At 35.1% G+C, this 1,153,433-nt stretch overlaps 1 protein-coding gene and 1 non-coding gene across 2 annotated transcripts; both read right to left on the bottom strand.

Moving 5' to 3' along the window:
• Positions 1-335,289: 335,289 nt before the first annotated feature.
• Positions 335,290-871,187, bottom strand: KHDRBS2 (KH RNA binding domain containing, signal transduction associated 2). Its single transcript, XM_028509700.2, has 9 exons — positions 870,851-871,187; positions 782,029-782,156; positions 695,538-695,654; positions 620,410-620,556; positions 542,821-542,948; positions 536,547-536,745; positions 378,162-378,244; positions 356,149-356,207; positions 335,290-336,384 (listed from the first exon to the last, which is right to left on the bottom strand). Exons 1-9 carry the CDS (start codon positions 870,939-870,941, stop codon positions 336,287-336,289), a joined length of 1,050 nt encoding a protein of 349 aa, XP_028365501.1. The 5' UTR covers positions 870,942-871,187; the 3' UTR covers positions 335,290-336,286.
• On the bottom strand, positions 703,700-703,890 carry LOC114495923. Its single transcript, XR_003684578.1, has one exon. It is a non-coding gene; the product is annotated as a U2 spliceosomal RNA (small nuclear RNA).
• Positions 871,188-1,153,433: the final 282,246 nt, after the last annotated feature.

Here is a 1,153,433-nt window from a genome sequence, read left to right on the forward strand (position 1 = left end):
ACCACACATTGATGTTTCTCTCTCTTTCTCCCTCCCTTCCCTCTCTAAAAATAAATAAATAAAATCTTTAAAAAATTTTATTTATTGATATTTAGTCTAGACAATGTGGACATCCTACCTATACAGGAGTTTTCCAGGTTTAAGATTTTTTTTTTTTTTACAACAACTAGCTTAAAATAATTTCTTCATTTTCCTCTCCGAGTGAATCTACCAATATTTCTCTTGTCATGTTTACAATTTTGTCTCCACTCTTCCCTGAGTTTGTTCTTCCTGCCCACTCTGCTGTTTGTGATTGTGGACTTGCTTTCTCCTTTCTCATCCTGCATGTGTTTACCCACATAATCAATGTCTGTGAACTCTAGTAGTCTGTGACAAGGAATTGATTTTTGCCATGTCCATTAATACCAGTTACAATTTCTCAAGTTGAATCAGTGCTGGAAACATTTAAAAAGGTGAGATTAGCAGGCACATGACTGTTAACCAGATTTTTAAAAAATGTTTAATACTAATATTATGGCTCTACTTACACAGAAAAGCATTCACCCTTGTCTATTGTGATAGTAGTTAAGATGATTAGTGCACAGAGCTAATGAAACCAACAGCATTGTCTCATTTCTAGGACTGTTCATTGTCTTGGCCTTATCTCTAGCCAAGGCCTGCATCTGTGGTTCCCCCTCTCATCAACCAGTGAGGATAGTACTGTTGGTTACAGGGGCTTGGGTGAGAAAGAGAGGATCAGTTTCCTCCCTACTACTAGCAAAACAATTTGTGGCAAGCACTGGGGGAGGCAGGTGGGGATCAGCAGGACAATCTTTTTATGTTGAGGTCAGCAAGTTATTAAATATTCTCAATAGGGAGGTGATTGGATTAAATAATTAGTAAATGTAAAGTACTTTAAGCTGCTAATTATTATTCTGTGTGGGTCTACTTTGCAGATGATCTGCAGTTGGTGAATCTATCACAAGGCATGTGGCTCAGAATGATGTTGTCTCTCACTGATCTCCATTCCCCATGAGTGTTTATAATGATATCATAGATGGGTTTTGGTATTTTACAGCATTTACAAATGTAATCTACCACTGTGACTTTTCAGACTTTGGTACCTAAGAAAGACAGGGCAAGATAGCTAAGGAAAATTTTTCAGGAGAAAAGGAATATTGGAAACAATAGATTAACTAATAGCTTACACTATTAATCATGTATCACCATACCAACATAAGAACTATTATGAGCTTGTGTTGTATAGGAAAATACCTGGAAATAGGGCTCAACTGCTGATAAGTTTGTTATGGCCCGCTTGTTCCAAAAGTTCAATTTAATCTCCTGTTATAGCATGGAGATTTGAAAGGTAGAGAAGCAATTACTCTGGGTCCCAAGAAGATGAGACTCTTCCCCATTAAAGAATTATAGCCAGCTTTGGAGAAGATTTAAGAAGCTATCTGACATATACAGTATGTAAAATTGAGTAACACACAGTCAATCATGTCAGCATGGTTTTCAATACATTTTAAATAATACATCTTTGTTAATGAGCTTGCTGTGTTTAGTAGCTCTAACTTTACTATGCAAACCATGAAAGAACATAAAATTTAAATATATAGCACTCACTCAAAAGTCGGTATGGAAATAATTAAATGCACTTGACACTATTACTTTTAAGCAAAATATTCGTAGGAGAGAGGAGGATGAAATTAAAAGTATGATGAAAATATAGAAAACCCAAGGATATTAATGCCTTGCATATATAGAGATAGGATGAAGTTAATCATTAGAAATCAACAATGCTAAGATAAAGGAGAATGAAATATTTAAAAATATTTGTTTAAGGTAGATAATTAATCACCTGAAGAGAAGAAGATTTCTGGAAACAACCTACACTTATATTCCCTCAACTGGTTACTACTCTACCTCTTTCTCACGTATGATTTGAAGAAGGAAAAAAAAAAAGGATGCATAACAGAGTGATGGGTAATGAGTTTGTATGCATGTTTTGGCTCAAGTCGGAAGACAACTCTGGTTCTGTTTGCAGCATTGGAAGAGATGGACTCTCTGGAGGAAGAGGTGGAGGGTGGCGGGAAGAGAGAGAGATATTGGGGCATGTGGCTCAAATTCCAATTTAACTGTCAGCATGTTAGCTAGAGAAAAGAGAACAACATCACAACCTCCTTAGGCCATTAGAGAAGATGGGCTGGAACAGAGCTGAAAGTAATATCAGTGGTGGTGTGAGTGGCAACACATGCAATGGTTGAAAGCTTTAGTCTGAATCCAGGCTGCCTCAGGTCATAACCCAGCTGTCTCAGTTACTGGCTGTATGTCCTCAGGTAGATTATTTAATCTCCCCTAGTCTCAATGTATTGGTTTATAAAATGGGAATATTAGATTGCTATGAAAATTAAAGTAGCTAGAACAATACATGAGACATTGTAATCACTATATAAATGTTTATTGTTATATAAAGTAATACTAAATTGCTGTTGTTAATAAAATGAAACTTATTAAATAAAAATATAAAAATTACTGTTATTATAGACCATTAATGATATGCAAAATCGAGTTTCTAATCCATGGCTGAGAACAAATTAGTTGTGATTAGCTATTAGGAAATTACTTCTTTCCTAATTAGCTTTTTAGGAAAACCATGTGATACAGGGGAAATAGAACTGGGCTGTAGAGACCAAACACTGGAATTTGAAAGGGGACTCTGCCATCCATGCATTCCAGATGGAAGTCCTCTTTTCCCACATAACAACTTTTTCTCCCATGGACCCCCTTGCAATCAGTAGGACCAATAATGACTTTCCCCTCTCTCTTCCTGAATTCAGCCCTTAGCAGGTGAAGCTAAAGTGCCATACAAGGACCCATGTGCGTATTACTTCACTTGGGCTTTTGCAAAAAACTTGTATTCCAGATCTTGACTATCCAAACCATCTGATATTCTGCTTCTGAGTTAATTTTCTTAAACCAGCTTTACTTATGATTCTATTTCTCCTCTGCCTGGCAACCTTCCATGATTTCCCATTTTTAACAAAATAAAGTCAATCTTTGTTTGCAGAGTGCTCTAGACTTTTCCAATATGATCTTAGCCTAACACCACGACTTTATTATTTACCTTGTTGATCCAACCAAACTAAACCAAATTAATCTCCTACTCTACTCATTGTCCATGGTCCTTTTTCTCTCTCCTAGTCTTCCCAGTCTTTACCACCCTATTAGAAACTTGTCTTTTGTTGAAGTTTTTGCTCCAGTTTCTGATTTTCCATAGCACTAATCTTGAAGATATTATATACATTCTAGTTGCTCTTACATTATGACAATTGTTATAGTTATATGGACAACATGCCATATTTGCTCCTTGTACCTACATTTTATAAGGCTAAACTGGGTCTTTATCATTTTGATATTCTTTGCCCTTCTTAAGGTATTGCCTTAAATTTAGTAGGCACTTAAATACGCAATGAAGGAATCAGTTAATAAATAAATTAACTGTGTGACCCAGGAAAACTCACTTTTGACTAGTCCTTATTTACAAAATAATAAGATCGAAGGGGATTTTCTCTTGCTTATTTTTGTTTCCTTTCAGATGATAAAGTTTACAATTCTAAATCATTCCTTGTCATCATATAAAGAAAATCTGCAGTATATTTGAAATAAATACAATAAATGCTTTGTATATGATTACCATTTCAGTTTCCCCAGCTTCACACTTCTATTAACATATTAAACATGCTATTATTATTTTAAAATTAATTAGTGAAAAAACTTTTCTCAAACAAAGGAATGCATAGTGGGATTTTCTGTGTCTAATATAATTTATTTATATTGAGGTTTTAGTGCATGACAGATTTTTTTCAAAGTTTTGGGCTGTTGCTATTTTGGAAGACACATGGAGCTTCTGTATTTATTTTAATTCCAATTTTAGCTAAGTTAATTATTGTTAGTGGTTCTTCCCTTTTTAAAAATATTTTTACTTTTTTTAATTCCATATTTTCACTGTTTTATCATCGGCTACATCCAGGCTCCTGCAGAGATGCACTGGTTCACCACTGCTGCTGTGGTCTAGGGCTAATGACCATGTCTGTGCTGAGTGTGACGCACAGTGTATCTTTGCATACAGAGGGATGTGATGAGTTCTGGAGAGTAACAGAATCTATAGAATAGCAAAGCACTTCCTCGTGGCATTTCCTGTATTTTCCAAGAATATTATGACAGCAGATGTCACTGAGTCATCATTCAGTTAAACCAATAGGTGCATGCATTCATATTTTTGACTCATTATGAATGCTTGAATTTAGAAGTTTTATTATCTAATAAATAAGCAAAATCATTTTAGTGCTTATCTTGCATTCTGGTTGAGAGAGAACATGAGAATTTCTGTAATGTCTTTGCAGCAAGACTGGCATTTTGAGGTCATTTTATTGCATGGCTTGATGCTTATACATCTGTGACTCTCCTTGTATAGGATATTTTGTCTTATTGTGAAAGAATTGTCATTGACAATTTCATCTCCTCTGGAGGTTGAACTAATTCAACATTCAGCTTATAACTGCTTTTTCTCTCTCTCTTTCTTTTTTTATCCTTACCCAAGGACATTGCTTTTAGAGAGAGAGGAAGGGAGAGAAACATAGACATAAGAAAGAAGCTCTTATTGTTTGCCTCCTGTCAGGGCCTGGATGATGGATCGAATGGTAACTCAGGTATGTGCCCTGACCATGAGTTGAACCCACAACCCTTGCATTATGAGATGATGCTCTAGCCAACTGAGACACACTGGCCAGGTCTATAATTGCTTTTTCACTTTGTTTTGTATTTTAGAGAAGTGTGCAGCCCAGCAAGCTATGACAGTTACACAATCCATACAGATCATACAGCTGGTTATTGAGATAAGGTTTGAAACCTGACCACCTAACTCAATGCATTGCTCTTCTACAAATCCTCTACTCCACTTAAAGTTTAACATTCTTGGGAGAACTGGCTTTGATTTCTGGGTTGATCAGCAATTTGAAGAATCTCTCTGTCTATCTATCTATCTATCTATCTATCTATCTATCTATCTATCTATCTATCATCTATCTATCTCCAGATGAATGACACAGAATACCTAAAAACTATTAATAACTGAAAACCATTAGTTGTTTTTAAAACTCTGTTCATTATAGTAATGCAAATTCCTTTACAAAATTATGAAGTGGGTTGGGGCTTTTTGCTGAGAGCTTAAAGGTCTCAAAACACCTCATTCTGCTCAGCTTAGGAGAATCAAAGGAATACTTCAAAGATCTCACGTTTGAAAAATATCAGAAACTCCTTACTTGAAGAATAGTTCAAAGCAATCACAGGTGAATCTTCAGGGATTTGTGTAGAAAGTTAGTATCCAAATATATTTTTCCTCTGAAACTCACATAGGTTTCTAAATTCAGTTGTATTAGCATTTTTATAAATTCTCTCATAACTCCACAGTATGCAGTATCACCTGAAATCATAGCCTCTATCTCAATTTTAATGCTGAGATGGCTGTCATGTCTCACAGACTTGAGATACCTGCTTTCCCTCCATTTGCCCTCTGCTTCCCTTACGTGTGGAAATAGAGCTTGTCTAAAATATTTGATTTTTCTCCACCTCTCTTTTTATTAGGCAACTTTAGATTTGCATTTTTATCACTCCTCTCTCAAAACCCATTGGCATTGCTGTTGAGTTTTAATGGCTCTTTATTGCTAGTTCTCAAAATTAGTGCATCATTATTTATTGCTCCCAGTAGGTTTTTTTATGCAAGCTCCACTCTATTCCCTATTATTTTTACCCCTGACTCAGTAGATTTCCCCTATCTACTAGTGAGATGTGTGTGTGTGTGTGTGTGTACTACTAGTGCAAGAGGCCCAGTAGTGAGCATCCCTACCCACAAAAAGTAATTACTGAGACATAAATGCACACAAAGTCAAACGGTCCACAGCCTCAGGGAATTCCACACCAGTGAGTCCTTGCCAGGGAGGTACTGCACCACATAGAGGGGTCAGTCTTTATTTGCTGCGACTCCGCGTATACTAGGAATGTTTGGGATATTGCAACACCACTTATCCCCCTTCAGCCCCTTGCTGTTTCACAATGCCTCAGCAGCATTATATTTCTAAGACTTAATTTGTCTTCATTCCTCCACTCAACAAATATGCTTGAACATTTGCTTAAGAGCAAGGTTCTACTGCTGGCATGTCTGTGACCATTGGATTTGTATTCAAATAATTCAGTCCTACTTTTTTCCTCCCACTTTTGGAAGTCTGTGCAAATATGATTTTAATTCTGTTTCTTTGCCTGAGTTCTTTTATGTGCTTGCACCATTGGAGTGAACTAGGTATAGTTCTTAGCAACTGTGAAGGTAGATTTTAAGAGTATCATAAAGGTCACTCTCTCACCAGCCCCCAAATGCATCTCTCACCAGCTCATGAGTGATTATTCTGTTACTTTGGAATCATTCATTTGACTCAAGGTTGTTTTGTTTGTTTTTAATCAAAACTTAAGCCTATTTTTTTTATTGCATGTTAATATGAATTGTCTGTACTCCCAGGGGAGTGAGTTTTGATTATGAGAAGGTGAAAGAACCTTGAGGAAAAATATCTCAGGTAGAGAAGAAAGCACTGCTGTGGGAAGAAGCCAGGGATACCCAAGGCATTGGATAAACAATCCTGATCACAGCAGAGCCTATTGTTGGTTTAGAGAGATGTTACTAGAACTGTGGTTCTCATCTTGTGTTGCAAGTTATTTTAAGGAGGGAAGAAATGTGTAGTCTGACTTCCTCAATGGGTTGGCTGCCCAGTCTTCTGGTGTATGCTATTTCAGGCCAACAGAAATCACTTAGAATGTTAGGTTAAACACAATTTAATTATTTTCATAATCAAGATTGAAGGGTAGGCACAGTATGAGGAAAGAAAAGAGTGATTTTTTTGCTCACTTTACTATAGCCTTATGTTTTTCATCAACTCTCTCTCTCTATAGGAGGGTGTTGAAAGTATGCACACTAAATCAGACACTAAAGTCAGACACTAGAGCAAGTGTTAAATCCTGGCTCTGCCACTTAATCACAGTGTGACATTGAACACACTAGCCCCACTGTACTTAAATTTCTTCTAAAATGGGGAATAATAACAGGATTGACCTCCCAGGGTGATTGTGGGGATTAACTAAGAAAATATACAGAGAGTGTTTAGCACAGTTTGTGGAATAATGATAGGTATTAATTATATTCGAGTTTAATTTAATCAGTTCCTTTACGATTTCATTTAACTTCAAAATGTTTGCTTAACATCCCCTTAACTATTATTCCAAACATTTTCAATGGCTGTTTACTACAGTATTTTCTTTATCTTTTCATACTCCAATGAATGACAGCTGCTTTCTGAATCTGTGGGTTTCAGCGAATTATTTGCTTTTTCAGAGAATTTACTACCAGTGGTATTTTAATTGGTCAACATTGTACAGAGATGTTTAGGGTTTCAGATGTTTTGCTTTATCAACTGTTAATCCTATGCTCTTTGATTTAAAAGGGATGAAAACTGTGACAAAAGCACAGGTTGAGTTTGTAATTTTCCAGCCAACATTTTCTTTTACGTTTCATACACAAAGTGTCCCAGACGTTTTCATGAGTGTAATCATCTTTTATTTTCACCCAAATAGCTTTACAAAAGACATCCTCCAACGACTCTTTCTTGGTGACTTACAGTTATTACTTTTATTTTTATCAACACTTGTACTGTTCTTCCAAATAGGTTCAAATTTATTTACTTAGACCTGGTTTGTGAACCTTCATCAACATGTCTGGTATGTATTTCTGAATAAGGCTATTATTAAATGTATTTGTAGTGGACACAACTTGGTGTGGTTGCCTTGCCCATAACTTCTCAGTTGGTTGAGAATATGCTCCTCTCCTTGTTCCGGTCATAGACTCTGCTTCAGGCTACAAATGAATAGGTTCTGTCAATCACAGTGCCATCTCCCAGCCAACCAGTGATCATAGTCTCCAACCAGCTCAGTCTTGCTTGGAAATTTTGTAAACATGAGAAAGGACTCTTATTTTTATTTTTAAATTTTTTTCTTGTCAATAGCAGTGTGATATTAGCTTGGAGTTGTCTCCAGTCATACTGGCAGACCCTGAGTGTCAGCTGGCTCCAGGGAGCAGAGATGAAATTTATAGGGGAAGAAAGAGCATCTGAATAGCATTGGAGTCCTTGGATCCATTATGTGAAGGCAGTTCCACTCCTTGTCTTTTCACCCTGCAAATGTTCTGTTTAGGCTTAAGCTTGATTTGAGCACCATCTTTTGCAGTGGGGTAAAGCTGATCTTGGCAGTAGGCCACAAGAGCTTTTATACACTTGGTCTCTTGGTTACTGGGACCTCTTTACTGTTATTTAAACCTTAAGCAACTGAGCCAAAATAGTCATGATCCTTTCATCCTAGCGTTTTCTCCAAGACTTGCTTTACACAGCATTGTAGAGCCACTTCTTAGACAAGTTATCTTTGACACAGACACAGAACTGCTGAAAATAGATTTTCTCTTAGCTGAACTTCCTCCCAGGCACTTTAACTCTTAATTGTTACCTTAGTTCTTTCCCTAACTTTCTTCTGTTTTCATTTCTTCCTAATACCAGCATTAATGAAGAAGTGAATTTCAGTTTCCTTGACCTTTCCACATCTAGAACCCCTCAGTCAGTGGGAAGCTCGTCCTTCTTCATTCTCTGGTTATTAACTATCCCAGACTTCCATTATTAGTAAGTTATATTCAAGGATGTGCTTCTCTTTGATGCTTTGGATCCACTATGTCCGAACACATTTTAAATGCTGAATAAATGGTAACTATATACATTACCACTGTAATTGTGATACTCACCATGTTTACAACTGCTAAGACACTAGATGAACTGACATCTATCACACCATTGGTCACCAGGTTTCATTCTTTCTACTAACCTGATTGGTGGGATGGATATTTCTTTTCTTCCTATCCATGTCATATGTGTCTCATTTGAAATAGTTTACTCATTCAAGAAGGGATAGCTCTCTTCACACAAGAGGACCTTCTTTGTACAAAAGTATAAGAGTTAAAGACTTTATCCTACTGAAACATACAAACAAGGTCCCACACCTTGACAGCTGTTATATCTATAATAATTAGGCAAAATCATTTTCTTGGTCACTAAACACAAACATAGGCTGTAAAACATAGATGCTAATAATAAGCTTGCGAATACATTCTCATGTGTTTTATGCTCTTGACAGGAAAGATTAACTGTCAGCTATGATGTTTCTCCTTGGAAACATTTCTCATGTTCATGAATGGCTTTATTATTATTGCTTTTTGAAACAAATGGAATATTTGGATGAACAGGCAATTGGTAAAAATATCCTTGGTGTTAAGAAACTTTGGGGAAGAGTGTTCAGCTGCTTTGAAGAATTTTTTTTTCCTGCTGATAGCTTGTAAGTAACACAAGCTATAATTTCTACTGGTGCTATTGCTTAGCTATTGCTTTACCATGAAGGAGAAAAAAATAAAACTGTTTATAAGAGTCATCTATCAAAATAACTAGATCTAACTATCCAAAGGGGAAGAAGAGACCAAGAAGAAGTGATTTTGCCATCGATTATATTGTGTTTTATCTGAAGTAATTATATATTAGGAAGAATCGTGTTGGATATTAGGTTCTCTGCTCTCCCAGACATACATTATCCTTGCCTTTCTAAACCTTTCCTTCAACATACCCCTGATGGTGAAAAGCAGGTATTGGATATGTGAATTACCTTAACAGTCATTGCTTCCATCTATTGAGTTGAAGAGTATGTTAGCCGTAGTGTGAATTTAGAAAGAAAAAAAGTGCTGCATAGTAAGCATTACTTTGAGCAGTACTATGTCAAAGAAAAATAATGAAGAGAAGAATGTGTTACTGGAGTCAGTCCTGGAGACAACCAAGATATCAAGTGGTAAGATATTTTAGTATTACCGATTGGTTTCTGAGCCAACTTATCACAGTCATTCTTAGCATATCATTACATTTAAATCAAATTGAGCAAGCTTTATATCAGACACTTTAACCCATACTTAGGTCCATTTGTCTTCTAAAGAATCAGCAAATAAGGAGATAATACGAATGTGCAGATTCTCCCTCTTCCAACCCCAGGTCTAGGGAAGATATCCTTGCAGTGCAGGTTTTATTTTCTCTGCTGGATCTTGCTTCCACTAAATGTGATGTTCAAGACTCTGTGGATCATTTATTTCATCCTGAGGACAGAGATAGGGTTGAATCTTAAATCATCATGGGTACAAGATACATATAATACAACATCAGCATGTTAAGAGGGCTCAGGCCTATCATTATGCCTTCCCTTTGCTGCTGTTTACTTAGGTAGTGCTAGTGCTCACTGGCCTATTGCTCTGAATTTTGTTACATTGAAGTGAGGACAGGGGGTCTTATTTTTAATTGGATATTTCATCTTAATGTCTATTCATAAATGTTTATGATAAGACTTCCAATCATTTTGTGGTCTTTGCAGTTATGTTTCAAAAGCACTCTGATAAACATGCTGTACAATAAATGACTAGACAATTTGAATAACAATTTCCTTTGCTTTAAATTATAGTGTATAGTTGTGCCACAGGTTACTTACACTATCTTCATTTTATTTTACTCTCTTTTCTTTTTCTTGTTTTGATTGGTTGTTTTTTGCTTTCTTATGTTCCAAATCATTGATTTGATTTTGGGCTTCATCTATTGAACTATTGTTTCCTTGTAAATTGTTCCTTATTTCAATTAGTGAATCCTTCATTAATGACTGGATCTTTTTTATGCTGCTGAGGTCCTCATGCAATTCCTTGAGCATCCTTAATATCAATGTTTTGACAGATTTCTTATCTCCATTTTGCTTAGTTCTTTTTCTAGAGTTTCAGTTTGTTCTTTCATTTGGGTCATGTTTCTTTGTCTCCTTGTTTTGGCAGCCTCCCTGTGTTTGTTTCTACATACAAACTGCTGAGGTAGAGCTGCTTTGACTCCATGTCTTGGTAGTGTGATCTAATGTAGTAGGTATCCTGTAGGGTCCAGTGGCACAGCCTCCCCTATCATCCAAGCTGGGTACTTGAGGTGTACCTTCATGTGGGGTGAGCATACTCACCTCTTATTGATCCTTGGTTGCTGTTGGCAGATCAATGGGAGGAATTTACCCAGGCTAGTCAGCTGCATGGATTGGCTGTGAGCACAGACCACCACCAACCTCTGCCTTCTGTGGAGGATCAGCTGTGCAGAGGTAGGGTGGTGGTCCTCTTATGTGGTCTGTAGCTATTTATTGAGTGTGCAGGCTCTGGGGTTTCCCTGGAGGTGCAGGCCAAGGTCAGCCCCTATCTGTGTTTTGCCAGAGGCCACCCTGCCTGAGCTATAAAGTAATCTGAGATGGCTGCTACTACTGCTGGGCTTAGAGAACCCAGGCAAAGCCAAGCTGTGAATCTAGGCTGCTAATTCTGGGCATGGGGCTCACAGAGGCCAGCTGCTGCTTGCATGAGAGGATTTAGGAAGTTATAAAGCATGAGCCAAGACCATTCATATGGGAAAGGATCTTGGGTGGGCCTGTGAGTTGGGAGAGGCAGAGTCTCTGGGGTCTCCAAGGCTGGTCACTGTTAGCCAGGTTGATGGAATCTTAGATACCCGTCTGCTGGCTCAGTGGGAGAGGGCCCAGAAAAGAGATAATGGCCTCTGCTTGCCTTGATACCAGACACCTCAGCCTCCCCCTGCATGCCACTGGTGCCCCTCAAACTCCCACCCTATCACCAGAGGCAAGAGGGAGTGCGTCTAAACAGATAAGTCCATGTGTGGTTCTTTGAGAGGAACTGCTTAGGGCTCCAAAAGTTTCTTCCACTGATTCAATGCCTGCTGGTTTTTCCAGCCAGAAGTTGTAGGGACTTATCTTCCAGCACTGGAAACCTTGGCTGGGGAGCCTGGTATAGAGCTGGGACTCCTTGCTCCCAAGTTATCCTTCTTGAATTTTTATCCACCGCACATGGATGTGGGACCAGCCCACTCTTCACCTCCACCCTGCCTATCAATCTGGATTGGTGTTGTTTCTTTAATTCCGTAGTTGTTAGACTTCCATTCAACTTGATTTCTGTCAGTTCTGAGTGATGTTTTTTCTATTTTTTAGTTGTAATTTTGTTGTGGTCATGCAAAGAGGTAATCCATGTCTGCCTATGCCACCATCTTGACAGGAAGTGACATCATAGGGGTGCTGGAAGGAAAAGAGGAAGAGCAAGAAATTGGAAATCTATTTGAAAAAAATCATGAAAGAACACTTCTCTAATTTGGTGAAGGAAATAGACACGCAAGTAGGAAGCACAGAGATTCCCAAACAAGAGGGATGCAAAGAGGCCCACCCCAAGACACATCATAATTAAAATGCCAAATGTTAAAGAAATGGGAGGGTGGGTGTGGGAGAATGGGTGAGAAGTACAAATAAGTAGTTACAAAAGAACCACAGGGATGTCAAGTACAGTATAGGAAAGGGAGTAGTCAAAGGACTTACTCACATGATCGGTGGACATCCACAATGGTGGGGGGGATTGTCTGAGGGAGTGGGGTTTGCTGGGTGGGGTGAAGCAAAGAGGGAAAACCAGGACAACTGTAATAGCATAATCAATAAAATATAATTTAAAAAGGTAAAAATATAATATAAATTATAGTGTATATATACTTACTTGAAGGGATACTCCTATAGTTTGAGCTCCCTCAAATAGTTGTTATTATTATCTAGTGAATATTGTCTAATGAATATCATCTAACATATTGTCAGCCTACAGATACTCATGGTCAGTGACTGCTTCCCAGCCCTCTTTCTTCCTCGTGATCTGATTATGCTTCTTGTCTCCAGAGTAGCATTATGGCATAGTAAAAATAATGCTATGAATAAACATAAACATGGTAGTTAGCAGTTTGAAACTTAAAAGTATGTACAAATATTTCTTAGGTTTTTTGACTTACTAGCTTCTGAGGATACTGACTTACTAGGTAGAAGGAAAGACATTTTTCTTTATAGTTGAAAAAATGGTGGCCTTAATGCAACTGGTGGCTCCTACTTCATGGGAAATTATAAGAACTTTAACAAGTTGTTATAACTTCCTGTGGCTGCTATAACAAAATACCACAAATATGCTTTAAAACAACAGAAATTTGTTCCCTCCTAGTTCTGGAAGCAAGCAGTCTGAAATTGGTTTCACAGAGAGGGCCAAATCATGGCTGTACTCCTTTTGAAGTTTCCAGGGCAGAGCCTGCTCTTTGCCTTTTCCAGTGTTTGGTGGCTACAGCCATGTCTTTGCTTATGGTTGCATCATTCCAGTCAGCCTCCATGGTCACATCGCCTTCTCCTCTTCCAGGTGTAGTATAATCTCCTTCTGCGTCTCTCTTACAAGGATACATGTGATTGCATTTATTGCCCACCCTGATAATCCAATACAATTTCCCTGTCTGAAAGTCTTTTACTTGTTCTCATCTGCAAGGCCCTTTTTGTCCTGTAAGATAATTCTCACAGCTTTTAAGGATTAGAATGCAGATATCTGTAACTAATTAACATTATTCAAATGTTACTAGGATGTTTAATAGATAAATACCATGATGTAAATTACTAACATGATTTTCAGGAATTAGCAACATTGTCCATTAAGAATCTAAAGTGATAAATTTGGTGCAATTTGTCCTATGAACCAGAACATTATGAAATACAAAGGTAAAACTTGCAGACTTTGCATAGATTTGGGTTGTTAGGAATTGTGCATTAAAATTTGTGTGGCCCTGACCAGTGTGGCTCAGTTGGTTGGGTGTCATGCTACAAGTGAAAGGTTGCTGGTTCTATTACCAGTCAGGGCACATCCTCCTGGGTTGCAGGTTTGATCCCTGGTCTAGGTGCGAACGAGGGGCAGCCAATCATTGTTTTCCTCTCACATCAATGTTTCTCTCCTCTTTCTCCTTCCCTTTCCCTCTCTCAAAAAATAAATAAAATCTTTGAAAAATTTGTGCAAATTTTAGATTAGGTGATTGTTACCATTGCTCTCCACAATTTTGGATGTTTTCTAAAATATTGAGCTTGTCTACTATGTCAGTATTTTCTGGTCTGCAGATATTATTGAGATGAGAAGTTTAGAACCATCTTTCTCATTAGTCCATGGATTAGATATACATTTGCATGGTGGAAGCTATGAAAGAAACTATACAAAAAATTGTGTGTTTTTTCCTTGAATATTAAGGGATTTACCTTTCATCATTATATAATATTTTTATAACATGGAATTGATCCCTTTGCTTTTATATGATCCCAGGTCTCTTTTTCAGATAACTAGATCCAGAATCTGATACCCAGTGATAAACACTGAGTTTCCATGCAAAATCAAAACTCCCTCCCAGACCTCAGCTGTTTTTTATTTTATTTCTTCTCCATTATATGTTTCTCAGTTCTGAGGCTTTGTTATGTTTTGACTCTTCTGGTCCTCAGTTGCTCTCATCATTGCTTTGATGCTGACCACAGCCTAGTGTCTGGCTTCATATTGTCAGCCTACAGATACTCATGGTCAGTGACTGCTTCCCAGCCTTCTTTCTTCCTTGCTTGCCCCAGGTGTCTTGTGATCTGATTATGCTTCTTGTCTCCAGAGTAGTATTATAGTATAGTAAAAATAATACTGTGAATAAACATAAACATAGTGGTTAGCAGTTTGAAAAGTCTTACTGTCCCTTAGCTGAATTGTGAGAATGAAAATTTCAGGCTGCAGTATTCTGGTTTCTTGGCACTCAAATATAGAATACAAGAAATATAATGGTTTTGTTAAAGTGTGTTTTAGAAAAGATTGACCCGCAAACATTGATTCATTTATTTAACCAACAACAGTATTTCTGTTTGCCTGGACCTTTGCTAGGTGATAGGGATAAAATGATAAACAAAAACAGACTTGCTTGGGTCCTCTTAGGGCTTGCATGTTACTCGGGAAGTCAGGTATTAAATCATATAGTCATAAAAAATTACAAGTTGCATTTATAGCAATTAAAGACTTATTCCTGAAAAAAATAGAGAATGTAAATTGTACTCAGTTTAGTTGAGGGGAGGCATTCAAAGAAGGTTTTCCCTTAGGAGCAGTATCTTTACGGGAATTTGAAGAATGAATACACATTAGAAGATTGGATGGTGGGGATGAGGGGAGAGGATTCCATGCAATGGGCATTTGTGCAAATGTCCTGTGGTGAGAAGGAGGATGGTATGTTGAAGAGGCTGAAATAAGGCCAATGAGGTTGAAATAAGTCAGTTGAGTGCAGTAACATTGGTACAGCAGGTAAAAATCAGATTATCTCTTGTTAGGTTTTTAAAATATTTAGTCTTTCGAGAAAGTTATAGGAAACTATTGGATGCTTTAGGCAGAGTATGGTGTGATCAGGTTTAGGCTTTACAAAGGGTACTTGGTGTAGAGATGAGTTAGTAGAAAACCACGAATGGATATGGGAAGTCTAGTTAAAAGACTACTGTAAAGATAGAGATGAAAATGGGCTAATTCTATTTTTCCATATCCTTTGATTTTTTTTTCTGGTTTTCAGCATTGTGCTTGGATCAGTATGTGTTTATTTAAAGAATATATAAATGTAGCTGTGGTTTGGTATGGGAGAAAAACCTGAACCATCTATGCTGTATCTCCAGTGTCTTTATTTTTGTCACTGATGCTATTCCTCAATTTGAAAAACTCAAAAGTTCTATAGCATTGTGAAAATACAGAGAATAAAATGTTCTGAATTTATCACATTGCTAATGTGCACATTAGGGAAAGAAGTTAAAGAAGTTCTATGAATGTAGGGCAGACATTTCATATCTTAATCCTTGTAGACCAGAAAGTGATTAAGCAAAATTTAAGGTCTGATTAAGACTGCAAAGAGTATAGAGATTCCTGAGGTTCTTGGTAATTATGCAATCAAAATTTAATCCAAATTGGCAGGAAATTAGTCTTTGAAGGATAAGAAGATGATAACTAGGTCAGTTGACAATATGGTGTGAATATTTTGTCTGAGCTTAAGAAGAGGTCATTCTAACTGCTTCATTAAGACTCAAATATTCTATTAAAATGAAGACATTCTAAATATGTCAGGCTTTAGAAAACGAAAACCAAGAATTATAAAGAGATATTCTAAATTGCAAGTGCTTGATATCTATCTAGGAATTGAATTAATAACTGCAAAAATATGAAGTAAATATTTCTGCTGAGAATTCTCTCAAATTTGCCTTAAAAGCATATTAAATATTCTGAGTTAAAATAAAGTTGATGATTTGAAGCTGTAGAAATGTTCTCAGTTGGCCTTGTGAGATGGATGCAGTAAGTCTAGGTGCCTCAGTAGAAAGCCCTGGTAACATGTCCTGCTCCATGCAGGACAGAGTTGAGGCAATAAGGACCAGCCTTGATTGGTGACAGGGAGGACTAATATTTCCATCCTCCTACTTTTTCTTTATTTCTTTTTTTCTTGTTTTCATTTTCAGAGACCAGATCCAGAGCATGACAAGTTTATTTACCTGAAGAAGTAGAATCTAGGTTCTAGAAGAAAAGATTGAAAACATAATCTTAAGGAAGACTTTCAGATTGTTTTTGATCCTCATCCAGTCCTATCGCAGACAGAAAAAGAATGAACAATTTCCATAGAGTTTTATGCCAATATGCAAATATAACATAGATTCTCACAAGATAGCTATACAATTTTAAGTGAAAACCTTATTTTGAAATTTATCACTAATTGTTATAAACTTTAGTAAAAATTGTCTGATCTATTAAAACATTTACAGTATTCTCCCCACTTTTTAGAGCCACAGATGGAGAAGTGTTAATAACATATTTTATGAGTTTTTCTTATATTCAGATAGGGTTTATTCCTAGGAAAATATTAACTTTTTAAGTAAATTCTGCAAAAGTTATTGACTGGAGGGAATAAACCTAATGCATACATTGAATAGAATATCCTAGTGTTTTCTTGATTTACTTAAACAGGATGAATCATGTGATTTTTTTAAAAAATGCAATTTATATGAAAATGTAATTTCTAGATATTCAGCAGCCCATTCACAAAGTAAAAAAAAAAAAAACTGTCATAAATCCAAAAAAAAAAGTCAATCTTACATTCAAGTGACTAATTTATCAAAATGATATATTATTCTGCATGGTGTGACAGACAACTTTTTATTATACATTTGGGTTTTTTAAAGATTCTTATTTTGTTTTAGAAACATGCTGTTATTTCTGATTGACTGTTTTTGGGTTTTAGTACCAATGTTGTCATTAATGAAGAAGCATACTGAGTTATGTAAACTAGGCTATGTTTGAACAGCACCTCTGAAGAAGATTCCCAAGAAATCATTTAGGTAATTTAAAATGTACTTTTTTCTCTGACGTTCTGATATTGCCCTTCAATGATTATTTTTTTTCTTTGAGAAAATACATTTACTTAAACATGTTGCAAAGAGTTTATAACATTAATCTATGTATTCCTTTCAGTAGAAGTTGAAATATGTGTTTTTATTTTATTTTATTTTATTTTATTTTAATCATTGTTCAAGTACAGTTTTCTCCCTTTTACTCCCAATCCATCCCACCCACCCAACCCTCCACACTTCCCCCCCCATTACCACCCTCCCCTTAGTTTTTGTCCATGTGTCCTTTAACTTTGTTCCTGTAAACCCTACCCATTGTCCCCTGAAATTCCCTCTTCTCTCCCCTGTGGTCACTGTCAGCCTGTCCTCTATTTCAGTGTCTTTGGTTATATTTTGCTTGTTTCTTTGTTTTGTTGTTTAGGTTCCTGTTAAAGGTGAGATCATATGGTATTTGTCTTTCACTGCCTGGCTTGTTTCGCTTAGCATAATGCTTTCCAGCTCCATCCAAGCTGTTGCAAAGGGTAGGAGCTCCTTCTTTCTTTCTGTTGCATAGAATTCCATTGCGTAAATGTACCATAGTTTTTTGATCCATCCATTTACTGATGGGCATCTAGGTTGCTTCCAGCATCTAGCTATTGTAAATAGTGCTGCTATGAACAATGGGATGCATAGGTTCTTTTGGATTGGTGTTTTAGTGTTCTTAGGATATAAACCCAGCAGTGGAATTGCTGGGTCAAAAGGCAGATCCATTTTTAATTTTCTGAGGAAGTTCCATAGTGCTTTCCATAGTGGTTGTACCAGTCTGCAATCCCACCAACAGTGCACTAGGGTCCCCTTTTCTCCACAACCTCTTCAACACTTGTTGTTTGTTGCTTTGTTTATGATGGCCATTCTGACTGGTGTGAAGTGGTATCTCATTGTAGTTTTAATTTGCATCTCTCCGATAGCTAGCGATATTTGTTTCATGTGTCTTTGGATTTTCTGTATGTCCTCCTTAGAGAAGTGTCTGTTCAAGGCCTTTGCCCATTTTTTAATTGGATTCCTTGTCTTCTTAGAGTGGAGTTCTTTATATATTTTGGAGATTAAACCCTTGTCTGAGGTATCATTGGCAAATATGTTTTCCCATACAGTTGGTTCTCTTTTAATTTTGATACTGTTTTCTTTAGCTGTGCAGAAGCTTTTAATTTTGATGAGGTCCCATTTGTTTATTCTTTCCTTTTGTCCCTTGCTCTAGGGGACATGTCAGTAAAAAAGTTTCTGCTTGAAATATCTGAGACTTTCCTACCTACATTCTCCTCTAGGACTTTAATGGTGTCACGGTTTATATTTAAGTCTTTTATCCACCTTGAATTTATTTTTGTATAAGGTGTAATTTGGTGCTCAAGTTTCATTTTTTTTGCACGTGGCTGTCCAGTTCTCCCAACACCATTTGTTGAAGAGGCTATTTTTACCCCATTTTATGTTGCTGCCTCCTTTGTCAAATATTAATTGATCATAGAGACTTGGGTTTATTTCTGGGCTCTCTGTTCTGTTCCATTGGTCCATGTGCCTGTTTTTATGCCAGTACCAGGCTGTTTTGATTACAGTGGTCTTGTAGTATAGTTTAGTGCCAGGTATTGTGATTCCTCCTACTTTACTCTTCTTTCTCAAAATTGCAGCAGCTATTTGGGGTCGTTTATGATTCCATATAAATTTTTGAAGTGTTTGTTCTATGTCTGTGAAATATGCCATTGGTACTTTAACAGGAATTGCATTGAATGTGTAAATTGCTTTAGGTAGTATGGACATTTTGATGATATTAATTATTCCAATCCATGAACCCGGTATATGTTTCCATTTGTTTGTGTCTTCCTTGATTTCTTTCCTGAGTGTTATATAGTTTTCTAAATACAGGTCTTTTATCTCTTTGGTTAAGTTTATTCCTAGATATTTTATTTTTCTTGTTGCTATTTCAAATGGAATTTTTTCCTTGATTTCTGCTTCTGCTGTTTCATTGTTGGTATACAGAAATGCCTTTGATTTCTGGATATTGACTTTGTATCCCACTGTTTTGCCAAATTCATTTATTAGGTCAAGCAGTTTTTTGGTGGAGTCTATAGGATTTTCTATGTACACTATTGTGTCACCTGCAAACAGTGACAGTTTTGTTTCCTCCTTTCGGATTTGGATGCCTTTTATTTCTTTTTCTTGTCTAATCATTGTGGCTAAAACTTCCAGTGCTATATTGAATAGAAGTGGTGAAAGTGGACAGCCTTGTCTTGTTCCTGATCTTAGTGGAAAAGATTTTAATTTTTGCCCATTGAGTATGATGTCGGCTGTAGGTCTCTCATATATGGCCTTTATTATGTTGAGGAATGCTCCCTCTATTCCCAATTTGCTGAGTGTTTTTATCATCAGTGGGTGCTGTACCTTATCAAATGCTTTTTTCTGCATCAATTGATATAATCATGTGGTTTTTGTCTTTGCCTTTGTTTATGTGATGTATTACATTTACTGATTTGTGAATATTACACTATCCTTGCATCCCTGGAATGAATCCCACTTGGTCATGGTGTATGATCTTTTTAATGTATTGTTGGATGCGGTTTGCCAGTATTTTGTTGAGGATTTTAGCGTCAATGTTCATCAGTGATATTGGCCTGAAGTTTTCTTTCTTTGTTGTGTCTTTATCTGGTTTTGGAATTAGGATGATGTTGGACTCATAAAAAGAGTTTGGGAGACTCCCATCTTTTTGGATTTTTTGGAATAGTCTGTGAAGGATAGGGGTTAGCTCTTCCTTAACTGCTTTGTAGAATTCTCCTGTGAAACCATCTGGTCCCGGGCTTTTGTGTGTTGGGAGTTTTTTTGATTACTGCTTCAATTTCTTTTGCTGTTATTGGTCTATTGAAGCTTTCTGGTTCTTTTTCATTGAGTTTTGGAAGATTATATTTTTCTAGAAATTTGTCCATTTCACTTAGATTTTCAAATTTCTTGGCATACAGCTCTTCGTAGTAATTTCTTACAATCCTTTGTATTTCTGTGGTATCTGTTGTAATCTCTCCTCTTTCATTTCTGATTGTGTTTATTTGGGTCTTCTCTCGTTTTTTCTTGATGAGTCTGCTTAAAGGCTTGTCGATTTTGTTTATCTTTTGAAAGAACCAGCTCTTGGATTCATTGATCCTTAAGAATTGTGCTTTTAGTCTCCATGTCATTTAATTCTGCTCTGATCTTGGTTATTTCCTTCCTTCTGCTTACTCTGGGCTGTTAATGATTACTTTTAAAGGAATCATAAAGCTAAATCTTAATCCCTTAATTTCTAAGTACCTCAATATATTTCTTTTGTGATCATCTGGTTTACAACTCTTTGCTAATTCTAAGAAATTCTTTTAAGAGTTCTTACCTACTCTACATGCAAGTATCTGCTGCTGATGGAATTTTGAAATAACCATTTTACAGTATTTGGGAACATCTGCTGCACCCACAATCCTTTTCTTTGAAAAAATTTTCTCCTCTATGTGATTGAACACTTGCAGTTATTTTTACTTCCCATGATCCCCACCCTCTGAACCAAGGTTCAAGTTAATAAAATTCTCTTTTCTATTACTTGAATTTCTGAGCCAGTAGTGAGTTGCAATATTCACTGGATGAGTTTTTAATTTTGGAGAAACACTGATCCATAATCTTCTTAGAAGGAGAGAAATCTAGTTTCCAGAAAGAGAGAGAATGAACAGATTATATAGAGAGAAGTAAACTCAAATCCATGAATTTCCCCAAAGTCAAAGATAGTAATTTTTTCCTGACATTTTCTAGTTGCTGAGACCCAACTATCCATGAGACTCTCACAAGACCCAACTATCCATGAGTTCCATAAACTATTCCTATGTCCTTGTAATAAAATTCCCTGTGTTTAAGAAGCTTGTGTGAGTTTCTGCTATGTGCAACAGAATTTCTACTAAGGAAGAAAGTGAAGTCCATGGCTTTTTGTATAGAGGGAAAATATTGGTGGCCATGGTGGTGGAATTTTCCCCTATGAAATTGACCAAGTCCAAGTTTATAGGCATTTCTTGTTTTATTGAATTTCCCTTTATTGCACTTCACAGATGTTGCAGTTTTTACAAATTGAAGGTAAAGCCCTCTACCAACATAGATTATGACTCACTTTGTTGCTGGACTTGCTTTATTGCGGTGGCCTGGAACTGAACCTTCAATTCCAGGTGATATCCCAGAGGTATGCCTGTATACACCCCTTAGAAGCATCTGAAATAATTGGTGGCAAAAGGGATGAAAAGCATGTGTGAATAATTTTAGGAACTCCTGAACACTAACAACAAAGTGAAACATGCATTTCATAGTCCAGGGAAGTTTTGTCAACATCCTTGATGAAGAATTTATAGAAATAAATTATAAAGCACAAATGAGCAACCTATCAGGGATATCCAAGAGTAATTTTTATAATCAAGGATTTTTGCCTTTCATTTAAAAGCTTACTTGTTTATGTAAACTGTGACTCCATTGTACATATTATGATAGAAAATTCAAGTAATTTTCCTCAAGATCCATTAGATATGTGCCAAAACCAAGATCGATTCCAGGACACATGTTCTCAATTACTTTGTTGTTCTGCCTCCTGATGTGATCTTCAAATGTGGAGTGTTGCCAAGCTTAACCATTCCAGGAAGAACATTTTTCACTTAGTGATAGGTGCAAAGGAAGGATATGAGTAAAGGAGGCTTCTGCTGGTGTTTGTCTATATCCCTTGCTCTTTCTAGGGATTCATGCCCTACCTGAGTCTGCCCCCTCCCAAGCCCCAAGCCCATTATAGAGTAAAATACTTGGATTTTTCCATGATTTGGTAGCATGTAACTACCAACCACACATCTTTACTGCTCCTGCTTAGACTTTTCTTTTGATTCTGCAGAACTAGGAGTTGTTTGAAATGTGAGAAAGCAGGATAACACTGAGAATCTTCAAAAGAGAAGATGCTCCTTATATAAGGTATTTGTCTCTTTATAAACGGTATAAACTAATGGCTTTGAGTATTGCTCTGGGTGAATGACCACCTTTGTCTGCCATCACAATTTAAAACTGGGCCCTAAAGACCTAATAGTTCTTATTATTTTAAATAAAGTCAATAGCACCAGGTGATTTCAGTATATTTTTATTTTAAATGTACTTAGGTGGTTATCTGTAGTTGACAGTGACAAATGAGCACAGCTTAAGGCTCTTTTCATATGCATTGATCCCTGCTAAAAAGACCAATACAGCTCTTATTGCAACATGTTGTGAGTCTGAGAAACAACGGGCATGTTTATGATGAGTCAGCTATCCGAATGTAGCAAAATGCATTAGCCCCCACCTTTTTTTGATGTGAGAATAAAAGCTATAGCTAATATAATGACTAAAAACACCTCTGATGGAATTACTATAATTTCTTCACCTGTGGAATTCCATGCCACATGATTTGGGGGTCATACTTGCAGTGCCAGAGGTTGGTTTAGATGGGGAGATAACAAGCAAGTTTTGTAAGTTATTATTCTTCCATGAGTCTAGCAGGAAAAGGGAACATTAGGAATAATTGATAGTGAAAGGATGAGGGAGATAAAAAGAGATGGACTGGGAAGAATTTAATGACTCTGTGGCTTTACATCTGTTACAGTTTTTGTGCTACATTAAAGTTTCATTATTTTCACATTTCGTGTTTTCATATTTTTCCATCCCCATCTTTCTGCTAAATTTACCAAGTAATACAATGTAGATAATGGAGAGCTATTTCTGCAAATGTCATTGAATCTGTTACTGGAAATGAATAAAATGTTTCACTGATGCATTTCCTTTAAAAATATATTTTCAATTAGTAGTAAAGGATCTGTATATAAAACATGTTCTTTAAAAAATTATATTAAAAATAGATGGTTGTATGAAAAAAGAGCCTAAAATCATGAATATTTGTATCTTTATTTAATTTCAGTGGATCAAATGCTCGCTTCCACCTGTTTTACAAACTTTATTTTCTTATAATATTTGGTATTTATCTACAAATATATTCTATTTCAGCTCCTTGTCCTTTTGATTGCCAGAGGACACATTTTTAAAGTTAATTACTGTTAATTTCACCAATGAGTTAAGGGTATTTTATGTGTGAATATCTGAGGGCATTCATGGAAATAATTTTCAGAACCCGGTATTAACACAATGATTATTTTGGAAGAAAGTAAGAAACCATTCAAAGTTAAGGAAGAAACCATGATTCTATTCTGTCTCCATGACTGAATCATCATGAAACCTCTTGTAAGAACTTGTATTTTTGGTGTTTTAGTTGGCTGGAGTGGAAGTGAAAAGGTTTTAATAGCTTGCCTTAGGCGTGTGTGTTCCGTGGATGTGTGGAGGAGGGCTATAACTCAAGGTACTGCTGCTTTAGCTAAACAGTGCACTGCAGAGACACAGAGAGGGCAAGCGTTTGTGTCTTCATTCACCATATTTTTTTTCATTCCTTATATTGCTGTATACACAATAATGCTTAGCCTCAGAAATAATGTTGCATTGAGTGTCTTCAGCTGAATATAGTCTGTCTTAAGCATCTTCATTCTCTCCTCTTGTCTGAAATAGGAAATGTTCAAGGCTTGTTAAATGTGTTTATGAACACCACATGTTTTAAATTGAACTCTGCTTGTCTTTATGCGAGAAAAATCTAAAATAGCACCAAGCACACAGTGTGCATGTTGTTGTTATTGCTCGTAAAAATGTAAAAATTCCTCTTATTCCACTGCCTTTTGTTTTACTGAAGCAGACATGTCTCTTTCTTACTTACCTTTTCATTGTGGCGTGAGAGTTGGAGATACAGTCTCATGGAGCTAAATGTCAGAAAATGTCAGAATAATTTATTTAATGTTACCACTTTTTAGTATACTGCAATTTGGGGAAGTGGCTTTTCATTTAGAGATCATTCTCCCATTGTTCAAATTGCAATGATATTTTGTAATAGCAATATGAATTGTTTGCACCCAGTCTGCCTCCACTGAGAAAAATTCGATTATGCTGCATTTATGATTATGAGCAAGCAAGTTAAAGAACAATTAAGAGTAGGAATATTTTCATTGACATCTCTGGAGTTTCATGCTACATGAAGTGAGAAAGAATATTATATAATATCATGACAGTTTTCTGTATCCATGTACTAAAGCTCACTCAGTAAACATTTTGACATTTCTTCATGGTACTTAAGTTCTGTGCAGGGTACTAAGACTGTGGTGAGAGCTGCCAGGATTACAGTGTGTGTCCTGTGGCTCCAGTCTACATGGGCTTGAACTTTCTAGGCAGCTCTTGTAAAATCTAAAGATATGTAGTCTTGGAGATAGAAAACCTGGGTTCAAATCCAGGCTCTGACTCTTTTCAACTTTATGATTTTGATTAAATCAATTTTATTTCTTGATTTTTTTCTTATGTCACAAATAGACAGACATGCTTACCTTAGGGTTGTGTGAGATAATGCATGAAAAGCATTTGTAAACTCTAGAGAGTTTTCCAAATTTAAAATATTGGAGTTATTATAAAATGTGTAGGAAGTTATTATTATGGAGCAAATGAAAAGCACTTTCAATAAAAATGTCATGCCAGCAGAGACCTTGCCAGAATGTCTTACCCAGGGCTCCTTTGAAAGCTGGACTCAGATCCTTGATTGGCAGGAGCGTGCTTGGAGCATTACATGGCCCTGCTTCAGTGCTCCCACTGTGTTTTCACACAGCTTGCTCATTGTTAATTAAACTGAGCCAAGAGTGTCAGCATTTATTAGGCTGGACGCTGGAAAAGTATGGAACTGTGAAAGCAAAAGAGAGTTTAAAATTTATTAAAAGATATTGAAAACACATAGGCTTTGAAGTTTATATACCTTGCCTTCTTACATATTATCATTAAAATAGAATCTGTACCCAAACAAGGTAAATGCAAAAGAAATGTCCAGCTTTGCTCACGCTGATGGGCATGTGGGTCTTTCGGTGTCATTAAAGCATTTAGATTTTTATTCCCAAGAGGCCCACAGTCTTCACTCAGCTGGAACAAGTGGAAAAAGATCTCAGATAATAACAATGTTATAGCCAGAATGTCTTGAGTCATTTTCATCTAGATGATATGTTTTACTTTATATACCTTTAAAATGGAAAGAACAAAAAGATCCTTGTTCCTTTTTTTCCCCCATAATTGAGTGGCACAGCTCACATCTTGAAAAGCTATTGACAGGCTCCCATTTCTTTGATATACTTAACCAGAAGGGGCTCTTGATGAGGTATCATTTACAGATACTTTTAAAGGCAGGAGTTAATGGAAGTGAGAATAAAAGGAGAAATTATTTTTATTCTTTACTGTGCCTTCCAGTTAAAAGATTTTTAGCCTTGTCTGAAGGAAACCTGCCTCATTCACTTGCCTGGTGATTATCGATGAATATTGACTTACATCTTTACCACACCCGCATTAAAATGCCCTATTTTTTCTTTACCTTCACAAGCACTTCCTTTTTTGAGTTGTTAAAGTCAGATCTAAAAGGATTTTCTCCTACTCTTCTTTAAATGAGAGCACAGTCAATTTTAAGGGGTCTGGGTAGAAATAAATTGTACTTGGGTGCTTCTCTAACACTATTCCCCCCAAAAAAAGGAAAAAAATGAAGAATTTCCTTGGAATTAGAATGTCCTCACATTTATGAAACATTTAAATGGAACCAATTTTTTAAAAGATTTTATTTATTTACTTTTAGAGAGGGGAAGGGACAGAGAAAGAAAGGGAGAGAAACATCAATGTGTGGTTGCCTCTCGGACACCTGCTACTGGGGACTTCATCTGCACCCCAGGCATGTACCCTGACTGGGAATCGAACCAGTGACCCTTTGGTTTGCAGGTCAGCCCTCAATCCGCTGAGCCACACCAACCAGGGTGGAGCCAATGTTTTTAAAAGACAGATTAAGATTGTTTAGTGACAGAAAAGCATATTCCAGGGTATCTGAAATTATGGCCAGAGAATCCTGTGTGTGTTACTATATGAAGGTTTTACCATCAGCTAGACATTTTTTGCCTATTGGCAGCCCCAATTTATACAAATTTTCATGCTCATTTTTTCAGAAGTTTTACTGAGTATATAAATGGTATTTTAAAAAAATAATAGATTACAGTTTATTTTAAGTAAAAATTATAATAAATGAATTGTTACACACTGAATGACATTACAAATAATCTCCTTAAACTATCAACATAACACTACATGATTTTAAAATAATTTTTGCTTAATTTTATCATAAATTAATTTGAAGCAATGCTCTCACATTTAGCTTTCTGCCTTACAGAGGCTAGACATAAGGTATCAATGCATCTTTTCAATGTATCTAATTTTCAAAGTGGTTAAACTTTTATTTTTCATTATGATAATTTTTAGCTACTCAGTCTATTTAAAACAGAGAGAGAAAAACTGAATTGTACAGAGAGACATTCATTAATGGGCACGTATATGGGGATTAGAACAGTCTGTTGGAATCACGAGATAGGGATGGCATTTAGTATCCAAGTCCACTTCCAGTCTAAATTAACAAAGGCTGCAGTGAAGTTAAAGCCTACTGGTTGCAAAATTGGAAATTGGTTTCCTGGGGCTCTCTGCAAACTCATTACTTTACTCAATCATGGTTCATTAGTAAGTTAACAGACAGAAGACTAGTGCACGTTGGGATATATGTGGAGCCAATCCCTCCATCTTCTTGAACATCACTTAAAACTTGAATGTCAGAGCAGATCAGATATTACTTCAAGCTGTATTTTCATACGCTACTGTACACAGTTAGCCACAGATCATATCTACTTAACCTCTAAATATTGTTAGCTGTTTTTGTTTCATCATGTGTTTCACAAGGCAGCAAAGGTTTTCATTCAAAGTGACTCTGATGGAACAAATAAAAAATCTCAAAAGGCATCTGAAAAAGAAACAACTTGAAGAAACTCAGTTAAGAGATTGGACTAAAGTAGATTTAATGGTTCCCATTAACTTAGATCCAATTCGCTGGAGGGGAAAAAGATCCATAGGGATACTGGGGCACTTAAATGTACTTCTGAAAATGGTTGGACAAACTATAGCCTTGGCTCATGAAGTAGTTTTGCTCAAGTTAAGCAAATGGCTTTGATCCTCAGACCAAAACAATTCATTTTGTGCAGTTCATGCTATAAAAAAGTAGTTTGTTTATCTTGTCACTCATGGAAAACACTAACTAGGGAATGTGCATAGTTTCTTAGGACCCGTTAGAAGTTACAGTCTATTTCTATTTTAGTCTGATAAGTGTTTGTATTTTTCAAATGACCTATTAGTTGCTGTCTAAAGTGCTCTTTACTCAAATCTTATGTGTATTTCATATTCTAAGACTGGTTCATACTCAGGGAATAAGCTTAACATTCAAATGAAAAAGAGCAGAATAAATGTTCAGTTTAAGAAGGATTGGGTTAGAGAATCCTAAAGATTCCATAAAAAAGTACTAGAACTGCTAAATAAATTCAATAAAGTAACAGGCTACAAAATAAATATTCAGAAATTGATTGCATTTTATACACTAATAATGAATTATCAAAAATATAAATTAAGAAAACAATATATGTATAAACTTATATATATATTTAATAAATTTAACCAAGGAGGTAAAAGACTTTACTTGAAAAATTAAGACACTGAAGAAATTGAAGAAGTTACAAATAAATGAAGCATTTACTACGCTCATGGACAGAAAGAGTTAACATCATTAAAATGTCTGTACCACACAAAGCAATCTATATATTAAATGCATCCCTATCAAAATAGCAGTGGTGTTTTTCATAGAACTAGAACAAATAATTTTAAAATTTATATGGAACCACAAAAGACTCTGGGTACCCTCAGCAAACTTGAGGAAGAATAACAAAGTTCAAAGTATCATGCTACATGATATCAAACTATACTACACTACAAGGCTTTTGTAATCAAACAGCGTGGTACTGGTAAAAAACAGACACATAGGTGAATAGAATAGCATAGAATAGAATAGAATAGAATAGAATAGAAAGCCGAGCCCAGGAAAAAAATCCATGCCTGTATGGTTAATTAATATATGACAAAAGCGGCAAGAACATACAATGGGGTAAAGACAATCTGTTCAATAAATGGTAATGGGAAAATTGGACAGATACATGCAAAAAAAGTAAAAGTAGAGCACCTTCTTATACCATCCCAAGAATAAGCTCAAAATGGATTAAAGCCATAAATCTTGACTCAATATAAATCCTAGAAGAAAACATGGGCAGTAAAATCTGGGACATTTCTCATAGCAATATGTCTTTTTCTGATATATCACCTCAGACAAGGGAAACAAAAGAAAAAGTAAAATAATTGGACTATATCAAACTAAAAAGTTTTCACAGAGCAAAGGAAACCATCAATAAAACAATGTTGGTCTACTGAATGGGAGAATGTATTTGTCAATTATACATGTGTTAAAGGGTTAATATCCAAAATTCATTAATATCTCATGTACTCAACATCAAAAAGACAATCTGATTGAAAATGGGAAGAATACCTGAATAGTCATTTTTATAAAGGGGACTATGGATGGCCAATAGCTATATGACACGATGCTCAGTGTCAGTAATCATTAAAAAAATTGACATCAAAACCACAATGAGATGTCACCTCGCACCCATCAGAATGGGTATCATCAATAAATCAACAAACAAGTGTTGGTGAGAATGTGGAGAAAGGAGGACCCTAGTGCACTATTGGTGGGAATGCATATTGGTGCAGCCATTGTGGATAACAGTATGGAGGTTACTCAAAAAATTTAAATAGAATTACTTTGTGACCCAGCAGTTCCACCTCTGAATACACACACACACACACACACACACACACACATATGAAATTTAAAACACTAATTTGAAAGCTGTATGAAGCCCTATGTTAATTGTAGCACTATTTGTAATAGCTAAGATGTGGAAGCAATCCCAGTGCTAATCAATAAATGAGTAGATAAAGAAGTGGTACATATATACAATGAATCTTACCACTTGTGACAATGTGGATGGATATAGAGGATATTTTGCTAAGTGAAATAAGTCAGAGAAACACAAATATCATGTAATTTCACTTATACATAGCATCTAAAGAACAAAATAAACAAAACAGAAACAGACTTGCTTACAGAGGCAGAAGAGTGTTGGGGTGATGCGTGGAAAAGGTGAGGGGATCATGGGGATGTAGAATACAACATAGGGAGTATAGTCAATAACATTGTAATATCTATGTATGGTGCCAGGTGGGTACTTGAATTATGGAGGGGATCGCTTCACAATTTATGTAATTGTCATGCTGTATACCTGAAACTAATATAAAATAATATTGAATGTCAACTGTAATAAAAAAAACTAAAATTAAAAAAAGCAACAACAACAACAACAAAAGAAAGTTTGGGTTTACAAGACAAGGATGCTCACTCTCACTACTTTTATTCAACATAGAATTGGAAGTTCTTGCCAGAGCCATTAGGCAAGAAAAAGAAAAAAAAACATATCCACATCAGAAAGGAGAATTAAAACTATCTCTATTTACAGATGGCATGATATTATTATGCATAAAAAACCCCAGAGGACTCCATCAAACAACTTAGAACTAAAAAACAAATTTAGAAGAGATTCAAGATACAAAATCAATATAAAAATCAGTTATATTTTTATACACTAATAAACTATCAGAAAAGAAAATTAAGAATACAGTCCAATTTATACTTGCATCAGAAAGAATTAATACCTAGCAATAACTTTAACCAGGGAGATGAAAGACCCGTACACTGAAAATGATAAGACATTGATGAAAGAAATTGAAGAAGAAACAAATGGAAAAATATTCTGTACTCATGGATTGGAAGTACTGATATTGTTAAATTGTCCATACTACCCAAAGTGATCTACAGATTCAATGAGGTCCTTTCCAAATTCAAATGGTAGTCTTCACAGAAATAGAACAAACAATCCTAAAATTTGTATGAACCACATAAGATTCTGCATTGCAAAGCAATTTTGAGAAACAACAAAGCTAAAGGCATCATGCTTCCTGATTTCAAAATATATTAACAAAACTGTATCAGTCAAAACAGTATGTTATTGGCATAAAAATGACACATGGACCAGTGGAACATAGCAGAGAGCCCAGAAATAAACCCATGCATATATGGTCATTGAATTTATGATCTAGGAGCCAAGAATATACAAAGAGGAAAGGGTTATCTCATCAATAAAAGAAACTGGATAAACTGGATCCCTATCTTATACCATAAACAAAAATCAACTATGAATAGATTAAAGACTTGAATGTAAGTATTAAAACCATAAAAATCATAGAAGAAAATGTAGGCATTAAAGTCCTTGCCATTTGTCTATGAAATGACTTTTTGGATTTGACATCAAAGGAAAGGCAACAAAAGCAAAAAAAAATAAATAAATAAGTGGGACTATATCATACCAAAAAGCTTCTGCACAGTGCAGCAGCAAAGGCAACCAGCAACAAAATGAAAAAGTAGCCTACAGAATGGGAGAAAATATATGTAATAAGGGGTTAATATTCAAAATATATAAAGAGCTCATACAACTCAATGGCAAACATACAATTTGATTAAAAATGGGTAGAATGATCTGAATGGACATTTTTCCAAACAATTCATACAAATGGCCAACAAGTACATGAATAGGTACTCAATATCACTAATCATCAGGGTGATGCAAATTAAAACTACAATGCAATAAAACCGTACACCTGTTAGAATGACTATGATCAAAAAGACAAATCACAGTGTTGGTAAGGATGCGGAGAAAACTAGAACACTTGTACAGTATTGGTGGAAATGTAAACTGGTATAGTGCTTTGGAAGACACTATGGAGGTTCCTTAAACAATTAAAAATAGATCTACCATATGGTCCAGCAACCCCACTTCTGTATGTATATCCAGTGGAAATGCCAGGAGATATTGAAGAAATTCTGTATTCCCACATTCATTGCAGCATTATTCACAATAGCCAAAATATGGAAACAACTTAAGTGTCCATCAATTAATGAACAAATAAAATGTTACATATATATGTGAACATTTTTTCATCTGTAAGAAAAAAGGAAATTCTGCCATTTCTGACAATGTGGATGGATCTTGAGGGCACTATGCTAAGTAAAATAAGTTAGAGAAAGACAACTGTATATATATCACTTATAAGTGGGCTATTCTAAAAAAAGTAAAACTCATATAAATAAAGTAGGAAAGTGGTTGCCAGGTCTTGGGAGAGGGAAGAATAAGGAGAAATTGGTTAAAGGGTACAAATTTCAGCTGTAAGACAAATAAGGTCTGAGGATTTAATGCAAAACATCATGATGTTAGGTGATAACACTGTATTGTGTAACTGAAACTTGATAAGAAAATAGAACGTAAATGTGTTCACTGAAAAAAAGATAAATATATGAGGTAGTGTCTGTGTTAATTAACTAGATAGTGGGAATCTTTTCACAATGTATATTAAATCACCACAATGTATACTTTATGCATTTTACAATTTTATTTGCAGGAAAAAAATAAAGTAGGTGTGGGTTTACTAGAAGAAAAGAGAAACAAAACCATAGAGTAGTTTGTACATTTTTTAAAAAGGTCTGCCTCCAAAAATAATTAAATTAAAAGTGTTATTTTATTTAACACTGACTTTACATAGGAGGAAAAAACATGACAGTGATTTATTTTGGCATACATTTTATTCTTTGATAGATGGTTTTCTATTTTTTTCCCACTTTATTTTTTTAAAATTATGATTTACTGATTATGCTATTACAGTCGTCCCAATTTTATCTCCATTGTCCTCCTCTACCCAGCACCCCCACTCCCTCAGGCAATCCCACCACCATTGTTCATGTCCATGGGTCATGTGTACAAGTTCATTGGCTGCTCCATTTCCTTACTCTACTTTGCAATTCCATGGCTATTGTGTAACTACTTATCTGTACTACTTAATCCCCTCATGTCTTTACCCATTCCCCCATACTGTCCTTGTATCAGCAACCATTAAAATCCTCTCTGTATCCATGCTTCTGTCTCTATTTTTCTTGTTTGCTTAGTTTGTTTTTTAAAGTCAATTGTTGATAGATAAGTGTTTGTTGCCATTTTATTGTTCATAGTTTTGATCTTTTTCTTTTTCTTAAATAAGTCCCTTTAACATTTTATGTAATAATGGTTTGGGGATGATGAGCTCCTTTAGTTTTTTTCTTGTCTGGGGAGCTCTTTATCTGCCCTTCGATTATAAATGATATCTTTGCTAGGGAGAGCAACCTTGGCTATTGGTCCTTGCGCTTCATGACTTGAATATTTCTTGGCAATCCCTTCTAGCCTTCAAAGTTTCTTTTGAAGCCCTGGCTGGCATAGCTCAGTGGATTGAGTGCAGGCTGCAAACCAAAGCGTCACAGGTTTGATTCCCAGTCAGGGTACATGCCTGGGTTGCAGGCCATGACCCCCAGCAACTGCACACTGATGTCTCTCTCTCTCTATCTCCCTCTCTTCCCTCTCTAAAAATAAATAAATTTAAAAAATCTTTAAAAAAAAGTTTCTTTTGAAAGATCAGCTGACAGTCTTATGGGAACTCCCCTGTAGGTAACTAACTTATTTTCTCTTGCTGCTTCTAAGATTTATCTTTATCTTTAACCTTTGGCATTTTAATTATAATGCATCTTAGAGTGGGCCTCTGTGCATCCATCTTGTTTGAGACTCTGTGCCTTCTGAACTTGCATATCTATTTCATTCACCAAGTTAAGGAAATTTTCTTTCATTATTTTTCAAGTAGATTTCCAGTTTCTTGCTCTTTCTCTTCTCCCTCTGGCACCCTTATTATGTGAATGTTGGTACACTTGAAATTGTCCTAGAGGCTGCTTACACTATCCTCATTTTTTTAGATTCTTTTTTCTTTTTATTGTTATGATTGGTTGTTTTTTGCGTCTTTATGTTCCAAATCATTGACTTGATCTCAGCTTCATCTACTTATTGTTTCCCTATAAATTGTTTTTTATTTCAGTTAGTAACCTTCATTTCTGGCTGGAACTTTTTTTATGATCCTGAGGTCCTCACTAAGTTTCTTGAGCATTCTTATAACCAGTGTTTTGAACTCTGCCTCTGATAGATTGCTTATTTCCATTTTATTTAATTCTTTTCTGGAGTTTTGATCTGTTCTTTCATTTGGGCCATATTTTTTGTCTCCTCCATTTGGCAACCTCCCTGTGTTTGTTTTTATGTATTAGGTAGAGCTGTTATGAATCCCTTTTTTGGTAGCGTGGCCTAATGTAGTAGGTGTTCTGCAGATTCAAGTAGCATAGCCTCCCCTATCATACAAGCTAGGTATTCAAGGTTCACCCTTTGTGTGTGCTCTGTAATACCCTACTCTTGTAACTGAGACTTGGTTGCCATTGGCTGGTCAATGGGAGATATTTGTCTGGGCCAGTCAGCTGCAAGGACTGACTGTGACCACTGACAAGCAACCTCTGCCCTCCATGGAGGATCAGCTGTGCAGAGACAGGGCGGTGGTACTCTGATGTGGTCTGTAGCTGTCCACTGGGTATGCAGGCTCTGGGGTTTCCCAGGTAGTGTAGGCCAAGGTCAGCCCCCACCTGTGTTTTAGCTGGGGCCACCCTACCTGAGCAATGAAACAATCTGCAGATGACTGCTACTTGTTCTGAGTTTGGAAATTCCTGGGTAAGCCAAGCTGTGAATCCAGGCTGATTGCTGCTAGTCTGGTCCTGTGGCCACTTAGAAAGAGTTGTGGGGGTTGGGGGTTCATTGAGACTGGCTGTTGCTTGTTTGAGAGGATTTAGGAAGTTGTGAAACATGAGTCAAGACCAGCAAATCATACGGAAAAGTACCTTGGGTGGGCCCATAATTTGGGTGGGAGGGAGTCTCTAGGGATCTCTAGGAGGAAGCAAATAGTGTTAGCCAGGTTGATGGAGTCACAGATAGGGCACCGGTTTGCCAGATATGTGGCTCTGTGGTGGGAACGTTCAGAAAAGAGACAATGGCTTTTGCACACCTTTTTGTCCTCTACTCTTGCCTTTTTGCCAGACACTTCAGTTCCTCCCTCTATGTCATTGGTGCCTTTCAAGCTGCTACCTAAGTGCTGGAGCTCAGAGGGAGTCTGAGCAAGTCTGTCTGTGGTGTCTTTAAGAGGGACTGCTTGGGACTCCAGAAGTTTCTTCTACTGACTCAAGCCCTGCTGATTTTTGCAGCTAGAAGTTATGGGGACTTATCTTCTTGGCACCGGAACCCTGGCCTCTGGGGGACCTGGTGTAGGGCTGCAACTCCTCACTCTTGAGATATCCCTCCTGAATTTTTATCCACCACACATGGATGTGTGACCAGCCCATTCCACATCTCTAACCCTCCTACCAATCTGGACTGATGTAGTTTTTTTAATTTCGTAGTTGTTAGACTTCCATTCAACTCTATTTCTAATGCTTTTGAGTGTTGGTTGTTCTATATTTTAGTTGTAATTTTGATGTGGTTGTGTGAGGAGTTCAGCCTTGTTTACCTACTTGGAGGAAAGCCTCTACTTTCCTCCTTTCTTTCTTTTCATTTTTAGGATTCTTGAATTTATTTAACAATTTCTAGGTCAGCCCTCTTTGTGTCCTTTTCTCATTAGTTTTTATATAAAAGCAGACTTTTATGGAATACAGCCTATGTGATGACAGGTGAGGACCCACCTGTCTGATATCACACAGTAGCGCTGTCTGTTAGATACAAATGTAGTGATTGATATGAGAGGTTCACCACAGTTTTTGAAATCACCAGTAAAGTTTTATTCAGTAATAGGCAGTGGAACTATATGTTTGTTTATATGTAGGCTAAAGAATTTTATTGTCATTTATCCCTTTTTGACACTAATAAATGGATGAAACAGGGCCCTCCATAGAAACTTACTTTGTAGAGAAACCCTGTTGTAAGGTAAAAGACATTCCTTTCTCAGGCTCCAGAAAATTAGACTGCTTCTGTTTTAAATTATAGAGAACAGATCTGGTGTTGAAGGAGTCCATGTTTTGAAGATATTTGGGAGTCAGAGAGTCTGTGGGCTAATTTGGGCTGTCAGGCCTCTTCTGATTAATGCCTAGAGGGAGGTATGGATACTCGACTGTAATGGTCTCAGTGCAGCCCCAGGTCTAAGATAACGATATATGTTCAGGAGAGACAGAAGTGTTAACTGGCTTCAGTTCCTGCGTCATTGGTTGTATTTGCTTTATTTGATCGGGCCTTTAAGAAAGATGACCTTTTCTTATTTTACATTCTTATCAGTACACGACTTATTTTCAGTGGTCCTCTATTTTCCTTCACACTTTCTGTCCCTGGGGTAATTCAACAGCCCTGAAGTATGACTTAAAAATATTCCCAAATAGCAAAAGAAACAAAACTATTATTAAAAAAACTTTCTTGCATAAATCAGATGGACTTTTGAAGGTATATGCCATTGGCATTATTGTTTTAGTCATAAAATCTTAGCAAGCAAGGGTGACGTAAGCTTGAATAACTTATATCCAATGTCATGTGATTAAATCTTAATATATATTGACTATTTTTATCCATTAGTATATCTTGTTTACTCAAATGCATTATTTTCCTTCTTATCACCTTAATATATTGTTAGAAAAACAGACAAGAAGTAGCAGTCAGTAAAAAAATGTTTTTTTCTTTAAAAAAATGATTTTTTTAAAAGAATTCTGACTATTTGAGTATTTTTCCTACGATTTCTCATTCTTAGGCAGACAAATATTTTCTCTATTAGCAAAGATATTACTGTGTCATTTTCAGCAGGATTATCTTTCAGGTTATCTTTTGGTTATTAAGTGCTCTGTTTATACTCATCTCAAGAAATGTCATTCGTCTCTTCTTCAGAAGTGCACCGTCCTTACCTGACGATGCAGTGCCTGAAGGAGTCAGCGAGTGTGGATGTCATCACTCTTAAGTTTCTTGACATAATAAATCGAGCGATGTGAACACTCCCTGTTTGTGGGGCTGTGCCACTCTTTGATAAATTCTGACCTAATTTCTCTAATGACACCTTACCTGCAGAGAAATATTTTTGTCTTGTTCCCTGAGAACAGCTAACTAATGAAACAATTAATCACTTTCCAAAATCAAATGCAAAACCTTCATTTAGCAAAGTTGAAGAAATGGAAATTATAGGTGTTATATAGTCTGAGTAAGAAAGTGAGTGAAGTATAGAACTAATCAAACTCATTGCATAGGCATTGGGTAATAATAATCTATTTCAAAGAGAAGAATCAAATCACCATTCAGAGTAAAGGCTGGACTTAAATCATCAGGATATTATGCAGAATAAGGTGAGAAGTTCTTCATACAGAGCCTTCCCAGGGTAGGGCAGAATGGGATGGGAAATTCTACATATACAGCACTTTTTTTTTGTCAGTTTGTTTTAAGAGGGCTCTTATTTCAAGGCTCATGTGATCTAAAACACTGAGTTTTGTCATAATTCTTGAACCTTCTGAGTTGCATAAGTGCTTTATTTTTCATCATTAGGAGATGGGCCTCATATTGTTTCAGCTCACTGATAACAAGAAACTACCCTCCATGGAAGGTTTGAGATGGCCTATTGTGTTTATAGAGTTCTTTTAGAATCATGTTGGAGACACTGAAGGCTAAGAGGCAGAAGCAGAACAGAGGAAAAGCAAGCCCTGGTGAGGACAGTGTCTTGAGAAGGTAGTGGATAGGAGGTGGATACGAGTCACAGGTAAAAGGTCAGTTTTAGACAAAAGAATGGAACTAAGAATCACACATTGTGAACCTGGATTAGGGGAAGCAGTGAAGGATTGTGGAACGTGCACTGGACTTAATGGAGGAATTCTTGGCTTGTGCTGTCACTCATTATTTGTGTGACTTTAGGTGTGTTATTTAACATTATTCGCTGTCAGTTTCAACATCTGTAAAATAAATGGAAACACCAAATAATTTCTAAGTTTCATCATAGTTATAAAAACTACGATTCTGTGGTATGTCTTTTTCTGAGCCAATATACTGTCAAAAGGAATGAGGCTGCTTAGGGAACATTAGAATTAAGTTGAAAATGAACACACTAGATCAATCCTTTTGACACTGATGGTTAGTTAGCAATTTAAAGTACCATAGTTAGCAAATGAATTCATGAGAAAGATAAAGAGAACACTCACAAAATATCCTCTATTAAGTAACACTTCCTATTTTATGTGTTGACTGTAACAACAGATTAGAAAAGTTACTTAAACAAGTATCTTGTATATTAAAAAAAATATTTATCAGAGAAATACACTTGTAGATTTCATTTGCTTACTATTTTTTTAAGATTTTATTTATTTACTTTTAGAGAGAGGGGAAGGGAGGGAGAAGGAAAGGGAGAGAAACATCAGTTGCTTGCCTCTTCTATGCACCCTAAGTGGGGATCAGATGTGCAAACTAGGCATGTGCCTTGACTGGGAAGTGAACCTGTGGCTTTTCGCTTTGTGGAACATTGCCCAACCAAGTGAACCATATGGGTCAGGGCTGCTTACTATTTTTAAAAAGCTACACTTGCATATAAACAAAAATGCATAGAACAAAAGCATTAAAACTTTTCATTTTATTTGCAAAGGAAATTATATTGAAATATTGAAATTCTATTGAAAGTGAATATGGTACATGATCCTCCACTTCTGAAGGCATGTGTTGGACTTTATCTAGAAAAAAATTTCCTAGGTATTTTAACAAAATGTTAATCGAGAGAAAAACAGGAATTATTTAAAGGAAAAACTGAAAGCCAACTTGTACCTCTATAGCACTGAGGTGGCAGAAACAGCTGCACAACAGCTCAGTCTTGTGACAAGCCCAGAACTCTACAATAATGGCTGGTACTGCCTGATGAAAGTGCCAAGGAGCCAGATGCCACAGACAGGAACATTATCCTTGTGTTTCAGATGAAATTGATACAGCAAATGGCACTCAATTATTCACTCCTTGGTATTGGTATGAGCTTTCGATACAAAGAATTGAAATCTTCTGTTATAAAGTTGCAAAGGGTAATGAAGAGGGATGAATGACAAGAATAACAATTTTATTACAAAAAGATAGTGAAAAGAGAATGTAAAAATTGTTCAAAGAAGGAAAAATAGAAAATAAAGAATGATTTTTAAATAACAAACTATAGAAGGATAGAGGAATTGTGACATTATCAGGTTGCAAAATCCTCTAAAAATTACAGGACTATTCACATTTTCTCTACTGTAGGCAATAGTATTTTTAATAAGACAATGAGGAAAACAAGGAGAGTATTTGAACTAAAACAATGATGAAGAATTTTTCCTGATAACATTCTAAATAATCCATAAATGTTAATTAAACATGTACAATGTGTAGTATCCTGGGTTAGCAACTACATGGATCTCAGAGAATCTACAGTAGAGTAGTATAGTCTATACTATAGTCCATATACAATATATAATAAATATTGTATAGTTTACATACAATATGTAAGACCCTGTGTCAAGTATTGGATGGTTTCAGTCTATAGTATAGTCTATAATTATGGTATAGTCTATGAGGTAGGCAGAATAGCACCACCCAAGCCCCCATAATATATAAACTATAATTCCTGGACCTGTGACTATATTACCTTACATGCAAAAGAGACTTTGCAGATGTGATTAAGGGTGTGGAATTTGAGATAGGGAGTTATCCAGGATTATTTGGGTATGTCCAGCCTAACTATATCAGTATTGAATGCAGACAATTTTTGGCTGAGTCAGAGAAATGAGATAAAAGGAGGAAAGTTTTAAGCGTGAGAGGAATTTAGCTCATCAGGCTGGCTTTGAAGTTGGGGGAAGGAGGCCATGAGTCAAGGGATGTGAATAGACTCTCAAATCTGGGAAAGGCCCTCAGCTAACAGACAGCAAGAATCTCAGTTCCACAGCCAGAAGGAGCTGAATTCTGTCAACCAACCAAACAAATAAACAAGTAACTGGATTCTTCTGTAGAGCCTCCAGAAAAGAATGATAACCCCTTGATTTTTGTCTGATGAGACCTGTGTAATACATCGGACCGATGGGATCATAAGATAATAAATTTATGTTTTAGGCTGCCAAGCTTGTGATAATTTGTCATTGGGGCAATAGAAAATAAATACAATCTATAAGTTCTATGCAGAATAAGTTCAAAATAAAAAAGGAAAAAGAGCAATATAGTGAGGCGCTGCTTAATGACAGGGATACACTCTGAGAAATGCATTGTTAATCAATTTAGTTGTTGCGTGAACATCGTAGAATGAGTTACACAGACTTAGATGGTATAGTCTACTACAGTGGTCCCTGACTGTTTTGGCACCAGCAATTGGTTTAGTGTTAAGATAATTTTTTTCACATGCTGGGGTGTGGGGGATGATTTTGGGATGATTCTAGCACATTACATTCAAGCTCACTTCCTGCTGTGTGGCCTGGTTCCCAACAGGCCCAGACTGGTACCAGTCTGCAGCCCGGAGGTTGAGGACCCTTGCTCTACTTCATGTCTGGTCTGTATGGTACAGTTTATTGCTCCTGGGCTACAAGCCTGAACAGCATGTTACTGCACAAAACAGCACAAGATTAAATCAAGCACAAGAGAAAATGGTGCAGTCAAGAACCAGGGTAAACATGAGATGTATGGAGTCCGCTGCCAGCATAAAGTGGCATACTGTGTTACAGCCAACTCTTTTTTTTATAGATATAGAAAGAATACACTCTAAGATAATGATTAAAAGTATAGTACAGGCCACATATATATTTTAAAAAGTATAGTACAGACATACTTTGTTTCATTGTGCTTTGCTTTACCTCATTCCACAGATGTTGCCTTTTTTACAAATTGAAGGCAACACCCTCCACTAGCAAAAAGATCATAACTTACTTTATTGAGATAGTCACTTTATTGTAGTCATCAGGAACTAAATATGCAATATCTTTAAGGTATACTAAATATATAAATCAGTAACATAGTCATTTGTTGTCATTATCAAGTATATATTGTACATAATTATGTGTGCTATACTTTTATAGGATCATCAGCACCATAGGTTTGTTTATACCGGCATCATAACAAACATCCCAGTAATGTGTTATGCTATGACCTTAGGATGGCTACATAATTCCTAGATGGTGGGAATTTTTTAGCTCCATTTTAATCTTATGGGAATACTGTTGAGTGAAATGCTGCTATGAGGTGCATGATTGTGTAAATAGTGATGTTGAAATGGTCAAGTCTCTGGTTATCTACTGAATTAGTAGTTAAAAAGGAGGCAACTTGTTTAAGATCATGTAGAACTCAGTGGACTAAGATTTTATAGAAAATAGATTAAAGACAGACTTGGCAAGATATATAGAGTTTGTTGAGGAAAAGATGACATCTATGAAAATTATGTGTAGGAGAATGACAAGAGAAAACTTTTATTTGCAGGAAAATAATGAGATGTTTTGTGGAGGAAGTAGCGGGAGCTTAAGTTTTTTAATATATAGAAATCATAGACAATAAAGAAAAGTAGATTTGTAACAGCTTGTAGAAAGTGTTTAGGTTTTCATTTAATGCCAGAAAAAAATCTTTTACTTTTCAGGATTGCATGTAAATGTATCCAAGTCTCAGAAAATACAGAATCATGCATTTTAGCTGTGCCATGGTGATTCACCATTAGTATGAAATAGATTTTTAACAGCTTCTGGGTGTCATCCAGAATTTCCACCACTGCTTCCAGGGTTGAGTCCATTTTTTCCTGGATTCCATATCTTACTCTTCCTTGATTTACTTCTTCCTTTGGCCGAATGACTTCAAGTAACCTCCTAAGAAAGGACAAAGTGTAGGGGATTGGAGTGAAAGGTCTTTGTCACTAAATTTATGTATACACCTGCATATTGAATTCTAGCCCCCATTTATTTTCTCTCAGAATTTGAAAACTATGGCTTCATTGTTATCTGAGATACAGTTTATCAATAAGGTATATTATGTTGAAATAATACTTGTTTCTTTGTTGTCTGTTTTTTCTCCTTGAAATCATTGAAGGTTTCTCTCTCTCTCTGTGAGATTCTAAAATGTTATAGGGACTTATTTAAGTGTGGGCTTTCTCTTAGTCATTGATTTGGAGATTTTTCAATCTAAACACTTGTATATAGTGTTTCTTTAACTCTTTTATTATCTCTTCCTTTCCTTTCCTTTATTCTCTTTATTTTTTTTCATTTATGCTTATAGATACCTATTGGTTAAAAGTTAATTAACATTCTTAGGTACTGGGTGGAAGATATGACAGGACTTGACATCTATACTATCTATCACTGATGTATTTAATTTTCCAAATTACAAATGACAAATGACTCAGGTCATTCAGTATGCATTTTAAAGATGCAATAAATCATGATTTGTTACCAAACAAGGAAGTATTAAAATAAATGAACTGAGCATTCAGGTAAAGAGATTAGAAACAAAAATAAACAAGCCAATGGAAAGATGAAAGAAGGGTATGATAAAAACAAACACACACATTGCTAGATTGTAAAATAAAAAAAAATAGTAGAAATGATAAGTAATTTCAAGAGTTTTTGTTACTTGGACTAAATCTTCGATATATAGCTTTAGCATGTTTGATCTAGAAAAAGGACACAATTCCTCAAGTATATAACATCAGAATGAAAAAGAAGATGCAAGCCATGTAAATGATTGCAGAATATTGAAAAAGCTATAATTTTTAAAAATATATTTTATAAAGCCAAAAGAATACTAATATCTGACATAGACCTTCCCACAGCTGTAGAATAATCTCATTTATTTTGGGGAAAAGAACTTTAAAAATTTTCTAGCAAATTAACAACAATGGGCTACTAAAAGAAATAGACACACCTTAATATGTTTTGTCCTGATAATGCAAGTATGGTATTAAAATAATACATCATTTCAACATGTTAAAGGGAAAAATAATTTGAAAAGATTCTTTGAAGGTATTAATTAATAGTTATTATTAACTTTATTGTTATAATAATTTCTAACTAACATACCCTTCAAAAAATGTACTGTTGTAATCATTTTACAGGAACCAGGGAAACTAAGGCACAGATAGTTTAAGTAACTTACTTAAGGTCATACAACTAAGAAATAGTAAAGCCAGGACATGAACCCAGGAAATACAACTTAAGAACTCACTCTTATCTACTGGCATACAGATTCACAGACTATTTCTGATTAAAAACAACAATGGTGAAAACCACATTAACAACTACCAATGAATTCACCAACCACTCACTACTAGTACCATAACATAAAATTAGAAGTAGAAACACAATGTAATAAAAGAGGATCTATTTCAACCTAAAAATGAACATCATAGTAAACAGTGAAAGGCCAAAAGCAAGAGCAGGGCAAGTACACCCTCTACTCATATTATTTCACATATTTTCAAGAAATTCTTGCCAATTCAATGAGAAAGAAAAGAAAAGTAGTATATTTTTTGGAGAAGAAAACAATTATCATAATTTGCACATAAGTTAATAGTCTATCTAGGAAACCCAAGAGAAATCTTGGAAAACTGATTAGAAATAATAAGAAAGATAATTACATTATCCAGATGGAAATAAAATTTTAAATGTCTTTTTTTTTGTTATTTGACAAATTTTTCTGGAAGGAAAAAGCTAAGAAATTATAAACTGGCTAAAAATAATATATGGACAAAAAATAAATCCAGTTATAAAACTTCACTGAAAAATAAGATATGAAATACATAATGATGGATGGAATGACTAAATGTCATAAATGATTACAGTTGTGTACAGGTAAATGGGCTTTTTGTGAGGTCAGTGTAGGAGAGCCATGATTTGTAGCAGTTGCTGATTTTCATGGTGTAGAAACTTCCACCCTGGCTGACTTCAGGATACCAAGAGTTTAATACCATCTGGCAAAACTCCTGAATTATTTAACAATTGGCTTTCCCAAGCTGGCAAGAACTGCCTTTACAACACAGCTGACTTATTCCCAATTTAATTGGTATGTTTAATGTAATTACATTCTAAGCCCATTATTATGTTTTTTTGAAGCTAGACAAAGTAATTTTAAAATTCATGTGAAGTTCATCTTGGAAAATAAAAATATACTAGCCAATACAATTTAGCGAAAGTAGTGAACAGGACACACACTACTGTATAGGAAAATGTGTTATAAAACCATAATTAAAGACAATGTGCTGTAGACATAAAAATCAACAGAACCATGGCTCACAACAGACAAAGAATAGATTCTATTGTATGTAAAAAATTATTGTTGAATAATATCTAGCTTTACTTTCAGTTGTAGAAATGCAAACTCATTTAACAATTGAGAAAAGTTTTAGGTATTGATACTCAGTGTTAGAGGTGATGTGGTAAAATGAACACTTGAATATTCTATGGCATTGTAAATTATTTTTCAAACTTCCTGGAAATCAGTATATTAACATATATCAAGAATTTTAAAGAGTCTATATGCCATAATACACAGTCTATCCTTTTTTAAAATACATATTTTAAGTATATTTACAGTTTAGTGAAAAATTGGAAAGAACCTACACATTGCTCCTCATTTGGAGTCATTTTGCTTCATGCATCTGAAACCCACTGTATCTAGAGTAAGGAATGTGCTAGGTGATTTTTACAGGCATCCATAGAGTTTTCATGGAACCTAAGAGAAGGAAGTACAAGTGATTCCATGAAAATCCAAACATAAAACTAAATAAAGTCATTTGCATCCAGGGCAGCCATGTTTTTCATATCTGTCTTTGATGCTCCATAATCTCTTGTCTTTGCTTGGCTTCTAGGGGGCTATAAAGAAAATAATTTTTGTGTTTCGGCATTTAGGGATATCCCTGAGCCAATTTCACTGAAACTCAAGGCTGACTAAAAGAGCAAGGCAGTAAACTACAATTTACAACCATGAGAGCTCCAGAGAGATTTACCTAACTCCAGGGGTATGTATTTGTGTACCTAGAAGTAGGTGAGATATGGAATATACAGACATTCCTAGGTTGTAATGCTGAAGATGGTGGTTTTTCTCTTTCCTCTGGATAAATCTATTTACCTTCCAAAGGGTTAAAGGAGGAACCGAGGATCCTTCCCAGGGAGCACAGTCTTATTTATCTCTATCTGGAAATACATAAGGTATATCTCAACAATTGGATTTATTGTTTTGCCTTTCTTGTCCATAAGAAAGACCCCCATATTTGTGAAGGTTAACATCATGCTTTCATTTCATTGCCCTTAGAAATTGAGGTTATTTGTTGTAAATGAAATAATAATTAAACTGTTCTGTCCCAGAACCCTGTGTGTGCATTCAGGATATTCTTGATACATATGGATGTTAAAACACAGCTTTTTTTATCAATTCTCTGCAGCTTTGTCATAAGTACTTATGGCCCTATAATGGCTGCTCCCGAGATGCCTGAAAGATACAGCACCAGAGGCTACATAATTCGGTTTTCCTTATCTCTAAATTATAAATTCCCCCAAAGGAGAAACAAACCAGCAACTGCCTTACTATATAGGAAATAAGTTCACTGACTTTTGCATACAAAAGAAGAGGAAACAATTGGCTCTTTTAGGGAAACCTCCAAATAAGAAAAATGATTAAGGTATGCCTAATACTACAGATTATTTACTATATAGTTACCAAAACTGTATTTTTGAAGAGTGTTTAATAATTCTGGAATATGTTTGATACATGTTTATGCTCTTGAGAGAAATTAGTCTATATTTTTCTTTTCTTGCATCTGGTTTTGGTAACAGGATAATACTGGCTTTAGAAAAACATAAGTGCCCTCTTCACTTCCATATTTTGAAAAAAGAATGTGTAGAATTGAAACTAGTTTTCTACCCCCACACCCTTCAAAATTTGCTACAATTCATTCATGAAACCATCTGAGCCTGGAGTTTAACTCGATGGAAGATTTTTGATGACATGCTATTTAGTTTTTCAATAGATACAGGACTATTCATGTTATTTATTTCTTCTTGAGTGAGTTTTGGTCATTTTTAAAATATATTTTATTGATTATGCTATTACAGTTGTCCTATTTTTTCTTCCTTTTTTTTCTTTTGGTAATAGGGTAATAATGGCTTTAGAAAACATAACTGCTCTCTCCACTTCCATATTTTGGAAAAGAATGTGTAGAATTGAAGCTGGTTTTCCTTTATTCCTCTCTACCCTGTACATCCCTTCACCATCATTCCCTCACCTTAGTTCATGTCCATGTGTCATACATATAAGTTGTTTGGCTTCTCCATTTCCCATACTATTCTTAACCTCCCCCTGTCTATTTTGTACCTACCATTTATGCTTTTTATACCATGTACCTTTTCCTCCATTTTCCCTGCTCTGAATCCCCACTGATAACCCATCATGTGATCTCCATTTCTGTGAATCTGTTCCTGTTCTAGTTGTTTGCTTACAGTTTGCTTATAGTTCATTTTGTTTTTGGTTTTGTTCTTTTAGGTTTGGTTGTCGGTAGTTGTGAGTTTGTGGTCATTTTACTGTTAGTATTTTTGATCTCCTTCTTTTTCTTCAATAAGTCCCTTTAACATTTCACAGAGTAAGGACTTGGTGATGATGAACTTTAATTTGACCTTATTTGGGGAGCACTTTATCTGCCCTTCCTTTCTAAATGATAGTGTTGCTGGATATAGTAATCTTGGATGTAGGTCCTTGCCTTTTATGACTTTAAATATTTCTTTCCATATCCTTCTTACCTGATTTTGAGAGATCAGCTGATAGTCTTGTGGGAACTCCTTTGTAGTTAACTGTCTCCTTTACTCTTTTTCTTTTAAGATTATCTCATTATTATAGTCTTGGGTAATGTAATTATGATGTGCCTTGGTGTATGCTTCCTTAGGTCCAACTTTTTTGGGACTCTTTGAGCTTTCTGGACTTCCTGGAAGTTTATTTCCTTCACCAAATTGGGGAAGTTCTCCATCATTATTTTTTCAAATAAATTTTCAATTTCTTGCTCTTCCTCTCCTCCTTCTGATTCAGATATTGGAACATTTAAAGTTGTCCCAGAGGTTCCTGAGCCTCTCCTCATTTTTTTAATTCTTCTTTCTTTATTCTCTTCTGGTTGAATGTTTATTTCTTCCTTCTGCTCTAAACTGTTGATTTGAGTCCCAGTTTCCTTCCCTAACTGTTGGTTCCTGGTATATTTTCCTTTATTTTACTTTTAATAGCCTTCACTTTTTCCTTTATTTTGCAACCATACTCATCCATATCTGTGAGCATCCTGATTACCAGTGTTTTGAATTCTGCATCTGACAGGTTGACTATCTCTTCATCACTTAGTTGTATTTTTTTCTGGAGCTTTGATTAGTTCTGCCATATTTTTTTGTCTCAGCACACCACTTACACTAGTAAGGGGTGGAGCCTTAGGTATTTGTCAGAGTAGGGCTACCCACATTGCAGTGTTGTGATGCTATATGTGGGGGAGGGGTCTGAGAGGGGACAATGCTGCTTACTTAGCTGTCTGCTGGTTTTCAGTCACTTCCTCTGCTGCCCACAATCAAACTTGGCCCTTCTGGTGCTGATTTCAGGGTGAGTGGGTTTGTGTACATTCTAGGATCCTGCGGGTCTCTCCAACAAACTCTCCTGTGAGGCTGGAAGTTTTTCCTGCCACCTCAACCCCCACAGAATTTTTCAGTCAGAGGTTTTGAGGCTTTTTTTCCCTGGCACTAGAACCCTGGGTTGTGTGGTCTGTCTCAGTCCCCATTTGTTCCCCCTGGTTTATCCACATGCAAATGTGGGACTGCCTGCTCCACCAGCTGCCACCTTGCCACAGGTCCTTTAGACCTCATCTGCCTGTCTCTGTCCTTCCTACTAGTCTGGATGAATGTTTCTTCTTTAACTCCTTGATTGTTAGACTTCCACATAGTTGATTTTCTGGCAGTTCTGGTTATTTTTCGTTTTTAAATTTGTTGCTGTCCTTCTGTTGGTTGTTCAAGGAGGCAAATTGTATCTGCCTATGCCTCCATCTTGGCTGGAAGTTCAGTTTTGGTAATTTTTGTCTTTCAAGAAATGATACTCTTGATGTTTTTATAGAGAAACAACTTTAGGATACAATTAGGTATCATTCTTACAAATCCTTAGCCTTTCCTTTAAAGATTAATTTTAATCCTAAATTCAATGAAACATTTTGGTAGTTTTTTGGGGTTTTTTTGTAAATGCATGCCTAGACTTTCAAGATTACAAGAGTATCAAAGAAGTGAACTTTTCTTATCTCTCAACTGTGGCAGTAGGATTTTCAGCTGAGGAATCATTCTTTCAGTTACCTCATCCTGAGTTTGTAAAGCTATTGACTATTTATTTAAGATCCATTCAACCAGATAGGCTGTAACATCTTCCCCATGAAGGAAAAAAAAAGTGAATGGGGGATGCATGTGGCATCTGTGAGAGTGAAAAATCAACAATAAGAAACTAATGTTTAATATTTCTGTTAGCTGTGATACTTTTTTTCAGTATGTCCATGCTTTACTCTTGGACCCAAAATCTCTCCTAATCTTCCCTTTCAGTCTAGGAGTTTGTTTAAATTAATTATAAGAAATGCTTAATTTATTAGCCAATAGGCCCTATGGACCAGGTTGCCTTAGTAACATTTAGCAACTGACATTTGTAATCTAGGTAATCTTTAGTTTGACAAGGACAGTACCCCACAATCCAAAAAGAAAAATTTTCATTGGAAAATTTGGTTAGGAAAATGAAGGTTTAAAATTATTTCATCACACTAACTATGAATTTAATCTTAAATTAAATTCATATTCACAGTTAAATGAATAATTATAATTTTCAGGAATTTGATGAATTCTTAACCTAATTTCTCCCAGATGATTGACTTTTTAAAAAATTTTATAAGCCAGGTTACTTGAAGTATAATTTATGTACTATAAAAGTCACCCTTTTTTTTAGTATATAAATTCATGGGTTTTTACAAACATAATTGATTTCTTGGATTGTTTTATTTCTATTCCCTCTCCTATTACTAGTCTCCTACTTATTATCTTACCCTGCCTAACACTCTTGAGAATATTTGAAATAAATGGACAGGTGCTTTTCCAAGTTTCCTAGCATTACACATAGTATGGAAAGATAATGTTCCCATGTAGATATACATACAAAGTGGGGCAAAAGTAGGCTTACAGTCATAAGTATCTGAAACACAAGAGTCTAGTCTTACTGTTATTTATTAATTTTTGTATTATTTTCCATACAAATGATTGTAAACCCACTTTTACTCCACCCTGTATTAAATGCTAACTGCTTCTTTTAAACTTGATTATTAGTCTAGAATATGTAGGAGATTCCTTTCTTTTGCATTTGTTGGAAACTACAGCACTTCTTAAAGTTTATACTGTAATACCTGGAGCTGTTGTATTTTATGTGATTTAGTAATATGTGAGCTGCAATGCAGGCATAGTACCTCAGATGTATTTGATTCTTATACACTGTGACTCTTACAGAGCATCTGCCAGAGGGGAATAGGGAGGGAGGATTTTTTTCCCTAATGATAGTGATATTTTCTCTTTTCTTCTATGATCTTTTCCTTTCCTTTACAGAGTCTCAGAATCTCTCTCCAGTAGTTCTCTGAGTATTTTTTTAAAATTGTCCTCTATATTACTTTATTCCTCAGTAAATTTCCATTTTATATCCATTTACATGTATGACCCCATAGTGAAAAGAGTAGTGAAGTTAAAAAATACATTGAAAATTGCATTTAAAGGGGGAATTATACATGTGCTATATAGTGAATTTTTGGTACATGCATTGCCTCTCCTGTTATCTTAAGCTAAAGTTGTAGATTCCTGGATCAAAGAATATTAAGGTTTTTAACACCTATTCTCAAAATTGTTCCCCTAAAAAACTTCTGTGTTAAATTCCCATTACTATGTGTGAGGAGAATATTTCTCAACTTTCTTGCATTTCTTTGCTTCATGTTTGAAACTTTCATGCTTAATACACCTCCGATTTATAGTAGCTCCAGGATAAATGTCCACTAAACTGAATTGAAATTATCATTGCAAGGGTATATAATTTAAGGTAGGGATCTTATATTAATAAACCAAAATAATAGGCAACTTCAAAATGAAAAGGATATTTTTTCCAACTGAACTATATTGTACTATAATAAAAAATTGATTAAGATTCAAATTTAGAATCTTATATTGTGCTGATATGGGGAATATCATTTTGACTAAAATTGCATCTATAAAATATTAACAATGATTTACATAAGAATAAAAGCCTGCCCCCATTTTACTAAAATAATTGCTTACACTCTGCCAGTTCTCACTTTTCTGTTTATCATCACAGGTGTCAATTCTCATTCGTTTCTCTGAGATGTACTTTGGGGGATTTTTCTAAGAATTAATACTATTACATTATTCAGTACATTAGTATTTCTCATAAAAATATAGTCAACAAAAAATCCCTCCTTAGAAAAATATCTAACAGAACACTTAAAGGCTACTGTACATTCCATGGGCGTGCAGATTTTATGAGCAGTAACTCGGGAGAAATATATTTGGTTGCACTTTGACAAGCTACTCATCTTCATTTTGTGTAGAAGGTAGAAGCCTCTCCAGCCTTCTTAACCTTACCTGCTAATTATTCCAACTGAATGGCTAGAATTCTTATTTATGAGATTTCTATTGATAAAGACTTGAGTGGGGGGAGGTGGGCAGGACAAGGGAGAGTGACAGGTGAAAAATGGGGACAACTGTAATTGAACAATAAAATAATTTAAAAAATTTGAAAGCAAATCCAAATTAATAGAGATGGCTAAATTAATAAATGCAACAATTTTTTCAAATGAGGAAAATAATTATAGATGTTAAAATTTAACTCTGATTCTAACTTTAGTTACATAATTGCATACCCCATGTAAAATGAGAAATACATCCAAATATCCTGAAAATAGGGACTCCAAATGCTTTTGTTTAGGTTTCTGAGGTAAATGTATGTGAATGTAGGTGGTTAGTGCCAGTTTGCCAGATACATGCCTCAGAGATTAAGTTGTGTATGTACATACAGAAAACTAGCATTTTAAAAGTATAATGGTCTTATCTAAAGAATCATTTAATATAGAAAGAAATGGAACGGGGCTTTGGGAAGAAGTTCAATCTTTCAAAGAAAGTCTATGGGAAGTAACTAAGGTAAAACAGATTTTTAGTTTTTAAATTCTCTTTGCTTCAGGAGCTTTAACCAAAAAAGCAGAATAAAAACCTGAAGTAAAAATCAATGACTTATTTTTAATGTTCAAACAATTTTAGGTATGGTCCTGTATTCAGCTTGATAACAGAAATCATCTTGGTTCTTGCCCATGCCAGATATCTAACAAGAATTTCCCGTTGGAGTCCCCTAATCTCACTTTTGTGCATTCTTTTCTGTACATTGCTTGTTTGGGAGTTATCTTTCTTTTTTGTAACCAGGTAACTTCCCTTAGGTGCTTTTATAAGCATAGCTATTCTGTGAGTCTATTGTAGTGACAACCCATCAGAAAAAAGACTGATGTTAAGCCAAGAAACAAGGAAGCATGAACCCCCTGAGACATAACCTCCTTATCTGAACTATGACTATTAAATCCATTTTAAATTTTATTCAAATTCACATTCCCAGGGCAGAAATATCATGCTTGAAGAATGCTTTCCAGAATAAATGAGAAATACACACAAAAACTGGCATGTTGGTATTTTTCAGCAATATAAACAATTATATAAATCATTTCAATTTTGTTAGTAAGAAACATTGGCTCCATATAGCAAATTTCATTGCCTTTACTATTTATATTAATTTTTAAATATAAATTTAATATCTAAATTATACAAGCACATGGATGGAGAAGAAAATATCACAGAAGGGCTGGATATGAAAAGCAACAGTTCTTGAATGTACCCATTCCCACCCATGCCCATCCAGGCCTGCTACCAACGACAGACTTGAAATCATTTCCTCCATTCCTGATACAATTTAATTATTATGTCACTTTTCTTATCAACTGTAAATGTTATTGTCAACTACCTTTAATAATACATCAGATTTAGTTCACTTTCCATTCTCCTCCAACTTTATTTACCTTGCTTAATATTGCTTAATAGTTCCTAATTTGTTTATCTATGAAATCAGTAATATACATACTATACCATACTTAATCACAACCTCTTATTCCATTCACTAGAGTTAATATCTCTAGTTGATTCTTCAGTTTGTCAAATGAGAAAATTAGTGTCTTTACCTGTCCTTTCCCCTCTTTCTCTCCTTCCACTTCCCACTCCTGTCAATCCAGTTTTACTTCTAAAATGGCAAGTTTGAAGGCATTTGCTGTTTCATAACAACAGCTAATATTTCTATGTTTTGTTATTGATAGATCCTTAAAGTTGAAAGCTGGGCATTGACATTCATGTTATTATGACAATGTGACTATCCTTCATTGAAGAGCAAAGTGGCATGCTGCTAGGATTTTTCTTTCTCTTTGATTCTAGTACCTGTTTCACTCAAAGATGGTTCCTTTCCACACATCATCAATCATTCCACATTCAAGTTTGCCCCCTATTTGGGCTGTGCCTACTTTTTCAGTATAGCCCTGGCCCCCATACTGGTTTATCCTGTTGTTTTCTTATTGGGAAAATAACCATAAACCCTTTTTATCAAAACCTAATGCCTTCAGTTTCTTGCTCATTGTGCGTCTTAAAACTCACTGCATTTTTCTTCTTGAATCTCATTGATTTCCTCTTAGAAACTGAATAAACTGTTGTTTCATATTTCAAATATAATTTTATTTTAGTGACTAGTTTTATAATAAATGAGTTTTTCCCTAGCATCTTTTGCTTTTTAAATATCTTTTGGTTTCCAGGCTATCATTCATATAATCTATGTCGATCCTTTTCTGTGCCTCTGCTTCCAGGGTCTGTTGCTTCTATGCTCTTTTCTGGACCCGCTGATGCCAGCTGTCCTCATGGTTCTTTCCTTTACTGCTCTTCCGGTTTGCCTCCTCTCTTTTGTGAATATCATATTTTCCTTTCATGTTTCACCTTGTTTTCTGGGAGGGCATTCTCAAGTAACTTCCTAAAAAGGAATTCTGGAGTCATGTGTATCTAAAAATATCTTTAGCCTAAGTTTGTACTAAATTGATGATTTTGTAGCTAAAGGAATTTGAAGACCAGCAGCATCCGCCTTCAGGAAGTGGAAGGCATTTTACCATTTTTCACCTCCCATTTGCCCTCTATTATCTTTTGCCTCTGAATCTTGATCCTCTCGAGAGGCCCTTGAGTTAAGATGGCTCCCCCTTTGACCTTAGCCTCTTCCGCACCTGTTTTAAATTTTACATCTCATGGTTTTCTCTCCTCAGCTTGTTCTGTCAATCCTCTTCAATTCACTTTCTATATTTTGAAATCCCAAATCTGCTGATGACTTTACTGTTTTACTATTTGGTCTCTGACTTACTATTATTGCTGGAAGGGAGTAAATAAACATATGTTGTCAGTCATGTATCTTGAACCAGAAATCTGTATCAAATTTTTTAAACATTTAACTTTTAAGATTTTAATATTGAATGACTTATGCATGGGTTTATATATTTGACTTTAACACAACAACTCTCTGAGGAATTTTCCTCAGATGCTTTATGTAGAAACTGGGGAATGGATAGGTTACATAATTTGTCAAACTTATCTCTCTGGTAGTTGTGGGTGATGTTTACAAGTCTAGATGTATCTAATTTTAAATACCATACTCATTCACTCTCTCTAGCTGGTTACTATGCTATTTTTATATGGATAACTAAATTTGCCTCTGGGAAGCCTTGAGAAATAATGTGTTATATCATCATAGATTTCTCAAAGTGGAAAAGAGAAAGAAAAGCAAAAATTCTTTTTTTTTAACGATTTTATTTATTTATTTTTAGAGAGGGAAGGGAGGGAGATAGAGAGAGAGAGAAACATCAATGTGCGGTTGCTGGGGGCTATCGCCTGCAACCCAGGAATGTAACCTGGCTGGGAATCGAACCTGGGACACTTTGGTTCCCAGCCCGCGCTCAATCCACTGAGCTACGCCAGCCAGGGCTGAAAAGCAAAAATTCTTAATTATGTTTACATAAATCTCCATTCTTCAGGTAGAGTAAAGGATATTTAGAACTAGTTGGATACCTTGTTGCATTGTGGTGGTTTAGGATTATTTGAGATTTGAAGATGACTGCCCAGATTCCCTCAAAATGTGAATACTGGTAGAACTATTCCAATAATTAATATGTATTTAGTACCTAGTATGAGTGGAACATTATCTCGGGTGCTGCACTAAATATAAGAGTGAGTAAGATATAATCTTTTTAATTTATCTAAAGAACAATAAATAGAAAAATAGTTCAAGTGGAAAGCAAGATATGAGCACAATAAGAGAAGTATAATATGCTATGGAAATTAAGGAAGATAGAGGCCAACAAGGGCTATCAAGGGATAAAAAAAAAAGAATGAATGAAGAGTATTCATGAAAGCCTTCATGGGGAAGATATTATTTGAAATAAATTTTATTAGATGCATAGGATTTTAACAAAAGGGAGGGCATTTCAGTCTAAGGGAAGTGTAAAAGCAGTAATAAACCATGAACATAGAAAGGAGAGGAATATTCATGTTTCTTGATCATTTGGGAAATTCACAAAATAAAAATCAGGGCTTTGCATGGGGAAGGCAATCATTCAATAAGAATGATTGAATTCCCACTATGTACAAATGGGAGATGCAACAGTGAATCAAGATGTCATCAAGATGACATTGTCACTGCTCTTATTGAACTCAGCATCACCAAATGAAGTAGACCAAATAAAGGAGTAAACACACCACATGAATGCACATTGTACCAGGTGCCACGAAGGAATAATGCTGATCTCATGGAGTTGTATAGATTACATATGCTAATACATGTAAAGCACCAGGAACTCTACCACTACTACTGTCATGATTATTTTTTATATTACTAAGAAGTAAATAGTATTCTACAAAGAATAATAGGAACCACCAACTTTATATGCAGGAGTTAAGAAGTCTTTCCTGTAAGGAGGTATTTATGAAATTGAAATATGAGAAGCAGCCAAGCCATGCAAATGATAGGGGAGAAAGAGTAATTCAGTAGAAAAAAAAGGAAGACAAATTCCACAAGGGACAGCATCTGAGGGGAGGTTATAAGAAGTGAAGATTCGCCTATCTGGGTAGAAAAATTAGATAGGGGAAAGACTTATACAAGGCAGGCAGAGCACATGATGCATGTATGTAGGCCATGATAATATTTTGTAAAGAGTTATTGAATAGATGAAGAAATGAAAGAGTAAAGATCTATCGAACTGTGCCATGGGTGAAAAATCTGGAGAAGCACATGGAAGCCTTGTTGTGAAAGACCCTAGGTGCTCATTTGAGTGAATATCATTGGTTTAATAAAAAATGAAAATGGGCTTTCATTTTCCAAACAAGGGAGCAGATGGCCAGACCTGTCTGCATAAGTTGTGAACAGTGAAAAATAAAAATATGGGACTCCTTGTTCATAAATTAAGAATTTTAAGAGGGTAACAGCACAACATTAAGCACACCATAGCCTTCCTTAGCTTAGGGCCTTGTGCAGTTGTGCAGGTCACATGCCCATCAAGCTTACAGTGGACATAGCTAGTAATGTTTTCAACAGCAATTTTCAACCAGTGTGCTGCAAGAATTTTTAAAACATGCAATACTTGACTAGTCAGGGACACTGACTTCTTCTCCCTTAGACTGTTAAATAAAACATGGTAACAGCCAACACAACAGTAGCTGCCTGATATGAATCTCCTGTCTTGAACCATAAATATGTAGATCATATATATATGTATAAATAAGGTTGTGTCTGATTGGTTAATTCTTTGTACCAGAAGTTCTTATATACAAGTATAGGCAACTAAATTTTTTTTAAATTTTTGTATTTTTTTTCCAAATCCCACACTGAAAGGCCTCTCTTTGACTTCAGACAGTAGTCACCTAATTTCTTAAAAAGTCACTTTGGAGCAAAAAGGGTAGGTAATTACTATTATTATTTGTTTTGAAAATCAATAAAAATTATACCCATATGTTTTTTTGTCAGATTGGCAAAAATATATTTGTGCCACAGAATTTTAGTAATTAGTTTATGTGTGCCATGAGATGAAAAAGGTTGAACATTGCTGTTTTAGAAGATTAGTTTTTCAGGACACAGAGTCAATACAGAGAAAATCTAATGAACAATTAAAATACTCTGTATAAAGTAGCAGGGAGTAGGTGAGTGGTGGCGGTGAAAATGATAAGGAGGAGAACAATAGAAAAATTGTGGTAGACATAGACTATATAAATGGTGATTTTTTTGATATAGCAGATATAGTTAAAAAAGGAAAATTGTAAAGCAATCAAGTTATTGAGCCAGAGTGTCCATGGGGAATGAGAACTACTACTTGTTAAGCTATTTACTGTATACCAGAATCACAGATACTTTGCTGAAATTTAATGCTCAAAATAATTCATTTCTGTTCATTATAATTATCATGGATTTTAAGGAACTGTGCTTTAACAGTCTAAGTAAGTTTCTTCAGGTCATAAATCTAACAAGTGGTATTCATATCTGGATTTCAAATGTAACCCTGATGCTACAGCCTATGCTCTTTCCACTGTGTTACATGGCCTCCTTCCACGAAAGAGATAAACTAGTGGTGTTTCTAGTTTGAGAGACAGCAATTTAAGGGCTTGTTTTCTGGATTTGATTTCTTTATTACTCATTTATTTAACATACACTTACGGAGTGTCAACTATATGCCCAGGCTCTATACCTGATGCTGGTGATAAAAGGTGAAAGAGATTATTTTAGCAATTCCATTGTAGTGAAGACCTCAATAGTGGTGGCACACAAAAATATAATTCTTTCCAAAACTTCCTATATTTAGTATGATTTCATTCCTGAACCATATTGCTGACAGATGTATACCACTGATTAGAGTTGTTAATGCCAGTACATTTTATTAGTTTGCACTCAGTACATACATATGGCAACAGCATGGTATAGAAGTTACAATTATACAGCCAAACTCTTTATCACTTTTATCTATACTACCATGGCAAATTGACTAACTTTTCCATACTTCAGTTACCTGAAAATTAGGGTATGTTGAAGGACTGTGAAGAGGACTAGTTAGTAAAAACATAAACTACTGTAAACAGTGCCTAGCACAGTCAGTACTTAGTAAATGGTAATCTTACCATTGGTTCTGGCCCACAGCCTTACTTTAGATAAGTCATATGGATAAGGAGATAGAAAAACACAAGTGTAACACAAGTTTGGGGGTTTTATTCATATTGGAGCTAACATAATACAAGATATTTTCAATGGAGCTGTGCTAAGGAAAAAATAATAATTTGTTTTAGACCCGTAAGTCCTAAGCAACAAGTATCTAGTTTGTTATTAATGATTTCACTAGACATTAACATGCTTTATCAGTTAGTCAAATAATATTGTATTAGACATGTATAATTTATGTGCTGTGCAGACACAAACATTTATAAATACAGGCATAGATTGGATGCTAAGTTAGTGTAGTAAGTGGTGACAGTGATTATCCCTGGAGTATTCTCAAGAGATGTCCATATAAGTTAAAATTTGAGAAATATTACTAATTAAGCCATGAACCTATACTTGCTAACTTTATTGGAATCATATAACACTTACTTGGTAGTTTTTTCTGCATTTTTTCTGCATTGTCTTTTATCTTACCTGTCTAGACAAAATCAGACTATTTTAGTAAGAGCAAATTAGTGGTGGCATTACTCTCTTTTTTAGGTTCCTTTAGTTGAAAAAGTATAGCTCACTTGCCTTATGAATTTGTTTCATTGATTTCACCACAATGAATAGAAATAATTGATTACATCATTTAACAACATTGCCAGGGAATCATTTTTAAAAAGAATGTTCAGTATCCATAGATGATTTTTGACTGATTTTGTTTTAGCTCATACTTTATTTTCTGATCTTTAATGTTAGTTCATGAATAAAGCAGTCACACTGAGCTTTCTGCCCCCATTTTTCTCTCATAGAGTTCCCATTTCCAGGAGTTTCTCGCCCTTTCTTCTCTATAACTTTGAACATTTCCTTAAATACTTCATTCTGAAACAATTTATTTTTTTTTTCTGTATTTTCAAAATATCTTATCTGTATCTCCCTTGTGGCATTTATCACTTTATATCATGCAAGTGGTTTTTACAGTAAAGGCCAAATGCTACATGTATATTCTATTCCACAGGCTGGCACTCAATCCACTGAGCCACACCAGCCAGGGCCTGCACACATATTCTAGATACTATCAGATTGGCCTAATTGAGGGCCTACTCTGAAGCTCATAGTAGTTCTTTGCAGCCTAAAAACCAAATCTAAGGCATGAATTGTTAATATATGAGTCAAGGTCTTCTTTATAACTCTTGTGCTTTTGGGGATGAATAAAGGACAAAAAAATGTTAAATTTGTCTCACATGACAAATAGGAAAATTAAGGGTGAAGTGGTTTTTAGCAGAAAGCAAGAAAAAATTTTCTGTCAGACAAAGCTGTCTCTGACATTGAGAAGTGCTAGTGGAGAATTGGACGTGTCAGGGTATTCAGGCATTGGGTTCATTTGTCAGGGTATTCAGGCATTGGGTGGTGTGAGGAGAAGACCAGGGGGGTATCAGGCTATAGGGAAAAGAAGAGAGGGTTTTGGTGTTACACAGATTGGGTTGGAGTCCCATTTTGTTCACTTGGCTGTGTGACCTTGGGAAGTGACTTAGTGTCTGTGAAGCTCAGTTTCCTCATCTACAAAAGAGGATAGTGATATGAAGCTTCTGGGCTTGATTTATGTGATGCCATTATCCCCCACACCTGAGCCCAAGGCTCAGTTTGGGTGGGTGACCTCAAAATATAAAAAAATAAAAATAAATCTTGTAATTCAAGGGGAAAGTTGAACAAGTAGAAGTAGGTGCAGAGGGTTATCAGGTAGAGAGTCTCTTGAAACCAATCCAGGAAAGAAATACTGAAGACACTCACTGTTTAATCTGGAAAAGTGGATTTAGAGCGTGCCCTGATAACTTTTCAAAATAATTATAGACCCTTCATATATGACAGCTGTGTTGTTTTTGTGTGTCAACAGAGCAGGCCAACTCAAGGTTAATGAAAATCCTATATTGGGAGATTTTAGCCTAGTGGAAGGAAAAAAAAAACAATCAATCACCAACCAACCAACAAGCACAAACTTTCACCACAAAAGGAAAAAACATGCTTTTTTTTTCATGAAGTAATGAGTTCTGGGGCATTGGAGGTGTTGAGGTAGAGATTGAATGACCACTTTTAGGGAATAGTGCAGAAAAGAGTCCAGCATTTGATAATGGTTGGATTAAATGAGCTGTAAGTTTCCTCTGAAACTGAACATTTTATGTTTCTAAGAAGGTACCTACCAAATTTTATGACTTAGTTATAGGTTCAGGAAGCTATATTATTTCTAAGAAATTTATCATGTCTCATTTAGTAAAAAATAAAGAAACATACTAGTTCCTGAATGAGAAAGGAACAGAACTGGGGCTTTATACTTTTCTGGTCAAAAGAGCCCCTCTATATCTTTTGTCCTATAGAATCTAAGAAAATAGTGCAATAAATTCTAACATTTTCTGTTTTTAACATTTTCTTTTGTGAAAATTAGTTTAATTTCTCCCCTTGTAGGGAAGGAGTCAGCTCTCAGGTTTATCATCTCTTATCATTCTCTTTACCTCAGAGAGTAAGACACCATTTACTTCAGAGTAACCTTGGGTGCTTGTTTAAAATTTACATTCCTGGCCCCAACTCTGGCATAGTGAATCAGAGAATCTTTGGGAGATTAACTTTTGAATCCTAAACTTTAACCAATACCTTTAGATGGTTTAATATCCATATTAAAGTTTAAGAATGTATGCAGTATATATTCATGATTGGGTTTCAGTGTGTAACCATGGTTTGTCTTTATGTTTGGATCAAATATCCCAAAACCTGCTCCCTCTTGTGCAATATCTGGGGTAAAAACTTTGAATAAATAGTTATCTACTCAAAATGCTTTTCTCAGTGTAGTTTTTTCACTTCCTTGCTTCCATTTGTCAACTCAATGAGAAAAACAAAAATATAGTTGTTTTTGCATATCAGCATATACTTTTGATCTAATAGAAGAACTGTCATAGGATTTTAAACAGAAAAAGGAATGGTTTTTTACCTTTCATTTGTGCTTGTAAAGATAGTTGGTGGTGGGTTATCTTCTTATTTACAATAGCATGCTACTGAATTCAAAGATATAAGGTGTGTACAGGACTTTTTGTTTTTTTATTGCCAGCAACAGAAATGATCCTCAGACTAGCTTAAGAAAATAGAACAAAGCAAAAAAACCTCATGTGACTCGAAAGGATAGGAATGAAGTCTAGGCATGCTTGGGTCTAAGGCTAAAATAATGCCATCACTTAGCTCTGAGTTTTTTTGGATTAGTTTTATTCTGTTAAGTCCTCCCTATGTGGTAGCAAAGATGGCCATCATCAACTCTATACTTAGCTCACTCACACATCTAGTGGTCCACGAGAAAAGAAAGAAAGTGCATCTCTCCAAATTCTCATGCAAAATTTCCAGGGATCATCCTTCTTGGCCTGGACTGAATCATACACCAATGCTTAACTTAATTATGGTGGTAGTAAAATGAAGTACTTTGAGTTCTCTGTCCGTTTCTGGGTCACACATCCATCTTTGGTACCAAGGTTTGTATTGCCCATGGGTATCTGAGGATATGTGTGAGTCTGAGCTTGGTTCTCCCAAAGAAGATGCTGAGTAAACGAAAGTAGTTGATGCCCTCCAATAGAGCTACTAATTAAGTTCTATTATTAACAGATATTATTAATCATAAAATATTGGAGATATAGAGAGGAACCCCATACTAACTTCTACTCCTCGGGCTCAGTCCAACAGTAAGACTGGTTTTTAACAGTTACTATGTGTAGTCGTTAAGAGGTATGAGGAGGTAGACATGGAGTTCTGAGGGAGCCAAGGGGAATGTGTAACTAAGTGGGACTCAGTAATTTAAAAAGATGATATGCCAGAGGTGACAGTGAGCCTCTGATCTGAAGAATGAGTGGGAGCTATAAGGTAGACCCTGTGGGAAGGGACTCCCAAGAAGGGGGAACTGCAGGTACAGGGACACTTTGAAAGGAAAGTAAGAGTGTCTTCCTCTTACATATTAGCTAGCATTTATATTATAATCAGAATAGACTTTCCAAGCAAGCAAGTTGAAAAAAATCCTGACTCAGGGTAAAATTTGAGTTGTTTGTCCATTTTGGCTGGGAGCCAGTGCAACTTATCCTAGATAACTCAATTTCTACTAAACTGACTTGTGGTTTCCACTTGTAAGAAAATCCTATAGTGAAATAAAGATTCTTTTTAGATCAAGTTAAGATAAAATGTTAGAAACCTTTTAAAGGCCATTGCAGTGAAGTTTAACACTTACTTATTGTAGGAAAAAATAATATGACAACAATTCAGGAAAGGCATGCTTAAAATTCACTGAAATGCAGAAGCATTAGAAGTGAAGATTGAAACAGTTTTTTTGTAGATTTTGGTTTTTTAAAAAAATATGTTTATTGTTTTGAGAGAGAGAGAGAGAGATCGATTGGTTGCCTCCCATACATGCCCCTGTGTATGGGATAGTACTCCATCAACTGGGCCATATCAGCCAGGGAAGATTTCAGTTGTTTATAAAGATGACAAGGGTAACTGTTGATTCTGTATGTCACTGGTGATGATTCAAGGGTAGAATACCCTAAATATAATATTGGTTCAAAATATAAAAATAAAAGTGTTTTAAAATATTTTGAGGTGGAAGGGAGGAAAGAGGAACCAGAGAATAGACTATGATAAGGTGGCACAAGAACAAAATTATCTTTAGATTCATCTTTTTACAGTGACTCTGTAGGTGTTATGTTTAATATTATATTCTGCTTTAGACAGGCCAAACAATTATATAATAATAATTCAGGTGATGATAATGAGAGCATTGTTTTAAATTCTATATCTATCTTGTTGCATTTAATCCTTAAAATGACCCTTTAATGTAGTCTTAATATCCTCTCCACTTTGGAGATGGGGAACAAGCCCTGAGAGACTGAGTAGCATGGTCAAAGTTAGGGAACTGGTATTAGGCTCAGGATTTTGACTCGCACAAGTGATACTGGAGACCAACTTTGGGTAATAACAGCTAATATTTATTCAGCATCTATTTTGAGCCCAGCATTACACTTGTTTCCTCAATTCTTCACAGATGTCCTATGAATAGGTATTATTTTAAACCCATTTTATAGATGGAGAATGACTTAAGATGCTGAGAAAATTGCCCAAGTAAAGCTAATATATGCCCAAACCTGGGCTTAAAAACAGGCATTTTGGATTTTTAAGTATATTTTATTGATTATACTGTTATAGTTGTCACAATTTTTCTCCCCTTTATCCTATTCTGCCCTGCACTCCCAACCCTTTAGCAATCTTCCCTGCACTTAGTTCATGTCCATGGGCTGTACATATAAGTTCTTTGGCTTCTCCATTTCCTATACTATTCTTAACCTCCCCCTGTCTATTTTGTGCCTACCATTTATGCTTCTTATTCCCTGCACCTTTTACCCCCATTCTCTCTTTCCCCTCCACACTGATAGCCCTCCATGTGATCATCATTTATGTGATTCTGTTCCTGTGCTAGTGTGATTCTAGATTTGGACATTGGAAGATTTAAAGTTGTCCCAGAGGTTCCTCAGCCTTTCCTCATTTTTTGTTTGATTTCTTATTTCTTCATTCTGTTCTGGTTAGATGCTTATTTCTTCCTTTTGTTCCAAATTGTTGATTTGAGTCCTGCTTTCCTTCCCTTCAACTGTTGGTTCCTTGTATATTTTCCTTTATTTCACTTTGTATAGCCTTCATTTATTCCTTCATTTTGTGACTAACTCATCATTTCTGTGAGCACCCTGATTACAATGTTTAGAACTCTGCATTTGATAGGTTGTCTATCTCCTCATCCCTTAGTTCTTTTTCAGAGTTTTGATCTGCTTTTTCATTTGGCCTTACTTCTTTGTCTCAGGGCACCTGCTATGTTGAAAGGGGCAGAGCCTCAGGTATTCACGAGGGCAGGGCAACCCCCTTTGCTGTGTTATGTCGCTGTATGTGGGGGAGGGGTCAGAGAGGGAACAGTGCTGCTTGCTCTTTTTTTGCTCCACCACTTTTAGTCACATCCCTCATTTCACACAAGCAGATTGTGCCCTTTCAGGTGCTGATTCCAAAGTGGGTGGGTTTGTGTACATTCTAGGATCCCGTGAGCCTCTCCAATGCACTCTCCTGTGAGACTAGGAGTTTCTCCTGACGCCACGACTCCCACAGGTTTTTACAGCTAGAGTTTTTGAGGCTTTATTTCCCCTCACTGGAATCCTGGGTTGCATGGTTTGTCTCATTTCCCAGTTGTTCCTCTTGGCTTATCTGCAGGCAAATATGGACTGTCCAGTGCATGAACCTCTGTCTAGCTCACCCCAGTCTGCCAGCCACCACCTTGCTGCGCATACTCTCTGCCCTTCTTCCCATCTCTGCCCATCCTACCGGTCTAGATGAATGTTTCTTCTTTAACTCCTTGGTTGTAGGACTTCCATGCAGTTTGATTTTCTGGAAGTTCTGGTTCTTTTTTGTTTTTAAATTGGTTGTTATCCTTCTTTTGGTTGTGTGAGGAAGTGAATCTTGGCCAGCTCAGGACAGCGTTTTGGATTTTATACTCTGGATCCCTACTTTATACGAATCCTTTCTTATGCTAGATACAATGGTCATCATGAATAAGGGGAATCCAGTTTTTTATAATGTTTTATAAATCCATAGCACATATCAATTTAATGACATATGCTATTCTGCGCAAGCTTTAATCATAAAGAATTGCTATAGACCTTAAATATGTTAGTCACGAAATAGTTGATTTTAAAGTCATCAATATCTGTGCTATAAACAGCTATGTACAGTAGTTTAGGATTTAGATTTATTAAAAATACATTAAAATATGCCCCATATACTGATTCTTAATGCCTCTCTCAATTTTTTATTACTTTAAAAAATGCCTCTTTGAATTTTGATACTGATTTTAGATATAACACTGCTAGATTTCTAGTTAAGTATAGCAGATACTACTTAAGAGATTAAAATGATAGTACAGGCTTATGTTTTAATGTGGTAGGGTGGGCATATGCTGATATCTACTACTGTATTCCAAAACCCATTGTAATAGGAATAAAAATGTAGAAATAGGAAGTGGAGGGAGGGTCAATAGTGTGTGAAAGCTTTGATAAAATCTAATGGGAGGTATAGAGTGGATGAAGCAGTAGAAACTGATTCAAAAGGATGGAGCAAAACACAACTTATAAAATGTCCAAAAAGAGGCACAGATCAGGAGATTAGTGGGTCATCTGTGACTTGGTATATCTTCAGATTACAATAATCAAAAGCAAAGGGGTATAGGTAATGGACAGTATCAACTCCCATATATCTTCCTTTCCTGCAAGCAGAAGACTCAAAGCCAAAAAATACTTTCAAAGAAAAAGTAAAAATTAAAAAAAAATGGCCACAGAAAACATAACAGTTGTTAATAGGGGCTGGGGAGATGGAACAGTAGGAAGTTATTGTTTAATGGGTAGAAAGTTACAGTAAGGGATGATGAAAAAGTTCTGGAATAGATAGTGGTGATAGTTGCACAATGTGAATTTACTTAATGACACTGAACTATATACTTACACATGGTTAAAATTGCAAATTTTATGTATACTTACCACAATGAAAACAATGAAAGGAGACTGTTGGGAACCGCCCTGCCTGGCAACAGAAGCTGTAACCCCTGCTAAGGCTAAAGCTGAGGGAATGACCTTGGACCATAAGCCACCAAGGAAACTAAAGCTTAACTCCCTGGCAGGAGCACTGCTTCTGCTCCTTTTACTCCACCCTGCCTGGCGCCCAATGCTTGGTCAATTAGCCAATGATGGGTAAGATTCCCCAAGGGGGGAATGATCTAAGACAGGCACAGTCACATGGGAGGCCCCCAAGGAAGGACTTTGGGGGGCTACAGCAAAAGGGGGTGATGGACACTCGCCCCTCAGCTTTGACATAGCCTGAGTCCTCATTGTCTGTGAGAAAATCTCCTGATCTCTTGGCTGCCTTACTTCCCTTCCTCCACCTAAGCCTGAAACAATGACGGAGGGTGGGGCCGCCCTGTGCTTGAAAGGGCAGGTTTCCCAGGTGATCAGGCCCAAGAAAGAATATGTAAAATCCTGTGAAACCTGCTTTGTTTAGAATGCTCTCAATTAAATGATAAGGGTCCAAGGAAGAAGTAAGTTTGTTCCTTAAAGATTTTTACAGCTCTTTAGCTATCTGACCCTGACTCAAAATAGGCCCTCAGAGTTCCTTGTTATTTGATCCTTACTTCCCGGCAATGAGTAATGAATTTTACCTGAATTCCTGTGTAAATGAACCCAATAAAAGCCATTTAGGAAAAGGCTCTTGGTCCTTCTCCTTCGAGAGATGGGCCACCTTTCCTCCCCAAGCAGATCATGTCTTGGTAGACTTATTCTCATCTGTGGTGGACGGATGGGGGGGGCCCTGTGGGTGGAGCCCTACCACAGGAGGCTCCTTATCTATAGAAATGAAAAGAACTGTTTGGTAAAAGTAGGACACTTAACGTGAGAATTGGCATCCTAGAGTGAAGCCTTCAGTATTTCAGCCAATCATAATGGTTGATTTGCTCTTGACTGAACATAAGATGAAATCAGCAATCATTAAACTCTTGCCCATCAATAAAAATACCTCAGCTACATTTTCTGTTGTCTGACCTAAAATTCAAATAGGCAATTAAGAATGATCAGACAAATAAGGAATGTTAAAGAGAAAGATTGAGATTAATAATTAGCCACCTTGGCCAGAGAGAGTATAGTTAATCCAGGAAACAGAAGAGAACTTTAAAATTGTCATCATACCTAGTATCTTTGAAGATATATCAGAAAGATATTGTATTTATTAAATAAGAATGATATACTATAAAAAAGGGAATGCATTAAAATGTAACTGATGGCAAAAATCAGTAGAAGAGTAATGAAAATAACTAAGTAAACATCCTTGAAATAAAAAGAACAAAAAAAAAATAGGAAGGGAAAATATGAGAATAAAAGTTAAGGACATAAGAATCAATCCAAGTTTGCTACGAAAGGAAGTTCATGGAGGAGAAAACAGAGGGCAGTAAATCATCAAAGAAATAATGAAAGAGGCAACCTTGAGCTAAAGTATGAGTCTTCATGTTAGAAAGATGTACCATGTGCTTAGCAAAGTGAAGCAAAAGACATTCACTTAGACACATTATTGTGAATATTTGGAATACCAAAGATAAAGAAAGAGAAGATGCTAAAGTTTTTAGAAATAAAACAGTAAAGACAGATCACCTTAAAAACAAAAGTGAATAAAACAAGACAAACGAAAAACAGGTTACTTTACAATACAATACAATAATAAAAAGACAAATAACCCAATTTAAAAGAATTTGAGCACTCAATTCTCCCAAAAAATACAAAAAATGACATGGAAAGATGCCATTAGAGAAGTACAAATCAAAACCATAATGGGATACCACTTAACACCCACTAGGATGTCTGGGATAAAAAAAGACAGATAATAACAAGTGTTGATGAAAATATGGATAAATTGAAACCCTCATATATTGCTGTTGGAAGTGTGGATTGGTTCACCACTTTGGAAAACAGTCTGATAGTTTTGCAAATGGTTAAAGTTACTATACATATGGCCCAATGGTTTCACTCCTAGGTATATAGTCAAGAGGAATTAAAAGCAGATATTTGCACAAAAAGTTGTACATAAATGTTGATAGTGCTGTTATCCATAATATCCCCCCAAAGTGGAAACAACCTAACTGATGGATGGATAAACAAAATGTAGTATATCTGTACAATGGAATATTATCTGGCCATGAAAATAGTTGAAGTATTGTTCATGGTGCAACATGGATGAACCTTGAGAACATTATGTTAACTGAAAGAGGTCAGTCACAAAGGATCATATATTTAAGATTGCCTTTATATATTATGTGTCCAGAATAGGCAAATCCATATAGACAGAAAGTAGGTTAGTGGTGGCCAGGGATATAGGGGCTTGGGGAAGATGGGAGAGTGACTGTTTAATGGGTACAGGTTTCTTTTTGGGACATGATAATATTCTAATATTTTGTGGATATGGTTACATAGCTCTGGGACTAGACTATAAACCATTGTATTGTAAATGAGTGAATTGTATGTATGTGAAAATTTTATCCCAACAAATCTATTATTTTTTTAAAGCCACACTGTTATCAAGCCTTTTAATAGCCTTATATTCTAGAAGTCTATATAATTTAGAAATAAACAAAGACCACTGAGATGAGAATAAACAAAAGCTACTTACTCAGTGTTTTTCTATAGCAAGGGAGTCAGCCACCATCACTTGGTGTTGGCAAGAAACATCACTTGGTTTGGCAAAAAACTCAGAAACTCAAAGACAGGCAGATTAGTGGGAAAACTTTGTAGCAGAAAAAGGGGAAGGCTTCAGGTTTGCTCCAACTAGATGCTGCTGGCATGGGGAAGATATAGATAGACAAACCAGAAGCCTGGCATCCTATGATGGATTAGGGATGCATGTTTGGCTCTCTCTACTAGGTACTAAATTGAAAGTGGTGACAAAAATTAGAGAAGTTTTCAGTTATTGATCAATTTCTGGCCATTCTGGGCCAATTTTGTCAGAGTTCATTGATCTTCTTGGACGTTTGCTGGAGATACTGATCTGACTTCTTCAGTGCAGGCTGGTTCCCTGGGCTGGTTACTATAGAAAATGGGTTGGTTTCCTAGGCTGGTTGCTGCAGTGTTGCTCAGAGCTCTATTTTTATATGTGGTCTGGACACAGCCCATTTTATATTGTCTTTCAACAGAAATACTTTCAAAATTATGAAGGAATAAAAATATATTAAAAATATCCAAAGAATAAATAAAATCTGAGAGCGGAGTAAAAACATACCTTCAAGGATTCCTAAACTTTACTTCCTAAGCACTTTCCTAAGGAAGTTAACTGAAGACATATTCCAAAAAATAAGCAAATAGTAAAGACATGGCACCTGGAAAGAGGTAATGCAATTGAGAAGAGCACAGACCTGAAGCTTCAGAAGCATAGCCTGGCGCGTCCAGACCACAGCCGTCCAGGACGGAGTGTGAGGGCTGAAGGTGCCAGCAGGGAATTCTGTGTGGGAAAAGGAGGGAGTTCCTAAGACTTGGTGTGAAAGAATGTTTCCAAAGAAACTAGGTGTATGGTAAGGGTGCAAGAAGAAAAGGAGTCAAAAAAACAAACAAACAAAACTGTTTGACATTCCAGGAAAAACAATAATATATATTATAGTGTTTGTAGTTTTATGATTTTGAATTATTGTTCACAGCAGAGCCTGTAATTACAAAGGCATAATGATACAAGCACTATTGTTTTTCAATAAGACAAAGTGTGGAATGATTGGTTGTAGTTACAAAGCAAAACATAAATATTGTCATACCTGATAAAGTAAAATTAAAATTATAATTGACAGAAGTAGGGAGGTGGTAAGTGGGGAAAAGTTAAAAGAAAGTGAGAGGTGCAGCTATCATAATTATAAGATAGGAAGCCAAGAGGTACTGTGTATAGTTGGTAGAACAATTAATAAATGTGTCAGTTTATTACTGAAGTAACAGTATTTACATGCATTCACATACCAGCATATTATACAAATTTAACCTGAAATTTTCCTTAACAATGTGTTTCAGACATCTCTCTATGGTAATAAATAAATGATTCATATTATCATTTGTAACTGCTTTGTGGTACATAATTCATTATGCCATAACTTTATTGCTAGATTTTTGGGATAGTTCTGCTTATTCACTATTGTAAACAGTACTAAACAATTTCCTAGTTTCTGTATGCCTGTACAATTTACCTATTATTTTATTTATAATAATTTTCTAAAATATGCAGTTCTACATCTCGGGTTATCTATATTTGAAAATTTGAATCTGTGTTCAGATTCATCTCACTCTCAAAATAATGTATGATGTTTCCAAAATTTTTACCAACTCCCACTGTTGTCAAACTTTTTGACATTTGTTATCCAGTTTCATTGTTATTTAAATTAGCATTGTTTACTTACTAGTAAAGTTGTATAGTTTTATATTTATTGCTTTCTGTGTGTCAGCTTTTCCTTACTCTGTGCAGACATTGGGACATTTGTCTTTTAATTCATAATTATGATTTATATATAAGAAGTTTTAAAAATTTATCTAAAACATTTGTTACAAATGTTTCTTTTTTCTTATATATTTATATTTATGTATAATAAATATATTTATATAGAAATATATCCATATATAATTTATATACTTAATATATAAATATATTTATATTATATATATCTTATTTTTTAGCCCTCACCCAAGGATATATTTATTGATATTAGAGAGTGAAGAAGGGAGAGAGAGAGAGAGAATCACTCATGTGAGAGAGAATCATCAATTGATTGCCTCCTGCATGCACCCTACCAAGGACTGACCTGATGACTTAGGTACGTACCCTGACTGGGAATGAATCCACCACCTTTTAGGTGTTTGAGAGGATGCTCTGACCAACTGAGCCACTTGGCAAGGGCACAAATGTTTCTTTTTTTTTACATTTTAAATTTGTTCATGCTGCTTAAAAGTTTTTTAAATTAAAGTTGTTGGGGTGACATTGTTTAATGACATTATATAAATTTCAGGTGTACAGTTTTATAAAATGACATCTGAATACTCCATGTGCTCACCATTGGAAGTCTAGTCTCCTTCTGTCACCATGTCATTAACCCCTTCTACCTTCTTCATCTTCCCACCCTTCCCCTCTGGTAACCACCATTCAAATGTCTATTAGTTTGTTTTATTGTTTGTTTGTATGTTTGTTCTGTTTGTTCCTTTGTTGCTTTTTCTTTTGTAGCTTTATGTAAGTGACATCACATGTATCATTCTTGTCATTTTTCACTTGACCTATTTCACTTAGCATAATGTTCTCAAGATCCATCCATGTTATCACAAATGGCAGTACTTCATCATTTTTTATGGCTGACTAGTATTCCACTGTATATATGTGTCACATCTTCTTTATCCAGTCATTTGTTAAAGGTCACTTAAGTTGTTTACTTGTCTTCACTATTGTGAATAAGGCTGCAATGAATATATGGGTGTGTATATGTGTTGTAAAATATGTGTTTTCTAATTTCTCTGGTGATATTCAGAAGAGGGATTGCTTGGTCATATGGTAGTTCTATTCTTTATTTTTATTTTCTTTTACTAAATTCACATACTGTTTTCTATAGTAGGTGCACCAATTTATATTTCCATTGGCAGTGTGTGAGGGTTTCCTTTTTTCCATATCCTCTCCAATAGTTGTTATTCCCTGTGTTATTATTAATAGCCATTCTAACAGTGTAAGGTGATATTTCATTGTGGTTTTAACTCACATTTCAATTATGACAGTGATGTTGAGCATCATTTTATATATGTGTTGGCTATTTGTATGTCTTCCTTGGAAAAATGTCTATTCAGGTTCTCTATCCATTCTTTAACTGTCCATTGTTTTTTTGTTGTTCAGTTGTATGAGTTCTTTATATATTTTGAATATTAACCCCTTATTGGGGATCTCATTTACAAGTACTTTCTCCCCTTTGGTTGGATGCCTTTTTGCTTTGTTGATAGTTTCTTTTGCTATGCAGAAGCTATTTGATGGAAGCCCATTTATTTATTCATTTTTTAAAACTAAAACTTTAAAAATGATAACTGATGTACAATATAATGTTAGTTTTGGGTGTGCAACCCAGTGATTAAACATTTATAAAACTTACAAAGTGGTCATTTATTTTTGCATTTACTCCCCTTGTCTTTGTGGTAAAGTTTACAAAAACCCTTCTGGAACCAAGGTTATTCAATTTAATGCTTATATTTTCTTCTATGTATTTCATTGTTACAGGTCTTATACTAATTTTTAACCCACTTTGAGTTAATTTTTGTGGATAGTGTTAAATAAAAGTCTAGTTACATTCATTTGCCTGTGGTTCTTTAGTTTTCCCAACATCATATATTGGAAAGAGACATCCCTTTCTGCATTGTTTGTTTTTGGTTGTTTCGTCAAAAATTAGTTGTCTAAATATGTGTGTGTTTATTTCTGGGCTCTCAATTCTGTCTCATTGGTCTGTGTGTCTGTTTCTCATCCAATAACATACTGTTTTGATTATTGTAACTTTGTAGTACAGTTTGAAGTCAGGGAGTGTGATAACTCTGACTGTTCATTTTTCTCAGAATTGCTTTGGCTATTCAGAATCTTTTTGGTTTCATAGAAATTTGATGGCTTTTTTCATTCTATTTCAGTAAAAATGCCATTGGGATTTTGATGGGGATTGCATGAAATCTGTATATTACTTCAGGTAATATGCCATTTCAACATTGTTAATTCTTCTAATCTAGGAGTACAGAATATCTTTACATGTCCTTGTGTCTTCTATTTTTTTCAACAATGTTTTCAGTATAGAGGTCCTTTACCTCCTTTGTTAAGTTTATTTCTATATATTTTATACTTTTTGTTGCAATAGTAAGTGGGATTATTTTCCTTATTTCTATTTCTGATATTTCATTGTCAATATATAAGAATGCAATGGATTTTTGTATATTGATTTTTATATTCTATAATATTACTACATTTGTTTAATGTTTCTAATAGTCTTTTGGTGGAGTATGGGTTTTTCATTATAGAATCATATCATCTCAAAAAGGGAAAGTTTTAGTTCTTCGTTCCCAATTTGAATGTCTTTTATTCTTTATTCTTTTTTTAATTGCTCTGGTTAGGACTTCCAGTACTATGTTGAATTATAGTTGCATTGTTTACTTGGAATAGTCTTTATTCTGTTGATGACTACTTTAATATTTTTACATTTATAATTTTAAGTGATTTGGTCTATAGTGTTTACCTTTGGGGATAATTTATGCCTGTTTTTGGTATTTGGACAGCATTCTCTTACAAATAATTGGTAGGTTTCTTTCTTTGTCTTTACTCCTGAAACACAGATCTTTATTTCTTGATTACTCAGTTTAAGGTATTGGTTCACTAGGTAAGATGGAGAATTTTCATTTTCTATATGGCTTCATCCCTTCCTTCTCCCCTCCATCTCTCAACTGCTGGGATCTATTTTATTTTGGGAAGGATTATATTTGTATTCTGCTCTATAATTTTTACAGCTTAAATTAAACATTGAAACCCAATAAACAGCTTGTTATGATGTTGCATTAGAGTCAGAGTGAAATTAATGTTAACACCCTGATTTTTGCTTCCAGGATTATTTGCCTTGAGGTGTAGTTACTATTTAAAGAAAACAAAATATTTTCCTTCAAGTTTTCTTTGGCTAAAACCCTTTTTTCTTTTTTAGCTTTTAACTTCTACTCATGTTTAAGTCTCAGCTTAAATGCCTGAGGCTATTCTTCCTACTCTGGGATCAAGTTTCTCTCCTGTACTTTGCTTTGCAGCACCTAGCTTGATTTTAGTGTGTGTGTGTGCGCGTGTGTGTATGTTTTAAATGAGTCTCCCAACTCAAATATAAGCTTCATCAGAATAAGGGCAATCTCTTTCTTGGTGACTACTGTACACCCAGCACCCGGTTCTGTGGCTTGTTCTGGATAGGTGCTTACCAAATATTCGATTTTCCACTAAAGGATTGCTGTTCACACTGCAGAAATAGTTTGTGTTTATTTTTATTTACAGAATTATCCATATCTCCTATTCTGTGGACATTTGGTGGACATATGGATATTCTGTATCCATATCTGCATAGTGGACACTTTCTGAGAAGATCCTGATATGATCACTGCACTGGGGAAAACTGGAAAGAGGCTCTACCAGGTGCCTCTTCCTGTCATATTTTCTCCCATCTCTCCCATCATATTCTTGTTATTACCAGCAGGTGTATGACCTCCCGATTTTGCATTTCTAAGATCCCACTCAGATCATCTATTTTCCTGAAACACTGGCTTTAGTGACCTATCTGCTATATTTCTTAGACCTCATCATACCTCCCATCCAGTGATCCCTCTATTATTTTCGAAGTTCATCAACTACTTTTTTCCATTTTTTATTCCAGTTTGATTGCATGGCCCACTATTATAATCACTCCTTGAAAATTACTTCAACCATTTTGCCCCTCTCTTCCTCCAGTGCACTCATGTGATAAAATCTTGCACTGGGATGGGCCCAAACAGCCTCTGTCTTCTTCATATCTACTCCCTTCAAACAAATACTGCTTTAGAAGGTGGACCTAACTGTTGATTTGTTTCAGTTTGAATTCACAAATGCAAAAGTTAAATGTATACTTTGCAATGCCCAGTAACCATACCAAGTTGTTTTTAACTTTGAATTACTGGTGAGTCATTAATTTTATCTAGATATATAATTTTATTGATAAATTTTTTAGATATTCTTCTCATCATGAATTTAATTCTCTGCATGTAACTTCTACTACTTATTGTTTGTAATACTGTTATGATTGTTTTTATCAAATTGCATACTTTTTTCTTCTCAGTATGTTGTCTTTCCAGTGCAGCTTTTATAATTTATTAATTTACTTGAGAATGTAAAAGAATTGTCTAAAATATTCTTTTACTTGTAGAAGTAAATTTTCAAATGTATTGTGGGCAAAAAAGATTCTATAGAAAGTAACCTTACAGGGTGATCTGATCATAAATTCCTAACTAGGCATTTCATGGTGGATAGTCACACCCCAGGCACATAACCTTTTTAGCAAAAGGTTTACCTTTGCCTTAAGCAGCCCTTCCATTGTTCCTGTGCATTGAGGTAAACACATCTTTGAAATAAGCCCTAATCACTATCAAGAAAACACATAATCTATTAACTATCCTGTAATTCAATATCTGCCTTGCTTTCTCCTACCTTCCTGTCATCTTCCTTACATCACTTCCTTACTTTAAAATGAATAAAAAAACTGAACAACTGTCACTCTCCAGAGTAATTGAGGTCTTATTTCCTGGCAACTGTTGTCAGCTTTGGCTCAAATAAACTCATAAAAATTCTCTGTAGGTTTGGATATTTCTTATGTCAATAGTATATTCTTCATTTTTCTTCTATGTGATTTTTTTCTGCTGTTTTGTTGTGGTTTTAGTATTTTCTTTTGATTTTTTAAAATTTAAGTAGCCTGTATAGAGTTGTTTTCATTTAATTGCCTGGAGGTGGGGGTGTTGCCCCAAAATAAAACAGAAAGATTACCTTTGCATCATTACCTTTTACCTCAGCATGATTCAAAATGTTTCTTGGAACTAGAAAATGGAAGTTTATATTTTCAGTTCGGCAGGACCACTGTGTATGATGGAACAGCTGTGTGTCGCCCAGCTGAGGGCATGAGGTGGGTGGCAATGCAGACTGAACCCTGCTCCACCAGCCCCATACCCCAGTGCAGAGTGGTGTTTTCCTAAAGGAAGAGGCTCCCTTTTCTGCCCACAAAGACATAGTCCACCCACCCAGCTGTGAGCCTGCAGAGCAGTCTGCCTCCTGGGAAATCAGAAGAAACCTTCCCTGTGCTCCCAAACCAACACAAATACCTTCATGTCTGCATAAATCTGCCTTCTCTCTGAGCCACACATGCTGAGCTCCCAAGGCCAGCTCTTCCAATATTGTCCGGCAATTTCCCCCTGTCTCCTATGTAATAAATTATCCCCTCACTACCAAAACAATCCCATTAGCATGCAAACATCTATTAATTTCTTCCATTTAAATAAAAAGCTCTCTTCTCCCTATGTGCTGCTCCGTCTATTGCTCCACATCTCTGCTCCACAGTCAGAGCAAAGCTCCTCAGGAGAACAGAATGTTCTCCTCTCATACATGAGGTTGGAGAGCCCCTCACATTCTTCAGACCTCTGTTCAAATTCGCTTTCTCAATGAGGCCTTCCCTGACCACCATCTTTTAGATCGCTGTCTCCTCCTTGGCACTCTCTCTGTCTTCCTTAAATTAATTTTCTCCATAACACCATAACTATCTGATATATTAGTTTCAACTCTCTAAGGCATGGAACTGGAGTAAAACTTTATATATTGATATTTTCTAGAGCATGCGCCTGAAGCTGTTATTTCAGCCAAATTAAAAGGATTACCTTGGCACAGAGTTTACAACTAAGGTAATGAAGCTTAAACTTCAGGCCCCCTCACTTCTACAGACCAGTGAGTGTATGGAGAATTGCTAAGATTTGTTTAGTGTGCTAGTTGTAGGGGGGAGAAAGGTTACCACTAGGAACGTTTCTAAGGAAGCATTTCTAGTATATTGCCCACATGAAGCTCAGAAGAAAAGAGATACAAATCTTTAAGAAGTTTAAAGTGATTTCTAAAAACATATATACTATGTCCACAACTTATTTATTTATTTTTTTAATTTTTTTTTTTTTTATAAAGAGGAGTCTCACACTGTAAAAGATTCAGGCTCCACAAAACCTGAATTCAGCATTGTATGTTCAAATAACTTTCATAAATACAGAGCTAAACAACATGAAACAGGCTTCTGTTTTGAAGAATTTGGGAGGTACTTATGACACAAGTCTATAATGTAAATTCCTTAGAGAGAGTTGGGACATGTAGGATTTCTTCAATGCACACAACTGTTTTTTAACAATGAATCTTAAAGCGATTAGTATCCTGTGGAAAATACGTTGGGAAGCCCTGTGCTGGAAATTTGGCCACTCTCTCTGTTTTCCATTCTATTTCTTCTGAAAGGGTAAGCATTTCTTTCTGAATAGCTTCAGAAAGCCACTTGGTAATGGGTGTGTTTCTGTATGTTTATTGGGGAGAATCACATCTGCCTTTGAATTTGACTTTCTTCTGATATACCATCCATATTTTTTAAAAAATTTACATCTGAGTTCTATCACATTAACAGCATCTGCATTCCCAAGATTACTCACCTCCCTAACTCAGAGTTAATGGCATTTAACAACTATAATTATACTTTTCAAGTGCTGTACCAATCTTCAGTATTACATTCACTGGCAGGGATATTAGCTTCCAAAAATGCTGAAAAGCTCGTAGAAGTATCATTTGTAACGATGGGTTGTGCTTAATTTTGATGACAGTTATCTTGTTCATACCACACTGAAAAGATCAATCTCATCAAAAGTGTGTTACAATCAGCAAATCTAAATATAATGGACTAAATTCTATTATTAAATTTGTAGAAATAGTCTTAGATATGAGTTATCTGGAATTTTAAGAGGAGAGGTCATAACAATAAAATTTTCTCACTTTTGGGTAAATATTGTTCAGTATTCAAAGGTAGGGTGAAGATTTGTCCTGCTTTGCCCAGCACAGCTCCACTTTGTGCCTACTGTTTTGGCTTAATTGTCACTGTCATCCTCTTCACTCTCAGAATTTCTTGGTATGCATGATGTGTTCTATAATTACTCTATTTATAGATTACCTACTAACTCTGGGATGATTTGATCTAAATCATTCAATTCTTTCTTTCTACCCCTTTCTTCCAATACCTACTATGTTATGAATTGAATGGATTTGTAATAATAGTTAAATGAGAAAAGTATGGTTGTTTACTAAGGACAACTAAAATTTAAATCATGCAAGTATTCAGGTTTTTGTCATTGTTGTTGCAAATTTGACCTAATGACAATATCTCAGCACTAATAGAACCAGTGTGATACAAGCTAGTAAGTAGTTTATAATTTTCCTCTTTGAAAAATAACTTCCTTGATTAATAGTGATAGAATTTCTTTTCTTGAAAATTTTTTTCTATAATTCCTGCTATAGGGGTATGCTGTTAAAGGAGATACAATGCATTCAAGTACGTAAAATGTATTTACTGTTTTTGGAGTATTTCCAATATCATAATTTTGTATAGGATGAGTCCCTGAGAAGATTTATCCCTGAGAAGATTTATTGGGTTTATATGAAGCACTGTTATCAGAATGTTTAGCATCACAGCTTGCCTTCTTGAACAACCACAGCAAAAATTACAACTAGACTACACAACAAATATCCAGAATCATCAGAAAATTGAGCTATATGGAAGTCTGACAACCAAGGAATTAAAGAAGCCACATTCATCCAGATGGGTAGGAGGGGTGAAGATGTACAGAGAGGCACGGAGACCCAGAGATGAAGAACAGATGGTCCCACATCCATATGTGGTAGATAAAAATCAGGAGGGATAACTCAAGTGAGGGATCCAAGCCCCACTCCAGACTACTCAGCCCAGGGTTCCAGTGCCAGGAAAATAAGTTCCTATAACTTCTCACTATAAAAACCAGTAGGGGTTGGGACTGTGGAAGAAACTGTGGGATTCTCAAGAGTCTTCTCTTAAAGGGTCTACAATGGACTTAGGACTTATGCAGACTCACTCTCTCTGAGCATTTGCACCAGGGTAGCAGCTGGAAGGGCAGCAGTGGCATACAGGGAGAAATTGGAGTGTCTGGCATCAGAGTGAGTGCCTGGAAGACAGCTACCTTCCATACAAAATTCCAGAGGCCAGGTAGCAACATTTTCTGCTTTCTGGGCCTTTTCTCACACAGAGCCACAGAGCACAACACCATGTCGGAGATCCATTAACTTGGTTTACACATGTTGCTCCATTGTGGCAATACCCTAAGTCTCCTACCCATCCAATTCACTACTGTGCTTTTCTACAGTAGGCCACATGGCTAAGGCAGGGAGTGAAAGCAGCTCCATCTAATACATAGAAACAAACACAGGAAGGCTGCCAAAATAAGGAGACAAAGAATTATGGCGCATATGAAAGAAAGGAACAAAACTCCAGAAAAAGAACTAAACAAAATGGAGATAAGTAATCTATCAGATGCAGAGTTCAAAACACTGGTTATTAGGATGCTCAAGGAACTCATTGGGAGGTTCAATAGCATAAAAAAGACCCAAGCAGAAATTAAGGTTAGCCAAGTAAAATAAAGAAAAATTTACAGGGAACCAACGGTGGAATAGATTAAGCCAAGAATCAAATCAATGATATGGAACATAAGGAAGAAAAGAAAAAAAATATTAAATCAGAACAACAAGAAGAAAGAATCCAAAATCTAAGGATAGGTCATGGAACCTCTGGGACAACTTCAAACGTACCAACATTTGAATCATAGGCATGCTGGAAGGAGAAAAGAAAGAGCAAGAAATTGAAAATTTATTTGAAAAATTAATGAAAGAAAACATCCCTAATTTGGTGAAGGAAATAGACATACAAATCCAAGAGGCACAGAGAGTCTCACACAAGATGGACAGAAAGAGGACCACACCAAGACACATCATAATTAAAGTGACAAAGGTTAAAGATAATCTTAAAAGCAGCAAGGGAAAAGCAGAGAGTTACCTACAAAGGAGTATGTATGAGACTGTCAGCTGAATTCTCAAAAGAAACTTTGTAGGCAAGAAGGGACAGGCAAGAAGTATTCAAACTGATCAAAAGCAAGGACCTACAATCTAGATTACTCTATGCAGCAAAGCTATCATTTAGAATTGAAAGGCAGATAAAGTGCTTCTAAAACAAGGTAAAGCTAAGGACTTCATCATCATCAAGCCATTATTATATGAAATGTTAAAGGGACTTATTTAATAAAACAAAGAAGATCGAAACTATGAACATTAAAATGTTAATAAATTCACAACTATTAACAATGGAGTCTAAAAAGCAAACTAAGCAAACAAGCAGAACAGAAACAGAAACATAGTCATGGAGAATTTTTGGATGGTTATCAATTGGCAGGGGGAGGGGGAGATTCAGGGAAAAGATGTAAGGGTTAACAAGTACAAATTGATAGGTACAGAATAGATGGGGGATGTTAAAAGGAGAATGGGAAATGGAGTAGTCAAAGAACTTATATGCATGACCCATGGACATGAACTAAGGAGGGAATTGTTGGAGGGAATGGGGGGTACCAAATGGAAGGGGACAAAGGGGAATAAATTGGGATGACTGTAATAGCATAATCACTAAAATATACTTAAAATTAAAAAAAGAATGTTTAGCATCATTGATAGTCAATTACAAGGCCATGATTTGGAAAATGAATGCAGGGTAGCTCAGAATAGCATAATCAAACATTTTGAAACAAATGGTAGACACAATAAATAGTACCATTTCTGTACATGTTCAAATATTTAATTCAAAACACTGGTGTATAATTTCTTGTTCTCACTTAGAGAAGAGTCATCATCTTCTCTGTTAGGATCTGAACTCCTGGAAGGCAGGGAAAACAGCTCTTCAATATTATCTGTGTCATACCTGCACTACCATTCTGTACATTCAAATGATTAATTTTCTCAGGATGGTGATGGCTTAGAGGTAGGAAGAATAATTGTAAGGAAAACTGTAGATTTTCAAAATATAACTGAATACTAAGACTCTGAGATTAGCAATAAAAAGGAATTCTCCAGGCGAGATTGGATAGCTAGCCCAAAAGCCCTGACTTTTACCATGGAGTTTCTTTTTCTTTTTGTCGTTTTTTAAAATTGTTGTTCAACTACAGTTTTCTGTCTTTTAGTCCAATCCCAGCCCATCCCCCCAGCCCTCCCCACTTCCCTCCCATTTCCACCCCCCCTTGTTTTTGTCCATGTTTTCTTTATACTTGCTCCTGTAAACCCTTCCCCTTTTCCCCTGAAATTCCCTCCTCCATCTCCTCTGGTCACTATCAGTCTGTTCTCTATTTCAGTGTCTTTGGTTATATTTTGTTTGTTTGTTTTGTTGTTTAGGTTCCTGTTAATGGTGAGATCATACGGTATTTTTCTTTCACCATCTTATTTCGCTTAGCATAATGCTTTCCAGTTCCATCCATGCTGTTGCAAAGGGTAGAAGCTCCTTCTTTCTGCTGCATAGAATTCCACTGTGTAAATGTACCATAGTTTTTTGATCCATTCATTTACTGATGGGCACCTAGGTTGCTTCCAACACTTAGCTATTGTAAATTGTGCTGCTATGAACATTGGGGTGCATAGTTCTTTTGAATTGGTGTTTCAGGGTTCTTAGGATATAATCCTAGCAGTAGAATTGCTGGGTCAAAAGGCAGATCCATTTTTAGTTTTCTGAGAAAATTCCATACTGTTTTCCATAGTCATTGTACCAGTCTGCAATCTCACCAACAGTGCACTAGGGGTCCCTTTTCTCCATAACCTCCCCAATACTTGTTGTTTGTTGCTTTGTTTATGATGGCCATTCTGACTGGTGTGAAGTGGTCTCTCATTGTGGTTTTAATTTGCATCTCTCTGATAGCTAGTGATATTGAGCATCTTTTTATGTGTCTCTGGATCCTCTGTATGTCCTCCTTGGAGAATTGTCTGTTCAAGTCTTTTGCCCATTTTTTAATGGGGTTGCTTGTCTTCTTAGAGTGGAGTCATGTGAGTTCTTTATGTATTTTGGAGATTAAACCCTTGTCTGAGGTATCATTGGCAAATATGTTTTCCCATATGGTTGGTTCTCTTTTAATTTTAATACTGTTTTCTTTAGCTGTGCAGAAGCTTTCTATTTTGATGAGATCCCATTTGTTTATTCTTTCCTTTATGTCTCTTGCTCTAGAGGATGAATCAGTGAAAATGTTGCTGCATGAAATATCTGAGATTTTCCTGCCTATGTTCATTTTTTTTGCACATAGCTGTCCAGTTATCCCAACACCATTTTTGAGGCTATTTTTACTCCATTTTATGTTGCTGCCTCCTTTGTCAAATATTAATTGACTGTAGAGACTTGGGTTTATTTCTGGGCTCTCTGTTCTGTTCCACTGGTCCATGTGCCTGTTTTTATGCCAGTACCAGGCTGTTTTGATTACAGTGGCCCTGTAATACAATTTGGTGTCAGGTATTGTGATCCCTCCTACTTTACTCTTCTTTCTCAAAATTGCAGCAGCTACTCAGGGTCATTTATGGTTCCATATAAATTTTTGAAGTATTTGTTCTAATTCTGTGAAATACACCATTAGTACTTTAATAGGTATTGCATTGAATGTGTAAATTGCTTTGGGTAGCATGCACATTTTGATGATGTTAATTCTTCCAATCCATGAACCCGGTATATGTTTCCATTTGTTTGTGTCTTCCTTGATTTCTTTCTTCAGTGTTGTGTAGTTTTCTGCATACAGGTCTTTTACTTCCTTGGTTAGGTTTATTCCTAGGTATTTTATTATTTTGGTTGCTATATCAAATGGGATTTTTTTCTTGATTTCTGCTTTTGCTGTTTCATTGTTGGTATACAAAAATGTCTTTGATTTCTGGATATTGACTTTGTATCCCAATGTTTTGCCAAATTCATTTATTAGGTCAAGCAGTTTTTTGGTAGAGTCTATAGGATTTTCTATGTACACTATCATGTCATCTGCAAACAATGAGTTTTGTTTTTTCCTTTCTGATTTGGATGCTTTTCATTTCCTTTTCTTGTCTCATCACTGAGGTTAAAACTTCCAATTCTATATTGAATAGAAGTGGTGAAAATGGACAACCTTGTCTTGTTCCTGATCTTAGTGGAAAAGATTTTACTTTTTGTCCATTGAGTATGATGTTGGCTGTAGGTCTCTCATATATGGCCTTTATTATGTTAAGGAATGCTCCCTCTATTCCCATTTTGTTTAGTGTTTTTATCATGAATGGGTGCTGTACCTTATCAAATGCTTTTTCTGCATCTATTGATATGATCATATGATTTTTGTCTTTGCTTTTGTTTATGTGATATATTACATTTATTGATTTGCAAATATTGTACCATCCTTGCATCCCTGGGATGAATCTCACTTGGTCATGGTGTATGATCTTTTTAATGTATTGTTGGATTCAGTTTGCCAATATTTTGTTGAGGATTTTAGCATCTGTGTTCATCAGTGATATTGGCCTGAAGTTTTTTTCTTTGTTATGTCTTTATCTACTTTTGGGATTAGGATGATGCTGGCTTCATAAAATGAGTTTGGGAGACTTCCATCATTTTGGATTTTTTGGAATAGTCTGTGAAGGATAGGTGTTAGCTCTTCCTTAACTGCTTTGTAGAATTCTCCTGTGAAACTGTCTGGTCCAGGGCTTTTGTGCGTCGGGAGTTTTTTGATTACTTCTTCAATGTCATCTGCTGTTATTGGTCTGTTCAGGCTTTCTGATTCTCTTTCATTGAGATTTGGAAGATTATATTTTTCTAGAAATTTGTCCATTTCACCTAGGTTTTCAAATTTCTTGGCATACAGTTCTTCATAGTAATTTCTTACAATCCTTCATATTTCTGTGGTATCAGTTGTCATCTCTCCTCTTTCAATTCTGGTTGTGTTTATTTGGGTCCTCTCTTTTTTTTTCTTGGTGAGCCTGCTTAAAGGCTTGTCGATTTTTATCTTTTCAAAGAACCAGCCCCTGGATTCATTGATTCTTAGAATTGTGCTTTTAGTCTCCAGTTCATTTAATTCTGCTCTGATCTTGGTTATTTCCTTCCTTCTACTTGCTCTGGGCTGTCTTTGTTGTTGTTCTTTGAGTTCTTGTAGATGTAGGATTAGGTTGTTTGCTTAAAATGTTTCTATCCTTCTTAGATAGGTCTGTGTTGCTATGAACTTCCCTGTCAGGACTGCCTTTGCTGTGTCCCATAAATTTTGGGCTGTTGTGAGTTCATTTTCATTTGTTTCCAGAAACTTTTTGGTTTCTTCCTTGATCTCATTCTTGACCCATTCATTGTTTAATAGCATGGTATTCAATCTCCATGATTTTGAGTGTTTTGGATTTTTTCCCTTGGGGTTGGTTTCTAGTTTCAGTCCCTTGTGGTCAGAGAAAATGCTTGGTATGATTTCAATTTTCTTGAATTTGTTGAGGCTTGTTTTGTGTCCTATCATATGGTCTATCTTTGAAAATGTTCCATGTGCATTTGGAAATAATGTGTATTTAGCTTCTTTGGGATGAAGGGCTATCTATATATCAGTTAAGTCCATTTCCTCGAGGGCATTGTTTAATGCCACAATATCTTTGTTGATATTTTGTTTGGGAGATCTGTCCATTTTTGACAGTGGGCATTAAAATCCCCTACTAAATTTTGTTGCTGTCAATATCTTTCTGGAAGTCCTCTAAGATTTTCTGTATGTATTTGGGTGTTCCTATGTTGGGTGCATATATATTTACAATGTTTGTGTCTTCTTGTGGATTCTTCTCTTGAGTATTATGAAATGACCTTCTGGGTTTCTCTTTATGGCCCTTTTTTTGAAGTCTGTTTTGTCTGATATGAGTATTGCTACCCTGACTTTTTTTCCCTGTCCGTTTGCTTGGAAAATTTGTTTCCAGCCCTTCACTTTTAGTCTGTGTAGGTCTTTTATCCTGAGGTGGGTCTCTTGTAGGCAGCATAGGTGTGGGTCATGCTTTCTTATTCATTCAGCTATTCTATGTCTTTTGATTGGAGCATTTAATCCATTTACATTTAAGGTTATTATTGATAGGTACTTATTCATTACCATTTTCATACCTGTGTTCCTCTCTCTGTCTCTTTCTCTTTTCCTTCCTTTCCTTAAAGCAGTCCCTTTAGCATCTCTTGCAGTGCTGGTTTGGTGGAGGTGTATTCTTTTAGACTTCTTTTGTCTGGGAAGCTCCTTATTTGGCCTTCTATCTTGATTGAGAGCCTCACTGGGTAAAGCAGCCTTGGTTGCAGACCTCTGGGTCTCATTACTTGGAGTATTTCTTGCCATTCTCTTCTGGCTTTGAGCATTTCCATTGAGAAGTCAGCTGCTAACCTTACCAGGGCTCCCTCGTATGTTACTTCCTATTTCTCCCTTGCTGTCTTTAAGATTGTCTCTGTCTTTGAATTTTGCCATTTTAATTATGATGTGTCTTGAAGTGGGCCTCTTTGCATTTCTCTTGTTTGGGACTCTCTGTGTTTTCTGTATTTGTGTGACTTTTTCTCTCATCGAATTAGGGAAGGTTTCCATCATTACTTTTTCAAATAGGTTTTCTATCCCTTTCTCTTCTTCTCCTTCTGATATCCTTATAATATGGATATTATTATGTTTCATATTGTCCTGCATTTCTCTTAATCCCTCTTCATTCTTTCTGAGCTTCTTTTCCTTTTCTTGCTCTTTCTGGGTGTTTTTTTCTGCTTTGTCCTCTAGCTTGGTGATCCAATCTTCTTCATTGTTCCTGCTTTTGATTCCTTCTACTGTGTTCTTCAGTTCAGAAATTGTATTCTTCATTTCTTCTTGGCCCTTGTTGATAGTTTCTATTTCCTTTTTCATGTTGATATAGTTTGCAGTGAGTTCATTGTAGTTTCCCTGTAGTTTCTGGTAGCTCATTGTGGGCTCATTGATCTTCCTAATAACCATTGCTTTGAACTCAATATCTGATAGTTGAGTTGCCTCTATTTCATTTAGCAGTCTTTCTGAAGTTTCCTCCTTTCCTTTCATTTGGGGGTTGTTTCTTTGTCTTCCCATTGTTTGTGAGACTCTTCCTGTTACCCTCATCTTCCCAAATTGATCTGTTCCAGCTCCCTGGGTTTATGGTGTGAACTTCTGTGGTAGAATACCTGTGAGACTCAGTTGTGCAGTCTCTTTGATCTCCCGAGCTCTCTAGTCTTGGGCTGTAATTTAAGTTAGCTCTGTGTTTGTCTTTGGGTTTTGATTGTTGTTGGGTCTTTCTTTGGTAGTTCCTTCTCACTAGCTGGTAAAATGAGGGTCACTCTGTCCAACTCTTATATTTTGTTGTGCTGGTGAGGGCAGGTTGGGTTGAAGCTGGTTCTTCCACATGTACAAGGTTTTGAGGCTTCTCTCTCACTGTTGTTCAGTTGTTTGTTCTGGGTAATTTCTCCACTATTTAGTTGTATTTCCAGATAGGTCCTGGACTGAGGTTTGTGTGGCTTCCACTACCTCCTTCACCTTCTTCTGTTATCTGTTGGTGGTTCCTTTGTTGTTGGGTTTCCTCTTCCAATGGGTATCCTGGTGTTCACAGCTTCCACCTACTCCTATTTGTGATCATTTGGAGGGGAAAGGCAAAATGGTTTAAGACAGCAAGAGAGTATTCTATGATATTTATAGTAGCAGCTGGTAGAGAAGAGATAGGAGATCCTTTGGCTATGTATAGTGTTAACTGTGATCTTCTACCCAGCTAGCTAATTTTTAGAAAGGATGGAAAGAAGATAAGACTCTTGTTGGGGAAGGAAGGATTATGAGTTGGATCTAGAAAGCAGTGAGGTTGTGGGATGTCAGATTCTGAGGTAAAGTGAGAGTAAAGGATAGTAAATAAGTGTAGTGTGTGAGAGAATAGAGTTAACCACTACAGTAATAGAGTTCAGGAAACCGTGAAGTGGGCTAAGATCTTGGGGGGGGGGTGTTGTGTAGTATTTCCAATTGTATGGAATAGCTATTATTTACAATAATATTAGAGCAATAATCATATGATAGAATCTATGTGATCTGGATAGCAAGAATAGGGAGTATAGGACCTTGAGTAGTATGCTAATGGAACACAGGTGAAGGGAAGGACAGTAAATTAGCAATACACTATGAAAGAGAACAGGGGAAACCTGTTAAATGATACAGTTTATCCAGCCAAGCAAAGAAGACTAAACAGAAAGAAGAGGAATACAAAAATACTATTAAAATAAAAGATGTAAGAATAATGAAAAAAGCAATACTACAAATATGCAATAACTTGCAGGTTCTCTGTAATAGCAAAGTGAAATTTGTCTCACTGTCTCAGCTGTTGGGATGCCCCGTCTTTAGGTCCAAATCTGGTCTTTTTACAGTTCAAGGTTTTTTGTCTCACTTGTGAGTATTTAAAAAAGAAGAAGAGGAAGGAAGTAAGAAGAGATAATATTGGAAAGAAAGGAAGAAGGAATAAAACAAGAAAGAAGGAAAGAGAGGAAAAAGGAATTGAGAGTTAAAAATAATAAAAATTAAAAAATAAAGAATTACCTATTTAAAAAAAAAGCCTCTTGCTGGTTTCAAACTGGCTGCACTGGTTTTCCTGGTCTTGCTGGCTGCAGCAGGCTGAGGGGTGATTGGTTTTGCTTTTTTTCCTTCCTGATTGGGGCTCAGTCAGCCTTGCACAATCTCCCCAGGGCTAGCCTGGCACCTCTCTGCAGGGCCTTAGGTGAGGGATCCATACCTTCCTCAGAGCACACTCTGAGTTGCAGGCGCATGCTCAGCCAGGCCAGCTCTGGCCCCACAGGTTTGGGTGCACACCCTTCCCAGGGCTGTGCTGGTGTGCAGGGCCTTCCACGCCACCTTGGGTGTGCTGTCCAGCTGGGTGTGGGGGAGGCCAGAGTGATTGCTGCAGAAGAATTCCCCAAGCAGTGTCTCTTTTCACGTTTTCTTTGTGAGAAATTCCTCCCACTCAAGCCTGCCACTGTATACAATGGCTTGGCCTCTTGCACAGCCCAATTCTCCAGCCAGACCGGGGACTATCGGGGTCAGGGCCCATCATGGCCTGACTCTCAACTCTCCCAAACTGGCGTCTACAGACTCTGTGGGTGCTCACAGCCCCTGGGTGTTTGCCACTCAGTCCTCACTCCCCTCTCTGCGCCTTCAAAGAACCAGGTCTCCCCAGTGTTGCTCAAACCTTGTTTGGCCAGGGAGGGAACAGTTGACCCAGCTCTCTCCCAAGGACCCTGTGGCAGACCTGGCGGGCACCAGGCCTGGGGCTGCAGCCACCCTGGTTCCCACGCTGGTCCCTGGGACCTTATTGCCCTGAAACATTCTCCTTACTGTCTGGTTTTTCAGTGTCCGCTATAATTTTTGGTCTCCTATTTTCATATATGCTGGGGTACTGTTGGCTGTTTGCTCTGTTCCTCCATAGAATGGCTAGGTTTTTCTCCTGTGTGTAGGGGGAAGTGGAAATCACTCCCTCATACCCCAATGCCATCTTCCTCCTCCCACCATGGAATTTCTTATCCCTTGCTAAATCTTCCTCTATCCTGGCCCCAGGGGTCAAGAGTTACGGATTTGTTGGCCAGCCATGTTTTACCAGGAAGACATTCCATCTTTGTTATTATTTGTTGCCAATTTTGGGAGACTAGCATTTAATTTATTGAGGGAGTCACTTGGTTTTCTTTTCAACAGTCTGTTGTTTCATTCCCATCACAGCATTGGGCTCACCCTTGTCTCAGTTTTTCAACCCTGGCCTCTAGAGTCAGTGCCCCCAAATTACGATTTAGTATCTTAACTTAAATTTACAGAGAAGGAAACACTGAAACTCAGAGAGATTAAATGACTTGGCTGAGGTTAAAAATGGGTCATCCTGAATGTGAGATAGAAACTGATTCTTTTGATCATATTTCATGGGTTCTTTCCATGTGACTGTGCCATCTGTTCTCAGCTGATTCAATCCTGTTTTTCTTCTTCATATTCTCCAGCAGGAGTGTGCCATAGATCAGCTATCAGTGACAAGAATTCCATTTGTTTTTACCTGTAATACTGTCTGTTACTTCAATACATCTTTAGATGTTTCACATGTCTGCTGGTTTTTTATTTTTATGTTTGGCTACTGACTCCTTGTTGTTTTTTACACTGCATTCTCAATTTTATGTAAGAATTATACTCTTAATAGTTTCTCTATTTTATTTCTTAAAATTTACTTGGCTCTATAATTGATTAATCTTTTGCCTTTATTAAGCTTTATTATGAAATTTTATTCTTATTTTAAAATTTCTCTTATATTTATCTGTTGTGACTTTTTTGTCCTCATTGGTGCCTAAACCACCACAGACGTCATCAGTTTCAGTACATCCTGCACACTACCAGACTAATTTTTTGAAATACACATTTTATCATTTTATTCTTCTACTAAAAGCCTCTAATTCAGAACTGTAAGTGTTAAAGGATGAACAGAGATGTAAAAAATTTTCAAACATAGTTGTGGCAACATTTGTGAAAGAAACAGTGATGATAGTTAGAAATCTGAGGAGCCTCCCACACAGAAGTTAAAACCTCTGGCATGGAGCATGATCTCGGTGTGTAGCAGGGGAGATGATGGGACCAAGAGGAAACAGCAGATGGAAAATAAAGACAACTCCACATGGCTTAGGCATCCTTCCCCCAGACAAAGATCATAAGTGAGAGTATTGGTTTTAAAATGCTTAGCAGACCCTGGTCAGTCTTCCTCAATGTCCAATAATGTCTCCTGAATGACATACAAAGAAGCCTTGCAGCTCTGCCAATACTCCTAATACATGTATTCAGAAACCAAACTCCTAAAAAAAACCCCTAGTGATGAAGGAAATGACCACATGTGGTTGTGGAACACTGTGGAACACGTTTGTAAAATTCTCCTAAGCATCACACTGCAAGAGAACCAGGAGAGTTGGTAGTGCATTGCGGATCCTGTGGCATATCTTCTTAGTATATTATAGAGCAGGACACTGAAATAGGAGGGAACCCATCATTTTACAGCATTATTACACTGAAAGAAAGCCTACAGGTCACTGAGATATGTGCTAATAGCTGAAAACAGCATACTGTATATTTAGCTTTAGATTTGAGAAAGGGTTTGAATAAATACTCTACGTGAACACAAATTATCCCAGAATCATAGATTTGGAAAATAAAAAGAGAAGATAATTCTTTCCCTTTGCTGGAAGGAATAAGCAAAAAACAATCAACAAGGAGATGCTGGAAAAAGCTCTGTAAGACTTAGAAAAGGGAACATCTTAGGAAAGGGGACAGCCTCTTGAAGATTCTGATGAAGAGTGAATCTCAGCAAAAGATTTATTTCCGAATCCAAAGCAACCTTGATGATCTCTATAGGCTACAAGAAGGTTTTCTATGAAACAGAGAAACATGTTCAAAAAGAAGACAAGATGAAAAGAGGACCAGATGAAAATATAGACTTACGAGATAAGAAATGATCTCAGGCAACCTAAAATGCTATACCAGTGAAATAATAAAAGGCAAAAATGACACTGTGGAAAATGAAATTAAATCAATTATTGATTTAAAGAATAAACTTGAAAGGATCTCCCAAAGGAATAGAATAAAACAAACAGAAAATAAAGAAGATAAGATAAATTGAATGAGATGTTACTAAAGATGATTTTCCTTTTTTCTAAAAAATGTAATAAATATAATACATATAAACCTACACAGATGTTTCCTGCATTAACTGTACATCTGAAAAAAGCAAATAGAAAAAAAAATATGATGTTTCAGGATAAATCAATTAAAGGAGAAACATACCGAGAAAATATTGGCAATTTTTGATATTCCAGAATTGTTCCCACTAATATCCAGCAAATTGCCTGAAAAGGTATAAAAATCAGGTTTCACCTCTGTAATACCATCAAAAGATAATGAAATAACACCTACAAAATTTACCAAAAATATTATTAAAAGTTATAAGTAATAGGTACTGTTCAGCAGTTTGCAAGCATTATTTTATTTCTTCCTTGTGGCTATGAGGATTCTCTGACAGGATTCCTTACCAAGGCAGAAAGCTCAAGGTAACACAGTTGTTCACATGTGAGGGTACACGTAGAATGACCTTGGCATTGTCCTTGAGTCCTGTCCTTCTCTGGAACCCCATGTCTGATCCTTCTGCAAATTATTTGCCTCTACCTTCAAAGTGTATCTAGAATCCATCTCTTTCTCATCATATCCACAGCTACCAGTCTGGCCCAAACTATCATTACTTTCACTTACTTACTGAAAGTCTCTGCCAAGAAGGCTTTAATGTTCTCCTCAGCTTGGCTAAACTTTAGATGGGATTCTTTTTTATAGTGAGAATTTCAACAGCATATAAAGGATGTGGAAACCATAAAAAAGAACCAGTCCAAAAGAAAGGATACACTAACTGAAATAAAGATAATTTACAGAGAATTGTAGAGAAGATGAAGCCAAGAAGCAAATCAGCTATTTAGAATATATGGAAGCAAAAAACACCCAATCAGAACAGAAAAAAAAAAAGAGAGAGAGAGAGAGAATCCAAAAAAATGAGTGTAATGTAAGGAGCCTCTGGAGCAACTTCAAGCATACCAACATTCACATCACAGGGTTGGTGGCAGAAGAGAGAAAGCAAGAAATTGAAAGAAGATAAAAAAAGAATTTCCAGCCTCCCTTTTCTTGAACACTTATTTTACAAAACCTGTAATTGTAAAAATGCCTCTTTCAGATGTAAGCCATTTTAAGTCTCTTGCCAGTTTTACAGCCCAGCAATTTTTTTCAAGGACCTCTAAGCTATCTTTTTTAAGATGTAATCATCCAGGAAGATAACACCTCTAATTTCCAGTATTTGTGGGAAGGTAGGAGCCTAGATTTTGCAGTGGGCACCTTGCTCCAATTGTAAAACCACCTCTTATTTTGAAGATATCTGACAGTTTACTATTCTCTGGGGTCAACTAGCAAATGCAAATGGACTTTAAAAGCTCTTAAAAACTCCACTGACTTTTGTTTCAGTGGAGTTGAGCTCAGACTGTTTCGGGACCACTCTTACATAGTGCAGTTGTCTTGAAAGAATTTTCCCATCTGTTTAACTTTGTTCAGTTCAATTTTTATTTTCTTTCCCTGCTTCTATCCCCTTTGCATTATTGGATTATATTCTCAAATAAGTAGCCAGAATGATAAAATCACATCACTCCTCTAACCAAAATTATGTAATGGCTTCCAATTTCAAACAGAGAAAATCCAAAATCTTAAAAGTTACAAGGCATGACTCAAAGCTGCTTTGCATTACCTTCTGATTTCATGACCTACATCTCTCAAACTCACTCCATTTCATTCGCATGAGTCTCTGCATTTCTGGAATACTGTGGATGTGTTCCTACTGTAGGGCCTTTACTAACCCCATCTCTTCCTTCAAATTTTGGTTCCATTATTATTCCCTCAGTGTGGTTTTCTATGAAAACTATTTAATGGATGTGGTAAGCTGAACAGTGACCTCTCATCCTAGGATGTCCATATTTTCTAATCCCTGGAACTGTGAATATGTTACCTTATGTGGTAATAGGGATTTGCAGATGTGATTAAATTATGGAATCTTGAGATGGAGAGATTATCCAGGGTTATCTGAATGGGACCAATGTAATCACAAGGGTCCTTGTGACAGGGAGATGGGAGGGTCGGAGTGAGAAAAGATGTGACAATGGAGGCAGAGGTAGGAGTGATTCAGCCACGGGCCAAAGAATGCAAGCAGCCTCTACAAGCTGGGGGAGGAAACACATTCTCTTCCTAGAGCCTCCAGAAGGAACATACCCCTGCTTATACCTTGATTTTAGGCCAGTGAAAACCATCTGGACTTCTGACTTCCAAACTATAAGATTACAAATTTGTACTGTGTTAAGCTACTAAATTTGTGGTAATTTATACAGCAAGAGTAAGAAATGAAACAATGTGTAACCTCCAACACCAGCACTCTCTGACTTTATTCTACCATGTTTTGTTCCCTATAGTAAGGGTCACCTTTAACATATTGAGTCACTGCACCATTTGCAACAACATGGATGGACCTTGAGATCATTATGCTAAGTGAAGTCAGTCAGACAGAGAAGACAAATACTATATGATCTCACTGATATGTGGAATCTGAAAAAACAAAACAAAACACCTCACCAAACTCATAGAAAAAGAGAGAAGATTATTTGTGATAACCAGAGACCTGGGATGGGGGTGGGGAATTTTGAGAAAGGTTGTCAAAACGTATAGTCTTCCAGTTATAAGTACTAGGGATGTAATGTAAAACATGATGACTATAGTTAACTCTGCTGTATGGTGTATTTGAAAGTTGCTTAAAGAGTAAATCCTAAAAGTTCTTATCACAAGGAAAAAACATTTTTTCTTTCTTTAAAAAATCTATTATGAGGTGATGGATGTTAACTAAACCTGTGATAATCATTTCATAATATCTATAAACCAAATCATTACACTGTACATGATAAACTTATACAGTGCTGCATGGTGATTATATCTCAGTAAAACTGAAAAAGAAACAAAACCTGTTAAAAATACATGTCATTTACTTATGTTTTTATTCTTGGTTTTCTTCTCCCACAAGATTATAAGTGTCTTGAGTTTAGAAATCTCATTTTATTTTATGCAAGTAGAACAATGCGTGGCCTAACTTAAAAATATTTACTGACTTAGAAAAAAAATTCAAATAGTAAGGACCTATACAATGAATTAATTACCTTTGATCCATACTGCATATTTTGCTACAGGCACATGGAAGCTGACAAAGGGGTGACTCAAACATGAAAAAAGCTATGTAAAGGCCTTGCAGCCTGCCCCTTACTGGTTTGGTTCCTGTGGTAGAGAAGACTACTGTACTGTGGGCATTCTACCAGCTCTGCTGCTTCCTTTCCCTCCCTCCCTTGCAGTTAGTCTCCATTGACTGTGAGTGGCAGTGAGGTGTGTTACTTCTGGGTGGAGAGATTTAAGAGCCATTGCGCTCCTTCCATCTTTATCTTCTTCCATTTTTAACCACGAGGCCACACGTTCCATATGGCAAAACTATAAATAGGGGCAGGGCTGGCTGAACTGCACCAAACTTAACAATAATGAGAAACAAAGCTTAACTGTGTTAAGCATTTAAGATTCTGGGGGCTTAGAAAGTTGCAGCAGTTTCCCTTAACAGAAGCAAATTAAGGCAAATTCTAGAATGTAGTTGGATTATAATTTTTAGCTTCTACAAGCTAGAAGTGAAAAGCTTTGCATAGCATTTTAGCTACCCTGCATTCACTTGTATTTCCTTCTAAAATAATAGAAAAAGTATTTTTATTTTTTTTATATTTTATTGATTATGCTACTACAATTGTCCCAATTTTTCCCCCTTTTCCCTCCTACGCCCAGCACACCCCACCTTCCTCAAGCCATTCCCACACCATTGTTCATATCTATGGGTAATGGGTATAAGTTCTTTGGCTCCTTCATTTCCTATACTGTATTTTACATCCCCATGGCTATTCTGTAGCTATGATTTGTACTTCTTAATCCTCTCACCTCTTCATACATTCCTCCACAATCACCTCCCATCTGGCAACCATGAAAACACTCTCCATATCCATGATTCTGTCTTCTGTTCTTCTTGCTTGCTTGGTGTGTTTTTTAGATTCAGTTGTTGACAAGTATTATATTTTGCTATCTTATTGTTCATAGCTTTGACTTATTTTTCTTAAATAAGTTCCTTTAACATTTTATATAATAATGGTTTGGTGATGATGATGATGTCTTCCAGTTTTTTCTAGTCTGGGAAGGTTTTATCTGCCCTTGGATGCTAAGTGATAGCTTTGCCAGGTAGAGCAGTCCTTGGCTGTAAGTTCCTGCTTTTCTTGACTTTGAATATTTCTCACTAATCCCTTCTAGCCCACAAAGTTTCTCTTCAGAAATCAGCTGACAGTCTTAGGAAAACTGCTTTGTAGGTAATTATCTGCTTTTACCTTGCTGCTTTTGTTTGTCTCTTTATCTTTAATCTTTGGCATTTTAATTATGATGTATCTTGGAATGGGCCTCTTTGCACCTGCTTGTTTGGGACTCTTTTTGATTCCTGGACTTAAATGTCTATTTTCTTCACCATATTAGGAAAGGGTTTTTTTTCCATGGTTTTTAAAAATATATTTCCAATTTCTTGCTCTTTCTCTTCTCCTTCTGGCACCTGGTGATGGAAATGTTGGACCTCTTGAAGTTGTCCCAGAGGCTGCTTATACTATCCTCATTTGTTTGGATTCCTTTTTCTTCTTGTTCTGATTAGTTGTTTTGTTTCTTCCTTATGTTCCATACCACTGATTTGTTTCTCGCCTCCATCCACTCTACTGTTGTTTCTCTGTAAGTTGTTCTTTATTTCAGTTATCCTTCATTTCTGACTGCATCTTTTTTATGCTGCTGAGGTCCTCACTAAGTTTCTTGAGCATCCTTATAACCAGTGTTTTGAACTCTGCCACTGAGAGAGTGCTTATCTCCATTTTATTGAGCTCTTTTTCTGAAGTTTTGATCTGTTCTTTTATTTGGGCCATGTTTCTTTGTCTTTACATTTTGGCTGCTTGCCTATGTTTGTTTCTATATATTAGGTAGAGCTGCTTGACTCTTGTCTTGGTAGCATGGCCTAATGGAGGTGTCCTGTGGGGTCCAGTGGCACAGACTCCCTTATCACCCAAGCTGAGTACTTACTCAGGGTGTGACCTTCATGTGGGGTGAGTACACCTTCCTCTTGTAGTCAAGCCTTGATTGTGTTGACAGGTCAAAGACAGGGATTTACCCAGGCTAGTCAGTTGCAAGGGTTAGCTATGACCACTGACCACCAACCACTGCCTACACGAAGGATCAGCTGTACAGGGGCAGGATGGTGGTGCTTTGACATGGTCTGTAGCTGGCCATTGGGTTTATAGCTCCTGGAGTTCCTGAGTGTGCAGGTCAAAGTCAGAGCCTACCTGTGTTTTGCTTGGGGCCACCCTTCCTGAGATACAAAGCAATCTGAGATAGCTGCTACTTGTCTGGGCTTGGAGATTTCCAGGCAAAGCCAAGCTGTGAATCTAGGCTGGCTGCTGCTAGTGCTGTGCCTGGGAACACTTAGCAAGAGGTATGGTGGCTGGGGGCTCACTGAGGCAGCTGTTTCTTGTTTGAAAGTTTTTATGAAGTTGTAAAGCGTGAGGCAAGACCATCTATTCATATGGAAAAGAACTGTTAACAGCTATGTGTTGAGTGGAACAGAGCCTCGGGCCATCTTCAGGGTGGGGCAAAATGTGTTAGCTACTTTAATGGAGTCTCATATATGGCACCTCCCTACCAGCTCTGTGGCTCTGCCTGCCTTTCTGTCTGAAAGAAAGCTGTCCCTCAGCTCTCACCTTGATGCCAGACACTTCAGTTTCTTCCTGTATGCCAAGGGGCATTTCAACCCGCTTCCCCAAATGCTGGAGCCCAGACATGCTGGAGCCCAGACAAGTGAGTCCAAGTAAGTTCATGTGTTCTTTAAGAGGAACTTCTTGGGACTCCAGGAATTTCTTCCACTGATCAATCCCTGCTGGATTTTGCAGGCAGAAATTGTGGGGAGGTATCTTCCTGGCACTGGAACCCTTGGCTAGGGGCCTGATGTGGGACTGGGACTCCTTGCTCCCATGATATCCCTTCTGAATTTTTATTTACCACATGTGAATATGGGACCAACCTGTTCTGAACCTCTACCCCTCCTACCAATCTGCATGGATGTGGTTTCTTTAATTACGTATTTGTCAGGCTTCCATTCACCTTTATTTCTGCCAGTTTTGAGTGATTGTTGTTCTCTAGTTTAGTTGTAATTTTGATGTGGTTGTGTGAGGAGGTGAGCTGTGTTTACCAATGATGCCATCTTGACCAGAAGACAAAAAAAGTATTTTTTTGAGATGTATTTCTTTTTTTAAAGTATATTTTATTGATTATGCTATTGTCCCATTTTTTCTCCCTTTTGTTCCCCTCTGCCCTGCACCCCACCTCCCACCAGCATTCCCCCACCTTAATTCATGTCCATGGGTTGTACATGTAAGTTCTTTGGCTTCTCCATTTCCCATACTATTCTTAATCTCTCCCTATTTTGTACCTACCATTTATGCTTCTTATTTCATGTACCTTTTCCCCCATTCTCTCCCTTCGCCTCCCCACTGACCTTCCATGTGATCTCCATTTCTGTGATCCTGTTCCTGTTCTTGTTGTTTGTTTATTTTGTTTTTTTTCTTTTTTTTTAGATTCAGTTGTTAATAGTGTGAGTTTCTTGTCATTTTACTGTTCATAGTTTTGATCATCCTCTTTTTCTTAGATAAGTCCTTTTAACATTTCATATAATAAGGACTTGAGGGTGATGAACTCCTTTAACTTGACCTTATCTGGGAAGCACTTTATCCGCCCTCCCAGTCTAAATGATAGCTTTGCTGCACAGAATAATCTTGGATGTAGGTACTTGCCTTTCATGATTCTGAATACTTTCCAGCCCCTTCTTGCCTGTAAGATTTCTTTTGAGAAATCAACTGAGAGTCTTGGGAATGCTTTTGTAGATAACTGTCTCCCTTCCTCTTGCTGCTTTTAAGATTTTTTCCTTATCTTTAATATTGATTAATGTAATTATGATGTGCCTTGGTGTATGCTTCCTTGGGTCCAACTTCTTTGGGACTCTTTGAGCTTCCTGGACTTCCTGGAAGTCTATTTTCTTTGCCAAATTGGGGAAGTTTTCCATTAATTTTTCAAATAAGTTTTCCATTTCTTGCTCTTCCTCTTATCCTTTTGGCACCCCTATGATTTGGATGTTGGAACATTTAAAGCTGTCCCAGAGGTTCCTCAGCCTTTTTCATATTTTTAAATTCTTGTTTCTTTATTCTGTTCTTGTTGAATGTTTATTTTTTCCTTCTACTCCAACTTGTTGATTTGAGTCCTGGTTTCCTTCCCTTCACTGTTGGTTCCCTATACATTTTCCTTTATTTCACTTTGCATAGCCTTCACTTTTTCCTCTATTTTGTGACTATACTCATCCATGTATGTGAGCATCCTGATTACCAGTGTTTTGAACTCTGCAACTGATAGGTTGGCTATCTCTTCATTGCTTAGTTCTTTTTAAGATTTGATTTGTTCTTTCATTTGGGCTATATTTCTTTGTCTCTGCACACCTGTTGTGTTGTAAGTGGTAGAGTTTTAGGTATTCGTGATGATGGGACAACTCACATTAGTGTGTTGTGGTGCTGTTTGTAGGGATGGGTCAGAGAGGGGAAAATGCTGATTGCTTGGCTCTTGGCTGGTTTTCAGTCACTTCCTCTGCTACCCACAAGCAAATTGGGCCCTTTGGTGCTGATTCCCAAGTGGGTGGGTTTGTGTACAGATTTGAGACCCTATGGGTCTCTCCATTCAACTCTCCTGTGGGACTGGGAGTTTCTCCCACTGCTGCAACCCCCCACAGATTTTTACAGCCAGAGGTTTTGAGGCTTTCTTTTTCAGCACTGGAACCCTGGGTTGCACAGTTTCTCTCACTCCCCAGTTGTTCCCCCTGGTTTGCATGTTCCCCCTGGCATGCAAACGTGGGACCACCAGCCTCTGCCTTGCCATGTGTCCTCTCTGCCCCTCCTATCAGTCTGAATGAATATTTCTTCTTTAATTCCTTGGTTGTCCAACTTCCATACAGTTTGACTTCCTGGCAGTTCTGTTGTTTTTTTGTTTTAAATTTGTTGTGTATCTTTTGTTTATGAGAAGAAGCAAAGTGTATCTACCTATACATCCATCTTGGCTGGAAGTTCGAGATATATCTCTCAATGTACAGTTCAGATAAAATCTTGTATCTTTATTGTTGACCACTTAATATAATAGTATCATTTTTTCTGTTTTTGCACTTGTTAACTGTGGCTGAGCAGTTAACCCAGAGATTTCCTTTTTGTATTTCTGCAATATTTGAACTGTTTAGAGCACCATAATGCCCAATTCCATTACCAAAGAACTTTAGTAATGATTTATGTGTATTAAAAATAACACTGAATTAACTGAACCATTTATAGTTGAAAGATTATGAAACTGATAGATAATTTTTATTATTAGGTTCAGTATATACCCACATCTACTAGACTATTTATGTGCTGTAATATTCTAGTGCAGGGACCAACAATACCTTTCTAGAAAGGGCCAAATAGTAAATATTTTAAGCTTTTCAGGCTTCATAGTCAGTCTTACAACTACTCAGCTTTGCCACTGTAGCATGAAAGTAGCCATAGATAAGATAGAAATGAGTGTGTCTATGTTAAGATAAAACTTGACTGATAAAGACAAAATGTGACTGTAGTTTGTCAGCCCCTTTTCTAGAAGAACACAGGATACTCCTCTTTGTACAGTACCTCATTCTTGGTAGTAATTTTCAACCAAGTGTCAAGAATGTCCCAGAAGAAGGATGGTGTGTATTGCTCAGGGTTCTGTAAGAGAAACAGAACCAATAGGATTTTGTATATCCTTCTGCCACACACAAACACAGCTGATTCTTGCTATTCACTGTATTTATGTTGTATAGAGTTTCTACCAACATTGAATCAGTGAGTAATGAACCATTATTCCGTTACTCCTAGGGGAAATTCAGGGTAGTTCCTGTAAGCCTCTGGTCACAACATTTTTGTCAACCAATCAATCCTTGTTTTATACATGTTTCTGTTAATGATGTCTCATTTAATATATGTTGTTGATTCATTAACAGTGAACTCACGGTCAACAGCACTATAAATTAGGCCTGAATGAAGCTTATCTAACACATATATTTTTTCTGTAAGGCATAGCACAGCCTTCTTGTGATTAGGAATGCTAGAGGGCACTTCAGCGCTACATAGAGGCCATTTAAACAGTGAAATCACCAACCACAAACACAAAAAGGCAAAAAAAAAAGTAGTGCTACATAAATTGAAAAGAAGAGTTGTTTATAGTTTGAGAGCTTAAACAAGAAGGCAGAGCATTTTCTTGTTCTATTTCAACTGGGGACCTAGGCATCTGGTAACTTAAATTTTTTACTAGTCCTCATATGTTGGGATTGACCATGAAAGTGCCATGAGTGTGGATTTTAATTTAAAGTTACAACTAAATGTTAACTAGTAAGCGAATTCACAAATATGAAAATTGTAAACAGTGAAGACCTCGTATACACACACATACTCAAATTTATTTCAAGAAACCAGCTTACATGATTGTGGGGTCTGGCAAACCTGAAAAACCTAGCAAACCTAGGCAAACCTAGTTTGCCTGGCAGGCCAGAAACTAGGACAGGAACTGCCTTTGCAATCCTGAGGATGAATTTCTTCTTTCTTGGAGCAACCACAGTGTTGCTGTTCTTAAGACCTTTCAACTGAATGGATGAGGCCAGATTATCAAAGCTAATCTCCTTTATTGAATTTAACTGATTGTAGATGTTAACCATATGTACAAAATACCTTCACAGCAAACACCATTACCTAGATTAGTGTTTGATTATATAACTGGGGACACTAGCTTAGCCAAATTGTTACATAAAATTAACCACTACAGTGGGTATAGGTTGGAAAAGCACAGAGAAAACAGTGAAATAATACTCTTCTGGTTACTATTACTTTTTAAAGATGACATCTCTTATGGATACATAGTATAGCATTTCTAGATGAAAAAAAGACTAATTGACAAAACAAAATGTCAAGTGTGATTATTTGGTCCATTTGCCTTCTTGGTGTCTAATGCACTTTTCTATATTTGTAAATTTTCTACATTTCCCTTGTGCTTATTACATAATTAATTTGTGATAGTTACATATTATATATACAAATTTTCTATTACTACATAACACATTACCGCAAATATATCATCTTAAAACAATACAAATTCACCCTGGCTAGTGTGGCTCACTTGATTGAGTCCCGGCCTGTGAACCAAAATGTTGCTGGTTCTGTTCCCAGTCAGGGCACATGCCTGTGTTGCAGGCCAGATCTCTAGTAGGGGGAATGTGAGAGGCAACCACACACTGATGTTTCCTTCTCTCTCTCTTTCTCCTTCCCTTCTCCTCTTTCCAAAAATTAATAAATAAAATCTTTAAAAAACCCATAAATGTATTATCCCATAGTTTCCATGGGAATCCAGGAACAGATTATCTGAGTCCTCTGCTTATGGTCTCTCCAGACTAAAACCAGGCTGTTGCCTGATTGTTACCTCTGCTCAGGGTCTCTTCCAGCTCACTGGTTGGTAACTGAATTCAGTTCCTTGCAGCTCTAGTTTAAATTCCTGTTTTCTTGCAGGCTCTTGGCCACGAGTTTCTCTCAATTCCTAGGTGGTACTCTCAGGCCAAAGCCTTAGGTCCTCTCAACATGGTGTTCACTTCTTCCAAGTCAGTAGGACAATCCCTCTTTAGTCTGCTAAGATGGAGTCTGACATAGCAAAACCTAATCAAGGCAGCAACTATCCAATCATATTCACAGGTCTTGCCCAAATTGAAGAGAAGGGAGTTCGTAAGAATTCTGGGAAGCATCTTAGGATTCTGCCTCTTGTATTGCATGATCACATCTAACAAAACACGCATGAACAAAAATTGGAAACAAGCAAAAAATGTTAATTGTTATTATCCCTGAGCATTGGCATTATGAAAGAAGGTATATTTTCTCCTACAACTCTAGTTTTTAAATTCTTCTGTAATAAGCACATATTAATTTTATTTATTTGTTCAATTTTAATACATTTTTATAGAAGTAACACTGCCTATTGAAGGGCTTAAAGACAAAAGTATAATTAAGCTCTAAACTTATTCCTACATCATCTCCACAGTATAAATAACTTAAAATTTTGAAGTATCCTTTTATGTGTTTTTCAGATTGTCCTTTTCATGAAACACTATATATTGGTCTTAATTTTTGTTAATTAAATATTTCAGTTCTGAGAATTCCAGGATTTCTTTTTCTCATTATTTCAATTCCTTTGGTAATCATTTCCATCTTATTATACATTTAAAGAAATCATCTTTCATAAGTTATTTTTAACAACAAAGTCCTTGTTTAGCTATGGTTTTGTTTCTCCCTTTTTTTCCTCTCTGTGGCTATTTGACCTTGTCTCCTGGTATGCATGGAAATATTTAACCTAATGCCATATATTTTATATGAAAAAACTGCAGAGGCTCTGGATGATCTTGTAGCCCATCAGGGATTACAGTCGAAGGCTCCATAAACCAGGGCTTCTTCTCCTTGGTGGGGCCTATACTCTAATTTTGAGTCCCCAGTGTGGACGAAAGGGGAAAAGTTAACCTTTATGGAAAGTGAACCTCATGGTGTGATCTGATTGTAACTTCCTAACTGGGCAGGTCATGGTGGCTTGCCAGGTCCCAGGCATATACTCTATTTTGCCATGTATAATACACACTTTTTGCCCAAATTTTTGAGGCAAAAATAAGTACGTACATTATACATGGGTATAATGATTAAATACCACTGGTATAATAATCCCAAGTATAATGCACACAAAGACTGTGGGTGCTCATTATACAGGGCAAAATACTGTAACTTTTTTTAGTAAATGTTTTATCTATGCCTTAAGCAATCCTGTCCATTGTTTCTATGCATCTAGTTAGTCACCTTTGAAATGAGCTCTAACCACCCTCAAGAGAGCACATAATCTTATTTACTATCCTGTAATCCAACACCTGCCGGGTAATCTTTCTTACATTTCATCTTCAATTTCAAGTGCATAAAAGAAACTAGGAAACTGTTATTCTCTGTAGCATTTGAGATCTTGCTTCCCAAAAACTATTAATCAGTTTTGGCTCAAATTCATAAAAATTCTCTATAGATTTGGATGTTTTTTCCATGGACACCAGTACAATGAGAGTGAAAACTTCCTCCTTAATTCTTAGTTATGTGGCTGTCACTTTCTGCTTGGCCTCTTGTCCTCTTGTCCTATGCAGGATAGGAGTTGAAAAATGCCTTCAGAGGAAGAAAGTTGGAAAGTTAGGCTTTTCCCTGGGATCATAGCCCTTCATGTTCTGGATGACTTGGTATCACTGACCTATAGTCTTTATCTCCCCAAAAGATTGCTGACACTTTAAGTCACCCATATTGCTTCACCTCCTAGCCCCAAACCACTTAGGAATTGGAAAATGCTTCCAAGGGAGAAACAGCAGGTATATCAGGCTTACCTCAAGTTGGCTGGCCCCTCAACTTGATGCTACTCTCTAATAGTTGTTTTGTGCTTTTCCCTCGAGATTTTCTCTTTTTTTCCTTCCCTTTCCTTGAACTATAATTAATGAGCCTGCAACAAGCCACTCTTTCATTTTCAGAAGCGGAAGTTCTCTACCTCTATTTTGTATTCCATTCTAAACATTAATGGTTTTAAATGGTCACTGCTTAACTTTACTCATATGCTTTTTTTTGCTCACCTTCTGAGATTGTTTTACTTTTTGCTGGGGTACCTTGCTTAACATTGTCTCAGTTTCTTTAGTGAGGCTATTGGTATTAAATTTCCCATTTTGTCATGTCTGAAAATGTCATTTAAAAAAGATTTTATTTATTTTTAGAGAGAGGGGAAGGGAGTGAGAAAAGGAGGCAAAGAAACATTGATGTGAGAGAGAAACATCGATCAGTTGCCCTTCATATGTGCCCTCACCAGGGACTGAACCCACAATCCAGGCATATGCCCTGAACAGAAATTGAACCGGTGACATTTACATTGCAGGACAATGCACAACCAACTGAGCCACACTGGTCAGGGCTGAAAATATCATTTTTAAAAAGATAGCACATGATTAAGAACTTAGTTTCATAGTTCTTTAGTGACCATTATTTTGTCTCAACAATTTGAAGATACTATTATATCATATGTTTAGCTTTTAATCGTTTTGTGGAAAAATCAGCCCTAATTCTAATCATCACATAAGTTGTCCATTTTTTTTCTTTAGCTTCCTTTAGGAGATTTTTTGTAACTTATTCAAAATGTTTATTTTTTATTTCATTATGAGTATTTTCAAGAATACACAGAATAAAAGAGAAGACGATGTAATAAAACTATCAGTGTCCCCAGTCCGTCCCCTAGCTTAACGATCAGCCTTTCATCATTCTTCTTGTCTCTTTATTTGTGCTTGTATAGTCTGAGATTTTTGGTACTGCCTCAATCTATGAATTTATTTCTTTACCTGGCCTGGACAAATCTCAGCTGTTATCTCTTTGAATAGTCTTTTTCTTTCACTTCCTTTGTACTCTCCCACTGAGATGGCTGCTAGAAAATTCAATCTTATCTTGTCTTTCAGACTCTTAAATTTTGGGTTCTGTTTACTAGTCTTTAACTCAATCTGATTAAAGATTATAGCTCTGTCTTACAGATCTAATTCTCTCTTCAGCTGTGTCTACTCTGCAGTGCAACTGAGTTTTTGCTTTCAATTATTATATTTTCACCTTAGTAGATCTATGTTTTACTTTTAAAATTGGCTGTTAATAATCAATATATTTTTAGTCCTTGCTTACAACATAATTACTAGAAGCACAGAGTGTGAAGCTAAATTCCTAGAATTTGGATTCTAGCACCACAACTTAGGCAGTGTATATTTAGGAAAGTTTCTTAACTTCTCCAAGGTTTAGTTTTATTATCTGAATAATGAATAGTACCTACTTTATAAAGTTGTGGAGGATTAAATGAGTAAATATATGGATAAAACATTTAGAACAGTTCCTGCCATAAAATAAAGATAACACACATGTTAAGTATTTTGTTTCCTTTTTATTTCTTTAAATATTTTTAGAAATAATTTTTGCATTGTGATTTGATAATTTCAATAGATAAAATCTTTGCAGTGATAATTCTATTGATTTTATTTCTGCTGTCTTTATTGATGATATCTTGTACCACTGTATATTTTGGAAACATTTTTTAAAGATTTTATTTATTTACTTTTAGAAAGAGGGGAAGGGAGGGAGAAAGAGAGGGAGAGAAGCTGATGTATTGCTCAGTTGCCTCTCACACTGCCCCCAACTTTGGATCTGGGCTGCAACCCAGCCATGTGCCCTGACTGGGAATTGAACTTGTGACCTTTCATTTCATAGACCAGCACTTGACACTGAGCGACACTGGAAACTTATTTTTTGTACTTGTTTCTGACTAACCTCACTTTCTAAAAATACTGAAAGTCAGGCTTCAGGTCAAGATGGGGGCATAGGCAGACATGGCTCACCCCTTCGCATAACCACATCAAAATTACAACTAAAATATAGAACAGCCATCACTCAGCACCATCAGAAATTGAGTTGAATGGAAGTCTAACAACTATGGAATTAAAGAAACAACACCAATCCAGACTGGTTGGAGGGATGGAGATGCAGAACAGGCTGGTCCCACATGGGTGTGTGGTGGATAAAAGTTTGGAAGGGATATCTTCAGACCAGTGAGTTCCAGCCCCACAACAGCTTCCCCAGCCCAAGATTCCAGTGCTAGGAAGATAAGTCTGGACTCCACAACTGTTGGCTAAAAAAGCCAGCAGGGATAGATTGTTGGAAGAAACTTCTGGAGTCCTAAGTAGTTCCTCTTAAAGAACCCACACACAGACTCACCTACTCAGACTCATTCCCTCTGAGCTCCAGCACTGGGGTAATGGCTTGAAAGGAACCAGTGGTATACAGGGAGAAAGTGAAGTGTCTGGCATCAAGGCAAGCAGAGGCCATTGTCCTTTTCTAAACTCTTTCCCAACAGAGTCACAGAGCCAGCAAGCTGGCACCTATCTGAGACTCGATCAATCTGGCTAACACTATTTGACTGGCCTTGGAGATCTCCAGAGACCCTGTCTGACCCAGCTTACCAGCTGACCCAAACTGCTTTTCCATATGAATGTTCTTGGCTCATGCTTCACAACTTCCTAAATCTTCTAAAAAAAAAGCAATAGCTGTCCTCATTGAGCCCCAGCCCTAGCGCTAGCTGCAACCAGTCTAGATTCACAGCTTGACTTCACCTGGCAATCTCTAAGCCCAGCACAAGTAGCAGCCATCTTAAATTGCTTTATAGCTCCATCAGGGTGGTCCAGGCAAAACAGATAGGGGGTGACCATGGCCTGCACCACTTGGGAAACCCCAAGGCCAGCACATCCAGTGGACAGCTATAGACCAAACTGGAGCACCACCACCCTGCCCCTGCATAGCTGATACTCCAAGAAGAGTGGAGGTTTGTGGTCAGTGGTTATAGCCAGTCCTTGCAGCTGACTGACCTGGGTAAATCCCTCCCATTGATCTACCAAAAGCAACCAAGTCTCAACTATGGAAGGAGGGTGTACTCAGCCTGTGTGAAAGGCACATGTTGAGTACCTAGCCTGAGTGATGGACAGGCAGTGCTACTGGACTTACAGTACACCTACTACATTAGGCCACACTAGCAAGGCACGGAGTCAAAGCAGCTCTACCTAATTCATGGAAACAAACACAGGGGAGATGCCAAAATGCAGAGACAAAGAAACATGACTTAAATTAATGATGTCCCACATGTGGCTCATGGGCCACATGTGGCTCAGGATGGTAATGAATGCTACTCAACATAAAATCATAAACTTACTTAAAACAGTAAGTAAGTTTTTTGTTTTTGTTAGTGTTTATGTATTTAATGTGTGGCCCTAGACAACTCTTTTTCTGCCAGTGTGGCCCAGAGATGCCAAAAGGCTGGCCATCCCTGGGCTCTAAGTGAAAGAATAGATGAAAACTGGAAAAAGCTCAATGAAATGGACTTAAGCAATCTATCAGAGGCAGAGTTCAAAACACTGGTTATAAGGATGCTAAAGGAACATAGTGAGGACTTCAGGATCATAAAAAAAGTTCTAGTCAGAAGTGAAGGATACACTAACTGAAATAAAGAACAACTTATAGGGAAACAACAGTAGAGTGGATGAAGGTGAGAAACAAAGCAATGATTTAGAACATAAGGAAAAAAAATAACCAATCAGAACAACAAGAAGCAAAAAGACTCAAACAAATGAGGATAGTATAAGCAGCCTCTGGGAAAACTTCAAGAGGTCCAACATTTCCATCACCAGGTTCCAGAAGGAGAACAGAAAGAGCAAGAAATTGGAAATCTGTTTAAAAAAATAATGAAAATAATTCTCTAATTTGGTGCAAGAAATAAGCATGTAAGTCCAGGAAGCACAGAGAGTTCCAAACAAGATGGATGCAAAGAGGACCGCACTGAGACACATTGTAATGAAAATGCCAAAGGTTAAGGATAAAAAGAGAATCTTAAAAGCAGTAAGAGAAAAGAAGTTAGTTACCTACAGAGATTCCCATAAGACTGTCAGCTGATTTCTCAAAGGAAACTTTGCAGGCTAGAAGGGACTGGCAAGACGTATTCAAAGTCACAAAAAGCAGGAACCTACAGCCAAGATTGCTCTACCCAGCAAAGCTATTGTTTAGAATGGAAGGACAGATAAAGAGCTTCCCAGAGTAGAAAAAACTTAAGGACTTCATCATCCCCAAAACATTATTATATGAAATGCTAAAGGGACTTATTTAAGAAAAACAAGATCAATACTATGAGTAAAATTCTGAAAATGCATATCTGTGAGGAATTGAATCTAAAAAACACACAAGCAAACAAGAAGAACAGAGACAGAATCATGGATATGGAGAGCGTTTTGATGGCTGCCAAATGGAAGGGAAGAGAGGGAGAATGAGTGAAGAGGTGAGGGGATTAAGAAGTAAAAATCATAGGTACAGAATAGCCATGGGGATATAAAATACAGTCTAGGAAATGGAATAGCCAGAGAGCCTATGCATGAGCCATGGACATGAACAATGGTGGGGGGAAGCCTGAGGATGTGGGGGTGCTCGGTGGAGGGGGAAAAGGAGTAAAAATCAGGACAACTATAATAGCATAATAAATGAAATATAATGTAAAGAAATACTGAAAGTCTGATTTGAAGGTATATTCCTGTAACTGAAAGGAGGTCTGTCTTGTCTGCTTCTATGAAAGCCAACATTTGAGAGGCAGGTGCAGATGTAAAGGAAAGTGGTCTGTTTTTAGGTCACCTGGAAGATGGTGGACTTGTGCCACAAAGCCTGTCTCTTTGAAGAAGTGGGGGGGGGGGGGTTCATGTCACATGGCCCATCTCTTGGGAAGACTGGGGACTCATGTCTCCAAGCCTATCTCCTGGGAAGATGGGGGACCCCTGTCACATAGCCCATCTCCACATCTCAGTGGAGGCAGAGGTTTTTGTATGGAAGAAGAGGGGAACAGAACAAAGAGATCAAGGGGGGGATTGAAAAGTTTTCTCTGTGCAGATAAGCACAGTCCATTCTGATAACACAAGTGATGCCTGCTGTGCATCATCCTGTTTTAGTCATCTTGGCTCCACTGTTGAAGGTCAGCAAAACTCTCTGAGCTGGGATGCCTGAAGCTCAGGGTCTGTATGTTTTGAAATTAGTTCCTAGAGTCAGCACTTATAGAAACTTTATCAAAGACGTTTGGGATGGGTTAGAATTCTCCACTGTTACAGTTTTCCACTGTTACACTCCTACATCTGTTTTGTATTACTGTGATTCTCCAGATGCTCTAGTCCCTGCATCACTTTAAGTTACTGTTCTTGTTTGGAAACCCTAAACCTACTTGAGGGCCGATCTATGGTCATGAATTCTCCATGGACATTATTTTCTAAATGTATGAAACTGAAACAGGCACATTTACTTATAAAGTCCCTTTCCTGGCAGAAAACTTTAATTCTAGCTTACTCTTTTACTAACAGGTGTGGAGAGTCCCAGCTCAGTAAAGGGGTCTAGGAGCCCAATCTCCCAACTTATGTGGGCCCAAGGCCCTGTCTTTTGTCCCTCACTTGGATGTTATAACCCAGGCACTAGGTTTTGTCAAAATAAGAGCATCCAAACCTTTAAGGAATTTTTATGATTTTATTTGAGCCAAACTGATGATATACGTCAGGGAACAAGATCTCAAATGCTCCAGAAAAGACCAGTTTTGCAGCTTCTTTTATGCATTTGAAATTGGAGGAATGTAAGGAAGATGACATGGAGGTGAGAGAAAGCAAGGCAAGTGTTGAATTACAGATTATGTGCCCTCTTCAGGGTGGTTAGGGCTTATTTCAAACGTGTGTTAATCTAGATGCACAGGCACAATGGACAGGGCTTAAGGCAAAGATAAACCTTTTACTAAAAAAGTTATGTGTCTGGGATGTGATGAGCCACCATGAAGCCACCATGAAGTGCCCAATTAGGAACTTCTGATCAGGTCACACTGTGTGGTTATGTTACATACAACCCTTTTTTCTCCATCCAGTTTCTTGTATCCAGAATCATCTAGGGCAGTCATGGCTTCAGAGCTAGTTTAACTCTGGTTTGGGCTCCTTCTATTGGGACCACTGAAGTATTCCTTTAACTTTCATATGAACTCAATTATAATTTAGAGTAAAATTTGTTACAATTATTTTTTGCATTTATCAACATGTTGACATTTTAATAATTTCTGTCACTAAATTGTTGGAAATGGAAGTCTTTTTGAAAAATACATTATGCTACATAATTAGTATGTTTCTTTGGTGTGTGTGCATGTAAATATGCATGTATCTGTATTTTTCCTTATTATATTTGGAATGATATGGGCTATTCTTATTCTTTAATAACTTATCCAAACTTTAGTGTTATCCATTGATTTCTTTCTATGAAATCTAATAAAATGATAAGCTTATATTTCTTTACTTCCTGCCTGTCTTTCTCTACTTCTTAATTTTGTCATGTTAGTTTTTCCATTGTCAGGGATGTAACATTTTATTATATTCAGCTACTGTAATTTTCATAGTTTATCTTTCCCAGTTCTACATTTAAATGTATTCAACATTCAATTATGTTATAAATAACTTTCCAGTGTATAAATTCTTTATCTAATTCTTCATTTTATCTTTTGATTGATTAGATTTGTCATTAAATAGATTTTTTTAAGACTTCATCAGAGCTATAATTTCTAACCCTTTGCTGATTTGAAATTGCTTCCATTGCCTTTGAAAATGAATGACAAATTGGGTCTTAAAAATAGGGAGCACTCTTGCTTTTTCTCAGAACTATGTAAATATTGATTCACTCTTTTCACATGATAAAATAAAATCCTCTGCAGAAGTTTGAAAGCAGTGTAATTTTTGCTCATTATGGGTGACCTGTTTTTATTTCCTAGATAGTTATGATAAATTTTCCTGCAAAAGTTTAGCAGCCTCACCAGGTACATCTTGACATTGTTCATTCTTACATGTTTTTAAGTGGAACATAGAATTTCTTTGTAATCCACATATTCATCCCTTTAGAAAATGTTTTTCTTTTATAACATTTTAAATTTCTATTCCATTTGCTGAGATTTCTTCTTTAGAAACACCAATTATATCTCTTTTTTTTGTTGCCCATATTTATCATGTTCTCTCTACTTTCTTTTATACCTTTGTTCTTTTCTGTCTCATTTTGTGTAATTTTCTCTAGTCTTATGCTTTTGTCCTATTTTGAGCAGCAATCAGTTTATTTATTTCAACTTCTGGCATGCCCTTCCTTTCTGTATGGTTTATTGTTGTCATCTATTTCTTGCCAAGTAAATTTGTATCTCTTTTTATTCTTTATGTGTCCTTTCTGTTTGTTTCATTGTTTAATCTAAGTTTTTTTGCCTCAAGATTTCTTGTTTTCAATTCTACTTTTGAAGAAAATATTTCACTTCTTTTTTATTTGTTTTACTTTTCTCGTGGTCCTGGTGGTTTATATTGCCAGTGTAGGATTGGAGAGCAGATGCAGTGATGGGTCCTGTAAACTCTGAGATGGTCTCTCTGGGGAGCAGAAAGAGGGTTTTACAGATCTGTTGTCTGGTTGTTCCGCAGTGCATCTGCACCTTCGCATTCTGAGATCCTGCTACCAAACTGCCAACAGGGCTTTCCAGGGCAGCCTAACTTACTTTAGGGAAACTTGCACCCTTTTCAATATTTCTGGCAGCTTTCATGATCTTCCCTAAACTTGGTACAAAAGTTTCATTATTGTGTATTCCTAACAGTTTGTGGTTTGGTGTTAATGATGATTCTTGTTTTTAATGAACACAGAAGTTATTTTCCATTTTATTTAACAAACTAGGATTCAGGAAGATGTGCAAAGTTACCTACTTTGCCATCTTGAAGATTATAATAAAAATACCAATTTTTTTTTATTTCTCTCTACTTACCAAACCATATTCATTAGTTTTCGGTGCTACCATAGAAAATCATTATAAACACGGCAGTTTCAAACCATATGAATTTATCTCACAGATCTATAGGCCAGAAGCATGTGTGGGTTTGGTTGCGTTCTATTCTTTGGGTTTTACAAGGTCAACCTCAAGGTGTTAGCTATTCTGGGCTGTTATCTGGGGGTTCTGGGGGGAAAATCCATTTCCATGCTCATTGGCAGAGGTGAGTTCCTTCTGGTTGTAGGGCTGAGGCTCCTGTTTCTTTGCTGGCTGTCAACTGGAAGCCTCTCTCAGCTCCTTAAGGTTCTGTCTGCATTTTTCATCATACTGCCCTTTCATCTTTAAACCAGCAATGGTGTACTGAGTTGTTCTCATGCTTTAAATCTCTCTGACTTCTGCTGCATTCCTTTTGCCTTCAACCCAGAAAATTCTCTGCTTTTAATGACTCATGGGATTACATTGGGGCCAGGTAGATGATCTAGTGTAATCTATGTCTTTAGCTTTAATTCAATCTGCAAAGTCCATTTTACCACTGACAAAACATACTCCCAGGTTCGAGGGATTAGTATACAGGCATTTTTTGAAGGGGGGGGGGGGTCATTATTTTGTCTAACACACATATTAAAGAAGGCAGTCATACTTCCTAATACATTCCAACCTTAAGTTTTCATGATTACCAGAACTAGGTTTTTATTCTTCTGGAAGAAGGTACGTCATATTTAGAGTGGGCTCTTTGCCATCCAGATCCTATTTTAACTAGATTATTTCATTTTCTCACAATATTGTAGTAGCTTGCTGTTGCACTTAGAAAAAAATTTAAACTCTTTCATGGCTATGAACTAGACCCCACTTCCCCTCTCTAATCTCAACCCACTGTGCTCACTGTCTTATCATGTGCATCTAACAACACTGTTCACCCTTTGATTTTTCAGATAGTTTTAACTTGATCCTGCTTCAGGTCCTTTGGACTTGATCTTCCCTTTACATCAGATATTCTTGTCACAATCTTTCTATATTTGACTCTGTCTTGTCATTTCGGCTCAGATCAAAGATCATCTCTTCAAAGATGTCTTCTGTGGCTATGGACATAAGAAACGTCCAAACATGGAGAGAATTTTTATGACAGTTTGAGCCAAACTGATGACGTATGTTAGGGGGCAAGATCTTACCTGTTCCCAAAAATAACAGTTTTGCAGTTTTCTTTATGCACTTGAAATTAAGGATGGAAGGTAAGAAAGATTGCTTAAGAGTGGGAGAAAGCAAGGCAAGAATCAAATTAAAAAACAGTTAAGATTATGTGCTCTTTTGAGGTTGGGGTGGTTGCACTTTAGCAAGATGCATCTGAAAGGGGTCATTTTAATGGTGTGTTAAACTAGCCATGGCTGGTATGCCTCAGTTGGTTGGGCATCACTGCACAAAGCAAAATGTTTCTGGTCTGATTCCCAGTCAGGGCAGGTGCCTGGGTTGTGTGTTTGGTCCCCCACTGGGGTGTGTGTGAGAGTTAACATGCATATGAGAGGCAACTGATTGATATTTCTCTCTCACATCAATGTTTCTCTTCCTCTCTTTATCACTTCCTTCCCTTCTCTAAAAATATAAATACATGTATTACAGGTGTGTTAACCTGGATTCATAGAAGCAATGACAAGGCATGCTTAAGGGAAAGATAAGGCTTTTACTAAAGAATGACCTGTCCACTTAGAACTTTATGGTCAGATCACCTGTGAGGAAAAATTACTTTCCATAGAACCCCCTTTTTTTGTTCTCATGACCATGGTATGAGTTTTTGCCTATCTATAACTCTCCTTGTTAATTACCAATTTATGTGTTTTCATGGTGTCTATCCTTATATCCCTTCATATGTGGATGACAGAAAATGATATAGAGATTATAATTCAGAGTTATAGCTGGCCTCACCAGTAAACGGAAATGCAAAAGTGAATCCGGTAGGTTTATAGTCATGTGCCATGAAATGGCTTCAGAAAAGACTAGGTCCTTGAATAATTTTGTTTGTGATGTTGGAGAGTTGTCCACACTGAGCTACAAAAGTAAAAATATCACTCAATACAGTCAATTATGCTGTGCAAGTTCTAAAAATGGCTGGTAATAAGAAAGGTGTTTTATCTCTTTCTTGACTTTTCATTTTTTCTCATGGAAAAGAAGGGAGCTGGATGATTTCATCTCTGTTTACCTTTTACTTAAAAGATAAATGATTTTGAGTTCTGAAGTCAGTTGGATATTAAGAAGTTCTAAAAGTCCCTGGGTTGTCTAAACCAGTAGTTTTCTAGTGTGGTCAGAAGATCTCTGAAGGTCTCTGAGACCCTTTCAGAGGTTCTGTGATACCAAAAGCACTTTTCAAAAATATTAGTATTTGGCTGTCTTTTTCACTGTCTCAACTTTTACTGATGGTGAAAAAGCAAAACTGCCATCCCTTTAGCTCAAATCAAGGCAATGGCACCAAAGCGTATAAATAGTCATGCACTCTACAGGGCACTAAAAACATATATTCACGTTAAAAAATATTTTTCTTCCAAGAATGCTCTTAGTGAAGCAGTAAAAATTATTAAATGTGCTAAATCTTTACCCTTGAGTATACACCTTCTCAATATTCTGCATGACAAAATGGGAAACAGGTAGATAACACTTCTGCTGCATACAGACTACCACAGTGTTGCGCGTGGGTCACTGGCCAGCAGTGACCACGAAACGCTGCGGATGGCTCGCCGAAAAACATGCGAGAAAAAACATGCACAGAGACAGACCAGTTTCTGTGGGGAAGTAGGGACGAAATGGCCACCCCCCCTAGTGGGGAGCGCCCTGATTTACAGTCCATACCTGCTTTTATTGGGCTCATTTTGCATAATAATTCAGGTAAAGTACAGTACTTATCAGGGGGAAGTAAGGAACTATAGAAAACAAGGAACTCTGCTGGTCTATTGAGTCGGGGTCAAAGAGCTGTAAGACTTTGAGGAACAAACTTCCTCCTTGGACCCCTCTCATTCAACTGAGAGCATTCTAAACAAAGAAGGTTTCACAGTAATTTACATGTTCTTTCTTAGGCCTGATCACCTGGGGAATCTGCCCTTTTCAGCACAGAGCTACACTACCCTGTCATTGTTTCAGGTTTAGCTGGAGCAAGGGAACTAAGGCAATAAGGAGATTTTCTCCCAGATGATGAGAACTCAGGCTATGTCAAAGCCGAGGAGTGAGGAGTGAGGGTCCATCACCCCCTTTTGCTGCCCCCCAAGTCCTTCTTTTGGGGGGCCTCCCAAAGTGATCGTGCCTGTCTTAGGTCATTCCCCCCTTGGGGAATCTTACCCGTCTTTGGCTAACCGACCAAGCTTTTTGGGGTTCAGTTATGAATAAAGCAGCAGAAGCAGCATTCCTGCCAGGGAGATAAGCCTTTGTCTCCTTGGACTTACGGTTCCAAGGGCGTTCCCTTAGCCTTAGCCTAGGCGGGGGTTTCAGCTTCTGATACCAGTCAGGGCAGTGACCAACACCACAGTGTGGTGGAAGAACTTGTGTAACTGAGTTGCAAGCTGAACCAGCCACTTTTTTTACAGAACACCATTTTCTACAGAAAACAATGACAAACTATGGTTATTCTCACTTGAGTATTTGGCAGACATTTTATGAAATTTAAACAAAGTGAGCCTGTCAATTCAGCAAATACCTCTGATGGTATTTGTTCCTAAAGATAAAATGAGCTTTCAAGTGAAAATCAGAAATTTATAAAATTTGTATCAACTTCCCAAACAAAGACTTTTTGAAGAGATCAGTGATGATATTAATGAATGTGGTTTTAAAATATTGAATAATAAAATGTGTCAACATTTGAAAGAGTTCAACTCAGTGAACCAATATTTTATAAACAAAAAATGCATGATATTACTATGTAAGGACAAAATATCTACTCAAAGGACAAAATGGACCAATAGACTTAATACAGCAGCATGGAGAGTTCATTGACATGGCTTTAGATACTGCATTGCAACTCACCTTTAGGGAACTATTTCTGATTTAATTTGAGTGTGCTATCAAAGAAAAATATCCAAGTTTATCTCAAAGGACTTTTAAAAAAATATATATATAACCTTTATTGTATTTTTTCCATTACCCTTTAGTCCCCTTAGACTCCCTCCCCCCAGCCATCAATACCCTCTTGTCCACGTCCATGAGTCATTTTTCTTTTTTGCTCAATCCTTCCACCCCATAACCTCTACCATCCCTCTACACTTAGCTGTCATCCTGCTCTCTATCTATAATCTGTCTCTGTTTTTCTTGTTAGCTCAGTTTGTTTGCTGGATTCCACATATGAGTGAAATCATATGGTAATTCCCTTTCTCTGACTGGCTTATTTCACTGAGCATAATATTCTCCAGGTCCATCCATACTGCTGCAAAGGGTAAAATTTTTTTTCTTTTTTTTTTATGGCCTAGTAGAATTCCATTGTGTAAATGTTCCATAGTTGTTTTATCCACTCATCTATTGATGGACACTTGGGCTGCTTCCATTCTTGGCGATTATAAATAATGCTGCAGTGAACATAGAAGTTCATATATTCTTCTGAATTAGTGTTTTGAGTTCCTTCAGATATATTTCTAGAAGTGGGACTGCTGGGTCAAAAGGCAGATCCATTTTTAATTTTTTGAGGTATCTTCATACTGCTTTCCACAGTGGCTACACCAGTCTGAGTTCCTACAAAAGTGTTCCCCTTTCTCCACCTCCTCGCCAGCACTTGTTTTTTGATTTATTGATGATAACCATTCTGACAGGTGTGAAATAGCATCTCACTGTAGTTTTAATTTGCATTCCTCTGATGATTAGTGATGTTGAGCATCTTTTCATATGTCTATTGGTCATACTTCCACCTATGTAATTGTATGAGCTGCATTTTCTTTATATAAGTCAACCAAACTAACATGTTTTAACAAACTGAATATAGAAGCATATATGAAGATATGACTATCTTGCATATAGGTACATATTAAAGAGATTAAAAACAGAAAAATAGTTCTGCTTTTCTCACTAAATTACTTATATACTGGAAAATATAGTTAATTTTTATAAAATGTGTTTATGTTTGCATGTAGTAGATTTATTATTTAAAATGAGTTAGTAAATATTTTTAATTTTTCAGTTTTAGTCTCTAATATGGTAAGCATTAAAGATATAAACCAGATAAACAAAACCCTTTGGCATCCTTATTAATTTTTAGGAGTATAAAGGGTAAGAACTGTTTGTTTAAGCAGAGCCCAAAAATGCTTTGCTCAGTAGGATTGAATACTTAAAACATTTTTAAATTATGGTAAAATAATCATAAAATTTACTATCTTAATAATTCTTAAGTGTACCATTTAGTGATATTAAAGTAACTACATTCACATTGTTGTAAACCATCACAGCCGTTCATTTCCAGAACTCTTTTCATCTTGCAAATTGAAACTCTATGCACATTCAACAGTAACTCCCCACTACTTTCTTTCCCAGTCTCTATCAAACACCATTTATATTAGTCAGTATTCTCCAGAGAAACAGGACCAATGGAAAAAGAGATTCGTCCTGGCTGGTGTAGCTCAGTGGATTGAGTATGGGTCTACCAATCAAAGCATTGCCGGTTTGATTCCCAGTCATGCTACATGCCTGGGTAGTGGGCCAGGTCCCCAGTAGGGGGCACATGAGAGGCAACCACACATTGATGCTTCTCTCCCTCTCTTTCTCCTTCCCTTCTCCTCTCTCTAAAAATAAATAAATAAAATCTTAGAAAAGAGTTTTAATATTAAGAATTGGTTAATATGATTATGGAGGCTGAGAAGTCCTAAGATCTTCAGGCACAAGCTGGTACATTTCCAGCATGAGTCCAAAGACCTGAGGAGCAGAAGAGCCCATGGTGTAAATTCCAGTTGTAGTCTGAGTCCAGAGGCAGGCAAAATCTGAGGTCCTTATTAGAAGACAGTCAGGTAGAAAAAGAATGAATTCTCCCTTTCCTCAGCTTTTTAATTCTAATCAAGCCTCCCATGGATTGGCTGAGGCCCACCCACATTGAAGAGGGGAATTGGCTCTACTCAGTCTAGAGATTCAAATCCTAATCTCATTCAAAAACACTCTATCAGATAAGTCCACAATAGTGTTTAAAAAAAAATCTGGCTACTGTGTGGCCCAGTCAAGTTGACACATAAAATTAACCACAACAACATTCTACTTTCTGTGTCTGTCAATTAGTCTACTCTAGATTCCTCATCTGAATGGAATCATACAGTATTTATCTTTTTGTGACTGGATTATTTTACTTTGCATATTGTCCTCAAGGTTCATCCATGCCATAGCATGTGTCAGGATTTTCTTCCTTTTGAAGGCCGAATAATGTTCCATTGTATATAGGCCACATTTGTTTACGCGTTCATCCATTGATGGACACTTGGGTTGCTTCTACATTTTAGTTTTTGTGAATAATGCTGCTGTGAACCTGGATGTACAAATATCTGTTTGAGATCCTGCTTTCACTTCTTTTTGTATATAGTCAGATGCGAAATTGCAGGATCATACAGTAATTCAATTTTTCATATTTTGTGGAACCATCATACTGTTTTCTATAATGGCTACAGCATTTTGCATTTTACATTTTACATTCCCACTAAAATTGCACAGGATTCCAATTTCTCTTCATCTTTGCCAATGCATGTTTTTTTTTTTTTGGTAGTAGTCATTCTAACAGATGTGACATATGTCTCATTGTTAATTTGATTTTCATTTCTTTAACGATTAGTGATGTCGACCACCTTTTCATGTGTTTATTGTTCTTTTATATATCTTCCTTGGAAGAATATCTGTCCAAGCCCTTTGCTCATCTTCAAATTGGGTTGTTTGCTATTTGGTTGTTGAGTTGTAGAATTTCCTTATGTATTATGAATATTGTATCCCCTATCAGAAATATGACTTGAAAATATTTTCTCCCATTCTATGGGTTGTATTTTTACTCTGTAGATTTTGTTTTTTGGTGCACAGAAGTTTTAAATTTTGATGTAGTCCAAATTGCCTATTTTTTTCTTTGTGCTTTGGTGTCATATTCAGTAGATCATTGACAAATCCTACATTATGAAATGTTTATGTTTTCTTGTAAGAGTTGTATTATTTTAGCTATTATGTTTAGGTTTTGATCCATTTTGAGTTAATTTTTGTCTGTGGTGCAAGATAAGACTCCAACTTTATTCTTTTGCATGTAGATATCCAATTTTCCCAACACCATTAGCTGAAAATCCTGTTCTTTCCCTATTGAATGGTCCTTGCACCCTTGTCAAATATCTTTGACCACATATACAAGGGTTTATTTCTGGGATCTCTGTTTTATTCCATTTGTCTGTGTGTTAGTTTTATACTAGTACCACACTGTTTTAATTACTGTAAATTTTTAATAAGTTTTGTAATCAGGAAGTGTGAGACCACCAATTTTGTTCCTCTTTTTAAGATTGTTTTGACTATGCAGGTTTCCTCAAGGCTCCATATAAGTTTTATGTTACATTTTTCTATTTATACAAAAAATGCCATTGGTATTTTGATAGGAATTGTATCAGTAAATAGCTTTGGGTACTATTGACATGTTAACAATATTGTCTTGCAATCCATGAGCACAAGATATCTTTCCATTCATTTATGTCTGTTTTAGTTTATTTCAGCAACATTTTGTAGTTTTCAGTGTACAAGTGTTTTTTTGTCTACTTGATTAAATTTATTCCTTAGTATTTTTTTAATGCTTCAGTAAGTCTGTCATTTGTAAGCTACATTTATGAACACAGGCACTTTCTGGGGATTAAAATAGAACTTCATGTGGATTTTATCCTCAATTTATGTTAAAGATGATACACACTGTAATATGTAATAAGGTGATTTTTATAGGATGCTATTTGAGAATATAGGATTGTTATTTTTATCCTACATAAAATTTCAGGTGTTATCATCTTGGTGGTTTTATTTTAATGGAAACTTGAAGGAAAAGTCTGCTTAAGGAGGGGGACTAGGAAGAAAGTTGAAAGTTCAGAGCCTCTGAACAAGAAATCGGCAGGATGAAATAGCGTGACGTGTACAAAGAATTGCAAACAACTTGATATTGTCTGAGTGCAGAGTGAACCGAAAGGAGGCATCAGAGAGGAGGCTGGAAAAGCAGATAGGATCAAATCTTTACAGTTTGGGCCCCAAACTTCTACTCCTCTTAAAATTCAGCTGTTATCAAGTCCAGGAAGCCCTCCCTGATACGTCTTCCTCTTGCAAGATGGGCTAGGTCCCCACTGCTACAGTCCATTAATAGTTTGTACAAACTGATCTTACTTAATACAATTAAAAGTTGTATTATAATTTATTAATATGCTTAACATAGTGACTGGAACATATTATTATTATTATTTTTTTAAGATTTTATTTTTTTTTAGAGAGGGAAGGGAAGGAGATAGAGAGAGAAACAGAGAGAAACATCAATGTGCGGTTGCTGGGGACTGTGGTGTGCAACGCAGGTATGTACCCTGACTGGAATCGAACCTGCGACACTTTGGTTCGCAGCCGGCGCTCAATCCACTGAGCTACGCCAGCCAGGGCTTGGAACATATTATTATTTATTGAACTTCTCTGAATTGGGTACACATTTTTGAATAGGTAAGTTATATAGTAACATTAATGCTTAAAGAAGATAATTTTTGTTGCTTTTAATCTGATAATGACAATCTAATTTAGATTGGGGATAGGGAGAAGAAACAATGTGACTAGGGCCTGGTTAGCATAGCAGCTCTGGAAGTGGATACAAACAGCCTAGAATGGGCTTTATTTTGCATGTTGGGAAAATAAGTGCTCCAGGGCAGCATGGAGGAAGGATGCGATATGTAGACTGAGCTCTGAAGAAGAGCTAGTGTGCACTAAGATTTTGGGTTGAGCATGAAACAGTCAACTTTATTATCTCTTAGATAAACTGCAACCAGAAGTGAGGCAGAGAAGGGGAAATAAAAATAGCAGTGTAAATTTTTAAGAGAGGTTTAAGAAGAATTTGAAGCGCCTAAGAATAAAAGTAGCCTCATATGTAAAGCCCCCAGCACGTTTCTTATACACGAAGTTGAACAAACCATCTGTCTTTTTGACCGCACCTTGGAAGTGCCAATGCTCTGCTGCCAAGGTCAAGTGTTCCTTTCTTATGTCTGTCCATCTGCATCTGCTGTGTAGTGTAAGGATTTTTGTTGTTTTCTTTGTTATAACAAGGCAAAATCATTTTAGAAAATGGTTTTCTCAAGAATTTTGGAGTACAGTATTAATCTTTAGTAGACTAGTGTAAAACAAAGTCACTGCTATTTCACTTTTTTTTAAGAAAGACAAATGTGCAAAATTATTCAAGGTGACAGCAACCACCTTCAGCTTTTTGTATGCCACTAATGCAAATTATTTCTGGAGTGACCTTGAATCACAACAGTGAAAAGAATCAGATGTAATGTATTAGGTCTACTATAAGATTGCTAGGAAAAAGAAAAGGGAAAAAGAACTGTAATAATGTAAAATTCTTGTAATCCACCATTTTTGAAATCATACACTACATGGAGGCATGCTGTTGTTTCTTCTAGGAAGCTTCAACAATGAGGTAGAAAAATGTCCCTATTTCAGCTAATAATTCTAAAGTAATATTAGTTACTATGTAGGATTTAGTAAAGTAATATATAAATCAATATGGGCTTATTTATTTTTGTGCTCTATAATCATCATTTTTTTCCTGCAGTCTTTTGAAAATTATTCGATTTATTATTTAGAGGCCTAAATTGAAGAGAAGCAATATGTTAGGACTAAATTGGTGACTTAGCAAGATTTAAGTGTTTAGTTTAAACTTGAGGTGTATCTTAGTTTTATTTTTATTTTTAAAATAGAATATAATCTTTGGGATTTATAGTAATTGAAATTAATTTAATTTAACTGTAGCATAGCATATCAAAAACTTAAATCTTCTATGGCCTCAGAACCAGAAAGGAAGCAACTGAAAGTTGTCAAAGTTGATAAATATTACTAAAGCTTGGATATTTTACTCCTGGGAGTCTTACAAGTTTTGAAGTGTCATTGCTACAAACAGACACACAGAGTGGAGAGATGTTGTGGCAACAAGACAGGAAATACCTTTTCTTCAAAACATATACATACACCCCCAAAACTAATTGCTTGGGCCCTTTCAAAACACAGGGCAGAAGGACCTAGTGATCTGATATTTCCCAAGAACACACATGCTTAGTGCAGTACAATCACTGATACTTGCTGTCACAGCTTGAGGTATCTAGACAAGATTAAATTGTGTGTAATCATAATTGCATTTTTATAAAATAAAATATAAAAATAGTTTATCTCTTTTATTTTTAAAAGATTTTATTTATTTATTTATTTTAAGATTTTATTTATTTATTTTTAGAGATGGAAGGGAGGGAGAAAGAGAGAGAGAGAGAGAAACATCAATGTGCGGTTGCTGGGGGTCATGACCTGCAACCCCGGCATATATATACCCTGACTAGGAATCGAACCTGCAACACTTTGGTTTGCAGCCTGCGCTCAATCCACTGAGCTATGCCAGCCAGGGCCTAAAAATAGTTTATCTCTTAACTACAGAGGCCAAACTCTTGGCTCTTTTGAATGTTTTGTTCTGAAGACTTGTTTCTCAATGACTTTGAATAATTATGATTTTACAGTAGAGTTATGCCAGAGTGAACTTGGTAAACCAGGATTTGCTATGACAATTAGAATCCTTTCTTTGATACCTGTCCTAGAAATAAAAATATTATACTTTCTCCTAAATCATTACTGTTTAAGTTGGGGGAAATAGCTGAGCAGGACCTCTCAGGATAAAATTCAGTTTGTAAATTGACTTTTATGTCAATATGTAATGCCTGAGAATGTTACATGAGCTAGACTTGACATATGCTACACAGTTCATCAGTAGCAGAAATAAAACACTGACCTTCTCTCATTACCCATTCAACATTATTTCGTTGTGTCTTATTTCTCTCTGTTTAATAAAGACAAAAAATTATTCTACCTACATTTGTTTGTATTTGACTGTTATGGAAACAGCTTGTCTTGAAAAGCTAAGTTGAATAGACAAATTACTGTTCCCTCTATGAATTTAAAATAATGTAAGAAAGTAAGACTGAAATAAAGGAAGGAAGAAAGAAGGAAAGAACTAATTTTCAAGTACCTCTATGTGTTAGGTTTTATGCTCAATATAATTAAAGAATTTGGTTCTCAAGAATTCCTGTGTTACAGATGAATAACAGGAAGTCCAGTCCATACTTAAACAACTGGTAATCGGCAAAACGAGAGTTCTAACTGAGGCCTGTCTGGCTCCAAAATCTGTGCGCTTGCCACTGCGCATCCAGGATCACCCAGAGCCAGACTCACTGCCTGTGCAAAGTGTATGATGCAAAACTGAGACCTTGAGAGTTGCCAAAAGAGGAGGTCAGCTGGGCAAGAAGGGTGGAGAAGTATACTTCAGAAAGATTTTTTCATAAAGAGAATCTTGGTAAAAGAAGGGAGAGCAAAAGTTTATTTAGATTTCAGCCACCAGTTATCATAGAAGCTTATAATCCTTATATGACATATTAGTATCTTCAGTTTTAAGAAGATGGCTGTAATGAGAGAAAACTTTTTATTTTAGCTGAGTGTATATTTAGCAGCCATCTATTCAGGGATTCTTCAAAATTTAATAAGTAAAAAAAGTTCCTAGAGAAAAATGTTAAATTTGCAATTTTCTTAAAATGATGGAAATTGAATAACACAAATGCTACTACATATAAATATACTTATGTGCATATTTTAGTTAAATAAGCAATGTTAATATTAAAAGCAATAGTTGACTTTTACTGACAACTTTATTTTGACACCATTGGCCTGAGCAAATTGCACATACTATCTCATTTAACCCTCAGAATAACAACACGAAGTATTATTGTCATCCCCCTTTATAGACAAGCAAACTGTGATTTAGAGTACTTAAGTAACTTAACTAAGGCAACAATATGTGCTGCATTTCTTCACTTGCTCTTCAGTTTCTGCTATGTCCTTATGCATTCTTCTGTGAATCCTGGGAATGGACTGGCTTTATGAGCATGTGACCAGTGTGGTTCACAGGGTCCCATGCTCAGAAGACCCCCACATTTGGTTTAACAGTCTGTTGTCACTGCCTTGAAATTTTAACAATTTTTCAAAAAAGAGGTCCTGCATTTTCATTTTACGCTGGATGCTGCAAATGATGTAGCCGGTCTTGTCTGGGCAGTTAACCCATTTTTTGGTGTCAGAGGGCTTCTGTCTCTGATTTCAGGTTGTTTTAGCCAAAAGGAGGCACTGGCAAGAGATGAAAGGGTGGGAAGAGAGTGTGAGACTGGGCTATTAGATACTCCGTAAAAGCACAGCTCATGTGGTTTCCAAATAGTTCCTTTATTAAACTCTCCTCAAAGTACCCAGGTTCTTTGGGCCATCTGTTTCCTGCAGGGGCCCTGACTGACATATAGTTATTTAAAATTAAAAAAAAATGTATGCATGGGAATTAGAAAAAAATAAATAGCTTGGAGTTTGAAAAAATTATGTCTTGGGGAGACAAACTGGACTCTACCTATTTCCATTCCAAACTATGTACCTTCTAATCCAGGTAGAAATCAGCTCAGGACAGTGGGAGTCAGCTGAGGAGAAGCAGCTAGGAGCACTAGAGGGATCAGGGGCATCATTCTGGACCTCGTCACCAACTTTCTCTCCACAAAGCTTCAATCGGCTTATATAGCTACCAGCGCTATACTTGCATGTCTGTTTCATCACACCTTTACTTTTACTGTTTATAATTTGTCCTAATTCTATCTCTGATACTGAATGGAAAAAGGGCCTAGAACTGGTTCGTAGTGATGGCTGAGCGTGCAGGTGGGGAGGCAGCTGGGTGATATGTCTATGTAACTACATTCTACAAGTGAATTTAACTTCCTAAAGCTATTAGTTCAGTTTCTGACAAATAACCTGTTTAATTACTTTCCTAGGCAAGCTTTAGAGGTTTAGAATAAAGATCTTGATTCCATGAATCCTCTGACATTAAAAATAAATATGGGAGAAAGTGTTTGTCAAAGGAAAAAAAAGTGAGGTATTGGCATTTACATTTTACTTTCAATTTGCATGTTTAAACATTTTTTTTAAATATTAAGATGTTTAAATCATCATTATTTTTTCCTTTACTGGAAAGTAAAAGGATATTCTTTAAAATTCAATTTGATTATGTTTCCACTTCTTATAGAATTTTTCTTTATAGGCAGAGAAGCTAAAATACTAGTCATACTTCCATTGGATTTTAATAACATGTATGAAATAGAGACCAAACTTTGGAAATGTGCTATTTGTATTTTCACTCTTAGAGTGCTTCATACATTACTAGCTCATTGACGTTGACTTAAAGTTTATAAGAGAGCTGGAGTTTTCAGTCAGGAGGTGATATATCATTGAATAAGAGGAACTGAAGATTTTTACTCCAAAGGAAAATTAGAAATAATCACATATAGAGCTTCCAATCACTAAACTTTCATCTCATTTCATAAAACAAAACAAAACACTGTCTTACTTTAAATCTCTATCAAAAGGAGGCAATACGCTTATTATAAATATAATGACAATTTATTTCTCGTTTTTATCTTCTCTCACTCCCTTCATAAATTCACTGAGCCTCGTGGTTTTAATTAACATCTATAGGCCAATTAATTCACAAATTTTTATCTCCAGCCCAGTTCTGTCTTTAGAACTCCTGACTTTTATGTAATCAACCCAATTTAATCTCTCTTCTTGGAGGTTAAATTTAACCCCCCAAACTGGCCTCTGATTTACACTCCAGAACTGCAGGCATCTATCTCAGTTAATGGCACTCATCTTTCCTATTGATCAGGCCAAACTCTGGAGTCATTTTCTGAGTGTGCTTGGTTTTTTTTCCCCCCACATTCTGTATCCAATCAATCATGAAATTCTGTTGACATTACTTCAAAATCCAAGTACCTTTTAACACCTCTACTGCTACCTTCTGACTTAAGCTACTATCACCTGTTTCCCGAACTACTGCAGTAGCCTCTTGCCCATTCTCATATCTGTTCTCCCTGTGTTGCTTTTCTTTCACCTCCATTGATTCTCAACACATCAAGAGTAATCATTAGAAATGTAAGTCATATTAGGTCATGTTTCTGATCAAAGCCCTGAAATGACTTCCTGCTTCATTAACACTAAAAGCCAAAGTCTATGGGGCCGTGTGCTACCTCTGCCTCTCCCACTTCTTCTGTGACCTTATCTCCTTCTCCTCTCCCCTCCCCACCTCTGAACCAAGCACTGTTTGTGCCCTTTTCCTGTTACCATCCTTCTCTCAGTCCTTTTGACCTTGCTCTAATTTTCCTTATTCTATACCACCTACCATTTTTTAAACACATATGTAATTTACTTATTTATGATGTTTATTATTTTTGTCTTTCACTGTTAGAATGTAAACCTTACGAAGGCAGAGGTCTTTCTCTGTCTTGCTGACTGATTTATCACCTATCCCCTGTGCCTGGCACTGAGGAGACAATCAGTATCTCTTAACTGACTGAAAGGTTAGTTTATGTTGCCCACCCCTCCCCACCACCAGCACCACACTGCCAGTTTCAAGGGCTGTGTAGGGAGGTAATTTTATGCCCAATCTATTTGCATAAATAAATTTCAGGTCTCTTCTAAGTATAGAAAGACCCTGAGAATTATTTTAAACCTACCACAGTTAGAAACCTAGTAGCAACTTAAAAGAGATTATTTTTCATTCTTACTATGAGAAATGTTCATGTACAAGAACAAAAATGAGTTTTAAAGTTAGTCAGACTTGAGTTTTACATACACCTCTAGCACTTACAGGGTGAAGGGCCTCGCACAGGACTTTGACCTCTCAGATCCTTAGTGTTGTCATCTATGATATGATTAGAAAATGTTAGCTACTTCAGTGAGTTAATATGTGTAAAATACCTGAACCACGAATGCCATGGAACCCAACAGAATTCCCTCCAGTGCATTTAATTCAGAATGTAGCTGAGTGGGCTTCTTTCCTATAAGGACAGAGATAAGCTTGAACTTTACCTCTGCTGCTATTTGAGACATTTTCAACCACATTCCCTTCTCATGAGTAGTTAAAAAAGAAATGAAAACTGTTGCAAAATGCAAAGATTAGTCACTCAGACAGTGAAATTACTGTTACAGGGGGTGAATAGAGAAGAGGGAGTATGGAGATTTGCATTGCTGGAAGGATCCAGTCAATGATGTTGTGGTAAACTGAGAATATTAAAATCATTGTGAAGTTCTCAGTAAACGAAATCTGAGGAAGGGTTTGTCTTTAAAGGGAATTTTATCCATGGAATGAGTTTCCAAGGTGCAAAATGATTTAAAAGGACAATGAAAACAACCCTTTTTAGGAGCTCAAAAGAATTTTTTGAGTCATGTGTAACTAATGTCTATTGATAATTTGGAAATGTAGTAGTATTATTATATTACTGATATATTCAAGTAAGTTTACATATACTATATATTCAGTTTATACAATGTTTTTAATTGTTATCATAAGATCATTTTCAGAATCACATTTGTGTTCAACTTCCCTGCATAATACATAGAAATAATCCTTGTTTTTTCCATTTTAGAGATAAAAGAATTTTATAAGAAGAAAGGTTAAATGATTATTCCAGCATCACTCAACCAGTAATTAGACTGGAATTAAAATACAGCTACTTTGATTTTCTTACCAGATCTATGTGGTCATCTCACCAAATGCTATTAGAATTTTATTTCTTTTAGAAAATACTTACAGGAAGTAGATTAAGTGGAGGAAAGATAGCAGCATCTTTCAGCTGTGAGAAACCGAATACGAACGTCCTTAACCTGCTCCTAAACAACCAGGGGCAGCAGAAGCAAGCACCTCTCCTCTCCACTGACTTCACTGGGGGGAGATTTCCCTTATTTCAGAATCTTAGAAGAAATCTTCATGTTGGCTGACTGTGGGAGAAATGTGAATGACAGTGTAACTCATCTGGGAAAATGTACAGTTTTGTAGAACTCTACACTTCTCGGGACTTAACTCACTTGGGTGATTTCATTTGAAGGTCAAGAAAGTGTTCAGAGATGCAGTTGACCGCACGCAGTGATAAGATTGTCCTTTAATCCTATAACTTTGCAAACTGTTACTATGTTTTGAGTTTTGGGGCTGGATGCCAACATCAAGAGAGAATACATGGAATTTTCTTCACAAAGATTTAATTGCAGCAAAAGTATTGTAATCAATATGTACTCACTACTACTTTCTATTAAATAATTGATAACAACACAGTGGATCAAATACCTGTCAACTTTATTACCATAGGAGACTTTTTTTGCCCCCAACTCACCATACAAATTATTGCTTTATATCCTTTCTTAAATGTAGTTTTGTATTTTAGCATTATGGAAAATTCTATGCTTGAATTCCCTGTAAAGTCATATTAGGCTGTCTATTAACTGCAGGGGCTTTGAGTTTGCCGTTTGAGTACTTTAATTGTCACTGTAATTGATTTAACCTTTGACTTTGCACGTTGATTTCTGTATAATTTGTTGATGATTAATGACCATCCTCTGATTATCACTGCTCACATGGCCAGAAATGCATCAACTGGTTTGTCTTGCCTCTTTACTTTTCTTGCAAGATTTTAAAAATCAAGGGTGGCTTTTTAAAAATATTTTAAAGCTTGTGTGGTTTAACTGCTTGTGGGAAAAAGTCAAAGGTCAAAATTAAGTAAATGTGGGTTAATTTTATCTTAATGTCCTTAAGATACATTAATATTCAAAACTTTCTACTTCATAGTGTTTTGTTCAATATATTGGTTTGAGAAAAAAATGGTGATTTTGAAGATTACAAGAGCTTAGGATATTTTAACTACTACAAATAATTTTCAAATGAAAGTTCCCAAAGGAGTGATGCTGTTATTACTAATGATCTTATTATGAGCTGAGGATTATGAAGTGTTCATCAGAGCTTCTGTCTTAACCAGGGATTCTGGCTCTGATTTTCAAATATTTTCAGACCTTAAACACATGTTGAAGTTCCTAATGAGTTGTGTTTCTAATTAATAAATATTGTAAAAGGTGGCTATACTTTTCAACAGATAAAATATTTTACATGATAGTTGCATTTTCAGAATGATACAAAAATCTTTAAACTCAACATTCCATGCCTAATTTTCTTTCCAAATAGCATAAGACCTTAATCACTGTGAAGAATGATATTTCAAAAGGAAAATGTGTTTAGAGATCTCCCTTAAGGCAGTAAGAACACACCTCCTTTCTCCACTTGACACCTGTCAGAATTCAAGCTGCTAGGGGTAACTTGTATGATCTGAGTCTCTAAGAATGTGAGTGCAGGGAAATGAAAGGTGGGGATTAGTCTGTAAGTAGCCTCTAGTCACATAAATCTTTCCTGATTTTTTTCTTTGCCATTATCTGTTTCTACAATGGAGGTTCTTTTTCTTTTTTTTTCTTTTTTTTTTTCTTAATAGAACAAACAGTCCCTTTGCTTTTCCTCTGCCATTGTATCCGCTAGACAAGCACATGGCTCACCTGCAGTTTTAGGGGTCACTCTAGAGGTTGTGTAACAGCAGTTAAGTGAAAAGTAGTCATTGAACTTAAGAGAATCTATCTCTCATTACCAAAATGGCTTTGTGCAGTTTATTTAAAGCATCTGGCTTTTGTTTCCTCATTCAAACTGTGACCATAATATGTACCTTGTGCAGTTTTATAGAAGATAATATCAAAGCAAAACCTCAGAATGAAGTTTTACCCACTTAAAACTTTCAGGAAAAGACAAAATGACGTAGGTGACTTTTTTTCCCCCCTTCTGTAGATGAAGAATTCAAGTAGTATTCACATACATTTAAAGGGACTTTAAACGGTATCAGGAGCTTGAAATGTAACTGGATCAGGAGCTATGTGGTGGATCAGGAGCTATGAGAGTTGAACCTCTTTGGTGATACGAGGTGGTAAAATACTGAGAAGATTTGGAATCTTGATTATGAGAACCAAGCCAAGCTATGATTTGGTCAACATGGTCTTCTTTCCTTTTTTTTGGTCACTTTCAGTCTTTTGTCACTATAGACTATATCCAGACTATGGATAATCCCTGGATAATTTCAGAATCAAAAATTAGGGTTCACTCATTCACTCAACCACCATTTACTGCTTAACCATCCATCAGGTACTAGGCACCACTCACACATACATGAACACTCTCTGTCACATACAAACAAGAGAGATTGACAGAGATAGTCCATTTCCTCATAAAGCTTACAGTCCAACAGGCTTACAGACACAGATTAAATAATCTCTAAACACATGTAAAATGACTATTTTGATCTATTCACTGAAGCAAAGGCCCACCCTGTGCATTGACTCGCTGCGGGAATTTGAACTAGTCATGAAAGTCAGAAGAATCTTCCTTGAGAAAATGATGATTAAGTAAATACCCGAAAGAGTTACTATTTGGGTGAAAATGGAAGAGAAGCACATTATAGCCAGAGGAAAGACTATTTAAAAACAAATAAACCAAAAAAATCCATGCAAAAGTGAATTGTTTGGAAAATGTCTTTATCTAAACAGCAACAGGAAGCTTCCAAAGGGTTGGGAAGCCCTGTGAGAAAGCCACGGTAATGTGATCTGATAATCAGATTTCCAATTGAAAAGACCATGCTGGCTGGAACATAAAATAATGAATTGAAGGGACTTGACTGACTTCAGGAAGACCCAATGGGTCTGTCAGTCTAGGTGAGACATTGTACCTTGAACAAGGCTGAGAGAAACAGACAGACTGAGAATTATTTAGAAGATAAAATGCAAAAGAATTGCTGGAATTTAGAAAAGGGTAGCGGGGACCTATGATCCCTACTGGGAATGGAAAAACCAAAAACCTCTTAGTCCAATATGGCAGAAACAATAAAAGAGTTCTCATGATGAGCAGGGGTTAAGGGTGGTAGGAGATGAGAATGGGGTGATAGAAATCTTCCAGACAGATGTTCATTTGATCTAAGTGTAGAACTGCTGTAATTCATGTTGGCTGAAAACTTATTTCATAAAATGCTGATTCATGTCTTCATTTCTTTTCCTTTTCTACTTCTCACCCCTTCACTTAAAAGAAATATAAGAGAAATAACTTTTTTCCATTTGGAGATAATTAGTAGAGAGAATCAAAAATTTTTAGTATGTCTTTGTTATCAATGTGCATAAGTCTGAATGGTTCATGTTCATACTTATTTGAACATGATTGCTAGAAAGCATGAATGTTGCATTATTTATCAATGCACATGATATGTTCATTCAGTAGATAGCTTTGAACATTATTTCTCGATTGAATTTTCTGTCTTTAGTTGCTCATTGGAGCCTGGATTGTCAAGTAGGGAAAGGCCATAAAAAAAAACAGCTACAAAATTCCTTGTGCATCACAACAAAAGGTATATGTCTTCTTATTGTACCATCTAATGCAAATAACTGGGGGGCTCTGTTTTACTCATTTATGGATCCAGGCTTCTCCCATCTAGTAGCCCCTTCATCTCTCTTTTGAAGCCAGAAAGATCTTCATCTGATTCTCTGCATCCATTAAGCAGAGAATGAAAGTCAGTGAAAAACAGAGAGCTTGGAGAATTGTATGAAAGGTTTTAGGGAGCAGGCCTGGAAGTGATTTGACTTTATTTCCATGCCCCAGAATTCAGTCACAAAGCCATCCTCACTCCAGAGAGGCAGGAACAGGTATACTGTGTTCACTTTCATAGTTATTTCTGTTTTGAAATAAATGAAATTCAGCAATGTGTTTTAAGGATTATTCAGCTCTAAGTAAACTATTATTCCTTTTATTAGTAAAAGAATGATGATAGATCATGAAATTTATCATTAGTTAAATAATTTGAAATGAAAGACAATAGTGATGTAAACTATAAGTGTAGTATGAATAAAAGTAAATAATCCAAATATGTTCAGACTTTTTGCATAAAATGAAAATAAAAGTTTATATTAAATGTTGAAACACTAAAAGTTAGAGTTCTAAATGTTAGAATAATGGAGTGTTAGTATCTGAGTTAGAAATGATACAGAAATCATAACCTCTTATCAGTAGATGCACACACAAAAATATATGTACATATATACATATAAAAACTTTGAGACAGGGAAGGTAAGAGCTAGAGAAAAGGGGAAATATATCATTATCAAAACAGCAAAAATAAGCCCTGGATAGTGTGGCTCAGTGGATTGGGTGCTGGCTTGCAAACCAAAGGGTTCCATGTTTGATTCCCAGATCAGGTTACATGCCTGGGTTTTGGGCCTGGTCCCCAATAGGGGGTGTGTGAGAGGCAACCACACATTGATGTTTCTCTCCCTCTCTTTCTCCCTCCCTTCCTCTTTGCCTAAAAATAAATAAAATCTAAAAAAAACAAACAGTAAAATTAAGAAAAATTAAAAGAAATAAAGAAAAAATAATCACAGAGTAGGGTTAAAAAATAAAAAACAATATGCCACTCATTACAGTAAATATAAATGATCAAAATTTACTTATTATAATACAATTGAAAAAAGTAATAATTGTATAAAGCTAAATGTAGTGGGACCATGCTTAAATCCTATTGATAATACTGTATAAATGTTATGAGCAAATACAAATTTATAAATGAGGGAAAGTTATAATAAGGACGATATAATAGTTATAAACCTACATGTACCAAATAATATAACGAGTGATCACACATACACACATACACACACCCCTATTAGAAATCAGTGAAAACTTGATAAAATCATAGCAGCATAGAAAAAAGTAAACAAAAACTAAATAAGAACATGAGCTTTTAAAGGCATATTAATGGTTATACACAGAATTTTGCATACTAAATCTACAGTCACCAGTAACCAAAATTGACTTAAGAATAGAAAAGTCATTTAAACAATAATGTTTATAAAATCTGAATTGATAATTAATAACTTTTTTCGCCTCAACCACCTCTCCCCTCCAAAAAAGACGCTAGCCCTGATGATCTACAGTAAAGTTATAACATTTTTCAAGGAATAGGTACTAATAATATTGTGTAAATTGTCTGAAAGAGAAGGAAAGAGGTAAAACTACAGAGTGAGTTTTGTGAGACTAGCATAACCTTGGCACCCAACAGAATGAGGCAATAAAGGAAAGTAAGTGTAGAGACTTGTGTGGTCCACTTTGGTATGTCTATTAAGCACTTGAAGTGTGACCAGTACTACTGAGAAATTGAATTTTTAATTTTCTCTAATTTTGATTAACTTGAATTTAAAAATTGATACTGATTCAGTTATTGAAAAACCTTAAATATGTTTGGAATGACTTGATTATGTGAACTACCTTTCAGCCATAAATTTTATGAAATTTAAACCTAGATAAGTATTTCTGATATACTATTAACATCTGAATTCAGATATGCTCTAGTGTAAAATACATGGAGATTTAGACTTAGGGCAATTACAGAATGAAATATCTCATTAGTTTTTTATTGAATAAGTGTTGATATATTATTCTATTTATATAGCATTACGTTTTTTGATTAAATATATTGTTAAAATTAATTTCATTTGTTTAGTTGTCTTATTCTGGTTACTAAAATTTTAAATTATATATGTAGCTCACATTATATTTCAATTGGACAACACTGTTATAAAATGATCTAACTTATGAAAAAAGATGTATGACTAATAAAATATCAGCAAACTGGATTTGGCTCTGTATAATAATAATAGTGTATTATTACTTTTCACAGGAACTAAAGGATGATTTGACAATGGAAAATTTATCAATGCTGTCCAATATATAAATAGATTATTCTAAGTGTAGTCTTTATTTTGTTTATTTGTTTGACTTTCCTCTTTCCCCCATGACTTTTCCTTTTTTTCCAGTAACATGTTAACAATCAGCTGTGTAGTACTCAGTATTTTCTCTGTACTTATATGTTCATAGGAAATGTACATATATAGACACTGATATATTTTTGTCACTTGTGATTTGTCATTTGTCATTAGTTTGCTTTATAAATATAATATTATATTACATTAATTTCTCACTTTTTAAATTCATCATGTTCTCATGGAAATCCCCCTAGGCAACTATGGGAACTATAATTTTAATAATTGTACAATATACTATGGTGGTGATCTGTGTAACTTATATGGAAACTTATTCAACCTTTATTATATTAGAAAACCAATTTATTTCTGTTTTTTGCCACTAGAACATTTTTTAACATGCTTAAATGTGTAAAGTTCATAAGAGGTCACATTTAAACATTGAAGTGATATAATTGCATCAAAATGTAAAATTCTAATAGCTGCTGCCAATTGCTTTCCAAAAGAACAGTCACATTTTCATTCTCACCATTAATTATAGTAAATCCCTTGTACTACCAATAACATATGCTATGATGTCATACATAATCACAGTATGAGGAAGAGATCAGAATTTTGTAGGAGAGGAAAGCTTAAGGTGGGTCTGTAAAAGTAATTTTATATATTTATATATCTCAACATATAAAATGTGGGAGCACATTCAATACACAAGAAAAAGCTGCTTCTATACAGAAGTTGTATAGTATAAAATCCAAAAGGCAAGTAAGAATTATTTTTTAAGAAAAATAAATGACCAACTAATTTTGTAGTGCTTATTTGTTCCTAATAGTTAATTAGTAGGGCAAAATTTCAAATACTGGACTTAGATTTTTATACTAAAGAATTATCTTTATTGATATTTTTTATTTTAATGTGAATTTATGCTCCATAAAAATAAACCATGCAAAATTTATAGAATTTTATAAAGTAGAAACTGGAGTGTATTACTATAGCTTCATGATACTATTGAATTTGCTATCAGTATAGGTTATTCCTTCTCATAATTCTAATTTTTCACAAATTTCCTGGTTCCTCTAGAAAAAGAATACCAGGTTTAATCACTAAGTTCATAATAAAATTTAATGGAATTTAATTTGTTTTATAGATTGACTTACAGAGAATAGAGAGAATTTTTCCTGCAAGGTTTCTTTTGAGAAATCAGCTGGTAGTCTTATTGTAACTCCTTTGTAGGTAACTGTCTCCTTTTCTCTTGCTGCTTTTAAGATTCTCTCCTTATCTTTAATCTTGGGTGATGGAATTATGATGTGCCTTGCTGTGTGCTTCCTTGGGTCCAACTTTTTGGGGACTCTTTGAGCTTCCTGGAAGTCTATTTCTTTTGCCAGATTAGGGAAGTTCTCCTTCATTACATTTTCAAATAAATTTTCAATTTCTTGCTCTTCATCTTCTCTTTCTGGCACTCCTATGATTCAGATTTTGAAATGTTTAAAGTTGCCCTGGAGGTTTCTAGGCCTCTTCTTGTTTTTATTAATTCTTGTTTCTTCATTCTCTTTTGGTTGAATGTTTAAACTCATAAAAGGCAAGGACCTACAACCAAGATTACTGTATCCAGCAAAGCTATAATTTAGAATGGAAGGGCAGATAAAGTGCTTCCCAAACAAGGTAAAGCTAAAGGAGTTCATCATCACCAAGTCCTTATTCTATGAAATGTTAGAGGGACTTATCTAAGAAAAAGAAGATCCAAACTATGTACAGTAAAGTGACAACAAACTCACAACTATCAACAACCAAACCTATAAAAACAAAAACAAACTAAGCAAACAACTAGAACAGGGACAGAATTATGGAAATAGAGATCATATGGAGGGTTATCAACAGGGAGGGCGAAAGGAGAGAATGGGGGAAAAGATACAGGGTATAATAAGAAGCATCAATGATAGGTACAAAATACACAGGGGGAGATTAAGAACAGTATGGGAAATGGATAAGCCAAAGAACTTATATGTACAACCCATGGACATGAACTAAGGTGGAGGAACGATGATGGGAGGGCAGTACAAGGCAGAGGGGAATAAAGGGGAGAAAAAAATGGGACAACTTTAATAGCATAATCAATAAAATATATTTTAAAAAAAGATGACGAAGAAACCTGCTGCTGCACAACACTGTGCGCATAGTTAACAATGCTATATTGTATATTCCAAAAATTGTTAAGAGGATAGATCTCTTGTAAAGGTTCTTACAACAATAAAAAAATTAAGACAAAAGAAAGAAAAGAAAATTCACTTGTAATCACATTACTTAGAAATAATCACACACACAAAAAGAGAGAATAGAGAGATTCATAATACTGAGTGTTTCCAAGAACATGGTATGTCTTTTCTTTTATGAAGTTATTCTAGAGCTTTTAAAACTCATTGAGCTTCTTTGGGAAGATGACATGGAGAATGGTAGAAGGTTCGGCCTAAGCAGAATCAGAGTCTCTTTGAAGCTGTGGAACTTCCATTATAGTTTATGCCACACAGAGATAAGTTCATAAAATAATGTCCCATTTTTCTGTATGATAAGACCAGAGGGAACACTTATCATCCGAAAACATCTTTAAGTCAAGAAACACATTGTTATATTCACTTGCTGACATTTGTATGTTGACTTTACTAGGCTATGAAGTATTTTTCTAACTATCAAAAGTTTCTTGGATAAGTTTGAGAAAATGTTGAAAAATACATAAATTAGTTGATTGCTTATACTTTCAATAAAAGGTATGTATAAGTATTGATTGGACTCCTCAATAACTTTAAAATATCAATTCAACATTTACTATGTTTACTTATTATTTTGTTTATCCAAAAGTATCTGGATGTCTTTTAATGTAAGTTTTGTTTAAGAAGTAATGTTAAAAATTAAGTGTGTGTTAATATTCATCCTTATAAATTTGTTACAAAGATTTTTTCTACTCCAGACAGTTTATTTGTCATTGACTTACTTTATGTTTAATCTGAGAGTTTTTTGTTTTGTTTTGTTTTACTTAGAAATTTGTGGAATTTTGAGGTCTCCAGAGTTATGTGGTTCAAATTTAGATCTGAAGGTCATTCAGTTCTTATAAAACAAATACACAAACAAAACAAAACAAACAAACAAAAAAACCAAAGAAAACCAAAGCTTTGTTTATCATATTTTAAAAGTTCTCTGTGAGTTGAGGTTGTATTACATCTTTTAGGGATATCCAAATGCTGAATCATGTTTTCATTCAAAGAATATATTAATTTCTAAATGAATTTTTTTTGTTGTCCAAAAGGTTTTGTCAAAATCAGTTGGTTAAAAGGCCCAGCTGAAGTCCCCCACTTTAATCCCATAGAGGCCAATTTCTTTTCCTCTACTTACTGCCCTGACACTCTGTTTCTCCTAGTGATGAGTGAATGCCTCACGAAGTGTGTGATCTGCATAAATTCATTGATAGCTGCTAAATAAAGTTAATTTTGGTTTAAGAAAGTATTTTTGACTTACTATTTAATTGTATCTTTGGGGGGATCAAGTTCTATTAACCCCTCTCATTTTAATCATATGCTTGATTTTTTAAAACAAGTTTTAATGCTTTTTCTGCTTTTCATTTTTTTATAGTTTTTAATTTTAACTTTGGCTAAAACTGATTATAGTACCCTATGAATTAATTCTTCTTGAGTATTGAGGAAGATTTGTTTGCAAGTTCTTGTTCTAATGTCCTTTTTCTATCTGATATCCAACATTCCATTAGGAAATTATGACAGCTCTCTGTATAGCAAAGAAGTAACTTTACTCAAACAGAAAGCTGCCTTTGCCATTGGTGCCTCAGAGGTGATCTCTAGGCCCCTGGAGTATCCTGACAGATGAGAGTGTGTTTGTTGGCCTAGAGGCCTTTGCCATAGGACTGTCTAACAATGTGATTTATGATGGGGTCTTTGGGATATGCCTTATCTGTTCCAACTTCCTGAGGACTAATAAAGATATTAGGTTGAGCCCCAGGAGGGGCTGGTGACTAAAGGCCAGCCACAGGCAGTTGTGATCAACAAAAACTCAGGGCTCTGAAGGCTCAGGCGAGCTTCCCAGTTGGCAGTCCTCTGTATTGTCACCCATGTCGCCAGAGGAGCTCACGTCATCCAGGACTTCACAGGAGATGCTGACCAGAAGCTCTTTCTTTGTACTCCTCCCAGATTCCACCTTGCATCACTTCCTTTTGGCTGATCTCTAATTTGTATCTTTTTATTGTAATAAAACTGTAATCATAAGTGCTCTCTTGAATTCTGTGAGTTGTTCTAGTGAATTGTCAAACTTGGGGGTGACCATGAGAATCCTCCAATTTATAGGTAGTTGGTCTGAAGTGAGGGAGGCTCTGGGGCCCTTAGACTTGGGGCTCGTGCCTGAACTGCAGTGGTCTTTGTGAGACTGTTTACTTACCTGTGTAACTCAAATAATACCCTAAAATTAATGAAAGCAATATGTAACTACAGGGTAGTACTTCATATGATATTACCTAGATATATCCACATTAAAAAGATCTCCTTTGTTTAAGAAACCCCACTGAGTAACAACTATGTACTGAGGACAGGGAATGGGAAGTATTTCAGCATTTTTTTCCTGCAAGCTATATTATTTTTGAACTCATCTATTGTTTCATTTTAAAAACATATGCCTACTATAGAGATAACTAGATATGATAATATTTTAGGAAAAATAAAATCTGAAAGTAAACCACTATATTTGTGAGCAGGTCTAATGATTTGACCTGGTGATATCAGTTAAGCATAAAATCTGTTTAGAGTAAACGGCTATAGTCCAAAATTCTCTTCTGTTGTCATCAGATGCTTTTTAGTTGGTTAGTAATAGAAGACTGGTTTCATAGAGATATATTGAGGAAAGATGGGAAAAATCTATGAAAACCCACAGAATTTGGTAGTTTAAAAGTCTATTTTAAATCGAAATACATTGCTCTTCTATTTGAAGTTTTTGTAAGTTTCATGGTAATCAAAAGTTACTAGGGATTAAAAACTCCTATAAAAAAGGGTTGAAAGACCACAAAGATTGCTGCTCAATCGCCCTCCATTGAGTCTAGAAGGAAGTGGTAGTTGTGAGGTCAGATGACTGGCCTCCTGAAATGCCTTCTGTGAGAATCTGGGAGAGCCTGTGAGAGCATTTTAGCAAAATTTCAAACATGCTAAGTGAAGGTCTGTCAAATACCACAAACTGACCAAATTAAGGAGCTGGAAATCAGAAACCTGGAATATAATTATTTCTAAGGATTCAAGCGATAACATTCAGGAAGAAGTAATGAAAATCATGAAACCAATTTTTGATTTCCCATAAGAATGTTTGTCTGCTCTTGTCCTACCAATTCATTTTATAGCTTATATATACTTAGTGAGTATTTGATTATATTCTGATAATTCCCACAATTGCCCATAAGTCATCCATGTCACTTGGAATTTAATGCCATGGTTAATACTTGATTCATACCTAAAAAAGTGATAAGGTAGGAACTGACAATTTTGGTTTGGAGAAAAATATCTTTGAGCAAAATTAATTATCCAACTAGAGCCATTTGGCCTTTCTGCTCATAAACCCGTTCTTATGGTTACTTTTACAATAACAAACATGTATTTTTTGCTGCAAAGCTTACATAGAATCAATATCTGTTCTTATAACTAACATAAATTATGAATGTTATAGTTTTTTCATACCCTTTTCCTTAAAATTTTTTAAGGCTTACCATCATTTTCCAAGAATAGTGTTGAGAATAATTCAAAACCATTTAGTAAATTGCTGCATTTATACTTTCTACTCAGTGGCAGAAATGATGGGTGTCGCTGAAAGAGTTAATGTAGCTTCGATTGGTGTCTATTTACAACCACAGAGTGGCAAGCCCAGGGAGAATACTGCTAAGTGCCTGTTTGTGGAGTCAGCTAGTAGCAGCAGGGTTTTAGAAAATGACTTAATGCTTTGGTCACATGCTCCAGTTCCAGGGGTTGGGGCTATTAGAGTGAAGACAATATTCACAGTGTCTTACACCTTCCAAGTGTTTGACATTATGTTATCCTTCCAACTGTGAAATGAATTCTGGGCTGTCCTTAAATCCCAGTAACTAACTAAAACTGCTCTAATGTAAAGCAGGTAGCAGAGCAGTAATTACTGCATGAACTTAAAAATGTACCAAGCTCATTTACTCTGTGTTTTTAAAGTGATACATGGGGTGGCTAAACTGACACGAATTAGACTCATGGGCATTGCCATCAGACGGCATGGACAAGGACATGGTTACTGCAGTCACAGCTTGCTCCCAGCCAGACTTCATGAAAGCTTAATGACTGGGGGTCGTAAGCGTGGTTACTCAAACCCCAATTTTTAGGCAGAGATGGAAGGAATTTACGGCCAGACAATCTAGAGAGCTTTGGAGCAGCTTTGTCAGTAGACAAAAATGAGCCATCAAAAAATATTTGCTGAGAGGTGAACCAGGGTTCCTCAGACAGATCTCAGCTGGAACAGAGCTCGGGCAATGATTCCAAACACAGTAAAATGATGATGATGATGGTGCTCAATCTAACATGTACTCAGAATTCCAAATATATTAGACATTGTTGTAAGTTTTTAACAGGTACAAATACACTAAGTACAAATCACAACTCATTTAGTCCTTGAAATGAGTTCCATTGTTACTTCTGTTTTATAGATGAGGAGAGCAAGGCATAGAGTAGTGAGTTACCCAAGGTCACAGACTGGGTACGCTAGGGCCCAGACTCATGCCATCTCACAATGGCCTCTCTGTGCTCAACCGCTTCTCCATGGGATTTAGAAATTTTGACATATTATATTTGGCCCCTTATTTCTATCACTTAATTGCACTGAGAAAATTTCTAGGCTTTGCTTTGGCAAGCAAACTTAAGACACGAAAATGGTGTTGTGCTGGCATTTTAAGAGGAATAACACGTTGTGATGCTCATGACTTAAAGTCGTCTTAGAAATGCCATCAGGTTAAAAATATATCTTACAGGACAGTTGCTGTGAGAGATGGAAGGGTCTGTGTAGGAAACCCATGCAGAAATTGGGTTTCCTTCAAGAATGGCTTTAAGAAACTGCTTGAAACTGAAGTAATGCACAGGATGTTTTAATAAGTACATTTTTCTGGGTTGAATATTGTTTTTGTCAGATTCTCAAAGGGTTCTGTGGCCACACTCCAAATGTCTTGAGGCAAGCTTTCTCTCCTTAATTATTCTCAGTGCTGCAGTTTTCTCCTTCTCACGCTCATCCCTTTTCATCATCACCCCCTTCTCCCCCTAGGGGTAGGGCTTCTCCCCTAGCACATCCCCACATAGGACCAGGCTGTCCAGCCTCTCTCTCCTTTGCCAGGAGGGCTGATCTTAAAGGCAACCAAGAGGGCTGATCTTAAAGGCAATTCAGTCAGTCACCTTTAAAATGAGCTTACAAAATGACCAGAGAGTCAACCACAGGAAGGTACTGAAAGGAGCGTGGCTGTCTCAAGCCCACATGCTCCCAAGGACTCTTCACTCTGCTGATTCTCCTTGGAATATCATGGTTGCTGTGTCTTCCAGAGCCTGAAACTCAAAAGGCTTGCCCCTTTTCAGAGATTACACTGCAAAGGCTAGTTATAAAGTCTCATGGCTTTTAATCCATTTGCAATTTACCCTTTCTCTCATGTGTACTGTTCTTTCAGAAGTATTCTCCTCCCCTCCCCTTTCAAGACAAGTGCAAAAGGCAACCATGTACTGGGTAGGGGAAACTCGAACTAGAGAACTTGTTATCCTGGTTTCCTAGATTCTTACTTAACTCTAACCGAATATGCTCGTCAAGTTTCTGTCCATCAGAAATCCATTTGTTATTGATGGATTCATGATTCATTCATTTTTTAATTTTATTCAATGACATGATATTATGCTAGGTGCTGATGGCACAGTAGTAAATAAGGCAGACCATGCTTTTGCCTCACACAGCTTCAGTTCAAAACCAGACTTTCTTTAGGCTCTCAGAACCCTACTTTCAAAATCTTGGGAAGTTAATGAATTCCAAGTTCCTGAAGTGAGCAAAGTATTTTAGTTCACCTCTGAATGGGCCATTCATATCTTTGTACTATCTTGCTGTGTGGCCTATAGCAAATGATTTAATATTTCAGTTTCTTATTAACTGATGAGTATGTATGACAGAGATAAGAGTAATGGGGTATGATTTTAATGACTAGAAAGTATCCTAAAAATACATAGTATTGAGCAAATTCCAGGTAGGAAGGGGATCATTTCCCCTGGCTCATTTCCATCTGGCTGCTTATGAAAATGGGCAACTTGCCATTCTGTCCTCTTTAAGCAGATTTCCTTTGTGGTTGCAGGCACCCCTGATGCCATTATCTGCTGTTTGACTTGAAAATTGAGCCTGTCTCTTTGAAATATGTTACATAGTTTAAGAAGTGTAAGCAAGCTCTGACATTAAAATCACCTTAAGTAGAAACAAACAAATAGCTATAGATAGGGTACTTCTGCTGCTTTTCTCCCGGCTCCCTCGCCTCCCATACCGCCCCCCACCCCCAACTGCCCTTTGGCTGGTATGTGCCCCCCTTTGACAGAGCCATAATTTAGGGTGTGTTCAAATACCACAGACGCAGCAGCAAGCACTTACATGGTACTGTGATATCTTAACTTATGTTAGACTTAAAAATGAATCCTTGCAATCACTAATATGTTGTACAATTTTTTAAAAAGATGGATGACAAAAATGGCCTGACTTTCACAGAGTGCTCTTCCCATAATAGCTAGAATGTGTGACTCACAAGCATACCACATAATAGGTTTTGCACTGGTAGTACTATATACTTCAAGGAAATTTCTTGTCTGTTGGCCTCGATTAATTAGGATGTATGTTTAACATAAAAAAATAGAATTGCAGTAGGAAAATTACATTTTTAGCATTTTTGGAAGAGTTTTAGAATTTGTAGCAGATATGTTTCTGGATACTGCTTCTCTTGTGATTTTTCCAATATGCTGGATACACCTCTAGGTTTTGATTACTGCAACGAAAGACAGGGCCAGGGACAAACATCCGTGATAGTTGGCAAATGACGGCAAGGCTTCCAGGATGGATGACTGGTTTTCCTTAGCCAAGTTAGGAAATGACCATTTGACAGAATACAGTGGTTCTTATCTACTACAATACCCTTAATTGCATTGGGAAACTTGAAATGAGGCCATGAAAATTTTCAAGAACTTGACAACTGTGGGCTTTGAGGATATAATGTGGATCACTTCTCAGAGTTCTCAAGGATAGATTGTGAGATCTGATCATGTAGTCACCTTTCTTTAATAGAAGGTTGGAATCAGCCTTGGCTAAGAATATTTGCATGGGGAGATGCTAATAAAAGACTGCTTTTGTTTGCCTTCATTTTCATCTATCTCTTTAAGTTGTTTTGTGTTTGTCTCCAAGAAACTACTCTCCTAAGGGAAACTGATGCAACAGCTGTATTCTGAAGTTATGTTAGTGTCCTCTTGTAGCCTTTAGTTTTTCAGCAGGCCTCTGCAATTTTTTTAATCTTCACCTGAAAATATATGTATTGATTTTAGAGGGAGAAGAAGGGAGAGAGGGAGGGAGAGAGAGAGCAAGAGAGTGAGAGAAAAAGAGATTTAATCGGTTGCCTCTCACATGCACCCTGACCAGGGATTGAATCTGCAACCTTTTGGTGCATGGTATGATGCTGCAACCAACTGAGAAACCTGGCCAGGACCTATGCAATTTTGTTCTAAGCCTATCAGACCTACATGCTTGGACAAAGGAACAGCCAATTTCGAGACTTCTGTGCATTCCCAAGATGAGCAGAGCAAATGCCTGTATTTGGGAGCAGTGAGGGAGAAGACAGTGACAGCAGGAAGATGCCAGACGCGATGAACAGCACCCAATCTCTCTCTTCCTGTGTGCAGGTGGACACAAGTAAGGAACCACAGCAGTGGGTAGATAAGTAGATGAAGTTAGAATACTCTGAACTCCCTGAATATATGAAAACTAGAAAGACTCAACCAGGATTATAGAAAATCCAGAACACACAATGAAAAAAAATCTCAAAAATATTAAGAACACAATTGATTTCTAGAAGTGATTTTATTCAATGACTTCAAAGTGATGTACTGCCAATCGGGTGCTAATTGGAAACAGTTTAATATCTGGGAACTCTACAATAGGAAAATATATTATGCCTTCGCATTTTTAGACCTTCTTTTATTAGTCTTACAGGAAACAATTTTTTGTTAAACCTGTAAGTCAACAGTATTTATTGAGTATTCATTGTATACAGAAGATATCCGTCACTACATTTTGTCTGGGAAACTGAACATGAAGGTTTCTGAGGAGAGACACAGATGCAAGTTTGGTAACATCAGGGACCTCATTAGGAAGCAACCTCCCTGATTCTGTGGTTCAGCTTCAAGGTTCCAAAGATTGTGTCAGAATGAATGAGGGTTCTTTACTTCTTGCTACTTGGACTTTCTTTTCTTGAAGCTAAGCAATAAATCATACCTGGTCAAAGCAGCTGCATGTTAGCATTGGTTTCTTCTCTCCAAGAAAGACTTAATCTCCACAGGAAATTTTCTTTAATATGGAACAACTGCATGAAATGCAGATCATGCTTATAATCTAATTTTGGAATTCAGAGCAGAACTGTTTCGGTAAACAGTCTTTATCTGTCAGGAAATACGTGTGACCTTTTCTAAAAAGCTTTAGATAGTCAAATCGAAATCAAATTTCCTCTCTCTCTCTCCCTGTTCTGTAGGAGCTCCTTTTACCTCTCCCTTCCCACCTTTGCTTCCCACGTACCCCTGTGCTGTGGATTAGAACACATGTTCTCTGGAAACAGGGTGTTTATCACTTCTCATGGGTATCTAGCAACACCAGGAGAGTACAGGAGAGCAGTCACAGTGAGGATGATAATGAAGGTGTTTCTATTATGAAGGAAAGTAAGATAGACCCAGCACCGTGCAATTTACTTGAGTCATGTACAACTTTGGCAGTTTGATATTTAAAAGCCACAGTAGGCCTCCTTTAATCTTTACACATGTAGGTTTAGCTGTTGTTCTTAGCAGAGCATGAGTTCAAAGGGGAGAAATGCAATACCTAACAACAACAACAAAATCCAATATTTGCTTAGAGGGTCTTAGCAGCCCAGAAGCACTAAACAGATTGTTTTACAGAGAGATACAGATTGGGAGCAGACTATTAGAGGGAGAGAGATCCAAGATAAGAAATAGAGCATAGGCAGAAACATGCTGTTTCTGTACAGATTTGTATGGTTTGAAACATTGAATGAAATATTACAGAAATAGCAGTCACCTTCACTGATTAACATGGCAAACCCTTGCGATGTGGGAAGCACAGACCACGCGCATGTCTTCAGGTCTCAGCCATTCTGAATTCCAAGTGTGTATGTGTTTGGCCATCCTGGAGGTATGGGTGGTCTGTGTTTGTTTATACAGTGGTGTAAGGTGCTTCTTTTTCCCTAATACCCTGGATTTTGGAATCAAGCTCTATCTCTACAGTATTCTCTACATTTCTGCCTACAATATTCTCAGCTTCCCTAGATCTCTCCCTTTTCTGTGTTGCCAAATCAGCAGGTTAGAAGTATTGGTTAATTGCAGCAGCTGGTGCATTAATGGCTTTTGGGTTAATTTGTTTGGAAACACTTTGTGAGGGGATGACTTATTGTTTTGTTCACTATTTTTAAATATTTAAATGATGTGGTCAGACAGCTGCATTAGCCAGTATTCAGGAATTAAGACACAATTTTTTTTCAGGTACCAAGTTTCAGAATGGTTTTGTTCTAGAATAGTTTTAGATGATGAAGTTTACCACTAAAAAATTTGCCTTTGAGGAATGATCTATTCTCTTACAGTATAAATTTAACTATATTGCTGTGTTAGAAGTAACATAAATGCAAAATTTAGGTCGGTAAATTTTGGGCAGATTCAGAAGGTTTTTTTTTTTAATGACTGGAGAGCAGTTTTTGGTAATTTTTTTCTTTTTTAGTATTCGCCTTGAAGGTTTGAGAATAAGTAGTCACCTGTGCCTGCTTACTCATCCCCAGCACAGCCTGTGTGATCGAGGAGTTCTTCTGAGTTAGCAAATAAAGGCACGAGGTACCCATTTCCCAGTCCCATAGATAAACGGAAGAAAAAACTTTGTGTGCAAAACTGCTATTCTTACAATTATAAATTTGATTATTTTACCCAGATAGCTTAAATTGAAAAACAAAAAACTTCTTTGTTTTACCAGTTTACCAGTTTACCAAACCAGTTTACCGGTTTACCAGTTTACCAAAACTGCTTACCAGTTTACCAGTTTTACCAGTTTACCAGTTTACCAAACCAGTTTACCAGAAAGCAGAAAACTGCTTTTCTTTCTTCAGTTATTTATCTTTTCAGCTTAAATAATGTTTATTTTGGTGTTCATTTTCAGAATCTGTTTTAGACCTAGTATACCAAGAAAGTTAGCATCAGTTTATGCAGAAGCCCAGACTTTAGATCAACGTGTTGGACTTGAGGAAAAATTGCATCACTTGCCAGCCCTGGAAACTTGGGCAAATCTTTTTGTTTCTCTCTAGACCTCAGTTTACTCATGGAACAAAGGAAAACAAGAGCTGTTTCCCATAGCACCACTGTGCAAAATTAAAAGCATAGTATATATAAAAGGTATTTTTGTTATATCCTCTGTGGTTTGTCATTTCCCATATGATGATCTAACATAAAAGTTGCTATAGCTATATAAATAATGTTTTATACTGATTGATCTCATTGCAGTTTATATTTTAAGCCATGGAGTATGAATTTCAGATTAGGGCTTTCATAACCTGTCACTATTGAATAAATGCAAGAGGAAGGACACTATATAGAAATCTAAATGACATTCATTCACTTACCAACTCATTCATGGTCACTTATTATGTTTCTCCAATATGGAAGGTCAAATTAAATATGGTGAAGTTATTGTCTTTGTGTAAAGACTGGTATCAAAGTGAGTAATTGTGATGTCATAGGCATAATATAGGCATGTAACACATGCTATAGCATAGTAGAGTCTTAGAAGGAGAAAGACGAAAACTGTCGGGGTAGAGGGGTGAGGTGGTGAGTGTGGGGGTGCAGAACAGGCTCTCATGGGATCTTGTTCTCTAGCAATCAGTCTGATAGACATGCAGTTATACACTTTAATTTTACCAAAACTGTTTCACTAAAGATTTGTACAGAAAGATAAAGATAAGTACAGATGTACTGATATGTGCTTTGGGAGCACAGAGGAGTGAATGAGTGTGTGAGGGAGGCACACAAGGCTTCACTGTGGGGGAATGTAGCTCCACTAACGCTTCATAGAGGTTCTATCCTCTCTCAGGCTTGTGCCAAACACTTTGCACATACTAGCTCATTTCATTGTCATAGGCAGTATTGCCTGCTAGTTAAGAGTTCCCTTTTCAAAAACCCTGCAAACCTAGATATTTATCCTAGTTTCTCAGAATTTACCATTGCATTACTTAAGATATGTATGTAGCCCCTAAACTTTTTCATCTGTAAAGGGGGAATAAACGTGCTGCTTCTTTGAAAAGTTGGCAAGCACATAGTAAACTTCAATATATAGTGCATTATATAATTGTTCTTGTTGGAGCAATAACAGCAGTGAGAGAAGTAATAGTATAGAGGAAGTGGTAGCAGTGCAAACATAAGGTCAATATCACCAGTCTTTTTAAATACAGGATAATCCAGTCTTAGAGAGCTCAGTGAAGGAGTTTACTCAGAGCTACTAGTGACAGAACCATGATTAGAAACCAGTGTTATCGTACTCCAAAGTCCAAGGTTTTAAACACTTACAGAAGTTAATGTTGAGCTGGTTTCTGAAGGAGTAGTAATATGTCAAAAGAAATGGACATGAGTACTTTTTGAAGATGCAAGATGCCATAGCATGACAATTAAAGAAAGAGTATCCATATTTTAAAGATATTTGTTGATTTGTTGATATCTGATTACTGCAAATCAGAGCCAAGACTGAAACTTGAAAATTAACAGTTTGATGTACACAAGGAGCCTTTGTGTAAACTGAGCAACTTCTTTCAGTTTCTTCCCACTCTGGGATATGAAGGATATATGTCAGTTCTGGCTCCTGTAACAAAGTACCGTACACTGGGTGGTTTAAACAACAAAAATTGTTTTTTCATAGTTCTGGAGGCTGAGCAGTCTAGTATCATGGGCTGGCAATGTAAGCTGCATTCTGAAGGTCTCCCTTGGCTTGTCGGTAGGTGGCTGCCATCTTGATGTGTGTTCATGTAATCTCTTCCTTGTGCACACCAACAAAGAGTGTGATCCTATCACCTCATGGCCCCACCTTATGACCTCATTTACATTTAAGTTCAATTGCTTCCTTAGAGGCCCTATCCGCATATACAGCAACACTCAGACTTAGGGCTTCAATGTATGAATTTTGAGGGCACATAAACATTAAGTCTAACACAAAGAATTAGATCACACATTTCTAGTTATATAGCCAGAACTAATCTAAAGCAGATATGAAGTGTGGTTTGTATGTATGTTTGCATGTATGGGTTTTTCGGCTCATGTTTCTTGATGAAGCTGTTTTTTGAGTTCAGTGTCATTGCTGCATCCCTTCTCCTTTCAATTCAGAAGCCATCATTTTGGGCACAGTACATCTCAGTCTGTTGTGGAACAAATATTTCATATTGATGTAGATGTCAAGCCCTACCTCAGGCTATTGTTAGCATAGTTTCTCTTCTCTTGCGGGCTTCCAAACTCCAACACCTTGTAGTTTATCATGCAGAGCAATAACAGTTTTTAGGGTGATAAAGGTACTGCAGGACGAGCCTAGGCTTTGTGTCAATAGACCTATGTTCAAATCCTGGGCAGGTAACTCCTTCAAAACCTCGGTTTCCTTATCTAGGAAAGAAGGTGTTATCTATCTATTGGCTTGACATAAGGATCAAAAATGAGTGTCATCACAAATTGTGATACTCAAAAATAGTAATCTCTTCTTTCATGCCTAAAGGGATGAGGGAGCTAGAGTTTGTTATAAATACTTTGTACTCTAGAGGGTTTTTTAAAGCTAGCTTGCTGAATTTTTGACCTTCTACTCCTTTCCCAGAGAAGACAGCCTGTCAAGTATGCTTTCACCTATAGACCTTGTCATCTATGGAAGATCCAGGGATGTGACCCAGGTGGCCTGCTTTGACCTGTCTTCACTTATTAGGATCCTGCCAGCTTTTTGTCAGGGCTCAGCTTCTGCTTCCCACATCTCCCACCTACTTATAACCAACATGCCCAATTAATGGCACAGACTACCCGACACTGAGCATGTTCCCTGACCACATTCCTCCGGCCATGCCTCTGCTCTTTCCTCTGACTTATTGACAGGCTCTTGGTCAGACTGGAGTATGGCTATCATCCTGGAACTGTATGCTGAATTTTTCCATTTTGCTCATATTTGCCTCATGTTCTACTTGCTTCCTTATTATTGTATAATCTGTAGCTTATTCCATCCACACCACAAGACCAACATCACACTGTGGGGTGCACTAGCCTCTCCTGGGAGCCAGTGTCAGCTGTTGCCATCATTGTTGTGGATGCATATGTAGGGAGAAAAAATGTACCCATTTTAATGTGAAAATCCACAGGAAAGTGCTAATGAATGTGTACAAGAGTGGAAAATGGTCTTTAGGTCCACTTTCCTTAAAATGATTTTACTATGTATCTGCAGAAATGTAAACCCAAAGCAACTGCATTATGATGGCTGATTATTTCTCAATAACCCAAACTATTATGCAGCAGATACTGATACTGTTAGGAATAGTTCAATATCACCTTGGCCTGAGCTGGTTGGTTTAGCAGTCCTCCAAGGTGCTAAAAGAGATATTGATTGCATTTTGTGAGGAGAAAATTATCCCTATTTAACTGCATGAAATAGAGTTCATGTGTGTGATTGGCATATATCAACACATGCTCAGTCACTCGTGTATTAATGTGTTTGTTGAGTCTTATACAAGAAAATATTATCCTGGCTGGGAAATACAAAAATAAATGAGACACAGAAAATTCCTTTCAAGGATGTTATACAGAGTTCAGTCTGAGAGATTTTATTTACCTAGAGAAAGGTATGTGACACACCAAAAAAAGTCAACTAACAAGGAAAATGGGGACAGACTGGGAGATGGAGAGCAGGGTGACAGCTAGTGGGAGGGGGGTGAGGGGTTGGTGAGATTGAGCAAAAAGGAAGAAGGATTCATGGACATAGAAAAAAAAGTGAGAAAATGCTATACGATTTTGCAGAGTGATAGAGTTTGTATCATTTCCATTTAAGAGTATCATTCCTAAAGCTTAGGGACTCAAAAACAGCAAAAATTCATCTGCAGTTTGGGTATGGCTCAACAGGAATGACTTGTTTTTGCTTCAAGTGATGCTGTCCAATGTTGCTTGGCTAGGGCAGGAGGATCCAAGATGTCTCCATCCACACGGCTGCAACCTCAGCTGAGATGTTCGGGTTGGCTGGCCTTTCTCTCTAGCTCTTCACAGTCTCTCATTCCCCAGAGCTTCTCCTCACTGCATGGCCTCTCTTTTACCTCAGACTTCTTTATAAGGTTGCTGGATTCAAAGGACATAAAATGGAAACTGGCAGGGCTAGTTAGGTCTAGGCCCAGACCTGGCAAAGATTCACTTCTGTCGTATTCTATTGGTCAAAGCAAGTTATAGAGTAGGCTGTATTCAAGAGGTTGGAGACTAGCATGTGTGTACAGGTAGAGGAAGAATTGTTGGTGACCACCTTTGAAAACAATCTACCCCACTGGCCTTATAACATTTGTAGAGTTGAGGCATATGGCCGTGAAGAAAGAATATGCTTGGTAGAAAACAATAGGCTAAGCAAAGGCTTAGAAGTGGGAAAGGCTATGAAAGACAATTGCTGACCTTGTTCTGAGGCCAAATTCTGAAGGTAGATTGTGGTTACTCTGGAGACTAGACTGACATATAACTGAGGAATTATTCAGTGCTCCTCAGGGACCTTCATGAACCCTCATGCCCATTCCTGGTTATGCATTTGTTTTAGATATGCCCAAAGTTCCAACTAAAGTAATTTGATACATCTTTTTATTCTTAACAAGATTTCTGTTAATGGAAATATAATGCATATACATTGTCAAAAACTCATCAGAGCAAAGGGCATATGGTGAAAATAAGTTTCATTCCTGAACCTTTAAACCCTACTCATAGACAATCACCATGAACAATTTCTCCTGGATCTTTCTAGATATAAATCTATGTATAGCCCAGAGATAAACATATATAAATATATAATATATAATATAATTATATATGTTTTATAATACATTTACATGGTATATCATATAAATAATATATACAACTTACATCTAAGTTACATATTAATATACCCATGCACATATAAATATATTTATATATTTCATATATAAATAAAATGTATATATTATATAATGTGTGCACACATGTACATATATTTTATATGTAATGCATGTATATAATGTGTGTATATATGTATACACATGTGTGTATACATATATACATATATACACATACACATAATATACACAGATACCCTTTGTTCACATATGGGAGCATATACTCTAGGTTGTTTGGCCTATTGCTTTTTTTCACTTAGTAATACATTGAGGAGGTTGCATGATATAAACACAAATATGTAATCACTTTCTTGAACAGAAAGAAATAACTCTATATGATAGTCTTGTAATGACCATATCAACTCTTTGCTATGAATTCAACAAGGATCAGCACACACTTGTAGAGAGGAAAGAAATATCAGACTAATACCTAGATGCTCATATAGACGACAGAAATATAAAGAGATGACAGTGGCCAAGCAGACATGATAAGTAAATAGTGTTTCAGTGGTCAAGGCCAAATAAACTCAGGAGTCGGAGAGGTCTGCTGTAGATGAAAAGTATTTACTGTACTGTCATTAAAGAGAATGTTTGAAAATTTGTAAAGCCCATTGTAATCATAAAGAGGACAGGAAATGATGCAGAGTGGATTCATTCCAGTGACCTTCATGAACTTTCTCGTGGTGTCCTCACCTCTGTGGGCTAAGTACTCTATTCCTTTTCTCCTTTAAGTGAGAGTCAGTTCCATGGGAACATTGCAGAGAAGAGCTACAAAGCCCTTTACAGGCATACATGGCCTTCCAAGTACTTGATTTTGCTAGAAACACTGGCTTCCAAAAGTGGTTGGATAGAGTGTGTTTTTAATCTCATTTTTTCCATAGGTCCTTTAGTATGTAATATTGTTATGTTGGCCAAATGTTTAAAATATTTTCCAAATCTGAAACATTGCCAAATTTTGAGACCTTCCAGGATTCTTTTAGCTGATTTCTTCTACATAGCTGGTCTTCCCCATTGAGAACTTAAAACTAGTAAGAGAAAGAAAACATGGTCATGAATAACAGTAATGTAATAAAGATACTGTGGGAACTGCAGATAAAATGAGTAACTAAGGGTTTACAGGAAGGGTCCTTTTCTTTCAGAAGCATGCAAGGAACACTTCAGGGAGAGTGGAGACTGAAGATGAGTCTTGAGGTTGTGGTAGGATTTCCACAGGTAGAAGTTAGGGAGAGAAACACTACTTACTACACAGATGTAGAGACCAGAGAAGAAGGGTGAAAATAGGAAGTAAAGCAATAATAATATTAATGATAGTATTTACTGAGCACCTAGGATGTGCCAGAAATTAAGCCAAAGTGTTATAACACTATTTTCAATACTACATCCTACAGGAGAGGTATTATTATCCCTGTTTTAGAAATGTAAAAATTGAGGCTCGGAGGGGTTTAATAATTTGGCTGAAGTCTAATAGCTACAGTGTAGAAAATATAGAATTTGTATTTCTGTCTACCTGATTCTAAAGCCTGTGATATTTTTAGGATGTTCATGGTGCAAAGGAAGTTCCAAGAGCAGACAGTGGTCGGCCATGTTCAATGTTACCTAGAGGTCAAGTAAGAATACTGAGGACTAACCTTCGGAGATACAGCAAGAAGGTCACTGTTGGTTTTAAGAAGAGCAGTTTCAACGTTTTGTTGAAAATGAGAGGGGAGAAAATGAAAACACTGCTTATAGATAAATCTTTAGAGGATTTTGGCTACTCAGGGAAGCAGGGAAATTAAGTAGTGACTGGACACTGATTCGGGTTCAAAGGAAGGTTTTTTTGGTTTTATGTTTTGTTTCTTTGTAGTAGGGCTCCAGTAGACAGGGAGGCAATGATGGTATGGGGAGGGCAATCATTGGAATAGCAAAGTCCTGGCGTAGGTGGCCTGGGCTGAGTCCAGTGTACCAGGGGTGGAGGTGTCTGTGGACAGGAGTGGTGAGAGCTTTTTGTAACAGAAGATGGTGGAGGACTCAGGTATAGGTATAGGCTGCTAGTTTTGGTGTTGGGAAAGCAACAAAGCCCTTCTCTATTACTCTTGATGAAATAAGAGGTAAGATAATCAACTGAGAGATTGACAAAGGGGTATAATCATTAGCACAGGAGTGAGTGGCACTGAATCTTTTGTATTCTCTCTTCAGTTCTGAAAATCCCAGTATGAAGTCTGGGCTGTTTGCTTTACAGGGGAAGCATAGTCTTAGGAACAAGAAAAAAAGGCTGAAGTCAGAGATGCTGAAAGAAGAAAGTCCCCCAAAGCCTGGAGATCATGTCTACAGACACAGATCTGAAGTGCCCAAAGTGAAATGAAAAACAGATCCCAAAGTATGTAAGTCATCTTGGATACTGACAGTTAAGCATCCACAGGGCATCAGGTGGGAGGAATGGAACCTGCTGGTTATGAGAGACTAAGCAGCGTGATTTTCAAGCTTGTGCTTCCATACATGAAATATAGATAACATAGTATTTGTTGAGTTAGGTGACAAGCTCTGTAGAAGCCTTGGAGAAGGGGCTAAAGAGGTGAAGCAAAAAAGCTGGGGACTTCTAATGGTAAGTGAGAGAATGTGCATTTATCCTACATAAAGTTAAAAAACAAGGAAATTCAAAGGAAATGTAGCAATGGAATGAGGATGAGATTTAATAAACTATAAGATTTTCAAATTTGTGATACAAGTATGCTTTTATAGTTTATTTTAGGTGGTATTCCAAAAATATATCACTTGTCAGAAATTTATTTACTCATACATTAAAAAATCATATTATACAGTTGTATTCATATACATGTACATAATTACATGTACAATTACATAAATACATATACAATTAAAATCATATTATACAGATGTGTCTGTACCATATACAATTACACATGTGTCTGTATAATTATACATAAAATTAGCTCACAAGTAACAATCACTTACATAGTGCCTACAATGTGTCTGGTACAAAGAACTTTATATACATTAACTCATTTAACAGGAACAACAAATCAATGAGTTATATACTGTGATCGTGCCCATTTTACAGATGAGGAAACAGAAACAGTGAGACCTGCCAGGATTACATGGTATGCAATGAGCTAGGCTATACACCCAGACTAGTTCTGCCATGCTGCATTGCTTGCTATTTGAGGACATTATGTAATAGGTATATTAAAATAAAAATCTTATATTAAAATGTAAACATAGGAGATAGGGAGTAATAATTGTGCAGGAAACAAGTACAAGGAACACTAACCAGATCTTTGAGTTTCTTAGTAATCCAGAAGGAAGCAGAAACATAATTTGTAAAGCTGAAGATTGAGCATGCCTGCTGAGTATGGACCAATTATAGTAGGAGCCAGTTTGTAATATAATCTGATGTGTGTTTTTGGCTGAACTGTGTTTACTCAAAATTCATATGTTTAAATCCTAATCCTCCGCATTTCAGAACTTGACAATATTCAGACAGAGTATTACAGAACCCTGCCATTGGTGCTCTGGAACATCCATGGGGTTCAAGTGCCCCCGCCAAGACGTGTCACTCCCAGGGCAAGAATTTAGTGAAAAGGGAAAGGGATTGTTTATCTAAAGGTTATACGGATTTAGAATAATGGCAGATTTCTGCTGTTAAGTCCAATTATCTTTAAAACCACCACAAAATGAACAGTGTGGCCTCCTTTTGCCAAACAGGCCAATTTCAGAATATGCCACTCAGAAAAGCAGAAGTCTACAGTTCAGTGTTCATAGTCACAGTTCAGCTCCAAGCATCCCTCAGGAGTCTGGGTGGCCTGGCAGGTCCCCCCAGCACTGCCAGCTCTGAAGCCATTTTCTCCAGGCAGTCCTCCCTACAGACCTCGTGGCTGAGTCTAGGCAGACCTTCAGACCTCCAGGCAGACCTCCTGACCTCCTCTGACCTCATGTCTCCCCCCCTCTGACCTTTGACACACCCTAATTTAAATGCTCAGCTGGGAACTTCCTATGTGATCTCCTATCTGGTCCATCCTATGGTGCATTCGTGTTTGCCATTTTTGTTAGGCTCCAGTACCGTTGACCCTCTTTTGGCTGCCATCTTCAGTCAGGGCAAGAGTTCCCAGCTCCGCACAGGCACCCAGGGAGGGCATCGCCCCCATGGCTGTGTCATGAGTCACTGCACTTTCTCACAGTCATGCACACAATTCTCCCCAGGCAGCAGCCATCTTCCCTTTAGGAAAGCATTAATTCTTAACTGCTGTACTTGCCCCTCTGTGGACACCCTGCCCCAATTCTGCCTGAAGACAAGATTGTAGGGGTTGTTCCTGTACTTTCAGGGGACCCATGCTCTGTACCCCATTACAATAGGGCCTTTACAGTAGTGATTGAGTTAAAATGAAGTCCTTAGGGTAGGTCCTATTCCAAGCAGACTGGTGTCCTTCTTGTAAGAAGAGGAAATTTGGACATCCAGGGAGACACTGGTCAGGTGCATGTACTGGAAGAGCCTATGTGAGGACACAGCAAGAAAAGTGGTATCTGCAAGTCAAGGAGAGTGGCCGAAGGAAAAAAATGAACCTGTGGATATTTTGATCTTGGGCTTCCAGCCTCCATCCAGGACTATAAGAAACTAAATTTCTGTAGCCACCAGCCTGTGACATTTTGTTATGGAGCCTTAGCAAACAAACACAATGGAGGTTGTAATTTTGAAACAAAACCATTTTAGATGGACCCCAGGGCAGGGTAGGCATTTTGACCAGGTTTGTGCACTGGTGGACTGTATGGGAAGAAAGATTTAGCACACATTATCACCTCTGTAGAACCAGACAATCCTAGTAGCTGTCCAGCCACAACAGTTCAGATCCACTGGTGATTACGTTAACCACAGTTTATGCACAAGCAATTTTCTCCTGTGCATTTCAAAGAAAGGTGGGGGGAGGTGGAGCTGAAAACACTTTCACATTAACTGGACGATCTGCAGTATATAATTTTCTTTGGACAAAAATGTTTTGTTTAGTTAATTTCCCTGTCTCTGCTTTTACATAAGCTACACATTTTTGTAAGAGCAACTTGCAGAAACATGTTCTGAAAACTGACATTTTCAGGCAGGGCCGGGCACCACGTGGGGCACTGAAGCAACCCTCTCAGCACGCTGACCTCGGCCTTTCCCCGCACCACGTTCTGATCGCAGCGGGAGATTTGAACACATTAGGAGATAGAATTCGGCTTTCAGAGCTGGGTACCATATGTCTTCCTTGGTGATAAGGCTGACATTTGCATCCATTGAAAATACAAAAGTCAAGTCATTCTTGTGCTAATGCTCCAGGGAAGAACCTGAAGCTGACTTAAATCCAAGCACTGACAGGTAGCAGCCCTGGGATCCTGCAGGTTTTCACATCAGCACATCTTCCAGAAGGTGTGATTGTAAGGCAGTCATGCCTCCGAATTTTAAAACAGACAATAAACAAAGAAGTAAAAGAAAGTTAGGGTTTTTGCTTTTTCTTCTTTTCTATTGCTCACACTGTTCACCAAGAGAGACTTTCCTCACTGTGTCATTTTCATTTGTTTTTGTTTTCCAGGCAGTAAATTTCTCTAGAGCAAATTTAAAAATCCACTTGTGTTGTGTTAGTTGAAAAATTTTAATATTACCTTATATCAGCATATTTTTCAGAAAAATGAATTTGCCGAGGTTTCCCATTGCTCACCACATTCTATCAGTGATCTCTTATGATCTTAAAGTAACATTTTGTGGAGGAGCCAGAGTAAAAAGTAGAAATACCATCTATATTATTTTTCTGACTAATATGACCTTGATAAGATTAAAGTATTCATATGTAGTTATGAGATATAATAATGGCCATTAACTTACACTTCTTTTTAAACTGATATTTTAAACCTCAAATATACACAAGTTCTTGCTTCGTTATTTATTAGACTGATCAAACCATCTTACATCACTGTCACAATTAGTAAATATATCCATTGTCCTGCAAACAGTGGAAATAATAATTATTTAGTGGTCAATTATCCATCTTGAATCTTTGGACAAGAATGTAATTGTACTAGACATTTTCACTAGAAGACAGGATGAGAGGGGAAGATTTAATAAAATTCGAGTTCATTACCTTAATGTTAACTGGGTATGTGAATGTCTAAAACTTCTCCTTTAAAAAGCTCTGAAGTCATAAAGGAAATTTTAGCCTTTATTTTGTCATTTTGTTACATTCTTTTAATGTAACCAGGCTGAGGATTTTGCACAGTAAAAGAATAAAACAGCGTGGGGTAGTGGCAAAAGCAATGGGTAAGTAGTTAAGGGGGCCTGGCTCTTCATCTTGCTTCTGCCACTGATTTTCCGTGTAAGCTTACATGACGTACAAAGCCTGTCTCTTTTTCTCATTTTCTTCTTCTTTCAACAGCAGTGATAAAACCTTACCTGTCTACTGATTTTCTTGTGATTAAATTAGATAATGCAGGAAAAAGCACTTAGAAAGAACGTTACAAAAAAGATTCTTACTATTACTTTGTTATCTTTGCATTGCATAACTCAAATGGATAGTTAAGCTAAGCATGGAAAGGTTCTTTTCATAAGAAGTATTTTTCAGCCCTGGCTGGCATAGCTCAGTGGATTGAGCGCGGGTTGGGAACCAAAGTGTCCCAGGTTCGATTCCCAGTCAGGGTACATGCCTGGGTTGCAGGCCATAACCCCCAGCAACCGCACATTGATGTCTGTCTGTCTGTCTGTCTCTCTCTCCCCCCCTTCCCTCCCTAAAAAAAAAAAAAAAAAGAAGTATTTTTCCCTCAAAACAGACATGGATCTGCCTGTTTACTTTTTATTTTAATAATATTTTATAGATTAAAAACTATATTTACAGTCTTATTTATTTTTGCATACATCTTTTAGACCTCATGATACTGGGCAAGGTGTCTTGGTAGGTTCTTGGTAGATAACTGAATACATTTTAAATGAACGAATCACCCAATGAATGCAAGTATGTTCGAGGTATTTTCTTCCCCAAAAAGGGAAAGAACACTAGACACTGAAGTATTGTAAAATAGATTTAAGCTACATCATTTAAAACATGCACTAATTCCCTGTAAAAATGTAGACTGAGAAGAAATAAAAACTACCCCCAAATTATTTTGCCTTATTAAAATTATTTATTATTATAATTTACTTATCACTTCACAAATTATTCTTTATTGCTGTTCCTTCTGGTCAAAGAGATCTGGAAGAAACAGGTTTAGCCTGCTTTGTGAGACTCCCTGAATCCACAGGTCGGGGATGTGGGTCACAGGAATTGTTGAGAGCTAAAGCTGATTCCACATGTTCTAGCTGCATTCAGGAGACCAGCAAAAGCACTGGGGTGAGTCTGTAAGACAATAAAAAACATCCTGAAATTGAATGCACCTGTCTTGTTCAGGTTTGCAGTCTGAGCTTTTCTTAACATAATGGAAGATGCAGGAGATACTCTTTCTTTCCCTCCTTCCTCTCTTTCTCAATCCCTCCCTCCCCTCGTTCCCTTCCTTTTTTCTTCCCTCCTTGGTTCTTCCTCTTATTCTTTATTTCATTCAGCCCTGTGACTCCCTTTTATTCCCTTTCTAGTTTTATAAAAAATTCTCCTTTTCTGGTATTCCACATTGCCTTTTGCTTTTAGAGAAGTAATTTCTCTGCTTTAGAACAAAAGAAACCATGAAAATTGGTCTTGTCCACCATTTCTCTTAACCTCCTACTTGCCGTTGATATTACTAAGATTTATCATTGTTTCACAGGATATTGATTTTCATTCTTTTTTTCCTTATATTTAGGCTATTAACTAAGTATACCAGTATCATCATCCAGATAATATTGTCACCCCAATAAAATATAAATATAAGTAGCTATCAATGTCATAAAAATTGATTATCTGTTTTTTCTTTCATGATAAGCTGACCTAGAAAGTATAGTTATGCACCTAAGTGTATACTCTGTCTATGATAGATGTTTTATTTCAATGGAAAAGATAACTGGAGTTTTGAAAAATGAAATATTTTATGAGTAAACATTATTACAGATAAAAGTATAAAGTTCCAGCCCTTGCTAGTCTGGCTCAGTGGATTGAGTACCAGCCTGCAAACTAAAGCATTGCAGGTTCAATTCCTAATTAGGGCACATGCCTGGTTTGCAGGCCAGGTCCCCAGTAGGGGGCGTGTGACGGTCATTGATGTTTTTCTCCCTCTCTTTCTCCCTCCATTCCCCTCTTTCTAGAAATAAGTAAATAAAATATTTTAAAAAACTATAAAGCTCCAACATTTTATGAGAAATCATATCAGAATCATATATGCTGGATATTTTTAGCTTCATTTCAAAGATTCTATTCTATTTTCACCATAAATAAAGTATTTATGTCTCAGTTTTTATCTCTGTACCATATTATTTATTGTGTTAGGGTTCTCCACAGAAACAGAACCAATAGATTATATTTATATCTTTATATCTCTATTTATATCTGTATAGAAAGAGATTTGTTATAAGGTTCATGTCATTATGGAGGCTAAAATGTCCCACACTTTGCCATCTGCTTGTTGGAGATCTGGGGCACACAGTTTTGTAACCTGAAGGTCTGAGAGCCAGAGAACCCATGGTGTGAATCCATCCAGACCTGCAGAGCCTGAGAGGCAAGGGCAAGAAACACAGGAGAAGGTGGCTGTCATGACTAAACAGTTGGCAGAGAGATAATTCAAATTTCCTTTACCTTTTAAAACAGTTTACTTATTGATTTTTAGAGAGATAGGAAGAGAGAGTGGTGGGGGAGGGAGAGACTGGTCGGAGGGGGGGAGAGAGAGAGAATTGTTGTTCCACTTATTTATGCATTCATTGTTTAATTCTTGTATGTTCCTTGATCAGAGATCAAACCCACAACCTTGGAGATTTGGAAAGACATGCCAACCAACAGGGATACCCAGGGAAGACAACCTTTTTGTTCTGTTCAGGTCCCCAACAGATCGGATGATGCTCCAGCCCTGCACTGGGGAGGGGGGTGCCATCTGCTTTTCTCAGTCTACCAATTCAGATGCTAATCTCTCCCAGAAACCCTTTCACAGATATACAAAGAAATTATATAAAATAATGTTAAGCAAGACTCTAGGTATCCTTTGGTCCAGTGAAACTGACACATAAAATTACCCATCACACTTATTTCATTTGCATTTGAAATATCAGTGGTATAATATTACCTTTATAAATATTCAATTTACTCACAAAACTATGTGCAATGTCTATATAATGATATCTCACAGTAATTGCATTTAAATTGACAGTTGTCTAAAATTAATTTTTCTTTGCTGAAAAATAAAATGTAATAATAACTTATCCAAGATTGGCCTTAGAATATTTGATGCACATCAGATTTTATTTCAATGATTTAATAGGGTTGCTCCATGCTAGACTTGCTTATCTGAATTTATTACTTATTTCTTTATATATGTATGAAATAGTTTTCTTGTCCCTCAATGTATTATAATCTCAATGTAATGAAATTTTTAATTAGCTTCTCATATCTGAAACCATGGCTCAATTTTCTCACATTGTAAGATGATATATTTTTTCCAAATATAGATATTTCTGGGGACTTAACTCTCTGAAATATGCCTATCTTTTAAACTTATGACTAAAATACAAATTGTTTCCTAACTATTGTGCAATTTTGCCATTGCATATGAATCAAGGACATAGATTTCTCAAAGCATGTGTAAACAGCTTATTAAAATAAAATGTATAACTATATATGCAAATAGATATATTAAAAGTGCTATACTTTGCACAGGCATTAAAATTAAAATATTTGAGTTAATATTTGTGGGCAGAATCAAATGCTATGCACTGCAAACTATTCTTTTCTGAGACAGTAAGATTTACCAGGCTTATTTGTACTTTCCCATTTTGACTCTTTATTAATCAACTGTAAAATACAGCCTAAAGTCCAGCCTTGTTCAGTTGCAGTCAGCCATAGACGGTGAGTTAATGTAAATAAAAATTCACTGAGAGTTAGAAAAATAAGAGTACTAACTCAAACTGTACCTCTTTGTGGCTTTATGCAAATTACTGAAACTCTTTTACCATCTTTGGCTGTCCAACACCATATCTTTCTCACTTGGAAGCCACACCTCATCCTTCTTAACAAGAATTGATCTCTCATTTCTCTGCATTCTTTTCACAGTCCAGTCTTTGGCTGTAGCACATACCACATTTTCCTCCCTGTATTTTAATTTAGGTCTGTTCCCCTCACTAGATTATACATTCTTAGTGACCAGGGACCAAGCCTTTACCTTTAGTGTTCCTCATGGGTTTTTTTTTTAGATTAAATGCTAATGACAAAATAAGTGTGAAACTCGTAGGGTCTGGAATGTTACTCTTCTTGCAAGCTAAGGAGTTAGCATACCACAGAAACATGAGACCTTTGGGTCAGAGGGCAGGGTTTTTACTCACAGAACATTTTGTGCTCATCTCATCCCAGAAAGCTAGTCTCATGTCCCATATCCCTGCAGGTCATGCAGTGAGACCCCGATTTGCTCCGTAGGAAAGAAACCCTAAAATATGAAACTTGGAGTTTATATAGGGTGGTTGGAAAGTCTGATCATCTCCTCTTGGAAAGGGAAAAAATATCTTTGTTCTGGAATGTAAACAAATCCTCTCTGGGAGAGGAGGGAGAGGAGGGAGAGGAGGAAGAGGTGACTACCCTGGAGTGTAAACAAATGGATCTGGGGAGAGGAGTCTTTTTCTCTCTCCAGAGGTCTCTGTCTTTAGGATTGTTGTTGAATCATCTTTTAATCCAAGTGTCAGTGTTCTTTGCTCAGAGAGCTCTCACCTGGAGCCCAGAGCCTAAAGTTCAGCTTGTTCAGTTGCAGTCAGCCATAGATGGTGAGAAATGAGCACTTGGCTACTGAAGGCACTGAGTTTCCAGGTGGTTTGTTACTGAGCCACATAGTGGCAATAGCTGACATATATGAACAATACTTTCATGTATTCCTTAGTGAGCTTGTGTTGTTTTTAGTATTATTTCTATGCAAACAACTTCAAATTCTATATTCAAACTCTTGATTCTCTTACCATTTAACCAATCAACAATATTTGACAATAAAAGTGGTACCTAGAATGGCATTTTATATAGCTTATCCTCAGAGAAAATTGGGGCCTGACTGTGGAGCCAAGTTGAGCTAGGGTGAGTGAGGATCTCCCTATCCCCAGCAGGGAAGTCAGCAGTCCATGGTCAGTAGCAACAAGAGTCAATGAAATGAACTGTACCTGCAAAAGGTGAGGCTGTGGGGACACCGACAGGGCATGGCCACAGAGTGATTCCTACAGGATAAAGAACTCAAGGGAAGTCTGATTGGATGCATAACTCAGAGCATTAGGTGAAGTCTGTTAGAGAAAAGACGATTTAGTTCTCAATTTCTGGGCAGGAAGCAGACCTGTTTCTGCTGAAGGGATATAGGTTCTCCTGTAGCCAGTACTTTGAGGTTGCTGGACATCACCAGCCCAGCAAATGTGTATGTTTGTATGTGTGTTTTTGTGTGTGTTTGTTTGTGTTGAATTGAAACTTCTGCTCATTCCCAGACCATTAATTTTTCACTTCTGTGGTGAAAGTTAATTAATGCCTTCACTGTCAAAAATGAGACAAAGGTGTCTGGGAAAGAGTGGAGGTTTCAAGCATCCAGTCCACCCAGTACCACTTCCCTTTGTGTACCTCCCCAGACATCTGCCCCACAGTGAGATACATTCAGTCTTGAGGAGTAAATGCCTCTGAGCTTAGAGGAGTTGAAAAATCAAGGTAGAAAAAGAAGAATAATAAATGAAAAGCTTTGCTTTTTTTGCTGATAATACAAATAAATAAAATGATATAAAGGCAATAGTAGAAAACTGCATATGCTACTACTGTATGTAGCAATGTTTCTCAAACATGCTTTATCATTTGAATCACATGACGTTCTCATTAAGCACACAAAGTTCTGGCTCCAGCCCAAACTAACTGAGTCAGATGCTCTAAAAGAGGTGAATTAATATATTTCTAAAATGCCCCAGGTGAATTACATGATCAGATCAGTTTGAAAATTAGGTTTTATTTCATAGCAGTGTGATTTGCAACATGTGATTCCTGGACTGGAGCAGATGAAACTTCTGAGGACTTGGTGGAAATGCAAAGTCTTGGGCTTACACCCTACCAATTGCAACAGAAATTCTGGGAGTAGGACTCAGCAATCAGTGTTTGTGAACATGGTTCTAGTGATTTCAGAATGATGAAGAATAACACGTGGGTGTGCCTGCAACATATCTAAGGTAAAAGGGGTTGATACTTGGAGACCTTAGACTGCATGAAAGACAAGCTGTTTTTAAAAATGGACCTTAACTTTGTTACTGTGAGTGATACACAGACACACAAGTTTGGGATTTTTCTCTTACTGGGAAGAGGATGCTATGGCTACTGTGTGCCTTGCACTGATTAAACACTTTTCCTTACATCTTGATAATTACTGAACTCCATACACAAGTGGTGAGCTTTTCTTGGAGGAGTTGGAAATTTAGTAGGACTATGGAAGGTAACTATTTCAACAGGTATAAGATAGGGAAAAAGTTAATTCAGGACAGAGGAAAGACCACTAGCAAAAGCAAAAACAAACAAAAATAAGGTGAATTTGGATAGCAGTGAATGGGGTAGGGAAATGGGTGTCAAACTTTATCTGCACCAGAATCACCTAGAAGTCTATTTAAACACTGGGATCTACCCCCAGAGCTTCTGATTCATAGCATCTGGTGGGGACCCAAAATTTGAATATCTAATTCATTCCAAGGTTGTGCTGATGCTGCTGATCTGAGACTACACTTTGAGAATCACCAGTATCATATATGTGATGAAGGTTGATGATAAATACCTAGAAATGTTGGTATATGAGGCCAGGTTACAAAGGACCTGAATTCATACCAAAGAGTAGTGACTTATTTTATGTATATATTTATATATTCATTTACTTTGATTTATGTTTAAAGGAGGACCAAGGTCATTTTGGGTGACTCCAATGTAATATGCTGGGTTGAATTAAGGAAGGAGAAAGTGAGGTGTGTTCCAAAAGTACTCAACTCCAGCCTCCCTACTTAACTGCTTCTACTCCCACTCTTGTCTCCATTAGCTCTGTGTCTTTATTAGAAAACATGAAGTTCTTTCCATTTTGAACACAAGTCAACAAAAGAGATGACAGTGTGGATGACTGATTATTTATTAATTTAACACTCCTTATTTATTATCATTTTAAAGGTGGTACATATTAATCTCAATGAACCTCTATTCTTCCATGCTGGAATTTCAGGCACTATTACAATGCTAAGAGAAAAATATCAAGCAGTGTGTATGTGAGAGGAAAGGGAATGCACCTTTTTTGGGTGGGAGGGCTTCCTTGTAGGTTGTTCCAAAGGTTAGTTCTCCCTGTCTTTTTCTGCTTTTATGGTATTACCGGCTTCCCTTTCTCAGCTCACAGATTTCTAACAATGCCAAGTTTCTTTGTGGTAGATTAGTTCCTGACTGCAGCTGTATTCTGATCCATTGCTAACCAACTGGCTGTGCCCTCTATGAGTAGTTATCTTACTTTAAGCTATGTGCTTTTAGAATATATTCAGTTGGAGTTGTCAGATGTCTCTGGGTGGTAAAGATTAAGGATATAGCAATGTCTATATGGCTTCTGGTCTGTCTCTCACCATCCTTTTAAATACGCTGTGCACATCTGCTTTTATTGTAAGTTTCATGAACTCCTTTTGAAAGTTGGTAGGGATATAAATAAATAAAATATGGGAATATTATATTATTGTTGTTTTTTGTATGTTCTAGTTTCAGTTATCACTTCAATTCCATATTACAGATACATGTAAAAGGAAAAAAAAGAGAGAATTCACTAGGTAAGATAATGTTATTTTCTCAGCTAATGATTCAATGAATAAAAGCCTCTCAAAAAAAATAACCTGGCAGAGGTATCATTTGGCTGTCTGATGAATGGCTTCTCTTGTCTGCAGCCACACTCATCCAGCTGTTGCCACTTCAAGGAAGCCAGAGAACACTTTAATAGACAAGTGGAGGCCATAAAGAGAGGACCATGGGAACTGTATCCAGCAAAAAAAATAGTGTCTCAGATTTTAATAACCACCAGTGTGAAGGGACAGTAAGAAAACACATGAAGTTACCAAGAGTGGTAAGAAACTAGATACACAACTGATTGCTTGAAGTACAGAGATGACTAGAATAAGACAGTAATGTGAGGCAAAATGAGTGACCCAGGAATTAAAATAATAAATATCAATTTGAAAAATAGACTTAGGGATGCAAGTAGTAGACAATTAAGATATATACAACTTCTGCTCAAGTGTGTTGAGACCAATAAATTTAAGACCACCCTTCTTGACTTTTAATAACACTTACCAGGATCATTTAGGTAATTTTCTCTTCTTAACAAGTCAGTTGAAAACTACTCAGTAACATAAGCATACACACCTATACATCACACCCACTATAGTATTTTACATTATAGAGAAACAACATTGAACCAAATAGGATCTGTTTTGTGAGTGGTCATGTATTTTTAAAATGACTCAGAAATGGTGCTGATGATAGATATTTTTATTTCACTGTCTCAGAAATGATACATGGGCTTTTCAACAGCACCATCGGCTGATTATGGCAGTGATAAATTAGACTTGATTGAGATTTGAGTGTTTCAAAGGATATTTTACAAACACCATTTTTCCTGAAATAAAATGCCATTGGTGATACTTCTTCTATGTCCTTTCATTTCTCAGTAGGGAGCAAATATAGAAAAGCACAAATAATAGTTGGGGCAAGGTCAGTGTTTAAATCAGGGTGTAAATCTCACAGGATTTCATATCCAGTATCTTTTTTTTTGCTGTTGACATCAACAGAAAAGGTTAAGATATCTACTTCCAGCTTGTAGGAATCTGTTGCCTTCTGTTTATGATGGAAACTCTGAAAATGGTGGCACTGACCCAACACACTAGTGAAAATTTAAAAAAAAAAATAATAGGTCATTGAAACTGCTATTAAATATTCAAATATAATAGTGTGTGCTTGTTTTCTGTTTTAAACATCAAGTTTATTCAGAATATAGTGTCACACCAAAAATGATGTTGAAAATATAATGCAAAGAAGAAAAAATAATGCATATGAATATGTATAGATGCTGTAATTATTAGAACTGAAAGAGCTGGGAGACCCCTGGAGTGGTGCGGCACAGCCTGTAACCCTGGGTTTGCCATACAGCTCCATCATCTATTGGCTGTGTGACTTTGGACTGAGTCTCAGTTTCCTTGGATAAAAGAAAATGAAATTCTTCAAATATACTCTCTTTAGAGTGGGTTTCAGTAAATGTAGAGTCTGAGTGAAGAAGTTGGATACAGGTGTCTTATCTTGGATGTGATTCCACCAATGAAAATGAGAGTGAGGAGGCAAAGTTAAAAGCATTAGGGTTTATTATTGAGTTTGCTATTCTAGGTAACAGGGTCTTGGTTCCACCAGGGCTTCTGAGGAGAGTCCAGAATAGCTTTTAAAAGAGTTGCTCTGAAGGACAGGAGGCTGGGGCATTTGTCCCCACTGATTGAGGGTTGTTCCCAGGGACATTAACTCCCCCACTCTTTCATGCTGCTCTTGTAAATGATTGTAGCCAGCTCTTGAAGCTGAGGAGGCAGAATAGAAGACATGACAAAATCTTTTAGTGCATATAAAACTGTCTGCCAAAGCTGCAACAGAAATCAGAGATTGGTCCAAGGGATGTGGGATGAAAAGCAAATAAAATTGTTTGAAATGCCTAATAGGATTATATAATTAACATACTTGATGCTTTGTAAGCTTTTAGGAATTGTTTCTATTTTCTTCATTTTAGAAATGAGAGAAGACATTAGGGAAAATATTATTCAATTTCATAAATTATTTAATGCCAGGACTAGTGATGGATCCCATGTCAACTGACTCCCATTTACTTCATTCCTCTTTTTGGTATATCACTATAAACTTGGCTTTAAGGTATGATCATATACTTATTATCCTATCTTTAATCAAGGTTAGAATAAATGCTGGACATTTTATTTGTAATGTTCTGAAATTTTCACCAATGTCCTTACAAGGAAGGCACAAAAGAAAGGTAGCATTAATATAAGTTAGCTCTTGTAAGAATGTAAATAAGCTTATTGCATGGCCGCCTTTCTGAAGAAAATGGGTTTTAAGATAATCCTTTTTAAAATTATATTTTGTTGATTATTCCTGCTTTGCCCCACTACCCAGCAACCCCCACTCCCTCAGGCAATCCCTACAGCATTGTTCATATCCATGGATCTGCATATAAGTTTTTTGGCTACTCCATACTTAAAGTATAGTATACTCTATACTATACTTTACATCCCCATGGCTATTCTGTAAATACCTATTTGTACTTCTTAATCCCCTCACTTCTCACCCTCACCTCCCCATCTGGCAACCATTAAAACACTCTCTATACCATGATTCTGTCTCTGTTCTTTTTGTTTGCTTAGTTTGTTTTTCAGATTCAATTGTTGATAGATTTATATTTTTTTTGTCATTTTGTTGGTCATAGCTTTGATCTTTTTCCTGTTTTCTTTTTGGTCTGGGAAGCTCTTTACCTGCCTCTCGATTCTAAATGATATTTTTTGCTAGGCAGGGCAATCTTGGCTGTAGGTCCCTGCTTTTAATGACTTTGAATATTTCTTGTCACTCCCTTCTAGCCTGTAAAGTTTCTTTTGAGAAATTAGCTGACAGTCTTATGGGAACTCCCCTGGAGGTAACTAACTTCTTTTCTCTTGCTGCTTTTAAGATTCTTTCTTTATCTTTAACCTTTGGCATTTTAATTATGATGTGTCTTGGAGTGGGCCTCTTTGCATCCATCTTGTTTGGGACTCTCTGTTCTTCCCAAACTTGTATGTCTATTTCCTTCAACAAATTAGGAAAGTTTTCTTTCGTTATTTTTTCAAATAGATTTCCAATTTCTTGCTCTTTTTCTTCTTCTGGAACCCCATATGATATGAATGTTGAAATGCTCGAAGCTGCTTATACTACCCTATTTTTTTTGGATTCTTTTTTCTTCTTGGTGTTCTGATCGGTTGTTTTATGCTTCCTTATGTTCCATATCATTGATTTGATTTTTAGCTTCATTCACTCTACTGTTGTTTCCCTGTAAATTGTTCTTTATTTCAATTAGTGTATTCCTCATTTCTGACGAGATATTTTTATGCTGTTGAAGTCCTCACTAAGTTCCTTGAGTACCCTTATAACCAGTGTTTTGAACTTTGCCTCTGATAGATTGCTTATCTCCATTTTGTTTAGTTCTTTTTCTGGAGTTTTGATCTATTCTTTCATTTGGGTCATGTTTCTTTGTCTCCTCATTTTGGCAGCCTCCCTGTGTTTGTTTCTATGTATTAGGTAGAGCTGCTTTGACTTCATGTATTGGTAGGGTGGCCTAATGTAGTGGGTTTCCTGGGTGACACCTCCCCTATCATCCAAGCTGGGTACACGACATTTGCTCTTCATATGGGCTGAGTACACCTTCCTCTTGTAGTTGAAATTTGGTTGCTATTGGCAGATCAATGGGAGGGACTTACCCAGGCCAGTCAGCTACAAGGACTGACTGTGATCACTGACCACCAACCTTCACCACCTGTGGAGAATCAGCTGTGCAAAGGCAGGGTGGTGATATTCTGATGTGGTCTATGGCTGTCCACTGGGTGTGCTGGCCCTGGAGTTTCCCAGATGGTGCAGGCCAAGGTCAACCCCCACCTGTGTTTTACTTGGGCTACCCTACTGAGCTATAAAGCAATCTGAGAAGACTGCTACTTTCACTGGGCTTGTAGATTCCCAGGGAAGCCAATCTGTGGTCCTAGGCTGGCTGTTGCCAGTGCCAGGTCTGAGGCTCACTGAGGCCAGCTGTTATTTGTTTGGTAAGATTTAGGAAGTTGTGAAGCATGAGCCACGACCAGCCATATATATATAAAAGCAGTTTGGGTGAGGCCATAAGTTGGGAAAGGCAGGGTCTCTGGGTATCTCCAAGGCAGGTCAAACTGTGTTAGCCAGGTTGATGGAATTTCAGATATGGTACCAGCTTGCTAGTTTTTGGGGGGAAGGGTTTAGAAAAGGGACAATGGCTTCTGCTTGCCTTGATGCCAGACACATTCGTTTTTCCCTGGATACCACTGGTGCCTTCAAGCTGCTATGCTGGTGCTAGAGCTCATAGGGAGTAAGTCTGAGTAGGTGAGTCCGTGTGTAGGTTCTTTAAGAAGAACTGATTGGGGATCCAGACATTTCTTCCACCAGCTAATCTCCTCTGATTTTTGCTGGCAGAATTTTGGGGGACTTATCTTCCTAGCACTGGAACCCTGGACTGGGGAACCTGGTGTGGGGCTGGAACTCCTCTCCTGAGATAATCCCTCCTGAATTTTCATCCACCATACATGGGTGAGGGACCAACCTGTACCATGTCTACCCTCTCCTACGAGTCTGGATGGATGTTGTTTCTTTAATTCCACAGTTGTCAGACTTCCATTCAACTTGATTTCTGATGGTTCTAAGTGATGGTTGTTCTACATTTTAGTTGTAATTTTGATGTGGTTTTGCAAAGAGGCAAGTCATATCTGCCTACACCAGCATCTGGACCAGAAGTCTAAGATCATTTTTAATGAAATACTTTTGTTATCTCTTAGACATAAAGTCGTATTCTTCCCATCCCCACCCCCCAACTCCACCACCAAAAGATGGCTTTTCAAGGCTGACTTTTCATGGGAAAACTATGTCTCCTGGCAAGGAAAGCCTTTTTTTTTGTATGATTTGCCCTTTTTTAAAAAAGAGTAGCTTATAACGTTGACTGTTTCTCACATTTTTGTTTGCTTTTTGAAGTCCACAACTTTGCTTTCACTTCTTCACTGGTCCTTTAAATGATTTCTGTATATCTAATTTTCAAAAACATATTGCCTTCTCTGTCCTCTATCCAACAGGCTTATCCACAGGCTTCCTATCCACTCTTTGACTCCTACCCCAGCACCAACCTACTTTCTACAACTTGGCAGATAACATCTTATAACCCTGTTCTCAGGATTACATTTTTACTCCTTCTCAGCCAAGCTGTATATCATATATTTATTCTACTAACTTGACCTCATTCTCTGCATTGACTTGAACGTAAATGACATGATTGTACATCAAAAGGAATATCCAAAGTGATCACCGAAATAGAGAGCTTTAAATGTTGTGTGTTGCCATGCCCTGTCTGGCATAGCTCAGTGGATTTTGAGTGTTGGCCCGTGCACCAAAGGGTCACCATTTCAATGTGCCCTAGTCAGGGCACATGCCTGTGTTATTGGCCAGGTCCCCAGTAGGGGGCAACAAGAGGCACTCTTTCTCCCTCTCTCTAAAAATAAATAAATCTTAAAAATAAATGTTGTGGTGTTACCATGTCATCAGCATAGTTTGTCTTTTTCCTGGGGATGCAAGAAAACTACATTTCCCAGCTTTCCTTTCAGTTAGATACATGACGTGACCAAGTTCTAGCCAATAGAAATCAATAGGAATAATGTATGTCATTTCTAGGCCTAGTTCATAAAACTTCCCAAATGGTCCCTGATGCTCATTCACCATTAGCCAAGAAAATTTACCCAGGAAAACTCAGCAAGCCACTTATGGATGGCTTAAGTGGCCATGGATGGCAGACATGGCAACAAGCCATTGAGTAACTGCAGCAGACTACCTCCCCTTACCAGTTGAACACAGTCCAGTCTGTTATGAAAATTGGAAATAAATTGGTACTGTTTTAAGTCAATGAAATACTAGGGTTTGTTTGTTATAGCAGTCATCCAACCTTAACTAATATGGAAATCTTATTTTATAATGGAAACCATTCCCAATATATATTCATATAATTTCTTGAAGGTTACAATTTGTATGATATATTTTTATACACGTTTCAAAATAAAGGAATTAAGTAAGTAGTATTACCAAGGGCTTGGGGTCAAGATCAGGATAGATTTACAAGGCATAAAAGAACAGCAAATACCAGCTATTGTAATAGGCAAGAGGTTGAGTGAGAACAGTAAGATATGACACAGGAGTCCATGGTATGTAAATATCCAGTCAGGCCAAAGACATAAAATATAGGGCTTGTCCTGGTGTTACTCTTGGTATTTAGCTAGAAAAGGGGAGCAAAGGGACTAGAGATTGAGCTTAATAAAATGGTTAACATCAGCCTGCTTGGAAGCAACAGCATCACACTCTATGGGATTACAGTATTTCCCTGCCAAGAGGATTAACAGTCCTCCCTTCCCTGCTCCAGTACCAGATTTCCAGGTGGGACAAGGGGAAGGCAGGCCCATGTGCAATACAGGTCAAAATGGCACAAGGGGAGGTGATAGACCAGAAAGGCCTGTCAGTCTAGCCTGAGGAAAGAGGAGTTGGTTGGGACCCACCTCAAGTGCATGGAAGTTTGGGAAGTTGTTTAGTCACTTTGAGAAAGCATCTGGTCCATCCCACACTCAAGCTAATATAGTCCCAGAGGAACAAAGAAGCTCTCTCTCTTTCTCTCTCCCACCCAGATGACCTTCACTCACCCCATGTGTTTGCATGTCCTTTCTTCATGACCATGTGGTCTTAGCAGCCATGTGGCCCACAGACATGCTACTCCACATGCAGGCTCCAGGATGGAGCCTAAAATGGACTACAACTGGAAATGCTGCTGAGCTGGCTGATGCTAGACTGTACAGTAATTGGATATAGGGCATAAACTCTGGGCAGTGGCCTTCATCCTGGCCCTACTAATGACAAGACTGGACATTTTCCATGGTGAGACAGACAGAGATGGATATTGGGAAGTCAAGATGGGAAGCTTCTTAATTATATATCGTCAATAAACCATAACTCAGAGCCACATCTTCCCATGCAGATCTCAGGAAATTCTTTGCCTTTAGATACCACAAGAGCCCCTCTTCCACTGGTAACACTGGGCCAAGGCTGGAGTATTTCCTCCTGTGTTTGGAACTGTGAGGATTTTCAACAATGTGTATGTGTATCGCTGAAGGGAATGAAGTGTCCCCAGAGGTGCAGCTCATTCCTGAGTAAATTGGGTTAGACGACTAGGCCTTCAGGGAGATGCTTACACTAAGCAGGAACTATGCTGACACATAACTGCATTCCCAGATACCAGACTTCACTCAGTTCCCCATAATTGTTTCCTTCCTACATGCTTCTGGGTAATCCCTAAAAAAAACTGCCCTAAAGTGATAATGAAGTGGAAAGTTTTAAGAGTATAAAATATGGGATCATGTTATTGTGAGGATAATGAACTCTCTGGGGGGAGCTGTCAGGGAGTTGGCAGTCTTGCTATGTGATGCCTAAGTGTCCTTTCCCAGTTATGGTTTGGTATCCTCAGGTGGCTGTTGTCACCTCCACTTAAATTTTGTGGAAATGGTACTGGTTCCTGTGGCTGGCTGTGGACCCTACATCAGTGGCAGATCTGTTTGTCTCATTTTGTGCCAATGCCACAATGCCTTTATTAATATAGTTTTATAATATTCTCCATGTCTCATAAAATATGACTACTTCCTATGTTCTACTTCAAAAGTGTCATATTTCTTCTTGGACTTTTGCATTTCTATGTAAATTTGAGAATAAATATGTAATTGATTGATATTCTATTGAATCTAAAGACATTTAAGGAGCATTTACTCACATTCAATATAAAGCTTTCCACTCTATGAACAAAATATTTCCCCATTTATGTACACTTCTAATTTCACTCAGTGCATTATAGTTTTTTCACGCAGATAACTTTTTTCCTTTTTATTTAATTTATTGGGTGAAACTGACAAAATTATGTAGGTTTCACATGCACAATTCTATAATACATCATCCGTACACTGTATCGTGTGTTCACCACCCCAAGTCAAGTCTCTGTCCAACACCATTTATGTCCTCCTCCACTTCGCCCACTCCCCTCATGTAGATAAGTTTTTAAAACAGATTTATTGAGATAAATTTATAAACCATAAAGTTCAATCCTTGAAAACACAAAATTTATGGATTTCTAGTATATTCAGTATATTCATCCATTGCCACTATTTAATTCACAATGTTTTCATCTCTCCAGGATGATATCCCATACCTGCTAACTTTTGGTCCTCATTCCAGAATGTCCTTATCCCTAGCAACCTCTAAGCTACTTTCTGTCATTGTGGATTTAAATATTCTGGGCATTTTATATAAGTAGAATCATATAATATATTTTGTGACTAGTTTCTTTTGTAATACTTTCAAGGTTCATTCATGATGTAGCATGTATTATTATTTCTTTTTATAGATGAATAGTATTACATTATACAGATATACATATTTTGTTTATCCATTGATCCATTCATAGACATTTGGGTTGTTTCTGCTTTTTGGCTGTTATAAATAATTCTTCTATGAACACTTGTGTTCAAGTTTTTTTGTTGTTGTTGTAGATGATTCAGTTTTCTTGGCTATATAACTAGGAGTTCAAAAGCTGGGTTATATAACAACTCTATTTTTAACTTTTTGAGAAACTGCTAGACTGTTTCCTAAGATGAACCATTTCACATATTCACCAGCAATATATTTCTAATTTCTTAATATCCTTTCCAGTATTTTATCATTTCTTTTTGACTATGGCCATCCTTGTGAGTATCACATGGTATCATTATGGTTTTGATTTGTAACTTATTTAATGACAAATGACACTGAGAATCTTTTCTTTTGTTTATTGGTAATTTGTGTATCTTCTTTGGAGAAATGTCTATTGAGATTCTTTGCTCATTTTTTTTATTGAGGTATAATTACCATATAACATTATATTAGTTTCAGACACCCATGATGGCTTGATATTTGTATATATTGCAAAATGTCATCATACTGCTCATTTTTAAATTGGGTTGTTTATTTATTTTTGAGTTGTGAAAGTACTTCATATATTCTGGATAAAAACTTTATCAGATTTATGATTTGTAAGTATTTTCTTTAGTTCTGTTTGTTGTTACACTTTCTTGATAGTGTCCCTTGGAGCACAAAAGCTTTTAATTTTGATGAAGTTCGCTTTTTGACACTTTTGCTTTTGGTATCATATCTAAGAAAGCCAAATGCAAGGTCACAAAGCCAAATAGCCAAATTCAAGGTCACCAAGATATAATCTTATGTTTTTTTCTAAAGGTTTTTATAGTTTATCTTTTACATTTAAGTCTACAGTCCATTCTGAGTTCATTTTTATATGAAGTCTATGATTTGTGGCAGTAGTTGAATTTTATTCTTTTGCATGTAGATATCCAATTGTTACAGTACAATTTGTTGAAAGATTGTTCTTTCCTTGTTGAATTGGTTGATGGCCTTGTCAGAAATAAGTTCACCATAAATGTGAGTTTATTTCTTAATTCTTTATTCTATTTCCTGGATCTATATATCTATTTTTATGTCAGTACCACATTGTTTTGATTACTGTAGCTTTAATGTTCAACACTAAATGTAATTGAATTATATGTATTATATATAATATATAATACTATATTATGCATTAAATATATATATATACATATATATATATAGAGAGAGAGATCTATCTATCTACTGATTTTATTTTCTTTCAATAAATAACTAGAAGTGGAATTGTTGGATCATATCGTATTTCTATTTTTAATTTTTTCAAAGAGTGTAACAAACTTTATTTTGTATGGCAAGTGAGGCCTAAAGTACTAAATAGCACAGAGTAGTGACAGAAACAGTGCTTGAGTTAACAATTGGAAATATCTTCAGCATAAGCACAAATAAACTTGCAATATTCCTATCTGATGTTGGAATAACCTGTGTGGCTAATGGTTTCTTTAAAAAACAAGTGGGAGGTGGAGAACCAAGGAAGAGGTGGCCACTTAAAATGAAAATAATTAAAGTATATTTAATGTTATTTGTTTAAGTTTTACAATGCCATGAGAAAGTTGAATAGAGATGACTGGTACATTTAATGTTCATAGGAATAAAAATAGAAACATAAATAATCAGTATAGGCTTTGTATAAGACCATATTGCTATTTATACACAGTGTAAGGAATGGGTTCTTCATATTTTTATTACTGTGATGGATGAGTTTTTGACTCTCTCCAGTGCTAGTCTGTAAAGTTAATCTATCCTTTTTTCAAAAATTTTTTCTTTAGTGCTTGTGGAATAACATTTCACTTTTTAATGTTTCAAGCCATGTATCCAATTTTTATAAGACTTACTGAATTAAAATTTTTTTCTTTGCTTTTTCTTTCAGGAAGTTTACGGCAATCTGAAAAGACTGTGGTAATCAAAAGATTACAGCAATCAAAAAGAAATTTGTTAAAATTTCTTTTTTATATTTTTTCCATACAATTTATCCCTCTTCACTCCCTCCCCACCTCACAAACACCACACTGTTGTCCATGAGTCACTTTTCCTTTTTGCTAGTTCTTTCATACCCTAACCTCCCACCCCTAGACCTGTCAGCTTGCACTCTATCTGTGAGTCTGTCTCTATGTTGCTTGTTTAGTGTGTTCATTAGAGTCCACATATGAGTGAAATTATATGGTATTTGTCTTTCTCTGACTGGCTTATTTCATTTAGCATAATGTTCTTTAGGTCCATCCATGCTGTCACGAAGGGTAAAACTTTCTTCTTTTTTATAGCTGAGTAGCATTCCATTGTGTAAATGTCCCGTAATTGTTTTATCCACTCCTCTACTGATGGGTACTTGGGCTGCTTCTAAATCTTGGTGATTGGAAATAATGCTGCAATGAAAACAGGGGTGTTTTATCTATTTTTAATTTTTGGAGGAATCTTTGTGCTGTTTTACCTAGTTGCTGTACCAGTCTACATTCCCACCAACAGTGCACAGAGGTTCCCTTTTCTCTATTTCTTTCCAGCATATACTATTTCTTCCCTTTTTGTAAGTGCAATCTTAACAGATGTGAAGTAATACCTCACTGTGACACTGATTTGCATTTTCCTAATAAGGAGTGAGGTTGAGCAGCTTTTCTTGTACCTGTTGGCCATTTCTCTGTCTTCTTTGGAAAAATATCTATTCAGGTCCTTTGCCTATTTTAAAATTGGATTATTTGGTCTTTTATTATTTAATTGTATCAGTTTTTTAGATATTTGGATATCAACACCTCACTGCATGCACATGTGGCAAATATCCTCTCTCATTCTATGTTGCCTTTCCATTATGTTGATCATTTCTTTTGCTATGCAAAAGCTTCTTAGTTTGATATAGTCTCACTTGTTTATTCTTGCTTTTGTTGCTTGTGCTTTTCACATCGTAACCATGAAATTATTGCCAAAACCCAAATATAGGGTAACTGAACTTTTACCCTATGTTTTTTTTTTTTAGGAACTTTATGGTGTCAGGTCTTACATAATTCATTTTCAGTTAATTTTTGTGAGTGGTGTAAGGTAGGGATCCAGTTTCATTCTTTGCATGTGTCTTTTTTTTCCTAACACCATTTATTGAGGAGATTATCTCTTCTTCATTAAGAATTCTTGACTTCCTTGTTAAATATTTGTTGACTATATATACATAGTTTTATTTCTGAACTCTCAACTCTATCCTGTTGGTGTATGTGTCTGGTTTTTATTTTTTGCCAGAATCATACTGTTTTGATTACTATAGGTTTGCAGTATAGTTTGAGATCAGGAAGCATGGCTAGTGTGAATGAGGAGTTGAATATTTAATTTTATTTAATTTTAATTCATTTAAATTTGATTGGAAATAGGCATATGTAAATAGTGGCCTTGAGTTAGTGCAGCTCTAGTAGACTCAGTCTGCTTTCTTTCCTTATTCAGTTTCTGTAATACACTTAAGAAAGAATGGCAACATCCACTTTATCCTTGTCTAATTTTGATACAGAAATTTCTTAGTGATGTTTAGTACCAGACAAACATGCACTCATGCTGTTTAGAGGCTCTGTCACTTCCAGAGTCCTGTATGAAGAATGAAATGGTCTCAGGAAACCTAGCCCCCAGGGAGATTTACGTCCACTCATCTAACACTAAATACTCATACTGTCTTCTCATTCATAATACCTTCTCAATCCTGTATTTATAAAAACAAAGTCCTCTGCTCTGGGGCAACAAAAGTCCAGATCTCTAGGACATGAAGCTCTGGCTCCTGATTTTGAGAGAATGAGAATGGGAAAACCTCTCATAATTTTTTTTCATGCTCATTGCGGAATAATGACAACAAAGACACAGTTAATTTCTTAGTCAAGCTATCTTGCTGCATGTAGATCAATGTGACAAAAAATTAGGGAAAACCAAAAAATGCGGAAAATCACATGCATTCTATATTATATGTTCCTATTTGTAAATGCTAGTGATGTTCTTAGTGCATTGCCAAACACATGGTAAATGAGGAAAAAATGCTTAGAAATATTCTTTGCAAGCATGAGTTTTACATATCTGAGAACCAAATGCAAGGTGATAACTATGTAATAATTTCTGAATTATTTTAGAAGTCTAGCAATATTTCTGTATGAGCAAATTTGAAACATAGATTGTAGCATAAATAGTCATAAAGATTCAATGATAACTGCCTTAAAATATCCTTGTTTCTGGGGCAATTCTAGAGTAATTATCTCATCTCCCAGTAAACATATAAATTCAGGTTTAGTTATAGAATATTCTTTGTGTGTGTCTAGTTATAATAAAAACAATTCACCTATATTTTTTATGTTAGTGAAAACAACCTCATGTCATTATTTTAGTTTACCTTGCTTGGATAGTTGGCTAAGTAGCTTTTGCAAATTAGCCAAATAGAATTTATTTTATATTGTGTATGATTTATGAATTGTAATAGGAAGTAAAAAGTAAACATAAGACATAGTATTCATGTTAAAATAATGCATTCACGGTGTAAAAACTTTCTGTGGAATAAGTTATATCATATCAGTCACAATTAACTTATGGAAATGAGGAAATCACAAAATCAACTTGGCTACCACCATGAAAAATAATATAGCTTATCTTTAATAACCATTCAGAATGTAGATTAAGTTGAAGTATGTGACTTCTTTACTGTTATACAAATGATCCCTCATTTAATATGTAATTAAATCTTCACTGATTATTTTAAATTAAATATGACAGTACAAATAAATAAGTAACATGATATATGAAAATATATGATTTAAAGGACTTGGAAATTATCATGTGATAAGAGGCAAGGTTTTTTATATTCTATATTAGTATTTATTATATGTAGATAACTTATTCTGATATATATTAAAATAGTAAACATATAGAACAGAAGCCAGAAACCCTATATTCTAATCTTGATTCTATAACTTGCTAGCCATGACAGCATGAGAATATAATTTTCATATCTTCTAGACATAGTTCATTCACTTACTAAATTGCAATAATTTCCATCCTATTCACCTTAAAGCTTGGTAGAAATTAATGATTAAATTATACTACTAAAATATAGAGAATTGGTGATGCTTTTTGATTAAATAGGGAGCTATTGAATAGTTGAAGCACATTTGATTTAAAGGTAAAGGTAAGTAGTCTGATTCAAAGAAGCCTTGGGATAATGACTATATAAAATCAAGGTAAACTTAGTACCTATCCAATGGGTTTAGAAAGTGTGTAAATTGCATTAATGCGTAAAAAAGTTTTCTTGGCTCCTTAGTATGAATATCCAGAAGCCATATTTCAGAATGTAGTCCCTTCCCAGCCATGTAATGGAACAATCTAGCATGGAAAAGTTGAACATGCAGTAGAAAAATACATTACAGGGTGTTATGGGAATGACTGCTTTGGGAAAAAGATATGGGATAGCTTAGTTATCAGTTAAGACTCAATTATCCTGCATATACATGAAAGCCTAAAATACTGACCGTGCAAGTAGAGGTATATTTCTCTCCTCTAATGAGAAGTTTAGAAGAGTTGGCCACCTCCACACTCATTCAGGATTCAGGTTTCTTTAATTTTCTGCTCTACTATCCTTTGTTAGTGACATAACTCCTCAAGGGTGCCATATTGTCTAAAATAGCCACAAGTCTTTGTTCCAAGAGTTTGGATGCAGAAGGGCATTCAGAAATCTTCATCCTATTTTATAGTGTTTTTTAAACCTTAATTTATGTAAAAAAAGTTAAAAATATATTTAAAATACAAAGGAATGGAGGGTTTCTTAACTGGAGCAGTGAGGACCATTTTAATTTGACATGTTACACAATGGCCAGGAAAATGTATCAGGCTTTAAAAATAATAAAGATTACTTAGAACAGTTCATAATCTTATTATGAGAACAGTATATAATCTTATTATGTTTTTCTGTGCATTTAATAATTTTGAGTAATAAGAGAATTCATTACTTTAAAATTTCAACAGGGTAACTTAGAACCAAGGATTAGTTTTGAATCTCATAATTAAATGATCACATCTTATTCAATAAATTATGTTTTTAAATATTGATCAAAATAAAACCTATGTGTTCATAATACACAAAAAGGAGAAAACAAAAAGCAATATAAATAAAAATACAAAATAGAACTCAAAAACTTAATGGTCACAGAAAGTAACTGGGACACAAGTCCTTATTAATAAATTTGGCAATTTAGCCCTGGCTGGCATAGCTCAGTGGATTGAGCTCCGGCTGGGAACCAAAGTGTCCCAGGTTCGAATCCCAGCCAGGGTACATGCCTGGGTTGCAGGCCATAACCCCCAGCAACCACACATTGATGTTTCTCTCTATCTCTATCTCTCTCCCTTCCCTCTCTAAAAGTAAATAAATAAAATCTTTAAAATAAAAAGAATTGCAATCTTAATTAAAAAGATTTTAAAAAATGAGTTCTTTATATTAAAAAAAATTAAGTTGGCAATTTAAAGAAAAACAATTAAACATTTATTTCATTTGTCCTGTAAAACTCCCATTGTAGGGTAACCAAGTAGCTTATATTGATAACAGAAAGTTTTTCTTTATAGGAATGCATGCTATTAAATGTAGAAGAAATTATAGAACTATCAAATTATTTTAGGATTCTTAATATAATCCTCATCATTGTATGAAGTGATTAAATAAAAAGTTGATGGGTACAACAGAGGGATTTATTTCCTAACATGGGGATATAATTTGAGATTCAAACAGTACCTATAAAGTATTTTTGCCCAAAATGTTGAACCTTAGTCCGATGAAGCCTTCATAGGTAACTTCTGGTTTATAAGGGATAAAAACACAAGTTAAAGAACACCAATGGACAAATTCAGAATGCAGGGTAGTCTATAGGAACCTCTATTAGTTCTTTCAGTAAGTCAGTGGCATAAAAACAGAGAGTGAGAGAAACTGAAGAGATGACACATGTGGCAGGCACAGAGATGCATCTCCCAGAGCCTCCTTCAACAAACCGCTTACGGCCCAGCTCTGAGCCACGAGGCTAGCTGACAGTCTCCAGGTGAAAGTTTCTGTAGGATCTTCTCTTCTTTTCTCTGTGCTCTAGCTAATGGGTAAACAAGAATGTGGCGCAAGGGCCTGGCCATTTTTGCCCGAGGTGGGATGCTTCTAAAGGCAGTATTTCCTCCAGAGCTTCTTAGTGAGCTTGCAGAAATTTTGTTACAATTGTATAATGGTCCCCTATTCAATATTGCTTTCTCTCTTTTTCTCACCCCTAATAAATCTCTTGAATTCCTAATGCCTACCACTTTATATTGTTTCATGAGATGGTAAGTCAGGTGTGACCACAAGAGAGGACAGAGGAGAGGCATGGGAAAATAGTTTGTTATACTCACAGGTCCTAAGGAAAGAGTTGCCACACATCACTAGAAGATCACATGGGCCAAAAGGGAGCACCCCCAGGGAGCGGGATCAACCAAGCCTGAGAGAGAGGACAGGGAGGTGAGGGAAAGGGAGGGGAGAAGAGGAAAGGAGAGGGAGAAAACCCATAGGCAAGTGCCTTTACTGGGGGGCAGAGTGGAGTACACAAGCAAAAGATGGGACGGGATTCCATTGGTAGGTTTGGATTTCATTAGGTCAGTCAAGGGAGGGTAAGAAGGGGGACTGAGGACCGGGTTCAGCCTTATGTTGGACTTGCTGGTCACCTGGCCAGATGCAAACACTTGTTTGTGGGTATTTTGAGACAGTAGGAAAGTATGAAATTTTAAAACTTATAATACACCAACTTAATTCCACTTTTTAAAAAAGACTATTTATTAATAGAGAGAGGGGAAGGGAGGGAGAAAGAGAGGGAGAGAAACATCAGCATGTGGTTGCTTCTCACCAGGCCCCCACTGGGGACCTGGCCTGCAACCCAGACATGTGCCCTGACTGGGAATGGAACTGGTGACCCTTTGGTTCACAGCCTGCTCTCAATCCACTGAACTATACCAGTCAGAGCTTAATTCCGCCTTAATGCCAACTTAATGCTTCTTAGAAGATTTAACTGGTATACCATCCACATGGCAATGTGAGGACTGTATTGGAATTGGGAATCACAAAACCAATGTGAAACACATTCTTTTTTGTCGATAAAGGAAATTTGAATATGACCTGAATACTATGCTAAGGTATTTTGTTAACTTTGTCATGTATGGTAATGGCATTAGAGTTATACGAGAGAGCATTTATATTTTTTGGACATGTACACTAAAATAAGTGGTGAAATAATATGACATGAGATTTGCTTTAGCATATATTGGCTGAGAATAGAGCCAGATGAAACAAGTAGAGAAATGATCTTGATAGCCTTGGTGATGAGATCACTATAATATTTGTAGTATGTTGATTATACAACAGTGGGACTAGATTTCAGGCATTTAGTATGTGACTTTGGGTTAACTGACAATGAAGAGACTACATGTACTTGTTAGGAGATTGCATGAAATGGAAAAAGTATAAGAAGATGGGTAGTTTATAAAGATGGAAGAATGATAGGAGGTGATTGGATATAAGAATAATTACATCCTTATTCATCACATCCATTTCAACTTACAGTTTTAAAGGGTGAGTTACTTTAAGAGAAAGTACATATAGGGTATGGCAAAAGTAGGTTTACAATTGTGAGTACATGAGACAGAGTCTATTCTTGTATTATTTATTAATTATTATATTGTTTTCCATATAAACAACTGTAAATCTACTTTTACCCCACCCTGTATTCTTTTAAATCAAAAGACCTAGATTCTATTATTACCCCCACCACTGGTAAAACATCTCTCTAATTTAAATTATTTAACTATACTGAATTTCAGTTTCTAAAAAAATAAAATGGGAATAATCTCTATTTATTTAATTCATTAAGTTTATAATAAATGCACAGAAATATCATGTAGAACATTATATACTACATGAAACTGCCATTTTTGTGGGTCTAAAATTGGAGTATTGCTGTCTCGTGGGTTTCAACTTATTGTAATCTCAATGGGATAAAAATGCACACAGAAGTGAAAAAAGAAACAAAGGAAATCACACAAAACCATTAATAGTTCCCATACATCATGTTAGGAGACATTTGAGTGGTTGTGCATTCTTCATATTCTATGCCTTCATAGTTCTTCACATTTTGTAATTTATTTTCTATGTAAATAGAATAAGCATTAATTATTTTGATAATTAGAAGAGAAACTTTAGAAAGAGTATCATGTTTTCTTAAATTTAAAGGTATCACACACACAAAAATAGAAAAGTTCTCTTAAAAAATGTAGAGTTCTATACATTACTAATGGCTAACATGTGTTCAATATTCACTGTCTAAATGTTTTACATGAGTTATTTCATTTATTCTCAGTAAGAGGCCTACAATTGTAAAATGATACACATGAAGACTGAAGCACAGAGACAGCAAGCACATTGTTCAAATTTAGCTGGCCAATGGCACTGTTCAAATTTAAAGCCAGGAATTCTGGAGCCCTAAGCTGTCCTTTTAACTATGAAATGTAATATAAAACAGCACCCTATTATTACGACATGGAGATGTGATAATGGCATATCAGTTTGTAGTTCCCATGCATCATGTTAGAAGACATTGTGATAATCTTCACCTTCTCTTGATGTACAACCAGCATTTAAACTATTTTTGAACAGAAAAAGAATAAATGCAAGCAAATGGAATTTCACTGCTTTTCAGGACTACCTGAAACTTCTTACTTCATTTTGTGTGTCAAAGCCTTGTACCTATTCATTTAGCCAATAAGCATGCTAGAGGAGGCATATTCACTATGAACTTGCTAGTAAATTATATATATATTTTATATCTATATAATCAAAATGATGCCCTGCCTCATCATCCTTGTTTTTTCTCTCACTGTGAGAAAATGAGCAAATCCAGTGTCACGATTGATGGACAGGAATTCCATCTTCTCATTTTGATGCCCACTCTCAGGAGCACTGCAAATGAGCACTGGAATGCAGAGGGCCAGGCAGCAAGAGAGCTTTATTTCTTGAATTATATAGATGGCCACTCATCTTATATATTTTAGGCAATGTCATATATCACATTTTCCTCCATCCTCACATTTGAAAAAACAGAAATGGAGAGGATATCTAGATTGCCTAAAGCCATGATATAAAATTGGAATATAATTCAAATATCTCTGGCAATCATTTCCATATTTGGATCATTATTGTGATACATCCATGCTCTTCTCTTTACATACACTTTACCATATTTTTTGAAAATGTTTATAGTAAAACCTAGAGGTCTTGTTGATAAATATGATAAAATTTACTTATAAAACATTATATTTAGTTATATTGTACTATGGGTAAAGCCATATGTTCCAAGAAAAATATGTATGTGTATATATGATAAGAATATATATTTATATGTAAAATTCAGGATATACTAAAATCATTTGACGTGCTTATTCAAAGATGTATTTCAAACCTCCACCCTCAGAGATTCTGTTTTAACACATGTAATGTAGGGCCCAGGAATTGGAGTAGTCAGTTTAATTTTCATTACCATCACTTCCAAAGGAAACTGTATTCCCTTTTAAGGTATCACCCTCCATTTCCTTCCTTTCTCCAGGTCTGGTAACCACTAATTTACATTCTGTATCTATTGGTTTGCAAATTGTGGACATTTCATATAAATGGAATCATACACATCTTTATCAGTGCAGTTAACCATCATGTGAAATTATACCACTTCACTTACAGAATAAGAACCTTAGAAGGTTTTCTGAGATGTTTTCTAGATGTAGTCACATTCTTTGTCTATAAGTAGCTTAATCTACAGTTATAAAAACAAGATACACCACTGAGAAGCAATGTTAAAGATAAATCTACTGATTATAACTATTGTGCAGAAATCTTTTTAGAGCATAAAGTGTACAAGTAATTTTCTGTAGGTTTATTTTTTTCTTGCATGCTGTCCATAGCCCCCAAATATGAGATAATCAACCTGCTGGACAATTGAGTGCTCCTCTTTCAAAGTAAAAATTCAAGTTATAAAATACCTTTTAATAACAACAATATGCAACATTTTCTGTGGACTTGAAAATAGCAGTGCACAGCCCACCTCTCTGTAGGTTTTGGGCACTCTTCAAGGTCATTGATCATCAGTGTCCTTTATCATCATTTATCATCAGTGACCTTTATCAAGGTCATTTATCTGTCACTTTCTATTGAGACCTCTCTTCACTTGGTTTACTACTGCGTTTTATTTGGCCAGTGCTAATAGCATGTTAATAATCACAACAAACACTATCACTGGTTCTTTTTAATGTGTAAGCTGGTATCTTAAGGATTATGTATGTGGCTTTATTTACTCCTCTGAAGCCCCATTTTAAAGTTGAGAAAACAAAATCAGTAAGGGATTTGCCAAGGGTTACACATAGTTGGTAAGAACTCAAACTTACGTTTATTGGTAACAGAGTGCCACCACACTCTGTTTGAGGAGTCCATGATCTTAAATTCTGATCTGTACTGACAAGTTCAAGTGCTACCATCTGACTTGTTGGTTCCCACTTTACTTTTCTTTCATTTGTCTTCTCTGGTTTTGATGTGATTACCCTGTGACTAGTAATTGGCCAAGGAAACATTTTTATGTTTTTCAATCCTTTTCATCTTATTTTCTGTTCTGTTGACTTGTTTGGAAATGGCAGATAACTGTAAGGTCATCTGTGACTCACTTTTGCTTTGTGTTGGAGAAACAAAATGATTCTTTCCCAAGTGTGTTGTTAACTGTTTTATTTGTCCTCAATTCCTGCTAACAGATACTGGGGCATGTGTTTCAAATGACGTACACACACACCACATACATACATACATACATATTTATGTACATACGTACGTACGTATGACAAACCTCAATGGGAGTATATTAATAAAGAGAACAAATTTGTGTGGGTGTATAAAACATCTCCTAGGAAGGATAGGGTGTCAGAGGATGTATTGGAGAAGTTAACTCTTTCAGCAGATGTATTTTTCTCTTTTAATTTAATCTTTCTTTCTGAAATGTATTCATGCCTTAGCACCTGCCTGGAGCCTTTCTCCACCTGTTTCCTCTTGTCAGATGAGTGTAATAGCTGCTCTGTGATGATTATATTTATTCAGTGTTTCCTTGTAACTCTTACTCAGCTCCAAGCCTCTGGAGACACGGAGCTTTTTAAATGGGTGCAATTATATAACTTAAAAGCAACCTCCAATTCACTTATTAAAGTTTGGGCAACTTTTATGTTTGTGTGAACATGACTTTGATCTATTTGCAAATATATTTCTGACAACGCTTTCTCCCCCATAACGCACCCTCCCCCATCTTGCCACAATTCTTTCCTGTAAGTTACAGGCTTGCCCACTGCTTTAGTTTCTCTTATTGACATGTTGGAGCTTGCAGGCTATCTAGTATTGTATTGTAAGTTAGATATTCTGTCTGTGTCATATGATTTTCTACTTAAAAATGCTATTGAAATCTAGAAGTCATTCCAAAAATCAAGTTGAAAAAATAAAGTCAGTTCAGCCTGATCTAAACACTCTCAGTATGGGATCTCAGTCAGTTCTTGGCCTTAAGACATGTGTTTAGGATCATTCATCAATTTCTTTGTAACATGGAGTTTGCACTTACTCAGCTTCTGTTAGCACGAGTGACCACGGGGAAACTGTGAGCTCTGAACTGAAGGTTTGGGAGAGATTTGAGGCCTCTCCTAACTCTTTGCCTCAAGGCAAGAACACCCCTAATCCTTACTAGACAGTTAGGTGTGCATCATATTTTTCAAGAGAAGGAAACTGAACTCTCATAATACACACTAGTGTTTATTAAAAATTCAGCAACAGTCTTCAGGGTGGAGCAAGATGACGAACTACCACAGCCATGTAATTGAGGTCAATATCAACAGTCATGTTGGTTACCTGTACCCCGGATGTGTGGAGAATGGCATTTTACTTGTGTGACCTTCTTCCTATGATCCATAGCCCCATTTTAACAATGAGGTAAACAAACATCAGACAAACCCATATTGAAGGACGTTGTACAAAAGCAGTGCTCCCCCAAACTGCCAAGGTCATCAAAACCAAAGACAGTGTAAGAAACTGTTATAGCTGAGAGATGCTTAAGGAGACATACAACTAAATGTAATGTGATATCCTGAGTGGGATCCTGGAACAGAAAATGGTCAGTAAGGAGAAAGTAAAGAAATTTAAATAAAGTGTGGATTTCAGTTAATAATACAGTATCAATATCGGCTCATTAGTCGTGACATATGTACCATGTTAATATAGAAGGTAATGAGAACAACTGAGTACAGGGTATGTTAGAACTCTCTACTATCCCTGAAATTTTTCTGTAAAAACCTATTCTAAAATTAAAAATTTATTTAAATATTACAATAATCATCCAATTGCAGGAAGTTGCTTTTTCACTCAGACTCAAGAATTCTTTGGTACAAGCAGAAATGTTTGTTTGTCCTGTTTTACCATAATGGCTAAGGCTGTTATAGAATTTTAGATTATGATATATGTTAGTGTTTAGGTTGCTTATTTCTCCAGACCTTTGAAAATCCAGGAGGTTTAATAAGCATGCCAGCTTTTTAAAACTAAATCGATGGTTCTGTATTAGTCAGCAATTTCTATGAAAGTGGGAGTCCAGTTACAGTGAAGAAAACTTTTTATGTACAATTTGTTGCAAAGAGAATTACCATGAATGGGAAGGATAATTATTTCTAAAATGTTTGGTAAATAATATTGATATGGTCATTTAGCATAGGGCAGGAATCCTGACACTTCTGGAAATGATGTCCTAAAAATAGCACACTACTTAATTTTTGTATAACCAGAGCCATGGTTTAATTTCATCTTATATTCTAAAATCCTTGTCTGGACTTGTGCCCATATACTTTTAAAGTCTGTATAGAGAAAACACTTCCTGCCTTAATTATATTTTATTCCTAGAATGCATATTGTTTCTGTTGGCTGATTGAAGAGTCTCTTTAAAAAGCCATCCTGAGACACCTTTCTTTCTTTGCACAAATAACCTAAAGAATAACAATTACATATATTCTAAATTTTATAACTCTATTCTATTTCATTTAATTTTTTGGATTGTCCTTTAAATTTTATAACTCTAACAAATAAATTAATATCACTTTTAATACTTTTTATAATTTTTTTGATACTCAGAAATACACATATCCATTTATTTGACCTTCATAATGAAGTGGAGTTGATATTGTGAGGTTAACGAGGCAATTATTTTTATGGAGAATATCCATCATGAAGGCATAGTTTCTTCCTCCTTTAATATGCACATTAATTAAAATAATTTTTTCTTGTTATTTGCACTGATAAGTAATCATCAATGAAAGGAGGAATAATTAATATGCCAAGTACCTTCACTATAGTTTTAGGTCTTAAGAGCCTTGGTATACATCTTGTTCTGGTAAAATATGTACTTTCATATTTTCCCTCAATAATTTCATATAATTTTCTTTGTTTTCACTTACTAAAGAGGCAGAAACAATGGTTGTTGCGATTGGGTATCTGTCAATTATGTGGGATAGAATGTATACTGAAAAAGTATTTTCAGAATCTGCCCTTGACCTCAAATACAACTCACTTGGTTAGTCAAAATAGTTTAAAATTATTTACTGACTTTTTTTTTCAGGTTGACCTATAGAGTCTATCTCGGGGAATGGTAAATGGGCTTTTGTGTGTGTGTGTATGTGTGTGTGTGTGTGTGTGTGTTTTATTTTATTTTTAAATTTTTTTCTTGCTTCAACATTTTACTTTTATTTATTTCTTTTTAACATTTTTTTTATTGTTGTTCAAGTACGGTTTTCTGCTTCCACCCCCCCCCCCCGCCCCCGTTACTGTTCATGTGTCCTTTATAAATGTCCCTGCAAACCATTCACCCTTTTTCCCTATAGTCCCCTTCCATTTCCCCTCTGGTCACTGTCAGCCTGTTCTCAATTTCAGTGTCTTTGATTATATTTTGCTTGCTTGTTTGTTTTGTTGATTAGGTTCCTGTTCAAGGTGAGGTCATATGGTATTTGTCTTTTATCACCTGGATTATTTCACTTAGCATAATTCTCTCTAGTTCCATCCATGCTGTTGCAGAGGGTTGGAGCTCCTTCTTTCTTTCTGCTGTGTAGAATTTCACTGTGTAAATGTATCACAGTTTTTTGATCCATTCATTTGCTGATGTATATAGAGCCTTTCATCCCAAAGAAACAAAAATACACATTCTTTTCAAATGCACATGGAACATTTTCAAAGATAGACCACACGATAGGGCACAAAACAAGTCTCAACAAACTCAAGATAATTGAAACCATATCAAACATTTTCTCTGACCACAAGGGACTGAAACTAGAAACCAGCCTCAAGGGAAAAAACCCAAAATACTCAAACTCATGGAGATTGAACAACATGCTATTGAACAATGAATGGGTCAAGAGTGTAATTAGGGAAGAAATCAAAAAGTTTCTGAAAACAAAAATGAACTCACAACAACCCAAAATTTATGGGACACAGCAAAGGCAGTCCTGACAGGGAAGTTCACAGTGATACAGGCCTACCTAAAAAAATATAGAAACATTTCAAACAAACAACCTAACCCTACATCTAAAAGAACTCAAGGAACAACAACAAAGACAGTCCAGAGCAAGTAGAAGGAAGGAAATAACCAAGATCAAAGCAGAATTAAATGACATAGAGACTAAAAGCAGAATTCTAAGGATCAATAAATCCAGGAGCTGGTTCTTTGAAAAGATAAACAAATTGACAAGGTTTTAAGCAGGCTCATTAAGAACAAAAAGAGAGAGGACCTAAATAAACACAATCAGAAGTGAAAGAGGAGAGATGACAACTGATACCCCAGAGATACAAAGGATTGTAAGAAATTACTACAAAGAACTATATGCCATGAAATTTGAGAACCTGGGTGAAATGGAAAAATTTCTAGAAAAATATAATCTCCCAAAACTCAGTGAAGAAGAAGCAGAAAGCCTGAACAGACCAATAACAGCAGACAAAATTGAAGCAGTAATAAAAAAACTCCTGACATATAAATGTTTTTTATTAATAGCAAAATATATACATTAATGGGTATACCTATCAGAACACAGATCCTTAATAATCTTTTAATTAACACAGGTTGAATCTATTATAGCAATGAACCAACCAAACTAATGGGCATATATATTTTTGAATGTTTAATTACTTATTATTTGGCTTGTATACAATTACTTCCTATATCAAACCTAAAGCAAAATTAATTATTTTATTGAAATATACATATATGTATGTATGAGCGGGAGCCCAAAAGAAACAGAATTATCTTCTGGAGGGCAGGTTCCTTGTAGTACACAATTCCCTCACTAGGCAAGTGATCTAGGAACCCATCTGTATCAGTCCACCAGCTGGCATTGTTGTGAAAGGCTGCACTGAGCTTCAGTAAATTGTTTTTGAAGACTCTTCAACGTGTTTGCCCATTTCATGATGGGTGATTTATGAGTGTACCTGTCCACACCATGCTGAATGTTCAGCAATTGATCCGAAATGGCATGGCCCATGTGCCCCACCTTTCCTACCCACCAATCATGCCCTGAACGACTTTTTTGTTACTGTTACCCTGGATGAAAAAAGTTCTCAAAGGGAAATGTTTGTCGATGTGGAAGAGGTGAAACATAAAATGGCAGAAGCACTAAAAGGCATCAAACTTGACAAATTAAAAAACTGTTTTGAGCCATGGACTAAATGTCTCAATAGGTGTGTTGCATGAAATCAAGAGTACATTAAAGGTGGCTGAAATTTAAACACGTAAGAATAAATACACAATTTTTTATAAATAAATTTTGTTTTTGGGTATCTCCTCATATATATGATTTAGAGATATATTTATATATACATCGAAAAGAATATAGATAATATAAATAGCCTATGTAATTTGGAAGAACAGAATAATTTTTCTCAAGTTTACTTTTTATGCTTGGCAAAATATTTTGATGAGACACTTGCTTATGGAAAATAGGAGTTAAACATAACTGGGAGAGCTAAGGAGAGAGACAAGCAAGCATTCAATTTTTTTATAATAAAATGAAATTTCAAGGCCCTGGCTGGTGCAGCTCAGTGGACTGAGCACAGGCCTGTGAAGCAAAGGGTCGCTGAGCCGATTTGATTCCCAGTCAGGGCATGTGCCTGGGTTGCAGGTCAGGTCCCTAGTTGGGAGCACGTGAGAAGCAACCACACATTGATGTTTCCCTTCCTCTCTTTCTCCTTCCCTTCCCTGTAAGAATAAATATGTAAAATCTTTTTTTAACGATATTTTGTTATAAAATTTAAAAAATTAAAAAATTTATTTACATGAGGTTGAAAAAGATGAAGGAGGAGAAAGTGGGCCAACAATTTAAGGAAAGTCAGAATGCTACTCAGGGTGATGGCAATTGATCACGGTGCTGAAGGATGATTTATAAACATGAGTGCCCAATTTCCTGTAATAAACTCTTAGTTGTGCAACTCCTGTTCCACCCTCCCCACCCCAACCTCACTCTGTAACTCTTCAAACTTCAGTGACAGTTTGAGCAGGGCACACCCACTTGGGGAATTGATGGATAAGGGTGTTTTTCAGGATCACGCAGACCCCAAGAGCAGCAGCAGTTGGCTGTCTTTAATGGAAAGAGCATCCCACTGGGTAGAACAGAACTCAGAGCTAGCAGGGTTCAGAAACCAGTGAATAGATTCTCCCCTCTCGTTTATACACATTTCAATTGAACGTTAAAGTACATTCAGTACCTCCAGAATATCCAGTTCCTCAGCCATGTCCAGGTTACACATACAGTATAATGGATCTAATACTCAGTGGACATGATCTGTTACAGTTAGTTGCTACTGACATCACCATCTTCCCAAAGACTATTACCTAAGGATTCGCTAGTGCATACTCTGACCTCCAAAAAGAATGTGTTCTGATTTTGAGAAAAAAATTTCCTACATAGTAAAACCTCAAACCGTCTCCTTTATACACAACGATGATGTCAGATTAAAGATCCACATTTCCTGAAGGCCACATAACCTACTCAATAGAAATCCCAGAAAGAGGGTGTTAGTATTCATAGCTTCCCACACTGGAGAGAGAGAAGTTGGGCTAAACTTTGACTGCCCCATTTAATAAGTAGCCTCAAATTTTATTATTTATTTTCTTAAGAGTTGGAATGTAAGAAATGATATGGAAATTAATCTCTGAAAATTAATTGAATTGAAAATTAATCTCTGTTAAACATGATGTTTAATACTTGCTTCAAATCACTGGCACTCAAACAGGAAGGCCGTTAATACTGTTACTCAGGTTGGTTGCCAATTTTTATCATTTAAAATTAATTTATTTTCTTGTTTATTTTGAAGAAAAACAAACTTCGAGAAATACCAGTTACATACACTGATTAACACTGGGTAATTTTTCCACTTACAAGATTAAGAAGAAAACTGCATTTGGAGTAGCATTTCAGTCTCACTCACCCAGATTAAAATTTCACAGTTTAGAAACTCATTTGGTTATCAACTGATATCTTGTAGAGTGCCAATGTATGAGGGACATTAGTCATCTACACTTTAGTATACATTGTTTATTAGATAACTTTCTTTTAACATGTAAAATCAGCCACAGTGAATAGTTGAGACAGTTAATAGAGCCAAAGGGAGGGAGGTTAACACCAATCACAACAGCATCCCTGAGAGTGACCCTGAAGGCAGGCCTCTGGGGCAAAGAAAAAGAAAGTGAAATGAGAACAAGTCACAGGGAAGTCTTGTACAATTTGCCTATAATAGTCCTGATACTAATCACACTCAATTATAAAGATGAATATAGAGATTTAAAATAGCCAGAGAAAATGTGGGGAAAAGAGCATTTTTTAACAAATAAAAGTAATAAAACAAAAATTTTAGAATCTATTTTTGTCCACTGTTCCTACTTTTTAAAAAAAGTGTGCTACTTTGTGTATCTCCCCTCTAGACTCCTGCATCTTCCAACAGTAAATCATTAGCAGCCTTATGAAATGCCACAGAGAATGGGCTTTTGTGGTAGAAAGATGAACATAAAAGGAGAAGCTGAGAGCAATCAAACATCCACTTAGGAAGCAGTTTTACCTATGGGACTCTTCATTGGGTACCTTTATTTCATTTTGATTACTACCTTTACTGGTTCCTGGAGAACAAAGCCCTGATTTCTGGAAGTATGCTTTCTCTCCTGAGCACATAATTTCTGAGCCCATGGGTATCTTATAGACACTAACTACACTGATTCAATGGACTCAGACAATTTCTTATTTCTGATTTTTTTCCTAGGTGGATTCCAGAGATTTAAGATAACTATTTTTTTCACAAATACATGTAACATGGTGTAAAAATAAATTTGCATCATATAACTGTCTTGCAGGATATCTTTCTTCCAAGAATCTCAACAAACTTTTTTGGCATGAGTCAAATTCATTAGGCATCTCAACAATATAGTAGAATGTAAGTTGATTTTTATTCCGGTGCCCCCAGCAGTAATTATAGTCCATAGGACAATAGAAAGAATCATTTGAAAAAAAAAGTCACTTGAGTAAATGAGATAAGAAACATAAAAACATCATAAATTATAAAGTACATATAATTTCAAATATCCATGCAATCTATTCTCATCACCTGGTATAACATACTTCGCCTTATGCTATAATACCAGCATGCACTAACAAATGGTAAATATATTGATACAAAGAGATTATGTACATTTTGAAGTTTATAAGGAGGTCACTATTTCTGTCAGTAAGTTAAATTACACATTTATCCCATTACCAATATTTAGGAACTAGTTTTGAAATCCTGGGATCCAGGGTAGGCTGTCATTTAAGTTTTCCAAATGTCAGTGTCCTTTCCTGCTACACAAGGGCAGGAATGGCAGGAAAAGCAGTTAAACTAGATAACCACCAAGGCCTCTCCCAGCTCTGATATTATATCATTTGAGGACTAGCATGTGTTCTATAATGAATAGTGAGCTTCCAAAGTAGACTTTAGTTAGGTTTGGGAGAAACTGACCTTTTAATTATCCTGGCATTTCTTTTAGGTATTATGCCAAATGATTTGGAGTTTGAGACATGTTTATTTATGGAAACTAAGTGTGTAACTTGCTCATGATTAGTAGGGTGAAATTGCAGATGACACTTCTTGATTCTGAACCTTTTCTTAACATTTTGCATGTTATATCTGGTCAGGGTTGACACAGGAAACAGATACCACTCTAGGAATTTTAAGCAGAAAGATAATTAGGTGCCCATGAAATCACTGGAAGGGCTGGAAGAAGCAGGGATTATGCTGGACCTTTAAGTGTGACTCCCAAAACACCATGGAAGTGACCTGCCAGGGGAGTTACCACCCCTGCCAAAGCAGAAGTCGAGATCTCAGAAGGTAACTGTGAGAATCTCAGCACTGACACTGTGCTCCAGGGAATATGAAGTTAAAACTGGGCCACCTAGCTACTATTTCTGCTGCTCCGGCCACCTCTGTTAGAAGGTAGATGCAGGGATGTTACTGTAGAAAAATCCCAGTTCTCTCTCTCTATATATATATTCCAGCAGGAAACAGCCCGAAGGAGCATGAAATTAGCTTTTTCCTTTTGTTCATTCTCCAAAACACAGGATATGCCATTTAATTGATGAAAACTAATTCATATCCAGATCCTTAGCTGCAAGGGAATCAGGAAAATGTTATTTTGGCTGTCCATTCTCTGCAGCACAATAAGATAGTGGTTCTCAAAGTGTGGTCCTCAGAGCAGTGGCATTAACATCCCCTTGGAACTTGCAAAAAATGCAAATTTTTGATTCACTCTTCACCCACTGAATTGGAAATTGTAGGGCTGTGATACAACAGCCTATAATTCTATTGCACACTGAAGTCTGATAATGACTGTAATAAGGCAAACTAAACATCTGGAAGAGATTGCTGATTGCCATTTGTAATGCAGGAGCCCCAAACTAGGGAGCTGCTTAAGTGTTTGTGATATTCTGAAAAAACTACTCAGTGGACTAGCCAATGTGGACATGTCATTTGTTACTCACATTACAGGTGAATGCACAGATGGCAGTGAGTCAGTGTGAGAGAGACTATACCTCCTTCAGTCTGAGGTTCCTTTTAAAGAGTCCCAGATAAAGAAGGCATGTGTCTTACATGTGACTCTAAACTACATTACCTCAGTGTGTATGGGCAGAAAGAAAAGCTCAAGAAGTAGTCCCAGGACAAGAAGCTCCTCCCTAAAGGAGATAAGAAGGGAGATACAATCCATTGCATAACAATGCACATTCCTTTTGGCCAGGGGTCCCCTGGACAGCCCTTGTCACTGGTGGTGAGTGAGGCATGTATTGATCCCACACCATTCAATCATATTCAAGAAGTATGTCAAGAAACACTTATCATTAACATACAAGAGGTCCAAAGAAGAAGAGAAAGAACATATATTAACTAAAAATTCTGAAAATGTAAATCATAAGCCTGTTTATGTTGGCTAAAGTTATTGGTATTAGAGGTGTAAAACCTTAATTTTTTTCTCATAAAATTGGGTGTGTCTCACTGTTTTCATTGGAGTCTGCCATGTTCAAGAAAAGTGTTCTTTATGTTTTGTTATCTCTTTCCATTACATCAATATCTTTGTTTATACACCACTAGGTGGCACTTTAAGAAGTTAGGTCCCAAGGCCTCTAGCAGAAGAATCTGTAACAAAGTTTATTAACTTTTACATGCTTTCTTATTTTTATATGAAAAAGTAATTTTTAATTACAACAATCTTTGCACTTAATGTTTTTTTCCAAATCAAATCAGTAAACTTGAAAAGTGGACAATTCTGTTTATACCGAGAAGGTATAAGCTTGATGTGCTATATTGTTTTCAAAGTAAGTAAACTCTCATTGGTAGAGATTCACATATTTATTTACTAGTTTCCAGAATGTGAAAATTAGCAAAAAGTGAAAATCTCATAATTTTTTTTATCATTTAAAGACAATATAAAATCAGTTCCCCTCCCTCATCCTCTTTTTCCAATCCTCTTTCAGGAGGAACTACTGCTAAGTGCAGAATTTTTGATACTTATACTAATACACATACACATTATAAGATAATAATCGAATATTTAATGTATTTATTCACTTATTTAGAAAAAAGTACTTTTTTATGTATTATCCTACATTTTTCAATTACCAATTCCATCATGGATTTTTTTAAAGATTTTATTCATTTATTTTTTAGAGAGGGAAGGGAGGGAGATAGAGAGAGAGAGAGAAACATCAATGTGCGGTTGCTGGGAGTTATAGCCTGCAACCCAGGCATGTGCCCTGGCTGGGAATCGAACCAGCAACACTTTGGTTCACAGCCCAAACTCAATCCACTGAGCTACTCCAGCCAGGGCTCCATCATGGATTTTTTTATGAATCAGTATTTTATTGAGATGGCTGTATAGTAGTTTGATGACGTGAATGTAACCAATGACCTATTCTTGCATTACTGTGTATATGTATATATACACACACACACACAAATATATGTATCTAGTTATCCAGGTGTTTTGAGGTTTTTCTTTTTATTGTATTTTTCCATTTATATCCCTTTAACTTCTTTCCAAATTTTTTTTATATTGAGAACAATAATGCATTGACTATCCTTATACAGTCTTGTGTATTGCTCATTCTATTTTTTAGGCTAAATCTTAAAGGAAAACAAATATTTTTCTTTTAAGTGTGATGCTAAAAATGAGATGTAATGCTAAAGATGAGTATCACATTTAAAAATATTAATTTTGTTAACATTTTTATTAACAAAAAGATTGTTCCAATTTAAACTTTCAGTAATAGTACAGGTTTTAAAACTTTATTAATTCAGTAGATTTAAAATGAAATTTATATTGTGTTTTACTTTTAATTTTTAAATTACATGTGCACACAGTTGTTTAAAGTCTACTAGTCATTACTGTGTCTTCCCATGTGAATTATCTGTTCTTATTCATGACTCATTTATTCTACAGCACTGGTTTTCTTTTCCTTTTTATAAGTAGGACTTTTTGGTATATTTGGAATATTAAATAATTGTTAAATATATTGCAAATATTTTCTCTCAGTGCATTGATTAAATTTTTTTTGCTGTATCTTTTATAATGAGTTAGCTTTAAATTTTAGAAAGCCAAATTTGTCAAAATACTTAATGACTTTTGTGGGTTACATGCTTTGCTTAGGAAATTGTCCCTACCTCAGCATTAGTTTTTAACACTAGTTAATATTTAATTTTATATAATTATTTATACTTTGATTGTTTTGTTTCATATACTATATCTTTCATCTTCCATTAATATATTTTATAGTATACATTTTCTTATATAAATGGGTAGACAGCATCATTTGTTGAGTAGTCGATCTCTTTCCCATTATTTTGAAATGCCCTCATTATGATACATTTAATTCTTGAATACCATTGGCTTTATATCTTACTTTTCTAGTATGTTCATACTTGTATTTATTCCTGCCAGTAACTTACTTAATGACAGTAGTTTTAGATTTGTTAAATTTTGCCCCCATGTGATGACTTCTTAACTGGCATACTATTAGAACCACCTCATTTTTCTTACTTTACAACAATCCTTAAGAATTATGCATGTAGGGAACTTTCAAGTGCAGTCGAATTGTCATTTTTTCAATAATTTGAGCATTGCTTTTTCAGGAGTCATATACATACTAATTAACCTTTAATCAGACACAGCACAAAAACCCTGTCTAAATACTTGCTTATAATTTCCTGGGAGAACTTGTAATATTTTCAATTTAACATTGCTTATATATAAAGAATATTTTCAGCAATGTATCTTTTCAAGGAAAACCTAAAAAATCAATAACATTTCAACTACCTAAGAAAATAGAGTTGTCCTTGTTAAATTCCAAGTTGTTATTTAGTAGTGTTCAGTCTTATTAAGCACAAGTCAATAATACTAACTTCTAACAAATGTATATTGAGCACCCAAAGGATATGTGTATACTGCAGGATTTCTCTGGAGGACAAAGTAATTATCTAAAGAATTCTCTGGCTTCCTAATTATTCAATAACATCATCACTTACCTCTGAAAATCTCTGAGTAAAAGTATATTACTATAGATTTTTCAGAAAAAGAAATTTAAGGGGTTGGGAGTGGAGTATTCTAGGATTAGAAATACTTTCTTGAGATAAAGATGTTTCTGCTTTTGAAATATGTTGAAATGTATAAAGAAATTGTAACATAAATTCTCTCATGCAATAACATTTCATAAGTTCCAATTCTATGGATATGCTCAGTGAGTCAATGATAAGGGTTAGCAATTAATCTATTATGTTATGTTGCAATTGCCTTCCCAATTAATTTCTATTAGAAACTTCTAATTTTATAGCATTTATATTTTTAGTGTTGTTGACTGTTGCATGATTATTTGCAGTTAATTATTTTTCCAGTAATTTATGTACATCATCACTTAGATTGATAGTGTCATAGTTAGAAATGACACTAAAGAGATAGTAATATTGCCTGTTTTTGAAAAAGACAGAATATAAGATAAATTATTTCATTCAATGGTTAAATGTAATTATCCCACTTTTAAGGAAGATACTGTAGTTTTTGTGTAACAGTATATAATAAAATAAAATCTTCCATTAATTTTGCATCTGGAAAAAACCCTAAATAGTTAAATTTTAACACATCAGATGAAAAAGCATTTTTGTTATTTGTTAAACAAAATGTCTGATTTTTAAACCCTAATAGATGAACAAGGTAATTTCAACCATAATTTGTTCAATATATGTGAACTTTCTTTTATTTGCACATGTAAAGATGCCGCTATGAATTACAACATTTTTTAAGTTCTAATTTTATTCAGCTGGCATTTTCAGTTATTTATTTTATATAAATACTTTCTTGCTCTTTGTTTATGTATGGTTTCCCTTATAGTTTTCACAAATTACAAAATCTCATTAAAATTCTGTTTATAAAATTAGATATACTGTAGCTCATATCACATTTCCTGAAATATAACTACATCCACTGAAACCTTGATATAGGACAGTTTAGACAAATGAGTATTTTTATAGTCTTCTGACAGCATCATAAAGAATTTCTGTGAATAACCATGTATAATCCAAGGGTGGGGATACAGAGTGGATGAATATTTTGTAAATGACAGAAATGCTTTAAGAATCAGTCCTTTCATTGGTAAGTTGCCTGAATAACCTTGGGTGGGGTCAGGATTTGGGGTAAATGATAATTTAAGGTCTGTTGCATTGAATTGTGTTTATTGGCAACTACTGTCTGCCCATTTAGGCACTGTGTGGTTTGTGTTTGGGGAAATTTTGAACGAAGACTAAGAGAGAATTCTTTCCACTTTTCCCAACCCAAATAAGGGTTTTGTTCACTTTTCTAAGCAATGATTCAGAATTTAAAGAGACAAACTGAAACAGTGTTTCTCAGACTGTAATGTACACAGTAAGCACCTAGGATGTTGTTAAAATGGAAACTTTCATGCAGTAGGTCTGGGGCAGGCCTGAGAGGCTGCATGTCTAATACTTAAGAATAATGAAGATCTAAAGGATTTTTCATCAATGCTCTTTTATTTTCTACTAAAAAACATACTGAGTAATAATCATATACTGTATTGCCTTCACCAGTGTCTCATCCTTCTACTGGTAAGGTAATCTTCTATAAAAAAGAATTTCTAGTGGACCCCACCGCTCTTCACTCTGCTGTTTTAGGAAAAATGATGAAAGAGATCAAAGGCTTAGAAATGGCCCAGTCACTGCTTCCAAAGGGCAAGATGAGTTGGTTCTGTCTTTCTAACTATGAAGCTGAAAGTGTAAACAGGCAAGTCCAATGTTTCTCTTCTCATTAGGAAAACTAATGGGCTAGCTTCCTCTACTATAACATAGAAGCCATGCGTAATTTTCAGGACACAGAGAAATATATAAGAACTTTGTAGAACATGTCATACTTTCACTTACATCTTCCACTGAAACCTGAAGTAAATGGTGTTTGGAATTAAGCCTCTGAAGCCTGGTGCTACCACACTTGAGAAATTTTAGTGAGAGTTCATATGACCCCCTTAGAACCTCACAATGAGGGAAGAGTGGTCACAAACAGCCATAGGCACCAACTTTGGCTCCAAATGCAGACAGAATATTCAAAGGTCTTCAGGATAATAGGAAAATATAAAAACAAACAAAAGAGAAGTAATCATTCTATTGAGGGATTTACAATCTTAGTTTTTTTTTTTTTACATCTCCGCTAAAAGTTACATTATTATTTATATAGGTTATTAGGGTTTGAATTAGAGGACAAAGGATGCTGTACCTTTTATACTTGAAATCAAGAAGAGAATTTGTCTAATCATTTCTAAATGAGACTTTAAATTTATCTTATTTTAGGTTCTGCTTTGGGATTTGCTTGAAAATTGTCATTTTGTCCATTTTTTTTCTCTACCAAAGGGTAAGATGTCCCTGTCATTGGGTGAAAAAAGAAAAGTGATATTCCCGAATAGTGAATTTATTACACACAGTTCTTTCTCTCATCGATCTTAACTGTTCTCTATTAATCACACAAATTCCTTTCCAATGTCTCCTTTTCTGTGTCCTTATAATATTAAGCACAGATTCCCTTTGCATCTGTCTTAGTCATGGTGATTATCCTCCTCCATATGCTATCCATCAACTTTGTCCCCTCCTTCTTCTCATAATTATCTTAATCTTACCTCCCTCCTTTCAATCCCTCCTTTTGCTTCCAATTTTGTTGCTTCACCAACCAAATGACCTCCAGGTCCTTATGTGTTTTTTCAAGTATTCAGAAGTTTTTCCCCAGAAGTAGTGCTGTACAGCAAGCATCCTGTTTCATTTATATTTCTATCCATATCTTTATTGTATCATTTTTGCTATTAGATTTTTTGTAGAGATTTCCTTTTATTTTTCTAATATCTTATTCTAGCATAAAGTTATTATTGTGACTCTTATTTCCTGATTTCTAGTTAACTGACCCCTTGGGAAATATGATAACCAGGTTTTACTAGGTATATATATATCTCAAGTGCCAGAAAGGAGTATCTATTTTTCAGTTAGAGGTTTTCTTCTCCAGTTCTGTATGTAGCATCAAAACCCATCAAAATGAGGTCAGGTAAAGAACAAACAAACAAACAAACAAATGAAAAAAACAAAAAAAAACCCTTCTCTCACCCAGATGAACTGAAGTCTTCTCCTTGCTAAATTCTCAATAGGTCATTCTGAACATTGATGGACAGGTTATGGAACTGGCCTCATTATGTAACATTTCTGGATTTTTTTAGTCTTTCCATATGTGAAACTTCTTTGAATCAACACTTATATGTAATGCACAATTCAAACCTCATTTCCTTCCTAAAATATTTTGAGTCAATTTTTAATAAAGACACACCTAAATAAGATCATTAAAATCTACAGTAAAAAGCCAATGAAACCAACAAATATTGGAGATATAGACAAATTAAATCAAACCTAATATTTCATTCATTTATTCCTCAAACATTGTCTAACACCCATTGTTTGGTAGGTATTCATTAGGCCCTGGATGGGAAAGGAATATACAAATAAGCTAAGGATATAAGACATGTATAAAGATGAAGCCCATCAGATCCTTTAATGACAAATGAAAAGATATTTTACTGCACCTTATGACATCCTTAGTTATTATTTTTGAGACTCTTTCAATGACATACATCCTATATATCAAGTAAACAAAGAGAAGAACAGCCAGGTTCAGGCTTCTGGCGCTCTTAAAGAATGACAACAATTGCTGTGAATTACAGTCAGAAATAGTTCACACTGTTGTACATCCAGAGAAAGTTAGTCTAAAAATTTGTTATATCTGAAGGAAATTTGTAATAACATTTATTCTGCTCTAGGGTTGACTTGTGAATAGGCTGATGCTCTGTAAAGTGAGGTCTGATTAAGAACATAAGAGCAACAATATTAGAAACAAAATTGCAATTGTTCTTATTTGCAAAGAGTAGGGGCTAGAAGACATGATTATGAAATATCAGGAGATATTGAATCCAATGCATAACATTTACTTTTTTATTTTATTTTTTTCACTTTTTTTGTATTGTTGTTCAGATAATGTACTGTTATCTGTGGGTACCACCTACCTTGAATTCTAGGGTTGATTCATAGTACTTGTAGAGCTTTTTTCTACCCAAGGTTGTTTTTTATTTTGCTTTTTGTTTTCCATTCCATTTTATACTTCCAACTGATACCTTTATGGTCTCTAAGCCCAGGTCTAGATACTAGTACCGTATTTGCCTTTTAAAGGCCTAAACTCAATAGCTGGTCCTTGATTATTCTTTTTTTTTCCCTCCAAATTTGACTCCAGCTGCTCTTTATTACCCACTGGATGTTCTTTTCCAAATGTACCCACTCCCCATTTGCCATCGACATCCGGCATGTCCCCAACTTTGACATTTATGTCTTTGCTCACCGATTCCCATCTATATCTGAATCCTACATCTCTTTCAAGCTTTAGCTCCAAATCGTCCCCCATGCAAACTTCCTGGTGTTCTAAGTTGGAAAAAACTTTATGTTCTCTAATCATTAATATGTAAGATAGTGCTGTTTCTGTATCTCCTTACAAAACTCTAAGTAAACATTAAAATTGAGTATAAGTCCTGTTCCCTTTAAAAATCTGAGGGAAAAGTTCTGTGTCTTACTCATCATTGATATAATAATAATGATGGGTAACATTTTTTGATAGTTCATTCTCTGTCATTTTAATAAGTTTAATACAACTGGGCAGTAAAGATTATAGAATAAAAAAAGTGCACTTAAGAAATACAACTAAAGAGTGACTAAATTCACTGCTCCATTAAACATGGGACATGCATTATCAAACTTAGTGCTTATAAAACTATGCTCTGCGAGGCAAATATTATTACCCTATTTTATATGGGAGGAACCCAATGCTCACAGAGTTTAGAAACTTCCACACAGCAAATAAATAGTGGGCTCTCTTTCTAGCCCACAAGTATCTGACTTCAGATTCAAACTCTTCACTGTTATTCTATATCAGTGATTTTCAACTGGTGGACCACAAGAAATTTTAAAACATGTAATATCTGACCATTTAACTAGGGGCACTGCCCTCTCTTCCCTTAGATTGTCAAAAAAAAAAAAAGAGAGAGAGAGAGAGAAAAGCCAATATAACAACAGCCATCTAGTGTGAGTGAATGAAAATTATACCTATTTGTGTCAGATTGGCAAAAATATATATTTGTTTGTTGTGTGGCAGAAATTTAATAATTAGTTTGTGTGTCATGAGCTGAGAAAGGTTGAACATGGCTGCTCTGTATTGCTTCTGGGTATCCCTACTTGCTTTTTTTGTTCGATTTTGCCTCTCAGGTTACATATGTGTTTTTGTTTTTGCATTCCCAGAGGAAGTACTTATAGAGATCTGTTGGATAAACAAATAAGTGACTCAGTCAAGAATGACACATATTTAAGGGTTACTCATATTTATTTATATCTAGGCTACAAAATAGAAAAATATCATTCTACATGTATAGAAGATAATTGATATAAAAATTTCTGCCTGGCACATAAACTCTAAAATTTATGCCAGAGTTCTGATTTGTGCTTTTTATCACATAAAATAGCAGAATTATACTTTTTAAAAAAATTAATTTACTCCTTTAGAATCTTTAAGGGCTTCAGGAAAAAAATATGGGTACTTTATTCATCAGAAGATAGTATTCAAATCCAAATTTTTATAAAAGATCTTTGATTTAATCCAAACCTTGACCTATTTGCTCTTAGATCAGTTTTTTTCCTCTTCCTTCTCTTTTTTCCAAATTGTGGTTTTCATGTAAGTGGCTTCCAGCTGTGTTTGGACAATGGAAGATCCTTGAAGAAGACAAGGGAGCAGGAGGAAGGGGAAACTAGAGTGTTTCTTGCCCTCACTGTCTCAAATGTCATCTCCTGTGCTCCTCTTGTCTCCTCTTTAGCTCTGGTTTCCTTAGACAGGCCCAGTAGGGTTTCAGCTTCCACCGAGGACGAGAACACTGGGCTCTGGTAACAAGACTCATCCTTTGTGTTTCCAATTTAGAGGTGGAGCCGTCTCCCTGCAATTGCTAATATCTGGGTTGCTTTACTATCCCTAGTTGGCTTCTTAGCGATTCTGTCATCTGTGTACCAATTCCTCACACCAAATCCCTTTTGTTTTAAACATTAATAGTGGTTCCTCTTCTGGTTGGATCCTAGTGGATAAAATGTCCTATGAAATTATTGGTGATATGACTAAATTTGAAAGATTTTTAAAGTTAATGTTGGAAGTCTTTAAAATTATTTGTGTGTGTTTGTCTCTCATTGGTGCATGTCATTATTTAGGGATGTGAACATTAATTAACAGAAACCGCATTTAAAATGGAGTTAGAAGTCTAGGAGAGAGAGCTCTCTTACATGTGTCACTTGACTCACACTATCGACCCCCATAGGAAGAGACATACTTTACATCTCCTGCCGGAACTGCTACTACTTGAGGACCTTTAGCAAGAGAAAGATTCCTCTTTGCCCAGTAACAGCTCAGCCAATGGGACATGGCCATAACTCAGCCAATAAAAACTCACTGTACTTCAAACTTTGTTTCCTCCAGTGGATTTTTCCTTTATAACACCCCCTCCCATGTTCATGAAAAAGCATTATCCTCTTTTGTTTCTCTGGACTTGTGGGTGGTTTGCACTCAGACTGCCTGTCCAGAATTGAAACTATCTCTTGTTCCCGAATTTTGCTGGAGAATTATCTGGCTGTCTATTTGTTTAAGGTCAACAGGCACTTGATTTTCAACTTCCTTTCCCTGCTATTGCAGTTATCTCTTAGTTTTCCATCTTCCAAAATTTTCTTGACATCTCATGCTGACTCTTCTCCTGTTCTGTCATTCCTCATCTGTTTTAGTCCTTTACTTTTATTTTTGTGGAACTCTGGGGGCAAAAAAGAGGAATTTTTAATAGGAAGTCTATTTTTACATTTGTAAAACTACAATCTTACATTTTAAAGCACAAAAAGGGAGATAAATAATCACCTCAAATATATGAATATCTTTTAAAATTGCCTTTTTAGCTTTCTCCTAGTTCAGAAATATTTTAAACAATGCATATATGAACATTTTTATTTCAAAATGTGGCCTGCTAGTTTATCTTCAGGTGTTGAAAATGGCTATAAACCAAACATCATGGAAATCTTTAACCAGTTTCTGCAGCCATAGTATACAATAAAAAAATACGGATCAATAAGGCACCAATAAAAAATAATCCAAGTGTTTTCCAGCAAAGATTGTAGATTTCTTCTATACAGGATAAAGTATTTCATGCATTTTAGTCTCCTGATGCCCCACTCATGGCTGAGTTGTGCCAAGTCAGCTCAGTGGCAGCGTTCAGTCTGGGGTGATTTCATCTGGCGCTCGCTGCGGACTGGCCTCGTAAGGCTCTTGACTTTGTTTCTTTCAATCTTATCACTTAGTTTAAAAAGTACCAGGACTTCATTCCAGTGTTGAAGTGTGAAAGAATGAGATAAAGATCAAATTACCTGTCCAAGAAAGAAAAATGGATGACTTATCATGTTTTCACGTTCCTGAGGTTTCTAGGTGAAAATTTCCTACCATAAATGTCAGTTAAATAAATGTCTGGAACAACATAGCTTTCTTTTACTAAGAATGTCATTAGAATTGCTGTGAATTACTTTGCCCATGGGACCAAATTACAGACAGAGCTCCAGAATTTGTTCTGCTATCATCTTTATACTTTTAGGGGTGAGATTTATTTAATTAAAATGATTGGAAAAGGCTCACGGAGGCATTAGCCATATAAATAGTAAGGGAGTTATAAAGAGTCTCTTATAAAAATTTTATTTCCAGAATCAATCATTTAATTTTGTTTCATGACTTTCTCTACCTGCTGTAAAGAAATGGATTCTATAATTTTCTACGATGAGGTTTAGGCAATGTGGAAAAAAATGGAGGTAATAGTCATACACTGTCACTTCTCTGGAAACTCATTATGTAGCACATGAAGGCAGGTATATCTTACCAGATAAGAAGCATACATGTAACAGAAAAAAAATTTAAAAACCAGATAATAAATTTGTACTTTTAAAGATGAGTTCTCAAGGTACATGTTTTATACCTGTAAAAATGTGTATCTCTGCCTGCAAATATGTTTTATTTCTGTCAGAATATTGCTAATTACATAGAAGAAAAGCACTTTCTGTGACTGAGGCTTAAGGAGTTTAGCCCCATGTGTCGTTGCATTCGTGCATGTGTTCCTTACACCAGGAATGGGAGGTGACATCTCTAGGTGGCATCTCTTGCTCCATTGCAGTTGAACTTCTCTGCCCTGGGATGACCTCACAAGTACAGATGTGGCAGGGATGCTCATGTTCTATGGAAGAAATGCTCCTGGACCTCTCACTGATGACTCACAGCCCTTCCTGAGAGGCTTATAACACAATGCAGTGTCCTTGATCGTAAATGGCTTTTGACAGTCTCAGGGTTTGTGAATCAGGGACTTTACCAATTCACACTCTCTGATCGATAAAGGCAGATCTTCGCACAGTGGGCTCTGTTCTAGCCAGGTTATCCGCATATTTAAACCATCATGAAAAGCCAAAGTGTGACCCACATGCCTAAGGCCTAAAATAAAGAAGGATGGGCCCACAAAAGGGTAATACAATGAAACTACTGAGAACCAGGCAGGGATCTTACAAAAATGGGTAAAATACTCTACTTTCCCTTCATACTCTCCCTTGATTAGTTCTTTTCTTTTTAATCAGGCTCTGGAGAGTGAACTGTGGAGTGCATGTGTGATGAGAAGACACTTGTTCTCTTCTGACTAGTGATGTGGGACCAGTAGCTGCTGTGGATGGAAATAATACACACTTTGCGAGCTGTATAAAACTTGGAGTCTATAGTTTTGAAAATGTCATATAGTATTGTTACAGTAGGAATGTATCGGTATGACCTAGAAATCCAAGTTAGATTAAAGAACTTATGAGGAAAAGGTCAACATTTGGAATTTGTGGGTTTTTGCCTGACATCTATCTTAAAGGTAGTTGGTATTTTTGACTACTTTCTACAAATTGTAATTTTCTTATCTAATTGTTTAGCATAAATGAAGATGCAAAGATTTTAGCTTTCTTAAAATTCCCAACAATTTCAATTTTATATCAGATTATTCTAGTTTTGAATGAAAATATGCATCTGCAGATGGTGCTGAATTGCATAAAATTAATTACTACATGTGCAAGTTTTCAGTAATTAATTCCAGTGAGGACTGTAAAAATCCATTGTGAGCAGAATTACATGCTTTTTAGCCTCTTCTTTTCCAACCTGATGGTTGCTTTTTCACTTTTGAGAACAAGTTAAAGTGACAGGGAAACATAAAGGTCATTCAGGGAAAATGCATTAGGTTTCTTAGGGTGTAGCAGAACCAAGCTGTTGGATTATAGTGAGCTCCCAAATGCATGTAGAGTTTCATTTAAAGAGTGGTATCTCTTGGTGGTGGGGCTCTTGCTTTTCACATTGTTCAACCATGCCTGAACATAGATTGATGATGGGATTAGTCCAGTGTCTTAGTCCTCAGCCTTATTACTGTTCTGGAGTGGTCATTTCTCCATCATTGTTTTGCGGTCTTCATGCATGAGTGACTACAATACAAAAACTTAATTCATGAATTGAATATTTTCAGTTAAATGTATCTTGTCAGTAAAGTGAACTGTCTGGGATCACTGAAGAGGCTAATACTGTATGATGAAGAAACAAGAGAATTTCAGACTTTTGATTCAGACTAATATTTAAAAGTTAGAGTTTTTAGTAGGCTTTAAGATGCTATTTTGAATAATGTGCCTTCAAAGTTTTCATGAAGTTCGGGAATTGTAGACACTTCTAAGCCATTCTCATTTCAGTCACGTGGGAGAAGGCTGTCACTATTATGAAATCTGGTATTAAATGATTTAAATGTGTAAACAGAGACATTTTGTATGATCACCATTTATTCATGTGAATGAAATCAGTATTGTCTGAATAGATGAAAATATCTTAAATATAAATTTGGAAGGCCCTTAAAAACTAACTGCTCTCCAGGAGATACTATGTATTACCTATTAAGTGTCAATTATGTATTTCTTTATTCGTACATACAGCTGTGACTCTCCACCTTAGCTATACATCAGAATTAACTAGGCGGGCTTTTCAAAATAAATTTAAAGCTTGGGTTCCAATCCAGACAAAGGGCAATACACACATCTACACACATGCATATTCATTCACTCACACACATTACTAAGCTGTTTCTTGGCTGTCATGCTTAAAGAAAGCTATAAAAATATTTTGGGGGAAAATTGTATGCTTCTCTTCCATTTAAGTACATGATCTTCATTCTAGATTCACAAGGCATCTCCTGATCTTGGGAAGGATTAGAATAAATTACAGAAATAATTCAAAGATTGATATTAAGTAATATTTAGTTTCTGACATCCCAAAATATAATTTCTTCATAAGATAATAGATTGTATATAAAACACTTCTTTTAAGGAAGGATTGTCTAAATTTCTTTAGCTCTGATTCAGTTTTACCAAGGACAGACTTGGTGGGTGATCTTAGAGTTTTACATGAAATAGGTACATACCAGGGAAAGAAGAAATCTTTCTCTTCCTGATGCTGAGAGAATTTTCAGCAGAAGTAGGAGAAAGAGAATTAGAAGTGCAAAGTAAGCTTTCTTCTTCTTCTTCTTCTTCTTCTTCTTCTTCTTCTTCTTCTTCTTCTTCTTCTTCAAATTTTGTCCCTCAGAGAAATAGAATTCTTGTCCTCCTGCTTCCTGTTGGGACTATGGAGAGAGGCCACTTTACAATCAACAGCTTGGATCACAGATACATCACATAAAATGAATATCCCAGGAAGGCTGGACAGCCCTAAAGTGAAGCATTACTGAGCTTCTGTTGTCTTCTAAGTGACATTGAACAGACCCAGAAGTAACTGAGGGTCTGGCTAGTAAACTTGACAGAGGAGGAAACCCTATTGGTGTAGAATTACCCTGGACTGTGGCACAAGGCAGACCTCTTGAGCTGAGAGTGAATGGGAGTCAAAACTAGATGACGAAAACCAAGGTGAGGCCAGGTTCGACAGAAAGCACAACCAGGAGTCTTGCCTGGGTCAAGACAAGAACCATGAGTAATCAGCTGAAGATTTCAGCATTGGACGCCAACAAAGCATCCAGTCACTGGCCGTCAATGGGCATTGGCTCAGTGACTGGTGCATGCTAGCTAGCATACCTTCAAGAATGATGCAAGTCTGCAGACCCCCTTCTACCTCACACGTGAGGACATGCATGCCCCAGACCTCTCCATCAGGTTCCTGAGTAACAACTTAGGAAGAAGAGTACAGGAAGAAAGACTATGCTAAAATTATATGAGACTAGGTAATTAAGCTTTAAACCTTTGTCTATTAAGACTAACTAGGTTTGTTTATTTATTACTTGTTTATTTGCTTCTGTTAACAGATCAGGGCTTGGTAGAAAGAAAGATTTGTCTTATAAAAATATCTTCTCTCCAAATTTGAGTTGTAACATAAGATATGCTTGATACATAGTCTTAGAAAAATTAGATGATGAAAAAGGGACATCTATATATTCCCACTTATACCATGTGTTTGCTTGGCGTGTAATTTGAAAGAATTAGTTGAAACTGAAAATTCTTTTAAATGTTGGTTTTAGCTACCTCAAATATTTAACTACCTATCTCACATAAAAATTGAAAATTTTGAAATTTTTCTAGATGCAATGATTAGTAAAACCTCATTGATATAGAAACTAATTACCCATTGTACTAGTCAACTTGGGCTGCTATAACTGAATACCATAGGCTGGGTGGCTTAAATGGTACAAATTACTTTTGTCACAATTCTGGAGACTAGAAACCCAAGAGGAAGGTGCCAGCAGGGTTGCTGTCTGATGAGAGCTCTCTTTTTGTTAACAGATGGCTACTTTCTCACTGTGTGCCCCACATGGTCGCTTCCTTAGTATTCACAGATCTTTCTTCCTCTTTTATTTTTAAAAAATTTTCCCTCACCTGAGAACATTTTTTCATTGCTTTTAGAGAGATAGGAGAGGACAGAGGAAGGGAGAAAGAAACACTGATGTGAGAGAGAAACAAAAATCAGCTGCTATTCGTATGTGCCTGGACCAGGGACTGTAGGCAAATCAGGGATCGAACCCATAACCTAGGTTTGTGACCAGAAATCAAACTCATGACTTTTTGGTTACAATGCTCCAACCAACTGAGCCACACCTGCCAGGGCATCTCTACTTCTTTTTATAAGGCAAGCAGTTCTATCAGATTAGGAACCCCCCATATAACTTCATTTAATTTTATTTTCCTCCTAAAGGATTTATCTCCAAAAGAGTCTCATTGGGAATTTGAATTTCAATATACGAATTTTGAGGGACCACAGTTTAGTCCATACCAGCCATACAAAGTCAACATAATATTTTTAACATAGTTCTAATTTTAATTTATTTATATAAACATGATTTTAGGCAACATAAGATAATGAAATACCTTCTGAAGCAAAAGCCATGAATTAGATTAGGTCCAGGATACTTCTTGTGTTAAACTTCTTTTTAAATGGATAATTCATGTATAAAGCATATGGTAATATTTGATAACTAGCATAATAAGTTGGCTACTGATTTCCACTCTTTATTAAATCTGAGAAAATAGATTTCATCATATTTTCAGTTGGGAACTAACCTAACCAGGTATTTGAATGTGCTGCAATGTAAACCTTCATTTAAGCTAAAACTTTTCTAGTATGTGGGATAGCTAGTAAATAAGAGCTTCTTTAGACATCTCCACAGTCAATAACAACCAATATGTTAATTAAGCATAAGTAATTAATATAATATTTTGAAACCATTGTAAAGAGATGTTTTTCATTTCTTGTCCTTTTAAATCACATTCCCCAGCCCTCTAGTGCCATTGCAGCCCCAGCAACAGGGGAAAGCAAATGCATTGTTAGTCTATAGCCCAGGGCTGCACCTAACGCTGATACAGGTTGTATACTGCCTGAGGGTATCAGCCCTGGCGAGGCTGTGTTCCCATTGCAGGCAACATAGTTTCCATATTTATTTCAACAAAATTTTCCCAGCAGATGGCAGTAAAATGTCTTATTCTAAGGATATCAACACAAAGCAACAATTTTCAAACAGATAGAAATAAAGGTTTTTTGAGGAAGGACCGCCTTTTTCTAATTTGCAAAAAGGCACTGAACAGGCTAGCTCACGGGACGGGGGGGGGGGGGGGGGGGGGGGGGGGGGGGGGGGGATTCGCCCCTCGGGGGATTTGCCTCTCAGGGGAATTGTAAGGATCGGATCAGTCATAATAGCTCCTGGGTCAGGAAAGCTACAGTTGCCACTACTGTCACCGTTCTCCTCGTTGCAGTGTGGATCAGGAAGGAACCCTCACACGTGTGGGCAGGGTCATTTGGGATGGAAGAGATGGTATAGAATCCTTTCTTAGCGAGAAAGACTGGTGTTCCATAAGAAATTCTTTAAACAAGACTGGTTAGTGACAAATTTTAGATAGAATTAATAAAATAAAAGAATAAAAAGAAGGCTAAAGAATAAAAGAAATAAAGAAAAAGAATAAAAAGAACTAAAAGATTTCTTTTATTTTAAAATAAAAGAAATTTACACATTTAAGTTTCCCCTGACCCGGTGTGGCAGGAAGTGAGGGTCAAGGACTTATAAGGGAGACTATATCAGTCCTAGGAAAGTTACTATTTTTTCTCACTTCAGAGTGATGTGTTGTGTCAGTTCGAGTCCTCTGAGAAGAAAATTCTAAGACAATATTATGGGTCAAAAGAGTTATTAAGTGCAACATCTGTGAAGGATAAAGAGACAGGAACAGAAAGAGGGAGGGAAAGCCTTCAGGTTGTGATGTAGGCCTGGTATCCATGAAAGGAGAACCAGAAAAAATGGAAATTAGGAGGGAACACTTCTAGATCACAGTGCATTTCTGTGAAAGTCTGAGCCAAGCCAATGGGGAGTCCCCAAGCAAAGGTTTCCCACTGAAGGGGCCCCACATGCATAGTGTGGCTCTAGAATTCTTGCCAAGTTCAGTTTTTGGCCAGGGACAGACTAGAGGAAGTATGTTCTCTGACTGAACACAAGGGCGGGTCTAAATGCACAGCACTGAGGCTTTCAGTTCACTGTTTCCTTATGCAAGTTTTCTTGAAGGGACATCTGAGGAGACACCTATATGGTTGCCATACATGTAAAAAAGTTTTCTGACCTTGCTACATGTGTTTTAAGGTATAAATACAACTCCCCTGCCCCCCCCCACACTTTTAAAACATTCATAATAATATTAGCAGCCAAATACAGAATTCAAGGGAGAAATAGGAAGCTCTATAACAATAGTAGGAAACTTCCACATCCCATTTCAATAACAGATAGAACAATCAGACCAGTAAGGAAGTAGAAGATTTGAACAAGGCTATAGACCTGCTTAGATCTATCAGATATATGCAGATCACTCCATCCACACAGAAGAATACACATTTTTCTCAAGTGTACATTGAACATTCTCCAGGATAGATCATGTGTTAAGATGCAAAATAAGTCCTAATAAATTTTAGAAAATTAAAGTTATACAAAATATCTGAGCACAAAAGAATGAAACTAGAAATAAATCACAGGAAAAACTGGGCAATCCACAAACACGTGGAAAGTAAATCGCACACTTTTAAACAACTAATGGGCCAAAGAAAAATTACAAGAGAAATTAGAAAATATTTTGAGACAAATGAAAATGAATACCCAGTATACCGAAATGCATGGGATGCAGTGAAAGCAGTGGTAAGAAGGAATTTTTACCTGTAAATGCCTACATTAGAAAAGAAGAAGGATCTCAAATCTACAACCTAAATTTATACCTCAAAGAACTAGAAAAGAATAAACTAAATCTAAAACAAACAGAAGAAAGAAAATAAGGAAGATTAGAACAGAGATAAAACAGAGAATAGAAAAATAGAGAATAGAGAAGTAACAGAGAAAATTAATGAAAACAAGAGTTGGTTCTTCACAAATTCAACAAAATTGACAAAGCTTCAGCTAGCTTGACAAAGGAAAATGAGAGAACTTAAATAACTAAAATCAGATATGAAAGTGTACATTAATACTAGTATTACAGAAGTAAAAAGGAGAGTAGTTTTCTTTTTATTCCTATTTTGTTAAGAATTGTTATGAAAGGATATTGAATTTTTCCAAATACCGTTTTCCTTCCTCCATCCCTCCCTCTGTCCCTCCCTTCCTCCCTCTTTCTCTCTCTTCCTTCCTTCCTTGCTTGCTTTCTTGCTTTCTTTCTCCTTTCCTCTATCCCTATTTTTATCTCTCCCTCCCTCCCTTCTCTAGTCCTCCTCTGCCTTTCTCTTTCTCACTTTCCTTCTTCCCATCCTTCCTCTCTTCAGCACTCTTCCTTCACACTGGACACTTGATCTCCCCTCTACAACTTCCTTTTCCCTTCACATCATCTATTCCTTCCCAAAGTCCCAAAGGTTAAATACTGTAATTTCACCTATATGACATTCTTGAAATGAAAAATTATAAAAATAGAGAGCAGATTAGTGGTTACCAGGAGTTAGATGAAGGTGAAGGTGGGAGGGAAATAAGGTGTTTAAAGCACAACAAGAGGGATCCTTGTGGTGAGGAAAATGCCCTGTACCTTGAATATCTCAATATTGAAATTCTGGTTGTGATGAGAACTACAGTTATGGAAGATGTACTATCAGGAAAAAATGGGTAAAGGCTACTAGGAGCTCTCTGTGCTATTTCCTACAAATGTATGTGAATCTATAATTATCTTAAAATAAAAAGCATAATTTGAAAAAAAATATGGAACCATCTCCTCTCTTCCTATAAACTCTTAAGCTTATATGCATGTAGAACTATTAGAAAGCTTTCTAGAAAATATATTTTCTATTGATAGCATATGAAAAGAGAGATAATTCATACTACCTTTTACAAATTCATTAAGTACACTCTACTACAGGATATTAACTACTTTACAGCTGAGTACTGAAATTACAGAAAGCCATAAACACCAGTCCTCACTGCACACCCTGGGGTTACTCCCTTTGACCCCTGATTTTCCAAGTGACCAGTCCTTAGGACACACATAAAGTTTTAAAACTGGTAAAAATTTAAAAGGTTATGTAGATAAAATTTCTCATGTGAGAGATAAGAAAACATAAGCCAAAAGAGTTTAAATGAGGTAGCCAAGGTCCCATTACTACCTGAGGCAGAGCTCTGTCTGCAATCCCAAGGTCTTGCTTCCTAGACCATTGCTCTTGTGCTCCTTATATTATAAAATTATTTTCTTACAGATGATCCATATTTGAACCATAAAAACAATGGTTTTGTGAAGCTAACTTGCTTGTTTTGGTATGTAATTGAGGAAATCTGTGAGAACTTATTTAAGGGAAAGGAGACTGTTGAATTCATGCTTAAGATGTGCCTGCTTTTTGCCAAAAAAGCATAACATCATTAAAAGATAGAGTTGGATTAATGGCACAATTCAAGTCTAAGTTGAAATGCATGGAACATGGAAATGAGTATTCAAAATTGTAAGACTGATTTTAAATGGTCTTAAAATACAGGGTGGGGCAAAAGTAGGTTTACAGTTGTGAGTACACAAAACACAGAGTTTATTCTTGAACTCTTATTTCTCAGTATTATCCTCCCTATGAACCACTATAAATCTACTTTTGCCCCACCCTGTGTTGGAAGGAGCCAAGTAAATAAAAATAACGCTAAATGGCACATTATTCAAATACCATTTGTGTTTTCTATATACCATTAAATTAGGGACCAAGAAAACTCCAGAATTTATTTATAAAAATTGTGTATTTATTCTTACATGTTTAAACTTTAGTCACCTTCAAAGTACTCTCCATTTGATGCAATAAGTGTATCAAGACATTTTTTTCTACTGCTCCAGTTTTTGAACTTGTTAATTTTGATGCCTTTTAGTGCTTCCAAAAGTCATTTTTTGTTTCACCTCTTCCAGGTCAACAAAACATTGCCCTTTGAGGAGGTTTTTTTTATCAAGAGAAACAAAAAAAGTCACTGAGGGTGATGTTGGGTGAATGGGGAGGGTGGAGCTGCGAGTCATGCCATTTATGGTCAAACACTGCTGAACACAGCACGGTGTGAGTAGGTGTGCTCATATATCAGCCATCATGAAATGGACAAATGCATTGAGTCTTCAAAAAATTTTCACTAATGCCCAAAGCAGCCTCTCACAACAATGCCAGCCAGTACACTGACACAGGTGGGTTCCTAGCACACTCACCTACTGGGGGAACCTAGTACTACAAGGTGTCCATCCTCCAGAAGATAATTCCAGTTTTTTTTGGGGGGGGGGCCTCCCCTCATAATGTAACTCAGATATAACTTGGCTCTTCTGCCACTTCTGGGGCAAGTTCATACATTGCCACTTTTAAAAAAAATCAACTCCAAAAACATTTCTTTGCACAGATCTTAGAGAAACCAAAACTAGGGGGAAAATCAAAGAAGCAAAAGAAATTACAGAGCATATAACATTTCCCATGTACTACTTTGCTCTTACTCTTTTCCTGAGGCTACGTAACCCCACAGAGCTGCCAAAAAACTCCCTGTTTCTTATGTTCAGTCTCTGCTTTCTGTTTCTTTCTCTCTCTAAGTATCTCTGTATCTGTTTTCCCCACTCTGTCTTTCCATCTCTTTCTTTTTTCTTCCTTTCTTCTTTCCTCCCGTCCTCCTTTCTTCCCCCCTCCCTTCCTTTCTCCACTGGCTTATGTAACTGTTAATTGGTTATGGAAAACAGACATCTGCTAAGTCTATTTTTTAGCTCAATACCCTTATTCTAATCCTTTTCCTGTTATGAACATCTTGTGATTTATGCATCTTTAACATTTCTTCTCTAGATATATAGTCAGCTTTCTGAACTCTTTCTGTAGACTTGACTGTGATGACCTTGCATTTGGAAGTTTGGGGCAAAGTAATTTAATGAGAATCATTACTAATAAAAAACAATTTTAGGATTTGTCATTCCTTTATATAACAATACACGTTTTCCTTCTAATCAAAGGTCAACACTCTAGTGGAGGGGGCTTTTTTTAGATTGCCTCTCAAATGAACAATTATTTTTCTTGTGTAAGCAAGAGGAGATATTTTATAAGAAAACACTGATTTTCTCAGTGACTAAATGGCTGTTCCTATTTGCCCAGTTACAGGACAGGACTCTAAAGGACGTGGCTGGGGAGTCCGCTGTGCAGGTTCTGTCACTAGCACCTCTGGACTCTGACCACCATGAAGTTTGGGAGCTTGAAATATTATTAGATGTTATTTGTGGTAGAAGGCATTACAGAGCCTCTATCAAAATGGGTTAAATTATTTGATTTACTTAATGACAGATTTTTATCTTTATTTATTAATGATCTTTCTTGCATTTGATCTAAATGAGACCATAAATGAATGCTAAAGCTTCTGTAGCTTCAATGACCTTTCCAGGGTTTGCTTGATAGGTCTGTGTGTTTGTTATGTGGATTCTGGCCTGAGGGCTGGCTTTGGGAACAGAGAGCGCACGCTATATTTTATGTTATGATATGTGTCTCAACTGGGAAAAGCTTTTTAATTTATATATTTCTTAATTTTAGACTAAAATCTTTTCATTCTTCCAATTGGGGTTAGCTTGATAATTCTCTATTGCAGGAATAAATTAATGATGGGTCCTCAAGTGTAATAAATTTACTGTCCTGCTGGAGTTTGGAGGGCAGAAGTTTTTGTAAGGTTAGAGAAAATGTCACAGATCTATTATAAAGGCAAGGCCAGAGGTAAACACATAAGAGTGTGTGTGAATGGAAGAAGAACTGTTAAACTAGGACATCAATGGGTGACAAGCAGGAAGTTTCTTCATGTCTAAAATGGAACTAGGAGCTAGTAGCATCTTGCTGTTAGGGTTTTGAGTATCATAGTATATTAATGTTAATGCTCTTAATTGTTCATGGAACCTAGTAAAATGTTCAATCCATAACAGCCATTATTATCATTTTTATATGTATTGAGGAATCTCTCTCTGATAACATGCGAAATATGAAAATTCAGAAATAGTTCCTTGTATGTCTTTTCAAATGTAAATAGGTTTCTGGTGAATGTATCAACCTTAATGCCATTGGAGTTCATGTCACATGTTTCTTCTTTATTTTTATCACAGTGTTCGGGCTCTCCTGTTTACTTATGATGAGTTTAGTGATTTAGAAATCAAGCCCAGTAGCACATCACCTACCTATTCAGTTGCTGAACTGTGACTCCAGGTTTCATTAGTCATACCAAGTTGTTTTGGAAATATGTCCTATCCACCTATAAATTATGGAGCTGCTATTATAAATTCATAACACAACTATTTGGGAAGTCGTAGATTAAATTCCTGTTCTCTTTAGCTGAATTAAAATATGAATGAGCTACTTTGCATCCCAGACTTTGGTTCACTGAAAGTCTAAAATGGGAGGATGATGTTAGATAAAAATAAATGAGAACATGGTATTATTTGAAGTCCATAGCCAACCTGTCATTTTGACAGATGCATGTTCTTGGCTTATTTTAATACTAGAGTTGAAAAATAAATAAGGATTCTTGTTCAGTCTTCTATGGATTTTCAAATCTATAAAGATTTTCACTCCCTCGAGGGAGAGATCATCATGAGAGCATCTAAATAATAGGAGGAAGTTTTATGTCTGGTGATTATTAATAACCCAAGATTTGTTTAGGGCTGTAGTAGTTTACTGTGTTATTTTGCCAAGCCCCTAGTTCAATCAAGCCACAAGGATAGATTAAGTATTAGGTTACATAGGCACTATGTTTGACACCTGCCCTCCAAAGGTACCCAGTATAATGAGACATGACATAGATACATAAAAACCAATGGCAGAGGGTCTATTGTATTGTTAAGCAATGGTACTGATAGAGAGTGCTATTAAACTTCACAGCACTGTTTTTTGCTCTAAAAATGTTGTAGGGAATTCACTCTCAGACTGGAAGTAGCATCTCTTTACAGAAGACTCCAGCTTGGCCTCCGGCATTGACCTCTTTACCACATGCAGGTTACCTACCTCTAATCATTTGTGGAGATGGGCCAGAGCAGGATTAAACCAGGCTAGGAGAGGAATTACATGGTGAAGCCACATATAGGTTCTTTACATTATCCTAGGTAACCCTCAACTTTTGATCCTCCAAAAATGTCAGATAATATCAGATTCAATGTTTGTAGTGATAGTGCTTAACACAAAGAAGCAACTTAACAGATGTTTGTATAATCAATAGTTGCTTTAACCTGCATTCAGATGTCACTGTACATAAATTTAAAAAAATAATTCCTACATTACTGAATTGCATTTTCAGAGAAGCCCAGTGACCACAAGCATATTTACAGAAGTCTACCAGGCATTGCCAGCATCGTCCAGGATTCACATACCTCACACACTGCATGTCCCTCAGAAACAGGCCTTGCATATACTTTTCTGCGTTGATCTATTCAGGTTTTTCTTCCTACCACATTTATTGAGCACCACCTATGATTCTAAGATTCATAGTCTTCTTAGACACTAGGGATATTGTAGTGAACAAGACATATGAAGTCTCTGTCCTTGCATATTCTGTTGGAAAAATTCACAATAAGCAAATACAGACATGATACATCAGTAATCATAAGGGCTAAGAAGAAAAATGAAAGTAAAAGGATGTGGAGGGACTGGTAGTAGGAGAGGGGGAGTTGGTCAGAGTAATTCTCTTTGAAAGTATGTGATTTGAACAGAGACCTAAATGAAGTGAGGGAGTAAGCCAAGAGCATCAGGCAGAGCGATCAGGAAGTGTGTGGGTGCTGAGGCTGAAGCATGCCGAACTTGTCCAAAGAACAGTAAGAAGGCCATGGGGCTGGGTTGGGTTGAGGGGGGCAGACAGTGACATGGTATGAAGTTGGAGAAGTAGTAGGAGTTTTATTGAAGGATTTTTAGATTTTCATAAGGACTTTGAATTCACTCTCTGTGAGATAGGAAAGAGGAATGTCAAGATCTGACTTGTGCTAGAAAAAGAATTCTCTGATGTGTTGGGAGTAGAATTTAGGAAGTCGAGCAAGCAGCCAGGAGAAGATTTAGAAAGCCCTGGCAATAGACTACATGGAAAATACTAGTAGCTTGAGCAGTAGTGGTAGCAGTTAAGAGGGAGAAGTGATTAGGTGTCTTGATAAATTGCAAAAGTAGATCCGATGGGATGTGTTAATGGATTGGATGTGGTTCGTGAACAAGAGGAATCAAGGATATCTACAAGTGTTTTGTAAGCAATGGAGTTTACACTTACTGAGATAAGGAACAGTGCAGGAGAGCAGGTACGTGTGTGGGGGCAAAAAGTTTGGTTTTGGATGTGTTGATTTTGAGATACTATAGATATCAGAGTAGAGAGTTTGAATTGGCAGTTAATATATGAGCTGAGAGTTGGGAAAGCAGTGAGGGCTGAAAATGTAATATTGTGGGTTTTCTGCATGCAGAAGCCATTTAAAGCATGGGGATAGATAAGCTCACCCACAGGGTAAAGCTGATAGTGAAGAGAGTAGATCAGAGGGCTTAGTTAGGGCACTCCATGCCACTGTGGGGGAAAGGAGGGGAAATGAGTTATGGTACTGGAGGAAGCAATGACTCAGGAAGAGAATCCTAAGGCACGGCATCTTAAATGGGAAGAAGGAATTTCAGAAAGAGGAAAATTGTAAGATGTATTAAATGTTGCTGAAAAAAGGAGCAAAAAGAGAACCAAGAATGAACCAAAAGATTTAGAATAAAAACATCATTGGTTAACCCTTTCATTAAGTGCCCTCTTTTCACCTTTTCACGTAGCTGATTACTAACCCACCTTCAAGTCCCTATAATACAAAATAATTATCCTAAAACAAAACAAAAATAAATGGAGAGAATAAGAATATAACTGATTATTATATTAATATATAAAAAGACTAAAATAATAGAATAGGGGAGGGCTCTAGGCAGAGGACTGGGCTAAATGACAGCACTGACAGTATGACTGATACTGTTGTGCTGTGCGATTAAGCCATAGGCTAAATGTGCCTGTTAACAAGCCACATGGGAGAAGACATCAATGATGCTTTGAGAGCTTGTTATGATAGAGCATGAACCAATACATAGAGGAGTGTGAAAACAGAGCTTTGGTCTGTTTGCATCATCACCTAATCTGATGACAGATAAGAGTCAGTTTTCAGAAATCTTGTCATTGTCCCAAGGAAATAAGCTGTTGATTACTCTCTAAGATGGATGTTGTAGAAAACAGTTTCTGAAGGTTATATATATATATATATATATATATATATAAAATTATAATATATAAAAATTATCATATATATAATGGTTATACATATTTTTTAAGTTAGGAGATAAAATGCAGTGCTGCTTTCTTAAATTAATTTTTAGTAAGAAAACTAGTATGAATGAATAAAAAAGAAAATAGTTGAGTATTTTCAATAAAGGGTAAATAATGCATGTGACTCACTAGATAACTCCATGTAGTAAGTAAAATTTAGTTATCAGTAGAATGGCTATATAGTATTCTAGATATTTAAAGAAATTAAGTATTAGGTTAAATTAAACTATTTGATGATGATTTTTTTTGTCTTCTGGTATTAAGAGAAAACATAATTTAGATTTAAAAAAAAATTTCAGCTTCATCATAGAATCAAGGAAGGCAGATGCACAAATAACAATGGGAACATACATCCATAGTAAAAGAGAAAATGGGGCTAACAGAAAAAGGATAATGAATAAAAAATAGCAATCCATTTTTAATTTTATTAATTTTTCATAGAATGTTGTCATATTCTTATCAAGTGAGGAATGTTGACTGTGTGGTTCCAGGAAGATACTTATTTTCTCTTATTGAAGCAATATAATGTTTTCAGATACATTATAAATGTAAGAGTTGATGCTGCAAATTTATGGGTCTAAACAACTGCTTCTCAAACATTAATGTGCATATAAATTACCAGGGGACCCTGCTTCAGATTCTGGCCCCATATATCTGGAATGGGATCTGGGAGTCTGCATTTCTAATCAGCTTCCAAGTGAAGTCAATGATGTTTATTGGTGATGGTGCTTTAGGTAGCAATGTACAAAGGAATTGTACTTTCTTACTGTCCATGCTGACTTAAAGACTATTTATGGTTGATTCTCTTTCTCAGAGTGAATTGCTGTGGAGCTGATGCCACCATATCTGATTAGCATCTTGTCAGTTTGCATAGTTCCTCATACATGAATATTATGTCTTTCATAATAACTGGGCAGGCTTAGTAGAAATGATAGATTTGTAGTTATATGTTCCTGCTCATTACCCAGGCTTTTTTATGGCCGAGAGGAAACATTGGAGTATTGGGGAACATTCTGTGGTCATGAGACAGACTGAAGTCAATGGTCTTCAGTAAAGATTTTGACCATGGCCTCATTAGCTCTGTGTTCTAAAGCTGCATTTTATTCAGCTTTGTTAATCAGTCTTTGTTGTTGTTGTTGTTGTTGTTGTTTTTGTTTTCTTTTTTGGCTAATAAGGCCAAGATTAGAGATAATGATTTTTATCCTGTTTCAGAGTACTCCTAAACCAAACTAACCTCTTCAGAAATATGGGCCATTGTTGTTTGAAAAAAAGGAGCTAAAATACCAATACTGATAAAAGCTACCTCAAATTAATCACATACATAGACTAACCCACTCCCTATTCCTCTTGTTGCTATCCTTTAAGACAGTAGCTCTCAAATGTGGCTTCCCCTCAGTCTCATCTTGGGAAATTTTATAAAATATGCAATCTGGACTGCCACCCCTAAAAGTTCTGGCATAAGTGGTTCAAGTGGTGTAAGCATCAGCATTTTTTGAAAAGGTCTGTAGTTGCTCTGATATATAGCTAAGATTATGAACCACTGTTTTAAGAGCTAGAAAAGGGAAAGTTCATGGATTTTTCTCTTTGAGGAAAAATATCAGCCACATAGCACATAGCTTAAAAATAGTATTCAATAAAAATTTATTTAATTAATAAATGGTTATTTAAATGGAGGATGACTCTGCTTAAGTGATCTGTTTATTCCTCCAAAAGAGATACAGAAAAAGAGTAGTTGATGACAGTTATTGTGACAGATGTGAGGTGATACCTACAGGGCATTGTGCTAAGTGAAATCAGTCAGACAGAAAAGACAAATATCATATGATTTCACTTTTCTGGGGAATCTAAAGAAAAAATAAACAAAGAAAACAGAAACAGACTCACTGATACAGAGAACAGACTGATGGTTGCCATGTGGGAAAGGATTTGGAGACTGAGTGAAAAAGGTAAAAAGATTGAGAAATACAGGTCGGTAGTTGCAAAAGAAGTCATGGGGATATAAAGTACAGAATAAGGAATAGAGTCAATAATATTGTAATAACTATGTATGGTGCCAGGTGGCTACTAGACTTATCAGGGGGAAGGATCACTTCATAAACTACATAAATGTCTAACCACTATGTTTTACACCTGAAACTAAAAATAATATTGAATGTCAACTCTAATTGCAAAAGAAAAAAATCGTGACAGCTCTAAAATTCACAAACATTTTTCTCATCTCTAAGCTGAAAACCAAATGTCCATTACATTTTAATAGTTTTCTCAATACCTAATAATCCATTTAGACTCTTTCTAACTGAGGGCTGTTCAGTCAAATGAGACATAGACAAACCTTTATTCTCCTATAGCATAAATTAACAGGGTACCATTTTTTTGGAAGGTATCTTTATCTGAACTACCTGGAGTAATAATTTTAAAGGGACTCTTTCTTTCTTAGCAAGTTATGTCTATTTATAGCTATTACTCAAGAATTCTAATCATCTTATATTTTTTTCACTTTTGCTCATTTTGGGGTTTCCTACTCTCATATCCTCAAAACCATATATTAGAACATTTCAGTCATTTTCCAAGTTATATTGAAATGCTTCTTAGTTTATGAAGCCTTCTTTCTTTACCTGGTCAGAAAAATTATCTCCTACACATTAATTTATAGTTAATTAAAAGATAAAGAATTATCTTTAATAGCATATCTTGCCTTGTCTAATTGTTATTTATGTTCATTATTATTAACCCCCTTTAAAATATAAGCAAGTTGAAAGGTGAGACTATGGCTTATGGAAATTTTTATTTTTCATTAACTACATTAAATATTTTTATTTATTGATGAGAAAGAGAGAGACATGATTTATTTATACATTCATTGGTTGATTCCTGTATGTGCCCTGATCAAGGATCAAACCTGCAACCTTAGTGTATTGGGATGATGCTGTAACCACCTGAACTACCTGGCTAGGGCCATTAAGTCTTTTCATATATAATATTAAAAACAAATTATACTTGACTGTATTAAACTAATCTTCAAAATTATGAATTTATTTTTATTGATTTTTAATTCAGAGGGTAACTTTTTCTGACTTCATAATCAAATTTTGGACGTTATGCTTTTTTATGGACCAATCACACCATTTAAATTACAAGTGTAAATTATTTAAATTAAAAAAACATAGTCTTCTGAAGAATATGACAGTAGTGACATTTTAAAAATTAATCCTCTTATAAAAACCGGTTAACTAGTTTTGTTTTTGACAAAGCTGGATGACGAGAATTGCCACAAACCTCAGAATCTAGTAAGATGCAGCTAACACTCAACACAGGAAATCAGGCAGAGAGGAACCAGTGAAACACAGAAAATTTTACATAGACTCTAAACTGCAGACAAGGAGGAAAAGCTGTAGGCACCATACACTTTTCTCAGGATCTCATTTGCACAACAACGAAGCTGCCTAAGCTTTGAAGATCTCAAAAGTAAGGAAATTGAGTGTTTGAATTACACTACATACCAACCTGACTTAATTAATATAATATTTATATAATATTCCACCCAACAAAGGTATAATATACATTCTTTTCAAATGTTCATGGAGCATTTGCAAAGATGTAAGTCTCAATTGAAACAAGTCTCAATAAATTTAAAATAATTCAAATCACACATAATAAATTCTCTAAGCAAAATAAAATTAAATGAGAAATAAACAACAGAAAGAACTCTGGAAAATCCTACAAATAGTTGGAAATTAAATAACACTTTTCTAAATAATCTGTAGGTCAAAGAAGAAATTAAAATGTAAACTTAAGAAATATTTTGAACTGAATGAAAATGAAAACGTGATATATCAAAATTTGTGGTATGCTATTAAAAAATAATCAGGAAAAAATTATATTACTAAATATTTGTACTTTAAAAAAGTCTCAAATCAATGACCTTAGCTTCTACCTAAAGAAACTAGAAAATAAAGGCAAATTATATCTAAAATATGTAAAAGCAAATGATAAACATCAGAGTAAAATTTAATGAAATAGAAAGCAAAAAAAAAAAAAGAATAGAGAAAATCAATTGAACCAATATCTGGTTCTTTGATAATATCAATTAAATTAATAAACTTTTAGTCAGATTGTTTAAACCAAAAAATTATAAATTACCAATTGCAGGAATGAAAGAGGTAACATTATTACAGATTCTGCACATGTTAAGGGGTTGGTGAAAGGGTGTCATCAAAAGCTTTATGCCAATAAATTCAACAATTCAGATGAAATGGAACAATATCTTGAGAGATAAAACTACAAAGCTCACTCAAGAAGAAGCTGCAATGTAAATACCCCTATATCTATTTTGAATTTTAAATTTTTAATTGAAACTTCCACACAGAAAAAATAAATGCAAAGCCCAGACACCTTCCTTGGTGACTTCTACCAAACATTAGGGAAGAAATAGTATCAATTCTATACATACTTTCAGGTATTTAAAAGAGGTGAATACTTCAAACTCATTTTATGAAGCCAGAATTACTCTGATTCCAACACCAAAGAAACTACAAGAAAAGTACAGACCAATATCCTTCATAAACGTAGGTGCAAAAATACCGAACAAAATTTTAGCAAATTCAATAATACAGGAAAAGGGAGATACATCATGACCAAATGGGCTTTATCCGAGAAATAAAAGGTTGGTTTAACATTTGAAAATCAGTCAATGCAATCCATCAATACAATGCACATTAACAAATTTAAAGGGAAAAAAAGCAGTTGGAGGACAACACCTTTGATAACTTCAATAAATGTTCCTGATTTAGAAAAGGAAAAACAAAACAAAACAAAAGAACACTCTTAGCAAAGTAGGTGTGAAAGGTGTATTAGTTTACTGTGACTGCTTGTAAACAGATCATCATAAACTGGGTGGCTTAGAGCAACAAAATTTATTCTCTAACAGCTCTGGGGGGTCAGCAGTCTAAAATCAAGGTGTCAGCAAGGCTGCACATACTCTGGGGGCCCTGGGAGAGAATTCTTTCCTGGCTCTTCCACCTTCTGTTGGCTATTGACAATTTCTTGGTTTATCAGTCCAATTTCTTCCTCTCTCTTCACATTGCCTTCTCTCCTGTGTGTCTATGTTCTCTTTATCTGTCTCTTATAAAATATGTGGCATTGCATTTAAAGCTCATCTGTCAATCGAAAATGCTCTTATCTCAAGATCCTTGACTTTGTTACATCTGCAAAGCAAAGCTCTTTTGAAAAAAAATAGAATAATATTCACAAGTCCCAAGAACAAAAGAAAATCTTTTAGGTGGCCACCATTTAACTCCTTAAAGAGGGGATTTTCATATACTGAAAAGGGATGTCTACAGAAAAGCTTGAGCTAACTCATATTTAACAGTGAAAGACTGAATGCTAGTCCCCTAAGAACTTGAACAAGGTAAGGATGTTCACTCCAACATTTTACTCAGTAATGTACTCAAGGTTCTAGTCAGTACAATAAGGCACAAATAAAATAAAATAAAATAAAAAGCATCCAGTTTGGAAAGGATTATGCAAAACTGTTTTTATTTAGAAGTAAAATTTTCATCTATGCAAAAATTATGGAATATACAAAAAACTATTAGAACTAATAAGATAGAATGGTTGCAGGATAAAAAATCAATATACAAAACAACTGCTATTTAATATATTACCAACAGAAAATTAGAAACTGAGATTACCAAAAAAAATCCCACTAGATTGGGTTATTGTCCACAATTATTAGTATTAGTATTTCCTCTAAAGGATACTTTGAAGCAAGTGGCAAAAGGAAAATGAGGTAAGTTGATTGTATAGTAGTGTTATATCAATATTGATTTCTAATTTTGATAATTGAACTGTGGTTGTGAACATTTGTTTGATACTAGAGTGCTCCAGAGAATTTCAGAAGAAGGTTAGTCTTTGTTTTACAGACTACATTGAAGCCTTTGACTGTATAAATTCTTCAAAGGTATGGTTGTCCTGAAGTGGTTGTGCCTCAGCACCTGACTGTCCTGATGCAGAACCTGTAGTGTGGACAGGAAGCCACTGTCAGGACAGAGTATGGAGAGACAGGATGGTTTCTTACAGGCAGAGATGTCAGGCAAAGGAGCATATTATCTCCCTATTTGTTTAAGTTGTATGCCAAACATATCATATGAGAAACTGAACTAGATTCCTAGGGAGAAGGAGTGAAAATTGGTGAAAGAAATACCAATAACTTAAGATATGCAGGTGATACCATCTTACTGGCAGAAAGTAGCAATGATTTGAAACAACCTCATGATGAAAGTGAATAAAGAAAGTGCCAAAACAGGACTGCCTTTGAACATCAAGAAGATAAAAATTGTGACTACAGAAGAAATACACAATTTTAACACAGACAATGAAGACATTGATATTGTTAAATATTTTGCTTACCTTGGTCATCAATTCCAATGGAGACTGCAGCCAAGAAATCAAATGAAGGCTGAGACTTGGAAGAGCAGGAATAGAAGAATTAGGAAGATAATTGAGAGCAAAGATGTGTCATTAGAAGTCAAGGCTAAGATCATCCATAGCTTATTATTCCCAGTTACCATGTATGGATGTGAAAGTTGGATGTAAAAGAAGGCTGATAAGAAAAAAAAATAATTCATATGAAATAGATATGGGAGGAGAGGTCTGTGAATACTCTGGGTGGTCAGAAAGATGAACAAGTGGGCCCAAGAGCAAATTAAACCTGAAACATCACTGGAGGCAAAAATGACAAAATTGAGGCTGTGCTACTTTGAACACATCATGAGAAGGCAGGTTGCTTTGGAAAAGATAATAATTTTGGAAAAATAGAAGGCAGCAGGAAAAGAGGAGAACCAAATTTGAGATGGATTGACTCTATAAAAGAAGCCACAGGCATAAGTCTGCAGGAGCTGAGCAGGGCTGAGAGGACAGGACACTGTGGATATCATTCATTCATAGCTGCCAGGAATCAGAGGTGATTCAATGGCACATAACACTATGTAATAGACTAATATTATTTTTTAGGAAGCCCACACTGAAGTATTTAGGTGTTAAGGGACATTTTCAATAATTTTGGAAAAACCCCAATATGCATATATGAGAGAAAAAAATGGCACAAAGATAATAAGGTAACAATTAGGGAATCTGGATGAAGGATATACAAGACATTTTAACCATTCTTATATCTTTTCCATAAGTAAGACTGAAATTAATTCAAAGTAAAATGTTAGGAAATAGAAGTTGAGGAAAGGCATTGAAAATGGTGTGTATAAGCCACTTTGCTGCAAATGGAACCATAGCTGATTGAACAGGTAGGGTCTAGAGGTATAAAACTTTATTATAACATTTGGCACTAAGACATGTTCTTGCTATGCGAGGCATTATGTCAGTGAGGCAAAACTCAAAGCACATCTAATTCTCCGTATTCTGATCACTGTGGTGAACGGAAAGGTCAATAACACTATTAATTCTCCATCACTTTCTCATGCTGTCTTCTCTCACTCATACAACTGAGGTTTTGTAAGTTAAGTGCCATCATTATACATTTTATTTATCAACTCTCACACTCAAGATAGGAATAGCAATGTATATCTACTTAATTTAAGATATCAAAAAAGCATAAAAAATTTTAATACATTTTTTTTACAAAATCTTCATAGTTCTCCAAACACCAATGAGACAAAGTCAGTCAACATCAAGATGTAATAGTATTGTCATGACCAGTATGGCTCGGTTGGTTGGGTGTAGTCCAAAGTGGAAGGCCTCCAGGTGGATTCCCTATCACGGCACATGCCTGGGTTACAGGTTCAGACCCCAGTTGGGGTACTTATGAGAAGCAATTGATCAATGTCTCTGACACTGATGTTTCTCTCTCTTTCTCCCTCCCTTCATTTCTCTCTAAGAATAAATAATGTCTTAAAAATAAAGATGTAATATTATCTACAGGAACAGAAAAAGGGAGATGATAAAAATGCTTTTTAAAAATTAAATGACTCTCTGTGAGGACACTTCTTCTATTTATTGTCCTCCAAGGTAAGTAGAACAAATGACAGTTCTTCTCTAAGGACCCCAACACTTCATCAGGTTCCAAGATGCTGCTTTCCCCTCTTCAGACCATTCTGGCGGATGTGGCCCACAGGATCTTGACTCTAGTGCTACCCCCCACTGCTCTGCAAGAAAGGTAATCAGGGAGACTAGGGAAGAGCAGTGGGAAGCCTTGTACTATGAATGCTGCAGTCAATATTTCAAATAAAGTTATATATGCACAGAGAAAAATACTTGTCATATGGCAGTTTTCTTACACCTGTGTCAGAGAAGCACCCGTCCGTAACCAACACATTTGTCTTGGACATCTGACAACATTATTTAGTAGATGGCAGATTTTTCAAAAGTGTCTTCTCTCTTCTTAAAATTCTTGTAACCATGGTCCCATTGATGACCTATAGCAAACCTTTCCTTGGGGAGTTCCCCTGCCCCCCATCTAAAGCTGAGTTTTTTTATTAGTTATTTTTCCATATCAATTTTAGAGAACGACTAAAATCAAGGGATATTTTACTATATCCCATTAGTTATAGTACCCCAAATTCAACTTTAGTTTCCCATAAATGCTATTTAATGTATTATTAGAAGTGAGATAGAGTGGAAAGATCACTGTCTTTGTTGCCAGAAGTGTGTGTGTGTGTGTGTGTGTGTGTGTGTGAATGCCAGCATGGCCACTTACTAACTCTTGGGACTCAAAGAAATAATGGAAGCCAACCACAAAGTTAAGAGCCAAGTTAACAAAGGTAATAGATATGAAAGTTATTATAAATATTAAAATGTGTTATATACATTTTTGGTATATTTATTACCAAAACAAGGAAAATAGCATTTAGCAACAAGAAGCTTTGAGATCAGTGATACTTCTTTTAGGGTAAGTTTTTGTTCTTTACAAGCTATGTACATCATTAAATTGAGCTAAGTTGCATATTTATTTGATGTTTATTGATAAACTACAATCTATTAAAAGCATGCAGGAACACAAGACAATATTGTGCAAGACAAAAACTGTAAACAAGAAATCAAAATATAATTTTGGAAAAGATCATTTGAATAATGTCAAATTTTAATTAGCTATATGTAGATGGAAAATGTGTAGATAGTAGGTTATCTGATTAAAAATAAATTAGAAGTATAATATACGGCTAATATAATATGAACTGAATTTTTGCATTCAAAGTAAGAAGATAATTCTGTTTCCTGTGCTTGTGTGGTCACATCAACCTTAGTAAATGGTGGTCTTTTGACTATCTTAGTAATAGCCAGCAGTAAGGAAATTTGCAAAATACCAAGCAAGTAAACTAGAAATAAGAAGTTTGACTTCTAGTAGAAATTAAGAAGAAAACAATTTAATTTATAAAGGCCAAATTGAAATGCTCCTAGACAAGAATCTGGGGGGTATAAAGGAGAAAGATAAATTGTTTAGATTGTAGTAATGGGATGCAATTAAGGAAAAGAAAATGTAGGCTGAATATCAAAAACAATTTCCTAACAGTCTATTAGACTGTACATTAGTTTCCCAGGGGAAGAAATGAAAGCCTCATTGCCTGAGTCATTTTGAGCTACACTGATTCCCAGAGGTGTGGCAACTTAGAAGGAAATGAAAAATGTAGACTCATGACAGTCTAGTTAATTTTGTATCATAGTGAAATGCTATTCTAGGTATTGGACTGGATCTAAGACCACTGCAAAGGACATATTCTCTCACTTTAACACAAATGGTTCACCTGGTCACATGTCATCACCAGCATTGATGAAGTCTGATCTCACACAAAATCCAGTACTGTCCCTCGGCTGTATGCTGAGCCAGAACAGCACAGAAGCCATTACAAATGTGAAAAGAATCACAATGTGCCTGCAACTTGCACCACTCCAAGACGCAGTAGGGCTGACTGACGTAATCCAGCTGTCTGGGTGTGTGCTCACTTCTCCCCTCTTTGCCTGCAAAGCCCCACTGAGAGCACACACTCTAAAATAGGCTGTTTTGGTCATAAACACCTGCAAGACAACTCCAAACTTAGAATTGCTTTGGGAACCAGTTTGTATTGTTTTTTTAACTATATTAATGACAGTGGTTTTGTCTTTAGATCACATGAAACACTTCTTAAAGCCTTTGAGTCTTTTGTAACTCTTCCATTTGTCTTCTTATCACCATGGTTAGATTCTGTATTTCTGACTAACACTTATCTCTTCCACCCCACCCCCAAGATTTTCCAAGTAGTTCATGACCCAGCAAGCATTAAGATAACATTTAATGTAAGTTTATAATTTAAGACACCATTATGACTAAGAAAGAAAAAAACACATGCTTCCCATGAAATTGTGACATGATACTTTATCTCTTAGAATGTTTATCTCTGGTTATTGAAATAGCTTTTTAAAGATTTTTTTGTCATAGATGTTTTACCATTCATCATATTTGTGTTTATTTTTAAATTGGTGAAACAAATTGCTTAACATCTTCCTACAACAATTTCAGATCTAGAATGCAACTTTTCTGCATCCCTTTTACACCCAGAATTATTGATATCTGTCTGTGTTTTGTCACAAAATATGGTCCTCTGAGGCATCAAAAGCATTAGTGATGCAATGCTTCTTTAAAAAGTACTCATCACTATAGCCTCAGGGATTTTCTCACAAGTTTCTGATACCTGTTCTGCAAAATTTGTTGCTGGCACTTTCTTGTTTGGCACATAGTAGTCAATGGAAGTGAAAGACAACACACCTTTATCTTCTTGTAGCATCTTTTGCTCCAATAAATTTGTTTTTGCTGTCCAAGAAAATAAATTTTCATTCCTCTTAGGATGGAAATTTGCCTCTGGACTATTAAATATGTGTTCTGCTTCATGGTCTCTAAGCCTTTCTGAGCACAAAACTTTCAGTGCAGAATCATGATGCAATTCTTATAGTCATTTCAAATGGTAATTAAATGTAACACCTGTAGTACTCACATAACTCAATTAAAATGACAACATGAACAGCCATGGCCATGTGCAGGCAATAGTATCTGCATCATTACTGCCACCTGGTTGAGAATAACAATAAGATGTGAAATCCATATTTCCTGGAGAGTCGTGAATCCTCTGTTCTGTAACACTTTCCCCAGGCCTTGTTCACCCCAGCTGGGAAATTCTACCTAAGTTATTGAAAACGCACCCTCGTGTCTTTCTCAGTGTGTACTGTGGGGCTCCTTTGTTTTCTAGCTCATAGCAAACATCCTATTTGATGAAAACTCACGTTAGAGTGCTTGAAACTGCTTCCCATTAGAATCTTAACTGCTTGTTGTGAAAGGGGCTCTGTTCCCTCAAAAGTCTGTAGAATTGTTTTCCTACACACTCTCTTTGAAGCAGTTTTTCAGGGTTTTTTTTTCTTGCTGTGCTAAGGAGCAACCTTTTATTCCTTCAGATCTTGTTGATTTTGATGAGTATCATTAATTTTAAAGTGATTTCACATTTTAGACATGTTAAATTATGGAACAAATATGTATCTTGGAATTGATACAAAAACGTATCTGTCACTGTGTGCCTTCTCTCTCCTCTTCACCTCACTCCAGTCTGGGCCAGGCACCGTGCTTGTGCTGGGATTCCTTTGTCATTTACTGAATGTTATTTGGATCTCACTTCCTTCCTATGGATAATCCTTAACGACTGAAGGATTCATGCAAACACAGTGTTTGTTTCGTTTTGTTTTGTTTGTGACTAAGTACCATAATCTTTATTCTTCAAAGTATGTTTGAGAGTGATTAATATTACCAGGGAGTATGTGCACCCTAAGCATTTTAAAGCCACATTCCCTTTTCCTTATGAACAAAGGATTATTGGCACCTGTATATTTAGTACCAAGCCCTAGAGAGGACAATGTAGATACTTCCTGACCTTTCAAAGTCTACAGACTTGTTCTGCACAAAGTCTATGAAATGCTGAGAAGCTGTTGGGTGAACTGGGCAGCTCTGGCATAATGTTCCTAAAATTATTGTGAAAATGTATCTGAAACCATCCCAAAACAAATGCATTGGAATGTCACCTTCATCACAGCAACTTTGGAGTTGTGTGTGTGTGTGTGTGTGTGTGTGTTTAAACATATTGGAAGTTATAAAATAAATCCAGAATTCTAGTCAAAGAACAGAGAGCCCAAAACTTTCTGAAAAGAAGCACTGGAAATTCTGTGTTTGCATGTAGGCTCCTCTAAATACTATGCGAAGTCCTTCTTGAAGTGAAAGAGCCAAACTTGGAGATCAATAATTTTGCTGGCCTCTGTACACTTGAAAGAAATTAATGGAGAGGGAAAAAATACCTACTTAAATGAACCAGGAAAGTGCTTTTAAATGACCCAAACAGTCCCCTTCAAACCATTATCCATTTAAAAAGGACAAGCAAGTGGTTAATTGAATGTTTAATTAACACATTGCTGGCATATTAGTTTTATATGACTCATATTGAATAATACAGGGGAGCTGTGTTCTTGCTACCATATGTGCACTTTATAGCATTTTCAGTCCTCATATATAATCAACACATATGGTTCATTTATACCCATTTTGTAACACTTGGAACATAATTTTCCTATTTTAAATGATTACAGGAGTTTATTGTTCTATCACTACATCCACTGAATTCAGCAAGAATTTATTGAGGAAACTAAGAATAAAGTACTTTTCTAACGACACTGTGAGAGCCATAAAGATGAAATAAATATGGTTCTCTGTGCTGCTTAAAGAATTTGGTATCTGAAGGGGAAGACAGGTATTGTTATGAACCTGTATATGCCTTGTACTGAGCTAGGCACCAAAGATACAGAGAGAAGTATGAGATTGATTCTACCCTAATCCATTTTTCTTCAGTGGGGCATTGGGATAACCAGAAAGAAATACAAAGATGTTCAAAGTTTCAGAGACAAGGCATATTTGAAGAAATTTATATGATTATGTATTGAAAATAGAATGCAAAATGTGAGAGACATGGCTGGAAATTAAACCATGTAAGTAGACAGGGGTCTGACAGCCATAGCTTTCATGTTACGAAGTTTGAAAGAGATTTATGGATAATCATTCATGAGTTTTAAACTAGGTATGACACAGGGACTTTTTGTTTTTAGAATAATTATTCTGGAAGTGGCAGAGGAGATAGAGAGACATAGATTTGGGGGAAGTGAGGCCCCATTCCTTAAACTAATGAATATAAGAGGTTGGGGGAATAGGAGGGTAGAGATTGTGAAGTATTCCTAACAGCCCCCCAATTTTATCCTTTTCTTGTACATTCCACTTTATATGCCCAGTCCAAATAATGTCACCTCTGTTTCTATATACTATATAAGTATAATTATTCCATCATTATAACAAAATTATCCTTTCCATATTCCATAATCCATAGTCCAAGTCTTGGAGGAAGCTGGTTTAATGGATTAAATTAACATCTTGGTATGAGCTTTAGAGACACAAAATCAACTGAGTGTCACTGCCTGAATATTCCAAAGGGTGCTCAGAATTCAAAATGGCCAACCACTAATTCATGATTTTTGTGCAGTTTCTAAATTCAATTCCAGGCAATGTGTTAAGTAATTGATATTCATTGTTTCGTTGAAAGAGTATGTGGAATCTGAAGAAGAGGTAGGGGTTTTGGAGTTCTTTATTTCTGTCTGGGTTCCTGCAGCTATACTGTCCAGGAATGGTGCATCCCTATCATAAAACATAAACTTTTTTCTCTTAAGGTGCTGAGATTTTATGTGTCAATCTGGCCAGACTGTAGTACACAGTAATTTAATCAAATGTGAATCTAGGTGTTGCTGTAAAGGTATGTTATAGATGTGGTTAACCTCTACAACCAGCTGACCTTAGGTAAAGCAGATTACCCTAGATACTGTGTGTGAGCTTCATCCAATCACTCACTTGAAGTCCTTAAGAACAAAAACTTTTTTTTTTAAACAACCTTATTTTCTTGGGGAAAAAAAAGAAGAATCATGCCTCCATATCATAATATAGAGCTCCTGCCTAAGTTTCCAGATTGCTGACCTGCCCCACCAATTTCAGACTCAAGATGGCAACATCAGTCCTTACCTGAGCTTCTAGCCCATTGGACTGCCTTAAAGATTTTGAGCTTGCCAGCTCCCGTAATTACATGAGCCAATTCCTTAATATAAACCATATATTCTCCTATTGGTTCTGTTTCTCAGGAGAACCATAATTGATACAGTTGGCTTTCAGTTTTGCGTTAGCTGTGTTGTCCCTAAGCAGGAGGGTGAGGAGTGGAAATGGGAGAGATACTCCATCTATTCCAAGCAAAGGGTGGCCACAGGACCCAAAGAATGAAGAGCTGATTCCTGGATCTTCTCATCACTTTTAATATGTGGCCTAGCTCATGTTATCCTGTTGGATCTAACTCTCCATGGGAAACACAAGTCCATTTTCATGTGCTAAGTTCATTATATATTTTCATCTGCTATTTGTAACAAGTTGTCATTTGTTAAAGAATAAAATGACTATATATGCTTAGATATTAATACAAAGTAGCTTTTTATCTTTTTACCTTCATATACTGCTTACATTCATAGGGTTCTGAATAACAGGTACTCAGTATTCCAATTCCCATAAGTGACCCTTCTTGTTTTCAATTTAGTGTTTTGTTTGTAAGGTAAAAGATTCACAACCATTCCTGATTAAAAACCATGGAGGTATTTTTCTCTACTATACGTTCCATCTCATTGCTGCTTTCAGAAGCAGGGAAGACATTTTATATTCAATGAAACACTGTGGGTAATGATCCTTAAAAATTTTAGCCATTTTCTCTAATTAATGCCTCCCCAGGGAGGAAGTAGTGACAGTGGGGAAAAATTGACTATACGGGTACTCTATTGATTAATGCTGCTGCAATAAGAACAGACAACAGGATGATAATTTTTAAATTAGTAATTAGCTAAATGGAAAAAAATCAATTAGGTGATATTCTATTCAAAGGTAGCATAACTACTACTCTTCATAAATGATTCAGAATGCCTTTATCATTATTGGTATAGTTGTAGATTTCCACAGCACACTGCAGTGTCACAAGGCATAAAGGAAAGTGAAGAGTTTTGAGTTCTAATCTTGGCCCCTCCATGAGTTTTGGATACTGATTCCACATGTATTTCAGAAAATTATTATGGTAAATGACACCTTTAAAGATCTTAAAAATATAGTGATACTTATAATATTGAAAAGTAGAATTGAAGGAATAGAAAGCCTTAAAATTAGAAGATTTGAAGATGTAAGGTGTGACTCTGGCCTTTACTCCCTTCTCTTACTTATCATATTTTGGAAAAAATAATTCTCTCTGAGAACTTAAAATTACTTCACATATAGTAGAGCAGAGCTTTGTAAGATCCATTTAAGAAAAAACACCTTGGGTTCTAGTTAAGACCTTCAGTTAAAAAACTTTGACTGTTAGTTAACATTCAAAAGATATTAAAACTTCTAAAATAAAAAATAATACAATTCAAAGACGATTAAGTTTTTTTGTTTGTTTCTTAAGCTAAGTACTATTAAAAATTTCTTAAGCTAAAATATCATCAAAACTGGCTTCATGGGCTTTCACCCTCTGCCGTGGAATGGGCTTAGTCCCATGCTCAGAAGGGCCATACACTTGATTTGTTTCCTGCTGAGAATGTCTTAAAATGCTTAATAATTTTTTTTCTTTGAATGTGTGTATTGTGAATTACAGTGGGACATAAGTGAAGTCCAATGGGGCAACAGTGCACATGGATCAGTAGAAGATACATTTCTAGCAGTATGTGTGTGTACCATTCCTTGTTGCCCCATTCAGGCAGGGGAATCCAACCTGCAGCTCACAGGCCACATGTGGCTTAGGATGGCTATGAATGCTGCCCAACACAAAAGTATAAATTTACTTAAAACATTATGAGATTTTTGTGTGTGTGTGATTACATGCCTTGATGTATTTAGTGTGTAACCAAAGACAACTCTTCTTCTTCCAGTCTGGCCCAGAGATGCCAAAAGGTTGGACGTCCCTGATTGTAGAGTCTTCATGATGTCTCATGAGCACAGAATTCTTGTGGATTTAGGATGGATGCATAGAGGTTCAGAGAGACTCAAAGAAAGTACAAGGAAGCATGTTATATCACCAACTGTGTAAATCCTGGAGGCTGTGCTTTCTGTTTGAACCAGAACTCACTTCAAATGCAGAAAGAACACAGTGGCATTCTCAGAAACACTAATGATCACAAAATGCTGCCATATCTTTTCTTATGCTCGTTACTCTCCTTTATTAGCTAAACACCTATGATGAAAATGATATAAATGAAAGTGAAAGAAAGAGCTCCTTTCTTGTCAGTCCCTTCTTACCAGTAAGCCTGAGGTAGTGTTGTAGAATATGTATATATAAAGAATTGAAATAAAAAGTTGTTTGTTCTATGCAGCATTTCTACTGTCCGGTAAGAGCAAAATACATGTACACATATACACATAGGAATGATGCAACACCAGCTGCACAATTTTGGTGTTTGTCATACAAGTTAAATAGTCTTATATTTGCATTTTAAACTGGTATTGCACAATTAAAGATGAGTGATAAAATACACACTAATAATGAAAATTTCTAATTTTTCTTTAGTTAGAATTACATGAAGGGGAAAATTAAAACAGGACAAAACAAACCATTATGACAAGCCATGAAAGGGACCATAGAATAAAGAACAACGTTAATTTTTAATGCTTTTTACATCTCTTTTTTCTGTTCTTTTTGAATAAGGGTGTCCCATTTTCATTTGCATTGGGTCTCACATAGTATACACCCTGCCCTGATGTCATCAGCTTCTTTCATGTCACTTCACTCTTTTGGCAGAACTTTCACTATAGACCTTATAGTGAAAATTCTTTTTGACTTTCATAGGAATTCATCTCCACTGGCCTTAGTCCAATCTCTCATTCTTATCTCACATGGTCAAGATTTTGTGGGTTGCTTTGTTTGATTTTTCTTTGTATCTGATATTAATTTAGTTCTTTAAAATTTAATAATGTTGTCACAACTGGCTAAGGAGTTGGTGGCATATTAACCAGACCCCTGACCATGGAGTGGGAGATCAATGGCCACCTGGAAACTTTCAAGTTTCCTTGGCTCCGCTCTGAGTAGAGGAATATGCGGGGGTCCCCAACCTCCAGGCCACTGATGAGTACCAGCCTGGGCCTGGTAGGAACCAGACCGAACAGCAGGAGGAATCAAGTTGTTGCCCGAGTCCCCTTGAAAAACTGCAGGTAGAGAGGAGCCACAAGATAGCAGAGAAGTGAATGGAAGCCACACTCACTTTCTCCTAGGACTAATCTGGAGTTTCAACTAAATTGTGGAGGAATCACATGGAACAAACAACTGAAAAATAGTGAGAGAGAATACTTATAACTTCGAACAGACAGAAGAATCAGCTTCAGCACAAACCTGACTGCACCTGCACAACAGCATATAAGATGTGGTGGGCAGAGTGACCCTCAGTCAACCAGCTGGAGGGATGGACCTACCAAAGAATGACCCAACAAGAATCAAAACCCAATTGTATCCAGAAAGCCAACATAAATGGTGTAAAAGGCATCCTAAGAGCATCAAGTTCAAGAGATCAAGGAGACTGCACCACGAATCTTACAAGTTTCCTACCATAGAAGTTCACACCACAACAGGGAGTGAAAACAGATCAATTTAAGAAGCAGAAGCAAATAAAAATAGTCTCACAAATAACGGGAAAACACAGAAACAACCCCCAATTGAAAGGAAAGGAGGGATCCTCAGAAAGAGCCACTAAATGAAATAGAGGCAAATCAACCATCAGATATTAAGTTCACACCAATGGTTATGAAGATGCTCAATGAGCTCAGTGAGAATTACCAAAAACTACAAGGAAACTATGAGGAACTTAATGCAAACTATATCAGCATGAAAAACGACATAGAAACCATCAATAAGAGCAAGGAGGAAATGAAGAATATAATATCTGAATTTAAGAACACACTAGAAGGAATCAAAAGCAGGCTTGGTGAAACAGAGGATCAAATCAATGAGCTGGAGGACAAGGTAGAAAAGAACTCCCAGAAAGAGCAAGAAAAGGAAAAAAAGACTCAAAAAAGGGAGAGGAGTTAAGGGAAGTGCAGAACACGAAACATAATAAAATCCCTATTAGGGATACCAGAAGAGGAAGAGCAAGGCATAGAAAACCTGTTTGAAAAAGTAATGATGGAAAACTTCCCTAATTTGATAAGAGAAAAAGTCACACAAATCCAGGAAGCATGAAGGGTCCTAATCAAGAGGAACCCAAAGAGGCCCACTTCAAGAGACATCATAATTAAAATGGCAAAATTCCAAGACAAAGAGAAAATCTTAAAGGCAACAAGGGAGACACAAGAAGTAACACACAAGGGAGCCCTGATAACAGAGACACTACAAGTCAGAAGGGAATGGCAAGAAATATTCCAAATAATGAAAACCAGAGGCCTGCAACCAAGACTACTCCATCCAGCAAGGTTCTCAATTAAAATAGAAGGCCAAATAAGAAGCTTCCTGGACAAAAGAAGCCTCGAAGAATATACCTCCACCAAAGCATTTCTGCAAGATATGCTAAAGGGACTGCTTTAAGAAAAGGAAGAAAAAGAGTGAGGGAGAGAGGATCGCAGGTATGAAGGGAGTAAAATGGCAATGAATAAGTACCTGTCAATAATAACCTTAAATGGAAATGCATTAAATGCTTCAATCAAAAGACATATGGTAGCTGAATGGATAAGAAATCATGACCTGCACGTATGCTGCCTACAAGAGACCCACCTCAGAACAAAAGACCTACACAGACTGAAAGTGAAGGGTTGGAAAAAAATATTCCAAGCAAATGGACAAGGAAGAAAGCCAGAGTAGCAATACTCATATCAGACAAAATAGACTTCAAAACAAAGTCCATAAAAACAGACACAGAACGACATCCATCAAGAAGACATAAACATTGTACACATATATGCACCCAACATAGGAACACCCAAATAAATAAGGAAATAAGGAAATAAATAAGGTAATAAGGAAAACCTTGGAGAACTTCAAGAAAGATATAGACAGAAGTACACTTATACTAGGGGACTTTACCACCCCACTGTCAAAGATGGATAGATCTTCCAAACAAAATACCAATAAGGATATTGCAGCATTGAACAATGTCCTAGATCAAATGGACTTAACTGATGTATATATAGAACCTTCATCCAAAAGAAGCAAAAAACATTCTTTCAAATGCACATGGAACATTTTCAAAAATAGACCACACTATAGGACACAAAACAAGTCTCAACAAATTCAAGAAAATTGAAATCATATCAAGCATTTTCTTTGACTGCAATGGACTGAAACTAGAAACCAACTTCAAGAAAAAAACATTCAAATTTGTGGAGCTTGAATAGCATGCTATTAAACAAAGAATGGGTTAAAATGGGATAAAGGAAGAAATCAGAAAGTTTCTGGAAAGAAATGAAAATGAACACACAATAGTCTGAAACTTATGAGACACAGTGAAGGCATTCCTGATAGGGAAGTTCATAGTGATACAAGCCTACATAAAAAAGTTACAAAAGTTTCAAATAAACAACCTAAGCCTACGTCTACAAGAACTGAAGGAACAAAAACAAACAAAGCCCAGAGTGAGTAGAAGGAAGGAAATAATCAAGATCGAGCAGAATTAAATGACAGAGACTAAAAGCACAATTCAAAGGATCAATAAATCCAGGAGCTGGTTCTTTGAAAAGATAAACAAAATTGACAAGCCTTTAAGCAGACTCATCAAGAAAAAAAAGAGAGAGGACCCAAATAAACACTATCAGAAGTGAAAGAGGAGAGATGACAACTGATACCACAGAGATACAAAGGATTGTTAGAAATTACTACGAAGAACTATATGCCAAGAAATTTGAAAACCTAGGTGAAATGGACACATTTCTAGAAAACTATAGTCTTCCAAAACTCAGTGAAGAAGAAGAAACAGAAAGCCTGAAGAGACAGATAACAGCTGGTGAAATCAAAGCAGTAATCAAAACACTCCCAGCACAAAAAAGTCCTGGATTGGATGGTTTCACAGGAGAATTTTACAAATCATTCAAGGAAGAGCTAACCCCTCTCCTTCCCATACTATTCCAAAAAATCCAAAAAGAGGGAAAAATCCCAAACTCTTTTTATGAAGCCAGCATTATCCTAATTGCAAAACCAGATAAAGACACAACAAAGAAGGAAAACTAAAGGTCAGTATTGCTAATGAACACAGACACTAAAATCCTTGAGAAAATATTGGTAAACTGCATTCAGCAATACATTAAAAAGATCACACACCATGGTCAAGTGGGATTCATTCAAGGGATGAAAGTATGGTTCAATATTCGCAAATCAGTAAATGTAATACATCACATAAACAAATGCGGGCAAAAATCACATGATCGTATCAATAGATGTGGAAAAAGCATTTGATAAGGTACAGCACTGATTTATGATAAAAACACTCAGGAAAGTAGGAACAGAGGCAGCATGCCTCAATACAATAAAGGCCATATATGAGAAACCTACAGCCAACATCATACTCAATTGGCAAAACTAGAAGATTTCCCACTAAGATCAGGAACAAGAAAAGAATGTCCACTTTCACCACTTCTGTTAGACATAGTATTGGAAGTCCTAGCCACAGAAATCAGACAAGAAGAAATAAAAGACATCAAAATTGGAAATGAGGAAGCAAAACTGTCATTGTTTGTAGATGACATGATAGAGTACATAGAAAATCCTACAGACCCCACCAAAAAATTACTAGATGTAATAAGTGAATTTGGCAAAGCAGCAGGATACAAAGTCAATATTCAGAAATTGAAGGCATTTTTGTACATCGACAATGAAATATCAGAAACAGAAATCAGGAAAAAAATCTCATTTGCTATATCAACAAGAAAAATAAAATACCTAGGAATAAACCTAACCAAGGAGGTAAAAGAGCTATACTCAGAAAACTATGCAACATTGAAGAAAGAAATTAAGGAAGACACAAACAAATGGAAGAATTTACCGTGTTTATGGATTAGAAGAATTAACATCATCAAAATGTCCATACTACCTGAAGCAATTTGTAGATTCAATGCAATCCCTATTAAAATACTAATGACATATTTCAAAGATACAGAATAAATATTTCAAAAATTTATATGGAACCATAAAAGACCCTGAATAGCCACAGCAATTTTGAGAAAGAAGAACAAAGTAGGAGGGATCATAATACCTGACATGAACTATATTACAAGGCCATGGTAACCAAAACATTCTGGTACTGGCATAAGAACAGACATATAGATCAATGGAACAGAATAGTGAGCCCCCAAATAAACTCAAATCTCTATAGTTAATTAATATTTGACAAAGGGGGCAGAAGCATAAAATGGAGTAAAAATAGCATCTTCAACAAATGGTGTTGGGAGATCTGGACAGCTGCATGCAAAAAATTGAAACTCAACCACCAACTTACATGACACACAAAGATAAACTCAAGATGGGTAAAAGACTTAAATATAAGTCAAAACACCATAAAAGTCTTAAAGAAGAACATAGGCAGGAAAATTTCAGATATTCCACGCTGCAATATTTTCACCAATATGTCCTCTAGAGCAAGAGACATAAAGAAGAGAATAAACAAATGTGACTTCATCAAAATGAAAGCTTCTGCACAACTGAAGAAAACATCAGCAAAATGAAAAAGGAACAAACTATATGGGAAATTGTATTTTCCAATGATGCCTTGGACAATTGTTTGATCTCCAAAATATATGGAGAACTCACATGGCTCCACTCCAGGAACACAAAAAACCCAATTAAAAAATGGGCAAAGCGCATGAATAGATACTTCTCCAAGGAGGACATATAGAGGGCCCAGAGACATATGAAAGGATGCTCAGCATCACTAGCCATCAGAGAGATGCGAGTTAAAACCACGAGATATCATTTCACACAGGTCAGAATGGCCATCATAAACAAATCAACAAACAACAAGTGCTGGTGAGGTTGTAGAGAAAAGGCAATCCTATTACACTGTTGGTGGGAATGCAGGCTGATGCAACCACTGTGGAAAACAGTATGGAATTTTCTCAAAAAACTAAAAAATGGAACTTGTTTGATCTAGCAATTCTATTGATGAGATTATACCCTAAGAATCCTGAAACACCAATCCAAAAGAACCTATGCACCCCAATGTTCATAGCAGCACAATTTATAATAGCAAAGTGTTGAAAGCAACCTAAATGCCCATCAGTAAATGAGTGGATCAAAAAACTGTGGTACATTTACAGAATGGAATACTATGCAGCAGAAAGAAAGAAGGAGCTTCTGCCCTTTGCAACAGTATGGATGGAGCTGGAAAGCATTATGCTAAGGGAAATAAGCCAGGTGGTGAAAGACAAATACCATATGATCTCACCTATAAGTGGAAGCTAATCAAGGAAACAAAGCAAGCAAAATATAACCAGAAACATTGAAATTAAGAATAAACTGATAGAAACCAGAGGGATGGGAGGAAGAGATAATGGGAAAAAGGGGAAGAGTCATCAAGGAACATGTATAAAGGACACATGGACAAAGCCAAAGGGGGTAAGATCAAGGGTGAGAGATGGGGATGGTTGGGGTGGGGGTAGTGGTGGTGGGAAAAGGGAGACAACTGTACTTGAACAACAATAAAAAAACAAAAATAAAAGCAAAATAAATGAAAACAAAAAAATGAATAATGTTAACATTTTCATTTGACACAAGTGGTATTCTATTATTAACTCTATTATCAAAGTAAAAATGAACCCTGAGAACCCTGAGTTAGCCCTTCTCATTTTTGCAAGATATCTTCATTTCAAAAAGACATTTACTTCAATTCAGTGTTTTCTGCTGGAAGAGATATTTACTTATTTTTCCTTTTTAAATGAATTCATTTTTTTTTTACTTTTTGAGGGAGGGGGAGGGAGGACAACAGAGAGGAGAGAAACATTGTTGTGTGAATGAGATCCATTGCCTCACGCACAGCCCCACCTGGGACCTGGCCCACAACCCAGGCATGTGCCCTGGCTGGGACTCAAATAGGTGACCTTTCAGTTCACAGGCCAGTGCTCAATCCATTAAGCCACACTAGCCAGGTCATTTTTATTCATTATTTATGCATTTATCATTTTTTCTCTAAGATTTAGGAGAATTTTTTTATAACATTTTGATTACACCAGTGACACTCATGGTGGCTATTACTTGTCTCATATTAAATTACCAACTAATTATATGCATGAGGTATAAATTCAGCAATTTTCCAGCTGGGTACATCAGCCGAAGATCCTAATCTTTAAGGAGAACTAACATAGTTTTTCCTACTTTACCTCATGATTAAAATAACTCCAAAATTACTTTCAAACAATATAAATAATATATGTATGTGTTTTTACATTGTAACTGGGCATTACCTGTTGTCTGCTTATATATACAGAGTGGGGCAAAAGTAGATTTATAGTTATGAGTACAAGAAGCAGTTTATTCTTGCATGACTACTTATTAATTATTGTATTATTTTCTATATGAACAACTGTGAACCTGCTTTTGCCCCACCCTGTGTTCTTCACATCTCTTTCTGGTTCATACATTTATTTTTATTTATTAACAAATAGCAAATGTCCCCACATATATAAATGTTATTTAGCAGTTTATTGTTTTTAAACAAGTAATAAACCTATTAAAGATGAAGCACCAAAATTAGTTCTTTATAAAAATAAACGTTATTAACAGACATTCAAAGAATTGTAAACAGACCAGTCATATAACCCTGGGCAAGTTGTTCAAGTAAGGGCTCTGTTTTCCTTGTTTGTAAAGTAAAGGTAATAATAGAACCTAATTTAAACTTGTTAGAGAAGTGCCTGTCACACCATAAACATTCAGTAAATGCCTTCTACTACTGCAGCTATTATTCTTGGTGGTTTTGTTATCATTGTTTATTATTATTATGTGTAGTTAGCTGCTATAGGATTTTTCCTTCTTCCTAACGGAAGTTGAATTTGAAATGAAATCAGTAAGTGGTGATGTATTCACCTCAGGTTTTGGCCATGATTAATTTTAGGAAGTAATAATCCAGTTTCTCGCTCTTTCCTAACTTCCCAGTATTTCTTGCAGCTAGTTCAGCCAATGGACCTGTTAATGTGGAAATAAAAGGCCTTTCAAAGTGAGAGGCAACAAGCATTTGTTTGCCATCAAAGAATATCTATCCGGGAAGCACTGATTCAGCTAGGAACCCAAATAATGTTCTGAGTAAGAGACAAGGCAATGAGTATGAGAAAAGAAGGGGAACAACTGCATCAATAGAAGGATGGAATTTTATTGATGTAGATAATATAACATAGTGATGTTTATTTTACAGAAAGTTTTTAATTTTCAGCCTGGTAGCCCTCAGTCTGGTAGTCATGGTATCTGTTTTCTTGTTATCCTTGCAAACGGTTCTTTGGGACACAGTGTTGCTTTAAGCCTAGCCCAAAAGTTATTTTGCCCTGTTTTAACATTCCAGGGAATTGAGGCATAAGGACCTATGAGGCAATTCCTGTGGTAGGGTAGCTCTGGCTCCTCTTTAAAGTGACTCCATTTATTATCACTATTTTTTGACAGACCCAAGTTAGGCCAATAATCTCTGAGCAGATATTTTCTGATGAGGTTTCTGAAAAGACACTTAATATTGTCTTTAATTAAACTATTTCTTAATGCTGGTTATACTTAATGGCTGGCTTATATTTGTGGTAAGTTAGTCAGAGCAGACAGATGTGGCTAGAATAGCACCATGGCCCCTGGACTCATCCATACTGCCTCTTTGAATGTGCGCCTTATGTGACAGCCATCTTTTGAGAAGAAATGAGGATAAAAGCCAACATATTCATCATAGCAAACAGAGAAACAGAAAGGGTTTGTGTGCCTAATGGCATCACTGAGCAGTGAGGCACAGTTTGTGTCCATTCTGTGATAACTAAGCAGTGCAGAATGGCACCATTTTTAATACTTCATGTATGTTTAATAAAATCATCAGTGATCTTTCAGATAAATAATTTTTCTCTCAGTGTACACTTGCAATATCATAGGGGACATAAATAGAAATTTAAAAATTATTTCAATAGGAAATGGAATTGTAGCTCATCTATATTTTGGATAACTTTAAGTGATCTTCCTGAAAAATTGGCTGAATACAATGTTTTAGAAATTCCAAGATGGACTGGATATTGTCTACTTATTGCTGGGTCTATAAAAGTCATTTAATTTAAGTGGCAGCATTATTTTAAAGAATGGTCCTCCAATCTAGAGAGCACTGTTTCTCAACTGACAGCATCTTTGCAATCAGCTGTGTCTGGAGGCATTTTTTGTCGTCACACTGGAGGGCAGGCTATTTGCATCCAGTGTGTAGAGGCCACGAATGCCACTAAATGCAAACCTTGTACAACACACAGGATTCTGCAATGCACAGGATTCCTGACCCCAACACTGACAAAGAACCATCCTGTCAGAATGCCCAGAATGCCAAAGTATTTGCAGAGGACGTGGAATGTGTTCATTGGGAATACTATGGGTCTACTTAAAAAGTATTTGCCTTCATTTAACAATATATTTCTTATTATAGTCATACTTAAGGGCTGAATTCTACTTGTGACAAAGCTAGTACCCAATTTCAGGGATCTTGACAGTTTCTTTAGTTGAAACAATATCCATTGAAATAAGTTTTGATTACATGACTGTAGATGAGAGCAAAATATTGATTACACATGCTAAAAGTCTGAGAGAACACACATGGTGAGACCATCCTGACCCTGGAAATGGCCCCCACTCTACCAGCTAGTGAAGAATTAGTGTCATTATTTTTGCAACTTTATTCCCTCAAGTTCTCCTGCTTTTATGGTTCAACAATAAAAATCCAAAAGTTAAATTTTTTTTCATAGTTTGTATCTACTGCCATAAATATTTTGTATTAATTAGATTGCTAGTAATAGCTTACTTTTCACCCATAAAACTAGAGGAGCTACCATAGTCTCACACAGATCCATAACTACAACCCCAAGGGTGAACAGTCGAGTGTGCTATTGAATTTCTAGTGCTGACTAAGATACATGTGTTTGGACACATTTTTTACAATTAAATTTTTCAATATGTGCTGTTCGTTTCTGTGTTTCTGGAACAAAGCATTCTATTTTAGTCTTCCTAAAATGTCATGGTGCCATATAAAGTGTAACTGCTTTTTAGTAAGGCGCTGGGTGCCATGCACTGTTCATTATCTCATGACCCTGGGGCCAGTCTCTCGGAGTTCTGTGTAACATGGAATGCAAAAAGGACTATGTGAGATTTTTCAGGCAAAAAGTGCTTTGTTGCCTACCTGGCACAGAATTAGGTTCTCCAGAATGCTGAGTTACTTTTCCCTTTCTCTGCTTTGGTATTCTTGCACCAGGAGAAGTGTGTGTGATGATTCACAGCTTATGGTCATGTCTTAAAACTTACCCTGTTTGGACTGAGCAATATGTGTTTCAGAAGACCGAATAGATCCTGGCTGTACTTTTTTTTTAATCTATCAATTTTTATGTTATTGATTTTGAGTATTCTGTCCATTAGACAAAGACTATTTTCACGTATCTGGACATGCTTTGTATTAAACAATGGATTAAAACAAACAGACTTACTTTAAATAATAAATTGGAATCCTACAACTTGAACTGACATTTAAAACAAAGGATAAATAAAATCATCCTTTAAACTCCAAAGGTCTTTTCTTTACCATCAATTTGAAGCATAACTGTTTTTCTGCTTTATATTCATAAGAAAAGATGAACTTTAATATTATCAAGTCCACTGGAATCTCTTCAGAAAAGATTTCTTTGTATTATTGACTTCGGGGGCAATTTGTCCTTCAAACAGAGACAGAGCTAAATAGGTTACTCAGGAAAATGTCAGCCATTTTAGATAGCAACATGCCACCTTGCTTTTCATCAGATGTCGTGCAAAGCCAGGTGTGGTAGGGGGACTCAGGGCAGCCCAGCCAGGGTTGACTTGTCTCGTGACGATCTTGTCATACAGCTGCTTCTTTGCTGAGGGTGCTATTGTTACCAAGAAAAAACACAACTGAGAGGTGTAAGTAATCAACATCTGACTGACATCAGATGCGAATCTTTTCTAACAGGTACATAACAACAAATATTTAAATAGAATCCAACAGCTCTTAAATTAAGACCAGGCATACTTATTTTGTCTCTTCCATAGTCCTATTATTCTGTGATGCAAATATATATCATTTTATCTTATTTTTATGTCTCAGCCAATAGAGAACAAAATTTCCCTACCATGTATAGGGCTTTGAAAGGTTCTAGCCTCATTTCTCAGATGAAGCTTGGGAAGTTTACTTGGATTGCTTTTTAGGACTAGAAACTGGTTTTCCCCCCTCTGAGGGAAATGATTTGAAGTTAATATGTATGTATATCTAGTATAAACAGGCACAATCTCTGCACAGAACTAGGTTGGAAGTAAGCTTGGAGATTTGTCTCGATTAAATTCAGATCTGCTTTCAGATTCAAAATGACCCAATATATTCAATTTCAATTTCAGAACCACCTTCTTTGTTTGCTGTAATGTGGATTAGAGACTGCATGCCCTGAGATTTTCTTTTTCTCCTTTTCGAGTATGCAAGTGACATTTTCCTGTTCATCCGAAGAATGAAGTAAACCCGATTAGATTTGTTCTCCATCTGGGAGCAGGAAATTAACTTTGAAAATGATTTAAATCTCTTGCCTGGGGAGGGACTTTTACTGCCCGGAGTTCAATAGTTCAATTTGACAGAAGCCTCTGCCAGATTTCTAATACATAGTTGTATTTAAAAAGACGATGAAATGAGGCTGTTTTAAATTTTATTAACTGAATTCTTATATCAGGCCAAATTTAGAGACAGAATGTTAGTTTGAAAAAATTGACCTAGTAAACCTTTTAAGAAGACATCTATTACTAGTTACAAAGAAGAAAAAAATATAGGCTTTTGTATACTGAGAGGAAGTATTCAGGTCTGACAGTTATTCCTTATAATTTTTTCTTAGCTATAACCATAAATAAGAACAGGCAGTACAAGCCAGAAACTATGAAAACATGGGCTCAGTGTTTATTGTGGTAATCTAGTAAAACATTGAAGTCACTGTGACATATTTCTACTGATGCAATAATCATTGTGTTGAAAGGTTACTAGTCAAAGACAGTGAAGATGTTCACATAAATAACTTTATTTTGAATTTTTATGTGGAAAGAGATACTAATTTTAGAATTTTTATATTTTCACTTTGTTTGTACATATTCATAATCAACATTGGTGATGACAATTCCCTCGTGACTGTTTGTCACACCCTCACACATCTGTGTTGATATGTACCCTGTTCTCTACAACTCGGATTGCTTTGCCTGGGATCCTTTGTCCCATACATGCCCTGGGTGTACAATTTCTAATTTTTTCTTTCAGCACTCACACACATACAGTTTTCTCATCAAATCAAGGAATTCTTGTTCAGTATCTGTCCAGCAGATAATATTTAGTTTAGGTCAAGTGAGGCTGTGGCAGCCACTGTCAAGTTTGTCTTTTTTTCTTTTAAGTTTTGTTTCTTGCTCCTACTATGTGTTCTTTGGGAGCTGATTGTAGTTTTGCTTTGTGGCATTTCACTCAGATACCCAGGGTGATGGTCAATTTTTATTGAGATATTATCAAATTTATAGCAGAGGGTTTTCAAATTTTCTGCTTGGAAATCACACATAATTTCCCCCCCTATTTAATTGACCATATCAAGTCTTGAAGCCAACCATTGTCTATGGGGCAGGGAATATAATTCTCCCATAAGGAGTGGTTTGTCAGTGAGGGAGCTCAGATATTTGAAATAAATGTAATAAAATACATTTTACATGACCTGGTCTGGTATATACACACATACATAAGCCCATCTGGGCACATAATAGGTGGTCAATAAATATTTTTTGGATGGATAAATGAATGAATATATTCATTGATAAAACATTACTATATGATATACTCTGATATTTCTATTCTATTTTATTCTTTTGAATTGATTTCTATTTCATTTTATACAGTGCTAATCAACACCCATTAAACTGACTTCATGACCTACAGTTTAGAAGCACTGATTAGCAAATGTAAGAGTGTGAAAGCAATATCATTTCCAGTCCTTGATTCTGTAATTTCTTCCATGAAAACATAATAAACATTTAAACATCTTTCTAGTGTTAGGTATGTGTTAGCATTGATAGTATGAAATAATGACAAAGAGTTTAATTAATCTAAGAGGCCCAAAGTTAATACTTATACAACTAATAAATTAAATATATGGACATAGGTCTTATGAGAGAGGTATAAAAACTGAGGGAAGACTGTAATGGCTTTCCCCAAGAAAGGGATGCTTCAATAAGTCATGCTAATGGATAATAGGCTTTTGGAATATACAAAAGAATTGCATAAGAAAATTCTCAACATCATGAAAGTTTATGGTGAGTTTGAAGAAGGCCAAATGGCCTGAGAAGAGTAGACAGAAATATTGATGGGCTCATACATGACCTGTCATACTAGGGCCCATCTATGACCAACAAAGTATTTTTCATTTACTATCTATGTTAGGCGTCTCTGGTCTGTAATTCTACCTTTTTAAAAAAGCAAGGAAAAGGAAAGCAGGAAAGTTGTGGAGATTATAGTTTTATTTCATAAACAGATCAAATTTAAGGTTAATGAATTTTCTATCTCACATATGTATTAAATGAGCATTTTGTGATTTCTAAGTATACTGGGCTGATTTTTCCTCTTTTTAAAAATTTCTCCCATTTGAGATTTGTCTTGCTCCAAAACCATCAGTTTAGGTAGCTATAAAACAAATTGGCCCCAATTTCCTTATCTGTATATGTAAATTAATAACACCTGAATGTGTTAGGAAATGTATTTGGCAGCATGTAACAAAAAAGTAAAAAAAAATATGGTGTAATGATTTAATCACATAAGAATTGAAAGAATAAATTGGAGTCCATAGAATGTTGAGGCCACGACCACTGTGTTCCTGTGGTTTTCTTTCAATTTCAAGGTAATTGCAAGCCCTTCAGTTAAAACATCTGTGTATCGGGTAGGAAGAAGGAGAATGACACAGTGAAAAGGATGCATGACCATATCAGCTGTCCAAATTTTCCAGAAATCCCCATATTCATGTCCTATGGCTACTTCTAGCTGCAAAGAAGGCTAGGGGATACAAATTTTAAACTGTCATATTGCTACCTTGAAGAAAATTAGCGTTCCTGATAACAAAGAAGGGGGAAATGATAACTGCCACATCCTCATAAATCAAATGAGAGTATTGGTATATATGGACTTAAGAAGTTTCAATTAATCATGAGCAAAAAAAAATATTACTTAGAAAAAGGTAAGAAAGATACAAAATTAAGCTTAGCTAATTAGCTATTTGTGACACAAAATGCTTGGAAATTCCAATAGGTAACATAAACAACCTTTCATACACATAGGTGCTACATTAATTGTAAGTAAGCATCTAATTACCCATGGGTATATACCTTCATATATTATTTACAGATAATTTATATTATTTTAATTAAGTTTCAGACATGTGTACATGTACTCATAATTATATATATGCAATTATATATGCACAATAAAATAACTGAAAAATCAAAGATACTATTTTTAGTCTGAATTTTATGCTATTAAGGTCTCAAAATTTTCCACAGTGCAATATAATGAATTTACTTTAGGCCCTCCCACCAAAGTGCTTAATTTTACATGGCAAATTTGACCTGCTCCAAAGAGAATTTCTAACTGGAAACTTGGAATATACAGATTAATGAGGGGAACATATATATGCATTCACTACAAAAATCACAGGGAATTTGCAAAGCTCACCCAGTTCTGAAAATCTGAGTAGTGTTTAGGAGAGTTGGCTCTGATGATGCAGAGAAAACAACATCGAAGGAAGGCATAACTCTTGGGTATATAAAGGTATACAATTAAATAGTAGTTATTCTGTTAGTTGATAAGGACAGAACATGGTATCATGGGTTGAGGATGCAGCCAGGAGTGTTCTGTTAAATCACTGGGGGAAAGGCAGTGGAAGATTCAAAAAGGCGTCTTCCTACAGCTACTGGAGATATGCAAGGAACAACATTAGTGATGTCTTGGAGTCTTTGTTTCTGACAGCAGAGAGCTAGCTACTTCATCTCTATCCTGTCCGTACTTCTGGATATTTTATTTCAATTTTTTGCAGTATCGGCATCATTTACTTTGGCTAGGAGCTTTATGTCATCACACTGTAATTAAAGCAAGGTAACATGCATGAAGACCCTTTGTAAATTACAAAATGCTATAACAAAAGTGTAAACATACACAATGAAATATTATTATGATGATACTATGACACAAAATCCTGGCCTAATGCAATACTGTACAGCGATGGTGGATTCTGGAGGGTCCTGAGACTATCTCAGGTGGCACTGAGGCCCACAGACTTCTGCAATAATATGTAGATGCTATGTGCACTTCTCTACTGTGGTGATGCTTCCACCGAGGGTACAAAACAGCAGTGGAGACACCTGCTGACCTTTAGCATGGACTTAGGCAGCAGCACCAAACTGTACTAGCAGTTCTTGTGCTTTTCACTACTGTGCACTTGCACTAAAAATAAAATATAATAAAGCCAGTTTCACTTAGGAAGAGCCTTGATAAAGCAATAAATACTATTAATTGCATTAAATACCGACCTGTGAGTACATGTCTTTTTAACATTTTTTGTGGTAAATGAGGGCAGGGAGTGGTCTCCTATAGCATTTCTGCTGCACACCAAAGTTCCCAGTTTGTCTTGAGAGAAAACACAGTGCTGTGAACTGAACTAACTTGTTTTGTAATAGAATTTCATCTTTTTCTGAAAGAAAAACTGACAAACTATGACATTGAGAATGAAGGCTGACATTTTCTGAAAAATGAATGAAGTGAGACTATCACTTCAGGAAAAATAACTCACAATATGTTTGCCAGTGAATGTATTTGAGCTTTAAAGTGAAAATTAGAATTTTTCAAAAACATGTATTTGTTACCATGAGTTTGCTTTCCAATTCTTCCCGACTTTTCTAATGTGATCAGGAGTTATATTAATGAATGTGATTTTTAAAAAATATTGCATATTGAGCTTCATATTTGGAAGCTCTGCCTAAGTCAGTGAAACAATATTTTCCAAATGACCAATGCAATGATTAAAAGATCCATTTTCACCTATAAGACAGACCAAAGATTTTAATATAACAGTACAAGAAGGTCATTGATATGGTTTCTTACAGGCTGGTTTCAAGGTGGGATCTGAAAATATTGCTTCCCATATTTTGGTGAATAATAAAAGAAAAATATGTGTAGTCATGGAAAAGGTCACTAAAATACTATTTATTTGTGCATGACCAGATTTCCTTTATATACATCAACCAAAACAATATATAGCAACAGAGTGAATGCAAAGCAAATTGGGGGATCCACCTATTTCTATAAAGGAAGACATTAGATTTGCAAAGAGAATCCAATTATTTTTGTCCACATTTGTTTGTTTTGGAATATATAGTTATTGTTTGTAAATAATATGTTCAAATGTGAACATGTGATTTATTAGTTATTTTTATGCTGTTTAATAAATAAAGATCTAAAAACAATCACTATTTAAATTTCAAATACCATAAACATCAACTGATCTTATTACATACTAAATGCTCTTTGGTGGATTCAGTAATTTTTTTTTTAAGATTTTTTAAAAATTATTTTTAGAGAAGGAGAGAGAGTGAGAGAGCGAGAGTGAGAGAGCGAAAGCAAGAGAGAAAGAGAGAGAAACATCAATGTGCGGTTGCGGCGGGGGGTTATGGCCTGCAACCCAGGCATGTACCCTGGCTGGGAATCCAACCTGTGACACTTTGGTTCGCAGCTCGAGCTCAATCCACTGAGCTACGCCAGCCAGGGCGGATTTAGTAATTTTTAAGACTGTGGAGGAGTCCTGAGATGTTTGTGAACCACTGGTACAAAGAAACCATTAAAACACATTTAACATAAAACAATCATTAAATGCAAGGCACAATTGGATCTATGTGTTACTTTTGTGTTTCCCTTTGTCCCACACTTTCATTTGTTTTCCAATATTTATTTTCACCATTCAGATAAGAAGACAGTCTCCTTTAGCTTCCTGTGCTTTTTAAATTGTGATGATCCCAGGGCCATTGTATTTCCCACTGAGTTTCACATTAGGTTCATATTTTCTTTTCTTCCAGGATTACGTGGTAAACCAGAAGCCCTGTGCCATGACATGCTGGAAACCCACTCTGGGTGGTGATGGGTTGAGAGGCCGGGCAAAGGAAGCTCTGATGCAAAAACATTTGCTGATGCCCTTAAGTTACCAAGCTGACATCACTCTATACAATACTTTTCAGAATTGGGAAGAGATGCAGACAGCTGGTTCTCCTCAGTGGTAAGAACTGGCTCCAGTAGGCCCTTGGCCCATGTTAGTATTAATGGCAAGTGACCTCTGTCTTTCATGTTTAAGAAAAGATAATTCTGTACTTTCCTATTTTCATCCAAAACTTATCTTTGGTGATGGCACTGATATCCCTGTCAAAATTAGATTCAGTTTGGGTCTTTTTTTTAAAGCAGTGAAATATTTATTTATTATTAATTATACTTATTAATTTTTATCCTCAACAGAGGACATATTTTTTTCATTGCTTTTAGAGAGAAAGGAAGGGGTGGAGAGAGAGAGAGTGAGATTGGCTGCCTCCCACATATACCCAGCGGACAGGGATGGAACCCACAGCCTAGGTATGTGCCCTGAACAAGAACAAACCTGCACGGCAACCTTTATGTTTACAGGACAGCGCTCCAGCCGAGCCACACCACCAGCTAGGGCCAGAGTCAGTATTTAGAGCCTCAGTGTGGTGTGGAGACACCTGGCATTACACAAAGCTGTAAAAGGTATCACATGTTCTCTGCTCTGGAAGAGTGAAATCCACGTAATGCACTTTGAATTTCAAATTTGACTATAACCTCCATAAGTCCATCAGTGAGAGGCTGGAAGAGAAATAGTCTGACTTGCTACTCAAAATGTGGTTCTTGGACCGTGGTTTCCACATCCCCTGGGACCTTATTAGAAATGCAGACTCTTAGGCCTCACTCCCAGACTTCATTAAAATCTGCATTTTAACAAGAGTTCCAGATGATTTCTTATGGACAGAAGGTTTGTGAACGCTGCTTTATGGTAATTTGAGCCCTAGTGATCGCAGCTTGCTGCCTCACACCGGCAAATGCTTACTGTATAAATACAACCCTTATAAAATGTGTTATGTTTCAGGATATTAGTCAAAATATTACATCCACCTTGTTTCTTAGCTTTCCTTAATGTTATTTTTCCCCAGTTAATTGAAATTAAGTCTCTTCAAATGCTGGAATGTTTCTATGTATTATTATAATCCATTTTCCTTAAAATAGAATTTCTATTCTCCTTTGAAGCATCAGATTCATCATTTCAGTTCCTATTAGATTTTTGTCTCCTTGAAAATATTGATGTATAAATTCTTTGCTCTGTGGAATTATCAGTCAGAGTTGGTACATATTTTTTCATCTCCGTTGATTTGGAGATTCACTTTTATGTGTTGCTAAATTAGTAAAGTGTTAAAATGCCTCTGAATTCTGTGAATCATCCCCAGCTTCTTGGATGTAAAGGCTAACGTAATTTACTATCATATAGTTCAGGAGCTTGATGGAGAAACTGGACTTTTTTTGGAAGAATACATATAAAGCATATTCACACATTTCTAGGACTTTAAAGAAGTCCCTCAAAGGCACCTGGTCTCACCCTGACTACACTTTAGGATTATCCAGAAGTTAAAAAAAACACAAACAACCCTGGGATTGGGTCCCCTCCTCAGAGATTCTGGTTTAATTGATACAATGTTATTTTCATGTGTCAGTATTTTAAAAAATTCTCCAAGTGGTGCAAACCAGGGACTGAGTCACTGCGCTATGAGCAGTAGAGCCAAGAATAAACATGCCTCAGGCAGGCACCTTACTGACAGCATTCCCTCTCCTTAAGAGGTCTACTTATCTTGTGCACTAGGATGGCGATTGAATTTGTCAGCTGGGCCCATCAAGTTTAATTACGTGTCTTTAAGAATTACCAAAATGTTTGTCTTTAACCTACCTTGATGAAGACTGGACAAAGATCAAGCAAAAAGTGTGGATGAAGATCAGGAGGTTAGACTATGAGATAAGTCACATACAGTTTAATAAATAGCTAATTTAAAGTTTAATCTATATGCATCAAACTGAAAAGACTGTAAGGACAAATATATATGGCAATTTTCTCAAACCTGTTCTCTAACTAAAATAGAATATAAATACATAGTCTCAGCTGAGCCTAGAGGCATAAACACGTATCAGCCTCGTTCAATAACCTGCAGTTACTTGAAGTTCTATTTTTCTTAGAGTTTCATGTCAGCTTTGCAGTCTACTTCATAAATACATTTGATAGTAATGTATTTAATATATAATGAAATTTATATTCTACTTATTAATACATGATTCAAAATATGGTGGGCATTTTTCTATGAGTATTTTTAAAATTTCATCAGAAAAATTCCACCAGGAAACTTTTCATCATCAACATCCTCAGGTTAAGCAGAGAGATAATAGATTAAACTTTTCAGTTTAATGTTCTATCATTATATGTTTGTTAAAAGTGCAAATATTTAGAGAGAGAACATTAGTCAGATCAGCTGTCATAACAAAATACCTCAGACTGGATGACTTCAGAAACAGAAATTTCCATTCTCACAGTTCTGGAGGCCAGGATTCCGAGATCAGGATGCCAGCCTGGTTAGTTTTTGGTGAGAACTGTCCCCTTGGATTGCTGATGGGTGCTGACCTCTCTCCGTGTGCTCACATGGCCTTTCCTTGGTGAGGGGGAGTGGGAGACAGCAGAGAGCTCTCTGGTGTCTCTTTTGTAAGGTCATTAATTCTATCAGATAAGGGCCCTACCCTTATGGCATCATTCACCCGTGATTACTGTCTTAACAGTCCCATCTCCTGCACAGCCACAGTAGGGGCTCGGGCCTCAGTACATGGATGTGGGAGGACATGAACACTCAGTCCATTACAGAGAGGCTCTCAATGTATCACATATCCCTTTTGTCTTACACAACATTTACAATATGATAGAAATGTCATTTCTGAGTATGGATTAACATATGTGTGTGAAAATTAATAAGAAATTTATACTGGGGGGGAGAGATTGGAACATTGAATAAAAATGTGTATATTACCAATGAGCGGACAAAATCCCCTTTATTTCCTTCTTCCCAAAGGCCTAAAATACCAGGTCATAAAAGCCACGGGAAGCTGAGGAGTCACAGTACCAAGAATGAGGTTAGGAGGCTCCTTCGAGAAAATTTAAATGAGTAAAAACCCAAAATATAAATAGGGAAGATAAAGCAGCTGAGGAAGATGGTCCAGCTCCTGACTATCACTTCTTAAGCCTGACCTGTGTTCGCACTGGAGAGCTAACACCAATGAGCCAGCCACTGGGCAGCTTCCTCCGCAGTTTTCCAAGAGAAACTCACTTCTTAGCCTCCTGTAGTACAGAGGAAATCTTCAGGAGTACCAATCTTTCAACCGCACCTACAGCTAAAAGAACATTTTAGGACTGTCACCTTATCACTGCTCCCAAGTAAACAGTTGGGAGAGGAATAAACATTTTAAACCAGAAACTATCTTTGCCTTTTGTTTTTAGTTACTGTTTTAGCCTTGAGGCAAAGTGCTTTCTACTTGAGAAATGATGATTGATAAAAATGATAAATGATTTTTAAAGGATTTTAAAATTCCAAAGGAACCCAACTTTCACTTATAAGATTTTGTAAGCACCACTGAGAGTACTGGTTGAGTTGTGAGATGACGGTGTTGGTTCAGGCTGCTCACCAGAGATTTGGCTCCTGCTGTACACACTTCCACATGTTACCCCCCCGCACGTTCATCCCCTAAAATACCAAGCTACACCAGCAAAAACTCACTTCTCTTGCCAGCACAATACTCCTGATTATTTCATAGCCAAATATTTCACATAATGTCTTCATAAATAGATTTTTTATAAACTGACGAGAGAAAAATTCTGAGATGTCCTAAATTAAATTATATCAAACAAGAGATTGGGAGTAAGAGGTAAGAGGCTAATCAGTTAACAGAGCCATACCCACAGGCAGAAACCAACAAAGGGCTGCTCACATCACTGGATGCATGTTAAAACTAGGGATCAAAGTTCAGGTAGCTCTCTAAAAAAATAGCCGACCCGCAGACACATCCTGCTTTTGCATGAATTTTTTAAACTATTATCTACAACCAGTCCAGAAGCAGGAAATATTTCTTCCATTCAGATTATGCACCTATCCTAGAATTGCCCTCATTTCACTTTCTCGGGCATTCCTTATCTATAGCCAAATTCTTTCAAAACAACTTACACCTTTCTTTCTCAAATCCATTGTATAAAGGAGCCCTCTCAGCTCCAGGATGATGGACATATTCATCTTTTCCCACAAGTCCTGCTGATGATGGTTCACACAGCACGTCCCAAGACCTGGTCCTATTTCTGGCTACCATATGGCTCAATAAACACTTTCTTCCACAAAAGCTTTCAGCCATGAAGGTTTTGTTTAAAATAAACAAACAGAATGGCCAAAGGGACCATATTTTAACCAACTATAAAGGAATCTTAAGGCAAGGGAAATAAAGGAAAAAATAAACACATGAGACTGCATCAAACTAAAAAGCTTCTGCCTGGCAAAAGAAACCATCAACAAAATGAAAAGGGAATGCACTGTATGGGAGAACATATTTGCTAATGATATATCTGTTAAGGGGTTAATTTCTAAAATATATAAAGAACTTATACAACTTAACACCAGGAATGTTACAGGAGGGATCTAGCCAGATCAGTGGGCAGAAGGGGGAAGGACTGCCAAAAAGGGTCAGAAAGTGCCAGAGGTGGCAAAACTGAAACTGCAACCAGTGCTTGATAGATTTCCCTACCCCCAGTGAACGGCAAACCAGCGCTCCTGACACAAGTGGGGAACCGTTGCAGAGAGTCTGTGCAGGCTGAAAGTTCACAGCACACATATAGCACTGTTGGTGGGAGTGCAGACTGGTGCAGCCACTGTGGAAAACAGTACAAAGTGTCCTCCAAAAATTAAAAATAGATCTGCCTTTTGACCCAGCAATCCCACTTCTGGGAATATATCCTAAGAATCCCAAAACACTGATCAAAAACAACATACGCACCTCTATGTTCATAGCCGCGTTATTTACAATAGTCAAGATCTGGAAACAGCCCAAGTGCTTATCAGTAGATGAATGGAATAGGTCATTTGTCAGCTTTAAGACCCAAGGATGTCTTTTTCAAGGACCTAGGAGATACATCTTTGAAATGTAAACATCAAGGGACATAGCATCCTTCTCTCCCAGTTTCTGTGGGAGGGCAGAAGCCACCTACCTTGGTGGGCACATTGCTCCAAATAGCAAAACTACCTCCTTTCATAAGGATATAAGAAGCTTGAATTTCCTCTGAATAAAGCCAATTAGCACAGATGGTCACCCCAATTACCAGGTAAAATCAGGATGAACTCTGACAAATGGTGCTGTCAAGTCCTTTTATTTGGGGACTAGTTATTGTCAATCTTGAAAACATATGTGTGTTTGGTCATATCAGCAAGGCTGTACAAAAGGATACGATTTCTATCCATCTTTGCAGTCTTATAGCATATCTCCTGTGATGTACATCCTATTAATGATTGTTCACTGATAAAGTGTTTTCTTTTTCTACCTTTGTGGAAAGGACTTTTGGACTGAGAGATTATTTTGCTTTTAATTATGTTTCTTCGACACTGGTTCCTCAGGACTCTTTCTCCTATACAAGTTGATGCAAGGCTGGTTACTTTTTTGTCAATAACAACTAGTTAGTGTTCCCAAGTTCAATCTGAAATTGCTCAAATGTGGTCTTAAAAGTTACTACTTCTGCATTTCTCTGTTCTTGCCACATGGACTTCTCTTTGCTTCTAGAAAAGTTGTGCAAATATAAGGACCACGGGACATTCTACTTTCAATAGAAGTGTGTTTCAAGTGCTATTATGAAATTCCATCTTCTCTACATTCCTTAGTTGAAAGGTATTTTTAAACCTCCTTAATTTTAGTTAAAAAAGAATAACTTCTGAAGTTCTCTGACTTCAATTTTAAGAGGTAAATGTTAATTGCTAATCTTGGGTTGAATTTCAATTACAATTGCTGACTTTTACTCTATTAATATTAACACCAATAGGATCAATTTAACGTATACCAAGTGGGAGAAAGGTACAGACATTTCAAATAAGACTCCTGGGCAATAGAATACAGATTTACAGGAACCAAGCGTAATCTAAGCCAGGGCTGTTTTTATCTCCGAAAAGCCTTTCTCTAAACAGACTTCCAGTTGTACTTTTCAGACAAAGTATGTACAGAAAAATGTCTATTAAAATAGATTCTAAAGCTATTATTACTGAAACCCAGTCATAGAAAATCCATTACAGTGTCTATTTGAGCTTAAGAGGGAAGGGGATCTTTAACTTGAGCCAAAGGGGCTCACTGCAACACGTGAGAGTGCATTTTGAAGGTCATTTGCACATAAATGAAGAACTGGCTTTTCAGATACTGCCTGTTAAAACGTTGAAATATGCAGCAGCAGAGCAATGGGTGTCTGATTGTGACCTTGGATCATCTGATAAAGCCAGGTCCATCTTATTTTCCATGTGGTGGTCATTAATGTCTGGTCAAGTAAAAGGATTTTCTCTACCTCTTTGATTACTGCTATGAAATCATCAGCATGGAGAAAACAAGTAGTTCTCTGTGTTCAGTACCCTGGCCAAGCACAAAACTCGTCTGGGCCACAGCCATAAAAAGCACTAATCAGCCCCACATGTATAGCTTTAGTAAACTTGACAATTTATTTAAATTCACTTTAATGGCACTTTATTAAGTACCTACTGTATACCTTTGCCAAAAAGTAGTTCTTGTCCTTAAAAGAGTCAGTATTCAAACAGAATTAAAATTGCTACGCAACTAAAGGGGTTAATTTGCCTGTGCACATCAGAGCACAATAAAATGCAGACAGGAGTTTGCAGCTAAGAAAGTAAGTGTTTATTTAAGGAAATGGCACCAAGCCTGGAGACAGGTGAGCTAGTGTTTAAAACCTGGTTCCCCAGTGTTTAAAACTGGCCCCTATCCTAGGGGATAGTTTATATATGGGAAAATCATTAGTCAAGGTGACTAATGGAGTTGGGGGTTTGGCTCTACTGATTGTCTGGGGCCAGGTAGGGATAGTTGATCACCGTGTCAGGTCCTGCTGTCTGTCAGTCAGCCATGGTATGGTTTTGTCTGGTTTAGTGAGGATGTAGTTGGTAGGGTCATTCTGTTTCAATGGGCCTGGGGCAGAAACACAAGTGAGCTCAACCTGTTATCTTTAGTTTGACTGAAACTCTGTTCCCTTGATCAACAGAACTGAGGCTTTTTCTTAAGGCTTTTTTTTTAACAGAACTTGATTTTCTAAGGGCTTCATGATTAAGGGAATGGACATGCAGTAGTGTAAAGATGGAAGGGACCTGGCTGAAAGGAGGCAAGTGAGTCATGGTGCCATTAGACTGGACAAGGCCAGTTTGAATTAAGGAAAAGGTCATATCGAAGGAATGACATTCCTGCAAAGTTATAGAATAAACTGAAAAAAATCCAAAAATTATTTTCCAACCTTTGTTGGTGTAAAAAGTAGGGATTTACATTATTTCCTTTGGGCGGTATGAGCTTTGAATGGCTTACCTTTGCGTACAGCTTTCCTCTTGTTCCTTCTGCTGTCCCAAATGATTTTCTGTCTCTGATGAGGACCTCCCTCCTTCATGATCGGGTTTCTTCCAAAGCAAAAACTGAAGCTAATTCCTGAAAGGTAAGGATAGTATCACAACTGCAAGATACCTAACAGAAGAAAAGTTCAGGACACAACCAGGAAATGTCTACTCCTATCTGTTTTATTCTGTTTATTAAGGGAAAAGAGTGCTGTGGAGATGGATGAATTCAGCAAGTTTAGGAGACTGTTATTTGAAGTGTTTTAACTTTGAATGGGGCTCCCAATTAGCTATGCCATTTTCCCTTTCAAAGTCAGGCTTACTTCCAATGGATACCATGCATATCCCCATCCGTTGAGCCAATCAAACTACCTTTTCAGTAAGTTACTCAAAGATCTAAGGAACTATAGATGCAGGGTGAATAAATGGGTCCTGACACTCACTTGTTAGAGTCTTCATTAAAGATATGCTAAACAAAGTTAGAGTAATGGCAAATGTAGAAGAAAAATTGTGTCAGATGAGTTAAATAGTCAGGGAAGACTTTATTAAAGACTTGCAATAGAGGACAGAGATTAAACTCAATTCCTCTGAATCAAAAGATGGAAAGGATTTATAAATGCTAGGAGTTTTAAATGTGGGGGAAAGTTGGTGAATGTGAATAAGCGATCTGTATTGGCTAATTGTCACTTATTGAAGTTAGATTGCTACCCTCCCACAGAAACTAGGAAAGGGGTCTTATCTTCTTCCCTGATTATATTTCAGAGGGATGACTCCCAGGTCCTTGAAAAAGACATTTCTAGCTTGTAGAATATTTATGTCTCAAAGGGGCAGAGAAAGAATCTATAAGTGCAAATTTTTTAAAGTAAATGTTCTAAAAAAGGGGGATCGGAGGCCTATAGTAGGAAGAGGCCTGTCTAAAGTTCAGCCAAGCTGAAGGAAATGTTAAGGCACTTTAATCACAAAGATAAATCCAAAATATAGCTAAGAATTTTTTCTTTTTTCTCCTCTTCCTCTCTTTTTCTCTCCTTCCCTCCCTGTTTCCTTCTCTAATCCCTCTCTATTTTCTTTCTTTTTTTCTTTGTTTTTTTCTTTCTTTGTCTCTTTCTTTCTCCCCTCCCTTCCTTTCTCTCCCCCTTCCTTCCTTCTTCCTTCCTTGTCTTTCCAAACCTATGAATACACACTACGGTACATTAGTACATTAACTTTTTAAAAAGACATATATTTTTTTATAGTGGAAATTCAGACCCAGACCAAATTATTATAATAATTATACATTTAGCAATAGTCAGCTGAGTGTGATAAAATGTATTTATCACAACAAAAAATATAATTGATTTGTCACTCATGAAATACTGGAAGTGTTTTGTGGTATAAAAATAAAATCATCATTACCTGCATGATTTTTAAATGCCCTAAACAAATTTTGATTATTTTACAATATTAATGGTTTGTGAATAGAATGCACAAAATAATTTTTTATTTGGTAATGTATAATTTGTAAAAGCTAAAGTTTTGGAAATAGGCCTATTTTCCTAAATGCTATATAGAATATTTCACATTTTCTTTGTTGCCATCTATATTAAATACTACCATATTTGTAACATATAAAAATTATAATTGAAATTTCAAAAAAAATTAATGCCAGAGCAATATTTCAACAAAATATATTCCAAGATATCCATCATATACCCCGTGGAGTTCAGAACAATTCACCTCAAGACATGCTTTTGTGGTATTTGGATTATTTTTGAGCTAAAGGCAAGCAATACCATGCAGGTTCAAGAGAAACTTCTGCCCATCTTAACTACTAGAAGGATTTAAATTAGAGTCCTTGCCCATAATAAGGGATTATCGGAGGTAATCTTTCTGACCTATCCATATGGAAACCTGTTATGTGAGGTTCCCATAAATACATATGTAATTATTTGGTTATCTTCTTTTGCTAATCTATCTCATGCAGATTTAATTATTAGACTAGCCCAAGGAACATTGGTTGATAGAGGAAAGTTTCTTCCTCCTCTATAATGCTGATTCCAATTAATTTTATTGTATGACTTATTTATATTCAAGTATACATTCTTAATGAACATGATTTTTCCATTTTAAAATAGTTCTAGTTTCTACTGATTTCATAATCACAAAATTTAATAATCTAAATCAGCCAAGACCTGGATATTTATTAACCTACTTTAAATTTCTAGTGCTGGTAAAGAAAGATAAGCTGATTACTCATAATTCTCTATTGGTTCTTCTAGGGTCAGTAGTAGGTTATTCATTTAGCCTATTAGTAAAGTTTTAAATAAGGAATCTAAACAGAGAAATGCTAAGTGAAAAGCCAGGTAAAGAATTTTACTTACAAAAAAGCAAAAAAAAAAAAAAAAGAACAATCCAAGAAAGAATAAATGAACAGTTTCAGAGGTTTAAAAACAAAAAAAAACCCCAAAAAAGTCAAGGTGATGGAGTAGGTTGAACTTCTAGTACAAGTAAACCTAAGTTTAGCACACTAGAATTCATTTTAATTTCTGCAGTCTGCTAACTAATGGAAGTATGCAAGGTCCTGTCCTCAAGATGTCAACCAATTCCTTCTTAAAATGTCTAGTTCTTTGGACCAAAACTAAGAGTGATGTAGTACAGTCCCCCCACTCCCCCAAAATGACATCAAGGAAGACTCTGTTACTTTCATGTGTCAATTTTGTTTCATTTGGAACTAGGAGACAAAACACTGTGGTGTATAAGAGCATATGCTTTGGAGACAGACTACTTGAGTCTGAACTGTAGCCCTACTACTTACTAACTTCATGACCTGGTCAAGTTACTTAACCATAGTTTCCTGATCTCTCAAAATGGAGATAAAAGTACCCATAGGACAAAGTTTACATGAAGGCTTAATTAAGCAAGAACAGGACATCATAATGGAAATCTCAGCTTAAGCACTAAGAGAGAAAAGAGATACTAAAATGATTTTATAAGGTAAAGCATTCTGTAGAAATTTCAAAGTAAGTTAGATGATGACATATCATACAGATGAGTCATATTATTGGAGATTGAGATATTTGTGAGCAGAATTTTCCTCAAGAGAGCAACTACAGCTCTTTATATGTCCTTTACCCCCATGCCAAGGTATGAGAGTGTGGCTATTTCAGGTTCGGGGAGAGGGCTTCCGTCATGGCATCGAGAGATTAATGCATGTAATCTCGCTTGGCTTATATGGTGGTCTGACATCTTATTGTTACCCTAGAAATCTGGTGAGCTTGGCTGACAGAGTTAAGTCAAATTGAACTCCTTGGCTTTGCTCCACACCCTGCGCTCCTGTTGCTTGTTCCAGAAATAAATGCATGAATGTTTTCTATGGACCAGATGTACACTAGATGTGTTTTGAGAGATGTGTCCAAAGTAATTGCTTGGAAGACCACCGGTCTTAAGATGGCAGAAAATGAATATGGACCGTGCAATTTCTAGGAGCTAAAGGGAGAGAACGTAATCTCAGAGTTCATTTTCCTGAGACTGGGGGACTGTTGTGGACTCCGGCCAGCAGAGTCCACCTGTTGTGACTGAAGGCGAGAATAAATGCACAGGAGAAAGCAGTCCTGTGGAGAAAAAGGGGATGGCACAGCTACTCTCTCAAGGGGAGAGAGTTTAAGAATGCCTTGGCCACTCCCTCAAGAGGAGAGCGCCTCGGCCCTCGCCTAGACAAGCTTTTATTGTTTTTCTTGGGTCATGCATTGAGGAAAGATTTATTATCTATTACATAGAATATTATTGTCTACATTTTAGATACATTCAAGGAAATGAAAATAACATGCAGAGGGGAATGTTGGTGAGCTGATTAGCTCTGTCCTTGGGAGAATTCATACAGGCTTTGGAAATTACCTTGAAGATAGACAATACACATTTGCTATTTTAGACCACGGTGATGGAGTTTTAGCAAGAACAAGCCATAAAGTCTATATACATTTTCTAGGCCTGACTCCCGTGGGAAAACTCCGTTTAAGGGTCTGGCTCCTGCCCACCACTTCACTTCTGTAGGTTTTCCACACAGAGCTGAGTCACATTTGCCAGAATGAAACAAACCGGTCCCCTACAGGGGACTTTGAAGTAGTAACCAGTAGCCCAATGAGGGAGGGTCAGGTGTGGGAACCTAGTAAGTACAGAGAATAGGACATTATTTTTGGAAGCTTATGTAAGAAATTTCTTCCTTCCTTAACTTTTGGTACCATCCTTTCCCCTTATCAAGTGGGGAAATTTGATTATTACGTGGAAAAGGGGATTTTTAAGTTTACTGAATTGAGGCTGTATTTATAATGGAGAGAGATGGCAGGGCTTTATATTATCAGTGACAGAAACCTCATAGGGCCTACCCAAGTTTTCTTCCTGAAGCAAGGAAGAAATTTCCCAACTGAGTACATTTTGTAGAGAGAGGGAATGAAAAATAGAGTTGCATTCTGATTATGTCCCAGCAGTCAAGCTTGCTCAGTAGACATACTACAAATGTAAAGCAGTTACAACTGTGATTGGCAGATAAAAAGCACTTGGTAACTGTGAGGGTTTCTTTTTGTTTTGTTTTGGTTTGTTTTAATAATTCTACTTGTAGTTTTTACCTAAGTTTCTAACCTTAACCATGTCTGGGAATTCGTTTCAACTTTTGCATGCAGGGCATAAAAGCTTTTTTGACAATTTCAAAGTGTGGCCCCCATTTTAAAGGTCCTTGTGTTTGGTTTCCTGCCTCCTGTGTCCGGTCATTTTGGGTCTTGTAAATATGCGGGCCATTGATTATCTATATGAAGTTTTGAAATATTGCTGCTAGTTCTTTTGCATCGTCGCAGTTACCATGTGCCAGACAGTTTCCCAATTTGCAGTCAACTCCCATATTGAATGTTGGTGCATTTTGGGACGTTTACTGTTTTCCTGTCATCTTTCATCAACTCCTGCGTGTGTTGGCCATCCTGCTTCAGGGCTGGATCCCACTGGCCTTGCCTCTGTGCATCTTAGCTGTGCGTGGCTGCAGCCATCCAAGAAACCACTTTGATCATCCAGTAGTGTGGACCTCCTCCCTTTTTAGGGACCTTTTAGTTTCTTAATAAAATGACATCTTTTCAGGCACTTTTCTTGTTAAAATAACTCAATTCTGGCACAGGTGAATAAAATGCTCTAACTTACATTTTTTTTTCCAGCTTGGGGAATTTAATGTGCAAACAGGGAAGGAAAAGGGCACAAGATGTGGAGGCACAAGGCATCTAAATAGTAGTTTTGACTTTCAGTGGAAACATGAAGCATAATAAAACTCATGTTCCATCAGAAAGAAGAGAAGATGGATGTTCTTTTCACCAGTGTGAATTGCTATACAGTGATTGCACTGGAAACAGATACTGAATATAGAGCACACACACTGATAATCAAAGTGTATGTGTCTCTTTCTCAACGGGAGCTGATTTAATAAAAAGGAATAGAGAAGGCATGGAGTTTAAGATATGCTAGAAGATGATGTAATTATTGCTGACTTGAGTCCTACATATTTATAATGTGATTGGTAATGATCCCTTTGGGTCAGTTATTTTGAGCCTGTTTATTTTATTCCTGCTGACAGGAGCACTGCTGACAGACTTCATGTGGATCATCAAATACTTAGTCATTACTGGATTGATATAACACCTCTTCTCTGAAGAGCTTACTGTGCGCCATATGAAACTTTTAAAATTGTACAGCTAGCTTTTATTTATATATTTTAATTTTTATTGATAGATTTTAGAGAGAAAGAGGAAGGGGGAGAGAGAGAGAGAAACATGGATTTGTTGTTCCAATTAGTTATGCATTCATTGGTTGTTTCTTATATATGCCTTGGCCAGGAATCAAACCCACAACTTTGGCACATCAGAACGACACTCTAACCAACTGAGCTACCTGGCCAGGTATACGACTAACCTTTAGATAAGTACTTATGTATTGAAACAGTAAAGCACAAGATGAAGCCTGGAGGGAAACAGATGGGTAATGGAAAGACAAGACTACTTACTTGATCACCTGCGACTTTTACCCAGCCACTGTGTTCTAAGATAAGAAAAAGGATGTTTAGGCTACATGCACTCTCTAATTCCATAAAGAGAACCATTGTCCAGAATTCTGCTTAAATTACTCAGGAGGTGGGGCTAGACAGAAGGAAACCTTTACCCATGCTCACCTCCTATCCCACTTTACCTCCCTCCTCTTTGCTTTCTGTTAATAGCCCAGAGTTGAAGCCAGAGCCCAAACCTCCAGCCCCCAAATATACTTTCTTCAGTTTTATCATAAAATTAACACACTATATAGGGAGCAGAGAAGGGAGAGGTGGATAAAAATTGTTATAATTCTGCATAAACTCTATAAACAAGATAGCCTGCCTTCCACCCTCTGACAGCATGGGAGGCAGGCTGGGACCATGTTATTTACTTCTGTGTCCCTATGAAATGGATGTTGTTCTCTCCCTTCCAATTCTATTCTTCGGCGGCCCTTGAAGCCTCATGTTGTAGGGAGTGGCAGTCCTCCAGGTCTAGATGGGTTCAACAACTGCCAGGCTAATGGAGAAGGGCAGATTCAAATACAGTGATGACACTGGTAGAAGCAGCTGTATAAAAGAATCATCTCAACATAGGGACTTGACTGAAATCTTCCCAGTTCATGGTATCATGCCTGGCATATAATAGATGCTTAGTGAGTATTTTTCAAGATAGCTACTGCAACAAAATAAAGATGTTTTAACCTTCACCTACAGATGTTAAATGGGATTTCTAGCAATTCCAAATCACCCAGATAGGCAATTTGATCTTCAGAGGATCTGGAGAAAGTCTGGATGTTTTGTATCTGTTTCTACATATCCTTATTTAACTTTAGAGTCCATGCATTATATTTTAGTCCAATTACACATCAGTGGCTCTCCTCACCACTGCTTGCAGGATAATGTCTATGCTCTGACCTAGTACTTAGCCTCTCCCTTCTCATCTCCTAGAAACTCTATCATGATTGTTTTAAAAACTCATTAAACAATGACTGTTGCTATATTTCACTGATGACTATGTGAATATTATAGTAATAAAATAATTTTAGTTACTTGCTACATCTTATTAAGGAGTAAAATTTATTCATATTTATAACTTAAAATCTCAGACCTATGATCTCAGAGTTTGGGGGAAAAACGCTGAAAAAATTAAAAATACATTGTAGCTATTATCACCTTTAACAATGATCTTATGGTTTGAATTGCCAGGTGAGTCAATGCCTCCTTTAAGGTAAAAGGAGAAAGTTAAGTGCTTAAAGGTGACCCTGGAGGAGGATAGGGTTCCAATAGGTGAATGAAAGTGGGTAAGACATTTCAGGAGACACATGCAACAATAGCACGAGAGCCAGCATGTGCCTGACTTCCAGTGGCAGAGTACTTGGAGATTTAGTGGGAAGACCTCATTTAAATTTCTTTTTTAAAAAGGCTTTAGAACTTCAAAGCTAATAGTGGCTTAATGTACTTGGGAAAAAAATGACCCTGGCTCTATAAATTACACAAAATTTCCTCTGGACATTCTTACTAAATTGGATGTAGAATAAAAATATCTCACTATGTTTCTGCCACTGTGTCTAGTAGTTAATTCGCCAAGATAAAAGACTTCAAGCTGGTACTGATGGAATTTTTAGAATTATTTTCTATTTCACTCATAATATCTTTGATAACTAAAGCACAATTTATACTGATTCTTCTCTCTGCTCATTTCTAAAGCATATTCACAAATCGTTCATTTTATTTCCAGTGATATTTATACATACTTTGCTTACATTCATTTTAATACAAGAAAATTACTTTTATTTGTGAAATAAAACAACTTTCTTTTTTCGTTATAAATATGAGTAGAGCCTAATGATTGCTAAAGGCATTTTTACTTGTTCATTGTTTTCTCCTTTATTATGGTAATATTTATTTGTATGTAGAATGTTACATAATTTGATGACATACAGAATAAAGTATCAATTGTTATGTAAACTAAAAATTGCTCTGATGTAGTTTAAATATACATAAAAAATACCCAGATAATTCCAAAACAATTCTTTAACACATTTTTTAAATAAATAATATATGCAAACTGGAAAAGTATTCAAATTTCAATATTGTATAGTCCTCGTCCTTAGCAATACCCAGATTATAATTGGAGAACTATTCTAGGCATCTATAGGGCTTATATGGCACATACATATATGTATGTGTGTATATACATTCCATTGCAGAATTTAAAATTTGTTGACTTTTTTGAAATTGCTAAAGAGTTGCATCAGTTATACTTACACAATAAAACAACAGTAGATGAAGGTTTCTGTTTCCTTATATCCGCATCAGCATAATATACTATCAAATTTTCTGATTTGAATGGCTCTGTAGTCTTAAGCTACATTGTTCTATTGAAAAGTAGGTTAAGCATATTTTCATTTATTTAACATATCTATTTATTCTTTGTGCCATCTGTTCATGTATTTTTACCATTGTCTATTGTTGTCTTTTTCTTATTAACATATAGTAGCTTTTTATATATTAAGGAAATAGACCGTGATTGTGATATGAGTTGCATACACTTTTTGAAACTTAGAGTTTTTCCATTTTGTTTATAGTTTTCTCTAAAAACATTACTTTTACTTTTTTATTTTTATGTCATACAAGTATGGTTTTCTTCATAGCTTTTTTTGAGGTGTAATGGACATACAATAAATCATGCATGTGTAAAGTGTACAGTTTGGTGTTTAACATATGACTATACCCGTGCCACCATCATTTCCATCCAGATAGTGAACACATTCGTCACCCCAGAAGTTTCTTCATGTTCCTTCACAATCAGTCCAAGCACTCCTTTAGCAGCCTCCCACAAACTCTGATGTGGTATTTTAATTTTCATTGAGTTAAAAATTCTAATTTCTCTTGGAAGAAACTAAAGCTTACTTAGTTTTCCTTTCTTTTCTCAGGGGTCATAGTGCTTTGTTGCCTGATTCTGGTGTCCAGAAAACTGTTGTTTCATGCCATGTGTAGTTTTCCAGATGGGAGGATGAATTCAGTCCCTGCTACTGTTTCTTGGGTGGGATCCTATGTAATCAAATTTGACATATTTTTTCCCTTGTGGCATCTGGTATTTGTGTTCTAACACTCAGATAATTTTTAAACCATCAATTTTCTTTAATATTTTTGTTTGTTTGTTTTTCTGGAATTTATTTGGAGTAAAATATGAAGTGTAGAGCCAGCCTCTCTACCACCACCCATCCCGCACTAACATGTTTAACTCTTTAATTGTTGTAACATCATTTATTTCATAATATAGCTTGTTGTCATATCCTAGGTTCCTGTGTGCATTTGGGTATATTTCTTGGCTATTATTCAATTGCTATTTACTTGTGAGCCAGTTCCATACTGTTTTAATTTTTGTGACCCTATAAAATATGGTAGAATCAGTCCTGCATTACTATTTTTATATTGTCAAAATTATTTATTTTATTTTATTTATTTTTCTATGAAGAATTTAGAAATATCTTGTCAATTACCAAAAAAATTATGGCTATAATCATGTTAGATTCATATATTATCTGTGAAAGAATTGTTATCTATAAGATGCTGAGTCATTTTACCCAAATCATAAGTCTTTTCATTTGATCGTGTTCCTTTATGTTCTTTGTAGTGTTTTAAATTTTTAATTTACCTTGTGTATATTTTTCTTAACTTTATTCCTGGATGTTTATGGTTGAATTACTTTTGTAAATAAGGTGTTTTTCTTCCATTATTTTTTTTGACTAGTTATTGTATGAAGTAGTGATTTGGTTTATTACTAAGGTAAACACTGCATCCAAATAACCTTCTTCCTTGCCTGCCTACACTATAAGGGTTGTGTAAAGTAGATAGGTGAGTTCTCAGCCTCAACTGCAGGAATAAACATTGACCCACAGCAGCCACTCGTGGCCATGAAGGTCAGTCCTCAGGAATGTGAGAGGCGTTAGAAACACTCTTACAGAGGCACCGGTTCAGGACCAGACAACCTCTCTTCCCCACCTGACTTTTCAGACTTTTGATTTTTGAAAGTCTTTTTTTTTAAGATTTTATTTATTTATTTTTAGGGAGGGAAGGGAGGGAAGGAGAAAGAGAGAGAGAAACATCAATGTGCAGTTGCTGGGGGTCATGGCCTGCAACCTAGGCATGTACCCTGACTGGGAATCGAATCTGATGACTTTTGATTTTTGGAGGGAAAAATACTTTATATAGGACTTGGAATGATTATATATGATTTCTGTGAATAGATTTTTTTAAGAAATCATGTATTTAAAGATATTTTCCAAAAGTATGACCTTGTAATCAGACTATACCATACAGATTAATAGTATTAAAATCAGAATTATACTAACTGATATGCTCTTTATACAATACGCGCTTTGCATATAATTAAGGTTAGAGTATAGAAAGTAGTATTCTCATAATAAACTATTAACATTTTAGAGTAACTTCTAGGACAGCTAAAATCCTACATTCCTTTTGTTTACATAACATCAACAAGACAAACATGGAAGTTTGTAAAAAATCTTAGTCAAGGAATGAGAATATTTCCCCTAGAATTTTTAGTTCAGTGATTATTTCACCAAGTTAAACTTGAAAGCATTAATATCATCAGTAGGCAGATATTTGAGAACTACTTATGAAGAAAAGTCTGTCTTCATTAATAAAATTTCACACTTACTATTTTACTAAGCAAATATGCATTTTTGACTTTTGAACCATAAAGAAGCCTAGGTCATGAGGGCAGAAGATAGTGGGTTCCTTGGAGACAAAAGGCCGTGCATAAGGAGTCCTCAGCAACAAGGAGACCAGAGGGAGAGGGTGGGGGTGCAGGGGTGGTGGGGGTCCGGTCATTTGGGGAAAAACTGTCACTCTGTACAAGTTCACTATTGGCGCATCGTATTAACATGTTGTCAAGTTCTGTGGTTTTATTTGATTATTTTTACTTAAGTATTCAGAGTTATTGTTCCAAAAAATAGTACAGTAGTCAAAAATATGTGTGTGAGCAATTGTAGTGACAATTCGTGTCATGATTGCTTTCGAAATTGAAAAGGCCCATGTGGCTGTAAAATCCCTGAGTTTCATCGGATGAGTTTTGGAAGTCTCTGGTTTATTAGGTCAGCTGCTTGTGCGTCCAGAGCAGTAAAGCTTTCAGCCAGATAAAGCGTCGCAGATACCATTGCCCTTGCACTCCATAGTTCATCTAAAAGTGCTTTTCTCTGCCAGTAAAAATTTGCCCTATAAAAACCAAATTGGATTCATCAAGTAAGAAGTGAGGCTGCTCCACTGCGTCTGTATCATAGTTGTGGTGATAAGATAGTTTTAATGTGATAAAATTATCTTTTTCACAGATTTGTGGGTAGTAAAGCTATTACAATCAGATGCTTGGACAATGAAAGTATCCTCACCAATTAAATAAAGGAGATTTCAATTTATTGCAGGCAATGAGAAGAGGATTTGCTTTTTATTTCCTCTTCGGCTTCTTTAACATTTAGCCAACACTTTTCATTCGCATCTAACACCTTTTATTTTCCATGGGATTTACATGTTACTGGTAATTTCCTCTCTCAGCCCCAGAGGAAGGTTGGTAATAGTTTTATCCCTATTTAAACAAGCTCGGAGTGTGACAGAATGTCACAACGTATTAGTTTTAGTTGGTCCCTGAAGCAGGGATAGAGGGAGGTGTGCTGAGTTTAAATGTAGAATAAGGATGAAGGTGGGAGTAAGGCTAGAAAATACAAGGGTGAGCTCTGATTGGCAGTAGCAAATAGAACTGTTTCTACCATTGCTAGGAACCTCAGTCCTTGACTTTACCTTCTTTGGAATTTCTTCTTCAGGCTCTTAATTCTGTGCCCAGCTCAGTACTGCTCGTGGAACTCTGACCTCAGCTCAACCCTCCTTGGTAATGAAGGACAGATTTGGTCTCAGGGTTTGGAAATGTTGGTCTTCACACAAACTATGAATAGCAGATCAAGACTGTTGACCAACTTGTGTGGTTAAGACACAAAGATACTAGAGAGGCAAAGCGAGCTTTTTTTTTGGTGAAGCCTACAAGTCAGAAACACAAGCCTCATCCTGAGACTCAAACACTGACCCTCAGGACTCACCCCAATTTTCCAATCATTTGCAACACAAACTGAGCACATACTTCGCAAATCATATGCCATGTTCTTCTTTTTGCCTCTGCTCTTGTTCTGTGCCCTCAAAGTAGAATGCATGTGTTCCCCCTTTTTCTGTGGCTTAGGGGTTCAATTCTTCTATGAAAAACCTCAACATCACCTAATTAACTTTTCTTTTTGACTTATCTTGTTTAATCTGTTTTTCTGACAATGGTAATTTTTAATTTGCATAGCCAAATATGTAAAAGATAGCAAACATGGCAAAGCAAATACCAAATTTGAATTAAAAGCCAATGGAAAAGTAATGAAGACATAAAACCTATGAAACTTAATGGACAAAATAAAACAATATATAAACAATAAAAAATATAAAGTGAATATATAATTCTAAGGAAAAATAACAGACATACAATTGACTTTGGAAATCTGAAAACATCACTTTCTTTTATGACAGCTAAAGTAAAACCAAGTCCTATAGAAATGGAGAATCTGAAAAACGTCAAGAAGGTTGATAAAAGAGATATATGGAAAGATCTACACCCAAAAATAAAAAGAATATCATTATTTTCAAATATCAATGGAACATGTTTAAAAATTATTCTTTAAAAACTCAAAATGTAGCAACTACATTCTCCAATTATAAATTGAAGACACAAATAACAAACTTATAGGGGAAAATTTTCCAACACTCAGACATTTTTATAAAAATAGGAATCTTGATTATTTTTTTAAAAGATAATACTACAACTTATACAAGTAATGATCTTGTCTTATAGAAACATCTATTAGATAAGTAGTAGATCCATTACCTAAAAGATTATATATTAACAGAAAAAGTGAAAACAAACGAGCTAGACATTCAGCTTAAAGAGGCAAAAAAGCAAACGTAAGAGCAGGATGTAGGAGGAAGTAAGCATAAGAGCAGAAAAGTGATAATTTCTCATAGACAGTGTAATAGGATGGGCAAATCTAAGATTTCTTTGTTTCTTTTAATTTTTGGTTTCATTTTTCTAGGAAATAATAGAAATAACATCTAGAAGACATTGAAGAAAGGGTTCCCTTTCCTCCATATCCTCATCAGCATTGTTATTTGTTGCCTTTCTTTCTTCTTTATGAAACAGATCCATTTCCTTTGGGGAAAAATCTAGAAGATTAATGCAAGAAAGGAAGGGTCAAAAACAATATATACAAATAAATACAACAGATATTAAAAATAACTTACTTCTTAGAAAATATAAATGAGCTAAATTTACTCAGAATAAATATAATGCCTGAATAGATCATTAAGCAGACGATTAACTAAAATAGTGCTTAAAGTGACACTAATACAATGATTCACAAATGAAATAGTTTAATAAGAAATTTCTTCAAACATTAAAAAAGAAAATTCCTATACATATGAAATGTTTCAGAATGTATAAAACAGCTTATTTTTATAACTTTATAAAGCTGGCACAAAATTCAAAATGAAAAATTATTCATATTCCTTATGATAGTTATATAACTTAGTATTTTACTGGGCTTTTTAGGAGTACAAAGATAAATTTAAAGTTCAAATGTGCATATGGTTGCATATTTGTAATAATCTATGTTTTGTTTTGTTTCTCTCTAAATGACATTTTATATTGTAGTTTACCTCAGATCTCTTATTTAGACTTTAGAGAAAGATTAATTTCTGTTCTTATCATGAATGAAAAAAACATGACACCTTGAAGGCTATCCACAGCTATGAAGGAGGACCAGAAAAACCAGAATTATCTTCTGGAGGGTGAGCTTCTGGTTGTACAGGCTTGCCCCAGAGGGTGAGTGTTCTAGAGAAACATCTGTATCCGTGTACCAGCTGGCATTGTTGTGAGAGGCTGAGTTAGGCTTCATTAAATTTTTTTGAAGACTATTTCAACCCATTTGCCCATTTCATAATGGGTGATTTACCTGTGCACCTGCCCACATGGTACTGAGTATTCAACAGTCTTTGACCAAAAATGGCGTGATCCCCATGCTCCACCCTCCCTATTCACCCAATCTCACCCTGAGTGACTTATTTTTGTTTGCTTGGATGAAAAAAGTCCCCAAAGGGATACATTTTGCTGATGTGAAAGAGGTGAAACAAAAATACCAGAATCTCTAAAAGGCATCAAAATCAATGACCTCAAAAGCTACTTTGAGTAGTGGAAAAAAAATCTCAATAAGTGCATTGCATCAAATGGAGAGTACTTTGAAGGTGACTGATGTTCAAACATGTAAGAATAAGTACAAAATTTTTTATAAATATATTCTAGGTTTTGGGGGGTTCCCCTTTGTATCTAAGGACCACAAAGGGGAAGATTGCTGATAATACAGCCAACACTGAGAAAAAGCTCTCAAATTAAACCTTTCCAGAAGACACTAAAACCTTCAAATTATTTTAGTCATATAAATTCCTTTATTCTCTAAACTAGTTTGGTTTGGATATCTATTACTTATGATAAAAAACATTCTGTTAATATTGATTGGGGAAATGCTTTGTTTTAAGCATTAGTTGGTCTTCAAGGAGCATGTGTCTCCCCAGATATATATTTGTCCAATATTGGTACATTGTCCCTTTAGTAGTGACTTCTCTTCCTGCTCAATACATTTCCCACCCCCTTCTTTTTTTAATTAAAAAAATATCCCATCCCACTATCCCCTCCCCTTTGGCAACCATTAGCTCTTATCTATTTATGGGTTTGTTTCAGTTTTCTTTTGTTTATTCTTTTGTTTTATTTTTTTTATATTCCACATAGAAATGAAATCATTCAATATTTATCTGTCTGATTTATTTCACTTATTGTAATACCTTTAGGTTCATCTATGTTGTTGCAAATGGCAAGATTTCATTCTTTGTTATTGCTGAGTAGTATTTCATTGTACATATAGACTACATTTTCTTTATCCATCATCTATCAATGAACATTTAGGTTGCTTCTATATCTTGGCTATTGTAAGTAATGCTGCAGTGAACATAAAGGTGCATATATCTTTGGAATTAGTGTTTTTGTTTTCTTCAGATTAATAACTAGCTGTGGAATTGCTGGGACATATGCCAGTTTTATTTGTAATGTTTGGAAGAATCTACATACTGTTTTCCATAGTGCTTGCACCAATTTACAGTCTCACTAAGAGTGTGCAAGAGTTCCCTTTCCTCTGTATTCTCATCATCAACACTTGTTGTTTCCATTCCTTTCTGTTTATGAAAAAGATCCATTTCCTTTGGGAAAATCTTTCATGTTTTCTACTGTACTTCTGCAACCAGATTGAACTTTGCTTATGAACTCTTTAACACTTTCTATGTGTTTTTTAAATTATATTTTACTGATTATGCCAATACATACAATTGTCCCAATTTTTCCCCCTAGTCCCCATCCACCCAGCTACCCAACTCCCTCAGGCAATTCCCACATCTTTGTTCATGTCTATGGGTCATGTGTATAAATTCTTTGGCTTCTCTACTTTCTCTACTGTACTTGACATCCTCATGACTATTCTGTACCTACCAGTTTGTGCTTCTTAATCCCTTCATGTTTTCACCTATTCCCCCAATCTTCCCTTCCATATGTCTGCCATCAAACTGTCCTCTGTATCTATGATTCTGTTTCTATTCTGCTTGTTTAATTTTTTAGATTCAATTGATAGATATATATTTATTGCCATTTAATTGTTCATAGTTTTGATCTTCTTTTTTCTTAAATAGGTTCCTTTAACATTTCACATAATAATGGTTTGGTGATGATGAACTCCTTTAGCTTTTTCTTATCTGGGAAGCACATTACCTTCCCTTCCATTCTAAATGATAGCTTTGTTGGATAGAATAATCTTGGTTATAGGTCCTTCCTTTTCATGACTTTGAATATTTCTTGTCAATCCCTTCTAGCTTGCAAAGTTGCTTTTGAGAAATCAGCTGACAGTCTTAGGGGAATTCCCCTCCAGTAACTAACTGTTTTTCTCTTGATACTTTTAAGATTCTCTATCTTTAACCTTTGATATTTTAATTGGATGTGTTTTAGAGTGGGCATCTTTGTGTCCATCTTGTTTGGGACTGGGTGATTCCTGGACTTGAATGTCTATTTCCTTCACCAAATTAAGGAAGTTTTCTTTCATTATCATTTCAAATAGATTTCCAGTTTCTTGCTCTTTCTCTTCTCCTTCTGCTCCCCTATGATGCAAATGTTAGTACACTTGAAGTTGTCCAAGATGCTGCTTACACTATTCACATTTTTTGCATTCTTTTTTCTTATTGTACTGGTTGGTTATTTTTTACTTCCTTATGTTCCAAATCATTGATTTGATTCTTGGCTTTATTCATTCCTTTATTCCCTGTAAATTATTCTTTATTTCAGTTGTGAATTCTTTGTTTCTGACTGGATCTTTTTTTATGCAGTTGAAGTCCCCACTAAGTTCCTTGAACACCTTTATAACCAGTGTTTTAAACTCTGCATTTGATAGATTGCTTATCTCCATTTTATTTATTTCTTTTTCTGGAGTGTTAACCTGTTCTTTCATTTAGGCCTTGCTTTTTTTGTAGAGCTGCTATGATTCCCTATCTTGGTAGCATGGCCTAATGTAGTAGATCTCCTATGAGGTTCAGTGACACAGCCTCCCCTATCACTCAAGCTGGATATATGAGGTGTGCCCTCCTTATGGGTTGAGTGTACTCTCCTCTTATAGTTGAGCCTTGCTTGCTCTTTGCAGATCAATAGGAGGGATTTACTCAGGCCAGTCAGCTGCAAGGACAGGATGTGACCACTGACCACCAACCTCTGCCCTCCACAGAGGGTCGTTTGTGCAGGGACCCACTCCACAGAGCAGGGATTACTTCATCAGGGTTCTATTGCCTACTTCTGTTCTGTCTTGGGGCACTTAGAATAAGCTATAAAGCTATCAACAGTTGGCTGCTTCTTGTGCTGGGCTTGGAGGTGCTCTAGCAAAGCCAGGCTGTGAAACAAGGCCAGCTGCTGTTAGTGCCTGGCCTGTGGCCACTTAGCAAGGTATGGGGCTTCCTGAGGCCAACTGCTCCTTGATTTAGAAAGATCAGAAGCATGTTCCAAGGCAGTCATATATATGGAAAAGCCACTATTTACCACTTGGGTGGACCATAATTTGGGTGGGGCAGAGTCTCAGGGAATCACTAGGGCAAAGCAAACAATGTGAGCCAAGCTGAAGGAATTTGATATTTTGCACACCATGCTCTGTGGCTCTGTGGGGGGAGGGTTCACTAGAGGAGTAATAGTCTCTGCCAGAAGTCCTGTCTTGGAGAAAGCTTTCCCTCAGCTTTCACCTTGATGCTAAATACTTCAGTTCTTCCTTGTATGACACTGGTGCCATTCAATCTGCTATTTTGGTGCTGGAGCTCAGCAGAAAGGAGTCTGAGTAAGTACCTGCGTGGGCCCTTTAAGAGGAACTGCCTGGGAATCTAGCAGTTTCTTCTACTAACTCCATATCCACTGGTTTTCCCAGCCATAAGCCTCAGGGACTCATCTGCCTGGCATGGAACTGTGGGCTGGAGGGCCTGGTGTGGGTCTGGGACCCCTCATTCCCAAGGTATCCTTCCTGATTTTGATTTGGCACATGTAGGTATAGGACCAGCCTGTTCTGCACCTCTCCATTACTGCAGCTCTTACCAGTGTGGATGGATGTGGTTTATTCTTTAATTTCATGGTTGTAGGAACTCTATTCAGCTTGATTTCTGCTGGCTCTCAGGGATGGTTGTTCCATAGTTTTGTTGTAATTTTGATGTGGTTGGGTGAGGAGGTGAGCTCTGTTTACCTAGGCTGCCACCCTGGTGATCTAGCTCTTATATCATTCTTTATTAACTTCAATTTAACGAAATTTCACACTATGGTGGTGGTATCCAAGCTTCCATAGCTAGTAGATTGTGGTGATAAGATTCAAACTTCTGTCTGCAGTTTTCTTCTAGGGTCCTGGCAGTTAGAAATGAGCAGAGTAAGGATGATGAGCCAGGCACAGATTCTTACTAGGCCAGGAAGCCCCAGATGCCTAGCAACAGGTGAAAAGATAAAACAGAGATGTCACCCCCAGGGTAACCTTCCTCACCTAGCAGACTCACTGGTCTCTTTCTCCGTGTTCTGATGGTGCCTGTAATGGCAGTTGCCAGCTATTTGTGCTAGCTTGGTCCTATCAAAGAATCCAACATTCTTGGAAGAATGACTAGTATAAGGCTGGACATATGTTACAACAGTAAAATCAGTTTTCTTTATGTCAATCTATGACATTTAGAAAAAGCAGCCCTTTTTTCTGCTTAGGATTCTAGGCTAGGAGGATTTGAGTTTGGGGTTCCCAGTGGCCATATCCTAGTTACTCAATGGAAATGCATATAGAGCAAGAAAGAATGGAGCCAGCCCAGAAAAAAAGCAGAAATGGGGGAGAGAGGGTGCCCACCCAGAATTTAGCTTTCAAGACCAATATTCCTGACATGTCCAATTCCTGACATGTCCAATTTAGCTTTCAAGTCCAATATTCCTGACCAATATTCCTGAAAGCTAGCTTCATCTATGACCTTCTCTGTTCTTTTGGTTGAAAAATTGCTGTTTGAGGTTAATATAATACAAGTAAGTTTCTGTACTTCTTGAAACCTAGCTAATAATGCATAAGCAAACCTGTTCAAACTTCTGTGTACATAAAGAAATCTCCTGACTAATTAAGCTGCACACCTGCTAATTTCACTTTCTCCTTGCCATTTGTATTCTTTTCTCAGCATTTGATGTTCTCATGGTGTGGGGGAAATCAGTAGCACTCCCTGCGCACTCCTCACATTCTGTGCTGCCCATGCCTGTCCGGACAGCAGGCCTCCAAACGAGGAAGCAGCCATAGCGGGCTTTCTGAATCACTGAGTGGAGTCTCATGTAAATGAGGCTTAGCAGACATTTCTTTTGGAGCTGCCAAATCAAATATACTGGTCTGCATATGAACTGATTAACTGAAGTCTCACTATCATTTTGCTGACCTTGTGCCCAGTAAGAGTCAGCTGGTGCTAGGGAGAACAGGAAGACACAGAAGTTTTACCTGTCTTTGCAAACAGGTTTCGGTAGCAGAGCCAGCTATCAAATCTCATCTCCCAACCAGTGGAAACACCCTGTCTCAATCATCAGCTTGTATAAGTTTAGCTTGATACTGCATTTTATCTTTATTTTTATTTTTAATGGACACCTTTCATTTTTAAAAAAAACATATATAGGTGTGCAGAAGTGACCTTAAGGTTGCCATGGATGCTCAACTTGGGGTCAGTTTAATACAGTACTAGTACTTAGTGGGCTACAGTTGAGACCAAATGGATAGTATATTTTATTCAACATATTGTGGTTCTTTAACTGTGTCAGAACAGTGGTCTGGTTAACTCTTAAAATGTCATTGGTTACAATACATATCTCTATAGTAAACTGTCCCTGTCCTTTTCTCTGCCTGTATCTCTCTTCCAATTGCCCTTTCACAGCCCCATGCACTTACATCATTTTAAATGACTAATCTTTCCATTCTAGGAATTGGTGTTACCTTCTGGTACATGTGCTTAGAAAACTAATAATCAGCATCTTTTTATTCTTGCATTCAAATCTATACTTAAGAATCTGTATTTCAGACAATGGGCTGCTTCATTCTTTGTCATCAATTTCTAATTTAACCTATAGGTATTTATGAAGAGCACATTCTGAGCCAGACACCATGACAAACAAGAAGAGGCCACACCCTGCTGTCATCAAGCTAGCGGATGCAAGATGAACTGGGGAGATTTTACTTTTGTTCCCATTTGGTCAACTATCCATTTATTAGGATTTTTGATGCATCATTTGATTATAATTCACTTAACTACTGTTTGTGTACACTTTGTACATTATAAATCTGTATGAAAATATAAGTAATTAATTGTGTCAATAATTCTAAAAACAACAAGAAGATAAAGAGAACATTCATTGCAACTGCTGCTGTTTATTTTGTGTTCTTTCCTCTCCACTTTCCCTTCTCTTGAGGTTGCACAAATTTAGGTAAAACTAAAATTTCTTCAACATACTATAGTAAATTGATTATTGTTTCATTGCCTGAGGATGTGAGAATGATCATTTATGAATCTCGGTGATTGGAAATCTCTACAATTATACCCAGATTAGATATTTTAAAAATAGGTACTGAGATGTTAGAGAGATGTGGTTAATCTCACAATTACAGTTAGATGGTTCAGCTAATTTTAGGCCTGAACTTCTAGTGTCTCAAAGAGCATGAGAGTCGCTGGGGGGACCTCTTGGCTTGCCTGCCTTGGGACAACACCTGAATACCCTCCTGTTGCTGAGAATGAATATGCACTTCAGCAGCCAACAAGTTCTAGTAAGTTTTTTTCTTAATTTTGTCATCAATAATAACATTTTCTTTTCTTCATGAACAAGTTTCTTAGGATAGTGCAGCCTGAAATGCTCTTGTAACTAGCTACATAACTGAAGTTTATGAGAAAACGTCCTTTTTTATCATTTGGATATAATTTGACAACAGGCTATCACCTGAGTAGAAAAGAAGAAAGTAAGTCCTCCCCACCCGAGATGTGGGTGCTGTTCTGACTCTGTGTCTTCCTTGCAGTGGGTGTTTTGTAGTAGAAGAGAAGAAATTTGTTTGCTAGTGTGAAAGGTTTGTGAAATAATCATTTTAGTTACATTTTTGCCTGGAGTTAATTTTTCCCCACAGAGGAATAATAAATAATCCCTCTCTTATCCTCTATGAGGATTATAGTCTGTCACAATCAAAAACAGTTGAAAGTGGAAGCTTTAAGGTATTCTTTCAAATTCCTAGATGCCCAACTGCTCAAAAATAGCCCCAACAGAAAAATCTACCATTGGCGTTGCCTCCTGGATATGGGCAAGGTTTGTGTATCTCAGAAGAACTTGCTGAAAAACAGAATACGAAACCCATGTAGAAACATGTTCACTGGGGAAACCTGATAGTTTAACTTACTACTATTTTTTATCATCCACTTTTTTACTTTCCTGGATTAGTTATTTGGTCACAAAGTATGAGGGACTGGGATCTTAAAAAATAAGTTGTGATGGTGCAAAAAATGGGGATGATTAAAAATATGGAGCACAGGTGCTACACAGCATCCAGGAAGATATGACTACTAAAAACTCATTATTACATGATGCATGGAGATTTCTTTGTATTGTCTTTTGACACATCAGGTCTATGGTCTCCCAAGAGACCATCAGGGTGACACTTCCCTTTGGTGAACCTCTTCCTAAAGTATTGTCTGAGGAAATAAATTTTGTGGGCTACTCTGAAATAAAACTATTTTGTAGTCAAATAAGTTTATTTCTGTATCATATCCCACTATTAAAGACTCAAACGTATTGTACATAATAACACATTAAAGAATTTGAGAGTCCACAAATTAAATAGATCTGTTTAACTTTGTTTCACATCATAGAACCTCTACTTTTTGGAACAACTAATATCTTGTGGGTTTGCCTGGGATAATAGGGCCAATGTGAATTTTCTTTCTGATGTTGTTTTGTCAATACTTATAAAGTGCTGTCTATGTGTCAAGCTACTTTCTTAGCTGAGGAAGCTGAGATAACAAGATGTTGTGGTTATTGACTGATAGAACCAGAGTTCAAACTCAGGTAGATTGTTACCAAAAATTGAGGCATTTGATCACTAAGCATCCAAGGGTTGAACTTGAAACTTGGAAAGTGATTCTGCTTACAAGTGGCACATTAAACAAAATCAAGAGACTAATATTTCAAACCAGAACGTCTACTTTATAATTTATAAGAAATCTCCACCATAGAGATGAAAACATTCAAAGTGCATCCTTTATGCCTTCTTTCCTTCTAGGAAGACCTTTGTGAGAAGCCAGACCACATGCAAAATGTTATAAAACTGGGGTTAAAAGAAGAACATAAAGTCTCCATAATGTTTTGTTTGGGGGGGTGGGTGGGGGAGAACGAAGTCTGTTAGAATTAACATGGGGTTTTGCATCATTTTAAAACTCATTTAGCTCAATATCCTGGCTGTATGGAACCAAATTATTCAAACTCTGTAAAGCCTCAGTTTTCTCAACTGTAAAATGGGCGTAATCATGTCTACTTCCAACATGGCTGTGGGAGGGTAATTAAAATAATGCTTTTAAATGCTTACTATGGTGCCTGGCCCAAAAGAGTTACTCAAAAAACAGTAATGATATTACTATTATTTACTGAATGAACACTTACTTAATCCCAAGGATTGTGCTAAGCACTTAATATACATCATTTAAATAATCTTTTTAATTTGTAAACCAGGAAACTGAGGATGAGAAAGGAATAGGACCTCCCCGAGGTCATCATTAGGCAGTAGTAAATCATTGCAGCATTCAGACTCAGGTGTGCCCGAGTGCCCTGTAGTGAGGGCTCTCTCCAGCATTTTAGATGACAGAGCATCATGCCCATAAAAGGTCTTTTTTTGTTGTTACATTGGTAAATTTCCAGATGGGTTTAGAAAACATCCTAAATCTTTCAGAATTGTCTTAGATGTAAGAGGTGGTCAAATGCGTCATATTCTTTTTTCAAAAATCATGTTTAGCTATGATAGTTAGGAAAAATGATTCATGTCCCTATTACTAGTTCCCCAGCCAATCTCCAAGGAGAGTTCCTTTTGCTGTGTTCCCTTAGTACTCTCTTACAGATCCATTCTGGCTTTTATCTCTTAGTAGTCACTTATCTCTGTACTCTTTTGTTTTGACCACTGTTTAATCAATACCGTGAGAACACTGCCAAATAATTTAGAATGTATCACAATATCTATTGGGGTTCAGCTGATTGCATAGTTGACTGGATGGATGAATGGATGGATGGATGAATCAAGAAAAAATGGATGGGAGGCAGGCTAGGGGTAGGCATGAGTTTGAAAGATGATACTGACTCTAGGCATGAGCCATACTTATTCTGGAAATTCATTAATATTCCTCATTTCACTGGTTATGGAACTCTCAGAGTGAGGAGAGAACACTCAATATCACCGTGCATTGCAGAGCAGGACCTGTGTATGGTCCGGCGGACTGTATCTTATCACCTTCCAGTGCTCACGCTTTCTCTTTCTTTACATGTTTTGGGACCTAAATATTATAGTTACCACCACCCTGCTATTTCCTCCCACAGTTAAAACAGTCTAATGCTTTATGTCCTTTTGTTTTCTTTTTAGGTTTTCCTCCTCTAGAACATAAGGGTCCCATGGACAGACACATTGTTTGACTTATTTTCTGCTGTCACCTCTCTTCCTAAAATGGTGTCTGACACTTAATAGCTTCTCAGGAAGTGTTTTCTGGATGTTTAGGTGAGTGAATGTTTATGTTTGATAACATTTGACTTTACAACAGCTCTTTGTCAAAACTTAATAGAATCACGAGGTGCTTCAGATCCTGGCACTCACCCTAGTGGGTCTGTTTCATTCAGTTTCAAGTAAGGCAGCTGTGGCCCAGAGACATTACATTAATTGTGCAAATTCATATGCCAATTTTTACAGCACTTAGATGAAGAATCAGGTCTCATGTCTGCTAGACTAAGGAGGTGCTTCTGAGTGTCTGCATTTCTCTCTGCTTTTCCTACGCTAATGTCTTCCTATTATCTTTGTATAGTCACCATAATTTTGCTTTCTTTAGCTATAAGGAACTCTCACTGTTTAGTTTTAGTGTACATAACTCTAAATAAAGGTGTTCTTTAACTTTGACCAGTAGTCTCCTAGGTAACGCAAATTTGTATCTCAAAGAACTAGAGAAAAGCTATTGCATACCAAACAATTGCCACCAGAAGATGTATACCAGAGAGACCCATCCAGGGGTGCCCAGCCTGTGGCTGCAGACTGCATGTGGCCCAGAATGGCTATGAATGTGGCCCAACACAAAATCATAAACTTACTTAGAAGATTATGAGATTTTTTGTGATTATGTGTTGCAATGATGTATTTAATGTGTGGCCCAAGATAACTCTTCTTCTTCCAGTGTGGCCCAGAGATGCCAAAGTGTTGGATACCTCTTGAACTCATCCCTTGAACTTGCAAACAAACTTTTTCTACTCAAGCAGTTTACCACATGATGTTTTAAGTCATCTCTCCATTTCCTAGATTACCTGGCCTATAGCATGGCTAATTCATCATCTTTACCAACAATAATGAGGACAATTTATAGTCCCATTTATTTTGATGCAAATCAGGAAGACTTTAACCCATGAATGGTGTTTGACACTTTACAATACATTACTTCAACCATTTTTTGCCAGTACCATTAGCCTCATTTTAAACAAGAGAAACTGAGGTCTCCAAATGACAGTTTGCCCACAATCACATCTTAAGAGTAAAATGAAGATTTGCAGCCAGCTTGCTGTCTTTGCTTACTGAACATGCTGTGGCCTCCCTCTGCTGTAATCTCCCATGCTTGTAGAGATGGCGGGGAGCACAGACATCACTATTGATCCTGGTGATAACATAAATAATCAGGCTGACTCAGGTGTTAAATCTCCTGTCATGGTGTTTGTCAGAATAGGTCTGTAATCTGCTACTTTTTTCAATAACCTTGCCAGGGATAACAATGCTTCCAAAGATTTCCTAGTGTGACAATACTAATTCACTATAAGATAAAGGAATTTATTTTTATTTCTTCTTATTAAATATAATGGTTTAAGAGTGAGGATAGTTTCATCTTTTCAGTGCTTCCCTGTTCAGTCTTTGAGGATGGGACTTAAACTATCAGGAACATTAATGACATCCTGGGCTACATCTGGACAAAAGGAACAGGGGGAGATGGGATCTATTTAGTCCACTGATATTTTGACTAGAGAGAGAGACATGATCGTGAGCATCAGATGCCTTTATTTTCTTTGAAGAGTGCAGCGGAGTGTTCCTTTGTTTTGTTTTAAAATCACAAACTTGGGATTTTGCATCAGTGTTAAGAAGTCAGGCTCCCGGGGCAGCATCCTCTGGGTTTGGATCTTAGTTTTGTGACGTGAACTCAGGAACTTGAGCAAGTTCACGTGGAGGAACCTCACTGTTCTCGCCTTCAAAATGGAAATAATAACAACCATAATAATATATTTTACATGCTTAACATCAAGATTAATTGAGTTACTGCAGGTAACAGTACATGGCTGTAAGCATTAAGTATATATTTTACTATCTGGTGAACTTTATCTACCAAAGAGTCTGTTGAACTTCCTTCTTTGCTAGTATTACTTGAGAAATCACAGGAGGATATCATTCAAAATTTAAAAATGAAAAGTCAGAACTAAAACAAATGAAGAAATCAGCAACAGTGCTACTTCACACTTTGTCTACTTTCATTTTTAAGTCAGATACCCTCTTTTTTTTCTTTGGGAATCATTGAGTCCCTGGATATTATTGATTGATAATGGCTTACAAACATACTTACCAAAGAAAAAAATTGGAGAAATGGCCCAAATCTGTTCAGCTTTGTTGTTTTATCTTTACAAGCATTTATAATGCCATTTGGATAAGTTCAAAGTCGACTAATCCATACAAGTCTACGAGAAGGACATTTAGGGCTCTTCCAAGTATATTATAAAGAGTAACAGTCATTTTTTCCTCCAAATGTCACTTTTTGTTCCTGTTGAGAGACAGAATCCTGAGTTGGATAGATTGTGGCTCTAAAAATGGCATTTTCTTCCTGAAAGGAGTTGTCTATAGACAAATGTTTGTGTTCCTGTGCGGCCTAAACTTACCACAGAAACACCGAGTGTCAATGGATAGGATGAAGGTGAGTTTTAGGAGCAAAATATTTATGGCTTAAGAATGTGACCCAAATTATTGTTTGCTTTAAAATACACTGAAGCTTCCCCCATTGGAATGACTTTCTGGGAGATTAGGACGTATGATTGCATTATAATATTATTGTAGTACTTCATCTTGAACTCAGTGGCTCTATGTGGGGGTGGAGAGGGTGAGGGAAGGATTATTGGCAAGTAGTTAGCTAGAAAAATGGAATGTGATGATCTCATAGTAAGAATATTATAACAACATTTTAGTTATTAGATTTAAAATTCTGTTCAAAATGCTATTGCATTCTAAGCCAACCATTGCCTAAACTATTTTTGTAGTATTTGTAGTTGATCAAGTAATTTAATTAATTTGACTGGGAACCCTGGAATGGATCCTTAGCATTTGCTAAGGCCAAGTATGAATGATAAACTTACATATATTAAACATGTAAATTGTCCCTTGTTATTTTATTTCCTTTTGCTTGATCCTAACAATCCTCCTAGAGGGAAATTCATGAGAAGTCTGAGGCTCAAAAGACTTGAGTGTCTTGGAAAGTCCCCTTACCCGTTGGCGCCAGGCACAGAAGAGACCAGCCGCCTGCACTCTCCCGTCGAGCTTTCCTCCTGGACTTCCCAACTTAAGTGGAGAAAATTTTAAAACATTTAAGAAGAGTCTATTTTGTTAGACAAGATCTGAACCTACTAAAACTATCAGTGTTACAATGACTCTTCTAATTCTCAGGGACAAGTAATTTTCTTTAGTAGCTCTTTGTTTTTCTTTTTTATGTATGCAGAAAATAAGAAAGAGATCACAACCAAAACTTAGTGTCTGTTGGGGCTGATTTCAAAACAAGAGAAATGAAAACGTAGATGTGGATGTGAAACAATTAAGTATTTTCTTCAGAAATAATTGGACTATTGGGATTAAAATACATAAAAATATAACTCATCTATTTAGATATATGTAACTGTGGGGGTTTTGTTTTACACTCAGGAGGAGTAAAATTAGTCCCATACCATGCTTTAAACTGCTGTCTCTCCACAGGTCTATAAACCTGGAATTAAACACTCATGCATGAAAAATGGATTCACTGTAGCCTTCTCAATGGCCATTGTGGCTGTCTGCATATGCTCTGGGAATTGATTTGGAAGGATAGCTATACTTTCACCCAGATTATCAATTTCATTGTCTCAACCATCATCTCATTTTGATGATCTTCTTTCTAAAATGCTACTTTTGTTAAAGTAATTACCTCGGAATATTTTGTTGCAGCAATGCTTTGTAACATTCCGATATCTTACAAACCACATTTACTTTGACATGTTAGCAGGCAGAGTATGTGATTAGAATCAAATATTAAAAATACAAATTAAGAAGAATGTTAATTTATTTTGTTCTGAGAGCTTATTAACTGAAGAAGTCTCTTACTTTTTATCTATTTTGAGTATCTGGTGTCAGCAATATCATGTTCACAGCACACCTCATTAAGTAAAGCAATTTAACAAAAAAACTGTACCCAAACGAATGCTAATCGCTTATAAAAGCACAAATAAAATTGAATTTGTATGAAGAAGTGTTTGTCTGTGTCTAGACACTAGGTAATCATTAATGTCCACATATTTCCTAGAAATAACTAGAAAATTTCATTGTTTTGCCAAACCTTTGGAGTTTCAAGAATGCCATATAGGATTAAAACTTTAAAAATAAACAATAAATCCTAATTTTTCTCTAACTCATCATCTTTTGTAAGAAAATTTGGTACTATTTCATATCAATTAATCAATTTACCATTTATTTCCTTTTTCTTTCTAAGATTTTCATAAATTTCATACCAAATTGTTCTCCACATAGATAGAGGTGAGTTTTTGAAATTAGGAAGGAGTTTGAACCCTAGTGGAAAGTCATGATAATAAGTAATGATGTTTCTTTATGCAATTATAACATATTTGAAGGGAAACATTTCCTACAGGTGCTCCTGAACCAATCAGCCAACAAATATTGACTCTAGCATTTGTGAGACACTATTTGAACCCAGTAGCATCAGGGGCTGTTTCTTTGGAAAATTGCTTTCTCTAACTTTGTGGTCACCTAGTAACCCAGGAGTTCTAGAATTCGGTCTACCATTAAACATAGAACATGTTTAATATTATGGTAAATACATAAGGTGGCTAATTTTCAGGGAAGAGGATTGTTTTCTAAGGAATTTTGAAAATCCTTTCATGTTCACATGACTCTCTGTTGAACAACTACCAGTATTAATGTGGATAAGCATTTTGAGGTATGCCTGCCACTCGGGAGCCAGCGCTCTCTGAGTGCGCCTCTGCCGACAGCGGTGTGACTGAGCCGAAGTTTTTTCACATGTATAGTTCTTTCTCTAATACTTTAACTTTTATTTATTTATTTGTTTGGTTGGTTATTGTTGGTTTCTCCAACTGGAGCGTTTGCTTCATGAGGGTAGAGGGGTTTTTTTTTGTCTGTTTTGTTTTATGCTATTTCATTTTCAGAAATATATTGACCAAAACATTATCTCTGTCCTGAAGGAACTCAGTGATTTTGCTTGCAATGCTGAAGAGCAGGTGAGCTAAGTTTTGTCATTTTGTTATTTAAAAACACTGAAATTTTAATCAAAGTGAGTAATTTTGCATTAAGTCTTCTGATCTTTCTAATGTAAGATTACTTGCACAAGGTTTGATTTAAGGATCAAAAATATATTAAGGATCATTTAGAAAATGTTTGCCACAATTATCCCATTGTTGTCAGCTATTTGTCCCCCAATTCCATGGGTCATTTTTTTAATATACCTGATTTATTTACAGATTTTAAAAACTTATATTTTAAAAATATGTGATATATTTATACCATTCAAAAGTCAAAACTATGAAAAACTGTATGAAAATTTATACCTTTGGAGATTTTTCCAATCTCATTTCTTTCACTCATTCCTTCTCACCTACTTTGGTAATTATTTTTTTAATTTTTCATTTATTCTAATAGTGAATGGACTTAAAGGGCCTATTTCATTAATAATACTTAATGACTTTTAACTGACACTTTATATATTTACAGCTTATACATTTAAGGCAATATGTATTCTCTTCAAAGTTCTGGCGCTGGAGTAGGGTTAGTAGTCATCGTCTGTTCTCACGGGAGGGGCAACAGGGCCTCGGGAACCAGACTGATGTGAATTAGTGTTCCCACTCTGCTGCTTACAAGATGTGATTTTGTGAACGTAGTCAGTGTCTCTTGGCTAAATTTTATCATTGCAAAGTAGAAACAATAACATTTACTTCTTAAAGATTAAATGAAATGTGGGTTTGGAGTCATAACATGTAGCTCTCCCTTCAAGAGAAACTGCCCCTTTGTTTTAAGGGATAGCATATCCCCATCAGTAAAGACACTGTAAAGTTCCCTCCCCTTACAAAGTAACAGGCACTCCTTCAGGAGTTGCCTAGCTTCTTTCCTGGTGGTTAGGCCAATAATTAGGGTTAAATCTCAGTGCAACCTGGCTGGAGACAAGCTGAGCCTGATAATGAAGAAAAGAGAATGCATCCCAAGGAGCTGTAAAAATTAGTTAGCATGTGCCAGCTGGATCCAAAGGAACGCTCCTAAGATTGGATTTTGAGGTTGCTTGATCAAGAAGGCCAGAATGTAAATCTGAACATGCAAGAATTTATTGAATTGCATGTCTTTTTTTTTTTAAATAACATACACTTTAACACTATAACAAGGATAAGGGTGGAAAGTAGCCACGAGGACTTGACTTGCAAGGAGTTGTGGGGATGGTTAGTGACATCTTCGGGGTCAAAATAGATGTAAAATCAATAAGGGAGCTGCTTAACATTTACACACAGAAGAAGGCAAAAATGAGAAACCATGAGTATGAAGGAAGCACCCCTATAATAGCCACGATCCCTTGCTCCGGTTCCTGGGCCTGAACGAATTTTCTCATATGAAAAGCAATGACTAAAGAGATAAAGGTTCAGACAGGGAGGATACTGCAACAATGCAGCAAGTATAGGCTGCAAATTTTTCGTCCGGTCTTTGAAGCAGATCTCATGGAGTAGGCGATGTCAGTGGCGGATAAGGAAGCAGTGTGGGGGTTATTAGACCACTAGTGGGGAAAGTTACATCACATATCCCTGGGTTTCTGGAGCAAGGCTGTGGCCATCAGGAGCAGAAGAGTGTCTGTATTCGGAGAAACCACTCCTACTTTGTTACTGAGCCCTGGTATGGACAGAACAGAACCCTTGACCATGGAGTAACAAGGGACCATGCATTCAGAACTACTCCTTGTAAACTAGGTTCTGCTGGAGTTTCCAAATTATAAAATTGAATGGGCTCATCAGCATTCCATCATTAGATGGAAATGGTACATCCCGGATGATCCTAAGCAGGATCAGAAGGCATAAGTATTATGCATAGTGAATAGCCCAAACCACTGTGTCACCCATCACAATTGCACCAGTACTCTCCCTCAGTTTGCAACTGTGGCCTGATTAGGGGAAGAGATGTCCATATGACCAGTTGAAGAAAGAAAAAGTGCTTGATATTTGCTTATGGGTAGGTCAGGATGTAAGCTGAAAATTGATGTTGGCTACATTCAGGAATGACTTGGAAATTCAGTGGAGAGGGAAATCCTTCCCAGTGGTTGGAGCTGCAAGGAAGGCACATGGTTAACTGCTTTTTGGGGAAGGAAGAGTGGCCTGAGGAGAAAATATATGCAAATTCTTGGTCAGAGGCCAATGGGCTGGGACTGGAAAAGAAAAGGATTAGAATAGAGAAGACAAGGTGGTCTGGAGTAGAAGTATGTGGACAGAAATATGGAGAGGACACAGAATTTGAGGATTTTTGTATTGTAAGTCAATGCCAATCAGAAATCATCCCACTGTAGAGCCATTTAATGACTAAGTAGACAAAATTATTTGGCTAATCATTTTAAAGCCAGCCTTTGTCATCAACCACCCCAGACCTGGCACAGTGGGCATGTGAAAAGAGTAGTCAGAGTAGCAGAGAAGGAGGCTGCACATTGGTCTTAACAGAACAGATTCCCATTCACCAAGGCTGATCCAGCTACCTGCGCTTCTGGAGGTTCAACCTTCCACAAATAGCTATGAAGTGAACACTTGTTCACAATTCAATTACACTGGGGTTTCTCCACTACAAGGGCTAGGAGTTCACTGTCACATGGATAGATACTTATGAGCACGACACATTTATTGATTTGATTTTCCCTCCCACAGAACTTTAGTCAGCTCCAGTATTTGAAGGTTTACTAAAAGCTCGATCCATAGGCATTGAATCCCTCATAACATCATCTAACAGGGAAACCACTTCACAACAAATTCAGTGCAGGAATGGACCGATGACATCAGGATCCACTGATTGAATCACATGCTGCACCGTTCAGAAGGCTGGAATGACTTTCTAATGGAGTGTTAGCTTGATGGTAATACTGTGCAAAGATGGGTTGCCACACTCCAGGAAATAATATATAAGTTATAGGTTTAAATAGGAAGAATATATGAGCCCAAGAACCAGGAGGTAGAAAAGAGATGGTGCCACTTACTATCTACTTTTACCCTCATGACCCATGGCAGGACTTTCTAAATAAACGGACCACTAGAAATGCTCACCTCATCACTCTTGCATTTGTTTCACGAGAATGAAGTATGTAAGTCACTGCTACGTTAATTTTGGATTTACATATTTTTTATCACTTTTTTTTCAGGGATTGTTTTATATGCTGGTAAAAGATGTATATTTTAGACATCTGGTTAACAAAGAAGATGCAGAAAGAATTGTCTCTAAGTTAATGTTAGTATCAGGCTAAGCATTGATTTCTTTAGAAAAATATTCTGTGTGTGTTTTTGTTGCTTTCTGATGCATGTTCTCTGGTAAGGTTCTCAGACCCCAACTGTAGCCCTTGGTGAGTGCCTGTGAGCACTCAACTATACCATGTGACCTTTCACTCTGGGGCCAAAGTCACATCTCTAGTCCTCTTTTGTCTCTCTCTTCAGGCTGTTTTGGAATTTCAACTGTCTGCTACAGATTCTTCCTGAAAGAACCTAGAGTCGCTTCAAATTCATTCTGTTGTGTAACAAAGAATTTGGCTGCATCTTTGTCTCTGATTTTCAATAGAGTATCTTTGTTTTTTTATGGAGGCCTCTTGGTCCACACCTGAATTTATACTAAGGAGATGGTTCCCAGTGCCCCTGGGTACCTTTTGCTAACAAGAGGAGTCAGAATGGAGACTGGCAGTGCCAGAGAGACACATGATGTGATTAGAAGTTTGGGACTTTGAGTCCTGTGATTTCAGCCTCATTTTTGAGGAGGAGAGGGCTGTACATCGAGTTTAATTTCCCAGCGAATGATTGAAAAAAATCATACATCTGTAATAAAACTCTAATAAAAATTTTGTATAGTGATACTTAGTTTAGCTTCCTGGCTGGTGATACGCATTGACTGATGTGCTGAAAGGGTGATACACCTTGAACACACAGACGCTTCATGTTTGGGAAGCTTACAGATCTTTCCCTATTATGTTTCTCATTTGGCTGGTCCTGATTTTTATCCTCTATGATAAAACTTAAGTGCTTTCCTAAATTCTGTGAATCATTCTGGCTAATTATAAAACTGAGGAAACTCCTAGGTTGTAGCCAGTTGGTTCCAAGTGTGGGTGGTCTGGGGACCTTAGAGTCTGTGGCTGGAGTCTGAAGTGGAGAGTGCAGTCCTGTGGGGGACTGGCCCTTAAACCATGCAGTTTGACTGAACGTGGGATTCCCCCTAATAGTCAACCAACTTATTTGCTGTACTTTTTATTTCCTTTCCCATATCATCAACTATTTGGTCCAATTTCTTTTTCCTTCATAGTAGCTTTCACACGCATTTCCTTCACTTCAATACAACTTAAACTAGTCTATCTTCATTACGATCTATTCGGTGTTGCTCAGTCAAATGTGTCTCCTTTACCCAACCCTCGTGCTCAAGCACCTTTCTCAGAGATGTCTGTTCAGTGCCCACTGCTGCAGCTCTCAGACAGCATGCACCCATTTATTTGTTGAATAAATGTCTCCCCATTCTCCAAACTTCATTGTTCTGCAGATCCCACAAGGTTGATCCCTATATATTTCCTCAACTCTGTCTTGTCTTACTTCCATAAATGAATCATTTCTTTCAAACGAATTATTTTACTTACTACTTTGCTCCCAAATAATATGGGTCCGTCTCCATCCCACTGAACAAACTGCCTGTCTGAAATGTGTATTCCCCCTCTACTTGTCGGGGCCCCACCTCCATGACCCTGCTTGGACTTCTCCATGCCTCAGGGCTTGTTCTCACCTCTGGATTCTCTTGGCACGTGTTGTATGCATATTGCATGTACTGTGTGCAATTCTTATTTGGCTCTTCATCTAGACCACCTGGGGTTTTACTTATTTTTTCAATTGTTTAAGGTTCTTCTGAAAACTATACAATAGTATTTTCAAAACAGGCAAATGTAATGCATTTGTGTGTGTGAATGCGTATGAGCTCAAGGATTTATATGTAAAGCATGCATAAACTTTTCAGTTTTCACATACATTTTCTTTTATTCTGTCTAATCAACACAAGCAATCAAATCTTATCTGTAAAAACAATGAAGATGAGGGAGATAACTTAGCTACTAATTCTAAAGCAGTTCTAATCAACTCAATAATTTGTCTTTAAAATTTCTCTGTAAAAACAATGAAGATGAGGGAAAAAACTTAGCTATTAATTCTAAAGCAGTTCTAATCAACTCAATAGTTTAATGTCTTTGGAATTACTGTCCTGCTTATAGCTGGAATTGCACAGAAACTAATATTCATATGTTGTCCTTCAACAGAGGGTGTGTGATCTGTTTTCACTTCTACCTTTAATCTCAACTTTTCTCACCTGCATCTCCAAAGACAGCAAGACTCACGTTCCCCACCATAGAACCAAGCAGAAAATGAACCTGTAAACTAATACAGCAGCCCTCACGGTTTCCAAACAGGGAAGAAACTTTGCCCCAAACATTATTTAAGCAACACAGCATTTTTTAAGCAGCTTTGCAGTCCTTAATTTGCACATATTCTTATACTGCCTGCATGTACATATGTAATTGATGAGTAAATACTGGCATTCTTTAAGTTTCATATTTTGTGGCAAAGAGAAGAAAAAAAAACACTCCAGTCTGATTAATCAAGATGGATACAGAATTCAGCATTCATTTAAGAGGCATGCCTTGGGAAGAAATGCACTTATTGTGAGAAAACACAACCTTTAAAAAAAAATCAAATCCTGGAAGTGACTTCAGGGAGTTTCTAAGCCTTTGGGCAAATGGGTTTGGGGCATTAGGTCTACATTTGTTTTAAAGAGGTTTACATGTTCTGAAAGTGACTGATCAATAATAATACTGGGATGTTACAAAGCTGACTTTCAAAGTCCAGCACATATAGTCTGTGAATAAAGATGAATGTGTTTGAAAATAAAGATAAAGGAAATAGTGAAAACTTACTTCTCTGGAAAGTCTTATCTAATAAATTTCAAATTGCCTTGTGAGAGTCCACATTATTTTTACTTACTGTCAGCGGAAATACATTTTTACAGATTTTGCTTTGTCAAATATAATCTCACAGTTGTTCCATATCCCTAAACCTCAGTTAATGGTTTCTCTTACACAGTGCTTTCAACCATTTGTGGTTCAAACATATTTAAAAACAGTAGGAAATTTCAAATTAACTTCTATCAACTCAAAGAGATAACAAAACTAGGTACTTATCCAATAGTCTATAAAATGAAAGGGTGACTGAAAAGTTCAGTTGTTTTTACTGCCGTATTCCTGCCTTTTGAACTGGTTGTTAAGAATTATATGTAGCTAACAATAAATCAGACTAGTAGAAATGTAGACATGTACATATTTTAAACTTTTGTTTATTTTCAAATTTTACAGATGTATGATAGAATCTGGTTGCTGAAGGTCATACTGCGGCCACAGTTGACATCAGGAGTGAAAGGCGGAGCTAAGACACAGATGGATGACTGGTTCCTAGTGAAGATCCCCAGCTCCAGCTACTGGAGGGCCCAATGTCTTCCATGCTGAACAGGATTGTTCTTGGAGGAAAGTACCTGAAAGCCAACCAGAAGTACATAATTGACAAAGGTTTCTTAGGAAATTTCTCACATGATATGAAAGATTATATTATGGCAACAGCGAGGTGTAATCTTATAAAGCAGAGCAAGTTCTGAAATGATGCCTGAAATGAAGGAGTATTAGAATGGGGACAAACAGAATGGGGTTTCTGTCTCAGAGGTCTGTGGACATTGGGACAGAGAAGAGAGTGTCCAGGACACAGGGGCAAGTGAGGTGAGCAAGGGACAGATCTAATCATACCACCAAGAGGGAAGAACTGGGGATCTTATGTAGAGGACATAAACTATCCCAAATACTATCTTGGAGCTTGATGCATATTTCTGAGGGCTGAGTTGAGTCCTGAAGCCTTATGTTGGACTTTCAGAATTCTGTACATAAATGCCCCTTTGTCTCAATTCTGTGGCTTTTTTTAGGTTCCTTAGTAGGAAGCAATATTGCTTTAGAAACAAATTATTATGTTTCATATTGCAAGTCCCAACTCATGTCTTTCCCTTTCTTTGATAAACATCTGACTATTTCCAAAGAAGTTAAATTTGATCTAAGTTTAGAAGGTGGAAGAACGATAAAGCAGGAGAATGGGAATGGCAATATTTTACCTAGAAGAGATACATCAGTAAGTTTTGGGCATCAAAAACAAAACCACAATACCTAATTCAGGAAATGCTGTTCATTAAACAATAGTTTTTGAGCATTTTTTACATGACAATACTTAAGCAGGTGTTGTAGCCACAAAGATGAATAGGACATATTTCTGCCCACAAGAAACTTATATCCTAATGGAGGGATTCAGACAAATAAGCAAAAATGACAAGACAGTTTATACCATGCTCTGATGTATTTGCTGGAGGTACTTGGGAAGTGACGTATACATCCAGCTCATATCAGGGACGAGTGGGAAGGGTCAGAAAATATTTTTAAAAAAGTAGTGGCTAGGACAAGTTTAGATGTTAAATATATGTGCCTGTGACTTTGTGTACAGGACTATCTGTTGAGTTGTGACAAGTAATACACCAGTGGTATTCAAAGATGAGTTAGTATTGTACCCTGAACATCAAACTTGGGAATTTTGACTTGATAGGAATGGGAGATCATTTAAGATTTTAAGATGGGAGCAATAATATGGCAGAAATGTTCCCAAGGCTTTCTGTCAGTAGAGCAATCAGGTAGAAGGAGATTGGAGAGAGGGAGGCAAGCTAGCAATTTGTTTTGCCAATGACTTATGTGTGAAGCAATGGAGACCTGAATCTAGGATGATGGTTGTAGGGGAAAGCATAAATTGTCAGAATGTGAGTCTGAGTTCTAAGTTTTTCTCCAAAGTATTTTGCTCTAGGATGGTCACTTGAGTGAAACTAGAGGAGAGAAGAAAGCCATAAATCAATCAACAGGAGTACTGAAATGATGCCTGAAATGATGCCCAACTGATAACTAGTTCAAGGACTAGGAAATTCTCTTGAGATGTAAATACAGGGTTTGAAAAAGACATGGAAATAGATATAAACAGAAGAAAAGTAAAAAAGTTGGTTCCAGGATGAAGGTATTAATGTCCACTTATATGATCCTTTACTACTTTAGCAGTGCTGCTGTTGTTTTTAAGCATTTTGAAAATGTTCTAGGCCCTGGATGGGTAGTTCAGTTAGTTGGAGCATTGTTCTGATATGCCAAGGTTGTGAGTTCAATCCCCAGTGAAGGCACATAAAAAAAAAGCAACAAATGCATGAATAAGTGAAACAACAAATTAGTATTTCTCTCCCTCTCTCAAGTCAACATTGTTTTAAAAAAGAAGAAAAAGAAAACGTCCTAAAAGAAAATAAGAATGACTATGTTTGTGAAAAGACTGGCACCAAATAATATATGACCAGTGTGAATTTGTGGGTTAAAATAAATCTTAACAAACCTATTAATTGGTAAATATTATTTCAATACCAGTGATCTTTGAAGAAGTGTGGGTTACATGTCACTTATGTTAGTCCTAGTATGAGATGAGAATTAAGCCAGCTTAAAATGATTTACTATGATAAATGGAGAAATGGAGGAAAAACACTTAATGAGGACTGCTGATATTTCAGACATTAAGCTAGGCACTTTACTAGAAGAAAAGCATTTCTTTAATTTGAATGTGTACATGCCATATTTTTTCATTTTGGTTGAGAATAATATTAGTTCATTCTAACAAATAAAGTTATAGCAGGACAGTTTTGAAAAATAGTTTAGAATCAAGAAGTACATGTTCAGATTGAATTAAAAATGTTTAAGCAGTCACAAGTGAACTGCAGATTCTTGAATATATCAGCCTTGTACCTTTATTTGTATGCAGCCGTAATGGTTGGTGCCTCTGCTCTACGTTCAGTCCCTGTGAGGATGGCAAAGTTTGAACTTCCTGTTCGTAGAAGCTACTTTCTGACAGGGCCATTTTTCTCAGGGGTAGATCACCTCAAATTCATCACTGACACAAGACAATTAACAAATCAGATGTCTTACAAATTTCGGGTTGCAATAATCATCTACAAATGTGAAGGGCAGTGGTGCAATTGCCAAAATATAAACGAAAACCAATATTCTCCTTCTTTAAACATTCTAATTTATCTGATTCATCTTTTCTAAAGTGTTTACGATTTCAGGTAAAAAAAATGAACTGAGTAAAAGCCTACCTAGAACAAAATAAATTGCCCTTTGATATCTAATGCAGCAACTGAGTATTTGAGAAAAACAGAAGTTCACAGAAGCTTAATATATTCAGAATTTGACAAAGTGTGACCCATTTACTGAAGCAGAAAATGCACCGCAGCTTTTTCAGTGTTTCTTCTCCTTTTTTTTCTTCTAAAAGCCAATAAATCATATTTACCAGCAGAAGAAAATAAATGCTTCTCGACTTATTTAGGGGAAGCTTCAGAGAGAAACTAGGGGAAAAATCAAGAATTTTGACTCAGAAAGATACTCCCAAAACAAAATGTAGTGGTTTTGTAAAAGGTTTTCTAAGAATGTCAAAATATGGAAAATATTTGATGAATTTATTTAAATGACACTAATATTACAACAGATCCCTTCAAGTCCTTTAGATACTGTGAGAATTTTGAACAGTTTATAGGAGCCATTAGCATTTTTCATAGACAACTTCAAAGGTTTCTGTCAGGATTTTAAATCTACTCAAAAAAGACAAAACAGCATTAGAATTCAAAACCCTTACTCTGACTCATCTCCATGGTAGTGTGGGTTGAATTGTTTCTCCTCTCCTCCACTGTCGACTCCTTGAGCACGGGGAGCTCTGTCGTGTGCACCCCCTGTGCCCAGTCTCTTGCACTGCACTGAGCACTGAATAGAAGCGCCTGCAAACGCTTGCCTAATGTTAGAATGGGGAAACAAAACCCAGAGCCTCTGGACAATTCTTTATAAAACAAGTATGTATTAATGTACAGATTGAGATACTGTTATATTAATCAAGTGTTTCAAATTGACAAATTTGAATATGGACTATGTTTAAGTATCTTATCCTTCAGAAAAGACTGTACATTAAGAGAAAACTCATTTGTAATACTTAATAGTTCTATAAAATAGAACTATTTTAACCATATAATTGTAATTAATATTACTTAAGGAATCCCAAGTGGTGAATATTATGCTGATCAGGTAGGCGAATGACCGAGAGATTTCACTTCTCAACCACATGTTTAGTTATTTGTGATCTTTTAGATTATTTTTAGATTCATGCTTTAAGCCAGTCAGAGGTGGGACTAAAATTTAGTTCTGTAACAAACTAGGTGTTTTGTCTTTTTATTTAATTTAATATAAATTTTAAATTACATAGAAGGATTAAAAAGGCTTTCAAATGCAGCTCCTTTATTCATTAACAATTACTCCCAATGGTCTGATGGAACAGATCAGATGTGGCTAAAATGAGTGTGTCCATAATGCTGCAGATCAAATTAAGAAAAAAAATTGTAAATAGCTTTTAGGGCCCTTGATCACTTCCAGTCTAGAGCCACAAGGGCAGACATGATCAATAATCATGGCCATTTGGTTCATTCCTTTCTTTTAATGAACACGCTCTCACTGCTGAAGGCATTCCTGCAGGACCGGGATGAATTCAGTTCTCTGCTGCCTGACAGACAGAGAGCCTCTGATGAAAACTGGAGGGCGTGGAACAGCTCCCCGCCGTTTTTCCTCCCCCTCATCTTTACCACTCTGTGCTGTTTAACTCAGAAAAGCATGTCAACTTGGTACAGGCTGACAGGCAGTTGATGGGCAACTGTTAGCAAAATTCTCCCCATGATTCTTAATGCAATTATTTTAGGAAGGCATCCCAAAACTGTGGATTTGTTTCAACTATGTAGGAATAAAGGCCATAAGAAAAACTGGGCACTGAGCTGGTTTAATCATTTTATTAATATTCAATAGGACCATTTCCATTTTTGTAGTCGCTGCCCTAGTTCAAGTAAGCATTAATTTGTATCTAATAAAGTGCCATTAATACTATGGATTGTTATAAACTGTTTTTGATAGATGAGCAACATCTGGATTAGTGCAGCAGCCTCTTAACTTGTTTTATTCATTCAAATTTCTTCCAATTATTATCTATTTTCCACCTAACTGCCAGGAATAAAAAACCCTCTCTTGAATGTCCACCAATATTTAATTCCCTGTTTATGAAACTGGAGTTGGCTTATTTAACAAAATCAGAATTCTTGTGCTTAAGATTAAATCCCCCCCCCCCAAATTTTTCTAGGTGTTCATTTCTTCCTATCCAGTTAATCTTTTATTACCTAACTGCTTCTATGTTTTCCAAAGAGTGCATTTTAATTCTTCAGTCTATCAAAAGCTTTAATTTTTGGTGTCAGAATTTGAAAAGTGTAAGTTTAAGACTTTCTAAAATAAATATACTGCCCTGCTGGCAAACAAAGGGTGGAAGGTCTCTGTGATTTCAGAAAGTGTCTCTATCTTGGAGCTAAGTCACAGGTGACTTGGGCAGGAAGGGAAGAAGATGGGGGGTGAAGGGGAAGTGATGACCCTCTCACGCAGGTCTTTGCCCTGTTTTTAATACCATGTCATCTTAACACGAGAGGTTCATGTTCAAAGTGCTTTAAAATCTCTTCAGAGCAAATGAACAGTGTAGTTACTAGGCAAGAATAAATTTACAAAATATACATACATTTGAACCCCATAGAGGGGGTTTTCAGAGGTTGTAGTATTATAGTTGCATATCACGAAACTGAAATATGACCTGTCCTAATATTTCACGATGTAAATGGATCATAAAGGTAAACTTAGACTAAAACTCTCAACAGGCATGAGAATGATGAGGAGATTCCCAGAAGTCTCTTGTGTGGTGAGGACCTTAATGTGCATAGAAGCTAATGTTGGAGATCTTCATTCAGCAGACATGTGTGAATGTTTTTTTTGTGCCAGGCCTTGGGATTTTAATTGAATACTTTTCTTGAAAAAGATTATTTAAACACTTAAACTCCTAGTTTCTATGTCATTGGAGAGTTGTTTTTGAGAATAATATTATCTTTGTTTTCACAACTCTGCAACATCAGTGACAACTATCCCATTCACAGGGCTCCAGACATCATGAAGTGTCAACTCTATTACAAGAAAAAATTTCAGAGCAATACATGGGATCACACATAGACACAAGTTATAGACTCCACTTTTTCATCAGTTTTTTTTTTCTCTCATTCCATGCTGGGAAACACATCTCCCACAAATATATTCTCCAATTTCTGCCACATTATATCCTTAACTGAGTCCCAGTCCTAAAATAGACTTTCTTATTTGTCTAAATCATTCTGCCCAGAACTTCCATATTAGCATTTCTGAAGTGATGCTTTACTCATTTCTTCCATGTGCAGATGGCATCCCTACAAAATAAAAAAAACATCTTTTTTTTATATTCAAGGACCTCCATAATTTGATTGTTTTCTACTTTATCAGTTTTTTTCTACTAGCCACCAGTGCTCTATGACTTATGAACATATTTCATACTTACCCACTTGGCTTCCCATCATCATTTTAACCACTTTCTCATTATCTTCTCTAGTCCTGAATTTCTCTCTTCTTCTCAACCTTCTCATGTTGGCTACCCTTCCCTCTATGGGATTTTGCTTTCCCCAACTAGAAGTTATACTCATTAGCAAATACACATAGGACTTTCCATCTAACACAGTGGTTCAAAATCACTGAGATTTTTCACTCAGCCCTCAGGGGACCATTGGCAATATCTGAAGGTATCTCTGGTTCCTGTTGGTATCTAGTAGGCAGAGGTCAAGGGCATTGCTAAACATCCCGCAATAAACAGGATGACTCTTCACCACTAAGAACGATCTGATTCAAAATGGTAGTTGGAAAACCCCAACTTAATGCAATTTGACACTTCTGTTTCAGTACTGCCTATAATTTAACTTCTATGTATATATGTTTAATCATTTGTAGTAGAACATAAGCCTCTGGAATACCAGGACCACATCTTATGCACAATGTTATTCCCTCAAAAATCTAGCACAAACTCTGGTGTATGTGATATGATATGGAATACTTTTTACTAAAGAACATCATGCAAGAAGATACTTACCAATCAAGCTACCTTAAGTTCAGTGCATACTTTCTTTGAAGGCTTTGATAATTCATCTGTCATCTGAGTATCGTTTAATGATGAAAATCAATTAGCATTGTGCTGGTAAGAGAAAATGTATGGGTCAATATATATTTATTGTTGATAGGCCAAAAAACCCCCAAATGTAGACATATTGCAAAAGTCACTGTATTTCTACAGTAGACGAAAAGTGGGGAGTCTGAGGTGGGCAGGGCTGGTGTATCTGCCTTTAATAGAGTTGTCTTCTATCTCTCCTGCTGCAGAGTTGTTGCTGTTTTCTACCAGGCCACAAACAATCAATCCTTGCTTTACGAAGGCCTCTCGGCTGCTGGGTCGTGGGTGTTGGTGAAATCAGCTCCAATTTGTGTTCTTCTAAGAGGAGCACTGATAGCTGTTGGGCAAAAAACAAAAACAAAAACAACAAAAAACATTAAATTATCTTACCAACTTGCCATAAATATTTGAAAATGATTGCTATTGGGATGCATAAACAGTTTTTAAAGTTTCCTTGTGAAATAAGCTGATGCATTTTGCTTACTAATATAATATCTATGTTTATATCACGTCAAGAATCTCCAGTACTTGGAAAAATGAAAGGAGCTAACGGCTCTCTGATCCAGAGGACATGTTCATGCTATTTAGCCTGATATTTAAGATTCTTCCCTTTCTGCCCCCTGCTTACCTGTATTTCTCTCACAAATGTCCTGCATCAGGTGAATTATTGCACTTATAATCCCTTGAATGTATCTCTTACTTTCTTTACCTCTAAGGTTTATGTACTCCCCCCCACCAAGTTTTTCAGTCATGGAGTGCACTTTCTCTTTTCACCCCTTTTAAAGCCCAACTGCCTCTTGAGTTGTTGGTCGCTCTAGTCCACACCACCTGTGTCACATGCCAACGTCTCTAGAAGAGCTCCCTTTGTTTTCTAAATCATGCCTCTGCCTTTAAAACCATCACATCTTATAATGCTTAACTTCTGTATGTTGTTGTCATTGTGTTTGTGAATTATTACTTTTCCTTTTTCCTTCAGACTGTGAAGTCACATCAGCAGGGACCATGATTTATACACATCTTTGTATCAGACTCAACACCAGTTCACTGTCCTGTACACAACACGGTAATTATTTATTACACAGTAGTTGAATGAATGTTGAGTGAATTATGATTTTGTTTTAGAAGTAGAAAACAGTGTGGCAACTTGGTTACAGAATATGAAATAAAATTTGTTTTTCTAATAAACAAATGTCGAGAAAACATGAAGGGACAACTGTTGCAGACATGTGCATGTGGAGTGAGTGACAGATAATGTGACAAGAGCCTGCTCATTATGTCAAAAAAGTTCTTATCAGTTAGAAATGCACATTAAATTATTTGCATGCTGAATGTTTCATTTAAAATAATCTAATAAAGAAGTACGAGAGATAAAAAAGTTGACAACATTTGATGAAATATTGATAATTATTGAGGCAGAGTGAAGGATTCATAGTGTTCATTGTATTGTATCTCTCTAGTGCAGTAAGTTTAAATATTTCCATGAAAAGTTAAAAAATATATTAAGTGAAGTGCTGTAGACTAACCTTTTAGTCCCTCTCGTAGTAGCAGAACACTATTTCAGTCATCTAAGATGTTAACTATAAGGAACTCCAGTGACTTGAATAAATTTTGATTTACAGGGTTTAACCCAACACTTAAGTAGCAATTTAACATGTGAGAAGAAAACATTACATTAATTTCACAATGTCCCACTTCCTTGTATGTCACAGAAGACTATTGGATGTTTAGTGCGTCTGGATTTTTACCCTTAAGGACCCCATGTTTATTATTCGTGACTGTCTGAGAGTCAAATAGTCAGCCACTGATCCAAAATAACTTCTTCTATCCTGAGAATGACCAACAACCCTGTAAAAAGCAAAGAATAATTTTTCCCCTTGTTTGCTATATTGGATCTACTCCTCCATCATCATCAATGTCACAAAAGAAAAATGATGTGAATAAAACTTTCCTTTAACAGACATACCAAGGGTCAGGTAAGTTAGCATACAAATTATAGACTTGACCAAGTAGAAAATGCTAAAGAAAACAACAAAGACACAAAATAGAACACTAGACTTAGCTATTGTCATGTCTTTCTTACTCATTCCCATCTTTCCATCTTTGCTGCCACTTTCCTAAACCAGTTTTTGTTTAGGATTCCTGTAGGTAATGATTCAAAGCCTCTACCCTTGGTTATCTCCATCAGCACACCCTGAATCACCTCTGTCCCCAAAGCATGCAATCTGTTACATTCTTGTTCTTGACAAAGAAACACAAGCACTGCACGCTCCCAGGAGGCACCCACCAGTCCGCCCTTCCTTCCACTGACAGAGGTGCACCTTCTTTCTGCCTGTGGGCAACTTTACCAGCTTTCCTGCTGGTGTTTTGCTTCTAATCTTTTCCTTTCCAACACACACTATTGGGTGCTTCCAGATTAGGTTTCCTAAAATATGGTACTTAACATACCACTCCCACGTTCAAAACTCTCCATTGCCTGTTTTTCTAACAAGTCCACTTTTTGTTCACCCAGCATTTGGGGCCTCACAAATCTGTCTAGGGTCCGCATTCCAGCTGTGCCTTCTTTTCAGCACTTGAAACAGCAAACCAACAGAACCAACTGTACTTCCCTGAAAATATCCTTTACTTTTGGGCCTCAATTCTTTGCTTTATTGTTCCCATTATGTAAAGCATTTCTTTCCATACATTTCTACCTGAGACACTCTCCAATTCTTCTTTCATTGCTTCTTAGCACAAAGTCTTTCTTGGTCCATCAGCCTCTCACTTGGTAAGGCTGGGCAGAGCTCTATCTTCCTTAGGATGTTTTTCTTCTCATGGTGGTATAACATGGGCGAGCTTCACTTCTTTAGTCAACTGTAAGCTTTCCAGAACATAGCTTCTCTGTTTCGTCTGTGTCCCTAAGCTCTGGCAGAGTGGTCTGTGCCTAAAGGGAAGGTGGAGGAATACTACAGGTTATGCACAAAGACAGAGACCGAGGCAAAGCAGTGCTTTCACAAATCTAAAACATCATGATGTTTAAATTCCAGTTATCAAATATGTTGTCACATTTAAATGGGGCCCGTGCTGAGAATTAGGCTAAGTGTGTTTCTGAGTTGTCATGTTCAGTCCTGTCAATTCAATGACCTCCTAGATGAGAAAACTGAAGCTTGGAGAGATTGGTAACTTGTTTGTAAATGGTCTATCTGATTTAAATCCAGGTCTGCCTGAAGCGAGGGCTAGTCACTTTACTAATATTAAATGTATCAGGGAAGCCCTAGGGTTTAGCAAATAAAACCCAAAGGATCCCTCAAGAGCCAGAAACAGAAAGAAGACTCAAACAGAAGATATCCCCCTTCTCCAGCCCCTGCTTCAGTAACTGGTACTTCTCTCTCTCTCTCTTCTTTTTTTTTCCGGCAGTGAAGTTTATTTTTTATTTTCACCTGCTATGTGGGACACAGTCACTTATTTTCTTTATTTCTTTTATTACCTATTGTCTTATACCCAAGGGTGTCACATATTTAATTTGCTTGAAGGTTTTAAATATATAACCTTTCATGTAATGTAACAAGTTGCATTCACCTCCCCAAAGTAGGCATGTCATCAGCCTTACCCCTATTTGAACAATGCCATCATATATATATGTGATGATCCACTTATATATAGCTTCTCATCCACTTTTGTAATTGTTCTCAGAACCAATTTCTAGGTCTCACAAGAAAATCAATTTCATTACTTGATAGTCTCAATTTCAACTTGTTTCAAAAACTTTTGTTTCTTTCCAGAAATTCTTCATTCCTGAGGGGATAAGAACATCATGAGGACACCTAAAATGTACATCTATAAAGTCGGCTCCAAAAGGAAGTTAAAAAGTTATTTGGGTGATGCATGGCTCCCATGGTGGCCACTTAAAGGAGAGCTCATTTGAATGTGTAAATTCTGGTGTGCGTGTACATATTCTGATGTATATACATATATGTATCTATGTAAATATGTTCTGATATATATGATATTTTTAAAAAATTCTATAGTTACAGGTTATATTGTAAGCGAAATATTCTGTATCAGAAATTTCAAAAAAGATTTGAAAAAATTGCTTTTTAAAATTGCTTCATCCTCAGAAAAAAATTTTGCTTCTGAGGGTGAAGGAGGAAGTTGTCATGAAGGGCATGTAGTACTTGAGTAGTCCACAGAGACTGGGCAATGGGTAACCTCAGGGTGTTCCTGTCAGTATTTTCCAAAGCACTTCCTGGAGCTCTGCCCCCACAAGGTGCTGCTGTATGCAGACTGGGGCAGAGGGAAGATCAGTGGTCAAATTGTGGGGGAAACTGCATCCCCTCTTGGAGACGTATGAAGTATGATAGCACATTAAAGGTTCAGAAGCCTTTGGCAGGAGAAAAAGAAGTTAGTTTCCAAGTCATTTAATAATGGAGCACCTAAATTATCCAGGTAGTCAGAACCGTGCTATTTAGGTTGGTGATTGTCACGGTGGCAGCATCCTCATTCTCCTTCCAATAAACACACATTTTTGTGCTTTGAACAATTTCTTGTGTCTTTATCAAGTTTAACGCTTACAAGTTGTATGATTATGGAAACCTATGTAATCTCCCTGAACCATGGTCTCCTCATTTGTAAAGCAGGTCTACCATAACACCTACCTGGGAGGCTGTTGCGAGGACTGAATGAGTCAGTCCAGGCAGAATGTTGAGAGTGTGCCTGGTCGCTCAGTGATGGCATGATCATGGACAATGCCTGCAGGAAAACATGTATATTTGCACTCAGCAGTGATCTCTCCTTTTGGTAGTTTCCAATTACAGGAATGTAATGTGAATGAGCATACAGTGCCGTAAACAGAGGCATTTTTTTCCCTATAGGAAACAGTAAAAAGCTCTCAGAACACCAAGTGCCTTAAACCAGTTTGTGTTGAGAGTTCTTCCAGGCCCAGAGGGGTAGAAAGGGCCAGGTACGCACAGGGTGTGTCTGTTCCTCAGATGACAGCTACCTTTTTCCTCCGGTGTTGCTTTTTGTGAGCTGAGAAAATACACCAACTCCTTCTTACCCCTAGAGGACCACTTATCACATAAGAAAACAAAAAAATTATATGGGCATTATTTTGGGTATACAAATGTATAGTATAGCACTTGGGAATTATAGAGAGACATTGCAATACATACTGTTCTGTCCATTTTTAAGAGGATAATTATTCTGATTTCTTTAACTTAAAATGTTCTAAAGAATATGATCTTTGTAGTTCAGTTTTTGAATATGGTCATAAAAGTTCCTGAGGCTCCTTGACAACCATAATATCATCTTTACCTTCAAAACATGCACACACACTTCATTCACTACACAACAGAAAGATTTATTGGGTATTTGAATTCTTTTTTTAAAAAAGATTTTATTTATTCATTTTTAGAGAGAGGGGAAGGGAGGGGGAAAGAGAGGGAGAAAGAGAGGGAGAGAATATCAATGTGTAGTTGTCTCTCCTGTGCCCCCTATTGGGGACCTGGCCTGCAACCCAGGCATGTGCCGTGACTGGGAATCAATCCTGTGGCCCTTTGGTTTGCAGGCCAGTGCTCAATACACTGAGCCACACCAGCCAGGGCATTTATTTGAATTATTTGGTTTCTATCTTTTATCAGGAGAAAAAGAAAAAGTAGAAAATGAGTACATTTGCTATGTATTTAAATGTGCAAGCTCTATTGCCTCTGTAACCTCTTCTGTAACAGCTCTAATGATAAAATAAGATCACTGAGAAATGATGGTGAAAGCATTCTGTAAACAATGAATTATTATGAATATGCTTACTGATAGCAACAGTAATAAATTGGTGTGTTTCATTTTCATACTTAGGTCTATAATTTTACTTGCTTATATCTCAGAGGAGGGACCAACCTGAGTCAGTGTTCTCACAAACAGATATAAGTCAATAAAACATATGTTTATGGAAGTTAATATGTAATTATCTACAGTTATATATAATTATAGATAATTACATAATATAAATGCAGAATTCTAAAACATTCATTAACCATTCCTCCCAGCTATAGAAATTAATTCAGTTCAGTTATTAGTTTTAGACATAAGTTTTTAAAAATCAATTGTAAGACACACATTACATTCTCAAATTTTGAAATCAGGATGCTTCTCAATCAATATGCAAAAAATTGCTGATTATTTACCATTTGTACTGAAGAGCTTTCATTAATTATGTCATACAACCAATTTTGTTTTGTCGTTAAGGAAACAGGATATTGTGCCACCACATGTCAGAAACATTTTCTGGATCCAAGTTTGTATTACTTGACTACCCCCACCATCTTTTATGCATTCCAGTTTTCTTTTTTTGCTCTGAAATATTTATGAATGCTTACTCTACCTTAGTTATCAAATGTGGGGATGGAGAGGTCACAGACTTACAATATCAGTTAGTTTTTGTTTTCAAAGGCCAAATTCTGAATGATGAACATGTATTTTAGTAAAAACTATATGGAAAAAATGCCCTAACACTTCCATAACATTCTTGGACCAGTCTTGCACCCTTACATGAAAATCAAACAGTGACTACATTGAAATCACAAAAAGAGGATCTAGTTAAGAATACAGAATTATCTCAGGGGTGATTCAAATTCAGATTTTATACAACTTCACCTAAAATGCTGTTTTATTTTAAATTTAATTTACAGAAAAATCAATTAATATAATAATAAACCCAATTAATATAATAATGCTATTAATAATAAAGTAATATCTAAAGATATACTTTAGAATGACCATCAGTATTATGCCATCTTGAGCTTGTATGGAGCTAGCTACTTTTCCAGTTACTTGAAATACGTTCACATCATTCCATTATCACTACATACGGTTCCTATGGTTCACTACATGTAAGCCCAATGTCCCAATGTCTTTATTTAGGGTGGGAATAGAATCAAACTTCTGATGGAGAAGGAGGAATAGATAGTAGTACCATCATCAGGAAAACAAAAGATGTCCTAATATTTCCCAGCCACCTGAAGACTTCTATCCACAGTGGCAGCTCACTCTAATATAGTCAGATTGTGTGATTCATTCATTTGTTAAGGCAGTCATTCAGAACATTTTTGTATGGCAATCTTTTTCAGGTGCTGTGGTGGGTCCCTGGAATCTAGAGATGAATGCATGTTTTGTATTCAAGGAGAGCCTCATGTGGGGGCAGACAAATAACAACTAGGTACTTCCAGTAATCTGTGGTAGAGCAATAATACAGAAAAACCTGGGAGCAGAGGTGGGCGGTCATTCTAACACAGCTTGGCTCAGTAGGAGACAGGTTTTTGTCTTAAAGGAACCAAGGTCTGACCTGAGTCATAAAATATGAGAAGAAATTAACTTAGTGGTTATATTTGCATGTTTTTCTTTACTAGAGCTCACATTTTTTAGTCTAAAACTTGAGATTTAGACCCAGTCTCTTGCTTTATTTCTGTACTCTTTTGCTGCAATTGTATCATTGGTTCTTATGACCTTAATGCTGTCTCTATGCTAATTATTTACATATAGTCATCCGAAGTCACATCTTTCCTTTGAGCTTCTGTAGGGGGTTCAAGAGATTTTGCGGCTGATTGAGGAAAAAGATTTCACCACAAGGTGGCAGTAGCACGCACAAACTTTATTTGGAATAGCTTTGACGGGTTCACTGGGGAAAGTCCCTCACAGCAAGAATCTGTTCAGAGACAGAGACAGAGACCAAGGTTCAGGGCAGCTACTCAGGTGGAGGATGGCAAGGGAAATCCTGGGAGAGGGGCATTGAAGACAGAGCTTTCGTATGCAGGCAAAGTTGCTGAGCTGCGTGGTGGGCAGTCTGGGTCAGAGAGCTCAGAAGGGCTTCAGTGATTTGAGGTCTTCATGGCCTGACTTTGGCTATTGCTAGCAGATGTGGGGTGAGATTTTGCAGGGGTGTATGAAACAGGGAGGCACTAGATGGCTAAAAAATCTGCTTGCATGTCCTATTTGAGAAACAAATGGATGTGTAAAAATTTAATTTTTTTCCTTTATGAGCTTTTGAGCTAATGGGTCTCAGGACACAGTGGAGAAATAAAAGACCTAGGGGCCAACATAGAGAAGCTATCTTTGGCTCATTTTTATAACAGCTCCACATCAGTATAATCAAATGTTCATTTAACATCTTTATTGGGGTGTCACATAAGTATCATGAAATTAACCTGATCAGGACAGAATTCCTGGTACTTCTTCAGTTTTTCCTTCTCAGTAAATGGAACTATCATCTAATATTTGAGGCAGAAACTTAAGTTACTCATGATTCCTCCCTTTCTAATCTAATCCACCTTCAAATTTTGTCATTTTTACCTCCTAAGTAGAGTATCCAAATCAACCCCCCTCCAGCATGATCTGACATATACCTGCCTCTCCAGACCCTGCTCATGCCATACCCCACGGTGAATGCTCACGGTGTCCAGGCGCAGACCTGCCGACTGCACTGCTGCTCTTTCTGCCTGGAATGCGCTCCTCTCCCAGCACTTTGAACGGCTGCTTCCTGTTCTCCCTTCCTAGAGGAGTTGCCCAAGTGTTACTTTCTCAGAGAGGCCTTCTGTAACCGGCCTAACACCATTGTCAGCGCCCACCCCCCCACTACCCATTCTCTCTTAGTCTGTCTCAAGCTCTCCATTTACTTCTGACATAACATGATCTTAATTTTTAATTGAAATATTATGTGTTTTGTTTATTGCTTCACACCTCCTCTGGACTCTAGACTTCATGAAAACAGAGGCTTTGTGTTGTTCACTTTCTTCTTTGTTCATTGCTTGTTTTAAACTTAGTTTCTAGTGTAACGCCTCACATATAGTGGAGCCTAATAAATATTTCTCAAATGAAATACATGCATATATTCATAAAGAACAAATAAGCAGGGAAGGGTGCAGTTAGTTGAAGTTTTTTTGTTGTTTTGTTTTTAAGGGCTAAAGGTGGTATTGTATTGTGTTACACAGTCAAGCAGTATGGAAAATTGAATGCTTTGCATTATGAGGTAACGGAATTCAAACAACTCAGGGTACTATCAATAGCTTTTGAATAAACAGGCTTGAAAATCATTGAATTGAATTACTTGTGATTTCTTTACAAGAATTGGGGTTATTGAAAAGCAGATTGTAGTTTGCTGTCCTCCAAATTTTTTAGATGAAGATGAGATAAAAGTAATCATCATCACTGGGAATTTCAAAGGTATATGAAGGAATATTTTCTATCAGGAGTAAGAATAAAAGAAAAAACTGTTTATCAAGAGGACATAAAGTCTTTGAAGTCTGACCTTTTACCATGCCTTTTCACATTGATAATGCATCTATGGCTATATTTCTTTTTCATACTTACTGTTACTTATAAATAACAGTGTGCATTGTCTCTCTGTTTTTCCCTTGCTCATTCTTAACTGGAGTTTATATATTCTGTATTCAAAGTAAACCTGCCTTAATTTGGAGATGGTGGCAAAAATAGTGATATGAAGAATAAGAATATGATTACTGAACATTTACTGAGTGTCTACTATGTGCCAGGCCTTATTCTAAGAGTTTCACATGTTCTAACTTATTCCATCCCATAAGAAACCTTGTGAATTAGGTACTATTAATTACAGCTGCTTCACAAATGAGGAAACAGAAAGAAACCAAGGCCCCATGACTAGCCTGAAATCTCACAGGAAGTAGAACCAGGACTTGAAACCCGGCTGTCCTCACAGTCCCTGTTGTCAATCACTGCACTCCACTGCTCACTCTCTAATTAAGTCTCACTCTTGCTTTTTAGTGGTCAGAGTTTTGATTTAGCGGAGAGGAGTGCACTGCTACAGCTATATTCAGTACTGTGCTCACTGAGAAGAAACAGAAAGTTATAACAGTGAAAGTAGGAATGCCTAATTGGTTTTTTGCTACATTATTTGAAAATCATGAACTTTTTTGCTAAAATATTTGTAGTTTTGATTAGTGGGTACCAATAACAGTGGACAGCAGAGACGTTCTTCTCTACCTATTTCCCCTGTTCAGATAAACACACACTGAGAGCGCTGTGAGACTCTTTCTGGGAGGAGGTATTATGAAGTATGAAGTTTTAGAGCAGAGAGAAGCACATGGACTCCTTTCTCTTTCTCTGCTTCTACTTCTCTTTTCCTTCTTTCACAGTGGACATAAGATCAAACCTGACTGAGATTGGAAAGGATTCTTTGCTCTTACAGCTTCATTCATTCACATATTATTTATTTAATAAACAGTATTTCGGAATACCTACGATGTGCCAGGCTCTGTACTAGACTTGGGTATTAAGTGATGAAGCAAATCGTTGTGAAGAAAATCTGTGGACAGAAAGAGAAAATGAAAACAAAACTCACACACATATGTACCCTCAAACATATGGGTGTTTTTTGTATATGTATATTATTTATACATATACGTGAGTATAGCTTATACCTACTGTATATTTTACATACTGTATTTATATGTATATGTATGTATATGGTTATGAATTCTCCTAAGTGCTATGAAGGGAATGAACTGGTCCAGTGACAGTGACCAGTTGTCAATAGCGGGAACTGCTAGGAGTGCCATAGTGAGTCCCTGGGGGAGGTAGCTTTGGCATATTCCTGGCTTTAAAAAAAGATGGTAAGAGATCCTGAAGTCCTGTGCTGTCCAGCCAAGCCCGCACACTCTCCACTCTGGAATAAAGGAGCCACCCAGAGCTGGATCCTGTGTGAGTGGCCAAATGCCCAGGGGGCCAGCTGCAGAGTGAGCACAGTAATATGTTCATTCGATAAGGAACTAAAAATACCAGCACAGATGTTGGTGAAATCTAGAGGATATTTAGTTCACAAGCCTATGTTGTGAACATGCTGTGAGGAGAGAGAAAAAAACTACTTCTGACTGCAAAGCTCTGATCTAATTGAGTAGAATAAACTGATGCATGAGAAATGACACTGGAGGCAATGGACCAACTTGTGCAAAGAGGGCCATTATAAAAGGAATAAAAAGAGCATGGCTGAGCTCATCCTTTTCAAGGGAAATGAGTTAGAGACATGGCATTTACTTAATTGATGGTGGAAGCAGTGGGAATAGATGCAGATGGACACTGAGAATCAGGACTCAAGTTTAGGAAAATACACACAGAAAGAGGATGGGACCACTATTGAAGGGGGAGAGAAGGCAATGAATTGAAAAGCTTTACCCTAAACCTGTTAAGGTGCTATCATTCCTCTTGTGTTCCTATTTCCCTATTTCCCAATGTTGTTCAACAAAACACAAGTACTTCTACATGTGGGGCACACACCTTAGGCATTTTATGAAATAACTGGTGTCTGCTTTATGTTTGTTTAAGTATTCCTAGTGCAAAACAAAAAACAAAAAACAAAAAACCCCCACAAAAACAAAGCAAACCAAACCAACACAAATCTTTCATCCCATGATCCTAAATACTAATTTTCTCCAGTGCAAGAGGCCTGGGAACTATCACAGTATTTTTCAAAAATGGCTCAACAAATATATGTTTGATGATCCCTAAGTGTCTAGGAAGTTACAGAGCACTGGACTGCAAAGAAAAAACACTGTCCTTTGATTTCGGAGCATAAAGGCTGATGCGAGACAGAGAGATATAGTTTACTTCGCACAATGCAAGACGGGGGCGTTGACAGGGGACAAGTGGACTGTCCCAGATGACGAGTAGGGAGTTCAGAGAACACTCCTAGACATGTGATTATTTGGTTGAGAATTCAAAACACAACAAAAATAGAAGGAAAAAGATCATTTCAGGAAGGTGAGTAGTATGGGCCATGCAATGGGATGGGGTGTATGCATAAAGGTAAATATCTTTAGAAAACATTATTTTTAGAAACTTCTTGTTAATGTATGTTTCAGTGTTCAAATTCCAAAATAAATTTAACAACTGCACAAGATACACAACCCTAATTTGACACTTTTGAATTAAGAGTACATTCCTAGAATTAATTTAAATCCCCACAAACCATTTTAAAATATGGAGTGATTTTGATGCCCAAATGCCCTTTCTTGAGAAGAAAGCAGCAGGGATAGAGTTTTAGCATGGTAGCAGCTCACAGATCCATTTCCCCATCCTGTCGGCCATGCCTGTGGAAATAGTCTGGAGACCCTGTCACCCCTGTAACTTTCTAGGAAAGGTACTAACATTTGGTAGAAGAATCACATGTGTATTAGCTCCCTGCTCTGAATTCGAGGGGTGCAGCCTGAAGAAGGGGGGCAGGCTAGCCTAAAAATCAAGTGTAATGGCTGAGTGTCTTGTGAGACCAATGCTAGCAAAAACAGAAAAGTGGTTTTTCCTCTGTCTCCATCTCAGGAACACAGCACAGAGCAGGCTCAAGGTAGAATCTTCGTTTTACTAAAGGAGGGCAGCCAAAAGAACAGTGATTGCAGGAGTTCATGCTCCATCTAGAAGGTCCTCTGAGCTCTTTGGGATGAACATAGAGTAACTTCCCACAGTGCACTTTGTCTAAGAGTTCAGTTGAGCAGTAGCCTTTCTTAGACCTTGGGGTCAGTCAGGGTCCAATCAAGGTAAATAAGATTCACCTGGAATATCTAAATGTTGGCCTCTTAATGCAGGCAACTGATTAAAGCCCGAAACAGGTGATGAAAGAGACAGACGAAGCCAAGTAGAGAAAAGTGAGGGAACCAGATTTAGCAACATTCATCACTGACCCCAGGCTGGAAGGATGCAAGGATGGCGATGGGCTGCTGTTTGTAGCACAGGACCCTGGGATTACTTGGTGGGAACTGGAACCAAGGCAGTCCTTAGTGGTGGCAGAGACAGAGCTGCTGCCTGGCCAGGTGTGGGAGGCAAAAAATGTCCGGAGAAATGCCCTGGCTCCTTCCTTCTTCCCAAGCTCAAGTCTTCTGCTGTTGTCCCCACCTCCCAACCCCTATGGACAGAAGCCATCTGTAAGGCAGCTGAGATGGTGCTCTGGGCAGGGAGGACTTGGAGTCAGATCTCCTTCCTGTGCATGGAGTCAGGGAGCAAGGACGTGCATCCAATGGCAGACTGGCACAGGACCCAACTACAGGAGTTAAATTACAGAACTCACAGGGCAATCTTGTTGAAAAAAGGAAGACTACACTCCAAAGACTGGGTTCTTAGAAAGTTTGACTATAAGAAAAGTATCTTTAAAACATATGTTTCCCCTCTTCCTCTGTTTTGCTTGACCAGATCAACGTAAAATGGGAACACCCGCATGCATAGCCCTCAAATTAGTGTTAATTTGGCTAAAAACACTCATCAGAAATAACAAACTGATTTTTTTCTCTAAAGGATATTGCTTTTTTTTATAAACATTTATTTATTTATTTATTTTTAGGGAGGGAAGGCAGGGAGAGAGAGAGAGAGGGAGAGAGAGAGAAACATCAATGTGCGGTTGCTGGGGGTTATGGCCTGCAACCCAGGAATGTACCCTGGCTGGGAATTGAACCTGGGACAGTTTGGTTCCCAGCCCGCGCTCAATCCACTGAGCTATGCCAGCCAGGGCTAGGATATTGCTTTTTAAGATCCTATTTTGTAAAACTTGGCGGACATGTAAGATTTTCTCTTTGTTGTGTCAGTGCATTCTATAAATCAGAAAATCCTTAAGTTATCAAACAAAGGCTTATTTGCCTAAATTACCATGCAGGCCTGACACTGAGACGTGAGGTTTGTCTTGAGTCTTTGCACATTTAGTGACCGGAGGTATTTTGATAAATGCCATTGCCTAAAACAATTCAGTAGAATGTTTGGGCAACATCTGTGTTTGTTTCTGTAGGAGCAGTAACTGCCTAGAGAAAAATCTGACGCTCATTTCAAAGATGCAGTATAAACAAAATTCAAGATGATGCCTTTAACATAATTATTCCACCTTTCATTTACATAGTGCTTTATGCATTTCAAAGTGATTTGATGTGCTTTCATTTAACTGTTCTTTGCACAATGTGTGCAAGTTGGGTATGGGCTGTGGAAAGATACAAAAGCAAAACAAGGAAAATAACACTGAAATTAGGCAGCCTTTTAGAAGACTGTAAAAAAACATATAGTCTTATCTCCTGTTGATAGTAACAGAAAATACTTATTGAGTAGCTTCTCTGTGCCAGGCACTTTTTAAAGTCTATGACAAATATCACCTCATTTAGTCATCAGAACAATACTATGAAGTAGGTATTATTAGGTTATCATTTTAAGGATGGGGAGATTATGGCAAAGGGAGGTTAAGTTACAATTAATAAAATATATATGTATTGGCAGTTTAACAAAATGCTGTCTCAAGCAGTATCTCCTTTAACTATTGTACCCAAATGTAATAATCTTAATCACAGAGACGAATTTATATTGAGTCTCTGCTTCTAAAATGTGAGTGTAACTCAGTGGTGTGCTGGTAAACTGGCTCACTTGCTTTCTGAAAAAGAAAAAGAAAAAGCCCCTCCAAACTCACATACTGGAATCCTAATGCCCAATGGGATGGTGTTAGAAGATGGGGCCACTGGGAGGTGATGAGTTCATGAAGGTGGTGCTCTCTGGAGTGGGATTAGTGTTCTTATAAAAGAGGCCCCACAGACCTCCCTAGCCATTTCAGCTATATGAGGATCCAAGGAGAAATCTGCCTCCGAGGAAAAGGTCCTCACCTGACCACGCTGGCACCCTGCTCTCAGACTTCCAGCATCCAGAACTGTGAGCAGTAAATGTATGGTGTTTATAAGAGCCCCAGTCTGTGGTGTTTTGTCATAACATCTCAGATAGACTAGGATTTAGCATTTGCCAATTTCTGTGGTGTAAATGCTCCCAGCAGCATCCACTTCAAGCTATCAAAGTGAAGTCACCTAATGCCTCGTTGGGAAGAAATGCACATATTCAGATCCTGTGAGCTTGTGGCCCTAGCACACCAATGGCCAATTAAATTATTGTTGAGCTCAAGGTGACATGTATGCCATGGAGGTGATTATCCACCCTTGAAATATTCTTAAAACATGAATTCATTTTATTTGCAGCTGTTTTATAAAAGTTTGTGTGAATTGAACTATTTTAGATGTGTTCATGTTTAATCACTGCTTATAAAGAATAATGTAATCGTGATTATTTTTGGTATGTTTTTCACGCACGATAATCAGGCTTGTCTGGAATGAGGTAATCACAGAGCAGCTGGAGAGGAGAGAGGCTGGAAAAATGTAACCATTCATATGATGACCAGTAGATATATGTCTAAGCCAGGTACCAGAGATTTTCCAAACTACAGTTCCTCATGTCATTTTGCAGACAACAGGTTTACTAAAATTCCAGTTAGCAATTTGTAGGGCTTGGGTTTTGGTCCAAATAAGAATGTCATGTGTCTCTTACCAAATATAGTCACTGCAAGAATTCATTCATTAGTCCTTTAGAGAGCAGTGAATACTTGTTTGGGCCCCACTGGCTGGGCCCCATCAACTGAACCAGGAACAATGGGGACAGCCAATATGGACTTCCCTTGAGTGGCACCAAGGCCAAGCTCCCAGGGAGGCTGGAATTCGGCTGTTGCTTTTGCCCCATCTCCCTCTTCTGTATCCTGCCTCTTCCTTCTCTACTATCAACGTAGTGTCTTTGTTATTAAACGTCCTTATCACTAAAAATGCTTTACAAATACTTGTCCGCAACTACACACTATATGATGCTTTCATTTTCCCCTTTACTTTTCCAAATACACGTATGAATAAAAAATCAAAGCTTTCTGTCATCAGCTCACCATACTCTTGTTCCACCTCTGTTTTCTGTTCATCCTTTCTTTTTTTTTTTTATTATCCTTAACTCCTACCCAAGACACTGTTTTGAAAGGTAGTATGAAATCCCACTGGGGGAATAGAAATATCTCCTGATACTTCTACAGTATTAAGAAAATAATGTTAAGGAAGCTTGGCTTGACTGGTGCTAGGGAGAGGTAATATAGAATAAGCAAGATTTTTGTGATCTCTTTGAGTCATGCATTTACAATCTCCACTAACAACTCAAACCAAAACAATGACAAAACAATCCCATTGGACAAAAATGCAGGCCTGCAGGCAGAGCTGGGGAGAGCTCAGGCAGCCTTATTCCTTCCCATGGACATGCCTGGCCCCTGCATGCTCCTCCTACAGGAGAGACGGGTCTGAGAAGAGGACTCTGCCAGCTGTTCTGCGCATAAACATAGTGGGGAAGGCCCCTTGCAATGCCTTTGCCTTTTCCAGCTTTCTTCTTTCTCTTCATCCTTTTATACAGAAAGAAAAAGCCTCAAAGTTTACTCTTGATAACCTAATGATAGTTGAAAGTCTTTGCCAGCTCATCGGACCTGGGTCAAGAAACAAATATACAAACAGAACCTGACCTTCATAGGTAAAATACTTTATCCTTCAAGTCAAGACCATTGAAATCTGCCCCAGGGACAAAGTGGAATGAACAAACCAAGTAAATCCAAATGAATCTTTTATTCAACTAACAAGTATATGTTACGAATATTCTAGGTACCAAGCTCTATCCTAAAGATCTAAGAATCCAAATTTGAATAAAACACAGACCCTGCCCTTTGGATGTTTGGGTGTTTGCAGTCTTAATTTGCTAATCAATAATTTGGTATATCAAAATTTACTGGTTGAGATTAAATTTCTTTATCTCAGATATTAATGTTAATTTATTTTACTATATAAGTTTTCAAGCACAATTTTAAAGCTGAGTTGCATGTAGCCATATGGTAGATTGAACATTTCAAGTATTTATTGTTATAAGTTTTATTACCTATTCCATAACAACCCAATTAGGAATCTGAAATGCAGAAAAAGCAACCTCAAAGGCAAGATTTAGTTTTGAGCTAAAAGAGGAAAAGAATAAAAAGTTCCGTTTCACTTGCCTTCTGTCCATGTCTGATCTTTCATTCAAATCTCGTCTCTTCTATGAAACCATCTTTTTAATTCCCAACCTAAATTAACCTCTTCTTTTTTTAATGTGCACAATTAGCATATTAATATGTCCCACCTATATTTTAATCCAATGGTTGCTATTTGTTGGATCAATCCAATGGTTGATAACTTCAGAATCACTTGTGGAGTTTAAAAAAAACACATTTCTAGGCTCCAACATCATAAACACAGTCAAGGTGAATATAGTCCTGGCATCTGCATTTTTAAAACACAGCACATATAACATATTCCTGGTAAAGAATAACTGTTCAAATTACACTGTACAATTTGGTATCTTGTGATAGCATATCATCTATTTCTGCATTTATAGTATAGTATTCCCAAGTGAACTGTAGTCATACTTTGGGTAGAGGCACAGATACTGAATATATTTACTTTGTTCTCTGTAGCACATTGAACTTACTCTATACCAGTAAGAATTTCCACACTTCTTGTTTGAAAAAATGACAAGAGATTTTCTTCACAACAACTGCTATCTAATGCTATCATATTTTGTTTCTGTTCATATTCTTTAAGTAGTGCTGTAACAAATTCAATCACGGGCAAATATTATGTATTTATCTTTATTTAATATTGTTTTTTAGAAAGGTTCAGGGCAATTCCTAGAGAGTTTCAGAGAAGGATGCTATTTCTAGCACAGTGCAGTCAAACTTACCTTGGCTCCAGTTCAAATTCTCTTCTTATTCATCCTATGGTGAGGAGAAACACAAAAGATAAAAGTTGTGAAGCACATGCCATTAGTAAGCACTAAATACATTGTGTGGTAGCTGATGTGAATGACGTGATAGGGAAGTCTCTTTGTCCCTGAGAGTTTCTCAGCAGCAGGTGCTATGCCTTATATCCTGATAACCAGTTGTTCCCATAGAATGCCGGGGCTGGAGAGGCCTGCTGAGATGATTTAATCCCACAGTCTTCATTTTTAACTTCTGACCCAATTTAGGGCTAATTGCTGAAGCAATGTGTGCACTTTTGTGGGGTTCAAATGTACTGCCTCACAGGCCTGTTTTAAAGATCAGTGAGAGAACTCAGGGAAACCTCAAATACAGGATCCAGAACAAATAACACCCCCCTTTTAACTGCAAAATCATACGCATATAGTTCTCTAACATAACAATATCACACTCAAGCACACCATATGACATTTTAGGTGAAATGTTCAAACTAAAACCATAAATCATTACACCCTACCAGCCACACTCAAGCAAGTGTTACTTCTGCTGGCCCCTGTATAGTTACTGGCATGAACAAATCACTTAGCTAATCATTCTTGTTATCATTAATGTAGTATAGTAATAAAAAAGTCAGCTTTTAATTTAGTTCAGTGCTCCGTTCCTGCCTTTTAAAGTGTACAGTCCTTATTAAAATGTAGTTATAATAGCTAGGAAAAATAACAAAGTACTGTTGATTATCTTTGAATTCATTAAATAAAATCAAGTTAATGTTGACCAGAAAATGGAAGATAGTATGTCATCCTCTGGCATATGTTGCTATGGAGTCAGACCTTCATTGGGGTTCAGATTTTTTCACTGTTAGAGTAGGACATGGCTGTTTAACCTCTCTACCTCTGTGTTTCTTCACATGTAGATGAGAACAATAAAATACCTCCCCATTGGCTTACTGTGAAGAAGTCATTACATGAAAACATTTCAAAGTCTCTGACAAATAGCAAGCTTCCAATAAAGGTTATTTTATTATTATTAACATTTCATGATTATTTATAGATACGTTAACATAATTTGTCATGCATACTGGGGACACAGCGAATGGCAGTGCTATTAATAATCGCACTGGGACAGCAGGCATAATAAACCAGGATGCATGGTCCCCTTATCTGCAATATATTTTCCAGCTGAAAGCAAATTCCTAAGGGAGTGTTATATTGTGCAGGAGAATTTACATGGAACTTTTTGGAAAGATGTTATTTATGGATCAGATTCAAGATGGGCAGAAAAGTATGGTGCTGCCTTCTTCCAAACTTCTCCGAGACAGAGCAGAAAGAGGCACATTGTTTCTATGGTATTTATAACTTAGCTGAAGTCTCTAAGGTCTCTCTGAAGATGAGGTCTTGGGAAATGAACTTCCATTTAAGTTTTTTTAAAGTTTATTTTAAGTACTTTCAAGAGAAGCTTTCTGAAATATCTTACCTAAGTCCCTGTCTCATGAAACAAACATATAAATTGTAGTTTACACGTTTTAAGTAAGCACTTTTTAAATATAAGGAAGAAAACAGAAACTTCATTTCTGAATCACCTATATCACTGACCACTCATGCAGCCATTTATTTATTCCTCCTTTCGTTTTAGAACAAATTAGAATTTTAGGAAGGAGCAGATAATGATGGCCCTAGTCTGTTCCATTCTGCTCCATTCCACCCCATTTAATTCTACAAACATTTATGGGAAGCCCACTATATATCAGCCCTCTTGCCGATAAAACTGAACTTTCCTGCTAATACGCAGAGGTGATATTAAAAGGACAACTACAATAACTCTTCAGACAAAGGCTCCGTAAAGATCCATTCAGGTATGGCGGGTGACATTTACATTCCTCAGGAACATTTTGTCCCCTACTCCCCTTCTTATTGGAAATAGTGTGAATATTTATCACATTCTCTCAACAAAATATATTTTCTTATTAATGGATTTTAGTTTTGGTTTTTACTCTGTAATACAGAAATGCATAACCTTAAGTTCTGGTGATATAAGGCCTATGAAACCATGTGCACTTGGGAACCAGCACATTACTGCTATGCTACTACAGTGTAGAATGAAATGAAAAGTTTGTCACTTGCTTGATGTTAATTTAATGTCCTACTTAGTTTTACTCAGATGCAAAGAGCTGCTTCATTCATTAAAACACATCTTTTTGGGTCCATAATGAAGTGTTCTGTTCCTGTCTTATACACAAAATATGTAAATGAAACCATAAATGATTTCTATTCTGTGAGGGGACTCACCTCCATTGTTAAAAACTTTGACCCTTCAAACAGAGTTCAGTTTATTCCAGCTTTGGTTTTTCTGTCATACATCTTCACCTGTAGTCCCAGAGGAGCAGAACAAGTTTAAAGCATTATGCAATTACACATATAGGCATCTATAAGGCATTCTCATGTGGTATATCAGTTGGGTTCACGGCAAATTTAACGACCATGGCAGCTGTCAAACATACTCAAAACAAAATGAATTATCCATCCAACCTCTTGTACTTAAGTGCTTTTTTATATTCTGTGTTTTACAAAAACAGTTTAGCTTTAAGCAGCATTCAGACTATGATCAGTGTCTCCTGAGCAAGTTTTTTATGAGATTGAATGAAGATAATGGCAACCATTAGTCACTGCATTAGCATAAGGCATGAGGCACATTACAATATTTATAAGCAGCTAAGCCAAGACAGTGAAATGATGACATCCTATAACTTGGGCAGGGTTTTGACTACAGTTGACTGCTATTTTGTATAGTGGAACTGGTCTAAGGCTGGTAGTAGTATATTTAATATCAAGTTCATCATAAGACCTAATTGTTTTCCACCATAGGGTACGAGCTTTATGTTCTCTATCAACCAAAAACAAATAGTCATACTGCTTAATGGCTGTTCAATTAATGTTTATGTGCTAGTTTTATGCCCTGAATTATTTTATGAATAAACTCTAAGAAGCTATTTGCCAACTAAGTTTAATGGAACCTCTACTATATTAAAAATTCCCAAGATTCTTGTAGTACCTCAAACTATCAGATAGGGAATATAGAACATACACTGATATTTAAAAATCTTCTACACTCCTAGGAAAATCATACATTGAAAGAAAATGATCGATGTAGCTTGCTGCATTCCAACTGAAGATCAAAACAAGGTTAAAATAGAAATAACCTGATCAGACCTGAGTCAAAGGTGAGACTTGGTATATTATACTAGAAAGGCTCAGTTTTCATTTTGATTACTTTTTTTAACTTGTAACTCCACACCTATTGATATTTCTACTTTCCTTATATAAGACACAGCAAAGCAGTTGTTGGTTGTATTAATTGAACTCCTTTCCTTTGGTAAAAGTTTTATAAAATGACTGACAATATATTTTTTGCCGAAAGATTGCCATTTTTGAATTTGTGAGAAAAGTGATTTCTGGATTTTGTAGTTATTTGGACATGGCTGGTTTATATTTATTCAGTGCTTTTAATTCTAATACAAGAGACTTCATGTCTCCAACATTGGAGCAATTAATAAGTAGTATCCCTATTGTCCCACTTTAGTTAGCACCATTAGACAAAGGAGAAAGGGAGAATGGAAGAAAGGATGGATGGAAGGAAGACAAGAATTGAGGAAATGAAAGATAATGTGCATTTCCTTTTGAAAATTAAGGATACTTTTGCACCATGCATGGTGTTTACTAAGACTGATGTCTATATTTTGGTGAAACTGTGGCTGCCCTCTTCCTCCTGTCCTATGGTTTATCATCAACATGAGGTTCATGTAGCAGGACAAATGAGATAGCAAGTTTAAGAAATGTCAAACATTCTTGAAAACTTTCCAATAAGAACACAACTGGGAAAAAGAAAGAACACAACGGGGAAATGACAAACATCATCTGGTTCACTGGTGTTTAAAGCTAACTTTTCTAAAAATATAAGGCAACGAACCTTTCATTTTAGTTTATTTTGTATTTTTAAACATTGTTTTACTGAAATGTCTGTAGTTGGATTAATTGAATTTGAGTGGCTTAGCACTATAGTTTATTATTAATGTTTGTAATAAATAAGGTGGCTCTATGGTTTATAACACATTAAAATATTTTAGCAGAGCAATTGACTTATTATAATTTTGAAATATATCATTACTTAACATTAAAACCAAATTCATTGTACCTTAGCGGGATGCTTTTTCTAATTCTACATATTGTTAAATACTAATTAATATTCTAAATCATGTCTAATTTAGTTTTGAAGCTACTAAGCAAATGATATGTGACATAAAATTTTGAATGTGTTGAGTGGGCATTTGGTAGATAAATTAACAAGGAATGAAATAATAAATCCTTAATTTTACTCCTAATTAGAAATCCATATATTATGTTTCTACAGTTATTTTATAGATGATTTTCATATGTCAAAAATTAGAGTAGTGAAAAATATTTTAGGAAATATTTTAGGAAGGGTTTTCAGGAACATGTGTAAAGGACACATGGACACAGCCAAGGGGGGATAGGATCAAGGGAGGAGTAGCAGGGGAGTGGGCGGTAAAACAGAGACAACTGTACTTGAACAACAAATAAAAGAAATAATCATAAAAAACTGCATTTCCTGCTCTCAGCAATTAACTAGAAAACGGTGTGGTTCTGAGCACACCAGAACCTGATGTATTTAGCACAGGTCAGCTCTCTGACCAATCATAGGAGCAAGCATTCAGGAAATCATGTGAAATTCAGCAATGAGATTTGACCTGGAAACTGAGTAAGCCTAAAACTAATATGCTGCTTTTATATTGGAAAATGAGCTGCTATATTTACTGTACAGTGCAATGCAGCAGTTTAATTGTAAAACAGTACAATCTGTATGGATTGGCCATGTATTACTTCAACAGCTGGTTTGTGACAAATAGGTATTTTGGGGTCCTTGCAATAAAGGACCTGCTGCTATTAATAATAAAGATAAACAGAGATAAATTGGACCAAACAGCAGAAACCTTCACTCTTACAAAAAAGATAACTACACTCTTACCAAAAAAATGCCCCAGTCTCTTCACTGCTAAATGAAATTGTTTAATAAATTAAATCAAGATCAACTGCTGATCTGTTTAATTTGGACCCAAACATTCCAGGGTCTTTTCCTGAAAATTGGGTGCTTGATTTAAAATTAGGAAATTGCAGTGACTTTTTTTGGTTTTTGCAAACTGAGCAAAATTAGATTTTGAAATTCACAGGGCATTTAAAAATCTTAATTGTCCAATAGTTGTAAAGCCCCCACCCCTTTTTTAAAGATGGAAAGACTAATGTAAATGTAGAACAATGATGGCAGAAGTTATGCTAGGTTTTATCTAGTGGTAGAATCTTTAACCAATGCTTTTTCCTTTAGAGTTCTGATAATCACAGGTGCTAAAGAAATAGTCTGAATTTTGATGTATTATAAATAAAAACTGAAATGTTTCTGATAATTTCTTATGTAGTCCTTTGCACTTTAATTTTAATTCCATTCTCTTCCAGCTAAATGAGAAAAATCATTCAATTTAAGGTACACTTGATATAACTTCACTGTATACTTTTGTAATCATTAGGCTCTCAATTTTGAGTGATTGCATGTGGCTCTGATACCAATATTCTGTGTTGTTTTAAAAAGTATTTAATATTATGGCACATCTTTAGAAGATATCTAAATGTTAATTTTTAAGGATATGAGTAAATGTTTATGATAGGTAAAAGTAAACCTCAAAACTTTTGGTTTAGAGTGTGTTTTATTAAAACATGTTTAATACTTACTGCACATGAGCAGTGTTCTCTCTCATACAACTTTGATCTGTCTTCTACTGATGCTATTGTTTACAAAAACCAGATGGTTAGCTATTTTGGATAGGTTAATGTTCAGAGAAAGTCCTAACATTTAGAATTCAGGTGATTTTGGACAAACCTCTTAAACCTGTGAATTTTTTAAAAAAATTATGTTCACTGTAGTGTTATTTACAATCACCAAGATATGGAAGCAGCCCAAGTGTCTATCAATAGATGAGTGGATAAAATAACTATGGGACAATTTACATAATGGAGTACTACTCAGCTGTAAAAAAGAAGAAAATTTTACCCTTCGAGACAGCATAGATGGACCTAGAGAACATGATGCTAAGTGCTACAAGCCTATCAGAGAAAGACAAATACCATATGATTTCACTCATATGTGAAATCTAATGAAAAAATTGAACAAGCAAAATAGAGAAGATTTATCGATAGAGAGCAGGATGACAGCTCTGGGGGTGCTGCCAGTTAGGGGACAGAGGGATTGAGTAAAAAGGAAAAAGGACTCATGAACAGCAGTGTGGTGATTATGGGGGCTGGTATAAGGGAGATAAATAGTAATGGAAAAATACAAAAAACATTTTAAAGGAAATTTTGTTTTTTACCTTTAAAATGAGGGAAAGAAAATTTGCCCTCTTTTCTTAACAGAGCTGTTGTCCAATTAAAATTACTATCTTAAAGCCCTGGCTGGCATACCTCAATGGATTGAGCATGGGCTGGGAACCAAAGTGTCCAAGGTTCGATTCCCAGCCAGGGTACATTCCTGGGTTGCAGGCCAGAACCCCCAGCAACCGCACATTGATGTTTCTCTCTCTCTCTCTCTCTCTCTCTCTCTTCTCTCTATCTCCCTCCCTTCCCTCTCTAAAAATAAATAGATAAAATCTTTAAAAAAAACTACTATCTTAAAAGCTTTATAAAGTATCAATACATGGATAGGTAGGTAGATAGATATACATGATAAGTATGTACATATAATGTCATATAAAATATTAGTATTTTACATAAAATCATTATCACTTATATATCATATAGTACATAAGAAATATAAGATTAAAAAAGATGGAGGCACATTGATATTTATTAATTTAGTTGTATTTGATAAATGCCTCACATAAATCTGGATCTATAATATATACCAGTGAAAATACGAAGAAAGTAAAGCTTTTTCCCAAGGGGGCTCTAATTTTTGGTATAGAAAGGTAAAGTGTGGCTGTTCTTTCCCTAAATATTTCTTGAACATCTTTAAACCAAGATGCTGCAATTTTTTTTTAAGATGCTGCACTCTATGACATTTTTCCTTATGCCACAGCAAGCCATGCATTTGGCTCAGCAAACTACTTGGCATCCACTCAGTATTTTTTAGCTGCAAATTGTCATAAGGCCACTTTCTTTTAAACCTATTTCACTTGGAGGTGATCATTTCTATTCTGATTTGCAGGTTAAAGTGTTTTCTTGAGTGATATAATGAATAGGTAAAATTAGAGATGGAAAACTATATGGATTCAATAGCTCACTTGAATATTACTTAAAGTACATGAACACTTTAGGATTAAATCTTGGGAGAATTAACTAACGAACCTCTCCTACTTCTGAGCAAGCAGATCAATTCCTCACCAAGTTTCACTCATTAGTAATTAACCTTTTATAATATTCTATGTTTGATATCTTCTTAATAATCTCAATATAATGAATAATTCTTATTGATAAACTTTAGAGAGTTAATGCTCCTACAGGGTCTGCTTTTTTTACTCACAGCATATAGTATGCCAAACTACAAGATTCTTCAAATGTAAGTCAGAGCACAGCATTTCTCAAACATCGATATAAGATACGCAATAAGTTCTAATATTCTAAAGTGCTAATTTGAACTAATGTGCTCTGAGAGGAACTGCTGCCACCATTTGTTCTTTACACAATGCTGGACACACAGAAATGTTCAGGAGTAGACACTGCCTGCTGGTGGAAGTGAGGGGAAAATGCATCGGGCTGTGAAAGTGCTTGTTCTGAGCCAGGCGACGGAAGTTCCAGACACATTCAGTAGCGGAATGTTCTGTATTTCAGGTAGAGGGGAGACATGTTTTTAATTTTTAAAGTTACTGCCTTATATGAGAAGTTGCACGTGATGGCGACTTATGAGGATTTTTAGATCTCAGGACATAATGTTCCTGGAAGATGCTAAGGGATGGCCTATTTTTTTTTTCAAGCAGCTGCCTGTTTCATCTTAGCGCTTCTAATGGGTCTCCTCCGCCTTCCGGCTGCATTCCCTTTCCTTCTCAATCTATTATTTTCTTATTCTCAGTTCACCTTCATGCTGGTCTCCTATTATTAAACATAATGAAGTATAAAATGCATTTCAATAGTGTGAATCATCTATTGGACAAGCGATAATAAGGAAAAGTACATTTTATTTTTACAATTATGCAGATTGGGACAAATCAATACAACAGAGCATGCCATTACTAAAGAAATAAGTAATCATGACTATTTTCCTAGAAATATATTTTTATAATTTATTTTAATTTTTTCCTTGAAGTTTTACGTTATTTTGTTATTTAGGATATCTGAACCTCCATGAAAGCTAAATTCTATACTTAGATACACTTAGCTTCCATTTAATTAATGGTAAATTGGGCAAATAAATATACTCAAGCACAACATACACAGAGTTTTGGATCATTACACAGGACCCACTTTTAAATAAGGAATAGAGATATTCTGAATGTTTTGGCTTACGTATATAGAAAGGATTAAAGATTTATCATCAGACTTCAAAGTTAGTACTGATCTTGGAAATTATCATAGTAAGAGAATTTCTTCTAATTCCTTTTTACCAGCCTGAAGAATGACTCACACATGTGCATTTTGGTTTCTTGTCAAATCAGTTTACCTTAAAGCTTATCTTTAAAGTCAGAAGGGACAGCTGTGTGTAGGGTTAAGGACGAGGGCACTGATTTTGATGGTCTAGGTTTAGGGTCCACCCCCCCTGCCCAGTGATGTGACCTTGGGTAGGTTACTTCTCTCTCAGGCTCAGCTTTGCCTCTTAGAAAATGAGGATACCTTATAATTTATATCGCAGGTTGTCGAGAATATGTATGAGGTCAGTCATTCCTATAAATCCTTAAAACAGTGCTTGACATGTGTTATGGATTCCATTATTACAAATTTCTGTTTCTTCATCTTGTTGAAACTATTATACCAAATTATTGATAGTTTTACTTTCACATCGAGCTCTATTTTAGTGTGAACAATATACATGCAAATTCTTATAAGATTAATGTGTATAAACATATAATACTTGTTTTGAAGATACACAACATATGCTAGCTGATGAACATAATGAGGAACATTTTTACAACTGTGTTCTAAAGCCTATATTAATTGCATACTTTAGTAAAGAATAATTTAAAAATGTCTAACTTGCAAATTGATTTGAGTAATATGAAATTTTTATAGGTTATATAGTTTTTATTTATAGATTTTATACACACCATGAAGATATCTTAAAGTATAAAAATTTTTAGTCAAGGAAAAATAATCTGGAGAAAGAACGTTATAAATTTGCAGAGGATATGCACACACCTGCGAAATTTTACATTATACCTCACAAATCTATTAGTAGGTGATGTTATTATCCCCATTTTACCTATAAGAAAACTGAAACTGAAGTTAGAGTAACTTTGCTTACACTCTAGAGCATGTAGTGTGGGTTAAAGCTTCAGAGTGTAACTTTAACTTTTTTTTTTAATCCTCTGCACACAAATAACCTTATGGAAATGGGTATGAAGTCACAAAGAAACAAAATTTGCCTCCCTTCTGCATAAGTGTATAGAGCAGGATCCCATTTTTAGTGCAAAAAGAAGTAACAAGCAACTGGGGAGTGGAAAAAGGAAAGGGAGAGAAAGAAAATTAGGAGGAATACAAGCAAATCTGTTAACAGAGTTATCTTTGAGGAAAATGAGTACAGACTTTTGATTTTTGGACTATATATTTATATTCTACAGTCTATTTTTAAACCCCAATTGTGTATTATTTTTGTAATAAAAAGGAGACTCTATGTATGTAACAAAGAGAGCCACCCTCCCTGCCAAATACACCAATTCGCCCTGGTTGGTGTGGCTCAGTGGATTGAGCGCCAACCTGCAAACCAAAGGCTTGCTGGTTGAATTCTCAGTCTAGGGCACATGTCTGGGTTGTGTGGGCCAGGTCCCCAGTAGGAGGTGTGCAAGAGGCAACCACACATTGATGTTTCTCTTTTTCTCTATCTCTTCCTCTCTTTAAAAATAAATACAATCTTTAAAGAAATATTAAAAAAAAAAGCAATTCAACAAGCTATTCTAACATATTACTTACTGGAAGTTAAAAAAGGTTTTTTAGAAGTTAAACCAATTTGTACTTTGTTTGACCTTATTAGATAGAAAAGAATTCCAGAAAAGTTTCTCTGGTAGAATGTGGCATTACTTATTGTAAAAATTACTGGCTTAGATGAAACATTAAGCAGTATACCTAATATTAGTTTCAAATAATTATCTAATTGGTCAATAAATACATTTCTATTATCAACCTTGCCAATAGGAAAGTTGAAATAAACAGTTTAAAAATTCAACATTAATTCTATTATGAAGATTATCTGTATGAAACATGTAAATATAATTTTTCCCTGTTTAAAGACATTTAACATTGGCTTCATTCTAGTCACAGATATTATGCACTGATCTTAGTGAATTCCATAAGTTTACTTATTTCAAGTAAGTTTATTTACTTCTATTTTAAAGTTTATATTTTAAAATTAAGAACTTAAATTATAGATATTTTCTTACCTATTGCACTCCCTTAAACTTTTTAGCTATCAAGATTTTGTGTCCAGTAGATTACATGTAAATGCAAATGGGTATTATTTCTGTTTTAATTAAATATGATGTTTTTCTTTAATACTTTTTGGTTTACAGTGGACGTGTATTGGTCCCGTAATTAACACAGTAAACTGTTGTTAATCCAGTGTTCTGCTGAATGGATTGGACAGTGTTCCTTTCTCCACAGTCATAGATTGTTTTTCTCTTTGTCTTTTCACCTCCCCATTGTGCATTAGGGTCAATGACAGAAGACATGGGAAAGACAGCGGCAAGATGTACCACCAGAGAAGTTGAAAATGTCTCAAAAAAGGCAGGCTAAGAGGTTAGAACATCGGACATATGGAACACCTGTGCTAGGGCAGACAGAGAATGAGACAGGGTGGAAAGAACATTTTCCTACTGAGAGAAGTGCCCTTGAGAGACAACACAGGCAGGAAACCTGTGTCTAGTGGTGGAATTTGCTCCTGGAGAGGCTGTAAGAAGAGGATCTGAGAATCTCCAAATATCTTTTGGAAACAGACCATTCATTATATCCCACGGTGAAGTATGAACCATGGTGGAACAGAACCTTAAAGAAAGTTAGTATTTAGTGACTTGTTACCAGTTTTTTAAGGTGGTTCATTCTGTACTTTTTTTTTTTTTGTAAGGGCAGATAAGCTAGCTGTTAAAGCATCTGGTGGTGTATGAATCTGACAACATCCTCTCCTGTTTTCTCAATTTCTGTCACAAGGAAGTGTAAGAGACTGAGGTATAGGATAGCATATCAAATACAGTGAACTTTTTTTCCTCACTGCAAGTAATTACTTGAGAAGGAATTAATACATTGCATGTAATAAGACTAGAAAATTAAAGTTCATGATGGTATGGAAGACTGATGTCTGCAAGTCAAAAAACAGCTATATACCCAGAAACTCAGATGCTTTAATAATAATAGGACAGTAGGATGTTCAGAAAAATGCTGCACATTATATTGGGAACAGGAAATGCTTTAAATATTTAACACTGAGTGATACCTTCACTTGTATTCTTAACACCTGACTGCATAGTTATATGGAGATACTGCTGGTTTGAAATTGACCCTCATATGTTAAAGCAGAATTCTGATTTATAGGTTGAAGAATAAAAGACTGAAATTCTTTTCATGCTTGTTTAAATATGTGAGTTTCTTAGTGTCAAAACAGAATTTAGATTATAAATGAATTAATTTGTTCTACAAAACTGTAGTCATGCTTTGTGACAAATGTAGAATACTTTCATCTACATTTTTATGATGAAATAATAACTTTTGAAAGAATGACAAATCTGAGGAAAAAATCAAAGTAAAGATGCACTTAAAGTTAAAATATTTTGTAAATTTTTCAGTCATAATTCATCATATTGCTCCAGAAGAGAAATTATGTTAAGGCTACTTAAAATTTTAAATTTTCTTCTCAATCAAATTCATTAAAAGTTAGAAATCACCATAGAATTCTGGAAAATGTGTGGGTTGTCAAATGTTGCTTTATATTATTGGTTTTGAGATATATAGGATGTGTGACACTAGTTAAAACTACAAATTGCAACTTTTTCTATAAAATGTGGTTAATTGTACTTCTTTTACAAGCTTGTAAGATTATAGATGTTTCATGTAAGCTTTTATGTGAAAATTCTAGTACCTTGCTAGGCATGTATGTTCATAAAACAGATGGCCCCGGTATTATTTTTCTTAACATTATTAATACTCTGCCATCATATCAAGCATAAATCATGTCATCAATTTTGTAAATTATCATACAACTGGATATTTGCAATTATTTACTACATATTTTTTTGCAGTAAAATTAAACTTTCCCGTGGTGCCTGCAGGAATGTCAAACAGATGGAGTTTTTAGTAACAGGTGGTCTTTTGATACTGAAACTGATATTTGGTATTTATTCAGTGAAATCAGTGAAATCAGATTACTTATCACTGTTCTCTATTCCCTTTAAAAAGCACAAAACCCCCAAACCCTGCAAGTTTGTATATGACATTAACCAACAGACATAGAAATAGTGGAAACAAAAGGAACAAGAGTGACATTTTAATAATATAGTTTAAAAAACAATTTCTTTTAAAAGAATTAATGAAAACATTTAATATGTCATTCTGTCATTAACAGAATTAATAAGAACCTTTAATGTGAGCTTTTAAATTTATTTAAAAATCGTTAGTGCTTCAATTGTTATAAAGCTAAATGTTCTTAGTTCCATTAATATGCTAAAAGTAAAAATTATCTAAGTATTACAAATGAGACCTAAATGCACTATGAGGTGTCCACCCATGGCCTGTGGGCTGCATGTGGCTCAGGATGGCTATGAATGCAGCCCAACACAAAATCATAGATTTACCTAAAACATTATGAGATTTTTGTGTGATTACATGTCGCAATGTATTTAATGTGTGGCCCAAGATAACCCTTCTTCTTCCAGTGTGGCCCAGAGACATCAAAAGTTTGGACACGCTGGGCTTTGGTCTCTTACTTGACAACAAATTAATTCTGATTTAATCTTACTTAAGTGTAGAAAAACTTTTTGCTGGACAAATATAAGCAGGCACAAAGACTTTATTACTTATTAATACTATTCTTACTATTTAAAATACCTGGTTTAGTGCCCAAGCTAGCTCCCTTTGGTGTTTTGGTAAGTTCCTTGTCACAGGACCATCAGTGTAGCAAGAGTTACAGCCTTATCTGACAGAAAGAATGGATATGGCCACAGAAAACTTCAATCACACTTAGATGCAGTGTACTCTAATTTAAAAACTGTAATTTGCCATACAAGTTTGTATGGCTTGCTCAAGGTGAATGTCAGACGTGAGAATGTCAGTGTGGCACTGGCTCTAGAACTGGGATGGCACCTGCTCTGCCACACTTGGGAGCCAGCACTTTGCAATTAGTGGGTGCAGACATGATGTCACAAAGGGATCCAAGGGGGAGCCTGCATTGTTGTCTGATACTGACCAGGGAAGAGGGCATGCTCTCACTGGGCAGATGGTCATTAGTTAGGGCCACTCTGAACAGTTTTCATTCGATTAATCGATTTTGCTGAGAGGCCACTAACTTGGAAAATTCTCATTCTCTGTTGCCAGAGAAACCTACTGTATTCACTTCTGATTATTTTAAGAGTAAGACAAGTTACGCAACAAATAACTGCAGTGCACATATAATTATATTTTTCTACACCTCAACTTGGTTTCATTCTCAAGTTTCCATATGGACAGGCAATAAAAACAACCTCATCCAGTTCAGATTAACTTTGGTCAGGAGTTCCTCTGTTGACTCAGAGATGCATGCTTCCCCCTCTTGTTCCTGACTGAATTTAAGTTGGGGAGGTGTTGGTGGCAGGTTGCCGAGCCACTGATCTTACCTTCACAGTACCCACTGGTACACCTGGGTCAGTGTTGGGACAGGCTGAGACTCCTGTGCCCTCCCCTGCCTTCCCTTGGGGGCGACTGTGTGTGCGGCTCTCTGTGTCTTACCTGCTTCATCACTCCTGCCAGCTCACAAAATCATTCCATAGAAACACTTGTCTACAGGGTTGCACCCTGAACACACTGACTTGGGGGGACTCTGTGAGCCTTGCCGGCTCCTCAGCCTCCTCTTTAGACAAAGGTCCTTTCTGTGTTCCCAAACTATCTCAGACTTTTATTGGATAATGGATATAGTGTGCAGAACTCATATGTGAGGCCACACGAATATCTTACGCCAAGACCTTAGTTAGTTATTGCTGCCTCTTAAGTTTTCTTCTCAGCCTGGACAATATTTATCTTCGAGATGTATAGAGGCAGGTGGGTGGGAGTCAGTTATTTATTTATTTATCTGTTTATTTATTTATGGATGGGAGTCTTTCACATCTGAAGTTAACTCATACACTTTATGTCCTACTTAAAGCCTACTAAAAATGCATCTAGCCCTGGCTGGCGTAGCTCAGTGGATTGAGCTGTGAACCAAAGTGTCACAGGTTCGATTCCCAGTCAGGGTACATGCCTGGGTTGCAGGCCATGACCCCCAGCAACCGCACATTGATGTTTCTCTCTCTCTCTCTCTTTCTCCCTCCCTACCCTCTCTAAAAATAAATAAAATCTTTTAAAAAATGCATCCTTTTGAAACTCAAAATCCTCTTTCTCACAAATCAGTGTGTTGAACTTTAAAAACTCTTACTCTAAACTCAACAGCCAAGAACACTCTCTTCCCCCATTCAGCCTTGCAGTTTCTGCCGTGATGGCCCTGCCCAAGTGTGATGGTGAGAGAGCTGGAGGATTGGAACACAACAATCAAGACGATAAGATAATTAAGTGAATGCAAAAACCTACTGATCGACTAGAGATAAACTCTGGTTTCTCTTTTATTGATTTATGAAGTCAAGTCTGTTTAAAAAGGATGAAAGGAGAATTCTTTGCCCCCTTAGTTCATAAAAACAGTAACTTTTTTAAAGAGTTAAGTCAGATATGGAATATTACTGAAAATTAAATTTAAAAGTTGTACTTTCTGTAACTTTTTTATTCTGCAATTGAACAAAGGCAGCTAATTAATTGAAGCACATACAGTATTAAACAGCTATTTTGATAATTTGAATTTTAGAAAAGCTATCTCAGGTGAAGAGGTGTTAGTAATTACAAAATTGATTAAATGTGATGTTTGTCTGAGTTGCTTGGGGTAATTTTCTTAGGGGGAGAGCTCTAATTCTTTACTTTGAACCTACTTCAGCTTCCTTTCATTTTTCCAGTGAAATCCAAAACATTTAACACAGTTCTCAGGGACAACCATGAGCGGCCTGGACCCTGCCTCTCCAGGCTTTGTTTTCCCTCTGCTTTTATGAACCTGGTCCTCAAGATCCTTCTCACTTCCTGAACTGGCACAACCTATTCCATTCTCCAGATGGCGGTCTCTTCCTCATCATTGAACTGGCTACTCCTTTCACTCCTGGTTCCCTGCCTCAGCCCTACCTCCAGTCCTAAGGAATCTGCAAGCTCTTTCATATTTTTTCTGTGGCCTTTAAGGCTCCACTGCATTGTGGACGTTTGGATATTTGTATAGGAAAATGAAGACCAGGCCCAGAAGAAGACTTGGGGTTTACCTTGTTTCAAATATCCTGGCAAGGCCTTTTAAATTCTCCGAATGGTCAGGTCTGTCTGTGGATTTCATAACTGCCTTTGCACTTTTAGTCGGAGTTTTATTGGCTAAAGCTGACAACTCCTTGCAGACAGAAATCAAATCTCAATTTCCAATAGTGCTTTGTACTCAGTAAATATTTGCTGAATCAAATAGAATGGCAGATGAAAAACAAGTTTATTGATAAACCCAGTGGGATTAATGGGGAAAATAATGGTAAACTTAGTTATTTTATTTGACTAAATAAATGTTAATGTTACCAAATTTTATCTCACTGATGAGGAGTAGTTGAGGGGTTGGTTATAGGGTCCCCTTTGCCGTCCATCAATTGTGATGTCCTTTTCTTATACCTATAGAGTAAAAGTTTTAGTATTCTTTATTTGAAAGTTAAGGGGTGATAATATGTGGTAGTTCACAGCAAAGGGCTGAATATTAACTACTAATTCATGTTTCATTTGACAAGCTTCTGGATAAGCTCAAAAGTCTTTCCAGGTAAATACCAAGGTATATCACTTCATTTCAAAGAAGATAAAAATAACTCAGCTCCTTGACAACAATCTAAACCTCTTCTGTTTTCAACAAGTGGCATCTGGTGTCGCAGTTCAGTGCCATGGTTCACGTTGGTGAAGATTATCTATTTCAGAGAAGATTAAAAAATAAGTTTACCTCTATCCTTCTTAGTCCATCACTTTCTGCTATTCAATTACATGCTCTTTGCTTGTGGGTACCTGAAATAGTGAGAAAGAATAAAAAAGAAAATTAAATATAACTAAATAACATTTGTGAAAGGAAAATATTTACAATTTTAATTGATGACAGACACACACTTCATAAAACTATCAGCATGCAACTCCAGCTGCAAAAACTGAACAGCAGTATGCCTAAGCTGGTTAGCAGCAAAAAAGTAAACCAATCACATCGACAAAAGCCACCATAAACAAAAAAACTGTATTTAAAAGATTAACAGTTTTGGCATTCATCCCTACCATCAAGTCTTTCACTTTCTTTCTTTTTTCCATCAGAATTTAGCTTACGTTTGATGTTAGCAAGAGTTGCATTACTATTATTGTTAATTTTAGTTCTGTTTATTAACTTGAGGGTTATATATTGTAAAATAATTTTGGTGCCTCTAGTTAATGTTAATTAGTTGTTTTAATAACCTATAGACCTATTTGTTATGTTTTTGTAGGTTTACTTTTTTAACTATCAGGAACTTAATAACTGAGAATATTTAACATTACTGTTGCATATGCAAAATTACAGAGTTACTATTAGTGTTACCTGTTTAACGTTTAGTCATCCTTTGAGTCCTGCGACATATTTCCTTAATAATCATCAGCCATCAAGTCTGATAGTCTCAAAAGAAATATCAGCCCTCTAAACTGCCTTCAAGGGCGGTGATATTTAGCACTGAAAATTACAAATAAAGTTTTTGAGGTTGAATAGCAACAACTGGCCAGTGACACTGATGATTTGTTTGTCAAAACAAATTGTTATCAACTACGCAAATGAAGTCCACGCACTCCTTTGAGTGAAAACAATAAAGTGAATCTACGCAATGCTTACATGTTGGATGGGATATTTAATGTGCGGGGGAAACTCAAAGGTTGAAGAACTAGGCATTTAGACAGTGGTAAGTGGTAATCTTACCTCTTTATACTCCATTACTCTTTCTCACGAGAGACATGCTAATGCAAACAAGTCAATCAGAATTTGTGTTTAGCAAGATAAAGCTTAGAGGATAGTTTAAAATCCATTTATTTTTCTAAATCCAGTTTTTTTTCCATTAACATGTTATACATTAGTGTTTACTAACCATGATTCATGTAACAGTTTAGTTTGTTAACTTTTAAATTATTTAACAACCATAAGTTATTAATACATTTTTTAAGTATTACACAAATATCTTAAAACAAACTTGGGTTCATTTTTGTAATTTTTAAATAGAAAACATTTTAGGCATCTCTTGAAGAAGAAATAAAGCAGACATTTAAAGCTAGAAAACAAGTAATTCCAAATTTAGTTTTTACAAAAGTTTTCAGCTTTATTGACAAATTATGGCAAACATATTTGACAAATTGTGGTTTCCTATTTAGAGAAGCTTACACATGGAACTTTATGTGTGTTTTTTTTCTTTTTTAACAAATACAGGTTAAAACACTGAACAAATTCAGTTAGCTACATACATACAGTAGCTGCTTGTTTTCAACCCCATTAAAACAGCATTTAAAATTAAATTTACAAACTTAATATCAAACATCTCCATCTAACTAACAGATATTAAAAGACAGGTTAAAACATCTTATCTACAACTTTATTATCAGCTAGTTCAAAAATCATATTACAGTCTGTTAGCAACCCTAAACAACGTTTTTGCTAGTTGATTTAGACTCAAAAATCTGTTAACAGATTCATGCTCTTTCTTAAAAAAAGGAAAAAAGAAAAAAGAAATAAAAGGATTACACACAACAATGAAAAACAACCAAGAGAATATCATCCTACTGAATGATTTATAGATAATGCTTGCCAGTGTCTCTTTTAGTCCGTTTTGTAAAATACTAGTGTCAAAGTCACGCCAACAGTATAGGGGAAATACAAGAACTATATGGGAATAATCATGAGAAGTTATCCCTAGAGTAGGAAAAAAGAAAGGACTATTACTTGTCTTGTTGCTGTTTTTGTGGAGACCACAGGCTATGAATTGTCTTTGAGGTGAGGTCACGGGTGAGGAGGACCTTCAATATCTACCATAGGGGTGCTCCCTGTATGCCCCTCTGGCTGACCTTGACGGTGGTGCCTTCAGGCTCGAGCGGGTTGTGGCCCATTCTTCTGGTACTATGAATGAGAGAAAGACAATAACGTTCACATGGCTTCAGAATTATCAATAATAATCATTTAAGACACAATAGTCAACCCAAGAAAGGAGAATGAAGGATCTCAACGCTGACAACTCAAGCCTTACTATATGTTCCACGTGGGTAGATAATCCAAATATATGTATTTTGAAATGCAACCACTTGGAATTCAACTTGTAGGGCATTTTTTTTTTCAAGAAGAGAAAAGTGAAGTTCTTGAATAACTCACATTTATCGTGTTAGGTTTCTATACCACAAAAGAGCAAGAGGAGTAGCAGTGTAAAACACTCTGTATTTAATCCTTTACCTAGACTCCCAAAAGAAATTGGTTGTAGAAAACCATGACCATTTATCCCTTATAAATACAATAAAAATACATTTAAAAATATTAAAAAAAGAGAGAACCAGTGATTCTTAAGTCTTTATTGACTTGAGAATACTAGGGAATCTGAAAATGAAACAACCAAAAATGACTACTGCCTGTTCTATGTACCCCCAGCCAAAGGAGTAGAAAACTCTACAGGGTGGGACCTAGGATTTGGTATTTTGCAAATGCTCTTTTAGATGATTTTTATGCAGTCCCAGGATGAGATTCATTGTACAAAACTGTTCGAGACAAAGATAGTCAGAAATAAGGAGGCTATGGAGTAGAGTAAATTTTAAATAGCAAAATCAGTAAAGACAAAAAATCTCAAATTAGTTTTTTCAAAATAAAGAAGTTGGAAAATAAGGAGGTATTAATTCTCTAGGAAGACTCTTCATTTACCCATTAATCAGACTTTCAGTAACCTTAATGTTTTGGAATGTAGCCAAAACAAAAAAGAAGCAAGCAAGCTTTTGAGTATTATGGAAAATGGCTTTTACAAAGTTTATGCCCCCAGAAGAGAAATACAGCCCTCCTTCAAAGGGCCAAGAACTTAATAATGGGTTTGTGGTGACTTATGTGATTCCAGAAACTAGGTTATCTCAGTCTTTCAAACAGAATTCAGTTCTTGCATAGAGAGCGGAATTCATGCATGGGACTATGGTGGGAGGAAGCTTGGACAGAAGAAAAAGGATTACTTAAAAAAGACACACCGACATTGATAGTTGATGTGAAAGGTGGTGGTAATGACAGTATCACCTGGAAAATCACTGCAGACTGAGACCAACTGTTATAGGGTGTATGTCCCCAGGCAGTTCAAGTACAACTAAGAATATCTCTAGCAAAAACAGTAAGAAAAATTTAACTTGCACTCACTATACTATCGGCAATAAATAATGATTTACCAGAGAAAAATAATCAAAAGTTTATCAGTGTAGAAATAAATAGGATTTACATGGGTAAATTTTGGGGTTTTGAGCATTTCCTTCATCAGGATATTTTTATTACAAATGATATCATGATAAATGAAAAATTATATGTTTTTCACTGAAGTTACCTGCTCATGCTTATTTCAATATGTGATAGGGCATAAATTAGAAATGCCTAAGTAACTGTAAGAAATGTTACCCATACTCAGACTACAGGCCTACCTAGACTAGGCAAACTATGGCCTGTGAGCAAACTCTGGTCAGCTGCCTATTTTTATAAATAAAGTTTTACTGAAAACGGACATGATTGTTTCCTAACCTTCTGTCTCTGGCTGCCTTCACTCTACAAAAGCAGAGCTGAATTATTGTGATGCAGACTCGACTGCCTGCAAAGTATAAATTGGTGACACTCTAGGCTTTTACAGAGACCCTGCTGTAGATCCTGTTGTCTTCTTTGTGGGAGATCGTGGGTGTTGGTCCTTCTGAAGTGATCTTTTGAGGAAAGAATTTAGCCTAAGGTGCCCAAATTTCTCAACATAGACATTTCAGAGAAGAATTTTATGTATGCACTTGACTGGACTTAAATAAAACTCTCTTTGATGCACTAGAATGGAAAGTGAATTTTTGCCTACAAGTCTGAAAGTGCCTCCTGAACTTTATGTCATACAAATTTTATACTTTGTCTATGAATAATCAAGAATGTGTCAATGTCCTTGTCCTCTAGTGGGAAAATCTACTCCACTTTATTATTGTTTTTAACAGAGGGAATGCACCACTGTTGGCTTCTTTTGTTCTAGAGTGTTAGAGATAGCACGGTTGCAGTCTACGGGGTTTTAGGAGCTGAGATAATATAGATTTTAAGCTTCCCCAGGGTATGAAAGTCCTGGATCCTTTAAGATGCCCTGTGTTCCTAGTAGCTTCTTCAAAATAGTGCCCATCAGTAATGAGTGGATCAAAAAACTATGGTACATCTATACTATCGAATACTATGCAGCAGAGAGAAAGAAGGAACTCCTACCCTTTGAGACAGCATGGATGGAACTGGAGAGCATTATGCTAAGTGAAATAAGCCAGGCAGTAAGGGACAAATGCCATATGATCTCACCTTTAACTGGAACCCAATCAACAAAAGAAAAAAAGCAAACAAAATACAACCAGAGACATTAAAATTAAGAACAATCTGACAGTGACTAGAGGGGAGGTGGGATGGGATAATAAGAAGAAGGGGGAACAGTTTTCAGGCAAACTATAAAGGACACATGGACAAAACCAAGGGGGGGTGGAAGCAAGGAGGGAGGTGCATTTGGCTGGGGTGGAGGGTAAACACAGACAACTGTAATTGAACAACAATAAAATAATTTAAAAAATAAAAATAAAAAAAGACAAGAGATGTGGAAAAAAGTAGTGTTACAACCTTGAGCAAAGTGATAGCAATGCAGGCCACATCTAGCTCTAGACTTGTCAGAACTGTTAAACAGGCATAATCCTGGGGTCTTGCTGCAGAATACACTCTTAAAATGAACTCACTGACTTGGCTTTACTTGACTTTATCAGACAGTTAATTGATGGAGTGAAAGCTTACATTTTTCAACTGCTGGCCAACATGAAAATAGGAAGTGTCCCTGTTCACTGCTGTATCCCAAGTGCCTTGAGAAAATGCAATGCTTAATAGGCACTGAATGTGATGAAAGATTATATGAATGAGTGATTTAACTCTAGGAACTATGAGGCAGAAAGAGCTTCCAATGACAACCTTCAAAACAGTAACGACTGAGCTGAAGAAATTCAATATTAACTATAAAACCTCTACAACTATAAATATTAGATATTTCTTAGAAAATTGAAGTCAGATTTCTTATTCAAGAGTTTTAATTAGCTATGTACCAAAAATAGTCACTATTGGATTCAATGAAACAATCATAGTAGAATCCCATTACAAAAAGGTATAAAAACATGTTTTATTGCACAAAAATGTGCTCTCTTTAGTTCTCTGTGTATATGCAAATTAATACTATGCTCTTTCCTCCTAGGAAAAAGGGACAACTATTAGTCTACCATAATTGTAACCAGAAAGTCAGCCAAAATGAATTTCTACACAGGCAAAGTGAATTTAAATTTTCTAAAATTCCTTACCTTTAGTAGAGGAAATCAAGGATTTAGTTCACTTAATTCAGATCTTGGGTCCACTGTTTACATGTTCTCAATAATAATAGTGAATTGAGTTTAGGCAAATATTATTTCTCTTTGTGCCAAATTTTCTTGGTCTATATTTTTCCTAATATCATATGGTTATATATATAGTACAGCCACACATACCATCATATAATACAAGCAAACTCGTCTCAGTGAATTCTATGTCTGGTCTTTGAAAGGCACTGAATGTTTTTTTTTTTTTGTCACCACATTGTGTGTCATGAAAACTTACACGGTCAGCCTGTCCCCTCATTGCTCACCAAAGCTCTTAGGTTTCTTTACTACACAGTAATATCAGAGATAGAAGTGATTCTTAGAAATCTAAAAGCATCTTAACTTGAATCTACCATGGAAGCTTACACATGGAAAAAACCCAAAGGAAGAGATACATTATTATAAAGTCCTCATAATTTTCTAAAATTTGAAGTTACAAAGGCCCAGGAATGCATTTAGAATATACCTGTCTTCTAGGGATTCTCCTATTCAGCAGACAAGGTGGATTTGAAATATTTTAGGGCTTCATGTAAAATTTGGCATCTTGGAGAATTGTGTCTATTCCCATGAGGTATTCCAGGATGTTATTTAAAAAAATTATTGCAGTCAATGAAATTTAAAGATAATCTTTCCTTGTCCTTCTGAAAAATGGTAAAGGAAGTAAGGTCCTCTCGATGTCAGGATCACTGTAATGTGAGAAGCACTAGCCAGACTATGCATGTGAATTGAGCAAATAAGTAAGCTATTGCTTGGAGAAGGTGAAAAATAACTGTCTGCCAAATTGAAATTACTGGAATGGTTTACAGAATTGTGGATCTGAAAATAGCAAATGAGGATATGAGAAACAGAGTTTAAGTGACTCGATCAAATTCCCACCAACTCTAGACTTCCTAATTTGGATTTTAATGTACCATTTGTATATGAAATAAGAAACAAAGGGGGAAGATAAAACATTCATAAAGGAAACTTTTTCTGTTTTTATTCTTTACTAAAGATCTCCTATGCCAGTCATTGTACTTAGCCCTACATATGAGGGTAGTTTAAGGAGCCTTAAGGAGATTGCAGGACAAAAGTAACTTGAACTTTCACAGATTACAGCTCAATTATAATTGGTATGTGAAGAGAATGCTGGGGATAGCCTAGAGAAGGGTGCTACTACTAACTTCTACCATTCAGCTGAGCCTGGACTAAAGTCTAGATTTATTCATCTCAAAGTAATTTTCTGAGCAAATATGTAGCATAACTAAGAATTCAGGCACTGTTTAACCTATTTAAGAGAACCCATTTTCTTTAAAGACTTTCCTGTATTAATTACCTTTATCATCTGGCTTTGTTTCTTAAAATGAATTCTAAGATCTATGAAGGAAGAGACCTTTCAAGGTGACATATACAAAGCAAGAACACCATAAACATTTGTAAGGCACATATAAATAAGTAAATGATATCACTAACTAGAATCAATTATACAAAATAAGTAAAACAGGACTCTTCTTCAGAAACACATTGTTGGCAATTAGGTTAGAGTGTTGCACATATTTGAAATGTATCAATATTTATTTTTTATTTTTTATTGTGGTTCAGTTACAGCTGTCCCTGTTTTCCCCTCATCATTCCCCCATGCCCTACCCACCCCCTCCTCCCACATTCAATAATTCTTTTAAAACTTACTCCACCTCTAATTTTAGAACTCACACTGATTTTTTTTTTTTACTTAGTTGAGTCAAGTTTTACAGAATGCCATAGAGTGCATCTTCATTACATACTAATAAGCATCATCGAGGAACATCTTACTTTGATAAAGAGGTGTAGGTTACCCAGGTAACTCTTCTGATGCATTAAATGTTACTCTAGTGACTCAAAAAGCTTTTGCACTCAGGCAAGCACTCGGCTGTCAGCAGAATCAGCACTGTTAAGTGGTGTGCATTTCTCCAAGTGCTCTCACTCCTGCCAGGGGACCAGCTGCTTTGGGGAGCATTCAGAGCAGGAAAGAAAAATCTGGATGGTTTTTAAAGTTGCAATACAGTCTTCTCTGACTGTTCCAGAGATACTGTAAATGTGGAGGTTAGTAGGGGGGAAAAATGAAGCGTAGGAACAAGTAGCCAATTTAGGAAAAGTTGACATTATTTAAGTACCTTGAAAGCACACTTTCAATGTTTTTCTTTCTGAAAATAGGTTTAAAATGCCACCTTCTGAGTAAATTAACTTTAAAGATTAGTTCAGAAAAGATGTAGGAATCATCAATATTATTGAGGGCACAGCCCTTACATTCACACTTTGGTAGGCCTACATAGCTAACTGTTTATATTTCTGAGATCTGAAAAAGAGTCGCAATTTTTCTTTTAGACAACTACAACAAAAGAGTATGGCTCATGCTATTTATTTTTGGTACACTATGAAGCACTATGCAAAACCCCAACTACAGTAGAAAACCTAAATTAATCTGTACGACCACAGGCTTCTAGTGTTTTGGTTTGCCAGTCATTTCAAGAGCATTACAGCCAGGTTGATGCAAATGCACACTAGCTGTAAGCCATTGAGACGTGTTTGTGGGTCTCAGTTAAGTTTCTGATCTTTCTGAGGAATATCACTCTATGTAAAAGCATCTTTCTAATATACACTTACATGCTATTCTATGGCTACTTATTCCCAAAGAAAATATGTTCAGTTAGATATTTTATTGTTGTTGTAACTCATATAATAATATCCATTTTCCTTATATAATTAAAAAATATCTATCCTATTTAAAAATGAAGATATTACCATCACCTTTTCTAAGGGGGAAGCCCAGTGCTGGGTATTTTATGGATATTATTAGCAAATACAATTTTCCTGCAAGATAGGTGTTACTGGTGCCTTTCTTTTTAAGATGAGGAAACCATAACTCAGACTTTTTCTCTCTAATAGTCTCACCATCTTTCTACTGCATCTTACATCTAAAAGAATTCCTGACTGTCACTTCTTTTTCCTTCCCTTTCTTTCCTGCATAACTGGACTCAATTTTATTTCATTCCCCTTGGATTATATAATACTTGGTGATTCCAACAACAAAACAGTTAGCTAAATGAGTGAAATTGTAGCTTTAATTTTTGTTAACAAGAATGTGGGCTGCATGAGCTAAATTTGTTGAAGTGCAAATCTAGATGTTCATTTACCCAAAGAAGATGGTAGGGTTATCTGCTCTGTGCTTAGCACTTAAAAATATTGATAGCTCAACCATTTTATCCATACAGTTTGTGTGGTCACTATTTGCAATTGATGAGTTTATTGTTTTAAGATGCATATGGCAAAAAGGATAACTATTGAAGGAGAAACATAGGACGAGCATCTGTTTTCACAGATGAACACAATGAATTACGTTCCAAGAAGAGTTAACTTTAGTTCACCATCATTTATGCTCTCAGGAAATTCAGTCAGTTTATGGGGAGCTTTTAACAGTGTGGCCATTTTTAACTAGATATTTCCCATTAGAAAAAAGTAACATTTGGGATAATCCACTTGGAGAATAACAAAGGGCTGGGCATTTCTAAATACTCTGTGTTTAACTCAGAATCTTATGAAGCACATGGCAGATACCTGGTAATCATTTATTCAAAAAATTAATTATATTTAAATATTTTACACTTTTTGTGCCCATAAAAGAAGCCCCAGATGGATCCATCACTTTGAACAGGAGTCCCAAGAGTCTTGCCCCCAAGGCTGCATTTGAATTCTGACTCTGCTTTTTTTGTTGCTGAAAGAGCCCTTATGCAAGTCTCTTAATCTACATACTGATGACACATTTTATCTGTCACAAACCATTCTGAGCTTCTGACATGTATATCTAAGTTCCTGTGGGATATCTCCTCAGGTGTCTCCAGTCAATTTTTTCCAAAACTGAACTTTTTCCCCATACTACCTAATAGTCTTCCCAAGTCTCCCATTCAGCAAATGATGCTACTACCTACCAGCTATCTAGTTACCAACCAAAAACTCTTGGCATCTTAACAATCTCTCTTTTTGCGCAAGGGACCTGAGCAATAACCAAGCTTTGTCTTTTCTTCCTTAATATATATTTAATCCATCCATTGCTTTCCATCCTCACTAACCCTATTTCACTGAAAGCCATTATCACAGTTGTCTAGAAAGCTAGTCCCCTTTTGTGCCTTTCTATAATTTTATCCATGCTATTATATATGTGCAATAGTATATATTATAACTAGTATTATATATATTTTATATATGTATTTCCTTCTTTGGGGGGGTGTGTGTGTGTATGTATGCATATACTGTATTCTTCTCCACCTTCTAGCCAGAGGTACTTTACCAAGTACTATTGTTTAGGTCTATTCAACTAATTTTACAGCACATTCAAAATCAAACCCAAATACCTTGGCAAGGAACTCCATGCTAGGCCTAACTTGATGTGATCCCTAATTTCATCCTAGACAACTGGAATTTTTCACTTTGGTTCTGAAAATACAAGGAGTGTTGTTGGTAAAGTTAAGATATTCAAACACATTTCTCTAAGGGAGAAAGTCTTTTTATTTTTGCAAAGAAATAGGCTCAGAGCTAACTAGAAGAAGGAATCAGGAGAACAAATCCTTTTAAGGTTTTAAGTGCAAAATACCCCAAATTTATGTACCCATTAAATTTTGGGAAGTGAATGATTTCATTTTACTTAATGTATTGAGAAAAACAATTCTGATTTCTTTAACGATTAGTAAAGTTTACAGATTTCGTTAGTAATTCGATTAGTAAAGATTTCGTTAACGAAAGAAAAGTTTACAGATTACCTTCTTGGATTGCTTATTTTGAGTCATCTTGAGAAAGATAATGATTTCTGGTAGGGATCTTTTGGTACTTTTTAAGAAGAGTCTCTCTTGCTACTGGCAAATTTGTCCTAAATACCAAAATTCTCATCCAATTTTGATGAGCCAGTTCCATTTAATCTTTGAAGAAGTTTTTAGGTAAAATCCTAAGCTGGCTTTTAATAGCAGAGGTTTCCATTTGGCCACCTGAACCATGAAACAAATAAATAACAACTAACTCTAGAGTCCAAACTTCACATAGGTAACAAATATAAATGCTTAAAGAGTATACTTATTGAAGATATGAATGGGCAAATTTAGGAATATAGTTGATAAATATATGAATAATCTATAATAAGGAAAATTATGAAAACTTTGGAGGGTAAAATTCTCCAAATATGCCTACAGACTTGCTAATTGGTGCTTGATAGTTCTCTATTAACTTTAACTTGATTCAGTGTAATGTGGGTCTGTGGTCATGGCTGGATTTTTTAAGCTGGGAATTAAATCCAGTTTCTTTTTTCAGTTTTGGTATGGAAATCTTAGGCCCATTTCTTTAAGCCCATTTTTACTTTTGTACTCACTCTTGTTTAATACTGCCACATTTACTTCATATATACACCTAATCTCCAGAACACAGTGTGGTCTTATGAGCTTACCTTTGGTGTTAACGTTTAGGTTGTTTGAACTACTGCTGCTTCTGATTGTGAACTCCAGGAGAATTAAAAACAGTGACCAACAAACTCGAGGCTGTACCAGGAATAGCTTTCCAATTAGTTTACTTTCCAATGGGTGATTTTTATAAGCTTCTATGTTTCCAGGTGAGGCTACCATGATTTGGAATGTTAAGAATCACTGTAAGTCAAATACATTGTAATTAGTATAAGACCCCTTCACTGTGGTGGTGGTGGTGTTTTTAAATTATTTATTTGGTTTTAGTAGTTCTTACACTCTACATTTTACAGATGATCATATTTCATAATAACTTGACTCTATTTGTTCCATTTCATTTCTAATTACCATCTATTAATAACTGACAAATTACATATGTAAAATTTAAACTTATATTTTATTCTTGACTTTCTATATATATCTTGTAGCTGTCCAATAATATAGGCCAGTGGTTCTCAAAATTTTAAATAAATATGTATCTATCTTCTTACTTTGGAATTAAGATCTCATCTAAGTAACAAGGAGATAAAGATGCCAGCTCAAGGAAGGATGTCCAAAATGGAAGGTACAGAAAAAATACGGTGAATAATAATTGGACATGATATAGAACCTTGTTTGACTTCAATTTTAAAAATACTTTTATTATTGCTAAATAAAATCCTGAATCAATCAAAAGCTTACAGAGTTCAGCCATAGGCTTTTATTTTTGAAATATATATAAAGGCTTTATGAGAAATAATGGAAGGAAGAATAAGAATGTTGATATAAAATAATAATTCCCTTTTCAAAGAATTTCAATAAAGTCTTTATCAGTGGAGAAGGAAGGCTTGGTGACATAGCTTCACAGATGAAGACACTGAATTTGTAGTTATTTGATTGTCTTATTCCCCTGAATCCCTTATCTCTATATTTGAGAACAAAAATGAGCCTGGTGTATCCACAGACCAACACTAAGTTATGGGTGTTCAAAAAAATCATGCCTTAAACACAGCAAAATGTTAAACTAGCTGTTTAACCAGCTCTTAAACTCTCTGGGCTTTTGTCTGGATGGTGCCTCTGGTAGGTGCTCTTATCTTACCACCTGCTTCACAAAAACCTAGGCTAGCCTTTGTCCCTGGTTACTGTGAGGTAACTTCCAAACCTTGAATTTCTTGGAGGAACTGGATACATAGTGTATCCCTCTGACCACACCTAATCATTTATGCTAATGAGGTGACTGAGGATGGGGACTAGTCATGCCAAAAAAACCAATCATGAAATTAGGGGGGGTTGGGCTTTGATCATGTGATACCAGCTTCGAGACTGGGGAAAGGAAGAGGCTGGAGATGGAGATGATTCAGTCAATCACGCCTACAGAATGAAACCATAGAAACAGTGTGAACATTTATGTTTAAACCAGTTTCCCTGGTTGGCAGTACTTTGAGTGCTGTTACACAACAGGGTGCCAGGGAAATGGTGCAGACCTGAAGATTTCGAAAGTTTCACATTGGAGACTAGCCCAGACCTTGCCTTTTGTGTCTCTCCTTTTGCCTTATTCTGCTTTCTATCCTTTTGCTATGATGAAACCGTGATTGTAAGTATAGTGCTTTACTTAGGTATATGGGTCGTTCTGACAAATTATCAAACCTGATGGGACAGTATAAACCATCAAATTTGTGGTCAGCTGGTTAGAAGAAAGGGTGGCCTGGGGTTTCCTAAACTTGTGACTGATTGTGACATGAGGGCAGTTTTGGACAGAATTGTGCCCTTAACTTATGAAACACTCCTTCACCCAGTCTCTTTTGTTTGCTCTCCCCAATCTTCTCAGCAGCCTGAATCTTAGCTCTTCGCCCTGACTGGACCTGTCTCCTGGGATATCTTTCTATTGTCTGCTTCCGCACACAGCCGAGCATGAGAGGCCTTCTCCTGAGGTCTTCCCGCATAATTATAGGCTTCAGGGAGACTGACCTATCTAGTCTATATTATTTTTATTTTTTCTGGCACATCTTGTTCCAACTAAGCTATCAGTTTGACAATGTACCACTATGGTTAAATCAATTGTTCAAAACAAAAAGACTTTCATTTAAATCATCAATAATTATAATTACATTTTTAACTGGCATAGTTTTATCAGTTCCTATTGAGTCATTCAATAAACTATGACATATTTGATAAATGCAATGTTTTACATTTATTTCAGAATAATTATCTTTTTTAATCCATGACCTTTGTTAATAAACATAAAATCTTCCCAAACTCTGGAAATTATATAAAGACCTCCTAAGGCAGCAATCTCCTGGGTACATACTTCCATAGCTGGTGTATTTCCACACAGGCAAGGAAAACATATTCTTAGCTTTATAATTTGCATTGTGTACTTTGTGTTTTAAAAACAGTTCCTTTTCTCAACATTCTAACTATAAATCTATACCATTTGAATATACTTTTTTTGCATTCTTTGTTCACCCCAAGATTCTGACAATAGATCTCTCAACTCTCCCCTTCTCTTGTTAAAATGATTGCACCATTAACTCAGCAGAAAAAAAAGATAAAAAACCTTCCTATGCCTAGTTTTCTTGTCTTAAAAAGAGAGCTGTTAGATGCATGTGGATTATAATTTTTGTGGACCCTCTATCTGTTGGGTAAATTTTAGACAAAATTAGCTCTGGGATTTAACTGTTTAACACACAGTTGTTCAAAAAGGGACTAAATTCTATTTCCATTAACTAAATATTTAGTTTTTTAAGTGTGAATTTCAAATGCCAGGTTTTATAATACAGGGTTTACTGACAAAATACCTAATTTTCTAAAAGTGGTCTGCATAAAACGTGTGCTGGCTCCAAGACAGCAAATGCCTGGCACAGATTTGACCATTCATATTAAGTTCATAGGCTACTGCTCATCATGCTCCGATGCATGTATCTATCTACATTTTATTCTCAACCTTAGTTTGTAACAGGATCACCCAGAAGTCTTTAAAACTGATCCCCAGCTCTTATCCTCAAAGACTATGCTATAGCTGATCTGGGGTGGTAATTGACACATTGGTATTTTTTTCAGTACTCACCAGGTGATCTAAAATCTGTAATTAAGGTAATAATTCTCTGATCTAAAATATTGAAAAAGTATTTTCAATTTTGCCTAAAATTGCTGAATTTAGAAGTGCATAATCCAAAACATAGCTGAAACTGTAAACAGAGTTATCAAAATTAGCAATGCAAGCAAGGAAGTAGTGTGCATTGCTCTTTCTGGTTGTTTCTTGCCCAAGCAACATAATCTTCACTTATTATTAAGACAAGCTGGATTTGAAATACACCTCATGGTAACTTCTGAAATAGTATGAAGCAGAAAATTAAAAATTTTAAGTTAATTTTACAACTGAATTTTAAAATACAATATATTAGTCTTTCAGTTGAAAATAAGTTCATAAATCTATATTAAAATTAAGTTGAATAAATCATAGGACCGTTTTCAATAGCTTATCATGTAACAATGCCAGTATTTATAAATTCTAAGAAAAATAAATTGTTTGTATACACTAGTTTTTTAGATGAACATAAAATCTTACCCTTATTAGGAAAACTCATCTTCACTTTTAAAATTTCTATTTCTATTTACTATTAAAAATAGTCTTTGCTTTGGAATCACATGGCTGGCACACTAGCCACTTAGCTTTATTTCCACTTGCTGTTTTACAGATTAATCAATGGAGGGCTTATTTTCACACTGGGAGAATAATCATCCCAGCTCCTCAACACAAAATTAATGCATTCATGTTCTGCATTGATTTGAAGTGAGGCACTCAACTGTCCTAGAATACAGCACAAAAATTCTTTTGCTTTCACTGATTTAAAGACAGTGTATTAATATTATCCTCCTTGGTTCCACACAGCTGTCATCTAAAATGTCACTAGAGAACGAATGCATAATTAGCACTTCAGTTCATACATTAAATACATTTTAATAAATGGCTCTTTTTCTGAGAAAAGAATATTGCTGTCCATTCTTAACTGTCAGTCTTGAAGAGAATTTAGAGGGTGTTTCTTATATGAAACATTGCTTAGCCAAGTTGATCTATGTAATGTACTTAAAATGCTTTCTTATTGAATTATGACCTAATTAGACTTATCCAAAACCACTGTAATGACTAGTAAATTAGGGAATATTTAAAAAATGCAGAAACTGATTTGAAATTCCTATAAGCCAAATATTCAGGTTCCAAAAATATACTCAGATTGCCAGAAATTTAATATTTAAGTGTTAATTAAATAATAATCTAACACCAATGAAATATTTAACAAATATTAACATATTAAATATTAATATAATAAATAATATATTGTAATTTTGTCTTAATATTTATTTAAATATTTAAAAGATTTATATTTATATTTCAATAAGAATAGTTAATATTTAATACTAAATTTCTGCCAATACCTTGAATAATTTAATTGCTGTGAAGCCTAAAAGGATACATGATTTTCTTAGAAGTCAACATATTTGCTACTTTAATATGCATTATAGGCCCAAAGGAGACAAATGTAATTTCATCTGGTGATGTGCACACATTCAGTGTATGACAATTCAGAATGAGTGGCACACTGAATGACTGCATTTTTACTTCGAGTGGTTTATTTAAGACCATTTCTGAAGGAATTCTGAATGAGAGATGCCATCTGTGAGTCCTTTGAATGCATGACACAATTGTCCTGGAGAGCAGTCCTTCTTCCCTGCCCACCACCTTGGTTTGTCCCACTGTTCTAGAGCAGGAGAGAAGAGGAGGGAGTCCAAGGCAAGGGACCACGAGCCTCCTCATACACTGTCTGTCTTTGGAGTACATCCAGGAAACAGAATTGGGGCTAGTTTCTTTGTAAAATACAGATATTCCACTGAGATGGAATATCTATCTGTATCCATAATGCAGCCAAAATATAAGAGAAAAAATACTAATTCAGCATGGAAGTGAACAAGTAAGTGGAAATGTAAGATTTACATTTTAGAACACATGTTAATTGATTTACAAGACTGTGAACTTAAAGACAAACTATAAATGGGTATTAGTTAATATCTGAGGTATGAAAAATTAACAAAACACCAACCTATAAATGACATAAATGGGTCCTCAAATCACTGTTCCACATGCACATTTAATTTTTTCTTCTGCCTTTTGGGATATCATAAGTTGAGCAACTTATCAGCAAGAACTCTGTACTTAAATCTTCCTCTGTGTAATACTTAATACCAGAAGCTACTGAATGTAATGTGTATTAATTTAATTAGACTTAAAGATTATGATGCCAAAATCTTTTTCTCGTCATTTGACTTGGTCCTTTTTCTAGTGCCTGTGTAGGACAGAGAATATGAGAATGATCCAGATCTAAAACTCATGGCCATATGGATTGACACACAAGTATTTTCTTTACTTTTCTGTTACACGAAAGAAGGGATTATCCCTCTTCAACTGAACATACTTACAGTAATTCTAATAGCACATGTGAAAATATATTAAACTCTGCATTTTTTCAAGGCACAATCCTAATAATTGGACATGGACAACTACATGGTAATGGCTGGGGGGAGGGAGTATAAGGGGACTAAGCGGTAATGGAAAAAATACAATAAAGGTTAAATAAAAAATTAAAATATTTTTAAAAAGAAGTGAAAGAAAACCTTTCTTCTTTATTTTATGATATAAGCAATCTTAAAGGAATTTTTATAAAGTAGTCTAAGTTGTGTTCTTTTTAAAAGTAAAACATGCATAATGGAACAAATATTTCAAAAATTTACATATAGAACCAAGAAAGACCCTGAATAGCAACAGCGATCCTGAGAAAGAAGAACTAAGTTGGAGGAATCATGCTACCTTAATATCAAACTATATTATAGGTCCATAATAATCAAAACAGCCTGGTACTAATGTAAAAACAGACACACAGAACAATGGAACAGAATACAGATACCAGAAACAAACCCAAAATTTTCTAGTCCATATTTGACAGAGGAAGCAAGCACATGCAATGGTCTAAAGATAGTCTATTCTTTAATGGTGTTGGAAAAATTGGACACATAAGTGCAGGAAAATGAAATAAGACCACTTTCTCACACCACACGCAATAATAAATTCAAAATGGATTAAAGACTTAAGTGTTAGACCTGAAACCATAAAAAATCCTAAGAAAACAAAACTTCGGACATTGTTCTTAGCAATATTTTATTGAATGAGAGAATATATTTGCCAATACATCTGATAAGAGGTTAATATCCAACATTTATAAAGAACTTACAAAACTCAATACCAAGAAAAGGCCCAAACAACCCAATTAAAAAAACGGGCAAAGGACTTGAATAGACACTTCTCCAAAGAGGACATACAGATGGCCAACAGACATATGAAAAAATGCTCAATATCATCAATTATCAGAGAAATAGAAATGAAAACCACAGTGAGATGTCATCTCATACCTGTCAGAATAGCTATCACCAATAAATCAACAAACAAGTGGCAGAGAGGATGTGGACAAAGGGGAACCCTTTGCACTGTTGGTCGGAATGCAGACTGCTGCAGCCACTGTGGAAAACAGTATGGTGATACCTCAAAAAATTAAAAATGGATCTGCCTTTTTGACCCAGTGATCCCACTTTTGGGAATATATCTGAAGAAACACAAAATGCTAATTCAAAAGATCATAAGCACCCCTTTGTTCATTGCAGCATTAGTTCCAATCAGCAAGGTATGGAAGCAGCCCAAGTGTGCATGAGTGAGTGAGTGGATAAAACAACTATGGGACATTTACACAAAGGAATACTACTTGGTCACAAAAAGAAGAAAATTTTACCCTTTTTGACAGTATGGATAGACCTGGAAAATCATGCTAAGTGAAATAAGCCAGAGAAAGGCAAATATCATATGATATCACTCATATGTGGAATCTAATGAAGAAACTGAAGTAACAAGCAAAATAGAGACAGACTCACAGATGGAGAGCAGGCTGACAATCAAGGGGGGGAAGTTAGAGGAGTGGAGGGATTGAGCAAACAGGAGAAAGGACTCATGCACAGGGACAACAGTGTGGTCATTGCTGGGGGAAAGGGGTATAAGGGGATTAAATGGTAATGGAAAAATACAATAAAATTTAAAGAGGATAAAATATATAACAAAAAAGTAAGGAGTAAATTAGTGTAGTAGTATAATTTAGGGTGATTTAAATTTCCTTCTTTCCTGTTAACCTAAATTTCCTAAAGTATATGTGTATTATTTTTACAGTAAGAAAATATGTAACTTATTTTTTATGTTAGTCAGACTTATGTATCTGCTTAGATTTCTAAACACCTTTGGCAAGAATTATTTTATGAAATAAAATTAATTCACATCTACATCATTTAAAACCTAGGCGCTTTTGTTCAGAGTTCCTCGACCCCTGTTCTGTTGCCCAGTGCTCACCACTGATGGGCTACAGTGAGCCCAGAGGATTATGGGGCGTTGGGATGAACTTGGGCTACTGGAATCCAGGCTTGTGAGCAGCCCCCTTCCTCTGAAAAGAAACAAACAGACTAACTAACTAACCAATGTAAAACCCATAGGTTACACACGTGAGCCCAGCCGATTGCCTGACCATGGCTCCTGCATTTCCATTAGGTCTGAGAAGCAATAATTTATACTCACACTTTTTCCTATTGCTTTAGATACTATTAACATATAAAGGATATAGTGGGTCAAATATATGGTGACAGAAGGAGATTTGACTTTAGGTGGTAAACACACAATGCAAAATGCAGATGATAGAACTGTACTTTTGAAACCTATATAATTTTATTACCCCATGTTACCCAAATGAATTTAATTAAATACATGTAAAGAATTTGGAAAGAGAAATCATCAACCCTATCCCTGCTATCGATTTCAGTGCATGTAGTACTACAAAGCAAATCTCATAGACATGATTTTTCTCAAGATAATGTGCCACATGTAAAATATAATAATGGCATTTTGCAAATGAAATTTCATTTTTAAAAAGTGATTTATAAACAATGTCTTCTTAGTATAATGTGAGCTTCAAGAAATTTTTCAGTGCAGAATGTTCAAGATTGAGAACAATGCCTCAGATTTGTCAGCCACTAAATAAATAGTTAAGAGTAATATTTTCTTTTTAAAAAATATTTTTATTTATTTGTTTTTAGGGAGAAGGGAAGGCAGAGAAACATCAGTGTGTGGTTGCCTGTTGAGTGCCCCTTCTGGGGCTGTGGCCCACAACCCAGGCATGTGCCCTGAGTAGGAACTGAACCAGTGGCCTTTGGTTTGTAGTTCGGCACTTAGTCCACTGAGCTACACCAGCCAGGGTGAGAGTAATGTTTTCTGACCTTTTATAGAACTACTGCATCACATGGCTTATAATGTGGCCTAGTTTTTTATTATGAAACCATCTTTCTCAACAGTAGACAGTGAAAACCAGAGAGGGATAATGTTTATCTTGTACACCATTGTATCCTAGAGCCTGACAATACTATGTGCACTAGAGTCAAGTTGAATTCAACTAAGTTGAATGAAATAAAGAAATGCCCATATTGTTTTATTCATCTATCATCCTCAGTACCTAATCTTAGAAGGCATGTGGCTTGATTCTCATTTGATTACGAATTTTCCTGGAACAATGGAGATATATTTTCTGCTTTGTTGAACTCAGAGAATGCTGGGGTGTCAGGAAATCTCTCGGCTCAGCCTAGATGGCCCATTACTATAGCTTTGGAGAAGCCCTGCATTTGGGATATTATTGTGCTCATTAAAGACTAGATGATGCCTTTGACTCCTTCCCTCCAATGTGGAAAAAACATAGAGAGAACAGAATTAAAGCTCTACATTCTGTGGTAGCTCACCGACTAACTGAGCTGGACCTATGCAAACTTACCCATCACCTATTATTTTTGTGAAATAAATTCTGAAAATATGTTTAAGATTTTTTGGAGAACATCCTGATCTCTGAGAGCAGCAAAAGATTAGGTCAATGTGATTGATGCTAGAGAAGCTCGAGTCTGGGAAAGAGAGAGCCTGGTGCTCATTTTATAGTAATTCTTTTTTTACCCTGTGAAATACTATAGAAAACCTTCCTCCTGTTAGATTAGTAGGACAGCAGTTGGCACAATTTAGAGAAATCTCACTAAGCTGAACATCTTTTCTTTAAAGTGAATTCAAGTTTAAGGTGGTAGATCCTGCTCTTTCTCCTAGGGCCTACAAAACTCCGCCCCCCCTCAACAACAGAAACAAAATGAGACAAAATTGAATTCACATTCTGGCTATGTCACTTGCTAATTATTTAACTGAGGCAGGTTACTTAATGCCCTAAGCCTTAGTTCCTTATTTGTAAAATGCAGAAGGTGGTAGGAGTGTGTACCCTGCAGGATGCTAATAGGGATTGATTATATAGATATACATATAATGTGTAATGAGGATTATCTTCCTAGTTTCTAATCCTCATTATGCATTGCTTAGCACAGAGCTATAATAGGTACTCCATGTGTGGTAGCAGCAATTAATTAATAGAATTCTAACCACTGATGAGAATATAAAAACAGAAGTTGACTTAACCTCTGTGGTTCAGTTTCCTCATTATCAAATGGAGATAAAAATACTTAATATTACAATATACCATATTTTGCCATATATAATGAACACATTTTTGCACAAGTTTTTGAGGGTAAAACAAGGTTGCACATTATACATGGGTACATTACATGCCATGGGTATAATAATCCTGTGTATAATGTGCACAAAAATGTGGGTGTGCCTTACACACAGCAAAATATGGTATTATAAAGAAATACCTGAAGAAAATAGGTACGGGCAATCAGCTTATGAATGGCAATCACTGTACTATTGGTTTACTTTTGTGCTCCTACTTCTGAGCTCAGCCTGGTGATATTTCACTGAAGGAAATGAGTCGAGTTGATTTGGTGACTGAGAGTCTAAGGAGGGTGTAATTCCTTCTTTTCTCCTGAAATCTGGACTGTCCAACCTCTGTCCTGATGAAGCGCTACCCCTTCTTCATGTGGAGCCCCACACAGGGAACTTACGTGGTCTTCTTTACTGCTCCCCAGAAAGAGCAATAGAGTGGCCTTGGCATTATTTGAACAAGAACCTGGAACTGGAATCATTTAAATGACTGTTTTTCAAGGTGGTCAACTGTTGATGCTGCAGATATATTTTAAGAAACCAGCAACCCTTCAAAGTCATGTACTATATTTATATATTTCATAGGTACTCAGTAAAATCTTAATGAATTGAATTACAATTCAATTTTATATGGCAGGTATGTTAATTAAGCAGTGTATTTTAATATTAATTTTATAGGCTAATTTACTTATTGAATATTAATTCTTATGAGTCAAGCATTATCTGGCAATTTTAAGAACTAAGCACACTATGGTAAATAATTTGAAAGCTATTAATATCTGTCCTTAAAAGTTTTAAAATGTTTTAACTGTATATTTCTTTGATGTTCTTTGTGAAAGCAGGAAAGACATATGATTATTGTCAAATCAATGAGTCAGACAATGGACAGAGAGGACAATATAAGACACTATTCAGAATGCTCACTGTTGCTGTTGAAAATGATCTATCATTGTGAATAATTGCTTTTGAAATATTGATCAAAATTGATCTGTCCAATTTTCTGGCACGGGCTCCGTACATCAAATCTCACCCTGGAATTACATAAATCAATTTAGTCTGGACTTCTGTAAAAACTGGGGGGAGAAAGACAGAAGTAATTTCTGAGTTGTCAGTGACTGATGGATGTTCCGATTTCACAGTTTTAGTAAAGAGAAGGTCTTACCGTAGCTGTCATAGGCATCCTCACTTACTCCATGACCGTAGTCATAGTATTCAGGCACACTGCAACAGATTTAGACAGCAATCAATGTTACTAGAATCAGGATCCACCCAGAAACTCACATGGAATTTGAAAGCAAAATGTGTGCTAAAGTAGTATCCCAAAAACCTTTAGGCATAAAACACAGTTCTAAAGAAATAGGAAGAAAAATACAGGTTACTGACAAGGAGTGCTATAATTTTCCCATGCCACCACAGTACTTCTTTATCACTATCCTTCAACTTATAAGTTAAATTTCCCCTAAAATACAAGTATAATCTTCAAAATTTGTCAAGAGGAGAATTATAAAAGGTCTATTTTCAAGAAAAGGTGGTATATAAGATGACAATCTGCTCAATAGTATATAGCTTTTAATACTGTTATCCTAAAAAAGTGCATAATTTCATCTTCACTTCCAAACACTGAAATAATATTTATACTCTTCTTTAGCCTTCCCATAGCATATCCATACAGTTCTCAAGTATATAAGCTATTTCTTCTTACTTTAACATTTTGCTAGATTCTTCTACATTTTAATGACTGAGAAAAAGGTGTTCTTCCTCCATTTTTTACTCGAGTTATTCAAAGGCCTCCCCTAGCACGACTGTCATCACCATCAGTTCCCTCATCAAAGCATCAGTCCTATTAGCATCCAAGCATATTGCCCATCCTCACAAAGCCCTCCCTCACCCTACAATCTCCATTACTAGGTTATCGTCTTCTCTGCCCCTTCACAGCAAAACTGCCTAAAAAGAATGAACTCTGTTCACTCTTTTTCACTGACTCTTCTTGTATATGCTTTGAAGACATTCCAGTCAAGCTGTTTTCTCCACAGAAACATCTCTTGTCAATATCTTGACATTTTCAAATCTAATGGTAAAGACTTGGTCCTCATTTTACCTTAGCACCATTTCATGCAGTTGCTCAAATTCTTCAATTGCTTTTGAGATGCCCTTACTCTTGGATCTCCTATGCTCATGTCATTTCCTCATTCTTCTCTACTGGTACCTCTTTATTTTTACAGCCACTCAATCCTGAAGACTACTAGGGTCCAGTTTTTAGAATTTTTTTCTCTTGATGCTCCCCAGGCAATCTTATCTGCTCCTATGGCTTTAATACCATCTCTATTCTGATAGTCTCCAAGTTACATGCCCAGCCTTGGCACCTCCCCTCTACTCTGGTCTCACATATCCAGTTGCCTTCTGTACATTTCCATTTGGATGTCAAACTTAACATATCAAAATATTAAAATTTTGATTTTCTTTCCAATTTAGACTTGCTCCTTTTGCATGCTTCCCATCTTTATAAATGCAACACCTTAATTAGTGTTACTCCTGCTGAAAACTCTGGAGTCTTCTTTTCTCTCATATCTAATGTTTAACCCAATAGCAAATTCTTTCATTTCTACTTCCAAAATACTTCCAGAGTTTAAATATTTCTAAACAACTCCACAGCTATGACTATGGTTACTTTGATTGTCTCTCATTTAAACATATAAAATATCCTTCTAACTGGTCTCTATGTCCTGATTTCTTGGTTTCAATTTTCATCATAAATGTCAATGTAATTCTTATAAAAGTAAATTAGATTACATTAGTTCTCTATTCAGAATTCATCAATAGCTTCCCAAATCCTTTAGAAAAAAAATTTAAAAAATCTTATTTTGCCTGTACACACTGAACCCCTAGAATTTCTTAGTCCTCTCCCACTTTCCCCTTTGCTTACGTGCTCAGGGCACTTTGGTATCTTAGCTGCTTCCTAAACATGACAAACACATTACCGTCTCAGAACCTTTTCATCCGGTATTCCCACTACCTGGAATACACCTTTCCTAAATATTCAGTGGGCTCTTCTCTAGTTCTTTCAGAATTCACGCGAAAGTCATTTACAAAGGATTTCTCTCACACTCTGATTAAACTAGCATTCACTCATCTTTACCATACATTGCGGATCTTAGTATTTAGCAATTACATCTGTACATATTATACACATACAAACACACATTTGTCTATTCCCTTATTTGATGTTTACCACTTCTGGAATGTAAACACTCCTTGGTATAGGATTTGATTTGTCATTAGTTCACTGCTCTCATTGTTCCAGGCTGATTGGTCTAGAAGAACGTTTGACACATAATAGCTGCTCAATAAATATTTATGGAATAAAAGATTGTATTGCTCATAAGAAAATTAGGCACTATTTACATACTATAAAAAGTGATACTATACAAAAAGTGGAAATTATTTTATTTGAGCTTAGTATTGCATAGTGAAAGTCCAAGCTCATGGATATAGAAGAAATATAAATGTAAAAACACAAGGGAAGGAGTAATTATGAAGAGAAGTATTCATTCTACAGGATATGCTTATTGATTCATTTATCCCATAAATGTTTATTGAGTACCTACTATATGCTTGAAGTTCTTCTGGGTGCTGATGATACAGTAACAGAAAAGAAAGACCTCTCCTTCAATGACTAAGACAAGGTCCTTTGAGATGTGGCCACTGTGTCCTTCTCAAGGTACAAGGTTGAACCTTTCTCACATATACAAATCGCCTGGCCACTCTAGAGGACTATTAGGATAAATTATTTGTAAACACAAATTATAATCATTTTATTTCATTAGATGTTACATTTAGGATCTGCAGTTTGCACTGATAAATGCCCCACCCTGAACATCTTTGCAGAGATTAAAAACAAGAAAAAAGAAGATAATTCTGGTTGACTTCACTTATCAGTTCAAAAAAGTATTTTGGAAAGTTTGGTAGATAATGAGAGCAATACATAAATTAAGTCTCATATTTTGGAGGCCCAAACTCAAATGTGTGAACTGTAAAAGACATATTATTTGCTTAATTCTTTTGCTAGTGTTTTTAATAACATCTTGCAGTGAAAGAAAGGCCCCACTACTATTAAATGCACTTTCTTATTGATTTAAACCTTCTTTTTTATTCTTTTACTCCTTCTATCACTTGGTTTTTTGAATCAAATTTTTTTAAATGGGGAGGGGCCTTAGGCAAGAAACTATTTGGTTGGCCAAAAAGGTTTTTTTTTTTTTTGGTAAGATGGTTCTACTAGTGCTTAATTGTCTTTACCTTCATTCAAAACAATTTTGTTGGACTGTATTGTGACAGCTGTCATAACTGTGTGCATTAATTAACACTTACCAAAATTGGTGAATTTTTGTGTAATTATTTTAATATTAAAGATGGGAGAAAATGAAACATTTATGCTTTATTATTTCAAGAAAAGTAAAAATGCAACTGAAATGCAAAAAAAGGATTTGTGCAGTGTATGGAGAAGGTGCTGCAACTGACTGAACATGTGGAACGTGGTTTGCAAAGTTTTGTGCTGTGGATTTTTCACTGTATGATGTTCCATGGTCGGGGCAGACCAGCTGAAGGTGATAGCGATCAAATTGAGACATTAATTGAGAACAATCAACATTCTACCCCACAGGAGATAGCCAACATACTCAAAATATCCAGATCAACACAGTTATTGGTGAAAATGAGAAGCATGTCATTTATTTTATGGAAAAAATATGTGGACTTTTTGGCCAACCCAATAAATAATTTGTCTCTTTGAAACTCTCCTTCCTCTCCCCTCAAAGAAGCAATAATAGCTGTGATAACAATAAAAATGTATATCTAATACAACTCCAGCACTTAATACAGGCCAAACACTGCTAAGAGCTTTACATACTTTCTCCTATGTAATCATCATAATAGTTTTTGAATTGGCATTAAGCAAAGTACAGAAGAAGAAATCTATGTTTAGTTGGTTAAATCACTGGTCCTAAGCTAGGCAGTCCTTCTGTGGTGAGGCTGAGATCTGAACCTTGATGTGTCTGATGACAGAATGCACATGGACATTTTAAAATAGGATTATTTGCTTTTTTGGTGTTGAGTTGTATAACTCCTTTATAAATTTTGGATATGAACCCTTTATCAGATGTATCATTGGTGAATATCATCTTCCATTTGGTGGGTTGTTTTTTCATTTTGTTGTTGGCTTCCTCTGTGACAGCATGGATGGACCTGGGGCTATTATGCTAAGTGAAAGGCAAATACCATATGATTTCACTAATGTGTGGAATCTAACAAACAAAATAAACAAAGAAACAAAATAGAAACAGACTCATAGTTACAGTGAACAGACTGACAGCTGTCAGAGGGAAGGAGAGCTGGGTGAAAAAGGGAAAGAGATTAGGAAAAAACTCAAAAACAGACAACAATATGGTCATTACCACAGGGAAAGGGGGTGAGGGGTAGAAGAGGGTAAATGGGGGATAAATGTTTACAAAGGAGACTTCACTTTGGGTAGTGAACATACAATACTATATACAGATGATGTATTATACAATTGTACACTTGAAACCTATGTAATTTTATTAACCAATGTCATCCCAGTAACTTCAATAAAAATTTTTAAAAAAGAACTCACATTGATAATTTATCATTTATCTAGTTCATCATGTGTATTCAAACAATCATTCTCAACTTTATCTGCATAATACAAGACAAAAAACACGGGAAATGATTAGAAAGATAAGATGAGATCTGAGCCCCCACTATATTTACCTCCTTCTCAGCAAAATCCAGCTACCATCAAGAACAAGGGCCTATCCCAAGCACATAAAATTATCTACACATTCTCATTCTTTTCTCAATTATGTCCTCCTCTGGGAAGTGTTCTCAGATCTCAGAAGACCCTGCAATGTGTTCTGACAATGCAGAGGTCTGTCCAGCAAGTATTCAGCAATATAATAATGAAAAATAGAGACATTTATTGAACAAGATACAAGAAACATTGTACACAGGACAATGAAGCCTCTGTCCCCTTCAAAGTAGGCCCCTTGGGACCTCACACAATTCTCCCAGTCACCATTGGCTGCCCCATCTTATTTCCCTGAATCTCATCGACATTCTGAAAAGTGACACTCTTTCTTTTCAAAGGTGATTTTAGTTCAGGGAAAAACCAGAAGTTGTAGGACTCCAAATCTGGGCTGTAAGAGGCCTGAGTCACCTGGATAATTTGATGCTTTGCCAAAAAACTCTGCACAATCCATGATGCATGAATGTGCACATTGTTGTGATGAATCTGCTAACCAACAGTTGCTCACCCTGTGGCCTTCTGAGTCACCCAAATAGTTTCAGCAGAGGAATGATCAAGCTTCACCCAAAATTTGATGCAGATTTGTTGCTCTCCTTGCTCAGTCATTTTGCATGTGATGACCACACAGTACACATGCTCACTCAAAGGCATCTACCACTCCCACAGACTAGTATAGTGAAGTCGTCATTGTTCATGTGTGTGAATTCCAGCCCACTCTCTTTGGCTGCCAGGTTACATTAATGATGTGTAAAACACTTTTGTTGTATTAACAGTGGCAGGACTTTTTCTGGACAGACCTTGTATGGCACCCACATATAGAATTGCCATTGTTACAATTTCACCTTTATATGTGCTATTTTTTTACTTGTCTGTCTTCCTAATTGAAATGTGGTTTCTGTGAGATCAGGGCTATTTGGATCATATTGTATTCACAGGCAGTACCCAGTGTATCACACATAGTAAATGTTCAAAAAATATTAACCAAATAAATGAATTGAAGTCTTGCAACTGATGAATGAGCTTTGTATTTATACCAATTCTAAACAGCTGTCATCTAACCTGAAAGCGTCATCCAACAATTCATTGCCTTGATTACCACCTGCTGCTCTCTGTGTTCTCTCCCCTAGACTCCCCTTGCTATCTGGGAAATCTAATGCCATCTTATCCTCTGAGCCCTAATCATTCAGTTCTACTTGAAACATGCTCTCTACTTTCCTGTACCAATTTCTTTGTTCCTTCCATAACTTAACTTCAATTACAGTCAGCCCTGTAAAAAATATATATTTTATATATGTATACAAAATGTAGTCAGTCCTCTAACTATATATAAGAGATGTATGAGAGAACTAAAATTTTTGAGATGTATCAGGGAAAGTAGATTTGGCATTTAATTAGAAAGCTTCTAGGTGACAGAATAAAAGATGCTACAAAAGAACAAAAAATGATCTAGGGAAATTATACAAAGTGACTTTAAGCTACGGTAATCTGAACCTTATGTTTTAAAATATGAGATTTTGAGTTTATTTTATCCTTTTCAACTTTCTACGGAATTGAGAGTGAAAAATTTGCTTTCTGTTTACCTAGAAAATGGTGACCACATGAAATCATGAAGTCATTCAATAAATATTTATTGAGCACCACTGCCATCTGGGATACAAAGAGGAAAAGATATAGTAATATATCATTAATTTTTTTCAAAATTTTATTTCTCCCACCTCCACCTCTCACATCTGGCAACCACCATTCTGTTCTCTGTATCTATAAGCTTGCTTTTTTTTTTTTTTTTAAGATTTCACATGTAAGAAATTATGCATGTGTTTCTCCTTCTGTCTTATTTTACTTAGATAATGCCTTCAAGGTTCAACTATGTTGTTGCAAAAGGCAATATTTCCTTCTTTTTATGATGGAATAATATTCCATTGGGTGTATTTATTTCACAATTTCTATATCTATTCACCCATTGATGGACACTGAGATTGTTTCTATATCTTGGATATTGTATTGTAAATAAGGCTATAAATAACATGGGGGTGTATATAGCATTTTTGAATTAGTATTTTTGTTTTCTTTGGACAAGTACCTAGATGTGGAATTGCAGTATCATATCGTGAATTTATTTTTAATTTTTGAGGTACTTCCACACTACATAGTGGCTGCACCAATCCACATTCCTAATAATAGTCTACAAAGGTTCTGTTTTCTCTACTTCCCCTCCAACCATTGTTATTTCTTGTCTCTTTGAGCATATCCATTCTAACAGGTGTAAAGTGATATTTCATTGTGGTTTTGACTTTAATTTTTCCTGATGTTAATGCCATAGAGCATTTTTTCATGTACCTGTTGGCCACCTGTATGTCTTCCTTGGAATAATGTTCATTTGGACCTTCTGCCCATGTTTATTTTATTTTTAATTTAATCTTTACTGTATTTTTGCCATTGCCATTTAGTCCCTATACCCTCTTCCCTCAGCAATCACCACACTGTTGTTCATTTCTATGAGTCCTTTATCCTTTTTGCTCTATCCCTCCATCCCCTAACCTACCCCTTCTCTAGTTGTCATCTGTTCTCCATCTCTAAGTCTGTCTCTGTTTTGCTTGTTAGTTCAGTCTGTTCATTAGATTCCACATATGAGTGAAATCATATGATATTTGTCTTTCTCTACTGGCTTATGTCATTTAGCATAATATTCTCCAGGTCCATCCATGCTGTCGCAAAGAGCAAAATTTTCTTTTTTTATGGCCGAGTAGTATTCCATTGTGTAAATGTCCCATAGTTGTTTTATCCACTCATCTACTGATGGACACTTGGGCTGCTTCCATACCTTGGTGATTGTAAATAATGTTGCAGTGAACAAAGGGGTGCTTATGTTCTTTTGAATTAGCATTTTATATTCCTTCAGATATATTCCCAGAAGTGGGATTGCTGGGTCAGAAGGCAGATCCACTTTTAATTTTTTGAGGTATCTTCACACTGCTTTCCATAGTGGCTGGAAGAATTTGCATTCCCACCAACAGTGCACAAGGGTTTCCTTTCCTCCACATCCTCACCAGCATTTGTTGTTTGTTAACTTATTGATGATAGCAGTTTTGACAGGTGTGAGATGATATCTCTCTGTGGTTTTCATCTGCATTTCTCTGATGATTAGTGACACTGAGCATCTTTTCATATGTCTATGGACCATCTGTATGTCCTCTTAGAAGAAGTGTCTATTTAGGTCCTTTGCCCAGTTTTCAATTGGGTTGCTTGTTTTTTTGGTGTTGAGTTCTATAAGTTCTTTATAAATGTTGGATATTAACCTCTTATCAGATGTACTGGTGAATATTTTTTCTCTTCTGTCCATTTTGAAATTGAACTATTTGTGGTTTTTTTGCAATTGAATTGTATAACTTCTTTATAAATTTTGGATATTAGCCCCTTATCAGATATATGATTTGCAAACATTTTGTCTGATTCAGTAGGTTGCTTTTTCATTTTGTTGATGGTTCCTTTGCTGTGTAGAAACTTTTTAGTATGATGGATGTAGTCCGACCTTTTTTTTTTTTTTGCTTTTGGTATCAAATTAAAAAAAATCACCTCCAAAATCAATGTCAAGGAGCTTACTGTCTCTGCTTTCTTCTAGGATTTTTATGATTTCAGGTCTTACATTCAAGTCTTTGATCCATTTTGAGTCAATTTTTGTGTATAGTGTAAGATGGTGGTCGAGTTTCACTATATTGACCATATATATGTCAATTTATTCCTGAGCTCTCTATGCTGTTCCATTGATCTGTATTAATCAATAACATACTGTTTTGATTATTGTAGTTTTTAAATATTATTTCAAATCAGAGAGTATAATGCCTTCAGTTTTGTTCTTATTTCTTAAGATTGTGTTGGATATTCAGGTTTGTGGTTCCAAACAAATTTTAAAATTATTTGTTCTGTTTCTTTGAAAAATGTCATTGGAATTTTTATAGAGATTGCACTAAATCTATAGATTGCTTTGGGTAGTATGGAAATTTTAACAATATTGATTCTTAAGCTCCATGAGAGTGAAACATCTTTGCATTTGTGTCTTCCTCAATTTCTTTCATTAATTTCTTGCAGCTTTTGATATACAGGTGTTTCACTTTTTTGGTTAAATTTATCCTAGGTCTTATTTTCAATAGAATTATAAATGGTATTATTATTTGCTATTTATTTTTTCTGATAGTTCATTATTCGTGTATATAAATAAAACAGATTTTTGCATGTTGATTTTTTATCCTGGAACTTTACTAATTTTGTTTATTAGTTCTAACAGTTTTTGATGGAGTTTTTAAGGTTTTATATATATATATATATATATATATATATATATATATATATACATATTACCATGTCATCTGCAAGTAGTGATATTTTTACTTCTTTCTTTCCAATTTTGATGCTCTTCACTTATTTTTCTAGCTTAATTGCTCTGACTAGACTTCCAAGGCTGTGTTAAATAAAAGTGGTGAGAGTGAGCACTTTGCAGAGGTGAGTTACAGAGATGAGGCTGGTGAGAGAAGGGCAGCTGGCACAGATTTTTTTCCATGCCAAACCCTAAGTGTAGTCTTTCCTGGGGTTGTATCTTGAGCTCACTTCCCTCTCTGTCTGCATTGTACATCTTTTATGTCAGATCTTTTCTCCAGCCTTCATTGATCACAATCTATATAACATCTAGAAAGACATTTCCAATATAAAAATAAAAGAATCTCCACATTAATATCAAGTAGCACAAATGTCTCAGAGTACTAGTCACAGTATTGTAAAGGTTAAAAATGTACATTTTCACCCAATTATTAAATGCTAATTATTGAATTAAATTTAAGTAACACAGTAATTTAAAAAAAGCATTAATTTATTTGAAAGAAACCTTAAATTTTGATAACTAAATTGCACAAATAAGCACTGGTCTCTGAATCCACTGTCATGCTTAGTTCCATAAGTAGATAGGAGACTCATAGTATTCATTGGGCTGTTACCAATTGATTTCAAGGTTTTGAAATGAAATACTGTGAATTATTAAAGCAGATAGATATAAAACACAATTAGATGAAATTAATTATAAGGATAAAGCATTGGAAAGAAAATGTGTCTGTGCATTTGTGTAACTTGTAAAAAATGAGTGAACAGCTCTCTCTCTCTCTCTCTATATATATAGAGGAGATTAAAATTCTTAATCTCCTACTTTCAGATTAAAATCATGAGTACCAAAACCACTGGAATAAATACATTTAAAAATTAAAAATGTAGAGAGCTTAAATTATTCAGCCACCATTATGTGTATATATTTTATATATTTCATTTTCATTCAGGAATTTTAATATTTATTCTGATGACAACTAGAGAATTAAAACATACAAGTTAACTTTCCGGATATTAGAAATTAGTATTCACATATATGATCATTTGCTTTGTTGAAAGTTCACTATCATTGCATTTATATTGTCAGTAAATAAAAACTTGGTATAAAAACAAAGCACATTGAACCCTTAAATTATTCTCTATAACTTTTATTTTATAGAATTTAATATAGAAATAATCAGAATAGATTTAAAAGAAATGAAACTCCATTTAAAAACTTTTTTTTACAAATTAAAATACTTTGATAATTTGTGTCCAACAATATTGAATGAAATATGTTCTTCTTGTGTGTATGTGTTTCAACTAAATTGCAAATACTCTTTTCATGCTTTAATATCAGTGGTTCTCACAGAGTTATAACAATGAAAAAGATCAGTTCTTTAGATTCTGTATTTCTAAGGTGTCTTTAAAATTCCATCAAGATGGCATAAATAGTTTTGAAATAATTTTGCAATTTTTGTTGAATCATTTATTTATTTATCACATTCAACTAATAGTGTCAGCAGACACAGAACTGCCATGTTTTCAAATAAATATAAATTTGTATATTCCAAAATTAAGTAGTAAACTATATATATTGAACATAGGTACATGAATGAGTAGATAGATAAACAGAAAGATAGGTAGATAGATAGATAGATAGATTGATTGATGGATGATAGATAGATAATGTATAGGTAGATAAATGCAATAACCCACCACAATATTTTTTTTTGGCCAGTTTGTTTTGAGAAAGTCAAATCACTCCCACTCAAAGATTCACTATGAGACATAATGCTCATTCACTATGAGCATTATGAGAAAGAGCCCACAATTTCAGGAGAACAGTAAAGCCTCCATTCTTTGATCCATTTGGAGGTAAATCAGTATTCTTCAAGGAAAGATACACAGAGTACAAAGAAAAAGGTATTTGAACTTAAATTCAGAGCTGCTATTTTTATTGAGTATGCACTTTAGACAAATCATTTAATCTCTGTGAACTCTAGTTTCATCACCTTTAATATAGCAATAATGATATCCACCTCAAGTATTAATGAGATAACCTGTGACAGCCCCCTGGGAACTGCCTGGTACAGAGCAGACACTCAATAAATACTAATAATGGGTGACTGTCCAATCAATGAAGGCATAGACATAAAACTCCTCTTTTTCATACTCATAAAGGTTGCAGTGCTGATAGAGATTTCATCTTCTTGAAATATTCTGAAACATGACATAACCATACATGCCCTCTTAAGTTTCAGTTGATGGAATTTAATGTTCACAGGATGAAATATAGGCTGATTATTCACGAGGGAAGTGACATATTTGTTCTGCTCATAGATTAAGGATCAAGATAGATGATCTATATAAGGCATCTAGGGTAGAATTATGATCAGCTTTGCAATGATGTCCTTTATGGAAAATGGATGTTTTGAGAATGCAGTTTCATGCCCCAAATGAGAGAGAAATACACTTAAATATATTCTTGCTTTTTGGCTTCAACACTGCACATACATTTCTGCAAATGGTCTCTTTTCATAGATACTCTTTAATCAATTTTTCTAATTCAACTTGTGTTTTTGCTTACTTTTAACCTTTATTACATAAATGAGGGGTGAGCAATCTTGTAACAAAACATTAATCTTCTGTTTTACTATGTGGAATTTTAATTTAAACATAGCATTTTTTCTATAAATAAGACCTTCAACTGGCTGATTAATTGAGCTCACTGGTACAAGACGTTATTAAATGAACTGTTACAGGCCTTTGGTACAAATACACAGAAGCTATTGAACCTTAGTTTGAAATGGACATAATTTTAACTGCATACACATTATTTCTTTGGTTAAATCATAATTCATGAGTATCAGCAAGATTTCAGTACTATAAACACAAACATATTTTCTAGTTATTTCACCATTTTAGTTGATTTTGAGATTGAATTCATTGGTGCTATTTGCACTATTGTTATGTGTTAATGGTAATTTTTATTTTTTTCATTCAAATCACAAATGGAATCTCACCTGTGTTGCATAATATCCCAGAATAACTTCTTATTTATTAAAGAATTATTCCTCATGCACCAGCTTTTGGAAATTTAAGTACATGAAATAAAGTTTGGGGAAAGAATATATGAATTGGTAACAAGAATTTCACTTTGAAAAGTGTGTGTGTGTGTGTGTGTGTGTGTGTGTGTTAGAAACAAGGCCACATTCATTTAGAAACTCTCAACTTAATATAACTAAATCAGATGAGGCTCTATCATGCACTGCCATTGTTGCATGCTTTGAACTGAATTGTGTTTATGAATTTTAATGTCTTCTTCTCTAATCCTCAGTCTGTGGGTGGTAATTCCTTCATACAACAGAGAAGTACATTTTCTATGTTCTAATGACCTGTCTAGTTTCTTCCCTAGCAATCCCTGTTACCATATCCTACACCCTGAAATGTGGAGTGCCTCCTGGAGTCATAGGTCCTTTCATGACTCCATACCCCTGACCATGGTTATCCTTCTATCCAGAGGAACTTGCTCTACTTTTTTACCTCAAAAAGTATATGCCTCTTCCTGGGATTCAGCTCAATGGTCAGCTTCTTATTAATGCTTTATCCAACCTCCCAGGCAAGATGTCACCCCTCACCACCAGCCTTCTGTAATATCTTGCTCACATCTTCATGCAGAATAGCTCTCATTCTACCAGAACTTTTTAAAAATAACCTGCCTTTTCCTCTAGCACAGTGATTGTTAATAACTAGTATATATAAGCATCATAAGGAACTGTGCTAAAAATGCAGATTCTCGAGCCCTGTTCTTAAGAGTGTGAATCACCTGCAGGGCCCCCCAGAAATCCACAATTTTATTTGCCATGTTTCTGATGCACTATTTGTGAATAAACCAACATCTGGGCTATGTCTTACTTGTTTTGAATACATAGGTCCAGGACAATGACATTTGTTGAATGTTTATTAAGTAAATGAGTACTTTTTAAAATACTACGTAATTCCTTTGTGAATGATCTGCAAACTGGCTGACAGCACATCCATGCTGATTTGTGACTATGTTTACAACTGCTCTGACAGAATTGTAATTAGTGGTCAATGTCAATTTAAATGTTGCTACTGAACTTTGTCCTTGGTACTCTCTGTTTGCCAGCATTTGTTTGAAAAATACTTGATAAAGAAACAGAAGATATGCTAGGAAGTATAACTAACATGCTGGTTTTAAGAATTAGTATTCCAAATCATAGCTACAAATTAATAGGCCTAAACAAAAAGGTAAACTGTCAGAGAGATAAATGTATATTTCTGCGTTTAGGTTAAAAAAAAATCAGTGCAAAGGTGCAGGACGGTGTTAGAACTTGCTTGACAGCAGTTCATTTAGAAAGAACCTAGGTTTTCAGTTGAAAACAAATCCAATAAAACCCAACAATGTTAAAGGGCTTTAAAGCAAGAAGCACAAAACGAAACAGTGCCATTTCTTTGTACCAGTCAACCCTCACTTGATATAATGTTCCTCAAGATCACTGTGCCACAGCTTACAGCGGACACTTGGACAACTGGAGTGGTTTTAGAAGAGAGCGATTAGGATATTTGGTGAAATAAGGATCACAATGTGCCAGGACAAGTTTAGGAAAACCATGCCCATCTGGACATTCACCCTGGATAATGGCTGGTTACTGGTACAGTAACACTGTTCCACAACAATCACAACATATTAGCGTCATACAACAACAAGTAATTATTTAGGTCATGTGTTTTGGCTGGGTTGGAGGTTCGCTGATGTAGTCTGGGCTTGCGGGGGTTTCTGCTCACAGTTTGGATGGGGCTGTGCTTGATCCCACTAAGTTTGGGCTCCTATGTGTTCATTCTGGAGCCCAGACTGAGGGTTCCCCAGCAGCTACTTGGTGAAGCACTTCTCATGGCAATGGCAAGAGGGAAAGTGAGAAACTCATAGCGTTCTTTACATGTAGGCTTAGAAGTGGCATTATTATCTTAGCTAAGGCAAGATATGTGATAATGAGGAGTCAGGAAACCATACTCTGCCTCTTTCTTGGGAGGGACTGGAAAGTTATATAGCAAAGGGTGTGAGCAAAGGAAGATGAAGAATTATAGCCAAGAATGCACTCTCAAACTCTGAATGGATATTGACTGAGGACACCATCTTCATAGAGAAAGGCTGGTATGTGGAAGAAAGCTCAATGTATTATGTGTAACTTGACAAAGCCAATTAGTGATCAATGTATATAAATGGAGATTATAGGAAAGGAGATGTTACTTCAGTTTAAGAGTTTCTTAATAAGCTGAAATATTAAAAAAGAGTAAAATGTTTAGGAAGTAATATGGCACTGGACAGGAATCAATTCAAAGCTTGGCCTTTTACCTAGTAAGCTATAAAGTACTGGGCAAGGTAAACATTCTGAGTCCTAATTTCTTTTTCTGTAACATGAGGATAAAACTGTCCACCTCATTTGATAATGTAGATACCTTCACATACCTACTCTGTATTGTAGCTATTGTTATTAGAAACTTACTTGCTTTAGATTTGGTCTAGGGTTTCTTGCCTAGCCTTTCAAATATCTTTCTTGCTTCTTTCACACATCTATAATTCAATCTAAGTGAATATTATATAATACAAGTCTACTGCTACTTACACTTGGATACCAAATGTAAGTCCAAAAGCTTGAAATCAAATTGTTTCCTTTAACTGGGTATCTGATATTATTAGGCAACAAAACTCTATCTAAAGTGACAAGAAGCTATTTAGAGATATGTACATTCTGCGTAGTATTGTTATTCATACATTTCAAAACAATAATATTAATATATGTTTTGGTACTAATGCCACTGAAGGTAACATGCAAATATATAGTATATGCATAGTACTGCCTTTCTAAAGTATAAGCAATTCTGAATATGAAGCATCTGGTAGACATTTTGCCTGATGCCTTCCTGTTTCTTGTTGAGGGGTATCTCCAGTTCGGCACTACTCTGATGAGGAAAATGATTGGTGTGCTGACATGTCCTGATCTCAATCAACTATTAACCAGGTTTCAGTCACTAACAGGGACACTTCCTTAAGTTCACTTGGGAGACTTGCCACACCAATGACTTGGGAAAATGTTTTTTATAATTCTTCTCCTTAAAGTCTTACAAAAATACTCTAATGGTAAATTTTTAAATAAAAATTGACTAGGCATGTAGTTTAGTTATTCTCAAAATTAACCTTAAATTAATAGAAGATTAAATAACAATGAATACATAATGAATAATTTGAGGAAACATAGTTTCTTTTCTGAAATTAACAAGTTATTCTGGATGCCTAAAATATGTCAGATGAGAACAATAAAAATAGTATATTATCAAGGGCTGGATTCTCATTCTTTGAGGTAAAAAATAAACAATATCAAATTCAGGTTTGATGCATGCAGAGGCTGTAGACAGCATTAAAACACAGCTAACGTGTACAATAACTGTGGAAAATATCTCAAATTCAAAAATCATCTGTAAATTCAGTCTTATCATTGACTATAGTTTGAGACATAAGAGAATTGAATTACAAAATGAGGGTGAGTCACTTGAGTCACTTTATAGCAAATAGTGCCACTTAAATGAACAGAACAAGCTGTTATATACTTAATATTATAACCTTTATTAAATTAATGGGTAACTGCAGTGACTTACATTAATTTTTCATCAGAAGGGCTTCTGTAGATTCTTACTATCACATTAAACTTATAGCCTAAAAACAGTAGTTAATGTAAAATAATTTCATTTTTCTTTTCTTGCACAGACTGATTTTTTTGTCAGAGCCCTTTGGGAAGCATGCAGATAGCTTGTTCCATTCTTAGTATATTAAATGCATATTCCCTCTGGCATGTTTGGCTACATAACAGAAACCTGTTGAATCAATGTATTGATTTAGATTCCAGACAGTGTTTATTAGTCTTTATGTCTGAGGCCTCTGGAGTTAGCAGATATTATTTTGAATCCAACATTTACTACTTGAATGAACTTGGGGAAGTTGTTTAATATTTTTAAGCTTCATTTTTTTTCTACGTCTCAAATGTTGCAAGGATTAAATGAGATAAAGTGGTCTCAATGATCAGCATAGCAGCCCACACAAAGCTGATGTAGTTGTGTGTATCATTAGTTCCAAAGGGCCTCTGAAGAATTTACATTCCTACTGCGTGGGCTCTGATCTTGAAGTGCTGAGAAGCTGTGCAAGGGGGTCCAAGAACCCGTGTATTCACTGCATATTCTGCCTTTTTAAAGTATACAGATACTCTCTCATTAATAAAACACAAATTCATTTAAAAGCATTACTGTTTATACAGCATATACCAATTTCATGTCATTATTTATATCTTCAAGTAACTGAAACTAATATGTACAATTACTAGTTGCTGGAGGTGTAATAAAAATGTTGGAAATTGGGCTCCCCACTTGTACTCTTCTCTCGAGTCTTCCCTAAACCCTGGGATGACTAATGACAGTTTCATCAATGGGGTCTGTTGTCCTCTGACTCTGAATGGGTTCAGCCAATGGGATCAACAGTAGGAGACTGGAAGGAGAGAGGTGAATGAGGTAGGGGTATTAACTCCTGGAGCTTCCTCCTTGCAAGATGGCCATGGCTGCTGTTCTCTATCAGCTCCCAATAGGCCTCTCTGACAGTGTTGTATGTTTCATTCCTAGTTTCGGTGGCAAATACCTTGCCCCAGGGAAACTAGTCCCTGCAGTTTCACTGTACTCTGCCCCTGAAAGTAGTTTCTTTATTACACTCTCCCAAAATTATCATAACTTAAGAGTCTCATTTATTTCCTTGCTGTGTAGACCCCAGTGTAAATATCCATACAGATATTCAAAGTGGGTGTTCATCCTGGAATACTTTGTGAACTACTATGCTCCATGTCAGAGGAAGAAGTATCTTTGCATTCTTGGAACTTTCCTTCATTAACCTACAGAAAAGAGGAGTCTTTTCCTAGGTTGTGTGAGTGTCTCACCTGATTCAGGCTTCAAAGAAAGCAAAAGCTTCCATTTTAATATTTTGCTTATTATTCCAACCTGTAGTTAAAAAATTTTACACTGGAAAATTATAAATTCTCAACATTTTGCATCCAAATTAAATTGCTGTTAGAATTAAAGATTGGAATAGGTCTTTTGACCTTCATTTGCAATATTACTATTTGGTTTTAAGTAGTGTACATAAAATTATCATTTTCTACATTTATGCTTTGGTTTGACATAAATTCTTGGTTAAAATTTGGGCATTGAGAAAAACCAATTGGTTGGTAAAACCTTGTGAATTTACATAATTTCAGAAAATTTCTGACAATATTAAGGGCTTTGAAGATTACATTAAAAATCAGGCATCAGAACATGAATAGAATTTAATATTTGGTCCAATTAAAGGTATAAATCACAGAATATAACTTGTCTTGAGGCAAAAACTTCAAGTCATTGAGTTTCCCTGACAACTGCAATTCTGTCCTGCAATTTGAAGCTTGCATGATAAACTCATCAACCTATTTCTTCGCTTTTTTTTGTTATGGACACAGGGCAAAAAAAATGATGGCTGGAGACCAGTCCTCACTAGATTGTTAGTTGAGCTGCCTCTTAAGGCATCTTCAGTGAAATTCCTTTTCTGTCCCATTACTAAAGACACCTTACAAGAAAGGTGGGGATTAACGAAAATTGTTACAGTTTTTGAACTCCAGGTGAACTTTCGTAGGGTTATTACCTTGTGAACTTCCTTTAGACTCTATTGAACATGATATAATTATTTCATTTAGGCATCTGAATAATTTCATTCAATTATTCTGCTTTACAATTTCCACACATTCTATATTCACCTATGCTATCTGGTCAATTAAAGATCATTTTCTCTAAGGATTTTCATGTTTCATCTTAGTTCTGCTAAGTCACTCATAATCTATTGTCTTACCTTCAAGATTCTAAATCAGTATTTCTTCTGATGTTTAGCATGAAAATGCTAAAATACCGTGTTTTTTGGAGTATAATATGCAGTTTTTTACCACATTTTTTGCTTCAAAAAATTGTCCCCTATTTTCCTCCTCTAAACCCTAGGTGTATCTGGGGTCCACACCACAAGACACAGCTAGGTTTTAGAGAATGAAAATAGGAAAAAAAATTTGAAGCAAAAAATGTGGTTAAAAGGTGTATCTTATAGTCTGAAAAATATGGTAATAGTCGTTTGTAAGTGAAGGAGAAGTATTATGCTTGTATTGTCCTCTTTATTCCACTTCTTCAGAAACTTTCTCCACTTTCCTCCATAAACCCAAATCATGCTTTCTGAAGTCCAAATAAAGAGCTGCCACTTGAAAAAGAAACCATTATAGACTGATTCTTACAAAAAATGAACTGACTATCCAATAGTAGTTGTTTCACTTATATTCATTTAAATATACACACAGTTTGCAAATGACTCCTTCTTAAACAAATTATTAGGGGAAAATATTAAAATGTATAAAAATTTAAAAATAAATGCACTATATGGTAAGTATACTTTCTGGCACCCCTAATTATATAATAAGTGTTTATTTAACTGCACTGTTAATCTTAGCATCTGCTGGCATAGTTAGATCAATAGAAATAATCTAAAAGTACAGATTTAATACATTTTGCAATAAAATTTTTCAGTATTTATCCATTTGTATTATAAATTAATATTTTAGTCAAGAATTTTTCCACACAGAGTTTTTGAAATAATAGTGTTAATTTCATTCATTCATTCATTAGTACATTTATTTATTTTTATTTCATTTATTCAACAAATCTTTACTGAGAAACTTTAATGTGCCATACACTATACTAGTATTGAAAATATGTTTTTAATAAAATAGTTATTTTATAATTATTGGAATATAAAGTATTTTTTATTTTTTATTATAATACAGAATATTGGTTGGTATCATTACAACTAATTCTGTGACCTGCTTTCTTTATCCTTTCTTGTTTAGCACTAAGATATCTCAAAACACATATGCATTTTGTCAGTAAATATGATACATATAATTCCAAGTATTGTTTTCTCTTAGAGGGATGACGTTCTTGTTTTAAATCTTCTTAGTACAGATATACATTAGGTCTGACATTCATGTATTCAACAGTCATCTACTGAATTTACACAGCCCGTGACAGTCTCAATGCTAGATACTGTGAGGGACTGAGGCGGGATCAGACAAGGATTCTGGGCAAGTAGTAGGGTGATCAGAAATATGTACACAAATGATCCCGATGTAAGACAGAGATGGAAAGTACCATAGAGAAAAAAGGTATGGTGCTACTGGAATTCAGGGCATAAACAGGTTATTCATTAAAAAGAGGATTAAGGAAAGACGTTTCAGAGGAGTTAGATTTGAGCTAGACCTAGAAGTGGGCAAAGAATTTAGCGATGGAAAACCGATTGGGTAGTAAAGGGAAAAAAGAAGATAGCAGAAGCACATAGAAAATCATACTTTATTTAAACAAGATATAAATCATACTTTAAATCATACTTTATTTAAACAAGATAAATTTTTTCCAGGATTATTCCATATTGCCATTGCTTTTTAAACATAATTGTGTTCAATTATGTTAGCATTCACTTTTTAAATATGTAAAGATAAACTATTCTAATTCTCAATTTTTCTTCTTCCTATTCCCTTAGTGTCAGTTAAACCCATTTAAATTAAACAGGAAGAAAGACATAGACACTTTCTCACTTTCAGAAAATTATTCCAAAATCTCTATACGGTGAATCTAACTCTACAGAGCTGTTTATTCTAGTTGTGTTTGTAGTGTGTGGTGGTCATGTTTTCTACCAGTTTCTGAAACAAATTAAGGAATTTTATTATCACTATTTTTTATGTCCTAACGTATGGTGATGTACTAGCTATTTAGTTGAATATGTTATCAATTGTTTTAAATATGTAGCCAAGTGGCAAATACCGTGTCTGTGATGCGATACAAAGCTTTCCCTAGTCCTGAATATCTGTGCTGTGTTCCAGTAGGTAATTGGGACACTTAAGATATTACCCATAGTAAAAGCTCTTAACTCATGATGGCTTTTCTATTTAACCTACTATAAATGTGCCAGTTACTCAAAGTTGAAGATGGTCATTGCCATAATGATATCTCATGTTAGGTTTAGCTTTAAAGGTATCAGTTCACACTCATGTTTCTCCTAACTGCCTACAGTATTCTCTTTAAACAGAACTGCCCTTGACCCTTTGCCCTATGCTGTCCCTCAGGCCATGAAAAAAGCACACTTATGCAGTACACATAGATTCCCTTTTGCCCACAGCAACCATATAGTTCTTTCTTTCTTTGCCATCTTCTCTCCTCCAAATATTACTTAAAAATCAACCAAACTTCTTTGGGTGCCAATAAAGTTGATTGATAAGTGATCAAGTCTATAATGATTTTGTGACAAGGAGTTATACTGGTTTCTATCAATCATGAGTAGGGAGAATCAACTAATAGTATATGGACTCCAACTTTTCCATGAAATCTGAAGCTAAGTAAAAAAACAACTATTTCAGAAAAAACTTGTGATTGATTTTTCTAAAAATGCATATGTTTTTATGTTTATTCATAACTGCAAAAATACAGAAACAATCCAAATGTCCTTTAACTGATGAAGGAAGAAACTGCAGTACATCCTTACAACAAAACACCATACAACAATAACAAGAAACAGAACACTGATACGCACAACATGAATAAATATCAGATGCATTATGCTAAGTAAAGAAACCAGACTCAGGAGGCCACATATACTTGTCTTGCTTTATTCTAATTATACGACATTCTAGAAGAGTCAGAACTGTTGTGGCAAAAAACAAGTCATGGTTTCCAAGGCCTCAGTTGAAAAGCTGTCTGTCAAAGGAGAAAAGGAAACATCTTGGATGGATTAAAATGCCCTGCATCTTAATTTTGGTGGCTTGCATTTGCCAAACTTACACAGCTGTATTCTCAATTGGCAAAATTTACTGTCTGTAAAGAATACCTAAATGAATTTGACTCTAAAAAAGGTAAAAGTTTATCAATATCACAAATTTTGAGTCAATCTAATGATACATATTCAATAATCATTTAGAGACCCATCAAGAGGGGGAAGGGATTCTTAATTCATTAAGGAGTTTTATGAATTTCCCTCTTTGCAAAGCACTAATAACATTTCTTTATCTTTTGTTTTACAAATACTAATTACATTTTAGGGGGAAATAGCTACATTAAACAAGTAGCTTGTACTCAGTGTTGTCTTTTTTTAAAAAAAATTTAGACAAACTTTATTTATTTATTTTTAGAGAGAGGGGAAGGGAGGGAGAAAGAGAGGGAGAGAAACATCAATGTGTGGTTGCCTTTCACACATCCACTACTGGGGACCTGGCCCGAAACCCAGGCATGTGCCCTTGAATTAGTCACCCTTTGGTTCACAAGCCAGCACTCAATGCACTGAGCCACATCAGCCTGAGCTCACTGTTGTCTTAATTATGTATTCAATCAAATAATCTTTGAAAATAACATATTTTACTAATTACAGGTATGCTAATGAGTTGATTGGTTATAATAATCATCATGTCTCAAAATAACACATTACTATTCTTTTAAATTTTTAAAAGATTTTTATTTATTTTTTCTAGAGAGAAAGAGGTGAAGGAGAAAGAGAAGGAGAGAAACATCAATGTATGGTTGCCTCTCATGAGCCCCCTACTGGGGACCTGAACCACAACCCAGGCATGAGCCCTGACTGGGAATTAAACCAGTAACCCTTTGGTTCACAGACCGCACTCAATCCACTGATGTAAACCAGCCAAGGCACACACTACTATTTTAAGTTATTATCTTTTACTTCTCAAAGTCTAGTAATCAACTTAATTCAGAAGAACAATGGAGAAAAACCACTACTAGAAAATCTTACATAACATAACTGATATTCTGATACAAGAAACAAAATAGCAGGATTAGAAATAGTACTGGGAAGGATGTGCTTTAGACAGCAAATGTCTTACCTTTGGGTTTGGGTGGCATAGCTGTTGTCATACGTCTCATAGGTCTGGTCATCATATTCACCCCCAAAGCCGTCATCATACCCCTGAGGCAGAAGATGGTAGAAAGACTCATTAGCAATCAGTCTGATTGATTGTGATACTATTTCTAATAATGTGACCTTAATTTAGTTTATATGTTTGGTGAGTTATACTACATCAGGTTTTACTAGATTAATTATTTCTACATAGCTTTGAATAATATTTAATGAGTTAGATTTTATGCTTGATAATTAAACTCAGCATATCATTGAAGTACCAATACCTTCTTTAGGATTTATTTAGAAGTTTGATCACTATTAATGAAGACAATTTAAGAAATTCAAAATAATTTTTTTCTACTTAAAATATTATGAGTAGATAAAAACATTTGTGATAACCTAATGGTAGTGCTAACGTATTTGTTACAACCCCATTGGGAGTTTTCCCTTCTACTAATAGTAATCATAATTAAGATTAAAACTATAAAATATAGGACTCTTAAATTGTAGTCAACTTTCTATAAAACCAATGTAGTTATTATTGCTTAAAAAAGACAAGGAAGGAAGGGAGGAAGAAAGGAAAGAAGGAAGAGAAAGAAGCAAAATAAAGATTATTTACTTTGTTATGCATTATATGGTCTTTAAATCTCATAAATAAAATAATGCTGTGTAGTGAGTCGAATTATCTAACTTAATGCTAACAAAACTAATGTGGATTTTTCATTGCAGAAAGTTATCATTCACTCTGTGAGTCATTTAGTTTTATTTCCCCTTGGCGGTCATTGGCTTTACTCTCAGGTTTAGCCATTCATCTCGATTACTCCCTATTTTTGAAAAAAACCTTTAGTTTTTCTGTTTCTGGACCTTTGCTGGTGTGTTTCTTTGACTGAAATGGAATTCTATATACCCCATGAATCCATAACTTCATTTAAGTCTGGAGGCTTATAGATCTTTTTATTTTGTTCGGAATTATACGCAAAAAATGTGTAGAAGTAAAAGTTTCCACAATAATCTTCAGTAAGCCTTTTGAGCTCATTTAATTGGCAGACTAATATTTTCATCAAATTAAGAATGTTTTAAAAATGTTATTTCTTCTCCATCTGGTTTACTCTTTATATAATGCTATTATTTACATATGAGTTTTTCTGAGTCTGACTTAGATTTCTTCAATTTTTCATTCATGATTTCCATCTCACATTTTTCCCCTGTGGTATGGGGTAGTTTCCATCTGTGTAAATGCTACTGATTTAAAGGCCATTTTGTATTTCACAAGCTTTAGGAAATTTTTCCTGCTCCTTCCAAGCATATGGCAAATCTCTACCCTCTAAATTCTAATAGCCTGTGTTTTTTTTTTCTCACTGGCATTTAGAATATACAAACACACACTGTATTTTTCTATAATTTTCTCTCCTTTTAGAATTCAAGCTCCTGTAAAGCAAGGACTACATACTTGTGGTGCTTAGCATAGTGTATTTCAGAGAGTATTTGCTCAATAAATATGTATTGAATTTTTTAAATTGGCACAAAAAACTATTTTCTTCCAGTATAGGTATGGATTGACTAAAATCAATCACTGCTAAATTAGAAATATTTCATATGATGATTATATAGTAACATTGTTTCTAATTCTAACGGTTAGCTTTACCATTTGGTCTACACTTTTATTTAAAGTCTTACACAGAAAAGCCACAGAGTAGATAGAAATCCTTGAAATATTCATTTATGTTGGCGAGTAAAAGGAAAACCTCAAATATGTATGTCAGAACTTTACTTATTTGTCAGTGATGTGAACAACTTTGCTCTAAATTGTATGATGGTTTTCACATACTAGAAAAATATTTTCTCAATTTTGTGTTCTATTCACAATGTAAAGGTTATAGATATAACACAGCTTTAAGTTGAACTGACATTAACATTTCTCCATAGTCTTCTTGAGTCTGTATAATCATTATAGCAAAAGATTAAGTCTTGGTTTTTAGAATTTCCTATATCTTTGGTATAAATTCTCTTACAATGGCTAATTTCAAACAATATGATTTCATTAAAAACAGATTTGGAAAGAGATAAATAGGAGACCACCATTATATATCATTTTGGTTAGAGCATAAATTGTCATAAATAATTAGATAATAATTAGTTTTTAAATATGAACTATCTTTGCCTTTAATATAATTAATTTAATTTTTAGTTTAAGTAATTTAATTTTTAATAATGGCTGTGTTTAACCACTAGTTCATGAAATTCTTCAGAATATTACAGGGGGTCTTGTGAGCCAGCAGAAGTCGGCTCTAGCACACCACTGCTCTTGGCTCACTAGAGGGGACTAACAGAGTCATAAATAGTGGAAATACAAATGGAAAGTGTTTCAATAGAGCATGTAATTGGTACTATGGGAACATTGGAAGCAATCTCTAAATCTGTCTGAGGGTTTTAAGGAGAATTTCTCAGGAAGGCCTTACTCGAGGTGGTTATTTGTATATAAATATATGTTTTCTAAGCAGGTAGTGTGAGAGTATTCCAATTTCCAAGAACATCCGGTGTGAATGCATTGCAACATGAAAGAAAGCACTGTGTTTGGTGACCTGAGAGTAGTTGGATCCAACTAAAGCACAGAATTCCTAAATGGTAGGCAGTTGGGCTAAAGAAATAGGTAGGATTCCCTACTATGCTTCCCTCTAACATGGTAGGGAGTTTATATGTATCCTGCAGGCAAAGAAGCATGAAAAAGTTTCAAGCAGTGGGATGACAACTTACAGGTCTGCATTTCATAAATTCCATCTTACTGTTTAAAAATTTTCAGGTATTTTGGGACTAGGCTCCATTGTTTACCTCTATTTTTTTGAACATGTTAATTATAGTCACTAAAAAACACCAACATCTGAATTACCTTGATCTTTACTTTTTCTTATGGTTTTTGTTGATTTTATATTGGTTTTAACATGCTTTGTGATTTTTTCATTGAACTCTTGATACTGTGTATGGAAACTTGTGAAGGATCTTTTGTCTGATGGCATTTTCTTCCATAGGAGTAAATACTCCCTGGGCAGGCGGTCACTGAATAGAATTATAGCAGGTAACCTTGATGCCACGGAGAGTTGGTTTTAGGTAATCGAATATAAGGAGCTTGAAGCTCAGATGGTCTGCACTAGAGCTATAGCTCTGGAAGTCGACACAGAGCCGACAATTGAAATAACCATTGTTCTGAGTGTTTACTGAGGAGAAAAGCTTAGGCTACACCATGTTCAACATGAACACAATACTAAAAGCCCCACTCCTTTTATTTAATTGGTCCTCATATCACTAAGAAATGAAGACACAAGCATCAGCTGTAATAAAATACAATCATGTTTTCTATAGGAAGATCCCACTACAAAAAGAAAATCAGCCTAAAATTTATTAAAAAAAAACACCTTATAGCTTGAAAGGCCTATTATAAAATCCCCATGTAAATGGACTTTCTTAACATTGAGCTGTGAAAATCTCTGGTTCTACCTGTGAGTACTCTAACCATAGATACCAAATCAAAAAATTCTGACAAAAATAGCAACATATTGGCAAATAAGCTATGTACTAATTTTTTCTAGATAAAGAGTTTTTCTCACCAACATTTATTTGTGGACTTATTTTGAAGATATATTGTAATGCGGAAAAGAAAATCATCACAAAATGGTTGAGAACATCTCTCACCACATTTCTGAAAAAATGCATGTTTCTAAAATATTATGTTACTCACATAATATTTGGCTAATATTTTAAGAAGTTTGACCATATGAAATTGCCATTTTGTATGTATATTTGAAGTATAGTTAAACCTAATACTGATATTAGAAACTATAAAACAGACATGTCTTTGTCAGCTAAAGAGAAAGCAAAAATATCTTGTGATGCTAGTAATTTATTGTGGCTTCCAAAAGAAAATCTTTTGAAAATTTCAGTGATATAAAATGCCACCCTGATTCTGTTTTATAACCACACTTTCTTGGAAGACTTTTAAATTTAACAGGCCTAAGTGACAGACTTAGCATTTGGTCATTATTCTCATTTTGGGTTTTTATTTTCTGTAAAAGGTCAGTGGGTATGAAAATAAAAGGAAATAGTGTGGAATCGTCTAATACAATCAAGAGAAAAAGAAAATAAAGTCAAGCATGCAATCAAGAGCCATAAAATATTCCAGAATTAAGTAATTTAATTATGAGGGTCAAGATCATAAATTTGTCACCAAACACTAAAATACTAGGAGCAGAAGCAATTTGCAAATGCTGCCCTTTAATGTCATTGAATATAATTAACAGGTCAGATAGGAACTTGACATTTAACTTTCTTTATGAAGTGTTAATTCTCATAAACATATGTTCCCTTCTTAATGAGTTAGACCACAAAATGCATAGCATACCCACCTCATATATATAATCTCTTGATACTACAAAAGTACTTTATTATAATAATTTAAACTTTAAAGCATATCATGAAATATTATTCAAACAAAAACTAAATATAGAATACTAATGTTTTAGTAGACAATATTGCCTTAGGTTGTAAATGACTAATGTTTATGACAAGTATCTGCTTGTGAATTATTTACACTTTCTTGTGTTTCTTTAAAGTTTTATTTGATGTGACTATCTCCCTACATTTTTATCATACATTTTCAGCTTGATGTCATATAGATGAGCTTTCCATAAACTAGGAAGGATTTTAATAGTGTCTTCCTTCTCTCTCTGGCATTGAAAGAATGGCTCGTTTGGAACCGTGTGCCAGTGGGTGCCTCCCAATGTGTAGCTTTTGTTGCTGATGCAAGAGGTCAGCTCATTCACTCACTCTGGCAACTCTATATGTTCAAAACTATCTATAGCATGAGGGTCTACCCAGGCAGTGGAAAATCACTGCACCTAACAGTTTAGCCCTTCATTGAGGCAACATTTCCATTTTCTGAGTTTTCTATGGAAATCAATGAGTAAGCCCCTAACAAGGGGAGAGATACTCTATTCCATCTTCATCTCCTAGGTAGATTGTAGCTATTAAACAATTTCCCCACATAAATATACATTCAATGTGAAGGCTGGAAATTGCATATTCTATCTTTGGAAATTAAAAGCTCCCAAGGAACTCCAAGACCATTTCTGACAACCATGCATATGCATATTCTACACTTGAAAATTAATCTTGGGGGACGCTAACTCATTTTTTTTTAATTCAGTAAGTAGCAGCTTTTGTTATTAAGAGACAGAATTGTAAAGAAGCTTATGAGTCAGATAAATGCCTTAACTGCTAGACTACGCTGGAATCTGCTTTAGTAAGGCTTGAGAAGCTGATAGCATTCCTTAAATTCTATCCTGGAAATGTTCTTTTTTAGACGATTAGCATTTATGATGCAAACACAGAACTACTTCGTATAGGGCTGTGCTCCTAGATTCCATTTTCACATGTTGCAGCAAATATGATATGGAACTACTAGAGGTGAGAATCTACAAGCTTGGCAAATCTTAACCGTCTGGGCCCCGATCTCCTCATCTGCAGGTGGTCATTTTCTGGACCCAGGGCTCTGCTCTGGAAGGCTCTAGTCTGCTGGGTTCCCTGAGAGCTGGGAGACCCTGGGAGTTGCTCAGGGCTGTTAGTCTCCAGGGTCTCCTGTTCTGGCCCACCAGTAAGGAGCTCCATTTTTCCTAATCTTCACTGTGACTGACTAATCTTGTCTCCCATAGAGCATCTGAAACTCTTAGGGATCTTTTAAAAGGCTTCTGACTAACCTTAACTTTTAAAGCAGACCAGAAAAATCAAACAAGAAACCTCAGCATGTACATATGGAAGACATACACATTTAAAGATGAAGGTAATGATATTCCATTCAATGGAACATTTGGATTCTTGCACTATAAGCATGTACTGGGAGGCCACAAGGTGACAGTATGTGAACTGCTTACACATACACAGTATTTCATTAAAAACCTAAATCAACTGTATAAGGAACATTCTGTATCTCATGGCCATTTTACAGATTTGGAAATAATTTCATGAGGCCAAAACCTGTCAGCAAATGGCTTGACCAGAATTCAAACCCAGTCTCTGAAATTTTCTGTCTAGTGCTTAATCTCTAGTTTACAAAGGTTTAATATGATTGCTAATGGCAAAATATAATTCTTATGACTATTTAAAAATCATTTGAGTATGCATGTTTTTAATAATAAAAATATGGTTTCAGGTTTTGGCTGTTAAAACAGGTATGGGGAAATAATTTAAAATATTTTGGGTTATACTTTCTTATTAATATTTCTTAAAAGCAGTGCTCTATTTCAACAGTCAAGAACTCTGCAGGGTCTGATATTTTAATACACTTATAAGTTGGCAATGTAGCTTGTTACTGGTCCATGGATGCTGGCCAAAAACATGAGACTCCTGGTCAAAACCAAAGGACTTCATTGCTCAAGCAAAGTAATAGCCAGAGCTTCATATTGGTTTGTGCCAGTTCCCCATGTGTCCCACGTCCCACAGGTGCAGTGCAGGTGGGGGCAAGTTGATGTGTCTGTGTGCACTGAGTGAAGAGTGAAGAGGAAGAGTGGGTTTAGAGAATCCTAAATGGAAGCAAACCTACTCTTTGAGGAAGATGTTACTGTATTGCTTCCTTGTTTGGTAAACATCTGAAGGCTGGGTCAGCAGATGTGCCTTTAATTTTATCTTTTCAGAAACATGTAATGTGCTTTCTCCTTTCTTATTTGGCATTGCTTTTGCCCCTAGATTTCTATACTATTTTATCCAAGGGCTGTTCAGCCAGCAACCACTTTCTATTAGGAGCAATAAACGTCGTCTGTTGTGATACTCTATCTCCTAAAACACAGACAAATAATTTTAGGGAGGTGCCCTGGTTCCTGCAGAATATTGGCATTTTCTACCATAATGATTTCAAATCTGCTTTCCTCTATTGCAAAGAATGACTATAAATTAATTTCCAAAATTTTACAAGTTTCAAAGCAGATTTGCCTAACTATATTTTTGGTGATCAATTTATTCAATGTAGTTTAAGTTTGCAAGTAGGTGGTTCTTGATCATAGATATTGTATTCATTTTCTGTTAAAACAACTTTATAATAAACTAAGGTACATCATAAACTATAGATTAATAAAAATAATAAAATATGATAGGTGGTGAGGATAGCAAAAGTGGTAGCTATTTACAGAATATTTCTAGGATATAATTCAAATTAGATCTCCTGCAATCTTTTAGTTTTTTTCCCTTAGTATGCCCTAAAAGTTTGCTAACTTTATGTTTTCTAAAAACATAATTTGTTCAGTAGGGATTAATTTGTCAGTAGGGTTTCCCCACCCCCATTTTCATATGTGCTTTTTAACACTTCAAAAATCAGACAGCAATGTGTTCACTCTAGTTAATAAACAGAACTATGACTAATGAAACTAGAAGTTAACAGTAATATACTAATGAGTGCTAGTATGCTAATGGTCCATTTTAAATGTTAATGCTTTATGTACTTCACATTGTAGGCCACATTACTGCTTCATAATAGATCTCAAAGCAAGTGCTTTAAAAACAGTGGTGTAAGTCTCAAAGGTTTTCTAACATACTGAACAGGAAAAAGACAGATAAAATGAATAAATTCTGTCATGACTAAGAACAGGATCGAGTTGAAAAGACAACTCATGTTTTTCACTCACAAGTACCAAAATCACAAATACAAAGATGAATAGAGGTACACTGTTATATCACAGACATATTTCTAATCATAAGGTTGGCCTCACAAGGGGAGGCTTTACCTAAAGGTCTTTCTTACCTCCAATAATCTTCATAGTACTTTGAGGTTGCTGTTGTGTGTTTTATATCTATACTGCTATTTTGGTCTATAAGAAACCAAAGCCTAAAAGATGTTAACACCATCACAACTGATCTGATTCAAATGATCTAACTCCACCTATGTATGGCAGGAGATAAATTAGACACAAAATAAAACAAAACAAAACAGGATCCAAAAACTTGACATCCTACAGTGACTCCTGCCACACTTTTTGGTGATATGATTTAGGTTATGGAAACAGGAATTCTATAGCTATAAAATGAGAGTGTGGAGGAATGATGTATCTATTTAATATTTTTCAATATTTCTTCCCCAAGAGGATTTGAGTTCTGATCTTTCATAACATTTTCCAATTAGAAAGCAATTTAAGAACCTATCATTTACATTTAAAAATGAAGCAATTTTGACATTTTGTTTTACACAACTATTACTTTCTAATAAATTATGCATCAGGCAGATGAGCCTTAAAATTAAATAATAATTTCATATAAGCCAGTTAGGTAATTTTCATTTTTATGGTGATATTTTCCCTATTATATAGTGCCATATATCACAAAAATTCCCTTATTACCTTAAAAGAAAGAAAGGCATTTCTAAACTTTTTGTGATTCCTATGATTATAAATATATTAAGATATAACATTGCCCTTATATTATCTTTAATCTTTGGTACTTACAAGTGAAAACCATGAACTGTCTTTCCAAAATTGAATCTGTTCTTTTTTTGCATTTTTAAATTTTAATTATTGTTCAAGTAGTTTTCTGCCTTTTACCCCCATCCCAGCCCACCCTCCACCCCTCCTCACCTCCCTACCGTTTTCACCCTCCCTTGTTATTCTCCATGTGTCCTTTATACTTGTTCCTGCAAACCCTTCCCCCTTCCCCTGAAATTCCCTCCCCTCTCCCCACTGGTCACTGTCAGCCTGTTCTCTATTTCAGTGTCTTTGATTATCATTTGTTTGTTTGCTTGTTTTGTTGATTAGGTTCCTGTTAAAGGCGAGATCATGTTATTTGTCTTTCACCACCTGGCTTATTTCATTTAAATAATGCTTTCCATTTTCGATTCTGTTCTTAGTCATGATAGCATCGCCAATTTTATTTTGCTGGAATGTTTTCTGTTTCAACCAGGGCTTATTTTCAAAAAGAAAATGTAAAATCCAATTTAACTAAGATATTAAAAGTATTTATTTTGACATTTGAATAGGAAGAGGTCTCACTGCTGCATTAAATTTAGGTCTGATAACTTAGTAACATTTTCTTTTTTTTAATTTAAAACTTATCATATATTTTTTCTATTACCGTTAGTCCCCTTATAACCTCCACCCACAGCAATGACCACTCTGTTGTCCCTGTCCATAAATCCTTTTCCATTTGCTTAATCCCTCCACCCCCTAATCTACCCCACCACAAGAAGTCATCCTGTTCTCCATCTATGAGTCTGTCCCTATTTTCCTAGTTAGATCAGTTTGTTCATTAGATTCCACATATAAGTGAAATCATATGGTATTTATCTCTCTCACTGGTTTATTTCACTTAGCATGTTCTCTAGGTCCATCCATACTGTCTCAAAGGGTAAAATTTTCTTCTTTTTTATGGCAGAGTAGTATTCCATTGTGTAAATGTCCCATAGTTGTTTTATCCACTCATCTACTGATGGAGAGTTGTGCTCTTTTGATATTGTGGCAATTGTGGAGAAATAAAGCTACAATGAAGATTAGGGTGCTTATGTTTTTTTCCCGAGTTAGTGTTTTGGGTTCCTTCAGATATATTACCAGAAGTGGGATTGCTGAGTCAAAAGGCAGATCCATTTTTAATTTTTTGAGGTATCTCCACACTGCTTTCCACAGTGGTTGTACCAATCTTCATTCTCATCAACAGTGCACTAGGGTTCCCTTTTTTCCACATCCTCGCTAGCATCTATTGTTTGTTGACTTATTGATTATAGCCATTCTGATGGGTGTGAGATGATATGTCACTGTGGTTTCCACTTGCATTTCTCTGATGATTAGTGACATTGAGCATCTTTTCATATGTCTATTGGCCATCTGCATGTCCTCTTTGGATACATGCTTATTCAGGTTCTTTGTCCACCTTTTATTGGGTTATTTGTGTGTTTTTTTGGTGTTGAGTTTTGTAAGTTCCTTATAAATGTTAGATATTAACCCGTTATCAGATATATCAGCAAATAAGTTCTCCCATTCAGTAGATTGTCTTTTGTTGATGATTTCCTTTGCTGTTCAAACACTTTTTAGTTTGATGTAGTCCCGTTTATTTATTTATTTATTTTGTTTCCCTTGCCTGGGGCAATATATTCGATAAAATATTGCTACAAGCAATGTCTGATATTTTGCTGCCTATGTTTTTTCCTAGGACATTCATGGTTTCAGGTCTAACATTTAAGTCTTTAATCCATTTTGAATTTATTCTTGTGTGTGGTGTAAGAACGTGATCTAGTTTCATTTTTTTTTGCACATTATCTGTCCAATTTTCCCAGGACCATTTATTGAATATACTATCTTTATCCCACTATGTGTGCTTGCTTCCTCCATCAAATATTCATTGACTATGAAGGTGTGGGTCTATTTCTGAGCTTTCCATTCTGTTCCATTGATGTGTGTGTATGTTTTTATGTCAATACTGTGCTGTTTTAATTACTATTGACTTATAGCATAATTTGATATTAGTCAGCGTGATTCCTCCAAGTTGTTCTTCTTTCTCAGGATTGCTGTTGCTATGTCAGGCCTTTTGTGATTCCACATAAATTTCTGAAATATTTTCTCTAGTTCTGTGAAATATGTTTTTGGAACCTTCAGAAGAATTGTGCTGAATCTTTAGATTGCTTTGGGTAGTATGGACATTTTAATTATGCTAATTCTTCCTATCCATGAACATGGTATGTGTTTCTACTCATTTCTTCAATTTCTTGTATCTTCTTCAATTTCTTTCTTCAGAGTCTTATAATTTTTTGATTACAGGGCTTTTACATTCTTGGTTAGATATATTCCTAGGTATTTTATTCTTTTTGAAACAATTGTGAATGGATTTTTTAAAATTTCCTTTTCTGTTAGTTTGTTATAGGCGAATAAAAAATGAGTTTGGGATATTAATTTTGTATCCTGCTACTTTGCTAAATTCATTTATCAGTTCTAGTAGTTTGTTGGTGGAATGTTGGGGTTCTCTATGTACAGTATCTTGTCATCTGTAAATAAAGACAGTTTTACTTCTTCCTTTCTAATTTTGATGCCTTTATTTTTTCTTGTCTGATTGCTGTGGCTAGAACTTCCAGTACTATGTTGAATAATGGAGGTGAAAGTGGACATCCCTGTCTTGTTCCCAATCTTAAAGGGAATGCCTGTAGTTTTTGCCCATTTATTATGATGCTGGCAGTGCATTTGTCATATACAGCCTTAATTATGTTTAGGTATGTTATCTGTATTCCCACTTTGTTGAGAGTTTTGGTCATAAATGGATGCTGGCTTTTATCAAAATCTTTGCTGCCTCTATTGATAAGATCATATGGTTTTTATAATTCATTTTGTTTAAGTGGTGAATCGAATTTATTGATTTGCGAATGCTGTACCAACATTGCATTCCCAGAATAAATCCCACTTGACTATGGTGTATGATCTTTTTGATGCATTACTGTATTTGGTTTGATAATATTTTGTTGAGGATTTCAGCATCTATATTCATCAGGGATGTTGGTTGTCTAATTTTCTTTGTAGTGTCTTTTGCTGGTTTTAGAATTAGGATAATCCTGGCTTCCAAATGAGTTTGGAAGCCTTCCCTCCTCTTGAATTTTATGAAATGGTTTGAAAAACGAGGTGTTAGTTCTTGTCAGAATGTTAGGTAAAACTCACCTATGAAGCCATACCATCCAGGGCTTTTGATTGTTGGAAGATTTTACTATTGCTTCAAATTCACTAGGTGTAAACTGTCTATTCCACTTCTCTTATTTCTCCTGATTTAATTTTGGAATATTCTATGTTTCAGAAATTTATCTGTTTTGTCAAGGTAGTCCACTTGTTTGGCACGTAGTTGTTCATTTCATACTATTTTCTTTAATTCTTTGTATTTCTTCAATGTCAGTTGTTACTTTTACTTTTTCACTTCTGATTTTACTAATTGAGACCTCTCTCTTTTTTTCTTGATGGGTCTAGTTAAAGGTTTATCAATGTTTATCTTTTCAGAGAACCAGCTCCTGAATTCATTGATTTTTTTGCATCATATTTTTAGACTCTATTCCTTTTATTTCTGCTCTGATATTTTTTAATTTCCTTCCTTCTACTCACTTTGGGCTTTGTTTGTTATTCTTTTTATAGCTCTTTTAAGTGTAAAATTAGAATGTTTATTTGAGCTTTTTCTTGCTATTATTTTTTTTGTGATGGGCCTGTAATGCTATGAATTTCTCTCTTAGGATTGCTTTCTCGGTGTCCCACAGATTTTGGATTGTTGTGTCCTCATTTTCATTTGTTTCAAGTTATCTTTTGATGTCTTCCTCGATCTTGTTGTTGATACACTGATTGTTTAATAACATGTTATTTAGTATCTATGCCTTTACATGTTTTTTCAGTGTTCTCCTTGTAATTGATTTCTAGTTTTATAGCATTGTGGTCAGAGAAGATGCTTCATATGATTTCAGTCTTCTTAAATTGATTAAAACTTGTTTTTTGTCTGAACATGTTCTATCTTCAAAAACATTCTATATGTGATTGAAATATAAGTATATTCTGCTTTTTGGGGTGTGAAATGCTTTGGAGATATCAATTAAATCCATATGATCTGGTGTGTCATTTAAGGCCACCATCTCCTTGTTGATTTTCTGTTTCGAAGATCTATCCATTGAAGTTAATGGGGTGTTAAAATCTATGACTGTGTCTGAATTTCTGTTTATCTCTCCCTTTATATCTATCAAGATATGCTTTACATATTTAGATGCTCCATGGTGGGTGCATAATGTTTACTAGGGTTATATCCTCTTGTTGGATTGTTCCCTTTATCATTATGTAGTGCCCTTGTTTGTTACTATAGCCTTGGCTTTAAAGTCTATTTTGTTGGATATGAGTATTGTTATCCCATCTTTTTTTCTTTTCCATTTTGCATGAAATATCTTTTCCCATCCCTTACTTTTAGCCTGTGTATATCTTTTGATCTGAGGTGTGTCTCTTGGAGGCAGCACATATATGGGTCTTTTTCTCTTATTCATTCAGCTACCCTATGTGTTTTGGTTGGAGTATTTAAGCCATTTACATTTAAGGTGATTATTGACAGATGTGTATGTAGTGCCATTTTGTTCTACTTTTTCCTGTTTTTTTTTTTTCTCTCTCTTTCTCTCCTCCTCTTCCTCTACTTCCTCCTCCTCTTCTTTCTTCTATCAAGTCCTTTAACATGTGTTGCAGTACTGGTTTGGTGTTAACAAATTCCTTTAGCTTTTCCTTCTCTGAGAAGCTCCTTATTTCTCCTTTGATCATAAATGAAAGGCTTGCTGGGTAATGTATCCTTGGTTATAGGTCCTTGTTTTTCATAAACTTGAATATATCAAACCACTTCCTTCTGGACTAAAATATTTCTGTTAAGAAATCAGATGATAGTCTAATAGTTGCTCCCTTGTATGTAACTACCTGCTTTTCTCTTGCAGCTTTTAGGATTCTCTCTTTGATTTAAAGTCTTGTCTTTTTCATGATTATGTGTCTCAGTGTAGGCTTCTTTGGGTCCAACTTGTTGGGACTGTCTTACCTTCCTGGTGTGTGCCTTATTCCATCATCAGATTAGGAAAGTTTTGGGTCATTATTTCCTCAAATGGGTTCTTGAGCCCTCACTCACTCTCTATTTCTGATGTTCCCATGATGTGAATGTTGTTATGCTTTATGTCATCTAGAATGTTTAACTTTCCCTCTTTTTTCTTTTTGCTGCTCTGCCTGTTTTTTAATTTTTTTCTACGTAGTCTTCCAACTCACTGTTTCTATCTACTGCTTCATTTAACCTACTGTTTATTTATTTGTGTATTCTTTATTTCAGATTGCATTCTTTATTTTTAACAGGTTCCTTTTTAAGTTTTTCTATGTCTTTTTTCATGCTTCTGAGTATCCTATAGTCATTACCCTGAACTCTCTGTCAGATAAATTGCTTGCCTCCATTTCATCTAGTTCTTTTGCAGAATTCTCTCAGTCATTCATTTTGAGTATTTCTTTGTCTTCCCATTTTGGCTGATTCTTTGTGTTTGTTTCTATGTATTATGTAGGTCTGTAAAGACTCTGGTGCAGACTTATGTGTGACACTGCTTTTGACCGGTCCTGGTCAACCTTTTTGAAGTTATTTGTGATACACAGAGTGTGACTTCCTCTGCTGGGCCTCTTTGGTTGCAGAAAGAACCAGTATGTGCACCAAAGTCTACTTTTATCAGCCTTTGGTCATATGGAGGGTCAGCTGAAATCTCATAGAACTTCCAGAGTTCAGCCTAGTTGTTAAACTAATCAATGATATAGCCTCATGATGTAATCAGTAGCCTGTCTTAAGCTCCACAGGATGGGGCAGAATAATTCCTGCAGGCAGGGTTATTACTTTCCCTCAGGCTGATACCATTCGGAGTGGAGCACTTTGAGTAAGAAAGATGGCTTCTGCAGAATGACTCAGAGCACAGATCCTGGTGGCTGTTCCTTTAGTTCTCTCCCCAGAACTACCAATCTCAGATTCTCTTTAATTGTCTCTAATGCATCCTGCCCTGTTTTTGTTAGAGCCCAGGGTAAGTGACTGCAAATGAAATTTTGTGTGTTGGCCCTTAAAAAGGCTCTCTGAGTCTTCAGCCATCTTTCTCTGGCAGAGAGAAACACTGAGCTTTTCACAGCTAGATGTTATCTGGGTTCTATTTCAGCTATGGTGCTGTAGGCTGCTTAGCCCACACTTTTTCCCACCCCTGGCCTCTGAAATATCCCTCTGGAACTTCAGCTGCTGCCTATGGTAGCCCAGCCAGCCCTCTCATTCCTCCTTTGCACTCCCTACCAGTCTCACTGTGATGAAGTTGTTTCTTCTTTCTACCTATGGTCATAAGGCTTCTCTCCAACTAGTGTTCAGCTGGTAATTCAGGATGAGTTCTCTACCATGGAGTTGTAATTCTAGATTGGTGCTGTGAGGATGTTAGTGTAGCTTCCACTTATTTCTTTGCTATCTTTAGTCTCCTTTTTAATCTTCTTTTTAAATTACTCTTTCCTCTAGGTTGGTCAGAGATTACATTTTTAAAAAAATACACTTAGGGTCCTCTGGGGTGGTAATCAGGGCTACCTTGAAAACCAGCAGCCATGTAAGCAGACTGTCAGAGAAAGCAGGGTCCCTCTACCTTTACTGTGACCAGAATAAATATATTTAGTATTACATTTTTACTTTAAAAAATCAGTCTAAAATATTTCAAATAGAGCATTCTGTTTTAGTAAATAATTTTATGTGTTCTACTATAACTACCAAATGTATGCTACTTTGGCTAAAAATATCAGTTTGTCACATAGAAATTCAAATTTCTATCAAAGGATCATTCAAATTGCTATGTTTTTCTCTTAACTATTCATTTTCTCTGTGGTGACTCATTTCTTTCCAAATTTAACATTGTGTCAGCTTATAATGTTAAAACTATTTTAGTGTCTCATACATGGAGACCTCATTTATACCAGTGCAGTACTGTCTAATAAAATTTTCTATGATGATGGAAATTTCCTTTCCTCTGTGCTCTCCTATATGGTAGTCACTAGTCTGATGTACCTGTTGAGCACATGAATGTGGCTGGTCGACTGAGAAACTGAAATTCTAATTTCATTTAATTATTTTATATTTAATTTTATTTAGTTAATTTTCAATTTAAGTGGCCATATATATCTACTGGCTATCATATTATATAGCACTAGTGAATACATATATGAAATATTCAGCTACTCAGAAATTATTTAATACATGTTTTCTTTTTCAGTTTAAACTTAACCATAGAGGGACAAAATAAGGACTTAGATTTTTATAAATAAAGAAATTTTGATAACAAAAAGAATTTTTCTTATGGATCTGCAATGCACTCCCCCTTCACCTTTCTTGTCTCATTGTAGAAATTACCCTTGATTTTTCTCTTTGTGATTTTGATTGATTTTGCTTTCCAATAAAAAAGATGAACTGGGAGTTTTGAGGACATTTTTGTATACTTCTTTGGGAGTATTCAAAAATAAAATGAAGAAATGATTAATGACATAAGAATCTTTGATAGTTTTGAGAAAGCTTCAATATATAAACTAAACAATAGCAAAAAGCAATGGACAAAGATTCTATATGATTGAATCTTTGATGATTTAAAGACTGGTATTTTAAAGCAGAGTCTTATGTGGTCAGTTCTATCATATTCCTTATTATTTCTTTATAAACTAGTAGACTGACCTCTGGATTTTTTCCTTAAGGAGGCTTTCAACACTCGTGGAATTAATAATAAAGAATCATTTTAAGAATATACAAGATTACTGTGTCAAAAGAGTTAGAGGGTACCAGAAACATTTTATATGTAATATCTATTTTTTAAAATAACAACAATAAAACAACAGTCTTGCACAAGGAGAACCTTAAATATAGGAAGAAGAAAACAGGAATTGAAAAGAGCATCACTGAAGGTAAAAGGTAATATTTTAAGTCTGTAATATGCTTCTATATGAGGGTAATGAAAAAAGACTTTTGTTCCAGTGACAAATGGTAACAGAAGTGAAATGATGGTGTTATGGCTTGTACAAGGATTGATGAATACAGAGAATAACAAGGGAAAAAAGTCAGGTGCTTCTATAAGGTTCAGGCTCTTTCTGCCTGGATTTCTGTTAAACCTTCTTGAAGACTCTTCTAGCCACACAAGATATAGGGAGCTTTGTCTATATGAAATTCCACTGTTCTTTTTCCATATTCTTGACCCTGTACACAAGTTATGTCCATTTAACTCGCTGATCCACCAGATCACTTGTGGGGCTCTGCTCACCATCTCTACTCCAGTTCCTTGAAAAGCAATCAAGTATTTCCAGGCAAAACCATCTTTGGATTTTATGCCTTTGAATCTCCTTTCTAAGCTTTTAACCTTTCTTTCTTTGTTTTTCCACATAATTTCTTCTTTACCAAGGAGTAACTGTCTCCTTCGCATTTATGTCTCAAAGAAAAAAAATACCAGGAGGCATTAAATCATCACAGGGATAGTCAAATTTAACAAATGTTAAAGTCCTTTCCAAAGTTGAATTCCTGTGTTTCTGGTTTTATGTTGCGTAGCCTTACATATAAATCGCATTATGTCAATACTGAGAACAAGGTACATGATAATTTTGTTACTGTGATTATTAGCATATACAACCAAAATATACAAATATATATAAAATTTTATATTGTAATAGTAAAAAGTTTTGAGTGACATATTCTGAGACCTGTGCGAAACACTTTCCATAGATTACTCCATATATTGCTAGGAGACTGCCACTTCTATCATCTTATTTTACAACTGAGAATTCCTGGTATGATTTCTAAAGTAAAATCATCACTTCCTAAAGTCCCAGTTGCTCAGCTTCTGAAGTTCTTGAGTAATGCTGCTTTTTTCACTATATTTTTTACAAAATTTATACTCAGTTTTCTCACTGCTGCAACTACTAATAGTTTCTGTATATTAATTGTTACCTAAGGGGATAATAAGTGGGCATTTTTAATCATCTGTGTTCCAGGGAACTGGGAATGGTCAGTCAGTCTGGCAGTGGGTTCTATCCATGACAGAAACAGTGAGAATTGGGTATGAAATAAACTTCTTAAAGGGACATACACAGCAGGATGTATCCTGTTGGAGGATCCCAAACTTTCTAATAAAACATATAGAAGGGAAAGATGCTCAGAGAAAAGGAGGCAGGACCATCAGCCAAATGCAAGAAGAATGAACTGCCCAATACACTTTTTGCTAAATAAACATAACACCTAAGTATGGAATGCTGCTGGATTTCACCTGGAAAAGCAGAAAGAAGCTGCCAATTCAATTGTAGGGATTAACCAAATTGGCCCACTCTGATGGAGGGGCCTGTTGGCAGAAAGTAGCTTCAGGAAATATATTAATTTGCTTGGGCTGCCCTAACAAAATACCACAGGCTGGGTGGACTGAAAGGAAATTAATTTTCTCATAGTTCTGGAGGCTGGAAGTCCAAGATCAAGGTGTTAGAAGGTTTGCTTCCTCTGAAGTTTCTTTCCTTGGCATTTACATGGCCACCTTCTCAAAGTGTCCTCACCTGGTCTGTCCCCCTTTCCCCTGTGTGTGCGCATTCCATGTGTCTCTCTGTGTTTTAATCTCCTCTTCCTGTCCACCCCATTTTAACTTAATAACCTGCTTTAAGGCCGTATGTCCAGATACAGTCACATTCTAAGGCATGGGGTGTTAGGGCTTCAACATATGAATTTGGGGGTGTGGGACACAAGGAGGCACCAGAAAGCACAGGAAAGGGTGGGGACACCTTGAGACATCACGGGTCTAGGGATGGGTTGGGTGAAGTCTAGTCAGATTTCTGTGGGTAAGAGAGTCCTATTCAACATTTTGGATGACATTTAGATTGTTCTATACAGTAAGGATTATTTTTTCTTACTTTACAGGTGAAAAGAGAAGGGTCCATAGAGTTTAACTTGTTCGAGATCTGATAGATTAGTAAGTAGCAGACAGGATTTGACCAAGCTTTACCTTATTATATATCTTAGCTCTTCTCCATTAAATCATGCAGCTAAATATGCTTTTTCTATAAGCCCACATACCCCTGTAACTACAGTACAAAAAGGTGTGGTACTCAATTGTATTATTTCTAAACTTTCATTTGATGTTTTATTCATGACCATGTGTGTGTTAGAAAACCAACTAAAACTCCATTGGACTTAGTTCATGGAGTGAAAGAAAAGGCAGCTTTAGGAATGCATTAAATACAACACTCTTGTCATTCTTCCTCAATCTCTTCCTGCCCATCTTTTTACCTCTTTTACTCTTTTAATTACTCATCTCTTTTGACTCTCAGATATCTCCACTTGGCAGGGAAGATAGCCACCAACCGTTCCATAGTCATTATTCAGTGACTAAGCAAAGAGAGAAGAATGTTTCTCTCTTAGCTTTAGTTTTTAAGCTTCCAAAGAAGTATAATCAGCTTAGGACAGATGCTTTTCTTTGTACCTTTCATTATGGTTGGGGGGTCTTCTCAGAAAGAAGAGGGTGATATTTTGGACAGGTGAAATATCTGTCCAAAATAACAGAGATAAAGCTCTTTCTTTAAGCAGCAAAAAAATTGTAACTCATGGTCAGTCCTGCTAAGTTAATCATTGATGGTTGTGCAAAATGAATTGTGGATCTTTTGCTCCACAGTTTGTAGTGTTGGAATTTCTATTTTCTTTCCCAGAGCTATATGGAAAGAGAAGTAAGAATATAGATGGGAGGGAGGATGGGGACATGGCAGATGCACAGAAAAGGCCTCAAGTCTGCTTCCCACCTCTGCAATTACAGTGTGTTGTAAAATAATGGAATAGACTGATAACAGCTCCTACATACATGTCCATGTCTTAATCCCAGTGGTCTCTAAATGGTGGCCTTCTTTTTTTGAAAAGGAATTTGTGCAGATGTAATTACATTATATTCTCAAGATGAGAAGATTATTGTATACTGTCAGTCTCTGAATACTGTCACAAGAGTCCTTAGCAGACAGGCACAGATGGAGAACACACACACACACACACACACACACACGAGATGATTCAGGCAGACACTGCAGCGAAGCTGTCACAGGACAGGGAATGGTACAGCTACTAGAAGCTGGGAGAACCAAGGGAAGATTTTACCTCAGAGCCTCTAGAGGGGATGCAGCCCTGTTGCGCCTTGATTTTGGACTTCTGGACTCTAGAATTTGAGAGAATAACATTCTATTGTTTCCACCAAATTTGTGGTAATTTGTTAAGAGTAGCCATAGACAACTAATACAGATATGGAGGAGTAAAAAGGTAGAGATTTAACTGGAATTCTCAGCAAGATGAGTAACTAGAAGCTATCTACATTAAAACAAAACATGTGACTCAGGTATTCTGGTGGGGGCTGCAGAATATAAAGTGATGACTCATCCTGTTATTCATAAGTGAGGCAAAACACCATTACAGGTTGAAGAGTTCAGTGATCCTCATTGCTATAAGCTCTGCAGGCAAATTTTCTAACTGATCAGGTGGGCCTCTTATTACCTGCTGGAATTTGTTTTCTTTCAATTGAGGTACAAGTTTGAGCATGAGGTGTTACACACCTGGACTACATTTTGAGCCACACAAAGATAGGACTCATAAAAGTTACTGCCTATCAGGTGTGGACAATATCTCATGCTTTTTTGCATCAGCCTTTCTGCTTGATGCAACACCTTACACAGGTCTTTGCTCATTTTTTAAAATAAATTTTTGTATAAATGTTTTTATAAATTTTTGTAAATAAATGTTTTTCCAATAAATTGATTATTGGAAGAAAATGAAGTATTGATTGTGGAAGCTACTTAAGGACAGTGGAATGGATGTAAGTCAAGAAATGGAAGAAAAAGTTATGAGCGCAAAGAGTAATCAGTAACAAATATGCATGAATTTAAAGAAATGTTCCTTGAACTGTAACTAATGAGGCCAGTGTATGGTGTTTTCTGCCAAAAAAGAGATGACAGTCAGTGCATGGAAAACTTTCAGTGCTGTTTTTCCTTTGGAAATTTTCATTAGAATTTTGATGTTAATACCAAATTTATAATGAAATCCGGTATATCAGCAACTGCTTGCACTCAAGTGACAGACAAGTGCTTCTCTATTTTACATCTTATAAGTAAATCTTTCATGGAATTTGGTAAAGGTTACTTTCAAGTTGGAATAGTTTGACACATATAGGCTTATGTTATTCTATGTATAAGACATGTATTCTATGTTCAAGGACATGTGAAATAGAACACCAATGGGGTTAACTATAAAGTAATTTTTAAAGAAATGCTTGAGAAATTAGATATCAAAATAAATTATTTAATAAAATCTCTTGATATGTGCTTGGGCCCCATCTCAAGACTCTGATTTAACTGATCTGTACTGGTGACTAAGTATTGATAAATTCTTAAAGTTCCCCAGATTATTGTAATCAACAGCCAGGCTTGGGAACCATTGCCTTGGAAATTTATTTAGCCTTAGGCTATGGAGGGAAGTTACAAATGAGACTAAAGGAAGACCAGTCTACAGAAAAGCAGACTGTAAGAAAATTTATCTGCTGTGAGAACCTAGGAAGCTCCTGAGGTCATCAACTTGAATACATACATAAAAATCTGCAGATTCCTTTGAAAACTTTAACACTCAATTAAGTGAATGGGAGGAAGATACACTAAGGACTTACTGTACCAGTAGGAACAGTTAGAGACCCCTGCTGCTACGATTTGGAAACTGTCCTTATCTTTCACTTTTAAATTGCTTAAGCAACATCTTCTTGTTAATGTATTACTCTCAGGACAAAAATTGGTAAGGGTAATGTATAATATGATTATAGTCTTCAGTTTATCAGTGTCATTAATGACTAGAATATTACAGTGGTTTTTGGCAGGAAAATTTTATACAATGACCACTTTCTATACCAGACATGTAATCTTGAGAATATAATAGATTTATGGATATATTAATTGAATTATGGGATTTTTCTTTTTCTCTTTTTAAATATATTTTATTGATTATGCTATTACAGTTGTCCTATTTTCCCCCCTTCACTCCCCTCCACCCTGTACACCCTCTCCCACCCATATCCCCCCCATCAGTCATGTCCATGTGTCCTACTTATAATTTCTTTAGCTTCTACATTTCCCATACTATTCTTACCCTCCCCCTATCTATTTTCAACCTACATTCTATGCTACTTATTCTCTGTACCTTTTCTCCCTCTCTCCTCCTCCCACTTCCCTGTTGCTAACCCTCCATGTGATCTCCATTTCTGTGGTTCTGTTCCTGTTCTAGTTGTTTGCTTAGTTTCTTTTGGTTTTGCTTTAGGTGTGGTTGTTCATAATTGTGAGTTTGCTGTCCTTGTACTATACATGTTTTTTCTTTATCTTCTTTTCTTAGATAAGTCCCTTTAACATTTCATAAAATAAGGGCTTGGTGATGATGAACTCCTTTAACTTGACCTTATCTGAGAGGCACTTTATCTGCCCTTCCATTCTAAATGAGAGCTTTGCTGGACAGAGCAATCTGGGATGTAGGTCCTTGTCTTTCATGACTTGGAATATTTCTTTTCAGCCCCTTCTTGCCTGTAAGGTCTCTTTTGAGAAATCAGCTGACAGCCTGATGGGAACTCCTTTGTAGGTAACTATCCCCTTATCTCTTGCTGCTTCTAGGATTCTCTCCTTCATTTTTACCTTGGCTAATGTAATTATGATGTGCCTTGGTGTGTTTCTTCTTGGGTCCAACTTCTTTGGGGCTCTCTGAGCTTCCTGGATTTCTTGGAAGTCTATTTCCTTTGCCAGAGTGCAGAAGTTCTCCTTTATTATTTGTTCAAATACATGCTCAATCTGTTGCTTTTCCTCTTCCCCTTCTGGTACCCCTATAATTCGGATGTTGGAACATTTAAAGATGTCCTGGAGGTTCCTAAGCTTCTCCTCATTTTTTTGAATTCTTATTTCTTCATTCTTTCCTGCTTGGTTGTCCTTTTCTTCCTTCTGGTCCACTCTATTGTTTTGAGTCCCAGTTTCCTGCCCATCACTATTGGTTCTCGTGCATTTTCCTTCATCTCTTTTATGGTAACTTTCATTTTTTCATGTAATTTGTGCCCAAAATCAACCAATTCCATGAGCTTCCTGATCACCAGTGTTTTGAACTGTGCATCTGATAGATTGGCTATTTCTTGGTCACTCAAAAGGATGAGTCCTGGGGGACTGATCTGTTCTTCTGTTGGAGACATGTCTCTCTCTCTCTCCTCCGCCCCCCGCCCCCCCGCCCGGTCTGGTCGCTCCTGTTACGGTGAGGGGCGGAGTCTTAGGTGTTGACCAGGGCTGGGCACCCAAGTCGCTAGATTGTGACAGTGTATGTCGGGGTGGGGATGGGGGTGGGGGTGGAGGTGGGAGGGAACAATGGCGGTGGCTCCATTCTCCTGGGATCTCAGTCCCTCCTCTGGGATGCTGCGTTGCATGCTCTGCCCCGGTCCACAATGCCGCCTCACTGGGTCCGCCAGCCACTGCTTGTGTACTCAGGGTCCACCGCTGCGTCCCGGAAGGCTTATGCGCTCCCACTTGCCTTAGGCGTCCAGTTCTCCCCGATCTCCAAGCGCTCCTTCTCTCAGCCCCTCCTACTGGTCTGGACGAACGGGTCTACTTCAACCTCTTGGCTGTCTGACTTCCATTCAGATGAATTCTCTATCAGTTCTGGGTGTTATTCTGCATCTAAATTGTTGTTGTTCTAATCTTGGTTGTGCGTGGAGATACGATGCGTCCACCTATGCCTCCATCTTGCCGGAAGTCAGGATAATTTTTCATTCCTTTTTTCAGAACATTTATGTCAAGTATGTTATGACTCTTATATGTTTCAGAGTTGATATATGACTAGCTCTGATACCATTCATTAGCAAATAATTCATATATGAAAATAAAGAGCAATGGATTTTATTGAAAGGTGAGACTCTAAAGAATAGTTTTTAAATAATTATTTATCTTTCCTTTCACTCCTAGATTTTCCTATTTGACTTTTAACAGCTTTATTCAACTATGATTAGAACACAGTAAACTTCACAAACATTTTTAAGTGTACAACTTAATACAGTTATGCACTGTGAAATACTCTTGCACCAGTGAAGCTATAACCACAATAAAGGTGATGAACTTATCTACCATCCCCAAGTTTCCTTGTGCCATTTTGTAATTCCTCGCTCTCCCCTTTCTCCACCTCAGCCTGTCACCAGGAAACCACTGGTCTGCCTTTTGTTACTATGAATTAAGTTTTCATTTTCTAGAATTTTATATAAATGGAGTCAGTACATTTACTCTTTTTCATTTACTTTCTTTCATTTGGTATAATTACTTTGAAATTCACCCATGCTTTGGCTCTAATCAAAGTTCATATTTTTATATTGTTAGGTTTATTGGGGTAACATTGATTAATAAAATTATATAGGTTTCTGGTGTAAAATTCTATAATACATCATCTGTATTTCTCATTGTGTGCTTATCACCCAAATCAAGTCTTCTTCCATCACCATTTATTCAACCCTCTTTACTTTGTACTACTCTCCCACCTGCCTTTCTCTCTAGCAGCCACCATACTGTTGTCTGTGTCTATAGAACCAATCTTTAGATCCCTCCATGTCTGTACAATTTTCTCGCTCATGGAATCTGCCCTTTTAAATTTTGCTCCAAGTTCTGACCATGTTTCTCTACTATATCTTCAGGTTTGCCAATTCATTCATATTTGGTGATATATATTATACATATTATATATAAATATATAATATATAACACAAAAATACATATTCATATATAACATACTTTATATAATAGATCATATATATATTTACATAAGTAAATATATTTATATAAAACATATATTTATGTATATAGTTATGTTTTATATGCATAAAATATGTTGTATATTTTATATATATAAAAATATATACATTGTTTTTCCATTACAGTTGTCCCCATTTTTCTTCCATTACTCTGCCCAGCCCTACCCATCCCCCAACTTCCAATTTCAATCCTCTCCCCACTCATTGTCTTTGTCCATCTGTCCTTTATACATGTTCCTTGACTTGACTCTTCCTCTTTGCTTTCCCCTTATCCCCCTCCCCCACCCCCCTCTGGTTACTGTCAATTTGTTCTTTATTTCCATGTCTCTAGTTCTATTTTGCTCACTTAATTTGTTTTGTTGATTAGGTTTTACTTCTAGGTGTGATCATATAGTATTTGTCTTTCACCACTTATTTCACTTATCTTATTTCATTTAGCATAATACTCTCCATTTCCATCCATGCTATCTCAAAGGGCAGGAGTTCAAAATTCATACTTTTTTGTTGCCGAGTAGTCATTTATGGAATAAGTTTGTTTATCCATTAATCTGCTGCATGTGCACTTGAGAAGAATGTGGGTATTCTGCTCTTGTTGGTCAGTGTTCTGTAACATCAGTTAGGCTGAGTAGAGAAGGTTGTTCAAGTCTTTTATAACCTTTTTGTTGACCTATTCTATCAATTATTGAATATGTATTGAAACTCAGTACAATTGTTGGTTCATTCATTTCTCATGACAATTCAATCAGTTTTTGCTTTAAGTATTTGAAGCTCTTTTATTAAGGGATTAAATATTTAGGATTGTAATATTTTGTGATGTAATATTTTGCTAACTGGACCCTTTATCATAATAAAATTATCTTCTTTATCCATATTAATATGCTTTGCTCTAAAATTACTTCAATATTAATATAGCTGTTCCAACTTTTTAATAGCTTTGAGATATTATTTACAACCATAAAGTTCACTCGTTTAAAGCATACAGTTCATTAGTTTTTATTTTATAATGAGTTATGCAACTATTACCATAATCTAATTTTTAGATCTTCATCATTTCTCCCATTCCCCCCTAAAAGCATATGCCCATTAGCATTTACTGTTACTCCTGAAAATCCCTCACTTAACCTAGGTAACAACTTATTTTATGTTTATTTCTATTAAAATTAACTCTTTCAGGCATTTTATATTACTGAGACTATGTATTGTGTAGTCTTTTGTAATTGCTACATTCACTTACCATAGTGTTTTTGAATATGACACGTGGTAGCATGAATCAGTATTTCATTCCTTTTTGTTGCAACATATTTTTAAAAAAACATTTATTGTATTTTTTCCATTACCATTTATCCCTCTTACACCCCTCTCCCCAAACAATCACCACATTGCTTTGCACCGATATACTGTACCACATTTTGTTTAGTTGTGTATCCCTGGACTCTCAGCTCTGTCCTCTCAATGAGAGGAGTTTGCCTTGCTCTCCTGAATCCTTCCTCACTGTATCACCCACCGTGTGCAATCTCTTTCAAGCCTGTTGGCTGGGGCAATCACAAGGCTCATTTCATTGGTTTACAGTCTCTCAGACCTCAGTGTCCTTTACGCCCATCCTCAGTGTCATGAAACTATTATTTCAGGTATTTTTTTGTTTTTTTTTTTTTAGATGAAAGAGTAAATTTAGTTTATGTTAACTCCATTTGGCCAGAAGCACTTGCTATCTGAATTTACAATCTGCTTGTATGTACAGACTTGTACCTCTTTCCTCTACTAGACCATGAGGTTTCGACAGATTCTTTGTGAATTTTCATCTTAATATGTGCCCACACTGCCAGAACAGTGTTTTATATGAAACATTTGATGAATATTTGTTGAGTTTGAACAGTTCATCAAAGCTTGAAGTTGGGATTTGTTGACTGTTGTATATTTTACTTTCCATAAATTACGAACATGGAAAATTAGCCTTCCCCATCCCCTTGCTGCATTTTATAATTATGTCAAATGTGGCCCAAAAAGGTTAATATCTTTTCTAAAACTAGTTAGAGTCCAACATAAAATGCAGTCCTGCAGTATGACTTTAAGCAAATTATTTAATCAACTTGCATTGTACAGTTTACATCCATCTATAACATGGGTATAATTATACTGATCTCAATAAACCATCATTGCATAGCTAAATGAAAGCTCAGTGTGTGTATAGTAGATAATATTCCCTCAGCAGCTATCTAAACTATTAATGAAAATGGTGATTTTACATATAGATACTTTGATATTAAAAAGACTCCGATGCTATCAAAGAATTTGGTGGCGATCTAAGATGGCGTCGGAGTAGGAAGGAGCAGATTTGGCTTTCCTCTGCCCAGGGGAGAGAGTCCTGACCGATCTTTGGAGTGGAAAGGCAAGCAACCAACATATTTCAGCATTTTTGAGAAAGGAGGACCAAGGATTGTGGCAGAACCGAAAGAACAAAGAACAGATCGCTGCATCAAGAAGAACCAGCCTCAACACAACCTGCCCTCACCAGCACAACAAAATATAGAAGGTGGTGGACAGAGTGACCCACATTTAACCAGCTGGCGGGAAGGAACCACCAAAGAAAGACTCAACAACAATCAGAACCCAAAGGCAAACACAAAGCCAACTTAAACAACAGCCCAAGACCAGCGAGCTTGGGGGGTCAAGGAAACAGTACCACTGAAACTCACTGCTACTCTACTAAAGAAGTTCACATCATAAACCGAGGGAGCCAGAACAGATCAATATAAGAAGCTGAGGTGAACAAGAAGAGTCTCACAAACAATGGGAAGACAAAGAAATACTCCCCAAATGAAAGGAAAGGAGGAAGCCTCAAAAAGAATGCTAAATGAAACAGAGGCAATTCAACTATCAGATAATGAATTCAAAGCAGTGATTGTCAGGAAGCTCAATGAGCTCACAATGAGCTACGAGAAACTACAGGGAAGCTACAATGAACTCAATGAAAACTACATCAGCATAAAAAAGGAAATAGAAACTCTCAACAAGGGCCAAGAGGAAATGAAGAATACAATCTCTGAAATGAAGAACACAGTAGAAGGAATGAAAAGCAGGATCGATGAAGCAGAAGATCGGATCAGCGAGCTAGAGGACAAAATAGAAGAAAACACCCAGAAAGAGCAAGAAAGGGAAAAGAGGCTCAGAAAGAATGAAGAGGGATTAAGAGAAATGCAAGACAATATGAAACATAATAATATCCGTATAATAGGGATACCAGAAGGAGAAGAAGAACAAGGGATAGAAAACCTAGTTGAACAAGTGATGATGGAAAACTTCCCTAATTTGATGAGACAAAAAGTCACACAAATACAGGAAACACAGAGAGTCCCAATCAAGAGGAACCCAAGGAGGCCCACCTCAAGACACATCATAATTAAAATGGCAAAATTTCAAGACAAAGAGAGAATCTTAAAGGCAGCAAGGGAGAAGAAGGAAGTAACATACAAGGGGGCCCCAATAAGGCTAACAGCTGACTTCTCAATGGAAACACTCCAAGCCAGAAGAGAATGGCAAGAAATAATCCAAGTAATGAGAACCAGAGGCCTGCAACCACGACTACTTTACCCAGCAAGGCTCTCAATTAAGATAGAAGGCCAAATAAGAAGCTTCTCAGACAAAAGAAGTCTAAAAGAATACACCTCCACTAAACCAACTCTGCAAGAGATGCTGAAGGGACTGCTTTAAGGAAAGAAAGGAAAAGAGAGAGTGAGAGAGGATCACACGTACATAAAAGGCAATGAATAAGTACCTATCAATAATAACCTTAAACGTAAATGGACTAAACGCTCCAATCAAAAGACATAGAATAGCTGATTGGATAAGAAAACACGACCCACACATATGCTGTCTACAAGAGACCCACCTCAGGATAAAAGATCTGCACAGGTTGAAAGTGAAGGGCTGGAAACAAATTTTCCAAGCAAATGGACAGGAGAAAAAAGCCGGGGTAGCAATACTCATATCTGACAAAATAGACTTCCAAAGAAGATCCATAAAGAGAGACCCAGAAGGTCATTTCATAATACTCAAGGGAAGAATTCACCAAGAAGACATAAACATAGTAAATATATATGCACCCAACATAGGAGCACCTAAATACATAAAGAAAATCTTAGAGGACTTCAAGAAAGATATGGACAGCAACACAATTATTGTGGGGGATTTTAACACCCCTCTATCAAAAATGGACAGATCTTCCAAACAAAACATCAACAAAGATATTGTGGCATTGAACAATACCCTAGATGAGCTGGGCTTTACTGATATTTACAGAACCCTCCATCCCAAAGAAGCTAAATACACATTTTTTTCAAATGTACATGGAACATTTTCAAAGATTGACCACATGATAGGACACAAAACAAGCCTCAACAATTTCAAAAAAATTGAAATCATACCAAGCAATTTCTCGGATCACAAGGGACTGAAACTAGAAACCAACCCCAAGGAAAAAAGCCCAAAACACTCAAATTCATGGAGATTAAACAGCATGCTATTAAACAATGAATGGGTCCAGAATGATATTAGGGAAGAAATCAAACGGTTTTTGGAAACAAATGAAAACGAACTCACAACAACCCAAAACTTATGGGACACAGCCAAGGCAGTCCTGAGAGGGAAGATCATAGTGATACAGGCCCACCTAAAAAAGTTAGAAACATTTCAAACAAACAACCTAACCCTACATCTACAAGAACTCGAGGAACAACAACAAAGACAGCCCAGAGCAAGCAGAAGGAAGGAAATAACCAAGATCAGAGCAGAATTAAATGACATAGAGACTAAAAGCACAATTCTAAAGATCAATGAATCCAAGAGTTGGTTCTTTGAAAAGATAAACAAAATCGACAAGCCTTTAAGCAGACTCATCAAGAAAAAAAGAGAGAAAACCCAAATAAACACAATCAGAAATGAAAGAGGAGAGATTACAACAGATACCACAGAAATACAAAGGATTGTAACAAATTACTACAAAGAGCTGTATGCCAAGAAATTTGAAAACCTAGATGAAATGGACAAATTTCTAGAAAAATATAACCTTCCAAAACTCAATAAAATGGAAGCAGAAAGCCTCAACAAACCAATAACAGCAAAAGAAATCGAAGCAGTAATCCAAAAACTCCCAACACACAAAAGCCCTGGACCAGATGGTTTCACAGGAGAATTCTACAAAGCATTTAAGGAAGAACTAACACCTATCCTTCACAGACTATTTCAAAAAATCCGAAAAGATGGAAGACTCCCAAACTCTTTTTATGAGGCCAACATCATCTTAATCCCCAAACCAGATAAAGACACAACAAAGAAAGAAAACTACAGGCCAATATCGCTGATGAACATTGACGCTAAAATCCTCAACAAGATACTGGCAAACCACATCCAACAGTACATTAAGAAGATCATACACCATGACCAAGTTGGATTCATTCCAGGTATGCAAGGATGGTACAATATTCGCAAATCAGTAAATGTAATACATCACATAAACAAAAGCAAAGACAAAAACCACATGATCATATCGATAGATGCAGAAAAAGCATTTGATAAGGTACAGCACCCATTTATGATAAAAACACTCAGTAAAGTGGGAATAGAGGGAGCATTCCTCAACATAATAAAGGCCATATATGAGAAACCTACAGCCAACATTATACTCAATGGGCAAAAATTAAAATCTTTTCCACTAAGAACAGGAACAAGACAAGGATGTCCACTTTCACCACTTCTATTCAATATAGTACTGGAGGTTCTAGCCACAGCAATCAGACAAGAAAAAGAAATAAAAGGAATCCAAATCGGAAAGGAGGAAACAAAACTGTCACTGTTTGCAGATGACATGATAGTGTACATAGAAAATCCTATAGACTCCACCAAAAAACTGCGACCTAATAAATGAATTTGGTAAAACAGCGGGATACAAAGTCAATATCCAGAAATCAAAGGCATTTCTGTACACCAACAATGAAACAGCAGAAGCAGAAATCAAGAAAAAAATCCCATTTGAAATAGCAAAAGGGAAAATAAAATACCTAGGAATAAACCTAACCAAAGAGGTAAAAGACCTGTATTCAGAAAACTACATAACACTGAGGAGAGAAATCAAGGAGGACACAAACAAATGGAAACATATACCGTGTTCATGGATTGGAAGAATTAATATCATTAAAATGTCCATACTACCAAAAGCAATCTACATATTCAATGCAATACCGATTAAAGTACCAATGGCATATTTCACAGACATAGAACAAACACTTCAACAATTTATATGGAACCATAAACGACCCCGAATAGCTGCTGCAATTTTGAGAAAGAAGAGTAAAGTAGGAGGAATCACAATACCTGACATTAAACTATACTACAAGGCCACTGTAATCAAAACAGCCTGGTACTGGCATAAAAACAGGCACATGGACCAATGGAACAGAACAGAGAGCCCAGAAATAAACCCAAGCCTCTATGGTCAATTAATATTTGACAAAGGAAGCAGCAACATAAAATGGAATAAAAATAGCCTCTTCAACAAATGGTGTTGGGAGAACTGGACAGCTACGTGCAAAAAAATGAAACTCGAGCACCAACTTACACCTTATACAAAAATAGATTCAAGGTAGATAAAAGACTTAAATATAAAGCGTGACACCATTAAAGCCCTAGAAGAGAACGTAGGTAGGAAAATCTCAGATATTTCACGCAGAAACTTTTTTACTGACTTGTCTCCTAGAGCAAGGGACATAAAGGAAAGAATAAACAAATGGGACCTCATCAAAATTAAAAGCTTTTGCACAGCTAAGGAAAACAGTATCAAAATAAAAAGAGAACCAACTGTATGGGAAAACATATTTGCCAATGATACCTCAGACAAGGGTTTAATCTCCAAAATATATAAAGAACTTATGCGACTCCACTCTAAGAAGACAAGTAACCCAATTAAAAAATGGGCAAAGGACTTGAACAGACAATTCTCCAAGGAGGACATACAGAAAATCCAAAGACACATGAAGCGATGTTCAATATCGCTAGCCATCAGAGAGATGCAGATTAAAACCACAATGAGATACCACTTCACACCAGTCAGAATGGCCATCATAAACAAAGCAACAAACAACAAGTGTTGGAGAGGATGTGGAGAAACGGGGTCCCTAGTGCACTGCTGGTGGGACTGCAGACTGGTACAACCATTATGGAAAGCAGTTTGGAACTTCCTCAGAAAACTAAAAATGGATCTGCCTTTTGACCCAGCAATTCCATTGCTGGGACTCTATCCTAAGAACACTAAAACACCAATACAAAAGAACCTTTGCACCCCAATGTTCATAGCAGCACAATTTACAATAGCTAGGTGCTGGAAGCAACCTAGATGCCCATCAGTAAATGAATGGATCAAAAAACTATGGTACATTTACACAATGGAATTCTATACAGCAGAAAGAAAGAAGGAGCTCATACCCTTTGCAACAGCATGGATGGAGCTGGAAAGCATTATGCTAAGTGAAACAAGCCAGGCAGTGAAAGACAAATACCACATGATATCACCTTTAACAGGAATCTAAACAACAAAACAAAACAAAACAAAAAACTAGCAAAATATAACCAAAGACACTGAAATAGGGGATAGTCTGACCTGATAGCCAGAGGGGAGAGAAGAGGGAATTTCAGGGGGGAATGGGTAGGGATTACAGGAACAAATTTGGAGGACACATGGACAAAAACTAAGGGTGGGGGGTAATGGGGGGAAGGGGGGAGGGTTGGGTGGAGGGGCTGGAACGGGAGTAGGGGGGAGAAAACTGTACTTGAACAATGATTGAAATAAAAAAAAAAACTTCAAAAAAAAAAAAAGAATTTGGTGGCAAAAGCATAAGAGAATAGCCACTATTTCTTTGTTCAAAAGAACAAATACAACATTCTAACTAGCTGTCTGCTTGTGTACGCTGGTTAGCAATGTTGATAACTATAATGGATACCAACTCTTGACTCACCTAACACTGCTACACCAGAAGTACTTATACTCCCACAGTGCTTTATGCATTTATTTCTGTGATTCGTCCTTTTGTGATTTGTAAAATTACAAACGTTAAAAATCTATGTCCATTCCTTTCATGTTGTACTTTTCTAAATGCATCAAAAGAGCAATTTTAATAGTAATTCAAAACCTTTTAGATCTCATAATTTAAAATACTATCTTGAGTGTATCATGCTAAGTGAAATAAGTCAGTGGAAAAGGACAAGAATCATAGATTCATTCATATGTGGGATATAAAACAAAAAGCAACAAATGAACAAACAAAACAAGTGAACAAAATGGACTTACTGTTCTTAATTCTCTTTTCCCAGGATTTGTTTTTTTTTTCCCTCAGAGATTTAAGAATTGTGTTTAGTCTGCTAGGTTTTAGAGGTACCTAAAAAGTCAGCCAGCTCTCCTAAGTACATGAAGTCAAGCTCGCTAAGCCACTTGCTCCCCATTCGTAGCTCATTGCTTGACATTTGTAAAACACCAAACTATTTCGAAAAACATTTCATTCCCCTGGTACTAGATTTTAGCCTCTGGTCATGGTGAACAGGCAGCAGCCTGATACAATGGATGGGCATCATCATGGTAGAATTCGGCTAATCAACAAAAATTAAATGAACATTGGCAGCCTAAAGGAACCAGAACGTGTGCAAAAGATTGTTGTTTCAGCTTTAATTAACTTTTGCCTTGGCCCAGAACAGGCTGTCTTTTAAACCTGGCCAAACTTTCGTAAAAGTCTGAGCCTTTGGGCAGGTGGTAAATGGCAAACTTGATTTACAGGAGAAGATTCATTTCATTTGTACCTGTTTACTTGAAAAAAACATGCACTTAATTATTTTAATTTCTTAATGTTAAACTTCATCTAAAAAGTGATGAGCTATTTAAAATTCATGCTGTAGTATTTTTAATTGGTAAATTCAATTATACATGGTCTGCCTCAACATTCTGAACCTATTATAGGTGAGAAATTCTATAAATTTATAATTGTTTTTCTAAAAGCATTTGCATTATTCCCTTAGAGAAAGTTTGCAAATAAGTGTAGAAATTACAAATAAAAGGCCCCCAACTCTTCTTTATATCAGCAGGACAGTAGCACTCTGGAGAGAAATTTTTAAAAGAGAAGCCATTAAAAAAGAATAAAAAAACATACACTTTAGAAATATTTTATGACACTCCTGATTTTAACTTATTTGAAATGGAAATAAGGAATCACAGAAATTTATAGAAAATCATTAATTTGGTAGAACATCTTCACATTAAGCATTAAATTTAAATATGTTGGCAGATACACACAAATATACTTAAGTTATACTTTGGAAAATACTTGAGAAATGTTGAGTAGTTTCAAAAATTTCATCAATAATTGAATGACAAAGATTATTTTTTGTGTCACATATTGTTTATTAATAATATTAAATCTATTTTAGTGCTGAGATTCAGTCAAAAATTTAGGACTGAAAGTTATTTGAAATAAAATTTGCAGCAGCTTTGCTTTTAGAATCCTTTTCTTGTGTTTTTTAGTGGATCAGTTTCATATGCTATAGAGAATAGGTATTTTTGTTGTCTTTTAGGTTAAGGCTTTTAAGAAAAGCTGTTTCACCCTGAAAACATGTGGTCAGTGAAGTGATATAATGCTGTACAATGCAAATAAAAATGCAGATTAGAGGAAGATGTTGTCCAGATCTGGCCTCCTTTTCCAGTATTAAGGTGTTTGGGTTGAATATGACAACACTTTTGACTGTTACATAGTTTAGGAAACACATACATGTCTGCTTAAACATCTATTTGATTTTGTGCCAGTGACATAGTATTTATTTAAATTTCCCATCAAATAATAGTACGCTGGCAATGTTAGCTTGTAAAATGCCAATGGTTCACTTTAACCTGGAAGATTTTGTACATATCAACTAATTTGTCCCTGAATATTTATAATACAGACTTTCAGATCACTGCATTAGGTATTTGATACTGTTTGTCTGAAGACTAATACCATAAATGTCAAACAGAGATTACCTAGCACCGATTCTTTAAATCCACTGATTGAAATTCTGCGAAATAAGTATGTATGTATTAAATGGAATTGTCATTACATATGCAGAAAGTTTGGGAGATTAGTGTGGTGCAGTAGAAAACTATAGAACGTGAAGCCAGATTAATGTTATTTGAATTTTGGCTTTAACACTTCTCTGTTTTATAAAATGTTGATCACACTATAGGCATTGTTTAAATTGCAAAGGTTACCTCTTACTTATCAACAAAAACAGAAAGAATTTAAAAATGGTGAACTTTTTTATTTTAAAATTTAATTCAATTTATGGAGAATTTAGAAGAAACTTTCTTCTTAATTCAAAGTATACCTGTATCATTTTCCTCTGAAAGTAAAAGAAACATATTGTTGACCCTTGCTCATTTCTAGTCTTTCTTCAGGGTCTTTGATGCTTTTCATGTAGGTAACAAAGATGGATTTTCATATAAAGGGCATGCTGTATGTTACCATCTTTGCAGTTTGATATGTTGCATTTTTAGGTTGATTAAGTGGAGGTCACCTAAAATACATATGATTAAAAATTATACTGGAAACACAAAATAAAAAATTTAAAAGAGTGATAAAAAGTTTTAAAAAATTATACTGGTTTTCATAAAATATAAATTTTCAGTTTTATTTTTAGAGGAGGACCTAGATAGGGGAGGGCAATGGTGCACTTTCCTACACCGTGTTACTAATCCATTGACAAAGAGGCAGCAACACTAGAAGCTGCTGCTTATACAGAAGAAGAGTAATGAAGTTATTTTGTTTCTCATTTGCAAATAAACATTGAAGCAGAGAATGCCAAGAAACCATGGGAAGTGTTTAAAATATTCTTTCTAACTACTACTTACTCATTTGGGAAAGAATAAAGTGGAATTACAATATATAGTGATGCAATGATGAAAGCATCCAGAGAGATCTATGTGTAGATGGAAAAATCTTACAAGGATATCTATGGTCTCATGACAGAAACCTCAAAGGAAATACACTCTTTATTGTGATAAAGAGCATAACAACATATGATTGGTATCTTTCCAGGATTTCAGCACTCTTATATTAAGGATGTGAAATATAATATCATATAGCTGTGAAAACAATTATAAGATTTTAATTTTATATTAGCTGCCATACATTTTAATGAAAATAATACCAGGTATGTCTTTGGGACAATGAGCAGCTACTAAAATATATTAATAGCAGCTCCAATAATAAGACTTGTTAAGATTTATATAGCTCCATGGACTAACACAGTATTTGGTCTAAGGCAGTGGGGTCAAGTTGGCACTGTCTCTCACATCCAGGACTGTGAGAGGTGCTTTCTCATCCTTAATCTGAGGTGGAACTCCCTCACATACTTTGGTAAAACAAGTACTTTGTCCCTCAAATTAAAGCTGCAGAAATTTAGAGAGGTGATGATGATTTACCTAAAACCACAGAGCTGGTTAATCTGACAGCAATTTCATTCACCTCATGTCTCTCCAAACAAAGGTCACGAGTAAGCATGATTTACAGAGGAGAATTGTAAAAAATAAAATGAGCTGTTAAAAATAAAAGATGAAAAGACTAATTCTATGGATAGAGGTGCCATATTATAGTATAAAGGACAGTTTTTTTAAAGTCATACACAGGATAGATGGCTTCTCTTTGCCAGGGCACAGTGCCACCATGCCACAAGTCACCTTTTTGTGTCTCCCTTTATTCCTTCCTTGGCTCCACCATCAGTTCTAAATGATATATTCCACCCACTGATGTCAATAAAAATTAGATTATATTTTTGATGTCTTTGTTAAGTCAATTTAAAAGACAAGATGTCATAAAGAGGAGACTGACTATTGACTAAAAGTCAAATCTTTATACCTTGATTTCAGATCCTTAGCAATCTGGTTCTGCCTACATTTGTAACTTTATTCCTCAGAACTTTGCTGAACCACCACTCATTTCCTTTCTATCCCTTGTTAATGTCAGACTCATTTCCACATTGACATTTCACTTCTCCCAATTAAGCTTATTGCCCCAATGTGTTCTGGCTTATAACTACTTTAAAGAGAAGAAAGGGGGCACTTAAGTTACTAGGTAATTTGGGATATTGGTAATTATTTTCTCAATTATAACCTCAGCATCTAAATTAAATATCCTTCCATCAGTCCATCTGTCAATACAAGTAGAACAAATTCCCTCTGTTTAATAATACCAGTTTAAATATATACATGTAAACTTGGGACTTCCAGCCAAGATGGAGGCATAGGGAGATACGATTTGCCTTCTCAAACAACCAAAAGAAGGACAACAAATTTAAGAACAAAAAATAACCAGAACTGACATAAAATTGCACTGTATGGAAGTTCAACAATGAAGGAGTTAGAGAAGAAACATTCACTCAGACCTATAGGAGGGGCGGAGGTGAGCAGTCAAGCAGAGAGAACATGAGACAAGGTGGCTGGTGGACTGGCTGGCCCCACATTCGTGTGCAGATAAATGGGGAAGAATAACTGGGAAGCAAGACAGACTGCACAACCCCAGGTTCCAATTCAGGGAAATAAAGCCTAAAAACCTCTGACCTGTAAACACTTATAGGGTTGCAGCAGCGGGAGAAATTCCAAGCCTCACAAGAAAGTTCACTGGAGAGACCCACAGGATACTAGAATGTACACAGGCCTGCCCACCCACCCAGGAATCAGCACTAGAAGGGCCCAATTTACTTGTGGGAAGCAGAGGAAGTGACTGAAAACCTGCAGAGACCTGAGAAAGCAGCACTGTTCCCTCTCGGACCCCTCCTCCACAGACAGCGCCACAATGCAGCATGGCTTGCCCTCCCCTGATGTATACCCAAGGCTTGCAACATAACAGGCACACCGAGACAAAGAAATATGGCCCAAATGAAAGAAGAAATCAAAGCTCTGAAAAATAGAATTAAGCAATGAAGCGACAGCCAACCTATCAGATGCAGAGTTCAAAACACTGGTAATCAGGATGCTCCCAGAAATGGTTGAGTATGGGTGCAAAACAGAGGAAAAGGTGAAGGCTATGCAGAGTGAAATAAAGAAATATATACAGAGTACCAACAGTGATGGGAAGGAACCCGAACTCAAATCAACAATTTGGAGCAGAAGGAAGAAGCATTCAACCAGAACAGAATGAAGAACGAAGAATTCAGGAAAAATGAGGAGAGGCTTAGGAATCTCTGGGACAACTTTAAGTATCCCAATATCCAAATGATAAGGGTTCCAGAAGAAGAAGAGGAAGAGCAAGAAATTGAAAACTTGCTTGAAGAAATAAGGGAGAACTTCTCCAATCTGGCAAAGGAAATAAACTTTTAGGAAGTCCAGGAAACTCAGAGAGTCCCAAAGAAGTTGGATCCAGGGAAGCCCACACCAAGGCATATCATAATTTCATTACCCAAGATTAAAGATAAGGAGACAATCTTAAAAGCAGCAAGAGAAAAGGAGACAGTTACCTACAAAGCAGTGCCCATAAGAATATCAGCTGATTTTTCAAAAGAAGCCTTGCAGGCAAGAAGGTACTGGAAAGAAATATTCAAAGTCATGAAAGGCAGGGACCTACATCCAAGGTTACTCTATCCAGCAAAGCTATTATTTAGAATGGAGGGGCAGATTAAGTGCTTCCCAGATAAGGTCAAGTTAAAGGAGTTCATCATCACCAAACCCTTATTATATGCAATGTTAAGGGGACTTATCTAAGTAAAAGAAGGTGATCAAAAATATGAACAGTAAAATGACAACAAACTCACAACTACCAACAACTGAACCTAAAAAATAAAAACAAACTAAGCAAACAACTAGAACAGGAACAGAACCACAGAAATGAAGACCACATGGAGGGTTATCAGTGGGGATGGGGAGGGGACAGAATGGGATAAAAGGTATATGGAATAAGAAGCATAACTATTAGGTACAAAATAGATAGGGGGATGTTAAAAATAGGATAGAAAATAGAGAAGCCAAAGAACTTATATGTATGACCCATGGATATGAACTAAGGTGGGGGGAATGCAGGTGAGAGGTGCAGTGGAGGGGAATAAAAGGGAATGAAAAATGGGACAACTGAAATAGCATAATCAATAAAACAATAAAAATAAATATATAAATATAAATATATAAATGTAATCTAGGACAACAATGTTTATTTCAGTTACAAAAATGTTTATATAATACTGCTTTGGTTCACTTCTTAGCACCCCACTAATATCTGAAATTTCCCTACTCAGAACCCTCTTCCCATAAGGACCTTAAGAAATATACCCATTCTTTTAGATTATTCCTTGGTGATATGCAAGAGTTTAATTGGGAAAATATCTTACTTAATGTCACAACAGATAAGTCAATCAATAGAGATGATTTCTCATATATGGAATCATAAAAATATTTAAACTAATAAAATTTAATACCTGAGCTCATAATACAGAGAACAGAAATCATGTTTTCAAGAGGAAGGGAGTGGGTGTGTATGTGAGAAATGGGTAGATTCTTTTTGTTCTTTTTATGTAGACTATTCATGAATGAAATGACTCAATGTTGTAAACTGGCATTTCTCCTCCATTTAATATAATTCCAACAGTAACAACAAACAGACATATACCCCCTTTGTTGCTATGGTATAGGATAATATAATAGTAAAACCTAGACATTTGTCTTAGTAAATGTAGCAATAACATAAGGATGAAGACAGTATGGGAATACTTGATTTAAAAATGCTAATTTTTACATATTTTATTATTTATTTTTACAGAGAGGGGAAGGGAGAGAGAAAGACAAGGAAAGGAACATCAGTGTGAGAGAGAAGTAGCCCTGACTGGGAATCAAGCCTGCACCCTTTCACTGTGTGCGATGCCCCCCCACCCCCCTAACTGAGCCACATTGGTCAGGACTGAAAGTGCTGATTTTTAGAGCAGTATGTGGTTCAAGAAAATTTTAATTAACATCAGAAGGAGAAACAAGTGGGGTAATCTGTGTTAGTGGCAAATAATATACTTTTCTTGAATTAATTAAATTGGAAAATAAAGTAAAGAGTAAATGAGAACATTTTACCAGAAATGTGTAAAATCCTTTATTTTTAAATCACTCCATCAGAAAACAGTCCAGTGAGAAATATGATGGTGCAAAATAAGTGACTTAGGCTTAAGTTTATATTAATACTAATAACAGCTAACACAAAATGGATATTATCCCGCAGGCACAATTTTTACATTAACTATAGTAATTTGTTCCGATTATAACCCCAAATCCATCCCCATTTTAATCATCATAAAATTGAGGCATAAAGTCCAAACCACACAGGTCGATGCATCCAAGCTGGGAATTAAACCCACATCTGTCTGACTCTAAAGCTGATTGCTTAGCAATCATAGAACCCGTTATAAAACACTATAAAAATAGAAGAAACTCACCAAACTGTAGTACTTTATTTCCTTTCCTGGGTACATTTCAGTATAATAACTCTCTGTGCATCTTATAAAAACAGGCAACATATTAAAGGTGTTTTTAAATATATAATGTAGACTCAGTTAATTTTTATCTATGACCTAGAGAACTTTATTTAATCAATGACTTAAGAGTACGATTAAGTAAATTCAGTTAAACTTAGGATGCTTTTCTTTTTCAGAGCAAAATTGGAAGCATGTATCATTAGTTCCAAAATGCAAAACACCTATTGGTTTTTAAAAATATGTAACACTGTATTCTTCCACATGTGACTGATATTTCTGTTTTTGAATTCACTGAATCTATCCAGGATCATTTTTATTCTCTGCCTTGCTTCTGGAAAAAAATCCAACTATGGCTCTCTAGTAATTTCTTCTAACAAACAACAGCTATTTAAGTCAAATTATGGATCTTCCTCCTGAACATGTACCTGTGGCTACCGACTGCTGCCCATATGAGAAGCCACATGCCTGCGGTCAGAGTGGCTGCCCTTGTGAGTTCACATGGGGGCTCCTACTTGAAACCACTTTGTGTTCTGTCCATGGTGGCTTCCAGCACGTGAGGCATCTGTCCTGTTTTGCAGGCACAGGAGCCCTTCCTTGAACCTCAAATTATTTATTACAGAAAATGGTGGCCTTCTACTTTGAGAAGCCTGGTAAAGTTCCTAGAGTGACAACCATGTAAGCCACCAGCCACTATTTAAAGCATTACATCCCAAACATATGTTCTAAGACTGAAGAGAATGTGTCCAATCATTTTCACATGATGCAACAGTACAAAGACAGAAATTTAATTTTATTTGTATAGATTATCTGACATCCCTTTTATTATATCTCTAGATACCAGAATGATATAAAGAATTTTAAGACAGATGTACATAATTTATTCCTCTCATCAAGTCCCTGTTTATATGGAATGATTTCCCAAAACAAAGATGAAGTAAAAATTAATCAAAAGTAGATAATATTCCCAATATAAACTGAATCTCCCTTGAAAAAAATCTGTTTTCAGAAATCCAAACTAAGCTAAAATTTTTCTACAAATTTCTTTTTCAAAATCACATTAAGTGTACATACCTTAAGCCATCATTAACACCAATTATTCAAAACAAGCAAATAAATAAAAAAGAAACTGAGCAAAATATGCATTTTCCAGATTAGAAATTCCCACACCTTTCACTTTCCAAAGCCTTTAAAACTGGAGGACAGATGCTGCTGATGACGCTCCAGAGAGAGAGAAGGAACCCTGCTATGAACTGACTTTAAATCCTCTTTAGAATATCACTTTGAAAACCTTTGCACAGCAGGAAGAGAAACTAATTATGTCCAGGGAATACAGACACGATACTAGCACTAATGATTCCTGTGTGCCAAAATATTTTGGATAAATTTTGGGAGAGGGCATAGTGAAGGATATAGCTCCAGGAAGGGAAATTAAGAAGTATGTTTTGGTTGGTTTGCATGGTTTTGTTTTGGTTTTCTGTTTTAGAGTTGAAAATCCAGAGTCTACATCATGTATTAGGAAATCCAAAAAGTGTTTGTACTAATTGTGCTGATTGGTGGTGTACAACTGATTGTGCTTATTGGTTAGGTATTGTGTAGGAAATGTGCTGTCTCCATTTGCTGCTGCTGTTGTTTTTTTTTCCAGGAAGGGGTCTTGTTTGTTTAAACAAAGAATTCATTGTGTTAATCACTGTTTGACAGGATTCAGGTTTGCACCCTGTCATCAGATTGAATGGCAATGCCAGAAGTTACCATCTTTTGAGTTTAAGATCGATCAATTGATTTTAGTTGCTAATTTTAGGCTCCCTTTATAGACTGTGAAACACCATTTGTGAAGAGCCCAAATATAAACTTTCTGTACTAGCATCTTGGTTTGTTTTCTCAGTGCCAGGAATATGTCTGAGAAGTTAATAGGGCTTATAAAAAATTAGATGAATCCAATTAATCCAATTCTCAAACAACTGTAACAGATACATTAAAGTTCTTCTCTCCAATCAAAAACTTTGTATTGACCAGCAACCTTGCAACGTTTGTGCTCAAAATTATGTATTGGTTAGCTATTATGGACTAACAAACACCTCAATTTCGGTAACATACAACCAAAAGCATGTATTTTCCACTCATGTGCCTCATGTATTTTATTTAATATGAATTGTCTGTCATCTTTCTTGGACTAGAGGGCTATTCAAGCAACATTCTTCTCATGAGAGTAGTGGAAGCAGAAGAGGACTGAAGCACATTTCATTCCTTTTTCATACTTTATTTTCACTATATCACATTGGCCAAAGCCATGTTCAAAGGGTGGAGAACTATACTTTGTCCACTATCAGGCTATGGCAAAAGTATGGATGTAGGATGCTACGGGAGGAGGGCATGGATAATTGAGTACAATACTTGAAACTACCATAACTAGGGAGACAAAATAAAATTTTTACAAAATAAAAGTTGCTCTATTGGAAAAAATAAAAGTCCTTAGCCTTTATCATTGTACCATTTATTTGTAATCAAGTGCTTCCTCTCATTTCCCCTTCATTCCCACACCTGATTCTTCCTCCTGGAAAGACTTGCCCCCTTTTCTCAATCTCAAACATTTTACACATTCTTTAAGGTCAGCTATGCATTACTTTTATAAAAAGAACATTCTGATCATTCTGGTTTAGGTGGGAAACACAGAGTGCCCCACAGTACCTTCCACCTCGTCCTGCAATAAGCTATGTTAGTCTGTCCAGGGGCTGCATGCTCCTTTGACTCTTCTTTATTCTTAACATTGCATCTAGTGTGTAGCAAATGCTCATTCCAGCTGGCCCTTGAACAACATGGGTTTGAAGTGCATGGGTCTACTTTTACATGGATTTTTTAAAATAAATAGGTACAGTACTGTATATGTATTTTCTCTTCCTCATGATTTTCTTAATAACATTTTCTTTTCTCTATGTTACTTTATCATAAGAATATAGTATGTAACACATATAGCATATAAGAAATGGATCAATTGGCTATTTATGTTATCAATAAGACTTCCAGTCAACAGTAGGCTGAGTTAAGTTTTTGGGGAGTCAAATTTATTTTTGCCAATTTATAACTCTGAAGAGGAGGGCAAGTCAGTGTCCCCAATCCCTGCATTGTTCAGGGATCAACTGTATATTTTTATTGGAGGAAGACAATAAATAAAAAAGAAGAAGAAAGACAAAAAGACAGTCCCTGCCTTCAAATCTCATGAACTATGCTTAAAAAGATACATATTTTGTTTTAATAGTTTTATTCAAGTGAAATTAAATCATAAAATCAAACTTATTTACTTAATAAAATGAAGTCACAGAATTATGTAGGTTGTCTAATTAAAAAGTAATATATGTTATCTACTTTAAAATAATGTCATGTATTTATTCTCTAAAATTAATTGCATTTTAATTTTATATATAACTATAATATGTGTAAAAAATTAATAAGAATAGCCATAACTTTTAAAAACTTGATCTAGTTCAGTAGTTTATAAACTACTGAACTACTATATTAGAAGGAAAATATAATATTTAATTAGTATAAATGTTATTGAGTTACTTGCTAACATCAAATGCCACCCTTTTAAATTATAATATATTAATCACTGAAGCAATTAAATCACAGCTCTCAAATCTCATTAAAAATTATGAAAACAAGCCTTAGAATGATTCCCTCAAGTAAGTTTCTCTTATTCAGTTAAAAAGAAACCCTGAAATTAAATCTAGTAATAAGTATAGATGTCCCAGCTAAGGATAATTTTTTAAAAATAGTTATTTAAACTAGAATTACTTTAATATTTGATTGAAAATATTCATTAAAATATGAAGTTTAATTTGAATGTACATATATATCCCTAAAGCTTTTTAGTATTTTAGCAAACTTAGCCTCATATTTTGTGATACAACTTTCCATTATAAATCTGAAAAGTATTTATTACTTTAATCATTATAGTAATCAAATGGTAACTTTAAAGTGATTTATTTCATTTAATGACTTTGTCAAGAAATGCACTTTGTCTTTCAGTAATTTTATAAATATTATATATTTTCAATTATTTTGAAGCAGTAAATTTTAAAAAATCTATACCAAGAGTAAAACAAATATGAGAAATAACTCAAAATATGAAAGTGCTTTTTTCCAGAAAGTGATTCATCACATATCAATTTTTTATCACATTGATTTAATCTAGAAATTAGCATGGCATATGGTATATTATTCATTAATAAATGTGTGAACAGTTAAGACAACTAAATGCATAAATATAAACTATTTCACTTTAACACTGTTAATACAATATCCGGTGAACGTGTTAGGTCATACCAAATGAAGTTGATAATATTTATTTATGTTTTTGCCTACAAAAATGGTAATTTCACATGGTTCCATCTAATAAAAAACAGTTAACAGAAAACACTGCATAGGCATGTGTACCCATATAGGAATGTTAGTGTTCAAATTAGGATTGGAAGTTAATAGAAATTTTATACACTTTTAAAAATATGTACGTAAATGGGCAAAGAAAATTTTTAAAAAACATAGGAAAGGAGTATAAGATATGCTACTCAGAATCTAATATTCAGAGGAAGGCAAATTTTATAAAATTTTAGAGAATATTCTTTTTGCCTTTCACCTCAACAAAGATAAATGTTACCTGTCTCCCACCTCCACAATCAAAAAAGGATAACAAAGTATAAATATTTTGTAACTATAACATTAATAGTGTAGACTAAGCTTACAGTCCAGTGTGGTACACCTGTTTCTTTTCCTTCTCCCAGTTTTATTCAGTGAAATCTATTCAGGCAAATACAAGAGCTTAGACCTGTTCTCCTGCTGACTTGGTATTTGGTTAAAATCCAACAAGGATACACATATAATTTACACACAGACAGAGTCTGTCCCTCTGACACACAAAGACACACACACAGCCCCCCAATCTGTCATGTAATAGGTACCAAGTATTCCATTAAGGCAGTTTAAAAGTGTCAACACCAATAACCTTTCTTTTTTAAAAAATGTATTTTTTCCATCACCAGATAACCCCCTCATAGCCCCTTCCCCCACAATCACAATGCTATTGTCTATATCCCCATGTCCAAGAGTCCTTTTTCCTTTGTGCTCAATCTTCCACCCTCTACCTTCCCCTCATCTTCTTCCCCCAAATAGTTGACATCTTGCTCTCTATCTATGAATCTGTCTCTACTTTGCTTGTTAGTTCAGTTTGTTCATTAGACTCCATATATAAGTGAAATTATATGGTGTTTGTCTTCCCCAACTGGCTTATTTCATTTAGCATAATGTTCCCCAGGTCCATCCATACTGTGACCAAGGGTAAAATTTTCTTTTTTTTTATAGCCACATACTATTCTATAGTATAAATGTCCCATAGTTGTTTATCCACTCATCTACTGACAGACCCTTGGGCTGCTTCCATATCTGGGTGATTGTAAATAATGCTGCAATGAACATAGGGATGCTTTTGTTCTTTCAAATTAGTGTTTTGGGTTCCTTTGGATATATTCCCAGAAGTGTGGGACTACATCAAACTAAAAGGTTTTTGCACAGTGAAAGGAGACCATCTATAAAATAAAAAGACAACCCACAAAATGGGAGAACATATTCACCAACACATCTGATAAGGAGTTAATATCTCAGATTTATAAAAAACTTATAAAACTCAACACCAAATAAACAAACAATCCAATAAAAAAAAAACGAGCAAAGGACTTGAATAGACACTTATCCAAACAGGACATACTGATGACCAATAGACATATGAAAAAATCCTTAATGTCACTAATCATCAGAGAAATACAAATGGAAACCACAATGAAATATCATCTCACACCTGTCAGAATGGTTATCATCAAACACCTGCTGGTGAAGATGTGGAGAAAGGGGAACCCTAGTGTGCTGTTGGTGGGAATGCAGACTGGTGCAGCCACTGTGTAGAGCAGTATGGAGTTACCTCAAAAATTAAAAAATAGATCCACCTTTTGACCCACCACTAACCTTTAAATTTCATTTATTTATTTAGTTCCTGTAATCAAATGATGAAAGGAAGACAGGAGAAAGGGAGAGAATAGAAGAGATGTAGAAAAAAGTAAGATGGAGTACAGAGTGGAAAAACTTGCAAAGAAGTCAATTACAATGTGTTGGAAAATATTCCATACCTCCTAAACATATAAGTTTAAGAATCATACAAAAGACAGTCATTTTCATGATTAGGAATCATACTTATGAAATATAACATTAAAATAAACATTTTTATAAATAAATATAACATATTGGAGAAATTGGAAAAATATTTTGAAAATTAAAATAATTTATGATTCTGTCAAGACTGCTAGAACAGCAAAGATCAAAGAACCTGCTAGATCAAGGAAAGCCGAATATATTAGCACCTTTAAATGGGAAATTAGAATAGATTACATATAGACTTTTTTTAAGATTTTTAAAATTTATTTATTTTAGAGAGATGGGGAAGGGAGGGAGAAAGAGAGGGAGTGAAACATCAATGTGTAGTTGCCTCTGGCATAACCCATACTGAGGACATGGCCTGCAACCCAGGCATGTGCCCTGACTGGGAATCAAATTGGCATTGCTTTGGTTCACAGTCCTGTGCTCAATCCACTGAGTTACACCAGCCAGAGCTACATATAGAATCTTAAAGCATGGGCTGATGATTTCGAGGTGGTTCTTGCAAGGAAGGGGACTAGTTAGGATCTGGCAGTGTTTATGACATAATGACTTTGGATTGGTGGATAGAAACAACGAGGGACATATTTGGAATACTGTCTTCATGAGTAGATAGTTTTTGCAAGTGAATGACTTAGTTGGTTCTGTCTTAATCTCCAGAAGTAGGCACAGCAGCTTAAATATTTTTTTTCAGTATTACTTAACACCCACACACACACATGCAGCAGGAATACATGTTTTGTCACAGAATTGTTTAGCACAAGAATCACACATTATTTTGGGTTGCCTTAACTCTGTAATCCAAAAATAATCTCAATAAAAAAAAATTTTAAGTATATTTCATTAGACATATTTTCCTTTACATAAAATTTATATACATTTATACAGTCAACAGTATTTTACATACAAAATAAGTACTCTATATGTGTGTGTTATATAAATATGTGTGTGTGTGTGTGTGTTATATATATAACACATATATATCTATAAAGCAAGCTATTTTCCTTTTTTTTTAACTCCTAAAAGAAAACTATTTTGGTGCATGGAGTGTGTGTTAGAAATATACTATGAACTATTTTACCAGGTCTCTCATTTGACATTTAATTTGTTTTCAACATTTGGTTATTATAAATAATGATGTAGTGAACATCTGTGCATATAGATCTATGACCTCATCTCTCATTATCTGTATAGGAAAAATTTTAGAAATGAAATTAATTGCCAAAGAATGTCCATCTCTGCTTTGTATAAGTTTATGAGTGAAATCATATGATGCCTGTCCAGAAAAAGCCCAGCCATTGTTAATATAACAACAGTTTGTGTAACATGGATGTAACCTGGGAGCCAAGGAGAGTGGACTGGAATGCACATGTGTGAACAATCACAACTCACTGTACTAGTCAGTGGGGGCAGTAGACACAGTTGAGTGAGGCTGTGTACTGTGTGGCTGTCACATTCAAAATGACTCAGTGATGGCAGGGAGTGGTGGTGGGGAAATGAGACAACTGTACTTAAACAACAATAAAAAATGTGAAAAATAAAACAAAGCAAAATGACTGAGCAAGTAGAACAATGACTCTGCATCCAATTTTTCATTAAGCTTGAATATTCCTCTGCAGAAGCTATCTGGATGATTCAGAAGGCCACGGCTATGGGCATCTGGTGACTGGCAGCTTCATCACCACAATGCACCCACTCATGCATCACATCTCATGCAGAGTTTTTTGGCAAAACATCAAATCAACCAGGTGACTCAGCCCCTTTCCAGCCCAGATTTGGTGCCCTGTGATGTCTGGCTTTTCCCAAAATTAAAATCACCTTTGAAAGGAAAGACATTTCAGACTGTTGGTCAGTGAGATTCAGGAAAATATGACTGTGCAGCTGATGGCGATTGGGAGAACTGTGTGAGTTCCCGAGGTTCCTACTTTGAAGGGGACAGAGGCCTCACTGTCCTATGTACAGTGTTCCTTGTATCCTGTATCTTCTTCAATAAATGTCTCTGTTTTTCAAATTACATGGCTGGATACCTTCTATGCAGATGCCATATATGACTTCACCATGATCATAGTTTTAAGCTTATATTTTAGCATATTGTATGACTGATACTATTAAAGAAAATGAATAATTTACATTATAACTCATGGTTTTTTATTATAGATGAAAACCATGGATTTTCTTCAGAATGTGAATATTCACTTTTATTTATGATTCATTCAAAAAGTCAAAAGTATCACATTAAGCACTTCATCCTTCAAATTATTAAATTTTCTGAGTTGTGTGTTTTTATTGTTTATTTTTTAAATTGGTCTGACCTATTTTTTATTCAAAAAGCCTTGTTATTCTTCACTAATGTGAAGTTCTTAACCTGTATTCTGGCCCAATGACAATTTGAGTAATTGCATATTTCTGGCTTTGGTTCAATATAGGCTCATTTGGGAAAGTTATTTTACTCTTCTTTTGAAATGACAGAGTAATATTACTTTTGGAAAAAATGTTTACTGAGTTTAGAGAGAGAAGTAGGGGGAGAGACAGACAGACAGACAGACAGACACACTGATAGGAGAGAGAAACACTGATTGGTTGCTTTCCAAAAGTGCCTCGACCAGGGACTGAACCTGCAACCTATAAGCACTCTGACCCAGAATGAAACCCAGAACCTTTTGGTATATGGGGTGATGCTCTGACCAACTGAACCACTTCAGTAAGGGCTATAATGTTATTTTTATTATAAAAGTGTGAGTTTTAAAAGCAGACTGGAGGTATGAACAATCCATCATAATATAGCATTTTTAGAGACACTCTAATCTATTATCTAAATACTATATTTTAATGAAATTTCATTAATAAATATATTAGAAATAATTTTATTCTGTGTGTGTTCCAAAACGTTGGTCAGAAACTTGGGTCATTTATTACTTATAGATACAGGCTAAGTAATAATCTCCTAAGTTTAAAGAACAAAATTTTCTGTTAGATATTGTTGGAAAAAGTAAGCCTTACTCAGCTGCTCTCACACCCTGAAACATCAGTTGTTTTGGACCCTGGCCTACGTAATCTATGACCAAAGAAAGAAATACGGCGGAAGACAAATTATTGAAAACTCCTACTACTTAAAGCTGTTTGATGAGATTTGATGTGGTGATTATTTCTAGGCTTATTGTCATTTTAAACAAATCATTTCCTTAACACCATTGTATTTTAATGACAGCGGGAGAATAGTGTTTTTTCCAGCTGTAGCTCAAATGTTGCTTTATTTTGTCATGCAAAATATCAGTGTGAGAACAAGTTGTTGATATACATTTGATATCTAATTTTGACATATTTATGTAGTAGTTCACATATTTCTATTTGGTTTTTGTAAAAGCCTCTTGCATATTTTATGCAAATGTAATATCCTCTTGTTCTCAAAGATAGACAGCACATGTTGAATTAAGAAAAACTCTATTATAGACTAAATTCAGATAGGCTAATTTTATTTAAATTTAAAACTTGGACCTTTTTTCTTCTTTCTTAAACGAGCATGCTGATTCTAGGAGAATACTTTTCAATTAGAAGTTTTATTGAAACCAAATTGACTGGGGTTTGTTCAAAATATGCCATTGCTAAGAAGTGAAATGTTAATAGATTACATTTCTAGAAATCATATTATAATGTTTGAAAAATACATTACAGATTTCTTTTACACATGAAACTCAAGATACATGTAAAAATGATGAAGATAGAGATGCAGTAGACTAAAGTTAGGAGTGGAGTTTGAAAACTAAATTCTTGGATGGGAACCATGGATTTACTGCTGAGGTACACTGGCAATTTCTTAACCTCTTGGTGCCTCAGTTTTCTCATCTGCAAAATGGTTATGGTAAAAGTAGTTTTCTTGTAATTTATATAAACAGGATAGTGCTTATAATCTAATAACCTTCAATAAATATTAACAGAATATTAATAGTGGCCTATTTTTAAAATTTATTTATTCAGTCACTAGTTATATGTGTTGAAAAACCAATATATGCAGAGTTTATGTAGATGTTAGCAATTTAAAAAGATACATTGAAAAGGTAAATCTTGAAGTATTTAAAATTAGAAGTGTAGTAGGAGATAAGTATGGGTATATAGAGAAAGTAGATAAAGTTACCAGGCGATCAGCAGTGAAAGCAAAAAACAAAATTATATTACACTGGTTTATTATTAGATGTAAAAGAATTAAGAAACAAATGTAGAAAGTGAAATCGCTAAGCATGCAAGCATGGAAATAAGGAAAAGGTAGTGTTAGTATTTCAAAGGAACTATCTGTATAGTCAGGTAACCTGTATTTTAAAGATCTATTTATGGTGATTAGCTAAAAGAAAGATCAGAAGAATCAAATAAATTAGAGGCCCTGTAAAATAAATTCCTAACATTTTATTTTGACACATAAATGCGAGGCTTCAGGCTGCACTTGTAGGAATGGTGACCTGCTGGACTCTGGGTGCACCCCACTTGGCCCCTCATACTTGATCCCACCAAGAATGTCCATGCCTAGAAAACATGCCTGGGTTAAAATAGCCCGTAACATTTACTTATGTTTTGTTTATAAGATTAATATATAAAGAATTTATCGTGTTTTATTGGTCCAATAATTGTGTTGTGGCTGTATTGCCAATAATAACTCTTTGCTTTGGCAGCCCAGCTGGTAATGGCACAGGATCAAAGGCCTGTGGGGGGGGAATGAGTGCTTACAGGGACATTTGGGACAGGACCAAGAGCATGCTAAGCGATTGGGCTAGTTTGCCATGGTTTCTTTCTTTTTTAAAAGATTTTATTTATTTATTTTTAGAGAGAGGGGGAGGGGTGAAGAGTAGGGGGTAAACATCTATGTAACATGTGACATACAGGCCCCCGAAGGAGAACAGGCTGCAACCCAGAGATGGCCCTGACTAGGAATGGAACTGGTGACTCTTTGCTTCGCAGGATCATGCCCAACCAACTGAGACACACCAGTCAGGGCTGCCATAATTTCCGTACCCTTAAATGTCTTCTAACTAAAAGAAGAATTTTCAAGACATTTCTTTAGGGTTAGAATTTCTGGGTTTGATTGGTAAATTGAGTAACTTTAATGGTTGCATGGTCCATTCATCTTCATTAGTAACCAGTAAAAACCTCGTGAAGAACATTTATCTCACAAGTATTCAGTAAATGCACCAGTATGCTTACTGTGTCAAGAACACAAACTTATCTTTTTTTTCTTGTGCTCACAGCTCTATAGCTAAGTGGCAAAAAATAATAATAATAATCAGATGTTCTGCTTAACTTCTAAGCTGATCCTTGTCTGTGGACATCAAACTGTGTTGATGAAAGTGAGGGGGAGGCATTAGATAGCATGGATGTCATAGGAATTAAAAAGGGATGGGAAAAGGAAAACATGAAGGTCTCAAAAACAACTCATTTAAAATAATGCATAGATAAAATAAAAGATGATGGAGGCACATTTGTTTCAGACTCAAGGAGAAGAGAGGAGAGGAGGGGAGGGGAGGGGAGGGCAGAGGACTGTAACAATGCAGCCAACAAAATACTTCAGCAATCATCCACTTTTATAAAACAAAAGGGTAGGTCTCATTATAATTAGGAACTGAAAACTTCCATGAAATTATTATTATAAAGTTAGCTGAAATTCTTGGAAAATGATACTTTAGGAAAAAGGGAGGGGAAATAATCTATTATTCATGCTGGTCTGGGTACTACTGAATTGACTCAAGCATATACCCCTTGTAAAATCAATGGCATTTTACATCCAGAACAAGACGATAGATTGTACTGACCAAAATGAGTAATGCACTCTTCATATTAAGGGTGCTTTCCAGAAGGTGTCTTTATTAGAAACCACAGAGAAATCCTTATAAAAGTAAAATACTGCCAGGATTTCCTCATTAGGTGCTGTTCTACCCTTTCCTCTTCTTATTTTATAGTATTTGCCCTTTAGTTTTATCAAGATTTCTAATCCATTACATTTGAAAGATGCTTAAGTGAGTGCAAAGTAAAGCAGCAATTGCTAAAGGAATTCATCAAAGCTCTCACAATACCCCTTACTTGTGACTAAAAAAAAACAAAACAAAAACAAAACCAGAGTCAGACAAAAGCAGCCTGAACCAGCAAGAATAATTCTTTAACAGCAGTTCAACTTAAAACATTCTTCACCAGCACTGTTCTATCTAGACCTCAAAATAACTCCAAATCAATCATTTGCATTTTCTCCTTTAATCTGTTCTTCACATGAGTTCATTTATTAATTGTTAAATAAACTGCCTTGTGTTCTTGGGATAAAACTGATTTCTGATGGTATATTTTCTTTTGCTAAGTTACCATTATCATTGCTGGATGCAACGTGCTAATATTTTGCTTAGGAATTTCTGCATCTGAGCTCACGATGAATGACAGGGTTCAGGAATTTACCTTACATGCACTGTCCTCGTCAGGTTTTGGTGCACACGGCATGACACTTCAAAAAATGACTTACTGAATGGTTTCTGTAGTTTGTGTAAACATTACCATTTGTTCCTTGAATGTTTCATCTAATCCACCCGTGGAGCCATTAGCATAGAGAATTTTATCACCATCCTCTCTTGTTTCTTGATTTAGCCTTACTGTTCTGTTTCTTATTTTTTCTTCCATCTTAAATCTGTTGAAAACTTTTTTCTCATTCTATATTTTACTCACTAGTTGGAAATTAAACCTTCTGTTTTTGTTCTTAATTTGCCTCTTTAGCTTATTAAAGTCTTTAATTTGTCCATAGTTAGCATACTTAATTTGTCAGTCTCAAGTCAATATCTGTATGAAGTTGAAAAATTGGACATTTGAACACTTTAGTTCCATTCACTCAGCTGCTCTGATGTAAATGTTACTTATTTATGTATAAATTTATATTTAAATGTTACATTATTTTTGTCACATAAGAAACATTTCTAGATTGAAAATTTTTGCTTTTGCCACATTGAAAGTATCATTCTTATCACTTTATTCTCATTGTTGCTGTTGAAAAGTCAGAATGACAATAGCTATTGATTAATTACAAAATATAATAAAAATTTAAACATACCTTCCCTATATCTGTGAGTTAGTTAGGAGTAAGTATTGATTTAAAAAAGATTATTCAGGGTGGAAGAATATATCATGTTCTTGAATAGAAAGACTCAATATCATAAAGATGTAGGCCCTCCCTAAACTAATCTCTCAATATGATACAACTTCAGCCAAAATTCTAAAAGGGTTGTGTGTATGCATATCCTGAAATTCACCTGAAGGTATAAACAACCAGCAGTAGCCAAGAAAATTTTGAAGATTAAGAAGAGTACTGTGGGTTTTCTCTACTTAATTTCAAGCCATATGATCCAGGGATTCCATTTCTGGGAATATATCCCAAAACCCCAAAACACTAATTTAAAGAATATATGCATCCCTACTTTCATTGCAATGTTATTTATAATAACCAAGATGTGGAAGCTGCCCAAGTGCTCATCAGTGGAGGAGTGGATAAAAAGTCTGTGATACATTTACACAAGCGAATACTTGGCCATAAAAAGAAGGCTATCTTATATTTTGCCACAGGATAGATAGACCTGGAGAGTATTATGCTAAGTGAAATAAGCCAGTCAGAGAAAGACAAGTACCATATGATTTTGCTTATATGTGTAATCTAATCAACAAAATAAACTAACAATCAAAATAGAAATAGACTCATAGATACTCAATAGACTCAAAGGGTAGGAGAGTTGGGAGATGGGGTTGAAAAGGTGAAGTGATTAAGGATAAAAGAAAACCTAGACACAAACATAGTATAGTGATTACCAGAGATAAAAGAGGTGGGCGGAGGTAAAAGAGGGTAAAGATGGAATAAATGGTATAGAAAGACACATCTTTGGGTGGTGAACACACAATACAATATACAGATATATTATGGAATCATACACCTGAAACCTATATAATTTTATTAACCAATGTCACCCCAATAAATGCAACAAAAAAGACATTACACAGTTTTGATGATGGATATCTTTGAATCTACACGGGATGAAAAGAAGAGAAAGTTGAGAAGTAGACCCATACATGTATAGGAACTTAGTACATGACAGTGTGGACACTGTAAACCAGTGCAAAAACAATGGGCTGTGCATAAGTGTGCTGGGACCACAAGCTTACTACAGAAACGAGTAAAATATGGACTCCACTCACCCGATTTATAAAACAGATTTCAGATAAAGGTCTAAATCTAAAAAGTGAATGTAAAAAACTGAGGAAGTAAATATAGGGTGATATATATGTCATTGTGTAGCATCAGCTTTTGTTAATAAGACATGGCATGTGTAAAACATTAGCAAAGACTATATTTAAGAAGGCATATAATATAGTAAAAGTGTAAAAATATAAAAAGAAAATCACCAAACCAGGTAAACTAACCTCTAAGTGGGAAGGTCAGTCAAAAAAAGTGGAAAGGGAGCTCCAAGAAAACTATAGAATTTTATTTCCTTAAAGTAGACACTTAAATCAAAACTGAAATATGGTAACATTACTTGCTGAATCCAGGGAGGTGAGTCATATTATTCTGCATGTCTCTCAATATGTTGAAATTCTCTTATAATTTTACAAAGTTGACTCAGAAATATACACTTGCTTTGCTAATTGCACCAGATGCCACAAACCAAATCAAACAATTAGTTTTTAATGGTTATACACATACAGTGTTTTTGTTCCTAGTGCACTCTCACTGGTTTTTGCAGATGTTATCTCATAAAGAGATGGTAATCATCAACAACTGTAGCATTACCTTTGAATTATGAGGGTGTTAATGTCATATATTATAATAAGAGCAGTTCATACAGCAATGGGCAAAGGCAATTTATCTCAGTGATGATGATTTCAGTATTGCTTTATAATTCAAATCCGGCATGCTACCAAGATAGTAACACACATTTAGTACAGCTAGTCAAAAAACTGTTAAATATATAAAATGCTAAAACAAACCAATGAAACAAGAATAATCAAGGTTTAGAGAATTTTGGCAGTACTGAAATCTTTATATATTACATGAATAGCTCAATTTACTGAGCCCTTAGTCTGTCAAAACTTTTATATATATTATTTCATTTGATGATCACAATAACCCTGGGAGGTACAATTGAGACAGGATAGTAAAAATGGAAAAAAAAATGCCTTGGCAGGTGGGACAGGGAAACTGAGACAGACAGCTGAACACAATGGCTGGGCAATTTACAGCCAGATACAGAAGGTCCCCTCCCTAGAGATAACATCTAGGCCTCAGTTGTGTTTCAGCATCAGGCCCAGAAAAGCGGCAAAGCCAGGCGGGGGACGCCAGGACCTGCTGCAATGACTAATGACTGTCTGCCCTGGCACTGACCAATCAGTGGAGACCAGGACCCTGGAAGGGCACAACTGGAGAACTGATGAATCTTCTCCTGAAACCCTCCCCTGAGACCTCCCCTAAGATTCCTGCATGCAAGAGAGAGAAAAACTCAAGACAAAGGACTGTGCACTCACACTGTGCATGTTCTCTCTCTCTGGGGAGCAGCCCTTGCCCATTCCCTTTCACCTCTTCTTCCCCCTCTTCTTCCAGGACAGGCACACATCTCCTAAACTCTAAGGGACCCTGAGACTTGCAATCAGAGGAGCAGCAGCTTGTTCCAGGCTAATCTCCTGAACCTGTCTCCAGAGTCCACTTTTCTCTGACTTCTTAGTGAGCTAAGGCAGCCCAGCCTATTCTCTTCTATTGCTTCTTCTTTGCTAAGCCCTTGCTTGTTTTACTGTCCCCAGCTTTAACAAACGTACCCTCACAGTCACCTAGACTTGTACTGTGAAATCTTTCCTACACAAAGTCAAACCCTATATGAGCCCTATATGATGTCAAGAACTATCAGCCGGCCCTGGGCAGACCTGCTCAGGACCAGGCCCCCTGTCCAGAAGCACAATTATTACCCATTTACTGATGAGGAAACCGAGGCTTAGTGATCCAATAATGTACTTGAAGTAACAGAGTAAGAGGCAGAGCCCAGCCTATGTAGGCTGTACTGGCTCCAAAGCCCTAGCCATTAAACAACTTTATTGTTAATGAATAAGTTGTTTTCTCCAGAAAGGAAAATAGTGTTTTCTATGTCATGTTAACTAGTTGCATTCTAGGCTGTCAAAGCATCTGTACATTTTAGTTGTGGACAACTTTTGTATAGCATCAAATTTGAAAAAAATCACTTAAATATAACAGTGTTTTTACTTGTCTAGATACTATTTAACTAATCAAAGAAATTTAGAAAACTTTTTATCTTAGAAAATATTTGAAACCTTATCAAATGATATGAAAAGGACATGGAATTATAGTGGAATGGGAAATTTGAAATATAGTCAAGATTTCTTCTTAAAGTACCAACAAAAGCAGTTCTTTACAAGTATAGAAAGTTGCTGTAGGCACAAATACATGATTTTTTAAAAAAATATTTCCCTAAAGATTGGTTAATCAGAGAATTTTGGTAAGTCAGAGAAATTCTACTGGGAATTAAGGAAAAAATTTAATGTCATTTTGTTTGCATATTTTATACTATCTTCTAATTATGTGCCCAAGTCTTCTTGGGCATGCACTAGAAATGCTGAACTCAAAGTATTGAAAGACATGCTATTAAGAAATGCTGAGGAAAGAAAATGAATGATTAGGCATGGCTTGCAATCTAGCAGAAACTCAACACACACGCAAAACACCTGAAGGGAGGCATATCAATTTATACACATGATTAAATCTCCTGCTGCAAAACATTTGCAGATATTAAGCTGATGGGGTCTGCATACAGTCAGAGTGATACTAGTTATGCTCAAGGACTTGTACATCTTCTTGTTTTTTTAAAAAGATTTTATTTCTTTATTTTTAGGGAGAGAGGAAGGAAGCGAGAAAGGAAAGAAGTATTGAGCTGAGAGAGAAACATTGATTTGTTGCCAACTGCAACCCAGGCATGCACCCTGACCAGGAATCATCTGGAGACCTTTCACTTGGCGGGACGACCCACAGCCAACTGAGCCACTCTGGTCAGGGCAGTACTTGCACATCTTTAAAACTGTGTTAGTCAAGGCAAGGATATTGAATCCACTGATATAAATCATATTTTAAAAATCAATGCTCACTAACATAAAAAGAAAAAGATGGTTTTGATGCCACTTTTGTTTCAATTTTCTCTCTTCCTTCTTCAGATCAATGCAACTTATAATTTGTTCTTTCTGTGAAGATCGTTTTTTACATTTTATCTTTCTTCTTACTGGAGAATATATATTTGAGCAATGAATAATATACTATACTCTTCAGTTTGTTTATTTGGTCTGCTCTATTCAATCATCTTTTCTTCAGTAGACCTGAGTATATTTTTCTGAAATTGTGAGGGTTACCATTATTCTACTATCACAGAATCCCTGAATGTTAGGATGTTCAAAGGGAAGAGAGTGAAACAAAAATACAAATGACATAGTGTAGTGGTTAAGAATAGGGGAAATAGAATACGATGGAATGCTTGTGAGCCTTAATTTTGTCACTTTTAGCTATGTGACATCAGGCAATTCAGTTTACTCATTCGGAAAACTAAACTATTAGTCAGGTTGCTCTAAGATTAAATGAGATATAAAATTCCACTTTCTGGAACATACAAAGCACCAGTATTTCATAATTTTATTTATTGACAAATATCTTCATAATTTGGCTGTTATTCACTTAGAAGTACTGTAGGACAAGTCAGCTTGAAACATATCAGCTCTTTGCAGTAGGGTAAATAGAGAATCGGCTTTTACTGCAGAGCATGAAGACTCTTTAAGTTATGCAACAGGTTTGGATAGGCAACCTATCGCATTCAGCACATGTTTCTGGGTGTTTTACTTATTCAACAAATATTCACTGAATGCTATTATCAACCAAGCATGATTCCAATCATAAGATTTTAGTATTAAAAAAAGCAAGCATAATTTTATATTTACAAAATTTACTTTTGAATATATTCCTTTTAAAGGTTACATTAAAAGCCATTAGTTAATAGTTTTATGTAAGTAAAAAAGCATTACATAATTTGAAAAATAATAATGCATAATGACAAAGCATCCACAAATTGCTTGAAGAATTGAAAAACTTATTTAATATATACCATGGCTGTAATTTGGCTATGCAAAAGATTCCATTTATACCCACTATATTGGCTCAGTTTAAAAGGGGCTACATACTTGACTTTCATAGACTTCCAAAGATGTTTTCAAATGCCATATATTGTATGCCTCAGCAATATTTTGTAATAACAGATGTTCACACCTGAAAACGTGTCATGAATTATGAAGACTGCCCTGCATTTAATAAGAATTCTTTATTTTTCTACAAAATGCTGATAATGAACTTGAGTTTCCAAGCTAACTGTATCTGATATTTCCATATAAACATATGTAAAACAAAATTTCCCAAATAAAATATGCAGGACAGATATTACAGTTTTCTGTATCATGTGAGTGATAATAGATAATAAAACTAAGAAGCCTGACCTTTTATAGAAAGAAGCTTCTGCTTGAATGCAGCATCTCTTTACAGTTTCTTTGTAAGTAGAGAAATTTAAAAAACGAGATAGCATGGAAGATACTTAGGTGAACACAGGATCCTATTTCACGTTGCAGTCCATGGGGGGACATGTTTGCTGAGAGTGAGATGATACAGTGTGCCAACATAGCGCCACACAATTCCCCATCCATGCACAACAGCTTTCTAAAAGCTCATTAGGTAAATATGTGTGAGATCGATCTTGTTTCAAAACTTTTCATCACAACCCGGGAGATAGCTATTCACATCTCCATCTTTATCAGCAAGGGCACATAGGATCAGAGTCTTTAACTTGGGACAGATGAGAGAAGCATGAGCATGTCTGGTTACAAGCAAAAAATGGTAACTGATCTTTAAGACTCATTCATGTTCATTCCATGCACATCTTTTTAAGCACTTATCAAGTACTGGGCATGCTCTCAAATGTATTAGTGCTCTTTGTTTTCCACTCCTAGCCTCTGGGTTGTCTGGTTCTTTTCAGGAAATGACAAGTTCCTCCCTCATTTGTTGTACCTCACATGCATTATCTAAGATTGCTCTATTTTAATATAATAGTCTCCTAAGTAAGAACAACTCATTGACTTTACAAAATAGCCTGAAGATAGTGTGTCAGTAATGGTACACACATACACACACATACAACGTGTGTACAGATAAAAATGCAAACATTGGTAAACGAGACTTCAGTCTTTTAACTGAAAGAAGTATTGTGTGCCTCGATTAGTGTAACTATCTCCAGGCAGAGCTGTCATTTTTTAAATTGAAATATAATTGAGATATAACATTGTATAAGTTTAAGACGTACATGTTAATTGATATATTTACATATTGCAATATGATTACCACTTTGGTATTAGTGAACACCTCTAAGTCATCACATAATTGTCATTTCTTTTTTGTGATGAGAACAATTAGGATCTAGTCTCTTAGCAATTTTGAAGTTTCTAGTACAGTTTTGTTGACCATAATCACTACACTGTGTGTTGCCTTTCCAGGACGTCCTTATCTGTTAGTTACTAGTTTGTATCCTTATACAATATACCCCAAATTCCCTCACCTGTCATGACCTGGTAACCACCAGGTTCTACTCTCTGTTTGTACAATTTTGGATTTCTTAGATACCATACAGTATACATTTTTATCTCACTGACCATTGCCCTCAAGATCCACCCATGCTCTTGTAAATGGAAGGATTTCCTCTTTTCTCATGACTGAATGATATTCATTTATGTATATATACCAAAACTTTTTTATTCATTCATTCACTGATGGACACTTGGACTGTGTCCATATCTTGACTATTGTGAAAAATGCTGCAATAAACAAGAGAGTGTGTAAATCTCTTTAAACTCCTGTTTACATTTCTTTTAGATATGTAGTCCAAAGTAAAACTCCTGGATCATATGGTAGTTCTATTTTTAATTTTTTGATGAACTTACATAATGTTTTCCATAGTGACTGAACCAATTTACTGGTACATTCCCACTAACAGTTTGCAGAGGTTTGCTTTTTCTCCACATATTTGACAGAACTTGCTGTCTTTTGTCTTCTTGATGATCACCATTCTAACAGGTGGGAGGTGATATACCTCATTGTGGCTTTGATTTGCATATCCCTGGTGATTAGTAATGTTGAGCATCTCTTCATGTGCTTGTTGGCCATTTGGATATGTATTTTGGAAGAATGTCTATTTACTTCTTCTGTCCATTTTTAATTGGATTTTAAAAATTGAATTTTCATGCTACTTAATATCAAACTATATTACAAGGCCATAGTAATCAAAACAGCCTGGTACTGACATAAAAACAGACACATTGATGAATGAAAAAGAGTAGAAAGCACAGAAATAAGCCCACAACTTTATAGAAATTAATATCCTACCAAGAAAGCAAGCACATAGAATGGGATAAATATAGTTTATTCAATAAATGGTGTTGAGAAAATTGGACAGATATGTGTAGAAAAATGAAACTAGACCGCCTTCTTACACCACATACAAGAATTTTCCAAAATGGATCAAATACTTAAATGTTAGATCTGAAATCATAGAAGAAAATGCAGGTAGCAAAACCTCAGACATTGCTCATAGCAATATTTTATTGGATATATCTCCCCGGACAAAGGAAATAAAAGAAAAAATAACAAATGGGATATATCACACTGAAAAGTTATCGCATAGCAAAGGAAATCATCAACAAAATAGAAAGACAACCCACAGAATGGGCAAACATATTCATTGATACATCTTATAAGGGGTTAATATGCAAAATTTATAAAGTACTTACAAAACTCAACACCAAAAAATCCCAAACAAGCCAATTAAAAAATGGGCAAAAGACCTGAATAGACACTTCCTCAAAGAAGATGTAGAAATGGCCAAACAGATATATGAAAAGATGCTCAACATCAGTAATCATCAGATAAATGCAAATTAAAACCACAATGAGATACCATCTCACACCTGTCAGAATGGCTATCACAATAAATCCAAAAAGAACAAGTGGAGGAGAGGATGTGGAGAAAGTAGAACCCTTTTGCACTGTTGGTAGGAATGCAGACTGGTGCAGCCACTGTGGAAACCAGTGTGTACATACATCAAAAAACTAAAAATAGATCTGCCTTTTGACCCAGTGATCCCACTTCTGGAAATATATCTGAAGGAACCCAAAACACTAATTTGAAACAACATAAACATCCCTATATTTACTGCAGCATTATTTACTATCAACAAGATATGGAAGCAGCCCAAATGTCTATCAGTAGATGAGTGGGTAAAACAACTATGGGAAATTGACACAATGAAACACTACTCAGCCATAAAAAAGAAGAAAATATTACCCTTTTTTAATAGTATGATGGACCTGGAGAACATCATGCTAAGTGAAATATGCCAGTCAGAGAAACACAAATAGCATATGATTTCACTCATACATGGAATCTAATGAACAAACTTAAATAACAAGCAAAACAGAGACAGACTCAAAAATGGAGAAGAGATGACATTTAGTTGGGAGGGGAGGCTGGGGGTGGAGGGATGGAGCAAAAAAGAAAAAGGACTCATGGACATGGACAACAGTGTGGTGATTGGTGGGGGCAGTGGGTGTAAGGGGACTAAATGGTAATGAAAAAAATACAATAAAGATAAAAAATCAATCCCATGGCACAGAGCTAAGAATAATTCTTAGTATACTCTTTTGACACAGGGTTATAATCTCAAACATATTATTAATATTAAATCAAATTATTATTAGATCAAATTGAGACTATAATTGAATATAACTATACTTTGAACTTTAAGTCTAAATTAAAAATGTATGTATTTTTCCTGTGTGTAAAAATAATAAAAATTGAAATGTATGGATTTTTATATATTTTGAGTATTAACCCATTATCTAGTATATGCTTTGCAAATATTTTCTCCCATTCTTAGGTTGACACTTCATTTTGTTCATTGTGTGTTTTACTATGCAGAAGCTTTTTAGTTTAACATAGTCTCACTTGATTTTTTTTCTTTTGTTGTTTGTGGCTTTTGGTTGTCATAACCAAAACAAAACAAAACAAAACAAAACAAAAAAAAACACTGCTTGGTCTAATGTCAAGAATTTTCTTTCCTATATTTTCTTCTAGGAGTTTTATGAAATCAGGTCTCAGGTTTAAGCCTTTAATCCATTTTGAGATAATTTTTGTGAGTGGTATATTGATAGGGGCCCAATTTTATTTTGGGCATGTGGCTCTCCAGTTTTCCCAGCACCATTTGTTGAAGAGGCTATACTTTCCCTGCTGAGTATTCTTGGCTACCATTTCAATGTTACTTGATTATATGTGTGGGAGTTTCACTGTGGTATTTCTATTCTATTCCATTGGCCTATGGGCTTATTTTTATTCAATGTTTTATTATTTTAACTAATATAGCTTTGTAGTATAGGTTAAAATCAGGAAATTGTGATGACTCCAGTCTTGTTCTTTCTCAGAATTCATTTGGCTACTCAGGGTCTTCTGTATTCCCATACAAATTTTAGTATTATGTTTTCAATATCTGTGAAAAATGCCATTGGAATTTGGATAGGGATTATATTGAATTAATAGATGGCCATGTGTGGTATGGACATTCTAACAATATTAATTTTCTTGATCCATGAACACAGGATATCCTTCCATTTGTGTATCTTTAATTTCTTTCGTCAAGGTTTTGAAGTTTTCATCACACAGACTTTTCACATTTTTGAATGAATTTATTCCTAAGTAATTGCATTGCTTTACCATACTATTGTGAATGAGATACTTTATTTCTTTTTCAGGTGTTCCTTGTCAGTGTATGGCAATGTCACTGAATTCTGTGTATTGATTTATATCCAACAACTTTCACTGAAGTCATTAGGTAGCTTTTGAGTATTTAGTATTTTCCATAAATAATCTGCAAATAATATCAACTTTACTTTTCCCTTTCCAATTTGGATGTTAAGTGATTTATTCAATATTAATTAATTAATTAATTAATTATTTTGAGGCTTAATTGCTCTAACTATGACTTCCACTACTATGTTAAATAAGGGTGGTAAGAGGGGCTCCTGATCTTATTCCTGATCTCAGAAGAAAAGCTTTCAATTTCTCATCATTGAGTACAGTGTTAGGTGTGGGCTTGTCACATATGGCCTTTGTTATGCTGTAGGATTTTCATTGTATACCCAGTTTGTTGAAGGTATTAACCATAAAAGGGTGTTATGTTTTATTAAATGTTTTTATGCATATATTGATGTGATTATATGATTCTTATCCTTCATTTTATTAATATGGTTTACAACAGTGATTGATTTGCATATTTGAACTGTCCTTGCAACCAAGGGATAAGTCCCGTTTAGTCATGTAGTATAATACTTATAATTAAAAAAAATACTTATAATTCAATTTGTTAATACTGTGTAAAAGTTTGTTTGTCTCTTTTCATCAAGTTACTGGGCTATAGTTTTCTTGTAGTGTCCCTGTCTGGTTTTGGAATGAGTTCAGAAGTATTGCTTCCTCTTCATTTTTTTGGAAGATGTTGAGAAGGATTACTGTTTTTTGGCTTAAATTGTAGTTTATCAATTATTAATTGTTCTTTAAATGTTTGGTAGAATTCTCCAGTTAATCCATTTGGTTCTGGTCCTTTCTGTGTTGGAAGTTTTCTGATTACTGATTTGATATCTCTACTTCTTATTGGCCTATACTGATTTTGTATTTCATCCTGATTCAGTTTTGGTAGGTTGTATGTTTCTAGGAACTTATTCATTTCTTCTGGGTTATCCAATTTGTTAGCATATAAATATTCACAATAGTTTCTTATTACCCTATGTATTTCTGTGGCATTAGTTTTAATCCCTCCTCTTTCACTTCTAATTTTATTTATTTGAGTCTTATCTCTTTTTTTCTTAGTTTAGCTAAAGGTTTGTCAAGTTTGTTTATCTTTTCAAAAAATCAGCTCTTACTTTCATTGATTTTTTTTCTGGTCTCTATTTCCTTTATTTCTATTCTGACCTTTGTTATTTCTTTCCTCTGCTTACTTTGGGTATATTTTGTTCTTCTTTTATTAGTTCTTTGAGATGTGCAGTTAAGTTGTTTACTTAAGAACTCTGTATTTTCTAAAATATACATTTATTGCTATGAACTTCCCTCTCAAAACTGCTTTCGCAGCATCCCATAGGTTTTGGTGTGTTGCAGGTACATTGTCATTTGTTTTGAGATCATTTTTATTTTGCTTTTTTCTTTTGATCCATTAGTAGTTCAGGAGAGTGTTGTTGATGTCCACATGGATTTTTCAGCTTTCATCTTCTTAATTTCTAGTTTCATATCATTGTGGTTTGAAGAGGTACTCGGTATCACTTCAATCTTAAATCTGATAAGACTTGTTTTGTATCCTCTCTTATGGTCCAACCTGGAGATGTCCCATGTGCACTTAAGAACCTGTATTCTGTTTCTGTCAAATGGAAAGCTCATAAAAGTGCCTGTTGGATCCATTTAGTCCAATGTATGGTTCAAATTCATTGTTCCCCTGTTGGTTTTCTGTTTGGAAAAATGATCTCTTCATTACCCTAAGTACAGTATTTAATTCTCTTACTATTATTGTATTTTTGTCTATTTCTTTCTCCCTTTGGGTGTGTTAGGATTTGCTTCATACATTTAGGCACTCCAATGTTCAATGCATATGTATTTATGATTGTTACATCTTCTTGATGAAGTCACACCTTCACAATGACCCTCTTTGACTCTTGTTACCATTTTTGCCTTAAATTGTAGTTTATCTGATATAAGTATAGCTATCCTTGCTTTCTTTTGAGTTGTACTTGAATGAAATATCTACTTCTATCCATTCCTTTAAGCCTATCTGTACATTTCAAGCTAAAGTATTTTGTAGGCAGCATATGGTTAGGTCTTGTTTTTTTAATTTTTTTTATGATTTTAATTATTTACTTTTAGAGAGGTGAAGGGAGAGAGAGAGTGAGAGAAACATGAATGCATGGTTGTCTCTCAGTGCCCCCTGCTGGGGACCTGGCCTGAAACCCAGGCATGTGCCCTGACTGGGAGTCGAACTGGTGACCCTTTGTTTTGCAGGCCAGTGTGCAATCCACTGAGCCATGCCAGCCAGGGCTGTATATATTTTAGAAAGCATTAACTAGGCAGTCAGATATAAACAGGTCCACATAGAAGCTATATGTGTCTTTTTGTTTTCATCATTTTGAATATCTTGAGGGCTTTTTATTGCAGATTGCAGATTCCTACTGCTGTAACCTAAAAATATATTCTTAATCTCAGTTTACTAAGTTGTTTTCTTTTACATGGTTCATGGTTTTGTGATTACTGTGTATCTTCAATAAAATAATCAACAGATATTACCATTATTATGACACCTTAATAAAACAAAGTAATGAGTTAGAATTTTTAATATAAACTTGAAGATTTTTTTAAAGCATACAATCACAAAACCTCTTTTGGTAGATTACTTTTTAGTTAGTTCCCTTCCAATTAGAGTTTCTCAAATAAATCTCTTGACATTTAAAACTCAAACTTTAATCTATATTACTATGACTCTGAATTTCTCCATATGGTTATATCCACTCAGGCATGGCCTGTACTAATACATTGCTTAGAAGGAAAAAAAAACTGGATGGGTAGTAAAGAGAGGTTTGAGGTATAATCCTTATTTTATTTTTCCATCTACATTGACTTCCTTCTACTTTCAACATATAATTCCACTGTGGTTCAACAGTGCTATGAGAATGTTATTTATGAGTATTGATTATTACATGTGAAAGTTATAAAGTAGTAAGGTATGTACATTAATCAAAACAATAAGTTATGCATATGCTAATACACATATATGTCCTAAATAACAAGACTTCCTCAAAAACATACATATAAGAATGACTGAACAGGCATTCTTTTCATTCTAAGCTCAAGTTCATAATTATAATAATGCTTCATGGACTTGTCCAGGTGTCCTAAGGCTCTCTAGCCTTTGATCTAAGAATCAGAGTTCTTGGTCTCTAATTAGCTTTGGTGCAAAACTTTTACAAAGAGAATGGTTAAGAAGTTGATTTTATGACTTAGCAATTTAAATTCTATACAGATAAACTGCACACTGCTTTGTGTGGTACTGTTAGGATAGAAAGTTAAGTGGTCCTGTCTAAAACACATTTTAAAGACCATTGCTCTCACCATCAACAGGAGGAGCTTAAGTGAGGTGGTCCTAACTGCTCTTTTCTGGTTGCCCTGGCTCTTACAATTCCTTTCTCCAGAGCAGCAAAGCAAATGCTACATATGTCTCAGAATCACTCTGTTCAAAATTAACCCACTGGAGAGTAGCTGTCTAGTAGTGTAGGTAGCATTACACTTACTTTTTTTACCATAAACAATTTGGAAAATATCTTCCTCTGATGTGTTATTTTCAGAATCCCCCCAATTCTGGACATTTTTCAATTTAACAGCTGGATCTCCTTGTATCATCAGATATGAGGCCTATCTAGCTGTGGGGACACAGCTTTCGCATGTCCACCCTTGTCTCTTACCTAAGCATCTCTACCTCATACCCTGGTATTGAAATTCAATTTTTAAGTTGTTCACCCTTGCCAAATTCTTTTATTAGATTTCTATCTATAATATCTCTCTCTTCAGGATTGGGACACCATCTTGTTCTTGCCAGTCCCTCACACTTGGGACAATACTTCTGCTTCCAAACACCCATGACTGTGGCCCTGCTCCCTAATGAAGATTGCTTTGGGGAGAATCTAAATATCATCCACTCCTTGATTCTGCATTATTACAGCCCACTCACCTGCTTGTTGGGAAATCCTGGGTGCCTATGCTGTATTTCCTCATGTCAATTACCCATCTGCATGAGCATACCCATATACTGATGATAACAGGAGCAATAACAACAGGTATTCCCATTTCCATCATAATTCCAATACCTTTACATATTTTGTGTAATACACTAAATCAATAGGGTTTTTTTCTTGCTTTAATTTTATATAGCATGTAATATAGAAAAAGCAAAAGTTTCCCCAAATTTACATCAGGTATTTTTTTATTTAACAAGTAATTTCAGAGCATGTTTGTTGTACTAGGATATTTCTTAGGAAGATAGGCATTATTTTTATCCTTAAGGAGTTCAAATACTGCTTAGAGAACAGAATATCATAAAGGCAGTTGGTTCTAAAAGAGTAGAAGCAGGTTCCCTAGTGAAGCTTGGATGGAAGAAGGAAATGGCCTCAATTAGAATGTTTTAGAGAAGGTGATAGTACTTATGCTGACAATTAATAAGTGAACCTATTTTAACACAATGCCGAATGATATTATTTCTGCATCTACATTTCTTTATGTAAATCAATGATTCGTAGACATTATATCTGATAAAGAAAAAGCACCAATGAGTGGCCCTTTGGTCTTACTCAATCTGGCTGCATTTCAGGTCACACTGATTTATAGTGTCACTGTTCTCCCTTTCCTGCCAATGATAATTATGATAATAACAGTGGTGATGATGATGATAAAAGCACCACTTGAATGTTCATCTATTCCCAGAAATTTGCTAAAATGGCCTCATAGCTTTATATACTTGATCTCATTTGATCCTGGTAGTAGGCAGAATTTTCAGATGGCCCCTAGGATTGATGGCCACTGGTGTACACACAACTTCTCCCATTATTTAATCAAACACTGGGCATTGCCATAAAGGGATTCTGCAGAATTAAGGTCTCTCAAATCAGGTGACATTAAAATGGACATATTATCCAGGTGGGCCTGAATTAATCATATGAGTCCTTTAGATCTGGTCATAGACAGAGGTCAGAACAGAGAAAATCAGAGAAATTGGGAGCATGACAAAGACTCACTGTGTCATTGCTGGCTTTCAGGAAGTCATGTGGCAAGGAAGTGAGTGACTTCCAGGATATGAGAGTAACCTCTGGCTGACAACCAGCAAGGAATCAAGGGACTTGGAGACTATTCAGCTGAGAAACTGAATTATTCCATAACCAGTCGAACTGAAAAGAGTACCCTGAGCCCTAAGCGAGATCAGAGCTTGGCTCACACCACAGTGTTAGAAGTCAGAGATCCTGTATGGAAAGCCTGAGCCCACCAGGACTCTAAGACAGTAAATAGTGTTGTTTTGAGCTACTAAGTTTTCCATGCAAACGTAGGAAGCTGATACAATATTCCTAACTAATAAATTGATAGCATGACTATACTCATTTATGGTAAGGAAAGGAGAACTTAAGGATTTTACCAATTCTGCACCTGTTTACTGTGTATAATCATGGTTGATAATGCAAAACACAGAACTTTTTCAATATTGTGAAAAAAATGTTTTTATATTACATTAGTTTTACTTTTGATGCTATGACCAAGTTTGTTGCTTACTAAACCTGTGCACAAGAAATTACAGTATTTTCACCTACAGTCTACTTCCAAACACGGACAAAAAAATCTAAAATGTAAAATGACTCATGTCCTTTAGCGTAAAAGGCAACATTTGGAAAATATTTCATTTGAGGTAACATAGGCAGATACAAATGTCTTTTCTTCAGTATTTTATCTGTAATTTTATACATTTCTCTAGGTGTACTCTGTAGCTGTGGGTTTCAGAAATGCCTTTTTCTCATCTATTCATTGGCAGATCTTTCTTCTGGACCAAGGCCTCCATGGGCCGTGGAAGAGAAGCCTAAGGAGAGCTACATTTATGCCTCCACCCACTGCAGCGTGGAAAGGCAGGGAATGAGTAGCAGATGGCAGGATGAAGTGTATGTGTGTGTGAGAGAGAGAGAGAGAGAGAGAATGCAAAAAGACAATTATTTAAGGCAATTATCTAAAAAACTTAAGGAAAATTAGAAAGGTCTTGCTTTGAACTTTTTTTACTATATACAACACTGACTTAAGTGTTGACTTTGTTCTCATAGGTTCAAATGTATTTTCTGAATCATAGACTGAATCATGCCACTCTGCTTCCTCTTCCTCCTCTTCATAATCAATTGTGTAGTTGTACTGGGTGAATGGGAACTGGGAACAGAATCTGTCAACTGTTTGTGGACACAATGTGTAATTCTTTTACAGGAAGCCCTGCTGCCTATGGAAGCAATGTCTACTAAGGAGTGTAAGAACCAGGGTAGCTCCCAGCACCTCTTCCAGAGAGGGATTAAACGCCATGGGCATGCTTGCAAGGAAAAATATTAAAAGCCTACAGGCCCTACATTTTATAGCAGCAATTTATATATACTATCTGTTATCCGGAATCCCACAGACCTGTATGTGTTCTTACACTTTCAAGTGCACTTGGAAAAATATGATTGAATAATTATAATAGCAGACATTTAATCATACTGATTATAATGTGGGAGGCACAGTGCAGGGCACTGTTACACATATCGTCTTATTTAATCTTCAAATGATACTGTAGGGTAGTCACAACTATTATCCTGTTTAAGACATAAGAATATTGAGGCAGTGTGGTTCAACAATTTGTGTGCAGTCATACAAGTAGTTTGTGGTGGAGCTGAAACGTGAACCCAAGAAGTCAGACTTTCTAGACATTGCAAGAATTTATTTCACAAAGACATCTACAATAATATTTCATATCTCACTGTTTTTCTTGCAATGTAATATTGACATACTTCCTCTCAACTTGTGAAGTCTATGGTTCCCCCCACCCCCCTTAAATCTGAACAGGGCTTAGGACTAAGTTAGAAGTGACACTATGTAACTTTAAGGCCAGGTCACAAAAGGTGATATAGCTTTCACTGATTCTCTGCTGGGCTACTTATTGCTGGAGCCCTGAGCCACCATGTAAGAAGTCTGGCACCCCTAGAGTTACCACAGTGTGAATTAAACCCTAAGAAGGGAGATGACATGGAGCAGCCCCGTGCTGACATCAAGATGGAGAAAGATGCTCAGGAAGCCCCCAGTTGCTTCAGCCTCCCCACACCTCCATCTTCAGACATCACCTGACTTCAACCACATGGGAGACCTGAGTCAGAACTGCCTCACCAAGCAATTCCCAAATTACTGACTCCTCAAAAACCATGAGGGATAATCAAACAATTTTTAACATCTTCAGTCACAATGCCTGGGGGTGATTTGTTATGTAGCAATAGATAATTGGAATGCTCTTTCTATAGAAGATAAGTGCATTTGTTTAAAAGTGAAGTATATACAATTATTACATGTGGTAATTAAAAATGTGTTGAAATTGTAGGTTTACATTTTGATACATACTGGTTTCCCAAATATAAATATTCTTACTATAATCTCATTGTTGGAATTCAAAAGTTGGTTTGATCCAGTTATCAGTTTTATTTTGTCTTTTATTATTTCAAAGGATGGGTTAATTCCTATAGAAACTAGAGTTACTAGATTATAACACTTCCAATTTTAAAATTAATATAGCTTATGTACTGTCCTTCCAATGTCAAATTATTTCTTCAGATTGAAAATCCTCTACATTCCTGCAAAATACCCCCCCTTTTTTATGATACATATTTCCAGTTTGTGAATAAATGACCACAAATGAATAACATAGTCTGAATACCCACCACTGGATAACATTAAATCAACTGTCAGGCTGGGGGTGGGGGTTGAAGAAAAATTAAATTCCATTCAGTTACTCAAATAAAGCAACTGCTTGAATGCTTACCCAGCAGGCATCATTTTATCATTTGGCGGGCATCTTGTTTGAGAAGGAATGTTTCCACTGGCAAATTTACATACTTTCTGATTTTGAATCTATGCATCAAGTAAAGTGAGAGAGCGTGAACTCAACTACTATTAGTAGTTTGAATCTATACACTTGATTCATCTTAACTATTTAAGGGTAATTTTTTCCTAGAGGACAATCATATTAACTACTTAATTTCCATGTATGTCTTCTAAATCAATACAGAAATTAATATGAATCCATTAATTTGAATTTAGGGTATTCAAATGGGCTTCAAAACATAATGTAAAACAGATTTTTCATGATGTTAGGTAATAAACATAAAATTATATCCAGAATTCTAGCTATGGTGACAATAAACCAGTTTATTTTACTAGAAGTCAGTATAACTGCAATGATATTGAGCATTAACATTAGGTTTCTGAAGAAGCATTGACCAAAGGGAAAGTGGCATGATCTATTCCCTCCTCAATGTACAGTAACTCTGTAAAATGCACCAAAGGGGTCATAACCTTATTCATATTTTCAGAGCTTGTGCTCATTAAGGATAAAACACTGAAAGTAAATAAATGAGAAATGCTTTCTTTGTAGGAATTTTTAGGTTAGATATGAATTACAGTCTAAATTTCTTTATTTCAATGATTATCATTGTAGCTACAGGAAAAATAGGATATTTTATGATTTGAAATGAGATAACACCTTACTCCCAACAGAATGGCTATCATCAGTAAATCAAAAAACAACAAGTGTTGGTGAGAATGAGGAGAAAAGGGAACTCTCAGGCACTGTTGGTAGGAATGCAGACTGGTGCAGCCACTGTGGAAAACAGTATGGAATTTCCTCAGAAAACTAAAAATGGAACTGTGTCTTGGTATAATGATCTCACTTTTGGGAATATATCCCAAGAAGTCTGAAGCACCAATTCAAAAGAATGTATCACCCCTAAGTTCATAGCAGCATTATTTACAATAATCCAAGATTTGGAAGCAGCCCAAGTGCCCACTGGTAGATGAGTGAGTAAAAAAGCTGTGGTACTTTTACATAATGAAATATTAAGCAACTATAAAAAAAGAAGGAAATCCCTTGGCTGGCGTAGCTCAGTGGATTGAGCGTGGGCTGGGAACCAAAGTGTCCCAGGTTCGATTCCCAGCAAGGGTACATTCCTGGGTTGCAGGCCATAACCCCCAGCAACCGCACACTGATGTTTCTCTCTCTCTCTCTCTCTCTCTCTCTCTCTCTCTCTCTCTATCTCCCTCCCTTCCCTCCCTAAAAATAAATAAAATCTTAAAAAAAAAGATAAGTACATATTAAAAAAAAAAAAGAAGGAAATCAACTTTTACAACAGTATGGATGGATGTGGAGAGAATCATGCTAAGTGAAATAAGCCAGTCAGACAAAGACAAGTATCATATGATTTCACTTATACATGTGATCTAATGAACAAAATGAACTAACAAACAAAATAGAAACAGACTCATAGATAGAGAACAGAAAACGACTGTCAGAGGGCAAGGGGTGTTGGGGGCTGGGTGAAAAAGATGAAAGGATTAAGCAAAGAAAAAAAACCCCTCAAAGACACAGACAACAGTATCATGATTGCCAGAGGGATAAGGAGGTGGAGTGACGAAAAAGTAGAGTGTATAAGTGGTGATGAAAGGAGACTTGACTTTGGGTGGTGAATACACAATACAATATTCAAATAATGTATTGTAGAATTATACACCTGAAACCAATATAATTTTATTAACCAATGTCACTCCACTAAATGCAATAAAATAAAAAAGAAATGAGATGATATTATAGAACTTTGAAAATATTTAGATTGCAATTTCATACATTTTAGCTGTTTTTCTAAATTCAATTTTCTTTTTTCACTTTTGTGATATTTATATAGGTTGAAGCAACATATAAATTCCTTTTCTTTAAAAGGAATAAAGAAGCCCTGGCTGGCGTAGCTCAGTGGATTGAGCGCGGGCTGGGAACCAAAGTGTCCCAGGTTCGATTCCCAGCAAGGGTACATTCCTGGGTTGCAGGCCATAACCCCCAGCAACCGCACATTGATCTCTCTCTCTCTCTCTCTCTCTCTCTCTCTCTCTCTCCCTCCCTCCCCCTTCCTCCCCTCTCTAAAAATAAATAAATAAAATCTTAAAAAAAGGAATAAAGAGAAAGTAACAGTAGAAAAATAAGTAAAATTTAATTAAATTTGTCATAAAAATGTGCTTAAAGCAGTTTGTTAGATGTAGCACCTATTTTTTCATTTCCAGGATTGAAACAAAAAAATCTGTAATGACTTACTAAATATAAGTTTCTTATCTAAGTTGTATCAGGTGATTCCACTGGGGGGAAAATAGCAAATACCAAGCAATAGTGTCACATTTAAGTACTTGCCTCCTTTTATTATATTTGCAGAAGTCAAAATGTACTAATATCAGCCTGTAATGTTTTGTAGTCCCTTCATGTAGATGGCGGCAGAGTAGGCATAATAAATCAATAGAACAAATTGTCAGACCAGTAATGTGGCTTCTGTTGTTCTGTTTCTCATTAAAGGCTGTAGCAATTGGAGAAAAGCTATTACTGCATCCAGAATTCTTAATGAGGTTTGCTACCAATTAGTTTATTGCTCAAGTATATGCTTTGACATTTGGTTAGCTAGAAACGTGGACAACTTTTCATGCAAAAGGATATTACTACACATAAGCCTGGAGTACTTAGCTATTCTAATGCCTGAGCCAGTTAATACTGATTGATACCTGCACAATACCTTAAGAAAACATTGACTTTCAAACTCCTGCTTTTTCTGAGTTGATATTGAATCGAAAAAGAAACAAAGCTAATGTTTTATTGATATCTGAGCTAATATGGTTTGCAAAAAATTTTTTATTAAGACTTGCAAAGTAGTTAAACTATTGTGGCTGGAAAATATCAGCCTCAAAAAATTGTCTGACAAACATGATGGAGCTTCTTTGACACATTCTCTTCAAGACCCCACTCTGATACCCTCTTACTTTCAATTAGTTCAAGGCCATGAATAAGCATTGCAGCAATCTTTACACTGTAACTAGGATTTTAAGCTGTACAAATCATGGGGGAAATCCTAGTGCATCCACCATTGGATATTTTTAGTTTTATCATGGTAAAGAAAGATTTGTAATCTAAAGAAAATTTTGTAAATATCATAGGAGAAAAATCAATAGCTTGTGGCACAGGATCGCAGGAAAATTAATCTTACAAAGAATACTAATACATACTCATGTACATAAGAGACTTTGGATAGATTATTAAATTGGTACTACTTATTGCAAATTTGAAAAGAACAAAGACATGATAAAAATACTGACTTAGGAAAAAAACCCTCTAAAACATTTAGACAGTGTCTGAGAATTATGGTAAGTGCAACAAGCTACCTCTACTAAGTCAGAGCGGAGTGAAACAACGCATTCTGATCTGCGGAGCAGTGCAGAAATGTCCTTTGCACTTTCAGAGGGAAGAGATCTAGAGCCAACATGTGTCCTGACACTTCTGTTCAGTGTCATTTGCTCTATCTGGTTTTTCTCTACGTGGATGACATTTATTCCTCGGCTTAAACCCATTTAACATTTTTCTTATTGCCTTTTATATTTCTATAAATTCAGATACCTAAATGTCACAAAACTCTGACTTGCACTCCTTTGAGATTTACATTCAATACATGAAGTTTCTTCATGTATAATTTGGGTTCTGTTTTCTCACTCCAGGTTCAATACTATTGCATTAACAGCCTTCTAGCTTCTGTATTAAAAAGCCTAATCAGTGTCAACCTTATCAACAGAAAGATAAAATATAAAACAAATCACTACTTTGGACAAAAGAAAATTGCACATGTACTGTGGTAAAATATCCAAGGAAACACATATGAAAATATTAATAATGTTATAACTTGAGAGTTGAGATATAATCATTTACATGTTTTTCTATTATGCTCACCCTTGGCCTAAGCATATTCTTACATTTTTATACATATATTCTCATACCTTTTTCACATGTAAGTTATGTTAACCATATTTTAAGTTACTTGAAGTCATCCAGTTTGATTTTGAGAACTCCTCAAAATCTTATATGGTTTGCAATCAACAGGATTTATGTTTTCAATAAAAGATTTTGAGTCTACCATCATATATCACATGTGCATGTAAATGCATTTGGATGAATTCTGTTTAAAATCAAATTTAACAGAAAAGGAAATGAGAGGAGTAAAAATTGCAAGGATTCAAATCTAAGACAAATGCAGGACTTAGAATGGCAAAGGCATTGTGGTATTTTGAGAATGACATATAGAGGAGGAAAAAAAAAAGATGATCCAAGAATAGAAGGCTAGGGTTAGGTAAGGAGTCAAATACTACTCACATGGAAGACTAACTCTTGTTATGTGACAATATTGTACTTATAATTATTGTGGCTATTATAGTATTAGAGCCAAACTACAGTCAAATAAAACAGGGTTTGTTAGCTTGTTGTTGCAAGGAAGACCACATAACTACACAGAACATTGGACTGGCAAAGACTGGCCAGAATTTGTAAATTAAGGAATTGCTGGAACTGCATGAGTCTGTCAGGAATTATTGTTTGCTGTAGTTTTTGGATCTGATAGGTCTGAATGAACTGTTATTAAGGGGGTTTGAGCTTAGCTAGTTTGTCTTGCATGTTATTATTTGATACCATTTATCTGCTACACAAATCATAGTCCACTCTTACAAGGTGTGGTTTCTGTTTGAATTCTCAGTTCCCTGATCATCACTTAGCCATTAGCAGAACTGCTTTTATTTATTAAAATCAATGTAGTCAAATCCCATAAGGGTTAAATAAAATTAACTCATGTTCTAGAATTAGCTAGTCAGGAACTAATCATAACTAATCATAACAGAGAAAGATTGCCTTCCTCCTTGGTGGCATCACAGTTCATAGAGGTAGAACTACTACAGGCACTTGGCATTCTCTCTCCATTATCGCTTCCTGGTTTACCTCAGCTCCCACTCCTGCCCAGAACCTGCTGCACTGCCCTTTTCCACTCCACATCAGTAATTAGGGGTTCAGTGCTGGGTTAGTCTGGTTGAATTTCAGCAAGTTTAATAAAAGAAAGCACTGAATTTATTTATTCTTGTATGGAGAGCTAGCTGAAAATTTATACTACCTGATCTTTGAGTTCCATTGAAATGAGTTTCTATGATTCTTTGTGTCCTGTGACAAAAACTTATATCAAATGCATTCTTCAAGGCAAAAAAAAACAGTTGTTTACTAATTCAACACAAATCACAACTTTTAGCTGCTGTTGCTTTCTATAACAGTATAATGTGACAAGTCATCATAAGTGAAATTAAAATAAGTAACTGGCTTAAGTAAATAAGCACTATCAAAAATCATACACATGATGCTAAAATTTGGAATAATATGAGTTTGAGCTCTTTAGACTGTGGTGGGAAGTAAGTATAATTAGCTTGATGAATAATCTATCCCTCTAAATGTCATTACTTGCCCATAAGTAGCACAGTATATACTTTAAACTTGCACTTTTAGCAAAGGTTATGAGTTATTGCTGATCTATTAATAAATTTACAGTGTTCTGGACTTACTCTGCCATTGCAGGTGGTTGCTTGGGATTATTCTTAGGGTCAGTGGCCATTGACATGAGAGATGTAACTGGTCCCCAGGGTGTCAATTCCATGACCATTATGACTGGTGTGGACCCAGTCTCCATCAACTTTTCTATCCCTGAAGTAATTATTGAGGAAATATTTTTTGCTCATGCTTTTAATGAAAAAAATGTATAAAAATCAATTTTCTCAACAGAATAGATGAGTTCTGGACTCTACTTTCACTTCTGGGGCCTTTTTATTATCATTGGATAGGTTACGTTAAATTTAGGCTTTGCATAATTTGTCCCTGGACACCCACCAGAAAACCCTATGCTGATAAACCAGTGTACCAAAAACTCCTACCAAATGTATTTTAAATGTGTCCCGCTAGAATATTTGTTAATATTAAAGCAGAATCCATTTAAAAACTCAGATTTTATTAAAGGAATGATTTTTTAGCCATGTTCTTCAACTAACCAGAGGTTCTCATAAATGTCAAAACTTCCTTAGTGAACCAAGTCTCACCATCATCCCTGACCCGACCAAATCTATGACGATGGAGTAAAACATTTCTCAGACTTCTTTTTACTTGCCAGAACAAATAAATTTGAGTTAAATATTTATACTTAACACCTCTGATTTTGAAAATACTTCCACAAAACAGCTGTTATGTGTTGTTTTGTGTTTTCTCAAAAGATACATCGAAACGTCACCCCTAAACCCATAAATGTGACCTTATGTGGAAACAGAGTTTCTGCAGGTGTAAATGAGGCAAGATGAAGTCACTAGGATGGGCACTAATTCAATATGGTTGGTGTCCTTATAAGAAAGGAAAACTCCATGTAAAGACACAAACATCCAGGGAGAATTACACGTGTCCACAGAGAGTGAAGTGAAACAGCTACAAGGCAAGGAAGGAACACCAAGGTTTGACAGCTATCCCCCGAAGCGGGTGAGAAGCAAGGTAGGATTTTACCCAATTTCCCAGAGGGAGCACAACGCTGCTGACTGCTTGATTTTGGACTTCTTGCCTCCAGAATCAGGAGGGGCTAAATAAATTTCTACTCTTTTAGTCACCACATTTGTGGTTTGTGGCTCTTTGTTATCACAGCCCTAGGAAACTAATTTAACCATGTTATATCTATTTTGACAATCAAATTTGCCAAAGAAAAGTAAGTCTACTCTTAAAGAACAATCAATCAAATTGTGGAATGCTATGATCATATGTAATGAAATGAAATTAACTCACCTTATTCATATGATATGGTATTTACAGTCTTCCTGAATAAATTTTCTTTATACTAATATTAGTTATACTTCATGTGACAAATATTCTTTTTCAATCTATGGAAGTTGTACTAATTTAAACCACATATTTTCTACAATTAATAGCATAGCTAGAAGTTAGAGTTCAATTTTGCTTTTTCTATTCAAGAAAATATACCTGATGGGATTTCTGTCATGGTCTCCAGAAACAAGGGACATGGTGAGGCTGCTGAAACACTGAGTAGAGGAAAAGAAGTCTGAGATCAGTATTTGTTCCTGCAAAAGATATGCAGCTTTCCTAAAAAAATTTCCAAACCTTTCCTGATTTCTCTTGTTTCTCTACAAAGAATGTAAAACACTTCCCCCTAAATGATGCCTTCACAGCAAAGTGATGATGATATTTCTTGAGAATCACATATAACAGTAATGAAAATCTGCATTACTGATAATGGTGTTCAGGTTTTTTTAAAGGCATTTATTTTGGGAAATATGATGACAATCACCCCTTTATGATATTCCTGTGCCTGTGTAGAAGTCCAACACTATCCTTATACACAGTATCTTTCTTTGTTTAGCCCTCCATTTGTCATTATGGTGTCAAAACATCACATTAAATGCATTGCTGTTCCAAAGTACAATGGCAATGATTGAAGTGAGAAGCATTACATTAAAAAACCCACAGTATGCTGAATATCCACTGGTATATAGACCTTTCTTTTTGCTATGGGAAAAATCTAAACTCATTTTCTAGAAGAGAAATAAAATTTATCAGACTTGAAAAAGAAAATGCTGTTTTTAGATACTCTTTAATAAATACATTTAGATTGGGAGAAATTTCAATTCATAATACATCTTTCTATTTTTTTGTCAGCAACTGTGGCTTTCAATATTTATTAGTTATTAACCATATTAGTACCAAGTCAAAGTTGTGGTTTTGTACACATGCCCTGAAATCTCACCCCACTAACCTTTACACAGACTTACAAGTCACTGGTGCATAATAAGTATAGCCTTCACTTAATGAAGCCAGATCTTTATATTTTTAACACTCATTTGGAAAACCAATTAACTCTGGCTCTATTGAACAAATTGAACAGGAAATAAATCAAGTGTTACAACATTGGTGATGAGCCAGACTCTCTGTAATTAGGGTGCTGATATGCCCAAGGCTGTCTATGTGGAGTTCTATATTTTGATTGACAACTTCCACAGATTAGAGGCATTACATGGTTTTTAATACACTGCCCCTATCCCTCATTTTGAAACCCAGAGGTTTGAATCACAGGGAAAATTCCTACAGATGCCACACAAATAATAATAGAATTTTCATTTACTATTTTATATTTATCTTGCCAAGATAATATCTACTATAGTAAATAAGACGCAATTCTACTGTTCTTCATTAGTTCCAATTCAGACAGGATAATTTTGATTTTTTTTTTCCTAAAGATCTTCCCATTGTTAAGATCACAATACTAGGCAGGGGAAGCATAATGAAGTAAAAGAAAGGGAAAGCAAGCAACAGAAGGATGAAGGAGGCAAAAAGGATGATGGAAAGAAGGATGTTAGGGACACATGAGGTTAGTGAAACTTGTTATAACAGTACAGGGGGATGATGAGATGGAGTGACTGAAATGTGAAGTGGAAGCTCCAGCAGTAAGAAGTGGGGAACGTGAACTCAGAACTGCCACTGAGAGACCAAGGAGCTAGCATCCAGTGATAGAGGCCCCTGCTCTCTGAAGAGGTGTCTTTGGTTTGGGCTAGAGCAAATTCATATGGTTTATCAGGGTCTAGATGCAACACACTTCAAGATTCTTTACCTTACTTTGCTGTTGTTCCATGTTCATTAGTCAATTTTGACAATGGACAATGGAAATGATATGAAGGCCACTGGAGATGTGTGCCTCCCTTTGTAAATTGCTAAAGTGACATTCTTATTATACTCATCTATCTCTTCTGGGTTTCGTTAATGGAAGCTATTTCTCCAGAAACTGCTAAGTCTAGAAGAACAATAAGACTGTATTTCTAAATCCACAAAGTAAACAAAGTAAGCATAAAATATGTTCAATACCATTCAGCCTTGTCTCCCTCTAAAAAATGTTTTCATTGCTTCTTTTAGCAGTTGCTGTTTAGTATAATGCCCATAGTCTCATTAATCACTCAAAGAAAATACACATCCATATACAAGTTACTATGAATTGCCTTACCAAACCCCAATAGATTTGGGAACATCTATAATATTTTTAATAGTAAATTTAGTCTGTAATTGAATTAACTACTTCCTCTAAATTTCTCTCTTATCAGTTTTTTTCAACATTTTTCTTTTAAAAAATATATATATTTTAGATATAGTATTTTGACATTTGGGAAATTATTATTCCTTTTGTAAGGCAGGTGGTATTTAATTTGTAAAATATAAAATAAAGATTTCATTCACACAAGTGAGCTTAGGGAAATAAATGTGATCAATGAGGCCAAAAGAAGGCATAAGTATTAAGGGATTGAGGATAGAGATTTTTCCCATCTATTTTTTTAATTTTAATTTTTGATTTAATCTTTACTGTATTATTTTTTCCATTACCATTTAGTCCCCTTATGCCCCCTCCCCCCAACAAACACCACACTATTGTCCATGTCCATGAGTCCTGTTTCCTTTTTGCTCAGTCCCTCCACCATCTACTTTTAATAGATAATTTAAATAAAAACTTTTTATATTAGTTTTTATTTCAAAATATCTAATATAATGTAACTTAAGGAAATAAAACAAAATTCTGGAGCTGACTTTGTCCCTACTATGATTTTCTCCAACCCCTCTCCTTCCTAAGAGATATCCAAAAATTTGGGTTTGATATATCTCTTCTCTGTCGATATTTTTGTACTCTGGGTACAGAGATACCTATAAATAATACCAACATTGTGTTTTCAACATGTTGTTTCTTGTTTTATTGATTAGTAACTGAGGGTATTGCTTTTCCTGATATTAAATGATATCCACACTCCTTTATTCCAATAGGAATTTACAGTAAATTTGTTTCCAGCTTATAGATATTATTTTCAGTAGTAGAGAAAGCAAGTTTCATTACCCTAGAACCCAGGTGAGGAAATACAGGAAAATAAGCAAATACAACATGACAATGGTTGAAGTTAGGAGATATGAGAGAAATAAGCAAGCTGATGAGAAACAATATCTCTGAGGAGCTAACTTCAGCCCAAAAGCAACTGATAAAGAGGAGATGGCTTAGTGAAAATCTAGGAATGAAGATTCCTGGCAAAGAAAACATCAGATACCAAAAAATAAACAAACATGAGCTTTTTAACAAGCAGAAAGCATTCCACAAATGCTGAAGTACATTCCAATTTAACATTTATTTTCAGGTGAGGCACAGGAAGATTCTTTAACTTGCCCAAGCCAGAAAGTGGCCAAACCTACATACAAACCCAAATACTGTTTCCAGACTTGCTCTCAATACACATACAACTAATTGGCTGAGCAAGCAAGAGAATTAATTTATGAAGTGCTAGTTTCCTGTGAGAATAGATTACAGTTTGTTTGTTTTGTCAAATTGCAATGGGAAGACATTGAAGAGCTGAGTAGCTGAGTGATATCTGAATTATATTTGGGAAGGACAATTCCTACTCCTGGGTAAGAACTGGAAGAGGTTAGGAGTGAAAGGCACTGAAGGCTTCCATGGAATTGTAGGCAAGAGATGATAGCGGCTCATATGGGGCTGCACTTGGACAGGAAGTTCAGGGTGTATTTAGTAAGTGTAATCAACATAACTTTTTGATAGATTTGATATTGGAACTGAAAAAAATGAACCTATAAGATGACAATGTTTTTTTGCTTGGGCAATGGGTGAATGGAGGTATTATAGGGAATATGATAAAAACTGGACAAAGGGTAACTTTGACAGGGCCTGAGGTTATAGGACAGAAATTCTGTTTTAGCTATTTTAAGCAGGAAGTTAGATTTACAAATCTGGGTCTTGGGGAGAGTTCATTTCTGGAGAATCAACTTAGTTTCAATGAAATCTGAACTATTTAGAGGGTCAAAGCAATCTATGCTTCCTGTGTAGAATAATTTTTACTTGTAGGAGCTTTCCGGCAGTCTAATTTGTGTCAGCATCAGTAACTGTTTTATTTTTTTTAAGACTTTATTTTTATTTATTTTTAGAGAGGAGGGAGGGAAGGAGAAAGAGAGGGAGAGAAATATCAATGTGTGGTTGCCTTTTCCACACCTCATACTGGGGACCTGGCCTGCAACCCAGGCATGTGCCCTGACTGGGAATCAAACTGGAGACCCTGAGGTTTGCAGCCCACGCTCAATACACTGAGTTACACCAGCCAGGGCTGGTAACTGTTTTAATGAAAATCTGTGTATCATAAACTTTTACAACACCGTTATGTAGAAGGGATCTCATCTCCTGTGGATTCTTTGGTGCATGTGCAATGCATTTAATAAAACTAGTTACTAGAGCTGTGGTTTTTGGTAGCATTTTTTGGATATGTTAAACAGCTGTAAACATCAGAAAACTACAGGATGCAAAGAATTACTTGGACATGAATAGTTGTCTGCCACCCCTTCCTCTCAAGTTTATCAGTCATATTGGGGCTGAATGATTTTCTAATGGTTTAATAAGGGGGATTTTAGTCAGAACTGGGATATCTATCTGGACTAACTACATAAGCTGATTGAATCTAATTTAAACCTGTTAAAATTATCCCTTGGTTTCCTAAGATCAAGCACTATCAGAAACCTCTGTGTTCCCTTATTAATTAACAGGTTCATCTTCAGTAACTTGGATTACTCTGTCTTGAAATATTTGGCTTTCAATTTTCCCCTGCTCCAAAAGTTTGCAAATGGGCAGGTAACCATGATTGAAAGTGCTGACAGCACACAAAAAGTAAGATGACACTTCTAAAATTAACTTTCTCTGAGATGAAGGTGAAAATTTTATTGCATACTCTTTCCATCTCTCCTACTATTTCTATACAGGTTGGGAGGTCATTTTCCTACTGCAGTGAATTTTACTCCACTTAGAAGTCTTGGAAAAAATGAACTCCATTTAGCTAGGTTTTTGATGTCCTGTAGACAACTTCCATTATTGGTGGGTATCATATCACTAAAGTTTTGTGGGGGTTTTTTCCCCTGTAAGAATTCTAGAACAGCACTGTGCTACACCTAGGCAGCAAGGAAGGGAATTCTTGATAGAGTAAAATTTCAATTTAAGGAAGTCCAGATTTTACAGGTTCCTAGAGTAAGATAAGGCTTGAACCTGCTAGGATGCTCATTCCAGACAAAATTTTCTTTGTTTATGTAGTCAGAAGACACAGTTGGCCCATTAGGTGAAACATACCAAAGATTTTTGAATTCCCTTCAATGTTTTTATTAAAGTTTGTCTTTGTTTTCTCTTTTCTTAAAATATTCTTAAACCTGAAGTGATGTCATTAATATAAACGACTTCGGTAACCATCTCTATGGATAAAATCCAATTGTTTGGTTCACAGACATCTTTTTTTCCTGATGAACTTGAGACCTATATTTCCCACTGCCAATTAGTTACCTTTTCTTGTATGACCTACTAGTTCTCCCAAGTCAGACTGGCTAAATCTTCCTTCCCCATAGTTGTTCTTCATCCTGTAGAGTCTGTGCCAGAGAATGACACCAACATCTACCCAATTTCCCAAGTCAGAAAACTGGGAATCATCCTGGAACCCTGCATCCTGCTCCTTTCCTACATCCAGTTGACCAGAGTCCTGTCAAACTTATACTCGAAATGTCTCATAAATTTATTCACTTCTCTCCATCCTCAGTAACACTGGACTTACATTAGATCTCTCACTTGGACCAGTATTTCAGCATATTAATGTGGTTTCCCTCATCCAATTTTCTCCCCCTTTCACAAATAATCTATATAAAAGTCGAAAGTCTCTTTCTAAATTGTTTAAAACCCTGTAAGGATTTTCTGTTACTCTTAGGATAAATATCTCACTTCTTAAAACATCCTAAAATTTTCTTATTTGTGTGCCTGCAGATTAACTCTCCATGCTAACCTGTTTCCACTCTATACTTCATGCTTTTCTGGTCAGTTCTGTGAGTATGCCAGGTTAGCAATGTGGTCATGTTTTCCCCCTGTTCTGTTTTTCTTGTTCATTCATTTTATTTTTTAAATGAGATTATTGGTAGATATGTATTTATTGCTGTTTTATTGTTCAGTTTTAATTGTTTCTTTTTCTTCTTTAAAAAATATTTAGCATTTTGTATAGTTCTGGTTTAGTGGTGATAAACTCCTTTAGCTTTTTGTGGTCTGAGAAGCTCTTTATTTTGCCTTCAATTTTAAATGGTAGTCTTGCTGGATAGAGTAGTCTTGGTTGTAGGTACTTGCTTTTCATCACTTTGAATATTTCTTGCCAGTCCCTCCTGGACTGCAAAGTTTCTGCTGAGAAATCAACCAACAATTTTATAGGGGCTCCCTTGTAGGTAACTGACTGCTTTCCTCTTGCTGCTTTTAAGAGTCTCTCTTTGCCTTTTATTCCTTCTTTTAACCTTTTGCATTTTAATTATGATGTGTTATGGTGTGAACCACTTTGGGTTCATTTTGTTTGGGACTCTCTTTCTGGGCTTGTACATGCTTTGCCAGTTAAGGAAGTGGCCTGCCATTAATTTTCAAATAGGTTTTCAGTTTCTGGCTCTCTCTCTTCTCCTTCTGGCAACCCCATGATGCAAATGTTGTATGCCTGAAGTTGCCCCAGAAGCTCCTTACACTACCTTCATTTTCTAGATTCTTTTTTCTGTTTGCTGTTCTATTGGGTGTTTTTTGCTTCCTTGTATTCCAAATTGCTGATTTGACTCTTGGCTTCATCTACTCTACTGTTGATTCCCTGTAAATTAGTCTTCATTTTAGTTAGTTTATCCTTCATATATGATTGTGTATTTTTATTTTTTGCTGTTGAAGTTCTCACTTAGTTCATCAATCATCCTTATAACCAGTGTTTGAACTCTACATCTAGTAGATTGCTTATCTTTATTTTTGTTTACTTCTTTTTCTGGAGTTTTATTATGTTCTTTTATTTGAGAAATGCTTTTTGTCTCCTCATTTTGGCAGCCTCACTGCAATTATTTCTATGTACTAGGCAGAGCTGCTACATCTCCCAGGCTTGGTAGAGTAGCCTAATTTAGTAGTCATTCTGTAGTAATGTGGTCTTATAGAGGAGCTCTCTCCCTCTCTTTCTCTAACTTTATCCTCCAAACTGTGACATGGACTTTAATCCCAATCTACAATATTCTCTCCTTCCCATTCCCTTATGTAGAAATAGTATCTCATTCCTCTGTATCTATTATTGCCTATATTATTTCCATTGCAATCCTTGAAACAGTTTACTATAATTAGCTGTTTTTATAATTCTACATTGCATCAGTTGGTCAGCTCCATGAAGATAGGCAGGCACCATTCCTATTTTTTTTCACTTTTGTATCTCCCTCCAGTGCCTGATGCAATGCCTAGGTTAAACATATGTGCTAAATAATGAATGATGTGGTGCTTCTAAGTGATAGGTACCATTTTCAGGATTTACTGAGTTGAGATAGATTTTATGCTTCTGATAACTCATCAACCAAGGTTTCTATGAGGATGGATTATTTCTGTCTGCCATAGTCAAGAAGGTAGGATTGGTAAGACGTACACAACATGCTTGCCAACCCATAGCTGTTACTGTGGGTGCCCTCTAATTATTTGGGGAGGAGACATCAGGAGTTTATACTCAAATAGTTCACAAGATTTTTAGTTATTTTTTATATTGAGCTAAAATATTTTAATACTTTTTTTCTGATAAAGCACGTGGCTTCAATGTTTTGCAACATATCATTGCTATTCTTTATAAAATTCTCATTGAAAATAATGCCCTTTCTATATATAGAGATTGGGCAGAAGATGGATACAGGTAAAAAGCAAATGCTCCAAGTGAGCAAATTTTGAAGTAAACTACTTCTTCCAGAATGTAACCTAACATGGCTTATTTCATTCAGAATGTGATGCACACTATAAGCAAACTAGTGTAATTATTCTATTCAACAATGGTGTACTTCTGTTAAAATAGTTTTCCATTACTTTTTTTTCCTATCAATAAATGTCTATGAACAGTCACTTCCTCTTATAATTTGCCTCCTAAATATTCATGTGAATTTTGGGTGGCTTTGTGTAGGAACTAAAGGTTGCTCAAATTTACAGTTTTCAAAATGTGTGGCTACTATAAAATCTGGAAATTACAAAAAACCAAGAAACTAGGGGCCAGTAAAACATGTGTATGGGTGTTTTAATAATTTTAATAGATAAATATTGCTTGAAATAACATGCTCCAAAATATCAGATCTACAGAACTGACAGTAACCAGAGGGGAGGAGAGAGAGGGATAATGGGAGAAAATAGGGGAAGGGCTATCAAGGAATGTATATAAAGAACACTTGGACAAAGCCAAAGGGGGTAGGTTTCAGGGTGGAAGACAGGGATGGGTGGGGCAGGGGGAGAGTGGTAGGGGGAAGTGGAGACAACTGTACTTGAACAATAATAAAAAAATAAATAAAATAATAAAAAATAAATGGAAAAAATGTTTATCATCAGTACTTTCTTAAGTTGGTGATACGAAAAGCATTTAGTTTTATCTTTGGACTTTTCCCTGAAGACAGCTTTTTTTCCCTCCTTATTTTAATAATGTAAGATATTTGTGACTTTAAGATTTCAAAAAGTATTTTAAAAGCATCAGACACCTGGGTTTACAGCCAAAACTCTCTGAATTCAGTAGCACTAGCTCCTATTTTTAGGCACCTTGTCTGGTCAACATGTGTTGATAACATATCATGCAATATACAGATGATATATCAGAAAATTATATATTTGAGACCCAAGATGGTTGATGGGTAAGTGGAAGCTACACTAAACTCCTCCTAGGACCAATCTGGAATTACAACTAAGTTGTTGAAAAAAAAATCCTGAATAACCAACTGAACACTAGCTGGAGAGAAACCTTATAACCATGGACAGACAGAAAAAGCCACATCACCACAACATGACTGGTAGAGAGTATGGAGGAGTGAGAAGAATGACTGGACTCCCACAGGTGGCAGCTGACAATCCATAGGGATATTAGAGTGGCTGAGGGCTCTCCCAAGAACTGTGGGGTCTAAACCCCAAGCTGGGATCCTGAGCCTACAGCAACAGAGACAGAAAAGGAACCCAGATTATGCAGCTGTGAATAGCTGCAGGGTTTCTGTCTACCAGGGAGAGATGGCTAGAGACTCAGACAGCCTCTTAAACAGAGGCTCTTTTGTGACCTTATGCACAAAATTCTGTTTCCAGCCACTTACCTTAGGCTTCAGCAGATGGAGAACAGAGTGGGTAAGAGATACATGAGGAGAGTCTGGAGCTGGTGGCTCTGGGGAGAGAACTGAAGAAACAGATGCAGGATCCCTGTACTGAGTCATTCCCCATACTGCAGAGGCCACCTTTCTCAGGCAGAGCACTCTCCTCTAAGTGGCATCCAGCCTGAGGGGAAACAAATAGCCCTGACTGCAGGAATTACTCTGCCCCATCCAGTAAACTAAAACCAGAGACACGTTCATGGATAGGAAGAATTAACATCATTAAAATGTCCATATTACCCAAAACAATCTAAAGATTGGACATAATTCCTATCAAGATTCCAAGGATGTATTTCACAGAACTAGAACTAATATTTCAAAGATTTATATGGAACCACAAAAGGCCCCACATAGCAACAGTGATCCTGAAAAAGAAGAACAAAGTTGAAGGAATCACATTGCCTAATATCACACTATAACATAAGGCCATAGTAATCAAAACAGCATGGACTGGCATAAAAACAGACACACAGAGCAATGGAACAAACTAGAGAGCCCAGAAATAAATCCATACCTTTAGAGTCAATCAATATTCCGCAGAGGAAGCAAGCATATAAGCTAAAGACAGTTTATTCAATAAGTGATGTTGGGAAAATTGAACAGATATGTGCAGAAAAAATGAAATAGACAACCTTGTCACACCACACACAGGAATAAATTCAAAATGGATTAAAGACTTAATTGTGAGACCTGAAATCATAAAAATCCTGGAAAAAAACACAGGAAGCTGAATCTCAGACATTGCTTATAGCAAAATATTATTGGATATATATCCCTAGGCAAGGGAAACAAAAGAAAAAAACAAACAAATGGGACTACATCTACATAAAACTAAAAAGCTTCTGCACAGCAAAGAAAAATATCAATGAAATAAAAAGACAACCCACAGAATGGGAGAACATATTTGCCAATACATCTGATAAGGGGTTAATATCCAAAATTTATAAAGAGTTTACAAAACCCTGCATCCAAGAAAAATAACAATCCAATTAAAAATGGGCAAATAAAGCCCTGGCTGGCGTAGCTCAGTGGATTGAGTGCGGGCTGAGAACCAAAGTGTCGCAGGTTCGATTCCCAGCCAGGGCACATGCGTGGGTTGCAGGCCACGGCCTCCAGCAACCGCACATTGATGTTTCTCTCTCTCTCTCTCTTTCTCCCTCCCTTCCCTCTCTAAAAAAAAAATAAATAAATCTTAAAAAAATGGGCAAATAACTTGAATAGACAGTTCTCCAAAGAGGACTTACAGATGGCCAATAGTCCATGAAAAGATGCTCAACATCAGTAATCATCAGTAAATGCAAGTTAAAAGAACAATGGGGTATTATTTCATACCTGTCAGAGTGGCTATCATCAATAAATCAACAAACAAGAAGTTTGGCAAGGATGCGGAGAAAGGGGAGCCCTTTTATACTGTTGGGGGGAATGCAGATTGGTGCAACCACTGTGGAAAGCAGTATAAAGACACCTCAAAAATGAAAAAATGGATCTGCATTTTGACCCAGTGATCCCACTGCTAAGAATATATCCAAAGGAACCCAAAACACTAATTCAAAAGAACATAAGCACCCCAATGGTCACTTCAACGTTATTTACAATCACCAAGATATAGAAGCAGCCCAAGTGTCCATCAGTATATGAGTGGATAAAACAACTATGGGGCATTTACACAATGGAATACTACTTGGCTATAAAACAGAAGGAAATTTTACCCTTTGTGACAGTGTGGATGGACCTGGAGAGCATTATGCTACATGAAATAAGCCAGTCAGAGCAAGACAAATACTGTATAATATCACTCATATGTGGAATCTAATAAACAAATTGAACTAACAAGAAAATAGAGACAGACTCACAAATGGAGAGCAGGAGGACAGATAAGGCAGAGGAGGTTAGGGGGTGGAGCGATTGAGCAAAAAGAAAAAGGACTAATGGGCATGGACAACAGTGTCTATGGGGAAGAGGTATATATAAGCAGACTAAATGGTAATGGAAAAAAATAAACTTTCAGAAAACCAAAAAGTAAATTGTACATTTGAAACCTATACAATTTTATGAACTAATGTCACCCTAATACATTTAATAAAAGGGAAAACCAATTCACAAAACAAAGAACAAAAAGAAAACATGGGACTCTGTATTGTATTATAGCTTGAGCTCTGAGACATGCATTTTAGAACCTCCACTTCCAAATGCATGAGGAAAATAAAACTATCCTGATATCCAGGCAACACTCATAACTTTGAAGAAGGCTTGAAGTTTTAAATCTAAGACATTCAAATCATTTGTTTCAGGATGATACTATGATGTGCTTACATAAAATTGCCAGACTTTACTGGAACCCCAAATTCCTAAAAATTTACTGTATATTTTAAAAATGAGAGTAATGCATTAACCATTGTCATGTCATTCAATTGGCCAATTGTCCACTTTGCCAGTATTAAAACTGGGAAGATTTATTGTGCTAGGTGGTCTTAAACCTATCATTTCATAGTTCTCCTGTGAAAAATGTCCATAGACTCATCTTTTTATTACAAATCTAATTCAGTATTCACTTTAATACTCATTTTATTTTAGTTGAAATAAGGGGATAAATTATTTCATTAACAAAAAGCATGTGGAAAAAGATATAATTTAGGATGTGAAATGAAATTCATTTATGTTAAAAGGGCATTTTTATAAAATATCATTGACATCTTTAAAACCTCTATTTGTCAAAGGATTCTTAATCAATATCAGATAAGATACTGATAAGATACTGTGTACACTTTCTTATGAAAGAAAATGAATCAACTTAAAATAGTGTTTCCATATTGGGAAACATTCTGAGTCTTTGGGATTGATGATATACCTCCTGGATTGGCTCACATTAATAGCTGCCATAATTATGCATCAGATCACACTATTTTTTTCATTGTATTTCTGTATCTCCAATTCTGACAAAGAGCACCCCAATCTGTGTGAACTTGCACCAAAATTATCTTGAACAATGTTTGTCGCAGGTTTGACTGTGAGTAGAAGATGCACCTTCTATAAGGATCTTTCAAGTTAATATAGTTGAGAGGATTATTAAAATTTATGGGCAATCACCATCTTTGATCTGCTGACGTCACTTTTAAGATTTATTTCTACTGAGAATTTGGTTACACAACGAGTGCCCCCTAAAAGAGCTGGCACATTGTAGCGGTTGAGAGTACAGGCTCTGGAGCCAAAGGATGGCGGCTCCACCAGCTATTGTCTGTGTGAACTACTGCCAAACACTTTCCTTCTTTGGGTCTCGCTGTCCTCAGACACTGAAATGAGGATGATGAGAATAGTTTACTTCACATCACTGAATAAAATTTAAATTAATAAGTAAATTGATAAGTCAGTATATGTAAAAAGTTTTAGTGCAGCACCAGCCACATAATAAGAACAATAAAATTTATTGTAAATAACATTTTAAAGACACAGTGCTAGATTAGGATGTCACCACTTAAAAGATTTTTTTCCCTTCCAGAAATAGGAGATAGAATATCCTTTGCCAACAAAACCATGAAAGAAGACAGATATCAGGGTTACAAATGAAGAAAGAAGGATTTTTTCCAAATATATTCTGATTATTTTCCATGTATTTCTAACTTATTTTCAGACATTTGAGCCTGATCTTCATATAAAGAATAGTGACATTTTAAGGGGTTTTCTGAGGGCTATTTTCTGTCTTCTTTCCTATGTCTATTCTTTTGCCTTATCTGCTATGCTCTGTGCCCCAGGAGGCTGACCTCTAAAGGTTGTGTCACTTAGGCTCTCTTGCCTCCTGGCTTTCTCTTGGGTTAGGCCAAGGGGAGTCACTATCAAAGAATCAAAGGACAGAAGGGAAGGAGCTGAGGATGTTCCTCCCCTACCTCCACTCCTGCTGTCTTTTGCTGGAGCAGAGCTTGACAGTGGTTCCCAGAGGGCTGTACGTTACCACTGTGTAGCTGCTTTCACAGATTCCACAACAGTGCCTTCCTCTTGCCCCTCAGCACCGGGATTTAAACATTTGTTTATTAAGTGTATTGGGGTAACAATGATTAATAACATCACATAAATTTTAGTTATATAACTTTATAACGACAATCATATACTCTATTGTGTGCTCACAAAAAACTGGTCTCCTTGCTTCACTGTGTATTTGACCTTCTTTATGATATATGGAATATAAAACAAAAAGCAACAAACGAACAAACAAAATAAATAGACAAAGAACAAAGCAGACTCATATACACAGACAGCAGAGTGGTAGGTACGAGGACAAGGTTTCAAAGGCTTCCTGCTGTTAACAGCCTCTGGCTACTTCACCATCCCCAGTTGAAGTTGTTCCTTCGTTGCCTTCTCTTGAATTGCCTCTACGAGTGTGCCATCTGGTCCATGCTGGCTCACACAAGTAATATTCATTAATTAGTTAGAAATTTGACCTTTCTGGCGGATAGGGAAACTCATGTTAAATTATCAAAATAATTGGAAAATTCATTGTTTCCTATTTATTGTGGAAATATTTATTTGCATAAAATTCAGTGCTTCTTTAGGGAGATATTCCTACTTTTTGTTTTTTTACAAACCCTTAACAAAAAAGTTTAGAGACATTTTTAAAAGCAGAGTACTATCATAATTTTTCTAGCCCTAGTCACAGAACCCAAAGTAATATTAAAAGTGAACCAATCATAACATGATATATAAAAATTGACTACCAGAGAATAGGCACTGAAGCCTATGTTCTTTTCTTCAATTGCCGTAACTGTACAAGAACATAGTTTCGTCACGTAAATGGTTTGGACTACATAAAATTAGGCCAATTGTTTACTTCATTAGAAACTATAAGACAGTCAGTTTGTTGATGAATTCAATCACCACGTACTGGAAGTAGAATGTAGTTCTTCAGGCTTTCAGAAACATTTAAAACAAGCAAATGTAAGTAGTAGTTTTATACAGCAGTTAATATGCATCATTACTTCACTCATCCTCTCAACAGCTCTGGGTTAGCTGTAACTTATTGCAGCTCTGCAAAGTACAGGACAAACAGTGGTGAAAAAAATGGACAAAATCCCTTCCTCATCAAGGTGAGAAGAAGGTGTGAAAGCAGCCTGCCTACCATTCTTTCACTCCCTTTGTAGGAGTGGGAATGTGGGTGTTGCTCCCTGGGGAAAAGAGAAACAGAAAAGCCAGTTTAATTTTTTTGATCTACTGGACTTCCAGGCAAGCAGACACACACATGTCATTCACTAGGAGGAAGAGATATTCTCTATTGAAAGTGCTGGGCACAATGTCCCTGGATAAAAGATTCCATATAGTCAATGTATATCCAGAATCTATGGATTTATGAGGCATGGTCTTCTGGAGAATGCACATAACATAGGCAATTCTCTGGGATATTATTTTAGTCTCCTAAGGCTGTCATAACAAAATACCATTAACTTAGGTGACTTAAAGAGCAGAAATTTATTTTTTCATCGCTCTCTTTAAGTCTTGGGGAGGTCTGTGATGAGGGTGCTAGTACAGTGGGATTTTGATGAGAGCTCTCCTCCCTGATTGCAGATGGTGCCTTGTTGCTGTGTCCTAACGTCCAAGCAGGCTCTCTTGTATCCCTGCCTACAATGGCACCAATCCCATCATGAGAGGGCCACTCTCATGACTTCACCTAAACTTAATTACCTCCCAAAGGACTGTCTCCAAATGCCATCACATTGGGGATTAGGGCTACAACATGTGAAATTTGAGGGGACACAGTTCAGGCCACATCAAATGTTATCAAATGAAGAGAGTGCACACATTAACACTCCCTGTTTTATAAGTTACTGTGAAGGCTTCACCTTGAGATATGATTATTCTGGGATATGTCTGACATAGGAAAGAAGAACCTGGGGGACATTTTTGATGCCCCAGAGCTCTGTCCTTAACCAGAGCCTCTGGATTGTCTATTGTTCAGGTTGGGTATAATTTCTGAACAATGGATCTGATTGGACAATCTAATTCTGGATGTAGTAAGGATGCAGTACACAAATAAGCACACATACAATATCTAATTACAAATTTTGATAAAGGCTGTAAAAGGAGAAATGCAAGGTTTCTCAAGAGAGTATAAAATGAGTACCAAATACAGATTTGGTTGTCCACTAAAGCTTCTCTGAAGAGGTGACCTCAGGACGAAGACCTGAATGTTAGGTCTTCAGCAGAGGGTTACAGGCTGGGTATGGAAGTGGGGGGTTATTATACATTCCCTTTATTTGTGTGTTTAATAGTTATCAGTTTTCTCTTATTTCATTATTAATTTAACATTCGATAAAACATCAGACCTCATCATAAGTGATGATTAAATCACTAAAAGTGTTATTTATTCTTCAAGTCTTAGCTGAAAGGTTCTCTCTGTGTGTACCATGTCTGTATTCCCATGGAGGCTGGGAGGCAACCATTTCCACATTTCAGCACATCCTTCTATTCTACTCTATCCGTTGCCTGCCCTTTGATGTGTCTCTGTTAGAGCTCGTATCACAGTGATCTGCCTTGCTACCTAGAGACCATTGATGTCAGATGTCATCTTTAATTTATATTTGTACATTTTTACTACCTTTCACTTGTCCTATGTAATTTTATTTACACTTGTATATTTTTATATACCTGGCACACTGGTGGTGCTCCACAAATATTTGCTGAATAAGTGCACCTTAATTATAAATATTAAAGGTATTTATATTCATTAGTATGCAGTTGGGTTAGGGTTATTATTTTATCCTGGAAAACATTAAGTGCAAGTAAAATGATTCTTGAAATTTTTATTTAGTCTTTGGTTCTGGAGATCTCTATAGGACTATTCTCTATTCATATTAACTTGGTAATGTCTGTTAGTATAACACAGACTGTGTGTGTGCATGCAGTTGAGATGATATGTATGCATGTACAATTAAGATGGAAGATTTTAAGTAGTTCTCTTTTGCATTGACTTTACTTAGAAAAATAAACTGAACCAAGAAACATAAACTCAAGAAGCTTAGGAATAAAAAGATCTAATAAAAGAAAATAGAGTAATCATAATGACATTTATTAAAACTATTTATCTACAGGTCTATTGAGCACTGTGGAAAGCAAAGTTACATAGTTATATTATAGTTAAGGCCAGAACTAAAGTATAAAATGGTCCCCATAAACTCATGTACCAAATCATTTCTTTAATGACAAATAACTTTTCTTTATTATTGTTTTTTAATGTCATCTGTGATGGGAAATTTCAAGGTCAATTTTTGTTTCTTTTTTTATTTTTTAATTATTGTTCAAGTACAGTTGTCTCTATTTTCCCCCAATCACCCTTCCCTGTCCCACCCACACTCACCTCCCAACCTCTACCCTATCCCCCTTTGGCTTTGGACAAAGTCATACCATTTTCATAAGAGTCCATATCAATGTGTCAATTTAAAACTGGAGTCACAGATGACATTCAGTCTTTAATGCAGTAAAAATGGTCAGGGCAAACACTGGACCCATAGTCAGGGGCCTTACAGAGCATTTACGCAGACTGAGTGAATAAAAGGCACTGTGATCAGATGGCTCAACATGGAGATGAGGAGCCAACATCTCAAAATCTGCTTTTATCTTCCATTTCCTATGTCCATTCATAAATGTTCAGAAAAATTGCAAGGAAATTTCTTCCAATTCCTATTCAAGTTGACTTCTACAGTGAATCTATTCTATAATAATTTGGAAAAAAATAGTCAAGTTCTTGCTACATACAGATAACATTGTGGAAGGCAAGGAAATATTTGCCAAGTGAAACCACACTTTTCATGTCCTCTCCAATTAAATTTTTGAGGCAGATAATACAGGGAACACAAGGGTATACTGATGTGGGTGGAGCCAACACTTAGAATAAAGGGATGTAGGCTCACCCTCAGCCTAACCAAGTTTTGAGTGGTTAGTTTCTGTTGTCCTTCCTATTTTGGGCCAGTCCAGAGTAAAGTACATGAATGACATATTGAGAGGTAAAAATTTAAGAGGTATTTTTCTCTAACACCTATTCAAATCTTCTCCAAATTTATCCTTTTCCAATTAGCTTACTGTTAGTGAAAGAAATTTGAAAGAAATAATTGATGAGCCATACAAAATTTTGGCAGCCTATCTACAATTTTCCTCAAGTACTGGCAATAAATGAATGTTGAAATTTCCATTTATTCTTAATGGATTTCTGCATCCAGTATAAAATTTATTTTTTGAATCTCTTAATTCCTTTGCTCTTTCTCCTCATTGACAAACAATATGCAGTGCAACCTATTCTCATAAGTCTGCCTGCTTTACGTTGGCCCTTGTATTGCTGGCTTCTCATTTATAGTCTGATGTCATGGCCTAGGTCCCAGTTAAACTGGGTTGCCATTCTACCTCTGAAATAAACTATGAAGTAGAAGTTGATATATATGTTTGCTTATTGGTAATAATATACTGTAATGGCTTGCTATTAGTCATAACAAAATAAAAATAACAGGGATATGAATAATTTGGACATTTGATAACATTTTATCAAATCTATGATGATTTTAAGATAGGTCATTATTTTGTATGAGGTCTGTCTGGAAAAAGTCCAGCCATTGTTAATACAACAAGAATGGCTCAAACAACATCAATGTGACCTGGAAACCAAGGAGAGTGGGCTGGAATGCGAATGTGTGAACAATGATGACTCCACTGTACTAGTTAGTGGAGGTGGTAGATACCATTGAGTGAGCATGTGTACTGTGTGTCCATTGCAATCAAAATGACTGAGCGAGTAGAGCAATGAATCTGCATCGAATTTTGCTTTGTGTGAAGCTTGAACATTACTCTGCAGAAACTATTTGGATGATTCAAAAGGCCACAGCTATGGGCAACAGGTGACTGTTAGTTTCATCACAACAATGCACTTGTTGCACCATGCCTTGTGCTGAGTTTTTGGTGAAATATCAAATCACCCAGGTGAGTCAGCCACTTTCCAGCCCAGATTTGGCACCCTGTGACTTCTGGCTTATCTCAAAACTCAAATCACCTTTGATAGGGAAGAGATTTCAGAATGTCAGTGGATGAGATCAGGAAAATACAATGGGGCAGCTGATAGCAATTGGGAGAAATGTATGAGATGCCAAGGTGCCTCCTTGAAGGAGACTGAGGCCTCACTGTCCTATGTACAGTGTTTTTTGTATCTTGTATCTTCTTCAATAAATGTCTCTAGTTTTCATATTGCATGGCTGGATGCCTTCTGGGTAGACCTTGTACGCCTTGAAGAAAAAAGAAAATGATCCTAGCTAAATGCTTGACTCTAAGTGGTGTCTATTTTTCAAAGATGTTAAAATGTGAAAAATATACATCTGAGTAGTTTAGAAGAGCTGTAGTTAAATCAAAAACTCTTTTTTTCTTTACATACTTAAAAATGTACTGAACATAATAACAGGTCAGAGGCTCTGTGATTTTCTTCTTTTTAAAGTTGGTAAGTCTGTTATAGCATTAATATTCCTTAAGCCTTGAAAAACATGTTCAGTAATTTCTATATTAAAGAGATTTATAGCCTTAAAGGACATTTGACAATATACTTTTACTGCTTTAATTCTGGAAGATTATTGAATGACTGGCTTGTCATTAATATCTTACTACATTATAGACTAAAAAATACACAAGTAATAAAAAATGGTGTACTTATTTATATGTAAGTAATCACTCACTGCAAAATTCCTGAAGGCAACAAAAATAAAAGTGTGTGTGTGAATGTACACATAGGGTTTATAATGTACCCTTACTTTTAATTTATAAAATGTTATAGGTTTCTACCAATTAAAATTATTTCTGTATTTCCTTCATTTGTACCATTACTGGAAAGAATTTTTGAAGGGTATCCTGATATACTAGTAAATATTTATAATATCATTTTACAGTGAAAATTGAGCTTTACACAATCAATTAATATAAGAACCTTATGTAAAACATAATTAAAAGTTGGGAGCTTTCTGTATTTTTATGAATGTGATTAGTATGTTCAGTGCACATTAAATGTACATAATATGACCAATAGATCTAACTATAATTTCTTGAATATCTTCTTAAATCTTATAGTGACATAATAATTACATAAACAAAAAATTCCTTATTGGAAAACAAATGAATTTACCTAGCTATTCAAATACACAAAAATTGAATAGTTAAGAAATAATTGTATAATTTTCCATACCAATTTCCAAGAACAATTTTAACAGTAATAAACTATAAACATACTCTAGGAATAATCAGGGTTGTTATATGAAGTAAAAGTATCTGTACACTAATAAAGTGGGGAAGTACTGAATGTTCTAAATCATTTTTAGGTATGTTAAGAAATAGATATTTCACTCAGGGCTGGTTTTAGAAACGAGACCAGTTTAATCACAATTTGGAGTGTGATTTGCATACCTTCTTATTTTAAAGTTTCTTTCTTCTTGTCTTTTGCATGTATCTTAAATCCTCAAATAACTTCAATAGTATTAATGCCTGATAAAGTAGATAAAGGCTGCCATTTGAGATCAGAAAGTCTGAATTCAGCTGCCAGTTCTACCTTGGGAAAGCCCTGGTTTTATTTTCCTCAAACTAGATCATTAGAATGCTTATCTCAAAGGATTCCTGGTTGGAGCACAGGAAAAAAATGTTTGTAAAAGCCTACTTCAAACTGTGAAGTGTCATGTTCAGCACTTTGTTAGAAATTAGGGGTGGCTAACTGAAAACTGAAACAGAGAAACGAGAAATGACTGAATGTCAGCCATGGTCTGGCTACTGCTGACCCCTGTAGTATTTGCAACCTGAGACCTGTGAGGTGGTAGTCTCAAAGCCATTGTGTTTAAATGGGGCTTACATGATTGAATCCTAACTTTTTTGGTTTTAAGCCTATAGCAAAGAATATAATTCCTAAATGATTTTGAAGATCCAATTTTAAGTTCCATATATTTATTTTAAAGTGGTAAGTTAAAACTAATAGTAATTTTAAATTAACAGTTTGTTGAAATTAAATTTTATAAACATCTTAGGAGATTATAAATACCTAGATCAGACATGGAATTTAGGCTGATTCACAAATATACACACTAATTTCAATTTTCTAATTTCTTTTTTCATTGCAACTTTCCTATAAAGTGTCTTCTCTTTTTAAATATTTCAATGGATTCACCAGAATAGATGTTTAAAGGGTAAAATGGGCAAGCTGTTTACATTCAATATCTTGGTATATCTATGAAATTACAGTTTGTGGAGCTGTTATTGACATTGGTATGAAAGATGCTTGTAGCACAGTGTAATGACAATCTGTTAGCAATGCTTTCTGGCCTGAGTGACATTTTTCACATTACCTACATTCTTTGTCCTGAGTCTTTGCAAAGCACTTGCTGTTGATTAAATTCTAGGCCAAGCAATTGCTAACATCTCCAAAATGTAATATTTCTGAAATAGCTTTGAAAATGCTATTTCATTCACACATTCTGGAAGAGTTTCTTTTCCTATATAATACCATATGTTCAGCTTCTATCATATATTCCCAATTCAAAAAACCGTCTGTCTTATGATGCATCACATCAATCAATGTGGTGTTTATTTGAAAGACATTTGGTCGTGAGCTATAACATTCCTTCCAGATACAAATTAAATGAAACCCCAGCATATACTTTTCCATCATTCATCATTCTAGGTAGTTAGACAAGACAGGCTTTAATGACTTGAAAAGCTCTTCCAAGGGCAAGAAAGCTCCAGACATTTTGGTGAGAAAAATACTACAGTTACATTGAATTTTTGCCTAGTTTATCTCCAGTAAAATATATTTTGGGGACTTTTTGAAAAAAAAAAAAAAGAATAGAAAGAACATAATATCCCTGAGCAACTCTCAATTTCTTTAATATTTGGAAAAGACTCTCTCCCTACATCCTTCCCTTCCTCTCTCCATTCTTCTTTTTCTCCTACCTCCTTCTTTCCCTCTATCTGTCATTTCAATATTTTTTTCAAATGACTGTTACAGTGTTTCTACATACCAGCTAGAGCTTGGCTAATGACCATGCATGGATATAAAACAGAAATATACAAACATCTGATAAACACCAATGATTTGATCTATAGCTGTTAATAGACTTTCTAAGTGAAAATCATTTTACTTTTGTTTTCTGTGCAAACAAGCCTTTATCTATGCTTTAATTAACCTTGAGAGTACTTCTGTTTTCATTTTATTTAACCATTCATATTATTTTTGTATATGTTAGTAAACATTATAGCTTTGGAAAAAGAAATGCTTTTAAGGTAGAGTTACTTAAATAAAGAAAACTAGTTTTGTGTTGTTAAATATATTTCCCTTATTCTTGGAACCCAAACTCTTTTTTTCATTATTGTTATTTAAAAACAAAAATATGCATTTAATCAGCACATGAAATATAAGGTACAATGAAACTACATAAAGAACATGCAAATGTAATCACTTAGCATCATAAAACTAATTAACAATAGAGAAGATGAGTGTTTTCACCTTTGGTGGTTGTGCTTCCATTTTAATTTTCTTTATCATAATTGCAGCAAAGAATATTCTCAACAGTTAATTTCTTTTGGCTTAAGGGCATCTATTGTAGCTGCATTTTTTTATGTTTGTTACCCTGGTAGTGAATGCAAAGATGTCATTGTGTCGAACATCTTTAGAATGTGAGAATCTTAAGGTGGAGGCTTGGTTGCCTTCTCATTTCAGTAGAGTTTGCCATTTGATTTTTCTCTTTAGGGAAGGCATACTGAAAATAAGTCTAGTTGACTAAATGTTAATGTATAAGCAATTTTTTTGTAGAAAGGATAATTTAATGAAAAAGAATTCTATTTTATATTTATTTATAAATTTGAATCATATTTATCACAAGGTTTATTGGAACTTGGTGTTGTGAGTTTTTAAAATAATAAATATATAATTTGTTGATAGAAAATTTAAATATTATTAAATTCACTCCTTCCTTTCTTCATTCTTCCTTTCTCACTCTTCCTCTTTTTTTCTGTCTTCCTCCTTCCTGTCAAACATTATGTATCCACAATGAGCAAAATACAGGGATGCAAAGTGGATTCAGCCGGGTCTGGAACTTGAATTCTTTTTGCCAGAATGACGCCTTTCCTTCACAGATTTTACTCTCATCACATTTTTAAAATTTGCCTATTTGATTAGAAAAGTGAGAAAAGCTTAAGATTCATCATTTGAATTTTGGAGCTTTTGAGTCTGTAGAGATGCATCCAAAATCTGTTGACATTTTGACTAATGCAGATGGGGATGACCACTTCAGACTGATCATCTGCAGAAGGTTCCTTAAAAACTCTTTTCGTTCCAGCATAGCAATTCTATATCAAATGTTTCCTAGGAATGTGTTTTAATTGCAACAGCAGTGAGGTATAAGAAGAGTTGAGTGTCAGCAGTGTTTTACCAATCAGTTGTGGTGTGTGAACCTTGGACACAGCAGCAGTGTTTTACCAACTAGTTGTGGTGTGTGAACCTTGGACATAGCTCCTTAATCACAGTGTTGCATTTCTCTCTTCCATGGTGCAGAGATTTTCCATAAGCTGGAGCCATCTCACAGTGCCACTACCAGGGTCTACTTAGATAATGAATGTGAAAAAGCTTTGAACAGTAGAAAGTAATGTAGAAAGACAGGGACTTATTATTGCAACATAGAATGTACATTATGTTTCTCTAAACCTTTGAGTGGATTTGGTTTACTTAAAATAAAACAATATTGAATTGACATCATTTCCAGATTCCAAAAACATAGATTTAAATGTACTGTGTCAGCCATGCTAATTATGTATATATACATGCCAAACTCCAATAGGAAAAGTTAAGGTACTAAGAAAATTAAGTATATGCATGAATGTGCTACAGCCCTAGCTAATGACCCTCATTCATTTCCTCAGCCTTTCATGCACATATTGAGAATTTGTTGTTTATTTTATTATTTTTAATCTTGGGGCAATTTCCCAGGATGATGAACATTGATTGCGAGCAACTTAATGAACCATTTATGTCACACTGTGTTCCTTAGTTTTTAAGTGATGATCCTGAGGTTCACAAAGGATTAAGTGCTGCATGCAAGGTCACCTCTGACTCAGGAGGAGTAAGTTGGTATGATAATGTCTTCTGATTTTCAATCTAGGTTTCCTTTCCACCATCTACCACATAAAATTAGAATTCATTATGGGGTTTGTGTGTCTGCTCAATAATATCAACTAGCACGGGCTCTTCTTGGCCAACATTTTGTTTGACACAAAGTGGCAATTCCAACTACTCTGGAACCATCTTCACTCTATGTGGCTGTTTTGGTAGCCAGTGCAGGTACCTTAGTTCATGTATTCTTTATACTTTTTTGGATTTCCCTTAAACATCGACTCCACATAAGGCAAGTTTAGTATTTTTTCCCTTATGAAAGATACATGCATCATTAAATAGACCTGAAATGCTGATGAAATGATATAAAAATCCAGCAGCCTGCCTTCTTTAACTTTATAACAAATTTCATATTTTATTATCTATCTACTCATAAAATTAGGTAGGACTCATTTTTAAGGCTTCCAATAAATTTAAAAAAATATGCCTGCAGCATGAAAAATCCTGTGACTGCCTTGTGTTATTTGCAATAGATGAATCTAATTTGTATTCAAACAACAGTGCTATAACTAACTAGAGAAATAAAATGGATGTCCATGACCTCTCTTCAATTATTTAGTAAGGATGAAGTGTCAATTGGCTAAAAGTAATGATGCTGTGGTTATATATAGTGTTACAGTGATTACATAGAAATTCAAGCTGGAATAGCACATACACATGCACACATACAGTAGATTAATAGCTTTGCAGGTTGAGCCATAACCACTGTTTTACTTTTAGGAGACCAAAGTATTTATATTCCAATTTGTTGGTGTTGACAAGAGGCTTAAAATTCTTCTATCATGTTATGCAGATAGAATGGTATTTTTCTTTAAACGTTTATATATTAAAAATAAATTATTTGAAGTTTAAGAATTTATCTATTGAATAGTAGTAGCAGAACTCATTCATCTATGACATGGCCTTCTAGACCAGGGACATAAGGAGTGTTAAGAAGATCTTAATAAACATATTATAAGGTGTCCTAAATAAAGCAGACCTAAGGTACTATTCTGCTTTAACTGTAAATGCAGAATCTTTTGTTCATGTATTCCATATACATTCCCAGATTTCCCTTATGCCCAGACCCCACAGAAAGCTAGTTTCACATTTTTGAAACTTGTATGCATCATCGGACATGCTAATACTAATTGTAACTTTTGAAAATCAACAAAAAATAAAATTCTAAGATAAGAACATGTGTTAGTCTACCACTAACTGAAGACAAAGCATTAGTATTTGAATGGCACCTAACTATTCAAAGTATACCTTATTGTTCTATGGTTCAGCAGGAGCTGAAGTAACAGGGAGTATGTGGGGTATAATTTTAACACAAGATTCAGTATGCTTTCCTGCTTCTGTTGACACCAAACTTTTACTCTGGAGACCATGCCTTCCTTAATCACCAATAGCTAGACATGAGTCAGCTACTGTTTTGGTAAAGAAAAGTGTCAAAATAAAACCAAAAATCAAAGGCAACAGATTCATGATGATGAAATAAAAAAGTAGCCAGCTTTAATGTAAGGCAGAAACATTCAACCATTTACTTTAAGAGTAAAGTTTCCTGCCCTGTTTCCCCTTTCCTTCAACATTACAATAATATGACTGCTGGGGACAGGTGAGGAGTGATCACACCACCAGGGTAGCTCCTGACTCAAGGTTGCAAGAGACAAAAGATCACTGGCTGTTTTGCACCATCACTGGGGTCCATATGGAAACTGAGTTAGTGACCAGTTGCCATTTGTGGGTTTTTACTTTTTTTCTGGTAGAGACAATTAATCAACAGCTTGCAACAGATTGCTGCATGATGTACAGGAACACCCATTCTAACCAATTTCCATGAACAAACCTCATTCAACAGCTCAGGAAACTATAGTAGCTGCCTACCACAGAAATCAGGAAGAGAGGTGGAGAACCTGGACACCTGTACAAGTAATATGAAGCAGATACCCCTCCAATTGTCCACAGAGGGAAACTGTGTATAATGGAGAAGTCCCATTAATCACAATGTTAAAAGATCCGTATAGCTGTAAGAGTCAGAGAGAATTTAAACACAGCAAACTTTCCTTTAGAACTAAGAAATGGGAAGGAGAACAATTTGGAAAAGGTACGAAGGGGACATACTAGTTTGATCAAATTCTTTTTACTTGCATGTGGACTTTTCCATAAGGATCAATGATAGATGGTGTCAGTTCAGTACTGACATGGAATGCTTCTTACACATATAGGTTACAAGTGCTATGAAGTTTAAAATGAAGACACACAACTTTGTTTTAAAAAGCTTATGTTGGATGGAACTGGAGAACATCTTACTAAGTGGAATAAGCCAGGAAGTGAAAGACAAATACCATATGATCTTGTCCATAAGTGGAATCTAATCAACAAAACAAACGAGCAAACAAGACAGAACCAGAGGCATGGAAATAGAGAACAAATAAACAGTGACCAGAGGGGAGGCAGGAGGGGGATAACGAGTGATAGAAGGGGAAGTGTATTCAAAGGACATGTATAAAGGACCCATGGACAAAGACAACAATGCGGAGGGATTGAATGTGGGAAGTGGGGGGTGGGTAGGGTAGGGGAGAGTAATAGTGGGAAAATGGTGACAACTGTAACTGAACAACAATAAAAGAAAGCTTATGCTGTGAAACATATTATGTAAATTTTAATTGAATTTATTGGGGGTGACATTGGTTAATAAAATTACATAGGTTTCAGTTGTACAATTCTATAATACCTCATCTGTATATTGTATTGTGTGTTTACCACCCAAAGACATATCTCTTTCCATCACCATTTATCCCCCCTTTACCCTCTTCTACCTCTGCTGACCTCTGCTTCTCTCTGGTAATCACCATACTGTTGTCTGTGTCTATAACTCATTTTCTCTGAGTTTTTTTCTTAATCCCTTTATATTTTTTACCCAGTTGTGAAACCTTCCTTTTCTCTGACAGCTGAGTAAAATCACATGGCAATTGTATTTCTTTGACTGGCTTATTTCACTTAGCATAATGCTCTCCATGCTGCTGAGAAGCATTCCATTGTGTGGGTATATCACAGTTTTTTTATCCACTCATCTACTGATGAACACTTGGGCTGCTTCCAAATCTTGGCTATTGTAAATAACACTGCAATGAGCATAGGGGTGCATATAGTCTTTCAAATGAATAATGTTTTGGGTTTCTCTAGATAAATTCCCAGAAGTGGGATTGCTTACACAGAACTCCATACTGCTTTCCACAGTGGCTGCACCAGTCTGCATTCCTGCCAACAGTGTACTAGGGTTTCCTTTTTTACATATCCTTACCAACACTGGTTGGTTGTTGATTTGTTGATGATAACCATTCTGACAAGTGTGAGGTGGTATCTCATTGTGACCTTAATCTGCATTTCTCTGATTACTAATATTAAGCATCTTTTCATATGTCTATTGGCCATCTGTATGGCCTTTTTGGAAAAGTCATATCATGTAAATCTTGATTTCTGAAATGTTCAAACTTTAAAATCCTTAAGTTACATTTATATTTGATTATTGCCTAAGTCAAATATATAAAAAAAATTAAGGAAAGGATATCATCCTATTCCTAAACCTTTCATAAACAGAAGGTATGATAATGTTTTTTATTATTATTAGTTCATGTATTTTGACAATAGTCTATATGTAAATTACCTCAAAAATATTTATATACACCATTGTAAAAATATTTTATTGTTCCTTCTAAGAAATCAAAGCTCTTTAACTATGTTTTCTTCAACTAGCATATTGTGTAGAATCCAGGAATAAAGGAGACACTGAAGCCCAGGATAATTTGTGATTTATTTAGCCTCTCATGATTATTTGTAAGTAGAAATATACCTGAATCCATCTACTTCTCCCCATCTTCATCACCCCCATAGCAATCCAATCTACTTTCATCTTTCACTTGGACCAATATAATTGATTCATAACTGGTCCCTACTTCTTCACTTGCTTATCTCCAATTCATTTTACATGCTGTATTTAGGGATCATTTTTAACAAATATATTATTTGAATAGATATTATTTTATATTTATATAGATATTATTTCATACTTACATAGCACCTTCTTCAAGAACTTTGGATGCTTTACAGATATTATTCCAATTAACCCCCACACAACCCCATGGGAGAAGTATTACTCACATTTACAAAATAGGAAGACTGAAACACAGAGGAGTTAAGCGACTTGCCCAAGGTCACACAGTTAAATTTACTATATAGTCTTAGACTCCCAACTCCAAGTTCAATATCTCATGAGAGAATATTTAATGAAAAGTGTCTTTAAAGAAAGTATCAAGAGTAGCATATTTTATAGCTGATTTTTCAAAAATCTAAATGTGTTCATATATTCTCTTTTTTAAAAGTTCAAAGATTTCTTACTCTATAAGGATAAAAAAAAAGTTAACATGAGTAAAAGTGGCTGACTAATCTAGCCTCTCCTAAGCTATTTCTGACCACTCTCCCTCAAGCTCACAGTGCTTCAGTAACTACAGGTTTCTTTTAAGAGGGGAGCCCTTTGCCCACCTGATGGATTTTGTGGATGCTTTTCCTTTGGCTGAAGTATTGTTCCCCTTGCTATAATTAGCTGATATTTCACATCCTCCAGATCTCATCTTATCACACCTTCCTCAGGAGTAAGAAGCTTCTCTGACCCTCTAACTTAAAATAGTCATTCATCTTATATAGTCTCATGGCAATATTTGCCTTTTTTTTTACATAGGAGTTGGATTGTAACTTGTAGTTATGCATTTACTTCTGTGATTATCTCTGTTATTGCTCTGTCACTGCACTCTACTTCATGAGCATTTCTAGTTGTTATTAATTGAATACCACATGCCTAGCAAGGACGTGGTTTGTAGCAAACCAGCAGATAATATTATCAATATTTGTGAGACAGTGAGTAAATAACTGAAGAGATGGATATGTGGATGAATGGACAGAGCCTAAGCCCAGTGTCCAATGACATAAACATGTTTAATAGTCAAGTGTACCAGGGACCATTGTTGGCTAGGCCTAAATCCTGGCTTTGTTATTTATTTTCTCTGTGAAACTGGACCATTGAAAAAAATGCACAAGTCTTTTTTTCAATTTCATGTTTCAGTTTTAACTATAACAGTAAATTTGAAATGATCTGTAGAATCAAAAATCTAATGAAGAGGTAAAAAATGAGGAGAATACAGGGAAAACTAATATGTTAATAGTTTATTGAAAGTGGTGAATGCTCCAGAATAGGTGTTTGGATAACCTTAGATTAAAAAGAATACTGCCTGAAAGGAAAGACCGTCACTAGACTATGAAAGAAGGAAGTAAGAATGGATGGTAAAGAAACACAGAGCAGAAGAGTAGTTCATGACTAATGCTTCTGGATTTGCTGTTTCTTCTCCCAATGGAGCAAATATTTATTTTAGAACAAAACTTTCACAAATCATATATTAATTTTATCAAAATATTTCAGTAAAATAATCTATCCATTTTTTAAGATCTTTATATATTTGTCCTCAATTGTTATTCAAAGAAATTTTTAAAAACTTTTATAATATCATTTTCAGGTCAAATGGATAGAGAGTTGAACAAAAAAGCCCAGGATTTACATTGCAAGATGATATTAAAATTGCATATTTTGCCCTGGCTGGTGTGGCTCAGTGGATTGAGTGCCAGACTGTGAAGCAAAGGTCATTGGCTCATTATTATCCATTCAGAGCACATGTCTAAATTGTGAGCCGGGACTCCAGCAGGGGGAGCTGCAGAGGCAACCACACATAGATGTTTCTCTCCCACTCTTTCTCCCTCCTTTCCCCTCTTTAAAAATAAATAAAATCTTTAAAAAACTGCACATTTTAAAAATATATGTTTGCCTCTATCAAACTAATGGCAAGGGATATTTTTCTTTATATCATTAAACATAATGACTTTTGGTACAAAAATAGATAATACAAACATAATTTTGTTGAGTTGCTTGCAACAGTTCATATATTTCAAGTTTCAACTGTAACACATAATGTAGTTTATTAGAACCATAACAATTTTCTGTTAATAATTGGTGTAACAAATAACAATTAAAACTACTTTCAGTTCTTGGGATTGGTGCTTTAACACAGTAAAACAAAACAAAATAAAACAAGCAAATGGGGGAAAATTTTGAAGCTTAAAAATGCTCTGCAACAAGAAGATGCTAACAGATAATAAATCATACAAGCTGACTGTAAGTTATGCTAAGCTGGCTTTATCTTAAAAGTCCTAGGGAGCAGGAGGGACAAAACAAGCATGGGCGCCCCCCAAGACAAAGGGAGAAGTTGCCTTCTCATCCTTGGCATATGGGGATCCTGAGCACTATTGGTGCTTCTGCTCCCCAGATTTATTTCAAAGCAAATCCTCAGTGTTGGCAGCCCACTGAGCTCATTAAACTCAGGTTTAATATTTTTTTAAATTTATTTTAGGGGAGGTTAGGAGGAAGAGAGGGAGAGAAACATTGATCAGCTGCCCCTCATATGCGGCCCAGCAGGGACCAAACCTGTAACCCAGGTATGAGTCCTGGGGAATCAAACCAGTGACCTTTGGCTTTATGGGATGATGCCCAACCAACTGAGCCACACTGCTCAGGGCTAAACTCAAGCTTACACCCAGGAGAAACACAATTCTTATCCTGCTTCTCTGGGAGAGGACCTCTGTCTAAGCTTCCATGTTGTACTACCTGATCATGCAGAAAATTATAAAAAGAAGTGGAGACAGGCAGCCCAAACAACAGGCCTCTGTGACTGCTTGGGGTCATTTTTATCATAGAAGCTTATTATGGCCTGGAATTAAACTTTGAGAGTTAAATAATTTTTAAATCAAAATAAATCAGAATTTGTCACTTTTTGTAGCCCTTAAAACAATAGAAGTTCCGCCCTGGCTGGTGTAGCTCAGTGGATTGAGTGCAGGCTGTGAACCAAAGGGTCGCTGGTTTGATTCCCAGTCAGGGCACATGCCTGGGTTGCTGGCCAGGTCCCTAGTGGGGGCCATGTGAGAGGCAACCACACATGTTTCTCTCTTTCTCCTTCTCCCTCCCTCTCTCTCTCTCTCTAAAAAAATAAATAAATAAAATCTTTAAAAAATTTATAAAAAACAAACAAACAGAAAACAATAGAAGTTCCAACATCTCACTCTGTGAGTACTAATCAAAAGAAATGGTGAATTCCTTATTTTTAATATAAACCAAGCACCCAACAAGCCCTAACTGAAATCAACCATTCTCAGCTTAAGCATTTTTTTTCAGCTTACTCTGCCTAGCTGCTATTTAAATGCTCCGAAAATAGGTAAGAAAGTAAATGCACCATGTGTCATTTTGGCGGTTACTATATTACAAACCCTCTCAAGGGCAGACTCCATACCTTTAAATTTACCTTCTCTCCTATAATGGTGCTTCACATGTGGAAAATATTCAGTTAAATACCTCTTGCATACATTTATAACATAAAAGAATTCAACCTTTGAAAATTTCATCATTATATTTAAAATAAAGCATCAAGGTAGATATAGAGGATGAATAAGATACAAGAGATCAATTTGGCTTTACAAAGATTAATGTTACTCTCTGATTTTATAAGTAACCTCATTAATAACTATTATTGGGACTTTACTGATGACATGACCCTGGTCTTGGTACTATGGATTAAACACGCGTTATTTCCACGCACTCTATTGAGACAGGATTGACTGCATCTCCCCAAATGAGCCCCACACTCGCATATTCCTGGGAACAGGATGAATAATTTACAACTGTTAGCATTGAAAAGCACAGTTGATGTGGTAGCATTTGTTATAAACCATACTCATTTGAAGCAGTAATTGTTCTGCTACCAGGGCACAACCCTTTATCACATCCCTTAAACAGTTTTTTTATGAAGATGGAACTTTAATTTTTCAGTAGCTACCAAGTGCAATGCTTGAGTACCTTTCCTCATTTGTTTTTCATCATGAATCACTACCCAGAGGCGATCATTAGCTAATTTGCTGATTTATGGTTGCAGTTTATGAGCGTTAAACAATGCTAAACCATTTTTGTTTCTTCCTCACTGCACTGGCAGATGAAGAATGCCTGTCTTTTATATTGTTAGCTGTGTAAAGAAAATGCACCTCACCCTATGTGTTCCTGGCTTCTAGGACATCTGAAATTGCTGCCTTATTACTTTCCTGCTGGATCTTAACTGAAAGTAATGTTTACCTAGCTGCCTAGTCTGAAGGCTGCTAAGGTTTTTTGTGCTGCCACCTATGACAAAACAAGGTCAGAACACCAGTTTAGCATGGGAATCTAATAGCTATTACTTATGCAGTCTTCTAGTGACATACATATTGAAGAGCAAAATTGGTTACTGCTGGGTAGGCTGCCAGGACCTGACATCACAGCTGTGTGAGACATGTTTTCATTATTCAATGAGACACAAACATTCACACTCAAAACTTGTTTTGAATAATGACAGCTGATATTACTTTTGTATGTGTGACCCAAATCTCACAGTAAAGAGGGGAAGGATTTCGAATGCATCCTGGGACTGACCTGGTGGCTGTTTTACATGTCTAAGGAGCTAAAAAGACCACAGTGTGAAACAACATTAAGCATGCTTCTACATTTGCAGACAAAATACACATATTGGGCAGACAATAACAAGTGTTGGCAAAGATTTGGAGTCATTAGAACCCTCAGACATTGCTGGTGGGAGCAGAAAATGGTGTAGCTACTTCGGAGAACAGTCTGGCAGCTCCTTAGAGTTAAACACAGTTATAATATGACCTCACAAGTCCACTCCCAGGTATATACCCAGATAACGGAAATCATAGATCCACACAAGAACTTGTACACAAATGTTCATAACAGCATTATTCATTACAGCCAGAAAGTGGAAAAAAAAACAAAAACCATCAACTGATGAACAGATGAACGCAATGCAGTATATCCATATAATGGAATACTGTTCAGCCATAAACAGGAATAAAGTACTAATATGTGCTACTACCTGGATAGACCTTGAAAACACTATGCTAAGAGAAAGAATCCAAACACAAAAGGCACAAATTCCATTATATAATTCCATTTCTATGAGATGTCCAGCATAAGCAAATCTGTTTCTCTCCAGAGATAGAAAATAGGTAAGTGTTGCCAGGGGCTGGAGAGAGAGTGGAAGGGAGAGTGACTGACTGACAGTGGCCATAGATTTTTTATTTTGGAATGATAAAAACTTCTGGAATTAGACTGTGATGTTGGTTGCTTAACTGTGAATATACCAAACACCACTGAATTTATACCTTAAAAGGATAAATGACATGAATTATATCTCAAAATGCATGTTATTATTGATGTCTTCATGTGATATGCATCTTCATGGCAGTCATTGTTAGACTGGTATTTTTGCACATGCTTATAGAAAGCTTATTTGGATTAATTTCTTTGAAAAAGGATTTCAACTATAATAGCTACAAGTCTGCATTTTTATGAAAAAGTCCAGGACTTAGTTTTTAAAATATGCTTGTTAATGTAACTAATTATCTTTTTATCTATCTTACTTGATATTTTTCACCTCTCTTTTTATTGAATGAACCCTTAATTTCCTTCTTCTGAATTCCTTTACTGTGCTTAATGGGGCAATCTTTTCCATTTCCGATATTGAGAATTATGCCATTGTTAATAATACTCACACTAGTTTAAAATCTGAGCTGGTTTTAAATTTATCCTATTGCCTTTGGAGAGGGGGATGAGAAGGATGATCATGCTGTTTCGACTTTGTGCATCTGTTTCTAGAAGTCTAATGGAAACAGAATTCTTTCAGCCAAAGAATATGCATTACAAATACCTGAAATTATCATATTTCTCAAAATCTACTACCTGACTTTAGATGTTTCTTTACCTTACATTGAGACTATAAAAATGATAAAGAAGGTGAAGGGATTAGCCAAAGAACATATATGTATAACCTGTGGACACAGACAACAGTGTGGTCATGGCTGGGGATGGGGGAGTGCAGGCTGGCAGAAGCAGAGTGAAAGCAGGAAAACAGGGACTTCTGTGATAGTGTCAAAAATAAACATAAAGGAAAAAATAAATAGCTTACAGCTTACTGGGAGGGGGAAATATCTCTTCACTGTAATCACCCAATCTCCGCCCCTATCTCTAATTTTTTCTACACATTTAATTTTCACCAAAGCACATGCTATTAGTATTCCTCTCTTCCAAAACCTTCAATAAATATCACTTTCCTATTGATCTTAGCATCATCTTTGCATGGTATTTTGGCTTTTCTTTCCATTTCATATCTCAGTAATTCCTGTGTACCTTATACCCTAGCCAGATAGCTCCCTTCACATTTTCTATTTTCTCACATATTCTTGCCATGATCCTGATAATATCCCACTGCCTGCAATAGCTACATTTCACTTTCTGCTATTGATATTCCATATAATTCTTAAGGCTTATGTCAATAACAGGTAACATGGAAATCTTATTAAATCAGGAACTTTGTTGTTCCCTAGGTTAACCCCAGTGAGCAGAACAGTGCCTGGCGTAAAGTAGAAATTCAAGCAATAAATAAGCAAATAAGTTAAAATTAGTTTATAATTAAATGAAGGCATCAATAGCTTCTGTATATCCTTATTGTACCACAATTCTCTCTCCTACTTCTAAAATCATACAAAACTCATTTTCATTATATTTAATATCCTGCTATCCACTTGAGTATTTATCTTTATATCTTGATCGTGTCCTATTCATTTCTTATCTCCAGAACTTTATTATATCTCACCTTGAACTTAGTCTCTGTAGAGTCAATATTGGCTGAATTAAATTAATCAACATGGCTCAATATCCCCACTTTGGAAACTGTATTTGTTTTGCCTTTTTTCCAGTACAGGAGGGTTTACATAAATATTACATGATTAGAAAGAGAAAAACTTTACTTAAAAATGAACAAAGTGAACTCTCAGAATTTGAATTTTTTAGTTTTTACTTAAAATGGTATATGTTGTAATACATTTTTTTCTGGGAATTTTGGATTTTTACATTTGTAAGACATATTTTGTCTTACATTTTGACTGATGTATGAACTAACTCAAAGAAAAAAAAACATTTGAAAGCTTGGGGCTTTTGAGGGCAAACAGGTGTCATATATGAGTTTTTCTACTTTGACAACAGTGTGATGGCAGAAGAATCACCTCCCAATTCTGATTCACCTTTGAGATCAGAGTTGATGCCAATGGAACTTTAGAACATTTCTCAGTAACTGCTACCAAAGGGATTTGATGGTGTAGATATGGAGGGACTCATTTTGAGAAAGCTCTTTATCCATCAATCTTTCAAAGGAACAGTAGTATTTCAAAGAATCTGTGCATCTCTCATTTCCTTACTACTACTGCAATTAATTGTAGGCAAGGGTAACATAGACCAAATTATAGACTACTGATCGAATTACATTCTGCATGGAGAATACTTTATATGTCAATTTATAAGTAAATTTCTCATCTAATATAACAGGAAATCTAAACCACAGTTGCTACCCTTGTTTATCCTGAAGTGGCTATGATTTCCATAGAATGAGTCATGCAACAAATGTGTGCCTTCTTGATTGGTTACCAGTGCATGGCTGGTATCTGCCTGTTGGTTTAATGAGGTCAGAAAAGTCTGACCTGAGCTGGGTTTTACTCTTTTGGAAATACTTCCACAGTAGAGTTGAAACTTAAAAATACTAATTTAGTAATATTTTAAAATAGTTTAATAGTGAATTATTTGCAAACACAATTTTCTGTATACACTAAGAAGTCCTGTAATAATTACAGAGATTTGTAATTCAGTTCTCCAAACTAGAAGACATTTCTTGTAGACTTTAATAGTTGTGTAATGTAAGGACTCCAAAATTAAGCACTGCAGAATCTTCCGTTCTAAAAATATAAGATGGAGCCCTTGCTAAAAAGAAAAATATACTGCATAAGATAGGAGATTATTGGGTGATTTGTTGCATGAAACAGTAAAACATTTTAGACATTATATTTATAATAAATTTTCCTTCAATGCCTTTTAAAAATAGGAAAAAAGTTATTTTGCTCCTATAAAAGAGTAGTTATGGCAATTCATGTATGATGGCTTTTAGTGTCATAATGACAGAGGGTAAATAAATTATAATTATCAAGTTTCTCCTGAGAAACACAGCTTGGTTTCAAACATTTACTGAATAAAAATTTAATTTATATAAAGTGTATTAAGGTCATTTAATACAGATCACAAAAATTTACCTAGATGAGGAAAGTGGTTCTAATTTTATGCTACTTTATAAGATTACACAATGGTTTTCCCAGTGTTTACCTTCCAGAGTGCAAGGACAAATACACATTAAAAATAAGAGGCTCAGTTAGCCTTGCTGATAAAAAGGGAAGAGATTTCATTTCCCCTCCTCCTCAGAGCATGTACTTTAGAAAATTCGTGATTATAAGTACTTTTTCCTCTCTTTGAAATATATGTATAGAAAACCAGAAAGCCTTTTGTCAGCTTTATAACCTAGGAATACTTTCTTGCTCAGGAACCTGGAAGCCACCCTTATAAATGAATATATTTCAACATTGTTTTATGACTCTGTCCATGCACTAAATTATTTCTGTTGAAAATCATCTGTATTTATTAATTTCAAAGACTGTATAATATTCCATTAAATTTATGACTTCATTTGGTAATTAAGCATTATAAATAATGATATAGTAACATTTTTATATATTTGATTAAGTTCCTTTTGGATCTTTTGAGATTCTGCAATCAAAGGCTGTCATATTTATATGACAACTGATATATATCCAATCCATATTTTAAACATCTACTGGACCAATGTAATACTGCCCCAACTGTGTATAGCAATTTCACTAAAACCTTGTTAGAACTGAATATTATACTTTTAGAAAAGTACTTTAATTGAAAACAGTGCTTCATTTATTTTTTAATTACATATGGATGACTTTTGGAGATGTTCTAACTTCTCTTGGATGCTATAAATGCATTTTCTTGAGTATACTGTTATTTTTCATTACTTTAACTGATCCTCTATTAAGGTTTTCAGTTCAATTACTTGTAAAGTCTCTTATTAAACTGTAATATTAAAAATTTTTATGTCAAAAAATAAAATGTAAAAATCAAGGGAGATAACACCCCTGTCTCCCAGTTTCTGTGGGCACATAGGAGCCAACTTTGTGGGCCTTTTGCTCCAAGTTGTGAAGCTATCTCTAATCATAAAACAGGAGGAGTTTTATTTCTGCCACCTTCCTGAATAAAACCAATTAGCTAACACAGATGATAACCCTAATTGCCAGATAAAGTCAGGATGAACTCTCTGTGACAAATTGTGCTGTCAAGTTCTCTTACTTGCGGACAAGTTATTATTTATCTTGAAAATATATAAGCAATGGGTTGCATCTTCTGGGCTATAAAAAAGAGTGACATTTCTCTTTTGTCTTTGCAATGTCTTCATGGATTGCTGGTGATATTCACCACATTCCAGTTTAATGCTTATTCAACAACAAAATTGCTTTTCTACCATATTTGTGGAGAAGATGTCTGGATTAGGTGATTTTGCATATATATATTATATTATATATTATATTATATTATATATTATATTATATATATATAAATAGGGGTGCAAAGACTCAAGATGATGAAGGAGTAGGTGGAAGTTGCACAAACCTCCTTCCAGCACAAAACTGGAATTATGACTAAATTATAGAAAAATAATCCTGAATAACCAACTAAACAGTAGCTTGAGAGAAGCCTTATAACCACAGACAGATAGCAGAAGCCATATCACCAAAACAGAGACAGGTACAGAGTGCAGAGGAGGTGCGAGAGGGCTGGCAGGGCTCCCATGGACAGCAGCTGGTCATAGACGGATATTTCAGCAGCTGGGGGTACCCCTGAGAAGTGTGAAGTCTAAACCCCAAGCTGGGATTCCCAGTCTACAGCACCAAAACTGGGAAAGGAACCCAGATAACATATGAATGTGAAAATCAGTGAGGTTTCTGTTCTCCAGGGAGAGATGGCTAGAGATGGAGAGCCTCAAAGGGCAGCACACAAATTTTCATTTGCAGCCACTTATCCTGTGCTCTGGCAGAGGGAGGGCAGAATGGACTGGAAAAAAGTTAGGAAAGTCTGGGGCTGGTGGCTGTGGGGAGAAAACTGAAGGAACATCTGCTAGGATCCCTGTGATGAGTCATTCCCTATACTGCAGAAGCCATCTTTCTCAGTCAGAGCACTCTCCTCCAAGTGGCATCTGCCTGAGGAGAACCAATAGCCCCATCCTCAGGAATCACTCTTGCTCTACCCTGTGGTGCTTAAGCCAGGCTGCTGAGGATTACAGCTGTAAGACTTTCACTCTCTAAGCCTAACAGAAAGCCTATAGACAGAGGCAAATCTCTGGGAGCCTGGGAACTTTAGCTAACTCTCCCCTCAGTCTGGTGAAGACAAAAGCTGGGCTTTGGGCACAGCCTGGGTCTTTCTGAACACACCCAGGCTCACCAGAGAGAGCCACAAGCAGTGGATTGCTGATAGTTCCAAACAGGTTGCCTAGGGATAGTCACAGGCAGGGTTTGACATAAGTCTGCACCAGTCTCTTTGCAGATCTACCTAATACATAGAAACAAATACAAATAAGCAGCAAAAATTGGTAAGCCAAAGAAACAGACCTCAAGTGAAAGAATAAGAGAATTTTCCAGAGGAACAACTAGATCAAATGGAAGCGAGAAATTTATCAGATATATAGTTTAGAGTAATGGTTATAAGAATACTAAATGGCATGAAAAATACACAAACCATAAAAAGGACAAGTTGAAATAAAGAATACAATGTTTGAAATACATAATACACTTGAAGGAATAAACAGTAGGTTAGATGAAGAAGAGGACTGAATCAGTGATTTGGAAGACAAGGTAGAATAAAAACACCCAGGCAAAGCAGCAAAAAGAAAAAAAAAGATTTAAAAAGATTAGGAGAGCTTAGGAACCAAACAGACAACATGAAGCAGAACAACATCCACATTATGGGAATACCATGAGGAGAAGAGAGCAAGCAAGGAATCGACAACCTGTTTGAAATAATAATGGCCAGAACTTCCCGAAAGATACAATTCCGGGAAGCTCAGAAAGTTCCAAACAGGTTGGACCCAAAGAGGCCTACACTGAGACACATCTATTTGAAATGATAAGGCTTAAAAATAAGGAGAGAACCCTAAAAGCTACAAAAGAAAAGCAGGTAGTTACACACAAGTGAGCATCAATCAGACTGTCATCTGATTCTCAACAGAAACATTTCAGGCCAGAAGGCAATGGAGTGAAATATTCAAAGTGATGAAAAGCAAAAACCTATAACCAAGGCTATACCTTTATCTAGCAAGGCTATGATTTATATTGAAGAGGAAATAAGGAGCTTCTCAGACAAGAAAAAGCTAAAGGAGTTTGTTAATACCAAACCAGTGTTGCAACAAATGTTAAAGGGACTGTTTTAAGAAGAAGAGAAAGAAAAAAAAGACAGGAAAATAGTCTAACAATAAAATGTCACTACGTACGTATCTATAAATAATAACATTAATTATAATGGCTTAAATGCTCCAAGCAAAACACACAGGATAGCCAAATGGATAAGAAAACAGGACCCAGATATGTGCTGCCTCCAAGAGACACACCTCAATTCAAAAGATATGCCCAGACAAAAGGGATGGAAAAAACATACTTCATGAAAATGAAAAGGAAGAAAATGCTGGGATAGCATACTTATATCTGACAAAATAGACTTTAAAACCAAGGCCATAGTAAAAGACACAGAAGGAAAGTACATGATAAAGGAAACAATCTAACAAGGGGATATACTAAATACTGTATACTGTACTAAATACATACACATTCAACATAGGAGTACCTGAATTGGTTAAGCAAATCCAGATGGACATAAAAGGAGAGATCAACAGAAATACAGTCATAGTTGGGCATTTTAACAACCCTTTGACTTCAATGGATAAATCTTCCAGAAAGAAAATCAACAAGGAGGCAGGGGCCTGAAATGACACACTAGACCAAATAGATTTAATTGATATCTTCAGAGAATTTCTCCCGAAAGAAGCAGAATATACATATTTTTCCAATTCTTCATGGAACATTTCCTAGGATAGGCCATGTTGGGACATAAAACAAGTCTCAATAAATTTAAGAAGACTGAAATTGTATCAAGCATCTTCTTTGAAACAATGCTGTTAAACTAGAAATCAATCATAACACTGAAAAGCACACAAAACCATGGCAGCTAAATAACATGGCATTAAGCAATGAATGGGTCAACAACGAGACCAAGGAAGAAATCAAAAGATACCTTGAAACAAATGAAACATAGAACACAATCCAAAATATGTGAGACACTGGGAAAGCAATCCTAAGAGAAAAATTCACAGTATCACAGGTCTATCTCAAAAATGAAGAAAAAACTCAAACAATCTAGCTTTACACCTCAAAAAAATTGAAAATTAATAAAAACAAATCCCCCAGTGAGTAGAAGGAAGGAAATAATAATGATCAGAGCAGAAATAAAAGAAATAGAATCTAAAAAAATGATATAAAAGATCAATGAATTCAAGAGCATATTCTCTGAAAAGATAAACAAGTCTGACAAAACTTTAGAATCATCAAGGAAAAAAAGAGAGAAGACCTAAATATATAAAACCGGAAATGAAAAGGAGAAATAACAACTGACCCCATAGAAATACAAAAGAAAATAAGAATATATTATTAAAATCCATATGCCAACCAACTGGACAACCTGGACAAAATGGATAAATTCACTGAAACATACAAGCTTACAAATTTAAATCAGGAAGAATCAGAGAATCTGAATAGACAGATTTCACCTAGTGAAATCACAGCAGTAATTAAAAAACACCAAACAACAAACACCCTGGACCAGATGCCTTCAGAAGTGAATTTTACTAAATATTCTGAGAAGAAATAACACCTCTTCTTCTCAAACTGTTTCAAAAAATTAAAAGGAGGGATGGCTCCAAAGCTCATTTTCTGAAGCAAGCATATCCTAATTCCAAAAGCTGACAAAAACACTAAGAAGAAAGAAAATCATAGGCTAACATCCCTGATGAACATAGACACTAAAGTCCTCAACAAAATATTAGCAATGCATCAAAGAGATCACATATCATGATCGAGTGAGGTTCATTCCGGGGAATGCAAAGTTGGTATATTTGCAAATCAATCAATGTGATTCTCCACATAAAGAAAATGAAGAATGAAAGCAACATGATATATTAATAGATGCAGAAAAAGCATTTGATAAAATCCAGCATTCATTAATGATAAAAACTCTTAGCAAAGTGGTAATAGAGGGAACTTATCTAAACATAATTAAGGCCATATATGAACACCCACTGCCAGTATCTACTCTAAGGGAAAAAATTACAAGCATTCCCCTTAAGATCAGGGACAAGACAGGGATGTCTACTTTCATTTCTCTTATTTAACCTAGGACTTGAAGTTCTAGCCACAGCAATCAGACAAGAAGAAGAAATAAAAGGCATCCAAATTGGAAAGACAGAAGTAAAACTGTATTTGTAGATGACATGATCCTGTACATATAAGATTCCACCAAGAAACTACTAGAACTGATAAATGACTTCAGCAAATTAGCAGGATAGAAAATTAATATCCCAAATCAGTTGCCAAAAATGCACTAACTGAAAGGCAAATTAGGAAAAAAAAGTGCATTCACAAATGCTCCCAAAAGAATAAAACACCTAGCTAAGTCAGTAAAAGACCTATACACAGAGAATTATAAGACACTGAAGAAAGAAATTGAAGAAGATACAAATAAGTGGAAGCACATACCATGTTCATGGATAGGAAGAATTAACATCATTAAATGTCCATATTACCCAATACAATCTAAAGATTCAACATAATTCCTATCAAGAGTCCAATGATGTATGTCACAGAACTAGTGCAAATACTTCAAAAAATTATATGGAATCACAAACGGCCCCACATAGCAACAGTGACCCTGAGAGAGAAGAACCAAGTTGGAGGAATCTCACTACCTAATATCAAACTATACCATAAGGCCATAGTAATCAAAGCAGCACGGTACTAGCAAAAAAACAGACACACAGATCAATGGAACAGTCTAGAGAGCCCAGAAATAAACCCACTCCTTTATAGCCAATTAATATTTGAAAGACAAAGCAAGCACATACAATGAGCTGAAGATATTTATTCAATAAATGGTGTTGGGAAAATTGGATGGAGAATGTACAAAAAAATGAAACTAGACCACCTTCTTATACCACACACAAGAATAAACTCATATTGGATTAAAGACAAATGTTTAGCCCCAAACCCTAAAAATCATAGAATAAAATATAGGCAGCAAAATCAGACACTGCTTGTAGCAATATTTTATCAGATATATCCTCCCAGGCAAGGGAAACAAAAGAAAAAAATAAACAAATGGGACTACATCAAACTAAAAAGGTTTTGCACAGCAAAGGAAAACATCAACAAAATTAAAAAATCCACAGGAATGGGAGAACATATTGGCTGATATATCTGATAAGGGGTTAATAACAAAAATGTATAAAGAACTTATAAAACTCAACACCAAAAAAACACAAACAACCCAATTAAAAATGGGCAAAGGATCTGACTAGACCTGTCTAGTTAGAGAAATGCAAATTAAAACCACAGTGAGACCTCATTTCATACTTGTCAGAATGGCTATCATCAATAAATCAACAAACAACAAACTCTGGCAAGGATGTGGAGAAAGGGGAACCCTTTTGCACTGTTGGTGGGAATGAAGTTTGGTGCAGCCACTGTGGAAAGCATTATGGAGAAAACTCAAAAAATTAAAAATGGAACTGCTTTCTGACCCAGCGATCCCACTTCTGGAAACATATCTGAAGTAACTGAAAGCACTGATCTGAAAGAACATAAGCACCCCTAAGTTCACTGCAGCATATTTACAATCAGATGGAAGTAGCCCAAGTATCTATCATTAGATGAGTGGATAAAAGAACTATGGTACATTTACACTGTGAAATATTACTAGGCCATAAAAAGGAAGAAAGTTTTACCCTTTGGAAAAGTATGGATGGACCTGGAGAACATTATGCAAAGTGAAATAAGCCAGTTAGAGGAAGACAAATATCATATGGTTTCACTGATATGTTGAATCTAATGAACAAATGGAACAAACAAACAAAACAGAGACAAATTCATAGAGAGCAGGATGGCAGCTAAGGGGGTATTGTGGGTGGAGGGATTGAGGAAAAAGGCAAAAAGACTCACAGACAGGAACAACAGTTTGGTGATTGTAGGGAGGAAGGGGGGGTATAAGGAGACTAAATGGTAATGGAAAAGATGCACTAAAAAGAATGAATAAAAATAAATAAATATATCTATCCAATAATTTGTTAAGTCATTAACCTATATAGCTATGTTATTTCAGAGTAACAAATGCAACCAATTAATTACATATTACAAGTTAGAATATATTTGATGAACACTTTAAAAATGATTGCTTGTGTTTAATGTTATAAAATGATTCAATTATTGCTGAGAAATCATTGCCCTTCCATATTTGGTATGTGTTAGGTATTTTGCATTTCTCTTCTTCTTCGTATTTAGTAACTGCTAACCTCTAAGCCAACCATCTCTCCATACTGGCTCCTAAACTTCAGTTTGTTAAGCAATTGCATGAATATGATTATGTATCAGGCTATATACTGGGACTGTGAGTATAAGACAAGGCAATGGTCATGGGGAAGTATTGTCAGAAACCGCCTTTCTAACGAATCTCCCAATTCTGATGCAAGTGGTCTGTAGGCCATGCTTTATGAAAACTCCATTTATAAAACTGATTAACCTACCTCTTTTTCTTTCTATATTCAAACTCTAAAACCTAAGATATCTATAGAACATTGCTTAACATATATGCAAGTGAACAAATAGGTCACAATGTTATATGTACAATATTAACATGTATAAATCTTCCCATCTAGAAATGAAGAAAGAAGGAAATGCAACAAAAATCATACACTGAGAGAGATGGAGGAATATTTTCTTCCTATTGAATTCCAGAATTTCATATATCCTATTTGTTCTCCAGTGTACAGTAGCTCATGTCATCTCTTTAAGGAATTTCCCTGATCACCAAAACCTGAAATCCTTGGCAACTTCAGAGTCCTAACATAACTCCTCCTTTCCTCTTTTATTGTGTTTATCATAATACATTGCACACTATTTTATTACCCTTTTATTCTGTAAACTACTTGAACACTGGATACATTTCTCATTTATATTTTCATCTCTTTGAGTAGAAAACCTGACATATAGTGTATAAATTCAAATAGTTAAATAAATGTATTTTCACACAAATCTGAATTCAAGCATTTGTTACCAGAAAATTAATGAAATCATGAAGAAAAGCAAAAGGATGGGCATCACCATCTTTATCACACAGGAGCTACAGCTATCCAAGGATTGCCTGGGGATGAATTTGGTTCATCTCACTGTTTATTTTTCATTAAAGGTCCCAGACTTTGCTTACTAACTTTCAGATTCAGTCCAATAGTGATGCAAATAATTTCTGGTGGAAGAGATAACTGTAAAGATTGATGGCCTGTTAGAAACTAACCGGTCTGTGTCTAATTTATCAGTTTGTATACTATCTTAACATTTCCTTGTTAAATTGCCTATAAATACCCTAACAGAATTCTTAAATGCTCTTTGACCTGATCATAATATCATTGCTTCCCTCACCAATTAGTGAGTTAAATAGAATTGTTGACAAAGATTTCTGTAATATTTGCCTACAAGTAATGATTTTACTGCTTTGAAATTTAAACTTTAATAGCAATACTTCATCAAAAGAAAATTTTAAGAATTACTTAGAAGTTGCTTACATGTTAATAAAAGTCATGTTATTTTGTAACACTGCCCTTATATAAATCTACAAAGTATATAAACTTAAGTTTTATTCAAACTAAAAATCTCTTTAATGAGTTCTAAAATAGAGAATTTAGCATCTTGTTTTGGGGGGGGATTATCAATAATGGGTTTATTTTAATCATTAACTTGCTAAGTCTAAGAAAATATATCTGTCCTTAGTATTGCCTTTGGATTTCAATGCCCTGACAAGTAATGTCCCTCGAGAAATGAGGTGTTTTTCCTTTTTTCAACTAAACCTTTCCTAAAGATACATAAGAAACTTTCAATGAAATTCATAAAATGCTATTAATGTGAATCATAGACCATGATTATAACTTGTTAGAATTCTATAGTGGAGGAAGGTCTCTTAAGATCTTCTTTGTGCTTAAAGGCTTATTAGAACTTATTTTAACCTCAGGCTGGAAACAGAAAATAGCTGCACAGCTGCTGTGGGAGGACCCAGGGCTCCCTGACTGGGGTGAGAGTACCAATAGCCATGGACCATTCAAATGGAAATGAACTTACTAGCATCTCAGTTCATGTAGTCTGCCTGGACTTTGAAAGACGAAAGTTTTCAAATATGAATACTTTCTAAAATCAAAGCTCTTCAGCATAATAGGAGATAAGGCTTTGTCACCCAGAAACTTGGGCCAAATCCAGGACTTGACACTTATTCACTCTCCATCTTTGGATAACTTTCCAGAGCCTTCATCTTCTGTTGGGTAGAATTGTTACAGTCGACAGTCAGGGAGCACTGGGGTGTCCCCCATCAGCTAAGATGGTGCAGGGGGAGTTTCTTACACTGAGCATACCAAAGCTAGAAAGATGAATGATAGTGCCCCAGTGCACTGGAAGCCAACCACATAATTGGATAGATAAAAAGCCCTCCCCTCTCTACCCTATGAGAACCGTGGGCTTGGGCAGAAAGGGGGAATGGTCTTTGTGTTGAGAATCCATTTTTCTCCCAGGTCATGCAACTGAATAAATCTCTTTCCTTTTGCACGAGCACCTGTTTCACAAGTTTGGCTTTCATTGTGACAGGCAGCTGAACCTGTGTTTCAGTTACAGAAAGAAGATGGATACATTCATTTTAATGGATCCCCTGGGAAGATAAAATGAGAAAACTAATACAAGTATAACTTGTCTAAAATCTGGTACCCACAGGTCAGACTTCTAATACAGTTTAGGTATGTTTTAACACCTGCTTTTTGACCAGCCTTAAGTCATTATTATTATATTTTCCCAAAATGTGTATATCTGGTATTTGAAGGAAAATAGTCATTTTATTGTATCATTGGAAAATACATTTGTATTCATTATGAATAAGTAATTAGCAAGAAGACAATTACTCTTAAAAATTAGTCAACACAGCTTGAAGCTTTTTGTTAATATTTCCACTTTATCTAGTCAGGTGATGATGACTTAGTGTCCAAAGAGGCTATTCAAAACAATTTACTTATAATTTTTACCAACCATACTTCTAAAAAGGAATGTTAGGCATCTGGGCTCTGAAAAGTTTATAATCAATCATAAAATCATCAGTCATTTGACACAAAATTTATTTAAAACATACATAGATCTTTTCTGTTAAAATTGAATTATTGTATTTTCAGGCACTGGTTCGACTTCAAATCATCAGCTATGTAGCACAGAGCCCCAGTCAATGTAACACAAACAACTGCTGAGTGCAGTCTGAGGTAATGGGCTCCATGGAGTGGGGCTAAGAGATCCCAGGGCAACAGGGATACTTAGAGCATTGACCCGCTCTCCCACCTCCACTCACATTATTGTTGTCACAAGCCACTGTAACCAAAGAGATTTTGTTATATCCTACAGACCTATTACTGGAGAAGGTTGTAGATAATTTGTCAAATGAGATCTTGCCCCTTGAATGGCCCTCTAACCAAGAACCCTGACCACATGGCTGAGCTGTTCAGAGCCCTGTTCTAGACTGTTCCAACAGTCTTTCAGCTGGCTCCTCATTTCCATCAGTTCTCTGATCCACTCTACCCTCTATAGTGTTGTCAGGATTCTACCCCCAAACAAGTATGAGTATTTTACTTCCTTGCCTAAAAAAACTCTTGTAGAAAACAGAGCAAAATAATATACTCTACTTGCTTTAATGCAATGTAAATCCTGCCTTGTGGCATTTGCATATTGCTCTGGGCTGAATTGTGTCTCCACAAAATTCATTTGTTGAAGTCCTTCCTTGGTCCAGTATCTCACAATGTGACCGTATTTGCAGAGAGGGCCATTAAAGAGGTAATTAAAGTGAAATGATGTCATATGCGTGGCCCTAATCCCATAAGACTGGTGCTCTTATAAGAAAAGGAGATCAGGACCCAGACAACACTCAGATGTAGTGACATGACTGGTAGAGCACACAACTAGAAGGCAGCCTTTTTCAAGCTAAGGGGAGATGTTTCAGAAGAAACCAAATATGAGGAAGCCTCAGTGTTGGACTTCGAACATCTAGAACTATGAGAAAATAAATTTCTGTTTTGTAAGCCCCCCATCTGTGGAATTTTGTTAGGGCAGTCCCATCAAATGAGTACGTATATGTTAAACAAAGAAACATTCACTAAGTTTTATTATGCCTTATGTTCTATTTCTTCAGTGAATTAGAATGTAGTATGTCGCCCTGGCTGGCATAGCTCAGTGGATTGAGCCCAGGCTGCGAACCAAAGCATCACAGGTTCAATTCCCAGTCAGGGCACATGCCTGGGTTGCAGGCCATGGTCCCCAGCAACTGCACATTGATGCTTCTCTCTCTCTTTTTCTCCCTCCCTTCCCTCTCTAAAAATAAATAAATAAAATCTTAAAAAAAAAGAGCTGGTATTATAAAAAAAAAGAATGCAGTATGGCTTTGACAGGCAAAAGATACTAAGATGCTATTTATTAAAGAGAAACTAAAATTAGTATATAATTATAAGAAAATGTCCATTTTGGTAGTAATCAAAAAATGTTAAGTAGAATGACATTGACTTTTATCACCTACTAAATATATTTTCCTTTTAATTATTTCTGACAATGCTCAGTGAGATTAAAGAAGAAGGTCATATCCATTACTTTTGGAGGTCTTATTTGCTAGAACCTTTATGGAAAGTAATTAAGAAAATTTCATGAAGAGAATTAACAAAAACATAAAATAGATTGTGGCCCAGGAATCCCACTTCTTTTAAATGATTTATGGAGGTAATCTCCAAAATTGAGTGTGTCTGTGTGTGTGAATGTCCAGGGCTATGTTTACTTTTCTTTATTGAATTATTATTCATAATGAAAAATTAAAAGCCACCTGCAAATGTGACCATGGTATATAAGGGATGACTTTAACCTTAAATCTACCTGATACTACCTCGAGTCAGTGTTAAGGCCCCGTTCCCTCCATCCTTGCCCATACACACACATTCTTGACCATGATCACAGACTGCCTTGTCTTTGGTCCTTATGGAGCTGTTATTTGATATGTTTGCTTTCCTTGGCCTTGGATTCAGCCCTCCTCTATGGATTCAGCTTCAGTATCCTGTTACTTGGGCCTTATGTTATTTCAGTGAGTCCTTGTTTAAGGTACAAATCTCTGGAGCCTATCCATAAATCTATTCACAGAATTTGTTGCCTAACAAAGCTATTTTCAGTTACCAACTCCACATTTTATAACCATTAAAACTATTTATCAGATGCTTTAAAAATGTATAGCCATTAAAATTAAGTATTAACACTATGTAATATTGAGAAAATAATTAAAAAGTTGCATTAAAATTACATTTATCTGAACAAAAGCCTAGGCATTAGAAAAAAGACTAGAAGGAAGTGAACCAAAATAGTAACATGGACCTTTGTCTCCTCCCTTCTTTCATCCTGCTGCCTTTTTGGAATCTACTGAATGTAAAAATGTATTGCAAAGCAACAATTACTTGGGCAATTTTATATACATCATATATATTATATAAAATAAATATAAAATGTACATCAATATATCATCAAATATATATCAAACACACCACAGGTATATAACAAATATACATCAAACATAGATACAAATACAAATATAAGTGATATACATCTACAGCAACAGTACCAACATTTTATATCTGCTGAATTTTGTATCTGTATCCAGTAAGTTTAGGTTCAAGAGCAGGAAACAAAACCCAAATAGAGGTAGTTCAAACAAGATGAAATATCATTGCTCTTTTGCATAAAAATCAAGGTGGGTGGTTTCGAGTTGATGTGGTTTCCTGAGTGTCAGCTCCTTCTGAGGCAGGATATTAAGAAACTAGAAAAATGCCTTGGCAGGTGGGACAGGGAAACTGAGACAGACAGCTGAACACAATGGCTGGCAATTTACAGCCAGCTACAGATGGTTACCTCCCTAGAGATAACATCTAGGCCTCAGTTGTGTTTCAGCATCAGGCCCAGAAAAGTGGCAAAATCAGGTGGGGGATGCCAGGACCTGCTGCAACGACTAACGACTATCTGTCCTGCCACTGACCAATCAATCAGTGGAGACCAGGACCCTGAAAGGGCACAAAACTGGAGAATTGATGCATATTCTCCTAAAACCCTCTCCTGAGACCTCCCCTAAGATTCCTGCATGCAAGAGAGAGAATAACTGAAGACACAGGACTCATCCCATGCACTCTCGCTGTGGGGAGCAACCCTCACCCTTTCCCTTTCCCCTCTTCTTCCCTGACAGGCACACATCTCATAAACTCTAAGGGACCCTGAGACTTACAATAAGGAGAGCAATGGGCAGCAGCAGCTTGTCCCAGGCTAATCTCTTGAACCTGTCTCCAGGGTCCCCTTTTACTCTGACTTCTTAGTGAGCTAAGGCAGCCTAGCTTGGCCTCTCCTGTCACTTCTTGTATTCTAGGCCTTTCCTTGTTTCACTGTCCCTGACTTTAATAAATATATCCTCACAATTACCTGGACTCATGTTGTGAAATCTTTCCTACATGAAGTCAAGAATGCATACACTACTGGCCGGCCCTAAGCAGACCTGCTCAGTGCCAGGCCCCCTGTCCAATTACATTTCTATTTATTATTATTGTTCTGTCCTGCCTTTGACCTCAAAGTCCACGGGGGTGCCATCTGCTCTTCTAGAAGTTGGCTAAATGAATGAAGAAAAAGAGGAAAATGATTATTAATACTGTCTTAAGAAAGATTTTTAGAAGCCTTTAGGTAATATTTATATTATCTCCACCTAGCTGCAAGGAAACCTAGGCTATCTAGACTGTATTCAGGATTTCCATGGTGACAGTTAAATATCCATTCCTGTGAAAGATATAGAGAGGAGTCATTAAAGAGAAAACTCACCATTTCTGGCATAGTGTCAAGAATTCTGCAAGTTTTAAATACAATTTTCAAATACAAGTTGTGGAATTTTGTTCTCTTCCTACCCTGTATTAAATTTTTCCAGCCTCCTTATTCTATGAACATCTCCTTTGGCTTATAACATCTTGATTTGAATTTCTTACCTAGTTCAGAATTTTATTCATTTTCTTTTCCCCTTCTTCACTCTATGCCTTTTATAACTTATATATTTGCTTATAACCAGAAGCATAAGCCTGGATTTGGGTTGTTTACCTGAAGCCTGGGAAATACAGTTCACACAGGGACAAGGCAGAGGTGCCAGAGCATTCAGTGCTCTGAGGGGCAGCAGTATGCAGGTGAATGTCCCAAACCCTTCCCTCTGGTGGGACAAGTCTGGGATGGGTTCTAAATGGCTTTTTATTGATCTATTTTATTTATTTTTTATTTATAGTTGTTAAAGTACTTGAACAGACACTTCTCCAAGGAGGACCCTCTGTATAGAGGGTCCAGAGACATATGAAAGGATGTTCAGTATCGCTAGCCATCAGAGAGGTGCAAATAAAAACCACAGTGAGATACCACTTCGCACCAATCAGAATGGCCATCATAAACAAAGCAAGAAACAACAAATGTTGGAGAGGTTGTGGAGAAAGGGGGTCCCTAGTGCACTGTTGGTGGGAGTGCAGACTGGTGCAATCACTGTGGAAAACAGTATGGCACTTCCTCAGAAAACTAAAAATGAACCTGCCTTTTGACCCAGCAATTCCACTGTTAGGATTATACACTAAGAAAGCTGAAATACCAACCCAAAAGAACCTAAGCACCCCAATGTTCATAGCAGCACAATTTACAATAGCCAAGTGCTGGAAGCAACCTAGGTGCCCATCAGTAAATGAATGGATCAAAAAACGATGGTACATTTACACAATGGAATACTACACAGCAGAGAGAAAGAAGGAGCTTCTACCCTTTGCTACAGCATGGGTGGAACTGTAGAGCATTATGCTAAGTGAAATAAGCCAGGCGATGAAAGACAAATACCATATGATCTAAAGGACCTTTTAGAATGAGCCCCTATTTCTCACAGTATTAACCAGTTCATTAGCTTGCCTTTTCCTGGCTTCACACTCTTATTTTTCACTCAGCCTGCTCTAGACATTTTGATTTTTTTAAAAAGATTTTATTTACTTATTTTTAGAGAGGGAAGGGAGGGAGGGAGAGAGAGAGAGAGAGAGAAACATCAATGTGCGATTGCTGGGGGTTATGACCTGCAATCCAGGCATGTACCCTGGCTGGGAATCGAACCTGGGACACTTCGGTTCCCAGCCCACGCTCAATCCACTGAGCTACGCCAGCCAGGGGACATTTTGATTTTTAAATGAACTCACTGCACCTACCTCCTTTAAAATAAAATATCTGTACCTAAACCCTTGCTCTGGGTGCTGATTTTGTCAAAACAAAAACTAGAAACTATATTACCACTCTTATATATATTTTGAGTCACACCTATGATTTCCATCTGCCACCTTCTAGTCCCATCATCTTTTTCTTTCTGTTATGTATAGAGAGTTTTTACATCATTGATTTCATTTTTGTTGTTAAAAATTTTACTTTGTGCTTTTCTTCTTCATTTCGTGTTTTGTCTGTGTTGCTTCTTCCTTGTCCCTTGTATTCATCACACTTATTATCAACACTGGGATCCCTGTCATGTGTCTTCACACTTAGGTGTCTGACCTTCACTGCTAGTGCAGTAGAGAGCAAATAACACTGATCTGTCTGAAACCCGCTGGCTATCATATTACCCTGCTAATAATAGAAACCAAGCCTCTTTTTTTTTTTTAATTCTTTGGAATAGTCACTTATTTTTGCTGAGGACAGATGCCTGAGTTTGAAGGAAGTTCCCCAAATGTTTATAAACTTGTTTAAATGTCTCATGGTTTTTCATCTACCTGAAAACAGAAGAATATTGTGGAGTATGATGAAAAGCTCATATTATAATCACTTTATTTTGAAAGCTAATTGTACAGTGTTTTTTTTAATTTTAGAGGTAAGTTTTATTTTGGAGAGTTGCTTTTGCTTCTTTTGTTTTTGGAAGAAGATAGATGTAGAACGTTTTTCCCAGGTAATTGAGTGTGTTTTTTTGTAAAACCATCTTTTTTGTTGTTTTTTGCTTCTGTTTTTCCCCTGGTGTATAGGTGTATTTTCTGTTAAGACATCAATATTTCAATAGTGGTGACTTGTAAGACTTGCAGGTACTTAGAGGGGTCAAGGAACATTCCTGGGATTGCTAGAGGCAGAGTGGAGCCAGGAATACAATGTGGTCATTTCGTTAATCCTTCTGAATTTTTACACATTGTGCTGGCAAAACATCTCAGGAAGAAACAGCTTTCCTGTCCAGAATGGGAGAACCATTACATGAGACAAGTCTTTACTTTCCTCATATGTTGTGCTAATGAGTGAGCATGATTACAGTCTTGCTATGGGACACATTTAATAATTTAAAGTTGTAATTTCAGTAATGATAGTAGTGCCAAGTAGACTTTTATTAACTGACTACCCTTCCTGGGGGTTTCCCTCTCTCTCTCTTTTTTTTTTTCCTTCAAGACTTAGAGATTCCAGCACTTTTCTAAATTACATGTTTTAGAAACATGCAGAAAATTTATTATGCTGAGTTAAGTCTGGGATGTAATAACATATTCATTTTTTTCAACTAACATACTGAAATGGCTATATAAATTGTCTAAAAGAAATGATAAAACCTTTCTCTTAAATTTCCATGACTTTTTAATGACATTCCTTTTTGCATAAGTCATCAACTTAAATATAGCTATAGTTAAAATTTGTCACGATGATCAAATATCATTCATGATAAGGAACAGGCATATACAGTAAAGAAATGAAAAAATAAAGTCTGGCATAACGGCCTTATTTTCTTTCTATGTCTTTTTAAAATAATATTTTTTGGATTCTGATAAAATCTATAACAAATCTTCCATGGTTAATGTAACTATTTATTACACATTTTTTAAAAGATTTTATTTATTTATTTTTAGAGAGGGAAGGGAGGGAGAAAGAGAGAGAGAGGGACATCAATGTGCGGTTGCTGGGGTCCGTGGCCTGCAACCCAGGCATGTACCCTGACTGGGAATTGAACCTGCAGTGCTTTGGTTCTCAGCCCGTGCTCAATCCACTGAGCTACGCCAGCCAGGGCTTTTTACACATTTTAAAAAATAACAATTAAAATTTTCACAACACTTTTAAGAAAAAGCCACACTAGAAACACACTGATATTGGTGCCAACTTATATAGAGATTCTCTTGGTAGCTTCTGGAATTGATCAAAAGTGTGAGCTTGTAGCCCTGGCTGGTGTAGCTCAGTGGGTTGAGTGCAGGCTGCGAACCAAAGTGTCACAGGTTCGATTCCCAGTCAGGGCACATGCCTGGATTGCAGGCCATGGTCCCCCAGCAACCGCACATTGGTGTTTCTCTCTCTCTCTCTTTCTCCCTCCCTTCCCTCTCTAAAAAATAAATAAATAAAATATATTTTTTTTAAAGTGTGAGCTTGTAAACCCTGAGAAATGCAATGCTGATACGATCATAAATCATTTGTGGCAACTTCTTCTCTAATACTTTGAAATTCTTAGTATCCAATAACTTCCTTCATTAAAACAGTACAATATGATGTGGATTTTGCACTGATAATAAATGGTACACTTTTACTATCTTTTTTGTTATGTCATATTATGATACAATATGTCATAAAAGTATCATATATTATAATTGTATAATATCTGAAAAATTTCAGAGTCAATAAATACTCATAGATCCAGTAACACAGACTCACTGTGGAGAATTAAATGCATTCAAGATTGATATCATGTCATAGGTTTACATTCATCTTACTATCAATGAACTGAATTTATTTGGTTGACTCTCTATCTCTGACACAACCAAATAAGCACTTGCAAAGTGTTTATTCCTACTCCTTAGTCTATAATCCTTTTAACAGACATTTGTATTAAAATGAATAGTTTACTTCCAAGAAACTCCTTTGCAATTAAAAAAAACTAAGATAAGATAACCCAACATTTTTGTTTCTTCAAGAAATAAAAAGGCTAAATTTACTCCTGATGTAATATATTACTCAATATTAAGTCTTACTTCACTTTCTATTTTCATAACCTGAGTAATTTAGACTCTGGCATATTATTATTTTTCAATATTAGTTTTTTTCTATGCACTACTCTTAATACCTGCCATATAACTTTAAAATTCAGCTAAAATTTTGATTTTTGACTTCCCAAAATGTAATCACTTGAAATTTTATGGAAAGGCATGCACTTACATCATTTAATTTACTGCAATAAAGTATTAAAACCATTTCTTACCCATTAAACAACAATAGCTTCCTGGAAAAATATTTATAAAACCTATATTTGATAAGGGTTTAATACCCCAAATATATGAAGAACTTATATGACTTCATAGCAAAAAATAAATAATTAAGAAATGGGCAAAGGACCTGAATAGACATTTTCCAAAGAAAATATATGAAAGCCCAATACATGAAAAGATGCTCAACCTCACTAGTCATTAGAGAAATGGAAAGTAAAGCCACAATGAGATATCACCTCATATCTTATTGATCACCTCATATCTCAGGTGCTCAAAGGTACAAATTTACATTTATAAGATAAATAAATACTAGGAATGTAATATACAATATAATGACTACAATTAACATTGCATAATATACAGGAAAGTTTTTGAGAACTATTTAATCGTAAGAGTTCTTCCTACAAGGATAATTTGTTTGTATTGTATCTATGTGAAATTATGGATGTAAGCAGACACTACTATGGTAATTATTTTATAACATATGTAAATCAAACCATAATGCCATATGCTTTAAACTTATACAGTGATGTCTGTCCATTATTTCTCAATAAAAGTGGGAAAAGTAGCTTCCTATTTTACTGCATCAATTTTATATGTTGCCCATATGAACTCTCTAAAGGTTGAAATTTTGTTTTCTTTTTACTGAAGTCTACAAAGAAATACATCTTCCATGATTTTTTTTTGTATATTAGAAAATCAGTAACATAAAATTTTGATATTGGTTTTCATACTCACAATATATCTTCTCTAAATTACTAACTTTATAATATATATAACAAGTTTCTACACAAGGGTTGTATATTTGCCAGATATTCTAGGAACCTGTGTGAGTGACTCTCTGATCAATATTCAAGTCATCATACAGTCGCATTACATTATCATTTACAAATTTAAAAGTATGTCTAGGTATAGATGAAGGGAAAAAATAGAATAAAATAAGTTATTCCCAGAAACAATGTGCATGAGAAATTCAGTGAAAGCTTTTTTTATATATAACACTTAAACATGAGAGACAAAATACCTTTTAAAATATATATTTTTAAATTACATAGGTAAACAGATAAAAATAAAGAAATTCCTCAGGACCCATACATAATTAGAAAATGTGATTATACAAAAGTTATAAAGGTCTGTGGCCCAAAGCTTTTCCTTGAAATACCTACTTACCCATGCCGAGTAATGATTAATTTTCAACAGGCTGCATCTATGCCTGGGTCAGGAGAGCTAGTACCTTTAGACTTAGGTAAAAATCAGGTAAAAAATCCCACAAAATGTTAGAAGTCCTTTTAGGTAAGTAGGTAAATAGCAACAAAAATCATCTAACAGAGAAAAACCAATGGACATATACATTGCTGAATGGGCATATCTCTGAGTGAGACAAAAAGAAACATTTCTGATTCACACATGATTTGGATCTATATTCTTAAATCAATTGGCCCAAAGTCTCTCATGCCAAAAATTTAGTTAAGTATTCCTGTTTGGCACTGCTTCTACAGCCCAAGAGGTATGAATGTATAGGTAGACATCAAAGGATAGAATAATATTCAGAAAGACTTATGTATCAGAATTACAAAAAAGATGTCCATGTGTTTAATATGATTACATATATAGAAAAGACAGGAGGAAATAGAATTTGAATCAAAATAAGAAACTTTCTATAAGTTAAAAATATAATAATCAAAACAAATATCAAATTAAATAAACTGAAGGAACTACATGAGAAATTACAGATTCTTGCAAATGAGATAAATAAGTGACAATATGTAAGAGATACAGAGAAGTGAATGCAAAAGTTCAATGTATTATAATCAATGCTGGAGAGTGATATAACATATGGAATAAGAAAAGGAAATTTTTGAAACTATAAGAACTTCTATAACTGATGAAAAATGCTAGCCCAGAAGTTTAGTAAATCTTAAAAATGCAAAATGGGATAAATAAAAATAAATCCACCTTTCAGAGATTTCATGGTAAAAACAGCAGTACTTCAAAGATGAAGAGAAGGTCTTAAAAAAGAAATCAGAGACAGTGTTGTGATGGCCAGAGGGAAAGGGGGTGGGAGGGAGGAGAGGCGGGCAAAGGAGTATGGGATGGAAAGAGACTTTGCTTGGGATGGTGGGCATGTGATGCAGTATGCAGATAATGTATTATTGAGTTATACACTTGAAATCTATATGAGTTTGTGAACCAATGTGTCCCCAATAAATTCAATGAAAATAGGAAAAAATAAATGAACAACCAGAAAGAAACACATTCCCTACAAGGAGAGATTAGAGTCAAACAAGGCTGACTTGTCAATAACAATAATATAAGCAAGTTGAATATCTCTAACATAATGAAAGAAAATATTTGGTGACATAGAATTCTATATCTAGTGGAAGTATGCATATATTTCAGTGAAAAGGGGCAAAATACAAACATTTTACATAGATTAGAGACTGAGAGAATTAGTACTAACAGACTGACAAAATGAGCTTCTAAACCATGTATTATACACAGGAGAAAATTTATCCAAAAAAATTTTGAGAGCAAAAAACATAAGGAAGTCACTTATTAGGTCAAGTAGGTTTTTGGTGGATCTGTAGGGTTTTCTACGTATATTGTCATGTTGTCTGCAACAATGATAGTTTTACTTCCTCCTTTCCAATTAGGATTTCTTTTATTTCTTTTTCTTGTCTGATCACTGTGGCTAGAATAGAAGTAGTGAAAGAGGACACCCTTCTCTCCTGCCTGATGTTAGGGAGAAAGATTTTAGTTTTTGCCCATTGAGTGTGATTATGGCTATAGGTTTCTCATATATACCTTTATTATGTTGAGGTATGTTCCCTCTAGTCCCACTTTGCTGAGTGTTTTTATCATAAATAAGTGTTGTACTTTATCATATGCTTTTTAGCATTTATTGATATGATGATGTGATATTTTTCATTTTGTTTATGTGATATATTACATTTATTGATGAGTGAATATTGTAAAATCCTGGGATGAATCACACTTGATCATGGTGTATGATCTTTTTAATGTATTGCTAGATCCAGTTTGGCAATATTTTGTTGAGGATCTATGTTCATTAGCAATATTGGCATGTAGTTTTCTTTCTCTGTTGTGTTTTTAACTGGTTTTGGAATTAGAATGATGCTGGCCTCATACAGAGAGTTTGAGAGTCTTCCCTCTTTCTGGATTTTTTGGAATAGTTTGAGAAGGACAGGGGTTAACTCTTCCTTAAATGTGTTGTAAATTCTCCTGGGGAGACATCCTGTCCAAGGCTTTTGTGTGCTGGGAGTTTTCTAATAACTACTTCAATTCCACTAGCTGTTATCAGTCTGTCTATTCAGGCTTCCTGCTTCTTCCTGATTCAGTTTTGGAAGATTATATTTTTCTAGAAATTTGTCCATTTCACCCAGGTTTTCAGATTTCTTGGTATATAGTTGTACATAGTAACTTCTTACAATCCTTTGTATTTCTGTAGTATCAGTTTTAATTTCTCCTCTTTCATTTCTGATGTTTATTTAGCCATGTAGAAGCTTTTTAATTTGATTTAGTCCCATTTGTTTATGGTACTACAAATTAAAAATTATTAAAAGGGTCTTCTCTCTTTTTTTCTTGATGAGTCTGGTTAAAGGCTTGTCAATTTTGTTTATCTTTTCAAAGAACTAGCTCTTGGATTTATTGATCCTTTGAATCATTATTTTAGTCTCTATATTATTATTTAATTCTGCTTTGATCTTGATTATTGCCTTCACTCTCCTCGCTCTGGGTTTTGCTTGTTGTTGTTCTTCCAGTTCTTGTAGATATAGGGTTAGGTTGTTGATTTGAAACCTTTCTAACTTTTTTATGTAGGCCCATATTGCTATGAATTTTTCTTTCAGGACTACCTTCACTGGCAAAATGGTGGGATAAAAACTCAATATTCAGAAATTAAAGGCATTTTGTACACTAACAATGAAATATCAGAAACAGAAATTAAGAAAAAAATTCCTTTTACTATAGCAACAAGAAAAATAAAGTACCTAGGAATAAACTTAACCAAGGAGGTAAAAGATCGGTACTCAGGAAACTCTAGAACACTGAAGAAAGAAATTAAGGAAGACACGCATAAATGGAATCATATATCTTGTTCATGGATTGGAAGAATTGTGATTAAAGTATCTATACCACCCAAAGCAATTTATAGATTCAATGCAATCCCTATTAAAATATCAATGACATATTTCACAGATAAGAACAAACACTTCAAAAATTTATATGGAACCATAAATGACCCCAAATAACCTCAACAATTTTCAGAAAGAAGAACAAAGTAGGAAGGATCACAATACCTGATACCAAACTATATTACAAACCTACTGTAATCAAAACAGTCTGATACTAGCGTAAAAACAGACACATAGATCAATGGAACAGAATAGAGAGCTCAGAAATAAACTCAAGTCTCTATGTTCAATATTTGACAAAGAGGGCAGGAGAATAAAATGGAGTGAAAAATAGCCTCTTCAACAAATGGTGTTGGGAGATCTGGACAGATGTAAAAATATGAAACTAGACCACCAACTTACACCATTTTACACTAACTTACACCAACTTACACAAAAAAATTCAAGATGGATAAAAACCAAATATAAACCATGATACCATATAAGTCCTAGAGGAGAACATAGGCAGGAAAATTTCAGATATCCAACATAACAATATTTTCACTGATATGTCCCATAGAGCAAAGGATATAAAGGAAAGAATAAACAAATGGGACTACCTCAAATTAAAAAGTTTCTGCATGGCTAAAGAAAACATGTGCAAAATAAAAATGGAACCAACCATATGGGAGAACATATTTGCCAATCATACCTTGGACCTCCAAATTTTGGGTTTGATCTCCAAAATGTATAAAGAACTCACACAACCCCACTCCAGAAAGACAAATAACCCAATTAAAAAATAGGCAAAGGGCCTGAACAGACACTTCTTCAAGGAGGACATACAAAGAGCCTATGGGCCATCAGAGAGATACAAATTAAAAACACAGTGAGATACTGCTTCTCAATGGTCAGAATGACCATCATTTACAAATCAACAAACAACAAGTGCTGATGAGGATGTGGAGAAAAGGGAACCCTAGTTCACTATTGGTGGGAATGAGGACTAGTACAACCACTGTGGAAAACAGTATGGAATTTCCTCAAAAAACTAAAAATAACACTTTTTTTGACCCAGCAATTCCACTGCTGGGATTATACCTTAAGAACCCTGAAACACCAGTTCAAAAGAACCTGTGCACGCCTATGTTTGTGGCAGTGTTATTTACAATAGCCAAGTGCTGAAAATGGCCTAAGTGCTCATCAGTAAATGAGTGGATCAAAAAAACTGTGGGACACTTACACAATGGAATACTATGCAGTAGAAAGAAAGAAGGAACTCCCACTTTCTGCGACAACATGGAAGTGGAGAGCATTATGCTAAATGCTAAATGAAATAAGCCAGGTAGTGAAAGACAAATACCATATGATCTCACTCTATAAGTGGAACCTAATCAACAAAACACACAAATGAGCAAAAAAGAACCAACCAAAGTCATATAATGAAGAACTAACTGACAGGGAATCAGAGGTGAGATGGCAGGGAGATAACAGGGGAAGTAGGGGAACATGTATAAAGGAGCCACGAACAAGGACAATGGGGAGGGGATTGTCTTTGGGAGCAAGGGTTGGATGGGGCAGGGAAGAGCAATGAGGAGAAAAATGGGGACAACTGTAAGTGAATAACAATAATAAAAGAAGAATGGAATCTGAGGAATAACTACTTTCAAATGGCGTTACCATAGAGACAATGTGTTTAAAGAAATTTTAAAATGTATCTACATTGTCAGAATGAAATAAAATATATGCAGTTGGATGAAATTTTTGTTATTTTGAAAGCTGGGAGCAGATTTTCTTCCAGGTAAAAAAGAACCCAATTCCCTTTTTATATCAAAAAAAAAAAAAGAGAAAAGCATAAGGAAGTCAAAATAGGATGGCACAAATATAAAAAAATATGGCATATAAAATGATAAATTTAATCTCTTAATTCAGGAATAAATTGAAAAATTATTGGATAATAGCATGTGATTTGAGAGGGATAATGGAATTTATTCATTCTGTGTTTGTTATGCTATTCTGTGAGAAGTTTAAAATATTGATAAACTGCATGTTTTGTTAAGTTAAATGTAATGCATGCAGATCCAGATTTATCAGCTCACATAATCTTCAGACAAATCATCAGAATTAGTAAGACATTTCATAATATTGCTGAAGATAATTTTAAAATACAAAGTGCAAGTAATTTCTAATAAAATTAAACATTTTGAATATTGCATTAATTTTAAAAAATTATCATGTTTTAAAGAAACAAAAAATATGACACCTAAGCCTAAAAGATATAAAATACATACAGAAAAACACGCCACTCTTTGAAGGGAATTAAGGAAGACCTGAATAATTAGGGAGATGTGCCATGTATAAGGATAGAGGACTTGTCTGATAAATATGTTAATTTCCTTCCCTAATAATATATCAATTTATTTTATATGAAAGAGAACAGGATCAAGGGAATCTAAGGTTTTCCTGAGTAGGAACAGGAAACAAGAGGTCTTGTATGGTAGATATCAGAATTTGTTGAAAAGCTTTAAAAACTAAATTTATGTAGAGTTGATGATAAAAAATGAAGCCCAAATCTCTTTACGTACCATCCATGAAATCTGCTCCTGGTCAATGAATGTGAAAGGAAAACTAATATCATTTTTAAAAGAAAAGTTTCAGAAGATTTTCATTACCTCATAGTAGGAAAGAATTTCTTATATAAAATACAAAAACTCTCATTCTATGAAAGGAAACTGATAAATTTTACCACATTGAAAGAATAACCTATATTCAGCATCCACCATAAAAAATAGTGATAAAATGAACCACAAGCCAGGGAATGATTTTAAAAAACAATTAAAATGACAAAAGTTTAGCACCAAGAATATATAAAGAAACTTTACAAATAAATGCAAAAAAAAAAAACAATAGAAAAACAGGCAAAAGTCCTACAAGAATTTCCCAAAAGAAAAAAATAGCAACAGCCAATAAATACATGAAAATATAATAAATCTAATTAGTAATCATAAAAATGCAAATTAAAACCACAATAAAATTTGATTTCATATTTGATTAGTTGGCAAGAATATGGAGCAATAAGGACTACGATAATATAGTAGGTAATTTAGTGTATCTGCTTAGAAGAGCAGCTTGACTTAGAAAGTTGAACATTGTCATTCCCGATGGCCCAGCTCCAGGAAGCCAACACAAGAATATTTATGGCAGTATTCTTCATAAAATGGAAAACAACACTCAGAAAAACTACCCAAACGTTTATACACAACAAATGGATATTTAAGCTTCTGGCATATTTATTAGTGAAAATGAACAAGCTATAGCTACAATACGAATAAAGTTTAAGAATATGCATAGTCTGAGTCCCTTTTTATAAAGTTTAAAAAGAAACAAAATGAAACAAAACATTGTTTAGAGATATATGTATAAGTGATAAAAGCAAAGCAAAGTGATGATTATCCTTCTGTTTGGGACATTATATCTGGAAGATGATGGGGTATACGATTGGAAAGGATGGGTGGGTGCATCAGACTTAGCCCCCATCTCTATGTTTTATGTGTTTTTATTTTCTGAATATTATTATTCTTTAAAGTATACATTAATGATGTAAACTTGTATGCATGTAACTTTAATGGCAATAAAGAATAATGAAAGCAACTATTAGGATAATGAGATTATTGCATTTTCAATTTCTAAAAATAGCATTTGATTATACTGTTTTGTTTATATTAAGTACCAGAAGAACTGATTCATTTCTTAAGTAATTTTTCAGATAAGAAATAGTAGCTAATATTCATTACACATACACATAAAGTAGGTTTAATAATAAATTCTGAGAAGTATTTTTTTCTAAGAAATCTAATAATTAACATCCCTTTTCACAAAGTCTCATTTAGAACATCGATATTGTATTTATTCTGATTAAACAGAATAGTGAGCAGAACAAGTCCAAAAGTAGTATCTAATTTAGAAGAATTGCTGTACTTTAATCACCTCCTACCTAAATAAGTATACATTTTCCCACTTCTTCATACAAATAGGTGATATTTTTTCTAATCAGTAACTGGTCAGTTTGCTTAGGTGCCTCTTTATTCTTTGTGCTTCCACCACGATGTTGACCACCATTGAGAAAGCTGTGTCTTACCCAGCTCAGCCTGGAGAACAAGAGGAGCGCCTCATCCAAATGCATCCGAAAGGTCTCAGTGATGAGAGTGAAGCAGGCCTGCAGGAGCAGGTATGAGTAACAGGGGAAACCGGGTGGAGGGAAGCCTAGAGGGATATGGCACAGCCTCTCCCTACCATACCCCAGCTTGGCTGCAGTCTGGGAGTCTAGTCAGAATGGATGCTATGATTTAAAAGCCTCCTGGGATTTCCTGTCTCCTACTGTCCCCAGCAGGGGTTCAATATCTCTCTTCAACTGTCTGGCTAGACTGATAAAAGTCATTCACTTAATTGATTTTGTTGACACTTATTATTTGCAAAGCAATGTAGGAAATAAAGTAGAATAATCCTTATATTTAGCAGAAGAGACAGGCAAGTGTGTAATCGAAGGAAGACTGAATCAATCTTCACTTATTTTTCTAATCCTCATGTAAGGGCATTTTTTCATTGCTTTTTAGAGAGAGGAAGGGAAAGAGAGAAACATCAAAGAGAAACATCGATTGGTTTCCATTCTGTATGCTCCCAGACCATAGGCACTTGGACTGGGGACTGATCCCACAACCAAGCTATGTGCCTTAACCAGGATTGAATCCACAACCCTTTGGTTATGGGGCATTGCTCCAACGAACTGAGCCACACTGGCCAGGTCCCAATCCTCACTTTTTAGGGTGTTAGTTAAGAAATGGTGATATGAATTCTGACTTGGGGACCTGAAAGTTTGAGTAGATTCTATTATATGTAAGAGTATGTGTGTGTTTAAAAGGTAGAGAGAATTATATACAAGGTAGAGGCAGGGAGGTGTGAAACCACATATAATGTTTTGGGATAGTAAATAAATCAGGCTTGAAGCTAGAGTTTATAGAAATAGTATGTGGGAGAAAATGAAGGAGCCAGTCAAGCTTGTTCATTAATACCCAGTTCCAGGGTAAACAAAACATCATATAATATAGGCATGTTGCCCTGATTGATGTGTCTCAATTGGTTGGGCATTGTCCTACAAAGCAAAAGGTTGCTGGTTGAGATTCCTGGTCAGGGCACATGTGTGGACTGTGGGTTTGATCTCTGATGGTCAAGGCAAGAAGGAGAGGCAACCAACCAATGTTTCTCTCTCACATAGATGATTCTCACCATCTCTTTCACCTTCCCTTCCCCCCTCTCTAAAAATAAATAAATAAAATCATACACACACACACACACACACACACACACACATTTTTCAGGAGCCAGTAAGTGAAGCCCTTTTGATCTGCTTTACTCAGACCCTACTGTTGCCTAAAGGTGATGGATGCTCTTCAGAAAATGGTACCATCTGCACTATCAGAATGGATCCAGGCTTAAGTCTGAGAAATCAGTTGCAATTACATCTCTATAGCTGCCTGTCCTTCACAGACCACAGGGAGCCTTGAACAAGAAACTTTACATATTTCTGTGAAATATTACATATATACTTCCATTGAGCTGGATCATGATTATAACATGCCATTCAAATCAAACTGCTAACAGACATCAGATAGGACTTTTTGCCCTCTCTTTTCAACTTATTATTTTAATCTTCATGCCTGTAATAGTTAATTCTATATTACCTTATCTAAAGTCAAACTAGCATATTTGGTTATAACTCTAGAAATTTAAGTTGAATTATAATCACCTTATTATATTTATTTACTGTTAATTTTTTTTTGTTATTTGTTGCATGGTTCTGATTTTTTCCTGCTGATCCTCTGTGAAATTGAGGTAATGTCAATAAACTCAGGTTTATTCCCCTCAGATTAAAAAAAACCAATAATGACATCAGGGACAACATTATTTATTTATTTGTTTGTGTGTGTGGAGTATCCTAGAGCAGGAGCAGTTGACAAATAAACGACCCACTTGAAAGATTAGGTTTTGTAACCTATTCCACTTTCTCATTTTATGGCCTCGGAACCATTACCTTGAAATTCAGTTGTTCCCTTTCTGCCTTACTGATTGCTGAAGTCTCTAAGTGGCCTTAATGTCAAATCTAAGGTGCTAAATTTTATAACAAGATCAATTTCCACCACATTTTTACTGCCAAATACATTTTTTAAAGGATGCATTAAATTTGAGTCTGTCTGAAGCATGATGGCTAACAGGTTCTTTCTGAAGAAAACAAGTAGTGCACTTGTGTGAATATTTATCTGACAGTAGCTTACAATACTAGATTATTACAAATGGCTGGGACATAGCACTACCAGCAAGGTGACAATGGAGAATTTATCATCAGGAGTAGGTAGCTTTATAGAATATTGGTATTACTGTACCTACATTCTTCTAAAAAAAAAGAGGATCCACACTCATTTATCATTTAGCAAGACACTCACTTGCACAATGCCTGGGTCACCCAGCCATCACAGCTCTGCTGAAAATGAGATTTTTTTCTTGAATGGTGTTCAGCTGTCGCTGTGAGCAAGTTAGCAGTGTGCTGAATCACATATGTATCTATAAATTAAAAGGGCAGGAGAGGCTTGAAAGAAAAATAATTCTATGCAAATCACCATCTTTGAGAACTAATAGAGTAAATTTGATAACGGTTTTATGGAGTGGTCTATCTCTTCTCCTTGGCACACAGTTCCTCTTAGAAAAGGAGTAGGCTCAGGTAATTCACATAAACTGTAATTCCAGATCTTCTTTTGGCCACTATTGCAGAATTATATGCTCCTTATTAATTTCACTCTGAAATCTGCCATGAGATAAATACAAAACACAATGGGTTCCACATTAGGTCAGTAATGGGCACTGTATAGCCCACCTGCCACCTGCTGTTTGTAAGTAAAGTTTGATTGGACCACAGTCACTCTCACCCATTTGTGTATTGTGTACAACTGCTATGTTACATTACAGTAGTAAAGTTGAGTAGTTATGACAGAGACTGTATATCCCCCAAAGCCAAAAATGTTTACTTTTGGGCCTTTTTCAGGAAAAGTTTGCTGACCCCTGTATTGGACCAGCAGTCTCCTGTACTCTGCAGGTGTCCTGGTTTCCACCTGACTGAAGGACATGAAGGAACAGGAAGAAATGTAAGATGCTAGAGGGATGGGAATGCCTGGAAAATATGTATGTTGGGATAATGACAATTCCACAATTCCTATAGAGTATTTTTAAAATATTTTCCTAGGAGTAGAAATAAAAAATTCCGTAGAGGCTACATGGTAGAAGGAGAGATCTTTCTCGTACGTAAAGCCCTGGTTTCTCTTCTCTCTGCCTTACTTGTATTGCATTTGGTCCTTGTGCCTCTCTCCTTTGATTCAGTCCCTGTTCCTTTCCTTGTGGGGGTGGGTTAGAGCTCACCCAGAGCTACACTGCTCCCCTCAGGGGGGCTGCAGAGTTCCTACACACAGAGAAGTAACTTCGAACAGATAATAACGATAAAACTACTAAGCAAAGCAAACCAAAACAAAAATCGTGTTCCTCAGTGTTATGCAATGGGAGCAAGGGCTAAAATTGCCTTTGACAGATGGGCATCTCTAAAAAAGTGGTGAAAAACTCCCTGTGTGAGAGTGGTCATATGTTTAAATCTCCATTTAGAAAGTGGTTTAAGCGCTTGGATAAAAAGAAATCTGTAGTCATGATATGAGTGCATTACATGATTGTACTTATAGTAAAAATCTAAAAATCCTTTTTCTCTTCTAAATTACCTTTAAAAATCTCACTTCAAGATTGTGGTTTTCATAAGCAATTTTCTAAAATGTTTTCTAACTGAAGCTTTTATCACAATGTAGATCAATTGGAAAACAAGATCTGCAATGAAAAGAACTGGGATAAAAAATAATATTGAGGGTGGGAAAAAGGGGGATATTGATCAAAGGGCACAAACTCTGACCTAAAAGAGAAGTAAGATCCGGGGATCTCATGTTCAGCATTGTGACGATAATTAACAATACTGTATTACATACTTGAAAGTTGTTAAGAGAGTAAATATTACCTGTTATCATCAAGCACACAAAAGTCTTACAACTTTTGCTTTGTGAGTACATGGAAATATTAACTAACCTTATTGTGGTAATCACTTGTGAGATATACATGTAACTAATCATCACATTGCATACCTTATACTTACATGTTATATGCTAATAATATCTCAGTGAAGCTGAAAAAAACTGTCTGCCATATATATATGTATATATATATTTCAAAAAAATGCATCTTCCAGAATCAATTATTTTCAAGCCAAAAATAAAAGAAATAATACTGAATAACATTCAATTTTTAAATTACCTAAAATGTTTTACATGACTGAAATTCTGGAATTAGTTCCAGAGTTTGGTCTAATTACTATGTCTTCCATAATGTTCCCCATGGTTCCCTCTTTTCCATTTCACTCTGGCTGAGATTCCATGTGGCCCTGAGATTTGCATACGCTTCCATCCACCCTTCCTGCTCTGCTGTCTGCCTGTCAAAGTTTCAATGACGTGCACATTGCACATCAATCCTCAGACAACTCAGAAACATTTCAAAAGTCCCCACTAACAACTTAATTATGCAGTTCTTGTCCAGGCATTTTTTCCACAGGTCATTTTACTATTTGTTCCAAGTTGTCTTTCAAGTCTCCCATCTTTCCGTTTTTATATGTGCACTGTAGTCCAGGGAGATTTACTTGGTGATTCTTTGAAGTGCTTCCCTCATTTTTTCCCCATTGGTATCATATGCAACTAATTGCTGAAATGGTATCTTTGCTGGCTGCCCCAGGGAGGGCAGAGTAGGATCCACTCTAGCCAGATTATCTGGTTTGAAATCCCAGTGTTGCTACTGATTTCCTGGATGATGCTGGCTCACTACTCAATCTCTTCCTGAATATAAGCTTTCATGTTTAAGGAAGTAATAGTACTTAACTCACAGAGGTGCCAATAAGATAACTTAAATCTATGCATGTTAAGCACTTGGGCAAGCACCTGCCATGTGTTAATACTACACTGTTGCAGTTTATACACTACAAGCACTACCCATGAAATCTAACTCCTGAACACTAGCCCTCCTGCTTGCTGGCTAGGTAACTTGGTGATATGACTTAACCTCTTTAAACCTCAGTTTCTTCAACTGTAAAATGAAAATAATACCACCCAATAAGTTGCTGTAAAAGTTAAACCCTGAAAGTAAAGAACTTTGCACAGTGTCTGGCTTATACTTATACATATACTTATGTACTTAATATAATTATCAGGTGCTTCTATTATCAGTATTATCATTATTATTGCCATTTGTTGGGTTTCTTGGCTACTCTTAATATTCTAGACTTTCAAAGAATTTTTGTGTGTATCTAACTGCTCCAGTCTTTTCTATCTTCATTACTATAAAGTTAAAGATTATTGGTTGTTTTCCCCTTAAATTTCTATATGTGCACAATATCAAATAGTATTAGAACTAATCAGTTCTTCAACATTTCTGAGTGAAATCAAAGCAAACAAAAATATTACAGATATGTTTGGTTTAATGGGACTTCTCCTGGGTGCCATAAGTACTTTATACCTAGTTTGTGAGGTAGGTCAGGAAAACACCAGATACCTAACAAAGAAGTCTCCAGTCCACACTCACAAATTATACTTTGTACTGAACTTGGTGAGTTTTGTCTTTTGTCTAGGTGTGTTACCTGTTGCTGTTTTAAAGCCAGAAACTTCTCCTTTTACATCATTATATCTAACAAGCTGTTAATTTTGAAGACAGATCTGTCTAGCTCTGCTATCAGGTGACTGAAAGATTTACCTATATTTTTTCCTTAATGGTAAAAGAAGGATTATGCTTCTTACCCTTTATTATTGTTATATTGTATATGTTAAAGCCCTAACATACAATAAAGATCTATTAAAGGTGAGCACCTTTTTTATCTCTCATTGCCTCTTCCCATGGAAATCAGTATAATATAGAATGGGCATTCAAAGAACTGTTAAGTTGAAGTGAATCAAATAGCACAGTTGATTTTAATATATTAAGAATTATAGCCCTGGCTGGCGTAGCTCACTGGATTGAGTGCGGGCTGGGAACCAAAGTGTCCCAGGTTCGATTCCCAGCCAGGGTACATGCCTGGGTTGCAGGCCATAACCCCCAGCAACCGCACATTGATGTTTCTCTCTCTCTCTCTCTCTCTCTCTCTCTCTCTCTCTCTCTCTCTCCCCCTCCCTTCCCTCTCTAAAAATAAATAAATAAAATCTTAAAAAAAAGAATTATAAAGTTGCTGGTAACTATATTGGCTATACAAATTTAGGATTTTTTTCTTCTTGCTTGCTCATTTACTTTTATTCTTGGTCAAATCTCATTTGAAAATGAAACACAATTAAATGTAAGTAAGCTGATAAAACTAAAGTACTTATCTTCATCTTCTCAAAATATTAAGTATATAAATGTAAGAAGTTGGAATTTTATCCTTTGGGTAACAGGGAGAGGTTATAATTTTAGGAAAATGAATGTGACTTTAGCATTTGAAACAAAGCAAAGAAAGAACCTAAAGGTGACTTTTAGAGTTCTGAGGTTCAACTGAACAGAAATAGACACCTCAGGAGAAACCTTAACATAGGAGATGTTACTGCCTGGTTTAGATGCATGGGAGTGAGAAGAGAAAAACTGTTTGAATAAATAAAAGGTCCACAAATAATTGGAAATGCTCAAACAAAGAGGTCAATAGAAGAGTCAAATTTAAGCAAATTCTGGAGATAAAAGCTGAAAATGGGGTGTTATGATAGTCTTGTAAGAAGCTTAGAAGAGAAAAGGGGGGAACATAGTTGGATGAAGAAACTTGTTAGTTTGAGGAGAAATTTTCATGGAGATTGTTTCTTGGGAGAAAGTGTATTTGGTAGATTTATTTTGGGATGACAATTGCTGCCTAAGTTACATATAAAAACTATCATTTTCTGTTGTCTAAAGTTTAAGAGAAGCTTAAATGAGATTACATATAAAATAAAATATATTTTTGTTTCATTGTATTTAGATATTTACATGTATAATTCTGTTCTATATATAATGTATTGCTTGAAATGCTTTCATTTACATTTGGAATATATAGCACAGGAGACATATTTGCTGAAAATCTGGTTTCAAACATACAAGGTGTCACTTCTTGCTTAATGAGTAAATGCTCTTGCCTACTAAATCCCCAATGAGTCCTCCTAAAACATTTTCCCACCTCCAGGTTGTGCTTGATACATTACTCCTGTTTGTATTTTGCTTTTGGCAATTATTTGCTTCTTTGAGAGTGTCAGTAACTAAAAAAATAACGAAGGGGAGTGTGTGTGTATCTTCCATGAGGCTTTCAGGCTTCTCATAAGAGAATATGCCACAACAAGAGAAATTTGGGTCCCCAAAACCTGCTGGGGGTGAGGGCTCAAACACTTCACACATTGTTCTTTTCATTTACTCCTTGTAAATTTAGAAAACCTTGAAACTCAGCTCCACATGGGTGCCAGACGATTAGTCTAGTTACCTGGAAGACACATGAGTGAGTACATTTGTGTATTTGTGCTCCCCCCTCACCTTTAACACCCACTGTAAAAACACTGCAGGGAAAGTCAGACAACCTGTGGTTGCATTATAAAGTGTATAACTTTAACTCAATCATCCTCTGAACCTTAATTTCTTTAACCTTAAAATAAAGTAGCGGACTGGGTAAGTCCCTCATAACCTCCAAAAGTGCAAGATGGTCTTTTGCATTCAAGAGACTCTACGTAAATGAGGGAGCACAGCAGGTGAGGTATGCTACATTACATTCCACTCCCTCTGCAGATGCAGGACACATTGGGAAACCAGGAAAGAGACTGATGAATTTCAGCCTGATGGGCAGACTACTGGGAATTCTGAAGTTGTAAGTGCCATCAGCTGTAACTGTGACCAAAAGAAGTTTTGGTGCAGTGAGACCATCTGTCCTGGACAACTGCCCAATGGCTTGGCTGAGGAATCCTCCTAACCTCTAAGCTTAGATGATTTAATTTGTGTATTTGCAAAAATTTGTTAGCCTGTATTTCTACTAGGATTTGTCCGGTGTGGAAGTGGTACAGCATTTAACAGCCAGAATGGCTCAGGCCCCCACAGACCAGATCTGAGGTCTGATCACAAAGAATGGACAGTAACTGGCTCTCTGTTCTCGTGCAGACCAGCTAAATAGATTGGTGGGAGAGAGCATACCAGTTACTATTGTGGCTGGTTATTTATTATTCTGCAAAGGCAAATTCCAGATGTATTATTTAATAAAAATATTGCAATAGAAGTGACCATCAAAAATTACAATGTGGGCTGAAATTATAGCAAAGGGCATGAGCTTTTATTTTCAAGTAGTTACAGCTAGTACTGCAGCTCCAAGGAAGAACAGCAAAAACAGTAAAAGCAAAATCTCTCACTATGATACACAATCCCTATGATTCATATTATGTGTGTCATTTTAAATTTGTTCTCAGTGTAAGAAAAAAAATTTTTTTTTCAATATAAATGACTACCTGAAAAAAACAAATCGGTCCTCCTCTAACATCCTAACCCTCCTCTCCAGCATTCATACCAGCTGCATTTGCAGGCCTCCAGCTCTGTACATATCCATGACTGTAAAATAGAGAACAATGCACTTCGCATGGATGTTTACATGCCAGAGGTTCTGCAGAAGAATGAATGTAAATATGTGAAGGAATGTAAAGAAATTAAAAGCCCATTGTTGTTGGTATATTCTCTAATTTGCTTCTGAGATATACAAGGCAGAAGGGTTAAATGAGGGTCCTTCCTGTGTCTCTCCTCTGCCAAATTGATTCATCATATAGTTCCATATAAAGGGAAAGTACAGGTTCCCAATCTCAATTAGGAGGAGAAACTGTCTTAATTAAAATATTGAGATTATGAAAAGTTATTGCAGAGAACATTTGTAACTGTGACTCCCCAGTTAAAGCCTTTACATAAGATATCACATATACATACACGCACACACACACACATTGAAAAGGTCTGTCACTGATGAAAAGATTTAGCAGACACTATTTTCCAATGAATGAGGAATCCATAGCAGAATAAGGCCAAAACCCAGTCAAAGGACTCAGTCTTATTTAACCATTCCTATTTGGCTATCTGCAAAAGTCAACAATAATCTAACTAGCTAGGCAAGTTGTATTTGAGTTTCCTTTGCCATAAAAGGTAAAGGTGGTATTAGCAAAACATGTGGAACAATGCTTTTCAAAAAGAAAAAATAAATAAATTTTAGGATTCCTGGGTGTGATTTGTCCCCTGCACAGAGTCTTAATTTTTTAGTAGGAATGCATTATTAAAATCATAGTCAACTCAGAAGCAAAAATGATGTAAAAATTATTCATGGGTACCCACCAAAGCTTTTTAAGAACATTCCTGTAAAAATAAAGGTGCAATTCACTTTCATCAGTAACCCATGTGTATGAACCACGAAGAGAAAATAGCATAACCTAAAATATACTTATAATGTTGAAAAGAAGGAATGGTAGAGTTCCCAAAGGCTGAGGTGGCGATTTTTGGTGTTTTTGCCATGGCTCTCTTCCCCACATCTCTGTAGCAGATGCTGCAGAAGCATCGTGCAGAAGCATTTCCCCCCAGCGGCTCCTGGAAGAAACTCTAAAATACTTCATGATATAATATGTTCCATCAGCTAACAGTCATCTCCAAAAAGGTACAGAGGGGAAACCTATTTTCATCCTGTGAGTGTTACAAAAGACATTAGTCATCACGGCAATTATAAGATACAGGTTTGGCTACAATCCCGAGTGCTGTGGCCATAAAAGAACCTGCATCTGCTCTAAAATGACTTACACATCGAAGACATAGTGCTAGAAGAAGGATGGTTTGGCTAAACTTCAGAAGAAAATGCACACAATTTTAAAAGATAATATATTTGGGGGGAAATAATTTAATATTTTAATAGCATTTACATCACTAACTTCCTATGGACACTTGAATCACAGCAGTATTATGCCCATTCTGTACTTTCAAAAAAATATTTTGTTAACCTTGTATGTTTTTATTATTTTAAATACTAGTTACATTTCAAAACACAAAACCCTAGGATACATTCTGGTAAATTACTCTCTCTTTAGAGAAGAGTAGAGCATGAAACTCAAACAAGAATGTTTAATGGAATACAAATATCCAATCTAGTAACTCTAATAAAAATCTCCCTTCACTGGGTGAAGGCTCTTGGCTATTACACAGAAAACCACCCCATGTGACTCCCCTCAAAATGCATTACAAATCAGGCTCATAATCTTGCCTTCCACAAAAATGGCACAAGAATTGATTTCAATTATCATTTAATACTTATTTCCCTCTCCTGTCAAAAAAAAAATGTTCTGTACACATGAAATTGAAAGTTGGCAGCCTGAACTCATTTATGGAATTTTAAGGACTATTGATTTACCAGTGACTTTCCTAGTGTTCTCATTGTTACTGGAAGGATGCCTCAGAGTCAGAATTATATGATGAGATGGGCTGGAATGCCAATGGGCTTAGTTAAGACTGATGGGGAAAAAAACCTCAAAACTTTGTCAAAGTGAATTTTATAAATTAGGTTAACATGATTGATTACATTTGGTCACAGTCACTCATGTAGCACTGACCTCACATCTCTTCTTGCTTTGTTGTGCCCCACGCAGCTCTTCAATGTCGGAGTATTAATCACTGGACACAATATGAGGTCATTTATAAGTAAATTGGATCTATGTCTTTGGCAACTAGAAACTATTTCGTGCACCTGAGGGAGTTTTGTTACTGTTTTCTTTTTTTCGTGCTACACCAGCATATAATCAAAGAGAGAGTATTGAAGTGAATATTGATGGTGTCAGTTTATGTTCATAGTGTGTGGAGTTCTGATGGACAGTTGCACAGAGTGTGTGTCTTCACCTGCACATTTAATTCTCCCAGCCAACCTTTGCTGAAAAGGCAGCATCAACTTTTACCTATCGTTTACCTACCTATTCATGGTGCCTACATGGTTATAGCTAAGCACAGCAGGACAGGCTTGTAGTATTAGAAAGAAATTATGGTTATATAGTCCATATTTCCTCTAAACAATGCCCCACCCCACTCTCCCAGCCCTCCACAGACACCTCCCCAGAACTGCAGCCATTGTTTTCCTCTGTGGAGGTAGATCCAGAGTTTGTGGGGCCTGAAGGTTATGTAATCATGCATTCTTAAAAAAATGTTTACAAAATTATAAATACAAATTAAGCATGAAAGTGAACATTTATTTAGAATGAGAAAGGTAATCTCAGCTAATTACAAAATTTAAAAAGCTGAAAATTCTATAAACTTCACAAAATCCAGAAAATATTTAGTATTTTTGTCCACTAACTACTTGATATACTTGTGTCTATTTTTCCTATATTATGGAACCATTATTTTTGATCACCTTCTAAAATCACACTATTTTCTATAATAAAGACAGAAAATTCAAGGGCTTTTTTCTCTAGCATGGTTGATAGAAAAAGTTTGTTATTTTTGATAGTTTTGAACATTTTCTGTTTCACAACTTATTATTTGTTATGTTACAGACTATTACGATTATTGTGAAAGTCAGATAAACTTCTATTAAGCTTTTTTCACAGCTGAGCTGAATGTTATGGAAGAGTTTTGCACAGAACAGATGTGGCCTGATACAATTCAAAATTTGTTTCTTCATCACTAAATGCGCAATTCCTGCAACAATGCCATAGTTAACAATCAAATAGCAGTCTGACCTCGACCTATGCATGCTAGTGAGAGTATCCCTGGAACCATTTCTATAACAGTGTTAGCAATACCTAATTTATACGCATAAAGATATTCCACTAAATGCAAAAGAATGAGTCTCCAACATGAACTTCAGTTAGCACAACCTCACAAACAGCCATGCCCATTCTAACAGCGCCTGACCCACCCCGAAATGTGAGAGGGGAAACGGGTCTCCACTGCCTTCAGGTAAAACCCCTCATTTCTGCAACAAGAAACTTGATCCAGTGAGCACACTCATAAACCCCCTCCTGGGGCTTTCGAAAGGAGATTTTTTGCCTTCAAGGTCAATCCTTTCCTGCCCACCCCTTCCCGCCACAGCCCTCCCTTTTTTTTTTCTGCACTCTCTCCCCTACCCTACATACTAATACCTTTGGATAAGCCTTAATTGGTTTTCATTTTCCTCCCACATCCACTCATCATCAAACCCTATTGTTTCCATAATCAGTGTTATCTTTTCTCTTGACATTTTCAACGCATTCCTAGGGTCCAGAGCAGTAAACCTCACTCTTGTTCATTTCGTAGATCTTCTCTCCTGTTTTCACTCGGTTCCCCAATTCACCCAAACAACTTAGCACTATAAAATGTCCTAAAACCTTAGTTTATCCTCTGCCATATAACCTCCAGTTGGCTTTTTACTGCAATCGTGAAGCTGGGATGTCAGCATTTGAGGTCATCTGTAACTCCACAGTATTTCTCCTGCTATCTTAAATGAACTCTGTTTCTCCAAAGAGTCCTCCCAGATTCTTTAGATTTGCTTGAAAGATTCCATTTTCTTGCCTTTTCCCTTCTCCTCCTCCTCATCCTCCTCCTCCTTCTTTGCATGGAGTTTCCTCTGTCTTCTACTACTCAAAGCTATACTTATTCATCTTGGTCTGCTGTCATTGTTTTCTTTACCCTCTTACAAGTTTTTAAAACACCCAGGGCCACAGTGATAATTCCCTTTAGGAGCTGACATACAGGTTGAGCAAAAGTAGGTTTATATCTGTGAGTATGTGAAACACAGAATTTTTTCTAGTATTATCATTCATTAATTATTGTATTATTTTCCATAGAAACAACTGTAAACCTACTTTTGCCCCACCCTGTAGTCTCTCTTTGGCACATAATATATGTTATGTTGTACTTTCATTCATTTAATATTTTTATAATTTGTGAGTGTAAATATATAAATATATATATACACATAAATGTCTTCCTTACAATATCATAAGTAGGTTCAATTCAGTTGCTGTTATCAAGCCACTTAGAACTGCATCGATAAAATAAATTTAAGAAACACTTTCTGCCTTTAGGATGTTTAATCTTGTAAATGGGAGGAGATAACAAAAATTACTTCTAATGGAGGGTAAAGATAAGAGCCCTCCCCTACATAACAATTACTTACAAGTTAATTGTTAGACTAATCTTAGTCTCTCCCACCAGATGGCGTGCTTTAGAGAGTAGAGACAGTGTTTCTTCAACCACAGTTTTTATATTTCCAGCACTTGTTTTCTGGAGGTACTGACTTCTCCATGGTTGGAGGTAATCATGTAAGGGCCAGGAGATATCCTAAATATCACCAAGGGGATTTACACACTGACCAATGGTCTTGATGGAGGGCATGCAGGACAAATGATCTGTGCGTGTCAGTTCTCTGTGAGACAAATGACATGTAGATAATATTTTAATGGGACAAAGATACAGAAGCTTGGGAGAAAGGAAATTGGAAGCAAGTCTCAATTCCGAGCTTCAGTTTCCTCATCTACTAAAATACTTCATCAATAACTGGTTGCTCATGTTATTTTGAAGCTAAGTGAATTAACATACAGTAACTGGAACCTAGTAGGTGTTCAGAAATTTAAGCTTTCGTTTACCCCGTTTGCAAATATTATCCATTGTAGAGCTAATCAGCTTAATATTTTGTTGTGTGGATGTTTTTTAAAATGTACTTTTCAATTCCCTAAAATCTACTTCTGTCATGATGACAGATCTGTAAAATGTAAATGCCCTCTCCTCGCAGGGGGTCAATGAAAAGAAGCTTTAAAATATTTAAAGTCTGAATTAGGATGTGTAACAAACCAAAATTCATGTTTTGTTTTGTTTTTTTTTATTTAGACTCAGCTAACACTAATGATGGTTTTAAACAACAGTCTCATTTACAGTAAGCCGTTTCTTGTCAGGCAAGCTGCAAGGAGTGAATTTCATCACCTACATACCTTCTGTGTGGTCAGAAACTTAATGCTGAGACTCAGCAGGGGAGAAAGAAAAGTCTGAAGAATGAATTAGCTTGTAGTGCCATTTAAAATAGTGGGAACCTTTTCTAAGAAATTTTATCTGAAAGTTAAGAACTCCTTGAGATTTCACCATCAACTCAGCATGGTGCTATTATTTTGTTACTGAGACACTTAAACTTTGTTTTTCTTACCCCTTACAGAGAAATCAATAGTTTAAAATTAGAGTAGAGTAGAGGCTCTTGATTGTTAATCGGGGTTTGGTACTGAGACATCAAAGATTGTTGTAAGCAGTTTACCAGCCATATATTAAACTTTGTCCATACTCATTGGACAGTTTATATAGAAAGAAGTAAAATACAGCATATGAAAGGCTTTTAAAAATATGGCAAAAGTGAGTTTAAAAAATTATATTTTCCTGTTATCAACAATACATTATCATAGATTTATTTGGGGATATCTGCCAAATTCATAATATGTTCTCCTCTGAAAACCAGTGTCTTCTCATGTTAGCCTTGGGGTTAGGTCCCCAATAACCATGCTTGCAGTTTGTGAACTTCGCCCATCCCCCTCCCTCTTCGCTGTTGGCAGATGAGTGGTAGATCTCAGACCAAATTCCCAGAAACTCTCATCCTATTGTCACCCACCTCATGTTAGACCTGACAAGCCCGAGTGAGTAGGATTCTTCCACCTGAGGGTCTAGAGTGGGACTGAGAGGCAGCCAGCCTGTCAGCATCTGTAGGTGACCAGAACTGGGCGTGTACATGTGGCAGTCCTGGGGTGGGCATGTTTCACCATGTGCTGAACCATGTGGGTCAGAGGAGCCCCACATCTAGCTTGTAGATTAAATGGAACAGAAACATATGGGCAGAGAAAACAGAGATGAAATATGGGTAGAGATCCTTGCTAGTCTTCTAGTTACTCTGTCCAGAACTTTCTTTAGGCCCTAGTGGGATTCCTATTACTGAACTTCATTTCTAAGTTTATATTGCTATGACAGTCTTTCCAGGTGTGTTTGTTCATTTGTTACCTTATTTGCTTATTACTAAAGAAGATAAAATTGCTTGTGCTATTTGCAATCAATGATGCCCAATTAACATAAACAAAGGTAGGTAAATATGACTTTAATAGGTCCATAGTTTATCTCAGGCAGAAATTAAAGAATATTTTACATGATAAAATTTTAAATAATACTTTTTATTATGAATGTCTGTAATGTTCTAGGTAGTTATGCATACTTCTAAGTGCTATGGATATCATTTCTAATATTATTTTACATATAATATACATATTATATTATTTCTAATATTAATTCAGTCTTGTGAGAGAAAATTATTAGCCCCATTATACAGAAGGGAAATACAAGCCTCAGAGGGTTTATAAATTAATTACACAGCCACAGACACAGCTGGAATGCAAATCAGGATGCTGCTGTCTGTTTCCAAAGTCAGGTTCACTCTCCCCAGCAACACAACAGAATTTCCTGAAGGCCGAACACCTTCAACTGGAACTCACAGAACTTTCCAGTTCCCCCATGGTATTTCTCATTTCAATAAATGACACCTCAGTTCAATCCAGTTGTGTGGTCCAAGGTTCCGTTAACCTTTACTTCACAAAAACTTCACAAAATTATCCTCACTCCTTTCATTTTTCACACATCCTACTGCTATTCTGTCATCAAACCCTAGCAGAGGATTTACACAGTACACTCAGAATCTAACTTCCTCTTGTCGCCCCCACCCCTGAGCCATCATGTTGTCAGTGGGAGGCCTGGCAATGAGTTGCTCACCAGTCTCCCCATTTCTGCTCTAGTGCCCAATCCCCACCCATATTTTTCCTGTTCTCCACGATGCAGGCAGAATAAACCTTTAAAAGCATAAACCTGATCATGTCACTTTCCTGCCTCGGTTTTTCCAAAAGCAACATGGATTGGCCTGTCCATCCCTCAACCTTGTCTACTTCCTGCCCCTCACACATCTGCTCCAGCTTTAATGCTTTCCTTGCTGATCCCCAAATACTTCAGGCAGGTTCTACTTCAGGGCATTTATGTTTGCTGTTTACTTTACCAGGGATGTTCTTCATAGAGAAAGCCCTTTGGCCTAGACCCTCACATCTGTCATTAAGCATCTGCTGAAGTCTCCCCATCAGAGAGGCCCTTCCCTGACTGCCTCCCTCCACCTCTCTCTGGAGCCCTCTTCTCCACCTGCATCACTGTATTCATTTTTAATATATGTTTATTTTCCATCTCCTTCCACTAAAATGTAAGCTTTATGAAAGCAGATATTTGGTCTTTGTTCACAAGAACATCTCCAGGACCTACAGAACAGTGCCTGAAATAAGACAGAGGCTCAGAAATGATTGAGTGAATGAATAAAAGGTATTGGATACTTTAAAAGCTAAATACAAAAATTCCAATGACATGACTTTACATATTTTCTTTGACTTACTTTAACAACTACCCTCCTCCTAGATTTCTTCTTTCAAAATATAACCTCTTCCATCCACGTTTCTACGAGCTCTTTATGCTTTCATAGCTCACTTTTATTTGCCTTGTACTCCAGGGATTTATTCAGTATAATTGAAATGCATGTGAAAGGCTACAGTGTTTTGTCAATCTTGTTCTCTTTCATGGTGCCCTATATATGCCCTGCAAATTATTTCATTAATAACAGTGTTGACCACTATTACCTGAACAGCTTTTCTCTCCTTTAATTTTTGAAATAAAGATCTGTTTAAGCCTCTATATGGAAGATAAAAATACCATAGTGTACATAAAGATGATACAGTGATCCTCAGAGGCTCACTGAGGTATAAGATTCCTCAGAGATTAAAAAGGATCCCATCACTCCTGTTGTGGACTTTTAATTCATTCGTTTAACAAGTACTTATTTCATACATACCACATCTCAGGAAGGAGAGGGCAGAACCAAGAGTAGGTTCTGTGTTTTCTGGCCCATGGGCTTATTTACAGGGGATAATATGCTTTCTGCTTCTGATTTCAAAACTTCCAGATTGTCTAAAATTTTAAATTCTGAGATCTGATATTATGGAAAAGATACTTTAGCTGAACACATTTCCCCTTTTCCAGTAGAAATGGATTTCTAATAATACATTTTCACTGTTGCAGATAATAGTCAATATTTCTTATTTAAGCAGTAACATTATTCCTAAAAACTAATATACAATAAGCTTTAACGTATTCTCAGTGACATGTGGCAACCATGTTCACTTTACTGTGGGGTTAAGTTCTACTTGGTTACTAACCAGTTCGTAGAAAATGTATATGCTCTGAGTGCCCAGCGGGTGACAAGAAATATCCTTGAAGAGTTTATACTTAGTAAGTAATCATTCCCAGAGAACACTTAAGAGGCCAGCAGTCCACAGCGGCTGAATGGAACAAACGCCTGGATTAGGAGATGAGTACACTGAGAGGCTGATGGCAAAATGAATCTGTTTCATGGGATGATCTGGCTTGAATCAATTCAATTGAACATTTACTGTGGATGCGCGGTGATCACAAGAGTGAATGGGGAACTGTGTCTTTGTACAGTTTTCACAGATGAGTCGGGGAAATGGATATGGGGATGAAAAGATGACGTGACCTCTGGAATACAAACAACCTAGATGAAAGGTCCAAGTGTGCACCAAGCAACAGAGCGGATGGGAGGGGAGGGGCCTGGGTGCAGACACTGCGTTTCTTCTGCTCATTCCGCATCTTTTGAAGTCTGCACATCTACCAATCCCATATCTTTCATAGAGTGAAAGAGAGAGTAAGGATATTTAAATAAAAGACCAGTCATATGGTTATACATTACTACCAAAGTTTATAATATAATCACACTATATTTGCCAAATATTTCTGAGTGAGATTTATGATAACCTTTATCAAATCCCAGAAGAAGCTTCTGAATATATGATTCACATTATGTTCACAATTATTTCCAGTTTGAAATTGACTGAGTCTTCTAAAGACAAGAAAACCTCAGGAAAGTTTGATTCTTAAAATGCAAGCTATTTAACTGGTACCAACAACAATCACAGCACCTGTAAAATGAAAGCTTTCCTCAAAATTCGAATGTTTAAAAGCACTCTTTAAATTCTGTTGCAAATGACATTTGTTTTCTGCAACAAACACCATCTACTACATTCATGGTATATAAATGTTTTTGAGGCTTAGCTTGTTACACAATTAATTTAACTCTTCCTAACAACCGATCGGCCGAGGGTACTTACATATTCTTCATAAGCCTCATGGGCTGGAGGAGGGGGTGCCCTGTATCCTGGCACGGCTGGTGTCCCCCGGGCTCGTGGGGTAGGGACGCCTCTTGCTACAGGGGGCACTGGAAGAGCTCCACGGGTCACAGTGGTCCCTCGGGGAGTGAGAACACCTCGTCCAGGTGGCGGGGGAGGAGGAATGGCACCCCCACGACCCCTAGGAAAAACGACACATACAGATGAGGAACAAGCAATAAGAGAAAAGGGACTGAAACAGACAAAGCTCTCATCCTACAGCCTCCGTACAATAGGAAGAAACCCAATTAACTGCTGCGTGCGTGCGTACGTGTTTAACTGAGATTCTTTAGAATGTGAAGTACTTTGACCTCCACAGTAGAATAAATTTTGTAAATGCTGGTTATGACTTAGTTATGAAAAGCAGGTAAAATACTTGAATATTTTCTTTTATAAAACTATAAAACTATAAAACCAACCCATTCTCATTGTATTCTCAAGTTACCAAGAAGACCCACTTGAGAGCATTGTCTGATAATGACTCGCTGGACCACCTATGAAACTGAGCTGCTAAATGCAAATGTCTCCTCCACACTTAAGGTTATTGACAGTGATGTGCAATGTTGTCATCAACAACAAAAAAGTCTGTCTGTACTTTAACACTTAATAAAATGTGAAACTCTGACCACGGTAATATCATTCTGTATATTATAGTAGCTTAAACTTGAGGTCACTTGAAACCGCAACTTAGTGTCACTGGTTTATTATCATGCATGTAATCCCCTGAATGGGTAGAGCCCCTGATGTAATTTATTTTCCTCTGGTAACTATGGTGTTAGTAAAATATATTAGGATTCTGCAAAAAAAAAAATAGACTAAATACTCTGTACTACAGTGCTTGACACAAAAGTAACTTGTGCTAAAAGCCCGAGATCAAATGGATGTAGCCAACTTTTATGGCATTCCGAGGCCTTTGGAGAGGTTGAGTGTTTGTCTGAAGTCTTTGGGCAGAAGTGTGGTTATTTCACTTTTTATTATGTCTGAAAGGCTGGCCTCTAGAAAGCACTGCTTTCAGCAGCAACACTAAAGCTTTGGGAAAAATAATGATCATTGGGATGTCAACAATCACACTGTTTGGCTGCACCCGCAGATGGGAATGTAGGTTATGCTTTCTGCTATGAATAGCAGTCAGCTGGTTCTTTCTTGCTTGCAGAAAATGAGCTTTTACGAGTGAACAGCAAGAATGCTGGTAAAGCTTTTAAAAGTTTTAAATAGATTATAGAGTTGATGAACAGAGAAATTATCAGAGAACTTATTGTGAGTCGAATGTATAGAGAACGCTCTCCTAGACTGGTGGAAGGAGAAACACAAAAGGCCCAGAAGGCCAGGTGCTGCTTCAAGCACAACATAGCTGAGGAGGCAATATTCTGCATTATCATGATAATACAATATTCTATATTATAATGGTAATATAAAGACACAGCTATAAAAAAGAATGTAAAGACCATTATTATTATTACCATCACTGGGCCTAGCACCTATCTGTTTCCTCATAAGTAGAGTGAGCATATTTCCAGGTTTGCCCAGAATTGTTCTGATTTACAGCCATTGCTCTAGTTTCCCATTCAGTTTAGCATTTTCACACTCTCAAAAGTATTCATGTGTGGCTAGTAAATTATATGTCACCTACTTTAAACTACATTCACAAGTGTGGGGTGTACCACTAAATAATCACAGGTATTGTAACTCACTGGGCCTGTGGTGGGTTTTTTTCCCTTGATGGGTCAAATCAGATTTCTGAATCTGTAATAAATTCTTCCTGTTTTAAAATTGTATGATCCTTGCATCATATCTAACTTTTCATTCAATTCCTTTATCAACTGTCTTTAAGACACAGCCCTAGCAACCCTGTCTCCTGAATCTGACTCATTGTGCCCTTTCCCTGGAATATTAACCCCACATCTCCTTTCTCCAATTCAACGTAAGATTTACACCACCTATTGTAGGAGACCATTCTGCATGGCGTGGGCTCAGCTCCCACTCGGAGATGCACAAGACCCACACCCATGGATAGGTTCTCCCGTGGGGAATCAGGCCTGCAATGTACCTAGGCCACTTTGAGACTTGCTTTTTCTAAAACTTCCTCACCCTGAATTGAGGAAGTTTACTGCAAAGTAACTTCTTAAAATCCATGCTAAACCTTCCAAGGGCAGTTCAAACACTTTTCCCTTTGCATTTGCAAATACCCCTCTTCTGTGATGTGATCAGCAGCATTGGCTCCTTTGTTTTCTATAAAAGGTAACCACCTGAAGCAAACCTGTGCATGGTAAATGAGGACCATCATGTAATGTGCCGAGAAACCCAATAAAGGCCAGTCACAGAGAGGGCCTCGGCTTTTGCTCCCCTTGAGAGAAAAGCCATGCTGTCCCTTTTCCTCCACGGGACTCCGTACTCCATGTGACTGTCTCATGTCTCATCCACCATGTGGCGGACCCCATGAGCCAGGGTCTGCATCAACCTATTTTAGGATACAGTCCCTGGTTGAATCCATACTACAGTATCCTTTCCTTCATTTTTCTCACTTCTTGAAATTTTTCCCCATTTAAGTCTTCAACTCCTTATTCTTGAATCAAATAAAAAAGGTGAAGGGATTTGGAAGTACAAACTGGTAGTTACAAAATAGTCATGGGGATGTAAAGTAGAGTATAAGGAATATAGTCAATAATATTGTAATAACTGTATGGTGCCAGGTGGATACTGGAAATATTGGGGGAAACACTTTGTAAAGTATATGATTGTGTAACCACTACACTGTATACTGAAAACTAATACAAAATAATATTGAATGCCAACTATAATTGAAAAATAAAATTAAAAAGTGTAATCTAGGCATAGCTTTTGCCAATTTGTGGAAAATACTCTTAAATGAGCTCAAGAGGGGCCCACCAATTTCAGAATCCCCTGGATTTGTTTACAGTGCCCATTTCACTGTGCCTCCCTATTTTACTTATCACTGTGGACTTGTGTGTGCAAACTGCCTTTTTTGGACTTTGTGACCTTGCTTTTCTCCACATTTCCTCCCCCTTCTTTTTCTTATTCAGCCTCCTTCACTGGCTTCTCTATTCCTGAGGCCCGCTGGCATATGGTTGTCCTCATTTTCTAACTTCTATCCTCTTTCTCCCGTGGTGTTCCCTGCACTCCCTAACTTGAATTACGTTTATTATCTGTTTCCTTCCTAACATAAGCCGTATCCTGGATTATGGGCCTTACATTAGAGATTCTTTAACTTGTCTGCACATTAGTTACCTGAAGACCTTTGAAAATTCCAAATTCTAGACCATACTCCAGGCCGATGAAATCACAGTACCTAGAAGCAGGAAGTCCTCTGATTCCAATGTGCAGACCACTTTGGAAATTCCTGTTTATATGCACCATCGAATTTGAAAATCTTGACGAGTTTGTCAGGTAACAGTTTCTAAGCTATTTTAAAGGTTAACAACAAAGGCACAGAAAGTGCAAGTCACCTGCCAAAGATCATCCTAGCACATCCAAAGAGCTAGAATTAATTATAGGAATAATTATGGTCTTCATTTAACTTGGTTGTTCACCTAACCTTAGTTGATATAACAATCTCTAACTAGGCCAGATATCACAGAGTTATTCTTGTCTTGGGCCCTCTTTCTTTTCCAGCATATAATTAGGCCCTAATTCCTATAAATTCTAATATCTGGTTCTGTATCTCTACACTTCAAATGGTGTTCTTTTCCCTGTTGAATAAAGGACTCGTCTTCCCACTGGCTTGCTTGGCGTGAGCCAGTGTCTTTCTGTCCCTTCTTTCCCACCCTCAGGGATGACTGAGGAGTCTTTTTAGAAACAAATATGATCACTCCCTTATTTAATAAACACCATTAGTTCTAAGTATTAATTCTCCTTATAGTAAACAGTATACCTCTAATGTTTCATTTTCCACTGCCTGCTGTCACTCAGCATATAGTAATGGTGTGTGTTAGAGATGTCACATGACTTAATTCCTGAGTTAGGTAACAAACTATTATAATATACATGCAATGCTGTTCTCTAGTATGTATATGTTATCAGAGAATTAGTTTTCATGCATATGTTTATTGAAACATGAAATTTCCTTTAAATAAACTTTTGACATATTATTATAGAAGTTTAAAAATATTCTAGGTACCATTCTTTTTGAATATGTGCAACTGAATAGCTTCATAAAGTCACAATTTCATAAATATGTACAAATTACCATTAACATTAACACATTTACAAGGGCTTTCTGATCAATATGATTTTCTGTTTTGAGGAACTGTTTCCTTATTCTTTCGTATTTATAGATACATTTCATTATCTGGTTTGAAATAGAAGACAACAGAGTTCTGCTCCATTTACTTTCATTAATGTTAATACATTAAAAACATCAATACAGCATTGAAAGTGAGGTTTAATTTTCAACATTAATTTTCTTTTCTCTTTATGTATGTAGTTTCAGATCTGTGAGATCCATGGGATATTAAAAACAAAAGCTCTTGGTCAAATTTGTCTATTAAGATAATTAAAAATATAGACCATATGCACTATTCTTTATTAAATCAATAGAGGTTAAATTTTTAGTACAAAATTTCACTGAAATAAAAAGCTCATATGGTTATCTCAAATATGGCAAATATAATACTACATTAAACAACATTAATAACAAAATAAAATCTATCAATACAAAGATCTTATAATCTCAAAAGCAGGTTAATGCATTATTTTAAAAAGTGATCTCAATTTCAAGGAATACAGAAAAAAAATGTTTCCTCTGTAGACATAAATGTCATTTGTTTGAACTATAAAAGCAACAAGTTCATGATTTAAACCATATGACTCAATCATTTGAAGATACCTGCTATGTCATTTTATAACCCATCATGATGAGGTTAGTACCATGCAATGTTTTACAAAAGGCTGATTCCATAAAAAGTATGTCCATAAAAAAGCTATGCCATTTTTAGAAATAAATAAATGTTTCTGGATAGCACTAAATAGCTCTATTTTTATTTTTTAAAGATAAATATACAAAAATAAGCTCTAGATTCAGAACATTTTGAGAAGTGTTTCCTTTAGTCAAATGTAATGTCAAGAATCTTCATATTTTGCCTTTAGATACTTATTGCCTTCATATTTTATTTGGAAGTTTATTATTCTTAACTTTTTCTGGTTATTTAAAAAACTGTTTGATGCAATTATAATGTAAATATTAAAATGCTGGTGTTTTGACAGTACTTATTGAAAATATTTGAAGCATAACTAATAAATAAATTGAATCAGCATATATCTTATAATCTATTCAGCTGACTTCCATGCAATATATAAATAATATTCCAGGTCTATGTCTTTCAGAGATTTGAAGGCCAACTATAATAGGGTGATAGAATGACAGAATTACAATGTCTCTGTGTGAAGGATGTGAGTATTTTTTACTTGTTTTCAAACTAATGCTTTCTGTTGAAAGCATGATAGAGTCCTACAAAACAAATCCCTGGTGACCAAAGACATTGCAAAGTCAAATGTAACTGAACTTTAAATATCCTTACCATCTGCCCAGCAAAAAGTATGCTTCTGGCTTTTTGTACTACTATTATTTATATTATCAACCTATATATCTACATTTCTTTCCTTTCTTTTTTCTCTTTCTTTCTTTTCTTTCTTTCTCTCTCTATGCCTCCTTCCTTCCTTCCTTCCTTCCTTCCTTCCTTCCTTCCTTCCTTCCCCCTACTTCCTTCCCCTCCTTCCTTCCCTCCCTCCCACCCTCCTTCCATCCCTCCATTCCTCCCTCCCTCCCTTCCTTCCTTCCTTCCTTCCTTCCATTTATGTATCATCATCTATCTCTATATGTAGCTGGCAAGACTATGACAATTCAAGGGCCACCTAAGGCACAGATAAAATTTATAACTTTCTCTTTACACAGTTGGCTAAGAGCTCAAACTGTGAATTCTGTAATCAAGCTATGTGTGTGACGCTGGGCAAATTCCTTACATTTTTCTATATCTCATTTTACTACCTGTATGTAATATTTAACCTTAGTGTAGAGGATTTGATGAGTTAATTCATGGAAGTTCTTATGTGTTATGTAAGCATTCACTGTTTTTGTGGAGGTGGTGGTTACTGTTGCTGATGTTGTTGCTAATTTCTTGCTGTGATCATGCCACAGAGCAAGCAAGCAAAAGATTGCCATCCTCACTGGCTGTTAATTTACTTAAAGTAAAAACCAATGTACCTTGAAGGCGTTGTGGGGGCTATTCTGATCCCTCTGCCTCTAATACCTCTGCCACGGCCAGAGTCTTCTGAGCCATTTAAGTAAGATAATTCACGTAGTTGTTCCTGACGAATTTCATCATTATAGTCCTAGAAGGAAAAAACGTGACTGATGAGTTATAAAGGGTCAGGGAGTTCTTGAAACTTAACAAACAGAGTAAGAAATGAAATTTTGTATTTATTTTTCTGGAGCCTTGTATATAAAAATCTAAAATATGTCAAAGTGTATATACTTCAAATTCCTATTTTTATGTAGAGGAATTGAAATTGCTTATTTATCAAGGAAGTAAGTTCTCAGCAGGAAATCAGATGACTTTTTCTGGGATGTTACTTGATGTGTTAGCTAGCAAAGGGAAGAAAACAATATAGAACAATATCTTAGAATGTGCCAAGGCAATGATTGCTAATAAGAGAATTAATGAAAAAACAACTTGAATGACTGCATGATAACCATATAACTCCTGTTCTTAAACCAAAAACCGGCAATCCCAAGGCCCAAAGTAGATACTGATCATGTGTTAAAATAATAAAAAAGTGCAAAAAATAGGGGGCAGTTTCAGACAACTGGGAAGCTGTCACTCCAACCAAACAAATTGACGGGTAATGTTTAAAAATAAGAAATTTTCTGTGTTTTAGCATTGGACTGACAGAGAGTGATAGCAGTGACAGAAGGCAAATTTCACAGTAATAACCAGAGATTGAGTCAAAGTCAAAGGGACTATCTCTCTCCCAGATCAGTATGAAATGTATCAGTCATTTTAATGGCCAAAGAATTGATCTGAGTCTGCTATCTTCAAAACAAAAAATGTCAGTCTTACCTGTTTTTCCCTTTACTGATAATACATACACACACACACACACACACACACACACACACGCACCTGGACAAACACTACAAAATTGAGGAATGGCTTATTTTTGCTGATTAGTGGACAGTGGTCCTGTTCAAAACATCAATGCATTTATCTGGTCCACACAAAATGACCCTTAATATTTGGTATCAGTATGTCCATGCAGATAAAAAGTCCCTGGGTTCAAATAGCCCATGATGCTTATTTATATTTTTAGTTTATAGAATACATAAAAGTGTTATCATTTTTTACTGGTCCAATAATTGTGTTGTGGCTGCAGTTTCAATAATAATGCTTCTTGCCTCAGTTTCCCAGCTGGTAATGGCTCTTGAGGCTAGAAAGATGGGTTAAGGTTAGGATCTTGCAGAAGAACAGAATTTGTAGTAACCACGAGTGCTGAGGAAGAGTTCTGCAGTAGGTAAAGTGCTCAGAGGACAACACGTTGAGAAAGGGGTCTCTCGATGCATGGCCTGCTAATGTATCCGCACATATCAGATCTTTTGACACTGACCAAATGTTTCCATGGACTTTTTGGACAGGACCAAATTTCCTGCAAGGATTTTTGCCAAATAGCCAATCTAATTAAATATTTTTTTTCAGTAAACTCATATTTAAGTGAAACAAGTCTAGCAGGTTCCCTAGTGTTGAGGAGAAGTCTGGGAGTTGAGACTAAAAATATTTGTAAAGGGCAAGCTAACAAAAATGATATTTGAGCATTAGTTGTGGGACCAAAAATCAAGCCTATTATCTCAACAAATAATGTCAGTTTAAAAAGAAAGAAATAAGCAATGGGACTACATTAAACTAAAAAGTTTTTGCACAGGAAAGGAAACCATCAACAGAATGAAAAGACAATCTACTGAACGGAAGAAGATATTTGCCAGTGATACATCTGGTAACGGGATTAGTGTTCACAATTTGTAGAGAACTCATACAGCTTAACATGAAAACAAACAAACAAACAAGCAATTCAACTTAAAAATGGGCAGAGGACCTGAATAGACACTTATCCAAACAGGATATACTGATGGCCAATAGACACATGAAAAAAAATGCTCAATGTCACTAATCATCAGAGAAATGCAATTAAAATGACAAATGAGATATCACCTCACAATTGTCAGAAGAGCTATCAGTAAGTCCACAACCAGTAAGTGCTGGCGACAATGTGGAGAAGAGGAAACCCTAGTGCACTATTGGTGTGAACGCAGATTGGTGCAGCCACTGTGGAAAGCAATATGGAGATAACTAAAAAAACTAAAAATGAAACTGCCTGATGAGCCAGCAATTCTACTTTTGGGTATATATCTAAAAAAACCCAGAACACTAATTCAAAAGATTGTGTGCACCCCTATGTTCATTGCCATGCTATTTACAATAGCCAAGCTATGGGAGCAACCCGAGTGCCCACCAATAGATAAATGGATAAAAATATGGTGGTACATGCAATGGAATATCACTTGGCCATAAAAAGAATGAAATCATTTGAGACAGCATAGATAAACCTAGAGGGCATTATGCCAAGTGAAATAAGTCAGGGAAATACAAATGCCATATGATTTTACTCATATGTGGAATCTACTGAACAAAATACACAAACAAAATTGAAACAGATTCATAGACACAGAGAAAAGACTGATGTATGCCAGAAGGAAGGAGGCTGGGGGACTGGGTGAAAAAGGTGAAGGGATTAAGAACTCCAACTTGGTAGTTACAAAACAGTCATGAGGATGTAAAGTGCAGCATAGGGAATATAGTCAATAATATTGTGATAACTATGTATGCTGTCTGGTGGGTACTGGAAATATGTGGGGACCACTCTGTAAAACATATCATTGTCTAAACACTATGCTGTATACCTGAATCTAAGGCAAAATAATACTGCATGTACACTGTAAATGAAAAATAAAATTAAAGAACGATGCCAGTTTAGCACTGCTTATATGTGTTATAGTGACATTAAGCAAAAACTGGGTACACTCCCCATATACCTCAGTCTAGAACAGGGGTGTCCAACCCACAGCCCATGGGCCACATGTGGCCCAGGATGGCTATCAATGTGGCCCAACACAAAGTTGTAAATTCACTTAAAACCTTCATTTTTTTTTTTTTGCTTATCAGATTTTGTTAGTGTTTGTGTATTTAATGTGTGGCCCAAGACAACTTTTCTTCTTCTGGTGTGGCCCAGAAATGCCAAAAGGCTGGACACCCCTGCTTCTAGAACATGACAGGGCTTCACTCAGGGTATAAAAATTTCTAATACACAGCATTACATACAGAAACTGTGCTGACTTAAGCAAAAGTACTAGTCACTCCAAAGCATTTGTTTCTTATTTTTAACATGTTTCTTTTATGTTTAGACTCTTAAATATCTGGTTATAATAATAATGGGCTCAACACAGCTGGCTGACATAAGAGCTATATGGTAGAAAATTATAGTTTCTAACTAGTCATGTATTATTCAATTCTTACCTCTGAATTTTCACATGTAAGCAACAACCAAACTAAAAAAATACACATATCTAATTATTTTATTAGGACCAGGTAATATGAAAAACTGCCACTTCTGAGTGAACCAACCAGCCACCATCAAAATGAAAAAGTCCATAATTATCCCATGTGCTATTCCTAATAACAAAGTGGATCTTTTTTCTTTTTGCTGCTCTGCCTAGAGCCCAGAAATAAACCCACACCTTTATAGTCAATTAATATTCAACAGAGAAAGCAAGAACATACAATGGGCTAAAGATAGTTTATTCAATAAATGGTGCTGGGATAATTGGACAGATATGTTCAGAATAGTGAAACTAGACCACCTTCTTTCACCACACACAAGAATAAATTAAAAATGGATCAAAGACTTAAATGTTAAATGAGAAACCATAAAAATCCTAAAAGAAAACATAGGCAGCAAAATCTCAGACATTGCTCATAGCAATTTTTTATCAAATATATCTTTCTGGCAAGGAAAACCAAAGAAAAAATGAACAAATTGAACTACATCAAACTAAAAAGTTTTTTGCACAGCAAAGGAAACCATCAACAAAATAAAAAGGTAACCCACAGAATGGAAGAACATATTTGCTGATACATCTGACATTAGGTTAATACTCAAAATTTATAAAGAACTTACAAAATTCAACACCAAAAAAAGAAACAATCCAATTAAAAAATGGGCAAAGGGCCTTAATAGACACTTCTCCAAAGAGGACATATTGACAGCCAATAGACATATGAAAAGATGCTCAATGTCAATAATCATCAGAGAAATGTAAATTAAAACCACAATAAGATACCATCTCACACCTGTCAGAATGGCCATCATTAATAAATCAACAAACAAGGGTTGTCTAGGATGTAGAGAAAGAGGAACTCTTTTGCACTGTTGGTGGGAGTGCAGACTGGTGCAGCCACTGTGGAAAGCAGTATGCAGATACATCAAAATGTTAAAAATGGATCTGCCTTTTGACCCAGCTATCCACTTCTGGGAATATACTGAAAGGAACCTAAAACACTACTTTGAAAGAATATAAGCACCCTTATGTTCATTGCAGCATTATTTACAATCATCAAGATAAGGAAGCAGCCCAAGTGTCCATCAGGAGATAAGTGAGTAAAACAACTATGGGACATTTACAGAATGGAATAATACTAGACTGTAAAAATAGAAGAAAATGTTACCCTTTGTGATAGCATGGTTGGACCTGGGGAACATTATGCTAAGTGGCTCACCTATATGCACAACCACATCAAAATTACAACTAAAGTATAGAAAAACCATCACTCAGAACTGCCAGAAATTGAGTTGAATGGAAGTCTGACAACTGCAGAATTAAAGAAACCACATCCATCCAGACTGGTAGGAGGGGCACAGATGAGGAACAAACTGGTTCCACATCCATGTCTGGTGGATAAAAATTCATGAGGGATATCTCAGGAGCAAGGAGTCCCAATCCCACAGTAGGCCCCCAGCCCAGGGTTCCAGTGCCAGGAAGATCAGTCCCCGCAACTGGCTGCAAAAACCAGCAGGCATTGAGTTCACAGAAGAAATTTCTGGAGCCCCAACCAGTTCCTGTTAAAGAACCCATACACAGACTCAACTATCCAGACTCACTCCCTCTGCGCTCCAGCACTAGGATAGCAGCTTGAAAGGTACTGGTGGTATATAGGGAGAAAGTGAGGTGTCTGGCATCAAGGAGAGCAGAGGCCATTGTCCCTTAGCTAAACCCTCCCCGCACAGAGCCAGTAAACCCGTGCCATATCTTAAACTCCAACCTGGCTAACACTGACTCACCTTGGAGATCCTCAGAGATTAGGCCCCATGCAATTTACAGGCCCACCCAAGCTGCTTTTCCATATGAATAGCTAGTCTTGGCTCATGCTTTACAACTTCCTAAATCCTATCAAATAAGCAACAGCTGGCCTTAGTGAGCCCCAGGCCAGGCACTAGCAGCAGCCAGGTAAGAATCACAGCTTGGCTTTGTTTGGGAATGTCCAAGCCTACCACAAGTAGCAGCCTTCTCAGATTGCTTTATAGCTCAGATGTGGTGCCCCCAGGCAAAACACAGGTGGGGGCTGACCTTGGCCTGCACCAACTGGGAAACCCCAGGGCCAGCACACCCAGTGGACAGCTACAGACCACTTTGGAGCACCACCACTCTACCCCCGCATAGGTGATCCTCCCTGGAGGGCGGAGGTTGGTGGTCAATGGTCACAGCCAGTCCTTGCAGCTGACTGGCCTGGGTAAATCCCTCCCATTCATCCGCCAACAGCAATCAAGGCTCAACTACAAGAATAGGGTATATTCAGTCCACATTGAAGGGTGCACCTTAGGTAACCAGCTTGGATGATAGAGGAGGCTGCGCCACTGGACCATATGACATTTCTACATTAGGCCACACTACCAAGACACAGGGTCAAAGCAGCTCTACCTAATTTATAGAAATGAACACAGGGAGATTGCCAAAACAAGGAGACAAAAAAGCACGGCCCAAATGAAAGAACAGAGGAAAACTCCAGAAAAAAAAGCTAAATAAAATGGAGATAAGCAATCTATCAGATGCAGAGTTCAAAACATTGGTTATTAAGATGCTCAAGGAACTTAGTGAGGACTATACCAGCAAAAACAAAAAAAATCCAGTCAGAAATGACGGACACACTAATTGCATCCAATTTACATGGAAACAACAGTAGAGTGGATGAAACCAAGGATCAGATCAATGATTTGAAACATAAAGGAGCAAAAAACAACCACTCAGAATAATAAGAAAAAAGAATCCAAAAAAATATGGATAGTATAAGCAGCTTCTAGGGTAACATTTGCCTAATAGGGGTGCCAGAAGGAGAAGAGAAAAAGCAAGAAATTGGAAATCTACATGAAAAAATAGTAAAAGAAAACTTTCCTAATTTGGTGAAGAAAATAGACATGCAAGTACAGGAAGCTTAGAGAATTCCAAACAAGATGGATGCACAGAGGCTCACTCCAAGACACATCATAATTAAAATGCCAAAGGTTATAGGAAAGGAGAGAATCTTAAAAGCTGCAAGAGAAAAGAAAAAAGTTATCTACAGAGGAGTTCCCACAAGACTGTCAGCTAATTTCTCAAAAGAAACTTTGCAGGCTAGAAGGGATTGACAAAAAATATTCAAAGTCATGAAAAGCAGGGACCTGCAGCCAAGAGTGCTCTATCTAGCAAAGCTTTCATTTAGAGTCAAAGGGCAGATAAAGAGCTTCCCAGACAAGAAAAAACTAATGGAGTTCATCATCACCAAAGTATTATTGTATGAAGTGTTAAATGGAACTTATTTAAGAAGATCAAAACTATGAACAATAAAATGGCAAAAAATACATATCGATCAACAGTTGAATCTAAAAAACAAACTAAGCAAACAAGAAGAAGAGAGACAGAATCATGGATGGATATAGTGAACGTTTTGATGGTTGCTGGATGGGAAGAGGTTGAGGGAGGATGGATGAAGGAGTGAATTAAGAAGTACACATAGGTAGTTACAGAATATCCATGGGGGTGTAAAGTACAGTACAGGAAATAGAGCAGCCAAAGAACTTATACGCATGACCCATGGACGTGAACAATGGTGTGGGGATTGCTTGACAGAGTGGGTGGTGCTGGGTGGAGGGGCACAAAGGGGTAAAAAATCAGGACAACTATAATAGCATAATCAATAAAATATAATTTAAAAAATGAAAAAAGAATAGTAAATTAATGTACTGACAGAAATTTTCTAATCATACTTGTAAGGCACATTTATGTAACTGAAGATAACCCATAGACTTATTAATTGCAATATTTGCATCATTAAATGCTAAATGATCAGATCTTTTAATAAATGCAGTTTTTTCTAATTGGATAATCAAAATATATACAGCACTGTATTTATAATAATAAAGCATCTAAATGTTACAAATAGAGAAGTTTTTTTTAATGTCAAATATAGGGATGGTTGAAACTCTAAATATTCCCTAGATAAATGTATCCTGTGTATTATTTTTATAACATAAATATTATATAAGTTTCTAAGCACCTAGCTCTGTAATTTTATATTATAGTGCTTATTTCCACTCTTTCAATAAGCACAGCTCTAACTTTGAATTAAACATTTGTAACTACTACATGAATCTAGCTGAGTTAGAATGTCCTATGGGACATTTAATTGTTACATGCATTGCCAATGCTTCAGCTATATAACATTTTAAAGATACTAGAATACAAAATATTCAAAGTTTACCTTGTAAAGGTTATCTTATTAGAAATATACCATATATTAGGTCATTTGAGTAGTACTGTGTTCTAAGACTCTGGAGTCATAAAAAATACATATGAATGATAGATTGTAGTTTTATGGCATTTTAATTTTTACATTAACTTTGCTAAAAAATAGTCACTGAAAAGTAAAATATAAGTTCATGAGTAGTGAGAATAATAATTTGTACTTTATGACATTATTATAGTATTATATTATTTATTAATTTAATATTAAAGGACCTTTGAGAGAGAAAAGGATAGGCAAATAATCACTTAAGCATGTGGCAAGTTCATGCAAAGGATGGTAAAATTATAGCAATTATGGATGAAAAAAATAATTTTCAGTGATTTAAAATAAATAAATATTACAAGATAACTCAATATAGTCCTTTAATTTATATGCAAAGGTGAAATATTCAAAAAATTTAAAAACAAGTTACATCCATATTATGAGGACAATATTTTGTCAAAAAATGAAACATACTTAGGGATTAACCTTACTGCTATTTTACAAGAATTTCAAAATACTGAGATTCCACCAGTCAAATAATAAAGGATGCTTTACTACTTTGGGGTACACCTGCAGTAAATAAAACATACACAGCCTAAAAATAGATCTTGCCTTGCAAGATGAGTTACAAAGTTGCTTTAAAAATGCTGATTGGTATGACTGCTTGGGTTTCAGACAAAAGCAATTTAAATAAGTAATGTGAACCTTTGAATGATTCTATCAAGGCCTAAATACCAGAAGCATATCACACAAATACATTTTTTAAATTGATCCAAATTTTAATTTTCCTATAATATGCCAAAATTTTGCTTTGTTGCCACTAAAAAAAATAAAATGTGCTATCTTGAAATCATAACAAATAACATTCACACTACTTGTATGTTCCTTTTGCTCCGGGGAGATAAATGTACCCTATGAAACAGCTTTCATGGAATTCACGAGCGCTCCTTTCTTCATCTTGACAAGGCCCCCCTGCTGTGACGACATGTGGTCTGAACAGCACACACAAAAGCTCAGAGCAGACAGATGTTTGGATGTTCCTAGAAAGGACTCATGCTCATAGTCTGCATATTTAATGTATATGCATAATTTCCCAGTTACATACACTCATGTCCATCTGCTGTGATGGCATTTTGCCCAAATACAAATTGGGAAGATTATTTCACTTGCATATAGATGCCAGGTAGTGACAGGTAAGGACAGGCTACCTGGAGGCACCGTGAGAGATCTTTTCCCTGCCAAATTCCCTTTTCTAAGACTACACTGGGCACTGTTGCTGCACATTAAAACTGTGATTATAACCACTGGTAACATGTGAATGCATATTTGGCTCTACCAATGCCAAGACCACTCAGATGATATCAGGGGAGAATGAAATGCAGACTGTAACCCATCTGGGCCATGACAAAGTGACCTGGGATTTCCTCAGCCCTTACAAATAGCGAGGTTAGGACACTTTCATTAGAGTAATAAACAAGAAAATGTTAAGAGGTAATGGGTCCTGTGCCCACATCAAATCTGCAGCTAAGTTGAAATGGGTAGGAAGCTATTTCAGAAAACAACTAGAGCTGTGCTGAATATTATTTAGCAAAACATCTTAGACAATCTCTTAGCCAACACAGGGTGAGTTTTAAATAGCCCAAACTAGGGACCAGAAAAACTCATTAACAAAATGTGATCAAAAAACAGTCAATTAAGATTTATTAAGAATCTGCTTGGTGCATGATTTCACATAAGGTCTGTAAAGGCTTCATAAAGCTTATTCATCAAAGGAGATTGAATACCACAAAGTAAAAATATCATGTGCTTTCTATATAGAACTGTTGGTTATGGTAATTTGTTACTCAAGAATGTTTTCTCCTTTTTTTATTAAAGTTATATTGCACATTATATGACAAGTATAAAAAATAAGATAATTATACAGATACTATGTAGATAGTTTGCAGGATTATTGGAAAGGCTTATTTTTTATCTTGTTTTACTTTACCTTAGTAACCATTGGCCACTTATATATGAGGTCTAGAAACCAAGATCTTTAGAATGGGCACCAAACAACTCATGTGTTTGGTCTTATGCCTTCACCCACCCTAGTTTATCCAGTCAGTCACTACCTCAGTTTAAATTGCGAGTGGTAGGTAAATATTTAGATAGTATTACATGAGAGAGTCGGGCTGCTTTCTAAAAATACCAAGCTCCATTTTTGTAGGTACAATCAAAACGACTATATTTTCTTCAGCAAATTTGCTTGGCAAGTTACTGTGCACATGATATAGGATCTCTAGCTGCATTTTAAGATGAAATAGGCATCAATGAAAACTTTGGCTTAGTATATTTACCTTAATTTACAGGCACAAAAAATGAACTCTTGTTAACATAGACTTGATGATGTTTATTGATACATTGATCCAATGGGCCCAAATTCTTCTTAGCAAAGAAATCTTCATGACAAGGATACATTTAGAGAAAAGGGCAAATTCTGTGCATAAAAATTCTGTGCATTGAGAAGAGATAGGCCATATGAGTGATTTTGGTCAATAACCTTAAAATTCCAGGCCTTCTGTTACCCATAAAACGGATATATTTAAGATAATAATGAATCTAACCAGTCAGATTTTTAAAAGTGATTAAAGGAGTTTTGCTAAAATAAATCACCCTTTTATTTAGTCAGTGTATTTGTGAGCAGCAAGTAAGTGCCAGGCACCAAGGTAGGTGCTAGAGGCACAGCAGTAGAAAGCCCCTGAGCCAGCGGAGCTTAAGTGAATATATGAGAAGATTCCTACGCATACTCGTGAAATGTCAGAACAAGTAATATTTCAGTAAAATGCCTAGACAAGCAGAGGAGGCTCTTCAATATTCTCTGAATGGCTGTATGCCCCATTCATTTTTAACTCCATTTGTTGCTTTAAAAAATAATTTATTCCCAAAACTATACTAGTGCTTTCATGGCTGCTACTTTTTAAATTTTACTTTATTGAAAAAAGTGTTGAACTTTACATTTCTGTTTTAGAGATAAAAGTATTAACTGAGAATAGCTATTGAGATTGATGGCTCATTAGAAAACCTCTCCTAGTCCTGGCCAGGTACTTGGTTACAGTGTCATTATGATACACCAAGGGTGTGGGTTTGACCCCTGGTCAGGGCACATACGAGAATCAACCAATGAATGCATAAGTAAGTGGAAAAACAAATTGATGTTTCTGTCTCTCTTTCTAAAACCAATTTAAAAAAATTAAAGGAAATGTCTCCTAGAAGTTCTCCTTTCTTTCTCCCACATGAAAAAGTAATGATTCCTCTCTGACTTTCTTTTAATCAGGAAAACAACCACCTACTCAGTCATGGTAACTTTTAAAAAATTCTTTGAAAAGAGTATAAAATATGTTGTGCCTGCCTTTTTTTTTCAGTGATCTTTTTACTGGGCAGCTTCATTTACCTCCAAATTTAATCTAAAAAAAATCTTTGCACAGTATTCTACCTGAATATTTGATAAGATTAAAATAGAGTAGTCCTTAAATATAACATAAGTGCCACTTTTTCAGACACTGTATTAGAAGAGAGCAGAACCGTGTGCCAGATGGGAACGGGTAACACAGCACAGCCGATGAGCACAAACACAAGGGAATGAGAGTACCCGGCTGGGGTGAAGGATGTCAAGTGAAGATTGCCAGCTACCGAATACTTAGGAAGGGAAAGGAAGGAATAGCTGATGAAAATTTTACTTTCATGGTCAGAAAGTGAAGAAATGAACTTGTACATGACTGTAATACAGTGAAATAAATAGTTGGAAAAAATGAAAAAATATGTTCATATATATATATGAAAGTTCCACGTAGGGACATGAAATGTCATCATTGCAAAGTGAAAAGAACAAAGCTTGCGAGTTGAAGCCCTTGGTGTACGTCCTTTATTCCTTCCCTTGTTTCCATTGACTTTGCCTCCGGGGGAATCATCTGCTGGGTTATTCAACAGGGTTTTTCTTCCTCGATTTGCTAAGGCAAGGTCTTTCAATGGATAGTGGATTTCGTTTGCCTATCTGTGAAGTGGATTTGGTCAGCATCCAAAAAGGTCTTGTGTTGGAGCCTCTTTGTCAGGAGCAAACTCTAAGCAGGAAGACCTGGATTCTTCGCTGTAGTGGGCACAACAGAGCGGCTGGCACACTGGGCTGCTCCTCTGAAGGGTGACCAGGTCACCTCTCTGTTTTGAGGCTTCTCCCCAAATATCCTAATCCCACAGGACATCTCCATAGCTTTCCTCAATAGCGCTTGAATCAGTGGAATCAGGTAGCCCCTCTTCCCTTCCTCCACACAGTGAACCTGCACAATAGGTAGTCAGAATCAATCCTGTTCTACAGAAGGGATTCAGTGCAGGAAGCCACCAGATTCTCTCAATATCCATGGGATTGATGGTCCTTTTCTAAGGTTCCTTTCAAGTCTTGGATCTCCTTATTCTTTAACCCTGTACCTTAAAGACTAAAGGTAATGCCTTCTTTCTTGGAATCACTTCCAACATCAGGTACCTCAAGACCATTCAGCCTCCCTACCAAGATGCTTGTATACATTAAGTCCTTTCATCAAAGACATAGGAGAAGTGCTATCAAGAATTAGGTAGTAAAAGACAAATGCCATATGCCCTCACCTATAAGTGGAACCTAATCAACAAAACAGACGAGCAAAATAGAACCAGACATAGAAGTAAGCAACAAACTGACAGTGACCAGAGGGGAGGGGATAGAGGGAAAGAAGGGAAAAGGGCAAGTCAAGGAACATGAATAGAGGACTCGTGGTCAAGGACAATGGGGTTGACTATGGGAGTAGGTAGGGGGAGGGGCAGGGGAAAGCAATGGGGAAAAAGATGGGACAACTGTAACTGAACAATAAAAAAATTAAAAAAAAAGAATTAGTATTCAGGTAACAAACTTCCCCAACCCCTCTCCACAGTCATTTTTAAAATTCATTCTACACACTCTGATTGGGAAAAGGTAACCATTTAATTGTTCCAACATTACTTCTGTGCTCTGTGATGAAGGTTCTACTCTATTGGTTTTTATCCAAATGAGAGAAATTATAGGCTCTCAAGAGGTGGAGATAAGCCAAAAAGAGCTTCAGTTTTTCTTTATTTCTTATGAAATGCAGGATCGATCAACATGTGAATACTACCTACAATGCTTCTGTCCTTTGCCTGAAGGTGGGACCATTATTTTGTTCTAAAGTCTAGAGTACAAACAGCACAAGCTCATACCATTTAGTGCTGGGGACAGAAAGCAAGGTTTTTATTGAAACTGTGCAAACATAACAAGGCCAAGAACCAAGGAAGAGTCATTTGGGACTCCTTTATTGCTTTCTTCAGTGAAAAAAAATAGTATTAATAAACATATTAACATTTTATATAGAGAGAGATTCCAAATGACAAATATGCTTATTTGTTTATACATTTGTCCCAAGTACTGAGGATATAGTGAATAAGAGAACCCTCATTCAGCTTGTATCCTAATATGGGGAAAGAGATCCAGAAAAATAAAAGTAAAAAATCAAACAAAGGAATAAGTATTTCAGTGATACACTGTGAAAAAAATGGAACAGGGCAGAACAGTAAATGTGTTTCCCTCTTGTCTTTCTCTATAAAAAAAAAGAGAGAGAGAGAGAGATAAAGGCCTGGCTGGTGTAGCTCAGTGGATTGAGTGCAGGCTGCAAACCAAAGCATCACACGTTCAATTCCCATCAGGGCACATGCCTGGGTTGCAGGCCACGGCCCCCAGCAACCACACATTGATGTTTCTCTCTCTCTCTTTCTCCCTCCCTTCCCTCTCTAAAAATACATAAATAAATAAATAAAAATCTGTGAAAAAAGAGATAAATATTATCTGTCAACAAGGAGCCTTTTTAAATTGGGAATTTTTTAAGTGTGTTGTGATTTCCTCCCATGTGGGTAGCCTATCTTCTGGGTAGACATGCAGATCTTTAAGCACCCTGCTTGAGAAAATGTGAAAAAGATGAAAGACATAGTCTCTTAATCATAAAAGGGAAAATAAATACCTTCACAATAAGCACCTAGGGATCAAAAGATAGAAGTGAAAAGTTGTTAGAGGTCAAAAAGAACAATTCAGGCTGACTCCTGTGCATAAATTTACAAAGCCAGTAGAAAAAAGTGGTAGGGTTAGGGAATAGGTAATAATGCAATATTCCTAAAGCATCATGTCTGAGGTGGGCAGTAGGAGGGCATGGGGATGGGAAGCAGTGAGAGACTGGAGCCTTGTGTTCTTCAGACAACAACCGGTACTCACAGACTGGCATTACCATGGACAGGCTTTGGAGGGATCCCTCAGGAAAGTGGATGAGAGACTGGAGTTGAAGGGATGTCATTCAGTTCCTCTACAGAAACTGAATTATTATAGAAGACTTTTATAGTAGCACATGTAACAACAGAGGTAGGAATGAGGACAGAATTCAAATTTTACTCTTAACTAGTTTTGTCACTTTAAACAAGTCATTTCTGGACTTGTTTCATATCTGGAAAATGAAAAAGCAGTCATAATGATCCAGCTAAAATCCCCAAGGTATCTCCTCCAGACTCACATGAAGAAAGCTACTCTGGATACCAACAGGAGGGCCGGGTACTGTATTCCCACTTTCCTACTGTAGAATCAAAACACAACAGAGCAGAAATGGGTTGTCTCCTTGTCTATTTCCATAATAATTTCTTCATAAAACACATAGTCAACACTGCTTTTTTAGCCATCTCCTTTTATATATTTCCTTGCTATCAATCCACTGAGATAAACAGAAAGAAATTAAGAAAAAAACAGCTTCAAAAAATAGTATCCATACCCTCTTGGGGAGAAAGAGAATGTTTTGAAAAGAGATTTATTCTTTGGTTTGTTTTACCAGCTTTAATGCTGGTATAGAATATAAATTGCGATTGGAGTCTTAGGTCTATAGTGGCAGCAAAGGGCTTTTGTGGTTACCAAACACCTCAACTTTACTCAGGCATTTAGCAAACCACAAAAGCCATTAATTGGCTGTCTTCTGCACCATCACGGATATTGCTTCCAGAGCATCAGTAAGTACAGAGCAGATCTATGGTTCTCTTTCCTCTATCGCTCTCCAGATAATTTATAGATTAAAAACACATACCCAGATATTGCTTCTACAATGAACAAGGATATTCTTCCAGGTCTGATTTGTATATGTTTCTAAAACACATTTAATTCGAAATTTAATTCACCTGATGTTTGCAAATTAGCCATTTTGAGGCTTAGAACTCAATTTGAGTAACGACCTTGTTCTGAAAAGCTGAAAACATATTTGTAAATCTTGTTGACTTAGAGACCTATACAGCTCTACGTGACTGACTGATGTTTATACAGACAATGATGGGCACATGAAGGCAGAGAGTCCAGCTCTTGGCAAATTATACTTGTGGTTGTTCTAAATTATTTGCAACACAACTAGAGTTTTGGGTTTCCACCCAAACTTTCTTGATGTATGAACATCTGTTTTTTCTCTATTTAGAGTATGATTGTAGTATGTTTACACATACAAACTAATAATGGACAGGTTGTCAGGTCCTCTCTAACTAAGTATCACAAAGTAATGTTTATTTATTGTGACTATCAATGAAATACTGATTTGAAAACTAAAAAAAAATCTGAAAATTCATGCAGGATAAATTAAAAAATCAATCAGGATTTCAAGAGAATGAGAACATAAGCCACAGAATAGGAAATAAATATTTTCAAAAGGCATATCCAATAAAGGACTGTTATCCAAAATATTCAATCAACTCTTAAAGCTCAACAGTAAGAAAACAAACAACTCAATTTTAAAAATGGACAAAAGGGCCTTTGCTGGTGTGGTTCAGTTTGTTGGAACATTGTCTCATAAACCGAAAGGTCATGGGTTTGATTCTTGGTCAGGGCACAAGGCTAGGTTGTGGGTTTGGTCCTTGGTCCCAGTGGGCATGTACTAGAGGCAACTAATCAATGTTTCTCTCTCACATGGATGTTTCTCTCCCTCCCTTCCCCTCTCTCTCAAACCAATAAGCATGTCCTCAGTGAGTATAAAAGAAAATAAAATGGATAAAATATCTGAAAAGATACTTCACTGAAGAGTATATACAGATTGCAAACAAGCATACAAGAAGGTACTCAATATCATATGCCATTAGTCAATTGCAAATGAAAATAATGAGATACAACTACACACCTATTAGAAAGGCAACAATTCAAAACAATGACAACACTAAATGATGGTGAACATGTAAAGCAACAGGAACTCTGATATTTTGCTGGTGGGAATGCAGAACGTCACGGCCACTCTGAAAGACAGAATGATACTTTCTTTCAAAACAATGCATACTCTTACCATATGATCCTGCAATTGTGCTCCTTGGGCTTTAAACAAATGGAGTTGGAAATTTTTGTCCACACAAAAACCTGCACATGAATGTTTATAGCAGCTTTACTCATAATTACCAAAACTTAGAGGCAACCAAGATATCCTTCAGTAGATGAATGTATAAACAAACCATAGTACATCCAGGCAATGAAATATTATTCAGTACTAAAAGGAAATGAGCTTTCAAGAAATGAAAAGACATGGAAGAAACTTAAATACGTATGAAAGTAGCTGATATGAAAAGGCTATATACTATTTGACTCCAATGGTATGACATTCTGAAAAAGGCAAAACTATGAACACAGTGAAAGGATCAGTGGTTGCTGGGGCTTAGGGAAGAGGGGTGGATAAATATGTGGGACATAGACAATTTTAGCAGGGAAATTAATCTGTATAATACAATAATGGTGGGTACATGTCTTAGTCCATTCAGGCTGCTGTAACAGAATATTATACTGAGTGACTTATAAAAACCAGAACTTTATTTCTCACAGTTCTAGATGTTGGGTAGTCCAAGATCAAGGAGGTGGGGGATTCAGTGTTTGGTGAGAACATACTCCTTGGTTCATGAATGGACTTCTTTTTAGGTGCCTTCACATGGCAGAAGTGAAGGATCTTGCTGGGGTCTCTTTACTAACTGCACTAATCTCATGTATGAGAGCTCCAACCTCATGATATAATCACCCCCAAAGCCCCACCTCCTAACACTATCACCTTGAGGACTAGGATTTCAACATATGAATTTGAGGGGGACATAAACACTCAGTCTAGAGCAACACATGTCATAATACATTTGTCAAAACCCATAGAATGTACAACACCAAGATTGAACCCTGATGGGAACTACGGACTTGGAGTGATAAATGACGTGTCGGTGTCAGCTCATCAGTGGTAATGGATGCACCACTCTGATGGGGATGTTGATAACGAGGGCAGCTGTGCAAAGTCTGGATGGGGCATGTGGGAAATCTCTGTACCTCTCTGAACCTAAAACTGCTCTAAGTAGTAGGATATATTTAAAAGCCCAATTAGGAGATGATTTTGATTCATGATGCCATGAAATAAAGACTGTTTTTTTTTTTCTTACCAAGTTAAAACAATCTGTGCAAGCTTGAAAAAATCATGGTGGTAGTAAAGTACTTTGCTCTTCACCAGAGGGAGGAAACTGCTCAAGGCTTTTGCACACACACACAGGAGATCTGCAAGAAGCACCTTCATGCATAGTGAGCAGCCTGACTCCATCTTTACAGCGCCTCAGTGGAGGACGAAAGGCTGCAGGATTATTAGCCCCATTTACAGACTCGGAGGTTGAAAGATGAATGTGAGGCAACTCATAAGCAGGAATTTAGAAAGAAAACATTTTAAAGGTCCTACATTTCTCATCATTATCTCAGTTAAATGATTCCTATTTTATTTTCCTCCTGTCTAAGATCTTGTCAGCCTAATCCCATTCAGAAATTAAGCATGTGGAAATCAAAAGAGCATAGATTTCTGAATCAGAGCTCCAAGTCCCTCACTCTACACACATTATCGTGGGCTGTATCAGGGCTGTCCTTTCAAATCCCTGTGCTCTTCTGGAAAACAGAAAAGGCAATGAAAGAATGTCATATTGCCTTGTTGCTAAACTGGTATTATTGCTGTTGCTGTTGTTGATGGTAGTGTTAGTGGTGGTGGAAGTGTGTGTTTGGCATGTGTGAAAAATATGTGCATGTTAGTTTTTTGATGAATGAATTATCCCAAATATGCAAATGATAAAGATAAATGTAGAAATTAAATAAGCTGCTTTCTTGGCCTGGGGACAGAAATTCTGAGCTCTGGTTTGTATTCTGTCTGTGTGACTTTACAAGTGACCTTTCTTTTCTCTACTCTATTTTCTTATCTTGAAAAATAAATATGTATATAAAATAAATAAATAAAACCTGACTCCATAGCTGAAGATTTGGTGACAACTCAGACTATACTGTGAGCCTCTAGGTAACGTTATTTTCACACATGCACACTGGCATATATGTATGTTTGTATAAAACTAGAAAGAAAATGAAAACTGAGGGCAAGGACAAGGTAAATGGGAAAGTAAAACACACAGCAGCCTGAGGTGTACATGAAATATGTGATTATGCAAAAATAAAAAAAAACACAAAAGAGATATAAAGGAGTCAGGAAAGGACTAGCAAGAGCAACAGAAATTCAGAGCACAGAGACATGGGGTTGAGTGGCTCACATTATAACAAAATGGGCAATAATGATAGCACAGTCATTTGTTGATGTGTTGGAAATCAACTGTATAAAGCTTGAAAAGATCTAGATTCACAGTGTGATTAGATAAAATTGTTATGTCAAAATTATTCGTTTAAACCAGTTAGCTTGTAAGCCTTTTTTTAGCTCTTAAGTATCTGCTATTTTTGCATAATTTCTATTTGTAGAAACATGACTGCAACATGATCTTTCATTTAGTGTTTCTCTTTTAAAAGGTATTCTTTTGTCTAATTTCCTCATTTTGAATTATTTCTGGCCATGTTCACTGTGACTTCAAACCTAAAAAAAAATAACCACCAAACTATCACACCTTTCCACATTTTGAAAGCCACTGGCCTACTTGTGAGACAAGAAGAGAAGACCCCCCCCACCCCCCGTGCGAAAGAAAAGCCCAGCACTCCTCTTGTGGGGCCCTGCCCCCGGCTCTCTCAGAGGCCGGGGGCATGAAATAGCATAGTGCCTCTCACTGCCTTTTATGATTCACTGGGTGGTGTGAGGAAAATCTGTTTTTATGTGTTCTGAGTTGCAACAAAAATCAATCTTTACATAAAAAGATAATACAGGACCCCAGAGCTCAAACGTAATAAAAACGTGATTGTGGCATTATTGCACAATGGTAGCATTTAGGTTGTGTAATTTCATGATGAAATATTTTTTTGGTACTATGCCAATTTTCAAAAGAGTTAAGTTTAAAACAGTGAAAAATAGTGTACTACTGTGTTGTATTAATGTATCACTGTATTGGCCTCTGGAGAGAGGATATCATGTAGCAGTTACAAATACGAAAGTGTGGGCCCTATCGCCCCAAGTCAGATCCAGGCACTGACATTTATCTTCTTGGCTTAGGGTTCAACACTAAGCCTTTGGGGCCTAAATATTCTTATCTAGACAATGGAATTAATAATAGTAATAAACACAGTAGTAGGAATTTGGGGAGTATTAAATAAATAAAAACATCTACATTGCTAAGATGGTGTCTAGCACATACTGAGTACGTGAGAAATGTTAGCTATTCTTTTCTCCATGAAAGATTACAAGATTTCCTATTTGAAACCATAAGACAGATCTCTTGTATCTACTTTTAGTACTTGGGAAATTTTAACTTAAAAGGTAATCCTGAAGTATTATATTTACGTGAATACATTTATCCCATAGTTTTAAAAAGTGGTAAAGAATCTTCGAACTACAGTAAATTTATAAAATATAATAAATTTGTCTTTGGCTATTTATCCTTGAAAGGCTATGGCCTTGGGTGAGAATCAGGAAAACCCTGATTTGATTTGATAAATTCAGAAAGATTGATAGCCACAGATCAGTGTAGGGCTGCTTCTTTGTACAGTGCATTTAACCAAGAGTCAAGACTGAAGCTATTGACTGAGTATCTGGAAAAGATCCAAACCTAAATGAATCCTCAGCCAGAGCATATTTAGACTTAATGATCATAATATCATTGTTATGAAATGAAGGTCTATGGAAAAATGAATAAAACAAAAATGTTGAGTGTTAAGAGGAGGTTTTGTAGGAATGCAGCTAGAAAGAAAGTGAAAAACCTATGATAAAATAGAACCTTTATGTACATCACTTCATAAAAGTAAAAATTAATAAAATGTCATCAAAAGCCAAAAGAGTTATGGGGAGGAGGCATTTACCCAGTTCAAAATCAGATTTTTTAAAATAAAAAGGCAAAAAAAAAAGGAATACTCATGAAAATTTTCAAATTCAATTCATTTAGGAGAGGTGTATAAACAAGGAAAACATAAAATATCAGTTCATTAATACAAATCAGTAGTCTCATTTAAAATTGCATGGTAATATCTTCAGGTAATGAGGAACACAGGTTAAGGATACAGGATATGTTAAAGTGTTTTTTTAAATGTTCCTATAATTTCCAGTGTCTTATTTTCATAATAAATGTTAAATTGTGCCTATTGGCCAATGTTCCTATTTCATTCATCTGCTAAGTAACTTCACTTGCAATTCTAGATAAATGGTATATTCTCTTACCTTCTCAGGTTTCATTACATTAAAATGGCCTTCTTTATTGATTTTCTTTCAATATTTATGTCAATATTAATGAATTACATTGTACACTAGTTGGCAACATTCCTGGGATTTTAAAATTGAATTTTTATTTTTTAATTTTGAGGTGACACTTGTTTAGTGTAACAAGTAATGTGATACAAAAATAAATAATAAAAAAACAATAGTCTTTCCATGACACTGCTCCAAAACACCTTTTGAAAGTTAAATACATGATGTTTATCCTTTCACTTGTCCATTCTTTTTTCTATTACTAAATGTGTATGTATTTCTTTTTTAATATTTTAAATAGGTTATTTTATTGCATTTCTTCATTACCGCCTATCCCCCCATACCTTCCTCCACCCCCCGCCACCTGCCTCCCCCCACCATCACCACACTGTTGTGCTTGTCCCTGAGTTCTTTTCTTTATGCTCTTCCCACCCCTCGACACGCCCCCCCCGCCCAGCTGTCAGCCTGCTCTCTGATTCTGTTTCCATTTTGCTTGTTAGTTCAGTTAACTGATCTATTTTTTAAATGATCATATTATTCATGTTGCTTGGCAAGCTTCTCTTTTAACTGAACAATGTATTATGGCCATTCCTTTTGAAGGTCGACGAGACAGAACTTAGTAACATGGTTGGGTAGTTTACTAATACAATGGATAGTTCTCCTATTTATGGATGTTTAGGAGCTGTCCACCGCTTTGTGACTACAGTGATATGATTATTGTTCTCTTATGCGGTTTCTTTTAACCCTGAGGTTAGAGTCTCTGAAAAGGAATCACTATGTCAAATGGTGAGTGGGAGTTTTTAAAAAAAAATTTAATATATTTTGTCAGACTTCCCAAAATGGTTTGTTATTCACACTATTATCAACAGGATATTAAAGTGCTTATTCCACAAATTTGCTAACAATAGAAAGTCATCTTTTTTAAAATTTTCCATCTACATGGGAAAAATTGTACTCTACGATAAATAACTTTTTTATCAGCCATTTGGGTCTCCATGTTTCTGAAAAGCCTATTCATTTTTTTCCACAGGGTTATTTGTCATTTTTAAAAATCCTTGTAAAGAATTCTGTTTCAAATCAAGATGGAATAAATGGGAACAAATTTGCCTTCCTATCTAAAAACAACAAAAAAGTGGAAAATATATTGTAATTTTAAAAAAATCTAGTAATTTCAAAGCGCTGGATTTAGGCAACTAAGGAGAGAAATCCCTGGGTGGTGGGAAACAAATGAGGTGAGCTCGTGACTCCTGTTTTGAGGACGTCTCAAAGCCGTGATACAGAGGAACAAATCAGACAGAGCCCAGGAAACTTCTTCAGGAGAAGAGACCTCAGCGAGAGCCCAGGGAGACCAAGGATGCTAGAACTCCCAGAGGAGAGTAATGAAGAGATGCAAACATAGACAACTCTAAGACTCGAAGGAGAATCCCTTTTGAGTATTCAACAGAGTCCTACTTGATGCCTGTGTGAATGGAAACTACCTGGTCCCAGAAAAAGACTAACAGAAACAGCTACAGGGGTCAGTCCACATTGTTCACATGGGCCCAGGAGTGGAGACCAACCGACTACACTGGGGAACTTAATTCATGAGGTACTAGGAAAGGTACTCAGCAGGGTCTTCTGTCATTGGTGGGAAGTGATTGACCCTAGATTAAACAGCTCTCTGGTCTTGTCTAATAAATTTAAAAGGCAAGATATGGCAGAATCAAATACTTTTCATGTAACTTAATAGCACTCAACTAAGGTTAATGAATATTTACAGTAATAAGAAAATTCAACACTTCATAAGGTAAAATATACAATGTCTAGCAACCAATCTAAAATTATAAGGCAAGCAAAGAAAAGTAAAATATGATAAAATATCAGGAGGAAAAAAGTCAATGAATTGAAACTGATCCAGAATGCATACACATGTTAGAATAAACTATCAAAGATATTAAAATAGTTTTTATAAACTGTATTCTATTTAATGAGACAGTTAAATAGATATGGGGGAGGCCTAAACTGAATTTCTAGAGGTGAAAATTACAATATGTGAAATGAAAAATACATTAGATAGGATCATGATAGATACTGCAGAAAGAAATGAATGAAATTACAAACATAGCAATAGAATTATCCAAAATGAACACCAAAGATAAATAAGAATTAGAAAAAAAATGAACTGGAAAAAAGAAAACATAAATTACTAATATCAGGAATAGGATAGGTAATATCACTATGGATTATACAGATATTGAAAGTCTAATAAGGGACTACTATGACCAATTTTATACCAAAAAATTAAATGACTTAGATAAAGTGGACAAAGTCTTTGAAAGACAGAAGCTACCAAAGTTAAGATGCTGTAGATAATAAATAGCAAACATAGCACTTTTTAAAAAATACTGAATTCATAGTTAAAAATTTTTTCACAAAGAAAAATTCAAACTTGGGCGTCTTCATTTATGAACTTTACCAAACATTTACAAATGAAGTACTGATGCTCTAGAATCTCAGAAATATGAAGGGTATAAGATATTTGTTTCTCAAAAAAAAAGTATAGAACAAAATAAAATACCACCCCAGCAACATAGGAATAGAAGCAAACTTGCTTAACCTGACAAAAAGTTTGTGTGAAAAGCCTACAACTAATAAACTAATGATGAAAGAATGAATTATTCTCCCTAAAATCAGGATAAAGGCAAGTCTGTTCGCACCACTTCTGTTAAATGCTGTATTCTCCAGGCTAACGGGCTGGGGCAAATGATAGATAAAAGGCATGCAGAATGGAATGAAAAAAGTTAATCTGCCTTTATTCACAGAACAGGGGACAGATGCATCTATGTTAGGAATCTAATAGAATTTACTAAAACGTTATTGGAAGACATAAATGAGTGAATTTAGGAACACTGTATGAAATAAAATATATATAGAAAAATAAATTTTATTTTTATGTACTAGCAAATAATTAGAAATTGAAAATTCAAAAACATTTTTACAATAGCATAAAGATGAAATAGCTATAATCTTGCAAATTATGTGAAAGACCTGTACACTGACATTTACAAAACTTTACTGAGAACACTCAGAGTTTTAAAGAACACTTAAATAAATGAAGAGATACACCATGTGATGAGTTGGAAGACTGAATATTGGTATAATACAATCCAATCCATAGCATTACCTTGGGGACATTCCCATGGGAATAGCTGAGAGAAAGAGCTTTTTACAAAGGGCTATAGGAAAACTTTTGGGGTAAAGATATTCATTACTTTGAGTTTAGTGATTGTTTCATTGATGCATACATATGCCAAAACATCAAATTGTCCACTTTAAACAGGAGCAATTTTTAAAATTAATAATACTACAAAAATGAGGCTTGTCTGGAAAAATTTTAGACATTGTTAATATAACAAGAATAGTTTACATCGATGTAACCTGGCAGCCAAGGAGAGAGAACTGGAATGTGCATGTGTGAACAATGATGACTTCCTTGTACTAGCCAGTGGAGGTGGCAGACACTGTTCAGTCAGCAGCGAGCATGTATACTCTGTGGTCATCGCATTCAAAATGACTGAGCAAGTTGAGCAATGAATCTGCCTCAAATTTTGCACTAAGCTTGAACAGTCCTCTGTGGAAACTATTCCGATGATTTGGAAAGCAGCAACTAAGGGCAACTGGCAATTAGCAGCTTCATCACAACAACATGCCTGCTTATGCATCACGTCTTGTGCAAATAGAGTTTTTAAATAGAGCAGCACTGTGATATGATGTATCCTTTAAAAGAAGCACTGGGTCTGCTGTGCTGACAATAGCTGTGGGCAGAATGAAGGTCCATGGAGGAAGTAGGCAGAGCATTTATGATGCAATACCTCTATATTGTAGCCTAGCAGCATGATACCCAGAGAAATTAGGCACATGGAAATAAAGGCAAACCAGGTAAAGGAGGGACTCTTTCTTTGCATTCCATAACCACTTATTGTTTTTCTAGTTAATTGCAATTAGATCACTCTCCTTAGCTCCATACTGATAATTAGGTAGAGTCAGACATTAATGGGATGTATTAATTAAGCAAGGGCATAATATGGGCTTGGGTTTAAAACTGTAAATGATCATCTTTTTTATAGTATGGTGCCTCAGACAACATGTAGACTTGGTAGACTTGTAATTGAATTGGTGGATATTAGTATTTGCAAATTAGCATGCTAGAAGAGTGATCACTAAAATTTCCAACAAAAGGCAGAACATTTGAGTGGATGCTCTACTTCATAGGTATCTCTTATGTGTAGTGGTTTGCAAAGTGTTTTAACTTCTTAATAGTGATATTACTAGTTTACATTAATATTTGTATAACCCACACTTTCTGAAAAGAAAAGGCAAGATTCTAAATTAGCAACATAGAAGTGTTAAGGAGTAATAATTCCCTATTTTGTAAAAATACATTGAGTACATACTATGTGCCAGTAATGAAGACATCTCTTGCAGTTACAAATATAAATATTACCTTTTATTTAAGCAACTATCAGTTTTTTAGAGTAATAAAATGTCTAACAGAGAAAAGCACACTAGCTTTGCTGGGCAATACTGTGTGCTAGGCATTTTGTTTTGCATGCATTATTCTCTCCAATCTTCATATACCTATAACAGAGGCAATTGTATGATTGCCAGTTTGAGAATGAGAAAAGTGAAACTTTGATTAAATGACATGCTGATAATTACACAGGGATTGTAAGTAATTATAAAAACAATTATTTGTATAAAGATAATTGTAAAAAGCACTGTTGCTTTATAGAGTGAGGTCCATAGAATATAGTAAAAGAAGGAAGTAATACTTGGGTTGGATTCTGGGTGACAGAAAAGAAGGAAAGCACATGGCAGGAGGAACCATGTGCAAAGGGACAATTTATATTTATTTTTTCAAAGAACTATGTAAGCAGTATTAATCATTACTAGATGGTGGTGTGGGAGTATTGTGAAAGCTTACATAGAGCAGGAAATGGCTTTGGGAAGGTAGTTTGAAAGCTGATTGGGAAAGCACCATTCCTAGGAGTATGAAATGCATCCTGAGGGCAAGGGAGTTACCAAGTTGTTTTTTGGGTTTTTTTGTTTGTTTGTTTTCAATTTATACGTAGAGTACATGTGCTTTGGAAAGACAATGGATTGAAAAGGTGTAGAAATCTCTCCTGAGACAGTAGTAACTGTATAATATGCTGGGAGGTAGATGACAGCAAGTGAGCATGAGTTTGGAGTAAAAATTTGGAAATACTAAAGCAGGGAAAAGTGGTGCTACCACTGAACTGCTCAAGTCCAAATGATACCCAGCATTCCACTCAAGAGGCTACAGCAAACTCAAGTACATTTGGGGGAGCCTTATGAGGCAGCAGGGGTTTGGGATTATTGGCCAGGGAAATGCTTGGTATCAGGTAGGAGAGGCACCCAGTCTATGGGTTTGAAACTCAGGAAAGAATCTGAAGCAAGATTTTTTTGGTGTTTTCGGCAAGTAGGTGAGAGTCAGAGCTAAGAGAGTGAAGAGTGTTGTCCTGGAAGAGAAGCTTGCGAGCAAACCAATGAGACACAGATCTTTTCTTGGGTTCTTGTCTTTCTTTAATAAGTGACCTCTCATGTATGTACAAGTGAGAATTGTGGGGAAGGGTTCCGAACAAGTCTCTGCCTTTCTGACTTCACTCATCACCTTCACACCCCTGTTAGTGCTTTTCCCACAACTATCTTGTTGACACCTGTCACTGAGGAGTAACTGCTACAAATTAGAGGTAGGACAGACTTTAGATTAATGACTTTGTCTATGAATAGCTTGGTGAACAGAAAATGTGCTAAATTTTTCAGAAACAATAAAAACAACAACATAAATAATAAAAGCATAGTTTAACACAGAGTTAGTAGTAAGATGAGTGATAAAAACATAAAGCATGACATTAGTTTGTGCCAAAAAGGTTGGCACAAAATTTGTTTGTAGACTTATTTTACAAAACAATAAAAAATAAAGAAAAACTACAGTATGTTAACTACTGGGATGATTACTTTGAGCAAGTCACCATTTTACCTTTAAAATCATAAATATCTCAAATATAAGCTGCCCTACAAAACATTAAAAATGTCACATTAATGTTACATATTAAAATTTGAGAAGTACTCTCCACATGGTACTAACAACATAAAAACAATGGTGCCTGGTACCCAGAACATTCTAAAAAATAGAAAATATCTCCTTCTAATAAGTTTTTAAGTAAAATATCTGGGGGGTATCACACCTTTTTAATAAATAAAATTACATTCTCCTACCCTGAAAATAAAATTTTAAGTGACTAAGTTAAATAATTGATGGCCCAAACTCCCAAATCTGTGTACCTGAACTCCCACTCTAACAATCTGGGAGTCCACGGGAGTCCTGTGACCACATCCATAATCCAGCACTTTGAAAACACAGGCTGATTCAATTCATTGTAAAGAGATGAAAATATGTTGTAATGCATAATGCTGTATAATGTACATCTGTTGCACAGAAATGAGAAAGATAAGGATGAGATATTCTTTAAAATCTGATAGCTGAGTTTATATTCAGATATGAAATTATAGTTTGTGATAGTCCTGAATCTATAAATACAGTAGGATCTGTGAAGCAGCTAGTTATTGAGGTTTGTTGCATGGATGTACAGACTGACACTGCTGACCTCTTCTGAGCTCTGCCTAGTCTTGGGTGCTCCTGCCCTCAGAGTGCTTTCTAGTGTCAGAAGAAATCACAGCTAGCTTTTTACTCACTGTCTGATTGGTGGGCATGTTCTTGTGTTTACTCATTGCAGAATAACGCAAGTTTCCAGTAGAAGACAATGTGATTGTTATCAATTCACATTTTGATTGCCTATTCAAATTCAGTGTATAATACAGCAATTCTTTTTGGCTTCCACATTCAAATTTATACTTTTTTTAAGTCATTGTAGTTTCTAAAACTTATTAGTATAAAATGCTAAGATAAGCTGAATAAATGCGAGAGGAAATCGTTCCTTTTTTCTTCTCCTTATTTACAACTTTCGAATCCTCAGAGGAGAAAAACACTATTTTCAAGATAAAATTATAAAGTTGGTGTGTGGAAACTAGTTAGTGAAGAGGAAATACAAGTCTTCTATTTGTATAATTTCTATTCTGTTGAGGTGTATTTTAAGTTCTAAATTATTCATATTGTTATTCACAATGATCAAATATCTCACAATATGACTTCATTTATTTTATTTACTATTACTTTACTCACAATATATTTTAAAGTATATTTTAAAATCATATGAATATAACAAACATGCATTTCTAGTGGGGTGTTAGCTATTATATGGCATAGATTTAAAACAGAATTACATGCAGGTCATAGGTTTGCACTATAGAAAGAAAAATTACTCATATAGGACATACATTTTTTTAGGTTTTATCATGCTTTGTATTTCTACCTATATGTCTGAGGCAAAGATAACCCATGATCTATACCATATTTATAACTGGAAACTAGATTTTTATTGTGCTTTGGAAAGATTAAAAAAGTAGGAGTGGTTGTTGAGCCATTGAGATTTGTTTCCATCATTACCACTATTTTTAAAGAGTATTGGAAGCTCTCTGGTAGTAAAATTTCAAAGAAAATGGTGTTATTTATTACAAAATATCATTCTTTTATAGTCACATAAAAATTACAAGTCCTTCACAAGAAAATTTGTTTTCTTGTAAAGATAGCTGACCGAGGATCCAAATCAGGCGAGGAAGCACAATACCAATCTGTGGCAAGTTAAGTACAGTGCGGTCGTGCTCCTGTGCAGTTGGCAGTGTCACTAGAAGATAGAGAGGGAAGAAGTGCTGCTCAGAGCAGCCACAAAGAACAAAGTCATGGGGGTCAGAGTTGTAATTTAGGAATGCATCATTTCATCAGAATAGCACAAGCCATGTCTGTGCTTGAGTGTTTGACAGCTTTCTCATCTGTCATCAAAGTATATGTTAGTGAAGGGCAATGTTTTATAGTACACAGCTTAACAGTTCTACTTAAATGCTCAGTATACATGTACCAGCCACTATTATCCTTTTTGTTCATTCAGTCATAAGATTTATTTTCAAAACATTTGAGAGTAAGAGTATTTAAGCCATCCTCACTAAATCAACTTTTACAAAGTGATGCAAATTCTAAGTGCCAGTGACATGTATTTTCATGCTTTTGAGAATCCTTATAATCATTACTCTAAACTCTCTGATAAACTGCTTGCCTCCATTTCATCTAGTTCTTCTTCTGGAGAATTTTCTTGTTCTTTCATTTGGGATCTGTTTCTTTGTCTTCCCATTTTGGCTGTTTCTTTGTTTGTTTGTTTGTTTGTTTTCTGCCTTAGAAGTTAAAACTAATCAGTTGTTAAACTAATCAAGCTATAATCAGCAGCCAGGCTTAAGTTCTACAGAGTGGGGCAGAGTAATTCCTGCAGGCAGGGCTATTGCTTCCCCTCAGGTTGATGCCAATGGAGGGTAGTGCTCTGCCTGAGAAAGATGGCTTCTGTAGTGTGGGAATGACTCAGCACAGGGAACCTGGTGGCTGTTTCTTCAGTTCTCTCCCCAGAGTCACCAACCTCACACTTTCCTCAAGTATCTCTAGTCCACTCTGCCTTCTCTCTGCCAGAGCCCAGGGTAAGTGGCTGCAAACAAAATTATATGTGTTGGCCCTTTAGGAGGCTCTCTGAATGTCCATCTGTCTCTCTCTGGCAGACAGAAATCTTGCTGATTTTCACAGCTGGATGTTATCTGGGTTCCTTTCCACCTCTGGTGCTGTAAGCTGGGGAGCCCAGATTGGGTTTTAGACCCCATGCTTCTCAGGGGAACCCCCAGCTGCTGAAATATCCCTCTGGATCTCCAGCTGCTGCCCATGGGAGCCCAACCAGCAGCCCTCTTGCACCTCCTCCGCACTGTCTACCAGTCCCATCTCATTATGGTGAAGTGCTTTCTTCTGTCTGTCTGTGGTATAAGGCTTCTCTCCAGCTAGGGTTCAGTTTGTTATTCCGGATAATTTCTCTACAATTTAGTTATAATCCCAGATTGGTTCTGGAAGTAGGTTAGCACAGCTTCCACTTACTCCTCTGCCATCTTGGATGTCCGACATTTATTTTCCATTGCTGTTTGTATGATTTATATATCATTTTGCAATATCCAGTTGTTATTGTTATTTTTTAAACTTTTAAAAAGGTTTTATGTATTTTTAGACAGAGGGGAAGGGAGGGAGAAAGAGAGGGAGAGAAACATCAATGTGTGGTTGCCTCTTGTGCATCTTCTACTGGGGACCTGGTCCTCAGCCCAGGCCTGTGCCCTAGACTGGGAATTGAACCAGTGACCCTTTGGTTTTCAGGCCAGTGCTCAATCCACTGAGCCACACTAGCCAGGGCTGTGTTTGTTATTTTTAAAAGTGTTCAACTAAGTTGTAAAAGCTTAAATGTTAAAGTAAATGTACCCAATTGATGTCATGTTCTATCTGAATCAAATGTATGTTGTCTTTTTCTTTCAAGCAATTATCAGAAAAACAACTTTGAAATATGATTCTAATTTTACTTATAGTTAAACCTTAAAATAAAAACCGTCAGATTGATTTTCCATAGCTTCTACATGTGTGGCTGTAGGCCAAAATCAAAAACTAACATCAGTTTTTCTACTTGCTTGAATTTGGATTAGAGAATATTTTATTACAGTACTTAATTTCCATCACCTAGTCATCCTAATCTCAGTATAATAAGAATCTGATCAAAGGCCATTCACTACCATCTGGATACCTATGGGTTATTAAGACCTCCTCAATCATTCACCTTCAGCTTACTGAGAAATGGGGTGTGGGGGGATTCCAGAGATACAGGGAAGATTTTAGCAATTTAGAATGTAGCACAGGAGAGATAAAATTGCCAATTCAAATGAATTAATTTAGCAGGACTCTTTGATGTTATTAAGTTCTTGAACATTATCATGAAATATAACAAAAACCACACTGTGAATTCAAATTCAGTGACAAACAGAAAACTAACAAACTAAAAATGATATATCTTCCCTGTACCAAATGTTCTAACAGAGGAAAGTTAATCTATATTATAGTTATATATTCTGTCCAGAAAAAACTGAGCCATTGTTAATATAACAAGTTTAAAAGAACAGTTTGCACAACATTGATGTAACCTGGCAGCCAAGGTGGACTGGAATGTGCATGTATAAACAATGATGACTTCACTGTACTAGTCAGTGGGTGCAGTAGACAGCATTGAATGAGCATGTGTACTGTGTGGCCATCACATTCAAAATGACTGAGCAAGTAGAACAATGAATCTGCATCCAATTTTGCATTAAGCTTGAACACTCCTCGATGGAAACTATTCAGGTTATCAGAATGCTGCAGCTATGGGCAACTGGTAATTGGCAGCTTTATCATGACAATGTGCCCATCCATGCATCACATCTTGTGCAGAATTTTCTGGCAAAACATCAAATCACCCAAGTGACTCAGTCTCACTACAGCCCAGATTTGGCACCCTGCAACTTCTGGCTTTTCTAAAACTAAAATCACCTTTGAAACACAAGAGATTTCAGACCATCTATGAGATTCAGGAAAGTATGACAGGGGAACTGACAGTGACTAGAACTGTGTTAGGTCCCGTGTTGCCTACTTTGAAGGGGACTGAGGTGTCATTGTCCTATGTACAATGTTTCTTGTATCTTCTTCAATAAATGTCTCTTTTTTTATAGTATATGGTTGAATACGTACTGGAAAATTATATACACACATATGTGTGTGTATTTACATACACACGAATGCACGCACACACACATGTAAATTTTCAAAATTTTTGGATGAAGCCACTATTTGTATTAACTTTTTGCATAAACTTAAACCCATCTTCTTTCTGAGTGAGTTTCATGGTTTTTTCATCCATTAAATAGAAGATCAAGATTATTTGATTTCTTAACCATTTTCTCCCCAAATCTAACATTCATACAGTTAATTTCTATTTATAAAGGTACTAAAAACATAAGTGTCAAGAAATAACCAAGTTCTTATGATTGGCTATTCTTACAGGAAATGCTCAAGAAGAGTAATTTCCACCATGGTGTGAACTTCCTGAATTGGCAAAGGATAATGGACACAATAAATCCCCTATAGAAAGATGACTAGTGATTATAAGTTTAATGAGTATGTATTAATGCATAAAAAGTAGAATCATAATAAAAACAAATAAAGGAGGATTTAAGCAGGTTAATGAATGAGTTGCCTGAATGAATCTAAGTACCAAGTTTCAGAAGATTTTGAGTTTTTTCAATGCCAAACCTTGTAATGTATTCTGTACTCAAAAAAGATAGTTAAAAATTAATACCTGTAATTTTTCTACTCAGGTAGATAGAAATAATCTGCTGATAATTTTTGTTTCAGTGAGCAACTCTTTTACATATTTGAAATAAACACTGCTCCAATTTGACATAATAATGTGAATCAACAAAGAATTGAATCATATTACACAAAAATAATACACTATTTTTCTGTAGATCTTTTTGAAGAAAAATATATTTTAAAAATATATAAAAAATTGTGTCGAAAGTACCATCCCTCTGCATTTTCACTGAAAATTACTGTAAGTAAAATGGTTTGATTCCTCTATATACCATGATATAATAAGGGGTAAATAAAGTTAATTTAGAGTTTATGTTTACTGATCCAAAACTTCTATTAGTCATTTGGTGAACCTTTCTAGTGAGTGAACTTTAATATAGGTTTGGAAGTTTTATAAAGTTTGGAAAAGTAATACTACCATAGAGAAACAAAAAGAAATTGAATGTTGGACTTAAAATCTATTTGATATATTACATATCAAAGAAGTTATTTTAAGTAGTTTTATTACCTCACTTTTTTAGTAATGAGGAGTTTAGATACCATAATTTCATGCTTATGAGAGAGCATTACAGAATAGCCCATCCTTGAATCTCAGAAAAGTGAGATATCACATTGGTACAAGCCATTATGGAGAATATGTTTGCCATCTCCAGGACACATGGAAACTTATCTAGCAAGTTCTGTCTAATTAATGAGGCAGATTCTTTTTTGTCCATAAATTGTACAATCCTGAGTGGCATGAATCTAGTTATTAACATTTAGAGTTGAATCAAAAAAGTCAGTTTTCTTGATTAACAACAAACTGGCTAAGACTATTCAGCATTTATTATATAAGTAACTAAAATAAAACTAACTTCAAGTTACCAAAGCCTCTATTATTATTTTTTGTTCATGGAAAATTCACTCAGAATTCCAAATTGGGTAATAGAAACTTAGAATTAAGAAATTTTGTCAGATATATTGGGGAAAGATTCAGGAGACTGAGAAAAGCACAGAAGATCAAGTAAACTCATGGGCATATCATACCTCTCCTAATGGTTTTAAAGACTTTTTTCTCATTAAAGGAGTTTAAGTAGACTCTTAGACCCTTGAGGATCGAGGTAATGAGACAGTGACTGCTGCCTGAGAGTCATCATCCCTGGGCTTTAACACAAATAGATTTTAAATGAGAGCTATTCTTAATGTGTCCTTCTCTTCCTTATCACCTTTTCCAGTGCCAGTCTCTTCTCTGTCAATTCCGTCCTCAGCTAGCAATAGAACAAGGTAGGAAGGCAAAAAATGACTGAGAATTACCCAGGTAGCAAAAGGATTCAGTGGAAATCAGCAAAGAGAAGAGGTGAGAACAAGCACAGAGCAACTGGAGTAATTCAAGTGCTCTATCCCAACCAGGGAGTTCTTCAGAGGTCATTCCTGCACAACACATTATGTTGGAGACTGTCAGAGCAGTTATGGAGGGAGCCAACTGCATGGGAAAATATATTTTCCAATGATACCTTGGACAAGGGTTTGATCTCCAAAACAGATAAAGAATGCGCACAACTCCCCACCAGAAAGACAAATAACACAATTAAAAAATGGACAAAGGACCTGAACAGACACTTCTCCAAGGAGGACACACAGAAGGCCCAGAAACATATGAAAGGGTGCTCAGCAACGCTAGCCATCAGAGAGATTCAAATTAAAACCACAATGAGATACCACTTCACACCAGTCAGAATGGCCATCATAAACAAATCAACAAATAGCAAGTGTTGGTGAGGTTGTGGGGAAAAGGGAACCCCTAGTAAATTGTTGGTGGGAATGCAGACTGGTGCAACCACTGTGGAAAACAGTATGGAATTTCTTCAAAAAACTAAAAATGGAATTGCCTTTTGACCCAGCAATTATACTGCTGGGATTATACCCTAAGGATCTTGAAACACCAAGTCCAAAGAACCCACGCACCCCAATGTTCATAGCAGCACAATTTACAATAGCCAAGTGCTGGAAACAGCTTAAGTGCCCATCAGTAAATGAGTGGATCAAAAAACTGTGGTACATTTATACCTTGGAATACTATGCAGCAGAAACAAAGAAGGAGCTCCTACCCTTCATCAGAACATGGATGGAACTGAAGAATATTATGCTAAGTGAAATAAGCCAGGCAGTGAAAGACAAATACAATATGATCTCACCTATAAGAGAACATAATGAACACACACACACGAGCAAAATAGAACTAGAGACATGGAAATAAACAAACCAGAGGGGAGGGCAAGGGAGGATAATGGGGAAAGATGGGGAAGAGTCAAGTAAAGGAACATGTGTGAAGGACTCAAGGACAAAGAGAACAGGGCAGGGGAGGGGAGGATTGAATGTGGGAGGTGGGGGGTGGGTAGTGCAGGGGAGAGTTATGGCAGAAAAATGGGAGGAACTGTAATTGAACAACAATAGAAATAAAATAAAATAAAATAAAATAAAATAAAATAAAATAAAATAAAATAAAATAAAATAAAAATCCTACCTTCTACCTCCAAGAAAAAAAAGAATAGGCATGGATGCCTAATATTTTATTACTTAGAATATTACAGTCACAAATTATGTTATCTGAGGTTTTACAATACTGATAGAAATTATGCATTTTTCTTGCAAATGTGAAACAAATTCTCCTGAGGGAAATTGTTTCAATGCTGGTAAATTCTTAACATTATTCATATTCTGCAGAATGTACTGTGATTAAATGAACCTTGTGAGACAATTTAGGGCAACTTACTCTAAAATTGAAGAGCAGTAAGTAGAAAGTCACTAACTTGAGGCCAAAGATGGAACTAGTATGGTTTCTCATCCCTATCTTTGTTTTTAGAAAAAAATTTAACCACAGAGAATTTCAAGAAGTAATTTTATGAATATTTAACTCTAAATATAATATAAAGTGAGTTTCCAGTTTTCGATTTCCATTTTACATTTTCCTTCTCTTGGGTGTGCATCCTTCCAATTCATGTTTAAAACATTTTAATCTTTTTTCTTTATTTTTATTGTTTACACTATTACAGGTGCCCCCAGCCTTTGCTCACCTCTCCCCATCCTTTCCCTCCCATTCCCTCTGGCCATCACCACACTGTTGTCTGTGGTTATGCATACATGTTCTTTGGCTAACCACTTCACCCTCTTTCACCCAGTCTCCCCTCCCCCACCCTCTGACAACATAAATGGTCAGCATAGGTCCTCTGTGCACTCATAAACAAGCAACAGTGTATCTCTGCTAATGTTTCAGCAACTTTCTGCTTTCAGTCAACATTGTTACTGAAGATTTATCTATACTGACACATATAATTAAAATACGTACATAAATTTCACTTTTTATTCTTTGCTCCCCCTTCTAAAAGATTAATCATATTTTTCCCTGCCCCCATAATAATTTGGAAAATACATATTCTATTATACACTTTAAACATGCAAATTCACTTCAAAAACTTTCAACAAAGTGTAACATTCATTAATATCTTTAGCCTCCCACACAGTCTCCTCCATTGTCCTCCCTCCTAAATATACTTGTACTTTCCCCTGAATTACCACTCAATTTTTATCTTTCATTTTAGAATTATCCTATATTTTTGTCTATGTTAGTCATCTCCTTATATTATCATTATTAATTTTTCAACTCAATAATTATTTAGATTTGACCACCACGCTTTCCCAACTTTGGACTCAACTTTGTGTCTTGCATTATATACATATTTTTTAATGTTAATTTGGCTTTGGGCTGAAGTACAACTTTTGTAGTTCTTTCAATAAGGAACTGTAAAACTCTTGCTTTTTATAGGTCTGGAAAGTACTATTTTTTTTTCCTAATTCTTAAATGTCAATTTAGCCTGGAGTTGAAATTAACATTGATAATGATTGTTTTATGTCAGTGCTTTAAAAACATTATTGCTTTATGTTCTATATATAGCTTTGCTGATGATGTTTGTCAGTCTAATTTTTCTTTGTAAATCTATTTCCCTAAAGACTTTACTTTTTTTCATTTTTACTTGATATTCTATAGTATCACAAATGTGTGTCTCACTTATAATTTCCAGATGTCTAATTATAATTTTCAGTCTTAACTATGTTTACAGTTTTAAAAAATTATTAGACAATATGTCTTCAAACAGTGCCCTGTCCCATTTTCTTAACTGCCTCTTTGAACTACAAACAGACATGTGTAGAAACTTCTCATTCCTTTTGCCAGGATGTTCTCTTCATCTCATGATTCTGCATTCTGTGTAATCCCCTCAGACCATCTTTACGTACATTAACATTCTCCTCAGTTGTATTTAGTCTACCTGTGTATCCATTCCACTGAACGTTTTTTACAATCTAAATTCATTTTATTGCTTAGAATTTATATTCAGGTCTCTTGAAAATCATTCTTTTTAAACATGCCTTTTTTGGGGCCTGTGAATCATATTTCTTTAATTTACCTGAAAATTTCAAATTTCTTATTTTAAAGTATCATTTATATTCTTCTGGTGTAAATGGTTCCTTAGCTGTTATTACTTTGGAATGCTACATGATGTCATTGGAATATTTTATTATTGAATTATTTTTGTAATATTTTATTATTGACTTATTTTGCAGTCTGGTGGATATTATGGTCCCTTAACTTACTAAGTGTTTTTTATTGATTTCTTCTTTAGGAATTTCAGCTATCATGCATAGGACAAAAATTAAGATCACACGCCCATTAGCATTACAAGGCTAGAAATCACAAGTTTTTCTGTAACTCATTTGAATCTATGCTCACAGCCGTGGGCCAGCAGGCTAAAGCTTTCCAGTGGGTCTTTGTTTCTCCTGTAACTATATTTATAAATGAAGCTCAGCCTCCATACCTTTCATGTATGAGCACTATTGTGTTTATTCTGACCTCTTCACAGAATTATACTCCATTTATGGTTTATATAAGAACAGCTTTATATCCATAAGCTACATAGGTCCACTCCTAGGTAGCATGCTAAATTTCCTTTTAAATTTTGGCACCTGAAGATTTCATGTTTTTGTTTTCAGTTTTTATTCCCTCCAATTTTTCGATCAGCGTATGTGCATAAGTGAGATAGTAGAGGCCGTTTCTGTGAGTGATATTAATAATGGGGGAGGCTGTGCACAGGTGGAGCAGGGGGTGTGTGGGACATCTCTGTACCTCCCTCTCAATTTTGCTGTGAACCTTAAACTGGTCAAAATAATAATATTTTTTAGAAAAACATATAGAGTTAAAAAAAGGGTTTCCAGTTAAAAGAAACAGGTTATGCTCTGGAGGTGAGGAAGAGAAAAGTTTATTGTGGGATGATAATTATTACTGCTGCAGCTTCAGCAGAGCTGTATCAGAGAGCAAAGACCTGGAACGGATTCTGAAGTATTTTATTTTTAAGAGTTTGACTTTCTTTATTGAGGATATTTTAAGTAAGTACGTTTCATTGTGAAACTTTTGCTCTGAGAAGGTTAATCTTTCAGTGTTCTACATTGTGGCATGGGAGAACAGAGGCAGGAAGGCATTGCAATAATTCAGTTGTAAAAGCATAAATGCTCAGACTAATAGACTGGTAATGGAAGTGGAAAAGAAAAACTGACAGAGGCAGCTTAATATATTTATGGCCACTACAGTATTTTTATTTTCGATATCTGTCCTGCCCAACCCCCTGCAATTGTTCAAATAGAAGTTCCATCAGCTTAGGGATCTTTGTAAATTTTGCACACTAATATTTCCCATTGCCAGTGCTTGGCACAGAACAGAATCTTAACTACTTTTTGTATGCATGAAGGAAGGGAGGGGGGACAGAGGAAGGGAACAAAGGAGAAAGGGAGGAAGGGAGGGAGGGAGGGAGGGAGGGAGGGAGGGAGGGAGGAAGGAAGGAAGGAAGGAAGGAAGGAAGGAAGGAAGGAAGGAAGGAAATTGGTAAAAAATGCACAAATTTTTTGTGGTGTAACTAATGCCACTAAAGTTTAGAAATTAAGATGCTTAGAGGAGGGGAGAGTAGGTATTACTATAAATTATTTTCCTCACATCTTGTTTCGTTCTTTTACACCTTTAAATGCAGCTGTATTTTTATTTTATTAAATTTATTGGGGTGACATTGCTTGACAGGGTCAAATGGGTTTCAAGTGTATATTTCTATGATACGTAGTATGCCCACCACCCAAACTCAAATCACTGAAGCTAGATTTTAGAAACTAATATCCTTTCTTCAAAGAATCAGTGTGATGGATAAGACTCTTTAATAATAATTATAAAACTCTGGGAAGAAACCAAAGTATATACTGGTTCATTAGCTATTGGAAGAAAGACAACAGCTGTCAAAGACCATGTAGGAGAAAATTATAGATTTGCTATCAATGCAGAAGAAGTATTCTAATTAGCCAAAGAACATATATGCATGACCCATGGACACAGACAACAATGTAGGGATTGCCTGAGGGTGGGAAGGAGGGCTGGATGGAGGTGGGTAAAGAGAGAAAAAGTGGGGACAACTATAATAGCATAAACAATAAAATACAATACAAAATTTAAAAGGAAGTATTCTAGTACTTTTTTAGAAAAAATAGTAGCAGAATGTTTTACTCTCCTGACATTCAACTCATGATAAAGTCTTCCCCTTTTTTCCTTCAGTACTTCCTCTGAACCTCTGTTCTTAATCATACATGATTCAGTTCATGATGGTATTAAATAAAAAAAAGTTCACAGCCATATTATTGGCAAAAAACATCTATTCATATATTCAAATTTATTAGCTTTTATGTGAATAATATTAACTATATGTTATCAAAGGTAAAAAAATAAATATCAATTAAATGGTTAATGGAGTGATAAAATAATATTAAAATATGAGAATAAGAAGGTTTTTAATACTAGTACATATATAAATCAATGTTCAAAAAAATAAAAGTATTACATCAAACGACATATACAGAACAATGTAGATCATGAAAATATACACAAGAAATCTTATCTTGCTAAACTTTATTTTAAAATAGTAATATTTTATTAATTAAAATAGGTCATTAAATATCTCAATACTTTAAAACCATAATTTTACGATGAATAAATTTCATAAAACTAAAACAGGATTGACTTATTTGGAAGATTATTTGTTGAAATTTTTATAAACAATATTTTCACAAGAAAATAATTATGTTCAAATATTTATTATACTAAAAAAATGTGTTAAGATTAGCCAGAAGGCAGAATGTATTACCACTTCTCCTTCCCTACCAGCTTTTCCATTTCTACATGCTGTATTTATATTTTGTATGAAGAGACAATAGACACAATTGATCCACATATTTACTTCTGACTGCATTTAATACGCAACTGCACACAGGGATATTTGCATGTAAAATTTTATTTACCTTAGATGCATCTTCTTTGCAATGTGTTTCCCTCTGTTCCCTGGCAGCTGAATTTCTATTGATTTAATTTAAATGTCTTTCATTGATTTTAATTTTCTTTCTATTATTTCCATATGAAATTAAGCCAAATAACATCTTGTAAAATAAATACATATGTGTTCAGTGCACATAAAAAAATTGAACACTATCAAGCAAAATATACACAAAAATATAAGATAGGATTTCTAGAACAGTTAATCAATAGTTGGAGTCTACTAATAGTAAGCAGCTAATTTATACAAAAAATGACTTTTCACTGAGAAAAAGCACTAAACTTGTAAACACAAGGCCACAATCCAGGTCAATAAAGAACCAGTAAATCTGCATTTATAAATCACATTCATAGTTTATCTGTCTGTGCATGTGCTTAAGTACAAATGTATGCAAATGAGAAAGAGGGAGGGAGAGGGGGAGAGAGACAGGGAGAGAGAGAGAAGAGAGCAAGAGAAGAGGAAGAGAGGACAGAAGAAGATGCAGAGATGCAGGCTAATCCTTTTACAGAGGTGCTAGGAAACAAAGCCAGCATAGATACCAGTTGTGATTCAGAAACCTACTTAGAATTCACAGAATCAATACACTCTACCATATTTAAAACAACTAAATATTATAAACATGTTTATGAATCACTTCTGTACTTCCTGTAACTTAGGTCCACATTGATGTCTACTAGATTGATCACCTAGGTTAGATTCCTTCAGTAACACCACAATGGAAAAATACCACATATAAAAATGCACTAATTTCACATTTTAAGAGTTACCTAATTTCTCTCTCCTTTCAACTTTTTAAAATATAATGGTAAAGACAAAAAGAAGTTCAAAATCAGTTAAAAGCGAAGTGAGTTAAAGCCTCAGATCATCCATACTGCCACTGGACTTGACACTGGGCTTGTGTATCAGACAGGTTCTTTATCAGTCACTTTCTAATAGTGCAAAAGGCTATACTGAAGTCAAGCCTATCCTAAAAATGCTTTGAACCTACTTTTGTAAAGTTAAGGAAAAAAATACTATGTCAGTCAAATCCTAGCAAGAATAAAAATTCACCTGGATGGTTCATATGAACAGATTTTAATGAAGGACTATTTGGAGGTGTGTGGGCTGGAGAAGATGAGCTAGCCTGAATCTAGAAACATGGTGACATATGACCATCACTGGTAAGGAAAGGACAAGTGGAGGAAATAGAGACAGGAGTGATGGAAACATGGAGAAGGGACTTCCCAGTGGATTTTTAGTCCTCAGAGGTGTATCTAGTACTAGGCACAGCACTCCAAAGCCAGGAGGACACATTGGTGAAGTATCTAGACCTCTCACTGTCTCTTCCCACCTTCTGCATTACTGCTATTGTCTCTCATTGCTCAGATCAGGCACCCTTCCTAAGCCAGAGGTCTAGGAATTAAGGAAGGCACAAGATTTGGGTCAGCCTTCCTGGTGTTAGAAGAGAGGAGAAAAGAGAGGTGAATGGACTTGGCATGGGCAAGTGGATAAGAATCCAATAGGAATACTTAGTTTTTTAAATCTGTATTTTTGTTTCCACTCCAGAATTACTTATTAAAACAAATTAATGGGATCAAGTATTAAGGAGGGAAATATGTCTAAAGCCTCTGGCTAAAATATGTCACTCTAGTTTCTCACAATTTATCCATTGATGTTAGCTGACAATTAATTATTCATTTCCTATCACTATCTATTACAAGCCATTTGCAAAATTGAGGTAGGAACTCACCTGTCAGTTGATATGGATTGGCAAATAAAATCTCCACAGAACATAACAACATTGAAATAATAATTTTAAAATGACTGTACAGGTGATCCAGTTTCATAGGAACAACACTGCCCATTTCCTTACTCCCTTCCAGGGCACAGATACACACCCTCTGAAAAATTCAGTTCCTGGACAGTCCCAACAAAAGTATAAAGATCATTAAATGTTTTTCAATTTAGTTCTGTAGTATGAGGTACAGGTACTATTGATGAACAAATAAGTGTGTCAGTGAAGGGGAGCAATGCGTGCATAGGAGGGCTAAGGGAAAATGTGGCAGCTGGCTTTTTAGCCAGGAGTCCCTAACAGAGAATTTAGAACTGTGGTCTTGAACATCATGGGTCATATCTGAATAGTGCATCAAAAATTCCATCTAGTGGGTCTTCATAACAATTTAAATAAATAATGAAAAGGGGAAATATGAATTTTCAGTGGATAGCACAAACAATCAGGACATGTTTTATGAAACTTTAATTTCATGTTTGCATACATGACTATATGAAGTCATGGTATGAAATGCCTATCTTATTGAAGCTCTGAAAATCTTAAACACCTGACATATGGCAGCTACACAGGTTCACTCTGATTTTGGTCAGAGACAAAAAAAACCTTTCGCAAGCATGGCGAACCATGAGAAATGAGGCCTGTGATGAAAAGCTGCAAGAAAATAGCATGGATATCTGAATAGTACACAGACAGCACATATTTTCTAATAATTCACCTAAGAACAACATTTAAGGAACCAAAGCCTATGAAGGCTTGTATTTTAGCTGTATTTCATTCTGCAAAGATAACTGGGAAGAAACTATTGTGGGAAGGCAAATGGCTATAAGAAATGCAAATGATATAAAATTCAAGCAAATAGGCTATTTGTAGAGATAAATGATATATGTGACTAACTAAATTGTCTTTGAATCTAACTTGTTTTAATATTTAATCATTATTTCATCTGTGTAATTTATATCATTGCATTTTTATAATCAATAATAACTACATTGGACATGATTTAAAATACAGAGTTCTCTATTTTAGCTATATAAAATACCAGTCAAAATGTGTGTGTATATATATATATGTGTGTGTATATATATATATATATATATATATATATATATGTATGTATATATGTGTGTGTGTGTGTGTAAAATGTTTATATATGTTCATATGTATATATCCTTTTGCCATTTGATGGCAATTTATTTAAGTTTCGAAAGTGTCATTCCTGGTAATTGAAGAATGGAAAGCATAAAGCTGACATATTCAAATATCTATGTATCTCTGAGCAAGTTAACTAAATTCTATCACTCTTAAGTTCTGTCATCCTTTTTTTATGTAAAATGTATTTTACTTTTTTGCCATAAAGTGTCATTGAAGGATTAAGTTAAAAATAATGCATGGCAAGTAGTTCATAAACACTGATAGTAATTTTATTTATAGATTTATGTTTACAGGCAAGATAGATAGTTCTGCTATATTTACATAAAATTATCTAGACTTAATTTTAAAGAAATAACACATACACCCAACAATTTATATTATCAGTTGGAAAATAATTTTCAGCTTGAAATATATCTGTATAAAGGCAAAAAACTCTACATTGTTTTATCTACTATTCTTTTACCACATATTTTAATTCTGAAATAGAAATAGGCAATATTATGTATAACTAGATTAACTTTTAAGTTATTTTCTTGAGTTAGCAGAAACTTTATCCACACAATATTGAAAACCAAAATTCATTATTCTATTGTAGCTGAAAGTACTGAAATTCATAAAATACACTGATGGAGATTTTATATATATATATATATATATATATATATATATATCAACAGAATCAAAGGAAGGTGAGTGGCTGTGTGACTGAAAATTCTTAGATTTTGGAGAAAGTTGTCTTTGGCAAGCTTATTGTATGACAGCTGATACACTGTCAGAAAAGACTCTGTGTGAAAATTCTATTTTGTTGTGTCTTAATTCTTTCCCCTTGGATACAGTACAGCTCCAAGAGTTGAGTGGCTTGCTATTTAACAGTAAGTGCTGATGTTGAGGATTCAATATATTACTCTGGTGTAAATGATTGTATAGTAATCACTACTGATACCACCAACTTCCTTCTGTAACAGATGCTAGGAAATGAATTTCCTGAATTAAGATAGTAGAGTGTTGAAATGCTTGCTAAAAGTTAACATTCCAGATGTTCCAACACACTTAATTCTAGACTTTTTTTCCATACAGATAGAGCTACCGTCTGTTTCCCCAATCAATCAATGATACTGATGTGATCCTGAATGCTGTGGTAATATACTTAACACTGAGCATTAAGAAAGTGTGTATTTTCTCTGAAATTCTCCCATCTATATTTATTTAAACTGCCCTAGTGTTTTGATTGTTGTCCTCCCTGGAAAAGAATGATTTGTCTTTATAAGACTTAGAATGTGCATAAGATACCCTTTGAGGATGTGAGGTGATATTTCCTTTAAGACAATTTTCCTTGAAGTGACACTAAATGTTAATCTTCCGCTCAGCGAAGAGAAGGAATCCAAGTTCCACCACCATTCGTGTGGTTGGTGGTTCTTTATTTTTGTTTATGGGTAGATAATAAGCTTAAACATGCCATGTTCTCAAATTAATTCTAGTGATGTTTGTAATGATAAAATCTCACATTATTCTCACGATTAGTAAATATTAACCAGGCACAAATTTAGAGTGCCTGAAGTAACAATTACCATAGATATACACAAATGCCGAGAGGTAAGCTGCTCATGTCTTTGAGAATTTTTCTTTCCTCTAGATAAGCACGAGGCCTGAAGTGGCACAGATTGAGTGCAAATTCATGCTATTTCTGTACTATGCCATGGTTCTTCTTTCTGAACTGTAAGACAGTAAGCATCATTCAAAGATGGGGAAGAACGAGTAAGGCAGAAACTCTGTCCTATATCAATGAGCCTGTATTGGGGGCAGATTTTTCCTACTAAAACGATACACTTTTTCCTGCTGACAAAGTGTATTTGCTGCCCTAGGAAGGTAGATGTGACACTGACAAATGACTCCATGTGCAAACAGGGAGTGACTCTCTTTGGAGAAGAGACCTTTAGAGTGACTTTAAAGAGGTTCTAAAAAATACTGGAAGTGAGACAATTCATAGTTCATAATATACCAATCATTTTTAATTGACACACAAACAGCACATCTTATTTTATAAAAATTAATATTTTCTTTTTGTGCTAGCATTGTACTAGAAATGGTTTAGTATTACTGCTACTTTATTTTTATGTCAAGCATTTTTTGAGAAAATGCTTGAAAATTTGTCTCCTGTCAAAATGGTCTAGATTATAGGGGATTTGTACAATATCTTGCCATACTAATGTATCTTGATTGCTCACTCACTGTTTCTTTAAATGCGTTACTCTGACAGAAAAGTGCTTTAAGACATTTAAAGGCAGGATCAGAAAATCAGCATACAGTGTAAATTACTGAACACTTTTAAAAGATGTACCAATCTTGGGTTAGTGGCCATAAAGTGACCTTGACAGAGCTATTTACAGCCATGTTTAAAATGCACAATTTAACCTGAAGTGAATAAAAGGTATTTATTATATCAGTGTCATCATAAGTAATCCCTTACTCTCTTCAGAAACTTGTTTTTGGTGTTCTGTCATAGAAGCTAAGAAAACACATCAGAGAGGTTCTATATAGTTTTTGTAGTTTAAACAGGCTTGCTAAAGTGAAGTAAAACGTTATCTGTACAAAGAAGACCACTCCTTAGATCAGGAACCAAATAGTTTATCAGGATTCTGTAATCATACACAACACATTGCATTGGAGAGTACTGATGTAATTGCTGTCTGTGATACTGATGTATTTGAAAATCATGACTAAAGCAAAATTCAGAAGAGTCCATAAACATTCTCCAATTCACTTTTTATTCAGTGAATTGACTTTTTAATTGAACTTATTGGGGTGACAATGGTTAATAAAATTATATAGGTTTCAGGTATACACTTCTATAATACGGCATTTGTATATTGTATTGTGTGTTCATAACCCCATGTCAAGTCTTCTTCTATCATCATTTATTCCCTTTTACTCTCTTTTACCTCTCCCCACCCTCTGTGACTGAGTTTTTTTTCTTTGCTTAATCCCATCTTCCTTTTTACCCAGCCCCCAGTTCCCTTCCCCTCTGACACCTGTCAGTCTGTTCTCTGTATCTGTAAGTCTGTTTCTATTTTGTTAATTTTGTTAATTAGAATCTACATGTAGTAAAATTGTATAGTACTTGCCTTTATCCTGTAAAAAACTATGGCACACATCCAGCTCATTTTCACATCAAACTAATCAGAAGCATGCAATGCTGAGTACTTTGTTCCATTTTCCACTTCTGAGTGATGATTCAAGGTAGCATTTTTAAAGGGTTGGTTAGAAGAGCTTCTCAGTTAAAAGCTATATTGAAAAGGCAAACTGGGAGATACACATGCCAGAAGCACAATGAGGGTGACTTGACCAGGGACAATGGCTTTGATGTCACAACCCTGAAGACTGGATCCAAAATGTTTCTGGATCTTGCACCTCATCTTTTTCCTATCATCCTGCCATGAATGACAATATTCTTATTTTCTCAGTTTGGACTTTTCAGGCTATTCATTGAATGTACTGAACATAAATTCAAAGTTAGTAAATATTAAACATTTTTCTAAGCTCTTATATTATCTCATGACTGACATCCATCTCAATGACTTTCTACACTGTATCACCAAGCCAAGTGTGATTTTCTACCAGGATATCAGCAAACACTTGCAACAGAACTAGGAAGATCATATAACAATCACCACAACGTAACATGTCGAATGCATTGCACGTGTTCCCAAAGTGTTACCCAGACTGCAGTTGTCATCAAATCACTAAACCAATCAAGTATATTGAACAGTTTAGCCTTCTTACTGGTTATTTTGCCACATTTCATCTCCCAGCACTTGCGTGCATACCCTGCTATCTTCTCTGTTTGCAGAGTTCAGGGGAGCTGTGTTGTGACAATATGGTCATAACATCTACTCTGAAACATATACTTCATTTTGTTATATTTGAAAACATGTGAAAACATATAATGGCACCTATTCAAAGTTCAAAAGGAAAACCTGTTCATATTTGATTCAACTTCGAAAACTCCCCAAATGTCTTATATATTTAAACACAAACTATTTATCTGGAATTTTCAAAGTCGCTTCCTATCTATTAAGTAAATGGAGATTCACAATGACCCAGAGAAAGGCAGGGGAACTATTATCACTTCTGTTTAAAGATAAGAGAATCATGGCATCAGTGACATCTCACAGAATGCACATGTTCTCACTCTGAGTAGTCTAACGCGACTCTTAAAACAGTTTTTGTGGGTTCTAAAAATTGCTATAAGCCCTTGATAAGAATTAGAAAAATAAATATTGGGATGCCAAGAATTTTTGGACTTGCCCTCATCCCTCATCCCATATAGTTGCCCATCTGTGAACTAATATGCATGTCAACTCAGGAATGATCACCTAAACTTAAAAAGAGACATTGACATTTGGAAACACCATTATATCTCTTAATGTTGTATAAGGAACACTCCCATTATGCCAGCTCAGCTTTGGCAGAGGTGCACAATTACTTAATATTGCCAGCATCTTGATACAGCTGTTTGTGCATCTGATAACAACGATGCCCTTCAACCACCAACCAAAAAAGCAGGCTACTAGAATGGTTAGAATTGCTCTCATCCATAAAGCTGTAAAAAATGAAGCTCTCTGCTCATGTTCATGAAATTCATTCCTCTATAGGAAACCAGAAGGCATATGACCCACCCATGCTCTAGAAATCAAAAGAATCTGCTGGTATTGTTGGAGTACATAGTGTCACGACCCCTCTGCCTCCTTAGCATACACAAGTGCAACTTGAGACAGAATGAATTTAGAGGCTGACTTGGAAAGAGTGAAGGGAAGGTCTGGGGCCACCAGCAAATAAAACCCCAAGCAAGGTTAACTTTGCTGATAGCAGAGAGGAAAGAAAACTGTGAGCAACTAATTTGAAGAAGACCTTCGACAAGTTTCTAGCCTGACAAAATATAAATTCAGCTGGGAAAGGAGACAGATGGTGATGCAAACACCACAGTGACTAAACAAGACATCAGGACAAAGTTGCCACAAAATCAAGGTCTGTCAAGCAGTAACAGAAAAATATCCTGGCAGAGGGAGGCTCCACAGGCGTTGCAGAGTGCCACCAGGCATAACACTGAGAACCATGCTCCAGTGGTATATCGCTGTTTCCAGAAGCACCTGCCAACTGTGGCATTGTCTGCAGAGCTTAATGTTTTTTTATTTAGTCTGAAAAATCAGTCCATAGGTGTATGTGGGGGTGTGGTATGGGTAGGCTTTCACATATGTGTAGGTAGACAATGATGTAAATAATAATCACTAGTATTTACCAAGTACTTTTAAGTGGCAAGTGCCAATCACCCATCTAAATGCACAGAATGATACTATGAGGTCAGACTATAATTGTCCTCAATTTACAGATGCTGAAGTTTCTGCATAGAACAGTTAACTTTGCCCATAGTTATCACCGGTAGCAATGGAGCAAAGATCTGAATGCACACAGTATGGCTTAGAGTTCATGCTCTCAATATGCTCTTATTATATGTTCAAAGCATAGCATGCCAGTATACATATTGTTTCCAGTATATAGGTGCTTTTCAACTTTCATTGGCGTTATGTCCTCATAAATCCATCCTAAATTGAAAACAATCAAGTCAAAAATACATTTAATGCACCTAACCTACCAAACATAGCTCAGCCTCGGCCACCTTAAATGTGCTCAGAATGCTTACATTAGCCTACGGTGGGAAAAAAATTCATATCCCACAGTGACTGCACTGTAGAGCATTATTTACCCTCATGCTTGTGTGGCTGACTGGCAGCTACAGCTCACAGCTGCTGCCCAGCATCATGACAGACTATGTCACATATCACTAGCCTGGAAAAATGTCAAAATTCAAAATTCAAAGTAGGGTTTGTACTGAATGGCATCACTTTTGTACCATAGTAAAGTCAAAAAATTGTAATCCAAATCATCATAAGTCAGATACCATCTTATGCAATTCTGATCCTCATGAATTAATGTTAATGACTTCCACCGTGTAGCATCAACTAATACATTTAGAGGCCATCATAAGATGGAAACGGATAAACATTCTATGATTCACTGACGACATTAAAATCAAAACAACCTGTCTCTCCTATCTCCTGATTTCACAGGTCCCAATTGTGGCATTTTTATTTAATCATCTCAGACACCTTCTACCAGTAGCAATGACATCTGCTGTTGCTGCTCCAAGCTTGTAACCATTCCAGACACTCTCAGAGCCACAGGGAGCCCCCAGGGGACAGATCACAGAGCTTCACCAACCCACTTCCTGCCCTCCACACGTATTCAACAAGAACAGTGCACCAGGGATTAATAAGATTAGTATTTAAAGAACAAAAGCATGGGGCCAGGTCAATTCACCATCTCCACACACCCCTATATCCTTGATTGTAAACAGGTACACTCCACCAGTCTTCCTGGTTTCTTCACATATTGGCTGAGTGCCTGAAGTATCCAAAACTCTCTGTGCCTTAGTTCAACCACATTTTAAATAACAAAACAATAATCCATCATCTGATTGTTTTAAGATCTGAGTTAAGTCGATTAGAACAGCACCTTGCACATGGAGAGCACTCAACAGTTGTTAGCGTTTTTCATCATCATCATTACTTTTACAATCTACCTTTATACCCAATCTCAATCATAAAATGCTTATGGTTCTAGTCCCTGATTCAGCCTCTGACTTCTCCATTCACACCCAGACTAGTTCATTGTGTTATTTCACAATATAGCAAAAGATAAAACAACAAGCCCTACATTTTCAGTCTCTTAGTGGTACCATTTTCTTATCTGAAGCCTGGCTTTCCCCTTTCTACAATCTGGTTAGTAAAAGCTGTTTCTGTAAATCTTTATTCTGTCAAGGTCGAAAAGAGGAGTAAGTTTTCTCCATCTTCATCAGTGTTGCTTCTAAGAATTAGATTCCTGTTTAGTGGGTTAGAAACTGCCTGCCATCTCGTAAAGAAGGCCACTTGGCCACACTTGCTTCTGTGCTGTTTTCTGTAAATGGATCAGTGTAACCTCATTCATTTGTGACTTGAAAGTTTGGTTTATGCTAAAAAAAATTCATTAATATAAAAGATTTCAGATAGCCTATGGTGATCACACCCATTTTCCTAGCTCCCAACACAGTGCTATCAACTTCTATTCTACTTCAGTGTCACATTCTAATGGTCATACTCTTGACTTTGCATTACCTGGTACTGTTTTACTTCAAATATTCCATTTAACCAGCACCTTGCTTGTTTATAAACTTGTTTCTATTCTGTCTTAGGTGTTCTAGAGTACTTGTTCTTTTTTTTTAAATATAATACTCTATTCTATCTGATTTTCTGTCTTTATTGCAGCCCTCCAGTATTCTGTCTTTACTCCCTCCTCTACTAAGCTTCCCTATATTTGTAATTAAAACCATGGCCTTGACAATGTTTTCCATTTTCTTGGCTCTTCTCCCCACATCAAACCCACCTCACACAATCCCAACGCTGGGTCAATCCAAATCTCTTCAGCAGAAAGATGCCCTCCAACATCAGTGGCATTGCATAACTCAGCTGATGCCACTTCAATGCATCTGGTTCTTCAAATGCTTTAGGTTTTGCCTTGTCTCTCCCACTGTCCACAAATATTTGAGAGATTTTTACATACCCCCAGTCTTCTGACCTAGCATCTCTGCTCTTACACTTGCAGAAAACACCACTTCCTAATTCACAGGAAGTAACTGGATGAGATCTTTAAGAACTGAAATATTGATTTGGGTTAAAAGTGTTTAGCCTTAGTTATCACATCACTTGCCAATGTTTTCAACTACCTGTAGTTAAGAACTGCCCATTAAAAAGAATATTTCAGGCAATATTTAAAGTTATCAGTTGTTTCTTTAAATATTTAATCTTAGGTATAATGAAATTTCAGTTAATGCAAATAGAAAAAATTTACATGTGAAAAATTCTTGAATTTAAATTTTATGGACATATCAGACACAAGTAAATCAAGTCTGATAGCTCTTAATAAAGTCAGAATAAATTAAATGGAAAAACACACATACAAGCCAGATTTCTTTTGGCATTAACAGGCAGTAAAATGATACACCACACACTGCCAAGCTGCAGAGTTTTGTAGAGCAATTCTGAAATGCAGTATGTAGTTTGTGGCAACCATCTGCTGAAATCCGTTTACTTCCTGTCATTCGGCACACATGAAATTAAAATATCGATAGAAACAATTTCTACAGGGAAATTGGAAAAGCTAATACGAAAGTCAATAAGGGTTTCATGAGATTATACAGTCTAGTTTCTTGATACTTTTACTACTCTTAATTATATAACAGGACGAAGAATTAAACATAAAATGTAATAAAGAGTAGCCTCTGCCAAGTGTAAGCAAAAATATGAAGATGATTACAGGGTAAATACAATACAGTGTAATATTAGATTTACCACAAAAGTCAAATATGCATTCAATGGAAGTTATATTAATAGAAAAATCTAGTAAAATAAAATTTAGCTCTATAATATGATATTAAATGTGTTTAGATGCCACTGTCAGAAACATCTTGGTCCCCTGCCTCTGTACTACTGTATTCCAGCTAGCTATATGTTTTTCCTTTTCAATTGTCTCAATACTTGATTCTGATTTCATTAAAAATAAAAAAATAAAGATCTATTTTCTCAGATAATACTCTGTTATGATTAAGACTGGTCAATGAAATGTAGAGCCTAGAATTAGTGCTTAATTTCTTGACCATGCTGTCAAATACTTCTCTGCATTCTTCAGACACCTGGCTTGGTTTCATGGCTCTCTGTGGTAATCCCCAAGGCTCAGAAAGCCCCCTCCTTTAGACGTCTATCAGGGTATTTTTTGCTGGAGCTGATCTCATGTACTGTGAGGGTTGCTTCAACATCTGAATTTAAAGAAACTATTCTCTTTCTCACAGTCTAGTTGTCTTCCCTGGCCATAGGTGGCCTTTAACTCTATAAACCCTGGATATTTTCCAGTTCCTCTACCCTGGTCTCTTCAGATATGTATCCTGTTGATATGAGGCAAATAACAAGAGAACTACCCAATTCCAGAAAAAATATATGGTGGCGTCACTCAAAAACTTTAGCAATAGCCTAGAATAATCAGCAGATACCAACTAAATTCTATATCAAGGTAAGAAAAAATATGTAACTTAGAATCATGTTTTTATGCTTTTAGTTAATTAATTTATAAGGCTAATGTAATGTATTTTTGTATTGCTGCATTGAATTTCCAGAACATTAAAAATATTTTTTATTTCCTCTTTGAATCACACAGAATCTCAATCAACATTTTCAAATTGGAGCCCATAAAATCTTTAGGCAAATGATGAGTATTTTCACACTATTATTAATAGAAAGTGACTTCATTCATCTGCTAATTGTTATAGCATGCTGCAAATATTAATTTACAGAAATTAATATATATATTGTACATATCATATTAGACAGCATTCTTGAGGGGACCTTTGTTTCCAAGTCAAATTCAGAACCAAAATATCATAGATAAATTTCCATCAAATATGTTTTTTTAAAGAAACACTTAATTTAAATATTTCTTTCTGAAAAACTTGAGATCTTTATGAGCTATTGTTTTCTTAAAAAAAGTCTAACTTAAACATCTAATAATTTTGTGTCCTAAAATAATGCAATATTAAAGAAAAAGTAGAATTTTTGGAAATTGGTTGTGGTTCATCAGTATAAAAAATGTTACAGTAATGTTTAAAGGATATGAAAAAGATCATCAGTATTGATCCCATTTTATTGGTTTTGGAGACAATTATAAACAAGAATACTGAAAGGCTTTTCTGACTTACATTTGTGAAGCAACACAGGGAAAATAGCATTCATGTGGGGTGAAGTTTTCATACTCAACTAACTGATTGTTAATAATAACAATTATGTGTGGTTTGATGTTTTCCACAAAACTGTGGTCAAAGTGGAATAATTCAGAAGCAATAGACACACTGAACCTCAGATCAATAAAAACATGAGCAAATTACACTGATGGATTTTTCTAAAATAAAAATGAAGGTCAGCTTTGGAACATTTCAACAAGAAGCAGTATGTCTCCATAAAAATGCCCAAATTCAGCTACAGATAAACTGTTCCAGTATTTTAACAAACTTCCTCCATGAAAATAACCAATTTTCTTTCCTCTACATAAATTTAGTTTTGATAAGAATTATATACATTTGAGAGAAAATTTTGAGCCAAAAGTCTTTATCTTATGAGGTTAAAATTAAAAAAACACATTGAGAAATTCTTCTCCAGGGTAAGATGACATTAGCACATCCTACACTATCTCTCCCAATGAGTACATAAGAAAGTTATTTGAGGACTCTCAAAAATGTCATGCAGACTGAGGAAGAAGACCAGAATTTGAAACAACACTAAACTGGCAGTGAGTATGCTACTTTTACCCTCCACTTATCCCCTGGCCTAGACCCAATTCCAAGTTGTACCTGGCCAAGTCAGTGTACAACTTGGAACTGGGCATTGTCATGGACAGAGAAACCTGAGAGGAATTTTCCCTATGAGCTTTCAAGAAGGTGGACATCATATTATACAGAAACAATAGCACTACAATAAACCTCCATCCATTGTTCATGCAACAATTAGTTACCGAGTGCTTACTATGAGCCAGGTACTTTCCTTAGCTGTGGTGATGGTCAGTAAGTACAATGAAGGTCACTGGACCTTACACTCTAGTAGAAATAGATAGACAATAAAATATAGACCTAAGAGGTAAGTAAATTATACCTTGGTTTAGAAGGTGATTAGTGCTGCACAAAATGGTAAGACAATGCAAATAGGGCAAGAGGTGTCAGGAGCACTGGCAGGGGAAGCAAGATGTGTTTCATTAGAGTCTTGAAAAGGACTCATTGGACAAAATGACATCTGAACAAAGACTTACAAAAGGTTAGGAAGTCTACAATGCTGAATCAAGAGGAATTCATACATAGGAACAACCTGTTTAGAGGCCCTAAGCTGGTAGCAGGAATGACGTGCTCAAGGGAAGGTGAAGTGTGAGTGGCTGGAGCAGAGGGAGCAAAGGAAAGTCACAGAACATGAGGTCAAACAGAAATTGTGGGGTGGCCAAATCCTGTAGGGTCTTGAAAGCTGTTATAAATTATTTAACTTTTACCAGCATGAAGAAGAGTGCCAATGCAGGGCTTTGAACACAGGATTAATGTGGTCTGGCTTATAGTTTAAAACGGATCATTCTGGATGCTGTGTTGAAAATAGACTATGTGGAGGCCATAGAATAAATACAGTACAAGCAACAACATATTTTATAGGGCTATCTTATAAAATATTGCCCTCTAAGACAATATGACCATACACAAATTTGTGTGTGTGTGTGTGTGTGTGTGTGTGTGTGTGTGTGTGTGTGTATTCTTTGCAGAGAAACTACTGGGACCTCTGCTTCATGGAAAACACTCAAGGAAATATAATTCATGAATGTGTTTATAACCTAAAGGCAAGCATATCTTACAGGCAATCTTCAATAAACATTATGTTGCACAACTAAGCTTTGATAGGAATTGGGCAGCCAAGCATTTGAGTTTATAATCTCTGGCAGGATCTGAAGAGCAGGTCTGTTGTGTTGCCAGTCAAAGGCATAATATAACCATATGCTTTGAAAGTTTCCATTTAAGCTGGAAAAAAGCTGGTCTCTGGACTGACTGACAGAGGACTAGTTTGGTTATCACTACTCTACAGGTGAATTGGTAGGAATAATAAGTGGCAGTAAAAATAAATAAGGGGCCTCCCTAGGGTGCCCGTCTTGGTAGAAGGAAACATGACCTCAGGTCTTGATCACCTTGTGATGAAGCAGTAATGGTGGGTACACCCAAATGAGTCTCAGGAAAATGTTGTTCTAAAACAGATGAGATGACGTGTGTGTCCCCCAGCTCTGTGCTCCGCTGCAGTGGTTCCCAGTCTATGCCCTGAAGACCCTATGGGTCAGGTTTCTTTGTGGGCAGTGTCAAGATTTTGCAAAGGTGTCCATTTGTCCACATTTGCATATGAATTTTACTTTTCAAATGATTTAAAAGTACAACTATTACCTTGTGGAAGATCCATTAAATTTCCCAATGTTAAATATATTTATAATTTGGGGGGTTCTTATTATAATTAGAGGACAATCAATAATTACATAAATACATTTGGGGGTTATATGCAAAATGTTATGGTTTCTTTATTGGTTTTCATCATTATTTTGTGACAAAAATTAAATAGCGATGCCAGTTATTTAGGCCAGGTATCTCTTAGGATATGACAATAAAATAATATGCAAATTTCATACAAGTCAGATGTACAGCTATATCCCACCTGCTCTATGCAGAATGTTAACTCTGGAAGCCCAGATTTTCAGTTTATCAAATGGAAAACTAATTTACATTTTATTTTTATTTAGGGGGGGATTTTATTTACTATTGTTCAGTTACAGGCGTCCCACCTTTTTCCCCATTGCTCTCCCCTGCCCCATTCCCCTCACTCCCACAGTCACTCCCTCTTCCTCCCACCACTGTCTGTGCCCATGAGTCCGCTATGTTCTTTGGCTAATTTACATTTTGAAAGGGATATCAAATATGTGAATAAGTCTGTTCTTGAGGAGGCAGATATGATTAAAGAAAGGTGACTTTCAATGCTAAGCATGTTTGTTAATCATTCTGTTCTTACGTCTCACAAAAGTAATAGCAGACTTTTTAATTATCAAACACCACTTGGGTTGGTTACTATTTAGCAGTGAAATAAAACATGGCAGCAAACATGCTTGACAGGTGCATTGGTGCACACAAATATATGCAAAAGTTGAGAATATCCATGTCTGTCTGGTTACCTAATGCCATGTTCAGAGCATGAGTAAAGCCACAATTACAGGTCATTATAAAGTATGGCATTTAGTGTTACATAATATGTAATGAAAAATAATAGTATTTTAGTAATCAAAGAGAACACCTGAAAATACAGAAATATCAGGGTGAGGTAAATACAATTGGTATGAGAACTCACTTTCTATGAACTAGATCTTGTTTTAACATGTTGAGAATGAGTAAGATAATATTCTGAACAAAGGGACACTTGGCCAACTAAAAATTGCAAATCCTGGATTAAAAGTTACTTCAGCTTCTCCACTTCAGGACCTCTTAGAGCCTTTAAAATGGCAATTTAGGTTGTGAATCTCCAAGAAGGAAATACTGAAGGCAGTGTTTTCCAAATTCAACTGACCAAGGGGCCCTCTAATCTTTTCTCTCCTCACAGATCATGGTGTAGAATGAATTCTCCACAGAATGTTTTGGAAAGTGACGTTCTAACCCCATCGACTGGAAGAATGTTCCCTGATGCAGTCTGATGGGGACATAAAGCCTGCAGAGTTTACAAGCTCCCCCTCATCTCCACATTTTGATGTGAAAGCCTGTATGTGGGCCCTGATAAATCCAAAACAAAGATTTCTTCTTGATAACTACACTGTGGCCTATAACTTAGAATGATTTCTTAGCAATATGTTAAAAAGTAAGCCTGAGGAAATAGTGTTTCTTCCTTTATATATAACTATAGAAGCTTTTCCATAGGAACGACAGCTTTTAAGAATCTCATATTTCATGCCCTATGAAATAACCAATTTTAATTTTGTTTTCCAGTTGATTTTTTTGAAATGAATGACACCTAAAAATAGACTATAGATCCATAAATGTACTCCTTTCCCTCTGAATATACTGCAATTCGAAATATCGAACCTCCTGTACTGCAGCTCATTTACCACATGGATTCACTTACAGAAAACATCAAAGAATGAAGCTCAAAGGTCAATAATGTATTGTCTGTTGTATGAAAATTGGTACTGTGGAGGGATAACACTGCTTTTTAGAAATTCATACATATCATAAATATATATATATACATTGTCAGAGAAGAATTTCTGGCAAATGCAAAAATTCAGACTTGTTCACATTAAAAGAAGCTACTTCCAACAATCAATATTTATTGAGGCTGACAGTGTAGCTACCAGGCAGCAGGTGACCTGTAGTGTGTAATCTAGCTCTGACATCTGACCTCAGGGAGCTGGGTTTCAAAGGAAACAGCATAGATACATGTGTAGATAGCACATCCACTGTCAATTCGTACTTCTCTCCACTGTGTTAGATCTGCACTAACATTGACTGAAAACTTTAACTTCTGTAAGTAGGTGAGCTATTTCTGAAACATAAATTGTAGTTTCCTCCTTGAAATTAATGATTATTACTTGTTTTGATTGGGTTTTGAATTTCTTAAAAAGTAACTTCTGAAGAATTTAATGAGTTAATGTGATTTACAGACATTGAGTTATCTGAAAAAGCAAATTAAGCAATCACTGTCTTGCTCTAGCTTTCCAGTGATTCTGACTTAGAATCCTAACAAAATTACAGATGAATGAGCCAAACAGCATGGCAGAAGTGTGCTTCAAAAGAAAACCACTTAAGCAGATTTCCATACAGATGTTCAGGCAAAAATAGAATCTGTCAATAGGATAAAAAATATTAGTCAAATATATGTACATTTTTTTCTACATATGGGTAAATACCTGGACCCTAGAAATACTTTGTTTTACATTGTATTGTATTGTACATGTAATTCATGAACATCAATGTAGATTATGGAGAACTTGTCAATCCTGACACTTGGATGAGGAGGGTAAACTAAGACTTATAACTGTTTGGAAAAAGGAATTTCATGTCGTCTCCCTAGAGTTGACATGGTAACAATAAAAGGAAAGTGCTGAAATCAGTGACAGGAGCTCAGAGGGTTTTCACATAACCCTCTGTGAGGCTTTAGTGTTTGTCATGTGCCAGAGGCCAGTTTCAGGGCACTTGAAACATCTGCCCCCAAATGAATGATAACCCTTACAGGTGTGGAAGCTTGAAGGCCTTGAAAAGAGTCAAGAGGGCCCCAGATTCCAGAATGCTGCGGGCATGGCCCAGAGCCAGGAGGGGAGGATGACAGGACACAAGGCTTCCTGCTCTTTCCCTATCTGTCTTGAGTATTTACACTCAGCTAAGAAAAGTCAAGTGGGATTTGGAGAGATGTTTAGTTTTCAGATCAGCATATTTCTCTCAGTTACTTTTCCCCCTTATAACTCCATGTTCAATGCATGCAGTGGAGACTACACAGCAAGGGAAGATAGGTGTTCTCCAGATATTTTGGATATAGGGTAGTGGAAAATCTGATATCCTAAAAACAGTCACGCTAGTCACCAATACATGACAGCATTTCTTCCATTGTAACAATATACAATTATTATTCCTACAGAACCAGAAATAAATAATAGGTATAATTTTTTGATATGGATACTTTGAACTATGGTAAAACTTTCGTTTTAGAAGATGCTAAGGCATTTCATTGCAGAAGAGAGTAGAGAGCAATGGAACTCCTGCTATTATGATGGATGGTATTTAGAGAATCACCTCAACTGGAAGTGGAAGTTTGAGTGCTGCAATGAATTCATCTAAAATGTAATAAACAACCCAGAGTCAAGTTTCCTCACCTTGTGTATATTTTTTATAAAGAGCTACACTTCTTGATCTTATTACTGAGATAAGAAGGTTAGGGTCAGTTGGCAATAGACAGTGAAGCTTCATATTTATTCAGCATAGACAGAATCTTATTCCTGTTCGATCAGACAAAGTCTTATGATTGATATTGGAGGGAAAAAGTCTGAGCAAAATATATTTTAAATGTATTATAATTGATTTAGCATTTGTATCTTGCTGAAGTGAAATTTGGAAGTAAGAATTATGCTGAAAGGTAATGAAGTACAGTTGATAGTGAAATTACCTCATCATAAGATAAAATTTTCATTCAATAAGATGACTGTAAGAAAAACTACTTTTCTATTACAATTACCTTCAGGGAGTTTGAGGCAAAATAACCTGTGCTTTTCAATATAGATCATTTAATTTTCTAATATAAAAAAAGTTTAGCATTTTAATGAATTTTAGTCATGCATTTTTAAATTTCCTGCTCCCAAACTAAGAGTTTGATGCTTCTAGTGTAAGACCATTAATCTTGGATCCACAAGTGTAAATCCCCTAGACTTTTGTGTGAAACATTAATGTGCCTGTGCATTTCTCTGTAAAGAGTATTGGGAGGTTTCATGTGACTCTAAAGTGATCAGTGGTCTACGTGGCAGTAGAAAATAAAACCAACAAAAACTATCTTAAGAAGCCAAGGTCCTTGTGATGTGATATGATATGAGAGTCCAATTCTTTTTTGTCTTATAAATGAAATAAAGTTTTTTGGCTTTATTGAGGTATGATTGACAAATAAAATTGTAAAATATTTAAAGTGTACAATGTGATATTTTGATACATGTGTTAATATTGCCCCTAGTTGCATGAATAACCATTAACCATTCTAACCCTGAATTCACCTTTTTAGAAGGTAGATTTCCAAAGAGCTAAGATCCATTAAACCATTGGAATGAGTATTCTTGGTTCAGACATTTCATTTTTTCCTGTCTTACCCTATCCTATATTTAAAAAGAACATCACCCCCCCTGGCTGGCATAGCTCAGTGGATTGAGCGCGGGCTGTGAACCAAAGTGTCACAGGTTCAATTCCCAGTCAGGGTACATGCCTGGGTTGCAGGCCATGACCCCCAGCAACCGCACATTGATGTTTTTCTCTCTCCCTCTCCCCCTCCCTCCCTCCCTTCCCTCTCTAAAAACAACAACAACAACAACAAAAAAAACAAAACAAAAACAAAAAAAATCACCCTACTAAAGAGTATCATAATCAGACTTTTATCTTTTTTTAAATATTTTATTTATTTATTTTTAGAGAGGGAAGGGAGGGAGAAAGAGAGAGAGAGAGAGAGAAACATCAATGTGCGGTTGCTGAGGGTCATGGCCTGCAGCCCAGGCATGTGCCCTGACTGGGAATCAAACCTGCGACACTTTGGTTCGCAGACCACGCTCAATCCACTGAGCTATGCCAGCCAGGGCCAGACTTTTTCATTTACATAATATCTTTATAATTTAAAAAATTTAAGCTAGCTTAAGCAACATTAAGAATACATTTGGGCAATTTATTAAATAATTTCTATATATTAGTTAAGTGGATAGGTAGTGTTATGAATTAATATCTATAAAACATATTTTTAAATGGAACACATCTTAAAAGAAAATAGAATTTGTGTTATTTTCTTTTAGAATTTATCCTGTTCTGTTAAAGTCATACAAATATAACAATATAAATGAACTTGTAATTATAACATTGTGTTGTATTTGAATTATTAGACTAGGGTAGGAGTTCTTTCCTTATGTTTATTAAAAAAAAAAACAGATAAATTACTCCAGTGAAATTTCAAAAAGAAAAGAAAAGAAAAGAAAAAAGGGGAAAAAAAGTAAAGAAAGAACACCATAACAATACAAATATCAGTGAAATTTCAGGCAGAGAAAGAAATAGACTTATTTGAAATTGTTTGATATTTAAAATAATTTTCCAACCTATAAACCTTGAATCTGTGTATATATGTATTTTTATATATACATACACATGTATGTATACACACATGCATATTTATGCACACACACATATGAAGTCTGTCTGGGAAAAGTCCAGCCACTGTTAATATAATGAGAGTGGTTTGTGTGACATCGATGTACCCTGGCAGCCAAGGAGAGTGCACTGGAATGCACATGTGTGAACAATGATGACTTCACTGTACTAGTCAGTGGGGGCAGCAGACCTGTTGCATAAGCATATGTAGTGTGAGGCCACTGCATTCAAAATGACTAAGCATGTAGAACAACTAATCTGCATCAAATTTTGTGTTAAATTCGGACATTCCTCCACAGAAACTATTTAGATGATTTTTCTGGGACTTTCAGGGACAGTGCAATGAGTGCTGTGCAAATGAAAGTGTGCACAAATGCTTCAAAGATGGTAGAGAATCTGTTGAAAGTGATCCACATTCAGGAAGGCCTGCGACAAGCAGAACATCTGAGAAGGTTGAATGTGTACAGGCTGCAATCAACAAAGATCGGTGACTGACAGTACAAGAACTAAAAGCTGAACTGGGGACTCCAAAAGCTACTATGTCTGAGATTTTGACTCAGGATCTTGGCATGAAACATGTCGTGGCAAAATTCGTTCCACACTTTCTGCTACCAGAGCAGAAGGAACATTGTGCTGCAGTTGCTAATGACTTGATTCAAACCACTATCATTACACCAGGTTTTCTCAAGAAGGTCACAACTGGAGTTGAATGGTGGGTCTAAGGCTATGATCCAGAAATGAAGGCCCAGTCACCCCAATGGAAGTTGCCTAGTTCTCCATGCCTGAAGAAGGCGTGGCAAAGTCACAGCAAGATCAAGATTATGTTAACTGTGTTTTTTGATTGGGAAGGTATTGCTCATCACAAGTTCTCCCTTCCAGGCCTAACAATTAGTGAGTACTACCTCAATGTTCTTTGTCAGTTGAGACATGTAATGTGACAGAAATAGCTGCAGCTAGAAGCAGCTGGTGATTGGCAGCTTCATCACAACAATGCACCCACTCATGCATCATGTCTTGTGAAGAATTTTTTAGTAAAACATCAAATCACCCAAGGGACTCAGTCCCCTATAGCCCAGATTTGGCGCCCCGTGACTTCTGGCTTTTCCATGAACTTAAATCACCTTTGGAAGGGAGAAGATTTTAGATCATCAATGAGATTTGAGAAAGATATGATGATGCAGTTGATGGTGATTCCAATGAAGGATTTGGCAGAGTGTTTTGAACAGTGGAAGAGATGCTGGGAGAACTGTGTGAGGTCCCAAGGTGCCTACTTTGAAGGGGACTGAGGCATCATTGTTCTATGTACAATGTTTTGTGTATCTTGTATCTTCTCCAATAAATGTCTCTATTTTTCACAGTACATGGCTAGATACTTTGCGGACATATGTGTACATACATGGACAGGCATATGTACATATGCATATATGCATACACAGATTTGTATGTGTATATATATGCATGTGTATATGTGTGTATACATATGATTAACAACAGGGGGCAGCAGTGGAGTGTAGCTGAAAGGAGAGCTATAAAGGGCAGGTGGTAGGGGATGAGAGGTGTGGGGGCATAGGAGCTCCTGTGGCAAACCAAAGTTCTGGGGATTCACAAAACTTGAGTGATGAGAAATTGTGAAGCAGAGAAAGATGAGGAGAGTGGTAAGTTATGAAGGCAGTTAAAAAGAAAAAGAGAATTAAAAAGACACATAGATGGAGGTGTATCATTTTAATGTTGATGAGACTTTTCAGATTCCCTACTGTGCCTTGGGGCAGCCAGGATGAAACTCTTTGTTGAGGCCCTGTTTACTATCTTCCTGCTCTTAGCATTTGCAACAGAATCTTCCTCCATTCTCTGTCTCTCTCTCTCTCCCTCCCACCTCTCTTTATTTATTAAAAATACATAATGCCTCTTCCCTCTGCACATACTTTTTAAAATGTAACCAAAAGGGGCTAACTAAATCAGAACAACCCTCTCCATAGTGTGTGGAATATTGGTTAATTCTATAATTTTGTTACCCAGGTAAGAGGACCCTGAAGTTGCAGAGTGATAATTTCAAATATTATTTTGTTCTTATATTTCAGAATAACCAATGATATATCCTTTATTGTGTCAGACACTTTTTGCCTTCTGGAGTTTACTTTATAAATATATTTTAATGTGTTACATTATTAACCATTACTACTAACTGTGAGCATGACCACATTATAATATAAAGAGGCATCAGTTTGCTGTTAGGAATACCTGAGTATTCCTTAGAGAGTCTGGCAATGCATAATTTCAACATATGTTATTTTAATGTTTCCACTCCTACCATAAAAGTTCCATCACAAATTCTTCACCTATGTTTAGAGCAATCTCGAAGTGATTTCACCAGGGTTATAATGCATTTGTGCCATGAAAATAGGAAATTGAAAGCAAGGAAGAGGTCCCCAAGTGAAACATACTTATGAAGATCTTATTGAATTAATGAATATCTAAGAATGTGCAGGGAAAAGTACACCTGCTTTACACTAAAAATAATATTGGCTAATGCTTACTGAATGATAATAAGTCCAGCGTTGTCTATGTGACAAGAACTAGGCATAGGATGCTCTAAGTATGGGGGAGCCTAATGCAAATTACACAGCCATTGTCACCTGCAAGATTTGTTTAGTCCTCTCCAATAGAGTATGAGAGATCTTATAGCAGTTGGGCCTTTATATTTTGAAAACTTCCATGATGAGGAGGCACCCTTCTTCTGCTGCCTGACCTTGGGTTGTTCAGGTAGTTATGCTGGCCCTTAATATCTTTATTGTAAAATTAAGGATTGCTCTCCTTGAAACTCCATGGTTCTGAAAACCCTTTAGGGAATTGGAAAAAAGAAAGTATTTTCAAGTATTTTCTTCTTAACCATTAATATTTAAATTGCCTTGGAAACCTATTAATTGCTCTGAGCTTAAAAATTTCTTCCAGTTCTACAATTATATGAATGTATAATATATGAACTATATGGGTATGGAAATAAATGCTTTAATGTAGAAAATGTTTCCCGTGACAAAGTACAGACAAAACCAATAAAGTTGGATGAAATTATTGTAAGAACCTGTGTGCTTCAAATCTACTTTGACCTAAACAAAGACAAATACTAGTTGCAGAATGTCAACTCCTAGATGAAAGATGTGGTTAAAACAATACAGTTTTGCCCTAGCTGGTGTGGCTCAGTGGATTTAGTGCTAGTCTGTAAACCAAAGGGTCACCAGTTTAATTTCCAGCCAGGGTGCGTCCCTGGGTTGAGGGCCACGTCCTCATTAGGTAGTGTGTGAGAGTCAACTACACATTAATGTTTCTCTCCCTCTCTTTCTCCTTCCCCTCTTTCTAAAAATAAATTTGGGCCATTTGCATCATTTGGAGAAAAGGCTTTTGTTAGCATGAATAAAGTGAAGCTTAATGGTTAAAATGACTGCATATTTTTGGCCTGTTTCAAAGATATTTTAAACTATTATAATTTTTTTAAAATTTTTATTTATTTATTTTATTTTTAGGGAGGGAAGGGAGAGAGAGAGAGAGAGAGAGAGAGAGAGAGAGAGAGAGAAACATCAATGTGCGGTTGCTGGGGGTTATGGCCTGCAACCCAGGAATGTACCCTGGCTGGGAATCGAACCTGGAACACTTTGGTTCCCAGCCCACACTCAATCCATTGAGCTATGCCAGCCAGGGCTAAACTATCATAATTTTATTTATTTATTCTTATATGAATCTAAATGCCCATTCCTCTTAATTAATGTTAGGAAAATATAACAAAAATTCCATATGTACTTTATTTCCCATAAGTAATTAAAATCTTACATTTTTTTACACTCTGCATGTTAGGGTATACCCTCAAACACCAGATACTTTATTAAATTATAATAGCTTTTACGTCCTCTTCCCTTGTTTTTGCTATTTCATATTAAAAATTAAGAGACAGTGCAAAGTAGGGAAGGATATCATATTAAGAGATAACTGACTAACATCAAATCTGAAGATAAAAAACATCATGATGTAATATCAGCATTCTTAAAATAGCAAATAATTATTGCCTGGTCATATTTATCATATGTATCTCTAAACAGAATTACAGATCCAAATATTCCATGTTAAATACCCAACAGAAATATACAAAGGTGATATTTTCTGTCTTATCCAAGTCTAGTTTGTGGCACTTATCAATGGCATTTTAATAAAATGTAGATGTCTAGCTGGATAAAATCTTAAGCATTCTATTCTCCTTTTATTATCTAATGTGGAAAAGAATACGCTATTGTGAGAAGACTACGGGCTTTAACATCAGGTAGGCTTTGCTACGCCAGGCTACTTATGCTCCTTATGTTGCCCCACAATCTTGCTCAGTCTTGATCTTCTCATTGATGTAATGAGCATCATACATCCTTCTCAGACTTATTGTGAGGATAACAAAAGGTAATGGCTATAAGCCACCCACCAGAATGCCTAGTGGTTCATAAATTCTAAACAAATTTCACTGCTCTTCCCCTAAAGAACAATCTACAGGTAAAAGGTATACAAAGAGAGCAGAAATAAGTCATTAGCATTTTAATTTTTCTATTGAAAAACATACTATCATGAATATTACCATCAGAATTGGCTATTAATGGCAAATAATAATTATTACTGACATATTTATCACTTATGTGAATGCTCTCAATCCCAAAATAGGTTTATCATAATATTTCTACCACTAGGGAAAGGATTTCATTGGTATTTGTGTATTTAACCTGAAAACATCTATATAGAATGTATGGAAACACCTGTGCATCTAGACTTTATAGAGGTAGATGGTCATGAAATACTATGCTTTTTCTCTTGTGGAATATTTTATCATTTTATTTTAAATATGCAATTTAAAATTTATTATAAGAAGAAATACTCATCTTAGAAGTGTCACATGACATACAGTTCAACATTAAAATTCCTGGTGCATATAAAGTTACTTTGGATGCTTTCTTTCACATGCTAAATATAATGATGACTCATTGAACTAACTGTGGAGGACCTTAGGAATTATGGGGAAATAGTAAACTAAATGAAGCTCCTTCCTTTTTTTCCCCTTTTTTACCAACTCTAACACACTGGCATATTTTGAGTAAAATAAAGGCTGGGATCATCAGAAACCTAAGTGCATGTCAGGCCTTGAGTTCTCTGAGAGACCCAGGGAAGAGAACTGACTGGTATGGGCCTTTATTGCCTGTGGGCAGAGTGAGTACATGAAAACCAGTGGACAACCCAGAACGGCAATGGTAGAGTGGATATTTAGGAAAGAGTTTAGCCTGCAAAGATCTATGCTTCATTCACGTAGAAAGTTACCATAGACCCACTTTGAGTATGCCTGGTCCCCGGCCAGCGAGAGGCTAAAAAGGACCAGAAGGAGTGAGGATGTCAAGTCTGGGAAGGTGAAAGGAGATTAAAGAACAGAAAGGTTCTCACCAGCTTTTTGGTGGCCTGCCTGGTTCTACATTTTTGGTCCATGTGAGGAAGATTGCTTTACTTTCTAACACTTTAGAGGACTGGTGCTACTAAAGATATCTAAAAACCAGAACTAAATTGAGATAAAAACAAAAAAAGAAGTTAAAAAAGAGCATCCGGAGAGAGCAAGAGCACTCAAAAAACCTGCCCTGGAAAATAAACTGCTGGAGAGAAATAAACTTGAACAGGAAAACAGAAGTAATACTTAAGATAGAGTATAGTACTTTCTGAAGAAATAAAACAAAACAAAAATAAGCACGATATCTACATGATTTTGATATAAACAAGCCAGGGAAATACGAAGAGAACAGCACCACTATTAAATGCTGAATGTGTGGCTTAGAAGACCTTGTAGGAGGTGTCTCTGGAACACACAAGCAAGATTGTAAGGAGATGAAAATCTTAGAAGAAGGTGACTGGAAAAAAAATCTAAGAGACTTGCTATAGGTAATAGGAGTTACAGAATGAGAAAAAAATATAGAGGAAAGAAAATATACAAATAACAAGGAGAGAATTCCTTTGAAATAAAGACCTAATGCCAGCAGTTGACAGAGCTCACAGATTTCCAGGCTGGGCTGATGAGAAAACAGCCGAACCTGAGCAGATCCTGGTAAAACTCGTGAACTCTAAGGACAGGTGAAGTAACCTTACAAGCTGCCAGAGAGGAAGAGTAAGTTCGATACATGGGATAAAGCTCACCTGTACACCAACACAGGAAGATGGTAGAACAGCATGGAGAGACTGCTGAGAGAAGGGGCTGCAATGGGAAAACCCTGAGCTCCCCACAGAGATCACTCGGCTGAAAGGAAGAAATCAAGTTATTTGAGGATTGGCCATGACTCTGCTAGTTATCATCCATATATTCCATCAGAGGAGAATACTTGAAATAAGACTCACACCAACAAAACTAACCTGGTTCTTACAGGACCAGTTTTACAACCCACTTTAATTTCATATCACCTCCTACCCCACCTGACAAGACCATTCACAGATCTTCAAAAGCATTAGAAGCCTGGTGGTGGAGAAAGTAGAAGGAAATAAATGAGCATATCATGTCTCCTTACTTCCTGCTACTCCCTAAGCCATACATTTGGGGAGGAGTGGAGCACCTAATTGAATTTGAAACTGAAATCATAAATTGGAACTAACTCAGCTTAAAACCTGAACTGTGTAAATTACGACTCTTCTTATAGGAGAATGAGGGGAAAGCTCTGCGATGTGCTCAAGCTGTTGGTAACAAATAAAAATGAAAGCATGACAGTGGTTACGGAAAAATAAAAACTAATTCCTGTGTGTACCATATTTAGTGCAGACCATCCAGTGAGCCACTTCAACCTGTACTTTAAAGAACTGGTGCATATGCATCCTTACATACACTATGTAGACAGGCTGGGTGGGACAAAGAGAAAGAGGACAAAAAGGAGGGCCAGGGATCAGATAGAAGCTACATTTCTTGGAGGAATAGGGATACACAAGTGCCCTGGACACTTAGTTTGAATACTGTCTGGAGGAATCAGTATGTTGTCCATGGCAGCTTGCTAACAGAAACTTCAGAGATGGAAAATGAGATCAGTGAATCTGAGGGGCAATTCAAACTAAGCTTATACTGTCCCTTAGGTGGCTGCAAAACAAGGTGTTTAAAAGTAATAACTAATTGCTAGAACAGAAGTTTAAGGCACATTTCAGAAATACTTAACTTTTCAAGAATAACTGGTTTTAAAACGTGCTATTCTAAATTTTCCTTGTCGCATTAAAATAAATTCCAAATAAAATAGATTCTTTGTGGGTCATCAAACACCCTCAAGAAACTAATTAAAACTCTCTTTCCCCCACCCCTTCCCCCTCTCTCATTTTCACTCTCTGTCTTATTGATTTATTTACCCTTGTCTGTATGGTGGTGGTCTTTATCAGCAGCTGGTTTTCCTGACTCCAGAAAATAGCACTTGTTTTGATCAATATTGTCTGGTCTATCATCACTACTGTCCATATCATCCTTATTATCCAACCTGCCTCCCATTTCAATTCCACCACAAATATTTCTCCATAATATTTATCTGGCTCTTAAATTCTACAAGCACAGTGGCTGATGTAACACAAATCACAAAAACCATGATTGGCATGTATCTGATGCTTAGAAATGTTTGTTGAATTGAATTTAAACAAAGTTTTCACCTTGCATTAATTACCACCATTTTTTTAATTATTTAAATTAACTAGTCAATTATAAATTATACACTTTAACAACTCTTTTTAAAAAAAAATATATTTTATTTATTTATTTTTAGAGAGAGGGGAAGGTGAGGAGAAAGAGAGAGAGAGAAATATCAGTATGTGGTTGCCTTTCGCACATCCACCACTGGAGACCTGGCCTGCAAACCAGGCATGTGCCCTAGACTGGGAATATATGTTCTCAGGCCAGCACTCAATCCATTGAGCCACACCAGCCAGGGCCACTTTAACAATCCTGATTATCGAGCTACTTTTATGTCTTGATTCCTTTTTGTACCAAACTCTTCAATAATCATGAGTCTTTTGTAGTTGATTCCATCTACTAAAGTATTTGCAGGTCAGTGTTGGCATGTACATTATGTAAAAGCACAGGATTTAGCATTTAGTAAATGGGTTGAGTATTATATAAAATTTCTATTTAATCTTCCAAGATTTTACTGATATTAAAATCCAATAATTAAGAGGTGAGATTCTTGCCTTGGAGATCAAACCTGTATCCGTAGTAACTGCACATCTTTAGCAACACAGATAACTTTTTAAGAATCCGGCTAAGTCTTCATGCTAATGACTATACATGGGATTGCAAGAGCAGTTTCTTTAAATTATAATGTCAGTTAATGAAGAAGTAACTCATCAAGATGAAATCAAGGTGCTGAGAGACAGGCAAATGATGCTGGCATCTAAAAAGCAGTAAGAGCTCATGAAAAGTGTGGTCTTGGAGAATTCAGAACATTGAAGTCTGTTCCTCGATTTCCTCTTTGCTGAGATATTTTATCATAAATGTGTGTGGGTTTTATCAAGTGCTTTTGCTGCATCTATTGATATGATCATGTGGTTTTATCTTTCATTTTGTTTACATGATATATCACATTTATTGATTTGCAGATACTGTACTAATCTCACATCCCCCAAATAAATCCAACTTGATCATGGTATGTGATATTTGTGATATAATGTTGTATTTGTTTTGCTAATATTTTCTTGAGGATTTTAGCACCTATGTTTATCAGGGATAATTGCCTATAATTTTCTTTCTTTGTAATGTCCTTATCTGGTTTGGAATTAGGATAATGCTAGCCTCATAAAATGAGCTTGGTAGTCTTCTTTCCTCTTGAATTTTTTGGAATAGTTTGAAAAGAATAGGTGTTAGTAGATGCTCAAAGTCACTAACCATTGGAGAAGTGCAAACTATAACCACATGAGATATGCCTGTCAGAATGGCTACCATTACTGTCCATATCACTATCAGAATGGCTATCATTAATATATCAAGAAACAAGTATTGGCAAGTATGAGGTCTGTTTAGGAAAAGTCCAGCCATTGTTAATATAACAAGAATGTTTTGCCCAACATCGGTGCAACCTGGCAGCCAAGGACAGTGGACTGGTTGCTTATGAGTAAATAATGACAACTTCACTGTACTAGTCAATGGAGGTGATAGATGCCATTGAGTGAACATGTGTACTGTGTGGCCATCACATTCAGAATGACTGAATAAGTAGAGCAACAAATCTGCATAAAATTTTTCATTAAGCTTGAATATTCCTCTGCAGAAACTATGCAGGTGATTTACAGGGCCATGGCTATGGGAAACTGGTGATTGGCTGCTTTGTCATCACAACGTGCCTGCTAATACATCACATCTCATGCAGAGTTTCTGGCCAAACAGTAAATCACAGGTGATTCAGCCTCCCTACAGCCCATATTTGGCAACCTGTGACTTCTGGCTTTTCTCAAAACTAAAATCACCTTTGAAAGGGAAGAGATTTCAGACAGTTGATGAGATTCAGGAAAATAAGACAGGGTAGCTAACAGTGACTAGGAGAACTGTGTGAGGTCCCATGTTGCCTACTTTGAAGGGGACTAAGGTGTCATTGTCCTATGTACAATGTTTCTTGTATCTTGTATCTGGCTCAATAAATGTCTCTATTTTTCATAGCGCGTGGCTGGATACTTTCTGGACAGCCTTGCTGTATGTGGAGAAAAAGGAAACCTAGTGTACTGTTAGTGGAAATGCAGGTTGGTACAGCCACTGTGGAAAGGAGTATGGAGTTAATTCAAAAAGTTATAAATGGAACTTTCTTATAACCCGGTTATTCTACTTCTGGGAATATATTCTAAGAATCCTGAAACACCAATCAGAAAGAATATCTCCACCTCTATGTTCATAGCAGCATTATTTATAATACCCAAGATGTGGAAATAGTTCAAATGCCTGTCAATAAACAAATGGATAAAAAAGCTATGGTACACTTATACAGCGGAATACTACTCAGCAGTAAAAAAGAAAGAAACTCTTAGACTGCAATAGCATGGATGGACCTGAAGAAAATTATGCTATGAATTAAGCCAGTCAGAAAAAGACAAGTACCATATGACTTCACTTATATGTGGCTTTAATGATGATAATAAACTAAAAAACAAAGTATAAACAGACTCATAGTTACAGAGAACAGACTACAGCTGTCAGAAGGTATAAAGGTTGGGGGCTGGTTGAAACAGCGAAGGACATAAGCAAAAGAAAAATACACCTCAGAGACACAGTCAACAGTATGGTAATTATCAGAGGAGGAGTGGGTGGGGGTAGAAGAGAATAAAAGGGGATAAATGATGATGGTAGAGAACTGGCTTGGGGTGATGAACACAATATACAGTGATATGTTATAGAATTGTACACCTGTAACCTACAGAATTTTATTAGTCAATGCCACTCCAATACAGTCAATAAAAAAAGATTAAAAAAAGGAAAATGAAGTGGCCTTGGGTTTCAATAATAATAGTAATAAATTATATTATCATATAGTTAATTATATAATAATAATTATTATTAGTTTTATTCTAAGAACTCATGATAATTTATTTATTTTCTAATTCAGTGGTTTGCATTATCTATTATAGCTTATCAGATAAGAAGAAATACTCAATATTAGATGATTATAAATTCCTCCAAATGCAATCAGAATATGATCACAGTGCTGTAGCAATACAAGGAGACATTTCAGAGTAAGTAATAATTGCATAAATACATGTGGTTTGTGCTTAGTGCCATTAGCTACCGCACTACTAAAATATGGTTAATTATGGAAAAGAAAAAGGAATTAATTGGTTTTAACAGTAACAATCTGGGGAAAATCTTGACAGTTATTGAACAACAACCACAACAATAAAGGAATAAAATCCAGGTTATAGATTTTGTTTCCCTCTTTGCATTGGACTTTATTTATTTATTTTTTACTCTGTTACTGATCGTTCTCTCGCCTACAGACTGTGGCTGCTGTGCATGCTGAGCTCCTGCCCCCAGCCAGTCAGACATCTCCCATTCCCGACCTTGTGGGTCTTAACATTTACCCTTGTTGCTTTTGCTGGCTGATAGGTTTTTATTTTGTGCACTGTTTCCCCTACATATTTACTTTCATAAAGACTCTGGCCAAATACTCACTTCTTATCAAATTATAGTATAAATTACAGAGATACATTCCTAAGTTTATAATCTTCCAGACCTTTACAAAAAAACTTTTTAATGCATGAAAGTCTAGGTCTTCTTCCATGTCCTAGACTGAAAATACCCTGATTTTCTTTTCAAATTTCCTCGTAGCTACTTACTTTCATGTGTGATTTCAATTAGCAATCAGTGTCATTTTCCCATTTCAGAGCTAGGATTACTGTCTTTGAAGAATAGATGGTAAGAATGTCGTCTATTTGTTTTCACTGTAAAGAGGAAAAGGGTTCTACTTTTCCTAATAGTCACATTCTCAGTAGGTTTTATATGTAGGTTTGTAATATCTCAAACTTGAAATGTTATAATATGTCCTAAAAGCCCCATTTCAAGAATCATGGCTCTCACCAAGATGCACATCCAACCTAATGCAGGAAACAAACAAAAAAACAGGGATGATGCTTTTTTGTTTAGTGTTGAATTTACTTAAAACTTTTATTACATGTGAAGCTGATTAGACTAATGGAAAGATACACATACCACAAACCCAGATATAAACTTACATAAGTATAAAGTTCATGTATAACATAAATACATATACATTGTATAATACATATATAATATGTATATATACATGTGTAATATGTATATATATAATATATATTGTATATAATGTATATGAATTTGTGCCATACCAGGTGTTATTATAGAAGGCACAAAAAGTGCTTCAAACAGTGTTTTTCACTCTGGCATTTAGAAGAAACTAAATGTAGGGAGTTGTAAATGTCCCTCTGGAGATTTTATATAGATATATAATATACATACATATACATATATAAACTTAAAAAAATTTAAAAGCTTTTCTTTAAGTGATACAGATCTCCAGTGATGACCATTAGAGGCTTAACCTAAGCATAGCAAATACTTTTCAAGTTCTGTTAACTCATAATATTTTAGTGTTGTGTAGCTTACCATACTTGGAAAGATTCGAGGTCATGACAGGTCTTGGTAAGAAGTGCATATTGTGATCTTAATTCTGTCAATAACTAACTCTTCAAAAGGTAACAAAGTAATCTCTTTGTTATCTGTGACCTAAATCTAATTTCCTGTCTGTACGGACCCCCTCCTTTCATCTTTTGGATGAAAGGATGTATAAGCTCACATTCAATGAGCAGAATTTTGCTGAATGTTTCATAAACTCTAATTATGAGAACACAATGTATTATGTTTCAATCATCAGTTAATTATTAAGCATTAGTAAAACTTACTAATTCAATTTAATTGAAGGTGAGAGTCAGCCAATTTAGGAAAATGAAATACAGTGTTATAATGTTAAGTTCATCTGTTGACTAGGATTGGAAAGAGAAGTCATTTTCAGGGCTACCAGGGGTCCCATTCACAAACTATGATGTGAAGGTCGCTTGTTAGCATTGTGCAAGGTACAGCCTGCACAACCTGCACAACCATGGGGTGGTCCTAGTGCCTAACTATAAAAGAAAGGAGTATTACAAAATATAATAATGAACTTGCTTACCCCTTTACAGCTTGTGAAGGGAAAATAAGGACAGTAACATCTTTGAGACATATTAGTTTAAGATTTTATTTCCCTTTTGTCATTGTCAAATGATTTATTTAACACATGTAATCTGTAAGCCAAATTAGCAAATATAAGGAAAAATTTAATATAGCATTTGCTCCAAGCACTCAAGATTTAAAATTAGCAAGGTTCAAGTTATTGATGTTTTATTGACCTGCCACACTACTTGTTTTGATAAACTATAGTGGCTCAGTGGAAACCTGCAAGCAGAACTTTTCCCTGAACAATAATAATTTTGCCTCTAACAATTCATTTAAAGTACTGAAACCTTCTTGTTTTCCAACATCTTGTGGCATTCAGAGATTTTATGAACTGTTGTGTGTTCTAAAGTCAGCAATCTTAGATGATTACAGCTCCTGGACATTGGGCAAACTGTGTAGATACTTGGCAATGTACAGCATGAGATGGAGGTAACAGTTCCAACCATGCAAAGACACTCCACTTTGTAGCAGAACTGGGTATCAGTGACACTCCAGAGCCCTCTTCCGCATTAGCTCTTTATGTTGTCTAGCACGCCTCTTCCTGACTGTAAATTCTTCATCAATGATGCTTATAAATGTTAATGTCCCGATATGCTAGCATTTCTGTGGATTTTATTATCAAATGCCCAAAGAAATATGGATCATCAAGTCTTTTCATACAATAAATAAAGAATTGGCAGCTCATTTCCCCCTTGCAGTTCTGGTGATGGATAAAGGAGACAGATGCTACCCTTTGCTTGGTGCTGTGGCAGGAAAGGCAAATGCGGAAAATTTATCAAATAGGAGGACTTTCAATGACTGTGACATTTGTTCAGACAACATGGAGAGATGTGAGAATCATTATTTATTTTTTAAAAGCTATTCAGTCATTTATTCGCTCATAGAAATATTTATTAAGTGTTTCCTATGTACCTGGCATACTTCACAATGGGGGAATAAAGCAGTGACACTCGACACTAGTCCCCCACCCTCATGATGTTAATATTTTAGTGGGAAGACCAACCATCAAGAAATAAGTTAACAATACTTACATACATATAATATATATAATCTGAAGGTGATAAAAGCTATGAAGAAACAAAGAGGGCTAGGGCATAATAAGACAATTAATGGAATGTTACATCAGGCAGCCAGTGATATTGTGAAATGTAGTAGAATTGGACAAATGCTGGGAGGCTATTTCGGACTCTGTGGTCAGGGAAGAATTTCCTGCAATGCTACCAGCTGAGGCAAGACCTGAACAAGAAGGAGATAGCTGCATCCGTATTTTGGAGGAGAATCTTCAAAGGCCCTCAGTGAAGAGTGAGCCTGAAGTATTAGGTGAACAGAAGCCAGCATGTTGGGAACACAGTACATAGGCAGTGGGAGAGGAAGAGATAAAATCCCAGAGACAGACGAGAACAGACCAAACTGGCCAAGGTGAAATTTTCAGTCTGCTTATGGATGTGTGTATGTATCCAGAGCACCCTGAATGTAGGGTGCTACCCCTCAAAACTGGCCCAGAGAGCTATTCTATCCCTCTGCACCAGCCCTGGTGCTTACCTGTCAACCATTCCATCAGACAGACCACCACACAAATATAGGTGCTGTGTCAGGCATGATTCTAAATGAAGGGAAGTCAAGAGAGGCACTGCTAGCCCTGCCCTTATAGAGTATATATTTCAGTGGAGAAGCTATAAATGAAGTGATCACAAACATCATGAGGTCTAACAACAAGATATATTGCTAATATTTATAATAAAATAGGGTTAACCCAGGCTATAGCCTAGGTCCAATATATATGCAGCAATAAAATAGTATTTCATCTTCCATATTTCACCCCAGAAAGTCATTCCAAGACTACCTACTATAAAAATAAAATAGATTAAAAACATTCATTTTTTGTGGTGCTCTTTGATTTTCTATGTTCTTTCATATGTATTATCTCATTTAATAATCACAATAACTGTGATGGAGGTCAATCAATTATCTACTTTTTTTTAAGATAAAAAGCTTTCCCCTCCTGGTGTGGATCAGTGGACTGCGCTGGCCTATGAACCAAAGGGTTACCAGTTCAGTTCCCAGTCAGGACAAGTGCCTGGGTTGTGGGCCAGGTCCCTAGTAGGGGGCATGAAAGAGGCAACCACACACTGATGTTTCTTTCCCTCTCTCCTTCCCTTCCCTTCTTTCTAAAAATAAATAAAATCTTTTTTTAAAAAGCTGAAGCTCTGGAAATTTAAACAAATTATCTACAGTCATGAAATGACTTAGTACTGTAAGCAATCTTAGCATTTTTCTATACCTTCGATATCATCAGAAGTTTAGTCTGAGATAAATATGGTAAAACTGTTTACCCTATAGCATTAGGTGTTTCATTCAGAGGAACAAGGTAGAGAGAACATACATAGCATCCTCATTCTTAAGAAATATAGGATCTATTTACCAAGATGTTCAGACAAGCACCAGGTAATAATTTGTGCAGAAATTCAGTATGCATTTGAAGTTAGGTAATAATCTGAATGGTATGGCATTATACTCTAACCTTGTCTTGAGGGAAATTTTTAAACTAGGTATACATGTAAATAGATCATGGGGTTAGATTTTGATATTTGTTTCCTTTTCTTTTCCCATTATCAAAATCATTGTCAATATGAATCTTATCCATCATTTCCTCCGAGTTTATTGATTAGTTTAGAAATCTGTGCTCTTTGTTCCACAGGGTAATTTCAGCTACTCTCCTTTTCTCTCTCTTTCTCTGAAAGACTGCTGCTCAGGTACTCCAGAAAACCTCACTCAGCATTCTGTTCTGATTATGTTATTCTCAGCACTAAGCCTGATGCCAAGATTTCTATTTGAATGACCTCTTCCTAGAATGCTAAATTGTCCACCTTTAGAAAAGCTTCATTCATTTAATCTTCCTCAATTTTTTAGAAAATCTGTAGAGAATTCTATTCAATATGCAATCTTGAATTCGCTGCCTTACTAACCAGGCATTCTCTGTTGCTCTCATATAGGCAATTTTCCTAGTTTTGCTTCATGGTGATAAATGTCTGGTTCTATTAATACTGATTATTTCACATTATGTTTTATAATAAGGCAGCACTTTGCATACTGTGACATAAAAATACATTTGATATTTTTAAATATCATTGTCTTGTTACAAACATTATGTATCTGAACTTATGTTCCAACTACACCTGTAAATGCCTTATTAATTAAAAATTTCCAATAGTGATGTTTCTCTCCCTCTCTTTCTCCCTTCCTGTCCCTCTCTAAAAATAAATAAAAATCTTTAAAAAATAAAATAAATTTTAAAAAATTACCAATAGTACATATCCATTACCAAGTTATTAAGACACAAAAGAAGAGTATAAAACTTCATGTATATTTGTGTTTATGTGTTGTCTTATTCTTCATAGTTATATTCAGGTACATGGCATATAACATGCTGAAGACAAATGCTGCTGTCATCTCTTCAATGAAAGTACCATATAATTTCACTCACATGTGGAATCTAATTGAACTAACAAGCAAAATAGAGGCAGACTTGTACAGAGAACAGACTGACAGCTGTGGGGCTGGTTAGAGGGTAGAGAGACCAAACAAGAAGGATAAAAGGGAATGAACTCATGGGCAAACACAACAGTATGGCAACTGCAGGGGAGGGGTGGGTGGGAGTGGAGGACGGTATAGATGGATAAATGGTAATGGAAAAAATAAAACCAACAAATAAATAAATAAGTAGTGTCGGGAAAACTGAACAGATACCTGCAAACAATTAAACTAGACCACCAACTTACAATATACACAAGAATAAACACAAAATGGGTTAAAAACATAAACATAAGTCTTAAGGCTTAAAAACCATAAAAATCCTAGAATAAAACAGAGTCAGTAAAATTTCAGACATTTCCCATAGCAATATTTTTGCCAACATACTTCCTTGAGCAAGAGAAAAAAAGGAAAAATTAAACGTGGGACTACATCAAACTAACAAGTTTTTGTACCACAAAAGAAGCCACCAGCAAAATAAAAAGAGAACCCACTGTATGGGAGAACATATTTGCCAATGATACATCTGATAATCTGATACGGGGTTAATTTCTGAACTTTTGCAACTCAACACTAAGAAAACAAAAAATCCAATTAAAAAATGTGCAAAGGACCTGAATAGACACTTCTCCAAAGAGGAGATATCAAAGGCCAATAGCCATATGAAAAATTGTTCATCATCCTTAATTACCAGAGAAATGCAAATTAAAACCACAATGAGATATCACCTCACACCTGTAGAATGGCTATTGTCAATAAATCAATAAACAAGTGGTGGTGAGGATGTGGAACAAAAGGAAGTCTCATGCACTATTGGTGGGAGTGCAGACTGGTGCAGACACTGTGGAAATCAGTATGGAGTTTCCTCAAAAAAATTAAAAATGGAACTGCCTTTTGACCCAGTGATCCCACTTCTGGATATATATTTAAAGAAATCTGAAACACTAATTCAAAAGAATATATGCACCCCTATGTTCATTGCAGCATCATTTACAATGGTCAAGATAGATGAATGGATAAAAAGTTGTGGTATATTTACACAATGGAATACTACTTGCCTGTACATAAAAAGGTAATCTTATGTTTTGTGACAGCATGGATGGACCTGGAGATTATTATGCTAAGTGAAATAAGCCAGTCAGAGAAAGATAAATACCATATGATCTCACTTATATGTGGAATCTAATGAACAAAATAAAGTGACAAACAATAGAAATAGAGGCATGGAGACATGGAACAGACTGGCAGCTGTCAGTGGGAAAGGGGGAGAGGGGGAACTGAACGAAAGAAGGTGAAGGGATTACTCAAAGAACACACATGCATAAGCCTTAGACACGGACCACACTGTGGTGATGACCAGAGGGAAAGGTGGGAGTGAGGGAGGTGCAGGTGGGCAAAGAGGAGCAAAGGGGGATAGAGAGAGACTGCTTGTGGCAATGGGTGCATGATGCAGTGTTCAGATGATGTTTTACTGAGTTGCACACTTGAAACTCTATGGTTTTGGGAACCAATGTCACCCCAATACATTCAATTAAAAATACTGTTGTCAAAATATCATTCCATGGCAAGATAAGTGTGTTGTTTTTAATTCTATATTATGTTAATATGAACTCTGAATAATTAGTTTGCAATATGAGTTTTCTTCTAAAAAGTCAGTGAAGATCAAAGGAATATTTTTAAAATAAAAATTGTTGAGAAACTTCTTTGTAAAGAATGAAAAACACTTACGGGAACCAGGAATTTTTTAATCTCTTCCAATGCATGACTCATACGTGAATAAGCTTCCCCAGGTGGTGCAAACACTTCAATTAATACATGAAGTTCATCACTCAAGTGGGCATATTTGGCTTCCCCACTCTTCCTTAGTTCTTCTTCCTATGAAAGAAGTTATTTTTAGAAATACAAATCTACTCATTTTGCATTGATTTAACATTTACTGAGACTACGACAAAAGGGTATAATTTAAGCAAATTTTCCATAAGTAGAAACCCTTTGAGAAATAAAAATCTGGTACAAGCCATTTAAAGATTTTAAAATCATTTTTTGAGTGAATGATAAAAAAACCTGGCATAATTATCATCTACAACAGATTTTAATCAGCTAAATGAAAATGTTAAATCCCTGAAAAGAAAGTAACAGAAATACCATTAACTCTTCAGTGTTCACCACTACATTATGGAAGGAAGGGGTTGCTTCTGTGTTAGACAAGCAATATTTTGCAGAGAATGAACCAAAGATTATCACAGTTCTTTAGGAAAACCACAACTTCCTAATAACCCTTTGAGAGGCAGTAAAAGGTTATTTGTTCTGCATTAAAGTATGGAAACAAGGTTGATCCCCAGGCCAAAGTTCCCACTGGCCCAGATTATCATTGAGTTTCACACCCACATCATCTCTATCATGAGTTGCCTTATGTTGGTCAATAGGAGTTTACTAAAGAGATGGTGGTTAAGCATTAGTTTGGCATTGATTATACATGACCTACACATCCTTGGCATCACTAACATTGGATCAGATTTTTCATAGTACTGTTCCCAGGTGATTAGTGAAGACTAATTCAGTACAGGTGCAGAGCAAATCAGTGTATGATTTATATACATTCTTAATGTGTGCTACCTATTTTACATGTACCACCTCTAATATCATAATAACCTTGCACGTTACTCACAGATTTCAGATTAGGAAACTCAGTTTGAAAGGCTCGGTAGTATCAGCAAAGTTGGGATTCAAGCCCAGCACATTTTGCAACCAGATTTGTATTATTTTTAGGAATTCAAGGAAGTAAAATTTGGTTAAATACTTAACATAAATAATATGAATCATGTTTTACCTTTTTTTGTTCCCCTCCCAGTTAACTAGAAGTTTTTTTACTACATTTCAAAAGACAAAGATACATTTAGTTTTATACAGAAATTAAAACGGAGTAGACCTAAGCTGGATAAACAAAAGCTAATTTGCTATTAATCTACATGAGTTAACTGTATGGCCACTGTTAATGTGTTGATCTGACTAGAAATGGTCATCCTGACAAGAGATCGGAAGTGCCCGCTCCCCTGGACATCCCTCGCCTATTCAAACCTCTGAATGGCAGCACCTTTTAACCTGGGAATCCACTCTCCACTCCCCTGAGCACACCCTCTCTCTGGAACTAGGAGTTTTTACTTACAGGAGTTTTTCTTAGTTCCTAGTCTCAGTATGGGGATGAGAAGCAGCCTTCAAATAAAGAATATGCACCCTTGGGTGTAGGACACATTTCTTTCCTCTTTGGGGTCTGCCAGATGCCAGCTGCAGGCATACTCTGGAGTCAGCACCATTTACACAAAGTCCTGGGGTACTTAAACCAGAGCTTTCCTGATCCTGACCCCATTTCAGTATTTCCTAAAGTGATTTTCAGCTGGTTGTAGAGAATTTGAAAATTCTCTAATATAAAATAGAAAATAGAAAATTTAGTATATAGAAAATTTGCTAGCCAAATTTATAAGGCTTGTGTACTGTGAGGTGTGGCAATCAAGTAAGAATTATAACATTTATTTTGAAAGTTTCTCAAATAAAATGAACCTGATTAGATATGTCTGCATTTGAGCCAAAAGGCTGATGTTCATAAATAAATGCTGTTTGCTATTTGAAAATACATTCGCTTCTCCCCCTTCCCATAATCCTTTATATAAACAGAAAACTGAGGTCCTTAGAAATTAAGCAACTTCCTAGAACACTTCCTAACAAGTGTTAATTAAGACTCCAGCCAGGTATCAGTGAGGTAGGTGATGGCATGGGAAAAGTCTTCAAAGAAGGCCAACACAGCAGAACCTCATGAGCCACTGCAGGTTATTTGCTAAACTAGATTTTATATCTTCAAAGGTGTTGTTATAGTTGAACTCACTCATTAGGGTGGCTTTTGACAGAACAAAATTTCCCAATGTTTAGTTTCTTCATCTGTGAATTTAACATATTACTTATCTCACAGGATTTTGTGAGTTTTAAGAAAATTGAAGTATGTTTTGTATATTAAAATGCTATGCAAATTTATTATAATAATTAATATTTCCTTATATTTTCAAATAGTGTTTTAACATGTTTGACTGTTGCAACACAGATCAAAATGAATGTAGATCCAACAAGTAGGAGAGTTACTTCTTTCTCAAGTAAAAGTCTAAGCTGTAGGTAGATGGAGGAGCAGGTGGTTCTCTCCACTTACTTATCCAAGGAATCAGGTTCCTCCTCTTAACTCAAGCGACTCCCTAGGACACTGTTCTTCTGTAAGTAGATGAAGGAGGCTATCCATCATCACATTTGAATTCCACTCCATGAAGAAGAGAAAGAAAATGTAGGCAGCAAAAAGCTTCTTTTCAAGGACACATGCCAGAAGTTTCATACATCATTGCTGCTCACATCTCTTTGGAAAGACTGTAGTCACATGGTAGCCTGGATGCCACAGACGCTTGAATGTGGTCTCAGACGGAGCAGCCAATAGACCAGGGGTGTCAGACTCATTTTCACTGGAGACCACATCAGCCTCCAAAGGGTCGAATGTAATTTTAGGACTGTATAAATGTAAATACAGTATTCCTTAACAGTTAGGTGAGAGCTCAGCACTGCCCGCTGGGTAGAAACAAGGTGCTGGGCTAGATAAAACAACATGGAGGGCTGGATTTGGCCTTGTGTTTGCCACCTGTGCAACAGATTACAATAGACTATCTAAGATGTAAGGGCTTTGGCTGACAGAAAAAAGTGAGAATGGATATTGGGTGACAATGTCCTGTCTTTCCCATTCGAGCCCTCAGTCAGAACTAGTTAAAATGACACTTGATTATTAAATCTAATTGTGGTGAATGGCTAACCAGTGTTTGCCAGAAGAATGTTCAAATTTTATTTAAAAAAATACTATATCCTCCCCAGTTGGGTTTATAACATAAAGCTCCAAGTGTTACTTGAATATAAGCAGACATCATAGCCATCCCGACCAATGGAAGTGCTGGGACTCCTTTCAGTGCTACAACAGTAATTTCACACAGCCCCTTGAGGTATTGCTTAGACAAAATTCCAAATATATTTTTGAAAAATGTTTATTTTTGCAATAAATACATTATCTAATAAGTTGATTATGAATTAGCAGTAGTGTTTTCATGTTTCTGTCCAGTGACCTTTGTATGTTTTATAACACAGTACCCTGGGTGGTTACACTAGAGAGAGAACAAGGAACATAATGGTGACAAGAGGTTAAAAAATAAAAAAAATAAATTAAGAAAATTAGAAATGCTAAAAAAATCTTGGGTGTAAATTGTGATGTATAGTTCCAAAGCTTACTTTAGAGAAAATTGGATCTCCATCCCAAAGGCACAAAGAAGGGCCCAGGGAGCACCTCAAAACAATGTAAGATATACACACTCAATGGTAAATCTGCTTGGTGGGTTCAAAACTCTCTTTAATGTGTACTCAGTTGATGTTATTTAATCTTCCATGAGAAAGGTACATTTATCCCATTGAGGTTATTTGCTTTAACCACTGACCTTCAGAAAATGTTGAGCTATTACAAAGGAATCACAAGCTAATTATTTTAAGTAAAATTATTAGTTGCTAAACATAGAAGGTTCTAAACAAAGTCATTAAAAATATTAAATTTAATTTTATATATCCCCACTCTACCCATGTGTTATACCTTTGGGTAAAATATAAGTAAAATGTATCAGTTTTTATTAGTTATTTTATAGAGAATAACATGGCATTAAACAGAGCCTAATTAAACTGCATTCATGCATTCAATTGTTTAAAAAATGTTTTCAGAAAATATTCTCGTCGGAATTATCATTTGTATTTTATCTTCTACAAAAGAATGTTTCTGACTTGGAAATAATTTTACAATGAGAAAGTTTCTTCTTAATTCAAAGTAACATGTAATTGAAGAAGACCTGAAAAATACTCAAAAGTACAAATTTTTTTTAAATCAACATCCACAGAGTTCAAGATACACTGTTAGCATTTTCAGTGTATTTTCTTCAAGTCTCTTTTTACAATGATAATAGTGATGAAATAAAAGCCATAATTTTGATATTGCTTTTTAGGTCAAAGTTATACAGAGTACTTTCCATGGATTATCTAATTTTATCTGCATAAGTATATTTTCTGTTAGATACCATTATTCCCTTCATTTTACTGAGGAGGAGACTGTGACACAGAGAGAAACTCATCCAGATTTACACAGAGAATGCATCATCAAGTAGGATTACAATTCAGGTGATAGTCTCATCTCCAAAGGTCAGGTTGCTAATCACTGTAGCGCAAGTAAACTTTTTATACACTCAGATTTCCCCATGGGTATCTCTAGTTTCTGGGAGACCTTGACCAAGGGTCTCTCAGCAATTTCCTGGTATCCAGATCCATGTGCCCAGTCCTCTGCTCCCCAGAGCACCTCACAGCAGATCACAGGTCCTTATACAACAAGCACACCCACCACGATTTTCCTTTCCCATCTCCCAGAAGGCTTTGATTTCATAGCTGTGTGCCATCAGCACTGGGGGAACCACCACTTTTAAGGTTCTCTCACTCATCTCCTCCATGAAGGGCTTACATTCTTTATCCCTAACTCTGTTTGCAACCATCAGTTCCAACAAGGCATCCATCCAAAGTTTTTAAGGTTGAGCTCAGATTAGTCTGTGTGATTTCTCAGGGATATTCACGTTGTATTCCTAAAACAAATGGGCTTCATGAAGGGTCTTCTCTATTTGCCTGCACAGTCTGTCCAACATCAGAGGCAGAATGGTGAGGACCCTCCACACCCTGATTCTATTTTGGGGTAGGGACTCTAGTCAGCTCACAGCTGGGCATTTCTCCTTAGTTCAGATTATTCAAGACAAATTCCCCAAAGAGGAGACAATATTCAGATATCCCCTTGTGGTCTGCTACTGAGTCCAGTCATTTGGTCCCTGGATTTGCCAAATACCAATTGTACAATATAAAACTCAAAATTTCTTAAAATATCCTAAAAGATTCCCTCTCAAAATTACCATGGGTGATAAAGACTTCGTTTACGCTATCACAGGGGCACAAAGCTGAGTGGTCACATTGATAATCTCATTACAGACAACTCAAAGAATCCTTATTCTTTTGTCCCAAGCCCCTCTCTGCTTCATTACACAATTTAATTTTTTCTCTTCTATCTCTGATTTTTGTATTACTTTCTCCTCCCACCTGAAATTTCCTAGGGGATTTAAAATTATTTTCACTTCTATTAAACCAAGTAATGTAGTTATTGAGCGCTAATTTCCAAGCTCAGATATCCAGTTCATTATGGAGATCAATGAAATAAAGGGGGCAGACACTAGTCGGTTGGCACTTCCACCCTTGTAAGTCCTGGTGTGGAATCACGTACACACTCACGCAAAATGCAGTGCTCCTTACAGTGGGATTCTAGTGAAAGCAAATGTTCCCATATTCTCAAATTAAGAATAGTCACCTACTTTGGGCATTTTTTAAAGGATACATTATATTGTAAGTTGTTTATGATATGATATAGACCATTTTCTTCCTTTGTGCTATTCCAGATTTTGGTATTGTGTGCTTCCAGAGTCTTCGGGAAAGAATCCCATCACCAATACCACCAGCAGAGAGAACACCTGAGTAACTGAGTTGATATCTTACTCATCATTTTTTAAACATTACCCGGCTGGCGTAGGTCAGTGGATTGAGCGTGGTCTGTGAACCAAAGTGTCGTAGGTTCAATTCCCAGTCAGGGTACATGCCTGGGTTGCAGGCCATGACCCCCAGCAACCGCACATTGATGTTTCTCTCTCTCTCTTTCTCCCTCCCTTCCCTCTCTAAAAATAAATAAATAAAATCTTAAAAAAAACACCTATGTATTCATCTAAATGTATACATAACATGTGATGTCACACACTTGTTATGTAGTCTTTTCTTAAATATCTAATTATAAGAGAAGTAGTCTTTATTCCATCCACTGACTCATCAGATTAATGTTAATTACCTCATAAAATATGTAATCTAATGTCCAAGATAATCTGACTATTTGAGCTCCCATCACCTAAATTCTATAAACTAGGAGTCAGTGGTATTTGTTCCCAAACTTATTTATACTTGTATTTATTATTGTATTTTGTTATGTATTTATAATTCCCATTTTAACTTTTCATAATTATCAAAAATATGTAGGTTAAGGGATGTCACTGTATCATAAATTACTTCTGTAGTTAAATTAACTCCTTCATTTTGCCCAATACTTTGTTCCTAGATCAAGTATAGCATCATTCTAACTTGTGATTCATCCTTGTATATGTCTGTTTCCTCATTTTCCCACCTCCCAAATTATTCTGTATAGATAAGAGTATCTGATAGGACATGGGAAAGATACACAATTATTTCTTATTGAATGGCTTACTTAAAGCTGAAAATTATGCCGCATTTTCTTCTATCATCCAGCCATGCTTTACTCTTTTGTGATGCTAAGGTTTTCTCTAAATGCACAAACATTTATTGTCCTAAGACCTTGGAGTAAAATAAATTATATTTACTAACATGATTTTCTTTTTATCTTAGAAAAATGTCTCCAAATTATTACTTTCAATATTCTTCTATTAAATAGAAAATAATGTATAGATAACATGTATGCATATTTAGTGACAATTTATTTTGTAATCAAGTAATTATGCAATTGTAGTTTGCACTGCATCAAGTATTTGTTCTGTGATTATAACCACAAACAGAATCTGTGTAAGTAAATAAAACAACAGAAGCTATTTGCCCAAAAGAGTATTTTGGTGCTGCTTATAAACAATTTAGAATAAGCAACCTTTTTAACAATGGCCCATTGTATCTAATCCCTCCTATGTTTGGTGACCTATTGGGCAATGGAATTGGCAGGTGCACTAGTTCTTTTTAGGGTATTCCAATTTTAAGAGAAGCAATAGCTGTACAAATATAGTTACCACCCAGAAATCAACCTTACTCTTTCCACCCAGGAATCAACCTTAGCAAACTTTAGAGTCCAGAGAAAAGATCCCAATGATTGAAAACTCTGTAGTAATATTTTAGCAACAACTGACACCATCTTAGAGACTGAAATATTTTTTATTATTCTCTACGTATAGGAATAAATATTTATAAACTCCTATAAACACATATCAACGAGTGCTTTCCTGTAGAGACTCTTATGTAGCCATTGGTCCAGGAAGGTGCCTTGGACCTGGACTTAGAAGGTGCCAAGTGTAATGGCTCCTCCAGTCATGGCTCTATGATTAAATGCAAACTTTAGCAGGTACTTTGCTCTTGCTCCCCTTACTTTATTCACATGCAAAGCAGGGAAGGTTACTAAAGAGGTAATTTTCAAATGGTGATATATGGAGCCAAGAAGTTTCCACAGAGGTGCCTTATCAACTACGTTAGAGCAAAAGGAGGATTCTCCCCCATCCCATTCAAACATACCAGCTCAACTTAGACCTGTTTATGCATAAAATGTCAGGTAAGAGGACACTGTTCCACAGATCACCAAATTAAAAACAATCAACAACAGTAGAGTTGATGGTATCTAAAGTTTCTCATAGCTTTAAAATTTCATGACTCATCATGTGACTTTCCTTCAAAGGCACCCTCATCCTGTAAATTTGAATTTCAGTATTAAAAACGCTATTTCCAAATAGTGTCTTCTAAGATACATTACTAAGAAAACCAAAATTCAAAATGGCAATTACACATGTTAATCTTTCAGCATCTACAATGAGGCTGCTACTGCATATTTTATATACACTATGTCATTTAACCTTCATTGAACCCTTAGGAGGACATTGTGAGAAGCAGAGGATAATGAAAAGTAAAAAGTAAAGATTTTGAGGTCACAGAAATCTTAAATTGACAACACTGATATTTATTATCTATAATATTTTTTAAAAGTTAATACTTTTTTGAGATTTAGGTTCTTGTTTTTCTTTTTGTTTTAAAAAGTTAAATTTGTATTTTTTCCATTACCATTTATCCCCCTTACGCCCTCTTCCACTTCCATCCATTATGTTCTTAATCTAAAAAAACGAGGAAAATCTAGATTTCTAACGTAAGGATGAAATGAAGCAATATATATAAATCACAAATACAATGCACTATAAGTACTCATAAAAAATTAAAGGTTTTCTTTCAGAGGAGCTAAGTAACTTGGTTGCAACAACTTGATTCAGGAAGTAAGAGACTGGAAGCTGGTCTGTCTGACTCCTAAGCAGTACTTTTATGATAATGGTTATTATAAACATTACATTCACTTGGAAAATTATAATTACAAAAGTTTCAAATTAAATGTTGCTTCAATAAGATGTAACCAAGAATGAATCTATTTAATGTTAGTTTACTTATTATTAAGTTAATTATTTTTTTCTCCTGAGCATTTTTATTTTTAAATATTTTAAATATATTTTATTAACTATGCTATTACATTTGTACCATTTTTTTCTCCCTTTTATTCCCTTCCACCCTTCAACTCAACTCCCTCCCACCATCATTCCCCCACCTTAGTTCATGCCAATGGGTCGTATGTATAAGATCTTTGGCTTCTCCATTTTCCATACTATTTTTAACCTCCCCCTGTCTATTTGGTACTTACCATTTATGCTTCTTATTCCCTGTACCTTTTACCTCATTTTGCCCCCTGCCTCTCTCCGCTAATAACCCTCCATGTGATCTCCATTTCTATGAATGTGTTCCTGTTCTAGTTCTTTACTTAGTTTGTTTTCGCTTTTATTTTTTAGGTTCAGTTGTTGATAGTTGTGAGTTAATTATCATTTTACTGTTCATATTTTTTATTATCTTCTTTTTCTCACATATGTCCCTTTAACATTTCATATAATAAGGGCATGGTGATGATGAACTCTAACTTGACCTTATCTGGGAAGCACCTTATCTGCCCTCCCATGCTAAATGATAGCTTTGCTGGATATGGTAATGTTGGATGTAGGTCCCTGCCTTTTACGATTTCAAATACTTCTTTTCAGCCCCTTCTTGCCTGCAAGATTTCTTTTGAGAAATCAGCTGATAGTCTTATGGGAACTCCTTTGTAGGTAATAGTCTCCTTTTCTCTTGCTGCTTTTAAGATTGTCTCCTTATCTTTAATCTTGGATAATGGAATTATGATGTGCCTTGGTGTGTGCTTCCTTGGGTCCAACTTTTTGGCGACTCTCTTGGACTTCCTGGAAGTCTATTTCCTTTGCCAGATTAGGGAAGTTGTCCTTCATTATGTTTTGAAATAAACTTTCAATTTCTTGTTCTTTCCCTTTTCCTTCTAGCACCCCTATGATTTGGATGTTGGAACATTTAAAGTTGTCCTGGAGGTCCCTGAGCCTCTCCTCATTTTTCTGAATTCTTGTTTCTTCATTCTGTTCTGGTTAAATGTTTATTTCTTCCTTCTGGTCCAAATTGTTGATTTGAGTCCCGGTTTCTTTCCTGTCACTATTGGTTCCCTGTATGTTTTCCTTTATTTCACTTTTCATAGCCTTCACTTTTTCCTCTATTTTTCGACCATACTCAACCATTTCTGTGAGAATCCTGATTACCAGTGTTTTGAGCTGGTTGAATAGGTTGGCTATTTCTCTATTGATTAGTTCTATGTTTGGAGCTCTGATCTGTTCTTTCATTTGGACCATATTTTTTTTTTGTCTGAGAGCGCCTGTTACATAGTGAGGGGCGGAGCTTTAGGTGTTCACCAGGGTGGGGCAAATCACGTGGCTGCACTGTATGTGGGGGGTGCTCCATGAGGGAACAATGTCACTTGCTTGGTTCAGGGCTGGCTTTCAGTCATTTCCCCTGCTAGGCACAAGCAAATTGGGCCCTTCTGGTGCTGATTCCCAGGTGGGTGGGTCTGTGTATGTTCTACAACCCTGTAGGTCTCTCCAATGAACTCTTCAGTGAAGTTAAGAGTTTCTCCTGCTGCCACAATCCCCACAGATTTCTACAGTGAGAGGTTTTGAGGCTTTAGTTTCCCCATGCTGGAAGCCTGGGTTGCACAATCTCTCTTGCTCCCCAGATGTTCCTCCTGATTTATCAGCATGAAAATGGGGGACCACTCACTCCACCAACCTCTGCCTTGCTGTAAGTCCTCTCCACCCCAGCTGCCTGTCTTCTCTCCTCCCAACAGTCTGAATAAATGTTCTTCTTTAATTCCTTTGTTGTCAGACTTCCATACAGTTCAATGTTTTGGTAGTTCTCGTTATTTGTTGTTTTGAAATTTGTTGTTGTCTTTCTTTTGGTTATGCAAGGAGGCACAGTGTGTCTACCTATGCTTCCATTGTGGCTAGAAGTCTCTAAGTTAATTTAAATGTATAACTTTAAGAGAATATATACTTAAACTTACTCTAAGCCAAAGAGCTCACATGTTTTAAAAAATTTATCTTCATGGGTACTTTCTTGAATTTTAAGTTTCAAATTAATTATTAATTTATAATCAACAGTGTGTCAGCCAGACCCCCTAACACTGAAAGGCCATACATCATGGTAATTCACTGCCCAGCTCCCATTCGTGATACCAGGGTTAAGATCCCATTAATACTATGACAACTTGGGCATGTGACCTTACCATTTCAGCCTTAGAATCCTTCACTTGTGAAATGATGATAGTAATAACAGTAATAACAGGGAGGGTTGGGGGGGGGGATTGGATTGGGAGTAAAAAGGAGAAAACTGTATTTGAACAATGATTAAAAATAAATAAATAAATAAAAATAACAGTAATAACATAGTAAGCACTAACCAAATATGACTACTGTTAAATATTTTAAATTCAGATCTATATACAAAATTACATATTAACTGAAAGATAATAAGGCAAAGGTCCCAATTATTCTTCCAGGAGTAGCTCTTCCAGTGATAGGAATACATGGAATAATTTTTTTAAAAAAGAAGTTTAAAACACATGATATAGCGTACATGAAAGTTTCATACTTTGGTTTTTACTTTAGCAATTATTACTGTCATATTTTATCCTCAGAGTTATAATTTACTAGAGTGCTTTTTGAATGCCTTTCTTTTTAATGCCCCAGGGAACATTCTGTTAAAAGAAATCCTCTTCAGAAATAAATAAGTCTATTGTCTGCACAGCTTTCTCCATCAAGAAATTGAAATAAACACACATTTATTATTTATACCTTGGCCTGAGTGGGATTTCTCTGAATCACCAATTTAAAAGCATTTTTAAATACACATATGTGGAAATTCTTTTATGCCAGTACAAATTAGTTGTCCAAAATTTATCCACACAAAAGGTTTTTGTACAAATGGAAATACATACATATGTGACAGAGAAGCAATGGCTTTTTTTTTAAAGTATGTGACAGCATTTTTATCCACTCATATACTGATGGGCACTTGGTCTGCTTCCAAGTTTCAGCTACTGTAGATAATGCTTCCATGAACAAGGGGAGCATATTCTTTTATCTTTTAATTATTTATTTATTTTTAAAATATATTTTACTGATTATGCTATTACAGTTGTCCCATATTTTCTCCTCTTTATTCCCCTCTGCCCTGCACCCCACCTCCCATCCAGTATTTCGATCTCCCTTAGTTCATGTCCATGGGCCCTACATATAAGCTCTTTGGCTTCTCCATTTCCTATACTATTCTCTTTTTAAAAATTGTTGTTCAAGCATAGTTGTCTCCATTGTCGCCCCACCACACCCCCCTGCCCCACCCATCCCTGCCTTGCCCCCTTAGAAAGGACACATGGACAAAGCCAGAGAAGCAATGGCTGGATCCCAAAGAGCACCTCAAGGTTCTTGTGACTTCACTGACCAGTCCTGCTCTCTTGAGTTACATATGAGGAGAACTCTTGCCGATTACAGCCATCCATCCCACAAATGGTCCATTATGGGAGGGAAATCTTTTCACTCTGCACATTGATTCTAACACTATCTAGATCAGCCATTTTCAAGCTTTTTAATCTCATGGCATATGTAGACTGATTACTAAAATTCTGTGGCACACCAAAAAATGTTATATTTTTGTCAAGCTGACCAAAAAAATAGGTATAATTTTCATTCATTCATACTGGATTGTTATTGTTGGTTCTTGTCATTTTTAAATTTGATAATCTATGAGAAAAGATGTCAGTGCTTCTCACTAAATATCAGGTATTGAATGTTTTAAAAATTCTTCTGGCACACGGGTTAAAAATTGCCAATCTAGATTTACGAAGGGTAAAGTACCAGTGGCATCAATGAAACTAAGGATGATATTTTTAAAATTAGGTCAGTACTTTGAAAGGAGAGAAGCAGACATTGCCAAACAGAAGACTCCTCTGCTTGAGTTTATAAATTAAGGGTTTATTAGAGTGTAAGAACTTCAATCAGACAATTAAATCATATACTCTAGGTATACCAAGGATAGTCTAACTTCTCAAACTATGGACGTGTTTTATTCAAATAGTGCAGTGTCTTAATTGATTAAAAGAGCTATTTCACTATTCAAGAAGAAGACAATCAATTTTGACCAAATACAGCCTATAGAAAAATTTACAAGTCATCCACCTTCATTAACATATAAAAGGCCATATCCTAACATTTTATTTAAACGTCATTTGCTTATAATTAATATGCTCACAGACACTTATTAGGTGGAAATAAAACTATCTGGGAACGCAAATTATTTAAATGTGCTTCTCTAATCTCTTTTTTCCAAATGCAACTAGATGTAAATGGCTTTGTTCAAGTTCAGTATAGGGGACTGTTATGGGATGTGAAAGCACTTGAACTGTGTTGGAGCCCAGCGGATCCAGAAAGAGGGAAATACATCCTGGGAAAAACCTGGCACTTAGAAATCTGTGGGCTTTGTGGTTAAAGGATGTGTGACTGTGTGGTTCTCTCTGACCTCAAAAGCTGAGAAGAAGCCAAGAAATAGGTTTACCTTTGAGGCTGGAAGAAATCAGGAAAACCAGGGACAGACCAGGAGCCAACAGGGGTGGGAGTTTCTCTATCTCCCACTCACTGATTAGAGGACTTCACTACTTGATTTCAAAAACCTTATCTAAGCTGACAAGTAAAAATAGAATGTAATACTAGCAGCTATAAACAGGAAAATCAAGCAGAACATTTGAATGCATGCCTTTTGAACCTTGCCAATTGAGTTGCAGAAAGTGAAAGATGAACACTTATAAAAATACATTTTAGGAAGCAATTGAAATACAATGCAGGCACAAAAATTTTAGGGGTTTAAAAGATGACTTCCAAGGTAAGGGCAAAGAGAAATTAAAAAGAAGAGGCTTAATTCTTCCTGTTGAAAATAAGGCATGAGATTTCTTTCCCTCCATTTCTCGATTTTTTTCAGAGCATTTATTTTAGAAAATCTGTGATTAAGTTCTCTCATATATACATAAATTGTATCACTAAATATATATATATATATTTATGTATTCTCATATATTCTTTTTGAAGATAGAGGGAGCTCCTTTTGCAGCTTTATGACCTAGAAATGTCTTTCTCAATGACAGGGAAGCCATGCCTTTGAAATGTAAGCATCAAGGCAGACAACATCCCTGTCTCCGAGTTTCTCTGGGAGGGTAGAAGCCTAACTTTGGTATGCCTTACTTCAAGTTTCAAAACTACCTCTTATCATTAAGACACAAGAAATTGGGTTTTCCTTTGGATGAAGCCATCAGCTAATACAAATGGTCAGCCTCAATAACCAACAAAGTCAGGATGAACTCTGTGTGACAAGTATGTAATAGGTCGAATCTGCTTCTTTACATAAAAGAGAAAGATTTCTTCCTGTCTTTAGAATCTTAGTAGATTTCCTGCGATGTTCATCACATTCTAGTTAAATGCTTATTCAATAACAAAAGTGTCTTCCTTCTTTTTTACCTCTGTGGATAGGATTTCTTGGCTGAGAGATAGCTTTGTTATTAATTATATGTCTCCAACTCTCACTGAAACAAATAGTAACAGATGCTATTGATACTCTGCCCATATCCCTTTGCTTTGTTATTCAATTCAACCAGCATTTATTTATCTTTTTGCCAGAGGTCTGGTCTGGCCAGGAATGGTAGCCCTACTCATTAAGCACATAACAAAGAGGAAATGCCAGGGAATTAACCCTCTCCAGGAGTGGCTCTCTACTACTGATTGGGGAGATCTGGTTTCTAAGCACCCCAGCTGCCTCAATCCTTGGAAGGAGTAATTTGCATGTTTTTCTTTCTCAAAGTACCCCATTGGGATAAGTTTCAGTTGCTCACCATTTAACTTGTTTTGGAATGCACATTGTATGGTTCCCTTCATTTTCTTATTTTACTTCCTCACTCAGAGATCTCCTTCCAAATAAACTTCATGTAATTAAACCCTGACATATGACTTTTTCCAAAGGAACTCAAACCAAAACAATAATTCAGTAGATTCAAGTATGGAGAGAATGATAGAAATCAGATTTTTTTCTTTTTCAGAAAGATACAATGCAAAGGAAAGTACTTGGATAGATCATGATAATGAAGAAAATACTAGAGATATGGAAGATAGACTCAGGAAAGCTAATATGTAAATAATAAAAATTACACAAAAGAAAATAGAACATAAGGAAGAAAAAAATAAGTAAATAATAGAAAAGAATTATAGTCTGAATTATAGTCAGTCCATTCTGAACTGAAGAAGAAAAGATTCACACTAGGGTATATCTCAGTAAAATCCTTGAAGTTGAAGAAAAGCAAGAACAAGCAAGCAAGCAAATACAACAAAAAACTCTTATAAGCATAGAGAAATAGATCTACAAAAAGAAAAATATGTAATTGGCAGTGGATGTCTTATCTGCAAAATTTTGAAATTAGAAATTAATTAATGTTTATGAGTATTACTTACCAGGCACTGTGGTGAGTGCTTTGTACACATATTTACATTTATATTCCAGAAATGATATATAGCATTCAATAACCCTCCTCAAGCACTGAGAACTGTACAACTGCAGGGTTTCCAGGGTTGTGGATGCTGATGATATAATAAGGTGATAATTCATTATTTTAACTATCCCACTACAAATTGTGACAATTATTATGCTCTTCCAAGAAGTACAGTGTTTAGACTACCTGGAATTCAGTCTGTTAAAAAATGTTCACTAATGCAAAAAGACAAGGTCCATTTCCAAGAAGTCTCAGTAGTCTGGAATTAATGAGGACTTCAAATGCTTTGAATGTATGCTGACTAAAACAGCAAACAAAGCAAAATGTGTTTCCCAAGAATGTGGATAAAGATGGAAAGTATTTTACAAATCACTTTACTTAGCATGCTGGTTTTCAGTATACCTGTACCCTGTTTTTCATTTCAAGGAGAGGCATCCTCAAAAATGAACAGGCTTCATGAAACCTGAGACAGGCATCTTTTGAATTTGGAATAGTGCCCAGAAAGAAAGTTGTGCTGAAAAGAAACCTATGAACCAATTAAGAAGTGAAGACAAGTGAGCTGGCTAAGAGGATCTCAGTAAAGTCATCTTTAACCTGAAAGTTGTTGCCAGAATTGCTTCTAAGCCTCACAATTCTGAAAGGGCAAGTCGTCACTGCCAACCAATAATGGAAAGGCAAATACCAGTGAATCCCAGTTGGCAGAGAACAACAGGCTGAACGCTGGTCTGAAAGAAAATTGAAGTTAGCACAGCAGTTGGCGAGGAGGGTGCCTTGTGCAACCAGATGTGTTTGTAGAAGGGCCAGTGCGAGAGCAAACCAAAAGGGCTCTGCCTCAGAGTACTGAAGTGAAGTGACTGCTGCCAGAAGGAGAGAAAAGAGCAGCAAAATGGCCACACAAGCTGTAAAGAACTTGCTGCAGAATTGTAGAGATGCTGCCCACTGGGAACACAATGGCAGGAGACGGATCAGCTTGGCCTTTGGAGATACGACACAGAAGACTTCTTTGAACAAATGTATTACACTATTCATTAAGCAATGAGAAGCAAACAACATTAGGATGTACAAGGTGGCTAATGACTGACTAGAATATACCTGGTATCAGTGGGAAAGGGCATCCACATTTACAACATAAACTCAAGGTCAATAAGTGCCATGAACAGTAGAATATATATTGTTGCCATTTTAAGCTTTCTGAAACAGGGTTTTTTAGATCACATTAGTTCCTGTTTACAAGCCTCTGCTGATACCCTATTTACCTAAAATTCAGTTATTTCCACATGGCATTGCAGACCTTTTTATTTTGGTACGGGCTTAGCTTTCCAGTTTCATCTTCTTTCACCCCCTCTCAGACACTGTTCTCAAATCACTAAAGGAGAAAATCCTCACCTTTCTCTGAAATCATCATCCCCTTTCAAACCTCTGTAGACCTTTGCTCTACTTGCAAAGTTCAGATCAAATATATTCCTCTAGACTGCACAAAGAAAAGGCTCCACAGAACCTTAAGTGTAACATCTTCTGAATATTAAATCATAAATATTCGATATTATATTACTACTATTGATAATATCTTCCTTCAGGATATTTGGTTCCATGTTAACTTTGCCATGACAGGTTTCATACTAAGATCCTGTATCAAAATCTTGGATACAGTAGTTTTGGGAATCCCCAGATCAGCTTCTAGTTCTCGCACTGTCAGTTGCCAATCATTGTTGATTGCAGCCTGTACATGGTCAACATTTTCATCTATTCTGCTTCTTGCAGGCCTTCCAAAACATGGCTCAGTTTCAAAAGATTCTAAACTATCTTTGAGGCATTTGTGCCACACTTTTATTTGTGCTGTACTCATAGCATCATCCCTTAAAGCCATCTGAATCATCTGAATAGTTTCCACCAGAGGAACGTGCAAACCTAATGCAAGATTTGTTGCTCAACTAGATCAGTCATTTTGAATGCCAAGGCCACACAGTACACATGCTTATTCAATAGCATCTTACCACCGCCACTGACTAGTACAGTGAACTTGTTACTGTTCATGCATCACGCACAGTCCAGACAGGTTACACTGATGTCACACTAGCCATTCTCATTATACTAACATGGCTGGACTTTTTCCAGATATGGAGATGTATATACATATATACATATACATATATATGTGTATATATGTATATAATTTTAACTGAACAAATTTATTTAGCTGTTGCGCTCCTGGTGCTAACATTGATAGTTAAGGATCTACAAAAAATATGTATATATGTGTATATACATGTGTGTGTGTATGTGTGTGTGTGTGTATGTCATATAATGACTATCTACAATGTGCTGAAACTATACTAGGAATTATCTCACTTATGGCCTACAATAGGGTGCCTGCATTTCAACTTTTAAGGAAATGAATAGTTTTTTGAATAAAGAAAACAAAATCTTTGAAAATGGATTGACTCAAACATTGGTTCAGTGATAAATATCAAGTGCAAAATTAATAATCAAATATTATCTCATACCACAAAAATAAGTAAAACCAAGACAGATGCTGGATTCTGACCTGATGGTCACTTTGCTGTTTACAACACTGTCAGATGCTAAGAGGAACTAGTTGTTGGGAATACCATGGCTTTTAGTGCACAATAAACTCTCCTCTGTAATTGAAAAACAATATTTTAAAAATATATATTAAAAAAGAAAAAAAACTCCTTAGGGAGCTAAATAAAAGCTACCATAAAAGTTAGAAGTTCCCTGCTGTCAATGTTCACAGAAATTCTATTAAGGACTTCATTCTCAGGGAAAAATTCTGCAAAGAGGAGCAATCCAAAGGGATATCTCCCTAGTCTGTTAAAAAATGTTTTTATTGTATTTTTTCCATTACCCTTAACCCCCTTAAAACCCTCTCCCCCCTACAATCACCACACTGTTGTCCATGTCCATGTGTCATTTTTCCTTTTTACTGGATCTCTCCACCCCTAACCTCCCCTCACCCATAGCTGTCCTCCTGTTCTCTACTGTGAGTCTGCCTCTATTTTTCTTGTTAGTTCAGTTTGTTCATTAGCTTCCATATACAAGCGAAATCATAAGGTATTTATCTTTCTCTGACTGGCTTATTTCACTTAACACAATGTACACCAGATCTATCCATTGTGTCGCAAAGGGTAAAATTTTCATCTTTGTTATGACTAATATTCCATTGTGTAAATGTCCCAAAGTTGTTTTATCCACTCACCTACTGATGGCTACTTGGGCTACTGCCATATCTTGGAGACCGTAAATAATGTTGCAGTGAACATAGAGGTGCTTATGTTCTTACAAATTAGTGCTTCGGGTTTCTTTGGATATATTCCCAGAAGTGGGATCACTGGGTCAAAATGCAGATACATCTTTAATTTTTTGAGGTATCTCCATACTGCTTTCCACAGTGTCTGCACCAGTCTGCATTCCTACCAACCATGTACTAGGGTTCCCTTTCCTCTGCATCCTCACCAACACTTGTTGTTTGTTGATTTATCGATGATAGCCATTCTGACAGATGTGAGATGATATCGTTTTGTGGCTTTAATTTACATTTCTCTGATGATTGGTACCACTGAGCAACTTTTCATATGCCTATCAGCCATCTGTATGTCCTCTTTGGAGAAGTGTCTACTCAGGTTGTTGGCCCATTTTTTAAATTGGATTGTTTGTTTTTTTTGGTATTGAGTTTAGTAAGCTCTTTATAAATTTTGGATATTAACCCCTTAGCAGATGTATTACCGAATATGTTCTCCCATTCCATGGGTTGTCTTTCTGTTTTATAGATGGTCTCCTTTGCTGTGCAAAATCTATTTAGTTTGATATAACCCAATTTGTTTATTTTTCCCTTTGTTTCCCTTGCCTGGGAAGATACATCCAATAAAATGCTGCTACAGACAATGTCTGAAATTTTATTGCCTATGCCTATGATTTCTTTTAGGATTTTCATGGTTTTGGGTCTAATATCTAAGTCTTTAAATCATTTAGAACTTATTCTCATGTGTGATATAAGAAGGTAGTCTAGTTTCATTTTGCTACACTTATCTGTCCAATTTTCCTAATGCCATTTATTGAATAAACTATCTTTAGCCCATTGTATGTGCTTGCTTCCTCTGTTGAATATTAATTAACTCTAAATCTGTGGGTTTCATTCTGAGCTCTCTACTCTGTTCCATTTGGGATGCAAAAAGATATTTTATGCAAATAGGGACAAAAAGCTGGTGTAGCAATACTTATATATGACAAAATAGACATTAAAATGAAAGCTATAGTAATAGACAAAGCAGGGCACTACATAATGATAAAAGGAACAATTTGACAAGAGGATATAACCCTAGCAAATATTTATGTATTCAACACAGGAGTACCTATATATGTAAAGCAAATCTTGGTGGACATAAATGGAGAGAACACAAATACAGTCACAATAGGGTATTTTAATACCTCATTGACTTCAATAGATAGATCTTGCTTATCTATCTATTGAAGTCAATGACAGAAAAATAACAAGAAGACAACGGCCTTAAATGACACACTAGGTCAAATGGATTTCATTGATATCTTCAGAGCATTTCACCCCAAAACAGCAGAATATACATACTTTTCAAATGCAATATTTTGGAAAAATGGAATATTTTCCAGGATGGACCACATGCTAGGACACAAACCAAATATCAATACATTTAAGAAGACTGAAATCATAGCATTTTCTCTGACCAAAATGCCATGAAACTAGAAATCAATCATGAGAACACTGAAAAATACACAAAAATATGGAAGCTAAATAACATATTATTAAACAACAAACGGGTCAACAATGAGATCAAGGAAGAAATCAAAAGATACCTCAAACAAATGAAAATGAGAACACCACAATTCAAAATCTGTGGGACACAGTCCTAAAATGGAAATTTATATCATTATAGACCTATCTCAAAAATCAAGAATAAGCTCAAATAAGCAATCTAACTTTACACTTAAAGGAATTTCAGAAAGTGCAACAAACAAAGCCCAAAGTGAATAGGTGGAAGGAAGTAAAAAAGATCAGAACAGGGGAAAAAAAAATGAAAGAGTCTATAGAAAAAAAAGAGAGAAAAAGATCAATGAATCCAAGAGCTGGCTCTTTGAAAGGGTAAACAAGATTGATCAACCTTTAACCAGACTCAAGAAAAAAAGTAAGAGGACAAAATAAATAAAATCAATCAGTAATGAAAGAAGAGAAATAACAACTGACACCAAAGAACTACAAAGGACTGTAAGAAAATATGAACAATGATATGCCAACAAATCAGACAATCTGGATGAAATGGATAAATTTTTAGAAACATACAATCTTCCATAACTAAATCAGGAAGAATCAGAGAATCTGAATAGACAGATTACACCTAGTGATATTGAAGCAGGAAAAAAAAAAAACCCTCCCCTAAAACAAAAACCCTGGACTGGGTAGTTTCAATGGTGAATTTTAGCACACATTCTGGGAAGAACTAACACTTCTCAAACCATTTCAAAATAACCAAAGTATACAAAGCTTGTCTGCCCACTTAGCTTACGTTCCTTCCAGTGGAAAAAGACAAATAATAAAAGGATGCAAAAACGAGTATAAATTTTACATTTTAAGTGCAATGAAATGAAGAGAGAAGGGTAGGAGAATCCAGGAGCAATGGAGCATGATTTGGATAGGGTGGTCAGGGTGCTTCTCTGAGCCTTGTGCTGAGCGATGAAAAGGTGCTGGACTGCACAGAGTAGCAGGGAGAGTGGGTAGGTGGCAGCAGTACTACAGGCAAACCGAAGTGTAAGACAAAGTGTCGTCAGGAAGGAAAATGTGGTCATGTTTGAAGAACAGAAAAAAAGTCACCATGGCTTGAGCACAGAGAATAAAAGAAAGTGGAAGCTCTGTTCTGAAAGAGAAGATTTAGACAACTAAAAAAGGGCTTTGTAGACCATAGTAAGGAATTTTAAAACAGAAGAGATGTTTTTGAAGTGGGTATGTATATGTTGTCTCTTTGGGGGAGGAGAAGCTTTGCTCCTGAATTTCAGGAAAGTAACCATAGAATTTTGTAAAACAAGCAAAAGATGCAATTAATTGAGATGATAAGAATGGCAGTAATTGTTCAGCTTTCAAGTGATTACATTACTAATTTAACATTTCAACACAGTAGTAAAAGAGCACTTCAGACTAGAAGTGACTATTTTTCTCTACTCTTCAATACATTTAATGTCTCCTTTCAAAACCTACGAAGTATTAGAAAAGAGGTACTGGTTCAGCTGGAATGTGAAGAATGGCTAGGATTCGACAATGAGAAGGGAGTGGGTCAAGAAGGTAGACTATCCTGAATATAATCTCACCTGTTTGCCTTAGAGAGTGCAGATTTACACCAATGCCTTTACCCAAGAATTCTCAGTACCTCCTTGCACTCTCAAAAGTCTTCCATTTGGACAAGAAACAGATGGTCAGCCTTCATCAGCAGCAAAGATAGGAGGCAGTAAGCTATACATACACTTGTGTCCAAAAGAGCAAAAACTTCTGCCCCGGTTCACTGGGCAGGTGTGCATACAGTGGAGCATGGGATGTGGAAGAATTAGAATGGAGCTGAGGGTGGAGGCCGCATAGTCTTCACTGGAGAACTGTACTTTAATTCTAGAATCTAAGAAGGGATTTGGGGGATATATGAGGCATGTAATAGTAAGTAGTACCTGTTTCAGAGAAAATAATAAACAGGCAATTTATGAAATGTTGTATCTCTTTTCAAGTTAATTTACCACCATTTTCCCACCAATTATCAATACCTTAAATGCATGTCTTTCAAACTTTCATATTACGTGGGGTTTTATCAATTGCTTCATTAAAAAAAAATACTGTTTGTAGGCCTGGCTGGTGTGTCTCAGTAGATTGAATTGCCAGCCTGTGAACCAATGGGTTGCTGGTTTGATTCCCAGTCAGGGCGCATGCCTGGGTTGTGGGCCAGGTCCCCAGTAGAGGGTGTGTGAGAGGCAACCACACATTGATATTAAAAAAAAAATAGTGTTTCTGGAAGATACATTAACCTATAAAGACTCTATCAATTCATGTTAGCTTGAGATACTTATAGATCAATAGTAATATTGATTTAAAAATAAAGGAAACAAAAAATTGAGCATAAGTATAATTATTTATGGGGATATTATGACCTCACAATTGCTATATAAATGGTCCGTCCTTTAAAGATCACTTTTGAAAGCAATACTGTCATGTTCAATCTGCTTGCAGGGCAAATGTTAAAAATGTTGTGATACTTTATTAAAAAGTCTCTAAGATTTAGGCTGAAATTTTCAATTAGGGTATCATAAAGAGATTCAAAAAGAGCTGTACCACAAATACTTACATGAAAATGAAAATGATGTGCTAAGAACAAATACCATATGATCTTACCTTTAACTGGAACTAATCAACAAAACAAACAAGCAAGCAAAATATAAACAAATACATTGAAATTGGGAATAAGCTGATAGTAAGCAGAGGGAAGAGGGGAGGGGGTAATAGGGGAAAAGGCTGAAGGGTTTACAGGAACAACTGTAAAGGACATATGGGCAATAACAAGGTGGGTGGAAACAGGGGAGGGAGGTGGAGAGGGCTGGGGTGGTAGAGAGGGGTGGGGGGAAAAGGCAGAAAACTGTACTTGAACAACAATAAAAATTAAGAAAAAGTAAAAAGAAAAGCTTTTAGATGGCCCCCATATTGGCTAAGAACTGATGTCACGACTCTGATAAATACATTATATATCTATGAAATGAATAGAAAAAACACTGTATTTCTGTATCCAATTTAGTATTATAAGTGGATATTTGGCTTTTTACCTATATTCTAAGTATTGTTCTCATCAAATTTTCTAAAAATATTTTTTCTAGGGCTTCTTATTAGGAAACTAGATATTCACTTTATATTGTGAATGGTATTATATCAAAGAATGGTTAATAGAAAGAAAAATGGAAATGTTTTCCCTCTGAAAAAAGCACAGCTCATTCCAATTCAGGCTGCCCCTATTTTTTTTACAAAGTTCTTACCACAAAGAAATCTACAACTTTAAACTTCTACCAACTGCTATTTTTGTCTCTTGATTAACATAGAACTTTAGTATCTGTTTAGTATAACAACCCTTTTTTAACTATGAAATTAATAAGCATACACATTTTTTAAGCTAAAACATTTCTGTCATTTGCTTTCTGAGTTAAATCATCTTTTTTGGTACTATCAGTATCCCAGACTCACATTCTGATGAATTCTAGTTTGCTAACATTCCTTTTAAAGTGTAGCTTTCCTAACTGTCTACAGTTTTATTGTTAGTATTTTTATCACAGTAGAGAGAATATAAATATCATCTTACTGGTTCTGGGTAAAAACCTTACTGGTCTGAGAATACCAGCTAAGACAGGCTGCCCTGCCCTTGACTCCTCCTTCACTTGTGTCAACAGAGACCTCCAGAACTATGTCACAGGTATTGTTAATACTCACAAGTAACATCATTCACAATTTGAAAGTAGCTGTCAAAATTTTTAATTGAAAGAATTGGTCAAATGCAGACCATCATTCAAGTTTATCTCTACTTGTTTGTCATGCAAATTTGGTCAATGTGATAATTGACATTCCCCTATCTTGACTCAATTTAAGACCCTCTTCCAATTTAACACTAATCCATTAAATCGGCACTTTGAGGATTCAACCAGCTAGGAATCCTCTCAATCCTGCAGAAAGCCTGTTAGGGTATAATGGGAGGCAGCATGTATCACTGACTCTGGAGAATGTTCTCTCAAGGCTGATGTCAAGACTTCAGTATTCTCTCAAGGTTGAAGTTAGTTTCCTCCGTTAACACCAGCCCAGGTTGTCTTTTCTTTTCCTAAACTCCAGTGACATTGAACCGCCATAATCCAAAAACAAGACCAGTCTTCCACAAGATTTGCACAGTGTGGTAGAGGAGACACATGACTACAGCGCATTCAGGAAGCAGTAGGTCTTCCAAAATATATCTGAGAAAAATGCTTTGGACACAGAAGTTGAAGCCTAATATAAACTAGAATCAGTGCTTGGCTCACTGAGAAAGTAACTAAGTGTGAAGAGAAAGTCATCATAATTAATTTTACAACAGAATTATAGGTATAAGTTAACATCAAATAGTTTAATTGTTATGCACAAGTGATACTAGAAATGAAATATATTTTCTGTACAATATAATTAGCTAAATTCAAAACCTGAATGGAGACTTATTGAAAACTTCAAAGCATTCTGAAAGACCATGAGTAAAATAAAAAGTCATTAAAGCAGTGTAATTAAGACAATTTTAAATAGTGAAAAGCAATTGCATTAATTCACTGAATAAGTATGTCAATCACCATTTAGTAATCATACTTCATTGACAAAATTTTACCTATAATATGTTGTTGCTATTTCTTTGCTTCTCAAAGAGTCTAGTCAAAGTATCTGGAAGGCATTCAACTCCCTCCAGCAAAAATAGATTTTTTTGGTCATAGGATCTATATTTTTGTTTTAAATAATACTTAATTTTTTCTCTAGCTTATGAATAAAGTAGGCCAAATGTGCCAAATTTGACAGGGAGTTTCCCAGAATGGAAAACTAATTGCCTTATTGACCTTTATTTTTTGAGGTCATGGCATTAAACTTTATTACATTTATAGATGTTCCAGAACGTTGTTTCAGTCTTCATTTCTGGAATATGATAAAAAAAGTATTTTGTTTGTGTGTCTTCTCTTTTGTCTTGTGCATCCAAATTCATGGTAAGAATTAAACAGGCCACCTTGCTTTTAAAGGAAACACACATTTAAGTCCTTTTGAAATTGATCTGCTGACTGTGCTGGACACCCTTTTCCTCCTCTTGACCTTTCCTACCCCAAATTCACCTCAAATGTATACCAATTGCTACATATTCAGCTCAGTATAACTGTATCACACATAGATACAAACATATGTATGTACATATTTTAAATTGTCTCTAACCAGTTTTAGGCTTAGTCATATTTCAAAAATCTGTTTCTTTGATTACACCTTATTTCTTTTGTTTTCTGGATTTACATTTATGTACCTGCATTGACTAAAATTCTTTCATGCACTAAGGCAAAACATAGGTCGATTTGAAACTATTCACTAAAAAATAAACTAAACTAATCTTATAATTTGACCTAGAAAGTGATATGACTCATTTACATTAAAATAAATGTCTGGCCAAAATTTCCACAGTTATCTTTTCTGTTATATCAAGATCAACTACCTCCCAAACAAATGAAAACATCTGTAAGTGGCTTTTAATTGCCTTCAGAAATGCAGTATTTTCTTTCTGTTTTGGCAAACAAGAAATCTCACAAAGATTCTAATTAAATTTGCATAGTGACTAAAATAAACAGTTTTTATGCTTATACTTTATGTGTAGAACCTCTTCTATAAACTAAAATATGGTCAAGCATCATCATTATGAGCAACAATGTGGCTGTAACTTAAAAGATGTTTTCCACACCCCTTCCTTTATATACTGCATGTACATGTTGCATTTAGGAATCCCCCAAAACGACCCCTCTTTTTAACTTTATTTTTATTGTTGACAACTATTATAGATGTCCCCACTTCCCCCTCATTTTCCCACCTCCATCAAGCTCCCATTCCCCTCCCTTCCCTCTGGCCATCGCCACACTATTGTCTGTGTCTATGGGTCACACTATAACTAATCCCTTCATCTTCTTAAATCCAGTCCCAGCTCCCCCCTTTCTTCTTACAGCTGTCAGTATATTCCATGTATCCATGTCTCTATTTCTATTTTGTTTGTCAGTTTATCCTGTTCCTTAGATTCCACATATAAATGAGATCATATAGTACTTGACTTTCTCTGACTGGCTTATTTCACTCAGCATAATAGTTTCCAGGTCCATCCATGCTGTTTCTTACAATAACAAAGAAGCTGTTTCTCAGATCAAAGATGAAAACAAGATGAACATCAATAACTATAGCTGAACCCAAGTGAATGGCTGATCTACATTGTAACAAAGTAAAATGCAAATAAAAGCTAAAGAAACAATCTAGAAATAAAGCAGTCTTTAATTCTCACTAAAATATGATCTATGATTTTAAGTTTCATGATCCTTTGGTTCAACACTAGTAATTTTTTAGCATGACTTCTGTGCAAATTAATACTTTAAACTGTTTTTAATAAATAAATGCACCATTTGGACCTAATGACTCATCCAGAATATTTATGTTTATAGCAGGTGTGTCTGCCAATAAGATCTACTACTTTGAAAGGCTACTGTAAAGGTTACTGAAAGGCCTATAAAGGCAGAAACACTGAATGCAAAAAATAAAAAAATAGAAAAAAAAACTGTGTCACTTTTCATAAGTGGTAGAACTTATAAATCTATAACAAATCTAAAGATTCAGTAAGACTACTAACAATAAAAATAAAATACAGTAAGAAAACAAATTTATATCTATGTTTTTAAAGTTCACTGCACATCTTAGATCACTGATTTGTCAAACTGCATGTCAAGACACCAATTTATTGCATTTCAATAGACATTTTAAAAAGCGAAAGAGAATGAAATACAATAGAATAATAATATCAAAGAGCATGCCCTATAGTAAGGTTTGATAAACACACACACACACACACACACACACACACACACACATGCATGCCTAGTATCATTTGATAAAAATTTGTTTCAATTACATATTATTGTATTAGTTTCCTATTGCTGTCATAGCAAATTACCAAAAACTTGGTGGCTTAAAACAATACAAATATATTCTCTTACTGTTCTTCACATCAGAAATCTAGATCCATGTGTCAGCAGGGCTACATTGCTTCTGGAGAATTCAGAGGATAAATGATTTCTTGCCTTTTCCAGTTTCTAGAAGCTGCTTGCATTCCTTGGTTTATGGTTCCATCTTCCATCTTTAAAGCATATCACTCCAACCTCTATTTCCACCTTCATATCTCCTCATTCCATCACGATCTTTACCTTAATTACATTTGCAAAGTCTCTTTTACCATGTAAGATAAGATCTTTTTTACTTTCTGGGATTATTTAGGATGTGGACATCTTTGGGAGTTATTATTCAGCCTATCACAACTGTGTGTGTTTGTGTGTATGCATGCATGTGTGTATGCTCGGTCCTGTTGTAAAACATACTTCTTACAGTGAGTTCTGGCTGCAAAAAATCAGGGGCACTCACTTAGACTCAGTGACAGGCAGTTGTGGAGCAAAAATACTACTATTTCCTCAATTATACTGCCATAGTAAAAATCACTAATTGATTTTTTTTCCTGCTAAAGTCTGATGTATCTTCAGAATCCTTGTTAACACAGATGGGGATGAAGAATGTTGATTAGATTTAAAATGTAAGTGAAAAAGTCTTTGCCATCTCTCAAAACCATACCACTGTTAGAAAATGAGCAACAATGAGAATGGGTTCTAGAATTAAATTTATTAATTTCTTATTACTTATTACAACCTTGGTATTGAACAATGGAATGACAGGAAAAGGAGATAAAAGCATCAAATCCAGCATCATACTGATTTGTGAGATTTAATCAGTGCCTTTATAAATGGTGAAGTATAAGTTTAACAAATGTCAAATAATTCAAAATTGCAAAAGCATGGTCTTTCAGTAGCAAAAATAAAAATTAAATGTGGCTATTGAGAAAAGCTGGTAATCTTAAGTCTGTCTAAAATTCAGCATAGGCACAATCAATTGACATACAAAGAAATACGTTTTTAAAAGAAGAAAAAAAATGTCAAAAGAAGTATTAGCTGGAAAGGTAACAACATTTATGCATGATGAATGATGTATGGTGTTTGAGAAGCCAACTTTTTTGCTTTATTCAGATTATTGGAGTAGCTTATTCTTAGTCACCTTACTTGAGAAGGACAATTTTTATGATTAGTGAAATGTAAAAGAAGATGAGCAATTCAAGGGCAAAGTCCTTAAAGTACATGCAAATTAGGCCTCAGCCTAATTAGTGAAGTTAATGGGTCAGTAATCTCTAGTTTAAAGTTTTAAAACCATCAAATATATCTGGAGTTTCATCAAAGGAGGTAACACACCATTTCTATAAATGGAAGATCACTAAGGAAATCTATTACTTAAGTTGATGATACAGAATTGAATGCCTTACAATCATTTGTTATTTGTTTTTTACACATGGGGACTCCTCTTAATATGATACTCATTAGAAACACTGAATATATTAGAAAAATGTAAACAATTTTCAAAATATTACAGATACTTTTGAGAGAACAGTACAAAAATAAGAACTTGAAATTTTCCAGGATGGAGCAAAAAAAAAAGACAAAAAATAAAAGATGTACAAATATAACAACAAAGAAAGCTTCTTCACCAATATCATGGACCATAGTCTTAACAGGATTAAATTTTTGACAGTAAATACATTCATTTCCAAATGTTAATGCAAGTAATTCATAGACTCTGCTCACACTGCTTTAAGTTGTTGAATACCAAAGACGTACCTGGGCCTCACCACAGAACATGACCACTGGGACTGTGCACTCGGACATCTACAGAAGAAGGACTAAAGTGACACTGGTGAACAAACCCAGAGGCGAAAAGCCATTGGTTATTGTTTTGGTTTTCTTTGTGCTTACTATTGGTACATCTAGTCATACTTAAATTGAAGAGAGGTGGGTTACCTGGCATGGCTTTTACTGACAGAAGGTTATTTGAGAAATTATTCAAAGGAAACAAGTAAACTTGCAAAGTAGATTAAAGAGAAATGACATTTCAGTCTGTTTAGAGCACTGTACTCACTTTAGAAAAGGCTTAGGAATTGTTCACTCATGTCTGTAAGTGTTTGGTGAATAGTTTGAGCACTTTCCTTGAATATTCAGGAAGTAAAAGCTATTGAAAACATTTATTTGATATTAAGTTTACTTTATGGGCATTTGGAAGAATATTTACCAGTTTTTTATTTTTTAGTTCAACCAAAAATGTTTGATATTTTTCTTCATGTGTCTACAAAATTTTCTATTATTTAGTATACATCATGTGTGAAAGGAAATTATTATATTGAATGTAAGAGCTTTTCCTGGCATAATGTTATCAGTAGAAATAATAAATAAATTAAAATCTGAGGACTTCAAAAAATATATATCTTTTACTCATCTTGAATTGGCAAACTTTTCTCATGAAAATCTATCTTCAAATTTACTAATTCAATATCATAAGTAGTGCCTTTCTACCATGTCTATCTATAATGATTACTATAAATAATACTTGTAAAATCATAGTTTTACCCTATTTGCTCTTTTATAAAAAATTGTTTTAACCTTTTAAATACTACATCTATGACTTTGTTTTAAAATACATTATTTATCTGAATATTTAAATTATATGTAATCAAGCAATATAAAATTGTAAATTATTTTAAAATATCATTGATTCAATAAAAATTACAAGGAACATAAAGGCTATTGAAAACTCATTTAAATTTTTTCTATAATTATACACTAGTCACAACTGTACTAACAATATATGTAAAATATTTTATAGTTTAATCTCTTAGCTATTTTTACATCATACATATTAAATATATAAAATTTTATTAAATATTAGGATAACTTATGCAAGTTGAAAAACTAAGACAATTAAAATTTTACAATTCCTGCATTTTAAAAAAACCATTTTTGATCATGTACTATATTTGCTACTTCCTACCATCTACTATATGTAAAAAGTTTACTAACTTAACATATATAAAAACTTAGCTCTCCTCATTTTGACTAAATTATACATATTTTCCACTGATTGTCCAACTTATTTCCCTTTGTATTTATTTATGTTTTAAATTAAGACAAGAGCATTTGTCTATCTTAAGAACACTGCCTCAAAGCAATGGATTTCTTTAAATATTAAAAATAAAATTTCACAAATATGTTAAAAGATACCTCCCACAATAAATTTTAAAAAAGAAAAAGATAATAGAAAAAAATATGTATAGACACAAACAATAACATTATATTTAAAAAGAAATTATCTGATATAGAAGAGATAAAAGAATTAAGACAATTAATATGACAGAATACTTAACAGACTTACTAGGTCATTAGTTTTCTTATGTATTATATTACCATTTTAAATAGTGGAGGTGGGTGGAGGTGGAAGAAGGCAAAGAGGGGATAAATGGTGGTGAAAAGAGCCTTGACTTTGGATGGTGAGCAAACGATGCAGCATGTAGATGATGTGTCATAGCATTGTATACTGGAAACCTTTATGGTTTCATTAACCAATGTCACCCTAGAAAATCAACTAAAAAACAAATCATTTTGGAATGTTAGAACTTTGCTTATTCTAACTATATAAAGGATAACATATTAATTCAACCTAAAATTTCACCCTGGACAGAGAAAATTTCACCATAATGTAATTTTTCTAAATATTGTCAGTGAATAAAATAATAGACTTTTGGTAGGATCACTGAGCTAAGATGTATATTTATTAGTATTAATTATCTATAATACAATATTCATGAACTAACCTTATCCCCCTTTGACTCAACCTCTCCAAAAAGTATTATATTAAATTTTTTATGTAACCATGGCAATAGAAAGCACTGATTTAAAATCCATAATAAGAAAAGCCTAACTTAACACACAGTAAATATGCATTTAATTAAGTCTTGCTACAGCTGTTAAATTACTATTAGTCTATCAGTTCCTGTATGTAACATGTGATATTAGCAAAGCATATTATTTCTTCCTAAAACACCACCATTTAATATATTTTGAGTTAAATCAATATTACCAAAGAATAATTAATATAAACTCTAGAAAATTACAGTTACTTCCACATCAGTTAATAAAATTTGTGTCCAATTAAAATATGAGGTCTGTCAGGAAAAAGTCCAGCTATTGTTAATATAATGAGAATAGTTTACACAACATTGATGTAACATGGCAGCCAAGGAGAGTGGACTGGAATACACATGTGTGGACCATGATGACTTCACTGTACTAATCAGTGGGGATGGTAGATGAATAGAGAGAATAAAAGGTCGAAAACATATGAAGAAGTATAGGCTGAACACTTCCTTAATCTGGAGAGAATGTCTCTACCTTGACATCCAGGAAGCCCAGGGAGCTCTGAGGAAAAGGAACCCTAAGGGATCCACACCAGCACACATTATACTGATTAAAATGTCAAAAGTTTAACCTAGAGAATCTTAACAGCAGCTAGAAAAAATAAGCTTTTTAGCTTCAAGGGAACCCTATGAAACTGACAACAGATTTTTCTGCAAATTTTGAAAGATGAAGTAGCAAAATGTATTCCAAATGCTGACAAAAAAATACCTCCAACCAGGAATACTCTACATGGCAAAGTTATGATTCAGAATTAAAGGACAGTTTTCCAGATGAGTAAAAGCTAAAAGAGTTTGTTACCACTCAGCAGGCCTTACAAGAAATATTGAAGAGGCTTCTCTGAGCTAACAAAAAGGGAGCTAATTAGAACCAAGAAAACTTATGAAAGTATAAAACTCACTGGTAAAAGAAAAAATATATAGTAAAGATAATGATTTAATCACTTATAAAACTAGTAAGAAGATTAAAAGAAAAACGTAGTAAAAATAACTTTAACTATACTTGTATTAGTTAAGGAATACACAAGATAAAATGATATAAAACTAAACACCAAAAACATAAAGCTGAAGGTAGTGTAAAATGTAGAGCTTTAGACTGAGTTCAAACTTGAGTTGTTATCAACTTAAAATAGATAGCTATAAATGCAAGCTGTTTTGTGTGTGTCTCTTGGTACCAATAAAACAAAAGACCATGGTAGATACAGAAAAGATAATGAGAATGAAATCTTAGTATATCACTAAAGAACGTCATCAAACCACAAAGGAAGAGAGCAAAAGACAAAGGAAAAGAACTGCAAAACAACCAGAAAACAAGAAAATGACAATAAATACCTGCTATCAACAATTACTTCAAATGTAAATGGACTAAATATTCAAATCAGAAGACATAAGAGGATGCCCTGGCCAGGTGGCTCAAATGGTTGAATCCCTGCATAAACCAAAATGCTATGGGTTCAGTTCTGGGTCAGGCACATACCTAGGTTGCTGGTTCCATTCCCCAGTCAGGGCGCATATTGGAGGCAACCAATTAATGTTTCTTTCTCACATCAATGTCTGTCTGTCTCTCTATATCTCTCTGTCCCTCTTTTCCTCTATCTCTAAAATGAATAAACATATCCTCAGATAAGGATTAAAAAAAAGTCATAAGGTAGCCAAAATATTCCATATAAAATGGAAAAAAAGCCAGTGTAGTTATACTAATATCAAACAAATGACTTTGAAACAAGGACTACAGCAAGAGACAAAGAAGAGTATCACATCATGAGAAAGGGGTGAATACAAGAGGATATAGCATTTATAAATATTTATGCACCCAACACAGGAGCACCAAAACATATATAGCAAATATTAACAGACCTAAAGGGAAAAATTATCAGCAATATATTAATAGTAGGGGTCTTTATTATTCCACTTACATCAATGGATAGATCATCCAGACAGAAAATCAATTAGGAAACATTTGCCTTAAAGGTCACATTAGATCAGATTGACTTAACAGATACATATTGAACATTGCATCCAAAAGCAACAGAATACACATTTTTCTCAAATGATCATAGAATATTTTCCATAAATTAACAAATGTAAAAAGACTGAAATCATATCAGCAATCTACTCTGGAAAAATTAGTAAGAAACTAAAAATATTAATTAAAAGAAGAAAACTACAAAATTCACAGATATGTGAAAATTAAATGACATGGTACTCAACAACCAATGGGTTAACAAAGACCTCAAAAGAAAAGAAAAATATGCCTTGAGACAAATGAAAAGGGAAAAGTACAATGTATCAACACTTATGAGATGCAGAGGGAAGTTCATAGTGATAAATGCCTACCTCAAGAAATAAACAAATAATAATTCAAATAAAAAGACTTACTTTGTACCTCAAGAAACTAGAAAAAGAAGAACAAACAAAACCCAAGGTTAATAGAAGAAAATAAATAAAAATCAGAGTATAAATAAATTAAATAGAGACTAAAAAGACAGTAAAAAAGGTTGATGAAACCAAGAGCAGATTCATTGAAAAGATAAACAAAATTGACAAACCAAGCTAGACTCTCCAGGTTAAAAAAAAAGAAATCTCAGAACTCAAATAAATGAAATCATAAATGAAAGAGGATATGTTACAACTGATTTTACAGAAATAAAAATATTATTAAAAATAAAAAAACTTGAATTAAAATTAAAAACTTGAATAATTAATAATAAAAAATAAAAAATAAAAATAAAGAATAAAAAACAACATGACTTAAAAATGAGCAGAGGATCTAAATAGACATTTCACCAAAGAAAACATAAAGAGGGACAACAGGTGCATGAGGTGATGGTCAGTATCACCAGTCATTATGGAAATGTAACAAATACCACAATGACATATTACTTCACAGCTTTAAAAATAAAAATTATGAAAAGGCAAGAATAACAAATGTTGGTGAGAATGTACAGAATGGAACCCTTGTGCACCATTGGTAGGAATGTAAGTTGGGAAAGTCTCTATGGAAAACAGTTGGAGGTTCCTCAAAAAATTGAAAGTATACTGTATGACCCACTTCTGGATATTTATCTGAAGAAAATGAAAAGCTAACTTGAAGACACATCTGCACCCCCATGTTCACTGCAGCATTACTTGCAACAGCAAACAGCAAAGACATGAAAACATCGTAAGTGTCTATTGATGGATGAATGGAAAAAGGTATGATATATAAATATACAATAAAATATTAGTCATAAAAAAGGATGAAATTTTGCCATTTGTAACAACATGGATGAACCTTGAAGATATCATATTAAGTTAAATAAGTGATATAGAGAAAGGCAAATACTGTATTTCGCTTTTATGTGGAATTAAAAAAATCTCAAGCTCATAGATACAGAGGACAGATTCCTAGTTGCCAGGGGTGAGGGGTGGGGGCTGGGCTGGGCAAGGGGGCTTAAGGGAGTCAAAATATAGAAACTAAGTTATAAATAAGTCATAGTGATATAATGTACAGCTTGGCAACTATAGTTGACAATACTGTGTTAAATACATGGAAGTGCTGAGAGTAGGTTTTAGAAGTTTTCATCATACAAAAAATAACTTTATGATGATGGGGTGACAATGTTAACTAGACTTACTGTGGTGATCCTTTCCAAAATATACAAATATCGAATCATTATGTTGTACACCTGAAAGTAATATAATGTATGTTAATTACACCTCAATTTAAAAATGAGACAGGTTAAAAGATAAGTAGACACTGAAGAAATCATCCCAAATAATACAAAGATAAGAGGAGATGAAAAATTTCAAACCTGGATTAAGAGAAATATTGTATAAATTGAGACAGTTATCATATGTCCAATTGCAATGTCCAAAGAAGATAGCAGAATGAAGAATAAGAAATAACCTAAAGGTTGAGACTCTCAAACAAATGATTGAGGAATCAAAGTGAAACACATGCAGGTTACATAAAAGAAATCACCCTACTAGACACACAGCAGTACAACTGCAGAAGAGCAATCAAAATAAGATCTGAAAAGCAGAGCAGAAAGATTATTACTTACATGCAAAGAAAGGTTAGACTAACACCGACTTCTTAAAGGCAACAATTGAAGCCAGAAAGAAATGCAATAACAACTTTGAAATTCTTAGAATACAAAACTGCCAATATAAAATTATATATGCAAAAAAATCACCTTGCATAAAGGAAAGCAAGATAAACATTTGCAGGTGAATGAAAACTAAATTTAGTCATTGATAATTTTTCCATAGAAATTGCTAAAAAATATATAAAAAAACTGAGGGACATTTACACAATGGAATATTAAACAGCAGAGAGAAAGAAGGAACTTCTACCCTTTGGTACAACATGGATGGAACTGGAGAGCATTACGCTAAGTGACAAGCCTGTCAGTGAAAGACAAATACTGTATGATCTCACCTATAAGTGGAACCTAATCAACAAAACAAATAAGAGAGCAAAACAGAACCAGAGACATGGAAATAAAGAGCAAACTGACAGTAACCAGAGAGGATGGGGCAGAGGCTAACAGGTAAAAGAAAGGGAAGGGGCAAGTCAAGGAACATGTATAAAGGACCCATGGACAAAGACAACATGGGGTGGATTGAATGTGGAGGGTGTGGTGTGGGTAAGAGGGGAGAGTAATGTGGGAAAAATGGAAACAACTGTAATTGAACAACAACAACAAAAACACTCCCAGAAGGAGGTAAAGATCTCAAAATGGAAGTCAGCAATGCAAAGTAGAATGAGCAATGAAATATGTAAACATATTGGTCAATCTACTTAAACACAGACTATAACAATAATAATAATAATAATGCTTAAATGATGAATTAGAACACACCACACACACCACACACACAGAACTAAAATACTAGAACCCATAAAGTATAGAATCAGCAGGCAATATTAAAGTGTCCTTAGTTCCCTTTATTGCTTATAGGTGGAATTCAAATATTGATTAACTTTATCCTTTACGTGGTCATAGTAAACATTTCAAAGGTAACTAATAAGGTTAATACAGAGAATACAATTTCCAAGCACATTTTGAAAAAAATGAATGATTAAAAATCTCTAATTAAAACTTAAAAGAAGACAAAAAAGTAAATAAGTGTAATAAACCAAAACAAATCAAGATAACTATGACTAATAGTCAAAAGGTCTAAAAATACTAATAAACAAATAATATAAATTCCTAAGTTACCAGACTGAAGTTATCTGATTGGTTTAAAAAATCTAGCTTTGTGATATTTACAAGAAACCCAACCAAAACATAGGGATACAGTAACATTGAAAGAGGAAAAGTCTAGACAGGCAATGTTGACCAAAATAAAACTTGCACATCTATGTAAATACAAGACAAAATAGAGGCTGCTTCCCTGATACATAGGCTTGTTTTCCTCTGTCCTTTCCTCCACTTCAGCCCTGGGAACTGGGAAGCATCCTCAACATGAAAGCTATAAAGTCTTGATCCTTTCCTCATATTGTAGCAATTTTTGAAAATTAATTCCCTTTCAGCTTCTCCTTATCTTTAGCTTCCTTTCTTTTATACTCTTTTGCCCATATTTTATAATTATACCTATGGCACAGTGCTCATGACATCTCTACTCTGCCACATTGTTCAAGGTGCCAGAGAAAGACTTTGTTGTCTACAGCTCTCTTGTATTTTGTTTTCCAGTCACAGAAAACATGACACATTTTATCTGTGTCTTAAAAATGCATGCATTTACTTCTCTGCCTAGCCCATCAGATGTGTAAAAACTTAAGCCACAGACCACATTTTATTTTTGCTGATAGTCTGAAGAAATTTAAGTTAGTTGATTTATTATGGCTCAAAAATAGACAGTGAAACTTAAAGTACATTTAACATTCCAAAGAAAACCATGAAGACACAGAGCAGTGTTTGCAAAGAAAAAACACACACATACACATCTTCCACTCTTTAAGCAATACAACTAAAATAAATAAATAAAGTGAGATAATTTTAGTGGCTGGAAAGTAGATAGTCAATTCACAGACAGTGGTGAAGTTTTTCTTTAAATGAAACCTTCAATATCATACATTAAGAAAAAAATCCATTTTATATCTTCATATCTTTGCCATATTTTTAAAGATATAGTTGAGGCTGGAGACACAATAAAACTAGAATATATGTGTGTTAAATCTACTGTACAATGACAAAATCCAGCAGATAGAACCTACAGAAGTAAAGAAAATACAGGGTGAAAATGAGTTTCTAATTTTGTACATTAAAAAATGCCAAGCATTGACCATACATAGACATGGAACTCCACAACTATTAAAGTAAAAAGAGAGACATTTTACTATTTGTTTCATCACAAAAGTTCTCATTTAGGAAAAACATGCTTGCATTCAGGGTCACCTGAAGTAATTCAAATATAAATTTTTATCTGGGTATAACCTGTTTTGGCAAGGTATAACAAAAAGTATCAAATGCTTCAGGTTTTGCCACTAAGAATAATTTTTTAAGCCTAAAATTATCAAACAAAAGAATGAGTCTTTTCCTAGTCATGTAACATTGAATAATCTACTTTATGTATTTTCCTTACTGATAATGAGGACACTCATAGTAACTAGTCCTTACTGAAATTTTTGAGGAATAAAAGAAATATGTATCTAGAATTTACAATAGTGATCAATAGTTAACTATTATGGGTTTTGCTATCTTTATTAGAAATCTATACATCTTAACTATATTCAATGAGGAGAGGAATTCCATTTCTAGGTAGCACATAGTCTCTGATTTAGGAGGCAGAATCATCAAATTTTAACCCCCTAAAAAAAAGCTCATATTGTATGGAATGTTTCACTGAAATCTTTCCTTTTCCCTCAGATTCAATCAGAGAATATACATGCTACATGAAATGCAATATTAAAAACAACATAAATGAGCAATACAGCAAAAACTGTGTTTCTAAAGAATGATAGTTTATCAGTGCATCTTCATTTAAAAATTTAAAATTTCCCAGTTTAAAATAGTGAATTGCCATCTGCTTTACCAAACTTTTTTTATCAGCATATAGGGCTTTACTGATGCCATACAGTGAGATAAGAACTCAGCCTCTGCAGTTCAGCACATCTGATTTTAAATCCCTGATCTTCCATTTAGTAGTTATAACTTGACAATTGACAAGTTAATGTTTCAAAATTCTCCAATTCTTCCTCTGTACAACAGGATCATGATTCCCTCCTCATGGCCTTCTTGTAAGGACTGGAGTTACGGCCTGCACAATTATCTAAGGGCAATCATAATTATTTTCAACCTGGAAAAGCAGATAAAGATAGTAAGCCTTTGTCACAAACTGCAGAGTTCACATTCTCTAACAGCCACCTACCCCATGACATCTACTCTAAATAAAAAAGGGAATCTCTCTATTTTCACCCATTATACACAACTGCTTATTTTGGGAGAATTGCTATAGAATGGACACTTTAAAGTAAACCTTGGTCATCTAGAAACTTACAGCTTTACTTTTAAAACTGTATGGAATAATTGAGTAACAAAATAAAATTCTAACAAGGAAGCTACCATGTGACTGTGCCTGTAATTGAACAGAAACTTATAGAAGGTAAAACTCAGAGAGGTCACTTATTGGAAAAGGCTTGTTGGAGTTATCAGGAACTGCAATGGTTTGGAAGGACAGGTACAGTGTCAAGTGCGACAGAGGGGAAGGGCATGGAAACCAAGAACCAAGTCATAAACCTACGAAGCTGTCATTTTGTTGACTCCTGAATTCACATCATTTCCCCTCAAAAGTAATTCAGATAAATAGTGTCAATCATTGTGCACGAATCAAAAGGCCTGCCTTCACAGAATGGGAAAGTAGAGGTTTTTCTCCTCTTATGTATAATTAACTTTATGTTAAATTTAGAATTCTTATAAAAAATAATCACAGTCTCTCTTGAAAATTAAAATACTTCTAATTTAGCTTATTCTTAGGCTTATGCAAAAAGAAATGTTTTATAAAAATTATGACCAAAGCACATTTAAAGTTCGACTGAAAATTGTAAGTCAGCTAAACACAAAGGAATATACAGCAAAGGACAAAGAAGAGCAATAATGTTTATAGTTTTCATTTGGGTATTGATACATGAGCTTTTGTTGAACTATTATAGCATGCATATTCCAAGTAATCACATTTTTTACAGTCAATCTTTTAAAAAATAATGGAGAGAAACCCATAAGTTAAAAAAAAAAAATGAAGCCTAAATACTCCATCTCAAGTATTCCAAACATAAACCCATCTTTCTCTCTCATTCCGATTCTCACTTTAAGGTGTTATGTATTTCAATTTACCCATGTAGGTCCTTCTTTATGCTTTCTAATTAAGAGCTCATTATTAAATAATGAGCAAGTACATATTGATTATAACATTTTGGTAATTTATACTTCCCCTTAAAATGTACAACGGATGAAGAAAATTATTAGAATTGATCTAAACAGAATTCTGCCATCTGTTCAGAATCACAAATGCTGAGCTCTAGGAACACCTAGGATGTGGAATGAATCAGGTAGAAATAGATTATATAATTCTTCCTGTGATGCTGACAAAATCTGTCATGGAAAATCACACTATTTATGAACATAGACACTATACCAAGAATCAGCATTACAAAGCAATAACACAATGCACATGAAAATAAAGACTGAAATTAAACAATTATTCAGCTCACTGACATGCAACCAATAAAAGACACTTCATGATAAAAGAACACATTTAAACTAATGATTTTTTAGATGCAAAGTAAAGTTATTTCCATTCACATTAAAACTGAACATCCTATAAATAATATTTTGAAATTAAAATAAATGTCTCAGCTAACCTCCAAATTTGTTTCTATTTTTATTTTATTTAGAGAATATTTCTATTTCTCATATCATCCTGCTATACTAAAAGAAGATGAAATAACAGACAACTTTACACTTTAACACTGAAGTCCATTCAATCATGTAGAAAGAGATAGTGACAGGAGGGCATGTTAATTAATTAATAATTAATGTTTTGCTATGTAGAAACAGATTAGATAATATTTACTGACTTAACTTATCCACCAACATATATGAGGTAGTCTCTGCTTTTCAGGGTAAGAAATGAACAAGGAATTGATACAATCACGCACTTACATGTCATATAAAGGTACTACAAATTGTAAGGCCCAACTATATATAATGCATCACTAAAAAAAAAAAAAGGTTGGAATTTAACCTCAAAAATACTGCTTTCTTCTTCTGCAGACTTTTTATTTTATATTATTGAAAGAGCCCTTACAAAATGATTTAGACAGATTTGTTTAGACCATATATCTCTTGGGCAGATGGAGAAAGTTAAAATATTAGCAAAACAAATTGGTTCAGGTATTCCTAAAACTGTTTTCACATGCAGTGCATGAATTCTGAATCACCTTTTGACACAGAATCAGTGATATGTTTTTTTTAAGGTTTTATTTATTTATTTTTATAGAGAGAAGGGATGGAGAGAGAGAGAAACATCAATGTGCGGTTGCTGGGGGGCTGTGGCCTGCAACCCAGGCATGTGCCCTGACTGGGAATTGAACTTGCGATGCTTTGGTTTGCAGCCTGTGCTCAATCCACTGAGCTACACCAGCCAGGTCCAGTGATATGTTTTTGGGTTTTTTTCCCATAAGTATCAGTTAGTTTTTTCTGAGTAACAAACTTCCCCAAACTCAAAGGCATAAAACAATAAACCTTGTTGTCTGTGCATCTGTACTTAGCTGGGTGCTGTCCAGATGGCTTTGCTGATATTGGTTAGGCCGACTTAGATATCTGGGGGTTACATAGATACTGGCTGACAGAAGTTGACTCTGGTTATGTGTCTTATCACCACACATGTCTCATCTTCCAGCAGGTTACCCTATGTTCTCATGTGGGTGGCATATATGCAAGAGAAGAGCTCCTTTTTAAGCCTCTGTTTATATCATGCACACTAATCCTCCAAAGGTTAAAACAGGGGCCCAGTGCCAAGGTGGGGGCAGGGGTGTGTGCCTTAAAGTTACAATGTAAAGTGCATACATCCAGAGAAGGGTGAAATACTGGGATCATCAGCACAGTCTATCCCACCACACGACATGATCTCCCTGCCCTCAGGCATGTTTACTTACTGGCGTCCTGGGCTTTCTCTCAAGTTCACATTCTGCAGAGTTTTGAAGCCTGTGGACAATGACAGCTATATCATGCTTGTTTTTGCCTTTTTGTTGACTGCAAAATTCATTTCAATCAGAAATGTGGAAATATGAAAAATATGCACATTAGAATTATTGAAATGTAGCAAGATAATACTACATAAATAATATTCCACGTGAAAAAATACTTTCATTATGTAGTACTGGGAAAATATCTGCCTCCTTTGAAAACCTAGTATGTTTTTCTCCTTTTGACCACCAGAATTATATGAATTATAGGAGACATAGCTTCAGTTGGCGTTTAATGACAGTGACACCATTATACTTCTCACTAGCATAATTGCTCCTTATCCTCATAGTGTTGATTTCCTATTTGTATTAGAAGTTACTTTTCAGGTCTTCTGTGGTGATCAAGTTTGAAAACAGACCTCTCAGACTCTGTAGCCTGATACAAACTAAGTGCTCAATAAATGTTAGTTATGTATCATTATTTTTTCAGTTCATTATTTGCAGTCTTTTATAACATTTATCAAATGTATATGAGGAAATGAGTTCAGCCAATAAAGTTGTTAAATATTTACCTAACCAAAAAGAAAGTAAGTGGCAGGAGGTATTCATATAAAGTAAGCAGAGAGAATATGGCATCTAATAAATGTTTCTTGACTTGAACCAAGGAACTGACTTCTTCCCAGATCTTTAGGCTCCTGACTCCATTCCTGACATTTCCATGTGGATGTCTGCAAGTAACCTGAGATTAACCTTTACTAGTATAGCCCTCCCAGACAGCAACTTTTCACATTACCCCAAGAAGCTGGGAGTTATCTTTCCTATTTGCTCTTACTCACTACTTACCACATGCACTGGTACTTTTCTCTCTCCTTATCTCCTATTCCAACTCACCACTAGATATTTTGCTTGATCATTGTTGCAGATTCCTAACAGTTACCTTATTCTCACTCTGGTTGACCCACCAATATTTTCACTGAACAGAGAAAGTTTGCTTTGAAATACAAATCAGATTTATTTTGTCTTCCCATTTCACTTGAGTAAAATTCAAACTCTTCTTTCTATCGCAAACATCCTACTTGATCTTAATCCACACTAATGTCCTTGACTTCATCCTGTAATACTTCTCTCCTTACTCACCACATTCAAAGAAAACATGTGTCTCAAACTCACCAAGAAAGCACCTTCCGCCCTGGCTGGCGTAGCTCAGTGGATTGAGCACTGGCTGCGAACCAAAGCATCGCAGGTTTGATTCCCAGTCAGGGCACATGCCTGGGTTGCAGGCCACAGCCCCCAGCAACCGCACATTGATGTTTCTCTCTCTCTCTCTCCTTCTCCCTCCCTTCCCCTCTCTAAAAAAATAAATAAATAAAATCTTAAAAAAAAAAAAAAAAAGAAAGCACCTTCCTTCCGGTTTGCATTAATTCTCCCCTTTGCCTGAAAGGCTCCTCCCATGACCCAGTCTGTGTTTTTTAAAAATATTAACATTAACAGACATATTCCAAAATACCTGTTTGCCTATATGTACCACCTACAAGACACCTGATGACCCTCCAATATAATCTGTTTTCCTCTTCCTCAACAAAATGTTTCTGAGATATTCAAAAGACACATTGTAGTTCTAACCAGTCCTTTTTCTCTGTTCAGTGTTCTCACCCAAGAATCTGCTAGAAGTCATTTCTATCCTGTCCCTGATGACAGGGGCCATGTGTGCTGCCACGAACAATAATGATACAACTTTTGTTATGAAGTGACTTTCAGAAAGATCCCGTTCTGTGTACCTTTGCAAATTTTATCTTGTCTACACCTTACAATAATAGATAGAGCCTTCAGTCAGGAGGCTGTATCTGTTGGACAGTGCAATGCTTAAAACCAGGGCTTCATTCACAAAGTATCACCATGCTACTAATACCTCCATTTTGATAAGCACAAAATATGAAAGACTTCAACCAAAGATCACTGACACAGCAAGTGGCAGAGCAAGCTTTCAAAACTGGGATCAGGCCAGACAGATGCTAGCAACTATGAGAAGAGAAGTATATCCCTCTCCTTCTCTGCTTGCTCGTTTCCTAGGTTACAAAACTATTATGTGTGCCCAGAGTCTCACTACATAGTTTTGATTGAAAGATTCTGAAAAATAAGTGGATTGTTGCAGCTTCCTATGAATAACACTAATATTAATATTTTAAAGAGAATATTGATAAAATATGAACTTAAATGCATGATGGGTGTATTTGTTGAAAGTGCATAATAATATATAAAAGTATTACTTATTTCTCCTTGTAATTTTTAGGTGGTATCTCTATATCATGGAGTTTTGTACATTTTTTCTCATTCTTCAATATATTAGTTTTAAATGTTTAATAATAATCAATTACACTTTCTTCCTTATCACTTTGTGTAAATAAAAAATAAATGTACTAGAAGATCTTGCTTCACATTTTTCCATGGATAGAAAGGGGTTCTCTTTCTGGCTTTACTTTTGTATTTAATCTTTTAATTGGGGTTTCAGTTTTATCCAGGGAGTCCTACAATTTGTCAAAATGAAAGTTCCAAATTGTTTTGTGAATAACTAAATGACAGTTAAGTTACCTGGAAGTCTAGACATAAATTGCTGTGTCTATTTCTTTTTGAACATTTTATAGCATTATTGGCAAATAGAGTAGGAGTAACAGAAAAAAAGATAATTTAATTCATACAGTAATGACATATCTAAAATTGTAATTTAAGTAACCTGAAATCTAACTAATTTTACTAGCATAACCAAAATTAACTAAATAATCTCTCATTCTTAACTAATATTTAACAGTGAATTTGGATTTTAAAATTATTTCTTTTCTGAACTAAAATATCTTAGATTTTACTTCTGTCTAGTCAGATGATTCATGAAACATTTTCATTTGAATGCAATTATTTTTGATAGATGATCATAAAACTGTCATATTATTTCATAAATTATTAAATTACCACATATAAGAAAACATTAAGAATCTGATTTCATTAGGGAATATTCTTAATAATGCACAAAGACACATTTTCAAATCTATTCTTTTGTTTCCCAGTCTCAGTTTTCTTACTGTGGGCTTTCTGTTTGGAAAAAAAAACACTTGGACAGTTTTCCAGGAATGTGAGGGACATTCACAATGACAAACTATCGCCATGAAATATGTATTCGGGGTTAGACATATTTGACACTAACACAATGAGGATCACATTTTAAAATGTAATTCTTTTCTGGTTCTTTTGTATCTTTCAAACTTAAGTAATTAAATTATTATTGTGTCATGAGTTCAGTGACATTTAAAGCTGCTAAAATTATAAACTAGTACACATGCAGTATATCTATGACAACAATATAGAATTAGGAGAATTTCTTATTTATGCAATTTGACTTCTGCAGACAAACTCACTGATGGTGTAAAAATTTAGTTTAAGTTCACATAGCTTGAAATAGCTGGTGCTTAGCCTCTTATAACCCACATCTTGGTTTACTTATCTTTGCAAGATGTAAAGAAGTGGTGGAGACAGAGTGTAGGGTTATGTCTGCTGTAGTATTTTCTCACTTTACCACTTTGGACCTTACTCAGTTTACCACATACTTTAACTTCTAGTAAAAATGTCTTATCCGAAATAGTTTAGCTCATAATCAGCCTTCCATCCCAAGGACCTGCCATCCTCCTTCTAGTTCAATGACAATTTCCAGAACTCCAGACCAAACTCTGAAAAGCTTTGTGTCCCCACTCGCCTACTCTGCTTCCAGTTTCATGGTCAGATACTCAGAGGTTCAAAGTAGAGCCCACACACAGCAAAAACCCCAGCAGTTTCATCAAGATATGAAGTGTTTGAAAACATAGGAAAAGCGTTTACATGCACCAGTCCTACTGATGACAGCCAAGACTATTATCCGCAGATCAGAAAATTAGAAAGATTTAGTAGTCATTTCTGAATTTCTCTTAGGGTAAGTACAATTAGCATTCCCTCTTGAATCACAAGGGCTAAATTGTTTGAAGATTTTTTTTATTCTTGCTCTGATACTTTCAATATCGTCTCCAGTGTCAGCAAAGATGGATGGTGTTTTTAAGCTTAAAGTCATTAGTCTTTCTTTGGAACTCTCTCAAGTTGATCTTTCCTCACTCAGGTCTATATTTTAATGTATATTTTTTCAATCACTCATTTAATATAAATAACCAATCCAGAAAGAGAGAACACAAATAGTGAAAACTAAGGAGTCTTACATGAAAAAATACTTTCTTTTCCCTTCACTGTTATACCCCAATAGATATTTTTAGTTTCTAGTGGCTCTGCTGGCTTATACTCGGGAATTTCAACATTCAATCAGAGATATATTTAATGGTAGAATGAGGTGGGATAATCAAATCTGACCATTTTTAAAAGTTTTATCACATCAATAACTTCTGGTGATAATTTGGAAAGCTCAATTATTTGAGCCCACACTCCAGGGCACAAATTTAGTTCTGGTCATACTAGAGGAAATACAAAAGCATTGAACATATTGTCAACTATACAATAAGTGTTCAGAAAACACTTGCTAACTGATGGCATTGGCAAAAGACTAATAAAGTATTTGGATAAGAAGATAAAAAGCATATGCACATAATTATAGTATTATATATTATACAAATACACATATGAACATTTTTATTTATATATATATTGAACAGAAAATACCCAATCAAAGATGACATTTAAAGTACTTAAGATCTAGCAGAGCACAGATAATCATCAATCAGTGATCTGTACTGACTGTGCGTTTCTGGACACTGAGCAAGCCAAAGAGATGCTGGCCATAAACATGTCCACAACTGTGCTCACACTAAATGTCAGCCTTGCCACAATGTTCCCACTACTCAGGCAGTGTCTCCCACCTGCCTGAGTGCTGCCTTCGTTTCTCTGACTCCAGTTTTACTTGAAAAAATATGTACAAGTAAGATTTACTTAACAAATCACAGCAAAACAATTAAGTGAAAACAATTATATGTTGGTGAAAATAATTTATCTGTTTTTTAATATTACTTTTTTTCTAACAAATGATTGTCATTTTCTAATCTCTTCTCACTCTCCATTGCTGGTTTTGATTTTATAAGGTAAAAGCAAATGGATCAAAATAACCAAAAAAGTGATGTCTACAATATAGACTGTGCTCCCTCTCCCACATCTTCCAGTTGCTAGATCATGCCTCATCTATAAGAAGTTGGGCCTGTACTCACGTGACAGTGGTGATTTTCACTAGCATGCTGGAACACTTAAAGGAAGGTAAAAGCTGCATTAGACAGCAGTCGATTAGATTATAAAGTAGAATAATCAGACTTGCTACCAAAACATGATGAAATTATGTGAAAGGGAGTAAAAGGAAGACATTCTAACTATGAAGACAAAATTTCATAGTCGAAATGTGAATCTGAAATAAAATATTATCTTTCATTGATCCTCAAAATTCAAACAAATAATAAGACTATTATTTGAGGGTGGAAAAATTACACATTTGTTGTCTCTGAACTACTTTTCAACATCTCTGAAAAAGCAACTTTAAAAAGAAAATGTACAGAGAGAATGGGGTGCAGGTGGTAGAAGAGGTATAGGGGGATAAATGGTGATGAAAGATTTGACTTAAGGAAGTGAACACAGAATACAATATACAGATGATGTTTAGAATTGTACACCTGAAACCTATACAATTTTATTAACCAATGTCACCTCAATAAATTCAATTTCAAAAGGAAATGCACAACAATGTTATACTCTGGTAGGGATATCTATGTCTATTAACATAAGAGGCACAAATTGAAAAACTACTACCAAATGGAATTATCTTTGTTTTCATTTTACTAAAAGGAAAATTCATAGAAATCAGTATTGAAATTTGCTAGTTAAGGGTTCAAAGATCTTGAGCTTAAGAGCTCTAAATAAACAGCAATTCTGGATAACAATTTAGATGATGACTTTTTTTCTTCCCAAGTGTAAGCATGTTCAGAACATTAATTTGGCTTGAGTTATATAATTACAGAGAGCAAAGTCATAGCTATTCTTAATACATCAATTTGCTTCTTATAAATGTGATATTAAAACTTCATTTCTTGCTACAAGTTATGAAAGGCACAATTTTATTCTAGTACTTATTAATCCTAAAAATTAATCTTTCTAAAATTCTAGCACTCATTTCCACTGGGAGCATTATAATTACAACAACTGAAAATAAATACCATTATGGATCAATCTTCAATGACTATAATGTGATTTATATTAAAATGAATTATTTGTTACTGTCTGTTTAAAATTAATTAGTGAAGGAAATGTGCTACAAAAAAATAAAATAACACAAATTAGCTTATTGTGTCCATGTCCTTAAAATGCAGTAGTGTCAGGGACAAGAGTTCTTTTCAATTTTAGGGAGTAACTGTACATAGTTGACATTAGAAAACTACCATACATATTATCAAAATATTATAACTCAGTTAACCTAACAAACTATATTATTAAAACAATTATTAGTACATAACCATTTGAATGAATTTTAACATCTGGTTTTTAATATCTAGTATTTAATAAGTAAATTAGTAAGTAATGTGAAAATATTTTTGAAATAAAGTTTTTAAGTAATCCCAAATTAAGTTTATAACTGATTCTTTTCCTATTTATTTAATCTTCTGTCCATCAGTTTCTTTGTATCTTGGGAGAGTTTGACTTCCTTCTTTCAAATTTTTAGTCATATTTAGTCCTAAGTATTTCTCATTTGTGATGCTACTGCAGATAGTATGGCTTCCTAATTTAACTATCTAATTTTTTTCAAGAATACAGAGAATGACTTTTGTAAACTGATTGTGTACCTTGTAATATTGCTAACTCATATTAGTTTTAGTTGATTTTTTAAGTATTTCAATATATGTGCACAATAACCCATTATATTATCCATGAATAAATACAGTTTTATTTCTTCTGCTCCAAATTTGATGCTTTGATTCCAATAATACTTGCCTTATTGCATTGGCTAAAACTTCTTGCACAACACTGAATAGGAATGGTGAGAGCAGACATCCCATCCTGCTCCTGAACTTGAAAGGATTCAATCTCCTAGGATTAAGTAAAATGTTAATTCTAGGTTTTTCACAGATGCCTTTTTTTTAAGGTTAAAAATGTTTGCTTCCATTCTAAGTTTATTGTGAGCATTTTTATTAAGAATGGGTGTTGAGTATTTGTCCAATGCTTTTTTTATATATCCATTGAGATAATGATGAGGTTTTTCTTTCTCTTTTTGTATGTATCTTATTAATGACTTCTAGTTTTAGTATCAGGGTAATGCAGGCCTCATACAGTGAATTGGAAAATATTCCTCATTGTCAATATTCTGATAGGTTATCTGTGGATTTAGTATTATAGTATTTTATTTTATTGTAGAATTCACCAGTGAAACTATTTCAGCACAGTTTGGGGGGAAGTCTCTTCAGTATAAAGCTAAATTTTTTTGTTGATAAAGGTCTGTCAGGCTATCTATTCTTGTTGAATAAACTTTTGTAGCTTGTATCTTTAAAAATTTTTTCTGTTTCATCAAAGTCATTGAATTTGTGACTTTATTAATATAAATATTAGTTTATAGAATTTAAAAGTTTTTCATAATATTTTTATATTATACATTTGATATTGAATATATTTAGATCCATAGTAATGTCATTTCTGTCATACTTGACATTGAAAATTTATTTATTTCCCGTTTTTTTCTTGAGTAGTCTGTCTAGAGCTTTATCAATTATCTTGATTTTTCTCAAAGAACAAATGTTTAATTCTCTATTGTTCTTTTATCTTGCATTTCATTAATATTTTCCTTATCTTTATTATCTCCTTGATTGATTGATTTTGCTCTTATTATTCAAGATTTTAAAATGGAAGCTGAATTAATTTGACATTTCTTCTTTTCTAATATGTGTTTAGTGCTATAAATTTCTACCTAACTATTTTTTGATGGCAATTCTCACATTCTGAAATGTTATGTCTTTATTTTCCTTTAGTTTACACTTTTAAAAATCCTTTTACACCTTCCTTAATTCAGGGCTTATTTAAAGGTATTATTTAATTGTCACATACTTGGGGCTTTTCCCAGAGATTTTTTATTATTGACTTCTAACTTATTCCAGTGAAGTCAAATAACATTCTTTTAACACTTGAATTTTTATAAACTCTTTGAGAATTGTTTTATATTCCAGAATATGGTGGGTTTTTGCTGTTCTTGTTGTTTGGTAAGTGACCTTTTGAACTTGCAAGAAGGATATATATCTGGCACAAATGATGTCTTTTTTTATTACAAAATCATAAGCATGTAATTTCGTAACATAACAGTATTACCCTCAAGCATATCATATGACATTTTAGGTGAAATGTTCAAATTAAAACTATAAATTATTACACCCATGTTATTACCACACTCAAGCAGGTGTTACTTCTGCAGGACCCTGTATATTCTGCTCTTGGTGAGGTGGAAAATTTCTACAAATGTTAATTAGGTCAATTGGCTTGATAATGCTCAACCTTTCTATATCCTTACTGATTGTCTATTCTATAAGAAATTGAGAAAGTATTTCTAAACTATAACTGTGGATTTGACAATTTCTCATAGAGCTTCTAAGAGTATTTGCTGTATTTGAGGTTTCTATTATTATGTACATACACTTTTTTATAATAATTTTTTAAAGGATTTTATTTACTTATTTTTAGAGAGAGGGGAAGGGAAGGAGGAAGAGAGGGACAGAAATATCAGTGTGTGGTTACCTCTCACACACACCCTACTGGGGATCTGGCCCACAACCCAGGCACGTGCCCTGACCTGGAATTGATCTGGCAATCCTTTGGTTTGCAGCCCATGCTCAATCCACTGAGCTACACCAGCCAGGGCCATATGTACATAAACTTTATAATTGTTATGTTACCTTGATGAATTAACCCCTTACTTATTAAAAAAAAATGACAACCTTACTGCCCTGCCAAGTGGCTAAGTTGGTTGGAGTGTCATCTGGTGTAAGAAAAGTTGGAGGGTTTGGTTCCTGATCAGAGCACATACCTAGGTTGCAGGTTTTAGACTCCAAGGCAGGGAGGATACAGAAGGCAACCTATTGATGTATCTCTCTCTCACACCAATGTTTCTCTCCCTTCCTCTCTCTCTGAAATCAGTAAAACATAATGTTGGGTGAGGATTAAAAAATGACCACCTTATCATTAATTACATTGTTTTATCTCAAATCTGAGTTATTTGATATTAATGTAGCCACCTCAGTTTCCTTTTGATTAATGTTAGCATAGTTTTCCCCATTCTTTTATTTTTAACTATTATGTATAATTAAATTGTATTTCTTGTAAAGACTTGCATTTATACCTAATTTGACAATCTCTGCCTTTTTGTTGAGATGTTTAGACTGCTTATATTTAGTGTGTATATACTTGTGGTTAGGTTTACATCTATCACATTACTTGTCTTCTATTTGTCCCAGCTGTTATTTGTTCCCTCTTCCTTTTTGCCTATATTTAAATTAATTGAATATTTATTTTTGATTCTCTCATATTTCTTTGGTTGGCTTATTGAAACTAACTCAATTTTGTTATTTTTGTGGTTGCTTTATGGTATAAAATACATATACATCTTTAAGTATACAGCTTTAATTTACCAGAATCTACTATCAAGTTATATTATACTGTATGATTTGTTGAGCATTTCACAGAAATGTATCCTATAATCAATAATGCTGTTTGTTAATTAAATCACTTAGTGTATGAGTTTAATATAATAATTCGTAAACTTTGTTTAAATATGTCACTCCTTCCTTGGATACTGTCAGATAGACTAAAGTAGTTAGAGCTAAATAAGTGTATACAAGCAGAATAAAAATTCCTAAAAGATAAAACACCATATAAAATTGATGCAGTGGTATATTAAGGATCATATGATAATATTTTGCCTTGGCAAACCTTTTTTTTTACTTTTTTATTACTTCTGATAATTGGACTGAAAAACTTCACTGAAGGGATCTATCTATATCTATTTGCATATATGCATATATGTATTCTCTTTTTTAGTTATGGTGCAGTACTGCATATAAATATTACTGACTATACCTCTTAGGGCACGGGTGGCAAACACAAGACCCATGGGCTGAATCTGTCCCTCCACCTTGTTTTATCTGCCCTGGTACCTTGTTTCTCTCACTTAACTGTTAAGGAATAGTTATTTTTATACAGTCTTAAAATTACATTCAGCCCTTTAAAGGCAACTGCAAAGCTGATGTGGCCCCCAGTGAAAATGAGTTTGACACCCCTGTCCTAGGGGAAGGGAAATAAAGGAAAAAAAATAAACGAATGGGACTACATCAAACTAAAAAGTTTCTGCTCAGCTAAAGAACACATCATCAACACAAAAAGGGAACCAACTGTATGGGAAAACATATTTGCCAATGATATCTCAGACAAGGGTTTAATCTCCAAAATATATAAAGAATGCATATGGCTCAACACCAGGAAGACAAACATTCCAATTAAAAAAATGGGCTAAAGACATGAACAAACACTTCTCCAAAAAGGACAGAGGGCCCATAGACATAGGAAAGGATGCTCAACATCACTAGCCATCTGAGAGATGAAAATTAAAACTACAGTGAGATACTACTTCACACCAGTCAGGAAGGTTTTAGTGAACAAATCAACAAACAAGCATTAATGAGGATGTGGAGAAAAGGGCACTCTCGAGCACTGCTGGTGGGAATGCAGACTGGCACAGCCACTCTGGAAATCAGTATGGAATTTCCTCAAAAAACTAAAAGTGGAATTGCCTTTTGATCCAGTGATTCCACTGCTAGGATTATACCCTAAGAATCCTGAAACACCAATTCAAAAGAGCCTACGCACCCCTATGTTCATAGCAGCATTATTTACAATAGCCAAGTGCTGGGAAATGAGTGGATCAAAAAACTGTGGTACATTTACACAATGGAATATTATGTAGCAGAGAGAAAGAAGGAACTTCTACCTTTCATTACAACAGGGATAAACCTGGAGAACATTATGTTAAGTGAAATAAGCCAGGTGGCAAAAGACAAATATCATATGATATTTAACATATGTAACGGGAACCCATGAACAAAATGAACAAATGAGAAAAATAGAACCAGAGGTATGTAAAGAAGAAACAGACTGACAGTGACCAGAGGGGAGAGGGGAAAGGGAGAAGAGGGAAACGAGGAGGAATGGTGGAGTCAAGGTACCTGTATAGATGACCCGTGGACAAAGACAACAATGTCGGGATTGACTATGGGGATGGGGGTGTGGTAGGGCAGGGGAGAGTAACAGGGGGAAATTGGAACAGCTATAATAGAACATCAGTAAAATAAATAAATTAATTAATTAATACAATAAATGTAACTGACTATATATGTGTACTGTCACATCAAATAAAGACAGAGCCATTCATTTACATAGGAGCTGACTAAAAATGTAGAGCATAATCTAAAGATTTGAATAATTCTGAGTATGAAGATAAATTCTTTTTGTGTTTAAGTCAAATTAATGATAGTTCATTAAATAAGTCTAAGTGGTCACACATATCTTTGTCCTCCATAAATCTTCTTTTACACTTGTAATTTATTTTGGTTAAGCTATCAGAAGCTATGTCCAGATAATTTATTAAAATTTACTCTTTTTCCTGGAATATAATGAAGCCCTTGGGCCAGTGCTTATTTTCATGTCTAATTTGGAACTCTGCTCACATTCATCAGCATAACCATTGGATTATGTTGTCTTCTGGCCACTGTTAATCATATTCTTAAGGTGAAATCTGTCTCATGCAATTTGCCCAGGAAAATTAAACATATTTTGATAGCATTGCCAAATTTGGACTTATGAATAAAGTCATGTGAATATTAAAAGGATTCTTTCATTTTACAAAAGAAAAACTTTAATCATATATTTTTTCACTGACTTACTAGACTAACATATTCCTAAAGAAATTTGCTTTTCTAAGTTAAGAGAATGTGAACCTTAAGAGAACAGAGTAGTCAAAAATATACAATTCACCCCAATATTACCAACTGCCTTAAATTAATCTAATAAGAAAAATAATGCACCTTGAAAACACTTGAATAACAAGAGCTATGAAGTGCAATTTTTGTCATAATGTAGCTGTAGGAATAATAGCATCCTATAACACTTAGGAAAATAAAATAGAACACTGAACAATTTATAATTTTCCCTGTATACATAGAATATATGAGGGTCTCACTACATTGAATTAGAATGTTTGTGACAGATTAATTTGTCATGACAAATAGCGATCATCTACTTGCCAACCAAAGGCACATTCACAGTTTTTAATGTCACCAAAATGATGTCACCCTAAATGCATTACTACATTTTGAAGATTAAAATGTAGATATAAACAAGTGAATTTCTGAAATAGATTAATATAACACATCATATGCTTTCAAGAGTTATTTTAGTCCTATTGGTGGTACAGAAATAAAATTAGAGTGTATGTAAAGAAACCTTGCAAATGAATTAAAGAGGAATAGCATCAAAATCTTTTGAAAAAAGAAAGACACTAGAAGGAAGGGTATTAGAAAAGCTTTCAATAAGTTGATAGGATTTCACTTGGTAATAGATAGCCTACTACAGTTGAAAAAGAAGTTTCTCTTCATGAAATAAAAATGTTTAGTGAGCTGAGTGGGAATTTTTCATATTCTAAAGCATCTTCAGGTTTGCCAAAGGCTACATACCTGTTTGAGTTACCAATCTGTCTGAATCAATAATAAGTCTAGAGTATATATTTATCTTCCTGTGTTTCAGTTTCTAGGTAACCAGAAGTTTACATATTATTGGTCTTCTTACTAGATGAAGAAATTCTAGGTAAATTATGTGGGTTATACAGAAAATGTTATGAAGACAATAATATTAATATTTAAATGTTGCTTTCTTTTAGTTGTAATTTTTCATTAGATTTTTTGTCTTTTGTCTTTTGTATCTTGACAAAATTTATCCTTGTGTTATTATTGCAGCTTCTAATTTATAATTTCTTTTTTAAGGGCTAAAATGTGACCCAAAATAGCAATTTAATTTGAAAAATAATTTTTATTCAAAAACATTAATTTTGTGATTATTCCTTTTCAAATGCCTAAGTAAGGAAATATATGATATTTTTAGAGATCACAGAAAAACATTTATTAAAATACATTTATCATACTACATTTATCACTAAAGTAACAAAAAGAATGAAAAAATACATTTACAGTTTCCATAATATTTTGTAGCATTTAGATGCTACATTTCAGTCAGCAACATGTTTATAATTTGAGTGAAGTTAGAATGAGACTATAATCATAATAAATTTCAGAATATTTGATATAACTATTTTTTGCATACCTAAATAATTCTTAAAATGTCTTAAGCACACAAAAAATTTTAATATAAAATACAAATATTGCTAAAAATCAAAGAACAAGATTTTACCACTTATATTTCCCTGTTGTTTAAAACTATACCATTACTTTTTAACATATATGTAGTTATTTACATCTTCAAAGCATTAGACCATTATCTTCTGAAGTTTATTTATCATATGCCTCTACCAATATAAATTGTTAGACATGTTCCTTATATAAGAAAACACATAAATATGTTACATGTATATATAATTTAACATATTATTTTAGTAAACAATAATATCCTCATAAAAATTAAGAACATAATTTATAATATTTACTTTCCACTCCACACACTGACCATCTTGTAAATGCTTAAGGCCAGTATACCTACACTGAATATTATTGTAATAAACAAAAAATGACATGATTTTAATGCACAAAGGAACTAGATTGTAATGTAGAGATAAAAGCAGAATGACTAAATGAATATTACTAACAATTTATTAATACTATTCTTTTTTTAAATATTTTATTTATTTATTTTTTAGAGAGGGAAGGGAGGGAGAAAGAGAGACAGAGAGAAACATCAGTGTGCGGCTGCTGGGGGTCATGGCCTGCAACCCAAGCATGTGCCCTGACTGGGAATCGAAGCTGTGACACTTGGGTTCGCAGACCGCGCTCAATCCACTGAGCTACGCCAGCCAGGGGCTATACTATTCTTAAACATATTTTTGAAAAATATGCCTTTTTGTAACATCTTTTTCTGTCTATACTCAAGCACATGGCAGGTAGAAAAGCACAGACTGAAAATTCCTCTAAATAATTTTTTAAAGAAAAACATAAATTACTATACTTTTGTCATATATAAACCCATTTAAAGTCATAACTTTAAAAATAAAATGATTCACCGTAGATAGATATTGAAAGCAAAAATATTACTACAGTAGTTTACCAAGATAAAATAATATGCAGACATATCAATCTTTCTAAAAGAGAGATCATTAATCTTCAATAGTGATTGTATAGACTGAATGATTTTGTTTAGTTATAGAAATTCTGTTGATCATCTTCTTGAATTGTTTATTAAGGAATCTAATTTCTCCAGGCTCTAAAGAATTGCTTCTTCGGGCTTTTATTTTTTTCATCATTCTATTTAATTGTAGCCCTGTAATGCAATTTAATGTAAATGCTGTCTCTATTGTGGCAGTGCACAATTTCTTTTAACAGTAACCCATTAAAGTATATTAAAAGTATTTATCACAATCCTCATGAGTACCAATAAAACAACAAATAGAAACGTGGGATGCATAAGCAGTACAAATAACTCAGAGAAATCTCTCTCCATTTGTCTACATGTTAAAAAAAAGCCAGAACAATAGCAAACTGTAAAATAAAAGTGTATTTTACAAATAATAATGTATAAATAATTAATCATTTCCATATATAAAAATCAAAAGAAGATCACTCTAATAATGATCAAATCTCTCTAAATTTGCCAGCTTTGTGAAATTCATGTAATTAATAAAACTGGAATTTAATTTTGATGGCTCCTTATCCCAGTTTGACATGTTGACAGCCTGAAATGGCACAAAATTCTTCTAAAACACTATAGTAATGATCATTTAAACTTTACTGTCTTAGACATCTTTTAAATTTTGCATATTCTCTCCATTGCTGTTTTCTCCATTTAATATTCTCAGTTGCTTATAAGTTTCCTCTTCCTAATTTTAATATACTATGAAAGTACTTTGAAGATATTGGTATCTTTCTGTCTCAGGGAGAAGTATTTTGTTATCACTATTTTTAATTTAAAAATTGCTTTGTAACCTTATTTTTGTATTTAAAACAATTACAAATAGAACTATCATATGACCTAGCAATCCCACTCTGGGTACTTAACCCAGGAAAAGATAAATACTAGTTTGTTTTTTTAAGATTTTATTTGTTTATTTTTAGAGAGGGAAGGGAGGGAGATAGAGAGAGAGAGAGAAACATCAATGTGCGGTTGCTGGGGGTTATGGCCTGCAACCGAGGCATGTACCCTGGCTGGAAATCGAACCTGCAATGCTTTGGTTCGCAGCCCGCACTCAATCCACTGAGCTATGCCAGCCAGGGATAAATACTAGTTTGAAAAGACATCTACACTGATATGTTCACTATAGCATTATTTACAATAGCCAACGTATGGAAACAGTATAGGTGCCCATCAACAGATGATGAATAAAGAAGATGATATGTATATACATCACATCTTCTTTATGAAATATTACTCAGTGATAAAAACAAAGGATATCTTGGCATTTGCACCAACATGGATGGACCTAGAGGGTATTATGTTAAATGAAAATAAGCCAGACAGAGAAAGACAAATATTGCATGAGTTCACTTATATGTGGGATTTTTTGAAAAAATTCAATAAAATAAGCAAACATGCAAAATAAAACAAAAAGAAACTCATAGAAATAAAGAACAAACTAATGGTTTCCAGAGGCTAGGGGAGTTGAGAGATGAGTGAAAATGGTGAGAGGAAATATAATCAATAATAGTGTGATAATTTTGTATTGATGACAGATGATTACTAGACTTAATATGATAATCACAACAACATGTGTATATATTAAATCATTATGATATAAATCTGAAACTAATATAATGTTTGATACCAACTATAGTTTAATAAAAAATTGTTCTTTGGTATAACTACCTTATTTTCCTAAAAATGTTTATCTTTATTTCAGTATCCAAAGGACAGAGACTTTTTAAAAATGACCCCAATACCATTACCACTTATAAAAAGCAACAATAAAACTTTAATTGCAATCATGAAGTTAGTATTTATTTATCAAATTATGTATTTTTTACACTTCATTCTTAGAATGAGGATTTAAATTAGGTGCATGCACTGTGATTGGTTCAAATGTTTCTAAGTCTCTTTCAGTTTTTGGTTGTCCTCGAACTCTTATTTTATCATACTTGTTCTTCCAGGAGACACCAAGACATTTTTTCCCCTGTGGTGCTGTGACAGGCTGGTTTTTGCTTATTCTATCACTACTGTGTTGTTTTACATGTTCTTCCCTGTTCTGTAGTTTCTTTTTTTAATAAATTAAAAATCTTTTTTATTTAAGTGTTGGTCAAGTACAGTTTTCTGTCTTTTACTCCCATCCCATATATTTTAATTATATCTAAAAAGTTGGTAAAAAACAGATTCAACTTTTGAGCAAGTAGTTTTAATAGGTGGCATGGTATACTTCTGTCATGGAATAAAAAACATTTGATGTATTTCAACTAACCAGAATTACTGTCCTTATGGATCCTCACACTGGTTTGTCTTTGAACAGCCATTTCAAGTTAGTTTCTGACACCTACAGACACCTAACCATGAAGTAAACAGATTTCCTAACTTTTGTTGGGAAAAAGTGTTTCAAGCACAAAGTTTACATTTATTTATATTTATACTTCTTTTTATTATATAAATGATAGAATATGCCATGGGGGTAACTCAATAAACTCATTCCATTTGAACTCATAGAGGTAAAAATTTAGCCTGTTGCTATACATAAACTCATTCCATCTGCCTTCTCTGCTCAATGGCCCATTTAAGATAAATATTCCATTTAATTTGCCTCCCCTTTATTTCTTTTGTTAAGTTCGGGGCTGTTCCCGCAGTTTCTCTCATTGTGTGGCTATGCCTTAGAATTTCAAGAGCTCATAGGACCTAGACTTTTTTAGGATCTTCAAATCTTGAAGTGAATGCAATTTCGCCCATGAACTGTGATACAAAAACATCTTTAGTGTCAGTCCTTAAATTTACCTGACAAAATATTATTTGGGGATTTTCCTGTTCTTGTACCATCAGACACCATACTGCTTTTTTTCCTTCCTGCTTTTCCTCCACAAATGATGATAGCATTTAAGCACCTAGGAGCTTTCATTGGTTTATTTCCACCAACTAGTACTTTGGGATTTGTGGAGGGTAACCACCACGTAGTTTTGGTATAGATGTTGATTTTTTGTGAGTATTTTTGTTTTTTAAAATCTTATTTGTACTATTTTTATTTATATTCTTGTTACATGTATCACTTCTTTATTTTAATGTCTACATATGTAAAAGAGAATTTAAACCCTAAACTGGTATGATTTTTGTCTTTTAAAAAAATTAACTGCTGTATGACCAACATGTATGGAAAATCATCCATATCAGAAGTGCTAAATATATATATTTTAAAATAACAATAAAATAGTGAATAATCCAGAATACCAGCTACACAGTTATCCCATCTAGTACATTGGAGCTTAAGAGATGACTATTCACTATGAAAATAAGTAGCCCACTGAACACTTTTTGTTTTCTTGCAATATGAAGGGAGTGCGGGATCAATACTGGAATGTAGTGGTTTGTGTAGGGACAGTGTGTTGAAGAAAATTATAAAGTTCATAAAGTTGCAGGGAAAATCTAGGATGTTTTTTCAGTTACAATTGTATTTAATAAGTACCTATCTAAAATTAAGCAATCAGAGAAATATGGATGTAAATAAAATGTATGTTTTATTTTTTAAACTGAACAAAACTACAGTTTTCAAAGAATACTGAGCTCAATGTGGCAACATCTGGATAAGAGTTAGGGCTATTATTATTAGTGCTTTTTGGAACAGAGTATTTCAATGCAAATAGTTGAGAATACAATACGTTAACATGTCATCTGCATCTCCGTAAACAGATTTGACCTTTTGTCAATAGGCTGGTTGACCTAAAAACAAACTACTTGTTTTATGTAGACATTTTGTGCTTACATATAGCCATTATAATGTTCACCTGGTTCTTATATTAGTCATATAATTTAAAATCCATATTAAAAAAATAAAATAAAATCCTTATTTACCCTAAAGCCACTAATTTTCATATATGCTCACATTTGCCATATATCTTTAGTGAGCCTTCTTGTCATATATATTTTACCATACTTTTTAAAAATATGAGATTATGTTTTTATGCATGAGGATATGTATGTGCAATATCATACCAGTAACACTCATTGGCAACTTGCTTTCTTAAAGACATTAGCAAATACCCTGCTTATCTAAATCAATGTTCAACTGTCAACTAATCAGTTTGATAGAATAGGAAAATCTGCTTGTCAACACAGGGGATTACCCACAAGGGCCCTCTGTGTATAGGGTACAGGTAGCGTGCAAGTATGTATGCAAGGTAAGTAAAGTTGAGAAATGATAATATTTTATTTTTCTCTTGAGTCTTAAAGTTACTTTCTCTGACCTACAACTGGAATTCTTTTCAATTATTTGGACAAATGATAAAAATGGTAACATTTTTGTGTACAGGTGGATCTTGCAAATTATATCCTCAAATCAATCCTCAAAAGAGTTACACAATCCTCAAAAAAATTAACCATGGCCACAAATTAAAGTATAATTCTACTACATATGGGTAGTAGTCTCATATGTTAGAAATGTTATATAATAATTATCCAGACATAATATTTGATAGCATATACTTTAACAATGTTAAAATATAAATAATTCATACCTAAATTTTAGTAACATGCGTAATAAAATATTAGGTATAGCAATAATACTCATTTGTCAACATTAATACAGCCAGCTGTCTTGTATGTCTTGACATTTGGGGAGGAAGATTTTTTTTCCAATACGAATGATGTATATATAGCACTGAAGAAAATCTTTAAATAACTTTTATGACATGCCCAATTTATGTAACATCCTTGTTATGAAACTGTTTTATAAAAGGTATCAAATATTTTCTAACTGAATAAACAATGCCTATCATTTTCTATAATGTCCAAAATTTGTGAATAAGTAAAATTATGAGGAACATAACTAAGTTTAGAAATTAATTTGTAACTCCCATGGGAGACAAATATTCTCCAATTATCTATATGTGCCTATCTTCAATTACATAAAATAGCTGAATGATTCATTTGCATTCAGTACCACTAATGCAGCACAAAGGAGAAAAAGATCTGGAATTTAAGCAGCAGAAAAGATCTGAAATTTAAGATAAAACAGAAGTAAGCATGGCATTTTAACAGATTTCTGGATTTTCATAATAAATCAATGTCCAGGTTTTCCCCTAGTAAAGCAATTATATGGAACTCAAGGATTAAAATAACATAGATAAAACTCTATTAATATCACACATAGATTTTGCATTTTTATTTATTTTTAGGTGAATGCACATATATACACATAAATCCTTTACTAAGAAATAAATTTCCTTGAGTAAGAGAAAAGATACTATCATCTGAAATAAAGCCCCCACCTCCCATTGGAGGAAAAGACTCTCTACAGCCTCAATAAAAATATATACATTGAACTTAATGACTAGAGTTTAATTTTACAGTAAAGGAGAAAAGTAAAAAGAAATCACTAATTTTTTTTTTTTTGGAACAGCCACACGAGATTCACCACTAAACTGTCAGAGCTGAGAAATGGAAAATCTGCTTGAACATCAGATGCGAGGGAGGAGATGAAGACTTTTAATATCACCACTCCAGTGCACCAGCAATAAAACAGGGATCTTGCAGCATCTGTTCAAAGTCTGATCTAATTCTTTGGTGAGTATTCCCTTAGAACAATACAATTTTCTAAAGTATCAACCCTAGAGTATGCAATTCTTCAGAGAAGGTTAAATTTTCCTCTCAGTTACAGCGTTTTGAAAATGCCACTGCCAATTACATGGAAATATTAGACATTTCATGAATCAATTTGGTAGAACTATTTAAATTGATGCAGATGGCTTCATTTATCTAACAAATCTAATCTCTCTGACTAGGGAATCCAAATCTCCAGTTCGCTGCTAAACTCTGGTATCCTAATGCAGAGCAGTGCTGGAAAAAATGTTCTCCCCAAACTTGATTTAGAAATGATTATTTGCAGAATGAAAAATGAATAGCTGATGAAAGAGTCTTTCACAGAACTAATAAATGTTACTAATGTCTAATAAACCATCCTAAAAATCAGAGAGTAAATATACAACCAATACATTAGGAGTACTTCTTTCTAACTCTCTAAAAATGTACATTCCTATGATAAATATGTTTATTATATTAATGAAAAAGATGGTATAAATGTCCTTGTGCTTTAAGTTTTGATATATACTTTCAAAATTCTTTATCATGAAATCATATATCAATACAAATGCATACATGAAGCTTCACAGCAGCCTTACTCATGATGGACAAAACTGGAAACAATCTACATTTCCACCTAAAGAAAAATGGAGAAACAAATTGTGGTGTAGCCACACAAGGGAAACCTTCTCAGAATGAAACAGAACAAACTACCGATACACACACACACCATGGAGAATCCTCAAAAACATGGTAACTGAAGGAATTTGGCCATACATCTATACTGTGTAGATAATTTTATATAATTCTAGGAAAAATCTAAATGGTAGCAACATACAGCAGACCCATGGTCACTGGAACCAGGGTATGAGTGAAGCCCAAAGGAAATTTTGGAGTGACAGAAGTATTCTTCCTTGATAGTGGTAATAAGAACAAAAGTATGAGTGCTGTATACTTTAAAACGGTAGATTTTCATTTATATAAGTTATTTCCCAATACAAGTGAGGCAAAAAAAGAGTAATAGTCTGGCCCTGATGGTTTTAATAAAACTAATGGTTAGAGGGAAAATGTCAATAATAAAATTACATTTTTGGCTTATAATTTTAATAATTTATAGCAATATATAAGAAAGTGTATGACATGTGGGGTAAAAAATACTGTGATCCATTTTCTAACCTATAAAAGTATACAGAGGTGAAGAAGTGAGAAGAACCCTGTCCTCCTGAAAAGGAAGCTAGGAGCTCTAGAAACAGGAAGACTTCTCAGAAGAACCCCGGGTGCTCCTAGTCTTCCCCTGAGGGTGGGCCAGCGTTGCCGAGTGGTTACCGCACTTCTCTGACTGTGATGCCACTGAGTGCAGACAGCTGCCACACCCCAGGGTGTCTTGTCGGCTGCTGACTCAGGCATCCCAGCACAGGAGCTCTTTTTCCCTTTTCCATCCAGGGTGTGCTCTGTCTATGAAACAGAAAGGAGGATGGATGAAGGCATTTTTTTTAAATAAATTATAATAAACTACTCGATTTTATAGAGGCCAGATCATGATGAAGCATCATGGTCAACTCAATCTTATGTAGTGTATTTTACATTATTTAAAACAATTTTACATTATTTAAAATAATTTGCCTTCTTTTTCTGATTATATTGGGTGTAATAGTTCAAGTAACATCAAGAGAAAGTGTAGTAAAGCCTATCTCTTCCAATGCTATGGTTCCTTGATACTAATCTGCTAGTTAAAGGAAGGTATTTTCATGTTTGTTTCTTTTCTATATCTAATAATTATTTTTAGTAATTTCCCAGGATTCACAAGCAAATTATTGTCTCTTTGGCAATAATATATTTTGCTATAAAAATAAATGAATTAAACTAATATCTTCACCTTCTCTGCCAACTTCAAAATTACATAAACCAATGTACTATGTGCCTGTGTGCATGCATGACTTGGAAACATGTTATACCTCCGATCGATGGAATAAAAACTATCAACCACACAGGCATCTGCATAACATTAAGAATTGCTCAGGTTTAATTATTATGCCCCAGATTCCTACATTAAAGCCAGAAAGTTGCAAAAAAAAAAGAAAAAGAAAAAAACACACCACAACAACGTCTTTCTTTGTTCAAATTTTAAAATATTCTGTAAGAAAAATAATACTCATAACAATATTTAGATTACTTATTTAGATTAGATTAATTTAGATTTAGATTATTTCATTAAAGTATTAATAAAACTTTTAAATCTAAAAATATAGAACTGAAATCCTGAACATATTAACTCAAGACAAGATAGGATATGTCTATTCAGTTGGCCGCTTACTATTTTATTCTTTATTGTTTATGTTCCTGGATTTATCAGGACGACTACTGACATAGATGAGTTTTATTTAAGTAAATATAATATGGTGCAACTGCTAAATAAATCTCTCACACATTCCAGTAATACTCAATAAAATAGAAATGAGAGTGATTCAGTATATAAATGGTGGAAAATTATTCTGATTTTAAATTACTTTAGTTTTAAATTATTTTAAAGGTAGATAGATGAAAAGAAAAAAATTTGAACTACTAGGAAAAATATTCTCTAAATGTGCCAAATGACAGAAATAAAGTATTTTTCTAAACATGCAAAACTTATAAAAGGAAGAGAAAACAGTAAGCCTATTATTGAGAAAAAGGAAGCAGCAAATAAAGTCCAGAAATGGGAATGGGAATGTGAATGTGAAAGCATTTGGAGACACTCCAAATTCTCTGAATCAAGGACTATACTTTGCCTCTTTTTTAAACCCCATAGTAATGCCAGAATTGTACATGTTAATAATTATATACCTACAAAGTCTAGATGATTTCTGATATTTAGATATTAATAAAATACATAAAACTCCTTTCGTATTAACCTTTGGTATGCTTAATTAACAAGCAGCATTGGATAATTGGCGGGCACAGTGCAGTTAGAACACCTTGCAAAAAGCATCCCTGGAAGAGCAAAAAAACATTGTCCTGGCTGCAAAACATCAAGTGGGGCAATCGATTTTGTTCCCAGAAAAACATATAAGATTTTATTTATACCCTGGGCATTTCATTTCCCTCAGTCATTTTGGCTTCACTGTCATGAACCAACAGTCACAGAAAGCAACATTACTGAACTCAGTAATGTTATTTACTCTTCATTAGGTTGAGGAGCTGGTGACGTTGTCTTTCTGTGGATTTTGTTCAGTATCATTACCTGTAGCCAGAATACAGACCTCTTTACTTTCTATTAAGAGTTGTCAAGTGTTCAAACAAATTTTCAGGCATTCAGTACAGCTCAACTCAGCTAAGGCAGTGACTCGAAACCTTTTCATCTCATGACACACATAAGCTAATTACTAAAATTTTGTGGCATTCCAAAAAGTACCTTATAGTTTTTGCCCATCTGACAAAACAAAGTAGGTATAATTTTGATTCATTCACACCAGATGGCTATTGTGTTGGCTGAGAAAAGAGGTCAGTGCCCCTGACTAAATAGTCAGGTGTTGCAGTTTTTAAAAATTCCTGAGGCACACTAGTTGAAAATTGGTAAGGTAAGATTCAGCTATATATGACTGGGAAAACCACTATTCAACTTTTAAATGACTTGTGGAATTAACTAATAAGGAGAAAACATAATACAAAGGCAAATAAACATCACTGCAACTAATGAAATTCAGAATCCAAATTAGGGCTGATAGTGCACTTAAGTTAAGTGCAGGATTTTCTTTTTAGCAATCCCACTCTGGGCCCATTATCCTTCTAACTACCTAAATTCTAGTCTCTCCAAATTCCCCAAGCTGTGCTAGAACAAGTCATCCAAGTTTCTCTTCAAAGAACATGGCTTATATTGGGATCAAGTTTCAACAATTTAAAGCAAACATTTAACAGCATCTTTCTAAAAACATGCACATATAACAACTTCTTCAACAAAGGCTTTTCTAAGAAATGAAATATCTTTATTATTTAACTTTTAAGATAATCATTCTCACTTGGCTTAGCATTAAAATTACTTGTAAAATTAAAAATGTATTATGTCTTACAATTAGCAAAGTAAAGCTATGTAGGAAATGTTTCTGCTAATACCCGATTCTATTAAATGCAGACACATTCAGAGGGGTCAGTTGCTTTGGTTACTGCATATGTAGGCAAAGCAAAGATAGGATGCAAGGTAAAAAAATAAAGCAGATATTATTAATATTATTCAAAATATGTAGCAAGAGAGATAAGTCACTAAATATGTAATATATGTGCAGGACTAAATAATATAAAATATTACTAACAATACCTCAATGTATATCACCAAATTGAGTCACCTTAGGATTCTGCTTAGAAATTCTTCTCTAATATAGGAAACTGGTAAAAAATAAATGACAATGGGTATAGATATTGCAAGTAATCTTGACGGTCATGTATCAAATAACTTAATCCCACAGCTAAATTCTACAGTCTATAAGAAATATTTTAAAAATCACTTATTTTTTCTCTTTGTTTTCTATTTAATTTTTACTTTTTTTTCAATTACAGTTACATTCAATATTATTTTATATTAGTTTTGCATTAGTTTCAGGCTAGGTATAGTGGTTAGATGGTCATATGCTTTTTAAAATTTAATCCTTATTATAATTTTTTTTACATTACCTTTTAGTCTCTCTAGATCTCCCTTCCCCCAGCAGTTACCACACTGTGGTCCTGTCCAGGAGTCCTTTTTCCTTTTTGCTCAGTCGCTCCATCCCCTAGCCTCCCCTCTCCACTAGCTATCATCCTGTCCTGCTCTTTATAAACCAACAAATTCAGTTTATGTTCTCAGCACAAAAATGCCAGTTTTTATTTTTATTTTATCTGGCTAAGACAAATCTTCAGTCACCCAACTTGATCAAAAAAGGGACTGAAAAAAAAAAACTGTCTTACTCTCAGTCTGGTACTTTGTATATGGTGCAATTTACTTCCTCTTATGGGATCCATCTAGCCTCCCTGATAAAATACCTGAGCTCTTGCTGTCTTAGCTTGTAGTAAAATTAAGAAGCCTTACATAGAAATTAGAATTGCATGTCCAATTAATCTTGAGTCATGTGACATTAAACCAGACACTCAAAGGTGCAAAGACCTTAAACCAGCTTTTATAATTAGCCTAACACTTTTTAACTAGAATGCTCCATATTTGGTGTCCACGTCGCATAAAGTGCCTCTATCAAGAAGAAATCTTCAAATTGCCTCTTAGAAACCTTTTCTCTTATGGCAACTCTGAAATAAAACTTTGTTAAGTGCTTCAATCATTTGATTTGAGAATTCAAACAAGTTGAAAATATATTATAAGGAATAAAACAATAACATAAAGCATAAAACACACAAATCCACGCAAAACCCCATAAATTATCAGTGTGTAGTAATCGCCATGAAGAGGACAGTAGAAATGCAAGAGAATGAATCTAGTATTCGGAAAATTGCTAACAATGTTGAGAATCATATGGAGAGCAGGATGACAGTTAGTGGAGTGGGGAGGTGAGGGAGTGGAAGGCTTGAGCAAAAAAGAAAAAGGACTCATGAACATGGACAACACTCTGGTGATTGCTGGGGGGACTAACTGGTAATGGAAAAAAATACAATAGCCCTGGCTGGCGTAGCTCAGTGGATTGAGCGCAGGCTGCAGACCAAAGTGTCGCAGGTTCGATTCCCAGCCAGGGTACATGCCTGGGTTGCAGGCCATAACCCCCAGCAACTGCACATTGATGTTTCTCTCTCTCTCTATCTCCCTCCCTTGCCTCTCTAAAAATAAATAAATAATATAAAAATACAATAAAGATTAAATTAAAAAACAAAAAAGAATCACGCATATAAAGTAGTAAGAATGTGTTCCAATTAACTAGTGTTGCATGACTAACCATGCCAAAATTAGTTGCCTAAAATAACCATTCATTGTGTATTAATTCTGTGGGTAAGGAATTTAGAAAGAGTACAATGAGGATAAACTCTATCTGCTCCCTGAGCCTGGACCTGCAGGCAGGAAAACTCAAGCAGTTGGTGATCATTCAAATGCTAAAGGCTAACATCATTTGGAGAGTTCTTTACTTGCATGTGTAGTGCCTAGACTGGGATCACTCAAAGGCTAGGCTCAACTGGGACTTCCCACTGGTACATATACAAGGCTTCTCATAGGACTTTGAATGCCTCCCAAGGACAACCCAGGATTATCAGAATCTTTGTCAGGCAGTTTACAGCTACAAAAGATAGTGTTCTTGCAAATGACAAAAGACTCACAGTGTTTTCCAACCTAAGCTTAGAAATCAGCCCTGGCTGGTGTGGCTCTGGATTGACTGTCAGCTTGTAAACCAAAGGGTCACTGGTTCAATTCTCAGGCAGGACACATGCCTGGGTTGTGGGCCAGGTCCCTAGTAGGGGGTGCATGAGAGGCAACCACACACTGATGTTTCTTTTCCTCTCTTTCTCCCCCACTTCCCCTCTCTTTAAAAATAAATAAATCAAATCTTAAGAAATATATAAATTTCCCTGGCTGGCATGGCTCAGTGAATTGAGTGCAGGCTGCAAACCAAAGTGTCGCAGGTTCGATTCCCAGCCAGGGTACATGCCTGGGTTGCAGGCCATAACCCCCAGCAACCGCACATTGATGTTTCTCTCTCTCTCTCTCTCTCTCTCTCCCTCTCTTCCCTCTCTAAAAATAAATAAATAAAATCTTTATATATAAATATATATGTTTCATTAAAAAAATCATGAAGCAACAACTTCTCTGCAGTCTGTTACAAACAAGTCACTGAAACTATCCAGATTTAAAGGGAATAGAATTAGACCCTACTCATCAATTTTTAAAAGAAATTCAAAGAATTTGCAACCATATATTAAACTGCTACAGTGTAATACAGTTTAATACAGAATGTAGAATTTAAATATTGCCAAGACATATCTGGTCTCTTTCTACATTTGTTATCTCTCATTTGAGTTTTGGTTATAACATTTTGAGGCAACAATACAGCTCAGGAGAAAAAAAAGATAGACTTTCTCAATGGTAAAAAAAAATTCTTTATAGTAGTTCTGACTTACAGGGGCACCAACAGTGGTAAGGATTGACTGTGAGAGTGGGGGAGGATGGAGTAGAGGACAGAAATAGGGAAAAAAAGGGAGACAACTGTAACTGAACAACAATACATTTTTAAAGAATGAGAAATGTATAGACATTTTCTCTCTTCATATATTGGATTTTTTAATAGCTTGATAAATAAAAATTCCCTACTACATGATGTGAGATAGCTTGATTCTGTGATGCCCTTCTTTCACTCCTCATGGGAAATAAGTGCAGTCCCTATAGCAAGTGACAAGTGACAATGGAGGAAAAACTATGTACTAGTAATATTAAATAGTATATTTTGGTATATGATCCTGTGTGTATAGGTCCTTGGAAGTTTCCAAACAGCAGGTCTTAATTACAAAAAAAAATTAAAATAAATTTATCTAGCTGTGAATAAACCATGACTAGAGGAAATTAATGATTTAAAATCATATATAACTTTGATTCACCATACATAAAACATTGCTACCTTATCCTCTACTCTTCAAACTTATGAAGACTTGAGCATGGGCAGATTTATGACTTTTAGTTTAGTTTTTTTTTTTTTTAGTCTAAGGTAAAAGCACATTAGAGTGCATGATTATATATAAAAGAGTTGAAAATGCTAATGTGAATTATTATTTTTCATTAATATCATAATATATTTCACTCTTCAACTCAAACTTAACTATTTTGATGATTTGGTCACTTGTAGTCCAAATATGTCACAGATTGAAATAATCTTGTATTGGTTTACCATGGAAACACAAGTTTCATTGTATTCACACAAAATATATATTTATAATAAAACATTCCTAATAACATATGCTACTGTTCAGGTGGGGTGTTTTAATGTTACTATAATTTCTCAGACTTCAGATCAGAAAAACAGAAAAATGCAGTGAATAAATAAAAGTAAAACCCCACCTATCTGTAATTTATGACACATTCCTTATTCTTCACAAATTCAAGTTTACTTGTGCAATCTATTATGCTTATTTCTCTATCTCTGTTTGGAAATCAAGATGAGCTAGACATTCTTTTCTGCAGGGGGAAATTGAGAAAGAAATGTTAATCTACTGGGTAGTTTATCATGGACACAGCTTAAATTAAAATCAGAGAGTCTAAGCTCTTGGTTTTGTGGGATTACCAATTGCTTTGTTGTTAGGAATATTAAAAAGTTGAAACAAAAGTTTCTGTGACCAGTTCCAGTCTGACTGACAAGCAAAGAGTGTGGGCTCACGCATCAGGACTTGAGAGACTATCCGGCTGTTTCGTGTGAGGCAGAGCCCAGAAGCGAAATTGAGAACACAGGACTGGTGTGGGGTTCACACTCTCCTTGCCCACCAGGCAGACGCATTACTTTGAAGACTTTTACTGATTTTGTTGTTGATGAAAATCAGTCTTGCCATGGATTCGGAAAGGATTTACTATAGCTTCCATCACCAAATACATGACATATTATAAAACAGAAACTGCACATTATTAGCACATCAAAGAGAGAAAGACTTGCCTTGAGAATTATCACACATTTTCAAATAATGCACCACCAAACAGCACTTTACTTTCAACATATATTCAACTCCTGTTTTAAAACCACCTGCTATAATTTCAAACAAGCTTATTAATAGATGTACCAAAATACCTTGCATTACAAATGTAATTTTATTTGCAACATGGTCATTTGTGATTTCCATTTAAGGACAATAGATAAGGATGAAAGATCTTTCATGATTTCCTATTTCCTCACTCTTATCTAGGTGTGTTCAGCCTTTGTCTGATAATCTCTAACCTTTTTTCTTAGAATAATGTGTTTGTTCCTCACTCTTTTCAAAGATAAGATTGTAGAACCACTGTTCCTCTGCTCTCCTTCATCACCTTCGTCATCAGCATTACTTAAAATAGCAACACTCTATCGGAAGCTACAGTAAGTTACCCCTGAAGAATCCCCAGAAGCCGCTGTTCATGAAGCTGGCAGATGTATGGTTATTTAGAACCAGCTGGCCATATGGTGCATGAAGAACTTAGACTTTAAAGAAATTTCTGAACTGCCGGTTAAATTCCTCAGGTATTTTCAAATACAGCAAACATACTGTATCTTTAACTTTCCAGATTTTCTAAGAATAGCTTTTATCAACACAATTAAAAAGTTAGCGTCTGTTCAAGGTAGATGGTTTTTGGTTGAATATGAGTTCACATATTCTGTGATCTGACTAATATGGGGATGAAATCATGAATATAAGGTATAATTTTTGTACTGTATTATCTTAGAAATGACTACATTTTAGTTTGTGTTTTTTTTTCTTTCATTGCATGTGGGGTTATTGGCTAGATATAACAAAATGTAAAGGAATATTTACCCACCACTATCAAAAACAACAATGAAGAAACAAATAAAAACATTAAACTTGTTATAATCTTACTACACTAGAGCATTAGAACTACTGTCTATATCATGCAGTTAATTTTATGATAATCTTATAACAAATCTTAAATTTCCTATTTTTCTAAGGATTAAAATGGCTTGTTAGACCTATGAAAGCACAACAAAATGAGTTCATCATTTTTTACCTACTAATTCAAGTAATTGATACTTTTTTGCCTTTGTTAAACAAAGTGTTAAACAGATAAGGATGTCTGAATTTTGTGAGGGTTTGAGTCATGTCCAATTCTTATTTTCTATACAGCATAATATTTAATCTACAGTTGTACACATAGCAAATATGGGGGAGCAAAAAAAAGGAATTATCTTCTGGAGGGTGGGCCCGTTGTAGTCCAGGCTTCCCTCACCAGGTGAGCGTTCTAGGAACCTATCTGCATCTATGTACCAGCAGAGGTTGTGAGAGGCTGTTTGGCCTCAGTGATTTTTTTTTTAAGATTCTTTTCAATGCATTTGCTCATTTCATGATGGGTGAGTTACAAGTATGCCTGTCTACATTGTACTGAGTGTTCAGCAAATTTTGACCAAAAACAGCATTACCCTATACCCCACTCTCCCTATTCACGGCATCTCACCCAAGGTGGCTTTTTTTGTTTCCCTGGATGACAAAAGTCCTCAAAAGGAAATGTTTTGCCAATGTAGAAGAGGTGAAACAAAGAACAGCAGACGCACTAAAAGGCATCAAAATCGATGAGTTCAAAAACTGTTTTGAGCCATGGAAAAATGTCTCAATAAGTGTATTGCATCAATGGAGAGTACTTTGAAGTTGACTAAAGTTTAAACATGTAAGCATAAATACATATTTTTTTATAAATAAATCCTGGTGTGGGGGGGTCCCCCTAATATGTAAGAAATATTTTTTCACAGTTATTTGGTCCTGATTTAGACAACTATCCAAATATCTCCTTCCATCATAAGGTAAAGATCAAGTTTATGACATACATTGTGTATCATCCCAACAGCATACTTAGCCCAGAAAAACAATCTGCACCATTTCCTAGAAAGGTGACATAGCCCAGTAATAGCAAAGAAGGCTATTAAACCAGTTTTTCTGCAAAGGCACCTGGCTATCGGACTGCAGGCAGGCTGCTGACCCAGGTTCTGCCTGCAGGTGCAAAAGGAGTGCCTCGTATGCTTCAGTAAGTCATTCGTTTATGTATATATCTACGTATTTGTTGGATAGAAGGTGAAAAACTGACTTGCCGTTGTGTGTTGAGCTCCTTAATGCCTGCTGATATAAACTTCAAACAAACACCAACTTTAGTAGGGCTTGAGCTACCAAGCACCATTCAATTTCATACAAGCTATTTTCCATTTCCTCTTTCAATGAGATTTGCTTTTGAACAAACACAAAACAAATAAAAAAAGCTATCTCTGAATCTTAAGACTACATGGCTCATACTGTGTTCATTGAGGCCCTAAAAGTTGGCAAAGATATTTCTCTCAATCTTTCTATACATCTCTTTCAATATTTTGGTTTGTTCTCACTCTCTCTCTCTCTGTTTATATTTGCTTTATATATAGATAAATATATAAATACCATATATGTAATTAAATATCTAATACATATGCATTTCATTCATACACATACATAAGCATATAAATATACACATACATAAGTATAATGATACTAATGCCTGGGTTTGCAGGTCTAGAAGAGGAAGAGGAGCCAGTCCTGAGGACTGAGAAGAAAAGCACTAAAGAACGGTTGACAGCAACTGGCTGCAAATGACATTTTGAGTGAGTTTTGCTATGAAGGTGAGCAAAGAAATCAGGCTGAAGCTGAATCGGAATAAGGGTCATTATAAACAAAGATGTGGCTACAGTTGCCATAATAGTCGTATATTCTTGGATATGGTTACAGATGAGAACACGGATTCTCCTTTAGAGTCAGTCATCACAGTTGGAATTCTCTCTCTTATTTCTGATCTCTCTATGGCTGGTTCCTTTTATTATCCAGATTCAAATTTGATCATTGTAACAAAATATTGTTCCCACCACCATTTGCCTCTTTTCCCTACTGTTTTTTTTTAATCCATAACAATTACCAGTTCCCATAAGTATATGTTTATTCACTTATTTATTGTCTGTTTCTCCAAGAGCAAAACCATGTTTGTCATATTTATACCTGTCACTAGAAGTGTGAATGACACATAGTATGTCTAGTAAGTACTTCTTCAATGAATGCATAAATATATGCCTGTATGGCTGTATATATACATATACACATACATATCTCCACCACAAAATATGAAGAATTGTGCTAGAAAAATAAAATCATATAAAATCTTCCTGAATGTTTAGGTGATGCTGCAGAAAAGCAAATAGCAGCATACTACTCTATAATTTACCAAGGATTTATTTTTATTTTAATCAAGCATTTACTAAGGTAAACCTTTCCATATCCATATCTGTACTTTTATATCCACTGTGTGTTCAACATACTTTGCAGTTAGGGTCTTACTAGATTCTAAAACAGTTGTTTTATAGTATAATACATTATGATTATTGCTATTGTTATTATTTTTTAAAGATTTATTTATTTATTTTTAGAGAGGGAAGGGAGGGAGAAAGAGAGAGAGAGAGAGAAACATCAATGTGCGGTTGCTGGGGGCCGTGGCCTGCAACCCAGGCATGTACCCTGACTGGGAATCAAGCCTGCGATACTTTGGTTCGCAGCCCACTCTCAATCCACTGAGCTACGCCAGCCAGGCACTATTGTTATTCTTAAATGTTTTTTATTTTATAAAAGAACAATGAAAATAACTCAAAGAATAGCCAAACATGATGAATCAAAAAATAATCAATGAGAAACAGGATTTTAAGTAAGAAGTAATATCAATAAATTAAACCTAATAGAAACTTAATGGAAGCAAATTTGTTTCATGCTAAATTTTGAAATACTCATTTTGGTACCTAACATGCTCAGAGGAAAAAATAATCCAATTTAAAACTTTATAAACAGGAAAAAATTTCCAAATATATGGGAATAAGAAATACACACCCATCTATTTTAAAAGACAGGGAGAAACTACATGAAGACTTTGCACAGGCAAAACTGACAAGGATGTTTCTCTGGCATGTGGAAGCTTACAGTTTAGTGGAATAAACAGAAAATTTCAGTAAAATATGTGACTTGAAAAAGAGAGTAATAAGCCTATTATAGTTGTTCAGGGAAGTCCTGCTGGGGAGATGATGTCTGATCTAAATCTTAAAGAATATGTAAGAGATTAAAAGCATACAACATGAAGTTTATATTGTAAGACAGTGAGATATCTGAAGAACACATATAGCAAAGAGAACATTAAAGAATATATAACTGCTTATGCGGATTATGATTTCAATAAGTCTGCATATATAGAAAACCTAAAAAGAATGTAGTTACTTTTGAAATTATATACAGTATAACTAAAAGTTACTCAAAAGACTAGTAAGAAGCATCCCTTTCGCAGTTTAGAATTGACTGTCGATCCAGTCTGAAAACAGCAGTCATATAGTCTTCCTTAAGCTCCGCATACAGACTTATTACAGTTAAGATATTTTGTGTATGCAACATGCACCAGGTCTGTGATATTTCTCACTATACATTTCTTCATTTAAGATGTTCCATTTATAGCCCAAAGACAAAATTCCTATTTATTGTTCAAGTAATTCTCACAGTCATAAAAAAGATGTTTGAACATTTTTTAAAAAGACTTTATTTATTGACTTTTAGAGAGAAGAGGAGGGAGAAGAGAGGGAGAGTAACATCAAAACATCAATGTGAGAGGGAAACATCGACCAGCTGACTGTCACATGGGCCCCAAAAGGGCCCATCCCGCAGCCCAGGCCTGTGCCCTGACTGGGAACGACAGCTGCCTCTCGCTTTGTGGAACCATGCCCAACTGAGCCACACAGGTCAGGGCAGATATTTTAACATTTTATTTTCCATGGTAACACAGCAAGGTGTTACCATCAGAAGAGTATGGCCTAGTCAAATAATACTGCCATAATACATCCACCCTTTCTCAATGAATTTTAAAAGATTCTTTAAGAATAAATCCCTGGAAATACTTATGTTCCAAAGTATTGAATTCTAACACAGAGAGAATTGCTATCATTTTATAAAATGGAAAAATGATATAGTTCAGATGTGAGATAAATCATTTCAAACATCAATGTTGATATATTTCTTAGCCTATTGTTCTTTTGGGGTCAGGTGAGTTGTTTGATATCACTAAAACACTGCAAAAAATGTGGAACTCTCTTAGATTTTCAGATTAGTGTTTCAAATTGCTTTAGGTGGAAAGATCAAAGTGAAATAGAGCAGGGAGATAAAACGGATGTGATGAGGTGATGCAGTGGAAGAAAGAAAAGGGAACCCATCAGGAAATTGAAGAAGGTGAACACAGACATATAGAAACATCCTCCAGAAGGCACTCAAGTGAAAGCATTTGATCACAACCTACAACAATGATTTAAAAGATTATAAGTACAGAACTACATGTTCTGAAAAAATGCCAATTATTAATTCTTATGAAAATAGAGGAGTCATTGCAAAGTGCAACAGATGGTCCCACCAGGTGAAAGTCAGAGGAAATGATGGGAGAACAGTTGAGATGCACTTGTAAATTTGGCCATCAGTGGGTACAGGTAACCTCCTCTATGCGTTAAACATCAAATCCAAAGTTCAGTACCTTCGCTTTGTCTCTCATCGATCCTTTGCCCAGGATAGACATTTTGGCACCCGTTTCTTCCTGTAGCCTCTTCAAGGAGTTTCCTCTTGGTCCAAGCAATTTCCCCACAAAATTGAACTAGGAAACAAAATCAATAGAATGTTGGTTTTAAGGCAGAGAAGAATGACTATTTCCACCAAGAATAATTGATGGGTTATGGGTTTTTCAAACTTTACCTTTGAGAAGAGAGTTATGCCATATGCATACACACACCACACACCACACACACAAGAAACTATTTCAGATACTAATCTGGGATCCTTTGAAAAGGCCTGTCCCTTCCTAAAAGGATGCCAAGACTAATAATATGTTAAATGTACCCTTTATAGAACAAATAAATAAATCACCTTTTTAAGAAAGTAGGGAGAAGCACTATACTTCATAAAGTTTCTAAAGGCATTTTTCTCTAATCAAATTTGACATAGATAATTTTAACATATCTATGCACTTTCAAAATTGCAAAAGTTAATATTTAAAACTGATTTTAAATAAAATTTGCATATTCATGTTTGTTAACCATGGTCTGTGCCCATAATATTCTCTTGCAAATTTCATGATTGAGAAAGAACAGATTCAATTTTTCTTCAATCTAACACTTTCTATGTTAAAGAGCTGTGCTTAGGATCAGCAAATAAAGAGTGTGGAAACATAAAGGGTAAAACACTGCAGATAGAGGATATATGCAAATCAGTTTGTCTAAGTGGAAAGTTCTGGGTAGGGGTGTCTGCCCAGCTTTTTTATTCATTCTGAATCATGGTTAAAAACAGGTGAACTGAGAGCACTGATCAGAGCATGTTGTTATCTACCAAAAAAGTCATTATCAAACCAAGTCACTCAGATAATCAATAATTGAATTAAAAATACACAGGACTTAGAATACATCAAAAGTATGTTGGGGCATGAAGGACAAAGATAAATAAAATTAAGTTTTTCTAATTTTTCCATTTCTTAGAAAATCCATGATCTCACAGTAAGCAACATACCATCCTTAATGGCGATAAACTAAATCCTTTTCCCCTAATTTCAGGATTTAAACAAAGATTTCCACTTTCACCATATCTATTCAATACTGTACTAGAGTATGAACTGTGTATGTATAGGCAAATAGATAAATGGAACACTATAAAGTTCATAAAGACCACACTTAAATGCTGAATTAATTTTCAACAAAAATACCAAAGCAATAAATTTGAAAAGTAAAGTGTTTTTAACAAGTGGTCCTAGAACAATTGGATATTCCTATGCAAATAACAAAAACAACAAAATAATGTATGCCTTACTTCACATTTAGGCAAATTTTATTTTGCAGTCTATCATAGATCTAAACATAAAAGCTAAAATTGTAAACCAGTGAGGGAAAGACAAATTCCATATGATCTCACTTATATGTGGAATCTAATAAACAGACTGAGCTAATAAGCAAAATAGAGACAGACTCATAGACAGCAAGCTGACAGCTCTGGGAGTGGGGGTGGGAGTGGGAGTGGGGTTAGGGTATGGAGGCATTGAGCAAAAAGGAAAATGACCCTGGACATGGACAACAGTGTGGTGATTGCAGGGGGGGAGGATATAAAAGGGGGATAAAGGGTAATGGAAAAAATACAATAAAAAAAACAGAAAAAAATCTAGGAAGAAAGCATACAATAATACCATTGCAAACAAGCTGGGGAAGGTTACTTAACTGGGAAGCAAAGAGTACTCACTAAAATTTTACTGTTCCAAACACCATAAAAAGTTAAAAAGATAAATCACAGACTGGACAAAAATATTCCCTGTACAAACCTCCGAAAAGTGACCCATATCTAGAACCTATAAAGGACTCCATCAAGTTGATAATTAAACACACACATGCACATCAGATTTGCTGGAACTAGAAAAAGACCAAATGTTGATAAGAGTGTGGAACTGCTAGAGCAATCACTGTTGACAGTTTAAAATGATACAATGACTTTGGAATGAAGATTAGCAGTCATTCATTAATTTAAACATAAAGCTCCATTATGACCCAGCAATGCTATACATAAGTACTTAACCAAGAAAAAAGTATATGTTCACAAAATGATATGCACAAGAATGTTTATGATACTTATTCACAATTACCTTTCAATTAATAAACCAATTCCCATCTAAGGAGAGTAAATAAACAAGTGTATACATAAACAGGAAGGAATTAGTCACTGACTGACACAATAGCATGAATGTATCTCACAGACATTATGTTCAAACAGAAAAAGAGTCAGACATGAAAGAGTACCTTATGTTATATTCCATTAATATAACTCCATTATATTCCATTAATATAATATAATTCCAGAGGCAGAGAAATATACAGTGTTTGGATTTATAAGAGTGGTTGCCTTTTGAGAATACAGCTGAGGTTGGACTGTCTGGAAAGTGGAATGATGGAAACGTCTGCAGTGATGAAATTATTCTATATTGTGTTGAAGGTATATTATATCTTTATCAAAACTCTTCAAGCTCTGTAATTAACACCTGTACATTTCTCTGCACATAAATAATATGTCAAATAAGAATGGAGAAAAATAAAACAGAAAGTTGAAGACACACATAAATATTTTTAATGCGAGGTCTGTCCAGAAAAAGTCTACCTATTGTTAGTAACAATGGTTTGCTAAACATTAATGTAACCTGGCAGCCAAGGAGAGTGGACTGCAATGCCCATGTGTGAACAATGACGACTTCACTGTCCTAGTCAGTGGGGGTGGTAGATGCCACTGAGTGAGCGTGTGTACTGTGTGGCCATCAAATTCAAAATGCCTGAATGAGTAGAGCAATGAATCTGCATTAAGTTTTTTATTAAGCTTGAACATTCCTGTGTGGAAACTATTTGGAAGATTCAGAAGGCCATAGCTATGGGCAATGGGTAATTGGCAGTTTCATCATGATAACATGCCTACTCATGCATCATATCCCATGCAGAGTTTTTTGGTGAAACATCAAATCACCCAGGTGACTCAGTCCCTCTACAGCCCAGATTTGGCACCCTGGGACTTCTGGCTTTCCCCCCAGTTAATATCACCTTTGAAGGGGAAGAGATTTCAGACCATTGATGAGATTCAGGAAAATATGGCTGCACAGCTGATGGCAATTGGGAAACTGTGTGAGGTCCCAAGGTGCATACTGTGAAGGGGACTTGAGGTGTCATTGTCCTATGTACAATCTTTCTTGCATTTTGTATCTTCTTTGAAAAATGTCTCTATTTTTTGTATTACATGGCTGGATACATTTTGGGCATACCTTGTATATCATAATAAAATGTCCTTTTATTTTATAAGGACAGTTGTAAAAAGTAATCTCACTAGACCTTTAGGAAATATATCATTCCAATCTATGCAGACTATTCTAGAGATAAAAGTGGAAATTGCCTCTAATTCAACTCAGTAGGCCTGTATGCCAAAACCAAATCAGAGAAGAGAATTTACAGACCAAATCCACTTATGAAACAAAACCAGTTCAACAAAATAGTAGCATAACTGAGGCCTGTTGTACATACAAAGCAATATACATGATGTTTGATTTGTCTTTATCATAGGTACACAGGTAGCTTAAGACTTATAAACCCCAATTGTAATTTGTTTATTAATAAATTAATGGGAAAAAGGTTAACTTTTATTTGAGCAGAAAAATAGTTTGATAAAATTAAAATTCAATCATTATAAAAACTAAGGTCACCTGAAAATGAAAAAAAAAAGTCCTTTAATCCAATTGAAGGATTCTACTGGAAACCACAAAGAATAGTATTCTTAATTAGTAAAATAATACAGAAACAAAGTAAAGATCCATATTCTTGATTTTCTCTTCAACACTGATAATTCAAACCACTAAATAAGATAAGTGTTATAAATGTTAGGGTGTAAAAAACAAATATATGTATAGTTCACCTAATGTATGTATGTAAAAAGCTTTAAGTAATTTCAGAAAACTTACTAGAATTAGTAAAATAGTTTATCAAGGTATTTTACACATAATCAATATAAAAAATTAAGTGTATTTTTGTATGCCCACAACACATCATTAGGAAAAAAGTTTAAGAGATATCCAGTAAAAATAAAAACAGACTTCACAAGAATAAATTTAACTATGTATGTTCAAGACCTTTACAGAGAATATATATTAATAAAGCCATCAAATGAATATAAATAAATTGAGAGGTTATGTTCACAAACTGGAATTCTCACTGTTATAAAGATTTCTTATATTCTCAATTACATCTATATATCCAATAAAATTCTAATTACAATTACAATAGGATTTGAATCAATTTACCAACTGGTTCTAAAATGTATATGAAAAGGTGAAGTCTAAGAATAGCTAAAATATTCAGAAGCAGAATAAATTGAGGGCTATTCCTATCACATACAAAGACTCATTATCAAACTGTATCGTTTTTGATAGTGTGATAAGGGTAGTCCTAGGACACAGAAACAGAACAATGGAATCCAGAATGCAGAAATAGACTCCTGCTATGTTAAAATGATATATGACATTGGTGACACCACCCATCACAGGAGCAGAATAATGCCCCCATCCCAACAACATACATGCCCTAATCCCCAGGATCTGGAAATATGTTACCCTGTAAAAGGTACTCTGCAAAAGTGATTAAATTAGGAGCCTGGCAATGAAGAGGCAGTCCTGGATTATCCAGGTGTGCCCAATTTCCACAGAAGAGAAGGAAGGAGAGTCACAGGCTGCAGTGACACAATTGTGAGTTTGGAATAAGGGCAGCTTCTATTAGCCAAGGAACAGATTCTCCCCTGGAGCCTCCAGAAGGAATGCAGCCTTACCAACCTTAATTGTGGCCCATAATAACCATTTCAGACTTCTGACCTCTGTAACTAAAATAATACATTTGTTGTGTTTTTAGCCACTGACTCTGTGGTAATTGTTACAGCAATAATAGGAAACTGTGAACATGCTGAGAAGGAACTACCTAACACATAACATAACTGACTATCCATCATGAGAAAAATAAAATTATTTCCTAAACCATAACAGAAAATATATAGATGAATTATAAACTTAGGTGTGAAAGGCAAAATTTTATAGTTTCTAAGATCAAAATACAGGGAAATAATGTCAAGTAGTTCTAAAACAAGACATAAACATATTCTAACTGTAAAATAAAAGTTCAATTAAAATAAAGAATATCAGTTCATTAAAATACACCACAAAGCAGGTGAAAATATAAGACACAAGTTTTTAGACTATTTCCATTGCATGTTACTAATATAGCATTACTTTGCAAAAATAAGTAGAAAAGTATAAGGAAAAAACAAAATATAAAGTAATAAAATCATATATACATTACTGAAAAAAGAACAGAATGACAAAAGAAAAAATATGAGAGTTTCAATCTCATTAGAATTGAAACAAAAATCAAATTAAGACCACACTGAGATATCATTTTACAGAACACTATGATGGCCAAAGGAAGAAGGCAGAAACCAAACTTTGGCTGGAAAGTGGAGCCGTGGAGACTGATATACCCTGTCTGGAGACTGTAAACAGATACAGCCATTTTGGCACTGTCTGTAAATCTGAAAATGCATTAAACTTATGTTTTAGCAATCTCATACCTAGGTATTTTGTCTAGAGAAATGTTAGCACAGGTACGAGAATATTCAGTCTCAATGCTTGAACAGAAAAAATAATTGGTGAAAAATGTTCATCCGTGAAGAATGGTGTGCTGTCGCTGGATATCATATCAACACTTGTTTATGGCTCAGAAACAATTCCCAGATTACCTTCTACACGTGTTTTTTGTGTGTGTTGGATTTTGTTGATAATTGAAAGTTGCCAGCCCTGGCTGGTGTAGCTCAGTGGATTGAGCGTGGGTCTGCAAACCAAAAGGCTGCCAGTTCAATTCCCAGTCAGGACACATGCCTGGGTTGCAGGCCAGGTCCCCAGGGGGAGCCACCTGAGAGGCAACCACACATTGATGTTTCTCTCTCTCTGTTTCTCCCTCCCTTCCCCTCTCTCTATAAATAAAAATAATAATAAAAATAAATAAATAATTGGAAGTTGCATGAGATTTGGAAAGTGGACAATTGTAGTCCATTATTCTCGGCAAGTAATGGTGGTTGGACTGCTTTACTGACCTCTACATTACTCCCCACTGTGTGGCTATAGGAGCCCCTCCATGAGCTCCCAGATCTAGGTGCTGGCAGGTCTCAGGCTCAGAGTTCCACTGCCCACACAGGGGGTCACTTTCCTAGAGTCCCTTCTCCACCTCTTTCAACAGACATGTGAGTCCTGAACTACAGATTATAATAACTATTATATAGAGAGTGGATTCTGTTTTCCTGAAAGAACCATGATGAGTACAAAAAAAAAGCATTGTGAAATATAGTAGAATACTATCTAGTGTCAAACACAAATTACTGATAACTATATGAAATGTCATTAACAAAATCCTAGAAATAAAATTTTTAGTAAAAAATTCAAGCTCCAGATATGACACTATTTTTATAAAACTCAAAAACAAGAAAAATCCAATGATATTTTACTTGTGAATATACACATAAGTATTAAGTCTAATCCTCAAATACAGGACAGTAACTAACACAAAACAAGATTTCGATAACTTCTGGGAAAGAAATGTAGGAAATGCGTTCAAAGGGACAGCTGTACAGATGGTGTGAAAGTAATAGGTAACATTTTAGTCTTTAGTTTAACTTGGGGGTTCATGAGTATTAATTTTATTTTGCTTTATACTCTGTGAAAATTGCATATATTCTTTGAATGAATGAAATATTACACAACTTTTAAAATAAACCAAGAGAACAATTCCAGTTGAGTGAAATTTGACTGAATATTCTCTTCAGGAGTCTGACAAAGAACCTTCTTGTCCCTTTACTGGTGGGAACAAACCACCAAACACAAAAATCCTAAAGCACACAAAGTGATGTCTCCACTGGTAACGCTCTGATTGAAATGAAAAGATAGCATTTCACTCATTTCTGACTGAGAACAGGATGTTAACAAAATTTATAATGTTCACTACTCTCAGAAGTTTTTGTTTTCTGCCTTAATTATTTTGACGTATTCCTTAAAACTTCTATTTCAACACAGTAGCTATTTTTCATCAAGGACCAATTTGAAGCCGACCTTTCTTGAAGCTGTGAGATCCCCTCTTTAATTCTTTCACAAACTCTACCTTTTGAAATAGAACACAAACATCCAAATAAATGATGTTGTATAGAGATTTAATTTCATAAACTGATAAAATGTATATTTTATGAGTTACAATTATATAACATCATTTTAAGCAAGTCATCCTTCTTTTAATGTGTGTGCTTTTAAAATTTATAAACTACAATCTATCATTTTCTTTTGCTAATGGGCATTTGTTTATCATAGTTTAAGTTTACTTAAGTGATTTTATATCTTTCCTAATATCTAGAGTTTTTGGAACCAACACAGAAATGGCCAGAGAACTTTTTTTCCATAAGGGATTTGAGATAATTTTTGTTTGATATTTTAAAACATTAGAAGTAATAATGAAGTGGGTTACATATTTTTGATGTTGTGCTTTTGGAAATTTATTTTAAGATAAACTTTGAAGATAGCCAATACAAACCTTTTTTTTATTTTTTATTTTTCAAAGATTGTATTTATTTATTTTTAGAAAGGGAAGGAAGGGAGAGAGAGAGAGAGAGAGAGAGAGAGAGAGAGAGAGAGAGAGAGAGGGAGAGAGGGAGAAACATCAATGTGCAGTTGCTGGGGGTCATGGCTTGCAACCCAGGCATGTATCTTGACTAGGAATCCAACCTGTGACACTTTGGTTCACAGCCCATGCTCAATCCACTGAGCTACACCAGCCAGGGCACAAAAGCTGTTTTAACAAGAGATTTTTTGTTTCTCTCCTCTGCTTTCATCATAGTGGTATTCTCAGTCCCCTTCAAACAAAGCCAACTGACATCACCATGACAGGAGAATGAATTCTCAGTTCACTGACGAAAACTGGTTCCAAACTTTTCTTTAAAGCAAATCTCTTTTAAACAGAAAAGAAGTCAAACCCCATATAATAGTGTCTTTAATATTTATCCATAATTTAGTAACTTTGGAATCTGTCAGATCCTTTTTTTTCTTTCCCCACTATGAGGTGCACTGTCCAGGAAGTACTGCAATACCAGGTTGATGTATGGAATGGATGGAGCAAGCTCCTATTCCACATCCCTGCTCCAAAAGCCCACGTGATATATAGTCCTCAGGTAGATGACATATCAGATATTAAACTGATAAGAATGGGTCCTCTACTTGATCTTAGCCAAAAAGCTGAGATTGGAATCTCTCCATTCTTAGGCTTAATATGAGTTGTCATGGTTGAGGATGAAGGTATTCTTGCCTCCCCACCCTGAAGATAAAAATCAAGGGAGGTGAAACCAATTCAAAAGAAGAGGCTTACTGAAAACAAGATGAAGGAAAAGGAGAAAGGGAGGGAGCTTTATGCAATAAGGGATCACACATTAACAGAAAGCAAGGCTCCTCCCCAAAGATCTGGCTTATAAGGGGCTGGGTTCTTCACAGAGGTACAGGGCAGGGCTCCTTGTTTTCCAGGTTCCCACCGAGTACAGGCATCCACTGGCTCAGGTACAGGGCGGAGATTTGGGGGAAATGCTTGAAGAGAAACTTGAAACTTATGTAGGCAAGGCTTAAAAAAATAACTGGAGAGAATGCCATCTGTTTAAGAGCAGCTCACACTGTCTGAGGGAAGACAATGTGCTTTCAGTATGTTAAATATTATCTAATAAGTTGAAAGTATTTTTCCATATTTTAAGAAAATTACATTTGTATGTCAAATCCATTTATGCTTAAGTTACTGAACAGTTGTTTTGTAATAACTTTTATATTCAAAAAGTCTTTGGAACAATTTTAATCAGCCTTTTAAGATGTTTGTCTAACAGCAAATATTAGAATTGCGTTGAGTAAAATTAACGAAAAGAACATATTTCAATGGATTTGTAAAGCAACAAAACAATTTGTGACAAAGAAAGACTTATAAAAATAGACACATTTTAAGAAAAATATTTTAAAGATACTTTTAACAGAAAATCCAAGAACAGTTGAAAATTAGGCAAAAATAAACCAGTAATATTGTATACACGTATTTAAAAATTTATAAATTTATTCTCTAAGTATAGGATACTCCAGAATATATTTATATGTAATCTCCCATTGACTATGTCCTCATGATGAATATATTTCCCCATGATTAATAATATTTCATCAATACTTATATTAAACAAATGCCTTTTTTAACATGTGGAATTTTTCTGGTCACATGTTTATAAACTAATTCCAGTAACTTTGTTCTTCCTCAAACAGTTGAGGAAACTCACCTAGACTTATTTCCCTTTCTGGGGGCACCAGATCTGCCTGGTGATGGAAGGGCAGTGTGACCACCAGGTGAAGAATCTGATGCTCACTGCTGCCCGCCTGCCTCTTCTCATTCTTCCCCTTTCACATGACACCACTGGACTTGAACTCCTTCATTTCCTGATCCTAAAATCCTTCTCATCCTCACATCTGATACCACTTGAAGCCTATTTTCACTTTCATCCTATTCCTGGGTGGGGAGGAATCATTTTCTTAATGAGTAGGAATTCATAGAGTTGCTTTTCTTTGGAAATTCAACATTAAATCCACTTTTAGTACTGTATCCCATATTTGCTGCTATTAAAACAAAGTAAAGCAATTCTGGGCAGTTTGTTCAAAGAAAGACCACTGTTGCTGATCAAAAGATATTCTTCTTGTATAAACAGAAAGGAAAATACTTTAGGTTCTCATCTCAGCAGTCATCAAAGAACAAGGGAACAGAATTTTATTTGATTGCAAAAATATTAAGCTGTATTTGTAGAATTAAATCATATCATTTGGAATTTTCAGAGGACTCTATCAAAGACGTTATTTTTAATTTAACAAAAGTGACAATTTAAGAAAATAGGGGATATAATAATGTTCTAGAATTAGCCATTAACTGTAATATCAATATATTGTAATAAACTTAAATTTCATTCAAAAATTAATATATAATCAAGGATGGAATCAATTCAGTTACTCACTAAATACAATGGTTTAGCCTATAACTTGTGAAATGTATGAAGAATACAAAGTGAACCAGACACAAGCACTTCTTTCAGGAAAATTACACTGCGGTGAAAGAAATAGGGAATGCACACAAACTGTACATTAAAAGAAAAATGTACACAAAAAATAAAAGAAAAAAACAAACATGTCAGAAATACAAATTAAGGGCTATGAGAATTCAAGGAAAAAAAATGGGAAGTTAGGAAGTGTGGCACTTTTGCTAACCCTTGAACAGGGAGGGAGGCAGAGAGTGCACATGGAAAAAGGCAGTGGCATAAAAAAAGGGAGAACGAAAAATATGCCATGGAATGTGGAGAACTAAGGATGGGAGAGGCAGTCAGAAGTTGTCTGATGTAACCTTGACAATGATAATGGGAACATAAAATAGAATGGTGGACACAGAAAATACAAGACAAGACAAAAGACTAGCAAGACTCAACAAGACTTGACAATTAATTGAATTGGGTGGATATAGGTGAATGAATTAGCAATCTAAAATATATTCTATACTCACAGGATTGAAAATATACTGTATCATTAGTAAAACTGGGAAAGACATTAACAAATGTTCTAGAGGAAATTTGAGATATATTCAATTCCAGGTGTCCTCCATATGAAGAAATCTAGTAGCCATGTATGAGTAGGCATTAACAGAGAAATCTAAGATGAATATATGGGCCTAGCAATTTTCTACATAGGGTGTTACTTAAAGTTATGGAATTGCTAAGGGAGAGGGATTATAATAGAAAACCCAGGAGAGAAACTTGAGGAATATTTGAAAATAAAAGAGTAAATGTCAACACATATATGAACTAAAAGAGTTTAAACAGAAAGGCTTACCAAAAATATAAAAAGCAATTACTTTTGCTTGCTGTTAAGATCTAAAAATCCCATTTGGGACAGCTGTCATCAAAAGGATGTACTTGAATTTGAAGGAAGCACACATAGTTGCAGAAGAATCTATTTATGCTAAGGAAAAAAACTGTAGATCCTTTAAAATGTGTTGATTGGGTATATTTTGTGCTTTATCCATATCTCTTTTTGAAGTTTTAAAATAACATAGTCTATCTTAAAATCACACTATGTTTTACAGATGGTCTGTTTTAAAGATACAGCAAAGAATTGAAAATATGCTGATAAAATGATTTGACACGAATTCAATAATGTAAACACATACACAATTCATGTCCCATTCATTTTATTATAAATAATTCTGTACTGTGTTTCAGCATATATGTGTATAAATCATATTTTGTTTCCATAGACAACTCAAGAGGCTTTGGTCATGTTTTAAATGTTTTTCATCCTGTGTGGAGCATTCCTCAGTGTCTTTTGAGCCAGTTGTTTTGCCATATTTATACAACTCTAAGGGACGCTTCTCCAAGCTCAAGTTATTTTTATTTGAAGAGATCATTTAAAACACTATTACTAAGTGAAAAGCATTGAACGTAAACAAGCAGCCCTAATTGTAATTAAAGCCACAGCTCAAACACACAACCTAATTTGTTCAGCATGTACACTTGTCTAAATAAAAATATTTCCAGTATACTACCACAGGTAACATTCCCACAGAGTCACTTGTAGATGATTAAATGTTTACTCCACACAGTGACATGTAGTTACCTAATTCCATTATTATCTGCACCTTTGCACTTTTAATACTTAATCGGTATTTCTTTGGCCTTTCAAATAGTTACAAAAATAACACCTTAATGTCAGCTATATTCTTATATTTTATAATTTTATTTTTATTTCTTTAAACCACAATGGTGCCATCACAGGGAATTTCTAAAGTAAAATCTCTTATCTAAATGTCACATAAGTCTCCTGTGAACTTACATAAGTGTCCTGTTTACGTGTCCAAATAAGAGGTGATTTTCTTTACAGGACTTCTCCTTCTCTACACAATGTCATGAAATCCATCTATGAGTTTATGTTTGATAAGGATGTAAACATTCAAGTGCAAAGAGCATCAACTCTGTGCCAGGCACTGCTCTGCATTAGGAATGCAGAAGGCCATGAAACAGAGTTCCTGGACCCTGTGTATGGAGCTTCCATTTTACATATTTATATCAAACTGAAACAGTTTTAAATAGCCAAAGGCTTTACTGTTTCCTGGATTGTATCTAGTTTTTTCAAGGTTTAGGCTGCTTAAAGATCAAATATCATATTGCTTAGTAGTTTGCTTTATATGCCTAATACCTTTTCGTTAGATATCAATTCAGTAGTAGAGTAAAAAAAGGTTTTTTTTGATTAGCTCATTTAATATAGCATCAATTTGATCAGTGTTAGTTAAATTTGTCAGCCGAGTACTTGGGTCGCTTTATACTCAGATACAAGTAGTATTCCTATCTGCTTTTATGAAATCCTCAGCTGCAACTGAAATAGACCTGTTTGAAGGGGAAACAGGAAATCCAAATTCCAAGTTCTTCATCATATCCCTTTAGTGGTATCAGAAAGTATTATAGTTACCACATATAAAAAAAAAAAAAAACTTCTTATACCAGAAACATAATGTATTAAACTTGATGACTCTTCTGTTTGGGCACAATTCCTTTAGGCAATGGACATTGTCCAAACTGAAGACTGTCTTAAGAGTCCTGCTGATAAATTTAAAATTGTCATGTCTGCCCTGTCCTCATTATATGGCATATTCCATTCAAAGAGTGAGAATATTTTAAACATATTTATTAAGATACAATTTATTTATATATAATTCATTAAATTTACCCATTAAAAGTATACTTTCTTTTATAGATCATAGGATGTACAACTATTGCAGAAATCTAATCTTAAACTATTTAATTCCTCTGAAAAATAGACTCCATACCCATCAGCAGTCACCCCCCATTCCACCAATACACCAAATCAACCACTAATTTCTCGGCTTCTACAGATTTGCCTAGTCTGCCCATTTCCTATAAATGAGATAAAAAATACTTTGGTTTTTGTGTGTGTGTTACTGACTTCTTTTACTTAGCAAAATGTCTTTGAGGTTCATCCATTTGGTGTACAATATTTATTATTCAATCATACTGCATGAAATAGATTTTTAACTGTGTTTTTCATAAAGCCCTCTCTCAGGTTGAGGACATTCCTTTAATCCTACATATGGTTTGCTTGTTTTTTTAAATCATGAAAGAGTGTTGGGTTTTTTCAAATATTTTTCCTGGACCAATTGAAATGGTTGTATGGTTTTATCCTTTATTTAATTATTACATTACATTTCATTAATTAAAATATAAATGTTAAAACAACTTATATTCCTAGGATAAGTCTCATCTTTTCATGGTATACAATCTTTTTATATATTGCTAAATTTGGTTCACAGTAGTTCATTGAAAATTTTTGCATCTATAGTTATAACAAATACTGATCTGTAGCTTTCTTCTGCTGCCTTTGCCTGGCTTTGGCATCAGGATATTAACAATTCAATAAAATAATTTAAAAAGTGTTGCTTCCTCTTCTAACCTTTGGAACACTTTAGGAAAAAATGAATTAATTATTTTTTGAATGTTTAGTGGAATTCATCATTGAAGAATCTGAACCCGAACCCAGAATATTATTTGTGAGTGTTTTTAATTACAGATTTAACCTGTATTTGTCATAGTTTTATTCAGATTTTAAAAATTTCTTCTTGAGTCTTTGTTGACAATTAGTGCTTTTTAACAATTTGTCATTTCATCTATATTATTTTGCTGGCATTCAGTGGTTTATAATTATTACTACATTATTTTTACTTTTTTACTCTTCTAAGATCAAAAGTGATATCCCTACTTTCTTTCCTGGTGTTAGTAGTTCTGACTTTTCTTGATCAGTTTTGCTAAATGTCTGCTAATTTCTCTGACCTTTATAAACAAACATCTTTCAGTTTTGGTGACTTTCTGTATTTTTATTTTATTTTCTATTTCCTTTATCTCTGCTCTGGTTTTTATGATTTCTTCCCTTGTGCTTACTTCGGTTTTTGTTTCTTTGTTTCTAGTTTCATAAGGTGGAAGTTAAGTTCATTTGAATAGAGATCTTCCTTTTTAATATAAGCATTTATTGTGATCCTAGGAGGGTTCTTCTTGGCTGTGTTGCTTCCTGTCTCTTTCTCTATTAAACTTCTGGTTTCTAAGCCATTTGTTTTTATCATACAGTTATCAGCCTTCTGATAACTTTTCCCCACCAAGGTCTCCCCTGCTCATCAATGCTCTTTATCATGTCTTTCTCCTCTCTGTGCCAAATAATATCTGTCCTCACACGGAGAGTTGCAGATCACTTGGAACTTAAGGTGTGCTTTTCCCCTGGCAGAACTCTGACACTATTGTCCCAGACTAGGTGTGGGACCCACTTTTCCTGTAGTAAGATCCCTACACTCTGAGTGTGGATTGGAGTCAGCCTACTCTGAGGGGAGAAGGCCATGAACCTGTGCCAGGCTGAGTCCTTTCAGGAACAATTGGAGCAGAACATGAGGAAGACTCACAAGCATCCCTCATACCACACACTGACGGACCATCATGAGTCTGAGTCCTTACTGGGGCAGAGAGCTTAAACATGAACTCCGGCAAAAACCCTAATGAAACAATAAACTAGGATTCTTTTAAGACAGAAGTGCACTTCTGACTTGTAAAACCTGTTAGATAATAAATGTATCTTGTTTAAAGGTATTACATCTGTGGTGATATGTGAGCAAATGAAAACAAATTCATCCCATTATATGCACTTGCTTTATACCAAACTGCACTTTCAATAATCTTAGAATAATGATTTTAACAGTGCCCCACCTGTATGATAACTGCAAACAGTTCGAAAATATCATACTGCCATTCCCTTTATTCTCACATACACACTCCCCCCCTCCAACCTTCACATTGTGGGATCGTTTGGCTCAGTTACCTTCCAATAATAAAACCATCTGCCTGTGCAGGCATCCAACACAGTCCCATTCCTATCACTTCAACGGGTGTTGAAGCCTTGCAAATGAGGGGAACTGATAAAAAAATGGGCCAATGTTTATGCTTCCTGCTGAGCCATGAACATTTGAGTCTTTTGTCTCTGACTCAAGAGTCTTGCATTTTCTGTACCCTCCGTGGGAGAGTGACCTGCCAATACCACCCTCCTCTCTCACAGCAACAGGGGAGTTCTTTATTTTTGGTCTGTTTTATACATAGATTTCTATTGTAGTTATACTTTAATTCTCATTTCTATGTGTGTGTAGTGCATGGGTGGAGAGGGGAGTGTTCTTGTCTTCACATCTCAGTATATCTTATTAATTAAATTAATCTAGAATATCTACATTTATCCACCCTTCCCATGTTTTTTTTTGGCTCTAGTGTAATGAACACTGAGTTTTTACCTAAACAAGTTTTCCCCTATCTGCTAAAATACTATATTGAGTTGTTACACAGATGCTTTATGTTCTCACTGCATGCACATACTGACAAATGTGCTATTCAGGATTCTGAAACTAGTCTCATATTAAGAGTTATGATTTTATGTGGTAATAAGTTGAAGCATTATTAATAGAAAGCACATTATGGTAAGTACTAACACGGGTGTTGAAGACAACGGGATGTTACTGGGTGGTAAAGCTGGGTGTTAAGTAGATGTCCATGAGGAAAGTTTCAATGAAGTCAGGATAATGAAATGGATCATTAATTTGTCTTAAAAAAATCAGTTAAGTCATGTTGGTTGCGATGGAGTGGTAGAGTGTGGGAAAAGGGGCATATTCCAGGTGTTCACTGAAAAGTTTTCTGTGTAAAGTGAGTTTGGGATCATATAATTAAATTATTCTAATGCCAGGTTAAAGTGTGTGATGTCCTTCAGTAAATAATGGGGCTTTACAGGTGTATGCCTAGGTTATAAGTCTGTTAGGTTCATCACTGTATCTCCTGGCGTGGTGACTAAAACAGAACTGGTGCTCAATAATTAATTGTTGAATGAACAAATAAATACACAAATAAAAGATTTACTTCAAGATCTTGCAGTATTAGTTATAAAACTTATTACTGCAGAATGTATTTTGGTTATGGAAAAATAAGTTGTTGTATTACACAAAATTAGAATGCACCATGTATCAAAACATCCAGCATCAGGACAAAACCTTGTGCTGGGTCTTTCAGGCCTGACCATAGGAATCCCAAGGCTTTGCCTGGCAGGCTTCTTGTGCAGAAGCAGCCCTGCCCACACCAGAATGGCACATGACTATTGCTCCGCAGTTCGTGAGAAGGAATGCAGGCAAGGGCACACACCAGACCAGCCATGCTCACACGCATTATCTGCATTCCTACTCCCAGCTGCCCCATAACGAACTCCTGCTTTGGCGTCTTGATGAGGCAAGTTTACCAGTTCTAATTCAGTCATTTCCACTCCTGGCCCTTCTTCTACCCTCCTTCCTGACCCCCAGGTCCACAAAAAGGCAGGAGTTTTGTTAAGGTTCCTTGACAGTGAGACAATGTCTCCATCTGTGTTATGACCATGTGACTTTTGCCTGGTGTCATTCTGTGAAGAAGAATTGCTTCTTGATGGCTCTGTCACAGTAAGTGAATAGAAATCCAATCGCCACCTTTCTGCTTGACTTTTCGTCCTAGCTGACCAACTTAACACCTGGGAACTCAACATGTAGGTGCTCTATTCATTAAAAAAAGGAATGCATTAATGAGTGAACAAATAAGTGATGATCTAGTAAGAGAAATACTGTCACAAGGCAATATGAGATTGGGGCACATTTAGAATACGTTAGAAATGCACAACATCCACAGGCATAGCATCTTCCTGATGAAAACATTAAGGCAGATAACATTTATCTTTAATAACAGCTGGCATAGTGTATCTCTTATTTTAAAAAGTTAAGAAATACATAATATATCTTTCTAAATGCATTTGCAACATGAAGGAAAAGGCATGTTACCATACATTTGAAAATACACATGTCACATAATTACAGTGTCATTTTATTGTTTTCAGAAAAATAGTAAATGCTGCTAAGAATATCTGCATTATATCTCGCTTGCAAAACCACATAGTCTTCAGCAATCTTGTAATTCAGTCTGACCATATAATGCCTTGACATATTTTATGAATATAAAATGGCCTAAATGTAAATTGCAAATGATTGAGAAATTTAGAAATTTTTGACTGTGCTTTAGAATCTGAAGATCAATATCACTAAACAATACACAAGAAATGGACAATGATATAAACTAATGTTATTTGGGAGTTGCTTATGCAAGTGTAATGTTATTTTGTGTTATTAAGGTTCTTAATATATTTATTAGAGATGCACAGGTTTATCAAAGATTTAGAATATATTTATATTATTAGATATATAAAGTAGTTTTGATTATTTAAATTATCAAGTTTTAAAACCCACATATATGATTTCATCTCTAAGTAGCTGTAGAATGTTTAACAATTTCCATCCAAAGATGAATCTGTTGAATACTTGACTATTTTATTTGTTTTAAAGACTTTATTTATTTATTTCTAGAGAGGGAGGAAGGGAAGGAGAAAGAATGGGAGAGAGACATCAATGTGTGGTTGCCTCTCCTGTGACCTCCCCCCAGTGGGGACCTGGCCTGTAATGAAGGCATGTACTGGGAATCGAACCAGCAACCCTTTGGTTTTGCAGGCCTGCACTCAATCCACTTATCTACGCCAGCCAGGGCAAATACTTGACTTTTAAAAGCAAAGCATCGTAAATTATGACTTATTCTTTATCAGGAGAAGTGTGAAAAGGAAAACTTCTTTGTGATTATTTACACCATAGAAATCATGACAGGAATTAAAAGCAAAAATTACTAAATTTGTGAAAGTGTGCATGAAATGCAATAATTATCCTATATCTAAGGTCTAATCTAATATTCTGAAGAAAATTATACCACAGAAAGTACATTTAATGTACTTTAGTTTCTACTTCCGTGGTGTTAAAAGGTTTTAAAGTGCTTTGATGCAAAATGGCAAATGACATACTTTAGAGACAATCAATATTTTTTGCATTTGCTACTAAAAGGGAACATTTTTGTATGTCATTGTTGAGACTTGCTCAAAGAGAAGCCAGCTATATTTTTAACTGATTTCTTCTTAAGATCTTTGTCATAATATCCAACTTCTCTATAGGCAAATTGCATTCCCAACTGACTTGCAGAGGGATGATAATCAATGTGGCAAAGTCCACTAGTAAAATTCTGTGCAGCATATCTGAAGCCAATTGCTTTAAATTGTGAACTAAGCACAAAAAATTATTCACCAAGATCCATAACTGTCTGTCCTTTGTGAATAATGTAGGTCTTGGATTCCTCTATGTAAAGATATACCTTTTACCATGCTTTACTTAGTATGATTTTTCTCTCTCTTATTTTAAATAGGAAACAATTTTTCTGTGAATTTAAAATACTATTATTTACAGATCAACACATTAACCATTCTTGTGAAATATGACCATTGAAAAAGGATGTCTTCATTTAAATTAATAATCACCAGAATACAAATTAGAAGTCCTGCAGGCTGCTATTACATATCTGGCCCTATTTATAGCTTGGAATCATGTATCAGCATTTACCAAGAATTTTTTTTAAGAAAGGCCTATTATATTTGTCATTGAAGAAAAGACTAAGAAAAATGTCGTGCTGGGTGAATAGCTTTAGAAAAACAGCTACATTTAAGACTATTTCTAATGGTGCTAAATTCAGTTGTTCAATTTCATACAAAAGAAGAGGAATTTCATTGACAAAGAAAGTGAAAATTTAATCCAACCTGATTCAAATATTCATTTTCATTTACTTCGTCCCACAGAACCTCAAAAGTAAAGAAGTAGTGTCATTAACAGAATGGTATTTAAATCAATTTGATAGATATCTCCATAAGACATCTTTCCAAACTTTCACATAATTAAAATCCAAGTCTCAGGAAGACGTATCATTTGTATATGTTTATAACTCCTTTAAAGAAACTTTTATATATAAACTCTCACAATAAATTATTAAAATTAAAAAATAGTTTAAGAATCAGTGCTTACAGACATGTAAGCTTGTAAGCATGTACAGACATGTAAGCTAAGACATGTGAGATAGGAACACATTTGACTATGAGCTTTCTTGTGGCCAAAGCTAAACACAAGATGAACAGTCGTACAATTTGTAACATTCCCTATGGAAAAATATAAACAAAGATTTAAAATGTATTTAGCAAATGTAAAATATGTGAAATTAACTTTTATGGATTTACAAATAGGGGGATTCTCATGTATATGCAGTAATACACTCAGATATATATTTCATAATGCAGTCTATTGTAGTATTCCCCAAAGTAAGCCAAAACACAATAACCAATATTGAATGTATGTGATGTCTCAAGAAACATTTAAATGTTTTATGTTCATATCTTATTTCTCTAATAAAACCTGTGAAAAAGTACTATTTTACAGGCAGAGTGTTAACATGGAGTTGTTAAGTAATATATTCAAGCTTTGATGAAATAATATAAAAGAAGTTTTCAAGGACAATTATTCTATTAGGCATGAGGATTCAGGAAAAGATGGTCTGATTATGGGATTGATTTAGAGATAAAATATGAATTTTACAGATCTATAAAAGCCAGAAATACTGTAATGTTACATTGTTTTCCTCCATCAAGTATGTAATAAAACTTAGCAGTTTGTGGTTATATTTTGTGGCAACGAAGTGGACTGAGATGCTGTATATTTACTATTTGTCTGGGTGGTCTCCATGTGTCCACTCAGCTCCACTGACTAACCTTCTCCATCCTGCTCTGTGCCCCAGAACTGCTCTCCAGAAGTCTGTGGAACCTGGTGTCTCCATGCTTCTTCCTTTTGGTTTCTGGTTGGATTTGGCTCATGAGAGACAACTCACATAACAAGCAAGTAGGTCAGAACAATTGGTATGCTTGTTTCCTGGTTCCTCCTTGCTTCACATTTTTTGCCTATGACTATGTTTCACTATCACAGGACACAGCTCCTATCTGGCAGCCTCTTCTACTGCTTAAAAGTCTCTTTCTCTTTGGCCCTCTGGGCTTAGGAGTAGTAACACTCCTCACTGTTACTGTCCCTGGACATGTCATCATACCTTGCGAGCTCCCCTTAACGCTGGCCATATTTTGTAAATATCACCTTCAGTAAAGTCCTCTCAGTCACCACCTTTGAGCGTGATCTGTTTCCTTTTCCAAATCTGACTGATACAATCATGAGCAACAAATGTAAATCTGATGTGTTTTTTTTTTTAACTTAGGATGCCTAAACAAGGTTTTCAGCCAATAGATGGCCATAACACATTTATCCAGGTGTGTTGATGAATACAGTACAATATCTGCATAAGAAATGTTAAAGTAGAGCTCCCTGGGGCTAAAGAAGATCATAAATGAGATCCTATCTATTTGGAGAGGCTTAGACAAACTTCTGGAGAAAAAGTCAGTCTTCATTCTTGAAAAACAGAGAAAACTAAAATATTTTCCTAATATCCAATGGGCAAGAATATTTTTCTTATACATTGAAGTTGTACCTAAGCAGTAAATTTGAAAATTTTGAAAAACATACTGTCAAAGACAGAAATTTGAGAGAATGATAATTTACTGAAGCTTAAATGAAACTGTAAAACTAGAACTGAGTAAGACAGAAGGGCAAAAAAACAAGGAAAAATGAAATCAAGTGCTCTTTAAAGCAGACCAAGAAAAGGCAGGAACCTTTCAAAATTGGCAAAATGTACTGAATGAGAAAGCATTTCAACAAGTTATTAAAGCTAGAATGTATTTTTATATAAAAATCTTAATTACTATTAAGGTAAAATTATACAATAAGATTGTTCCTGTTTTCATTTATCTCTTCTTATTTGTAACTATTTTTATTGCTAAAATTTAGATGTTTGTAAATCTTTGTATTTGTAGAAGAAAATAGAAAAATATTATATATATGTATATATATTTAAAGTTACTTATTAATTTTTCTTTCTTCTGTGGAGCATGAGATTTAAATATCTAGTATAAGCATAATGTCAACAATAAATAGAAACTGCTACTGATATTACTGAAAAAAACCCAGGAAATTAAATTGCAATATGGCAATAAATAAGAAACACAAGAGAGTAATCATCTGAGAATTTATAATGAAGAACATAATTATACAACTAAATGGAATTGATAATTTATTATTAAAACATATACTTTATGAGGCGGCTGAGTCAAAGTTTCACTTGTCTTTTAAAAGAGAGCTAATGGAATTCCAGGAATAGGACTGGCTTATTGCCCAATTTGACTTTCACTCTAAGAAAACTTACTAAGAAGCTCATTAAGATTATTAAAATAAATTGTAAGATGAAAAGGTTATTGAGAAAGCTAATGAACACTATGTGTTGTGGGTATATGTGTATATGCATAAGTGTGTGTGTTAACAACCCAACTTGACTGCATATTATAGAAACACTGCTGAGAAGACTTTATTTATCGTAAGACATGTGTTTTGCCCTGGTCTGGGTTGAGAAACAGGAAACGTTCCGAATGTCTAGTAAATACAGCTTTCCCTCTTTATTCCATGTTGCTACTCCACGAGAAAAGATGAATGCTGCCATGTGCAACAAAATAGATGAATCTTAAGAATATCATGCTAAGCAAAATAAGTCAGACAGAAATCGTCAAGAACCATATGGTTTCACTCATAAATGAGGGATAAAACTGAAAGCAGGAAATGAACAAACAGGACAAACAAACAAAAACTTGCAGACATAGACAACAGTATGTGGTTACCAGAAGGAAAGGGGGTGGAGGGGATGGAAAAGGTAAAGGGGGTCAAATACATGGTGATGGAAGATGATATGGCTTTGGGTGGTGGGCATACAATGCACCATACAGATGACATATAGAGTTGTACACATGAAACCCATATAATTTTACTAACTGATGTCATCCCAATAAATTTAATAATGAAAAAAGATATTTTAGTGCTTAAGTAAAACTTTAGGTGTTTAAGTAAAAAAAAAAAAATTGGGCAAGAGAGCCTGTCCTCTGGTGTGAGTGCTAATCGTTAAACACTGAGCTGTAAGCAGCCTATTTTCTGCCATGTGTAGCAAGCGTGAGTACAGTGTGAGAGAATGGAGCTGAAGTGCAGGAAAAAAGTTAGGAAATAAATAGTGCACTATCATGCTGTTTGAGCCCTGCCTACTAGATGTTCCTGAGACCCCTTGATCCCTCTATGCCCCAGATTTTGAATGTTCAATTCTTTCCTCAAGTATGTGAGATCCCCCTGTCACAGACAGAATAACTGGTTGAAGCTTCTTAAATGAAACTGTAAAACCAGAACTCAGGAACTGAATTTCTCACTTTGCAGTTAAAAAAATCCTGAAAAATGTAGATTTTTATTATAGAGGTAAACTATTATAGAACATGTATTTTATAGGCTTGTAATAAACTGCCCACCAACAAAGTACTTCATCACATCCGTTGTTTGCCAAACTTCACATTGTCTTATTGGAAAAAATTAGAAGTGTTAAATATAATCATGGACCAAATTCCATGGTAAACAGAACACATTCCTGATTTTCATATGTTAGAGAAGGATATAGACCAAATATTTTATTATTCCTTTCTTATTCTCCTCCATTTAGTACACATTTGTGTGTGGCTATATGGTTCTGTAAGGTGAAAATCAAAAAAGATACTGGATAATGGGTTTGCAAAATCTTCTCATCTATCTCTGGTGTCTATTTGCACCATGTTTCATTGAAGGAGGGGGCTGTAATGCTTTGTGAAAAGAGGAAAATGAAGGAGAGGGTTTAATGCCTGCTCCTACTTACATTCATGGATTAGTTTTTAGCTTCTAAAGCACAGAAGACAGCATACAGAAGCCAAAGAGAGTTTTGGAAATTTGTCATTATCCAATAATGCTAGAGAGTTCTGGGCATAAATCTCCACCAGAATTGGGACTGGCATTTTCACCAATTCTCAGTAGAATACAGCAGACTTCCCACAATAGACTTAGTAAGAGGAAAAAGTCCTGACACTTTTCTGTGTGCACCCAGGAGAGAAAACCCTGTGGAAATGAACATTTTTCCAGAGGAAAAATAGGTAGCCAGGAGAATCTGCAGATCTGAACTCAGAGTCCAATCTTGAAATACAAAAGATGTTTATGTGGCTATTTCCAACACATGATTAAAGTGACAAGAAACGGAAAAGGTAGTATTTGCTTAAAGGTTCCTCTGAAATAAATAGAGCTATTCTGAACAAATAACAAAGATTAAAGAATAAATACATTAAATTATTCATTTTGGATCATTAAAGATGAAAAATGTATTTTCCACAAATAGTCTTAATGAAGTATTGTGTGGATTTATAGTCATGGTTTCTCACATTTCTCAAAATATGCTTCAGATGAGAAAAACACTCCCATTAAATCATTCATTAAATTTATTTCACCCATTACAGAAATAAGATATTCATGACAAATCAAATTACAAGTATTTCCCTTTTCCTTACAGAAAGATAAATGATTCTGTGAATTTTTAATCCTTACATCACATGTTAAATAACTCTGGGGCCTATACAAATCACTACAAGAAAACAGTTAAGTGCATGCAGGTGAAGCTCAAATATCTAACCATAAAATTATCTACATATTATTAAGCTTCTATAAATTAAAATGCATCTATTACTCTATCCTTTAGGATTATAAAGGAGTACTCTTCAGTACCTACTTATTCTTACATTAAGGACCTATTCATGTTTGAGATAGTAAGAATATTAAGGTGCTCAAAAGCTAGTCATATTATTTATTGGAGCCACACACAGTTGTGGGGCTTCCTAGGTAAAATTGTGTTAGCCAAATAAGAGGAAGTTCTGGATTAAGTCAATGAAGAATACAGATGGGGTGGAAAAGGCCATAAATTCAGTGGATGAAACTAGAGAGAACTACATGTAAAGTGAGAATATTAAAAGCATAGGAAAGAAGGCTGAGAATCACCAAAGTATTGTCAGGAGGTGAAAGTGGAAGAGAAATAGCATCATAGGGACTTGAAAAGGGATAGGGAGTGTGACTTACTGTTAAGGAGGCAAAGAACATTTAAAAAGAAAAATAAGGAGGAGTTAATGTAAAAACGTGCTACAGAAAATCCAGTTCCTTTATACTGAATACATACTTAGAAACACTGGAAAAAAACAAAACAAAACAAAACTGAATCTTCTGAAGTAAATACTTTAATGCGATGAGTGAAATAAAATCTTCTATTAAACACAACAAAATGCTGTGAAGGCAACAAGTCCATGGAGCTCAGTTCTTAGGAAACCAGGGGACACTGAGGACGGTATTTTCAGTAGAATGATCAGGGGCAAAGGCCTCATGGCAATATATTGAGAAATAAATACAAAATGAGAGACAGTCAGAGTTAGGGTTAACTGTAAGGTTGGCGTGCAACAGGGACATTGAAAAAAATGGATGGGAAGGAAAAAGAATGGAATAAAGTTAGGGTGATAAATAAGGAAGAGAGATAATATCTGATGGTATCTATTTTCTTTGCGAATAGTGAAAAGGGTGATCTGTTTATAGCTGAGAGGAGTGAGTTTAAAGGCTTTAGAAGACTGGTGATAATTTAGAAGCTGCTATGGATAACTTGGAAGGGTGAAAATGGTGATAAATAAAAGATTTACCAATGAACATTAAAAACTCAGTCCTTGATGTTTGAAAGACTTTGGAAATTATGTCTCTAATGGTGTCTAACAACTACACTTGTCAATCTTCAGTGATGTTTGGGATAGACAGGGATAGAGGTAAAGAAGTATGAAAGTTAGCCTAAAATACAAATGGGACTTTGACAGAAATTGTTCAGGAAAAGGTCAAGAAGCCAAGGAAATGATGCCACTACTGGGTATTTCAAAGTGCTTGAATAATCCCAGATTTCTGACTGCATAGGAAAAGATTTAGAAATGTGAAAAATAAAGAGTGGAGACACCAGAAGATTTGGTATAACAAAAGAAAGTGGGAGATTTGAAGTTACAAAGAATATGTAGGAGAAAATTGAGTTTTAGATAACAGAAAGAGCACGTAATTTTGGGAAGGTGGAGGCATAGTGTTAACATCTCATTGGATGTTCTGATAAATACAAACTAGGCAACTAGACAGCAAATCCAAAGCTATAGGAGATGTTTATAACAAAACTGGACGGCAAGGACTCTCCAAGAACAACAATACACAAACCGGGGTGACCTGGCTCGTGGCAGCATCTGTTCAGAATAAAGAGAGAAGCAATGGGGTGTCTGTCAAAATCGCAATTTGGAGAATCTCAAAATAGTCAAATGTTACTCACTGAAAGAGCTGGCTAATTCGAGATCAGCAGTAAAAACTGAAAGTGTTTTCCATCTAGTAACATGTGGGTATAGGGCACCCACTGTAAGTTCTGAAGAGCAGTATAGCCCCCAAACCTCAGAAAACAGACCAGTCAGGGATTTTTCTAGCAGAGTAACATGCCAAGAAAAATTACCAGGAGTGGAATCAAAATTAGAACACAAAAGTGACAATACATGCAAAGTAAGAAAAGTAAAAATAAAAATGAGAGGAAGGATAAAAGCCAGGGAATTATCAAATCAATATTTCATATTGTTTTATGTGATTTTTAAAAAAGAATGGAAAACTGTGTGAATTTAGAAAACATGTATGAACTATGCCTCCTTCTAAAAGTTCAAAAAAATTATGAATTCACATTTACATGAGCAACAGAAAAGTATCAAAGTTAAATCTCATACAGTGAAAATAATTTAAAAAGATAGTACAGATACATATAAGGTTCTCACAATCCAAGATAACACTAAATAAATATTCATGGAAATATCAAAATTATATTTTGCTACTTCAAATACCCTAAAAGAATTAATAAAATTATATTATTGTTGAAAATAAATCAGAATTAGAAAAATTCAAAAATAAGGTTCTGAAAACTAAAGAAAGAATTAGAAAGAAAATTAAAATAATTTCATATATTTACACTGGGGAGAATAAAATTTAATCTGGGGAGAATAAAAAGACAAATCAACATGAGAGATGACATAAGAAAAATAAAAGGTAAAATAAAACATTTAAAACAGATCAGAAGGAAATGAAATAAAGAGATTAAAAGGAAAACTCAAAAATATGAGGTCTGTCCAGAAGGTATCCAGCCACGTATAATGAAAAGTAGAAACATTTATTGAAGAAGATACAAGAAACATTGCACATGGGAAAATGATGCCACAGTTCCCTTCAAAGTAGGCATCTTAGGTCCTCACACAGTTCTCCCAGGCTCCCTCAGCTGCCCTTTCATATTTTTCTGAATCTCATTGATGGTCTGAAATCTCTTCCCTTTTGAAGGTGATTTCAGTTTTAGAAAAAGCCATAAGTCATGGGGCACCAAATCTGGACTGTAAGGAGGCTGAGTCACCTGGGTGATTTGATGTTTCACCAAAAAACTCTGCATAGGATGTGATGCATGAGTGTGTACATTGTGATAATGAAGCAGCCAACCACCAGTTGCCCATAGCTTTGGCCTTTTGATTCACCTGAATAGTTTCCATGGAGTAATGTTCAAATGTAATGCAAAATTGGATACAGAGTAGTTGCTCTTTCACTCATTTTGAATGCTACAGCCACACAGTACACATGCTCACTCAACAGTGTCTACCATCCCCAAAGACTAGTACAGTGAAGCCATCATTGTTCATGCATATGGATTCTAGTCTACTCTCCTTGGCTGCCAAGTTACATTCATGTCACACAAACCATTCTAATTATATTAACACTAGCTGAACTTTTTCCAGACAGACCTCATACATGTTTGCAAAGATATATGCATCCCTATGTTCATTGCAGCATTATCCATGGTGGCCAAGACATGGAGACAACCAAAGTGTCCTTCATTAGAAGATTAAATAAAGAAGATTTGGTACACATATACTATGCAATACTACTCAACATAAGGAAAAATGATATACTGCCATTTGCAACAACATGGATGGAGCTTGAGAATGTTACACAAAGTGAAATAAGTCAATCAGAAAAAGTTAAGAACCATACAACTTTACTCATATGTGGGATATAAAATTGAAACTTGTGGACACCAATAGCACTGTGGTGCTTGCCAGAGGAAAGAAGATGAGGGGATGGTGCAGGGAGGAGGACTAATCCATAGTGACAGAAGATGGTTTGACTTTGGGTGGTGGGCACACAGTGCAATGTCTGGATCTTGTATTAGAAAGATATGCTTGAAACTTGTATGACCCTATTAACCAATGTCACCCCAATAAGTTTAATAAAATTAAAAAATATACATATAAAACAGAAAGTGATAAATATTGAAGATATATAAAGAAGATCCAAATGGAATGATAGGGTTTCCTGAAAAAGGAAACTAAAGCAATAGAACAGAATATTAAAAATTTTAATTTCAGAAAATCTTCCTGAAATTAAAAAGAAAAAAATGAAGCTGATGCATATTGAAAATGCACACCAGGTCCCTGAGAATATCAATGAAAACAATCAACATTAAAATATGTTTAATAAAATTGCAGAACTTCAAATTAAACAGGAAAAAAAAGCCTTTGGCCATATAGTCAAAAGTGACCCATAAGGCAAAGAAAATGAGATTATCATCAGGCTTCTCAATAGCAAAACTTTATACCAGAAGAAAATGTAGTAAGATATTCAAGGAAAAAAGAAAAACACATGAGCCAAGGATTTTTAAGCTTATAAAGGCCTCTTCCTGAAGAAACCATGGAGAAGTAAATCTCGATAACCAAAATGACCAATGAGCCACTGAAATAAGAATTAGTGGAGAGAATTAAACGGGTAGAACTTGGGCTCCGATATGTTAAAAGGTAGAACATATACTGTACAATGGTTGTATGCTCTGACAATGCAGGTACAGTACCACTATTTCTGAAAATCTTGAAATGAGGAAGAGCATATTTTTATTTATTTTTTTACTGCTTTCAGTAATTATATTGGTGGGTAGAATTAGAATGTTATCCTAGGACTACTGCATATGTAATTTGGGATAAAACAATTAAGTATGGTGATGTACTGTTTTCTATTGCTACGTAACAAATTACCACACAGTGTAGTGGCTTAAAATAATATACATTACCTCAGTTTCTCTGGATCCAAACTCCAGACATGGTTTAACTGGTCTTCTGCTTAGGGTTTCATAAGATGGAAATTAAGGGTTTGGCCACAGCTGACTGCTAATTGTAAAGGCTTGACTAGAGAAAAATCTGCTTATACAGTCACATGGTTGTCAGCAGCATTCAGTTCTTTGCAGCTATAAAACGGGTAGCTTCAGGGTTTGGGCCTTTTGTTTCTGTTTTTTGTTTTTGTTTCTTTTTGTCAGCCACAGGCCACACTCAGTTTCAAGAAGCCACCTGCAGTTCTGAGAAGCCATCTGTATTTCCTTGCCTTGTGGCTTCCCCAGCATAGTCACTTAATAATGCCAGTAAGAGAGCCTCTAAAGGAAGTCTGCTAACAAGACAGCATCTTATATTATATAACATATCACGAAGTGCCATGCCATCACCTTTGCCATACACAGATGATTAGAAGCCAGTCTTGCAATAAAGGAAAAAGGGGATATACGAAGATGAATAACAGAAGGTAGCAGGGTCACTAAGGGCCATGTTAGATTCTGTGTACCATATGGGATACTCCTAAAGAAGAAGGGTCTGTGGTGTGGATGTTAGATAGATGTTATGTAGGAAAACTTAAGTAAAAATCCCACAGTCCTGGTCTGAACTGAGGGTATCAGTTGGAACTCATGAGATGTTTACACTTCAGTACTCTGTTCAGTGTTCAGTGCTCAACTACTAAAATGTCCCAGAAACAATGACTAACATATGGGTATCCCTGGCACCAAGGCTGCAGTATTGTATACTATCTTCCACTAAAAATATCAGAGCTTATTGGACAAGCAGCATTTTCAGTGGTGAAAAATCAACAACACAAACACGAAACTCTGGAATTCTTGCAACAGCGGATATGAGGAAGTTATTGAACACTACTAAGGTAACAAAACACAGCAACCCAGTTAAAAAAAAGAACAGAACTTCCATTACCCAAAATGGAATAATCTGAGCTTCCAAAGAGTAAAAACTAGAATGTATTGAAACTCTTCAAATATATTTTAATCCAAGAGTTCATCATGATACTTCAAAATACATGAATTTACCAACTTTGACAAATGATAACAAGTCAACTCATTATGTATAAAGCCAATATATAAAGTGAATTAATCAAGCACGTATTCTGCCAAATAGTAAGTAGATAAGCAGAAGCTTTTTTTTTTATAATATAATGCCAGTTAATAAATGAAAACCATTGAGAATAGGAAGTGGAGAGCCAACAACTTATATGTACGACCCATGGACATGAACTAAGGGGGGTGAGTACTGGTGTGGGGGGGTCCAGGGTAGAGTGGGATAAAAGGGAGAAAAAAGTGGGACAATTGTAATAGCATTATCAATAAAATATGCTTTAAAAAGAAAAGCATTGATATATTTGACAAATTACTAATGTACATCCCCAGTGAATTAACAGGTTCAGACACTGTGTATCACCAACTGCTAACATCCTAAAAACAAGGCGCCACACCACTACATAGTAGGTACAGTCCTGCCAAAAGGCTTAAACCTGAGTCTGGTAAAGTTCATGAGTCTAGGTGCCAATGTGCAAAATGAAGGGGCCAGAGGAAGATGTTAGGCTATACCAGAAGCAGGCAAGCAACAGTATCAGGCTGTAAGAAATTCTGTGGACCAAATAGTCCTCCTCAACAATTAAATTATAAGAAAAAGACAAATAAAAAGAAAACAAAAAATGGGCAAGGATTTAATTTGAAGAATTAACATTAAGTGAAAAACTATAAAAAATTACAAGAAAGTGATGAGTGTATAATAAATTTAAATTACTACAATAGTCAGAATAATGATTTTTTTTGTGAGAGAGATGGGTGGTTGTGGTTGCAATGAGGTACATGGAGAGATGCTTGCAAAATTCTATTTCTTAAGCTGAGTGGTAAATATAAGGTTTCAGTCATAATAATTAAGCTATGTTATTTGTTTTGTGTAGTTTTTCTGTGTCTATTTCCTACTTCATTCTTTGCAGTGATCATGTTTTACAAGGACTGTTGTTTGTATAACATATAAAAGTTACAAAAAAATGAGGTAGAGAAGTTCTGGATTTAGGCAAACCCAGACAGAGGACACGATATATGAGTTCTGAGGGAGAGGGAACAGTGATGCTCAAGAAACCGCAAAGCCTCATGCTGATGGGCGCATCCACTGGGATGTCAGTATCTGTCAGGATGACGGCAGGCTTCAGAGTGTGGAACAAAACTTCTCCAGGGAGAAAAAGCCTCAGTAAAGGTATGGGCGTGCTGAGGGTTGATTGATGATGGAGTAAGAGGTGAAGAAAAGGCAGTAAAGATTACAATGAAAACAAGAGTAAGAGAATCAGAAAATTCTTTTTATTAATAATTTGGAAATTCCCTAGATATCAACAAGAACTATTTAAGGAACTAGTCTCTTAACTGTACCCAAAAATTCATCCTTGAAAGGTTAGGAATTTTTAATGGTGTCATATACTTCTATTTGTAGTTGCTAGTTTAAGGTCCCGAGAGTGGTTGGTTCTAGAGAGAAATATTGTTTATCTCAAGAAAGCAAAGGAAATTAACAATCATTATCACCCAATATGTATTAGTTAACAATGATGTGTTTGGCACGGTGAGATTATATTGGCAAATACATTATATTGGCAAATAATTCAGCGGCAAATAATTCATTATATTGGCAAATAATTCAGTGGCAAAACCACCCTCTTTGATGCATAAACTGTGTAACACAGCAGTGTGGTATATACCAGCAACCCCCAGTGGCTGTAGGACTGCTGCTGTTTAACATTTACTGAGCACCAGTCATTCATGATACTTCAAAGAGACCCAAACATGTTTATATGCCACAGAGAACAGCGGTACAATTTCTATTATCCAAGAGTCTGATTTTTAAGAGAAATAAAAGTTACTAAAATGAAATGCACACTACAAATGTTAGCCTGCATTGAAATGGAAATTTTCTCCAAGGAACCTGAAATTCTATGTTATTGGCTTTAATTTTATTTTCAACTCACATAAATGAAAGGGGAAAGAAACATCACTATATTACTGAGTATATTTATGTGCATGATTTTAGCAAGTGTCACAAAGAATACCAACCAACAAGCAATTCAGCAGGGTTAGAATGGCAAGCCCTCCTATTCAAAATAAAGGTACCACATGACATACTATCATTCCAACAGCCTGATAGAGTTTTTGGGTGACAGAGTTTTTGGGAATGGCAGAACATGTCCCATTCTTCATTTCCACCCAGCTGCTGCTCCACCATGGGAACATAGCTGCAATACCATCTGCCTGCCCATGTGAAAGACTGCAGAGCACAGAGCCTTCCTTCTACAGGGGCCACACTGTCATAGTCCTGACCTCACCGCACAGTGCATTTAAGTTACACCATCGGGCTGGGGACCTTAGGAGTATGATCATAAAAACTTAAGGGCCCAGAATTGGTCTCAAAGGTTGCTGAGTCCATACACATAGCTGCTAATAATATAATTGGATTAGAGTACTCTACATTTTTTTAGTTAGGTTGTATAATGTATATAAAGACTTTACATTTTATAATAATTTGTAGCCTGAAATATCAATATTTAGTGAATTACCTTTCTGCTACTCATGAGGAAAATCAAAGCAATGATAATCTGAAACTATCAATGCCCCGGCATTTAATAGAAAGTTGTCAAATTAATTTAATGTCACTCATTCCAAAATAATGGAAGTTGTTGAAATTTTCATTTTCTTTTCAGTAAAATGTGTTTCCCCCCCACAATTACATGATAGCCCATATGACTGCAATTCATGGTTGCAAGTCAGCTGTCAGAATTACCAATTAATAATAGATGCAAAGTTTTTGCCAGAAAAGTACTAAGATTTACATATAACCTCATCTCATCAGGAAGCAGAGCACAGAACTGAAAAATGCTTCATGAATCCCTGAACATATTACTTAATTTCCCCATACTGCCATTTCTTCACCTATAAAGCAAGGTTGACTCTAACACTATGGTTTGTTTTGAAGATTGTGAGTAAAGCATTAAGAACAGGGCTTACCAATGCTCACTACATATCAATTATTAATTATCATTATTTCAATTTCTGGATTAATGAAACCCCAGTAGACCAAGGAGCCCCCAGGCAAATGCGTTGGATCAGGTTTTTGTAAGAAGCACACTGCAAAGACAGTATAAAATTACCCTACTCGATAACCAGGCCTATTGTTGTTGGTCTCTAGTTACCTCCAGTTACACATTTCCTAAAGTTGTGCTTCCTGGGTTCCTCAGGTTTTTGTTTGTTCATTTGTCTGACAGCCTGTTTCCAATAGTTCATTATAACCCCAAGCAATCTGAGACTCGCTTGTTTATTCACAATATGTCAGACTCAATGGATGAAGGGTTTGGCCCCTGACACACAAATACTTAACTCGTGCAAATGGCATTTACTGTGCTACAGTAACTATAAAGAGGCCTACAGAATTAATGAACACAACCTGTAAATACATAATAACTTGAAGAAAATGAACATCTGCAAATATTTGATCAGCTTCAAATATTTTCTCTTAGGTCTCATAGACATCAGAAAGTATGGTCACAGCCAAGTTGAATGTTACACAAGATAACTGCCTATATTCTAAAAAGTTTCCTATAAAGCTGAATAGTAAAAAAAAATAATGCATGTTCTTTTATTTCCCTTCTGCCCTTTGTCTGTGGGAAAAATAGGTATTTCATGCTAATCAAAATTACCTACCTGATGGGGATAAACAGGAACTCTCTGTACTTTCTGTTCAATTTCATGGTGAATCTAAAGCTGTTCTAAGAAATCAAGTTTATTTATTGAAAACAAATAACTACCTAATTCAAGGGACCATAATATTTCATTGTATTTCTGCTTTTCCTCTTACATGTTTTCCTAAAACCTTTGTTCTCTGAAATACATATGGATTTGTAAATGACCTTTATCAATCACTCTTCTCTGACTCTAATTTAAAGGTAAAAGTGAAAATTCACTGAACAATGAATGGAGAAAGTAATCATTTAATTCCCATTGCAGAAAAGTAATTTTACTTTTAGAATCAATTAGCAGTTCATTTGTAAGGCATGTGAATGGTGGATAAGAATAAAAATAAAAGAATCCAATGTCCTCCCTCTAGCTTTCACTCACATGTTAATTTAGATAAAACCACTATGGACCATTATACAGGTTATTTTAAAGGGCTGACGGCAAGATTTGGAGAGTTTTACACTACTAGCTTATTTAATATTAAGAAATCAGTTGAAGGATAAGCTATGGGGTAGCATTTATCTTTGTGTAAGTAGATATTTGCATATTTATATATTCCACTGAACTAAAAACAACTGACAAATTAAGGTCCACCATCTTTTATTCAGTGAATGAAGCACAACTTATTCAAAAAAATCATAGAACAACTTCCGCCAATATATATTATAAAACAGGACGAAAATAAGGAAGTGGTGAAACTGCCCTTACCTTAAAGTCAAAAGAAAAAACAACATGCAAAATAAGAATCTCAGATGACTTCACCAAATCCAAAGGTAAAATTTTGGGTTTCCACATGAATGGATAGACTTCAGGAAATTCTCTATAATTACCATTTTCCCCAACTAAGATTTTGATGGGCATTAAATATTAGTAGGTTTGAGGTTATATTGTCTGACAAACACCTAGAATTCAGATAGTCTAGGTTGCTGATTAAGGGCAGATCTACATTCTTAAACAGGGTTAACAGCAGAGTATACGATTAACCTTCTCTATTTTAAAAGAGAAAAATGAATGCTCTGGTTAGGACCCAAGTCTGAAGAGATCAGGAGCTAACTTCTGCATATAAATGGATCGAGATAGAAAGTATCCATGCATTTGGCAAAGATTCGAAATCTATTTCAACACAGAATAACTTACATCTTTAAATTCTAGGCCATAGAGCTCTTGTTCTCCCCAAGGTACCACAGCTATCACTATGTAGGAAAAGGAGATTTAAACAGAACAATTGTACTTATATGACTCTTTCTGCTAAGAGAGAGTTGGGCCAATTATACAATTGTCTCTTAAGGCTCCTACTAAATTCGTATCAAAAAATAAAATAAAGATGTAATATGAATACAAGGAAATAAATATGCATGTATGTACCAAATGAATATGGTATCCATAGTGAATGCGGGTAAATTGGGGAGGGAGGAGATCAGGTATTAGTCAGCTCATCATAAGTACAGTCAAGTCATAAAGGTTCATATTTGAGAGAAGATATGCCAAAATACATTTTTGTTTTTCCCCTCTGAAAATGCTAATTTTATCTGTACCACTCCTACTCCTTCTCCTACACCAAAACAAAGTATAACAAAACCATGACAGTTAAAGAAAATTATTTAAGGGTCTAGAAAGTAGGCACCTATTACCAAGTTTACACACATCAGTCAAATACCAATTCCTGTTCATACCTAGGAGAACTCAGTAAATATCAAAGACAAGTCTGTGCTTTTTAAAAATAATTATTCTTTATGATTACCATGAGTATTACACTGATCAGTAATAGAATAGACATAATCAAAGTCCTGCCTGTTCCTCATCTCATATATTTTCTTGAAAGGCCGACTTACAAACTACTGAAAGAAAAAGTTTACAGTCTTAAAATGAAAAATAAATATAATAACATGCTAATTTGAGGGAATAACTAATTTAGAGTTTTCATATTTAAAATACAATAAACTACAGTGTGAACATTCTTTTGTCATTCAGTAATAGGTCTTCTTTAGCTACACCAATGACTTGAATTAGTATCTCTGTGCAGATGACACTACATGTACATCTTCAGTACAGACATCTATTCTATACTCCACACGTGAATTTCCATTTGCCAATGGCATCTCCAACTTTCCATCTTCAAGTGTCTAAATTCACTATATCTAAATAAGAACTCCCAGTCAGCTGAAAATTACTCTCTTTCAACATTCCCTAATATAAAGTCCCTACACTCATGTAGTAAACATACAAACCTACACATCCTTGACACACGTATTTTGCAGCAATATTCACTCATGCCTATTTCATCTCTTAAATACTTTTAACCTTCTTCCACTTTTACCCATCTTTCCTGTAACCCCCCTAACCCAAGAATCACCCTCTTGCCTGGAAACCTGGATTGGCAACCTAAACAGTTTGTTCACATTCACTCTTTTTGTGAACCTGTATTGTGAACCTGTATTTTTGTAAACCTGTATTGTATATAGCTTTCAGTGTGAGTATTTTCTAAAGAATAAATAATAACTCACTCCTTGACTAAAAGTCTCCAAGTATGTGGTTAGAATGAAGACTTCAGTTCTTAAGAGAATCTCTGAGATCTACACTCTCCTCTGTCTTGAAACTCTTGCTCACCATGCGCTCAGTGCTCTTTGCTCTCCAGCCATAGCAGCCTTTATCCAGTTCTTATGCATCTTCCTGTTTCAGGACCTTCACTGTTGTTTCTATAAGTCTACCCCACCCTTCCAAAGCTTTACATACTTACATCCTTCTCACATTTCCAGTCTCAGTTCCAATCTCAGTTCCTCATGTAATTTATATCTCACTTTCCAGACAAGACTAGGCCCCTGTGATAAACTCCATAAAAACCACTACAATGAAACATTTCTATGTCTGTTGGACAACTGTCACCATCACCTGTAAGACTGCAAATGATCCAGGGGGCAAGATTTCTGTTTCTTTTTCTCACCCAGACTCTAGCTCAATGCCTGTCCTGTAGTAGGCACAAAATAAACATATAAAGATGAAAGAAAAAGATGAAGGCCATTGTCACAGCTGTAGACCTCTAAAAAGATGGCCGAACTGGTGAGGGTGGGAAGTGACCACTGAGAGCAGTCTTCAGTGCCCGGAAGAGCCTGAGCTCTAACGTCATTTCTTACAGCAAGTAGAGATCTATAGCCCTTTCATAATGAGGACTTATGCTTTATAGTTTCAGGCAGTTTCCCAGTATAATTTTATGAGGTTGTGCAAAGAGATGGACTAGCAATAATATTTTGTTTTTCTGTAAGTACAAATGAAACTCTTCACTGCCTAGATCTTAAAGAAATGTAATTTTGAGATATGCCACTTAAAGTCAACTTAAACCAGTAATACTGGGCAAAAATTAAGCATTGCGTAATATAAGATTTATAAAAATAGTTATGCAAATAACAAAAATATATACACTTTTTGATATCTGAGATATGGGTTTCCTTATATACTGTTCTAAATAATTTTAGAGGGAAAAGGCCAGTGAAAAATTGAAATAAAGACAGGTTTGCTTCCAGGCAAGATAGAGAAACTAGATTTGGATTTACTCTCCTGCCTGAAACCACCAAAACTAAATATAAATATAAATATAAATATACACACACACATATATAAAACACTTTTAGGATTCTGCTTATTGGGTGATAAAAGGATAGCTCCCAGAGAGATCAAAACATATGTGCTGATGTCTAATTCTTCCCTAGTTTTACTGCTTGACAGGGCTTCAAGGAAATAGGCAAGAAAGGAATTCCAGGAAGAATGCAATGCATTCCCCAAGCTTAAGGGACAAAAGAGTCCAGGGAGACTACCGGCAGCTAGAATTCACATAAAAGTACTGATGAAAAGAAAGCTGTTAACAGAAAATGACCAGCAGAGATTAGCAGAAGGTTCCCCCCAAGTACTCAGCATAATACTGATTAACAATGAATGTGAGGAACTCATCGGAAGTCTGGAAAAGAACCACCTGAAAGGGTAAAAGGTAACTTCTTGGTACTCACATAAGACTGATAACCATGCTTGTTTCCATAAGTCAGTTTGGAAAATCTAAAAATTCACGACTGCTGACAGAGTGCTCAGAGAGGTTGTGCCTCTGTAGTAGAGAATAATTAGCCTTTCATTGAATCCTGCTTCATGACTGCTTAAAGCAAGGCCTGAAAGAATCAAACCATCTAAATAGCTCAACAACCACTCAGAAAAAAGCTCAAGGACATCCAGAGCAATAAAAATATATCCAACACCCAACAAAGTGAAATTTATAATGTGGCATCCAACCAAAAATTACCAAGCATGCAAAGAAGCGAGGAAGTATAATCCATTATGAGGAGGATTATCAATCAAATTAAATGGACCCAAAACTAAATCAGATGATAGAATCTACAGGCAGGACATGAAAATAGTTATCATATTTTACTACATATGTCCAAAAAGCTAAAGATATAAAAGACTTTAAAAAGACTCAAATAACTTCTAGAAATAAAAACCAAAATTATATGGGAAGAAAAATACACTGGATGATATAAGCACCAGATTAAACATTGCAGAGCAAAAAATTAATGAACCTGAAAGACATGGCAATAGAAACTACTTAAAATAAAACACAACAAGAAATATTTTAAATAAATTTTAAGCGAAATAAGCCAGGCAGTGAAAGACAAATACCATATGATCTCACCTTTAACAGGAATCTAATCAACAAAACAAACAAATAAGCAAAACAAACCAGACACTGAAATAGAGAACAGGCTGACAGTGGCCAGAGGGGAGGGAATTTCAGGGGAAAAGGGGAAGGGTTTTCAGGAACAAGTATAAAGGACACATGGACAATAAAAAGGGGGGGTGGAAATGGGAGGGAGGAGGGGAGGGCTGGGAGGTGCACTGGGATGGGGGTAAAAGGCAGAAAACTGTACTTGAACAACAATAAAAATAAAAATAAAAAAAGATTAAATAAAAAATAATAAAAAAGAAGTATCAGTGCACTGTCGAACAAGACAGTGCTCTTATTCAAGAGCATAAATATTCATGTGATTAAAGCACCTAAAATGAACAGAAAAAGTTTTTGAACATATTCTGGATGAAATTTTTCCAAATCTGTTAAGACTGTAGAGGTTATTACTCCCCAAGCTCCAGATCATCAAGAAAACACTATTCAAAGGTACAATATAATTCAATTGCAAAGCCAGTGAAAAAAAGAAAAAATATTAAAGCAGCCAGAGAATAAGGACATGTTGGAGAAACAATAAGGATAACAGCACATTTCTCATTAGCAACAATTCAAGTGAGAAGAAACTAAACCAAGACTCAAAATATTGACAGAAACAAAGCTGTCTACATAGAATTCTATATGAAGTGAAATATTTCTTAAAAATGTAAATAAAATTTCAGGAAATGAAAATATTCATTAATAGTAGATCTTTATACCAGAAATGTAAAGAATGCCCTTCAGTTACAGGAAAAATAACACCAGAAGGAAATACAGATCTGCATGAGGGAATGAACACTGTACATGAAAAGCTTATAGGAAAATATATAATTTTTATTATTTAAATCATTTTAAAAGACAATTGAGTGCTTAAAAAAGTAGAGAGTGCAGAAAAAATTATGAGAGAGGAGAAGACTGGAACAAAATGATCAATCCCTTTGACCTGACGGAAGTGTTTAGGACACTCTATCCAACCACAGCACATACCCACGCTTTCCAAGTGTGCATGAGTCATGGACCAGTGGACAATTTTTCTAAGTCTCGTTAAACTAAGTAAACTCAACCAGTCAAAATCTGTGGGGGCTCACAGAATAATCCTTAAGGGGATCATATATCAACATGTGTCTGTATTACAGAGACAGGTCTCAAATCAATGATCTTGGTGCCAACTTAAGAAACTGAGAAAGAAAAACAGGTTAAAACCAAAGTACATTATGCTAAGTGAAATAACCCAGTCAGAAAAAGACAAATATCAATAAGTGAATACAATTTCACTTATATGTGGAATCTAATGAACAAACTGAACTAACAAACAAAACGTAGACTCACTCATAGGTGGAGAGCAGATGACAGCTGTGGTTAAAGGTGGAGAGATTGAGCAAAAAGGATAAAGGACGCATGGACATGGACATCAGTGTGGTGACTGCAGGAGTGGGAGAGATAAGGGGGTTAAGCGGTAATGGAAAAATACAATAAAAATTTAAAAAATAAAAATAAAACAAAGGAGGCAGAAGAAAAAAGTGAAACTGGAAATAAATACACAGACAAATTTATAATAATACATAAAAATCAATGTTTCTTGCTGGAGATCAATAAAATTGATAAACCTCCAGTGATCAGGAAAAAAGAGAAAAGACACACAAGTTATGAGGAATAAAAGACACAAACTTTATCAAGAATAGAATAGCCTTTGCTGGCATAGCTCAGTGGATTGAGCACGGGCTAGGAACCAAAGTGTCCCAGGTTCGATTCCCAGCCAGGGTACATGCCTGGGTTGCAGGCCATAACCCCTAGCAACTGCACATTGATGTTTCTTTCTCTCTCTCTCTCTCTCTCCCCCCCTTCCCTCTTTAAAAATAAATACATAAAATCTAAAAACAAACAAACAAACAAACAAAAACCACTACTGTATAAGAATAGAACTGATATCATTATAGAATTTAGAGATTTTTAAAGGAAAGTAAGGGGGTAACATAAACAACAAACCCCTAAAAGTTTATGACAAATAGGAAACAGATATTTTCAGATTCAATAAAAAGTAGGGAGAGAGAAATAAAAATACCAACAACTCAATAGCCAATGTACTGAGAAAATTAAAAGGTCAATCACATTAAGAGAAGATTCTTAATTTTTAAAGTAGCCAGAGAAAAGCAGATTTAAAATTATATATAAATATATATATACTATTTCCCCCCCAAAATAAACAATGTTATGCTATAAACTTGATAATATAGAAAAATAAAAAAATTCCTTAAAAAACAAACTATAAGTTTCTTCAAGAAAATAGTGATAATTTATATAGTCCTATATCAATTAAAGATACTCATTTTTGGTATAAATGTTTTCTTATTAATAAAATCCTAAGTCAAAATGGCTTCACTATGAATTCTATCAAACATTTAAGGAAGTAATAATACTAATTATACCAAACTCTTCCAGAAAATTTAAGAACAAATAACTCTCAACTCATTCAATCAGGCCAGTATTCCCCTAACACCATAATAAGAGAAAAATACTATAAATAAACTATAGATCAATATGCCTCATAAACATGAGTTCAAAAATTCTAAATATTTTAGTTAATAGGAACCAAATATATATATATATATATATGAATATATATGTATATATGTATACCTATATATGCATACATACATATGCGTGTGTGTATATAAAGGATGATCAAGGGCTATTATCCCAGAAGTACAAAATTGTTTTAACAATTGAAAATTAATCAATAAAATTCTCAAGTTAAAAATCTAAAAGGAGAAACTACATTTCAATCATTTCATCAAGATATTGAAAAAATATTTGAGAAAATCCAACACCCATTCCTGGTTAAAAATGATCACCAAACTAGGAAGAGAAGGGAAATTCCTATTTTATAAAGGGCAGCTTCCAAATTCCTACAGCTAATATCATACTTAATGGAGTAAGAGATACTGTACAAAGATGCCTGATTCCACCACTTCTACTCAATATTGCACTGAAGGTTTTTTGCCAGTAAGATCCTGCACACATACAAAAATATATCTGGACTGGAAAAGCAGAACTAAAACTATTCACAGGTGACATGATCAGTTACATAGAATCCAATGCTATCCACAGACAAGCAACTAATAGGTGATATTAGCAAGATTATAGGATATAAAATCAGTATACAAAAATCCTATTTGTATAGTGGCAACAAACAATAGAAAACTGAAATTAAAAATATCCTTTATAGAACTTGTAAGTATGACACATGGACATGACTAAAGGGGGGGATATGGGTGGGAGAGGGTGTACAGGGTGGAGGGGAGTGAAGGGGGGAAAATGGGACTACTGTAATAGCATAATCAATACAATATATTTTTAAAAAGTCAAAAAAAAGGAGTTAGAAAATGCAGGAGGGGGAGAGCCAGAGAGGGTCCCCAGTGCCCAAAGAAGAAGCCTTAAAACAACTTACAACTTTGGCCCTGACTGATGTGGCTCAATGGATTAAGCCCCAGCCTGCAAACCAAGGGACTGCTGGTTTGATTCCCAGTCAGGGCACATACCTGGGATGCAGGCTGCATCTCTGTTTGGGGGGTGCATGAGAGGCAACCACACATTGCTGTTTCTTTTCCTCCCTATCTCTCTAAAAATAAATAAATAAAAATATTAAAAAAAATATCCCTTATAATGGTATTCAAGTATATAAAATACTTTGGTAAATCTAACAAAATATGTAGAGATGTATAAAATATTGCTGAAGAAAATTAATGAAGGTATAAATAAATGGAAAGATATACAGTGTTCAAGAATTAAAAGACTCAATATTGTTATGATTTCAATTTTTCCCAAACTTGCATCATCTACATTTATCTACTGATTCAATGTAATCCCAATCAAAACCCCAATAGGATTTTTTAATAGAAATTAATGACTGGATTATAATATTTGTATGGAAATTCAAAGTACTAGAATATCCAAAATAACTTTGAAAAAGTTGGAGAAGTAAGATCACTTATCCTCAGGCTTATTATAAAGGACTATAAAGACAAATAAGTCAGTAGAACAAACTAGTGTCCAGGAATAAATCTACACATATATGGGAAACTACTTTTTCAACAAGATTTAAAGTCAATTCAGTAGAGTATGTTTTTTTTTTCAGCAAACAGTGCTGTAAACATAGAGATCTACACAGAAAAAGGAGAAAAGAAAAAGGAGGGGAGGACAGAAGAAAAAATAGGAATGGGAAAGGAAAGGGGAAAGGTAGGGAAAAAATTCTCTATAAATGTCACATTACTTATAAAAATTAACTCAAAATAGTGAATCATATACCTTAACATAAAACCTAAAACTTTAACACTTTTAGAAGGAAATACGAGAAAACCTTTGTAATCTTAGATTAGAAAAAAAGATTTTTAAAACATGAAACCAAAAGCAAGCTCCATAAAATGAAACATTAATAAAGTATAATTGATCACAATTAAAGTGGTATCTGCTTCTCAGAAAACACTAATTTTAAGATAATAAAATGATAAGCCATAGACCAGAGAAAATGTTTATTAATCATTGTTCAAAATTAATCATATTATTTTCCATATAAACAACTATAAACCTACTTTAGCTAAACAACTGTATTATCTAATAAAGTACTTACATCCAGAATATATAAGGAAAATTCAGAATTCAATAATAAGAAAGCAACACAATTTTAAAAACAGATCAAGAAATTAGAACAGGTTGTTCCAATCGCAAATAAGCATATGAAAGTCTGTTCTATAACACTAGTCATTAGGGAACTGCAAATTAAAACCACAATGTGATACTACTACCTACAGAGTAGAAGAGTTAAAATTAAAAAGAGTGACCATACCAAGTGTTGGTCATGATGTAGAGGAACTCACACACATTGCTGATGGGAATACAACATGATAAAACCACTCCCGTAAACAATTTGAGTTTCTTAAAATGCCAATGTATACCTACCATATGATCCTGACATTTAAATCCAATCAATACCTGTGACTATACATAACAACTTCCACCCTGTGCTTATCTGCTTTATTTGTAATAACCCAGTCTGGACAGCCCAAATGTTCACTGAATGAACCACCTGTGGTAAAGTATCCATATGATGGAATACTACACCATCATGAAGAAGAACACCTTAAAGTATGTACATAACAGAAGATGTACGATACTCAAAATAATTATGTTGCATGAAATTAGCCTAAAAGAAGCCTTATCTCCCAAACACTACATATTGTATTATTCCATTAACACAAATTACAGGATACAAAAACTAATTTAGAATAACCAAAAGCAGAACAGTAACTACTAGAGATGAAGGGAAGCAGTGAGGGGCAGGAATAATGGATTGCAACGGGATCTTATGGGCAGGAGAATTTGGGGAGTGAAGGTCATTATGATCCTTATCTTGAGTTTAGTGATGATTTCACTGGGTACACATACATAAAAACTTGCCAAGTTGTACATGTTTTTTTTTATGTACAGCTTATTGTATGTCAATTTTGCTTTAATAAAATTATTAAAATAAAAAAGTAAAGTGCATTTTAATGGCCTACATGAACAAATGTGTGTTAAGATGTAGAACTTGCTTAGTTGATTAACTCATACAGTTGATCTTTGAAATAACTCCATTAATTATATGAAGTAATGATTTTATTCTTCTAAGCTAAGCTATTCTTCTATAGCTAAGGAACTATAGCAGTTGCTTACCACTTGTGATGGCCAAGTTCAGACCAGATCAGTTACAGCAATTTAATTGTACTTTTCATACATATACTTTACATATATGTTTCTTTTTAAAAGGTAAAGTATCCATATACACACCTAGATTCACAGATAAACTTATGCTCATTACCATTTTAGGAAATAAATATACAATGTATTAATCCTTCCCTCAAACATAGATAATGGTACTCATATATTCTGCATATTGGATAACTTTTTAAAATTCTGAAATAAAGCCTATGTAACTGTAGTCTACAAAAATTAATTCATTCAAAAAATGCTTTTGAATGCCTGTTTCTATGTGTTGCCTGTGTCCTAGTATACCTTATACTATGGAGAGGTCCAACAATTATTCTATGCAATTGGACAGTATCTTTAGGCAACTTAGCTCAGATATCATACCTAATCTGTCTTTGATAATTCAATGATTTATTACAGTGTTTCTCAAATATTAGCTGCTTCAGATTTAACTGGAAAATTTGTTAAAAAACAGACTGCAGGACACCACCATCCACGGGAGTTTCTTACTTGCAAGGCCTGAGTTGGATCCAGGAAATTTGCATTTCTAATAAGTTTCCAGGTAAGACTGATGTTGCTGGCCCAGGAACTGTACTTTGAAAAGCACTGATTTATTAGAAATCACTTTGTGATTGCCATGTGAATAATTAAAAACATAGTTGAAATCTGGGAAGTAATAAAGGCAAGGTACCTTGATAGAAAAAAATATTACTTAGGAAACATCTATTATTCACTTTAAATCTCACCTCACATAATGTATCTTGATTACAGATGTGAACATTTATAGTTAAACTGAGCCAGTACTCCTAAATTTGACATTTTCACTTGCAATATTTCTCCACAAGACTGAAAAAAGAAATGTTCTATAATTTCCATATCTAACTGATTTCCCCAGTCAACAGGAGAGGCGTGTTACAGAAATTTGGACACAGCAAATGAATACTGTATATTTGAGCATTCTTGTGGCTTTTGTCATCTATATCTCTACCTTAAAAATATTAAAATATCACAGGGAACAATAACTAGGAGAAACCCTTTGGGCACAAAAGATTCAGGCAACACTGAATAAATAAAACATCTCCACTGGAAGTTACATACCAATGAATCTGTTCACTGAGTTCCCGTGAGGAGCAGGGTAAAACAGAAAACTGAAACTTAAACAGAAAAAGGTAATGAAATCAACCCCATATCTAGTACAATGATGCTTCCTAAAAATAAAGAGTTATATAATGAAAGGGTGGTAGGAAAACCTAATAAAGATCCTAAATTACTTTGTAAGCTTCCTGTGTACTTTCAGCTCACTAACAGACTACTTTGTGGCAGCAGACGTGACTGCCCACCAAAAAGTGCAGTGGATTCCATGCCCATTAGCAAAAGGTGCAACCCAAACATGTTTTGAATAACAGAGCAGCCAATACATCAAAATTATCTTCAACCAAAGATCTTCACTGGAATTCTCAGATACAGTATTTCCCCAGCCTGTGGTTTTGCTTTCTGAGGTTTCAGTTACCTGTGGTCAACCATGGTCCAAAAATATTAAGTAGCAAATTCCAGAAATAAACAATTCATAAATTTTAAATTGTGTGTCCTTCTGAATAGCATGATAAAATCTCCAGCCATCCTACTCTATCCAGTCTGGATGTGAATGATCCATTTGTACAGTGTATTTTGAGAGAAAGGAGAAACCACATTCACATAACTTATTATAGTACATTGTTATAATTATTCTATTTATTATTATTGTTTTAATCTCTTACTGTGCCGAATTTATAAATTAAACTCTGTCACAGATGGTGGGAGATACTAGAAGTGGACATATTTTACAGAAAAACAAAAACAGAAGCCTAAATTGTGATGGCTTTCCCTCTCTACATTCATCCATTCATCCATCCATCCATCCAACCAACCACCCACTTTATCTATATAACTGACTATTACTTTTTTTTAAGTACCATTTATTTCTAATGCATGTCATGCAAAATCCTTTGAGGTAATTTGCTCAAGCCAATAAAGTTGTCATTGAATGGACTGTCTCAAATATCTCATTTGGGATTTAAGCCAAGAGAATTGTGCCATTACAAGAATAATACATCACATACTAAAACCTAGAAGAATCCTCTCTTTAGGAATACACTCTTTAAACACACATTATGTCATAGTACTCAGGCTCTGTTCAAACAATTGCTTCCTGAAATATACTGACATCTATATAAATTCAGGATAACCAAGACCTAAAATTAAGAGAAGAGGGCAAACAGAATCACAGCCAGGTTTCAATTGTTTCTAACAGATGAGAATATAATTTTTAATGTGATATATGTGTATATATAATGAACCCCTGAAAAAACCTGGATTACAAAATGTTAATTTGGAAAATGGTTTTAGAGACATACATTTAGGCTTAACATTAAATAAAAGATAACATAATAAACATATTGGTTTGTTTTACCCAAAAATCATTCATAGAATCATGACAAGTCATGTTTAGGTGAAGATAATAAACTTTATTATCCCTTTCATTATTTTTCCAAATGCTATTTTTCAAATAGTAACAGTGTCTATGCTAAAAACTGAGTAATATTGTAGTCATTTGACTCTCTAGAGACTTTTAAAAATGTGTTGAAATACCTTAGATATTTGGTATCTATCACTTGAGAAAACTACTTGACCAGTGAGCAGACAGGATCACAGATTTGACAAAATGTATACTCAGTAACAGGGAATTTGCAAACCCCAATCTCTAACATGTTCACCAATTACATAATTGGTAATGACTCTCAGGCGCCAGAGAGATGACAAGATTCCCACTCTGTGGAGCATCATGGCTGAATAAGATATCCCTCATCTTATCCCCCTTAGTAAAAATCTGATATCCAGCCAGAGACAAAGTGCCTTTGTGGGAGTTGAGGGATCCAGAGCCATAAGCGTGGGGCCCAGGAGGAGTCTGGTCCACCTGTGCTGCAGGTGATAGGCATATAGACCTTGGTTGTGGCTTTGGATACTGCAGTGGCCCATGAGCCAGCTACAATCCCTCTCATCTATGATCTGGAATCCTCTAGAAAACACTATGTTAGATAATCACCCACTGAAGAGAGAACCTTTGTGGAAATCCAGGTAGTTTCAGCAGAGAAGCTCCAGCTCACCATTGGAGCAAATGTATGAGTTTGTATGCATTGGAGAGGGTAAGAAGAACAATTTGACTCTACCTATATCAGCACTCCAAGGTGGTACAACTCAGGGCCAAGGGAGAATTTCTTACTCTGTGATCTCTCTGGTGGGGTGGGGGCGGTGACAGCATTTGAATGAGCCTCCAGGCTTCTCCACCTGGGAAGATGCTGCCAAAGTAGCCCTTTTTTCTCTGACTCCATCAAGAGTACTGTATTATGAGTTGCACAACTATAGGACAGCAAGGCTGGGAGTGGCAGATAAGATTCATGGAGGGCATTAAAGGGATGTGATCCAACCAACTGCATTGTAAGCTGCATCACTGAAAGCCCACCCATGGGCCACTGAGAATGCCTTGCTCACAGAATCTCCCCAAGTAGCTCTGGGTGCGCCTCACCCATACTTCTTCCCACCCCATGGTTGGCCCCTGTGCCCACTCCCTACGGTAGCGGTGAGAGAAAGCTTTGGCAGGTGGCTAGTGAACACTTCAGAAAGCTGCAGTAGTTCTGTGGGCCAAGGAGAAACCACAAACTTGAGCTTTGTGCCACCTTAACCTTACACAATGTTATATGTCAACAATATTTCAGCAAAGCTTAAAAAATGCAAAGAAAAATTTTTTAAAATGATTCCCACTCTGTAGAATTAGAGTCCATAAAATGCTGTAATAATCAAATCCAATGTCACCTGCAAGAAATATTTACTTTCCATAAAGAACAATAAATAATAACAACAGTTTGCAGGGATGTTTCCTTCAATTGTGAGTTGATTAAAAGAAGAAACAGCATGTCCAGTGACCTATTTCTAAAATGTAATGGTTTTGTGATGTTAAGCAAGTCACTAAACCTTTCTATTTTTTCTTCACCTGAGAAATAGGATGACAATAATAACAATCACAAAGTGTATGAAATAGAATAAAAGATATAAAAAAACTAAATCCCTACAACTCTGTATGAATATTATTCACCACAATGTCAACAATGATGACAGCTTACATTTATTTTTTTAATTTTATTTTAATCATTGTTCAAGTACAGTTTTCTCCCTACAGCATACATTTATTATGCATTACCATATCCTGGGTATTGTGCTATAGACGTTACCTAGATTAACCCATTAACAGCCCTACTGTGTCCATTTTACAAACAAGGAATCAGGGGAATTGAATTAGTATACATTGTTTCAATTTTATTACTGCATTTTGCTGTGTATAATGTGTACCTTTTTACCCAAATTTTTGAAGGGAAAGTAAAGATGAGTATCATGAATAGGTATGATGATTACATGCCATGGGTATAATAATCCTGTGTATAATGTACACAAAAATGTAGGTGCACATTATAGATGGCCAAATATGGTAATTATAAACAAACAAAAATCCTTACAATAGGTGCATCTTGGTTGCAATATGTAAATAACTATTTCTCACTTGTCAATCTATTTGCAATAATTTGATTTAAAAGTGGTTCAGGTAGAATATTAAAATGATTCTGAATTATCAGTTTCCCCCTTATTTTAAAAAATTCATAAGCAGATATACATTTCCCATTCCAAAATTGTTTTGATTACTGTCTAATTTATTTCAAAAGTCAGTTTTATTCCAAGAAAGAATGATTTTAAATATAAACCTATAATTAATTTTATGGTTTACATATTAAACCATACTAACTTTTATATTAACGGTATCTACAACATGAAGTCATGGAAAGAACTGTTGAATGATAACATGTTTATATTTTGCTCAGTACCTTAAACACTGATGCTCAGGTTTACCCCCCCATGCTTTGTACTTTTTATGTCAGAATTAGAATATGCTGCTGACGGAGGTGCTACTGTTATCTCAGCTTCACTAGTGAAGTTGTATTGAAACTTAGAGAGGGCTACAGACTTTTCAAAGTTCAGAAAACCAAATGGAAAAGGTAAAATGAAAGTCAAACTCCAAAATAGCACCATGATGAATTTAGTCTTTCAAGGGTGACATGGTCTTACACACACACACACACGAATGGAAGAATCACTCAGAGGTGGAAAAACTATGTATGTATACTACTGGCTTGCTTTCTGCAATCAATGGGTAAAGGTACAGTTTTTAAAATTCCAGATCAATTATTTTTCATAATTGGCAAAGATATTATTTTATGAGGTAATTTCCATGCAAATTTCAAGTCAATTTGTCCTTACACTTTATTTTCTGTCCATGTATTTTAAACAAGGTCAGTTTTATCAGTATCATCAAACTACTTGAGGATAAACTTGAATCATATATTTAAAACATTTTTCTAAAACATGCTATGAATTTATTCTGAATCCTTAAATTTTTCCTGCTGTTTTCAAAGAAGACTAGACAGACCCCTAAGAATTATTGGTGACATCATTTTTATATTGTACACCAAACAATTTAAATGTGCTCTAAGTTGTTTTTAATTTTTTAACAATCTTTAGACCACAAAAGAGAACATTTGAACCATATCACTGATAGCACCTTGTAATTAGATGCATTTTATATGCCTGTGTTTACCCCTGAAACACCTTGGTGCTACTTGACAACAGTGGGCAGTCTAGACCTGGTGAATGTTTATGAACACTACCACTTTTTGTTACTGTTGTTACGTTCTGTTTGTCAGCAGATCTGCATTTATCAATTAAAATACAAACAAATGACATACGCTCTTTGTAAAGCAACTGCCCTTTTAAACCTTGATAAGATGTGGGGTAGATAAAACATCACAATGATTCATTGATTTTTTTTCCCTACTTGTTCATGCCCTTTTCAGTGTGTGTGTTTAAACTGCTTTGGCAAAGGTTACAAGTTACTTCCAATTGCTAAATTTGATGGACACTTTTCTGTTCTCATCTTACTTGATTGTAAAGAAGAGTTAGAGATTCTAAATATCAGTATCCCCAGGGGTCTGAATGTAGCCTTCTGCTCCTGAGTGACCTTTTACATTTTTTTGGCTTCAAAGTAAATGTTTACTTGGAACCTCAATCCTGAACCCAATCTCAGGCAATTTGCAACTTCCTACCAGCTCCAGGTTGTCCTCGACCTATAAGATAAAGTCCCAGCTTTTCACAGATGGATACATGGCTCTTTTGTGACTCAGAGGTCATCTACTACTCTCTCGAACATTCCTTTCAACTTGAACTCTGTTTTGTGAGCCACAAAACATGTAGAATTTATTATGCAGATCTGTTTTATGACTTACTCACTTTTCCTTTCTCTTGGGACATCCTCTTCACAAATCAATAGAAACTCACTCATTTTAAGAATTAGTTATATTATGAAATCATCCCCTGGCCCTCCTCCATACTACACTTCGCTGTGTGCCCCACAGCTACCACACTGAACTGCACTTTTAACTGTGCATGTGATTCCCCCACCCTGGATTTAAAGCTAGTAACTCTTTAAGATCATGAATTAGCCCCTTTATATTTTTATTATCAAAGTATGTAGTTCAGTAATTACAAAGGGTAATATCCACTGTGGTTAATTTTAGCACTGATATTTGAGTTTAATGATATTCCATATAAGCTATGATATTCACAGAATTTGTTTTGGTTAAAAATAGTTTTGTATAAACCTATTCCATCACCTATAAATGCATCTGTCTTTATGGTTTGTTTTGCATCCCTCCTTTTCTCCAATTCATAAAACTTTCTATTCATAATTCAAGAATATTCTTTCTTTCTCTAAACTTAATAACAATTAGGCGAGGTGCTTTAATCTTCCATTCACTATTTATAAGCCTCTGACATGTTTTGCCTCCCTCCTAAGAAAAAATGCATATTCTTTGAAAGGCTTTTCCTCTCCCACATCTCAGTTTTCCATTCTTCATGAGCTGAACGGATTCATTCCTTCACCTTATATGCTGGAAGTGATTTTAAAATAGAAATACTCATAATTCTATGTACTACTACTATTTCTTCTATTCATATATTGAGCCTCCCTTAGAAACATGGGTTTTCAAAATAAGTAAAAAACAAATCTTCAATATGTTTGTTTTAATTTTACTTTATTTAATTTTTATTAGTGTGAGAACTTTAGTGTCAGTTCTACTCTCTTAGCAATTTCAATTAACATAATATAATGTTAACTATAGTCACTATGTTTCACATTAGGTGTCCAGAAGTTGTTCTTATAGCTGAATTTGTACCCTTTTACCAATCTCTCCCTATTTCTCCAACATACCAGACCCTGTCACACACTTTTATACTCTGTTTCTATGAGTGTGACTTTTTTTTCAACATACGTGAAAACATGCAGTATTTGTCTTTCTGTCTGGCTAATTCACTTAGCATATTGCTCCATCCACATTGTCACAAATAGCAGGACTTCCTTCTTTACCACAACATGATGAACTCCATCTTAACACATACAAATATTTAAGTATTTGACAGACAATTGAAGTTAAATGGCCAATTTTATGTCTGAAATTATTAAATAAAAAATCCTTACAACCTATGAATGTATGAATGGGTTACAAATTGATAGTCTAAAATATTTGAAAAGGACTGATGTTTTAATCATACTAAGATTTCTCACATTTCATAAATTAAGATACAAATGGGAACAACAACAGATTATTCTTCCTTATTTTTTGTCAAAATTTGCTATGTTGCAAGTTCTAAGTCATACTATTTTTGCCCCCTGGAGTCACACAAACCTAGTTGTCTTCAATTGTATGGAAGACTTTTACTAGTAAGAAAGCTATCATGATCTTTCAAACCTAACATTTCTGGTTTCCTTATAATATTTTAAGATTCCTTGAACATTTGGTTATGGTTTTCTGCAAAGTCTCTCATTCACTGATTGGTTCCTTTATTGTTTGATTAATTTATTTATTCAGCCACACAATTTTTGTATACTTGGAATCTGGCACCATGAGTTGTACTGAGAAGCTACTAAAAATAGCCAATCACTAACGTTAAACAATAAAAAAATAGTTTTGTCTTATATCTTTCCCACCTTCTATAGAATTTTCAACTTTTTCCTTTATTCTTTTACATCAGCTTACATGACTCTAAGTTACAACCAGTAATGTTCCTGCATTTAAACACTTATGAATCTATGCCCTATTATTAGTCTACAGTTTCATCCAGGGCAGGGAAAGTTAAGTATTTATATAGAGTTAAAGTTAAGAGCATGGACTTGTGAGCCAGATTAGATTCATATCCTGGCTCTGCCCCTTATTCCCTGTAGGCCCCTAGGCAAATTACTCCACACTCCCACTTCCCAGGCTGTTAAATGGGGATGTTATCAGTAACTACTTCATAGCTTTGCTGCGATGATCCCTGTTATTGAATTTTTCAGTCTACTTCCTTTGGCCTTGTACCTGGTGAAAAGATCTTTTTGACTCTAGATTTGCATAGACTGAGTCCAAATATTCACTGTGTAAGATTTTCTCTTTAATGATGATGCGTTTTAATAAGTATTTTGGTGGAAATGTAAGAGAGATGATTTTTAAGAATTTTTGATGCGTTTTAATAAGTATTTTGGTGGAAATGTAAGAGAGATGATTTTTAAGAATTAGATAATATTTAAGCCAAAGACTCTAAATTCTGTTAAGTAATGTCTTTTGTAAAGCATGTGGAAACATCACAGGCACTTAAAATAACTGCCTTCAACTCCGTTCAAGAATGAACTGCATTATTTTTTACATTATTTTTATTATATTTTCCTTTACTATTTATTTTGTTTTAAATTCAACCTAATAAATTTAAAATGTATATCTTTCTAAATATATCTTTAATGTAGTTATTTATGAGCATGACAATTAATCATTTCCCCCAGATGAAAATACAAGGACACATTAAAACCACACGCCAGCCAACAAACAGATTAACATAAAATTAAAGGCAAATTTGAAGTGGTTATATTCTGCTTATATACCTAACATGATTATAATTACTTTATATGGTATAATTACTATGAAATGACACACCAGAGTTTCAGGAAATAACTTATTCCCTTATAAATATGGTGTGTGTGACTATCGCTGCATAATAAATAGGACTTTTTTATGCATGAAGTTGGATGTCAAACTCAACTGAAAAATGTGTTTCATATTCAATGTATTTATTCCAAGGCTTGTTAAAATTACTCAGGTTTGGTGCAGATGCATAAAATAACAACCACCTTTCTATGTTTTATGGAACAAAACAGTGTGAACTGATGGCTTTACATTTCCTATGTTTATAGCTTTATTAAAACCCCATAGCAAGTTGTACACTTGATTAGAGATTTATAGAAGGCACGATGGACTTCCTTCCCACAGGTGACTGCCATGATTCCACGGGGACTGTTGAGATGTTGGAGGGTTCTGACCACATCCATCACAGCTATAGAAGGGAAAGTTCCAAAGTGCAAAAAATGCAGTCAGAAAAAATATTATACCAGAACAAAAAATAATGTTATTAGACACAATACATAAACCAACTACAGTTTTGATACACTGGGTTAAACTTGAATAGCAATAGAAGGAAAGCCATTAATGAAGAAGATGTAAGTCTTTTTAATGACAAATATCTTAATCATGTCCAAGTTTAAAAAACACGTAACTACATTTAAAATATTTTAAATGTGTCAAAGAAGCCATAGTCAAAGGATGCTGTTTAATGTGCTTTCTAGAACTGTGATATCCAATAGGATGGCCACCAGTCTATTGTGACTATTAAAATTCCAGTTAATTGAATTTCAGTAGCATTAAAATTTCAATTCTTCAGTCACACTGGCCATATTTCAAGTGCTCAAAAGCCACATGTAACTAATTACTTATATATTAAACAGTGCAGACAGAACATTTCCATTATCACGGAAAATCCTATTGGGGAATGGTATTCTGGAGTTTTAAGAGAACACTATGCTGGGGAATCAAGAATATAGAACTAAATTATTATTCTAGATGTTTCTGATATTATTATTCTAGATATTCTGATATCCATATTCTAGATGTTTCATATGCTATTTCAAAACAGAACATTAGCTGAAATGTTTGTAGATAAAATGATGCCTGTTTATTATTTTAAATGTTGTGACACATATCTATACATAACTACTAAAACCAAGTAAGTATAAAAGAAATAACTTCATTGCTTATATTTTTCTTTTTTGTAATGCCAAAATTCTTTCTGAGATGTGACTCTGTGTACTCAAGTTAACAAACAAAGAAACAAAAAACAGGTGGGCTGATTTCGTGCACCATCCTGGCATGAGGTGGTAAACTAGAAATACCACGGCCATCATGGCAGCATCATCCCCTTTGAGGAGTCACGAGAGGCACATGATTAAGATGAGTAAACTGAGAGGCAGTGACATTGGGGACTAAGTGGTAGTTTGCTGAGGTTCACTAAGAATGGTCCAAATTTCAGCTGCATAAGGGGGTATTTGAGAACATGGGCTCATAATTAGATACTAGTGCCACTGAATTAAGGTATATAATCCGAATCAATTTACTTAAATTCTCTACTCATCAGTTTCTTCATCTGTAAAAAGAGGATAAAAATGGTATATTCTTCATTATGATTACTATGAAAATACTAGCTAATAGAGAACATATTAATTAGTAGTGGTTTTTATAAGGTAAGATTAGTATTTTTAACATTATTATTTCTGGAAAAACCTGTGCTTGTTGTTAAAATGCAGATATCAAAAATGTATCACATATACTAGAATCAGAAATTTTGCTGATGAAGCTTACTGATCAATATGTTTTACAAACTCCCCAAGTAATCCTTGTATGTGTTAACATTTGAGAACCCTTGGTAGCAGAAAGACCACACACTGGGAAGTTAGGACTGAATCTGAATATGGGCACTACCATTTCTTGAAGCCTTGGTTTCCTCATCTGTAAAATAATAGAGTAATAGTTACTTCATGAAAGCATTGCAAGCGTGTCATTAGGATCCCACCAAGATCCACTGAAATTTCAGTAATTCAAAGAGAGCTTATTTACAAAGGGGCTATTTAAAAGGGGAAATGTGGTACACAGAGGGAGCACAGGAGAGTCTGTCTCCATGTGGTTGGTGCTTGCAGCACCAAGGTGTACCTCCACCAGTTCTGACGGGAAGAGGAAGCAGAGGTTAGCAGGAAAGGAAGTACTCTAAGTAAGGCTTTCATGACAGAAAAAGTGACAATGAGGGAACAGAGCCTTCCTAAGGAAACACCTCTGAGAAGAATCATGAAAACAGGTATCTGACCACATTTTCCACCTCTTCTTGGAACCTAAATGGCGGAATCCAACGGGAAGTCAGAAGACAACGAAACCTGCTGATCCCATGTATAGCAGCCTCTTGTAGCAGAAAACAGGGTGTTGACCAGTAAAGAGTGGACATTGAGAAGTAAATGGAAGCTACATGTTATATATAGAAGGTGTCTAGTACACTGTATAATATTCAATAAATGGTTTAATATTCAACAAATGGTTAACTGAATTAGTACATGAAAGGTTCAAATGATATAAAACTGTTCATTAATAAGATATTGGGAATAATCTGAAGTAAACTATTTAGGATGCAAATCAGTAAAATAATTTAGTTTATTTTGATTAATGACATTTCTAAAAATCTTAATATTCTTGAAAGTTTTGTAAATGTCATATTTTGACAGTAATTTTCAGATCACTAAGTAATCAATAATACTTCAAAATAACTCTGTAAGGGAGATAGAAATTCATCTCTAATATTTAATTAGGAGAAAATGAGGTTTTTGATTGACGTATGAGTACATGAAAAACAGCCAGGACTCACATTCAAGTCTTTACTGTTGTTTGAAAGTTTTTTTCCTTTGCTTAAATGATTAATGTATTTGTCATCTAAAATCATGCTTATAACAAAATGTGCAAGTGGATATGTCAAGTAGGACATCTGTCATTTTCTTATCACTAAGTACCTTCATGTTGTGATTCTCAAAGTGAGGTCCCTTGACCAAGCTGCTGAAGCAGTGTCACTTGCAAACTTGTTAGAAATGAAAATTATTGCCCCTTCTTATTGAGTCAGACATTCTGAGAGTGGAGCCCAGGAATCTTTGGTTCTCCAGGTGATCCTGATGCAAACAAAGTTTAAGAACTACTACTTTAATGTGTGTACAAAAAAGGGGGTGCTATGGAAAGTAACCTCACAGGGTGATCTGATCATAAGTTACTAACTAGGCAGGTCATGATTGGTTGTCATGCCCCAGGCATATAACTTTTTTAGTAAAAGGCTTATATTTTCCCTAAGCAAGGTGTGTACCTAGGTTAACATACCTTTCAAATAAACCATAACCACCTTCAAAGAGAATACATAATCTCCACTAACCTGTAATTCAATCCCTAACTTGCTTCTCCCTCCCCTCCAAGTAATCTTTCTTAAATTCCTTCTTTAATTTAAAATGCATAAAAGAAGATGCAAAACTGTTATACTCCAGAGCATATGAGATCTGGCTCTTCAGCATATGTCATCAGTTTGGCTGAAATGAACTTCTGTAAAAATTCTCTACAGGTTTGAAAGTTTCTTATGTTGACACGTGGATTCCCTTTGATCAAGAGCTGCAACCACCATAGTTGAAACCTGGATATCTGGAAGAAACCAAAATGTTCCAATGGGAACTTTTTATAGGTTTAGGCTGATTTAAAATGATATATTTAGCACCATATTAACTTACTAACTATAATGTTTCTTTTCTGGAAAGATACCTAGTAGAAACACATGATAGTATTATTTTCATTATGTTATCTATTGTAATGGCTTTAAAAAGGATCAGGCTTCTTGTTCTCTTCCCTTCTAATGGAGCAGATTAACATGGTCTGATTTGTTTATTAAAATCAGTTGAGTAAGATAGGGGCTTTTTAGACCATATAGTCTCCTGGAAATACTCAACTATGTCATAAAACAAATTTGCTACAGATAATACACAAAAAGCGGGTATGTTTGTGTTCTAATAAAACTTTACCAAAGAAGGTCATGGAATCAGTCCACAGGTATAGTTTGTCAACTCTTGTGGACTAAGAAATCTAATGACAGCTTTTCACACATGAAAAATGGAACTATGGCAGGTGAAGGATTTCACTCAAATCATCCAATAAAGGGCAGTTTCACGAAGTGATTCCCAATCAGGGAATCACCTTTTGACTATAATGAAGAACTTGTTATAACTAAAGATTCAGTACCATTCTGTCATTACTTAAATATGTTTTATCCATTACAGTTTATCCAAGATTATCTTAGTTTCGTATGACTATTACATAAGGAGTAGTGCTCACTTTTGCTTAGACGATAGATTCTGTTTCCTGAAGTTAATGATGTTAAGACTTTAATTTTTCCCCTTATAAAAAGAACATTAGAAAACATATTACAATGTAAGATTCACTAATGTTAAAATGTCAATGAGTGGTTAGTTCATGTTCTTTGCCGCAGTGAACAACCACAGACACTCAGATTCTGGCTTCTGCCTGGCAAATGCTTGCCAAGCACTTGAAAAGTACAGCAATTTAAACACACAGTTTTTTGGTCTGTTCCCTGAGGCAAAGCTCAGGGTTCGTTGGTGACATATGTAACAGCACCTGCAAAGCTGGCCTGGTCTTTCTATTTGAAATGTGTTCCACTCCATTCAGAATGTTTGGTCTCAGCCTCTGGAGGCCAAACCTCCTTTTATTGACTTAACATGACATGCAAATAACTTTGAACCATATTTTGGCCTGCTCTGGCCTAAATTGTTCATGAAAATTAGTTGATGCCTAAACCAATGTAACTCAGAGATTCTGTGACTGATTGTTTTATCTTGGAGATTTCTGGCATCTAAAGGAGATAAACTTCTGGGGATAACTCATGTTAGGCTATGTAATTTCAAAATTAGTTTTATTTAGAGCAGAATTGTAAATTCAAGATTTTCATAGGCAATTCAGGTAAAAATGATAAATGTAAATACCAGGTATAAATCAAAGAGTAGTGCAAGATTTATATTAAACTGTTATTTGGCCTCAGTGTGAGTGAACAATGGGAAATGGTGAACACTTGGGCAAATTAGAGAGGGGGAATGTCCTATCTAAAAAAAAAAGAATCTTTCCTCACCAATTAATTGACCTTAGGCTACAGTAGTCCAGATTTACCCTGCTTGCCAGTTTTTTCATAAATTAATTTTTTGAAACAGGTGGACTTTCTACATGAAACACCACTAATTCCTGTTTCTTAAACACTGTGAGCATTAAACACATAGTACATGGGCTGCCACTTTAGAAACTCTGATTTAAGGTTTAATTAAGTATTTCAAATGCTTGCATTAATATCCCTGATGTTCCCAAAGCTAAATGAAAAAAATATTTCCTCTAAGAACTTTAATTATTATTCCATGAGATTTATTTAGCTCGGATCTTCAAGCCACACCCAAATGTTCCTAATGTGTTGTTCCTCCATGTTTGCCTCTCTGCTCACTTGTTTTGTCACCCTCCTGTTTGTGCATTTCTTGTGCCCTCACTGCCCAGGCCCACAGTTGACAGATGTTAGTGAAACACTCGTGGGCCAACTCTTCTATGGTCTACAAGCACAACCATAATTAATTGATTGTTATGTTCTGAATAAGACTTGGAGTCAAAGCAACAACGCACAAACACACTCAATAACCTTCAGCCTTCTTGATTCTGAATACTGTATGCATAAACGTTACCACCTACTTCACTTCAGCCATCTAGGTGATCTTGACAAGCTTCAGTTATTTTGCAATTGCATTCGATTTTCAACTGTTGTGCCCTTGGAATGCGTTTGCTCTTTTGACTGATCAGATAACTTAAAGATGCCGTGTCACTTCTGCAATAAAACCAATATTGATAAGAGTCATTTGGTATTTTAAAGGGTCCATTATTTCAGGAGACAATTATACTATCAACTATGATTTATGTGAAATTCTTGTTACTTGTAAAGCAAGTGAGCCTTTAAATTTCTACTTATGCAAACTTTAACGGAAATATTACTTCTTATTACTATAGCTAATTCAAAGCCTAATAAAGAAAGTGATCCTACAGTGAGTTGCTCATTTTGCATGTTCACTTAATCCTAACTAGCAGTCTGCTGCCAAACAAAAGGAGTAACAGGGTAACTGAAGTTTGTCATGAACATCTAGGAGGTTAATTAAACCTAGAAATGGTTCCGTGTGAAATTCACTGTGAACTAGAACTTGAAAACTCATTATACTTTGCAGATATGATTTATATAGATTCATCCCTCAAGAAAAATTTAAGGAAAACAGATGTATGTCACCAAAAACTATGTGTGTTGCCATCACAACAAACTATAAGGTTAAATATAAACAAACCTGCATCTTTAATATTTTAATTTATCAAACTGTTAGTAAGTTTTTATAGAAGTGCAAATTTGGTTATTCTAAATTATTCCAAGACAGTTTATAAATGGCCAGTGGCAAGTCATAAGCAATTGCCAGCTACGCACTTTTCCCTTAGCAAATAACAATGCTGCTCTTCTCACGCCCTGAAATGGGCAGTGCTGAAAATAAATTGCTTGTTTTTTAAAAATAGGAAACAATTTGAAAACATGTTACTTCTTTACCTTTAAGATTTTATTACTTTACAAAAAGCTATTGACAAAAAATTTCAGAAAAAGATGTTTCACTAAGTACCAATGGAAAGACAAGGGAGAAAAAATACACTTATGAAAATGACTTTATTGGCTAAAAAAGTTTATTATCATTTACAAATAATGCCAAATACATATATACACACACACATATGTGTGTGCACACACATATATGTATGCATGTGTGTATACATATATGTACATATACATATATACATACGTGTATATATGTATACGCACACAATTTATCACCCCATCTGCTAAATATTGATTCAATCTCCATAGTTCTCATGAGACAGAACTTTCATCAGTACAACAGACAATCAGAGCTATTTGATACCGATGAGAACAATGAGAAGGCCCCTGACATAAGCCAAACCACCCACTAAATCATATCTCACCGTAAGTGCTGCTTTAGCAGTAATTAACACAGCTTCTTTGCAGATGATTTAGGTCCTTCTGCTGCCCCCCAAATGCCAGGTCTGCCTTTCGACTGTGCCATGTGAGATTTCACCTTTGCAACTGCTATCCTTTCACGGTTTATCTATTTTCAAATAGTCATTTAAATGTCTCAATATAAACTAAAAGCAGCCTGATCCCTATGGTCTATTAAACTTATTTCATAATTACAAACATACAATTTTCTAGGAAATCTTTTCCTTCAATATTTCTCTCAAACTCCTAGCATTCTGTAGGTTACATGAAGAATCCTAAATCTCTTAGCAATACCTTTAAAATGATACACTTTTTGAGATAAACAAATTGAAGAAACTGAGAGAGTTTCTGGTTAAAGCAAGCATACCATGAAAAGTATTTATATGCAGCAGATGACAAGAGATAAATCTGGAGAGACAGTAGCATATGGATAATGGGAAACATCTACATGATATTAAGAAACTTAGATTTTACAAACAGATTTTCATTTTAGGTATCAATAAATAATTCTGGCAGCTGATTGGAGGATGCATTTGTGAGGGCAAGACTAGAGGCAGGGGTAGTTGGGAGACTTCTATAATAAACAGGGAGAGAAGTGATATAAATTTCAGGGTTATCAATGGACAGTTAGAAAGAGTAGCTCATCATCAATTCTTAATCCAAAATCCATTAATGGGAGCCACAGAATTCATAAGTCCTCTGATATATATATATATATATGAGATAATTCCTCTGCTATATATATATTTTTCCTAAGCTGTGTGATACACTTGTTACCATCCACTCATACCCCTTCTGGGGACTAAAAGTCCATAGCTATCAACAGATTCTCAAAGAGATGTATAAATTAAAACCCAAACCACTAAGGACCACTAACGTGCAGTGTTATATGCAGTAAACTGAGAAGAAATTTCTGAGGAACACTGATAATTAAGGGACAGATAGAGGGGAAAGGGCAAAGGGGAAAACTAGAGAAATATGAAAAAACTGGTAAATGTACTACTTTAGTATTGATGAAAATATAAAGTTTTATACAGGAGGAGTATAATTGTGTACAAAGCATAATACAGGTCCTGCAAAGAAAAAATTCGATTGCTATTTATAATTGCAATTCCACCGAGGCCTGTAGCAAGAGAAGTTTTGAAAGCATAGCAATTAATGATTAGGGAAGATACCAGTACATCAGGTGGCATTTAGAAATATATGGAGTGTTCTCTGATTGTTGCACCTAATGAAGTTTAATTAGTAGGATCAAGGGATGCTAAACATTTTCAAAAGTGTGGAGTAGTCCTTAATAATGAGGAAATGAACACAGAAGCCAAAAACAAGAGTAAACTTGAAGACTATTGGCAGTGTAGAAGTAAACACAGTGAGAATATGATTACTTTGTAAAGCTAAAATGAGAAAGGAAAAATGTATTAGACAACAGATAGTGTATGTGTATATACACACACACACACACACACACAATCTTTAAAAATTGGAACGGTTTAGATATCTGTATTGACTGAAAGGGAAAAATCCACAGAACAGTAATGCTGACAAATAATAAGACAAGGCTCTAGAGGAGATTAGTGGCCAATGTGAGAAATGGGGGGGTGGCAATTTAAAATTAAGCGGGACAGAAGAGACTCATCCTATGTGACAGAGAAAGTACTTAAATTAAGTATTAGAGAAGTGGAATGTGAGAGAGATCTTGCCTGGTGGCCACAATTTTCTCAATAAAAATACAATTGAAGTTCAGTGTAGCAGATGTTTCTAATTTTTCTTCTGTTTACTATGGTAAATCTGTTTTTTTCAAATACCTCTTTCCTGTGAATAGTAAGTACAATGCTTCATTTTTCATTTTATAAAGAATTGTGTACCATAGGCTTCACGATAATCATATTTTTATGTAGCCAGTCTTGATATATCTATGCAACCAATCTATAAATTTTTATTTACTTGTTTATTTTCCTGTTCATTGAATCTATTGCATACATTACTCTGGCACATACTAACATACAATGTAGGTAGATTTCATTTGCTGTCTTTCATTTTCATGGTACTGAAATAATTAGATATTAAATTAGAAGGAAAGATCTACAGAAATCTTAGCTAAACTTGTTTTAGCTAAAATATATTTTCCAATGTGATTTTCCTGGACTAAAAATGTTGACTTTCCTAATGCTTTATCAAATAATATATGGAGTGGGAAATATCACTGAGTAATTGTAAATAGTCCATACATCTTAACTCACAAAAGTTGGGGGTGGTAAGGAGGTGAATAATAACCATAAGTCTTAAGGTTCTTTGCCACTTCTCTTGCTGTAGAACTCCCACACTTTATTCCTGATTACACTCTGGGAATCACAGGGAAAACAGTACTGATAAAGGCAATAGAGTTATCTGTCGAGATATTGTAAGACAACAGTGGGCAAACTGTAGCCAGGTTTCCCTCTGTCAAAGACCAACACCTGCACAAAGAGGGAACCAAATTGGAATAGGATAAATAGCTGCAGCCGTCTTCCAGATTGTTGTCTTTGGTTTCTACTTGTGTTTAGATGGGTAGAAATGTGTTTGCAGCCTGAAAGATTGCTGATAATATTCCCCAAGTGCACAATCTTGCAACCTTGCATCTCCTTGGGTATATTTACATGGATTTCAATTAAGAACCTTTAGGAGGGTCAATAAGCATTTGTCTTACATTGGACTGCCTTAGATGAAGAGACAAAGGTTTTAGTGTGAGTAGTTTATTTCGGAGGGGGCTTTAGGAAACCCTAGAAAAGTGAGGAAGTGAGAAAAGTAAGTAAGAAAGCAAAGAAAGGGCTACTAATCAGGTACATCTGTAAGCAACTACAGCAGAATCCCAATGGGGATTTCTGTGAGATGGTGTAGACCATCCCTCGGCATTATCCATCCAAGAAGTGTACAAACTAGGTAATGATCTCTAACTGTCATCTGTCATTGTCCAAGGGCTGCTACTAGAGGCATTAATTCCTTGGCATATCTGACATGTTCTCATGATCCATGTTCGGACTGAGAAAAGGCTCTGAATTTGAAGGTACTGCAAGGAGACCACCATGTTGGCACAGACTACGTGAAGTGCAGTCAATGTCTGCCACAGCTACTTTTAAAGAACCTTCTATTTTACAGTAGCCTGCCCCTCTTATCTCTCAGGGATATGTTCCAAGACCCCCAGTGATTGGCTGAAACTATTGAGAGGACCCATCCCTGTATGTATTATGTTTTTTCCTATACTTATCATACATCTGATATTATTTAATTTATAAATTAAAGACAGGAAGAGATTAACAATACTTATAAAATAGAACAATTATAACAATATACTGTAATAAAAATTAGCTGAATGTGGTTTCCCTCCCTTTTTCTGAGAACCAATCAGATAACTGAAATGTACACCAACTAATGGGTGGTTAGTGTACACAGCACTGACATGTTGGACGAAGTGACAATTCATGTCCCAGGTGGGAGTAACTGAATGGTGTGAGATTTCATCACGCTACTCAGAAAAGTGCACAATTTAAATCTCATAAATTATTTATTTCTGACATTTTCCATTTAATATTTTCATATCGTGGTTGAATGTAGGTAACCAAAACCACAGAAGAGGAACCCACAAATGGGGGTGGGGGCCACTGCACTCACATACACTGAGATGGCCATTGATATGAAAATTCTGGTTGTGTTTCCGGTATAATGATCTGATTCTTACATTTTGCAATTCTATCTCTGTAATTATATAGTTTTAGGTAATTAAAAATCTATGCTATTGCTTATCCAGTATAGTTTTACCTACAGACAAACAGCTTCTTTTACTCTTTCTCATAGGCAGTAATTTTGAACTCATGATCACACAATGGTAATTTCTTAAGTCTCTGATATTTTTTCTATTATTTTAGAATGTCAGGCTTAGAAAAGAATGTAATATTCTAAGAGCCTAGTAGGGCAGACTAGGATTACTGACTCATTTATTCTGAATAGCACACTGCTCTTAAAGCTGACCTATTAGGTTGGCCAAAATGTCTGTTTAGATTTTTCCATACAAATGGCTCTAGTAGTGCTTATTTGTCTTTAACTTCATCTGAAACAATTTTGTTAGACTGTATTGTGACAACTGTCACATCAGTGTGCATTTTAAAAAACTTATTTTGATAAGTTTTTTTGGTGAATTTTTGTAGTTATTTTAATATTGAAGATGAAAGAAGATACTCAATATTTTTGGTGTATCATGCTTTACTATTTCAAGAAAGGTAAAAAAAAAAAACAGAAACACAAGAAAAGACTTGTGCAATGTATGGAGAAGCAGACCCGATGGGACTGGCTGAGGTATGCGGCCCCAGCAGCAGAGAAACCAGGTTTATGTCCTGTGTCAGCCCGATTAAAAGGATAAGAAAAATTATAAGTCTATACATCTATGACAGTGGTAACTGTTTCAAATATTGACAGATACTCTCAGATGCTGATACAAAGAACTTTTTTTTGTATAATGATAAGAAAAAGATTCTGAGATGCTCTAAATTCCAGCTGACCAGACAGTGAGAGAAAGAGACCAGTTAATAGTTGTGGGCCAGCTAACAAATGACTGTTCATATTCCTGATTGTAGGTTGGAGCTTTTGCCAGCCTCCAGGAGTCTAATCACCAGCCACTAGGTATCACCCCAGCCTGCACATGCACGAACCTTCAGGACTCTTCCTGTCCTTAAACCCATCAAATATAGTAAACAGTTCTTCCTTACAGACTGTGCACCAACCACAGAACTTCCCCCACTTCACCTTTTCCTGTCTCCCCTTATCTGTAGCCAATGTAAATTCTTTAGAAACAACTTAGACATCTTTCTTTCCCAAAATATAGTGTATAAAAGCACCCATCAATTTCTGAAGGCAGACATCTTGTATTTTTCCACCAAGTCATACTTCTGATGGTTTAGACTTTATGCTCCAGGACCTGGTCCTTTTCTGGCTAGCAAAATGACCCAGTAAACCCTTTCTTATAAAGACATTTTCAGCTACAGAAGTTTCAGCTACAGTTGTTTAATAATAATGATGTAAGCATAGGCTCCCCCACTGGTAAAGAGGCCCCAACCTTTGACCTCGTGAATCTAGGGAATGAGCCATTCCCACTGTAAAGGGCCACATTTTTATGTCCAAGTCCATGACCCCAGCAGTTATATTTACTCATGTATTCAGATCTCTTACTATCAGAAATGCTTACCACATAAGATCTACAAAAGGATGCTCACATGACCATATGCACATGAGCCCTCAGATTGGTCCCTCTTCAGAAATTACATTGTGAGTATCTTTTACTTACTCTTGTTACAGAGTTGCCTACCCTCTTGAGTTTCAGAAATTTGCACTGCATTGCTAAAATTTCCATAGGATGATCGATCTTAGGAATTCAAGGACTTTGGGTATGTCCCAACCTGAAGCAAGCAAGCTTTTCTTCCTACGTCTTCCCAGTAACGCTCTACTAAGCAGAGATCTTCCTCAATCTGCCATATAATGGCAATATGTTTAGTAAGCTAGTATTCTCTTATTTTATAAATTACATTATAAGTGTATTCTTTTAGAAAGTGAGAGACAAAATATCCCATGCCCATAAGTCACTGGTCATTAGACATTGCTTAACTTCACCTTGTTCAGTTCCATCAGATTTTTTAAAATCAAGTGAGCCTGCAGCTGTGACTCTTTCAGAACATCCCAAAAGAGGATGCTACTTAAGTTCTTTTACTGTAATAATATATTAGAAGAGGGATATGTAATAACAAAGAACTCAATTCTTAAAACTTCTCAAACCGTAGGGACTGCCAACATTTCTGGGAGGGTTCCCTGAGATGATATAGAAAGTGCTTAGATGGAGGGGATGATAAATGTAATCATTAAACTACCAACAGGCGCTTGTTAAGAAGGCTGTGCATGTACCTGATAATGCTGAAAACATTATTTTTTTTCTTTCCAGAGGGGTGTTTGCTTTTCTCTATACCTGGCATCTGAGGAGGTAAAACAGCCAGTGACTCTATAATTCATCTCAGCACTAAAAAGTCTGCCTGCCTATGAGAGGGGAACATAAAGCTCTTACAAGTGTTGTCCATTTTAAAATGAGGACCAAATAAACAAGAACAGACATACTCCACAGATACAGCAAAAATATTAAATGTTCTGAAGCAAGCAAACTGGAATCATAAGTACTATTGTGGCACAATGGGTTAAGAGAAAAATTTTATGTTAGCATTTATAGAACAGGTTGACTTCATGAATTGACTTTAGAAATTAATAAAAAGTTCTTTGCAACTGGATTATCTTTGGTCATGTACTTAATTGATTATAGCCAATATACAAATAAAACCAAAGTCCTGGGATCCTGTTTTAAAGCAGTCTAGTCTCTCACCGTAGACTAAATCTCTAGTTCTTATTATTTACCAATATAAAATACAAGGCCCATAGTATGAATGTAAATTAGACTATTTACCAAGCACTTCTTAACTGTCCTTTATGAGCCTGGCACTTTGCTTGGCACTAAGAATAAGGAGAAAAAGACAGTCCCTGGGCTCAAGAAGCCCACGAGTCTCAGAGACAAGATAATGTACTTTACCAGACATTTATCGTTCAAGGGGACAGCACCGTGATATAAGTCAGCACAAAGTTCATCATACGAACAAAAACAAGAAGAAAAAATGTAAACCTCAGAATTCTCTCATTTGCACTCACAGTCACTCATTAACATCACAGCAACGACAGAAAGGCCTCTGGGCGTTCACCTGTAACACCTAGAAATCTGCCCCTTTATCTCTGCCCTTTTCCTACTGCTCCCCCTTTACGTGTTCATTTCTAAGTGTCTCAGACCTCTTTCAGATCCTCTGAGGAGCCTTTTCTTATTCTGGAGCCTAGGATGGGAGCTATCGTACATGCTTCCAAGCCATCCAACAGTTCACCTCTCAGGGTCTGTCCACACTGTATTGGTGTGGTCCACGTGTCTATCTGCTAAGCTAACACTCTTCCAAGGAAAAATGAGCATTTAATAGCAAGTATTACTACTGCTGTTTTATAGTACCACTGCCTAGTACAGTGAATGACACCAGTAATTTGTTCAATAAATATTTACTAAGTAAATAAAAATAAATTCACTAAATAAATTAACTAATATAATACAAATAAAGCACTTTATAAAAATTCAACAAGTATTAGTTTTTTAAGCCAAATATAATATGCTGCAGCATGTAAGAAGTTACTGCATAAGGCATAGTAAAAAATAAAGTAACCCTGACTAAAGGTATACCACAAACATGGCAATACAGACACCTTTCACCATCATTTTCGTCAGCATTAGACTGTGAGGCTAGACAGAGCTTTGTTCCAACCTATTACATTGAATATGTACTAGCAGTAGTTGGTAAACAATGTCTCCAACTCAACTGAACTCTTTTTTTCATACATGAAGTAAAGTTATAGTATCTATGTCAAAAAATAGTTAAAAGGATTTAAATGAGCTAGGCATCCCAATGCACACAGCAGCACAATTTACAATAGCCAAGTTCTGGAAACAGCCTAAGTGCCATTCAGCAAATGAATGGATAAAAAAACTGTGGCACATTTACACACTAGAATACTACACAGCAGAAAGAAAAAAGGAACTCCTACCCTTCCAGACAGCATGGATGGAATTGGCGAGCATTATTATGCTAAGTGAAATAAGCCAGGTAGTGAAAAACAAAAACCATTTGATCTCACCTGTAAGTAGGACCTAATCAGCAAAACAAACAAGCGAGCAAAACAGAACCAGAGACATGGAAATAAAGAACAAACTGACAGTGACCAGAGGGGAGGGGAGAAGAGGATAGAAAGGGAAGGGTTGTCAAGGAACATGTACAAGGGACCCATGAACAAAGACACGGGGGGGCATTTAATGTGGGGAGTGGGGATGGGTAGGGAGGGGGAGAGCAAGGTTGGGGGGAGAATGGGGACAACTGTAATTGAACAAACAATAGAAAAAAGTAAATCTTGGTAAAGTAGGAAAAAATGGGGATAGCATATGAAAAGCATTTAGCTCTGTGGCTGGCATGTAATACATCCTGAATTCATACTAACAGTCTTTTCTTCATTTTAAATCCATGGTAAAAATAGATCAGTGGTGTGTGGTGTGTATGGAGGGTGTCTTAGAAAGTTACCAGGTGAAATACTACACTAAATCTAGCTATGCTAGGCTGGTTCTGTTACTGCCACACTTGAGTCTCACCATTTGGGGGAGCAAAAGTTTCTTTTCAGTAATGGCCTTGATAATATTTTTGCTGTCACTTTCAGTGCCTAAACACCAAACATAATGCTGTCCTTGCTTTCTAAGTGGTTTTCCACTAAAGACTGCAATCTGAATTACTTAGAAAAGTACTTCATCCAGATACCTTTCAGAGTTCCCAAATTAAAAAAATGCTGATTCCTGTACTATCACTTATGTGGGTATCTTGCTTCAGTGTGTACACTGCTTTCCCACAAGAAGACTGTTAGTCCTTTAGGGTCTAGGACTTGTCACAGAAGTCCTATATTCCCAGAGCCCAGTGAATATGCATAAACGGAACATCAAATCAGTGTGTTAATGACTTTAATTTAGAGTTCTATAAGCAATTGACAGACTTCTATCTTGTTCTTACGTAAGTGTAAAAGCCAAAGATAATCCTTTATAATTCATGCTTGATCTTAATTTGATTTCAATATTCCTGGGATACTCTTTCCTTCGGCTTTACTTTATAACTTTTACTTCCCTCTCGGCACCCCTCCCCAGGGATCTTTACCTGCATTTGGGTTAAAAGCAGCAGGATGGAGGGAGAAACCATATATGGACTCTGGACTCAGAACCGCAAATTCTGGCTTAGCCACACACTAGAGATGTAACCCTAAGATATTAATTAACTTCCCTTAGCTTTGATCTCCTCACCTCTAAACTGGATATAAGAACTTACAACGGCAGAACTTGCCTTTTATTATGCAGTCAGTAGATACTCCTCTCCCTTCCTCTAGCACAAAAAAATAAATTGGATTCACATACTGTCACATAAAACCCATCTGTTTCTATACTTCACATCACAGTCCCAAAATTAATCTTCTTTTTTCTCTCTGGGAATATTCCTGAAATGGTGCTCTCTTTGAAAAATAAACAATAGAGCTGCTTCTAGATTTAAGATTTTTCTCTTCAGTAATAACTAGTTTAAAATTCAAGTAAGAAAAGATGATTTCGAAGGTTATAGAAAAGAGAAATGCTATTCAATCATCTCCAGGCCTGTACAATCTAAGATGGACAGTGACACATCTCAGAGACACAAGTTGACTGAACAAGCACTGAAGGAAGTTGCAGTAGGATATTCAAGATGTCAGGTGGTGAACCGAAGTCTGTGTCAGCACAAGAAGAAAGAGGGTGCATGCATGCACACACGTACCAAAAAACAACAAGTATTGCAGCATAAATAAAAAGTGTAAGTAGACTATCTAAACAAAGAATTAGTGCTGGTGTATAATTTCAAATAAAGATGGAATGTAACATGCAGTAAAAAGTATCTGCAAAGAGATATATTTCATGCAGAAAATATTAATTATATTGAGAAAAATATAAAGAAAGGAAGAAAAATTATTCAGCAGAATAGAGCAGTTGATGTAAGTATATGATCTGGAGTTAGAGTGCCTGGGTTTGAGACCTGTACATATATATTGATAGCTATGTGATTAAGCAATGTACTTTTCTTCTCTATGCCTTAATGTCCTCATTTGTGAAAAGGGTTATATATAACTCTAATCATACAGGGTTTATGTGAGGCGTAATTGAGATGATACAAGTAAAGCAATAGTTCAGTGTCCGGCATGCAATAAGAATTCACTAAAAGTTAGACATATGGGGTTGAATATCTTCCTCTAAAAAAGGCATTACATTATTTACTTAATAATCCATTGACCCTCAAGAAAATATGTAATTGACATAAAAAAGCCTTCTTACTGTGATACATAATTACTCAATCAGGTTATTTAAAAAGTTGAAGATGTATAATTTTTGTAGGATACAAAAATTATAATGAGATAAAGATGGGAAATACATATTTAAACCTTGACCTGAGTAAATTCCTCTCTGAAGTTCATTTGTCCCTCTGCCACCTGAATGCCCCACAGAGACAGCTGCCATGAGTTGGCACAGGCTGCTCTGTGGTCGTCACTCACTCACATTCTCTCACACACACACACACACACACATTCACTCACACTCTCTGTCTCACATACACACACACACACACACACACAGCACTCCTTAGGAATGACTGAGAAGTAACTTGTGCATAACAAGCACCCTCAGGGAACATACCTCAGATCTAAAATAAACAGATTAATATCTTCAGCCTGTTACAAGCTCTTTAAATGACATATTTAGATTCCATAAACACAGCAGGGCTCTGGATCCACCTGATAGCATCAAGGCTTTGGCCCAAGTGCATCTCACTGGGGATTATGTGTGTGAGTCAAGGGCTTTGAGAAGAAATTCTGGATTTTGGAACATTATTTCACAGTTTATAGCTTGCTCAATGGGATAAACATTAAACTTCACATTTTAAGGTCATATCTCAAGGATTAGTTTCACTCTCTTCCAAGATGTCAATTCATTACCATAAAGTATGAATGAACAGAACATTAAAGAATAACCTGCTTAGCGTTTTAAACAGAATGTGCTACACAGTCAAATTCCAAATCCACATTTGCTTGTACAAATTTAATGCTGAGCAAATGATAAATGTCCTTAATGCCTGCTTATTGTAAAATAAAATCTGGTTAGTAATAAAAAATATATAAGTATGGAGTCATATTTTTGGAGTCCATGCATATGTCAAATAATGAAAGAGCACCGTTTCTGCATTGTGCTCTGCCTGGTATGAGGACAGAATGCACCATGCATGGCTCTTGAAAAGATAAGAGCTTTCAGCCTTTATATTGTGAAAATAAAGCACAGAATGATAACTAAGCACCATAGGTTCCCTCTAAAAAGACTATTCATTTAAAGAGAAATGATATAAATATTCATTTCAATATTTTTGTGGATATTATTTTAAAGCCTGGGGAGAAAAGAGGGAAGGACGATCAGAGTCTCCTACGAGGCCATGCCTGCGCTATACCGTGCTGGGCACAGGGGCGGGGATGTGAGCACAGCTACTGTCAGACCCACTCAGTCCTACTGGGGGTCGCCACCTTTTACTTGTTCTCAAAACCCAGTGAAGAACACTTTTTTGCCTTTTTAAAAAAATGCCTGGAATAATTACAGTTAGTTCTCTTGAACCATGAGTACCAGCTAAGGGAGATTCTTTTGTTACAACGAGAAGTCCTTCCTATCAGACTCTGACTGATAGGAAGATTTTACAGGTACCAATCCCCACATTGCTCACAGGAAGCCTGCTTTGTCATGGCCCCATCCATCTGCTCTGAAGTCACAAAACAGGCCTCTCTTATGGAGTCTGGGATACTGGAATCCTGGGTCTATCTGGTTTCTTTTTATCTTTCTTTTTTACTAGTGGAGACTGTCTGATCACTGGAATAATCACCTTCATAGTAACATGACCATGACACTTCCTGGATTAGACTAATGGGAGAAGCGAGCAGAGGATTGACGGCACACACTGAGGCTGCAGGTGGAGTTATAGAAGGAAACTTAGGCACAAGTGCTAGGTCTGGAAAAGCAAGCACAGGTAAAACAGACACGCTTGGGCTCCAGGGACACAACAGCTCCCAGTTGTCACTGGGATTCTGTCTGTGTTCCCTGTTGCTCTCTCTCCCTTCCATTCCTATTTTCTGCTTTATTTAGGCAATTGCATTACTTTTTAACCTTGATTTGTAGAGAAGAAAAGGGGAATAAAAGACCTGAAGTTATTTCACCCATTATTGTATAGGACATCTTGTGAGAATACTTCAAGAATACATTAAATTTTAATTTAAAAAAAAAGCAAACAACATAAGCCCTGATTGTTTTTGGACTATATATTGAAAAAAGAAGAAAGATTCTGACTTATATGCTCTCTTGATCTTTGCTCATTGTTTCCTAGCGGAAGGATTCATTTCTTAGAATCCCCTCAGTTTCTCTTATCCATCTTAAGAAGTGGAGGGAATAAATAAGAAAAATTTAAGGATTCATAGATAAAAGGGGTAAAAAAATAACAGAAACAAACAAGATTAAAAACAGTTTCACAAATGATGCTGAAGAGAAAAATATGAACTGAAGAATGATTATTTTAAAAGTCCTGGACCACATTTTATTTAGATTACGGTTATAAAACTACACAAAATAAGTTTTGTGGGTTATGCATGCCACAAATACACCAAAAGATGGAAGTATCTGAAGGCAGGATTCAAGGGAGAGTAGGACAACTTAGATCATACAAGAAGTATCATAGAGACAGGATTTAAAAAGTGAAGAAACATTGAAAGGTGTTATGTAGGAGTATAAAATATGAAAACACTCGAGATCCTTTGTAAAGAATATATCAGAAGGAAAAATACTGAATTCTGCAAAAGCAGGCAGAAGGCCATTACAGAAATGGGGGTCAAGAGTGCCGGTAGTGAGTGAGAACAGGGTGGCAGTGGAGCTGGGAAATGAGAGTGGACTGGAGCTGTGTTTAGTATGTAAACTGCAGTCAAAGCAAGAGTCAAATGTGATACTCAAATTTCAGGGACTGCAACAAGAAGGATGATTCACTGAAAGAGGAGCAAAAGAGTAGGAGTAGATTCTAATGAAATGAATACTTTTTTTTTGGCCAAGTTTGAGTTGCCTTAGGAACATTCAGGGGAAAATGTCAACTAAGTAAAGTGATCACATTATTGGATACATAAATCTGCAGATCAAAAAAAGACATTGACTGAAGATATGGGTTTGAGAGTCATTAGCAAATACATGGATCTGAAGATCTAGGCAGGTGATGAATTGGCAGAGATTGGTAATAGAGCAAGATAAAATGCTGGGGCAAGAAAGCATACATCTGCCTCGCACACAGACTTTAAGGACACTGGGTTTGGCTCTGTTCCCTGACGCTGCCCAGGACAGCAAAATATGCATGCTTCATTTTACTCAACTTCATTGCTAACCTATTAGTTTTCTTTAATGTACAAACACTATTTATATCATCTAAAACAATTTTGCTCTTATGATTGTTTTAGAAGACACACAATAAGACATTCCCAGATCTGTCTTCCATAGTTTACAAAAATACAAGAGTTTACATAAGTCATTTGCAGAAAAAGATGGAAACGGGGCTCTGGCCAGTGTGGCACTGTTGGTTGGGTATCCTTCTGCAAAGTGAAAGGTCACCGGTTTGATTCCTGGTCAGGGCAAATGCCTGGGTTGTGGGTTTGGTCCCTGGCCAGGGCGCTTACAAGAGGCGACTGATCAGATCGATGTTGCACTCTCACATCGATGTTTCTTTTCCTTTCTCTCTTCCTTCCCCTCTCTAAAAACAAATGAATAAAATCTTTTAAAAAAAAGATGGAAAGGGTTTAGGGAGTGGTAGTTTCTGCATAATATTTCATTTTTGTGAAAACTGAAGAGCTCTGCCCCACTGGTGTGTGTTGGAGGGTGAATCCTATCATAATTTCAGAGCACATAATGGACTTATTCTTTTTCTCACATGTGTGAAATAGGGTCACCACAATTCTTCTGTCTAGTTAGACAACGTATTTTTTGGCAGCAGAATTTTGTATGTTAATTTAATGCATTTCCCCATAGATTTCCTAGGATGTAGTAAGAAACAATTATACATATACTAAAAAATAAAAAGCTCTCAGTAATGCCATTGATCCAAATATATCTGATAGCCTAGGTACAGAACTAGCATGTATAAAGAAGCTTTAAACAATTTCAAACCATCTATGACACAAATATAAAAATGATAACCATATGAAAAATGTTTCCCAAGTTCCACTAAACTATGCGTTTTTGGGGGGTATCTTGTACTATACTTTATATTTTGACCAACAAGAAGTTACACTTTCATGGTCAATTTCAGTGAGAATTTTTGAAGACTACATTAAATCTTACAATACAGCACTTCCTTGAATAGTTCAGTAGCCTGAGAGTGAACTAAAGCAAGTTGGAATAATTGGATATATGATCAAATGTCAGTAATAAAGTCATCTGCATGCTCAACATGAAACTATAAAATCAAAAGCTATTTCAAGACATTGAAATTAGGTCCCAACAGCTAACCAAAACTACCAAAGGTGTTCATAAATTTGAGGGGTTTTATATTTGATAAAAATGAAGATGAGTATTGGCCACTTCAAAAATTAAATTTCCCTCATTAACATGTTACCTTAAAATATAAATCCCAATTTTGGCTTAATATTATGATTCAGTTAGAATTGCAGTAAGTCAAAGTGTAGAAAGGGAAATACTCTTTTAAGCATTTTGTTAAATTCTACTGCTGAAATCATAAAAAAATATATATTATTAGATTTTGCTGGCATGGAGAGCTACTCTTCTAAAAAGTTAATTTTGTAGCTTTTTATGACACCAAGGATTAATAATTTTTAATTAGGTTAAATATAAATATCATACTCTAAAAAAGGAAAATTAATATGAGGTACACTAAACCCAAGATGGATTATCATTTCTAATTTCTTATTACATAGCCTAGCATATGAGTGAAACAAAGTTACCACTGTCATAAGAGATAATGAAGAATTTTGTGAAGCTTCAATATTTGTCAGCTAGTTCTGGAACTATTCAATAAATATCCAACTAACTGAAACACAGAACATTTTGTTCTCAGTTAATACACACAATTAAAAAAATAAGCTAACAGAGGCATCAATTTCTACCTCAAAGAAATGTGTCTTCAGATGGGAACATAGGAAATAACCAAAATATGCTGTAGGGGTATGTACTGATATGTTTTAATACAAAGTACTATATTACTATAAGTCAATGATCTATTGTGCAAAAAATACAGTAACAACATGATTTACATAAACTTACTCATCTCAAAACATATTATATGTATAATATTCATTTCCAATTTATGATGTTTCACAAATTTTAATTTCAACCTCCAAACATGTAAACAAGGAAGTGGAGTACACATATACTTTAGAATTGTTTAAATAAATACAGATGAAATCAGTTTGTAAAAAGCATGTAATTACTGAAGATAACATTCAAGCCTAAGCTATCTTCTTACCTTCTGTTTAAATTCATTATGAACTGTCCATGTGACTTTAAACAGTTTAATTATATGTGCCTAAAATCCCTTCTCTGTATAGTACTCATTCTACAGACACATTAAATAGATTAAACTAGGTAATAATACAGATCACAGACAAAATGGTTAATTCATAGTAAATAGTCATCAAAGTTTTATTGCTATAAATATAATTGTTATCACCTTTCATTTATTTTATCCCTACTTTTATTAATGTCTTAATTGTTCTCCCTTTCAGGAAGGGGGTTTACAAAACTCTTAGGAAAATAATTACAACTCTGTTTTATCACACATACAGAGTCTGGTATAGACTAGGTGATTCTCCACCAAAAAGAGTGTTACTAAGTGAAAAATATTAATATTACTTAGTGACTATTCCTGTGTAAGCTATAGATGTGTGATACAATGCCACGAGTGTACATATATTCTCCAGTATAGTCAACCTGACAACCCACATGTCATGTCATTACACACGTTGCAGCTGAAAAACAGTGAGGATGGAGGTGTTTACAGAATGCACCATCCTCATTGAATGAAAGTGGAGCCAAGACTGACACTGAGGTCTCCCTGGTTCAAAATTCTATTATTTTCCCATTATGTTATAGCGTGTATTCATAGTTCTTTCATATCTCAAGACACTCTACATCTTAATTATATTTTCATAAAGTCCTTTCCAGAACATAGAAACTCTACAGGAGAAGGGGCCAGACCTAACAATTACCAGGTCACTAAAACACCATATAAAGGAAGGATTCGCTAGTGAGAAGACTTGAGAGCAGCAAAATATTTCCATGATCTCACCCCTCTGCTCTATTCAGCCCTACCTCCAAAACAGCACCCCTCTCTCTCTCCTCGTGGCTGCTTTTTTTTTTCAAATAATGCTCTATTTTTCTATATCTTTGCCTTCTTTTGCAGGTTTGGACTCAAAAGCTTAAAGAAAATTGTTAAAGACAACCTGACTCCAGGCTTCTATGTAAACTAACATAATCCTAGAGCTTCTGGATTCATTCTAGTATGAAGCCATATTGGGACAGTTGTTTAAATGTATTACAGGACTTCCTGGGCCAGTGAAAGCAACTTTTCCATTATTACATTTATAAGTTGAAGACCAAGTGACTGCCATATAGTTCCAATAAATTAACTCCTGGATGACTGAATGAATTAATTGAAATTAATATTCAGAATGATGATATGGAGGCCTCATAGGCTCTTTGTAAAAAGTCAAATAATGTTCAATGTATTACACTTACTAAAAATGGATAATTTTATAATAACTATATAAAGAGCCATAAAAGCCATAACATGATATTCAGAAATGAGTTGAAAGTAACTTCTGAACTAACCTTTTAATATAATTTTATTAGAAAATTTGGTTAAGAAAAGTAACTGATTATTGAGGCACTGGAATTGAGTGATATATTCATTGTAATTATTTTTTTCTTCTACTTGAACTCTCTGCCAAGATTAGAATAGCACTGGGGCTTTGATGAGGACAGTGCTACTGAGGTCTCTTTCAGAGAACCTGTGATGTTACTGCTGCAACTGTGATAGATCCCTGGAATTCTTCTGTAAGAAGAGACAAGAAGTGAGAATCAGTAGATACTTTTTCTGGACCTACTGTACATACAGTAACTGCATTTACTTCAGGAAAAGTGTCTGGAGAAGAGGTTGTACAATTATTCTATATTCATTCAGCAAATATTTCTTAACTACCTACTGTGTGCTAGGCATTGTTCTAGATGATTGGGATTCATGACTGATCGAGAAAGACAAGAAGACATGTCATTTTTAAATTTACATTCTAGTGAAACCATAACAGCAAATAAGTAAATCACAAAGTGTATTAAAAGGTGATACATTCTATCAAAAAAAGAAAAATGAGGGAAGGGTAAAGGGATGGTGAGTATTTTGGTAGGAAGGAACAAAAGCATTTACAAAAGCAGGAAGATGTGATAAGAGGATATCACAGTAATTCAGCTAAGAGAAGATGGTGACTTAGGCAAGGGTAATAGTGATGATGGTGAGAGCTATTAGATTCTTGATATGTTTTAAAGATGAGGGTACCAAGTTTGCCTGGCAGGTTGGATAGGATGTGTAGGAGAACAAAAGGAGTCACGGAGGAGTCCACAGGTTCTGATCTGTCCAAGTAAAAGGATGGGATTGCCAACAACTGAGGCAGGTAGATTACAGGTAAAGAACATGTGAGGTAAGAATAGTACTGGTTAAATCTGCAATGACTAGACATCCATATCGTGATGTTGAGTAGGCAGCTCCACATCTCAGTCTTGGAGAGAGGTTTTGGCAGGAACCATGCCACAGGTGAGATGACAAAGAGGTAGTGAGTGTAAGCAGAGAAGGCACCACAGATAGTGCCTGGGAAACTCCAACATTAAGAAGTTCTATGGAAGAGGAGAAACCAGGAGGGTGAGAAATGTAATTAATTTTATAATAGGAGATAAAAATACATTCTGAAAACAACGTATCAATGATAGTTCAAGTAAGACCATGGATCAAGTGTTTCAAGTGAGTACTTTGGTGATGCAGAAGGCAGAACCAAGACCAATGGCCACTTACAGGGATAAGGATCTTATTTCAATGAGAAAAAATATATAACAGCAATGTCTACTCAATATTAGATCCAGCTGTTTTATAGCACAGTGAAGTTTCTATTTAATCACTAGAGGTATTCAGAGACAAGCTGATGAGTACCACAGATCTTGTAGAAATGATTCCTGAATCGGGCAGAAGATTAGACTGTACAACCTATGAGATACACTCCAACAAATGATTCTATTATTTCTGCCTCACTTAACACCAGAGGAGAAATACATCTGCTTTTCCATCTGTGGGCCGTTGCAATCTAAGCAATCTGCATTCAGAATTATCTCAATGCCTCTTCATATAAAAGAAAGTAAATCAGAGCAATGGTTTAATGCAAAGAGGAGAGGCTTTGGGGACAATGCTAACGGTGTCACTAATACATTGTGTGGCTTTAGGAAATTTCCTTGAATATTTTTAAATCTTAGTCTCTTCAGAATTCTCACCAGTGTTCTTGAGGGAATACAACAGCAATTTGCTGTGACTGATACAGTGGTTACTCAAACAAACCTTAATTCTCTAAGTGTGAGGTCGTGGATTTAAAGACTGTTTTATGATGTTTTAAAGTTAGATTTTTTTCTAAGCTGGAGTTCTGGACTATATTCTTCATTTAAGTACCATATTTACTCATAAACCAGAAACAGAAGCATGTGATATTTTTTAAATAAAGACAAAATTTTCCATCTGGTTTTTAAGTTCATGATAGATTTTGGGGAATAATATTTGGGGTTAAATTTTTGTACTAGGTGTGTTAAGATGCCATTTGCTTACACAATAATAATAAAACCACACAGTGTAATGAGGCAAAGAACAAGCTGTGAATTCTGCGTGGCTGGATATGAATCTCAAATTGATCATTCCCTAATAGCATGATTTTGGCAAGTCAGCTCCTCTGAGACTCAATTTTTTTTCTGTAAAATGAAAAGTATAGAATTATTAGGATTTTGAAGGCAACTGAATGTGTTAATGTAAAATAAATAAAATGTCTGGTACATAAAAATAGTTAATAATCCTTAGGTTTTATTATTTGTTCCTCTATTCTATGAAAAATACATCTAAATAGAACTAATTGTCTTCTATTTTAGATGTTTTCAGTTAGCTCAAACTCTTTTTAAAATATCTTTATTATTAGGAATATAACAGATTAATAATAATTCAAAGAACACAAATGAACCTGCAATAAAAAAGAACACATCCCTTTTACATCTATCTATCTATCTATCTATCTGATCTGTCAATGTACAGTCCCCCACACACACCAGCATATTTATGTATGTTATTATATCCCTTTTATACACAAGGAAAAAAACTATAATATTTTATAGTTTTGCTTAACAATACAGGTATATGTGTGCAAATATGTAACTCTAAAATAAATCAACAGCTTTCAAGTCTGTGTCTTTGTAATTATCACTGATTTTGCAAAATGTTCCCCAAAATGGTTGAATTTCAATAATCTGACCAAGAGGTTATAAAGCATATTTTCCCCATATCCTTGCTACATTATTGGTTATAATCAAACTTTTTCATCTTTAAGAATGACAGAGAAGAGATGCATTTCATATTCACCTTAACTTGGATTTATCTATAAGTGGAGTGAAGGGGGTTTTTTTTCTATTTGCTTTCAACAGTACAAGGATGAAAACTATCTCTTGATACCACTGGCTTCTTCTTTAATTTTTAAAAAGTTGAGTCCATTATGTATAAAAAAGTCAACTTTCTGTCATGTGTTTCAAATATTTTTCAAATAGACACACCAGTTTGGAACATTTAGTGCCTTTGGATTTTGAATCATCATCATTTTCACTAGTACTGAAGTTGTAAAATATTTTAATAACTCATAACTGTAAAAATTTTCATCTTTCTTAGAAATGCTTTGCCTAAATTAAATATTATACCATGTTAATAAACCTTCCATAAATTATCCTAGCACTTTTTCTTTTTTGCATTTAATCTTAAGTCCAGTTTAGATTTATGCTGGAATAAAAGATGAGTTAGAAATTTAGTCTTCCTTTACTTTGGTCCTCAAATGCCCCATGTCATCTGTCCAACATTTATTGAATAATGATTAATTCACATGAATGTAAATATATATATTATGTAACATACATCCATGTTTATTTCATGAAGAATGTAAAATTGATTTAATCAAATGCCTGGGTTTGATCTTAAAATTCAGTAAGTTTTAAATATTTTAAGTACTAAATCAGTTTTGAATCCTTGAAGTAAACATTTTAGTATAATTTATTTGCTTATAGTGTGTTACTAAAATACATTTTGTAATATTTTGTAACAATTTTTATTGTAGTAAATATACATATAACTAAATTCACCATTTTAGTTGCTTTTATATATGTAATTCAGTGTCATTAAGTATATTCACAATGTCATCTAACCATTACCATATCTATTTCCAGAACATTTTCTCATCCCAAACAGAAAGTCTATACTCATTAAAGAATAATTCTCCATTCCTCCCTCTCCAAAGTCCCTCGTGACCTCTATTTCACTTTCTGTGTTTATGAACTTGCTTGTTCTAAGTACCTGATATAAGTGGAATAATACAATATGTGACCTTCTGTATATGGCTTATTTTAATTACCACAATGTTTTTACTATTCATCCACATCATGCCATGTATCTGAATCATATTGCTCTTTATGGAGGAATGATAGTCTATTGCACCTAGATATCTCATTTTGTTTATCAATTTATCTGTTGAGGATATTAAGGTTGTTTCCACCTTTTGGCTATTGTGACTAATGGTACAATGAACACTAGTGCACATTTGGTAATATTTTAAAGTTTTTGCATTGATATTCATAGTAAGAGCTTTGCAGAGTTTTACTTTGGTGATATTCTTGTGAAACATATATTTTCAAGAAAATTACTTATAAAATGATATAAATAGAAATATTATACAAACTTCTTTTAAACATTACTTAAAAAGATAACACCTAAGAGTCACATTTATTCACAACTTTTCTACATAGATTTAAATTTCTTTCAAAAAGTCAGTTGTAGTCAGGTCATAATTTAGTTATCCAAGCAACAATAATCTCTCATCAGCATGTTTCCAAGGAGGTGCATTGACTTTTTTCCCTGTATTTTTTCTAGAGAGTTTGTTTTTCTGTTAATTTCAATACTAAGATATAAGTACTTGAATTTACACAGAATTTTACTTCTACATGTCATTAAGTCCTTCAGACTCAATAATAATATAGGAATCCAAACAATTGGTAATATAGTGTCTCTCAACTTTGAAAGTGATCTTTCTTCTCTAGTCTCTTTAAAATATATTTCAAAGCCACTTCTACTGAAACATCAAAGTAAATGAAAGAAGAGACATCTGTGCTCTAATGGGTGCAGAGGAGCTTACTGAAGGCTTACTGAATTAAACAAACTAACAAATGAGGAAACAAGTAAATAAAAATGGCAAGGTTGTACACGGGGATGTGAGGTGGAAGATACTTTGGCTCTGAAGGGACCCTTGAGTAAGCATACATGTTTGGTCACATTTTAAGACACTGCAATTTAAAGTTCCTTTTGAAGTAATTTTTAGCTTTCCAGTTGGGGATAAAGGATAAAGGTGAAGTAACCTGATCGAATGAAAGGAAAAAAAAAACATTAAGATGAACTGAAGAGCCTCTAAAAGGTCTAGACATAGAAAAGGACAGATTATTTCAGGAAATGTAAGAACATATTTTGTGAGGAGGTGTTGAGCTCATAGAAAAAGGAGGATGCGGAGAGAAGTGTATGTAAGTCAGAATCAGAAGCCCATGGGGTAATATGAGATAGAGGAAAGAAAAAATTAAGTTTTCACTGGAAAAATAAATGCATGGGATGAACGTTAATAAAAATAAGTCATCAGAAAAGGTAAATGCTAGACATAATATCTTTGCAAATTTCTAAATTTTGCTAGAAAACAGTGTTCTTTCATGTTTCATTCTACTGGAGAGAATGAAATCAACAAGTACTTTGGAACTTTTTTTTGATAGGAAATATGAATCTGAGTGTCATTTTCTCAATTAAAATTTAAATTTATAGGTGACTAGGAAATGAATATGATATGAATAAAACAAATCATAAACTCACCAATCCTTTCTTCCATTTCCTTTAGAAAATTAAAAAGTACTACTATGCAATGGTCCCTGTCTGGTAAAGAAAAAAATGGGTTTCAGATACAAACCTCAGGGTGGCTTTTAGATAACCACAGTGCTTAGAAAAATAGAGGTGTTTCCACCTCTGGCTATAACCAGCTTTGAAAGGTGGTCATAGTTTCCACAGTTAATATCCCTGGTCTCTGTTAATGCTCCTGAAATGATCTAATAATTACTTATAGAGTCAGAAAAAGTAACACTCATCAAGGATTTGGATTTGGGTTTTCCTCCTTCAGAGTATAGAGAAGGAAACAGCTCTGTGGGATGAAAGGCTTGGCTATTGGAGGCTACACCCAGCCACGCACGGAGGCGGCCCAGGCCCTCTCTCTGGAGCTAAGCAGAGGAAGATGAAATATAGAGCAAGTGTGATGCTTCTGAACATATTTTAGAACTTTAATTTTCTGCATTAATCTACATAAGGAATGGATTTGCAAAGCAGCACAGGGGAACACGGCTGTGTTTGATCTTAAAAGGGGCCAAATTTGGGGCTGATTTATACTCCTAGCAATCCACTGCTTTAAAAAGTTGGCAGTAACTCAAGGAGAGAAATAAAAAGTGGGCCTTAGGGCAAATTTAATTTAGAAAAGTTCTGATGTATTTCAGGGGATTCTGAAGGCAATATCAAAAAGATATTTTTAAAAGGCATTGAGAAGCTGAATTGCCCAGGTGGACAAGGAAGTACAGTAGTAAGCAACAAGTAGATCTCCCCTAGCAAGTGCACCTTCCCGTCCTCTATTGTCCTCCCAATTTGCCCACACTTGCGACAGGCACTCATTCTGAATGACTAGCAGCAACAAAATATCATACAGCTCCAGCCATCTATGTCTATCTTTGTTTCTTAGGTTTTATAAAGCACCTGTTTGTTGAGGACCAAGAATTTATAGCATTTTTCTCATTTTTCCGAGGATGAAGGTTAATGTCAAATGTGTACCCCAAGCTATGGTTCTATCCTTTACTTTTGCATATGTAATACCGTGGCACAGAATCATAATCACCACTAAAACATAACGCAATCTTTGGAGACCTCAAACAGCAACTAAACTCAATACACATATTGTCAACACTACAAATGACTTGATATAAGATGTCATGACCAAATTTATATGTACAATTTTACCGACAAAAACAATGAGTTATGAGCACTGCTTTCTGGATAAAGACTGTAAAATTATTTTGATTATAACAGGCATCCCAGTCAGCAACATTAACATTTTAAAAATAAATATGTGCTGGCTATAAAATACATTATGTGTGGATTTAGGGAAAAAGAGCTAATGCTAAGGATGGTGAGTTTTGTGCATGATTATAATGGAACACATGCTACCTCCTTGGAGACTTGACTATGAAATAATCATTGCTCTGATTCTAAACCATTTTCAAAAGCAAGCAATAGATGGACAAGGCCTATTTCTCTACTAATCTTGTTAAAAACACAAATAATAAATCAAGCAAGAAAAACTGTTTATGAAAATAATTTAATAATGTAGCATAGTTTCCCCAAATTAAATGATTAACCATAAAGCACCAGAGCTACATAAATCGTTCTTAATGTAAGACCATTCTTATAGTGTCCATAATTTTAAACCTTAAACTTCTTTCAATTCTGTGTATTACTCAATTGACAGCAAATTAACTTGAAATTGGAGATGAACTGAAACAAAAAATCTATTCAAAAAGGTCATGTAGTAAAGGCAGGAGAAGGTCATTCCCTCAAGAATCCCCATAGTTATTTACCACCCTTTGTTGAAAAGGGCTGTGTCCCACCACATTAATTACCAGCTCCCATAGACAGCCGGCGTCAAGGGGAGAGATGGCTCTGGGAGAAGTTGTGAAAGCAGGTCTTTGCCCAATGTGCCCCCTGAAGGATAAATCACTTTTTATTATAAAAGATTAAACTTCAAATCCATAAATACTGTTGTGCTCTGCTCAGCAGTTCACAGTATCACACCACACCACATATTTCACAGTTCATAAATGTGTATCAACTTCGGTTCAAATTTCGCAATCATAACTTAATTCAACACCATTGATATTTTTGTGAGAAGCAGGCAAAAACCACTCAGTAGGAGAGAATCACCAGTTTTGAAATAAAATATGGTTTTCAAAAGATTTATTTTAATTGTATACTAATTATTTAATTAGTATTTAAGTGTAACAATATTAAGTGTAACAATATTAAGTGTAACTGTATTTAAGTGTAACAATACAATTGTATTGTTTTAGTATAACAATAAACAAAAACAACTTAACAGGCAGCTCTGCCCTGTTTCTTAGCACTCTCCTTCTGTCAAGAGCCCTGAAAGTTCTCCTGTGTGTGGTGATTAACGTGGAAATGCGCATCCTTCTAAAAATAAAATGGTTTGACATTGTATTTATCGATTAAAAATGGTAACTTTTCTAAGCATAAACTGTGATTTGAACACATTATGGAAAACTATTCATTATTAGGAGCTATCATTTTCACATTCTTCCATTTTTACATGGAAATGTAATACAAATAAGTAAGCATTATTAGTCAAGTTAAAAATATAATGGCTCACAAAAACTGAAGAATCTAAAATAAGAGTAATCTAAGTATCCTCATCTGTATCAGAGACATGTCTTAGAGCAATTCATGATCTCCCCATTATTGCATCTGGAAAGTGAAAGCTTTATGTATTCTATGATTTCCAAGGTTAGTCCCAGCTTAAACATTCTGTAACTCTAAAGACACAACAATCTGCCAGTGAGATATGGTTTATTTCAATATGAATAGGCAGTTTTGTTGTTTGATCATCTTCATATAAATTAGAAAATTAAACCTCACAAAAATTAAATGCCACAAGATACTGTGTATAGTCAATATTTTCATGAGGTTATGCAGTGGCAGATGGCTTCTAGAACTAGTGGTAATGTATACCTTACTCATTGTAAGGTATAAAAATGTTGAATCACTATGTTATATTCCTAAAACTAATATAACCAACTATTCTTAAATAAAAAATAAATTGAGCCCTGGGCTCAAGTGGGGCTCAGTTGGTTGGAATGTCATCCCATGACCAAAAGGTTATAGGTTTGTTCCCTGGCATGTACGATTCCCGGTCTGGGCATGTACAAGAGGCAACCGGTGGATACTTTTCTCTCTCCCATCAATATTTCTCTCCTTCTCCCTTTCTTTCCCCTTTCCTTTCTTTCTAAAAGCAATGAAAAATATGTCCTCGGGTGAGGATAAAAATAAATGCATAAAAATAAATTGAAAAATATTGTGTCAATATTCATCATTATGAATCAAAATAGACTATTGTATTATTCGGCATAAAATCACACATACTGTCACTTGAAGAGCCATCTGAACTTGAAATGCCTTCCACTACCTGACAACCTAATTTGGTCAAAGACATAAAGCTGCACTTTACTGAGAAGCAGATATTGAGTTTGTCACTGACTTTCCCATGTACAGAGAATAAACAAGTGTTATTCTGAGAAACAGCACCAAGTTATATACTATTTAAACATATGATTGAAGGAAAGAAACTTGTACTCTAGACTATAATTGGGTAATTAATCATGTTCCTTAGTAAAAGGAACACATTTCTTAATATCTAATATTTCTACTATATTTCATTACTATGTAAAAATTTTCATGTATGTTTCTATGACTTCCCAATTTAATATTTGCAGCAATGTGATTGTAAAGTAAATCTAATAAAATTTAATGTGAAAATTATATCTATAGAATGCACCTTTCTTGCAATAATGTCTAGCCAAAAAAAATAACCACAAAAGTCCAAAACTTTATTTAAAAGTTAAATTTCATGGTTTGGTGGGCTGCAACAGTTTTATCCCTATTTGAAATAATTATAAACACAACATTCTACTTAATTATATTTACTAAAATTTATCATATTAGAAGACAATTGGTAAACTACAGTATTTATGTCTGTAATCTTTATTATTCAGATAATTACATGGTCCCTTGCTTAGATTCACTCTTCTGAAAGTATATTACCAGTGTGAATATTTGAGTTTCCATTTTTAGCCTGCTTAATACATTAAAAAAATAAAAACCTCTCTTTACACCCATTGGAATTTATAAATATAACTGACAAAATCATGCCACTGCATGCTGTTTTATAATCCTGATTTTGGTGATACAACCCTCATGTGATAAAATGTCTAGTAAAAAAGTATTTTGAAGAGAACGATACATAAATTTTAAGTTTTATTTTTTTATTTTTTAAAAATATTTTTATTTTTATTTTTAGACAGAGGGGAAGAGAGGGTGAAAGAGATGGAAACATCAATGTGTAGTTGCTTCTCGCACACTGCCCTACTGGGGACTGGGCCGCAACCCAGACATGAGTCCTGAATATGAGTCAAACCAGTGACCCTTTGCTTCTCAGGCTGCCACTCAATCCACTGAGCCACACCGGCTAGGGCCGGTATCATAATTATTTTTATGTAACCTCCTGATAGTTATAATCCAGGGGTCTAAGAAAAACTACACTGCTTTCCTAGTTATAATAATTCCCTACAAGTTGGCTCATACTATATATTTAGTATCATTCTAAAGTCTACTCTGTTTTATAAGAATATACGTTTTAATATGAACCAAAACATAATCAAGTGAGTGTGCATATTTGAACAGATATTGAGACATTTACATGTAAAAAAATGATTAAAATATCTAATTATGCTTCCCACATTTACAGAACAAAAATGTTATCAGCTTCAGTTGAAAATCACTCATCACTATACTTTAAAATAGGTTTTCTCCCTCAATGTCAGTAGCAAATATTTGTGCATACTTTATATAATGAAACTTTAAATATTTATTTCATTAAAATCAATGAATAAAATATATAGTCTTATTTTTATCATTTTCTTCTGAAGTCTATGAGGACAAAGCATATAATGCCATACCTTGGGATACTGTTTCACAGGAATCAGTACCCTTTCTGAGAGCTTTATGTTTTTGTTGCTGATAACATCAAGATATTTCTTTTCTTCATCTTCTTTTTTTCCATCAGAACCTTGAAATTTTTCAATTTCTGAAAAAAATAATGAGAAAAAAATAAGTGAAATGAAAAGTGACTGTAAATATGCTGATTGTTATTACTTCTCTTCTTAAGATTTTGAAGAATCTTTATAAAGGACTGAAACACCTCGTTAACAGCCACATGAATGCTGCCACTAATATAAGACGACCTCTGTCAATTAAAATTAAAAGTGGTCACTGAAGATGTGACTGTCTTCTTTGAAACAGATGATGCATTTAATTAACTTTAATATCTTCAAACAACATATAAAGAAGATCATGTCCTTTGCTATTTAAAATATCTAAGCATTGTGAAATTAAATTATCTAATCAAACATAATTCCTAGAAGCAATGAATAGAATGAAATGTACTTTAAGGTTATATGTTTTTTATTTTTATTCAGAATTATTACTAAAAAAATAATTAAGAATAGTAATCACCTATTACCTAAGTTAAGGTAGTAAAGATTAATAGAATGTTATATATTTTGTAACTAAACTTAAAGGCAATTAAAAAGGGGGTCACAGAAAAGCTATATAAAGGATTAAATATGTAAATGCTATCATTCACATTCATCAACATAAAATTATCTGTCTGCATGTTTAAGAGGAATTACTAATTTTAACCTATGAGAATATTCCCAAAATGGATATTTTTGAGCAAATGTATACTGTTTATATATTTTTCTTTTTATAATTAATTTATTCTGCCAAGCCTTTCAAATCTCTAATATGATTATTGTATGTAGAACAGAGAACAAGAAAATATGTCTTCTTTTATGAAATTTATGTTCTGATAGGGAATATGAACAATTAGAAACTGAAGATATGTATACACTCATATTTATGTATGGAGGTAAAAATAAATACAATAAAGCCACTAAAATATAAAGGAAAGTTGAATAAAGGAGTGGGGCTATTACTTTAGATTTATGGAGTAATAATTGAGCAGAACCCTGAAAAGTGAGAAAGGTAAATTCATGAGAGCTTGATTGAGAAATCAAACTTTACATTCTGATGGAGAAACAGCTTCACTTGCTCAAAGTTTGAGAGGTGGTTAACGGGACAGATCATGTAAGTACCTGTAGACAAGTGACATTTTCTGCTTTTTTGTTGTGAATATAATGGGCAGTCACTGGGTAGCTTTGGTGCAGGAGGGAGGAAGTCATATTTGATTTTTACTTGTGAAGATAACACCAGATATAATATGCAAAACCAATCATAGCAGAGAGCAAGCAAACAAGGAAACCACCTTGTATTTGTCTAGCTGAGATAATGATGCTGACTTGGTCTAACAAGGTAGAGACACAATGCTGTGTGTGAAGCTAAAGTCATTTCATGGAATTCACTATGTAAAATCGATGTTTTGATGAAATCTTGGAAAATTCAGTTCCCTTATTTTTTAATGTTTATTGGCCAGCTATTATTATCATAAAATAACCTATATTTATTTTCTCCTTGCTCTTCCCCAACTGTACTATTTCAAAGCACTTCTTAAGATATGAATGTGTCAGTTTTTTATTTTATTATTTTTTTAGTTGTGTTAGACACGAAACATATTCCTGTTATAAAATCCCCGTAACATTCGAGGAAGTAATCTTAAGGCATATTATTCTTTTGGCCCATGTAAAATTTAAAAAAAAAATTTCTGAAAATCACATTGCTTACCAGATAATGTATGAATGAATGCCACAGTTTGTATAATTCATTTACAATCACTTTTTTCAGTTATATGCTATAATCTTCCTAAAGACAATTATCTTAAACTGAGCTGTCTGAGAAGGTTATTTGTAATATGTCTATAATTTCTACTTCCTATGATGGCATCAGACTCTTACTTTTGTACTCCAGAGCAATTACAAGTGACTTTGACTGTCTTTTTAAACCAGAAAACACTGCCTATTTAACACTTTCAATCCACCCTATAATCATTACATATACAACTCTGACAACTACAAAGAAAGAATATTCATTATATCCTCTGATACTGACAATAAACTTGTGATAACTGCCCTTTGGGTACATGCACCTACATAATATCGTACTTCCTAGCTTGCTGAGGTAATTGTAACATAGGACACACTGAAGAAGCTCACTCAATTCCTAATCTATTAAATGTCTGGTTTCACCTTATCACTCTTTCATAAAAATAAATTGAATTTGTCTGATGTTATTTGTTCTCTACAAAACTACAACCTTAGGCATTTTTAGATGGTTCCAATTTGATCCATTGACGATTAATTCCAATAACTTTTTCACCATGAAATAGAGCTGAATGAAATACCATTTTCACTGCTCTTTCTGTTCATTTCTACACTTGCATTTAAAAATTTTTGATGTTTCTTTTGCCCTTCTAATACTTTCAGGGAGTTACCTTGTCTTCCTTTACATATCTACGTGACTAAGCGCTCAGTAATTGCATTTGTTAATGACACAGTGACAGAACAGTATATACTTGCCTAGTGCTAAAATCGGGGAAAATGGCATATACAGTATCTTCATTTTTTAAATGTTTACTGTAAAGTCATTCTTTTATCATCTCATAATTAATGCACACTCCTTGTGAAACATTTAGACAATATGGATATCTGTTAAAATCGAAAGGCACCCATTATCATCCAGCAATAACTGAATAGTTTCATGTAGAAGTGATAAAGCATTTTTTATACTTTAATAGTCTTTTTAAATTTGGCTGCTATATTATTGGGAAAAATATTCAATATATTAAGGCAGGATGGGTTTTTTTTGGAAAAAAATGTTAAACTACAGAGATTTTACTAGACAGGTACTTTTAACAGTAAGATACAGAGGCCCTCATGAATTTTAGAATTTCCTGTTCCCCTTTCACCATCGGTAGGTGAATGTATACATTCATTCAACAATTTACGTTCACATTTACTGACGTTTTTAATGGTTACCACCACAGTACTAGGATTATGTGGAAATTACAACAGAGGCAACCTTTGGTCATGCAGGCCATTGCCCTTGCACCATCTGCACCACAGGTTTAAGTCTGATGGAAGCTATGTAAGAAGGCAATTTTGTTGTGGTAAAAACACATAGTGTTATTTATCATCTTAATCATTTTAAGTATATGGTTCAGTAGTGTTAAGTATATTCATGTTTTTGTACAACAAATTGCTAGAACTTTTGGATCTTCCAAAAGTGAAATTCTAGAGCCATTAAAAACTCATTTTCCTTCTCTGTCCCCCAGGCCTTAGTAACCGCCTTTTTTACTTTCTGTTCCTACAATTTTAACCCCTTTAGATACTTCATATGAGTGAAATATAACAGTATTTGTTCTTTTGTGACTGACTTATTTGACTTAGCATAATGTCCTTGAAGTTCATCCATGTTGTAGCATATGATAGTATTTTCTCCTTCTAAAAATCTGTATAATGTTCCATTGCAAGTATATACCACCTTTTCTTTATCCATTCATCTGTCATTGAACATTTGGGTTGTTTCCACTTCTTGGCTATTGTGAATAATGTATCATTGAATGTGGGTATGCATGTATCTCTTCAAGATCCTGTTTTAAATTATTTGGATATATACACAGATGCAGGATTGCTGGGTCATATGGTAATTACATTTTTTATTTTTTAAAGAATCTCCAAATTATTTTCCAAATGACTATAAATTTTTGGTCAGGACTTGTGAATATTACATGAAAAGGGCTATATTCCCTCTTGTTGGGCAAAAGGTTGAATATAAACCAATAACATTTTTTTACTCTCGGAATCCATCTTGAAATGAAAAAGGTTTGTGAGCATGGATCTGGAGAGCACTGTGCTAAGTGAAATAAGCCAGTAAGAAAAAGACAAATGTCATATGATCTAACGCATACGTGGAACCTAATGAATAAAATAAACTTACGAACACAATAGTGATGGACTCTAAGATAGAGAAAAGGGGGACAGGGGGACAGGCTGGCAGGGGGACAGGCTGGGTGGGCAGCGGGGTGGTGAAGGAACTGAGCAAATAAATGAAAGAAAAAGAAGAAACTCATGGACACAGACAACAGAGTGGGACTGCTGGAGATAGTGGTGGCAGAGTGGTGGTAGGGGAAGGTGTAAGGGGGATAAATGGTGATGGATGGAGACTTGACATGGGGTGGTGAACACACAATACAGTATACAGATGGTGTGTTATGGAATTGTTCACCTGAAACCTGTATAATTTTGTTAACCAGTATCACCCAAATAGATTCAATATAAAGGAAAAAAAGAAGTGTGTGAGACTTTCATTGGAATATGTATATAAAAGAGGATATACTTAATTTGAAAAAATTCTGTCTGTTATTTTGTTCTACAAAATATATGAGGCACACTCCCACAAACAGAGCCGAAGTGTTTGTATAACTTCCATTTTCCTCCAGTGGCTTTGTTTTTGAATCTCAACTAATTATCATAGAAATAAGACAGAGCACCTAGGATAATAAAAGATTAAAAAAACCTGATATCTGGAAACCATATACTGTATGACAAAAAAACTGTAGGTACTTAGGTAGCACAAGCATACCAGGATCTTAGAAACAAGAGAAAACAACAAATATTTCCTTCTTTAAAGATAAAGTCCCTACCTGAGGAGGACCAAAAAAAAAAAAACAACTATCTTAAGAAAACTCACAGAGCATGAAGAAAGGATACAACCCTAGATGAATGAAATATCCTGATAGAAACCTCCCAAAAGAACAGGAAAAACTTCCTCATTTAAATATTAACCAGAGAAACAGATTGTGTTAAACCTCATACAAGTAAACTACAAGAAAACAAAAAAAGAAAAATGAACTAAGTAATGTTAACATATTGGTAGAAAATGAAAGCAGACGAGAAACATATGATAACAAAGCAGAAAGTCACTAAATATAATATTAAAATGAAGGAAAATAAAGCAATGAAACTATAAAAGCAATAACAGACTATATGTCAGAAATAGAAAAGAGTTGTATAAAAAGCAATTAAATTAGAGGAGCATATAAACAGAGCTGTCAGAGTACAAGAATGAAACAGAATTTAGTTCATAAATGCAGAACTAAAAGTAAATCAAGACTAAACATACAACAGAACAGAAATAGAAACAGAAGAAAGAATTGAGAACTATTATAAAATCAGATAGTTAAAAAGTTTTGAGAAAAAATTTAGAAAACAGGTGAAAATGAACTAAGGCATGCATAACCAGAGTTCTCAGAATATGAAAACTAAAACAATAAAACTGAAACAACATTGAAAACTATAATTAGGAAAACTGTTTCATAAAAGAATCATATGATACTAGAACATGAACTGAGATATATGATTAGTGAATGTTCAGATCAAAGGAGAGCGAGGATGAGAGGAAAATAAGAGATTGGAGGGAGAAAGAGACAGACTGAGAGAGATTGATTTTGAGATAGAGAGGTGCAAATAATACTACTAGATTCAATAGGCTAGAAGTAACTGGGACAAGATAATTGGTTGCAGACCATGGTAAAAATCCAGGCTGTAGAAGATAAGCAGTATATGCCTGCCTCATTTTCACAACCGGAAATTAGGAAAAGAACTTTTGGTTTGTTGTAATGGTTAAATAAGTTCATATAAGCAAGGTGCTTAGAAAAATGGAAAAACCATCATTTTTTATTATTATTCTCAGTATTAAAATATTAAACTTATAAGGACCAAGTAACTTTTGAACTAGAGTCATAAGGCAGTATGCCACTGCAGAGGGAGCCAGAAACAACCCCAGGTTAAGAAAGCATTACAGAGAAATAGGAATGCAATTGGCTGGACTGAAGAATCAAACTATATAATTTTTATATACCAAGAATGGCTCTTTATTCTGCTAATAATTTCAAAAAAATAATTTAAATATTTGCCCTATATTTGTAATTTAGTATATTCTATTACCTAAAGCATAAATTAGTGTCAAGTAGTTTAAAGTTTGGGTTAAACTAATTCTAAAAATTATAAGTAAAATTTCAGTGAAAGGGATTTGATTTGAATACAAGATTTATCCCTATATCTGCTATATATTTGTAGATTATATACTCTATAACCTCAGATAAAATCTGAGTTAAATAATGTCAAATATTTATACCTATATCTGCCCTGTTTGTTCAGTATATCCCCTAACTCCAAGCATAAATTATAGTTTGCATTAAACTCATTCTAAAAATGAGTACAATTTCAGTGAAAGAGATCTTATTCAAATACATGAACTTATACCTTCATATTCAAGTTACTTTCCTAATACAAGTGGTTTTCTCTGCAATCATAATTCATATTTCCTAAATTAGGTGGGTTGAGTAGCAGTGGCCTCCCACACACTTCTACCTAGTATTTTTCTGACTTCCAGAATACAGTTGGCTTAAGATTTAGAATCATTAATAGCTATAAAATTGAAATATTAGGCTATATCTATATATTAATGTTATTTTATTATGCTTACATTTATTTTTGCAATTGGCAAATAAAAAGGCTCATATTTTTAAATATAGATGAATTATATTTATATATACACAAACATAAAAAAATAACAATTATCAAGATCCATGGGAAAATAGGGTTTTTAACATAATTACCTTAAAATAAAATTTACATATTTTAAAGAATCATTCTGAAATACTTATTTGCATGATCCAGGGGCTATATGATGTATGTCAGTTATTCTATTATGCTAGTCAATAAGAGTAACGACTTTATTCTTTCAGTAATTCAATAAGTACTACTGAATTAGAGTCTACTTCATGTGTAAAGGATTAGATGTGTAACAGCAATAGTTGAAGTGAGAGAATAATGAGGAGAACTTGGTTATATGACTGCGGTTGAAGGGTCACCAGTAACCAGACTGAGAATAAACCTTGAAGGTAAGACATCCTACCCCAACTGTGGACAGGAAGTGAAGGGGGAAGAAGAGAAGAACAGATAGCTTCTAGGTAAGTTGTCCTAACAATGAGGTTGATCCTCTGTGTGGTTCTGGGCATGAGTGTGAGTGAATGTTTAGAACATTCATTTGATCATGTTTTTTAGTTTTGCAATTAATTGTTGCTCATTTATTCTATTTTTTTTGTTTTTTTCAGTTATTTTTCTGTTATTTTCAGTTAGCATTTTCCCTGGTGGCACAATATCACCTCTATGTACACTTATTTATTTAACCATGAAATCATAAAACCAAACTTGTAGAACTATACACTAAATAATACTAAATATATTCTTAGTCAAACAAACTACAAAGTTATGTTTATTTCTTCATGGAGAGTAAAATACATGTACTTCCAGGTACCAATAATTCTAAAATTTTAAAAAGTGGGGACAAACTTAAAATATGGACAACCATATTATGTTCAACTAGCTATGAAAAATTTTTAAAGTCAAGATATATTTAATAACCAAATAGACTTTGAAAATAATTTTAATGTAATATAAGAGAAAAGTACATTTACTTGCAAGGTATAACTGTGAAATGTATTGAAGCAAAGAACATGGAATTAATCCAGGAAGAAGACAAGTTATTGTCAATAAAACATAAATGACCTTTAAAAATAACAACGATGAAAGATTTATATGATCTGAAGAGAAATGAGGGAAAGAAGGGGAAGGGTCATCAAGGAACATATAAAGGATCCATGGACAAAGCCAAAGGGGGGTGGGGTGGGGAGAATGGTGGGGGGAAAATGGGGACAACTGTAGTTGAACAACAATAAAAATAGAACAGGAAATGATACCTGATTTGAGTTGTTTTGAAATTTATGTTTATCTAAAACCAAAAATCAATACAAAGTTGTAAAAATTTCTTTTTATTTATGACCATTTCAGAAGAGATTTTTTTTGCAAATGAAAACCTTTTATTCTTGACTATATGCCCACACAAACACACGCACGCAACTTTCAAACAACCCACCAAGTGGACTACACGACTTTTCTTTTATTGTTCACACTACTACAGATATTCCCCCATTTTTTCCTGCTTTGAAATACAAGTGATGTTCAACTGCCCAGTATTAGAACTCTTTATTTTAAATGGAGCATGAACAACTTATATTTACATAATATAACTGATCAAAGGTAATAACTTATTGTTCACCTTCTAGTTTCTAAGTAAAAAATGTTTTGTACTCATAGTATTTGAATACAGAATCAAACATTTAATGATTATTTTAATAGAATGAAAGAGTATGACATAATAAAACAAATTTTAACAATTTTAAACAATCTTCCTTTCTAGATCTGATACATGAAATTTCAAAGATCAGTATACTATAATATAGTAGGATTCCAGCATTTCTAAGTCCAGAATGAATTGGTAAATATTTCAGAAATAACAACCATTTGTCATGAAGCATAGACCTAATATCCAGAATAGGCCCAGTGAACAGAAGAAGGGAAGAGAAGGAGGATTTGACTAATTAAATAAGAAGGGGTAACCAGTGACAGGGAACACAACCTGAAGAACATAGGCGATAAAATTCAAATGCAGAAAGTATCTTAAGAATAATTTTAAAAAATCAACTGACTTATCCTAATGAGTTTAGTAATAAATAAAAAATGAATTTTGACCATTGGATTTGGCAAGATGAAGGTGCTGGTGATCTAAGAATGATTTCAGTCACTAGTTGGAGCAGAATGATGAACGAATAGGTGGAGAGGATGGGTATAAATATGTGGAGTATGAAGCTTCCCCCTGCAGCTACTTTGGTTCACTGCCTTCCTAAACCCTGTGCTCACCTCCTTGAGGCCTACCTGTACTGAAGCTCCTTTAAACATTTCCCCCTTTCTTTTTAACCTAGGACCTAAGTCACTTTCTTTGAGGTAACCTGAGCTACACTGTCAGTGTACTCCATCCACTCGCACAATCCACATGTGCCAGCTTTCATCTTTTCAACATCAAACCCAAACTTCCTTCCTGAGTTTGAATCTGAACTCTTCATCTGAACTCTTGCATATACACTCTAAAATCTACAAGATACATGAAACTCATACCCCTCACAGTGAATTCACCTTAACTCTAAAGCCTATCTTCTCCCTGTATTCCTTTCCACAATGTTCCTAGTCACCCAAAAACAAGAACACAAATCTTAACCATTTAAACATTAGTACTCCCTGGTCCTCACCACTCTACCTGCAGTCGTCTTCAAGTTCTATTGATTCTACCTCTGAAGCTCCTCTCAAATCCAGCTTTTCCAGCCCAGGTGTTCTGCCACTACTCCCTCCCTTTGCCATCATTTTCTCCTATGGCAGGAAGCTTTCAAATATTTAGCCTGAAGACCCACATATAACTTATCTTTCACATTCAAGCTGTCTTTGTAAAACACAGATTTAAGCACTACACATTTTCCTCTGCTACTGGAATGTGCTGTTTGTATTTGGTTTATTCCCTGGCTATATATATATATATATATATATATATACATACTGAGTATTCAGATTTTCTTTGTTGAATGAAAGAATGTCACTACTCTGATACCTGCTTCTCATTGCCTGAAGGTGAAATTCTTTTGTTTTGTTTTTTAATTTTTTTAAAGATTTTATTTATTTTTAGAGAGGGAAGGGAGGGAGAAAGAGAGAGAGAGAGAAACATAAATGTGCGGCTGCTGGGGGCTGTGACCTGCAACCCAGGCATGTGCCCTGACTGAGAATCGAACCTGCGATGCTTTGGTTTGCAGCCCGTGCTTAATCCACTGAGCTACGCCATCCAGGTTTTTAAAATTTTTTAAGATTTTATTTAGAAATTCTTAGTATTTTTCTTACCACTAAAAATTAATAAACCATTTCTTTATTGTCTCTTGCCACATTCTAATTTATTTCTTGACATCTTGAGGAAAATACTGCATTCTATCCTCACACATGCCCTAAGCAAACCATATGCTTTCAAAGGCCTCAGGCTTATGCTTATGACCTTTTCTCCTTCCTCTGACCAATGAAGGACTACTCTTTAACATAGGCCCAGCTCACTTGCATGATTACTCCATACCAAGGCTCCCCTAGCATTCTGTACTTTTAAAATACAGTACTTTCATCACCTTGTAATATGCCATTTACAAGTGTTTTCCATTAAACTGTGACTTCCTTGCGGTCAGAGACCACATCACATTTATTATGTTTTTACTCCATTACAATGGACAACTTATAAGTATAATCTTACATCAGGTCTATTCATCAGATTGTGTGTCTAAAGAAGTGTTTCTAAAAGACTGTCTCCTGATTTTTAATAATAATAACTTCATAGAATATATGTGACTTTCAATACAATGGTTTTTAGATTGTTTACATGGGAAAACATACTTATTTCCATAAGACACAATATCATGTTTTAAAATTCATATTTATTTTCACAAAAGGCAATACTACATTTTTATAATCTGGAGTGGTTTTAATATCATGTACATGTTTTGAAAAGCCTAAAGGAAATGAGAGTGACCTCTAAAGGAGGCAGTAAGCATTCAAAGCAACTTTATTTTTAATGGCCTAATTGTTCAGTGGTCATTAGTGATTATTTTTTAGCATTTTGCAACCAAATAAATTTTATTACTTATATGTTGCTGTTTAACTGTGATTTTAGGAAATTAGTTTAAGCTTTTGACTTGACATGTGTAATACAATCTAATTTTTTCATGTAAAAATGGTGAAAAGTAAGCTCTCAACATTTTTATTCAATATAGTTGATTTTCAAAAATAAATTACTGCCCTGGCTGGCGTAGCTCAGTGGATTGAGCGCGGGCTGGGAACCAAAGTGTCCCAGGTTCGATTTCCAGCCAGGGCACATGCCTGGGTTGCAGGCCATAACCCCCAGCAACTGCACATTGATGTTTGTCTCTCTCTTTCTCTATCTTCCTCCCTTCCCTCTCTAAAAATAAATAAATAAAATCTTTAAAAAAATGAATTACTAATGTTAAACATGAGCAGAGTATAGTCATTTCTAATTTATTTCTGATTTTATCATATTCATATTCAACTATATTTATTTCCAGAGCAAGAATAGAACGTGTCCTACATTTATGGGAAAAATGAGACATTACACTTTTGTCAAAGATACCTTGAGATATCTTAATGAAAAGAAAACAAAATTGAAAATCAGTAGCAGCTCAAGCTTCATAGGCGAGGTTCAAATTAAAAGACCTTTTCTGAGCCTACTTTTACTGTGATAATTATCTAAATCAGCATTTGTTCCCCATTTAGACTAATTTTACAGGAATACTACACATAGATGTGCTTGAATTTGTATTAATTTATTTTCAAGATGTTCAAAAGCCTAATTGCATTAGGCATTTCTTGTGTTTAAAAATCAATTCTCTGGAATTGAATAAAGGTGAGCTATTATTCATTGGAGATAACAATCCCTAATATGTCAATAGCAGAAGGTATTTAAATAGAACTGAATATGACTTGCTTCACATTCATAATGCTCCAGGGCTCTCCTTCCTCATTCAAGCCTTTCTTTCACTCAGCAAATGTTGTGGAGAGTGTCACTGTGTATAAGTCATTGGGAGGAAGAAGAAAAATAAGTAACACATTATCTTCAATTGTTCATTATTTAGTAACCAATAATTGCAAGTATCACATGAAATAGTCCTTAATGTGTTCATATCATTCCTAATTTCTTGTCTGTATATTTTGATAAGCTAAACATCAAAGCTAATTTGAGAAGTTATTATCTATATTTTTAGTATTTACAAATGGCATAAATATAAAGTGGAACCCCACCTTCCTTAGCATCAGTGTTTTTGCTGATATGCAAAGAATATCCAAGTATGACAATAATATATATATAGGACTAAAGAGATTCCATGTATATGTGTACAAATATGTCCTTCTATCTTTTTGGGTTGTTTTGAAAATTACAATATCATTTATGAGCTTTGTGTTTGTGGTGATTTCTAAGCTTTGTTAACCTTTTCCCTTTACCCTAATCATCTTTAATCAACCCTGGAAAGCTCCTACAATGAATCAAGGTCAAACAATCAGGGGCCGTATTAGAAAACAAATATTCCATGAGAGTTAAAGATGATGTTTCTAGCCTGTTTCATCCATTCAACTTTTCATTTCACCTCCCTATTCCTCTTTTCAGGTATTTCCATGCAAATAATGTGATAAAATAGACTGGGCCTCAACTTATGAATGGGCTTCTAGCCAGTTTGGACCATGACAAAGAATATGTCTACTAAAAAGGGCTCCTGGTGGCTAACTGGGCTCTAATTAAAAAGAAACAACAAGAACAAAAAAAAAAAAAAACAGTAACAACACCAAGAAAACAGCCTAGCATCCATTTCTACACAGGGTCCTCTCACCCATGCCACACTTCAGGGAGAAGCTTATGCTAAGCTGCCTGCCTCCTGCACTGAATTACTTTCCTACAGTGTTTCTGCCATCTGAGCAAGCTCTCATAAGAGAGATGCTGGAATCCTATTTCAACAAATAAGACTAAGGCTTTCCCTGCCCAATCAAAACTGTGCAGCTATATCCACACTAACATCTTCATCGCCCAATCACAGCAGCTCCATTCTGATCATTCAGGACAGTATCTTTTGAACTGATCAAACTTCAAGGATTCTGAGCCCCCATTTGCATGAGAACAAACCAATCAGGGACTAGGGATGGGGATTTCCATCTGTGTAAATACACTCCCCTCTGGCTAAGAGAACACATTTTCCCTTTCCACCAAAGACTGAAGACTAAAGACTGTGTCTCTTCAGCTGGAGCTGAGCTGAACACCAAAGATGTCTCACCGATCCAGAGCAGAGAACAGGCAGAGCAGAACAGAATAGAGCAGAGCTACCAGGTGGAGAGGAACCTGGCCCCAGGGCCACCTTGCCCCAGGGCCACTCCCCTCCAGGGTCTCCTAGCAGACGTGCTGCCATGCAGCTTCATAATTGAGCTGTAACACCATTCAGCTCACAGCCATGCTGTATTACAATTGAGCTGTTTGTACCACATCCAAAATTGCAGATTACTCTTCATGTTGCATTGATGCCACAGCCATCAGTTGACACCACCATGATGTGGTCATGGAAAAAAATACATACTAAGCGCTTACCTTTGGTTGGTCTTTTTTAGATGTAGAGATATGTTTCATCCTTTGAATCAGTGTTCCTCTACCTCTCTTCACCAACGAAGCATAAATCCTTAATGAATTCAAGCCCTGGCTCTAATGGGGAAGGGGCCAGTGTCTGGTTGCCACTCAGTCTAAATTTAATCTCAAGTTAGGCTTGGGGGGCAAAAAGGGTCCATAGGTCTCACATGGCATAGCTTATTATATGATAAACTAGAAAGTATATTGTGCTAGGCAAGTTCAAGGACACAATCTGTCTTCATCCCTCACTCAGGAACATGCAGGGGGAACAGGTGACTAACTGTGGACTTGGAAATTTGGATCTTGAGATCCCTCTCTCCTAAATAAAGATACAAATGTACCACCCACTTAAGAGGAACCCAATAAGGTAAAACTTTTGTTATATTCTTTCCCCTTCATCAGTTGTTTTGTACTCCCCTTCCCACATTGTCAGACAGACATTTTCCATTTTTTAAGGTAAAAGACATACACAAGTGTTGAAAAGTTTCTAACTTCTTGGTCATGTGTTATTAATGTTGACAACTTCTTAGAACATGAACTTTATTTCCTTTACTATTCCTATGCTGAACATAGGCAGCTAAAATATACTAATATTATCAAATATACATAACCATAAACTAGGAATTACATGATGTACCACTACCTTATTACTTGACCTGTGCAAGTCCTGTCTGCACTTTTACTTCTAAATTTCATTATCTGTAAAGGAGCATTATTTTCCTCAATGAATTTGAAGAGCCCCTCCAATTCTGGTATGAGTTAAGCCTAACTCTATAATGCAAAAATAGAATGTGATCTCTATAGGAGTAGACAGGTTCAATAGAGTTTATACCGCTACAGTATATTTGACATTAACTTGCTTTGAGCTGTTTTCCCTTTTTGTGACACTATCTCTTTTCCTGTTTTAACTTTCATTTTCCTACAGCTTGGATTCTATATTATAAGCATTAAGAGTGTGGTTTCTAAACTTATAAGAGGGGTTATTTAACCACTCTCTGCCCTATGTCCTCATTAATCAAATGAAGATAGCATTATCTACTTCATATTTTTCTCTTGGGGGGTTAATGTAATAATAAATAAATTGCATAGAATACCACTTGATAAACTATTGTTGCTGTTAATATTATTCTTCTAGTACATGTAGGAGAAAATGCCCATCTCATAAATAGTCCTAAACGGGAGACTAATTAGAACTATACTTAGAGCCAAAAGGATGAGAGACAACCTCAGGCACTTTTGTCTATAGCATTTATTTATGTTAGTTGTTCACAGATTTAATGGGACTGTTCAGATCATTCAAACTTTTTATCTTTATTCCTGAGTCTCAATGGTAGTAAAACATGAGATATTCCAGAATCCAAACAATCTGTTACAAAAAAAAGTTATTTTTATTTCCATGACAAGATAGGTAAGTTAGACAGGATTCCTTGAATTGCATTTTTGGGAGGATGTGTGTGTGTGTGTGTGTGTGTGTGTGTGTTTATGTGTGCATATTTTTAAAACAAGAGTTTCATTGAGATATAATCCACACATCACAAAATGAGCCCTTTTAAAGTTACAATTCAGTATTTAAAAAAAACATATTAACAGAGCTTTGCAACCATCATCACTATCTAATTTTAAAACATCTCTTCACTGAAAATATTAACTCCCTTTACTGTAGTCTATGGCAACACTAATCTAATTTTTATACCTACAGACTTGCCTATTCTGAACTCTATATAGCTGGAATTACACAATATGCAGTCTGTTGTGCCTGGATTCTTTTACTTAGCATGTTTAAGGTTTATTTGTGCTGCAGCATGTACCAGTACTTTATTCCTTTTTATGGCCAAATAATATACCATTATATGGATATATCTCATCTTGTTTATCCATTCATTATTTGGTGGGCATTTGGGTTGTTTCTACTTTTTTGATAAAATAGATAAGATTGTTTTAAACATCTGTGTATAAGTTTCTGTATACATACATTTCCAGTTCTCTTGGATAAAATTCTAGAAGTGGAATTACTCAGTCACAGAATAGCTATATGCTTAACATTTTGAAGAACCACCACAGTGCTTTCAAAAGTTACTGTACATCCTACCACCAATATATCATAGTTCCAATATACCCACATCTTCATTCACACTTATTATTGTCATCCTTATTTTAGCCATCCTAGTTATGTAAAGTTATATCTGATTATGGATTTGATTTGCATTTTTAATGACTAATAACACCGAGCATCTTTTAATTTGATTACTAGTAATTTTCATATATTGTGTAGAGAAATGTCTATTCAAATCTTTTGCCCATTTTTAACTGGATTGTCTTTTATTACTGGGCTTTAAAGGTTCTTTACATTCTTACATACAAGTTGCTTATCAGACAAGTAATTTGAAAATACTTTTCCTATTCTGTGTTTCCTTTTTTAATTTTTTAAAAATACACTTATTGGTTATGCTATTATAGTTGTTCCAATTTTCCCCTTTGCCCCCCTCCACCTGGTATCCCTATTCCCTCCAGCAATGCTCCCCTTAGTTCATGTCCATGGGTTGTTCATATACGTTATTTTGTTACTCCATTCCTATACTGTTCTTAATTTCCCCTTATCTATTTGTACTTATCAATTTGCACTTCTTATTCCCTGCATCTTTTCCTCCATTCTCCCATCTCCCCTCCCAACTGATAACTCTCCAAATGGTCTCCATATCTATGATTCTGTTTCTGCTCTGCTTGTTTGCTCAGTTTGTTTTTTATATATTCAATTTATGTTAAGGATTTTATTTATTTATTTGTAGAGCAAGGGAAAGGGAAGGAGAGAGGGAGAGAAACATCAATGTATGGTTGGCTCTCATGAACCCCCAACTGGGAACCTGGCCTGCAATAAAGGCATGTGCCCAGACTGGGAATTGAACCAGCGGCCCTTTAGTTTACAGGCCTGTGCTCAATCCACTGAACTACACCAGCCAGGGCTAGAATCAATTTTTGATAGCTGTGAATTTATTGACATTTTAACATTCATTGTTTTAATCTTTTTCTTATATATTTCCCTTTAACATTTCATATAATAATGGCTTGCTGATGATGAATTCCATGAACAGTATAGGAATGATGAATTTTACCTTGTCTAGGAAGTACTTTATCTGACCTCCAATTCTAAATGATAGCTTTGCTAAATAGAGTAATCTAGGTTGTAAGTCCTTGCTTTTCATCACTTTGAATACTTCTTTCCAGCCTCTTCTAGACTGCAAAGTTTCTTTTGAGAAATCAGCTGATAGTGTTATGGGAACTCCCTTGCAGGTAACTAACTGCTTAATTTTCAGATTCTCTCTCTTTTAACCTTTGGCATTTTAATAATGATGTGTCTTACTGTGGCCCTCTTTGGGTCCATTTTATTTGGGACTTCCAGTACTTCCTGGACTTATATATCTATTTCCTTCACCAAATTAGGGAAGTTTTCTTTCATTGTATTTTTTTTCAAAATGTTTTCAATTTTTTGCTCTTCCTCTTCTCCTTCTGACATCCCTATGATTTGGATAGTGATATGTTTGAAGATGTCTCAGAGGCCCCTTAGTCTATCCTCACCTTTTAAAATTGTTTTCTTTTCTTGCTGCTCTGATTCTGTGTGTTCTTTTCACTTCCTTGATGGTATCGTTTGCACTATGAAAGTTCTAATTTTGATGTAATCCTATTTATTTTGTGTCACCTAATGTTTGTGTCATATCTTAAAAACCATTGTCAACTCATGGCCACAGAGATTTACTCCCATAAGAGTTTTATAAATTCAGCTCTTGGATTTTTAATAAATTCAACATTTAGATTTTTGATTCATGTTGGATTAATTTTTGTGTATGGCATGAGGCAGGGGTCCAACGTTTTTCTGTTGCATATGGATATCCAATTTTACCACTACCATTTGTTGAAAAACTAGTTGTTACATATTGAATGTTTTTCACAAGCTTATCAAAAATCAACTGCCCATAATATGAAGGTATATTTCTGTACTTTGAAAACTATTTCATTGATTTATCTGTCATAATGTTAATACCATTAACACTTATGTAGCTTTTGCAGTAAGTTTTGAAATCATTAAGTATGAGTTTTCTAAATTTGTTCATTTTCTTCATTACTATTTTGGCAACAGGTCTCTGAATTCCAATAGGAATTTTTGGGTTAGTTTGTCAGTTTATTCAAGAGAACAGCTTAAATTTTGACAGGGGTTGCACTGAATCTGTAGGTCAATACAGAAACATTGTCATCTTAACAATATTTAGCCTTTCAAACCATGAGCATGCATGGAGCTGGAAAGCATTACGCTAAGCAAAATAAGCTAGGCAATGAAAGACAAATACCATATGATCTCACCTTTAACAGGAACCTAATCAACAAAACAAACAAACATGCAAAATATAACCAAAGACACTGAAATTGAGAATAGGCTGACAGTGAGCAGAGGAAAGAGGGGAGGGAATTTCAGGGGAAAAGGGGAAGGGTTTGCAGGAACAAGTATAAAGGACACATGGACAAAAAAAAGGGGGGGTGGAAATGGGAGGGAGGTGGGGATGGCTAGCAGGGTGGGCTGGGATGGGGATAAAAGGCAAAAAACTATACTTGAACAATTAAAATTGTAAAAAAAACCATAAATACGGGATGCATTTCCATTTATTTAACTCTTCTTCAATGTCTTTCAACAATGTTTTATAATTTTCATCATACCAGCTTGCACTTCTTTTTAAAAAACTCATCCCTGCCCTGGCTGGTGTGGCTCAGTGAATTGAGCTCCAGTCTGCAAACCAAAGGGTCGCCAGTTCAATTCCCAGTCAGAGTACAAGCCTGGCTTGCAGGCCAGGTACCCAGTAGGGGGCACATGACAGGCAATCACACATTGATGTTCCTCTCACTCTTTCTCCTTCCCTTCCCTTCTCTCTAAAAATAAATAAATAAATACTTTTTAAAAAATTAAAAAAATTAAAAAGTGAAATCTCACTCCTAAATATTTTATTCTTTTTTGATGCTATAGTAAATAAAATTATTTTATTTCATTTTTTGATCCTTCATTACTAATATAGAAATATAATTTATATTTGTATGATCTTGAATTCTGGAACTTTGTTGTACTTTTTAATTAGTTTTAATATTTTTGTGTAACTTCCTTAAGGATTTTCTGTATTGACTGATTACATTTAACACTGACATTCTCTTAACAACCCATCTACTTTATTTCCCACCACAGATTCTTTGGAAAAGGGAGCATCATTACATTTTTCTTCCCCATCAGCCAAGTTTTTAATAAAATAAATTTGAGGAAGCATAGTCTGAATAAGAAATTTCAGACAAAACTTCTGTAGAAAAACAATTTCTTATAAAGCATAGTTTATTTATTTTTATTTTACTAAAATTAAAATTAATACTATGAAATAATGATGGCTCTTTAGTAATATTTTCTGAGCTAAGGAACATAAAGGAGCCCTTGGGCATTGGACAATGAATAAATCTTCATTGAATGAATGTAAAAATGAATGGGGTGTATAAAAACACATAAAGTCTGCACAGTCCAAAAGAGAAAAATTGGTGAATTCTTATCCCCACAGGAAAGTCTCAATGCAGACAAGTTGGGCCCAGCACTCATTTTTTGCTTAGACTGGAAAGTAGGGGTACTTAACCCTATTTCATACAAACAAATGGAGAAAAAAGGATTAAATAATAGAAATTATTTTTAATTTAAACTAATGTAATAATTAGAAACACTGCTATGTAGGTTGTTGTCTATGTCTAAAAATATTAAAACAGAAGTAGAATAAAACATCCATCGTGGATGCTACAAAGTGATTTCTTACTCACTTTTAAGTGAATGAGATGACCTCAGAGTTCGCTGGAGAACCTAAAATTCTATAAATAAAAAGAACTCAAGTCTCTAATAAACGTGCTTATTGCTTTTAGAATATTAAATTGGGAAACCCTGTCCAGACAAACTACCATTTGCAGAGCCTTGGGTGGCAGTGCAAATAGAGGTCCCTACACCATAAGTCTAAATTAATTTAGAAGTTATAAACCAAGTTAACAAACTGTTAAATAAATCCTATTCTTCTACCATGACAAGCAGACTTTTAAACTTAATATAGGTATTCATCACTTCTGAATCAGTATACTTTAATTAGGTAAATGGCCGGATAGAATTTAGACATCTAATACTCCTCCAGGTTGTATGACAGAACAGAATGATCTCAGAAGAGCCAGACTCACCCTCACCTCTATGTAGTAGGGCTATGCCTATATTTTTGTGGACATCCATTAGACACCACCAAACTCTATCCTTTCAGAGAGCCATATCTCGAAATTTTTAGCTCTGCAGTATGCACATCTATGGTGTGGTCTGTCTATGGGAAGACGAACACCCTACCATACTGCCAAGCTTCAGTCATACATCCCTGGCACAAGGCCATGCCTTGGAACCCCTCAGGTTAAATGTCCATACACTAGCAGTGCAGTCTGCTCTCAGAGAGAGAGACCCAAGGAACGAATTTAAGTGGGCCCTAGAGGTGGGCTTGGGGCCAAATGATCAGGGATTTGAGGGCTTCAGAGAATGTTCTAGATTATGGGGGTAGAAACACTGACTTTATATGGTCAAAACAACTTGGCCTTATGAGACTCCTTTCCCCATGGGAAAGGCATAGCCAAATAAAAACCATAAGGGGATTCATAAAGCATAAAGTTCAGAGAAGGGACCTCAGTGGCCCATGTCTAATAAGGATGACAGAGGGTGGTGATGCTGTAATCTGCTTTGATCTCATGCATTTCATCATGCTAGATAAAAAACAAGAGAATTTGTACAATAATTAAAACAACTATTTAAGCTTTTAATCTTACAGGGGAAAATCAAAACAAGGATTTCAGAACATGAAAATTTCCTTCAAAAAAGGGGTATTAGATTATAATAAATAAGTTTGTGCTATATGGGTAATTTCAAGGTCTCTTGGATATGTAAGCAAATTTACAGTCTTATGTTTTTTCCTAAAATTTAATCACAACCTGAGGCAAATGTGATAAAGACATGTACCAAAATATCAAGTTAAAATTTTGAAACTCAACTGTAAACACAAATCAAACTGTATTTCTGAAAACCTGTATTTTACTGAGGAAAAATGGTGGCATAATCAAATCAGCATGAATTCTAACCAGTACATATGCAAGGTATCATCAATCATTTACAGAAACTGTTCCTTAAGATTACTCTAAGAACACTGCTTCTAAAAATAATGGGTCCTGAAGGAGCTTACTCTTCTAGTAAGACACGTATTTGCCAACTCAAGTATTTATCATACTAAACATTAAAAATGAGTTTCCTTTCACTTGGTCTTTCAGATTAATAAACATGAAAGTCCTCTAGCGTGTCTAGTAGAGACAAAGTCCATGAGTTTATAAATACAGATATTAGTATAGGGATAAAAATTCTAATCTTATATAAACAGATGAAAGAAGCTTATGTAAGAATAGAACAGAATAGGTGTAATTAAAATGTGGCAGTATGTAGTAGACATTTGAAAGACATTTTGCAAGTTGTAAGAAATGGTAGTGAATTTTTAAAGATGCTTTGAACAATTGTGTGCAATTCATATTAAAATGGCCAAGATATTTTAAGGCGTCATATAAATGATACCTAGCTAGTATAAATAAATAATGGAAGACAATGAGCTACACAGGGTAAAATACATGCTTCTAACAAAAATGTATTAATTTGAGAAAAAAATTTTCACTTTTGTTTTGGGTCAATGAATTAGAAGAACAAAATATTCTGTCTTATGACCTTAAAACATTCATCATTATTATGAAGGCATCTGTGCATAATGCATTAAAGCTAGTAGGGGAGGAGACTATTTTTATAAAAGATATCTAATGTTTGGTCATATCAATGTTTACACATTTCAAAGTTATGCACTTTCATAAAATTAATGACATGAATGTTTTGGGGATGTATAATTTCTTTCCTTGACTTCAGAAATAATTTTCTTATGCATATCCACAAAGTTCCCTTTAACCTTATGGGTCAAAAACTCTATATAGTTATTTAGGTGTACATGCAATAATTATTTGTTTTTTGAGATGTAGTGTCCTAGCAATATGTGAAAATAACCTTATTTTTAAAAGTTGACATTAAATATAGGGCTTTTGTTTATTTTGATTATACCTTTAAAATTAATACAGCCATTCTATTACATAGAAATAAAATTTTATAATAGTTATACCATTTCTAAAATTTTATAATCAGTGAATAGGAATTTAGCTGTTACTTCTTTAGTAATTGTGTTCTTCAGACCCCCTACACCAACACTGAGTAATAATTGACTTTCCAATTCAATTTTATAATCTCTTTGTCCTCCCAAAATAGAAACTAGGCAAAACTCTGATCTCATTTATCTCTTTACCCTTATATATCTAAGACATTAATCTTCCCAATGTCATTTAAAATTTTTTTCAGGATATAAATGTGCATACATGCATATTCTGCATATTCACATGATCTACCCACATTCAAGTATGAAATAAGATGATTGCTAATATAATACATATACAGATACATAAATAGATGATTGATAGCTGCCTAGATAGATACATAGATACATAGTGAGAGATGGATGAATTGAAGGATGAATTGATGGATGGATGTGACTTTTTTTCCCCAACTGATTTGCTGAGTGTAGTTTATATGTACACACACTTGGTATATCTTCTCCATGTATCTGCCGAAACAGGGCAGAGGCAGTATGTACCATTTAACAGATCAAGTCTAAGAACTTCCACCTGACCATATTGATTTATCTTTTACCCACACATACATAAAATATTTGTATTATAGAAATAATAAAGAGGTTATTGGCAGGAAAAAAAATACATGTAAGCAACAGACAGAACAGAAAAAAGATTAAATAATCCCACAGTTGCTATTGTCAAACTTGTATCTATGTATCCAGATTTCAGACTATTTTGTATACTAAACAAATGTTTCTGAGTGTCTATTATGTGATAGGCATTGTTCAAGATGATTGAGACACATCAGTGATTAAAACAATTTTAAAGGCCTCTGTATGGCACATATAAAAACTAGAGTATCACATAGCTATTGAACATCTATAAATACATTAATAGCATCAAAATTAATTATCTTAAATGGTATAATTTGCTATATAAAGGTGTACTCCAATATGTGTTGTAAATGTCTATTTCATCCACAAGCTCAAAGGCCAATTTGGTTTAAATGATTAGCAAGATTGCTGGCTCTCCTAGCATAAGCTCAAGAGCTGTGAAAGAAATGGGAACCAGTATCCTTACATTACAAAACCTGCTACTACTTGGTTGGCCAAAAAAGTCCGTGTAGCTTTTTCCATAAAAATAAAAGACACATTTGTCATTTTCACCAATAACTTTATTGATTTGGGTATTGTGAGTATGTCAGCTATTTCCCATTATTGGCTTCTAGTGGGTAGAGGCCAGGGGTGCTGTAAACATCGTCCAATGCATAAAACAGCCCCATAGCAAAGAACTATTTGGCCAAAATGTCAATAGTACCAAGAAACTTCGAAAACCACTTTTGATATGTTCAGTCACAGCACATACACTGAACAAATCCATTTTTTGCGTTTTACAAGTATTTTCACCTTTCTTGAAATAATAAAGCATACTATGCCAAAATGTTGTATATCTTCTTCCATCTTCAATATTAAAATAGCTGTACAAAAATCTACCATTTTTGAGAATATTTGTAAATGTATGCTGATATGACAGCTATCACAATACAATCTAATAAAAATTGTTTTGAATGAAGTTAAAGACAACTATTTGCTACTAGTGCTATCATATGGGAAAAAAACAAAAACTTTTTGGCCAACCCAATATTAAGCCATAGTGGTGAGTGGATGAAAACTCCACCAATTTATCTCTAGCCAAAGTGAAAATCCATGTGAAAGTGGATTTTTAAATTCAAACAACTTTTCAATAAATTTAAAAAATGTACATAACGAAAACTCAAGGAATTTTTTAAGCCACACAACTCTTATCACTATATAAATATTATATGAAGGTAAGCTGTCTTTGACACCTGTAACCCCCATTAGTTTTCATATTACTAAACATAAGGCCATCTCTGTATTTTGAGGAGAATTCTATTCAACAGTTATTTTAAAAGATACCTGAAACCAACACAAAGAAAATACTGAAAATAAACTGTAATTAAAAATTAAAAAAAGAAATAAATAAGAAGCATAATTGGTAGGCACAAAATAGATAGGGAGAGGTTAAGAATAATATGGGAAATCCAGAAGCCAAAGAACTTATCTGCATCATCCATGGACATGAATTAAGGAGGGTTATGCTGGTGCGAGGGGCGTACAGAGTGGAGGGGGATAAAGAGGAGAAAAAAAATGGCACAACTGTAATAGCATAATCAATAAAATATACTTTAAAAGGAAATAAATGGAAGATCCTTAGTTTTTGACAAGAAGTTGTAAATGATTCCTTAGAAAAGGTATGGATGATAGAAAGAGCAAAATGTGCTTTTAAACATCTCTCACACCTACCACTCTCCATTCTGGTAGGTGGAAAACATCAGACAAAAGAGAAGAAGCGCTGAAGAGAAGAATCAAAGACACAGTAAATGAAGACAGATCATATTATTTTGTGGAAGTGGATCAGCTTCATTTTTGGTGATTTACAGACCATTCCTGAAAGTAGTGTATAAAGTCTTACAAGCCTCATTATGTATACAAAAGTTTTTGTGCCTATACACACACATACTCACTAACACACTACCATTAGATACTGAGACTCCTATACAAAATACCATTTAAAACTAATATCTAAATACTGAAAAATAGTCTGGTTTCTATTTATCTGGTAAGAAAAATTATTATGAAAGAATCTCAGATGAACTACTTTTATTGGGTGGAAGAGTAGAAAATAAAGATGATGTTTCTAAGACTTCTCTGGTTGAATAATAAATTCCTGATAAACATTTAACATGTGCTAGTCAATATAGAAAAATATATTATTTTAGTGTTCTTAAAATCCTCAGCCAATTATATTTCTAGTAATGCTGTATCTCTATATGTTTTTCCATTAATAGTGATTTGCAGGACAAATAACTTTATCAGAAAAACCTGAACATGAATAGTTAAATTAACACTGGTTCAGTAAAATATAATAACATAATCACTGATTTTATTTCAATAATTTTAAACATGAGGTTAAGAAACTCTCCCAGAGTTATTCTCTAAAATAAAGATAGATTAGAAAGTCAGGTCCAGGTATAAATGACCAGGTATAAATGAATTTTTTCTTAAAATACTACAAAGTTGATTCTATAATTGACACTAAGAAAAAAAACAAAGCTATACAAATTTCTAACTCAATCTAAACTCTTTTTCTCTTTTTCTTTTGCTAAATACACATATGTGCAATCACTTACACAGAGTTCCAAAAAATCCTTTGTTTTTCTCTGTTATTGGGATAACTCCAAAAATAAATTTACATCATAAATTAAGCATCTGAATTCTTGTAATCATCAATTAGTGTTTATAAAACAGATAAGGGTACAAATAACATCATCCTGGAACATTTAATTCTTTTCAAAAGCTTTCAAAAGCAAAATACGATACAAATAAAATTATAAAGGGAAGAACTGGCCCTTGACAGAACAGATTTAGTGGAATCATAGAGGGGAAAAAAAGCCAGATAGTAGTCATAAGATTTCAGAGATGAAACAAGTCTGGGACATACATCTTTACTGTAATATAAAGTCAATAACTTAAATGTTTTATTCTAATATATCTGTATTTGTTTTCTCAAATAGGTTTTATGACAAGAGATGCACATGGTGATCACATTTTGGCATTTAAGTATAAAATGTATTATAAAATAACTTGAGATTTTGTCTATGGCAAATTGGACAGCCTAATCCTCTATCCTTTGCAGATATTTCTCTCTGCATGTTCAAATCCTATCTTATGCCTTTTGATGCTTCACTTGTTTAATTTTGAGTTTTGATTTGTAGTGCAGAAAATGCATCCATGGGAATATTTCCTTGTGTAACTATATTATTGTTGTGAATGCTGATATGCTTTATATTTTGAACTATACTATACACATTTTATACCATTCCACCAATGCAGAAAGGGATTATTTATCATATTAGAACCACTGTTCATGATTATTTAAATGTGGGTATGAAATTTGAACATATTAACAATTCTTTTCATATGAATAAAACTGTAACCATAGAAAGCTGTAATAATATGAAATTTCAAAAAATAAAACTGCTTAGGTATGTGTGTGAAATATAAACCTATTTAATAGTTGACTGGTTGTAATGACTAAGATCTTACCAGACTAATCCTTCCTCAGATAACAAAAATAAACCCTGGGCATAATAACCAAAAGCAGCTAATTGAAGGCATTGGGGAAAAACAAAAACAGAATCATGCCTGGTAACTGTTGACATCATTTTCACTCACATCCCTTTGACCAGAACTCATTCACACAGCTGCAGCTTATATGAACAGGAAACTTCGAGAGGCAGTTGTTTTTCTTTTTTCCGATTGCCCATAAAGAAGGAATTGGCTGAGCAGCATCTAGCAAGTCTCTGTCACATACACATTTTACCCACAGGAACAACATTCCACTGGACAACAGGTACTTCTCACCTATACTTTCCTCTCCACCATAACAGATCACAGTAATCAATTTCCTCTTATTTCCACTCGGTTCCACTTCTTCCAAACTTGAAAGGCTGAGAGTTTTCATCACTTTCATCAACAATCTCCCCAAATGCTTTTTTTGTCTAATTGTTACTGATAATGTTTATTCATGCACTTAAAGAACAGTTATACATACAAATTAAGACATAAATGAAAGAAAATAAATGTTAGAAATATAAATATCACAACAATTTAGTTGAATTTATTATTGTTCTCTTAGAAAGCTAAGATGATTCCAATAGAATGCTTTCTTCTTCACTATAAAAATTCAGGTTCAGAAACAGAAGTGAGGCAATAGAAAGTCCAAAATATCATTACTACTGAAAAGTAGAAATTCAAAAATATAACATTAACACGAGCAAGTGAGTTTTCCAATTCTGAACCCTCACCAATGCACATGCTGTGCTTCATCATCTCTTCATTTGGGTGGGGAGTGTTGCCCATTAAATTTGAGGGCATGGAAGAGCAGAGAAGAATGCATGTTTCCTATGGGAGAGGAACTGTCTCTGGGAGGAGGACACAGGAGCTGGGCTATGATTTCTCAGGTCCTTCCTCAACAATGTAAGTCACTTCCCAGAGAGAAGCGACCAAGGAATTTGAGCAGAGTCTTGAGTGTAGAGTCAAGGAAGAGTCTTCCACATGAAAAGACATAGTAGGACTAGGAAGAAGTCATTCCCAGAGTAAAATGGAAATTCCATTAAAAATAATACATATAATATTTAAGTAATTTAAGAAAAATAATGTTTTCTTAGGTTATTTAAATCATTCTGAGCTTACAGAGTTCGGCATTATATTCCCAACTCACTAGAATAAATATAAAATATTCCTAAAGTTTTGATTTCATTATTACTAAATTGGGGTTTTCTTTAAAACACAGATTATATCTCAATCAATGTAAATCACTCAGAATTTCACCTTGTTCATATAAGACACTTGAAGATAAATTTAGATTCTATGATCATGTATATAAAACAAACTATCAATGAAACTTGTATCTTATTCAGTATTTAGAAATAACATTAAAAAAGAAAAATTTCACACTGTATAAATTTTTTTAAATGTAAACATTTAAACATATAAGCATTTTCATACATGTTGACTTGATAATATACTGACTGGACCCAACATCTTAACCTTGGTTTAGCCATAAGCTGTATGAGTTGTGCATGAGTTATAAAAATTTTTACTTGAGACTCCTTTTGGGTTTTACATTTAAATTCCAAAATAATAAAGCTGCCTTTCAAGTACTAGAATTACTGTACAGAAAACATTTACACGACTACATAAAATATTCAGTAACAATTTGAAATCATTCAACAAAAGGTTGAATAACATGATCTAGAATAAGGTTAAGTGCTACTTCTAAATAAAACTAGTGACACAATGATTTATTCTGTAGACCTTTAAAATCTCTCAGCAAAGCACATCTAATCTGTTTGTTTTAACATGAAATCTAAAAATTCTTATGAAATACATAGAAATGTATGTTCTATGCCACAGAAAATACCATATGCCATAAAAGCAATAGACCATTTAAAGGTTAGGGGTCTAAAAAGGCAAAATAAGATGCCTGTAACATTTAAAATATATTTATTCTAAAGGTCTCTGGGGACTGAAATTCCATAGGATTTATTATAATGATGCATTGTGATTCTAGTAGTCTTGGGAAGCAAACCAAAAAAGTCATATAACTAAGGTTTGATCCACTTCCTCTAAAAATTTTGAACTTATTTCTTTTCTTCCCTTCTTTCTTTTTTTTTTTTCAAATTATTCAGAGATAGAGTTTCTCCTAATGGAAGAAGAGGATGTTCTAAACCAAACAGGGTAGACTCGATTAGATTTAGAGCCTGGATCCCTCAATCTTGGCTGGATATAAGGAGCCTGAAGTATGTACCTAGGTACATTTTCCAGACAGCTTTAATATCCAATCTGGAGTGCCAAGTACTGTTATTGAAATCAGGGCCCAAAAGCAGTCTCAGTGGTTAGTAGGAGCTGATACCAACAGCAGGTGAACTATAGAAATTATATGGCCTAAAATCTTTTTTTTTTTTTTTTTCAAAAAGAGATGATCTGGTTAAAAATAAGGTGCCAAAGAACCAAATTTGGGACTATGTTCTTATTGTCTTCAACATCTTTGCCACATTATTGTTTACTGTGAACACTGAATAGATCCAGAGAATAGCACATGTACTTAAATAATGCAGAAGAAATGTCTCTTTGCTGGTTTCAAAAGGAAGCTGGGTTTCTCTCACAAACTGAAAGTCACACACTAAAATCACAACAAGATTCTTTCTAATCAAACAACCCTATTTTCAAAGGAGCATAAATAAATGAATAAATAAATAAATCTTACAAAGAAAGAATCCTTTAAAAACTAGTCTTTTTTTAAATTTCAGGGATCTATATCCAATGTCATGTGATTGTTTATTAACAATTCACAAAATGTTAATTAACATTTCTGACATAGAAGTACAAGTTATATTTTTAATTTATTTAAACATTTATTGTGGACTTTAAATTCTAGATGTTTTGGTTATCTGTGTGAGTACACATATTAATGATATTCAATCTTTATTACTGAAGAGCTGTTTCCAAACATGTAATTGGCAGTACAATGTGGTAAATCTGATAAGAATAATTAACAAAATGCAAAGGGATCAGAGAATGAAATACTAGTACAGTATTTGGAGACAGGCTCTGAATTTTCTAGAAGAGTGACCAACTGATGTTTTGAATAGAAAAGTTTTATTCTAAAAGAATGTGTCCTATCATCTTAAGTCACATGGAAACATAATTTGTTTTTCACAATCATGAGAACATTTTTAAAAGCTAAAGATAAAGCAGATTACACAAAACCATGTGTATCAATGTAGGATCCTGAATGTTTAAGTAAATGAAGTTTTAATATTAATTACTCATTGGCATTAGGAGAGGGATTCTGTTTTCACAAATGTCAGACTAGATAATTTGAGCCAATCCTTCTACTAGATTTAATACCTATAAAATATTAACAGCAATACAGAACAAGAAAACGAAAGTAAATACAGAGTCAAGATCCAAGAGAGGAGTGAAATCTGGAGAGAAAAGTCTAGCATCTGGGTTTGCACTTGCTTTTGGGACATCGGCCAACACAAAAGAGACAGAAAAGGGACCATGCAGTATGTTGATTGTCTCTCCAGAGACAACAACAACAACAAAATGTGGAGTCAAGAGCTGGTGAGTGCAAAGGGAATAAAAATAAACCAAAAGAAAGCAGTCCTCAATGAAAGGCAGCTGGGCTGCTAAGTTGTCTGAAAATCCACAAATATCTTAGGCCTTGAAACATGATTAATGTGATTTTTTGATCTCTGGAACCTGACAGAGCAAAAGAATATCCTCTTTGGAATAAGATATCATCATCCTAGAAAATTAATTATTTCTTCAAGTAATTTTTAATAACAATGTACAGCAACAAAGAAAGTCATGTACACAGATAAAGATAGCACAATACAAACAGAACACAAACAACAGAAAACAGGCACAGATAAGTGAGATAATAAAAGAAAAATTTTCAACGATAGATGAATATGTGATATTTATGGAGAATGAATTTAAAACTAAAACATTCATACTGGACTTGGTAACAGTTCAAGGTTTGAAAAAGAATATTTGGAATATAAATATTCAATAATAAATCTAGAAAATAAACAGAAATATTTACTGCAGATAAAACATACCTGAATAAAAACCTAAGGAACTTGGAGACTTTATAAAAGGAAACATAAAGAAAATATGAGAGTATAAGAGATATAGAAAGCAAAGGGCCTAATATAAATTTAACTGGAGTTATGAGGACAGAACAGAGAAAATGGAGTAAAATAAAAAAAAGAAAGAAAGAAAGAAAGAATGTTAAAGGAGTTCCCCAAATTGGTGGAGTCCACACATTCAATATTCCAATCAATCCCAAGAAAGATAAATAAAACAAATCACATTTTTTAATATGTCAACATGAAATAACAAAAATTAAAGAGAAAGAAAATATAAGTAGAGGAAAGGAGAAGTTTACTGGAGGGCAACATCAGGCAGACTGACAGATAAGTTCTCAATAACAGCAATGCAAGCCAAAGACAGTTAAATAATGTCTTCAGCCATGGAAAAGAAAATTGTGAGCAACTTAGAATTCTACACCAAGTAAAAATATCTTTCAGGAGAGAAGGTGAAATAAAAACTAATTCAGTCAAAATTAAACAGAGAATTTACTACCAACAAACTCAAGCAAATGAAGTATTAGAAGAGTATATGCCCACAGAAGAAAAATGCTATCAGATGAATCATAAAATCCAAACATGAAAAGACAAAGCAGAGCAAAAGAAATAGTAGCTACATGGGGAAATCTAAATGACTCACCACCTTAATAAAGCATAACAATAACCAGATTTTACTGTGGATTTGTGTGTGTGTGTGTGTGTGTGTGTGTGTGTATGTGTGTGTAGTGAGAGAGAGAGAGACAGAGAGAGACAGAGGGAGAGAGTCTATCCAGAAGGTATTCAGCTGTACAATAGGAAAAATAGAGACATTTATTGAAGAAAATACAAGACATAGGAAACACTGTATATAGGACAATGATGCCTCAGTCCCCTTCAAAGCAGGCATCATGGGACCTCACACAGTTCTCCCAATTACCATCAGCTGCCCTGTCATATTTTCCTGAATTTCATCAATAGTCTGAAATCTCTTCTCTTTCAAAGGTGATTTTAATTTTGGAAAATGCCAGAAGTCACAGGGTACCAAATCTGAGTCACCTGGGTGATTTGATGTTTCACCAAAAAACTCTGCATGAGATATGATGCATGAGCAGGCGCATTGTCCTGATAAAGTTGCCAATCACCAGTTGCTCAGAGCTGTGGCTGTTTTCTCATAATGCATCTCTCAACTGATAAAGAACATTGAGTAGTACTCCTTATTAACTGTTTGGCCTGGCGGGGCATACGTGTGGTGGACAATATCTTCCCAATCAAAACAACACAGTTAACATGGTCTTGATCTTGCTGAGCCTTTGCCATGCCTTCTTTGGGTGTGGAGAACCAGGTGACTTCCACTGGGACAACTGAGCCTTCATTTCTGGATCATAGCCTTAGACACAGGATTCATCTCTGGTTATGATTGTCTTGAGGAAATGTTTCACTGGTAGTGGTTAGAATCAAGTCATAAGCAACTGCAGCACTAAGTTCCTTCAGCTCTGATAGTAGAAGCTGTGGAACAAATTTGCAATGACACATTCCATGCCAAGACCTGTGTCAAAATCTTGGACACAATAGTTTTTGGAATCCCCAGATCAACTTGTAGTTCTTGCACCGTGTGCCACAGATCTTTGTTGACTGCAGCCCACACCTATTCAACATTCTCAGGTGTTCTGCTTGTTGCAGGCCTTCTAGAACATGGGTCAATTTCAACAGATTCTTGATGATCTCTGAAGTGTTTGTGCCATATTTTTATTTGTGCTGTACTCGTTGCATCATCCCCAAAAGCCTTCTGCATCATCTGAATAGTGTCCACAGAGGAATGTTCAAGCTTAATGCAAAATTGGATGCAGATTCATGGCTTTACTTGCTCGGTCATTTTGAATGCACAGCCACACAGTACACATGCTCACTCAATAGAATCTATTGCACCCACTGACTGGTACAGCGAAGTCATCATTGTTCACACATGTGCATCCCAGTCCACTCTTCTTGGCTGCCAGGTTACATCAATGTTGTGTAAACCATTCTCATCATACTAACAATGACTAGACGATTTCCAGACAGATCTCATACATACACACATATACACACACACATATACATACAAAAATTATATCTACACATAAGTATACATACACGTGTACACTTGTGAATATATCATTCAATAAATGTGGCATATAAGCTTAGACAAGTTAAAAATATTAAAGTGTTCTAATATACTTACACTCATCAGGAGAAGATGGGAATAAGGAATTAACATTAGACTATTTTCATCCAGTATAAAAAACAATATATTGTAATTTCTAGAGCAATGGATGAAAGAATAGCATAGGAATATATAGCTTCACAATACAGCAAAAATGGAATAATAATATAATAAACAAGCATGCAAGGACAAAAATACAGTGACATCAACCAAGTAAGACAAAAGAAGGAACTTAGACTATAATGATTTAAAAGCAAATATATTTGTAACCAATTGAATGAAAATAAAATTAAGTCTCCAATTTAAAGAAAAGATTGTTGGATTAGAAAGAAACAATTATTTGCTGTTTATTAAAAAAACATATAAACTAAGAAAACCGAATAGTATAAGTAAAGGGATGCAGAGAGATACACAACATATAAAAAAGAAGGCTGTAATGGACATATTCATATCAAAAAACACACACAATAAAACTATATTCAAATAAGGTCACATGGTATGGAGACTGTGGGAATTGGGGGGTAAGCTGAGTGGAGGGGTCAAAAGGGGAAAAATTAGGACAACTGTAATAGCATAAACAATAAGCTATTTAAAAGAAAAAAGGAGGGTGACTTCATTCTAATGAAAGGTTTAATTTATCAGGAAAATATGAAACTTCACAATAAACATTCAATTATATGACTTCAACATATAAAAGCAAAAATTGATAGTTCTATATATATGAGAAATTTAAACTGCCACAATTACAGTATCCTGATCCTCTCCCTAACTGCTAATCAATCAGAAGAAAAGGGAATTAGTACTTTGAGGAAAATAAGAAACTTAAATATATGCCTTATAGACCACTACTTTTTATAAATTTTAACAATATACAGTTTTCAAACTATTAAAATAATGCAATTATGTTAGAAAAAACAGTGATAAAACAACTAGAAATACCTGAATATTTGGAAATAAGAAATGTACTTTGTAAACCACTGACCAAAGATATCACAATTTTTAAATGTTTTACTCTGAGTAATGGAAATTAAATGGGAATTTTTAAATGTTTTACTCTGAGTAATAAAAAATGTAAAAAGTAAAATAGTGTGAGAGGTAGTAGAAATAGATTGGGTGCACTTCTCACTGCATTAGTATTTTGGAAATCTGCATGGGATCCAACTGTGTGTATGTGTGTGAGGTTGTATACGTGTAAATGTTAGGGGCAGTGTGTGTATATGGCTTCTAAACACAACTTTCAACTGGTATTCAGACGAAGAAAAAGCTAACCTTTTCTAACACTGTTGGAAACACTAGCTATGTAGGACTTGAGACACTGAATATCATTTTTCAACCTGGCAGCATCTATGGATTTCAATAATTACTTTGACATATACAATTTTCACATTACATGCTGACTTTAGAATTTATTTCTATGTAAAATTTAAACAACTGTCAGTCCAATTCATCTCTGACATTTTATATAAAGTAATGGAATAATAGCTCAAGTTTCCATTGTTACTGTCTAAAAATTAGCTAAGCAACAGGCTATTACATGCCACTTTCTGGCTGTCTGAATCAGTGCCACAGAATGAGATGATATGACTCGCTATCCAAACATCAACAGAAAAAAAAGTGTGTTCCTAAAGAAACCCACAGCTGATCTAGCAGTATTTAAAACACACACACACACACACACACACACACACACACACACACACATTTCATCTTGGCTTGCTCATTACCCCTAATTGGGCTATTCTTGGATTTAATATTCCTTCTAAAACTGGCTGATCCAGTAATTCTCAACTGAGGTGATTTTACTCCCAGGGGGCATTTGGCACTGTCCAGAATTTTTTTTTCTTATATAAACTGAGGCAGATGCAACCAGAATCTAGATGATAGAAGCCAGGAAAGCTGCTAAACATCCCACAATACACAGAACAGTAGGATTCTCCCCCCGCAAGAATTATGTCCAAAATGTCAATAGGGCCTCACTGAGAAGCCCTGGCCTACTCTGATCAATGCGGGAGGGTTTTCTTACCCCTCCGATCTTGTGTGATGGTAACCTTGTGTTGATTTCTCTCATGTTTTCTAGATTGGTCAAAAACAAACCTTAGAATAAGGAATTAAAATCAGCCAAAACTCTAAGTTATACAAATTAGGATATATTTATGGTCATAATATATACCTCAATATAATTTTGGTGAGTCACATTTTCATTAAAGAATCTTTTAATCATACATCTGACAAATAGAGAAGTGTGATTATTGTATCAATTGAGATGTTTATTTAAGTAGGGATTTAAATATTTAAATTGTTTCATAGTTTACACACTGGAATTAGAAACCCAGTGATCTTCTTCATGAAACCTGGAGATTCCCTTTACCTATGTCTAGAGACAGTTAAAATGCAAATAAATTGCTTAAAAATTAAAACTACAAGATTCAAAAATTAAAAACTACAAGAAAACTACAAGCTGGGATTTTCAACTTGTAATACAGTAATTATTTTTCCTAGTATGAAAGATTGTGTTGAACAGACTGTAAAAAAATCATACAGGGGTGGCTATCACTGAATTTCAGACCTCTGGTGATCAAATCCTAGCTCGGCCACTTTAGAGAAAGTTACAGAGGATTTGATAAGTAGAAAGTGATTTGAATAGTTCCTAGCAATTAGAAAACATTCCTAATCATTTTAATATACTTTAATTAATGTTTTAATAATATGTTTATCCAATTCACTAGCTTTCAAAACCTGAAAGGAAGGGGAAAAAAAGACCTACTCCCAATTCATAAGTCAATTAAAAACCAAACTAAATCAAACGATACTGATACTGCCACTTGCAGGAATTTAACTACGCATATTAAGGGCCTGATTGGTTTGATTACTTTGCTTTTCCTGAACAGCCTAGGACTCTAATCGCCATATGATCAACAACTCATATAAATGTGTAATGACTGTAAGTGACTGGGAATTGTGTCAAAGCAAATGCAAAATACTATTCTAGGTCATAAAATAACCTATGCCTCATATAATCATGCCTCATAGCCCAATCACTGTTTGGGAGGTCTAAATGTAAACACAAATATAAAATCTCCAACAAATGGAGAATATTCAACAGTAAGGAAAATAAAAATTACTAATAGCATTTTACATCAAGCCTAATAAATTATGCATATATAGGTATGGCTTAAAACTAATTGGAAAAATTATTGTTTGTAGTATATTTTACACAATTTTTGAAAGATTTTATTTATTTCTTTTTAGAGATAAGGAAAGGGAGTGAGAAAGACAGGGAGAGAAACATCGATCTGTTGCCTCTTCTACCAGGACCAAACCCACAACCCAGGCATGTGCCCTGACTGGGAATCAAACGGGCTACATTCAGCTTTTCAGTATGATGCCCAACCAACAAAGCCACACTGGTCAGGGCTGTTTGTAGTACATTTTAATATCTAAAGAATATCATTAATATGTTTCATTTTCCTTTTGTTTTTGCTTTCTGAAGAATTTGCTTTCTCAGAAAGTATTAACTTGCAGTGCTTCTTTGAGATAAAGTGGTACTGATGTTTTACCTAGTTATGATGGACTGCTAAAAACATCAGTCTGTCTTCACTTCCTCCTGATGAATTCCTATGGAGCACAGTTAAGGTATTTCTTATAAATATTAATTTTATCATATTTCATAGTAGTAAACTGACACAGGGTTACCTAGATTAATATGCTTTAAACAATTTGCCTTTGTAATGTGTTCATGTGCCATTTTCTATGAGGGTGATTACACTGTTAAACTGGGTTAAACAATTTTTAGTTATAAAAACAGAAGTTACTAGGACAAATGATTATTTTTAAAAGAGAGAAACATTTTTTACTTAAATGTTAACTGACATGAACAGTACAGATACTATAACATTATAATATTAGAGAATTTTTGTCTATCTAAACTATAAGCTCTGTGAAGAAAAGAACTGTCTTGCTAAGACCTTTCTTTTCAATGCTTAAAATAGTATGTGGTAAATATTGTCCCTTAATAAATAGCTATTGAATAAATAAATGTCTAATTGTTCTCTCTACATGTAATTGAGAATGATTTTGATAGTATCCAATCCCAATATGTGTAGAATGAAATTACTATAATCATTTAATCAAGCCATCACCCAATTAAGGAAGTACTCTAAGGAAAGCTAGGTTCAAAACAAAAAAAGTGCCAGTCACTTTCTCACTGAAGCAAAACGCATACTTGAAACGGACACACACACTCTCTCTCTCTCCCCTCCTCTCTCTCTCACAGAAGCACACACACCTGAAACTTAGATTTGATACACACACATGCACCTAAAACACAAATGCCTGAAACCCATGACTGTACTGTCCTTAAACCACGCATCTTCACTCATACACACCTCCACAGACTGAGCCATGTATATTCCTATCCTCTTTCGCTCATAATTTTCTACTTTGAAACTTTTTTTAACCTCAAAATATCCTACAAAAATCTGTAGTTCTATTTTATCTGCTAGTAACAGAAAACCAACTCAAAAAGATTTCAATACAGAAATTGATTATTTGACATATTAAGATGCCTAGAATTACAGCAAGCTACTAGAGAACTACAGTCCATTTACAAAGCAGAACTAGGTCACAAAACATTTGATTCTTCTCATGTGTCACCCAACCAAAGGGAAGCATTTAACAGTCATGGCTCCTCATCCTATCTTACAGGGAGAGAAAGAAACCCTTCTTGGATCCAGGACCATAGCCCTGCCTTTCAGTTTTACTGAACTACAGAGAGGTAGCTTTCTCAGAAGCACAGAGCAATGCAAAGGAGGCTCAGATGCCAGAACAAAACCTGGCTTCTACTACAAAGAGAGAAGACAATGTCTGGGAAGAGTAGGCAATGTACACATCCAAACGCCTCCTTCTTAAACCCACCACTCCATTATTGTTTCAATGTTTCTGGACTTTTGAAAGGATAAAATGGAAATTAAATAGTTTTCTCTAAAACTATCAGTATCACAGAAACTGAATCTTCAATTTTTCATATCCAACCAATAGTTAGTTGTTGAGTTTTTAATATTTAAAATAAGTATATGTAATATATAGTATCTTTAAAATAGCAGTTTTCAAAAAAACTAATCAATGAAAGTGAGATATAACCAGAAAAGTAAGTTCCAGGATGATAATTGCCTATGACCAGCATGAACTCAAGTCCTATTGGGGTCTCTATGGGATCCTCAAAAAATAGCACCTTTATTCCATGCTCGTTTACAGTCAAGATGAGAACTAAAATAAAGACTATTAAAGAAGGACGACAACATATCACCTTATTCCTATTAAGGGCCAGTTGGAGAATGTGGTTTCGGTCTGTTAGCCAGATATGCTCATTAACTTGCATGGAGCCTCACACAATGATTTGCCCCTGGAGAGTCAGATGTGATACCTGTTTTCTGCTGATGATCCTGTCTGCCAGGGTGAAGTACATGGGGCTTAACTGATCAGCCAAAGATTTATAAACCAGATATATCTGCCCACTTCCAGGAGCAAAGTCCACAGAGAGGTCCAGGGTTATACCAACAGACTAACTATTATGACAGGAAACAAGCAACAGGAGCAAAGAAAAGTTGTTCTCTATTGGCACATTTTGTTATGTAATATTACCAGGATAAAAAGTATTAAGTTAGAGATAAATATCATGTATATGGATTCAGAATATGCATTAATGAACAACACAGAGAATTTTATCACAATGCACCATACACAGGTAAGCACTGTAGAATAATTAAAGGTGAATTTAATCTGTTATATAATGGTATAATTTTTGAAGGCAGGTAAAGTGCTGTTTGGACATTATGTATGTATCCTAAATTTCCAAGTTTATAAATATGAAATGAAGCACAAAATGCAGTTAAGTTAAATGTGTTATTCAGACTAGTTTGGCTAATAAAAGGCAGCATATAAAATGAGAGCCCCAGACAACCAATCTCCTAAACTAGCACCTATGGTTTGGAGAAAAAAAGTTCCAGACGTACACTGGGTTTGATTCTTAGTTAACTGTGTATCACTGGGGTGATTGTGGGCCCTCTCTCTCGATGAGTGAAATCACAGGTTTATTACTAACTAAAACACTCTATGCTGTGAAGATTAACTTGCATGTGTAAAAAGTCATTGCAACTGAATCAAATAATTTGTTAATTCAGTCAGCAAATATTTACTAGTACTTTTTATATGTCAGATACTGTGAACACAATGAAAAAGACAAGCTTTGTTACATTATATCTAATGTTCCTCATCATGTCTCAATCTGAAACTTTAAAAAAGTGAAATAGTGTTTTAAAAATACAGTGGTAAAGTGAAAAGTGCTAGTTTGGAAAACCTAACTCAATAGTCACAGAGTACTGAGAACAAGTTCAATAGAAAGAATAAGCATTACCATCATGGAAATCCTTAATGCTTCTTTGGTGTTGAGTTATTCCCTGACTTGGGTAGTGAAAGGTGAACCATTAACAGGAGTGCTTGGACACACAATACAATATACAGATGATATATTATAGAACTGTACACCTGAAACCTACATAATTTTGTTAACCAATGTCACCCCAATAAATTCAATAAAAAAGAAAAAGAAGTGCTTGAAAATAAGTCATCCAGCCGAGCTTCTAATATTGCAACAAAATCATTATCTATTACCACCTCTAATAGCTAAAACAGATTTAACGAAGATTAGATCTGAGCTTCTGGGTCAGGTTAAAGCCCCATGAGGTTCTTCTTCTGCACTGAAACCCAATCAAATAAAAGTTTCAAATATAAAATCATTATTTTTAATGTTAGAATACATCATCGTAAGTGGTTTGGTTGGTAATTATAAATACCTATTCAAAAGTTTAACACAAATTGTCCTATAATATTATAGGATCCTTATTATGTTATGGACTAAGGATGATTCCTTTTCTTTTAGGTTTTTTTGAACCAGCTCAAAGTGACAAAACATTAGACTATTGCTCACATGATCAGTTTCTATTTTAAGTTCTCAGTGTAAAGATGACCACATACTTGATAGATTGGTAAGAAACTGTTAAAGAAATGCTGCTCTTTTTATACCTTCCAATTTGCACCCTCCTTTGTATGTCTTGCATTTATCTTCCCATTTCTTCCTGATTTTCTTCTATTGTTTGGATCTTCATTTTCAGTCACCTGGTAACACAACATGACACTTGCCCTAACTCATCTACTTACCAGCCAACATTCTGGCTCTATTTTAGCAGCGAAACTGGAAATCACATTATCTTCTCAAGTATTTCTGAGGATAATTATTACAGAGAATTTTGTTTCTTTGTTAATTGTATCTTCTGGCCCCAGAATTATATTTATTTCCTCTGGGATAAGATATTATGTGCACATATCTTGTGTTTTCTCACTGAGTATTACCAGTGATTTTTCCAGGAAAGCGGTGGAAATACAAAGTTTCCCCTGAGAACCTGATGGAATAATACAATGTTTTCAGTGACACTCATTTAAAAGATTAAAAAAGAAAAGCATTCTCAACCTATTTAAAAGTTAACAAATTGAATGGCAAGATCAGTTAAGTATTTCCCTCCCTCACCATCATCCACTTCTCCAAAACAAACAACATACCACAACTCACCCCAGGTGTAATGCAAACACTTATAAAACATAAAAACCATGTTAATTACTTTGAAAATGATTTGTGAAGCTATGAAAACAGACCAAACATTTTGATTTCCTTAGCATTTTTTAAACTAGCATTATCATCTCACGTAAGTCACATTACTTAAAGAACATTACATCATTTTTAAAGCCTTTCCATGGTCTTTCTGTTTTATGGAATTGGCTTAATGGAAGTACTTATCAAAATTGCTCATTGTCTTGGCACAGGCCACTAAGTTATTTTCAAAAGACTTCTTGATTACTAATAATTGTTGGCATACCATAAAAATACCTAATAATATATGCATTAGAAGTCTTTATGAATTGTTTATTGTAGAACACTCTCTATACTTCAGTAAGTGAGAAGATCATAAAACCATTTCATTTGAAATATGTACAGGGTGGCAAAAGGGAGTGAGAAAATGAGAGAGCATACACCAATTACTGACACTAGTGGGAGAACATACTGTATTATTGTCGCTCTGTTTCACACAAAGGAGAGCACTGCTGTAGTACCTTTGTATAGAGGGCAAAGAGATATAAGCAGAACTTCATAAAGACCAAAAACATAAATGAGAACTATACTAGAAGGATGATAAGGAAACTTGATGGTTTCTAAGGAGTGGCCTACAAATATGGTAGCTATAAAAATCCTTGAGAAAAATAAAAGAAAAAAAAACAGTAGTAGAACTGGAAGAGCAATACATGTATTTAAATGTTCCTTAACTACTAAGAAGTTTATATATTACTTGGGATTGGAAAATAATGAGAAACAAGGACAAAGGTGTGTATGTACATTTTGGCATATGTATTATAATATCAATCTACTTATTTTGCTTAATATTACTTTTTCTTGAGAGAAGCAAGCATTGTTTCTAGTACTCAACAAACATGAATGAATGAATGAACAGAATAATAAATAAACCGTTGATACTATCCACTATAACAGCCCTAAGACATCAGGCTGATAAATACTTGAGCATCCATATCTTTAAAATATCACACAGTACTAAATCATAACCTAATCTAGTATGATGAGTAAAGTGATGGTATCAAGAGAAGTGAGTTCTATCTGCATCCCACAAGTATGCAAATGCAAGGCCTTGGACAAATCATTCAAGTTCTCTGAACCTCAGTTTCATTATGATTAAAATACAAGAGTATGACCAAAAAATATAGCATTCTTGTCACACATAAATAAAAACAGCTTTAAAGTCATTCATTTGCAATAAAATATCCTTTTGTAAGAGAATATCCTTTTTAGAAGGAGAGACATGAATGGGAGTGACAAATCATATCTTCAGTTCAATCAAAGCTGACTTCCAAAGTATAAATGAACAGCCAATGGCATTTGATTTTAGACTTGTCATACAGATACTAAAAAGAAAGGCACCTGCCACACTGACAAATATTTATGTGGTTTCAAAATGTTTTGGATTTTTATAACATATGTAAATGCACCTATGAAATTTCACAGGGATATATAGATACATATAAAATTTATATGTGTTAACGCTTACATTATAAAACAGAATATAATCTGATGGAAGTAGCAAATACAAAAACATAATGGAAAACAAGTTTCCTTTTGTTAAAAGAAAAGTACAGTTAAGTTGTTCAACTAAACTATTCTATTAATTTACTGGTGCAGTCAATCCTTGGATATATTAAACAGAACTTACACTACCCTATGGTACTCACCCCATGAGGTACTCATTGTCCCCACATGGTTTCAAGACATCACTATATCATAGGTTAAACTCTGCAAGGAAATGCCATTCTCTTTTCTGATTAAAGCAAAAAAGATGCAAAGTACTAAATTTACCCTCAAAATCAAGGAAATGCCATATACCAATCAAAATTTGGTTAAGTATTAATAACTATGTACTTTGCACACATTGACCATTAATACTTAAACTTGATAAAATAATAAACTCAAGATGTGGAGGGTCAGACTCAACTAAATATCACTTAAAACCTCTAAATTTCTTAAATGTTAAGTTTCACTTGGTATGCATTATTTATACACCTATATATACTGACATACATTATTTTGTACACTAGTTCATCAATACCCATGAATGAAAAATATGCATCTTTATGCATCAGGATCTCATTCAGTACAGCATTTCTCTGTAAGTGGATTTAGATGCACAGACTGATGTGATTCATATTATATCAGCTTACTCAGATTAGTGATACTGTTTAAGTTTGTGTTGGTTTGGCAATTTTCTGTCCCCTATCCCACCCACAGAGAGGGCATTTAAATTTCCAGCTAAGATAAACTGCCAGAACTTTCATGTAATAATCCCAAAATTAAATCTGTCCCTAGAAATGAGACAAAAATGAGAAAAATGAAGTAAAGCAAATTAAAATATTTTCAGGCTGACACTGTGGGTATATGAGGTTAACAAGGTCAGGAAATCTACCAAAATAAGCATTGATATTTCTAAAGAAGGCACACATCTAAATGAAATCTGACTCTAGTTTCATGTAACCCAGTTCTTCCTCCACTGTCTGACATGGCATCTAATGCAACAATTTCATGTAAAAATGTTAGAATTTCCTATTGCCAGAATGGCATCTCTCTCTCCTCTTTTTTTAACTTCTTTTTGTCATGCCTCACTTTAAACAAATCACAGATTTGCCTTAAAAAAAAGAAAAAGCTTTTTGGTTTTAAATACCAACTGATTATGTTAGTAATTTTCAACTTACTCCAAAAAAAACTGTCATTACTTTTATTTTTTAACAGTTTTATTGTAGTTTTTCCATTACCACTTATCCTCCTTATTTCTTTTCCTCTCCCCGCATCACGCACAATTTCCAAAATATTGTCCATGTCCATGAGCCCTTTTTCCGTTCCGTGGATGTCTCTACCTCCTAACTCCTCCCCCTTAACTGTCATCCAGCTCTCTATCTATGAATCTGTCTTTATTTTGCTTGTTCAGTTTGTTTATTAGATTCAATATGAGTGAAATCACTTCAGTCACTATTTTTAGTCCTTACATATTTTCTCAGAAAATATGCAGTGCCTTAATTTTAGTTTTATATATTTATATATGAAATTTTAATTTTATGCCTAATTTTAGTTCTTAAGTATTTTCTCAGAAAATATAGCTTTGTTTTATAAAAATAAAAGCACTTTATTAAACATAGTACTTTCAGGTCATCACATAAGAAAGGAACAAAATAAGTGAGGTGATTAAATTACAAAACACTTGTCTAAACAGAGTTTGGTAGTATCTCATAAAGTTGAAAATATACTTACCATCCAACACAGCAATCACTTACTTGGTACTTACCCTAGTGAAATTAAAACTTATGTTCACACAAACATCCATAAGAAAGTATCTAGAGTAATTTATTCACAACTGACAAAACCCAGAAACCACCTATAGTGGATGAATAAACAAGCAATGGTACATCCATATGGAATACAAGTCAGCAATGAAAAAAAACAAACTACCAATTCATGAGAAACATGGGTGAAACTTAAATGTACTTTTCTGACTGAAAAACAATAGGACCCAAAAGTTATATGTTATATGATTTTAACTTACATAATATTTGAAAAACATAGAACTATAAGAATCAGTGTTTCAAGTGGTTCAAAATTAATTAAAAAGAAAAGTTGTAAAATCACAGAGGACCAAATATACATGATCATATGCCAAAGTAATAACGTTAACATAACCACAACCATGCAAAAAAGGTTCAAGCTATTGTAGAGACAGTACTCTCTGATCATACACCTTTATTAGATATACCATAGAAATAAAAAGAACAGCCAAGCAATCTTAAATTTAATTAGTAGGACTCTTTAAATTAGTAGATGTTGACATCAGTGTAGATACTCTGCAACTAGTTCATATATACTTAAGTACAAAGCAAATGAATATACAGATGCTTGGAGAATCAGAATTTTCACTACATGTAAGAAGCAGATACAGATATGAAATGGGGAAAGGGGGTAATAATTATAGTTTGTTGGATTTGAATTGCACGTGTGAACACTATCTCTTGATTAGTAAAACACAAACACACACATGCATGTGTCTGCATGTATGCACAGGGCAGTGCTCATGCATGTGCACATGTGTGCATTTAATGGCTATGTACCCTACCCCTACAAGTCCAGGAGAAACAACACCCTAGTAACCATAATCACACCTATCACCCTAAAATCACCCTAAATTTTATTTCTAAAATAGAGAAAATTTTAAAATTGTTAGAAAAATGCTTGATTCTAGGGTTCTAGAGGAAAAAGTACAAAGTGAGCCTCAAATGTCTTCTTTTATATGAGTCCTTTACTGGCAAAACTTGGGACAACTTGAATAAAAAGAGAACAATGAAAATAATAATGTATAAAATATTAAAATAAAAATTATTCATGAAATCATAGCTGTAATCAAATATAAAATGTTTAGAGGGAAGGAACAACTCAGTACAAAGAATGCAAGTTAATAAATGTTGAAAAAAATAATAGAATTATAAAAACACAAAGTAATCAATGACTGAGACCATAAATGGATGCAATAACCATAAAAGACCACTGGGTGAGAGATTTCTTAATTTTTTTTTTAAAGATTTTATTTATTTATTTTTAGGGAAGGAAGGGAGGGGGAGAGAGAGAAATAGAGATAGATATGTGCAGTTGCTGGGGGTTATGGCCTGCAACCCAGGAATGTACCCTGGCTGGGAATCGAACCTGGGACACTTTGGTTCCCAGCCCGCGCTCAATCCACTGAGCTATGCCAGCCAGGGCTAGATTTTTTCAATAGTATATATACACCACCAGAAGCTTTAGTTCATTGACTACTTATTATTAAAGTGGGGACATTATTATTTTTAATTGACATATATACAACACCTTAATGAAATGAATAAACTTAGCAAAAGCAATAATGGGACAAACTGAAATCATGTGCCTTCTACTGTTATGTTTTGGGAAATTCACATCTATGTTTTATTTTGCCAAACCGCTTTACCTGAATCTAATCACAAGTAGACACTCCAAAGAATGTAAAGTTACAATAAGGTAACTGGACTGAACTGCTGAACAAATTCAATGTTGCTATGAAAGACAAATGTGAGGAAACTCATTGAATAAAAGCAACTAAAGAGACATTTCAACCAAATGTAATACATAAGCCTTGGTTTGATACTGATTCTTTTTAAATAGATTATACAAATTAAGTATTAGTGAATCAAAGCTGAATTTCTCAACTGTGACAGTGATATTGTTGTGTAGAATATCCTTGCTCTCATCAGCACTTGCTGAAGTTTTAGGGTAGTAGTAAAGTGCCTTGAGGTTAACAAATTACTTCCAAGTAGTTCACAAAAACATTCATACTCACACACACTCTCTAACACACATTTAAAGAACAAATGTGGCAAACTGTTAATCCAAATGATCGGTGTATTTTTTAACTTATTAATATTTTATTATAGAAGAGATTTAGTACAGAGAGTACAGACAGTTCCCATATATCACACACCCAGTTTCCTCTACTACTACTGTCTTATATCGGTATGCTACATTTGTTACAATTAATGGACCACAACTGATACATTATTATTATTATTAACTAAAGTCCATGCTTTATTCTGATTTCCTTAGGTCTGCCTAAAGCCCTTTTTCTGCTCCAGGATCCCATCAGGATAGTACACTACACTTGGTTTTTGATTTCCCCAGGCTTCTATTAGCTATACATTTTATAGTTTCTTCATTTTTCATGACCTTGACAGTTTTGAGGAGTAGTCATCAGGTGTTTTGCAGACTACCCCTCAACTGGCATTTGCCTTATGTTTTTCTCACAATTAGATCAGGGTAAACGCATTTTACAGAGGGAGACCACAGAATTAAAATGACATTCTCATCACATTATAACAAGTATACATACTACCAACGTGACTTAGCACGACTGATGTTGACCTTGATTACCTAGCTGAGGTAGCTTCTGTCAGGTTTCTTTACTGTAAAGTTACTTTTTTCCCCTCTTCCCACACAGCAGCCTTTGGTAAGAAGTTACTAAGCACAGTTCATGAAAGGGGAGAGCAGTTATGCTTTATTTTCTTCCTCCTTCAGGGCAAAGCATGTATGCAAATTATTTAGAATTCTGTTGCACAGGATATGGGGGTGTTTTCTCCATTTACTTATTTGTAAATTAATTATTTATATCAGTGTGGACTCATGTATATTTATTTTATATTTTGGGTTACAATCAAGTAGGGATTTATTTATTTATTTATTTATTTGCTCAGATTGCTCCAGATTTGCCATCGAGAGTTCTCTCAGTGGGTTCCTGTGCCCTTCTGATATATTCCCATCACTGCGGGCTTTTCTTTTTTTCAAAGAACTTCCTTACTTCCTAGTACTACAAGATGCTCAGGATCATATTGTACATATCCTGCCCCAGTTACACAGTCAGCATTTCTCCAAGAACCATGTTTCTTTAAATAATAAGTAGATATTTATAAAAAGCCAGATCTAGGAGTTGTTCCTGGGGTGTCACTGCTTCCAGGCTCTCTCAGGAGACAGAGCAAAGAAATATATATGAGCATGATCATGCTCATATATGAATATGATCATGCAGATACAATACACAATATCTATAAATCTAAATATAATATAATACTTAATATTAAATTATGTTATATATAATAATTATATAATATATAATAATATATATTAATATAATTCTACGCATTGGAGTTCATACTTAAGTTTTCAACCTGAATCCATTACCAGAGGGATCCTTCCATCTTATCTGTCACCAACAAGAAATGTGGCTCCTGTCATCCACCAGCCATGGACTCAGTGTCCGATCCCACTGTACCTATCTAGTGAGAGGTTTCAGAACTATTAACCTTTATCGCCATGGAACACAATTTTATCAATAGAATACAGTGCTCTGTGCAGTTCTACTTGCCTTTGATCTTACAGACTATGCTCAATTCCAAAGTTAGTTAGACCAGAGCCCTTCCCTCTATACGAATATTTTGTTTGTGTTTGCATCCTTTCTGTAGGTTTAGAGTATTTCAAAATAAAAACTGTTGAAAAAGGAAGTAAAATCATTTTATTTTGGCAAATTTATAAAATGATAAAACCATGGGAACCTGTGGCTGGAAGCCTCCCAGTGCCTTTGTAAAGAGCATATAAAAGAGAGACCCTGAGGCTTAAGCTTTATTAATTTCTTAGCACCTTCATGGTAACGTGAAGCACGCAGACATCATGTAAGGATGCAGAAGACGGTACTCATCAACAATTAATAGAAAACCACTGGTTCAGAATCAGAACTAGAGAAAAGATATTTACTGAATTTAAATAGGAGGACCTTTGATAATACAGCAAAGAAAACTCTTGTTTACTTAAAAGGAGCTTTTTTCCTTAGGAGTTAACTGACTAAATTTTAATCCAAATGGAGTCAACTTCAGCAGGACTAAAGAAAAAAAAACACATCTCTTTTATAAATTACATCCTCACAAGTAGAGAACTGAATGATGTACTCTCTCTCTCAAAACCAATGCTTTGCTTGTTTCTTTAAAGACATCTGCCCTTATGGCATCAACACAATTTAAAATCCAATCCAAAACTGGCCTGCCTGTTACGCCTGCAGGACATGCCTCTTTGCTTTTATATATTTTGTCAGGTGCCACAGCCATAACCTTCACAGAATGACAAAAGACAGGGAGAAAACAGTGCACATACTCAATTGTTCTTTCAGAAATGCCCTCCTATCCTGTGAGCTTGGCACCAGTTTAGCCTCTGAGTCTGAAATTAAAGGGAAGTGACATAGTGGCCTAAATAAAAGATGCAGTGCTATCTGTTTGGGCGTGGTGGAAGTTGCTCTATCTCAAGCGATACACAATAGCTATACCTTAATCGCATATTTGTTGTAAAAACTTGCAGTGTTTTATAAGGCAGAAAACATTCAGTTTCTCTGTTTCAAATGGTCAGAGAACCTCTTGAATAAAAGGCCATCATAATACAGTTATATGTGTTTGTGGGTCAATTTCAAATTTGCAATTCAAGCATTACTCCAAATAGAGTAGGTACACTAATATTCAAAGGCCTCAATAGAGAAATCTAAACTGAAAACAATGATACTGATAGGCTTGTAAACAAACTGCAGATGTGAAGTGATTATACTGAGAAGTCCACCCTCAGGGTGGTTTTCTTTTATTCTGCATTTACTTTGAAGTGTGAAAAAAAAAGCAAAATGTTCTGCAGACTTGAAAATAATACATAATAATTACCTAAAAAATAAAGAAAAACTAATTCTAATGGGATAAAAAAAACTGTGAGAAAATAGAAGGGCTGTAATATGGAGCTAATGGAAAAGTATGAGTTTTGATGTCAGATTCTATGGGTTCAAACCCCACCAATCAGTTCATAATCTTTTAGGTCTTCCTATATAAAGATATCATCTCTGACCTTGCCCCAACGTTGGAAGGATGGGTTAGGAAGTATGCAAAATGTCAAGCCAAGAACTTGACATAACATGTTTCACTAACTGGTGGATATAAATCCTTAACAGATTAAGGAAGCATCCTATACCTAGTACACTCAGAATGTCTTTTTTGGTAGATTTCAAGAGTATCTCATGTCTTCTTTCCCCCTCTAAACAATTAGTGTGATAAATTATGTGAATCATATTTCCAATTATTGAATCATGCTGTCATTCCCGGAACAAAACAAAACATTACTTGTTCCTGTCATCTGCTACTTTTAAAAAGATTGCTGAGTTTGCTAATAATTTATTTAGGGTTTTTCCATCTAAATTTATACATAACATTGTTCTCTTTCTCCTGTGCTTTGCCAGCTTTATTTGTGTGTGTGTGTGTGTGTATGTGTGTGTGTGTGTGTGTGTGTTGGGTTTTGCTACCTATCATGAATATAAGTTAAAATGTTTTGTATTTTTCTATCTTAGGAAAGTCTTTATATACCATAAAAAGCCTAAGTTCAAGGAAAGTTGAATGGCTGTTTTCTTTTTAAATTAAGGGAAGTTGAAATCCATCCACCTATAATGGCTCTCAAGGTCTCAGTCTGCCTTAAAAAACAAAGGTGGAGAAAGAAGTGGGAGAAGTTTAACAAATATCAACATTATGAGGTAAGATAAAAAGCACATAAGCATTGTCAAGTGGCAATTTAATTTATTCTAAGAATAAATTAAAGACAATGGGCTGAACCTCAGGGGAAGCATAGCTCAGGTATAAAGAAGAAATGTGTTTTTTCTAATATTTAATATCTTTATGCAGGTAGGTGAATTGAATCTCCATGGTATCAACTCAGTGTTCCACTACAGACTGATAAGTAGAAACAGATTAAACAATAGATTTAACCTAAAGATCACTATTACAGATCTCTGAACTAAGCCTTTTTGCATCCAAATCTCATGCCTTTGGAATGCAATCTCCGTGGAACACAGCAGTTTGCATTTGCCTTGCCATGTTTCAGCAAATGCATCTGAAGCTGTTGTAACATTAAATGGAATAATGGGCTGAGCCAGCCAGAGAGATATCATCACCCCAGCAACTCAGGGCTGTGACCATCAGGGCCAGAGAGCACGTTCTACCCTTGCTCACACCAAAGAGGTAAAGATAACTTCCTGTGCAGGAGGAGATGTGAATTATGGTATTTTATGAGTTCTGTAGCTTATCCCCCAAATCCTCATATACAAGAAAACTAAAAACAGAGCCAACATTTCCCTAAAGCTGGAAGGGTTTTGAAGACTGAGTACTAAATATCTAAATATGGGTGGAAAGTACAATTCAGAAATGTTCATCATGTTACTGCATACAAGAAGGTATGCTGCATTCTCTTTGTTTTTGTTATTCTCTGCACTTTTACATTCACATTTTCTGGTGCTTCCTAGCATTTTAATCTCATAAATGTCACCTCTGTTGCCCAGATATCTTAGAAAAAAAATTCTAATAGAATGTTTTAATTCTCTTCAGGCTACACAAAGGAAATCTGAGATTCACTACTCTAAAAGAACCTTTATTAAATATTGTTTTAAATATAGTTTCTCTGTTCTAAACTGTGACTAAAATCTTTTTAAAATGTAGCATCGAAATAATTACATTTGATCCTTTGTTTGTTTCTACTTCAACCACTTCCAGCTGAAAGCAAAGATCTGGCCTAAATATATGTGATTATTGAAATAATATTGGCAAGGATCAATTCAAACAATGTCTATTTCCATTTTTAAAAGAGCCAATCTGCATTCTAAATACAAGGTAGAGGGAAATTAAGTGCCAATACCTATCTTTTGAGGAGAATTTCTATAAATATGACAATCACAACATACAAATATATATGCACTTACGCCAAATAATGCTTTAATTGGAGGATTTACAAATATTAATGTTATCATTTGATTTATAAAAATCGGTGTTAAAACTATACTCAGAAGTTAGTATTAACCTTGTTTGATCTATGCAAGAGTTTCAGTAAAGCAGAAGAATGCATGGGCTCTTGCTAAGGTGCACTGTCTCCAAAAGAGGACAAGGGAGGCTTGAACAGCCAGAGAACCAGGATACGGAATCAGAGCCAGGCTGAGCTCCACGATGCAGACAAGATCTTTTTTGCTTATTTAACCAGTTATATAAGCGAGCTGGAGTTACATGATTTTGCACCTTAAAAAACATTCTTAGCTAAAATAAACCTGAGATACTGCCATAAGAAAAACCTCCACAGCCCTCTCTTTTCTATTGCTAATCGTTTCCCAGATTTTCTTATCAACTGGACTGGAAAGATATATAACAGGAATTCTGTTCTCATTTTGTGCATTCAACAGCATATGCATATAACTTTAAATATGCTGCTTTGCAAAATAAAAGAAATAAGAAACTTTTCAGTGCATAATACACTGGGCATTTAATCAAAGTCAGTTCTCAGAAGAAACATACAGAGCCATTTTCAAATGCTGACAAAGCAGGAAAAGAAAAATGAATCTTCATGTATCTTTAACGAAGTTTCCAGGTGAAAAAAAAACGTATCAGGTGAAAGACACATATATATGGATACTCTGGTAGAAATATATTATATATATCAGTGATTTCTGATTTTTCAAATATTTTCCCTATTTTGGTAAAGCAAAATATTATCAGGCAAGTTCATGAAAAATGGCAACAATGAGTTGATTGTTTTATATTTTTCTGAGGTAATGAGTAGACCTCTGAGTGTGAGGCCAAAAAACTTGGTTGAAATAATTTGATTGTATTCCTTAGAAAGATGAAGCCTGCCTGATCAATTCCCAAAGACATTCACATACACACATACTGTCTTCAGGAAGGGAAGGGCAGAGATTTCCTTTGGAAGCTTACAGCAATAGCAACTATGACTACTCTGACTCCTCTGCTAAATAGTATAGTACTGTGGTTATTACCTCTGGTACATTTTTTAATGTTATTTTTATCGCTCATGCTATTACAGTTGTTCCCATTTTTTCTCTCTTTCCCCACCAACACCCAGGCCTCCTCCCCAAGCCAATCCCCATATTGTGGTTGCTGTCCATGGGTTGTGCGTAAATGTTCTTTGGTTAATGTCTTCACCATCTTTCATTCCACCCTGCCCCACTCCTTTGCGGCAGCTGTCAAGTCTGTCTTATGTATCTAAACTGATATTCTGGTACAATTTTGTATCTGTTCAACATAGCCACAACGCCACTATGAATTTTAGGTTCTACTCTGCTCTCATGGACATTATAGTAGAGATTATACCAAAAAGAGAATGTTTTTACATTTGAGGCCATTTAACACAAACAAGAAATTTCTAGCTATATAAGAAAAAGAGGAATTTTGCAGAATTATACAAAAATAATATGGAATAACTTAGAGATATCAACAATACTAAATATTTTACAAATACAGGTTGTAGCACAAATAACTCCCCTTTTTCATTACAAACTATTTTATTACAAAGTCATAAGCATGTAATTCTGCAACATAATAATATCACACTCAAGTACACCATATGATATTTTAGGTAGCATGTTCACATTAAAACTATAAATTATTACACCCATTATTACCCTACCAACCATACTCAAGTAGGTGTTACTTCTGCTGAACCCTGCATATATTATATTATGTGTAACAAAGTTATTTAGAATGTAGACTTTTTGGATCTAGCACATAAAGATTCTAGACTTCTGCTATTAGGTTCTGTAAGTCTCTGACCCTTTTTTGTAAAAAAAAAACCAAACAAACAAATTATAATTGCACAGAGTAACTACTACTATGAAAAGAGAGATAAATGCTACAAATCAGTGCTTAAAACTTTTAGTCAACCCCACTAAATAATTGTAAACAATTAGAATACCACCATTCCTCTTGCCAATAAAATGGCTATAGGTAGGTATTAATTTCCTATTTGAAGGATTCTATAGATAAGAGTTCCATTTTTTAAATATAATAACATTTCAGTGGAGATGAAGAAGATGTTTCCTAGACTGTTACTCATTTCATCAGTTAAAAATGAGTTTTCCTTTATATTTTTATTAATGGAATAAAACTATCCTGAAACAAATACACCATTTCAAATCTCAGTCTTTAAATTATTTTCAGGTGGTATTGCTAACCATGAAAGTTACACACTATTAATAATTCTCAATTATTGTCCTACATTAGCTTCACTTTAGAGCTGGTTTGTAGTCACAAGATAGATTTAATCAAATTATAATAAATAAAAGTTGCATCTATGCTTAGCTTCCATTATCTCTACCTCAAAAAAAGTAGTTATTAACAAATTGCTATTGCAAGAGCTTGAGTAATTAATAGAACTAAGTAAAATTACTAATACAAAGAATGGAATTTTTTTTAATTTGGACCCAGGAAAATGGTTGTTCTAATGTCATTTTATTGATAGCATTTTTAAAAAATTTTTGTTAAATCATTTTTAATTGTCATTCTGTTACAGTTGTCCCAAGTTTTCCCCTTTCACCCTCCTCTGCCCATCCCATGCCCCGCCCCACTCCAATTAAAAAATGGTCGAAGGATCTGAATAGACACTTCTCCAAGGAGGACTTACAAAGGGCCCATAGGCATATAAAAGGATGCTCAACATCACTACCATCAGAGAGATGCAAATTAAAACCACAATGAGATACCACCTCACACATGTCAGAATGGCCATCATTAACAAATCAACAAACAAGTGCTGGCGAGGATGTGGAGAAAAGGGAAACCTAGTGCACTGTTGGTGGAAATGCAGACTGGTTCAGACACTGTAGAAAACAGTATGGAATTTCCTCAAAAATTTCAAAATGAAATTTGTTTTGACCCAGCAATTCCACTGCTGAGAATATACCCTAAGAATCCTGAATCACCAATCCAAAAGAACTTGTGCACCCCTATATGTTCATAGCAGTTCAATTTATAATAACCAAGTCCTGGAAACAGCCCAAGTGCCCATCAATAAATAAGTGGATCAAGAAACTGATACATTTACACAATGGAATACTACACAGCAGAAAGAAAGAAGGAACTCCTACCTTTTTCGATAGCATGGATGGAACTGGAGAATATTATGCTAAGTGAAATAAGCCTGTTGGTGAAAGACAAATGCCATATGATCTCACCTATAAGAGGAATCTAGTGAACAAAATAAACTAACAAAATAAAACCATAGGCATGGAAACATGGAATAGACTGAAAGTGACCAGAGGGGAGGAGGGTGGGGGATAATGGTGGAAAGCAGGAGAAGAGACTAGACAAAGAACAAGTATGAATGACCCACAGACACCGACAACAGTGTGAGTATTGATAGCATTTCTTTGTGCAACTTCAAAAGACTGGTGCAGAACTCAATTGAATTGCTAGATTTTACTTTGAGGAAAACCCTGAAGGGAAAAAGACATTCTACAAAATAATTACAAAGTAAGCATGTTTTCCCAGTGCAACTGCAGACAGGGAAAACAACTGCAGGAGAACTGAAGTCTACTACAATAGATGCATTAAGACTGTGTTCAAAAGAGAATGGGGACATTTAAATTTGATGACTTGGGATAGCGTAAGAAGATAGGACAAAATCAACTCAAATGCTTTCATTCTTTAGTGTAATATTTTTCAATAAATAATCCTTTTCATTTTGACCATGTACATTTAGCAACAAAAAAGGTTCTAGAAATATAACCAGTTTCATAAGTCTTTTGTAATTCAGTGCTGAAAAATCTGTTTTATAAAATGCTTTAAACATGTCCATTCAGCCATTTCTATATACATTTTTAAAGTAATTAATAGGCTGAATGAGTAATACTTCTCAGTGAAAGTATTCCATTATTGCTTAATAGTAATTATACATGTATGCATATATGTCATTATACATTTGTAATGTATAAAATTTGTAGACAAAAATGATCAAAAATACATAAAATCCATATATCCTTAGGGAAAGTCTCAAGTTGTATGCCTTCCTTGGTAGATTTCTGAATGTATAGTGTAAAGTATATTTTAAAAAGTACTGAGAGAATACTTTAACCTGAAAGTTATTTTAAATGTCAGTTTCTAAGGAACTGTATTAAACATTATAAGCTATTTGTCATAAATCACACACATTAATGTACCAAAATCTTATTTGATAATTATATAGTTAATGTATACTCTAATTTTTCAAAAGAAACCATGCAATATTGGAAAAATATTAATTCATCTATTTGTCTCTTCCCTCAACTTGTACAATATACAGTATACAATAAGTACAATAAGTATGTTATACAGTAGACAATAAGAGTATATGGCAATGACTAATGTTTAAAGTATATACTATTATAAAATAAAATAAAACAAAACAAAATGTTTAATTTTCATCTGACTCCCTGAAGTTTGTAGGATGCAGGCTGCCATTTAACCCAAATTGAAAATTGCCATCTTGCTGTCCTTGTACAAACCAGATTGTGCTTTTCAATAAAGGCCTTATTTTCCATGTGGAATAATTCAGAAAAGTGGCTTTCATATTTATGAAAAGAGTATGCTCTTCCACTCTCTACTAATAATTAAGTCCATGCTGCACATTTCCATATAAAAGCTTTGCCTCAAATAGCTAATATGATGAATTTATTTAATTAAAGTTCACATTTAAAAAGGCAGCTTTTTCAGATGTTCAGAAGTTCCACTGAGGCACTGATTTTACCCACATGTTGTCTCTTAATTATCTTTTTATTAACTAGAGCGCTCTGTTCTTGCACTGAGGACTAGAAGAAAACACTTTTATTATCTCTTAAAATGATGAATGGAAGTAGTTCCAAGGGCAATAGTCTGCCATTCAGAAAACCTTCAAAAGTCAACCCCCGGAATGTGAAAAGCACATTGACTCCCCTGTCAAATGAATGAAGGTTTAGTTATAAAAGAGGACAGAATGCTTCCTCTAGGTCAGCCAATGCTGATGAAATACTGTAATTACAAAGCATGTTTAGACTTGTTTGTACATGTGCATAGTGTCCTTTCCTGATAATACTCCCTGTAAATAACACCATAAAATGCAAACTTCAGAATACAACTAACCTTGATTTATCTAAGCATAATTAGACAAGGGATATATAATTCTAGTTAAATAGATAACTCCTAATAACAAATTCTATAACCTAATTTAGGACACATAGATTTTGATTTTTAATGTGGTAAAATAGAGCTTATACAAAAGGAAGGAAGGAAGGAAGGAAGGAAGGAAGGAAGGAAGGAAGGAAGGAAGGAAGGAAGGAAGGAAGGAAGGAAGGGAGGAAAAAGAGGGTTCTGGATTTTGGTGGAATGCTAAAGGCTGGCTGGTATATGTAGAGGGAGTGCTAAAGATGCAAAATGACCATTTTTTAAAACATCATAGTAAAGGCTGTATCAGGCATGAATTAACAGATGCTAAACCTAGAGGGATTTAAATTCCTCACAAACTGTTTAGTGGCTGCAAGGGAAAAATATTATAATTATATATAAATAAGGACTATTCTTTTTTATAAAGGAGAATGGCAGTACAGTATTCTTCAAAAATGACTGTCATCAAAGACAAAGAGAGGCTATGGAAATGTTCTAGAATAGATAAAGAAGGCTAAGGAGACATAACTGTTCAATAAAATATCTGATTCTAACCTGGATCCTATACCTAAGAAAGAAATGCTACAAAGGACATTATTGTTTCAATTGATACAAGTACATTAAGAATGGAAGATTACATTGCATCAAAATTAAATTATTGAGGTTGACAACTGAACTGTAGTTGTGGAATAGGATATCCCTAATCTTAGGTAATACCTAGCAAGCTACCTAGAGGTAAAGAGACATGCGTGTTAAAAACATGTAAAGTTGGATAAAGGGTGTACTAATAGTCTTTGGAATATTTTCATTTTCACAATTTCCATTTAAGTTTGAAATTATTTTAAAATAAAATGTTAAAAGAATATCATGGCAGATGGAATGGCACTTTCAATATGATTGTGCATTTTCTTAATGTAACAAAGTGTTTGCCGTGTGACCTATGAGTAGCTTCATAACTATTCACTCATTTAATTCTTAAGACTCACCTTTAAGATATTTACACACTTTACAAATAAGGAAACCAAGACAGCATAGTTTACAACTGGCTCCAAATTATATAGCTTACAATTGACAGAGCCAAGATTCAAACCTACGAAGTTTCAGTCCAAAGTTCCTACTCTATGACAATTCTATGTTTCATTAAATAAATTCAGTATCAGGTTGGCAGAAATAGCCAAGGAATCTCAGGGATTTTAATAAATGAAGATGATGATGAAGTGGTACAATTTTCCCCCAAAATGGGTTAGAGGATGCCAATTTGATAATAACTCTAGGTACTAAAACTCTTATCTACATATATACCTAACATTATGAACTTGATATAATCACACATTATGGAAATCATTTTCAAAACCAAAAAAAAAAAATGGGCTTTTCCACACACACATACATGGCATCATCTTTTTACTTCAAGTGCACAAATATAAAGACAGAAAAGAATAAATGTAGTTTTAAAGATAAGAGAACAAATGATATTTAAAGTTGTGAGAATAAGAATCCCACAGATGGCTAAATGTTGAAATTAATTTAAAACCCAATTCCAGCCCTGGCTGGTGTGGCTCAGTGGACCCAGTGGCAGGGTGTGAACTGAAAGTTTGCCCATTTGATTCCCAGTCAGGGCAGGGTTGCAGCCAGGCCCCCAGTTGGGGGTGTGTGAGAGGCAACTGATTGATGTTTCTCTCTGCTCCCTCCCTCCTCGTCTCTCTAAAAAATAAATAAAATCTTAAAAAAAATAAAAGAAAACCCAATCCCATTATCATTTATAATATCTTACAGTAGGACATTTGTGTACATGAATGAATAGTTTACTTATTACAAAGGAGGAGAACATTCTTGGCATAGACTTCACGTAATAATATTTGACTGCATTTATAAGAGGAGAGGTGTAATAAATTTCTTAGAAATGTGTCCTTTCCCTTAGATCTTGATATTTTTAATAGGATTTGACAAACAATAAAGATAATATTCATTGCTTAATGATACCACTCAATATTATGAATGGCAGATTTGTTCTTGGAGAACATTTCATGGTCAATGGGTTTGCAGCAATGCTTCATACTTTGAGGGTCCTTATGCTTTCATTCCACCATCAAGCCAGCCAGGGTAACATCTCTGCTCTTCTCTATTCATCCATTCAAAACAGCTTTGTTTCACCTCCTTGAAAAAAATGTTTCCTATTTCAGGCTCAAATATCTTCATTTATTTAGCACTGAAATCCAATGTCCAGTATGACTTCTCATTACTTTTAACAGTTTATTTAAATCTTATTGTGGAAAATGGATTTTTTTTTTTACCAGTTCTGTCATTTCCAACCGAACTGATTATAATCTCATTGAGACCAGGGACTAGGTAAGATATCCTTGCATTAATTATAATGCCCAGTAGCCTCTGAATTAATTCAATATTCATTTACTGATTTTATTTTTAATTTGTGCTAAAGTTTCACAGAGAAATTTAAAGTGACTTTAAACCTTGACTGATGGTACTTTTGATTACTTAAAAGAAAACAAACGGCATGAATGCTCTTTCTCCTCCCTCTAGTTGAAAATTCAGTTTCTTCAAAATTCAGTTCAAGGGAGGCTTCCTAAAATTTTCAGGTTACTCGTTGTCTTTCCCTGGTTGATCAGCTAATAGTTTAAATTTGAATCACAGGTATGTACTTAAAATGATAAAAAAAGTTTATATAAAATATGATCATGACTATGAGAAAATATTATACCAAAAAGCACCTAGAAAGGAATACGTGAACACATCATCATTGACAGACTCAGACTGGAATGCCGGGCAGTTTTTTCTTGTTAAATTTTCCCATGGCTTCCTCTTCTCCCACCAAAAGATAAAAATAAAAATTATTTATAAACACATAAACACCATAAAAAACATATATAACCTTATGCTATTTTTTAAAAGAACATTCTTGCTTTATGATTGTTGTTATAAGTATCCCAAATTTCATTAGAGATTTTTGAGGCCGGTGAATATCATCTACCTTCATTATCCTGACAGTATTTCTGGGATCAGGTTTGGCACAGAGTTCTGCTTTCAAGTATCAGGACTGTCTTCACATTTTAATCAGGGGAGGCTTTTTGCTTTATGTATGTCAAAATACTAATTATACATAATTTATTCCCATTCACGTAAAATCATGGGCATGGCATGCCTGGGATATTCACCTTGTTCTCTTCCTGTCCCTCCCCTAGAAAGGGGTGGCTGAGACCAAGCTTGCTCACAGAGACTCGTCACTGGGATTCTTTTGTCTTGGGGATCAGAAAAATTATTTCTTTCTCCCCCTCTCTCCTTCTCTCTGTCTGTTTCTTTATCTCTCTCTCTCTCTCTCTCAAATGAAGCTGAAAGATGCACAACTTGAAAAATGTTTCATATTCAGGTCCCATTTGTCTAAGAAATTATAATATAAAAAATGACACACAGGAGAAGGAAGAGGAAGAGAAAAATAATCCTATTAGCACTGCAATTTGTACTGATTCTTACTAAAGTATTTTTAATAACTTATAGTTTTTACAATAACTGCAATAAAAGTTTGTGCTCCTGGAGTCTATATTTTTACCTCATCCTGACACACAAATGCCTTCCCACTTTTTCTTAAATGATTTTAAAGTACTTGAATGCTGAACTCACAAACTACTCCAACTAACAATATTTTTTCTTAAAAAATAAAGTAAAACTCTGCTATTTCTGGTATAACTGTAGGGATTTTTTTCCCCTCCACACACACAGCCATGGGGGCCAGATGCCAGAGTTCTTCTTTTGTTTGGGGAATTCTCTTATCAGTCAACAGCTATGCAGAATAGCACAAGCAAATACTGTAACTTTTAAAAGAGGCTGAAATGAGTGACCCAGAACATGGCTGTTGACAGAAACTCATACACAAGGGACAAAAAGGTGCAATAAGAAGTAAAACAGGACATTTCTTCCTTGCAAATTGGGTGACAAAATAAAACAAATGTCAAAAAGCTATTACATCAATATTTTTATATTTTTGTTTCAGCAGCTGCTCATGCATTTCATATGCTCTACTACTTTAGAGAGCAGTTGGCTTAGATTCATATATACCGAGTTCTGCCATTTCATTAGCTCCAAGATGATGAACACCTTTTGTCATCTTTCTAAATTGCACCTAATCATTCATTCAACAAATATTTGAATGCTTAATATATGTCAAATATTTTTCTAGATACAGTGAAGGGAGAGGGGCAAAGGATTTTGTATTCATGGAATTTACAACATATAAAAAAGAGCCAGGCAATAAGAATATATAAGGTAACAAATTTCAGTTAGTGACAGATGATTTCAATAAAAGAAAAGATAATAATGGGACAGTGAAGGGTAAGGAAGGACATCACTAAATTTAAAGTAGCAATGGAAAGTCAGGCATGCAAAGGTCTGGGGGTGATGCTTTCCCCCAAAGGCAAACAGTAGAAAGACCCTAACACAGAAAAGAACTAGTATCTGGTCAAGGAAGAGAAAGAAAATCAGTGTGCCGGAATAGAATGAGCAGTGGAGCAAAAGTGCTGTGAAAATACATAGATCAGAAAGGTGGGTGGGGCTAAAAAAGGAGAAACAGAGTAGGTCATGATTGGGACACTGCATTTCACTCTAATTGCAATGGGCAGTTTGTACAAGGTTGACAATATGATCTGAAACATCTGAAAGCAGTTGAAGGGATGGATTGTATAAGAATAATATTATCATAAAGTTATTCTTAAATTGATAATGCATGTAAAGTATTAATACAGTAATGGCATACTATAAGCCCTCAATAAATGCTAGTAATAAAAATTTACTGTTATTGTCCCCATGAATTCTAAAGTCTGGGATGTGAGTCATGGCCTAATCATGAGATTCAAGGTAAGGTAAACATGCAAATGTAATCACTGCATACGGTGGCACTTTATAAAATGAGAAAAATAAACAGCAGTTTCAATTGATAATGGTTTTCCAACAGCCCTCTCATGTCTCCATAATTGTAAATCTAGAGTACACATTCTCATGGAAACAATGAATGTTACGTATCGTCCCAGGATACCCACAGTATTCTATTTAATCTACAATGTATATTGTTTTGGTTTGGGAGTCAGAGGTCCATATGATATATAAAAAGAAAATAAACAACAATTGCCACCACTGACTGGATGCTAAATGAGTACCAACATTATTCTAAGTGCTGATTTATAGAAACCTCTTGCTACAGCCAGAAGGAGATAGAGAAACTGTTGGCATCTCCATCCACAGATGAGACACTTCAAAGAGCTAATTAACCACTGGTTCATGCAGTCAGACCCAGGCAGTTCAAACCAAGCTTGCTTACTTCCTTTTAAACCCTTTTAAATGTGAGGGTTTGTGATAGTGTATTTACCCTTATTCCTCATGATTTTAAAAAAAAATCCTGTAGAAATAATCATTGTTTGCTTATGAATCCATGTCCAGCTCTTTAGGGAATTTATTCCCATATTCTGGTGCTCCATCTCAGAATGTGTGGTGGGTATCCTACTATACCATTCCAGGCACAGTCCACATACTTTTACATGACCTGGTAAGTTGGTAAACTGAATCTTAAACTAATTAAGTTCTTTACTGACACAAATTTTGAAAAATCAAAGTGAAATCCTTCATTTTGGGACTAAGAAAGAGTTTTCGACTTTAAGCAGCAGCTGCAGAGGGCACCTCGGCCCAGGTATCTGCCTGCAGGCTGGGTAACACAGAGACCCTTGTCAGCCACTACTGTTTTGCCCAGTTTATTACCTGCATCTACTTTTGAATAATTTATTTTTTTCTCACAAACTGCCAGAGGGTCAGCAACGATAAGCCAATAGTCAGGGGAAAGGGACCAAAGTAATCATTTCTGCGCATTCAGCATGCACAAGAGGATAAACAATATGGAAAATGGACACAGAAAGTCTTGGATTCATGTAGGCCATGGGACTTTGGGCTAGTTATCTGTGTTCTTTAATCCTCAATCTCCCCAGACTGAGCTAAAACAGTATCTACTTCTAGAGGTTGTGCAAATGAATAATATTAAGCCAGTAGGGGAGGAAAAACAGCAGCAGCTGTTTCACTCATTGCTTCCTGTGTGTCATACATTTTATTAGGGATTCATAGACATCTATCTTCAAAAGTACTTTCATATTGGATCAAATACAATTTCCATTTCACAGAAGAAGAAAATGAGATATGTAGAATGATAAGAACTTTTTCCAAAGTAACATGGAGTGCATGTACTGTCACTGGGATTTGAACACAGGCATCCTCAGTCCCAATCATAACCACTAAGTTTAGCATTCTCCTGGACATGTAGTAAGCAATAAAATGCTATTGTTATTGTTGCCATTCCTATTATCAACCCTGTTACAGGGTTGTTAGATGGATCTGAGGGAAGGTAGAGCACTAGAACATTGACTAGCACGTAAACAATGCTTAATTCACTTATTGCCTTCTCTTCCAAAAGTTGTGTATTATCTGTTTATATTTATTAAAACCACTAAGCATGAGAATATTTGAAATAAATAGGAAAGTGGGTTAATTGTACAGCAATGTGAGGCAACTTGAATCATTCATTACTACTTCTAATTTGTCCTTTAATAACATGTTTATTTTGAAAACTCATGGCAAATATCAAATTAGTGCCAGGAAACCTTCCTCAACCCTTGGCCTACTTCTTCCATAAATAAAGGACAATGCGCATTTGGCTTTGCTTACACATTGACCTGCTATCTTCAGCAGCTCATTTCCCTCTTTTCCTGACCTACTTCAAGAGTTTCAAACTTCTCACTGAACCTGGTCTCTAACAAATTTTCAAGGGTATTGTTGGGGGAGGATTTTTTAATTAATCAAATTTATCGGGGTGACATTGGTAATAAGATCATGTAGGTTTCCAGTGTACATTTCTGTCATACACATCCTGTATACTCACTGTGCGTTCACATCCAGCCAAACATCTTCTGTCACTGCAGAGCCATGGAGCACTCACCTTGCCTTTTTTCCCACAAGCATAAACTCACATCCTTCTCCTAGTCTTTACCCAGTTACAGGAAACTTTTCCACCCCGGAGTCCCTGGGAAGGCCTGGCTTGGCCTCACCCTGAAGGGGGTTTCATTACTCAGCCATTCATGAAAGTAAGCAGTACTCCTACTGGTGCTCCTGGGCAGGTAGAAACACACAATGGTGTTCTGGAAAGTGCCCAGTGCAAGTGCACAAATGGACCTGAGCTGAGCAGGTGCAATGCCTTTGTCACACGGAGGAGAAAATGAGGAATGGTGGAAATGGATCCTTTCTTAAGGTTCTCGTTACCAAAGTACAGCTGAGGGGAGAAACCAGTCTTGTGCTCTAATAGATGAAGAAGGGCATATGGATGTGTTTCAGTAGACAACAAATCGTGCCTATTAGAAGCACAACTCAAAGCAAAATAGCGTTTTAAGAATATTAGTGAAATATGCCAGGTAGTGAGGGACAAATACCATATATGATCTCACCTTTAACTGGGATATAATCAACAAAAGAAAAAAGCAAGCAAAATATAACTGGAGACATGGAGATTAAGAACAATCTAACAATAACCAGAGGGGAGTGGGGAGGGGACAGTGGGGAAAAGGGTTTTCAGGAACTACTATAAAGGACACATGGACGAAACCAAGGAGGAGGGTGGAAGCAAGGGAGGGAGGTGGGTTTGGAGGAGGTTGGGAGGAGGGGTGGGGAGAAAATACAGACAACTGTAATTGAACAACAATAAAGTAATTTAAATAAATAAATAAATAGTCACTGTAGAAAATTTGGGAATTACTAAAAATATAATGAAATATAATAATCATGGTTAATTCTAGAATTCAGTGAGAACTTCTGGTGTATATATTCCAGTATTTCTGTCAGGATCATATTGTATATAAAGTCTGTTATTCAGGTAGCTCCAAGTAGTAACATTATACAGAGTATAGTATGTAACCTGTCAATGTGGGTATACGATTAGGCTGCTCAGGTGCTGCCAGGAAAGCCTTGTAGTATTGCTTGGAACCTACACTTCCCCCTCAGTAAGGTCTGGGTTCAAGCTAAGCTTCACCACTCACTAGCTGCACAACCCTTGGCTCCATCATCAGTAAGCTGCAAATACTACTATGAATCTTATAAAGCTCTATTCAAGGCTCAAATGAAATTATATGAATCTTAACTCAGATTTATGTACATTGTACTTCAAGATAAAAGGGAGGAATGATCTTCTCACCAAATACAATTCTTTTTTTTTAAGATTTTATTTATTTATTTTTAGAGAGAGGAAGGGAGGGAGAAAAAGAGGTTGCCTTTCTCATGCCCCCTACTGGGAACCTAGCCAGCAACCTGGCATGTGCCCTGGACTGGGAATGGAACCAGCAACCCTTTGGTCCACAAGCCAGCACTCAATCCACTAAGCCACACCAGCCAGGACTCATCAAATACAATTCTTGGTCTCATCTCTAAAATCTGATTGTCAGAGAAGTCTGAGCTAATCTGCATGCTTAGATTGAATGAAACACACTGGCAACCACCTTTTGCCTCTTCCCAAAACAGCACCACTTGTGTGGTACTCTTCAGTGCTTCAAAGAAAATAAAATTTCCCTACTGTTTCAGGCAGTTATCTACTTACCTGTTTTGAGCTAGATCAGAATTAGCAGTATCATTGACAGTTTCTCATTTTGACAGAACCCACTTGTCTCAAAGACTTGCAACTACTTGATAGCAGCCATTTTATAATGAGAAATGTGTTACTAATTTCTAAAATTATGCCAAAAATCATTATGCACAATGGCTTATAACTAAAGAGATGCTGTCCACAATCCAACTAATGCAGTACAAAAGTGAGGAAACCTCTGAATAAAAGGAACAAATGAAGCATTTTGTGTTAGTAGCAGAGTTAGCCAGTGAGTGCTCTGGAAGCAGCAAGCAAGCAATGTCTTTTGTTATCATTTTAAGTAAATCAAATTAGACCATAGAAGTAACTTCTTTTTTTTAGATTTTATTTATTTATTTTTTTAGAGAGGGAAGCGAGGGAGAGAGAGAGAGAGAGAAACATCAATGTGCGGTTGCTGGGGGTTATGGCCTGCAACCCAGGAATGTACCCTGGCTGGGAATCGAACCTGGGACACTTTGGTTCCCAGCCCATGCTCAGTCCACTGAGCTACGCCAGCCAGGGCCTAGGAGTAACTTTTAAAATTATATATTATACATCTACTACACAGGCAATCTGCTGATAACACATGAAATTTTGGGAATTTATTCCTTTATATAGAATAAATATTAATTCTAAGCTCATTATCACTGTCTTATTTTACGGGTACTTAATAACCCATAAATTGAGGGATAATTCTCAGAAACACTTATGTAACAATGAGATTTTTCTCCATCCAAAGTTCTCATAAACATCAATTGTTGAAAGAAATAGGTACATACTAGTGTTTGACATTTAAGGCTTTGGTATATTTATTTAAAAACTGAAAATTCTGAATGTCTCTATATGTATTTTGTTTATTATCAAAGAGCAGGAAGCATACCTCAGTACTTAGATTCAAATATCTGAAAAACTCTAGAAATAATTCTCTTTAGTACAAGCTATCAGAAATGAGGACTCAGGGGTCCACTGTATATTTCTAGAACTTAACTGCACCAACCACATTATAAAAAGTTTGCGGGTATGAAAATAACAAGGTGAATTAACTTCAAGTAAAATTATATTAAAACACATCAGCCATACTATGGAGACTGGGTCACCATGTCAATCATTGCTATCATTACCAGCAAAATCAAGAGTTTTTATGTTACTCAACATATTTAAGTAATAAAAGCAGAAAAAATAATAAAGAATCTCAAAAAAACTTAAAATTCAGGTTTTAACAGAGATCTATTGATACCTCAAATTGGAATCTATCCTAATACTAAGTGAAATTCTGTAATTCTAATTTCTTGGGGATAGAGGGGCTTATTTGAAGCAGGTACCCCTCCATCATCTTTGTTTATTACCATCTAGCACAGTGCTTGAACCAGTTATACTCAATAAATACCTAAATAGATTTATTAGAATGTTTAATATACAAAAGTATCCATATGTATATATATGTACACCAATACAAAACTGAACTAACCTTTAAAGTAATAGCTACAAATATATATAAAATGTTCTCTCAACTTTTCTCTAAAAAGAATATTCTCTCTAAAATCCAACACACATAACACTGGCACCCCAGGCAGTTTTGCCTGTGTCACACTGCCACTTCATCATACCTGCATTAAAAACCTCTAGGCAAGCAAATACCAAAAAATCAAAGATTGACTATGAACATAAACATCAAAAGTATACAAAACAAACCTGATATTCATGTACTTTCATACCAGTATTTGGTAGCTGTATTTGTCAAGAAAATTTAAAAGAAAGGGCGGTGGCAGATGGCTTCTAGAGACTCAGCTTTGTATATTGCATTTCCTACACTTGCAATGAGTATATTTTGTTTTACACGGCAATGAGCATATTTTAAAAATCACATTCAGTGCAACAAAATTTCCATGGAAAAGGATCCCATTAACTTTCTACAGTAATTTTATAAATTATTTCTTGTAAATGTATAACTCAGCACAAAATATGGCATGTTTTTTAGTAATTAACAACCCAGCATCTTTTTAAGATATCTGTAGAATCTATCAGACTTTAGTAGTATCAACACTTTTTTCCATTATATAAATTATAAACTGTTTGAAAAATATTTTTAAAAATGGGCTGGATTGGGAGTAAAAGGAAGAAAACTATACTTGAACAACGATTAAAATAAAAAATAAAAAATAAAATATTTTTAAAAATAAGAGTGCTGCATATTATCTCAGCCAAATATGACTCACACATTGTTTAAGATCCACTGCAATAAAAACATGTTATTGTTGTTTAGCAGAGTGATAATATCTTAATTTCAACTAGAATAATAACAATTGTTTTAATATTTAAAAATACTTTTTTAATTTAAAAATGTTACACTGCTCAAACCACATTAAATACAGACATTTCTCAGCTACACTTTAGAACATGAAAATTTGAGAAACTTTTTATAAGTATACATAACTAATGGCTTTTGCTCCTGACATAGGGGTTCTTTAAATAATAATTTTTTTACTAAGTTCTATTGATTACTACCTTCATATGTAATAATTTCTAAAAATGTGCATCAAGTCTTGAACTAAAGTGGATTTATTCATTGTTGTTTTATCTTTGCTCATACAATAACTTTCACAATAAATTCATGCACTAAGATGAGTAGTCCACAACTGTGCAAGTCATAAATCACCTTAATTTCAGAGACACAATCTGAACCTGAAGGATAAAAATCATAGGACATCACCATCATGTTACTAAATAAAAGCACCAAAGGAAGCTCTCTTCTCAAAAAGTATAGTCATGTACACAGTGACATACATAATGCAATCAGAAAACATCCAGATATTACCATATTTTTCAGATTATAAGATGCACTCCCCCCCAATTTGGGAGGAAAGGGGATGAGTCTTATGTAGCTTACTTGGCTCATGGGGGGGGGTGCGGTGGCCTATGTTATTTATGTTTTTAAATATTTTGTAATTTTTGCTTAAAAATTGTTTTTCCTATTTTTTTTCCTTTAAAAGCAAGGTGCGTCCTACAGTCTGAAAAATTTGGTAGTTCTTATTTAAAATAACTCTGACTTAATCTGACAAGTAAATTGGGAATCCAGCCATGGAAATGGAAGGGAGCTGTCAACAATATATGTTTTATATAATCACCTAAACTCAGGTAGTAAAAAATCAGTGAATATATGAGGTGATTGAATCATATCATTTTTTAAAAGTAATACTAGCTGAACATTTTATTATGTTTCCTTTATGTATCAAATTGTAATGATAGTTTTATTTTTTTCTCAAACTCTTAAAACAATTTTATGCTTTTTTAAAGTTTTTTTATTGTTGTTCAAGTACAGTTGTCTCCATTCCCCCCCACCATTCACCCTGACCCCAGCCATCCCCACCTCCCACCCTTGATCCCACCCACCTTTGGCTTTGTCCATGTGTCCTTTATACATGTTCCTGGACAACCCTTCCCCTTTTTCCCCCTGTTATCCTCTCCCACTTCTCTTCTGGTTACTGTCAGTTTGTTCTTTATTTCAATGTCTCTGGTTATATTTTGCTTGCTTGTTTGTTTTGTTGATTAGGTTCCACTTATAGGTGAGATCATATGGTATTTGTCTTTCATCATCTGGATTATTTCACTTAGTATAATGTTCTACAGATTCATCCAAGCTGTTGCAAAGGACAGGAGCTTCTTATTTCTTTCTGCTGCATAGTATTCCACCGTGTAAATATACCACAGTTTTTTTAACCACTCATTTACTTAGGTTGCTTCCAGCACTTGGCTATTGTAAATAATGCTACTATGAACATTGGGGTGCATAGGTTCTTTGAATTGGTGTTTCAGGATTCTTAGGGAATAGCCCCAGCAATATAATTGCCAGGTCAAAAGGCAGTTCCATTTTTAGTTTTCTAAGGAAATTCCATACTGTTTTCCACAGTGGCTGCACCAGTCTGCATTCTCACTAACACTGGACTAGGGTTCTCTTTTCTCCGCAACCTTGCCAGCATTTGTTTGTTGATTTGGTTATGATGGCCATTCTGACTAATGTGAAGTGGTATCTCACTGTGGTCTTAATTTGCAGATCTCTGATGGCTAGTGAAACTGAGCATCCTCTCATATGTCTATTGGCCCTCTGTGTGTCCTCGTTGGAGAGGTGTCTATTCAGGTCCTTTGCCCATTTCTTCATTGGGTTGTTTGTCTTCCTGGAGTGAAGTCATGGTGAGTTCTTTATATATTTTGGAGATTAAACCCTTGTTCAATGTATCACTGTCAAATATATTTTCCCATACAGTTGGTTCCCTTTTCATTTTGCTGATGTTTTCTTTACCCATGAAGAAACTTTTTATTTTAATGAAGTGTCATTTGTTTATTCTTTCCCTTATGTCCCCTGCTCTAAGGGGCATATTGCTGTGTGGAATACCTGAGACTTTCCTCCCTATGTTCTCCTCTAGGGTTTTTATTGTGCCGTGACTTATATTTAAGTCTTTCATCCATCTTGAGTTTATTTTTGTGTATGGTGTAAGTTAGTGGTCAAGTTTCATTTTTTTCATGTAGCTGTTCAGATCTCCCAACACCAGTTGTTGAAGAGGCGATTTTTACTCCACTTTATGCTTCTGCCCCCTTTGTCGAATATTAATTGACCATAGAGACTTGGATTTATTTCTGGGCTCTCTATTCTGTTCCATTGATGTATGTGTCTATTCTTATGCCAGGATCAGACTGTTCTGATTATGGGTGCCTTGTAATACAGTTTGGTATCAGGTATTGTGATCCCTCCTACTTTGCTCTTCTTTCTCAAAATTTCTGTGGCTATTCGGGGGTCATTTATGGTTCCATATAAATTTTTGAAATGTTTATTCTACATTTGTGAAATATGTCATTGATATTTTAATAGGGATTGTGTAAGGTACACACCCATTTATGATAGAAACACTCAGCAAAGTGGGAGTAGAGGGAGCATACATCAACATAATAAAGGCCATATACAAGAAACCTACAGCCAACATCATACTCCATGGGCAAAAACTAAAAGCTTTCCCACTACGATAAGGGACAAGGCAAGGACACCCTTTTACCATTTCTATTCAACATAGTATTGGAAGTCCTAGCCACAGAAATCAGAGAATAAAAAGAAATAAAAGGCATCCAAATTGGAAAGGAGGAAGCAAAACTGACATTGTTTGCAGATGACATGATAGTATACATAGAAAATCTTCTAGACTCCACCAATAAACTACTGAACCTAATAAGTGACTTTGGAAAAACAGCAGGATACAAAGTCAATATTCAGAAATTGAAGACATTTTTGTACACCAACAATGAAATATCAGAAACAGAAATCAGGAAAAAATCCATTTTGATATAGCAATAAGAAAAATAAAGTAACTAGGAATAAACCTAACCAAGGAGGTAAAATACCTGTACTCAGAACACTATACAACACTGAAAGAAATTAAGGAAGACACAAACAAATGGAAGCATATACTGTATTCATGGATTGGAAGAATTAATATCATCAAAATGTCCATACTACCCAAGTTTTAATGCTAATTTAAAAATCACAATTATCAGTGTTTCAGGAAACTTCCAAAGGCTCTCTTTCTAGGAACATGTCACACTGTAATCACTTATTACTTATTCCATTCATCAAAACTCTAAAACACACAAAAATATACCCACAATTTTAATTATATTTATTCTAATATAACTATTATAATCATTTCAGTAAAAGTTTGTTTACATGGTGATTTTTAAATTCAACTTGGTGGCTTTTTGAAGTTATAAGTACAGAGCTGATAATGTTATTAAAGAGTATCTGTGGAGCGTTCATTGGCTGTTCTTTCCTTCATTGTGCCCTTATTCCCTAATACTCCTACAGACCTCTCTTTTTTGCAAGAAGTTGCAAAGAACTGTTCATTGTTTCAAGTTAGTCTTATTGTGAAGCAGGATAGTAGACTGGCTTTGTAATTATTGAGGTATTTATAGTAGATGTTTATAAGCACATAATTTTGATGTGACTGATTGGTCATCTTGACTTATAATTTTCAAACCTACCATTTTAAATTCACTATGTTCTTCATCATCAAGTTTATTGAGCTTATCTTTTCCCATTTCTAATTAGAATAATTGAATCTAACAGTTGAAAAGGAGCTCAAGGATTAAAGACATTCAAAGTCAAGTACCGAGGTACCACTGTAACTGAATAGCAAGTGTTTCATGTCCCTACTCCTACCCACTAAGGTTTACAAATTATCAATTTTAACTACCTAATATGAAAGTAAATCCTAAAACACAATAGATCCCAAGGCACAAATACAGGATACGTGTGCTTTAGCTAATGTAAGTTTTTTTAAAAAGGATTTTTTTAATGAACTGGGGTTCACAAACTATCAGAGAACTACTAAGCTGAACATTTTACGTAAAGCATTGTTAAGTAAACTGCCCTGGCTGGTGTGGCTCAGTGGATTGAGTGCTGGCTTGTGAACCAAGGATTGATGGTTGGAGTCCCAGTCAGGACACATGTCTGTTGTGGGCCAGATCCCCAGTAGCGGGTGTGTGAGAGGCAACTACACATTGATGTTTCTCTCCCTGTCTTTGTCCCTCCCTTCCCCTCTCTCTAAAGATAAATAAATAAAATCTTAATTTAAAAAAAGCTTTGTTAAGTAAACTAAGAGAGACAATAGGGATCCCTGAAAGTATTTGTGGTGCAATATATATCCTAAAACATTATTTAGACAGAAAATAAACTATTTGACCTTGCCCATACAATGAGTCATTAAATGATAAGAGGTATGTATACAACAGACCACTGAATAAACTATCTCCTGAATGCCATTCTCACTGAATGAGTGGCTATCTCCTCTCAACTACAAACTAATATTGCCAATTAATTAACAACCACCTTGATAGGAAGAAATGACAGGATCTCTGTAACATGTGGTATGTGTGTAGATACATCTTTCCTATATGCCATGTACACACGTATATGTGTTTGTGTCTGTCTGTTTTTGAGTTATATCATTGGTTGTTAAATTATAGAGACTCTTCTAGATTTTAAACATAAAAATGAGTAAAATGTTTAAATAAAAATGTTAATTGAATAAGAATTTTAAAAATGAATTAGCTAAATGTTTTACTGTCAATTACATTTAACTTAACCAACCTCAAAGTCTATAAATATTCCAATGGTGAAATGAGAGACCTTGTGATTGTTTTACCAAAATTCTTATTTTCTTTCTCAATTAGAAATACCCTGTATTTACCTGTTCACTGCAGGCTTCCAGCTCCCAGAAGCTCTGAGAAAGCAAAGCATAGCAATGGGCCTTTTGAAATCAAAAGAAAAAGATTGTCACTCCCAAACTACCAGCTATTTCCCTTTTGAATACAAACACACTATTTGAGGTAATTCATTTAGCTTTTTCTAAAGGCACCTTGTGTAACCTTGCAAGTGGTGATTTGTAATGTGACAGGCTGTTATCAGGCAGCTACAATATTTTGCCTCAGTTCAATAAAGAGCAGTGTTATTCTAAAGTTCATTCATACAGAAACATTTCAGGGCAAGTATTCTCCAAACCTAGTTCATGTTTATTGTTTTGTTGTTTGGAAAAGAGGAGGAGGCTGGGTAGACAAACCATCATTCTCCCTATTTAGTTGACTCTTTTCTAACTCACAAGGGACTCTCACATGTTCTGTCTGTTCTATACAGCCAAAAAAATGAATCAAAGCAACCTTTTATTACAGCATCCTATGCATTACAGTGTCTATGCTTGCCTATCTCTCCTAATTTTTTTTAACTTCAGGGCACACCTGCCCATATTCCAACAGCCAGGGTCTATAAATTTCTTCCCTAAGAGCTGTTGCTAACTGTCAAGAGACTGCTTTTTTTGCCCCTAAAAGATCAGCATGGTATGTCAGGAAATTAGTGAGCTCCTCTTAACCAATAGCTAATATGATTTGGCATAAATACCTTATCTCCCTCATCTCTCAGATTGTGTATATGTTTTTACTGGCTCCCAATTTTTTTCAATGTGATTAAGCCTCAGTTGCCTACATTAGTAACTTTTTTGTACAAAAATCTTTGCCGGCTGCTTTTCCTTCATAGCTAACCTCCCCAATTCTTGAGATCACTTCCAAAATAAACTACTCACACTCTGGTATTTGTTTCATAGTCTACTTCTGGAGAATATTATAAGATATTATGTACCTCTTCCTAAATAAGTTTGGACTTAACTTGACCCAAAATGAATAGAAGGCCAATCTGATATACATTTTATCCCTGATAACCATCAGTAATAAAGATGTCAGCAGAGAATAGGACAACCTTAAAGCTGCATTCTTTTGCTTCTTATTTCCATCCACCAGGATTAATATAGGCAATTTTAGCTTATACGTAACTGTAATCAGACTCAGAAGCATACAAACAAACAATACGGACTCTGTAGAAATTAATGAAGTTGTTTTGCCATTTTACTTCATGCCAGTGCTGGCAGTCAGTACTAGTACATGTAAGTTTCTACATTCAGATCCTTATCTCAGGATCTGCTTTTAGCAGAATTCAAACTAAAACATTACAAGAGATTGTTGTTTTCCTAGAATTAATCCTGTTTTCTCTTAGTGAAAGATATTTCAGTTATAAAAACACAAACCAATTGGCACCATCTTAAATAAATATCAAAAAACTGTATATCTTGGAAAAATTCTGGGATTTCTCCAGGAACCAAATTCAGCTGGGTCTCTTGAAAGACTTCTTGGATGATCACAGGAATCTCAGAGAATTCTCTCATGTTGGCCTCACTTGTGCATCTGTTTTGTTCTGTCTGGAGATCAGACCTACAACACCAGAGTTTACATTTCCTCTGTACTGGAACCAACCCTAATTGGTGGCTTCTCAATTTTAATGCCAATTTCTTTCCAGAAAGTGTCAGATGGCCACTGTGATCCATTTGGTTCCAGTCAGATGAACAATGGTGGTGATGTAGTGCTCTAAGAAGGGGCTGGGGTTTTAAGAGAACAGGGACAAAGTTAGCGAATCCTCTAAAATACCAATTATATAATATCAGTTATTATGGACTAAAAGTGAATTGCATCTAAGAAAGCTGTACTTATTTTTTCATTTCTAACAAAAGGAGCTACTAACAGTAAATATTAGATGCATCAAGAGCCCTTTTTCTCTCCCATTCACACTGTGTGGCTCTTAAACTTTCTAATATTATACAAATTTGATCTATACATTTTTGCTTTTAGAGATTTAATATCTCTGTGGATTGCTGTTGAATATAAATCATACATTCTAACATTTCATGTTGAGGTAGATTTCAAAAGTAGCTTTCCTTTATGGTAACAAGGCATTGTTATGAATACTTTGAAATTTTTTAAATATATGTAAAATTGATATTCATGGGTCTCATAATCAAAGTTTCCATTTCTAAGCAAGCATCAATCTATGTATTTTTGAGGATACTAAAATAGTTCTTTTTCCTTTTCTCACAACTTTCTAAAGAAGGTCCTAAATGTCACCATTGGAACACACTTCAGTACTTTACAACATTGCTCTTCCTCTCCAAATGCAAACAAAGTTGTCCACTGCATCCCTACTTCTAGACCCATAACACCATCATTTTCCTTCAGGGAGTAGCCTTCCTGCCTGTGTAAACACACTCTCCAAGAATTAGCTTGTCAGGTACCAGCACTGATGTATTGTGTCAGTCCAGATCACTGTTATATCCTCTCTTGGGTTATTATTGTTGACATCATGACTATCTATGTGTTTTCAAAATGATAGTGGTTTGGTACTTGTGCTTTAGGGATTAATGTAAAGTCACCAGTCACTCATGCCCTTGGGCAACTTCAAAATCTTTATGTCACATTTCTGGGTAATAGCAATGCTGGCAGTTATTATGGCAGTGAAGATTAAGAGATATCAATAAAAAGGGGCTATCGCTGTGGACGCAGATGTAGATCTCAGTTATCAATCTTCTGATATATCTATTTATCCAGGACCGGGTAGTCAATCCTGTACAATTCTATGCAAGGTGGAAAGGAGGAGATTTACAGTTGTTCATATAGAAAATAATATTATAATTAATAAATAATGACATAAGAATAAACTGTGTTTCACATACTCACAACTATAAACCTACTTTTACCCCACTCTGTGTATTATTGTTTCTGTACAATACAGAAAAGGCATATAACCTATTACCTAAAATTATATGGTCTTAATTTAAATCCTCTCCCAAGGGTATGTTTGTTGATTTTTTAGAGAGAAGAAGGGATGGCAAAGCGGGGTACATGGATGGCCTGCATTCCATATACACCCTGACTAGGGATCCAGTCCAAAAGCTAGGTATGTGCCCTGACCCGGGATCAAAACTGTAACCTTTTAGAGTACGGAATGATGCTCCAACCAACTGAGCCACCTGGCCAGAACTGTTCACTTTTAATTAAAATGTTTAACATGCATACTATTTTGTGATACAACAACCTATTTTGATACTCAGGGAAGTGCAATTCTCATGTTTTACTAGGTACCACTATTGCTCATCAGCAGCAAATACCTTACTTCTTCATTGGTAGAATGCTATACTCATGAGAATCAGCAAACACCAAGGATATCTAGTCTTCTCCTCAGTTACAAAAAGAAAAGTATGTTCATATTTTCTTCAAGGATTACTTTCTAAATTGTGAGAAAAAGAAAGAATTACATATAGCTATATGTAATTTTAAAGTATAGTATAAACACGTGTCATGCTTAAGAATTCTAAGGCAGTCATTTTTTTCCTTTTACATTGGAACAGACATGCAGATGGTCAGTATTGTAAGGCAGTTCACAAATGCTTGAACACTGTGATGTTTATTTTTCTTTATTTTATGTGTTTAAATACTATATGTTCATGGTGTTTGCCCTATATCTTCGAACACTTTAAATATGACAGTGAGGAAAGAAAAATACTTCCAGCAAATGATAGTGGAACAAGTAAATATTCAAATCTAAAAATAAAAACTTTATATAAAAATTACATCTCAATGGGTTATAAACCTATACTTAAAAGCTAAAATCATAAAGCCTCTATATGAAAAAACTGAGAAAAATTTGTGGACTTGAGGGAGGCAACGATTTCCCAAAGAGGACACAAACACAATTAAGTATAAAGAAAACCAATAAATTACACCTTAGAATAAATTAATAGCTTCTGTTCCTCAAAAGACACTTAAGAAAAAGCTAAGCCAGATATTGGGAGAAAAAAATTGCAGAACATATACTTAAAAAGCGTGCAAATTCAGAATAAACAAATAACTCCGATAACAATAAAAAGACCAACAATCCAATTAAAAATCTGTCAACATTCTAACCAATCATTTCAATAAGAGAATAGATATAAATGGCCAAAAACACATAAAAGTATGCTCAACATCATTAATCATCAAGGAAATGCAAATTAAAACCACAGTAAGATACCACTTGAAATTACTAAAATAGCTATTATTAAAAAGACCAAGAATGTTAGCAAGGAAATGAACTACCCAAGTTTTTAAACTATTTGGTAATCCATGTAATAAAAAGGCTAACCATATGTACATACTCTAACACCCAGCAATTCCACTCCAAGTGAAGAGCACTATGTCCACAAAAATTTTACATATGCACATTCATAGCAGCTTTTTCATAATAAGCTAACACTGAAAACAGCTGAGATGTCCATCCATAAGAAATTGGATAAACAAATCACGACATATTTTTACAATGGAACACTGCTCAGCAGGAAAAATAATAATAAACTATTGATAAATGCAACAATATGGGTGACTTTCAAAAATATACCAAACTTAAGAAGGAAGAGTATATAGTCAATTATTCCATTTACATAATGTTGAAGGATAGTCAAAGTGACCTATGATAGAAACCAGATCAGTGATTGCCAAAGGAAATACAAATTAATGAGAAGGGAGAATAAAGAAAGCCTGAGCTGGTGGAAATGTTCTCTATCTTGCCAAGACTACTGCTTGCACAGACTATACAATTATCAAAACGCATCAAACTGTATACCTAAAATCTGCACTTCATTTCTCAAAAAATGTGCCTCTATTTTTTTAAAGTAAGAAAATCAGACAATGTGGAGGGAAGAAAAGAATCTTCATTGATTTCTGCCAGAAATACTGCATATACGCTGGCATGAGATTCATGAGATGCTTGATTGATCTGTGAGACATTTGCCAAGAGCATACTGTATTTCATAGATAAGAAAACAAAGGTTCAATGAGATGTAGAAATTTGCCCAGAGTCACAAAGCAATCAAGTAGCAAATCTGGGCTTCAAACACTAGTATTTTGGCTTCGCCTATTGTTTGTACTATAAAAGTAGCTCTCATTTTTTACCACAATCCAGAATAAGAAATACTGCACTACACACACACACAAATATTTCATAAAATGATGTTTAACCTTACAATATATCATTAAAATTTTGAAGTACATGTCTTCTTTCAGATCCAAAAAAGTCATTATTTCCCCCAGCCCCAAAACAAACCTATGAAAAGTAATATGTATTTCTTTTCACACAATTATGTTACTCTGTATGAAGAAATGGTTATATTACAAGCTGTAAGGATCTAAATGTACAACAGATTCAGCCACCCATCTCATATTCACTGTGGATCAGCTTCTCTGATCAGGATAAAGGAACCAAATTTCTATACTGGTTGTAGAAGCACAAATTTAAGGAGAAAATATATCAAGAAGGTGGCAGTGGCCAACAAAGTCACACGTGCCAACAAATCAGTAAAAAACGTCAAAGAAAAAAGTAGTCTTAGAAAAAGGGTAGGGATTAATTTTACAATTTTATGATTTGCTGAAATGAGGTGTAGTTTTGCATAATGATGTTCCATGGACGTTAGCAAGGCAGAAGCCGAAGGAATGGACAGTGGAGGTGATGGTGCAGCCCAGGAATTGCAATGTAATTGAAAGTGGGCAAATTAAACAATATGAGGCTGTCATTAGCTTGTTAGTTTAGAACTAACAGTGTCCTAAATTTACATATAAGGAAAAGAGGAATATATAGGTTAAAGTAACTCACCCAAAATAATACAGAACTTTAATAATAGGAACAAAATTGGAACCTTGGGAGTCCAGGTTCAGTGTCTGTGCTGTTAACCACTACGTTTACATGCCTCTCTCATTCTATCCCCTTGTAAAGGTCAAACCATAAAAAACTGCTGTGTTTTTAGGTCAAAATGATTAAATATTATCAATTTCATACTGTTCAACAAATTCTATCTCCTAGCTCTCCTCCTCTACAAAGTCAAAGTTCTTGGAAGAGTTTTCAAACCTCATTTTCTTGCGGTCTTGCAATTAACTATTTGACCTAAAGGAATCTGAGATTTTTCTCTTAACTCCTCTCAATTTTCTCTTTGTTGCCAAATCCATTAGACATTTTTAATATTTGTCTCACTTGGCCCATCTGCAGAACTTGAAAATACTAACCCAACTCTTCATTTTTCAAATATTCTATTTACTTGACACTGAATGTACTTGATCTTCCCTACCTACGTTCTAGGAAACTGTTTTTAGTCAAATTTGCAGACTACTTTTCATCTGTCTTCCCCTTAAATGCTGACATTCCTCACAGCCTCGTCCTAAATCTCCTTCCTGTTGTTCTCCATATGTTCTCCATGGGTGAACTCTTCTTCTGCCAAGGTCAAATTTTACCTACCTGCTAATGAAACCTAAACCATTATCTGTGGCACAGACCTTTCTCCTGACCCAACTCTCCACCTGCCTCTTTACCTCCACACCCCACATGCCTTTCGATGTATATTCAGCTGAACTCAGCATTAGCCACCTTTTAATTCTTCTCAGTAACTGACACCACCATTAAACCAATTACCAAGAGCATCCTAGACAATGGCCTTCATTGCCCTTTATTTTCCATCATCTCTATCCAATATGATTTCTTACATTTCATTTGTTAAATTTCTATTATCTCCCTCCACTTCTTTCCATCTGGTCTCTCATTATTTAAATTCATGTCACCACAAATTCTCTCCTGGACTGCTAGCCATCTGATGGTCTGCCTGTGTCTCATTATCTGTCAAATCCTTCCTGAGCAGTGCAGTTACATTATGCTTTAAAGGAAATTCTGGTATCAAATTGCCCTCTTTTAAAACCCTTAAATGATTTACCATTACTTTTGGCATAAAGTCCAAACTTTTTAACAAGTTGACAAGATCTGTGTGATAAGCACCTACCATTCTCTTTAGACCCAATTATTCTTAAAGCTTTCTCTTTTACTGTATTTTTCAAATGCACTTAATTTTGGGGTTCCTGGACCCAAAGGCATGTGAGGGATCAGGTCCCAATCAATGGGAAGCAATTCTCAGACACCAGCAGAATGTCCAAGAAGTCAACCGAATTCTATGACTATCTACCTGGAAACAGCGTAATATTCTACTGGTTAAGGATTCAGTCTTATAAGCCTGCTCCCAAGACTCACTTTACAAGGCAGTTGCAAGCCAAGGTGTCATCTGTGTTTCTGACTAACTAGCTATAAATTGGGGTTCCAAAACACTTTCTTATCACTTCAGAGGCAAGTTCCAAGTCCATATTTTTACCTGAAATTCTAAACAAGTGGCTATTAATCTAGAGGTCCTACAACCTCCTCCTAGGGTTTCATTAATTTGCTAGAGCAGGTCACAAAACTCACAGAAACATCTATTAGATTACCAGTTTATTACAAGGATGTCTCTCAGTAACAAACAGATGAAAGAAATGAATGAGGTATGAGGTGGAAGAAAACAGAGTTACCATGCTCTGTGTTTCAACTCTTCCCAAAACTCATTCCACCAACTGGGGAGATGTCTGAAGCCAGTCCTTTTAGGTTTTCATAGGGCTCTTCATTACATAGGCATGTTTTATTAAACCATTAGCCATTGGCAGCTGATTTCAACCTCTGGCCCCTCTCCCCTTCCTGGAGATTGGGGGAATGGTACTAAGAGTTACAACCCTCTAATCACATGGCTGGTTATAATGGCAACTAGCCCCAATCCTTAGGTCGGGTATAAAAGCCATGTCATTAACATAGAGAGACACCTTGTAGCTCCCAGCACTTAGGAAGCTCCAAGGGTTTTAAGGTTTCTGTGCCAGAAACAGGGAAGGAGACCAAATATATATTTCTTATAAATCACAATATCACACTTTACTTTTACCTTTTTAAATAAATGTTTTCTTTCTTTGCAGGCTTTAGAGATGTTGTTTGCTGTACACATGTATAATTCTCCTTAATTAAAGCCCCTTCTTCACTGACTCCTGGCCATATCCCACTTATTTGTTAGATCTCAGCTAATATGCCCCTTACTGTTGAAACTTCCCATAATCTCTGCAGTCCTTTTTAGGTACCCAACCTGAAACTCCCCAAAATTTTCCTTATTACTGTATTTTGCAGATCCTATGAAAATTGTTTATTTGACTACAGCTCTTTTCTCCTTTTCCTCAACCAAAATACAGGGTCCAGCAAAAGTAACACCTTCTTGAGTGTGGCTGGTAGGGTAATAACATGGATATAATAATTGATACTTTTAATTTGAACATTTCACCTAAAATGTCATATGGTGCCCTTGAGTGTGATATTGTTATGTTACAGAATTACATGCTTATGATTTTGTAATAATAGGGGCATTATTTGTGCCAGACCCTGTGTAACTCTCAGCCATACAGAGCAGAGATATTAAGAACCAACTGAACCAAGTCTGTACTGTTTCTCATTGACTACCTATATCTAGCACATGCTTAACACACACACACACACACACACACACACACACCTTTTACTTGTTTTACTCAAAGAGAAACCATTTGGCTTATTGCAACTCATTCCAAATACTAATCATTTCATATAATTCTATTAAATGGTTTTTAATCATCATCTTGCTTTATTACACCAGATTTTCCTTATATGGATATGATATAATTTGAAATCTCACACTAATTTCAGAATACTAGCTTAATGCATAGCCATCTATCTTCCTGAAGTCCATTCCAAAACAATATTATTTAATAAAGTGCCATCTGCCCTCAGCACACCAAATGTTCTTTCATCTCCACACAATTCCTTAAAGACCCCCTCTTCCATCAGACCTTGGAAAGAAAACAAGGAAGCTTCTAGGTTTTACACTCCAAAAAGAAAAATTTGGATTCTCTGAAGACACGGATATTCTTTAATTCAAAACAACAGTCACTTAAATTTCTCCATTTATAATATCTACATGCCTAAACATGTAGTAATATATCCCATTATGTATTTAGTCATCTTCTGTCTTCTATTATACAATGAGTACATTGCTGCACATAAATCAAATTTCTAAAAAAATCAAATTCCTTAAATTTCCTGGAAAAATTACTTTAAAAGAGACAGGCTGTGGTAACAGGTATTTAACTCTTCTAAAAGTTTTTTCAAAGCAAGATCATGATATGTCCTTAAATATATAAGATTCTTCAATATTTTTTAATGTTTCAATGTTTAATGGTGGCTACTTGACACTTTTATATTGGATGTTTACTTAATATCTAATTTATTGCTTTAAAAATCCACATTGATTGTACTATCCTCTAATTGGCCTCTTTTTTCTTTCCCAAAAATAGATACAACATTAGCTGCCCTTTTAGGTATAATGTAAGGACCTGAGCCAGAATGTACATTCTGTTAAAATAGTTATTAATTTAGTTATCCCTTTCTTCTGAAAATTAACGGAAGTTTTCTCCTTCATTCTCTTTACCGAATTTCTGTCACAGAGGCTCCCTCTCCTGAGGTGTATGTAGTCAGGATGCATCATTTTCTGATATATAATTCTAAGAATCTGCAAAAAAATATCTACATACTAGAGAAGACACATTCATTCTGCTTTTCTATTAGAAAAGTAATACCTCATTTTTAATGCTTTAAATAAATCAGGCATCAATTATGCCATTTCTGATGACAGTATAATAATATCAACCAATCTGTTTCAAAGTTATTAGACCCTGAGACCTCAGAACATATAGATGACATTTGGACCAAGCCATGTTGCCAAATTCTGTTTCTGACAGCATGTGAAATCTGCTCACTTCCCATTTTTAAACAAAACCAACACTGCCTCAAGGCACAAGAGAGGACCTATAGTTGTTCTTTCTCCTTAGAAGGCAGTAAATAAGCAGTTCTCTAGGAAAAAACATGGGAAGAAACTCTGCAAATTACACAAAGTTCTCCAACCTCTTATGGATCCAAAAAAAGAAAAGAAAAGCCTGGAATGGTCCTTGCCACCTCATGACCAAGTCCCTTAGAAAAAAGTCAGTATAAGACAAATGGAAAAGTTAAGCTTTCTTGATAATCCTTAACCCAATTTTGTACTTAGGTAAATTTCCCTATTTATAAATGTGCTTGCCTTTTATGTAGTGTACTTATTAACAATATTATGTAATAATTCATCTAATACTTGCATCCAGGAACATATTTTAGAAGATAATGGTAACAACCATGTTGATCTTTTAGACAAACTTTGCATATTAATATCTAGCCTTCTTTCAAAGCCTAACTCAAGTTGTGTCTCCTCTGCAGAAGCAGAACAGTGTAATGGTTACACATGGCCTCTGTGGGGGAGAATGCCGAGTTTCAACTTTATAATGCATTTGCTCTGTGACTTGAGATAAATTAACTTCTTCAATGCTTAATTTTCTCATTTATCAAGCAAAGATAATGCTAATAACTATCTCATTGGACTGGTGGATGGATTAAGCATGATAATGCATGCAAAGCATCAAGTACAGTGCCTGACAAAGAGTAATTTCCCAATTAATGTTGACAATAATGAAAACAGTGATGATGATGATGATGATGATGATGATGAAGAAGAAGAAAAAGAAGAAGAATCATCTATGATTACAATGGCCAAGAAGAGTCATAACCTCCTCTGAATTCCCAGGAAATCATCAATGTATAAAATTCAGGAGATCTTCCAACGCACTATTATTTTTATCTTATGCGTAATGTTGACTCCCCCTAATTATTTAGAAACCAATAAATAAAACATCTGATACTCTTCATATACCAAGAGCACATATTTAAGACTGGTATCAGCAACACATATTCAAGGGCGTGTATGCTATACTCAGATGCAGTGCAGTCCTAGCCCATCAACATTTACCTCCCAAACTGTGTCTAAACTATAAGGATAGTAAACGGCCTAAAAATTGGTTGTTTGGGTATTCTGGAATGTTTGCTATCTCTGTCTGCAACAAAATCTTTTCGAAAGTAGTGTTTGTGAAGCAAAACCAAGTAAAGGAGGATATGCTACAAATGACTTCTTTTACACAATAGTTAATAATAATTGAGCAATGATACTTGGCTGAGACTTCAAGTTTCTAACCATAAAACATCAATCATTTCAGGATTCTCCACTTGAGAAAAAAATGTCATGCAACAACATGCATGTCTGAGAAGATTAATATGGGAGATAAGCTATTACCTACTATTAGCTATTTTTTAAAAAATCAGCTATTAGCTATTTTTTAAAAAATCTATTTCTACACCATGCTTATTTTAATGAAATTCACCATTTTTATAAGAAAAGGGATCACATTTCAATCTATGACTATAATAAATCTTACATTGTTATAGCTTTAAAAAAACAAACTGGCATCAGAATATAAGGCCAACTTAGATATATTTTTATATATATATTCAGTCAAAAGAGATCAAATCAGGTGTTCCTACAAATAAGGGCATAAGGAAAGCTGGTGATGTGACAGACTTATCTCCGTGGGTTTCTAAAAACTACCTGTAAAACTTCCTTCTTTTCAAAGAAATTGTGGGAACAAAAAGCTTCAATGTAAATTACACACATCAACAGAAACTAGAAATAATGATCAGACATCACTTTGTTCCCACTCTGTTATCATATCACCAAGTCTCTTGAAATTAGATAAAGTGAAAAATAAGTGCCCGTTAATATAGAATTATCCTAGTTATGCTCATTCTTACACAACTTGTTGATGAAATAGTAATGTACAAAGCCTAGCATACACTCCCAAGAAAAATGTCATAAAGAAATAAATTAAGACACAGAAATAAATGGGATGGGGACATTATGATCAATAAACCACAGATTACAAAGAAGAATGCAGGCTAACTGGGTAACACAAGACCCAGGAGCAGCAGGGCAATGGTTTCCTTAGTTTTTTCTTGTGTCTCATGTATGCTGAAGTGGGTATTGGTAAAGCTGGCAATCCATAAACATCAATAGAAGCAGACCAAAAAATAAAATAAATAAACAAAGCCTCAGGGAACGCCTGCTCCCTCTGGCCAAAGGACTAGAAAAAGGGCAACCTAGCAAAGCAGAAAACATTTAGCAACACACATCTTTCTCCAGCTAAACAACACAGGAAAAACAAAACGAACAAAAACAAAACAAAAGGCATCTCGTGCTCACCCCTGTCAAGAAAAGTTAAACAGGGAGCCTAGACTTCCAACCTCACTCAACTGCAGGGGCACCTTTTTTCCCTCTGGCTGAAATCACAGATGAGACTGAATGGGAAATAGGGACTTTGCGTCCACACACAGTAAAGGAGACCTCCTTCAATGTCAATGGTCATGTGGAGATCCTGGACTGCCATCCTTGTGAACAGTAACAAGTCACTCTTTTCCCTCCAAGCCATGGGGGTATCAGAAGTCTCATTCGTGCTGGAATTTTCAGCAGGAATGAGCCCTCCCCCTCCTCTCGGCATCACTAGAGGCCAGGTAGGAACAAATAACAATGTGCTCCTCCCCTTCGTGGCTGGCATGGTATCAGTGGACCCCTGGAGAGGCACCTGGACTTCACTCCACCTGGAAATATCAAGGTGATGCCCCCTCTCCCTCTGTGGACATGGTGTCAGAGAAAGCCTGCTCAAAGAGAATATAAAGTGTGACATGGTCACACTTAATTTTGAATGGATCACTCTGATAGCATTGCGTGTCAGGCAAGACAAAAGCCAAAAAAATTGGAAGAAGATCAACAGTGAAAAATGTAGCCAAGAGACCCGATGAGAGGTCAGAAAACATTTATTGGATTTGGCAATTAGGAGACAATTCTGTCACCAGGGCCACTGGTTTTCTGATGAGAACAGAGGTCATGCTGGAGTTTTGAAGAGGTAAATTGAGAAACAAGGCAGCTTAGTGCAGACTAATATGATCAAAAATTTGAAAGAAATGAGAGAGGATAAATGTCAAGAAAGATTATTTATTACTTTTGGCAAGTGGAACAAGAATTATATTTTTTAAATTATGCAGATTGGAACATGTTTACAAGCTGCTACAAGAAAGAGTGGACAGGGAGGAAGAAGTTGGAAATACTGAAGAAAAGATATCACTATAGAACAAGCCTGGAGAAGATGGGGAACATTTTAGAGTTAAGGGTATGGGTGAATGGGTCAGCCTTGAACAAAAGAAACATTTCATCTCCTGAGCATGAAAGACAATAGAAGGAGTATGGAAGTTTTTAGATGGTCAGAAGTTGAAGAGCATCAGAAAGTATATATCCATTTCCCTCAAGAAAACAGGAGAAAGGACAGGAGGGAAGGACATATGGATTTCTGAAGAGGCCTGGGAGGTTTAGAATTACCCTTAAAGACACAGGACCAGAGTTAATCAAGCTCAAGTAAAAAACAATGACAAGTACCCAGTGACTAAGGGAACAAGGTATTTTTAAAACCCTCATTGGAATCATTTTTCATAAGATAATTTATTTTATAGTTTGGTTTATAAGTTCAAATTTCACTCAGCAGTAATTCAAAAGTAAGGCAGCGTTTATCTCCTTACAAAACCAAGCTTCAAGCTGAGGTCAAGTCCACAATGCCATTAAAATGTTAAGGAAAATCTTGAAAGCATCATCTCATATTTGTATAATTTCTGCTTATATACCTTATATATGAACAAAACATTCTATTTGTATTTATATAAAATACTGCTGATATTGTCAGAAACAGCATTTTTTAACCTTAAAATAATCATGCCTGGTAGATTTTACTTTTCCTGTTTTACAGATGAAGAAACTGAGAATCAGAGGAAATTTAACAACAGGCAGAATTGTGGCCAATCTATGCCAAGTGTTTTGTTTGCATATGCAAAATTTTATATAATATTGTAAATGTGTCTTAATTATAGATTGAATAAGTTATAGTTAAACCTTGAATTTATAGTGGAATATAGTTAAACCTTGAATATAGTTAAACCTTGAAATTAGTTTATCTGCCATTTTTTGTTTTCTAAGAAACACGAATAAGGTTACCTGAATATACTGAGAGGACTATCAAAGAGATTACATTAGTCAAAGGAAAACCCTCATGAATACTATTTCTTATCAGAAGCTGATTTCAGACATTGTACCAATAGCTTTCATTCACTTAAGAACTCACCATGCTTTATGGAAAATATTTTAAGGAACACAATATAAACTTAAAAAATGACCCTTATTGAGAACCTAAATATAGTTAAGTCACTACAAATAAGTATTTGTAATAAATGTTAATTCCCATTTCTTGTGTGGTTTTAAAAACTCATCTATATCTGCAGCAGAGAGGTCAATCCTAGATGGATGGCCAAGCTTTTCACTGAATTTTGAAAATAGTACCTAGATGGTTTTTTTGTTTTTTTTTGTTTTTTTTGTTTTGTTTTTAACATTTAAACTGTTGGGATATTTGGCAATCCCTGACTTCATCATATGGTAAGTCAACCAAAACAATGGTGAATCTACCAATATTTGTGAAGAATTTAGGTTAGGAAATATTGCCAGCCCAAAACAGTCTCAACTGGACAAAAATTTATTAATCCTCCTAAAGACATGGAATCACCATAATTGAATCTATAAACTTGAATAGATCTATGTCTGTCAACAGACGCCTGTTGCTTGACTGCAAACAAGAAATTTCCATGCATATACATATTTTTAGCTCTAAGCCTTCATAATAGTTCGATAGACTTAGGAACATAAATCTGTCCCCAGTGGCCAAAATAATGTATATGCCACAAATTATTACTATAGAGCAATAAATGTATTATTAATCATTAATCTTGGAAGAAATTTTGAGAAGTTTCAAAAATGTTCAGCCATTGATTTTGGTATTCTGAATACACAAACACCATTCCTTGCATCAGCAGTAGTCCCAGACTAAATCAGAATTACAAAGAAACATATGGATCACCTAGTTCAACTCCTTAATTTCAGAGACAAGGACACTGGGCCCAGAAAAGGTAAGCTTATCAAGAATCAGTTTTGGCAAAAGTGGAATTAAAATCCAGGTATCTGGATTCACAGTTTAGTGCACTTCCCAGAAGTAGCAGAGATATAAATAACCTCATCTAATTTCATCTGGCAAGCAAATTCAGAGGCTAAGTGGAACTTTTAGGATCATGCTGAGTTTGCTGTTTTATCATATTCAAAAGCACCATCCACAACAAATACATAACAATAGTATAATCACAGGAAAATCATTATTTTGGTTAATCAAACATATTAAACACACTCATCAAACCATATTATTCAAGATCTTTTCTAACTAAAAGTCAAATACATAAAATGTTTGGGCTCTTCCATTTGCTTTCTTAGAATCATACATACTGAAAACACAGCAGAAACAAGTGAAATAAAACAAACCACAATAACAATGACAAAATAACTAAAAAACTAGTACTTTAAACTTCAGGGCCTTCAATTTTAAACAAAACAGTCAATATTGAGCACTAATTTGCATCTATCACCAATCAAAATAGCAAAATAAATCATTGTGAAAGCTCATTGGTTTATATCACTACCCTTACAAATATTAGCTTCTGGAAAAAATCATTCCGAAGAACTGAATCATCTGGATCATTTTTATTACTCACTCAGTCTTGAGACTGTCTGCACAGTACTGACTGAAATGTACTTCAGTGTGCATCTTCCTTCCAAATGAATATCTATGTCAGGTTTATTTATAGCCACTGCCTTCAATCAGTGCATTTTCAGGTATGAGAAATAAAATCACCTCAACAATACTCTCCTAGAGAGTTCCGAACAAAAACCTGGAAATCTCAGCAAGCAGCCTTTTAAAAAATAATGTAATGTCTATAATGTAAAGTGTACATTAATATTTATCAAAGATTCCAAAGCACACATACCTTATACTTTTTAATAAGCCCATATGAAGAGCTTCAAGTGCAATCAGAGAATTAATTTAAATCTTATGTATCTTTTGCACATCTCTTTATAAACCCCAAGATTATTATAATCACCTATTTCATTCTCTTTTCCTTAGTATACTTTCTCTGAAATTTGGACATCTCTCTTTGTTTCTTACTTAGATGCTTTTCTCTCTATTTAGGAGCTTTTTCTCCTAAGGCTTTACAAAAGCAGGACATACTTCCCCCTACTGGGGAAAAAATAAATTACAAGGAACATCTGAGCATGTTGCTATTTATCAAGAAATCAAGTTCCTGAGGAAGATAAAATGTTAAGGAACCAGGTGCAGAGACTGCTGTTTCATCAGCCACAGAATACTTTGTACTCTATTAAGAGTTTCTCACGTGCGTTTTTTTTTAGTGTGGCAGTCTTCGAAAGTACACTAACTCTCATTAGTGAAAGATGAATTAATCATTGAACCTGCTGTCCCAAAGAGAACACCAATGAGCAGGTCACAGATAATGACCAATTTGTAATTTTTTTTCATTTTAAAGACATTATCAGCTAAATAAAGACACTTCTGGAAAAATATATTGAAGTACACAATTTCAAAGGCTTAGTTGAATTTTTAATTATTTTGAACAATCCTAAGCACTTAATAACTCATTAATTTTCAATATTCATTATTGTATGTAGTTACCTTTGTTTTTAATACACTAGAGAATTTAATTTTTAGTCGACTTTACTTTTCAACTTTAATTTCTATTTTTAAAAAATCAGTAACCAAGAAAGTAGTAAGCATAATTGCATTTTACTTTCCCAAATCCTCTCCAAAACTAACTTGTTCCTTGAAAAACAGTTCAGTTGTTTCACAAATTCAATATTTTGATTATAAATATTTTCTTAACTGTTTAGTATGCAAAATGGAAAAAAGCTCATACTTTATTGTTATTATAAATAATAATCCATCAATAAAATGTTTAAATAAACCTAGTGATATTAGAATCATACATGGAAGATCAGAATTTTTTCCTTCCATGTACAACTAAGTCTCCGTAAAGCAAACATTTCTCTTAACGCTGAAGGGCTGAGGAAGAGAAAGTTGTCACTTTTAGTTTTACTATAGGTAAGTCCATAACCTCAGCTACAAAATTGCATTATAGTCCATTTAATGATGAAACAATTCATTATTAATGAAGCATTCATCAAAAAAAGTCAAGTTTTTAAAGGCATGTGTCGATTACCACAGATATATCTTTAGCAGTTAGCTTTATTTTAAGGTAAGTGGAATAATTTCAGTTAATATTCGTCATAAAGTTTGTGTGTGTGCTTAAACAACCTTTCAAAGCCACGCAAGACAACACATACATGTTCTGGGAATTAAATCTCCTTTAACATTACAGGTACACAACAGAAAAGGCACACTTGATAAAACAGCTGATCAATTGCAGAGTGTTCCCAGGGACCAGTAACTCGCAGAGTAAACCAATTATCACACTTCAAATAAATTGATAAGCACTTTAGCCTCTGCCACACTCGCAAATATAGAAGAATATGATAGTTTAATCTAGGTTGATTCTAAGACTTTTCATAGAAGAGGCTGTAATTAGACTAGAGTATCAACATCAATTCCCATATACAGCAAAGAAAAAAAATGCTGATATGTAGCAAGAAGCTCTCTGAACACTACACTGATCACCATTTACTTCCAAACTGATTTCCCTTCCCTCTGCGAAGTGAAAATATCCCTGTAAACCGCGTTACACTTTATGGTTTTTCTACCAATGATCCTAACAGGTCACATCACCACTGCCTTCAGATCTCCAAGCTTTAGTCTTCCCCAAATTAAAACGTAGAGAAGGAGCCTTGCTGCCCGCCCTGAGAACGGGCTCCGTCCGCCTGGAGCTCTGAAGCCAGCATCTTCAGGGTGACAGTTTCTGCGAAGGAGACAAGCGTCCCTCCCCAACTTCACTCTCCTAACCAAGCCGCGGGTGATTTGGGCGGCCAGAGGTCTGAGCCCATCTGTGGAGACAAGTCCTACCTTCCGCCAAAAGGCGCGATGCATGCACAAAAGATGGATCCAGGCTATCTTTCTCTGCCATCAGCTCAGGCAAATATTTCTCCTCTTCCATAGCGCGGACTTCGGACAGTCCACGGGCGAAGCGCAAGGTTCCGCTCGCTGGGACGCAGGGTAACGGGGCAGCGCCTGACACCCGCGCTGCTCCGCCTACGCCGCGGCGAGGGTATCTCAGCGCGCCCTCACTGGCCCATGCACCAAGCACCTCCGACTCCCGCCGTCCGGCTGCGCGGCCCAGAGCCCACACCTGCCCGTCCCTTCCGTCGTCCCTCGCTTGCGCCGTTCCCGGCTCACACAAGCAGCCTTAACTGGAGAGGCGGGAACAGAATACGTCCCACCTCTGCCAGCCATTAATTGGTGGTGTGCCATGGGAGGCGGGGCCTTCACGAAGGCCGCGGGCCTTCATTGGGCCGAGCTCACGTCGGATATCCTGACTGGCAGGAGACAGCTGCAGAGGGGAGGGGAGCGCAGAAGGTGCAAACGCTTTCTTCTTGCAGCTCAAGCCTTCCCTGGTTATTAGGCATGCCCAGTTGAATGGAGCCCTGGGTCCTCAGCTTAGGTGCCGAGAGGGGAGAGAGCGGGAAAAGCACCAGTTAAACAGAGAAGCTCTGGTCCAGGACGGCAGGGAAGATGGGGATAAGGAGTGAGTGGCTGAGGGGGTGGAAAAACACTAGGGAAAGTCTCCAGGAGGTAGATGGAACTTCACCTGCGTCCCTAAGGCACAGGTGTCTCCTCTCCTGTGGCTCAGACGCACTCCACTGTGCAGGAATCAGCAGCGCACCCGGTCTGGAAACATAATGAAGGCTGCACGTGATCGGCGACTCCTGTTTCCAATGAGCCTGACCTACATCTCGGGGACGCTGTAGGATGTTCATTGATAAACAAATAAAGAGGCTCCAGGGCGATATTGTTGTACAGCAACACGCTTCTAGCGTACAATCACTGGGGTATTGACTTAGTTCTGATTTCTCTCCCATCCCTCCTTGCTTCCTCAATCCCTATCTACGGGACGGGTTCGAGGAGGGGTCTGTATTTTTCAACTAAAAAGCAACAGAGTAAATTAGCAACAATTTGTGAAGAAATTGGGAAAATGTGGAAGAGGAAGAGACTAGAAAATACGTAACCGCGGTTGCTCTGATTTCGCCTTTTCTCCTTATTTTAGATGTGACAGCCTCTCTCCAGGTGCTGTTGCTGAGCTAGTTTGTATCTATCCCACCTCTATTTAAGCACAGTTAAACCCTAGAGGTATCACCATCCAGGCCTGAAAATGCAGCTTGAATGCTTCAAATATTACAAAAGAATTTTTCTTCTGTCTCTTTTCATAAACAGTCATTTTCTGATTTTGCCTCTCCTCTGCCCAAAGAATAGGGGCTAACTTTCCTACAAATAAAGCATGATGAAACTGTTCCAAGTTCTCTTACTGTATTCAAATATTTTCTTTCTTTATTTTTCAAGTTAAGATTGGTAGATTATCTTTTATTTATATTATGTTTTACAATTTTAACGTGACTTCACATCCATTATCTCAATTTTCACTGTTAAAAACCTGATGCAAATATCGCTTTATCTGTTTTATAGGTATGGAAACCAAGGCAAAGACATAGAAGTTCAGTGACCCAGAAATAACAAATATGACCTTTTTTGACACCAGCCATTGTTCATCCTATGGGGAAGCCAAGTGTCCACAGGGTGCCAATGGTAAGGGTATATGTGACTAACAAATATGATAAGACTGTTAAAAGTTCATCAGATAAGCTGTGAGAACATGACTGATTGATAATTTGGGGTTTTTGGCAGTAGGAATGCTACTAATATTCAGAAAGGTAGCCAGATAGCTATAGTAATGGAGGGTGAATAAGATGCCAGCCACAGCTAATAAACTGTAAACATTTTGAATGAATGTAAATTAGAAAAATTATTGTGCAGTAATTATAATCACATTTTGCTTTGCAGTGTACCCAAAGATTAAAAGCATATGGTGCTGCTGATGGGGACATGAACAAACCCAGTTTCATGAATCAAAAAGATGCAGTTACTCTTGTTATATCCAGCAACAGCAATTATGTTATTTTTTCACAGTCCTCTTTTCCCTGATTCAAGGTGCACTAAGAAGATACAATGGAGAGCAGTCCAAGGGTTGACTTTATTATGCAATGTCTCTGGATATCCAGGTCATTATACACATGATAAGCTAGCTGACTTTTATTTTCCTAGTAATTATCAAGAAAGAATTATGATTTTATTTTCTTAGGCAAACTCTTAACAAATGCCTAAAATGCATGTTTATCAGGAGAAATGTATTTTCAAACAGAGTATGGCTAAAAAAGGCAAAGTCTCCAAGTGCTCTGCACATACATATATCCAACATCAGATCCATGCATTTTGAGGAGATGACTGTTACCAACCATGTTTTCCACCTATTTCACACATAGATATTTCATAGGTACCACAATTTTAGAATGGATACTCTTAAAGCAACCTCATTAATGCAAACATTAAATAAACATAAATGTAAATAAATCGAGAGCTACCCATAGATGATTATTGAATAGAAAATATCATATGTCTATCCATGAATAAAGTATAACTACTGGTAAGCCTACCTCTTCTTCTAATGGTGTAAATAGCTTAACTATAATCACCACTGAATTGATTTGTGTCTTAAAGATGTATTTCATTTTAAACATGAGTTCTAGTCCTAAAAGGTTTTTTTTTTTGTTGTTGTTGTTTTTAATGGTTTTCCATTTACTGCAGTATCATTTTAACAATGGGATATTATGGAAATTTTTACACCAACCAAATTTGGTTTTTGAAGGGAGAATAAGGCATACATTATAGAATATGTCCCGTAGCTAATGCACAAATTGTGTATTCAATACTTTCAAAAACACTTATAAGAAGAGCCAGGCAAAAGGGCATTTAATCAGGCTTAGCTTTGGACTCTAATAAAAAATTCCAACCTGTGTTATTAATAAAACACACAGTTCCCATTTCAGAGTTCTCATCAACTTTAGGTATACCTCATTAGCTTGCTAACAATTACTCCACAGATTCAGTAGAACCCACTTACAATAAGAACAATGGGTTAATAAAATTATAGCAGCCCAATAATTTATAAACTCCAAGGATTCAGCAGAACCCACTCACAATAAACACCATGGGTTAATAAAATCATAGCAGCCCAATAATTTATATTAAGGTTTCTAATGCCTTGGTGCCTTGAACAGAGTATAATAAAGGACCAAAATAGTGAATAACTGAGTTTCATCTACTGAAGAGCCTGGCAGAGTCCATTACATAGAAGGTACTGTTTGAATATTCCCATTTATTTTAGTTTCACTAACTAAGCTAGTAAAATAAGTTCCAGTTTCTTTTATAACTTTCATGATATATTTTAGGATTGCGAGTAAGAAAGAAGGGAATGGGGACTTGGCTGTGCTTACAACCAATAGCAGCAGTAGCAAGTGCAATGAGAAACCACTCGTAGGTAATGTGTTCAGAGCCAAAATTTATGCTCTAATGTTAATATGCCACAGCACAAAATGAATATTCATCACTCAGAGCTAGCCTATATATACACAGGAAAAAAGTGTTTACTGATTGGAAAATTTAAAATTATCATATTGAATTTTAGCAGATGCAAATGTATAATTTAAGAATAGCAGATGAGAGAAAGCACTGATAATTGTTGAGAGCCTACTATTGTGTTTGGAATATTGCCATTCTAAATCTTTACAAGTGTAAGGAACAAAGGCCAAGAAAGAAGCTGATAGTAATTCTAAGGTGGCCTAAGAAGTCGAATACAGCATTCCTGATGTTGAAGTTATCTCTGTTTGGAAAACTGATGAAGTTCATCTTTTGTCTTTCTCCATGGACAACCACTGCACCAACACAGTTTGGTTGACATTGGTAGCAGCTGAGGAATAGTTACTGAATTATGAGAAAGGAGAATAAAGCTATTATTTCAGTTGAAAGTTATTGACTGTCTTTTTCAAATTAAATCCTTGCATTGTTGAATGGTAGTCACATATCAATTATTTCTAGAGATCAATATATTAAGGCAAAAAATCACATCAGTAAAATAAAATATTTTCATACACAGCAAATGAAGATCTGAACTCTGTTGTATTCAGTGTAGATAGAGACTAAGAGATGAGTTAATAAAAGCAATCTTTTTTTTAGACCTTATTTATTTATTTATAGAGAGGAAGGGAAGGAGAAAGAGAGGGAGAGAAACACCAATGTGTGGTTGCCTCTTGCATGCTTCTCACTGGGGACCTGGCCCACAACCCAGACATGTACCCTGACTGGGAATCAAACCAACGATACTTTAGTTTGCAGCCCATGCTCAGTCCACTGAGCTACACCAGCCAGGGCTGATAAAAACAATCTTCTAGTACACTAAAACTTTTGTCATGGAGACAGATAGATAAGCAATTGTTTTAAATCACTAAAAACAAGTTAATAACGAGTGGATTAAATTTAAGTTGGATTAATTTAAAAAAGCACTCATGGAAATGATGAGTTAATATTGGAACAGTATTTAAGACAATATCATCCCATTTGAGGTTTAAAATACTGTAGATAGTTGTTGATATTTTTTTCATTATTCTGATCTCTCACATTAAATGATATTGCCATGCAGGAAACAATCATTATGAGATCCTACTGCACAAAATAGTTATTACAATGTGAGTATAAGCTGTTTGAAGAGAATGATAATGAAATTAGAAAAAAACAGTTACAGAGACAAGATTTTATCAGCCCAACAAAGGAGAAAGAACAAAATAAAGAATCAAAGACATAGACATTGTATAAAACATTGACTATGATAACCATCAAGACAGCTAATAAATATCATGAAAATTATCTTACTATCTGACAACTAAACATAAAATGCAATTCTAGATTGAATCCTGGGCCACATTTTGTATATATCTTATCTTTATTTTTTTACTATGATGGATGGTGATGGGATCATTAGCAAAATATAAATAAAGTCTATAGTTTTAATTTACTGATTTTGGTAACTATATTGTGATTATATAAATGAGTGCCTGTGTTTTTGAAAATACATAATAAATTATAAGGAGAAAAGGGTCATCACATGTGCAACTTACTCTCAAATAATTAAGAAAAAAAATATGTACATATACATAGAGAGAGAGTGGAAGAGACAGAAAAAGAAACATAGAGACAGGGAAAATCATGAAGTGACACAGCAAATGTGGTAAAATCTTACCACAATATGTGGTAAAGAAACATAGAGACAGGGAAAATCATGAAGTGACACAGCAAATGTGGTAAAAATCTTACCACAATATATGGTAAAATCTTACCACATATATGTGGATACACTGGATGGAGAATATATTGGAATATTTTCTACTGTTTTTGCAACTTTTACATAAATCTTAAATTACTTAATAACAAATTTAAATCTAGATATTACCAAAAATAATCTCAAAGTATCTTATCCAAACCTCAGTTTAGTAGCTAGCCACAGAGAGCACAAGTACCTATTTTCACCATATAGCCTTTGGTATAGCATGCACTGAATTCATGAATTTGGACACAAATTACCAAATATTTTGTAATGACTTTATTAATCCCACCAAAACACAAACAAACGAGCACATATGTGTGAGCCATCTACTTATCTCCTTTTTCAAACAAAACTATAATACAAATAATTATGTCAGTTTTATTATTTCCTCTAAAATAACATTTTAAGCCATTTACTACAAAATAAGCCATTTTTAAAGAATTTCTTTAAATAAACTATAGGCATAAAAGAACTTCTGCTTTGAATAGATACTATTTCTATTTTATTGGTATGGGAAGAAAATGAAAGAAATTGTTTAGAGTTCATGCTTCTTGTGTATGATCTTGAGTTTTGAATATGTCACAATATCCCTGCATTTCTGGTTTTACTCTGTGTCTTCTAAATACTTTTTCCAGTTTATTGGACAGCATAAGCAGAATGTATGCTTCTTTATATCATAATGTGCTCTGCATGCTCCTGAATGTATTTAGTTGGCTGGTTCACATATTAAGGGAGAAATGAAAGTAATAGGACATAGAGACAAAATTCATTACACTTGACAAAATTTACCATTATAGCAAAAATTTAAGAGTGATAAATACTGCTAAAAAAAACAGTAACTAACATCATAATCAAGGGTGAAAGACTAAGATCAGGAACAAGACAAGGCTGCCTACTTTGACCACTGCAATTCAACCTAGTATTAGAAGTTCTAGCCAGAGCAACTGTGCAATAAAGAAAAATAAAGAAAATCCAAATCTGAAACAATGAAGTAAATCTATATTTATTCATGGGTAACATGATCTTATATGTAGAAAATTTCAATGAATATATAACTACTGGAACAAATAAAAATCAGCAAATTTATAATTTCAAGATCAACACATAATATTCAGTTGTGTTTCTATACATAAGAAATGAGCAATCATAAAGACAAATTAAGAAAATTCTTTATACATTAGCATCCAAAATAATAAAATATTTAGAAGCAAATTTAACCACGGAGATGGAAAACTTGTGCACTGACAATGACAAAATATTACCGAAAGAAATTAAAGATGACCTAAATACATGAAAAAAAACATTTTATATAAACATGGATTAGAAGACATTATTAAGATAGCAATACTTTTCAAAGCAAACCACAGAGTCAAAGTAATTTCTGTCAATATTCCAATATTATTTTTGCAGAAATGTAAAAGTCAATTCTCAAATTCTTACAGAAGTACAAAGAACCTCAAATATCCAAAATAATAATTAAAAAGAACAACATACCTGGAGGATTTATGCTTCTTGATCTCAGTTTACTACAAAGCTACAGTAATAAAAAATGTGTCATACTGGTATAAGCATACATTTACCAATAGTGGAATGGAGTTGAGAGTTCGGAAGGAAACCTACACATCTATGGTCCACTGATTTTCAAAAAGGGTGCCAAGACCATTCAAAGGGAAACAAAAATAGTTTCTTCAACAAGTGATACTGGGACAACTGTATATCTAAATGTACAAGAATGAAGTTGGATCCTGATCTAAAACTATATACAAAAATTAACTCAAAATGGATCAACAGCATACATATAAAGTCTAAAGCCATAAGACTTTTAGAACAAAACAACACATGCAACAAAAAGAAAAATAGGTTAATTGGACTTCATCTAAATTTTAAAATTTTGTGTAACAAAGGACATTATGAAGAAAATGAAAAGAGAGTGGGAGAAAACATTTGCAAATCAAATTTCTGGTAAAGGCCTTTTATCCCAAATACAAAAATAACTCTAACAACTCCACAATGGAAAGAAAATCCAATTTTAAAAATTTGTCTCGAATAGATATTTCTCCAAAGAAGATATATAAATGACCAACGAGCCCATGTAAAGATGTTCAGCTTCATTAATCATTAGGATAATCAAAATCAAAGTCACAATGGGTACAAATTCACACCCCACTATGATGATGGCTATTGTTTTCTTTAAAGAAAAATAAATTTTGGTGATGTTGTGGAGGAATTGGAGTACTTATACATTGCTAATAGGAGCATTAAATGGTGTGGCATCTATGGAAAACAGTTTGACAGTTTCTTAAAAAGTAAGCATAAAATTATCACATAACTCAGCAATTCTGTTCCTAAGTATATAGGGGTGGGCTGAAGCAGGTTTAAGTGTCCACCTTTGTTCACTGCTGTTTAAATTTCCAGCCATCATTCCCTAAAAGATAAACCATAAGAATATGAAATAACAACAATGAGAAGAAAACAATACAAATAATACAATAATTAATAAATAGTATAAGAATAAATTGTGTTTCATGTACTCATAAGTATAAACCTACTTTTATCTACCCTGTATATGCAAAGGAATATAAAACAGGTACTCAGGCAAATACATGTATGATACATTTATTGTAGAACTATTTACAATAGCCAAAAGTTGGAAACAACCCAAATGTCCACCATCCATTGGATGCATAAACAAAATATGATCTATTCACATGTGGGAAATTATTCAGCCATAAAAAAGAATAAGGTATTACTGCATGCTACAATGCAGACAAACTGTGAAAACATGCTAAGTAAAAAGCAAAAACAAAAAACAGATGTGAAAAATTTACATATTGTATGAATCTGCTTACGTGAAATAGCCTGAACAGCTGTAGTCATTTGAAGGCTTGACGAAGATCTAAGATTCCAGCAAAGCTCTCCATAGACTTGTTCACAACATGGCAGCTGATTTCCAAGACTACAAAACCAGGGTGTAAATTCGAGGAGGCAGGGATCAATCATAGACCGCCATCTGTGAGGCTGGTAACCCCAACTCTTTCAATTCACTTTGAAGTGGATATTATTACCATCCTCCCCTCTTTACAACAACAAAAAAATTCAGTCATGAGAAGTTTGTTGCCCAAAGTCTCAAAGCTGACATGTAGCAGAATTACTGTTTAAACACAGTAATTTGTGTTTGGAAATTACATTCTTGGGTGGCTGGACCCAAGAATGAGCACTTTTGGAAAATGTAAACAGTTCTTATATTAACTATGGGCAATGTTGCATTAAAGGCCATCTCTTTGTAGATAACCCACCTTCATGATAAAAGGTGTCATCTGTCTTTTCAGGACTCCTTAAGTGCTGCTATTAGATACCACATAAACTATACAATATAAGAAGAATATTTACAAGGCACATATAAAGTTAAGATATGCACCTTTGTGGATTACAAACTATTGCTTTAATTAAATTGAAGTATTTCAGAATATCATTGAATTAAAGAAGCAGATTTTTTTCTGATTGCCTGGGATTGTTTATATCAACTCAAAGATTATAAACTTCTACTTAAGTATGTCTAAAAGATATCGAATGCACTAAATGTCATAGTAGTTACTATATTCTCTTTGAATGTTATTTAAAGCAAAATAATGACTATTAACAAATCTTTCAACTGAAGAAATCTTTTATTTGGATGCCAGAGCTACTCAAGTGGTCTAAAGAATAAGTGAAGCAGCAATGCTCTCATGTAGGTACATACCTGCTATGATCCGATTTATTATTTGAAATGTATTATGAATTGCATGACAAATATTATGAGATACGTAACACTCCTATTTTTAAAAAAAAAATGGGCCCTTGTTTTTGTTTCCTATTGCTGTTGTTAACAGATTACCATGAATGAGTGGCTTAATACAATAAAAAAGTTACTTTACAGTTCATCTAGGTCAGAAGTTTCACATAAGTCTCCCTGGGTTAAAATCAAAGTATCCTCAGGGCTGTTTTGTATTGCTTTATGGGATGTCTGCCTTTTCCAGTTTCTGGAGGCTCCTTGCATTCCTTGGCTCATGGGCCGCTGTCTTCATTTTCAAAGACAGAAATGAGTCCTTCTCACATTGTATCACTCTAATCCCCTCTCCTGCTCTTCTTTCAAGGAGCCTTGTGATTTCACCGGGTCCACTTGTATAATCCAAAATAATCTCCCTCGTTTAGGTTGGCTGATTATCAACCATAATTTTATCTGCAACCGTGGAAGGCTGAATAACACCCTCTCAAAATATTCACAGCCTCATCCCCAAAACATGTCAATATGTAACTTTACATGGCATAGGAGGTTCTGCAGTGTGAGTAAGTGAAGGACCTTGAAGAAGGAAGATTATTCTGCATTATTCAGTGGAGACCCAGTGTCATCACAGGGGTGCTTATAAAATGGAGGTAGATGAGTCAGAGACAAAGCGATGGACAGAGACAAAGAGAAAATGACAGAAAGACCAACAGATATAGAGAAACAGACAGAGAGAATGAGGTAGGAGAGGGAAGGAAATGAATGGAGAGGAAGGTAGAGGAAAGGAAGGAAAAAAAGAGAAGAGAAAGTGAGAGTTTTTAAGCTGTTATTTTTGCTGCCTTTGAAAATGGAAGGAGCTACTAGCCAAGGAATGAGTGTGGTCTCTAGAAGCTAAAAAAAAGTAAAGAAACAGATTTTGTCTTAGAGTCATCAGAAGGAATGCTGACCTGCAGACACATTTTAAAACTCTGACCTCCAGAACTATAAAACAATAAAATTATACCCTTTTGTGATACTAAGTTTGTGGTGATTTGTTAAAACAGCCAGAGGAAACTAATGCAATACAACCTTCACATTCAAAGTCCTGGCATTAGGATTTGAATATCCATGGTGGGGGAGGAGCACCATTATGCCTACTACAGCATCTACATTTTCAAGCAAATAAATGACTAAGTATGCATTCTGGTAATGATATTAGACACTGAACAACTGTCTTCGATTTAGGTGAAAATAATTTTCGTATAAGATGATGACCACTACATCAAAAATGTATTCACTTTCTGGTAGTGGGGTAATGGCTTTCAAAAGCCTTTCCCTTCCTTAAAATCCTCTGATAAATCCTTCTTAAAAAGAAAAATTATTTCTGCAAAGCAGCCAAATGGAAATGTGACTGAGCTGAAAACATAATATTCTCCAATGAATACTAATACATCCTTTCATTAAAAATAAAATATAGCTCAGCTAAAAGTATTGGCAGTGTACTGTTTCACCAATGTTTATGAAGTGTTCTTTGGCATAAGTTTAAAAAAAGTATTTGAAAGTCTGAAAGATGGCTTGTGGAAAGTAAAATGAGGGGAAATTTAAATTTCTTACAAAGCAAACCAAAATAACAAGTGAAATCACATAGATGATGAAAAAAGTGGAGAAAACTCCAAATGGTGCATGAACGTGATGTGACAGAAAAAATTTTAAATAAAGCTCATCAAAATACAAACTAGAATAGCTACAAGTACTGAGAATAATCCAATGTTATTCAAGATGAATATTGGTTTCAATTAGTTTTTTAAATTCATTACTGAAGTGTCATTCAGGGGAAGGCAAAACAAGGTATTACTGTTGACAACTGAACAAAAGCAAGTTTAAGAGAGATGTTTAGAATTGACAAACTTTCATAAGATATTCAGAGACACTTAACCCAACTGGATTGATTTCTAGGGAAAATAAATGACTTTATATTCACCAGAATACTTTCATACTCATTACCATACAGGCAAAAGACATTTTAATGTGTTTTTACTTCCTCACAAATAATTACAGCAGCAGACAGGGCACTTTATAAGCATTCATGAAGTTAATCCCTATATTTTTGTGCCTGGACTTGCAGAGAAGTCTGTTCATTTTTATCCATAAATGTGATTCAGAAAGCTATTCAGACTAGTTCCTTGGGAAACCATGTTAAACATGATTTAAAGCTTTTGAATTCACTCTGTTTCATTTTCACCTGAATGAGAAATTCAGGAGAGTTGACTCCAGGGGGTATAACTTTCAAAATATGATTTTAAAAAAATTTAAGATCAATTCTGATTGTTTTTACATTATTATCAAATTATTCAATGGATTGAAGATATTTTTCTGAACTATAACTGGAAGACAAGAAAAATAGAAAAATGACTAATAGAAAGATGAAAGTCAAACCATCAATATTCTATTAAAATTATAGTTTCTATCTTCTTTCCTTAATCCTTCTCTTTCTTCCTTTCCTTTTGTCCCTTTCTAACACTTACTGAGCATCTACTATGTACTAGGCATTGTGCAATGAAAAAAAGAAACATATTCCCCATAACTATAGACCTTTTAGACTAGTGGATAAGGTAGAAGAAATCCAACAAGAAAAAGAACAAATAAATAAATGTCACTGATAATTAGTGTTATGAAGGAAGAAAGTTGGTGCTCTGAGAGGAAGTAACAGGGGGTTGATGGAAGTTTGCAACTTTAATTGGATTATCAAGGAAAATCCATCCAAAGAAGTGATATACTAAAGTAAAACGTGAAAGATAGAAAGTTATCCAGGGGAGGAATGGAGTTAGAGCCCTCTATGCAGAGAACATGAAGACCATGAAGTGGGACGTAGTTTATTATATACTCAGCTAGCTGTAGACATAATGGAAGCATATGGAAACATTATGCAGAGAGGTAGGGAAGAACCAGATAAAAACAGAACCCTAACTGTTAGTTGGTCACACTGACTTAAAGATATTTTCCAGGACCCCTTGTAACTTGTGGGCCATGGAATTCATTCTTGACAGTCTTATGCAAATTTAAGCTCCATGTGCACTTATAGGTAGTCCCTTTAAAGAGAAAAGAATGAATCCTTCTTCCATCTTTCATTCATATTGCTGCCTGTGATGGCTGAAGTTCTTGAAGTTATCATGGATCACAAGCTTAAGAATCACACCCACATGGTAATAAGGAAGGAATTTTATACTCTAAAAGCTTCATAGAACCATCGTGCCAGGATTTTTTAACTTTACATTTGTTTTAACTTTACATTTGTTTTATCTTAAAGCAGAAATAACTAACATTATTATTATTTTTAAAGGATTTTTTTAAAGATTTTATTTATTTATTTTTAGAGAGGGAAGGGAGGGAGAAAGCGAGAGAGAAACATCAATGTGCGGTTGCCGGGGGCCATGGCCTGAAACCCAGGCATGTGCCCTGACTGGGAATTGAAACTGTGATGCTTTGGTTCACAGCCTGCACTCAATCCACTGAGCTATGCCAGCCAGGGCTCAACTAACTTTTTAAAGCAATAATTACTTAGGGTGTTTCTGTTCTTGGAGATTGTTGTAATAGTTCAAATAAGGATGGCAGTGGCTTGTACTATAATGGTAGTGGGTAGAGATAAGTTATTGTTCTCTCCCTCCAAAATTTATTTTGAATATGAGAACAATGGACTTAATGGTAGATTGAATATGGCATGGTGAGGGAAATAAAAATGTCAAAAATTAATCCAAATAAGTGGTTTGAGCAACCATTTGGTAGAAAGTGTCATCATTACTGATTAGGGATGAACTGAGATGGCAGAGCCTTGAGGGGAAACAAAAACTTTACCTTGGATATATATCAGAAATACTAAGTTTTATTTCATTTTTGTTTTAAATCTGTCTTAAATATACATATACATATACACATATGTATATACACACATCATATATACATATATGCGTATGTATATACACACAAACATATATGCATAAAATGTGTACATGTGTATGCATGTGTGCACACATGTGTGTGCATATGTGTATACATACACACAGAGTAAAAATAAACATATTTGCTAAATTCATTATAAAAGTCATAGTTAATTATCATTTTACCAAAAGATCTGTAGCCAGTTTAGGAGTTCTCACTGAACCTGATTTCTTTTTTCTTTATGTTACTCATAAGTACATTAAGTTGCTGGGCAAACATGTCATCTTCTTTTGGTTGTTTTGTATTCTAGAGAGGAAAAGAAATAACCAAATGGGATTTATATTTATACTAGTAGCTTCTTTCATTTTTCTCTAGGGAGAATGGTAATGTTTTTGAAGGCTAGTGATTTATAATGTTACTCAATTCAGACCTTAGTTATAGGGCTTGTCATCATAATTTTCCAGATGAGTAACTCAGAGAAGTTAAGTCAAGTCACCAAGGTTACATAGCTAGAAAAACTCAATAAGAATTCAAAGCTAGATCTTCCAAATCGTAAGCCTTGTGCTCTTACTGCTAAAAATTATTTCTTTATTGAATATTCATCCTATAAAGTCAAAAAAAATTCAAAGACATTATCTTAATGCTAATTAGTTATAATGATGAAAATTACTTTTGCAAATATATTTACATGGGTATCCCTACATGTTGTATAGGATGGGGCAAAAGTAGGTTTACAGTTGTGACTAGACAAAATGGAGTTTATTCTTGTATTATTATTTATTAATTATTGTGTTATTTTCATACAAATAACTGTAAACCTACTTTTGCCTCACCCTGTATATACACTCTGAAAACTTTCCAACAAAATGCAATATATAAAGAGTTCAACTAGAACAGAACTTTTCAGGAGAAACTCTATCTCTGGGTAGCCTCTGGCATTGATTAAATTGAAGTTTTAAAAAATTATAATTTAGTTCCATCTTCAGACAGTCTATTATCAAAGCATAATGTCTTTTAAATGAGTTGAGAAAAGCCCATAGGCAGTAAAAAGTAGTAAAATCAGGAATGATAGTCTAGTGCATGATATTTAAATGAGAGGTAAGAGGAGTAAATAAAAGGGCACTGCCAATTCTAGCCAGGAGAAATTACAATGCATCCACTGGGGAGGAGGCTGAAATACACTTTGATAGAAAGAAATAATAATTTAGTGTTGCCAAAAGTTCTTTCCCCTAGATTCCTTCTTTTAAAAATGCTCTGCTTTTCTTTAGTATATCAATTGTTCAACGTCCTAGCCTTCAGTTATTTCACTACCTATACAGTGTAGCCATCAAGCAAATTGTTTGTCTTAAGTATTAGATTCAAATACAAAGAGGCTATACTGTGTTTCATTGAAAGTTCATTATATGAAAAGATTTGCACGAAGTGATAAGTGGATAAGAAAGAGAAATTAATCGTTTTTTACCTCAAGAGGTTCATAGCCTCCCTAACAGGTGTGGCTTAGTAGATTGATTGTCATCCCACAAACCAAAAGATTGCCAGTTCAATTCCCAGTCAGGGCAAATGCCTGGGTTGTGGGCCAGGTTCCTGGTTGGGGGTATGTGAGAGACAACTGACCGATGTTCCTCTCCCTGTCTTTCTCCTTCCAGTTCTTTCTCTCTAAAAAAAATCACTAAAATCCTTTAAAAAAAAGTTCATATCCTAGTGAAAATTGTATGTGTGGATACATACACATACATACATATATGGCATAAACACTAATATATCCTTTTATTAAAATAAAATATAGTTCATATGTATGTACAAATTATATATACAAATAACTGTTTTCAAGTGAAGGCTGTCATTATGTGTATGCTATATTTCTAAGTTAACAAAAATAAGCTGCAGTGCTCCTGAACTTGCTTGGTATTAAGTTCACTGCTAATGGTTGTATAAGGAATAAGCAGTAATTTAACATACAAATAAATTATGTATCTTTATAAATGGTCTTAAGCTTGTACTCAGTTGGCATATTTGAACATTTCATACTGACAACCCAGTCACTTTTTACTCTAAATGAAGAATTTTAAGCTGACTACTGAACAATAGAGCAACACTTCTCTGCATTATGTAAATTTTCGTTCTCTGTGATGTAACTTATTTTGAGCTTCTGTCAGGCCACCCTCCTCCTACTTTAACCTCTCTTTTGAATTAGAAAACTATAGACTTTTGGTGACAGACAGACACATTTTTCATCTGCAGCCTTCCTTGCTATGTCTGAATCGCTTGAAAGGCAAGTTCTTGGCGTGGCTTCCTCTGCTGCTGTGGGAGCACCTGAGGCCGGCCAGTGTCAGACACGTGGAAGTGCCGCACTTCCTACTTGAACTAAGGTTAGCATCCTTTGGACTCTTTCAGGTTAACCCTGGTTTGTCCAATTTTAACCCAAAACTTCAAGACAGACTTTCTTAGTTTTGCGTATCTGAAGTTACACTGCTCTTTGGTGGTAATTTAACATTTAGAAAGTATAATTTTCATAATATCATTTTCTTAGTATAGACTTTCTCCATGTTTCTAGTTTGTCTATTAATTTATCTTAGCAATGGTATTTTTTTAAGTAAACATTTATGTCTCACTATTCTGGGAGGCCAACTGTCTAAGATCAAGGTGCCGGCAGATCAGGTGTCTGGTGAGGAACTTATTTTGTTTGAAACAGAAATTACAATATTTTTAAGTAAACAGAGTTCACTGCTATCTTTTAGTATATTTTAATGCATTTGGAAAAGAAATAAACTTTGAGAGACATCTGTAAAAGTGAAATAAATGCACATACATAAGCATTCCTTTTAAGTATGATGGCTATTTAAAAAAAATTCAAATTGTCTTACACTTGGATGTACTAAATATGCCTAATTGAAAATATAGAATACACTTTAAAACTCAATGAAATTTTATTTAAAAATTAAATCATGTTTTGCATAAACATGTAGTTTTAAAGTTAAAATTTTAATACAGTGGAGTGACAGTAATATTTTATTACATGTTAATACAAAACACAAAAAAACAATATTCTGAAAGGCTTAAGTATATGAACTAATTTTTTTACTCTATGAAGGCAGATGAAAGCTTTCTTAAAGCAAAATATTCTAGTCTTATACTGGATAACCTTTCAAATAAGTAAAGGTCAAATTATGGGTCAAAGAAAAACATTTCACAGAAAAGCTTTGACAAAAAAATCCTATTTTTTTATTTTAAAAATATGGGTCCAGAATAATTCTGTTGGAAAATACACTTTACCAAGTGTGGTACAGGAAAATTTCACAGTGTGAAGAGATGATAATCAGGTAAGAGAATGAAAATGAATGAAAGAATTATTTCCTGAAATCTCCAGCCTGAGTGCTAGACAGGTGAGTTTAATCCCACTTTCTTAAAGCAGCCTACTTCATATCACATACCACATATTGCAAATAAAGAAATATAGCCATCATCTTAAGAAGTTAGTATAAGTGAATTAAAACTTTATTTTTAACATCTCAATTCCAATTATAGACAAAAAATATAAATCATAAATTTAATATAAGCAAACATGCTCATTAGTATGTTAAAATACTTTCTAGTAATCAAGTGAGATTTTTCTGGAAAGTACAGTAGTTTAATAAGAGAGACTATAGACCTGTGATTAAGGAAGGGTTTGAAGACTAGCTCAGCTGTTATGTGCTGGATATTTTAACTCTGTCAGGTTAATGAAAGTTGCCATGCTTAACTTTCCTTATCTGTAGTATAGGGCTGTTATTATGTTATCTTAGACAATTATTGTGAAGATTTAGGTTGATTAATACTGTTAAACACTTAAGACATTGTGTCTGAAAATTATAACACTTCAATACTGTAGTAGTTATTATTGCAGTTATCCATATTAGAAAAAAAGATTAATAACAATTCAACATGATATATCATTAGAAAAAATAAACATAAATATAAGCTTGGAAGACATTATGTACAATGTAATATCTATTACTGAAAACTTTAAATAAAACAGGAAGATATATTAATTTACTTAAATTGAGAGAATACAAAGCTTACACTAATAATACATATAATATCATTGGTATAATATATAGTCATTCTTACTTATTCCAATCCATTCATTCACACAACCTGCCCACCAATAGGACTCTATGTTTTAAATACCTGTATATAAAAGAGTGGAGGATTTTGAGGGCAGGTTTAGAAATCGAGTATGTCACTTCTGTTCACATTCCATTGACCCACAGAACTTAGCCACATGGCCCCACCTAATTATAGGAAGAATAATAAGAGAAAAATAAATAATATTGGTGAGTACATAGGATTATCTCTGCCACATACATACTGATGCTTTTAGGATGTTTTCAATATTTTATTATCATAAACAGGGTAAGTGATGCCATTTTTCATGTATATAAACCAATCTCTAAGATAATTTTCTATAAGCCAAAGATAGATATTTAGAATATTTGAAAGATAAGTCCAAATGAACCTCCATTCCTTTTTTCTTTAATAAAGTTTTTACCTCTTTAGGAGGAGTTTTGGGTTCACAGCAAAACTGAGAGGAACATGCAGAGATTTGCCATATCTCCTGTGCTCCCACACATGCTGAGCCTCTACCATTATCACCACCCCCACCGGAGTGGTACATTTGCTACAATGCGTAAACATACAGTGACACACTGTAATCACCCGAGGTTCATAGCTTACATTTCTTTTCACTCTTGGTGTTCGACATTCTATAATTATGGACAAATATATAATAATATGCATCCATCATGATGGTATTATGCTGAGTGTTTTCACTGCCCTAAAAATCTCTGTGCTCTGCCTGTTTATTCCTCCCCTCCCAAATTCTTGCAACTACTGATGTTTTTTGTCTCCACAGTTTTGCTTCTTCCAGAATGTTATTTGGTTGGTATAATATAGTATAAAGCCTTCCAGATTGGCTTCTATCACTTAGTAATATGTATTTAAGTCTCCTCCATGTCTTTTCATAGCTTGATAGTTCATATCTTTGTGTGCAGAATAATATTCCATCATCTAGATGTATTGCCATTTATTTATCCACTCACCCACTGAAGGACATCTTCGTTGCTTCCAAGTTTGGGTATTTATGAATAAAGCTGCTATAAATAACTGTCCAGTCTTTTGAGCAGACATAAGTTTTCAAATATTGTGGGTAAGTACCAAAGAGCCTGATTGCTGGATCATATGGTGAAAGTATATTTTTAGTTTTATAAGATATCACCAAATTGTCTTCAAAGTGACTATATCATTTTGCATTCCCACCAGCAATGATGTTACTCTGTATCCTGCCAGCATTTGGTGTTGTCAGTGCTCTGGATTTGGGCCATTCTTGTAAGTGCCGTGTATTCCTTTTTTATGGATTTATGCTCCCACCAATAATGTATCAAATTCCTGTTTCTTTATATTTTTTGTAAAAATTGTTTGCTAATTTGATCATAGATACAACATTGTATCAGCGTTATTTGAATTTGTGTTTACTATGAAAGAGATTGAACATCTCAGTATTTGAGACATTTTCATAAGCTTCTCTATGAACTCTGTTCATGTCAACTGGTGATGCTAAAAAGAAGTTGGCCCTGACTGGTGTGGCTAAGTCGTTGGAGTGAAAGGTCACCAGTTCAATTCCCAGCCAGGGCATATATCTGGCTGTGGTCCAGGTCCCAGGATGGGGGTGTCGGAGAGACAACCAACCACAATGTGTTTCTCTAACATATTGATCTTTCTCTCCCTTTCTTTCTCCCTCCCTTCCCTTCTCTCTAAAAATAAATGCTTTAAAAAATAAAAATAAATAAAATTAAGATGATGGTGACATTATTTTATGTATTCAAAGGCACACTTTATATATTAAGAAAAATGCCCAATGTTAGGAGATTTAAATAGTTTTCCAGTTTTTTAAAAATTATTTATTTGTTTTTAGAGACAGGGAAGAGGAAGAAGAAAGACAGGGAGAGAAACATCAATGTGTGGTTGTCTCACATGTGCCCCTGACCAGGAACCTGGCCCAAAACCCAGGCATGTGCCCTGTCTGGGAATCAAACTGGTGATCCTTTTGTTTGCAGGCCAGCACTCAATCCATTGAGCCACACCATCCAGGGCCCCAGTTGCTAATTGTTGTTTTATATTTTAATGTTTTATTAATGTATAGTTTACAAATACCATATGATTTCACTTATATGTGGAATCTAAAAAACAAAATAAAGGAACAAACAAAACAAATGAAACTCACAGATAAAGAAAACAAATTGGTATTCACCAGGTGGGTGATGGGTTGGCTGAGTGGATGGAAAAAAAGAAGGAATTAAGAAGTACAAATTGCCAGTTATAAAAATAGTCATGGGAATGAAATCTACAACATATGAAATATAATCGGTAATAGTATAATAACTGTGAATAGTGTCAGTACTATACTTATTGGGGTGACCATTTTGTAAGATATATAAATGTCCAATCACTATGTATACACCTGAAACTGATATAACATTGAGAACCATAGTTGAAAAAAAATAAATTTAAAAGAAAAAATAAAGATGAGGGATGGGAAGCAGAAAGGTTAACCACTTCCTGAAGTTTTCAGCCAGGTAGTACCTGGCACAGCTGGTACCTTTCCAGAGCATCTCATGCTGCCTCTCAAGTCCATTTCTATCATGGTATACCCCCCAAAAATATATTTTGAAAATATATGAAATATATATGCATTTCGCTCCTTGGCCTTTTGGCTAAGATCAAGTGTAGTATATGTGTTTTTATGTGTGTGGTCCAGAAAAAGTCCAATTATTGTTAATATAACCCAAGTGGTTTATGTAAGATCTATGTAACCTGACAGCCAAAAAGAGTGGACTGGAATGCCCATCATGAACAATGAACAATGATGACTTCACTGTACTAGTCAGTGGGAGTGGAAGATGCCGTTGAGTGAGCATGTTTACTGTGAGGCTGTGGCATTCAAAATGACTGAGTAGGTAGAGCAATGAATCTGCATCCAATTTTGCATTAACTTTGAACATTTCTCTGCAGAATCTGTTCGGATCATTCAGAATCTTGCAGCAATGGTCAACTGGTGATTGGCAGCTTCATCATGACAACATGCCCACTCATGCATCACACCTTATGCAGAGATTTTTTGGTGAAACATTAAATCACTCAGGTGACTCAGCCCATCTACAGCCCATATTTGGCACCCTGTGACTTCTGGCTTTTCCCAAAACTAAAATCACCTTTGAAAGGGAAGAGGCTTCAGACCATCTATGAAATTCAGGAAAGTGTGACAGGGCAGATGATGGCCATTAGGAGAACTGTGTGAGGTCCCAAGGTGTGTACTTCGAAGAGGACTGAGTGTCATTTTCCCATGTACAATGTTTCTTGTATCTTCTTCAATAAATGTCTCTATTTTTCATAATACATAGCTAGATACCTTCTGGAGAGCCCATAGACTGTATATCTATATCTGTATTTATATCTATACCTATATCTGTCTATATATGCATATAATGGAATATTTTTTCAGCCATAAAAATCGAAGTCCTGATGTTTGGGAAAATAAGGAGGGGCATCAAAAGCACTATACTAAATGAAATAAGTCAGACAGGGAAGAAAAACATTATGTTATATGTGGAATCTAAAATGTTCTAAATTCATAGAAAAGAAGAACAGTCCTTGGTGGTTGCCAAGGGCTGGTTGGAGTGGGGGGAAAGTGGGGAGATGGTGGTCAAAGAGACAATTCCAGTTATAGGATGAGTAAATTCTGGGAATCTAATGTACAGCATGTGACTATAGTTAACAGTACTGAATTATATACTTGAAAGTTGCTAAGAGAATAATCTTAAATGTTCTCACCACAAAAAATTTGCAATTATGTGAATTGATGGGTATGTTAACTAACACTATTGTAGGAATTGTTTTACTATGTATAACAAATCATCATATTGTATACCTTAAACTTACACAATGCTATATTTCATTTATATCTCAATAAATCTGAAAAAATAAAAACAAACAAAAAATAAAAGCACATTCTGAATTAATCCAATTTTATGAAATTTGATTAGACTTTCCCTATCACTTAGTTTATGTTTTTCTTGGCCAGATTCCAAAATTTGTGAAATCTGATTGCTGGTTTCAGTGTTCTATAGGTATTAATTATGTCAAATTTGTTCAAATCATTTGTTTTTACTAGTTTTCTTATTAGTGTGTTCTATCATCTCCTGAGAGAGTTATGTTAAATTTCATATTAAGAGTGTGGATAACTACATTTATATTTTTAGTTCTATTTTTCCTTTATATGTTTTGACTCCTATTAAATTTATCATATAAATATACATTTAAGATATTGTATCTTCATGATTGTTTAATATTCTCACACATTACAATGTTTCCATATATAACATTTTTTTTCTAGCTAAAGAACTCCATTGGTATTATTTAATATAAATCTGTGTTCTTATTTAAAGCCCTTTATGGCATTTATTCTTAAAAGATGTTTCAATGAATGTGGCAGGATTTATTTTCCCCCAGCACTTCAAATATGTCACTTCAATGTTTTGTTGTTGTTTTAGATAACATTATTGAAATAAAATTTACATACAAGAAAATCCACTCATTTTGAATGTACTGTTTGATGATTTTGTTGCCTTTTTATAATTTTGTGTCCATTTAATTCTACATTACATAATTCTCCCAATCATCATAGAATTTTTGAGGTTAGTTCATATGATTGGTATATCAGTATATTATTTTTTAAGGTCTTATTCCATTATACCACAAATAAGTTACACATTAATCTGTTGTTAGACACTATATATTGAATATTAGAGATATTGGAGATATGTTTATATCTATATCATCTATATCTATATTGAGTATTAGAGGTATTGGAGCTCCATATGATAAAATGGATATATAATATATAGATTTGATAAATAGATATATATGATGAATAAATAGAAAATTGTGAAATGTGATATATATATTTCTAATATACATAACTAATATTCCATTTATTCTATCAGTTGTCAATAGAAGATAGTTGAAATTTGGACTTTTCTATTTATTTTTTAAGTTCTCTAAATTTTCCTTCAGGTATTTTAATGCTTAGTTCTTAGGTACATACATATTTAGAATTTGTATAATCAGTTGAAAATTTCACTTATCATAATGAAATCTTTCTTTTTACCCCTTAATATTTTTCCATCTTAAATAATATTGACACTATAGGTTATTATGATTAAGGTTTTCATGGTTAATCTTTTTCCAACTTTTTATTTTTAGCATTCCAAAAAAAATTTAAGTTGGGTTACTTGCAGACAGAATAAAGTGTGGTCTTATGATTTTTTTTCTCTCTGACAAACTCTTTGGATTAGAATAATTTATACCATTTATATTTAATATAATCATATATACATTCTAGTTATTTCTGCTTTTCCATATTCTTTTCCATTCATCTTCTTTCCTTGTTTACTTATTTCTCTGTGATTTGTTAGGTAGTTCTGAAGCATGAAATCTAGAACTGCGTATTTTGCATTAGTAGGACAAGACTAGCTGAGTACTCTCCCCAATATCTTGTAAATTATGGAGGTTTTTTTTTTCCAGTGAGGTTGTTTGGAACACCTATATCTGGCCCTCCTGGATACTGTTCCGGTGTTCCACTGTTATCTTTAAAACTTCCAGATGTCTTTTCCCCAGGCTCTGGGTAGTTTCCCATGTCCATAAACCAATCAGTTCTTTGTCAAATACTTGAGGGGAATTCTCTGCAGATTTCTGGAGTTCTCTCTGTGTGCAGCTTTCTCCTCTTTGTACTTTCTCTTGTGAATTCTAGTTTCTTTGATCTCTCTGCACTGTCACCTCCATCTCCAGCTGGGTGCTGTCCTGGTACCTTGGGTTAGATGCTTACTCACAGCAAAGTGAGGAGTAATTATAGAGCTCACCTTTTTCGTTTCTTATCTCTGAGGGATCATTGTGCATTTTTATTGGTTGTTCACTATTTTTTATTGTTTCAGCAGGAGGATTAATCTAGTTCCTGTTTCTCCACCTTGGTGGAAAGCAGAATTCTACCATTTCAGTCAGGGTCCAAACAGAAGTAGGTGGCAAACAAATTGGAAAAATTTAAAGAATATCTATATTCAAATGAGTTATTTACGAAGGTTTGGTGGCATATAGGGAGCCCACAACAAACAGTTTAACAATCCTGGGCTAATAGCTGCAGAGCTATTACTAACCTTAATAGCTTTTGGCCTAGGATGAAAGTGTTTACTGAAACTCAGGAGAGGTTCAAGTTGAGATGGTGTCTTTGAGAAGCCACATGACCTGAGGTGACTCTGAGGAGGGACTCAGAAATTACACTGGACTCACTTTTATTCCTCTTTTATTCTGCCTGTGGGCTAACTCTAAACCTGAAGCCAAAGGGCAAGGAAAAGTATGAAACAATTGGCTTCAGACAGCTTCTTCCAGCACAGAGCAGGAGGTCTTTGCAAAGGGAATGGAAGGCATCCAGCTCAAGATACTTTTTCTGGCATTTCTCCACATTTGCAGTTGTATAATCCCCAGTAATCCTGTTTGATTCTCTCATGTCTCTTACCTCTCCATTCCTGTTGGCCACAAATTCTGTAGATTCTGCTTTTTAATGTTGCTTATTTATTACTTCCTCTACAACTTACTACTGCCACTGCTTTAATCAATGTTGTCACATGTTTCCTGGCAGGTTGCCATAACCTCTTAAATACTTCCCTGGACTCCCAGCTTTAGTTTCTTCTCTTTAGTTCATTCTTCGTTCTCTTTCTTTTGTAAATAATGGGATTATTGTTATTTTTATTGTTAACACTATTACAGATATTCCCCACTTCCTCTTCCCCCTCCTCTACCCAGTCCCTGCCTGGCCTTTACCACATTGTTGTCTGTATCCATGGGTTTTGCATATATGTTCTTTGGTTAATCTCTTCTAGTCCCCCTGCCTCTGAGATCTGTCAGTCTGTTCCATGTATCCGTGATTTTCATTTTATTTTGTCTGTCAGTTTATTTTTTTCATTAGATTACACATATGAGTAAGATCACATGGCATTTTCCTATGACTGGTTTATTTCACTTAGCATAATATTCTCGAGATCCATCTACACCGTAGCAAATGGAAAGACTTCCTTTTCTCTATAGCTGCAATGTATTCCACCATGTAAATATACCACAGCTTTTTTATTCACTCATTTACTGATGGGATTTGGGTTGTTTCCAGATCTTGGTTACTGTAAATAATACTGTTATGAACATAAGGGCACATATATTCTTCCTGATTGGTGTTTCAGGATTCTTAGGCTATATTCCCAGCAATGGCATCACTGGATCAAATGACAGTTCGATTTTTGTGTGTGTGTGTGTGATTTTTTTTTTTAGGAAACTCCATATAGTTTTCCCCAGTGGCTGTACCAACATTCCCACCAGAAGTGCACTAGGGTTCCCCTTTCTCCAAGTCTTTGCCAGCACCTGTTTGCTGATTTATTGATGATAGCCATTCTGACTGATGTGAGGTGATATTTCATTGTGGTTTTAATTTGCATCTCTCTGATGATTAGTGGCATCGAGCATCTTTTTAATTCAAATCTCATCTCACCATTTCCCACCTTTGTATTTTCCAATTGTTCAGTGTGGATTTGAAGATGATCCATTTCCTGGTTTCTACCATTGTCACCATCTTAGGCTAGAGGAAGTCATGGTAAAACACAAAATAATGTAAAGGTGGTTGTTTTTCATAAATTTCTTTTGGCCACTCTTGATCTCCTCAACCTGAAAATGTCATTAATCTTTTATTACAGTTTTTATGAGCTTCCTATCTCAACCAATTGATACCTATTTAACACTCATTAAACTAGCAATTACTTTTATTAATCTTTATATTATCTCTATAAAATAGGACTTTTTATGTGAAACATACCCCTCATCAAATTCAGGTGTGAATTAGTTTCTTATTCTTAAATATTCCAGATCAATACTTAATTCATTTTATTGCTTAGTAAACCATCAATTAATTCAGGTTCTAATGCAATTTTTATTTTATGTGCAATATAAAACACTTTATTTATATAGTGGCTTAACATCTTAAAATCTTGGTTGCAGAGACTATATTTAAACCATTTGTACACAGAAATAAATAAATACACAGAAATATTGTTTAAATGATACACCATTTATATGTTAGTCTACAAGTGTGGAAGTCATCTGTTGTGTTTAGAAGAGGACAGATAACTTGGTGAACAATAATGATAAAATTTGATGTGCACTTACACAGCCCTGCTTCTCATCATCTCTTTCCATTGTAGTTCCTTCTGCACTGAAATTTTATTCCTCACAATATTACTCTCATCTCTATATTACATTCACTAAAAAGTTTAATCATTTCTGGAATATCTGAGTCTTCAACTGATCCTAATCACTTGTTAGCTTGTGAACTTGGACAAGTTCCTCTTTAGGGTTTCAGTTTCCTCATGTATAAAATGTGAAAAATAAATCCTATCTTGGGGCAATTTTGTGGGGAATAACTGAGTCAATGCATTTAAATATTTAGAGCAATGTTTGAATTATAGGAAGCAATCTATAAGTGCCATTATTATCAAATCAAATCTAGATGTTTAGTCAACCCCTTCTTCTCTCTGAGGTTAGTCAGTTAATCAGATTTCTGTATTGTTCTTCATTAATTTACATCTCCTCAAGGACCTCACTGTCTCAATTATTTTGCTTCTTTTTTAAAAGATCTTATTTATTTATTTTTAGAGAGATGGGATGGGAGGGAGGAAGAGGAGAGAAACATCAATGTGTGGTTGCCTCTCACACACCCCCTATTGGGGACCTGGCCTGCAACCCAGGCATGAGCCCTGACTGGGAATGGAATGATAGTAACCCTTTGGTTTACTGGCTTGTGCTCAATCCACTGAATCACACCAGCCAGGGCTCAATTTTCTTGTTTCTTTAAGGTTTTGCATTTGTTTCTTAGCACTGGCTTTTTCTCATCAGCGTTTAGATATCTTTAAATATTTGCTGGATTATAATCATGCTTCCACAGGTCTCAGTATGACTCATGCTCTCCCTTCCTTTAAGTCTTTGCTTAAAGGCAACTTTATCATGGGGGGTAGGGGATGGAGACAACTATACTTGAACAACAATAAAAAAATAATAACTTTATCAGTAAGGTCTTCCCTGACCACCCTATTAAAAAGTTACACCACCCCTTTCTATAATACTTCCTATCTCCATTTCCTACTTTATTTTTCTCCATAGACTTCTGATCATCTTATGTTTTATTGACTTATTTGCTTATTTTCTCTCTCCTTCCACTCAAAGTAAGTTCTATTGTGGAAAGTCTTTATGTCCATTTCTTTTGCATCACAATATCTCAGTGCCTGGATGGTTGCCACATGGGATGGGAATTAGGGGACTAAGTGAAAAAGGTGATGGGATTAAGAAAAACAAATTGGTCCTTACAGAATAATCATGAGGATATCAAGTACAGTATAGGGAATATATTTACTAATATTGTAATAGCAATGGATGGTGCCAGGTGGGTACTAGAATTATCGGGGATCACTTCATAAGTTATATAAATGTCTAACCACTATGCTATATACTTTAAGCTACTATAATATGATAAATGTCAACTCTACTTGAAAATGAAAAGAAACAAAAAGTAAATATTAACTAAATTAAGAAATGGAAAAATTATGAATTAACCATTCAGGGCCTGAAGCTTTAAAAATTGACCTATTTCTTATGTATGCTTCACAAACCAACATCTACAAAGAGTTGCCTATACTGAATTCTTTTAATTTACCACTAATTTCTCATGCCCAACAAGACAGCCTATACTTCATCCACTTCATTTAAGAGACTCATGAATTAAAGTATGCATTGTATCTAACTTATGTCATGGAAACACTGGTTATACATTTTGCTATTAGCTTCAATTTCAAGTATGTCAAGTTCATCCTTTCTAAGTTAAGTTCTAAAAATTTTTACTGTAAAGTAAGATATCATAGAAAGTACTTAATAATGTATTTTAGAGATTCAGAGCAAATAGGACCTGAAGCTTAGACCTGTACCCTGGATTGGATAGGGAATGATAATGTGAGATAAAGAGGACAGTGGAAAATGTAGAGATAAAGATAATACTTGTGCACTTACTGGAAAAAATAGTAGATACTGTACCGCACCTACAGATGGATTAGCAACAACAGAAAATGATTCAGACTTTTCATATTAGAAAGGGGTTTTTGTAATACTTGGTATGAAGTTTAGGAGCAAAATCTATGGAAAAAATGGAATAAATGAGCAAGACACAACCCCATAAAAATGGGGAACCACTTTCATTTATACTCATGAAAGGTTAGATTGTATTGAAACCTTTCCATGCTAAATAATTATTCAAGCTACGTATTTTTTAAAAGAGTATTCAGTAACCAATGGAAGTTTGTGATCCCTAGAACAGAGAAGAATACAGGTTTAACAGTAAATACCTCCCAGATTACTTTGTGAGGATTTTTATATACTATAGTTAAAGGAAATACCTTCACCCCTCAAAAAAAGAAAAAAAAAAGTAAGTCCAGCAATATTCTCTGAATTAAAACAGAAATTGTGTTACAAGGATGCCAAAAAAGTTGGAAGCAGGTGTCAGAAGCCTCAGAATGTTTGCTCTAAAAATCTCTGTAAAGTTAACTTAGAGATTTTGCTTTTGAATGATAACTAAATTGTGAGTATACAGGTAGTTTGCTGGAAAAACTACCAGAAAACATCTATGAAAGACTAGAAAGGAAAGAAGAAATTTTGAGGTTGCACAATGGTGAAACCATTAGGTATAGATTGGAATTTAAGCCCTTTTGGAATGAACAGACCTTGATAAACACACCAGGCTTTCAGTTGAAACTTAAATAAGGCCATACTGTACAATCAAATACTATGGTATAAGAGTAGGTATCATGCTTTGGAAATATGTACAAAACAAAATGGTTCCTCTCTGAAAATGTTTAAAAACAACCTCAGACAATTAGTGAGATCTGATTGCAACCTAACAACATCCCAGAATGAAACTTAATACTATTTTGAATATATTAAAATAATCCAAAACTCTTCAAGGTATATTCCATAATATCTAGCATGTAATAAAATCACTAGGTATATGAAGAAGCAGTGGGGGAAGTTCAATTATGAAGAGATTAAAAAAAATCACTCAAAGATGATCCAGTGTTGGATAGAGGAAATAAAGGAATGCTTAAGTAAAATATGCCCAAAATACACAAGATAGAAAAGTTCAACAGAATTGAATAATAAGAGTAAAATAGAAATTCTAGAATGAAAAATATGTCAGAAATAAAGAAATCATAGGGTGAGATAAACTGCAGCCTGATACAGCAGAAGACAGGATGAATGAACATGATGACAGGACATAGAAAATCACAGAATAAACCACAGAGGAGAAGGATATGCAAAAGAATAGAACAGGTGTAAGAGAGACCTAGGACATGGTCATTAGAGATATGTCAGGTATACTCAAAAGATCTATGGTTTATGTAATTAGAATCATAAAAAGAAAAGCAAAGAGAAATGAGATGGAACCATTTTGAGGAAATGGAATCAGGGTTCAAATTTAAAGAAAAGTATTAACTCAAAGATAAGTGAACTTTATGAATCTATACCAGGTTAAAGACACACAATTGTATATACATTGTGTTCATATTGCTGAAAATCAAAGATATAGCACAATCTTAAAAGCAGCTAGAAGAAAGGCCCATTATTTCAAATAAGCAACAAAATAAATTATAGATGCCAAATTTCATGGTATGACATCCTTAAAATGCTAGGAATGAAAAAAACCCTTTGAATCCAGTGTTATATTAATTAGCAAAAATAATAAGCATAAACGAAGGTAAAGTCTAGATATTTTCAGAGCAAACCAAGAAGCAAACAAGCACACAAACAAAAAAGATTTAAATATATTTTTATTAAACTAAATTTCTTTTCTATTTTATTGTGTTTTTCCATTACCATTTCATCCCTTTATATCCCCTCCCGCCAATAATCACCACATTGTTGCCAATGTCCATGAATCTTTTTTCCTTTTTGCTCAATCCCTCCAACCCCTTCCTACATTTCCCCCTGAGCTGTCACCCTGCTCTCCATCTCTGAGTCTGTCCCCATTTTCTTTGTTAGTTCAGTTTGTTCATTAGATTCCGACTACGAGTGAAATCAAATGGTACCTGTCTTTCTCTGACCAGCTTATTTCACTTAGCATAATGTTCTCCAGCTCCATCTATCCTGTCACAAAGGGTAATATTTTCTTCTTTTTTGAAGTTGAGTAGTATTCCATTGTGCAAATGTCCCATAGTTGTTTTATCCACTCATCTACTGATGGACAGTATGGTTGCTTCCATATCTTGGTGATTGTAAATAACATTGCAATGAACATAGGGGTGCTTATGTTCTTTCAAATTAGTGTTTTGAGTTCCTTTGGATATATTCACAGAAGTGGAATACCTGGGCGGGTTGCAAGGCAGGTCCACTTTTAATGGACATTGTTCATAGCAATATTTTATCAGATATATATTCCCAGGCAAGGGAAACAAAATAAAAAAAATAAATAAATGGGACTGCATCAAACTGAAAAGTTTTTGCACAAGAAAAGAAATCATCAACAAAATAAAAAGACAACCCACACAATGGAAGAACATATTCACTGATACATCTGATAAGTGGTTAATATCCAAAATCTATAAAAAACTTACAAAACTCAACACCAAAAAAAAAAAAAAACAATTAAAAAATGGGCAACAGACCTGCATAGACACTTCTACAAAGAGGACATACAGATGGCTAACACACATATGAAAAAATGATCAACATCACTAATCATCAGAGAAATGAAAATTAAAACCACAGTGAGATATCATCTCACATGTGTCAGAATGGCTGTCATCAGTAAGTCAACATACAACAAGCGCTGGTGAGGATATTGAGAAAGGGGAACACTTATGCACCTTTGTTGGGACTGTAGATTGGAGCAGCCACTGTTAAATATTTTATCATCAACTGATCTAAGATTGAAGATAATTGTAGGTAGGATAGAAAATCAATAAAAACATCATAACAGACAGCTTTTAATTAAGTAATTTTCACTATATAAAATCAAGAATAAATGTTATAACTGAGTTTTATTTGTAGGCAAAATATTTTGACAAAACCAGACAATAAATACTTTAAAGAATCTTCTGAAACAAGAATATGATGGTTTAGATAGACAGTTTCTTTAAAGAAATAATAAGAAAGTTATTATTTCTATAATGATTTTTTCTTGAATGCTGAAATGTCTTCAGAGCCTGATAAGGAATAACAAGATATAGGTGAGCAACAATGAAGCAATGTTTCAGGAACCCAAGAGAAGCACTTTATTTCCTCTTCTAATAAGTTTATGAATATGCTTGCTATTAACCTTAATTTAAAAATTTGTAAATAATTTTTCTATATTTGAAAAAAATTAATAATGAGATTTGCTAAATAAGTTTAATATAACAAAATTTTAAAGTATACGCTTACTTTCTTTTTAACTTTTTAAAGAGATATTAAGGTTGTATAAAGCAATCATTGAAACCATGTATGGTTGGATTTGTACATATATAGACTATTGGCATAAAGCAATAACACAAAATGGTGGGTAAGAAACTGAGTGATATAGAAGTAAAGTTCTTACATCTTACTACAACTAAGCATAAATCTGAAAAACATTTTGATAAAATGTGCATTCTAAGCCCTAGAACAATTACTAAAAAACAACTGAAAAATATAACTAAAAGTCAGCAAAGAAATTAAAATTTTCCACTAAAATAACTACTGGATACAAAAGAAAGCAAAAAAGGAGGATCAGAGGAACAAAAGCCAGGAGAGGCAGTAAATATAATGTAAAATGTCAGGTGTAAATCCAAACAACCTATAATAGTACTAAATATAAAAGGATTAAGCATTCTGTTCAAAAGGCAGAGAATGTCAGATTGGATGAAAAAAATAAATTGATCCAACTCTATACTCCCTACAAGTAACACACTTTCCAATCAAAAAAATGAATAGGTTAAAAGTAAAAGGATGAAAAAGTATGCCAGAAAATCAGACCTGGAGAAATGGGTCTAAAAAAACTGCTGGGATTATTGGATGTTTTTTGGAGGACTTTTGGAAAGTGCTGGGGCTCTGACTCTGTGTGAATAGAAAGGACAAGAAAATGACATCAGTTTGTGTCAAGGGTGTACTTCTAGAATGAAGATTCCAATGAGTAATATCAATGTATACTATGCAGACCAGTGGAAGGATTGCGTGATGGGTGGATTGTCAAACCTCAACTATGAACTTAAGAACTGACAAAATCTCATCATGGGGTTGATGAGAAAATAGGGCAAGCAAGTTTATAACTTGAAGGCAAGTTATGGTCCCTGAAAAACTGGAAGGTAGACTCTCATTTGTTCTTTGGAGTAGAGGATCCCATATATCTTTGTTTCATGATGGTTTAGGTTAGTGGCTGTCATAGGGTATGTACCAATAAATATGAATGAAGAATTACACGAATGAATAGAAGGCAAAGAATTGTTCATAAGCAATAGGAGAGATACCTCAGAGAATTTGAGTCCAGAGTCAAAATAAGATTGATATATGATTGATTTTTGGCTGAGTGACTGTGCAACAAAACTAGAACATTTCTTAACTTGACTACTTAAAAATAGGATAAGACAAGGCAGTACTGTAGCCAATTAGAGCTATGGTAAAGAAGGGGGCAAGGACTGAGAACCTAAACTTAATCACAAATATAAATGACCTTTTATAAATATTATCATTAGAGGCCATTATTTGATGGTGAACAAGAGTGCTCAGTAGCATCTTTTGATCAGTGTCTGTTATATGCATGAGTGTGTATTATTTGGGAAAAAATATGTGATTATATAATATTAAAAACTAGTTTTATAAAAAGTAAAGTACATGTAAATATCATATGTTAAAATGAAAAAGGGAAAGACTTTAGAAGATAGAAAATGAAAAAAGGATCCACATTTAAGCAGAAGTTGTTATCATTAAGAAGATAGCTTTTTATTCTAGAAAAATTATAACATATTGAGCTGGTCAAATCATTATTGTCCTAGTCAAATATACTTATTATTACAAGCACCTGCATTTGAATGTTAACATAATATTTTCTTAGAAGGAGTATCATTTTATTATTTACACTCTCCTCTCATATGTAATCTGGCATTTGAATAATGTGTGCATAAGTTATGTTTAATTAATATATAACCTAATTATATTATATTATATTTAATTAATATATCTAAACATATATACCTTACCTCTAAAATACACTATCTCATAGAATTAAATGCTACAAAGTGTCAAAATTGACTCTGTGTATACACACATACAACACAATTTGTTTAAAAAGTATATTCAGTATTAACCATTTCTGTGTAATTTTATAGTGTTATATGATAACAATGTCTCATGATTGTTCTAACATCTAAGCATTGTGATATAAGAAAATCATGCTCACTGGCTTCACTGGAATTTACTAGACCTGACTTCAGCTGAATCTCCTCGCTGCCGATCAGTATTTTCCTCCATTTTCATTGGATTAGTGTCCTTTTCCATAGGAGATACTATGCACGTGTTTCCTTCTCTTTAAGTCATAATCCTGTTGTTTCTTCTTTAACCCCAGAAGATGGCTCTGTTAACAATTTATTTATAAAACTGAAACATGCAGTATGAGTCTCACATATTCTGTATTTCCCTCAAAACATCTCTGTCCTAACACTCTTTGTACTGTCACAAAACACACTGGGGAGCTTCACGCACTGGTTGCACTTTCCCTCCAGCCTGCAGATGACATTGCCCACAGCTCCGCCATGACAGGGCTGCAAGCCTGATCTCTCCCTTCCTGCTTTGGAGCCTATGTGCCACTTAACGATTCCGTCCTCTTTTAAATGTTACCATTTCCCTTGGCCCTGCTGCTCTTTGCCTCTGTCCAGTTATTTCCCATATCAAACACTTTTCCTTTACCCTTCTGTCAGCTTACTTTAATTCACTATGCAATTAATTAGTTAATTAATTCATCAATGTGTAAAACAGAAGTGGAAATGACTCATGAGGAGGCCAAATTCCAATTTTAGGAGAATTGCTCTCTGATAAATTGAATAATGCCCACACACAAGTGATTACCGTGGAAGTAAGCTAAGGGTCTTAGGTAATACAGACTAAGTATGATGTAGGTCCAAGAGACAAAATGCCCTCCTTACCAAATTTTCTCAGGAAAATCTTCATCTTAATCATTAAGACTTTATTTCAAAGTATCTTTAAAGATGGTACAAAATAAACAGTGTAGCAATCATGGTAGAAGAAACTATAGGCACTCAGCTATGGTACCAGAAAAATTGGACAGATTGCTTAGGAGTTGTTATGCAAGGAGAAAAAGTAATAAGGCGAAAACTATAGATTATGACTAAAACATGGAAGTTCTAGAACTGCAAGGGGGAGAGTTGAATAGAATTGTGTAGGACAGCCACTGGAAGTTTTCTGTGAGGTGCACACAACTGGAGTTTTGCATATCACAAAATTTTCTTATAACAATGTGTCAGATTTTGGGCACTAGAGCTGGGCTGTTGTTGCTCAAATCCTGACTCTGTTGTTTGTTAGTTTGGTGACTTCAAGCAAATAATTACATCTCTTTGGGGATCACTTTCCTCATCTGGAAAACAGAAAACAATAGTATCTTCATTTTAGATTTCTTGGGGATTGCATTAGGTGAGTCATGAAAGGCCCTTGGTAGACTACTGGCACCGCAGTAAGTAAGCACTCACCAAATAATCAGAGCTATTGCTATCCATCAAGAGCATTAACTTAAAGATAGTAATGGAAGTGAAAATAGCAGAATATGGAAGTAAAAAGCATTCTGGAGGCAACGGGAGATTTTCAGCTTATCAGGTAGATGTAGGAAAGAGGCAAAGATGTCTCAGAGGTTTTATTGTAGATAAGTTGAAGAGTGTGTGCACCATTAATCAAAACATGCACGTCACCAGGAGTTGCTGCATTTGGAGCCAAAGTAATAACTTTAGGTCTTCTCATGCCTATTTCAAGGTGCAAGTAGGTCATACAGGTAGAGGAATTATTATGCAGTTGAAATTCATTTTACAAATCAGGGATAGAAATATAAATTCTAGAATTGCACAGACAGGCTGAAATCCTGAGAGGGAAGAAAATCCCTAACAGAATAAATGATTGCTTCTAGGAATGCAGGATTCACCACACCTCACCAGCCCCTAAGGCTTTCTCCTGAACTGGGCTTCTCACCTAGGTTTCTTAAGTTAATCCTCTTGGTTTCCCTGTAGTGGTACCACTATTGTCTGCCACATCTGCTTTAGTTTGTTCACTCATAACTCATTTTTCTTATACTGTCAAAAAAACCCAGCCACCTGCATCCATGAGACTCTGTTTGCACAAAGTAATTGAAGGAATCAAAGACACCTTTCTTCTTTCTGTGCCAATGATGCTATGCCAATGAAATGACTCTCAGGATATGCTCACCCTCACTCTGACACTCAGACCAAAACCTGAGGAGTGAGAGTAGGAAGCAATTTATACGAAAGTCACTGTGCTGTAATCGGACCTCTTCTCCTATGATGAATGGTTTCCTAGGGGACTGTATAGACCATATTATAAATTTTAATATATCAATTCAAACAGACCCCTGGTACCCAGTGGAGTTTCCCCAGTTTTTTTTCTGTTTCCTATTTCTTACTCTTTTTTCTAGGAATGAGCTCCCAGATCACCTCTACACTCTCTCTGAAAAATGGTGTATTTCTACATTTTAGTTGCCCAGGTCTAAGGATTATTCTTTTTCTTTTCCCAAAATTGTTTCCTCAGGACTTTAGGCTGTCCAGCAGTGCACCTCATTCCCTCTGTTTATCTAATCTATTCCCTTGGAAGTAGCCTCTGGAATAAATGCAGTTTTTTTTTAATTGAATAATAAGGGAAATTATTCTACAAGCTATATTGGGGACACTTTGTAATGGAGAAATTGCAACATGGAGACCAGCTGTGAACTATCTTAGTAACTAGGGTGAAAAGCAAAAGCAGTAATATGAGGCTAAAAACATTAAAATTTTAAAAAGATACAAACAATTAAGAATATTTTGAAACCTTGTGTTTCCAAGAGATTTACTTAAATGTTTTTAAATTGAATTTACCAAAACCAGAGATTTTGCAATTCCTGTTGCTATCTGCTTGAAATATTAAGAATTTTCCTTACAGTTAATAAATGTGTTACTTTTATTCTGTACAATTCCAGAGAGCATTTGTGTGATGTGGATATGGTATATTGACAATCATAAATTTCTTTTTCTATTTCTAAATACCAATTTAAGTTATTTTTTTCTTAGCCCTTAAGTGAGGCATTAATCAAAGGGTAGCATGGAGGTAAGTAATGCATTGGATATTGTTGAAATGCCTGAGGTAAGGGTCATGACCAACATAAAGATTCCCCATAAGTTTACAAAGAGCCTGAAGCTCCAGCCACAGAATGGAAACACAAAAGGGGAGACCAGACTAACCATTGCTAGCATTCTGATTAGTTCACTTATATGAAATAAAACTCTGGGCCCCAATATGTTTTTCCTTGTTTATACTGTTTGTTTTAGGATTAGAAGGGAAGGAAAAAAGGGAATATAATGAACAAAGGAGAAATGTTTCCAGATTTTGACAAAAGAATGCCCCAAGAGTAACAGAATGAATCACAGCGTGCAACTGAGTGCAAGGACAGATACAGCCCTGAAATTCAAAAATAATTGATTTATGTCTTCTTTTATTGTTTTCCTAGCCAGTTCTGTTGCAAGTGGGTAAAAGAAAATTAATCTGTTAGTAGGCACATGAAAAGATGCTCAACATCCTTAATCATCAGGGAAATACAAATTAAAGCCACAATGAGATGGCACTTTACACTTGTCAGAATGGCCATTATCAAAAACACGAGAAATAACGAGTGTTGACTGTGATGGGGAGTAAAAGGAACCTTTGTGCACTGTTGGTGAGAATCTAAATTGGTGCAGCCACTATGGAAAACAGTATGGAGGTTCCTCAAAAAATTAAAAATAGAACTACATATGACACAGTAATTCTGCTTCTGGGTATTTGTCTTAAGAAAACAAAAACACTAACTTGAAGAGATAAATACATCTCTATGTTCATTGCAACACTATGTACAATCACCAAGATATGGAAGGAGTTTAAGGAGTTTATGCTACATCTTTACCCATCAATAAATGAATGGGTAAAGATGTAGCATACAATGCAATAGTACTCAGAAGTAAAAGAAAATTGAATCTTGCCATTTGAGACCTAGAGGGTATTATGCTAAGTGGGATAAGTCAGAGAAAGAAAGACAAATAGCATATAATTTCACTTACATGTGTAATCTAAAGAACAAAAACAAGTAAAAAAACCCCAAAACCTAACAGAAACAGACTCATAGACGCAGAAAACATATTGGTGGTTACCAGAGTGGGTAGGAGTTGAGCTGAAGTGGGTGAAGTGGTTTAAGAGGTACAAACTTTCAGTTATAAAATGAATAAGTCACGGGGTTGCAATGTACAGCATGAGAATGATGCTGTAGTAACTTTGTATGGTGACAGATGGTAACTAGACATTGTGGTGTTCATTTTTTAATGTATATAAATATTGAGTCACTGTGTTGTGCACCTGAAACTAATAGGATATTGTATGATAACTATACATCAATTAAAGAAAAGAAAAATAATCTATTTACATAATGTTTAGCAAATGCCAATACATCTGTTCAGAGTCTTTTAAGTAATTCCATATGCTATATTTTAACATCGTTGGAAAATATTTCTTTTGTTTTGTCTCCAAGTATATGATTCAATTTTCTACATAGAATGATGCTCAATATGTTTTATAATGCAGTGATTTCCCTTTGATATATACTATTATAGAAGATGGTATAAACTGGGAGATTACATTAATATTTTTACAAATTTGATATTCTACAAATATTTGTTGAGTAACTTGTATATGCCACATATAGACAAGGCCTTGGATATACAAGTGTGCCAAAACAAATATCAATGCCTGACATAATATAACTATTGTAGTCTAATGTGCAATTAACATGTGCATTTATTCTATAGGGTGATCTGTGGAGGAAAATAGATTTTGCTAAAGGCTCTTAGCTCAGAGAAGCCTAATCTGAACCCACAGACCTCTAACAGTTCTCAGTGTTAAGAATCACACTGTCCACTGAGGAAAAGAATAAACAATAAAAACTTAACTTTTCAATAGGATTTTAGCATTTACAAGGTGATTTGCAAATTATGGCTTTAAAGGACAGGAAAAGATTTGTACAAATATATAGCTGTATATTGCTAACCATTAATGATTACTTATTTTCTGACTTTACTTCTTAACTTATTAGAATTTATTAATACTGTAATATCCATAATCTAAAATCAAACCTCAAATTTCCTGAATGTGCTAATTCATTGCTTTCAATTCAATTCATTAAATATTTATTCAGTGCTCCTATGCCAGGCAAGTGTTCAGTACTGAGACAAGAAATCAGGTCTCCCCCCACTTTTTGAAAGTTCTCTTTAGGCCATTACATTTTGAAAAAAGACCTAATTAGCACCTGTTTATGCTAAATGAAAAAAATCCAGAAGATTTCCACATTTATGAAAAAGATGAAAAGTGAAAATAGCATTCAGTGTTTTTTTTGGTTGGTTGGTTGGTTGGTTTGTTGCAGGAACGGTTACAGAGGCAGGATTCCACTCCTCCCCTGCCCCCCCCCCCCCCCCCCCCCCACCGCCACCCTGGCAGCAAGAGCAGCCTTGCCAGGCTCTTTTCTTGGAACTGCACTCAGCCTCTCAGCATCAAGCCACTGAAGCTTTGAACTATGTCAGTGAGCATCTGCACTTTATCTCAATTTATTCTTGTATACATTTGCAAAATATTTCCTGTAGTATATCAAAGACAAGCATTCCAGTTTTAAAGAATTAACAATCTAATATGACCATGTCCTTCTAAGTGTCTCTGAAAGTTCTTGGTTTCAGTAATAAATGTTTAGCCAATCCTAAAATGTAACACTACAATAAAATTTTAATTTATAATATCTAATGACCTAGTGAAAGTAGTCAATTCATACTGTTTGCTACAATTAGTTTTTTAGGCAAAGAGTAAGACCTATAGTGGTAAATTATAAAATTTAATTAATTTAGTGTAATTATTTCAATAATAGATTTAGAAATTATTATAGTAACTATAGTGCCTTAGTCATTTACTTATTGCTTATAAGCTACTTATTAATGAACCATACAATTTAAGTGCTTATATTTTCACTTATTTTTATTCAAATGTGGAAGAGGAATGAAGATTAAACATATATACACACTAACTAACTAATTACTTGAGGACTACCTTAGAAGCTATTCCTAAATTTCATCATATCATCAACAGTTTCATAATCTCAGTAAGTAGCTTTAAGTCATAGAAAGCCTAATATGAATGCTGAATTTTGGCATCAGAATTATGTTCCACAGTTTAAAGGTGACGGTATTTGTGGACTTTAAAAAATTAAAACAAAAATTTAAAAATCCCATTGCCTTGATAAGATTCTGCCTATCAGGCACCTCTGAGAGTTGTCCTAGGGCATTCTTCTTTAGGTTATTGCCTTAAAATCCTAAGACAGGAAAGCAGAAAATGCCAGCTGTAATGAAGGTATAGGGTTCTTGCTAGCCAAGTAATGGATTCAGCACATATCTCCCTCAATTCCTGGTTTTCTTGCTACAGGGAACAGCTGTGGTATGAGAGAGCACTAGTTGTGTACTCAGTAAGTTCTCGCTTATTTACTCAGACAACTTTGACACATGAATTATCGTGACTTGTTAAAACAGTGTAATTGCTATTTTGCCTAGATTACAAGGCTGTTGTGAAAATGAAATGAGCTCAGCTCTGTGATTGCTTGTGGTAATCATTCAAGTGTAATACAAATGCAAGGCATTATTATGATTGATTTTTTCATGGAGACTTCATCATCTCTTTGTAGCTAATGTTGACTTAATATTACATCATCCATAGTCTCATACATGTCCCACAAAAATTAATGCAGACCTTCTACTAACAAAAGTTTACATTATATTTATTTCCACTCCTGACACTATGCATCATATGTATTGATAGTAGGAACCTGGCAATGCAGGAAAATCTGTTCATCTATAAGCTTAGCCATACTCTACGTCCAAAATATATGCCAGACTCTCATGGCTGAGGTGGGGAGTTAAGAAATGTACCTTTATAAATCCCACCTCATTTCAACACCACATCCCCTCCCCCAGACCACCTACTGTGGGAACGAAGGCAATGATTTCCCTTTGGATTCCTTCTAGTCAATCAGCAGTCCACAAACACCTGGCAGAAGCAAATTTATTCCAGGAATGCCTTTGTATTATCTCTGTTTTGGAATTAGGGTCTGAGGAGTTAAAATTGCACAATAATTTTGTCTGAGTCTAGTTTATGATATATTACTTAAATTACCTAAATTTCACTTTTTCCAAACCCTTTACATTACCTTTCTCTGTCTTAACATGGGAAAGAGAAGGGTTATCTCACATTCTTTTTTTCCTTTCATCTACCAGGCAGAGTTGTTCTCAACAAATAATGCTCTCCCCTCCACCCTAAGTGATCTAGGGAGTTGGTGCTCCTCTCTCTCTCTCCCCCCACCTTCCTCTCCGTCCCTGCCTCCTTCTGGCTCCTCTAACCCACACACTTGTTTCTACCTTTTGACTATTATGAGTAACACCGAGTTGTGGAATTCCTGGGTCCTGTGGCAACTGTATGTTTAACTGAGTTACTACTGTCAATCTGTTTTCTAAAGTGGTGCACCATTTTGCATTCCCAAAGCAGTATGTAAGAGTTTCAGTCTCTCTATACTTTGCAAATTGTTATTCTATTACAATAGAATTTTGTTATTATAGCCATCTTACTGGATGTGAAGTACCATCTCACTGTGGTTTTGATTATGTTTCCTTGACTAATGATGTCAAGCACCTTTGCCTATGCTTGTTTATTATTTGTATGTTTGTAGAAATGCCTATTTAGATCCTTTATCCATTTTTAATCATTGTTTGTCTTTTCATTATTGGGTTGTTAGTGTTCTTTATATATTCTATATACAAGTTCTTTATCAGATATATAATTTGCAAATATTTTCCCCCAATTCTGTGTGGCAAATGCAAGGTCATGCTGACTTATTTGTATATTTCTTTCTAAGAGTTTTATAGTTTTTGCTTTTAATTCTTAATTTCTCTTTCTGGGATATTCTTCACTTGGGTTGTAGACTGGTTATTTCTTTTATTCTTCAGGCCTTGTCTCAAAAAAGTTGTTTTCAGAAAGGACTTTACTGATCATTCAATTTAATGTTGACTTTCCTCTCCACATATTTTTCTATCACAATACTGTAATTATTTTCTTTATAGCAGCTTCTATAATTAGAAATTAAACCCTTCCTTCCTTCCTTCCTTCCTTTCCTTTCCTTTCTTTCTCCTCTCCTCTCCTCTCCTCTCCTCTCCTCTCCTCTCCTCTCCTCTCCTCTCCTCTCCCCTTCCCTTCCCTTCCTCCCCCTCCTCCTCTCCTCCCTTTCTTCCTTCCTTCTTTATTTCCTTCCTTCCTTTTGTATTTATTTATGTATTTTCTTATTTAGTCACTTATTCTCAGTTTCTACACACTAGAATATAATCTCCCAAAGTGCTATGTTACTGCTGAGTTAATAGTACTAGTACTTTTTAGGTACTCAATAAATAATACAGTAATAAAAGGCAAGTGAAAAAAAGGAAAATTCCTACATGGTTTCAGATGAGAGGCAGGAGAAAATTCCTGATGAGTCTAAGAGTGAGTAGGTGAGTCCATTGCAGGTGCTGATATATTCATCTCTTAATCAGATAGTTAAGTATTGGATCCTTTCTCTATTCACATGTCAAGGTAAAACATTGGGATATGAATCTAAAAACAAGTTTAGGGAAGAAAAGTAGCAGGGAATCAAGATATAACAGGTCTTCATTTTCTTAGATGAACTTTCTAAGAGTTAAAAAAATTAGTTGATTGGAAAGCTAATTTGATATCCAGAAAATGAGGCTGATATTTAAAGATCACCTTGAGACTATTGATCTAGTCACAAAAGGTCAACTATTTGAATACACAAGTGATTTACACAAATTAGTATATTTAAATGCATCACAACCTGAAATAATTTCCACATTTTAATGTGTTTGCCTGTAGAATTTTAATTTTAAAAATAAACTATTATGAAACTGACCTTTGAATACCAAATCTTTTCTTTCTGAGAACTTTAGAAATTTCCTAGCTTTCAGGACTGTCAGTGTGAATACTTTTCTTTGATGTTCTCCCACAAATGATACTACTCCATAAGGACTACCACTCTCCAAGTTTATCATTCTTGAAGTTTGGGAATTATTTTTTATTATATTTTTTTTTGTATCCTGCCTGTACACCTCTCCATCCAGCATCAATTTAGATGTTATGTTTTTCTGATGTTTCCACCACAGTATTTTCAGAATCAGTTTTATCTTCTGAATTCCAGATGTTTGAATTTAATTCCAATGCCTTTGATAGAATTTGAGGCTCTCTGGTAAACTATGCTCAATTTTTCTCTCCGCTGGTAAAGGTTAATGACTCTACTATCTGTTGCACTTACGAAAACCAGTCCCTCTTTGCCCATTCTATCTCCTTAATTTAGAATACCCTTCTCCTTTTCTCTTTTAGTCCAAACCCCACTTCTTTTTGTGGCTTTGGCCAGCTGGGGCCTCCCCAGTCTCCACCCTTATCAGCTCTGCACAGCTTGGGCCCATAGGTAGCTTAATGTAAAGGCCCAGTTTCCTTCTCTCCACCATTCCAATCCTAAAAAAGAGTCAAAAAGTTTTTAAAGGAATATCATCAGTTTCAAATTAGTATAAAAAAACAGGAGACATTTAAGCATGTTTTTATGCAGAAGAGAAGAACTAGAAAGAAAGCAATTAAGTTACAGGTGAGAAAGAAAAGGCTTCAAAACAAAGTATATTAGTGGAGACAGAAGCAATAAAGAAATGGTGGGATGAGAGTGGTGGTAGTATTTAACAGGAGTAGGGAGGTAAGGTCCATTTTTCCATGGTGGTAAAAAGAAAGAAGACTGTGTGTTCAAATTAGGGGACATTGAGGATATGAGAAAGTTACAGAAGTTCATGCCAAAGTTGTAAAGCTCAGAAGTCCTGATATAAAAATGCATAAAGAGTTACAGTGGAGAGGGTGATATGTGACAGACCAAAATGAAAAATATTGTTAAAGTGGTACCAGCTTTTGAAAGGTCTCCAAAATTAGGTTTGTCAAATTGTTTATGGTGAGAGATAAACCACGTACTTTACTCTCATAATGGGCTCTGTGTTCATAGACAAGCTCAGCCATTGTACAAGCATTGGTGTCCTCTTCTGTTGATTTGCTTCATGCAGACTGAGTGAGATACTGTATGTGAGATACTTAGCATGATATTTGGGACTTGGTGGGTACATGATGGATTTTGCTGTCTTTATTAATCAAAAAAATTATCTAAAATTCTGGAACTTTTCTGAAACATTTTCAGTTATTTTGATGTGATCATGAAGAATTCAGGAAACAATTAAAAACATACCAAGGAAAAAATTTTTTATCTGATAAGAGATGGACTAAGAAGAAGGCTACATGCTACAGTTTATACTTTTCTTACCTGGAAATTATAGTTATAGAATCTTTTTACTTATAGTATTAGTTGCAGAGAAAATATTTATTGAAATTCAGGGGAAAATGTTTGTTGAAAGATTTGTTGATAGTTTAAATTTTTTGAATTAAAAAGAAAAACATATGCAGGATATATTTGTGACCAAATGGCTCATGTACAAAATGTCAAGCCAAGAAAACGAGGTTAATTTTTAAAGCAAATGGTTTTGAAGTATTGTCATATGGAGGTACTGTGATTCAACAGACCATGGGCATTAACAACAAGGATATCAGGAGTATAAAATGGTTTCTGTCTCAGAGACAAGAGCACTGCAAATTGATGAATAAGTCCTGGAAGTTATCCAAATGATGAAAGTGGTATGCTAAGGCTCAAAATTAGTTCTCATGTTATCAAAAGCTGCAGTAGGATGCACCAGTTTGTACAAAAGGAATGGAATAAACAGTTATACCTGACAGAAGAATGCCATAGGTGTTGATGGGAAAGACCCTGCAGTCAGGAAGCTCAATCAAGAAGCTGTACTACAGGTTCAAATAGTGAATCTTCAAATGACTAAGAGAAAATTATTTTTTCACATGGAAAAAAATATATATCTTCAGCCATTTTGTTTTGGTTGTAGACCAAAGACTCCACCAGAGCCAATGAGAAAATGGATCTGTTTGCTTTTGAAAAATTAAATAATATATATTTTAAGATTTTATATTTTATTTATTTTATTTTTAGAGAGAGGGAAAGGGAAGGAGAAAGAGAGGGTGAGAAACATCAATGTGTGGTTGCCTCTTGCACGCCCCCCTACTGTGCACCTGGCCCACAACCCAGACATGTGCCCTGACTGGAAATCAAATGCAAGACCCTTTGCTTCGTAGGTCCATGCTCAATCCACTGGGCTGTATCAACCAGGGCTTAAATAATATGTTAATTATTTTTAAAATTATCAGATTTTCTATTGACAGTGAAGTAGCTAATTTTGTGTGAAATGGTCACACAACCTAGGAACATATTTGACCATTTCTTGTGCATCTCTTCATAACCTATTTCCCTCATGTGTCACTCCAGCCACTGTTCCAGCTTGCCAAAGGCTTAACTGCCTTTTTGTAGGCTCAATCTAATGGCACCTCACCTGAGTTTGAAAAGGTCCCCTCACTTTCCGCCTCAGTCCCTTAGAAAAATATTTAGTCCTCATGCTTTTATTTTTCTTTAAGATTTTATTTATTTATTTTTAGAGAGGGAAGGGAGGGAGAAAGAGAGAGAGAGAAACATCAATGTGCCGTTGCTAGGGGCCATGGCCTGCAACCCAGGCATGTGCCCTGACTAGGAATAGAACCTGGGATGCTTTGGTTCGCAGCCCGCGCTCAATCCACTGAGCTATGCCAGCCAGGGCCCTCATGCTTTTATTTTTATTTATTTCTGTATTTTTGCTTCGGTGGTTCCCATAGACTAATAGGCATGGAAGTCAACTCAGAGACACACTTTATAAGATTCCTCAGAAAGTCTAATGAGATTACATATCCATCACTTATAGCATAGGCCACCTCAGTAGGTACATCTGTCCCTCACTCTTGCATCCTAAGGTAACATTCCCTAATAAACTACATACAAACTACTGCCTCAGGCTCTGCTTTGAGGGAATCTAGGCTTAGACAGAGCAGTTATTTCTCCCTTTGGTGTAAAACTTTCTTTTTTTATTCCTTTTCTTTTTCAGAAAATTATCAAAGTTTGATTGTCCCAGTGATCATGCAGCTCTACATATTTCATTTGATTGAGTTATTTGGAGATAAATAGGCAAATGGTAAAAAATAAAGTTGATTTGAGTTTACTTTAGAAGGAAAAAACATGAAAACTAGCACAGATGTCTTCTTCTGTATGAACACAAATATTGTCTATGCATGACAGTTGGTTTTATGTGTCATCCTGACTCAGTTATACAACCACACAGCAGTCTAGGTGTTGCTGTGAAGGTATTTTGCAAAGTGGTTAACATCTATAATCAGCTGACTTCAAGTACAAGTTACCTTTGTTAATGTGGGTGAGTCTCTCCCAATCAATTGAAAGGCTTGAAAAACAACAACTAAGGTTTCTCTAAGATGAAATTCTACCTCAAGACTGTGTCATCAGTTCCTGTCCAAGTCCTTTCAGCTTGCTGTCCTGTCTTATTTCAAACTTGCCAGGTCACAATTCCTTGAACTAACACTTTCTCTTTCTCATTGTATGTGTATGTGTATGTGTATGTGTATGTGTATATGTATGATATGTATGTGTGTGCACGTGTGTATTTGTATGTATACAAACGTGTATCCTACAGTTCCCCCCCAGGGAACCCTGACTGATCACAAAATATTCTAAAGTTATATTATATAATACATATAATAAAGAAAAAATTGCCAACAGAAAAATATTTATAGTGAATAAGTAAATGGGGAAGAAAAAACAAATCTTCCTACAGAAGAATTCTAAATCATATTTATAAATATTTCCTCTCAAGCAGAGTCATCGGGGCTTAATGACTCTCAAAGAGAAAACAATAGTGTTAGAGAGAGACTTCTAGCAAACCTACCTTAACCAACTAACAGAGCTTAGCATCATCCATGATATTATGTGGATGGCATGTACTCCCCGTGTGACATGACAGGAAAGGCACTTCACCTCTGTGTTTTTCTTCCCTGAAACCTATGACCCTAGAATAAGCATAAGAAAAAACATCAGACAGACCCAGATTGGGGTATATTCTATAGGACACATGAACAGGGCTCCTCAAGATTGCCAAAGCCTTCAATAAACAAGGTAAGACTTAGAAAACATCACAGGCCAGAGAACAGTGAGATGACATAAGAATTTAATGCCATGTGGTACCTTGAATTGAATCCTGGAAAAGAAAAAAAGATGCTAATGGAAAAACTGGTGAAACCCAAATGAAGTCCAGAGTTTATTTAGTGGTAATGTACCAGTGTTGTTTCTTAGTTCTGTTAAATGTACCATAGTAATATAAGATGTTAAAATGAGGGGTACTTGAAGTTACATATATAGAAACTATTTTCTTATCTTTGCAAATATTCTGTAAGTCTAATATTATCTCAAAATAAAAATTTGCTTTAAAAAGTGAAAATAGCCCTGGCTAGGTGGCTCAGTTGGCTAGAGGGTGGTCCTGTACACCAAAATGTTGCAGGTCTGATTTTTGGTCAGGGCACACACTTAGGTTGCATATTCAATCCTAGGTCAGGGTGCACATGGGAGGCAACTGATGGATGTTTCTCTTTCATATCAATGTTTTTCTTTCTTTCTGTCTCTCCTCTCTCTCTAAAACTAATAATCATATCCTCAGGTGAGAATTAAAAAATAAAAAGTAATAAAAAAAGAAAAGAAAAAGAAAAGAATTTGGTCTTACCCAAGTACCTCTGTTGGTTAGAGGATCATCCTGCTACACCAAGGTTCCAGGTCTGATCCCTGGCCAGGGCACATACAAGAATCAACCAATGGCTATAACAATAAGAGGAACAACAAATTGATGTTTTCTTTCTCTCTCTCTCTGAAAATCAATAAATATTTTTTTAAATTAAGAACTAAAAAGTGAAAGTTTACTTATATTCACTATTTACAAAGTTGTGAAAATATATAATAAGTTTGAGAACCGTTTCTGACATAAAGGTTTTGAAAACAGTTTAGTGGTTATAATATTTTTATTAAGAAAAATACTAGTAATTTTATAATCATGAAAGTTAAAGCCTTCACAAAGAAGCCTAAATTGATATTAGCAAAGACATAATTTCTTAATTTAGGAGAAAATTTTTAAAGACATTAAAATCAGGGAGAACATCATATAGCATATATTATGACTTTTCCCCTCTTGTTTTATCTCAATTCACTCTGGAAAATAAGTTCTAAATTGAAAGTTTATGGATGTTCATGTAAATTTTGTTATTCATAACAATACAAAAGTAATCTGTAAATAAACCTAATGTTTTGACATATTTGGGCTAAATTTTGGTTAAAAATACCTAAGTAATAAATATCTATCTTGATATCAAAATGAAGTTATTTGAAATAAAGTAAGAAAAATATAAAATTTAATTAGTTTCTATGTTTATATCATTGATATTTCAACATGCATTGGCGAAATATTATTTTATGTCTTTCTTCTATAATGTTGTAAGTGCCAATTCTGTGTTCTGTATAGAGTTATTTCTTTACATAACATTCTTACATTTGGATACTATTCTATAATTATATAATTCCATGCTATCATAATAGTTGCATATCTTTAGGTAAAACAGTTTTGTAATATATTAATTATTCTTTCTACTTAAGTATTTCATATATTGTTAGGAAGATGTTATAAAATGTATTCTATTCTCTGTGTTACCTAATGTTGCATGTTCCCATGTTGGTTGTTTAGGATAATGTTTGGCTGAATATAGCAAAAAATCCTGTTTTATAAAAGCAACATAAATAAGATGAAAATTCCTCATATAAAAAAAGCCTGGAGATATGCAGTCTGGGTATGTTATTGAAGCTTCATGTCATCACCAAAGACTATTGTAAAATCTCTGTGGAAGACAGTTTCTGTAGTAAAGAATTTAATTTTACCCAGAGAGAGGTCTGGCTTTTTTGACTTTTAGGAAGTCATTTCAAAGCTCTTAGAATACACTGCCTGACAAAAATGTCTTTGTTTACCTTAGGGCCTTGAGCCAATCTTATGTAAAAATGTGATTTAGAGTGAGAACTTTGTGACACACAAGAGTGTCATTTAGACTGGGAAGCTTGGGCCAGACCAGATAGCAATAAGGTGATTGAGAATGGGTGTTTTGGGTCACGTAGTCTCAGTGTACTTCCAGAGGAGCTGGCGACTGAAGTCAGCCACCTGGGTGTTCAACAAGCTTTACAAGACTGACCCCCTAGGAAGACTCTGGACACCAAGGCTTTGGTGAATTTCCTGTTTGGCAATACTCTGTGAATATTATCACACATCATTGCTGAGACGTCAATGCTATCTACAGGTCCATCAGGAGAGGACAAAAAACTGGCAGCTGGAAGCTAGATGCTCTGTGTTTGAAAGTTTCCTGAGCTCTGTCTTATGTGCCTCTTCCCACGGCTGATTTTGTTCTGAATTTAACTATAATGTTTTACAACCATAAGCTTTCAATGAGGTCTGTGAGTGCTCGTAGCAAATATTAAACTTAAGGGTGGTCCCTGAGATTCCTGAATTTGCAACTGATGTCAGAAATGAGGGTGTTCTTATGGATTGTTCCCTTTACCCTTGCAGGACCACAACCTCTATTTTTTCTTCTACCCAAGGACAAGGCTTCTGTCTATTTCCTAGGTCACTATAGCCCAAGATGTCTGCTGGAATCTCAGATAGTATACCATAGTGAAGACTGAAAGAAGCATAAAAGCTGTAATTGCAAGTAGCTGTCCCTCAAGCTTAAGTAAACTTTCTCTAAGAATCCTTCTCAGAAATTACAAACAGCATCTACTTACCACTCTCTTACTGTGATTTAATCACATGGCCACATTTAACTGCAATGGAACTCAGGAAGTCTTGATTCAGTGACAACATACCCAGTAAAACAAATCTGTCACCTAAGGAGGAAGGCAGCATGATGCTTAGATTAGACAACGACAGATTTCTGGCACATGATTCATGAACTGTATACTAAATGTAACATAATCAACATATGTAGATAACTTCTTTGGGGAATAAAAATTATTTTAATATAATTTTGATTATGGAAATAAAATATTTGAATGTTAAATAGGTGGTCTTTAAAATCAATTATTTAAAAATACTCAAGAAAAATCAAAACAGTCATGTCCACATAGATCCATACATAAATGTTCACAGAATTATTCTTTATTTTTCCTCAGCCCATGCCATTTTATTGCATGCGCACATGCACGTGCACACACACACAGGTTCAGAGTTTCCAACTCTTAAAACACTTCCTTTTTATATCAAAGAGTAAGATCTTTTCTAAAATCCCAAAGATGCATAGATTAAAAAGCAGGATGCCTTTTGTAATATTTTAAAGATTCAGTTCAGTTTTCTTAACATTGTCATCTATACCAATGGTACAAGGGAGAAGATGCAGAACAGCAAGTAAAAACAGTGAGCAACAACTGTACTTAACAGGACAGTACATAAAATTCAATGTGAAGGGTACTCTAATGGGAAGCTTTTAAGTTTCAAGTGATGGGTAATTTTAAGGCAAGCACCAAGATGATTACTGTCATTTAAGGACTGATGATAATGTATTGCTAGAATACCTTTCTTATCCCTGGGAGAAAAATATATTTTAATCAATGACATGGCAAACCATCAGCACAGAAGACAAAATCTTTTTAAACTCTGTCCTTAAATCTTCATTGGTTTCCTTAGTTGACAGGCATGTTATTAACAAGAGGCAAAGGGAAAATTTACATATGGGATATGACATCTCACTTCCAGAATTTGAGTGGAGATGAAACACTGCAGTGACTATTACACTTAAACATTCCCAAAGGTATCTGGAGTAAAATCCACAGCAAAGTGTCTAATCTAATCCTGTTTAGCCCTCTTTCAGATATAATTAATTCCATTTACATTATATATCATAATTGCTTGTACTTACAAGGATTATTCCAAAGTTAGTAATCATCTAACAATTTTTAAGCTACCACAATAAACAAAATAAAAACTTGCTCCTGTTTACCTGGCATCAAAAGCTTTAGACAACAAATTATGCAGTCTGACCAACATATCAAGAATAAAACTCTGGCTATTTAAAAAAATAACAAAAAAAAGTGTTAATGTGATACAGTAACAAAAGAGAAATGAAGCTATAAATATGTTAATATTCTGAGGACTATTTCCACAAAATGGAATAGTTTCTTTTGCTGCCAGGATCCTTCATGGCTGATCACAGCATTATTCTTAATGGTCAAAAATTTAAAACAGGTCAGTTGTCTGTCTCTTGGTGAATAGATGTTTTTAAAACATGTTAAATCTGCAAAATGAAATACTATTCATCAATGAAAAAGTGTGTATCACTGATACACACTATAGCATGGATAGATCACAAATCATTGTACAAAGTGAAAGAAACCAGATAAAAAAGACAACATTGTGATGTATCCATTTGTATGAAATGTGCAGAAAAGGCAAAGACAGAGAAACTTAAGCAAATACCAACCTGTAAGAGAACATAAGAAAATTTTTGGAGCTAATGGATGTATCCTAAAGTTGGATTGTGATAATGATTACATAATTTAATACATTTACTAGAAATCATTGAACTACATTCTTACAATGAATGGTATTTTATTCTACACAGATTTTTACCCCAATAAAACTAAAGATATGTCAAGGAGGTGCCATAGCAAAAGTATAGCTCTGTGAATGTGTTTTGTATCAGGCTCTGTCAGTGATTCTTAAGTGTGCCTGAGGACCTCTCTTCACTACTATTACATAATGAAGTTTGTTGCAGATGTTCATAGTCATCTAAGTTTGCAGCCAGATAATTTTCACTCTACCAGTCTTCCAGTGATTATTTTTACACTAACATTTGAGAGCCCTTAGTCAAAAGAGATAGATAATCCAGGTTAATGATATAGTACTTTAAGGATTTCAGTTAGGGAGAAAATGAAAGTTGGATATTTTTAAGCTCAACAAGGATTTCATTACAGCATGTTGCCATGATTTGAATCAAATATCTAAGAAAAATTATAAATTTGTTCATAACAATAAAAATGAATTTCAAGTTTCAAAACCAAAATACCTTATGAAATAATACAAACCTGCAGTATGGGGTAAAAGCCACTTACATAATAAATATTTTTGATTTAATAAAGAAAAATTGAGAAATGGAAGAAAGAAATTTTGGATAGGTCTGAATGGGATTTAATTATAACACACAGAAGGGAATTTTCTCAAGTTGTTGACATAGTTCTCTCTTTAAGTGTCAGAAATACATTTGAAGTTTCTAAAGGTAGAAAAACAACTTAAGGACAATACAAATTAATACTAATTTTGTCTGAGCTCAAGGGAGAAATATGATATGGGGTAGTTTCAGAATAGAAAGTTAATTTAATCAAGGTTAGCAAGTTAGAGCATTGATGTCATCTTAATACTAAATATGTCTTCTTTGAAAAGCAGAAAACCTGTCCATTTTTGAGAAAAACTTGCCAGTTTGAAGAAAGAAAACAATGATTTTAAAATATAATAACCATGATCTAACCCTGAATGACTGAATGAATAATGGTTGCTTACAAAGTGATAAAAAGTGAGACAGAGAATTTTAAGGAGCTTTGGGGAGAAAAATAAACATTCCTCAAAAATCAGCAACAATTGGGGTTGCTATTTTTTGACATAGAAGAATACATATCATTCTAGAGAACAGAACAAATGGCAAGAAATTCCTTAAAACTGGTAATTTGTCATTTAAGGAGCTCTTTGCTAGAACACACAATTAGTGAAAGGTTAATTATCATCTCAAGGTGACAAAGAGAAACTTCAAGTGTTCAGTGAAGTCCTCTAAACTGATCTGGATTCAAGATGGTGGCATAGGCAGACATGGCTCACCTCTTTGCAAATCACCTCAAAATTACAACTAAATTATAGAATACAATCACTGAGAACCATCAGAAATTGAGTCGAATGGAAGTCAGACAACTATGAAATTAAAGAAATCACATCCATCCAGACTGGTAGGAGGGGCACAGATGGGGGACAGACTGGCCCCATACCCACGTGTGGTGGATACAAATTCAGGAAGATATATTGGGATCAATGACTTCCAGCCCCACACCAGGTCCTCTGGCCCAAGGTTGCTGTGCCAGGAAGATAAGTCCCCACAACTTCTGGCTGCAAATACTAGTGGGTATTGAGTTAATGGAAGAAACATCTGGAACTTCAAGCAGTTCCTCTTAAAGAACCAATACAAAGACTTACCGACCCAGACTTACTCCCTCTGAGCTCCAGCACCAAAGTAGCAGCTTGAAAAGCACCAGTGGTGTACAGTGAGGAACTGAAATGTCTGGCATCAAGGTGAGCAGAGACTACAGTCCCTTTGCTAAATCCTCCCCCTCACAGAGTTGGTAATCTGGTGCTTATCTGAGACTCCATCAACCTGGATAACACTGTTTGACTCCCCTACCTTAGAGATCCCAGGAGACTCTGCCCTGCCCAATTTACCAGCCCACCAAGCTGCTTTTCCATATGAATGGCTGGTCTTGGCTCCTGCTTCACAACCTCCTAAATCTTATCAAACGAGTAATAGCTGGCTTCACTAAACTCCAGGCCTAGCACTAGCAACACCCAGTTTAGATTAACAGCTTGGATTTGCCTGGGGCTCTCCAAGCCCAGCATAAGCAACAGCCATCTGAGATTGCTTTATAGTTTAGGCAGTGTGCCCCAGGGCAAAACACAGGTAAGGGCTGACTTTGGCCTATACTACCTGGGAAAACCCAGGGCCAGCACACCAGTGGATAACTAAAGACAAGTTTGGTAAACCACCACCCTACTCCTGCATAGCTGATCCTCCACAAAGGGAAGAGATTGGTGGTCAGTGGTCACAACCAATTCTTGCAGCTGACTGGCCTGGGTAAATCCCCCTCATTGGTCTGCCAACAATGACCAAGGTTCAACTACAAGAGGAGGGTGTGTTCAGCCCACATGAAAGACGTACCTGGAGTACCCAGCTTGGGTAATAGGGAGGCTGTGCCACTGGACCCTACAGGACACCTACTATATTACACTACCAAAATAGAGAGTCAAAGCAGCTCTACCTAATACATAGAAACAAACACAAGGAGGCTGCCAAAACAAAGAGACAAAGAATCATGGCCCAAATGAAAGAACAGATCAAAACCCCACAAAAATAGCTAAATGAAATGGAGATAAATAATCTATCAGATGCAGAGTTCAAAACTCTGGTTATAAAGATGCTCAAGGAATTAGTGAGGACCTCAACAGCATAAAAAAGACCCAGTCAGAAACAAAGAATACACAATTGAAATAAAGAACAATTTATAGGGAAAGAACAGTAGAGTGGATAAAACCAAGAATCAAATAATGATTTGGAACATAAGGAAGCAAAAAACAACCAATCAGAACAACAAGAAGAAAAAAGAATCCAAAAAAAAGTGAGGATAGTATAAACAGCCTCTGGGACAACTTCTAGAGGTCCAACATTCTCATCATAGGGGTACCAGAAGGATGAAGCAAAAGAACAAGGAATTGGAAATCTATTTGAAAAAATAGTGAAAGAAAATCTCCCTAATTTGGTGAAAGAAATAGATGAATGCAAAGAAGCCCACTCCCAAGACATGTCATAATTAAAATGCCACAGGTTAAAGATAAAGAGAAAAATCTTAAAAGCAGCAAGAAAAAATGAGTTAGTTACCTACAGGGGAGTCACTGTAAGACTGTCAGTTTCTTTCTCAAAAGAAACTTTGCAGGCTAGAGGGGACTGGCAAGAAATATTCAAAGTCATGAAAAGCAGGAACCTACAGCCCATATTGCTCTACCCAGCAAAGCTGTCATGTAGATCAAAGGAAGATAAAGAGCTTCCCAGATAAGAAAAAACTAAAGGAGTTTGTCATCACCAAACCATTATTATATGAAATATTACAGGAACTTATTTAAGAAAAAGAAGAAGATCAAAACTGTGAACAATAACATAAGAAAAAAAAAAACATATAGCTATCACCAACTAGATCTTTAAAAAAATAGCAAATAAAAATAACAGAGACAGAATCATGGATACAGAGAATGTTTTGATGGTTACAAGATATGAGGGAGTAGGGGAGAATGGTTGAAGAGATGAGGGGATTAAGAAGTACAAATAGGTACTTACAGAATATCCATGGGGATCTAAAGTACAGTATAGACAATGGAGTAGCCTTATATGCACGACCCACAGACACGAACAATGGTAGGGGGATTGCCTGAGGGAGTGGGGGATTCCAGGTGGAGGTGGAGTCAAGGGGAAAAATCAGGGCAATTGTAATGGCATGATCAATAAAGCATAATTAAAAAATAAAAGCATAAAATGATCTTGATTCCATTGTCTGGTCCAATAAGAACTTGGACCAAGTAAGTTTATTTCTTTATTTCTTTTACTTCATCCTGTACAATGGAATTGGTAACAATGTTTCAAATAATTTTGTGAGAGTAACATTGGAAGATGAATTGTCATCCAGTCTGCTGGTGCAATGTCTGGCACATGAGGCTTCAACAAATGTGATTATGTACTATATATCTTATACATAATTATACGTTATATATAATACAATTTATGTATTTTGTTGTCTATTAGATTATATATGTCATTATCATTACCCTTATTTTGACTGTGCTCTAAAAGTTTAAATTTCCTTAAAGCTGCCTAACTCAAAAGAACAAGCAGCCATAGTTCATTCACCAAATTCTGAGACATTAGAAATACTGGTCATTCCATAGACACCACCGTGAGAACAGTTTATCTCTCAGCAATCCTGAACTGTCAGTAGTTTCCAGTTCTGCTGATTTATGCTTCACTCTGCTTTTAATCACACTTTTTCCTCTCCTCAGAATTTCCATTTTCTCCATCTTCCCTGTTTTCTAACTGCCTAAGTTTACTTAAAATTTTCTATTAGTTTTCGGTTCAGCAAAAAGCACCTCTAGCCACATTAGCACAGGTTACGTGCTTCTTTTTAGGACTCCTATAATATTTTTTTGTGTGTAAAATTACCACTGTTTCATCTGCTGTTTTATAACAGTGTTTATGTTAGTCAACTTTCTTAAAAGAGAGGCTGCTATTATGTCTTTGTATAACATCTCTTAGTTTAGAGCCTGCTTTATCATAGGCACATGGTAAATATTACTGGATTTGATGGGCTTGAATCAGTATGGCAAATCTGTTAAAAATATTAATAGGTTTAATGTGTATTTTTAACAGTATACAAATAAATAACAAAACTATTTATAAAAATGAATAAAGAAATGCAGCTATGTTTCAATATTAATTTCACAGAGAAATTGCCCTCCAGGTGACACCCTTGCCATCAGGTATGTTTAGAGCATTTAATGACCTTTGTCATTCTCATTTTTATATTTCTTGTCTGATGCATAGGTGTGCTCCTTTATTTTCTCCCTAATAATTTGTCTTTCATTAGCCAGAACCATTGTATGTAAATAAAAAATTATCTTGGATTAAATAACCATGATTGATTATAAAATAAACATTTGCTTTGATAATGTTTTATTGTATAAAAAGTATTCTTGCTTTTATGACTTTCAGTCCCTTCATAATTTGAAACATAAATTAAATCCAACAATATATGAAATTTATGAAGTGACTTACAAAGTTTTCTTACTTTTAGTGCCAATTTTGCATAGCAAACCTCTGGTTTCTTCTTTTATAAAAATTCTTTCTGTATTTGCCATTTAATTGCTGTTGAAAACAATTTAATTATATCACCTTCAATCCAGTTATTACATATTTATTGATTATGACAAAGATGACTATGATGTAGTCCTGCCTTTATATAATACCTAACCTAGTGGAAAAGCCTTTATTCATTGACATAATATTTTTATCCCTGAAGAAAAGGATTTGAAGTAATCCTCAAAGAAAGACATTTGTACTGGTAAAAGAAATAATAACAATTGAAACAGTTTCAAGGCAAGGGGGATACACACAAGCAATTAAATATGATACAAGAGTATAAAATAATACCATAATGTACCACAATACATGCTGTTGGAACACAGAACAGAAAATATTGACTTCAAGATTGGAAGAGATGAAGAAAGCCTTTCTTGGAAGAGATTGGATTTGAACTTACATTTGATGGACAAGAAGATATTTATAAATGGATAAAAGCAAGTCAAATCAAGGGAACAGCTACAAAATCAAAAAATTCTTGTAGAATGTTTTAGTGACTTAGGTGTACAGTGTACACGGGAGGGATACTGGTAAAGAGAAAGCCTGAAAGGCCCACTGCAATTGCATATTAGAACATCTTAGACTACATGTTACCCAACTTAGGGCAAGGGGAAACAGAAAAATTTTTAGCAGGGTGTGACATCAGAACTCAGGTAGCTTTCAAAGAGAAAGAACTGGATCAAGAAAGAAAAGTTAGAGAATTATTGTAACAGCCAAGGAAAGAGAAAATGGGAATTGGAACTAGGTCATTGGCAATATTCTTTAAGAGTAGGAACTGCAATTTTTAAAAAGTAGTTCACAGAACCTAAAAAATTACCTTGCATAAAATCAGCACTTAAAGAGTACTTGTTGATAGAGGAATACGATTTTAAGACATTTCATCTTGTCCCAACGCTTTATTCACTTTTCAGTGTATGATGGCAATTACTTCATGATTTAATAAATTAACTTTTAATATCTTCGTATTTTCAAGAATAAGGATTGGTTTCTGGGAAATATGATTAACTTGTATACATTATTGAAAGAATGTGGGTTGCCAGTATAAATCTGAATACAAAATTTAGATGGTTAACTCAAAAAGCTGAAGAAAGTAACATTGAAAAGTAATTTTCCCTAGTTGGTAGATTTTTATAAAGACAAACTACCTAAGGGGATAATGCCAACAATATAAGATATTTCAAGAAATGAAGATTATTAGCCTCATTTGTTGATAAATATAAAAATATAATTAAATGTAAATATATAAACATATATTTACAGTTATCATATTACTGAATAATTGCAAATAATTTTTCTGAGTATATCACATAATTCTACTTCCTTTTCCAATTCCATTTTAATCTATTTTATCCATTATTAAACAAACACATTCTGTAGTCCACATAATCCAAGTATTTCTTTTGAGCTCCATTCTCAAGGCTGAGTTATTCTTGCTGTTAGATGTTTCAATTGAAAGATTATTCTATGGAATTTCAAAATCTACCTTGGAGCAGCCAACCTGACCTCACATCATGGATTTTCTTTGTTTTCACTGCCCATATCTCCCATTTGTCCATTGGAGATAAAGGCAACCACGATTTTAGTTTGGATACGGGTGAAGAGGAGCTGTCAGAAAGAATTTGAACAGTTCAGCACTCCTGAAATGTATTGTAGTTATTTTCCCCTCTTCCTAGTCCTCATTATCTATACTTCTCAAATCCACTCATTGGGTTTGTGGCCCAATTCTGAAGTGGGCTGTCTTTGCTTCCTGTGAAGTTTATAAAATGCAGGAATATCATCTACAATTTTCCTAATACTCCCAGCATAATCTCTTCAACCAAGAACTCCTGAGATCTTAAGAAAAGTATATAATTCTACATTTGTTTATTTTCACCCTTTTATCTGCTCTTCTAATTTTATTTCTCTTTCTGATTTTTGTCAAGGTTATGGCTCTAAATTATTAAGCTTCTGCCACAAGGAGTTCTTTAAGATAAAGATCAAAGACAAATATGAAAAAGTCCAACCCTGCTCTCTCTCCTTACTAGGGAACGCGAAGTGTTGTAATATTAACATCACATACATAAAAATAATGAATACATTTAAAATGAAAAGTGGAAAATCCCTTGTCAATGAAAAACTGAACTTGCATATTAAGTTCCTAGAAGACCCAAGGAGATTATCAATCAGAGCAATGTGTTTTCAACATTTCTTCCAACATAAACAGAACTCTCTTTAAGCTGAACTATTCCTTTAAAACATAAATTCCAATTGCTTTGTTATCATTTCCAAAAGCCACAATTAATACCTAAATTTTCTCTAGATAAAAGATATGCTGCATTATTTCAAGAAATATAGTTTCTCCACTGAAGAGTTATTAGGAATTCTAGAAAGTAAGACTGATGCTAGTATATCTGTAACGTATTTGTCTGTCGTCAAGAAAGCTGCAGCCTCAAGAGAGAGGGGCTGGACATTCTGTTATATTTTAAAACTCTAACATTATGAATATTATAAAAGACCAAAAGTAGGATTATTTTACATTAAAGAACCTGATGTAAATACACACTCAAGAATAAGTGTAGTATATTTTATTTTCAATTAGAATATATAATATGATGAAAGTTCATATACCGTAATAAGTGTTCTACCTAATGAAGGATTTATAATGATCTATAAAGAATTTAGTTTAGGAAAATAGCTTAAATTTATGTCAAGTATTGTCAAATGTAGGGATAATGCTATCAAGTTCCTCATTGTCTGGTTTTCTCCTTTATCTAATTAAAAGTTAGTGAGATTTGGGGAAAAACAATTCTTAAAATACAGTGGCCCATTCTCTTGCTACATATTTCTGTTACATTGAAGTCCTTTATATTTAAGTACAAATAGAATTTTTAAAAATCATTATACTCATAATTCAGGTAAAAGCTAATGAAATATGTTTGTTCAGTTACTTTGCACAGAAATAGCGAAAAAAAATTAATTCAAAGTAAAATTAATATTGCCTAATGTAAAATATAAGGCAATTTAAATTATTTATTCAAAAACTACAAAAATATTAAATATTGCTTTGCCACAATTATTTGAAAGTCACCATTGATGTTTAAGTTTACTCTAGGTAAAAGATAAATGCTGTATTATTTTGGAAATGAATTTTCCAAAAGACGGGTTTAGAATATATTCATGCTGATATTTTATTTGCTGACATACATACATACACACATTAGGAAAAAATAAAGACTACCACTGCCCCCCCCCCACAAAAACAACAAAAATTATAGATGTAGTTACCTGAATGTATTTACTGATAAAAGGAATTTTATCAAAATCAGGTACTTATGAACCTATCAATATATGGCAGGTACCTAACATATAATAAACTCAAGCTTTTAATCTTATAATTTAATGTTTTAAAATTTTTATTTGAGGAAGGTTTTTTTTCTATTTCTTAATTTTAATCATTGTTCAAGTACAGTTTTCTCCCTTTTACTCCCATTCCAGCCACCCACCCAACCCTCCCCACTTCCCTCCTATTACCACCCTCCCCCTAGCTTTTGTCCATATGTCCTTTAAATTTGCTCCTGTAAACCCTATCCATTCTCCCCTGAAATTCCCTCTTCTCTCCCCTGTGGTCACTGTCAGACTGTCCTCTATTTCAGTGTCTTTGGTCATATTTTGCTTGTTTCTTTGTTTTGTTGTTTAGGTTCCTGTTAAAGGTGAGATCATATGGTATTTGTCTTTCACTGACTGACTTATTTCGCTTAGCATAATGCTTTCCAGCTCCATCCAAGCTGTTGCAAAGGGTAGGAGCTCCTTCTTTCTTTCTGCTGCATAGAATTCCATTGCATAAATGTACCATAGTTTTTTGATCCATTCATTTACTGATGGGCATCTAGGTTGCTTCCAGCACTTCGCTATAGTAAATTGTGCTGCTATGAACATCGGGGTGCAAAGGTTCTTTTGTATTAGTGTTTTAGTGTTCTTGGGATATAATCCCAGCATGGAATTGCAGGGTCAAAAGGCAGATCCATTTTTAGTTTTCTGAGGAAGTTCCATACTGCTTTCCATAGTGGTTGTACCAGTCTGCAATCCCACCAACAGTGCACTAGGGTCCTCTTTTCTCCACAACCTCTCCAACACTTGTTGTTTGTTGCTTTGTTTATGATGGCCATTCTCACCAGAGTGAAGTGGTATCTCACTGTGGTTTTAATTTGCATCTCTCTGATAGCTAGCGATATTGAACATCGTTTCATGTGTCTTTGGATCTTCTGTATGTCCTCCTTGGAGAAGTATCTGTTCAAGTCCTTTGCCCATTTTTTCATTGGGTTGCTTGTCTTCTTAGAGTGAAGTTGTGTAAGTTCTTTATATATTTTAGAGATTAAACCCTTGTCTGAGGTATCATTGGCAAATATGTTTTCCCATACAGTTGGTTCTCTTTTATTTTGATACTGTTTTCTTTAGCTGTGCAGAAGCTTTTAATTTTGATGAGATCCCATTTGTTTATTCTTTCCTTTATGTCCCTTGCTCTAGGAGACATGTCAGTAAAAAAGTTTCTGGGTGAAATATCTGAGATTTTCCTACCTACATTCTCTTCTAGGACTTTAATGGTGTCACGCTTTATATTTAAGTCTTTTATCCACCTTGAATTTATTTTTGTATGAGGTGTAAGTTGGTGCTCGAGTTTCATTTTTTTGCACGTATCTGTCCAGTTCTCACAACACCATTTGTTGAAGAGGCTATTTTTATTCCATTTTATGTTGCTGCTTCCTTTGTCAAATATTAATTGACTGTAGAGACTAGGGTTTATTTCTGGGCTCTCTGTTCTGCTCCAGTGGTCCATGTGCCTGTTTTTATGCCAGTACCAGGCTGTTTTGATTACAGTGGCCTTGTAGTATAGTTTAGTGTCAGGTATTGTGATTCCTCCTACTTTACTCTTCTTTCTCAAAATTGCAGCAGCTATTCGGGGTCGTTTATGGTTCCATATAAATTTTTGAAGTGTTTGTTCTATGTCTATGAAATAAGCCATTGGTACTTTAATAGGAATTGCATTGAATGTGTAAATTGCTTTTGGTAGCATGGACATTTTGATGATATTAATTCTTCCAATCCATGAACACAGTATATGTTTCCATTTGTTTGTGTCTTTCTTGATTTCTTTCCTCAGTGTTATATAGTCTTCTGAATACAGGTCTTTCACCTCTTTGCTTGGGTTTATTCCTAGGTATTTTATTTTTCTTTTGGCTATTTCAAATGGAATTTTTTCTTGATTTCTGCTTCTGCTGTTTCATTGTTGGTGTACAGAAATGCCTTTGATTTCTGGATATTGACTTTGTATCCCGCTGTTTTGCCAAATTCATTTGTTAGGTCAAGCAGTTTTTTGGTAGAGTCTATGGGATTTTCTATGTACACTATCATGTCATCTGCAAACAGTGACAGTTTTGTTTCCTCCTTTCCGATTTGGATGCCTTTTATTTCTTTTTCTTGTCTGATCGCTGTGGCTAAAACTTCCAGTACTATATTGAATAGAAGTGGTGAAAGTGGACAGGCTTGTCTTGTTCCTGATCTTAGTGGAAAATATTTTAATTTTTGGCCATTGAGTATGATGTTGGCTGTAGGTCTCTCATATGTGGCCTTTATTATGTTGAGGAATGCTCCCTCTATTCCCATTTTGCTGAGTGTTCTTATCATAAATGGGTGCTGCACCTTATCAAATGCTTTTTCTGCATCTATTGATATGATCCTGTGGTTTTTGTCTTTGCTTTTGTTTATGTGATGTATTACATTTACTGATTTGCGAATATTGTACTATCCTTGCATCCTTGGAGTGAATCCGACTTGGTCATGGTGTAGGATCATTTTAATGTACTGTTGGATGAGGTTTGCCAGTATTTTGTTGAGGATTTTAGTGTCAATGTTCATCAGTGATATTGGCCTGAAGTTTTCTTTCTTTGTTGTGTGTTTATCTGGTTTTGGAATTAGGATGATGTTGGCCTCATAAAAAGAGTTTGGGAGTCTTCCATCTTTTGGGGTTTTTGAAAATAGTCTGTGAAGGATAGGGGTTAGCTCTTCCTTAAATGTTTTGTAGAATTCTCCTGTGAAACTATCTGGCTCAGGGCTTTTGTGTGTTGGGAGTTTTTTGATTACTGCTTCAATTTCTTTTCTTGTTATTCATTTGTTCAGGCTTTCTGCGTCTTTTTCCTTGAGTTTTGGAAGATTATATTTTTCTAGAAATTTGTCCATTTCATCTAGGTTTTCAAATTTCTTGGCATACAGTTCTTTGTAGTAATTTCTTACAATGCTTTGTATTTCTGTAGTATCAGACATGAAAAAGGAGAGTATAATCCCTCCTTTTTCATGTCTGATTGTGTTTATTTGGATTTTCTCTCTTTTTTTCTTGATGAGTCTGCTTAAAGGCTTGTCAATTTTGTTTATCTTTTCAAAGAACCAGCCTTTGGATTCATTGATCCTTAGAATTGTGCTTTTAGTCTCTATGTCATTTAATTCTGCTCTGATCTTGGTTATTTCCTTCTTTCTGCTTGCTCTGGGCTGTCTTTGTTGTTGTTCCTCGAGTTCTTGTAGACGTAGGGTTAGGTTGTTTGTTTGGAATGTTTCTAACTTTTTTAGGTGGGCCTGTATCGCTATGAACTTCCCTCTCAGGACCGCCTTGGCTGTGTCCCATAAGTTTTGGGTTGTGAGTTCGTTTTCATTTGTTTCCAGAAACCTTTTGATTTCTTCCCTAATATCATTCTTGACCCATTCATTGTTTAATAGCATGGTATTCAATCTCCATGATTTTGAGTGTTTTGGGGTTTTTTCCTTGGGGTTGGTTTCTAGCTTCAGTCCCTTGTAATCTGAGAAAATGCTTGGTATGATTTAAATTTTTTTTTTGAAATTGTTGAAGCTTGTTTTGTGTCCTATCACATGGTCTATCTTTGAAAATGTTCTGTGTACATTTGAAAAGAATGTGTATTTAGCTTCTTTGGGATGGAGGGCTCTGTATATATCAGTAAAGCCCATTTCATCTAGGGCATTGTTCAATGCCACAGTATCTTTGTTGATATTTTGTTTGGAAGATCTGCTCATTTTTGATAGTGGGGTGTTAAAATCTCCCACTATAATTGTGTTCCTGTCCATATCTTTCTTGAAGTCCTCTAAGATTTTCTTTATGTTTGGGGGCTCCTACGTTGAGTGGATATATATTTACAATATTTATGTCTTCTTGGTGGATTCTTCCCTTGAGTATTATGAAATGACCTTCTGGGTCTCTCTCTGTGGCCCTTTTTTGGAAGTCTATTTTGTCAGATATGAGTATTGCTACCCTGGCTTTTTTTTCCTGTGCATTTGCTTGGAAAATTTGTTTCCAGCCGTTCACTTTTCAGCCTGTGCAGGTCTTTTATCCTGAGGTGGGTCTCTTGTAGGCAGCATATGTGTGGGTCATATTTTCTTATCCAATCAGCTATTCTATGTCTTTTGATTGGAGCATTTAATACATTTACATTTAAGGTTATTACTGATAGGTACTTATTCATTGCCTTTTATGTACCTGTGTTCCTCTCTCTCTCTCTCTTTTCCTTTCTTTCCTTAAAGCAGTCCCTTTAGCATCTTGCAGAGCTGGTTTGGTGGAGGTGTATTCTTTTTTTTTTATAAGTATACTCCAAGTACCCTGCATAGCAGAGTATATTTTATTTTATTTTAGAGATGTCATTTATTTATTTTTAGGGAGGGAAGGGAGGGAGATAGAGAGAGAGAGAGAGAGAGAGAGAGAAACATCAATGTGTGGTTGCTGGGGGTTATGGCCTCCAACCCAGGCATGTATCCTGGCTGGGAATAGAGCCTGTGATGCTTTGGTTCGCAGCCCGAGCTCAATCCACTGAGCCATGACAGTCAGGGCGAGGTGTGTTCTTTTAGATTTCTTTTTGTCTGAGAAGCTTCTTATTTGGCCTTCTATCTTGATTGAGAGCCTTGCTGGGTAAAGTAGCCTTGGTTGCAGACCTCTGGTTCTCATTACTTGGAGTATTTCTTGCCATTCTCTTCTGGCTTGGAGTGTTTCCATTGAGAAGTCAGCTGTTAGCCTTATTGGGGCTCCCTTGTATGTTACTTCCTGTTTCTCCCTCACTGCCTTTAAGATTTTCTCTTTGTCTTGAAATTTTGCCATTTTAATTATGATGTGTCTTGAGGTGGGCCTCTTTGGGTTCCTCTTGATTGGGACTCTCTGTGTTTCCTGGATTTGTGTGACTTTTTCTCTCATAAAATTAGGGAAGTTTTCCATCATTACTTTTTCAAATAGGTTTTCCATCCCTTGCTCTTCTTCTTCTCCTTCTGGTATCCCTATTATATGGATATTATTATGTTTCATATTGTCTTGCATTTCTCTTAATCCCTCTTCATTCTTTCTGAGCCTCTTTTCCTTTTCTTGCTCTTTCTGGGTGTTTTCTTCTACTTTGTCCTCTAGCTCGCTAATCCAATCTTCTGCTTCATCAATCCTGCTTTTCATTCCTTCTACTGTGTTCTTCAGTTCAGAAATTGTATTCTTCATTTCCTCTTGGCCCTTGTTAATAGTTTCTATTTCCTTTTTCATGTTGATGTAGTTTTCAGTGAGTTCATTGTAGCTTCCCTGTAGTTTCTGATAGCTCATTGTGAGCTCATTGAGCTTCCTGACGATCATTGCTTTGAACTCAGTATCTGATAGTTGAATTGCCTCTATTTCATTTAGCATTCTTTCTGAGGCTTCCTCCTTTCCTTTCATTTGGGGATTGTTTCTTTGTCTTCCCATTGTTTGTGAGACTCTTCTTGTTAGCCTCAGCTTCTTAAATTGATCTGTTCTGGCTCCCAGCGTTTGTGGTGTGAACTTCTGTAGTAGAATAGCAGTGAGTTTCAGTGGTGCAGTTTCCTTGATCTCCCAAGGTCACTGGTCTTGGGCTGTCATTTAAGTTGACTTTGTGTTTGCCTTTGGGTTTTGATTGTTGTTGAGTCTTTCTTCGGTGGTTCCTTCCCACCAGCTGGTTAAATGAGGGTCACTCTGTCTACCACCTCTTGTATATTGTTGTGCTGGTGAGGGCAGGTTGTGTTGAAGCTGGTTCTTCCGTGTGTATAAGGTTTAAAGAATTCTCTCTTGCTCTTGTTCAGTTGTTTGTATTGGGTACTGTCTCTACTGTTTAGTTGTATTTCCAGATAGGTCCTGGATTGAGGTTTGTGTGGTTACCACTCCCTCCTTCACCTTCTTCTGTTGTTATCTGTTAGTGGCTCCTTTTTTGTTGGGTTTCCTCTTCCAGTGGGTATCTTGGTATTCACCACCTCCATCTATTCTTTTTTGTCATCAGTTGGAGGAGGAAGGCAAAATGGTTTAAGACAGCAACAGAGAATTCTATGCTATTTACAGTAGCAGCAAATAGGGAAGAGATAGGAGATCCTTGGACTATGTATAGTGTTAACCGTGATCTTCCACCCAGCTAGCTGATTTTTAGAAAGGATGGAAAGAAGATAAGACTCTTGTTGGGGAAGGAAGGATTGTGAGTTGGATGTATAAAGCAGGGAGGTTGTGGGAGGTCAGATTCTAAGGTAAGGTGAGAGTAAAGGATAGTAAATAAGTGTAGTGTGTGCGAGAATAGAGTTAACCACTACAGTAATAGAGTTGAGGAAACTTTGAAATGGGCTAAGATCTGGGGGGGGGGGGTGTTGTGAAGTAATTACAATTGCATGGAACAGCAATTCTTTACAATAATATTAGGACAACAATCATATGACAGAATCTGTGAGATCTAGGTAACAAGAATAGGGAGTACAGAACCTCGAGTAGTGTGCTAATGGGACACAGGTGAGTTAAAGAACAGTAGATTAGCAATACAGTATGGAGAGAGATATCAGGGGAAAGCTGTCAGGTCATACAATATATCCAGCCTAGCAAAGAAGACTATACAAAAAGAAGAGAGATGCAAAAATACCATTTAAAAAGATGTAAGAATACTGGGAAAATAATAATAATACAAATATGCAATAACTTGCAGGTTCTCTGTAATAGCAGAGTGAAATGTGTCTCACTGTCCCAGCTGTTGTGATGCCCCTTCTTTGGGTTCAACTTTGGTCTTCTCACAGATCCAGGGTTTTGTCTCACTTGTAGGTATTTAGAAAAAAATTTAAAAAATAAAAATAGAAAAGGCAGACAAAGGAAGGAAGAAGAGATAGAATTAGAGGAAAGGAAGGAGGAATGAATAAAACAAGAAATCAGGAACAAGAGGAAAAAGAAATCAAAAGAGAATAAAAACAATAAAAATTTAAAAAACTAAGAATTGTTAAAAAATAGAATCAAATTAAAAAGTCTCTTGGTTTCAAAGTGGCCAAACCAGTTTTTCTGCTCTTGCTGGCTGTGGCAGGCTGAGGGGTGATTGTATGGCTTTTCTTCCTGGGTCAGTGGAGCTCACACTGGCTCCTGCACTGTCTGGGAACCTAATGTGGCTCCTCAGCCTTGTGCCCTGGATGTGGGAATCAGGTCTTTCCCCAGTGCTACAGCTGTGGACTGGGGTGCGGGGATGCTCTCCCTTCACTCGTGCCCTCTGCTGGGTGGCAGGGAGGCTGGAGTGATTGGTCACTTTGGGAGAATTCCCCAAACAGTGTCTGTCTATTCACTCCTTCCTCTTGAGAAATTCCTCCTGTTCAAGCCTGCTGCTCCACACAGTGGCCTGGCTTCTCCCGCAGCCAAACTCTCCAGCCAGACCTGTGACTGTGGGGAGCAGGGCTTGCTGCGTGACCCAGCCCCTCCCAGTGTCCACAGCCTCCAAAGGTGATCACAGCCCTTGTGTGTTTGCTAGCACCTGGGTTCCTCCCAGTGCCGCTCAGACCTTGTTTGGCTGGGGAGGGAGCAGTTGTCCTGGCTCTCTCCCAAGGACTCTGTGGCAAACCCAGCAGCAGGCACTGGGCCTAGGGCTGCATCCCCCAGACCACACGCTGGTCCCTGTGACCCTACCTTGTTGCAGCAGTCTTCTTAGGGTCCGGTTTTTCGGTTCCACCACAATCCTTTGTCCCCTATTTTCACATACGCTGAAGTATGTTGGTTGCTTGCTTCTCTACTCCATAGATCGGTCAGGATTTTCTCCCCTGAGCAGAGGGAAGCTGAACCTGCTCCTTCCTACTCCGACGCCATCTTAGCCCCCACAAGGAAGAATTTTTTTATATATAGGTTTAGGTTAAATGGCATTCTTCATGTTACTACAGTATCTATATGTTTAAATTTTCCCCTTAATTTTTCCCAAGTCTCGATTTGCAGTACTTCAAATATTTTCTCTTAACTTTGTTATACTTTTCCTATGGAAATTATGGGAAATAAGTAAATGTTGATATTTTGGACTGTGTTAGAATATATATTGATACTTACATTTATACTTGAATCAGTTTAGATGTCATTTTGCTAATTTTCACATTAGTTATTTTAGAGTCTCCCAAAGGCCTAGCCTAACTCTGTGGAATAGGAAAACATATTTTAGTTTGTCATTCTGTCCTTGGCTTGCCCCTATTTTCCACAAAATCCTCCTGATACCTCAGCTTTAAATTCTTCCTGACTCTGGAGGACTGCTCTGTCACTCTTTCCTCACTCTCAGCTGTTCTCATTCACCTACTGCCTCTCCTCTGGTTTTTCATTGCCTTCAAAATTGCCCAAGTCTTGATCAGATTAAAAACATCTTTGTTTGGTTATGCTGGCCATTCTGACAAGTGTGAAGTGGTATCTCACTGTGGTTTTAATTTGCATATCTCTGATGGCTAGTGATGCTGAGCATTCCTTCATATGTCTCTGGACCCTCTGTATGTCTTCCGTGGAGAAGTGTCTATTCAGGTCCTTTGCCCATTTCTTCATTGGGTTGTTTGTCTTCCTGGAGTGGAGTCATATGAGTTCTTTATATATTTTGGACATCAAACCCTTGTTCAATGTATCATTGTCAAATATATTTTCCCATATGTTTGGTTGCTTTTTCATTTTGCTGATGTTTTCTTTCTCCATACAGAGCTTTTTATTTTGATGGAGTCCTATTTGTTTATTCTTTCCTTTATGTCCCTTGTTCTGGGGGACATATTGGTGAAAATATTGCTGAATGAAATACCTGAGATTTTCCTTTGTATGCTCTCCTCTAGGATTTTTATGGTGTTGTGACTTACATTTAAGTCTTTTATCCACTTTAGTTTATTTTTGTGTATGGTGTAAGTTGGTGGTTGAGTTTCATTTTTTTTTTTTTGCATATAGATGTCAAGATCTCCCAACACCATTTGTTGAAGAGTCTATTTGTACTCCACTTTATGCTTCTGCCCCCTTTGTTGAATATTAATTGACCGTAGAGACTTGGGTTTATTTCTGGGCTCTCTATTCTGTTCCATTGTTCTATGTGTCTGTTCTTATACCAGTACCAGACTGTTTTGGTTACTGTGGACTTGTAATAGAGTTTGATGTCAGGTATTATGATCCCTCCTACTTTGTTCTTCTTTCTCAAAATTGCTGCAGCTATTTGGGGTCACTTATGGTTCCATATAAATTTTTGAAATGTTTTGTTATAACCAAATCAACAAACAACAAGTGCTGGTATGGTTGTGGAGAAAAAGAAATCCTAGAACATTGTTGATGGGCATGCAGACTGGTGCAGTCACTGTGGAAAACAGTATGGAATTTCCTCAGAAAACTAAAAATGGAACTGCCTTTTGACCCAGCAATTCCACTGCTGAGATTATACCCTAAGAAATCTGAAACACCAATTCAAAAGAACTTATGCACTCCAATATTCATAGCAGAGCAATTTACAATAGCCTGATGTCGGAAGCAATCTAAATGCCCATCTGTAAATGAATGGATCAAAAAACTGTGGTACATTTACACAATGGAATACTACACAGCAGAAAAAAAGAAGGGGCTCCTACCCTTTGCAACAGCATGGATAGATCTGGAGAGCATTATGTTAAGTGAAATAAGCCAGGTGATGCAATGCAGACTTTGGCCAGCAGTGTCTGTGGTGCTGTGGATGAGATAAGACAAATGTACATGGACTATCAAAGTCCTGTGGAGAGAAAGGTATGGTACAGCCACTATCTAAGAGGAGAGCACCTTAGCCACTGTCTCAAGGGGAGAGTGCCTCAACTCTTGCTTTGACAAGCTCTTACTGGATTTCTAATAGCATACATCAAAGAAGGTTCTCATTCATTATGCTCAGGTTTGCTTTAGGTGATTACTTTTACAGATAACAAAGGAAAGGATGTTACTGATTACTTCTCACAGATTAACAAGGAAAAAATGTTGTAAATGCAAGGTAACATAAGAGTGATTGGTCTGATTACACTCTGTCCTTGGAGAATTAGCACAGACTTCAGGAAGTTACTTTAAAGATTTGCTACTTCAACTCATGGTGAGGGAGTTTTAGTAAAAGCAAGCCTCAAAGCAGCTTAGGTATAATGCAGGCCTGGTTTCCCACAGGAAAACCAATCCATGGGTTTGGCTTCCTGTGTACCAACACACACCTATTGGCTCTCCAATAGGACTGGGCTACATTTGCCATTCCACGAGGATAGGTTCCCTATAGTGATGAAAGACAAATACCATATGATCTCATCTATAAGTGGAACCTGATCAACAAAACAGAAAAATATAAACAGTGACATTGAAATAAAGAATAGACTGATGGTAACCAGAGGAGAAAAGGGACAAGATAATGGGGAAAATAGGGAAAGGTTCTCAAGGAACATGTACAAAGGACACATGGGCAAAGCCAAGGGGGGTAGGATCAAGGGTGGGAGCAGGGTTGGATGGAGTGGAGTGGGGTGGGGAGGGTGTGGTAGGGAGAAAATGAAAAAATTATACTTGAAAAACAATTTTTTTAGATTTTATTTATTTATTTTCAGAGAGGGAAGGGAGGGAGATAGAGAGAGAGAAAGAGAGAAATATCAATGTGTGGTTGCTGGGGGTCATGGGCTGCAACCCAGGCATGTGGTCTTACTAGGAATTGAACCTGCGACATTTTGGTTCTCAGCCCACGCTCAATCCACTGAGCTATGCCAGCCAGAGCTGAAAAACAATTTTTTAAAAAGGAAAAAAATAGAATGAAATCCTACAGAACTTTCTTATACAGGAAATAAAAATCTTGGTTTGGCTCAAAGACAGTTTACATTGTGTCTCTTTTTTATGTCTGAAACTTCTAGATAAATAATCTATAAACTTAGACATCCTTTACTAATAACATTCCCTTGCTGATATTTTTCTAAAAGTGTTTTAAAAGATTTTACTTATTTATTTTTAGAGAGAGGGGAAGGGAGAGAAAAGAAGAGGGAGAGAGACATCAGTGTGTGGTTGCCTCTCATGTGCCCCATACTGGGAACCTGGCTAACAACCCAGGCATGTGCCCTGAGTAAGAATTGAATTGGTGACCCTTTGGTCCATAGGCCTGTGCTCAATCCACTGAGCTACACAAGCCTGGGCCCCTTGTTGATCTTTTTGAATGTTAATTTTGTGTATGTAACTGAACTCAAATTGTTTTTCTTTCCAGTTTTGATGTTGTCTCAGTTTTCACTTTCTTAAGTTTGTTCTATGATTTATGAAATAATATATGCTCATGGCTCTCTTCCTACCCTTATGAGAGAAACTTCTACTATTTTTTTGTGCAATATTAAACAAAAACTGATATTTGGCATTTTTCAAAGGTTAATCATTTAACCTATATTTTTAATAAATTATCTCCCCTAAAGAATTTAATCTTTATCATGGTTTTATACAGCTTTTAACTATGTTTACGCTGTCAATGTCTCCTCTGTCAAAATTAAATTATTTGGGGTGTACTTGTTATTGGAAAACCTGAGTATCAAGTTAAAACAAATCTATTCATAACAATGAGTGAATTCAGTGAGGTCCATGCTAACAAGAATGATGGGTCATTTATAGTGGTGACAACAGACTTTTAGTGAGAAATATAAAGCCAAATGTCAACCTCACCTCTATAGCAAAGACATTGAATATTGATCAAAGATTTGGATGTAAAATTGAACCCAAGTTTTCTAAAAGCAAATCTGTATACATTTATTTGTGACTTTAGTGATGAAGAACAAAATCATAAAAAATGTAAGATATATGACAAATAAAGTACTAATTGCTTTACAAGGAGTTTACAAGGAGTTATGAAAACCAATGTTACACAAATGAAGTAAATAAAAAGGCACAAAGTATATAAATAGGTAATATACTTAAAGAGAAATAGAAACACAAATAAATATATATACAGATGGGAAAATGTTCAATCTCACTTCTAATTAAAGAAACAATATAGTTAATTTCATCAGTCTTAAGTAATATCTGGTTCTAGCAAAGGTGTGTGTGCAATGGAGGAGCATCTGTGGGTTCGTTGAAGTGTAGACTACTCGCAATTTTGGGAAGTAATTTAAGTGTTTCTATACAAATTTTAAATGTACAACTTTTAATGCAACAGTTCTATTAGGTGTTTAACTATAAATACATATGTATACATATATAAAGATAATCTGCAAAGGTTGTAATAGAAAATAAAACTATAAATTTTTATCAAAAGAACATCAGTCATATTAAATCTATTATACCTACATAATTTAAATCTGAATATAGTACTATATTTTCTAACATAGAAAGAACTAAAATATGCTATTAAATTTAAAAATGTATAGGATTATGTGTTAGTTTGAGTAACATAAAACTGGTGATCAACAATTAGCAATTTTGTTCAGTTCAAGTTTTTATACTCCAATTTTGTTTAGTTCAAGGTCAAAATGTTAAGATAACACAAGAAATTCTTGAAGTGACTATTTGGAAGATAAAATAGATCCAGGTTTGAGATAGGGAGGATTTTACTTGTGATTTATTTGTTAAATATTCTAATTATATAGACTTTTTACTTTTATTTTAACAAATAAATATGGATTGCTTGGATGATTAAGATTAAAATTAAAATTAAAAGATGAGTTTATGGATAGTTCTGTTCTTTTCTTTTAGGACTTCATGTATATAGGTTTTAATAGTATTTTAAAAATATTTTTTTCTTACTAGAAAACAGCCCCAAACACTGGAACTACAAACTAGATGTTCTGTAGAATATTCACTTTGAATACTGACTTTTCTACCAAAAAGATTTGTTAACAACCTTTATTAGTACATTATCATTTTATTGCAATTAAATATATTTAAGGAATATATATAAATGGATTTATCTTTAGCATAAATATTTCTCAGGTTGTTTACATTTAAGCTCTTTAGTTATCTGATTTTCTGATTTATTAGAAAAATAACTGTTAAAAAGCAAATATTGAAATGTCTATTAAAATTACAGATTGATTTGAAATGACATACTCATATAGAAGAATTTTCCTATGCATGATTTTTTAAATAGGGGTAAATGCCATTCTCTAATATGAGGAGAATGCATTATTCATAATAGGAAAGTATGTTCACATCATGAACTTTTCTTATCAGACTGCATGGTTAGCCAGAAACTCAATTATAAATACTTGGAAGTTAACACCACTACCCTACTTAACAAATAATTTCTATTGAAATGTATGTCTGTCATTGCTATTATCTATTTCCATGTGTATTAGAATCAACTCAAATCAATAATGCTGTATGCTTTGACTAAAAATGATTTAGGGCAGAATTAACAGTCCAAGGAACAGAATATTTTTATAAATATATTTTGCTTGGTAGTTAGCCTTTTTAAATCTAGAGTTTTACTTAACAAAACATATAGAAGAGAGTTCACTAATCTTGGAAACTTCTCATTGTCAGAGAGAGGTTCTATAACAAATAAATCCCATCTGTTATTGACTGAATTATGTTTTCCAAAATTCATATGTAAAAACCCTAACCCCAATGTGACTGTCATTGAAGGTAGGGTTTTTATGGAAGTAATGTAGATTAATTGAGGTCAAAGGATAGGACTCTAATACAATAGGACTTGTGTACTGATAAGCATAAGAGACATGGGAGATCTCTCTGTCCCTGAGCCCAGGAAGGAAAGGCCATGTGAGGACACAGTGAGAAGGCAGCTCTCCGCAAACTAGGAAGAGAGGTCTCACCAGAAACCAACCATGCTGGTGCCTTAATCTTAAACTTCAAGATATTCACAATTGTGAGAAAATAACTGTCTGTTGTTTAAGTCAATCAGTATGTGGTACTTTGTCATGGCAGCCTGAGCAGGCTTAAACAATTCTACATTTTTTTGTAAAAAATTATAGAATTTTGAACTATATAATGTTTTATAGTTAATCAATCATGTATAATGTTACTTAAAATATAAGCACATTTTTTACAACTTTATCTTGGGCTCTAGGACTTCTATGAAAGTTTTTAAGTAAATACGTGGGACCTGCAAAAGTTTATTATTTTCTGAGAAATAGTAAATCCTCATCTTTGGATCAATTACATCCAAAGTCACCTAATTAACTATTTCTTAAGACACAAAATAGAGTGTACAGGTAAGGCATCCAATAGAGTCTGAAATATGTCTGCTCTAAGTCATCATTGTTCCAGATAATGTGGCAAGGACTGTGGATGATCTGAGAGTTTCAGTTTGCTCTGTGTTGATAATACAACAGCTGACAATTGTTTCCTAAAACTCCCAAGGTTGCATCGAATCTGTAAGTAGGGTCCCAGGATCATGCTTACGACATGTTCCTTGAAAGTCCAGCCCTGTCTCAGCTATTGCAGTACCATGGAGGTAGTTTAAGGATATTATGTACTTAAGAATAAAAAACAATTTTTTAATAACCAATTGTAATTATACTTAGAGAAAATTATAAGATTCTTATAAGGAATAACATAGTGCCCCTCATGCGATCCAATATATTTTTACCTGAGCTCCTCTGAAGTATAGTTGTGTGGGAGTATTAAGATATGTATGCATGTACTTCTGCGGGGGAAATGACTGTTATATGCAAAGACAGAAGATTGGAGATACTTTACTTATCTTCCTATTCCTTTTCAGGAACACTAAAAGTTGGTTTCAATTTGTCCACTTTGAATGACTCTCTTATTTTGCAAAATGCATAGGAAAAGATGAAGAATAAACATCAGTAATTTAAATATTTCATAAAATAACTGTAAGTGAAATGGTGTGCTCTTGATGGTTGATCAATTTCAAATGCCTATTTTTGAATTCTCAACAATGTGCCCCTGGCACTCCTACCTCACTTCTCTGTGTGCTAATTAGCCAGGGAAGACCAGTTTTAACATGAAATTGATATGCTGCTATTATTAGTCACATAATACATGACAAAGCCATATAAAAGGAAGTATTTTGTTGTTATCTTAATTTCAAGTATAATTAGAAGCAGATTATTGTCTAACAATCATTATTATTTATTGGAAAAATTTAAGGTACTAGAGTACATTAGGATAAAAGCTTTCATCTCTTCTCTTTTTTTTGGAATAATTATATGATATATTATTCCAAACAAGGCAGATAAAGAAGAAAAGTGGATCAAATAATATACCTGATGACTAGAAACATGATAGATTTAAATTTAACTTAATTTTAAATGTCAAGGGTCTGAATACACAAACTCAAAGATAGACTGTCTTCTTTGAGAAGCATGTTGTTTGGGATAAAAATAATGTAAGTGGACATATGAATGCAGCTTTCTTTGTTCTTTTCCCAATACGTCACCTCCCATCCTACGGCCTTTCTGCTTTGAGTCATAGGACCCCTAAGATTCATCTTGATGCTAATATTCTGTGGTTTGATGATTCTGTAACCCTGGAAAATGAGGTCAAAATACTAGAAAATCTATTGCATGTATATTTACATTCAGGACAGTTTAAATACATATCCTTTAGACTGTGCTTACTGATTTTGAAGACTTATTCCCATTCAATTTTGCTTTAAAATTTTTTCTATCATGTACTGTTGCATTCTTCTATTATTTTATTATGTTAACTCTCAAAATGGAACTCATTACCATTTCACTGAGTTAAAAACAAAATTCAACCTAGTAAATTTGAAGCTCTAATTGGCCTTATTAAGTGATTCATGAATGAGGCAGCATCCCATCTCACTACTAGAAGGATGCTCAGAGGGGGATGTACAAAGTGGAAGGTTATGTAAGAAGAAGAGTGGGGAAAGGGAACTAATAACTAAAGAAAATAAAGGATTATTTGAGATTAGAACATCTTTTGGAAGTGGGGGTCACTGTAAAGAATTTTGTCATACAGATTTCCTCTTCTTTGTATGGGAATGGAAAGGGTGCAGGTGACAGATTACCACACTGGTTTTGACCAGAAAAATCCTGACTGGTTGATTAAGATTATATTTCTGGGAAGGGTTGCAACAGCAATTAGATCAGATATTAACTCTAGGCTTGGTGTCATGGGCTTTAACACAAGTGACACCGTTTTGGGGCCTGTAGTTTTCTCTTTAACAATTGTTTCAGTGAGTATTTCAATTGCAGTAATAAACAAATCTCTAGGATTTTGCTCATATAATTGCGCAATGCCAAATTAATAGCTTCGTTGAGGAGGTTACATGTGGCCTTTGTCTATGTGCAAATGAGCAGAGAAGCTTTTCAGAAAACCAATAGCTCTCACAGACTGCAACTTTCATCATTTTATAACAAAATCTTAAGTAATGGTTCAAAGTGCATGCTGATCTTGATGACATATACAAAGATGAGTAAAATCCATTTTAGCACTACATATGTAGTTCACAGTTTCAGATCAGTAGCTGGTATAACAAGTAGACATTATTTTTGTGAATTTTCTGTTCTGACTTCAGTGTTTGTGAATTAACTGTGTACTTTCAAAGGATTTTCATAAAATGTCAAAGCAAGAACTTTATAAACAAAAATAAACAATATGTGTTCCATCAAAAAAAAGATAGTATTGGTTTTTAAGTGTGGACATAAAATACCCAGTAAAGACTGAAATATACTCTTGATTTTAGCTTGAATATGCAAGATGCTGTTACAAGTTTCATCAAAATTTATATTTGTATCTTAATGATAACAGACAAAATTCTTATTAGAAATAGTTTATGCAGTTCAACAAATATTTCTAAGCACTTAGTATTTTCCAGACACTGCTGGACGTATGAAGACAAATGCCATTAAAGTTCATAGTTAAGAATGAAATAGAATATGCACATAATCACACACATACACACGACGATTGTGTACATATGCATGCAAGTACGTATGCATATATGTATAAAATAAAGCACAGAAATTATGAGTAATAATGATGTGGACACCTTAAAAAGGGGGTGGGGGAAATTGAAGAGTCAAATGTGATAGCATAGATAGAACTTTGATATCTTATAGGATACACTTGACACCTCCACCCTTCTTGATAAACTCTCTTTTCTTATTTTTAACTGTAGCACATCCCACTAGCTACTCCTTTTAGACTTCTTTCCCAGCTATATTCTTCTATGCACAGTCTATATGTAGAGAAGCTCCGTGGGGGGAGCTTAGTGCCTCTTTCCTCACCCCTCACCCTTGGTCTTCATGGCCATTCATATTTTAATGACTCCTGAGTTTTTATTTTCACATTAGTCCTTTCTCGGTAGATCCAGATCAGTAAATTCTATTCTACTTAACATCTTTACATGGTGATTATATTAGCATCCCAAGTATATTAAAATATCTACTTGGAAATATTCCTTCCCCTTGCCAGCAAACATGACTGTGCTCTAAATTTCTCTATCTTAATAAATAGCACTAGCACTTACCATGTCTTCAACCCCAAACTGCAGGGGTAATCACTGACCTCTTTTGTCTTCCCACCCTTCAAAGTGAACCCAGGATCAAACTTATTGTCCCTCCAATCAGTGTCATAATCACTACCTTCTATTTACTTTGCCATTATCAGAGTTTATGCCAGATGATCAATTTACCAAAACCTTGTTTAAAAAAATTAGCATAACATCAATTGTCTGAAAAGCCAATTCATAAAGATCCAATGGTTGTGCTGGCCAGCATGGCTCAGTTGGCGCATCATGCTGTAACTGAGAAGTTGTGGGTTCATTCCTGTCAGGTGCAATCCCAGTAAAGCACGGGCATGTATGGGAGGCAACAAATTGATGCTTCTCTCTCTCATTGTCCCTTTTCTCTGTATCTCTCTGCCCCTTCCTCTCTCTCTAAAAATGTCTTCCAGTGAGGATTGAAAAAAAATCCAATGGCCAAAAATGCAATGTCATTCCAACATATTTGTGTTAAATATTTGTAGTTTCCAGCATATTGTGATTTCAAAAGAGTTTGATGATTTTTTAATTATCTGTAACATAAGTTGATTCAGGTAGATTTTTTAAAAGATTTAATTTCTTTATTTTAAGAGAGAAGGAAAGGAAGAGAGACAAGGAAACATCAATGTGTGGTTGCCCCTGGAGTGCCTCCTGCTGGGGACCTGGCCCAAAACCCAGGCATGTGGCCTGACTGGAAAATGAACCAGTGACCCTTTGGTTCACAAGCTAGTACTCAGTCCACTGAGTTATACCAGCCAGGGCTGATTTAGGTAGTTTCAATATGGCTAAATCTTTAGCTATTTTGTAGTGAATTTGTTGATTAAATTGATTTAACTATTTTAAGAATGCCCTTAAGCAATTCTCAAATTTTAACTTTGTTGAACTTATTGATGAACCTGTACCTATAAATTTACTGAAAGGTAGAAACTCACTCTTTCATTTTCAAGTCTTAATATTGGATATATATGTCCAAGTAAGTCTTGTCAGGGAAAATACAGAAGACATTCTCATTCCCAAACCAGGGAATAGTTAAAAAAAAATCAAGAGTACACTAGATTTTGCCTTGTCAGAGTGAAATGGCTCATAACAAATAAAGAATAAACTGAATATAAGAACAACAAATTGAAACTTAAATTGCTTGACTAAAATATCTCAGAAACTTCCAAAGTTTATTAAAACTATCCATATCAATAAAAATATCTCTAAATTTTGTGAATAAATAATCTTTTCCAGTAAATTTGTAAATTTGGCCATTTGCCCATTCAGCATATTGATCATACAGCATATTTATGAATTATTTTAAAAGATTCAGTCATTCTATAATTGATGTATGTTTTCTTTTGGGCAAATTGAACTAAAATCATTCATTCATTTTATCTTGATTGGAATATTAGAAATCTTTCTAATTAGTCTTCTTTCTTCTGTTCTTGTGCAATTCCTCTAATACTCTTTTCACAGCAGTCAAAATAATCACTTTGAAATGCTATGATGATCGTATTACTGTCTATTTATAGTCTATTAATGGAATCCCAATTTACACAGTAAAATTGAATCTTGTCAGGAGAACTTCAGTTCAATTGGTGATCTGACTCCTTATTACTTCTCCAACTTCATCTCAAGCCACTCTTTTCCTGTTTACCACATGTTAATCAGTCACCTGGATCTCTATCCCTCTACAGAATAGATGAAATAGTTTCTGTCTAGGGTCTTTGTATTGTTCTCTCTGCCTAAAATTTCCTTTCCTGCTTCTTTATTTAGCTTACTTCTTTTAATCTATAATATCACTCCCTTAATTAATGATTGTCTAACCATTTTCTTTGAAAACCTGCCTCATATTATATTATTTATCATAGTATAATATTATCATATTATTATCATATTATTAATATTAATATTATTAATATCAATATCAAAATTAAAATAATATTAAAATTAAATTAATATTAATGTTATTAATATTATTAATAATATTAATAATATGATATTAATATTATTGATATCATATTATTATCATATGATATTATTATCATAATATTATCATATTATTTTCTTTGAAATATAATATGACATTTGGTGCAATAAAATACATAGAAATTGACTCTTTAATATAAAAAATAATGGATTCCAGAAGCTATCTTATCAATACATTTAATATTCAGATAAAAATTCCACAATAAATTATTAAATAAATGATTTGTTAGGGAATATAAAAGCAGTACTGATAAGTATCATGTTTATTTAAAATATGTAAAAATTAAATTGACTTACTATAATCCTGATTGGGCCTTTTGATCAATAGATGAAGTGACTGCTCTATAAATAGCATGCTTTTATTTTAGCTTATATTTGGTAAACTATTTTCACAGCATTATAGATAAGATGGAGAAATAGATACCAGATCATATTATAAGCCTGTGGACTAATGGTTATTTGGGCAACTCTCTCAAAAAATAAGTATTTATTAATTAAATGTATTCAAACTGTAGAAATTACTCTAGGGGTATATAATAGAATTATCTTTTGGTTTTATGGCATTTTTTAAAAGTCAAAATATTTCTAAAAGTATATAATGCATACAGTCAATGTTATAAAGCCGGAGAATTGTTAAAATATTCAGCATTAGGATCAGAATAAAAGTATATAAAATTAGGCTAAAATAATGATCTAAAAACAAGTCAAATAAGGCTTCTTAACAATAAATATAAAAACTTTTATTTGTATTTGTAATTTAAAAACACAGATATTTGGTGAGAGAAGACTGACAGCTCTTTGAGGGGTGGTGGGTAGATATTTTAGTGGAATTCAAGCTTAACCACAAGTCACCCTCTTAGAGTGTTTGTAAGGATAAAAATGGTAGTTGGGAAAGAAGTTCCTTTAATAGAAACATGATCCATATGAAAGAGAGATTGGTCCATTTCAATATTTATGAATCCAACCACTCGGGTTATATATTTTGAATATGACATTAAAAAACAAAGGCTTGTCTAGAAGGTAAAAATGCCTGGAAACTGTTGTTTAAGCAAAAAGTATTTGAAACTGTAAACTAGAAAACTGAGCAGGCAAGTAATACGAAAAGAAAGTTTGGAGAATTAATAACCTTTAAGTTGTTTTTCAAAAGTAAAAATTTCTGATTTTATTCAAGTTAAAAACTGGTTTTAAACTGTTAAGCAAAGAAATAAAAAAAAATCAACAATGGTTCTATGGGAATGGGAGTCTTGTAATGATCAAAGATGTCATTTACTAAGGACTTATGTGCCATGCACTATGGAAGATTGTTTGCATGTATTATCTTATACTGTTACCCACTGGGGACTGGTCCAGAGCAGATCTGCCTTAGGCCAGCCTGCATGGTATGGGTGCTTGACTTCTTGTAGGAAAGATTTTACAATATGAGTCCAGGTGATTTTGGGAGTACATTCTCTTAAGAGTGGAGACAGTGAGAAAAATGAAGAACTTAGAGTAGAAGAAGGAACAGGAGACAGTCCAGGCAGTATTTTGCTTTGGTTCCCTAGAAAAGTTACAGGAAAGGAGTGAGCCAGGGCAGGACTGCTTTCAGCTCACTGGGAAGTCAGAGAAAAAGAGGACCTTGGGGACAGGATCAAGGGGTAAGCCCACTCAAGCTGCCACTGCTCACTGCTCAGGTGGCCACAAGTCTCCTTTGGACCCTCAAGGGGAAGGAAATAAAAGGTTCATGCCTGAAAGGGGCATGGGCATGCTCTAGAGCAAGCCTCCAGAGTCTTTACCCTGAAGACTTACCTTTTTTTTTTTTGTGGACGAGAACCTCAGAGGAAGGTTTTAGCAGAATATTTATTAGTTTCCCAGGTGTATTTTTACTATATTGATGTGTCAAAATGAATGTATAGGGAGGTTTGGGAATATTTTTGGTCTGTTATATTGTTTTATGTTTATTTTGAGACCACCTGACTTTTTTTTTATTTGCTTCCCTGACTTTATCTGTCCTTGGGTTTAGTTGGCATAAATGGCATTTAATTGGGTCTCTATTCCATATTTTCCAGACCAGGGGGATTTAAGCTATGTATTATTTGTTTAGGGAGGGGAGGTATAAACCATTTGTTCTAGAGTGTTTTTGGTTAGGGGAAATAATGTCTTGCAATTCACCAGATGGCTGTCAGTTGTTCAGAATCTTTGACCTTGTTTAATTTTTTCTCTCAGTTTTTCCATTCCACTTGTCTAGGAATTTTCCTAGCTTTTTATTATCGTGTCACAATATCACTCACAGAATATCTTGGGAAATGGGTATTATTACTCATCATATCATCCACAAATAGAGGCACTGATTATTTAATAATCCTTACCAGAGATTAGAGTAAGAAAATAGAAGCACTGAAATTTGTGTCTGAATCTGTTGAACTCCCTAGTCCATATTGTTTACAATGTAATAGGTTGTTTTTTTCCAGCTTATTTACATTTTTTAATATTTTATGTTGGTGTGATGATTATGAATTACTCTGAAGAAGAGAAACATGTTTAAGCTAAAATAATAAAAATTCTGACAGTATTGAGTTATGTTGAGATCCAGGAAGTAGAAGGAGAAAATGGCTTGCAAAAGGATAAGAAAAAATGTTTTTAGAGAAAAAATGTATTTCTTTCATAAAATTGTTATATTAATTCATCTTAATTCCATAGATTTTCTATAGTGACTAAGAAAATATCTTCAATATCTACAGTAAAATAAATATGGTCTTTTGTTCTTTTAGAAAACAATTTCAACTTTAGAATACATGCCAACCTCAGAAATCCATGGGGTAAGCCTTCACAACTTTCAATTAGCAATTAACACCCATGTTATTATTTTACAGTTTAAAATTTTTATCAAAATTTCCCCCCATTTAATTGTCACAAAATGCTTCTTCATTTTACAGATAAGAAACCAGATCATCAGAAATTTAAAGTGACATATTTGATGCCATAGAGGAAGCAAGTAGTGACTGTTCAGTACTTCTGGCTTCAAATTTTGTGTTGCGCATAGACTCAAAATAACGAAGGCAAGGAAGTGCATATAAAATAACACAAAATGCCATATATCATAAAAGCAGCATTACTGACAGGAATTCATCGACAGTAAAGTATTGGTGCTGAGATTTTGAATCTAGAAGATCATCCACTCTCAGTGCCCTGGTGCAGTTGAGTATTCTCAAAATCCTATGTGATCATAAATTGAGAATGTATATCATTTTCAAGGCCATATTCATTTTATACTTATCCTTTTTTACTAGTAATATATTCTAGTAAGAGAAATAGACCATTAGCCATGTTTCTAAGTGAAAGAAATTGTGTACTTTTTTTAATACAAATTGGTTTTGTTACAGTTAAATTGAACTAATTTATCACTAAGTTTGTGGAGAAAATGAACCCTTTATAGAAACATGGTTTAAAACTTTAACTAATTATGGCTTGACATAACAAATATCATAATAAGTATAATTTCTATAACTAACATTCTCTAGAGGTTAAAATCTGGAGGTTACAAATCAATAACCTTTAATAATATTAATATCACTTTTTTTCAATATTCCAGGGAAACTCTTTGCTCTGATTAACAGATGATCTTAGATGGAATCTCAAATGTATGATGCCATGGTATAGAATACATTTATATTTAACATAAATTTTAAGGGAATATGTACATATTTGCTGTTTTCTTACTTGTTTTTGAACAGCATGACCTACCTAGCTTGTGGGTCACCCTCTCAAACTACTTATCTATGTCAAATGTTCACAATTCTTTCAAGGTTTTTATAAGCCCATAATGAAGTTATACCTCCTACTCATGACCAAATTAAATAACATAGGGATTGTAAGTTTGTTTCTCCACATCTAAAATCTATCTTGTAAATTTAAGTCTGAGACACTTCTGTGGAATGGCTGATCACAAATTGGAGACAGATCTATTTAAAAGTAAGAAAAATGTCTTCGCAGATCATTTTTAAGGCTTTAATATAAATGTACATGTGAAAAGTATATGAGTGAATGATTTAATATAGTATTTAATTATCCTATCCACACTAGTGATAACATTGTTCAGCCTTAATTTATTTCCCCTGTGCTCTCCCCATTTTTTCCTCTTTATTCTTTACCATTGCCAAGAGTATTATGTAAAAATTAAGTTGGAGTCAAAAAAATAATTTTAAAAAATTAAACAATGTGATTCAGAAAAATCAAAATCAAGATTCTGTGCTTGTCTTTAAAAGGATCTTATTTTAATAAATGTTTAGTTATTGTTATTTGATAATGTTAATAAGGATAATGCATCTGAAGTCCATGAGCATTAGATCTTTACTGGAAATGGAAAAATAAAAATCAATGTGGGGGATGGGAAGGGTGTAGGTGAAAGAGGGTATTAGGGGGATAAATGGTAATGGAAAAATGCAATAAAATAAAAAATTAAATTAAAATGCAAATTGATTATTGAATTTTACTATTTTAATAAAATATCATTAAACAGCATTCCATTTGGAAAATAGAAAATAAAATAAAGAAAGCCAGTATGTTCCCAAAAAGGCTAGCTGAAAAATATGACGCCAACAGAGCAAAATGTTCCTAGCCAAGCTAATAGCCCATAGAACAAGGGTAGCATGCAATTTATACTTGGACTGTAAAGTCTAGATTTTCACAGATGCTGCTAAATGTCATACTTCCACCATGTCACAATGAACAAAAGGTAAGCCCTTAGGTGAAACCAACAACTGTGTCACCATTGAAACTTATCTTATGTATATGGTTCCTGAGGCCCTTACAAAGAATTCAGGGATCATGCCATTTGTTCAATCCTTGAGCAATAGGGATATTACAAGTCTAGGTCTACCATTAACAAGAGAAACCCCTGTAAATACAGAGCCAACCAAATCTTCAAGACATTCAATTCTGATACAGTTAAATGGACTCTGGAGAAACAGATACCAAAAAATGGACTACTGCTCTATGCAAAACTGAGAAAATTCAAAATTACAGTAAAAAAAATGAAATTGTATGAGGACATGCCTAAGTATAATGTCAAGCAACAGGACATGGCCAATGACTGCTGGGAAACCATAGCAACAAGCAGACCAAGCTGGCATGTCAGTAACCTGAGATGGGACGGTTCTCATAAAGGGAGGACTAAGCTATAAGCAGGATGGAGTCTGTAAACATAAAACAAGCATACTTTCTCTCTTACAGAAAGGAACCACACTATTTTAGTTACAGTATTCTAATAGAGGTCAGCAACAATAGCACTGTTATTAAAAGAGAATCACACTGGAGCCTCCTATTTTTTTAGAGTCCATGTGTCAGGCCTATCTTACAATGAAATAATTTTGGTAATTCATAATTTATCCTTGTCGAATGTTATTTGGGAAAAATATATTTCTACCAAAAAATAATGAAAGACACTACAACAAAGTCTTAATCTTTTACTTCTAAGTTAAATAACAAAGAATTTTACTTGGTAACTGACATTTAGAAATTGAGGATGAATAGGAAATGCTGTATGTAACAGCTTTTTCAGATGGAACATGGAGATTCAAAATATTTAAATGAGTTCTGCATGTCAAAAATGGAACATACCATTTTCTCAACATAAATCCTGAGAACACAAGGAACATGTAAATTTGTAGAAATGGAAACACTGAGATTCATTTTACATTTCAAAAAAGGAAAATGCTTTCTTCTTTTTCACATCTATCATAAGGTATTTAATTAATAGTAAAATGTAAAAAGAACCACTGCCTACTAATGATATAAGACATTCTCTATATTTCTTTCTATTATTACTCTCTTGAATATTTATAAGCCAGACTACACATTTTCCTGTATGAATTAGCTGTAAATTTCAAGTTATATCTTAGCCAAGTAAATATATCTTCAAGAAAAGAACTTTAATGAAGGGGAGAATGGGATTTGGATACCAAATTTGAAGTACAACTTTTTAGATAGTATTTTATTTGAGACACTTTGCTGCGCTACTGTAAGATAGAAAATTTCATTAACATGAGTATTTTTATTAATTGAGATGAAAGCAATTGGGTCCATTATTGTTTCCAACAGGATAAAAGACATTTTTAAAAGGCTAAATATTGTGTACAGTTATAATTTTATTAGTTTAAGAATATCAGTAATATAAATGTGATTCTTAACAACTGGTACCCATGAGTAATTATACATACAGGTCTAAACTTGACATTAGGATATTTTAATTTTCTTTACTTTCACTGACTCCTATCAAATAAATCAAAGGAACAAAATATAAACAAAGAAACCTGTATTTATTAAAGCTGAAAAGAGATCATGACTTCAATGCCTGTTATATCAAAAACTGAAGTGCTCTGAAGTTATAAATACAGAGGGATACAAAGGAGCAACTCTTTACACGCAACTCAGATACAAGGAGCAAGAGAGGGTTAATGTGTTCCTAAAAAAGTATGAATCAGGTTCCTAAAAGATACGTCCAGTGATTCCTGAAAATACAGAGCTGGGAGGCTGTAGAATCATGGGCATTGTTTCAGTTCAGCACATTACAAATGCATGGGAAATTAAAACGGAAGGAGATACATTAGTAATCAGATTTTTCAATTTGGAACATCTTTTATCAAAGGAGATTGACAAAATGAATTATAACAAAGGAGGAAAGAAAAACAGTTATTATAACATAAAGACCCCATGAATTAAGGGACTTTATTATGTGTTATATCAACCAACTGAATGCAAACAATCTAGGGATGTCATGTCTTAAGCCAGGGGTCCCCAAATCTGGCCACGGACCGGTAGCGGTCCATGACCTGTAAGGAAGCGGTCTGCAAGGGAAGCTCACCTGAGCTCTGCCTCCTGTCTCAGTAACACCGCCCATCTGTTGCCCCTGCCCCCATCCCTGGCAAAACCAGTCCCTGTTGCCAAAAACGTTGGAGACTGCTATCTTAAGGGATAATGGACATGACAGATTTAGTGCTCCAGACAACAGTACTGAACTAAAGCTGTGCTTGTCCTTAATGACTTTGCTCCACACCAGCCCCATACTGTTATTCACAAGCAGCTGGCTTGAGTCACAATAGGTAATAATAATAAAGGAACCATCATGTTATTTATGTACAGATATGACCAAAATTTAAGAGATGGAGAACTGGATAGTTGCTGTAAACAATAGGGCTCATTCCACCAGGATTTATAAAGAATAAAAATTATCTCCTAGATTTGTCCTCCTAAAAGCTAAAGGCTATAGCATTTCAATTTGGAACAGCTCTTATCAAAGGAGATTGACAAAGTGAATTATATGGCCACCAGTTCCCATAACCCATTGGTAGAGGATTGTCCCAGAGATTACGTCTTGCTGAATATTTGGACTGCTCCCAGGTGAACTACCCAGTTCAGAAAATGCCCTGAGGCAGAATGCTGAGAGACATTATGCACTTAAACTTGAAGTGGGACACTGACAGCCAAAATGAGTCTGAGTTTCCTCTGACTTGTCTACCAGAATTCATGCTTGACTCAAAGGCGGGCTGGGGACTTGGGATGCATTCATGAGAGACATCTGCTTCGAAGCATAAACTTCAGAATGCATTTATGTAGGGTACAGGAAAAGAAAAATCAAAAAATTAAAATAGCTTAAATAGTATGAATATAAGAAATTAAATCAAAGCAATATTAGAGAAGCAAAAAGGAAAGAATGTCAGAAGGAATCTGATCAAATATTACATTTTACAGGATGCTCAGGAATTATATGTTCCACAACTTTCTAGCTGAGTTGAGTAAATGAGAGAAGATAATTGATTTTATAGAAAAATTCTATAAAAAATTCTATTCTTTTTTGAATGAATAGGTTAGAAAGTCACATTAAGCATCATAAATACTTACTATTTTCATTTGTAAGATAATTTTTTTCCTAAAAATTCTCCCACCTGAAAACTTCATGTTCCTATGAGAGTTAAATGAGTTAATGTATGTAAAGTCCTTAGAACTATCTCTCGCACATTGTGAGCAGTATGGAATTGTTTACTATTGTTATTGTTGTTATTATTATTAAGAAGATTGTAAAGACATTGTGAACCATGTAATAAAAATTCACGTGGAGGCCAATTTGAAGATTGTGAAGAAAATAGCAGGTTTTTCTCAAGTCAAAAAAGATAGTTTCATGGTGATCTCAAGAGAGCTTGGGAGCCCAATATCAAAGGGGGAACAAAAAACATGGTGGTGAGGGAAATCCAGGTTCAGGGACAGAGAAGCCAGGAAGGCCTAGAAGGGGCTCAGGGACTAGAACAACAGGGATGGGTAAGACTGCCTGTAGCCAGTCAAAAAACAGCTATGCAATGTTAAGACATGGAGCCTTGGCGATTGTTTTTTGGAGAAGTTTAGAATTGGAGACGTTAGAAGTAGAACAATTCTAACATCCATAGGTATAGATATAGCTAGATTTAATATCCAAATATACTGAATAGTCCAGAATTAATATATTAATAATATTAAACTATACTTTACAGCTTACAGAGAATCACATTTCTCAAAAAAGTAATGCATACATATACACATATACACATGCATGTGAGTGTGTGTTTATATGCATATATGTATATGTCTCCATATGCATATGTATATATGTAAAATACACTATATATATGAAGATATTTATTATCTTAAATTAGCAGGAAGCTAATAGTTTGGAAAAATAAGAGCATTTTAGATTTTTAGCTTATTATTCTACTAATAATTTCATTAATGATTGGTCTTCCATTTCTTTTTTCTAATTAATAAAACAGTAAAATATGACAGATATTTACAGATATAATTTCCCTATTAAAAACATTTTTACCAAAGTATTTTTCATATCTTCTTATAAAATTTTTAAAAAGTACATCAATGTCCATGACTAATGGGCTTTAACTGAAACATTTTTAAATTAGCTTGTTAATTTTCTGTTCATTCTATTTACATGTATCAATTACTTTATTTTTATTTTTATAGTCTTGAGTTTTTCAGAGACCTCTCTCAAGTTTCTCTTTTATACATGCACATTTGCTTTGTACTTTCAAATAATAAATTCCCATCTGTCACAATCTATCCCTTTTTGATCTTTACAGTAGTCATTTCCACACATTCTCAAGTGTCTGCATAAGAAATATGTGTTCCCTTTTTTCCCCATCAGTAAGCAAATACCAGAATATTGAAGATGTCTCTAATTTTAATACATAGAATATTTTTGGGACTATAAGCTTCGGTCACTTACTTTTTTCATTAGCACAGAACATTACACTCAAAGATACATTCACCTCAATGTCTTGCAGTTTTCTCAAAAGATTATTTCAAAGTGTAATTGTTTTATACGAAAGAGTGAACACTCATATGTTACCATAGTATTGACTGCTGCAAATCAATATGAATATACTCTTACTATCCAAGCAAGAATACGGAGAAAAGGCACATTATGATTCCATGTGGGTAACAATTCCAGGATGAATCTTCACTGTGGAAGATTAATTTCATATGATGAGTAGCTTTCTATGAATTAATATATGAATCAACTAGTTACTATCTTCCACTAATGTAAAATATTTTATGGAAATATCTCTTCCATGAACTTTGGGCATAAATTTCCAAAATAAAAATTGGAAAGATACCTATTTTATCTCACCAGAAAAAGAAGAAAATGAATACCTTTTATCATTTAGGGAAGGTTTTAACAAAATATTTTAAAGCCCTTTTTGGAAGTGTATTGAATTTATTCTCCTTGACTTATTGAACTAGAGCAAAATAAGAAACCTACTGCTAAAAAAAGTGTCTTTCAACTTAGAGATACAGTGAAATGTTCATTGTTTAATGGCTTTGTAGGATGGGAGCTCAACAATTACTTTCTGAATAGGGCCATAACTTGAGTTCAGTGAAATTACTATTGGTAAAGTCTTTTATTCTAATTAAACACAAACAAATGTGCCTTAATTCATGTCCCAGCAGAAGTAATCCTTTTATATCATAGCCAAGTGCAATACTTCCAAAGGATTTAAATAACTGAGAAAGGTGCTTAATCAAAAACAGCTAGTTATTCTAATTAACTTTCTGTTAAACATAAATGATGCTTCATTTCCAGTGTTCTGGCCTATACGTAGTGACAATTACTTCAGTCATTCATTTTTTGGTCAGCCAATAAATATTGAATAACCACTATGTAAATAGAACTGCTTGAATGTTTGGGAGTTAAAAAACTTTCCAGGAATCAAAGGACATAAAATCTAATATGAAACTAAAGGCATATACAAATAAATAAATTTACAGCATAGTAAATTAGAATCTATGACTATATTCCAAAAGGAAAAATATTATTTTAACTTTATGCCTTCTTTCTCATCACCATCATCATTGCTTTCTAAACAACCACCACCCCACTCTTAGCACCAGGCAACTATTGATATGCTTTGTTTCATATAGATTATTCTCTCCTACAGTTTCATGTATATGGGTATGAAAAGTATGAAATATTATGTGCTTTGCTTCTTACATTCTGCATAAAAATTTTGAATTTCATTAAGGCTGTTGTATGTATCAATATTCATTTTTTGTTTTGTTTTGAGTAACATTCCATTTTACAGATACACCAGAATGCTGTTTAGCCATTTATTTATTGGTGAACATTTGGGTTGTTTTCAGTTTGGGGCTTTTATGAATAAAAGTGTAATGAATATTCATATACACATATTTATGTGAGCATGTGTTTTCATTTTCTTAAAGTAAATTTTGGGAAACACATGGAATGTATGATAACAACTTTATTAGAGATGTCCAGGTGTTTTTAAAGTTTCTGAAGTGTTTTTACAGTTTTTCATCAGCTGTATTTGAGAATGCCAATTGCTCTACCTCCTCACCAACACTTAATACTTTTAATCATTTTAATTTTAGTGATTTTAATTAGCATGTGATGATATCTAATTGTGACTTTAATTAATATCTACTACCCTAACGGTAATGAATCTCGAACAACTTTTCATGTGCTTATTTTCTATCTATACATCTAAATGTCTTCTCAAACACTTTGTTTGTATTTTAAATTAGGGCTTTTCTTAAATATTATTGATCAAAGAATCCTTATATATTCTGGATTGTCTCCATAGACACTGATTTATGCATACTCAAATTTCTCCTTCATCATATTTCTTCTGCCTACAGAACTTCCTTTAACATTTCTTCTAATGTACATCTGTTGGTAATTAATGCTATTATCATTTGCCAGTATTTGGGAAAAGTCTTTTTTCTCCTGTATTTTTGAAAGATATTGTCCCTGAAATATAATTCTGTATTGATGATTATTATTCTGTATTGAAAATTATATTTATTTCTGTATTTTAAAAGATGTCATTCCATTGTCTTCCTACTTGTACAGTTTTTTACATGAAGTTTGTTATATCCTTTATCTTTGTTTGTATGTAATGTGTCTTTTTTCCCTGGGTGTTTCCAAAATGCTGTCTTTATTTTTGATATTCTGTTGTTTGAATATAGTGTGTGTGTTGTGTCTAATCCTGTTTGGAGTTCCCTGAGGTTGGATATTTAGATTTGGTGTCCTTCATTGTTTTTGTATAATTCTTGGCCATTGTAACTTCAACTTTTGACCATCTTCACTTCAAATATTTCTTCTCTACTCTTTCTTTTTCTTCTGGGATTCTCATTATACATATGTTAGATACTTGACATTGCATTACAACTTTTGTACACTCTGTTCTCCCTCTTTTCTTCTCTCTTCGTGTTTCAGTTTAGGTAATTCCTACTGACATTTCTGAAAGTTCACTGTGTTCATCCAAGTCTGAGTCATGTATACTAATGAGCTTTTTTGAGGGCATTCACACTTTCATACTTTTATATTTTTTTCCTAGCATTTCCAATTGACACTCTTTTATAGCTTGCCTTTCCTGATTTTGCCTATCTTCTTTTGCATGTCCTATACCTTTCCTACTAGAGCCTTTAATGCATTAACCATGGTTATTGTAAATTTTTTGTGAGAGGTTCCAGTATCTGGATGATCTTCCAAGTGAGATTTCTTGACTTCCTCAAGGTGGCAAGCACTAAGCACTCTTCCCCACTAAACCTGCAAATTTGAAGTTGTTTCTTCTGTCAACTACCTGATTCTCATTTTTTATGAGCATTCATTCAGTAAAGATCTGCATGGAACAGCCACTGAAGGAATGTAAATTTACTTTGTGTCTGCAGTTTTCTGAGCTCTAAACACTCATATTAGGCCACACAGAACCTTTAGCATTCATTATAAATTTTAGCTGAATTATTTCATCCACCTGTATTAGATGCTTCATTTTCCTCCTAAGCTCTGCCCTTCATAACTCAGCACCCACACTCCACTTCTGCTTAAAAGTGCTTACCTTTCCTTGGGTTACAGACTGGTTAGTTTCCTTATGATCTGACCTCTCTGACAGTTGGAAGAAAAGCTATGATTTTTGGCTTATTATCTATTTTCTATATGCTAAACAAAAGCTGTAGGTTTTGCATTTTGATATACATTGTTGTTTATCTTTACTAAAGCACTGAATCCTGTGTGTTATCATCTCCATTGTACTGAATATACATAAGGACACTGGGCTACAGAGAATGTAAATCATTGCCCAATATCATTTAGCCATTAAATTGCAAAAGCCAGTTACTTTTGACCCCAAGATCACCATGTAGAGTTGACCAAGCTACAGATCAGAGATGTTACAAAAATGAAAAGCAAATGCAATAATATTCTACCATAATCCAGGGCAACACCTGGGTGGTTTGTAACTCTGAAATTTCAAAAGTAAGTATGTCAGTTTGCCTCCCACATTGTGCTGGTGAGAATGAGAAATTATGCAGAGCAAAAAGAAAAACAAGCCAGACACAACTGAGTATATACTGTTTAATTGCATTTATATAAAATTATAGAATAGGAAAATTAAGCTCTGGTAATATAAATAGGAGCATTAGTAGACTCTGAAAGGGAGAGGTTGCCTGAAAATAGGCATAGGGGACTTTACTATATGATGATAATTTCTTTAATATTAATTATGATCATTGTTAAGTTATATAACTTTGTAAAACACATAGAAGTGTGCAAACAAAATAGGGACCATCATTAAATTAATATGGCTATCACACAGGTTAAACAATGCTACACACACAAAAAGGATACATTCAGCTTATGCTATCATCACTGTTTACAATATGGGTTTTAGTCCCAATCTTCCATTAGGACAGAGTGTTATTACTTTTTTTTTTAATTCAACATTCACACAAAGCACTGGCTCTTAAAAATGACCTTAACTTCAAATGTAGTAATGGTAGTCCATTTGTAAATTCAAAGGTACAGGACCACATCCAAATAGCTGCTTACTGACCAGAACATTTAACAATCCAACAACCATCACTATTTCTGAGTATTTTATAAGCCTTACATTTCCTCTATCTGCTCATAGGTGTACTTGTGCACACAGATGCTGCCTAATGATGGAACTGACTAACATGGTTTGAAATTCAAAGGTTCACTCATTATATGACTCATGGATAGGCTGATAATTTAGCTCAAATTGAGCTTTCTCATCTCCAGTTGCTACACAGACTAGTCCTGGCTCCCTCCTGTTGTTATTTCCTAGTTATCATTTGTTCAAAATGTACTTCCTTTTACCATTTGCTTTTGTTTTTGCCTGCTGGGCTTGTGACTAGCTCTGGTAGAGCCAAGCCAAGTGCATCTGAGCATTTGTTTTGTGTTGGAATACTGACTACCTCCCAACACTTCACGATTTCAGGATTTCTGTAGCATTTGGTGCTGATTATAATACCAGAACCACCAGCAAATTATTTTCAGAAGGACCTTAATGTTTTATTGTTAAAGCAATGTTATATATCATAATTGGAAGGTATCCTTAAAATATTGCAGGGCTGAAAGAAAATAACTAACCAAGTAGTTGCTGATTTCCTCTTTGACACTATTACTTGTATTTTATTGATTTTTTAAAAAAAATCTGTCTTCTTATCATGCAGTATAATAAGAGAGAAAGGAAATTAAGGGGTGATTGTGACTCTTCAGATCACAAAGTTGGGATTCCCCTTCCTTGGCCAGACAGCAGATAAGCTGTGACCTCTGAAACACAAAAGCCGCCCTCTCTTGGTTTTATATTTAGTAATAGCACTCTATTTCAGAACCATCTTTCTCTATCTGGAGTTTCTTGATTCCTATTTTTACTTCCTCATTAATCAGTTCGGTGTTGCAAATTTTAATAAGATGGTAAATCAAATGTAAACGTCTCTTTTCTGATTTGCCAACTTAAACTGTTTGCTATTTCTAAAAGCCTGATTTTTGGAGTTCTATACATAATGAATTACTTATTAAATTAAAGGGAAAAACATGTAGTCTCTATAAGCAGAATGTATTTTCTCTTCATTTTCTGAGACATAAAAATTAGATACTACAGGCCATAAATAGAAATGACAAAACAGAAGTAAAGAATTGCCCTAAAAGGGACATCCACACATATGAAACCTTACTTTAGATTGCATTTAGTCTGAATTCCTACTCTATGCAATGACTAATAAAAGTATATCCAGCATCCACCTGGCTGCCTTGGTTTTTGATGGTATGAAGTTCATAGAGGTATTTTCATAAGGAAATCAATGATGATTTTTTTAAAACATTTGTTCAAAAGCCAGTATAATATGTGCTTTCCGAAATCCAAGTCCATTATCTGTGTTTGGTTGACCTTGAGAGATATGTCCTTTTCCCACTTTCCATGCTATGAAGACAACAATGGTATGTTAAAAAAAAAAGGTTCTAATCTTAACGTGGACGGAATTTCAAGTTCCATTCCAAACAGTAACTAGCTATGAGATCTGAAATAAAGCAAATAACAATTTGTGTGTCTCGATTCCTTCTTTATGGAATAGGAAAACCATTTGCTTATTTGAAGAATAAAATGGTATGAGATTATGTGTTCTGTAATTAGTTATTATTAAAGATAAGATTTCCTATAACAGAATTCAAATTATAAATCAAATGTTCTCATTGCAATGGAATTTTAGCTACCTGCTCCTTATAACCATAGGAATGTGAGTGATAATATGCAATATATTATGATTACAGGTTTTTCTTTCTAAAACAAACCCTTAACTAATATTTAAGTATCTTTGCATTTTGCTTACTTGTTAGTTTTTGAGATTTTTAAAATATATACAAAGGTAATTAGGGTATTGAAAATGCTTAGCATAGTCAATGTTGACTGAGATCCCACACAGTCATTGAGAGAGAACTTCATCTCCAGCATTGTCTCTCTCAGCAGTAAGCCATCAGTTCAGGAAATGGAGCTGACAGTAATTTAAGATGGTATCACATCTCTGGTGCCACTTTTTGGAAAAATTATAGGATTTTGTGTTCCATTTTTGTCAAATTCAGTGTTAAGAAATAGTACAAGTGCTAGTGCTGTTACCATGAAACCATTTTTCTGCTCTGTGACAAGGAGAAAACCAGCCATGTTCCTTAAAGGAATAGGTGTGGCACTGACAATCTGTCTATCTGAAAAAATCAGGAAGTACAACAAAGCTGAAAATGATGTTTTCTTTCACTTTGATTTAAACTTCTGAATACGTTTCCTTTGCTTAACCACTAGTGTGATTTATTCAAGAGTTGCAGTAGATGGAATAAACTTCTAATTTACTATACCTAAGTATTTCTAATTAGATAGTTATAACTACTAAAATATTCACATGGAGAGCAATCATTTTAAGAACCATCACAGGAAGCAATTGTAAGATGCCTATATTTTGTGTAATTATATGGCTCATTCTTTGTGTTTCTCAAGAGAATTTTGTATGAGATAATAACTTCAGAAAGTGATATTAATGTGTCTGATGCCAGAGCTATTACTAATCCTAATTTGCACCTTTCATGCTACTTTGAATATTTTATTTATGCTGAAATGTCAACTATGCAGCTAAAAATGACCCAAAAGGAACATTTGCATCCGTCTCTTTGGGTAGAATGTCCTCATTTCATTCCTGACAATGCTTTAAAATAGAGGTTTGCATACATTTTGCCTTTATAGATAATTTCAGAGAATCAAAAATGCCACAAATAACTTATCCCTACAGAGAATCAAAAATGCCACAGATAACTTATCCCTATTTTCATAAGTCTCCAATACAGAGGTACACTTAAGATATGCTTGAGAGGTATCAATTGAGATCTATATTTTCAGTGTTATGGAGGGTGGCTAACTTAAATAATGCCGTGATTAAAGCGGCCATACAGAAAATTGGTAAATTCTCCAGAGTCAGAAGAATCCTTGGATCTTCATACAGAATTCATATGCTCCCTTGTATAGGATGGAGGGTTAAACTCTTCTGGTCCACTATCAAGAGGTATTTTAAGTAGACCAGAGTGAGAAAATAGGGCCTAGATGAGAACTTAGTTCTTCAGCAACAGCCAGTCTCTTTTCCTTTCAACTTCTTCACTAGAAACTGCATCTATCATGATTTTTTAAAGCTCCAATAAATGTTGCCTTCTTATCAGGAAATTGCTGAGTCACTGAGACAGCTCAGTTTCTTCTGTTATTTCAGACAGATGGGGCATAAGAGAGGAGGTAGAGCTGAAATTAGGGCGTAGAGCACCTCCACTTAATATAGGAAAGGTAATTGCCCTTACATGGGTCTAATGGATACTTTGGATGGTTACATCATCTTACACATTCTTGTCAGACTCTAAGAGAGCCACTTCCTGAGAGAAGACCCTGACTGCACAAGGCTGTGAGGTAGGTGACCTGCTATGAGGTTTGGAGTGGAGCAGAAGGTTGCACTTTAAGTGGCTCTCCCATGTCAGGAGGTCACATGGGGGTAGGATTCAGACCTTTGATGAACCAGCAAATGCATTACCAAGAGACAGTATTAGGATACACATAATACAGAAAGAACAAAGAACAAGTCGGTATTAGGCAAAGAAACAATGACATCTCAGCACTGTCCCCATCCTTGATGTGTCAGATACTGGGATACTCATATTGTCCTGTCCAGCAAGAATATCGCTCAAAGAAATGCCTTTGCCTTTTCTCCTCCTTGTCCCAGGATAAGAGGAAGAGTACTGGGAAGACTGTGGTTTGAAAGGCAGATGCCCATCCTCTCCAAACTCACAGCTGGAGCTCTCAGCCTAACATCACTAGGAATGAAGACAAAGAGTGTTTTGACTCCCTTACTCCACGTAATTTAACTTATTTAGTGTTTTACAATTTTTAATACCAAAGGCTTTGTAATGTAAGATTTTCTAATTCATTTGTTGGTATAATACCTTTATAAATTCAAATCAAGAGAGACATCGCCTGTTCTAATCCAACACAGCAGTACAGTCATATTTAGCTCTTCTTTGTAGGTGGAACTCAGCAGTTTGTTTCCTCTATATCTCCTGTGTATTTTCTGAACATTATAATACCTGACTCAAATCTCTGTGTTTATTTGTTAAATTTTAAGGTACCTTTGTTTTCAGTCTTTCCCAGTTACATTTCACTGATTTGTGAGAGGCTCCCTTGCACTCCAGTCCCTCCTGCTTGGCCATAGTATGTTCCTCTAGGAGATTTAAGTGATTGTACAGCCGTCCTGTCCCTTCACCTTGTAAACCACAGGGATGCTCTCACATTCAACAAGCTTTAACTTGGACTTATTTCTAGTTCACTTTGAATCAAATGTGAAATTGAAGTATTTACATGAGCAAGACCAAGTTTTAATCACTGAAATGAAACTCTTTTAAAAACTAAAATAACTAAAATTTATAAACTCAGGCTAGTATATTGTTAAGGGATGTGCCAAACACAAGAAAAGGGCAGTTATAGAGAACTCAACAGTAGAAGTTTGCAAAAATAAAATGAATTTTTTTCAAATTGAGTTTCCTAATTTAAACTGGTAATAAATTGTTAATATTCCAATTAGACATTTTCAAAGATGTTACAAAGGCAAAATTATCATTGTGTTTCATGCATTAATTTTTTTTGCAAAATTTTAAAAACATTTATTGTTCACAACACATTTCTGGAGAGTACATTTATGTGAAACTTGGTATTAATATATTGCGAGATACGATAAAATTGCTGGTGTTTTAAGCCATGAAGTTTATGGGTAGCTTGCAATGCAGTGATATTTTAGAATAATATTTTATGGGGTTTTTTTTTACAAAAAATACAAACCTTCCCCCCGTCAGTTAGTTAAGGTGGCAGCTGATCATTCTGGTTCTTCTTTAATTCAAATTGAGCTGAAGTTGGAATGAGTTCACCTGTATTTAGCCAAAACTTGCAGCACCTTGTCAATATCTGGCATTGCTCTTACCAGTAGTTAAGTTGGACTGTTGGGCTGCTGTTTGAGATATGTTTCCTTCACCTTACATTTCAATTCTGTCAGAGGTTTGGAATCCAGCACTGGATTGTGTGGGACTATCCTATTACTTTCTGCTGTCTAGCCCTCCTCCATGGCACTTTCTTGGTAAAATCTGACTGTTTGTATAAGGGAAGAATCATTTGGCTATTTCATTTGGTGCTCTTGCATTTGGGCTTTTCCTGATTTTATTCCATCCTACCTACTCATGCCTCAGCTGATTTCTGTTCTTGCCTGCAAAGATTCTATGTGGTAGGATCACTGCTCAATTTATATATCCCAGCTCAATGTCCACACCAGGAATGGAAGTTGTAGTCTTTGGTCCTCATCTAAAAGATTGTTTTTCTCTTGAATGAAGTTCTTTTTTTTTAAATTTTTTAAGATTTTATTTATTTTTTTTTTTAGAGAGGGAAGGGAGGGAGAAAGAGGGAGAGAGAAACATCAATGTGTGGTTGCTGGAAATTGTGGCCTGCAACCTATGCATGTGCCCTGACTGGGAATTGAACCTGTGACACTTTGGTTCGCAGCCCGCGCTCAATCCACTGAGCTACGGCCAGCCAGGGCTTGAATTAAGTTCTTTAAGATTTTCTTATGTCTATTGCTTTTTGGTAGTCACATAAAATAGTACAGTTATTACTTGCTCATGTTTTTCTTATTATCATGAAACATGTCTTTCACATCTTTCTACATCCTAATTGAAAGAAGTCTAAACATTTATAGTTAGGACTATTGTTAATTATTCCGTGCTTTAATTGTTGTTCCAAAAATATCACTCGCTTTTGCATCATGCTTCGTATTGGATGATAATTTTGTAACTTCTTTAATTCCAAAAGTTAAACCAGTTAATTTGATTTTATGTCTATTGCATTGGACAGAATTTCTGAAATGGAACAAGACAAAGCAAAAACACCTGTAATTAAAATATTACGACAGTAGCGGTAACACCAGAAGAGGTTTCACCATGAAATATGATGTTGGCTATTAGTTTATGACAGCAAATTTTCAGCATATTAAGGAAAGATCCCATCATTACTAATTTTAAGAGGACAGAGTTGTTAAATTTATATCATCATTTACAAATTTACATTTTTTTGTATTGTTTGATGTGATATATGGATAGATTTCTCAAGGTAATGCCATTCTTTGATTCCTGATATGAACACATTTGAAAAAATAATGGTGGATCATTTTCTACTGTAGTTTAACATTGATTCTGATGATGTTATATAAGAATTTATGTCTACATTATTTCAAAGTAGGTCTTTATAGCAAGAATGGGAAGTGTTGTCATCTGTAGAGCCACCTGTGTTCATGGTAAACATGGCAGATATTCATGGCAGATATTATAATTGGTGAGAGCAAATGAGGCTAATATTTATTATTTACATAATACTTGTCAGCAGCTACTACTAGTGAATCAGAATTGGAACGAGACTGAAAACTGTTGTCATCATCTGCTTTTGTATTTTATGTTCTCAGTGTCAGTTTTAGCACCAAGTTGCATAACATTCCCTCTTCTTATGTTTTACCACAAGTACCAAAACATCTAAGTTTTCTATTTCTAGAAAGTTTAAAATAATTTTACTTAAAAATGTCTGTCCCAGAGCCATTTTAGGAAGTGAATCCTCAAGAACTTTTTAAATGTGTTTTATGGCTATAGATTTATTTAGAATTTTAAAAATTCCTAGTTTGTTTACTCTTAGTAAGATTTATAGCCTCAGAATATAATTTAAGTCATCCTTTTTCACTTGATATAGAGACAATCAATGAAAGGTACTCATTTCTAAGGTCATAAAAATTGACTCTATAATATTATACATTCTATATGCTTATGCATTACAATTCTGGCTAAATATTGTCTTTTAAACTTATTTCAAATAATTATATTTTATATTTTTTAAATTAATGTTTTTATATTACTACAAGTGCTTTGTATTGTCAGCTTCATAAGTGGAATTTTACATATGTCCATTTGATCAGGTTTATATTATATTACATAATTTTTCTAAATTTTTACTAATTTTTGTCCATTTAATGTGCTGCTTAATAAGAAACTATGTTAAAGTCCCACAGTATATTGGTGAATTAGCTATTTATCTCCATAATTCTATGTGCTATATAATATGATGCTGTGCTAATGAGTGATACATATTTCAATTTGTTTTAACTTTTGACTAAATTAAAACTTCTGAAAAAAGTGTTGGTGATTTTTTTATTTCTATCATGAATGACTTATGTAAAGTCTGTCATGTTTGGGTCATTATAGTTATATACATTTTTATTGTTTAATTTGCCTGTTACATTTTTGAATTTTGAATCATTTCAACATTATCATTTCAGCATATTTTTGCTTAACTGTATTTTTTAAAGATTTTATTTATTTATTTTTAGAGAGGGAAGGGAAGGAGAGAGAGAGAGAGAGAGAGAGAGAGAGAGAGAGAGAGAGAGAGAGAGAGAGAGACATAATCAATGTGTGGTTGCTGGGGGTCGTGGCCTGCAACCTAGGTATGTGCCCTGACTGGGAATCGAACCTGCGATGCCTGGTTTGCAGCCCGCACTCAATCCACTGAGCTACACCAGTCAGGGCTTAACTTTTTGAAACTTCATATGGCTGGTCTGAAAATCTTTCTTTCAGTTGGGACACTTAGTCCTTTAAATATTGTCAGTCTTATTGGCTCATGCTTCTTATTTGTATCTCCCTTTTCTTGGCATGATTGGGATCAGTTGATATACACATTCTATTTCCCTTCGCCCACTTATTTGGACATGATACTCTCCCTGTTCTTCTAGTGATTATGCCCTAGATAAACTTATCAATATCCAATCTTACTATCTTTACCCCTAGAAAAATATAATAATCTTAGAGTATTTTAATTCTAAGTGCCCTGATTCAAATTATGTTTCTGTTTTGTTTTTGTTATTTGAATTTCACTTATAGTACACTATTATCATGGATTTATTCAGCCAATGCTTACTTGATTTGGCAATACTTATCAATCTTTTTGTTCACCTCTCTTACTTATATTATAGTATTTCCACCTGGGATTATTTTGTTTTTCGACTAAAGTACTCATTAGGTAAACCTAACCTAGTTTCATGCAGAGACAAAGATTCCCACCTGAGTTCAATCAGCCCATAAAACTGTGAGAGACAGTGAAATGTTCCTTTCAGGCACAAAAGTTTTGAGCTGATTTATTATGTAGTAAAAGATAATGAATATAAAACTAGATCATTTCTTTTTGGTGTTTGTTTTTAAAAAGTTTTTTACTAATGTAATTGACATTACTTTAAAAGTAAAATGAGATTGAGGGATTTGGGAGTTATTCTCAATTGCAAGTTTAAGAAGGTTCACCCTCAGTTTGAATTATTTGTTAGAAAGACTCACAGAAGTCATGGTTACCAGGTATTACAGGGTAAGAATATATTTGATTAACAACACCCAAGGGAAGAAAGGCATAGAGCAGAGTCTAGAGTCCAGAGTTCCAACATGGAGCTTCAGATACAGTTTCCCCCTTAAGTCATAGTGCTAATGCCTCTTGGAAACTATGTGACATGGAGTACTTTCAGCCAGGAAAGCTTACCTGAGATTTGGCATCTGGACTTTTTATGGGGCTTCATCAACTAAGTATGGCTGAGTGTCCAAGTGCCTTTCCTCAGTCATCAGCCCCTACAAGTTTGAACTGATACCCATGACCCCAAACCACCCTTCTATATCACATTATTGATGTAGTGCCAAGCCTCCACCCTAAATCACATTGTTACTATCTGGCTGGCACACAGCCCCAGGAAAGCAGATAGTCCTATCAAGCACAACTTTCCAAGAGTATAGAGATTATCTCCTAGAAGCCAAGGAGGAAACTAAGACTTCTTTGGGGGCAAGGTTAAAATTTTTACTATACAAAGGGCACTCTATCTTTAGCATTTTAGCAGAATTTTCCAACATATTGATACAGAAAGATCTGATCAGATCACTGGGGAGGAGGGAGGAGCCTTAGGAGGAAGTTGCCTAAGGCAACGGTAAACAGCCTAGGATGCGACTGGCTGAGAAGCTGACCACCTCTGGCACATGTAGAATTTGGGGGCAGAAGATGTAAAATAAAAGGACAGAAACTGGCTCTTAGTGTCTGTTCCTCAAGGATGCCTGGATGATGGTACTGTATTTCCCAAAGGATGGCGTTTTGGAGGGAAAGAAACTCCAGGCACAGCCTAGGGCTTGGCTGGTCTGGCAGAGGGTGGCAGGGTTATTCTTCTTTGGGTGTTCTAGAGGGGAGGAGCTCTGAGGCAGAAGCCTGCCATTCTTCCAAAATTGTGTAGCTTTTGCATCTTGTGTTGTTTTAGTTTGTAAACTAATCCTATACAAATAAGATAATTAAAAACTAACAGGGTCAACACTAGGAAAAATCAGGTGTTAAAGATATTAGCCTTAATTGATGGACTTAAATGATTAAAGCTCCAAGTGACTAATGCTCATGGAAAGCTGTTATTCCAAAATTGTGTAGCTTTTGAACAAAGACACCTTTATCAGAAAAATTTTGCCTGCAGAATTTTGCCTAGAGAGTTGTGGTGGGACCCCATTGCTGTTTGGTAACAATATTCCACTAAACTTCTGCTTTAAGGAAAAACAGACTACATCTACATAACAATAACATTCCAACCACGAATTCGCTTCTTTCAATTCCCCTCTTGCCTAATTGTAAGACTGATTTCCAAATATTCTGAAGCTCATGGACTGCTTCTCATAAACTGAATCTTAGGCATCAATAAGAGTGTTGTTGTGCTTTATGCTCATAGTTTTAAGAAAGTGGTACACTCTAAAAGGAGTTAAATATCTAGTAGATAGCTAGTTTTATAATCCACTCTAACAGAACCCTTATAGTTGGTGTTGCCAGATTTAGCAATTAAAAATATAAGATTCCCACTTAAATTTGAATTTCAGATAAGTGACCAATAATTTGTATAAGTATGTCCCAAATATTATACATTTACCTTCAAAACTATGCATCATTTAGCTGAAAATAAAATTTGAATACATGTCTTATTTTTTATTTGGAGACTCCACTTTCAGCAATCCTTTCAACCCAGTGATCATAAACTAAGGAAATATATCATTATTGATGTTAGCTTATAAAAAAGGCCTTGAAGATATATAAAAATGCTAAGTTAAACATATGCTTTTTAAAAGTGTTTTTACTGTAGCAAATGTGAAAATCAAACCAGAAAAGTTGGCGTTCATGTTGCCTGTCACTACCAGAACCAATAAGTAGAGAGACAAGGGTTGAATCTTTATGGGTGTTTTATTCAGATATCTGTGATCTGAGAAGTTGGTGCATCATGTACCCTCAAATATTTTAATGTCTCATCTCAAGCCTACTTTTTACAAGGAAAAGAAAGGGTTGGTAAGGAATTTTGAATAACGGTTAATTGGTTGAGTTGTAGTCAGGTGTCAGTTTTCCTAGTACTTCTTTATCTGTTCATCAACACATTTTTATCTGTATCAGGGAGTTCCCTCCCTATTACATAATGGCTCAGACACATACCCATCACCCACAGACCCTATGGGGCACAAAGTTTGAATTGCTTGTCAACCTTCTGGAGTTAGTGCATTCCAGTCATGCATTCCAGTTTACGGAATAACAGCTTTCCACATGCATTAATCATTTACACCTATCAACTATGCCTGAAGCTAAAATCTTTTTAACTCTTTTGAGTTGCCATATCAAAATGACTAATCAAAATGACTTACTAGGGAAAGAATTAGATATTCCCTAGTAAGGCTAATTTCAACACTGGTTCTTGGTTTTATACTGATTTCTTAATGGATAAATAAATTTAAAAATTAACACGTGATGAGTTTAAAAGCTGTTTTATTTTGAACATCTAAACAACTGTCCTTATATTTCCTTTGCTTCCCTAAAAGTACCCCAGCAAGCAAAGCCTCAGAAATATTAAAGAACAAAATTCAATGGAGTAAATTTGAAGAGCTAATTGTCCTTACTAAGTGATTCATGATTAGGTTGAGTTGTACAAAATGGAAGGTTTCTATAAGCAGAAACAGGGTGAGACTAAGTAGTTAAGAGTGGATTATTTCAAGTAAGGACACCTTTTTTAGGGGAAGACAGTGGTCTTGCCTGGCAAATTGTCTCACTGGTATTCATCTGATTGGTTTAAAATTCTACTCCAGGGAGGGCCTGAGACTGCAGTTAGACTAGTGCTTTGGTTTTGGTTTGGTGACATACCTTAGCAAAAATGACTTCATTTTGGCCTGTTTTATTTTTTAACAGAAATTTACCTGATTTAGTGCTTTAATTTCAAACAATATTCGTGGCCAAGTCTGCAATCTAATCTCTAGCCACTCTAAGTGTTTGGTTTAAAGTAATGCACAATCAACATTAACTTAACATTATGCTGTGTTTCACTACCAAATAGTACAACTTCACTGTGCTCAACTTCTATTTTATTGGAATCAACAGAAACGAAAAATAATTGTTACATGCCCTCTGATAGTACCAATTAGTTAACATCATAAAGAAATAGCTGTAGACAAGAAGGGTAGTCAGGCCTGAGCATGAATTACAAATTTACAAATTGTTTTTCTTATGTTTCTTCATTGACTTGAACCTTAAAAATATGTCATTGATTAATCAGGTCCTACATTGTATATGATGATAAGAAAGAAATCTGAAAAGACTAAAACAACAAAAAAAATATAGCAATGCATTTACTTTAACAAGAACTATTGGTAGGGAAATTTACTTATTCACCAGCTTTCTAACTGATTCAGTTATTGGAATGCTTTCTTTATACTAAACCATAATATATAGCATGTTCCAAGAGATTTTTGTGAAGGCAGGAAAAATTTTAAGAGGTAAAAGTGAATCATAAATTAGTCTATTTTTGTCTCTGCAAAAATTATAGACATAAGAAGTGCTGAAAAATTCTCTTCCTAAATACTTTTTATGAGATATGTGGCTTTCCATTATTTTCTCCCTTTATACTCATGTCATTTACTCATTCATTGATTCATTATTTAAAATATGGACTGAATTCTTAGTACAATACCACATGAATGCTAAGTGCTGACTCTTCTGAGATGAATAAATAACAAATAGCTTCTTTCAATGAACTCACATATGGGTGGAGAAAAGTAGATAAGAAAATCAATTATTGTAGTAAAATGTACAAAGTGCTAAAAGTTTAGAAATATATAGTGAAATAAAAGAGGATAATTTTTCTCACACTATTTCTGTTGGTGAAAGGAAAACACATTAAAAAACATTTCTACAAAGAATTCCATGTTATTAATTACTGTACATTCTTACTGAAAACTATTTTCCTAAATATCTGTGATGGAAAAGAATATGGGTCCACAAACTCTGAGCATGAGATGGGATAAAGATGAAGGAAAAGAAAAAAAATATATATATAGGTGCTAGGAATTCTACCTAGGTTAAAAAACATCGGGGTAGCAGGCAGACTTTTAGAGTAAGCTAAAATGTAGGTCATGAGTGAAACAAGCTAAAAAAAATACTTTGCACGTGAATTCTCAACTACTCAGTCAGGAAATAAAAATATTTAAAATCCATACTCCTAAAATTCTTTCACTGGCTTGTAGCCAGTAATATTTTCTCATTTATTCATTTAAAATTTCAAATCAAATCAAAAGATAAAAACTTTTGTGCCCCAAATCACCCAACTCTCTTCCAAGTATTAATTCTGATTATTGCAAACTCCTCATCAAATTACCTCCAAATATGATCTCAACTGAAAAACTCAAAATATATGGGCAATTCCCTTTTAAAGATCCATTCAGTGTTTCTGTTGTGTTATTTTGGAGTACAGCTTAGTTAGTCACCTTTGTTTTATACTGTTAATAAATTACAGGTTCAGGCTTTCCAGTCCAGTATTATGCAAGGGGAACAGGTGGGAATTAAATAAGTTTATCTCTGTTTAGATCTCTGCCTCAGTCTTTATTCTTTTTTTATTTTTTTTAATTTTATTTTAATTGTCATTGCAGTACAATTTTCTATCTTTTACTCCCATCCCAACTCACCCACCCAACCCTCCCCTTCTCCTTCCCATTTCCATCCACCCCTAGTTTTTATCCATGTGTCCTTTATACTTGTTCCTGTATACCCTTCCCCTTTTCCACTAAAATTCCCCTGAAATTCCCTCTCCTTTCCCCTCTGAACTCTGTCAGTCTGTCTCTATTGTGGGCAGATGGAATATATAAGAAAAGATATATATTCACATGTATGAATGAATATATATTAACATGTGTAAATATGTATATATCTTATTCATGAAAATATATGGTGAATGGTTCCTTGTTTCATGTGAATTAAAGTGTCTTCAATATCCATTATAAGAAAACTCTAAGAAAGAAAGGTTGTACCATTGTGAAGGGATGTAATAGAAGTTCTGTGTTCTAAGTGACATGGCTTTAAGTGACTGCTGGTAAGATGAACTTTGTCAGTAAGAGCACATGCTCATTTTCTTCTCTTTGTTCACATGAAGAATTTAATATTTAGGAAAGGTCAAGTGATTACTCTGGACAGAACTTTGAAGTAATTGTTTCAATAAGGATTTTTTAGTAAATCAAAGTTCTACTTAGTTCTTCTCATTTTTAAATATTCAGATCCCACTTTCAAGCAGACTATGAGGAACGCAAAAATTTGATTTACTGCTATATATATCTTTTATAAGCAGATAAAAAGCATTTGTGATGAGTAATTAATATAACACAATTTTGACTTCCCCTAAAAGGAAAAAAAATAAACTGATGGCTCAAATGAATCAAAGTGGTTTAAATACTCATTCATTTCTTAAGCTATATACAAAATATTTTGAAATATAAAAAGTTTTACTTCAAAATTTTAAGTGAAGCAAAACACAAAATAATTATTAATAATATACAATTTAGGGAATTTGAAACATCTTCTATAAGTAGAATTAGGACAATTACGTGTATTTTCCCCAAGACTATTCTATTTTACTGAATAGTCATTCCTTCGGGTAGTGAAACTATAACCCTGAGAAATTGCAGTAATTTATGCACACAGTTTTTATTTTCTCATTTAATAAGCAGTTGTGGGTTTATTAATATAGTGAGATTTGAGCTTGTTGTCCCCGTCTTAATATAAAGTTTGTAATTATCCAAATTTTTTATTACTGACAAAGATGGTTATGACTAAACAAGATTTAAGTTAAATTAATAAATGAATAAAGAAGGGATTCTAAATATTTACTGTCATGATTAACAATATAATTTGTGTGGTACATCTATGTAGGGAAGGGAAAATGATTTTTCTTCTATTCTTCTAAGTTCTCGGCTGAGACACCCACCACCCCATAATAAAATACAGATTAACAGAAAAAAGTAAAATACAACACAACTCTAATACCATGTACACCTCCTATATACATGGCAAAGACCCAGGAAAACTGAGTAACTCTCAGAAGTGACTGAATCCACTACCGCAAATACCATCTCTAGCCAAAGACCAAAGGAGGTAGGGAGGATGACCAGCTAAGGCGGTTTACTACGAAATGCACAATAACAAGTAACAAAAGTATGGTCATTAATCAGAGTTACTAGAGATTTAGTCATGTTCCTCTTCCTGATACAGTCAGGGAGACACCCTTACAAATGGAATTTTCCCTTATAAATGTAAGTGTCTCTTACAAAACAGTAACTTCAATTCAGACTTCAGAGCTTCTCCTGTGTATGCATTTTCTTAATAATCAGATCAAGATATTCCTTAGGCAAAACAGATATAATCTGGAGTGGAATATTCATTCTTAAAGTTTTCTTTTTATAAAAATATATTTATTGTCAAATGATTATTAGTTCATTTTAATGACCTAGTAATAATAAAAACAAGAAAGAAGGTAGAAAATCTCTTGATGTTTGAGAATTTATAAAAATTTCATGTGTGTATAATTACACTGAAACACATCTTGAAAGACTGTTAACCTAGTACATTTTATATATATGTTCTTAATGTGTAAATTTTATAATATAAATGCAACAGCATAGAGACCATAAATTTGAAGACCACAGACATGGTATTTCCATTAGTAGGTCAACTACATCTGTCTCTTCTGATTAGTGACTTAGGTCACAGATTGGGAGTCTCCCTTTCGGGGGCTTCCCAGTATATGTCCAGTGTGGGGGAGGAAAAAACTTTTTTCTACCTTCAATGTCTTTTCAACTGGCTTAGTCAAACTTACATGAGACAGATTAATAAAATAAAATAACAATTTATTTGTATACATACTTAGGGAACCCCATATACATGAGTGTCAGAGACCCTCATATCTGGGAACTTAAGAATTTGTCCAAAAGTCTTTTTCACCATAGATAAGGTGTATTTTTGCCTACCTGGTGCCCTGTCTCAATGGCTCAACTTTCTGTCACTAAGCAAGAAATTTACTACACAATGATCTCTGCCCCCTCACTGTACTCAGTTATATGGCTTTTATCTTTACACATCATATGATACATTTCTGGTCAAAGGAGATTCTTACCTTCCTGTCATGAACTGCATCCTATTAAGCACCACCTTACTACTAAAAAGTGAATTGCACCTGTTTTGTTAGTATGATGAAGGCAGAATAGTCTAAGTTCTGCTACTAATTGCTTGTGTGGGTTTACAAATTGTCTAGTCCTCACTGAAGAATAAAAATGTTGAAGAAATTTTGTTCTGAAATTTATATCAAATGTATATATTAAGCAACAGCTTTATCTTCATCAGATCGTGACAGACTTCCCTTAGAAGGCAACTAAAATAAGTGATACCTTTAGCTTTATCAGAAAGAGAAAAATCAGCAACTCCCCAGAAAGGACACACAAAGTTACTCTAAAAGAGTTGAAGGAATCAAGAGGAGTATAATCTTAGTTTATATTTTCATTTGGCTTCATTCAACTTAAAGCAGATTCTAAATTCAACTGCTATCAGTCTAGTAGTTTGGGATGAGAGTTCTCCGATTTGAGTCAATAAGGCTACTTCAAAAGCCTTCAAAATTATTAGTTTTTATGCCATTTTGCTGAAACTTTGAAATAAACATCCTATAAATTTATATTTTAACCATCACATATGCCATAGAAAAAATAATGCCTTTTGTCTCCGCACTTTCTTCCTGTTACTTCTAGGATTACCTATTGTGGTATCTCCAGTACCTCCTTCCCTCCCTTCAAAATAAAGAAATATATATTGTTCCTGGACAAGGCCTTCCCTTCCATTCTTCCTTTCTTTTTCTCTTAATCTATTTTTTTTACTCAGTAAACACTGAATGGTTCAATTTTTCAGATATTTTAATTGGACACATAATTCCCTAAGCCCCTAAAAATTTCATTATTTGATAAATGCATCATACACTTCAAAATTGTATTTTTGCCCAATTTGTTCCTATCACCTTTAATAATGTTTCCCTTTTCTACAATAAAAATGCCTACTATTTTTCAACACTAAATCTGTCAGCTTCTGCTTTTTGAAACTATAGCTCTTCTCTGAAAAGTTAGGCATTTTTCTTCTATATCTTGTTCAAAATACCAATTATGTAGTACTTTGGTAATAATTTTCATTGTTTAGACTAGTTCAGGATTGATTGAGACTCCTTTCAGATTAGCAATTGTAACTATCAGCCTAAAATTTGAAATGGTGTTCTTCGTGTTACTCTCTTTAATACTGGCAAGTATTCGCTTTTTTAAATTAATAAGAAAATCTTCCCAAATAATAATTTTTTCAATTAGAGAAGTGTGTAAGACAAATAATTGTGCAATTAAGAGCATGTGTAATAGACTTTATAGCTGAGAATGCTGGTATTCTTATGGAGCTGAAACTAGCAACATCTCCATGGGTAAGTGAGATATGTGAATTTTTGTCTCCTTAAGCAGTAATGGCAAAGAATGAGAAATGGAAAGTGTAGTTATATTATTGATTCATATTCGTATGCATTCAAGACAATCTAATATTAGGGACACCTTTCTGAAAGCTGGTTAGATGAACTATATCTGATGATCTAGAACAGATTTATATTTGATGGTCTGAAACTGATGAAGGTAGAATATTCTAAAGCTAAGGGCTTGAGATTAATGATGACATTAGAGAAAAATAGCTAAGAGTAAAATGAACCACATGGAACATAAATTGTTGAAATTTTAGTGCAAAGAGCAAAAGAAGCATATTAGAAAGAGCATATTTTATTTAAAAAATGGATGTCTTACGAAAAAAAGTAAATTGTGATTTAATGTTTAGGAGAGGTTTCCTGAATGTGAAAAATTATTTTCATAAGAAGCATATCATAATAATAGTAGCAATACTATTATATGTACATAAATGTATACATGTATATCATATATGGTAGCAGTACACTTTTGGCATTTTACGTACATTTTTTCCTACAGTCACAGAAACACTATAAAGTACATGTGTTTTGTTTTATTAAAATACACATCTCATTAAATACTTATCTCAAGATCACAAAATTAATTAGCATCTAAAATAAATTCAAAGTATAAGTTTACATTTTATTATTTTCAGTGTGCCTTTAAATTGTAACAGCTCTCTTCACTACCTCCCCTCAAAACACTTAACTACAATCTATTGAGCAACTTCTATGCCAAATTCTTTGCATCTGTTACCTCCATGACTTAAAACATAACTCTAAAGCCACTTTACCTTCTTTTTACAAATGAGAAAACTATGTATGCATCAGAGAGTTTAAATAACTTTATTACGTTTAGAAATTTAGTAAGAAACAGAGCTAGCTTTCTAACCCAGTTTTGTTTGAAAGGCATGTACTTTTGTTTCAAAAGTGTGCACTTCCATCAATACCATATTTTGCATATCACAGTAAAATGAGTTACTTTTAGCTAATGAAAGGGTAGAATATTAATATCCATAAAGAAAAATGATCAGAGACACACACACAATTGGCATGTGTATTTCAGGAACTTATATCACGTTTGTCAATAATACCTTTTTTTTCTGTGTGAACTTTGATACCTTCTATACTTTTGACATTATTATTATTCTAAAATCAAAATTATCTTACTGATTTTTTCATTTATCTTTTTTCTCAGAATATTATAATTAGTTTTATCATTCATTTATTAACCATTTAAATATTTATTAACATATTTACAGTTTCCATGTTTTTTCAAATAACAAAATTATTCTTTCACAAGTCACATATGAGCTGTATACTACAAGATTTACATGTGAAAAGGTGGAACGGTGGAATACATAAATTAACATATGGAAAATATAGTCATTAAATAAAACCACTAGGTTATTCTTTATATCTGGTATGTTTTACATTTCTAGTTATTTTGGAAATTACCTAAAATGAAGCACAAAAAAGGAAAATAAGTGAAGTAAAAAAAAAGAATGAAAAACAGAAGCTATGGAATAGTATTAAATAGTCTAACATACAGTGAGTGCTCACTTAACATTGCCCATAGTTTCTTGGAATCTCTGACTTTAAGAAAATAACTTATAACAAAAACAATTTTACCATAGGCTAATTAATTCATATAAATAAGAGTTAAGTTCCCATGGCATGTTTTTAATTACAAAAATTTCTAAATAAAGACCTAAAACACTTCTAATTTTAAACATGGAAATAAATGTGAGCTATAGATTTAAGAAAATATTCTATAAAAACAAGTAAGATAAATATTTTCTGACTTGCTTATTCCAGGTCAGGGTTGTGGCTGGCTGGAGCCTGTCCTGACAGCTCAGTACACAAGGTGGGAACCAACTTTGGAGAGGACATCTTTTATATCCCAGGGCCTCTCACACACACCCCACACTCACCCGGATTGGGGGTGCAATGTAGGCACCCAATTCACTTTACGTGCACACCTTTGGGATGTGGAAGGAAAGCAGAGAACCTCAGGAATAGGAAGAAAGTGCAAACTTCAGTCAGTGGCCCCAGCTGGAAGTCAAATTTTTCCCTCTCAACATTGTAAGGAAAAGATGTTGAATGAAACAACCTTATTAGAGGGATTGCTATATGTGCAACTAAAGTTCTAGAAGAGGGTAAAAGTAGAAAGAAAAAATATTTAAAGAGATAATAGCCAAAAATTCCTAAAATTATTGAACGATAGCACCCAAAGTTCCAAGAAACTTGGAAAAAACTAAGCAGGATACATTACCCTCCCAAATACACTAAGAAATTTTATTAATTTGATGAAGTGTAAAGATAAAGAGAAAATCTTGAAGTTAGAGAAAAATAGCAACAAATATAATTACGGTAATATATTTTTCATCAGAAACTCTAAAGAAAATAGGCAATGAGACAACGTGTTTTTTAAATAATGGGGAGGGTAGGCTTTTTAACCCAAAAGTATATATTCAGCAAAGCTATATTTCAAAATGAAGACATAATAAAGAATTTTCAGGCAAACTTGGGAGCAAAAGAGAAACAGACATGGAAATAAAGAACAAACTAACAGTGACCAGAGGGGGGTGGGGAGGGGTCAGTGAGGGAAAGAGGGGAAGGGTCAAGGAGCATGTATAAAGGACCCATGGACAAAGCCAATGGGGAGGCAAAGAGTGGGGGGAGGGATTGAATGTGGAAAATGGGGGAGGAGGGGCAAAGGAGAGTATGGGGGTAAAAATGAGGACAACTGTAACTGAACAACAATTAATAAAAAAAAAAGAATTGTTGAAACAAAATGAAAAACACTATGGAAAATAAAAACGTGCTTAAAAAAAAGAATTTTTAGGCAAATAAAAACTAAAGAGTTATTACCACAAAACCTGTACTAAAAGAAATGGTAAGAAAATTTCTTCAGTCAACAGAAAGAAATTTTAATCTACAGTAAGAAATTACCATATGATATGCTGAAAATGTATAAAATACCCAAAAATCACATTTTATATGTTAAACTCTTTGCAAGATAATTGAGTATAAAAATGAAAATAATTTATTATAAAGATGATAACATACATAAGCAAAGTATTTGACAACATAAGCATAAAGAAAGGAAGAAAGAAAATGTAAATATTCTGCTCCAAAACTCTTGCACTATACATAAAGTGGAAAAAATTTGCTTGAAAAAGGAAATTTTGTACATTAACATTAATGTATAATGTTATAATACATTATAGATATATGTTATAAACCCTAGATCAATCACTAAAAATTACAAAATAGTATTACAATACTAATATTTGAAAATAAAGCCCTGGCTGGCATAGCTCAGTGGATTGAGCGCGGGCTGTGAACCAAAGTATTGCAGGTTCGATCTCCAGTCAGGGCACATGCCTGGGTTGCAGACCATGACCCCCAGCAACCGCACATTGACGTTTCTCTCTCTCTTTCTCCCTCCCTTCCCTCTCTAAAAATAAATAAATAAAATCTTAAAAAACAAAGAAAATAAATTGGAATCCCTCAAAATCAGTCAACTGAAAAAAAGGAATAAAAAGAGAAAATGTGGAAAGAAGAAAACTAATTGGACAAATATAAAGAAAATTGAAGATGCTATTTTGATAGTTCTATTAATTATGAGCACTCTAAACAGACAATGAGAGGCAAAAATATCAAATTTAATAAGTAAAGTCCAAATATTTGCTGTTTATGTTTATATCTCACTTTAAATATACAAGCACAGATATAAAAGTAAGCAGCGAAGGTAATGGAATGTATCATAGACTTCCATTCAGTGTCTGCTAATCATGTATTGTCCATTCACACTTAAGATTAGGCAACTTGAGGTTTATGTAGTAAACTTGTGTTAAATATATTTTTTTTCAATTTCTACAACAAATTGCAAATCCCTGCAAGAGATACATTCTATTGCAAAACAAATCTAAGGCGCTCTCTACCTGGAGACATTCAATATAGAGAAACATAAAGATGAAGTACAGAGTGGAAATAAAGCAGATAAAGTAAACGAGTACATTAACTTTGAGATTCTCAAGGCTGTTATAGGTCTTTTATCACACAGGCAACTAGCAAATACCACTATTTCACTCACACTCACCATACCAAAAAAAGAGTTTCTTCTCTGGAGGAGAAAAATATGTTCCACAGGAAAAAAATATTTTCCTTAAGAAAGACCTTTAATTAATCCATAACTAACATACACTAACTGGGGTTTTTTTGAGTCACAAAGCACTTCCTGTTTTTATACACACCCTATAAATAGAACCACTGCTCAAATGTTTAGTATATCCCCCTGCAATAAAAGCAGAGAATCAAGGATCACCAGAAGGTCTGGGAAAATCCTCCACCACAAAATAAATAATAGCAAACAGTAAGACAAAATAAACTTGGAAATAAAAATTCAATTCACAGAACTGAAGAAAATTTCAAAAATAATATGAATATCTTCAGAGAAATATTATTTCTTCAAAAATAAAAATAACATTCTATAAAATGAGAACAATAAGAGGTTAAGATACAATCTTGAAAGTTATTCTTGAGATATTAAAAATTAAATGTTCAATGGGGGAGTCTGAAAACAAATTTCAGGAAGTCTCCCCAAAAACAATACAAAAAGAGAGACATTGAGTATAAAAATAAAAAGAAAAAATAAGGAATAAATAAAATGAAGTTTTACATTAAAATTGTTATGAAAAAAGACAAGTAAGAAAATGGTGGGAAGGAAATATCAAAAATTTCTAAAAATCATACAAGAACATTTTTCAGAACTGAAAGAATGCACAAGTTTTAATTAAAGACAATCCACATCAAATGTATATCATCATGAAATTTCACAGCAGCAATAAAGAAAAACCAAAAAGCTTTCAACAGAAAACATTCTGACTCATGTAAAAAAAAAAGAAAATAATAATGGTATCTACATTGCCAATAGGTGCTTGAGGTAACAAAATTGGTAGATAATATTCTGGAAGATTCAATATTCTGGAAGAAAATAATTTTCTATCTACAAACCTATAGCTTGTCATAGCATTCTTTAAATATGCCTGCAGAATTTAGATATTGTTCAGATTCAAGGACCACAAAAAATACTCCTTTTATCTACCATTTATTGCCAGCAGATAAAATCACAATATATAAATAGTAAACAAAATAAAACAAATACTTAAAAATTAAAAGAAGCAATTTGTTATACTATGCAGTTGAACAGTGAAAAATGTTCATATAGTAAAAATAAAATAAATACTGATAATTTAAACAAAAATGTAGTATAACTATATTGAGGATATGGGGAAGATAGGTAGAGAATGTAGGGTAGTAAAAGATAATAGAAAATATAGGGTAGTTGCTACATTTTATATAATTACTAAATAAAGAAATCAGATTAGCTAAAAGTAGTGAATAAGAAATATTGGCATGCAAATTATTTATACATAACATTTTAGTAGTATTGATTTTGAAAGTATTTGTACAATTCTGATAAAACTACAAATACGAATAATTAAAAAATGAGGAAATTAGTACTTTTGTGCATTGTACTTAGCTTGTCAACTCTCGGAATTTTTGAAAAGAGGTCAATAAGCCATTTTCAATATTGGAGAAGATCTTCCCTTAATGATCAATAGGGAAGACTGGATTGATAAAACCCTTGCCAGAGTGAATGAGGTACTTGACTCTGGCACAGAATTTAGGGTGGTGAAAAAATATCAAGCCAGTGGTAATCAATATAATTTTTTGTTTAGTTTTTTCTTTTTTTTATTGTTGTTCAAGTACAGTTGTCTCTGTTTTCCCCCCACCACGTTCCCCCTCCCACCCACCCCCACCTCCCACCTTCACTTCCCACCCTAATTCCTACCCCCCTCTTTGGCTTTGTCCATGTGTCCTTTATACATGTTCCTTGACAACCCTTGGTCTGTTTTCCCCACTATTCTTTCTGCCCTCCCCTCTGGTTACCATAAGTCTGCTCTTTATTTCAGTGTCTCTGGTTATATTTCGCTTGCTTGGTTTTTTTTGTTGTTGTTTGTTAATCAGGTTCCACTTATAAGTGAGATCATATGGTATTTGTCTTTCACCATCTGGCTTTTTTCACTTAGCATAATGCTCTCCAGTTTAATCCATGCTGTCACAAAGGATAGGAGCTCCTTCTTTCTCTGCTGCATAGTATTCCACTGTGTAAATGTACCACAGTTTTTTGATCCACTCATTCACTCATATTCCAAATAACACACTACTCTTGGTCTTTTACTTTTTGTTCTTTCAATTCAGATTATATATTTTTATCATACTATTGTTATTCCAAATACCACACAGCAACCTCCCTGATATTTAATCCATTTCTCCTTCTTCCTGATGTTTATAAGTGTTTCTGTAAAATTTCTTTTCTCTCCATGTTAAATAAAAAAATCAATCATGCCTACAACACAAAGTCCAAATAAAATCTCTAGGCACTGAAGTTCAGGTGATCTTCCCAGGTTGACAATACTCGATGTTGTCTCACATTGAGAACAGTTGCAGTTTTGCATTTGGAGGCCTTCCAGACTCTTCCCTTGGTTTATTTTAATGATACATTCCCTGCAATAAACCATAACTGTGAATGTAATCTCTCAGTGAATTTTGGAACTCCTTTTAGTGAATTATTGAGCTGTAGGGTGGTTTTGGGAACTTCCAAATTTATACAGTGTCTAAATCTTACTAACTAAAAATATGACATAAAATATAATAATATTCCAGCAGAAGGGTAGAGTATGGATAGAAGTATAAGTAATGTAAGAATATCAGATTCTTGATCATTGTTGAAGTCAGATAATAAAAATGTAGATGGCTACTATTATTTTATTTTTTGTGTTTATGTAATTTTAAATGATAAAAATATTGAAAAAAACTCATTCTTCATAATTTTTCAATTTAGATTAGGAAGATCCAAAGGAATACAAAAGTTAATTGCACTACAATTTACTTACTCATTTGACTACTTTAAATATAGCATTTTGTTAGGTAATGATAGCAAAAGAAATACTATGAAATTGAGGCATTAGTTGCTTTTCAGTTAATTTCTATAAGCTTTATTTTATTTTGCTAGATCATATTTGTCTAATAGACTTTTTGGTCAATTTACTTTATTTCCTTGTATCAGTATTTTTCTAAGCATCTCTAATCAATAAATTCATTTAAATTTTTTGAGTGATCAGATTTCTCTAAATGAACATAAAGGAATAACTAGATTATCTGAAATACAGAATATGAAGGTCAAGAAAAATTCATTCAACCCCAAAATTCTCTAGTTTAGTAACAAATGCCCTGTATCACATACCACCTGGAAAGGTGGCTATCAGGCGCCACCAGTCATCAAGTGACAGTGAGTGAATGTTGCCTGAAATCTCTTCTCTGTTCAATAGATAAACAGAGTTTATCATGAACATTGAATTTAGGGAGCACATTCCAACAAGCATTGTATATCAGGTACCTGGGAACATTTTTAAATAGACATCCTTGGGCTTGACCACACAGAATCCTTGAGGAAGTAAATCTACAGTAGGAGGTAAGCATATGTACTTTCAAAACCTACCCAGTCCCGTCTGATGTGGCTCAGGGGGTTGATCACCAGCCTGCAAACCAAAAGGTAACTGGTTTGATTCCCAGTCAGGGCACATGCCTAGGTCACAGGCCAGGTCCCTGACTGGGGGCAAACTGATTGATGTTTTTCTCACACATCAATGTTCCTCTCCCTCTTTTTCTCCCTCCCTTCACCTCTCTAAAAAGTAAATAAATAAAACCTAAAAAACACCCCAACCATCCAGGTGCTTTAGATGTGCATCACAATCTAAGAACAATTAACTTAAGGATATTATACACCTTTGCTGACAGAAAACTACCTATGTTACCACTTTTAAAATATAATGATGGGTAATCTTTTCACTCTAATTGTTATATATGTTTTAATATAACATTATATTTCAACTTACTGATTATACATATTTATGTATAGTAATTGACAATATAGTTAAAATGCCTGTTACTCTTACCATAAGTTTCCTTTCATGAATTATATTAAATAAATCCTCAAATATAGATAATTACCTTGAAATAAGAAATTATCCTGCTCTGTCACAAAAATATCTCTACACTGCATCTCCAAAACCCTGCAGTTTCAATTACATCTTTTAAGCCTTTCCTTCTGCTATCTGCCGAATTTCACTATCCATGGGCTTTACCAATCCAATTACCTATCAAGTCTGAAAAGAACAAGAGCTGTAATCTCTGAGATCAAAACTGTATGTTACCAAGTTTCTCAATAGCTATTCAATTCATACTTCAAGGAAAGTTTATCTCTTTGTACTTGACTCAGAAAATATTCTCCTTTTTTTTCCTTTAAACTCTGGTATTTTCACAAGGGTATAAAAATATCTTTTGGTTTTATAGGCAACAAAGTAGAAAGCATTTTAGACCATGAATTTAAAGACCTGCATTCTAATTCTGGCTTTGTCACTCAGTCTGTGGCCATGAAGAAGACTGTTTTTCTTCATATGAGTGATGAGGAATTAACTAAATGCTTCTGAAAACCAATTAGCTCTATGAATTCACACATTTGGTTACACTGGGACCAGTTCGTTTCTCCATTTCTACTTAACTCAACAGAATTTGTCCAAATTCATTCTGATGTAACAATGGGTAAAACTGATTAACAATTAATCTTCTGCATATAATAGGGTAGAATAATTGGTTTAAGTAATTATTTGCAAGAACTCTTCAATAGAATATGTTCTCAGGGCCTGAATGTAAGAAAAAAATAATCTGCTAATAGGAAAAAATATTCTAGTTTCTCTGAAGAGAGGATAAAGGTATAGGGGTAGGCTGAAAAAGAATGTGAAGTCAGTAATGTGGCAGAAGATAATTTTGCTCAGTAATTTGGCTTTCATGATTTCAAAACTTTTAAAAATTTACTGAAAGTCAATTTATTGAAAGCACATTTGATGGACACTAACATAGGAAATAACTTTCCAAACAGAATAATATTAGTAAAATCAAGAAAATCTCATGTAGATGCAGAAACAGAGAAACTGGGGGGGGGGGGGAATTAATTAAGAAAATCGTGTAAATTCATAAAAAGTGTGAGCAGAACTTTACACTTTTTTAAACCATGGAATTAGGTTTTTGGCCCAGTTTAACCAGATCTAAAAGACAATCACTGATATGTGGGTTATACAAACTAACCATTTTAAGAGTCTCGGCTTTGAGATTCTATACCATTGTGCCCTGAGAATTCAACTTATGAGCAGAGACCATTTGTGAAACAGGTAGAAAATCCCATTTGCTTTTAGGTCTTGATTCATGAGATTACAATCAGAAATTTGTGCAGATACTTATTTATTACCATCTTCCATCCTCTCTGATCTGTGAACTTGTCATAACTTGTTAGTATACACTCCTCTAACCTTCCTCCTTTCCTGTCCTCTTTATAGAACTAATCAATACAGACACTTCAAGAAAATAAAACTCCAAGAAAACCACTCATGGTGTACAAGAAGGGAATAGAGTGATGACTGCACATTGTTTTCCGTGAGAATAACATCTTTATGAGAAAAGGAAGGCCAAGTTAAAAAAAAAGAATAAACATACTTGGGTTTTTATGGTGGACTTTGAATGCATGGAAAATTAGAGAGGATGGTATAATGAACTTCAGTGTATCATTACCCAAGTCTGCCAATTAATGCATGACCAAGGTTATTTTATCTATTTTCCCTTTCTATTCTGCCACTCCAGAATATTTTTTCAAGGCAATTTGTGGTAGCATGTTATCTTGTCTGAAAATATTTCAGAATCTTCTCTGAAGAGATTCACAATGTTATTATCACACTAAAATATTAAAATATTTTCTAAAGATTACCTATGTTCATATTTCCTCAATTGTGTCATGATTTTTCAGTTTTTCAAGCAAGTATCTACAAAGGTCTATAAACTGTGATGATTGAATAAGTTAATATGCCTCTTAAGATGTTTTAATCTATTTTCTATAATTATAAAATCTATAATATATAATTACCTTTGTTAAATTGCATTGGCTAAGATCTTCAACTAAATGTCAAACAGTAGAACAGAGAATTGCTAATGAGACTCTACTTTTTCTTCACTTTTGTAAGAAACTCTCTGTCACTTCCTCACCAAGTAACATACTAGCAACTGCACTGAATTATACTCTTTATTCTGTTAAGGAAGTATCCATAAATTCCTATTTTGTGTATGTTCTAACATAAATGGGTGTTGAATTTTGTCAGATGTCTTTTCTAGTATCTATGAATTTGTCCCCTTACATTCTGTAAAATTCAAAGCACCAAGAAGATCATCATAAACTTGAAAAATACACATTTATCAGAAAAAAAGTAACATATTCCTAAGGCTCATTTCAATGTCAAAAAAAAAGAATAATCAGGTGGGACAATTAAGCTGTAGAGGGTGTTGAAATAGATTTTAAAATATAATAATTAAAGAAATTTCTTACTTATAGGACTAGATAGATCAGTGGAACTGAGTGGGAAAGTACAAAACCCAAGTCAATTTGGAATTTACCATATAATAAGGTTAGCATTTTATCAGTTGACTTAAGATGAATTTTTAAAAATTGGCATTAGAGCAACTGGTTAGAGGTTTTGAAAATAGTATAATTACTGAGTTGTTTATATTTAATAATCTTTTTAATACCAATCTTGTCAATGATATTTTGTACACATTAATATTTTATATACTAATTAGTTGAAAATAATGTGATTATTTTTTAGTAAATTCAGGAAATAATTGGAAGAAAAACTCTAAGAACATAAAGAATTGGGGACAGAGAATGCTCTCATATTTTTAAAGCATAAGAATATGAAGTAAGGAAAGTTAAAAAAAGTTTGGCATGATAGTCATGTTAACATGAAACTGTACAATCACCCCCTAAAGAAGATCAAAGGGATTAGGCTAAGGTCCCCACGAGATTAATAATATAATGAGAAAAGTAATGGGTGGAGAATCACTTAGAGATAGAAATAAGAAGGAAGAAAAATTGAGGTATAGTTTTGGAAAAGAAATGTACAGTGAGCTATAAATTAGAAATGCAGTTGGGATCTAAGCAAACCAAAAAACCTAAACTAGGCATAAAAACTTTTAGATTCATTGTGTCACAGACAACTTGGCTTGCATTAAAATTATGCTCTGAGTCTGAATGTTAACATGTATTTGGTATTGTTGATTATATTGTGCTAGCTTTGGAATAATCACTATTAATTGATGTCTATTGTAATGCAAAAAAGTTAAGGTAAATATATAAGTAAACTTCTCTATTCAATACACAAGAACAAAATGGAACAGTAGTATAATCTTATTAACATATCAGCTGTGCAATCCAGCATATATGTAATCTTTGATTTGGCAAAAGTTATGCAGTTCATCACGGTATGTGGAGACTCTATTAGCAATGCAATTGCTAAAAGAGGAAGATTAACCACTCAACCCTGTGGCTTAAGTGTTTTCTTTCATTTTGTAAATTTTGATGCTTAGAGTCTGATAGACTGCTGAGCAAAGAAATAATCAAGAGATGCCCCTGAGGTGGAAAAGAGAAGTAGTGAAATGAGTCATTTATTTAATTTCATATTGGTTTAAAAGGAAACGTAGTCATTTTTATTGTAAGATTTCCATTACATACCAATAGAAATATCTTCATCTGATTCTGTCCTCAAAGAAATAAACATCAAAATTAGGTATTTTAGAGAAATAGGTTACTTTCGATTTTAAGAAACAGTAAATTCTTTGTAACTTCTTTAATTAAAATGATCAATTGTGAATCAAATTAGACATTCTTACTCAAAATTGATCCCATGCTTATGTAATATTGAGGATCATGAACACAGTAATTAGTACTTTTATTATTTTTTTCTTTATTAAATCAACAAGACTCAATATTAATTCTTTCCTGTATCAGGTCATCAAAATTCTTAAATCTGTGCTTGGTTTATACACCATTCCATGTCGGTAGTTCTTAGCATAAAAATTGCTCCTCGATGCTTCAATTCATATACTGCATTGATTTTGTATATGTGTGTTTTAATGTATTTTAATATACATGCATAATTTAATATTGCAGTTAAAGTTTACATATCACATACATGGAATTTAAAAACTACAATCTTGTAAACATAAGATTGCATTCTTGAAAGGTTCAATAATGACTAGAAAAGTCTGTTGTGAATGATGTTTGCAAATATTACTACATTTAATTTTGTTTTATCAGTGTCTATATTGCTGTTGTTCTTTTATAAAGAGAGTCACCAAACTTATTTTGTGAGTGGCCAAATAGTAAACATATTTGGCTTTATGGGACATACATGTTGCAACTCAACTTTGCTGTAAAATGAAAACAGCTGTAGACAATATCTAAACAAATGGGTATAGCTTTTACCCAATGAAATTTTAATTATGGATACTGAAATATTAATTTTATGTGGCATAAAATATTCTTTTGATTACTTTTCAACTTTGTAAAAATGTAAAATTCATTCTTGGTGTGTTGGCAAGGCAAAAATACAGGCAATAAATTGGATTTGGATTCTGGAAAATATTTTGCCTAACCCTAATACTAATTTCTTTGTCTTAATGTAAGGTGAAGTCACTACAAATGTAGAGTTAATATATAAGGTAGATATAATTAAATAGTAGTAAATGCCTACATATACTAATTCAGTCATTCAAGACATATTAATTATTTCCTTATGTAAAGTATGTATTGGATACAACAAATGATATGAAGACTATGGCACAGTTACTACAAGGCTTAAATCTGTTGGAAGTTTCAAGTGATCTACTCCACACATATAATAACACAAAATCACCTGGGATAAGTGTCAGACTTGACACATACATAAGTTCTGTAGGAGTTCTCAACAGGTGGTGATTGCTGAAATCATAGCAAATATTTCCATGATGTGTTAAGACTCAGTGGATGGCAGTATATTTATAAGAAGATGGTAAAAAAAAAAAAACTGTAGATGAAAAAAGACAAAATTATCAGCCATTATCTTATAGATAGGTAATTTTTAATTTTTGAGAATAGATATAGTTGAATTGAATAATTTACAGAGGGGCAATTTTCTAGTTCCAAACGATAAACTGTTTTCTTTTTTTTTATTTTAATTATTGTTCAAGTATAGTTTTCTGTCTCTTACTCCCATCCCAGCCCCACCCCCAGCCCTCCCCACCTCCCTCCTGTTTCCACGCCCCAGTAGTTTTTGTCCATGTGTCCTTTGTACTTGTTCCTGCAAACCCTTCCCCTTTTACCCTGAAATTCCCTCCCCTCTCCCCTCTGGTCACTGTCAGCCTGTTCTCTCAGTGTCTTTGGTCATATTTCACTTGTTTGTTTGTTTTGTTGTTGCTGTTCCTGTTAATCCAATAATAATTTGGTATCTACTATATGCCTGTCACTGGGTTCAGTTCTAGGGTGGTGAAAATTAATAACACATGGTTTCTGTCTTTGAATGTTTTGCAGTCTAATGGAGGGTTGTGAACTGCAAACCAACAATCATAACACAGCACAAGGAGCAGTAGAATGTAACATTTATAAAATGGTAAAGGAACATAGCAGATATTGATTAATTCTAATGGGGATGTGGAAATGTGAGAAAAGACTGTACAGAGGATGTAATATTTTTTTCTGAAATTAATGACACTAGGAATTTTCAAAGATAGGAGGGAGAATAGGGTACTAAAGGACAATATGCAAACTCACAAAGATAAAAAGAAACAAGTTATGTTTTCCAGGGTATAAAGACACAAACAAAAAGAAGCAAAGAGGACGTTGATAGGAGGTGAAATTATAATATTCCCAACTTAATAATTAATTAAGCAATATTAATTTTTCAGCTTTTATACTGCAAGTACATATTTTAAAAGGCAAATTTTTAATTTATCTTATTATTTCCTGGTAAAGCTATCCCAGGTATCTCAAGCATATTAATTGTGGTACAAGATCTGAGGATGGCAACAGATAATTAAAGGACATTTCAGAAGTTCACATTTAAGAGGATTGATATTTTCTATTCACATATTTAAGAAGATAGGTGGGAGATCCTGTAAGTTCAGTATAGGGGATATTATTATAAGGTTCTGCTACCTCAGAGAGAAAAATAGACCAATTCTGACTAGATTGATATAAATTGTGTTTCCTTGAAGATCTGACATAAACCATTCTCCCTAATGATCCCAATGTTTGCTACACATTAAAAATAGAAAAATATGACTATGATCATTTTTTATTTCAAAGTATTTTTAATCATAGATAAATAATAGAAAAATATGATATTTGTCAACTTGTAGTTTATATCATTTGAATTAATCTTTTCTCATCTTTAGAATTAAACTAGAAAGAGTAAAGCTCAGAATTCAATGTAGATAAGATGAAAAAAAAGATGGAGTCCTCATGAATAAGCCCATTTTTTTCCTTTTTTTATTTCTTTGAATTTGTTGGGTGACATTGGTGATAAAATTTTACACAGGTTTCAGGAATTCTGCAATAAATCATCTGTATATTATATTGTGTGTTCACCACCTCAAGTTTCCTTCCATCATTGTTTATCACCCTTTACCCTCTTCTACCTGCCCCCACCCTCCTTTCCCTCTGGTAATCACCATACTGTTGTCTGTGTCTGTGACTTTTTTTTTTCCTAATTCCTTTTCTTTTTTCACCAAGCCCTCCAACCCCCTCCTCTATGGCAGTTGTCAGTCTGTTCTCTGTATCTATACATTTTAAAATTTTGTTTGTTATTTTATTTTATTTATTAGGTTCTATATATAAGTGAAATTATATGGTACTTGTCTTTCTCGACTGGCTTATTTCACTTGGAAGCAGCCCAAATGCCCATCAGTAGATGAGTGGATAAAAAAACTGTGGTACATTTACACAATGGAATACTACTCAGCTATAAAATAAGAAGGAAATTTTACCTTTTGTGACAGCATGAATGGACCTAGAAAATATTATTCTAAATGAAATAAGCCCAGTTTTTTCCTTAATGAAGGGCAAGAGCTTTGTTTCTCAGAGCAAAGAAAGCTTCTGTTGGTGCCAATTTTCAGTCAAAAAAGATGTTAGGTTTTAGAGGGTTCAGAATGAATGCCATGAATATGTGCCAGTTTGGTATGTGAATTATTTTTAGCTAAAGGCAATCATAACTCTGCAGGCTCGAGGGAAACATTTACCTCTCCCTTAAAAATATTAACATTTAATTAAGGTCTTTCCCATAATAAGAGTTGTACCAGAAATAAGTTTTTACGATATATCTATAGGGCTGAGCAACATTCTAATTACTGAACATCCTAGGAATTGTCCTCCTCCTATTTGAAGCCCCAAGTATGTTATTTCATTCTTTGGCTTAGAATGTCACATCCACCTCACTTAACCTGTGGGCTGGGTCTGTCTCTGGACCTCTTGTGTAGGCTGAGTCGCTGATTCTCTCATGTATGTGGGACTCCCATCTCTGCATTTGTAATTAAACTTGCTTATTTTCTCTTGTTAATCTGTCTCATGTAGATTTAATAATTAGACCAACCAAAAGAACCTAAAATGATGAGGAATAATTTCTTCATCTCCCACAGTTTTCTAAGGAGTTTTATCAGTTAAAATAAGCCAATAATTGTGTCTGATTTTTGAGAATCAATGTACTTTAGAATGTTTATTTTAGGGAAAAAAAATTCTGTTCAACTAATTACACTAAATATACATTTTTTCTATGAGAATTTACCTTTTTAAACTAATCTTTTTCCTAATAGATGACCTTAATATAAGGTTTTCAACTAGAAAATGAAAACATTGATCAAACAAACACTAAGCCTCAAGCTATGCAATCCGCTCAAGGTCATTAAACAAATAGGAAATGAAATTCAATTCAAGCTCAAATTTTGCTTACCCCATAATCAGCACAGTGTTTTATCTGTGTGAAACCTGTATACTAAATGCAATACTGAATATAAGAAACCAGGGAAAAATAGGCATGGTGATAAGGCACCATTCTCCTCTCTTTGAACTTGCTTCGTTTCAAGCCCAGTTGCTATTCTCTTGTTGTTCTTACCTTGACAAATTCACTCCTGCCCCTAGGCTTTGTAGTTGCTATTTTCTCTTTTTGGATCATTCCTTCCTCAGAGAGTGGCATGGTTTAGTCCTTTCTTCTGGGCACTCAGATCTCTGGTCACCTCTGTTTCCTTGACAGAGGCTATTTATATAGTTCATCACCCCTCTTTATTCTTTTATCCTGTTTTATATTGTCCATATCATGTATGGCTTATAATTATATTACATAGTCATATGTTTCATTTATTATCTGCTTAAATTACATTCTAGTAAATTCTATGAAGGCAGAGATTTTGTCTGCTCACTATTTTATTCTCAGGGCCCAGTGAAACTCTAAATTCATTGTAAGTACTCATGAAATACTTGTGCAATAAACAAATAAATAATTCAGTTAATCAATTGTCTAAGAATACATTTGGGGAAAAATGCCTACTAGTAAAACAGAAATTCCTACCATGATATTATAATTAATTCTGTAAATAAAACCCTGTGGATTCCTAATAAGAAAACGATTATTTCTGGTTTGGAAATTATGGAAGGCATCTCAAATGAGCTGGAATTTAAGCTATCCTGGAAAGGTGGTGTTTCAGAATAAAAGGGCATGATGAAACAGAGGCACACAGACATGAATTCCAGGGGCAGAGTTTATAAAGTATTCTTATGGAAGATGAGAGTGGAATTATAAGTTTGCTTTGAGTTTCATGAAAAACTGGCTGGACACCAGCAAGCAGCAGAGAACCAGGTCATTTTACTGAGAACATGAATGCCTATCTCACCAACTGCTTTGATCAGGCAACTATGAGCAATTTGTTCATCTCAGAGACAAATGAACAGAAATAGAACCTTAATGACTCTGATATCTCTTTTTTTAAAATTTGATTTGAGTTAAAATACTAGTTTCTCATTTTATATGAAATGTTTAATTAATTTGAAGACAACTGATTCTATTTTGTTGGTGGGTAGTTGTATACTTGCAATTAAAGTATGTCGCAGTGAGACACGAACTGACTGAACATAGATTTTTGGCAAACTCAAGACTAGTCCACAAGAAAGAAGGCCATTAAAATAGTTCTCCTCTAAGTTAGGAAATATGAATTCCGATGTAGTATCTATCAATAATGTAATATATGAGTAAACTCTGTGCCTTGATTTCCCTTATATTTAAAATTAATTTATCACAACGCAATACTTCTAATCTTAACCAAGATAATGAGGTATCTTTACGGTGTTCTTGGATCAACTCCAATGTGGGAAGGTTCCCCCTCCACAACACCAAGCAGTTCTCATATACCAGCAGGGTGTCCAGAAATTCTGCTCAACTCAGGTGCTGTCTATCTGGAACTAGCATCAGATTCCACAAGTGCAGGGCTTAGTCTCACAAAGCCTTCCCCTTCCAATTCAGAAGCCAGTCACAAGTCCGCCTTATTACTTGTACTTCTGACTGACTAGTTATAAATCAGAGGTTCTCATGAACCACTAGAGCAGCTCATGGAACTCAGGAACCTGATTACTCCTTAGGTTACCAGTTTATTTTAAAAGGGCATAATTCAGAAACATCCAGATAGAAGAGAAGCATAGAGCAATGCAAGAAGAAAGGGCAAGTATCGTTCATGCCCTCTCTCCAGGTGCACCATTCTCCCCAATCACTGCATGTGCATCGACCCAGAAGTTCTTCAAACCCAGTCCTTTTGGGTTTTTATGGAGCCTTCATTACATAATCAGAATTTATTAGTCCCATCCCTAGAGGCTGTCCAAGTCATCTTATTAACATAACAAAAGATACGTTTATCACTGTTATCACTTAAGAAAATCCAACATTTAGAGGAACTCTGTGCCAGAAACTGGAAACACAAGAGCAAATATGCATTTCTTATTATAAATCATAATATCAAAAGGTACTTCATATAAAATATTATTTAACTCTAAGTATCAGTAAACAATATAGACAACAAAACACATAGATGCAAGGGTAATTGCTTTTGTGATGTTTGCTGAGAAATACATTTTATTCTTCTGTTTTTAAATGACCAATATTCATATTTGTTTTTAAATATATAGTAGACATTATAGTTATGAAGATGAATAAAATAGTTCCTTATCCTCAAAGAACTTACCACTAAGAATAAATGTGTCAAGGTTGTGACAAGAACTTTAAAATTAAAACTAATTTGTTTTCAAAAATGTATTCCTTCATATATTGAATGGACATATTAGCTAAAGAGCATATCTTAAAGAAGAAAATTAAGCAAAGTTCATCTCTAGCATGACCTATATTCTTAATAGAAATTAAGATATGCTATGGAAAGGATATATATGTATATATATGTGTGTGTGTGTATACACATATATATAGCAACTACTTAAAGAGTATTTATAAAAAGTAAGTTAAAAGGTGATGTTGGCAAGATGGTAAAATAGAAACTAATTTTTATTAACTGCCATTGACTTTATTTCAGTTATATCTGTACCTTCTGAGTCTAATGCAAAAATAGAAAGAGAGTTATAAGCATAGATGTACAAGCACATAGGACTATGCATGGTTTAAATGATCTAAGTATTTCTTTACTGATTGTAGCCATAAGTTCCAAAGATAAATCACTTTTTTTAAAATTACTAATACAATATTCACACAGAACAGGGACTCTAACTTGAATGGATACTTGCAGCACTCTAGTGGCCACTCTTCATAAGTGCAAAGACACTTTGTAGTAAAATAAGTCACAGTGAATGACACGGGTGTTCTTGAAAAGTCAGTCTATACTCATAAATCAGCATTGAAATTAAATGTTTTATTTTTACAGTGTACATAATGCAATTTACATTAGTGTATTTGTCCTCTTAATTTGTCTCTTTTCTCAACACTGCATATTTTGGAGGACAACACATAGTGCAAAGTGACGAAAGAGGTAAGGAAATACCCAGTTGGGTAAAAGCAGGTTTACAATTGTGAGTATGCGAAACACAGAGTTTATTCTTCTGTTATTTACTTGTTACTGTATTACTTTCCATACAGGCAACTGTAAACCTATGTTTGCCTCTCCAGAGGAGCTAGATTAAAAAGATTTTTGAGGTAATTATTAATTAGTCATAAATGAACATAGATTAATAACCATATTCCTGGAGTGTAATCAATTTTGTGCCTATAACAAATAATTTTGTTTGGATGAGGTAGAGTCCACAAACTTATAAGAAAAAAAGTAAATTGATAGGAATATCTATGAATCATCTCAAATTCTTTACCAAAGGGTTTTTTTTTTTCATTTTTGTAACTTTATTTGACACTCAGCAGTTCTCATCCATATTAACTGCTTGTAAATTTTTCAAAGTTATGACAGATATTGGGTTAGCCAAAAGTCCGTTTGTTTTTTCTAAAGGATGGCTAGTAGTGTTTAGTTGTCTTTAACTTCATCTGAAACAATTTAGATTGTATTGTGACAGTTGTCATATCAGTGTGCATTTTTAACAAATCAAAACACGTGAATTTTTATGTAGCCATTTTAATACTGAAGATGGAAAAACATATGAAACATTTTGGTATGTTATGCTTTATTATTTCAAGAAAGGTAAAAACACAACTGAAATGCAAAAAAAAAAAAGATTTGTGCAGTGTATGGAGAATATGCTGTGACTGTTTGAATGTGTCAAAAGTGGTTTGCAAAGTTTCATGCTGGAGATTTCTCACTGGAGGACGCTCTATAGTTGGTAAACCAGTTGAAGTTGATGGTGATCAAATGGAGACATTAACTGAGAACAATCAACATTATACCATGCAGGAGATAACCAACATACTCAAAATACCCAAGTAAATAAAGTTGCTGATGAAATGAAAAAAATGTCTTTTAGCCCTGGCTGGCATAGCTCAGTGGATTGAGCGCAGGCTGTGAACCAAAGTGTCGCAGGTTCGATTCCCAGTCAGGGTACATGCCTGGGTTGCAGGCCATGACCCCCAGCAACCACACATTGATGTTTCTCTCTCTCTCTCTCTTTCTCCCTCCCTTCCCTCTCTGAAAAAAATAAATAAATAAAATATTAAAAAAAAGAATTTACAATTCATTAAAAATGTCTTTTATTTTACAGGGAAAAATTCAACAGATTTTTTGGTCAAACCAATACATAGGTAACCAATGTACAGAGCAAGTTTGGTAAATCTTCATCCTCATTATCTTTTCTGGGAAACAGCACTCAGATACCATATGGGACATTCCTTATTCCTTTGGCTCCAACAACATTTGAGCTTGGTGTCAATGTGCACATTTGGAGCTCCCCTCTCTCTCACAGCCAATTTCTGGATTTCTTTGAGGGACAGAGTGGCATGCTTCTGGAAACTCACTCCATGGATGTGCTTGTGAATGGTGATGGTGTATTGTCTGGTCACTACCTCACGGATTATTGCTGGTATATTCTTGTCACTAATTTTTTGTGGGAGCCATTGTACTGAGTCCAATCAAAAGAAAGAGTGAGAAGTATTGTAGGAGGGAGAAAGCCACCAAAGTCTTTATTTGACACAATATATGGTCAATACAAGAATGGGGAGGGACAAGTGGGGGTTTTAGGGAGTAGTATAAATTGTACAAAGAGTTGATTAGAGAGAAGTAATAGTAAGCATGAAAGTAAATAAAAATTCAGGCTCAAGGGGCGTGTGACTGAGACTTCAGCTATAAAATAAACTGCTTATAAAAATTGACATATATTTATCAAATTATATATTTATCTACTAGAAGGATAATTTTGGTAAACTAATGTGTAATTGTTATTTTTTATTCCATTTGACTTAAAAATTTCTGAAAGACACCAATTCTGTAAAAATATGTTTTAAATCATTCATTAACTGAGAGTTAAATTATCACTCTTGCCATTTGATAAATATTTGGTAGTAAAATGTAAGCTGACAATTGAGTAAATGAAATAATGTTTAGATAAGCTTATCTGTTCTTCAGCAGAAATATATGCATGAAGTTGTTTCATGAATGATATACACATCTTTTTTAAATAATTTAGCTAAAAAGAGCTTCATATATGTCAAGAAAAATGGATGATAGTATTTTATTTTAAATATCTTTGTTTTTAATTCATTGAGTCAATTTTTTAAAGTTTGAATAACATATTTTAACTTAAGAATTTTCATCATTTTATTGTGTACATGTGGGCACATGCAGAAGTCAGACATTTAAAAATTAATTCTAATGCCAAAGCACTCAAGTGATTGAATCAAGGGGTTTTTGTCTGACACGTGCAAACACAATTCAGATGAGATAATATGAAATGATTTCATACCTAAACAGTGTCTGAGATGTCTATTTTATATGAGAAAATTACATTATGTTAAAATATTCAACACAGTTGTCATTATATAAACAAATGGTTAATGGCATAAAAGATTGAAATAAATATAACTATATTCAAGCTCAGTAATAACTTTTATTACTTTTGACATCTATATAAACTCTGTCCATATATGATCAGCTAAATATGAAACTAATTAAGATATTCTTTTAAAAATAGATAATTTCTCAATTTGGTTTTGTACTCCTATATTATAAGGAATTGGTTAGTTTTAGTGGATCATACTTTATCTGTTACAAATTATTGAATTCAGATTAAATATGTACAAATAAATCCAACATGATATAGCATGGGTGGATCTGGAGAACATTATACTAAGTGAAATAAGCCATGTGGTGAAGGACAAATACCATATGATCTCACCTATAAGTGGAACCTAATCAACAAAACAAATAAGCAAGCAAAATATAAACAGACATTGAAATAAAGAACAAACTGACAGACACCAGAGGGGAGTGGAGGAAAAAGGGGAAGGAACATCAAGGAACATGTATAAAGGACACATGGACAAAGCCAAAGGGGATAGGATTGATGGTAGGAGGTAGGGATGGTGGGGTGGGGGATAGTGGTGGTGGGGAAATGGAGACAACTGTACTTGAACAATAATAAAAAATAAATAAATAAAGGATCCAAAGGCAATACAAAAAAATCAAACATTGTATACTTTAAAGTCATCTGTATTAGGTATTTATTTATGTTAATTAAGAATAAATTAAAATTATGCCATTTAAAACAAGAAAATATTTTATAATTTTAAATATCATAATTTGGATTATTAGGTTCTCTTCATTTTCAAGAGAGGAAGTGGTAAAGTATTAGTGGACAAAAGAGTTACCGAAAGGCAATTGGTCACGTTAAAAAAAATTATCCTGATTAAAACAGTAAGGCAAACTTTATTTAGCACTACTGCAATAGATGTCAAGATTATTGCAATAAGGGAGAGAGACTGGGTTCAACTTCAGATACAGGAAAGACAGCTGGGGATTTATAGCCAAAGAGAAGGGGGTTCAGTGAATGGAAAATTACTAAAAGGATACATAAAAGGTATGAGAATTCTTGATAAACCAGCTTCACAGAATTCTTAACTCTGATCAGATGTGGAGGGTTATGAGATATTAAGATGGAGGATTCTTGCTGAATCACCTTAGGATTCTTGCTACAACTGGGCTAGACAGTCTAAGGACAGGGATGGAGGACCAGGAGTAGTCAGAAAGAGGACTCAGAGGAGCCAGTCTACAGTTTGTTCAAAGAAAAACTCGTTGTCATTCAAAACATCATTTTGAAAGATACAAACAGCTATCATTTATTTACACACAGACCCTAGTACAGTGTAATGTTGAAAAGGTGTTATCTGAATATTTGTTGAATTTATATGGTACCCGTTAATTACTTTCACCTCCTAGAGCACAAATCATCCTTTTTAGTACAAGGAAAGGACAAGTAGATTTGGGAGCAACAATATGGCTAAAACTGGGAAGAAAACTTAGAAAACTACTGATTTAGGGCCCTACTTATCTCAAAATGTTGAATTCCTGAAATGGTTGTGTCATATTAACTTAGCCATCCAATTTCTTCAGATATAAGAGGAGGATCTTAAAAACATGAAGTGAAACACTCTTAGAATCCAAGAAAAACTGCAATATTGTGGTTGGGATGAGGCTTTAGGGAGGAGTCAAGATAAATAGACATTTCACTATTCAAGGCACAGACAACAGTAAAGAGATCATTAGGGGAAAATATCAACAAAATTTGACATAGAAAACAAACATAGTTTGGATAAAACTTAATAAAATAAGAAATCCATTTCAAGTTTTATCTGCTCTGTGATCTCTGCAAATTTTAAGAAAACACGAATTTTATGAAGAATTCAATGAAAGATAGGATGATAAAATGCCAGTAATAAGAAATTTAAATGATTTTTAAAACATTTGTTCTATATCTATGAAATATGTCATTGGTATTTTAATAGGAATTGCATTGAATCTATAAATTGCTTTGGGTAATATGGACATTTTGATGGTGTTAATTCTTCCAGTCTGTGAACACTGTGTATACTTCCATTTATTTATGACTTCCTTAATTTCTTTCTTCAGTGTTGTATAGTTTTTTGAGTATAGGTCTTTTACCTCCTTGGTTAGGTTTATTCCTAGGTACTTTATTTTTCTTGTTGCTATATCAAATGGGATTTTTTTCCTGATTTCTGTTTCTGATATTTCATTGTTGGTGTACAAAAATGCTTTCAATTTCTCAATATTGACTTTGTATCCTGTTTCTTTTCCAAATTCACTTATCAGGTCAAGTAGTTTTTTGGTGGACTCTATAGGATTTTTGATGTATACTATCATGTCATCTGGAAACAATAACAGTTTTAATTCCTCCTTTCCAATTTGAATGCCCTTTATAACTTTTCCTTGTGTGATTTCTGTGTCTAGGACTTCCAACACTATGTTGAATAGATAGAAGTGGTGAAAGTGGCCATCCTTGTCTTGTCCTGATCTTACTGGGAAAACTTTTAGTTTTTGCCCATTGAGTACAATGTTGGCTATAGGCTTCTCATATATGGCCTTTATTATGTTGACTATGGTCCCTCCATTCCCACTTTGCTGCGTGTGTTTATCATAAATGGGTGCTGTACCTTATCAAATGCTTTTTCTGCATCAACTGATATGGTCATGAGATTTTTGTCTTTCTTTTTGTTTATGTGAGTATTATGTTTACTGATTTGTGAGTATTGTACCATCCTTGCATCCCTGGGATGAATCCCACTTGATCATAGTGTATGATCTTTTTAATATATTGCTGGATGTGGTTTGCCAATATTTTGTTGAGGGTTTTAGCATCTATGTTCATCAGTGATAGTGGCCTATAGTTTTCTTTCTTTATGGTGTTTTTATCTGGTTTTGGAATTTGGATGATGCTGGCCTCATACAAAGAGTTTGGGAGTCTTCCCTCTTGGATTTTTTGGAATAGTCTGTTAAGGATATGGGGTTAGCTCTTTCTTAAAAGCTTTGCAGAATTTTCCTGTGAAACCATCCAGTCCAGGGCTTTTGTGTGTTGGGAGTTTTTTGATTACTGCTTTGACTTTGTCATCTGTTATCAGTCTATTCGGGTTTTCTGCTTCTTATTCATTCAGTTTTGGAAGATTATATTTTTCTAGAAATTTGTTCATTTCACCCAGGTTTTCAAATTTCTTAGCATATGATTGTCCATATTATTTTCTTCTAATCCTTTATATTTCTGTGGTATCATTTGTAATTTCTCCTCTTTCATTTCTGATTTTATTTATGTGGGTCCTCTCCCTTTTTTTCCTTGATGAGCCTGCTTAAATGCTTGTCAATTTTGTATATCTTTTCAAAGAACCAGCTTCTGGATTCATTGATCCTTTGAATTGTTCTTTCATTCTCTATATCCCTTAATTCTGCTCTGATCTTGATTATTTCCTTCTTTCTACTTGCTCTGGCTTGTTTGTTGTTGTTTCTCCACTCCTTGTAGATGTGAGGTTAAGTTGTTTATTTGAAATGTTTCTATCTTTTTTAGGTAGGCCTCCATCACTATGGACATCCCTCTTAGGACTGCCTTCTCTGTGTGCTATAGGCTTTGGACAGTTGTGTGTTCATTTTTATTGGTTTCCAGAAACTTTTTGATTTTTTTATTTTCAAGAATTCATATGGAACCATAAATGACCCCAAATAGCTGTAGGAATTTTGAGAAAGAAGAACAAAGTAGGAGGGATCACAATGCCTGGCATCAAACTATATTACAAGGCTACTGTAATCAAAACCGTCGGTACTGGCATAATAACAAATAGATCAATGGAACAGAATAGAGAGCCATTTAATAAACACACATCTCTATTGTCAATTAATATTTTACAAAAGAGGCAGAAGCATAAAATGGAGTAAAAATAGCCTCTTTAACAAATAGTGTTGGGAGAACTGGACAGCTACATGCAAAAAAATGAAACTCGAGCACCAACTTACACCATACACAAAAATAAATTCAAGGTGAATAAAAGACTTAAATATAAGCCATGTCACCATTAAAGTCCTAGAGGAGAGCATAGGCAGGAAAATCTCAGATATTTCATGCAGCAACATTTTTACTGATACATCTCCCAGAGCAGGGGACATAAAGGAAAGAATAAACAAATGGGATCTCATCAAAATAAAAAGCTTCTGCACCGCTAAAGAAAACAGTATCAAAATAAAAAGAGAACCAACTGTATAGGAAAACATATTTGCCAATGATACCTCAGACAAGGGTTTAATCTCCAAAATATATAAAGAACTTACAGGACTCCACTCTAAGACAAGCAACCCAATGAAAAAATGGGCAAAGGACTTGAACAGACACTTCTCCAAGGAGGACATACAGACATCCAGAGACACATGAAAAGATGCTCAATATTGCTAGGCATCAGAGAGATGCAAATTAAAACCACAATGAGATACCACTTTACACCAGTCAGAATGGCCATCATAAACAAAGCAACAAACAACAAGTGTTGGAGAGGTTGTGGAGAAAAGGGGACCCTAGTGCACTGTGGGTGGAATTGCAGACCGGTACAACCACTATGGAAAAAAGTATGGAATTTTCTCAGAAAACTAAAAATGGAACTGCCTTTTGATCCAGCAATTCTACTGCTTGGATTATATCTTAAGAACCCTGAAACACCAATCCAAAAGAACCTAGCACCCCAATGTTCATAGCAGCACAATTTACAATAGCCAAGTGCTGAAAGCAACCTATGTGCCCATTAGTAAGTGAGTGGGTCATAAAACTATGCTACATTTACACAGTGGAATACTATGCAGCAAAAAGAAAGAAGTTCCTAGCTTTAGAGATAGTATGAATGGAACTTAGAGTATTATGCTAAGTAAAATAAGCCAGGTGATGAAAGACAAATACCATATGACCTCACCTATAAGTGAAATCTAATCAATGAAACAAATAACCAAGCAAAATATAATGAGACATTGAAGTAAAGAATAAACTGACAGTGACCAGAGGAGAGAGTGGTGAGGGATAAGGGGGGAAAGAAGAGAAATGGCTATCAAGGAACATTTATGAAGGACCTGTGGACAAATCCAATGCAGGGTAAGGAGGTAACAGTGGGTGGGCAGGGGAAAGTGGTGGCAGGAAAATGGAGACAACTATACTTCAACAACAATAAAAAAAGAAATGTAAATGAAATCAAAATTATTATAAGAAACCACAAATTATAATGGTACGATGCAAAACTCCTTTTGTACTAATAAAAGCAAATTGACACTGTAAAAAATCAAATATATTAAGGGATTAAATTAAACAAAGGATTGAAAGAAAATGGCAGAAAGATAAAAACAGTTAAAGATGATAGTTAGCAAGAAGGATAAAGATCTAACAGTGTTCACAGGTATTTTTAAGAAAGCTATGAGATAAATGGAATGGAAATAAAATAAGAAAAATGGCAAGAAAAATATTTTTTTCTGTGCTAAAATCCTAATTCTATACATCTTCAAATACTACAAAATTCAGGGAAAAAACAAATTCCTAAGTAAATCTTGGTGAAAGGATTCAGTGATAAAAGTAAAGATACATGTAAGTATGTAGACAGAATTTTCATTAATGGAAAATGTTACCTGACCCTCAGTTTTTCTTTCTGTCTTACTGAACAATAGAAGACAATGGAGGGATTAGTGGAGAAACAGCCATATTCCCTCCTCTCTAACCACCTTGTAATACCAAAGGGAAGACATTCTGCTCATCCACGTGGGCTTTGGATGTGTACAGTATCCATTTAGTCCATTCAATTGAAAAGTATGAGTAAGAAGAAAAATAGAATGTAAATTTGTGATTTAAAAGAATGGGGAATATAACCATTATCTAAATAATTTTTTAAAATATGATTACCTGTTGGGTGAAATTAGTTCTGTTTGAAAGTAAGGAATACACAATAAAAAGAATTAGAAAGGAAAGAAATCAGTTCTAAATACCAAACTATACAAACACAAATCCAACAATATTTATTATAATTATTAATCCTAAGAAAACAATCAGATAGATGTACAAAAGTATTTCTGCAAAAATATTTATTGCAAATTTATCACAATAAAAATATCTCATTATATAATATTGGTTAAATAAATTATGATGCATCTTTAGAAATGAGAACCTAATCATACAGTAAAAATTGTTTTATCAAAATACTTAATAAAATGTAAATATATTCATAATATGTGTTCAATGACAAAGGCAATTTACAAGAGCGTGTGTGCTATAAGTATTTCAATTAATTTTATAATGTACCACACTTTAATAGGAAAAGTTAATAAATATTTTTCAGAAATAAATCATTTTAGACATTTTAATGTGTTGGAAGTATGTTTGGTTAAAATGGATTAGGTCGGATTTGAATATATTGGAATACATTACCTATCCATTTCAGCTGTTTTTAATTCTTTAAAGGGAACTATATTATAGAATTAAGACAAAACATTTGGGAGCTAGGAGCCATAAAAAGATCCTCATTTGCATGTATTTAAAGATAGAATCAGGAAGAAATTATGGTATCTCATATTTGAATGACTGACACACTTTAAAGAGTTCACAACTGTACTTTGATGGATAAATCAGGGACAATTATTATATTGGTAAATATTTTCTTGAAGAGCTTAAACATACTGTTTTCTCCAGAGGAGTTAAAAAGGTAATGATGAGAAATATAGCTGCAGGTATATATAGCTGGAGTCAGGTATATATACGTTGGAGTCAAACGTATACAGTCTAACTTGTTTTCATATTGCAAATTATTATTTGAATGCCCCCCGTAGATCTGGGTTAACTACTATTGATGAATAATTAATATTATTGTTAATATTTATAATATTATAGCAGAATTCCATTTAATGATTAACAAAGAATGTTATTAATCTATAGTTAGGCAATTAACACACCTATAAATATTTTTAACCAAATAAGGAGTTTGAAAACTTATAAGAATATGCACTAGCTCTCACAGTTGTTGTTTGCTGTTACATGCTTATTTTATTAGGGTGAAAAATTAATCTTCTAAACAAATAAATATTTAACCTAGAATTTCACCTTTCTCCACTTAAATTTATATTTTCAGTCTTCTAGCAAATTTTCTTTGACAATGACTTTCCAGTTTATTTGTTTTATTTTTGTTTTTTAAGACATAAAAAATGCCTGACTTTCTTCCAATAGAAACATCACACTTAAATAGAAAGGCTACAAATGTAAAACAATATCTACTACAATCATAAAGGCAGGTGTTTTATTATACAAGCTTCAATTATCTCTTAGTTATACCTATGTTCTAAATACGTAATGTTGAAGTCTTGAGTGCTTTGTATTCCTTTTATGTAAGTTTAATAGTGTTATAATTGCTTTACCTTTTTTAATTCCCACCATTTTTGTTGTGATGATGCTAGTGTTCTACCAAATAAAAAAACTCATTTTGTGAATACAACAGGTTCTTCAGGAAAAAATCAAAACTGCTAATGCAGTCTGTTAGCTCTCCTTATTTTCTTGGTGCTTTCAATGTGACTTCATGTACCTATCTCTCTAAACCCAATTGAACTACAAATCTCAACACATCTCAAAAATGTCACCTAGCATGAAAGGTGTGGAGAGACTCAGGGCTTTCCACAATGTTAACTAAAATGAGCACCTAACTGTTCTGCTCTGTCCAATCTTTCCTTGGTCTTATTTATCTCAGTTTTCAGTTAATTAATTTTTGTCACAATAAATATTTTCCTTTGCCTCTACACTGAAACACGATGAGAGTAAAGACCACATATGCTTTTTTTCACCATTCTACCCTCAACAGCTGAGGTAGGGCTTGATTGAAGAAAATACAGACACCAGAAACGTAACAGAGAAATGAAGGCTGCAGGATTAATGGAATGGTTCTTTAGGGTGCTGTTTCAGTGGACAAATCAACTTTAACTAATCTGTGTTTTTATGTCTTTTTTATTTTTTTATTTATATATATTTTAGAGAGAGGGGAAGAGAAGGAGAGAGGGAGGGAAATATCAATGTGTGGTTGCCTCTCGCATGTCCCATACTGTGGACCTGGCCTGAAACCCAGGCATGTGCCCTGACTGGGAATGGAACTGGTGACCCTTTGGTTCACAGTCTGTGCTCAATCCACTCAGCTACACCAGCCAGGGCTGTTTTTATGTCTTTTGATTCAAGATTAAAATGCTCAGAAAAGAGACTCGAATTTTTCTGGTCTGGTCCCTGATTAACTTCTTAGCAAAAAAGGACACAGGTCACCTTGATTGATGGCTATTGATGCTGCGTGGACTGGAAGAGTAGAAATTCCCCGCAGAAAATATTTATTACCAGACCGTGATATGGATGGATACAGCGAAAGCAAAATAGGGAGATTTTCAGAATAGGGAATAAACAGATTGTTCTATACTTCCGAAAAGTTCTTGGCAATAATAGCAACACCAGAGGATATGCAAAGAAGTTACTAAATTTCCTTTAATGTCGATCTCTCCTTAGAATAACAAACAGCAAATTAATTAATCTCTATTAAGTTTTATTTTGCTAGCACACGTCAAGATGTCACATGTCCGTAAAGTATTTTTAAAATATTAAATGTGAAGTGTATTTTTCCTTTGATTGCTACTCCATGAAGGCAGGGACTATGTCTGCTATTACATTGCTGTATTCCTAGCACATGCCAGAGCCTGGTACAAAACAGACACTCAAAAATCATTGAATAATAAACCAAAGAAGTACTAGAAGGGGTTTCTAACTAAGGAGAGACCTTTCTAATCTCTTTCTATTATGAGAATTATAAACAAGTAATTTAAGTCTGAAACTATTTTAAGAAGTATTTATACACTTATATGTACTCCAAGAAAACCAATTCTTCTGCTTAAAATGAAAATAGTTCCATTACTTTTGAATTAAGTTCAATTTAGGACTCTTATAAAACATAATGTAAGTTGGTCTTGTTCTAGCTTATCCATGCTCTAAAGCAGAAAAAGAAAACTTCATGGATGGGTTTGAGGGCTTGAAGTCCTACAAAATGATTCTGAAGCATGGTATTAGATCTTGACACTAATTCATCCAGTACAGTATTATTTTTCTGAAATAACCCTCCCAAGAAACTTGTCATGAGAACCTATCAGGTAGACTAAATCTTTCTTGTTGACATCGCCATTAAGTAGTATCATTCATTCTGTTCAGAGTGTAATTCCTTCTCAGTTATCCTATCTACTGAGGGCTGAGATATTCATACAGATTTGTTCACCTTTTATATTTTTGATAAATATAGAATATTTCTTTTGAAAGCAAATAAACTTCTGTACCCTATTCTTTGATGCACTGGTTTAGAACTCTACAGATACTTCTTCAGCAAGAAATTGTTTGACGGTGTTGCATCCTTCATCAGATAAAAACCTGTTCAAACTTAGTGTTGTTAATCATATAGCATGTAGGTAATATAAAGAATACTGTCCTGAATTATAATTTTGGCTTGATATGTATTGGATGTGCACCTTTTGGAAAGAAATGTTTTTTCTGAATATTTAAAATCCTGTCTGTAAAATGATATAAGAATGGTTATAAATAGGATATGCTATTTGAAACAGGATAGCATAAGAAAATGGCTAGCACACTGACATATGACAGTATTTGAAAATGGATGATTATTTTCATCCTTTATTTCTAAACAGGAGATGGCTACATGTTTTCTGACCTAGTATATATACTAATAACTGAAAGTTTTCTACTGTGAGGCAGATATATATTTTCTAATAAAAACCCTTATCAGTTAACCATTCTTAAATGGAAGATGATGGAGAAATCAAATGGAAATTTTACTTCTAGCTCCAGTCAAGTGTTGTCAGGAGTTTATATATCTCTGTTTATCGTGTACTTGTAAAGGTTATATTGGATCAGAAGTGTTTACCTTCTCCTTTTCTGGTTGCCACTATATTTGTAGCTAGAATGGCAAGATTAAGGACTGAAAGTGTCACAAAGTCAGAATCAAAACTATTTAATAGAACCAGCTATAACCATCAATGAACACATTGTCTAACACCTATTGGATATTCAGTAAACATAAATCCAGGGAGTAAATAAATGCGTGAACAAGAACAAGACAAATAATGAAGATTTTTCTGTGTCTGTTATAAAATATAGAAACAAATTTTTCAAACCATCCTTTACACAGGCTCTCTTGCTGCCAAACTCATACTAGCAGATCACAAACACTTTGATCTAGTCCTTTAGGCCTAGGATTGCATTGCTAGTACTAGTATTATGCCTACTCCTTAATAGAACACAAATCATGCAAAGTAAATGTAACCTTATAACATGGGTTTTATACATGTTCTTGATCATTTTGCAAAATGTATTAAGTCCATAGATCAGACAATTTTGGTATTATTTTATATGAGATGTGTAACAAAAATATAAAAAATAAAAAGTGTTATTTCATGGTTATCGGTAAACTAATTTTGGGGAAAATTGTGTATTTAATTTTAGTGAAACCTTGAGTAAATGAAGCTATCTGTACCCCCAGTACACAGAAAAATTCAAAGGACACAAGGTAAGCACAACACTACAGAGTGCGAAAAGGCCCAGACAGTAAACAAGCAAGTAGGAAGAGGGGGTTGTTCAGGCAAATATTACAGATCAGGCAAACTCTGAATTACATATAGGGATTTTTTCCAGGGAAAAATCATTCTAGTCAGAGGAAGCAACATATACAAAGGCAAAAACAAAACAAAACACAAACGAATGTAAGATGTAAAAAATGCAAGTTCAATGTAGCTGGAGGATGATTGAGTGATAAACCAGACTCATGACAGGTCTTATTAGTGAAGCTAAGACACTTGCATTGTGAACAAAGTTAAAGAAAAGACATTGAGAATTTTGAACAAACAATGATATATCGTATCTACTCATATATCTTGGAAATATCACTCTGGAAATGATGTAGAGAATGAATTGGTTGATGATTGTGAGTGACACATTAGGTACATAAGAGTACTGAGAAATTTAGAAATGATGAACTAAAGCAGTAGAAAAGAAGATGGGGCAGATGACAGGGATTAGAGTGATAATCAGGAAGCTGTTGTGTGGAAATGAACTGATTAAAGAGGAGAAGCAGTGTCTTTTTCTCAGAGACTAGATGAAATGAAGGAATATCATAACATATTTGTTAACTTTGTTACTATGATTTTGAATTTAAGAGAGTTCATGGCTAATAAATTCAATTTAACCCATTCATTTAGAGTCAGAGAAAAAAGCCAGAAGGTATATTGAAAATGAATGTGGTGGATGTTGTCAAGAGGCTTCAGAAAAGGGCAAAGCTTGGGGAGGTGCCTCAGGAGAAAAAATGATACAGGGAGTTGGCTACAGCACAGAGGATTTTCAAAGAACACTGAGTGAGGAGGATTCTGCTGAGGTTGAATTCTAGATTTGCAGTGGCAGTTATCTACATGGCTATGCCATTTTTCTTCCCAACAGTTTCTCAATCTTCTAGGTATTGCATATATTAAAGACAGGTTATAATGTTAACCCAGGCAGAATTTTCAAGTGTGTGCAGCAAGATAAATGTATAAGGTAGGCAGGTTTTAAGGAATGAGAGTGGGGAAAGTATTCCAGGCAATGAGGTAGGAAGCAAGAAAGGCAAAGGGGATAAGCTAGGGGAAAATAAATAGGTTCTGTAAGACTAGATGTAGTTAAATGTCAGAGACAGAGCTAGTGATGGTGTAGGATAGGTGAAAATAAAGGAAATAGTGCTAAGAATGCAAAATCCTTTAGTGTACTCTTTCAGACACAGGGAAGTGTGAAGCCATAAGAAATATTAAAGAAGTAGTGCACTATTAATTTCTAAATAAGTGGTTAGAGTGGTTAAATAAGTGTTCAGAAGCTGAAGAGAGATGTTAGAAGCTCAATTGATCTTAGAAGTCTTAGTGGAGAAAGAGAAACCTGAGCTGGGACTTAAAACTAACTTGGGAAAGAGAAAGGAAGAAAGGGAAAGAAGGGAGAGAAGGAAGGGAAGGAAGGGAAGGAAGGGAAGGAAGGGAAGGAAGGGAAGGAAGGAAGGATGGAAGGAAGGAAGGAAGGAAAGAAAAAGGAAGGAAGGAAGGAAGGAAAGAAAAAGGAAGGAAGGAAGGAAGGAAGGAAAGAAAAAGGAAGGAAGGAAGGAAGGAAGGAAGGCAGGCAGGCATATTCCTGGTCCCAGGGTGAGGGTGAGGGGAAGAAAAAAAACCTTATAATGTGAGCATTCTACTTTAGGGATCACTGCAGGTTAATGGGTTAAGATTTGAGATTATCCTCACTCTACCCCAGGGCTTCTGTTTGGGAGTGTTTGTTGGCAGCAGGGTGAGGAGAGTGGTCAGAAAATAATTAGAGGAAAAGAGATCATGGAGGATTGTCAGTAAACAGCAGGTTTAGGTTTTGCAGATCATGAAGCCCTATAATTTCCAAAACCCTACTCATGCAAAAGAATACAAGATTAAGCACAAAACTGAATATTTAAAATGAAAAAATATTTAACAAAAATTACAAAATTTAAAGCTGACAAGCATTAGAATCACAGAATCTAGAAAGGCAGCACAATATTTTAACTGCCTAACCCATTATTTTTCTCATTTTATTGGCTGCAAACCCTGAGAGCTTAGTACGGTAATGAATTGAGATAATAAAAACAATTATTCTCTTGCATAATTGATCAAAATTTGTGTGTTATTATTGATAGCTCAGAGAGTTACTTTCAGCTTTATAGCACATTATTGGTAACATCACATAATTATTTAAAATCATCATTAAATTACTCTCACATGATTTGGAAGGCCTTCTTCGGGTCAGCTCTTATTATAAGCATTTCAAATCATATTTGTTCTCCACCATCTACATGAAAATAAGTAAGATATCCTTCTTTTGTACAGAACATAGATTATAATCAATTAAACATTTAGAAAAGGAAACTTTTTATCAATTATATAGTAGGACATTGAAGTGCTTTTAAAATAATATCAATTAAAAAATTAATATCCTTGGGCTTAGTTTTCAAACTAATATTTTGCATAAATGGATAAAATTTAATTTTTTTCTATTTCTTTATCATGGAAAAATAATTGAGAAAAATTAAAGACAGTATACACTAATCTTTGACAATTCTGGGAAAGCATCTCTGGACCAACCTATATATTCCTGATACATATTGAAGGAGATGAGAATATGCCATGCCAAAATATGCCATTTTTCATATGAATTATTTTGAATTAAAGTTATCTAAAGTAACAGCCAGTGTAAAAAGGACACAGTGACCCTCCTTTGTCTCCTTGAAAGCAGGAAATAAATCCCATGTGAAAGGTATCCTTCCTATACCAGGAGGGTAAAAGGCATCCTTATCAGAAATAGAAACTTTAGGGTCAAGAAAGATATATAGGAGATCTAAGATGGCGTCGGAGTAGGAAGGAGCAGATTTGGCTTTCCTCTGCTCAGGGGAGAAAATCCTGACCAATCTATGGAGTAGAAAGGCAAGCAACCAACATATTTCAGCATTTTTGAAAACAGAGGACCAAGGATTGTGGCAGAACCGAAAGAACAAAGATCAGATCCTAAGGGGAGTGCTGCAACAAGAAGAACCAGCTTCAACACAACCTGCCCTCACCAGCACAGCAAAATACAGAAGGTGGTGGACAGAGTGACCCACATTTAACCAGCTGGCGGGAAGGAACCACCAAAGAAAGACTCAACAACAATCAAAACCCAAAGGCAAACACAAAGCCAACTTAAACGACAGGCCAAGACCAGCGAGCGTGGGGGGTCAAGGAAACAGCACCACTGAAACTCACTGCTACTCTACTAAAGAAGTTCACATCATAAACCCAGGGAGCCAGAACAGATCAATATAAGAAGCTGAGGCGAACAAGAAGAGTCTCACAAACAATGGGAAGACAAAGAAATAATCCCCAAATGAAAGGAAAGGAGGAAGCCTCAAAAAGAATGCTGAATGAAACAGAGGCAATTCAACTATCAGGTATTGAGTTCAAAGCAGTGATTGTCAGGAAGCTCAATGACCTCACAATGAGCTACGAGAGTCTACAGGGAAGCCACAATGAACAAAATGAAAACTACATCAGCATAAAAAAGGAAATAGAAACTCTCAACAAGGGCCAAGAGGAAATGAAGAATACAATTTCTGAAGAACACAGTAGAAGGAATGAAACGCAGGATCGATGAAGCAGAAGATCGGATCAGCGAGCTAGAGGACAAAATAGAAGAAAACACCCAGAAAGAGCAAGAAAAGGAAAAGAGGCTCAGAAAAAATGAAGAGGGATTAAGAGAAATGCAAGACAATATGAAACGTAATAATATCCGCATAATAGGGATACCAGAAGGAGAAGAAGAAGAACAAGGGATAGAAAACCTAGTTGAACAAGTGATGATGGAAAACTTCCCTAATTTGATGAGACAAAAAGTCACACAAATCCAGGAAACACAGAGAGTCCCAATCAAGAGGAACCCAAAGAGGCCCACCTCAAGACACATCATAATTAAAATGGCAAAATTTCAAGACAAAGAGAGAATCTTAAAGGCAGCAAGGGAGAAAAAGGAAGTAAAAGGGGGCCCCAATAAGGCTAACAGCTGACTTCTCAATGGAAACACTCCAAGCCAGAAGAGAATGGCAAGAAATAATCCAAGTAATGAGAACCAGAGGCCTGCAACCACGACTACTTTACCCAGCAAGGCTCTCAATCAAGATAGAAGGCCAAATAAGAAGCTTCTCAGATAAAAGAAGTCTAAAAGAATACACCTCCACTAAACCAGCTCTGCAAGAGATGCTGAAGGGACTGCTTTAAGGAAAGAAAGGAAAAGAGAGAGTGAGAGAGGATCACACGTACATAAAAGGCAATGAATAAGTACCTATCAATAATAACCTTAAACGTAAATGGATTAAACACTCCAATCAAAAGACATAGAATAGCTGATTGGATAAGAAAACATGACCCACACATATGCTGTCTACAAGAGACCCACCTCAGAATAAAAGATCTGCACAGGTTGAAAGTGAAGGGCTGGAAACAAATTTTCCAAGCAAATGGACAGGAAAAAAAGCCGGGGTAGCAATACTCATATCTGACAAAATAGACTTCCAAAGAAGGTCCATAAAGAGAGACCCAGAAGGTCATTTCATAATACTCAAGGGAAGAATTCACCAAGAAGACATAAATATTGTAAATATATATGCACCCAACATAGGAGCACCCAAATACATAAAGAAAATCTTAGAGGACTTCAAGAAAGATATGGACAGCAACACAATTATTGTGGGGGATTTTAACACCCCTCTATCAAAAATGGACAGATCTTCCAAACAAAATACCAACAAAGATATTGAGGCATTAAACAATACCCTAGACGAACTGTGCTTTACTGATATTTACAGAACCGTCCATCCCAAAGAAGCTAAATACACATTTTTTTCAAATGTACATGGAACATTTTCAAAGATTGACCACATGATAGGACACAAAACAAACCTCAACAATTTCAAAAAAATTGAAATCATACCAAGCAATTTCTCGGATCACAAGGGACTGAAACTAGAAACCAACCCCAAGGGAAAAAACCCAAAACACTCAAATTCGTCGAGATTAAACAGCATGCTATTAAACAATGAATGGGTCAAGAATGATATTAGGGAAGAAATCAAACGGTTTTTGGAAACAAATGAAAATGAACTCACAACAACCCAAAACTTATGGGACACAGCCAAGGCAGTCCTGAGAGGGAAGATCATAGCGATACAGGCCCACCTAAAAAAGTTAGAAACATTTCAAACAAACAACCTAACCCTACGTCTACAAGAACTCGAGGAACAACAACAAAGACAGCCCAGAGCAAGCAGAAGGAAGGAAATAACCAAGATCAGAGCAGAATTAAATGACATAGAGACCAAAAGCACAATTCTAAAGATCAATGAATCCAAGAGTTGGTTCTTTGAAAAGATAAACAAAATCGACAAGCCTTTAAGCAGACTCATCAAGAAAAAAAGAGAGAAAACCCAAATAAACACAATCAGAAATGAAAGAGGAGAGATTACAACAGATACCACAGAAATACAAAGGATTGTAAGAAATTACTACGAAGAGCTGTATGCCAAGAAATTTGAAAATCTAGGTGAAATGGACAAATTTCTAGAAAAATATAATCTTCCAAAACTCAATGAAAAAGAACCAGAAAGCTTGAATAGACCAATAACAGCAAAAGAAATTGAAGTAGTAATCAAAAAAACTCCCAACACACAAAAGTCCGGGACCAGATGGTTTCACAGGAGAATTCTACAAAGCAGTTAAGGAAGAGCTAACCCCTATCCTTCACAGACTATTCCAAAAAATCCAAAAAGATGGGAGTCTCCCAAACTCTTTTTATGAGTCCAACATCATCCTAATTCCAAAACCAGATAAAGACACAACAAAGAAAGAAAACTTCAGGCCAATATCACTGATGAACATTGACGCTAAAATCCTCAACAAAATACTGGCAAACCGCATCCAACAATACATTAAAAAGATCATACACCATGACCAAGTGGGATTCATTCCAGGGATGCAAGGATAGTGCAATATTCACAAATCAGTAAATGTAATACATCACATAAACAAAGGCAAAGACAAAAACCACATGATTATATCAATTGATGCAGAAGAAAGCATTTGATAAGGTACAGCACCCACTGATGATAAAAACACTCAGCAAATTGGGAATAGAGGGAGCATTCCTCAACATAATAAAGGCCATATATGAGAGACCTACAGCCAACATTATTCTCAATGGGCAAAAATTAAAATCTTTTCCACTAAGATCAGGAACAAGACAAGGCTGTCCACTTTCACCACTTCTATTCAATATAGCACTGGAAGTTTTAGCCACAACGATTAGACAAGAAAAAGAAATAAAAGGCATCCAAATCGGAAAGGAGGAAACAAAACTGTCACTGTTCGCAGATGACATGATAGTGTACATAGAAAATCCTATAGACTCCACCAAAAAACTGCTTGACCTAATAAATGAATTTGGTAAAACAGCAGGATACAAAGTCAATATCCAGAAATCAAAGGCATTTCTGTACACCAACAATGAAACAGCGGAAGCAGAAATCAAGAAAAAAATCCCATTTGAAATAGCAAAAAGGAAAATAAAATACCTAGGAATAAACCTAACCAAAGAGGTAAAAGACCTGTATTCAGAAAACTACATAACACTGAGGAGAGAAATCAAGGAAGACACAAACAAATGGAAACATATACCGTGTTCATGGATTGGAAGAATTAATATCATTAAAATGTCCATACTACCAAAAGCAATTTACACATTCAATGCAATACCTATTAAAGTACCAATGGCATATTTCACAGACAAAGAACAAACACTTCAAAAATTTATATGGAACCATAAATGACCCCGAATAGCTGCTGCAATTTTGAGAAAGAAGAGTAAAGTAAGAAGAATCACAATACCTGACACTAAACTATACTACAAGGCCACTGTAATCAAAACAGCCTGGTACTGGCATAAAAACAGGCACATAGACCAATGGAACAGAACAGAGAGCCCAGAAATAAACCCAAGCCTCTACAGTCAATTAATATTTGACAAAGGAAGCAGCAACATAAAATGGAATAAAAATAGCCTCTTCAACAAATGGTGTTGGGAGAACTGGACAGCTATGTGCAAAAAAATGAAACTCGAGCACCAACTTACACCTTTTACAAAAATAGATTCAAGGTGGATAAAAGACTTAAATATAAAACGTGACACCATTAAAGTCCTAGAAGAGAACGTAGGTAGGAAAATCTCAGATATTTTATGCAGAAACTTTTTCACTGACTTGTCTCCTAGAGCAAGGGACATAAAGGAAAGAATAAACAAATGGGACCTCATCAAAATAAAAAGCTTTTGCACAGCTAAGGAAAACAGTATCAAAATAAAAGAGAACCAACTGTATGGGAAAACATATTTGCCAATGATACCTCAGACAAGGGTTTAATCTCCAAAATATATAAAGAACTTACACGACTCTACTCTAAGAAGACAAGTAACCCAATTAAAAAAATGGGCAAAGGACTTGAACAGACACTTCTCCAAGGAGAACATACAGAAAATCCAAGGACACATGAAGCGATGCTCAATATCGCTAGCCATCAGAGAGATGCAGATTAAAACCACAATGAGATACCACTTCACACCAGTCAGAATGGCCATCATAAACAAAGCAACAAACAACAAGTGTTGGAGAGGATGTGGAGAAACGGGGTCCCTAGTGCACTGTTGGTGGGACTGCAGACTGGTACAACCACTATGGAAAGCAGTTTGGAACTTCCTCAGAAAACTAAAAATGGATCTGCCTTTTGACCCAGCAATTCCATTGCTGGGACTCTATCCTAAGAACACTAAAACACCAATACAAAAGAACCTTTGCACCCCGATGTTCATAGCAGCACAATTTACAATAGCTAGGTGCTGGAAGCAACCTAGATGCCCATCAGTAAATGAATGGATCAAAAAACTATGGTACATTTACACAATGGAATTCTATGCAGCAGAAAGAAAGAAGGAGCTCATACCCTTTGCAACAGCATGGATGGAGCTGGAAAGCATTATGCTAAGCGAAACAAGCCAGGCAGTGAAAGACAAATACCACATGATATCACCTTTAACAGGAATCTAAACAACAAAACAAAACAAAACAAAACTAGCAAAATATAACCAAAGACACTGAAATAGGGGATAGTCTGACCTGATAGCCAGAGGGGAGAGAAGAGGGAATTTCAGGGGGGAATGGGTAGGGATTACAGGAACAAATTTGGAGGACACATGGACAAAAACTAGGGGTGGGGGGTAATGGGGGGAAGGGGGGAGGGTTGGGTGGGTGGGCTGGAATGGGAGTAGGGGGGAGAAAACTGTACTTGAACAATGATTAAAAGAAAAAAAAAGAAAAAAAAAAGAAAGAAAGATATATAAAGAAACCTTGTTAATTCCTCACTAATTTACTACCACAAGCCCAAACTTCTTTGTCTTTCAATTATTCAGAAATTTATTGTTTGTCTAAGTCGTATATAAGCCTCTTGCTTTAGTCATGTCTTGGAGTTTTGTATTTTTTATAGAGCTACCAAATGCAAAAAATAAAATTTGTTTTTCTCATGCTAATTTGTCTTGTGTCTATTTAATTATTATTAGACTAACCAAAGAAACTTGAAGGGAAAAGTGTTTTCTGCTTTTACAATATCTTAGGTTTTAGAGTGAGTATAATTTTGTGTCAGATTCCAATCTAATATTAATAATAGTACCTTAAATCATATTCCTTTTCATTTTAAATTTTTTTCAAGTACTCAATAAGCTAGATGAATTTCTTGTTTATATAAAAAGCAAAAAAAGAAAAAGGCTTTGTTCCATGTCACATATGAGGGGGGATACAAAACAACCCGGAAATTTACTTATAAAAAATTGTGTATTTATTCTTACATTTTTAAAGTTCAGTAACCTTCAAAGTACTCTCTATTTGGTGCAAGAAACCTATGAAACATTTTTTCCACTGTGCAAAACAGTTTCGAATTCATGGATTTTGATGCCTTTTAGTGCACCTGCTGTCTTTTTTTTTTTTGGTTGTTGTTTTACCTCTTCCACATCAACAAAACATTTCCCTTTGAGGACTTTTTTCATCAGGGAAACAAACAAAAAAAAGCCACTCAATGCAAAATCCAGTGAATAGGGAGTGTGATGCATGGGGTGTTAGAGATGAGTCATGTCCTTTTTGGTCAAAAACTGCTGAACACTTAGCACGGTGTGGGTGGGTGCTTTTGCAAACCACCCCTTGAGAAATGGGCAAACACTTGAAAGAGTCTTCAGAAAAAAATTCACTGAAGTCCAATGCAGCCTCTTACAACAATGTCAGCTGGTACACTGATACAGACGGGTTCCTAGAACACTCACCTGGTGGGGGAAGCCTGTACCAAGGGGCCCACTCTCCAGAAAGTAATTCTGAAATTTTGGGTCATCCCTTATATAATATTTTATAGCATCAAATGGATATTAGTTTAAAACATTTGGCTTTACTGGATTATTATGTTAAAATGAGGAAATTTTCATATTTCATATGAAATATATATAAAAATTAAATTATTGTTTTGTTGATGGCAAGTCTTTCTCTAACATATAAATAATGTCAGGACTTTATCATCTGCCAAGGAACACATTTTGCAGCTAGCTCATCCTTAGATATAATATAAATAGATACTTCATAAGGCACAGGTCATGCCAATGGAGAAAAAGTTCTTCAGTGGGCTGGTAGGATGGTAAAGGCCAGAAGTTAAAAGTAGGGAAATAATTTTGACTAAGTACAAAAGGTAAAAAGTTTAAATAGTAGTATGTAAAGCTAAATAACAATCTTAATCAGTATGCATAGTAGCAAAAATAACTAAAGGAGTCCGATGTAGTGGTAGACATAGAGTCCCAGGCTGTGGTGACATTTATCATCAAACAGATTGCATAGTGATTGGATTTGTGATCGGCTGGTTAGTCTCTACATGTCCTTCCAAATCTATCCTCTCCCTACTCTTGTATTGCTAACACAACAGGTGTCTTCTACAAATTTCATCACTCAGGTTTCCTTCCTGTCTCTCTTCTCATAAATATTGCCCAATAGAAGGCACCAACAGAAAAAGAAATCATGGAAGGAAAGATAGTTGGAGTTTCTTTGATATTCCTCACTCATGTCCTTCATTTGAATTATGGTTGATAGGACAAGACCAGTAGAGTTTCAATAACTAAAGACTAAGAAGAGAGAAAGAAGAAATAATTAAAAAATAATGTCTATAGATACAGCCCATTGGAAAGCCCCATTCCCAAGGCTTTTCACTCCTTACATCTTCCACTCAAATAATTTCTTCTCTTGCTCCTTTAAGTTTCACATAGCAATGACTTCTTAATATTCCCCTTCCTAGGGTTCTTTGCTAAAACTAGTTGATTTTTAAAACACAACACACTTTCATTAAACTCTCCTTGGTTAACATCTTCTGTAATACTTTAGAATGTACCATCTAGTCCCAGCCAGAATGCTAATTGAAACTTGGCAATCTGCCCAGTTTCAAGGAGCCCCCAGATGCACCCTAAAGTGATTGATCAGCGACTGACTTCTAGAATGGTACTGTGAGGAGTGCAGTGAACTTGTTTCCTACTAAAAAAAAATATTTTACTGAAGAAAATGATAAAACAAAAATAAATCATTTATTATAAAGGAAGAATAAACCATTTAAATTATCTGGAAATAGTTTTAAGGGAATACAGTGTATTGAGAAACGTTCATTCAAGAAAATCTATTAAATCTTGGTAATAACTAAGAGTCTGTAGCATTTGAGCCATGACCTACTCCATCTGTAGTACAAATGTGCTGGACTGATCTCCTGTGCCTCACATCATATAGTAAGGCCTCCTCACCAAGAGGGGTGGGACCAGAAAACTAGGGACTGCTCCCTACCTCCAATTCCCACTCATAGAGTAGGAGTGTACTCAGCAGGAGAGAAATGACACACCACAGTCATCTTACTCAATAACCTTACTGGGGTGAAAGGAAACCTCAGTAAGATTACCAAATGACTTTACAGTAAAACAGTGAAGACTATAATGTAGTAGGATAAAATTCAAAGTTCAGGAAGTAAAAAAGATGTCGACTGATCTTATATCTAACAGTTATCTTTCATATGTGAAGAGAAAATAAAGTTCCCAGGTAAGCAAAAGCAAAGATAATTTTTTGCTAATAGGCCTGCCTTACAAGAAATATAAAGGAAGATTTTTTTTAGTTGAAAGCATTTGACAGTAAACAGTAATTAAAATGTACATTAAAAAGAGAGAGTATTGGTAATAGAAATTTTGTAACTAATTGCAGAGAATAGTTTAATTTCATATCTCCTTGCTTTTCTATTTTGACTTATTGAAAAAAGTAATTGCATGAAAATATGTAAATAATTGTATTAATAGTCATAGAAGATATAGAAATGTGATATATTGGCCAAAACTTAGCACAAAGAACAATGGGTTAGGACAAAGTATTACTAAGAAAGGAAATTACACTAGATTGTAATTAAAATCTACAAAAAGAATGGAATAAGTCAGAAATGGTATGAGTGGAATTTATCCGAGGATTGCAAGGTTGATTTAACATCTGAAAATCAATCTATGTAGTACATAATATCAAAGAAAAAAAGGGAAAATCTACATGATCTTTGGAACAAGTGAAGGAAAGAAAAATGACAAAATATATAATCCATTCTCAACAAAAACACTTTAAAACTGGGGATGGAAGAAACTTCCTCAATCTGATAAAAGGCATCTGTGATATTCCACAGCTAATATCTAACTAAATGACAAAAGGCTGAATGCTTTCACCCTTCCATTAAACTTTTACTAGAGGTCAACTAGCAATAGGAAAGAATATTCAGATTGTAAAAAAATATATAAAATTATTTCTGTATGGAGTTCATATGATCTTATACATAAAAAAATCTTAAGGTATTTTCTAAAAAATTATTCACCCTTAAATGAGTCTAGCAAGTTATCAGGATAAAGTGTCAACATAACAAAAATCAACTGCATTTAACTGCACTGGAAATAAACAACACTATGACATTAACAAAAAACAATTCATTTATGAATAGTATAAATACACAAATAAATTTAACAAAATAAATGCAAATTTTTCTCAGTAAAAGTTATAAACATTGTGGAAAGAAACCGAAGACTAAATATATGGAATGATAATATATGGAATAATAATGTTTATATAAGTTCATGGGTCAAAAAATCATGAGAATGGAAATATTTCCCAAATTTATCTACAAATTCAACATAAGCCCTATCATAATTCTTGTTGTAATTTTCCTAGAAAACTACCAGCTAATTCAAAAATTTATGTGGAAATCCAAGGGAATCAGATTAAACAAAACAACTGTGATAAAAACAAAGTTGGAGTGCTAACACTTCCCAGTTTCAAACTTATTATGAAGCTACAGCAATTAATAGAGTGTATTACTGGCATGAGGATAGACCTCTAGGTCAATGGAATTGAATTAAGAATTTAAAAATAAGCTTAGATATCTATGTTTAATTGGTTTTTGAAAAGGGTGTCAAGATCATTTAATGAGGAAAAATAGTCTTTTCATACAAATGATACTGAAAAACTAGATAAAGTTGAACCACTGTTTTATTGTATAACATATTAATTCAAAATGGATCATGGACTTACAAGAACTAGCCCCTTAAAACCCTCAGAAGAACACCTGGGGGTATATCAAGGCCATGGGTAGGCAATTATTTCTTAGAAATTAAAGGATCTTGAAGAGGTATCTGCACCTTTATGTTCACTGTATCATTATTCAAAAAAGCCAACAAATGGAAATAATCCAAAAGCCCTTCAATGGAGGAATAGATAAAGAAAAACGTGTTACATACATACAATGGAACATTATTCAGCCTTAAAAAAGAAAAAGGAGCCCTGGCTGGCGTGGCTCAGTGGATGGAGCACAGGCTGGGAACCAAAGTGTCCCAGGTTCGACTCCCAGCCAGGGTACATTCCTGGGTTGCAGGCCATAACTCCCAGCAACCGCACATTGATGTTTCTCTCTCTCTCTCTCTCTCTCTCTCTCTCTCTCACTCTCTCTCTATCTCCCTCCCTTCCCTCTCTAAAAATAAATAAATAAAATATTTTAAAAAATGTTAAAAAAAAAAAGAAAAAGGAAATCCTGCCCTTTGTGACAACATCAATAACCTAAAAGAAATGTTGCTAAGTGAAATGAGACAATCACAAGAGGACAAATACTACATGATTCCACTTTACATGATGTAAATAAAGTAGTCAAACTTATAGAAGCATAGAATAGAATGGCAGTTGCCAGAGGCTGGGGAGAAGGGAAATAGGAAATTATTTTTTAATGGATATAAAGTTTCTGTTATGCAAGATGCGAAAGTTCTAAAAATCTGCTATACAACATAGTACCTATAGTTAATAATATAATATTTTTCACTTTAAAGTATGTTGATAGAGTAGATCTCATGTGAGAAAGAAGGAACCCACAGGAGAACACAAGGAGATTTTTTTAAGATGATGTACATGTTTAGTACCTTGGTTGTGGTAACAGGAACATAAATATATGCATATGTCCAAATTCATCAATAGGTATACACATTAAATGTGTGCCATTTTTGTATATTGATTATAACTCAATAAAACAAAAAAATAAAATAAAATCTGTGGTTTGGGCTTCTTCAGATATATTCACAGAAGCAAAAGAATATATGCACCCCTATGTTCACTGCAGCATTATTCACAGTAGTCAAGATTTGGGAGAAGCCCATCAGTAGATAAATGGATAAAAAAAGCTGTGGTATATTTACACAATGGACTACTACTTGATGATAAAAAAGAAGGAAATCCTACCTTTTGGGACAGTATATATGGACCTAGAGAGTATTATGTTAAATGAAATAAGTCAATCAGAGAAAGACAAATACCATATGATTTCACCCTGATAAACAAAATAAACTCAGAAACAAAATAGAAATAGATTCTTACATACAGAGAACAGACAGATGGCTGTCAGAGGGAAGGAAACTTAGGGAGCGGGGTGAAAAAGGTGAATAAATTAAGAAATAAAAAGACAGATACAGACAACAGGGATCACTCACCAGAAGGAAAGGGAGGTGGGAGGAGATTGATGAGAGTAAAAGGGGGATAAAAAATATGACTTTGGGTGGTGAACACACAATACAAAATACAGATGATGTATTACAGAATTGTGCACTTGACACCTATGTATTTTTATTGATGAAAGTCACCCTAATACATTTAATAAATATTTTAAAAATAAATAAAATAAAATATGTGGTTAGAACTAATGAAAAATGTTCTGTGAATTGGAAGAAGATACTTGTAACTCATATTATCTGATAACAGGCTGTATCCAGAATATATGGAAAAACTCTTACATCTCAGGAATAAAAATACAAATCATCCAATTAAATATGGACAAAGGTTAAGTAGATATTACTACAAAAAATATATACAAATGGCCAGTAAGCATGTGAAAAGATGCTCAATATCTTTACTCATTAGGGAAATTCAAATCAAAACCATAGTGAGATACCACTCTATACCCATTAAAGTGACTACAATAAAAAAAAAAAAAAACGGACAGAAACACACGTTGGGCAGAAACTAGAACTCTCACTAATTGATGGTGGAAATGTAAAAGACTATAGTCATTCTGGAAAAAAATACTTGGCAGTTCCTCAAATTTTTATATATAATTTCATCATATGACCAATTAACTCCACTCCTAGGTATTTATCCAAGAGAAGTAAAAACACACACCCTCTCCAATATTGTACATGAATGTTTATAGAAGCATCATTCATAATAATCAAAATGTAAAAACAACTCAAATGACCATTAATTCATGAATAAACAGTAATATATGGAGAAGTATTATTTGGCTGTAAAAAAAGGAATAAAGTTATAATTCATACTATGACATGAATCAATCTTAAAATGTTATTTTAGTTTAAAGAAACCAATTTAATAAGACTATATATTTTAAGATTCCACATGTATGAAATGAATTAACCAGAGAAATCTATAGAGATAGAATACATATTAATGGTTGTCTAGGCCAATGGTTAAAAATAAATGAAAAGTGGTGGCTGTTTAGTCATGGTATATTGTGGGCTATAATAAAAATGTCCTAAATTTATATTGTGGTGATGACTATACAACTCAATGATAAAATAGAATTATCAAATTGTATACTTTCACTATGGTATATGAATTAGAGCTCAATAAATGCTTAAAAATAGTGCTAGAGCAGATTCTTGTCCCTATAAGAAAAATCTGGTAAGGTTCTGAAAACTGTTGGTATCCCAGTTATCTGAATACTAGCTATTATTTTTATAAAAAACATATAATGTTAAATAGTAATAAAAATAAAAAATCAATGGCATACAATGGTCAAATGTTCAGCTGTGAAGTTGTGGTTTGTTAGTCCTTCATAAAAACTGGACTGACCCCTAAGTCAATCAGTGGTACTAGCCTGCTACTCTGGTCACACCCAGTAAACTAAGCCTCCCAGTATACACAAAATTGTGTAGTCCACTTCTCTCAAATCTGTGTTGGCCATGTGACTTGCTTTAATCAATGTGATCTAGGGAGTAAGTAAAGTTCAGTCAGTTCTGGGCCAAAAGGTCAATAAGGTCTGGAAGCTTCTACTTTTATGTTCTTGGAACCCACTGCCATGATTTGAGGTGGGAATAGAAAGAACATGGCAGCCCCAGCTGAGCTCCCAGCCAATAGCCTACATCATACATTAGCTATGTGAGTGAGCTACTTTGGGCATTCAGGCCCAGTAGAGCTTCCAGATAACTGCAACCCTAGTTGACAACTTGTGGAGCAGAACTTCCCAAATGAACCCAGTCAATTCATAAATTCATGAAACATAACAAAATGGTCATTGCTTTAATTTATTAAGTTTAAGAGTAGTGTGTCACACAGATAATTAAAATATGGAGCATAGTATAACTCAGACCTACTTGTTGATGGGGGAGAGTGAGGGAATTTCTAATTTATTTCTTGTTTTGGTGTTCTGATAAAATGTAAAATGTGTACAGTTGATAGAGAAGTTAGTTACTAGTTAACTATTCCATTCCAAATGTCATGTAATATTCAGACATTATTGAAAAGATTCAAAATCCATGTTTCCTTTTGATAAAAACATTAACACATCTATGAAATTTTTATTTTGTTATGGGCAGTTTGCTGAGAGTAGAATATAACCTTGAATAACAAGGACAGTTTTACTAATTACAAAGAGCTGCTTGCTTCAAAGGTTGTGATGATTCATGTGAGATATGTGGTGCCCTGAATTTGGTGGAAGAGAAGTGGAAAGATTCAAGAGATGTATAATTTGGCAATGACATAAAGTTTCTGGTTAACTAAATATGACATATAAGGGAGAGAAAGAAAAATCAAGGTTAGTTTTCCTGGAGTTTTCAACTTGAGAAAAGAGTAGAACTAGAAGCAAGTTGATATTTTTGTTTTGTTGACTTTAAGATTTTCTTGGGATAGCTAAGAACAATAGTTAGAATGGAGTTGGAATTCTAAGCCTAAAACTTCTAAAAGAAACATGGGCTGGAATAATTATAGTTTGCCATCATTATAATGTGAATGTGCATAAATCTACGGGAAAGGCCAAGATTGACCAGAGAATATTTCAAGTGGAAAGACAATAGGATTTGAAAGAGAAACATGGGCATTTAAGAACCTAGCACTAGAAAAAGACCACATAAGAGGATAAGAAGTAGACATGAGTAATAGAAGAATCAGAGACATATGACATCACAGACTCTGTCAAATGCAACTGAGTGAATATACAAGGTTAGGACTATGAAACAACAATTGGATATATAATTAATTCAGTTATTGGTGACTGAATAAAGCAAATTCAGTGTGATAATATAATTTCCATGAGGAAATACAGAAAATAATTTTAAGCCTAGGATATAATTTGATTGGGAAGGAAAAGCCAAAAATAGGGAGCAGATAGAGTCAATAATGTTCAGGGCTAGTGAGTGAAGAAGGTGTGTGTTTTCTGCACAACATGCAGGCAATAAAACTTTGCCTAATCTGTAGAGAACTTTAAAACAATATTAAAGTAGACTAAATGTCTGTCATTCATAGGAGGACCATGTATCCCTACCATTTCTTCCTAAGACCAGTGCATAGAAAAAAGGGTGAAAAATCCAAGAAGTCTTTGTGATCTGTTATTGTCTCTTGCTATGAGAAGGCAAACATTTCCACATATGTAGACAAGCCATAGTATTCCCATCAGCTTTGCTAAACTTTTGACAGGTTTCTTTCTGCCTCTAGGACTCCCGTTACTTTGAATATTTACTTCAGAAGTTATTAATTACAAATCCTTTCTATGCCCCTTTGAGATGTAAGTTCTTTATTTCTCCTTTGTTTTTATTATTGATACTATTACAGAGGTTCTCCAGGCCTGCCCCCCACCTCTGGCCTTCACCACTGATGTAAATTCTTTTAAAAGACTCTTGCTAGTTTTCTAACCCAGGACTGTCTTTCCCAAGGACCTGGGAACCATCTCTTTGAAATGTGATCATCAAGGAAGATAGCACACTATCTCTAATTCTCTGTTGGAGTGTAGAATGCTAAGTGATTAAAGTTGTAAAACCACCTCCTACCTCATAGAGAATACATCACAAATTCACTTTTTCCATGTCTCTGGACCCTGTGGATGTCCTCCTTGAAGAAATATCTGTTCAAGTCTTTTGTCCATTTTTTAATTGGGTTGTTTGTCTTCCTGGAGTGGAGTCATGTGAGTTCTTTATTATATTTTGAAGATCAAACCCTTGTCCGATGTATCATCTGCAAATATGTTTTCCCATATAGTTGGTTACCTTTTCATCTTGCTGATGTTTTCTTTCTTCTTTTTTAAAAGATTTTATTTCTTTTCTTTTGTTTATGGTTCCATATAAATTTCTGAAAAGCATCACTAGCCATCAGAGAGATGCAAATTAAAACCACAATGAGATACTACTTCACACCTGTCATAATGACCATCATAAACAAATCAACAAACAAGTATTGGAGAGGATGTGTAGAAAAGGGAACCCTAGTGTATTGTTGGTGAGAATGCAGCCACTATGAGAAACAGTATGGAATTTCCTCAAAAAACTAAAAATGGAATTGCTTTTTGACCCAGCAATTCCACTGCTGGGATTATATCCTAAGAACTCTGAAACACCAATCTGAGAGAACTTATGCAACCCAATGTTCATAGCTGCACAATTTACAATAAACAAGTGCTGGAAGCAATCTAAGTGCCCATCAGTAAGTGAGTGGATCAAAAAACTATGGTACATTTACACAATGGAATACTATGCAGCAGAAAGAAAGAAGGTGCTCCTACCCTTTGCAAAAGCATGCATGGAACTGGAGAACATTATGCTGAGTGAAATAAGCCAGACAGTGAGGAACAAACACCATATGATCTCACCTTTAACTGGAACATAATCAACAAAAGAAAAAAGCAAATTAAGAACAATCTGACAGGAACCAGAGGAGAGGTGGGAGGGGATAGTGGGGAGAAGGGTTTTCAGGAACAACTATAAAGGACACATAGACAAAACCAAGGGGGAGGGTGGAAGCAAGGGAGGGAGGTGGGTTTGGCTGGGGTTGGAGAGAGTCATGGGGGGTAAATGCAGACAACTGTAATTGAACAACAATAAAATAATTAAAATTAAAAAAATAAGTTTAGTTTTTCTGTGGGTAAGATCAACTAGCAAATACAGATGGCCTACAATCCTCCCCACTCAAGTTCCTAAAAGCTATCATGTTCTTTGTTTAATCAGAGTTTACAGTGTGTTCTGGTCTCTTTTCTCTATTTCAATAGCTGAATACAGTTTTACCTACTAGTTTAACTTTATGTGTGCAGTTTTTACTTTGACAGTCTGGAAGGAATGATTAGAGTTTGTAGATTCAGGTGAATAAAGAGATAATCAATAGAACAGAAATTCTTTAAAAAGAGGATGAATGAGATGTAGAGAGATTTTCTTTAGCCTCGAGCACAGCAATCCCATGTTTTATAATCCCAGTATTTCTCCAAAAGGCACCAGACTGAAGTATATTGACTTTCCATTGGGCCATAGGTAATGACACTCTCACTCTTTGACAAGAGGGTGACTACTTTGGTATCTTTAGGTCACATATCTGAAATTCACCAATAACACATATGGACATTTGTTAAAATTTCACTCACAAATTTTTACTGTCATTCTAAATATCTACAAGGTTTGTTTAAGCTAAACAATACTTGAGAGGAAACACTGATTGTTTCTGTTCTTGCCAGTCTCTCTTAGATCAACTATTATTGCATATTTCACAGCAGTTTTTACAGACAGAGTTAGTATTTATTTCATTGAATTGAATTTTTACTTTTAGTTGATACTTTATATTTCCAAATAGCAAAGAAATATTTTTGTATTCATATTTAATGTTATATCCTTTATTCTTTAATGATCACCAATAAAAGACTCACTCATTTGGACAAATTTTCTGCTCTGTAAAAGAAAGAATTTTCTAATAATTAGACTTCCAACAATGGGATTGTTTGCTCCTCAAAGAAAAGAAATCTTTGTTCTTACAAGTGTTAATGCATCAGGAGGGAGAACAAGATGTGATGTGATTGCAGAGAAACACCATTTCTTTAACATGACCCTTTCTCCTTTCTGTCTTCTTGATTCAAACTGACCTTGTCCTGTCTAACAACGCCAGGACTCACTTGCCTCCTTTCAACCAGGTCCTTTTGCCTTTGCACATACTCGATGTCCACTTTCTTTGTGTATCATTAAGCCCTTAAGAAAAAGCCTCAGGCCTGTGGATCAAGCAAACAGTTTCAACCAAACTAAAGATAACATCTTGACCCAAGTTGTGTTTCAGTCCTAGACCCATGAAAGTGGAGTGGCCCCTACTGACTCCACCCTCATGAAATCAGACAGAAGAACTCCATGGTTGACACCAGGACCTGACACATGATCAACTACTTCTACCCTGGCCCTAACCAGTCACTAGAGACTAAGACTCCAGCTCTATGAGTCACCATGATTAACAACTTTTCCTATATATAAAATCTGTCCCCATGCAGGCTAATGGAGAGACAGGTTTTAGGACATTGGCTCACCTGTATCTCTGGGCTTAGTACCATTTCCTTAAATAAACCTCTACTCTCTTTGCTGTAAACTCCTATTCACATTTTATTGGACTTTTATGCATGCAGGTAAATAAACCCCTTTAGTCTGGTAACCATGACAGAAAGACCCTTATATTGTTCAGGTACTTTTTTTTCTTGTCTGTGCCTCTAAGTGCTCCCTGCTCTCTCCCTGTGTAAGGTAACTGGAGGCAGTCTGGCTTCCCCACTCAGATGTCTGAGTAACTAAGGGAAGCAGTGTTGTCATAGCCTTGAGACTGGGTCCAATAAACTGTTCCCATAACATGAAGTGGGCTTGTATGAGCAGAATTATATGCTATGTTATATAATTTTCTGGATGGAAGCGAGCTTTGTTCACCTCTAGTACTTAAGACAGTAGGAGCTTCTCACTAGGGACATACAGCTTGTAGCATGCGTGGCTCACCCATCCATAAATAAAGACATGCCAAGCATCCCCATGGCTCTGCCAGTTTTCTCCCATTTCCTCAAAGCTAGAGTGGACCTGCCAGGCCTTGACAGGCTGCAACACACCCTGGCAGTGGAAGCAGCTGGAAGGTGCCTTCAAGGCCTAAAGCAACACTGCTATGGTGGAAGCCAGCGGGGCCCCTCCTGTCAGCTCTGCAGAACCCTGGGATCACACCTGCTTCTAATCATTACTAAGTATGTGACTTGAACATATTACCTAATTTACTGGGTTTTAGTTTGCTCATAGCTAATTTATTAACATGCTATCAAATTCGACTAAGACAACATAAACCTTATTTTGAAAATTATAAACGAATGCATGAACATTCAGTATTCAACAGTTGTCACTAAAAATTTATTTATGCAAATAGGCTTTTTTATGTGATGACATTAAGTAGTACCCTCACCATTATATCCAAATTTTAAAAGGTATATCATCCTTATTTCTAATTGGGCTAGAGCATTTTCCTCTACCCTTATAAGTTCTTCTGGCTGTTCTAATGATTGAATTTACATGAGACAGTTTAGCAGAAGAAAAACAAATTAAAGTTTAAAACACATATCCCATCTACATACATGGGAGAGACTCAGGAACACTGAATAACTTGCAAAATGACAGAAGCAATCACCTCAAATACCACCTTCAGCTAAAATCATAAAAAGGTATTGGAGGTAGGGAGTCAGTAATTGTCTCACGTTTCCCACTTCTCTCATTAGCTCTAGAATTTATCTAAAGAGCGTTCAGCTGATTTGGGTACTAAAGCTATTGGAACCAATGAAGCTTGACATATTACCTGTTTCAAGATAAATTGATCTACATACCTCTAATGCAGCCATTTACAGATCATGCAGAACTATAAGCTTTCATAAATATTGTATTCATCCTTGCAAATTAGTCACCAAGTCTGGCCCTACATTTATTTCAGTAATGACATTGTCCTCAAATTTCTCCCAAATACTTTCAGGTTGTTATTAGGAAGGGGTGTAGTGTTCTGTGGTAAATGCTAATGTTAACTTTGTTAAATAACATATTCTGAGGTAAATTTTCAAGCTTTTAAAAGAAAAAACAAGAAACTTAATACTGGTGAATTTTATGGAAAAAAGTTAAAATTACAGGAGATTAAATTTTGGTTACCAGATCGTGCATTTGACATTTACTCTTATGTTTTTCTCTTTCTATTTCTGTATAGATGGCATGTATATCTACATGTGCCTTAAATGTGAAGAATATATAATTGTATATCCAGCTAGTATCATTTTATAATTTATAATATATTATTTATTCTTCAATATTAACTATTCTTATTTATTTGTAAAAGCAAGCAATCTCAAAAACCAGAGATTGTTGAAGTTTAGAAAAATTATTTATGTCAACTACATGATTCTCTTTTTATTCCAGCTGTATAACTATTTTAATTCTATTTCTACTATGTTATGAATCTGTTGTGGTAGACATTTTCCTATGATCTATTTGCAAATATATAATTAGGCTTTCTTCTGTATTTAAATACATGATGAAATTATTTTATAAGTATACAATCACTTCCAAAATGCATTATTATACTAATTTAAGACATTACTTTCTATTTAAATCGTGTAATTTGATACCAAAATAGTCCTTGTCTTCTATTTAGGAGGGAAACTAGTAAGGAATATAAGGCAGAATTGAAACTGGAATGTGGTGCTCAAGAAAAATATAAGACATTTTTAAATGAAGACACACATTTCAATCTAGTTCACTATTTAAATGGCCTCATGAGCTTTGAAAGAGTCATCTTACTTATATTAGTTAAGAGAGAGAAGGAGTACTATGGGAAGACTCTTGAATATGCAAATTAACCAGTATTAATTAGCTCCAGCAGCCATATATTTTAAGTTTAAGTGTTAGAACTTAGCTAAGGCAATAAGACCAAATCAGGTCTCAGTAATTTGCATTTTTATAGTTCTTCCTAAAGCAATCTAGGATTGACTGTTATAGCCAAGAGAGGGCATCAACTAGAATGTAAAACGCACTGCACTTTAGGCTATACTTTTAAGTATGATCCCATGTCGATTCTCAAGACTTCTGCTTAAACTGGTAATATTTTAATAAGGCATACTCTTTTCTATGTTGTTAAATGATAGTAAATAGGATCTCTGCAATAAGTGCCATTTAAGACTGAGAAGAATATTTCATTCCCTTTGGAATCTGTTCATTTTCTCTAGCTGTTTTCAGTTTCATCCTCGCTGTCCCCTTAAGGCACACACCAAAGTCTACTTTAAAAGCATTTTAAACTCAGTCCCAACATCAAAGCAAACAAGAAGCCAGGACTGCAACTAGCTTTAAATTGTCCTGATGTTTGTTTTTAGCCATGTTGCTCAGAAGTTCCTAGATAGTCATCCTCTATCATCTCTGATGTACTGTTATCCTATACAGAGAGAGCTGGAAGCCCCTGAAAATAGTATTTCACTTTCACAAAGGATAAAAAAAAATTCTACCTCATTCAGTCCCGCTTCATGATTATAGAATGTTCATTTTCTTCTCGAGGGTCTTGGTGATTACATAGGGGCAACAATCAGTATTTAGGCACCTCAAAAGGATAGTGGTAAGAAGCTGCACTGCTCTGTTCCAGCCAGTTTTCAGGAGTGTAAGTCCTTCGTGGAGATTTCAAAGGATGGAGTTTCTTAAACTGTATCTTGAAAGGCTTATTTCATCACATTATTTTCACCATACTTTAAAGCAGACTCTTTAGCTCTGAGGCCCCTATAAGTGTGGCCTCATTTCCCACACATTCAGTCCAATTTACTGCTGATAGGATAAGGTTAAGCCAACTGGATTTCATAGCAGCTGACCGCCCAGGATAAATATCAGTCACTAAAAAGGTAATAGGGTCACCAGAAGCACAATTCTAAAAGTGATACGGAAGAGGAATTAGCAATGAGCCATAACTTCAATGCACTCATTGCATTATGCAGATTGTAGATTATGCTATTTCAGGCAATTTCTTTCAACAAGCACATTGAAGCCTTAAGACAGACACCTTTGCTATTCTTCAAATCACACTGGAGATTTCAACATCATATAACTCTTATTTCACAAGAAATTTTTTAATGGGTTAACCATTTCATTTGCTTATTTTCTGTTGAAGACTGCAATTCTTCATTTTACTGAGGTAGTGCAGATTGTTGGAAACTTCCTAAGGGGTATCACAAAACTGATAGGGCATAGAGAGAATATAACCAGGAGGTCCATTCAGACAAGCAGCGGGGAGTGCTCTGCTTCTGCTTTGGTAATAGGAATTGAAGGCATAATTATCTAAGTCTAATCCTAATAAAAAAATCATCATTTCTTGGCAACTATAAAGCCAGCTGTTATATTCCATTTCTAATTATTAACTTCATATTAAGATAAGCGAAGGTTTTTGGCTTAATCATAAAGAAAACACACCTGGTTCTTCATTATAATGACAGTTAAAGTAATAATCCAACCATGACTCTTAAGGCTTTAGTGCAAATATTATATCTCAACATCAGCCCATTATTGAATTAAGAAATAAGCACTGACCACTATTTAATAAATGTGAGTCTGAGTACTAGTCTCAAAATTTGATAATAGCATTAAGTCCTAAACACACATCTTTATTGAAACAAATGTGTATTTTGTGCTCCAATGCCAAAAATTTCTGTATGGAAATGATTATTTTCTCCAAAATTAAGAAAGCCTAGAATCTAAATTTATTAAGCTTCTGTAAAATAAATGTCCTATAAATAAGATAGTAATGTTTATAAAGCAGGTGGAGATATTTGTATAAATTATTAAAATAAAGAGAAAGATAAATAATTTGTCAGAATCTAGCTACTTCATTCATTTAAGAATACAGTGAACCAATTCCTATATATTTTTATTTTGTTAGCCTAAGAATCTAAGACATAAGTGTGTTTTTTTTTAAAGCTATTTTAATTTTGAGGAGCAAACCCTCTCTATCACAGAACCACCAATATACTGGTTTATGTCAACACAGATAAACTACTTTTCTTCAGATTTTCTTTAGCTACTATTTTAACCATATTTGAATGTGATTTATCTGCATTATCTCTTGATTTAAAAATAATTTCCATCCTAAGTCACACAAGTCCAGGAAGCACAGAGGGTCCCAAATATGATGAACCCAAAGAGACCCACTCCATGACGTATCATAATTAAAATGGCAAAATTCAAAGATAAAGAGAGAATCTTAAAGGCAGCAAGGGAGAAACAGAAAGTAACATACAAGGGAGCTCCAATAAGGCTAGCAGCTGATTTCTCAACAGAAACACTACAAACCAGAAGGAAACCGCAAGAAATATTTGATACCTTGGACAAGGGTTTGATCTCCCAAATATATAAAGTACTCACATAATTCCACATCAAGAAGACAAACAATCTAAATAAAAAAATGGACAAAGAACCTGAACAGACACTTCTCCAAGGAAGTCATACAGAGGGCTCATAGACATATGAAAGAATGCTCAGCATCACTAGCCATCAGAGAGACGCAAATTAAAACCACAATGAGATATCACTTTAATAGTGGTCAGAATAGCCATCATAAATAAACAAGTGCTGGTGAGGATGTGGAGAAAAGAGAACTCTAGTACACTGTTGGTGGGAATGCAGACTGGAGCAGCCACTATGGAAAACAATATGGAATTTCCTTAAAAAACTAAAAATAGAACTGCCTTTTGACCCAGTGATTTCACTGCTGGGGTTATACCCTAGGGGTTCTGAAACACCAATTCAAAAGAACCTATGCACCCTAATGTTCATAGCAGCATTATTTAAAATAGCCAAGTCCTGGAAACAGCCTAAGCACCCATTAGTAAATAAGTGGGTCAAAAAACTGCAGTACATTTACACCATGGAACTATGTAGCCGAAAGAAAGAAGGAGCTCCTACCTTTCACAACCGCATGGATGGAACTAGAGAGTGTTATCCTAAGTGAAATAAGCCAGGTAGTGAAAGACTAATACCATATGATCTCACCTATAAGTGGGACCTAATCAACAAAACAAACGAGTAAAATAGGACCAGAAACATGGGAATAAAGAACAAACTGGCAGTAACCAGAGGTGAGGGAGGAGGAGGATAATAAGGGAAAGAAGGTCAAGTCGAGGAACATGTATAAAGGAGCCATGGAAAAGAACATTGGGGGGAGGACTGAATGTGGGAGAGGGAGAGGGAGACGGGTCATGGCAGGGGAGAATAATAGGGGAAAAGTGAGGATAACTGCAATTGAACAACAATACATTTTTTAAAAGTTTCTGTCATGAAAGTCTCTGTTAATGTAAAACTTCAATGTTAACCACATTCTAACACCAACACTCTAATTTGAAGCTTTGAGGGTCATTCTATATGTTTTCCCAGCACTTTCTGTTTACACTCTCACTGTCCCACTCACTACATTTCACTAGCTTGTGGTACTAGTGTCTGAATTCAAGTTTGCAAGTCACCAACTGTAAAATCAGTTGGAAGCAGGGTGTTTTATCTGCATACAGTTCAAAGGATGGACAGGTGGTCTGATCTGTGGAGGTCAGCAAGTTCTGTGACTTGCAACATAGTCGCAAGTATTTTTTTCTAATATTTTTTTCTCTTTGACTTTTAGGCTTTTCAAAAACAAATGAAAACATCCCCTATTGTTTTTATAACACTTCTTTCACACATATGCACTTGACTACTTTACAGCTCAACACTTGATTAAAAATTTGACATCTGGAAAATCTCTCCTCTGGCCAACTGTGACCTGCAAATTGTTAACTGTTACACTTTGCTAAGTCCTTACTGCTTAGTTGGAAACTTTCTGCTGTTTTGGTTTGGTTCCCCCAGAAGTAGACCTTGAGACAATAATTCAAGTGCAAGTGTTTATATGAGAAGTAAAGGTAAAACTGGTAGAAGAATGGGAAACTGGGATAGGAAAGAGCAGACAGACAATAAAGTGTACATCTTTAAGCCAGCTAAGGGCTATGTTAACAAGAACTCAAAAACATGGGGAGACAACACTGGGAAGTACTGTAGAACACAGGTCTTAGAATTATTCACCCAAGAGGTAAGGGAACTAAGGTATTTATACAACAGCTGTTGATTGAGGGCTAATTTAGGAACCAGCTTAAATGCCGCTTCTTGATTGAGAGTTCTGATATTCACTCTCCCCTCATAAGTGAACTTATAATTCTCAGCTTATAAATGACTTTGCTATATATCTCTTATGTATATCATTCTCTGCTGTGATTTTTGGAAACAGATCAACTTTCACTTGCATTAGCTCATTTTCATAGGAACAAATTTATTTTCAGAATGACATAAAGTAGACTGTAGTGCTTATCATAAACAATAATTTAATCACATTGTTTTAGATTAAAATAAGCAGTGTGCAGTCATAATAAATAAATACATTTTCATAATACTGTGCAAGTTTTTGAGTTCTGCTTTTTAATAGCAATATTATACTTATTTTCCTGCTTTTAATTATAGAAATAGTAAATTTATGAGAAAATCAAATACATAGTAATATACAAAACAAAGTAAACAAAAACAAAGGTAAAATCACCTGAAATCTTCATTACCAATAAAAACTGTCATTTACTTGTTCAATAACCATGATTTTATACAGATATGTATGCATATATTCATACACATTTAAATATTTTAAATAATTCACATTAATGATATGATTCACATGAATGATAATTCACATTAATGATTAATAACATGTGAATATTCTTTGAGGATATTTTTTAAATAGTCTGTTTCCACACTTTTAAAATATAAGAAGTTAATTGTGCTTATACAGAATCTAGACTTATTCTCAGATGCTACATTATAAGTGAAATCCTATTACAATTATATTTTCTGTCTGAGTTGGTTCATAAAATATAACTAATTTTGTATACTTGTTTTTTCTAACAAACTTGAATTCAACTATTAATTCCAATAATTTATTTACAGATTGATTTATATTTTATATGCAAATAACCAGAACATTTTCAAATAGTGATAGTCTTGTTTTTAAATTTTTTTAAAGTTGTTTTTCTATACTGGCTAAGACTTCCTAGATGGAATAAAAGTGGCAATAGTAAACTTTGATATTTTATTTTATATTTCCAAAGGTTTAAAGTATATTTAAGTTATCATATTTGCCTATTAGTATGAGAATGACATAATTAGTGTGGGAATGACATTTCCTAATATTTCTACAACTAAACTAGTGATTCCTGGGTTAATTGAACTTTATCATAATATACTATCTCTCTAAGACATAAGTGAGTTTTATGTGTGAATATTTAAAGAATTTTTATTTATGTACATCAGTAGTATTTTTCTGCAAGTTTTTTGGATATCATTTTGTCTGGATTGGAATCAAGGTCAAATATGTGGCATACAATGAATTGTTAAAATACTTGCATATGGATCCTGAACAGTGATAAGTTCCTATGGTCCAAAACCAATTTGAGAATCTAATGAGATCTATGGAAAGTCTCCATGATGGTGAATCTGGGTATGTACTGGGAGAGTGGCACACCCAGGCAGAGCGTGGAAACTCCTAGCCCCTTCCCACATATGAGCTTGCATTGCCTTCTTTATCTCTTCCATCTGGATGGTCTTGAATTCTATCCTTTTATAATGAACTGATAATCTAGTAGAAAAGGAAGGAAAAGAAAAGAAAAAGATAGAAAGAAATATATGCTCTCTCCAATGGTAAAACAAGTATATGAACAAACACAAATATTTTAATACACACTGAGAGAGTCTATTGCCCTGCTAGAGATCATCTGTTGGCCCATAATGGTGCCTATCATATTCTAGAAAAGTGTCTAGCTTGCAAGGATATAGAAATAAACTCATGGTATAATTTTCCAGAGTTTATCATTATTATTAATGTCTGAAAATAAGTAAATATTGGTTTTATTTTTCATTCATCATTGAATGTAATAAAAACTGGCAAGAACAAAGTTAAACAACATTGTAGAAAGATGTCCTAAAAACACCCCAAAATATTTAGAAAAGAAAAAAGTGGCTGTTAAAAATACTGAGTCACAGAAAATGCAAATGAATACAACATAATATTATTTTTTGACCTTCTAGGATACTGAACATTTCTATAACAGTTAGTGTTGTGAAGGGAATAGCAAATGGCATTTTCAAAGTTAATGATGGAATTATAAATCAGTTATCTTTGTGAATTTTTCATGTTTTCAATATCCATCAGACTTTTGACCCACTATTCATCTGTACTGAAAGATATCTGAACAAGCAGATTCATTGCATCCAAGTCTGTAATGGTAAAAGTTGTGTATAACTTAAATTTCCTTTTATAAGTAGGGAATGACAGGATGAAATAGTAAGCAATGTTTTTGTTTATGATTTTATTTATTTATTTTTGAGGAGAAGGGAGGGAGAGAGGGAGAGAAACATCAATGTGTGGTCAACTCTCTCGCACCAGCGACCAGGTACCTGGCCTGCAAACCAAGCATGTGCCCTGACTAGAAATTGAACCAGAGACCACTTGCTTTGTAAGCTGGCACAATCCACTGAGCCACACTAGCCAGGGCAGTGAGCAATAGTTTTAAATAAAGATTTAGACATAGAATTATTCCACGGATATTAAGATATTGAAGGAGTCAGAACAGGCCTGTCCAAGATCTGACACTTTGACATGTAGATTAATTTGAGCTAAAGGCAATTGAGACCCTATGGACTCAAGGTAAATTTACCTTTCCCTTAAAGAACTTAAAGTTGGGGCTTTTCCCATAATAAGAGTCATCATCAGAAATAACTTTTTATGACTTATCTAAAGAGCAGAGCAATTTCTAATTGATAATCATTGTTGTCCTGAGAATTACCCTCCTCCACCTCTCATGCACATGGGGTCTCAGATTCTCATGTATGTGAGGTTTGCAAGTAAATTTGGTTATTTTTCTCTTGTTAATCTGTCTCACATGATTTACTGATTAGACCAGCCAAAAGAATCCAGAGGGATAGAGGAAAATTTCTTCCTCCCACACAACTGGCATAGTCAGTAAGATACCTTACTGCCTCCTGAGCACTTCTCACTCTCAAGCAGCTAAGGTAAAAAAAGCCTCACCAGGCCAGCCGAAAAAAAAAAAAGAAATAATAAGAATTCTTACCAAATCAGACTCCTGGATCTCTAACTGCAGAGTTTTTGGAAATAGAGTGGTGAGAGTCCCATTTTTTTTATAAGTGAAAAAATCCTAGAATAGTAGAAGAAAATTTCTTTCTGCTCCACAATATGTATAACATTGGAAATTAAGTAAAAAAGGCAAGGTTCACAATGATATTTAGAAGTTTTCATTAAGGTAAAATATAAAAATATATATACATATACTCATGAATATGTTTATAATTTAGAAGGTATAAAACACATAAAGCATATTAATGATATTTATATGTGGAGAAGAAAATAAAGTAGATCCAGGGCTACCATGAAAGCAGACTGTATGTTCTATATCTTCTATACAAATTGACATTTTAAACAAATGCATAGTTAGCTGTAATTTGTATTATTCAAAACACATTAAAAATAGAAGAATGAGATAAATCTCATGTTATTAAATGATGAGTTGTTTTCTGCATTGTCCACACTTACTCTTGTTTTGACTGTTGCTTTGGCTTATAGATAATAACACATACAAATAAATTTAAAATAAACCAATTAACATTAACTCTGTACAATATTATTACTATAACTTTTATATATTATTTTAATATACAAATTACTTATAGTTTTAAACATACTTCATATATTAGAAATATTTGTATATTTTTAAAAGTGTGGCTAAATTGGAGGAAAGTATTATTTTAACACTTTAAAGGTCTTCATTTTTTATATGCTCTCAGAGAAAATATGTCTTCTAACTTTAAGAAAATTATTTTTCTATATCAGAGCAACCTTTCTAACTATTTGCTCTGAAATTGTGTGTGTGTGTGTGTGAATGTATCTGTGAATGTGTGTGTGAGGGTATGATTCTGTTCATAAAATATAGAATTACAGAAAAGCCAAAGATCCCAATTTGCCATATCCTTGAGCAATATTCCTAAATTCAGACTCTCAATTCTTTGTAAAATTAACCAAACTTTAAGGAGCAGATTGGTCTAAATCTGGAAAAATAAAAGCTTTAGGCCGTTGACACACTGAAAGTGTATTTATTTAATATCACTCAATAGAACAGCTTTCTACGTTACAAATTAATTAGCAAATGCAGTTAATTTTCGATCTATTTTTAAGACTTAATTAAGCCTTTGTCTTTGTTTTCAATATTACTCTGTCTCTGGAAATAAAATTATGAAAAGATTAGTCTCTCTCTAAGATTATTATGAATGTGAATAATTAGCTCTGTCATCATGCATTATATACATGTTAGACTTTTCCTTAATTGAATTTTTAACCATTACTGTAAATACTCTAACTTAATTTGTTCTAAAGTGTCTTATTAAATAGTCCAAAGGTGTTGACTTATTACAGAAGTGAATCAAATGTTTAAACCACATTTTAGTTTAAAAAAGGAAATAAAAACAGAATAATTTTTGCTATAGTTTGCTTTCTCTTTATATAATTTCAAAGTTATGAAAATATTGTAAGGAAAGAATCAGAAAATCCTAAATAACCTATACTCCAATTGGCCAATTATTTACATTTTCTCTTACTTGATATTGTTTCCTCCTTTTCTCCTGTCTACTTCTCTTCTCTCTTCTTGCCTCCTGTCACTTCTTCCCTCTCTTCCCCTACACTCTCTCCTCCCCTGCTTTCCCACCTCTTCCTTTTCCCCTTTTCTTTCTTGTTCTCTTCTTTTCTTCTTCTCCTTCTCCCTCCTCTTCCTCTGCTTTTTTCCTCTGCTATCTTCTTCTTCCCCTTCTTCTTCCCCTCCTCCCCCTCCCCCTCCCCCCTCGTCCTTCTTCTTCTTCTTCTTTCTCTCTCTCTCTCTCATTTTTGGGACTATAGTTGAACACGTGTTTGCCTGCTTGATGTTGCCTGACAGATTTCACTATCTACTGTTTAAAATCATTATTTTTTTCACTTAATCTTTTTTTCCAAGGAAGTAAAAGACATGTTCTCAGAAAACTGCACAACACTGAAGAAAGAAATTAAAGAAGACCAAAATAAATAGAAGTATATACTGTGTTATATTGGATTGGAAGAATTAACATCATTAAAACTTAATTTTTGTTGTATTTCTCCATTACCATTTTGCCCCTTTATACCCCTCTCCCCCCAGCAGTCACCATTCTGTTTTCCATATATGTGAGTTTTTACCTTTTTGCTCAATTCCTCCACCCCCTAACCTCCCCCCTCATTAGCTGTTTATCTATGAGTCTGTCCCTATTTTCCTTGTTAAGTTCATTAGATTCTTCATATGAATAAAATCATATGTTATTTTTCCTTTTCTGAATGGCTTGTTTCACTTGGCATAATGTTCTCTAGGTCCATCCATGCTATTGAAAAGGGTAAAATTTTCTCCTTTTTATGGCTGAATAGTATTCTATTGTGTAAATATCCCATAGTTGTTTTATCCACTCATCTATTGATAGACACTTAGGATGCTTCCATATCTTTGTGATTGTAAATAACACTGCAATGAACATAAGGATGCTTATGTTCTTTCCAATTACTGTTTTGGGTTCCTTCGGATATAGACCCAGAAGTGGGATAGCTGGGTCAAAAGGCAGATTCATTTTTAATTTTCTGAGTTATCTCCATATTGCTTTCCACGGTGGCTACACCAATCTGCATTCCCACCAACAGTGCAAAAGGGTTCCCCTTTCTCCACATCCTCACCAGCATATGTTGTTTGTTGATTTATTGGTGATAGCCATTCTGACAGTCATGAGATGATATTTCATTGTGGTTTAATTCACATTTCTCTGATTATTAGTAATGTTGAACATCTTTTCATGTGTTTATTAGCCATCTGTATATCTTTTTTGATAAGTATTGATTCAAACTATATATGACAAACTCACTGCCAGCATCATACTCAATAGAAAAAAAAACTGCAAGTGTTCCCCTTAAGATCCAGAACAAGATAAGGATGTCCACTTTCACCTTTCTTATTCAACGCAGTACTGGAAGTCCTAGCCACAGCAATCAAACAAGAAGAAATAAAAGGAATCCGAATTGGAAAGGAAGAAGTGAACTGTCTTTGTTTGCAGAGGACATAATACTGTACATAGAGAACTCTAAAGATTCCACCAAGAAACTACTAGAACTGATAAATGAATTCAGCAAAGTAGCAGGATAAAAAGTTAATATCGATAAGTCAGTTGCATTTTTATATGCCAATAAGGAACTAGCTGAAAGAGAAATTAAGAAAACAATCTCATCTTGATTCCTAAAAAAAGAATAAAATACCTAGGAATAAACCTATCCAATGATGTAAAAGACCTGTACTTGGAAAATTACAAGACACTGAAGAAAGCAATTGAAGAAGGTACAAATAAGTGGAAGCACCCACTGTGTTTGTGGATAGGAAGAATTAACATCATTAAAATGCCCATACTACCCAAAGCAATCTACAGATTCAATGTAATTCCTATCAAGATCCCAATGATGTATTTCAAAAAACTAGAACAAATGTTTCAAAAATTTAGATGGAATCAGAAAAGGCCCAGCATAGTAACAGCAATCCTGGGAAAGAAGAACAGAGTTGGAGGAATCATACTACCTCATATCAAACTATACTATAAGGCCATAGTAATCAAAACAGCATGATACTGGCATAAAAATAGACACATAGAGCAATGAAACAGAGTAGAGGCCAGAAATAAACCCACACCTTTATAGTCAATTAATATTCAACAGAAGAAGAAAGCACATAAAATGTGCTAAATATAATTTATTCAATAAATGGTGTGGGGAAACTTGGACAGATGTATGCAGAAAAATTAAATTAAACCAATTTCTTACACCACACACAAGAATAAATTCAAAAGGATCAAAGACTTAAATGTTAGACCCAAAACAATAAAAATCATAGAAGAAAACAGGCAACAAAATCTCGGACATTGCTCATAGCCCATTTTATTGGTTATATCTCCTCAAGCAAGGGAAACAAGAAAAAATGAACAAATCAGACCACATCAAACTAAGACGTTTTTTCGCAGCAAATGAAATCACCAACAAAACATTAAGACAACCCACAGAATGGGACAACATATTCACCTATACATCTGATAAGGGATTAATATCCCAAATTTATAAAGAACTTACAAAACTCACCCCCCAAAAAATTTTTTTTTAAATGTGCAAAAGTACTGTTTAAAATCTTTTGTTTTCTCTTCTTCAGGTAGGATAATTTATATTGCTTTATCTCTAAACTCACTTTTCATTTTTAGTTGCCATCTCCAATATGCTTTCAAATCCTATGAACAAAGCCTCATTTTATTTATTTATTTATCTGTTTGTTTGTTTATTTATTTATTTATTTTTAGAGAGGAAGAGAAAGAGAAGGAGAGAAACATCCATGTGTGGTTACCTCTCGGACAACCCCAAGTGGGGACCCAGCCTGTAGCCCAGGCATGTGCTTTGAGTGGGAATAGAATCAGTGACTCTTTGTTTCACAGGTGGGCACTCAATCCACTGAGCCACACCAACCAGGGCCTCATTTTATTTTACATATACTTACTTTTTATTTTTAGAATTTCCATTAGTTTTTTAATGGTTTCTATTTGATGGTTTTTATTTCTCTGGTGAGCTTCTCCATTTATTTACTTTATGACAATATTTCTCTTTAAGTCCAAACATTTTTATAATAGCTGGTTTGAAAGTCTTGTTTCCTAACTTTAACTTCAACCTTTGTGTAGTTTCAGATTTGGTTATTATTGATCACTCTTTTTCCTCATCAAATGGTCATATTTTCCTTTTGATTAATGTATTGAATATTTTGGTTTTGTATTGGTACACTGGGCATTGTGGATATTACATTGTAGACACTCTGAGTTCAGGTAGCTTTCTTTGAAGAATGTTGAGTATTTTTCTATCAGTTAGTTAATTTGGCTGGATTTAAACTCTAAACTCTGCCTCTTCTGCAGTGAGATTCAACCATTATTCACTACAGGGCACCTTGGATATTCCTCTGTGTATGTACAGTTTATGGAAGAAGGAAGGATGTAGGCAAAGCTTAAACACAGGTTTGGGAGGTTATCCTCTGTATAGTTATACCTTTCACCAATATCTCCCCAATGTTTTAATTTCTCTGGTAACCCCAAACTCTGGTCTTACCTTTTGAAACTACTTGGACTTTGACTTTTCTGCTTATGTTCAGGCTACTCTACACTTGATGAAGAAAAAGCTACATAAACACAAATATCTCCCAGTGAAAATTCCTCTTTCAAGGATTGTCTACCTTCCAGTTCTGCCTGATTTAGGTTGTTTTCCAAAACTGTCAATAGTATTTTTTCAGAATTTTATTCCATGGTTTTTAATTGCTATCTGTAAGAAGATATTATTCATACAAGCCACTACACCATTCTCAAAGGTAGAACTGCTTTGTCATTAATTAATCAAATTTGTTTTTAATTGTGCATGCATTTGAGAGAGTGAATACTAATTCTGTAAATATTTTACACAGGACTTTCAGCATTTGAATTGCAAATAATTAGGTTTTTAATTTTTTACACCCCAAAAGTAGTAAAATAAAGTAGAAGCTCAACAAAGAAATTATTATTATACCATCTACTTTGGAATCATTAACAGGAACCATGTGAAGTATCATCATTTTAATGAAGAGTAATTGAGTCTCAGAAGTTGGGTATCTTGCCCAAGATCAATATTGATAGATTCTACCCCAAAATTATTAATTCATAATTCCAGAATAATCTAAGTATGTTAAAGCTTTTATTAAAAAACATTTTTCTATTAGAAATATAGCTCCATTTATTTTAACATAACTATATCTGAAATTTCTTAGAAATTCCAAACAAAAAAGTCATTATTGACAAAAAGAAGCAATACAGTTGTTTTGTTAGTCTGTTTATTAGAACACTGTAGCCAAGTGAAATAACCTTTGTCATTAAAATAAATGATGAAAAATAAGTTATTTTTCTAAATTCAGGATAAAGTTTTTATTCTTCTAAATTTAGTCTAAAGTAGCCCTCAATTAAGTCATTTTAATGTTTATAATATTGGTGTAAAATTGAAAAAATTAGTAAAGTGACTCATTATCATTCAGTTCTTAGGCTAATTATTATCAAGTTTTCAGAATTAATTGTGACTCACTTGAAAAACATTTTATTGGACTTTTGGTGGAATTTCTCTATATCAGAAAATATAGGACCTGGTTAAAAACAGTCTCTAGATTTCCACACCTGCTTATCATAAGAAAACTTCCAATCTACCTACTCATCATCACAGTCACAAACTCAGTAATAGACCATCAGCAGGTCTAGTTATCACCCATCTCATCAATCTATTTGAGCAAACAAAATTGTTTGTAAGTTGATAAAATTAAAGATTGAGTATGTCTAGCCTCTTGTATTGGAGACAAGAGCTCAATGAAATTTTATATTCTCTCTCTCTCTCTCTCCCCCCACACACACTCTACACAGTATCATATAAGGTATATGGATTTAATTCTAGTATTATAAAAGAAGTCAGAGGAAGTACTGATTAATCTTACTTGTAAATATCACTAAAGCAACATTTTAATGAAGGTTTTAAAATGGGGGGTTTGATGATAAAGGAAAGGACATGTACGAGTATCCTATGCAAAAGGAATAGCATGAAATATGGTATGAAGTTACTAATGAGCTATCAGAATCGAGGGCCTCAAATCTTTGCCTAAATAGAGGTTGTGTAAGGCAGACAAGCCAGGAGCTAATGCTGGAAGTACAAAATGGGATGGATAGCATTGTGAAAGGCTTTCAATGCTATCTACATTAAGGGGTTTAAAAATTTTCCCAGAGGAAATGGGACACCGTCTCAGCATAGTTTTGTGATTTTTTTTCCAAAATGAAAAAAAAAAAAGATTTATAGTTGCTCTTTTTAACTGTATATGTGATATATATTTTTGGTTAAAAAACAAAATGCTATAAAATATACATGAGCAATAAATATTTAAAATGAGACCAATAGCAGCCAGTACTTTGCTTATGTCTTCCATGCATGTTGATGCTTATAGAGACTATCTATATACCATAAAAGAGCTTTGAAAACTCTTTTAGAACTTGTTAAATATATAATAAGTTTTACAGAGCAATGTTAAAGTGTTTCATGAGAAGGGTAAATTTCATCCTACAATTTCTCCATTCCCATAAGTTTGTTGTCCAGAAGTTTTAAATCTAATACATAATTTCAGAAATGGTGACACATATACAAGAATATTATATATCTTTCTGAAACACATTGTAGTACATCATAAACATGTAAAATGAAACACTCTACTATGCTATGCCTTGCCTTTTCACATAACAAATTTTCCTGAAGAGCATTGAATATTAAATACAAATGTTTTGAAGTAGAGATAGAAGTGAAAAGTAATGCAAGCATATGAACTATTCATTTTTGCTTGTCTTACTGATTTTCTCACTAATTTGTTGTTCTTTTACATTATAAACAAAGTGTAATATTTCGAGTAATTTTATTGTTTTGAATTTATTGAGTATCTTTTGTCAATAACATGGCTGTTTTATGGGTACTAGGAAAATGTAAATTTTATGCTCTGCTGAGCTATATCATTTAGACCAATATAAGCCATAAGATTATTTGTCTTATGTATTTTTTATAATTTTATCTATTACAGGCTGACAGAGGTCCATACTAAAAATTTTTTGCCTTATGATTTTTAATACAATTATTTTGTATATAGATAATGAATATAACAATTTAAGTGTGGATTAAATCATTATAGTCTTTTTATTTGATTCAGATTTTTTATTTCTTAATGGGATCATGTGTTGTCTAGTATTGATGTGCTGTCAAGGTTTAGTCTTCAGTTTGCTGCTCTTTGTCTAGTCTTTTACTTTCAAAACTTTTGAGTTAACTTCATTTTATGTCTCCTATACAAAGCACATAGTTGGGTTTTGCTTGATTATTTAATATGGGCATTTTTTTCTTTTAATAGGTAAGAAAATCTCATTTATATTTATGGATATAAAATTAATGCTAGGTTTAGTTTTTTCAGCTTAATTTATGTATTTTTTAAGGATTTATACTTTACTTTCTTTCTCAGTAAGTTCTACATTTCCATCACTATGTATATTTACTTCTGATCATTTTAAAAGTTTATACTCTTTCAAAGCTATTGTGATCCTTTATAACTGTAATTTATTTAGTGGAATTAGTCTATTTCCTTACCAGTGCCTATTGATTTCCCTCTGCAAGTGAGGTTGAAATTTCAATAGATCTACTTTGAAATAGATCCTTCCATCTTTGTAATCTCCTTTGCTGCACAGTATGCTGTTAATTATACAATCCATGGCTTTTCTAGAGGCTATCTTCATAGCCTTAAACACACATATCCCTCTTGCTGATTTACTAAATGTACATAATACATCTTTTCCCCCTGAACACATTTCTCTGCAGCTGAAAACTGTTCCCCAACCCCAGGTTTCTTTTACTCTGCAATGCAGTTGCCTTAAAGATGGTGGATTTCTTTAGTTACTTCAACTTACTTTGTGATATCCTAGTATGAAATGAATGTGAAGGAATTTTCTGCAGCAGTTCTCAGCAATGAAGCAAAACTGCTTCTCCAAGTAAGGGATCATTGACCTTGCTACTCAAGGTAGCTCACTACCTTTGAGAAGCCAGTGTCCAAATACCTTTTCCTGATGCTTTCCCAGGCACACTTTTTTCCCTTTCCCAGACATGCTTTTTAGGCATTCACCCTCATTCCTGTGTTATCTTTACTACAACAGAATATATATGTATATATTTTTCTTGTATAGGTATTTCTCTAAATGGGTTAAAATTTAAATGTAACACCTGAAAAACTCCTGGAAGCAAACAAAGGGTAAAAGCTCCTTGACGTTGGTCTTGGCAATAACTTTATGGATATGACACTAAAGCACAAACAATAAAAGCAAAAACCAACTAGTTTAACTACATTAAACTTTAAAGCTTCTGCACAGCAAAAGAAACAATCAACAACAAGAAAAACAGCCTGCAGAATAGAAATGTTTGCAAACCACATATCTGATGAGTTAATATCTAAAATATATAAAAATCTTATAAAACTCTAAGAGTACAAATATAATAATAAAAATGATTTAAAGTGAACAAAGAGTCTGAATAGAAATTTGCCAAAAATATATTTAAATGACCAACAGTATCATGAAAGAGTACTGAACATCACTAATCATCAGGGAAATGCAAATCAAAACCACACTGTGTTAATGCCTCTCACTGTCAGAGCTGCTGTAATTCTGGAGACCAGAGGTAAGGGCTGGATGGCAGGAATGTTGAAAAAGAGGAACACATATGCTGTGGGTGGGAACACAATGACATAGCCACTACAGAAAATAGTACAGAGACTCCTTAAAAAATTAAAATTAAAATCCAGCAATTGCACTTAAGAGTATATATCAGAAGAAAATGAAATCACTATTTCAAAGAGACATTTACACCCCCCATGTTTTTTTTACATCATTATTTACAATAACCTAGACATGGAAACAATTTAAGTGTTCATAAATGGAGGAATGGGTAAAAAATGTGGTATATATACATATATAATGGGTTATTCAGCTATTAAAGAGAGGAAATCCTGCCATTTGCAGTAATGTAGATGGGCCTTGAGGGCATTAAGCTAAATAAAATAAGTCAAACAGAGAAAGAAAAATACTGCATGATCTTGTGTATATGTGAAATAATCATTTTAAAAAAGCATTTTCAAGAGGTTGGGGGAGGGACAAAGTGATGGGGAAATGGGTGAAGGTGGGTAAGAGGTATGGACTTCCCCTACAAAATAAATAAATCTGGGGGTGCAATGTACAGCATCATAACTAGAGTTAAAAATACTGAATTGCATATTTGAAAGTTGCTTGGAGAGAAGATCCTAACAGTTCTCATTATAGAAAATTTGTGAGGTGATGAAGTGATATATATGAAAGTAAGTATTGTGGTAATCATTTTCAGTTATATACACACATGCATATCAAATTATTACATTGTATACCTTAAACTTACACAGTATTCATGTAGTTATATTTTAATAAAGCTAGGATAAAAAAAGATGCAACTACAATTTTGCAACAACAACAAAAAATAGAAATCTGCCCCACCAGGTCCAATGTGTAAATCCATGTGATAGACCTATTTATTCCAAACCTTCAGTGCCATGTAAGCACCATGCCTGAGGGACAGGCAGAGACTTAAATCCATAGTGGTGGTCTGATGCTGTGTCCAAGGTGGGAGGGGTCAGTTACTACTCAGTGAGCAAAGAAGAGTGCTGAACAAAACTTCTGACTGATGGATATTGCCAGAGAATTGAAAAATTGATGCTATTTGTGTTTGTTGACATGATTTATTTTTTTCTCTAAATTAGACAAATGAGTAATTTATCTAGCATTCATTTTTATAGAATAGTTAGTGCTTAATGAAACTATTAAGAATTGAGACACTTTTGCAGAACAGAGTAAGAGATAAGATTCATTGGTAAGAGTTTCTTTTCTCCAAGTGCAATTTGCTAGAAATGATACAGACTTGTTATTTTTGTCTTATACATTGTGTTTTGCAACACTCTGATTTTTTCAAAGCCACAAAGAAAAAAGTTACTAAGAGGTAAATACACAGGTGACATACAATCTAAGAGAAAGCACTAAGGATTCAAAATAGCTTATTTTCTTTATCAATTTATTTCTTGATTGTATGGGCTCAATAGCCAGTTTTATTCTATGAATGCATTCTCTGTCATAAACATTCCTGAAAATTTAAAACCTCTCATCCAAGCACATTTTTAATATCATTTCATTTTCACAATCTGTCATTTGAATTAGTTTTATGAGATTATCATAACAGAAAGATTCTTGCTTTCTTCAGAAATATGGGCTTTAGTAATAAAACAACTGGAAAGTATCTAATGTTTCAATTTTCTTTAATAAAACAAATATTTTCAATTTTATAGCCCAAAATAAACTTAGACAAATTTTAGAGTTTTATGAGAAGTAAAATGATAAAAATATAAAGAATGGCATCATTTTTCATATGCTTATAAAATACAGGATGAATCTATCAATAAAGACAGACCTAAAATACACTTTAGAAAAACATTTTTAAAATTTAACATGATGAAATATTCTAAAACTTCATTATGAAATACTGTGTCTAGTGAACTACCAAAGGCTCACTGGTTGGTCAATGCTAAATGTGTTTGAATTTAAGGCATTTTCATTTCACCAATGTTGGCATCGTATGCATTTTTTCAATCCTCACCTGATGAATTTTTTATTGTTTTTAGAGGGAGAGGAGGGGAGAGAGGAAGGAAGAGAGAGAGAGAGACGTCAATGTGAGAGAGAAGCATCGATAGGTTGCCTTCCATGCTCTAAGGATGCCACATGCCTAGACAAGGGAGTAAACCCACAACCCAGGTTTTGAGGTATTGAACCCATGACCTTCCTGTTGCAGCATGATGCTCAACCAGCTGAGCCACCTTGTCCAGGGCTAGTGTGCTTTTGACATTTATTTCAGTTGTAGTATCTCTCTTTGAACTAATTGCTATTCAGACTACATATATAGTTATAATTTTCATATGTATATATATACTTTGACGCCTCCTGGCAGATAGCTGGGAAAGGGGCATAGGAGATCAGGGCCAAGTGTAAAGTCAGTGCTCAAAATATAATTGTTGAAGGAATGAATAAGCATATTACTGTCATGATAAGCAAAGCACTATTGGTGTAGAAAGCAGAATAGTTTCCAAGAAGTATGTAGCCATTAGGACTTCATTCAGCATAAAATACAAGAAAATCAAATTTACAGTGTTCTCACTAAACAGGATTTCTTTTTCATGTAAAGGAAAAATTCAGGAGTTAACTTTGCAGGGGTGCCCACGGCATCTCTGAGTCACACTGGAAGAAGAAGAGTTGTCTTGGGCCACCCATTAAATACACAAATACTAACAAAAACTGATGAGCAAAAAAAAAGGTTTTAAGTAAATTTATGATTTTGTGATGAGCTGATTCATAGCCATCCTGCCTGCATGCAGCCCACGGGCCACCGGTTGGATGCCCCTGATAGTGCCTCTGATGCCAGAAACCAGCTTCAGGTAGTTTTCCAACCTGCCTTCTCACTTTGTGGCTTTCCTTTCTAATGCATGTGGTGATAACACTCATGACAAGATGCGATTATATCTCTATACACTGCAACTACATTCAAGAATGGGCAGAGGGCAAAAGATCTTCCCCAAATCCTTGCAACAGTCTTTCCATAAGGTTTCATTGGCAAGAACTGGATGTGAAGTTGCATCAAATTTTGCAAATAAAAATACAAGACACCAAGTTAAATTTGCTATGGCAAATTTTAATTTTCTTGTAAGCAGGTTCAAGCAATATTTGGGATATAAAAATTAGTCATCATTTATCTGAGATTCAAATTTAACAGGCATCCTCTCCTTCACCTGGCAATTGTAATTGAATTCACAGCTACCCTACTGCAATGGAAGTTGGGAAGCCACTTAAGACAGTCATGATTTATCATTTAGCCCTTAGCACATTGCTTGTCTGGGGGCAGAGGGAAAATATTGATCTTTTTTTTTTTCAAGAAAAAGAGAGGTGAGAAAGGGCAGAATCTATGCATATGTTAAAACTCATAGAATATCACAAAAGAAGAAAAATATTAAAAGAAAGATTAGAAGGAGAAGAAGAGGGAAAAGGAGAGGGAACAGGAAGAGGAGAAGAAATCTTTTACTGTATATAAAGTTTAAATAAATGTTGCTACTTATATGCATAATATATGCATGTAAAAGTTAGAAAAAAAATTAAAAGTCACTCACCTATTAGTATTCTCTTCTCAAGACATAATTAATAGCTAGTAACAGCTAGATAAATTCCTATACAGCTTTTACTCCGCATCTGTAAAACATATCTACAGATGATATATATATTTGGAGCAAACTGTATTTAGTATCTTGCTTTATCAGTGATAAGTTAAGCATTTTCTATAATTACATATTATATATATTACATAATGATTGAATATCATTTCATACATATATAATACATACATATATAATTATTTTAATCAGAAATAAATTTTTTAACAAAATGCATAAAAATATTCTTGGAGAAGAGTTGCTATGGTAATTTTGTGTTAGCTGTAAACAGAGCCTTAGTTTCTCCCTATACTCCTTTTTCACACTTGCCAAGGTGCTGCCAGGACAAACCGTCTGCCATGATATGCTGCCCTTTCTCTTCTCTTGCTATAAACTACAGATGCAGTGATTGCAGCAAAGTGGTCATCTTTAATACTTTTTAAATACTCAGTGAATGTAGAAAGAGCAATGAAATATCTGCTAGGGAAGATTTGTTAATCTTTGAACCTTACCAACATATAGGATCAGAAAGCTCTGATATTTGCTTCTATATGATATACTTTTAGATCACTTAAACTCTGTGGTCTATTTGTAAATTTTCCTGCTGCACCAATTGTAAAGACATATAAGAATCACTATACTGTTAGAAGAGGCAGATCTTTGAAATTTCTAGTGCTTTTTGTCGCAATGTCAAAGTAAAAGACAAGATAATCAATGAATTCTATGTACACAAAACTCAATAGTAAAGTTTAATTCAAGATGAAGTGCAGATTAGAAATTCAGAGATAATTCATTTCCATGCCTGTATGCATGAGTATCTCAGCTAGTACCTCAGATGTCAGAAAAAGATTAGTTTTCCACAGTACATTGCTGTCTCTTCTAAGGTGTGGCTCAAGATCAGAGGCCATCTTGTAATGTCCAGGTGGTGGGAAGGGGTACATAGGAGGTGGATATTGTTTTTTGGAGCATTCAGTTTAAGTTTTATAACATTTAAAAATTCTGCATTCTGGTTACCAAGTCCAAGCAGGCAGATGAAGATGCTAGAGCTAGGGTAACTAACTCTGTGGCTGAGTATAAAGTGTTAAGTGATGGAGAAGTCACTAGGCAGCAACATGGGATCTAGTAAGGCCACAAGGACCACTACTGCAGCTGTTAGGTTATTTTTTTCCCAATTCAATGAATCCAGCCAATAAGGAGACAATGTCCCAAATGGATTCAGATAGTTTATTACTTAGACAGCAACAGCTAGATCAGCATAGTGTTGGCTCTCTGTGTCTCAATCCTACAGGAAGATCCCAAACTGGAGGAGCTAAATAACAGCAGCATGGGTCTTGGGTTGCTCTGACAATGGAGAGTCAATTCCAAATGCTAAACTAAGGGTTTTCCCTTAGCAGTTGTACCCTAAAGGAGGGTAAGATAGAAAGTCCTGTGCCCAACAGAAACTAGGGAAATGGAATAGAAACAGCCTTGTGACAGTTTCCCCAAGATGGGGAGGTGGGTGAAAAATGGTTTTGTGGCAACTCCTCACCATGCTCCTTATTCCCTGCTCTAGAGAAATCACAGGGTTTTCCACAAAGACTTGTGTTAGACTGCTATTAATCCTTGCCTACTTGGTTTGTGTGGATACATGCAAAGTTACCAGTACCCCATGATGGAACTTTCTCCTACATAGAATGACTCAAGGGATGTTAGGCATTAAAAAAACAGAGGCTGCAAATGCCTTGATTTTAATTTTTTTTCCTTAAGTCAAAGATATGAGCATGTACTAAACTAATGAGTTTTTTTTTATCATGATATTGGTGTGTGTCTTGACATACCAGTAAGCAACACATGGAAAAAACAGATTTGCAAAAAAAACTTAGGTTTTTTAATCTAATTAGTTTAGGCTCTGAGCTGCTAGGTATCAGCCAGTCCCTGTTGGCCTTAACCACAATTAATCTGCAAATAGATGAATAAACTGTAATTTATATTTGTCACTCACTCCCACTAGTGAACACACTGCACCTCAGTGTAGCCCAGCATCTCCGACTGATCCAAGTCCCTGTGGACATGCCAGACAGGCATCTAATCTCTGCTCAAATACTTATAAATCATGACTTCACAAAAGACTTCTTTACATTATTAAATAATTCTAATGATCAGGAAGATTTTGTGATTAATCCTGAAACATCAATTTATCTCTAGTAGCAAAGTTTATTTTTTTGTTTTTGTTTTTACTTCCTCTATTGGAAAACACCAAAGAAACTGCTACCTTGTCTGTATGTTGTTCTCAATGAACTAGACACACTCATCTTCACTTTCTGATCATTAGTTTTTAGAAATAGGTCAGGGGGGTGCAGGGAAAAGAGTGTTCCAGATTTGATAGCTTCCTCCTGCACAGGAATATAATTTAGTCTCTTAATTCAAGAAGTAAGTCCTGGGAAACATCAGAAAATCTAAATAGGCAACAAAGAAATGAACATCTTTCCCATTTGCAATATGGCAGTTATGGAGACAGCATTAAAATAATATTTTAGTGAGAAGTACTTGCCAGAGGACATAACATCTTCCCTTCTTATACTGAGTTCTGACCTTGCCTCTTCTTACAACTATCTACTTAAATTATTTTTAATTTTTTTTAAATGTAATCTTCATTGTATTTTCCCATTACCATTTAGTCCCCTTATGCCTCCCTGCCCCCCAGCAATCTCCACACTTTTGTCCGTGTCCACAAGGCCCTTTTCCTTCTTGTTCAATATCACAGTCCTCTGAATCCATCTATTTATTCAATACCTTTATTGAGCAGTACTGTGTACCATGGTAAATTTCTGCCTTCATTAGCTGTGCATCATGTGGAAGACAACAAAAACTTTATAAAGAGCCCTTGTCAATGGCTCTGTTGGTTGGAGCATCATCCCCTACATCAGAAAGGTTGTGGGTTTGATCCTTGGTACTGGGCTACTGATTGATGTTTCTCACAGCAATGTTTCTCTTTCTCTCTCTCCCCCTTCGCTCTCTCTCTTCCTTCCTCTTGGTCTATAATCAATAAATGTATCCTTGGGTGAGGATTAACAAACTTAATAAAGATAATTTCAAAGTAATGAAGAAAATGTAAAAGGCGATGTGACAGAATGGGTGGAGACATTTTATAGGCATCTTCTGTGTACAGAGCAACACATTCTTTAATATAAACAACTAAGTTACTTCATGGGGGAAGATCAACCAAAATGAAGATTCTTTTAAATAAATAGAATTTTATATGCTGCAACTCTCAATTTAAAGTTACTTATTTAATTTATTCAAGATTTGCTTTAGAAAACATTTGTAGGTCCCTTGAATATAAGAAAAGTTACAGAAAAGACATTCTATCTAATGGATCAAAACACTAACCTATTTGAATTTGTATTCTTTTAATGTGTATTGAAATTGCCTTCATTTTATAATCTTACAGAGTAAATAGGACCCTCTACCCTTTATTTAACCTTTAAATTTTGTCCTAATCTTTTCAGATTCAGTTCAAATCCCATCTTGCTAGAAAAACATTTCTAATCTTCCAGTTCGGTTTGAACTCCAATCTCCCTGTACATTTTCATTTGCTTTACTGGTCTTTGTGTTACCAAATAAAAATGGGGTTTGGGAGCCTGTTGCTACAAAAGCCAAAATCACAAAGGCAGATGCTGGCATTAAAAGGAAAGAGGTTTTATTCAGGTGTATCTGATCTGGGAGAATGCCGAACTGCTGTCTCAAAATTCACCTCCTCTGCAAGACCAAGACAAAATCCAGCATCCAGGATTCCTGCTCCATTTTAAAGTACAGATGTTTGGAGCCTGCAGGCTGCTGCTAACCAGACTAACCACCCATCCAGGTAGCTTAGCTTGTTCCCAGGTACTGTCCAATTCGAGCTACGTCCTGGAGCCTGTGTCTGCAGCCTGTATGGCCATTGGCAGCTAGGGCCACAGGGTCATGTGCTCCTGGACAAGGGAGCATGCAAATGTATAGGTATGTGCATCACCAGGAGGGCAAGAGAGAGAGAACTCCCTCCTGGAGGCCATGGGCCACATGGCCCATGGAGAGGACAGGTGAGTTCATGAGTGTTAGAACAGCTCATGAGCAAACATGGGCTGCAACCAGAGAGCCAGTTTCTTTGTTCCCCTGTGATTATATTAGTTTTGCTGTGGGACAGACCAGGTGCTTTCTCAAAATGACCAATTTCTCAAAATTGGCTTCAGGTGGGTCCACCTCCCAGCCAATCCCTTCTTTCCCCAGGCCAGACTGACAGGCCTCTTAGTCTAGTCCCTCCCCCTGCAATATTTTGACTTGTATTAGACATGTGCTTGCCTTTCCCTGATCCTACCCACAATATAGGACTGAAGGGTGTGAGGAGGGATTTTTCCTACTCAATTATCTTGCTATCTTTTCATGAGCTGTGGCTTTATTCATTGATATTTCTAGCCTTCTGTGTGCTCAGTGTAAGAACCTACACCACAGCCATCCAGGCTGAAGAAGACTCCTTGGGTCCATAGACCATCCTCTGGTAACAATGAGACTCTGTGTCTTGGACTAGAACATGAGCTCTGTGAGGGACTCAGTGGCTAGTCCTCTGCTAGGGATAAACAAAACCACGAACCAATGACTAACTGAACTAACTGAGTAATGTGGGAGGTAACATGCCATGTCATGGTGACAGATGGAACAATAAACTTATTTATTTATTTATGCATTTATTTAATTTAAATCCTCAACCAAGGATATATTTATTGATTTTAGAGAAAATGGAAGGGAGAGAAAGAGAGAGAAAAACATCGATGTGAGAAACATCAATCGGTTGTGTCCCATATATGGCTAAAATGGATCAAACTCACAACCTAGGTATGTGCCCCTACAGAGAATTGAATCCACAGTATTTCAGTGTGCTAAGCTCCAACCAGCCAAGCTACCTAGCCTTGGTGGAAACTGCATGTGTGACAAACGATTTTTATTCCCAGTTACAGATTTAAGTTGCATCTCAAAAGTTGCTAAAATAAAAATATTATGCTTACCTAGCTATGCAAGAAATGTGTGTTAAAAGGTAGTCAAGGGATATCTTTGCTTCTCCAAAAGACCTGGTATTTTTTTTCTTTATAGTTAATGAAAACTGTGTAACTAACAACATTTCCTTTTTTGCTTGGACTTTTTGGGATAGTAGAGTCACAAATTTATGTCTTAATTATAGTAACCTTCTGGTCCTTACATCTGCTTATCTGTGTTCTCTTCTTTTCTTGGTCTGTTTCTCTTGTTCTATTTCATATTTTCCCTAGTTCTAATATTTTATTTATGCTTTAGTAGTTTGTTGGCTGTGTTTTTATAAGCCACACTAAACACTTTGTGGATTAACTAGGGACATAAACAACTAATTGCTTAAAACTGTTCTGAGTGTATTTCCTGTAACATCTCTAATTCATATGAGTTCTCAAAATATTTTTTCCAGTCTTTGAAGTTCTATTTTTCTTCTAAATGTCTCTCCAAGAAATAATACATTTTTCAAATATATAGGTAATTTATATTAAAAATTAACTTAAATTGTAGACATTACCTCATTTCATTCTCTTATTTCTAAATCACTCAAAAAAAAAAAAAAATCAGAGCCCTGGCTGGCATAGCTCAGTGCATTGAGCACAGGCTGTGAACCAAGGGGTTGCAAGTTCAATTCCCAGTCAGGGCACATGCCTGGGGTTCAGGCCAGGTCCACAGTGGGGGCCACACAAGAGGCAACCACCCACTGATGTTTCTCTCTCTCTCTTCCTCCCTCCCTTCCCCTCTCTAAAAATAAATAAATAAAATCCTAAAAAAAAATCAACCCTGGATGGTGTGGCTCAGTGGACTGAGCCTGGGAATCAAAGGGTTGCTGGTTTGATCCCCAATCAGGACATGTGCCTGGGCTGTGTGGGTCAGGCCTCCAGTAGGAAGTGCTTGAGAGGCAACCACACACTGATGTTTCTCTCCTTCTCTTTCTCTCTTCCTTCCCCTCTCTAAAAATAAATAAATAAAATATTTTTTAAAAAATCAAAGCTGTTTTATTTTAGTATGAATCATTATTCCAAGGGCTTACTACTCTCATTTTATTTTCCTTTTCATTTTCATCTTCACATTTACAAATTTTATTCTTGAATATGATTATGGACTTTTTAATAATCTCTGTGTATCATTTTTATCTAATAATTTCTTCATTTCATTTGACTCTAATGAGATAATTTAAAACAGAAACTTATGGAAAATATATGGTAGCTTAGAAGCTATTGATAAGTTGACTATTATATTTTAAATTACTGTTTGGGAAAACATCATAAAAACTTTTTCAAATTCAAAAGAAAAACTTCAAATACAACTTAATTCACATAGATAACTAAGAAATAATTTCTTTAATGCCCTAACAGCTCTTGTAAATTCCTGAGAAAAGATGAATATCTCAAAAGATTAATGATCAAATTATGTGAACATGGAGGTCACAGAAAAGATGTGCAACTTTATCAAATAAATGCAATATAAAGAACCATCAGATACTGGGAGATAAATACATTTTTTATTTATCAGATAGGCAAAGATAAATTCATTTGATAACAATGAGTTTTATCCAAGGTACTGAGAAATAATTCCTGTCACATAGTATTGGTGAGAACACATATTGCTGTGAATTTCAGAAGGCAGAGTTTATCAACATTTTTAATGTAAACATCCTTTAATCCAGTCAATCAACTTCTGGGGTTTTTCACACATATATTTGAGTTATAGAGATATTAAAATATGCAGATTCCAGTATTACTTATAATCCTGAGATAAAGGGAAAATATTTATCAAAAGGTGGCTAAATTTGCTCCTTCACTCAGTAAGTAATTATTGTTCAGCATAAGCCATGCTTATTTCTAGGCTTTGCAACCTGAAGTGAACAAGATAAAATTTAAATTCTAGTGGGGTGCATGGAAAATGAATGAGTGACAAAGATACACATTCATACACGTGTCTATACACATATTGAGATTATAATGCGTGCTCTGATGAAAACAATAAGAAATGTGATAGGGGAGGTAGGTGGCCCGTATTAGATAAGGTGGTCAAGGAAGAAGTTAGAGAAGGTGACACTGAAGTGTGACTGAAGGGCCAATGTACAGGCCATGTGTTAACAAAGGGATTAGTGTGGTGACACATTGGTGCAAAGCTGCCACTATAAAGTAGGGAGATATATCTAAATGGTTTATCACAGATGCATTCTGTAATCTTTCTTGTTAAAACTTACTAATGTTTAAGAAATGTTACAAAATGGTATTATATAATCCTATTTTTAAACTAATATATGCAAGTGTGTCATAATTCTCTGTGTGTGTTAAAAAACCATTGACATTGATGGTATTGTCAAGGAACAGGATTTAGATATCAGAAAGCTTTAAAATTGTATCTCATGCCCACATATTTTATAAACATTTTCATCATAAGAAGTGGTATTTAAAAATAATAATTTCATAGTTTGTATATATGTATAAATTCCAAAATATTACATTGTAATATTTACTTTAGATAGCCTGCATTTTTCAGACCAAAGAATATATCATGAATGTGTTTTTATCATTAAATACTACCTACAAGGCATTTAATAGCTATGCAATTCCATTGTATATGAATCAATATTACTTTAATAAATCTTTTTAATTTTAAACAATTTTTTATTTGTTGATTATAGTTGACATACAATAGTATATTAGTTTCAGGTGTACAACTCAGTGATTAAACATTCAGATAACTTATGAAGTGATCACCCTGATAAATCTAGTACCCATCTGACACCAGTTATTACTATATTATTGACTATATTCTCTATGCTGTACTTTATATCCCCATGACTGTTGTGTACGTTTTAATCCCTTCACCTTTTTACCTATTACCACAACCCTCCCACACAAAATATTTTGTAAATCTGTATCTGTTCTATTCTGCTTATTCATTTAGTTTGTTTTTTAGACTCCACACAAAAGTGACATCCTGTGGCATTTGTCTTTCTCTGTCTGACATTTAACTCAGCACAACACCCCCTAGATTCATTCATGTTGTCACAAAATGGCAAGATTTTATTCTTATTTATGGCTGAGTCATATTCCATTGTATATATAAATTACATCTTCTTTATCCTCTAATTTACTGTGGGACACTTAGATTGCTCCTATATCTTGGCTATTATAAGTAATGCTTCAATGAACATATGGATACATGCATGTTTTTATATTAGTGTTTTGAGTTTCTTCAGATAAATAAATTTTCTAGGTCCTCCTTTCACCTTTGTTATAGCCTTTGTTTTAAAGTCTATTTTGTCTTGTATAAGTCTGGCTACACTGAGTTTTCCTTTTTATTTTCATGAATATCTTTTTCTGTCCCTTTCAATATGTGTGTGTGTCCTTTGATCTGAAGTAAGTCTCTTGCAGACCGCTTATGTATGGGTCTTGTGTGCTTCTCCATTCAGCCTCCATAGGTCTTTTAAGTGAAGCATTTAACCCATTTGCACTTAAAAGTAATTGTTGATGTACATGTATTATTGCCATTTTGTTTTATATTTTTTTATTTTTCTCTATCTTCTTCTATGGAAGATCCTTTAACATTTCTTATAACACTGGTTTGGTATTGATAAACTCCTTTAGCTTTTTCTGGTATGTCCTTTGATTATAAATAACAGTTTTGGTATAGTAATCTTGGTTGTAGCCTTTAATTGATCCTTTACCATTAGAACTGTGAGTTGTTTTCAATTTTTTTAAGATGGTTATGTTAGATAAAAATAGAAAGATAGATATTGAGAATACAGTAAAAACATATGTGGCTACAGCCAAGAGTGGTCTTTCCTCCATTCAGTACTTTGCATCTTCTCTAACAGTCCCCCACCTACTCTAGCTAACCCACCCACCCCCAGCTCCTGTCAGCTCTGGGGGCTCTTCTGATGTGCAGAAGCTGAGATCCACTCCGTTTCTATCCTTTCATGCAGCATCATAAGACCTGAATTCTCTCTTTTTCAGGACATTATCAGGATAGGACTTATCAAAATAATAGTTATTTAAGCCATACACAACATAGTATTCAATGTCATTGTTTTCTAGCTTGAGAAAAAATCCTGGGGGAAAACTTTGTCTTTTGCTAAGGCAATGTTGCACCTTTTAGATGATCACCAGACTCTGGCCTGATCAGTAAAACTCTATGGCCAAAAGCCAATTTGTTTCAATGATAAGCTTTGAATTACATTAAAAAGCTTTAAGTTAATTCAGTATTCAGGTACCATCCTCACGTGCCTGGGCTCTAACAAGAGCCTACATCATTTTGACCAAATAAGAAAGCTCTTTAGCTCTTTCCTCAGAGAAGTGATGTAGTAGGGACAGGTGTATTGTCTTGACTGGTACCAAACATCCATTGGGATGTGGTGACTTAAGAGACCAGAGGAACATCCCATGCCTGGTGACTCATTGACTGTCACGGTTCATGTCATACGTCTCCACAGTTAGCTGCACCATCATAATGTGCAATAAAGTAGAAGCAATAAAGTAACCTTGAATATGTGTTTGTTCCCTGTCATTAGATAAAAATTGAAAAGCAAAAACCACACCTGTAAATGGTTCCTACTTACAAATCCAATTTATGCAAGTGCCAACCTCTGATTTAGAATAGTGGTTTGAGTGCTTCTTCATGCAGAAATTTGCCATTGGAGGATACATGAACAGCATCAAATAATGGAACAATGTATTTTTATTGCATCATCATCAGAGGTGATGAATAGATTTGAAAAGTGATAAGAGAAAAGAGCAATATTCTGTGTCACCTGCATGTTCAGGGAGAGAGGAAAGAGAACAGGTGTTCTGGATAGGTCAGGTTGACTTAATGCAGAGTCCTGATGTAAGCACAGAGAATCCTCATATCCTTGACATCTGGACACCTACTATATTATCTTTATACTCAGAACAAATGAAACTGATTGCTAGGATACAGAAGGTTTTTACAATCAGTAGGAAAAAAAGATCAAAAGATAGTATGTGACCAGGTTATCAAACTGAGAGGTCACAGAGAAGAGCTAAATCATTTTGAGTGTTGATGTTGTGGTCAAAACACACATTTTCTCAGATAAAAGGCTCCACTTTACATTGTGCAGCTAAATAACGGCAGAGTTGATATTTAGCTGTGTGTTTGCTTTTTTCACTTGAGCCATACTATCTCTGAAACAAACTTTTCTTGAAATAACCACACTTCCTTTTGCTTTGAATCTACCAATTTTCATTGAAAATAAATGTTTGAAGCAGTTCTTTTGGCATTATTCTCATTGATTGTTAAGTTCAATAATAAAAGATTTTCCAGGTAAAGTTTACTATTTTAAATTAGTTTTAAAAAGTGCATATATATAAGAGGAATTTGTTGCCTTCCATGTGCTAGTCACCAAGTTATATCATTTACATTTAATTACTGCATAGACCTCACAGTGACATTACACAGCAGATATTCCAACCTAAACTTACTGATTTATAAGGTACTCTTTTTGAAATAATGAATTATTTACTGTGCTTCTTAGAATTTTAGAAGTGCTATACTCTGCATCTCTACCCCTAAATCTTCTGTTGGTGTTGGTGAGATTTTTATCATACCATCTTGACTCTCACAAGATCTAGCTTCTTTTTAGAAATTACTGCATTACCTTTACATGCTGCTATATAACTTTTACAGTTTGAAGAGGCACAGAGACAAGTTCATTTAAAATAAGCAGATGTGTTTCAATAAACCTGGCAGTGTAAAGGGGGAAATGACCTTTTATTTCTTCAAAATCCTGTTCCAGTAAGGTCTATTATCTCATAAATATTGAGATAGCTGAAGATTTTTAAATGGTGAGGAAAATGTTTAAAGTATAGATGTTTTTTTCTTGTTCTATTTTTACTGTTTTTTCCTCTCCACATATATATATATATATATATATATATATATATATAATTTATTTTATTCTTAAAATATGCACCACCTTTAGATGAAATACAATTGTGTTTAAAGTCAATGCATTTTAATGAAATTAATATATGTGAATATTACATAGTCAAACAATATGTTCAGAATGCAATACAACTAATGCTTAATTAAATGCTAGAACAACCCTAAAACTTAATACAAGTGAAAAGAGCTGTCTCTACCTCAAATAAAATTGCTTGTGATGAATTAGGCTGTCCTGGAAAATTGATGATATATGTCTTAAATACTCTTCTTCTTCTTTTTAACATACATATTTTTTTCTTTTTTGGTATTTTTTTCTTCTTTAGAGTCATGGTATTTTCATTTGGTCCTCTTCAAGGAAATTTTTTACTCAGGAATCACAATTGGCTTCCTGTCTGGAAGAATGTATCCATTGAATTTTTTTCTTTTTCTCTTTTTCTTGTGAACTAGAATTTAATCTCATGGTTCTTTATGTCTGTGTGCACAAGAATCACTTGGAAAGTGTATTCAAATGCAGATTCCTAAGTCCCACCCATGTGACCTGGTTCTTTAGGTCAGGGTAAGGCCTGGGAATTTGCTTTTTGGACAAGTATTCCACATGCTTTTGATGCACAGGTGGTCTGGATCCCACCTGGAAATCACCTGTTCCTCTATCTAGAGATTGGGTCATGGTGAACAAATAAATCCCTCACTTCTGAAATTAGGTAACCAGTGCAGGGGAAAGTAATGGGGGGGGGGGGGAATAAGAAACAACAATAAAAAATGTTTAATTAAAAAAAAGACATCGGGTAACAATCCCTGAATGTCGTGGTTTGGCTGTATGTCCACTTGAGATAGTGCATGGGAGAGCCTGAGAACAAGAGTGGGTGCCAGACAATACCTGCACTACACAGGCTCACATGGCCCACAGAGCCACGAAGAAGATTCTCTGAAGAATGTCTAGGAATGGCAAACTCCACATTTCAACAGCTTCCACAGAGGGGCTAGCTCCCTCCAAATTTTTAGTCTAATTCTGAGTTGATGGAAATTTCTTATTTATACAAAGACTTTTTTTTCCTTCTTTTAAGAAGGGCTACCAAGGATAAGGCAAGATTTAACGCAAAGGAGAAAACACACCATGTTGAACTAGCAGACATTTGGTGACAAAAAGTCCTTCTACATAACTTGCAAATCCATATCATATTAGGCTAATGTTTTGAAGGCTATATCTTTGTGAAAGCATACCTATATCCCTAACATTAAAATTTGCATAAGATTATAGAGCTAGCTAATGAGAGAGCTAAAATTTCCTTTAACTAGACCATACTACCTCCTAAACCTAAAATATTATTGAAATCATTACTTTTTTGTATATAACTTTAATCATTTTGCTCTTTCTCTTTATCTATAGATCTATCTACAGGTCTTCATCAAAAATAAATATTCAAAGCATTTGCTCTGACACCATACATGTTTTTATTATTATATATTATTTCTAATCTTTTGTGCATGTTTTCTTATTTTGTCTTCTTATTACAATGCTGGAATGATAGACCTAAATCTAGGTTTAAAATATTGGAAGAATAATAAAGATTTCATTTCAGTGTTAACATTTTCACTATAAAGTTATTGTTAAAATTAGTATTAAACAGGAATTCTAACCTTGCCCAGAAAAAAACATAGTTAAAGAACACTTATTTACAACTACAATGACAATTTTAATGTGATTATCTAAGAGAAGATTAATATTCATTAAGACCTCACACATTGATTGTTTATGTCAAGTTTTTATTGTTTGTTGACATTAACCTACCAATATAATTTGAACTAAGTGATATGATTTTGTATGATAGTGTGCTATGTTATAATGGAAATGTTATTAAAATGATTTTTTTCAACAATAACATTTTGTAAATCAATTCATTATGTTATGTTATTTATTGCAATGGTTTTTGGTTTTACATAAAACAGGAATTTCTAATTTGAAGACTACTAATATAAAACTTAGTCCTACCACCCCTGTTAGTGCTCTAAGTTTGCATTTATTCTTGTTTTACATTTTGTTTCATTTTCAGATCTACCACATCTCTAGTCTTTGCTGAATTCATCAGACTGATTATTAGCTAGAGTACCATTATTTTCCAGGGTAAATTATTTAGTAGTGTGAGACTTAATGCATTCTGGAAATGAGGACAGTGTCTCAATAAACTCACAAGTTCAGAGTAATTTGTCAAAGTTCAGAAGAAAAAAATCTCAATGAGACAATGAAAATTAGCAAGGAGGGATATGATAAAAGTTGCTGTCCTCATTAGTACTGCAAGTCAGTAAGTATTTGGTGGGAAGAAAATAAAACCTGCTGACTAGAGCATTTTCACTTATAATCTTCCTGCTAAATTACCTATTTTTCTGAGGACTATATCAGACTATAATAAAGGTGTCCTATATTTTTGTTTTTGCCATTTGGAAGTAAACAATAAAGGCTAATGTTTTAAGATATAATTAACCCAGAAAACCCCCATCCTAGGAATTAGGAAGGGGGACTGAATTTTCAATCAAGCTTTGCCACTACCAAGTTTGTTCCCTTTTACAAATAACTGATTGCTATGATCTTCACTATATTTTCACTATATTTCTTTTCAAATAAAGGAAACAGATTAAGTGCTATGTCTATCTTAACTTTTTTCTTTTATCTTTTAACAAGGAGCTGGATTTGAATGCATGTAAAAATGACACTAATTCAGACTAATGTAAAAAGCAGCCTTAGAGACAATGCGTGAAGAGGCCAGGCAGAAAGGATTTCCTTCTATCACCTACCACCACAGGCTCTCCAACTTGGACGGGCTTTGTCCTGTCAGCTGAGGCAGTATCATGGTTGTTGACAGGAACCATATCTCATGGGAAGAGCAAAATTTTTGCATTACAGGAGCAGCTATTGTGGCACAAGTAAAAAAAGATTATAGTTCCCAGAATGAAGGTCACTACAGACTGAATGTGCATTCTGTGTTTACTACCGAAGTCCATCTCAGGTTTTCCAGGCTACGTGTTAAAATCACCCAGGGACTTCTATAATACAGTGATGCCCAGGCCATAGCCTAGGACAGAGTAATCAGAACCTCTGGATATAGGATGCAGGCATGTCACTTTTAGATTTCTGTCAAGCGCTTCCAGCATACAGACAAGGCTAAGAACCACTAATGTCAATCACAACTGGCAGATTCACTTTCATTTTAATTACTTACTCAATCCAATTGTTAGTGGGAAAAGGGAATAGAAGTAGTTTTGTCAAAAACGATTTTGAGATCACAGGTTAATTGAGCACAAAGAAGAGCTGTAGTATGTCAGCGGTGGGCATCACCGGTAGAGGAGGGCTGGGTGAGGACATGCTGTCACAAATTTGCCATCTAGCATTAAGGGCATTTTGTTTCCAATTTTTTTTTCTTGTCCTGTGGTTCATGTTTTTGTCCTGCATAGAATTCAAGGTAACAAGTAGTGTCTGCTCAGAGAAGTTTTTTTTTTTCCTTCATCATCCATGACTTCTTCAGAAACTGCTTTCTTTCACCAATTATGAATAATTAGTTTTCACTTCTATACAGGTTTTTATCCCCAGAGATTTCCCAGGACCAGCCAAATCATTGAGAATGCATGGAAAGATCACAAACTCATAGTAAGCAATGAAAAAAACTTGTCAGTGTTATAGTGGCTTTGTAGACATTGGTGCATTAATTCTATGAAGCACTTTAAAAATAAGAGGTATACTCATTTAGCCTTATAAAAGGCTAAAAATCAATGCCTTCAATATAAGTGAGTTCTATGGTTGTGTTAAACATTACCTTCTCTTTTGTTTTCCAACTTAGTGCGTGCATACATCTTTTCAATGTTAAAACAAATTTTTGAACTTACTATTTTTAGTTCAATTTTTTAACTTCTTTATACTTTCAAAATTATTTCTTAGAAAAAGAAAAAAATGATCTAACCTTTGGCCTTCATGTGTTTACTACTGACTTATACAGACCCTTGCAACTCACTTTTAACTGCTGTACTATGTAAACTATCAAGTTAGGACTTTCATATACAGATGGAGAGTGACACCAAATCACAAAATCTCCCTCCACATTGTGTAATATCAAGCAAAATTAAAATTATTTTAAGCCAAAAGTTCACTACTATCAAGCAAACAAGTAAAGGATTTTATGCCATAAATCTTTGAGGTAACAGTCAAGAAAAGGACTGATAAATTCTGGAATAACACTATTCTTAAATACCTCTAACCCAACCTCAAAAGTTCTACTCTGGGTCAACAAAATTCACACAATTCTCACTTAGATCACCAAATTTGTAAGTAATTAGATGGCAGAGCTGCCACAGAGAGCCTGGCTACAGGGTAGAAATGAAAGACAGTCTCTGATTCTCCAAAATAAAAATAGGAGGTTGAGGGTCCATTGGTAAATTAGGGGAGCCATCAGGATTCATGCATCATCTCCTTGGTTGCATTCCCTACCAGGTCAAGTATAGCCTGGCCCAGGACAGTTAATCTCAGAAAAAAAGCAAAGAAGTATATGCAATTACAGCTGAATTCTCCATTCTTAGCTGGACAAAACTGCTTACATTCAACAAGAATAGGATGTAAACAAGAGCATGGTGGCTTTGGAAAAACCTAACTACTGTAAGAAAGGAAGAAATTAAAATAAAGAAACATAACTTTTAAATGACAGATGAAGTACTGATAGGGGAAGAAACTCAAAGGTGAAAATATCTCCTGGACATTTTTTTTTATAAATTGTGTTTTTACAACAACACAATTCCATGGTTTGATTCTGTCCCATAATTTCAGATTAATAGACAATGTGTCAAACTTATTGATGCATATTAAACATTTCAAAGTTATGATCAAAATTGATCTTCAATTCTATGTGGGCTTATCCCTTAGATCATCCTCATTAAAATAAAAGCCAGCACAAACTACACATTTACTCGAGCTTCTTATTTGCTCTTTTATTCCTCCTTTTTATGATTCCTCATGGCCAACTCATTGTCAGATCTTATTCAGAGTCATCAAAAAAAATCAAGAAATAAGATCCAACAGAGATTAACCATTAAAAATTTTCCTGAAACAAAATTGCCAAGCAGAAGTAATTGACAGGCAACACTCCAAACTAAATAAATATACTTAAACAAAAATGGTTAATACAGAAAACCCTGTTGAATAAAAATTTAAAAATTAGAAATAGATAAAAATTAATTATTAGAATTCAGGAAAGAGATATAAAAGAAAAATAATTACATTAGAAAAAAATAGTTACAAGGTGCACATGAAAGAGAGTTCAAGTTATAATTTAATTCTGATCATTGAGAAAAGTAGAGAATCAACTAAAAGAATGAAAAATTGAGTATGAAAGAATTATTGAAACAGAAGAAATTTAAAAAATCATTAGAGTACTCAGGTTTACTTCTAGATGAATACATTTGAAAATCTAATTAATTTTCCCTGAAAATACAGGTTATCAAAATTTATCCTACCATACAGAAAAAAACCTAAACAGACTGATTTTCATAGAAGTAGAGAAAATATTTAACAACTTATACTCTCTTTTTCTTAAAAAGCAACTGGCCCAGATGTTGTATAGGAAAATTTCACTAAACCTTTAAAACTCAGACCTAATGCTCTATAAACAGTTCTAGCGAATTGTAAAGAAATTATACTCTTGCTCTGGCTGAGGGGTTGGGTCAGTTGGTTGGAGCATCATCCCCAAGCATCAACAGATATGGGTTGATTTCTGGTCAGGGCACATACCTGGTTTGCACTTCTGTCTCTTGTCAGGGTGCAGAGAGGCAGCCAATCAACGTTTCTCTCTCTCTCTCTCTCTCCCCCACTTCCCCTGCTTCCTCTCTTTCAAGAATCAATAAACATATTCTCAGGTGAGGATCTAAAAAAGTAAAAAAGAAATTATACTCCCCAATTATTTTTCTCCTCCTTCTCTTTCCTCCTCTTCCTCTTTCTCCCTGCCTCCCTCCTCTACCCCCCCTCTACCCCTCCCTCTCTACTTCCCCATCCCCTTATTTCTCCTCCTCATCCACTTCTTTATCCAGGGACATTTTTTTATTGTTTTTAGAGAGAGAAGAAGGGAGAGAGAGAAACATTGTTTGGTTGCCTCCTACATGCACTTGGACCATGGATCTTACACACCCAGACAGGGGAATGAATCTGTAACTTAGGCACGTGCCCAGACAGGAATCCAACCCTCAACCTGTCAGTTATGGGACAATGCTCCAACCAGCTGAGTCATACCAGCCAGAGCACCCCCTAATTCTTTTTATGAATCAAATACTATGACTAAACCTGGGAAATACAGAAACATATTTGTCAATGTTAATGGAAAAACACTTAGAATCTAAATATAATAACACACTACAAAAGTAACATAACTGATCAGGTAAATTTATTCCAGGGATAAAAAAAATTTGGTTGTATATTAGAAAATCATATGATATAAACCACAATAACATATCAAAGTTTTACATATTTATTTATTTATTTATTTATTTCATGGATGCTGATCACTCTGACAAAAGTCAATAACTTTCTGATTAAAAAAACTTAAGAAAATAGGCAAAATCTTAGTTGTAAGGCCAGTATCTTACAGAAAGAGAAAATACTAAGGATATTTTACTAAGAAGAGGAAATAGGCAAGAATATCCACTACCTCCACTACTATTTAATATCCTGTTGTTATATACACATATATTTAATATTCTGATATAGGTACATATATAACAGAATATATGTATTTGCCAAAAAATTAGACAACATAAATCAATTATAGACAAAATATTTGGTAAAGAAGAATATCACTATTTACAGATGCTATAATAGTGAACTTTGGAAACTGGAGATAATCATAGCTAAAACTAGCAAACACTAACAATGCAATAATAATAAAATAATTTAGTAAGGTAGTAGGCTATAAAATTGACACATATGAATCTATAGCCTTCTTTATATAGAAAGTAACCAGTTAGAGAACATAATATTAAAGAAAACCCACTTGCAATAGAAACAAAGATTAGAGACATTTAAAAAATTAGCCAGAGTTATGTAAGACCTATAAAAGGAAAACTTTAAAACACCCCTGAGAGGTAGTAAAGTAGACTTTTAGCAAATAGGATGTAATTTGTTCTTGTGTAAAGTGACTCAACATCATAATCATGTCAATTCTTCCTGAGGTAATTTATAGTCAATGTAATCTCAATAAAAATATGAACAAACTTTAAAATAAAGGTATAGGAGTTGGTACTAATGTTCGTGTGGTGAAACTAAACATGCAAGAATAGACAGGCACCACTAAAAAAGGAAAATTATACAGTTACTAGCCCTACTAAATTTTAAGACATATTTCAAACCTCTTAATTATAACAATGTTGTATTGACACATGACAAAGAGAAAGGTGGAATGAAATGAAAAGCCCAGGGGTAGACCCAATTGCAAATAGAAAATTTGTGTATGATAAAGGTGGCCTCTTGAATCACTGGAGCAAGAATGGAGAGGAATGAAATGGACTGTGACCACTTGATGGCCATTTGGAAAATATGAAATTAGACTCAAATACTTCACACCTTCCTCAGGAATCAACTCCAAATGGAAAGGATGTAAATAAAAAGGAAGCAATTCAAACACTAGAAGAAAACACTTTTTATTCTTTGTATAGGAAAAGTATGTTTAAGCCAATATGAATATAAGTGAATTCAGTGAGTTGCAAAAGATACCATCACATTCTTCATGCAAGAAAGAAAAAAATAGGAAAAATATGTATTTACTTGCCCCCCTGCATAAAAAAAAACCCTAGAAGAATAATCCAGAAACTAATGAGGTTGTTTACTCATTAGATTAAGTATTGGTAGCTGGGAATATGGTAGAAAGAATGAGGAAATGAGAACAGGATACAAGAAATAAGCAGGAAATAGGACTTCTGTGAATATGGTATGTACACATCTGTGTATATGCATATTTGATATATATATACATATTTACATATATATCTCTATATGTGTGTATATATAGATACATAATAGATTGTCACAGATATGTATATATATGCATGTATACATATGAGTATTTTTTAGCTTCATGTGCTTATAGGGAAATGTCACTCCAGTGGCAAAACCCAGATTTATGTTTCTGAATAAAAATTTTCATTAAAAGTAATTTAAGTTTTTTGAAGAAGCTAATTCCAGAGTTTAGGTGGGGAAAACACAAGAAAACTCCAGAACATTCTGTTGTGCTAAGAAAAGATCATAGAAACATGTCAAAAAGAATCAGAAGTCTCCTTGAAGGAGCTCCCAGTAGCTAAATCTAGGAAAATTTGAGCAACAGAATAAATGATAGTAATACATTAAAACATATAATTAAATAATTATCTGTGATTCCATATTTATATAAACAAACAAATAAATAAACACACAGGGAAGAGAGAGCTCTTCCTTATAAAAATTCTAAACAATAAATGTAGAAAATGTTGTAGAAATAATGAATCAACTTTTGGGGAACAGCACAGTAATAAATTATTCAGGTAAGAATCACTAATAAATGCTAAAATTTGTAGGTGCTTATGTATATAATCTCAACATATCTCTCTATATTTATTACTGACAAAGAGAGAAATATTATTCTATAGGGAAGAAACTATCAGACAAAACCTCTTCCAATTCAAACAGGTAATTGGTATTACATCTGAAGTCTAACCTTGCCCTTCATCAGCTTCTCTGAAACCCCCAAGTTGGATGTTCCATGTATTTCTGCTTGGCCAGCTGGCACGATGTTATGCTTTCTCTTCCTAGTTCTGGCTCTTGTGTGTGCTTCCTTTGGTGGACCTTGCAGTGTGTGTAGCTCCTGCAGCATATGGAGGTCAGCATCATAGCTCCTCTTGCAGATGGTTTTTCATTAAGTGTCACTGGCCTGGCCTCATCCCATGTACAGATTCCTCCAAACCCTCTAAGATCAACAGCTTTCCCTGGAAATCCAAAAGGCATTTTCCCAGAGAGTTCCATCAGTAGAGAACTCAGTAAAGCCAGGACCATACCTTCTCTAAATAGGCCTGTATCTCAGCCCTCAAGCACGCCCTCCTTAGGTTTGTTTCTCCTTTGAATGTGCTCTGTCATCACCAAGCACTGAGTACTCAGTAAGTACCAACCATAGTGGCTGACCCCTACCTCCGGGATTCCTGTAGACCTTAGCTTTCTCTTTATCTCTTACTAGCACTCTCCAATTACTTCAATTTGCTCTTAAAGTAAATAATCCTTAACAATAGATGCCTCTGGTCAGATTATTATGTATTTTCTGTTTCTTGATTGGATTAGGTCCATGAACTACTCTAAAGAAGTAATCAAAGTTAATATCACCAGCAGAATGACACAATAACCTCCGGTGTTTGCTCACAGGTTGTCTCTTTCTTCTCAGGGCATCATATTGCTTTTTAGTGTCCTTGATGACAATGAATAACCTAAATTAATCATGAGGAAACATCAAATAAGCACAAATCAAGAGACAAAAATAACTGGCCAATATTCATTCCTCAAAAGTGTAAAAGTCAAGAAAGAAAAATATTTAAAGAAAAAATAGTAATTTAAACCTTCTAATGATTGCTTATCACACTTGTCAATACTTACCTTGATGTGTAGAGGTACATGTGATCTGGCACCTGTCTTTTATCCTTGAGCTCATCTCATATCACTTTGCCTTTCTTCAGGGTGCTCTAGCTACTTGGATTTATGTTTCTTTGTATATGCTATCTACACCATCACCTTCCATCCCTACATCCTGATGTGATTAATTCTTTGGTACTCAATAACTCCACGATAAAATTTAATCTGCTTCAGATAAGCTATGATTAAAGGTCACTTCTCTTGGAGGGGTTGTGGAGTGATAGAGCAAAAAAGAAAAAGAATTTGTGGACATATGCAACAGTGTGGTGATTTTGGTGGGGAAGGGTGGTGGATGGAGATGGGAGGGGGTATAGGAAGGATAGATGGTAATAGAAAAATACAATAAAAATGAACTATTAAAATAATAAAGAATAAAGAAAATGCAAACTCTGTGGAGACTGGCTCTTGTCTCTCTTGGCTCTTTTTTCATCCCCGCTAGTACACTGCCTGGCATGTTCTAAGTACTAAATAAATAGTTTGACACTGATTGTTCGGCACTCATGACCTCAACTGGTAGGATGTCTTTTCACCTCTCTGTTGTACTGTGGCTTTAGGCTCCGTGGCACACTTCCATCTTCTCTACTCTTGGTTTTTGGGCCTCTGTCCCCCTAATTTTCTTCTTTCCTCTCAAACTCCTTTCTCTTTTTCATGACCTTAACTTTCTCTAATCTTTACTAAATGTTCTCAGCAGAATTCCATGGTACTAGAATAATAGATCATAAGGGCAAATGCCTAAATTTTGGAATATTACAAATGACTAAAACCCCAAATCCTTACAATGTGACATGTTTGACCTTATTTAAAAATCCATTTGTTTTCATGTCTGTTCTATAGGAATTTTTACCATCTTGATATGCATTAATGATAGTAACATTAGTTGTGACAAACAACTTCCAACATTTCATAAACTTAACTGCACGAGAGTACATTTCCTCTTTACATTTAAGTATACAGTAACTTCTCAATGTTCTCAATAAGTTCTAGGAAACTGCAATTTTAAGTGAAAAGATGTATAACAAAATGAATTTTATCACAGGCTAATTGATATAAACATGAATTAAACACAACAGCACATTTCTGGTCACAAAAACATCACAAAATTTCTAAATAAAGACCCAAAACACTTCTAATATTAAGCATTGAAATAAATATTATATATATATATATACACATTTAAGAAAGATTAATAACAAGTGAGGCCATGATTTTCCAATACACTATTTCAGTCCAGGGTCAAGGGTAGCTGGAGCCTGTCCGGCTAGCTCAGAGCACCAGATATGAGCCAACCCTGGACAGAGCACCCTCCATGGCAAAGCAGCTCGCATACACACTATACACTCAGTCAGACTGGAGTAATTTAGACACACCAACTCACCTCATGTGCACATCTTTGAGTTGTGGGAGGAAATGGGAGCCCCAGAGACCACCCACACAGACATGGGAAGAATAGCAAGCTCCTCATACACAGTCAACCCCAAATTGGGAATCAATATTTTCTTTGCTCATTAACATTATAACAAAACATTGAACAAAATGCTATTATTTGATGAACTACTTTATCTGTTCAAGCAACTCTTGTAATGTTAGAGCTCTGACATTCTCTAGGATCTTTGAATCATTTATGTACAGTTAATGGGTGGAGGAAGAGCATGAATAGAGATGATGATCACACACAAGGGAGGTATGTATGGGCCAGGCCTATAAGTGTCTTGCATCATGTCTGTTCACATGGCATCGCCCAATGGCACTCAGACAAACTTAGATGCAGGAAGTCTGAGGAATCCAGTGTAATTGTGAGCTCGGGAAGGTCAGGACATGGCTCTGTGAACAGACAGCAGCCTCCATCATTCCCTTTGTGGAAGGATGGTGAAAGTCCACAAAACAAACACGATGCCATTTGGCAGTTAAGCTGATATAAGAGCAAGCAATAAGACAACATTTATAAGCATGCTTTAGCACTCAGGGAAAACTCTTTGCTAGGATATGAATGACCATGATGAAAATAGTTGGGTTCTTTGTTTTCAGTATTGCTCAGTTGATCATTAACTTACACTCTGTTTTGGGAATTTGAGAGCTAAATTTATGGGAACAGTTAGCCTCCCACCTCATATGACCCCTTTTGTTTACAAACTAGAGTACTGAGGTTCCCAAATTTAGAGTGCTCCTGTGGCTCATTTCTCAGTTTCTAGACAAGTGTTTCTTATGTGTCCTGTCAGCCAGTGGAGCGCTGGTCTAGGATCCAGGACTAAGAGATTCATCTTAGTAGTGTTTCTTTGTTCCTCTTATTTCTCTCTACACCCTCCCTTGGCAAGCTGAGAAATAGCCCAGTTTCAAACTATCTCTGTGCTCTCACGACATGCAAATTTACATCTAGAGTTTCATGAGGTTTATAAGACTATTTAGAGTTGTTTTCTGAATATTCTAACTTTGATGTTGTGTTTGTAGTTAAAGATATGAACTATGAAATTAAATAGATCTTAGATTCCTGATCTATCATTTAATAATTGTATAACTTCAGGGAATTTACTTAGCCTCTCAAAACTTGATGTTTCTTATGTGAAAAAATTGAGATGTGATGGTTTATTGTTGTTAACATTATCCCATCATAATAAAACCTGTGGATGGTACTTTTTTCTGTATCCTCTATCTAATTAAAAGACATGGGTATCTGCTAAATTACTCAAGTGAAAAATCAGATCACTATTATGAACACCTTCTCTGTTAAACTTCTCCACATCAAATTTGTTGTCAAAATCTATTATTTTACCTATGTGAGAGAGAATGTTGGCTGTTCAAAAAAAATGCTTTCTGCCTTGACCAGGTGGCTCAGTTGGTTAGAGCATCATCCCATAATCAAAAGGCTGTGGGTTTGATTCCTGGTCAGGGCTCATACCTAGGTTGTGGGTTTGATCCCCAGGCCAGGTGCATATGGGAGGCAACCAATTGATGCTTCTCTTACACCAATGATTCTCTCTCTCCCTCTCTCTCTAAAAGCAATGAAAAAATGTCCTTGGGTGAGGATAAAAGCAAACAGATTTCTCCTATCTCTGAGAATCTGGCTAGACTACATTTCCCAGACTGTCTTATGGTTAGGGCAGGTCCTATGACTGATCTCCAACCAGAGAAATGTGGATGGAAGTGATATGAACCACTTTCCAGGCATGGCACATAAAGAATTGCAGATTTGATCCCCCATACACTTTCCCTTGTGCCTGCTGGGTTCAGATCCCCAGAGTGACCTTGAATATCATGTGTCAAAGACATCAAACTCATTTCATTCCGGGTCTGTGAATGACTGTGGAGCACAGCATTGTCCCACTGCCGTCGTTCCAGTTAATTTAAACTTGTCTGGGAGATTTTGGACTATTTTTAAAAATAGGCATTATCTTTTAAAGATTTTATTTATTTATTTTTAGAGAGGGAAGGGAGAGGGAAAGAGAGAGAGAGAGAAACATCAATGTGCGGTTGCTTGGGGCCGTGGCCTGCAACCCAGGCATGTGCCCTGACTGGGAATCGAACCTACGATTCTTTGGTTCACAGCCCCCACTCAATCCACTGAGCTACACCAGCCAGGGCTTAGATTATGGATTTATAGATTGAGCAAGAAATATTCTTGTGTTTGAATAGTCGAATATTTGGGTATCTATTAGTATAGTGGTTTGACTACTTTAAAATCCTTTAAAAACACCTTACCTACAGGATACTATATATGGTCCACAAGATCCTTGATACTTATCACATTTTCTCTTTGTTGAAACCTCTCCACCCTTCCCCTGTGTGCATCTTGCTGTATATCTACACAAAACCATCTCACCAATACAACAATGAACATGTTTTCCCTTCATAGGTTATTTCCGGTCCCTAAAATGTCTTTCACTACTTAACCTATGTAAAGGATTCCCATTAATACACGGGCTTAATTCTATCTCTTTCTCTATGATTCTTCATTTCACCCTCACCTCCCCTTATGAAATGTATTTTTATCTCTTCTCCTGTAATAGTCTGTGTATTTCTCCAATGTTGGTCTTGGCAAATTTTGTGTAACCATTCATTTACCTGTTATTATTGTCATTCTAGAGAGTGTTTTCATTTTAAATAAGAGATTTTAAAGTTATCTGACATACTCATTTTTGTATTACCCAGCATGCAGTAATTTTTTAAAGATATTTATTTGCTGGCTGGTGTAGCTCAGTGGATTGATCTCGGGCTGCGAACCAAAGTGTCGCAGGTTCAATTCCTAGTCAGGGCACATGCCTGGGTTGCAGGCCATGGCCCCCAGCAACCGCACATTGATGTTCCTCTCTCTCTCTCTCTCTCCCTCCCTCCCTTCCCTCTCTAAAAATAAATAAAATCTTTTAAAAAAAGATTATTGAATGAATGAGTGTGTTGTTCCTGTATGGCTATATAATAAACATTCCAAAAGTTTAGTGGCTTAAAGCAACCATTTCATTTTCTTTCCAATTTCAGTGGTCAGAAGTTTATAGAGGGGTTTGTTGTAAAGTTTTTCTTTGATCATTGATGATCAGCTGGGGCAAGAAGATACTTCAGATTCCTCTTAAAGATGGCTGCTTTGCTCATATTTCTCTGGCTCAGAGCTCTTTGTGCTCTATCTCTTCCTCTCCTCCCCTCCCCTCCCCGTCCCCCCCCCCCTCCCTCCTTCTCTCTTTAACTCTCTCTTCCTCTCACTCCCCAGGGTGTTTCCTGTTTCAGAGAAATCTTCATGGAGCTTATGCTTCCCTCATCATGGTAGTTTCATGTTTGTTGTACTTCAGGGCAGCTCTCTTCCAAGAAGACATACACAGAAATGAATGTTCCATATAGTCAGGGTAGAATCTGCAAGACGGGTTACAATCTTGATATGGATTACCAGGACATGACTTTTTCTGCCTTATGTTAGACAAGTAAATCAGAAATCAAGCCTGGTTTCTAGGGAAAGGGAATTAGAGTCCATCTATCAGTGGAAGGACAAGCATCCTTTGGAAGGACTATCTTCTAAAATAAATAAATAGATATATTGGTAGCTTTAAGTAAAGCTTCAAGATTTGAGTAGTGAATGTATCAGTAATTAAAGATAAAACTTCAGAACAATTCCATTGTAAAGCTTAAATATTAAACGTTCAAGTGTATGAGGTACTGCATTAATTTAGGTAAATTAACTGATCTGTGGGTTGTGGAGTAAAAATCTGAAAGTGGATATATATGTAAGTATATCATAATCCCACATCATGTACAAAGAGAATATGTTATTTTATATGAAATAAATTCAGTAAAAGACCAAAGTAAAATATTCATAGAAACAAAAACTGATTTTAACGTTAGCTAGTATATTTAGGTCTTTGAGAAAACAACTTTTTAAATCATGGAAAACACAGAAGAATAAGAACATATATAAGAAATGCCCACTTTTATTGTATTAGTAAAAATTTTTTCTGGTCTAGGATTTTTCCCACAGATACAAGGTTATAATTACGAGTATTATAAAGCAAATAGACACAAAACAGAATGGATATTCTTTGTCTAGGAAGTGTTTACATGTGAGTTTCCATCATGACTCTCTTGGGGACTAGAAAATCTCATGAGTGAGTGGGTTAGTTTTAACTGAAGGGAACTGATGCTGATGCTGACTACTACCCAGGGGGAGTTATTTTTCAGATAATCAATGAAGTGGGTTTTTGGAACCTAATCTAGAGCTAACAGGTCTCTGATTATAAGACATTGCATGTCCCGGAACCATTTCAGGAATGATACTCAACTATTCCTCACCTTGTGAAAGCAGTTTGGAAATATGCTTACTTAAATGAGTGCACCATTCATCAATGATGGCAACAGCTGCCAATGCAGTGAAATGAAGCAGGAAAAAGTTTCCAAAAACAGCCAACTTTGGGCACCTATGAGTGAGACTCACAATGAATATCTGTCATAGCTCAGTTGCAGGAAATAGTAAACATTCTAGTTTTTAAAAGTAAATTTATTGAGGTGACATCAGTTAATAAGATTATATAACTTTCCAGGGTACAATATATCATCTGTATATTGAATTGCATGGTAACCACCCAAATCGTTCTAGTCATTTTAAGGAGAAAGGGATTGAAAACAAGAAGTTGTCATAAGAACTACAGGCTAAGTATTCAGGAATGAATCTCCAAACAAACTGCTTACTTGGCCGGCCAGAGGAGCTCCTACCTCCATCACAGTGAGGATGGAGGGGCCTCTGGAGGCTGTCCTTTGCCCTGTAGTAGCAGTGATCCAATGTACCTACATTTTCGTAACCCCAAAGCTAGTGGCTGGAACCTGGCTGCAAAAACACCCTACATCTTCCATGACCCTTTTGCTGCCAGCAACTGCAGTTGTCTGCAGCCTCACCTCTGCTTGCCAAATCTCTAAGGAATGCCTGTAATTGGCAGATGCTAATCTGCATCCATAATTCTGACTACAAGAAAGTCTGTAAAAAAATAGTTTTTAGCTTTCTACTCCCTTGTAGTTAAGAAAGACAACTAGAAAAAGTAACTAGAAGGAGGTTGAAATGGCTGGTGATTGCCACTTAGCTTCATCCTGCACAGGCTGCTCCTGACTTCCTGTACCACGGAGCAAAACAGGCAGCCAGAAATGATCCTTTGCATGAAAGAAGGTCACTATCCTCTCCCCAGGGCTGCACTGGTGCTACCAGCATCCATCCCACAAGAAACCAGTTCTCTTCACCTGGCTAGGCAGCTGGAAAAGCAGTACAATCACAAGATGTTTTGTTTTGTTTTTGTTTCTTAATTATTTGATTGTGATTCAAGCATAGTTGTCTGCATTTACCCCCCACCTCAGCCATCTTCACCTCCCTTCCCTGATTCCACTCCTCCCCTGTTGGTTTTGTCCATGTGTCTTTTATAGTTGTCCCTGAAAACCCTTACCCCCTTTCTCCCCACTATCCTCTCCCACCTCCCCTCTGATTACTCTTAGATTGTTCTTAATTTCAATGTATCTGGTTATATTTTGCTTGCTTGTCTGTTTTGTTGACTAGGTTCCATTTAAAGGTGAGATCATATGGTATTTGTCCCTCACCACCTGGCTTATTTCATTTAGCATAATGCCCTCTAGATTCATCCATGTTGTTGCAAAGGGTAGGAGCTCCTTCTTTCTTTCTGCTGCATAGTATTCCATCACATGAATGCACCCTAGTTTTTTGATCCATTCATTTACTAATGGGCATTTAGGTTGCTTCCACCTCTTGGAAATTATAAACTGTGCTGCTGTGAACATTGTGGTGCATAGGTTCTTATGGATTGGTGTTTCAGGGTTCTTAGGATGTAATCCCAGCAGTGGAATTGAATTTAAAAAGTGAGTAAACAGACACCTCATTTTAAATAAATTAGGCCAGAAGGGGGAGCTCTCACAAGCTTCATTAGTAGATGATTTCAAAGCACAACATCCTCTTTCCCTCTACAGGAGTTTCTTCTCCTTTGTTTTAGCAGTCTTTCAACCGCTTTGCCATGGTGGCATGTGTTATATTGCAACTCTTTCTTGTTCCTGAATAAATCCATTTCCCTGGAGAAATATCTCGTAGACTTTTTGTTTAAGGTCAACAATTTAAATGCTGGAGAGTGGAAGTACTAAGAGAATTTTTATCAAATGTAGCTGGAAATCATGTTTAAGATAATATTCTTTAAGCTAGTGTAGGGCTCTTGTTCTAATAACTTCTTTATATGAAAGAAGTACAATGCGCCTTTGTTATTATAAATTGATGAAGCTAGGGATAGATGAGTTACATTGCAATTCTGGTATTTATGAAAAAACCCAAAATGCAAACATTGAGTGCAAACTTCAATGTCTCCCACATAGAACTGAAATAGAATCCATTCTAGAACTCTGCAGCCCTGGCCAAAACAGGGTTATAAAATGAAAGCTCAGAAGTACTACAAAACTCATTTCCAAATATTAAGAAAATTATATATATTTATTTTAAGGATTATTAATATTTTTTGTGTTTTTGTAAAAAGAAATTTTTATGTCAGGTCAGTATTGAAACTAAATGGCACAATTTTGCTAATTTATGAGAGCATGCAACATGTAACTTTTAAATTAGATATCAGATTACCTCTTAAATTTAGAACTTGGAGTAATGAACATGGATGACAAAGCTGCACCCAGGCTGATCTCATTGGTATTGCTTGAATAAACCACATCTACAACTGGAAGAATGAGCCTGCAGATTGTGCTGCTTTGTGGGTACAATTAAAAATAAATTGATAAATAAATTTGCTCTTGAAATAAGAATGTACTCCTATTGCAACTATGCTATTAGTTTTTCTTTTCAAGAGAAAATTAATACCTAGAACCTCTCTAATGTCTTTACTGTGTTGTTGCATTTAATATAGATGTACTTTAACAATGAATAAACTATTCTCTCACATTAATAAAACAATGTACTAAATCAGGCATTACCAATTAAGAAGGGATTATTTTACACACATAAAGGTAATCATAAAATCTCTATTTAACTGAACTTCAGACTCTAGACTCATACCCTCTATCAAGTTCATGCTAACTGCCCATCACACAATCTTCCCCTACCTTTTATTGTATCTTGTGTGTGCCTCTACTTATAGTACCAATTTCCTTGATTTTAACTTTTGGTGAAATTTCCTGTCTATATCAATAAAATATGCTCTTTAAGGTTAATGTCTTTGTTTGTTGGTTGGTTTTTCTCCTTAGAATCCCCAATATCAAAAGTATATATAGTCTCACATCAAGTAGGTACTCGATAAATGTGGGTTGAATAAATACTACAATTGCTTATGCCTTTAGCTGACTTATTCAACCTCTTATGTTTCATTCAATAAGAAAATATGCTTTAGTTGCTGTAGGATGTTATTAAAGAACATAGATAACATTCCTGCCTGTAATAGTGTTGGAGAAAAAGGCTAACATACCAAAGAAGAAATTTATAAGAGATATTAACATGGTGCACAATCTAATCTATGTGATAGATTTAGAGCTGTAGCATAACAACTAGGGTAATATAAACAAAGGACAGATGGTAACAGATATGTGTGCAGATAAATGAAAAAGGTATTTCTGCTTGGAGGGGTCAAACTGAGGTTACTGATCTGACTGGAGAAAATTTTTACATTACTAAATACTTGTTGGGCATCCACAAGGGAAGATGTAATTTCTGATTCTAGCACTAGTTGCCAAAATGTAGAAACAATGGTTCTCAACTTATAGAAGTTTACCTTCCAGAATTCTCGGGTATAATAGTAGGAAATAAAATTGGAAATGTAGGGGCCCTGAAATACTATTGCAGTGTTTGCTTTAGTAAAGCTCTGCTTCATGAATTATGTATTGCACCTGAGTAATATCCAGAAGAATATAACCAACACGAACACCTCCTGTCCTGACACCTGAGAAATCATCAGTCCCTGACAGCACATATCTAAAAAGCAAATAATAGGCAACAAAACATGAGGTAGGACTCAGGAGAGTGAAAGTCTGAACATTAATAATGACAAAATGATCAAACTGGGCTTATAAAAAATTAATTTCATTATATAAATTAGATAGTGTTTGTATTTGAATTTTCGGTGTCTGAGCAAAGTTAAAATTAATATCAACATACTCTAATTTTACTTATTATTTTTCATTCCATCTTCATTTCTGCCTCCTGAAATAATTTGAAAGCAGTATTGAGAAAAAACAAATGCAATTAATTTATTCACAATTGCTTGTTAAATGAAATAAATAAAATGCAATTATTTTTTCCTTGGGTACTCATTTTCATGTAGTTACCCTCTTCTGTTAATTTGCTAAAATAGACTATTCTTAAGTAGCATCAATATCATCACCCATCAATTGAATTATACATAGTATTTATGAGTTTGAACAAACTCAATCCCTACTTGATAATTAAAAGAGCACAACTGAAGAAACACTGGGAAGGTTCATAGCTCTAAAGCTATCCACAGAATCTAAAACCATGGAAATATTTCATAGGAAACTCCCCTGGCAAATAAATATTCTTAATCCACATTTTCAAAGAAAATTGAAACTATACCTCTATATATACATTAGATATTAATCACCAAAATGTTATTATACATAGGAAAGTGATTTTTTATGCTCCTTACACCAGAGGCTCTGGGTATTTTTTGTTTGACAATGCAAAAGTGTTTCCTAAGTGAGACAGTTTGAAAATAAACTAAGTAAAATACAATGTCTTTATGGAAGATTTTGAGTTGGTATAAGCAATTCGGAGAGAATAATTTGAGTTTAGTTTTATATTACCTAAGTAGTAGAATCCATAATGTTACAAAGATGTTATACTTCATAAACAGAATTTTTTTGTCCTCTGCCTTTGCTCAAAACAAGTTACTATTTACTCATTTTTTAGAATGGTCTACCTTTTATACTATGTAGCCACTTTAATTCTAGAAAGATTTTGTTTTAATTTCCTAGAAGTATAGAAAAGTTCCACATTACCAAGTAGGCTGCCTATTCTTTTGTTCTTAGGAGCACATATTTAAGTTTCTCCTGTTAGAAAAATAATAAATGATCATTGTAGGAAACATTTAGTGGGGTGATAAACTTCAGGTCAATGAACCTTTAGAAACAGTATGAGAAATACTGCATATATCCGCTCATATCCATTGTTTTTTCTTTTTCTTTTCTTTTTTTTTGGGGGGGGGGTCCATATTCTTACATATTCTTAAACTGGTTTGTGGAAGAGAAAATTTTCACTGGCTTTCAAGTCAATGGTTAGTAAATATCTCTTAACATTTAAGTATGTGTGCTTTCTAGGCTTTAACTTAATATTCACCTTCATTTTTCTGTGTCTCACTCTACATCTACCTAACTATATAGTTAGTTATTAATATCAAGAATGTCTAGGTAACTATTTGTAGAAAAGAGGATAGTGGCATTATGCACATTTTCTTACTTGGGTGCTATTTATGTATTTGTAATTTTAATGTGCACTACAATTATTCATTCATGTATACTCATTAACTGCTTTATTTATTATTTCACTTTGTCCCTCTCACCTACTCTTTTATATAAGTCATGTTGGTGGTATTTGGCACTCATAGTTAATCTTTAGATTGTTAACTACAGAGGATGAATGTTGAGTGAACCACGAAAGAAATTAATGTCACACAAAGATGGATATAAGAGACTTGTGGGCCCTTGGATTTTATCTTTTTCTGAGAACAATTTCATTTGCACAAAGAATACTTGCCTTATGAGCTGCAAGTGCAAAGTGGTTTTGCATACTACCAATGGACATTAATAGGGGTACAATGGCAAGAAGAGATGCTCAAGATCCACAGAATTAAACCATCAGGTGCTTGTTTGATGACTCTCACAGTCATTCCTACCCTTCCATTCTTCTGTTTTCTGAAGTATAGGGGGCTGGAAGTCAACAAACTACATATTCCAGATTTCTTAGAGAACTGACTCCCAGGAGTGTTCAGCTGATGGGAAATCCTGGTCTGAGTACGAATGTGTGAAAAGAAAATGACTTTTTTCTGTTTTGGGAGTGCCTTCAACAGCAGTAGCAACAGCAATGGGCAAATCTGGATTTCTGGATCATTTTCAGGCAGTGGAGCCTATTTGCAGCTGTAGGAGGAGTGCTAGAGCAACCTCAGCAGTACAGTGACCATGGACTCTGGTTGTGGCGAAGGCAGGGCCAGCTATGGGCAGTGTCAGATCTCCAGGCTTCTCTTATGAGTGTGTGGGCTCACTGACGGCTTTTCTGTTGGCCACGGGTGGGAACGTATCACTCAAGGAACTGTGAAAATGAGAGGGATAGAGAAATACACCAAGGACAGCCAGCTTAAACTTAAATTTGTAATTCTGCAATGTTTGTTAAAATCATTTTACTAGGTTTTTAATGTATGATTTAGACACATAAAAAGTAGCAAAAACAATTTTAACAAACATTGAATGGTTGTAAATTACAAAGAAAGTCTTCATGAATGAACAGTAAGATAAAGTCAGATTAAGATATTTTATAATTACAAGAATCGGATAAAACTTAAATACTTTTGTGCCCTGATTGAGTATTTAGTTGTGAAGAATGTTTTAACAGGCCGAAACAAGTTTCAATTTGCCAGTGAAGCCACTTTTCAAGAATCATATTAATGAATAACTTTTAGGATGAAAATACCTTAGAAATCATCAAGGTAATGCCCTTTCTTTCCAAGGGAACAAAAGGATAATTCTGATGGCTGATTTGTTAAAGTTTACAAGATAAGTGGAAACAAGCATGCAGTTTCGTTTTCTGCAGAATCTGGCATGTTGCTGTAAGCAGAACATTCAGAATGAAAGACTGAGCCCTCCATGGGTCCACTCTACTTCCTCCCCAGGCAAATTGACTCAAAACCTTGCTAGATCACCAGGTTGAAGAGAAAGCTGGATTCTTTGGAAAATAATGTTTGGGGTCATTTTGCAGAATTCCTATGAATTCATGCAGACAAGGGGTCATTGTTTTTATTTTATAAATGGCATTAGTTAATTTCACATGTGAAATCTCCCTTCTTCAATGGACATTCTTAGGTGAGCTTGTTTCAGTTTTTTAGAAGCTATTTTGTTGAACTTTATGAAATGGCTATTTTTTTAGGCCCAAAATGGTCAAATATGAACAATTTTACATGGTTCACCCTAATAAAAACCACCTGGTACTCCTATTAGGCTTTGATTTAAAATTCAAGAGGTTCCAAAGGCATCATACATCAGGAGGACTTGACTAATAATATCTTAGGTAGAAATTTTCTGAGATCTTCAAAGATCACTTGATTTTATGCTTATTCTTTTACTCCAGCATCAGGTGACAGCCAGTCAGTTCATTGGGTGCACTTTTCAGTTCATTAAAGCACTTTTGTATTGGGTCAATTGCAATAGAGAACTTATAAAAATTAGGAGTGGAAAAATCATTCCAATTATACTGCCACTGGGACATACACTGTTGAAAATTCACGGGTGAGGCGGATACTGGCCTGCAGTATCCATCTCGGCTGTGGATGCTCATCAAAACATGCTAAAAACATACATAGAGACAACCAGGTCCTGTGGGGGAATCAGGACAGAATGGCCACTCCTCATGTGGAGAGTGCCTCGTGTCCATACCCAAGCAGATTTTTATTGAGAAAACGGACTTAGTTTGTGGATTCACAGTCTGGCAGAAAAGATCAAAAGATGTAAACAACTTACAAAGGTGAGGACAGCACTCCTGCTGAGATTCTGGGCAAGGTTTGGGGTTTTTAACATATTGCCTAAAGGGCTAGTTTTGGTTTCCTGTCTGTGCTTTTAAATTCCAAGTTAATAACATCCTCCAGCAAACAGATCTCACAGGATCTTGCATATTCTATGTCCCAGGCCTGATTACCCCGGGGGTCTGCCATTTCTGGTCTGGGCCGCCCCTGCTATCCTGAGTTAACAGAGAAGACAAAGGCAGCCAGGATACTTGGATTTCTCACATCTAGGAACAAACACTCAGGCTTTGACAAAGCCAAAGGGGGCAGGGGTTGATGTCGATCACCCCTTCATTTCCACAGCCCTGTGAGTCTTGTCCCTGTCATTCCTTCATGAACGCGTCTATCTTAGATTCATTCTCTATCCAAGAGAATTGTTACCTATCATTGACTGCCATTCAAGCCAGGGAAGTAAGTTCTGTCTCCTTCAGTGGCTCCTGGTCCAGAGGTCTTTCACTCAGCCTAAGTCATGGGGGATTACAGCTTCCTGAGACCAGGCAGGGTGGCCCACAACACACGGGGGACCAGCGTGTTTAGATCTTGTAATTGATTTAGATGTGAACAAAATTGACTGTGGAGAGTGTTCCTCAGGTGGAGGCCAAGGTCCAGGAGACAAGACCAGAGAAAAGGTAGTTAAGAAAGTCAACAATGTATGTAACTTTTCCTTTAGGTATTAAATAAGTAAGTTTGTAAAGTAAAACTGCAAACAAATAAATAAAAAATAAAAACCCTCCATTTCCACTCACCTCTTTCTTTTTTCCTCCCACTCTCCTTTTTTTGTATATGTATGTTTCAAGAACTCTATCATAGATGATGTGAGACTGTGCAAGTCTCGCTAAATGATAATGCTTGAAATGCAGACTGACCAAAAACACTGAGAAAGATACTTGTCTAATCAAATGTATCAGTAGCAATCAAGATACAAGATAAATGTATTCATTATAGTTCGGTCTGAATGGTGAACACAGACCTATCTGGTAGATAAATCTGTATTTAGACAGTCCATTAAAAAAGGCATTAACAATTTTAAATGCATCATTGAGCATTTTATTACTCTTACCTATTGGCTTGAAAACTCAATATTGGGGAAGAAATTAATCCAAATTAATTTGGATATAATACATTGGAAATGTATTATATCCAAATTAATATACATTTCTGTTTTGCAATGTTTATATATATAGACTTATTTTTAAGCTAATTAATATTTTTTTTAATTCTAGGATCAGCAGTATAGAATTAAAATTATAGGTCTCTAGCCCTGACTGCTGTTGCTCAGTGGGCTGCGAGTCGCAAACCCAAAGATTGCCTGTTACATTCCAGGTCAGGGCACATGCATATGCTGCTGGGCCACGTCCCTGGTTGGGGGGCAGGAGAGGCAACCAATTGATGGGTTGATGATTAATGTTTCTCTTGTACATCAGTGTTTCTCTTTCTTTCTCCCCCTTCATTTTGCTCTAAAAATAAATAAATAAAGCCTTTAAAACAAGAATTATATACCTCTTAACTATACTACATATCTTTAATAATTAAACATGTTTTATAAAATGCAATTTCTTGTTCTTTCTTAACTCATTTTTGCTGTGATTTTAAGACCATGTTAGTTAGGAGTTATAGAGAAAGGAATATCCCTAAAATTGGTCATAATTTAACTATATTAATATAAGAAGGTATTATTAGAACATTGTAATATTTATACTTTCTGAAGGCTATATATAAAGAAAAAAGATATGATTTTTTAGAAGTGGCATGGATTTTTACATTATTTATTCTAATTCTATCAGTGAGGGTTCAGGCAGAAAATTGGAAACCATTTTCACTCTTCAAATCGTAAGAAATTGAATAAAAGAAATTGATTATTCAAATGATGGAAAAACTGTGAAGCCAAAAAGAGTTCAGTGGCTGAATCAGGAGATTAACGCAGCAGGAAACTGCAACCACCCTGGGGCTAACTGGACAGTGAAAAAAGCCCACTGAGAGCACAGAAGCCTGGAGCCGCAGCAACGGCTGCTTACAAATTGCTGGGACCCTAGACAGGGGCTGTGTGATGGAAGATGAAACCACAAAAGAGCTGCAGGTGCTGTGGGCTAGTCAGCCAAAAGAAAAAGAGAAAAAGTAATTCCCTGGCATTCCCCTGTCTGCTGCCCATACCCTGCCAGTGTTTTCCATGGGCTAATAGGGAGTCAGTTGAAAAGGGAGACTGGGAAATGTGTTAGTGGAAGCCTTGTTAAGTACCTATGCACCTAGATTTGTTCAAGGAGGGAGAGTAAGACTGATGGCCTCCACAGCTTCTCCTCTGGATCTAGCCCTGAGTTTTTCACAAGTTTCTGAGGGCTGCACCCAGCCAATTGACACAGCAGAGATGTTAATTTGGGCCCATTTCTGCAAGATGGGGGGATTTTAAAAGCATGACTGCAGCTCAAGGATACCTCCATCTAACTAGGCAGACTTTCCTAATACTACACTGTGGTTTTATATTTCTCTGCTTAAAATTGGTCAGGCAGGCATTAATACCTGAAGGCACTCTACACCTTCTCTTGCTCCCTCCTTTTTGTCCTCAGCCACTCCCCCAATAAATCTCTTCCATGTATCTTTGGTAGCTTACAACAAGGCTTTATATCCTGCAATGGAATAGCTAATGCAACTAAGCATGGCTGAGGTTCTGATAATTAGCCACAGAGGTCCAGAGACATTTAAAAGCTGATTTAAGACAAATGCCTTGTGCTGTGGGCAGAGTGCTGGTTGAAAAAAACCTGGGACTGTAAAGCAAAGGATGGAGTCATTGACATGGATGTCCCTGAGCATGTTGGCTCTGCAGATCTCCTGGATGCCCCAGGTGTACAGAGTTGACTAACTCTTCCCCACTAAAAGCTAGCACTTCCCCCAGGCTGTCAGAGGCCTCTTACCTGCAAGCTAACAGGTATCTCCATTTAGGAGTGGCTCAACCCTTTCTCCTTGCTGATGGACCTGTACCAACTGTAAAATCTTCACATAACCAACCAAGGATTGTTATGCTTAGTAAGGAGAAAAAAAAAGAGTACGTACCAAAGGAACTGTAAGAACTACCCAGCCAACAGGAACCAGGGGAATATTGAGGTTGCTTGATCGAGGGGGCTGGGATGTAAGACTGGATACATGAGAACATGTACCTTGGCACATTCTTAGGACATAGGACTTACTACCCTAGAAAATATCCCAGGGAATGAGGACAAACTGGCTGATAATGGCTCTCAGAAGCCTGGAGAAATCAAGAGCCAGTGATGAAGTAGAAATGCCTGGGATGCTCTGGTAAATAGCAGAGGGGGAAATAGAGGGGCTAACTGAGACGGCATGCTGGAAAGATCCTAGTGTGCAAGGCCACAAGACTCAGTGGCAGAACATGCTCCGCAGGGGGCCTGGAGTGAACACCTCTCACCAAGGCCATCAGGAATGTGCTCACGATGACAGTGTGCATGGGTGTCACAAACACCTACCTCCACACCCATACATTCTGTTTACACTCACATTTCAAACTTTGTCATCAATAGGAAATTCTCTAATTTTCTATTTTTCTCTAGTGTTCTTAGAATATTAGGATTCTGTTATGAAGTTATGTTATTAACAATTCATTTCATTTATGTATTGTGGTTTAAATTATAAAAAAAAGCAATTTGCAAATAAACCTGCTACACTAAAATAACGATCTGAACCATTGTTCTTCAGGCTTAAGAGGATAAAAATGGCACAAATTTCCATCAAGAATAGAATTTATTTTTCAATAAATATCCACACAAGGGAATAGCAATAATGAAAATGAGCAAACTACTGTTACAAGCAATAAAATGGATGTATCACAAAAATAATATTGAGTGAAGAGAGCAGATACAAAAGAATACATGATAATTCCACTTATGAAAATTACAAAACTCAATAGGTGAGCTAGAATATTCCCAGAAAAAGGAGATATTTGGGAAACCTCATTATATGAAAAAAATCTTGGAAGGCTATTTAATTCTAAGTTTGTTTAAGAGACAGAATAGGCCTGGACATCATTAGACATTGTTATAGCAATGTGAAAAGAACTCGCATTTCTTTCCTGGATCCCCTAATATTTTCTTTTCCACATTATTATTACAATATCCAATGATGCCCAATCCTTCTCTGTTTCCAAATCAAACTCACAATGAAACAGCTGAGATTTCTGTGTTTGAGATCAGGCCATTTATTTATGACCACTGAGCTCTGGAATGATATTCTGTATATTGTTACCATCAACAAGATCCTGGACCCAAATGCTCAAGGAACACATTTTAGACTTTGCGTTATTTCATAGTCATTTTACCCATCACACCCACCAACCCCTTAAACTTCCCTTTACCCAGTTCTGTCTCCAAGTACATGCCTTCTTATTGGCTTAGTCTAAAGGAGGAAGGACTACATACTTTCTCCTGCTTCCCATCTATATTCTGCCCCACTTCTTACCAAGATATATCCAAATACCAATCTGTACACTGGGAATCTTTTTCCAAGCCTCAACTTTATCATCTTTCAGGGAATGGAATCTATACCTCTGCCTTAATGGAAGGCTGATGGCTAAGAATAAGATCTAGTTCTACTTAATGAATTCCTGTATTTTCACTATTATAGAAATTCGCTCTGCTCTGCTCTGCTCATAACAGTAAATTTTCCTTATCCCAAACTATCCTCAGATTAAGACTGAGGTAGTTCTCTCTTTAGAGATGGTGTCTAGTCTGTGACGTTGCCTGGAAGGGAGTCTGTGAAGTGAGCCATTTCCTAGACCTCACCTCTCTGCATGTGCCTGCTCCCTCACATTAGCATCATAAATAATGAAAAAAAGTCAAATAAAATTAACTTTTCCTGAAATGAAAAAATGCTATTAATTATATTCCATTAAGAAAATACCAATTTCTCATGAGTACTAAATTTAAATAGTGACTTCAATAGATGACAGAGAGAAAAATATATTCAATGCTAAATTCTATTTAATCACATTTTTTTATATCTCACAACATGAATATATTAATCACTGACTCTTTAAAAGTGACTGAGGCAATTATCAGGGAAAATTATTTCATTTTGATTACTAGAAAAGCATCTTTTAAATTATTAAAATATTCAGGCAAGTGCAAAACTTATAATTATGTATTAAAAAAGGCAGCATTTCACAGCCATTAAGACACCTCTTCCCCAAAGGAAGTAAGCCGTGTTGCTGTTACTCGGGCTGTAAAGCACAGTACAACCCAGAGATGGGACCCAGAGAGCTCTAAGAATTGAACCCATACAAAAGGATCTTAGCGGGTTCAGTTGGACTGTGGTTTAAATGGTTGATGTACAGTCCTACAAAATTAATTGAATTGACAGACACTCAATTATTAAAATGGTAAAAACTTCCAAATTATCTATGATAAATAGATATAGAATCTGGATAATTCTAGCTAAACCAATTATTTTTAACTTAAATGAAGAGGACAGAAGGCCTCCACCATGGGAAATAGTCTAAGAATTACATAGCATATTTATTTTCAACACTTTTTCATTGTTAATATCATGTGCACAAAATTATTTTTGATAGGGGCAAATGCCATGGCATCCTGAGTGTGCCATGTTTTAGAGGGGCATTTTAACAATATTTGAATGGAGTTCATGTTGTAGCAAACTACTGTGATTTGTTGACAGTATGTATTTACAAATTAGAAAGAAAGACAATAAATATGTAACAAATGTAGAAGGTTTTAAAAGGTTAATATGATCTATGAGAAATTTTTACTTTTAATTATCGGAGAGTTTATGATATAGTGGATAAGTTTTTTTTTCATAATAGAATTAACAGAATAAGAGAAGTACAAATAAAGCAGGTGTAGATAACATAATTTTAGCTGAGAGAATTGTATATAGCCTTCATAATTCTGGCCATTCATATGGTATATAAGTAGGAAACAATATAAAGATGCTTTTACATGTCCTGATTTTGTGGTCCTAATCTAAACTGAACAGTCAAAATAAGTATAATTCTATTATAGTTCACTATTTCTTACTGAAATTTTAGCAACCAAAAAAAGAGAAATATAGAAATATATTATTTTCTATTTTAGCCATTGTAACAAATAAGAAAGTAGTACAAACTTTATTTTATAAACAGACAGCCCTGGCTGGGTAGCTCAGTTGGTTAGAGCGTCATCTCCATACACCAAGGTTGTGGGTTCAATCAGAGCATATACAGGGATAAACCAATGAGTGCATGAGTGGGTAGAACAAGAAATTGATGTTTTTTCTCTTCCTCTCTCTCTCTAAGGAAAAAAATCAATAAATATCAACAGATAACCATTTTGACCACAGATTATGCTTTCATTCTGTTACACATATTCCTGGATCTGATGTGTTTTTTTTTCTGATTTATACTGGTCTATGTACTTGCATGTTCTTACTAAAAACACTTTTGAAAGAATTAATTATAATGTGGGAGTAAGGTACTAAAAAATGAAACTGACAGCAGGTATTTGGTGATGGAGTTTGTGTGGGAGCCATTTGGCTGGGTCCCAGTTGTGCAGGAGGTTGCCACCTATGGCTTACCAGGATTGAGAGAAGAGGCCAAGGACAAGTGGCAACTGAAAGTAGAGTCTATAAAGTGGTTTTTAATAAACAATGTAATTCTATAAAGAAGATAAAAATAGATATCTAGAAACCCTCATACTATATGAACAGTGAGGAAAAAGAAAACCTCCTATTTTTCAAAATCAAAGGTATTTAAATCTTGCCCATTGCAAATGGCACTATATTGAGAAAGATAATGACAGTTTTATTTTATAAGAATTGAGGTGTTTGTAATATTCAAACCATGAGAAAAAATGTCTCTTTTATTAGAAATCTTATTGCATAAGTTTCAATTGTGTGTAAAAAAAATAAAAGGCATTGTTCTCATTTCTACTCCACAGGATATTTTATTGAGTCATGATCTGGAAGAATAAGTTAATAGTGAGTTAATATAGTATAGATAAAAGTACAAATTGGTTGTGGAATCTAAGGCAGAATAATAAAAAATAGTCAAACAGAAAGAAATCATGACATGTTAAACACACACACTCAACTGTGTGGAAACACACATTATTCTGAGTTAAAAAGACAGCTTGAGAGAATCACTGCATTAAAATACAATATTTTTCAGCTATTTATGATAAAAACTTTCAGCAAAGTAGGAATACAGGGGACATACCTAAACATAATAAAGACCATATATGACAAACCCACAGCCAACATCATACTCAATGGGAAAAAAGTATGTGTTCCCCTTAAGATCGGGAACAAGACAGGAATGTCTGCTTTCACTCTCTTACTCAACATGCTGGAAGTCCTAGCCACAGCAGTCAGATGGGGAAAAAATGAAAGGCATTCATATTGGAAAGGAAGAAGTATAACTGTCATTATTTGCAGGTCATTTGATACTACCATATACAGCAAACCCTAAACATTCCACCAAAAAACTACTAGAACTGGTAGATGAATTTAATAAAGTAACAAGATACAAAAATAAATATCCAAAAATCAGTTGCATTCTTATACACTAATAATGAACTATCAGAGAGGGAAACTTAAGAAAACAATGCCATTCACCATTGTTTCAAAAGGAATAAAATAACTAGGAATAAATTTAACCAAGGATGTAAAAGATTGGCACTTGGAAAATTATAGGAAACTGAAGAGAGAAAATGCAGAAGACACAAATAAGTGGAAGCATAGATTGTGTTCATGGATAGGAAGAATTATCATTAAAATGTCAATACTACCCATAGTGTAACCAAACTCAGGTTTGGCTGCCTGCTGCTATGAAAGCCAGTGCTCTAGAGGCAGGTGCTAATGGAAAGGACAGCTGTTTATTCAGACTCTGGCCACATGGAAGATGGGAGACTCACGTCACAAAGCCTATCTCCTGGGAATATGGGGGGCTCATGTCTCAAAGTCCACCTCCCCATCTCAGTGGAGGCAGAGGTTTTTTATAACAAGTGAGAGGAGAAGAGAACAAAGAGATCAAGCAAGGGGATTGAAAAGTTTTCTGTGTGCAGACAAGCACAGTCCATTCCAATAAGGCAAGTGTTGATCTGTTGTACATCATCCTGGTTTAGTCATCCCATCTCCATGATTGAAGGTTGGGAAATATCCAAGAACTGGAGTGTCTGAAGGTTGGAGTTTTTGTATCTTGAAGTTAGTTCCTAGGATTCTTTTATACAAACATACTGTTTATCTACAAGCTACATATTAGTCATAGTCAGCATTTTCAGAAACAATGTCAAAACAATGGTGAGGTGGGCTATAATTCCCCACTGTCAAAATTCCCACTGTTACAATTGCAATCTATAGATTCAATGCAATTCCTATTAAAGATACCAATAGTACATTTCATAAAATAGAAAAAATATTACAAAATTTTATATGGAACCATGAAAGACCCTGAGTAGCCAAACAAATCTTGAAAAAGAACAAAGTTGGAGGACTCATACTACCTGATATCAAATTATATTACAAAACCATAGTAATCCACACAGCATGGTACTGGCATAAAAACAGACATATAAGTCAATGGAAAAAAGTAGGAAGCCCAGAAATAAACCCACACCCTTCATAGAATGGGGTAAAAATAGTATATTCAATAAATGATGCTGGTAAAACTGGACAGATACATACAAAAAATGACACTAGATTACTTTCTTACATTATGACAAGAATAAATTCAAAATTGATTAAACACTTGAATGGCAGACTAAAAACCATAAAAATTTTGTTAAAAAACAGGCAATAAAATTATGTACATCTCTCACAGCAATAATTTTTCTGATCTATTTCCCTAGGCAAGGAGAACAAAAGGAAAAATAAACAGATGGGACTACATCAAACTAAAAAGTTTTTGCAGAGCAAAGGGAACCATTAACAAAATATAAAGACATCCCACTGAATGTGAGAACATTTGTGAATAATACATCTGATAAAAGGTTAATGTCCAAAATTTATAAAGAACTTGTAAAACTCAACACCAGAAAAATAATAATCCAATTTAAAAGATGGGCAAAGAACCTGAATAGACACTTCTCCAAAGAGGACACACAGATGACTAATAGACATATGAAAAAATTCTCAGCATCACTAATCATCAGAGAAATATAAATTAAAACCACAATGAGATATCACCTCACACCTCTATTGGTGAGAGCTATTGATGAATAGCTATCATCAATAAATCAACAAGTGTTGGTGAAAGTGTGGAGAAAAGGGAACTGTTGTGGGCTGTTGGTGGGAATGCAGACTGGTGTAGCCACTGTGGAAAGCAGTATAAATTTACCTCAAAAAATAATAATGAAACTGCCTCATGACCCAGCAATTCCACTGCTGAAAATATATCTGAAGAAACTCAAAACACTAACTAGAAATGTGCGCCCCCTATGTTCATTGCGGCATTATTTACAATAGCCAAGATTTAGAAACAGCCCAAGTGCCTATCAGTAGATGAGTGGATAAAAAAACTGGTACATTGACAGAATGGAATACTACTCAGCCATAAAGAAGAAGGAAATCTTATCCTTTGCAAATTTATGGATGGATCTGGACAGCATTATGCTCAGTGAAATAAGCCAGTCAGAGAAAGAAAAGCACCATATGATTTCACTCATATGTAGAATGGAATGAACAAAACAAAGTAAACGAAATAGAAACAGAGTCATAGATAGAGAACAGACTGACAGCTGTCAGAAGGGAAGGCACATGGGTCGGCAGGGTGGAATAAAAAAGCTCATAGACACAGAAAACAACATGGTGATAACCAGAGGAAAAGAAGGGTAAAGGGAATTAGAAGGGTATATAGAGGAATAAATGGTGATAGAAGGAGACTTGGGGTGGTGAACACACAATATAATATACAGGTGATGTATTATAGAATGATGTACACCTGAAACCCATACAATTTTACTAAATAACAAATGTCACCCAAATAAATTCAATAAAAAAGAAAAAATCCATATAAAGTATTTTGGAGCAATGTGCCAATCAGCTGGAGCTTGAAAATAAGTAAGCAAAGTACAAAAACAAAGATCAAAACAGAAGGTAAATTTCTCACCCCTGATTAACACATGAAAACACATCTTAGGAAAAGGCTAAATAGAAGTTGTAAATTCCTAATGTTCTCATGTTAAACTTAATAAAAGCCTTTGTTCTATTATAAAGAATAAAAGAATATAATATTTTTGCTAACATAAATCACATCTCAATTCCACTTTATGTCACATAAGAAGATATATAAAGTTAAAATTTCTAAGAATGTATAAAGTGAACACTACATTTAATTTTTCAAACACTGCTATTAGCTAAGCCATTTTTGAATATATAAGCTTTTAAACCATAGGTTAGGAGAGGGAATGTCAATTCCTAGATTCATGAAGTTGAAAGCTAATGGACTTTTGAGTCAGATACATTTATATTTTAAATCTCAACACTACTGCTACCTTGTATGATCTTGGAGAAAATACTTTTTCTCCCTGTGCCTGCATTCCCTTGTCTACAAAATAGGGGTAATAATACCTATTTCAAGAACCATAAATAATGTCTGAAAGCTTCATTATTCAGATTTGTTACCTCCTGTATCAGATAAAACTATACATAAAATCAAATTATTTGTGATTTAGAGAGCATATTCAAAGACTAAAAAAAAAATCATTACAATATACTACAAAACTGATGAAACTGGTTTTTAGAGTGAAAGGATTAGTCTTAAACCCCAGACATGATGAGGAAGGAGTGCTAAATAAGGTTATTTCTATTTTCCTGACTCAATTTTATTCATTAACACATCTCACTCATGGCACACGTGCACCTGCTCTGATTAATGACCTGCAGCTGCTCCTGAGGCAGCCATTGGTGGAAAGGTTGAACTGTGTTCTGAGCATGCTGATTCCCAGTCAACTTGGAGACATTAAAGCCAAAGTGTCAGATACAGAATTACGAATGTGCAACCACATCTCAGAAGAAGGACTGGGGCTGATGAATTAATTTGGTAAGCATCAGCACACAGTTATAACTGCTCCCACAATTATGGATATATTGCCTAAGAGGAGAGCACAAAGTAGGAGGAGATGGCTTAAGAATTACTCATCAAACCCACCATTAAAGTGCAAATAGTAGAGAATGGACACACAGTGGAATCTGCACTGAGAGAAAGTAATCAGAAAAGTGAAAGAAATCAGAAGAATTCAGGGTCAAAAAAGACCCCACTGCTACATGAAGGACATCTGAAACTAAACATACTGGAACTGAGCTCTAACCTTTTGGAATTTGCTATAAACCTGTCTCCCACAGAATCTTTGATTTCATTCCCTGGTGCTGCAGCCCAAAGGCCAAATGTCTTCCTCAGGGAAGACTGCTTCCTTCAGTTCTTCTCTCAAGGCCTAGCAATTAATGGGACAAGGTCCACCCGGAGTAAGGTTATTAAGAGTAATCTCTTTTATTTGAAGTCAACTGATTGTAGCGCTAATCACATCTCCAAAATGCCTTCACAGCACATGCAGATTAGTGTTTGAATGAATAACTGGGTAATTTAGCCTAGCCAGGTTTGTTTATAAAGTGACCATCACACGTGGCCTCTAGCCATACTCCAGAGCAATAGATTTGCTTATCTAAACCCATTTCTCCTGCCGACTAAACAAAAAAGCCAAATCTTTTTGTTATACAATTGGAAGCTAAAATTTTAGTATTTTATTAAGTATACCTTAGATTTAATATATGAGTATATGTACACATGTAAAACTGCATGGAGTGTACACTTAAGGTTTGTACACTTTATGTATGTTAAATGTCAATAAAACATTTTTAAACGTACTCATGACCTCTCTGACTTTAGTGTACACATTTAAAAATTGTAACCAAAGTGTTTTTTCAGATATCCAGAAAAACACTTCTCACAGGTTACAAATATAATTAATTTCCCCCTATATGTTGGTGAAAATCCATGTTAATATATATTAGTTGCCAAACACCAGAAATAAACCAGCCCTGGGTACGCTAGGCCCTGAAAACCTCAATTCAAATGTTTACTTCAAACTAAGTGCTGTTTTATGAGAAACAATGTACAGAGTAAATTTTAATAATATCATTATATAATACAGAATAACATAACAGTCCTTTGTAGAATTTAAATTAATAAATTACTTTTTATTTTAAAAATTTATTAAGAGACTTATTGTATCTATCTTTTTCACTTATACACAGAGGTAACATAGACTAGTGGTTACAAGGGCAAGATTATGTGTGAATCCACTATGATATCATGGTGAGGACAATAACTGGATGTTAAATCCTGCAATGTTTATTTTTGCTCTCAGAATCACAGGAGAGCCCAAGATATGCAATGACACCAACATCCTGTCACAATCTTAATTGTCAGGACATTGGCAATGAAATGAATTCACTGGTTTATTTCTCAGTGTTTATTTTATTTTCCCAAAATTCTGATGTTCAACATCAGCAAGAAGTTTCACCTTGAGGGTTTGCTATTATTTTACGACTATGTGTAAAGTATATTATGAGCATTTGACCTTTGGTTCTCAACCACAGAATATGTGTTGCCTTTGTAACTCCAGGGCAGTACTGTAAATCCCAAGGGGTGCAATGACAGAGCAGGTTATGAAGTGAAAGCCAAGCAATATCTTCCCACATAGTTTTTATAGGTCATTTGACAGAATGGGGGAATATTTTATATAGTGGGTAAAAATATTGCCTTTGCCACAGAACTTTCAGCATAATGTGATGTCAATTATACTTCTGATTACCAGGATCTTCTAAAAAGAACTTCATTAAAATTTCAAAAACTCCAAATGTATAAATATAGTATCAACTCAAAAGTTTGTTACACTTTTCCTGTGTTTGGAGGAAATATACACTTAAGAATCAATGACAATACCGCAAGATTCTGTGTAGCCTGCTTCAGAGGCATTGAAACTCTTGTTCAGGAAAAACCAGATCCATAACTTAGGAAAAAAAGTTGTGTATTTAAACTTCAGTGAATTTACTTTATTTTTCCAAATTTCAAGATTTATCTTTGTATGATAACTATGAAAAATATATTTACAAAAATATTTTCTCTAAGATTTATGGGACAGATAAATCAAGGCAATAGTTAATAGATTTTCAAAGGAAAAGGCACCAACCATAGTAAACACTTTTTTCCACATACTCAAGGCTTTTGATAATCATTGTTAGAATTTATGGCATGCTGTGAATTGTTCATAATAATAATATTTAAAAGAACTCACATACATATAAGGAAAAGCTTTAATGCCTAATTTTTACATGTAGATATTTGAAATTTTCTTTTTTTATAATTTATGTGCCATTTATCATGTGTAAAAAGACATAAATAACAGTTAAAAAAGATATGACTACCAATATCTGCTGATCTGGTCATTCAAAAGTCGGAAGGCCTCATGGAGTTAATCCATGTCTGATTTGTGCAGATTTTCTGGGCACTTGTAAAATATGTACAGACCTTTATCTCACAGGATGTGCCTCCTATCACTGCCTCATCTAGTGGTCACCACAGTTTCCAAGGAGTAAGTTGTACTTTCTTATTTTTCAGGGCCTATTACAATAAAAAATATAATAATACATACAGTAAAAATTAAAACATAGTGTTTAGATATCAACTGAAATATGATAGTTTCTGAGAAACCCAGAATAATCTCTTATTTTCCTTATGACACCCTAAATAAAACTTTGAAGTTGCCTCCCAGAATGGAAAAGTTGTCATGGACACCAGCTAAAGAACACAATAGATATCACAGGGTGGTAAACATTCTGAGAATGTGTTGTTATTTAGGAACACTCTAGTCTTGTATGTCTTTATCTTTTTAATTCTCAAAGCATAAGAGTTAACAGCAAATTATTTTGTCAGTCTATGAAGAGAAGCTGGCTGGTCCAGGGTACCACATCCTACTTCCTCATTTGAACCCAGCCATTGTGTAATTTGAGCATGGCTACACAAGTACAATCTTCAGACTTCACAGTAGCTGTAAAGCAGAGCATTTACCAAAATAATGTCCCTCTTATCTCAAACATTCTCTGATTTAAGAGTTTAATGCACTGATAATGTGTATCACTGTGCTAGGTGTGTGGGGGTTATAGAATAACAACACCAAAGAAATACTAATGTTACTGCCTTTGAGAATTTTGTTATCAAAAACAGACTTAGAATAACTATAGTATAAAAAATTAGTAGACAGAAATTACTCATTAAGAGAATTTTTGTAACAATAAAAGAAAGAAAGGGGGAGAGAGATGGACACCCCCTTTAATGAGTAAAATAAAAAATACTGACAGTATCAAATTGTGGCAATGATGTGGAGCCACTGAAATTCTTGTACATTGCTGACAGGAGAGGAGTAAATGTAGAGGCATTGTGGATAACCCTTTGCTTTTGCTTTAAAATTATGAAACAACAATTCTGAGTGTAGATATTTACTCAGAATAAAATATTTGCCCACAAAAAGGTCTGTACAGGAATACTTATCATTGTCTTATCCATAAAAACCCAAAGCTAGAAACAAACCACATATCCATTAATAAGTGAATAAATATATAAAGAATTATTTATTTGCAAAAAGTGACACTTTCTCTTCTTCATTCCCACCTTAGATGCCTTTTATTTCTTTCCATTGCCTGCTCTAACATGATTCTTTATACAGAAAACCCTAAAGACTTTACCCTAAAACTATTAGAAACAATAAACTGATGCAGTAAAGTTGCAGGTTATGAAATCAAAGTACAAAAAGGGACTGAATTCCTATATACTAACATAAATTTTCAGGAAAAATGAACAAAAAAAGAATTCCTTTTGCAACTACAACCAAAAGAATAAAATACCTAAGAATAAACATAACAAAGGATGCGAAGGACCTACATACTGAAAACTACAAATCATTGTTAAAAGAGATTGAAGAATGAAATAGAAAGCCATTAAATGTTCACGGATTAGAAGAATCAACATAGTGAAAATAGACATATTACTTAAAGTAATATACAGATTTAATGCAATTGCCATCAAAATTCCAACAACATTTAAAAAATAGAACAAAAACATCATCAAATTCGTATGGAACCACAAAAGACCCCAAATAGCCAAAGCAATCCTCAGAGAAAAGAATAAAGCTGGAGGTATCACCCCCCTTGACTCAAACTATACTACAAAGTGATGGTAATCAAAATAGCATGGTATTGGCAGGTAGACACACAGACCAGACACACAAACCAATGGAACAGAATTGAGAGCCCAGAAATAAATTCATATGTGTATGAGCAAATAATTTTTAACAAGGGAACCAGAAATAGATAATGGAGCAAAGAAATCCTCTTCAGTAAATAGTGCTGGGAAACTTGGAAAGGCATATGGAGTAGAATGAAACTAGATTGCCGTTTGTCCCCATATACAAAAATTAGCTCAAAATAGAACAAAAACCTAAATATAGAACCTGAAGCAATACATAACATACAAAAAATAGGTATGGAACTTATAGACCTTGGTCTCAGAAATGACTTTATGAATTTTACCCCAAAGTTAAGGGAAATAAAGGCAATAATAAATGAATGGGACTATATCAAACTAAGAAGCTTCTGCACAGTAAAAGAAACCACCAACAAAACAAAAAGGCAACCAACAGAATGTGAGAAGATGTTTTCAAACATAGCTCCAACAAGAAGTTAATATCCAAAATATATAAAGAACTAGAACTCAACACCAAATACATAATCCAATTCACAAATGAGCAGAGGACCTGAACAGAAATTTCCCCCAAGAAGACATGCAAATGGTGAACAGACATATGAAAAGATGCTCAACTTCACTAGCTATTATAGCAATGCAAATTAAAACTAGTGAGACACCACCTCATACCTGTTAGAATGGCTATTATCAATGGGACAAATAATAAGAAGTAGTGGAGAGGCTGTGAAGAAAAAGGAACCCTCATTCACTGCTGGTAGAAATGTAAACTGGTGCAGTCACTGTGGAACACAGTCCGGTGATTCCTCCAAAAATAAAGAATAACATAACCATGTGACTCAGCAACCTCTCCTCTGGGTATCTACCCTCAAAATTTGAAAACATTTATTCACAAAGACATATGCACCCCCATATTCATTGCAGCATTTTTCATGGTGGCCAAGACATGGAAATAGTCGAAGTGTCATTCAGTAGATGGTTGGATAGAGAAGATGTGGTCCATATATACAACTGAATACTACTCAGCCATAAGAAAAGATGAAACACTGCCATATGCCATAATGTAGATGGACCTTGAAAATATCATGCAAAGTGATATGAGTCAGACAGAAAAAGAACCATATGATTTCACTCACTGTGGGATATAAAACTGAAAGCAACAAATAAACCAACAAGAAAAACAAACAAAAACTCATAGGCATAGACAACACAATGGTAGTTACCAGGAAAAGGGAGCATTAGTAAAGGGTAAAGGCAGTGAAATGTATGGCGACAGAAGATGATCTGACTTTTGGTGGTAGGCACACAGTGCAATGTGAAGATCATGTGTCATAGAAAATTATAGACTTAAAACCTATTAATCAATGTCACCCCAATAAATTTAAATAAAAAAACAAGTGAATAAATAAATTATGGTACATTCATACAATCTAAACTACTCAGCAGTAAAATGGACTAATTATGAAAACATGAAGCAACATGATTCTCACAAGCATCCTTTAATAAAAGCCACACTCCTAAAAGTACATATTGAATGATTATATTTAGATGATTTCTAAGAGGTAAAACTAAACTCTATTAAAAAATATCGTAAATATTGCATATATCTCTCTATAAATATTTATAAACTTTGTTGCGTAAGGAATGGGAAAATTGTATAGCAGGGGATACAAGAGAACTTTATGGAAAGTGGGAACATTCTCTTTGTTTACAGGTTACATGGGAGAGAGGGAGAGAAAAAGAGAGAAAGGGAGAATAGATAATATATATGAAGCTATTGCAGAATAGCCTATCTGTTACAAGTGTGAAGAAACAGGCGAGGGACCTTGACACTTGTATATATTTTACTATCAGACTACACTGGTCAGAGCTAGAATGCACTTGGATGGTATAAGTTTAGACACAATAAAGACAAGTAAGCCAATAATAGTCAACCTTATCTTAAGAACCCATGATTCTTCACATATCTACAACCTTATTAGGAGAAAACTGAGTTTCTTATTTGGGTTTCTGGACGATTAATTGAACTTTTGATTTCCACTAACATCACCAAATGTTTCAAAACAAGCCAGTTTAAGGATGATTTCTCCTTGCTACTTAATTATGAAGCAAATATAAACATTCAATTTAATTTACACCATCAAATCAATCATCAGTGTAAGCATTCATGCTTTTCCAGTTATATAGAAAGAGTTCTCAAATCTGCTTCATTCGATCATAACTGGCACCAAATATAGTTGAAGAGAGATGAGGACTTTGTTAGATTTCAACACTGAACAACTGATAAAGCCCATGGTAACAGTGAAACTGATCCCGTCCCCTATAGATGCAATGTAGCTGTGAGACATTTATGTTTCGGTTTCCTCGAGCATTAATTATGGCTTTCCTATTTAATATCCCTTGAAATCATTTGCAAGAAACCTTAGTTAAAATACATCAAGATAAATTAACTGTTCAAAAATATTATATATAAATAATGTATATGAGGAGATCTGTCAGCATTCATTAGGAGGCCAATAGCTTTTCTAGGCCATAGTCAGTGATACTAATGGTTAGATAATGAGTACCTAATCCTCCTACAATGGCTGTGTTATTGCCAGCTGCCTCTCTTCTCTCCCTTTTCCTTTCCTGCCATTTCCATTTCCAGTGGCCTAATTCAGACAGGCCTCCCTATGCTAACATTTTAGAATAATTATTTGTCTTTCTGTATTCAAGCAACTAAGAATTATGCATAAAACCAGATATAGTGGCATTTGATTTTTTGTGCCCATAACATGTGTACATCAATACAAATAATTACCACATAATAAATTGTTGCCTCTCTAAAACTTTATCTCCCCTTATTTTATATATTATAGGGCAGAGACCCCAGGACCTTAGCTATAGGTTATGACATTTTATTGCTGTAGTACATCCTCTTTTCTTATCTCCTGAAAATAATAAACTGCCTTTTTATAAATCTGGTTGTCTGTAAACCAAACAGCACTCGCTCTTACCAACTTCTTTTTACTACTAATAAATACTTACCTAAGCCCCCTTGACACACTTATGCACATTCTGCTTATTATAGCAAGTCCAGCTAATCCCCTCCCAGAGCTGCTTCTACCCTTTATCCCATGAATCTGGCAAGCAGTTTTATTTGTATCCTTATCTTTCAGTTAAGCCTTCAGAGTGATCTCACCTTGCTCTTTCCCATGTGTGTGAGTGTGACCTAAATGTCAAGTATAATTTCAGCATCCTCAGAATGGGATTCTCTTTTCTTTCCTTTTGAATATTGGCTTCATCCCAGTCATTGTTCACCCTCTTTCTCCAACTAGAAACAAAATTGTTGGCACTTTGCTTCAGGATGGCCTTGTGATATTCTCCACTATAAATTTAGAAATTTTTTTCAAAATGGCCTATAATCAACAATATTTTAAACTGCTGAATAAAAAGAAATAATCCTAATTCCCACCAAGCCTCTCTGGACACTTATGGCCACAGTTATTGACTATTTTGTATCACCCTACATGTCACCCTTATTACCTCGGAGGGAAGAATTAATACCATAAAATATTACCAACTTGTCTGGTCCAAGATTGGGACATAGGAGCCTCCTGACTTTACCTCCTCCCATGGACACAATGAATCTACATCTATACTGAGAGCAATTTTCTCAGAAAGAAACCCATATACTAGCTAACACACTCCTCCACATTGGCGAATGAGAAAATACCCACACCACCCACATCAAAATATATAGGAAAGGCTGAGACACACCCTTACCATAAGGCCCATCACCAGCATAGAGCCATAAAATCAGCAGGGAACTCCCAACTCCCACCTTCTCCCTGAGAAGCAAAAGTTTGAGACTGTACATCTAGCACCCCAAATTTTAAGAGTCCCACCTGAGTGAAGGGTGCCCAAAACACCCCACTCTAGAAGTCAGTGGTGCTTGCACCCATGAGACCACAAGGATATAGCAAACAAAGAAACCATTCTTAGTGGGCTCTCAAGGACTCACCATGGCTGCTCCTCCAGGGCTCAGTGTACAGGGAGTAGAAGAAAAAGCACCTGTTTCTCACTTTCCCTGAAAGAGGCCTATATACATACTTTAAAAGCTTCTGTAGGATTCTAATATGGCACACATGTGCCATTAATATGGCACACATGTAGGGGCGGACTGCCTTCTTCCCAGAGACCCGAGACCTGGAAGCCAGGAGAATGCACCTGGGCTTCTGAAACCAACCTGCTGCAAATCACCAATATTGCCCTGGAGGGACCTAATACAAAACTCACACAACTCAACAACAATAATAAACAATTTAAAAATAGGCAATGAATTTGAATAGACATTCTCCCAGAAAGAGATATGAATACTCAATAGGTACGTAAAAAGTGGTCAACATCACTAATTATGCAAAACCACAGTGAAATATCATCTCATACCTGTTACAAGGTCTATTATTAAACAATAAAGGATAAAAAATTTTTGGCAAGAATGTGCAGAAAAGAGAATGCTTGTACACTATTAGCAGGAGTGTGAACTGTTATAGTCACTATGGAAAACACTGTATTGTATAGTAGAAATTTGCTAAGAGAGTGGAATTTAAGTAGAACTTAAAAAAAGATAAATATGCAAAATGATGGATGTGTTAACTCAATGGTGTGAATCCTTTCACAATGTATATGTATATCAAAACATCACTTTGACACATTTAAAATACTTAAACTTTATGCATAAATTATAGCTCAATAAATCTGAAAAAATGAACTACATATAAATTCAAGCGAAAGATATTTTCTTACTAAGGTTTTGTTTTCTCTCTTATAAAGGACAAAGCAGCATTTTTCAACATAGTTGTTCATGTAACTTAGGTTTGCTCTACATTTTAAAATGTATAAAGGACACATGGAGAAAACCAAAGGAGGGTAGGATCAAGGGTGGGAAGTGGGGATGGCTAGGGTGGAGGGCATTGGTGGGGGGAAAATGGAGACAACCGTACTTGAACAACAATAAAACATGTGAAAAAATAAAAATATTAATCATCAAAAAGAAATAAATAAAATGGAATATTTATGCATAGCTTTATGGAAAAATCATTGAGAGATTTTCTTACCTTGTTATTGATAATATAATTTGATACTTCTATATAATGTACTTTGTGCTAAGTATCCCCAGATTAACCCATCTTACAGGTAAGAAAACAAATTCAGAGGGATTAAGTAAACTAGTGTGCAGTATATCAGAAAATTAATAGATACTAGTCTTTATCTGATACCAAACGTGTTTGAGCCTTAAAATTGGTTCTCTTAATGACTATATTATGTTAGTAATAGAGTAAATGGTGGTAGTAGTTAAAAGTGTATAGAAAAAAAAAACAGAAATAATACTTATGAATTACAGTCCTGGGAAAAATAAGGAGTAAAAGAATGCACAATGTGAGAGAGGAGCTTGCAGCATCATCACAATGGGCTTTACTCTATTGTAGCATTAAGTTATTTTGGGTAGAAATCCCATGCATTGGATAGAAAGCTAAAGAATGTCTATAGCCTGGTTCAACTGGAATTTTCTTATTAAATTATGCCAATCTGTAAGTGGATTATTAAGGGGATATAATTTAATGCTTTAACTTTAAGGAGAAAAAGTATATATATATATATATATATATATATATATATGGTTTATATTATATAAAAACCATATATATAACACAATAATTTCAGGGATGTCATAAGTACATCAAAAGGGGTTTGGATTACAAATGTTCCCCTAAATTAGGGGAAAAATTAAAAGTTAGGCAGGAGGAAAAATTAAAAGTTAGGCAGTAACTTTTAGGAAAAATTAAATTAGGAAAAATTAAAAGTTAGGCAGGAGGCATATTAGGTTTAGATAATTATCCTAAAGAGAGAATACCTTAAAAAAGTAAACATAATATTTTGAGAGAGTGGGAAGATGTTTCTAAGGGATGCTCTCAATTCATTGAGTAGTCAATTCAATTCAACTCAATTCACAATTTAGAAAGCTAAGGGGCTCTGATACTCGCCTTCTGACACACTAGTCCTATGATTGTCATTGTTTTGGGGAAAATGGTGATAGGGAATTTTAAATGTATTAAAGATAAAAATCTTTTTTCCATTTTCTCAAGAACACAATTTAATTCAAGCAAACCAATATGACAGAACGGCACTCTACAAATTATTTTGTGAGCACCACAAGAGCTACAAAGGTGAACACAAAATCCCTGCCTTTAAAGTTTACACTTTAGTAACAGATATGCAAGAGGCATCTAGATAAGGAAAACAGGACTGCCCTGAAAGAGGTATAAACAGAACAGAAGAGAGTGTGTCCAGGGTTACAGTGATAAGACAGGATTTTAAAAAGTGAAATGACACTTGATGTGTGCATGGTGCATTTAGTAATATTTCAAAAGAAAGTAAAGTGTTAGGAACAGGGATGGCATTAAGGAAGGACATAACAGTGTAAGCCAAAAGAGGGTGGGGATTTGGGGATGTTTGAGCTCTCAAATCCAGTTTAATTAGAGGAGGTTTTATGATTGTTCTTCTTTATAGACCTCTAGGCACTTTCTAATGAATAGTATAAACATATTTATGCAAATAAACAGTCACTCCCATCCTGACAAGAGTGAAGTCACATATCCACTATGCATTGAACAAGAGGAAAAATATGGTACTAATCAATTGTCATTTGGTAGCTTAAAATAAAAATTAAACAGATTAAGGGAAAAACAATTCATTGGCTCAGATCGCTGGAACATCCAACAATATAGCCAGATTCCTCAAATAGAATTTCTTTGTGTGGTGGCCTTAATTAGGCCATGTCCTCCAGCTTATTAATCATGAAAAAAGAGAGTGTCTTCTCAAACAACTCAGGAAAAAACTCCCACAAAATTCTGCTTTGCCACTTTGCATCATGGGCACACCTTTGCCAGTGTGATTCTAATTGTTTAGCCTTAAATCAACATATCTTTATAAATGATTACATTTTTAATTTAACTTTACACATAGTATCCCATTTGATTCCAACAATTCTGTGACTAAAAGCCAGCTGTTACAATTATACTTATTTCACTATGTGAAACTCCATTGTTCAAAAAGATGGTGGATATCATGGGTGATGGAATTTATCTGAGGTTTTAAAATTGCAACAGTGAGCAGAATTGGAATACCTTTGTATGAAGACTAGAAGATGCTACAGAACTAGTGAAATAGACCACAGAAGCTAAAAGGAACTTTCCAGAGTCATGGAATAAATGGCACAGAGGCCACCAGCTTCAAGAGAGAGAAAATGATAAAATGCTGCATAACAGAACCACAACTACAGACAACATCATGGTGTTTTAAAATATTTACGTGAGTGAAGTAGTTACACTAAAATGAAAGCATGTTGAGGAAGCCTTGAATCTCAGAAATCAACTTTCATATGGCTTAACAATGGCATTAACAAAAGTATCAGACTATAGCTAAAAAAGCAGCAGGAATAAGGAATAAGGGAAATCTTATTTTGCTTTTAAGAGAGCAGAGATCAATTTTTATATTATGTGAGCAATGAAAATAAACATGAAATGTATTAAAAACAATTTTAGGAGCCCTGGCTGGCGTAGCTCAGTGGATTGAGCGTGGGCTGCGAACTAAAGTGTCGCAGGTTTGACTCCCAGTCAGGCTACATGCCTGGGTTGCAGGCCATGGCCCCCAGCAACCACACATTGATGTTTCTCTCTCTCTCTCTCCCTCCTTTCCCTCTCTAAAAATAAATAAATAAAATATTAAAAAACAGGGATAAAAGTTTAATTACAAAAATTATATATTAATTCAAGCTGGTTTGAATAATATGTTCAGTTCAATGTAAATATTCTGATAAGCATGCTAAAATTTCATCTCATTACTTGATATTTGACTTCCTCCATCCTGTGACAAATCACTGACCAGAATCAGATTCAAAGTCTCCTATGCTCTGAGGTCTAAATAGCAGTGACCATGTCTCCATCTATTATCAATCCCTGATTGTAACAGAATAAATAGTCACTGGAGTTATCAAGGGTAAATTCGTCACCTTTACAAAACTGTCACAAGCTTGGCAATTTTAGCCACTTCGGTCAATAGGCCATCTTCTCTTAAATTGCCCAGCAGTATTTCTGGTGTCAGTCTGAAGGATTCGCCTAAGATTTCTAAGCTCCAACATTCCACCTAGACCTTTTACTCTTTTTTTTTTTAAGTCTCTGACAGGTGCTAAGCACTCAATTAGTTTGAGTCTTTGGAAAGAATGAAAGCACAGAGGACTAAGTTAATGGTTATATCTTTTTTGCGGTCCTCATTTCTGTCTTTGGGCTGGTAACAGAATTATATTTTACTTTATGCTGCTTTTTAATAAATATGTCTTCTTCATGCATATATTGAGATTTTGTCATATTGGAAGCATTTTATTCTGGAATAATTCTGAAGGGCAGCATAAAGTTAAAAATGTTAACCTCTAAGGAAAGGGGAATGTGATTTTGGAACCAACTTTTATATTTCCAGCTTTTATTAATTTTGAATGCACTGATTACAAGTTACAATTTATGTTGGTGAAGAGAAAAATTAATGAATCAGAGGATAGAGCAACCACTGATGTGATAGTTGAATCTCACTTTCAGTATCTTAATTTGTTTAAACAGTTAATGCTGGGAGCCATTGAGCCTGGTTTCAGGGACTATAGATTTAACGTACAAAAGAGTCCCACAGCTATGCCTGACTGAAAAGGCCTTGGAGACATGAGGCAATAAGGAGACAGAACATATCCTCCTGGTCAGAGTGCAGCCCCTGCCTCCCTCACTTCCCCCTGCTTGGACCAGATGGATGATTGGTTAGCCAATGACAGGTGAGACTCCTCAAGGGATGGCAACCTAAGACAGGCACAGTCACAAAGGGACCATCAGGGAAGGACTTAGGGGACTATAGAGAAGGAGCAGAAAGACCCTCACCCCTCGGCTTTCTCATAGCCTGAGTCCTCATTCTATCTGTAAAAAGTCTCCTAATCTCTTGACTGCTGTGCTCCCCACTCCTGACTCAGCCTGAAAACAATGCCAGAGGCAGCTGCAGCCTTGTACTGGAACAAACGGCTCCTGGGGGGAAATCTGGCCTGAGAAAGAATGTACATTTTGTCCTCTGAAGCCTGCTCTGCTTTGTTTTGTATGGCTCTGTAGATATAAACTGGATGTTAAGTTCAAGTCATAAGGAATAAACTTTTTATCTCATGAAACAAGTTTTAAAGACCCTCTGGCATCAGCATGACTAATAAACCCTGACTATGACAAATATCTGTGTTCCTTCAATTGTTTTCTATAGATAATACCTGTTTTTGTATGACTATAGCCTTTTAACATTGACTGATGAGCTATGCATGTATACACCTACACATACCATTCCCAATAAAAGCCATTTGGGAGAAGGGCTCAGGTCATTCTCCACTAGAGAAGTGCCACCTCCTTTCCTGCTGGAACAGCAAGATTGTGTCTGGTATGACTTATTTCTCATCTGCAGCTGACAGGAGGGACAATTCTGCTGGATGGAGTTCTTCCCACAAGTGAACAGTGAAATAACTTAGTGATTTCATACTTGTATAGAGCCCAGAACTTATTTTTTCCAACAAGTTCTTACAAACAGCATCAGCCAGCTATCAATCAGATATGAAGTCCTTTTGAAAGACACAGAAGAAGCCAACAGTCCTGCCAGACTATCCTTAACAGTTTGAAAACCAATGAACTGATGATATCTAAGATAAGTCATATCTCTGATATCTTATGGGCAATATGCTAATGATGTTGATCTTGGATTTTAGACAGGTGTCCGGGGAGGAGAGAGACTAATGGTTTTAGCATGCCTTATATTGTCAATGTGTTATTCCAGCAATTTTCAACCAGTCTGCTGTAGCAGGCACACTTGTGTGCTACCAGAATTTTTAAAACATGCAACACCTGACTATTTTGTCAGGGCCACTGGTCTCTTTCCCCTTAGATTGTGAAATAAAAAAATGACCAGAACCAACACAATAGCTGTTCAGTGTGAATGAATCAAAATTATACCGTTTTTGTAAGATTGGCAAAAATATATATATTATTTGGTGTGCTGCAGAATTTTAGTAATAAGTTTATGTATGGAATGAGATGAAGAAAGTTGAAAATCATGGTTTTATTCTGTTGAACAGAATAACAATTAGTATATTATTGATAATCTTAAAAATTTAGAAATGGTCATTCGAAGATATTTTTCTTTACTCTCTTTTTAGAAGTACAAGAAGAACATCTTGGCTGGGTTGAGGCAAAGGCTACTCTGTGTGAGTGTAGAAGTAGTGACACAACAGCCCCAGGGATGGGGGGAGATGCATCTCTGGACAAGGTGAAAATGTCAGCTGAAGGCAGTCTGAAAACAGTTTTTCTGTGAAGGATTCTCTTTGGCCTTGGTGTGGCCTAAGAGTTAGGGAACAAACAGGAAAGAGCTAGCATAGCAACTAATGTAGCAACATGGGCAGTCTTGGAAAATGAAATGTCCTGACTTTTCATTTAGAGAAAGCATGTTTGTATTCTAATGAAAATAATTAATTCTAAGATAACAGAAACATTTCTAGGCTTATGTTACTCAGAAACTTTTCCATATCACCGAATCTAAATATCACCCCTTTGATAATCCTTTCTCCTATTACCCAGGGTTTTCATTGAGAGAATGTATCCTAATTTTCAGTATGTATTTTTTGGACTTAGGTTGTCAGTGCCTTTTAGCCCACTCTTTTGTCACCCAGTAGAGAACATTTTAGATGTGCTCAATAATTTTTTTAGAAAATGAGTAATGGTGAGTGATTATTAAGAGCTACGGAACTGTAGAAACTGTGAAAGAGACTTAAGAAGGCATGCGTGGATTTAGAAATGGACCTACCAGTAAAGATCAAAGGTTAATATATTCACCTACTTTTCTACTTTCAAACTGATGAGTCATTTAATTCAAGCTTTCCTCTAGAGCAGGAATTTTTCCATGTCAGCTTATTACAATAGACTTGAAGTCTCACAGCATGTAATTAACTTTCACTTCTGCTGAGTCACAATGTGTTTGCGAGAAGAAACAAGATTTTCTTTCAACTTTCACCAATAAACTAGGCAACCCCTACTGCCTACGTTACAACAAAGGACAGCACAATAATTTGTTGTTCCCTACACATTGGTAGAAACACTTAAGCTTTCATTTCATTTTTGTCCATTGTATAAAGATAAGCACAAGGAAAACAGAAATTTGTAGATATATGAAATGCACTTAAGTATGTTCATAAGTGTATAGAATTATTAAATATTTAATGGGAATCCACAAATATTTTTCAATTATAGTTTACTTTGTGAGGAAAAGTACATACTGTATTAGTAGTAAGGAATTTGAGAATTTCCAATTAAAGAATACATATTGTTTATAAATGTAAGTGATCTACTGGAGAAGTTCAAAATTCAAGTTTGTCAAAATATACTCAGATAGCAAGTATCATTAAGGGAGCACATATATGTATGGGAGAGAGGGTTATTTCTTCACAACTGAATCTCAAATTAAGCTACTGGTTTTTTTTCTTTGTTTCAAAACTTGGACTTTCTAGGTGTTTTTACAACTTCTGTGCTTCATACTCAGTTTCCATAGCAATTTAGGAAATGTTCAAGTTGGAAAAATATTCAATAGGGAAAGAAAAGTTCTGAGGATAAAAAAAAGCATCTAACAACATGCCCTGCAGCTTACAGTGTAATTGCTTTAAAAACCAGGGGATGGAAAACAGTTAAAAAGTTATACCACCATACATCTTACAGGGATTAAAAGTTATCATTTTTCAGACTTGCAGAGAGCATTTTGTTTCAGCATGGCACTCTGCCACATGGTGATATATTTGCCTGCAGAGATCACACTGAGGTAGTATAATACCAAGTCCTGCTTTGGGCTTTCCCTAAAGGCAGACACAATTACTACAACAATCATGATTAATTGTGGGGCACTCTGTTCAACAGCCAGAGATTCCCCCCAGTTCTGCAATGATTTGAAACAGGTTGTCCATGCTGCATTTTTATTTGTTTTGACTTTTTTAGTATTTCAATTATGTTATCCTAAGAAAATACTGGGATTTAACTTCGTAAATGTTGATAACAAACATTCAGTGTCCTTTAAAAATTTTTTGCCAAAACATTTGAGCTTTAAATCATGAATCAGTTAAGGCAATAGATGTCTAATTTCCTACTGTATTAGAAATTGAATTTCAAATTGCATCTATTTTATAGTGAGATATGTTTATCTATCTAGTTAATTTCATACCTCCAAATGCCAAGTGCTTTCTGTGTGCCCCATAGTGGTCTAATTATTGAAGAAATAAAAATGGGGGTGACACACTTCCTAGTCATCAAAGAATTTCAGATCTAGAGAGTCTTCCATGAATTCAACATGATCATGTGATCTTCTTAGTCTTTTGATGGCAATTTTCATGAATGAATCCAGACTTCATCAATTTTTTCTGCCCTTACCTATGAGTTTCTATTATATTTCTTCAGCAGAAAATCTCATAGCATACAAGGACAACTTCTGCATCTGAATACGGATCAAAGCTGAAAAACGTGCAAGAATGATCGTTGTTACAGACAAGTGATAACAGTATGCATTTCATTAATCCAGCCTTATTACACTGAACATTTATTTAAAACACTCAGAAGAACTATATAAAGTGAACACATGTATACATAATAATCATAGCTGAACATATAAAGGGAGAGTAACCTGATGTCACAAAGAAGGAATTCTCTTCTCATACAGGCAATGAAAGAAACAGAATAATTTATACCCCCAAAATCACCAAGGAGTTTGCAAGACCATTAACATTAGAGGTGATAAAAGGAGTGTTTCATAAACAAGTGGCACTAAACTTTATGCCTAACCAAGCAGTGCAACTACTAGCCAACATAACCAAAGTCAGAAGTATCACCAAGAAAAATTCTCAGAATGGAATTTTTGTCTTTAAATGCTCCCTTTGTTGTCATTTTTACCCTATATTGAGGTTCCAATTCTCACTTTTAAAATTTACATCTAGAATCACTTTTCCAAATAACTTTTGGAAATCTCATATTGATTTTCAGCAGTTTAAATTCATTTCATGTAAAAACTCAATTCATTTTCTCCTCTGTCTTTTCATGACAACAATCTTTCCCCAATAGCCCAAATTCAAACTTCTGCATTTCCTCTATTTTCCCTACATATAATACATACCCAAATTAATTTTCACATTCTTTTCTTTCTCCTTTGCCTCTTTCTTTTTCAGATTCTATCCAGAGAAGAAACATAATGTGCAAAGACCACAGGTTTGCAAACAAACTATTTTGAACCCTTTTCCCTCTTTCTATGATTCTGTAAAATAATTTTATCCCTCTAGGCCTCAATTTATCATCTTTAATAAGTATAAAGGATAGTACAGTATTAAAGAAAGTATTCTCATCATCTGTTTGGTCAATTGTCAATTTATTTATTTTTTCAAAAATATTTATCAAGTGCCTACTATAAATTAGAAAGTATGTTAGGCACTGGAATTATTCCACCCTGGAACATATTGATCTCATTAACTGGGATAGAGAACATTAGAAGATGCCTAGATTGGTGACATAAATCAGGGGAGTGAAGAAAGGAATACATATTTTTTTATACTTCATATATATATGACATAGAATACAATGGGGAAAAAAAGGATGGTGTAGCAGTGCTCATAATAAGCTGTAGAATTTCATGTTTAGACAAAAGTTAATATGCAAATTGCATGGCAGAGTAATCAGAGGAAACAAAAAAATTATTTCATAGAATTCAAGTTAAGAGATCATTTCAAGAAGGGAATAAATGTTCAGAGGTGCCACAGAAAAATATACGGGAAAAGGCCCATTGAATGTAGATTCATGGGCATAATAACTGATGTTAGTTAAAGTTATTTTGGAGGAGAAAGTATAAAATTTGAGTATTTGGCAGATTCTGCTGTAGCTTCCCCAGTACTCACTCTTTCCTTCTGCTGCAGAGCAATAGAACTTCCATTTTTAACCATGCATGTGACTTATAAAATCAAGCCAACATTTTTCAATGATCATTGCAAATAAATGTGGCCATGTTGTTCATTTATAGGTAATACAACACAACTTCCTGGGAAATCTCTTCCTTTTTCTTCTTCTTTTGCCCAGTGATTGAAATGTAGACATGATAATAAGTAATCTTTAACTGTGCAGATAAAAATGACCCTTTATAAATATCAGAGCAATAAGACAGAAGGAATATGGGTTTTAAAATTTACCAAAAGGGTGCTACCACAACTAACACCGACTTGTATATGAGAAAGAAAAATCAGTTTTGTTCAGTATTTTATTAATACTGTTGCAGCAGCTGGACTTATATCCATATTACTACACAATGAATGAAATAGGAGTAAGCTGCAAAAATGGAGAGAGCATGCATATTTTTTTCCCTACAATATTGCCTAAGAAGGGAAAGAGAAAGCTCTCAAAGTAGCTGGAAAATAATCAGGAAATCAGTGACCATGGTGAAGTGTGTTGGTGTTCAATGGTGAAAATTTGAATACATCTAAAATTCAACAGGAATAATTTCAGGTCATAGGTAGTGTGAATATTAAAAGAAAGAGGGGCAGGGAAGGGGATATTCAATAATATTAGATTATTAAATAAAAGGAGTACATTTGATTTACAGTATTTTCAATAGTGAGGACTTTCTGTAGTAGCAGGAAGGAAGGAGGACAAGGTGTTTTTGGATAATAGGTAATTTTGTATGATTGCACTGAAAAGTTCTTGGGTTATTTATTGTATATCTTTTATAAATCAAGACTTGAGAATCAGATGGGAGAAAGAAGAGTGTAAAATTCCCAAGTATGCATGTATGCCCACATGTGCCAATTATGAGAATGAGATAAAGGAAAGGGATAGAATAGAATTGACAATTTAATTCCATTTGAAATTATTGATCTTGAATTTGTAATTGAACTTATTTTGTTTGACTTTCTCCAGCAGTGTTTGACTATTGCTGTGCAAGCACAGGAAATTTGGATAGTTGGGTTAGCCAGCAATTTGTCATATTTAATGTGATGAAAATACTGCAGGGAAAGGGGATTTGTGATATCATGAAAAGTGCCATTCAGATGGTATGCTGTGTTTTATGAAAGAATGAGTGAATGAATGAATGGGTGAATGCAAACCTATTTCACCTGAAGTGGGTACCACAAAATGTAGTTAATGGGAACGGACAGATTTAAATAGACAACAAAAATTTCTGCATTATGATATTGCCAGGGGAAACACACATGTATACATTTTTTTACATATTTCATTACATGTACTTAGAATTGTTACTGAGATTTTTTACCTGGCTATATACAGTATAACATGATAAAACTGTATTTGGTGATTGTATTTTCTATGTTTCACTCAACATAATTATATTCAGATAGTGTATATCCATCATTGTTTATTTTTAACAAACATAATTAAAGCCAGGATTTTACTTAACCATGAGTAGAGGTGTAGCCTGCAAATCTTTGTCAACTTGCATTTAAGTTCCAGTTCTGTTCTCTCCGTTGGGAGTCACCTATTCCCTGGCATTTCCATCAGCTGCGGTATTTCCTTTGCAATGAGCCTCTGGGGTAACTCGGCTGCATATGTTTCTTTATGTTGTCCCAGTAATTGACACAAAAGAAAAACATCTTGAATGCAGCCTCCGATTGCCATTCAATCTCTTTTTTTTGTATTCTTAGATGTTTTCACCAAAAATAATTAAATTTTCTTTGAGCTACCTGAATTTTGTGGTTCACTCTTCTTTAGAATTCCAAGAGATTAGAATATTTGTACAAAATTGAAATAGAAATATAGAAGTGCATCAATCAAAATTTTATATTTTAAAAATGTCTGCACAGAACTTCATAAATATTCATGGTTATAAGCATTTAAAAAATTAATTGGCAATTTTCTGTGAACACTAAGAACCCTGTTAACTTTTTCAGTAGCAGTCTCTAGGGTTCTTGACTTTTAAGCGCCAAAGCCATTCCAGAATTTAACCTCTGCTCCCAGAAATTCTAGATGACTGAAATAATTTTGAGAAGCAACAATCAGAAAACAATTCTTACAACATGTTAGGTATGTTCATAGGAAGAAGGACACCAAAGAAATAAGAAGTGCTGAATGAGGGATAGAAGATGTAAGGCAGTTATCATTTTAAAGTATGCTCTCCTTTATTGTGCTGACTTCTGGTCACTTTGGATTTCAGATTTCTTTGCCTTTCAGGGCCTCCTGTACACTACCACTTCACACTATGTGATGATTATCACACTAGAGATTTCAAAGTACTAAAAAGTCATTGTCTCCTCAATGTTCTGTGTTACTTTTAAGAGGTTGTGATATTTTAATTAACACAATCTAGACTCTGACATTGGAACACGTCGTTACTCTGTTACTCTAATGATGTACTCACAGAGGAACCAAAGACTGAGTCAGGAAAATTGCAGGGGCGGGAGAGAAGAAAGAAGGGGAAAAGTCAGAAAAACTGAGACAGTATGGAATGCAAAATATATACATAAAGAGAATAAACAAAAAGACTATACAGAAAAATATAGGATATAATAATCACCGACATCTAATACAATGAGTAGTTGGATGAATACCATTCCCACATGCCTAATTAGACTTTAGCTGTGATGCTAACATTTACTAAAATCAGTTCTTTTACCTGAAGGCTATTCTTTCCTTAACTTATGGGCACAGTAATGGTCTAGGAAATGTTTAAGTGTTGCAATGTCATTAGCTATCCCTAAATATTTATGTGAAATTTGTAATTACAGGAATTGGTAGCAATAGAGTTGTACACTATTTAGACAAATAAAATGCATTGGCTTTATAATTACCAATATTTTTCCTTAAACCCTATTTTCATTGTTTAGTTTTGCAAGTTTTGGAACAAAGTGTAATCATGGTTAAAACTAGATGCATTTGGTCTGAGGAGGTTGAAAATGAAAAGTTTTATATATATCCAATATATATCCAAAATACACACATACACACATATTGTGTATATATACATATTTAGCACATATACATACATAATCATATATATGTACATAATTTGTGTGTAAATTAAATAAATAATTCTGTCAAATTTTATGCCTAACAAGTAAAAAGCAATAATTTAACATGCACAGTAACTTCTTAAAAATAGATATTAAATATTTTAAATAAAAATTTTATTTCTGAATAGCTTTATTTTTGGCCCCTTTTTATAGTAAATATTTAATGTAGACTCCCCCTTCATTTGAGGGGGCTTATCTTTACACACATGTACAAACCTTCAACCAGGTTCCACTGTAATAAAAACGGAAATAAAATTAAACAAAGGAAGAAATAACTATAAAATATTATGTATATAACATGTACTTTGACAAAAAAAGAAATAATACAACTATTTCTTTTTAATAGGAAGAAAATACAAAAATGATAGAAAATAGAATATTTTAAGCTCTTGTCTCCTAGGTAATAGTTGAGAAAAAAAATATATATATATATTCATTTAAACCTAATACATCTGATAAGTAAAATATAGATATACTTTGTGTTATTGTGCTTTGCTTTATTGTACATTTCAGATACTGCTTTTTCACAAATGGACGGTTTGAGGAAATCCTACATCAAACAAGTCTCAATGCCATTGTTCCATCATGCCCACTTCATGTCTCTCTGCCACATTTTGGTAATTCTTGCAATATTTCAAATGTTTTCATTCTTAACATATTTGTTATGGTGATCATGGAATATATCTGTACTTAGTGTTTAAAAATAAACCATGTGAACATGTAGCATTACTTTTCCCCCTCTCATCACTAGACCTATGAAGTTTATTCAAAATTATTTTTTATAGGAAGTGTGCATCTGGATTTGAGTGTCAGGTTACATTTCTTCCTGCTGCCAAATGGCTTCATTTATTATAAAACCCAGGCTGTGCCCAATGATTCAGATATTCAGGCTGTGTAGACATGAGAAAGTCAAATGTTTAATAGCTGATGACCAGGAACTAATAACAAATTTTATTATTGTCACGGTAAATAGCTATGTGTAGTAATTATTATTAAATTTAAAAGCAGAGAATGACTTCCAGTTATTAAATTAAGGTAAAGACTGATTTAACATATTTACACAGAAACATTTGAGTTTGAAAAGTTTGCAATAAAATTTGTATTTAAAAATGGGAAAAATATTTTTGTGTGACCATTCCTCCCAGTTTAAGTTATTGAACTGAGATTCCTTGGTTCATTCTTACCTACACAGCTATCACTTAATTTTCTTTTATTGTTACCCAATTGACAACCAGAATCTCATCTTCCTTATTGTGTTTCTCCTGTTTAATTAAATGATTTAATAGTTCATGCTTAAAAGCTTCTTCTTTACCATGTTTTCATTAAAGAAACACTTCCTGTTTGTCAATTGCACTAAGGAATATGGGAAGGCACTTTTAAAAAAAAGCTTCAGAGAGATATTAGGAAAAGAAATATACTTTGGTGAAACACTAGAGACCAATTAAAAGGCAGCAGATCAGTAAGCCCATGATTGTGTGGTATAATCAATATGCATGAGTACCAAGAGAATGAAAAATTAGGGAAAATGGGTCTGGGATGTAATTAGATCTAATTACATTCCCTGATAATAAGCCTGATCATCCGGTGGTGATTTTACATTTATTGTTTGAGGTTATTAGGATATGGTTTACCCATTATTCATTCCATGCAGTAAGGACATTGCTGCAAAAGGCTACCTATTGGACTGGAGAATGTTCTTAGTACTATTTCTCTCCCTGTGTTTAATAATTGATACAATTTTGAGTTTTGAGTAAATGGTTTTGTATGTCCAAGTAATCACTTTTTAAATATCAAAACAGAGATCATGTAAACATGAGGTCATTATGTACATTATAGATAGAAACACTAGCCTATTTTTATCTTTTCATTTTAACTTTGAACTAGAATAACTCAGATTAAAATGTATTTTCCTCATTAAGTATAAATGATATTAGAAGATGAAAAACTTTTTTCATGGGATAAGGTGACAACTGTAAAAATTCATTACCTTAGTATCTTTTTATATTCATCAATTAAGTAATATACTTTTAGTGTAATAAGAAAATAACATGTTTAAACTAAAATTTTGACTCTTTTACTTTAAAAAATAGATTTCATGTGATCCCAAGTCTACAGAGAGGGCCACTATTAGCATGTTACATTAGTAGTGACATTCTGCACATGAAAACATATACAGATCATAAATGTATATTCATAATAAAGTATTACATGTACAATTACAATTTTAACATGCATGTAGGAACATACACAGAATGTTCTGATTTCAAATGCTCCATCTGATTTTATTTAAAGGAACTTCCACAAGTTATTAAACAAATTTGTTTATAAAACTGATGAACACTGGTTATTTCTAGGTCTTTTCAATAATAGCAAAGGGGTACTTGGCAATGTCTTTATACTATAGCCTTACACATGTTTGGGCATATTTACTAAGAGAATATGTATATTCTGGGTTTGGTAGAAGTAAGCCTTGCTTGAGTGTGGTAGGCCTTGCTTGGTAGGGTAAGTTAATGTCTTGCATGAGATGGACAAAAATTTGAACATTTCACTTAAAATGTGTCAGACACACCATATGTGGTGTGTCTGAGTGTGATATTGTTATGTTGCAGAATCACATGCTTATGATTTTGTTACAAAAGATTTTGTAATAAAGAGGGGTGTTCTTTTGCCAGACCCCCCCTCCGTGTGTGTGTGTGTGTGTGTGTGTGTGTGTGTGTGTGCCTGTGTGCATGGTGTCTCATCTCTGTCTGCCCTGCAGTAAACTTGCTTGGTTAATGATAAGGTAATTTTAGGTGGTGTTAACTTGTATTTCCTCAAATATTTCTCTCTTTTATAAAGTGTATGATTTTATACTTGTATTAACAATGTTTGATGGTCTGTTTCTCTTTTCTTACCAAATGCGAGTACATTTTAAGATTTTGCTTAGGTAAATAATAGTATATGATTGCTATTTTATTTTATATTTTTTAATTATGAAACTCATCATCTTTTTGAGTTCATTATCTATTTTTATGTTACTTTTTATTTGCCCATTTAAATAGAGTTTTCAATATGTTAACAAATTTAACCACTTAGCTTTCATATTTTTCTTATGTCTTGTTTGTCTTTGCTTTTTTGTTAATTATTTTATTTAGAAGATACTGATTTTACATAATCAAATTTAAGAAATAGTAATTCATTTTTAGAAATAATCTGTTTTCCCTTACAAGCTATGCTATAGCTTTACTATAACTTTAAGCTGTACTATATTTCCTCTACTAATGCATTGTCATGTCAAAGGTAACAAGACTATTCAATACATTAATAATTACTTATGTTTGCACTTTAAATATTGAAAATTGCCATAAAACTATAGTCTTGTTGGTACATTAAGGTTACAGAAGGCTAGGACAAACTTATACAAATGAGAGAAACTAACTGCCAATTACCGAGTTCTATGAATTAGTGAACACCAGCAAACATGATTAAAAATGAAGAAAACCATATCACAGAATTTACTTTGTTCATTTATCTTGACAAATATAATTCAGTACCAATTCTTTGGTAATGCTTCAGGGTAGACTAGCAAATTTCTTCTAACACATTTTGTGGAAATAGTTTAATGTGAGTGATAATGAGGTCTCACTCCAGCTCTCAGCTAATGATTTGCTGCTGAGAAATGAAGGAAGACGGCTGGATATGCAAAGAGGATTATGAGGTTTGCCAGCTATGGAAATGACACAACAATTTTTACTTAATGGGAGAACTATTTTATCTTTTTAGAGTAAGATACAATTTCATGACTGTCTGTAATTTTTAAAGCTTGTGGTTGAACTTGACTGTCACTGTAACTGAAAATGAAATATTAATGAATGAAACACACCTAGTTGCAGTAACTAAATGTATCTGTGAGTGCATAGAAAAAGTAACTGAGTAAAGTATCTGTATTTATAAGGCTATGTTACAAGGCTTTAAATTAGAAAACTATATAGTTTTTCTATGAAATGAACCCTTGTCTATTTCCATCTATATGATATAGAGTACTTGCATAAGTTTTGATACCTTACGTAAGAAAATTAAACAAATTTTGAGCCACATTAGAGTTTTAGGAAAGGCAGTTTATAAGGTGCTGCAAATGGGCATTAGGACATGATTATGCGTGTGATTTTGCAACACTGTAGTTTGGTCATAAAGAAGTTTCGATGGGGGTGGAGCTGGGCTGGAAGTAAATAGTGCCCAGGCTGGCTAACCGTGCACTGTACCCGCTAATCAAAGGTTCTGGGAGCCGTGGTTTTCGTTCATTCCCTGCCCCCTTATCACACACACATTCCAAACACGTTAACCTGTTTCTTAATGAAAATGGGCTTTTGTAGGAGTAAAAATTTCTTTAAATTTCCTTTTCTTCTTCTTTGAATACAAATATCCTAGATCTTATCTTTTGGGTAAGTGATACGTGAATTCTTCTATTAAACTTTCTCTTTCTCTTCTCTTTTCCTTTCTTTCTCTTTGTTCTGCTTTATTTTATTATTTAATTTATATATCACTTTTTAAAAGTTCTCTGAGTATTTGAAATGTACTAGGAGTCAAGAATTCAAAGATGTGTGAAACAAAGATGCATGAATGCAATATCCCTGCCCACAACCTATGCGAACTCTCCACATGCAGGAGGGGCCTTACTTCCAGCTTTGCCAAGATAACATAAGTTTTTATTGTTTTCCAAGTGTAATTGTAACAACACTCACTTTGACTTTCAGAAGTTTCCCAATTGGAAAGATAATGCATGTGTTCACCCCAGATATTGGAACTATGGTCCCCAGAAACTTGCTTTAGCCTGATAGCCTATCAACCAGTGCTTTTACTCCCTTCTCTCACTTCAACCTCAAAAGATTTGTCCACAAGTTAATTCAAGCAAGAGACTTCAGAAATATTAAAATTTCAGTGATAAATGGGAAATTCCTGCCTCAGTAAGAGTTAAGAATTTGTCTTAAAAGCAGCCCCTGAACATAAAAATATTTTTCCTATTTGGACTGTTGAGATTTAATCAGGCTTATTTTAGAAAAAAAATAATGCTATTAAAACATTTATTTCATTATTACACTTTTGTTGTTTTCTAATTTTCTTAAACATATTAATTGCTTGTGGAAGCATAACATTTTTTTTCATGTTTTGTTTCCATTTTTTTTTCCAAGTTGAAGGAAACCAGATGACAGAAAACCAGCTGGGTCACTGGAACCCATTTTTACTTTTTTTAATCAAAAAAATTATATCAATAAGTTTAAAAGGTGAAAATAGGTTATATAAGGCTTTTAAAAGTTTCTATCTTCTGGATTAAACAGGTTTTTTTTTTATTTGAGCAATGTTAGATATTTGAAATAGTTTTGAAACATTTCTGATTAGATTTTTAGACATCTGCTTTTAAAAACACACACTTCAAAGAAGTTACAATGAATAAGACATCAACTGACATTAGGTGGTGGCAAGGGATCAACACTTACTTTCAAAAGTATGTCTACTTGCTAATTATCCATAAACGCTGAAGACAGAGTTTACCTCACTGTTGCAGATTTGATCAGACTACTTCTTAATGTGAAATGCTATTTCCACACAACTGTCTAATACACAAAAAGAAATCGAGTATAATTTAAATCCTCCTTAGAAGGATGATTCTATCCACCATAGTGTGTAGCTTCCTGGGTTTATGTTTCATTACTTTTCAATTGTCTAATTTTATTAGTTAAATATTGTCATGTTTATTGACATTATGACATTGTCATAATTTTGAAAGTGGGATGCCTAGGGACAATAAAATCACTAAACCAAAATATAGTGTTAAAATAAACACACCCAGATCACTTCTGACTTGTACAATTAATTAGAAAGAAGAATCATAAAAGTTTTACTGAGCTTGCAAGAAACACAAATGGGGTCATAGTTACTAGCAGCTTTGCTAGGGGTGCATTTATTTCCTAGAAAACTCCTCAAAAGGAAACAATATGGGAAGAATAGTTGTTTATCCAACATTCCAAGGAATAAAGAAGACACAGGTACATGTCTTCTATTTTCTTCTTGGGAACATTCAAAGAAAAAAATGAATTTCACCATGTCTATTATAAGTTTCATAAAATGAATGTGGTTATAGATTTAATGAGTTTATACTTTAATATAAAAATAAAAGATATATCCTATTTTTGTAAATAAATCATTTTATTGGCTACATTATACATATTGGAAGGAGAATTTTTCTTCCTTTTTATTCATTCATTTATTCATTCATTCATTCTAAGTGTCTACCCACATGTGCAATGAGGTTCTGGTAGAATTTGCTGCATAACTTTCGGTTACTGTCCTGCAGAATCTCACTGTTAATTGCTCAGCAAACTGTCATTTCAGTTTTCAACGTGGGAAAAAAGTAAACCATACTCACTTCAAAGATATGCTTGGGGAAATGAGCTTCAACATTCAGTAAAGTCATTTGATTTTTGAAACAGTAGGTAACATTTAAAATACAGTTGTCCTCACTTTGCATGGTACCGCATGTATGTTTCAGTTAACACCATTTCTTTAAATAACACCTGGTCCCCAAACAACTCATTTCAAATTTCAGTTACCCCAGCATATTACTGTAGTTATATAAAATATGAACTTTGCTCCTAGTTCTTCAGTCTATAAATCACTACATATGTAACAAATGGGTATTCTGATCAGTGACAGATCCCATGATTTTTTATAGAAGAATAAATTATATATTTAGCATCCCAAAAAGTGTCTCATTGGCATAAGGATTATTTTAGGCTGATCATGTTTAAGAAACAGAAGACTCAGGACATTTTTCTTTGTCTCTCATAACTGCCTAAAAGAATTTAGATAGGGAGTCTGTATCAGAAAGAGATCTATTACCTAAGATAACTTCTTTTTATATCAGAAAGACTTCTCTGCATGGTATGGCAAACATTTGTTTTCCAAACATTCACTCATCTTATCTTTCTGTAAATATTCTTACCTTTCAAGCCCCAGACCCACTGCCCATTCTCCTTTACTGGGGATAACATACAGGTCTCCATTGTCTGACTGTCTGGGACCCTCATATCTGTGGGACTCCTTTACATACAAAATTAATTTTTTCCTGTTAACTAGTCTTATGTTAATTTGATTATATGACCAGCCAAAGATCCTAGAAGGGGAAAAGAAACTTTATTCCTCTCTTAGTCTTTCAAAGTCATTTGGTGAGAGGCCACTGCACATTTGTTAGCTCCTGTGCAGACAGCAAAACATGTAGTTATGTTGCCTTGTATCCCAGAGGTGGAGAGATACTATAGGCAAAATAATTTAACTCTTTAAGTACTGCTTCTGTTAAATAATGCTTCAGGTCACCTTGATCCTCTTTGTGACTTGGGTTAAAATGCAAACATTGCATTTTTACTGTCAAATTTAACTTTATAAATCCAGTTAATAGATTAAGAATTTATTTCAACTTTTGATGCCTATTATTATGGATAGACTTTTGGACAGGCTATTGAAAATAACAGATTATGCAATTTCTTTACATGAACTTTAGAAAAAAAATATGACAAAGCATGCAATAGAAGTAATATGCCTATATTACTGTAAGAGCATTTATTATATCATGAAAATAACTGCAGATTTTGAATAAGACATAAATGAAGTTTTAGAGGAAATAGCTGATTGTAAGAATGTAGATATAGTGGAAGTTTGGGAGACACTGGAAATACATGCAAGTGAGCTTAGTGGAGGTAAACTTACTGACATAAATGATGAAAGAAAAGGGTTATGATGAACAAGGTGACCATACCCCAGAAACATGTGGACAAAAACGTAACATTAAAGCAATTCTTGGAGATATTTCATGACATTGAAAAAACAAAGGATAAAATATTAAAAGTGGATCCTGACTTAAAAAGATGCACAAAAGATGCTCATTCCATTTTGTAAATGAGGCAAACACTGTTTAAACTACTATTGACGTGCATTTTGTATAAAGTTGCAAACTACCATTCTCAAGGTTCTTAACATTTGAAATTACAGCTTGTGAAATGAAATTTAATTTTACTATTTTTTATTTCTGTATACATTTATAACTGACAAATTTTAAGTTTTGCCAAAAAATTTGTTAAAGGTAAAAAATAATAAATTTCCCACTTGATATTAAAATTACTTTAAACTCTTTTATCTTGCACAGTCATTTTTAATTTCATATATTACTCTGCAAAGCAAAGATTTCTTGCATTTATATTATTTAAAATAAAAAAAAAGTAGTTGCACCCTGGCCAATGTGATTCAGTTGGTTGGACATCATCTGGCAACTGAAAGGTTGCAGGTTTGATTCCTGGTTCGGGCACATGTGAGAGGCAGCTGAGTGGCGTTTCTCTCACACATTGATGTTTCTCTCCTCCTTTCTCCCTCCCTTCCTCTCTCTCTAAAAATAAATAAAATCTTTAAAAAAGTAGTTGTGATTCAATATAAAATTTTAGTTTTTAGTTATATTTATTTTTAAAAATCTTTTTCCTCATTCTTCTTCAAAATTCTTTATTTTTTGACAGAGAATTGGCTACACATATCATCTTAACCACATAAAGCAAATAGGAATAGTATACATTGAAACTGAGTTTTTAAAAAATCTAAGCAATGAGCAATAAAATCATTTTGAGAAACTAAAAGCTAGTCACCTGAAGTTTTATGGTATCCAGAGAAGTAAAAGAACCAAGCATGGGCTGAGGTTTCCTAATCATCCTTAGCTGATGTACCTCATTCATCCTCCAGCTAGTGCCTTTCAACACAACTTTCTGCAGTTATGGAAATATTTTATCTGCATGTTGTGCAATATAGTAGATACTAGCCACTACACATTGAAACTTGGTTATGGTGACTGAGATACTAAATTTTTAATTTTATTTAATTTTAATTAATTAAAATTTTTATAGCTACATGTAGGTAGTGACTACCACACAGCACAGCACTAATATATTCCATAGAAAGAACTGATATACATAATACTTGTTTTCTTACATGTTTAATATTATTTGTCTTTAATTTTTACTTGATGGGCTACTTGGCTGAGCTACTTGATGGGCTACATAAACTGGGATTATGCTTGCTTTTACTAAAAGTGTTGCCAAACCAGAAACAGTAAGTAAAGGACTCAGGGTTCCTGGTCTTCATACTACCTCTAGCTAATTCATCCGTCTTGCCTTTACAAAACAAAAAACGTTTCATTATGGATGAGAGTGCACTATTATAAATTTAACCAAGTGGTAGCTTAATATCCAGAGTTTCTGAGCATATGGAATATCTTTACTGGAACAGATCAGTACAACCTCTGTCCCTTGATGGGTGCACATAGAGTTAGCAAATGTGATCTCAAGTGCAGTCTCAAACTGCAAGGAAAGGACAGTGGAGTGTGTTCACTGCAATATCCCAGAATTATGATACCTCCTGATTTTTACTGTAGTTCAGAAGGATGTTCATCATCTTAATGTTCCTTAGAACATCAGTAGAAGGGGAGATGGGATTTTGAGGAGAGACAAGGAAACGGGTAATCTGGAAGACAGGAAAAGAGTAAATTGACTACAGAAATAAGAAAGGATTGCTGAGTAGTGTTCAACTTGAAGATTCCATTATAATTTTGATTTAAGTCCTTAGAATCAACATGGATTTGTTTTCCCAGCCATAGTCATTTGTGTGGGTCTAGGCAAAGAGGTAGGGTTGGATTACATAAACACAGTGAAGAATGAGATAAATATAGACTTGTGTACTCAATTATAGCATTCAATACCACATTTTTATTTTCCTGCTATTGTTAATCTCCCCTACTTTCTACTACAATAATCTACACATAGCAGAAATGATGAGAGGTTCCATTTCTTAGTGTAACAGTTTCCAAGTGTCTGTTGAGTTTTCTTTGCCCAGGAATGCCTTCTATGATGCTAGAGGATGTTTCATGGTCTATTGCAGATTTGAGCTAAAGATAATGATTTGAGGCAAAGTTGTGGCTTGAAGGCAACTTTGAAGGCAAGAACCCCACCATGGTTTTTTGTCTCTCTTCATGTGCTTTCCCATGTAAAGGTACCTTTTGTCTTTCAGCTTTCATAGCTCAGTGAAAAGGAACAAAGTTTATTTTATCCTCACTACATGTGATTTACATTAATTAATAAAACATTTAGTTAAAGCAATGCTTTGAGAATTCACCATGACATTATTAAAAACAAATGTTTATTATAAAATGATATTATATTCAATGTGTAGTCTGTCTTATAAATTATTTGACTCTAGGGAAAAATCACTTTCTTAATAACCACAGGGATAAGGCTCCAGCATAATTGTTAGAATGTTGCATTAATCTTAACTTGTGATGAAATGTATTACATGTTATATCCAACAAATGAGACTAATTTGAAGTATATATTCAGAGTAGTTTATATTTTTGTTTGTTTGTATAACATATGTATATACTAAATAAATTTTAATCAGACCATAACATTTAAACAAAACATTTTGGATTTCTCACATTTCACCATGCTACTTATAATCTTTTAACATAAATGAAATTTGAGGGAAAACTTATATGTAAACTTTTTCAGTTAACAAGTTTCAAAAAGTAAGAATTCTTATTTTATAAGATAAGAGATTTTGAAATATTCAATATGATAAAAGTGACAAGATATACATTTTAAATATCTTTACTTGAGAATTCCACATTAAGCAAGGAGTCTCTTTTAACTAAATAGACACTACCAAGTGAATAATACTGTACCTTTTAAAAAACTATTTTAACTATTTTAAGTGTATATTTCAGTGTCATTAATGCATTCACATTGTTGTGTGTTTATCACCATCGTCCATCTCCAGAACATTTATCTTCTAAAACTGAAACTTTGTACCATTTAAACAATAACCCTTCATCTTTCCTCCCTTTCTCCCCAGAACCTGGAAAGCACCAGTCTGTTATTCTCTCTATGGATTTGAATACTCTGAGTATCTCATATAAGTGGAATTATACAGCATTTATCCTTTTGTGCTTGGCTTATTTCATTTAGCATAATGTCCTCAAGTAGCATCTGTAAGAACACTTAGGTTACTTTCACTTTTTGGCTATTGTGAATACTGCTGCTATGAATGTGGGTATATAAATATCTGTTCAATTCCCTGCTTTTAAATTCTTTTAACTATATACTTGGAAGTGGAATTATTGGATCAAATAATTCTGTTTAATTTTATGAGGAATCATCAACCATTTTTATAGCAGCTGCACTAGTTCACATTCCAATTTCTCCACATCCTGACCAACAATTGATATTTTCCCTCATTAACATCTTAATCGGTGTTAAATGTTCCTCATTGTGGTTTTGATTTGTATTTCCATAATTAGTGATGCTGGTCATCTTTTCATATGCATATCAACCATTTGTGTGTTTGTCTGTAGGTCTGTCCAGAAAAAGTCCAGCCATCATTAATATAACAAGAACAGTTTGTGTGACATTGATGTGACCTGTCAGCCAAGAGAGTGGACTGGAATGAGCATGGGTGAACAATGACAAATTCACTGTACTAGTCACTAGGGGGTGGTAGATGCTGTTGAGTTAGCATGTGTACTGTGTAGCCATTGCATAAAATATGACTAAGCAAGTAGGACAATGAATCTGCATTCAGTTTTGTGTTAAATTTGAACATTCTTCTGAGAGAACTCTTTGGATGATTCAGAAGGCCACAGGTATGGGCAACTGGTGATTGGCAGCTTCATCACTACAAGGCCCGGCTCATGTATCATGTCTTATGAAGAGATTTTTGGAGAAACATCAAATCACCTAGGTGACTCAGCCCCTCTATAACCCAGATTTGGTGTCCTGTGACTTCTGGTTTTTCCCAAAACTAAAATCACCTTTGAAAGGGAAGAGATTTCAGACTGGTAATGAGATTCAAGAAAATATGAAGGGGCAGCTGATGGTGACTGGGAGAACTGTGTGAGGTTCCAAGGTGCCTACTTTGAAGGGGACTGAGGTGTCATTGTTCTATGTACATTTCTTTTATCTTGTATCTTCTTCAATAAATGTCTCTATTTTTCATAATACATAGCTGGATAATTTCTGGACAGAATATAATGGATATAAAATTTTTTTGAGAAATGCCTGATCAATCCATTGCCCATTTTAAGTCATATTTTATGAGCTTTGGTGCATTATATATATCCTAGATATTAATTCCTTGTTTGATGCATGATTTGAAAATATTTCCTAACATTCTGTGGATTGCCTTTTCACTCTGTTGATAGTGTCTTTTATTGCACAGAAGTTTCTTTTAAAAAATAACATATTTTGAAATTTTTTTAACATTGAAAGTTTAAAAATCAAGTTTAAAGCTAGTTATAGCTATGGTATTGCTCTGCATTATTGGAGTTAAGAAGTTATGTTAGATTAGGTGAATTTAAGCAAAAATGACACAAGTCTGTGCTTTATCACTACTGGTCCTATGAGGACAATAGCTTCATTGAATTTTGTCATTAAAATAAAAATACTTGCAAATTAAATATGTTTGGATCATGCTGTTTGTTGTTTTTTAATGGAACTGTATTAAAGAATAGAAAAGTAAATGAATTAAAGTACAGTAGATGAAATAATTTGTGACTCTTCACAATGCAATATTTTTTCTTTAGTATGAGCACCAATAATAATCAAAGATTGAAATCAATGTGTCAAATAAAATTTATGGAACCTTAACTGTTTTCTACCCCAGGACATTTATACTTGATCCTCTGCCAAGAACACTGTTCTTGCATAGCCTTGCCTACTTGTTTAGACTCAGCCTTCAGAACTTAGATCCAACATCATCTTTTACAAAGATCTCCACTTATCTAGCTGAATAGACAAGCCCCACTTCCATCTTGTATCACTCTTTACCTCAGTAAGATCCCAACTAGCTTTACTTAGCAGCACTGCACTCACAATTGCCTGAAGTTACCTGTGCCTGTGTTTACTCAACCATCATCTCCACTTCATGCTCCCACTAAGTGAACCCTCCTGAAGGACCTTGCCTGTATTGTTTACCTGGATCCTCAGTACCTAGAATAATAGCAGGTAATGAATAAAATATTTACAGAGAAATGAAATGATTTTTATGCTAAGGTTTCTAATGAAATCATGCCTTTTCCTCAAATTATTGAAGTTATATGAGTTTTTCATTAATTACACAATCAGATAGGAAGCTTGATTATACATGGACCCTTTTTATGAGAACTATTTATGAATGTATCCATTGGTAATTATGGAAAGTACATTGCCCATGTCTTATCTTTCAGGTGAATGGATATCTTGCAATTAGTTGTATCTTAGAGTCCAGGCAAGATATTTGCTATCATTACTTTCATTTAGATCTCTTGTCCACAGAAAATGTATCTTTCTCTCTGATATTGGGAAAAAATATCTTGTAATTTCCTAAGCTTTCAAGAGCACTTTCTCCATCCTAGTTTCTTAACTCAGAAACACTCAGCAGTAAATCAGTCTCGATTTCTAAGAACTGTGTATGAATTACATAAATGAGACATTTAATTGCATGGTAGCATTTTACAAAATCTATGCAGTACTATTTTTAACATTACTTGGAAACCTTATGATTTAGGGAAATTAGGTATTAATTTGAATTCTTTTTTTTCAAGTCTCTTAAGAGTTACACATATATTAATAATTAGCCTTTTTGAATAACATTATTATAGAAAGCTGCTGATTTTAATACATCCCACAGCATATCAGTTTAAGGGAAAACTCTGGCTGCTGTTATTCATCTGCTTAGACATTATTAAGATCTTTTTTCAATTTCTTGTTAAGAAACACCTCAGGTTCTTCTTTTCTTTAAGCACTGTTTCACTTTAGCAGAATGATACATTGGAAACAATCTTACCCAGCTTGAAATACTAAATACCAGAGTGATTATTGAACGATGGAGTGTTTCCATTACTTTTCATCTTGCAGATGGTTTTTTGTATCATTAATTTTTTAGTGCCGACAGAGTATTGAAATATTCTAAAGTGCAACCCCTTTCCCAGTGAGTCTCATAAATCTCATGGCCACTGTAGTAGGAAAGCAAGGGGCTTTTTATAATTGCAGATATTTCTGGTCCAAGAAAATATCTTTCATAAAATCTATTTTCACTGTTGTGATTATATAAAGGGGACATTTCAGGAAAAAATTTAGGTTATAGCATGGTCGGCTCTGGATAAGCAGTTTGCAAACATTGCTTCTAATTGAACCTGCGTCACCAGCTTGCCACGTGAACTTTGACATACCAATGTCTTCCAATGGAGATTCACATTTAAAAGTAGATATTTTATTAATAATACTTCCTAATTTATACGATGATATTAAGTATACCAATACACTAGGATTTTTTCAAAAATAGAAAACAAAATATTTTCCATAAAAGAGTAGCATGACTTTCTAGAAAGACTCATCTAGATATTGATATTTCTGACTGAAGTTAGGACAACCCTATCTAGTTTCCTAGAAATACTTTTTTAAAAAAATAATTGAGGAGAGAGAGTAATTATCAAGTTAGCACTGTAATTTGAAGCTTCTCAAAATTAGGTGTCCTGAGTTGATAATAATTTGGATATTGAACATGAGAAGCAGTAGTTTGATGCACCCCAAATACTGATGCCTAAAGATTGAAAAATCACTTTCTACTATAAATGAAAGCTTTCACAAATAAAAATCAACATTCTTGGAAGTATCCTGGAAAAGTAGACTCAGGATGATCTACCAAAAATGGTTAACAATAGCTAATAATATTGCCAACGTACCATACACGCATTTCCAAGTAAAAGAGACAATAGCTACTGGCAGTGCCATCAGCAGTTATGTGTCCATGACCATTTTTGTGGGGCCTGGAATTATCCATGCAGGTAGTCTGTCAGTAGGTAATATTCAGTAAGATCTTGATATAATTTATGAAAACAGACAAGAAAATAATTTACTAGTTAATCCTTTCTGGATAAAAGAATTACATAATTTAATTCACAAATCATATTTAATTCTCCATTCTTTAATTCAGAATAGAAAATTCATGTTTAATAAATGTATTTTATTGAAGTAAAATGAATCTCATACATGCTTTGATTAAAATAGACTAAAATATTTGGGATAGTACATATTTTTAAGAGCTCATAATTTTGTTTGCAAAACTATCATACAAACAATTATTTGAGATATACTTTAAAATATTTATGAACTGCATTAAATTAGATATATGTATTTTAAATTCTATACATTAACCTTTTAAGTTTGCAAATTATTTTATTTCAGATTTATTTTCATCATTAACAAAATTTTATTCACTACTTAGAGTATATTTACTGTAAGTGGTGATATTTAAATGCTTTACCTTTTCTTTTTTTTTTTTAAATTAAATCTTTTTTTTTTTAAGATTTTATTTATTTATTTTTAGAGAGGGAAGGGAGGGAGGGAGAGGGAGAGAAGAGAGAGAGAGAGAGAAACATCAATGTGCGGTTGCTGGGGGTTATGGCCTGCAACCCAGGAATGTACCCTGGCTGGGAATCGAACCTGGGACACTTTGGTTCCCAGCCCGCGCTCAATCCACTGAGCTACGCCAGCCAGGGCTATGCTTTACCTTTTCTTATCCCTTTAGGCAGTCATTGTATAACAGACATTTGCAGTGAAAATGGTTTCACTACACTATTATTAAGGACTTCAAAATATACATCTATTAGATATTTTTATAAGAATTTAAATTTTTGATATTACAAGAATGGTGAGTAGAGCAGGCTGCTATAAAGGAGTAGATTTTTAATTATAAAATAATATAAAGTACTCATGAATAAATAGAAAAATGCCTGAATATCATAAAAATAACATAAATTTGCCAGAAAAGTATACCAGCATAAAAAAGCAAATCTGCACAGCAGTTATGAAACTGTCACTTTTATCATTTCTTTTATTAACAGTACTTTAGTACTATTACTTTAGGTAGGTATTATGTCAGTTGTTAATTTTCTCTTTTAAAAATGTGTTCAAACTAATAAATGAATTAAACTTTAAATACTGTCATTACATTAAACATATATAATTCCCTAAGCTAGTTTGAATCCTTGCTCTTCTCGTTATATTTTTTGCCTATAAATGAAATATTTTCATCACACTATGCCAACATGCAGAAAGAAAAATGATATATAGTAGAGTTTCTGATAACTATTTTAACAATTATTATTTTTAGAATCCTTAGCTCAAATTTATCTTTTTAAATAAGTTTATTTTATATATAATATTTTCAGCTGTGAAAGGATAAAGAACTTTATATATAATTTTTGTGGGGTTTTTTCTATTTTATTTAATCTTTATTTTGTTTTTTTTCTATTACTCTTCAGTCCTCTTATACCTCCCTCCCACTAGCAATCACCACACTTTTGTCCATGTCCATGAGTCCATTTTCCCTTTTGTTTAACTCCTCCACCCCTAACCCACCCCCCCCCCGCTAGCTCTCATCTGCTCTCCATCTATGAGTCTGTTCCCATTTTCTGTGTTTGTTCAGTTTCTTTATTAGATTCTACATATGAGTGAAGTCATATGGTATTTGACTTTTTCTGACTGGCTTATTTCACTTAGCATAATGTTCTCCAGGTCCATCTATACTGTTGCATAGGATCAAGTTTTCTTCATTTTTACAACTGAGTAGTATTCCATTGTGTAAATGCCCCATAGTTATTTTTATCTATTCATCTGTTGATAGACACTTGGGCTGCTTCTGTATCTTGGTGACTGTAAATAACACTGCAATGAACACAGAGGTGCTTATGTTCTTTTGAATTAGTGTTTTACATTCCTTCAGATATATTCCCAGAAGTGGAATTGCTGAGTCAAAAGGCAGATCCAAAAAAAGTGAAACTCGAGCACCAACTTACACCTTATACAAACAATAAATTCAAGGTGGATAAAAAACTTAAATATAAACCGTGACACCATTAAAGTCCTAGAGAACTAGGTAGGAAAATCTCAGATATTTCACACAGAAACTTTTTTACTGACATGTCCCCTAGAGCAAGGGACATAAAGGAAAGAATAAACAAATGGGATCTCATCAAAATAAAAAGCTTCTGCACAGCTAAAGAAAACAGTATCAAAATAAAAAGAGAACCAACTGTATGGGAAAACATATTTGCCAGTGATACCTCAGACAAGGGTTTAATCTCCAAAATATATAAAGAACTAGAACTTACATGCCTCCACTCTAAGAAGACAAGTAACCCAATTAAAAAATGGGCAAAGGACTTGAACAGACACTTCTTCAAGGAGGACATTCAGAAAATCCAAAGTCACATGAAACAATGTTCAATATTGCTAGATATCAGAGAGATGCAAATTAAAACCACAATGAGATACTACTTCACACCAGTCAGAATGGCCATCATAAACAAAACAGCAAACAACAAGTGTTGGAGAGGTTGTGGAGAAAAGGGGACCCTAGTGCACTGTTGGTGGGACTGCAGACTGGGGCAACCACTATGGAAAGCAGTATGGAACTTCCTCAGAAAACTAAAAATGGATCTGCCTTTCAACCCAGCAATTCCACTGCTGGGACTTTATCCTAAAAACACTAAAACACCAATACAAAAGAACCTTTGCACCCCAATGTTCATAGCAGCACAATTTACAATAGCTAGATGCTGGAAGCAACCTAGATGCCCACCAGTAAATGAATGGATCAAAAAAATATGGTACATTTACACAATGGAATTCTATGCAGCAGAAAGAAAGAAGGAGCTCCTACCCTTTGTGACAGCATGGATGGAGCTGGAAAGCATTATGCTAAGTGAAATAAGCCAGGCAGTGAAAGACAAATACCATATGATCTCACCTTTTACAGGAACCTAAACAACAAAACAAAGAAACAAGCAAAATATAACCAAAGACACTGAAATAAGAGGGCAGGATGACAGTGACCAGAGGGGAGAGAAGAGGGAATTTCAGAGGAGAATAGGAAGGGTTAACAGGAACAAATTTAAAGGACACATGGACAAAAACTAGGGGGAGGTTGGTAATGGGAGGGAAGTGGGGAGGGTTGGGTGAGTGGGCTGGATTGGGAGTAAAAGGGAGAAAACTGTACTTGAACAATGGTTAAAATTAAAAAAGGTAGATCTATTTTAATTTTTTGATGTATCTCCATATAGCTTTCCACAGTGGTTGTACCAGTCTGCATTCCTACCAACAGTGCATAAGGGTTCCCTTTTCTCAACATCCTCCCCAGCACTTGTTGTTTGTTGATTTGTTTATGATAGTCATTCTGACAGGTGTGGTATGGTATCTCATTGTGGTTTTAATTTGCATTTCTCTGAAGATTAGTGACATTGAGCATCTTTTCATATGTCTACTGACCATCTTTATGTCCTCTTTGGAGAAGTCTATTCAGGTCCTTTGCCCATTCTTTAATTGGGCTGTCAGTTTTTATGATGTTGAGTTTTGTAAGTACTTTTAAATTTTGGATATGGATCCCTTATCAGATGTATCAGTAAATATGTTCTCCCATTCTGTGGGTTGTCCTTTTATTTTGTTGAATTCCTTTGCTGTGCAAAATCTGTTTAGTTTGATGTAGTCCCAATTATTTATTATTTTTCTTTTGTTGCCCTTGTCTGGGGGGATATATCCCATAAAATACTGCTACAAGCATGCCCAGTGGGTGTGCCTCAGTGGACTGAGTGCTCACCTGTGAACCAAAGTGCTGCTGGTTCAATTCCTACTAAGAGCACGTGCCTGGGTTGCAGGTGAGGTCCCCAGTTGAGAATGTGTGAAAGGTAACCATATATAGATGTTTCCCTCTCTTTCTCCCTCCCTTCTCCTCAAAAAATAAAAAAGTAAAGTTTAAAAAAATATTACTATGAGAAATGTACAGGATCTTACTGCCTATGTTTTCTTCTATATTGTTATGGTTTGGGGTCTAACATTTAAGTCTTTGATCCATTTTGAATTTATTCTTGTGCATGGTGTAAGAAGGTGGTCTAGTTTCATTTTTCTGCATGCATCTGTCCAATTTTCCCAACACCGTTTGTTGAATGAACTATCTTTAGCTCATTGCATATGCTTACTTCCTGTGTCAAGTATCAGTCAACTGTAAAGCTGTAAGTTTATTTCTGGGCTCTCTATTTTGTGCCATTGATCTATGTGTCTGTTTTTTATGTGAGTACTATGCTGTTTGGGTTACTGTGGTCTCATAGTAAGTTTCATATTAGGTAGCATGATTCCTCAAACTTTTATCTTCTTTCTCAGGATTGCTGTTGCTATTCGGAGCCTTTTGTGGTTTCATATAAATATTTGAAATATTTGTTCTAGTTCTATGAAATATGTCATTAGTATCTTGCTAGGAATTGCATTAAATTTATATTTGCTTTAGGGCATTTTAATGATGTTAATTTTTCCCATCCATGAATACAGTATGTGCTTCCACTTATTTGTATCTTCTTCAGTGTCTTTCTTCAGAGCTTTGTAATTTTCTGAGCACACTTCTTTTATGTACTTGATTAGGTTTATTCCTATGTATTTTATTCTTTTTGAAGCAATTGTGAGTGGGATTGTTTTCTTAATTTCCCTTTTGTTAGTTTGTTATTGCCATATGAAAAGGCAACTAATTTCTGGATATTCATTTTGTGTCCTGCTGCTTTGCTGAATTCATTTATCAGTTCTAATAGTTTCTTGGTGAAATTTTTGGAGTTTTCTATGTACAGTATCATATCATTTGTGGATAAAGACAGTTTTACTATTTCCTTCCTAACAAAGATGCCCTTTATTTCTTCTTGTCTGATTGCTGTGGCTAGGACTTCCAGGACTATGTTGAATAAGAAAGGTGAAAGTGAACATCCTTGTCTTGTTCCTGATCTTAAGGAAAATGTTTGTAGTTTTTAACCCATTGAATATGATGCTGGCAGTGGGTTTGTCATATATGATTTTAATTATGTTGAGGTGTGTTCCCTCTATGCCCACTCTGCTAGGAGTTTTTATCATAAATGGGTGCTGAATTTTATTAAATAATTTTTCTGCATTCATTGATATGATCATGTGGTTTTTATGCTTCCTTTTGTTTATGTGGTGAATCACAATTTATTGATTTACAAATGTTGTATCAACCTTGCATTCCCAGAATAAATCCCACTTGATCAACTCACCTTATGAATCTAGCATTATCTTAATTCCAAAACCAGATAAAGACACTAGAAAGAAAGAAAATTACAGGTCAGGATCTTTGATGAACATTGATGCTAAAATCCTCAACAAAATATTAGCAAGAAAAATATAGCAATACATTATATAACTTCTAAATTCAAAATAAACAACATAAATAAATATGTTTTTGATAAAATTCTAAAGTTATATGTTTTACCTTATTAAAATGTTTCCTTTATCATGTATGTGTGTTTGTTTATTTATTTATTTATTTATACATATATCCATTAAACAGGTGGTCTTTTTGGTCACCTGTTCAATATTCAAGATGTTATATAATCACTGAAAGTTTATGCACTGGCTGGTGTGGTTCAGTGGATTGAGCACTGGCCTGTGAACTGAAGGGTCGCTCATTCGATCCCCAGTCAGGGTATATGCCTGGTTACAGGCCACTTCCCCAGTAGGGGTTGCATGAGAAGAAACCACACTTTGATGTTTCTCTCCCTTTCTTTCTCCCTCTCTTTCCCTATGTCTAAAACTAAATAAATAATATATATTTTTAAAAAAGTTAAAAAAGTTTTAGTATATAAGCTATTAAATTTAAAAAATAAAATCTATAATGAATTTTGAGATTTATCTTTCTTTATGCTAAAAACCAATAAGATACTCTTTGTATCTTTCTTTCCTATTACTTTTTAAGAATGACAAATAAAATAATAATTGATTGCACCCTTGTTTTTCACAAGAGAAAAATTTGAAGTTGTAATATGCATAGCTTCAAACTACATACATTGAGCTAATCATATATAATGTGTTATTTGTGCTCAATTTTGGCATCAGTGGATAATAAATGGTAACTGAGAATTCTTTCCAATATTTACCATAACTCTTCCACCAAAGAAATACTAGAGTCACTGATCATCAAATTTTAAATTACTAATATTATAACTCTGTCATTTGTTACTTACCTTTTACATTTTTGGTATTAGAAGTACAGATGATAATCTCAAAGTGGATTATTGTGCAAACAGACTAGAACAGAAACCCTTGACCCTGACCAAGATAGCATTCAGTTGGTAAACACCACTGGAAATCTTTTACTTTTTAAAGCATTAGGTTGCCAAATTAGTTATTGTGTCATAAAAATCATTGGTATATAATGAAAAAATATACAAAAGAAGTAAGTTAGCCATGTATAATGGAAAATGTTTTTACCTGTTTTATAAACACTGATGTATGAAGTGGAAAAATTTCTTCTTTAGCACACTTAGTCTCACTGCTCTGTGCCCATGAACATCCAGTTCTTATAACATTTTGCCCCACCCTCTTCTATCAAATCTGTTCTTCTTAAAATATACTTTCATCCCTATCATCAGCCATCATGTTGGCAAACTCGATGGGCACCTCCTTGTCCTTGTATTATTGAACATGTTAACACACATGGCCACTCCTTTCTTGAACAATTTTCACTCTTGGATTTCACAGAATATGGCCTTGATTTTCCTTGAATGTCACTGGATCTTCAACAATTGCCTTTTCTGAATCCTTCTGTTAGACTGCCTTTAAAGTTTAAGTTTGTTTTTCATTTTTTTCTGTGTCTACATTATTTCCATGTGATCATGGCTGTAAATATTATCTATGTTTAGCTGGCTCAATTATCTACATCCATCTCTATGCCTACTTTGAGGTTTGGGCTCAAATATCCACTTCTCTTCTACACATCTTATTTGAATAATAGTCACCACAAATTTAACATTTGGAACTTATGACACGTGATTTAGCACTTTGATATCCTGAACTTGTAAGAATGTCCTGCTGCTGGTCTTCCCCATCATGGTAAATGAAACTATTTAGAAGAGCAGGTAAAAAACCCAAGTGTGGACTTTTGATTATTCTTCCTCTTTCCCTTAATTCAATTAATCAGGGATTTCTAAATCCTGACTTGATTTCCAAAATATACCTTAACTATATATGTTATTTTTTGCCACTGTCAACTCCTTGTTCCATCATAAATAAATAGATAGATAGCCGCATCTGAAATTTCCACCTTAAACTTATACCACTCCGTACTTGCCCTGTAAAATCCATTTTTTTTTTAAGATTTTATTTATTTATTTATTTTAGAGAGGGAAGGGAGGGAGAGAGAGAGAGAGAGAAACATCAATGTGCGGTTGCTGGGGGTTATGGCCTGCAACCCAGGAATGTACCCTGGCTGGGAATCGAACTTGGGACACTTTAGTTCCCAGCCCGTGCTCAATCCACTGAGCTACGCCAGCCAGGGCCTTAAAACCCATTTTTAAAAGAACAGACAGAATAATCTTTTTAAAGAAAAAGTTTAATCAAATCACTCTGTTAATTCAAAACATTCTCTTATATTTAGAATAAAATCCAGACTCTTAACCATGGCTTATAATATCCTGAATATCTAGCTCTTGAATATCTATTTCATATTTAATATTATTTTCTAAACCTCTTTATCAACCAGCCACACTGGCTTTCTGTTCCTTGAATGTGCTAAGCTTATTTTTTTCAGTGTTTTTACACTTATTATTCTTTACACCTGGAATTTTCTTATTCAGACATCTCTGACTTCAATTTTCAGTCCAATTTCACTGTCTCAGAGAGGATCTGCCTATGTTAGCCCCAGTCTCACTCCATATCCTTCATGAGTGAAGGGACCTTGTGAGTGCAGCTCCTTTTGTTTAGGATGGTGTCTGGCAGTAAAGTGGTAAATTGATTTAATAAAGATATATGTTAAATGAAAACTCTGAAATAGTATTAGGAATGTATTCACAATGAAGTATAAATAACTGACTAAATAAACATTTCTAAACTATTGTTAAATTCTAGACTTTGAAAACACTCTTAAGAGAAATTTGAGGCATCCTACATCAGATGGTGGTAGGATTTGAGGGGAAGCTCCTTGGTCTTGCTGCTGTGTCAGATGATGCCTGTAAGTCATTCCTTCTAAGCTTCCCTACAAAATATCCAAGGAAATTGCATGTGCATTTTTCATCATTTTCATTTCCCAGTTTTCTTCACTTTAATTCATTATATTAGAATAAAAAATATCACATCAAAGAAAAGATTATTATAACACAAAAAATAATTTAGATATATTTGCATCTCCATGCTTTATTAGCATACTTTACACAGTATTCAAATATGGAAGTGCAAATAGTTAACCACGAATTGTAGAGTTATAATTCAACATCAAGGCATAAAACCATGGGTCATATCCTACTATATATGTTAACATGAAACTCTTTTCACAGAGAAATTCTACTTGAAAACTGAGAAGACAGGTTGTGAATTAGCTACCATAAAATGCATTGCTCTATGAACACCATATTGAATTAATAAAAGAAATATGAGTCAGGCTAATGAGAAAGGAAGGTAGATTTTCCTGGTTAAGTAAAAGAGTATACCAGCATCATTTTTTTTTGAATTAGAAATGAATGCCATAATTTTCCTTAGGATACAATAATTGTTTAATTTTTTTCTTATTCACATGAGTAAAGCTTGTACAGATAAAATGTTTAATGTTGGTGATGTTACAAGGAGATAGATGGACAAGGTATTTACTATTTTAACTATCATGCTAATGTCAAATAAACAATACTGTAAAACTAGGCCTTTCATTTTCATTTTACAGAGTCTGTGAATTGGCATGAGTTAAAGGATAATCTGATCCAGTCTCCTTATTTTATGTATGAATATACTGAGTCTGAAATAAGTTAAATGGCAAGTGGAGAGAACTTGGAATATGACTACCTAGCTCTAATGTCAGCTATAACATTTATAACATTTACTAGCTGTGTGTCCTTTCCCAAATCATTTAACCTCTGCAATCCTGTTTCCTCATCTTAAAATGGAGAATAACATTTACCTTGCAGATAATTTTGCAAAAAAATTAAGTGATATACAGAAAATGTATGTAATATATTTGAATACCATTTTTAAACAATAAAATGCAATTCTTTGTTATCTTTCCATCTCTACCCCTAACAAGTTGCATGAACCACAGAATGTGAAGCAAACTTTTTGAAACTCAGGTTAATTAATTGACATGTTTATTGATTTATTGGTATACTACCGTGTAAATACTAACTTTTATGTTATTAAACCTTGAGATAAATAATTTATTTTTTTCTAGATGACAGTGTCACATGTTTAAGATTTAGGTTAATAACCTAATGGATGTTAAAAAGGGAAGCATTTTTAAAAGTAAAGAACCATGGCCAATATAATTGTCACTGTTAACAGACACAGTGAAGTAGGAACTAAAACTAACGTTCTAGATGAGCCAGGCAAGAAAGTAGTCACTGTACTATACGGTCATTTACTCTGAAGGCAGACTATTACTAAGTTTACTTGTTATCAAAAGAACATCAAAACTACTTGATTTATATTATTTGTCTATCACTTTACATACAGAAGCTTAAGGAATGGAGCCAACCGTATAATTTCTCACTCAACTACACTATTTACTCAATTCACGTGATTTAATCATATCACACATCATCAATAAACAGAAGCTCAGCACTTCCCGAGAACTGTGGTTAGGCACTGAAGTGGGATCAAACCAAATGTAACATAAGGCCTCAAGGACCTTGTGGCCAGTTCTGGAGAATATCACTGCTATGGTTATTTTTTTTTATGTTGAGACTATATTGTGCTTCCTTCAGGAGATAAAATTTGAGTTGTGACTTAGATTTCTGTACCCACAGTATATAAAAATAAAATAACTTTTCTTCTTAGGAATAAAAAGGAAATAAAATTTTCTATAGATTATTCAAGTAAATGTAAGAGGAAACTTTCTGAACTATCAAGCCTATACCACTGGAATTAATTTCTGTTCCATTTTAACTGTTGATTTATCAATCAATACCTTTTAACTGTTTATTTATCAATCAACGTATTGATGTATCCAGTACTCCCAACTGGGGAAGTTTAAAGAAAATAATAAAAGATTAAGAGGCCAAGAGTTTTAAAGGTAAATGAGGTAACAGCATTTCATGAAGATCAAAATAATTGAAAAAAGTAGAAAAAATAAAATTGTGAGCAATATTATTTAATCTTGTTAGATCATAATCATTTGGGCAACATGGCTCAAAAAGAGTGAAAATAACAAAATTCATCTGTTTTTGTTCATTTTCTGAAATTATTTTATTTCTTTATTCTAAACAGGTTTTTTAACCAGGTCTTGATATTAAAGATACAGACTGGATGATAATTTGGTTATAGAATAATATGTTTGCTATATATTTGTATATTCTATCTTACTAAGGAATTTTAATGTAATACTTTAACATTTTTCATTGGTAATGGCCTTTTCTCCTTCCTCCATAAATTCCACATAAAATTTAGAATTGGAGGTTTCCACATTCAATGGAAAATATGACACTTACATCCTCATTTTAATGATTGCTGAGTAATTTGCATTTTTCTTCTTTGTTTTTTCTTGTGTTCGTTATTTTTTTCTATGAATCAGTTATTTTAAACTTAAAATGTATTCACTTTAGAATGTTTACTGCAGTTACCCTTTTCAAATTTGTCTGCAGTGTTATTTTCTTTCTTTTTTTTTTTTGTCTTTGACATGTTTGAGATGAAGCTCCTGCACACTGAGTGGAGTTGAGAGTTGTTACCCACTAAAGCTGGGTTCTTTCCATAGGCTTATTTATGTACATATACATGCTCATATGTATGTACATAGGAAATCTAATGGAAGCTACAAGAGAGAATACAAACATAAATGGTATTTCTTTATAGGAGTTGAAAAATTGGAAATTGAAATTAAAAAAAGTGCATTTATGACAGCACCAAAAATAGAAAATAATTAAAGATAAATATTCAATAGAACAAAGTACATGCAAGACACACAAAAACTACAAAACATTGCTAAGGGAAATTAAAGGTGAAAAAAACAGCAAGAGATATAGTGTCTTCATGAGTTGAAAGACTCAATATTAAGATGCCAATCTTAGCAAAATTTCATCTCTAGAGTCAACACAATTCTGCTTAAAATTCCTGTGGGACTTAGTAAAAATTGACAAACTGATTCTAAAATTGCATATGAAATTGCAAAAGGTATGAAATTGTTAAAGCTACTTTGAATAAGAAATGTGATGTTGAAATCCTAGCACTACAACAGTTTGAACACTTACTGTGAAGCTAATTCTGATAACAATGTGGAGCTGGCATGACATTAGGCAAATATATCATTGTAACAGAATACAAGGACAATTGATTTCCTATAAAGCAAAGATGTAAAGGCATTGAAGTAGAAAAAGGACTGATCTCTCAATAAATGACCCTGGAACAATTACTTATAGATATATAAAATAAAAAAGGATTTAGAGTCATCCTGCATACTTCTAAATAAAAACATTACACAAAATTGATCACAGAGTAAATGTAAAATCTAAAACTGTAAGTTTTCTTAAATAAAACTGTTGAGAAAATCTTTATGAATATTTAAAACTTCCTTAGCACAATCTATTAAAAGTATGATTCAAAAAACAAATTGGTAAGTGGAGTTCATCAAAATTAAAAACTACTTTCTGAAAAATATTGCTAACAGAGTGAAAAGACAAACCACAGATGGGGAGAAAATTTTTGCATATATCTGATAGAGAACTTGTGTCTAGAATGTGAAATAATAGGATACCAACACACTAATTTTTAATAAATGGGCAACGATTTAGACAGACAAAATAAAGACAAATGGGTAGTAAATAAGCCCAGGAGAAAATGCTTCACAGTATTAGTAATTAGGAAATTGTGAGCTAAAACCACATGTGATACCACTATACACCCAACAGAATGCCTAAAGCTAACTGACCCGAATGTAGAGTTACTGGAACCCTTATGTACTTCTGTTACTGTTAGCAATTTAAAATGGTGCCACACTTTTGGAAAAAAAGTTTGAAAATTTCTGAAAATATCTAACATATACTTACCATACAGTCTGGATTTTTACTCTTAATTTTACACGAAAGACATGAAAACATATGTCCATACTAAATTGGTACAGACCCACACTGAAAGTTACCCAAATGATCCTTAATAAGTGAGAATTATGTAGTATCTACATGGTAGAATGCTATTCAGCAATAAAATGATTAATATTGATATACATATTAATAAATAAACCACAAAATAATTGTGCTGAGTGAAAGAAGCTAGAAAAATAATACAGGCTGAATGACTACATTCATATAAAGTTCTAAAAAAATAATACAAACAAATTAATTGTAATAAGAAAAGAAATCAGTATTTGTCAAGGGATTCAGGCAGTTGGAGTGAGGGTTTTGGGAAGGAGGAATTCCAAAGAGGTGTGAGAAAACATTTAGAGGTGGCTGATATGTTCACTATACTGATTGTAATAATGATTTCACAGTTACATGCACATGTCAAAACATAAAATTATACAGTTTATATACAGTTTATTATATGGAAATTATAATAAAGTTATTAAAATCAAGTAGAAAAATTAGATATTAAGGCAGCATGATATAAAATTGCAGAAAGTAATTAAAATTCATAGTATAATTGATGCATATTCTAAATATTTTTGCAGTGTTTGAGTAAGGACCAGTGTTTAAAAATTCCTACTTGTATATCCTTACTAATTGTTTTCCTCTCTCACTCCACCATGCTAATTTATAGCTTAACATTTCCAGTGGAAGACACACACTACTTTGAGTCACAGTCATTTCAGTTAGAAATGTCACCCTCCTAGCGAGACAGAATTTTGCCTTCTATTAGTATAGTTCTGTTCTGTTCCATGAGTACAGTTCTGTTCTGTTCCATTAGTACAGACCTGTTCTTTCAAACCTCAAGATTAATTACCTTCCTTTTCCATAAAAATATCTGAAAATAGGTGAAGAAGGCTATCATATACCTCAGAAACCATCCCTTCCATGATAAAAATGTATCCAGGTTGTTCTGTCATTTTTGAAATGATATTATTCTATTTCATTCATTTCACTCAGGATTTCCCTTGAGTTTGTTAGTGTCACTCTCAAAGTATGGAATCCAAAACTGGAAGCAGTAATTTGGGTTTAATATGATCAGCACAGAGCACTAGGAGACTATAATTTCCTTTGTTCTGAGTCATGTAACAGCCTAAAATTGGATTACCTTTCTTAGCAAGTGTCATATGTCAGTTCCCATTGAACTTGAAGCTAAATAAAACTTCACATTTTTATTTTTCAGAAGAACTGCTATAAATCTTGTTTTTCTACATTTTATTTATATAAAACCAAGTGTTAAAACCTAAATGTAGAAATTTATATTTGCTGCTGTGAAATTACATCTTGTCTTATGCTTCATATTTCTGACTGTTGAGATCATTTTGAATCCAATCTTTCCATCAACTCTATTTATAGTTTCTCTTGGCTTTAATAAGCCAAATCTGTAAGATCAAATTTGTAAGATCACAAATCTTACACATAACATTTCTTTTCATGTGATTTCCTTCAGCCTTATATTCCCCTCTAGCTACAAATTTACCTTTCACCTTCACTTCATAATTACAGTAGACATGTTATTTACTGCCCAATCTACCTTTCTTTAAGAAATAAGTTCTTCTCTTCTATCAAACTGGAATTTTTAGCAAACTGCTTCTCCTCCACTCAGGAAAATATGATCTATACTGTCCTGGTCAATATGAAGACTCCCTTTTCAAAGCTACAGTGATTCATGAACAAGCACATTACCCACCCTGGCACACTCGAAATCTTCTGCAAGTTTCACACAAATCAAATGTACAATATATTTTCTTGCCATCAAGGTGACATCACAAAAACAGGGAAAATGTGATCATCCTATTTAGCATAAAGAGGAAAATCTATAGGGATTAAGATAGCATAGAACCATTTCATATTATAGGTGGCTGGAGGGAGAAAGAGCTGAAAACTTGGATCCAACTGTAGATGAGTCAGGTCATACCTTATCCTCATAATGTTAACTAATTAATTCTGTTTCCATTACAAACCATTTTGAGTTAAATGCTGTATAGATTTACTTTTCATTGTTAATAATTAATAGTAAGAGTAATATATTTATTACAGAAATATTACAAAGTATGGAAAAGCCAAATTTATATATTGATATAAAATACTATATTATAGATGAAGATGTCTTCAAAATATTATTTCTAATCCCAACAGGGTCTATAGGTACAAGTAATTTTGATTTATTAACCCTACTCTGTGGAGGGCCAAACACATGCCAGATGCAGCAGACACTATCAGTGGGGTAGCACTGCTCTCCTAGAACTTCTAATTCTAGGTCACCTTTTACTGCAGCACACATTGAATACATATTTTTGTAGTCCATTGCCCAAGTAATCTCTCCATCTGTCCCTTCCTTCTTTTTTCCTAAAATAAATAAAAATAAAAAATACTTAAAATATATTATTTCCTAATTACTTTACTGCTCTTTACTATCTACTGTGCCCTAGAGGTCATCAAGATCTGTATGATGGGAATACTCTATAGTGAAAAGCTATTGTGCATTTCTACCTGGTGACATCAGTGACTTCATAATAGATTTAAATAGACATTGTGGGAATATTTACACCATAGACATCGGCAAACACTACAAATCGATCATCCTTCTCACCTACCTGGCTAAGAATAGTTTATCAGCACACTAAGGGCTAGCATAATAGAAATACAAAGTACTAAATGCTATTATGCACCCCTTGGTCCTCATGTTTTAAAAAATTAATTTATTTAAATCTCACAATAACACCATGTGCTAGGAACCACTTTCATTTTCATTATAAAGATGAAAAAACTAAGGTGCAAAAAAGGTAAATTACCTCCTCTGAGGTAGCACAACTAGTAAGGTGCAAAAATGACAGTGTAGAAAAGTTTCATCTTTGTCATCTCATTACCCAAAAACATTTACAATTCATGAGCTAAGAAAGGTATCTTGCATTTTTAAAGGGTTGAACAAAGATTTCTCCAGTGGTTATTTTAAAAAAAGTTCACCTCCAACAGAGCCAACTTATGAAAAGCTTTTATTGCCTTCATTCTCTAACTTGAATACTCTTAAAGGAACAAACACAAGTCCCTCTAGTAATTATCTTTAGCTCCTAAAATAATAATCCTATAACAATTAAGGCTTTCATATCAGTGATATTTTCAATGCAATGTCATGACATTTACTTGTTAGCATTGTGCTTGTTATTTGATGTTCATTTTAAATGTACAGTTTGCTGCCTTTTTTTCCAATCTGAAATCTTCATGAAGTTAATTGTTCAAATGTACCATTTCTTTGGATATTTTCCATGTTCCAATTTTTTCTCACTTAGGTTATTCAGAATTACATAGTCAGATTTGGGTTGTTTTTTTTTTTTTTCATAAAATTTGTATGACATTTGGATCATAGTCTTTCTCACATCTACCATTAAGTCATGACTTTATTCTCTTGAGATATTCAAACATTTTTTTCTAAACTCCTTGATCCTCATGGGATCTACACACCAATAGTCCTGTACATTGATTTTGCATATACTGTATTAATATGGCATTCATTCTTTCCTGTGGGTAACAATTATTTATATGAATACATTTTCATTCTTAGTATAAATGAATTTCAAAGTCTTGTCTTTCATTATTGTTTTATATGCTCTAAAGTTGTCAACAAATTATTTCAAATTAAGTTTTTAATACATATTTTACATTGATCTGTGATTTTATTTCATATAGATACCACCTTACAAATGCTTAAATATGAGGTATGATTACAAAATAATGAGTCAATCAACCTTAAATCTGAGTACTGAGTATATCTTTAACTAGGTTTAAAATCTTCAACAAATTAATCTGAGTTTCCTTATATTTAACAAAAATCACATTAGCTATTATATAACTGTGGGGCAACATTACTCCTAGATGGCACAGTAAACGTGGAGCTCTTGACATGCCTGGCACATAGTTAAGTACTCAAAAATATTGATTTATATTCCTCCTCATGAAAAAATATTTCTTATGTCTAAACTTTAAGTAGCCCTTAATTTCAATAAATAAAGGAATTCAATTCAAATGAAAATGCAGCTCAATTTTTCCTTCCATAACTATGGAAGGAAGAGATCTAGTCTCAACAGATGATAATCATGATTGTTATGATTGATCACAATGACAATGTGCATGAAGGGCCTGAGTTATATAACTAACTTTATGCATACATCCTTTCTGCACATGTCTGCAGATTTGGAATGTGTTCATTAATTCTCTCATTTTATATGTGGAAAAGATGGGGCTCAGAGAATTGAAGTCACTTGCCTAAGACCATTCTGTTGGTGCAGATCTAGGATTCATATTGAATTTTGTCCAATGTTGAAGTCTCTTTCCACTATATTATGTTATCTATATCTGTTTATAACTCTGGGTTCCCAAATGTTTTGAACTTAAGACTGAATTTCTAATTAAGCAAATTCATAAAAAAATATGTAATATTCTCTAGATCCAAGTCTGTGCCATGTTCATACAATGAGCCATTAGAAATTATATATTAAATCACACAAATGGGTGGATGCATGGATGGATTCTTCCAGCTCTTAGTACTTACTCAAACTAAGAAAACATCACTTATCATCCTAAATATACCATTATATTTTTAGACAAACTATTTTCAATTAGCTTGCTGAGAAAATAGAAAAGAAAAAGTAGTTTAAAAAAGTGTCATCTTTTTCATGCATAAGTATGATTTAAATTGATGTGATACTAGTCATGCTTATTCATTAATGACTAGCATACTACCCTAGATTTAAGTTGGATTAATTAGTTCACTCTGCTTGTTGCAGTAGAATTTCTTATTTTACTTTTAATGACATTTTTAGGTTGTTTAATTGCCAGTAAATGCAGAACTTGAAATATCAACAGTCTTTTAAATGTTAATTTTGCTGATTATGAGGGAAAATGTTATAGTGTGAAAAGAACTTGGGACCTGGGGTCTAAAGACCATAAATCAAATCTTGAATCTGGCATTTACTCAATGTATTAAGCAAATTATTTCATTTTTATGACTTAATTTTTCTTCATTGAAATTGTGGGAAATGATATTTCTAAAATGGGATAATGCAAGTGAAAGTACTTTATAAACTATAAAGTATCCTGAAATGAAAACAAAAATCATCATTGTGATTATTTATTACCTAAAAATAATAGAGTAGATGTTTGACTAGAGTGCTATGGAAATAAGAATAGAAAGGACTTCCTGGAGTTTTTTTATCAGATATAATTTAGGTTTATATGTCCATATAAGTAATTTGAAACCAATAGGATAATGGCTAAACTTGAAATTTTTACCAGGATGAATTTTTAAGAATAAAATATAAAATACATAAATTACAGTGTTCTTTTTAAATACCTCTAAGAATCATGGATATTTTGAGTATGAATTTATATAATAAAATAGTAATGATTGCCAACATTTACTGAGTTTTTTTTTTTGCTCTTCTAATCATTTTACATACATTTATTTCTGTATTAAAACAGCCCTATGGAGAAATATAAATTATTATGATTCTAACTTTATAGATTAAATAAATTAAGCAATTTATATAGAGATGAACAACAGCAGTAATATCTGAAATTTATTGACAATTTATACTCTGGAGACACTTTCGAGCACTTTACATAAATGAATTCAGTCTCCAACATAATTGCATGGCCAAGCTGGGCTAAGGCACAATAAAATAGGAACTGAATCTATTGTATTTCTTGTGATCTATCAGAAAACCTCTATCTTCTTGCTTCTAGTAGAACAATTTAGGATTAATAGCTTACTAGGGCAGACATCTGTAACTATTATGTCCAGGTATACACAGAAAATTTCTATGAAACATATCCAATTGAAAAAATGTAACTTTTGTGGTTTCTATTTCCCTCAGGGGAGGCTATGATAACACTTGTATTTTTAAAAAAAATCTTCATTACATTCTAATTGATATACCAAAAAAATTGCACAAAAGGTAAAAGTTTCTTCTTTTTTTTAAACAATCATGTAGCATTCCATTGTGTAAATGTACCATAGCTTTTTTATCCACTCATCTTCTGATGGGCATTTGAGTGGTTTCCAGATCTTGGTTATTGCAATGCTGCAATGATTGTAGGAGTGGTCATATTCTTTATGATTAGTGTTTAGGGATTCTTAGGATATATTCCCCAAAGTAGCAATGAGACAGCATAGATGGACCTGGAGATTATTGTGCTAAGTAAAATAAGTCAGCCAGAGAAAGACAAACACTATATGAT

This window comes from Phyllostomus discolor, chromosome 4 (assembly GCF_004126475.2).
Source record: "Phyllostomus discolor isolate MPI-MPIP mPhyDis1 chromosome 4, mPhyDis1.pri.v3, whole genome shotgun sequence".
NCBI lineage: Eukaryota > Metazoa > Chordata > Mammalia > Chiroptera > Phyllostomidae > Phyllostomus > Phyllostomus discolor.

What these genes read in the sequence shown, in the direction of transcription:
- KHDRBS2 (XM_028509700.2), bottom strand. Translation starts at nt 870,941, where the DNA reads ATGGAAGAGGAGAAATATTTGCCTGAGCTGATGGCAGAGAAAGATAGC. An exon ending in GCCCCCACAACGCCTTCAAG is followed by an intron (nt 536,746 to 542,820) that starts GTACATTGGTTT and finishes CGTTTTTCCTAG; the next exon opens with GGGTCGTGGGGGTGCCATTC. An exon ending in GGATGCCTATGACAGCTACG is followed by an intron (nt 336,385 to 356,148) that starts GTAAGACCTTCT and finishes TCTCATTCATAG; the next exon opens with TACCAGAAGAATGGGCCACA.